Source organism: Carassius carassius, chromosome 7 (assembly GCF_963082965.1).
Source record: "Carassius carassius chromosome 7, fCarCar2.1, whole genome shotgun sequence".
Lineage (NCBI taxonomy): Eukaryota > Metazoa > Chordata > Actinopteri > Cypriniformes > Cyprinidae > Carassius > Carassius carassius.
This window is the reverse complement of record NC_081761.1, coordinates 21,409,996-22,466,365: the sequence shown is the minus strand read 5'-3', so window position 1 is coordinate 22,466,365 and position 1,056,370 is coordinate 21,409,996. Positions and strand designations below refer to the sequence as shown.

The 1,056,370-nt window shown below is 38.4% G+C and overlaps 20 protein-coding genes, 6 long non-coding RNA genes and 3 pseudogenes across 43 annotated transcripts; 9 read left to right on the top strand and 20 right to left on the bottom strand.

Annotated features, from left to right (window-relative positions):
• Positions 1 to 4,785: 4,785 nt before the first annotated feature.
• On the bottom strand, positions 4,786 to 4,939 carry LOC132144351 (U1 spliceosomal RNA; annotated as a pseudogene).
• Positions 4,940 to 65,023: 60,084 nt separating this feature from the next.
• LOC132143245 (pseudouridine-5'-phosphatase-like) lies at positions 65,024 to 141,990 on the bottom strand (annotated as a pseudogene).
• Positions 123,805 to 125,485, top strand: LOC132143728 (uncharacterized). Its single transcript, XR_009434274.1, has 3 exons — positions 123,805 to 123,868; positions 124,020 to 124,701; positions 125,242 to 125,485. It is a non-coding gene; the product is annotated as an uncharacterized LOC132143728 (long non-coding RNA).
• Positions 127,951 to 128,879, bottom strand: LOC132143727 (uncharacterized). Its single transcript, XR_009434273.1, has 2 exons — positions 128,833 to 128,879; positions 127,951 to 128,195 (listed from the first exon to the last, which is right to left on the bottom strand). It is a non-coding gene; the product is annotated as an uncharacterized LOC132143727 (long non-coding RNA).
• Positions 141,991 to 305,151: 163,161 nt separating the features above from the next.
• Positions 305,152 to 306,166, bottom strand: LOC132143092 (uncharacterized). Its single transcript, XR_009434187.1, has 3 exons — positions 305,852 to 306,166; positions 305,638 to 305,774; positions 305,152 to 305,302 (listed from the first exon to the last, which is right to left on the bottom strand). It is a non-coding gene; the product is annotated as an uncharacterized LOC132143092 (long non-coding RNA).
• Positions 306,167 to 345,155: 38,989 nt separating this feature from the next.
• On the bottom strand, positions 345,156 to 366,075 carry sts (steroid sulfatase (microsomal), isozyme S). Its single transcript, XM_059554208.1, has 10 exons — positions 366,011 to 366,075; positions 365,235 to 365,394; positions 364,721 to 364,842; positions 364,100 to 364,222; positions 353,702 to 354,116; positions 350,491 to 350,627; positions 349,148 to 349,285; positions 348,839 to 348,998; positions 348,431 to 348,552; positions 345,156 to 345,821 (listed from the first exon to the last, which is right to left on the bottom strand). Exons 1-10 carry the CDS (start codon positions 366,036 to 366,038, stop codon positions 345,439 to 345,441), a joined length of 1,788 nt encoding a protein of 595 aa, XP_059410191.1. The 5' UTR covers positions 366,039 to 366,075; the 3' UTR covers positions 345,156 to 345,438.
• Positions 366,076 to 405,528: 39,453 nt separating this feature from the next.
• On the bottom strand, positions 405,529 to 430,932 carry LOC132143725 (anosmin-1-like). Its single transcript, XM_059554207.1, has 14 exons — positions 430,482 to 430,932; positions 426,729 to 426,776; positions 420,239 to 420,301; positions 418,923 to 419,145; positions 418,180 to 418,364; positions 417,681 to 417,810; positions 417,317 to 417,513; positions 415,323 to 415,464; positions 415,064 to 415,180; positions 411,479 to 411,567; positions 410,829 to 411,000; positions 409,764 to 409,978; positions 406,873 to 407,017; positions 405,529 to 406,518 (listed from the first exon to the last, which is right to left on the bottom strand). The coding sequence occupies exons 1-14, from the start codon at positions 430,659 to 430,661 to the stop codon at positions 406,469 to 406,471; spliced, it is 1,956 nt and encodes a 651-aa protein (XP_059410190.1). The 5' UTR covers positions 430,662 to 430,932; the 3' UTR covers positions 405,529 to 406,468.
• A 39,367-nt stretch (positions 430,933 to 470,299) lies between these two features.
• Positions 470,300 to 475,009, bottom strand: inab (internexin neuronal intermediate filament protein, alpha b). Its single transcript, XM_059554199.1, has 3 exons — positions 473,928 to 475,009; positions 472,908 to 473,032; positions 470,300 to 472,661 (listed from the first exon to the last, which is right to left on the bottom strand). Exons 1-3 carry the CDS (start codon positions 474,963 to 474,965, stop codon positions 472,406 to 472,408), a joined length of 1,419 nt encoding a protein of 472 aa, XP_059410182.1. The 5' UTR covers positions 474,966 to 475,009; the 3' UTR covers positions 470,300 to 472,405.
• A 4,930-nt stretch (positions 475,010 to 479,939) lies between these two features.
• On the top strand, positions 479,940 to 503,798 carry LOC132143716 (cytosolic purine 5'-nucleotidase-like). Of its 2 annotated transcripts, XM_059554197.1 has the most exons (17): positions 479,940 to 480,046; positions 482,231 to 482,304; positions 487,707 to 487,824; positions 487,953 to 488,048; positions 488,156 to 488,247; positions 489,914 to 489,971; positions 490,614 to 490,707; positions 490,906 to 490,959; positions 491,061 to 491,144; positions 493,956 to 493,997; positions 494,089 to 494,196; positions 495,004 to 495,070; positions 495,221 to 495,391; positions 495,929 to 495,980; positions 500,143 to 500,203; positions 500,636 to 500,812; positions 501,757 to 503,798. In XM_059554197.1, the coding sequence occupies exons 1-17, from the start codon at positions 479,943 to 479,945 to the stop codon at positions 501,994 to 501,996; spliced, it is 1,692 nt and encodes a 563-aa protein (XP_059410180.1). In that variant the 5' UTR covers positions 479,940 to 479,942; the 3' UTR covers positions 501,997 to 503,798. The 2 variants fall into 2 exon arrangements, with proteins under 2 accessions (XP_059410180.1, XP_059410181.1); XM_059554198.1 differs by lacking the exons at positions 479,940 to 480,046; positions 482,231 to 482,304; positions 487,707 to 487,824; positions 487,953 to 488,048; positions 488,156 to 488,247 and adding an exon at positions 490,468 to 490,510 and having other exon boundaries at positions 489,911 to 489,971.
• Positions 503,799 to 506,729: 2,931 nt separating this feature from the next.
• Positions 506,730 to 555,913, bottom strand: cnnm2b (cyclin and CBS domain divalent metal cation transport mediator 2b). The gene is made up of 7 exons (XM_059554205.1): positions 554,267 to 555,913; positions 515,598 to 515,741; positions 515,152 to 515,289; positions 513,325 to 513,494; positions 512,928 to 513,021; positions 509,221 to 509,399; positions 506,730 to 507,870 (listed from the first exon to the last, which is right to left on the bottom strand). Exons 1-7 carry the CDS (start codon positions 555,750 to 555,752, stop codon positions 507,658 to 507,660), a joined length of 2,424 nt encoding a protein of 807 aa, XP_059410188.1. The 5' UTR covers positions 555,753 to 555,913; the 3' UTR covers positions 506,730 to 507,657.
• A 1,435-nt stretch (positions 555,914 to 557,348) lies between these two features.
• as3mt (arsenite methyltransferase) lies at positions 557,349 to 563,907 on the bottom strand. Its single transcript, XM_059554200.1, has 11 exons — positions 563,811 to 563,907; positions 563,533 to 563,569; positions 563,196 to 563,323; positions 562,067 to 562,217; positions 561,626 to 561,762; positions 561,430 to 561,499; positions 561,126 to 561,207; positions 560,480 to 560,611; positions 559,937 to 560,079; positions 559,038 to 559,169; positions 557,349 to 557,811 (listed from the first exon to the last, which is right to left on the bottom strand). Exons 1-11 carry the CDS (start codon positions 563,834 to 563,836, stop codon positions 557,707 to 557,709), a joined length of 1,143 nt encoding a protein of 380 aa, XP_059410183.1. The 5' UTR covers positions 563,837 to 563,907; the 3' UTR covers positions 557,349 to 557,706.
• Positions 563,908 to 578,072: 14,165 nt separating this feature from the next.
• wbp1lb (WW domain binding protein 1-like b) lies at positions 578,073 to 592,866 on the bottom strand. Of its 3 annotated transcripts, none has more exons than XM_059554202.1 (4): positions 592,499 to 592,866; positions 583,103 to 583,202; positions 582,489 to 582,650; positions 578,073 to 580,126 (listed from the first exon to the last, which is right to left on the bottom strand). In XM_059554202.1, the coding sequence occupies exons 1-4, from the start codon at positions 592,556 to 592,558 to the stop codon at positions 579,459 to 579,461; spliced, it is 990 nt and encodes a 329-aa protein (XP_059410185.1). In that variant the 5' UTR covers positions 592,559 to 592,866; the 3' UTR covers positions 578,073 to 579,458. The 3 variants fall into 3 exon arrangements, with proteins under 3 accessions (XP_059410185.1, XP_059410184.1, XP_059410187.1); XM_059554201.1 differs by having other exon boundaries at positions 583,103 to 583,205; positions 592,499 to 592,865; XM_059554204.1 differs by lacking the exon at positions 592,499 to 592,866 and adding an exon at positions 584,476 to 584,520 and having other exon boundaries at positions 583,103 to 583,205.
• Positions 592,867 to 594,360: 1,494 nt separating this feature from the next.
• LOC132143722 (uncharacterized) lies at positions 594,361 to 595,093 on the bottom strand. The gene is made up of 3 exons (XR_009434270.1): positions 594,945 to 595,093; positions 594,737 to 594,848; positions 594,361 to 594,644 (listed from the first exon to the last, which is right to left on the bottom strand). It is a non-coding gene; the product is annotated as an uncharacterized LOC132143722 (long non-coding RNA).
• Positions 595,094 to 596,611: 1,518 nt separating this feature from the next.
• On the bottom strand, positions 596,612 to 899,746 carry LOC132143723 (uncharacterized). Its single transcript, XR_009434271.1, has 4 exons — positions 899,721 to 899,746; positions 597,817 to 598,198; positions 596,825 to 596,895; positions 596,612 to 596,737 (listed from the first exon to the last, which is right to left on the bottom strand). It is a non-coding gene; the product is annotated as an uncharacterized LOC132143723 (long non-coding RNA).
• On the bottom strand, positions 599,934 to 606,615 carry poll (polymerase (DNA directed), lambda). 2 transcript variants are annotated; one of them, XM_059554188.1, is made up of 8 exons: positions 606,406 to 606,615; positions 605,272 to 605,569; positions 605,066 to 605,183; positions 604,667 to 604,981; positions 604,252 to 604,425; positions 601,899 to 602,027; positions 600,638 to 600,806; positions 599,934 to 600,522 (listed from the first exon to the last, which is right to left on the bottom strand). In XM_059554188.1, exons 1-8 carry the CDS (start codon positions 606,512 to 606,514, stop codon positions 600,161 to 600,163), a joined length of 1,674 nt encoding a protein of 557 aa, XP_059410171.1. In that variant the 5' UTR covers positions 606,515 to 606,615; the 3' UTR covers positions 599,934 to 600,160. The 2 variants fall into 2 exon arrangements, with proteins under 2 accessions (XP_059410171.1, XP_059410172.1); XM_059554189.1 differs by having other exon boundaries at positions 605,075 to 605,183; positions 606,406 to 606,614.
• Positions 606,959 to 610,209, top strand: dpcd (deleted in primary ciliary dyskinesia homolog (mouse)). Of its 2 annotated transcripts, XM_059553245.1 has the most exons (6): positions 606,964 to 607,117; positions 607,367 to 607,447; positions 607,541 to 607,656; positions 607,738 to 607,871; positions 608,799 to 608,901; positions 609,238 to 610,209. In XM_059553245.1, exons 1-6 carry the CDS (start codon positions 607,054 to 607,056, stop codon positions 609,340 to 609,342), a joined length of 603 nt encoding a protein of 200 aa, XP_059409228.1. In that variant the 5' UTR covers positions 606,964 to 607,053; the 3' UTR covers positions 609,343 to 610,209. The 2 variants fall into 2 exon arrangements, with proteins under 2 accessions (XP_059409229.1, XP_059409228.1); XM_059553246.1 differs by lacking the exons at positions 608,799 to 608,901; positions 609,238 to 610,209 and adding an exon at positions 608,057 to 608,764 and having other exon boundaries at positions 606,959 to 607,117.
• Positions 614,379 to 618,455, bottom strand: fgf8b (fibroblast growth factor 8b). Its single transcript, XM_059553244.1, has 5 exons — positions 617,903 to 618,455; positions 617,760 to 617,796; positions 616,486 to 616,672; positions 615,373 to 615,479; positions 614,379 to 615,129 (listed from the first exon to the last, which is right to left on the bottom strand). The coding sequence occupies exons 1-5, from the start codon at positions 617,932 to 617,934 to the stop codon at positions 614,854 to 614,856; spliced, it is 639 nt and encodes a 212-aa protein (XP_059409227.1). The 5' UTR covers positions 617,935 to 618,455; the 3' UTR covers positions 614,379 to 614,853.
• Positions 647,963 to 658,782, bottom strand: slc2a15b (solute carrier family 2 member 15b). Its single transcript, XM_059554187.1, has 12 exons — positions 658,569 to 658,782; positions 655,443 to 655,541; positions 654,990 to 655,150; positions 654,730 to 654,854; positions 654,354 to 654,499; positions 654,059 to 654,191; positions 651,393 to 651,580; positions 651,187 to 651,297; positions 650,844 to 650,945; positions 649,943 to 650,018; positions 649,495 to 649,622; positions 647,963 to 649,003 (listed from the first exon to the last, which is right to left on the bottom strand). The coding sequence occupies exons 1-12, from the start codon at positions 658,611 to 658,613 to the stop codon at positions 648,749 to 648,751; spliced, it is 1,569 nt and encodes a 522-aa protein (XP_059410170.1). The 5' UTR covers positions 658,614 to 658,782; the 3' UTR covers positions 647,963 to 648,748.
• On the top strand, positions 680,822 to 682,681 carry lbx1b (ladybird homeobox 1b). The gene is made up of 2 exons (XM_059553242.1): positions 680,822 to 681,152; positions 681,799 to 682,681. Exons 1-2 carry the CDS (start codon positions 680,849 to 680,851, stop codon positions 682,278 to 682,280), a joined length of 786 nt encoding a protein of 261 aa, XP_059409225.1. The 5' UTR covers positions 680,822 to 680,848; the 3' UTR covers positions 682,281 to 682,681.
• cenpk (centromere protein K) lies at positions 689,323 to 695,596 on the top strand. Its single transcript, XM_059553373.1, has 10 exons — positions 689,323 to 689,441; positions 689,716 to 689,838; positions 691,893 to 691,949; positions 692,079 to 692,142; positions 692,290 to 692,336; positions 692,427 to 692,509; positions 693,564 to 693,659; positions 694,964 to 695,099; positions 695,204 to 695,257; positions 695,435 to 695,596. Exons 1-10 carry the CDS (start codon positions 689,439 to 689,441, stop codon positions 695,594 to 695,596), a joined length of 825 nt encoding a protein of 274 aa, XP_059409356.1. The 5' UTR covers positions 689,323 to 689,438.
• Positions 708,609 to 710,600, bottom strand: LOC132143088 (uncharacterized; annotated as a pseudogene).
• rims1b (regulating synaptic membrane exocytosis 1b) lies at positions 732,337 to 822,046 on the top strand. 11 transcript variants are annotated; one of them, XM_059554176.1, is made up of 30 exons: positions 732,337 to 732,977; positions 752,701 to 752,914; positions 756,715 to 756,735; positions 767,540 to 767,808; positions 769,766 to 770,640; positions 774,752 to 774,792; positions 774,992 to 775,102; positions 778,743 to 778,842; positions 779,058 to 779,181; positions 779,639 to 779,685; positions 780,331 to 780,449; positions 780,690 to 780,820; positions 781,236 to 781,407; positions 781,768 to 781,921; positions 783,658 to 783,714; positions 785,944 to 786,094; positions 799,099 to 799,212; positions 799,649 to 799,711; positions 803,498 to 803,587; positions 804,097 to 804,180; positions 805,757 to 805,863; positions 806,134 to 806,172; positions 807,643 to 807,758; positions 807,874 to 808,034; positions 815,922 to 816,139; positions 817,313 to 817,463; positions 818,090 to 818,196; positions 818,712 to 818,813; positions 818,988 to 819,127; positions 819,334 to 822,046. In XM_059554176.1, the coding sequence occupies exons 1-30, from the start codon at positions 732,811 to 732,813 to the stop codon at positions 819,550 to 819,552; spliced, it is 4,464 nt and encodes a 1,487-aa protein (XP_059410159.1). In that variant the 5' UTR covers positions 732,337 to 732,810; the 3' UTR covers positions 819,553 to 822,046. The 11 variants fall into 11 exon arrangements, with proteins under 11 accessions (XP_059410159.1, XP_059410157.1, XP_059410160.1 ...); XM_059554174.1 differs by having other exon boundaries at positions 785,941 to 786,094; XM_059554184.1 differs by lacking the exon at positions 732,337 to 732,977 and adding an exon at positions 751,789 to 751,990 and having other exon boundaries at positions 785,941 to 786,094.
• Positions 827,174 to 949,578, top strand: kcnq5b (potassium voltage-gated channel, KQT-like subfamily, member 5b). 2 transcript variants are annotated; one of them, XM_059554193.1, is made up of 14 exons: positions 827,175 to 828,009; positions 923,845 to 923,935; positions 925,987 to 926,113; positions 931,341 to 931,516; positions 931,706 to 931,831; positions 932,915 to 933,025; positions 934,038 to 934,133; positions 935,092 to 935,186; positions 936,072 to 936,098; positions 938,465 to 938,685; positions 942,738 to 942,846; positions 944,109 to 944,240; positions 946,960 to 947,086; positions 947,859 to 949,578. In XM_059554193.1, exons 1-14 carry the CDS (start codon positions 827,663 to 827,665, stop codon positions 948,978 to 948,980), a joined length of 2,907 nt encoding a protein of 968 aa, XP_059410176.1. In that variant the 5' UTR covers positions 827,175 to 827,662; the 3' UTR covers positions 948,981 to 949,578. The 2 variants fall into 2 exon arrangements, with proteins under 2 accessions (XP_059410178.1, XP_059410176.1); XM_059554195.1 differs by lacking the exons at positions 935,092 to 935,186; positions 936,072 to 936,098 and adding an exon at positions 934,820 to 934,908 and having other exon boundaries at positions 827,174 to 828,009.
• LOC132143724 (uncharacterized) lies at positions 923,777 to 928,219 on the bottom strand. The gene is made up of 3 exons (XR_009434272.1): positions 928,075 to 928,219; positions 925,959 to 926,102; positions 923,777 to 923,947 (listed from the first exon to the last, which is right to left on the bottom strand). It is a non-coding gene; the product is annotated as an uncharacterized LOC132143724 (long non-coding RNA).
• On the bottom strand, positions 949,412 to 963,566 carry eef1a1b (eukaryotic translation elongation factor 1 alpha 1b). The gene is given in 10 exon segments (XM_059554206.1): positions 949,412 to 950,628; positions 951,699 to 951,955; positions 952,041 to 952,275; positions 958,751 to 958,878; positions 959,123 to 959,264; positions 959,267 to 959,429; positions 959,527 to 959,706; positions 962,364 to 962,425; positions 962,428 to 962,526; positions 963,499 to 963,566. Coding segments are annotated over 9 exon segments (1,362 nt in total). The 5' UTR covers positions 962,498 to 962,526; positions 963,499 to 963,566; the 3' UTR covers positions 949,412 to 950,503.
• Positions 963,567 to 967,299: 3,733 nt separating this feature from the next.
• ppp1r9alb (protein phosphatase 1 regulatory subunit 9A-like B) lies at positions 967,300 to 1,000,198 on the top strand. Its single transcript, XM_059554190.1, has 20 exons — positions 967,300 to 967,508; positions 969,601 to 971,649; positions 975,659 to 975,791; positions 975,890 to 976,010; positions 976,147 to 976,251; positions 976,567 to 976,795; positions 976,879 to 977,025; positions 977,108 to 977,161; positions 977,252 to 977,481; positions 982,111 to 982,207; positions 985,448 to 985,583; positions 988,481 to 988,635; positions 988,990 to 989,317; positions 989,443 to 989,500; positions 990,461 to 990,532; positions 990,665 to 990,869; positions 991,384 to 991,428; positions 992,702 to 992,818; positions 998,884 to 999,072; positions 999,156 to 1,000,198. The coding sequence occupies exons 2-20, from the start codon at positions 969,769 to 969,771 to the stop codon at positions 999,330 to 999,332; spliced, it is 4,479 nt and encodes a 1,492-aa protein (XP_059410173.1). The 5' UTR covers positions 967,300 to 967,508; positions 969,601 to 969,768; the 3' UTR covers positions 999,333 to 1,000,198.
• A 1,614-nt stretch (positions 1,000,199 to 1,001,812) lies between these two features.
• On the bottom strand, positions 1,001,813 to 1,021,667 carry itga6b (integrin, alpha 6b). Of its 2 annotated transcripts, none has more exons than XM_059554191.1 (25): positions 1,021,418 to 1,021,667; positions 1,013,110 to 1,013,237; positions 1,012,949 to 1,013,028; positions 1,011,943 to 1,012,204; positions 1,011,490 to 1,011,621; positions 1,010,639 to 1,010,852; positions 1,009,338 to 1,009,531; positions 1,009,044 to 1,009,132; positions 1,008,828 to 1,008,955; positions 1,008,588 to 1,008,677; positions 1,008,435 to 1,008,496; positions 1,008,123 to 1,008,286; positions 1,007,688 to 1,007,834; positions 1,006,816 to 1,006,931; positions 1,006,473 to 1,006,626; positions 1,005,971 to 1,006,054; positions 1,005,786 to 1,005,865; positions 1,005,598 to 1,005,675; positions 1,005,406 to 1,005,508; positions 1,005,040 to 1,005,213; positions 1,004,841 to 1,004,939; positions 1,004,451 to 1,004,561; positions 1,003,896 to 1,003,994; positions 1,003,620 to 1,003,745; positions 1,001,813 to 1,002,807 (listed from the first exon to the last, which is right to left on the bottom strand). In XM_059554191.1, the coding sequence occupies exons 1-25, from the start codon at positions 1,021,588 to 1,021,590 to the stop codon at positions 1,002,643 to 1,002,645; spliced, it is 3,252 nt and encodes a 1,083-aa protein (XP_059410174.1). In that variant the 5' UTR covers positions 1,021,591 to 1,021,667; the 3' UTR covers positions 1,001,813 to 1,002,642. The 2 variants fall into 2 exon arrangements, with proteins under 2 accessions (XP_059410174.1, XP_059410175.1); XM_059554192.1 differs by lacking the exon at positions 1,001,813 to 1,002,807 and adding an exon at positions 1,003,411 to 1,003,476 and having other exon boundaries at positions 1,021,418 to 1,021,666.
• A 17,862-nt stretch (positions 1,021,668 to 1,039,529) lies between these two features.
• dlx2b (distal-less homeobox 2b) lies at positions 1,039,530 to 1,041,945 on the top strand. The gene is made up of 3 exons (XM_059554173.1): positions 1,039,530 to 1,040,048; positions 1,040,145 to 1,040,329; positions 1,040,452 to 1,041,945. The coding sequence occupies exons 1-3, from the start codon at positions 1,039,730 to 1,039,732 to the stop codon at positions 1,040,776 to 1,040,778; spliced, it is 831 nt and encodes a 276-aa protein (XP_059410156.1). The 5' UTR covers positions 1,039,530 to 1,039,729; the 3' UTR covers positions 1,040,779 to 1,041,945.
• Positions 1,041,946 to 1,044,415: 2,470 nt separating this feature from the next.
• On the bottom strand, positions 1,044,416 to 1,054,222 carry metap1d (methionyl aminopeptidase type 1D (mitochondrial)). The gene is made up of 10 exons (XM_059554172.1): positions 1,054,146 to 1,054,222; positions 1,050,309 to 1,050,475; positions 1,049,701 to 1,049,850; positions 1,049,439 to 1,049,587; positions 1,048,195 to 1,048,237; positions 1,047,797 to 1,047,960; positions 1,046,292 to 1,046,389; positions 1,045,726 to 1,045,773; positions 1,045,537 to 1,045,615; positions 1,044,416 to 1,044,597 (listed from the first exon to the last, which is right to left on the bottom strand). Exons 1-10 carry the CDS (start codon positions 1,054,183 to 1,054,185, stop codon positions 1,044,519 to 1,044,521), a joined length of 1,017 nt encoding a protein of 338 aa, XP_059410155.1. The 5' UTR covers positions 1,054,186 to 1,054,222; the 3' UTR covers positions 1,044,416 to 1,044,518.
• Positions 1,054,223 to 1,056,370: the final 2,148 nt, after the last annotated feature.

Below are 1,056,370 nucleotides of genomic sequence, written 5' to 3'. Positions count from 1 at the left end.
TGGTTTTAGATAATTCAAGGTAAAACATCTCAATCAGTATATCACTCTGTTTTTCTCTATCTCACTCTCTCACTCTATTTCCATCTTTCTAATTTATGTTGTATCCTAAATTACTTCAAAATGATATATAAGTTTGGGGTCATTAAAACTTAAAGGGACAGTTCACCCAAAAATCTATAAATTACTCACCTTCAAGTTATCCAAGGTGTATATGACTTTTTCTTTTAGACGAATCCATTCTGGGTTATATTAAAAATTGTTTTTGATCTATCGAGCTGTTTAATGGCACTCACCGGGTGTTGCAGTGCATCAGTCAAAAAGAAGTGAAATAAAAAGCACCCATCTATAAAAAATAGTGTCTCATGTGGCTCCAGGGGGTGAACAAAGGCTTCCTGTTGTGAATCAATGTGGCTTTTTTTAAGACAAATATCCATATTCAAACATAATAATCACTTTAATGTAGCATGCACCAATGCTCTTCAAAGAAGCAGCTCCGGCAGGATGACGTATGAGTTTAGCATTACGTATGCACTGGTAAGTCTCATGAAAACCAACGTTTGTTATCAGGAGCAAAGAAAGCAAAGTTGCCTTAATTTATCAAAGGAAAACAAGTCTCCTCTTGGCTTATTTTATTTAATTTATTTTGGACTGATGCACTTCAACACCTGCTGAGTACCATTAAACGACTTGAAAGATCAAAGACATTTTTTTTATATACCTCCGACTGGATTCATCTGAAAGAAGAAAGTCATAAACACCTAGGATTACTTACAGGCTAGTAATGTATGGGCCAATTAAATTTTTTTGGGTGAACTAACCCTTTTATACAAACATACAATCAAATCCTAACCTAAATACTTGCAAGTCTGGACAAATGCTTTAATCCATACAAAATACTAAAGCAAGTCAGAGTCGACTTCTGTTGTCATCAACACTGGTTGACCCAGATTCCCACAAATACAGTAATACTCTCTAATCAGAACCCAGATGGTCTTTAACCTGCACCGGTCTTCTGCCATGTTAGCTACCCAAACCAGTACAGTAAATTAATTCTGCAACAGCGGAAATGAAAATGTCCATGAAGCTTCCATCTCACATGATCTGTTTATCCTTTTAAGAACATGACTAGTCATAACCTTGTGTTGCTCCAGGTACAAGCTGCCCTTTCATCTCAACCAGGACCATCCTCCTCCTCCTCCTTTCTCGGGGATTCCAGACTGAAAGGTTTTTAAAGAGCTTAGAAAACTGATCTTGGATCAGCACAATGGAGCAGCTGCTACTGAAACCCCATGGACTAAACATCATAACAAACAGGAATATGTGACAATGTCAGAAAGTGTCTGCTTGACCCGTACAAGTGCCAGGGTTTGGATTTACAGACTGAGGTCTTAGGGGTTCAGGAATAATTCCAAATGTGCACAGTATGGATCTACTAATCTGCCCTTTGAAGGACAGAAAGTTGGGGGGAAGGTCTGTGGTGCAACACACAGCACACAGCACTCTGACTCAGACTCTGTGTTTCCCATCCATCTCACAGTATGGAGGGAATAGAACTAAGTCTGACAAGCGCACTTGCTGGGGGATTGTTTGTTTGTGTGTGTGTGTGTGTGTACATATACACACACTATATGTGATTCAGAACTGTAGACAAGGCACACTGTTGCAGTGAATGCACAATGACTATGTGCAAGTCCTTCTTTCTCATGATTGTCACACTGTGGTGCACCAGTCCAAAATTGAATCTCAGAAATTAAAATGAGGAAAAAAAAAAAAATATATATATATATATATATATATATATATATATATATATATATATATATATATATCCAAAGGAAATCTCAGATGAATATTGGAAAAGTAGAGGCAAATGCCATATTTCAAAGTAATTACAAGTTATAAAATTAACAACAAAACTGTTCACAACAAATTTACTATGATACTTTTAGTCACTTTGTCACTATCGATGTTACAAGGTCCTGAATCAATAAGTAAATGACATAGTGTGAAATTATTAACATTTATTTACCTTAAAGGAAATGTAGTGTGTTACTGCTGTTTTACATGTTTATTTGGAAATGCGGGCTGTTTCGTTCACAGCATACACTTCTAAAGATTTGCCACATTTAAGAGTTTCATATATCTTCCATGAAATTTTATTTCACACAGACAGAAACACCCAGATGCCTCACATACTTAAATTAGAAAAGAGCTAAATCTTGTTTAAGAAAATGTTTGATGGCAACATTTGTTGAGGTGGGCCTACCAAAAGGTCAGTTCAGGGTCAGTCTGTCAGAAGCCGAAAGATAAGCATCTGATTAGGACACATGAGGGAGTGTTAGACTGCATCTTCGGCCTCCAAAAAGATGGGATGGACTCATCTGTCAGAGGAGGGAGGGATGTTCTGTAGACTGATGTCCAGACTGATGAATCCATTGGACAGTGTCTTGGAATGACTTGATGAGTTTTTGGATCTGATCAATACGCCACCTGCATCCCATCTGTAACACCGTGTTCAGTGCATTCCCTACATCACAAACCCATGCATTTATCCAGACAGAAGTGCTCGCAAGAGCAATGCTCCTTGTCTGCTAAGGACAACTTCCTCTTACAGGAGGAGGAGGGAAAGATTAGGAAGATAGATTAAAAGAGGGTTTGAGGAAATAAAGAGAAAGAGAAAGAGAAAGAAAGAGAAAATTTAAGGAAAAACAAAAGCATGGGGAGAAAGAAGGAGAAATAGATAAAGAGACAGTGAGACAGAGAGAGACAGAAAGATATCGAGGTTCTTAATCAAAAAGCTATCCGCGCCCTGCAATCGATTTGCGAATCAGCACTTACAGATTGCAGCATGCTGCGCAGCAGGACTGAAAACAACCTCCCCTTTTCTAGACAGAAAAAACATCCTTGTATCTCATTATGGCAATTTTATGTAATTTGTTTCCAACAAGTAATGAATTTGTTCAATTTTACAAGAGAGAGTTATTTTCTGTATCCACTGTAACACCTTGTTGCACTTGAGATAAGAAAAGCAATGATTTGCTAGCTGTTGCATGGACAAGAGCAAGGTCAGTTGTTGTCCCTTTGCCTTCTGTGAAATATGAAGTATTGACGACCATTTGATTAAAGAAATATAAACCATTTGATGGGCAGCAATCATTGCTTCCTCCACAGTGACTCTCCCAATATTGAACCATATTTTCACCAATATGGTAAGGTATAAAGAGATGTGTTCACTGAGAAACCAACATGTTGGGAAAGAACTAGGTATTTATCTCAGACAGTTTTGATCTAGCTACAGTGCTTAAGGCCTTCTATAGCACACAAAGGGGAGTGACTTGCGGTGACCATAGCAGCATGTGTACTGAATGTGAAATACACAGGACAAATAATAATAATAATAATAATAATAATAATAATAATAATAATAATAATAATAATAATAATAATAATCACAATAATCACAATAATCACAATAATCACAATCATAATCATTATATTATGGTTGTAAAATCTTTGGCATGGCAACCAACAGTGCATGTTGGCTGTACAAACTCTGATATGACTGTTCAGACTGAGGTCACAATGTGCTGTTCACCTTTATGAAAAGAGGCAGAAAAAGAAGAAAACAGCTCTGAGTCACATATGAGCAAAAATCAGATTGCAGTCTGAACACAGACAAAGATTGGATAAAATGGGACAGTGTATAAGCCTAAATTCAACACAAACTGTTATGTTGGGTTAGGGCACCAAGACATTTGGTCCCATTAACTAACTGTATAAATGAATGTATTAGTTTATATATGTATATTTATAATATTAACTTTAATATTATTAAAGTTATCAACAGACTTTGTAGAACATTAACAATTTTTGCAAATGAGAACAACTTATATCTATATAACAATATCTGCTTACTTGAGTAAAATATATAAATCCCAAGTTTTAATGCATCAATTTTAAAAACAAACAATAAATAAACACGTAAATTAATTAATTAATTAACAACAACAAGTCACCAACAAATTACCATGATTTTGAGAGTCATTATAAGACTATATATATATAAGACATAAGGTTTTTTTTTTTATATTATTTTTTTATTTTTTTCATTAATCAGGCTACAGACTTTAATATTAAATTATGAAAAATAATCAATTCATAAGTCATTTGTTTGTGAATCAAACTACCCTGGGCGTGCTGCATGTGCATACAGTCTGCGAGGACAACTTAATTGCCCTCCATCAAAATATGCCTACTGTGTAAAACAGTATTTCAAAATAGCATTAATATCATTGTATTAGGACTGGACGATGAATTGATTTTATCAATTAACTTGAATGTGTAGTTACATCGATTTGTTTGAATGTAAGTCATATTTCTTTTTAACATCTGCCAACGCTCTACTCAGGGCTCCCATGGTTTTGAATGGGCTCAACCCCCCTGCATTTGCCATAGAGACATGCTGCTGAGTGAGAGAGATGCCCTACGAAATGAACAAGACGAGACGAGACATACAGCCGAGTATGGTGACCCATACTCAGAATTCGTGCTCTGCATTTAACCCATCCACAGTGCACATGTACACAGCAGTGAACACACACCGTAAAAAACACATCCCGAAGCAGTGGGCAGACATTTATGCTGCAGCGCCCAGGGAGCAGTTAGGTTTTCAGTGCCTTGCTCAAGGGCACCTCAGTCATGGTATTGCCAGCCCGAGACTCGAACCCACAACCTTAGGGTTAAGAGTCAAACTCTCTAACCCCTAGGCCCCGACTTCCCCAAATTTCAGAACATAGTCCCCCACTACCATAAATTATGCAGTCGAGATTCCCACTTTTGGGGAATTCGCAGGGGTCAGCACGGCCGGAGTGCAATGGACAAGCCTCACCCTGGGTCAACCACCTTCTTGATCATGGTGTCTCCAATGCCAGGTAAGACAGCGGCAGCAAAAGCACACCCGTACGGTGTACATTTTAGGACATCCTCAGACCTCAGTCATTAAATGAAAAGGCGTCATGCCTCAGACTAAAAGGCTTCAGTCATCGGACAAAACGGCATCGCGCCTCTGACTGAAAAGCTTCAGGTCTCAGGAAAAACGACGTCAGGTGTCAGGTCTCATACAATTAACCTTAGGCATCAGACGAAACCGACTCGGACAAAAAGTCATCAGACGAATCGGACTCAGGTGGAATATAGCGTTGCCCCGCCCCATGTGATGTCACACGCACGCCATTCACAGGAAGTGGTATATCATGGTTGATTGATGGCAAAAGGAGGTAAGCAGTGTCTGATATTTTATATTTTAACAGTTTTATTCAAATGTTACACTAATTAAGTTATATAGGGAAGAGAAGAGAACATGCTTTTCGAGAGTGTTGTGTACACGTTTAAAAAGTTAGTTAGCCATATTGCAACTAGCAAGCTTTTATTTTGGACAAGTAGTAAAATTACCCTTACGAAAAATAACCATGGTTTTACTATCAAAAACCAAAAACAAACAAAAAACAAATGGTCGATATAGTTAAATCACTACTAACCATAGTTTAACCATGATGTTTGTATTTTTCTAGTGCTCAAATAAATCATTTATATGATGTCTAAGTTTCTGTCTAGTGTTTTATAATTGAAAAAAAAATATGCAGTGGTATGTTTACTGAATAAATAGTTTGTAGAAGCCTTCAGTACTATTGGGAAATATATTTTCTTATATTTGGGGGTAGGGGGTGTAGACATAGTCTCATAAAAATATTTGCAGGAGTCTCATTTTTCATGATATTTTATTCAGATTTGAAATAGAAACTCATGAGACATGTGGCTTTCAACCCATTACTTTTCTAGATTGCTCCAGGACTCATTTCATGTATTTTTATATCAAATAAAAAAAATATTTAAGAATGGTAAAAACAATTCAAGGCACTTCAGTGTCTATAACATTTAATATTTTTGAGTATTATCAAATCTGGTTGATAAAAAGTGAAGCCCAAAGGGTCTTCTTTCTAAAGACACCACAATTATGTTTGTAACTGTCACTGCCATGCCGTCATCTTCACTCGCTCCACCCTCTCGTTCACTCTCCCCTGAATACTAATCACCCTCACCTGGGCATCTCATCATCTCATGCCCTTTATAAACCACTCTCACTCACCAGTCATCGTCTGGCCTCGTCAATACCACTGACAACAGACTCACCCGAGCTACTCACCTCTGAGAAAACCACTTACCTTCTGAAGTCATCATTCCCGTTCATCAGCCGTCAGCCATCCGCCTTCCTTCGGAGAACCTTCCCGATCTCTTCCTCCAGCTCCTAAACCAGAGACTTTGGTTACCATTCAGTTAAGTCACAGAGAACGATATCTTCAACTTCATTACTCACCTTTGCATCCCGGCCCTGTTGCACTTGTTTAATAAATCTCATTTCTACTTACCACCTGTCTGCCTCTTGTGATTCCGTGACAGTAACACACTGAAGTAGGAAACTATTACAATTATAAGTTAGTTAGAGCACTTTCAGCTGTGAGTCCCATAATGGGGGGTGCTGGCTAACAGGTTAACCATGGTGTTTATAGTTAAACTGTGGTTATACAAATGGTACGTTAATCATTACACAAAAAAAACTGTTACTACACTTTTACTATAATAAAACCATGGTCACTTTACGTCTGGGTAAAGCAAATTCTTTCAAGCTATTAGACTGTTCTAGCTTGGTCTAATTATAACATACCTGTATGAGTCTAACACTAGTTGTTGAATTAAATGATTTAGTAAAAACAATGGTTCTGTCTTATAATTAAATATATATTTGTTTGTTTCAGTCAATCAAGTTATCGCTGAAATTTTCTGGGTAATAGTGGCTATGCTGAGCAGGACGATTACCTGGGTTCAGTACCCATTTAGATGTCCAGGCAACAAATTAGTTCCTCCATGCCAGAGAATTACAGTTTGTTCAATCCAAACCTGCATGTCATCCTGGACCGTACAGAAATCTGATGTGAAAGCCCTACATCACTGAAACTCCACTCTGAAGTTATAAGTGCACTACCACATTCAAAGGTCTGGTTGGGGTAGCTCTGTGTGGTGCAGTGGAGAGTGGTTATGACAAAGTTCACTATTGAAGATATTCTCTCCAGTGTTGGTGCTAGACGGATCATTCCACCTTTTAAATGTGCCAAGCAGTTCAGCAAACAGGACTGTAAAAAAACACAGGCCACTGCATGCCTCAGATTAGAAGGGTCAAGGAAATACACATCTGGGATTCTGTTGTGCCACTCACCTTGTCAGGAAGAATTAATCAGATCTGGCATAATTGCTGTTTTATGGTTTATTATCAGGGACCAATGTTTCTTGAGCAGTGAATGTATATTAGTATATTAGATTTTTAAGAATGACTGGGATTATTACAATAGTAGTGTTACAGTGTTAACATTTGATAGTAGTTTTTTATTTATAATTTTTTTTTTATCTTTTCACAGTTAGTTGCAGTGCATACCTTTAATACCTACCATCATTAAATGTGTTTTTACTTTTTTTATTGTAATGTAAAATTTTTGATTTTGTATAATGAAATTATTTAAATAAAATATCACTGAAAATAATTTGACAGACACAATGAAATAGTTGACAATAAAAAGTATTTTTATATTAACTCATGAAAAAATCTTATTTGTTATATCATACAATGTATCAAATGTAATATACACAACTAGTAAAAGAATATGCATATCATATACATTACAGAAGATTTAATACAAGACAAAGTATTCACCTCGGTATGTACATATTTCTAATTAATAGCAAGTACAATATATATTTATTGTTATCATTTGTGATGTATCTAATATGTTACAAAAGATCTACTACAAAATATGCTACATACTACTCAACTACATAAAGTATATATTTACTATGAATGTAAAAATAAATCTTAGGTTCATACTATAATATGAACAGAATCTGTCCATTCATACCACTGAAAGATACACATCCAGGTAAACGTTATAATAGTACTTTCATTGATGCTATGAAGGCATCATCTCGCCAAATCATCTGTATTGTGAAATCTGATTTTGTGTCAGTCACATAGTCACACCAGTGTAGAACAGTGACTGCAGTCTGACCTTGTACCTGCCAGTAGTACTTATGGGTCTCTTTAAGTTTGGCTAGTCCTCTTTGAATTTTCATAAATGGAACCGGAGCAATGTTTTCAGCAGAGGTGCTTTTTACCTCCACTAGTCCAAACTGGAATATTTCAGATGGATCATGCACTCGTCCGTCTGGACTATTTTAAAATTACAGCCAAACTGAAAACCAAGCACAGGTAGTGGGGGAAAATTAACATCAGGAACACCTGCAGCTATAGGGTGACATTGGTTTGAAAGTGGACTGCCAAGAGGTACAACTCTACTTTTGACATGCCCTCAAGTATGTGTGGCAGCAGAGGCTTGGGATTAATCTGATTTAGTTTTGCACCAGAAGCCAAGACATCAGCATCTGAAAGGGGTCCTAAAGAAATGAACACAAATGATGAGTCGTGAAGACATTGTTACAGATGAGGTAGTGCTAAACGTAAAACAAAGGGAGAGAAGAGGATCTGGAACAAATAAGGAGTTTACTGATGACAAAGGGAGTACAGACTATATTAACAAGATACATTTAGCATACATTCAACAACGATACATCAACAATCACGGACGAGGAGGAACTGAACAGAACGGGTATTTATACACACAGAAGGTGATGAGGGAACTGGAAACAGGTGAGGATCAATCAATTAACTAAAACAAGAACAGGAAGACCAAAAAAGGAAACAGAACGTTCATAAACGTGACAGTTCGCCCCCTCCCGGAACGGTGCGTCCTCGGTGGGAGCCCGGTGGAGCAGGTGGGATGACAGGCCACGGTGGAGACGAGGGAGCTAAGAGTCAAGGCGGAGCCGCTGGGTCGAAGGACCGAGGAGGAGTCCAGGGCTCGGAGGCTGGAGGCGGAGACAGGGCCTTAACATGCCAAGGCGGAGCTGGAGACTGGCAGTCCAGCGGCGAACCATCGCGCCCAGATGGCGCGGACTTAGGGTGAGCTGCGGTACTGACTGGCACCAGCGGAGATGAGGTCGATGAACGGGCTGGTCTAGGAGGAGGAGAGAGAGGAAGGAAGGGAGGAAACACAGGAGAATCAGGGCTGGACGGAACCAGCGGAAGTGGAGCAGGGGAACTGGCAGGTCTAGGAGGAGGTGGGAGAGGGAGGCTGGGAGGGAGTACAGGAGACACAGAAAATTCAGAGCTGGGCGGAACCAGCGGGGCCACAGAAAATCCAGAGCTGGGCGGAACCAGCGGAGACACAGGAAATTCAGAGCTGGGCGGAACCAGCAGGGACACAGGAAATTCAGAGCTGGGCGGAACCAGCGGAGACACAGGAAATTCAGAGCTGGGCGGAACCAGCAGGGACACAGGAAATTCAGAGCTGGGCGGAACCAGCGGAGACACAGGAAATTCAGAGCTGGGCGGAACCAGCGGAGAGACAGAAAATTCAGAGCTGGGCGGAACCAGCGGAGAGACAGAAAATTCATAGCTGGGCGGAACCAGCGGAGAGACAGAAAATTCAGGGCTGGGCGGAACCAGCGGAGAAACAGAAAATTCAGGGCTGGGCGGAACCATCAGAGAAACAGAAAATTCAGGGCTGGGCGGAACCAGCGGAGAAACAGAAAATTCAGGGCTGGACGGAACCAGCGGAGAAACAGAAAACTCAGGGCTGGGCGGAACCAGCGGAGAAAAAGAAAATTCAGGGCTGGGCGAAACCAGCGGAAATGGAGCAGAGGAAATGACTGGAGGAGGTAGGAGTGGGAGACTGAGAGGGTATACAGGGGAATCAGGGCTGGACGGAACCAGCGGAAAAACAGGGGATACAGGAATTACATCCATAGACCAGTCCATAAGATCCATGGGGCTGGAGATATCCTCCTGGGCGGTGCTGATGGTTAATGAAGAACCATTTTTCTCCAGCACCCACTCCACAAAAGCGGCAAAATCCTCTCGGGGACCGTTCGCTGGTAGGCGTGCCTTACTCCGGTCGGGGAAGTGAGTAAGGCACGCCAGATCTAAAAAGTCCCTGGTGTGGTCCTCCAGCGAACGGTCCAGTTGCTCCAGGCATAGGAGACAGACTGCTGGGATGGCCATTCCGGGAGAGGCGAAAAACAAAGCAAAAAATAAATGAAAGAAAAAACGCCGCTAAAATAAACTATACTGTTTGGGTCCGTGATTCTGTTACAGATGAGGTAGTGCTAAACGTAAAACAAAGGGAGAGAAGAGGATCTGGAACAAATAAGGAGTTTACTGATGACAAAGGGAGTACAGACTATATTAACAAAATACATTTAGCATACATTCAACAACGATACATCAACAATCACGGACGAGGAGGAACTGAACAGAACAGGTATTTATACACATAGAAGGTGATGAGGGAACTGGAAACAGGTGAGGATCAATCAGTTAACTAAAACAAGAACAGGAAGACCAAAAAAGGAAACAGAAAGTTCATAAACGTGACAGACATTAAACTATAGCTGTGCGCACACAAACAAAGAGAGTTGTGAATTACCTGTGTAAGCCTTTTATGGGGTAGACTTGATTCCATTCTTCCCAACTGATTCTGGTTTCAGGACACACAGTTCACTCACTGCCTCTGGATGAACTCCCTTAATGTAAAACGAATACAGTAATAGTTAAAGATCGTTTACTGATCTTGGGTGGTTTTAATTTATATATTTGTTACTTAATCTGCACTCTTGTCCATTATTAGTCTATGATGTTTAAATGTATACATATACTTTCTTTGAGTTAATAGTGTTCTTACCAATGCAGAAAAGAAAAATACATGCCTGTGCTCTTGGGCGATGCTATCTCTGTGGCTCACTTGATTTTATTCATCTTCTTAGTTGCGTTTCACTGCAAGATAAAAGCATTAGATGCTGTAAACATTTTTTTTTTCATTTGTACAAGAATATTGTATAACATCAGTGAAGAAGTACATTATCGATTAAACTTAACTGTAACACTTCCTATGAAGCCCGTATTTAAAAAAAATTATAAGAGTATTCTTATGGCATTATAATGAATGCATAATGTATTAGAAAAAAAACTTTGTAATATGTCATATCATCTCATGAGTAATCATAATAACAGTTTTAATGTGTTATAATGTAAGTATAATTTACTTATTTGTGGTTATAGCATTTAAGACTATGAATTATAATACGAAATGAATATAATGCATCCACTTAACTTACAACAGAATGTTTCCCTTAGATATAATACAAGTCTCATATCTTGGCATTGTTGTTTTGTTACTTTACTCAAAGCAGGCAAAACCCACTATAAATAACTACAACAATAATAATGAAAATTAAAATATTATTTTTCCCTAAACAGCCATCATATCAAATATCTGATCAGATGAATGTGTAATATGTAATACTTTTGATTTTAACCAAATGTATTGTAATATCAATAAGATAGTAAGATACTGTATACATTTTAAATAAATAATGTCAAGATATAAGACTTATAAACCATTATAAATCATGTGGATTTAGCATGGTGTTTATTGCGTGTTATACATAATCATACTCATAAAAGTTACATCCACAAATAAGTAAGTTTTATAATTGTTATGATTATTTATGAGATGAAACAACAAAGTTGTTCTATATACAGTGCATTGTGGTTTTATTATAGTAAAAGTGTAGTAACGTTTTTTTTCATCATTTAATTCAACAACTAATGTTAGACTCATACAGGTATGTTATAATTAGACCAAGGTAGAACAGTCTAATAGCTTAAAAGAATTCGCTTTACCCAGACGTAAAGTGACCATGGTTTTATTATAGTAAAAGTGTAGTAACATGTTTTTTTTTTTTGTGGAATGATTAACGTACCATTTGTATAACTACAGTTTTACTACAAACATCATGGTTAAACTATGGTTAGTAGCAAAACCATGGTTAATCTGTGGATACCATGATTTAACTATATTGATTATTTGTTTTTTGTTTGTTTTTGGTTTTTGATAGTAAAACCATGGTTATTTTTCGTAAGGGTAATTTTACTACTTGGCCAAAATAAAAGCTCGCTAGCTGCAATATGGCTAACTAACTTTCTAAACGTGCACACAAGACTCTCGAAAAGCATGTTCTCTTCCCTATATAACTTAATTAGTGTAACATTTGAATAAAACTGTTAAAATATAAAATATCAGATGCTGCTTACCTCCTTTTGCCATCAATCAACCATGATATACCACTTCCTGTGAACGGTGTGCGTGTGACGTCACATGGGGCGGGGCAACGCTATATTCCACCTGAGTCCGTTTCGTCTGATGACTTTTTGTCTGAGTCCGTTTCGTCTGATGACTTTTTGCCTGAGTCCGTTTCGTCTGATGACTTTTTGTCTGAGTCCGTTTCGTCTGATGACTTTTTGCCTGAGTCCGTTTCGTCTGATGACTTTTTGTCTGAGTCCGTTTAGTCTGATGACTTTTTGCCTGAGTCCGTTTCGTCTGAGGCCTAAGGTTAATTGTATGAGACCTGACGTCGTTTTTCCTGAGACCTGAAGCTTTTCAGTCAGAGGTGTGATGCCGTTTTGTCCGATGACTGAAGCCTTTTAGTCTGAGGCATGACGCCTTTTCATTTGATGATTGAGGTCTGAGGATGTCCTAAAATGTACACCGTACATCCACCAAAAAGCAACCTACAGCAGTGTTAGTTGCTGCCCAGCTTGCAAAGCTTTACTTTTGTGGCTCTCATTGCAGTAAATAATACGATGATATGATCATGCAATCATGCAGTCAATATAGATATTTCATAAAAAACATTACATTTACATTTAATCATTTAGCAGATGCTTTTATCGAAAAGCGACTTACAAATGAGAACAATAGAAGCAGTCAGGTCAACAAGAGAACAACTACAGTATACCAGTGCCATGACAAGTCTCAATTAGTCTAGTATAGAACACATAGCCAGTTTTTTTTTTTTTTTTTTATAAATGAAAAGACAAGAAAAGCATTACAGCATTACAATAGTCCAGTCTGGAGAGAACAAGAGCTTGGACAAGAAGTTGGGTTGCTTGCTCTGACAGGAAGGGTCTAATCTTCCTAATGTTGTATAAGGCAAACCTGCAGGAGCGGGTCGTTGTAGCAATGTGGTCTGTGAATCTTAACTGATGATCCATCACAACTCCTAGGTTTCTGGCTGTCCTAGAAGGAGTAATGGATGATGAGCCCAGCTGTATAGAGAGGTTGTGATGAAGCAATGGGTTAGCTGGAATCACCAGGAGTTCTGTCTTCGTAAGGTTAAGCTGAAGGTGATGGTCATTCATCCAGCTAGAAATGTCACTCAGACAGGCTGAAATGCGAGCAGCTACCGTCGGGTCATCTGGCTGGAATGAGAAGTCGAGTTTGGTGTCATCAGCGTAGCAGTGATAAGAAACTTAACCCACACGAGTGCAGTTCCAGAGATGCCCATCTTTCTGAGGGTGGACAGGAGAATCTGGTGATTAACAGTGTCAAAAGCAGCAGACAGGTCCAGTAAGATGAGAACCGAGGAAATTTGAAGCTGCTCTTGCTAGTCGCAGGGCTTCAGTAACCGAGAGCAGAGCAGTCTCAGTTGAGTGGCCACTTTTGAAGCCAGATTGGTTGCTGTCCAGGAGGTCCAGGTCCAGGAGGAACGTCTCCATTCCCTCCTTTAGGGAACGAGGGTTACATACGTAACCAAGATGTTCCCTTTCAGTCAGTCACATTCGACGTTACGAATGGGGTCCCTTACAAAACGCCACATGGCTGTCTTCCAGCGACCTGTGTGAGTGATAGCACCCTGTCGCGAGGCCAGCACGAGTGAGGGCTCATAAATTACACAGAATACACTGGGTAGCATATTCCAGCTGGACGTATGCTAGCAGGCTGCCTGCCTGTGGGAGGACTTACAGAAGGCAGGCATCCACCCAGGTGGTGATACATAAGAACTCTGAGGTACCCAGCCTGCAGGGTGGAAGTTTCAATGACAGGGCTGGCAAGGGGCTTGCCAAGGGAAAGACACATGCTGCGGAGAGACTTACTGTGGACATAAACACGTGGGATTGCCCAGAAAGGGGAATCACACCACATGGAGGCACCTAGTCCCACACAGGGCTGACCAAGGGGCATGTACACAAGTGTTGGACATTAACAGTGCTGAAGTGAACCCAGGGTTCTGACTGAGGAACTGGGGAATAGCGCACGCATCCAGTACGCGGAGTGGAATGGCGCAGCAAGTGGATTGACACCGAGCAGGTCCTTACTGGCCCGAAGGGGCGAGTACCCGGGAGGACACGGGCTCTACACGGAGATTATACAATCTCGTGAATGTGTTAGGTGTCTCCCAGCCCGCAGCTCTACAGATGTCTGTTAGCAAGGCGCCATGCGCCAGCGCCCAGGAGGAAGCTACACTCCTAGTTGAGTGAGCTCTCACCCCTAGGGGGCATGGCAGGTCTTGAGCCTGATAAGCCAGGACAATAGCATCCACTATCCAGTGGGATAACCTCTGCTTGGAGACAGCCTTTCCCTTCTGCTGGCCTCCGTAACAGACAAATAGCTGGTCTGAGGTCCTAAGGCACTGAGTTCTGTCCACGTAGGTGTGGAGTGCACGTACTGGACAGAGCAGCGCAAGGACTGGGTCTGCCTCCTCCAGGGGCAGCGCTAGCAAGTTCACCACCTGATCCCTAAAAGGAGTGGTGGGAACTTTGGGCACGTACCCAGGCCGGGGTCTCAAGATAACGTGAGAGTTAGCCGGCCCGAATTCCAGGCACGCTTCGTCAACTGAAAATGCCTGCAGGTCCCCGACCCTCTTCACCGAAGCCAAAGCCGTCAGGAGCGCAGTTTTCAAAGATAAAAACTTTAGCTCAACTGAGAGCAAGGGTACGAAGGGACCCCTCTGCAGTGCCGATAGAACCACTGCGAGGTCCCAAGAGGGGACTTGCTGAGGGCGAGGCGGATTTGGCCTCCTTGCTCCTCTCAGGAACCTGATGTTCAGATCGTGCCTCCCCAGAGACTTACCTTCAACAGGGTCATGGTGAGCCAAAATGGAGGCCACATAGACCTTGAGGGTGGAAGGAGACAGCCTTCGTTCCAACCCCTCCTGAAGAAAGGAAAGCACTGACCCAATCGGACATTTCCAGGGGTCCTCACGCCGTCAAGAACACCAAGTGATGAAGAGGTTCCACTTCAAAGCATAGGCGTGTCTGGTGGACATGGATCTAGCGGAAGTGATGGTAGCTACCACCTGTGGTGGCAAGGTACCTAAACCTTCCGTGACCCGTCCAGGACCCACACATGTAGGTTCCACAGATCGGGACGTGGGTGCCAGAGGGTGCCCGCATACTTGCACAGGCCCAGCGGCCAGCTGTGTGCCAGGTCGCCCGTGCCGAGAGTGCCCTCGGTCAGGGAGAAAAACAACTGGCAGTGGGAATTTTCTGGAGAGGCAAACAGGTCTACCTGAGTGTCTCCGAATTGTTCCCAAATCAGCTGAACCGACTGGGGGTGGAGTCTCCATTCCCAGGGGCGAGACTGCTGCCGTGAGAGCTCGTCGGCTGCACGATTGAGCCTGCACGGAAAGTGAATGGCACGAAGCGACTTCAGATGCTTGTAACTCCACAAGAGGAGATGGCAAGCGAGTTGCGACATGCGGCGGGAGCGTAGACCACCCTGACGGTTGATGTACGCTACGGTCGCAGTGTTGTCCGTACGGACCAGAACGTGCTTGTCCTTCAGAAGGGCCCTGAAGCTGTGCAGAGCAAGCTGTACTGCTAGCAACTGGAGGCAATTGACATGCCACTGAAGTTGGGGTCCTGTCCAGGAGCCCGACGCAGCATGCCCGTTGCACATGGCACCGAAGCCCGTGGCAGAGGCATCTGTTGACACAACAACATGTCTGGACAAACGGTCTTTGTCGAGGAAGAATGGAGACATGAAAGTACGCGTTCTTCAGGTCGATCGCTGCAAACCAATCCATCGGACGAATGCATTTCCAAAATGCGCTTGGGTGTTGGCATCTTGAACGGGAGTCTGTGCAGAGCTCGGTTCAAGGCACGCAAGTCCAGGATTGGTCGTAACCCACCTGTCTTCTTGGGTACGATGAAGTAAGGGCTGTAAAAGCCGGACTTCATGTCGGCTGGAGGGACCGGTTCTATCGCGCCCTTTGCCAGCAGGGCCGCGACCTCCGCGCGGATGACAGGGGCATCTTTGCCCACCATCGTCACATGGACACCCCGAAACCTGGGTTGCGCTGCCCTTCTGCGGCCATCTCTACATTGCGGCCGGGGGAAAAGGCTGCTGCTGTGGCCGAGCGGGAGTGGAGGCAGCAGTGGGCCGCCGGGGCAGGATGTGTCTGATGGCCTCAGACTGCTTCTGGGCGGCAGAGAACTGCTGGGCAAAGCTCTCTACCGCGTCGCCGAAGAGGCCATCCTGGGAGACCGGGGAGTTGAGGATCTGAGCCCGATCACTCTCCCTCATGTCTGCCAGTTTCAGCCATAGGAGGCGCTCCTGGACCACCAAAGTGGACATCACCTGACCCAAGGAGCGCGCAGTGACCTTCGTCGCCCGGAGAGCGAGGTCGGTAGCAGTGCGCGCCTCTTGCAAAACCCCTGGGTCAGCACTGCCCTTGTGCAGCTGCCGGAGCAGCTTGGCCTGATAGACCTGAAGTGAGGCCATGGCATGCAGGGCAGCTCTGTAAGCCTTGGCCACAAGCGTGGATGAGAACTTACAGGCCTTGGAGGGCAGCTTGGCACCGCCACGCCAAGCGGAGGCGCTCTGTGGACACAGTTGCATCGCAACAGAACGCTCCACCGGGGGAATCCCAGCATACCCCTTGGCCGCCCCGCCATCGAAGGCAGTGAAGGCGGAGGAAGTAACAGAACGGTTTCGGGCAGTTAAAGGTGCCTTCCATGAACTGGTTACTTCCTGGTGCACTTCCGGGAAGAAAGGAACCAGAGGGGGGTGCTGGCAATCCGCATGAGCAGCCCCCAGGAACCAATCATCCAGCCTCGAGCGGAGGATTCCACTCAAGCCCGATGCTCTCCGCTGCCCGGGAAAGCACGGCCGTCAGCTCGGGATCGGACTCGGACAACGCTGGCACTCCCGAGGGAGGCAACGCAGCCGAATCCTCATCTCCCGAGGACTCAAGCCCGCCTTGTGATGTGGCGATCGACATACGGTCCTCTTCGCGAGCCCCAAATGAGATGTCAGGAGCCTGAGAGGGTCCACCAAACTCATCCGAAACTCGACCGGCTGCGACGTATGTGAGGGGGGTGTGGCCCGAGGAGGTTGGCTCGTCAGGGAAGCCCACACAGTAACCCTCAGATCACCCTGGCCACCAGCCGAAGTAGCCCTCTTACGAGAAGAAGAGCTAGAACAGGGTGTGGCAGAGGAGACTCTATACCTTTTAAGGTAATCGAGTCTTGATCTCAACGCCGAGATGGTCATGTCCCCGCAATGAGAACATGAGCCATCCACGAATGCAGTCTCAGCGTGCTGGAAGCCCAGACACGTGACACAAGAATCGTGGCCGTCACGAGGAGCGATGTATCGACCGCACCCAGAAAACAACGGGCGAAATTACATCTTTAAAAAGACACAAATAGATATATATAGAGTTGTCCTAGCAATCAGTCTTCATAAGCAATGAAGGAATCACCATTTTTAAGACTGCTAAAGTAGAGGTAGTGCAGGATTAGCCACCAAAATTGGTTACTTTTTTTTTCTCTTTAAATCATGAACTCATGCTTGACTGAGACTTTTATTTCTAACTAAAGCCTTTTATGTCACTGGCAAGACTAATCAGATTACATAATTTTCAGGAAGCAAGCAGCGTTAGACCGTGTTAGCATGAGTCAATCCATGACTTCCACAATGTCATTCTAAAAATGTATTTTATTTCTAAAATTACATTGCCCGAGTAGTATCTTACACAATACTGACTTGAGTCACTACCTTACATATGGGATCTTGTGTAATAAGAATTTGGAAAAAGTTTTGCTCAAGACGAAAAAATAAACATTTGGTTTGCTGGTTTAGCTGATCTCACAGACTGGTCTAGTTTGCTGACCAATGATTTGCAGTGTTTTGCTTCAACCTGCAAAAAACACCCTTGTACAAATCTAATGACCAGATGAGGGAGAGGGGGCCCAGTTTCGATTTTTATCAAGGGGGACCCACCCCCCCTCATAATGAGATTGAGGGTGCCCAAGTCAATATGCTGTTCAGGGTGCCCAGAAGTCATAGCTGTTATAGGTTGGGGAGGTACAAATATACAAGGATGAAGGAGATCTACAAAAAGGTGTTTAAATTAGAATATTCAGGAGACAGGTAAATAAATCCATATTAGATGAACAGGGTTCAGGAGGCGGGCATGGGGCAGGCAATGGAGAGGGAGCATGACCCATAGTGCCAGGGCGGAGTGGATGGAGGGAGGAACCGGGAGAAGGAAGAGCCAGATGGAATTTCAGAGTCCAGCCAGGATAGCGGCCCACGGTGGAGTCGACGGTGGAAGGAGCCATGGTGGAGTAGGGGCCGACAACACCAGGGGGTTGACTGACAGAGATTGTGCCAATGGATGAGAAGCCCAGGATGGAGCTGAGCAGACGGAGAGCCAGGGTGACAAGGAGGATCCTGAGGGCCAAGCTAGAGCTGAAGGCTCAGGCGACTGAGGCCGAGCTGGGGTCAAGTGCACACGAGTGCTCAATTGCAAAGTCCACAATTGTGGTTATTTGGACAAGGGAGTGGCCCTCAAGGAGCAGGATTAGACAACCCATAGATAGATCAACTAAGACCAGTCCTTTTTTTTTTTTTTTTTTTTTTTTTTTTTTAGCAGGAAATTCATGATATTCAACTTAAATTCCATTCTATGACTTTTGATGTTTGATTGAGTCTGCTCATGTTGTATGTTCCATTTAATACAGCAGGTTGACAGTGCTAGAGAGAATCATAAGCATCAGAGAATCTAACACCTTCTTGATTGATCTGTCAGACTCAGCATTAGTGCCCAGGGTTAAATTAGTTATCGAACACCCGTAGGCTAATATCATTTATTTCCTGACAATCCATACTGTGAGACTTGCAGTAGTTGCATAAATCACAAATTAAAATCTATTTCAGGTCAAATACCAGTTCCCCCACTCCTCATCTTCTGAAGGATAGAAGAAGACAGCAATGCTATTTGTTGCCTCAGTGACATGGTCTTAATGTAACTTTAAGTGCTCCGAGATGTCCAAAAAAATGATTCCCCTGTGCAAAGTATCTATTGTACCACTTTTCAACTTTAAAATTGCATGTTACCTCTTAGTCAAAGTGAAGTGTCCTCATATTTCTAAATTAGGGGCTGAAAGTAGACTAGACTTTGCCCGAAAAAAAAATCATTGTTTAAATGATGGCCTTTATTCTGTAAATGGGTCCCGTTTCTGGAGTGGTCTGTCCTTTCCACAGTGTTGCTGAGGCTCACAGCTGTAAGTGGAGCACAGTCACCTCTTCTGGTTTCATGTCTCTCTAGTAGAGAAGATTTCTGAAGTGTAAGATTTTGAACTGTTCTCAAAACCAAATACTATATTATTCAGAATAGCATAAGCAGCACATACTCACAAATAAAAGAAATCATAATTAGACTAAAATGAATAAATCTATAAACTACATTAGTAATATTTACATTTACATTTATTCATTTAGCACACGCTTTTATCCAAAGCGACTTACAGTTGAGGACAGTGGAAGCCATCAAAAACAACAAAAAGAGCAATGATATATAAGTGCTATAACAAGTCTCAGTTAGGTTAACACAGTACACCTAGCATGGGATTTTAAATAATATAATATAAAGAAAACAGATAGAATAAAAAAAGAATAGAGCAAGCTAGTGTTAGAGGTCTTTACACATACACACACACACACATACAATTGCATAATTAATGAAAAGAAAATAGAATATAAAAAGATTCGAAAGGTAGTTAGATTTTTTTAAAGAATAGAATTAGAATAGTGAGTGTTAAAGTTAGGGGGTCAAATAAAGATGGAAGAGATGTGTTTTAAGCCGATTCTTGAAGATGGCTAAGGACTCAGCTGTCCGGATTGAGTTGGGGAGGTCATTCCACCAGGAGGGAACATTTAATTTAAAAGTCCGTAAAAGTGACTTTGTGCTTCTTTGGGATGGCTGGGTTGCACAATCAAGCGACGTTCACTTGCAGAACGCAAGCTTCTAGAGGGCACATAAGTCTGAAGTAACAAATTTAGGTAAATGGGTGCAGAGCCAGTGGTAGTTTTGTAGGCAAACATCAATGCCTTGAATTTTATTTAAATGTTCTATACCACAAATTAAATAAATGTATTGCTCATTGTTGATGAACACTAATAATAAAATTAGTTATCAACAATTAATGATAAAATAATTTAAAATAATTAACAATTTGCTCATTGTTGCATGAATTTTAGAGGGGCTAAACTAACCGTGTTGTCATAGCAAGTTTTTAAAGCCTTTAAATGAAAATATCCATAGCACAATTTTTGAATGGTTAATTTGAAACGACTCCAATTGTCATGCCAATAGGAGTTCCATCTTAGTTTAATACTGTTTATGTTGTGTACTATCACTTTCTCACCTTGTTTACTTCCTGTGTCATGTGTGACTGTCAGTATTGACAGAATATATGTCTGCACATATATAAACAGCTGTGTCTTTCTGTTATATTGGTCCCTTCACATGAACTATCTATCAGCTGATTTCCACAATGTAGGTTTACTAGCCTTGTGTAGATTTTTAGTCCCTACAATGTAGATAAGCTGTAACCCACACACATACAAAGTGTTTGTGTTTTTGTGTTCATTGTGATTCTATAGATATGCTTGGCAGAGACATGTTAAAATAAAATAGTTATGCTTTTTAGACATTTACTGTTGACCAAGCACTTGATATTATTTATTTATTTATTTATTTATTTTAACTGGGAACCTCAGAATTGTTAGCAGACACTTTTCATGGTCAGTGTACATCAATAGGCTGATACAAAATGAAGAAATCTTCTTCCTCCAGCAATTTTCAGAGAAAAGTGGTGCTAAACCTTGTTGACATTAGGTGACAAATAAAATATAATATGGTATGCTTTTATATTTAATTGATTTTAAATGAGACCCACAGTAAAATAAATAAATAAATAAATCATACCAAGTATATTACAAATACATTTACCTTTATGTATATTTACATTTACATATTTACGTCATATTTATACTTTGGGGACTTTTCATGTTATTTTATTTTTTCTTAGAAAATAGTTTGTCTAACATCTAGCTGTCAGAAATAAAAGTGCCTTTGATACTTTAAACAAATGTGAGTGGTCAACAAAATGTACTCTATTCCTAAAACCTGTAATATGCAGGTTGCTGAGGGAGAGCAAACCACAGCAGTCAAACATCTTTCCACTGGTTAGAAGAAAAACAATAATATTTGGAATTATTTCAGTTCACAAAATAATTGTTGTCCAATAGATAAATACCAATATGGTGGTGACTTCCAGATCAAACCCATTAACTGGTGTTATTAACACCATGGTTCTGCTGTTGTGGACACAAACTATTCTTTATTATATACATCTCATAAAAATCTGTAATTTTCCAATACTGCCATGGTTAACTAAACTGTATGTACTGCAGTGAAATCTAATTGGGTTTTGATTGCTGTTGATCGTGTGCCACCCTGTAGTTTGAAAATTAATTTTTGCAGCTTGCATGCAGCCTTTAGCCAGCACTCCTCAATTTACATAAACTAACAACCATATTTGTTTGGTGTAGCATTAACACTTCAATGTAATTACAAAAACAATCTGCTTTATGAAGTGAAACTGTCTTTTGTGCCCCTTGACATTACATGCGGTTTTGGTCCACCATCTTTACCTTCTGTCATCATAAATCTGACTTATCAGCCTGTGTAAACAACATCTTCAAACAAAGACTTAGTCTGTTTACCAGAGTGATTCGCAAGAAGCTTCATGTTGGCCAGCTGCAACCTTGAGCATAGTATGAGCCATGACAGTAGCAGCATCTGTTTTATAGTTTAACTGATTATTGTTTGAGACCCAGAACTTTGAAAAATTCTGAATTTAAGTCATTGTCTATAATTGTGAAGTTGAATTGTACAGTGAATTGGCCTTAATCTTCAGAATGTTGAGTTGGAATTTTTAATTCATGGAAGAGCAAAAAGGGTTATTTACAGTAGTATTTTTTTCTTGTTTTTCAGTACATATGTAATGAGAAGCACAATATTAAAGTGGTCATATGATGCTGTTAAAAAGAACATTATTTGGTGTAATGAAATGTGTTTATGTGGTTTAAGAAAAAAAAACATAATTTTTCACATACTGTACATTATTGTTTCTCCTCTATGCCCCACCTTCTGAAACATGTAGGTTTTTACAAGGCTCATTGGTCTGAAAAGCAAGGTGTGATTGGCCAGCTATCAAGTGCGTTGTGATTGGCCGAATGCCTCAAGCATGTGACGGAAATGTTACACCCCTTAACATATTGTGATGCCCTGTCCGGCCAGAGTGACGAGACATAAAACCCTTTATAAATGTGATATAAACATGATTTCTAGTCCTGTCCTTCTTTTGGAAGGCCAAACAAAGCAGTGTCGATTTCTCAACGAAACAGCATCACACACCGTGACACTGAGTGAGCAGGAGGCCTAGAGTGAGCTGCAGACTAGAGTGAGTGGAGGCCGGCTTGAGTGACTAGAGGTGGACTGGGTTGAGAACGGCGTGGTCGACAGATTCTATGAAGGAGCGTCCATTGGGATTGCGGCAACCACATGTGACGCCCTCGGGCTGGAATCCGCTTAATCAACGTTGAAAGCCGATCAGGTGATCCACAGTGAAAAATGTATGTATTTCCCCAGCGACCAGCATGGATCAGCTCCAGGCATGATGAAGCAGATATCGTCCTCTTTTAGAAGGCCAAACAAAGTAGTTTCGCTTTCACAATGAAATACACAGTGTCTATACGACAAGGAGGCAGTGGCAACAACAATACTACAACGAGAATAAAAGGTATGCCTTCTTTCTTTGCATGAAAATCTGGGTGGCATTATGCAAATCTTCCCACATAATGACGTAGATGTGTGGGGGCATGTTAGAACTAGCCATTTTAGGGGGGTGTGGACAAGTCTTAAGTTTTATAAAGAATATCTCTTTGGATTTGAGACTTTAGTCTTTGCAACTTTTGCAACTTTGCAACAGATCTTCGTTATGCACCAAGAGCTTGTAACACTCCAAAGAGAAAGGAACATTTTTAATTGCATCATCATCCTTTAAATGTAATTATCTAATAAAAAATAAATAAATAATATAAAATAGTTTATGCTAAAACAGGAAAATAAGACAAAAATAAACAATCTGATTGAAAAACAAGTTTTTTTCTATCTCTCTTGTTTTAGGCATAAAGCACTTAATTTTGCATTATTTTCAGAAAACAATATTTAACATGACAGTTTAATTCAGTAAGATTTTATTTAATTTAAAGGGAAAGTTCACCCAAAAAACCTAATTCTGTAATTAATTACTGATCATCAAAATAAGATATTTTTGATGGAATCTGAGAACTCTCTGACCCTCCCATAGACAGTAATGTAATTACTAAAATCAAGGTTCAGAAACGTTGCAAGGAGATTGGTAAAATAATCTGTGACATCAGGGGTTCAGCCGTAAATTTACGAAGCTACAAGAATACTTTTTGTATGCAAAGAAAAAAAATTGACTTTATTCAGCAATTCATCTCCTGCAGCTGACACAGCATAGTATACACTGTTTGCGTTCAGTGAAAATTTGAGCAAATCACAATTGCTCAAAAATAATTTTTACAATTTCAAAAAGAAATTCTGAATGATCTGAATACTAAATTGGAGCTTAATATTCAATTAAATTCATTTGATTTATGAAATTTTCAGTGTATTTCAGCCTAAAAGTAATTGTAAAATGGACTGTAATGTTCCCAAACTGTTTACAGCCTGTCGTGCAGTAAACTTCTATATGTATGAATGAAAGAAATTTTATTTTAAAAGAAAAACTTTTATTACATTCGTAAAACAGCATTTCATTTTCAATCCCCTGACCCTTTTTGTTATGCCAAAGTGACAAGTCCTTGGCTTTGCAAAGTGCTGATGAAATTTAGCATTTTGGAACAAAGGCTTTGCCATGGTGACGCATCAGAGTCATATCTGAAGATGCGAATGACATTTTCAAGGCTCCCCAAGAGTGGATGTCACTGGTACAGCAACTCACACTACATCACTCGGCTCCAACAATGATAGACTGACAGGGATCTAGGTGTTTTGCAGATGTAATTAAGTTCAAGACCAAACACATACCTTGGTGTAATTGCTGTCCATGACTCTTTGGACTGTCTATTGTTAAATTATGCACATTGCTGGGAAAGCAGAGTCTGCTAACAAGGCATGACAGTGAAGAAATTAGTTATTGCGACACTAGTGCAGCATATTGCTTCAGCATTTTTGCTTGTGTTACAGTAAATGCAGTTTCTGCTGGAGGAATATTGGATGACATGCGCATTCTCTATATTCATATAAGGACATCTACAAATCTAATTTCTCTAAATGTGTATAATTTTGGACTACCAGCCCCAGTGGATGTTGTTTATCAAAGCTCTGTGATCGCACATAAACCAACAGAGGTGAGGATTCAAATGTCGGCAACAAACAATCATGAAACAAGAAATAGACCAAAATAAAAATAAAAAACACAAAGGCAAGGCACGACAAGGAAATATGGAAGACCAGGAATCTTTACAGACTAACAATCGACAGTGATGTGAGTGTGTGTGTGCCATTTTTATAGTGAGATTAATGAGATAATGAGAGACAGGTGATAGCAATTGATGATGAGTACAGATGAGTCTGGCAAAGGATTATGGTAAATTGAGTAAATTGAGCGAGGGTGAGCAGGGAGTTCAGGGGCAACTCTTTTTGCCATGGCTGTACAGTCAGAGAGTTCAGAAACGACCTCCCTTATTGTTGCAGGGCAAACAGAGAGATTGTGACCAACCTTCTTTGCCAGGATAGGACAGTCACGGACTTCAGAATCAACCTTCTTGGTCAGAACAGGACAGACTGGGAGATCAGAAATTGCTTTCTTAACCATAACAGGATAGACTGATGGTTCATAAATGGCCTCCTTAGCCGTACCTGGACAGACTGAGAGTTTAGAGACAGCTTCTACAGCTGTGACAGGACAGGAAGGGTGTTCACAGACGGCCTCCTTAGCCATACAAGGACAGACTGAGAGTTTAGAGACGGCCTCTATAGCCATGACAAGACAGGAAGGGATTTCACAGACGGCCTTCTTATCAATGACAGGATGGGCAGAGAGTTCACAATCGGCGTCTATAGCTGTAACAGAACAGACTGAAAGTTCACAGAAAAGGGCTCCGGGACTGGAGTGGACACTGGGGGGCACTCTGGAGGAGCGGACAATGGAGGCCACTCTGGAAGAGTGGACTCTGGATTAGGCACATACACAGGAGCAAATTCATGGACTATTCATGGGCAAGAGCAGGCACTAGACTGAGCTCGGGGTCTGGAGCCTGCACTGGACTCTGGTCTAGAACAGATACAATCTCTAGGCCAAACTGGGGATCAGGAGCTCTCTCTGTGCTACACTCGGGAACAGGAGCCCTCTCTGGGTTAAACACAGGAACAGAAGGCTGGATTTCTCTGACGTGGTGGCCCTGACATAAACAGGCTCTGGCTTGGCAGACTTGACATGAGCAGGCTTTGACTTGGCAGACTTGACTTGAACAGGCTCTGCCTCTCACACGGAGGTGAGGATCCAAATGCAGCTTTATTAAATAAAAGGTAGTCAGATAGGCCGGATCAGTATCTGCAAACAGAGTAATCCAAGGTAATCCACAGAGCAGGCAAAGGTCAGGGCAGGCAGCAAACAATCATAAAACAAGGAACAGTCCAAGATAAAAAGGAAGGAAACACAGAAAACCAGGAACTGTTACTTACTAACAATCAACAGCGATGTGAAAGTGTGTGTGAGACTAATGAGATGAGAGAGAGGTGATCGCAATTGATGATGAGTGCAGATGAGTCTGTGCAAAGGATTATGAGAAATGGAGTCTTGGATGAAAGGTAAAAGTCAGGGATGGAGTGCCAACTGGTGGAGCTCATGGGCGCTCCATTTGGTTATTGAGACAGTTACATATAGTTGTCAAATATCCTAATTATCCTAGGTAGAGTACTAAATTAAATAATCTGTCAAACTAATACAGTTTGTCCATTTAATGTATGTAGGTTTATGTATGTATGTACTGTATGTAGGTATCCATCCATCTACATTTATGATATCAGGACAGTCAGGGTGACTTTAAGCATTTTCAGTGTTGAAAACATTTTTGGTGGAAACTGATTTTTTTTTTAATTTTTTTCACATGCAATTCAGAAAAATTGTATTTGGAATATAAATATTTTCTAATATTTAATAATATGTTGTCTTTACCTTCACTTTTGTTCAGTTTAATGTATTATATATATATATATATATATATATATATATATATATATATATATATATATGAAGAGCTCTTTTCCAAAAACGGGATAAACACCTTTTTTTTTTTTTTAAATTGTTTGTCATGTCATTTTGCTGTGTACTGAACCTATTAAGTGCTCCATCAACGTTTCATGACAAATCGCTATATTTCCTTGTTTAAAATGTACTGCAAGATGCAGTTTCTTTCCAAAACGAGATAAGCGCCGAACCTATTTTTAAGCTAAACGGGATATATCCTCTCAACCAATCAGAATTCGGCGAGCGTTCTACGTAATCCAAACAGGCGGCGATCTGAACAGAGGTTTGTTACTTTGTTTATGTTCATTCATTCCTCAAAATGAGTGCTTTAAACTGTAGTAACACTTTTGATGGCCTTGATGAGCCAGTGAGACCTACACCTGGGGGTAGAAAACGCAGACTGGACAAAGAAAATCACAAAAAAAAAAAAAAAAAAAAGGTTCGTCAATAGGGTGGCGCGTTAATACCAACAGTGGATTGTCAACACAAAGCTGCCGTCAAAGGTTTCTGTCAGGCCGAGAGGCTGTCGCCGGACGATCTGATGGTAAATTTCAACTATTTTTATGAAAAACCAAACAAGGTTGACCAGGACCAGGCCATACTTCATCGCCTGGACATCACGCAAGTGACAAGGAAGTGTCCGAAAGTCCAGGACATTAACAAACAAAAAGACCGGAACGTATCTGTTAAGTACAGTCTCTTGTGCAACAGACATCCGTAGAAAGTGCCCGTTTGCAAGGCTACCTTCATAAATTTGTTTGGTGAGTACAACTTTCGTTTCAGAATTGACTAGTATAATACCGTTTTGTAGGTTTGTAGGTTTCCCCCTCGCGCCAATATAACAGCAGGAGAACAATTATGTCACATAACGTTACATTTACCTCAGGAAAGCCATTTAATGACCATAGCATGTTAACTGAATAGAAAAAAATAGCTAGAGAGGAGATTTTGCTGAGCACTATATTACATATTTATTATATATGTTGCACGTTCTCTTGTTTGTTTGTTTTTTAAACGACCATCCATAATTTTTTTCCAAAAATTGATGGATTTATAGCGTTTTGGAAAAAAAATAAATTAACTTTGAATTTATCATCAACAAAATTGTTGTTTGATTTAATAATCATTGTTCAACATGTTCAGACTGAGCCAAAAAAAAAAACATTTTAACAGGATAAATTGAATATTCACAAAATGTGTGGGTCTAGGTAAAAAATTTAATTTTCCTGAAAACTACTGAAATGGATTTATCCCGTTTTGGAAAAGAGCTCCTCACACACACATATATATATATATATATATATATATATATATATATATATATATATATATATATATATATATATAATTTCTGAAGGCTCATGTGACAAGGACAATAGAATAGTAGTTACCATAGTGACAAAAATATAAGGCAGCACATCTGTTTTCAACATTAATAATAATAAGAAATCTTTCTTGATCAGCAAATAACATTAGGAATGATTTCTTAAAGATCCTGTGACACTGAAGGTGGGTCATGTGACACTTGGATAATGGCTGCAAAAAATAATGCTTTGACATCACATGAATTAAATTAATTCTTTAAATATAATACAATAGAAAACAGTTATTTTAGTTTGTGATATTTCTTTACTTTTTGCACATTTTTTATGGTCTACTTAACACTATAGTTCTCCTTGACCCAATTAATCTGGATCAGATCCCCTGTGCTGGATAATGCACATTATACCATGCTAATGCTATATGCATGTTGGGCTAATGGTGTACAAGCAGGCCTGCTGTAAAGGGCGGAACACTGAACTATAAGCAGTGCTTATTATGTCATATTCAAGCAAAGAGACTGATCCTTAGCAAATGGTGCTGAAACAATTATTAATAAAAAAATACAAATAAAAAAATAATCCAGAATACAAAAGCTAAGATTTAACTGGAGCCACCATGTTCTTCCTTATTCCAGTGTTACTCTTACAATTTAATAATCCAGCAGGGAGTGTCAAGCAGAGCTATTCTCTGTCAGGCTTAATGAACACCAATGGGTTTTCTGTTTTACACTCTGAGAATTCCCAGAGGAAACGTAGCCTATCTTAACAAATCTCTGCACATGGGGATGAGTTTGTGGGCCACAAATTTCTGCATTTTAATGTGTACATTCAACAGCTCTAGCTCCATTTTTACATGAACACTTACACAGCATTGGAAAAAGACCAGTCAGACACTTCTGTATATATATATATATATAAACAGCATGCACATCTCATTCAAAATTATTTTTATACGTATACTTGTGCATGCAAGCAGACAGAAAAGATTCATATTCCGTGTCTTGTATAGAATTTAGTGTTCTTGATCCCAACTGTCATCCCATTGTGATGGCTATTTATTTTCAGAACCATACAGAATCAAGTTGGTGCTCTGACTGTAAATGAAAAGAGTCAGTTGAAGTTTCCTATTCACACTGATCCAAAATCTGTAGTACTTGTTCTTCTCTCACCATGAAGGTAAGATTTACTCTGGGGAAACCATTCCTAAATCAGCTTGAAAGGACAAGCTCTACCCAAAGGAACAGACAGCATGATATGATGCTCAGAGAGACGCCGCTCCCATTCTCTCACAATCCTGCTGACCTTTAGAGAAGTATACTGTATTCAGACTGCACTGCATTCATTTGCAAATCATACCACGACTAAAGCCGTTACAAAACATCCATATCTATGGCCCGAAGAGCTTGATAAGTAGAATGGATAGAAGTGTAAGGAATGATTTTTGAGAATGGATGACAGGCAGCTAGTGATGCTGCTTCACCGTTTACCGCTCTTTAGCAATGTAATGTCACAGGGTAGCTTAGGAGTTCATTATTTGATTAGTGACAGTTGACAGAGGAATTTTCAGTTTATATGGTTGTTGAGTGGACTAGCAATCATAAAGACACAGAATCACATGCAATCTTTTTGCTGAGGCTGTTCAAATGTGCCAGCCGCTGCAAGAACATGTCCTGAAGTTATTTTTGGCCTTCAATCTTTTTCACAACCAGAAATGTGAGTTGCACAGTAGGCAGAACGAGTTTAAAGGATCACTTCACCCATTTGCATTTAGCTTTGTATTGTTAGAAACCCAGTCATATATTATAATGATCATGGATTTTTCCTTTGTTTTTCCCTGAGATGGGAGAAATAAGGATTTAATTGTTTTACTTCCTGCTTATTATGACGTAAAAATCGTAATTTTGCGTCATAATAAGCAGGAAGTCAAAATTCATTGAAAAGTGTAGAGACTACAGACACTAGCTTATTATTATTCCAGGGGGTGGGACCCACTCACCCTACAGGCCTATTACAGATCAGTGGGTGGGACTAAACTTACAGAAACGAAAATGAAAATCCGCCATCTTGTTTGGAAGCTATGTGGCTAAGCTAACAAGCGCTTATGGAGTCAGATTTACGAGAATGGCTGGAGGAACAACTCATGATATGGAAGAAGAGGATTTACAAAGTCTGTTGCTCGAAACAGATGTTCGTGGCTATCTATACGAGCCACAATATAGCGCAGAGGAGGAACAGGAGGCGGCGGCTGCAGCCGAGGCCGGAGACCTGCCTGTCGCGTCCGAGGAGCCCGGGCGTGCTCGAGCTGGTGCGGACTGGTGGTGCCTGTGCTCTCGTTGTGTGCCTACGGACACAGAGCTCGAGTCCGTCTGCTGAAAGAATTTGAAAGATGCCAATTTCTCATCGAAGAAATGTCTGAGGCAGACAAGGACACGGATGTTTGCGTTGTGAACCATCCTAGTTTCGCCCCGCATATGGACAGAGGCGTCCTGGAGACATATTTCAGAATTCCGAAGGTAAACTGGAAACGCCAGCCCAAGCCTGCAGGGACAAATGGACGTCTAACTGTAAAATAAGTGTTTCAATTTAATTTATTATTCATTTCGTGAAATGTATACAATTTCTTCAAGCATTATTATCACGAAATGATTCCCGGTTAATAAGTTACGTAACGTCAACTGTAAACTGTTTGTGCAGTACCTTTTTTAATGCACAAAAAGCTTACTGTGGCATTGTTTACTACTGTGGCACGTAAATACCATACATCGCTAACTGTGTAACTCAATGTCTTGTAGACAATATCGCCTAACAGCGGTGTTCTGGATTAGTGGGAGTGGCTTGTGGAGCTGTGCAAATGTGTTGCATTGTGGGAGTTGTGGTTTTCCATACAAATGAGCCCTAAAGTTACTTTCTGTAATAACTCGGTCAAAAAGGCACCAAATTCGAAAGTTTTAATAGATTTCGACTACATATATGACCCACTTTCAATGAAGATCAATGTTCCCACGGGTGAAATGCTCCTTTAAGCTGAGAAATTGCAAAGAGATGCAAAGAGACATCTCAAATTTAAGTGTCTGATAGTTTTTCATTTTGATCATAAATGTGAATGTTTGTTCTTCAGGGAGATTACAGAATGCTTTGGTCTGCTGATGTTTAGTCTGGTTTGTATTGATTGGATTCATTATTCAAAAGTTCATTATTGGGCATCAACTGTTCACTCAAGAATGCTTAACATCCAAGGACCTTTTCATTACAAAAGGAAATGTCTTTAGACTGGAAATGTTCTTTAGATTATTAAAATGTTCTTCACACACACACACACACACACACACACACACAAATTGCTCACTGAAAGAGTCTTTTTTATGAATCCAAACTGCTTCTTCTATAGCACTGCTCCAAAAAAATCTCAGCACTACTCTTTAGTAAGGCTGAACTGGCATTAAATTATAATATAGACTAAAACCTCTGGCTATTCCTGTGCATGACATGGTGGTCAGATCAGCATTGCTTCTGTTTAGCCATTGGCACAAAGCAGCACATGTCTACATTCTGAGCTCTTATGTAACATGGTGTGCATAGGCTCTGTAAGGGCAGTGTGATAATGGGGTGTGTCTCAATATTTTGTCTCAACTTTTTATCTTTCTTCTCTTTTACTAGGGTAACTGGGGATATTAAACAGCAGGAGATCATAGAATCAGCCACAAACCTCGACCTAAACAGGCAACTTTTCTTTTTATTTTTTTATTTTCTGTGGTATTAAACTTCTCATATGCCACTGTTATTAGTAATATAACTTCTAATGCTAACTGCCAAATATGACACTTACTATGTAAATTATTAAAATTTATGAACGCACATAGAAAAGAGACAAATTAGGGATTTTTTTTCTTCATTTAAAAAAAAAATGCATTTATTTATTTTTATACTATTTATTTTTGTATTATTTTTTTTCTGACCATCAAGTGTCAGTCACTCTCAGTGGCAACTGGCAGGAAAACATGGTAAATTCTAAACATTTTTATTTATTTTCACAATAGATAAAGTGGCGACAATTCATACTATTTCCAGTGGCTTAGTGGATGTGCACACAGGGCAGGCACTGCTGTGGGGCCCCGCGATGACCTCCCCGTGCTGATATGCGTCATATAATGTGTAGACGATGGCCAGAGATATTGTCAAAAGCATCAAGAATTGTCAATATTAAGAAGATTTAGCATTTCCAATTAATGTTGGCATGTTACATTATTTTTATTAGGCCTATTATTATAATAATTAGCTTACTTTTATTATTAAATTACATTAAACGTACAGTATGGGATTTTTGGCCACCAGGGGTCACTCAATCAAAATAATAACATAAGACGTACTTTGATGACGTCGGGAAAGAGCGTGGGCTCATGGGAGTTGTTGTCATTGGAACACGCGCTCATGCACTCATTCTAACTTTGTATTTTGACAATCACGTCTTTTCGAACGGAGAGATATATGAATTATCAGACCCCTATCAAATCAATATTCCATCTAGCTAGTAGTAATATATGTTAAAAAACACGGTCGCCTTTCGTTAATACTATGATATCGAACAAGATAGATCTAGAACAAATGTGGATTTACATTATACTATACATGAGAGCTAGTCCTTCTGCGTTTTACACAAGACATCATCGTTTCACAAAATATACGGATAGATACAGTTAGCTGAATGGATGCATACCTGTTTATTAGAATGCAAACGAGTTCGGCATCTCTCTGTAGTTTCAGCTTGTCACGAAGCTCTCTCCATCTGGGAAATGCAGCTCCAATATTTACCCGTGTATTGTTTCTTCTCTTGTCCCAAAACCTTCTCAGGTCATTTATTTCACCCGTACGTTTGCGCTTCACAGAACGTGCAGGCAAAGCATAATCATGATCCATAACTAAGTTATTGATTGAGGTATAAATGCTAATATAAACAATATAAATATAAAATATAATAGTCTCGGTCAAGGCTAGCTACTACTTTTTCTTCTTCGTCTCTCCTTTGCTTCTGTTCACCTTTGTATTTGGCGTTCCGCCAGGTTCCGCAGGCAGTTAGATAAACTAGAGGGGTCAAAGGTTATATGACGCCATAGACGGGCGACAAAACGGAAATAAAGAAACGTGCCGTGTCTTCTAATTAAACTATAATTTTCTCCGAATTTGAAAGTTTGTGGAAACTGTTGGGATAATGTAAGTACACAACTAAAAAAATATATAACATAGATATAGAGATTTCTGCTATTTTTAAAGCAGAAAAATTACATATTGTGCCTTTAAATTATTACCCACAATTTTTCATAGTTCATAACCACATGACATGCTGTGAGGATAATTATAGTTCAGGCTATTAGCTTACTCCTCACTGAAAAAAGTTTTTAAAGAAGGTATGTATTTAATTATTTTTCTTTTTAACAGGTCTATTAATTTATACAGTGAATTTTAGACCTATAATTAAAATTATTAAAGAGCAGGTCATATGGTATTTTAAAGTGTCCTAATATTGTGTTGGAGTCCCATACAACAGGTTTAAATGCATCTAAGGTCAGAAAACATTGTAATTTTTTCAGAATATAGGCTACATTTAACATTAGAGTAAACAAACCCCCTCCCTTCCATAAGCATACTCTGCTCTTATTGGTCAGCTGGCCAAGCCTGTTTGTGATTGACATTGCGAGGAGTCCTTTGTCAATTAGACAAAGCACCTTTACATAAAACAATAATATAGTGCTCCAGTCCGTTCTTAAAATAATGACATAAAATACAAAAACACTTTTGCAAGCAAACTGTGCCCACTGTGAACTCTTAAAACAATAACGAGTGCTAACTTGACTGATGAAAGGATAGTTTGTAAACCAAAATATGTCTACTGTAATGTTTGAAGAGCGACAGACAAAAATATACTCTATAGTCTTAACTTTTAATCAGAATGCAGAACAGCTGTATCACAGACGCAGCAGCCTAAATAACACTGCTCGCTCGTCTCTACTGCATTAACCCTGTAACTGCTGGTGCAGCCAAATAAACAGCAATTTCACAATGATTATAAAATCTGATCATGTGTACGTTTTCAATCAAAGAACCTCTTTGATGCGTCATTAAGTAGTTCACACAGAAAGATTGAAGAGTGCTGATCACCTGTTGATTTTCCCCAGGCCCGGCTGCAGGATGAAATGACTGAGGGGGCATGTGAAATTGTTAAGGGGGCTTAACTTTATTACACCATCAATGATTAATACACACTGAGATCTCGCTTTGCAACGACAGATTTTTAAATACAGCGCTCCCTAAAACACTCCATATGGAACTGCAGGTAAGTTAACCAGAGACTAGCAAATTTTAAACAGCGTAATGATGATAGATCATGTCCTATACCTTTTTAGAAGAGCTGCAGTCTCCTTGATTTGGCAGTGAATCTCCTTAGTAACAACTGTATTTTCAGGAAATCACACTGTCGACAAAAGATAAGCCAGCGTCATTTATTATGAATTAACCCTTTCGCAATTAAGTTTAAAATATTCTAACTGACTCCCGAGAGTAAGATTTTTCAAGGCGACAGTTATTTTAGAACGTTCCCCCTTAATGTTTCCATGGCAACGCGTCATATTTGTCACGTGAAACACCGTAGCCACAGTAATAACACTGTATAACAGATGTAGGCTATCCTTCGCTTCGTTTTTCCTTTTTTATTCAAAATATTCACCAACTTACTTACCATGTCATCAACTATCTGATATTCCGATTCTCAAATATGTTTAAGTGAGTGTGTTTGGTCGTTTAAAAACCTTTATAACAATAGAGTAAACTTTATAGTTAGCCTACTTCCACTGTGTTTGTCTGATATGAAAAACACACGTCAGCAAATTATATTTGAATAGATTGTTATTGCTGCTTCCACAGACTCCAAATGTAGGCTATTGTATTACCTGTGCTTATGTGTAGCATATTTAAATGTATGAAATCTAAAATAAACATTATGAGGTTGAAAAAACTGCATAGTTGTGATATGACAGCGCTGAGCTCGTCCGACTCTGGCTCAGCGCCAACCAACGCGACACTAGCACTTGCTTCCACAGACATCAGTGTGTATTTTACAAACTCCAAATGTAGGCTGTTGTTTTACCAGTGCTTATGTGTATTTAAATGTCTGAAATCTAAAATGAACATTATGAGGTTGAAATCACTGCATAGTTGTGATATATGACAGCGTTGAGCTCGTCAGTATCTGGCTCAGCACCAATGTCACGAGTCACAACACTGAACATTCTAAATCCCATGGGGATAAGGTTCAATTATTATTTAACTCAAAAGGTTGAACATTTTATTTTTAACCATGAATACAAAAATGAAACAGAGGGGGCACAAGTCAGATCTGAGGGGGGCATTGCCCCCTTTTGCACCCTTGTGGCGCCGGGCCTGATTTTGCCCCAAACACAGCTCGACCTGTTGGCGAGCTGGTTACATGCAAATCGGGCTTAACACTAGAACCGGTAGAGGTCGCTGTATATACCTAACCTATATAATATACCTATACCTAAAACCGCCATTGGGTAAATTTTACCCATGTACATTTCAACTGTATTTAAAAGAAAAATATGTTCTTTTGGTAAAAGAACATATTGTTCCACTGTATTATGCCACTGTCTTCACAAAGAAGTGTCTAGAGTCATGAAATGATTATGTCTAGTCATCAACTATATTTTTATCCTGTTGTTTTATGTTCAAGACTTTTTAATGCATGCTACACAAATTCATAATGCTCTATAGCCAAAGGTCTGCACTGACAGCAAAAATAGAAGGTAGTAGCCTAAATATTTGGGTGGTACATTATTATACAATGTCATTGATCACTATATTAAGATAACCCTTGCTATTTAAATTACTAATATAGCCTATAGACAATAATGAGCAATACTAATTCACCACACTGCTGCGATGCGATGACTAAATATTTATTAATTTGTTTAGTTATATATCATACATATTTTGAACAAGACAGCAACACCATTAAACTTGGGTAATCAAAAACCAAGTTTAGTCATTAGGATCATATAGATCATATGTTTATTTATTTATTCAGCAAACGACTAGACTATCACAGTAGCGAACAATAAACTGTATGGTAAGAAAAAATATTAAATAATTAAACCATAGTTTGACTAATTAAAGTAATGTTAAGCTAAAACATGTCAATGTGATAGTATGATAGATATGACATCCAGATGACATCTGGATCACTGTCAGATGAGCCCAGTGCTTAATTTGTAAATTGCGAGGTCCCGGATCAAAGCGGGGTTATGGATCCGGCATGTGATTACTGCACTGGTCACAGTACTTTACATACTTTACATACATTATTTGCACTATTCATATTTTGCACAGACTGCACATGGTTAAAGCTATTACACAATAAACTGTCTAAAGTTGTTACTGTACAAGCACAGTAAACTATTTCTACAAAAAATATCATTGCACTACTGTTTTTTTGCATATAATACATTGTTCAACAATACTTTTGGACACTCATCCAACTGTATTTATAACTTTAAAATTACTTTTCATAATGTATATATAATCCTTCATTGCTCTGTTCATAATGTACATACAATCCCTACATTGCATTCAAATTTATATTATATACTCTGATCAGTATTGTATATAGCAACTCCACTGTACATTCTGTATATCATAGCTTTACTTATTCTGCACTTTTATGTATATAAAACACTATATTCTTGCACTTCTGGTTAGATGCTAACTGCTTCTCATTAGCTCTGTACTTGTACTCTGCATAATGACAATAAAGTTGAATCTAATCTAATCTAATCTAATTACAGGAGGAAGAGGTAACGGACAGTGGCGCCCCCAGAAAATGTTAACAGGGGTGGCCAAATGAGGCCACAGTAAATTTTGGGGGTGGCACATTAAAACAAAGAAAAAAAAAATAAGGGTTTGCAATATAGACAAAAAGTTATATCTCTGTGAGTTCTAGGATTTTATCGATAACGATAATTACACTATTTTGCTGAGTGTTATTGTGCTGATATCTTATTTTTAATTGTGCAGACACCTGAGTTTTTTTTTTTTACCTTTACACCATTGTTTCTAAAAGTGTGCACCATATTTTAGGTCAAATACTTGCATTTGGGCTGTTACCAAGCAAATGCAATCAGTATCAACAAAATTGATCTTTGCAATGTAGATAAAACAGAAGCTGCATCTGAAGTGCCATTTAGATGTTTTTACACACTGTTTAATGCAGCTCAGTGGAACATGGAATACTTTAACCTGCAGTTACAAATGAATAAATAATGTTTTGATATTTTAAAGATAAAACATTGAAAACTGATGTTTGAAATTATTTAAAAAATGAAAAGGTTCCATTAAATGTGAAATTAAAACCGCCAATAGGTGGCAGCGAGTCACTGTTAATAAGTGAGTCATTGCGATTGAACCGAATCATTTAAACGGTTGATTCATTCAGGAACGAAACACTTTAATGTTGCTCAGACAGGGCCGGCCCTGACCAATTTGCTGCCCTAGGAAAGATTTTACCTGGCGCCCCATGCATCACAGCCCATTTCACCCTGTCATTGTGTTCATGATTTAGCATATATATATATATATATATATATATACACACACACACATTACAGCAGAACTGTTTCCAACACTCATAATAAAACAGAATATTAGAATGATTTCTAAAGGATCATGTGATAGACCGGATGTCACATGTGACACTGAAGAATGGAGTAATGATGCTGAAAATTCAGCTTTGCATCACAGAAATAAATGATACTTTAAAGTATAATAAATTTAAAACAAATTATTTTAAATTGTAATAATATATCACAATATTACATTTTTTTCTGTATTTTTGATCAAATAAATGCAGGCTTGATGAGCAGAAGAAACTTCTTTCAAAAACATTAAAAATAGTAATGTTTCCAAACTTTTGGCTTGTACTGTATCCCCTGCACAACTGTAGAGTAAAACATTAATAAAAAAAGTGATAATAAAAAATGCGTCTTAAAACTGACATGATTGTACAAAATCACAGTCTGGGGACTCAGAACTCAGAACAACTGCTAACATTAAGTTTAAGGTAAAAATAACTACCATGAAATTATAGTATCTTACTCCTATGCAATAAATTGTTCTTTCACTACATCTCTTTACCTCTGTCTTTATCCTCTTCTCTTCTTTTTGGCACTGTATCTATCGCAGACTATGCTCATTTATAATGTGTCATGTAAATTCGGCCTTCCGTCACAATCAGGAAACTTTCACCGTGTCTAGAACTGGCGCGAGCTGCCAGGCCCGTTTCTACGAGCTGTGTGTTAACAAAAGCAGTGCTGTCTACATTGGATGCGGCGTCGGGCACGCTACACAACAAATTACCAACAACTGATCGCGCGCGTTCTGTTTCTGACGCACTTCAAGCACTCGATGGATAGGGGAAGATTGAATAGCCGGACTTTTTTTTTTTTTTGCTTTATTTGGTAGTATTTCGAATTAATGGTTTTTAAATAGTAGCCTATTATAAAAAAAATATATATGTAAAAAATAAAAAAAAAAATAAAAAAAAAATTCACTGGTTCACTCATTCTGGCGCCCCTATGGATGAGTGGCACCCTTAGCATTTGCCTATACCGCCTATACCGCGGGCCGGCCCTGTGCTCAGAGACGCAAAACTGTGGCTGCAGCAGGTGCTGCACTTTTTTTTCACTTCTTAAAGTATTGTGAATTTACATTCTGCATTTAAATTAATAGGACCCACTGTAAATAATCCTAGGGGTGGCCGCAGGGGTGGCCAGAGTTCACCCCTGGCCACCCCTTGGGGGCGCCCCTGGTAACGGAACACTCGCGCAAACACATTGCTGGACCAGTTTAAGTGATTTTAAGAGCGTGCACCAGTTGCATTTATAGTCTGTAAGGTCATGAATAACATGGAAATGCCATGCGATTAAAAAAAAAAACAATTTCCAGGACTAAAAACGTTTTGAAAAAGTTGTGGAATTTTATTTTTCAAATCTCTGTGTAATAGAGTTATATAGGTCCTAAATTTCTGTGGGTGTAGCTATATCGCATGGTTTTAATGATTCTCGCAGCTTTCAAGTTTATAATGAGGGAAATTCCTGCATTTATTCAACATAGATTTGAATAATAAAATAAATCAACACAAACTAATGGATTAAATCAGTCATTCGAACCCAGTCTTCGAATCCATGAACTCTCTCGGTGCGCGCTTCTCATCAGTGCATCTTGTCTCTACTACAGCAACCTGCTGCACGCTGCGATACAAGACTCACATTTCGATCGGGACAGCTGACAGACCTGTCACTTGACTAATAAGGTAATTGTTGCATTGTCACAAAAATTTATAATTTGAACACCTTTTAAGTATTTTAAGACATTTGGTACTCACGCGCTCCAAAGGCTGTATTATGTTCCCTCACATTCACATCCAAAGCTCGCGAGTATAATATACGAGTTATTTTTCATAGTTTTGTTTAGCATCCAAATACAAACAATATGATGTCTGATGGATTTTGACAAATAAAACAGTTTCATGGCACACTCTGCTAAAATACAGGGGGAAAGAAAGAAAAGCCAGAAAAATCTATAATTAAACAACACTGCTTGTGTTGTATCAGACACGTGAAATTAACATTAGGCTATTTAAAACAAGTTCAAATGGAGTTAACAAGGTCTTTGACTGGCGAATGAGGAGATCTGTGTTTTGTCTGTATATGAGGCAAGTGCAGCGCATTAAATGCAATCACCTTTTACAGGTTAGGGTATAATGTTTATTGTTGCTATGCGCGCTTAGTGTTTTCTTGTTGTTTAATACACTTAGCCAAAATCTCATGACATAAACAATTAAGCACTTATGCACAGCAGGATATTTAAAACGTACAAATGTATTTTGGCTAGACGGCAAAAAAACCCTACTTCTCCAGTCTTCAATCACACACAAACAATAGCCTTAACAGACATAGTGTTTGAGTAAAGAAAATAATGTACTATTCAAACAGTTATGTGTTTACCCTTGCTTTGCGGATAAGCGGAGATCCGTCTCCTCCAGGCTGTGCGTGCGCATCAATCTGAGTGAAGGCGTGTGAGAGCTTAAGGATCCAATGGCATTACAAAGTTTTACAAGCACCTTTAAAAATTTATCATTGGTTAAATTTTTCTAAAACCCTGTGATTTAAAATAATAATAACGAATTATAATAGAGATATTAATTTTGGATATTTTTTCAAGGCATATATCAGGCTATTCTCTGTCTGCCATAGATACAGACGGTTGGTCTGGGAACGCCCCCGGGAACGCCCTGTCACGTGATGTGAATTTAGCCCGTGAGGGAAAACATTGCGTTGGCGCCAATTGAAATATACGGGACAATCATGCCGAAGAGTTGTGGTGTCGTTTTCTGTACCTCCAATAAACTAACAAATTATGAAATGAAGTTCTACATCCTTCCTAATAAACATACAGAACCGGAAAGGATGACAAAATGGCTACAAGCAATAAGTTGTGAGGATGATCAAGGGAAGTTGTGAAAATGTGTGCAGTCGGCATTCATCACAGGCAGGGTACGTTAACATTGTGTTCATTATTAACGCTATCAAAACTGTGTAAGGTTGTTTCAGAAAGTGGCATGTATATATAATTAGCCTTATCATTCTACCTTACGCAAAACTATGTAACGTTAACGTTAGCCTAGTGTCGAACATAAACCCGTTTACCCACTTAAAAAAGCGTGTGGACACGTAACAACTTAGTTTTGTGTCAGAACTTTTACACTTTAATTTATAAATTCACCCCGTCTGTGTTTGCGAAACGATTGAATCGCGGAATCCAGTCAAAAATAGAACTTGCTGTATAAAGCAGAACGTCACGGAATTTGGCTATTTTTGAATGAATACATCTATATTAGGGCTTTAAAATGAATCAAATATCGATATGGACTTGTGTATATGAATATTAAAGTTAAAAGAGACTAAAATTGTTCTACGTGTCTCTGGGAATGAGTGCTCAATATGTGCATTTTTGTCATTCAGATACACACGATGTTCGCAGTGTTTTCCCCCACGCCGACTCCGCCTTCGCCACGCCCCCAGCTATGACTAGATGCCGACTGTATGTATATGGAAACGCCGCCCCTGGAGGAGGGGGATCCGCCAAGATGAGGTGCCGGATCGGATTTCGTAGGTGCCGGATCCGGATCCGGATCCGGCTTGTTCCGGCACAATTTAAGCCCTGGATGAGCCGTCAGATGCTAAACGGAACCAGGACGCAACTTACCATCAGACTCTTCATCACTTATGGCATTTAGTGTTTTATAATACCTACCTTCCAAACCTTTTTTTTTTTTTTTTTTTACTTAATGTATGAAACTTATAACCACTAAATCAGTGAGTGAAAGGCATTGCCTAGAAATGTAAACTGTTAAAACATAAGCAGCAATTAAGCACGAAAATACGTGTATTCAATAGCTGGTAAATTTGACCCACTGGCGTTTATAGGTATACAGTAAATGCCCTGGTTTTTGATCTGGTTTTATCTAAATAATGTTTAACAACACTGAATTGTAAATTAAATCATTTTAGTAAAAGTCAATGACTGGCAGACTTGAATGGTGTGTTTTTTTTTTTATTTTTTTTTATCTGCTATGTACATTTGAAAAACAGCCTCGGGTAAAATTGACCCCTTGGCGGTTCTAGTGTTAAAATCCTGTGGTGTTAACTAGTTATTACAGAGCCAGACTTCTGACTACTACACCACTTTGTTTCTTGTTATGTCTTAATAGACTCTTTTAATGCAAAATGTTTTTTTTTTTAAATAAATAAATGATATGTTAATTTTCTCATTTTAAACATCACAAAAACTTTAGGTTTATTTTAGTACATTTTTTTTTTTTTCAGTTATGACAACTCTCTGAGTGATAATTTCAACCAGCATTTATTGGTATGGGCATGCAATACACATAAGCTTGATTTTGATAGTTGAGATCTGCTATGCTGCTGCTGCTGCCGCTGCTGAGCAAATACAATAATGTGTTCAGCTTAGTCAAATAAACAAAGGAGGGCTGCTGCAAGAAATGTAGAATCCCCCTAGCAGATCTCTACAGGTGGTGCTGCGGATGAGGAGGGATAACATAAGCCGAACACACACACACACACACACACACACACACACACGTTTATTTTTGTGAAAAGGTTTTTATACTGTACAAACTGTATATTATATGGCCCTACACTAATCCTACACCTAAACCTAACCCTCACAGGCATTTTTACTTTCTCAAAAAAAAACTTATTCTCTATGGTTTATAAACGTTTTGAAAAATGGGGACATGGGTTATGAGAGAGAGAGAGAGAGAGAGAGATAGATCATTAATAATTTTGGAATTGATGCTGGCACAATAACTGAGAAAAAAGTATGTTCAACAAAATGGAAGCTACAATTGATGCTGCAGTGACTGGTTGTATGGGCGACACTGAATTAATTGACAGAAAATATTTTTATTCTCATTCTTTATTCACATTCCGCAAATAATGTAGCAGCATGATCATCACCACTTTATTTCCCAGCAGACTGATGAAAACCTCTGCATTCAGATTCTTGTAAAAATCTGTGCATTGAATAATTGAATAGACTTTTTTTTCAAAATTTTAATTTAGCTTTAATTTCCCCATAATCAATGAGAATTTCATCCCTTCTCATAATCCATAATCAGAAAATTAATCTCAGTGCATCATAGATCAAACCATTTCACCCTTCTCCAGTTCATGCTCTTAAGTCTTTGAGTTTTCATAAACCAGCATATTTTTAGTACTTTCACCATCCTCTATGTTCTATCCAAGCCTCATGATTTGCTGTTGTTATGAAGTCTGTCTTATCTTTTGCTCAGGGGCTCAGAGGGAAACTCTAGGGTCGACCAGCCGAGGCTTTGATGCTTCCCGAGCCTGCAGGATCTGATCCTCTCTCTGTGGAGCACATCGCCTTGCCTGACCTAACAGGCCACATGTGGTGCGATGCTGCAAGCAGACTCACTAGATAATAAATGCACTTACTAGTCACATGCATGTCTGTAACTCCATGAGAGCAAATCATGTATGACAGCAAGTATTCATGCCATGTTTCAGAATAGCACACGGATTGCTCTTTACAGACAGACAGGAAGCCATTGATTTGCGCATATGGACTAGAATCTGTGTGAACAGAAACGTGGGGAGATGTTTACTATAACACAGTGGGTAGTGATTACACCCCACCGGACTCCGTGACTGCAAATAACTGTGCAAATAGGCTGCTGGTGATAACATTATTTTTGATGTGTGTATTTATTCATGTCTTTAAAGGAATTTAAATAGGTTTGTTAAATATTAGTTTGATTTGCTTAGATCTATAAACATTTAACTAGATGTTTTATTTGGATCCTCTGATGAATGGTGTTCACTACATTGGAAAGAGCTTTATAAGCTGTCAACATTTATTCAACATTTATGTCTGACAAGTGTGGTAAAGCGTACTTCTTAAAAATGTAAAAATGAAAAAAAAATAATAATAATAATAAATAAATAAAACACAATGGCTGTGCGGAGGTATGCAAATACATAGGCTGACAGGTACATAGGACATTTGTAACAAATGCAATGATTGGTCTAACATTTTAACAGTCCTGAGACTTCCACAGAAGTGTATAAGTATTATTAGTAATTGGGCCTCAGGTAAACACAGCATGCTGGTATACAGCATTATGGCACCAAACAGAATTAAAGTTATATAAAATATAACGTTATGACTTATAAGATTTTGCCCTCATCCAAAAATATTTGCTCTGGAATAGATAATACATTTAATGCCTACTCTAGCTTTAAGGGATATAAGGATAGAGATAATAAATACAGATCTTTTTTATTTTATTTTATTTTATTTTATTTTATTTTATTTTATTTTATTTTATTTTTACCTACCTTCAATGCAAACCAGTGCACTAAACGAGAGACCATAATTTATTACAGTGTGTCATTTCATAAGTTTGATAAAAGGTTGTTGTAGGTTATTGGATTAAAATGGTAAATTCCTTGTTTACCTACTAATTGCCATTGTGTGAAGAAAAAAAAAAATTAAATATAATTTAATTTAATGTCTCTATCGCAGTGCTTTTATACAAAGTATATGCATATTCAGTCAAGATGAGGAAATCAGTCTTGTATTACTGTCATTGTGCATTTAGCATCAAGGCACACCATTTCAGGATAAATCTGGTTGTCAAACAAAAGTTAAACCTGAAACCTTTTATGGACGTGATTTATCAGAAACACTTCTAAGCAGATGCACAGCTGGTTGCTTCACACAAAAGACATGCTTGCATTGTACGAAATGGAGGAATTCAAATTTAATAAGGTTTTCAATTAAATACAACCAGGATCAAAGATTCATTGATTCAGTCACTATTGAAACAAGTGGTGAATCATTTATTCAAATCGTTTGTCCAAAACTCTGATTCATTCAGGAATGAAGCAAGTCAATGAGTCATTTAATAAGTCAATCAGCCAAGTTGTAAAAAAAAAAAAAAAAAAAAAAAAACACCTTAATCGTTTGGTAACACAAACCGTTTCTGATTTAGGGTGTATTCAAACAAGGACAGTCAGCTAATTCACTTGCTTTGGTCCGGACCAAATACACTTCCCCTTTTTTGCAAGTGAACCAGATATTGTAAAAAAAACAACAACACGTGTTCTTAAGGTCATCCATTCTACCTTACCTGAGCTTGTTTGGAAGCAGACCAAGACCACCTCTTCAGCTGGGTCTCAGTGCAGTTGTTTGGTCCACACATGAGTTTGTTTTTTTTGTTTGTTTTTTTTTTTTTTCCAAAATGTACAAACCCGATTCCAAAAAAGTTTGGACACTGTACAAATTGTGAATAAAAACAGAATGCAATTATGTGGAACGTTCAAATTTCAATATTTTATTCAGAATACAACATAGATGACATATCAAATGTTTAAACCGAGAAAATGCATTATTTTAAGGGACAATTTTAAATTTCATGGCATCAACACAACTCAAAAAAGTTGGGACAAGGTCATGTTTACCACTGTGTGGCATCCCCTCTTCTTTTTATAACAGTCTGCAAACGTCTGGGGACTGAGGAGACAAGTTGCTCAAGTTTAGGAATAGGAATGTTGTCCCATTCTTGTCTAATACAGACTTCTAGTTGTTCAACTGTCTTAGGTCTTCTTTGTCGCATGTTCCTCTTTATGATGCACCAAATGTTTTCTATGGGTGAAAGATCTGAACTGCAGGCTGGCCATTTCCAACCCGATCTCAGAATTGGTGATCCTCTGCCCACCTTGACTTCTGAGAGACACTGCCACCCTGAGAGAGGCTCTTTTTCTACCCAATCATGTTGCCAATTGTCCTAATAAGTTGCAAATTGGTCCTCCAGTTGTTCCTTATATGTACATTTAACTTTTCCGGCCTCTTATTGCTACCTGTCCCAACTTTTTTGGAATGTGTAACTCTCATGAAATCCAAAATGAGCCAATATTTGGCATGACATGTCAAAATGTCTCACTTTCCACATGTGATATGTTATCCATATTCTATTTTGAATAAAATATAAGTATATGAGATTTGTAAATTATTCCATTGCTTTTTTTCTTATTTATTACGTTTTTACCAGAGTATCCCCAACATTCTCTCTCTCTCTCTCTCTGACATAGTCCATTGAGTTTTCGAAAGTTTTCAGTTCTACATCCCAGGAACATAAAAGACCTACCCACAACCACTTTTCCCTTCTAATCACTAACTTCCTGCCCCTCTCTTTGTCTGTTGTTCACTCTCTCATCCAACTGCCATCTCTTAGTCTGATTTGACAGTCTTGTGGCTATGCACCCATATGAAACATGAAAGGGCTGCCAGGTCATTGCAAGAATTAGTCATTTCAATTAGCCTAAAGCCATCTAAAGTTCTCTCACTGTGCTCTATCAAAGCAACATAATTTCAAGATTTTGACAGGATTTCAGTGCCACAAGCAATTACGTTAAAATTTCTCACCAAAAAGAAATAATAAAAAGAATGTGGTACTGAATAGTTCAGGCACTCACTAAGTGTCATTACAGCATTTTCCTACTAAAAGCAATAAAAACGTATTTCACCGAAAGGACAATTTTACAAAGTCCATTATGAACAAACAACTTAAAAAAAGCACTTTATCTTCCTGTGACTTGCAGACTGAAAATAATCAGTGGGTTCTTCACACTAAAAAGATTCACAACCATAACCACATCCCTTGTTCTGCTTTAATAGCTATATGCTTTGATTACTAAATTTCCTTGCTGAATTTATGTTGCTACACTATATTCAACTACAGTATACAGTATAGCTTTTCCAGTTAATAAGACTTTTTTTATTTTTTTTTGCGTGAATAAATGTAATGTATGTTTCCAAACTTTTGGTCTGTACTGTGTATATTTTATTATCTCTCAAACTCAATTAAAGGGGCCATAAATTATTATTATAACTTATTGGATTTATTATTTTAATATGTTCTTTGAGGTTCATTTGTAATGTTAATAAAACTTTTACACACACATTTTTGTGTTTCATGGAGACATTCCATAGATGTAATGATTTTTATACTGTATAAATTGTATTTTCTATTCTCTTAACCTAAACCTACCCCTCACACAAAACTTTCAGCATTTTTAGATTATCAAAAAAGTTAATTATGTATGATGTATAAGCTGTTTTCCTCATGGGAACCAAATATATCCCCACAAGGACAGGGATATTGGACATTGCCATTTCTGTGGGGACATATTGTCTCCATAATCACACACAATCCTCAATCCTTTACAGATAAATCATTATTGAAATAGTTTACTTATGATTTGCGATCCAGCTATAATAAGATCTTAGCCTACGCTTAATAGTTTTATAAAGTTTCAACTCGTTAACTGTGATTCATTTGGAAAACAATCTGGAGTCAAATGCTCCGAACAAACATTGAATCCTTCAACGCAATCTGGGACACAATTAAAAATAAAGCATCCACTTGTTCTTGACACTGAGATCCTTCTGAACTCTGTACAGAGATGCAAACAAGCTGTTTAAACTGGACTCATCAAAGCAAATGTTCTTACTCTTCCATTTCTCCTGTTGTCAGTAGACTCAAGGATGTGAAGTATGTGTGAACTATAGACATCACCAAGTCAGTGTTTATAATATCTGCTATATTTTCTTTTGATGCAGTGCTTAGCCATGAAATCACTGAATGCCAGTAGGCGAGGCCTATGGTGGCATTTAGCAAAGAACTATCCATCTTTGTTTTTATCCTACATTTCATACTTTATTTTAAAAGTCCAATTCTCACTATTACCAAACAATAAACTATGACTTTTCCTGAGTAAACTCCTAATTTGCAGCAGTTAGAAAGGTAGTTTTAAAATTTAGGTAGGTGTTGGGAAGGCTTGGAGATGTAGAATATGGTCATGCGGTATATGTGCTTTATAAGTACTAAAAAACAGCCAATGTGTTAATAATAGGCATCCTAAAAAGCGACTATAGTTAATAGTGAGAATTGGCCCCTATACTAAAGTGTTACCAAATATAAATATGTATAAATACATGAATTCCCTTATTATTATTATTATTATTATTATTATTATTATTATTATTATTATTATTATTATTATTATTATTATTATTATTATTATGCCTCTGGCTCAATTAAACAATAGTTGGCAAAGGTGGTGTAAATAAGCTTAACAAGATTGACTGTTATAAAAATCATTACAAATGATCATTACAAAGACAGTGGCTTAGCTGATATTTAACTTGTCTACTTGACTACTACTAAATTATCATTAGCTTATACATCTTCAAAGTAGCATCCCCAATGCTGTCTTTTACATTATCCTATTTTTGCCACAGCTTGTATAAGTGGTTCTTTTTGTGTTTTTGTAGATCTCTTTGAATTGTAATTGCTTTATTTTGTTTGTCACTTACTCCATGATTATTTTGCCCAAATAGACCCAGTCATCATATCAAAACAATATATAAAACTGTAATGGGAATAAAAACAGTATCCATTTGCATATAACTCAGTGCTGTGAAGGTTTTCTGTAATAGGTTTGGACTAATGCAGAGAATGTTAGACTTAATACCTGGAGGAGCACATATGAGCATAATTATATGTGATAGCTTTATTATACAGTGCCACTTAATGTGATGTAATAAATATCAGGGAAACTTGGTGACAAATTTTACCACTGAACTTGTGAATATTTCACACATTGTGCTTGAAAGAAAAAGCAGATACTTTAGGGTTAATAGGACAGTCACTGATTAATTTTCTGTCAGAATATGGAGGTCTGAATTATTGTCTACACTGTAAACACTGGACTACGGAGTGTTTAGGCGTAAACAATACATGCATTCCCTTGCTTTGATAAATTAAATTAAAAAAGTCATCCATCAGAATGAGTCCAAAAAGCTTAAACAAAATACAATCACAATAATCCACAAGTAATCCACATGACAGTCAATCGCTTAACATGTTGTGACATGCTTTTTCTTTCTTTCTTTCTTTCTTTCTTTCTTTCTTTCTTTCTTTCTTTCTTTCTTTCTTTCTTTCTTTCTTCTTCTTCTTCTTCTTCTTCTTCTTCTTTTTTTCATTTCATTACCAGGTGCATTATTCCTTTACAGATTTATATATAAATATATATATATATATATATATATATATATATATATATATATATATATATATATATATATATATATATATATATATATATATATATATATATATTTGTGTGTGTGTGTGTGTGTGTGTTTGTGTGTGTGTGATTTTATCTTTAGTCTATAAGCACTCTTTGTCCGAGAATTGTTCAGGTAACCTTATGTGCACCCAAAAGTTAGCTTTAGCATATGTTGCAATCAAACCAACAGATAGTTTGTAATATATTTTAATATATGCCATTCATGTCCAACTGATTGCTATTAAAATAGAGAGAGCAAAGCTGAACCTAGATTACCCCTGATGCTAAATATGTACAGTCCCAGCCATACTCTTTCCACTGGCCTAAATATAGCAGTTCAACAATAATTACTTCATAATGTGAAAGCCGTGCTCCTACATGGCCTGCAGAGGTGAATTGACTTGAAAAAATACCTCCTGTACAGTGGCTGAGAGAGCTCTTACTCCTGCTGAGGATTTTCTATTTGTAGTTTGCTTTGGACATAAATTAATTCATGCTGATTTAGAATTCATGAGGAAAGGTTGGCAACATATTTCAGCAAGTCAACAAGGCCTGTCTCTAGCGCATCTCCATACTCTCTTCTGCTTGTGTTTTACCTGCCTGACAAATGAAAGCTCTAATTCATGCAGATGCAATAGAAGCCTGCTGGTGTGTGTCAGTTCGGTTCCATTTCCACAAAAGTTCAGGAGAACAGATATATTCACACTGCTGGAGTGGGGTTTGAAGGGAAAATGGTTCTGTACTGAGCAAGAAATGACTTTTTTTTAAGAGGAAGATATTGTTCCTATTGTTACTTAGTCTCCTAACAGTAAAGACATCTGACCTGAGGCAGAGTTGCACTTTAGCAGATTTTCTTTTGCCTCATTCCAAGTGAATGTTGTCTTGTCAAATCTTCGATCGCCTTGAGTCATAGCCTTAAAGGACTACTTGTGGTCTTTTCAGTTTAGCCAACTTTCATGAGTGCAGTTGTGTCAGAAATGTGCCAAAAACATTTCTTCCGGAAATTGTAAGTGCTTCATCATCTACATCCCAACATCCCTCCTCCAGATAAGAGCTGCATTGTTAGTTAGGGTTTAGTCTGCCATTTTCTATTCCTCCATCCCAACTATCATGTTTATTTATTTATTTATTTATTTATTTATTTATTTATTTATTTATTTATTTATTTATTTATTTGTTTGTTTGTTTGTTTGTTTGGTTGGTTTTGTTTGTTTATTTGGTAGTAATAAATAAATAAACAAATATTCACAACTTTCCTAATAATAAAAAAATAATAATTAACCTTATTAAAATAATAAAATTATTGAAGATGTGGGCCAAAGCCTTAGCTTATTTTACCTACCTTAACCAATCAATCAAAACATATACACACTGTACATATCATGTATCAAAGGTCAATATATCTCTTACAGTATCACATCATTTGAACTTTTAATGACAAGGTAAAATTAGTCCAGGTTGTAAAATGTCATTTGGTGTGACTCCTCAAAAACATATTTATTAATGAATTCACAAAATCTACTTTGTGGGTCATACTTTATTTTAAGGTCCAATTCTCGCTAGTAACCAACCATTAACCACTTTTTATCTAGAAAACATTAAAAACTTTTTTAATTTACATAATAAGATACACTAATGCTTATTCAATGTACAAGGCAAATATGTCTTTGAATTTAAACTTTCCTTAAAACTAATGTAGACGTTTTTCAAAAGTACATTAAACCAACATGGATACAAAGAGTATGGCACATGCTAAATGTTTAAAATGACCTTTTCATTTTGTCTTCTATCATGGACACTTTTGTGTCATAACCTGGGCTTTCTTTTGCCAGAAACTGTTCACACTCAAAGAAGGGCCTCAGTTTCCTGATGTCCTGCTTCTACATCAAGAAACCTCACACAATTAGTACACACTTGCCACAGTAGATAACAAAAAACAACAATGCCCTATTTCTTCAGTCTTGTGAGAGCATAAAAACCTGGCATGCCTGTTAGAAAGTGTGTCACCTGCTTCAAAACTAAAAAAAGAAGGAGAAGAAGAAAAGGTGCATCTACTACTATTCTAACATACAGCAATGTAAAAAACACTTTACCTATTCTACTCTTTACCAGTATTCTATATATATATATATATATATATATATATATATATATATATAAATATATATATATATATATATATACACACAGTATATAAGATTATTGGCCTTTTCATTTGGTGCTTTACATAACCTCAGATTAAATACTATCTTTAAGAATAATTCCTGGAAATATAACTGAATGTTATAACATCCAGCCCAAAGCATTCTGGCCTTCTTTCTCATGCAGTCTGTCTGTCCATCCATAGCGTTGTCCCATTTTTCTCTTCCTCCTCCCTCTCTCCCTCTTTTTCCTCATGCAGGGGAACAGAAGATGTCCCAGGAGGAATTTTAAAGCACCCTGGAACCAAATCTCCTCTCTTGCCCCATTTCACCATTCCCACCATGAGGAGGCTCCCCAGCTGCCTTTGATGAGTCTGGCTTCCGTCTAATTAATGAAGGGAAATTAGAGGATATGGCTCTTTTTTTTATCAGTCTTAATATGTCTGATGGCTCATTAAAACCCATTCTGTCCGTGGCCTGTGATTCGATAGCTGCTCCTGCTGGGAGAAGAGAGAATCAGCGTGGAGAGTCTCTAATCTCCCTCCCCTCCTCCGCATCCCTTGTTCGCAGCATGCACTTGTATTCTGATGGGGGAAATGAAGGAGAGTGGATCCACATGGCTTCTCTTGACTTTCTGCAGAACAAAGGGTCTCTGTAAAAATGCCACTTTTTTTGTCCCACACCACATGGGACACTGCTAATTTATCCCTGTGATAGTTCCGTTTGTCTGGGTCCCTGCGAGTGCTCCTGTGCCGGATCTGGAAGCTGTGAGGTCAAGAATGGAACTACATCAATGGTGCTCAGCTTTCTAAGAGACAGTGGAAGAACTTTCAGTGTGTTTTTGTTCCTTCAAATTGCTATACGATGAGGGGATGGTCTTTGGAGACATCGGTTACAGCAGCACAGCAAACTAATTTTTTCCAAAGTCCTATACAAATAGTTTTCCTGCTTTACAGAATGTTATGTGATATAATAAAAAGTATAATTGTACCCTTACTAAACCCAAGTATTTTTTATTTATTTATTTTATTATTATTATTATTATTATTATTATTGTGTGTGTGTTTGTGTGTGTGTGTGTGTGTGTGTGTTTGTGTGTAGGTTTGACTGCCTATTTTTAAAAGGCAAACTAGAGCTTTGCAGACATATGTATCATCCGCTCTCAATTTTCTCTCCATTCTTCCAAGTTTTTATGCTTATGCACCATTTTCTTTTTGTGTGTATACACACACACACACAAATATATATATGTAGCTCATATAATTTTACACAGTGAAAATGTGGAAACTGAGCAAAAATGTGCAATTTAGCGTTGATACTGATATGTATTAACCAAATGTAAGATAAAATCGAGTAAAAACTCATGTTTTAATTTTTTTTTTCTACATCAATCGATCAATCAATCAATCAATCAAACAATCAATCTTTCAACAAAGTGTTAATCATGTTGATCATGAGAAGCATTAGAAATTTGCACATTCTTTTATCAATTATTTTGTACATTTATTTATTTATTTTTTCAGGAAGTTGCATCACTATTTTGTTGTTGTTGTTGTTCTTTAGAAATGTACCACCTTGACATTTTATGTTCACAATAAACATATCTAAATGCATTTATATTCAGAAATCAAAAACATGTTTGAAATAGGTGTATTTTTTTATTTTCATAATTGTGTGCATGTGTGAATTTCATTTTTAATTATTGTTATTATTATTATTTCTACTTTATCAAATTAATTGATCCAAACCCACATACTCATTGACCCATGCACATTTTCAAACAAATCACAGCATTCCTTTCATATTTATCTTTTCTTTATCTGAAACAGACTTAAACATGTTTCTGAACGGACACATTGCACAAACATGGCACCTGAATTAAAAGTGTGTTTACAATGACACATGTTCATACCCTGAAAATACTGTGAGTTAATCTACACTGAGGAATGAAAAGATATGCGGCTTTGTTTAGATTACTGCAGAAGCTCAGGTTGACCGTGACATGGCGGAGCTTAAGTGTGAGTCACACATGTAACAGCAGAGTTGCTTTTTCTGCCTGTGCTCCTCACATTATCCACTTCTTGCCTGCATTCACCCAAAAAAAGAGGCACTATATATTTCCACCTTACCGTATTCTCAATACTGTGTTTATCAATAGCTCATAGATGGATTTATTTGCCTCTGTGCACCTAATGTAAGGTGATTATTTTATTGTGCAAATGTGTAAGGACGCTTGCTGAAATGCCTTCACAAGAGAACCTTGTGTCTACGAAAGCACAGCAATAACAAAAACAGAAAAACAGAGGTGGTCTCTGTCTTTGTCTTTCAACCTTGTTAAATATTTCACACAATCCTTTGTTTTTTTTTTTAGTTAATTTAGGCTGGCTGATAAATAATAGGTATTATATGGGTTTTGCAACTGTGACTGGAGAACGAATAGCACAGAAATAGCCAAAGTGAGAAAGATGCATTCCCACTTTCACGAAATAAAATTTCACATCACTCCTGACAAAAAAAATAAGAAAATTAAAAAATAAAAATAACATCATGACAGACTGGTAGGTTTTTTTTTTTTTTTTTTGCACATTCAGCAACCACTGAAAAAGCAATTCAGTTGATCTCTGAGAGGTCTTTCAGTGCACTGAAAACACAACTAACATCTAAGGATTTCAAAACGGTGTGTCTATGATGAGCGAAAAATCATGGTTGTAGGGCATTCTTTAGTAAAACATTTGCTTTGATCTGTTATCTACTTTTTATCTGTCATCTGCTTGATCCCGAGAATAAAAAAGCAGACTTCACACAATCTGTAGTCTTACTTTACATCTTGGAATTGTGACTTTATATTTCTAATGTGACTTTATATGTCACAATATCACTTTGTATATCCCTTTGATGACCAAATGTCTCTTTATATCTCAGGAAGTATATTACTCATAGAGTGACTAAGAATGTAATTTTTGCGACATTAGGAAGAATAAAAATGCAATGTCATTTTATATCTCTCAGTTGTTACTTTATGTAGTAATGTGTCTTTAGATCATGCAAATGCAACTTTATTACTCACAAAGTGACTTAGTATCGTATTAATGTGAAAATATATCACACACTAATTATTTCACTGTACTTCTTATTTTAAACTGTATCAGGCACTGTCACGTGACCGTGGCAATAAAGGTGAGAAAATGACATAATCACTGCAGAAGTGATGATTATTAACAAGCAACTAAAAAACAAAATGTTCAGAACACTCTAGATCACCACATGAACAGAACAACTGTGTAAAATTTAGCTACAACAGATAATAAACAGAAAGAAAAAGTGTAAATACACAGAACAAACCAAATCAACAAAATAATAATAATAATAATAATAATAATAATGCATTTATTTTATGTAGCACCTTTGAAAGTTAATTCTCAAAAGGCTTTACAGTTAAGAGGATACAGAGGTAACAATAAAAACGCATCAAAAACAATACCCCTCTCCCCCACATCCTTACAAATTACAGATAAGCAAAAAGTGAGTTTTCAAAGAGGATTTAAACAAAGATTCTGCATGTCTAATATTATAGGGGAGAGCATTCCAGAGTTTTGGAGCAAGGGAGGAAAAAGCCTGCTCACCCATATTGCGTAGATAAGTTGAGGGAACAGTCAAAAGTCCAGAATCCGAGGAACAGAGATAACGCCTAGGAGTAAACTGTTAGAAGTTCCAATATATAATAAGGTACCAAACCACGCAAGGCCTTATACGTGAGCATGATAATTTTGTCGATATGAAAGTCGATATGAAACCTGACATGTAGCCAGTGTAGGGATTCCAAAATTGGAGTGATGTGCTCCCTAGAGTCTAGCAACTGAGGTTTGGACATACTGCAGTTTATTTAGGGAAGTTTTTGAAACACCTGCAAGCAAAGTATTGCAGTTATCAATACGGGAGAAAACAAATGTATTGGTAAAAAACATTTGGCCACAGTAAAGGACAGCATGGGGCGTATTTGTGCAATATTTCTGAGATGAAAAAAAAAGTGTTTTAACAGTGTTCTGAACATGGGGGTCAATGTTAAATGAGCATCAAATATCTCCCACAAGTTCTTTAATTTTGTTTGAAATTCCAAGATGGAACCATCTACAGTAAGTGTTCAAGGTCCAGCTTTACATAGGTGGTTTGTTGAGCCAATAAGCATGACCTCCATCTTACCACTGTTAAGACAAAGATTTTTTTTGTCTCAGAGATGCAATGTTCCAGGAAAGCAACAGCTGGATAGTCACCCGATTTTGAGTGAATGTACACCTGGGTGTTATCTGCGTAGAAGTGATAGTGATAGAAGTGATCCTCAGGAAAAAAAAAGAATGAAGCACTTCATTCAGCAGAGATCATAAACATGAGTAAGTCTCTTTTTATTTATTTATATACTTGTACTAGTTTTCACACAACGTGTAAACATTTTCTAGTTAGACTTTTTCCAAAGACTTTTTCCAAACTATAATTCCTGACTAAATGTATAATCAAGTGAAACATTATGAAGTTTCAATAACAATATACAATATATACCATTCAAAAGCTTAATGTAAATAATATAAATGTAACAAATAAATGTAACTGTAACAAATGTAACAAAAAATGTTTTTTAAACAGTAAAAATAACAATACTTTTTTTTTTGTAGAAAATCAGATTGTTAAAAGGATTTCTGAAGGATTGTGTGACTTGAGTAATGGTGCAAAAAATTAGTTTGAACAGTCAGCTTTGATTGTTCCTGATAAACTGTTTGTGACGAGTGGGGCGGGGCCGAGGGACATGGGAGCGAGGCCGGTGGAGTGATTGGAGATGAGCTACACCTGTTCGACCCGCCGGTCTCGAGGCCCATGGAGGAGATGGAAGGATCTAAAACTGGAGCGACGACAGTGAAGGACGAGAGAGGACCAGGCCTGGGCTTTTAGTTGTGTGTTGATTTTTATTTGAGCGCACCAGTCGTCCGTGAGGGGCTGGTGCGCTGTTTTGTGTTTATTTTGTTATTAAAGCTTCGTTTGATTGTCCGCCGGTTCCCGCCTCCTTCTTCCGGATGAATATGGAAGGTTTTTATCATTACACTGTTTAACTGCTCCCCCAAGTGGATATTAAATTATGTTGTGGGATAATTAAATATATTCTAAATAAACTACAAACATAAAATTATATAGATTTATTTTGTCCTCACATTCTTTCTTGTAACTCTTCCCTCTCAGTGGCACAGATGACAGAGAGGCTCATTATGCAGCTCATTATGCAGGCCTTTGTCTTCTCAGGTGTAAATCACAATGATATTCATGATAGTTGACGCATACTTGCATATGACTTTTACCAACAAAAAGTGTCTTAGAAAATTTAAATCAATATATTGTTTTCTGTAAGTGAGTAAACAAGATGATTTTCACATCATTTAGAAAGAAAAATTCTAGGCTACAAGCTCCAGTTCTCAAAAATCCCAGGAACCATTGTTCTTTATGTGTTTTTTTTTTTTTGCCTTATTCAAGTGTTTTAACATTTTTAGTTTTTCACTAACCACGCATAACATTTTTTTTCTCAAAAACACAATCATGTACGTACAATAATTTCACATATTATTACAGCCCAGTTTGTGCTGATTACAGTGAGATTAGACTTTACCCATTTAGATATTTATAAGAAACTGAAAAAAGCACAAATGTCAGGGCAAACTTCTCCAGGCCCCAAAAATACCCTTAGACTCCAGAGGGTTAAGAGATCTGAGGAGATGACCAAGACGGAAAATATACATACAGAAGAGTAATGGACTCAGAAGTGTTCCCTGGAGGCTTGAGACTGTCCCATAGACTGCCAAGTAAATAAAAGTGTCAAGGTCCATAAAAGGTATAAAAAGTTGTCGTCAGAATACTCCATCTGCCATCAGATGTGCAATCTTGGTTATATGAACCGAAGGGGAACACGTTTTGTAAGCAAAGAAAATAAATAACTTGAATAAATACATTGAAATAATACAGCGCATCCTTGTGCCTTGGAGGACACAGAAGTTCATAAGCAGCTCGGTGACATGGAGTGACACAGAGGAGAACGTTGACAAAGGAATTATTAAACAAAAAAAGTTGTTTTTGTTTTCTTCGCTTACAAAGAGTGTTCCCGTCACTTCATATAACCCAGCTTGCATGTCTGATGGCAGATGGAGCATTCTGATGATGACTTTTCATACCTTTTCTGGACCTTGACACTGTTATTTACTTGGCAGTCTACGGAACAGTCTCAAGCCTCCAGGGAACACTTCTGAGTCCATTACTCCTCTGTATTTATATTTTCACTCTTGGTCATCTCCAACATTTTCTTTTTGGGGTGGAGTAACCTTTTAAATAAAAGGAAAAAGAGAAAAATAGCTGGTCTGCTTTTACAAACAACTTCTAACAGCACCTAAACTTTATAACTAGGAAAGTTTCAACATCAGTATGGACAATAATTGTGGTATTAAGAATAATAATAATAATTAAAAAAAAAACATGCACTATCATAAATAAGCCATCGTCAGTAACTGGTTGACAGTCCAGCATTGTAGGTGGCAGTGCTATAAAAGCCACACAAAATCAAATCAAGGAAATGACTGAAGAAAGGTTTGCTTGCCAATATGGGAGTTTTGGGGAGTTTGTAAAAAGAAAGGGTGTAAAAAAACCCCCCAAAAATATAGACAAAATACATACAGACAAAATAAATAAATAGAAAAATAGACAAAATAAGCAAAGTTAAAGGTAAATTTGGTGACAATATGTGACATTTTGGCCACAGTAGTCATGTAGTGAAATCTGACAGCCCTAGATACAACTATTGAAATGTTTAAAGTACACAGACTAAAGCTCCAATAGTCATTTGGTGGAGTGTAATGTTAGTTTGATCAGCATTTGGACGGAGCCAGAAGACCATCATTCACAAAATGCTGTTTCAGCACCTCGGACAGCGACTCAGCTCAGCACAATTCCTTTACACTGGCCTGCAGTTTTCTCTATGTAACTCTATTTCTTTGGATATTTTTGTAAGAAATTGAAAATAATACATTGATTACATCCTCCCTTAGTGAGAAGAAATTGTACATTTTAACCTTTAACTCATTTATTCCAGGAGATTCCAAGAATTTACACTGCCAACACCACATCCAAAGGGGTGTGATTGTAGCCTTAGGCTTGCTTGGCCATGTGTGATATATTTGCGAACAGAGTTGAGAATGTATTCCCATATTGGCAATTTGAATAATGCTTTGTTGAAGTTGCATATTTGTGGTTGACAAAAAACAAACAAACAAACAAACAAACAGACAATAAGAAATAAGAGGGAAATAAAATAGGTGTTTATGATGATTTTTTTTATTTTTTTATTAGATTTTTTTTTTGGGGGGGGGGGGGGGTTATTAATTTAACTGTGTGCAGGTGTGCATATCTGTGTGTTTGTCCATCATCGGTTTCACCACATCTGTTTCCTGTTCTCTTCTTCATGACATTGATTAACAGTCTAGTTTAAATTAATTTCTCAAGCATGTGTGCTGATATATATTCGTAAAACCCCCCACTCATTAGCCTTGACATCACTCTTTCTCACATACACACAATCATGGGCAAACCAAACACACTGTGTATATGTGCTCATGAAGCTTGGCATTTTAAGTCATGGATTTTTAGGAAACATCCTGCTTGGAAAACAAATCCCCTCCATCAAGATATTTCCTTTGTGAAACACAGTGTGCACTGTGGCTTTGATGACCGTTTAAGAAAATAAATAAATTTGATTTCGGTCCAAGATACTAATGTGCTTTATCAGTACTATTAACTGAAAAGTATAAATAAGAGTATCAAATCAAATGCGCTCAGTTCAATATCCATTTGATATCAGCAGGTAGTGTGAACAAACACACTTTTAAAGTGGCTGTCAGCAAGAAGGACCTTTGTTTTAAAAGCCGAGACAGTTTGCCAGCGCTGTTCAACAACACTTTCCCATAGTCGACAATCTATTGATATCTCAACAGGCAACAAGACCCAACAGCAACAGAGCCATCGACCCACCACAACCCCCTCCTGAGAGAGTAGAGGAGGGATGAGGAGAACAAATGCGGATGACAGAGAGGAACAAATAGTTTTTGAATAGTCACATGGAAAAATACTAAACCATTTGGGAAGATTCACAAATCTGCATATTTTTATGGGAGGATGAACTATGCTGGGGGAAAAGTAAATCAGAAGACAGGATAAAAAACATGTTTAGAGAATTAACACGAGCACACACAAATGCATTTACAAACACATATAATGTTATAACAGAAATATAACAGAATAACAAATATAACAGAAATAGTAGTTGAAGACAGCATGTAAACACAAAAACATCACTTCCAAATAAACTTCCAAATTGATATGCAAAGGTATGCTGAAGAAGGACAAACTGTTCATTGCATAATATATGTATAAATGCACACTACCATTCAAACGTTTAGGGTCAGCAATTTTTTGAAATACATTTTTTATTTTTAATTCACACATTAAATAAAAAAGAGACAGTAAAGACATTTATAATATTATAACATGTCTGCTGAAAATTCAGACTTGTATCACAAGAACAAACATGCAACATATATATGACTGTACTGCAGGTACTGTAGATGTTGGTTGCCATTCGCCTGCCAGTTTTTCCTACAAAGAGACAGTTGTAGGTTCTTACATTGAAACTGTTAGTTAGTCCTGTGTGTAATAAGTAAAAACTATGAAGCACAAACCAGTGGAGCAGTCCATGCAGGGTTCTGACCAGCTCGCATGTACAGGAAGGAAGGAAGGAAGGCTTGGAGACCCAAATGTAGAGTAGAAAGAATCATCTGAACCTTTAGGAGCACAACCAGCTCTGGCTGGCTGAGCATTTTTCTCACTGGATTTCATTCCTGTTAAAGTGTCATCTCTTAGACAGACTCTCCGGTGAAAGAAAAGGAGTTATTTGGCTTTTGTGTCATGTAGTGAAAAAGGAAAAACTGTGTGAAAGGGAGAGATGGAGAGAGAATATGTATGCTAATACCAATTCTATTTATAATAGAATTCATTCTCTCATCAAGCCCGTGTGAATAATGGATGCAGCAACCCCATGTCTGATTTCTCTGGGTGTTTTTTACTTACACCAAAATTGCAGAGCAATAATTTTCCTTTTTTTTTCATAAACAAAGGCAGATCATTCAAAAGCAGAAGCCTGTGTGCTTTTACTTTCTTTCTTTCAGCGATCACACTGAAAAATGAAACAAAAGAAAACAGAAAAAAAGAAAAGAAAATTAAATTAAATAAAATGAACAAAACAAAACAAAACAACAATTAAACGTCAAAACAAAAACAACAAAAAAGGGACTAAGAAATAAAAAAATTCCATCATCTGAAATCTTAATCTAAAATAATATTAATATTGATGTCATATTTTGTATTATATTAATGCATTATTTTTGGATGTTCCACAACTATGGCGCTTGCTCAACTTAATACTCCTCTACATGCTAAATGTGAAACTTTACTTTAAATTAAATTCATTTTCAATATATGGAACACACAAGATTATTTTTTTTTCACAAGACTTCATATGACAAGACTTTATATGCTTTTTTATAGCTTTTATTTCACAGTAGAACCTAGCAATGACAAGTCTGAATGGCAGTTGTAAAATATCAAGGACTGCCAGTCTTATCAGATGAGTTCTTTTTTTATTATTATTAAACAGTACAATCACTTGTCCAATAGGGTTTGACAGTCTCTAAGAGGATAAAAAAGGCTTTTATGTTTGAAATGAGGTCATCTATACCAAGAGTCTCTTGGAAGAGCGTGTTCTACTGGTCCATGTAAGGGCCCGATCCCTGAGTGTAGATAAAATCCTGACAAAGACTGACATTGTGGATGAATGTAGTCCACACACACTGCCCCTCCGACATTGCAGTGAATAGAGGAAGAGAACGTCTGAAAAGAGCCATCTCTCCTAGTTTCTGCTCCTTGTTCTGATTCCTATATATCACTGTCACCCTCATCCATTCTCTCCTAAAGCTCCATTCCTTCTCTCCTTATCACTCCTTTCCTTCTCCATATCTTTACTAACCATGTATTTGCCATCTCTTTTCTAACTCTATCTATCATTCTGCTTTTACCCTGGCTATTTAAACTGGCCTCAAATAATGCAGACTGACGTCCCTACAGACCTGCTTATTATACTCTGCCTCTTGGCGGTCAGGTGACAGTCACATTCCCGACCAATCAAAGTGTTCCCGGGATGGATTTTCAGTGCTCCGGTCAAGCAGAGGTGGCTCATTTTTACATAAACTGAGGACATGGCTGGTGGCCAGCCTAAGGCATCTCCCCCTCTCCGTCTGTCTCACTGAGCATGGACAAACACAACAGCTTCTACACCAGTGCACAGTGACACTATGGATTTATGTTATTACATAATGTATTTTATGGTTTCCTTTTAAGGCAAACTAATTCCAAACATAAAACTCCTCAAAGTACTGTTTAGGTAAAACGGTAGTTTTGAGTAGTTCACCCAAAAATTTACTCATCCTTAGACCATCCAAGATGTAGATGAGTTTGCAGATTTGGAGAAATTTAGTATTGCACCACTTGCTCACCAATGGATCCTCTGCAGTGAATGGTTGCCTTCAAAACTGTAGAAAGCAATAATGTGATTAGAGGACTCCTACAGACAGAAGTGACAGTTATAACATATTAATTATGGATTTGTTTCATGCAAACACAAAGATTTGCTTTGCAAGATGTCAAGTGGTGGGCTGGAGTAGTGTAGATTACTTGAATATTGAATATTCTGATGGTTTTATCAGCTGTTCAGACTCTCATTCTGACGGCACCCATTCACTGCAGAGGATCCATTGGTGAGCAAGTGATGTCATGCTTGGATGTTCTGAAAGTGTCCACTTTTTGTGAAAATTTTCAGATTTTGGGTGAACTATTCCCTTATATTTTATGGTGTTGGTGAACAAATGGCAAGGCCAATAAAATTCATTTTGTTTATGAAAAAAAAAAAAAAAACACTGCTCTAGCTTTTAACTTAAAGGGCCCTATCATACACCCGGCACACTGCGGCATAAGTGTTTTTTTCTAGTTTCAGCCCGATGCAGTTCTCATTTTCTTGTCCTGCGCCACATTGTTTAAATATCAAATACATTTGCACCCATCTGTGCGCTCATGGGTGTGCTGGTCAAAAAAGATGTTCAGGCGCATTGTTATTTTGAGGAACTGAATATAGACTGCGCAATAGACCGACTCAAACTTGGTTTAAAGTCTGGTGCAATATTTTTTTCTATGTTATTTGAAGAGTGCGTTAGTAATATACGCCTATAGATGGGTGCACAACGTACACTTTGCTTAATACACAATGGGACGCACAGCAGCACATAAAATTTTGTTTTAAAATGAAAAATTACATTCTGCCATCCTCATTAAGTCACTTTGAATAAAAACATATGCTAAATAATATAACTCTGGGGGAATCCTGGTTTTTAAACACTGCAATCAACTAAATTGTATTAAGAGTAAAGGGCTGGAACAAAGAGAGGAAAAACAGAAAATAGCGAGCCTTCTGATAACAGTCTGAAAATTATTATTATTATTATTATTATTATTATTTGGCCCAGAGGAACAAATGCATGAAAAATATTGTTAATATAACAATAATCCATATTTGAGGAAAGATCGAGAAACTATTTCCAGATGAATAATATTTACAGAGTAATATTGTACATTTTTATATTTTTTTGAACTACCTCATAAAAATAATTATTACAATAACTATTAAAGAGCTGTTGAAAAGTGCTGCTACATATATGTACATAATTCTTCTTCAGGCTAAGATTTCTGGTTGAATGTCAAACTCCAATGTGCATGCTATTAAAATCACATGAAAGAGGTCAAAAACATAAACAAGTCATTTAATATGTTGAACCATATGTTTGCAAAAGACAAATAAATAAAAAAAAAAAATTAAAATTCAAGCATGCTTCAATAAAATGGAGTGTGTAGTACACACATAGTAAACTCAATGCTTTAAATTCATGTTGTTTCATAGGTTTAATCCAATTATTGTTGACACACAGTACAAATATTGCCCTGCCAATGCATTAAAGTAAATGCACTATATGCAAAAGTGTCTTTGTACCAGGATTAGAAATTTACCCAGGAACTGGAACAAACACATCACCGATAGTAACAAAAAGAAAAAAAAAAAAAATAAATAAACACTCACATTTTGATAATCTGTTTTCTAACATTTGATATATTTTGTGGTATGATGTTCTAGGCTATTATGGGTTTCTGCATTGTTTAAAATGCATTCTAGTGCTTATGTATTTATTGTTCAAATTGGCAGTTTATTTTAATTAACTGATTCAGCTAAAGTATTTGACAAAAAATAAAGAAAGGTTATGTTTTTAACACATGTAAAAATGTAATCATAATTAAAAAAAAATAACCCAGAAAATCAGTTTTGGTAGGGCAAATTGTTATCTTTTAGATTGTTTATTAATAAATTATCAATAAACTAATTCAACAATTAATTATTTGACAAACGTGTGTTACTTAGTGTTTTACATGAAAAAAATAAGAAATGCCCCCTAAAAATCAATTCCACCAGGATTAATATTTCTGATTAATAATAATAATAATAATAATAAAGGTAATTTCTAACACTGGTCTATACGCACACACACTCCAGATGCTCACACCCTAATCCTTAGATCCTTCAGGTGTGAAATGACATGTAAAAGGCCTTCTTGGAGTGGAAAGTCCTAAAGAAGGAAAAAGCTTTCCAGATTACCCCATCTTTAAGGATGAAAGGACGTGGCATATGTGGAGGAGGAAGAGGATGCTGGCAAAAACCCTTTTTTTCCTACCAGAGGGGAAGGCTGAAAGAAGACATGCTTGAACTCTCTGAGATGTTGGACAGTGCTGGAGTGAGTGAACATGCTAACTCCAGCTCTGTGAGGGCGGACACTGGAAGAAGATGAAAGACGACTGTGCTCACGGATCCCCTTTATTGGATAACGCCACACGCTTCAAACTCAAAAATCTCTTTGGTATTTTAATAGACCTCTGCAAAGAGGAAAGGTAACGCTAATAGAAAACACGGCTGGCCGAGTGGGATTGTTAAACCGCCACTTACTGTAAATTTAAACCATGACCGGAAAGTTGTGAGCTTGAATTAAAGATGTAGGGCCCTATCATACACCCAGTGCAATGTGGCACAAGTGTTTTTGCTAGGTTCAGCCCGATGCAGCTCTCATTTCTCGTCCTGCACCATGTTGTTTAAATAGCTAATGTATTTGTGCCCATGGGGATGCTGGTCTAAACAAACGTTTAGGCGCCTTGTTGGTGCTTTGCTATTTTGAGGAACTGAAAATAGACTGCGCCATAGACCAACTGAAAACTGGTCTAAAGTCTGCCGCAATATTTTTTCTTTGTTGTTTAAAGAGCGCGTTAGTAATATGTGTCCATTAGGCGGGTGCACAACCCAAATACACTGCGTATTACACACACAGGGACACGCAGCAGCACACAAACATAAAAAAAAAAAAAAAAAAACACCAACATGTGCCCAGACGCGTCCACCGTTTTCCTATCGATAAACTAGCAAAAGTGGATTCGGACACACCCTGAGTGCACCTGCACCGTGTGCTTAAGACCTTGCGCTTAGGTCCTTAAAATAGGACCCTTAAAAACAGAAACCCAACACTCAAGACATCTGCATTTGGAAAGGGGGGGGGGAGAAAGAAAGAAAATGACACCCTCTAATTGGTTGAAATGCAAAATGTCAGTATGGCCTAATGGTTCGACTGAGGCTAATTGCTTAATCAAATTTGTCTCTGTGTTATTCTGGTGGTCAAAGGAAAGAGATTCATTCAGTTGTGATTGTCAAAAAAAAAAATCGAAACAATCAGCATTCTGTTGTGTCCCTGAACAGTAAATCCATGGCTCACACAGACATAATGGTTGAGATTAGTTTCTCCTGTTTTTGATTGCAGGAGCTACACTGCAGCCTGATTCCAGTTTTCAAAAAATGACAAGATACAGTGTAATGGAATTTAAATAACTGTGGTGATAACTGTGCTTAATGGTAGGCTGGGAGACTGAAAAGTTGTGGTCTGTACTCTTCCATGCTTCTTAGCAGCAACGTGGATTCCTGGGTGAGGCAGTGGTCCAGGTTATCGTCTGGGATCATCACCACCTGCATTCCAGCTGCCAGACCTGCCTTTACCCCATTTGGTGGATCTTCAAAAACCAGGCACTGTGAAGGCAGAATCAGAACAGGCTAATCAATTCAAACATAAATGAATTCATGCACAACTCAGTATACTGAATAGTTTTGTACCAATACCAGTAAACTTCCATGGATCTCAGTACCAGTTTTGGTACCACAACAAAAGCTATTGCAGCTATATATATATATATATATATATATATATATATATATATATATATATATATATATATATATATATATATATATATATATATATATATATATATATATATATATATATTTATATATATTGGGGGGATTACATTATGAAATAAATATTTTTCTCTAGTATGCAATGGCCACCTAATTCCCTTAATCATCACAATCATCACAAATTAAAAAGTGGCTGTAAGTAAAGAGCTAAAATTCCCATTTACAGAATTAAAGCAATAAATAAGAATAAGATTACATTATGTATGTATTATTTCAAATACCAAAAAAAAAAAAAACTGATTGTCCATACTGAAAATATTATTATGGGCCAAGGTTGCATCTCCCAATAGAAAAAAATTATAATAATAAAAAAAAATAAAAAAAACTTCAAGTGTTATAAAATAATTGCATGCTTCTGATTGGGTCTGCGGGAATTTAGGCAGGACTTTGATAGCGCCGCTCCAGCTTATGATCACTACTGTGCAGACTCAGGCTTCAAATGACAGAGCAAGATGACAGCACCTACATTTGGGATATTTTAGCTTTACGTTTCTGCAGTGGAAGGAAGTGGAGATGTGTTATCCATCTTCTTCTTTTTTTTTTTTTTTTTTTTTTTTTTTTTAACAATCTAACCTTATGAACATTAACCATGGCAACCACAAAACAACCTTATGTTTGCTATATTAACCGTAGATTAACCATGGTATTTGTAGTTAACCAGTGGTTATGCAAATAGTAATCAGTACACCATAAAGCCATGGTAACTACACTTTTACTACAAGAAAACCATGGTTAGTTTTGATAAGGGTGATAGAAATCTTTGATGCTCTTCACAGATCGCTCACATTAATATGAGAGCATCTGAAAGCAGCAGCCTAAAAAAAGTGTCTGCTAAATGCGTAAATGTAAATGTAAATGTAAATGTAAATGTAATATTCCAACATGGGGAACACACATGGTAGCCAGGAGACACACATGTAGCATGGAGTTGATGTTTAATACCGGACAAGGGAGAGGGGAACAGGCTAGAACTAAATTAGGGCAGATAACAAAGGGGCAGACAGTTGAGGAGGATGAACTAATAATAAGACACACCTGAAAACACACCTGAACACACAATGGGTACAGAAACTGAAAAAAAAAAAAATGAACATTTCACACACGAGGGAAAACACACATGTCCATATTCGTGACACAGAGCCATATTTTGACATGCATGTCAATGACAGAAAATGATTCTCTTGTTCTTCTAGAGGCAGTTTTATACAGGGAAAAGGAGGCATCAGGGTCACGGTTTGAATAAAACGACTTCAATGATTTGTTAAAGAGTTTGACAGCTGCTGTCAAATGCATTTTAGAAGTTTAAATGTCAGGTAATCTGTCTCTTGGTCTAGCGCTCTCCCTTTGGTCCTTTCAGTTATCCATTCATAGCATCCAAGTTCAACAAAAGCACAGCAAAATCAAGTTCAGTGAACCACATCGTGGGTAAAGAGTTTCCAAATATTGGCCCACAATGTCAAAACTGTGCACCACACAAACCATCATCCTTCCAGTCTGGCATAGCTAGGGCTGGGTGATATTAGGGCTGGGTATCACCAGCAAAGTCATGATACAATATGTATCATGGTAAAGAGGCCATGATATGACTGCACTGAATTTGACCTCAGAAGAATTTTGTAAAACAGCTGTTTATGATACACTGCATACTATAGGGCTGTTGCCAGAGGAGTCATGCCCATTCAAAGTGAGGGGGTACATGTCCCTTCAGATTTCTGAGCCAAGTGGATTTTAAATGCAACTTTTCCAAAAGACAAAAAATAGGCAAATAATATTTTTAATATTTGATACTACCACAGCGGTGTGATTAGATCGTTCAGTGCGGCACAGCATCAGCTGATAAATTCAAATCTGCGTTCACGTTTTGGCTGGCGTTGAGCCAGAGACAGACGTGTTTGTACAGCACTGGCATTATAACCAATCACACGTGAATCTGTTGAATTTATGAATGCAATGGCCAATCAGAGATGTTCAGATGAGTCATCACTGAAACTTGGTGTTTTGTCACTTGCTCACTCTCTGAATTATAGCAGATGTGCGTATGAATGTAAGATATTAATTTCACAGTGTAAACAGCTTCCGTGATTCTTTGCTCTCTGTAAAATGAAAATGTTAACTCACAATATTGTTATTAAATTCCCATCAAATACAAAGCCAGTCATATAAAAAATATTTGATGGCATGACACCCATGTCTGCTACTTAAAGGTGCCATAAAATGCAAAAATCACTTTTATAGTTGTGTGGCCGCAGTGTGTGAAAACAACCAGCCTATAATGGTAAAAATCCCAGGTTTCTCACTACTATGACGACATAGTCGGTGAAAGTATCGTCCATTTGTGATGCTCTCTGCCCTATTATCATATACACAGGCTCTCTGTAAGGCTAATGTTGCTAAAGCTACCATTGTCTCTGCCGGTTTTCAATAACCCTGCATTCATGTGCTACCAGAGTACCAGAATGCTCGTAATTAGGAATGTGGTAGTTAAAAATTACATTTGGAACCAATATGAAGTCAGTAACATGGTCACCACCAGTTAAACTGTAACATGTCTGCAAGCATGAGCTCTTGAAGCTCCGCTAGGGTTGCCAGGTTTTTATAACCTGCCCAATTATTACTCCAAACTAGCCCAGTCAAGACTTGAAGTGATCCCCGCATTCTGGTGGGTTAAAATACACGTTTTTGGTGATTTTCACCTGGTAAAATTCCATTTTAAATATCAGGTTATTGGGGTTGCTTAAACACACGGACAAATGGCAGACTTGGCAACACTGACTGCTCTGCACTCATCTGAAAAGGGAGGTGGGAGTAGCAGCTAATTTTCATTTAAAGGGGACAGACACAAATAACAGCAAGTTTTGGTATAAACCATAAAAGTGGCAATTTCAATAATTAAGTAAAAAGTCTCGTTTTTATGTAAAGTCACATAAAATAAATAGATTACACTATTACTCTACTTTGCCCATATCCAATTATAGATCAAATAACAATCTAGTTGCATTTACTTACAAATGTCTGAGAATCAATATCGAGATATTTCAAGATAGCTAACACTTTTGAAAATATTTTGAATGAAAAGGAAAAAAAAAAAATTAAACATAAGCCTATTTCAGTTATACAGTGCTACTATGGCTGCTGTGTTACGTGACAAGCATGACTAGGGTTGCCAGGTTTCACACAACAAAACCCGCCCTATTGCTACTCAAAACTAGCCAAAACGAATTGCATTTTAAGAGGGTCCCTGGGTGAAAATTGGTTCCGGGCGATAAAATACACATTATTGGGGTCGCTTCAACCTGCGGACATGAAAAACAACCTGCAATAACAGTGATAAAGTAGCCAAATACCACTGGAAAACCGCAGACTTGGCAACACTGTGATGGATAGTAATAATGTCTACAACGGACACAATCACTCTCTTGGCACAACCATAACAGCTTAAAGTTGTCTAATTTGGCACAGACTCCCAGCTGCACTTATAATAGTGTGGCTTACCTCTGTGTATACATATCCTTACGATTTTAGATGTATTATCTGTGTTGCATTTTGAATCATCAGTGGCAAATTCTTTAAATATCTCAAGTACCTTCATACTGTGAGTCAGCAGCACCAGACTATTCTTGCAAAGTTGGAATTGCCCCACTTTATAGAAACAGCCTTTGATGGCACTGTAGGCTACTCTCCCAGGTTCAGGAAACAGTCCTCCATAAAATGCACTGCACACATCTGAATATTTGGGTTAAACTGGTCTACAATAGAACGGTGTTGTCTTTTGGAAGGCCAAACTATTTTTTTTTTTGTTTTCTTTCACAATGAAACACACAGCGTCTCGATGACATGGTGGTGGCGGCAGCAACAATAATAGAGCAAGAATCAAAGTTACACCTTATTCTTTACATGAACATTTGGGTGGTCTTATGCAAATCTTCCCATACAGTGACGTAGATATGTGGGGGGCATATTTAAATGAGCCATTTTGGGGGGGCATGGAAGAGTCTTAATTTTTATAAAAAATATCTCTTTGGGTTTGAGACTTTAGTCTTTGCAACTTCTTATCTATGCACAAACAGCTTGTAACACTCCAAAGAGAAAGTAAAACTTGGAATGGCATCATATGACCCCTTTAATTCAAATAGCTGAAGTGCCGATCACACAGATTGCATTTAAAAACATGAGATACAGTGAAATGTAATAATCCTCAAATAATTGTGTTTTCTAAAAGTTTAAACTTTTTTAACTTTACATGATTTTCTATACATCTCTTGCGTGAGATGCGAGTGCAACACTCATGGTTGACTATATGCACTCTTTGTGAATGTCTTGGTTCCACTTTTAACCTAACCAATAACTTCTTCGCATTGAGCTTCTATATTTTTCTGATTTTCTGAATGAATAACACTCTTGAGACCAGAATGAAGATCTTAAGACCAGTGGTGGCAGATTTAAAGCAATTAAATAAAACCTCAAGGTTATGTCTCAAGTTTTACAACAGTGAGCAAGTTTTCTTTTTTCTTTTTAAATCATAAAAACATACAGATTTTTCTTAAATTAATTTCAATCGTTTCATTGTTATAATTAGTGGGTGACAAAAATGGGTTTGTCAGCATCACACATTGATATCTAGAAACCCTTTGGTCAATGCTGATATGCAATTTAGTGAATTTAATAATAGCAATGAAACATGCACAAAATCGCTAAGTTATTAAATAAACAATATTTTCTTACAAACACAAAAGTGCACCAACACATTGATTTAGCTTTAAGTAGGCATATATCTTCCGTATAACAAGACGGAGAATGTGTTTTGTTGTAATTGACCAAGTAGGCATATTAAGCGAAATCTCAAAACTGTGAATATCTCACATTTTGGTCTCAAAGCCATTAGAGTAAGAACGCTTGCTTAGGAGCCACCCAGGACATACTGTATAATTGACCCTCAGGAACAGAGATTCCACATTTTGTCCACTCATCACAGGAACAAATAAAAAAGGCACTTGAGTTTCCATGAATGGCTGTAATTGACTGATGTCACTAAGCCAGTTGTACGATGAGTGGAAGTGCTTCAACAAAGAGCAGCGGAAGTATGGAGCTCACTTTGGAGAGTAAAGCTTAGCTAATTCCCTTGTACCAGGGGCACAATTAAAACTTCTAATTACGCAAAGAGCCCAGCAAATGACCCATAATTACCAAGGCACGCATTTTTGTGAACATAAAGGAAATAAAAAAGCTTGAGGACAAAAGCGAGGCATTGCACAAATGCTGCCTTTTTCTCTGTCAGCAATTTAAAGTGGAGCATCTTGTTGGATTAGAAACGGTCCAGGACATCTAACACAAGAACAATTCAGTAATTAGTCATAGCTAGTGTATGAGAAGGCTTAAGATTCACACGTCACTTAAGCAGACAGCTGGGGATGAGAGGGTGAGACGACTGTCTCAAACACCTCTAATTAAGACACTGAATCAGCGTTTTACAGTTGGATTTTCTTCTCACCTCAAAACATGGGGGAAACTTTGTTACCAGTTTATTTTAAATTCTGATTTTAGGCATTCATATTACATAAACAGAAGAAAAAATTATAATACCTTAAAAAAAAGAGAGACAGAATGTTTGACTAAAAAGAGAACAGTGCAACCATGACATAGCCTTTCCATCACAAATCATCCATCATGCAGCTCCACAAATCTGTCTATTAGAATTTCCTGCAGAGAAATTCTGTAGTGGAGCTGCACAGCAAAAACAAATAGCTATTCCTATATATGTAATGAGTGTTGGGTATTAGAGCCGACTGATAATGTTTTTTTTTTTTTTGGGGGGGGGGGGGGGGGGGCGATGCTGATACCAATATTAGGGAGTAAAAAAATGACCAATATTGATATATCTGCTAATTTTCTTCATGTATAGGCTAGTATAGTACAGTATAGTCAAATGTTTGGACACACTACCCATTTGTGTGTCCAAACTTTTGACTGGTACTGTATACAGAATACAGTATATAGCCTACATAAACAGAATATATATACATAAACACGATGCTGACGTGTTATCTTTGTTATTGGGCGAACCAGAAAACACGTCAGCAGCGTCATACGTCAACAGTCACAGCAGTCGCACTCACAACAGAACCGGAAGAAAAGACAATGCTGAATAAAGTCATAAAATAAAAAATTATTTATTTTTGGAACAAAATGTATTGTCGATGCTTCAACAAATTCTAACTGACCCTCTGAAGTCACATGGACTACTTCAATGATGTTTTTATTATCTTTCTGGACATGGACAGTATACCGTACATACATTTTCAATGGAGGGACAGAAAGCTCTCGGACTAAGAACTGTGTTCCAAAGATGAACAGAGGTCTTACAGGTTAGGAACGACATGAGGGTGAGTCATTCATGACTCATTGTAACGATTGGGTAAGAAGATGGAGGAAGCAAGTGCGAGTTTTTTAATATTTAATTGTGATGAGTGGGGCGGGGCCGAGAGACATGGGAACAGGAGCGAGGCCGGTGGAGTCATTGGAAATGAGCGACACCTGCTCGACCCACCGGTCTCGAGTCCCACGGAGGAGATGGAGGGATATAAAACCGGAGCGACGATAGTGACAGATGAAAGAGGACCAGGCCTGGACTTTATTTTGTATTTGGTTTTTATTTGTTTGTCTGCCGGTTCCCGCCTCCTTCTTCCCGCCTCCTTCTTCCCGTGATCATGGATTTGTAATTCGTTACAGTGGTGCCGAAACCCGGGAGAAGGAGGGACGGGCTGCTGAAGATCCCTCGCCGCTGTGGTGAATCGGCGGTGCCATCGAGCAGACGATGAAGTCTGCCGCCATGGACGCTCGAGGCGCTGGGCTGGAGTGAGTTGCCGGAGACGGGTGAGCTCGCTGCCGGCCGCCCGTGAAGTGGAGGGGCGGTTGCCGTCCGTGAGGGAGTGGAGGAGTCGGAGCCGTTCGCCAGAGGGCCGGAGCCTGCTGCCATCCACATGAACTGGGAGGAGCACGGAACGGGGGACTCCTGCCGGCTGCCCAAAACCGGAGGAGCCATCGCCGTCCAGTGCCACCGCCAGGCACCGCAGAGGAGATCACCCAGCTGGTGGAGGGCCGAGCAGCAGTGCATCTGGGAAAAGCAGTTTTTTTTTCTCTCTCCTCTCTCCCCTCTCTCGTCTCTGTCGCTCCTCATCCTTCCATCTCCTTTTCTCTTTTTTTATTTTTATTCTGTGCTGTGTATTTTCTGGTAATCAAATGAATATGCAGAACATTTGTATTTATATAAGTATTTTTGCAGTTTAATATTTACAGACACAGTCTTTTTACAGTATATATATACGTACAGTACAGACCAAAAGTTTGGACACACTTTCTCATTCAAAGAGTTTTCTTTATTTTCATGACTATGAAAATTGTAGATTCACACTGAAGGCATCAAAACTATGAATTAACACGTGGAATTATATATGGAATTATATACATAACAAAAAGTGTGAAACAACTGAAAATATGTCATATTCTAGGTTCTTCAAAGTAGCCACCTTTTGCTTTGATTACTGCTTTGCACACTCTTGGCATTCTCTTGATGAGCTTCAAGAGGTAGTCACCTGAAATGGTCTTCCAACAGTCTTGAAGGAGTTCCCCGAGAGATGCTTAGCACTTGTTGGCCCTTTTGCCTTCTGTCTGCGGTCCAGCTCACCCCTAAACCATCTCGATTGGGTTCAGGTCCGGTGACTGTGGAGGCCAGGTCATCTGGCGCAACACCCCATCACTCTCCTTCTTGGTCAAATAGCCCTTGATGCCTTCAGTGTAACTCTACAATTTTCATAGTCATGAAAATAAAGAAAACTCTTTGAATGAGAAGGTGTGTCCAAACTTTTGGTCTGTACATGTATATGTATGTATATATGTGTAGCTGTGTACTTACCTGTTTTTTATTAATCAAAAATAAGACAAATTCCATGAAATTCTGCGTTATACAGTTCATTCCATTTTTATGACTGGATTCCGCAATTCCCTCCATGTTTTCTGTATTGCGGAAATCATAGGGCCCTACTAATGTAATTGTTTATTTACTTGGGAGTGGAATCTCTCCAACTAGGTGACAACATAGCATTAAATTACCATTTAACTGACTCGCCACCACCGCACTGGCATCTATTGGTCTGCATAAAGATACTAACTTTTCAATCTGCTACGTTACTGAGTCTGACAAACTACGTTGACACCGTGTCTGCACCACAACAGGACGCATCAAAGCAACTGTTGAAAATCATTTGAACCGTGGGTCAGCACATAATAAATAGAGCAAGCTATCAGTTTTCTGCATCCAGTAGAGACAACATCACTGATTATAATGGGTTCTACTCTATTCTGTTCGGATGCAAGCTGCGTGATGTGATGTGACCAATGTGATAAGCATGAGTTCTGGGTCGCGGCGCAGCTGGTATGAACACGAGCATTGACTGAGTGGCCGCAATCAGCTCCGAAGGCCATAACACAGACTTCAATGCGCCGCAGACGTGTGCCATGATGCACAGATAAGCTCTAGTCTCTATAACGTCACTGAATCTGAACCATCCATTCATCATATCATCATGCAAAACTAAGAATTAGAATCATTTTAACGTGACGATCAAATGTAGGTGTTGGTGGGTGACAGGTGGATAATCTGAAGCAGCACTCTACACTACACTGACCTGGGGTGTTCTGCTGGACAAACTAAATAATTACACTATTCAGAAGCATTTAATTTGCATTATATGTTCTGTAATTATTATTATTATTATTTTTTTTTTGTGACATATTGAATCATCGATACCAATATATTGGCGACAGGCTCATATTGGCCGATAATATCAGCAAAACAAAATATCAATCGGGCTCTGTTGGGTATAACTAGTTACTAAGTAATCAGTCACTGTAATTTAATTACTTTTCACTTGAAACAAGTAAAGTAACGGATTACTTATTTAATTACAGTTACTTCTGGATTTAAAATACAAATTTATAGTCTAACCTTAAAATGCATGCTTTTTATGTAACCTTCTCACTTATATACTTTGTTAAGTTAATAAGAATATTAATAACACTTTAGGGTCCATTTCTCACTATTAACTTGAATATTGATATTGGCTGTTTATTACTTAAAAAGCACATCTTAATGTCTTATTCTGCAAGATCTTATTCTAAATCATTAATCCTACCCAATTCCTATCCAATTCTTAAACATAATTGTCAACAACTACTTTACTATATATTAATAAGCAGTAATTAGGAGTATATTGGAGCAAAAGTATAATAAGTTCGTAGTTACTAGTTATTTAACAGAGAAAATTGGACCCTGATCTAAAGTGTGACTAAAATAATTTATGTATGTAGTTATGTATTATTTATTTGAAATAATTAAAATAATATTTCATGTTTATCCTTGTATCATTCAATAACATGTCAAGGTTGACATAGGATTTAGAAAATAATTAGTTATAAGTAATTAAATACTTTTTGGAGAGAATAATGTGTGCAGTTATCTAATTAGACTGTTTTAGATTAAATTATTAACTAGTAATTAATTATCGTAATTTTTTAAGAGTAATTTATCCAGCTCTATCCAACTAGTCATATTCTGTTGCACTGTCGTCACTGACTACACTCAAAAACAGTTATGAATGTATGACTGGTGCTTTTCTTTTTAGTGATTCAGTCAAACAGATTGGTGAATAATACTGAACTGAACAAATAAATAAACAAATACATAAATACAAACTAAATAACTAATTTAAACTTTCCATCACTTGTTTTTTATTTGTCAGTTTCTTTTTTTTTATACAATAAAATGTAAAGTTTTTCCAATTATATACTCGGGAATAGGAATAAAATGTCAAAAAGTACATGTGAAAATGGGCTGAGAGTTAAACTAACAGTTGTAATCTGAATTAGAGAAATACAGAAACCATGTTTTTGTGGCAAATATTCTGCTAATAAAATGATAATACAAGACTTCTTCACCTAACGAATGGTTGTTGAAAGCAAAATTTTCACGAAATGCATATGATACACATTATGTTGTGATTAAGTGTGACAAGCTTGAGCAAAATGTACTATTTTGGAGTCAGCACCTCAAAATTCGTAAGTAACAAATATTGTATTTCATTCTGCAAGTATGATGTACTGTGTCAGTTTTTTTTTTTTTTTCCGAGGTAAGAACAGCCAAATGGACACAGAAAATAAATCAGGATTTGAACCCAAATCCCCATACATACAAAAAAAATATATAATAATAAATACTTGAAAAAGAAAAAAAAGAAAATAAAATAGAAAAGGATGCACTGCTGTCTGCTGTTCTTCAACATAAGAAAAAAAAAAGGAAACTTTACTAAAATGTCAAAGGCAATAAATTGAAAATACCTGTTGGACTATGCTGTTGAATCTCTCTCAGCACATGCCAGCCAACTCATATCTCAATATGTTTAATGTGAGTTGACATTGTACTCCCCATCACAAGAGTTATTACAGTAATGGGCGTTGATGGGGAAAAAACAGTGAGGTGTCCTTTGACAACAAATCTGTTGCTAATAATAGTTACCTCCTACAGATAGCAAATAACAAAACATAAAAATGATTTATGTAGCAAGCATCTAGTAGATAGTAGTATTTAATTAAAAAAATTAAATAAAATAAAAGCTGGTGGGATATAAACAAATGGTGAGGGTGACATAAGGTAGAATATTTAGCACTTCCACAAGATGCCCAAAAATCACTAGCACGCACAGGCAAACGTGCCACACTTAATGACTAGACATGAATTCTAGGATGATGCAAAGATGACCTGACACAGTGGAGTCCTTCTACGGTCCAGTGCTCTGGGAAATGTCAGGGGCCAGATGACCATCTCATCTAGGCAACATCAGAGTGACTAACATCACGTGTTATACAGAGAAGACACATCACTGATGCGTTTCTCATGCGCACAAGCTAATACACACACGCAGTGGACTTAAATAAAACTGACAGACTATACAAAGTCTTATTAAGTTATTTATTCTTGTAAGATCTCACAGATGGATGTGTCCTATGTGGAGAACGGAGTAAGTAATATGTTAGTACAAGTCCCCACAAATCTGTTAATAATTGACAGGGGGACCTCTTCTTGTTCCCTCTGAGAATTCATGCAGCAACATAAACAACAAACTTAACTATACAAAACTAAAGACTTTTGTAAACAGTATTCAAAAAAAAAAAAAAAAAACTGTCTGTGTGGTTGATCACTGTATGTCTTCAGTGTGAGAAAACAACCAGCCTATAATGGTAAAAATCCACCCACTCATTTTTTTTTTCTTTCTTTTTTTTTTTTTTTTTGTAATAATCCCAATAAATCATAAACAGTCTCTCCAAACAAACGGTTCCAGATTTCTCTCTATTGTGACATCATACTCGAGGAAGGAAAGTCCTGCCCATTTGCTAGCATAGACATATTATTAGCATAGACATAGTCTGCCATTACTGTTTTATTGTTGTAGCTGGAGATACAATGTCAGTGCCAAAGAGGCATTACAGGTGTTGTGTTTCGGGATGCACTAACGAACATACGAGTCTCCATAGACTGCTGAGGAAGGGTTAAATTTCATTTCACAGAAAAGTCCTAAATGTTTGTGCTAATCATTTTACACCGGACTGCCTCACAAACAAGGGTCAGTTCAGCACTGGAGTCAAGGTAAGACAAAGTAAAGCATCACACCTCATATTTTGTTTTCCAAAAGAGCTTCATGGCTCTCTGTAAGGCTAATGTGAAGGCTAGAAGCAATGTGAAGACTGACAGCCCGTTCTAAATATCAAGAGAAAGTATCTTGTCCCGTCAGATTCGAAGATCAGAACAAACTCTTATGCATAAGGCTAACAATAGCCTTATAGTCAGGTTTATTTTCTATTATGTGGATATTTATATTGACATTCTCTTCTGTTTACTTCACTTCCTGTTACAACGCTATTTGATTTCGGTTTCACTGGTTTCTGAATATGACCTTGTATATCGTAACTCAAACACACACACACACACACACACGTATATATATATGGCGATAATATCGCAAACCGTACTACTGAGTCACTCAAAATTACAGCAAGGGAAATTCCTTCATCGTGACAGAAAATTAAATCATTATTTAATGACAGATCATACACTTTAGACTACAGAACAAAGCAATGCTTTCAGTGTTTCTGCATGGCTTTGACCAACAGATGTCGCTATTAATTATCATTTCAAGAAAGTTTCTCGTTCTATCGAGAAAATAAGTCACTATGAAAAAAATAAAAATGTCATATTTTTTTGTCAAATGTAAAAAAAAATAATAATAATATGTCGAGAACGTTTCTCACTATTCTGAGAAAATAGACCATTATATTGAGAAAGTTACTCATTGTTATGAAAAAAGTCATTATTTTGAGAAAAATTATGCATTGTGCCTCATTGTGCCTCATTCACAAAACTCAGCACTATTATAAATGGATGGAATATTTTGATGGATGGAAGGATGGATAAAGAATGAATGAATGAATGAATTAAATGTTTTTTAATGCATGATTGGATAAAATATTTTAATGGATTGATGGATGGATGAAAGCAAAAAATAGATGATTTGAATCAGAATCTAAGAATTAGGAAATGTGTATCAGTTCTCTGCACTTGCAGGTGTAGCTATTTTTAATGAAGAGTTCAGCATATTCAGTTTACAATCAAGGAAACAAATACACATTTTACCACATGCAAAAATGGCTATACTGTAGCATACACATGACAAGTAACCACGATTAAATGGCTTGGTTTCAATTTTATAAGGCTGTGGTTATTAGCTTGAGTCCATCTGCTCTGATATGGATCCAAAATTCAGACATGACAAGGCAGAGAAGACAACAACAGGAGATGGAAGCATGTCCTCATCATCAAGTGGATTGACATGTGAATCACATAAGTGACTGTACACATGCCACATGACTATAGGTATGAGTGAATATACAGTACAGACCAAAAGTTTGGACACACCTTCTCATTCAATGAGTTTTCTTTATTTTCATGACTATGAAAATTGTAGATTCACACTGAAGGCATCAAAACTATGAATTAACACATGTGGAATTATATAACGAATTATATACATAACAAAAAAGCGTGAAAAAACTGAAAATATGTCATATTATAGGTTCTTCAAAGTAGCCACCTTTTGCTTTGATTACTGCTTTGCACACTCTTGGCATTCTCTTGATGAGCTTCAAGAGGTAGTCACCTGAAATGGTCTTCCAACAGTCTTGAAGGAGTTCCCCGGGAGATGCTTAGCACTTGTTGGCCCTTTTGCCTTCTGTCTGCGGTCCAGCTCACCCCTAAACCATCTGGATTGGGTTCAGGTCCGGTGACTGTGGAGGCCAGGTCATCTGGCGCAGCACCCCATCACTCTCCTTCTTGGTCAAATAGCCCTTGATGACTTCAGTGTGACTCTACAATTTTCATAGTCATGAAAATAAAGAAAACTCTTTGAATGAGAAGGTGTGTCCAAACTTTTGGTCTGTACTGTATGTGCCAGTGAACAAGGTTTTTAAAGATCTATAGAGACTTTGAAAAATTGCTGACAGCATCTTCTAAATGATCAGTGGGCCTGTGGCTGGCCCAAACCAAGATAGCATGTAATGGAGAGAAAGCAGATTAATAACTCCAAAGTTTGACACGGAGCACTTTATTTGGTCAAGATGCCTACTGTTTCACTGTAAAACTTAAACATCATTGGATAAATGCAATCCACACCCATCACTGCCTCTGCCTCAGCATCAAATGGCCTGTTCTACCAAATATGAAAAATAATTTTAAACAGAACCCTCAGTGGTCGGAAAGGCATTTCGGTCAGCATTTTTGTTTTTATAGACGACAGTTTAAATAGACTTTCACAAGTTCTGTGCTTGATGACAAATCCTATTCAAAAAGCACTTAATTTCTCCATGGATATATCTCTACATATTTCAAAGGATTCAGCGAACAATTGGGGCCCATCTTTGGATGATATATTTGGTATAATCTTAAATTGCATTTCTCAACACCAAGTTGGCATGTTCTTCAGAGGGACTTGGGAGGATGATCGATATGGCAAAGCTCCTCAATAAACTCACACACACTCCACTTCTTCAGCCCACTCACACTCTTCATGAGGTCTTGAACTCGGCACGGTCTCCACTCTGCACAAAGCTGTGGGTTGATAAAGTGCTAAGAGGGATTGTGAAGCACTGCTTGGTTAAGAAAGATTCCTGTATCAGTCTTGAACACAGACATAAGAAACTAAACACACACACACTAAAATGTTGTATTTCTGACTTAAGCAAGCCAAGATTTCTCTGTATTCAACATAATTTATATGTGTACAATACAGTACTTTTTTATTATTTATTCAAATTCAGGCCAATTATACAGTGCTTTATTAAGACTGTTTATATGATTGAAACCCCACTGAGAAAACCGACCAATTAATTAGTTTCAAAACTAAACAGATCCCTAGTTTTAGTACCTTACACCACTGATGAATTCACACAGCTTGAATCCAGTTCAAAAAGTTCTTCCTAAAACCACATTCTCTCATCTTTTGTCCTGCTCCATCTCAAATATGCTGGATCACTCCTCTCTTTCTGTCATTGTGATGGATGACAGCAAAAATGTGTCTTCTCTCATGTTCACAGAAGAACATGAACTTCAGTTCCTCTATGTTTCATTAATCTGAGCCATGGGACTGAACCAACCTTGTATAAAGCTCCACTCCTTTCACTGCACTGCTCAGCACTGAGGGATGCAAAAAGCCTGACTCTTCCAGAAAGAGGTGGTCCACTTTCTTGCCTCTGGTCACAATGGAGACAGATGCATACATTACTCACATGCATGAGAGGGCTTCCATGCCTCTGGAAAGACTACTCAGTATTCATGTCATGTTGGTCTACCTCACATCACCACGTGCATGAAATGGATAGGGATCAGAAGGTCGCCTTTAAATTCCTCCTCTAATGCTACTCTGCTCTTAGCTAGAATGAACTTGAAAAGGTTGAGCAGATTAATTGCCCTTATGGTGTGGTGATAGTTGGGCCTGATCTCTTTGCTATGGGAAACGCATTTGTTTCTATGTGCTTGAGACTTGTCAAGTTTGATCCTGAGAAAGAAGAAGAAAAAAAAAATCTAAAAGATCTAAACACCAAAGCAAAACGAGTGTTTTTTTTTTTTAAAGGGAAACCATATATTGACCATGTCCAAGGCCAGTGCATGCACAATGGAGAAGGATTAATTTTTGATCTTAGGTTCCCTTTGAAGAGCAGGAACCCACATATATTATTGAGGGTATTTTGGTGCAGGGTGATGAACAGTCTGCGATCACAGACAGACATCCATGCTTGGAATATTTTTTTCATTGATATCCAGACCTTCTCTTAGATGTCAGTGTTCTGATATGACATGAATCACACTGGTTTGGTTCTGGTAAGTTTCGCTACCTGCTACGTCCTTGAGCTTTGATCACCGATATAACGTTTTAAATCAGCAGAATATTTCAGAGGGTTTTCACCTTTACAAGCTTCCATGTGAGATAATAGCACAAATCAATGATGCTAGTTCTTTGAATTTCAATGTCTTTTTACAGGTTTTAAAGGTTGAAAGATAATTCATGAGCAACCGCTGACCTCCTGAAACGACAGCTACATTAGCACCAGCAATCGCCTTAACAAAGAGATACCACTCTGGCATTTCTACTTGAACCTTTTTGGCTTTGCCCCAAGGACATCTTACCTAGTTTGAAAATGCGTGGCATATAATTAATCAATTGTCTTTAAATGCATATTAAATTAGTTAAATGGGTAGATCTTTCCAAAATTAATATCCTGTCATGATTTACTAACCCTCATTTCACTCTAAATCCATGTAAATGCTGCTCTTTTCCATACAATCAAAAGGAATGGTAAACAAGTCCCAAAAATGACCAGAAATGCACTCGATAACGCTCATGCATTATACTTCAAAGCATTTTTTTTAACTTGCTATTTGCTGATAATCTCTAAGATGGGTCAAATGTCATTTAATCATTTATCTTTCATTTAAACGTCAAACTTCATTCACATATCAATGATGCCAAATATCACTGGGTTAAGAGCAAACTGAATTCAACTTACAATTCACCGATTTTCACCATGATTTAAATATAATATCCTAATGAAAAATACATATACTAAATGTATTTGAAATATATGCATACAGTATATGTGTTTAAAAAAATGTCCAGCTGTTGTACTTTTGGTATACTAAACTGATATACTTAAAGTCTGCTAAACTGGAACAACTAATTTTGTACTTAATGCACTTTAATTGTGCAGAAGTTGGGCTAAAGTCCAACTAAAGATAAACTGAAGTATATTTGATTGTGCTAAAGTGGAACTATTGCAAGTAACTTTAAACATCTTGCATTTAAAGACAGATATTATTTCAAAGATCATACAATCCTCATCGAACATTAAAACACATTTAAGGCTTAATATTAAGAAATGTGCATTGTGCACAAGTAGTATTCCAAATAAAGTTTAATAATAATTTGTTTATGTCACTAAATATATTAATTGTTTTTAAATATATAATATAATATATAAAAAGGTTTTAAATATATGCATTTTACATACATTACTTTTCTACCAGAGTGATGTTCATATTCATTCTATTTTATAAATGATTCTATTTTATTTGATACAGAAACTTTTAAAGTTAATATGATTCATTAAAAACTAATGTATGGCAAGAACAAAAAAAAAAAAAAAAAAAAAGGATCGGCAAACAACAATTTTCAACACAAAAATTAAGCATTGCTTTTTCTAGGAACACAGGCTATATTCACATTTTTAAACTTGACATGTAAATGAGTGTCATGCCAGGTTTGCTGCCACTGATGCTAAATTGGACAAGAAAGATATGAGACCGGTGGCATTATAGGAAGTTTTTCAGTGAATAACAGACTAATCCTCGCTCAAAGCTTTCATATAACTCCAGAAGATGTGCAATATCTCTGCAATTCAATATACACATAAAAATACAATAAGAATAATTACATAAACATTATTTTTTTGGCATTATTCTATAACTCTTTCTTATGTTATATGAACCCCCCCCCCTTTTTTGAGCTTTACAGCCCCTTGCCATTCTTTTCTCTTTAAATGTTAAAAAGCAGTATAAACATCTAGCACAATTTCTCTTCTGTGGTCTAAGAAAGAAAATGATTTGGCTTCAGAATTACATGAAGGTCAATACATGACAATTTTCATTTTTGGGTGATCCCTTTAATATAAAGTGTTCATGGGGATATGGAAAAAGAGAGAAGCAAAGACAGAAGACTCTTCTGCATTATATTAGATTTTTTTTTTCTTCAACTATTCTGAAAAGGATAAGAAATTCATGGTGCATACAAAGAGGCAGTGATGCTGCAAACATGTAATGTGCTGAGCGGCCACTCTCCTTCCGTGTTTCCTCATCCTTTTCTGGATCCTTCCTCTTTATCAATTCCCCTATTCATCCACTGTTGTTTCACCTTTTTATATACACAAACAAGTCAAACATTGGAGCACACACACTTCACATTAAGGTAGGCACATTTGTTATTCCGTTTATCACTCTGTCAATTGCCTCTCAGCCAGGGCCGTAGCTGATGTTTGCAGGGCCCCGGTGCAGGTTGTACCAGTGGGCCCTGTTTGAAATTGTTTAATTTATATGTTCATTCTATTTATTTATTTGTGCTAATTCCACAATGTTTAAGTTGTTTCAAGTTTGTAGGTGTCCAGGTACAGAAAACAAATAATTAAATATAAAATAGCGCTGCATAGTCTTCACTGTAAAAATTAAATTAACAGTCAAACCAAAATGTATTCAGACATCTTCAACATTTCTTACATTATCACAGTTTATTTGCTCTAGTTTATAAAATGGTAATAATATATGACAATAACTCAGAGTTGAACTGTCAGAATAAATTCATCTTGATAATGTCAGGTAGCTTTGATAGAAAGATATGTAATGGATTACAATCAACCAAAACTTCAGGCAACTGTATGACAATATTTGCACAACTATCAATATTTTGTTGAACAATTACCAAGCAATGCTTAATTTTGTTCAGTCTGTGGTGTGAAAAGGTTGTATAGCAATTCAGGAAACAAAAGAAAAACACGTAAGCAAAACGTGGTGAGGTCAAAGTATCTGAATAATTTTTGGTCCCATTTTTTTTTCTATCAATTTCACTAGTAGTCCAATGTATGAAGATTTTTTGGGTATAATATGTCACAGCTCACTTTATTTTGCTATACTCTCCTACCTAAATTAATGATAGTGTCCTGCACCTACTATTAAAACTAAAAAAAAAAAAAAATCTTGGATTAACATTACAGCAGCTAGTAGCTAAATTAGGCGCGGTCACTTTAAGAGACGATGAACCATCCAATATAATACATATCCGATATTTTTCTTAATGTTTACTTTCACTTAAGACATAACCGACAGTTTTTTCAAACATACTTTCCAAGACAAAGAGATAGGCAAATTCTGTGTTAAAAAGTGTTTTGAGACGCCTCTCTCTGCGTGAGCCCTGAACACCGTGGTGCTGAAATGGGCTTTTTCACATCCTTTTCTGTTTGTTTAAACTGCGATTTGTATTTGTTCGTTCAGGTGCAGGAGGAAGTTCGAGTAGAAGTTCACAAAGGAGCTCGGTTCAGTGTCATACAGATAGGCAAATTCTGTGTTAAAAAGTGTTTTGAGACGCCTCTCTCTGCGTGAGCCCTGAACACCAGAACACTGTGGTGCTGAAATGGGCTTTTTCACATCCTTTTCTGTTTGTTTAAACTGCGATTTGTATTTGTTCGTTCAGGTGCAGGAGGAACTTCGAGTAGAAGTTCACAAAGGAGCTCGGTTCAGTGTCGCTGTCTGTGAGACACGGCTCTGACTGAGACTGTGAGATGCGTGCGCCTCGAACACAGTGGTCAGGCTTAAAAACACATGAAAATTATAACCTTTCGTGACGACACGCAGCAGTGGCCTGTCAACTGTCCTGATAGTCTTTTTAGGCTAGCCTCAGCCAGACGGTTGAGATCGCTGGGGGCCCCCCCTCGGCCGTGGGCCCCTATAATCGTCACCACCTTTCACCCCACTTGAGACGGCCCTGCTCTCAGCACCACTTTAATATGTTATCTATGAAATATGTGACCCTGGACCACAAAACCAGTCATTAGTAGCACAGGTATATTTGTAGCAATAACCAAAAATACATTGTATGGTCAAAATTATCAATTATCATGTCCCATGAAGATATTTTTAAATTCTCTACCACAAATATATCAAAACTTCAGTTTTGATTAGTAATAAGTATTGCTAAGGACTTTGGTTAGACAATTTTAAAGGTTGTATTTTTTGCACCCTCAGATTCCAGATTTTCAAATAGCTGTATCTCAGCCAAAGATTGTCCGATCCTAACAAACCATACATTTATTCAGATGATGTATAAATCTCAAATTAGAAAAAATTAAGACTGTCTACAATCTCAATAAGGTGTATACACTTATAAATCTGCAATCCACCGTAAAGCAAGAAGAAGAAGAAGATGCGCAAGGTGCCGGCTGTTGAGAAGAACAAGCTCTATAAGTGCTCAGGATAGTTCAGATATTGCAATAAAAATCAAAGGTTAAAAAAAAACTGCTGGGTTGAAAACAACCCAATTTGGGTTATTATGGCAACCCAGCGCTGGGTCAAAAAGGGACGAACCCAGCGCTGGGGTATTTTAACCCAACAAAGTTAAAATATTATGTATTATGTTAGTAATATTATATTATATTATATTATATTATATTGTACACTCTAAAAACTGCTGGTTTGAAAACAACCCCATTTGGTTTATTTTGGCAACCCAGCTCTGGGTCAAAAAGGGACGAACCCAACGCTGGGTTATTTTAATCCAACAATTTGGGTTATCATGTTTAACCCAGCCTGCTGGGTTACTTTTTTATGGTTTAAAATGACTACATTGCAGGGTTTCAAAAACCAGAGCGGGTGTTTTTTATCACTGTATTTCAATCAGGACCACTACCATCAAGTATATTTTATAACAATTATATTGCCTACAGTTAGTGTTGGTGGTATGGTTATGTTCTGGGCAACGCTCCACACGCCTGTCCATGCAGCCATGCTTGGACATAGCGGGGAGAGCAGAAAGACAAACCCCCCTGGGGTACAGAACAGAACCATTATAAGCATAATTACAATTCTCAATTACATGAGTTGTAAACAAAATGTGATAGAGACTGCTTCCAATGAAGAGACTGTAAAGAAAGAACAAAGTGAGATCGAATTACAGGTTCAGTTGGTGGAGTTGGGGTTGGAGGAGGGAGTTAATTGCAAGCAGCGATGCGATGGAAGACACGCTGAAGAATGGGAATTTAAATAGACCGCAGGTGATAGGCGTCAAGACTGGATTGGTACACGTCAGGAACAGCTGACTGTCAGCTGATGCAAGCGTGACTAACGTGACCTGACTGAACTAACGTGATGCTCAATTTCAATCAGGACCACTACCCTCAAGTATATTTTATAACAATTATATTACATACAGTTAGTGTTGGCGGTATGGTTATGTTCTGGGCAACGCTCCACACGCCTGTCCATGCAGCCATGCTTGGACATAGTGGGGAGAGCAGCAAGACAAACCCCCAAAACAACCATATGCCAAAACTCCCCAACACAACTGATGCAATTTGAATGGCCAGCAAATGAGAATGTTGCTTGATACTATATTTATGGGGGAAGCACACCCAAACTCAGAAAGAAGCATACAACAAGCATGTTGCTTTAGCTGCTTATGCAAAATTTTCTCATGAACTGTATGGAGGAAGCATACACCCCTAGCAGCAGCAGCAGCAGCAGCAGCATAATATGATGGCAGTTTGTAGATCATTCAATTTAAGTGTCTAACATGCTGTAAAATCACATTAAAGGGGAAGCATACACCCCTAGCAGCGGCAGCAGCAGCAGCCGCAGCATAATACAATGGCAGTTTGTATATTAGCGTATATTAGCATCACCCAAAGTTAAGCAATAGAGGATGTGCAACAAGAATGTTCTAAAAATCTGTGATTGTAAAGGGGGAAGCATACACCCCTAGCAGCAGCAGTTTAATACGATGGAAGTTGTATATTATACAATTTTATGTATCTACCATGCTGTGAAAATCAAAGTGGGGAGCGTCACCCAAATATAAGCAATTGAGGATTGTGCAACAAGCATGTTTCTTAAAAATGCTTAAATCTCATGCCAATCCCGAGTACCCACAGAGCAGTACCAAATCCCCATCTCCAAAAGTCCCCAGCCTTGTCATATCTGCAAGACAAAATTACAGCTTCCGATTCTCTCTGGAAAAACCAAGCATGTTCATGCTTTGGGCGGAGCTATAATACTGGTATTCCGTGTTGTTTTCATTAACATATTCACTTATGTGCTGATTTCCGACAAAAGACAGAAATCTGATGCAATTGTACGTACCTGAATGGGGTCTTTTACCATGTTTTAATAGCAACGATGTGCAAATCCAGCATCAACCTGGTCTTGTTTATAAAACATTCATCACTGAAACGAAGAGAACACAAACACACTTGCTACACTCCATTGCTGCCCCGGAAAAGCAAACTGCATCTGCGTTTCATGTAATGCTAGGTTCTTTGAGAAGCTGAACATGGTAAACTTTCCCTCACATCCAAATCACTTATTTAGAGACATTCTCAAACAAATCCTATGCAGCGCTGCCAACGATTTACTGATGAATTGCATTTATGGGCGAAGTCTCGCTCTCCTCTGGTCTACATGTGCGTGGGCGTGCTTTCCCGAGAGAAATGCTCATAAGGAGTTCCACCATCATCTACGTCATTAGATCCATGATCAAAAAAACTACCAAAACTTGTACCACTCAGAAGTAAAATATTCGGCACAGAAAACTCCATTCATCCAAATTTGCCATGTTTAGCACGAAAATCCAACTCTTTAACACTGAACAACTCTGAATCCATGAAACACCATTGTGCCCCCTCCCCGCTTAAGCAAATGTGTGATACATACCACCCCTTGCTGTGACACGAGGAGCATGTAATATGCATTAAAGCTGTAAGTTGCATAATGGAGAGTGGTAGTCCAGCAGAGGAAGCATACACCCTTCAGAAACTTAGGATGACGTCCAGTCTGAATAAAAATGCTCCATATAAATACCTCAGTCTGAATAAAATTGCCGAAAGGGTAATCTGTTGAGAGGGGTGGGATAACCTTCTATAACCGAACTAAATTAAAATTCTGCCATGTTAACGTGATAAACCGATTACTTGTATCTATGTAACCACATCAATAGTCGTAGTCTTTAGAATGGGAACGTGATGTCGGCCACGCTGTGCATTCAGTGATTAGTAGACACTGACATTACAGAAGAGACTGAGAAATAGTGGACGAAAAAGATAAAATTCCAATTATACAATAACACACATTAGGATGGAATCTGGAATCTCAAGACCAGAGCAGAAAGCTGATGTAATAAGTGTTCTCATTTAGCTGTCATTGTATGAATTATACAGATTCATAAACCCATTTGTAAATGTCGTTGCAAGCTCTTGTGTTCATAAGCCGCCCCCTCATGATTCATTTTTACCGAAACTTGGTGAGAAATCGTGAATTTTTCCATTTAAGTACAGAATTATTTTATATTTATTTATTTATTATTATTATTATTTTCTTCTCTCTTCTTCGCAGAAGACAATTCATTTCAGAGCTGCATTACAGAAGGTCTTGGCTACAGTTATCCCCCCTTGCTGAATGACATATGTTGGCGTTTTCCAGTTTACCTGTTCATGCAGTTAACATTGAGAATGTTTTTCAGCCAGCATCACTACAGAACCTTAATGTTCTCATGCGTCACACGACACGACAGTATCAATAATTCTGTGTCACATCTGAATAGATGAAGCGGTTTATCACTTTACATTGTTGCGCAAACGCAGCGCTGTGCGGGAGACTCTGCTCTTTCATGCAGCTGGCGGATGCAGTGTGTAGCGCCACTTCACACTTTTTTGGCAGTTTGCATAATGTAAGGGAGGTTTCGCTTCGGAGATCAGCTCTCAACTCGACCGTTCCAGAAATGTCCCGGAGCACCCGATGACATTTGAGTGGAGTTCTCTCGCTGCAGCGGACAAGCGCACTTAGTAGATGATGGGCGGGGAAATGTAAAAATGACAGAACTGATAATTACATCACCAATTACAACGAAGAATCACTAGTTTCACAACTGTATGGTAAACCATAGGGGAAACGATTCATGATGGTAAAATTAAGACTTTGCGAAGCAACAAAACAAGTGGGTATACTTGCATATGGCCCCGACTACACCACTGGTGTGATAGGCTACGATAGAAGACGGCCAGTGTGTATGTGATCATGTTCTGGCCACATGACTGAGCGCACGAATGAACACTAGAGGTTAAAATATTAGTCTGTTAATTCCAAGCAGTGCGAGCAGTTATTAAAAATATTAATGCATTAACGTCTCATGTAAACAGTCCACCGAATCTTAAAATCTGAATGAAAAAATAAAACACATGTAAACGTGGCTATTGAGATCACGTTCTTATAAGCCCATATATAGAAGCCATAGAGTGATAAATGCGTGCTTTTGAAGCTGCATGCATCTGAAACACTCACACAGCTAATGTAACATCAACCTTAGAAATAAACACCAGTGACATTGAGATTTCGCCGCTAAATACAGCGAACCCCCGTTGAAATGCTTACACGAGAATGCTGGTCTCATTTAACCCTGTTCTCATGGCCTTATCGGCGTGTCCTTAGAGCGATTGCATGCTCTGTATTGTATTGTATTGCTCCAGGTGTATGAACACAGATGTATAAATGCTGCTGCAAATATGCTTAATATTCGTTCCTGCAACCGATGCAAAACGATGTTAACCACCAGGCAACATACACAGCGATATGGATTAAAAGAGCATTTTACTTATCTTAGATTCGGATTTCAGATGTTCTGAAACAAAGTGCAAAAGTTTGATTTGCAAGCAGCGATGCGATGGAAGACACACTGAAGAATGGGAATTTAAATAGACCGCAGGTGATAGGTGTCAAGACTGGATTGGTACACGTCAGGAACAGCTGACTGTCAGCTGATGCAAGCGTGACTAACGTGACCTGACTGAACTAACGCGATGCTCAATTTCAGAAGGAAAACTACTGTATTTAGAAAATGTTCAAATTCATTTCGCATGTAATGCTTGATGAGGCAGCATTTGTGAGCTCAGCACCGCTTGGCAGCCATTACCGGAGAAACATACCTCTCCCGCTCTTAGCGCCTCCTGCTGGCAGAAAATAACCTCGCAGAGTGCCGCCACCAATTGAGTGTAAGGATGTGGGAAACAATACATTGCTACATTAAAATGAACCCAAATTGAGCTAGGCATTAAACCTACAAATATTGTTAATCTTAAATATCACTTTTACACACAAATAATAATTATGAAAAGGAAAATATTTATTAAAAACAAGAGAAAAGTCAAAAAGTAACATGTAAGAAGAAATGCAGAAAAGGATGGCATTAATAGCTACAGTTCATAAAGCATTAAACATTTGTTGAATATAACTTAAGAGATCAAATTGGACTTTGTTCAATTGTATATATTGTATAAAAAAATATAAGAAAACACTATTCCACAATAAATTTACAATTAGTTAGGTTCTTTACCAACTATTCTGGCATGACAGCCCTTACGAAAAAGAAGTTTATTCAAGTGTGATATTAGTATACTTCTTTTAAACTAAAATTAAGAGAGTTTACTTTCAGTCTACTTTGTATGTACTATTCAGATGTACTTCTCAGAAATATACTTCAAATTGCACTTAAGTATACTTGACTTACAGATACTGACAGACAAGTCTAAGTATAGTTGTCCTGCTTGCTATTCGAGATATACTTAAAAGTATAATTAAGTATTCTAAGTATTCTTGGCTTGTAATTGTGTTTACTATTTTGATTGAGTAGATTATTACTTTTATACTTATTACTTTATTACTTAATATTTTTTAACATAATATTACACACTGTCTTATAGACTAACATGTTCAAGTTTATATAGTAACAAGCTTTCGGGTGGAATAGCATTACTATTTATTTTATTAATAGTAAATAAAATAAACATGTAACTGAACATGATATTGACACAGTGACACAGTACTAACCCAAATAGAAACAGATACATTTTTAATGATTTTATTGGCAATTCTTCTCAGGTGTAAGAATTGGAACAGAATTAATTCATACTGGCTTCTATAATAACATAGATAGCTATACAAGCAGATACAATTTTAAATCTCATTACAAATCATCAAGCCAAATAGGAAAAGAAGCAAGTCTTTTTATGAAACATAAATTATTGGCAATACAACACTGTAGTACTATGTATAATATCACTAATGACTGCTTTTTTAGTCTCTTTCAAATGGATTTGGCAAAGGTGCAATGTACAAATAGTCAACTGTTTCAACAACAACACATTTCATTTTTATCATATCAGTCCAGATGGTACTGATCTTTCCATTCTTCCTAACCTCATGTACAAAAGTACTCTCTACATTTATTTGTGAATCTTTACATAAAGGCCTGCTAGATTTAACAAGACCTCAACTAAAGCACAGCAGTGTTTGGTACATGCACAATATGTAGGGCTTTGATGGGCGCACATTTGTTTAAAAATGACTAGATCATTAATTAAACAGAATGTACCATCTTTCAAGTATGAAGCACTGTTTTATCTTTTCTTCAGTCGATCATATTTTTGAGTGTGATACAGAACTCCATTAACCAAGAAATGGCTGTAAGACCAGAAACAGTTACTTAGATTTCCACATAACTTAGAAATTGCAAGCCTGGAAGAAGTTGTGATGTTTTCCTGAAATGGGGGATGCCCAAAAACCTGGACACTATCATTTAATTTTTCACATTTATCTGTTCTTCGCTTATTAAAATAAAGTTCTTTAACAAATGACTGGACCTTTGCACTCGTATGTTTAGCCTTTTCTGGCTATTCTTTCCACAACATAAATTTTCTAACTATTTGTGAAGGGACATTCTGTGTTCCATTAAAATACTTTAATAGAGTACCCATATTAGATTCAAATGGAAAGGCTGACGTAGCCCATAATGGTCCCCAATGTTTCACACTTTGTGCGATATGTGTGAGCAAGTGTATGTTAAAAGTCATGTGGTCTTTCCAATATATTCTTTGAAATTCTATTACAAATTTTTTAAGAACCAGTTCTGACAACAATAAGGTTCTAGTGTTGATCTTATCCTGGAGTAATGTATATATACCAAACACCAATAAAAACAAATGATTCCAAAATCTGGCAGGGAGTATTCCTTTCAGTACAGGGAGAGCATAGAATAGGAGAAATGCTCGCCATTCTGAAGCTTTCCAGAACTTCCTTTTATTCACTGATCTTGGTGTCCTAGTTATCTCAACAGGAGGTTTTATTTTTAAAAGTCGCATATCAACCTCTTCCGTCTGTTTGCCAATGTACCAGGGGGCTTCACTGTTTGCTGTATCAAACCACAATGTGGACAGTTGCCGAGTGACTCCAAGGCACACGTTGTGTTGATATTCAGGAATGAAACCATTTATCATTTGGAAATGACTAAGCTTCATTAAAGGAGATGGCCCTTTGACTCCAAATACTGCCTCATTATCTGAAGCTGACATTGCATGACTGAAAACGATCTCTTTCATTTCGAAGTGCGGGTTCAGATTTACCACCTTTGTGATAACAGAAGCCAGAACCATAAAAACCATTAAACTGCTTTGTGTTACGAAGCATTGGACGAGCCATTGAATCAGAGCTACACACCACCACAAACACTTTAGAAACATGTTGGTTTCCCTGTGTGTCTTGCCAGTCAATACCTTCAGTCTCTAATGATAAGGCTTCTTTAACAAATGGTGTTAGTAATGTTAGCATGGATGGTTTACTTGGCCCAAACCATAACGCTGACATCAAAATGTGACTTTTTCTCAATTCTGGTTCCAGTTCAATTACCTGACACTGAATTGGCCAAATGCTGCATTTAGAACTTTTGAACACTGGTGCGCCATCACAATTCCAAATTAGCGTCAAATCATCTTTTCCAAGAACTCCACTGTCGCATAACATTTGATACTCTTCACCAGACTTTATGTCAGAGAGAACCCCACAGGTTCTTGTTTTTTCATTAAGATTGACACCATATTCTTGCAAAAGCTGCTGAATCTGTGCATACAGGGGCAACACAAGAAAATAGAATCCATTCTTAAGGTTTGCATTGGCATCAAATTCTGTATTGCAAGTGTCACACTGAGAGGGACAGTCTCCTCTGACGCCTAGGTATTTAAAACAACTTTCACAATAAAAGTGAACTTCAAATTTAGATGAACTTCCAAAATCTTTGTGGAAAAGGTAATGTGAAGATGGTATCAGACCTGGAAACATTGTGTTAAACATTTCCAGTAAGTGAGTAAGTGCTTTGCCTGTTAAATTGTGCCGTAACAGATAGGACATCAACATTAATACACTTTCTCCTTTTGAAAAAGGTGCACCAGGAAACAAGGGCTTGTCACCAGTAACGGCTATATCTGAGAGAGAGAGACAAAACATTTAAAAATGTGAGCAGCAGAATGATCAGGAATATCAGTCCAGCTTATTTTCTTTCCTTTCCTTGGGTATATTTTCTAGAAATATTTACCCTGGATAATCACAAAATGGCTTCACTTTTTTCACTTTAAATCACTTTAACATATCCTAGCTGCAAACCAAAAATGACAGGGTTTAAAAAAATAAAAAATAACAGGGTTTGGTACATTCTTGAATTTTAGAATTGCCCAGGAATGATATTTCGTAATGGTGTCAATATTCTCATTAGTTTTTATTTGTGCTTTCATGGGTTGGTAATGCAGAATACTTTATTTGTGTCTGTCAATTCACTTCCGTATTTTGGCAAAACAGGTCTTCGTGAACTATTACACTAACAAAAACACTGTCACAGAACCATTTACTACATACCACTGATAATTCAGATGTGTTTTCTCCACTAGTACTGCCCTCCATCAAGTCTTCTCTGTCCACATAATTTTCATCTTCAGAATCAAGCATGTTCCCTTCAGAATCTGACAGGTCTTCCTCATTCTACAGGTTATAAATGAAAATATGATGTGAAATATTATCAATGAATGAAAAGGGTATTTAACCAAATGTAAGACATGTGTGATATGAGTATTTATTTCTTGAATGTCAGCACAAAATAAATTGGTCCTGATGGATCTGTCTTTGTCCACTCGTTCTGGTCCACTGTTGGACGTATTACTCAGGATGTCTTTTGTGTTTGTTTGGTCATTCCCATTGTCTTGATCATCCTCATCCTTCAAAAAAATGGGAAGGATGACATGTCAAGGAAATTCCTTATACCTTTAATAATATATTGATAGTTTTAGCAATTTATAAAGTAGCCTAAAATAAATTAAAAAGTAAAAAGGTGCCATAAATTCAGCCGAATACAAGACCAAAGAGGATAGATAAAAGTCCTCAAATTAAATGAATTATACATTATAATTGTTACTAAATAATTATTAGAATCAGTGTTGTTGCACATATGGACATTCGTTTGAAATAGTCACCTCCTACAGGAATATTGGCTTATTTTGATTGTAACAGACATTCATTTCATGCATTTTTAGAAGTTGTTGTCATTTATAAAGTACAATAAATCAAAAAGTATTTTTTTTGTGTGTAAATAGATTTGATGGTGTGCTGAATCAACACAGTCTCACTCCCTACTCGTCAAATGTCTGACGCATGGTCAAGGGATCTGGCGTCACTTTTTGGCGTATACCTTTGGCGTTATTTTTCAACGTGCAGGTTAGTCCGATAGACTTCTATAGAACTCAGCAGCATTTAAATTTGACGTTGTGGGTCAGCACACCGCAACGAGACTAAATAAATAAAAAATTATATATGACAGAGATCGTTTTATCTGGCCCTCCAACTTGTTTTTGAGGTTTAAAAATCCTTGCAATCTGATATCAAAGTGCTCCTTGTGCAAAGGCTTAGCGCGTTCATCAGTGGTGAGTTTAACAACACTCAACTGCAGGTAAAACAGCATTCAGTGGTGAGTTTGACCAAAGCAATGCTCAACTGCAGGAAAAACGGCATTAAAAGGTGAGTTTAACAACGCTCCAAGGCGCGTGCAAGTAAGCAGTTTAACCATTTTCTTACAACTCATTCTCGCTTATTCATAGTTTATCACTATGAAATCACGTTCAAGAAGTCTCATTCAGCACACATTGTGATACTTGCCATCAGTTTACATGTGCCACGGGTTCGGTGAGTAGATGTAAATACGCTCTTTTAATGCCTGTTATAAAATTTATTGTGTCTTCTTTATTAATCAGATTAGCGCCGTATTGTTTACTCGCTGTATTAGTCATCCGAGGCTGTCTTTGAGTTTCATTGCATTTAACTAAAATGAACACACCTGCTAACTAGTGTGATTAAACCCTGTCGGTCACGTGACGTGCCATAGACTGTCAATATATTCATTTCAGATTCAAAGATGTAAATTTGTAGTAAAATCATGGTAACCACGGCACGTACAATAGTAACAAATTAAATTTGAAGTTAAAACCCAGGAACGGGACATTTACCATGTTTTTACCACAGTAACTGTAGTTTTACTATGGTATATTAATAATCAATACAACAATACAATAATCATCAAACTAACTATGGTTGTACAACTGTAATGGTCGTTTTTGATGTGCTTTTATATGACAGATATCACAGTAATCACATTTACTGTATCATGCTTTTGATACCTTTTTATATAAATAAAAAAAAGTAAATAAATAAAAGGACACATTTTCACCTCTTGCAGTTCATTCATATCAGTTTATATTTTAAATATTTTGCTCACAAAACATTATTAAAATTCTGAAGACAAGAACTCCAAGGCACTCGAATATCTCAGTGAAAAAATTAAAAAGCCTTTATTACATTCTTGGCTTGCTTTTTTAAAAAATGGTGAGAGATTTTATACCCCATGCAGCACTTTTGTTTTTGCATTACTTTGAATTATTAAAATTCTGTTTATAATTATATTTTATTCTACCCCCCCCCCCCCCCCCCCCCCACCCCGTCTTATTTTTATTATTATTTTATTTTTTTTAGCTGAAAAGATGTAAAGGAAGCAGTCAGCCCTGTGGTGTTTCTGTAGAGGTTTTCCTTCAGAAATGGAGAAGAAAGAAAGCTGCGGAGGCAGACATTTGCAGCAGTAAGTCTGTGATAGTTTACCTTTTTATCAAACTTTTTTTTTTTTATCATAAATTGTACAGCATTTGTTGTTTCTTAAACTGTTGCACTGTCCAAATACCCACACTTGCCATCTTTGCACTTGACCACTTGATTACTTATTTGACGTATTTCCTGTGTTTAGCCCAAGTGTTTGAGTGAGCATGGTGACCACAAGTGTGTGTCGAACTTTTCATGACCTGATGACTGTGGTTCCCAATCCTGGTCCTGGAGAGCCCCAACACTGCACGGTTTTGGTGTCTCTCTTATCTGACAAACACACTTTTGAGGTCTTGAGTCTTCACTGATGAGTTGAATCTGGTGTGTTTGAACAGGGAGACATATCAAATATGCAGTGTTGGGGTTCCCCAGGACCAGGATTGGGAGCTACTGCCTTATGGGACACACTTATGTGTTTACAGAGATTTTTTTTTTTTTTTAATTCAACTTTGCATTTTAAAATAAATTATAAATCTCTTTTCATTAGTCCCTATTACAGAGGACAATTAAATTTTTTGGTGCTTCTAATTAAGTGAACAAATTATTTTCAAAATCTAATAATTATTATTATTAATATTTCACATACATTGGAAAGGTTTCCGTGACCCCTTGTGAGATCTCAGCAAAAAGTCTCACAATTTATTCCAAAACATGATGCATGATGGGATACACCAAGCCTGGTATAGTGCTCCGGAGCAGTATTGGAGATAGTGTGGGTTTAGTGTGCATTAAGGGCACTGCGCTTTGGCATTATTAAGACTTGCGCACTACTGATAACAGTCCTGTTAGCTTGTAATAATTTTTAAAATAATTAATATGAATATAGCTTGTTATTAATGACTTGTTTTTATTAATGGATGCATTTAACAATTAATTATACAGCATCTTTACAGAGGCTGTATAATTACACACACACATACACACAGTAATGTATAAGTTGCATGTAATGCAATAATATTTCCTTTCTTTCTGTCTTACAGGATTGTTTGCAGATAATGCTGTTCTTCTTTTTCAGAAGTTTTTGGTGAGCCAACCCTCACAAACCTTCCTAAAAACTAAAAGAGCTATTACTGAGTCTCAGTGAATCTTGCTGATCAGCTCTTCCCAGGTACATTTGTTTAGAATATTTTTGAATCAACATTTACTCATCAAATGCTCTGGTCTGAATCTTACTTTAAATTAACTTAATTATATGTTTAATGAGCAATATTAATTACACACAGAGTAAGTAGAGATTATCTTGTTTTACAGAAGATAAGGAAGAGCAAGGAAATTAGTTGCTCAGGATGAGGAATGAAGACGGCCATCTTGAGCCCAAACAAGCAGAAGTCCTCTGGTATGTGTGTGTTGAAGCAATGCTGTGTTATGTGTTACAGCACTTTATGATTTTATCTCACAGGACTGTTCATCTCAGCCGTAATTATTCTTTCTAATATGTTTTTTTTTTTTTTTGATACAGCTATTACAATTATAGCATGTTGGCAAAGTGTAACTGGAACATTTTTACATTTTAAGTTAAAAAAAAAAAAACTCACACCGCCTGTTTGTCTTAAAAGAATACAAGTTTTATAAAAGTGGTTTACATTATTTCATTGTTTCATAAATGTTTTGTTATAAATTGTGGATTGATAGTTGATTGGTTTGAAGCAAGGCCTTACACTGCACAGACTAAAACACATTTGTGAGAGAAGTCATGAACTTTGGAGAAAGAATCTAGAGGAAAAAAAGACACATTTACGGCAACAATAGATGAATTATAGAGGCAAACATTTCTGTCACATGCTAAGGGGTTTTTCTTAATTCTTGCAGAATGAAATTTTTATTGCAGTATTTTAATTTGTACAGATGATCTCATCAGCCAAATGAGGGGTTTTGACCAAGTGATGCTCTTGAAAGGAGTGAAAGAAGAGGATGTGGTAAATTGTCTTCAGAGAAAAAGCTTCTCAAAAGGTCTTAAAACAGCTTGAAGAATGGTAAGTGTACAGTACTACAAGAGTCATAGTTGCTCAAATCTGCTAAAATCACGCAGAACATAAGCTGAGCTCTCTGTCCATTAAACAACTTCATCTGGATTGTTTGTGTTTTTTGTTTTACTTTGACCAGGTCTGGGAACTGTCTGAAAATGGGATGTTAGGACTGAGAGATCCTCTGGCTGAGAAAAAGCTACACCACATCAGTGCTGGATGTCAGCCACAAACTGTTTCCAGACACGAGAGAAGAAGATCATGATGGGGAGATGAAACCAGTTTAGATGTGATGATAAGGAATCATTATTTTCTGAAACAGTATCACATGTCTTATAAGTATCACATGATCTGTATCACAGTTGACTGGATGGGACTGTGTGACTTTTAAGGACATTTCATCACTCATATGTGTGAACTGATTAATTTATGATATTAATGAATTTTTGATCCATTATTATTTTCCTTGAATCGTGTTTGTCTTGATGCTACTTTATCAACTTCATAGTCTATGCTTCAATAAAATTAATATGGTGAATATTGTGTGTTGAAAATTCTTGGTAAATTCATAATTTTACTAGGTAGGCTCATATGTGTTTATTCTACACTTGAAAAACTACATATTATTAAATACAAGGATTATTTTTTACTTAAGACATAATTGTTTTTTATCAGATTAATGACAACTGGAACAACAATACACCAGAAAGTTATTATTGTATATATTTAATCACAAATATGCCTGATAAGGGGGTGAGGAGGACATTTTTACACTGATTGTTGCTAATTAGTTTATATATATAGTATTCTTGGTACTCCATGAATTCTTCCTTGTGTAATAGTGAAGTATCACAATGTGTATGCATTGTCCCTGATTACTGCTTAACAGTGGGGAATAGATAATGGCGAGTTGTTGCAGGTTTATCCATTATATTTATTACTTTTTTCTTCAAAAATAAAATAAATAATCTATTATTTTTATTATTAAATAATTTCTTTATAATTTTTCCATGTTTCATCAGATGGTCTCACAATGTCCTGTCAAAAGCTTTACTAGCCATGATGTAAAAATAGAAAAGTGTGGACTGTGAAAACTGTCAGATATAAATGTGACTCAGCTCAGTTTGTTGTCCATGATGAGGAGAATACATATATGTAGGTTTTACTGCCCTTCTACCCCCAGGGGCCCAGTAGCACCCCCCGGAAAAGCCAAAAACTGTAAATTTAAAATGGCTGTAAATCAGAGTCCAATTAACGAATCAAAGAGAAAACCGGAAGGATTATTACTTATGATATGCTGATAAAATAATGTCGGGCACAGTTTTCAGAAATAAATGGAAAGCTGGCATAAAGGCATTTTAAATATTGCTCACTCTAAAATACCAAATTTCACTCTGTCTTTCAATTATATCATAGAGGATTACACAATGGAAATATTTAGATATCCAGTTTTCCATTAAATATATTATTTATTTCATTAGTCAATAAAACGATTTAAACTACATTACCCACAAGCCTCCGTCGTTCTATCTATGGAAAGGGAAAACTAGGCGCTGTTTTTTGTAGTTCATTGAAGTTATGCTTAGGGTTAGGATCTCGCTAAAGAGGTAATTTTTCTCAACATAGCAACCCTTAATTGTTGACTTAGTTATTACTAATGTGATAATAGCAGCAAAACGTACTTTTGTAACACGATGCGCTGTTTATTATGGGTTAAAAGATAGTCCAACCACAGACAATCCATTCGGTGACAAGGGACAATGACAGCCAATGATATCAAAGCTGAGCAGCTGCGTCACGCTTCCTTATCCATTTATGACCGATGTCTTTCGTTTTTCGGCTGAAGGGATAGATTGGTTAACAATCAATAACATTTGCTACCTATTGGATTGTGTTTTATTAACGTCTACACCTTCCTCCAACAATAATGCAAATGCTCTAATTATTGTTGTTCAGCTTGACAAAAATTGGGCAATATTGATGAGCACATGGCCAGCATTCGCAGTTCTATCTAACCGATTCCTCTCATTAAATATAAGATTTTTTTTCAAAGACAAGTGCATTTTCTAATCAAATGATTAGCTTCTAACATTTACATTGTATGTTATGTTGTGTTTTAAAGTTATAAAAATTATTCACTTTTGTGTTTCTGTGATTTGCCATTCTCTACCATTTGAACTCTAGCAATAAAAACAGAAAGAAAAAACTAATTCAAAGACAAAGTGCCCATATAACTGTATTGCATCCTCTGTCAATGAGCTTGTTTTTGCTACTATGAAGAATAAAAATACTTTGCAAATACTTTTATAAAAAAAAAAAAAAGAGTAAATACAGATTCTCTTTCAGAGAAAACTGGAGAATTTAATTGACCAAAAAGTGATACAACACACTGTTTCAAACTCAGAAAATAAAAACCATGAAGACATGCATGTCAAGTGTGCAATATCATCTATAAAACTCCATCAGCACAGCATCAAATAAACACTGATTGTCCGAACAATGGAAGAAAGATAAAGTGTTCAGGAAAACAAACACCTGCTACATGAAAATGCAGAAATAAAACTGACAATAACATCATTCACTTCATGACTGGAACTAGGGGATGGCTGTGCATGAATAAGTCCTTTACGAAAACTCCTGATGAGAACTGATGTTTTTTTTTTTTTATGATAAAAGCACCAGAAGTAAAGTTTACTGTATGAAGCTTGAAAAAGAGAACACAATGCTTTATCAATACTATTATTTTGATCACTGGTTCTGTATACAGTATATGGGTTGCTGGAAGGTCACAATGTAATCATTATAAGCTTAGAATTAAAACAAAGTTGCATTTTCTGCAAAAATCAAACCACTGCAAAGTCTAAACACTGATCAAGGGAGCATTTCTGTGTGTGGTGGGGAGATAAAGAGTTGAAGAGGTGAGTCCTTGTGCATGATGGAGATCTGCAAATAATCACAGATAAAATAAAGACAGAAAGGAAGGAAATATTATTTCATTACACGCTACTTTTTTTTAGACCATAAAAGCAGCCTCTGTAAAGATGCTGTATAATTAAATGTTAGATGCATCTATTATTAAAAGCTAGTCAATACTAGCAAGCTATATTCATATGAATAATTAAAAAAAAAAAAATTACATGCTTAAAGGACTTCAGTAGTGTAATTGATCTGGTCACAGAAACCTTTCCAATGTATGTAAAATATTAATAATAATAATAATAATAATAATAATAATAATAATAATAATAATAATAATAATTAGATACTGAGAATAATTTGGTAGTAAAACAAAGTGTTGCACGTTTTCTTGGTGTACAGAAAAGTATATTTATTTTGTAAATCATTTGCACCTGCTATTTTCACTTAAATTAGAAGCACCAAAAATTAAATTGTCCTCTGTAATAGGGACTAATGAAAAGAGATTTAGAATTTATTTTAAAATGCATAGTTGAATAATAATAATAATAATAATAATAATAAAAATAAAAAAAAATAAAAATCTCTGTAAACACATAAGTGTGTCCCATAAGGCAGTGGCTCCCAATCCTGGTCCTGGAGAACCCCAACACTGCATATTTGATATGTCTCCCTGTTCAAACACACCTGATTCAACTCATCAGTGAAGACTCCAAGACCTCAAAAGTGTGTTTGTCAGATAAGAGAGACACCAAAACCATGCAGTGTTGGGGCTCTCCAGGACCAGGATTGGGAACCACTGTCATCAGGTCATGAAAAGTTCGACACACACTTGTGGTCACCATGCTCACTCGAACACTTGGGCTAAACACAGGAAATACGTCAAATAAGTAATCAAGTGGTCAAGTGCAAAGATGGCAAGTGTGGGTATTTGGACAGTGCAACAGTTTAAGAAACAACAAATGCTGTGCAATTTATAACAGCAGTTTGATAAAAAGGTAAAACTATCACAGACTTACTGCTGCAAATGTCTGCCTCCGCAGCTTTCTGTCTTCTCCATTTCTGAAGGAATACCTCTCCAGAAACACCACAGGGCTGACTGCTTCCTTTACATTTTTTCAGCTAAAAAAAAAAATAATAATAATAATAAAAATAAGAAGGGGGGGGGGGGGGGGGGGGTTGAATAAAATAGAATTATAAACAGAATTTTAATAATGTTTTGTGAGCAAAATATTTAAAATATAAACTGATATGAATGAACTGCAAGAGGGGAAAATGTGTCATTTTATTTATTTACTTTTTTTGGATTTATATAAAAAGGTATCAAAAGCATGATACAGTAAATGTGATTACTGTGATATCTGTCATATAAAAGCACATCAAAAACGACCATTACAGTTGTACAACCATAGTTAGTTTGATGATTATTGTATTGTTGTATTGATTATTAATATACCATAGTAAAACTACAGTTACTGTGGTAAAAACATGGTAAATGTCCCGTTCCTAGGTTTTAACTTCAAATTTAATTTGTTACTATTGTACGTGTCGTGGGTACCATGATTTTACTACAAATTTACATCTTTGAACCTGAAATGAATATATTGAAAGTCTATGGCACGTCACGTGACCGACAGGGTTTAATCACACTAGTTAGCAGGTGTGTTCATTTTAGTTAAATGCAATGAAACACAAAAACAGCCGCGGATGACTGATATAATATAGCGAGTAAACAAAATACGGCGCTAATCTGATTAATAAAGAAGACACAATAAATTTTATAGCAGGCATTAAAAGAGCGTATTTACATCTACTCACCGAACCGCGCTAAGCCTTTGCACAAGCAGCACTATGATGTCAGATTGCGAGGATTTTTAAACCTCAAAAACAAGTTGGAGGGCCAGATAAAAACGATCTCTGTCATACATCATTTTTTGTAGCCTATTCTTTTTTATTTTTATTTATTTAGTCTCGTTGCGGTGTGCTGACCCAAGACGTCAAATTTAAACGCTTTTGAGTTCTATAGAAGTCAATCGGACTAACCTGCACGTTGAAAAATAACGCCAAAGGTATATGCCAAAAAGTGACGCCAGATCCCTTGACCATGCGTCAGACATTTGACGAGTAGGGAGTGAGACTGTGTTGGCTGAATTTCATTAGATGACATAGCCTAGGTGCAGGCAAATTAATTTTATAGTATGTTTGTGTTGCCCTTTCATTTTTATTTCATTTTATTTAGTTTTTTAGTTTTTGCATCCTTATGTGGATAAACATAATTTAATGAGAACATACTGAATTTATTTGTATTTTTGAAATTCAATTAAAAAATTATGAATAAAATTAGAAAGAAACAATTCCCCGTAGTACGGAGCAATAGGCTGTCGGGTCCGTGTGTTTTTGTGTCCATTCGTTTTTCCTTTTTTAACCCGTAATTGAAAAATGAAAAATGAACTGTCCCAGATAGATTTTTTTTGTTCTAAAAATGTTCTGAGAACATTATCTTGAAATGTTTTAATAATGTTTTAAGCGGGTAGTTTTATTTTAGTTCCCAGAATGTTCTCCTAAAAGGTAGGAAACCATTCTCTAAAAACATTCTAAAAATGTTTAATGATAACATTGTTAAAACATATTCCCTAATGTTCTTAATGTAATTTTATTTATAAGATTCGGGAGGAGCGCGTCAGATACTTAGCCTAATCAACACAGGTGGACCATAATCAAGTAATCAATCCCATAGTATAAATATCGCTGACTTACCTCTATCCATTGACGGTTTATCAGCATGCTGGTTCGCTTCGTCTGTCACCTTACCACAGACCCAATTTTCGTACCAACGAAGAGAGCTACACAGGAGATTTATAAGACCTGCTGCTTTTGCCGGACCCGAGATCATTTGTACCCAGCCAAACACGGCCGTTGAGCAGCATTAAGCGTCATCGTGACAGCTGCTCTCATCGCCAAGCCACACGTCGTGGCCAATAGACCGTGCAAGCTCCAAGCTCGCCTTGCTCGACACAACGATCGTGCCGCCCGAGACCGAGCTCTCCCCGAGCGCTGGATTGCAGCAGAAAGAACCCAACCAGCCCGGGTCGAACCCCAGTTCTCACCGCGGCTCAGCCTTTCACCCCGGCGTTCCGGCCGAGTGGCAGTTTGAGGCCGCTTCCTCTAGCGGCGCAGACCGCGCAACGTTAAACAATAAATTTTCAGGCGAAGACGCTAAAAACAGGTTCTTTCCTTTTCTTCATTGGATTTTTACGGCAGTTAGCATCCAAGCGTTGCATCTAAAAGCAGGTTCGCGGCTAAAGTTTGTTAAACGACGCCATGACGCAGTTCCGTCTTCTTCTGCGGTTTTGGCAAACCAGTGTAAAGGTGCATTACCGCCACCTGCTGATCTGGAGTGTGGATTGCGCATAGATTTGGACTACAGATACAAACGTTCCGTCGGATGATGATGCCACTTTTAACCACGAAGCAAAGGCATTACATTCGCCTTACCGCGCACGTTTAAACCTCACGGAAATGATACAGACTTAAGTTCCATGAAGGAAAGAGGAAAAAAAAAAAAAAAAAAAAAAAAAAAGGCTCGTAAGTCTCTGGATAAAAGAGTCTCTGCTAAATGCTTAATTTAATTTTAAATTTTAACTTCTATGCAAGTTTTCTGGTAGGACGAAATAATTTAGGGACCTATTTCACCATTCACCTGTGTGATCAATCAAAATTCATCTAAAACGCATCAGCCATAGTGTTTCAACGCAGGATAGCAAGTGTGAGTAAAATAACTGCCGCCTTTTAAAGTCCACATGAAATCAAAATTGACTATATTTACTTTGTTTGCCTAAATTTGATCGTTTTGTGCTGAACAATTCATCCATGCGAGCCAATCCACTCAAAAAAAAAAAAAAAAAAGTTTGCCTTCATAATCTTTAATCAAAATCTGAAAATGCCCCTCCCCTCTGCATTGGAGGACCTTCACCTATGACGTAGGCTTGAGGAATTTGGTGTCTGCTTAATCTGTAACCACGCCCCTCAAACTGACACTGACAGTAGACAGGCTGCCTGTGTGCGGCGAGCATTGACAGCGCGTGAAAGGAGAGATGGCAAGGAGGTGCATTTTTGTAAATGATCCTCCGTGTGTTCCTTTTCTCATCTTCCTCCTTTTCCTGCTGAAAACTAAATTGCGGTGATTGAGGTGGCGAGTAATCCTCAACAACCGATTGTAAACTTGCATTTAGATCTGCCTCCATTTTTTGAATTAAACACCTACTTATCTAAATCCAATCAGGTGCTAGTTGGAAAATAAGCCACGCCCACTACTTTCCTCATTTATTATTCCGTTTCTCTCGGAAATACGTCACAACACTGGAGAAAAGTCGTTTGCAACTTCCGTTTCACGGGGACTTTAAGGACCGTAATACAAAAAAAAAAAAAAAAAAAAAAAAACTGGCAAGTAAACATCTTTAGAAACCACTTGGAAGCGAATAGCACATAACTGCCATTATGCCATTTTGCCACTGCCAAAACCCATTTGCTTGCAAGCATCGCCAACCGCCCCAGTTTATTATCGTTCATTTTCACAGCATGTTAAACATCACTCTCTTACTTGATCTGGATAAACCCTGCATCAATTGAAAGCCAATTGACCAATATTTCGATAAAACATCATTTCAGTGACAGTTATTCAGTAATTATGCCAGGAAAACGATTCCTATTCCTGAACGGTAAACGTCGAAGTGTTAGCTCGTAGACAAACGTTGATCATGGATCTAGTCAGAAAGAATCATGAGCAGAAACTTCTTTATTTTGGGTATGTAATTTCTGTCTCCATGCCAAAAAATGGGGGGTGACTAGTAAGGGGTTAACGTTACTGCTGTAATCATGTCTTTCGGTACAACGTCCTACAAGACTAAACATGCCTCATCATTTCCAAAAGCCTCTGTTTCCACAGTCCATACTACAACGTGAAAACAGCGTTCCAAACGTATCCGCTCGGGAGACCGTCTAAAGAGCCCGGAGGCCAAACGAGAGGAAAGATGCTTTTCCAACAGGAACCTAATAAACGTGGACAAGGCTTGAGGAATTGTCAAATCAGGCAACCAATTGCTGAGCTGGTGACACAGTAGGCTACCCATTCATTTTTAGCTTGCCCCATCAAATGTTACTAACCCTTTTTTACTCTTCCCACAGCCAACATCTACAGCAGCCGAAGCAAGTAGCCTTGCACGTACCTCCTCACTGCCGCAGCAGTGTCTGCTCCCGCAGGAGCCTTTCCTATACCTCATCACTGCCGCAGCAGTGTCTGCTCCCGCAGGAGCCTTTCCTATACCTCATCACTGCCGCAGCAGTGTCTGCTCCCGCAGGAGCCTTTCCCGTATCTCCCCACTGCCGCAGCAGTGTCTGCTCCCGCAGGAGCCTTTCCTATACCTCCTCACTGCCGCAGCAGTGTCTGCTCCCGCAGGAGCCTTTCCATACCCTCAATACCACGACTGAGGTGCCCTTGAGCAAGGCACCGAACCCCCAACTGCTCCCCGGGCGCCGCAGCATAAATTGCTGCCCACTGCTCTGTGTGTGTGTTTACAGTGTGTGTGTGTGTGTTCACTGCTCTGTGTGTGTGCACTTCGGATGGGTTAAATGCAGAGCACAAATTCTGAGTATGGGTCACCATACTTGGCCGAATGTCACTTCACTTCACTTATTTATACCTCCCCACTGCCACAGTAGTGTCTGCTCCCACAGGAGCCTTTCCTGTACCTCCTCACTGCCGCAGCAGCGTCTGCTCCCGCAGGAGCCTTTCCCGTATCTCCCCACTGCCGCAGCAGCGTCTGCTCCCGCAGGAGCCTTTCCTATACCTCCTCACTGCCGCAGCAGTGTCTGCTCCTGCAGGAGCCTTTCCCGTATCTCCCCACTGCCACAGCAGCATCTGTTCACACGCAAAAAAAAAAAAAAATTTCCGTTTATAGGTATGCCATGCATCCTAGGTTGCGGTGACAGCATCATGTATCGACAATAGCCAAGACGATATTAGGCCCATTCTCCAATCAACGTTTTTTATTATAATTATTAGGCGGCCTACCATAATTCGGCTATCAAACTGCTCCGTTATCCCATCTCAGCACTGCACTTCACGCTCGCCCATGCTCTCAAAGGATGACGTGAGCCTACAGGTGGCAAAGAAGTCTCCATCCACAAATAGACATGCATCGTTTGCAGATATAAGGTATTCCATCGTACTTTAAAATATGGCACGTATCGGATTTACCTGTTAAAGGAGCTCTCACTAACGGAGTTTAATGCCACAGTTACATTAGAATGCATCTCATTCTGGTCTCAGGGGCGGCGCGTCGGTCCCATCATGAGGCATGTGGTCTGGAGCGCGTATGACCAAGGCATCATTTCAACCGAACTCACTTCAAATATATGAACTTACCGGTTTTTGAATACCTTATATTTAAGGCATTTGTTTACGTCCATATTAGGGTTAAATCGTTGGACTTTAAATGGAATCTACTATAGTTAAAAAAAAAAATAAAATAAAAAAAAAAAAACAACAAAAAAAAAAACAGGACAAGCGAGATGACAGTAGTGCCGACTACATAAACTAGCAGTTTTAAATATAGTATTTTATATTTAATGCCAGTTTATCAGTACGTCCGAAAAATATATATATATATATATATTTTTTTTTTTTCGATTATCGGTGATTCCATAGGCTTTTTCGTGCACCTGCATGGTTAAAATGGCAAATAGTAAGCTCAGACAAGTATAAAGTATCTTTCTCTTACTCCACCCATGCACGATTACATCGTCGATATGTACCATCGATCTCATGTGCTGACAATACGACAATTCGACAACGACAACATCGCCGATACATGGCACCTATTTGGGGTACACTGGCACAGGAAATCCAATTTATTTTTGCACGCTTAATTTCGAATACAATGACTGCACCAAGATTTTTCGGACTCATTATCGGAAGCAGCTTATTGGATTTGCTAAACAATTATTCAAGTAAGCCTCACAGCGTCTACCCTCGTAGACAACCAAATCCTCCTTAGTATCGAACTCCCTGTCAGGCGCTGCCAGAGTGCTCCCGTTTGAGCCAACCTTTGCCTTCTCCGTTCAACTATCAGCAAAGCTTAGTCGTATGACATCGTCCCATGGTTTCACAGACAAGGCTTAAGCTAGTCCCAGACTAAAATACATGTTTGAGCTGTCTCAACTGAAAATATCTTGCTCCGACACATCTTAAAATATGCCAGTGTCATTGTTCTGTGTCAAGATGCACACCTGTAAAATTTTCCTCTAAGGCATTTCTGTAAAAGTTGCTTAAATATCTTAATTTAACTAAGGCCTAGTCCTGGCTTAAGCATAACCCCATTTGTGAAACCAGGCCCGTGAGTATTAAACTCCTGTCAGATGCTTCCCCGCTTAAGCAATCTTGGACTTTCCATCCGACCACCAGCGAAGCTTACCCGATTAAAAAGCCAGATTAACACCGGATGCCGGCCATAGCCTCCAGGCCAGATAACCTTACCTTTTTTCTATCCTATGGCCGGCAAGGCTTCTCTCTTCGATGCCAGGAGTTTGAGCTCCCATCGGATGCCGACGAAAGCCTCCCGGCCAGACAACCTCACCTTTTCCATTCTGCGGCCAGCAAGGCTTACCCGTTCGTTGCCAGGAGCTCACACTCCCATCGGACGTAGGTGAAAGCCCCCGGCTACCCTTTTGCCATTCTGTCTTACATACGGAGAGGTTTACCCATCCAATGCATGGAGTCAAGGCTCCCATTGGATGTAGGTGAGAGCTTCCAGGCTAGACAACCTTACCTTTTCCGTCCTTTGGCCAGCGAGGCTTAACCGTTCGATTCCGGGAGCTAAGCTCCTGTCGGCCGAAGGTAAGAGCCTCCCGGCTGGACAACCTTTTTCCGTCCTTTGGCCAGCGAGGTTTAACCGTTCGATTCTGGGAGCTAAGCTCCTGTCGGCTGAAGGTAAGAGCCTCCCGGCTGGACAACCTTTCCATCCTTGGCCAGCGAGGCTCACCCGTTCGATGAGAGTGCTCCCATCGGACGCTGGCGAGAGCCTCCTGGCCAGCCAACCACGACCATTCCACGTGGTTTAGGTTACAAAACCTACAAGCAAGCCGTTCGATGCCGCAGGTACCAAACACACAAATAAACCCTCCCTCCTTCCTACGGTCGTCAAGGCTTACCCGTCTCTTGCCGTGAGTAGCAAACTCCCATAAGACGCCGTCGACAGCCTAACGACCACACAAACTTACCTTTTCCATCCTACGGCCTGCGAGGCTCACCCAGTTGTTTTTGGGGAACAGGAAGTCCCCGTTGGATGCTGGCAAGAGCCTCCTGGCCACCTATCGTTACCTTTTCTGTCACACATCCGGAGAGGCTTACCCGTTCGATGCGTGTGCTCCCTTCGGACGCCGGCGAGTGCCTCCTGGACAGACTTGCTTTACGTTTCCATTCTACGGTCGGCGAGGCTTACCCGTTCGATGCGTGTGCTCCCTTCGGACGTCGGTAACAGTCTCTCGGCCACGCAACTTCCCTTTCCATTTGACGATAGGCGAGGCTTAACCGTCCGGCGCTACGAGTCTCGTCCTCTTGCCAAATCCTGCAAAAAAAAAAAAAAAAAAAAAAAAAAAAAAAAATTAATAATAATAACTCCGCTACCCTCAGCTACCCTCACATCTTTTAACCCCGCCTGGCGAGGCTTACCCGTTCGATGTTCTGAGTCTAATGCCCCATCGGATGCTGCGAGAGACCTCCCAGTCGGGTTTTCCTTTCCACTCTCCCCGTCCGGCGAGGCTTACCCGTCTGATGCGTGCGCTCCCTTCAGACGTCTGGCGAGAGTTCTCCCGGGCGGGCCTATGCTTGCCGGCCACAAGTGAGTCTCATCCATCTAATGCCGTGAGTCGGGATCTCCCATCAGATGTCGCCAGAGTCCTCCTTGTCGGCCAGCCCAAAGCTTTTTATCTGCCAAACCGAGAGGACCCAGACGTCCGTCATTCTGAGTCTCAATCTCCTGTCGGAGGCTTCATGGGCCCTCTCGGTCAGCACTAGGCCCTTCACCCACTGAATAGCAGGGGCTATCAGCCAGTAGGGCCCGTACGCCGACACCGTGACCTATTCCGGTCGAGGCAACTCGGGTCCTCCCGGTCGGGCACCACAACCACGCTGCTCCTCCTCATCGGCCGGTAGGGCTCACCGTTCCAACGCCAAAAAGCTCCAGTTGAGCATCGGCTCGAGCCCTACCGACCGGGCGCCAACAACCACGTAGTTCACTAGCTGCAGCCGGTAGGGCCTACTCTCCAAACGCCCAAGTCGCTCCCTCCGGAGTACGTAGGCCCTTCCAACCTGCCTACGAGACGACTTCTCAGAAACCAAATCAGCCCCCGCCAGTACTCTATGCTTTTGGGGGGGCATTCTCTAAACTGGCGGCTGTCCTCCTGTATATTTGCTTTTTGGGGGGTACTCTAGGTTCGGGCCATTCCCGAGCTCGGAGCCCTTCCCCGGACAGCACGCCAAATACGCATTCCATACCTCAGCTAATTATATGTAAGCGTGAACTATTGAAATGTAATTTTATTAATAAGATTCGGGAGGAGCGCGTCAGATACTTAGCCTAATCAACACAGGTGGACCATAATCAAGTAATCAATCCCATAGTATAAATATCGCTGACTTACCTCTATCCATTGACGGTTTATCAGCATCCCTCCTCCACCCCATCTCCTCACTTCAAGTTCACTTTATAAATAGACGGGGAAGGGGGGGTACTCTAGGTTCGGGCCATTCCCGAGCTCGGAGCCCTTCCCCGGACAGCACGCCAAATACGCATTCCATACCTCAGCTAATTATATGTAAGCGTGAACTATTGAATAACATTTTAATTGAGTAGTTTTATTTAAGTTCCCAGCATGTTCTCCTTAAAGGTATAGATAACATTCTATAAGAACACACTAAAACATTATTTATAACATTTTTAGCGGGTAGTTTTATTTAAGTTCCCAGAATGTTCTCCTTAAAGTTAGGATAACATTCTCTAAAACATTCTAAAAATGTTTAATGATAACATTGTTAAAATATGTCCTAATGCTCTTATAACATTTGTATTCTAAAAAACGCAAAGTTGAAAACCAACATTTGAATTTGAATTGTAGGCTATACACCAAATGCTCCGCAAAAAAAAAACAAAAACAAATATTGACGTATTTTCAGATTTCTGTTTATGACTTTTTGCCCCTTTATTAAACATTTAAAATATTCATAAATTAATATGGAAAAAAATGTTAGGCTGTTTTTTTTTTTTTTTTTTTTGAAGGCCAGTTCATGGAGATTATGAAAGCGCGTCTGGTTGTTTTATTTTATTATAGGCTACAAAAGCACAACGTTTTCTTGTTATTGTGAGTTTACACAAATAAAAGTATAGTTGCGAATGATGTATTATTAAGTTGTATGTCCAGAAATGATAGAGTTTTTAAGTTGTTTCCACTGTTGATAGGAAATGCAAGGGTTCGCGCCCGTGCCTACTTGCAGTGCGTGCTCTATACGCCCCACAAACCCTTGGATATGCATCAAAATATTGTGTTTATTTGTGATAATCTTGGCCCTGTGTTATTATTGTCTAACCTGTATTATGAATGAAATTTGATTAATTACTTTGTTTGTTTTTTGGATAAAAACGTCTACTAAATATATAGCCTAAATATAATAATAATGATCATTGTTATTTGCGTTATGAGTTAACTAAAACAGTAATAGGCAATGTTTATCATAAAATAATTTATTAATGTTCTATTTTTATATAACCTAACCTTTTACAGTTTTGGAAATGTGTTTGTATTAGGCCTAGCCTATATTTCTTTTATTATATAGTCTTTATTTGCTTATTCTATTATACTGAGCTTTTTCCTCCGAAAAAAGTGACTTTAATGATAAAAGTAGCCTGGGCTAAATGTCGTTTTTTTTTTTTAGAAAATTCAAGAAATTATCCATTTAAAATAAAGTAAGTTTAAACAAAATGCAATCCATCACGCTTCTAAACAGGTGGTCTGGTTGAATCAGCCGGCACATACTGGGGGAGGGGCCACAAATCCGTGAATAGCCTACACTACAGTTTACAAACCCGTGGGACTGGATTGCGAAAGCGTGGGCACGGTTTATGAAATTGTGGGTGGGCTACAAATTGCTAAAACTAAAGGCACGGTTTACAAATCTGAGAGCGCGGATTAGAATATTGTGGCTAGGCTTATTAATCCGTGTGGGCACGATTTGTTAAACCAATCGTGGGATCTGTTTAAGAATTCGTGAGTAGGCCTAGCATACGGTTTATAAACTGAGTGGACGGATGCAAAACCGTCCACGGATTGTTTTTTCGATTTGTTCTTGTTTTTCACTTCGCGGGCTCCATATTATCTAAATGTTGCGGGTCAACGCAAATAAAATGCAGAAATCAAATTTCACATTTTTGTAGAACGAAAAAAAAAGTTGTTTAAATTATTTGATTTTCAATTAAATAAGCATTTTAGCTTATATGCTATGGGAAATAAGTTTTTCACCAGTCTAAAAACAAATAAAGAAGAAAGCATGTTACTCATTTTTCCATTACGAGTTAAAAAAGGAAAAATGAATGGATGCAAAAGTACACGGACCCGGTCAAGTATGTGGACCTCATGTAGAACATACATGCCTTAAACGAATTTCACTCTGCAAGAAATTCTGAAATTAAATTTTGAGAGAAATTCAAAATATTAAATATTGTAAGATTAGCCTATTACAATTCAAAATAATATATTTTAATGTATTTTAGATGTAATTTATTCCTGTGATGTCAAAGATGAATTTTCAGCATCATTACTCCAGTCTTCAGTGTCACATGATCCTTCAGAAATCATTCTAATAAGATGATTGAATATTATCAGTTGAACAGTTGTGCAGCTTATTTGTTTTTGAAATTGTGATAAATTTGTCTTTCGTGATTGTACTTATTATTTTTTAAAGAAAGGTAATGCTACAACTGTCACTTATAATCAATTAATGTATCAAAATTATTTTAATGTGTGTGGGTAGGCATAGGACTATATATATATATATATTTATATATATATATATATATATATATATATAACATTTCACAAGAAATAGCAACTAGTCCTACATTTATTGTCAGCAATAAAATGTTAATTTAAGTTAATTTAACCTAATCGTTGAAGGCTAACAATAGCCAAAGACCTATTACTGAACATGGCATAGCTACGCACAATGATCCTGCTATGTACAGCCAAATAATAGATTACAAGACCCATACCATATTGCTCATAGGCCTACCCTTGAGGTTTATCAAAAAATTTGAAGACTTAACGTTCAATGTTTTCATGGTGTAACTTGGGTGGGAAAGATTGTTTAACAAAAAAGGTTTAAAGAGCAAAAATATCGGAACTTTATTTATTTTATTCGTATATTTTTTTATTGAATTTCAAAAATACAATTCAGTTCTCAAGACATTTAGCGAACAATGTTTATGAACATAAGGATGGAATGATCCTCGTCTCCATCTCTGCTCATAGCAGACTAATGGTTTGAGGGGAGTGGTTAAGCGTTTTCAACCCAAGCCGTCAAACTGACGTTATCAGAAAAGGAACGCCATTCCAGACCGGAAATAACTTCTCAGATTTTGATTAAAGATTACCACGGCAAACATTTTTTTGTGTGTGTGCTCTCAAAAAAAAATAGTAATGTAATATGAAATAATTATTATTATTCTGAATTACGCTTTCGCAACATTAACGTAATGGATCCGAAACCAACCTGATCAAATTACATAAACCATGCCTAATTCGTTGCAGTAAAGCACGAATGCGAATGTTGCGCATGCGCATTAAAAAAAAAAAAAAAAAACCTGAAGGCGGGATTTCAACCAGGGCGCGTGACGACGGTGATTCAGCGGTGAGATGATTAATGAAGAACGATTGAGGAGATTATAAAAGGTAAGATATTTTCTTCATGTATAATTGATGTAGACTTTAACATATAAGCTATTTTGTATAATATGATCGATCTTGATTTACCGTAGCTGCCAACTGCACTTTTTAGTGAATGAACTAACGTTAGATATTTTCGGCCTTCCCTGCTAACTTTTTCTTGATCATTTTAAACCTTACGGTCCATACCGTTTGAGTAACGTTATGTAGGCTTTCTAAGGCTAACGTTACATTGTTTTTTTTTTATTTTATTTTACTTTTTATTTTTTGCACTTAAGCAGATTAGGCGTGTTTTTTTAACTGTCATCTAACGTTAGACGTAATTTACATTCATGTTAGAACATGTAACTGTTACCTTAAGTTGACTGTTAACGTTAGGATCTCGGGTAAAAACAAATATGTTATCAAATATATGCAAATTGAACCATTTTAAGGTATATGGTCGACTGTGTGCATCTTTTGGGGCAGATTAACGTTACTTGCCTTGACTTTTCTTTCTTTTTTTTTCTTTTTTTTAAATAATAGATTAGCCATCTCTATGTAACCTTCCATTTTGCTTTTCTATAAATATACTTTGCAACTACGCTAAAGCATTGTACAAACATCCTCGACATAATATGAAAGTTGCATGTAACATTTTGTAAGATGTTCTGTTAAAAAAAAATGAAGTGGAACATTAATTATTTTCATGCTGAGTTGTACTTTCATTATAAAAATCTAATCATGTCGTTTTTAATATTCCAGAGACTTCGTTGTGACATAATTCCACATTGAATCGGATTAAAGTCAATCACTCACTTACGGTATGTATAGTTTGTTTTTTGTAATATGTTTATGTGTTTTGTAAACTGTACTAGTTTCATTTCTTTGTAAAAGTGTTGATCTTTTCTCTCTTTTTTAGACATTAAGTTATATGAGTGTCACGGCTTACGCTGCTGGAAGGAACACGGAGCCGAGGGATAAACGAAACAAGGATTTATTAAATCAAACATAGGCAAGGTAAGTAGCAAATAACAGGTGGCAAGTGGCAAGTAACCGGTAACAAGTGGACAAGTAGACAAGTTGACAAGTAACAAGTAGACGAGTAGACCCGACAAAACAGAACTGAAAGGACAAGGCTGTTATACAAGGGATAATAGGGAAAACACAGGTGGATGGAATGACTAAATTAACAGGGACATGGAACACATGCGGAAATGACTAGACACACCTGGGGTCTCATTTATAAAACTATGCGTAGGATCTTTACTAAAAGTTTACGTGCGCCCAAAAGCCAAAAATGGCGTACGCCAAAAAATATTCCGATTTATAAAACCGTGCGTTCGCACACCTGTAAGCAATGTTCCCTTTATAAATCACAGATCACCCGCAGATGTGCGTACGTGAACCAGCCTCATATCCCGCCCTGTACACGCCCATTTTTAACCATAAATAGTCAATGCAAATCACCTCATGATTGCTGATCAGCATGTAAATGAGAGTGGAATCCCATATATACCTGGAAAACTGGCATGCGACCCGCCAATTAATTAATCCAAGAAAGTGAAAACGTGCATTTCTGTTAGCCTAATTTTAATAATGGCGACAGGTGAGAAAAGAGGAAAAAAACGTTATTTCTCAGATACTGAGATTGAAACACTTGTAGGGGAGGTGGAGGCTCGGAAAACTGTGTTATTTGGTGGCCACAGCAGTGGGGTCACTAATAAAAAGAAGCAGTGCGAGTGGCAAAGTATTGCTTCTGCCGTCAATTGTGTCAGTGGGACAGAACGGACAGTTGCAGAATTAAAGAAAAAATGGTCCGACCTGAAGGTATACAAATTTTTTTTTTACCAACATATTACATTTGTGTTTTATTAGGCTATATACCTATATAAATAGCAATATTGATTTTCAAAAAGTTTTATTTACATGTGCTTACAGTATGCAAAATATGTGAAATAAAGATTCTCATTCATTCAAGGTGGAGGCAAAGAGAAAACTGTCCTCCCACCGCCAGAGCGTGGCTGCAACTGGTGGGGGCCCATGTACAGCTGATCTCACATCAGTGGACAGCAAAATCGCGGCTATAATTGGGGAGGTCAGCGTGTGTGGTATTGTGTCGGAAAAGGAGGGAGACACTGACGTGACTGAAAACACAGAGGAGCAAGGTTAAACCGATTTTTAATCATTAACGCTGTACATTTGAGTGTGTGGGGTGATAAATGGATAAATGTTGCCAATTGTTTGTCCTCCAGTCCTTCCGGAGTCTGAAGCTGTAAATGAACAGGAGGTTCAGGGTGAGGGGTTCTCAGATGCAGATGCACAGCGTCCGGCTCAAAGCAGTGCCCCTTCTGCGTCTGGCACGTCCAAAAGTGGTCGGGTACTCACTGACGCAGTCCTGCAGTTACAGCGAGAGACAATAAACGCTGTCAACAGGGTTGCAGATGAGCTACGGCAGATGAGAGAAGTGATGCAAGAAATTGCACAATCATTAAAAGATGCAGTTAAAACATGAACCTTGAGTTTTGTCTTTCTTTACAAACGCCGCATGACATCCTCACGGATTCTTGCACCTCGTTGATATCCCTCTTGTCGGCCAGGGGGCTGTGGCTCGGGGTCGTAATGCTGGGGTAGAGGGAGATCAGGAGGGAGAGGAATACCGTTTCTCAGTGCTATATTGTGCAAAACACCACACGCCCTGACAATCTTGCACACTTTTGCTGGATGGTATAAAAGTCTGCCACCCGAGGCATCCAGAGGATGCCATCTGCATTTCAGGATGCCGATGGCACGCTCCACAACTGCGCGGGCACGAGAGTGGACCTCGTTATAATGAGTTTCCTCTGCGCTCTGCGGGTTTAAAAATGGGGTGAGGAGCCAGCGTCTCAGGGGGTAGCCACTGTCGCCTGCAGGTTATAATTATATTAAAAACAAAATTGTTACAGTTTCTACTTTTTAATATTGTTAAACTCACCAAGAAGCCAGCCATCACGTACTGCGCCTGCATTTAGTCTGTTCCCTACACTGCTATGTGTCAAGATAAAGGAATCATGTGTTGAACCAGGCCAGCGTGCCACAATGTTTGTGAGGGTCATGTTGGAGTCACATATGATTTGCACATTAATAGAATGCACATGCTTTCTATTAACATAAGCAAATTCATTTTCAGATGGTGCCCTTATAGCAACATGAGTGCAGTCAATTGCGCCGATTACATTTGGGAAACCAGACATTGCTGCAAATTGCGTTTTAATTTCGGCCTGTTCTCGCACAGTGTAGGGGAACCTGATGTATCGACTAACCATATTAAGTATACCATTTAAAACGACAGAAATTATGGCACTCAGGGACGGCTGTGATATACCAGACCTATAGGGTGAGATGATAGATTCCAATAGAATTATTTCATATACAAAAAGGTCTTAGAGACAAATTTGAGGATTACTTATAGTTTTTTTATATTATTAATTTACCTGTCTGCCAATTCCCGCTGGAAACAGCCGGTTGCCAAGAACCCCAGAGTGGTGAGGACTTGTATTTGGACTGGGATGGCATGGTTCCGGCGTGTTGCCCTCTCTAATACTGGACCCAATTCAGCACATAGATCCAAGAGCACAGCTCTAGGGAATCTAAATCGGCTTATTAGCCAGTCATCATCATGGGCCAGGAAATCATCATGGTCCCTGAAAACTCGTTCTCTCTTTATTCTGCCATTAGCGTAATCCTCCAACAGTGCCAGGAGTGCCATCATGAAGCATTACATACCCGGGTCACCGGAGAATTTATATGTTTCTAGCAAATAGACTGATCGTTAACACCTTGACAAAATCACTTAATTAATTTGTGGGCGAAAATTTAAGACAAAAATGTTATAGTGAACACATGCTTCTTGACGGTTTTGTAATGAACACCGTAATAGTTAGGACCGATGATGAGTAGCGATTGTGCTTCATGACTGTATTTGCAGACTTTGACATTTTATGATATAGGCTATGTACATTAAGGAAAATATTTCCTTTTTACACTGTGTTCTGCAGTTCTCTAATAAAAGGGTATTTCATGCTATTCTGTAGGCTATCACATGTATCGCGCCATGTCCTCCTGTGCTCCCGTTGTGGACAATGTGACTGTAAGGCAGCGCTGATTATTATTTTATTTTACTTTTAATACATTTTGAATTACGTTTGGATTTTACTAGATGTATATAGCCTAAAACAATCGGCACAAATAACACTGTTGGATTTAATCTTCATGATAATGTGGATATAACGTATGAAATGGAGTGAAAATTAAATGTCATTCATTCTTATAATCGTTCTTCTCACATTTATTTTCTACAATCTAACTTCAGTTCACGACCTCCCCATCGGTGTCGCCAATTCCCTTTGTCTCCAGAATGTGCGTACGCACGGCTCAAAGTTTGCTTAAAGGTGCGCACATTCTCCCGTCAAGTTTGTTTTTTATAGATCACAACCTTTGCGTGGGAACTGGCGTACGTACGTTTCCAGCCCCGTTTTGTGCGTACGCACGCTTTATAAATGAGGCCCCTGGGAACTAATCAAACCACATAGAGACAGAGACTGGGTCACAGGGGCAAAAAACACACAAAATGAGTCCAGGTGTGTGACAGTACTCCCCCCTCCCGGTTGGTGCGTCCTCGCACCGTAGAAACAACAAAGGGAGGTGTGGGTGGGAACTTGGGAGGAGGTTCCGGTGGAGGACAGCCTCCCAGGAGGGGGCCAGCAGACAGGGACCACAGAGGAAGGAGCCAGGGACGAGATGACGGAGGGAGGAGCCAGGGAGGAGACAGGAAGGATCTGAAGCAGGAGGTACCCAGCAGGACCCAGGCCACAGCCATAACGGCCCAAGGTGGGGCTGACGGAGGAAGGAGCCATGGAGGAGGAATGGTCACCGACTCCAGGGACTCGACCCACGGCAACGGAGCAAGTGGAGGAGGAGCCAGAGGCGGAGACGGAGAGCCGAAGAGCCAGGGTGACGGGGAGGAGCCGGAGGTCCTAGGCGGAACTGATGGCTCTGGTGACTGACGCGGCGATGTGGATCCGGAAGGCCGCGGTGAGGCCAGAGTGACCGAGGACTGAGGTGTAGCCGAGGGGATGAAGGAGCCTGACGGAGCCGGAGGGACGGAGGGATGAGGCGAAGCCGGAGGAGTGGAGTCCCGAGGCATAGGATGGACGACGCCAGACCAAGGCGGAGCCGGAGGGACGAGGGAGCCAGGCAGAGCATGTGGACTGCCGGGCCACGGCGGAGAGGAAGGAGCTAGGAGCCATGGTGGAGCCGACGGGTCAACGGGCCGAGGCGGAGTCCAGGCCTCAGAGGCTGGAGGCGGAGGTGAGGGAGACGCCGACCAAGGCGTCGCTGGAGGATGGCGGTCCCGCTGAGCTCGCACAACAATGATGGTAGGCTGAGGGCGAGCAGAGGGGCAGCCAGACGACAGTGGAGGAGGAGTGGGTGGGAGGGTGGGAATTTTGGAGGAGCAGGCATTGGAGTAAGCTCTGGGGCTGGAGCCCTTCCTGGGCTTAACGGAGGATCAGGAGCCCGTCCTGGGCTTAACGGAGGATCAGGAGCCCGTCCTGGGCTTAACGGGGGTTCAGGAGCCCGTCCTGGGCTTAACGGGGGTTCAGGAGCCCGTCCTGGGCTTAACGGGGGATCAGGAGCCCGTCCTGGGCTTAACGGGGGATCAGGGGCCCGTCCTGGGCTTAACGGGGGATCAGGGGCCCGTCCTGGGCTTAACGGGGAATCAGGAGCCCGTCCTGGGCTTAACAGAGGATCAGGAGCCCGTCCTGGGCTTAACGGAAGATCAGGAGCCCGTCCTGGGCTTAACAGAGGATCAGGAGCCCGTCCTGGGCTTAACGGGGGAACAGGAGCCCGTCCTGGGCTTAACAGAGGATCAGGAGCCCGTCCTGGGCTAAACGGGGGAACAGGAGCCCGTCCTGGGCTTAACGGAGGATCAGGAGCCCGTCCTGGGCTTAACGGAGGATCAGGAGCCCGTCCTGGGCTTAAAGGAGGATCAGGAGCCCGTCCTGGGCTTAAAGGAGGATCAGGAGCCCGTCCTGGGCTTAACGGAAGATCAGGAGCCCGTCCTGGGCTTAACGGAGGATCAGGAGCCCGTCCTGGGCTTAACGGGGGAACAGGAGCCCGTCCTGGGCTTAACGGGGAATCAGGAGCCCTTCCTGGGCTTAACAGAGGATCAGGAGCCCGTCCTGGGCTTACAGGAGGATCAGGAGCCCGACCTGGGCTTACAGGAGGATCAGGAGCCCGTCCTGGGCTTAACGGAAGATCAGGAGCCCTTCCTGGGCTTAACAGAGGATCTGGCATAGGTGAATTGGAAACCCCCTCATTTTGACCCATTTGGCGCTCCACATTTTGCTCCCTCGTGGTGGGCAGTGTCGCCGGCTCTCGCACCTGGTCTGACGGGTTGCTCTCTGGCTCTCCGTCATCGGTGGGCGCGGGCTTATGCCTCGTACCATGGGGAGATTGTAGGCTGGGCTCTCCAGAGTGGACCTGGCGAGATCCTCCATTGGGCCGACCGTGAGAGGTGACCCATTTCTCACCAGATTCCACTCTATGAATGCGGCGAAATCCTCCCGAGGACCATCTTCGGGCGACAACGCTCTGCACCTGGAGTTCAGGCTGGCGTGATAAAAGGTGCAGAGCGCGTGGTCCGGGTAGCTGGTGGCATTAGCTAGGAAGAGAAACCGTCTAGTATGGTCCTCGAGAGAAAGTCCCTCCTGCTCCAGCAGGAGGAGGAGGTATTCGGGGCGATAGAGGGGATCCATTACACACTACGGAAAGAAAAAGACTGTGAAAAAACGGAAAACAAAACGGAGGGAAAACACGCAGTTTTTAACTTTTTAGGTCGGGTCTTCTGTCACGGCTTACGCTGCTGGAAGGAACACGGAACCGAGGGATAAACGAAACAAGGATTTATTAAATCAAACATAGGCAAGGTAAGTAGCAAATAACAGGTGGCAAGTGGCAAGTAACAGGTAACAAGTGGACAAGTAGACAAGTTGACAAGTAACAAGTAGACGAGTTGACAAGTTGACAAGTAACAAGTAGACGAGTAGACCCGACAAAACAGAACTGAAAGGACAAGGCTGTTATACAAGGGATAATAGGGAAAACACAGGTGGATGGAATGACTAAATTAACAGGGACATGGAACACATGCGGAAATGACTAGACACACCTGGGAACTAATCAAACCACATAGAGACAGAGACTGGGTCACAGGGGCAAAAAACACACAAAATGAGTCCAGGTGTGTGACAATGAGTATATGAAAGATACATGTAAAAGTTTATAGGATTTCCATTTAAAACTAATTTTGTACATTGAGTTGATCACGCATTCTTTTAGTGCAGAGTTTTCATTACAAAACTGAAGTTATATGCATCTTTACTATTTCCGAGACCTCATCATTGTGACATAATTCCACATTATCTTCAGTTTGGGGCAATCACTCAATTACAGTAAGTGTTGTTATATATATATATATATATATATATATATATTGCATTTAATTTCTTAAGAAGCAATAAAAAATATCAAACTGTAATAAGTATTTATTGTAGTGCCATTTCTGATTGTTTAATTTTGTGTCAAATTTTCAGTGTGGTGACATACACATCAAACGAGGTTGTCATCCAGAGTCTATGTGTGTACCTCAGTGAGGACGTGACAACAGTCATCAAAGAATTTCAGGTTTGTATACGTATGCCCTTTTTAAGGACCTAACTTACATTGCCAGCCTGTATGTTGCAAATATTTCAGTGAAACTGAAAATGTGTTCTTTATTTATTTATTTATTTATTATTATTAAATTATTTAATATTTATTTACTTACTTTTGCCTTAGGACTGCAACCCTGAAAAAGCAGAAAAATAAATTTCTGAGACCACTCTGGGGCTTTTTGTGATTTGCAAAGAAGGTGCTGGTGTTGAGGATGAGTCTGGTGATGTTGGAGTTGTGGGCAGCAAGCTTTCCCCAAAGGTTCAAGCACTTAAAATTAAAATGTTTCTGTGAAAAGGACATTCACTGGTTGCCTACATATTTCCAACAACTGGAGGAACATTGAAAACATTTAGACAAGAATGCCCTCTACAAACTGATGACACTAACTCCAGCATGCAAGAGACTGCACTTTCCTGCTTCCTGTAGCTCTGAAACTTTTGATACAGGAGATGTTACTTCTATTGCTATTGAGTCCAGGAAGTCAACTTTTTAGATAACTCGTTTTCCAGTAGCGTTGAGGCTGTCTCGTGTTACAGTTCTTAGCCTCGTTGTAGTCCTTTCAAATTGTTCATGTTCTGCTTAAATTCAGCAGCAGAGAGCGAAAACAGAGTTCAACAAAAGTGCAATGCTACTTATTCCACCATCAAAACAAAGGTCTGACATTTTTGAAGGCATGGCTGAGAAGATCTTTTGGTATGCAGCATACCCCTCTGCAATGAGTAGGACACATTGTAATGGCCTAAATGCTGAAATGTGAAAACCTGTTATATGTATTTAAAAAGTGCTGAAAACTTGATTCATGTGAAGTAAAATATTTGCTTTTCTTTTTTCCCTTTTGTTTTAATTATTATTACTTCGGTTGCACTTTATTTTACAGTATGTGTACTTACATGTACTTATAGTGTACTTACAGTGTATTTATCTAAGAATGTTCTGGTAATACAAGGTAACTGCATGGGGTAGGGTTAGGTTTAGGGGTAGGTTCAGGTACCTTCAACAAGTACCTTGTTAATACATAGTTATTATTATTATTTTATTGTATTTTATTTCATTTTATTGTATAAAGGGTCCTGGTTATTTAATTATTTTAACAAATATTTAGGAAGAGAAGGGACCATTTACATTTCTGTTTTGTGTTGTAGATCAGGAGAAAGCACATTGTTTACTGTACTATGCAATAATATGACAGTATTACCTTGAAAATGTGAAATTAGTCTTTGATTTTAAAATGGTTTCTTGTTGATCCCTGTTAGTTGTGGGCACACATAGCTAAAAAGTCAAACATGAGTTATAACCACTGGATGATTTAGTTTATAAGGATTCATGAAACTGCAGAAAACAGTTGCTTTTATTTGTTAAGTACTGCATTACAGTATGTACTGCTTTCATGTTTTTTTTTGGCCAGATTGGATGTTACTTTCGTCATGGGCCAATTACAACAATAAATGTTTGAAAATGTAACATGTTTTGTCCATTTATTTAATAGAATTAAGAAAAGGTAAGGTGATTATATAACGCAAGTAACAATAAGTTATTGAAAATGAGTAAAGTTTATGTCTTTTACAAGCTTAAATCACAGTTCATCAGTGTTCATAAAATGTATTTAATTAATTTACGTTAACTGAACATGAAAGGGTGAAGCTTAAACAAATGTTAACTTTTCCGTTGGATTTATGTGATTAAATTGGATGGAAAATTGACATCTAATTGAATTACATAAGTTTTAACTTTTGGGGTGAAATATTTTTTTGAGTGTACTTGTTCGGATTAATTTTTCACCACAAGATTATAACATGCGCTACAAAAATAAAATTTCATGTCGACTTTAAAAATAAAAATGTCTTACCATATTGTCATTTTCAATCCATCTGAACCTGGTTCTCCTTGGAATTATTTCCGAGTCATCTTCCAAGTACCTTTTGTAAGGTCTTGCACGCTTTGCCATTTTTTATCTTGCAAACACCTGCATCAACAAAAATGCATCTCCGAAGTTTTTTTTTTAATAATTTGTAACTCTCTGTCGTGAAATTTAGTCATGTTATCCGTTCGCGCACATCCGAATCTTAGCTCTTGCCTAATTAAGAACACGACCTATTGTTAGCAACAAACACTGCAAAGCAAAAAGAAAATAAAGAAAAAGCGTCAGTCACAACACTTAAACAATGGCATTTGCCATTTATTATTTCAAGGACAAGAGCCTGGAAGTGGGTAAAATTGACTGGATGAGTACTGAATACCAGCAAAATTGTTCAAAAATGATTTAATTAATTAACACAAATTATAACACAATGTCCCACACTCGAGGATGAAGATGATGGATGGATGAGTGTGAAGTGGGAAAAAGGCAGAAAAAAGCAGAAAAAAGAAAAGTTGTCCAGCCCTTTTTCCTGCAAAGGTTTTAATGTTCGGTGGTAAATTAACTTTAATCTTTTAATTAAGGTTTGCATCACTAATCTTGACGGATTAGACATAAGTAAACAAGCAAAAAAATACCACAGACTGTCTTTTAGGAACAGCGGAGAACCCAGTTTTTCACAATGTACACACAACTTTTTTTGACAGACAACTATAGTGATCTCTGCCAGAAAAGGGAACAGTTCATTAAGGGTGAAGACATCTGGAAACAAACACTGAGGAGGAAGACAAAGCCAAACAGTTGGTTGATGGAGGATGTAGAAGAAGAGGAGAATGAACAGCCAAAAAAAAAAAAGGTAATTAGATGGATAAATACATCTGTATGTGAATCTAGGACAAATACAAATGTCCATTGCTATAATGAAAGCAATATATTACTCTGCTTTAATTGTAACACAAACATGCATTTCTGTAATGCTGCTTTGGAATTATATTTTGAAAATCACTATACAAATCAATTTGAATTGAATCCTTGGTATTGAACAACTTCAAATTGTCATTTTGATTGCAAAAGTGTAAAAAGACAACATGTACCCCAAAAGAGGCAGCAGGCCAAATGATTGAAAACCTGAAGAAGGAGCTGATGGCAAAGCAAACTTCCTTACAGGTAAATTATTTTAAGATTTTCAAATTTTAGGGGAAACCTTTTTTCTTTTTCTTTTCTTTTTGCTCTCTGTGTTCCAGTCAGCTATCGGAAATGAGTCCTGATCAGATGAGGACATACTTGCCAGAAACTGGAGTAAGGTACAACAGCAAATGAAGGAACTTAAAAGAGAGAACAGGAGGCTAAAAGAAGACAACATTAAAGAGATACTTGATCCCATGAGAGGTAATTATATGAATTAAAAATTAATAATAATCTGCCCTTTGAACGCAAACACACAACTTGACGTTGCAACTGTGTGTTTACATTTTGTGCTCTACAGTCATGGCTGACAGAGCAAAACTACAGAAAGTGTGGGCTCACTTTACTAAACTTAATGAAAATGCAGCTAAAAGCAATACATTTAAAGGGTAGTTGTGTGTAGGGTTAAACACCTGCAACCTCATAAAATAGTTACAAATAGCACATTCTATAAATCTGAAGCATTGCAGCATGTTTGACTGCTATAGCAAAGTGACTGCTGCAACTAACAGTGTTCCTTACCAGACGTAACTCAAATTAAACCATTTTAATATTATACAAAGCACAAACAAGTGTGGTGAATGGTAATTATTTAATCAGTATTTATTTCGAATAATATTTAAATGTTTTAAAAAAACATTTTGTTGTGAGTAGTGATTTATTTTTGCCATTTGTGTCAACATGCAGTTATGAGGCCTTTTCACAATTTTCTTATAATCATTTATATCTCCATTCTTTTAACAGAGCTTCCCACAGTAGTGACAAAGTTGAAAGAAGTGATTGGACAAAAAACACTTCAGACCTCACCTACTGCATCCACTTTTGCAACACCTTCAACATCAGTAGACTCTGCATGTGTTTCTCCTCAAGTGTTGTCTGATGATATGGTAAGTACCGCACATGCATATAAGTGTTACGGTCCATGTGGGAAGGTGATTATACAATGTCCCAGTAAATCAAATTGGCAGTAATTATAAACATTACCTGAAAAATCTGCATATTCAATTGCATGCTGAATGTGTGTGATAAGTGGTTATTATGAATATTGCCTGACCACAGGAAATATAGGAAGCATTCCCATATTGCCCAATGAAATGTTTAATGCTGTGGAAAAGCAGTGTGGACAGGATTTAGACAGGATCTCACATTGCACAGGAGCATTTCGGACCCTAGTTCATTTTATTGGGAAATGTGGTAATGTATCTCAGATTTCCTATTTGGTTGGGGAATAATAACTTGGTTTATTTGCATTAATGCACAGATGACGAATAGATATATATCCCAGGGAATGTGTTTCATTATCATTTCATTAGTTTAGTGTCTAACAACAACGTATAACCAATTGCAAACTGACAATTATTTTTCAGGTGGTTCTCATGCCAGCCTGTGATGTCAAGGTCTCCTAGCGAAGGCTTAACTCTCTGCGGACGGCAAATCCGTCAGTATACATCGGGGACCTTGCCTTGCTTGTCTATGGAAGGGAAACCCTGTCTCATGAAAAGCTTGACAGGAAGACAGTCAGGGGCACACAAAGATGTGGAATCAAAGCCACAGCTTGATAGCAAAAAACTTGATGCTATACTTGGTGAGTGTATTTAATTTAAGGGAAATTTCATTTTTAAAATTAAATAAATTCCTACAAATTTCTCGTACATTTCTACTTTTCAAAATGATGTTCGACGTTGGAGGTGACAGTGATTGTGTTAAATTACTGTCACCTCCAACATGGATCAAAAAGGAACATTGCAAACATTTTGTGAAAAGTTCTTATCTATAAAAGTTTAATTTGGGATCATCAGTTTGGATTTGTGAATGTCACAAAAGAAAAAAAGAAAATAATCACACAATGGAGGAAACAAAAGAACCAAGACCCCTTTGATGATGCCCCAAAAATAATCTTAATTTATGTAAAGTTAGACATTTAAAGGTCATTTTCAGCTATCTGTTGGTAAATATAGAAATTATTGCATTAGTTTTCAGAAACTTGAATTGCATATCACTACATGCTACTTTGACTGTTTTATTGTGTTAATTCTGGATGATGTATTTGGGGTGACAGAAAAAATAAATATGTTTTATTTTGTTCTGTTTGTGTGTGTGTTTGTGTTTTTGTGTGTAATGGTGTGTGTTTTTTAACTCACAGACCATGCTCTGTCAAAGTTCCCTGACATCACCATGCAAGATGTGAGACGCATCATAAGAAAAAAATGCAACAACGAAAACTACATCAAGCTAGCTACTGCAAAGAAGCCCATTTGAATAGAACATTTTTGTTGTCATATATTTGAACAATTATTGTTTTGATTTGAAGTTTCTTTAGGAACTGATATCTTATGACACTACCATAAACATTGTGTTTACTGTTTTGTTTTGAACTGGAGTATACATGTGAGTGTCATTGTTATTTTAAGTTTATGTGGAATCCTATACAATAGATTTGTTTGAAATTATTGATTTCTAAAGATAACTTATGTTCATAATTCTGAGTATGTGAATTTTTGTGTAGTCCACTGATAGTGTACATTGAACTTACTTATAATTTAAAGTGCAAAACTAATAAAGAATTAGTAAACTGTGATGTTAAGTCCACTTAAAGAATACTTATAGTCTAAAACTACTAAACTAGTAGTTTACTGAGAGTACACTTAAAGAGCAAAAATAATATATAATTAGTAGACTTGTAGTATAAAACTACTAAACTAGGAGTTTACTGAGAGTACACTAAAAGAGCAAAAACAATATATAATTAGTAAACTTGTAGTATAAAACTACCAAACTAGTAGTTTACTGAGAGTACACTAAAAGAGCAAAATTAATATATAATTAGTAAATTTGTAGTATAAAACTACTAAACTAGTAGTTTACTGAGAGTACACTAAAGGAGCAAAAATAATATATAATTAGTAAACTTGTAGTATAAAACTACTAAACTAGTAGTTTTTTTTTCAGAGTACACTAAAAGAAAAAGTGTAAGTATACTTGCAGTGTAAACCTACTAAACTAGTAGTTTACTGAGAGTATACGTCAAAGTGAACTTTCATAAACTAAAAAAAATGCTACAAGTATTAAAATAGTAAACTACTAGTACACTCATAAGTTCACTTGCAGTACAAATGAGAAACATAATTATGAACTAGTTGTGCACTTAAAGTTTACTACTGTTACACTTATAGTACACTTAAACATATACATTTATATACTTCAAGTGGGCCAATTTAGTCCCAAGCGGTATTAAAATAGTACACTTACAAGTTTACTACTAGTAAATATTGACATTAGTATACTTACTACATAAAGTATACTTATAAATATACTTGAAGTATACTTTTTTTCATAAGGGAGTACACAAATCACAACATTAACTCTGATATTATAACATTTAACAGACGCATATGTGTGTGTGTGTGACAGTGTAAACTCTTCTACTAAACAACACAGAAAAAGCATTTAACATTGTTTTTTACAAATTATACACTTACAGTTTGTTTCATAGTCCATGAAAACAGATCATGCATCATGGTCAATTTTCATGATCTCTTTAGCATAATTGATGTAGTCATGAAGAAGCCCCATCAGCACGTGACATCATCCAGGGCAGCGTCCTCCTTTAAAACCACTGCTGCATCAGTTTAGGGGAAAGGACGTTCTCTTCTTTGACCAGCATTCATCCCAGCCACCGCCTGTTCTTCATCAGTGGCCTAGAAAGAGAAACACATTTGAAAAAATAAAACATTTAATTAAACTATCCATTTTCAGATGTGTATTCACATCCGTAAGGACAGGTAAATAATCTGTTTTAATGTTTCAACACTTTGTGTGGTTGTTTAATGTCATATTGTTTGAATAAATATTGCTTTCAGAAAGCTTCTTTACTGAAACATTAAAACAGACATGATATTCACATACCTTACAAATGTTCATGTAAGTAGATGGCTGCTCTTAAAACGGTTAGTTCACCAAAAAATAAAAATGGTCATATTTTACTCTCTCCGTGTTGTTCCAGACTCATACAAACTCCTGCTAATTTTTGGAAAACAAATGAATATATTTAATATTCTCTTAATGTGTGTCCTCCATTGCTAGTCTGGGAGACCAGTATTTTATTTTGAACATACATGTTTGCTATCATATAATTTTATTCATGTATAAACATCGGAATGAATTACTTCTACAATAACTCTGTATTTATGAGGCTTGAAAATAGTGATTATCTAGACTATAAATGGATTAACAAAATTATGAGAAAATGAAAAATATATTAATTTCAATATATTCAAGTCTTATAGGTTTGAAATGACATGAGGGCAAGTAAACGATTTTTTGTGTGAACTTTACCTTTAAGAGTGAAGACCAAGAATGATGACTCTCCAAATCAGACAACGGGGCGGCAGTGGCTCAGTGGTTCATGTAGGTTGTCTACAAACCGGAAGGTTGGTGGTTCAATCCCTGGCTCCACCTGACCAAGTGTCGAGGTGTCCTTGAGCAAGACACCTTACCCCAGCTGCTCCCGACGAGCTGGATGGTGCCTTGAATGGCTGACACCGCAGTTGGTGGATGAATGAGTGTGTGAATGGGTGAATGTGAGGCAAATTGTAAAGCGCTTTGGATGGCCATGTGGTCTGTTGAAAGCGCTATATAAATGCAGTCCATTTACAACTCCAAAGTTCGTTTGAGTTCTGCAATAAACAACACAGACATCAATGGTTTTAATGAAATGAGCATGTAATCACACTGTTGTTGCATCAAAATGTTAAGTAAACAGACAGGAGACAACAGAAACATTTATTTTCTAAAAATAACTTACATAAAATCTCAAAAGAATGATTTTGAATCTCCCATGTCTCTGGCTTTTAACATCTACAAAAACAAAAAACTAACATTATTTTACTCTTAAAAAAAAAAAACTACTGATAACATGAAATTATGAAGTTTACTTGCCTTAAAGAGTTAGTTCACCCAGATAGCAAAATTATGTAATTAATAACTTACCCTCATGTTGTTCCAAACCCGTAAGACCTCCGTTTATCTTTGGAACACAGTTTAAGATATTTTAGATTTAGTCCGAGAGCTCTCAGTCCCTCCATTGAAGGTGTGTGTATGGTATACTGTCCATGTCCAGAAAGGTAAGAAAAACATCATCAAAGTAGTCCATGTGACATCAGAGGGTCAGTTAGAATTTTTTGAAGCATCGAAAATACATTTTGGTCCAAAAATAGCAAAAACGACGACTTTATTCAGCATTGTCTTCTCTTCCGTGTCTGTTGTGTGAGAGAGTTCAAAACAAAGCAGTCTGGATATCCGGTTCGTGAATGAATCATTCAGTTCACCAAATCGAACTGAATCGTTTTAAACAGTTCGCATCTCTAATACGCATTAATCCACAAATGACTTAAGCTGTTAACTTTTTTAATGTGGCTGACACTCCCTCTTGAGTTAAAATAAACCAATATCCCTGAGTAATTAATTTACTCAAACAGTACACTGACTGAACTGCTGTGAAGAGAGAACTGAAGATGAACACCGAGCCAAGCCAGATAACGAACAAAAGACTGACTCGTTCACGAGTCAAGAACCGGTTGCATCGGTTTTCGGATCACCAGTAGTTCTTTCGGACAGTTCGATTCAATAAACCGGTTGAAGAAAACGGTTCACCGGTTCTTTTGCGCTCGACGTGATGGCATCATTTGCGATGATTGCCCTTGATTCAAGCCTTCGGTTTGCTTCACTCTGAATCACACATGCGCAGTATCATCAGCTCCTTGATTCTTCTTATCTGGCTCGGCTCGGTGTTCATCTTCAGTTCTCTCTTCACAGCAGTTCAGTCAGTGTACTGTTTGAGTGCATGCAAAACATTCTCATCTTGATCAGAAAAGAAGGGTAACCGGCAGTTTCAAAGTTTAAGTTCTATCCTAGCCAGCTAACAACAATTACCCAATTATAATTACAAGATTCTTGTAGAAATGTTCTTAGCCTATCCAGGGCTGTAGCTGGGGTTTGCAGGGCCCCGGTGCAGGTTGTACCAGTGGGCCCTGTTTGAAATTGTATGTTCATTCTACAAACCCGATTCCAAAGAAGTTGGGACACTGTACAAATTGTGAATAAATACAGAATCCAATGATGCGGAAGTTTCAAATTTCAATATTTTATTCAGAATACAACATACAGTAGATGACATATCAAATGTTTAAACTGAGAAAATGTATCATTTTAAGGGAAAAATAAGTTGATTTTTAATTTCATGGCATCAACACATATCAACAAAGTTGGGATAATGCCATGTTTACCACTATGTGGCATCCCATGTTCTTCAACATGTCTGCAAACGTCTGGGGACTGAGCAGACAAGTTGCTCAAGTTTAGGAATAGGAATGTTGTCCCATTCTTGTCTAACAGGCTTCTAGTTGCTCAACTGTCTTATGTTTTCTTTGTCGCATCTTCCTCTTTATGATGCGCCAAATGTTTTCTGTGGGTGAAAGATCTGAACTGCAGGTTGGCCATTTCAGTACCCAGATCCTTCTTCTATGCAGCCATGATGTTGTAATTGATGCAGTATGTGGTCTGGCATTGTCATGTTGGAAAATGCAAGGTCTTCCCTGAAAGAGACGACATCTGGATGGGAGCATATGTTGTTCTAGAACTTGGATATACCTTTCAGCATTGATGGTGCCTTTCCAGATGTGTAAGCTGCCCATGCCACATGCACTCATGCAACCCCATACAATCAGAGATGCAGGCTTCTGAACTGAGCGCTGATAACAACTTGGGTTTTCCTTGTCCTCTTTAGTCCGGATGACATGGCGTCCAAGTTTTCCAAAAAGAACTTCAAATTTTGATTCGTCTAACCACAGAACAATTTTCCACTTTGTTACAGTCCATGACCTAGAGAAACCACCTTTGCTTCTGGATCATGTTTAGATATGGCTTCTTTTTTTACCTATAGAAATTTAGCCGGCAATGGCTAATGGCACGATGGATTATGTTCACCGACAATGTTTTCTGGAAGTATTCCTGAGCCCATGTTGTGATTTCCTTTACAGTAGCATTCTGTATGTGATGCAGTGCCGTCTAAGGGCCCGAAGATCACGGGCATCCAGTATAGTTTTCTGGCCTTGACCCTTATGCACAGAGATTGTTCCAGATTCTCTGAATCTTTGGATGATATTATGCACTGTAGATGATGATAACTTCAAACTCTTTGCAATTTTTCTCTGAGAAACTCCTTTCAGATATTGCTCCACTATTTTTCGCTGCAGAATTAGTGATCTTCTGCCCATCTTGGCTTCTGAGAGACACTGCCACTCTGAGAGACTCTTTTTATACCTAATCATGTTGCCAATTGACCTAATAAGTTGCAAATTGGTCCTCCAGCTGTTCCTTATAGGTACATTTAACTTTTCCGGCCTCTTATTGCTACCTGTCCCAACTTTTTTGGAATGTGTAGCTCTCATGAAAACTAAAAAAAATGTACTTTCACTTTTGCCAATTTTACTTAATCCGTTCATGTTGTGATTACTTAAAAAAAAAATAATTTAACAATGTGAACTTAATTTAGTCTAGTTCATTAAACAAAAAAGTGTGTATTGTCAGCTTTACTTAAAAATTATTTTTTCAGCCAACATAACATTTTTGCATAAAAGTAACAGATTAATAAAACCAATACAAACTTGAATCTCACTGGCTGAGGATTTTTCAGTGTATTATAGGTAATTGTTGTTCTGTCACCCTCTTGCAGAAGTGTAGCACCATTACATAGGTATGTGAGTAATAAAAAAGTCATGTTTGATTTACCGAACTTGTTCTGATATATTTTAGAACAAACCATAGAAACAAATGGTTGGAAATGCAACATTGCTTTCAAACATGTTTGTGATCTGTTTGATGAACTGTAATTTAGGAGATGGTTTATATGTTGAGTTGTATTGAGTAGCTGCACTCTTATTTATTGATTCAGTGTTATGGACTTATTAAATCCTAATTAAAGGGGGTGGTGTTTCTGAAGTGGCATTATTAAAAAAATTTGTTTATCATCATAATCATTAATTTCAATTTTCATGTACAATTAACTCAATTGTTGTTTGTTGACTCTACTAAGGTTTGTTAAGTTAAATTTACTTAAACTTATTTTGTAAAATGAACTAAATTATTGTTTGTTGAGATTACTTAAACAAATTGTGTGGAACCTGTTGACATAATATTTTTTATTAAACCCAACATTTCATTTTTTTGAGTGAAATCCAAAATGAGCCAATATTTGACATGACATTTCAAAATGTCTCACTTTCAACATTTGATATCTTATCTATATTCTACTGTGAATAAAATATAAGTTTAGGAGATTTGTAAATTATTCCATTCCTTTTTTACTCACAATTTGTACAGTGTCCCAACTTTTTTGGAATCGTGTTGTATTTATTTATTTGTGCTATTTGGACAATGTTTCAGATTTTTTTTCTGGTTTGTAGGTGTCCAGGTACAGAAACTGAATAATTAAATGTAAAATAGCATTGCATAGTCTTCACTGTAAAAACTAAATATAAAATCTACACAAAATGCATTCAACATTTTCTCAACATTTCTCACATTATCACATTTTATTTGCTATAGTTTAGAAAATGGTAATAAAATATGAGTTAAACTGTCAGAACAAATTCTAATGATTAGAACAAATTCTAATGGTTAATGGTTTGACTCCTAACCCAAAGGTTGTAGGTTCAAGTCTCGGGCCGGCAATACCCCAACTGAGGTGCCCTTGAGCAAGGCACTGAACCCCCAACTCCTCCCCAGGTGCCGCAACATAAATGGCTGCCACTACTCTGGGTGTGTGTTCATGGTGTGTGTGTGTGTTCACTGCAGTGTGTGTGCACACTGGATGGGTTAAATGCAGAGAATTAATTCTGATTATGGGCCACCATACTTGGCTATATGCCACGTCACTCACTCACTCAATTTCATCTTGATAATGTCAGATAACTTTGATAGAAAGTTATGTAATGGATTACAATCAACCAAAACTTCAGCCAGCTGTTAGTATGACAATATTTACACAACTATCAATACTTTGTTGATCAAGCAATGCTTAATTTAGTTCAGTCTGTGGTGTGAAAATGTTGCAACATGAGAAGTACCTGTTGGATGAATTGGAATGTGTTCTTCATAAATTTAGTGTAGTTGATATGCAGTGTGTATGCAAGTCCATACAGAATACACATAGATTTTGTCAAATTGTCAATTTTGTCCATCACAACTTTTCCTTCAATTATGATCTTCAATGAGGCTGGGTTGAGATTGAGAGAAGATGAGACCATGTCACCTTCATGCTCAACAACGTAATAGCACAGTCATGAAATTTCTCATTACATAACCATCAATAATGTTAAGCAGTTTTGTTATGACGGCTAGAGTTCTGTCTTCACACTGATTTTACATTTTGGTAACAAGGACTTTTATGTTCAATTGATGTTCAGTTAAAAACAGTTCACACAAAAGTGAAAATCTGCTGTTAATTTATACATCCTCAGGCCATCCAAGGTGTAGTGGAGATTTTCTTCAATAGAACCTTAAAAGATTATTATCTGTTACTGTGGTGGTTGAAATAAAACAATGGAAAAACATTCTTACTAATTAAAAAAAAAATGCACAGACAAAACCAAATTAATACCTGTAGATACTTCTGACCATACACTGAGGTCTAACGAAGTAAAACATTTGGTTTGAACATCCACAACCTCTGCAAGCGTTCCTGAGTGCATTCACAGCAGTCTGGAATGAGTTTCCTGTCGCATATAATAATGAATGTGCAGGAGCAAACTCACACATGTGCAATCTTCCTGAAGTTGACTGCACAGGAAAATTGTTTTACATTTTTATATACATTGTGGGATCCAAGATAAGTATACGCAAGTAAAATTTTGATGATGACCAATACAACACACAATGCTTGCACTCCAGAAATTTGTTGAAATTTCCAGAAAACACCCTCAGAACTGTGTTGACGGGGCTGTGGATTAAAGGTAATAATGCTGAAATAATGTTCAGTTTCTTGCACAGACTGATTATTTTGCAACATAACACCTCAATGTATTATCAGGAGACAGAGGTATTAATTTTGTATTGCATATGTTTTGTATTGTTTTTTTTTTTTACCCCAAATGATGGTAGCCATTGACTTGCATTAAATGAATCACCAAGGACCACATTTTGAGCTAAGAATCTTTTAAAATTAGTTTAAAATTAACTTAAAAATGTCATCTTTGGTTTAAGTATACATAAAATTGGATTTCCAAAATTAAGAACTTGAGTCCAAAGGGTTCGTAATGACATGAGGGTGAGCAAATGTTGGATGAACTAACTCTTCAAGCAAACAGATCACCCAAAGAGATTCAAAGAGCTATTGTAATAAGGTTATGGTTTAGGCTTTAGTCTCAGAGGTTTTATTAAATAAATTATCACAAGAAAGCAGAACCAATCAAGCAGAATTTTGATTTCATTACACAAAAAACATTGTAAACTTTTTGTAATACATTTTTATTACTTAAGCTGTTAAAAACTACGCAATGCAAGTCTATAGCAGATATGGACCTACCTTGATTTGTTGTGAAAGCTGTCAACAGCTGCCATACTTTCTCTCTCTTAGACTAAAATTTCTTAGACTAAGAATATGTTGGTCAGTGATTTCATTCTTGAGATACTTGCCCACAGTCCTGTAACGTTAAAACAGAGAAGAAAAAAATTGTTACATTTCAAGACTAACTGACTTTCAGCATAAACTTTTAGCATACGCATAACTCTTTAAGCTCAACAACTCAGTTGCAGTTATTATAAATAATCATAGACACAATAATTTATCAAAAAGACAAGCTAACTTAGCTTTAACAAAAAGCTAAATGATGCACACGTTGATGTTAAATGAATGAAGCTAAGGGTAAAGAAATAACGTTACAGTTAAAATGAACATTCAAACACAATTGCTTAACTTATCTCAAATGTGAAAAAAAATACAGATTTAAATATAAGCATTGTAGCTAAACTGTGAACCGAAAACCATCAATCGGCACATTAAGACTACTTTAGCTTTAACTACAGTAATGCTGTCATCAGACTGGTCTTTTGGATAATACATTTTCCCAGTAAGATAAAGATATACAAGTTAACACACTCATCATTATATGCTGCTTTCCAAATCCATTGTGTGGATCATCAGCCGGAATCTTCAAAGATTGTGCGCTCACTGCTCAAACATGTTCAAATGGGGCTCCTCCCCCTACAAAAACTTAACAAATTAAGCTATCTCTAGTTAACATAATCACTGCATTAAACGACTAAAAACTTTCATTTAAAACAAAATCTGGGTTTAGATTTGACTCAGAAATGTCTCGGTTACATATGTAACCCTCGTTCTCTGAAGGACGGAACGGAGACATTATGTCAGAAAGAGACTGACGAATGGTATCTCGCCCGAGAGCCCAATCACCTTTGTGTGGTTACAAAATGAGCCAATGGTATGCCGAGTACTTTGGTCTGCGGAATTTGCATTGCGAGCTCCAACCCGTAGAGTGGGTATATAAGGAGCAGCGCAAGCAACTCTCATTCAAGTCTTCGCTGAGGAGCCGAGCCAGTGCACATGACAGGAGCATCTTTGCCAACCATCGTCGCGCGTACACTCCAAAACCTAGGGGGACGTTGGGCAAACTGAATCACGTAGCCGAGCCTGATCGTTCGGATGAGCCAGCGGGATGGCTTGGGAAGCTCTAGCCAGGTTCCCAGAAAGGGAAGGATGGCCTCAGACTGATTCTGGGCTGTAGAGAACTGCTGTGCAAAATTCTCTACCGCGTTGCCAAAGAGGCCAGCCTGGGAGACCGGGGAGTAGAGTCCGATCAGACTCCCTCATGTCTGCCAGGGTCAGCCATAGGTGGCGCTCCTGGACCACGAAAGTGGACATCACCTTACCCAAGGAGCACGCAGTAACCTTTGTCACCCGGAGAGTGAGGTCAGTAGCAGTGCGTGCCTCCTGCAAAACCCCTGGGTCAGCACTGCCCTCGTTCAGCTCTTTGAGCAGCTTGGCCTGGTAGACTTGAAGGGTGGCCATGGCATGCAGGGCAGAAGCGGCCTGACCCGCAGCTCTGTAAGCCTTGGCCACAGGGTGGATGAGAACTTACAGGCCTTGGAGGGAAGCTTGGGACCACCATGCCATGCGGAGGTACTCTGACGACACAGTTGCATCACAACAGAACACTCCACTGGGGGAATCCCAGCATTCCCTGGCCGCTCCGCCATCAAGGGCAGTCAAGGCGGAGGAAGCACCAGAATGGTTTCGGGCAGTTCCGGAAAGAAAGGAACCAGCAGGGGGTGCTGGCGATCAGCACGTGCAGCCCCCAGGAATCAATCATCCAGCCTCAAGCACTCTGGGCAGGGTGGAGGTTTCCAGTCAAGACCGATGCTCTCAGCTGCCTGGGAAAGCACAGCTGTCAGCTCGAGATCGGACTCGGGCAACGCTGGCACTCCCGAGGGAGGCAACGCAGCCGAATCCTCATCTCCCGAGGATTCAAGCCCGCCTTGTGATGCGGTGATTGACATTAGGTCTTCCTCCTGAGCCCTGAATGAGATGTCAGGAGCCTGAGAGGGTCCAGGACCTCATCCAGAACTCAACCGGCTAGAACGGGGTGTGGCAGAGGGGACTCTGTACCTTTAAGATAATCGAGTCTCGATCTTAACGCAGAGATGGTCATAACCCCGCAATGAGAACATTAGTCATCCACGAATGCAGTGTCAGCTTGCTGAAGCCCAGACACGTGACACAGCGATCGTGGCCGGCACGAGGAGATATATATATCGATCGCACCCAGAGACACATGGGCGAAATGAGGTCTTTAAAAAGACGCCAATTCAACCCATTACATTTTTGTGAGAGAAAAAGCTCTTTCAGTGGCACTGAAGTACTCAGAGGAACGCGGGAGCTGACTGCAGGAAACCCAGACAAACCGGTGAATCGTGGCGTCACACCAACACCAGCTGACTCGCTTGTAAACACTTTGTTGAAAGCAGCAAATGATGTGCTCAGCTACGAAGTGAAAGCTTGAATGCGGGTTGCTCGCGTTGCTCCTTACATACCTGCTCTGCGGGGCGGAGCTTGCAATGCAAATTCCGCAGACCAAGGTACTCGGCGTACCATTGGCTCATTTTGTAACCACACGAAGGTGATTGGGCTCTCGGGCGAGATCCCATTCGTCAGTCTCTTTCTGACATAATGTAGAACATGACCGACTAGATTTTGATGAGAAAATCTGTAGGATTAGTCCAATACAATCAATTGACGGGAGAGCTATGAATGATTATAAAGACACTATTTATGGATTATAAAAAAAAAAATAATAATAATACTTTCCTCTTTAAAGAGTTTCAATGAAAACTGTTATGAGGCTATGCTGGTGGGCATTTACTCACCAGAATTGAGTTCTGTCTCATGGCATCTCTACTAGTCAATTGCACTGTACGTCAGTGGAGCATTGGATCTGTAGTTCAGTGTTTAGTCTCTGATGACCCAGTCAGTGGACTGTGACACTGGAGCATGTTCAATGATGACAAAAAGCTTATCCAAGGATTTTGTGTGTGTGTGTGTGTGTGTGTGTGTGTGTGCCACCTAACATAAAAAAAAATTGTGGTTTAAATAAAATTCGTTCATTCATGTCTATTGCATGCTTAAAAACTGTATGAAATTACTGTCGGTTCACATGGCGCTTGAACTGAGGCAATAGAGTGATCTGTCATGACTAATTAAAGAGCCATAAAATGGTACTTACTATTTTAATTTCTTTTAAAAAATTATACAAAATTATGATGTTTCATACCAGAAGTAACCTGCTTTGTCTTGTCTACTGGCATGTTGTCAGTTTCCTCTTTTATCCGGAATAGCCGCGTTTCTACTGTCAGGCCAAAAGCGGGTGAGCTAGTGCGTGCCAGGGCAAGTCGTGTTTCCACTGTCACTTCTGGTGCTTGATTGTGCCTTCTCGGTGCTTCCTCAGGGCCAACGGCCCAGGTTTTATGGCCTGACGAAAACCATGGCAAATCGGGCCAGCAGGGGCTAGAGGAGTGGTTATGAACAGTTCATCTGGAGAGCATCAGTGCCACGGATAATTTCATAAAGCGAAGCTATAGCAACAGCATTAAAAACATTTTAAAATAAGTTGAGCTCACTTTCTGTCCACAGCGAGTGTTTGAAATAACTTGATCCGATGTGGATTATAATCACCATACAAGGTAGAAATATTTATAAGCGATGCAAAAGACTATCCACACTAGGTATTAACGTTATCATAGTAAACATGGTAAATGCGACCACTTGAAAAAATCAGACATCAGCTTATTCTCTATCACAATCGTGTATTTATTACGAAACTTATTTTATCTGTCATAAGTCTCGTTTTGAGAGTTTAGCCCTAAGTAGTACATTTTATAAAAATATAAAAATGGTTTTAGTGAAGTACAGCAGAGCTTCTGGCCCGATGGTGGAAACACAGCTCTATTTTGGCCTCGGTGCTACAGATCTCAGGCTATTAGCCCCACCTGGCCCGTTTAAAGCACTGGCTCACACCCGACAGTGGAAAAGTGGCTAATGTTAGTAGAGATGCACGACTGATTGGCAAGTGATCGGAATCGGATGATTTTTCGCATGACCGCATGACCATTGTGTTTTTATGCTTTATTACTTGAAATACAAATGACACAGAGAACAACGTATTCTGAATTATATTGAATAATTGTACAGTACATTTAACATAGACAGATGTCTAAGATATCAATAGTCCTCAAGTACACCCTCCGTGTTTTCCATTTTGAGCCCTGGTCCTCATTCTATCCCTTATTGCGGGTATTTTTGTGCTAGAGGAAGTTGATCCAAGAACAGAACAAAATCCTAAAGGAGCAAATATCAGTCCCTCAAGGACAAAGGAAACAAGTCAATTCATGGTCCTGTTTCTTCTTCCTGCCACTCTCTTCCCCGCTTTCATTGCTTTTTTTAAAACCATTTTTAGGAAAGGGTTTTATGGCAGTGTAAAATGAAACATGCATTTAGTTAATCCCTATTTGTGATTGATTATATCCTGCTAGACTTTGTTAGCAAGCGTCATGTAAATCAATTAAATGAGAAAATTAGCAGCTTGCCACTCACAGAACAGACAAGCGGCTTTAAACAGTTCATCTAACCATACAGATTTCCGGATTAATTAATGGCACTATCATTTGCATTTTAATACTGCCAACGAAAAGGCATGCAAGACATAGATAACTCAAAGCATTAAGTTTTGTAGTGTTCACAGATTCACAGCACTTTAGTAATGTGTTGGTTTGTGTGTGTGGGGGGGGGGGGTGCAATGGCTTGCTAATTCTCTCATCTCACATTCGGGTTTAAAGTCTTATATGCAATTAGTTGACTTAGAGAAGAAATTAAAAGATGAAGAAAGGAGCATTATCCACTGATTTGGAAACACTGGATTTTTAAACATAGGGAGTCAGTTTCCCTTCATTTAAAATACACAGATACGGACACATTTAAACAGTTTGGGGGATGCCATGGTCATGCCAGTTATAGCCATGGTCCTCTAATTTGATTGGTTCAGTGGCCTCACAAAGCTGGTTAGCTGTTTTTGGAACAATTTCAAATATATATGAAAAAAATAACCCATTATATAGTTAAAATTAGATTATAATGCAAGTTACTCAATATTAACTAATTTATAATTCATAAAAGCAATATCATACATGATCACACTTGTGTACTGATTAAAAAGTCTGGGATCACTAGGACAAGAAATTGATACAGTTATTCAGAAAGGAATGTTTGTTGTTGTTTTGTGAAAACAGTGATTCAGGATTCTTAGATGAATAGAAAGTTAAGTCCTTTCAGAACAAGCATTTTAATTGTGATAATAAAAAATAAAAATACAAGTTTATTAAAAAGTCAACTAACTAGTCATGTGACATCATGTTGTAGCAAATGTGTCATTCAGCCACATTGGTTAATGATGTCAGGCAGTTGGTAGAGTAATAACTTTTAATAACTGCCATATTCATGTCATTTTCACTGTGAGCTATATGTAAAATGAGTGTTACCTTGGCTTTATTTGAAAAAAAAAGTATTATTCCCAATGCACACACATTTCCCAGAATACAGTCTTTACTTCGTTTTTAATTATATTTTTATTGAATATTCATTTTATTGTAAAAAAAAAAAAAAAAAGTCCTCTAAAGTATAAGTATTTCTTTTTCACATTTATTTTTGAATCCATTTTCAAATGATTTTAAATTTTTAAATATTAATTAAAATAAGTACCATTACATTGACCATCCTGCTTTCCAAGATATCGGCATCTGCTTTCAAAAATCCAATATCTGTTGACCACTACTTTTAATGAATACATTTAAGACTGAATTAATGGCAGATGTTTTGCTATAAATTACAGTCATGCATTGGCCCATATGCCAATTAAATTTGTATGTATTAGAAATGAAAGATACAGACTGTACTGAATGTCAGCTTGCTTATTTTGCTCAAGGATTTATAAATTCATGATGTCATACAAACAAGAAACTTGGCTTCTAACCACAGGTCAAGAGCTATCGTTTCAACCACACAACTTTGCGATGCTGTTTGCAAATTTTCATTTGAACTACGACAGAACTTGCAACAAGTTGGCTAACGATGCTATTGGGAAATGCACCACTGCATAATAGAACAAGAATAGAATAGAATAGAATAGAATAGAATAGAATAGAATCACATCACTCCTACTTGTTCAGTGTTGGCTGGGCGAGAGAAACTGTTGGCACAAACCAAAAAAAATATCAGGGTGTGGCTTATCTTTACTTCATGATCATCTCCAAGTACAATGTGACTGAAGAGGCTGAAGAACTCTTTACGACAGCTGGACTTCATCTCAAAGGTTAGAGCTGCTGAGCTTTTGCCAACAGCAATAGGAATCCAATGCTTATGTAGATGATTCACAAGCTTTTCTACACCTGAAAAGACATAAGATGGTCACTTAATTAAATAAGCGAGCCTTCAACCAGCTTCTCTAATTCAGATGGTGACTTTGTGGCAAACATGTGGTCTAGATGCTTAATTGAGTGCTTCCTTCACCTTCTGTTTCAAAATCACCTTCCAGTTCTGATCCTGCAAGTACATTACCTGGCAACAGAGAGGCTGTGGGAAATAATCACTCCTGAATTTGTCTCCTCCAGGAGCTCTTCGGGGGTCATGGGAAGATCAATTTTGTCTCTTATGATCCTGGCAGCCTCCAGAGCTTTCTTGCCCATCACAGAGGACTTCACTTCCTAGGTATACTGCTTATTGAACCTGTCACAGACTTCCTGGTATGTGACAGTGTACAACCTCTCTATATCTGAAAGAGATACACAGTACAAATACAAACATGCAGTAATACAGTGTTCATTTGTTGGATGGGCAAAATATCCTCTCCTCTTGAGACCCTGCGGCTTCATATGAGGACATTACATTTTTGTGAATTTCTCTGAGACTGTTCATGCCACAGTTTAAGTCTAGATGTCCTGTACAGAGCACATTCAGGGCTTTTCAGAGATACCAAATGATTGGATGTTTCACATGACCACTCCCTCTCCTTGGTCATCAAAATGTCTGAAATTAATTTGGTGACACTGTGATTATATGATAATATTTTGTAGTTATCATTTAAATCTGTATAATTTTTAAATGATGTGTCATGAATCAACTTCTCAGGAAAATGTTATGGGGTTTCAAATCAAAATATGACTTTCTGTTAATAAATAGGACATTGATTTCATACATGTCCTCACATGAGGACACCGGGACTAAAAGCATGTTTATTATGCATTTTTGGAGACATAACAAATGAATAGAGAAAGAAATTATATTTCAATGTTCTATGAAATATTATATATATTATTATGAAAATCTTGTCAATTATTACTCCCATTGTTACACTTCTTTTTTCATTACATGTTGCCCCAAAAACACATTAATATGCAAATTAGATTTAGTTTATATATACATTGTATTTAATGAGAAAACCCATTAATGGTAATTTTACACACATTTTGCAGAAAGAAAAATGGTATATTGAATCATTCTGTTATAACATAGTTGAGAATCATCTTTATACAAAGTAAAAAAAAAAAAAAAAAAATCTTGAAAACTAAAAATGTATCGGTGATTTAAAAAATCAATTAATTTTGCATATGCATCTTCATTCATGTCTTTTAATTTTTTTTAAAGAAATTGAGTCCCGATGTCCTCTACTGAGGGACCAGGCAAACTCTTGGGTCTCAGGAGGTTAAGACTGCTTACAAATGGGAGTCAAATGCAAATTAGATGTAGGCTATAAAATGTTATAGATGTACAATTTAAAAAATGTCACATTGTACATAAATTAACTATAGTGTCCTGCTACCACTAGTAAAACATATATATATATATATATATATACATATATATATATATATATATATATATATATATATATATATATATATATATATATATGTGTGTGTGTGTGTGTGTGTGTGTGTTTCTGTAGCTCAAGTGGTAGAGCAATACGTTATCAAGTGCAATGTTGGTGGTTCGATTTATATACTATCCTATATAAAGGTTTTGTTTTTAGGTTTAGGTTTTGCACTAACATGGGGAGACCATACCAGCTTAAGGGGGACCAAATACGAAGATAAATTATGTATTTATTGTTATTATTAAAATGGGGGGGTGGTGTTCACTAGTGATCTTTGGACATAATTAAGTACCTAGTTGTGTTTTATGGTTGTGACTATGAGCTAATGCAATACAAATTTCTTGGAGGTCAGACAATAAAGTTTTTTTTTTATTATGATTGTATTGCCATTATTAATAGCAGTGTCTAGTAAATCAAATAACACTTTTGCTATGTATTGGTCATACAAATTATTTTCTCTTAATATTTTCTGCACGTAACCCATCATGCATGCATGTGCATGAATGGCTCCTCCAATTGTGCAGCTTATTAAACTTATTGGGGTGTGCTATACTTTTCTAACCTGTCAAACCAAATTTGAATTTTAATATTGTCATTACATATTTTAATAAATAGGTCATTACTTTACAGAAAGACTCTTTTTTTTATCTGGATCAGTAATAGCCTATCTTCAAACCACCCACAACACTTTATAAATTGCGTAGAGTACCATAACCACATAGCATCAAAACTCAGCCATATCTTGCCATCAAAACAAAATCAAAACATCAGATAAACGTGATGGTCCTCTTTTGTTTGAGGAAAGCAGCTGTACATAAAATGCTAATTTTACTATTGTGTGTGTGTGTGTGTGTGTGTGCACATGTTTGTTCATCAATTCTATTTTAACCTGGTTTTTGCTCTGCCTGAAATCCAAACACCAGCATCATTTAGGTTCATCACACAGAAGCACCTGCCTAGACACACCTGCCATGCAGTCTATCCACATTTCACAAAGGTAATTGGAAGAACAATGTAAAGTGTGAGAGTCTTGTTAGGAGCAAAAACATGTTTGGGGAGTGGGTGTGTCCTCCAGCATGGGGCAGCTAATGAGGCTATGGATTCCAGGTCTAATTGGGTGTAGCAGAAAGTAACCCCACTTTCAACTCTGGCTTGGTTCTGGTCTATTGTACCGGCTGCCTGTTGTGTCACAGTCACACTGAATGCCCAGCCAGGCAAGAAGCTGCCTCATGGATAAACAGAATGAGAACACACATCAAAAAGGGTGCATTGTGCTTTTTCTCTGTAGAGGGTATTTTGAAATGGCAGATTTGAATGTAAGACTATGGATTTTAATTTAATTTATTTATTTTTAATGCATATTTTATCCAATTTATCATACTTCTGGGTCAGTGGCACAATTTTTATTTGTCTTTCTAAATCACAAAATACATGAAAAAAGATGCGATTGAGGTATAACTTTATTTTAATACTCCACTTATTTTAATAGACATTATACTGTTAAAGTCACCTGCCGGAAGTGCATTTGATGGTCACCAGAGGGTGATCCATTCCAGTCTGGTGTCATATTCCTTGTCACTTGTCACCCACACTTGCGATCTTGGACAGGAAGTAAGTGTGCGAGACTGTCCAAGTCCTTAACAACCCTAAAGCGCAGTACTCTTAACACACACTAAATCCACATTAATCCAGAGCGGTATTCAAGGCTTAGTGTATCCCATCATGCATCAAGTTCTGGAAATAAATTGCAAGACTTTTTGCCAAGATCGCGTTTTAAATATTAATAATAATTATATATTACATATAATTTGGTAGCAAAACAAAGTGCTACACTTTTTTATTTGTGCTAAGGTGAGTAGTTTATATTTATTTAGTACATCATTTGCAACTGCTTTTTCTCACTAAATTAGAAGCACTAGAAATTAAATTGTGTCATCTAAAATAGGGACTATTGAACAGACATTTAAAATGCAAAGTATTAAAAAAAAGAAAAATCTAAATTCTATAAACACTTGCGTTTCTACAACATTATAAGTGTGTCCCATCAGGTCATGAAATGTTGTGCACACAACTGAGGTCTTCATCTTCACTTGAACACTTGGGCTAGATACAGGAAATACTTTATAGAAGTAGTCACATGATCAAGGGCAAAGACCGCAATTGTGGGTATTTGGACAAGGCAACTCTTTCACAGACTACATTCCCCATAAACTCTTCACTAATCACATTCACCTGTATCTTATCACCTAATCAGTCTCATACTTATAAAAGTATGGTTTACTGACTCCTTGATTACAAATCCTTGTATTGCGGTAGCTTACATTTCTGAGTGGTTTCCCTTGTTTCCTAGTTTCCTGTGGTTTCAACTTACGACTGTGACCTTGTTTCTTTTTATCGTTTGCTGCCTGCCCTGACCATTGCCTGATTTTTGGATTACTTTTTTTATCCACCTTGGATGTTGTTGTTTGCAGGTGATTTATTTGCTTCGTTCACCCGTCAGGGCTGTTGAGGAAGTTTAACTATTCACTAATATTACAGTCATGTACTTTTAACATCTTACCAAGATGTTACAATCTTGAGTATCTTACCAAGATGGCTGTCAGCTCAAAGTCTATTTTCAAAATGGCCACCAAGACTGTTTATAAAATGGCTACTCATTAGTTAGACTAGTTGGTTGCTAGCCCAGGAACTGTCACAAAATGGCTGCCAACACAGAGACTGTTCACAAAATGTCTGTCAACCTGGAGACTTTCCACAAAATGGCCACCATTCCAAGTCTCGTCCCATCATGACTGTTGTCTTTGAGTCTTGTCCTATTATGGCCATCATTCCAGAGCCTGGTCATGTCAAAGCTGCCAAGCCAAAGCCTGCTCACATCAAACCTACCAAGCTAGAGTCTTCTCACATCATGCCTCCCAAGCCAGGGCCTCTTAACAACATGGCCACCACTAAAGAGCATGGTCACATCAGGGCTGCCACACCAGAGCCTTGTCATGTCCCAGTTGATCTTCTAGAGCCTTGTCATGTCTCAGCTGATCTTCCAAAGTCTCATCACATCACAGCTTATCTTCTAGAGCCTCGTCATACCTTACCTTTCAGAGTCCCATTAAATCCATTCTGCCATCCCAGAGCTACATCCTGTTGTGATTATTGTACCACAAACCTCCACAGTCCTGTCAATAGAACCTATTGCTAAGAGTAAGAGACTGGTATCCAGTGTGAAAGACCCACAGCTGCTGTCAGTACTAACTGCTGCCATTTTAGGGGTTACTACTTGCTCCAGTTACCCAGACACAGCGCCTTCAGTCTCTGAGATAGACAATGCACTCACTGTACTACAAATTATGTAATATACAAATTCATCTGTATCTCATCAGTCTCAAAATTCAAAAGTCAGATTTATTCGCTCCTTGACTGTGAAGTCTTGTTTTGCTGTAGCTTATACTTCTTTTTACTTTGTTTACTTTTTATTTTTATACCAGTTTTATATATAAGGACATCTCCAAATGAATGTTTTTGGCGATTTTGTCAGGTTAAGCTCACTTTTGGGTACAAACTTGTCCCCAAAATATAGTTATGTAGGTATACACACACACACACACACACACAAACTATCGACATGAAGCCAGTAATTTAGACTAACGGGAGAAGGTCTGGGAGCCTTGTTGCTTTGAATGGCCAAGGACCTCCCGAGAAGCCTGTGACTGAAAGGTAAAGCAACCAATCACGTTTCATTCTGTAGCGTGTTATGTATAGGGGTGTGGGAATGTCCCCACAATAACAGACTGGTGTGTAAAACTTTTGGATGCATTTTTAACAGTCTATGCTGCAAATTTAACATATTTCACATAGTTTTGAAAATCCAGCATTTAGTTGATCCTGGGGGCTGTTTCATAAAAGACGCTAAGAAAAGCGGGGATTAAAGTCCAAAACCTGACTTAACCTAACAAATCAATTGAGACTAAAGTTTCATAAATGACAATTTAAGTTCATGCAATCTCACTAATTTGACACAGATTCAATGAGTCAGGACAATTTGATGTGCACGCTTATTCTTAAGCAGCCCATCAAATATGGCGTTATTTTTGTGCCTCAATCCTCAATCCAATTGAGACCAACAGCCAATCACAATTGACCTTTAATTTTCCGATTGGTTGATTTTGTGGCACACTTGTAACGCTGTTGTAAGTTAAGCGAGCGTATGTCAAGAGTTGAGCGCACACAGAATTAAGAGGTTGAGAGAGAGAAAGAGAAAGAGAGGGACTTGACAGGAGCGCATAGAATAAGTTTGTGAGAGAGCACCTGAGTAAACTGCTTGAGAGGGGTTATTACTGCACGTTAATATGGATAATAGCAAACAAGCAAATACATTTATTGAGCACAGAATCGTTTTTTCTTTGCTCAAGCGATTTTTTTTTGCGATTGTTAATTTCTGTTCAAATTATAATGTAATGTGCTTGCAAAATATAGTTCTCTGTGCTCAAAAAGTACAATTACTCGCTCAGGATTGTGGCACAAAAGTAACGCCATAATCAAATCGATCCTCCATGACATACAGTGAATATTTGTGCCATTTAATGCATTTGAGACACTGTGTTCTCCTCAGCTAATAACTTACACAATGTCACAGGTATACTGTATTATTACTCTGTAAATGTTAGAAAGTCATGCAAATATATCTATTTTGCTGTTTGCTGTCAGTGGGCGAGGCTTACGTGAACAAGCGTTGCAGACTACATGCGTGCATATAGGTGTATATATAGGTGTGTAGGTGTATTTTTTATGATAGTAGTAACTGTAAATCAAATGTAAGCTAGCTAATACAGACCTAATTACTAGTTCAAATGAGTTAATGTGTATTCCTCTTATCATATAAAATATAGTCTGTGTATATTATTTATTTTCATTTTTAATTTAGTGATTTCAACTTTTAATTTAGTTTAAAGAGCAATTTAATGTTCTACTAATAACCATAAAGTGCAGCTGTCATAAAACCAGAGAGAAAGTCTGCATGGCTAGAAACTGATGATCAATGGAATGCGCATGTTGCAGCATGTTAAAATGTTTTTTAAATAGCTTAAAACAAAGTCATTAAAACTTGGACACAATACATTAAATACAGTCGGTTGTAGCCTATATTTTTATTTATTTGATTTATTTAAGTTCCATTTTCTATATACTTTTATTTTTGGACTGATAACGTCAAATAATTGTATGTGAGATAGTCAGCACTAATATCAATGCAAAACTCTTAATTAGACTGAAAGTTAGCCTGCCTCGGACCAGATTAGTTTCCCAGCATAAGTTGCCACAGTGACTGAGCTTGAGCTATAGTAATTTTGCTCTATGAAACCAAATCAAGTGAAAATAAGTCAGACTAACTGAAATAAGCCTGGCTTATTTGGAAACTTGCTTTATGAAACAGGCCTCCAATAAGTGCTCACTATAACAGCTGTAAACATGACAGCTTTCCTGTTCCATGAGGGGTTTCATCGTAACAGCTTCTTTGTTTCCAGGCATCTCCCGGAAATCCTGTAGAATGTAGATTTTGACTATGAAACTCCTGAAGTGTTGCCAATTTTGTGAGCTGTACTTACATCTAATCCTACAGGGGAAAAAAAATCTGCATTTTTAGATTTTCAAAAAGAAAAAAAGAAAAGAAAAACAAAACAACATTTAGCAAGCCATTTCAATTGAAGGATTACGGGACGTGTCCTCATACATAAACCACCTTCACATTGTAATACCTATGTCATACCCATGTCATTATGCAAATGTGTGTCCTCAACCACCTAAAAGAATACGTGCGCGCACACACATACACTTTATTATAAGCACATTTTTTTTTTTTTTTTTTTTTTAATCATACGTACATGTTATTAACTATTCCATGCAGAAGATCGTTTCCATAGCATGGGCTATTATATATCCTTCAGGCTTCTTTTAATGGCAGCATATCAACATTGGTAAACACACACATTACACTGGCATGCTGTGTAATATTGACATAGCCCTGAATGATTACCAGGCCATCAGTCTCTGGATAAACAAACAGCATAGATTTAATCTACAGCATTCCATCATGTTGAAAAAGTGTGCTGTCAGTCTGAGACATGCAAGAGCGTGCAGTTATACTCATTTCTATTTTTAGATAAACTCCTCTGAAATGAGCTATTGCTCTTTGCCATTAACAATGATCTGTTTGTTACCCATATTCTATATTTGTGAGAATTATGAATAATTGACCTTTCAAGCAAACTTTTTATAAGCCCCTCTGCTTGACACATCAATCCATGGTGCTAATGAGTATTTGTGTGTAAAGGTCAAAACTGACAAACCCTCATCTATTAGTCAACTAAAGATTACAACACACAATGTATGGGAGTAACGTCTCAGGTAGCAGCTCATGCTTATAAAATTAAAAGTTTTGTGCTGGTAGGAAAAATAGTCATATGGGGAAACAAATGAAGGGACAACAAAAAAGCAGTGATTAAATATAAATGTGCAGTTAATAGCTCTGTATAAAAATGTGGGGAAATCTTGGGGGAGGTAAAGCAGGTGTGAGTCAGAGTGGTAAACATTGATTCCATTCAATATGGCAAATATTTCCCTTTGAACAAGGTGAGCAAGTGGAGATTCAGGGGCTCAGAAGTGATTGGTGAAATAAATAAGTAGGACATTTTTCAGTTCCTACTCACACAGTTATGCTGAACCTGCTGGTCTTCACAAAATTTGAATTTGATATTTTCAAAATAACTCATACCGCTGAACACAAATTTTACCAACAAATCAAGATTTCAACAGGACAATGGAAGATACCAAACAGACCAACAATCTCTTTTTATGACAAAAATGTGCATCGTTTTATGTAAAGCAAAACAAATATTTCAATATCAACTGCTTTACTGGGAGCAGAATGTGTTAAATGCAAATAAACAAAAAAAGAGGGAGAACATTCAATGATGACACTCTTTAAAATGTTGCTGGATCTGTTATATCACCTATATTAATATGTTCACTAATATACACATATATATATATATACATATATAAAAAAAACAATTTTTCTCTGTTCCCCCATGTTTTTACACCAACTCATTGTGACGAGTGGGGCGGGACCGAGGGATGTGGGAACACGAGCGAGGCCGGTGGAGTGATCGGGAAATCAGCGACACCTACGACCCACCACCAGTCTCGAGTCCCACATAGGAGATGGAAGGATATAAAACTGGAGCGACGACAGTGAAGGACGAGAGAGGACCAGGCCTGGGCTTTATTTTATGTTTTGGTTTTTATTTGTGCGCATCAGTCCCGCCTCCTTCTTCCCGATGATTATGGAGATTTTATTATTACACTCATATTGTTGGCCTGATTTTGGTTAATAAAGAAAGTTCTGTTCTGTTATGTTCTGTTCAAAAATCAACCCAACGACATACACGAGTATATAGATGGATAAAATTAAGATTTCTAGGCATCTAGCCCAAAATTAAAATTAGCCCTTTTTGTGTTGATCATACAGAAACACTTGACAAGGACTGTGTGGCACTTAACTAGCCTCTGTTCTATTCTCCTCTGCAGTCTATGATGTCAAGAGTAAAGCAATTAACTTTTCTCTGTTCCAGGGCCTCTACAGTATATGGCCACTCTAAATATTATGGACATACTCCAAGCAAGTATCTTTGTGAAAGAGATATAATGGGAGACAGACACTGCTGCTGAAAATTTCACAAAAAGATTATGAACCAGTCACAGCAGCAAATCTGAAAATAAGATGGGTGATCTCTGTTGTATTACACCATAAACCACCAAGTGATGTCAGACTGTTGTCGTTAAGTTATTTCACGTCATGTCTCTAACAATGTTGATATTGCTAGTATATCTGCTTTAGCTTAGAGCAGGATTAGATTTCTCACGCATGTTATTTTTAGGGTAAGTGACTATATATCTGTAACGATCGATCACAGGAAACGAGAGATCCAGAAGCAGTGTGTTTAATGGGTAATCCAAAATACAGTATCCAAACAGGCAAGAGGTCATAATAAAGAAATCAGTCCAGAAACAAAACAAACAAGAACAAGAAACTAGAAACCACAAGGAACGCGAGAAAACCGTGTGACGGAAAATAAGGACTCCATGAAAACAGAAAGAGAAAGACTGGTATTTATAGACAGGATAGCGAAGGAAGTGGAGATAGCTGAGTGCAATAACAGGTGTGCAATTAACTGTGATGAAGGGACAAAGCTATGTGGGAAATGTAGTGACTGTGTTGAAGTGCCTTTGGGGAAATGAGACCACTAGTGGACACCCAGGGAAACACAGACCAGACACCGTGACATTACCCCCTCCTCTTTGGAGCAGCTACCAGATGCTCCATCGAACACAAAACAAACCAAGGAACACAGAGACCAGGAGGGAGGTGGACTGGGGGAGGATAAGGGGGAGGGACGGAGGGCCAGGTCCATAGCAGGAAACATAGACAGGAAGTGCAAAAAACAAAACAACAACAAGGAGACCAGGAGGGAGGTGGACCGGCTGAGGACCAGGGGGAGGGACAAAGGGCGAGGTCCATAGAGTGAAACAGAGAGAAAAAAAACAACAAAACACAAAGCCAGGAGGGAACAGAAAGTTCAGGGGCCCAGGGCCGAGCCGACAGGGCAGGTATCCAGGGTGGATCAGGTGGAACTGGAGCCGTGCGGTCGAGACAGAAGCCCACCAGGGCGGCACAGAAGACCATCACAGCTGTGCGGTCGAGACAGAAGCCCACCAGGGCGGCGCAGAAGACCACCACAGCCGTGGGGTCGAGACAGAAGCCCACCAGGGCGGCGCAGAAGACTACCACAGCCATGCGGTTGAGATAGGAGTCCACCAGCGTGGCGCCATAGACCACCACAGTGGGATCGATGGCACAGGAGAGCAAGTCTGGTAAGGTAAGTCTGAAAAAGAGAACATGAACGGGTTAAGGGTGGCCTCCGTGGCCCTGAAGAGATGGTAGATGGTCTCCATGGCCATGACAGGATAAGTCGAGTGCTCAGGGAGTTCGGCTGAGGTGTGACGATGCTCTGGAAGTTCCGCAGAGACGTGGAGAGGCTCTGGTAGTTCCGCAGAGACATGGAGAGGCTCTGGTAGTTCTGCAGAGACGTGGAGAGACTCTGGTAGATCCGTGGTGTTTTGACTGGATTCAGGAAGATTAACGGTGACTTGACTTTGCTCATGAAGATCATAGGTGACTTGACTTTGCTCTTGAAAATCATTGGTGACTTGACTTTGCTCATGAAGATCATTGGTGACTTGCCTTTGCTCATGAAGATCAATGGTGACTTGCCTTTGCTCATGAAGATCAACGGTGAGTTGCCTTTGCTCATGAAGATCAACTATGACTTGCCCTTGTCCATGAAGATGAATGGTGACTTGCCTTTGCTCATGAAGAACCCTGGGGACTTGACTTTGCCCATGAAGAACACTGGGGACTTGACTTTGCCCATGAAGAACACTGGGGACTTGACCTTGCCCATGAAGATCAACTTTGACTTGACTTGACTCCTGAGGTCTAACTGAGGTAGTGCTTAACTCGTGAGTGTTAATGGTGACTTGACCTGACTCTGGAGTGTTAATGGTGACTTGACCTGACTCTGGAGTGTTAATGGTGACTTGACCTGACTCTGGAGGGTCAACGTGGCTGTCATCCTGTACAGAGGCGCTGGACCGGCGGCCATCTTGAGCAATGGCTCAGGGCCAGCGGCCATCTTGCGCAGTGGCGCTGGGCTGGTGGCCATCTTGTGCAGTGGCGCTGGGCTGGCGACCACCTTGTGCAGTGGCACTGGGCTGGCGACCACCTTGTGCTGTGTCCCTGGGCTGGCGACCACCTTGTGCTGTGGCGCTGGGCTGGCGGCCATATTGTGCAGTGGCGCTGGGCTGGCGGTCCTCCTGTCTGGAGACCCCGGTCTAGAGTAAGCCATCCCACCTGGAGAGACAGGTGTGGCTGGGGTATCCCACTGAGACTGATGTTGCAGGTACAGTATGAACCCCCAAAAATCAAAGATCTCCAGCTCATCCATCTCCCGCTCAGGCACAGGGTTGTCTAGGCAGGCGTTAAAAAAGTCTTAAGGCCACATCATTATACCCTAATCCTATCGCCAGGGTCCAGAATTCCTGTGCCACACCACCCACCTCATTCCCCTTTTTGATGGAGGGTGGTTAATTTTAGGAGTCTCCCCCTCCGCTCCTTCATACTGGCTGGGGAACAGATATGAAGTCCCACACTGCTGGATCTGGACATGATGGAGTCCTTCTGTAACGATCAATCACAGGAAACGAGAGATCCAGAAGCAGTGTGTTTAATGGGTAATCCAAAATACAGTATCCAAACAGGCAAAAGGTCATAACCAAGAAATCAGTCCAGAAACAAAACAAACAAGAACAAGAAACGTCTCTAGGTTACGTATGTAACCCTAGTTCCTCGAAGGAACGAGACGCTGCGTCGAAGCGCTTTGGGGAACGCGTTCAGCGTACGCGACTCTGAATATCGTGTGTAATCAGTCCAATGGAAGGCCGTGACGTCACCGACGTGGTGACGTAAGCGACCAGGAAGCTATAAAAGCACGTGCCACGCAGCTGGCGTCAGCTTCGAGTACCAGCAAGCGCCGGCAGGGGTGCCGGGGGTATGGCTCCGAGACGCAGCGTCTCGTTCCCTCGAGGAACTAGGGTTACATACGTAACCTAGAGAAGTTACTCTTCAGGAACTCGAGCTGCGTCGAAGCGCTTTGGGGAACGAGTCCTAATGCCGCCAGACTACCAAACCCCTGCCTGGTGTGTATCTGAAGAGCACAGCTCAGGACAGGAGGACAGAAGCGCCTGGAGTGACTGGCATATCTAGGCCATAGAACCTAACAAATGTAGAGGGCGTGGACCACCCCGCAGCGTTGCAGATGTCCAGCATGGATACACCTGCTAAGAAGGCCTTAGAGGCCGCCATACCCCGAGTAGAGTGAGCCTTGGCTCCCGACAGTGGGGGACGACCAGAGGACTCAAAGGTGACATTGATAGCCTCGACTATCCAACGACTAATAGTCTGCTTAGAAGCAGGAGAACCCCTCTTGGGGGGACCGTAGCACACAAGCAATTGGTCAGTTTCTCTCCACAGGGCAGCTCTGTGGACGTATGCGTCCAGTGCTCGAACCGGACACATACAGTTTAGCTTCGCCTGGTCGGGCTCCCGAAAGGGAGGAGGACAGAAGGCCTGCAGCACTACAGGTCGTGGTGTAACAGAGGGAACCTTGGGAACATATCCCGCTCGAGGGTATATGAACGCTTTAGTCATGCCTGGTGCAAACTCAAGATAAGAAGGGGCCACCGAGAGGGCCTGAAGATCTCCTACTCTCCGCAGAGACGGTAATAGCCAACAGAAAAGAGGTTTTAAGTGTGAGATGTCTGTCTGAGATATCTTGAATAGGTTCAAATGGGGGTTTGCACATAGCCTCTAACACCACAACCAAGTCCCACGGGGGAATACGGGACCCTACTGGAGGTCTCAGCCTCAGTGCACCGCGGAGGAAACGTGTAACTAGGGGGTGTCTTCCCAGAGACTGACCGTCGAGAAGGGTGTGGTAGGCCGCAATGGCCGCCACGTAGACCTTCAGAGTAGAGTGGGTCAACCCTGCAGAGAGCCTAGCCTGTAGAAACTCCAGAACTGTACCAACTGGGCAGTTTGCTGGGTCTAGCTGGCGGTCTCTGCACCATGAAGTGAAAAGCTTCCACTTCAGGGCGTACAGTTTCCTCGTAGAGGGAGCTCTGGATTGGAGTAGGGTCTCCACAACCTCAGTTGAGAGACCAGCTGCTACCAGTTGTGCCCCCTCAGGGGCCACACCCACAGCTTCCACAACTCCGGGCGAGGGTGAATTATCGTGCCCTGCGCCTGTGAGAGTAGGTCTGTCCTGATCGGTATCTCCCACGGAGAGCCGTTGAGGAGCGAGACTAGATCTGAGAACCATACTCGGCCCGGCCAGAACCGGGCTACTAATAACAGACGGACCCCGTCCCGGCGTACTCTCGCCAGAACTCCCGGAAGCAGAGCGATAGGGGGGAAAGCGTACAGACGAAGCCTCGGCCAGGTCTGTACCATAGCGTCCAGTCCCAGAGGAGCTGGATGAACTAGAGAGAACCAGAGGGGACATGGTGACGTCTCCTGAGTCACAAAAAGGTCTACTTGAGCCCTGCCAAACACTCTCCATATCTGATCTACCACCCGTGGGTGAAGTCTCCATTCCCCGGGCCTCGGCCCCTGCCTCGACAGTATGTCTGCTCCCATATTTAACTTCCCAGGAATATATACTGCTCTTAATGAGAGGAGTTTGTTCTGGGACCACACCAGGATCTGGTGCGCCAGCTTGTACAAAGGGCAGAACGCAGACCGCCCTGGTGGTTGATGTAAGAGACCACGGATGTGTTGTCGGTGCGCACCAACACATGGTGACCTCTCAGGTCTGGGAGGAAGTGCTTCAGTGCACGATAAACTGCTAGCATTTCTAGACAGTTGATATGCCACGTTAGATGGCGATCGCTCCACAGACCACAGGCAGGGTGGCCACTCATGACCGCACCCCAGCCGGTGAGGGACGCGTCCGTCGCTAGTGTCACACGGCGACAAGGAGCTCCCAGCACCGGGCCCTGATTCAAGAACCAAGGTTTTTTCCACATGTCTAAGGCACGGAGGCAGCGCCGCGTGACCTTGATAGTGCGAAGCGGATTGCCCCTCGGGGAAAATCCCTTGGTCTTGAGCCACCACTGTAGGGGTCTCATGTACAGCAGGCCAAGAGGTATCACGTTGGACGCAGCTGCCATCAGACCCGACAATCTCTGAAATTGTTTGACAGTGAGTGACTGGCCTTCTCTGACGGTGAGAAAGTACATGGAGAAAGTACACTCTTCTTGGCGTTCAGTCTCAAACCCAGCTCCCCCATATGTGCGAGAACGACATCTCGATGTCGAACCGCAATCTGCTCTGACTGAGCTAAAATCAACCAATCGTCGATATAATTGAGAATGCGGATGCCCTGCGTGCGCAGGGGGGCCAGAGCCGCATCTACACACTTTGTGAACGTGCGGGGTGAGAGTGCGAGGCCAAAGGGAAGTACTCGATATTGGTAGGCTTCGCCCCCGAAAGCGAACCTCAGAAACGTCCTGTGTTGAGGAAGGATGGAGATATGAAAATATGCGTCTTTGAGATCTATCGTGACAAACCAGTCCTCGGACCTGATCTGAGCTACAACATGCTTGATTGTGAGCATTCTGAACTTCAGTCTCATAACTGAACGATTTAAGACCCTCAAGTCTATAATCGGACGCAGCCCCCCATCCTTCTTTGGAACTATGAAATACCGGCTGTAAAATCCGGACTCCCTGTCCTGAGGAGGGACCACCTCGATGGCCCCCTTCTCTAATAGGGTTTTCACTTCCTGTTCCATAACCAGACCCTGCCCGGGGCCCACTATCGTGTAAACGACCCCGTTGAATATAGGCGGCACGGAGCCGAACTGAATGCGGTAGCCTTTTTCTACTATATGCAGGACCCAACGAGATACATTTGGCAGTAGTTTCCACGCTGCTAAATAATCTACTAAGGGAATCAGTCTCTCGAGACTGACCTCTGGTGTAAGAGACCCCCGCAGGGGCGGCGAGCGTCCCAGCCCCGCTACGCGCACGGGCGGAGGATACTGAGAACGATGCTCGCCCGGGGCCGCTGCGCCCTGGAGCACTGGCAGGGTTGGCAGAACGACCCCTAGAGGGCACTGAGGTGGGACGGGCACCGTGGACTGCGGTGTGTACCGTTCTACCCCAGCGGAGGCTGCCCTCTGAAACCCCGGGCCATTGGCGTCAGGGTTTCTTGGCCGAGGACTTCTTAGCTTCGATAACCGCCCTTAAATCTAATTTGGGCTTAGAAGACCTCAGCCTAGAGCGTCGCTGACACTCTCGTTCCCGACGCGGAGGAGCACGAGAGGCGACGCTCTGTTTCTGGGCCTCACGGTGTGAGGAGCTAGGGTGCGGCTGGGGCATCTCCTTCCCAGATGCCCCGAGGGAGGAACTTATGGAACGCCGCCGCCTGTTTGCGGGCCTCCTGGAACCTGTCGACGACAGAATTAACTGCGTCGCCGAACAGGCCAGTCGGCTGGATCAGGGCGTCCATGAGGCAGACCCTGTCCCGTTCTTTCATATCGGACAGGGTCAAACATAAGTGCCTCTCCGCGGCCACCATAGCTGCCATGGACCGCCCAATCGCTCGGGCTGTCTCCTTGGTGGCGCGGAGGGAGAGATCAGCGGTCCTTCTTAACTCAGAAATATCATGGGACTTGATCTCCTCTCCCTCGTCTAGCTCCTTAAGCAGGTCGGCCTGGTACGCCTGTAACACCGCCATGGTGTGCAGACACGCACCAGCCTGACCTGTAGCCGCATACCCTTTGCCCACCAAAGCCGAAGTTGTTCTTAGTGGCTTTGAGGGCAATGCCGGGGCCTTCAGAGACGATGCCGCACCAGGGGACAGATAGCTCGCAAGCGTCTGTTCCACCCGGGGCATCGCTCTATAACCATGCTCTCCCATCCCCACTACATTTCCGTAGTAATCAGACGAGGGGATGTAGAGGCGGGCCGAGAATGGACGTTTCAACGACCTGGCGATCTCATCATGCAGGTCGGGAAAGAATGGAAGGCCCCGGCTGGGAGGTGGCTGACTCGCGCGCAGGAAGCGTTCATCCAGCTTGCTTCTCTGCGGTTCGGTAGACTTTTCGGCGGGCCAATCGATACTTAATTTGGCCACCGCGCGAGTAACCACCTCTAAGAGCTCCTCATACTGTAGTGAGTGGGGTGGCGAATCCCTATCGAGCGACTCCACATCGACCTCCTCGGAGGAAGAGAGGCGGAGCGTCGATACCTCACCCTGAGTGGAAGGAACCGCTGTGCGTGCTTCCGACTCTAGGGATTGGGTGCCGGATCTGGCAGAAGTGGAAGGAGATAGGGACTGGCCCGTCTCCATTCCCTCTACCAGATCGACTTGCGAACCCCACGAGTGCAGCCGCCGTTCTGCCTCGGCAGAAGCGGGACCAGCACCGCGGGGAACGCTGGCGAAGGCCCCCTCCTCGTAGAGGGCCCTCCGGGAACGAAGCAGCCGCACCGACATTCGCTCACAGTGCGGGCAGTCGGCCCCCTCGAGAGCCGACTCAGCGTGCTTCGAACCCAGGCAAACCACGCACAGGTTGTGTGTATCCCCACCGAAAGAGAAAGACTGGTATTTATAGACAGGATAACGAAGGAACTGGAGTCAGTTGAGTGCAATAACAGGTCTCCAATTAACTGTGATGAAGGGACAAAGCTATGTGGGAAATGTACTGCCTGCGGTTAAGTGCCTATGGTAAGTGAGACCACTAGTGGACACCCAGGGAAACACAGACCAGACACCGTGACAATATCTGATTATTATTCTGTGATATTTGTTCTTTTTCTAATAGTATGTCAGATAGTTTTGCTAGAATAGTCAACAGCAACAATTCTCAGCCTTTTTTAACTGAAGGACTCCCTCTTATTCAATGCAATTTTCACAATATTTAAAGGCCCCTCATATTTTTCTGTTGCAATTATGACATTTCTCATTTTCAAGCTTTTTGTGGAAGTGTTGAATTTATTTATTTTTTTGCTTTTGTTTAGTATGTTGATGTTCAAAATTATAAATCAATCAATGAGTAGCCTGACTGTAATACATACATTGCTGTCGGAAACATCCTACATGATGTATTATTGTTTTGACAATTGCACATGCTATTTGTAAACTGCTACACCTACAGCTGAGTCAACTCAAATGTCCTATATGAAACATGACCCTGCCATTATATGTTTTCACCAGTTTAACTCAGAGGCTGGCCTCTATTAAACAGATCTCAATATATAATATATATAATTAAAATAGCCAGGTCAGTTTGCAAGGTTCAGAATAATGTTTGACAAGTCAAATCATGTATGAAGGTGTGGATGTTCTTGGAGAGGGATTAATTAAAGACTGTGGTCTGAAGCAAACAGATTAAGCATATATTATTTGAGTTGGTTTCATGAAATTACCAGCTTGGTAAATTTACAGAGATTGCACCTCCTGAGCTGACCTTGCTCTAAATATACGCCATACATAAAACAAATGATTTATAATGGGGAGAAAGGATTTATGTACAGAAATCCATTCCTTTCGCATTCTATAGTGTGGATAGAAGATAGTCTCTCTTGCATTCAATTTCCATAAAACACAAGCCAATTAACATCTGAACTATTTACATAATGCAAATGTGCTCATTAATTTGAGTACCTGATTTGTATCGCTACTTCAGCAGTTGTTTCTTGACCTGTGAGAATTATTGGCAATCACAATCTCTGTGGAGAAAAAGTGAGGTAAAATGCAAATTCAGCAGATACAATCAATATGAAGAACCAAAGTCAGGACATACCACTGCAAATACCACTCTAGTGAGTATTTTGTGAAGGGGATATCCATGTTTGAGTGTGTGTGTGTGTGTGTGTTTGTTGATTTGTTTATTTGGGACCAATAAAGATATACAAACACTGTGAAAATGTCATTGTGAACATGAAAGGTGGAGTGTAATAGGTCCGGCAGGTTAGAAAGTTCATTAAATTTCTCCTCGGTTTGCAAATAAGTAAATTTCAATGTTTTCAACATCTGTATCTTCTCAATACAACTGTAACATACCTCTGGATCAGGATCTTCTCTATTAGTCTCTGTGAGTAAAAAAATAAGTGATTGGAGTTCATAAGACCCTCAGATTCCCTTCAAATGAATTCAAATGGATTTGGAAGAGTCCCAGTTATAGAATCTGGGATTGTTAAGGTCTTTTTTTATGTGCAAGAGCTGGGCAGCAAAACTCTCATTATTCAAATATATGCCTGTGCCAAACATATTCAACAAGACAGTGTTTTAAACAGGAAATTGGTTTTGCTTTGCCTACTTATATCAAATGTATTTATTATGATATATGATATTGATATGATATTATAAATGGTATGATATGATATTATGAAATACTTAGTGTTTGAATTTATTGATTTACATTTTTAGGAGGCCATTTAACCCAAAGCTTTTTTTTTTACACTCAACCTGTACTACCCAATGAGACCCGGAGGGAAAAGAATACATTCCTTTTAATTTTTCAGAATAAAAACAATATGTAATTGCTTATAAGTAGAGACAGTGTAGGAATTTGTGTTAATTCATTTAGTGGGTGATAATGTTTCAGCACATTTTCCAGATTGCTCTTTATGTGTCCAGTCATGCCAAGTTGGCAACACAAATTTGCATAATGACGATGCAAAATAAGTATTGCAATGTGAGGTTGGTTTATGAGGACACTTCCCATGATCCCCCAATTCAAATGGCTTGCTAAAAATTGTTTTCTTTTTCTTTTCTTTTTTTGTTTCCTTTAAAAAAAGAAAAGAAAAGAAAAAAAACACTATAAAGTCTAATGGGTATTTAAATGTCAGAAGTATAATTCTCTGTCAACGAAAATGTGTTTAACTAAAATGAGCCACAGTGAATTTGTACAGCAAATCCATTTATTGTGGAATTTTTTTTACAACATTCAGTGTATGGAAAATAACCATTATGACAGAAATTCACACATTTATAAACTGTAAGAAGTAAAAAGCTACAATTTGAGACCAGAAACGCAGTAACTGTAAGAGTATCTTGATCGGATATGACCGGTGAACGTGTAATAAATAACCCGTAATAAATCGTATATGAATCGTATACATGCATTTGCATGTGCCATGTAAACAGAAAAATCGGATATTCCCCAGTAAATGCGAGTCGTACGTCATTAAAAAAGTGACATCAACTGGTGGACACCACCAACTGAGATCACATGACTTATTATAGGTGTGAAATTCGCCCAGGCTGCAACAAGGGCTCCTCTTTTTTCTCCGCCGTACGAGACCAATGTTTTGCTGATTTTTTTGTTGACTATTGTGGAAAGCAAAACACTGTATAATTTTATTTGCATCTGCATCCATTGTATTTCGTGCTGTTTTACTTCCTTTTCCGGGTCAGAACGTCTAGTCATCATGGAATGATACAATCAACATGGAACATGGAATACATGGAGGGAAAACACAACATACTGAGTCCAGGGCTGTGACATTACTTTCTCCTCCCGGAAGGTGCGACCTCACACAGTGGAACAACAGATGGGGGTGGGGTGGGTAGTTACCAAGGAAGAGGTTCTAGTGGAGGACGGACCCTCGGGAAGGGGCCGGCATAGGGGGAGGAGCTAGGGAGGAGACAGGAGGAGTTTGGAGCAGGAGGAGCCCAGCAGGACCCAGGCCACAGCCATAACAGCGGCCCATGATGGAGCAGACAGAGGGAGGATTCTATAAGCAGGCACTGGAGGGCACATTCTAGGAGCAGGCACTGGAGAGCACATTCTTGGAGCAGACACTGGAGGGCACGTTCTAGGAGCAGGCACTGGATGACACATTCTAGGAGCAGGCACTGGACGACACATTCTAGGAGCAGGCACTGGAGAATTGGAAGCCCCCTCAGGGCTGGACAAGGGAACCATGGACGAAGGAAAGCAGGACGGAGAGGGTGGAAGTGCGATCTCCAAATCACATTCCCAGTCAATGAGATCCTCCTCCTCGTTTTGGTCCTTTTGCCGCGCCATATTCAGCTCATCCTCAGCCACGGTGCAGGGGGCCGGAGCTCCTCTCCGCACTCACACAGTCCGTGGCTTTCTCACTCGTGGCAGGTGTTGTTGCCGGCTCACACACCTGGACTGATGTCACGGCCTCTGGCTCCATGGTGATCCTCAGCTCTGTCGCTCTCTCTAACTATGGCTTGTCGTTCGCGGCAGGCTCTGGCTCTCCATCAGCTGTGGACTCGGGCATGCACTACGCACATTGGGATGGTGGGCTGGGCTCTGGGTCTGAAGTGACACTGGCGATAAGCTCCTGGGAACCGGAAAAACCAACTGAAAGGACTAGGGCTTATAAACACAAGATAATTGTGGGAACACAGGTGCATGGAATGGTACAATCAACATGGGACATGGAGGGAAAACACAACATAATGAGTCCAGGGGCATGGGAAAAAAATATCAATTTTTCTTTTATGCCAAAAATCTTTAGGACATTGATTAAAGATCATGTTTCATGGAGATATTTTGTAAATGTCCTATTGTAAATATATCAAAAAACTTTATTTTTGATTATTTTTTTTTTACAGCCTCAGATTCCAGATTTTCAAATAGTTGTATCTCTGCCAAATATTGCCCTATCCTTACAAACACATCAATGGAAAGCTTATTTATACAGGTTTCAGATGATCAAATCTCAATTTCGAAAAATGAACCCTTGTGACTGGTTTTGTGGTCCATGGTCATATATTTGATTAAAAAATATATAGTAAAAACAGTACTTTTGTAAAACATATTGCATTTAAAAAATAACTGATTTGTAGCAGCCATTACTCTGATTTAGTGGTTGAATAAATAAATAAATAAAAGAAGACCCCAAACTTTTGAACAGTAGTGTAAATGAATATTATTTTTTTTATTATTCTTGAGCAACTTTAATTACAGCAACCATCAAAATATTACTTAAAGTCTAAAAAGTGTTTAAAATAGGTTCTTGTAATGAGATATTGAATCTCAAACCTTATGTGGAGTATTTTACCTGACGTCACCCGGCATAAGTCATACAGCAGAAACATATTGGAAGACATATAAGTAAGAAAGGATTACAATTTAAATGTGTTATATCTTGAAGTTTTATTCACTGACAGGGCATTTCCAGTTTGAGAAAATCAAATAGTCTTAATCATATTTTTACATGCATAACCTCTTGCTTTAATTCAGCTGTTCAAGAAGCCTCCATTTCACACGGGCTGATAGGCAGTATAGTAGTGTGACAGGAAACAAACAGTCATTGGGCACATGGGAAATCACAGGCATGTCAGATACGCCTCATACCACATCCAGAAGAGAGTGAAATCATAAAGATGTGTGGAGTTAGGCCTTAATTCAGCATATGAGAGAACAGAGAGGGCAAATGACACATGACCTACACATATTAAAAACTGCTGGTGCATTTAACAGTCATCTTTCACTGAGACAGATTAGAGATGTGGTGAGATGTTCCAGGGAATGTGTGTTCTTGTATAGTTTGCACACACATACACACCATAAACATACTGTAGTGATTAGAAAGATCAGGTTGGGTTTTAAAGTTATGTCTGTTTCTTCCGGATCTTTCACATGCCAGATATTTGCAAACACACATGAATATACACACACGCACCTACATGCACACACACACACACACACACACACACACACACACACACACACACACACACACACACACACACACACACACACACAAACACACACAGACACTCCTTCAGACTAATTGAACTGACGGAGGTCTGCGGCACTTGAAATTTAAGAGTACTTTCATCTCTACACTAATGATAATAATGGGGATTATGACTCTCGACTGTGGCTTCTCTTGATTTTTAATTACAGACTATTTTCCCGCTTAAACAACATGGAGGGAATGAGGCAGAGTGTGGGCCGTGTTAAACAGCACTGGGGAGGAGTGTGAGGTGCTGGGATCTCAGTGGGCATGTTATAGGACATGAACTCGCATGAAAACAAGTGGACTCACATTACTGCATAGATGTTGAGGAAAGCACACAAATACAAATATTTAATGTCACAGCAAGTGTTTTACCTCACAGCAAAGTCACTGCAAAGTTTTAACTGTAAAATGAATAGTAATTGTACAAAATACTTTTAAATACTTTCACTTAACTTATTATTTTTTACTTAAACTTAACTCACTTAAATGAATGTATATTTTATTTGTTTTTATTTGTTTTAGTCATTATTTTACTGTCAGTTTAACAGAAATAAACTAGTGCACATAAGGAAACACACAGCAGACAAATTTTGGATCTGAGGAACATCATGCATCATGCGTTTTATTGCTGATTCGAAAATCCCAGTCTCACACCACACAAACACACTCTAATCTGCATTTAAGACATACACCTAATCATCTCCCTTTACACAAATGACTGCACCACTAAAGACCCTTCTGTCAAGATTTTTAATTTTGCAGATAACACTACAGTCATTGGCCTTATCCAGGACAGTGATCAGTCTGCATATAGAAGCGAGATTGAGCAGCTGGCTGTTCGATGCAATCTTAACAACCTGACGCTCAGCATACTCAAAGCAGTGGAGAGGTTTGTGGAATTCTCTCACTCACTCTCACACTCACAGTGACCAACTTACTTACCTCCGATGGTTGCATCCTGGTCATAGTAGATTGGTTCTTTTGTTCTCTAAAGTTTGTTGTCTAATTCCCCTTAAGCATCTACCTATCCCCATGAAAACTGAAGAAGTTATCTAGCAGGGAGCTTAGGTGAGGCCAGCAAAGCAAGGGGACTGGTTGGAGCTGGCAGGGCAAGGATCATGGGTGGAGCCAGCAGAGAGAGTTCCTCCATGACAATAAGAGTTGAAGGCTCTGTGGTGGCCTCCTTGGAGTGGGTTGCTCAATGATGTCCTTTGGGACCACTGGAATCGGATCCTCCAGGACAACTGGACTAGGGACCACCAGAGTCAGGTCCTCCAGGTCATCCGGACTTGGAATGACCGAATTTAGGTCCTTTGGGACCACTGGACCTGGGACCACCGGAGTCTGGTCCTTTAGGACCACCAGACAAAGGTCCACCAGAGTTGGATCCTCCAGGACCACTGGGCTTGGGACCATTGGAGTCAAGTCCTCTGGGACCACCAGACCTGGGATGAGGCTGAAAGTCGTTGAAGTGAAAAAAGGCTGCTGAACGAGATCGTCACATGGCTAGAAAGCAGCGGAGCTTTTATTATGGGAGTGGGTTTTTATTTTACTTTTATTCTATATACATTTAAAAGTTCTTTTATAATGCTACTCTGTGAGATCATCACCGGTCTATTAAAATGCACAACAGATTAAAGGGTCTTTGGTGTTTCCATGTTTTCTACAAACATAAAATGAAATCGAGGGGTTATGACATCATTGTCAGGTAACACAATGACACGAAGGACACAGTCGGTGTCACTAGTTATTTTTTTTTCTTTCTCTGGATTTAAACATTCTTCGAAATATTGGGATAATGTAAGTACACAAGTCAGCAAAATATGTAACACTGTTCTAGTGGTTTTTGGATATATTAAAAAAATCTTATATATTGTGCATTTAACCAACTCCATCTCCCTTTGCAGCAGGGGTCTGGCAAGATAGAAATTAAAAGTGTTCTTAATGTCTGCAGTCTGGCAACCCATACTCTCCGCCTTTGTCCAGAACCTCTGGGCGAAGACACGCACATCCACTCCCCGTTGGCGAAGTATCGCCAAATCTTGGAGACCAACTTGTCTCTCCAGAATCTTGTCTCTCATGCTGCTGGATCAGTAAGTGCTGCAGCATTCTGTTATGATATCATTCCAAAATCTGGGATAAGATCCAATTGCAGCTTTATTGTAGTCCCAAACAATGATCCAAAAACAGAAGAACAGAGAGAAAACAAAGGCAAACCATCAATCCACAAAACATAGAATCTGCAAACACAAGTAACAGGTAAAATACTGCAGCAAAAAAAAAAAAAAAATTAATAAAAAATAAAAATAAAAAAAAATAAATAAAATAAAAACCACATCACATATACTGGTGAGCTATCTAAATTGCACACAGCTGAGGGTGATGAGACTATGATTGGAGGGTTATTGGTACTGAAGTCCAGAGCAAACAAACAATGATCTAGTAGAGTGCCCTCTGGTGGCTGTCAGTAGGCACACCAGCGGATGGCTGTAACTAATAATGCACGTGCAGAAGGGGGGCTTTTGGGGGCTCAATCCCCTGCCCTTTTACAAAATTATTCAAAAGTGCCCCCTCAGACAAACAGCAATTATATTGTGGTCAATAAAACAACATGCATTTGAATTATAATTAACATGACAATGTGTACAAAATCGTAATAATTAATCACTCAAAAGTCTTTACATAGGCCTGTCAGTCTGAGGCGTTGCTTATGAGTGGCATGCGTGTTTTGCTTGACTGACTGATATTACACAGTTTCATCAGAAACCTTCTTTCATTGAATGCCTATGGGTCACCAGGGTCACTGTGATTTTGCCAAGTAAGACATGCTCGTGCATCAACATTTTTTGATGATCCTGGATCAACATTGTCCAAAAATATAGATTTAACCCAATCGCTACCCCTAAACCTAACCCTACCCATAATTTATTCCTAAAATCAGTGGGCAAATGATAGCTGATTATCAAGGATGTAGAAGCACCTAACCCTGAATGTAAGCCTAAAACAGATATTTAAGATAAACAGATATAACAGATGACTTGCCTTTGCCCATGAAGATAGTCGGTGACTTGCCTTTGCCCATGAAGAACACTGGTGACTTGACTTTGCCCATGAAAAACACTGGTGACTTGACCTTGCCCATGAAGAACACTGGTGACTTGACCTTGCCCATGAAGAACACTGGTGACTTGACCTTGCCCCTGAAGAACACTGGTGACTTGACTTTGCCCATGAAGACCACCGGTGACTTGACTTGACTTCTGAGGTTTAACTGTGGTAGTGATTAACTCATGAGTGTCAACGGTGACCTGACCCGACTCTGGAGGGTCAAACGGTGACCTGACCCGACTATGGAGGGTCAACTGTGGCTGTCATCTTGTGCAGAGGCGCTGGACAGGCGGCCATCTTGTGCCATGGTTCTGGGCCAGCGGCCACCTTGTGCTGTGGCGCTGGGGTGGCGGTCATCTTGCTCCGTGGCGCTGGGCTAGCGGCCTTCTTGCTCCGTGGCGCTGGGCTGGCGTCCATATTGTGCAGTGGTGCTGGGCTGGCGGTCCTCCTGTCTGTAGACCCTGGTCTAGAGTCGGCCATCCCACAGGGAGAGACAGGTGTGGCTGGGGTATCCCACGGAGACCGATGTTGCAGGTACAAAATGAACCCCCAAAAATCAAAGGCGTCCAGCTGGTCCATTTCCCTTTCTGGCACAGGGTTATCCAGACCGGTTTGAAAAGGTCTTACAGGGCCGCATCATTAAATCCCATTCCACCCGCCAGGGTCCAGAACACTTGTGACACACCACCCACCTCATTCCCCTCTTGACGGAGGGTGGTTAATTTGAGGAATTTCGCCCTCCGCTCCTCCACACTGGCTGGGGAACGGACACAAAGTCCCACACCGCTGGATCTAGACATGATGGAGTCCTTCTGTAACGATCGGGAACACAAGAGATGAGAGATCCAAAAGCAGTGTGTGTTTATTGGGTAATCCAAAAATCAGAATCAAACAAGCCGGGGGTCATAACCAAAAAATCAGTCCAGAAACAAACAAAACAGGAAACAATAAACTAGAACCACAAGGGACCGCGAGGAAACTACTAGACGGAAAGTAAGGACTCCATCAAACAAACAGAAACAGACCGGTTTAAATAGGCAGGGTAATGACTATGAAGTGAAAACACCTGAGTGCAATTAACAGGAGTGCAATTACTGTGATGAAGGGACAAGGCCTTGTGGGAATTGTAGTGCCTGCGGAGAGGTGTCTATGGGGAAGTGAGACCACTAGTGGAGACCCAGGGAAACACAGAACAGACACCATGACATGTATAGTATGCCATTTACTATTTCATGAAACTATAATAAATAATGAATCCCAAGTGCCACCAATAGGCCTAATATCTGAAGTGTAGGCTGGCGAAATGGTGACGTGAAAATACTGTGTTATATTACCATTTTTGAAAATTATGCAGCAATATGAAAGTGTTTTATGCTCATCAAGCCTTTCGATTAAAAATAAATAAAGAAAAAAATGTTTTTAACAAGAATAATTAAATTGTACTCACTGAAAAAAAAATATATTTTATTTAATATAATTTAAAACATCATCTATTTCTGTGATGCAAAACTGGATTTTTAGCATCATTACTCAAGTATTCAGTGTCAAATGATCCTTAACAATTCATTCTAATATGCTGATTTGTTATCAATGTTATATCATATAAATAGTGTATATTGATGCAAAAGTTATATTTTAAACAAATGTTTTTCATTTTAACTTTTTTATTTATCAAAAAATCACAGTTGAAAAGTATCACAGGTTTCCAACATTGATAAAAAAGTCATCATTGCATAAAAAATATATTTAAATTTTGATCAAATAAATGCATGCTTGCTGACCCTAAGTGACTTCTTGCAAAAATATAGAATAGTATTGTATCCAAACTGTTGAGCTGCATATATATATATATATATATATATATATATATATATATATATATATATATATATATATATATATATATATATGTATTTTTTTTTTTTTACATTTGAGCCCCTGCCCCTGAGGAACTCTCTGCAAGTCTCTGAAAATAAATTGATATTATAATACTAATTACATGTAACCTGTGTAACAAGGACACCTTAAAACAAAGTGTAAATAAACATAAATAAACATATTGGACACAAAAAGTTATAATTTATGAGTCTGAAAAGTCTGTATTTGGAGTTTGGAGCAAGATGGCGATTTAACTTTATATATACCTGTATATATATATATATATATATATATATATATATATATATATATATACGTGTGTGTGTGTGTATCAGGTGTATAAAACATTTTTTATTTATTTAAATTATTTATGAAAGTTATTTTAAATTATATATATATATATATATATATATATATATATATATATATATATATATAAATTCAAAATAACTTTTATAAATAATGTAAATAAATTAAATATATATAATTTTTTATATTATATCAATATTTGAAATGGTAAATTCAGATGTTTTTTTTTTCATAAGATTTCTCTTCCTTCTTGTTATCTTAACACTCATGCACACACCACACAACTGCATACATTTCACATTAAATGTTTGTAAAAGTCCATCAACCTTGAGAGAAAGAAAGAGTTCACTTACCATTAAGTGTCTGGTTTCTACAGTTTTGACTTTAGTGTGGAACAGAGACACAACAGAGGTCAAAGAAGGTCTGGGCCTACGACAGGCCACATTCTGTGTTGCAGTCATTATGGTGTCAGACTTCACTATAACAGCCAAACATAATGGACATCCCACTGAGTATTCATTCAAGGTCAAGTTATATGATGCATGTAGTTTCAGCTCTCAATGTATCGGAACACATTCAACGCTTGGAAAACTCTCTAACAGCAGATATAGATTGTATAGTGAAAAAAAGTGGCTCTTTACTGACAATTTAAAGAAAACTATGAACGAAATAATGAAGCCATGGTTAAAATGAAAATTTTATAACTAAGAGAGAAAAAAAACTGTTTCATGATCTTTTGTTTTAAATGCTTTTAAATGTCTTGATTGTAAACAATTATTTGAAACATAAAGATAAAGGTGTACTATGATTTTAAACTTTGGTTTAATATATGAGAAATGGTGCACTGTTAATGCCCAGGTTTTGTTGTTGTGGTTGTATTTGTTGTGATGTTTTTATTCAAGCAGTTTTGTCACAATGTCTTATAAATTCTTGTCTGTTCGTTAAGTTGAGGCTGTATAAATTGCCCTGTTAAGGGACAAATAAAGATATTACTACTACTAACAACTAAAGGTAAATTCTTAAAGATGTCAGTACATAGATTAAGAGATATATATATATATGTTTAACTAATTGGTCTGAAGGTAATTTTTGTAGACATATGAATCCAGTTTCTGACAACCAAAATCAGCAATTATGCTTTTACTCATTTTACAAAAATGTGCATTACCTTTGGTTTGATGTTTTGTTTTATGCAATTACAACAATACATTTGAAATGTGGATTCAAGTAATTTTAGTATCCCTGTCAATCTATAATACAGCCACTTAAAAGATATGGGCTTTAATCGGACACTTCTATAAAAAGTGTAACAATTCAGCATTTCCCTGATGGATGCAACACTTACACACACACATACATATTAGCAAATGCCCTACACATTCTCATGCACTGTAACAGATTTGCTTGTATCTTTTCTGCTAATTATACCCGCAAGAAAATATTTTAGTCGTCCATGTGAAACTGAACTGATTAATAACACAGCCTTCACCCTCTGATACCTCAAGCCAGATTACTTTTGCGTAGAGCTCAGTGATGGCTTCATTTAAATGCAAAGTCATTCGACTGCAGATTATGACAATGCACAAAAGAGCAGCTCTGGCCTCTGCAAACCGTAAAACACGATAGACAAAAGGTTTGACAGGCCTCTGGAGCAGCACAGGAGTATGGGTAATTGGTCTCAGTTGCTTTCGCCTCAGCCCAATTAAGTCCTCATGCGCTCACAGGTATGCAAACACACACACACACACACACACACACACACACACATCCACACTTCTACCCAGGCATCTGAATGAGGCTTCAAAACTGCATAATATAATGGGTTGGATGGTGGTCAGACACTCGAGGTCTCACAGACACTCATGTACTGGACAGAAACACAGACAGATCTTCCTTTTAGAAGCACAGAAGAGATCTACCTAATAGTAATGGCAATAACATGACCAATATACTGATTGTTGTTTTTATATAATGAAAATATGGACTATCTAAAAGGACATGCATTAATCAGAGAAAAAAAGTATAAAATATTGTTCATTATTTCAAAAAAAGAAAAAGAAAAACACATTTTTAAAAAATCCACCCCAAACTTTTTGAAGCAGAACTATTTTGTCAAACAATCTTGATATAACAAAATAATAATAATTTATGTGATTATTTAAAAGATTTGTCATAAAAATCAGACATTGTTACTTGCATGAAAACTATGGCAGATGTTAAGATTTTTAGAGCAATAATAAATTACATTTTCTTTTCCTATTTATGTAAATTTTATATTGATTATAACGACTTTTTTTTCTTACACAGAGCTTCAGTCATTATGTTTGCATGTATAAGAGTGTTTCTAAGGCTGAATAAAGTAATACAGGTTTGAACTTTAAAACAACATGAAGGCGACTAAATGTTGACAGTTTTTCATGAACTTCGTGCAACTATTCATTCTTTTCCATACATTATGCTCATTCATTCATTTGACCCGTTTCTCATGACTGCATTCCTGTATGAATATCTCATATTGTAACAAGAAGGAGCTTATTCTATGATCATACTGAATTCCCAGTATCAATAGTTTCACTATACGGCTTGTCACAGCAGATTAGCTCTTAACAAGCACAGCTGCCATAACCGCTATGCTTCTTCTCAGACACATGTGCATCAAAGCAGAAACACAACAGCATCACCAGCCACCTAATGGTCTCCACCCATCATTTTATAACGGCACAAGTCATCAGTGAAGCTATAAACATTAATTGACTAGAGCTCCATTTACTCATGAAGCTCAATTAATTTATGCCGGTTTGAGATGTCATGCTACATGCGGTGTTGTGGATCAATGCATTTTAGCCTTTGTTCTCTGGGTTTGATTGATCATGTTTGCATTGACTTTGGATATGCTCTCCATCAGCTCTCTGAGGGTGGTCGAATATGGAGGGCAGTCTCATGGGATTGGATGTGGGTAATGTTTTTTAATTAAATGGACTGTGTGAAGTGTGACATTTAGTTGATGAAAGTTCATGGGGGAAAAAGATATGCTTGTGTTTAGTATAAACTATAAATAATAAAAAAAAATATTAAAAAAATAATTCAGTTGAATTTTTAACCTAATATGGTTTCCTTTCCTTTATTCTAGTTTTTATTTGCTGACATTTACTCATAAAGATCTCCCATTTCTTCTATCTTTAATTTCCATCATTTTGCACTCAACAAACCCACTTTAATGAGTCTGGACACATACCCACAATTCTGTTCAGTTTACACATGGGGCAACAACTACAGAAATAAACATGTCTGTCATTAATAAACAGCTAAATCAGAGAACTGAAGTGCCCTGAAAAGGATGCAAAAAGCAACAGGGTGCCTTGCAACTAGGCATATGCAGCTCCTTTAAAGTCCCTCCAACACACATTCATTTGCATGTGCAGAAAAGGTTTTTTGATCATTAAACCACACAGAATCTTTTTTTTTTTTTGAAAGTCATAATTGGAACTGTAGTCTCCATGAGTCAATGCATAATGCAATTATCAAGATATTTATTTTCTGCTCTTAACTGTAAAAAAAAAAAAAACCTTTATAATGCTTCGAAAATGTAAAAGGTGTTGTCTATATAGCTTATTCAATGGTATTTTACCAAGTTATAGACAAGTTAAACCTAGTGCTCTTTGCAGTGCAATATTTGACCGAATGGGTAAAAATTTTCTTCAGTTACGGCATGTTTGTGCTTGCATTCTTCCCGCTTCAAATCAAACACAGAGATGAAATATCGCGGTAAGATCAGAAATTAATTTTATTAATTATTTTAAAAACATTATTTGTTTTACAACCTAAATAGTACAAAATCCTTACATGAGCTTTGGCAGGTTCCATTTAACTAACTCTGTAATATGCCCAACTCTGGGGCATGTTGTTGTCTTGTAAGGACAATGTGTGGCAAGTCTTGATTTCCCTCATAGTTTTCGTTAACAATTTTCCAGAGACATTTTAACTATTTTAAACCCAGTATTTAAGTAGACTATTTGCTAGAAACTGGCTCGTAAAATGTTTACTTTCTCGTGTTCAGGTCTCAGAAAGCAGACAGTGATCTCCCATCTTTTGTAAACAGGATTCTAATTAAATATGATTAATACATTAACATATTAATGCAATCTGCAAATTAAAACTATTTAGCCTTGGTAGGGAGGGAAGACAAGGTAAATACTGAGAGTGAGAGAATAAGTGATGCATGTGGTTCTATATTTGCATGTAGATTTCAGCCCACTCTTCCGCTTATGAACTTGTGGACATACAAAAAAAAAAGATACGTTGGTATTCTCAACACATAATCAGTGTTTTTCAATGAGGTTGGGTGTGTATTTGAGGTAGAGATTTGTATTCATTACTGCACAGGCATTTGCTTTAAAAGCATCTCCGCAACATTACCACTCTCTTGCTTAATATGCCACTGATAAATTCTGTCTTTCCTTTTCAATATGCTGTCTGTTCCATCGATTTTTCATTTAGGAGTTCAACCCAGTACCTTTGCACACCCATCCTGCACAGCAACATAGAAAAAATATTGGCCTGGAGGCTGTGGAGAGAAGGATAGATGGAGAGAGAGAGAGAGAGATTTGAACATCTCTTTATCTCTCCTCCATGATGTCTGTCATTGGCTCTTGCTCTGCCCAGCTCTCTCTTACCATTAAGGGCTGGAGATACACCGTCATACCTGTGAGTCTTTCTATGAGATCTTCTTCACCATAATATCAATAATCCATCTGAGAGAACAAACCATCCATTTTATGGTTATGTGAATGATCAATTTTCTCCATGTTCATTATGTTGGCTTGAAAATTGATTTTGTATTTTCTTTCGAGACTAACATCTCATACAAATCCTTCTTTATTATATACATTTTTACATAAATCTACAGTAAGACCTTTAAATTATCAGCAAGATCAAAACAACTTTTGTACACATTCTTCTTCATGCCATCTGTCCTCTGATTAATAGTTCAATATAATTGTAAAAATGTTCACATTAAGGTTTTTGTCATGTAAAAGCTTTAATGGTTTTCATATATGTTTTATTATTATTATTATTATTATTATTATTATTAGTATTATTATTATTAGTAGTATTATTATTATTATTATTATTATTATTATTATTATTAATATTATTAATAATAATAATAATTTTACACAATGAACATTTACTGAACTAAAGTAATTTTGTTTTTTTACAAAAATCTATGTTATCCAAAATATGATTCATCAGGCTTTTGTGGATCATTTATTTGTTCATCTCTCAGTTATCATAATATTTCAAAGCAATATATGTTTTCAATTACTAAGCTCTGATCATAAAACTAAGCATTTAAATATTAACTAACATAGACATTATTTTGAGATACAGAAAAAAAATATATATTTATATAATTTGCTGTTGGTAAGTAGTCTGCTATACTGTTATAAAAATATCATTGATTCACATTTTACAAGCTATCAGACTTTCATCTTACTTATTGGCCATATAAAATGTGAGATCAATATTCTCACTATATCATAACACAGTACGGTATATGGGCCACACAATCTTGATGTATCAAATGTTATGCAAAAAAAAAAAAAAAATCTTTTTTGAATATGCAGAAAGTTTTTGTGTGAGGGGTAGGTTTGGAGATAATGTTAGGGTAAGAGTAAATACAATAAGCAAACTGAAGTGAAATTATTGAAAATTAATGAAGAGTGTTTATTTGCAGCATTACATTTAGATTTGATTCTGCACACAATGCGTCAGATTACGTTTCTCTTTTTTCTTACATCCTGAACAAGAAAGTGCTATAATAATGTACATAAGATATTAATTTAGCAGCTTTAGTAATATAATGAGAGTCCCCCTTATATGTTCCAATAATGATTAATGTTAATTCATACAATACAAGTAATGTATTTTAACATGTCCTTACTACCTTTCTGGGTTTTGAACGTGTAAGTTGTGTTGCTGTCTATGCAGGGACAGAAAGCTCTCAGATTCCATCAAAAAAATGTATGTTTTTTTTGTGTTGCTGTATTGTATAATTTTCATACAATTTAAAACAGTTTGTTGTTATTGTTAACAGTTTGTAGTATTCTGACTGACATAAGTAATTGGTTAAATTTAAGTATTTGACATAAGAGAGTCCCACAAGGCTCAATTCTTGCACCACTCTTGTTTAGCCTGTATATGATCACACCAAATCAAGCAGTAAACTCAGCATACTATAATGTAAAAAAAAAAACATTGCAAGAATTAGATGTTTTGTTTCTAGTCAACACTTGGAGAAACTTGTTCAAACTTCTTCCAGAAGAGATCAGATATGTTAAATCATTTAAATGCAGACTCAAAACTCATTTGTTTAGCAGCACATTTATTGAATAAACACTGTGCAATGTCCAAACTGATTACCCTATATTTTATGTATAATAATTTTCTATTCTTAACTGTTTTAAATTCATTCTTAAACCCTTTAAATCAATTGTTAAATCATTTTTAACATCAGTTTTTAAATTCCTTGTTTTATTGTTTTGATTATTATTATTATTATCATTATTATTATTATTATTATTATTATTATTATTATTTTCTTTTATGTAAAGCACTTTGAATTACCATTGTGTATGAAATGTGCTTTATAAATAAACTTGCCTTGCCTTCAGCACAGAAAGGGAAAAAAAGAAAATAAGTGTTTTAAAAATGTCATTAAATTTTAGTTTCTTAGAGATTTTTTAAACAAATAATAATAATAATAATAATAATAAAATAATTTTAAACTTAAATATATTAAAAGACTCTCAATACCAAGGAGAAACTAAATGTGTTTCCTATAAATATTATATAATCAACGTCTAGTAGCCTCTAATCCCATGTAGAATGACCTTTTACCAAAAAGGCCAAAAGGTCTGGTCCACATTGGACATTATTCAGACTGAGAACCACTCACTTATGGAGGTATTTCACTGCAAGTTCAGATAAAGGAGAGGCTCTGAGCCACTGCAAACGTTACAAGTCAATTAACCTGATAATCGTGCTGAGTCAGTCGCTAAAGCATAAGCTATCCTGCTTAACACAGAGACATGGAGCTTTCAATGTTGCTTCTATAGTTTTGGATAGATTAATTAAGTAAGTAAATAAATAAATACAAAGGTGTGTGTGTGTGTGTGTAAATTAGCCATTAATTTCAACAAAAACTATTTGTGTGTGGGTCAAAGTATGCACGCAATATAGACACTAAGCTCTTAAAATATAGATCCAGATGATTTTGCAATAGAGGAAAGCCTTTCCACTGGTCAAATTGGGCCAACTCACCAATTTATTATTATTATTTTTTTTTTTATGATTAGAATCTTGTGATTCCTTTCACATGATGCAAGCTGCGACCATACATCATTAACAATTTCCTTGTGATTTCTCTCAATGGAAAAAATAAATAAATAAAAATAAATAAATAAATGAATATAGAATAAATAGAATTTTTGCGAGGTCCTACGACAGCTAAATACATAAATAGCATTACAGTAATAGACAGTGAACACCACACACAATTCTCAGTCATACAGAAAACATCCGAAAAAGTTTGTCTATACTCACAGATACAACTGATAAAATAGAATATACAGTGCTTGTGTACGTTTTTCTACTTCTCAGACTGCTTCTCAGTACCTTTCAACGATTTGAATTAACTGGGCATTCTTTGGGTAAGACTATAAGCCTCCATCCCACATCTTCTGGTCAGTACTTGGAAATCCAGTTTATTTCTTTGTTTTCACACCTGGACTCTCAACAATTAATTGCATGAAGTAAAATGGAACTACTTGCAACCACTGAAAAAGTAAAATGTTACAAATTAATACTTTGATTCACAGCACTTGACCGATTCCTGCTAACAAGCACATAAGTAAAATGGTACTTTGGCATGCATTGCATTTAATCTTTCCTCGTTGGCACACATGTATGGTCCATTCCATCAATCAGTACTTACAGTCTCCTGTTGTTTTATTCTCACCCTGCTGAACTAATCAACGACATTAATTAAAACAGCCAGCAAGTGTCAGAGGTTATTATAAGGTGGTCCTATGTGATGTATAATTATAATATATCATAATTTATTATAACGATGTAATGATGTCTTTTAAGTAAATTTGTATCTTCACACTATAAAATGAGCAATTTTGCCTGCTTGGTTTCAATAAAAGCTGTTTTGGACTATCAAAGAAGTTTCGAGTTCAGAATTTTACTGTATGTTTTATAGTGCAATGACCTGTCAATAGATCAAGGCAAATTAGATTTCTCATGGCACTTTGGTTTTAATAAATGGTTTGCATTAAAAAAAAACATGAGATATAAAAGGCTTTTAAAACAGTCATTGCATATTGGTTGATTTAAAATATAAAGTTGTTTTTATTTGCTAAAATAATAATTTACCCTTGCAATAACTAGGCAGGTAAACATTTTGCCACTAATATTGAGAAATTTAGTATGCAATTGCTAGATTCCTAACAAAATGTGCACTACATTAAAATAGATAATAGATTAACTGTTTATGTACTCAAATTGCAGACGTCCTGCATTCTGATGTCTTTAAGGCCTTGCAGAGTTGACATTTTGCAACAATTATGAGTTGCAACAGTTCATAAACTTGATTTAAATACACCTCCATGCTTAATCGGACTGTAAATGCAGAACTAATGTGATGCAATTTTGATAGATTGTATCACCCATATTCAGAGCAGATTGTGATCTTGGGACAAATATTGGACTTCTGTTGATAAATATGTTTGTGAGTTATAAGAAAAAACTGCAAAAATCTGTTCCTTAATCAGTATATTTATTAGATGCCCAGATCTTGGATGATATTTAAACTTTAAAGGGTTAGTTCAGCCAAAAATGAAAATTATGTCATTAATAACTCACCCTCATGTCGTTCCAAACCCCTAAGACCTCCGTTCATCTTCGGAACACAGTTAAAGATATTTTAGATTGAATTCAAGAGCTTTCTGTCCCTCCATTAAAAATGTATGTACGGTATACTGTCCATGTCCAGAAAGGTAATAAAAACATCATAACAATAGCCCATGTGACATCAGAGGGTCAGTTAGAATTTTTTGAAGCATCAAAAATACATTTTGGCCAAAAAATAACAAAAATGACGACTTTATTCAGCATTGTCTACTCTTCCGGGTCTGTTGTGAGTGCATTCACGGCGCAGGTGTCGTATGATGCTGCTGACTTGTTTTCTGGTGCGCCCAATAACAAAGATAACACGTCAGCAGCATCGTACGTCAACAGCGTCACTGCAGTGTTGTGAACACGCTCACAACAGACCCGGAAGAGAAGACAATGCTGAATAAAGTCTTAATTTTTGTTATTTTTAGACCAAAATTTATTTTCGATGCTTCAACAATTTCTAACTGACACCTCTGATGTCACATGGACTACTTTGATGATGTTTTTATTACCTTTCTGAACATGGACAGTATACCGTACATACATTTTCAATGGAGGGGCAGAAAGCCCTCGGCCTAAATCTAAAATATCTTAAACTGTGTTCCGAAGATGAACGGAGGTCTTACGGGTTTGGAACGACATGAGGGTGAGTTATTAATGACATAATTTTCATTTCTGGCTGAACTAACCCTTTAACAAACAAACATTAAAAATTAAACTTTGAAACTTTGCTCAAACTATTGCTCACATGTACAGTAGATTCATCTTTTTTTTGTGACATCTATGTAAAATATATATTTTTTTACATGGTATCAAGAAAAGAATGAAAAGCAGAAAGAAAACAATTTGGAATTTACATGTAAACATGTATTATAGTAATTATTGTTAGCATTAATGTTTTATGTATTTTTTCCCGCTTGTTTTATGTATTATGTTTGTAGCACCTTGAAAAAAAGAAAGACACATTAAAAACAACCTATTAGTAAGCATATTCTTTGAACCCCAAACCCCGCTTTTTTATGTGATGTCTGTGTAATAAGTAACGAAACACAGGCACTCTACTTTAAAGGAAGGACTGCATAGTCCTTAGTGTAATATTACTATTTATACATGGCTCTGGATACAGATTCACAAGACCAAACATTCTGCAATGTTATATTTGACAAAGTGTAATCAGTAAAGTGTGATTTCTGCCGATCAGTATTCATCAGAACTGTCCCCACTGCGCTGATTGACTATGATTTATAAGCCTGTGCCAAGGATGCCACGCTTTAGCTGGACACCACCCTGATTAAATTGTCATCCCACTGCTGAGGAGACCGCCCAAGGTCCCTGTATCTGTCCCTCCAATCCAGATTTTCTGTTTCTTATTTACCATAAATGTTTCCTGCCCAAATAAAAATTACAGGTCTTGATTTGGTCCAGCAACAGCAGTGGCCCAGAATGACTGTGGCTTAGCTGGAAGATTGCCATACCCGAGGGTCTGCTAACACAATGTAATTATGTGTGTACATCGGACTGCATGAGGTGAGGGGAGAAATTCTTGCTTTTAATTGTGTGTGGCGAAGAAAAAAGAAGAGCCCACGGCTATAAATGCTTGTGTCAAAGAAAAGAGTCTGTGAAGAAAAGGTAGGTTTGGAAGGGCTTGTCAGTATTAGACCTGACATCAAAAGCCTCAAAAGTTTGTAAAGATCTGGATGCTGTCCACTGAGTGAGTGAAATACACATTATAATGAAAGCTGCATTACTATGTTTGCGCATTGACTGTTTTAAATCAATACAAAATTGACACCTAAACCGGCCCCACACGCTGCTTTCCTATATTTGTTCGCTGTGAGTTTCATGTATTTACACTCTAGTAATTAGGAATTAGAGTGTCACATCTTTCATCAGTCAGATTAATTGTCTTGTCTTGAGTAAATAATTTAATTGGCTTTCTTGAAGCGCAAGAAAGGAAAAAGTCAGAGAATGGAAAAGAGACATAACATTAATTATTGTGCAGCCAGCACAGCCGCTACACTTTGTTTTAATCATTAGGCTAAATTGATGACTTTTAAAGCTGTGCAAAGGAATCAGAAGATTGGGCAAATCATTTACTATGCATATGTGGGATTATATGGTGATTATGTTGCACAGACTTTTAGACATAAATACACTATTAATCAACTTTGTGTGATTGCTGAACTGAAAATCTTGAATTTATACCTGAAAGCAAACTAGTATAAATAAATGCTTTAAAATTTTAAAATGATATAATACAGTTTAAAAAAGAAGAAAAAAGAAGAAAAAAAAGTTGTATCATTGTTATTGTTGTTGTTGTTAAAACAAAAAGAAAACCTCCAGTACCTGAAATTAAATATATATTTAACTTAAATGAAATAGCACAAAATATTATACAATAAAATGAATAAAAATAAACATTTTAAAATAAACTAAAGTAAATGACAAAATATAATAATTAATATTATATTAAAACAGAACTAAATGAGAAAGACTAAATCCAGAAGAACTGTGGCAATGTTTCCAAAACACTTAAAGAAACCTGCAAAGCTACAGTACTGTGCAACGTTTAAGGCACTTGTAAGTTTTTAAGGCATGTAAAAATGCTGTGAAGTGATGATGCAGTCAAAATAATGCTAGAATAATAAATAGATTTTATAAATTAACTTCTATTAACTTAACTAAATTAATTCAACATTAGGTGTAACCACACTAAGTGTTAAAAAAAGCTTTTGTCCTAAGTTTACTTTCGCACTGTTTTTCAGGTAGCTTTGCAGGTAGGTTTCTTGAAGTGTCTTGGAGGCATTGTCTCAGTTTGTTCTGTTTCTTCATGTTATTCCAGACAGATTGGATGATGATGAGATCAGATCTCTGAGCAGTGGCTGTTGTCAGACTCCTTGTGCAAACAAAAATCTCACTGGAGTATTACAATTAATCGCAAAAATTATGTTAAGAAATGCAAACTCATATTTACTACTGACACACTATAGCAAAATATAGAAATAACTGACTTAAAACCATTTTTGTTGGTGAAAATACTAATGTCCTAAGACTTTTGCACAGTATTGTAAATATATATATATATATATATATATATATATATATATATATATATATATATAGAGAGAGAGAGAGAGAGAGAGAGAGAGAGAGAGAGAGAGAGAGAGAGAGAGAGAGAGAGATTTAAATGGAATAGAAAAAGAACAAAAAATATTGTTTTATTTTTTTCCTTTCAATTTTTTTCTGAGAAAAAAAAGCTGTTAGAACATGAATAGAGAGTGCAAGTGATAGAGGGTCATTTATTTTTATCTTATATTTTTTTGATTAAAAAAACAAAAAACAAAAAAAAAAAACAGATAAAATAGATTTAGAAAAGAGAGTGCTCGAGTTAGAGGATCAAATAAAGATGGAAGAGATGTGTTTTTAGCCAATTCTTGGAGATGGTTAAGAACTCAGGTGCTCGGACTGAGTTGAGCAGGTCATTCCACCAGGAGGAAACATTTAATGTAAAAGTCTGTGAAGTGATTTTGAGCCTCTTTGGGATGGCACAATAAGTGTTGTTCATTTGCAGAATGAAAGCTTCTAGAGGACACATAAGTCTGAAGTAATGCATTTAGGTAAAGGGGTGCAGAGCCAGTGGTGCTTTTGTAGGCAAACATCAATGCTTTGAATTTTATGCAATGAACAGAGGTGTGACGTGCATTCATTTCAGCTCATTGAGGACTAAACTTGCTGCCACGTTCTGGATTAATTGTAAAGATTTGATAGAAGTGACTGGAAGTGAGCATTGCAATAGTCCTGACCGGACAGAACAAAGAGTTGTAAAGCATGTTCCATAAGATAGGGTCTGATCTTCTTGATGTAAAATAAAGTAAATCTGCAGGACCGGACAGTTTTAGCAATGTGGTCTGAGAAACTCAGCTGATCATCAATCACAACTGTTTTTGAATGAGTTATGGTTGATGTGCCTAACTGGATGATGAAATTGTGATGAAGTGATAGGTTTGTACAAACCACAAGAAGTTCTGGCTTGGCAAGGTTGAGTTGAAGGCGATGGCCCTTCATCCAGCAAGAAATGTCTGACAGGCAATTTTACAATTCATAGAAAAGGTTTTTTTTTTTTTTTTTTTTTTTTTTTTTTTTGTACTCTACAAATTTTAACCACATTGTTGCTTGGCAAGTGTTATTTTTAAAAGGGATTACAATTCCCAGACAGAATCTTAGACAAAGGAAGCTGGTTTTCTGAAAATAATGAATGCTACATGTAAAGATTTCAACACAACCACAAATGCAAAATAAATGTCCCTTTTTTGTCAACCATTATCTTCTTCCATTTACCTCATCACAAGATTTACTGCTGCCATTAATGACATGTATAAGATTACACAATCACAGCAGCACAGAGTCTAGTGAGGTAGGACAGGCAGCGCTAATAGCATTTGAGAGGCAGCACTGATAAGAGGAGAGAAGGGTGATTAATATGCTTCTAACTGGGACTCACAAGGAAGGAGAATGGGGGGGGGGCTGTTGGCTGGGACTTGGTGAAAAAATCTTATACAATATGCAAGACAACAACATACCATCAATTCATCATTAATCTCCTGCTACATGTGTATTTATGCTCTGTGATCTGGCCTACTGGGAAGGGAGATTAGGAGCATGAATGCATGAGTAAAGAGTATCTGTCTGTCAGAGGTATGGGAATTTACACAGCAGAGAGATAGGCCAGTCTGATTACCACTCAGCATAAAGATACATGCACGCACGAATATACTTGACAGCCAGATAAGTGTGACCAGAGGTGGAAAGAGTACAAAAATATTTTACTCAAGTAAAAGTACCATTACATTAATGAAATTTTACTTAAGTACAAGTAAAAGTACCAGTCTAAATATCAACTCAAGTAAAAGTGAAAAGTAGCTCATTTAAAATTTACTCAGAGTAAAAATTACTTAGTTACATTTTAACAGTGGGAGGGAGTCAAAAATGGGACAGGCCAAGGGTGTCAAACTCAGTTCCTGGAGGGCCACAGTCCTGCACAGTTTAGATTTAACCCTAATTAAACACACCTGATCCAGCTAATCTAATCATTTAGGTTTATTTGAAAACTACATGATATGTGTGCTGGAGCAGGGTTAGAACTAAACTCTGCAGGGCTACGGCCCTCCAGGAACTGAGTTTGACACCCCTGGGATAGGTCTATTAATCTCAAACTAGTTGTTTTTAATTAAAGGAATCAGTTATTTAGAATAATAAAACATTTGGACTGTTACCAGGCAAATCAGTTTAAAAAAACTCATCTTTTAATGCAGAGGAAATGCAGAAGATTCATTGGAAGTGGCATTAAGATGTATTACACTGTTTAGTGCAGGACAAGAATGCATTTAACCTGCGGTTACAAATGCATGAATAATGTTTTGATGTACAAAACGTAAAATGTTGAATACTCATTTGAAATGATAAGAAATTAATTATTTAAAAAAATCAAAAGATACTTTAAATGTGATATTAAAATGGCCAGTATGTGTCAGCAAGTCACTGTTAATAAGGGAGTCATTGCGATTGAACCGAATCATTTAAACGGTTGATTCATTCAGGAACGAAACACTGTCACGTTGCTCAGAGACGCAAAACTGTGCTTTGGTGGCTGTATTTGGAATTATTTTCTGTTGTAGAAATAGAGCTAAAAAAGGCAATATGGTGTAAAACGCAAGTCTCTTAATTAACTTGTTTACTGAACTGTTATATATATATGTATGTATATATTCATGATGATTTTTGGAGGAAAAGACGGCATTCTTTGTGTGATTTTGATTTAATGTATGAAATTATATAAATATGTGAATTTTCTGCCCCTATATCTTCAATTTTGTGATCATTCTAAATGCATTTTAGGAGACTGAATCACACAGTGAAAGAACGCACTATAAGCGCGCACATCATTAAAACAAAAAACATGATATTATCGCAGATGATATATATATATCACACTCCTCACCACTGTCTTTTTGGCTAATTTGTGCAAAACCTCTTGCTAAAATGTCAAAGCTTCATTTTAACCACCAATGCAACGATGCAATTATTTAGCTCACCTCTTCTTGCGAAGGGTTGATGTCTTGTCGAGATTTTATAAGCTGCTAGTTTGGTCTTCCTAGGCAAGTACAGCTTACACTGCATAATAGAGCATACATATGGCCAGGGATTCACTTCATTTCCTTCGAGTTCAACTTCAGAATATGACGGGGTTTCGTTTTCTGCGGTGTCTGCACCACTAACGCCTGTTTTGACCTTCTGCATCTTTCTTGTGATTTAGCGCCAGTTTGCCCTCCTGCCCATTATTTACTGACGTAGTTTCCAGGGAGCGATTTTTTTTTTTAATGTGTTTTAAATGTAGCGAAGTACAATACTTTAAACAAAATATACTTAAGTAAAAGTAAAATTACAGATTAAACAAATTACTTTAAAAAGTATTAGTACACAAAAAAGCTACTCAATTACAGTAACGCGAGTAAATGTAATTCGTTACTTTCCACCTCTGAGTGTGACTGCCAATAAGTAGAACATTTGTATAGTTGTTAGCATCCCTGACTGATCATTATGATCTAATGCAACTGTTGTCCTCCTCATTCTGGTGCCCAGTGGCACAAATTTTTTTTAATGATTTAACTGATAAAAACATTTGAAACATTTGCCCATCATGTGACTGTGTAAATATGTTTATTCAGTAATGACACATTAAGTTGATCAAAAGTGAGAGTAAATACATTTATTAAATTGTTTTAATATTCTTTAACCCTCTGGGGTCAAGAAGAATGGATACACGTTTTGTGGCATCTTCTCCTGATAACACCGAAAATAACTTAAATTACAGTTTCAGTTTTGATTGTACAGCTGAGAGCAATACATAAATCAAATCTGTATATGGTCTACTTTTATTTGTATATACACATAATAACAAAACGTTGTGCATTTATAAAATAAAGGAAACAAACAGGGTGTGCTGTCTGCCGCCTTATTCTGTGTGATCTTCATTTAGAAACACATTATTAAAATGAACTGTAACTCAGCAAATACTCAACAAAGAGACATGAGAGATATATCTATAGAAAACAAATATTATTTGATATATAATGATAATAATAATAATAATAATAATTATTATTATTATTATTATTATTATTCAGAATTACTGATAATAATAATACAAAAAAATAATCCTTAGCAGCAAATCAGTACATTAGAAAGATTTCTGATGGATCATGTGACACTGAAGACTGGAGTAATGCTGCTGAAAAAAAAAAAACAGCTTTGCATCACAGGAATAAAGTACATTTTGAAATGGAAAATAGTTAGTTCAAATATTAATAATATTCAACATTTGTGTACTGAGTGCAAAGTTAGGCCATCTCATTGTGCAAACATCTCTTTGTAAAGATCCATAAAAGCCATACTAAAATATCTGGGCATGCTGTGCATTTCTCAATATTTTACCTCTCCCGTCGCTTGCTTCCCTTTGATTTCAATCCCACAATCCACCATGCATCAGAACATCTGACTTTGAGCATGTCTGTAGCAATACCACAGAATACATCATAAAATTATCCATTGTATAGTAAATTTTTTCCCACCTTGCCACTCTATCAATTCACTATTTTGTAGTACAAATGCATTCAATTTAAACTGAACCAAAATTACCTGCAAGGCAAGTTGCCATTCTGGAAGAGGAAAAATCGCTGCACTTCACTAAAATGAAATAAAAAGTAACAAATAAAATGTAACAATGCAACATAATTTTATACTTTTATAGGAGTAACAATGCAATGCACTACTTTTAAAAGTTCCCCAATACTTCCCTGGGGGTACATGAAATGATGTGCGTATCATAGGTAGTCTTGTTTAGATTTTTTTTTTTTTTTGAAGAGTAAGTTTTGTAAAACAGTTCTTTCCTCACATTTATCAGGTAGCTCACTGCAAAGGTCAGTCTAATTAGAGTGTAGCACTAGTTCAAAAGAGCAGTTCAATTGCTCAATTTAGCCTGAATACAATGTGAAGAAAGGAAATTTAGCCTTTGTACTGGTCATAGACAATATAAAGTTTTTTTTTCTTAGCCTAAATTGAATCTCGTAGAATCTCTTGAAAGCTTCAAAGTTATGATTAGGGTTGGATATGCTAGTGCATGATCAGCATAAAAAGGGTACTTAGGGAATTTCTCATACAGAGTGAAATTCATGCTAATATATAAAGGCTACATTTTTGGGTTACTTGTCAACCATCTTGCGGTTATCTGTTATCTGGGGCAAGAATTTGCAGAATATATACAACATTTATATCATTTGTTAATTAATGAATAACTTTTTAATAAATGATTACAATGAAAAATACTAATCAAATATTAAATAGAATGCATTTTGGCAGTTTAGTTGTACTGTATAATTGAATAATGATTGACAAATCAAATAACAGACTCCCAAACAAAGTACAGGCTGAAAGGTTATTCTATGTATTATTTAAAGGGTGATTATGATGCATGGAAGAATTATTGTGCACATGTATATATATTGTGATGAGTCGGTTGCCTACCCCGTAATTATCATCGTCACCCCATCCCTTAACTGCCAGAGACATGAGCTGCCCGACCCGCGTTCTGGACGAGAACCACACCCGTTACATAGCCATCGGGCCAGGATGCCGGGCCGTCTAGTCCCTTCAAGCGGTGTGGCCAGCGAGATGGATGCATCCGCTGGAAGAAGATGTCATTTCCTCCTCCCGCCACTATATACATATATGTGTGTGTGTGTGTGCCCACATCTCAAAAAATTAGAATATCATGGAAAAGTTTTTTTTTATTTTGTTTTGTAATTTAATAATAAAAAAATCTAACTTTCTTATATTCTAGATTCATTGCACACAAACTGGAACATTTCAAGAGTTTTTTGTTTTAATTCTGATGGTTATGACTTACAGCTTAGGAAAATAAAAAATTCATTGTCTCAAAAACATTAAATATTTGATCAAAGACCAATCAAAAAAAGATTTACAAAACAGAAATGTCCAAGATCTCCAAAGCAGGTTTAATTATGCACTCAATACTTGGTTAGGGCTCCTTTTGTATGAATTACAGCTTCAATGCAGCGTGGCATGGAGGCAATCAGCCTGTGGCACTGCTGAGGTGTTATTGAAGCCCAGGTTGCTTTTATAGCGGGAATACTGCTCCTCTGTATTGTTTGTCAGATATTACTTATCTTCCTCTTCACAATACCCCATAGATTCTCTGTGAGGTTCAGGTCAGATGAGTTGGCTGGCCAATCAAGCACAGTAATATCACGGTCAGCAAACCCTTGCCCTTTGGCACTGTCGGCATGTGCTAAAGTCCAGCTGCAAAATGAAATCAGCATCTCCATAAAGCTTGTCAGCAGATGGAAGCATAAAGTGTTCCAAAATCTCCTGATAGATGGCTGCATTGACTTTGGACTTGATAAAACACAATGGAGCAACACCAGCAGATGTCACGGCACCCCAAATCATCACTGACTTCGTGACTGAATATGTGACAGCTGTAGACCTTTTCTTGAAGACATGTGAGTGTGGTGACTCTTGATGCACTGACTCCGGCTTCAATCCACTCCTTGTGAAGCTCTCCCCAAGTTCTTGAATCAGATTTTCCTGACAATCTCCCCAAGGCTGTAGACATCCCTGTTGATTGTGCAACTTCTCCTTCCACACTTGTTCCTTCCAGTCGACCTTCTGTGAATATATTTTGATCCAGCACTCTGTGAACAGCCAGCACTTTCAGCAATGGCTTTCTGTGGCTTACCCTCATTGGGGAGGGTGTTGATGATTGTCTTCTGAGCAACTGTCAAGTCAGTAGTCTTCCCCATAATTGTCGTTGCATGTTCTAAACTAGCCCAGGATGTACCAAGTATTTAAACTCAAAATTAATCAAATGAATCAAGCTCAAAATGGAATATTCAAATTTTTTGAGATACTGAATTTTTTGTATTCCTAAGCTGTAAATCGTAACAATCAGAATGAAAAAATAAAATAAATAAATCTTGAAATATTTCAGTTTGTGTGCAATGAATCTAGAATGTAAGAAAGTTTTTTTTAATTAAATGACAAAAAATAAAGACCTTATCCATAATATTCTAATTTTCTGAGGTGCACCTGTATACATATATAAATAATGGAAATAAATGGAAAACATAAAAAAAACTCCATATTTGAATAATTATCCACTTAATATTATCCAAAAAAAAAATTATATATATATATATATATATATATATATATATGATGTCAAGACTTCAGGTGTAATGATGAGCCAGAGACGTTCAGATCCAAATGCAGCGCTTTATTAAAGAATGGTCAAACAGGCAGAAATCAGGAATGGCATCAGGTGTGTCAGGGATAGCCAGTCGAAACCAGAAACAAGCAGAGATCAGGGCAGGCAGCAGAGAATCAGAGTCGGAGTAATCAGTCCAAAGATCAAACACGGGAATGACAAACACAGGGAGAAACGGCAGAGAAGGACAAACACAGAGAAGGACAGCAGCTTGTGAGTGTTTTGCCTTGTTTTCTCATCAGACTAGTGTGTGATCGTCATTGCTAGGAAAGTTTTTGGTTTAAATTGTGTGTGTCTTACCCTGGTTAATACGTGCTGAAAGTGGCGCTTGGTTTTGCGTTTGCCTATCGCGGGACTGCCTGGTTTCGATCTGCTAAATAGTGAGGCGTGGCCAAAGCCAGTGAAAGTACTTAATTAGCTGTTTAGAAAGCACTTGTCAGAAGAAACAGTCGAGCTACAGAGAAGGACAGCAGCTTGTGAGTGTTTTGCCTTGTTTTCTCATCAGACTAGTGTGTGATCGTCATTGCTAGGAAAGTTTTTGGTTTAAATTGTGTGTGTCTTACCCTGGTTAATACGTGCTGAAAGTGGCGCTTGGTTTTGCGTTTGCCTATCGCGGGACTGCCTGGTTTCGATCTGCTAAATAGTGAGGCGTGGCCAGCTGACTTCAATCACAGGTAATCAGGCTAATACAAAAGCGCTAAGTTTCACCGCGGCAGCGGTCGCGGCAGCCCTTGTGTGAGCCCTCCTCGTGTGAAGACGGACGAGTGTAAAGACAATCGACTCTACCTGTGCGACTCCACCGAGCAAGGACACCGACAGGGCACTTGAGTATTGCTTTTCTCCTCTTTCGTTACTTTTTGTATACCTTGTTCTCAAATATCTTACACTTGTAGTCACTATGTGCTTTCAGATCTCTACTATCACTACTAACACTCGGAGAGCACGCTATGGACGTCGCAGGAAGGCCTGTCTGACAAACCTACGGCCTGTCCCTCTGACCTCTACTACTACGCTCTCTATTCCAGTTGGTCTCTGGAACTGCCAGTCTGCAGTTAACAAAGCAGACCTCATTTCATCTATTGCTACTCATTCCGGTCTCATCCTCATGGCACTGACTGAGACTTGGATCAAACCTGAAGATACTGCCACCCCTGCAGCCCTCTCCACTAATTTCACTTGTTCCCACACTCCTCGTACCACTGGGAGGGGTGGAGGGACAGGTCTCCTTATATCAAAAGAATGGACATTTGATCTTCAGCCATCACCTACAGGTACTGGTTCATTTGAATCACATGCCATTACTGTAACCCACCCTGTTAAAATCCACTTTGTGGTCATTTATCGTCCCCCAGGTCAATTGGGAAACTTCTTGGAGGAGTTGGATGTGCTGCTATCAAACTTTCCTGAAGATGGTACTCCTCTGGTACTGCTTGGTGACTTCAACATCCACCTAGATAAACCCCAGGCTGCTGACTTCAAAACTCTGCTCTCCTCATTTGATCTCAAGCTAGTGTCTACTACAGCGACTCACAAATCAGGCAACCAACTGGACCTCATCTACACGCGCTGTTGCTCTGTGGACAATTCTTCAGTTGCTCCACTGCACACCTCAGACCACTTCCTCATTACTGCTAACCTAGCACTTACTCCTGAAGTGCCTCACACTCCAACGCAGGTCACCTTTCGACGGAACCTACGCTCACTCTCTCCATCTCGCCTATCTTCTGTGGTTTCATCCTCGCTTCCTGCACTCTCTCAGTTCTCTGCTCTGGACATGAACAGCGCTACAGAAACTCTTTGCTCCACTTTAACATCTTGCTTGGACAACTTTTGCCCACTGTTGTCTAGACCAGCACGCACTGCCCCATCTGCCCCCTGGCTGTCTGAGGTTCTCCGTGAACATCGCTCTAAACTCAGGGCTGCAGAGAGGAAATGGCAGAAATCAAGAAACTCTACCGACCTCAGTGTGTATCAGTCTCTCCTCTCTTCCTTCTCTGCAAATGTCTTCACGGCTAAAACATCCTACTACCACAACATAATTAACAGCTGTTGTGACGCTCGGACACTCTTCAAGACTTTCTCTTCTCTTCTTAATCCGCCACCACCACCTCCTCCATCGACTCTTACAGCGGACGACTTTGCAGTTTTCTTCACAAATAAGACAAGATCCATCAGCGACCAATTCTCCACACCGCAGACTGAGGACAACTTCACAATGACCGACGCACACTCTTTCTCCTCCTTCTCCCCACTCTCAGAGATGGACGTCTCCAAACTTCTCCTGTCCAATCATCCTACTACTTGTCCACTTGATCCGATCCCCACTCACCTCCTTCAAGCGATCTCTTCTTCAGTCATACCTTCGCTTTCTCACGTTATCAACTCCTCTCTTCACTCTGGAACATTTCCCTCAGCATTCAAGCAGGCTCGGGTAAGCCCACTGCTCAAGAAACCATCTCTAAATCCAGCGCTTCTTGAAAACTACAGACCGGTATCCCTTCTTCCATTCATTGCAAAGACACTTGAGCGAGCTGTGTTCAACCAGTTTTCTATGTTCCTTGTACAGAACAACCTCCTGGACAGCAACCAATCTGGCTTCAAAAGTGGCCACTCAACTGAGACTGCTATGCTCTCGGTTACTGAAGCCCTGCGACTAGCAAGAGCAGCTTCAAAATCCTCGGTACTCATCTTACTGGACCTTTCTGCTGCTTTTGACACTGTTAATCACCAGATTCTCCTGTCCACCCTCAGAAAGATGGGCATCTCTGGAACAGCACTCCTGTGGGTTAAGTCCTACCTCTCTGACAGATCCTTCAGTGTGTCTTGGAGGGGTGATGTTTCAAAGTCACACCACCTTGCTACTGGGGTTCCTCAAGGCTCAGTACTTGGACCACTTCTCTTCTCAATCTACATGACGTCATTAGGATCTGTCATTCAGAAGCATGTCTTTTCTTATCACTGCTACGCTGATGACACCCAACTCTACCTTTCATTCCAACCAGATGACCCGACGGTAGCTGCTCGCATTTCAGCCTGTCTGAGTGACATCTCTAGCTGGATGAATGACCATCACCTTCAGCTTAACCTTACGACGACCGAACTCCTGGTGATTCCAGCTTACCCATTGCTTCATCACAACTTCTCTATACAGCTGGGCTCATCAACCATTACTCCTTCGAGGACAGCTAGAAACCTAGGAGTTGTGATGGATCATCAGTTAAGCTTCACAGACCACATTTCTACAACTACCCGGTCCTGCAGGTTTGCCTTATACAACATTAGGAAGATTAGACCCTTCCTGTCAGAGCAAGCAACCCAACTTCTTGTCCAAGCTCTTGTTCTCTCCAGACTGGACTATTGTAATGCTCTCCTGGCGGGCCTTCCTGCATGTACTGTCAAGCCTCTGCAATTGATCCAGAATGCAGCAGCAAGGGTTGTCTTCAATGAGCCAAAAAAAGCTCATGTTACTCCTCTCCTCATCAGGTTACACTGGCTACCAGTAGCTGCTCGCATCAAATTCAAGGTACTGATGCTAGCCTACAAGACGACCACTGGCACGGCACCAACTTACCTAAACTCATTGGTTAAATCTTATGTGCCCTCCAGAAGTTTGCGCTCTGCAAGTGATCGACGCCTTGTGGTACCATCCCAAAGAAATTCAAAATCACTCTCACGGACCTTTTCCTGGACTGTGCCCAGCTGGTGGAATGACCTCCCAATCTCAATTCGTACAGCTGAGTCTTTACTCACTTTCAAGAAACAGCTAAAGACTCATCTTTTTCGCCTGCACTTAACCAACTAACACTAGCACTTTTCCTTTTCCTGTCTTTTAATAAAAAAAAAAAAATAAAAAAAAAAAATAAATAAAAAAAACCTACCTATGCGTTCTATACTAGACTAACTGAGACTTGTCATGGCACTTATATACTGTTGTTGTTCTCTTGTTGACCTGACTGCTTCTATTGTTCTCATTTGTAAGTCGCTTTGGATAAAAGCGTCTGCTAAATGATTAAATGTAAATGTAATGTAAATGTAAACGCTTGGAAATGTTAGACAGGCTAAACAAGACTTTGCAGTGAGTGATTGTGCTGCTTTTAAGTGTGTGTAAATGAGGTGCGGGTGTGGCAAGGAAATTGGCTGATGAATGAGGTGCAGGTGTGGCAAGGTGATTGTGAAGCAGTGACTCATGGGGAATGTAGTTCGGGTGTGGTGCAACAGTATGAGAGGTGCTAGCGTCGAAGTGACATCTGGTGGCTGATGGGTGGAATGGTCCTGAGTGGAGTGCCCTCTACTGAAGTTCATGGGCACTACATCTAATGATCGTGACATCAGGTGGAATAATACTACACACAGTGATTTTCACATTGATAAAATAGTATTTTATTAAAGGTTTTTACAACGTTTTACATGTTTTCAAAACTTTACATTTATTATTTTTATTTTAGCCTGTTAGCAGATATGTAGCCACAGCAGACCTGTACTTTTGCTTCATGAGTAATAAATGATCCCTAATCAGGATCCTACACACAGTAATAGGAATTCTGTAGTGTGTTATCGTTCATGAGTTTATAAATATACCCATAAGAAGACCCCGACTGACACACTGTATTAGTGCAAATGCAACACTATTTGAAAACCGAATGCATTCACAAATCAACACAATGCTGTAACAGTTGAATAATAATAATATGCAGTGGAAGAACCTCATCATCAGTTTAACCTTTGCAGAGGGGACAGCATCATTTGGAAGCCATTTTCCCCTTTATTAGAGTTATTTTGAACTCATAATAAGCACTCTGGCTTTTTGGCTTCTTTTGCATCAGCCCAGACATGCATGATTCTCCTTGGCCTCAGTGGTGAAGGAGGGTGTTTCTTCTGTTTCTGCACTTTGCTGATGAGTTAACCTATCCCAGTACAGTATGTGGGTGTGTGTTTAATTTAGGGTCAGTATGCAGCTTCTGTTGCTTTTGTTCTATTGTAACTAAACACCTGGAAGACCATCAATGTGTTTATCCAGATTATAAAACAATGCTCATATTTACACTCTGAAAACTAAAGTAGGGAATATAATTCAATTTAATAAAAATGAATGGCACCATATGAAGAAAAAGTTGCCAATACAATTTATATAATAATCCAAGTTTTCTAAAACAAAACAATTTTTATTTATGTTTTTTTTTTTTACAAAAAATCTTGACTTCGACTTTATATCTCCTCTACATGTTCATGAGAGCTGTAGCAACACTGGGTTTGAATCACTTGAGTTGGATGACTTTACCAATGAGCTTTTGTGCTTTAGCAGGAGCCATTGAGGTGTGTTCTTACACATATTATGTTTGATATGGGTTTTTCTTTTTTGGAGTGAAAAATTCCTTAAACTAATGCATACCAATAAATGGATGTTGATCATTCCACCACAAACCACTAGGAAAAATGAGAAGCATTTTCTTTAAGAAGAATGAGATTCTACATAAACAGCTCATTCTACTACATATTTAAAGCATAACATCTCATTTTGAAATCTTTGCATATGCAACAACACAAGGCCTCATTTAATTTTGGGACTTTCAAATTAAATTAAATTCTTGATGGAGTACTGCTGGTGGATTACATCACTTATATCCGGGCTAATGCATTCTCTGTCATCAAATATCTAAGCAGTGTTTTATTAACTATTCATGGGAAGATCTTTAAATTGCTCTGAAATACAATTTTCTGCTTCACTTACTGCCGGCCAGCCAAGACTGTGGCCACATGAAGATTCACCAGCAAGACTTTACAAAAGCTGTTATGCTGATGGTAATTTTTCCATCAAGGTGGGCAGTAGGGTAGATAGAGGATGGATGAAAAAACCAGCAAGAGAGAACATGAATGAATTAAAGTGTAAGCTGTTCAAGTTCTATGTAAGTGAACCTACCAACCATTAATGTGATGACAGTCTGCATCATGAAGGTGAATTATGAATAAGCTAATTTATGTAAATGTGTTCATTGGTCTAAGGACCGGTGGATCAGTGATGTATGTAATGTCTGCTGTGACTTAATAACATGTTGACAGAAGTAGAGCATGTCAGCACTTGGGGAGTTAATCCTGAATTTTTCAGCTTTATATCTTTCTGTGAATGCTAATGATTTGTGTTGCTTTCCCTCAACTAGTCCCCCGAGGCTTCTCATACAGATAAATGAACATACGCACAAACACACAAACTAACACACTATTGTTCGCATGAGACTTCAGTCTACACTCAACCACAGAAGCTTATATTGACAGCTAAAGATGCGTGTGGTGGCAGTCATCAAATATTAGCTGTCTGCTAAGTAAATATACAGTCTTCAGAGAGTCCCATCAATCATGTCTTAAGGTGTTGCTTTTGCATTACAGTTTCTCTTTGTGTGTGGGTTTATGTGTGTGTTCTGAGGCATCACAAATAACAGCTTGGACTGTGCAGATCGCTTGCTTTAAAGGCCAACTCTCAGTAGGCATTCTGAGTTTAACACCAACTCAACCATCACTACCTCATTTGCTCAGTGACTTCTGGTGATTACTTTATGCATCCATACACACCTGATTTGGTTTGCTGCATGTGGTTATTAATATATAATGGTCACAATGCTCAACAAGTGTCCTAAAAACCCCATAAAATCTGAATTTGTAGCATGTATTCCAGTGTATATACAGGTGCACCTAAAAAAATTAGAATATCATGAAAAAGGTCTTTATTTTTTGTATTTTGATTTAGAAAAAAAGCTAATGTTCTTACCTTCTGGATTCATTGCACATAAACTTAAATATTTCAAGAGTTTTTTGTTTTGTTTTGTTATTGTTATTATTATGGTTAAGATTTACAGCTTAGGAAAATAAAAAATTCAGTATCTCAAAAAAAAATTAAATTCCATTTTGAGCTTGATTAGTGCAAATAATTTTGAGTATAAATACTGGGTACCTCTTGGGCTAGTTTAGAGTCAAGAGTCGAGAGTCACCACACTCAGCTACAGCTGTCACATTCCTAGAACAAAGCCACTCCTGAACCAGAAAAAATGTCAGAAGCATTTCACCTGGTGTAAGGAGTAAAAGAACTGGACTGTTGCTCAGTGGTCCACAGTCCTCTTTTCAGATGTAAGTAAATTTAGCATTTCATTTGGAAATCAAGGTCTGGAGTCTGGAGGAAGACTGAAGAGGCACAGAATCCAAAGTCCAGTGTGAAGTTTCCAAAGTCAGTGATGATTTGGGATGGCGTGACATCTGCTGGTGTTGCTACATTGTGTGTTATCAAGTCGAAAGTAAATGCAGCCATCTACCAGGAGATTTTGGAGCACTTTATGCTTCAATCTGCTGACAAGCTTTATGGAGATGTGGATGTCCTTTTCCAGCAGGATTTTAGCATCTGCTCACAGTGCCAAAACCACTTACAAGAGGTTTGCTGACCATGATATTACTGTACTTGATTGGCCTGCCAGCTCATCTGACCTGAACCTCACAGAGAATCGTCTCAGGTTACGAATGTAACCATGGTTCCCTGAGTAGGGAACGAGACACTGCGTCCTCTAAGGGTCGCTATGGGGAACACCTCATCGTGACCCGTGTCTGAAGCATACTTTGAAAAAAACACCAACAAGTTGGCCGGCGACAGCTTCTGACATCACTACCGGCGCGACTATAAAATTACATTCGTAACCTGAGATGTCCGTTTCAAGGGAACTTCGTACTGCATTCTCTAGGGGTCGCTATGGGGAACAGTATCAAGGAGGCTCCCGCAGAAATCTGTGATCTCGGCTGCCTAATACCAGAGCATGAAACAGGACAACTGGTGCTGACGAGTGTTTAGTAAACACCATAACTGAGCACTGCAAAGGAAACTCACAGAGTTTATTAGTAGATACATAAGCACCAGCAATATAATACACATAAATATACAGAAAGGGTTACATACTCACCCACCCTCCTGCACTGGAGCCCCTCTCAAGGGTAAAGTTGCCTCCTCAAAAGTTAAAAACCACCTAAGGGAATGAGTAGATACCTAGGTATTGCTCCGATTCGGACGAGAATGCTGCCTCGTCTGGATCACATCCCTCAGGTCCTGTTTACCTCCTCATGCCCACGATTCCTCTTACCCCTGCCCACAGGCAGGGGAGGAGCGCGAGCCGCGACACTAGCGTTCTGTGCCCTTCTTTGATCCTCAGATTGAGAAGGGCCAGGACCCCTATGTTGTTCGGGCTCGGACCTGGAACTTCGTGGAATGAAGGATTTGAAGACAGCTGAGCACGCCCTCGCCTCCCTGAACTTCTCGACTACTGTCTAACGGAGGTACCGAAAAGTTCGGAAGGCGAGACCGGAACATCGAGAAGACAGCCCCTTTCTTTCTTCCTGATGTCTGCCAGGTTCACCCACAGATGTCTCTCCATTCCCACCATGGCCACCACAGACCTGCCCATGGCGGCCACCATAGACCTGCCTCACGGCCTGCTTGGTAGCACAGAGAGAGAGAGCTGTGGTGCGGTGCAGCTCGGTTACCTCGGTTACTCAGCTGAAAGGCCCTCACCTTTATCCAGGTCCTTCAGCAGATCAGCCTGATAAGCCTGAAGCACTGTCATCGTGTGCAACGAAGCCACAGCCTGACCTGCTGCTGCATGTGCTTTGCCATTTAAGCGGGATGTATATCCTGGAGGGGCTTAGATGGCATAGAGGGAGATTTAAGAGAGGATGTTTCCCCCACAGAGATTTAGCTAGCCAGTGTCTCTTCTACAGGGTGCATCCTCTCATAGCCGCTTTCGCGCATCGCCTTGATGTTGGCATAATTCGTATGCTGAAACCAATGGATGCGAGAAGAAAACGGCCTCTTCCATTATTTTTCGACTTCTGCATGTAAATCAGGCAAAAATGGAAGGCTCATCTGAGCTGGAGGGCTATGGTCAGACAAATAATGCTCGTCGAGGCGACCTAACGGCATCACTTTGCTGGCACGCTTCCATGGCAAGTCCAACTTTGCCCTGGCGTGATGCATAACCTCCAACAGCTCCACATACACAAGGAAGGAGGATTTAGAAGGCTCTGCCTAAGCCTCTTCGCCACCCTTAGACATCTCCTGCTCTTCCTGGGCAGAACCCAGCAGAGCACTAACTTCAGTATCAGAAAGTGTTTATGACAACACATCTTCCTCCTGAAGTTCACTCTTGTTTGCCGCTGAAGAGCGCGAAAGGGAAACTCTAAACTCCTCTGCAGTGGCGGGTCCTGAACCGCGGGAAGCAGATGGCTGTCCCTATTTCCTCGAAAAGAGAGACAGATGAGAGCGGAGCTTTTTCAAAAACGCTCACAATGCACACAGCTTGCCCCCTCAAAGACATCGCTTGCGTGCTCTTCACCCAAACAAAAGACGTATAGACTGTGTGTCATCAGGTGTCAAATAACGCTGACATGGATGTACACACTGTCTAAATGCCTTGCTAGTTGATGCCATGATAAACAGAGAAAGATCGCTCTTACCGTGGTCATTTCTCAGATGCACGCTTCAAAGAAAACAGTCAATGAATACGAAGAAGAGAACGACGTGTTCTCCTGGCGCTTATTTATAGTCGCGCCGGTAGTGACGTCAGAGGCTGTCACCGGCCAACTCGTTGGTGTTTTTTTCAAAGTATAATTCAGACACGGGTAATGACGAGGTGTTCCCCATAGCAACCCCTAGAGGACACAGTTTGAAGTTCCCTTGAAAGGGAACAATGGGATATTGTGAAGAGGAAGATAAGTAACATCGGACAAACAATACAGAGGAGCTGTATTGCCGCTATCAAAGCAACCTGGGGTTCAATAACAACTCTGCAGTGCCACAGGCTGATCGCCTCCATGCCAAGCCTCACTGAAGCTATTCTTTATACAAAAGGAGCCCCAACTGAGTATTGAGTGCATAATTAAACCTGCTTTTGAGATCTTGAACATTTCTGTAAAGCATTTTTTTTTTTTTTGATTGATTGATTGATTGATCTTTGAAAAAAATATTCTAATTTTTTGAGATACAGATTTTTTTTATTGTCCTAAGCTGAAAGTCATAACCATCAGACTTAAAAAAAAACCTCTTGAAATATTTCAGTTTGTGTGCAATGAATCTAAAATATAAGAAAGTTTGCATTTTTGAATTAAATTACAAAAAATAAAGAACGTTTCTATGATATTCTATTTTTTTTAGATGCACCTATACTTATCACACCCCATGACTGTTTTTGTTGTGTTTTCATCACTCATTTATTTCAGTAATTCAACTCAAATTGTAAAACTTGTGTATTAAATAAATTCAATGCACACCGACTGAAGTAATTTAAATCTTTGGTTCTTTTAATTTTTATGATTTTGGCTCACATTTAACAAAAACCCACCAATTCACTATCTCAACAAATTAGAATATGATGACATGCCAATCAGCTAATCAACTCAAAACACCTCCACTTCAAGGTTTCCTGATCCTTCATAATGGTCTCTCAGTTTGGTTCACTAGGCTACACAATCATGGGGAAGACTGCTGATCTGACAGTTGTCCAGAAGACAATCACTGACACCCTTAAGGAAGGTAAGCCACAAACATTAATTGCCAAAGAAGCAGGCTCTTCACAAGAGTGCTGTATCCAAGCATGTTAACAGAAAGTTAAGTGGAAGGAAAAAGTGGCGAATATAAAGATGCACAACCAACTGAGAGAACTGCAAACTTATGAGGATTGTCAAGCAAAATTGATTCAAGAATTTGAGTGAACTTCAAAAGAAATGGACTGAGGCTGGGGCCAAGGCATCAAGTGGCTAAAGTTGTTGTATTCCTCTTGTTAAGCCACTCCTGAATCACAGACTACGTCAGAGGTGTCTTACCTGGGCTAAGGAGAAGAAGAACTGGACTGTTGCCCAATGGTCCAAAGTCCTCTTTTCAGATGAGAGCAAGTTTTGTATTTCATTTTTCAGCACGACCTGGCACCTGCTCACAGTGCCAAAACCACTGGTAAATGGTTTACTGACCATGGTATTACTGTGCTCAATTGGCCTGCCAACTCTCCTGACCTGAACCCCATAGAGAATCTGTGGGATATTGTGAAGAGAAAGTTGAGAGACGCAAGACCCAACACTCTGGATGAGCTTAAGGCCGCTATCGAAGCATCCTGGGCCTCCATAACACCTCAGCAGTGCCACAGGCTGATTGCCTCCATGCCACGCCGCATTGAAGCAGTCATTTCTGCAAAAGGATTTCCGACCAAGTATTGAGTGCATAACTGAACATAATTATTTGAAGGTTGACTTTTTTTGTATTAAAAACACTTTTCTTCTATTGGTCGGATGAAATATGCTAATTTTTTGAAACAGGCATTTTGGGTTTTCATGAGCTGTATGCCAAAATCATCAGTATTAAAACAATAAAAGACCTGAAATATTTCAGTTGGTGTGCAATGAATCTAAAATATATGAAAGTTTAATTTTTATCATTACATTATGGAAAATAATGAACTTTATCACAATATGCTAATTTTTTGAGAAGGACCTGTACATACTTTCCAGAAAGCCAACAATTCACTAAAAATGATTTTTTTTATTGGTCTTATGAATGCCAAAGACTTAAACTACTTTAGTCTTTGTGCAATGAATTTATTTAATACACGAGTTTCACAATTTCAGTTGAATTAGTGAAATAAATGAACTTTTCCATGACATTCTTATGAATTGAGATGCACCTGTACATTTAAAATGTGTTGTCTTTGTTCTGGATGAACTGACAAAAACTATTAATCACTCATTACACAGGTTTTTATCAAATCAAATGCAAGTAGCATGTAATGGCCTATTGATGATCAAAAACATGTCCTGTGATGTTCCTTTTCCTGATTTTCCGCCAAAAGTTTATGTACCAGTTACGAAAGTGTAAACACAAGATAAATAAAATGTAATCATATTAAGCACACACATATGTTCCTTAAAAGGGATGGTTCACCCAAAAACTAAAATTGTCATCACCCATTTGCTCACCCTCATGTCTTGTCCAAGCCCATTTTCCATTTCATCTTCAAAACACAAATTAAGATAATGAAACTTGACTAGTTTTATAAAGGGACAAATCACACGATCATAGGGTTGTTGTTGTTGTTGTTGTTTTTTTTTTTACATCATCAGTAATAGTAAGGTCAAACATACTTGGTTGATTAGGTTCTGTTGACCATTTGTGATATGCTCGATCAATGTTTATTTTGCAAATACAAGCTCTAGGTTCTACCACTTTTAATAACAACATCTTATATGATTGATATTTGTCAACAGAAGTTGAAAAAAGTTTAAAATTATTTTTTAGTTGTAATGTGTCAAAGGAAACATTAAAATATTCAACAAATATTTGTTATATTATAAAATTAATAATAAAAAAAATCCAAGGCTTTTGATGAATGGCTTTGAGTCCTCTCTCTCCCTCCAAAGCATGACACTAGTAACTAAAGTCCTGTGACTCCAATTTGTACAAAACTAGTCAAGATGGTTCAGAGAGACTGTGGACCACAGTTTGGAGAAAGTTGAACTAGTAGCCTAATGGAAAAAGGCAGAAGCAATCACCAGAACTGACAAACAAGTACTCTTAGCAGCACCTCTATATATAATGTTCAGAGGAGACCAACCAAACTAAAAACAAGGTCTCTGAAAAGAGAGAGTGGGGTGTAAATGGAAAAAGTTTAAAGGTCGATAGCACAGCATAAAATCGCTCCTTGTAAATGCTGGCAGCGGTGGACAGGATGGGTGCTGATATGCAGAGATATTTGTGAGTGTGTGTGTGTGTGTGTGTGTGTGTGTGTGTGTGTGTGTGTGCACGTATTCGTTTGAGTCCATTGCTGGTCATAATAAAGGTCCCAACATGGACAGCATCCAGAATCACACACACACACACACACACACACACACACACACACACACTCATACATACACTGCTGGGTAGTGCTTCACTGAGATTGGCCATCAGAACAGTGGGAGAAAGCCAACTCACTTACTGAGGACTCAAGAGAGAAGTGATTTTATCGACCACCATCACCATGCCACTCTTTCTTTTCTTTCTCTTTTTCAGGTCAAATTGTGACTGCCTTGTGTGTGTGAGAAAGAGGGGAGAGAGACAAAGAGAGACTGAAATAAAGGAATGAGAGATTAAAAGAAATTAAAGCTGCAAGCAGCGATGAACGGGCCCTCGCACCCGGGCTCACCGGCAGCGAGTGGCTTTAGTAAATAGGTGAACGGTGAGAAATATGCATTTAAACTCATAAATATAAGTGAAATATATGAAAGTTTATTCCATATATGTGCCAATCTTTCTGTTGCCAGCAGGTGGCGCTATCATTATAATGGAATATAGGCCTTCAGATGTGTTCAGGCCAGGACTCTTATCGAACATGTGAAGTTTGGGGAAGATCCGACATTTTATGCCTGAGTTATAACATCTTTTAATCCCATGGAGACACATCGAACTTCGTCACGGCGCCATGGACACGCCTTTTAACGAAAACTCAAGATCTTCACAACTTAACATCACACAGGCCTTTAGATTAGACTGACCACAAAAATAACATTGATGTCATAAAATTTCTAGGAGTAGTTTGTCGCAGTGTAAAATATTTCACTTCCTGTTGCCAATAGGTGGCGCTATGACTATAACTGAATATGGGCATGTAGATCTGTTAAGGGCAGAAGTCTTATCTAACATGTGAAGTTTGGGGCAGATTGGACATTGTATGTCTGAGTTACAGCAACTTCCTTTTTCATGGCGAAACATCGAAATTTGTCAGGCCGCCATGGACACGCCCTTTAACGAAACCTCAAGATCTTCGCAATTTAACATTGCAAATGCCTTTAGATTTAACTGACCAAGTTTGGTGTTGATCTGAGTAAATCTCTAGGAGGAGTTTGTTAAAGTACAACCCCTGAAAATGGCAAAAACAACGCCAATTTTGCAGAGAAAATTCTAAATAACCGACTTCCTGTTAGGATTCGATGTTCGTACCAAGAGACTTTTTTGTAGGTATTGGTGTGTTACATGTGTGTACCGATTTTTGTACATGTACATGAAACGGAGCTCGAGGCGCGCTATGTTGAAAGTGTATAGGTGGCGCTGTCGAGCCATTTTGCCACACCCGATGGAATATTGGCCTACAGATGTGTTCAGGCCAGGACTCTTGTCACACATGTGAAGTTTGGGGAAGATTGAACATTTTAATCCTGAGTTATAACATATTTTATTCCCATGGCGAGACATCGAACTTCGTCACTGCGCCATGGACACGCCTTTTAACGAAAACTCAAGATCTTCACAACTTAACATCGCACAGGCCTTTAGATTAGACTGACCACAAAAAAGACATTGATGTCAAAATTTCTAAGAGTAGCTAGTCGCAGTGTAAAATATGTCACTTCCTGTTGCCAATAGGTGGCGCTATGACTATAACTGAAAATGGGCATGTCAATCTGTTCAGGTTCGGAGTCTCATCAAACATGTGAAGTTTGGGGCAGATTGGACATTGTATGTCTGAGTAATAGCAACTTCATTTTTCATGGCGAATCATCAAAATTCGCCAGGCCGCCACAGACACGCCCTTCAACGAAAACTCAAGATCTTCGCAATTTAACATTGCAAAGGCCTTTAGATTAAGCATACCAAGTTTGGTGTTGATTTGAAGAAATCTCTAGGAGGAGTTCGTTAAAATACAACACATGGAAATGACCAAAATTACACAAAATTTGCTCATAATATTAAAAATAACCGACTTCCTGTTGGGTTTAGAATTTTGCTCCAAGAGTCTTTTTTGTAGGTATTGGTGTGTTACATATGTGTGCCAATTTTCGTGCATGTACGTGAAACATAGTTGGAAGGCTGTTGATTTTCTTAGTATAGGTGGCGCTGTCGAGCCATTTTGACACACCCTCTTCTGAATCCTATATCAAACGAAAATTTTCACCAGGTTTGACGCGTGTGCAAAGTTTCATGACTTTTTGAGCATGTTTAAGCCCTCAAAAATGTGATTCATTCGGGAGAAGAAGAATAATAATAATAATTAAAGCTGCAAGCAGCGATGAACGGGCCCTCGCACCCTGGCTCACCGGCAGCGAGTGGCTTTAGTAAATAGGTGAACGGTGAGAAATATGCATTTAAACTCATAAATATAAGTAGAATATATCAATGTTTATTCCATATATGTTCCAATCTTCCTGTTGCCAGCAGGTGGCGCTATCATTATAATGGAATATTGGCCTTCAGATGTGTTCAGGGCTGCACTCTTATCGAACATGTGAAGTTTGGGGAAGATCAAACATTTTATGCCTGAGTTACAACAACTTCTCTTGCTGTGGCGAGACATCAAATTTTGTCATTTTTGCCATGGACACGCTCTTTACCAAAAACTCAAGATTGCCACAATTTAACATTACACCGGCCTTTAGATTAGACTGACCACAAATATACATTAATGTCAAAAAATCTCTAGGAGTAGTTTGTCTCAGCGTAAAATATGTCACTTCCTGTTTCCAGCAGGTGGCGCTATGACTATAATTGAATATGGGCATGTAGATCTGTTAAGGGCAGAAGTCTTATCTAACATGTGAAGTTTGGGGCAGATTGGACATTGTATGTCTGAGTTACAGCAACTTCCTTTTTCATGGCGAAACATCGAAATTTGTCAGGCCGCCATGGACACTCCCTTTAACGAAATCTCAAGATCTTCCCAATTTAACTTCGCAAAGGCCTTTAGATTTAACTGACCAAGTTTGGTGTTGATTTGAATAAATCTCTAGGAGGAGTTCGTTAAAGTACAACCTCTGAAAATGCCAAAAACAACACCAATTTTGCAGAGAAAATTCTAAATAACTGACTTCCTGTTTGGATTCGGATTTCGTACCAAGAGACTTTTTCGTAGATATTGGTGTGTTACATGTGTGTACCGATTTTTGTACATGTACGTGAAACATAGCTTGAGGCGCACTCCGTTGAAAGTGTATATGCACTCAGTTGAAAGTGTATAGGTGGCGCTATCGAGCCATTTTGCCACACCCAATGGAATTTTGGCCTTCAGATCTGTTCAGGCCAGGACTCTTATCACACATGTAAAGTTTGGGCAAGATCGGACATTTTATGCCTGAGTTATAACATCTTTAATTCCCATGGCGACACATCGAACTTCGTCACGGCGCCATGGACACGCCTTTTAACGAAAACGCAAGATCTTCACAACTAAACATCACACAGGTCTTTAGATTAGACTGACCACAAAAATAACATTGATGTAATAAAATTTCTAGGAGTAGTTTGTCGCAGTGTAAAATATTTCACTTCCTGTTGCCAATAGGTGGTGCTATGACTATAACTGAATATGGGCATGTAAATATGTTCAGGTCAAGAGTCGTATTAAACATGTGAAGTTTTGGGCAGATTGGACATTGTATGTCTGAGTTATAGTACCTTCCTTTTTCACGGCGAAACATCGAAATTTGTCAGGCCGCCATGGACACGCCCTTTAACGAAACCTCAAGTCCTTCGCAATTTAACATCACAAAGGCCGTTAGATTAGGCATACCAACTTTGGTGTTGATCTGAATGAATCTCTAGGAGGAGTTCGTTAAAATACAACGCATGGAAATGACAAAAATGACACAAAATTTGCTCATAAAATTAAAAATAACCGACTTCCTGTTGGGTTTCGGATTTTGTACCAAGAGACTTTTTTGTAGGTATTGGTGTGTTACATGTGTGTACCGATTTTTGTACATGTACGGGAAACGGAGCTCGAGGCGCGCTATGTTGAAAGTGTATAGGTGGCGCTATCGAGCCATTTTGCCACACCCGATGGAATATTTGCCTACAGACGTGTTCAAGCCAAGACTCTTATCACACATGTGAAGTTTGGGGAAGATCGGACATTTTATGCCTGAGTTATAACATCTTTTATTCCCATGGCGAGACATCAAACTTCGTCACGGTGCCATGGACACGCCCCTTAACGAAAACTCAAGATCTTCACAACTTAACATCGCAAAGGCCTTTAGATTAGACTGACCACAAAAAAGACATTGATGTCATAAAATTTCTAGGAGTAGTTAGTCGCAGTGTAAAATATGTCACTTCCTGTTGCCAATAGGTGGCGCTATGACTATAACTGAATATGGGCATGTCAATCTGTTCAGGTTCGGAGTCTCATCAAACATGTGAAGTTTGGGGCAGATTGGACATTGTATGTCTGAGTTATAGCAACTTCATTTTTCATGGCGAATCATCGAAATTCGCCATGCCGCCACGGACACGCCCTTTAACAAAAACTCAAAATCTTTGCAATTTAACATCGCAAAGGCCTTTAGATTAGGCATACCAACTTTGGTGTTGATCTGAATTAATCTCTAGGAGGAGTTCGTTAAAATACAACGCATGGAAATGACAAAAATGACACAAAATTTGCTCATAAAATTAAAAATAACCGACTTCCTGTTGGGTTTCGGATTTTGCTCCAAGATACTTTTTTGTAGGTATTGGAGAGATACATGTGTATACCAATTTTCATACATATACGTGAAACGTAGCTCGAGGCGCACACCGTTGAACGTGTATAGGTGGCGCTGTCGAGCCATTTTGCCACACCCACTTCTGAAACCCATATCAGACGTAAATTTTCGCCAGTTCTGAGGTGTGTGCAAAGTTTCATGACTTTTCGAGCATGTTTAGGCTTTCAAAAATGCGATTCATCTTAGATAATAATAATAATAATAATAATAATAATAATAATAATAATAATAATAATAATAATAATAATAATAAACGGAGCAATTCCAAGAGGGTCCTCACACCATCGGTGCTCGGGCCCTAATTAAAGCTGCAAGCAGCGATGAACGGGCCCTCGCACCCGGGCTCACCGGCAGCGAGTGGCTTTAGTAAATAGGTGAACGGTGAGAAATATGCATTTAAACTCATAAATATAAGTAGAATATATCAATGTTTATTCCAAATATGTTCCAATCTTCCTGTTGCCAGCAGGTGGCGCTATCATTATAATGGAATATTGGCCTTCAGATGTGTTCAGGGCTGCACTCTTATCGAACATGTGAAGGTTGGGGAAGATCCGACATTTTATGCCTGTGTTACAACAACTTCTCTTGCTGTGGCGAGACATCAAATTTTGTCATTTTTGCCATGGACACGCTCTTTAACAAAAACTCAAGATTGCCACAATTTAACATTACACAGGCCTTTAGATTAGACTGACCACAAAAATACAATAATGTCAAAAAAACTCTAGGAGTAGTTTATCTCAGCGTAAAATATGTCACTTCCTGTTGCCAGCAGGTGGCGCTATGACTATAATTGAATATGGGCATGTAGATCTGTTAAGGGCAGAAGTCTTATCTAACATGCAAAGTTTGGGGCAGATTGGACATTGTATGTCTGAGTTACAGCAACTTCCTTTTTCATGGCGAAACAACGAAATTTGTCAGGCCGCCATGGACACTCCCTTTAACGAAATCTCAAGATCTTCCCAATTTAACATCGCAAAGGCCTTTAGATTTAACTGACCAAGTTTGATGCTGATCTGAATAAATCTCTAGGAGGAGTTCGTTAAAGTACAACCCCTGAAAATGCCAAAAACAACACCAATTTTGCAGAGAACATTCTAAATAACTGACTTCCTGTTTGGATTCGGATTTCGTACCAAGAGACTTTTTCGTAGATATTGGTGTGTTACATGTGTGTACCGATTTTTGTACATGTACGTGAAACATAGCTTGAGGCGCACTCCATTGAAAGTGTATATGCACTCAGTTGAAAGTGTATAGGTGGCGCTATCGAGCCATTTTGCCACACCCAATGGAATATTGGCCTTCAGATCTGTTCAGGCCAGGACCCTTATCACACATGTGAAGTTTGGGCAAGATCGGACATTTTATGCCTGAGTTATAACATCTTTTATTCCCATGGCGACACATCAAACTTCGTCACGGCGCCATGGACACGCCTTTTAACGAAAACTCAAGAGCTTCACAACTAAACATCACACAGGTCTTTAGATTAGACTGACCACAAAAATAACATTGATGACATAAAATTTCTAGGAGTAGTTTGTCGCAGTGTAAAATATTTCACTTCCTGTTGCCAATAGGTGGCGCTATGACTATAACTGAATATTGGCATGTAGATCTGTTCAGGTCAAAAATCTTATCCAACATGTGAAGTTTGGGGCAGATTGGACATTGTATGTCTGAGTTACAGCAACTTCCTTTTTCATGGCGAAACATCGAAATTTGTCAGGCCACCATGGACACGCCCTTTAACGAAATCTCAAGATCTTCCCAATTTAACATCGCAAAGGCCTTTAGATTTAACTGACCAAGTTTGATGCTGATCTGAATAAATCTCTAGGAGGAGTTCGTTAAAGTACAACCCCTGAAAATGCCAAAAACAACACCAATTTTGCAGAGAACATTCTAAATAACTGACTTCCTGTTTGGATTCGGATTTCGTACCAAGAGACTTTTTCGTAGATATTGGTGTGTTACATGTGTGTACGGATTTTTGTACATGTACGTGAAACATAGCTTGAGGCGCACTCCATTGAAAGTGTATATGCACTCAGTTGAAAGTGTATAGGTGGCGCTATCGAGCCATTTTGCCACACCCAATGGAATATTGGCCTTCAGATCTGTTCAGGCCAGGACCCTTATCACACATGTGAAGTTTGGGCAAGATCGGACATTTTATGCCTGAGTTATAACATCTTTTATTCCCAGGGCGACACATTAAACTTCGTCACTGTCACGGTTCGTGAACGCACCGTCTCCAGCTGTAGTCATGTTATGTCATGTTGATTGGTTCATGTGGGTGTGGCCACTGATCGCCTGATCAGCGGCAGGTGCATCTCATTCCAACCGCCTATATAACGCCCTGTCTTTCGTCTCCTGTTTGTCAGATCGTTGTTTGAGGTCCATGTGTTGATGTCTGTTCGTGCTCCTGTGTTCCTGTCCTTGCCCTGTTTCCTGTTCGGTCTACTTTGGATTATCACAGTCACTCACGGATTATCACCACGGATCACCGATCTACCACCACCGTCATCTCTACCAACGCACTCAAATCACCTACCCACCTGTCTGTGCTGCCATCGTGGTTCCTGCGTCACTCACCAGCATTCATCCATCACTACTCCTGTCAATAAACTACCTTTACTTGCATCTGCCTCCTGTCCTCCATTGTTAGCGTCACAGAACGATCTGACCAACATGGAGGCAGCGAGTAATCAACCCTCCTCTCTCGAAGCTTTCCTCAGCGCCAGTGTTCGGAGGATGGACTCCCAGGAGCGGACTCTTAACGACACTGGTCGCGCGGTTCAGGCTTTAGTGACGCAGGTGTCCGAGCTCACCCAACAGTTCCAGCTATTACGAGCTCCCACTGCGCCACTCACACCGCCTGTTCCACCAGCACCATCGGAGGCCCCCTCCCAGCCGGAACCACGCCTCCCGATTCCGGAGGCTTACTCAGGTGAACCCGATTATTGTAGAGCTTTTCTTAACCGTTGTGATATGCATTTTGCCCTCCAGCCTAGAACGTTCGCCACTGAGAGGGCCAAGGTGGCGTTCGTCCTGACCCTGCTCTCTGGGAGGGCGGCATTGTGGGGAACAGCGGTGTGGGAGAACCAGGACCCATGCTGCGCCTCGTTCCAGGCCCTCTCCGCCGAGATGAGACGGGTCTTTGATCGGGCCGCCGCAGGACGGGAGGCGGCCAGGAGGCTGGCGGAGTTGCGCCAGCACGAGAGATCCGTCTCGGACTACTCCATCGAGTTCCGGACACTGGCGGCGGAGTGCCATTGGAACGAGGAGGCGCAGTGGGACATGTTCCTGCATGGGCTGGCTGACCGCGTCCAGAGGGAGATCTACGCCCTGGACCTTCCCCCGTCGTTCAATGGACTCATTGAGCTGGCCCTTCGGGTCGACGCACGTCTGGCACGGATGGAGAGGAGGGGGCTACTCAACACCCCATCCAGGGGACCGGCAGACGTGCGGTTCAGCGGCGGGGACGTGGCCAGCCCCGTCTACGATCACGAGCCCATGCAGGTAGGGCGAGCTCGGCTTTCCCGGGAGGAGAAGGAGAGGCGGAGGTCCCTGGGCCTTTGCCTTTACTGCGGGGGAGCCGGACATCAAGCCCACGCCTGTCCGGTAAAAGGCCAGGCCCGGTAGTACGTATGAGGCTACTATCGGGTGGGATCTCCGCCGAGAAGACCTCATCATCATCATCATCATCACCATCATCTTCTACGCTCCTCCCGGTATGGCTGCGGTGGTCAGCACAGACACATCACTGTCAGGCACTACTGGATTCCGGGGCAGAAGGTAACTTCATGGACAGCACATTAGCCCACAAGCTCCACATCCCCCTCAGACCTCTTCCGCACCACATCACGGTTCACGCCCTCACTGGTCAGCAACTTCCCACCATATCATACATCACTGAAGACATTACACTCATCACCTCTGGCAATCACTCCGAAACCATCTCTTTTCACATCCTTGACTCTCCCCTGGCACCCATTGTCCTCGGACACCCTTGGCTCCTCCTCCACAACCCTAGCATTGACTGGCTCTCTAACTCCGTTTTGTCTTGGTGCAAAAGATGTCATGAGTCTTGTCTAGTGTCTGCCTGTCCGTCTGTGTCTGTGTCTGTGTTGCAGGAGGAGGCGGTGGATTTGTCTAACGTGCCCGCTGAGTACCTCCATCTGAAGGAAGTGTTCAGTAAGTCTCGGGCTGCTTCTCTTCCTCCGCATCGTCCTTACGACTGTGCCATAGATTTACTATCAGGTAAGTCTCCGCCTAAGGGCAAACTCTATTCACTTTCTGTTCCAGAGAGGGAGGCTATGGAGAAATATATTTCTGATTCTCTAGCTTCTAAATTCATCCGCCCTTCCTCTTCTCCTGCGGGGGCGGGGTTCTTTTTTGTGGGAAAGAAGGACGGATCTCTGCGACCTTGTATTGATTACCGGGGACTGAACAACATCACGGTAAAGAATACTTATCCTTTGCCGTTGATGTCTTCGGCCTTCGAGAGGTTGCAGGGAGCGTCAATTTTCACAAAACTGGACTTACGCAATGCGTATCATTTGGTTCGGATCAGGGAGGGGGATGAATGGAAGACCGCTTTTAACACCCCCAGAGGGCACTTTGAATACTTGGTTATGCCCTTTGGGCTCTCCAACTCCCCAGCGGTCTTCCAGGCACTTGTCAACGACGTGCTGCGAGATATGATCGATCAGTTCATTTATGTCTACCTGGACGACATATTGATTTTTTCTTCTTCTCTCCAGGAACATGTGCAGCACGTCCAACGAGTGCTTCAGAGGTTGCTAGAGAATGGGCTTTTTGTCAAGGCGGAGAAATGCGAATTTCATGCACAGTCAATTCCATTTTTTTGGTATATCGTGTCGACTGAGGGAATACGCATGGATCCCGAGAAGGTTAAGGCTGTGGTAGAATGGCCAAGCCCAGATTCCCGTAAGGCCCTACAGAGGTTTCTGGGGTTCGCTAACTTCTACCGGCGTTTTATTCGCAACTTCAGCCAACTAGCCGCACCTCTGACCGCCTTGACCTCCGCCAAGACTGCGTTCAGGTGGTCGGACACAGCTGAGGCTGTGTTTGCCAAACTGAAGAGCCGTTTCAGTTCAGCCCCTATTCTGATTACCCCTGACCCTACACGTCAGTTCGTGGTGGAGGTCGACGCATCAGAGGTGGGGGTAGGAGCGGTGTTATCTCAACGTTCTCCCTTAGACGACAAGGTCCACCCTTGCGCGTATTTTTCATATCGTTTATCTCCGGCAGAACGAAATTATGATATTGGTAACCGAGAATTGTTGGCAGTTAAGATGGCATTAGAGGAATGGCGACACTGGTTAGAGGGATCGGGGGTTCCTTTTATAGTATGGACTGACCACAAGAATTTAGAGTACATTAGCACCGCCAAGAGGTTGAACTCCAGGCAGGCTCGGTGGGCACTTTTTTTCGGACGTTTTGACTTTACTGTCAAATACACTTAGTGTATTTTTCCTGAGACATTAGTGGTCTCCACTCTCACATGGGAGATCGAATCGAAGGTCAGAACGGCCTTAGAAGGGGTAACGCCTCCGCCCGGGTGCCCACCGAACCGTTTATTTGTGCCGGAGGGATTAAGGTCCAACGTTATCCAGTGGGGACATTGCTCGAATGTAGCTTGCCATCCAGGGGTTAACCGTACTAGATTTTTAGTCAAGCAACGATTCTGGTGGCCACTTATGGCTCGCGACATTCACAGTTTTGTTTTGGCTTGCTCGGTTTGTGCCACTGGTAAGACTTCCAATCGGCCCCCTGATGGGTTACTCCAACCGCTGCCGGTTCCTTCGAGACCCTGGTCCCACATCGCTCTAGATTTTATTACCGCCCTCCCACCCTCCCAGGGAAACACGGTAGTTTTAACCGTGGTGGACCGGTTCTCGAAGGCGGCCCACTTTATTCCCTTGCCCAAATTACCCTCAGCCAAGGAGACAGCGTTGACCGTCGTAGACCACGTCTTTCGTTTACATGGCCTCCCGATAGACGTGGTTTCCGACAGGGGACCCCAATTTGTGGCTAAATTTTGGCAAGAATTCTGTAGACTACTGGGAGCGACTGTAAGTCTGTCCTCAGGGTTTCACCCCCAGAGCAATGGTCAAACCGAGAGAGCCAACCAAGATTTGGAAAGGGTGTTGCGATGTTTGGTCTCCAAGAATCCTTCCTCCTGGAGCCAACAATTGTTTATGGTGGAGTACGCCCACAATACCTTACCAGTATCAGCTACGGGCCTATCTCCTTTTGAGTGTAGTGTAGGTTACCAACCACCTATTTTTCCCAGTATGGAATCCGAAGTTGCGGTCCCCTCCGCTCACGCCTTCGTCCAGAGGTGCCACCGCACTTGGACCAGAGCCCGTGAGACTCTACTCCAAGCGGGGGCGCGCACCAAGGCCAAGGCCGATCGCCACCGGTCTAGGCCTCCCGTATACGTCGTGGGTCAAAAGGTGTGGCTTTCAACCAAGAATATTCCTCTCCGGTCCGTATCTAATAAATTGGCTCCCAAATTTATTGGCCCGTTTACTGTCACCAAAATCATTAGTCCGGTGGCAGTCCGCCTTAAACTCCCTCCTACGTACAGGAGAATTCATCCCGCCTTTCATGTGTCCAAAATTAAGCCCGTATTTCATTCTCCCATTAATCCGCCTACCCCGGTCCCTCCCCCGCCGCGTCTCGTAGATGGGGAGACCACCTATTTGGTAAATCGTATTCTGGACTCTAGAAGGAGGGGACGCGGATTTCAGTACTTGGTGGACTGGGAGGGTTACGGTCCGGAGGAGAGAAGTTGGGTACCTGCCAGGGACATCCTGGATCACTCCCTTATCGATGATTACAATCGACAGGTAAGAGATTCTGGGGACGCCAGGAGGCGTCCTTAGGAGGAGGGGTACTGTCACGGTTCGTGAACGCACCGTCTCCAGCTGTAGTCATGTTATGTCATGTTGATTGGTTCATGTGGGTGTGGCCACTGATCGCCTGATCAGCGGCAGGTGCATCTCATTCCAACCGCCTATATAACGCCCTGTCTTTCGTCTCCTGTTTGTCAGATCGTTGTTTGAGGTCCATGTGTTGATGTCTGTTCGTGCTCCTGTGTTCCTGTCCTTGCCCTGTTTCCTGTTCGGTCTACTTTGGATTATCACAGTCACTCACGGATTATCACCACGGATCACCGATCTACCACCACCGTCATCTCTACCAACGCACTCAAATCACCTACCCACCTGTCTGTGCTGCCATCGTGGTTCCTGCGTCACTCACCAGCATTCATCCATCACTACTCCTGTCAATAAACTACCTTTACTTGCATCTGCCTCCTGTCCTCCATTGTTAGCGTCACAGTCACGGCGCCATGGACACGCCTTTTAACGAAAACTCAAGAGCTTCACAACTAAACATCACACAGGTCTTTAGATTAGACTGACCACAAAAATAACATTGATGACATAAAATTTCTAGGAGTAGTTTGTCGCAGTGTAAAATATTTCACTTCCTGTTGCCAATAGGTGGCGCTATGACTATAACTGAATATTGGCATGTAGATCTGTTCAGGTCAAAAATCTTATCCAACATGTGAAGTTTGGGGCAGATTGGACATTGTATGTCTGAGTTACAGCAACTTCCTTTTTCATGGCGAAACATCGAAATTTGTCAGGCCACCATGGACACGCCCTTTAACGAAACCTCAAGTCCTTCGCAATTTAACATCGCAAATGGCTTTAGATTACACTGACCAAGTTTGGTGTTCATCTGAATAAATCTCTAGGAGGAGTTCGTTAAAGTACAACCCCTGAAAATGGCAAAAACAACACCAATTTTGCAGGGAAAATTCAAAATAACCGACTTCCTGTTGGGATTAGGATTTCGTACCAAGAGACTTTTTTGTAGGTATTGGTGTGTTACATGTGTGTACAAATTTTTGTACATGTACGTGAAACATAGCTCGAGGTGCACTCTGTTGAAAGTGTATAGGTGGCGCTGTCGAGCCATTTTGCCACACCCGATGGAATATTGGCCTTCAGATCTGTTTAGGCCAGGACTTTTATCACACATGTGAAGTTTGGGGAAGATCGGACATTTTATGCCTGAGTTATAACATCTTTAATTCCCATGGCGAGACTTTGAATTTTGTCACGGCGCCATGGACACGCCCCTTAACGAAAACTCAAGATCTTCACAATTTAACATTGCACAGGCCTTTAGATTATACTGACCATAAAAAAGACATTGATGTCAAAAAATTTCTAGGAGTAGTCTGTCGAAGTGTAAAATATGTCACTTCCTGTTGCCTATAGGTGGCGCTATGACTATAACTGAATATGGGCATGTAAATATGTTCAGGTCAGGAGTCTTATTAAACATGTGAAGTTTTGGGCACATTGGACATTGTATGTCTGAGTTATAGCAACTTCATTTTTCATGGCGAATCATCGAAATTCGCCAGGCCGCCACGGACACGCCCTTTAATGAAAACTCAAAATCTTCGCAATTTAACATCGCAAAGGCCTTTAGATTAGGCATACCAAATTTGGTGTTGATCTGAATAAGTTTCTAGGAGGAGTTTGTTAAAATACAACTCATGGAAATGGCAAAAATGACACAAAATTTACTCATAATATTAAAAATAACTGACTTCCTGTTGGGTTTAGAATTTTGCTCTAAGAGACTTTTTTGTAGGTATTGGAGAGTTACATGTGTGTACCGATTTTCATACATGTACGTGAAACATAGCTCGAGGTGCACACCGTTGAACATGTATAGGTGGCGCTGTCGAGCCATTTTGCCACACCCACTTCTGAAACCCATATCAGATGTACATTTTCGCCGGTTCTGAGGTGTGTGCAAAGTTTCATGACTTTTTGAGTATGTTTAGGCCCTCAAAAATGCGATTCATTCTGGAGAATAATAATAATAATAATAATAATAATAATAATAATAAACTGAGCAATTCCAAGAGGGTCCTCACACCATCGCTGCTCGGGCCCTGATTAAAGCTGCAAGCAGCGATGAACGGGCCATTGCACCCGGGCTCACCGCCAGCTAGAGGCTTTAGTAAATTGCCGAACGGCGAGATATATGCATTTAAAGTCATAAATATAAGTGGAATATGTCAAAATCATTTATATGTGCCAGTCTTCCTGTTGCCAGCAGGTGGCGCTATCATTATAATGGAATATTGGCCTTCAGATGTGTTCAGGTCAGGACTCTTATCACAAATGTGAAGTTTGGGGAAGATCGGACATTTTATGCCTGAGTTACAACAACTTCTTTTCCTGTGGCGAGACATCAAATTTTGTCATGGTGCCATGGACACACCCTTTAACAAAAACTCAAGATCTCCATAATTTAACATTGCACAGGCCTTAAGATTAGACTGACCACAAAAAATACATTAAATGTCAAAAGATTTCTAGGAGTACTTTGTCACAGCGTAAAATATGCCACTTCCTGTTGCCAGCAGGTGGCGCTATGACTATAAGTGAATATGGGCATGTAGATCTGTTAAGGGCAGAAGTCTTATCTAACATGCAAAGTTTGGGGCAGATTGGACATTGTATGTCTGAGTAACAGCAACTTCCTTTTTCATGGCGAAACATCGAAATTTGTCAGGCCGCCATGGACACTCCCTTTAACGAAATCTCAAGATCTTCCCAATTTAACATCGCAAAGGCCTTTAGATTTAACTGACCAAGTTTGATGCTGATCTGAATAAATCTCTAGGAGGAGTTTGTTAAAGTACAACCCCTGAAAATGCCAAAAACAACACCAATTTTGCAGAGAACATTCTAAATAACTGACTTCCTGTTTGGATTCGGATTTCGTACCAAGAGACTTTTTCGTAGATATTGGTGTGTTACATGTGTGTACCGATTTTTGTACATGTACGTGAAACATAGCTTGAGGCGCACTCCATTGAAAGTGTATATGCACTCAGTTGAAAGTGTATAGGTGGCGCTATCGAGCCATTTTGCCACACCCAATGGAATATTGGCCTTCAGATCTGTTCAGGCCAGGACCCTTATCACACATGTGAAGTTTGGGCAAGATCGGACATTTTATGCCTGAGTTATAACATCTTTTATTCCCATGGCGACACATCAAACTTCGTCACGGCGCCATGGACACGCCTTTTAACGAAAACTCAAGAGCTTCACAACTAAACATCACACAGGTCTTTAGATTAGACTGACCACAAAAATAACATTGATGACATAAAATTTCTAGGAGTAGTTTGTCGCAGTGTAAAATATTTCACTTCCTGTTGCCAATAGGTGGCGCTATGACTATAACTGAATATTGGCATGTAGATCTGTTCAGGTCAAAAATCTTATCCAACATGTGAAGTTTGGGGCAGATTGGACATTGTATGTCTGAGTTACAGCAACTTCCTTTTTCATGGCGAAACATCGAAATTTGTCAGGCCACCATGGACACGCCCTTTAACGAAATCTCAAGATCTTCCCAATTTAACATCGCAAAGGCCTTTAGATTTAACTGACCAAGTTTGATGCTGATCTGAATAAATCTCTAGGAGGAGTTCGTTAAAGTACAACCCCTGAAAATGCCAAAAACAACACCAATTTTGCAGAGAACATTCTAAATAACTGACTTCCTGTTTGGATTCGGATTTCGTACCAAGAGACTTTTTCGTAGATATTGGTGTGTTACATGTGTGTACGGATTTTTGTACATGTACGTGAAACATAGCTTGAGGCGCACTCCATTGAAAGTGTATATGCACTCAGTTGAAAGTGTATAGGTGGCGCTATCGAGCCATTTTGCCACACCCAATGGAATATTGGCCTTCAGATCTGTTCAGGCCAGGACCCTTATCACACATGTGAAGTTTGGGCAAGATCGGACATTTTATGCCTGAGTTATAACATCTTTTATTCCCAGGGCGACACATTAAACTTCGTCACTGTCACGGTTCGTGAACGCACCGTCTCCAGCTGTAGTCATGTTATGTCATGTTGATTGGTTCATGTGGGTGTGGCCACTGATCGCCTGATCAGCGGCAGGTGCATCTCATTCCAACCGCCTATATAACGCCCTGTCTTTCGTCTCCTGTTTGTCAGATCGTTGTTTGAGGTCCATGTGTTGATGTCTGTTCGTGCTCCTGTGTTCCTGTCCTTGCCCTGTTTCCTGTTCGGTCTACTTTGGATTATCACAGTCACTCACGGATTATCACCACGGATCACCGATCTACCACCACCGTCATCTCTACCAACGCACTCAAATCACCTACCCACCTGTCTGTGCTGCCATCGTGGTTCCTGCGTCACTCACCAGCATTCATCCATCACTACTCCTGTCAATAAACTACCTTTACTTGCATCTGCCTCCTGTCCTCCATTGTTAGCGTCACAGAACGATCTGACCAACATGGAGGCAGCGAGTAATCAACCCTCCTCTCTCGAAGCTTTCCTCAGCGCCAGTGTTCGGAGGATGGACTCCCAGGAGCGGACTCTTAACGACACTGGTCGCGCGGTTCAGGCTTTAGTGACGCAGGTGTCCGAGCTCACCCAACAGTTCCAGCTATTACGAGCTCCCACTGCGCCACTCACACCGCCTGTTCCACCAGCACCATCGGAGGCCCCCTCCCAGCCGGAACCACGCCTCCCGATTCCGGAGGCTTACTCAGGTGAACCCGATTATTGTAGAGCTTTTCTTAACCGTTGTGATATGCATTTTGCCCTCCAGCCTAGAACGTTCGCCACTGAGAGGGCCAAGGTGGCGTTCGTCCTGACCCTGCTCTCTGGGAGGGCGGCATTGTGGGGAACAGCGGTGTGGGAGAACCAGGACCCATGCTGCGCCTCGTTCCAGGCCCTCTCCGCCGAGATGAGACGGGTCTTTGATCGGGCCGCCGCAGGACGGGAGGCGGCCAGGAGGCTGGCGGAGTTGCGCCAGCACGAGAGATCCGTCTCGGACTACTCCATCGAGTTCCGGACACTGGCGGCGGAGTGCCATTGGAACGAGGAGGCGCAGTGGGACATGTTCCTGCATGGGCTGGCTGACCGCGTCCAGAGGGAGATCTACGCCCTGGACCTTCCCCTGTCGTTCAATGGACTCATTGAGCTGGCCCTTCGGGTCGACGCACGTCTGGCACGGATGGAGAGGAGGGGGCTACTCAACACCCCATCCAGGGGACCGGCAGACGTGCGGTTCAGCGGCGGGGACGTGGCCAGCCCCGTCTACGATCACGAGCCCATGCAGGTAGGGCGAGCTCGGCTTTCCCGGGAGGAGAAGGAGAGGCGGAGGTCCCTGGGCCTTTGCCTTTACTGCGGGGGAGCCGGACATCAAGCCCACGCCTGTCCGGTAAAAGGCCAGGCCCGGTAGTACGTATGAGGCTACTATCGGGTGGGATCTCCGCCGAGAAGACCTCATCATCATCATCATCATCACCATCATCTTCTACGCTCCTCCCGGTATGGCTGCGGTGGTCAGCACAGACACATCACTGTCAGGCACTACTGGATTCCGGGGCAGAAGGTAACTTCATGGACAGCACATTAGCCCACAAGCTCCACATCCCCCTCAGACCTCTTCCGCACCACATCACGGTTCACGCCCTCACTGGTCAGCAACTTCCCACCATATCATACATCACTGAAGACATTACACTCATCACCTCTGGCAATCACTCCGAAACCATCTCTTTTCACATCCTTGACTCTCCCCTGGCACCCATTGTCCTCGGACACCCTTGGCTCCTCCTCCACAACCCTAGCATTGACTGGCTCTCTAACTCCGTTTTGTCTTGGTGCAAAAGATGTCATGAGTCTTGTCTAGTGTCTGCCTGTCCGTCTGTGTCTGTGTCTGTGTTGCAGGAGGAGGCGGTGGATTTGTCTAACGTGCCCGCTGAGTACCTCCATCTGAAGGAAGTGTTCAGTAAGTCTCGGGCTGCTTCTCTTCCTCCGCATCGTCCTTACGACTGTGCCATAGATTTACTATCAGGTAAGTCTCCGCCTAAGGGCAAACTCTATTCACTTTCTGTTCCAGAGAGGGAGGCTATGGAGAAATATATTTCTGATTCTCTAGCTTCTAAATTCATCCGCCCTTCCTCTTCTCCTGCGGGGGCGGGGTTCTTTTTTGTGGGAAAGAAGGACGGATCTCTGCGACCTTGTATTGATTACCGGGGACTGAACAACATCACGGTAAAGAATACTTATCCTTTGCCGTTGATGTCTTCGGCCTTCGAGAGGTTGCAGGGAGCGTCAATTTTCACAAAACTGGACTTACGCAATGCGTATCATTTGGTTCGGATCAGGGAGGGGGATGAATGGAAGACCGCTTTTAACACCCCCAGAGGGCACTTTGAATACTTGGTTATGCCCTTTGGGCTCTCCAACTCCCCAGCGGTCTTCCAGGCACTTGTCAACGACGTGCTGCGAGATATGATCGATCAGTTCATTTATGTCTACCTGGACGACATATTGATTTTTTCTTCTTCTCTCCAGGAACATGTGCAGCACGTCCAACGAGTGCTTCAGAGGTTGCTAGAGAATGGGCTTTTTGTCAAGGCGGAGAAATGCGAATTTCATGCACAGTCAATTCCATTTTTTTGGTATATCGTGTCGACTGAGGGAATACGCATGGATCCCGAGAAGGTTAAGGCTGTGGTAGAATGGCCAAGCCCAGATTCCCGTAAGGCCCTACAGAGGTTTCTGGGGTTCGCTAACTTCTACCGGCGTTTTATTCGCAACTTCAGCCAACTAGCCGCACCTCTGACCGCCTTGACCTCCGCCAAGACTGCGTTCAGGTGGTCGGACACAGCTGAGGCTGTGTTTGCCAAACTGAAGAGCCGTTTCAGTTCAGCCCCTATTCTGATTACCCCTGACCCTACACGTCAGTTCGTGGTGGAGGTCGACGCATCAGAGGTGGGGGTAGGAGCGGTGTTATCTCAACGTTCTCCCTTAGACGACAAGGTCCACCCTTGCGCGTATTTTTCATATCGTTTATCTCCGGCAGAACGAAATTATGATATTGGTAACCGAGAATTGTTGGCAGTTAAGATGGCATTAGAGGAATGGCGACACTGGTTAGAGGGATCGGGGGTTCCTTTTATAGTATGGACTGACCACAAGAATTTAGAGTACATTAGCACCGCCAAGAGGTTGAACTCCAGGCAGGCTCGGTGGGCACTTTTTTTCGGACGTTTTGACTTTACTATCTCGTACCGCCCGGGTTCCAAAAATATCAAACCCGATTCTTTGTCGCGTATTTTTGACCATTCCGAACGCCCGTCCACTCCCGAGTGTATTTTTCCTGAGACATTAGTGGTCTCCACTCTCACATGGGAGATCGAATCGAAGGTCAGAACGGCCTTAGAAGGGGTAACGCCTCCGCCCGGGTGCCCACCGAACCGTTTATTTGTGCCGGAGGGATTAAGGTCCAACGTTATCCAGTGGGGACATTGCTCGAATGTAGCTTGCCATCCAGGGGTTAACCGTACTAGATTTTTAGTCAAGCAACGATTCTGGTGGCCACTTATGGCTCGCGACATTCACAGTTTTGTTTTGGCTTGCTCGGTTTGTGCCACTGGTAAGACTTCCAATCGGCCCCCTGATGGGTTACTCCAACCGCTGCCGGTTCCTTCGAGACCCTGGTCCCACATCGCTCTAGATTTTATTACCGCCCTCCCACCCTCCCAGGGAAACACGGTAGTTTTAACCGTGGTGGACCGGTTCTCGAAGGCGGCCCACTTTATTCCCTTGCCCAAATTACCCTCAGCCAAGGAGACAGCGTTGACCGTCGTAGACCACGTCTTTCGTTTACATGGCCTCCCGATAGACGTGGTTTCCGACAGGGGACCCCAATTTGTGGCTAAATTTTGGCAAGAATTCTGTAGACTACTGGGAGCGACTGTAAGTCTGTCCTCAGGGTTTCACCCCCAGAGCAATGGTCAAACCGAGAGAGCCAACCAAGATTTGGAAAGGGTGTTGCGATGTTTGGTCTCCAAGAATCCTTCCTCCTGGAGCCAACAATTGTTTATGGTGGAGTACGCCCACAATACCTTACCAGTATCAGCTACGGGCCTATCTCCTTTTGAGTGTAGTGTAGGTTACCAACCACCTATTTTTCCCAGTATGGAATCCGAAGTTGCGGTCCCCTCCGCTCACGCCTTCGTCCAGAGGTGCCACCGCACTTGGACCAGAGCCCGTGAGACTCTACTCCAAGCGGGGGCGCGCACCAAGGCCAAGGCCGATCGCCACCGGTCTAGGCCTCCCGTATACGTCGTGGGTCAAAAGGTGTGGCTTTCAACCAAGAATATTCCTCTCCGGTCCGTATCTAATAAATTGGCTCCCAAATTTATTGGCCCGTTTACTGTCACCAAAATCATTAGTCCGGTGGCAGTCCGCCTTAAACTCCCTCCTACGTACAGGAGAATTCATCCCGCCTTTCATGTGTCCAAAATTAAGCCCGTATTTCATTCTCCCATTAATCCGCCTACCCCGGTCCCTCCCCCGCCGCGTCTCGTAGATGGGGAGACCACCTATTTGGTAAATCGTATTCTGGACTCTAGAAGGAGGGGACGCGGATTTCAGTACTTGGTGGACTGGGAGGGTTACGGTCCGGAGGAGAGAAGTTGGGTACCTGCCAGGGACATCCTGGATCACTCCCTTATCGATGATTACAATCGACAGGTAAGAGATTCTGGGGACGCCAGGAGGCGTCCTTAGGAGGAGGGGTACTGTCACGGTTCGTGAACGCACCGTCTCCAGCTGTAGTCATGTTATGTCATGTTGATTGGTTCATGTGGGTGTGGCCACTGATCGCCTGATCAGCGGCAGGTGCATCTCATTCCAACCGCCTATATAACGCCCTGTCTTTCGTCTCCTGTTTGTCAGATCGTTGTTTGAGGTCCATGTGTTGATGTCTGTTCGTGCTCCTGTGTTCCTGTCCTTGCCCTGTTTCCTGTTCGGTCTACTTTGGATTATCACAGTCACTCACGGATTATCACCACGGATCACCGATCTACCACCACCGTCATCTCTACCAACGCACTCAAATCACCTACCCACCTGTCTGTGCTGCCATCGTGGTTCCTGCGTCACTCACCAGCATTCATCCATCACTACTCCTGTCAATAAACTACCTTTACTTGCATCTGCCTCCTGTCCTCCATTGTTAGCGTCACAGTCACGGCGCCATGGACACGCCTTTTAACGAAAACTCAAGAGCTTCACAACTAAACATCACACAGGTCTTTAGATTAGACTGACCACAAAAATAACATTGATGACATAAAATTTCTAGGAGTAGTTTGTCGCAGTGTAAAATATTTCACTTCCTGTTGCCAATAGGTGGCGCTATGACTATAACTGAATATTGGCATGTAGATCTGTTCAGGTCAAAAATCTTATCCAACATGTGAAGTTTGGGGCAGATTGGACATTGTATGTCTGAGTTACAGCAACTTCCTTTTTCATGGCGAAACATCGAAATTTGTCAGGCCACCATGGACACGCCCTTTAACGAAACCTCAAGTCCTTCGCAATTTAACATCGCAAATGGCTTTAGATTACACTGACCAAGTTTGGTGTTCATCTGAATAAATCTCTAGGAGGAGTTCGTTAAAGTACAACCCCTGAAAATGGCAAAAACAACACCAATTTTGCAGGGAAAATTCAAAATAACCGACTTCCTGTTGGGATTAGGATTTCGTACCAAGAGACTTTTTTGTAGGTATTGGTGTGTTACATGTGTGTACAAATTTTTGTACATGTACGTGAAACATAGCTCGAGGTGCACTCTGTTGAAAGTGTATAGGTGGCGCTGTCGAGCCATTTTGCCACACCCGATGGAATATTGGCCTTCAGATCTGTTTAGGCCAGGACTTTTATCACACATGTGAAGTTTGGGGAAGATCGGACATTTTATGCCTGAGTTATAACATCTTTAATTCCCATGGCGAGACTTTGAATTTTGTCACGGCGCCATGGACACGCCCCTTAACGAAAACTCAAGATCTTCACAATTTAACATTGCACAGGCCTTTAGATTATACTGACCATAAAAAAGACATTGATGTCAAAAAATTTCTAGGAGTAGTCTGTCGAAGTGTAAAATATGTCACTTCCTGTTGCCTATAGGTGGCGCTATGACTATAACTGAATATGGGCATGTAAATATGTTCAGGTCAGGAGTCTTATTAAACATGTGAAGTTTTGGGCACATTGGACATTGTATGTCTGAGTTATAGCAACTTCATTTTTCATGGCGAATCATCGAAATTCGCCAGGCCGCCACGGACACGCCCTTTAATGAAAACTCAAAATCTTCGCAATTTAACATCGCAAAGGCCTTTAGATTAGGCATACCAAATTTGGTGTTGATCTGAATAAGTTTCTAGGAGGAGTTTGTTAAAATACAACTCATGGAAATGGCAAAAATGACACAAAATTTACTCATAATATTAAAAATAACTGACTTCCTGTTGGGTTTAGAATTTTGCTCTAAGAGACTTTTTTGTAGGTATTGGAGAGTTACATGTGTGTACCGATTTTCATACATGTACGTGAAACATAGCTCGAGGTGCACACCGTTGAACATGTATAGGTGGCGCTGTCGAGCCATTTTGCCACACCCACTTCTGAAACCCATATCAGATGTACATTTTCGCCGGTTCTGAGGTGTGTGCAAAGTTTCATGACTTTTTGAGTATGTTTAGGCCCTCAAAAATGCGATTCATTCTGGAGAATAATAATAATAATAATAATAATAATAATAATAATAATAATAATAATAATAATAATAATAATAAACTGAGCAATTCCAAGAGGGTCCTCACACCATCGCTGCTCGGGCCCTGATTAAAGCTGCAAGCAGCGATGAACGGGCCATTGCACCCGGGCTCACCGCCAGCTAGAGGCTTTAGTAAATTGCCGAACGGCGAGATATATGCATTTAAAGTCATAAATATAAGTGGAATATGTCAAAATCATTTATATGTGCCAGTCTTCCTGTTGCCAGCAGGTGGCGCTATCATTATAATGGAATATTGGCCTTCAGATGTGTTCAGGTCAGGACTCTTATCACAAATGTGAAGTTTGGGGAAGATCGGACATTTTATGCCTGAGTTACAACAACTTCTTTTCCTGTGGCGAGACATCAAATTTTGTCATGGTGCCATGGACACACCCTTTAACAAAAACTCAAGATCTCCATAATTTAACATTGCACAGGCCTTAAGATTAGACTGACCACAAAAAATACATTAAATGTCAAAAGATTTCTAGGAGTACTTTGTCACAGCGTAAAATATGCCACTTCCTGTTGCCAGCAGGTGGCGCTATGACTATAAGTGAATATGGGCATGTAGATCTGTTAAGGGCAGAAGTCTTATCTAACATGCAAAGTTTGGGGCAGATTGGACATTGTATGTCTGAGTAACAGCAACTTCCTTTTTCATGGCGAAACATCGAAATTTGTCAGGCCGCCATGGACACTCCCTTTAACGAAATCTCAAGATCTTCCCAATTTAACATCGCAAAGGCCTTTAGATTTAACTGACCAAGTTTGATGCTGATCTGAATAAATCTCTAGGAGGAGTTTGTTAAAGTACAACCCCTGAAAATGCCAAAAACAACACCAATTTTGCAGAGAACATTCTAAATAACTGACTTCCTGTTTGGATTCGGATTTCGTACCAAGAGACTTTTTCGTAGATATTGGTGTGTTACATGTGTGTACCGATTTTTGTACATGTACGTGAAACATAGCTTGAGGCGCACTCCATTGAAAGTGTATATGCACTCAGTTGAAAGTGTATAGGTGGCGCTATCGAGCCATTTTGCCACACCCAATGGAATATTGGCCTTCAGATCTGTTCAGGCCAGGACCCTTATCACACATGTGAAGTTTGGGCAAGATCGGACATTTTATGCCTGAGTTATAACATCTTTTATTCCCATGGCGACACATCAAACTTCGTCACGGCGCCATGGACACGCCTTTTAACGAAAACTCAAGATCATCACACAGGTCTTTAGATTAGACTGACCACAAAAATAACATTGATGTCATAAAATTTCTAGGAGTAGTTTGTCGCAGTGTAAAATATTTCACTTCCTGTTGCCAATAGGTGGCGCTATGACTATAACTGAATATTAGCATGTAGATCTGTTCAGGTCAAAAATCTTATACAACATGTGAAGTTTGGGGCAGATTGGACATTGTATGTCTGAGTTACAGCAACTTCCTTTTTCATGGCGAAACATCGAAATTTGTCAGGCCGCCATGGAGAGGCCCTTTAACGAAACCTCAAGTCCTTCCCAATTTAACATCGCAAATGGCTTTAGATTACACTGACCAAGTTTGGTGTTCCTCTGAATAAATCTCTAGGAGGAGTTTGTTAAAGTACAACCCCTGAAAATGGCAAAAACAACACCAATTTTGCAGGGAAAATTCAAAATAACCGACTTCCTGTTGGGATTAGGATTTCGTACCAAGAGACTTTTTTGTAGGTATTGGTGTGTTACATGTGTGTACCAATTTTTGTACATGTACGTGAAACATAGCTCGAGGTGCACTCCGTTGAATGTGTATAGGTGGCGCTATCGAGCCATTTTGCCACACCCGATGGAATATTGGCCTTCAGATCTGTTCAGGCCAGGACTTTTATAACACATGTGAAGTTTGGGGAAGATCGGACATTTTATGCCTGAGTTATAACATCTTTTATTCCCATGGCGAGACTTTGAATTTTGTCACGGCGCCATGGACACGCCCCTTAACGAAAACTCAAGATCTTCACAATTTAACATTGCACAGGCCTTTAGATTATACTGACCATAAAAAAGACATTGATGTCAAAAAATTTCTAGGAGTAGTCTGTCGAAGTGTAAAATATGTCACTTCCTCTTGCCTATAGGTGGCGCTATGACTATAACTGAATATGGGCATGTAAATATGTTCAGGTCAGGAGTCTTATTAAACATGTGAAGTTTTGGGCACATTGGACATTGTATGTCTGAGTTATAGCAACTTCATTTTTCATGGCGAATCATCGAAATTCGCCAGGCCGCCACGGACACGCCCTTTAACGAAAACTCAAAATCTTCGCAATTTAACATCGCAAAGGCCTTTAGATTAGGCATACCAAATTTGGTGTTGGTCTGAATAAGTTTCTAGGAGGAGTTCGTTAAAATACAACATACTCATGGAAATGGCAAAAATGACACAAAATTTGCTCATAATATTAAAAATAACCGACTTCCTGTTGGGTTTAGAATTTTGCTCTAAGAGACTTTTTTGTAGGTATTGGAGAGTTACATGTGTGTACCGATTTTCATACATGTACGTGAAACATAGCTCGAGGCACACACCGTTGAACATGTATAGGTGGCGCTGTCGAGCCATTTTGCCACACCCACTTCTGAAACCCATATCAGATGTACATTTTCGCCGGTTCTGAGGTGTGTGCAAAGTTTCATGACTTTTTGAGTATGTTTAGGCCCTCAAAAATGCGATTCATTCTGGAGAATAATAATAATAATAATAATAATAATAATAATAATAATAATAATAAACGGAGCAATTCCAAGAGGGTCCTCGCACCATCGGTGCTCGGGCCCTAATAATAATAATAATAATAATAAACGGAGCAATTCCAAGAGGGTCCTCACACCATCGGTGCTCGGGCCCTAATAATAATAATAAACAAAGCAGATACAAGAGGGTCCTCGCACCTCGGTGCTTGGGCCCTAATAATAATAATAATAATAATAATAATAATAATAAACGGAGCAATTCCAAGAGGGTCCTCACACCATCGGTGCTCGGGCCATAATAATAATAATAATAATAATAATAATAATAATAATAATAATAATAATAATAATAATAATAATAATAATAATAAACAAAGCAGATACAAGAGGGTCCTCGCACCTCGGTGCTCGGGCCCTAATAATAATAATAATAATCCTTAGGGGAACAATAGGGCTCTTCGCCCCTTCGTGCTTGAGCCCTAATAATAATAAACAAAGCAGATACAAGAGGATCCTCGCACCTCGGTGCTCGGGCCCTAACAAGCTCAGCCAAAGCTTTATTAAAATTTAAACAAAATATCCAGGGGTGTCTCCAAGACAGTTAAAATTACTGATGAATCCTTATGTGTCAGTGGACTTGACATAAATTTTTCACAATTCAAAATTCAATTTGAGTCATTCGGACAGTTCACTCATGCACTGGATTGTTTGCCTGAGAGCAGAAAGAAAATAGAGCCCTGGATGTGAAGGATATTTATGCACAATCCATATGCAAATTTTATCGTTTGTCAAAGACGAAGCACCTCTTTATTGTGCATGCAGCTTGTGAACAACTCTGTGTCAAAATGTAAAGACCATAGGCAGAGCATCTGTGAGACTGCTGGCCACATACAGCTTGGAAATTAACAGAGGCTTTGGACAAAAAATGCCCCTGCACAATTTAACTAAATTCAATATGTCTGTCGCAACTAAAATGAAAATGAAATAAAAGTATTGAATGCACCATCAAATCTACTAACGTTGCATCATATTTATTTTTACACATTGTTACACATTGTTACACATTAATTGCTCATGCTTTTATCACGGTAAACGGTATTATCACGGTATTAAAATTTAGTTTTAAAAAGTGTTCATAATTGAGTATAACAGGTTAAAAAACTGTTTTTCTTATAACAAAAATAACTGAACATTTAAATACAATAAAGCAATACAGACAAATATAAAAAGTTAAAAGTTTTGCACCGATTAAAGTGCAAAAGAACTATAAAGACCCATAGGTATCACTTTACAATAAGATATCTTTAGTTCACCTTTAACATTCACAATGAGCAATAGCTACATTTGCTACAGAATGTATTAATCTTTGTTAAAAAAATAAAGTTTTAGTTCATGTTAGCTCATTAAATAATACAGTTGCAACTTTAGATTTTATCAATGTGTTATTAAATATTGGAATACCTAAGATGAATGAATGTTCAGAAGAATTTTTCATTGGCAGTTTCTGTAAACTAATGAATTAACTAGTTAAAAATGAAGCCCTAATGTAAAATATAAATGAACAATAAAAAAAAATCAAAACAGTTTCAAACAATTTCTATGTCATGTTGTAGTTAGGGGTGCTCCGATCACGATCGGCCGATCGTTATGCGCATCTCGTCAGTAAAGCCGGTTCTCTAATCATCGGTAAATTCCATCAGGTGCGTGATTTCACATATAGCAGCTGTTACTACACAGACCCATTGTTAACTGAGAAAGCTGCGCAAATCCACGTTCATTTTCAGCGTTTATTTGCGCATCTCCTCAGTTAACAACGACTCTGTGTAGTAACAGCTGCTAGTGGTTGGCGATACTGCAAAATTTGGTATCAATCCGATTCATCTACAAAGTTGTACTAATACGACCGACTCACAACTTTGCATGAGATCTGCTACCCGCTGGAAGAAGCTAGATTTTCAACAAGAACCAAAGCATCCACGAACAACTGGCAATTTCACCTTTAACCTGCACCCCCCATTATGGGACTCACAGCTGAAAGTGATCTACCTAACTTATAATTGTAACAGTTTCCTACTTCCAGTGTGTTACAAACATAATTTTGGTGTATTTGGAAAGAAGACCCTTTGGGCTTTACTTTTTATCAACCAGATTTGATAATGCTCAAAAATATTAAAAGTTATAGACACTGAAGTGCATTGAATTTTTAAATACACTTAAATATATTTTTTTATTTGATATAAAAATATATGAAATGAGTCCTGGAGCAATCTAGAAAAGTAATGGGTTGAAAGTGTCAAAATGTCTCATGAGTTTCTATTTCAAATCTGAATAAGATATCATGAAAAATGAGACTCCTGCAAATATTTTTATGAGACTTTGTCTAGACCCCCCACCCCCCAAATATAGAAAAATATATTTCCGAATAGTATTGAAGGCTTCTACAAACTATTTAGTCAGTAAACATACCACTGCATAGTTTTTTTCAATTATAAAACACTTGACGGAAACTTAGACACCATATAAGTGATTTATTTGAGCACTAGAAAAATACAATGAGAATAATTTGAGTAATAAAAATAAAAATAATAAGGAATATAAAAAAAATATTTAACTTTGTTTGCCAATTACAGAAAATCCTGAGATTGCTAGAAATGCAGCATTTACAATGAAGTACGATGCAAATAAGTGCTGATGTGCTTATGGCCACTTATACAGATGGTAATAACACAAATGTGCCATAAACTAAATAATCCACTCTCTCTATTCATATAGATGCGTTCACTTTGATAGCCGTGATCATACAGTAATAGTGAGCTAATTTGGGCTGATATGCACTCAAACAGATGGTTATCATGCAGATACGTTCACATTCAACATAAAACACACTCTTACATATATAAAAACTGTTGAAAAATAAAAGAAACAAAGAAAAAGGCGATCGCTATAAGTTCCGCCTCCATCAGCTGACAGGTGCGTCAGAGCGCATCACGAGGGAGCGCCAAAATTCAAATATACTATCTTTCGCCTATCTTTCATTCATTCTTTTTTCTGGTGGATCGTCTCATTCTGTTTGTGACACCGTACACTGCAAAACAATGCCATTTTTTACTACAAAGACGCAGTTTCTGACAGTGAGTTATTCCATAACGGACACAAACAGTTCTGTCGCTGAAGAACTGAAACGTAAATAAAGGAATTATGATCCATATTACAACGTAATTGCTTCATTGGACTAAACGTGCTTCATGAGATGTCGTTCAGTGGACCCTTACCTTTCTAACTAAACTGGGATTTACAGCTATGGATGTGTTTATGACTCATTATTACGACGGATCTGGTATGTTCAGCATTTCCATTGCTCATGGTTTTATGTGTACTGCTTACACAAATGTAGCAAATACAGTCTTTATAAGCTTTCCATTGAAAAACAGCGATCTGTAGTCGATGCTTGAGGCTTATATCTTTATAATGATAATTAGATTGTCAAGATTAAATTTGTCCCGTTTCATTTAATCTATTCATAAACACTGACACGTGCAAGTTGAGGGGCATTCAGGACGAGGGCGTCGGGGTGCTGGCTAACAGGTTAATTCATTTCTGGACGTCTTCACAAAGCTATGAAAAGTTCTTTCATTTTATTGCCTAGTGCTATTTTGGTGAACATGCTTCAGACATTGCTTATTGTACAAATCTAATTGTTCAGTTATGTTGCGAGGCATGCTATCATATTACCACACCGGTAACACTACCAGTTAAATATATCCACGAGCCTCGTTAATCTGTGGTCAAGGCTGTCGATATTAATGGGCTGCTGCTTCAGGCTCATCTATTGGGGAGGCTTTCATTAAATTCTTCCGACTACTCCAACACACTGGGTTAAATCAGTTATGTGCTGTTGCTCAAACTGTTGCATGCACCTGATCAGACGGTTAAGGCTTATACTCGTCACATTCGCCGTTGTACAGGGTCATACGGGTGCTTGAAATCGTCGAAAATGCTGTAAATTTAATGCAGTGTTTTCAAGGTTAATTAAAAAAATGCTTGGATTTAGATAAGTGCCTGGAAATGCATGCATTGGGTTAATATTTGTTTAATATTAATATTATATCTGCGCCTGTGTCTCTAGAGTGCACTATTAATGCGAGCCCTCCGATAAAAGAGAAAAAGTATGCTTGGTTTGTTTTCCATGGGAGAGCATGAGCTTTGAGCATATAAGGCAAAATTTCCCTGCTCAGTTAAACTACATCCTAAGACCGCAATGCATACAACCTTATGCAGGGTTCACCAGCATCAGGGTAGGTATTATTGGCATTATAATTAGTCACACACGCAATTAAAAGCTACAGTTGTGTTCAGATCATGTGTTCACTGGACTGGACTCTCACAAACATCGTAATCATAAACAGCGGAAACAATGTAAACAAGAATTCATTTATGCCATAATCTGCGAGATGCAGTGGAATCATCAGTCATTAATCAGGAATGTTTGTTGCACGGTCTGTACGCTAATTCCTGATGGATTAACCATCTTGTTTATGCTACTAAAATCACCTATTGAAGGATGTATGAATATGACGTGTCATTCCCCCACAAAACATTAATGTGTTGATGACGACACAGCTGTTCACGATTGGCCAGATTCACCACATGACAACAATTATGTGTTTTGGGGTTTATTTAACATTTTCAGTTCCAATAATGGCCACAATTCCTTGTTTTTAGAATGGTAAAAGCCTTTTAATGTAGTCGCACTATTGTTTTGAGTCACGTTTTTCATACTACAAAGCGTATATAACCCACAGTATTAGCATTTAAACAGCATATGATCATGTTGAACTTTATTCTTGAAATATATGGCGCCGTATTAAGCAGTATAAAAGTGTCTGTGCTCATGAAAATGTCCTGAAATTCGTACAAACGTACATTTTAAAAATAAATAAATAAAATAATACGACACCGACTGCAAGGAGAAGGAGGAAAATTAGGAGAATGAGGAGGAGGATGAGAAGGAATGTAGAAGGAGATGGAGAATGGGAAGAATGAGGAGGAGGATGATAAGAATGAGGAGGAGGAGGAGGAGAAGGAAATGGAGAAGGAGATGGAAGATGAGAAGAATGAGGAGGAGGATGAGAAGGAAATGGAGAAAGAGATGGATGATGATAAGAATGAGGAGGAGGATGAGAAGAAGGAAATGGAGAAGGAGATGGAGGATGATAAGAATGAGGAGGAGGATGGAAAGGAAATGGAGAATGAGATGGAGGATGAGAAGAATGAGGGGGAAGATGAGAAGAATGAGGAGGATGAGAAGAAGGCGATAGAGAATAAGAAGAAGGATATGAAGAAGGAGAGGGAGAAAGAAATGGAGAAGATGGAGAAGGAGAAGATGAAAGAGGAGAGAGAAAAATAATAATTTAACCCTTGCTGCTAACTACAGGGGACTGCTATTCTATTCCTCAAGCGAGTGACGAACACCCCCAAAAAGAAAAAGGGATTGCTGTTTTCTCCAGCTGGAGAGTACACCCTTGCTGCTATAACTACAGGGGACCGCTGTTCTATCCCTCAAGCGAGGGATGAACACCCCTCAAAAGGAAAAATTACTGCTGTTTTCTCCAGCTGGAGAGAACACCCTTGCTGCATTGAAGAAAAAAAGGGACTGCTGTTTTGTGCCGCCAGGGAAATCACCCTTTGCTGCTATAACTGTAGGGGACTGCTGCTCTATCCCTCAAGCAAGGCACGAACACCCCTCAAAGAAAGGGACTGATGTTTTCTCCAGCTGGAGAAAACACCCTTGCGCTGCATAGCAGCAGGGGACTTCTGTTCATCCTTCAGCTGGGGGTGAACACACCAGCTACTTAAATTAAGAGGGGACTGCTATTCTCTCCCTCACGTTTAGAGGGGAGAATACCCCTCTCCTAGCTATAGGCTGCATTAAGGACATCTCAATAACATTATCTTTCTCTTTTGCAGGAATGCAACAAGGACAATTTCGAGGGGTCTTCGCGCTACTCTCATACCGCTCACAACCCTCCCTCCCTCCCCATTATAAGCATGAGCATATTACCATGCACCTTCTGGTTGTCGTCTTCTTTGTTTCTCAATAACATTATCTTTCTCTTTTGCAGGAATGGAACAATTACAATTTTGAGGGGTCTTCATGCTACTCTCATACCGCTCGCAACCCTCCCTCCCTCCCCATTATAAGCATGAGCATATTACCATGCACCTTCTGGTTGTTGTCTTCTTTGTTTCAGATCACTAAGGCTTTCAAATCTTGGCGGGCATGGACCTCACTGCTGAGAGACACTCATCTTCATAAGCAAGCTACAAGATAGACATCCCACTGCCACATCTACATGATTATCACTGTTTGCTTTAAAGACATTATCAAGAGTCTTAACTGTCATGTATTTCTAAGCTGATGGTTCCGGGGGTTAATGTTTAAAGCTCTTGTATGTTCGTTTATTTTGGGCCAAAGATAAATTGTGTTCAATAAACTCAAGTAACTTGCCAAAGTGGTTCGTGTCTGAAATACAGTTGTTGCCATCATGTCTGTAGTGCTGGTATGAAATACAGGAACAAATGACTATACATTCTCACGTGAGAAAAGAGTGACTTAGATTGCACAAGAGACCCTTTTAATCTAAATACTGTTGCAGTATTCAGAGACAAGACCCAGTGTTCACCAAACCTTCAACTGGAATCCATGTCAAGTCTCAAGTCAACAGCTAACATTTTTAAAGCAGTATTTTCACTACTTATGAAAAATTATATGATAGAATTGATAGACTGGATGGTCATAAGTGTGAAGTAAAAATTATCGACATAAGGGTGAGTGAAATCATAAGAGAATTTAAATTTTTGGTTTAACTAACTGTCTAAAACAAAAAAGGTAGCCCTATCCCAAACCCAAATCATTGATCAAGCCAAAAGTTCATATGACCGATAAGCATTTGGACCAATCAGAGGCAGTTATTCATTGATTTAACAAATAATCAGTCAGACCCCCTCACCCAACAATAGCCACGTTTCCACTGTCGGGCCAAAAGCTGGCATGCTAGTGCGTGCCAGGGCCAGTCGCATTTCCACTGTCACTTCCGGTGCTTGATTGTGCCTCATCAGTGCTTCCTCTGAGGCTAGAGGAGTGGTTATCAAAAAAGGCAGAGTTTCTCCACGTCTGGAGAGCATCACCGCCACGGATCATTTCATAAAGCTAACAGCTATAGTGGTCGCCATGATTTTGCCAAGCAAGACATGTTCCTGGATCAAAATCTTTTGTTGATCCTAGATCAACATTATTGTCCAAAAATATAAACTTAAGCCCAGGGGCGGACTGGGACCAAAAAGTGGCCCTGGACTTTCTGGCCCACAGCAGGCCACCACATCATAATGCAAACGCCCCTATTTTGATGTCATTTATTAATTTAATATTTAAGTATACAGTTTGGGGATTTTAAGCAATAGGGCAACTGATCCTCCATTAAAAAAAAAAAAAAAAAAAAAAAACCTGCATGCAGCAGCTGTTCATTTAGCAACTCCTAGTGAGCAATACATGCTCATCAAGACACAATCATTCTCCTAGAACGCACACTTTGCATTCAGTTAAGAGATCAATATGAATCATGCAAGAAATAGAAGTTTATAAGCTCAAACGATAGCTTTATGTGCTTCACAGATGAACTTGAAGTCTTGATTTATTCGAGATGTTCAAGAATAGATCATCTTTGACTCGATAATACAAGTTCATGATCCGATTCGTGAACAGATGAATCTTTTAAATTAATCTTCTAAAATAATCATTTATTTTGTTTAACGAAACCAGTGTGGAAACCAGTGGTTCACAAACTGGATAGATCTGAGGTGCAGGGCTCGCAAAATCGTATATTTTCAATTCTGATAAATTAATTCATTATGATCACTGTATCACTTATTCTAGTAAAACAGTCATGCATTTGGATGCATTTTTGCATTTTTAAATATTTAACAAAGCATGCAAACAAATGAACGCTTTTATTGTGTTCGTTTTGTGATTGCGCTAGTTCCAGTGACTTATTTCTCATTCGTTTTTTGTGATGTTGTTCCTGAGAGGTGTGTAAAGGGTGGGTTTTAGTGAAGTGCAGCGGAGCTTCTGGCCCGATGGTGGAAACACAGCTCTATTTTGGCCTCGGTGCTACAGGTCCAAGGCTATTAGCCCCGCCTGGCCCGTTTAAAGCACTGGATCGACAGTGGAAAAGTGGCTATTGAGACTGGATGCCGGAATGTCCATGAATGAGCCCCAGGCCCCTGGGTACCATGGTAGCCAAGACACCTCAGCCAGACCAGATAAACTTTACGACTTGAAAGTAAGTAGAGAGAATCTCTTTCCCTTTTAGACAGACACATACTGCTATTGGAAATGACTTATTTCATTAATTCATAGACAAACCTTCAAATGACCTTCCTAACATTGTATCCCCAGGTCATTGTGTATGTTATTAATATTCTTGTATTGTCTTTTTTATTGTATACTGTTTTATGCATGGTTATGATAGAATTCTTATATAATATAACCTCACCTATGGCATTTTTGGTATCTATGAATTTGTATTTTGATCTACATGAGAGTATATGTGTTGATACCTATTAAATCTATTAGTGTTTTGCATCAACACCCAATCCAGTTGCATATGCAAAATACCATTTCCTCCAAAGTTATCATTCCTCATTGGCTCAATCAAATCCTGAGTGTGTGACACTCTGACACTTTAAAGATAACTGATCACAAAATCAGGGCAGTTCTCATAGGCTCTTTAGCCTTTTAGCTCTTCTCTCATCACCTTCTCGTTTTCTGGTTGCTAAGTCCCAGGGTCAGGACATGCTCTGCCGATCACTACCAGAAGAACTGAATCACAACTCCAGCACCATCGAACTTTATCCAAAACTGCATCCAGACACTCGTTCTATGGCCAAGGAAATGCAATTATCATACATTTAACTAAACAAAACAGAGTTTTAGTATAAGCTGTCGACCACTTTGTAAAATGCTGCTGATGGTTTCACTCAGGTGGTTAACAGACTCATTTTCCATAAATATATTCTCTAGTCTCTCTAAAGGTTTCATTCAATTACACTGAATGTTCACTGGACAAACATTTTAGCTGATGGTAATATTGATTCAGTAGTACAGTTACTACTGGCAGCTGATATAAATAATTGCAATTAATCATAATTAATTGTAATCATTTATATACATTTACCTTTTGAGCTAATTTGCTACAGATATAGAATATAATAAACTAATTGGCTTACATGCTCAGGCTGCAGTCAGACACAGTTATATGTGTGTGTGTGTGTGTGTGTGTGTGTGTGTGTGTGTGTGTGTGTGTGTGTGTGTGTGTGAGTGTATGTTTGTGTGTATAGAGCTGTCACAGAAAGAAGTGTGATTGCTCACAGCTCTTATTTCAGTGATATCTGTCAGATAGTTGGAACATTTTATGTGTGCTATTTCAAAACAATTGTTTGCCACACCATAGAGATGTTACTGACAGTAAAGTGTCTATGGGAGTAGCTGTAATGTGTTTCAGACAACAACAATTACTGTATACATTTAAGTGTGAAGAGCATGTTCATAAATATATAGCTTGCCAACTGTGAGAGCTACAGAACCTGTAAAGAGTCTATCATGAAAAGGAATATTTTAAATTTTAAGCTTTGCTGAAGTGCTTGATGGCCTGAATTCAAAATTGCACTGCGGGGAATTTAAGGCCCTTGTCAGAGAGAGAAAATAAAGAAATGTACTTTTCTTTTCAGCTGTTGTAGGCTGAATTCTATCTCAAGAGCCACATGTCCCAAGTTTCTGAATTTCTTACATAATGGAAGAGAAATTACAAGATCCTGCCCAGATCTCTTCCTAAATTATTCCCCGTACAAACACTGAATGTTAAAACCTCCCAACTCAATAAACTTGAGGCAAGAAAGATGATTGAGTTAAAAAAGAAAGAAAGAAAAAAAACATATTTGAATGCATTTAAAGACAAAGCTGTTAAGCATTTATGCTTGATTAAATGTTCACCATGTCAGTATGTGGCACAAAATCACTTTCACAGGCTTCTACCTTAAATGTTCCCTGCTGTTGGAATGACCTTCCCAATTTGATCCAAGCAGCTGGGTCTTTAACCATCTTCAGGAAAAAGACATCTCTCTTCCATCTACACTTGACCCTCTAACTCCAGCAGCACTTTCTATTCTTTTTCTATTCTATCTGTTTGTTTTCTTTTTAATTATTATAAAAAAATAACCATTATCCTCATATGCAAGTTGCTTTGGATATTCTTGTCTGCTAAATATATATGTTATGTTTAGGTGTGTGTATATATACACTCACCTAAAGGATAATTAGGAACACCATACTAATACTGTGTTTGACCCCCCTTTCACCTTCAGAACTGCCTTAATTCTACCTGGCATTGATTCAACAAGGTGCTGAAAGCATTCTTTAGAAATGTTGGCCCGTATTGATAGGATAGCATCTTGCAGTTGATGGAGATTTGTGGGATTTGCACATCCAGGGCACGAAGCTCCCGTTCCACCACATCCCAAAGATGTTCTATTGCGTTGAGATCTGATGACTGTGGGGGCCATTTTATTACAGTGAACTCATTGTCATGTTCAAGAAACCAATTTTAAATGATTCGAGCTTTGTGACATGGTGCATTATCCTGCTTGAAGTAGCCATCAGAGGATAGGTACATGGTGGTCATAAAGGGATGGACATGGTCAGAAACAATGCTCAGGTAGGCCGTGACATTTAAAGGATGCCCAATTGGCACTAAGGGGCCTAAAGAAAACATCCCCCACACCATTACACCACCACCACCAGCCTGCACAGTGGTAACAAGGCATGATGGATCCATGTTCTCATTCTGTTTACGCCAAATAATGACTCTACCTGTTATATTTTTTGGAATATCATTATATCCTGGAGAGCTCTCAATAACAATAACACACTGAAATCGAGTACGCTTAGAACTGACTTCTTTTACTGTTCAATGTTCAAGGACACATGGCTATACAGCGCCATCTACAGCAAGAAAACAACTGCACGATAACCCAGTTATCAACACTAAATTCATAACACTACCATCTGAATGTCTCAACAGAAATCGAGACTCATCAGACCAGGCAACATTTTTCCAGTCTTCAACTGTCCAATTTTGGTGAGCTCGTGCAAATTGTAGCCTCTTTTTCCTATTTGTAGTGCAAATTAGTGGTACCCGTTGGGGTCTTCTGCTGTTGTAGCCCATCCTCCTCAAGGTTGTGCGTGTTGTGGCTTCACAAATGCTTTGCTGCATACCTGTAACGAGTGGTTATTTCAGTCAAAGTTGCTCTTCTATCAGCTTGAATCAGTCGGCCCATTCTCCTCTGACCTCTAGCATTATCAAGGCATTTTCGGCCAAAGGACGGCCGCATACTGGATGTTTTTCCCTTTTCACACCATTCTTTGTAAACGGCAGAAATGGTTGTCCGTGAAAATCCCAGTAACTGAGCAGATTGTGAAATACTTAGACCGTCTGGCACCAACAACCAACCATGCTCAAAATTGCTTAAATCATCTTTCTTTCCCATTCTGACATTCAGTTTGGAGTTCAGGAGATTGTTTTGACCAGGACCACACCCATAAATGCATTGAAGCAACTGCCATGTGATTGGTTGATTAGATAACTACATAAATGAGAAATTGAACAGGTGTTCCTAATAATCCTTTAGGTGAGTGTAGAAATAGGTCTTGGTGTAGGCAATATGACCAAAATCTTTTATAACAATATGTGTCATTTTAATTCACAGTAACAATATGTGTGTGTGTGTGTGTGTGTGTGTGTGTGTGTGTGTGTGTGTGTGTGTGTTAGGGCTGAAACGATTCCTCGAGTAACTCGAGTAACTCGATTACAAAAATGATCAAGGCAAATTCCTCTGCCTCGAAGCCTCTTTTAATTTATTTTAAATCTCACGTCAGGTCCTTAAAATGGAATTGTAATATTGGAATATATATAGTGATTTTTCTTCATAGAAATCAGTAGAAGAAACTCAAAGGCCTGTGTTTTGAGTTTTTTATGGGTGCTCAAATCGGCCAGACTGAGAAACCACATGGAGCTTTTATCGTGTATGATAACGATTCCATAAAAAAGTGGAAAAGTCTTGCTGCTGTATAAAAACAAAAAAACAAACAAACAAAAAAAAGATTTGTTTATAGTGTTTGCATGCAAACCAATTGTTATTTCACTTCATATGGTGGTACTTTTTAAATGACAAAAGTGCACAATACACTTTTGAATTCATTGTTGAATTATGTGCATAACAATGGGATTAATCATGATTAATCACAGAAAAATCATACGATTAATTGCAATTAAAAATGTTAAATATATACAGTACAGACCAAAAGTTTGGACACACCTTCTCATTGAAAGAGTTTTATTTTCATGACTATGAAAATTGTAGAGTCACACTGAAGGAATCAAGGGCTATTTGACCAAGAAGGAGAGTGATGGGGTGTTGCGCCAGATGACCTGGCCTCCACAGTCACTGGACCTGAACCCAATCGAGATGGTTTAGGGGTGAGCTGGACCGCAGAGTGAAGGCAAAAGGGCCAACAAGTGCTAAGCATCTCTCAGGGAACTCCTTCAAGACTGTTGGAAGACCATTTCAGGTGACTACCTCTTGAAGCTCATCAAGAGAATGCCAAGAGTGTGCAAAGCAGTAATCAAAGCAAAAGGTGGCTACTTTGAAGAACCTAGAATATGACATATTATCAGTTGTTTCACACTTTTTTATCAGTTGTTTCACACGAACACACCTATACATTTCACCCTCTGTTGGAATAAATGCGGTAATTTCTCCCCACCACCTCTTAGATATAGATTGATTCTGAGACAAACCAATTGATTTTTAAATCGTTTCATTGCGATAGTTAGGTGAATCGATTTTTTTTCTCCCACCCCTAGTAAGCAGTGGCTTGTGCATGTTGATACTAATCCTAAATAATTGTATTGGGAGCACTCATGTGAGCATTGCTGCAGTCTTAGGCCCACCCCAAATGCTCTCATTGGTTGAGATGCGTGATGACTCCAATCCCAGGCCAATACTGATCAACATCCCACCCCTCCTGTGAATCATGGTTCGTTGAATCTAAAACAATGCAAACCCAAAACTTGTAGATTTTGAATTCAGGCATATAAACCCAACTTTTTCTAAGCTAAATGCCTGGCCTGGCGCCAGCCTGGCTGGATTTAAATTATTTACGACACTGGACGAGACATTCCAAAGTCACGTGAGCAGCCTCAAAGGAGAAACGAAACAGATTCCACAAGACACACACACACATAAGCACACACACACACAAACAAACTTTTCTTTATGCTCTTTATGTAAGTCCTTAATAATATGTATCTTGAATAGGTTTGCTTTGCATAAAATGTTTAATCCTTGTTATGTGAGGATTACAAGTTGCTAATTTATAAATTGGAAATGCTTCTCCTACTTTTAATGTTCTCAAATAGAATCATGAGTTGTAACCCTACCCCCTTAGCAGGTCGTAATGTCTTAATGTATTAAGTATTGCTTTTTGGTGCATTAGATGTTTTCCATAATCAAAAATTGGAGTATCTACAATTTTATCGTGTGTTAATCTTTAAATGTGCGTAATTCTGCATATGAATGTAACGTCGTGTTTCTATCAGTTATATATGTAATTTTTGATATCTTTGGAATCGTCATGTTGTTACCCAACTATCCACCTATATGAAAGGTGTGTAAAATGTATTAATCTGGAATTACGAACTTGCTAGAATATCACTGCTGAAATCTGATAAGCCAGAACTTATTAGAGTGGGTGTTTCCCCAGAGACAAAGGAACTTTTTCCCGCTTCAGATCGCGGACGTTCACTGGTTGTTCACGCGAACAGAGGCGTGAACCAGTCGAGCTATAAGGCCTGACCCAGGAAGTTCCTCCCTCTCTTGACTCTTGGCTCTTACTCTGACTCTTACGCTCTTCTCCGTGCAGCCTGCACTGTCTGGTCCCTCTCAGCACGGCGGCTGAGAGAACAACTCTTACTCTCATGGCTCCTCCGGGAGCTTTCATCTCCGTTGTTTTCATTTCTTTTCATTACTAAGTTTATTCACCTATTCGCCTCTCCACACGAGGAAGACGAATTCTGAAACATTGCTTTGTTGAACCTTTCAAATACAACCCGAATTCCGGAAAAGTTGGGACGTTTTTTAAATTTGAATAAAATGAAAACTAAAGGAATTTCAAATCACATGAGCCAATATTTTATTCACAATAGAACATAGATAACGTAGCAAATGTTTAAACTGAGAAATTTTACACTTTTATCCACTTAATTAGCTCATTTAAAATTTAATGCCTGCTACAGGTCTCAAAAAAGTTGGCACGGGGGCAACAAATGGCTAAAAAAGCAAGCAGTTTTGAAAAGATTCAGCTGGGAGAACATCTAGTGATTAATTAAGTTAATTGATATCAGGTCTGTAACATGATTAGCTATAAAAGCTTTGTCTTAGAAAAGCAGAGTCTCTCAGAAGTAAAGATGGGCAGAGGCTCTCCAATCTGTGAAAGACTGCGTAAAAAAAATGTGGAAACCTACATGCCAGTTGGAGTTTTCATCTCAGAGTCCCGGCGTGTCCGCGTAACATGACTACACAAGAGTTACGGAACTTAGCCCACAAAGCTTGCACCAAGCAAAAGACTATTTACGAAAGACTGAAAAAACCCAAAATCTCTGTCTCTGAGCACTGCTTGGAGTTAACCCTAGAGGGTGCCCCACAACACCACAGTCACAGACCTTTTTACAGAGAGTCAATACCGTTCCAAGCCAGCAGAGGGCAACACAATCGTGGTGGTGCTCGTCCAAAGCACCAGAACGAGCGCTCTGAAAGATTCTGGGACCGGCGACCCAAAAAGAGCCGATCCCCACCGTCCAGGACACAAAGCCCCGACAGCCGGCAGTGGAACCACTCTCGACATGACACTGGTAAGCTCAATCCTGAGCCCACATCAGAAAAACACAGGGCAGCCACGTCTGAGACAGCAGAGATCCTGAGGGTGCTGAAAGAGCTTCTTTACATGAAAACTCGCAAGGAACCAGACATCTTATGTCTAAGCATAAGAACTGAAACCAACACCCTGTCTAACTGCCATCTGTATGAGCCAAGCACCCAGAACACTGCTCATCATCCACAGACCACAGAGCTAACTGTCATATATGTAACTGTATATATATATATATATATATATATATATATATATATATATATATATATATATATATATATTCATTTTTTAATAAACAAATGACAGCAGGAAAATTAGGCTGCTGTCACTTTAAGAGCTGACCAGATGTTTATGTTTTCTTTCTTTGCTGTTTGCTTTCACTTAAGACCTAAATTACTGTGTTCATAAGGATACTTGCAAAGACGGGCATTTTGTGTATTTAACCATTCAAGGCCTATAAAGTGGAAAAAATAACTCAGTTCAATACTCCCGCACTCTGTGAGCAACGTCTTATATAGCGAAATTAGTTTTCTTTCTTTAAGATGAATCACTCCCTTTTAAACCTGGAATAGGCTAGATGAAAATCTACTGGCATAATCACAACCCATACCAAATAACAAATGGGTTTTACCAAACCCACCTAATTGAGAAAAAAACACAAGTCACACAATTGACGGATACATTCAGGTGGGTAAAGCCAGTATTTATTTATTTTATTTTTTGGACCATGTTGCTATGACTCTGCTGCACCTCTGTTTCTTACTCTACTCCATCCCTATCTCTCTCCTCCTCTTTTTCAATATCTCTTTCTTGCTCTTTTGGCTCTCTCAGTGTGGGGACTGTGTTCTAAAAAATAAGCGATTTGAGAGTGACAGCCAACAGTGAAGCCTCATTGCTTTTTTTATCATTTGTGTTTCAACTTCAGAACAATCCCATAGTGCAGGGATACTAAACGGACCGCATTAAGACAACATTTGAAAATATAGCAAAACCAATCTCCAATATAACTTTTTTTTTCTCTCCATTTAAAGCAACAAATACCCCCATTTGTACATGGGTTTAATATTCATCTGATCACTAGTGGACAGTGATAAATACAGTATTTAAATGAAGTTTAGCAATCCAGCCCTCAGAGTGATTCAACTAAATCCATCCTGACAACAATAAAGGCCTGTCTAATTTCTAAATCAACAATTGGGCTAAAACAAGGTTTTAAATTAGTTCATTAATTAAAATTCAAGCATGGTACTGTAATACAAAGCCAACAAGTCAGTTCACAGAATGTAATCATTGCTAGATATTCTATGGTCAATTGTAAGTGGTATTATTGGAAAGTGGAAGTGCTTAGTAGTAACAGCAGCAACTGAGCCACAAAGCAGAAGACCACATAAACTTAGAGAGCGTGGTCACGGAGTGTTGAGGAGCATAGTGCGTAAAAGTTGTAGAAGCTCACTGATTCCACAGCTGAAATCTTCAAAATTCCACTGGCATTAATATCAGCACAAAAACGCTGCAGTGGGAGGCTCATGAAATGGGTTTCCATGCCTCACATTACGAAGTACGATGCCATTTGTCGAATGGAGTGCTTTAACGCATTCTGCCACTGGATTCAATTACTGCCTCAATTCGGTGTGGCATGGAGGTGATCAGTTTGTGGCACTGCTGAGGTGGTATGGAAGCCCAGGTTTCTTTGCCAGTGGCCTTCAGCTCATCTGCATTTTTCTGGCCACTTGTTTCATATGTTCCTCTTGACAATACCCCATAGATTCTCTATGGGGTTCAGGTCTGGTGAGTTTGCTGGCCAGTCAAGCACACCAACATGTAAGGGAAACAGGTCAATTTAGCGCAAAGGGAATAACTTAAGATTTTAAAGGGAATTTGGAAAGAATCACTGTTTCACGGCTGATCACTGATACGGCCGGCTGATTCAGATTCACTGAACGAGCCATTTAACATCAAATCTGCACTGTGTAGTAATTTCTAAAGTATAGTGAAAACACTATTAATTAGCACAGTAACAAGATCGTCAGTTTAAGACATTAACTTGTAAGCAGAAAACACAAGATACTTCTCTTTTCAATATGGATAAGGCTTTATTAGATAAATCTAATGCATAAGCGCATGCACTCACACGTTCATACAAGTTGCAGGAAGATAGAAAGTTAGGGAAGAATGAGTTTAAGAGAACGAAAATGTAAAATCCCAAGTTTACAGCAAAACGTGAAATTGCATAGACATGAACAGCCATCAGTCACTTAATTAACCCTCTCATTGTGTTCCTCAATGAGGTTAAAATTATATTAGATACACCAGTACAAATGTGAGTCTGGAGGAGTTACTTGTGTCTCCTGTGTAAAGGTTGTTCCCTTTGTTGACGTTGAAAGGGGGTTCCCCGAGGTTGCTGATTGGCTGGAAGTTCATTAGTCGCTGAAGTGATGTCTTGGGAAGCCTGTGGTTGGCTGAAGACGCGGAGTTGTATGGGCTGGTTGAAGTTAAACGGGCAATCGAGGTCAGACTCAGAGACACAGCGTTACAAAACTTAACTCAGAACACAAAACTCTCAAACGGAAAAGAAAATAAACTAAAGTAAGAGAACAGAAGTAACGTTTGACGGGACTAGGTGGTGTTTCTTCTCATCGTGGCTAAGTAGCAGCAGGCGTGCAGGCCGAAGCACGCCGGAACTGCGCTCAAAGAACGCTAACAGTGATGACTAAAAGCATGACTAAAAGCAAAGCTACAAGCTACAAGCTAAAAGCTAAAAGCAGGCATGACTAATAGCAAAAGATAAGAAGCAAAGCTAAAAAACTAAAAGCTAAAAGCAGGCATGACTAATAGCAAAAGCTAAGAAGCAAAGCTAAAAGCCGAATTTGATGATGTCTTGATTATTTAAATTGGCTTGGCCACACCTCAAATGTTGTCTTGAACAATTAGATATTGTCTTTGCTCGGGGTATCATAAATCATACATTATCTTATCAAGCACGTGGTCCGAATTTTCCCGCTCTTGAAGGGCATAATTTTGGACATGATTCCTTTAACAAGAATATGATACATTTGACAAATAACTGATGGTCAGAAACATTTCAAGCAAGCAGATTGAAACACAAACATACTAAACATGAATATGAATCCTTAAGCAATCCCATAGTTATTAAAAGACATACACAATAAATGATTATAAACATGATAATCAAATGTGTGGGTTACATATAAATGAATATGAAGTCAAGCGATGGACTGATATTCATTTATAATCATTTTGAGTTCATTTTGGTCCATCTATATCTAGAAAAGACAGTTTATGTGCCATTCTTTGACATAAGGATGTTTTGTGCAGATCAGAGGTTAAAAGGTCCCATTAGGAATTTTAGTCTGGTTCTGCTAGGTGGGGGGAAGTCAATCCAACGATCTTGTTTATTACTCTCATGGGTTTACATGTGATGGCTGGCATTTCATCTTGATTACTTGCCCCAAATTTGACAATCTCTTCTCCGAATTGAAATTGTCACTAATTTTTCTAGTGGTGTTAATGTTGAAAGCTGTTCTGTGAAAGAGTTGGTTGGTTGGTTATCTTGCTTCTGGCTTGTGGCACTAGGAATGATTAACAACCTTCTGTTGCCTTTCTGAGGAATTCGACTCGTGTTTCAACTACAGTCCTGATCGACTCTTTAAATTGTCTGGTTCGGGTCTAATACGCTACAAACTCCATGGTCACCAGTGTGTTGCCAAATCCCGCTGGAAAATGAAATTAGCATCTTCAAAAATCTGGTCAGCAGAAGGAAGCATGAAGTGCTCCAAACTTTCTTGGTAAACGGTTGCAGTGACTTTGGTTTTCAAAAAACACAATGGACAAACACAAGCAGATGCACCCCAAAACATCACAGACTGTGGCAGCTTAACACTGGACTTCAAGCAACTTGGGCTATGACCGTCTCCCCCTTTCCAGACTCTAGGACCTTGGTTTCCAAATGAAACACCAAACTTGCTCTCATCTGTGTAACAAATCAGCTCAAAGGGGAAATATGAATAATCAATCATAACTAGTTATGATTAATTATAAATATTTAGATATGCTGTATTTACTTGAGATCTCAGTGTTAACTGTCTGTCAATTCTAAGAATGTTACTTTCCTGTTTAAGGAAAACAACTTTCTTACTGTACAAATCTACTCAGGGCATGTAGCAAAAATCTGCATGATTAGGGTCTCCAGTTATGAACAAACAATGAACAACCTCAAGTGTGATACAAAAAAGACTTTATAAACTACTTAAACACTTAAATTAGTGTAAAACACACACACACACACACACACACACACACACTCACACACATACAGTTGGCATAGGAAAAAGGGTTAAAGCTTAAGCAGTAAAGAGAAGAGAAATACAAAAACATGAAGCTATCATACAATTTGATATTCATCAGATCTGCAGCCTGAAGGAAACATCAGTTTCTTAATTCAAACACACCTTTGTAAAAGGTGCATATGTTACTTAATGTATCAATTAATAAGACTAAGTTTGATACTTGCACTTGATACTTGCCTGTTTGAAAAAGAGTCCTGGTGCACTTTGGGGCTTCAGTAGGTCTCTGCTAAAGTGAGTTGATGAGAAAGACCAGTTCGAATCAGAGGATCTTGATGAATGGAAAGTCAAGGCCGAATGGCCTGGTGCAAGCTTAGGGTGGGTTTTAAGGCTCTTAGCTCAGCATTTTCTCCTGGAATTTCTGAATCTAAAAAAAACACCCTGATCTGGTGATCAGTGATCTATATAGGGTGACGATGTCACACCCTTAGGATCTGAGTAAGCCAATGAGAAATGGTACCTTTTGGAGGGACGTTTTACAACTCTTTGTCACTAGTATGGTGTCTTGCATATGAAATTAGACTGGGAGGTTCAAGAGAAGAATCTTTAAGATTCTTATAAAACTAATGTGTTGCATAGGTATCAACATATAATATAGACTCTGATTTAGATCATAAAAATACAAACTCATAGATATTAAACATCATATTGATGAGGTTATATTAACTAGTGATCCATCATAAGCATGCATAAAAAATACACAATACACAAAAGACAATATACAAGAACAGTAAAACAGCATACACAATGCCCTAAAGTATATTTGAATTAATTCAAAGAAAGTTTTTTCTATGAATTAATTAGAGAAGAGCCCCTTTTTATGTGCATTATGTGTCTGTTTTTGAGAGACTTGAGTTAAGAGTTGCTTTGCAATATTCCTGGGAGCTGTAGTTTTATCAGGTATTATGCCTTTGGTTGCTATGGAACCAGAGGCCTGTTTTCCCTTTTTTGAGATAGTGATTTTGAGCATTTGATAGTTGCATTTTGGGGGACGGGTCCAAAGACTCTTTGGTTAGATGAGGGGGCATTATATATTATTTGTTAAATATAAAAAATAGTTGTGTGTTTTATTGGTCCAAATGCTACATCTGAAATGAGGACTTTGTACCACTGGGCAACAGTTCCAGTTCTTCTTCTCCTTAGCCCAGGTAAGACACCTTTGACGTGGTCTGAGGTTCAACAAATTCCTTTACACGTCTGTGTGTGGTGATGTCTTGATCCAAGCCTCAGTCCATTCCTTGTGAAGATTCTTGAATCGATTTTGCTTGACAATCCTCATAAGGCTTCTCTCAGTTGGTTGTGCATCTTTTTCTTCCACACTTTTTCCTTCCACTCAACTTTCTGTTAATGTGCTTGGATACAGCACTCTGTTAACAGCCAGCTTCTTTGGCAATAAATGTTTGTGGCTTACCCTCCTTTTGAAGGGTGTCAATGATTGTCTTCTGGACAACTGTCAGATCATGGGTCTTCCCCATGATTGTGTAGCCTAGTGAACCAAATTGAGAGACCATTTTGAAGGCTCAGGAAAACATTGCATGTTTTTTGAGTTGATTAGCTGATTGGCATGTCGCCATATTCTAATTTGTTGAGATTGGTGGGTTTTTGTTAAATGTGAGCCAAAATCATCACAATTAAAAGAACCAAAGACTTAAGCTACTTCAGTCTGTGTGCATTGAATTTATTTAATACACAAGTTTCACAATTTGAGTTGAATTACTGAAATAAATTAACTTTTCCACAACATTCTAATTTATTGAGATGCACCTGTATACACACAGTATATCCAACAATGGCAAAGTATTTAAAATGTAATGTCATTAGATTCTGTGTTGGTGTAATGGTCAGGTGTCCCAACATGTTGTCCATATAGTGTATATTATACTTTAGTATCACTTTATATTATACTTATGTATATATCTTTAGTGCTCCTGATGTCAACATGAAGTAACGCATCACATTTTTTATTTAAATTGTTGCAATAATGTATGAATAAATAAATGCTAGATTGCCAGGACATAAAGAAAACATTCAGTGTTTATTTGAAGGAAGACTAACAATAATGTCCAAGATTAAGAATATACACCAAAGGCAGTAGCCCCTCACTGCAGAACACAAGAACCAGGAGGTGTGGTTGGATCCACATCATGAGGATGTAGATTGGTAGGTTTAGGGGTGGAGATGGATGGGTTTAGGGAGCAGGGGGTGGAGACGGGTAGGTTTAGGTATACTGTATGTAAGGTGGGAGGAGTTGGATCTGGATCCAACCATGCTCCCTGTATCTCGTGTTCTGCAGTGGTAACAATCTTGCTAAAGGTTAGCATTGTAAAGCAGAAATAAAATAAAATACTTTAATGAAAATTTGAAATTTTGTGTTGGCAACAGACTGAAACAAAATAAGTTTCACTTAAAGTACTTAAAAAACTGAAATAAAATCAAATTGAATAAAAATAAATAAAAGTTAAGGGAAAACATAGCAAAATTGCTAAAACTAAGCAAAATAAAAAAATTAATCTGCTAATGTAAAACAATAATAGTGTTACGTTTATGAACTTTCTGTTTCCTTATTTGATCTTCCTGTAAATAGCAGAATAGACGGTCATCACATATATGCTAAAACAACTATTACTGTGATATAATTATACTCTCTAGTCACATTTTACTGGTGTCCTAAATCACCTTTTAGTCATCCGGTCTGTTTTTCCCTCCAAAAACTCTAACACAGAAAATTATACCAGAATTTTAAAAAGGGCACCTTTTTCCAAGGCCTATTCCATTTAATTCAAGCTTGATATCATTCTGTTGCATTTCCTTTCAGCTTAAATTGGATTCTAATTCAATTATTTTTCATTCTGTTTATCAGAAAGAGGTTCTCTTTCTGTTTGCTAGACTCTGTTCAGACAAGGTTGCAAGTAATGCATTTGTCTTTATGTTTTTCTCATGCCAAGAGAGATCTTCATTTCAGTTGTCAGGTCCTATAGTGGATCTGAAAGCACTGTGTGTGTTAAGCCCATGTTTTATTTTGTTGCTCCAATTTAGGTAGGCCATAATCTCACAGGAGACTACTGCTTCCTGTGTAAAGGACAACAACAAATACTCATCAGAACTCTGCATGGAAGAGAGAACCATATCTATTCTCTAATATCTGCTGGCTTTTATCGCAAGAGCAGTTGTGTAGCGGGAGGTGAAAGACACTCTGCTGCTAGTTCAATTAGCACTTGTGCTAGAAGTCACAAAGAGCTGTGAATTAGAGTTTGAATGAAGGATGAAAACACTCTCAATCTCTGAAGGTCATTCAGAATGTTCTAGATGCAGAAAAAAAAATAAACAAAAAATCCCAAAAGGCATTCCAAAAGAAATCCAATTTACCAAAAGGAGGATGTGGCTTGAAGGAATAGTAAACCCCTTAACTGTCACCCCCCATTTTTTAAATAGGCATTAAAGTGCACTATCCACACTAAAATTGCTGTAATTTATGAACACTTTGGAATATAAACATAAGGTTGGTCTCTTTTTAAAGCAGATTTTGGCAAAAGTGGACTTTTTAAAAAAAATTTGAAGTATCAAAAAGTTATATAAGTTTAAATGTACTCTAAATAATATGCGCTATATTAATTTTATTTTATTTTATTTATTATAAATATTTTACATAACAGGTTTTACTCTAAAATTGGTATAAAATTAAAGCCTTGTGTCTAAATAAGTTATATTATAAATTTGAAGTTGATATAAAAAAAAAATTGTGGTTACTGTGAGATTTTATTTAGGGCGTCATACCACACACAGCCACTGGGAGTCATCAAAACTATTTAGAATTTTGCTTAATTAATTTCTCTCTAGATTTCTCTGTGAATTTTACTTCTATCTCAAAATAACCACCAAATATGAAATCCTGAGACTCAGACCTTTCCAATGATATGTTTGTTGCCAAGATTATAAAAAGTTTTGGTTCTAGAAGACCGTAATGCATTATGTTTTATGACACTTGACCCTGCCCACTAAGGGGGAGGTGACCGCCATTAGATTTTAAAGTACCATTTCCATGGTAAAGCAATGGTCACAGGATGAATCTTGGGCTTTTAAGCATTCAAATGATATATGGTTTATGATGATTACTAAAAGATTGTATAGAGAAAAAGACAACAACAAAAAAAGAGTGCCACAGGTGGGACGGAACATTAAAGGGGTCATCAGATGCAAAATTCTCTTTTGCATGTTGTTTGAACATACATGTGTGTTGGCACAGTTTGTACACATATATAACTGCTGGATATATAGCTGCCTACTGTGTGTGTTGAAGTTAGCCGCGTGCTCTCGGTGCTGGAGGTGTGTGTGGTACCAATTCTGAGTATGGGTTAACATATTTGGCAAATGTCATGACATAAAGCTAACTGTTACATACCCCAAAAAAAATAAAAAATCATACAATTTACTACTAGTGATATTGATTAAAAATATATCTATTTTTGGGTCCAAAATTTATTCAGACACTTTGACCTTACCGTGTTTTGCTTATGTGTTTTTTTTTTTCCAGAATTGCTAATACAACCTTTTTACACCACAGACTGAACAAAATTAATCATTGCTTGGTAATTGATCAAGACATCAGAGCCGCTGAAGGCGCAGAGGATTACCTTTGTTTTTGAAGGGAATGTGTCGATCTACATAAATAAGAGGTTCCATTTGTGTCAAAAATGAGTCGACTGCTTTGTGCTATACATTTTATTTCGTCTACAGTCATTGCCTACTTCTTCAGGGAAATCAGTATACATTGGCGTGTATGTTGTCTGTTGCAGTGGTCTTAATCTGTTGTCCGGCCTGCTTTTTCTCTGTTGTTTAATTACTGTCATCCTTATTCTCATTTTGATCTGTCGTCTTGCTGTGTCATCTTAACAGTCATCCTATTCTGTCGTCCTAAGAGTCATCTTGTTCTGTTATCATATCCTTCATCAGCGCAGTAAAGTTAGTTTCAGTTTCATATTTTAATAGGCTGCTTTAGGGACGATCTGCAAATTTACCTCACAGTACAAAACGAAGTACAATAATTCATTCAAATCAATGTTCAAAAGGACTGTAGTAAATGCCTTGTGGGCAAACTGACTAAATATATGATGCCAATGTCTTGCCTTAGACAATACTTCCAACATCTCCCTTACTGTCTGCACAGTACACAAATATTTTCATGAAAATATAGGCTACTGTATTTTTTTTCTTTATGTTTCAAATGTTGTAGTTTGTAGAAGACTGATTTATTACAGGTAAAATTTACCAATATTTTTTTTTTTTTTTCATTTTCCAAAGGTTGTAGTATGCTCCTAGATACAAGACTTACTACATGTGATATTTTTCCAATACCTCCTTTTTTTAGCAGCAATAATCAGTCAAGTTTGCGAGTACATTCAGTGGCATTGTTTACATTCTGTGCCTCCAAAATGGCCGACTTCCGGATTGATGACGCGTCGTGAAATCCCTCTATTACACAATGCGTGCCGTACACGTTTGATTTGTGAACTAATGATTCCTTTGAACCGACACTGAACTCACGAGACGTCTGAATTGGTGTACAAAAAAAATCTGTAACACTTTACAATAATGTTATATTTATTAAACTATTTAACTACATTATTTAACATTTACTACTATTAAACTGCACTTCTACAACATTGTTAATTTCAACATTTAGGCTTTAGCCTTCATTGTTGAAATCAAAAGTTGTACAGTATTTGTTAACATAGTTAATGCACTGTGAAGTGACATTACCAAACAATGAACAGCTGTGTTTTTATAAACTAATATAAACAAAGATTAATAAATATAGTAACAAAAGTATTGCTCGTGGTAAATTCATGTTAGTTAATATGTTAACAATTCAAACCATATCCTAAAGTTACAAACACATAATTTACTCTAATTTAAATAATACTTTGATGTTTAAATCATTTAAAATGAGAATGTAAGTGTGCTCACCCCATTTTTGTTTGTAAGAAAAAATTTGATTAGATTTCATATAGCAATATATATCGCAGAAAAATAAAATATCACAATGTCATTTTTTCCAGATATTGTGAAGCTCTACTTTTGACATTAAACTAATAAAACTATAAGATTATATACTAGAAACTATTAAATAAAGATAATTAATATCTAGTTTTGCCTCCTTTAGCAACAAAATCTACAAAGCAATGCTTCTGATAACTTGTATAACTGATCTGATAACTGATCACTCTTTGTACAGCTTTGCTGTATAGCTTTGGCTCACTCTGCCCACTCTTCTTTGCAGAACTGCTTTAGTTCAGCCACGAAAATAAATAACTAGAAATAAATAAATAAACTGAAATATAAATTCATGCTTGATAAGGTTCTGTCTCAACATCTCCACAGGTCTCTTCCTTTGCGGCTGGTGACATTCTTCTGGATCACCATGTCAACAATGGTGCTGTTTCATTCAAAATAAACTTGATTGTCCACCTGAATGTTTTCAAACTACATGTTTGGATATTCACACTAAATAACAGAAGTTCTATGTTTTAGTTAAGAGAACAAAAAATCTAAGCAATCAACAATTTTAATACAACCCTTTATAAGTGTATTGACATAGTAAGGTTTATAGAAGACTCCATGAATTATTATTTTTTTTTCATGGATAGATAAGGTAACTCTGATTTAATCTTAAATGCATCTTACATTCTACTTTTCCTTCCACCCTGTTGTCCACTTCCTCTATTTCCATGTCTTTTTACAGTTCCATTTCAGTCGGTCACCCTCGACGCCATGTCGGTGACCGACACAAAATGGGATATCGCTTCGATAGACCAATCTACTTCGAGTGTAAACTAGACGAGCCAATGCACATTGGCATGTAATTATTGCATCCAAAAAAAGCTCTACCTCCTTTAGTGAATTTTGCTATCCTAGGTACTACCAAAAGTCCAGCATTTTGTGACCTTAAGGAGCGCGATGGGTTGCAGTGATGCGCGGGTCAATGTATAAACAACCCGCACCCGACAGACGTTTTCAACTAACCCGCTCGCTCGCAACTCAAGAAAAGAAAAAGAAAACATAGTACCCGACCCGCTTCTTGACCGGCATTTTTTAAAAGTAGAAAATGCTCATCGTAGGGTCATTGGGCCATAGACGTAGTGGTTGGGGGGAGGGGGGATGTTTGGGGGAGCGGAGAGCGCAGTTCTGAATATTCTGCTCCACGAACTCATTCCGTGGGGTGGCTCGCTCAACCCAGAATGGCTTGCTGGTTCGAAAATATGTGGAATAGGGCTGCCCTTCGACAATTTTTTTTTTCTAGTCGACTGGTAGTTATTCATTTAAGCCATTTGTGGACAAATCGCCCCTTTATATTAATTTAATTACTTAAATAGATTATTGCCTACAGGATAAAAAGCGTTATGACCGCACGCATAAAGTTTGCCACAAATTCAATGATGAATGTGTCTAAATTAGCTAGGATTGTTTAGTAATTGTTTAGTAGCCTAATAAACTTGTGGTTTCTGTGTTGCTGCAAAGATGAAGTTGATAATGTGGACTTGCTATGAACGCCAGAGAGAAATGCACATTTCATATGGATTACATAATCGGAGCCTATTTATTTTGGTTTGAATATTTTCATTTAAAAGTAGACATTTCAAGCTTTCTGTAATACATAGCCTGTATTTCTCAAATCTGTGAGGCACAAGCTGAGTTTAGGTGCCCTCCAGTTCGCATGCAATGCAAGTGATCATGTCTGTGCCTCATTACATTGTCTGCTGCTTACATATATTTGCTTCTTATTTATTAAATATGGGCAATTCATTGATAAAACATTGATCAAAATTGAGATACAATTTATACAAAACGAAAACCTTTTTAAAAGAGTTTTCTATAAAACAAAACTTAATAAAGTCGTCAAAATCATGTTTTACCAAAAACAGCACCTTTGCTCCCCAGTCTTCACCTTTTCTCTTGCCGCCTTCATTTCTACCTGCAGACTGAGCTCGTGCCTCATCTTCGCGCCAGTTATTCAGCCAATAAAGTGTAGGCCTATGTATTTCAAAATTGTGTCTAGTACTATATAAATTACAAAGGTTTAATTGGCATCTTTATTTCAAACGACCCGACCAACCGCTACCCGAATATCATTAAAAATATTTTTGGATGACTCGTAACCGTGGGTAACCGGGTAAAATTCGGGTAATATAATCATATTTTTATTGACCTGGTAAGAACTCAAGACGCTGCATTTTGGACTACCTTTAGCTTGTTTATTAAAGATGCAGGAAAACCACCTAGAAGTACATTACAATAGTCCAGTCTAGAGGTCATGAATCCATGAACTAGCTTTTCTGCATCAGAAACAGGTAACATGTTTCATATATTGGCAATGTTTCTAAGATGGAAGAATGTAATTTTTGTAACATGGGAAATATGGTTTTCAAAGGACAAGTTGCTGTCTAATATAACACCCAGATTTTTGACTGTAGAGGAAGTAACAGTACATCTGTCTAGTTGCAAACTGTAATCTACGAGATTCTTTGTACTTTTTATGGTTCAATAAGTAATATATGTGTCTTTATTTAAAAAGTATTGGACATCTAATCTTTTATAAGTGACATTCAGCCAAGTATGGTGACCCATACTCTGAATTTGTGCTCTGCATTTAACCCATCCAACGTGCACACACACAGCATTGAACACACACCTGGAGCAGTGGGCAGCCATTTATGCTGCAGCGCCCAGGGAGCAATTGGGGGTTCAGTGTCTTGCTCAAGGGCACCTTAATCATGGTATTGCCGGCCCGAGATTCAAACCCACAACCCTGGGGTTAGGAGTCAATCTCTCTAACCACTAGGCCACGACTTCCCAGCTATTTTTAACACACTCTGTTTGCTTAGATAATTTAGAAGTTTCATCTGGTCTCATTGAGATATATAGTTAAATATCATCAGCACAACAGTGGAAACTAATCCTCTATTTTCTAATAATATTACCAAGGGGCAACATGTATATTATCTTGTGGCACTCCATATTTTACTGGTGATAAATGAATTGACTTCCCATTTAAATAAACAAAGTGGTAGAGATCGGACAGGTAGGATCTAAACCATCTTAGAGCCTGCTCTTGAATACCTGTATAGTTTTGTAATCAATCTATGAGTATATCATGATCTATCATGTCGAACGTACCACTAAGATCATGTAAAACTAGCAATGCGATGTCGCCTTGATATGATGCAAGAAGCAAGTCATTTGTAATTTTAACAAGTACAGTTTCTGTGCGATGGTGGGGACTGAAACCTGACTGAAATTCTTCATACAGATCCTTTTTTTCTTCTTTTTTTTCTGGAAGAAGCACAATTGAGCAGACACAACTTTTTTTTTTTTTACACATAAATGGAAGATTTGAAATGGGCCTATAATTTGCCAGTTCACTAGGATCTAGGTGTGGTTTCTTAATAAGATGCTTAATCTGTTAGCTTGCACCAGAACACCAGATCAACTCGCTTGTGTCAATGTTTACGAATAGATTAAATGAAATGGGACAAATTTAATCTTGACAAACTATATATCATTATAAAGATCTAAGCCTCAAGCATCAACGACAGGTCACTGTTTTTCAATGGAAAGCTTATAAAGACTGTATTTGCTACAGATGTGTAAGCAGTACACGTCAAAACATGAACAATGGAAACGCAGTACATACCAGATTTGTCGTAATAACGAGTTATAAACACATCCACAGCTGTAAATCCCGGTTTAGTTAGAAAGGTAAGAGTCCACTGAACGACATGGAGCACATTTGGTCCAACGAAGCAATAACGTTGTAATATGGATCATTATTCCTTTGTTTACGTTTCAGTTCTTCAGGGACAGAACTGTTTGTGTCCGTTATGGAATAACTCACGCTAAGAAAGGTCTCGGTTACGTCTGTAACCTCGGTTCCCCGAGAAGGGAACGAGACGATGCGTCGATAAAGCTTTGGGAACGCATTCTGCGTGAGTGCGTCTGAAGCATCCATGTCAACTAGTCCAATGGCGAGAGTGAGCGTCAGGAGTGACGTCACGACCAGGAATTGATAAAAACCCCAACCGGAGCAACCGGTGTTAGCTTCGACAGTGCCGAAGCAAGTCGATCACAGGAACGAAGGAAGTATGGCAGGGAGACGCATCGTCTCGTTCCCTTCTCGGGGAACCGAGGTTACAGACGTAACCGAGACGTTCCCCATCGAGGGAGAGACGATGCGTCGATAACGCTTTGGGAACGAGAATACCCAAACCGCCATATAACAAGTGCCTGAGTGTCAGCCAGAAAAAAACCAACGGCTCAAGAATTAAAAACCTGAGACCCGGGAGTAGCATCCAGGTCTAGGCTATAAAACCTGACGAATGTGAGTGGCGAGGACCAGCCTGCCGCATCGCAAACATCCTGAAGAGAGGCCCCAGATAATAAGGCTCTAGAGGCCGCCATACTCCTAGTAGAATGAGCTCTGACCCCCAAAGGGCACGGTAGGTCAGAAGACTCATAGGCAAGAAGGATAGCCCCAACTATCCACTTACTAAGTGTCTGTTTAGTGGCAGGAAGACCTATCTTAGGTGACCCGAAACAAACAAACAGCTGATCGGATTTCCGAAAAGAAGAAGTCCGATGAACATAAGTGTCCAATGCTCGCACCGGGCACAAGAGGTTAGACTTTTCCTGGTCCGATGATGCAAACGGGGGAGGAGAGAAAGCCTGCAGAACAATAGGTCTCGGAACAATGGTCGGTACCTTAGGGACGTATCCCTGCTTAGGATAGAGAAATGCTTTGACCATCCCAGGTGCAAATTCAAGGCAGGTGGGAGAAACCGAGAGAGCCTGAAGGTCTCCGACTCTTTTTAGGGACGAAATAGCAAGGAGAAAGGTAGTCTTAAACAAAAAAGAAACTTCTCAGAGACAGAATCTAGGGGTTCAAAAGGAGCCCTAGAAAGGCCTTCTAAAACTATAGCCAGGTCCCAGGCCGGCACTCTAGTACGAGTTGCAGGTCTCAGCCTCAAGGTGCCACGAAGGAAACGAGAGATAAGAGGGTCACGACCCAGAGATGCACCACCCACTGGGGCGTGGAAAGCCGAAATGGCCGCCACGTAAACTTTTAAGGTGGATGGACATGGACCAGAAGTGAAGCGGTCCTGTAAAAACTCAAGAACTGAGCCAACAGAGCAGTGGACGGGGTCACACTGATGTTGGTAACACCAAGAAGAAAAAACATTCCATTTGAGTCTATAAAGTTTCCTCGTAGCTGGAGCTCTGGAGCTAAGAATGGTCTCCACAACTTCAGTTGAGAGACCACTCTCTATGAGTTGCGCTCCCTCAGAGTCCACACCCAAAGCTTCCAAATCTCTGGCCGGGGGTGAAATATAGTGCCCCCGGCCTGAGATAGAAGGTCTTTCCAGATCGGGATCTCGTCGAGGAGATGAATCAGGTCCGCAAACCAGATTCGGCTCGGCCAGTGTAGAGCTACGAGAAGTAGACTTACTCCGTCCTGGCGGACTCTCTCCAGAACTCCTGGGAGCAGAGCAACAGGGGGAAAGGCGTACAGACGTAGCCTCGGCCACGTCTGTACCATAGCGTCCAACCCCAGGGGGGCTGGATGAGTAAGGGAGAACCATAGTGGACAGTGCGTCGTGTACTGAGACGCAAACAGATCCACTTCTGCTTGGCCATAAGATTCCCATATGAGCTCCACCACCTCGGGGTGAAGCCTCCATTCCCCTGACCTCAGCACCTGCCTCGACAGGGTGTCTGCTCCAATATTCTGAGTCCCTGGTATATACATTGCCCTCAGAGAGCGTAATTTCCCCAGGGACCACAGGAGGATCTGGTGCGCTAATTTGCAGAGTGGACGCGAGCGCAGACCCCCCTGACGGTTGATGTAAGAGACCACCGATGTATTGTCTGTGCGGACCAGCACATGATGGTCCCTCAGGTCTGGCAGGAAGTGCCTCAAAGCTTTGAAGACCACCATCATCTCCAGGCAGTTGATGTGCCAAGAGTGATGATGGCTCTCCCACAGACCCTGAGCTAAGCGGCCTTCCATTACCGCTCCCCAGCCGGTAAGGGAAGCATCTGTCGAGATGGCAACCCGATACCCAATACCGGACCCTGGGACAGGAACCAGTGTTCTCTCCATATGACCAAGGCGCGGAGACACCGCCGCGTGATCTTGATCGTACGAAGTGGGTTTCCCCTCGGGGAGAACCCTCTGGTCCTGAGCCACCACTGTAAAGGTCTCATGCCCAGCAGGCCAAAGGGGATCACATTGGACGCTGCTGCCATGAGACCCAACAATCTCTCGAACTGTTTTACAGTGCGTGACTGGCCTAGCTTTAGCTCTGATGTGGCTGTGAGGATGTTGGCTACACGAGCGGGCGAAAGAGCGGCTCACATCGTGACCGAATCCCATAACACCCCAAGAAAAGTGGTCCTCTGTAATGGAGATAGCACACTCTTCTTGGTATTGAGCCTAAAACCCAACTTCTGCATATGAGCGAGGACGACATCTCGATGCCGAACTGCCAACTGTTCTGATTCCGCTAAAATCAACCAGTCATCCAAGTAATTCAGAATACGTATGCCCTGCAGCCTGAGCGGGGCCAGAGCTGCATCTACGCATTTCGTGAATGTGCGGGGTGAGAGAGCTAGACCGAAGGGAAGTACCCGATACTGGTATTCTTTGCCCCCGAAAGAAAACCTTAGGAACTTCCTGTGCTGAGGGAGGATGGAGATATGGAAGTACGCATCTTTTAGGTCTATCGTGACGAACCAGTCCTCGGATCTGATTTGAGTCACGATCTGTTTGAGTGTCAGCATCTTGAATTTTAATTTCTGAACTGTACGATTCAACAGACGAAGATCTAAAATGGGACGCAGCCCTCCATCCTTTTTTGGAACAATGAAATAACGGCTGTAAAAACCCGATGCCATGTCGGGAGGATACGCCTGCTCTATAGCATTTTTCGCTAAAAGAGATTTCACTTCTTGCTCCATGACCAGAGCCTGCTCGGGATGCACTACTGAGAGACACAGCGCCAGAGACCCGCTGGAGACCGCTGCACCCCGAGGCACCAAGGGTGGCGGGGTTGGCAGGACGGCCCCGTGAGGGCACCGAGACCGGACGGGCACCGTATACTGAGGTGTACACCGCACCGTCTCGGTTGGGGCTGCCCTCACAGGTCTGACCCATTTGGCGTCAGGACCTTTTCTTCTGAGCCGAAGCTTTCTTAGCGAGAAGAACGGTCCTCAGATCCGGCTTTTGCTTAGATTGCTTTGGCTGTGAGTGCTGGCTCGGTCCCCGTGATTTTTGAGGAGGAGCGCGAGACGCAACACTCTCTTTTTGAAAAACACGATATGAGGAGCATGAAGGCTGGGGCTGGGGCTGCCTTGCACGCCCAGCAGCATCAGGATTAGATCGGCGAGGGAGAAAACTTTTAAAAGCTTCAGATTGCTTTTTATTTTCTTGAAATCTTTCAACCACTTCATTCACAGCATCACCAAACAGACCTTCATGAGAAATGGGAGCGTCTAAAAGAAAAGATCTATCTTTATCGTTAATATCTGAAAGATTAAGCTAAAGGTGTCTTTCTGTAGAAACCAAAGCAGCCATAGATCTACCAATAGCACGTGCTGTTTCTTTAGTCGCCCTGAGAGATAAATCCGTAGCCCGACGAAGTTCGCGAATTTCGTCACGGCTGACTCCCTCACTGTTATCTAACTCCCCCAGCAGCTCAGCCTGATAAGCCTGAAGCAAAGCCATCGAGTGAAGGCAAGCTCCAGCCTGACCTGCTGCTGTGTAAGCTTTACCCACTAAATTAGATGTGATCTTTAAAGGCTTCGTGGGCCAAGTCGGGTTCTTAATAGATGACGCTGAACCAGGGGAAAGATAGCTCGCGAGCGTCTGTTCAGCCCGGGGCATCGCTTCATAACCATTTTCTTTCAGCCTTCTTATATCAGAATAAATGCGCACTTGAGGGCTGAAAAGACATGATGAATATGGCTTATTCCACGATCTAGACAGCTCACTGTGAAGATCAGGGAAAAAAGGGAGACCCCGTGATGTAGGAGATGTTTTAGAAGACAGAAAACGCTCATCTAATTTGCTTTTAGGACGAGCGCTCTGTTTATCAGATGGCCAAGATATATGTAACTTATCTACAGCTCGTGTTAATACATCAACCAACTCCTCATATGCTGGGGAAAGAGATGGCGAATCCTCTTCCCCCCTGATTGTGTCACCTTCACTGCCCGTTACATCTAACTCCTCGGAGCTAGAGCAACGAAGCAATGAGCTCTCCCCCCGGGCGGAAGAAGCCGCGGGGCGGGCTTCCGACACCGGAGTTTGAGCTATGGATCTCCCAGGTAAGGGAGGAGAAAGAGCCCTCGGACCCGTATCCAACCCCGCTGAGAGATCCATTTGCGAACCCCAGGAATGCATTCTCCGTTCTGCCTCGGCAGAAGCGGGTCCTGCTACCTGAGGAGCGCGAGTCTCGCCGCTCTTCTAATCAAAGAGTGACAAGCGGGAGCGGAGCATGCGAAGCGAAAGCTTCTCACAATGCGGGCTATCAGTCTCCTCGAAGGCTGATAACGCATGCTCCCCTCCCAAACAAACTACACAAAGCTCGTGTGTATCCCCACCCGTTAAATAACGCGGGCAGGGAGAAACACACTGTTTGAATAGTTGTTTCGCCATGATATAAAACTTTGAACAAGACAACAGTAAATATGACAGACAGGTTTGACACAGATCGCTTGCTGAGGCACAGAAAGCTAACACCGGTTGCTCCGGTTGGGGTTTTTATCAATTCCTGGTCGTGACGTCACTCCTGACGCTCACTCTCGCCATTGGACTAGTTGACATGGATGCTTCAGACGCACTCACGCAGAATGCGTTCCCAAAGCGTTATAGACGCATCGTCTCTCCCTCGATGGGGAACTGCGTCTTGGTATTAAAAAAACTGCATGGTTTTGCAGCATACAGTGTCACAAACAGAATGAGACGATCCACCAAAAAAAAAAAAAGAATGAATGAAAGAAAGATAGGCGAAAGATAGTATATTTGAATTCTGGGGCTCTCTCGTGACGGCTCGTGAAGCACCTGTCAGCTGAGGCGGAACTTATAGCGATCGCCTTTTTCTTTGTTTGTTTTATTTTTCAACAGTTTTTATATATGTGAGAGTGTGTTTTATGTTGAATGTGAATGTATCTGCATGATTACCATCTGTTTGAGTGCAAATCAGAGCAAATCAGCTCGCTATTACTTTATGATCACGGCTATCAAAGTGAATGTGTCTATATGAATAGAGAGAATGGATTATTTACTTTATGGCGCATTTGTGTTATTACCTGTAGTGGCCATCAGCACATCAGCACTTATTTGCATTGTAATTATAATTGTAATCGTAAATGCTGCATTTCTAGGAATCTCAGATTTTCTGTAATTGGCATAAAGTTAAATCTTTTTTAATTTTTCTTATTCTTATTTTTCTTACTCAAATTATTCTTATTGTATTTTTCTAGTGCTCAAATAAATCACTTATATGATGTCTAAATTTCTGTCTAGTGTTTTATAATTGAAAAAAAAACTATGCAGTGGTATGTTTAATGACAAAATAGTTTGTGGAAGCCTTCAATAGAGTTGGTAAGTATTATATATATATATATAGAGTGTGGTAAAAAAAAAAAAAAAAAAAATCAAGGCACTTCAATGTCTATAGCTTTTAATATTTTCGAGCATTATCAAATCTGGTTGATAAAAAGTAAAGCCCAAAGGGTCTTCTTTCCAAAGACACCAAAATTATGTTTGTAACACACTGTATTAGGAAGCTGTTACAATTTTAAGTTAGGTAGAGCACTTTCAGCTGTGAGTCCCATAATGGGGGGTCAGGTTAACGGGTTAATAACCGCCAGCTTGAATGGTTTTGGGGTGTGACCTAAAGATAACGACGAGTTCTGCTTCAGGTAACTTTCAGTAATTTAGAGGGTACAGGATCTAATAAACATGTTGTTGGTTTAGATACATTGATAAGTTTATTTAGCTCTTCCTGTCCTATAGTTGTAAAGCACTGCAGTTTATCTTTGGGTTCTATAGATGAAACTGAAGTATTAAACACTGTAGAATCTACATTTGTTACTGTATTTCTGATGTTATCTATTTTATCAGTGAAGAAATTCATAAAGTCATTATTATTTAACATTGATATATTTCAATTGGGTGGCGTCTGGTTATTTGTTAATCTAGCCACTGTGCTAAATAAAAACCTTGGATTGTTTTGGTTATTTTGAATGATTTTGTGGATATGCTTGGCCCTTGCAGTTTTTAGAGTCTGTCTATAGCTGGACATACTGTTTTTCCACACAATTCTAAAAACTTCCAAGTTAGTTTTTTCTCCATTTACGCTCAAGACTATGAGTTTCTTTCTTGAGAGAGTGAGTATTACTGTTATACCATGGCACAGTATGTTTTTCTTTAACCTTTTTCAATTTGATGGGGGCAACAGCTTCTAATGTATTAGAGAAAATAGTGCCCATGTTGCCAGTCATTTTGTCTAGTTCATGTGTACTTTTGGGTGCACATAGCAGTAGAGACAAAGCAGGCAGGTTATTTGTGAATCTGTCTTTGGTAGCTGGAACAATAGTTCTGCCCAGACTGTAACATATATTCCAGACTTTTCAAGAGCCCTCTCTTCCTTTGGGGCCCTGGTAATCAGTACTGGTTTTACCCCCAGTCCAACACCCCTGCCGGTGACATTTTGCTTGAAGAGTTTATTAGGTCAGTAAACGCAAGTCCTAGTGCATCATTTGTATTATCAACGTGAATATTAATATCTCTGAGAATTAGCGCTTTATCAACTGTAACCAAAAGGTCTGAGAGGAAATCTGCAAATTCTTTTAGGAATTCTGTATACTGCCCTGGTGGTCTATTCACAGTAGCCAGAGCAAGAGACACAATAGATTTCTTTTGCATATCTGACAGTGTAACATTAAGCAGACGTATTTTGAATGATTTAAACCTGTATCCTGTTTTCTGGTTAACAATGAAAATATCACTATATATTGTTGCAACACCTCACTCAGGACTAGTCTGTGTTCCCGTAGCATCAACACCATGATGCAACATGAAAGTTCCCTCAAAAGGGAACCCTGGTTAAGAAATAAAGGTCAAACATTAAGGTCCAATTCTCTCTATTGACCAACCATTAACTACGACTTTTGCCACAATAAACTCCTAATTTGCTTCTTAGTGATAGTTAGTTAGGTAATTGTTAAATTTAGGTGTTGGGTAGGATTAGGGATGTAGAATATGATTATGCCTAACATGTGCTCTCAAAGTACCCATAAACAGCCAATATGTTATTAATACTAATAAGAAAATAGTTAATAGTGAGAATTGGTACCTATAATAAAGTGTTACCGAAATAAATACCATCAAATGTGAAGCATTACACAGGAGATGTTTTTACATTTTTCACAGAAAATTATAAGATGTCTTGTTTTTTTTGTTTTTTTTTATTCCAAAAATTATACACTTAACAGCATTTTACTTTTAAATTATGTGAAATGTAAGCTTAAATATAATCTTTTTTATTTTTTTATTTTTTTACAGTTACAAAGACCACATGACTAAGGCACTAAATTCCAAATCTATTGATTTCCATGACAAATCAATTATGAGACACAAGAACCAATAACATTTGGCTTCACTGATGTCAGATCTGACGGTACACATTTTGATGTGATTTCAGAACTGTTGGAGGAAAAAAATATTAATGAATTACAAATTAAATCTGGGTAAATTTTGACCATGAAGGCTTGGAATGTATGAATTAGCTGCAATGGCTATCTTCACTATGCTTACATGGTGCTTTTGGTGACAGTTTAACATCCCTGATTCACCATTCACTTTTTAATTCTGAAAAAGTCAGTATGAACATTCTGCCTAACATCTCCTTATGTGGTAAGAAAAAAGTAATATGGGTTTGATGACATGAGGGTGAGAAAAGGATCACAGGCCTTTCATTTTAAATTAACTATTCTTCTCTCATCTTTCTTTCTACAAGTCTTCCGTTTGCAACCTGTAGCTACTTGGATGTCAGTATTGTGATTAAAAACCACTTAAGATGCCAGATTCTCATGCAACATTAGCTCCATATGGAATTATACACACAAGCATTGCGGTGTTCTCCCTAAAGCCCTTAGCCACTAGAGTGAGAGAACGAATGAGTGCAGAAAATTCCTCCATCATCAAACAGATGGTTTGAGGCATCATTAACATGTTAATATGAATGTCTCTCTCCCCCTTGCTGTCTGCTTTTCTCACACACATACTTTCAGTCACAATACATTTGTTAATTTTTGAGACATATCTTAAGTTATAATATATTTTAGATAAATTCAAAAATAATATATAAATAGATGCATTCTCAGATTTTACATTGGACATCAAGGTGCAACTCAACACAACAAACCTGTAAATCATATTTAATGTTGCATTTTCTTTGTCTAATGTTCCTCTGTCGAGTTTTATCATGGTTTTTAATTATGGCATAACATGTATTCGGTTGTGTAATGATAAAAACTTAATAATTTTGGGAAGAAGGAGGCGGGAACCGGTGGACAATCAAACTGAAACTTTAATTACAAAATAAACACAAAACAGCGCGACACAAATAAAAAAACGAGCACAAATAAAAATCAAAACATAAAATAAATCCAGGCCTGGTCCTCTCTCGTCCTTCACTGTCGTCACTCCTGTTTTACATCCTTCCATCTCCTCCGTGGGACTCGAGACCGGTGGGTCGAGCAGGTGTCGCTCTTTTCTTAATCACTCGCCCCGTTCCCACGGCTCTTGGCCCTGCCCCACTCGTCACAGGTTGGTAACTGACAATTTGGCTGTTGCTTCTACCAAGTCAGAAATGAATTTGAACTAAATCTTATAGTTTAACCAGATGCACAGTCAAAAGATGGAAAGCATCATCTCCTCCCTTTTAAAAGTTGATAAGCCTAACTATCCACAATTATTATAATTATAAGTTCTTGAATCAAACCTATGACTTCTGCGTTGCTAACACTATGCTGTAATGATTGAGCTACAGGACTGTTGTACAGTTACAAAATACATTCTCCTGTTTTTCCTATTTGTATAATCAGCTCCAGATTATCTGTTGAGGATTTTTAAACTAACGATTAAGAAATATAGCCTATACATTATTTGAAACACAAATAAAAAGAATTGGTGGTACCCGGTAGCTGAAAATTCATCATGTCATCATCTAAATATTCTCACGTGGCTCTATTTTTTCCCTGTGGAACAAGTAAGAGCTGTTCTTACCATACCATAAAAAACACGATCACAATAAATTATTATTATTTTTATTTGTATTTTTCTCACACCTGTAGTCATAACTTTTCTTGCCTAGGGCACATAGTGAGACTGGATGGTACCTGCTCAAAATAGTACAGTTGAAACTAAAATTCTAGAAAATTCTAAAATGTCAGCCTTAAAGCCTTTCTGTGATTCTGTGCTTTTATATGCACTAGAAGCATAAGTAACTCTGTTTTCATGTTTTTCGCTATGTACATTCCCAAGAAATGTGTACAACATTAAAAAGATATCCCATCAGATTAGATAAGAGGGCCTTTGAATATTGTCTTGGACAAAAAGGCAACTTAGTTCAAAACACTGAGAACCACTGACATGCTGTATGTTTGAATGTGATAGCCGCAAATCATTTCATAATAGTAATTATGGATAAGGATAAAACGAAATAATAATAATGGCCAATGTTCTTATTATGATAATCTATACAAAGGAGGTATGCATTGCTATTTATCCAAATGAGATACTTAAAAAACATAACATTCCTCATCTCACAAGAGACCACTTCTACATCTGTTTTTCATGTATGAATTAATTATACTCCATAAATAACCTCCCTAGTTGTATTGAACATGAAAACATCTGTAAAAAAAACATTTGTGATCTTGTCATGAGCAGTATGAGCGACATTGGGTGCTCCCCATGTTTGGCTTGTTTTAGCCCATCAAGCTTTCCTAGTCTCATAGCACTAGACTCTTTGAGTGATGGTCATTTCTGCTCAATGTGTATTTTTTTCTTTATTTATAGCCTCCTAAAGTGTCCTGTCAAGCTTCAGATGCCAGGAACAGATGCCAGGAAGCTTACAAGTTTGTTTTCCTGTTAAGCCATGGTGAACCTGTCTACGTTTCAGACACTACTGTCGGATTTCAAAAATGTCACCGCTCTTCCTGTAGTTTATTTGGAGGATTCTTGCAGCAGAAAGCAAAGCCACTTCAGAAAAGTGTGTAGGTGTCAGAATAAATAAAAGCAGTGGTGAGACACGACGGGGATCCGTATAATTCGGTTATTTTGTGTCAAGGAACAAAATGAGTTTCCACTATGCATGGACTTGCTGTCAGAAGAGACACAGAAAACTAAATGATATTGCTAACTCAGTAAGCCTTTGGCATGATATTTATTATTCAATATTTTGGCACATTATTCACATTTTTCCATAAATAAAAGTAAAAGTTAATTTATGATGGATATTGAGGATTACAAATGTAATTATGTATGTTTAGGTTTCAGGTTTAATTTAGATTTTAGAAGATAGGTTGTAAAACCAGTTGTGTTATTTTGTGGGTGTCAAGTTTTTAAGGAATGTAACTTTTCTTGATTACATGTTATTTTGAGCACTTTCTCTGCACCTCAGTCTACTTGTTTTTTCTTTCTTTTTTGCCTCACACTTTTCACTGGAGCTATTTGTGTTTGTTGAGATGTATTTACTGTAGCTCCCTAGGGGCAAACCGCCTCAAAGACCCTAAGCTTCTTACGTTATTGTGATGTTTGAGTTTTGTTATTTATTTTTCTTCTTCTATTGCTCTTTTGTGACCTGCATCCAGAAAGACAAGGGTTCAGGTCACAACAAGATGTTCTCTTTATTTGAGCCAAAATCAAGGAAAGTCAGCTAACAGCACTAAACAGTCTCCTTGTCAAGTGCATCAGCAAAGTATAATCAGAATATTCATGGAATTTGTAAAAAAAAAACAAAAAACATAGCACTACATCTGGTAAAACCATTTTAGCTGTTACGTTCTGTAACTGGAGGAGAAAAGTGGATGCAGAACATATAATGTTCAGCCTTCTTCCACACTACCATCAATGGCTTCCCTTCAGCAGACCTTGATAAACTTATCACAAGATAAACTTGGAGTGAGAAATAAACATAATTAAGGTTGGGCTGCTAACATGTGCAGTCAAGACTAATTAAGGTGGGTTATTTGCTTGAGCATTAATTAGCACTTCGATCATTTTGCTCTTGTTCAGGCTTGTAGACAAAAAAAAATGGATCTACATTTTACATTTAACAAGCACAAAAACACAAAGTGAACAATGATTTTAAGCATCAATAATGTAAAAGAGAATTATCTAATTTATTGTCTTATTTCCAGCAATTATATAAGAGTGTTTGTAAGTGTATGTGTGTGTGGGTGTAGTGCAGTGAACTTAAATATATACATCTGTTAAAGGCAACAATCAAAATGAGACAATATTATGAGGGAAAATATAGCCATCAAAACTGACAACCCAAATAGGCAAACAAATCACTGTGCTGATAAGCCTTGTAAACCAACGTTTTATCTGTCAGACTTACTAAATGTCTGTGACATAAAAAGCTTCCAAAATGTTGTTTTATGTGTAAATTGGAACCAGACATGCTAGTGGGTGGAGTTTCAATAAATAATGTTTCTGAAACCAGTCAGTAATCTCAAAAAATAAAAAAAATGCAAGAGATTGATCTGACCCTGCACTAGACCTCGTGAACAACGAAAATTGCAAATTCTGAATAATCATCCAAAAGCATAACATCTCTTCATCTACTCAAAAGAAACAAATAGTATAATACAGGTTCCACTTTATAGTAGTAAATATCATCTAATATTTAGTTACTTACATCAAATACCTAAACACTATTGATTTAATTGTGTTGTTTCTGGAAATGTCCCTAATTTACTGCTAATGAGTTTGAAGTATCGTTAAAACAGTTTAGGGTTACAGTTTGGGCTAAAGTTAACTGCGTAGCTACACATTTTGTTTAAATGCAATTACTTATGATTTTTAAAAGGTTTATATATATATATATATATATATATATATATATATATATATATATATATATATATAAACGTTTCCATCTGCAGAAAGCATCCATTACATTGTTTTCTTTTTTGATTAAGGGGTCACATGATGCAGTTTCAATTTTTCTTTTCTTTTTGGAGTGTTACAAGCTCTTGGTGCATAAAGATATTCTTTATAAAAGATAAGACTCTCCCATGCCCCCCTAAAACGGCTCATTCAAACACGCTCCCACATATCTATGTCACTATGTGGAAATATTTGCGAAATGCCGCCCAAAAGAAGGCGTGGTTTCAGTAACCACAGTTAGTGTTGAAGCAGCCATGTCAGAGAGATGCTGTTTTGTATCTAGGCGAAAGCAAAAGCACTTTATTTGGCCTTCAAAAAGTAGAATCTTTAAGATTACAACAGAACAGCAACACATTTTATGGATGACCGTTTCATGAACCTAGGAGAGGAGGTAATTCTGAGTTTGCTACGACAATCTGGCACTAATCTGAATCATCTACTGTAAGTAAGTTCTGTTATTAGTTTAAGTATTGTCTATTGAATGTTCAAATGCGGAGTTTGGCGCGTTGCGTGTGTGTGAGTGTGAGAGTGACAGGGTCACACAGTGGAGTCAGCTGTCTTAACCGTCCGTGGCTTGTGTACTGCAGACACATATGAGCTTCATAGCTTTGTCTGTCATGTGACTCTGTTACCCTTTCGGGCTTAAACTGATGGTACGAGGACATTAGGACATTAGGAAATTATTAACTGTCTTTACATTTATTTTAAAAGATGAAGCTCGTGATTATGGAAATGGGCATTACATTTCTAATAAGTGCTTGCAGCATTCGGCCAATCACGTTGCACTGAGTCAGCTGGCCAATCAGAGCAGACTGCGCTTGGCAGAAGCAGGGGGGCAGGGTTTCATATTTTATTGAAGCTTCCCCGGGCACCGCCATTGATTAGCGGACCTCCACCTGCTGTTAGCATTCCATTGACTCCCATTCATTTTGGCGTCACTTTGACAGTGAATAACTTTTCATCTGAGGCTCTAAAGACTCCATTTGTCCATTAATTATTTCTAAAGAAACAATGTATAATGTATATAAGGCTCCATTACCTTGTATCTTACGTTATGGCCCCGTAGAAGCAGTTTTTGTAAAAATAGGCTAACGATTGCATCATAACCTGCGACTCTCTGTCGCACAGTAAAGAAATTACTGTATGGACTGAAGGAGAAGCTCGCAGTCAATCTTTTACTGTCTATGAGGCAATTGGGGGGACTTGGAGGCATAAAGTCAAGGGAGAAGCCCATAGAGAGTCCATAAAAGCAACGGGACAAAATTGTTCAACAACGTTTTGAGGAATTGGAAATAATTCGGTATGTGGAAAGTATGAAGTATTCACTACATATGAAGTAACATTTATCCACGAACTTTAAATAATATATGTACTTCATTAAATAATGAAGTATGGGTAACGGGTTATCTATATTAACAGGGATGGGGAAATTATCATGAAATTAAACACGTAAAGGAAGAAAAAAAACCCCATCTCAATGTCAATCGCGGTTAACGTTACAAAATAATTAATCAGAATACTTACCAAAATTTGCTCCTGTTCACGCTCGCCGTCTCTGCAAGATTTGGTGGGTGATTCAGATTTCTCTTGCCAAAGCTATTAGAAGACTTACAATTGTCAGACAGGTTGCTCATGTCACATCTACGTCATTAACCTCAGTTTGAGTCTCCGCAGTACGTTCAACCCCCAGGAAGTGCGTTATTCTAATTGACTTCACTTGTCTCCATTGAATCCAGTGGGATCGCTGTGTCCATTTATTTTACTGTCTATGGTCGGAAGGAGGGACTTTGTAGAAAACGATGCGTTTGAGAGAGGCAGGGCATAGAGGACCCACAATAATGTACAGTACAGTATATGACCTACAATAAGGATTTTTGAACATTAAAGCATGTCAACATATTCTGTTACACTAAATACACAAAATCTTACTTCTTAAACCTCTTCATCCCACGTGGGACATAAGGCCGCAACTAACTCTCTCCATCTGGGTCTGTCCTGGGATTTGTACTGTGCATCCCCCCCACGAGAACCCCATTTTTTCCAGCTCTGTCTCCACTTTACGTCGCCATGTTAAATACACAAAAGAATGATCTTTAAATAAGCATCATATGATCCCTTTAAATCTCAAAATTTATGACATAGGATCTTCGCCTTCTTGGGGGTTCGAATATCATCAGATACTGTACATCAGTGAGCGAGCTGACTCACAATGTAATTTTGATAAGTCACCGCCAGTGACAGTGTCACTGTCATAAGGTCAACACTAAAAACAAGGAGAAGACGGTCACAGTCATCTAAATAAATCAGCAGTTTAAACAGATTTTTTTTTTCTCACCTTCAAGTATATGAAATAAAAACAGCGCATTTCTGACCGCAATAGCATCTAGGAGCACTTAACTCACCTGAATAATTCATTTTAAAACATGTACATAGCCACATTTGTGACTTCTTGTGTCATGTTGCACGGGTTTGCAGAAGGAAATGAACTGTATCAGCAGAAACTTTTCCTAACCTAGGTCACTCAGCCAGTAAATATAAACCCATGTTTCTGAAAGTCTCTGTGTGGGTTGACTTCAATCACATGTGATGTTGTTTTTTTCTAACCTAGGGATGTGCTTCAAGGATTTCTTTCTATAAATCTCCAGTGTTTCGTTGGATGGGGATGATCTAAAAGCCGTTTGAAAATCAGCACACGCTTGTGTTCTTTAGAAAATGGGATAGAAGTCTCAGTTTGAGGAGATTTCTCAAATACATTGTTTAGATGTACCTTAACATATTCCAGCCATTGGACAAGCATCTGTTTCCTTGTTTACCCAATACCTGATGTTAAAGGACTTGTTCCCATTGATCTCTCAATGATATTGTCCTCCAGCTCTAAGATATAGTCCCTTACAGTGACTATGGATTACCATTCACTGACCCTGGATCTGTGATCAAAGCTTCTTATTCTATCTGTGATCTCCACTGATGGAGGCTCAGTCTGTGTCCAGACCTCTAGAATTCTCCCTCCTATTCTCTCGGTGTGTGATAGGGATCTTAAACACTTCACCAGTGTTCTGCTTTTATCTGGAGCGAGCGCTAATGTGCCTCATTACTTGCCTAGCCTGTTCCTCTGCAAGAGCGATGGATGGAAGGAGCAGAAGGAAGGGAGAGGGGGCAGAAAACTGAGGGGGAGAACCACTGTGAGCCTTAGAGTAAGACAACGATCCTTTGGGGTTTGTGCGAGAAGCCGTAGATTGGCGAACTCAGCAAGGAGTGAAGCATGCACATTTTTCTCTTGCTACTGTAGTGTTTTAAATGTGTGCAAAATTAAAAAAAAAGAAAAGAAAGTAAAAAGAAAAGTCATGTAACCTAAAAGAGTGCTTTATTTTGGTCAACTGACTATGGATTATAGATAGATAGATAGATAGATAGATAGATAGATAGATAGATAGATAGATAGATAGATAGATAGATAGATAGATAGATAGATAGATAGATAGATAGATAGATAGATAGATAGATAGATAGATACATGATATAAAAGTCATTAAAATAACAAAAATAAAAATAATTTTTTGTATTTATTTTAAACTGGATTTATCAAAGGAACTTTAATAAGACACATAAACTATTTGTATACAATTTTTTATTTTTATTTTTTTAGAAGAAGAACAACAACAACAACAACATAACTGTGTGCCACAGTCGGCTCTGAGGAGTTCCAAACATCTTCTTCAGTGACTATATGCAAGAGGGAGAGTTTAAGCAACTGCATCACCATGGTTCATGCCATCAAGAGAGGCAGGAGAAAGGGGGAGGGGTTGAAGTTTCGACAGGTGTGAGAGCTTGTTTCACACTATAGCGCACAGCAAATAAACATACTGGAATTGGTGTGTGTGTGTGTGTGTGTGTTCACGCAAGGCTGGTTCACAGCTGGTTATGAGAGAGAAATGCAGTGCGGTTTTCCTCTTTGACAGTATGAAATAAGAGATGGGAGTGTGGAATACAATATTTATCAGGAGAGACAGCTCCAGTATTTTTTTTTTTTATAAACACACACATTTATATTTGCGTAGTGGGTTCACACAGGTAGCCTCCAAATGGAGATTATTAAAAATATTAACTTATCAATTTAAAACATGGTAAAATTTCATTTTTGCAAATAGTATATCCTTTTAATTCATAAATATCGTTACATTATTTTACAACATGAACTAGCCTTGTCAAATTGTCTGATATGTTAAAACATTTATCAAGCATGGTATATAATTAAATAAACTAGGATATAATTTTCTCTGTTTCTACTTGATGGATGGAAAATACGACTTGGTCGCAACACGTGACTTTGATTTGCTGGGCAAACATTTTCTAAATATTGATAAAGAGTGAAGAAGTCTCAGTAAAATATATTTTTTTCATTCTTTTAATGAGACTTTTTTTTATATCAGACGGTTGTTTCTTTAACTTATTTAAAAAAATATTTTAATACAGAAATTAAAATCAAAAACATTCCCATCAAAGAAGAAGTGTACAGTACAAGTCAATGTATGACATTTTCAACTTAAAAACGTCATGAGCTATCATAATGTCAAAGAAAAAAAGTCTAATTTAAAAAAGACGGGAAAAACACATTACGTAGTTTGCCATGATTTTTTTTTTCTTTTTTTGTATTTGTATGTTGTTCTTTTTTATGTATTTGTGAATAAATCAGTGGACAAGATTATATAGATAAGTTAATAAATCCATTAAAAAAAAAGAATCATGTCATTGACTCATGCAAGCCTCCATAGTCTCAGATAATGATCTGCTGATTTGCTGATGGTTGGTTTAATGTTCATTTCAATTGCAAAGGCTGTCAAAAAGATGTTATACACTTTCGCAGTTAAGCCAGCTGAAGGGACTCAGTCATGTCATTCTCAGCTCAAGATTCTTTGATTTGGACAAATCACAGAGGATCTGTTTTTAAAATCGTGCGCCAACAGGAAAAGATGGTGTAGAACCACTGCTCCCCCACATGGCAATCGCTTGTAACTTCTCCCTCAAGTCCATGTTTACAACCTTGAGAAGAAGAAAAGTCTCTATTGACGAGTCGTGTCTCTTTTCTTTTACACACACACACAGACAGTGTTAAAAGAGCCTTTTGGTGTGCACTACGGAGGCCTTCCAGAGAGGATGCTTCTGAAAAGTCAAATGTCAAACGCAGAAGTTGTGGACAGGAAGGTGACTGAGGTAAAGATCAGTCAGGTGTGCACAGGGGCATTTACAGACTATAAAGAAGACTGAAAATTACACAAAAAGGCACACCTGCAGGGACAAGGTAGCATGAATCTCAATAACTGCCATTTCGTTGACTTAGTGCATAATGTGCAGAGCCCTTTTTACAGCTTGGTATATACCAACTGGGATTGTTGCTGTAGGTGACAATTAGCCTTTAATGCTTAAGAGGGTGATGATCTTCCCTTACCCTTGTCCTGAGAATAATGACCAACGCCAAGCATGTACAAAGATTATAATGAAAATATGTTGATGACACCTCATTAGCATAGTCCTTAGATGTGACCTTCAACGTGATATGGGGTATAAAGCCTCTCGGTGTATGTGTGTCTTTTTATAGCAAGATTCAATAAAAGCTGCCCTCAGTTGGATTTATCTTACGAGCCCTATGATAACAATCAGGCTGGTGTACAAAAGCATCGAGGGTGCTGGTCTTTGAGCTACAGATGGACGGAATCAGTTTGATAAATGTCCTGAGCCCTGCTAAGAAAAAGAGTGCCGTTCAATGGCTGTCAAATCTATCAATGTGTAGTTAGAGTTCAAATGAGAGCGTGATATTGTTTGTGTGAAGGCTGAAGCGGCACATTTGCAGATATACTTGCTGTGTCATAAGCGGTTACATAAAAATGTTTTTCATTGAGAAAAGAAGGGAAATGCATTTTGGCAAAGGCATGAAAGCTGATGATGTACTTGTTACCAGGGCAACTTGAAAAAAAAAAACACACATTTTATGTTTGGTTATTTGTGAACAAAGAACCAAGTGTCTCTCTCTTGAAACTGACAATGCATTTGTACTTCTGCTTTATATTCATTGGTTCGTGGCTTGCTCTCATAATGTGTGCTTGCATTGCAGAGACCAAGGTTATTAAAGGCTAATATTTTAAAGGGTTAGTTTCCCCAAAAATGAAAATTAGCCTGTGTTTTACTTACTCTCGAGGCATCCTAGGCTAATATGACTTTCTTCTTCTCAGACGAATCCAGTCAGAGGTATATAAAAAAATGGTCCTGGCTATTCCCAACATTTTTATTGCAGTCGGAGGATGTTTCTATTCGACAGTCCAAAACACATCAAATAAAGCTTGCGCATCTTTAATAAAACATGCCTCACACGCAGGGGCGCTGCACAAGATCCCGGGCCCTATGCATAGGCAGTCTAATGCCCCCCCCCCCCCCCATATATATATTTTCTTTTTTTTTTTTGCTGTTAATATTTTTCAAGTGAACGCTCGAAATTCATTCTTTAGGTAGAACTTTACTTGATTGATTTAAATAACAGTGTACGTTTTAGTATTTTAGTATTTTTTTATGTTACTATTATTTATATGATGATATATTATTTATCAGTATTTTTAATTAGCATTTTTATTTTCATATTTTCAGTTTTCATTCTAATTATAGTTTAAAGGGATAGTTCACTCAAAAATCATTCAATCAAAGTCATCATTACTTTATTCACTGTACAGCAATGTTTCATTTTTTTTACGTAACTACATCCGTAAACTAACAGAAAAAAACTATTATTAATTTGTTTGTTTGCTTGTTTAAATGTTACTATTTCAGGTTTAGTTTTAGTAGTTTCTGTACTGAAACTTCAACATATTTAAAAAAAAAAAAATTAGATAGATGGCAAGTTTTTTTTTATCTTATATTTATGTTTCAGCTGTATTTCAACTACCAAAATAAAATTTTTATCATTCTAGTTTTAGTTAATGATAACAAGACTAATACATAATCACATGATTATAATTTCAACTATTCCTTTAAGAAATCCAAAGTGTGTATAAGGCATGGCAACATTTCCACAGAAGGTCAAGTAGGGGTTAGGTTTCCACTGCATGCTTCATTAGTCCAAAAAATAAAAATAAAAATAAAATAATAATAATAAATCATGTAACTAACCTTATAAATATTCAAATAGAAATGTTAACCCAGAGTTTGTGAAATAACTTACCCAAACCTCAAATATTAATTATTAACACAGGGCACGGATAAAGTTCAGTATAAACTGTGAATTATTAAATATAAAACAAGATAAGTTTATGTTTACCAAGTTTTATGAACAACCCTATGCAGGGATAGGCAACTTCGGTCCTGGAGGGCCACTATCCTGTAGAGTTTAGCTTCAGCCCTCATAAAAACTCACCTGCCTGTATCTATCTAGTAATCCCGAAAACTGTCTCAGGTTAACGTATGTAACCATAGTTCCCTGAGTAGGGAACGAGACACTGCATCCTCTAGGGGGCGCTTTGGGGAAAACCTTGCCGTGACCCGTGTCTGAAGCATACATTGAAAAAACACCAACTTGTTGGCCGGGGACAGCCTCCGACGTCACTACCGGCGCTACTACCGGCGCGACTATAAATCAGCACCGGGAGAGCACATCATTATCTTCTTCGTCTGAAGCTTGCGTCCGAAGCATGGCAGGGAGCTAGAGGATGCAGTGTCTCTAACTATGGTTACATACGTAACCTGAGACAGTTCCCTTTCGAGGGAACTTCGAACTTCGTCCTCTAGGGGGCGCTTTGGGGAACAGCATACCCATGCTGCCATGCTGAGGGGAGTGCAGGCCAGAATCATGGCGAGCACTAAGTACCAACTCTACCATTTCCATAGGAGTTGCCCCTGGGACGTTTAGAAGGCTGTCAGTGACAGTACCCCTTACGGCCAAAAGGCCTAAGCTACATACCCAACTTAATTGTTTGGGCCTCGGCCCAGGGTAGAGCTGAAGGCCTGGAATCAGGAAAGTTTCCTTTAGAGGGATACGGCTAAGAACCTAGCATTTGAACCAAGTCTTGCCTGTCACACAGGGGCTACCGCTAGCTTACTTATAAGCTTGCTGAAAGACCTGTCTCAACAGTTCTCTAGTAGCAACACTCTGTTTAGATGGGTATCCGAGGATACATAGGTGGAGTGGCGCCCAAGATGAACGGGGCTTTTACCAACTCAAGAAAGGGCACGAAGAAACCGCGCAAAGCCCTCACCATAAAAGATTTTAGAAAGAACGCAGAATACTAGCGTGCGAACTTACCACAGTGTGGATTTCAGAAAGTGTGCAAAGATTTCACGTGCACACTTACCACAGCATGGATTTTCAAATACTGTTCTAAGGAGGGGCTCTCGTGGCACTCCGATAGAGCAGCTCATAGATGGAATAGTGTATCTCAAAACAGTATGATTGAGAGTCATCAACTCAATCTATGGAAACAATACTGGGGTGCTCTGGGGAAAAAACAGAACTCAGTCTCATACGAGAGGAGAACTCCGGGCTCAGAGTAGCGCGCTCATAGGCGACCCTTTTTTGGAAAAGGGGGAGCGCTGCTAAATTACCACGAGAATCACCCAAATAGCCCCTCATGTTGAGGGAAGCGATGCTTGAGGTGTATAAACAAATACACACTGGCTGAATGGAGCCCAAGCAACCAAGGTCTAATCATCTCAAGAAAGGGAACGAAGCGGAGCGCGTAACCCTTATCGTACAAGATTTCAGAAAGTTGGCAGAGTCTTGCGTGCAAACTTACCACTTGTGGATTTTTAGAAAATACGCAAAGTGTTCACGTGCACACTGACCACCATGTTGTTTTGAGAAAGTACACAAAGCTTAGCGTGTGTACTTAAAGGTTCCTAAGCATTGCAGAGGTGCTGAATCTCATGGGAGAGGCAAGCTCAATTTTACAAACCTCATGCAAGGGGAGCATCACCTGAGGCAGCATACACAAGAAGACTTCTGTAACTGCCACCTCTACTTCCCGGTAGATGCAACAGGGTCAAGATCAAGGAGGCGCCCTCAGAAACCTGTGATCTCAGCCGCCTAATCCGCAAAGATCGCGTGTGTAATCGAGTGTCAAATAACGCCGACACGGATGCACACATCGTCTAAACGCTTGCTAGTTGTCGCCATGATAAACAGAGAAAGATCTCCCTTACCGGTCCTTTCAGATGCACGCTTAAAACAAAACAGTCAGTGAAGATGAAGAAGATAATGGCGTGCTCTTCCGGTGCTGATTTATAGTCGCGCCGGTAGTGACGTCGGAGGCTGTCGCCGACCAACAAGTTGGTGTTTTTTCAATGTATGCTTCAGACATGGGTCACGACGAGGTGTTCCCCAAAGCGCCCCCTAGAGGACGCAGTTCGAAGTTCCCTCGAAAGGGAACACTGATTGCCTTGTTCAGGTGAGTTTAATTAGGGTTGGAGCTAAACTCTGCAGGATAGTGGCCCTCCAGGACCGGAGTTGCCTATCCCTACTATAGGGTAACAACTACAATTGTGAAAGCCATGTTTTAAAGTTAGAGGGTAATGTCTCCCAAGCATAAAGGTCACAAGTAAGAAGACTTGTTTTAAATGGATCATTTCACAAAATCCATCTCAAGAGGCTCCAAATCTGTAGTGTGAATTCTGATAACCATCTCTATGGATACTTTAGAGGGCATTGATTTGAGTGACACAGTTACTCTTCCTGTTCTCTAAGTGAAACATTAGGATGCTTTACTGTGCTCTCTTATGTCTCTCTTTTCCTCTCTCTCTCCTCTCTTTTTCCTATTTTAGGAGGAATGTTCATAAAAAGACTTAAAGTGACAAGCTACAGTTTTTTCAAACCTCTATGAGATTATTTCCATAGAAGTCAATGGGGTCCAGGAACTGTTTGGTTATGAACATTATTAAAAATATCTTATCTTATATTCAGCAGGAGAAGAAGAAAAAAAACATAAAGGGTTGGAACAACATAAGGGTGAGTAAATGATAACATGATTTACATTTTTGAATGAAATATCCCTTTAAGCAGTGATACACCTTAAAGCTCACATAGTATTAGCTGTTCCAGGAAAATCAGATATCAGTGACATTATGCACTGCAAATCCCTTCATGTCAAATTTTTTTTAGGGTGGCAAAGGGGTGGCATGAGAACTGTGAGGGGATTCAACCATCTATACGTAATCTATAGTGTATCATTTATACAACATCTATACTAAAATTAAAAACAAAATATAGCCACAAGCAGCAATCTTCAGTGTCCAAGCACCTATGGCCCATGTGCATGATTAGCGATCTAACTGAAATGAATCTCATAATGCGTTTTTTTTTTTTTCAATCCAACTTTAATCTTCAAATTAATGTGAAGATATCATTTACAGTTGTGTGAAGATTTATAATTTAAAATTTTATCTGAACCATTTATCTCAAGGCCCTTTCATTTTTATAAATTATAATCATGTATAATAAAGCTTGCAGTTAAGTGTTTGTTTTATTATTCGACCACAATAGAAAATAAGTGTCTAATAGAATATTTTATAATATATGTAATCTTGAAAAAGACAAAGAAAATTTGTCTTTTCATTTTAAATGGATGTCAGTTTATTTAATCATGTCTGGCAACTTGAAAAATATGATTTATGGGGTCTAGTAAAATGTTTAATGATCTACATTTCATTGTACACTTATTCAGTCAGTACACCATACTTATACAAATGAACTAAATCTATGCATTTATTTACATTCAAAGAGATGGCAACTGATAGAAAAAAAAGTAAAAAGGATCCTTATCTTGTGCCCCTCTAGTAAGATTCTGTCTTTCTATAGTGGGCATTGTTAATATATCTTCATCTTTTAGTTGAAATGGCTGTTAATTAGAGTAAATTAATTAGATTAAATTCACCTTAATAACAAAATATCCATATCAAGGGCACCAAGACACTGTCTATTAAACACTGAACACATTCTAATGTCCTTAAACTCGTTAGATTAGGTCTACCATGAAGTCTACATAAAGTGTTTATTAGGCTACTTGGTTGATATATAAATCACAGGTTTAGTTCATCAAGTTCTTATCAGAAGTAGGAAAGTATATAGGCATTATGGCAGTCCAAAACACACAAGCAACCATACAGTAACTACTTAACCTGCAAGCTTTTTTTTAATTTTAAGAAAAGACCTTGTCAATTAGCCAACATGAAGTTTTTTCTTTCAAATGTCAGTCTAGTTTAGATTAGATTTCTTACTCAACAAATAATTTTATATATTTTGTCGAATGTCAAATATAGCTATGATAAAGCGAGGCACTCTCTGAGAATACTTGCCACAAATATTCAGTACATGATGCAAATCAAAATATGAGAAGCGTTGTGGAAAATAATATTGTATCTATAATAATGGAGCAACAGTCCATTTGTTTGTGAATCAGGCTACTGACCACACTGCTTGTGCTGTGTCTTTCTGACTCAAAAAGAAGCCTTTCGTAAAAGTAATGAAGTTGACTACACACTACACAGCACAAACAGCTGTGTTTTCTTGCCATTTTTCCACAATACATATATTTATGGCATCACATTAAAGCACAGCTGTTAAATTCGGTACAAAAAAATACTGCCTCCATTTATATTTTATCCTGGGATAAATCTGGGGTGGGACATGGGGTGGCAATGCTTTTTCTTAGGGTTGCAGTTGCTCCCCCCCACCCCCGTGCCACCCCAGTTGATCTGCCACTGCTTCATGTCATTTTCATAACATGCAGTAAGGATAATGGTTATGAAAAAAAAAAAAAATTCAGCACTAATTCTATAAAAATTAGATGGTCAGGAATTTAGGCTTGAATTTAGAAATGCATGGGAAATTTCGGATTAAAGTTTGTGGTGTGATTAATTACAGGCCAAGTTATCTTAACATATAGATTTATCGTAGGCATATTTTAGGTTATGTGGTATTATTATGTGTTAAGACTGATGTTCGGATTTAATTGAAAAAATAGAATAATATTTTTCTTTTTTAAAAGTATTTTACATAAAAGAGCACAAATAATTGAAACCTAACACCATTCATGGCCTTGAGTTGGTGTGCTTTTAAACAGTCTATTGAATTTTTCCACTCCATTCAAAGATCAATGAATGTATCAAATTTGCAATGTCAAAGAGCCTTGGGCAATACAGAATGTTGCCAGCTTTTAATCAAAGTCAACGTCATTGTTTGCATATCTAAAGCGGCATTCAGTGATTTTTAAATATGTATACAGAAAAATGTCAACCTTTCATTTTTTTGAACTTTTCATGCATTCATTTCTATTTTATCTTTTTGTTTTATGTCTTTATTTGTGTGCGTGCATGTGTGTGTGTGTGTGTGTGTGTGTGTGTATGTGTGTGTTACTTCATAAGTAGCATATGAAGTAATGCAATGTTACCTTCAATAAAAGATATAAAAAAATAAAAAATAAAAAAAATGACAATGCTAACATTTCAGGTGTTGGGCTTTGACACTGAGATGACCTTGACTTTTAAAAAGCACAATATTGAGCTGTTGTTATAATCATAATAATCAAAAAAGCTGGCACATTTACCCGAACGTACTTGCTGTTTGATGCATGCATTTTTGTGTAGCAACCACTTAGTGTTACTACCATAAATGTAAGAGATAATTTGTTAATAATTCCATATTAAGAATGTTCAGTGTCAGCAATTGCAGCAATTTTTTTTTATTTGCATGTATTAAATGACCACTTGATTGTAAATGTATTAAAAGATTTGTTCTGTGTAAACAGAAGAAAAGGTCAATTACAAACAGTAGAGTTAAACCAAATAATCCAAACTCTATTGGCTGAGTGATTTTCCTCTGACCTGTCCTTGAAATTTATGTTTCCATATAATGAATCAGTTACTTAATCCCAAATCCAAATCTTTCATCTATTAATGTGCAAGTTGCTTTGTGTCTAACCCACTGGAAATAATCCTGTATGTAAACAATGCGGAAACTAAAGCGCTCTGGAAAATGAACAGTGGGATTTGACAGATGTATGGAGAAAACTCTGGTAAGACTCATTAGATGTAAACAGAGGCTCATCAAAAGGAGTGAGAATGATGAATGGATAATTCACACTGAAAGAGCAAAGAATAAATTTGCTAGCAACAGACAGACATTTAAAGATATAAATATGCTTAAGCTTGATGAAACCTGCTTCCAACAATGTCTCTATGGATCTCTGCAGAGCACCAGCAATTGAAACGCATCAAAACCAAAGAAGGTTTTATTCAGTTCCAAATATGGCTGGAAATGGATTTGACTAATGTAGCTCATTAGAGCCGGAACGAGGTTTGATGACACTAAGCTCCAAAGGTGGAGAGCTGCAAACGCTGAGGAATATTAACATTTTGGATCTTTAAGATCTTCACCATAATTTTTAAACTTGTGCAATGGGTTCCCTCATGTTTCAAAGCTACATTTGGAAGAAATGTATTTATTTGTCTTCCTAAATTTCCTGAACCAAGATACAATCAAAAAGGCTGCATTTAAAGTAGTGAATTTAAAGTAGTGCTGTCGAACGATTAATTACATACAAAATAAAAGTTTTTGTTTGCATAATATATGTGTGTGTTCTGTGTATATTTATTATGAATATATAAATGCACACACATACAGTTGATATTTTGTTGTATTTAAAGGTCTATATTTATATCCATATAATTTATATTATAAATAAATATATTTAATAAATAAACAACATTTTTCTGAAATATATACATGTATGTGTACAACCCGAATTCCGGAAAAGTTGGGACGCTTTTTAAATTTTAATAAAATGAAAACTAAAGGAATTTCAAATCACATGAGCCAATATTTTATTCACAATAGAACATAGATAACGTAGCAAATGTTTAAACTGAGAAATTTTACACTTTTATCCACTTAATTAGCTCATTTAAAATTTAATGCCTGCTACAGGTCTCAAAAAAGTTGGCACGGGGGCAACAAATGGCTAAAAAAGCAAGCAGTTTTGAAAAGATTCAGCTGGGAGAACATCTAGTGATTAATTAAGTTAATTGATATCAGGTCAGTAACATGATTAGCTATAAAAGCTTTGTCTTAGAGAAGCAGAGTCTCTCAGAAGTAAAGATTGGCAGAGGCTCTCCAATCTGTGAAAGACTGCGTAAAAAAATTGTGGAAAACTTTAAAAACAATGTTCCTCAACGTCAAATTGCAAAGGCTTTGCAAATCTCATCATCTACAGTGCATAACATCATCAAAAGATTCAGAGAAACTGGAGAAATCTCTGTGCGTAAGGGACAAGGCCGGAGACCTTTATTGGATGCCCGTGGTCTTCGGGCTCTCAGACGACACTGCATCACTCATCAGCATGATTGTGTCAATGACATTACTAAATGGGCCCAGGAATACTTTCAGAAACCACTGTCGGTAAACACAATCCGCCGTGCCATCAGCAGATGCCAACTAAAGCTCTATCATGCAAAAAGGAAGCCATATGTGAACATGGTCCAGAAGCGCCGTCGTGTCCTGTGGGCCAAGGCTCATTTAAAATGGACTATTTCAAAGTGGAATAGTGTTTTATGGTCAGACGAGTCCAAATTTGACATTCTTGTTGGAAATCACGGACGCCGTGTCCTCCGGGCTAAAGAGGAGGGAGACTTTCCAGCATGTTATCAGCGTTCAGTTCAAAAGCCAGCATCTCTGATGGTATGGGGGTGCATAAGTGCATATGGTATGGGCAGCTTGCATGTTTTGGAAGGCTCTGTGAATGCTGAAAGGTATATATAGAGCAACATATGCTTCCCTCCAAACAACGTCTATTTCAGGGAAGGCCTTGTTTATTTCAGCAGGACAATACAAAACCACATACTGCAGCTATAACAACAGCATGGCTTCGTCGTAGAAGAGTCCGGGTGCTAACCTGGCCTGCCTGCAGTCCAGATCTTTCACCTATAGAGAACATTTGGCGCATCATTAAACGAAAAATACGTCAAAGACGACCACGAACTCTTCAGCAGCTGGAAATCTATATAAGGCAAGAATGGGACCAAATTCCAACAGCAAAACTCCAGCAACTCATAGCCTCAATGCCCAGACGTCTTCAAACTGTTTTGAAAAGAAAAGGAGATGCTACACCATGGTAAACATGCCCCGTCCCAACTATTTTGAGACCTGTAGCAGAAATCAAAATTGAAATGAGCTCATTTTGTGCATAGAATTGTAAACTTTCTCAGTTTAAACATTTGCTATGTTATCTATGTTCTATTGTGAATAAAATATTGGCTCATGTGATTTGAAAGTCTTTTAGTTTTCATTTTATTAAAATTAAAAAAAAGTCCCAACTTTTCCGGAATTCGGGTTGTATTTATATATACATAATAATTAGACAAAGCACACATATATAATGTACTAATTTAAAGTTATTTAACATATAAGACCTGCATTATAGAAAGAATGTGCAAAATGTATTTTATAAATCAGTTGCGTAATGTAACAAAGTAATAATACTTTGTTACTGTACTGAAGTATTTTGGGGAGTATCTGTATTTTACTTGAGTTTGTATATTTCAGCCAACTTTTACTTTTACTTCACTACATTTCCTAATTAAAACGTATACTATTACTTCGATACATTTCCCCGAAGCATATTCGTTAATTACTACAAAATAGTCTGAAGAACACAGACTGCAGGAAAGCAGGTTTGATGAATCAGTGGTCTGGCGCTTGCAAGTTATACTCTTAAAAACACCTTTGCTCATGTGCAAGCAAGTCCATGCAAAGCCATGGATATATGAATAATTTCCCACTCACATCGAGGCTGCGGTGTGCAACAGTATATCTTCTGCAATAATATAGTAAGTGTTGTTGTAATGATGCGCGATCTGACATTATCAAGTAGGCTATATTACCACTCCAAATAACACACAGAGTGCACGCACATTGATTTATTAGTCTATTAAAACTCAAGATTCCAGGCATTCTAAATTGTAGACTGCAAAAAAATGCTTCTTATATATATATATATATATATATATATAATTTAATATAGTTAACTTAATTTATATCACTCAAAGAGTAGGCCTAAAATTTTTCTGCAGATATCAGCAGAATAACATTTAATAAACATTTTATATAAGTTCATTGAAGCAATAAGTGACTTACACTGTATTTTGCTTGATGGTTTTTGCTAAATTTTGCCAACGGAAATAGTTCGAAACAAAGATAACAGAGCACTGTTATGCATCTCTGAACAATGCATGGTGTGGACTTATTAAATGAATCAGCTTTTTGAACGAATCGGTTGAAAAAAAATATTTAGTGATTCACTCATTAACACTGTCAAATGCTTTGTTCGTTAATGAATCAGCGTTTGAATGAATTGGTTGAATCTCAATGACTCATTCATTAACAGTCCCCTTGCTGTCACCTACTGGTGGTTATATTTTCATATTTCAATTGTTTTTTTTTATTATTATTATTATTATTTCAAATATCAGTATTCAACATTTTGTTAAAAAAACAAAACATGAGGCCTATTTATGCATCTTTAATTGCAGTTTAAATGCATCCATGTCCCCTCTAAGATACATAAACTGTGTAAATACATCTAAATCATATTTCAGATGCAGTTTCCAGAAATGATTTCTTATGTTGGAATTGGAAGACACTAAGTACCGGATTAAGTGCTTCTAATTCTTACTCAAAAAAACAAAGAAATAGTTAGAATTGAACACAATCTTGCTACTCAAGCTGTGTATGAGCATATTTATAAGTATACTTATTTGCTTCTTTTCCATTTTGCATTTACTTGTACTTTTACTTTTAAATACTTAAGTTCGTTTAAGATTTAAACATACTTTTTGTACTTGGGTTCAATAAATATCACATAATTTAAGACTCAAGTAATATTCTAAAAGGTGACTTCAACTTCTACCAAAGTCATTTTCTGGTAAGAAAATCTTTTCTTGTGTACTTTATAAACCACCGTTAGAAGTCTTGGCTGCTTTAATGCATGTTTATTTATCAAGACTAATTTCCAGGGATGAGCAAGACAACACTTTACCCACCCTTCTCACCAGATGGGCTCTGTCTGACAAGCACAGCTGAAAACAGATCATCTGAATTTCTGAAATACATTCCGGTTTATTTTTGGAATCAAAGATTAATATTTGATCAGGTCAAATACTTCAGACAAGACAACAGAAATATGCAATGGAGCTCAGTGTTTGTGTTATGCATAATTCATTATTTTCAGCTCTCATTTATGGAGGAATGGCAGAAAAGGAAGGGTGGAAAATAAACAGAGATGTTCAAATGATGTGGTGTGTGTTCTGTCTTATGAAATGATTTAAAACTAGAGTAAATATTTGGTGCCTAGTCAGGACTAACTATATCTAGTCTTGCGTTTTCCTTCAGACTGATGGTCTGGAATCTATGGCAGCTTTCATTGGCCAAGGCCCATCCATGAGACCGTTTGACCGACATGTCAAACAACCAATCACAGTTAGTTTCGTTCATCATCACGTTTTGAGGCAATTTAGCCACAATAACAGACCATTGTGTAATACTCTCTGACATATTTTAAAGATTCTATGTCGCGAACTTTAAATATTTTGCATACTTTTGAAGATCCAGCGTTTAATTGATCCTGCGCTCGTCGTCATAGTTGTAAACACGGCGGCATCAGACGTTTAGGCAATGGTCAGTGGGCATGATGTCTGAGGCTGAGACTAAACTATCTCTGACTATTTAACAACAGTCTTTCACAGAAATTTCCTAATACAGCATGCAAAATTGCTAAATCCACCATTTGGTACACTGTAAAAAATAAATAAATAAAAGTAAAGACTAATGTGTTCTTGACTGGGCACCTTGATTACAAGTGCACTGCAAAAAAATGGGTTAGACTCAGTTCATTAAGGCACCACAATGTAATGTAATAGAGCAAATCTAACAAATAATTTTGAAAATTACAAAGTTTATTTGATGTCCACTTTTTCCACAAAAAAGTTCCCAAATTTTTTTAATAGATTATTTTTTTTGTCTTGAAACAGCATACATAGGGCCAGATTTACTAACAGCTTGCATCAGCGCAATCCATCTTTTGGTGTTGAAATAGAACTGCAAGTATTTACTAAAGACGTGTAGTGAAGAAATTGGCTAAAAAGACATGTACACAGTTATTTTTGTGCCTGACCTTACTGAATGTGAATCAAATTACTGGTATTTGCACCATTATAATTATTTACTTATTATTCACTATAAATTCCCACGCACATTGGCACTGTTTTGGATCATTGCACTTTTGTACTAAATTGCCCAGCTTTGTAAATCTGGCCCATAAACTTGTGGTCTATTATAAGCAATAAAAATAAATCTATATTTAATATATAAAAAGGACATCTTAATAGTCAGGATTTTATGTAAACACAACAATGAGAAATGCCACGTGGCCCTCTTTCCTATGTTTACAGTCTGAAAACAGAATAATTTTAAGACTTTAGACTGAAACAGTGTGTTCCAAATGGCATAAATTAAGCATGCAGTTAAGAGGAGGAAGCAGCTATGATGAAGTGTTGATTATGCCCCTTTTTACAATATGTAATATAAGTCTCAGGTGCCCCAGAATGTATCTGTGAAGTTTCAGCTCAAAATACCACACAGATCTTTTATTGTATCATTTTGAAAATACCCATCTTACAACCCCAATTCCAGAAAAGTTGGGACACAAGAATCTGTGATTTGTTCATTCTCTTTTTCATTAACTTTTATTTAATTGACAAAAGTACAACGGAAAGATTTCCAAAGGTTTCTATGACCAACGTAAATGCAATTCAGAAATATATTTAAAAAAAAAATGATTTTTAAAGGCTGCAACACACTCCCAAAAAATTTGGATAGTGGCAAAATTAAAGTGAAATGGTTATAGAATATCCTCCCATAGACACTAAATGTATATTTACAAAAATACATTTACGTTGGTCAGTGAAAACTTTGGAAATGTTTTCTTTTTACTTTTGTTAATTACATAAAAGTTAATGATCAATGAACAAATCACAGATTCTTGATTTCATTGCATTTTTACAAAACATACAACTTCTCTTTAATTGTGATTGTGGAAGCAGAAACATGCTGTGTTAAAGCATGTCTCTTTAAATGCAAATATGCTGCTGCTCCCGGCCCCCTTTTCCAGAATAGAGCTGCGTCATTACAGTTAGCACCTGTTAAAAAAAAACATATGTTTTGGTACTGATTATAATTTTAATCGTCATTACAGTTAGCACCTGTTAAAAAAAAAACATATGTTTTGGTACTGATTATAATTTTAATCAAACTGAAATCATGTGCTTTACCATATTAATTTAAACTTCTTATACAGTTTTCTGAGTATCTGAAGCACACATACAGAAAGCGGCTGTCACAGCATGTGAGTACTAAATTAAGTTCTCATTCACACAAGTTTATGTTTAAAACACACATAAGTTACAAAAACATGTCTGTGAAGGTAAACAGCTGGGAAATAAACCAAATGTTTATTTTAGATATATTTTAGAGCAGCAATATACTTTAAATAAATCAAGAGATCCACTGCTCTGTTGTCTCCTCTGAGGCTGGGACTCTAAATAGTGTTTTGTGCTGGTCTGTGCATCCAAAGGCAGAAGAGTTAGCAAGTTTTATTCAAACATTCACCATGGCATTACAGCTGGTACATCGTTGTTGCTTGTGAAATCAGAATGACGGTGCCAGGGTTGGAAATTTACAGATTAAGGGGCGGTAATATTATAATGAGATCCCTTTTCAATGTCCCTCGGGAGCAGAGATGTATAGTAACGAAGTAGAACTACTTCACTACTGTACTTAAGTACTAAAAGGCGGTATCTGTACTTTACTAGAGTATTATTTTTTTCTCCTACTTCCACTTTTACTTCAGTACATATTTTCGATGAGTTTAATACTTTTACTCCGATTTTTTTTTTATGTGCTGCATCGTTACTCGTTACAATTATAAAAATGTTACGAATCATTCCATTACAAACCCACATTACCACTGCCAGAACTGTAGATGGCAGGTTTGATGAAGCTGGCACATCATCGAGTGAATCAAGCGATTAAGAGAACTGCGCGTGCTGACTGAACTGCTGTGAAGAGTGAGATGAATACCGAGCCGAGCCAGATAATGACTCGTTCACGAGTCAAGAACCGGTTGCATCGGTTTTCGGATCACCAGTAGTTCTTTCTGAAAGTTTGATTCAATAAACCAGTTGAAGAAAACAGTTCACCGGTTCTTTTGCACTCGACGTAATGGCGTCATTGGCGTTGACTGCAAGCCTTCGGTTTACCTGGGCTCATAACATTAGCACAGAATCAGTTCAGAATCAATCACCAAAAGAATCAGTTTGGTTCAGACGCTTTGTGTGTCGGTTTGCTTTCACGCTGAATCACACATGCGCAGTGTCATCAGCTCCTTGGTTCTCGAATCGGACAAGTCTGAAAGAAACGGTTCTTGACCACTGATCTATAATATAAGTTATATATATAGATCAGTGTTCTTGACTCATGAACGAGTCAGTCTGTTGTTCGTTATCTGGCTCGGCTCGGTGTTCATCTTCAGTTCTCTCTTCACATCAGTTCAGTCAGTGTACTGTTTGAGTACATGAATTACTCCGGGATATTGGTTTGTTTTAACTCAGAGGGAGTGTCAGCCACATTAAACAAGTTAACAGCTTAAGTCATTTGTGGATTAATGCTTATTGGAGACGCGAACCGTTTAAAACGATTCAGTTCGATTTGGTGAATTGTTTCAAAAAGATCCGGTTACATCGAATGATTCGTTCGCGAACCGGATATCACAAACTAATTTGTTTTGAACTGTCTTACAACAGACATGGAAGAGAAGACAATGCTGAATAAAGTCGTAGTTTTTGCTATTTTTGGACCAAAATGTATTTTCGGTGCTTCAAAAAATTCTAACTGACTCTCTGATGTCACATGGACTACTTTGATAATGTTTTCCTTACCTTTCTGGACATGGACAGTATACCGTACACACAGCTTCAATGGAGGGACTGAGAGCTCTCGTACTAAATCTAGAATATCTTAAACTGTGTTCCAAAAATAAACGGAGGTCTTACCGGTTTGAAACAACATGAGGGTAAGTTATTAATGACATAATTTTGCAAATTGGCGAACTAATCCTTTAATCTGTTTTTTGTTTACAAAAAGTTACAGTCAAAGGAATTGTGATTGTCCTTTAGGTTAATCATTTGAAATAGTAAAAACATGTTCAAACTTTTGACTACTTTCTTTAATAACTACATAACACAATACTTGTACTTTTACTTTCAGTACTTGAGTAGTAAATTTTCAAATAGACTACTTGCAATACTTAAGTACAAAAAATGTTGAATACTTTAGTACTTCTACTTAAGTGTGGTGCTTAAAGAGCACTTCAACTTCTACTCAAGTAATTTTTTTGATAGAGCACTTGTACTTTTACTCAAGTCTGGGTCTCTAGTACTTTATACATCTCTGCTCGGGACCGAAAAAAGACGAGCTCGTTTTTCAGACACTTGCAGAAAAAGGTTTACCAAAACTTTTAAATTTTAAAAAAATGCATTTTCTTAAGAAATCTTTCTCACGGGTTCAATTAGCCTTTCGCCGAGCCCCGCCCCCCTTAGTTACTGTTGCTACTTCCGACAAACAAATGGTCAAACACGACCAGCGCGACAGATTGCCATGACGGGAAGAGGTATACCCTTGCGTGTCAGTGACCTTTTCTGGAGTAATACCTCTGCGATATCCTCCAGATCGAGGCAAAAGGGGTTACAGTATGCGGTGGAGGGAAAAAAAGCGACATCTGAGAAGTACCATGACCTGTACCTCAAATGCAACCAGCACAGCCTTGTGTACCAGTCATGCTCTTGCACTGCCGGGAAAGTTCTCTTTCATATGTTATTCTAATGCATTCTCATCCCAAGGCATCATATACTGACACTCTTGACATTTCGTCAACATCCTACGCATATGGCACCCTCTAGCGTCAATATGAGACACAGATTATGGGTTAAGGTTAGGGTTAGGGTTAGGGTTAGACCGCTAGGAGGCGCCTTCTGGCCCATTTTTATCTGCTTCTAATATTGACGCTAGAGGGTGCCATGTGTGTAGGATGTTGACGAAATGTCAAGAGTGTCAGTATATGACGCCTTGGGATGAGAACGGGCTGGTTATTCTCTATTATTGTCTATTGCGAGTAGCTATTTTTATTATTATCTTGGTGAGTAAAGGTTTTAAAAATGATAACTAAATACTAATTTGAGTCTTAAATGCATAATGTAGACATATAGGCTAGCCTATATAGGCTAATGTTGGCATTATTCTTTTATTAAATTTCAGCTGCTATGGCGAAGCAAATAAGGCAGAGTCTTTATCTTAATTAATTAATTAATTTCGTTACTGCCAAATACCCATCTTAATTTATAATTTATCTTAATTAAAATTTTTAACAAAGACTCATTTTTATTGGTGCGTTGGCCTATTTATAGGCTAAATGAGTCTATACCTAGGGCTATTTAGAGTTCTGAGATGTTACGATGTCACAGAGGACTTATTTTATTTCTTTGTTCAAACGTCCAAGTGGCCTATTACGTTAGTCATGTATAAATTATGTTAAAACATGTATAAATGACTAATTCTTGACAAAAGGCAAAAGAGCTGTGTGCGTGCGTACATTTGAATAATGTCGGGCTGTAAACGGGTTCGGGCTTTTAAAAAGCTGTCAATCAAAATGTACTTGTCTGGCTCGGGCCGAAATCTGTCGGGCTCGGGTCCTGTCGGGCCTAACTTTTAAGGCTAATTGGACACTTTGCACCCAATGTTTTTTGTGGTGCTTCAAAAGTTCTTAGTCACCACAGGAGCCTTTCTTAAAGGGATAGTTCACCCAGAACTGTTCCAATCCCAGACCTTCATCTTCGGAACACAAATTAAGATATTTTGGATGAAATCCGAGAGCTGTCAGATCCTCCCATAGACAGCAAGGTTCATGGAACTTTCAAAGTCCAGAAAGGAAAACACAAGCAGTCATGCACCCTTCAAATTAATAGGACATAAGCATGATCGCTTCTGAATGTATCACACAGCCAGAGTTAGTCTGAGCAATCACACAGCACAGCACAGAAGATGAGGTCAGAGGGTGAAAAAAATTATGCACAGCTGCAAGCAATAAATGTCCATTTACCGCTCAGCCCCATGGCTGAGAATGCTGCACAGTTCTTGACCTGACCTGAAAACAGAGTTGGAAGAATGGGGACCTTTCCTGAATAAATAATAACAGAAAAGCTGGAACAATAGCACATAATTGTTTTGTGTGGCCTTGTGGCCGACCTTGTGATCGTGCTTCACATGTGAGACATGCGAGTTCAAAAATAGCTGCTCGATTGCAGCGCTGAAAGTGAAAGAACACATGGGCAGAATAACTTTTTTTTTTCTTCTTTATTTTTTATTGTGCATTTGAAAGAGATTTCCAGCTGTTCTGTTCCAACTTCATGTTCATTTGCATTTTCAGAAAGCCTGGCTGAATCGTCACTGATCAAGTGAATGAATGAGTATTTCAAACAGTACCTCAGATGAATGTCATCATTTGTGTACAATGTTATAGCAATAGATGCATGGCACATTAAAACAATAATTTCTGGCTTTTGCGATGTACCTTTACTGATAACAATTCAGTAGCAATTGTTTAAAAACACTTTAAGTGTGATCATAATTTTGTATGTACTTTTTAAGTATTGTAGCTCGATTTCATGACTCATATTTTTGTTAGCTGTTCGAGTTTAAGGTATCTGTTTATAGACAATTGCAATTCACAGTGTAAAATCCATCTCAGATTCAAACATCAGACTCGCATAAAAGTGCCACTGCACAAAATATGGAAACACATGTACTAGTCTCTAAGTTTCAACTTCTGGTTTGCATTCCTTTTTCTGGTTCCATCAGACTTTATGGAACCTATTCACATTTCAGGTTCTCAGCAGTGGAAGTCATCATAGTTGGGTAAACAAACTAAAATAAATATAATATTTGTAAAAAATAAATCACAATATTCCCGGAGGGGGTTGTCTTCTTTCTCTCTTCTGACTGTAAAATTTCCCATCAGGCCCTTAACTAAATTAGACTGAACTCATGCAGCAGCGTTAACTAGTTTTCAGAAATGTGATGGCAAGGTAATAAAATCAAAGTATAGTGTTGTATGAGAAATGCCACATAAGCAGAAGTGCAATATGGCTGTATATCAGCAAGGCTATGATTTGGAAATCTTTAAATATATATATATATTGTGCAAACTGCTTTACTGGCAGTTTAACAGTCTGACCCTAGCCTCCATTACTAATTTGACTTTAGAACTAGTAACGAAGGCACATTGAGTTGCTTCATTGAAAGCTTATTGTTTTATTGTATTGAAAACTCACTGTATTATGCAGAGCATTATAAAAGAGAGATTGAGTGTGATTACCTGCATCTGATACAACATTTATTCTTCAGCTCAATCTCATATTCACGCACAAATTTTGAATGTCCGCTGAGGAAAGTGATATCTTTATCGTATTATCTTTTTGTCTGTTAATGGATTTTTTCAATGACATCGCTGCTCATTGTATTTGCTGTCTGTGTCTTACAAGTTATTGTTGAAAATAAAAATAACTTCCTTGTTTAGAATCCTGTTTCAGTCCCTTTCAATATAAAAGTCTTTACTGCTAGTGCTAAATCACTCACAAAAACTTGTTTACATCTAATGGCAGAACAATGTAACTAAAATCACCATCACGAACACATACACACATGCAGCTTTCGAATACTAAATACTATTATTAAATACTGCTATTTTTTATATAAAATATCATTATTTATAAATTAGTGGATTTGGGCATCTGCTATGACACTCACTTAAAGAAATACTGCAAGCGGAGTAATACAAACAGTGAAACGGTTGGAGCTCTTTCATCACTAAAATAGTGGACTCCTCTCCAATCAGATTCAAAGGCCAGAAAGAAGTGTTGCATAAAAATGTATATTGCATTAATAACTGTGGAAAAGTGTCATCACAGTCTGAAAAGTGTCCACTAGGGTGCAAATAATCAGTTTTCTTCTGGGTGCAAGTAGTTCCCTTGAAATATTTTTTTCTAAATGGCATGTATAAAGTATCACTGAATTTCAGTTGACTAAACTAAATACAGGATTATTCTAATATTCGCCTATTCAAAATATATCCTAAAGGTGCAGCTGAATTAAAATGGGACAACTTGAAGCAGTGAGGAAGTACAACACAGGGATCTATTTAGAAAAGCGTATGTTTAAAGACATTTTCAGTGAGGAGGCAGTGAGAATTTATAAATATAAATGTGAATGTGCAATAGATAAATGTCCAGTAATGCTCTAAACTGGCTACATTGCATGTATATTCATGGTTACATGGCTTAAATGTTCCTGTTTAATGTTGTCAGATAAATTCCTCTCCTTAAATCTTTGTATATAAATTTGTTTTTGGAAGCTGACCCTCCTCTATCCCTGTTGTTCAGAGTCGAAGAAAGCAGAACCACCTTTTTTTTGGTTTATCCTTTGCCAGAAAAAGATTGAGTTCGGGCTTGACCCAGGCTTAAATTTGATACTGATTTCTCCACACAATCCACAGCATCCGCTATGAGACTCCCAATTACAATCTCTCCCTTCCTCTTTCTTTCCCACTTCTCGGAGATATCCAATTTTCCTCCCCTTAATGGTCCATCCTCGCTTTATCTTCTGGGACACACTGCGATCTTACAGATTGTTGGAGGCCTGCTCTACCTCTATGGCTGATGTCTGTGCAAGCAGATGCTTCAGATGACACATTGAACAATACCTTGTGCCTGTAATCTCACTAGGATGATACTATTATATATTACATTTCCTGGTTTTTGGTGGGATACTGTCTGTAAGAAATATTACTCTTTTCTTTTCTAATGTACAGGATATATGGTCATGTAGCTCAAATGGTAGATAAAGGGGTCTTTCAGTCAGGATTGTGTGAAATTTAGAATTAGAATTTAAATTGGAATGGCAGAAAGAAAACAAATACTATATTAAACACTTCAAACACAGTACCATATCTGCAACTACAGTGTCTACAATACTGTATTTTATGAAATATATAAACTAAATAAAATATTCTAGTATTTTCAAGCATATCCACCTATCCATCCATCATTTTCTCTGTCTGATAGGTTTCCAAATCTTTAAACTCTGATGAAAAGTTTCTGATGAAATTTTTTTTTTACTTTTAAAAAGGGCTTTTCAAGCCAACATTTCTCATTAAAAAAGCTTTTATAGGAATTAAAGGAATTTCTCTGAATTGAAATTCAAATAAAAATGAATTCTAAAGAAGTATACTTTCTTAGACTGCTCTTTGAATTAAAAAAAATCTGCATCCTGTTTGCTACCTTCATTGAAATTAATTCCAAATTTAACAAGTGAACTGTAATTTAAAATAAATTTCTCAAGTTACAGCTCTCAGGGGAATTAATGAAAATGTCATTTTTGGTAAAAGCTCGTACCAAATTCATACAAGTGAAGATGCACATTCTATTTAATAAAATCAAAATGTGTGTTTTGTAGTAGAAAAACAATTGTGCAACAAAACCTTTGAATCTGCTTAAGAATGTCAAAACATACTATTAAGTGCAGCACTCCTTATTCCAAAATGTGTCAAAATGCATGAAATTTAAAAAGGGACTTCACTGATAACAGATCAGTGTACATCAGCCCTGTTCATACACTTTTGAAATATTACACCCAATGCATCACCTTCTCATCATCGTGTTCCTGTCACACACTATCATCTCTTCTTTCTTTTCTTTTTTTCTCTGCAGAGGCCCATCACTCTTCTATTGTGTCCTCTCTCTCTCTCTCTCTCCCCCTCTCTCTCACTCTCTCTCTCTCCCTCTCTCTCTCTCTCTCTCTCTCTATCCCCACTCCTCCATATTTCCTTTCATCCTCTCTGCCCCTTGAGTAGGCTTTCGGCTCTACTAAAGGGACCATTTGATCTTAGGGGCAGATTTTCACTATCTACAGTATGTGACCTTGCCCTGACTTTGTCAGTGACTGTGTGAAAACAAGCACCTTAAAGACCAGTTTATCCATCTGCTGGATGAGAATTAATACCCATATGATAGGTATTAGCTAGGAAAGTTTAATTAACTGTGATTAAGCATGACACAGAGTATTAAAAAAGTATAATTTTTATTGAGGCACAGGTAGAGACAGCTTATTTTCTGCAGACGTATATCTCTGAGAAGCTTTTCAGGATTAAGAATTTGTTCTTATTAACTTGATGCTGCCAAAAATGTATATTGCTTCTTGAGAAAGATATGGGAAGATCACAGAGAGAAACTGTTACTTTAGGGACTCAGTATTATATTTTTGAATTGCTAAAGAAACATATTTAAAGAACCCCTGTTGTAAACAACTGACAGTAATGACAGCTATGCAGATGTTCAGACCAACATGTACAAATGTGAGTGCGATATTGTTTTATAGGTAACAGTTCAATGAACATGTTAAAATAGTTCCTTTTTTTCTATTTTTGCTTTGCAAATTAAAATAGTTTAAACTAATACATAGCAAAATTAACTTGTGTGTCTCAATAGCAAAAAAATAATGATGTTTGTGAATGAAACTGTTTTTGAACAAAGTGGTTGAATTAATGATTCAATGACTCATTTATAAAGCCAGTGGATGAATCAGCCTATGCATATTTCATGTTATGTGAAAAGAGTGATGATGTCCAAATTCATAGTATTCATAAAACAGTGGGCAAAATGTAGCCATATGACCTGCTATTGTACTCCCAGCGAGATTCTTAAAGGGTTAGTTCACCCAGATTGCAAAATTATGTAATTAATAACTTACCCTCATGTTGTTTCAAACCCGTAAGACCTCCGTTTATCTTTGGAACACAGTTTAAGATATTTTAGATTTAGTCCGAGAGCTCTCAGTACCTACATTGAAGCTGTGTGTACGGTATTCTGTCCATGTCCGGAAAGGTAAGAAAAACATCTTCAAAGTAGTCCATGTGACATCAGAGGGTCAGTTAGAATTTTTTGAAGCATCGAAAATACATTTTGGTCCAAAAATAGAAAAAACGACTACTTTATTCAGCACTGTCTTCTCTTCCGTTTCTGTTGTATGAGAGAGTTCAAAACAAAGCAGTCTGGATATCCGGTTCGCGAACGAATCATTCAGTTCACCAAATCGAACTGAATCGTTTTAAGCGGTTCGCATCTCTAACACGCATTAATCCACAAATGACTTAAGCTGTTAACTTTTTTAATGTGGCTGACACTCCCTCTGAGTTCAAACAGACCAATATCCCGGAGTAATTCATGTACTCAAACAGTACACTGACTGAATTGCTGTGAAGAGAGAACTAAAGATGAACACCGAGCCGAGTTGAAGGTGATGGTCCATCATCCAGAAAGAAATGTCTGTTAAACGAGCTGAGATGCGAGTAGCTACCGCCGGATCATCAGGATGGAATGAGAGGTAGAGTTGAGTGTCAACAGCATAGCAGTGGTATGAAAAGCCCTGTTTCTGAATGACAGAACCTAATGTTGCCATGTGGACAAAGAAGAGAAGTGGTTCAAGAACTGAGCCCTGAGGCACCCCAGTAGTTAGATGTTGTGACTTGGACACCTCATCTCTCCAAGGTACTTTGAAGGACCTATCTGATAGGTAAGACTCAAACCACTGAAGTGTGGTTCCTGAGATGCCCTTTGCCAGTAGGGTTGATAGGAGGATCTGGTGGTTAACCCTGTCAAAAGCAGTGGACAGATCAAGCAGGATAAGTACTGAAGATTTGGATTCCGTTCTTGTCTTAGGGCTTCAACAACTGAAAGCAAGACAGTCTCAGTTGAATGTCCACTTCTGAATCCAGATTGGTTGCTGTCAAGGAGGTTTTTCTGTGTGAGAAATGCAGAGACTTGGTTGAACACAGCTCGTTCAAGTGTTTTTCCAATGAAAGGAAGAAGGGAAACTGGCCTGTAGTTCTCTAAAAGAGATGGGTTGAGGGTGGGTTTCTTTAGTAGTGGAGTTATACAAGCCTGTCTAAATGATGAAGGATAAACACCAGTGTGGATAATAATACATAATACACGTTAATTATATCCATAGATAGATAGATACAATTAACACAGTGAAGACTAATTTAGACAATATATGTAGCGTGTCTTATTTATTTCATTTTATTTTTCTATTGGGTTGAGTTTCTTATCCTTATTTCATCACTAAACGTTTATCTTCAGTGAGTTTGCAATTTTTTTTAGGCTTGTTTGATATTGACATTGGTGATGATGATTATGGGAAAATTATATTGTATCAAAGATTTTAATATCATGAAAACCTTTTTAAAAGAAAAAAAACAATTGTTTTATAAAGATATAAAATTAGTCGTACCGTGATATAATATTTGGGTCTCCCACCCCTTTATTACATGTAACCGTAAACAGAAGTAAAGGAGCAAGAAATTTGTGCTGACACCTCAATAAGCAGCCACAGCGATGGCAGAATGAGCATTGTTTTGGGTCTGTGAGAAATAAGTGCTGACTTAAGAATGTACTGGAGGAATTACACTCTAGGGACTGAACATAAAATACAAAAAGCAATCTGACTACATATGGGGGAATGCCCACAAGCATTTAAAGTTTGAAAGGCATCATTACAGATAGATTTATGATGCAGATCTTGTAATAGCTAATAGTAGTGTCTATATTTAGCAAACCATTTTAAATGTAACCGTAACCCAGTGGTGTGTTGAAACTCACAGATTAAAATTAAAACTATTTCAATGTCCAGAACTTCCCCCGAGTCTACACAGTAATTAATTAAACATTTGAAAGGTTACTACTGTAGCTTAACTACATTTTTCAAGAGCAACAGTAGTTCAGATATTCGTAATAGAGCTTGTGTGCTTTCTAAGCTGAGAAAATAGCACACATTAGATATTCTACTGAATCAATTCATCTTTACTGGTCTCACAGAATGGGCGAATCTGAATCTGCTTAAAAGTTATACTATACATAGAACCAACAAATCAATAACATCTCACTCATACACACACAATCTAACTTTCAAACAAAATGACAAACAATGTATCATCATAATATCAATATAGAGACAAAGAAATGTAACCATACAGGCAAGTAACAGTATCCCTAATCATTCAATCAGTACAGTGCTTAGTTATTGGAAAGTCTGCTTCATTTATTGAACTGATATTCATCCAAATGGTCCTTTGTTTTTATATGTAAATGAAGGTATTTTACTGTTCAAATTCAAATATATGGTTCTAATTAAAGGGATAGTTCACCCAAAAAATGAAAATGATGTCATGTACTCCCCCTCAAGTTGTTCCACACTTGTATGACCTTTCTTCTGTGGAACACAAAGTAAGATATTCTGAATAATGTTGAATGAATATAACTGTATGAACCCTCATTTCTCAAAATATCTTATTTTGTGTTCTACAAATGATAGAAAGTCATACAGGTTTGATGCAACATCATTGTGTGTAAACAGAATTACCTTACATTTCTAATTTTTAACTATCTCTTTAAATTATTAATTACATTACTGGGTGGTTATTTATTTTTTTCTTTATTAAAACATATTACACCCTTAAGTAACTTTGGTGAATTTAGATTAGATTCTGAAACTAGCTATCTTCAAAACAATAGCTTTGCAATGTACATTTTCAAAGCAGTTTCCTCTAAACATTACCATTCTGAAATCTAAAATGACAAATGGGACACCCTGCAGCCTTGTGGACTTCAAGAACACATGAGTCAAATGAGACCACAAGTCCACATTAAGTGTGGCAACTGCCTGGGACAAGGCCTAGGATGAGTGTACCCACACACACAACGTCTAGCACCTTACATGTTTGTGAAGTGATTTTGAGCAATGAAGAGGTGATCCAGACAGGGCAGGAACAATTAAACCACAAAGGCCCTCTCAGTCTTAGCCAAGGTTATGCTGCTTCATAACTAATGAGATGTCTTTGTCTCAGGGACTTCACTGAATAATACGCTACAACATCTGTTTATTCACTGTAAATTCTAGTTAGTAAATCTTACTTAAAGGTGCCATAGAATGTATATTTTAAAATTTTAAATACAATATTTTAAATTGTTCTCTGATATCTACATAGAGGGTATGTGGCTTTGGTAAGGGTAAAAATGATCCAGAAACGTTTTTAGATGTCCATTTACAACCCAAGGATTTGTCCCTATAATAACATGGTGTGTTATTACCTTATTTGGAAGGGTCATGAATAATAATGTTGAGCTCTGCTCAGACTGGCTGTTTCACAGCGCGGCTCATTTCAGTAGCTCACACGGCAAACAGATCTCTACTGCCCGGCGTGAACGATGGAGAGATTAGGCATCCAACATTATATGTTTGAGCCTGTATCAGATGAAGATACAGATTGTAAGATATTTTGCAAGAATGTTTAGCATTTGTGGCATGAACATAATCGCCACGAGACACTGGTTGAGTGAACGAGACTTGAGAGGGAGTTGTGAGTGAAGGCGTGGATGCAGCCGCTTTCTTTGATTCTTCAGTTTTCTTCAGATCCAGGTGTTATACGTGTTTTTGGACTTGCGTTTTCTACTTCTTTGACACTTTAGAGAGTTAATAAAGTAGCATGTTGCTCTTTAGGGTCAGCGATATCTTAATTGCAAAATATTGGAAATAATTTTGGTTTATTTATTGTTTCTTGTTTGTTTTAATAGCAATACATGGCAACACCGCATCAATGACACAGCTGTGCAGGTCCAGCTACGCTCTGCAAATGTTGGGGGCATAAACATTAATGCATTAACCCGACTGGTACGCCACAGTTGGTGTTATGTTGGGATTAGGGTTGCCACCGGTCCCTTAAAATATACGGAATCATCCCATATTCAAAGCCTGCGTGAACCGGAAGTTGCTGCAGACTTTATTTCAGTGAAGTGATGTATTCCCAGCTGAAACATATTACTAAGTAGTACTAAGATTTTGATTAAAGATTACCCAGACAAACTATTTTTTTAACTTGCACGGTTTAATTATACACATCAAGACTAGCAATATGCTCTACTAAAGTAAATAAGGTAAATTCTGATTTTATGTGGACTTTAAAGGTAAAATAATGTGTCTCGTAACAAATCAATATGGGACGCGATTTGTCCCATTATTTACAAAGGCCAACACAAAGTTAAATTGATAAATAAGTATTTTGCACCGTTTATAATACTAATAGCAATTACAATTAAATAAATTTCATAAAAAGTATTTTAGAAGCTCATTTGGCAATGATTGCATTTTGTCTTTTTTTCCATAGTGATGGAGTCTTCAGAACATGTGCCGTTAAAGCACTTTCACACAAGCGCACACTCTAAAAATGCTGTGTTGATTCAACCCAACTTTTGGGTTAAAAATTCAATGTAAAAAAATAAACCTGATGTTTGGGTTAGTCCATATTTAATCCATAGTTGGGTTGAAACAACCCAGCATTTTTTAGAGTGCAATGAATGGGTGTCCCATATTTTGAAACATTGCCTTAAAAAAAAACCAAGTGCTTCAAACATCCATTACAAATGAAAAACAACAATGTTCTATTCATCACACACATACAATTACACACACATTTAAGGTAGTGACAGTTCAAAGTTAAAGGGTAATGTTTTTCAAATCAGTTTTTCCTTAATTGAATTACAAACATATTGAAACAAAGCAAAAGCAATTTGATTTAGGGTATGCTTCTTATAAACAGTGGAGTTAGCAGTATGAGTTTAAGTATGGCACTGGGTTGGCTGCACCAGTTGCTATAGAATTTTTACTTATTTTTTCTGTCTCAAGTCAAGCATCACACTGTAAGTGCTCTTCACGTATTAGGGTAATCCAAATGTACCAGTAATTCAAATGTAGCATATGACATTCCGGAAGAAAATGATTTGGGTAGATCCTGGAGACTGATCTTTATAGTACTACCTGAACAATGATGGCAGAACACACAGGGTCAAGGCAGCAAAGATTTGGAGAAGTACTTCATCTTCAGGAATAGTCAGCAACTTAACAGATACTAGTGCCCAAACTGCATCAACATCAGACACCTGTATAAAACCAAATGAATGTAATAATAGAAAAGAAATGTGAATGATCAATTTTCAGTGTTATCTGTCCTACCCACACTGCAATGCCATTGGGTTAGTCTGGGTTTCTGCAGGATTTTTAAGATCAAATTTAAGACTTTTTAAGAACTGCACAAATAAAATGAATACCATATGAGCAGGGTATTCAATGTCTGTAGTACCATATTAAACTGTAAAATTACTGTAAAAAGCATAATTTACAGTTCAGATACGAGTTTTCACAAAAACAAAAAGTTTTAAACTTTACAATTCAGCTTTTAGACCATTTTTAAGAAAATGGACAAGTTGAAAATATTAATCAGTCTGAAAAGCGAGGTGTGCTCTGATTGGCCAGCTATCCAGTGTGTTGTGATATTACGCCCCTTGCCATACTGTGATGCCATGTCCTGGTCAGAAAACAATAAAACCCATTACAAACGAGCCATGTGTTGCATCCAGTGGGGACATAATTACTGATTATAATGGCTTATACTGTCACTCCGGTCTGGGTAAACATAACACCATGTCTGCGTTTGTGAGCGGAGAAACGACAAAAAAAAGGGGCTACTCCACACTGCTGAACACTCGCCTTTGAAACATCAATGGCAAATTCTTTACATATGTAAAGTTAATGTACTTACAGACTGTGAGTCAAAACACTTTATTTGTTTTGAAAGTCTAATCTCACTGTAATCAGCACAAACTGGACTATAATAATATGTGAGCAGCATGTATGTACATGATTGTGTTTTTGAGAAAAAATGCGTGGTTAGTGGAAAACTAAAACTGTTAAATCACTTGAATAAGGCCATAAAACACATAAAGAACATTGGTTCCCGGGACTTTTGAAAACTGGAGCTTGTAGCCTAGAATTTTTCTTTCTAAATGATGTGAAAATCATCTTGTTTGCTCACTCACAGAAAACTATATATTGATTTAAATTTTCTAAGACACTTTTTGTTTGTAAAAGTCATATGTAGGCGTCATAGTAGGCGTCAACTATCATGAATATCATTGTGATTTACACCTGAGAAGACAAAGACCCGCATTATGAACTACATAATGAGGTTTGTTATCTTTATTTTATAAATGCACAAAGTTTTGTTGTTATTATGTCTGTATACAAAAAAAAATATTGACTCCAGAGGGTTAAACATTACATCCTTTAAAAAAAAAAAAAAAGAATTATTACAGAAATTACTACTGTTATTGAAATTATATAACTTGGTTTAAAGCTTAATATTTACTGCATGACAGCATGACCCCTCATAGTGCTTTAGAAAGAGACTGACCTGTTTAGACTTGAAACAGATTGATGCGACAAGACAACAGATCTATAGAAAATACCGATTTCTCACAGTCGCATCTCCAAGCCTCATGCACATAAACTGCTCTTTACCTGTATGTTCTGGATTTGTGTTTTCACACAGCTTTGTAAGAAATTCAGCTACAGCTTTTCCAGTAATGTAAGGAGTCAGAGGTTTGGAGCTGTGATGCCAGGATATGACTTCATGCTTGAACTGAGGTAAACACAGCTCTCTGACATCATTTTTGATCGAACGAAAAATGATTCAGTAGGTTGTTGAAATTAACCCCAGAAGGGGCTTTTTGAAACCTTTTTTTTTTATTTCTTCTTCTTTTCTGCCATGCGTAATTTAAATCAGTAAAGCTGTCTTGGTAAGATATCCTACTCAGCTGTTTCTTTCACGTAACTTATATTCACCTCATTTCAAATCAAATTAAATTTTAGAATATTGCAATAGATAGCACAGAGGCTGGATCAAAATGATCCTGCACTGTAACTCCTTATCACACACTTTTTTTTTCTTTTTTTTTTTTTTTGCTGTGGTTTTCATTCTATCATATTTTCTCCCTTTTACCAGTGCAATTTTAAATAAAATGCATTTGTAAAATAATTAAAGATCTTTGTGGGATTCAAGTTTCTTCAGATTGACATCATGAAGGCTTTTAGTGTCCATGAAAAATCAGTCTTAAGTATGACATTGTTTTTACAGTGGAAGCAGATCACATCAAAGGTCTTTATTTCTGAAGAGAGTGGGTGTTTTTTCTGTCCTGTTATTTATTTAATCTCACATTTATCATAAAAACAAACCATAAAAAGAAGGCAGAAAAGAACATATAAAAATGACAGTATATATATATATATATAGTAATTTAATTAACATCACTCTAAAAAACACTGGGTTAAAAACAACCCAAATTGGGTTGTTTTTAACACAACTGCTGGGTAAATATAGGACAGAACCCATATGGGGTTAAACTAACCCAAGAAGTTGGGTTATTAATTTTAACCCAGCAAATGGGTTGTTTTTTCTACCCAAAAATTGGTTATTTTTACAAAAATAATGGGTTAATTTGATTTCATAAATGGGTTATATTAGGTCATTTTTATTCCTTTTACAATTAAATATACCACATAATAAACAAACAGGTCATTGTATTACAAAACATTGTATTAGCTTTATTTTTCTTTCAGCATATTACACTTTGTAATTACACTTTACCTCAACCAAAAATTCAAGAGATCATACAAAACTAAAACAATAAAATTCCATTTATAAACAGCATTCAAAACAATTTCTTTCATTTTTATGGTTTGCCTCTGTAGTTGAAAAACTGTAAATGTTTAAAAAAAAATCATAAACTACAAAGAACCACAAGGTTTAGTAATACATTTTTTTTTTTACAAATAATTAAGATTTTTTTGTTTTAATCCATATGCTCATGAAATTCATGAACTCCAAAAAACCTCAAGGTTTACTAAAACACGTTTTTTTTTTTATACAAATAAATATCATTATTTTTAATCCATATAAAATACTTTACCTCAAGAACAACTGTTTGTTACAAAGCATATTTGTTTTAAGTCTACATTATGGACCTGTTGTTTTTAGTCTACAAAATGAACACAAAAATAAATCTATGAAATACAACGTATTGGCAGTAACCTCTTTTAATCTACTTGCAAGAATGTATGTGAATGTATGCAAGAATGTAGTGCCCAGTGCAAAAATTTCACTGTTGGGGATTCACTTCCTTCCAACTAAAAAATATTATGAATATAGAAACACTGTTTCGGGTAGTTTACATCAAAAACATAAAACGATTTGAAACATACATTTACTGCCCCAATGAGAGTGCTTTGCTCCAAAGCTTTTCCTGCGAGGATGACAAATGCCTGCGAATCAATGTGTCCATTTTCAAGTGACAGGACATGAGGGTAAGGTCTTGATGCTTCAGCCTGCTGGAGGTCCTCCACCATATTTGTTCCAACCTAAAGGACAAATAATGCAAATGAATAAAGGTGAAACAGAATGGGAGTGTCAGGGGTGTGGGTATGGGTGGTGGGTTGGGGAGTCATTCGAAACTGTTTATTCAATCAAGCTGTCTTTAAAAACAATAGGTCTTGTATAGCCAGAGCTTTGGATGAGGCAAAATACCTGAAAATTATTACAGCTTGATCTGGACCACTTTGACAGAGCCACTGACAGGGATGCAAAGCAAGTCAAAAGAGTTTTGGTAACACTTGAAATACTTTAATTTTACTTTAATTTAAAACTTTTAGTTTCTACATTTAATATTCTGCCCTACAAAAGTAAAATACCTTAACTTGCTAGAGTGTGAAACTGAAAAAGTTCTTATTTGTCTAGTCAAATTAATTATAGCTAGGACACTAGAAATTTGTCAATAAGATGTTTTAGTAATGAAAATTATCTACAGAAAAAAAAAATTGAGCTCAGACTTATTTATCCAAGATACATTATAAATTAAATTACAAAGTTCTTATGGAGCATATCTCGTTAACATGTTACTATATATAAGACTGGAATAACGATGTTGGAAATTCAGCTTTGATCACAAACAAAAAATTTTTTTTTAATATATTCAAATAGCAAATATTAATTTATTGTAACAATATTTCACAACATTGCTCTTTTTGCTGTATTTGGATCAAATAAATGCCTTTGTAAGCAGAAGAGACTTAATTTAAAAACATAAAACAATCATACCGATCCCAAACTTTTGAATGGTAGTGTATTCAACCTGGTGAAGTCATTAAATGATTGAAATTTCTTGAGTCGTACTTACAGGCTAAATGTCAATGAAAGCTTTTTTGATTTCATCAATGCTGGGCCCGGAGTGTTTTTCTGCCAATTTTGTAGGGTGGAGGTGGAAGCAAAACAGGTAACAGCTTTAGTGCAAGATTTCCCTTTGCATCTGTAGGAAAATAATATTACATTCATCAACACTACTAAAAACAGTAGCGAGTTGTCATTGAAAATATAGGGCCAGATTTACTAAACAGGTCAAATTAGCATGAGTCCAAAATCCCATAAAAGTGTAGACTGAAGTGTAAAGTTCTGCTGTTGATCCACTGACAATGTGCAAATTTAAACACACAGACTCATAATGACCAACATATCCTACCAAGAGCAGCAGAAATTAAAAGCAATGTTATAAAATCTTTGTCTGGCATTCTAAATAAATAAGATGAGAGGAGAAAATGCAGCATTTTCTAGCAGCAATTATTGCCAAGCACAAAAATGAGTTAAAATATATAAACTACCACAAATATGCAGTAATGTTAGTTAGAAAAAAATTTTCCCAATTTTTCATCACTGCATTTCTTTAGTAATCCTGACAGTACTATGGTGCAAGCTGTTAGTAAATCTGGCCCATAATATCAAAATATTGTAGAAACATTTTAACCTTCTGTCATTTCTTCAGATGTACATGGAAGCTTTGCTTCTCGCTTCGCAAAAAGCAAGATCCTGTCAGTATACCAGCCATTTTTCAAACAGTTTTGGGGCTGCATCTTGAAGTAAAATGTGAAAGTCCTGTGCAATCTAAAAGCAAAAATAACAATTTAACAGACTTAATATAACTCATGTTACCATTTGATAAAGACAATATGTTAACATACCATGCCTGGGGTAGTTAGCCGAGGAAACTCATGGAGGACCTCAAACATATTTTTCGCATGTACTGTTCCACCTGGCTGATGGGCTGTGTGTTGTTTCTCAGTCATTGTTTAATTTCCTCAGCTCTCTCTTCAGATACGGTTGATTCTACTGGACAAAGAAATAACAATGCTGTTAATCAAATAGAGGCTTATGAACATTTTTTACATGTAAAAGGTATAGTTTCCATGAAAACAGAAATACTCTTCAGAGCTTTTCAACACTTTAGCTAGTAAATCCTGGATGTTTCTAAACTCCATGCAAACTGATTCCTGAATTATACTGATTAACATTTCACTTTGCTCAGAATTTATTTAGGGTCGTTCCAAACCTGTAAGACCTCCGTTCATCTTCAGAACACAGTTTAAGATATTTTAGATTTAGTCCGAGAGCTCTCAGTCCCTCCATTGAAGGTGTGTGTATGGTATACTGTCCATGTCCAGAAAGGTAAGAAAAACATCATCAAAGTAGTCCATGTGACATCAGAGGGTCAGTTAGAATATTTTGAAGCATCGAAAATACATTTTGGTCCAAAAATAGCAAAAACTACGACTTTATTCATCATTGTCTTCTCTTCCGTGTCTGTTGTGAGAGAGTTCAAAACAAAGCAGTCTGGATATCCGGTTCGCGAAGGCACATGCCTTCTCATGTGAACAATGTAGCTCGTTGGAGATTTCAGCGCTCCTTTTGTGTAGAGTAAACGCTGTATTTTTGTATGTTTAGGAAGCAGAAGTACAGTAAGAGGAGTCCAGAAGGCAATTAATGTGCATTGTGTTCTACAGGTATGCGTTTTTCTTTTGTTTATTAATGTAATTTCCGTTGTCTCTGTTACCACACACTTTTTATTCAGCCCACTAAGTGTTGCTGTTATGCTATTTTCTTTAAGGAAACATATGTACTGTGTTTATGGATTTGTTGCATTTTATGCTTAATATTTTCTGGACTTAGTTAATGATTTTCTGTGAGTAATGTGCACACTGAGCAAAATACCTCATGTAATGTTAATGTATTTGTAATGTATTCTAAATACATGATGTAGATTATTCTGGTGAATGAAGTGGCTCAGTCTCGTTTTGCACTGCTGAGGGAAGCAGAAGCACAGTAAGAGGAGTCCAGAAGGCAATTAATGTGCATTGTGTTCTACAGGAGCCAATAAATTGTGAAAAAGAAGTCATCTCGTGAGTCGTCCTTCATATACCCTAACCGAGGCCGTTACACTGAGTTGATTTGACCCAATGAGCTGGGTTATTGCGTCCGAGTGGGTGAGGGGGTGCATTGATTCAGCTCTCAGTGAAAACGACCCAGAAAATAACCCAACGGTTGGGTAACATAGAACTACCCAAAAACTACCCAAGACTGAGAAAATAACCCAAAAAATTTACCCAAATGGCTCAACCCAGCACTTGGGTAGAAAAAATAACCCAGGATTTTTTAGTGTGATTGTAAAACTTTTTATTCCATTTATTCTGTAGAACATCAAAGAAGAATTTTTAAATAATGTATTGGTCACTTATATTCATACAGTTACGATTAATGGGGACCAGAGCTTCATTAAGTAGGACATGCACCATAGAGTATCAAAAGGTATAATATAATTTTTACATGAAGCTCTATTTTGCACACAATACACTCACTGTAGCAAAATCCCAAACATTAACAAATAGTTTGCTTGAGTCTGTCCCTTTCAGTGAATCTATTCATTTGGAACACAAAATCAGCCTAAATGATTCATTCACAAAGCACACTGATGTGGTTCTTAAATGTCATCTAATTCAATCACTAAATTGATTAATTGTTTACTGAACTAAATAATAATATTGGTCTGTTCCTAACACAAAGCTGTCAAAGACTTGGTTTACAGACCTGAAGTCATTTTAGGATAGAATTTCATGATTAAAAAAGAAATATATATAAATATATATATATATATATATATATATATATATATATATATATATATATATATATAAGAATTACATTATCATATCTCTTCTAATATGCACAACTCGTGTGGTGTCTACACTGCATTTCTGATGACGATGCAGGTTGTTCTAACTGAACACATTTTATCAAGTGCACTTTAATAATTGCACTTATATATATATATCAAGTGCACTTTTATATATATATATATATATATATATATGTGTATCCTTTTGAAGCTTGAAAGCCCCCCAAGCTTTGCTTCCATTATGGTTCCTACAAAGTGTTCACTGCTTCCTAATCCCTGAACACGGGGTAGCTGTTAAAGTGCACTTGATAAAATGTGTTCAGTTAGAACAACCTGCATCGTCATCCGAAATACAGTGTAGACACCACTCGAGTTGTGCATATTAGAAGAGATATGATAATGTAATTCTTATATGAATAAATATAAATCTTACTTTCATTTATTATGTAATACATATTTATTTATAAAATATATGTGAATTATAAATTCATTAGGTCAAATTTGAAGCGCTAATCTGAGTGATAATTATCTGCTGCAATATTTAATATGAAAGTAAATGTAACATTTAATAGGAACTGTGTATGTAATGCACTTAATACCTATAAACAGAAGTTCACAAACCACATTTGTGAATAATTACATAATTAAATATAAACCTTGGAGCCTCAACATAGGTTCACTGAGTTGTAGTCAAACATATTGCAATTCTGAGTTAATGCACTATGGCAGGTGGGTACATTTCTCTCACCACTTTCAATGATTATTGCTTAAGATGACAGAATACCCTGTAAAGTCCACTTCCCAGGGCTCTTTCGGCAGAATGGACTTGCAGGGCTCCTGACTTGCATGTTTTGTAATTGCATTAAAAAAAAAAAAAAACACGAAGAAATTTTTTGGGGGGTCATCATATGATGCGATTGAAATTTTTCCCTTTACTTTGGAGTGTTACAAGCTCTTAGTGCATAATGAAGATCTGTAAAGTTGCAAAGACTAAAGTCTCAAATCCAAAGAGATATTCTTTAAAAGTTAAGACTTGTCCATGCCCCCCTTAAACGCCTCATCTAAACAAGCCCCCACATGTCTACGTCACTGTGGGAAGATTTGCATAACACCGCCCAAATGTTCAAGCAGATAAAGAAGGCATAACTTTTATTCTCGCTGTAGTACTGTTGTTGCCGCCACGTTGTGGAGACACTGTGTTTCATTCTGAAAGCAAATCTACTTTATTTTGCCTTCCAAAAAAGAACGATATCTGCTTTGTCATGCCTAGAGCTGATCTGTGCTGGTCCATGAGGAAATACATCAACCTCGCGCTGTGGATCGCCGGATCGGCTTTTATCGTGGACGAAGCAGAGTTCAGCCCGGGATCATCACATGTGTCCTTTGTCGAATACGGCTGTAAGGACATGTTTTATATTTAAAGAATTTGCCACTGCCACATTAAATGCGAGTTTTAAGCAGTGTAGAGTAGGCTTGTTGTTTGTAATTTCTCCAATCACAAATGCATACATGATTTTATGTTAACGCGGCGCTATACGCAGCATGTAAAAACACAGTATATGACATTATAATCAGTATTTATATCCCCACTGGATGCAACCAATGCCTCGTTTGTAATGGGCTTTATTGGGTTTTTCTCATCGTGCTGGGAGATGGCATCACAATATGTCAAGGGGCATAACATTTTCATCACACGCTTGAGGCTTTCAGCCAATCACAATGTACTGGATAGCTGGCCAATCAGTGTACACCTCGCTTTTCATAACTATGAGCTTTGTAAAAATCAACGCATGTCAGAAAGACAGGGGCATAGAGGACCAACAATAATGTACATTATGTGGAAAATGATGTGTTTTTTGAACCTTAAACCGCATAAACATATTGCATTACACAAAATAATGTTCTTTTTAGCAACGCCATATTGAAAAAGAAAGTAAGTTGTGACATTTGCCAAGTATGTTAACCCATTCTTGGAATAGGCACTCTGCATTTAACCCATTTAAGTGCACACACACAGCAGTGAGTAGGGAACACACACACACACCCGGAGCAGTGGGCAGCTATTTTTTCCAGCGACTGGGGAGCAATTAGGGGTTCAGTGCCTTGCTGATAATGTATGCCAACATACTGATTAAAAATAAATTAATTAATTAAAATGACAGCTTAATGCACTGTAAGTCGCTTTGTATAAAAGTGTCTGCCAAATGCATAAATGTAAAAATTTAATGTAAACGTAAATATATTTCAGGTCCAATGTGGGAACAAAATCTCTTTATTACAAATCAGTGCAGTGAAGCACAAACTCCACTGATAATTTCCTTCTGCATTGCAGTCATTTTTGTAAGAGAGTTGATTAGTTAATGTTGCATTCTTGTTTAATTGGCCTCTGTGAGTATTAAGCACTCTTTCCAGTGCTAAGAGTAAAACATGTGTATGAAGATGTAAATTGATATGAGACACCGACAGTGCTGAAGAAACACCTTGACCGTGAATTCATGTATGCTTTCCAAAACTCATTCGCTTCACACGTACATGAAATCGATTTTCTTTTTTATATTCAGCTGTGGAGATCTACAGGAAAGAACTGGCACCAGCAGAGTGAGGTTTGAATGGTCTGAAGATAGTGCCAGTCTGATGCTATAATGTGTCACCTCCTCAGTGCTACTTATGAAACCGCAGCATGATATGAAACGGTAGACTTTTTTTTCTCTCTCTCTCTTTCTGTTGAAGGAAATGATTTCCATGATGTGCACAAACCTCTGAGGGCTTCTGATAATCTTGACACACCGCTTGGAGCGGATAGCAGACTTCATCCATTTTGATGAAACATCCTTGGGATGGAACGTTGAGTGGATTTTCATTTTTCTTATTTTTCCTGCATTACCTCAGTGGTTCGGCCAACAGATTGTGTAATTACGGTATGATGTTGAGGGAAAAATGGCTTTCACTGAGGTTGTTAATTATGCAAACACAACAAATGAGCATCTGTCCTTTGGTTTTCCTCTAGGGAAGAGATTCTCCCGCCCAATGCCCACTGGTTAGCCAATGAACGCCTCCATGTTTCAATAACACACTCAAAGACGCGCAAGAACAGCATGGTGTCCAGCTTCACCTCAAGGGAAGATCTCATTAAGGTATTCAAGCCTGAGGTCAATGGACAATGATTTATCTCTCAACTAGCAGAGTAATGCCCACAACCCAAAGGGAACTTGCCTATTCAATTAGACACATCATAAGTGCGGTCACTGGACCGAGTTATTGCTGTGGAAAATTGCTGCCGAGTTAATTAATTAATTCCCATCTGAAATAAAGAACAAATTTCACTGGCGCTTCAGTAGTCCATCTACCATAATGATGTCTTTTTGGCCTTCTTTTTCTTGTTTATGTGTAAATTATATTTTATTTCAAACATTTATTTTTTTTTTTAAGTAAAAATCTTTTTTTTTATGTCTGGGTGATATATTAAAGCATAGCTTTTAATTGCTATTATTATCCATTAGAGAAAAATAAATAAACAAAACAGTTTTACTGCTAATTCATATTTGAAAAAGCATTTTTTTGTCAAATCAAAATTATGTGCTCCAAGTGTGTCCAAGAAAATCTTGTGTGATGATAATGTTAAAAAAAAAATGTCGGGGATGTATAAAATTGAATAATGTCAATACTATTTAAAATATTAGATACTTTGACCCTTTATTTGCATCCATTTTGAAAAATGTTTAAAGGGGTCATAGGATGCTGCATGCACTTTTACAAGTTGTATGAACTGAAATGTGTGTTGGCAATGTGTGTACAAAACCACCCTATAATGATAAATATCCACCTTGTGTTTTTTTTTTTTTTTTGCTATATGTTTTCCCCTTTCTCAAAACGAGACGATCTCAGATGCCTGTCTGTGTGACGTCACACAGACAGGCCCCTCCCATGACAGTTTGACTGACAGTAGCATTTCAGCACAGACGGGACTGGTGTCTTACCTTTGACCTGCCTTGAGTGAGCCAGTCCAACATTGTTTCAGCACTGGAGCAGATGTAGACAAGAATGACACCCAAGCGATTGAGGTGTTCTGTTGTTGGATGTAATAATGAACATAGCAGTCATCATTTACTCCCGACATCTGAGCCGCTGAACACACAGTGTTTTTTTTTTTTTTTACAGTTATGTTATATATATATATATATATATACTACATATATACTATATGTATATATATATATATATACTTTATTTTTAAATCAGTCAGCATAAGAAGAAAAAAAAAACCTTTCCGACCTCATGTTTGGCAGTAAACACACTTGTGTACAGAAAATAGGTGTAAGAAAAATATGTTCATTTTTAAAGCAAAGATCCCACTTTATATTTCCTCCTTTATCGCAGACACTCTTATAAATCATGTACCCTTATAACCTACTAGTCCTCTGTCTGTTCATTCTCCTGATGTATTATGACTGTATTGTTCTTAAAGGTGCTCTTGGCCAGCTGCTTCACGTCTCTCTATGCTGGACTGAAGCCAGTGGAGTTCCAAGGGCAGGTAATGGTGTCTTGCAACCGACTCTCTTGGCTCCAGTACTTTATGTGGCTCTGCTGAGAGATGCTGTTTAGTTTAGGACCGTTTGGATTTATTTAGATGAATGAGCAGACCAGCTCTTTGGTTCTGCTTGTCCTCTCCACTGACAGAGGCCTGATAAAACGTACTCGGTTACTAAACGTAACCTCGGTTCTCTCTAGAAGAGCGAACGAGTACTGCGTCTTAGCTAAGACGCTACGGGAAAAGTCTCTTTTCACGAAATACTGAAGCAAAAAATTATCCTTAATTTTGTATTTTTGTAAAGCGCATTTGCAGCAGTACACAGCCATAGGCGAGACGGCTCGTTCGCTCATTGGCTTGTTCTGCGGCAACTGCACAGCCTATCGAGCGCGGGCTGATGCAACATCAGACCAATAAGGGCGCTTCGCGCCCTTCTTGCCACTTCCCGCCGAAACGGGTGTGGCCCAACCTATAAAAGGAGCTCGAAAAGGCTGACTCACCTGATTTATTTCATCGCCGAAGCGAACCAGAGTGAATCGTGCGCACGGCAGAGAACGCAGTACTCGTTCGCTCTTCTAGAGAGAACCGAGGTTACGTTTAGTAACCGAGTACGTTCTCTTACGAGAGCTCTCTCGTACTGCGTCTTAGCTAAGACGCTACGGGAACCCAGTGTAAAACGCCGTGCGCGCAGGGATCACACACCAATAAACCTGAAGCAACGCCCAGGATTTACAGTGCACAGTCACCTGAGGGACTCACAGAGAGTCCAGGACAGAAAAGGGAAAAAGCCCTCCGTCCCATATCTAGCAGCATCCGTAGATGCGGCAATATGACGTCACACAGCCGAGGCAAGGCCTGACCAATGTGGCAATGCGGGTCTTACGCAATACTGCCCATATAACAGTCGGCAGCGCATAGCGCTCGTGAACTCAGAATTCCCCTCAGGGCCCTGATTCGCCTATACCGACAGCAGCCTGGCTTGCAAGGCGGGAACCTCCAGGTTATAGAACCTGATAAATGTAGACGGCGAGGCCCAACCTGCCGCCATACATATATCCTGCAAGGAGATCCCAGTAGACCACGCCCACGACGAGGCGATGCCTCTTGTGGAGTGTGCTCTGACGCCCAACGGGCACTGAAGGCCCCTGGAAGCGTAAGCTAACGCTATGGCGTCAACTATCCATCTGGATAGAGTCTGTCTCGAAACAGCCATTCCCTTGGAACGCCCACCGAACGAGACAAATAGCTGCTCCGTCTGCCGAAAGGCAGCAGAGCGAGACACATAAGCTCTTAAAACCCTGACAGGGCAAAGAAGACTCGAGTCTCCATCCTCCCCTGACACCGGCAGGGCAGACAGGGCAATAACCTGAGCCCGAAACGGTGTGTTGAAGGATTTCGGCACATAACCGTGCCTAGGTTTGAGTATGACTCTTGAGTCATTGGGCCCAAACTCCAAGCACGACTGGCTCACCGAGAGCGCGTGCAAATCACCCACACACTTCACAGAAGCGAGAGCCAACAAGAATACTGTCTTGAACGACAGATGCTGAAGGCTAATCGATTGGATAGGCTTGAAAGGGGGACCTTTCAAGGCCTCCAAAACCGCCGCGAGGTCCCACATAGGGACTGACGGAGGTCTGGGAGGATTCAGCCTCCTAGCTCCTCTGAGGAACCGGATGACTAAATCATTCCTTCCTATTGACTGACCGGACGCCGTTTCAGAAAACGCCGCGATGGCAGCCACATAAACTTTGAGCGTGGATGGGGCTCTGCCCTTATCCAACAGCTCCTGAAGGAAGGAGAGGACCTCCGTCACCTCACAACTAAGGGGTGAATAACCTCGAGCTGTGCACCAGCTGGAGAACACCGACCACTTCGAGGCATACAGACGTCGTGTCGACGGAGCTCTAGCCTGAGTGATGGTATTTAGCACTCTCACTGCGAGATCAGCGGGTAACCATTGAGTGCCCATACATAGAGGGACCACAACTCCGGTTGAGGGTGCCAAATCGAGCCCCTGGCCTGCGAGAGGAGGTCTCTCCTCAATGGTACCGGCCACGGGGCGACATCTGCTAACTGCATCAAATCTGGGAACCATGGTTGGTTCTTCCAAAGAGGTGCTACAAGCAGTATTGAACATCTCGTTTCTCTCACCCGTTCTATCACCTGCGGAAGGAGGGAGACGGGAGGGAACGCATAAAGCGGGCAGCACGGCCATCTCCGTGACAGCGCGCTTTCGTTCTTGGAAAAGAACGCGGGGCAGTGAGCGTCTTCGTGGGACGCAAAGAGGTCCACCTCCGCCATGCCAAATCTCTGCCACAACAGCCGGACTGTTTGCGGGTGTAGAGACCATTCGCCCGTAGGAACATTGCCTCTGGACAGCCTGTCTGGACACAGATTCTGCAGTCCAGGCACATGCACTGCTCTCAGCGAGCACACGTTGCGCTGAGCCCAAATCAGGAGGCGTTCCGTCAGCCTGCACAGGTTTCGGGACCCGAGACCGACCTGGCGATTTATGTAGGACACCACGGACATGTTGTCCAAACGGACTATGACGTGGTGATCCTTGATATGGGGACAAAAGCGCGTCAGCGCGTTCTCCACTGCCAGCATTTCCAGGCAGTTGATATGATGGAGCTTTTCCCATTCTGACCATAGGCCAAAGGACGGTCTGCCTTCGAGCAGCGCTCCCCATCCCGAAGTGGAGGCGTCCGTCGACACCATTTTCACACTCGGGGAAGTCCCCAGGCTTACACTTGATCGGTACCAGCCGTTCGCTGTCCAAGGTGCTAGAGCCGCAACACAGCTCTGATCGACCTTGAAATGCAGCCGGCCAGACGCCCACGCTCTGCGCGGCACCCGAGCCTTCAGCCAGAACTGCAGGGGGCGCATGCGGAGCAGGCCCAGCCGCAGAACCGGAGATGCTGAGGCCATGAAACCCAGCATCTTTTGACAGTGTTTGAGCGACACAGTCGCGCCACAGCGGAAAGAACTCGCTGCACGCTGAATGCCCATCGCGCGAGGAGATCGAGCTTCCTGGTCGTGAGCATTTTGAAACTGCGTTTCATCAATGCCTGTTCAGCTGTCTTAGATCCAGTATGGGCCGGAGACCCCCGTCTCTCTTGGGCACTAGAAAGTATCTGCTGTACAGCCCCCCCTCGCTTTGAGACACAGGCTCTACAGCCCCTTTGCTCAACAGTTTTGATATTTCGGCCCAAAGTATGTGTGCTACTTCTGTTTTGACCGTAGTTTCGACGCGCGCTGAAAAGCACGGTGGGCGTCGAGAAAACTGTAGCGTGTAGCCTCTCTTTATAATGCCTAGCACCCAATCCGAAACCCCTGGAAGCACTGACCAAGTGGGCACGTTTACTATGCGGCACGCTCGACCGATCTGTGTCGATCTTATGTGCGCTAGCCCTGTGTGCAGGGCTGTGCTTGTATGTGGAGATGGGCACTGGGTAGTGGGCATCGTCACTGCATTTATAGCACCATCGGCCGTGGCCGGACGAGCACGCACGGGTTTCGTTTTTACAGAAACCACATGACGCGTGTGACATAGTAATAGTGGGCACTGAGGGGTGGGCACGTTTACTATGCAGTGTGCGCGACCGACTTGAGTCGACATTATGGGCGCAGGCCCTGTGTGCAGGGCTGTGCTTACATGTGGAGATGGGCACTGAGGAGTGGGCATCGTCACTACATTTATAGCACCATCGGCCGTGGCCGGACGAACGTGCACGGGTTTCGTTTTTACAGAAACCACATGACGCGTGTGACATAGTGATTGTGGGCACTGAGGAGTGGGCACGTCTACTATGTAGTGCGCGTGATCGACTTGAGTCGCTTTTATAGGCGCGAGCCCTGTGTGAAGGGCTGTGCTTATATGCGGAGATGGGCACTGAGCAGTGGGCATCGTCACTTCATTTATAGCACCATCGGCCGTGGCCGGGACACCAGAAATTACACCTTTTTCGGGAAATATCTGGGTAGCCGTGATAACGGTTTTCGTGTGCAGGCAAGCGGGCAACCGTACAGGCTTGCGCATTGCAAACAACGCTGAAACAGTCACAATCTCTGGAAACTGAAACAGCGGCGCGCTTAGGTGAGAGCCCGGCCGCAGCGGAACTCGTACACCGGCGCTTCGATGAAGCAGCCATCGTGTGTAGTGCCGACGCAGCGTCATGCAGCATGCGTAGATGGCTTTCCCAGGATGGCTTCGGGGCTCCCGGCCTCACCGTAATCCTCTGCCGCGGTCCCCGCGGCGCGGGGCGACGGCCAGTAGAGCGAGAACGGGGGTCTCGAGCTGCGTTGCTGAAGCTGTTGTGATAACGGCTTTTGTGTGCAGGCAAGCGGGCAACTGTGCAGGCTTGCGCATTGCAGAAAACGCTGAGACAGTCACAATTCCTGGAACTGAAACAGCGGCGCGCTTGGGTGAGAGCTCGGCCACAGCGGAACTCGTACACCTGCGCTTCGATGAAGCAGCCATCGTTAGTAGCGCCGACGCAGCGTCACACAGGAGGCTTTAGATGGCAACACCGCTTTTGCCGCCGTCCAGCAGAGGGCGGACAAAGGTGCGTCGCTATCGCCTGTTCCACCGGCGGAAGTGAGTGGTAGTTCCTGTTTTTAGCATCATCAGTGTGGAGAATGCTAGTGAGACAGACGAACGAGTTCGTGCTGAATATGGAGCGTTCCAAGCCTTCGCCACCTCTTCGTGAAGCTCAGGAAGAAATGAGGCGGGCTTTGAGAAGTACGCTCATCCGAAAGGGAAATACCATCCAACCGGGAACGAGAGGGGGGGGCGCTGGTGCAAACCACTCGCGGCCGAGACTCATCGCGGCCAACACGATCATTCGCCCCGGCTCCTTCTCGATGTCAGCTCGTCTGCTGGGCTTCTGAGCAGAAGGCGCGAGATCCTCGGAGCTCGCCCAGCCCTCACTGCCCGAAGCTAGCAGAGAGCGCGTGTCCTCTTCCCCCGACGCGGCCCTGAGATCGACTTCCTCGGACGACGCGCCGGCAAACAGCGGGCGCTGCCCACCGGGAAGCGATGCAGGGGGGGCCGGTGAAGCAGGGCGAACCGGCGAGCTCGGTTGAGCTGAAGACGGTTCCGGAATCCGCTGGAAGCGATGCTTTTACGGCGCCTCAGCGCAGCGGAGAATGCAGGCTCAGAGAAAAAGGCCAGGCGAGTCCTCAGAGTCACCATGGCAACAGCTCGCAGTGGGGGCATCCGCCGTCAGCGAGCGAGCGCTGCATGATCTTCACCCAGGCAGGAGACACAGATGACGTACCGGTCTCCCTCGCTGAGTGGGGCTCTGACGAGCCGCAGGAAGGCATCTTAAAAAAGACGCGAGCTCTTTTACGAGTGTGTGTCGCAGGGCGAACACACACACACACATAAAGAACAGCTTGTATATAACAGGATTGAAAGGATATAGGCGCCGGATAGCGCAGCAGGAACGGCAATGGAAGGCGGCGATGCCAGCAGCTTCAGAATGGCTCGTCCTGCTGATGTGCTTTCTCAGACGGCGCTTGCTTCCTCCGTGATCCAGCGATGCGTGAGCTTCACTGAAGAGATGAAAAATCAGGTGAGTCAGCTTTTTCGAGCTCCTTTTATAGGTTGGGCCACACCCGTTTCGGCGGGAAGTGGCAAGAAGGGCGCGAAGCGCCCTTATTGGTCTGATGTTGCATCAGCCCGCGCTCGATAGGCTGTGCAGTTGCCGCAGAACAAGCCAATGAGCGAACGAGCCGTCTCGCCTATGGCTGTGTACTGCTGCAAATGCGCTTTACAAAAATACAAAATTAAGGATAATTTTTTGCTTCAGTATTTCGTGAAAAGAGACTTTTCCCGTAGCGTCTTAGCTAAGACGCAGTACGAGAGAGCTCTCGTAAGAGAACTACATTAGCAGCCAAATGCTGTGGTATTTTCAGCCAAAGCAATTTGGTGAATTTCAAGCATGTAGTCGTGGGAAAACATCAAGTTGTTCTATTTTTTTTAAAAGGATGAAGACTATAAGACTCGACAGAATTCATATTTTGCTCACAGAGGTTAAGAATTTATGTTGTGTAATGCTCTCTATTAATTAAGTTAAAATGAATGCTTTAAAATGTGTTAAACACATTTAACTCTGTTGGATGAATGGCAATTTGTATATCAGCAGAGAAAATGCCCTTTAAAACTAAGTCACCTGCAACAATTCGTCACCTTGGAATTATAAGGTTCTATCTGACATTTTTGTCAAAATTATGTTATTCACATATTATTAACATTATGTGATGTTTATTTTGCAATCTGTGTACATTTCCTTTTTTAGAAAACAAAAAGGGTTCTATCGTCAGAAGTCTATGGAAAGCAAAAATGTTGATGCTCAGTATCTCAAAACTGCTCAGCATGTAGATAGAACCTTATAATTCCAAGGCAGCAAATTTTTATAAACATATAAAATAAAAATACTGTGTTGGCACGTCAATATTTACGAATAGATTAAATTAAACGGGACAAATTTAATCTTAACAAACTATTTATCATTATAAAGATCTAAGCCTCAAGCATCGACGACAGATCGCTGTTTTTCAATGGAAAGCTTATAAAGACTATTTTCTACATTTGTGAAAGCAGTACACATCAAAACATGAAGAATGAAAACGCAGTACATACCAGATTCCAGCTACTGTTTGTAATACTGTTTGAAATAATATCTATCCATTTACTCAAATGACAAAAATGTCTTAAATTATCTTTCTTTTGTGGGCTTTTCTCAGCAAATATTGATATATAGTATGTTATTAATTTTCTAATAAGCGTGTGCAAATAATTTGATTTTGTTTTAATGACATTTATAATGTTTTGACAAATAGGCGACTTTTCAAAAGTTTGGGATCAGTAAGATATTATTTTTTTCTTGTTTTTTAAAAATAAATTTTTATTCAGGAAGTCCACATTAAACCGATAAAGTGATTGATAATGTTACAAAAGATTTTGATTCAAATAAATGCTGTTCTTTTGCAGTTTTTTTTTCATTAAATATATGAAGCAGCACAGCTGTTTCAACATTGATAGTAATAAGAAATATTTCTTAATCAGCAAATCAGTATACTAGAATGCTTTCTTAAGGATAATGTGACACTGGAGTTATGCTTGTTGAAAATTTAGCTTTGACGGAAATAAATAGCATTTTACAATATATTAAAATAGAAATCAGTTTTAAATTGTCAAAATATTTCTCAATATTACTTTTTATTATTGTATTTTGTCAAATAAATGATGTCTTGATGAACATAAGAGAATTTAAAAAATATATAAAACTCTTATCAACAGCAAACTTTTGAATGGCAGTGTACATACAATTTTAAAAAATAAGAATAATTTTAATTTAATAATTTTAATAATGCCTGTTCTACCTGTGGTACACACAATCATAGTGTCACCATTTAGCAGTCCTCAGGATATTTTTCCAGCTCATAAAGGCATAAGTAATCTTCATCTCAGACTGGCCAACATGAGCGTTATAGAATTTATTTGTTTGTTTTTTTTATAGCACAACAAACCACCTTTGTTTATTTCTAATATATAAATAATTGAAACATTTAAAATATATACAGTATCTGCTTCCAAACTGCTGATATGTCATAACCTGACATGTTTTGAAATTTCATCAGTTTTCCACCCTCATTTCTCCAAAGACAACATCCACATGAACCAATTTCTGTTTCCTCCCTTATTACCCAGACTCACAGCACTAGAACAGAAGGGGATACCAGGATGCTGTTGGCTTTTTAAAGAAAGAAAGATGGATGAATTTTCTGGCCTGAAATTCTTACCCAAGCTGTTTTAACCTTGAATGTCTAAAATGTGACACATTGACACCACTTTCTTCTGTGGCGTGCAGTATTTGCTGTTTAGTGTAATCATTTTAGGTTATAATATAGGTTATGCTTAGCTTCCTGTATGTTGCTGGCGTGTGTTTTGAATCTGAGCTCTGTCAAGTGAATAATTTTTTGTCTATTTTTTTTTTCACCGAATGCAGCTCGAATGTGTCCTCACCTGCCCCCAAAGCATGGAGAAGCAAATCCGCGAACTGGTGGAGAAGCAAGCCCAGCTGAGAGAGAGGAGAGCCACGCTAAGTATACAGTTAGTATACATGCATGCCGCTAACTCTCCCACCACCTCTACTCCGTGTGTTCACCCTGGACGCGATCTTCCCAGATGTACTTCACTCTGCCGTTGTGACACCAAAAACCCTGGTTGCACCCACAGAAGAAAACGCAAGTCAGGCAACGGGCGACAACCTCTCCCACTCCTGTCTTCTAGATCTCAACCCGGAATGCTTCGCTCCCCTCTGCGAGACAGAACACGACGCTGTGATCATTGGAGACTCCATCATCCGGCATGTCCGTGCTATGTCAGCCGAAGGTAAAGTTCACACTCACTATTTCCCTGGTGCTCATGTTTCCAATGTTTCTGCACAGACTTCCGTGATCCTGAAGAGCAATGAGAGCATCGGAGCAGTCGTGCTTCACATGGGGGTTAACGACACCAAGCTGCAGCAGACAGAGACACTGAAGAGGGACTTCACGAGGACACAAAGGGTTCAGTAGATTTTTTTGCTTTTAAATGAATGGCTATTGTCATGGCGTAAAAAAAAAAAAAAAACACAGAAACTGCTCTTTGTTAACAACTGGAATCTTTTCTGGGAGCCACCTCACGCTGATGACAGAAAATAACTCCTGTCTGACAACATCTTCAGGATGCTACGCTCCATATGTAGAGGCAGAGAAGTATTTTACCTCTGCTGTAAAAGTACTTTTTCAAGTGTCTGTACTTTATCAGAGTGTTTTTCTTTAAAAAAAACCATTGCTACACAACATTCCAAAGGATAATATTGAACTTTTTGCTGCACTACGGTTCATAATAAATACAATTTAAAGGGGTGGTTCACTGTTTTTTTTTTTCCTAGGCTTGATCGTGTTTATGGGGTGCAGTCTAACATGTGTTCATGCTTTGTTTTGTTTTTTTAAACGCATTGTTTTTCATATAATTTACCTTTATGTCCCTTCTCAGACAAGCACCTCGATTTATTTCCTGTTATTATCTTCCTCTTCTCTAAAGCAGCACAAAATGGCCTCGCCCCCTTTGTTGTGTGTTCCCGGGGGCAGGGTTTATCTGGGTTCATGATGTAACAGACCTGGGAAGAAGCTTGTTGTAGTCTCTTACCAGCCATTTTTGTAGGCATTAAACTGCCTGAGTTTCAAAAGACAATATCTCCATTTCCGTTCACCTTTTAAGCGCTGCAGATTTGAAGATAATGTTTATGCCCAAACAGAAACATTACAAACTAACATTAAAAAAGTGAAATCATAATGAACTACCCCTTTAATACTTAATTACATTTAAAATCTATTACTTTCTTACATTTACTTAAGTAAAAGTAATTCAAATAATCTCTGTTCCCCAAATTATGAGGTCAAAATATAAATTTAATCCAGGCTCTAGAAAAAATCTGATCGTGGTTTAACCAGGAGAAAAACGTACTCGGTTACGAACGTAACCTCGGTTCCCTGAGATATGGAACGAGTTCTGCGTATGGGGAAAAGCTCCTTTTTTCCTCAATACTGAAGCCTTTTCAATAATGCAGTGCAACTGCACTGCCATTGGTTTAATCTGTAAACTTTTTTAAACCAATGACGGCGCTGCATAGCTGCGCGAGCCTGTGGCGAAGCAGCGCACCAAAGCCCGCCAAAATGGGTGAGGCAAATGGCTATATAAGCAGGCAATCACCAGAGGAAATCAGGTCATACGACTGAAGTGCCGACACTGAAGCCGCAGCCTCGTGGCACGGCATATAACGCAGTACTTGTTCCGTATCTCAGGGAACCGAGGTTACGTTCATATCCGAGTACGTTCCCTTTCGATACTTCACTCATACTGCGTATGGGGAATGAATTCAACAGCGCTGTTCTGTGTCCTTTGAAAAATGAGTTGGGCAATGAGAGTTGCTTTCTGAGGCGAAGAGGTCGACCGCTGCCTTCCCGGAAATCTCCCAGATTTTGAGAACTGTCTGGGGATTGCTCCGCGAAAGCATGCCTGCTCCCAGATTCGTCTTGCCAGGTATGTGTGTCGCCTTGAGCGATCGCAACCTGGGTAATGCCCATTCCAAGAGGCGCTTTGCCAGTGCGCAGAGGCGGCTGGACGTAAGGCCGCCTTGGTGATTTATGTAGGACACCACTGTCATGCTGTCCGAATGGACTAGGATGTGGCGCCCTTCCAGGAGCACCTGAAAGGATTGAAGGGCTCGTTCTACTGCCAGCATCTCGAGGCAGTTGATATGGAGATGGCTTTCCTCGTGCGACCACGAGCCGAAGGCTGGTCTGCCCTCGCACAGAGCACCCCAACCAAGGTTGGACGCATCTGTTGAAAGCACCGTCCTTCTGGAAACCGCCTGTAGGAGTACTCCACGACTGAACCAAACAGGGTTCATCCAAGGCTCCAGGGCTGCTAGACAGGCCTGGTTGACCCTGATGCGAAAGCGGCCGTGCCGCCAAGCGTGAGGTGCGACCCGGAGTTTCAGCCAGTATTGCAGGGGCCGCATTCGTAGGAGGCCGAGCTGTAAAACTGGGGAGGTGGAAGCCATCAGCCCTAGCATCCCTCTGAAAGAACTTCAGAGGGAAACAGGCTTTGTTCCTGACGGAGGCCGTGAGCTGCTGAAGAACCAGAGCGCACTCTGGTGATATGACCACCCTCATATTGACTGAGTCGAAATCCGCTCCCAGGAACGTAATACGTTGGCTGGGGAGCAGTGAGCTCTTGGCAAAATTGACCCTGAGTCCTAGGCACTCTAAGTGGCTCAGGAGCACGGATCTGTTGTGGTCTAGCTCGGTTCGTGTCTGGGCTAGAATGAGCCAGTCATCGAGATAGTTGCACTTCGTGAAAGTGCGGGGAGCTAGAGACAGCCCAAAGGGAAGGACTGTATATTGGTAAGCCACACCCTCGAACGCGAATCTCAAGATCGTCTGTGATGGGGGGCTATCTGGATGTGAAAGTAAGCGTCTTTCAGGTCCAGCGAGAAGAACCAGTCCTCGGGGCAAATCTGCGTGAGGATCTGCTTCAATGTCAACATCCTGAACTTCCGTTTCATGAGGGAGAGGTTCAGGTGTCTGAGGTCTAAGATGGGTCTGAGACCGCCATCTTTCTTGGGGACAAGGAAATAACGGCTGTAGAACCCCGATCCGCTTTCTGAGGGAGGAACTATCTCTATGGCTCCCTTACTTAACAGCGTCATCACTTCGGTGCGGAGGACCTGAGTGTCATCCGGCTCTACCAAGGTGGGTCTTCGGGCGAACTGCAGTGAATAGCCATGTTTTATTATCCCCAACACCCACTTGGACACTCTGGGGATGGCCTGCCAGGCCTCGGCCCGCATGACAAGAGGCTGGATAGTGTCGGATGGCAGGCCGCTGATTAGGGTCCTGAAACACTGACGAGTGTGGAAGAGGAAAACTGCTCTCTTTTTGAAAATGTGAAATATTTATTGTGTTCGCAATAACAATGGCGCTTTGCATGGACGCAACAACGGTAGGCGAGAGAGCTTCGGCTTTGCCCCTTCCTCTTTCTTCCCTGACGATCAGGAGGATTTAGAGGGCGTCGGGGCCAGCACAATCCTTTGCCGGTGGCCCTGACGTCTAGGCGTTTTAGCGCGCCTAGTGGGGCGAGCTGGGTGCTGCTCCTTAGGGGGCGCCGCCTGGGGGGTAGAAGGGACAGGTTTGCGCTGGTGCTGAGTCGGTGCAGTCCTGGGGCGACTCGGGGCAGAGGTGGAGCGCTTGGGCAGGAAGTGTCGGCCTGGGACGACTTCTGTGCGGGGCGGGGTCAGAATCACTTGCCCAGTCCTCCGTTTCAGAAGCTGCGAGTGACATCCGATTTGACGTCCTCCGATCCGCCAAAAGAGACAAGGTCGTTCGCTTCAGCCGAGGGATGCTGCTCACCATGGTAGTCATCATCATGCAGAGGGGCTCTGCATGTGCCACAGCTGTGGCGCGGCATGGCCTCCGCCATTAAAACGGCGTTAGAAACGCTCATTTAGAGTGGTGAAAACCGCTGGAAAAAGCTCTTTTGTGATCGCCGGATGGCGGCAATAGATCGCTGAGAAGCGGCCGGAAGCGGGAAGCGGGTGGGTCTGCAAGAACACCGGCACTGCAGGCGGTCGGTGGTCTCAGCTGGTCCGCTGCGGTGCCTCTTCGACGGCGAGAGCTCATTCCAGGCGAAGGCGTTCAGCAAAGATCCAGCGAAGTGAAGTCGTCACTGAAGGAGTAAGATCTGATTTCCTCTGGCGATTGCCTGCTTATATAGCCATTCACCCCGCCCATTTTGGCGGGCTTTGGCGCGCTGCATCGCCACAGGCTCGCGCAGCTACGCAGCACTGTCATTGGTTTAAAAAAGTTTACAGATTAAACCAATGGCAGTGCAGTTGCACTGCGTTATTGAAAAGGCTTCAGTATCCAGGAAAAAAGGAGCTTTTCCCCATATGCAGTATGAGTGAAGTATCGAAAGGGAACTAACTTGGAAGTTTTTAGAATTGCATGGAAAAACAGTATGTCCAGCTATAGATAGGTTTTAAAAGCTGCCGGGGCCAAGCATATCCGCAAACTCATAGAAAATAAACAAAACAATCCAAGGTTTTTATTTAGCACAGTGGCTAGATTAACACATAACCAGACGCCAACCGACCTAAATATTTTGAAACGCAGTTTCAGGTTCGCGCAGGTTCGCAGAGGGGACTGGTTCATGTCAATAGATCTGAAGGACGCGTATTTTCAAATACAGATAGCGTCAAACCACAGGCGATATTTGAGATTCGCCTTCGAGGGCCAGGCATACCAGTTTACAGTCCTGCCATTCGGCTTGTCCGTAGCTCCTCGTACGTTTACGAGGTGCATGGATGCAGCGCTCGCTCCTCTCAGACTCAGAGGCATACGAGTGCTGAATTATTTGGACGACTGGCTGGTTCTGGCCCGATCACGAGCGGAGCTCGTGGACCACAGGGCCGTTTTACTCGATCACCTCGAGAAGCTCGGCCTCAGTGTCAATTGGGTGAAGAGTTCGCTGAACCCCAGTCAGACGATCCTGTTTCTGGGTATAGTTCTGAACTCGTGTTCCATGACGGCGCGGCTGTCACCACAGCGCGCGATGGGCATTCAGCACGCAGCGAGTTCTTTCCGCTGCGGCACGACCATGTTGCTCAAACACTGTCAAAAGATGCTGGGTCTCATGGCCTCAGCATCTCCGGTTCTGCGGCTGGGCCTGTTCCGCATGCGCCCCCTGCAGTTCTGGCTGAAGGCTCGGGTGCCGCGCAGAGCGTGGGCGTCTGGCCGGCTGCATTTCAAGGTTGATCAGAGCTGTGTTGCGGCTCTAGCACCTTGGACAGCGAACGGCTGGTACCGATCAGGTGTAAGCCTGGGGACTTCCCCGAGTGTGAAAATGGTATCGACGGACGCCTCCACTTCGGGATGGGGAGCGCTGCTCGAAGGCAGACCGTCCTTTGGCCTTTGGTCAGAACGGGAAAAGCTCATATCAACTATTATATCAACTAAATTGATCATATCAACTGCCTGGAAATGCTGGCAGTGGAGAACGCGCTGATGCGCTTTTGTCCCCATATCAAGGATCACCACGTCGTAGTCCGTTCGGACAACATGTCCGTGGTGTCCTACATAAATCGCCAGGGCGGTCTCGGGTCCCGAAACCTGTGCAGGCTGACGGAACGCCTCCTGGTTTGGGCTCAGCGCAACGTGCGCTCGCTGAGAGCAGTACACGTGCCTGGACTGCAGAATCTGGGTCCAGACAGGCTGTCCAGAGGCAATGTTCCTACGGGCGAATGGTCTCTACACCCGCAAACAGTCAGGCTGTTGTGGGAGAGATTTGGCATGGCGGAAGTGGACCTCTTTGCGTCCCATGAAAACGCTCACTGCCCCGCGTTCTTTTCCAAGAACGAAAGCGCGCTGTCACGGAGATGGCCGTGCTGCCCGCTTTATGCGTTCCCTCCCGTCTCCCTCCTTCTGCAGGAGATAGAACGGGTGAGAGAAACGAGATGTTCAATACTGCTTGTAGCACCTCTTTGGAAGAACCAACCATGGTTCCCTGATTTGATGCAGTTAGCAGATGTCGCCCCGTGGCCGGTACCGTTGAGGAGGGACCTCCTCTCGCAGGCCGGGGCTCGATTTGGCACCCTCAACCGGAGTTGTGGTCCCTCCATGTGTTGGCACTCAACGGTTACCCGCTGATCTCGCAGTGGGAGTGCTAAATACCATCACTCAGGCTAGAGCTCCGTCGACACGACGTCTGTATGCCTCGAAGTGGTCGGTGTTCTCCAGCTGGTGCACAGCTCGAGGTTATTCACCCCTTAGTTGTGAGGTGACGGAGGTCCTCTCCTTCCTACAGGAGCTGTTGGATAAGGGCAGAGCCCCATCCATGCTCAAAGTTTATGTGGCGGCCATCGCGGCTTTTTCTGAAACGGCATCTGGTCAAGTCAATAGGAAGGAACGATTTGGTCATCCGGCTGAATCCTCCCAGACCTCCGTCAGTCCCTATGTGGAGGCCTTGAAGGGTCCCCCTTTTGAGCCTATCCAATCGGTTAGCCTTTAGCATCTGTCGTTCAAGACAGTATTCTTGTTGGCTCTCGCTTCTGTGAAGCGTGTGGGTGATTTGCACGCGCTCTCGGTGAGCCAGTCGTGCTTGGAGTTTGGGCCCAATGACTCAAGAGTCATACTCAAACCTAGGCACGGTTATGTGCCGAAATCCCTCAACACACCGTTTCGGGCTCAGGTTATTGCCCTGCCGGTGTCAGGGGAGGATGGAGACTCGAGTCTTCTTTGCCCTGTCAGGGTTTTAAGAGCTTATGTGTCTCGCTCTGCTGCCTTTCGGCAGACGGAGCAGCTGTTTGTCTCGTTCGGTGGACGTTCCAAGGGAATGGCTGTTTCGAGACGGACTCTATCCAGATGGATAGTTGACGCCATAGCGTTATCTTACGCTTCCAGGGGCCTTCAGTGCCCGTTGGGCGTCAGAGCACACTCCGCAAGAGGCGTCGCCTCGTCGTGGGCGTGGTCTACTGGGATCTCCTTGCAGGATATATGTATGGCGGCAGGTTGGGCCTCGCCGTCTACATTTATCAGGTTCTATAACCTGGAGGTTCCCGCCTTGCAAGCAAGGCTGCTGTCGGTATAGTCGAATCAGGGCCCTGAGGGGAATTCTGAGGTCACGAGCGCTATGCGCTGCCGACTGTTATATGGGCAGTATTGCGTAAGACCCGCATTGCCACATTGGTCAGGCCTTGCCTCGGCTGTGTGATGTCATATTGCCGCATCTACGGATGCTGCTAGATATGGGACGGAGGGCTTCCCCCCTTTCTGTCCTGGACTCTCTGTGAGTCCCTCAGGTGACTGTGCACTGTAAATCCTGGGCGTTGCTTCAGGTTTATTGGTGTGTGATCCCTGCGCGCACGGCGTTTTACATTGGGTTCCCGTAGCGTCTTAGCTAAGACGCAGTACGAGAGAGCTCTCCTAAGAGAACGTACTCGGTTACTAAACGTAACCTCGGTTCTCTCTAGAAGAGCGAACGAGTACTGCGTTCTCTGCCGTGCGTACGATTCACTCTGGTTCGCTTCGGCGATGAAATAAATCAGGTGAGTCAGCCTTTTCGAGCTCCTTTTATAGGTTGGGCCAAACCCGTTTCGGCGGGAAGTGGCAAGAAGGGCGCGAAGCGCCCTTATTGGTCTGATGTTGCATCAGCCTGCGCACGACAGGCTGTGCAGTTGCCGCAGAACAAGCCAATGAGCGAACGAGCCGTCTCGCCTATGGCTGTGTACTGCTGCAAATGCGCTTTACAAAAATACAAAATTAAGGATAATTTTTTGCTTCAGTATTTCGTGAAAAGAGACTTTTCCCGTAGCGTCTTAGCTAAGACGCAGTACTCGTTCGCTCTTCTAGAGAGAACCGAGGTTACGTTTAGTAACCGAGTACGTTTCCTTTACAGTGGATATTTCTTTTACAATAGATTCTCTATGGGGTTTAGGTCTGGTGAGTTTGCTGGCCAGTCAAACACAGCAACACCATGGTCATTTAACCAACTTTTGCCAAATTCTATTGGAAAATGAAATCAGCATCTTCAAAAGGCTGGTCAGCAGAGGAAAGCAAGTAAACGGGTGCAGTGACTTTGGTTTTCAAAAATACAATGGACCAACACCAGCATATGACATTGCACCCCAAATCATCACAGACTGTGGAAACTTAACACTGGACTTCAAGCAACTTGGGCTATGAGCTTTTCTATGGTTCTAGGACCTTGGTTTTCAAATGAAATACAAAACTTTATCTCATCTGAAAAGAGGACTTTGGACAACTGGGCAACACTCCAAGAACATTTCTTTTTCTCTTTAGCCCAGGTAAGACGCCTCTGCAGTTGTCACATCTGTGTGTGGTGGCTCTTGATGCCTTGACCCCAGCCTCAGTCCATTCCTTGTGAAGTCCACTCAAATTCTTGAATCGATTTTGCTTGACAATCCTCATAAGGCTGTGGATCTCTCGGTTGGTTGGGCATTTTTTTTCTTCCACACTTTTTCCTTCCTCTCAACTTTTTGTTAACATGCTTGGATACAGCACTCTGTGAACAGCCAGCTTCTTTGGCAATGAATGTTTGTGGCTTACCCTCCTCGTGAAGGGGTGTCAATGATTGTCTTCTGGACAACTGTCAGATCAGCAGTCTTCCCCATGATTGTGTAGCCTAGTGAACCAAACTGAGAGAACATTTTGAAGACTCGGGAAACCTTTGCAGGTGTTTTGAGCTGATTAGCTGATTGGCATGTCACCATATTCTAATTTGTTGAAATAGTGAATTGGTGCATTTTTGTTAAATCAGAGCCAAAATCATCACAATTAAAGGAACCAAAAACTTAAACTACTTCGGTCTGTGTGCACTGAATTTATTTAATACATGAGTTTCACAATTTGAGTTAAACTGAAATAAATTAACTTTTCCATGACATTCTAATTTATTGAGATGCACCTGTACATTTACTAGCAGTCCACAGTTAAATTGACACACAGTTCAACTGAATAAAACTTGCTTTGAATCACTGTCTACTTTTATTCTCAAGACATAAAAGCACAGTAAAATGCATAATGTATTTTATTTAAGGAGATTGAATAATAGTGTCATATACAGTAATTTTCTATTGAACATCCTTAAAATATCTCCTGTTCTCGGGGCACTTACAATACACAGTGTTTCTTGTAAATGACTAAATCAAGTCTTTAAATATTTCTAAAACTCCTTTTGTTGGAATCTGTTTATAATGGTCTTTAAACCTCAGTCAATCCCAAGAACAACAAATCTCCTTTTGCTAAAATTTGCTTCACATATCAATGCAAGATTTCTGTAGGCCTTTGAGGACAACCATGGAGAACAAGCCTTTGAAGTAAAGCCACAGGAGAGGTCGTTTGAACTCCATGAGTCTTCTCACCTCACAGTACAATCTCTTTACCTGCACTTGGTTCCACGAGAGAGTTATGATCATTTTTCTGTCTGTGAGAATAACGTCTCCCTGGGGAAGGTTTGAGGATTAGCAAAGGCTTGTGGGTATGTGTTATGTGGAGGCATAGAGAGAAACTGGGCTGACGCAACTGCGAGTTATCCAATCATATGGAAAAAAATCTTACATTTTTGCTATCAAGTAGCAAATGTATTGATTTAGAGCAGTTAGAGTTGTCAAAAGATAAAAGGATAATAAGAATTGCTTATGTGAAAATACATCAATTGTAATTGGTATTCATTAGAAGGAAGAGGAATGTTATAAACTGAGCAACATTAACTTGATAAAGATGGATTGTTTAGCGCATCACTTGGCGGCTGCATGGGACATTTACATCCATCTTTAAATGTATGATGCACACATTCGTATGTGTAGGGTTGATCTGTGAACAGCAGGTCGAATCTTATGGAAGTTATCACAGAGACAGCATTCTCATACCTCAAGTGTGTGATGTCATGTTCAATGTACGTTTTCAGATATGCTGCATAGTTTTTGTGCATTGCAGCAATGTGCATAGAACCAATAACATTTTTATCTTTTCTTTATTAAAATGGATATACCGTAAGGAGATATATATATATATATATATATATATATATGTGTGTGTGTGTGTGAGAAAATCCACTGAAGGATTGATTGCTTAAATTAAAGTAAAAAGCAAGTTATTTTATAAAATAAATTTACATAATATAACTTAATGTGGCATTGCAATCCACTTTGTCCAAGTGAAAGTGTGTGAATTAATGTGTGCAATTAAGCTCCGGAGATATGCGTCTTTGAATGGCTGGTTTAATAATGTAATTAGAATCTGTCTTCACATTGTTATAGAGTGAATATGACCTCTCACAAAGACCCTCTGAGGAGAAAGTCATGACTCTGGGATTTGAATTATTTCCTTTTGATAAATCAAGTCTGTATTAATTTGCATTGTTAAGCTCAATTTTTTATTTTTTTTTATAATAGTTGACATTAATGGCATACACGAGAAACAGAATATTAATATTATTCAAATATCTGACTTTTTTGACAAGTCAACCTTCTGATAACATCAAACAAGAAATAGTAAAAATGCTGGACAAACCTAAAATATTAAAGAACTAAAACATAAAATAGAATATAAAAGTGCTGTCTGTACAGAGTACCCAGATAGGACAGAGACATTTATTCAACCTTGTAAAAGTCAACATCAGTCAATCAATCAATTTTCAATGTACTATTTGTTGTTTTTTCTGAATGTTAAATGCAGGAAAATAAAACATCCATTCCACATTTAAATGCTCACTCATCTTTTTATCAACATGTACCACCAACCTATTTGGTCAAAATCATAGCATTCTATGTTGAAACATGGTCTGATGTTAGAGACAGGTTGCTGGAGGGAAGTGAATATTGCCAATCCCTTGCAGAGATGCACACGACCTCGTAAAAGAACAGACCTATATTTAGGAGTGAGTGTAAGCGAAAATAATGTTTTTGTGTGTGTGTGTGGAGTGTGTGTGTGTGTGTGTGTGTTTAAGATTACAATGCATATGCATTGGAATAATTAAATAAATACTATGATATTCTATACTGCAAATTCAGCCATTAAATACTTTTTGTTTTTTGGAAAAATCAAAAGAATGGCACGTCTGCACTTTGAAAAAAATAATAATAATTAAAAAAAAAAAACATTAATCATTTCAGTATTTTAAGCACAGGTGAAACCTGCATTCATATAGTATAATTGCGCTGCCACAACATTCAGCTGCAGGTAAAACAAATCTGCAATCAAATGAACTAGCAGAACAGGCCTTAATTGTTAATTACAAAGAAAAAAAAAGAAAAAGAAAAACATTGCAACTCAATTATGTAGTGACTGTCAAAATAAGCCATTTCAAAATACATCTTTCATTCAGCAGTGAGCCCAAAAAAAAAGTGCAGTGCAGTGCAGTCTCAGTGCAGAAACAGACGGCGCTTTATGGATGCAAAAGAGAATATGTTCTTAGATTGGAAATGAGATCAAAGTTTATGTTCAAATATTCTTGGAATCACATCTGCCAGAGGAAACGATCAGAGTAAATCAGACAGCTGGACAGAGGCAAAAACAACTTAGATGCCAACTGCCATAAAATCCAATTGTTAAAATGAGCTTAGAGTCCAGACACCCTGCCCTCTCCTCATCTCTCTATTGATGAATATTTACATAGCCTATGGACTTACAAGATTTCAAATTGGCTGTTTTAAAAAAAAATTATTCTTCATTACACAAAATGTCAAACCAAGTCTGGTATTACATCTGTCGCCTTGCTATAAGCATAGTTTTACATGTTTCTCCTCATTCATATTCCTCTATTGTGTGAATATCAGTGGTCCCGTATGACAACAACATACCGAGAATGAGCGGTACAGGTTGTGTGATGCCAGGTGCAGTGAATAAGGCGACTCTTTATGGTCCACGTGGACCTTGTCAGACAGCGTGGCGTTGATGATAATTTTGGGCTAAACTGCCAGAGGCTGAAAGTGGTTTCAGGAAAAACACATAAAAACAAAGGAGCCCCGTGTTAAAGCCCGACTCAAATTAACAGCAGTTAACGTCAAAGCAGAGGACAGAGCTGACTATATCTGCTTGATCACTCAGATAAACAGTGAATCTGACTGTCTGAGTAATGCACATTGGCAGTGTATAGCAGAAACACTTCAATAAGGAATCAAAGGGCAAAAACTGTGGAGGTACTTCTTTACCCTTGTGAAAAATAAGTGTATTAAAAGCAGTGTTGGGAAGGTTACTTTGGAAATGTAATAGGTTACAGATTACAGGTTACCATATTTAAAATGTAATAAGTAGTGTAACTATTTCAATTAATTTATTAATGTATCTGATTACATTTTATTACTTTTTGATTACTCTAAATTTCTGTTAATAATTTCCAAACATTTAAAACAGGCAAGGTTATCTTTACAGTTGACCTGATTACTGTTTGAAAATCCTTAACCACTTGAATTAAGTGATTTAATTTTAAAGCACAGCCCACAGAAAATCAGACTTTAGCGAGACTTTAGAGTCGCCTTATTCACTGCACCTGGCACCACGCAACCTTTACGGCTCATTCTAGGTATGTAGTTTTCACACAGGACCGCTGATATGCTCAGGGATTTGAATGAGGAGAAACAGGTAAAATTATCCTTATAGCAAGGGTACACATTTAACACCAGAATTGGTTTGACATTCTTTGTTTCTTTAGCAGAGAAAATGGAAGAGAGACAAAAGTTTCTCATGAAACTAGTTTTGAGCCTGTCTATTTCATCTATCATGGACATTATTTGTCTTATGAAACCTGCGTCCTGCTCCCAAGATCCTATACCCACATCTTTAACTGTGGAAATATTATACCATTGGTCCTTATACTCAGTTATTAATTAATTTTAATTGTGTCTTTAACTGTCTTAATAATGATTATGATTCATCCTGTTTTGATCATGCAGTGATACAAGCTATACTTAAAAATCATAACCTTGATCCACAGGTTTTAGCTAATTATCGGCCTATATCAAAACCTTTCTTTTCAAATGTAGAAGGTTGTTATTAATCAACTCTCCTCCCTAAAGAACAGTGAAATATTGAACAAGCTTTAGTCTGGAATCAGAGCTCAATTTAATAAAGAATCAGAATACAGCTACTGATTCTGAAAAGTGGGGTTTGGTTCTTCTGGATCTAAGCTTGTCTTTCGATATTATCAATCATTCTATCTTTTTGAGACAAGTGGAGGAGTACGTTGGAATTAGAGGAACAGCTTTAAATGAGTAGTCCACTTCCAGAACAAAAAAATTACAGATAATGTACTCACCCTCTTGTCATCTTAGATGTTCATGTCTTTCTTTGTTCAAGAAATTATGTTTTTTGAGCAAAACAGTTTTGCTAGTATGATTTCTCTCTATATAATGAACTTCTATGTTGCTCCTGAGTGTGAACTTTTTTTTTTTTAATGCATTTGACCTTTGCATGTTGACTTTGTAAACACTGGGTGGGGTACGTCTACAACAATGTTGGATGATTTTGAAGTTGGAGGAGAAAATGAGACAGGAGTTTTTTTCGATATACCCTAACTGTCATAAACCGAGAAAAAAATAATAATAATTTGTTCTCGAAGTGAACTACTCCTTTAAAGTTGATTTTCTTCCTATTTTAAGGGGAAATATTTTCTGAAGTTATTGATAATTTTACCTCTGTCAATGCTGAATGTACAAAATAGGCCCTAAAATGGAACCCTGTGGTACCCCAGGGTTCCATTTTAGGCCCTATTTTGTTCTCCCTCTATCATCTGCCTTTAGCTAAGATCTTTCATGAGCATCAGACCTCATACCATATTTATGCAGATTATATACAGCTTTGTCTTCCAGATGAGAATAAATTTCTCCAGTCTCTGATTTATTGTGTGAGTGAGGTTACAAATAGGATGTTGGATATTTTTTTTTTTTTTTACAGCTAAATGATTTTAATACTGAAGTGTTGGTTTTTGGATGGCCTGAATATGTTGCCATCCTTTCCGAAACTCTGCATCTTAAAACTGTAGGCACTTGTGTTAGATATTTGGGCATAATTTTGGACCCAGCTCCCAAATCTGATAAACAGAAAGATTCAGTTGTTAAATCAGCATATTTTCAGCTTTGATTAGATTTTTTCAGGATGATTGCTAAAATAAAATATTTTCTTTTTTTTTAAGGATCTTGAAACTGTTATTCGTGCATGATTGGACTAATGATATTTATTATATTTAGGGATCACTCAATCTTGTTTATCTCATCTCCAGATGGTACAAAACGCTGTGGCCAGACTTTTAACAGAGACCAGAAAGAGAGAAAGTATCACTCCAGTTTTGATTAGTTTGCTTTGGCTACCTATAAAATTCCTATCAAGCACCATCTTTCCTGTTTAATCTCCTCTTGTACCATGAGACTAACGGGCCTTTAAGATCATCAAATACTTGATTGTTTCCGGTAACCTATAGCTGTGGAATAATTTTCCATTGTGTATATGATCTGCCATTTTAATTCATTATTTAAAGGGGTCATATGATGCAATTTCAAATGTTCCTTTCTCTTTGGAGTGTTACAAGCTCTTGGTGAATAAAGAAGATCTGTGAAGTTGCAAAGACTAAAGTCTCAAATCCAAAGAGATCCTCTTTATAAAAGTTAACACTCACCCCCCCCCCCCTCCCCTCCCCTCCGAAACGGCTTGTTCTAACACGCTTGAGGCATTCGGCCAATAACAACGCGCTGGATACCTGGCCAATCACAGAACACCTCGCTTTTCAGAGAGATGAGCCTTGTGAAAATCTATGCGTTTCAGAAGGCGGGGCATAGAGGACAAACAATAATGTACAGTATGTGGAAAATAATGTTTTTTTTAACCTTAAACCGCATAAACATTTCATTACACCAAATACACAAAATAATGTTCTTTTTAGTAGCATCATAAGACCACTTTAAGACTTGGTCTGGAGTAATTGCTGTATACAGTTTTGTGTGGGATTTTACTTTTGTAATAAATTTGTCATTTGTTTTATTCTGTTACTTGTTTTATATGATTCACTTCAAGATGGCGCTGATGATGGCAGCCTCCGTGGCATGCTCCAAAGTTGTTTTTAAGTTTTTAAGGTGGGTAGAGTACCCAAAACTGTACTCAGGTAAAAGTACTTATAAAAATATTTACTCAAGTAAAACTAAAAGTAATAGTTTAAATGGTTACTTGAGTAAAAGCAAAAAAGTATCAAAAAAACTAAAGTAGTTAGTAACTAGTTACTTTGGATCTTATACTGTATATCTATAGTCTATTTTTATTTAGATATATATAGATACAATTTATGTAATGTATGTGTGTGTGTGTATAATATTTTATTTTATTTATTTCCCAGCATTTATGCCAGTCTCCAGTGTCACATTATCCTTCAAAATCATTCCAATATGTTGATTTACTATCAATAATGTTGATTTTAGCTTTCTATTCATCAAAGAATCCTAAACAAACTGTCACAGGTTCCAAAAAATATTAAGCAGCAAAACTGTTTCCAGGACTGGTAATAAATCAATATGTTAGAATAATTTTTTGAAGGATCATATGACTCTGAAAACTGGCTTAACAGCTGATGAAAATTCTGATTTGCATTACTGAATTAAATTATATATGTATAAATAACCTCTGACACTCAGAAGAGTTAAAACTTAAGTTACCGAACATCTGAACATAACGAACCAAATGCACTGACAGATCTTTTTCCATCTGTTCTGCAAAATGTAAACAAATGTATATTTCTGCAAGTGGAAAGATTGTGGGAATATCAATATTCTGTCTAGGAGAAGGCATTCCTCTTGGAACAGAGCTAACGCGGGTTTGGAGGGTAGCCTATTCATTTCATACTCTGTGACAGCTTATTTAATGTAAAAAAAATTATACATTGTATTTAAGTTACACGTAAAACAAACTAGTAACGTCATAGTGGTATCGTGTACTGTTATCAAATGTAGCCTGTCAAACCTATTGAACCATAGACAGCACATGCTGTGTTCATATAATAAAGATCTTCATCACTAGCAAACAATAACCTTTTTACTAGATTTGCTTTCAATTGAGTGTAGATCCAAAGCCATGTCTTCAACCCTCTTGATGTTCTTAAACTTTCTGTTACAACTCTGAGTGAACCACTTCAGACGGCTCAGCGCCTGCGGCAGGGAACTGAACAAATCATTCAAACTGATTAGCGAACCAATTCACTGGTTTGCCAACTGGTTTGATCAAGCCTTTGAACAGAATTGACTCGAAAGAATGAATCATTTGCGAATCGACATCGCTCATTGCCCAGAGTAAAGTAGACGATGCGTTTGGAATAAGTTAAATCATTTATAACTTGTATTGCATTAAGATAAAGTAACGAGAGGAGCGTGGCCCACAGTAAAAGTTTTTTTTCACTATAAATGTACTTAAGTAAAAGTATCCATCTAAATATACTCCAAAAGTATTAGTTACCCAAAAAAATGTACCCAAGTAAATGTAACAAAGTAATGCTGCGTACAAACCAAAAGATTTTTTAAATCTTATAAGATTTTCAAAATGTGATAGACGACAAACATGAGGATAAAAAAATCCTATAGTGTGTGGTGTGCCATGATGTGACAAAGGCAGCACACCACACGAACAGATTTTCAACCAGATTTTCGACTGTGAACAAAGGAAATCTTGCAAAATCTCGCAAGACTTCAGAATAAGCATTGCAGATGATATGCAGGAAGAAATTGCAATGATAGTGTTTGGAATGATTTGCACAGAAAATTCAAGGGGAAAAAAAAGAAAAGGGTTTGGGTGAAGTCGTGAAGACGGCGGGAACATGGTCTGTACAAATTACAGAGTGAGCTAGAGGTGAGCAATTATCACAAAATCACACAGATATGTTTATATATATGTATATATATGTATATATATATATATATATAATTTTTGATCTCAGTTCTCTCTCGGAAAAGAGATCTTATTCTCTTTGAATTGCCGCATTAAACAAACCTTAAATAATTGTTATCAGATCTTACATCTCTCTTTCAGAACATCATTCACTTTCTGATTGGATATTGTTTCGTTTCACGTGATAATATCCAGAGCGTGCGCGCGTTTGTCCTTGACATCAGGATTTCTGATAATAAATATTAAACTTTTGAATATTTAACTGTAAAATGTTGAATTGTTGACTGTGGCATGTTGACTGTAAAAAGATGGACTAATGAAGAAGAGCAGGATTTACAAGCTTGTTTTGACTTAACTGATCGGAGTGTTTTTGAAGCTGCTGCCACCGATCTGGACAAGTTTAGAGACTTTAACATCTTATATCAGTTTCAGTGAAGACAGGTGCATTCCTACATGGACTCATCTAACATACAACAACGACAAACCATTGTTCACTGTAAAACTTAGCTTCATCAGGCCAAAGAAGATGCTTACAGGAAGGGGGGCAATGTCTTGTATAAACAGGCCAAACCCACACTGGAAAAAGAGATCAGATTGGCAAAGAGGAATTATTCTGTAAAACTAAGGACTCAGTTCACGTCAAGCAACTCAGCAACAGCGTGGAAAGGTCTGAAAGAGACTATAAGACACTATCCCCCAGCACTGTGGAGAATCAACAACTGGCAGACAATCTGAATAGCCGATTTTCCACTGTCAGGCAAGTGCGAGCGAGCTCTTTAAACGGGCCGGGCGGGCTAACTGCCTCAGACCTGTAGCACCGAGGCCAAAATAGCGCTGGGTTTCCACCGTCGGAAGCTCCACTATGCTTCACTAAAACCTGCCCTTTACACACCTCTCAGGAACAACGTTATGCAACCCCATAATTTAACCAATAAAGAGAAGTTATCATAAAACTAATATGAAATAAGTCACGGGAACTAGCATGAACATGATAAAAGCGGCCGTTTGTTTGCATTCTTTGTTAGATATTTAAATCCAAAAGCATCATAGATTTCCATTTATTTGTAGTCACAGTAGCCTATATACATCCCATTTAGAAAGAATAATAATTTCTATATTTTTAGATATAGAAAAGTCTGTTTAAAATTCTGTGCTGACCAGCTGTCCCCCATCTTCACACAGATCTTCAATAGATCACTGGATCTGTGTGCAGTACCTTCAAGCTTCAAACACAAACACATCACCATCCCAAAGAAATCCAAAATTACAGAACTATATGACTACAGGCCTGTGGCTCTAACGTCTGTGATCATGAAGTCATTTGAAAAACTGGTGCTGGTCCTCCTGAAGGATCCTCTTCAGTTTGCCTACAGAGCAAACAGGTCTGTGGACGATGCAGACAATATGGGACTGAATTATGTTCTGCAACATCTAAACCAGTGATTCCCAACATTTTTCAACTTGTGGCCCACACAACCAAACACATATGTTTGCGTGGCCCTCTGCAAAAAAAAATCTACCCTGCTATTTCTTGGGTTGATAATGGAGTACTCAGAAGCTAGACTGTTAACTGTCTTTATTGAATGAACTGGCAATGAACAGAAAATAACTCGGGCTAGCACCACTCAGCAAAACGAGAAAACCAGATCCAGGCAGAGGTTGGCAGCGGGTAGACATTCAGCATAGCAAACAGTCAGGAGGGAACATATAGAGCAGTGCTGAGATGAGCAGTCAAAACCAGAAGAGAACTGGAGCACTGGACAAATCAAGACTAGAGTCAGACTCGAGTGACAAGCGCAAATTGAGAGCAGATATGGAGAAAAAATCAAAAGAGAAAAAAAACGCAGCTGCTGCGTTGAAGGGAAAAACAAAAACAAAGACATGAGGGAAAAACAGAAACAGCAATCAAACCCTAGTCCTGACCATTTTTAATTTGCATTCTGTGAATAATCTGAAAACAACAGTCATGAAACAAACTTAGCTAAATGGATAACATGTAAGAAAATAAACTAGTTCTGGCCTCATAAACTACAATCTTTGTCACTCACCTAATGCAAAGGTTGATGTTGTTTAGCATTTGTTAAGTGCTGTATGTCAGGCTGAAGTGAAGAAAGTTAGTTTATTCCGGTATGTTGTCTTGAGTGCCACCAATACTTCGAATAAATATATATATTTTTAAATTGGTCCCAGTCTTATCTTATGAACAGAAGTTTCTTAACAGAAACTTCCGAACAGAAGAAGGTTAATATTGGCAAATTTCATTCTTTCTCTGTACCTTGACCTGTGGGGTCCCCTCAAGGCTCTAGTCTAGTGCCCATGTTATTTTCCTTGTATATGTTTCCCCTTGGTTCTATCTTTGGGAAGTATGGTATAAACTATCATAGTATGGAGGGATTATTTGGTCAGATTATAAACTAAAAGTCTTAAACCAAAACTAAAAATCTAAATTTGAAACTTAAAGTCCAAGTAGAAAATTAATTTGGTATTTAGGATTGGGCATTTGGTATTTAGGATAGGGCATTTTGTATTTAGGATTGGTCATTTTCTATTTAGGGTTAGGCATTTGGTCATTTAGCCATTTAGGATTAAGGATTGGGCATTTGGGGATTTAGGATTGGGAATTTGGTATTTAGGATTGGGCATTTAATCATCAGCAAAAAAAAAAAAAACAGAAACAAGACCATCTAGTGGCAATGTGAAAGGAGTGTATCTACTAATGTCAGAGGGGTTAACCACAGTTTAAAAAACAAAACAGCATGTCCCAATATAATAATACCCTACTAAAGCATGTTAACAATATCAGCTTATATAACTAGTATAATCTTACCTGCTGCACTGTCTGCTGCTTTCTCGTCGTCAGACCGATAGCACTCCTTTCACTGGTGACTTTGTGTTTGAGGCCACAAATGTTACAAAGCTGTCATTAAGTTGAAGTTGTCACACTGTCCTCGCTCAAGCCACTTACTCGCTCTGTTTCATTACAGAAACAGAATTACATTAGAATTACATTATTTTCATTACAGTGTGCTCCTAAGCACTGGGAGCTCCCTCTGCTGTACATAAGGTGCCTCTGCGCACCAGCCGTTTCAAACCCAGCCTCCAGTATTTGGGCCACGCCTCCTAATTTGCATATACTCCTCAGTCCTCAAATGCCCAATCCTCAATCTTCAAATGCCCAATCCTAAATCCCCAATCCTCAATCCTAAATGGCTAAATGATTAAATGCCCAATCCTAAATACCAAATTCCCAATCCTAAATCCCCAAATGCCCAATCCTAAATCATAAATGGCTAAATGACCAAATGCCCAATGTGGTGTTGGGAAGTGCCTTAAAGCTTGATAGACAAGTCAATCAAGTTGTGTAGTCAAGCTTCTATCGTTGTGAACCCTGGTAAAAATTAAGTCCTTTCTTTCTTTTGCTAATTTTAAAAGAATAATCCATTCTTTTATCACCACAAGGCTTGATTATTGTATCTCTCTTTATTTGAGGATCAGTCAATCCTCCTTAAACTGCCTTCAGATGGTTCAAAATGCTGCTGCCATAGTTCTGACAGGAGTTTGAAAGCGTGAGGATATCACCCTGTCCTGCAGTCGTTGCACTGGTTACCTGTGCACTACAGGATTAATTTTAAAGTGCTCTTATTGTTTTTTCCAACCAGTCTATAAATGGTTTAGCAGCTTACCTCTCGGATCTGTTGAAAGTCCACCACACGGCAAGAGCTCTCAGGTCTGCCAACTTAAGGCTCTTAGTGGTTCTTAGAATCAGACTCAAGTCTAGGGGTGATTAACCATTTGCAGTAGCTGCTCCGAGACTTTGAAATAGTCTTCCTACAGAAATCAGAACTGCCGCTACACTATCCAATTTTAAATCCAGGTTAAAACATTTTTATTTGATCTGGCTTATTATTCATGGATTGCATTGCTCTGCCCTGTGTCTTGCAGTTTTATTTGTTATCCATGTCTTTGTTTTTAATTCTGTTTGTGGTTGGTTACTTTGTATGGCACACTGGTCAACAGTAGTTGTTTTTAGTTGTGCTTTATAAATACATTGAAATTGTATTGAAATATGTTGTTGGAAATGGCATCAGAAACCTCAGAGCTTTGTCAGAAAGATAGGAATACTCGGAAAGACTATGAATCCAAAAATCTGTCAGATTTTTGAGAAAAAATAATTTTAAAGCACTGTCACAAGATAAGTCAATAAGGCTGTCCTGCTCTTTCAGCAACTTCATCACATAAGTTTATAAACGGATTTTCAATCCAGTTAACCTGAACATCTGGAGATGGGAAGTAGTCGCGCAACTGGCTCTTCAGACCTTGCAGATAGTAAATTGAAGTGACATAAAGCCAAGTATGGGTGACCCATACTCAGAATTCATGCTCCGCATTTAACCCACCCAAAGTGCATAAACAGCAGTGAACATACAATTGTCAATTTGTACAGTCGTGACCAAAAGTTTTGAGAATTACATAAATATTAATTTTCAAAAAGTTTCCTGCTAAACTGCTTTTAGATCTTTGTTTCAGTTGTTTTCTGTGATGTACTGAAATATATTTACAAGCACTTCATACATTTCAAAGGCTTTTATTGACAATTACATGACATTTATGCAGAGTCAGTATTTGCAGAATAGGTTTTGGCCCCTTTTCAGGACCTCTGCAATTCGACTGGGCATGCTTTCAATCAACTTCTGGGCCAAATCCTGACTGATAGCAACCCATTCTTTCATAATCACTTCTTGGAGTTTGTCACAATTAGTGGGTTTTTGTTTGTCCACACGCCTCTTGAGGATTGACCACAAGTTCTCAATGGGATTAAGATCTGGGGAGTTTCCAGGCCATGGACCCAAAATTTCAACATTCTGGTCCCCGAGCCACTTAGTTGTTATCACTTTTGCCTTAAGGCACGGTGCTACATCGTGCTGGAAAATGCATTGTTCTTCACCAAACTGTTGTTGGATTGTTGGAAGAAGTTGCTGTTGGAGGGTGTTTTGGTACCATTCTTTATTCATGGCTGTGTTTTTGGGCAGAATTGTGAGTGAGCCCACTCCCTTGGATAAGAAGCAACCCCACACATGAATGGTGTCAGGATGCTTTACTGTTGGCATGACACAGGACTGATGGTAGCGCTCACCTTTTCTTCTCCGGACAAGCCTTTTTCCAGATGCCCCAAACAATCGGAAAGGGGCTTCATCGGAGAATATGACTTTGCCCCAGTCCTCAGCAGTCCAATCACTATACTTTCTGCAGAAGATCAATCTGTCCCTGATGTTTTTTTGGAGAGAAGTGGTTTCTTTGCTGCCCTTCTTGACACCAGGCCATCTTCCAAAAGTCTTCGCCTCACTGTACGTGCAGATGCGCTCACACCTGCCTGCTGCCATTCCTGAGCAAGCTCTGCACTGGTGGCACTCCGATCCCGCAGCTGAATCCTCTTTAGGAGACGATCCTGGCGCTTGCTGGACTTTCTTGGATGCCCTGAAGCCTTCTTTACAAGAATTGAACCTCTTTCCTTGAAGTTCTTGATGATCCTATAAATTGTTGATTTCGGTGCAATCTTAGTAGCCACAATATCCTTGCCTGTGAAGCCATTTTTATGCAACGCAATGATGGCTGCACGCGTTTCTTTGCAGGTCACCATGGTTAACAATGGAAGAACAATGATTTCAAGCATTACCCTCCTTTTAACATGTCAAGTCTGCCATTCTAACCCAATCAGCCTGACATAATGATCTCCAGCCTTGTGCTCGTCAACATTCTCACCTGAGTTACCAAAACGATCATTACTGAAATGATCTCAGCAGGTCCTTTAATGACAGCAATGAAATGCAGTGGAAAGGTTTTTTTGGAATTAAGTTAATTTTCATGGCAAAGAAGGACTATGCAATTCATCTGATCACTCATGACATTCTGGTGTATATGCAAATTGCTATTATAAAAACTTATGCAGCAACTTTTCCAATTTCCAATATTTATGTAATTGTCAAAACTTTTGGCCACAACTGTATATTGTTATGTATTGTTTTTTCTGTCTTTTTTTTTTTTGCTAAGTAAATAATGACACAGTGTGATGTTTTTTTAGGTTTTATTTTGCAAATTTTAAGACCTTCCAAGGCCCAGATGATTTTTTTTATTTTGTACTGAATACAGAAAACCATGGAATTCTACAGGGTGTCCTTTCTTTCTTTCTTTTTTTCTTTCTTTCTTTTTTTTAAGAAGCTTCACATTTATGTTTCTCCAACTTCTAAAAAATTATTATAAATAAAGTTCCTATAGGTTTTAGAAACCTATCCTTAAGCCAAGCACACGTTCCCTTTTGGTGCCTTTAATCATTTAAGCCAAGCCGACCTCCCATAATGCAACTGATTGATCTCTCCCCTCTGCAAAAGTGCCCAGAAAATCAGAATGATTGAACTTGTCTATTCTGACATAATCCTAGATCTTTTTCGGTATGAGTAGCCCCATGGTTCAATCTCTTTCAAGGCTCCCCTGGGTAACTGCCGTCTGCTCTTTTAGCTATCTTTAAAAGTCAGTATCTGTTCACATAAAAGTAAAGCAGTTTAGCAGATATGCTGTAAAAAAAAGGTCAAAATGTTTTCAAATTCGATTCAGAAAGATGCTAGTAAGAGATACTTGATCATACGTCAAGTAACATCCACTTGAAATAATTTTAAGAATTTTAAGAAGCTCTTTTTTTCAGGACTGTGGATAATCATGAAAACTATATTATTGAGGAAATTATGTGTGAAACTATCAAATAGTAGTTACGGATCAGTTAAGGATTAAGAGCTCAGAGTTGACACTCTTAAATATGAAATGTACCTCATGCAAATGACTATCAATATCTGATTAGCAAATATATAAAATATTCCAGAAACAGTGATAAATACATCAAGCCGTAAAGTACAGCATAATATCAATAAATATCACATCTGGCTCTTAAAAAAATTAGGCAAAACATCTTTTTAATTCCTGATACAGATAAATTTTAATGTGATGAGATTAGTGTAATGAACATGATGTTGAGAGCGTGGAGAGCCTCTTATGGCTGGCAAAAACTGTAAACCATTCAGTGCAGCCTGATTAGTCACAAAAATAAGCAAAACAGATTGGATACCAAAAATACCACCAAAAAAGCCCTTAGAGCACCAAAGCCTGTAAAAGGCATTACGGGTATTGAGTCGTTACCGGTTGCAGGCTAGATCAAAGCTTATGAGCATAAAGGTAGTAATTACTGCTTCACAAAATCCCTGACCTTACAATGTTCAATCAGGATGATGCATCTCCAGACTAGGAGGAATACAGAACTCAGAACAGAGAACCTGGCTGTGCTTGCAAACACTGTTGCAAATGACCTTAATGACCTGTACAAATTTGTGTAGAAAATGTTTCGTTTTCCTTTAATTTTCTTCTCTTTTTTTTAGACCTATATATGATATTCTGATTCTTTATTTTTATTCTTATTTTTACAGAGAAATTGCATTACAATTCATTTAAATCAGCCAAATTTTAGTAATATTTTGGAAGGCAAAAATTTACCATTGACTGCCGTCAATAGATTAGCGATGTATGTAGCACAGCTCACACAGAAGTCGCTACCAAGCAACTTTTGTGGCAAACATGCTGGATGTATGAGTGAACCCATTTTCTTGCCCTGCAAAATTGCCAATTTTGTGGAAATTACAGCATTTTATCCACAAAATTATCTGAACAACTTTAATGTGACCGCAATTTAAAATGATTAGTTAAGCTAATGTTGTTTTCTGGGACAGTTCACCCAAAAATTTTAAATGTCATTTTTACTCATCCTTATTTCGATCCAAATCTGTATGACTTTCTTATTTTCTGTTTAGCATAAAAGAAGATATAGAAATGCAGTCAGTGAAGTAGTAAAAACTGTTTGGTTAACAGTCTTCTTTTGTGTTCTACAGAGAAATTGAGTCATACAGGTTTGGGATGACATGAGGGTGAGTAAATTATTTTTTATTTTATTTATTTATTTTTTATATGAACTATCCTTTTAAGTATTACATGCCCTTCCTGTGCATTAAAGCCATATGATTCTGAGTACTTGACTATTCTTTTCTTTTTCGTAGCTTCTCTATCTGATGATCTCTTTCACACGTGCACAGCTGACTGAGAGAGGAGCAGCAGGGCTGAAGCCAAGGCTTCCATACTATTTGCAGAGGAGAAACCTGTACTGGGACAGGCTTCAGACTCTCTGCATGACGGCTTACTGCTGCCCTTATGACCTCCAGAACTGAGAAGAACTGGGGCTCAGTGTCTGGACTCAGGGGGGTGCTTTCTGTCGGGTCTTTCGACAGGTCATAAAGCAGTGGAGGGTCATGGAACGTGACATATGGCTTGATGCAGAGGCAGATATGAGTGTGGAAGCAGGCTGAGCTTTTCTCTGGGTAGAAGTCAGGGGTAAATAAAAAGGCCTTCCAGATTGCATTACCTGGAAAAAAAGGAAATCCAGCTTTCAAAATGTAAACAATCAGTCATCACCTTTATCTAACAATTTTTTCAATCATTTACAGTGAAAAATCTTATCTTATCTAACCTTATCTACCCATTAAAATGTGTGTGTGTGTGTGTGTTTATATTAGTGCTGTAAAACTGTTTAACCTGCATCCAAAATAAAAAGTTTATGTTTAAATAATGTTATCCTGTGCACTTTATCCATAAAGCAATTTTAACTTTCAGTTTAGTTGTTATCTATTTTGTGCACAATACAAACATTATCTAGACTTCAATTAACATGTTTGAAGAGCAACACTGCGCAATGGGGCTTCATATACTACTCAACTAATATACTACTTAAATCAGTAATTAAGAGTGTCAAAACAGTTGTTAAAATGTTATAATAATATCCTTAATTAACCTTAGTTAATGCCTTAACTAGCATTAAATAACACTGAACAATACATTTGTTACAGTATTTATGGATCTTTGTTAATTGTTTGTTAGTTAACAAAAACACCTATTCATTGTTAGTTCCTGCAAGCTCAGGATCATTAACTAATCTAAACAGATACCAGATTTGATAAGTACATGTTGAAATTAACATTAACTATGTTACTTAAAGGGATAGTTCACCCAAAAATGAAAATTGTCATTAATGACTCATCCTCATGTCGTTCCAAACTCCTAAGACCTCCGTTCATCTTCGGAAAACAGTTACACAGTACACTGACTGAACTGCTGTGAAGAGAAAATTGAAGATGAACACCGAGCCGAGCCAGATAACGAACAAAAGATTGACTCGTTCTCGAGTCAAGAACCGGTTGCATCGGTTTTCGGATCACCGGTAGTGATGGAAAGTTCGGTTCTTTTCCGCGAACTGGTTCTTCAGACAGTTCGATTCAATAAACCGGTTGAAGAAAACGATTCACCAGTTCTTTTGTGCTTGACGTAATTGGTGATGATTGCCCTTGATTCAAGCCTTCGGTTTACCCGCGCTCATAACATTAGCACAGAATCAGTTCAGAATCAATCACCAAAAGAACCAGTTAGGATTCAGAGGCACTGTGTGTCAGTCTGCTTCACGCTGAATCACACATGCGCAGTATCATCAGCTCCTCAGTTCTCGAATTGGACGCGTCCGACAGAAACGGTTCTTGACTCGAAAATGAGTCAATCTTTCGTTTGTTATCTGGCTCGGCTTGGTGTTCATCTTCAGTTCTCTCTTCACAGCAGTCCAGTCAGTATACTGTTTGAGTACATGAATTACTTCGGGATATTAGTTTGTTTGAACTCAGAGGGAGTGTCAGCCACATTAAAAAAGTTAACAGCTTAAGTAATTTGTGGATTAATGCGTATTGGAGACGCGAACCGTTTCAGACGATTCAGTTTGATTTGGTAAACTGGTTCAAGAAGATCCGGTTACATCGAGTGATTCGTTCGCGAACCGGATATCACTAAACTGCAGTGTTTTGAACGCGCTCACAACAGACCTGGAAGAGAAGACAATGCTGAATAAAGTCGTATTTTGGACCAAAATGTATTTTCGATGCTTCAAAAAATTCTAACTGACCCTCTGATGTCACATGGACTACTTTGAAGATGTTTTTATTACCTTTCTGGACATGGACAGTATACTGTACATACGTCTTCAATGGAGGGACAGAAAGCCCTCAGACTAAATCTAAAATATCTTAAACTGTGTTCCTGATGAACGGAGGTCTTACGAGTTTGGAACGACATGAGGGTGAGTCATTAATTACATAATTTTAATTTTTCTGTGAACTAACCCTTTAATGTTTGAAGTGCTGTATGTAGGATTGACACAGAGTGGTTGAACTAGGTATTGCAGTCCAAATTCTAAATATTACACAAGGTTTTCTTCACCCGGCACCACCTCCTCAGACTTGACGCACGGACGCAGGTTGCCAGATTGATGACACCAACAGGAACGAGTGCACTTGACGATGAATGAAATTAAATGTGCTGTGGGATGTCGAAATACAACTGGGTAAACTGGCAGTGGGCGGGTTTCAAAAACCAAAACAAAGACCAACATTCCGGCCTGTAATTCACAGTTTCAAAGGAGAATAACTGATTGTAGCATTGTTTTCAGATAAACAAGTATGTTACCTTAGCATGTTTCATAAATATCTTAAGCTTTAGTAGAGTCAAACACTTACATACAGCACCTTTAACTAAGGAATAGTTCACCCAAAGATGAAAATGTTTTCATCATTTACTTACCCTCATGTTGTTCCAAACCTGTATATGTTTCTTTCTTGTCCTAAACACATGCGAAAGAAGGTATTTTGAAGAACCAAACAGTTGTTGGCCCCGTTTTAACTTCCAGAATATGGAAAGAAAGGCAATAGAAGTCGACGGGGACCACCAACTGTTTGATTACCAGCATACTTCAAAATATCTTCTTTTATGTTCAACATACAAAAAGAAACTCATACAGGTTTGGAATAACATGAGAGTAAATTATCACAAAATTACTTTTTGGGTGAACTATTTCTTTAACTAACTAAGGACGTTTATTGTTACTAAATAGCTGTCAGTTACAACCCATCACAAGAGTGTATTAAATTTAGCACTCACTGTTAGGTGGGTGCCATCTGACAGCATTCAGCTGGGCATTGCAGTAATGAAACATAAATTCATGTTCAGAACGCTCCACTTGCCCTTGCAACAGAGGCAAGAGATCATGACCATCAATGACTCTGCAATGGAAACAAGTGGTAATGCACAGCAATTATCAGCCTAGTTATTGAGTCTATTTAGCAGTATGAGTATCCATGATACAAAACATCATTGTTCTATACTAAGCTACCAGGGATACATTCATCTTACAAAGTGCCTGAATTTTTTTTTTTAATCTACTGATTTCTGTATATCCCAATATTTCAATCTACCTCCAGATTAGTTGCATCTATTTTATCCGCATCTGTCGTCTCTGTAACCAAATCTTTGACTGGCAGATCTTGTTGCTAGGCGACAAGTTCTCACCTGTCGCTGGGTTTGGAAACACCAGCTAAATTCAGCACTGTGGGGAAAATATCCATGTTGCTTGTGGGCTTATCAATGACCTTCCCGGCAGGTAAGACACCTGGCCAATGAAGAATCCCCGGTATCCGAATCCCACCTTCCCAGTTAGTTGACTTGCCAGCTGCTCGAGAGACAGCAATGGATGTGAAACTGCATATTGTTACTGTTCACCTCATATTTAAAAAAAATAATGCTGAAATGTGATAATTTGTCCACAAGGTTTGGTAAACTAGCTCTCAGATTCTAAGAACAAATCCTCAGACAGAATACCTTTGTATATGCCACTATAACCCCCATGCATCTCTCCATGAATGGAAATCTCTTCCAGATGAGGCCCCTGATCTGAAGTCATGTATACCAGTGTGTTTTCCTTCAAGTTTAAGTGCTCCAAAGTCTGCATGATCTGACCTAAAAACGGCAACAAGACTGTGAGAAGTCAAATTGACCAATCAATCAATATTAAAAATACTAAAACCAACCTGGTGCAACATTTGGCTATAACTACTGGAAAAGTTACATCTTCCAGTGCAGTGCAGTACTTTATGAATTTTTACCAAAATTCTCATCAACTTACAACTGAGGTAAAGGTACATACATTGCCTTTAGTTGTGACTGTCTGATCTAGTGGCTTATTCTCTTCTTTAATTGTAATTTGCATTTTTTTTTTTTTTATATATATATTTAAAAGGACAGTTTACCCCCCAAAAAGCCAATACTGTCGTAATTTACCCTCATGTCATTCCAAACCTGTATGTTTCCTTATTCTGCACAACACGAGATCACATTTTGGTAACTAAGCCATTTCTTATAATATCTGCTTTTATGTTCTACAGAAGTCATGCAGGTTTGGAATGAAATGAAGATGAGTAAATGATGACAGAATTGTCATTTCTGGATGAACTATTTAGGGAATGCAAATCTAGTTTATGATGTTACACTTATTAGTTTCTGCAATTCACCTGTGTCAAAAAACAATGCACTTGACTGATTGTTAGTTGTGATTCTAAAAATAAAATAAAAATAAAAACCTTGAACTCTTTATGTTTTAACGCAAGACAGATAAATTGTGCCTAGACATGAATTTCTGTAAAATATCTTGTTACCTCCAAAACTTAAATTGCACAGTCCAATTACCTGGTTACCAGCTTGCGGTTTGCAACTCACAGAAAAATCAATTCATTCCTTCTGCTTATTCTCCAGAACACTCAAGTATGACTAAGAGAACTGTCCTTCGGTTTAAAACACTGATGACAGTATGCATTCAGTGCTATAAGCAATGTCACTTTTGCATATGGTAACTATACTCATTTCTGACTAGATTTTTTTAATAGATATTTTTAGAAACCATTCATTGTGCCCTTTTAAGAGACACACTCATTGGTTTATGATGAATTCTTTCTGGGCTCAGCTCCCTCAGAAAATTAATTTAGCAAATACAATAAGTATACCTTAATTAAAGGCAAAATACAGCAGAAACAAGTAGTACAGTTTGAGATAATGGCTTATTAACAAGACTTTCCCTGTAAAACCAAAAGGCCATTTATTGCACTAATTTTAATTAGCAGCATTTTTAGATTATTGACGTGACAAGTTAAAAGTCATTTAGTACCTACCTACACTCCAGTCTACTTCCATGACAGCATCACCATAGAGGCCATGCTGACTTTTCCCCCTGAAGAGAGGAGAAGCAAATAGTCCAGTGTGGACTTGTAGGAATGAGAAGAAGAGCAAGAATGGCCTCTCTGAATTCCTGTATATTTAAAAAATATATATATCTTTATTTACCATTGGTAACAAACAAACACAAAGCTCATCATTTCAAGGTTGTGTTATGCCATCAGACAAAGGATTAGAGTCTGGCTGTAAGGGATTTGCTTTTATGTGAGTTTTCACAAGGCTTTGTTTTACATTAAGGCAATGTCTATACAGTGCCTTACAATCCATATAATACTGCAAGTAGAGAATTTAAACATGGTCATTACTAGTTGTCGACCGATATATCGCAAAGGCCGATATAAGTCGTATTATATCATTTAAATCGCATTTTTATAATTTAAACAATTCTTTGAATGACTAATGAACATTTAATTTCGCAAACCTTGCAAACTTAGTCAAATCCAGTTGTGAGATCTTGTCAAGTGTGCATTTTCTTTTACCCTGCATGATAACGTGTTGTCTGCATGTCAATTGGTCGGTGCAAATTTAATATGGACAGGAGAAGAGTTTAACCTCACTGGAGATGTGCGATCGACAAACTTTAAACTCGTGATTTCAAACTATGCTGTGCTTTATCCATTTGCCCTCTGTCAAATTGATGACATTTTCACTATGTGCTGCATGTAAAATGACTGTTACCTTCACTTTATTTGAAAAAAAAAATATGATTCCCAATGCACACAAACTTCCCAGATTACTGAGAGCTCTGGTGGGTACAGTGGTTACTTTCTTTTTAATTGTATTTTTATTAAATATTATTTGTGAAAAATACATTGTCATCTAAAGTATAATAAAACTATATATAACTTTCCAAGATATCGGCATCAGCTGTCAGAAAAAAACAATATCATCAACGACAAGTCATTTCTAAATAAATCTTTTATCAGTCCTGTAGCTGAAAACTAAAATTTTCCAATAAACAGACTCTCTGTAATACAGGTAAGAGTTCACAGAAAAATGAACATTCTGATATGATTTACTTATGTGTTCAATCCCATATGACTTTCTTTCTTCCGCTGAAATCCATTTAAAATCGTCTGAAGCAATGCAATAAAGTAAGATCATTATTCAGAAAAATTACACTTTTATGCCCTTGTGTCCTTTTTGAAGCTTGAAACCCTTAAGGCTGGAATACACAACATAACTTTTTCCTCTAGATGTTTGCGGCGATTTACAACTTGGAAGAGTCTGCGACCACTCTGCCGATATTGGTCAGTCATAGCTGACAAATTTCACAGAAAATCACAAAGTGTATAATGTGCACAGACTGTGTTTTTAGTTGCAGACTATGATTCCATCCAGTCAGAGGATTTCAAACATATTTAAGCAGAAATTTTGATTATTTAGAACAAATACTGAATCTATTAAACAGGTGCACATTCTGCAAGAGTTTGTTTTATAACAACTTCCAAGTGTATGAGTGTTTTAAATTCTGTTCCCATTTTAGTTTTTTAGTGATTCTAGCATTTATTTGAGTGATCTGCACTTTATTCAAAATCTCCTTTTACACTGAAAAAAAATGAGTAATACAGGTTTGGAATGAAAAGGAGAACATAATTTCATTTTTGGGTCAACGCTACCTATTGAGGGTTAATCAAATTAATAATGCAGAGGGGCTTAAGCAAGACCTTCATTTCAATACAGACCTTTCAAAATGCATTGACAATTTCCCTTGATATTAAAGGAGTCATATGATGCGATTTCATTTTTTCCTTTCTCTTTGGAGTGTTAAAAGCTCTTGGTGAATAAAGTCTGTAAAAAAAATATGTTGCAAAGACTAAAGTCTCAAATCCAAAGAGATAGTCTTTATAAAAGTTAAGAGTCAACCACTCCTACCTAAATATGGTTCATTCTAACATACATCTATGTCACTGTGTGGGAAGATTTGCATAATGCCCCCCAAATGTTCCAGCAAAGAAAAAGAAGGCCTAACGTTGATTCTCGTTGTAGTATTGTTGCTGCCGCCATGTCATGGAGATGCTGTGTGTTTTGTTGTGAAAGCTAAACTACTTTCTTTGGCCTTCCAAAAGAGGACACAACTAGAAATCAGTGGTTAAGTTGTATTTACAACACTGTGGAACAGTTCAACCCAAATATTCAGATGTATGCAGCACATTTTATGGAGGAAAAGGACTGTTTCCTGAGAGAGTAGCCTACAATGTTGGTGTCTGTTTCTATAAAGTGGGGCAATTCCAAGGAAATGCAAGGAAAGTCTGGCACTTCTGAGTCACAGCCTCTAAGTTAGTTTTCATATTTAAAGAATTTGCCACTGACAATTCTTGAAGACTTAGGTCTCTGCAGAGCAAAAGTGGGCGTTTATCACCTTGTGGGTGTTTTCAAACTGCTGGGTGTTTATAAACCATGCAATCAAAATGACCCCCCTTACCCAACCCCACCCCTAAACCTAACATCACTATGATGTCAGCCAATCAGGTATCATGGTTTAAAAACGCCCTGATCTGTTAACTTCCATTACTCTCCTGCAGAGACCTATACTTTGATTCAAATGCGAGTTTTGAGCAGTGGAGAGTAGCGCTTGTTGTTTGTCGTTTCTCCAATCACAAATGCAATCATGGTTTTATGTTTAAGCGGTGCGATATGCAACAAAATGCATAAAAAAAAAGTATAAATCATTATAATCCATAATTATGTCGCCACTGGATGCAAGAAAATCTTTGTATATAATGGGATTAATTGTTTTTGTCTTGTCATGCCGGGACACATGGCATCACAGTATAGCAAGGGACGGAACATGTCCATCACACGCTTGAGGTATTCAGCCAATCACAACACTGGACAGCTGACCAATCAATGCACACTTCGCTTTTCAGACCGATGAGCTTCGTAAAAATCGATGCGTCTCAGAAAGCAGGGTTATAGAGGAGAAACAATAATGTACAATATGTGGAAAATAATGTTTTTTTTTTTTTTTACCTTAAACCACATAAACACATTGCATCACACCAAATACACAAAATTATGTTCTTTTTAGCAACGTCATATGACCCCTTTAATTCAGTCACTGCATTTGTTAAGCTAAATAAGCAAAGTGAGTTCCTGAAAAAAGCTTTTCGTACTTTAATATTATGTAAAAATGTGGACACATACCTTTCCAGAAACTCTATGGCTTCACTGGTCATCCTTTGTGTGAGATTTTCTGATGTATATGGTTGCTCCACAATATCTGGCCCTCGCATGACAAAGCAATTTAGATTGGGGAATGTGTACACCAACAAACCAAAGAGACTCACCACTACCCCTACCAGGACCAGAAAACCAAAAACTACCCTCCTGGTCACAGTTATCATCCCTTTAATATGGAGTAACACCAGGGAAACTAGACCAATACTAAGGGCCTTGTATGGAATGTAACCATGGACGAAATATAGAACAGAGCCATGTCCAGGCTGGCAGTCCCGAAGGTGTGTCATAATGGTGCCATAGAAGTAGTCAAAGCCATGAGAGTTAGGATGGTGGCAGTGGTCCACACTGTCTTCACAGTTGAGACCCAAGTGCCACTTCCCTAAAAAAAATAAAAAAACGTGTTTATACAAATCAGCAATTGATTTAATGAGTGGCAAACCATTACAATAAAGCAGGGATCAGTCCCTCCATTGAAGCTGTGTGTACGGTATACTGTCCCTGTCCAGAAAGGTAAGAAAAACATATCAAAGTAGTCCATGTGACATCAGAGGGTCAGTTACGAATATTTTGAAGCATCGAAAATACATTTGGTCTAAAAATAGCAGAAACTACGACTTTATTCAGCATTGTCTTCTCTTCCGTGTCTGTTGTGAGAGAGTTCAAAACAAAGCAGTTTGTCATATCCGGTTCGGTTTCTTACCTTTCTGGACATGGACAGTATACCTGGATAGTATAGAGGGACTGAGAGCTCTCGGACTAAATCTAAAATATCTTAAACTGTGTTCCAAAGATAAATGGAGGTCTTACTGGTTTGGAACGACATGAGGGTGAGTTATTAATGACATCATTTTCATTTTTGGGTGAACCAACCCTTTAACTCTGCAGGAATGTGGACCTTGCGAGCCAGATTTGCAATGGGGGGGGGGGGTTAGAACTGAATGTTTGTCCTCCTAACATTTGTTCAATATCACCATGGAAAATGTTCAGTGCAGTCTGAACCTCAGTGTGCTTATAAAATCACAAAATGCTGCAAAATAAATAAGTCTGTACTCTGCATTTCAGAACGAAGCGTGGCACTGTGTTAATTTACACTGATGCAGTTTATTATCCAGTGTTTTCAGCGTTACACTAGTTCACTTAATTTTCCAAGTCAAATAATTTCTAACTTTTTGTGAACAGAAGTTTTGTAAACATAGAAACTTTAAAGTTTCCCTGTAGTTTTCTGTTAAAACGAATGCATTTTAATAATGCATTAGTAAATGGTAAAGTTAACTTTTACTAACATTAATAAATGCTTTAGAAGTATTTTTCATTGTTAATTTATGTTAATTAACTAATGTTAACTAACAATTTTTTTTACTGTTAGCTAATTAGGTCCCGTTTTACCGAGAAAAATCGATAAACATGAACACAAATTTTTGTTCGAGGGCAGAGTAACAAAGGGCTTACAGCCCCCATAATTTCAAAAGGACACCTAAATTACCTTCAATTATACTTACTCTGCACACTTTCACTGAAAACACTGCATTTTGGTCAGATCAGACAACACCACAGCGGTGGCATGCATAAATCAGCAGGAGGACACCCACTCGTCACAGCTGAGTGGAGGAGTGCACGTTTCCATTCATTATATGCAAGTCTAATCAACTGGTGAATTAAGTGTGCCCGAAATACGATTTTTTCATTTTATGAAGGACCCAGAACGTCTAAAAGCCACTAAACCCATTCTGGGATCTAACTGAGATTTTGAACACACTCACTCAGCCCCCTTTTGAACCTAAAGTTCCAGTGATTTCCCACAAAAGATGAAAATCACATACCGTTTCCTGCAAAGTGAGTTAGCAAGCTGCATACTCTATCACTCTAAACCAGTTGCATGCATTTTGTACTTTATTTTCTCGCTTTTTCCCTTTTTTAGTCCATCAAGCCGAATCCACATTTCTCCCTGAGGTGAGCCAGTCATTTTTTATTTGCTCATCTGTACAGCTTCTAGCTTTTCATCCAGTGGTATATCATACAATATCACTGATTTCTGAGACACAGGAAAACATCAACTACATAAATGAATAAACAAACAATCAATCAATTAGACAATCAATCATGGAATTATTGAGTTAAACATGTTCAGAGGTGAAACCTTCTGCTTTTTTCCCTTTTCCCACAAAACGTGCTTTCCTTGTCATTGTCAACATAAACAAGCAGATATGAATGTCATATCTAAAATATTTTTTTATATTGACAAAACTATCATATAAATGAAAACAAATATTTTTAAAAAGCACTAACCAAAAGTTACAGTTAATAATTTACAAAATAAATAAAATACTGGTCTTTTTAACATTTTTATTCATTGCAGAATTAAGGTTCCACCAAAATATGAAGCAGCACAACCGTTTTCAACATTGATGATAAAAAGAAATGTTACTTGAGCAGCAAATCCGCAGATTATAATTATTTCTGATTTCTTGTGTGATGCTGAATACTGGAGTAATGGATGCTGAAAATTCTGTTTTGCATCACAGGAATAAATTACATTTTAAAATATATTCAAAGAGGAAACAGTTATCAGGGTTCCCAAACCTTGGTTGACTTCAAACTCAAGGACCTTTCAAGGGCTTTCCAGGTCCAATACCCTCATATTCTTAATGTGGGGACACATTTCAAGTGAGAGCAAGGTTACATTGTGTTACCACCACATACGTCGTTATAGCTTTCATGCAAAAAAAGCCTTTTTTTATTTTATTTTATTATTTTTTTTTTGGACATATGACAGAGATCATATATTCTATTTGTCGTATTTATGTTTTGCATAAAACTGAAGAACATTTGGTACATCCTATAGAGCAGTGGTTCTCAAACACATTTCTGCAGGATGCCCATCACTGCACATTTTGCATCTCTCCTTTGTCTGACACACCCATTTCAGGTCTGTGATTCTCTACTAATGAGCAGGTGACCTGAATCAGGTGTGTTTGATTAAGGAGACATGCAAAATGTGCAGTGATGGGGGTCCTCCAAGAATGTGGTTGAGAACCACTGTTATAGAGTGTCAATTTGGTGTCTACAGTTAAGTATATGTATAAAAGGTGTATAAAGATATAATAATAGTAATAATCACATTTGTTTTGCTTAACCTATGTGCGATTATTCTAAAAATAAAGTTTAATGTCATACAAACAATTTCACGCATGTTAATACACAAAGCATCGGCCAAGTAAATTTTACCACTATAGAATTGTTACTGCGCAAGTGGTGTGGTAATTTAGGAGGTGAATAGAGTCTAAAATTACATACAATATATGGCAGAAAATTTGAAAGTATAACAAATGAATGTCTATGAATATTCAATCAATAAAGCATTTTTTTTTAACAATGACATAAAAAAATTTTGAACTAAAATGTTATTTCAACCAGGTAGCCTATGAATTCATGAAAATGAACATTTCTCAATTAAAGAGAACTTGGAGTGTGTAGGCTGCTTTAGGTGCTTGAATTTGTTCTTCAATATTAATGAGGTCCAGGTTTAGGAATGTGCTAGAAGTTACCAGAGGATTCTGCAAGGTCTCAAAGCCTTCCTTGAGTGGCTACGTTCGCAATTCAAACAATGATTTGTGCAAAAAGAATGATTAATTTGTTACTTGTATGGTCTAGATGGCCATACGGCGTATGCCTGCGAATACAGGACAAACTGCATTCCGTATAGCTTTCATATAGAACACTTCTCTGATGCCTTAAATACGGGACAATTCTGCATTATACAGAATGGTTGGCAACCCTATTTTGAATGGTTCTCTTACGAGAGCTCTCTCGTACTGCGTCTTAGCTTAAGACGCTACGGGAAAAGTCTCTTTTCACGAAATACTGAAGCAAAAAATTATCCTTAATTTTGTATTTTTGTAAAGCGCATTTGCAGCAATACACAGCCATAGGCGAGAAGGCTCGTTCGCTCATTGGCTTGTTCTGCGGCAACTGCACAGCCTATCGAGCGCAGGTTGATGCAACATCAGACCAATAAGGGCGCTTCGCGCCCTTCTTGCCACTTCCCGCCAAAACGGGTGTGGCCCAACCTATAAAAGGAGCTCGAAAAGGCTGACTCACCTGATTTTTCATCTCTTCAGCGAAGCTCACGCATCGCTGGTTCACGGAGGAAGCAAGCGCCGTCTGAGAAAGCATATCAGCAGGACGAGCCATTCTGAAGCTGCTGGCATCGCCGCCTTCCACTACCGTTCCTGCTGCGCTATCCGGCGCCTATATCCTTTCAATTCTGTTATATCCAGCTGTTCTTTATGTGTGTGTGTGTTCGCTCTGCGACACACACTCGTAAAAGAGCTCGCGTCTTTTTTAAGATGCCTTCCTGCGGCTCGTCAGAGCCCCACTCAGCGAGGGAGACCGGTACGTCATCTGTGTCTCCTGCCTGGGTGAAGATCATGCAGCGCTCGCGCTCGCTGACGGCGGATGCCCCCACTGCGAGCTGTTGCCATGGTGACTCTGAGGACTCGCCTGGCCTTTTTCTCTGAGCCTGCATTCTCCGCTGCGCTGAGGCGCCGTAAAACCATCGCTTCCAGCGGATTCCGGAACCGTCTTCAGCTCAACCGAGCTCGCCGGTTCGCCCTGCTTCACCGGCCCCCCCTGCATCGCTTCCCGGTGGGCAGCGCCCGCTGTTTGCCGGTGCGTCGTCCGAGGAAGTCGATCTCAGGGCCGCGTCGGGGGAAGAGGACACGCGCTCTCTGCTAGCTTCGGGCAGTGAGGGCTGGGCGAGCTCCGAGGATCTTGCGCCTTCTGCTCAGAAGCCCAGCAGACGAGCTGACATCGAGAAGGAGCCGGGGCGAATGCTCGCATTGCTGCGACGAGTCTCGGCCGCGAGTGGTTTGCACTCTCGTTCCCGGCTGGATGGTATTTCCCTTTCGGATGAGCGTACTTCTCAAAGCCCGCCTCATTTCTTCCTGAGCTTCACAAAGAGGTGGCGAAGGCTTGGAACGCTCCATATTCAGAGCGAATTCGTTCGTCTGTCTCACTAGCATTCTCCACACTGATGATGCTAAAAAACAGGAACTACCAGTCACTTCCGCCGGTGGAACAGGCGATAGTGACGCACCTTTGTCTGCCCTCTGCTGGACGGCGGCAAAAGCGGTGTTGCCATCTAAAGTCTGCTGTGTGACGCTGCGGCTGCACTACTCGCGTTGGCTGCTTCATAGAAGCGCAGGTGTACGAGTTCCGCTGTGGCCAAGCTCTCACCCAAGCGCGCCGCTGTTTCAGTTCCAGGAAATTGTGACTGTCTCAGCGTTTTCTGCAACGCGCAAGCCTGCACAGTTGCCCGCTTGCCTGCACACAAAAGCAGTTATCACAACAGCTTCAGCAATGCAGCTCGAGGCCCCGCGCCACGGGGACCGCGGCAGAGGATTACGGTGAGGCCGGGAGCCCCGAAGCCATCCTAGGAAAGCCATCTATGCATGCTGCATGACGCTGCGTCTGCACTACACACGATGGCTGCTTCATCGAAGCGCCGGTGTACGAGTTCCGCTGTGGCCGGGCTCTCACCTAAGCGCGCCGCTGTTTCAGTTCCAGAGATTGTGACTATTTCAGCGTCTTTTGCAATGCGCAAGCCTGTACGGTTGCCCGCTTGCCTGCACACAAAGACCGTTATCACGGCTACCCAGATATTTCCCGAAAAAGGTGTAATTTCTGGTGTCCCGGCCACGGCCGATGGTGCTATAACTGTAGTGACGATGCCCACTCCTCAGTGCCCATCTCCACATGTAAGCACAGCCCTGCACACAGGGCCTGCGCCCATAAAAGCGACTCAAGTCGATCGCGCACACTGCATAGTAAGCGTGCCCACCCCTCAGTGCCCACAATTACTGTCACACGCGTCATGTGGTTTCTGTAAATACAAAACCCGTGCACGCTCGTCCGGCCACGGCCGATGGTGCTATAAATGCAGTGATGATGCCCACTCCTCAGTGCCCATCTCCACATGTAAGCACAGCCCTGCACACAGGGCTCGCGCACATAAGATCGACACAGATCGATCGGGCGCTCAACGGTTACCCACTGATCTCGCAGTGAGAGTGCTAAATACCATCACTCAGGCTAGAGCTCCCTTTTGAGCCTATCCAATCGGTTAGCCTTCAGCATCTGTCATTCAAGACAGTATTCTTGTTGGCTCTCGCTTCGGTGAAGCATGTGGGTGATTTGCACGCACTCTTGGTGAGCCAGTCGTGCTTGGAGTTTGGGCCCAATGACTCAAGGGTCATACTCAAACCTAGGCACGGTTATGTGCCGAAATCCCTCAACACACCGTTTCAATAGTTCACGCTTACATATAATTAGCTGAGGTATGGAATGCGTATTTGGCGTGCTGTCCGGGGAAGGGCTCCGAGCTCGGGAATGGCCCGAACCTAGAGTACCCCCCCCCCCCTTCCCCGTCTATTTATAAAGTGAACTTGAAGTGAGGAGATGGGGTGGAGGAGGGATGCTGATAAACCGTCAATGGATAGAGGTAAGTCAGCGATATTTATACTATGGGATTGATTACTTGATTATGGTCCACCTGTGTTGATTAGGCTAAGTATCTGACGCGCTCCTCCCGAATCTTATTAATAAAATTACATTTCGAGCTCAGGTTATTGCCCTGTCTGCCCTGCCGGTGTCAGGAGAGGATAGAGACCCGAGTCTTCTTTATCCTGTCAGGGTTTTAAGAGCTTATGTGTCTCGCTCTGCTGCCTTTCGGCAGACGGAGCAGCTGTTTGTCTCGTTCGGTGGACGTTCCAAGGGAATGGCTGTTTCGAGACAGACTCTATCCAGATGGATAGTTGACGCCATAGCGTTAGCTTACGCTTCCAGGGGCCTTCAGTGCCCGTTGGGCGTCAGAGCACACTCCACAAGAGGCGTCGCCTCGTCGTGGCGTGGTCTACTGGGATCTCCTTGCAGGATATATGTATGGCGGCAGGTTGGGCCTCGCCGTCTACGTTTATCAGGTTCTATAACCTGGAGGTTCCCGCCTTGCAAGCAAGGCTGCTGTCGGTATAGTCGAATCAGGGCCCTGAGGGGAATTCTGAGTTCACGAGCGCTATGCGCTGCCGACTGTTATATGGGCAGTATTGCATAAGACCCGCATTGCCACATTGGTCAGGCCTTGCCTCGGCTGTGTGATGTCATATTGCCGCATCTACGGATGCTGCTAGATATGGGATGGAGGGCTTTCCCCCTTTCTGTCCTGGACTCTCTGTGAGTCCCTCAGGTGACTGTGCACTGTAAATCCTGGGCGTTGCTTCAGGTTTATTGGTGTGATCCCTGCACGCACGGCGTTTTACATTGGGTTCCCGTAGCGTCTTAAGCTAAGACGCAGTTCGAGAGAGCTCTCGTAAGAGAACGTACTCGGTTACTAAACGTAACCTCGGTTCTCTCTAGAAGAGCGAACGAGTACTGCGTTCTCTGCCGTGCGTACGATTCACTCTGGTTCGCTTCGGCGATGAAATAAATCAGGTGAGTCAGCCTTTTCGAGCTCCTTTTATAGGTTGGGCCACACCCGTTTCGGCGGGAAGTGGCAAGAAGGGCGCAAAGCGCAGGTTGATGTTGCATCAACCTGCGCTCGATAGGCTGTGCAGTTGCCGCAGAACAAGCCAATGAGCGAACGAGCCGTCTCGCCGATGGCTGTGTACTGCTGCAAATGCGCTTTACAAAAATACAAAATTAAGGATAATTTTTTGCTTCAGTATTTCGTAAGAGACTTTTCCCGTAGCGTCTTAAGCTAAGACGCAGTACTCGTTCGCTCTTCTAGAGAGAACCGAGGTTACGTTTAGTAACCGAGTACGATTTTATTGAAAAGAGCTTAGGCTCATGCAACCAGAAGTTTTAAGATATATGAATATGGTTTTATGTTTTTCTTGCCTCACGGGTTTACATCTTAACAAGTAAAGCAATTCAACATTAATTTCACGGTGCATCTGTGAAACGTTGAGGTACAATCATAGTAGTTTTGTGCGAGCGTATATGTCATGGCAAAGTACCTCACGTGGGAAACACTTAACGTAACATGTAAATGCGCGTAACTAATGAAAATCAAGCAAGCTATGCATAGGCCCAAAATAATGCATAGGCACAAAATAAATTCAAGCACCCATTTCAAGGACCTGTATCTATGTATGTTTATTTTAAAAAACTTTCCAGGGCCTTGAAAAAAATTTTTCCGATTCAAGGATTTCAAGGACCTGTGGGAACCCTGAGTTATTTCATTTTGCAATAGTATTTCACAATTTTACTGTAGTTTTGAGCAAGTAAAATGCAGTCTTAGTTAAATAAGATATTAAAAGTTTTGAACAGGATGTTTCATAAATATTTACATAATGCATAGCTATATTTCTTTCGGTCTTGACTATCTTAGTCTATAGGATGTGTCTATAGGATATGTCTATAGGAAGTATAAATTATAGTCTGAGAACAGAGGTTTTTAGTAATAATTTTGATTAATAAAATAATACAATAAAATGGTGTGTGTGTGTGTGTGTGTGTGTGCGTGTGTGTGTGTGTGTGTGTGTGTGTGTGTGTGTGATAAAAGCATTCTATTCCTAATCTTGGATTATATTCTATTCCTAATCTTGCATTATTTTCAAAGGGGAAATGTTGCTATTTTCAAATCCTTCTTTCTAAATTAAATAATAAAGAAAATTGACATCTTTTGTTCCATGTCCCAAGAATCAGTGATACAAATTATAATAGTGTGAGCTTGCCACCCCGGGAGATCTTAAGCAATCAATCTACACCATAGATGCCATTTAAAAGGGTACTCCACCCTAAAATGAAAATGTTGTCATTGTCAATTGCTCATGTCATTCTAAACCCGTAAAATTTCCGTTCATCTTCGGGACACAAATTAAGATATTTCTGATGCATCCTGAGAGCTCTCTGACCCTCCCATAGACAGCAATGTAATTACCACAATCAAGGTCCAGAAACGTAGCAAGGAGATTGGTAAAATAATCCATGTGACATCAGAGGTTCAACTGTAATTTTACGAAGCTACGAGAATACTTTTTGTTCACAAAGAAAACTAAAATACCGTAATTCCTCAAATAAAAACCGGTAGTCAAAAAAACACCTCTGATAGTGGCTGGGGGCGTCGTCAACACGGACAAATAAAGGCCAGTCTTAAATAAAAATTTGTGTGGATAATCAGCAGAGTCAGATAACTAACGTACACGCCCACTGCCGAAGCGGTTCTCGTTCTCGAGTCAAGAACCGGTTGCATCATTTTTTGGATCACCAGTACACTGAACCGAGAACTGTTTCTGTCGGACGCGTCCAATTCGAGAACCGAGGATCTGATGATACTGCGCATGCGTGATTCAGGGTGAAGCAGACTGACACACAGCGCATCTGAACCGAACTGATTCTTTTGTTGATTTATTCTGAACTGATTCTGTGCTAATGTTATGATCTCTGTCCACTGGAACGCAATCGCTTTTAATTTAAAACGGGTTATTTAAAAAATTTACTTATCAAAAAGATGGAATTAGAAATAAAGGCCTGCCTCTAATAAAAGCCTGCTTCAAATAAAAGCCTGTTACCTTCTGCAGTTCAGGTACAGTAAATAAAGGCCCCAGTACGGTAAAAACTTTATTCAACAATTCGACTCCCTTTGCATCACCGTAGCACCATTGTGTATAGTATCCAATGAACACAAACAGTGTATGTTATTCTGTGTCAGCCGCACCAAACAGATACGTTTTCTGCACTTATTTACCTTAGATTTTAATGAAAACGACGTATCCATGTGGTGCGGCTGACACAGAACAGCATATGCTCTTTGCGTTCAATGGATATTCTCCAAATCGGCACTACTGTGACAAATTAATTAATCAATTAATGACAATTTTTTTAATTTTGGGGAGGAGGAAACCTTTAAGTGCATATCACTCCAAAGATATCAATGTCAAATCAGCTTGGACATCACTACACTCAATCAAGAAATTTTATAGGTTGTATAATACTACACTGCTCTGAGTAAGTCCAAAGTTTATAAATAAATGATAGAATGATGCATACAATCTATGAAGAGGTCATGAACAACAACGTGCTATTTGCAATATGGAGCTGTTTGCATTCCTAATGAGAGATTAAACGATTTTAAGGTTAAATGCTAACTCCCATTCTCTGATAATAGTGATCTCGACACACTTCACTCAGTCAGAACAAAAAAAGAGATGTTGAGAATTGCGCAATGACAGATGACCCTTGTCATTCCCGTGACTTGTCGGTCAGCCACCACATTTATTGTCATCGGTCATGCCTGACGCTTTTCCCACAGTGACATACTTTACAGGACCCTGTTAACGTATAACCAGAGTTATGGAAGTAACATACCAATTACAGCAGTAGAATAGCCCTGCCCTTTGACAGCCTTGGCAAAGGTGATTTCTTCTTGTGGAAGGCCTCCTGACGATGCAGAAAAGAGAAAAACTCCCATACGTCCATGTGCTGCCATACCTATGACATCCAAAAAAAAAGCAAATGTACACATGAAGTGAGAAACCTAAACCAATGTTGAAAAGACAAACTGAACATTTTATTATGAACGTGCTGCATAAATTACTTGAAAATTTTTTAAATAAACAATGAATCCACTGAAGTACTACTAATGATATTATAATTACATTATTGTCATTATTATTGTAATAATAATAATAATAATACCTGTCCTGCTAATTAACAGCTATCTTGTATACAAAGAATAGTGTTTTTTTAACACGTTAACCCTCTCAAGGCAGGCGTTGCTGATTTGCAACATTTAAAAACTAAAAACCTTATTACTCCAGATACATATTTTATGTTTCTGGAGTACTAAAAACTTTACTAAAGGTTACTAAAGTTACTAAAACTTAATTTGAGCCTGAGAGGGTTAACACGAAGTCTCAGCAATGCTTTAAAAACAGTACATATTGCTTATTTCAGCAGAACTCCATGTGCAGTAACTCCAGCACTGACCTGACCGAATCGGGTATCTGCCTGTGAGGAAGGCCGCCCTGCTGGGAGTGCAAAGTGGCGCAGCAGCTATGTGTTGGGTCAGTTTCACCCCTTCCAGGGCCAGTCTGTCAATGTTAGGCGTCCTGCGAGCCAGGACAACCACAATACAACACAGTCTCATTATGTCTCTGAGAGAGATGTCTATTCACCTGGGTTCCAAATTTATGGATGCAATTATCTTTTAATCTTTTATACCGTGGCAGAAACAAGCTTCCATACAAAATGTATACATCTTTGAAACATATTGTATATGAACCAATAAAAAAAAAAAAATCCAATGCAAGTCAAATTTAATGATCTTGAATTGTTCTTACACAGCATCTTCTGACACTGCTGGCCTAACTGTATATTATTTCACATGCAGAGTACATACACGTAACAACTAAAACAATCCACAAGCCATAAACGGACAGTCTGTATGGATTTCCTGGAAGAACTCGGAATAAAAGCAATAAACTCAATTATATGAACAAACCTCAGCGTTGTGTTTCCGTAGCATCCAAGGTCTCCAATTCCTAAATCGTCCACCATCATAAAGACAAAATTAGGTTTTCTACCACTGTCTGCATCAGCAGTACAGAGAAGCAACAGGCCAAGGGTCCAATGGATCCATGGAAGGGATTTCATTGTATACCCTGAAAGAGCAGGAAGGTAACAGAAACTGAAAACAAATAACACTGTGTACTTCAAAATGTTTAACTTCATAATGTATACATATGAGGCCGTTAAATGCTTGAATCTGATTGGCTGACCACCTGGTAATCACCACCTCGTGTGCGTATTATTTTTCTAATAATTCAATAGCCATTCGTCAAATATTCCTTATGTGTGTGTTAGAATATATATTCAAATTTAAATGGTATTTTTATTATTATTATTAAGTTTACGTCAAGTATATTTTTTATTTTTACTGTATTTTAGTACTTCAGCTAATTATTGTATTATTATTATTTTCAAATTTTTCATTTAATATTTATACATTTATATACACTTACCGTTTCAGTAAATAATTACAGCACTGCTGAAAACTTAATTTGAGCTACTGAATGGTACCCAATAACATTATGAGTCTTAAATATCTAACTCACACTACGAGTGCAATGGCCGAGCGTGCATCCTATCTCTGCAACCTATAGACTATAATCCATTTTTTGCATTACTAAACAGGCTATTGAAATGTTAAAGAAACCTATTCAATGTTTTGACCTACAGACTAAATACATTTTGTCCTAAAACGGTCAGTCTACCTACCTGCTGCATCCAGGACGAGAGAAATCATCTTACTGCTGCCACAAACTTTAGCATCGCTGCAGATTCCAGTTTGGCGTAAACAAACGACATAAGGAAGTGAGTGCAGAAGATCACATGCTTCACGTATGTTATATTGATTGGTCAACTAATAGAGCGGGAATTTGTTTTTATAATCAGCACTTTTGACCTTTAATCTTCTGTTTGCCATCCACAAGACAGCGCTTTTCATTTTCAGCTTGATTTAAATGAAGCGCTTAAATAAAATGTGCATGAAAACCCCGGAAATGTCGAATAGAGCACTGTAGCAGTAATTTTCAAGACTGTTCTCTCCAATGAAACGGTCTTTGGTTTCAGCTTCTGCTAACTTGTTGGGAGACCTTCGCCTGTGTTTTGACAATTTGTCTTCCGCAACACGCTTAGAGATTCCAATTTTAGGTTTTTAGTGAAACAGCGCCACCTCTCGCTCATTTTTAATATACAAGGAAGCCAATCTTCCACCCTCTGTATCAGAATTTCTGCGTTCTACTGTTTTCATGACAGGCAAGAGATCATGCTCTGACAAGCTTGTCAAAACACCGTTTGCAACCGATAATCTCGTAGCATATTAACATAATATTTAAATTTTAACTTTTAAAAGCTCACACATCAGAGCCTGACAGAAATTGCTCTGAAATTAGCTCTTTTGAGGTTTATCTCATTGTGCTGGGATCATGTGCATTGATGGCAAATGAACTCCCTCAGTGAAAATGTGTTTTGGTTAGTTCTCTTTTATATTAGGCTAAGCATGTGACAGATCCCACAGATTTATTTTATAAAAACAACAGTAGTCTCACGCTGTTTAGCTCAAGAATAGTCTGGTTTCTGCAATCGGCAGCACTTGTGGCATAATGATAACTAAAATTATTAAATTACCTTTTCCTTAAACAGAGAGGGAGAAAGAAAGAACAACAATTTTGCAATGTAAATATTACATACACTTTAACAAAATAATACTTTTCTTATATAAAATATAATGCATATAGTATGCATCACTGTTGTGGTCTTAAATCATCCAATAATTGGCCCCATTTACTTTCATTGTATTATATGTGCTACTCTGTAGGCTATTTATTTATTTATAGGAAAACAATGGGCATGATTTAATTATTTTGTTTAAAAACTTTGTACCTATAGTTTTATTTTTGCAGAAATCAACATAATGCCATACTAGGTATCATTAACACAACCACATACATGTTTTAGAAAACATGTATGACTGACTTCTTTTTGTGGAACATCAAAGGAGATATTTATTATTGACCTATTATTATTAATCATTCAATTAAATTCAAGTTTATTTGCATAGCGATGCATCACGATGCAAATCATTTCAAAGCAGCTTTACAGAAAATGTAAGATTCTACATTATATTTAGTAATAGCTTATCAGTGGTGACTATTTCATATTGATGTCCATTATAGCCAAAATTTGGTAGTTTTATATGTTGTCTGAGGGTTGGCATCATCTCTTCTCAGGTGTTTGGTCATCTCAGGTCTTCGTAAGGGCTGGATCCAGACTGAAGCTTGTGTAATTCCTAGTTACCGAGCAGAGAAGGTAATAGAAAAAAAAAAAAAAAATAGTTTAGCTGCTGTTCCAGTGAAGCAAAAAATGATGTGTTCAACCCAAGCAAAATGTGCATTTACCCCTTAATTAATTTAATTAACTTAATGTAACTTAAGTACGAGGTTATGAGATACATTATGCAAAGAGTGTGAGTAGATCTAGTTGACTTGATGGATAAATACTATGAATATGCTGTATTATTATAATTATTATTATTTTCTGTCTAGTAACCAACCAGCATTCTTCGAAATACATTGTGTTCTGCAATAGAAAAAAGATAATGCAGGTTTAGGACAACATGAGGATGAGTAAATTATAACACAATTTTTTTTCAGGGTGAACAATTACTTTAACATGTATTGATCCTAACAATCTCATTAATTTCTGTTTTCTGTCTCTCTCTCAATCTGGCAGACCATTGGCTTTTTTTTTTCTCTCTGTTCTATTTTGCTCTCAACCATTCTATTTCCATTGCATCTTCATAGTATTTATCCATCAAGTCAAGTAGATCCACCCACACTCTTTGCAGACTTCCCAGCCTAGCATTTATTTTCACAGGATGCATCTAGCCTTATTAACTTAATTACTCTTCTGTTAAACTTTAAGGCCACTGGGGCTTCCGGGGGGTCATTTGCTAATATTCATGCTCAAGCGCTCAGACTGTGCTGTGAGCTGCTAGCCAGCAGTTGGTGCTGAACACACTTCACATTGAAGTACATAAAAATGAAAACGCTAACTATGCTAAACAGCAGTAAACACATCCAGGCCGTTCTGCTGCTTTGCTTGTATGCAAATCTGGCTCCTGGCCATAAACGTGCCAGCTGCCTTTACTGTCTAACATGATTCCCTGATTAATTGTGTAGGCTAATGAAACACAATTCCCCCGGCTTGCTGCTGCACATCAGTGCACAAGCAGTTGTGATGACATTATACATTACACTGTTTTACATCACTGCGTCTCACAGTCAAATGTTCTCTTGCAACTCTGAGGCACTGACTCTCAGGTATCATTTGGAAAAATGCACTGTCAATTACTTTCCCATATGAAGTGCAATAAAAAAAAAAACAATAAACTAAATCCTAAGTGCATCAGAAGCAAAAGATTTGTCTTGTTCAAGTAAAAATGCTGATGGAAAGTTATTGACAGAGTACAATGTTCAAACACTGATCCCCCTTTTGAAAACTGCGGGAAGAAAGATTTGGATGAGTCTCACTAGTGTCACTTTACAAAGTCACTGGAGAACCCTTCAAAAGCAAGCCTGCTGTTCTTATCTGATCAAAGGACTAGTGAGCGCATGATGGTAACACTTTTTTTAATCAATAGTATATACCTTATTTTTACATTTAGATTACCCTTGATGTTGTCTAATGCTCACATAAAGTTATTGTTCAAAAATGCAAATGATTTAATAATACTGTAAAAAAAATGTAATAAAACTGAATATCCATTTGTATACTGTATAGTAGCCCTATAATATGATTCTCTTTTTAATAAATGTTTTAAACTGCATTTAAAATATTTATATATCTCTTTTAGTGTTTTATTTGAAATTTATTGAACAGAGAAAGATTTTTCAGCTAGAATGCATTAAATGTATTAGATTAAATGTAAATTATATTTTGAAGTATACATAAATAATGTTTTAAATTGTATTACTATTTCACAATATTACTGATATCACAATTTTTTTTCAAATAAATGCAGCCTTTGTTATCATAAGGTTTTATATTTATATTACATTTATATTGTATAAACTTTCACGCACTCAATATTATATCCAGACATTGTATGCACTGGAAATTAATTTAGAACATGAGTCACAGTAACCGTTTAAAACTATTGTTTATACATGAACAATAAAAGACATCATATAGTCAATGTAACATGTTGACCAGTTGATGGCAGTATCAGCTTTCTGACATGGACAGAAATAGTCTTGTCCTGTAACTGCTGACCATTATATGACCATATCATACTGGAATAGAAGGTATGCTCTAAACTAAAAGTACCCACAGTATATATGTTGGTAAAGTAAAAAGCCTGTATGCCATATACCTGATTTATTAAACTGAGACATTCAGCACATGCTGGCTATGGATCACTAAACAAAAGGTTGGCCATCACAATATATTTTCCTCCAGAACAGAACTGAATGCAATGCAGTATCACACAGAATGCACAAAACACAAGAGCTTATTTAAAAAAGCTGCTGGGCATCACAGTGAAATTAACCTTAAGGGTATTTTACACAAATAGACTGAAAAAAAAAAAAAAAAAAAAAAAAACACCAAACCCCAAGACTGCAGTGGCACACTGATTCTCAGAATTTGGATGAATTTGTCCTCAGTGCAGTTTACATATTAAATGGCACTCTTAAGAAATACGATCCAACCATTCTCTCTTTCAGAAAGACCAGATCTGCAGATAATTGTTTGCAGTTCTCCAACCAGGGTCATGCCACTGTCACTCAACACATGGGGGTCTCCTATCAGCAAGAGCCTGAGGCTCCTGTCTCAGCAGGTAGACCCCTCTGGCTCATGTTGGCGCGTTCCAGCACAAATGGCCCACCCAGGTGGAACAGACCATTGTACACTCCTAATGACTGAATAAAGACAAATTGTCAAACATGAGTGAATGCCTTAAGGGAGATAAAAGAGAAAGGAGCATCTAAGCATCACGTTTCTTGGCATAAGCCATAGAAAAGACCCCTTAGAAATGTGTCCAGATACTTTTTCCCTTGTAGTAATGTGCCCTTATTTTAAAAAATAATGTGGTCCATAGAAACTCAGGGTACAATGATATCAATATAAATAATATAATTATAAGATTAACCCTCCATGTAATTAGATGTGTTATTAGATTTTATTGGATTAGTAGTAATATGAATATCAGATTTCTCAGTATTTACATCTGCTGAGCATGCAATGTCTGACTTACTGTGTTTAATTCTCTTTAATTCAACCAAATGTAACCCAGTTCTATCACGACAGCTCTCAGAAGATTTTAGCATGGAAATTTATGTGACAATGTTAATGTATTTGGTCTTTTCGGAACAGATCTATCTGCTACGCTGCTGCTGCTGCTGCTGCTGAATTACTGCTGCTGGTTATTTGCTGTTGTTGTAGTTTAGTCATTTTGGAGACGCTTTTTTCCACAGCGACTTAAAATTGAGGGGTACATAAAGCAATTCTTCTAAAAAGGATCATATGACGTTGCTAAAAATAGTATTATTTTGTTTGTTTGGTTTAATACAATTTGTTTATGCAGTTTAAGGTAAAAAAAAAAAAAAACATTATTTTCTACATAATGTACATTATTGTTTCTACCCTATGCCCCGCCTTTCTGAAACACGTAGATTTTTACAAGCTCATCAGTCTGAAAAGCGAGGTGCTCGCTGATTGGCCAGCTATCCAGTGCATTGTGATTGCCAGAATACTTCGAGTGTGTGACGGAAATGTTGCACCCCTCACCATATTGTGATGCCATGTGTCCTGGCGAGACAAGACAAAAACAGTAAAAACCCATTATAAACGAGGCATTTGCTGCTTTCAGTGGGGACATAATTACTAATTGTAATGACTTGTACTGTCTTTTTATGCATTGCATTGCGTATCGCGCTGCGTAAACATAAAACCATGTCTGCATTTGTGATAAGAGTATCAACAAACAACAAGTGCTACTCTATACTGCTCAAAACTCACGTTTGAATCATCAGTGGCCAATTCTTTACAAATTAAAACATACTTATAGACTGTAAGTCAGAAGCTACAAAGTACAATCAAACTCTACAAATGATTCAGAATGCAGCGGCATGACTGGTCTTCAAAAAGCTCAAAAGAACCTTCCTGCAAAGTTGCCCAGACCACAGAGAGTGGGCTATTTATTTAAGACTCAAGCAGGGAAAATAGCACTGTCAAGGCAAGGCCTCAGGGAGACCGCTACTTAAAACCCTAAGAGGGTAGCAGTCACTGAGCTAGCACATAGATATCCTCAGATAGCTATGTACCTAGGAAGGGTATCAGAAGGGGACTGACTGAGACTAACCAGACCACAAAGAGTGGGCTGTCTACTAAATACCTTAGCAGGGGAGACCGCACTATCTAGGTAAGGGCTCAAGGAGAACGCTACTTTGACTAAGTTAACCCTCTGAGGTCTAAGGGTATTTCTGGAGCCTGGAGAAGTTTTGTCACGCCCTGACATTTGTGCTTTTTTCAGTTGCTTATAAGCATCTGAATGGCTAAAGTCTAATTTCACTGTAAACAGCACAAACTGGGCTATAATAATATATGAGCAGCATGTATGTACTGTGTTTTTGAGAAAAAAAAAGTCATGCGTGGTTAGTGAAAAACTAAAAATGTTAAATCACTTGAATAAGGCCATAAAACACATACAAAACATTGATTAACTAACTAAGAAGGGGAGCAATCACAGAGCCATCAAGCATCCTGCACAGCAAGCTTAAATAACCAGGTAAACCTCATATAAGGCTGCCCAGACCAAAAGAGTGGGCTATCTATTTACAACCCTAGAAGGGGAGATAGCACTGTCTAGGTGATGGCTCAAGGATATTTCTATTAAAAGGCCATAAGAAGGGGAGCAGTCACTGAGCTAGCACATAGATATCCTCAGATAGCTATACTGTACATGTAGAAATGGCTACCAGAAGGCTGACTGACTGAAAATACCCAGACCACAGAGTGGGCTGTCTACTACCAATCAAAAGAGGGGAGACAGCACTGTCTAGGTAAGGGGTCAATGAGACAGCTACTTAAAAACCCTAGGTAGTGGAGAAATCACAGAGCAAGCACAATGCTATATTCAGATACCTAGGCTGTAAGAAAGGGGAAGGTAAAACACAGCTAGCCTCAGATAGCTTTAAGTATTACAGTCATAACAATTGCTGAAATATAACCATCCTCAGGTAGCTGTACTATAAGAGGTCCCCGATCACTGTCAGTCCTACAGAAGGCTAGCGAACACTGCTTAGGTGAGCAAAGGCCTCTGCAGAATGACTCTAATCGATAGGAGGCCAAATCAACTTGACCATACATACAGTTTCTCAAGGTGGCCTAAAAGAAGGCAGAACACCTGATTTCACTGTTTAGCTGGAGCTCAGGTGAGTGGAAGCCTCAGCAGGAAGTCTTTTGTAGTGAGAGGAGGCCAGACCTACTCAACATAAAGACAATTCATCAAGGCGGCCTCAAAGACAGCCGAACTCCTGATTTCACTGTTCAGGTGAGCGGAGGCCCCAGCAGAATTAATCTTTAAGCGAGAGGAGGCCAAACCTACTCAACATAAAGACATTTCATCAATGCACTCTCAAAGACAGCCAAACACCTGATTTCACTGTTTAGCTGAAGCCCAGGTCAGTGAAGGCCTCAGCAGAATTACTAAGTGATAGGAGGCCAGATGGAATCAGTATATCGACTAGAGGCTTGCAAGAGGGAGATCCAGTTCATAGTGAATGATTCACTAAAAAGCGAACACTTAAATTACCATTAGCCTAAGATCAAAGCCTAATGTAAGCAATGTAGCCTAATGTAAGATAAGTCTTACCTGAGAGAGCTTGTCCAAAGGGGAACCTAATCACTGAAACACCCTGGGAAAGAAGATTTGACGCTCTGAGATTAAAACTATTCAGTGCTCACACTTCATCATACTAGCAACACGAGCATTATCCAAGGCAAAAGCATTATCCCCAACATCAGGAAACCCAGTATAAAGGGAATGCAGACACCTCAGATCAAAGCAATCGGCACAAGCTGAGATAGAACTTGCTGCGGCAACGGCCCAAGACACAAACACAGTGAGGAATGAGCACAAGCTGAGCGTTATCATTGTGACTCATCACAATGAGTGCATAGACACTGAGACAAAGACGCAAAAGTTAGATTGGAGTTGTTCTACACCTGCTTCAGACACCGGTCAAGCTGGCAGCATTCCCCAAAATGTCCCCTAGAGGGTGAAAGAAGAAAATCACTCACTCCTCTTGAACAAATTACTGTGTAGTTTTAGCAGGAATTAATCCACAGTCAAACCAGCAATTATTCAGACACCAGATATAATTTGTAATATATATATATTTTTTTTTACTAGTCAGTGCAGGACACAATAGTTCATTTATGCATGTGAGGATAGCAAAATAAAGTAAACTAACATATTATATACAAAAATTCTTCATACAGTGGTTTTATTTCTTGGTTGTTTTCATGTCTTATTTTTTTTTTGTTAAGCATCAGTCATGTTCTGTCATGTGATTCCCTTGTCTCTGTGTTATGTTCTGATTGGTTCTTTGGATCATGTGTCATGTTCTGATTGGTTGTTTTAGTCATGTGTCTTGTGCTTATTGGTTATGTTCTTGTCATGTGGTTCTCAGTTCTGTTTGTCCATTGGTTGGTTTGTGTCATGTGGCCCTTCTTGTTTGGTACAAATAGTCCTCATGTTTCCATTCGCTTTGTCTTGTATCGATGTTGTAATTTGCTGTAGGTAGTGATGGCAAAATCGAGGCCTCGTGAACCAATGAAACAGTTGAACCAAATGTGCCATATTGTTTCGAGGCTTCGAATCAATCCGACACCCGTCTCAACGGTGACACCTAGTGGTCACTTGCAGGTGTTGATCTGAAACAACCTTGACGAGCCATTAAAAAAATGTGTTGTTTTTTTATTATTATAATGTTCTAATATGTAAAGCTTGTAACCTATAGGCTCCTCACTGTGCATAATGTTATTTTGGTCATGAAAAATGAATATTAATAAAAGAAATCAAGCCACAATGTCTCACTTTTTTAGAGATTTTTATTCAAAAATATTAATTTATATGCTGTGGAAGGACTTAGCCTACTTCTTTTTTTACAGATAATTTCTCCAGCCTTTGAAAAAATCCTCTCACAAGGGACACTTGTTGCTGGCATACAAAGATATTTTTTTGCAAGGACATACAAATGAGGAAAGATTACTGCTCTCTCTTTCCAGTAAGTTAGTGGATCATGAGTTCTGGGCAAATACGCATCGTTGATGTATTTTTTCACTTCCACTGTGGCATCAGCTGTAGCATTGTGTATCATCTTGGTTTGATGGATGCGAGTATCAAAAAGTTCCCATAAACTGTCCTGTGTTTCTACTGGTGTTGATGTTGATGGTGATGGTGATGATGATGATGATGGGTGTGATGTTGACATTTCTGGGTCTGAATAAAAATGAAAACAGCAATTAGTAACAAATCCTAAACTGACGGCATATATGAAGGATATATTATATTACATGATTCAGATTACATAACATAACACAGACTGAAACTGCTCACCAGGATTTGTGTTTGAACGCATCAGTGAAGCACACTCCAGTGTGATATGTTTTATATATGTGATATGTGATATATTTTTCTGTGCAAGCTTGTGCTGCAACATCCTGTACAGTGGTATAAGCTTTGAAGCAGACACTCTCTTTTCCTCTGACATCTCTGTTGTTGCAAGTTTGAATGGTTGCAGTATTGACAATGATTGTTCAATAATGTCATAATCAATACTTGTCAGGGGAGCAGTATCATTGTTTAAGTTGGAAAGTGCAGCAGCCACTGGTTCACGTTGGTCATACAAGCGCTGTAGCATGTCAAATGTGCTGTTCCATCTCGTGTCAACCTCCTGTATCAGTTTCAGAGTTGGTCTTCCCATCAAGCTCTGCATCTCCACAAGCTTGTCCTTTGCTTTGCAGCTGGATCTGAACAACCCCACTATCTTTCTGGCCTTCTGGCGTATTTCATTGATGACTGGGGTTTGATCTAGTGCCTTTTTCACAATCAAATTTAAAGTATGAGCAAAACATGGGACATGGCGAAGGTGGAGTAGCTGGGCACTTAGGATCATGTTAGATGCATTGTCAGTCACCATGCACTGAACTTTGGAGGTTATTCCCCACTCAGCCATTAGCAAGGCTTTAGCCTCCATGAGATGCTGGGCTGTGTGGGTTTGGTAAAACCTCCTTACACCCAGTACAACAGTTGCCATTTTTGCCTCTGGTGTTATGTAATGGCAAGTCACACCAAGATATCCATCCATATTAATGGAGGACCACATGTCAGCTGTAAGGCTAACAAATTCGGCCTTTTGTAGGTCCTCCATTGTCTTCTCCTTGGCTTTGTTGTACTTTTCGCTGACCATTATTTTAAGCACCTTCCGGGATGGGAGGACATAGCTTGGATCAAGCTTGTTCACAAATGCCCTGAATCCCTCATCGTCCACGATGGTGAAGGGCTGCAGATCCTTCACCACCATGTTTATAAGAGCCTCATCCAATTCCCTCTGTCTGACTTTTAAAAGAGAAGACAAAACATACTTTCAGACAAATACATTGGAAAAATACAGCTTCAATTAGTGCACATCTATTAAAAGTATAGCCTACTGGTTCATTATTTGGAAACCTTCCAGTGTTTATAATCAGTGCTTTATATAACTTATAAACTTTATAAACAGTGTCCCAAAAGGTTGTAATTATATTTCAATTATAATTATATCCCAAACAATGCATACCTTGCTTAGATGGCCCAGCAGTGTCAGTAGCAGGCCTAGGTACAGGGGGAATGCCATCCTCTGCACCCTGCAAAATGGCAGGATGAGTGCTCCTCAAATGGCGCATCATGGATGATGTATTGTTGCAGTAGGCTAGCTGCCGATCACAATACACACATCTCACTTTATTTGGGGTTTCTAAATGGAAATGCTCCCACACCACAGTGGTACGGCATCTCTTCTGGGGAGCTTCCATTTTATCTATCTATCCAAATCTATCTATCTATATATGAATCGATCTATGTATCTAGATATGTATCTATAATCTATGTATCTATATATGTATCTATCTATAATATATGTATTTATATATGTATCTATGATCTATCTATATATGTATCTATCTATAATATATGTATTTATATATGTATCTGTAATCTATCTATATATGTATCTATCTATTAATCTAGCTGTCTATATATATTTATATCTATGTATCTATTAATGTGTCACTATATGTATACTCTGTCTGTCTCTAGCCTCTCAGTCAATGTGTTGTGTAAATTTAAATGTAAGTCTAAATTGCCTATAACTAATCAAGTCGCACTATGTCACTATATCACCAAAAATCCGCTATCTCAAAGTCAAACTCCTCTCACAAAAACCCACGAGGTCAAAATGCGTTTATTTCACTTTTATACAGATGTGCGATTGTGTGGTCTGTTCCCGACCGTTCCAATCAAACGCTGATTCGGCGGACCACACCTGATGAAACAATTAGTGAAACACTTCGAGGCTTCGTTTGGTCATAGTCACGTGACATGGGTGTTTCGAATCACGCTTCGGATCAGTGTTTCGACACATCTGCGCTTCGGGATCTCGCAAAGCTTCGGAACGACTGTTTCGCTTCAGCCATCCTTAGCTGTAGGTGAGTCTAGTCTGTTCCTGCCTAGTCTAGTCTAGTCTAGTCTGGTCATTTCTAGTCAATTCCTCGTTTGTTTGTATTTTGGATTATGTTTGGATCACATTTTGTAAATAAAACTGCACATGGGTTTTCACTATGCTTGCCTTCAGTGGACACTTTGACCTGACCATGTTTTGCTTAAGTGCTTTTTCTTTCATTGCTAATGCGACCTTTTTACACCACAAACTGAATTAAATTAAGCATTGATTGGTTATTGGTCAATAAAGTATTGATAGTTGTGTAAATATTGTCATAACGCTTGTCTGAATTTTTGGCTGATTGTAATCCATTACATACCGTTCTATCAAAATTATCTGATTTAATTCTTGTCATATTTTATTACTATTTTCTAAACTATAGCAAAAAAATGTGATAATGTGAGAAATGTTGAAGGTGTCTGAATAAATGTTGGTTTGTCTGTATATTTAATTTTACAGTGAAGACTATGCAGTGCTATTTTACATTTGATTATTTGGTTTCTGTACCTGGACACCTACAGACTTAAAAATAAAATAATAACTTAAACATCGTGTAAATGGCACAAATAAATAGAACGAGCATACAAATTAAACAATTTCAAACAGGGCCCACTGGTACCTGTTTGTGATTGTTTGCTGAATGTGACCCACAATCTCTGATTCTCCTCCATGGCTGTGGAAAAAAATTATATTTAATGTAAAAATTATACTTTGTCATTTAAAACTTTCCAACAAAGAAATGGACTGACTTCTGTCATCTTGTTGAACACACAATTTTATGTGGATAATCTGTCATATGATGGCTGAAGCAGCAGCAAGCGTCCAGCGGGCGACACTGTTTTCACGCTAATCAGGTAAACGTAGAGTATCCTGCTAATATGGCGGCTTCTTCCCGAAATGCAACACGGAGTGAAAAGATTGTGATGTAACTTCTAATTCTCTATTAGGATTTTTCAATGAAGGTATTGTACTAAGTTTTATAAAAAGGGCATTTTAAACAAAAATTTGTTTTAATATATTTGTATGAATTATAGGTTTGTTAAATCTTGTGTACTTAAGTCATTTTTAAGATAAAACAACATTCTGTGCAAACAGTGATGTTGTTGTTTTGCAACCAGGTGAACACAGTTCTGTTCAAAACAGTAGACCTGCTGGTGAAGTAGTGACAGGTACAAGACAAGGGATGGACAGGGATATTGGTGAAATGAAAAGGAAAATGGAAGTGAAGGTGCAGTTCAAGAACTTTTAATAATTTTGCACGGCTCCAGCCTAAGGGTTTGGATTTTTTTTGATGGCCATACAAATAATAGGATTGTCTGTGGTTTCAGAATTTGTTTTGACATGGATGAGTGTGAGATCTCCCATCCTGAAATTGTGCCCAAGTTCGGCCCTGCCCTAAGTTCAGGCCTGGTTTTAATAGTGAAAGCAATAGCTTAAGAAAGCAAGAGCACCCGCAGTTGAAGCTGTAATAAACTGATTTTGCAAACTATCTAGTGCACATTTGTGTTTGCTCTCCGGAGAACGTAACAGCTTTCCGTTTACATTTTTACAGCATTCAGCAATTAAGCCAATCACATACATACCTGTTGATTTATTGAATGCAATGACCAATCAGAAACGTTAAAGTTAGAATCCATTCAACGCTTAAAACACTGGAGTTTTTGTCCAGTGCTTAGTTCTGCAAGCTCGAAAACTTGTTTGTCTTTCATGCTACATGCAGGAAAATCCTCTCGCAGGAGATGATTCCCTTCCTAAATATATGTTTTACATGTAGAAATGTAACCCCTCTCTCCTGGTTCCTCACCACCACACCTCGTTTTCGTTCCAAGTGGGTCTCAGCCCGGGTCTCTGTTATGGGAGGCAGACGCACTAACAAGGAGGCTAAATGACTGCAGCCACTAGGATCAGTCGCCAGTGCGTCTCTTGATATCAGGGGAGTGAGGTTTTACCTGCACAGCACCTACTCACTGGCCTCCATTACACTTACCACTCTAAACCTCATTCCCATCCAGGTCATGACACCAATGTAACCCCTCTCTCCTGAGTCCTCACCACCACAACTCATTCTTGTTTCGAGCAGGACTCGAACCCCGGCACCCGTGTCTCCAGCATTGGAGGCGGACGCATTAACAAGGAGGCTAATTGACTGCGGCCACTAGCGTCAGTCACCAGTGCGTCTCTTGATATCAGGGGACTGAGGTTTACCTGCACAGCACCTACTCACTGGCCTCTGTGACAAAAAGACCCACTTATGCTGTGTGAGAATAATGTTAGGCATCATATCATAAGTATAAATATTAGTTATATTTTATTAAATGTTGTCTTTTAAATATCCACTCTGCTAAAGCCAAAGCAAATTTAAGAAAATATTATCTGGAAATATTTATTTAATATTAAGTTTTGTTTTTTTGTTTTCTACCCACTTTTCTTTTTTCATTTCAGATTTATCTGTAAAACACTTTTTACAATAAATAAAAAACTCCAAAGCAACTTGACATTATATATATAGAACTGTAATGTGGTCAACAGACCTGGAACAACATGGAAGTCATTCTGTAGACTACTATATTTCAACCAATTGAGTCCACTGCATTAATATTACTAAATTACTATATAAATTATTTTTGGTGGGTTGGGGGGGGTGACTTGGTAATAGTAATCCACCTTTTTCTTTAGGATTACACCACTGACACTGACCTATTACATGTAATATACATAATGTTTAAAGATCAGTGAGTTAAAAGTAAGCCTCTAATGAATGGTTTTGCAGTTGTTTTTCCATACTGTTTTTTTAAGGCATAATTGATGAACAGGTTATTGACAAGTGTAATCACTCACCTTTCACAGCTTGCTTCATGTAACACAAATATTGTTGATACCATGTATAAATTATCATAAAACATAGATTTGTATGTAGTTATTTAGGTTTATTTGGGTTTTCTTTTGTTTTTGTTTAATGCTACTACCCTGTTTGATATATGAGTTTCCCAGGTGCACTTGAAGGCAGCATTAGACCCAATGTAGAGTTCAAAGAACTTTTATGACAAAAAAGGGCCCTGTGACCCTGTGTTTATTTTCCATTCTGCTGCATTTCTTCTCCGTTTTTGAATATAAAAACACGTTCTATGTGAACAGCCCATATTTTTCCTTTGATTCTTTTTTGTTCTCTTTACTTAATGACTTTGGTGTATTCTCAAAGATGAAGATGGTCTCAGGAAATCCCATTTCGAATGTAAACACAGTTTTTATTAGGTGGGGTGGTTCTCTTTAATGAAATCTGAAATGCTTTATGAGAAGAATGCTTTTAAGAGTAGATAACTTCCAGATTTCCTAATTTTTTTCTCTGTTTCATCTGATGTCACTTTTGGGAAATATAATTTGAGACAGCAAACTGTTAACTGGAAAAACAGCAGTAAAACAATTTGTACCAACAAAATGCTGCTTGACAACTTTGAAATAAATAAAAAAGAATGGGATTAAATTTTGTTTGGCAAGCTCACTTTGGCCCGTGTTTTCTATATAATCATCGGACATATTTCTGTGGCATGATCATTTTGTTCTATTAAAATAAATTGCAGAAGCAATGGCTTTCTGGCTCAAAGGGCTCTCATGGGAATCAAGGCTATTTGTCGTGTATGAGGTTTTGTCATTGGAAGACACAATACTGGCTTGTGTCCACTGCTGTGACCAGGAAAATACTCATAAGTGGTTTCACACTTTTAAAATTCAAACAACAAATACGATATCAAAATGGCCTATTCACTCGATGAGTGTATTTATTTATTTATTTTATACTCAAAAACTGTCTGACCTCTCCAGCGGTTTAGAAACCACAACAAAAGCTTTTATAGTTTTTGTAAAAATCTCACGAAGGGGTGAAATGTAATCATCTTTTCTGCTCAGATTAAAAGGGAAAGCAAGCATGGACCATTAAAGGCAAATGGCCCTCGGTTTATTGTAAGGAAGGGCTGTTGTACCAGTCCCAACTGCTTAAAATCACGTAGACAGAAATTGTGAATGTTTACCAGACAGTCAAAGAGTTATGTTAAGACTAATCTTCGTAAAGTCTTCAATTAGGCCCACAGAACACTATGCCCAAGCAGTCTTTTTTTATGATATGCAACTAACTACACTGGTATCAGATTTTCAATCCTTTGAAGAACTGTCACTGAATGTCAGAGGTAAATTATAAACATAACAGAGAAAGTTTTCAACAGGCATAGTCAATTTTTCTTCAATCTGCAGTTCTACAAAAAACAAGGTCTTGACAAGAACAGCCTTTCTCTCTCTATTAGATGTCATGTCATCACTTGTCGCTTCTTGTTTATTCTGCTTGGGTTGAACTCTCCCTCCTGCTTTCTTTTCATCTCTTGTTGTTCTTCATTTCTTGTTCAGTAGATGTTATTACCCCACTGTATTCCTTTGAGACCAGAATAAGTATAAATATATTGCAAACTGTACATTTTCATGTTTGCCTACAGTTGTAAAATGATTTACATGAAGTGATGTCACCTTGAGATTATATTGTATGGCTTTACAATGACTATAAAATGGGTTTCAGCTGTCATTTTCTTTTTAACTCTTTGTTGTGTTTCAAACAACTTGATTACTGATGCAAACATTGATATTCCAACCAACAGCATGATACTGAGTGTCATGACTTTCATTTCATTACATTCATTACATTTTCATGAATAATTTAATAAATAATTAATAATTATAATAGATAAATTATTGTTTTAGATATAACATTACCATTTTTTGTATATTTTGAATCGACAAATGGTTCCAAGCTACAGAGCTCTGCACATGACAAGAGGGGAAGGGGGATAAAAGATATTGTGTCCACAAATAAAGAAATTGTACTTGTTCTTTTGTGGCCACATTTTATTAATTAGTTACCTCATTTCATTTAAAGGAATATTTTCCTCAAAAATGAAAATTTGCCAAAATTTTACTCACTCTCAGACCATCCAAGATGTAGATGAGTTTGTTTCTTATTCCAACATATTTAGAGAAATTTAGCATTTCATCACTTTCTCACCAATGGGTCCTCTCAATGAATGGGTGCTGTTGAAATGAGAGTCCAACCAGATGATAAAAACATCACAATAATCTAGAAGTAATCAACACTACTCCAGTCCATCAATTAATGACTTGTGAAGCAACAAGCTATGTGTTTGTAAGAAGAAAATACATCATTAAGGTGTTTTTAATTTTAAATTGTTGCTTCTGGCCGATGAGTCCATAATAATGTAAATGTAAATGTGATGAGTGGCGTGGGGCCGAGAGCAATGGGAATGGAGCGAAGCCGGTGGAGTGATTTGGAAATGAGCGCCACCTGCGCCACCTGCGCCACTCACCGGTCTCGAGTCCCATGGAGGAGATCGGAAGGATACAAAAGAGGAGTAAAGGATGAGAGAGGACCAGGCCTGGGTTTTATTTTGTGTTTTGGTTTTGTTTGTGCGTCTGTGAGGGGCTGTCACGCTGTTTTGTGTTTATTTGGTTATTAAAGTTACATTTGAATGTTCGCCGGTTCCCGCCTCCTTCTTCCCGTTATTATTAAGTTTTTATGTTGTTACACTGGTACCGAAACCTGGGAGGAAGGAGGGATGCACTGCCAAAGATCCCTCACCACTGTGGTGAATCCACATTGCCATTGAGCAGGGCAAAGCTGTCTGCCGCTGTGGATGCTCGAGGCAGTGGGCTGGAGTGAGTTGCCAGGGGGACGGATGAACTCAATGCCGGCCGTCCGCGATGTGGAGGAACAGCTGCCATTCGTGAGGGTGCGGAGGAGCAGGGAACGGGGGACTCCTGCCGGCTGAAGTTTTTATATTGTTGCAGTAAATTAACGTAATAACAGTTTGTCCTCTGTTTGTCCTCCTCTCACATCAAACGTATTTGTTTAGAACTATTTTGAACTGTTTTGACTTATGAACAATGCTTGATCCCTGCATATTTCTCTCCTGATTCAAACAAGACTATTTTTTCCCACTGAAGAAAGCAATATTATGGATAGAGGAATCGTATTTCAGCCAGAAGAAACATATAATAGTTAAAACATCCAAATGATGAGTTTGTTTCTTACAAACATGCAGCTTTTTTACTTTACAAGATAGTAAGTTATGGTTAATTGATGGTCAGTCTGTTAATTGATGGAGTCATGTGGATTACTTGTTGGCACCCAATCACTGCAGATGAGCAAAAGATGTAATGCTAAATTTCCACTAATCTGTTTTGATGAAGAAACAAACTCACCCACATCTCCCCATGAATAACTTACTCGTACTGCTTACATTTGCTGCAAGCCCGCAGATATCACAAAAAAAAACGGCAGGCCCCAAAACCACCAAAGCCTGTGGTCCCTGCTCCTGCAAGAGCTCTTCGACCACTGCCACAACGCCAGGGCCCAAACCCTCTATCTGCTGAAGGTGAACCAAAAACAACTGATAGCAGCTCTCAGTGATATGTGTTGGGTCCCCGCTATAACAGCAACATTCACAAATGCCTACTGAACAAGCGGGAACCCAGTCTGCCTGTAGCTTTCTCTATTTCAGTTTTATCACGTGATAGAAAGTCTAAGGCCATCTCAAGCCGAAGGGCAAACTCATCTAATCTGCGGCCTATTATGCATCAAACTAAAATTGATGTAAAGACACAAAGCACAGCCATCAAGTTAGCATCTTTAAACATTCGCTCACTAAAAAATAAATCATTTCTAATCAATGACTTTATAACCACAAACAATCTGGATTTTATGTTTCTAAACGAAACATGGCTTGAAGACAGCTGCAATGCAACAGTCCTTAATGAAGCAGCCCCTCCTAACTTCACTTACATGAGTGTCTGCAGGACTGTTAGGAGAGGTGGGGGTGTAGCTGCTATATTTAAAGATGTCTATCAATGCAAGCAAGTGTCATTTGGTCAGTACTTGTCTTTTGAATATCTAGGGATTGTGCTGAAAGGTGCTCCACGCATTCTGTTTATTATTATTTACAGGCCTCCAAAATACTCTCCAGCCTTTGTTGAAGAGGTCACAGAAATGTTATCAATGATTTCCTCAGAGTTTGACTGTTTTGCTATTGCAGGGGATTTTAATATTCACATAGATAATTCAGAAAACAAAACTACAAAAGAAATGTTAACGGTTCTAAACACTTTTGACTTGACTCAGCATGTGCATGGACCCACACACAAAGGTGGACACACTCTAGACTTAATCATCAGTAGGGGTCTAAACATTTCATCCATTGTTATTAAGGACATAGCACTATCTGATCATTTCTGTATTTTCTTTGAAATTTTGTTGTCTGCTACAACTGAGTCTAGATCGGTCTCTGTCAGAAGGAGATGTATTAACGAGAACACAAGTGTACTATTTATGGAGGCTATATCTTTAACACCAAGCATTTCTGCAGACTCTGTTGATACTCTCCTTGATTCATTCAACTCAAAAGTTAAGAATGTTATTGATGATATTGCTCCAATAATAATCAGAAAGAAAACAAACAGACAGAAATCAGTTTGGAGAAGATCAACAGCAGTTCAGACTATGAAAAGACAATGCAGAAAAGCAGAGCGGATGTGGCGGAAGACAAAACTTGAAATTCACTACAGCATCTACAAAGACAGCCTTCATGCTTTTAATGTGAAACTAGCCACAGCTAGACAGAATTTCTTCTCAAACCTTATAAACAGTAACTTAAATAACACTCGTACTCTTTTTGCCACTGTTGAGAGACTGACAAACCCCCCAAGTCAGATTCCCAGTGAAATGCTCTCAGACAGCAAATGCAATGAGTTTGCATCCTTCTTTTCTGAGAAGATCATCAATATCAGGAAGGCGATTAGCACATCCTCAAGTAATGCAGAGGTCAGACAGATTAGGCCACAATATAAAAAAGATACTATGTCGATTTTTTAAGCAATTGATAGCAAAATTCTTGAAGACATAGTGCAGCACCTAAAATCGTCAACCTGCTATCTTGACACACTTCCCACATCTTTTTTCAAAAATTTGTTTAACTGCTTAGAAGCAGATCTTTTAGAAGTGGTGAACGCCTCACTTCTTTCTGGGACATTTCCAAACTCCTTAAAAAATGCAGTTGTTAAGCCCCTCCTGAAAAAGAGCAATCTTGATAACACCATTTTGAGCAATTTTAGACCAATATCTAATCTTCCTTTTATAGGTAAAATTATAGAAAAGGTAGTTTTTAATCAGCTGAACAAATACTTACGCTCAAATGGATACCTGGACAATTTTCAATCTGGTTTTCGACCGCATCACAGCACAGAGACAGCACTCATTAAGATAATAAATGATATTCGCTTAAATTGTGACTCTGGCAAAATATCGGTGCTGGTATTGCTAGATCTCAGTGCTGCGTTTGACACTGTCGATCATAACATACTACTAGAGAGACTGGAAAATTGGGTCGGGCTTTCTGAGATGGTACTCAAATGGTTCAGGTCATACTTAGAAGGGAGATGTTATTATGTGAGTATAGGAGAGCATAAGTCTAAGTGGACGTCCATGACATGCGGAGTCCCACAAGGGTCATTCTTGCACCACTCTTGTTTAGCCTGTATATGCTTCCCCTAAGTCAAATAATGAGAAAGAACCAAATTGCCTATCACAGCTATGCTGATGATACCCAGATTTACCTAGCCTTATCTCCAAATGACTACAGCCCCATTGACTCCCTCTGCCAATGCATTGATGAAATTAATAGTTGGATGTGCCAGAACTTTCTTCAGTTAAACAAGGAAAAAACTGAAGTCATTGCATTTGGAAACAAAGATGAAGTGTTCAAGGTGAATGCATACCTTAACTCTAGGGGTCAAACAACTAAAAATCAAGTCAGGAATCTTGGTGTGATTCTGGAGACAGACCTTAGTTTCAATAGTCATGTCAAAGCAGTAACTAAATCAGCATACTATCATTTAACCACATCAACTCTGGGGACCCACCGGTGGGTCCAATATTGCATATGCCTAATTCTCAAAAAATCTAAATAACAGCTGAAGTGGTTAAAAAACATTGCAAGAATTAGATCTTTTGTTTCCAGCCAAGACTTGGAGAAACGTGTTCATGCCTTCACCACCAGCAGGGTGGACTATTGTAATGGGCTCCTCACCGGCCTTCCCAAAAAGACCATTAGACAGCTGCAGCTCATCCAGAATGCTGCTGCCAGGATTCTGACTAGAACCAGAAAATATGAACATATCACACCAGTCCTCAGGTCCTTACACTGGCTTCCAGTTACATTTAGGATTGATTTTAAAGTACTTTTACTCGTATTTAAGTCACTAAATGACCTAGGACCGAAATATATAGCAGATATGTTCACTGAATATAAACCTAACAGAGCCCTCAGATCATTAGGATCGAGTCAGTTAGAAATGCCAAGGGTTCACACAAAACAAGGGGAGTCCTCCTTTAGTTACTATGCCGCCCGCAGTTGGAATCAACTTCCAGAAGAGATCAGATGTGCTAAAACACTAGTCACATTTAAATCTAGACTTAAAACTCATCTGTTTAGCTGTGCATTTATTGAATGAGCACTGTGCAATGTCCGAACTGATTGCAATATATATTTTCACTGTTTTTTTTTAATTTAATTTTGTGTAAAATCATTTTCTTACTGTTTTAAATAAGTACAGTTTTAATAATTTTAAAAGTTTTAAAATTGCTTGTTTTATTCTTGTTATTATTTTTCTTCATTACTATTTTACTTTCTTTTATGTAAAGCACTTTGAATTACCATTGTGTACGAAATGTGCTATATAAATAAACTTGCCTTGCCTTGCCTTGCCTTGCCTTGCCTTGCCTTACCGAGCACCAAACAGTTAATCATTGTGTTTGAACAAATTAGTTGACAATTTTTTATGGTTTTATGAATTTGTTACTAATTCTCTCTCTCTCCTTTTTGTGCTCACACCTCTGTTTTAGTACAAGTCATACAAACTCATACAAATTTGCCAACTCGTAATTCTAATGAATACTCATAAGAATTACGAGCCTGTCTGGAATGCAAACATGGACAAATGGATTCAAGCCACCCCAGTCCCTCTTGGCAAACCAATCGGCCAATTAAATTTAAAGACCTAAAAAAAATGTATTTGAGGGCTACATGTAAAGTTTCAGCTTGAAATTGGAAACAAATGGATACTTTATATTAACAAGTCAAATTAGTCCAGGTATAATAAACTAAACATCACTGTACCTTCTTGTGTGGTCTTGAGGAATTAGATCATTGTGGTATACAGCAGAATCCACATCCAACCCCCTCCCACAATCCACAATATTGTTTAGACACAGCACAAAAGCGGTGGCCTTGAGCTATGTCTGCATGTGTGTGTTCTGTGAGTGTCAGTCCCCCACAGCCCAGTAATGCTCTAGAAACGTAGCACGTGTCTGAAGGTCGATGTGGCCCCGTGTCCTGCACACATCCAGCATCAACCAAAACGAACCACTTAACTTGAAGAGTCATTTCCTGGACATCCCTTTGAAAACCAGTGGTTTGATCCCTCTGCACAGAGGCCGTGCCACAATCTCAGCACTCTAAGTCTGGAGAAAATGGAGACCATTAACACAGCGGGCAGTGACAGTCCCTATTATTTATTTTATTATGAGAAAAATGTGGCCTGGGGAAGCAATCACACTCCCTTCAAAATGGTAGCGTATGTTTTTTGTCATCAAGCTGGCCCACGTTTTAATGCAGTATAGAATTTTATTTTCAAATATATTTAAAACAAAATTTAAATAACAAAGGATATATATATATATATATATATATATTCTAGGTTCTTCAAAAAAGCCACCTTTTGCTTTGATTACTGCTTTGCACACTCTTGGCATTCTCTTGATGAGCTTCAAGAGGTAGTCACCTGAAATGGTCTTCCAACAGTCTTGAAGGAGTTTCCCGAGAGATGCTTAGCACTTGTTGGCCCTTTTGCCTTCTGTCTGCAGTCCAGCTCACCCCTAAACCATCTCGATTGGGTTCAGGTCCGGTGACTGTGGAGGCCAGGTCATCTGGCGCAGCACCCCATCACTCTCCTTCTTGGTCAAATAGCCCTTGATGACTTCAGTGTGACTCTACAATTTTCATAGTCATGAAAATAAAGAAAATTCTTTGAATGAGAAGGTGTGTCCAAACTTTTGGTCTGTACTGTATATTAGAAGTACATTTTAGCATTTGAAGGTTTAGTTTAATTCAACTTTAGTTTAATTAAAAATATATTTTTGTTTAAACCTTCAAATGCTAAAATGTATTTCTCAGGGCAAGAAAATGCATTTCAAAACAAGAATGGGCCAAAATATATGAGGACATAAAATTATTATTTAAAAAAATAAATATATAAATAAAAATAAAATAAACATTGGAAACATTATCACAAATGTTTATCAATATATTATTTCCATATATTTATGGATTTTGTGGATGTTGATATGAAATATATATCTTAATAACTGGTCACCATCCATCTCTCTGAGGAAGAACAGAAGTGTTGCTGTAGCAGTGACGGAGCCAAAGGTGATCAGAGGATCTCTGCACTGTACAGCTGTTACTGACAACTTAATGTGTGTTTCTTAAAAACACATGTGAACTAATCCAAAGAAAACTGCCATCAAGGTCTGCTAAGCTCAATGGACTCTTTGTTAGTTTTACATAAATACTCTGTAATTGTCAGTGTGTGTTGCTTGAGGTGTGAAACTTGTCAAGTATGTTATTTATTTATTTATTTATTTTTGGAAGAAAAAAGAAAACTTCATTTCAGAAAAGTAGTGACATGCTGTCTGAGGGGATTAAGTGCCCAAAAATGATTTCACTCAAAATCGCATTACTTTGAAGTCTGTAATTTATGGTTTGTGCAAAATGAGCTCTGCTCTATGGTGCCATAATGTTGACAATACATTGTCTTATTTAATTTCTCCCCCCTCGTTGCTCTACTTGAAGGTGTTTAAGCCTCACTGGGATTCATTCCCTTAAGGTGGCTTGTCTAATCTTCTAAGAAGTAGTTGCTGAATTCTCGGTTTTCATTTACACCACATTTTTGCCTTCAGCAATGCTAACTGGGACAGTATACAGAAAATGCCAGTTTTGTGGGATGACTGGCACTCGTTGATGTGCTAGCATTAAGTTTTCATCACCTCAAACCTCTGTCTCACAGGTCTAGCAATTCTATAAACAATCACACAGGTGTGGTGAGGACCAGATGCCCTTCACTATCTAAACATCTTGCACATGTCATCAGTTCTATCAGGTGTACTGTATATGCTTTGATGTCTTTGAAGAGCTCTTCCTCTGTTGAAGCTGATCTGTTATTTGTTGTGAGGCTATCTTTGGCAAGCAGCTTTGACTTGTTTTCATTTTAATGTTGATTCTTAGTAATCCCCGCAATATCATCACCGTCAGGCTGTTGTTTTCTGAGGATTTTGAACAGAAACCACACCCTAGAGAATCATCTTAACATCTTACAGCCTTCCAAGATTGTTTTAGGGCAAGCGTTGTTTTTATGTCTCCTCTTCATATAAATCAAAACAATAATCACTTTTTGACAAAGGGCTCTTGTTATGCTGCTGACCTCTTACCACTGTAAAAAAAAAAAAAAAAAAAGCTAGTCAAGGATGGCCAGGTTGTTCACTGACCCCATGACTACAGTGAGATCTTCATTCATCATGGTTTGTCACAATGATCGAGTCTCAAAATCCAAGTGCGAGGTAAAAATGGTTTATTTGCAACTCAGGAAGACGATGGCGTAACCCCAGATGAATCACGTCCAGACCACTCAGCTGCAGTAACTCAAACCCAGCGCAGGAATCCCAGGCGTGCGAGGAATAACGTCCAGAGAATACCAACTGGAGGGACAGGAACACAACTGGACAAGAGAGACAGACGAGAATCAACGAACCAACAACACTAACAGGAATGCCAGCCAAACTTAAAGGCAGAGCAAATGAGTTGCAGCTGGTGCTCATTAACGCAGCTGCTGCTAGTTAACAAACGCACACAATCAGGGTCAATCTGGCCCTGGTCCAGGTGCGTCGGCACCTCTGGATAGATGCGTGGGCAGAGGGAACCACGACTTCGGATTCCAATTCTGGTAAAAGTGGTGGCTGGTACCCTAAACTACACTGACAAGGCAATAGGCCCGTAGCTGAAACTGGTAACGAGTTATGTGCGTATTTAACCCATGAGAGCTGCTGGCTCCAAGAGGAGTGGTTCTGAGAAACCAAACATCGCAACTCTCGTTCTAGATCTTGGTAGGCCCTCTCCTCCTGAACATTACTCTGAGGATGAAATCCAGAAGAAAGACTAACAGTCGCCCCAGTAATTTACAAAATTCTCTCCAAAATTTGGAAACAAACTGAGGCCCCCTGTCAGAGACCACGTCCATCGGGAGGCCATATAAGCAATAAACGTGATCTATGACATCAACCGCTGTTTCTCTGGCAGAAGGTTATTTAGGCAGAGGAATAAAATGAGTTGCATTCGAGAACCGGTCCACCACGGTCAACACCATCGTGTTTCCCTGTGAGGGAGGGAGACCCGAAACGAAATCAAGCGAAATGTGGGACCAGGGTCTCGAAGGAACTAACAACGGCTGAAGGAGTCCAGCAGGGGGTCGATTGGAAGACTTTGAAACAGCACAGACAGAGCAAGCCAAAACAAAAAGACGAATGTCACGAGCCATGGCTGGCCACCAAAACCGCTGTTTAACAAGAAACATGGTACGATTAACCCCAGGATGGCAAGCTACCTTGGAATAATGACCCCATCGGATAACTTCGGACCTTAAAGCCTCTGGCACAAACAACCGACCCGGTGGGCATCCGGGTGGAGGCGTTACCCCTTGCGAGGCTATGCGAACCTTCAACTCGATGTCCCACGTGACTGCAGAAATAAAGACTTTCTGCGGTACAATGGGTTCGTAAAAAGATGGGCGATCTGAAGCATCACAAATATGGGGTAACGCATCCGGTTTGATGTTCTTAGAACCTGGACGATAAGAAATAGAAAAATCAAAACGACCGAAAAAAAGAGCCCACCGAGCCTGCTTAATCTTTTAGCGGACTTGATGTATTCAAGATTCTTGAGATCGGTCCAAACAAGGAAAGGAGCCCCTGAACCACCAACCAATGATGCCACTCTTCCAAAGCAAGCTTGACTGCCAACAGCTCTCTGTTACCAATGTCATAATTATGCTCGGCGGGGAACAAATGGTGAGAAAAATACGCGCAAGGATGCACCTTACCTTCCGTGAGGGAACACTGGGATAGAACCGCGCCAACCCCCACCTCTGACGCGTCAACCTCCACCACGAACTGGCGGGGAACAAATGGTGAGAAAAATACGCGCAAGGATGCACCTTACCTTCCGTGAGGGAACGCTGGGATAGAACCGCGCCAACCCCCACCTCTGACGCGTCTACCTCCACCACGAACTGCCGGGAAGGATCAGGGGTAATAAGGATGGGAGCTGAAACGAAACAGCTTTTTAGTTTGGCAAATGCAGCTTCCGCTGCACTAGACTACCTGAAGGCAGTCTTGATGGAGGTTAAGGAAGTCAAAGGGGCGGCTAGCTGGCTGAAATTGCGAATAAACCGCCAGTAGAAATTGGCAAAGCCCAGGAGTCTCTGCAGGGCCTAACGAGACTCTGGTGTTGGCCAATTTACCATAGCCTGAATCTTGTCAGTATCCATGCATAGCCCCTCGGCCGAGATGATGTATCCCAAAAAAAGGAACAGACTGTGCATTGGAAAACGCATTTCTCCGCCTTGACAAAAAGCCCATTCTCTAACAGCCTCTGAAGCACTCGCCTGACGTGTTGAACATGTTCCTGGAGAGAATGAGAAAATATCAGTATGTCATCCAGGTAGACATAAATGAACTGATCTACCATATCTCTCAACACATCGTTGACGAGTGCTTGGAATACCGCGGGGGCGTTACAAAGGCCAAAAGGAAGAACAAGATATTCAAAGTGTCCCCTGGGGTATTAAAAGTGGTCTTCCATTCATCCCCCTCTCTTATGCGAACCAAATGATAAGCGTTACGGAGATCCAATTTCGTGAAAAATGACAACCCCCCCCCCCCCCCCCCCTGCAGACGCTCGAAAGCCGATGACCAACGGCAAATGATAAGTATTCTTCACCGTGATGTCATTCAACCCTCGATAGTCAATACAGGGACGAAGAGAGCCACAGGACAGGAGTGTCAGTGATCAGCAAGTCAATGTTCTCAGTGTGTTGTCCAGAGATGATGAGTTTAACGGAGACTGTGGAATGTGTGACGGTGGGTAACGGCTGACCATTAAGTGCCACCGCAGATATGGGCTAAGAAAGTTCCACCATGGGTATCTTAAGTCTTTTAGCCACATTTATGTCTAGAAAATTACCCTCCACCCCCGAATCCACCAAAGCCTCGCAATCAAAAGTTACTGAATGAAGTGTCAGCCTTACCGGTATCCAAATGATAGAAAGAGAGGATTTATTAAAAGTTGCTCCACCCGTTAGTAACCTCTTACCTACTGGTGGGCACCATCTTTTACTGGACATTGCAGAACGATGTAACCGGCAGCTCCACAGTACAAGCACAAACCCTTCTCTCTGCGTCTCAGCTTCTCCTGCTGTGAAAGGCGAGACCTGCCCATCTGCATGGGTTCGGGATCAGGGAAAGGGAACTCCCTCTCCTCAGTGACTGATGACAGGTTGCTATGATGAGTGACGTCAGGGATTCTCTGTAGTGTCTTCTGTTGGACATGCCTCCTTACTCTGGCATCCACACCAATAGCCAGCTCAATGAGTTTATCCACCTCCACGGGTAAATCCGAGGAATAAATCTCGTCCTTGATGATGTCTGAAAGTCCGTGTAGAAACAGGTCCAACTGTGCCTCAGAATTCCAGCCGCACTCCGCGGCTAAAGTACTAAATTCAATAGAATATTCGGCTACAGTGTGATCCCCTTGTCGCAGCTCTGCGAGAAGTCAAGCTGCATCTCTGCCATAAGCAGCGTGATCAAATACCTTCTTCAGCTCCTCCGAAAACACTTGGAAGGAGGCGCAGCACGGAAGTCTCTGTTCCCACACAGTGGTTCCCCAGCGAGTCGCTTGTCCTGTGAACAGAGATATAATGAATGCTATCTTAGACTCCTCGGTGGGACAACGATGACAGTTGAAGAGAAATATAGAGGGAGCATTTAGCCAAATATGAATGACACAACTGGGGCTCCCCGGAATAAAAGGCTGGTGGTGGTAGACGAGGCTCAGGAGAACAGGTGCTTTGATCCACGACAGCTGGTGGATTGGACGCAGGTGGTTGCTGAGAAGAAACGGTCTCTAACCTGAAGCGCTGAAACTGAGTTCCGAAACCTGAGCGACCAGGGCTTCGACAGCACGACCCGTAGACATCATCTGGTCCTCTTGGCGTTCCATGCGAGAGTTACTACTGGTTAAAAAGTCTCGTAGTTCTGCCGAGCTCGCTGGATCTATCCTGGTTGGTTCGTTCTGTCACAATGATCGAGTCTCGAGATTCAAGTGCGAGGTAAAAATGGTTTATTTGCAACTCAGATAGCCAGCAATGAGAAACGTAGGAAGACGATGGCGTAACCCCAGATGAATCACGTCCAGACCACTCAGCTGCAGTAACTCAAACCCAGCACAGGAATCCCAGGCGGGAGAGGAATAAGGTCCAGAGAATACCAACTGGAGGGACAGGAACACAACTGGACAAGAGAGACAGATGAGAATCAACGAACCAACAACACGAACAGGAATGCCAGCCAAACTTAAAGGCAGTGCAAATGAGTTGCAGCTGGTGATCATTAACGCAGCTGCTGCTAGTTAACAGACGCACACAATCAGACAGAGACACAAGATGAGCGCACTGACCCATGAACCGTGACAAGGTTTGCTCATACGATATGATAATGGTTTATCTGTAGGGGACAATTTGAGGGTCAATGACAAATAGTGTTCATAGTAAAAGTCCTCTTTATGATATTTAATATTGTTTTATATTTCTTTTTCTTTTCATGTTGGCAGCACCACTTGACTTTGATTTGGCGGACAAAGGTTTTTCAAAATATTAATAAGAAGTGAGGCAGTATTGTAAATTATTATATTATTTCTTATTTTTTGAAAAAAGTAAAGTCAGGGCAGTGATATTATGTATGTATTTTTACTTTCCAAAAATATGAACATTTATTTTTTAATTCAGAATTTTAAAAAAAGCATGCTGATCATATAGGTTTATTCATGTTATTTTATGTATTTTATTTATAATTTATGTAAGTTAATAGATGCACGCTATCCCCTCCCACAATATATATGTGTGTGTGTGTGTGTGTGTGTGTGTGCGTGCGTGTGTGCGTGTGTGTGTGTGTATGTATATATATATATATATATATATATCTACACCCTCCTCTGTAACAGGTTGATGGAAAATAATTCAGTTAACCATGAACAAGTAAAACCCTTCAGTATAAAATGCAGAAATGTTAATTAATGCATTCATGACCGCAAGGTTAGATTATTGTAATGCTTTATTGGGTGGTTGGTCTGCACGCTTAATAAACAAACTCTAGCTGGTTAAAAATGCAGCAGCTAGAGTTCTTACTAGAACCAGGAAGTATGACCATATTAGCCATATCAGTCAACACTGCACTGTATATTGTATAGATTTTAAAATCCTGCTAATTACCTATAAAGGCCTTAATAGTATAGCACCTCAGTACTTGCGCAAGCTCTTATCGTATTATAGTCCTCCACATTCGCTGCGTTCTCAAAACTCTGGTAATTTGATAATACCTAGAGTATCAAAATCAACTGCGGGCAGCAGATCCTTTTCCTGTTTAGCTCCCAAACACTGGAATAATCTGCATAACGGTGTTCAGGAGGCAGAAACACTCTGTCAGTTTAAATATAGATTAAAAACCCATCTCTTTAACATGGCTTACACATATCACACTAACACATTTCTATTACCAAAAACCCATTAAAGGATTGTTGCTGCATTAATTTGGTCAAACAGAACTAGGAACACTTCCAATAACTCACAATGCACCTGTTACATCATAAGAGTATTGGCATCTACGCTAATATTAGTTTGTTAATTTCTTATTCTGAGGTCACCGTAGCTGCCAGATCCAGTCCGCACCCAGACCAGATGATGGAACAGCACCTAGAGACGACCTCTACAGTCCTGAATTTCAGCGGAGACCAGGACAACTAGATGAGTCCCAGAGACAGATCCTCAGTGAACACCTCATCTCATAGATGGCCATCAGGACAAGACCACAGAACCAGATGAGTCCTCTGCACAATCTAACTTTGCTGCAGCATAGATCAACCTGCTGGTTCGTCTGGCCGGAGGAGAACTGACCCCCCATCTGAGCCTGGTTTCTCTCAAGGATTTTTTCTAAATTTTCTTACCGATGGAGTTTTGGTTCCTTGCAGCCTCTGGTTTGCTCAGTTGGGCAAACTTCATTTCCAGCAATTTTGTCTGCTTGATTGCACAGATACTATTTAAAATGAACTGAGCAGGACGATGACATCAGTGAATTCAGTGATGAACTGCCTTTAACTGAAAATTGAATGTTTTCTATTATCCTTTTGCATTGACACACTATTTTCCTGTTTTATACTGTAAAGTTGCTTTGACACAATCTGTATTGTTAAAAGCACTATATAAATAAAGCTGACTTGATTTGACTCAACTCGTCTGGATTGGCAATATTAACCCGTTTAACCAGCATTTTCAGTTCAGGATGAAAGGAATCAGGTCAACTTGGATGGATTTCAAAAAGAAAGTCTTTGAATAAAACTGGGACATTAAACCACATCATTAACATACAGGAAAGAGAAAGAAAGAGCAGAATCAAAGAATCATTAATCATAAAGAGTCTGACAGCGGCAGCAGTTCAGAATGATTGATGATGAGCCAAGATTAATTTGATCCCTTTCCACATCACCGTCTGGATGTCACATAGTGAACTATGATTTGTTTAGTACACAACATCAATATTTTGACAGCCATGCAGACTCAGAGGAGATAAATGATGCTATAGTCAGTAGTGCAAAAATAAACGTAAATTAAAATAAGGCTTAAATGACAAATGTTTAAATGTTATTTTCCTGTAGTTTTAGCGCTAAAACTCTTTAAAGATGTTTTGGCTGAGATTTATTCACAAAGAAGAAAGGCTGGAACATTGAGTATTTATGTGTTTATACACTTAGCTGTTTATTCACTTTATATACACTTACATACACTGTATAAGACCCCAATTTAATGCTGGGTAGAAAATGACATTTCATACTTAATTTAAAAGCAGGGTTAGCACCTTGTGAGGAGCAGTTTTTTAAATATTTAATGCCAAAAGCAATATTTTTCACATTTTCTAAAAATAAATGTAAAACATAATGAAGTTTGCCTTCCAACATTGTGTCAGAAATCGAGACGCTCACATGCTGTCTCATAAACTAGTGTTCGCACTGTTCATTTTCCCGGGCTTTGGGGGCAGATGTGCAGTGGGAGTATCTTAGTGCAAAGTTTCTCTGGAAGAGTCTGGAGCTTAAGCACCCCAGAGGAGTGCTTGCAGTGGGTTTGCCATGAAGTTTGGATGAAGATTGCCAAAGTCAGAGACTTCTTTCAAAGAAGCCAGTGCTCTCCGATGAGTCAAAGCACGCAATATTCATGAAATGTGTGTGTATGCACGTCACTCTTTGCTTTAACTCATGGCACTCTTTTCTTGTTCATAGCCCATCTGCTGCAGTGCTCCTGATCAAAATTGTGTGTGTGTGTGTGTGTGTGTGTGTGTGTGTGTGTGTGTGTGTGTGTGTGTGTGTGTGTAAAACCCCATACCTGTATTAACCTATTGTGGCAACAGTAAAATCTTAAAACAGTATCTGTAGATCTGAACTTATCTATAATGCACACTACCATTCAAAAGTCTGGGATCAGCTTTTTTTTTCTTTTCTTTTTTTGTATTAAGAAATTAATACTTTTATTTAGCATGGACACATTCAGCTGACTGACAAATAAAAAGATTTTATTTCAAATAAATACTGTTCTTTTCAACTTTATTTGTTCTTTTTTCTAACTTTATTCCAACTATTAAGCAGCAAAACTGTTTTCAGCATCAGCAAGGATGTATTAAATTGAGCAAAAGTGACAGTAAAGACCTGAAATTATTTAAAAAAATTCTAAAATGTTTATGACATCATGATATAGCCATGAAACGTCAATGTCCCATTGGCAACGACTTAATGATAACTGGCACCTGGGATTTTTTTCTAGTTCTTCAGAGCAAAATAACTCACTCCAGCCCCATTTCCATGGAAACACAGACACACACAATGTGATGCCCCATGCTGTGCTTTGTGTCTGCCAACACCTCCACCGATCAATACTCATCTTCATATCATTTGTTTTTAAAATTGATTTGCAGCCTTGTTTGTTGGTTGTAAAATAAATTATCCTATGGATCAATGCTCTCAAGGTTGGTCCAAACTCCATGTTCCATCAGCTGATAACTCTCACATTTCACACATTCATTCATACAGCGCATCATTGCTTTCTAAGATACAATATACTTAATGCATTATTAAATCTCTGGTCAATAAAATCAGGTGACAGTATACTTACCAACTTAAAGCCATTAAACAGCTGATTGTTGACACTGTGTATTAAAACATTACAGAGAAGATTGATTGACTGGGTTTTTTATAAGACACATCAGATATGAGTCTGTGGTCTTGTGGAAAGAATCCTTGATTAAATATAGATTTTTTTTCAGCAGACATCAAGCTCTTTTTAATGAGACTCATCTCGATTGTCAATCAGAGTCGTGGTTCATGCCCGTCAATGGCCCTTCAAAGCCTGCGTCAATCTGTTTAGTGGCATTTGACAAAATGATCCTAAATCTGGGTCATATTAAACTGTATTGGTATGATTTAAAAACAACTTCAGCCTCGGCGTTCAGGAATGTGATCGTGCCTGTTCATACGGAGTGCAGATGTCTGTTTATGAAACCAGTGTGCTGATCATTTGCATTATTATGTAAAATCTTGTGTGGGGTGTTGAGGATCTTGAACTATCCTTCTGAGTTTTGCTCTTGGCATATTTTAAGTTGCTTAAATAGCTTGCCAACAAGGTATAAAACAGTTCACTTTAATGGCCTACTGATTTACAGTGCATTATTTTGATGCACTTATTAATTCCCTGAGTTAAGTAGGAAGTGTTCTACAAAGTGCACTCCACACTCCAGTGCACAAAGTACTCATAGTGCTCTAAAGGTGTCGTAAGGGGCCCTTTGCTGTGCTTTCAGCACCTTGAGTTGCATTATAAGCTGCACTCTGTGCTTCACTGTAAATTTATGACTACCATCTCCAGAGTGTGATTCCACAGCCTCTGCTTTTGATTAAGCGGCGATGTGTGCCTCATCAGCAGAACAGCCATCTCTCCGGCTGTCAGCAACACCCACACACACAAACAAGCATGTTCACTTTCGCTCTCACACATACACAGATATGCCCACGGAGGAAATATCTCCCTCTTGGCCGTGAGCGAGGTCAGCAATCATTCCAGAGAGTCTGGATAAAGAGTCAAGGCCATACTGAAAGAGTTGATTGCTGTCAACATGGCTGTCTGGCACAGAACAGTGTCTCATCTAGGAACATGGCCCTGTCATTCCGGTTTAAATGACTCAATAATCCTTAAAACACTTAAGTTGATCACATTTTTTTGCGGTTACTGTTGTATTGTTACTAATTTGATCATCAAAAATATCCGTGTGTTTCTGTAAAACTCCAAAAATGTACCTACACAGACAATTCACTGCAGTTTCCAGCTGAAATGAACACTAGTGCCAGTAAAATGCTAACTTTTATTGCATTTTACGTAAATTATGTGCAAATTTGTATGCAGTTTCCTACTGAAAACTATTCTATGAACTCAAAACACTTTTGCCACAGTGTTAATACTTGTAAACTATCACATTTTGACGATTGCATCACATAACCAGCTCCATATATGTGTCCTTTCTTATGCAGTAAACTTGCTCGGTAGCACACCTGGTTCAGCATTACACTTGTGGTGAGGAAAGCCTGTGGAGGAATAGTTCCGTGAAAAAACAAGCCCAAATATTTGACCTAAAATAGCATGGTTGCTTCAACAGATGTGTTTTTATCTCACATTTGCTTTTGTTAGCACTACTGGTGAGGTTTAGGGTAGGTTTAGTGTAGGTGGTATGCAGTTTTCAAACGCAATACAGCATTAACCTTTAAGAGCCACTCACCTGACATTTCATTTCCAATCTGCCACAACACCTCCTACAACCATCATATTAAAACATTGCAATGATCACACTCATTTGTTTCTGATAAAACTGAACATGCTTTTAGTGCCACTCTCTGGACATTTCATTTTAAAAGTATATTGAAACACACAAGAAGCAAGATAATATAATTTTGCTGAAATGTCGCCACAGGCAAGTATTTGCAATGAGCCTGGGTTGGTGATTAATGTATCACGGAATACAACAAGATGTTGTCATGGGAACTGTCTTGGGATCATAAATAATTCAAAATGTGAATCAAAACATTCCAGTTAATTTGCTGTGATGAGATAATCCTCAAAAAAATATAGAAAAACACGCTAATCTGGTACTTTGTCATAGTGGATCTCTTAAATGAGTGTGCAGATCCACTCACTTAGCTGGATTTTTGCTTCAGGCCATCTAAAGGCTAGAACTGTATTGTTAAAAAGATTATGCAGTGCTGTGTTATGCTGTCAGCTCTACTAGCACGAGTCCAGTCAGCCACATTTTTTATATCACAAATCAGCTATTTAACTGACACAGACTTCATGCAGTGCCTAATGCAGGAGACAAAAACATCCTGTTTTGCTGCTATTTTGTTATGGATTTCATCCCCAGTAATCCCAGTGCAGACGACATGCATAATCCATATTAAACAGGATTTGGATGGGGAAAAAAGCCTCAAAGGAACCCGACAAACAAAAGCAGCCATGATGCAGCATTGCGCTCCACAAAAACAAAGTTTCAAAACACTAATCCGCATGGAAAAGGAGAAATCAAGGCCTCCAGATGTCCATGTGGGACTATAATCTCTTTATCTCAGGAGGCTTCCCTTAAACATTGCCTTTAACGTCGCCACATCACCGCCCTCTTTTTATAGGATCTGATTTAATGGAGCGAACATTTAATAATAAAATCCTCTCTTACTGATATGGGACAGTATCAAATATAAAGCGCCAAAGTAATGGCTCCCCCGTACTGCGTGCTGATGGGAGAAAACTGCATCAGCCAGGTGCCATAAAACTCAGAGTAATAACTGCACATCTGCTCACTATTCTGACGGACACAAAACACATAGCAAACATATGCATACAATGTAATAAATCCATGTAGGACACACATACACTATCTATGATGTTTTCTTATTTGTCTTTGTCCTGCTTTTTCATTGGTCCCCATTACTGGACAACAGCAGCCCTGCAGTAATGGCCAAAAGGTCTCTCCCTGGAGTGCTGCAAGACCCATTTTACAATCCAGAGCACATCCTATTAGATTAGCCTGGACAATCGCATTACTTTGAATTCATTATCATTCAAGCAATTTATATTAAATCTTATTTAAATGTCCAGTTCAAAGGTCCTGTCATTATAAAAGCGTACTGAATGCATAAGACACATTTTCATTTCAAATGCTGAGAAGAGAAAGTATTATCCTTTGAACCCTGTATTTTAATAATGATTTATTCTGACACCCCTCACCTTAAGGCCTATAATCTTCTGGGATACGCAAAGATGATATTGTGATGTTAGGAAGAACACGTTGTACCTAAAAAAAAACCTTTGAAATGTTGTCAAATGTAATAAATTAAACAGAAACAAAAGTGTTCAAACCAAATGCAATTCTGTTTTATCTGTGGTGATGCGCAGCCACATTTCTCATGCATTCAGGGTTTAAACGCTCATCCCTTGAGGGAAGTCACTCCATTAATCCATGAGCTGTATGCGCCTTTTTTTTTTTAATACAGCATGTGAAATAGCTTTCGCGCTGAGAAATGACTGTCATTCAACTTCATGAGTGTTTCTTCTTCTTTTGGGTCCCCCAGATTTTCCGCTCTAAATGTAATAAATATTGAATAATCAAAGCACCTTTTTGCAAACAAACAAGCAATAAAATATCTCCCTCCTCTGCACTATGCGATCTGCAGAGCATGGATTCATTTGAACATGGATTTCACACGAACTGATTATGAAACACATCTGAGGGGTTTTAAAATCAATATAGTGAGAATGGATTGAATAAAACACCAAATAAGTCTGTCATCCCAGGATAAAAACTGTATTTAAGAATTCGGGGAGATCCATTAAAAAGGTAGACTTTGTGAGAGACTGCTAAATAAAAAAAAAGTGGACCAATGACATGGCTCTTATCTGCATTTTATTTGTCAGGAACAAATATTGAAACAATGTTGAAACAATTTTAACGCTAAAAGGTTGTTAAAAGTTAAACAAAAAATTGTACTTTTTGCCATTTTAAGATCTGCAAAAAGTAAGATGTTGAAACAATTGTGCAATATCAGTACTAAGTCTCGATATTATCTATTTATTTATTCCAAAATGCATTAAACATGCAATTCATACATATAATGTCTTAATATACACCTCTTAATAAAATAAAATAAAATAAAATAACATTAAATTAAATTAAATTAAATTAAATTAAATTAAATTAAATTAAATTAAATTAAATTAAATTAAATTAAATTAAATTAAATTAAATTAAATTAAATTAAATTACCCGAAGGACTATATAAAGGTCAAAAACTATCAAGGCACAATAAAAAAAATAATAAAAAAAATATATATATATATATGAGTAAGTTTTTATTAAGAGTGGTATGCAGGAATTATGCAGCCACTGAAGCTGTAATGGTGTACTCTAAGTGGGAACACAGGCCAGAGAGCTATCATTTTTGAAAGTGTTTCTTATGGGATTGGCCTGTTGTGAGTCAACTTGTCTGGGAGGCTCATGGGAAAGTGGGAGGAGGAAATATCATATCTCCCCCTGGCTTAAAAAGTGTGAAGTATTTTGATACATATTTCATCTGCTCACACTTTCGGTCTCTGAAGTCACGTATTCTCTCCTTCTCTCGCTGTCCCTCTTTTGCCTATTCTCCCCTTTGGTTCCTTTGCTTCTCTCCCCTCTGGTTTTCCTTCTTCCTGATGCTGCTTCCCTTTTAGTCTCGCTTTCTCTCACACTCTGTGAGTCTGTATCATTCTCCGGCCAATCTCTCGAGCATCATAAATGTGTTGCAAGCAGATCGAGTCTTCACAAACTCTCTAAGCCCCCAACCTTCCTTCTCTCTGTTTCTTCTAAATCCCTGTCTGTGGGTCACCAGAGTCCAGAAGCACTCATAAATCCTGAGGCACAGTTCAACACTTTAGCAGGGAAGTAAGAAGACACTTCCAACCAGGCAATTACATTCTATAATGTTCTCACTGCACTCCAGATGCAACATGCAGAGCTCCATCGATTTATTCAGACAGGCTTTATATCAGTCATACTAACATTCGGCCTGGATTCAAACAACTAGCAATATTTTCTACCTAACTGAATCCACTGAGGCCTCATTGACAAGAGAATGATTACTTTAAACAATGAAGTTGATACTGATGTGCCTCATTATCACACAACATGACAAAACAATGACTTTTCAGACACTCCTTCAGGGAGTTCAGACAGATAAGCTACATATTTCATTTTCTAATAAAGAACCATTTAATGTCTAATCATAAAAATGTCAGCTTAACCAAGGCACTCACACACACACACACATGACATGCAAGAAACTACATATGGAAGTCATACCCAACCATCCAAACAAGCCACATGTAATAACCATCACCAAGCCTGACTCAGAATAGATGCCTGCTGAAAAATTCAACTTAGACCAATATGAATTTCCATGTTGGAGTATGCTGGTAAAGCTGGTTATGCCATATACTTTTATGGTAAACAACCCCCTAAGAGTTTCCAGTGTTCCAGACAGACTGTCACTCAGTGCTTTCCCAGCTAACAAGGAAACACTCTCAGAACTTTGGTTAAGATTCTGGCAAGATCCTAACAAAGTTATTAATGTCCTTCGAGTAACTTTAATAGAATGTTTGTTCAAAGTTATCTTGCCTTCAATAGTTCTCAAAGTTTTAGCTCAAAATCACAATTAATACATTGTTAATATATTTTGTCTAAATCTCTCTAAATATCAACATTTGTATATCTTTTTTCATGCTACAACTTATATTCAAAAGTAAAGTTCCCATAATGTTTGCAAAATGATTAAATTGAATGTTTTCTTAACATTTGCATTACGAATATATATATATATATATATATATATATATTTTTTTTTTTTTTTTTTTTTAATGCAGTAGACTTTGTGAATGTTTGCATAACAGTCACAAATAGCGTTTTCATAACTTAATTGTAATATCAGAAGGCGTTCTTAAAGTAAATTTTTTAACTGGACCACTTGTGGGAATTTTTCAGTGACTCTTTCTACAAATCTTTAGTCACAGACTTGTTAAAAAAAAAAACTTATTCAGACAGGAATGAGCTGTCTTTAATTATTAGTTTACTGGCCCTGTCCCAACTAGTATGCTTTATGAGCACTTGTGGCCTAGCACACTTACAGCCATGTACAAGACCGTCTGACATAATGATGGAATCTGAAAGATTAAGCAATATGATGTTAGCGAACATGCTGACACCCCCCTTTCTGTAAAACGTACTTACTCTGTAAAATGTACTCATTTTGACCTGATTTTGTCTGAACTGACATCACATCAGATCTACTTAAGCTGGCTGCACATTAGACGATTTTCAAATCGGGAAACCACAGACATGTACAACTAAGTGTTTTTTTTTTGTCTTATAATCCTCTCCCGGCACACATTATGTTTCAAAGTGAAAAAACAAAGTATAAAAAAAGAATACTGGTGATGTTCTTTCTCCGTGCTCTTCTTTCGACAGGTTTCAGCTATAGAAGCCCGCAACATCCGTGACTTGCTCGCTTTCATTGGCTATCGCGGGTATCACGTCAGAATGTTTGATATCAGAGATTTAAGTTTGGGGACTCTTTGTCTCAATTGAGAGTAGTTAAATAATCATAATGACACCACACAATTAAGGATTTTATTAATAAAAAATTGCTTGCAACAAGCTGCAAATTGGGCCACACCTCCTGATCGTTCGGGAGCCTTAAAATCCTCTACTGTGTGGCCAGCCTTAATTAACTGAGTCCATCCATTGACTAGAGAATTATTACTTTAAACAATGAGGTTGAAACCGATGTGCCTCATTATAAAACAATGGGACAAAATAATAGTTTTTCAGAAACTCCTTCAGGGAGTTTAAACAGATAAGATTTTGACGATTTTGTGGAACTTTATCGACCTTGCACAAAACTCCAGATTGCAGAGATTCCTTTTGAAGTGAAAGAAATTCAACCGTACAATTTTGGAGATCAACATGAAACGTGACTACACCTTTAGAGTGACATATTTGACAGAGCCACTGAATTGACTCAACCGATTTATTGAAAACAGATTCATTAAAGAATGAAAAAGCAACTCTGTTGTCCAAAGACTGAGGATCTATACAAATTAATATTGTAAACGAATGGCCATAGTGTCTCCTGTCTATTTACTTTGACGCTATCCTAAGGGGTAATGACAACAGGGCACATCAGTATTCCATATAACAAACAGGCACACCCACACACACTTCCGTTTTGACATGAGGGCCAGATGTGGAGTTGAATTCTAATGAATGTGACTACAGAGTTACAAGGGTAGAGTTGCCTGCATGCATATGTGTATGTTTGAGTAACCACATACTTGTCCCTTGAGCTTAGGGCTTTATAAAAGCTTTGTTTGCGCACACACACACTGAACCACAACAGAAATAGAAGCAAAACACAATGTAGCTGTATCAACAGAACGTCTCATTATTCTCAATCTGGATGCTTTTTTTGTTCCAAAGTAGTGTGTACATTTGCATCGAAATGAAAAATAAACACAATTATATATGTATACTGTATGCTATTGTTGTTAAGGACTGGACAAGTTCCTAGTCTTGATTGCTTTGTATGGAATTGTGTTTTAGTAGTAAAATGAATACTGGTGGAATTTATTTGTATAGATTTTGTTTATTTTACATATATACGATTGAATATTGGTTTGTGTCGCACAGTTTAATCATATTCACTCTGGAAGCATGCATGTATGTATATTTATAGAGATTTTATTTGTGCATTTTAAATATACATGGTTTGAGTGAATATTGCTTAGGTGGTGTGATAAATTTAGAACAAACAGTTCGCTCCCATTTCATTATATTCAGCCTTGCAATTACAAAACACACAACCGGCTTGGTAAAGGGAAACAAGGTTTAACAGCTTTATTCATATAAAATATGTACATTAATATTCATTATCTATGGGAATTTACAAATATATTTATACAAAATCTCCTTGCAAGGGTTTGTCAGGTTGTGAATGATGCCGGGGGAACACACACACACACACACACACACACATTCATGCACTCAAACAGTTACAAATCCACAGAACACATTTGAATTGCATACATAAATAAATAAAAAACATACAGTATATACAGGAATTACATGACTCCAAACAAATATCTCTACAGCATATTGAGCACACACCACACAAAACCCTTAGAAACTTGAATGACATTTTCTTTTTAAAGAGCTGCAATATTTTTTCATTGATTCCTCATTTGTTGCTATTGACACAAAGGGGATACAAACAGTAAATTTCCATGCTTAACGAACACATGCAAAACCACGAACAGTTGTATTGAGTCAGACAGGCTTATTTACAAGTCAAACCAAATTAGTCATCACATGCAATATTGGATTAAAGAGGCTCAATTTGCAGCGCTTAGGGTGTGGGTAACCATTTTTTTAGGGAGGGTGCAAATCAAAGCATGTCTTTTAGGCAAATAACCACAAAGTTATAGTTTCAGATCCTTTTTTGTATTTGTATTTGCACTTGTTTTGTTTTTATCCTATGGTTTTTGCTTTTGAAGCCCTAGTCTTTGTAGTATACTCAATTCTAATTAGTTTGTGGAAGCTGATCCCCCACAGGAAATTACTGGGGCTTTAAATATCGTAATGTCAATCAAAATTTGATCTTCAGATTACAGCAGGTCCCCATGTTGAGTTATGAGGCAACTGACTGGCTCAGGCTGAAACTCGATTCGCAATTAACTGTTCTTTGGTTCGTCTGGTTCTCTGTGTTCCTGAGGAGTCAGTTCTGGTCCAGAATCATTCATTGCAGTGTGGTCTTCAGTGCCGTTCTATCACCGACCTTAGATGGTGTTTCTTAATCCTGGGTTCTGCAACGGTAAATATACACTAGAGTCAAGAGAGGAAAAGCAATTTATCTCAATTACATGATTTATTTGTTGACCTGCACATCAAGAGCTGGGGCCACTTGCACATGACATTTGACCTCTCATACAACCCCTGACCTTTTCCTTCCGACAATCAAGAATTACTTTTCAGCTCTCCCTTATTAAGATTTAAGTAATGGGCTGCAGTTCTTTGCTCTGGAGAGGTCAGTGTGGTACAGAAACCGCAAAAGATGTTCAATGGTAAATTGTGAAACAAAGTAAGAGCGATGATGCCAAAATAGTATGTGCTGTGGGGGTACTGTACGCATATGCCATCTTGTAAGTTTAAGTACTTACTGTAGTGCAGGACTGGCTTGCTGTGAGCTGGTGTCTGGAAGGTTCTGGAGGTCACTGGGCCTTGTCCTGCTGCGGTGATCACCTGCACCTCAAGTCTGTAGAGAGATGCCAACTGAAGACCAGAAACTACCAAGATATTATGCTCCTGTTTGCGAAGAAAGAGAAGATATTTTAGTATATTCAAACTCGATTCTTAAGAATTAAAATACAATACACTATTGTTCAAAATATTGTTTTGGGATTTAAATGCTCAGTGCTCACTCATGCTCACCAGCTGCATTTATTTGATCAAAAACACAATAAAAACAATAATATTGTGAAATATTACAATTCAAAATAACTATAATTTACTCTAATATGCTGATTTGCTGCTCAAGAAACATTTATTATACTATCAGTATTGAAAAATGTTGTGCTGCTTCATATTAGTATAGAAACTGATATGTTAAAGTTCAAAATAACATTTATTTGAAATAAAAATCTTGTGTAACATTATAATTGTCTGTATTGTCACTTTTGATCAACTAATGCAACGTTACTGAATAAAATAATTAATATATTTAAAACCAAACTTTTGAATAGTAGTCTATATTGTAGAAGAACTTCAGAATAAAAATAGCTATATTGTAAGCGCCATGGGTGCTGCCCCTTCCAGTGCCATGTGCGAGCCGCCTGCGCCCCTATTAGGTGTCGGCCGGTGCTCAGAACAAGTAGCTCCACTCACCGTTGTCAAAGCACTTCCTCACTAGGTGAGATTGGATAACACTGGGAAAACGTACATGGTCCGCTTGGAGCCGGGACGCTGCAGAAGCCCCATCCTTCCCGAAGGAGGTCTCGGAGGCAAATAGACATATAGCATCCGTTTAGGAGTATACAGAGAAATTTGAGGTGATTAAAACCCTCTTGGGAAGGCAGAAGTCTGCCGGGGAAACACAGGCTCTAAGGCTATACCGTGGACTATACACATATGAGTACCGCTTAGGTCTCAATATGGAACCCACCCTTCCATGGTTCTTACGGATTCATCATGAAGGTCTGGCGGCGGACGTTCCACCGGGTACAGCTGCTTAGGGTGATGGAGGATCTCAACAGGGTCTACAGTACGGACACTCTGGAGCAGTTTAAGCAAGCCGACACTAACCGGGGCCTCTCAGTGCCACTACCCGTTTGAGGTGCGAACACAGGAGGATACCGGCTCTACACGAAGGCTATAGAACCTAGCGAACGTGTTAGGGGTCGCCCAACCCGCAGCTCTACAAATATCTGCCAGCGAGGCGCCACGAGCCAGCGCCCAGGAGGATGCAACACTTCTAGTTGAGTGAGCTCGTAACCTGAACGGGCAGGGCACACCCTGAGCCTGATAAGCCAGGGTTATGGCATCCACAATCCAGTGGGCCATCCTCTGCTTAGAGACGGCACTCCCCTTCTGCTGGCCTCCATAACAGACAAAGAGCTGGTCTGAGGTACTGAAGCTTTGTGTCCGGTCTACGTAGCACCTTAATGCTCGGACGGGACAAAGCACAGCCAGGGCTGGGTCTGCCTCCTCCAGGGGCAGCGCTTGCAGGTTCACCACTTGGTCGTTGAAGGATGTAGTGGGAACCTTGGGCACGTAGCCAGGCTGGGGCCTCAGGATTACCTGGGAGTCAGCCGGCCCGAACTCTAGGCACGAATCCTCGACCGAAAATGCATGCAGGTCCCCTACCCTCTTGATGGAGGCCAGTGCAAGCAGGAGCAGAGTTTTCAATGAAAGAAACTTTAGCTCAATTGAATGGAAAGGCTCGAATGGGCACTGCTGTAGTGATTTAAGCACTAGAGTTAGGTCCCAAGGGGGTTTAGAGGGGGGCAGGGAAGTATTTAACCTCCTGGCCCCTCTAAGGAACCTGACGATGAGGTCATGCTTACCCAGAGACTTCCCATTCACGGGGTCATGGTACGCAGCAATAGCGGCAACCTGGACTTTGAGGGTGGAGGGAGACAGCCTTCGCTCCAACCCTTGCTGCAGAAAGGATAGCACGACCGCAATTGGGCATCTTCGGGGGTCTTCTCGGCGAGAAGAACACCACTCAACGAACAGGTTCCACTTCAAGGCATAAGCGTGTCTCGTAGACGGTGCTCTTGCCAAAGTGATGGTGTTCACTACCTCTTGGGGTAGGTCACCTAGAACCTCTGTGTCCCGTCCAGGAACCAGACATGGAGTTTCCAAAGGTCTGGACGCGGGTGCCAAATGGTGAACATGACGCATCCACAAAAGCCACCTCAGCGTGCTTGACGCCCAGACACGTGAGGCAGCGATCGTGACCATCACTCGGTGCCAGGTAACGACCGCACCCAGAAACGCACGGGTGAAACGGCATCCTTAAAAGGACAACCCGTCGTCTTTAAAAAGACGCACCCGTGAAGCTCTTTTAGAGAAAATTTGCTCTTTTAGGAAATGCTCTTTCAGTGCTGAGGCGCACAGGGGAGATGGCCGCTTGCCACACGACAGGGGATAGTGCAGCCTGAAGTGTGCAACCCACTTGATACTGGAACGACTGCCACTGTAGCGCCGTCCCGCCAACACAGGAAGCTTCCCAGAGCGTGCTGAACTCACAGTTCACCTTAGACACAGTTCAAGGTAAGCAGAACGACACTGTCGCTCGGCTTCGAGGCAAAAAGCTGGTATGCATTGCACCTGCTGCCCTCTTATACTCACGCAGTGATCAGCGGCAGCTGGATGCAATAATTGCATGCCAATGTGCATTGGCTCGTTTAGTTTACACTCAAAGTAGATTGGTCTATTGAAGCGATATCCCATATTCGTCGGTCACCGACGTGGCGTCGAGAGTGACCGACTGAAAGGGAACACAACATACTGTATGCTTGTACCAGCCATCATTATTAATGTGACTTACTGGAGGCAGGATCTGAGACTGGGATATGAGGCTGTTGGGCAGATTATTTCTGCGGCTCTCTGTGATGACCTCTGCCCATGTGACCTGATATCCTGTGACCTGCTGTGGCGGTTGAGGCATGGCCACCACCCAGGAGAACAGGCCTGTCACATTCCCCATGTAGATGGAGAACGCTGCTGTCAGGTTCTCTGCCTTGACCAGGACTTTTGGAGGAACTGAGAGAAAATAAAGAATTATATGAGACACGTGAAACCATATACCAGTAATAGATCTAGGGCTTAAATGCATATTAAATGCAAAAGAAATATATATATATAATAATTAATACAAAAATGATTTTGAGATTTCTTGGCATAGAGTTAAATAAATAAATATATATATATATATATATATATATATATATATATATATATATATATATATATATATATATATATATATATATGTTACAATGACACTACCGCCTTGATGTCAAAATGACAAAGAAAATTGAATTGAATTGAATCAAACTGAACTGAACTAAACTGAATGGAACTGTACTAAATAAAATTTTACCGAATTGAATCCAAATGAATCAAACTTTAGTTAATTTCTTGAGAAGAAATTTCACAAGAATTTCTTGAGAACTTTGGCATAATCTATTTTAATAAGAAGTTATTATTTGTAGGTTTTATTTTTATATTTTTTATTTTTTACAAAATTGGCTACAAAATGTAAGTTATCTCCCAACATGCAGAAACAATAATTAATGATAAAAATTATATTAGTGTATACACTCAAATATTGAAGGTATAAGCAAAATGTGTAAAATATAATGTGTGTGTTTTTGTTTGTTTGTTTTGTTTTGTTTTTCAATGAATCCTACAAAGAGTGCAAGAAGATGAAGAATTTTAACAAACTAATTTGTAAAAGATTTTTCTGTTTCTTAGCTTTAGGAATTTTTACGTGTCATTGACCATCACATTTTATCCAACATAGATCATAAACAAAGCAGTTTTGTTAATTACGCTAAAGGATTGCACCAAGATAGTCATCTTGTTCTCAGAAATGAAATCTCAGAATTACCTGAGACTGTGGAGCAAGGGATGGGTTTGGGACTCTTGCTCTGGATGGTAGCACAGGACGGGGTGTAGAAGGTTGTGCTTTCTGCCTGGGCTTTCCCCTTTGATCCTACGGGCTGGATGATCACCTGATACTTGCAAGAGAACTGAAGTCCAGGAAGGCTGGCGAAATTCTCCTGCTCAGTGACATGAGAAGAGAGCAAAAAGTGAGACATTATTCCAACTCCACCGAGAAGAATTCAAGTAGAAATATGATGACTGATCACCTATCACTACATCCAGCATAGCTGTGGGCCACAAATGGAAAATCTATAGTTCATGTTTTGCATATGTCAGGAAAGATTTATTTTCATGCTGGTAAAGATATGCTCCACTTTTTCAATGTCGAAGACTTTAACACAATCTCTCACATTGTAAATTACATAACTACACTGATAAAAATTTTAACCTAAGGATTTTAAAGGATTTTCTCATATTTCTCCGCAAATTAGAAATCTCAAGAAATCTTTCTCTGGATGTGCCTCCAAATGAAAAGAGTTATGAACCGTGAATGATCACTGAACACTCTCCCTGGAAATGAATCCCATGTATGAGCTGTCAGAATGTGGCCTTGCACCTGAAGGGAGAAAAGAAGACATATTCCTGACGGGTTACCTGGGTGATGAGCTTCTCCTGTGTTCTGGATCCATTGTGACTGCAGAATTCTGGAGACCACTGCACACGGTAACGATTCACGGTTGGATCTGTAAAGGAGAGATGGAAAAATATGAAGTGCCAGATTCTGAATGTGATTATGGAGGGCTGTGAATGGGGGACGGGAAGTTTCTTTTGTTCCACTCCACTCACATATGCTGTTCCAGACTAGTTTTTAGTCTGTGTGGTGGTTGGTAAAACGCAAAACTGATGCTTTGCTCTTGTTTGGATCTCTTTCAACTGTATGAACTGGCAGAAATGCTGTATAGGCTGGCCAAATTTGATCTGATAAGTTACTGTATATTCCCTTATGAAACAAAAATATATTGCAGTATATTAGAAAATAGCATGTAATATATTAGGCATATATTCTTATATATGGGATTTAATATTTATTTTTTCCAATATATTGCAATATATTGAAAGCGGCAATCATTTGTATACTTTGCAATATATTATATAATATATGTATCATCAATATATTATTCAATGTATTCAAATATATAATATATTAGAAAATTAAAAGGGAAAATAATATATTACAATATATCACAATGTAGCGGATCTGACCCGAATCAGACAAATAAAAGAGTCGATCAGGACTTTGTTTGAAACAATGAGCCGAATTCCTCAGGAAGGCAACAGGAAGTCATAAAACATTCTGTGCCACAAGTCCTAAGCAAGATAACCAACCAACCAACTCTTTCACAGAACAGCTTTCAACATTAACACCACTAGAACAATTATTGACAATTTCAATTCGGAGAAGAGATTGTCAAATTTGTTGTTCGTAATTGAAATGCAACGCTGAACATCACATGTAAACCCATGAGAGTTATACACAGTATCCTTAAACACTTCCCCCACCTAGCAGAACCAGACTGAAATTCCTAAGGGGGGGCCTTTTAACCTCTGGTCTCCACAGAAATCTTTGTCAGATAATGGCACAGAAAACTGTCTTTTCTACATATGTATGGACCAAAATGAACTCAAAAAGACTTATAAATGAATATTTTAGTCCATCGCTTCGCTCCATATTCATTTATATGTAACCCACACATTTGACTATCATGTTTAATCACTTATTGTGTATGTTTTTTTAATAACTATTGGATAGCTTAAAGATACATATTCGTGTTTAGTGTGTACATGTTCGAATCTGTTAGCTTGAAACAGTCATGACCATCAGTTATTTGTCAAATGTATCATGTTCTTGTTATAGGAATCATGTCCAAAATTAGACCCTGCAAGAGCGGGAAAATTCGGACCACATGCTTGATAAGATAACATATGATTTATGATACCCCCGAGCATATCTGATTGGTCAAGACAACATTTGAGGTGTGGCCAACAGGTCAGTTTAAATACTTAGGACAAAAAAAGCTTTTAGTTTTTAGCTATGCTTCTGCTATTAGTCATGCCTGCTTTTAGTTTTAGCTATGCTTCTGCTATTAGTCATGCCTGCTTTTAGTTTTAGCCTTGCTTCTGCTATTAGTCATGCCTGCTTTTAGCTTGTAGCTTTGCTTCTTAGCTTTAGCTTTTAGCCATGCTGTTAGTCATCACTGTTCTTTGAGCGCGGTTCCAGCGTGTTTCGGCCTGCACGCCTGCTGCTACTTAGCCACAATGAGAAGAAACACCACCTAGTCTCGTCAAACTTTACTTCTTTTCTTTTCCGTTTTAGAGTTTCGTGTTCTGAGTTAAGTTTTGTAACGCCGTGTGTGACCTCGAGTGCCCGTTCAACTTCAACCAGCCACACAACTCTGCGTCTTCAGCCAACGCCCAACCAGGGCTTCCCAAGACGTCACTTCAGCGACTACTGAACTTCCAGCCAATCAGCGACAACTTTACACAGGCAATGTACCTTCAGACATTTGTGCTGGTGTATCTAATATAATTTTAACCTCATTGAGGAACTCAGTGCGAGGGTTAATTAAGTGATTGATGGTTGTTCATGTCTATGCAATTTCACGTATTGCTGTAAACTTGGGATTCCACATTTCCATTCTCTTAAACTCATCTTTCCCTAACTTTCGATCTTCCTGCAACTTGTTTGAATGTGTGAGTGCGTGCGTTTATGTGCTAGATTAGTTTATATGTCTTAGATTTATCTAATAAAGCCTTATTCATATTGAAAAGAGAAGTATCTTGCGTTTTGTGCTTACAAGTTAATGCCTTAAACTGCCGATCTTGTTACTGTGCTAATTGATAGTGTTTTCACTATACTTTGGATATTAATATCCAGCGCAGATTTGATGTTAAACGGCTCGTTCAGTGAATCGCAGGGCGTCTCAGTGATCAGCCGTGAAACAGTGATTCTGTTCAAATTCCCTTTAAAATCTTAAATGATTCCCTTTGAGCTAAATTGACCTGTTTCCCTAACAACAATACATTTTAAGAAATATATTGGTAAATATATTTTCCTTTCGTAAGGGTTAGCAATTTGAAATTGTAATTTTGCCAAAAAAAATTAATTCACACTTCTTAAGAAAGTCATCATTTACTCACTTCCATGTCATGCCAAATTATTTGTATTTCTTTATTTTTTGGAACACCAAAGAAAATATTTAATTTAATGTCTTTTTTGTCAATACATTTAAAGTCATCAGTGATATTTAAGACCCCACTGGCTTTCAATGTGCAAAAATTGTGAAAAATGGATTCAAATATCTTCTTTTGTGTTCCACAGACGAAAGAAAGTCTTGGTTTGAAACAACATGAGTAGGCCTAAATGATGATAGAATGTTAATTTTTGTATGACCTATCCCCTTCAAAACATCTGAACATTTTTGATAAACATTTTAAAACTTGGAAAATCATTAATCAATTCATTGCATTATAAAACTCTTTTTAAATCTCAGTTTCAGTAAACGAACAGTTAAATATTCTCTGATAAACATCAGTAATGATCTATTCAAACCTTGTAAGTAATCAGTGCTCAGTGATACGCCCTGTAGAGATCCATGCTTTTTATTCATCCAGAAAATATGCAAAACAACGCAAAATATGCATAGCAAAGCAATCTTGATAATGTGCCTGACAGATCGGTATGAGATAAATCCGCTGGACATCCATTAGAGAGATTAAGGGAATTGACATGTGGCCAGTGTGACTCTTAAATTATTGAAATTCAAAACAGAGGTCAATGACAATATTTCAAGAACCATTTTACATGGCTTGCTATGACTAAAATGTTTTCGTTTCTATGACAGTTTTCATTTGTGAGTTTTAATGTGGGATTATCTCATCACTCATTGACAGAACGAAATTGTTTAAATGTAATTTGCAGCATGCGAAGTTAGGTTGAGACATGCCTCATCTGCTCATGTTAGCACACAAACGGCTCCACGCTTATTTCAAGATTGATTCTTATCACAAACAAAGAGCTATTGTTCTTCATTTAATTACATATAATTCTGATTCTAAACTCTTTAATAAGCACTATGTTTACATAATTACATAGCATAGCTTTGAGGAAGGAAGACAGTAACAGGAACAGGACTGATTTACAGATGAAAGACGTGGTCTATTGCGTATGTCACACAGTACCTTTCTTTTTCCAGTAGACCCGAACCTGAAGCTGTCCATCTTGATAGAAGGGAGTGCCCACGTCTAATAGATCTGACTGGGGTTTTATAAAGACCGGGCTGTCTGTGGGTTCCAAATCTGTATGACATCAAATATGAAGAAAAAGTATAACATTACAAATGGAAAACATTTACAGCTGTTTTCACTGTATTTCACAACAACCAAATGAGAGCTGTTATGTATCAAGCAAAAAATGTACAGCAATTAAATAGTTTGGTACCAGATTGTCTTTGGCTTGTAGTAAACTGAAAAATGGCCTTGGAGCTCTTGAGAGGGACCTGACCCCAGTATGAAACTGCCTGCAACTCCACAGTGTAACTCCTGTTCTCGCTCAAGTCATCAAGCTCAGCATAGGTAGAGTCCTGGACACACACACACAAAACCCACAGGCAGGGATTAGTATAGTCACGGCAATCCAAATCCAAAACAAAAGAAAGAGAGAATGAATGGAAATGGAAGGTAAATCCATGTAGAATTTTTAACTAGCCAATAATCTCATTTTAGGTGGAGGGCCATACAGAACAGCAATTTATCCATGCCAAAAATATTTTATTTGTTAATCCTTGGTGAACCCCGATCATAAAAAGTGCATGCAAAGTACATGCTCTTCTGGAGCAGATCCAGAATCAACTTCACCTGGTTTAATGGCAAACACTGGGAGCAATTTAATGATTTTAGTCACCAGAGATCTTTGGACTACATTTGCACGTGAGATAAGGGAATATTAATCAAATAAATATACTGACAAGAGAAAAGAGAAAACCTCTTATCGCTTATTGGTCTGTCTGGATAATTTAAGAAGCTTTAATACGCCATCTGAAAGTATCCCTGTTGAAAAATCCAGCATATGCTGGTTATGTATGTTTCAAAGCATGGTTGATGGTTTGAGAAGGTTTGGTCCTTAGCTGGTCATGAGTTGGCCATGAGCTGGTTCAAGCTGGTTATGTGCTTAGGACCAGCTAAGGACCAGCTTAAACCAGCTCAAACCAGAAGCCATGCTTCGAAACATACCTAGCCAGCATATGATGTTTTTTTCAACAGGGATAACTGACCATAAACACAAAGTTCGGTCAAATAAAAGAAAACTGCTTAAAAATGAATGTTCCAAAAGGAATGGTTGCAGTGATTCCATAGAAGAATCCAAAGAACCTTTCAGTGAATAGCTCTTTGAAGAAAAAAAAATTATAATTTATTTATTTTAATTTATGGGCCTGCTGCACAGTCAAATTCTGGCAGCATCAAATGAGCATTAATGTGTCAGATTAATGTAGTAAGTATTCAGTGGAAACTATTATTATTCTAACATAAGAATATTTTTTCCAAAAAGAAACATGCTGATCTCAAATATACTTTAATGTTAGTGTATAATGTGCAACTTTTGTAATAAAACTATTCATGCCATTTAAAAAAATCTTCCAAATCAACCCACAGGGGGGTTGCTTTAGTCCAATAACATGATATCTAATACAGTAGTTGAGTTACAGTTTAATATTAACAATACTATTAAACACATAAATCAGAAATAGAGTACGCCAGAAAAGAACTGTGAAGCTATCAGAATTTCTTGTAATCTTAAAACCATTGTTCACTACAATAATCTGTTTAAAATCAATGTATTACAAATCTATCATCTTGCAGAGCCAAACAGTGAAAGGAGGGTGGTTTACATTTGTCCGTATTCATTCAGCAGCTATTTAAAAAATTTCATTTTCTGAGGAAATTTCCATGTCCCTCAAATGACAGAGCCCTCAAATGCAAATATGAATCAACTGCCATCTCTTGGGATTCCTAAAGAAGGAAAAAATAAACTCTTCAACATGATCTCATTGAAAGAAAAACAATTCAGCTGTTATTGAGAGATTTCCTTTTCTCAAGCACAACTAGAATTGATATGCTGTTTTTGGCTGTATATCAAATGGCGCCCAGAAATGTGCCAAGAGTGGTGATGCAATTCTGTACCACCCTAGTTTGCTGTCTGAAACCCTTGAAAATAGGGCTTGGTGTGATCAAAGGCCCAATCCTGAGTTGTTTATCTTGCACTTATTTGCACTAAGATTTCTAATTTGTTGTGGCTTGCTGAAAGAAGGGGCTGGGAAGCTTAACCCTTGAGGGGTTTTGGGAACAATCCAATATATGAGAAAATGAAAGCATTAAATGTCGAGCGAAAAAGCCAATGGCCAGAGAGGGAGTGTGTGGGCAGAGCAGATGAATTACCCCATTTGTAGTCTGCCTCCTCTTGAGTTTGGATGGCATAGTATGGTCAGAATAGCTCCAGGAGAGTTTGTAGTGGTTAACAGGGATGTCTAAATCTGCAGACATGATCCAACTGAGGCGGACAGACACAGAGCGATCTGCACCAAAGGTCATGTCACTGACATGAAGTTCAGACGGTGCCAGGGGAGGGGCAGGATCTGAGAGATGGTGAAATAAGGTTACAATGCAGGCATTTCAGATAATAATATCAAATCTAAATAACATGAGAAAGGATAACATGCATTATATAAATGAATTTTGTTATTTATTATGCTAAAACAGATCCTAATAGAATGCAATTAGATTACAGTCTTTTTGTTCTCACCTTTAGAGGATCTGAAGTGTCTGCTGGGTGTGGTGTATCCTCTGGTCCCATGAACATTGACGGCTGCCACTCGGAACTGGTACCAGCGACCGGGTCGAATGTCCGTCAGCCACACACGCTCTTCTGATGTCTACAGTACAGAAACACAGATCAGTGAGTGTAGGAGGGAGCATATAAATGACTGAAGGAAATTCAATTAAAAAGATGACTGAATATATACTGAAGTAGTGCAAGGATCCTAAGGGAAGTATTAGAATTAAATTTTATGCTTGGCTTACTAATGTATGTATATGTTGTTATGGTAAATATTTGCATTATTAATTATTTTAAATATATAGTTACATGTTATAAATTAATTGTAATTGTATCTGATGTATTTTTTGTTTAATGCATATTTTTAATTTTTCACAAAAAGAAACATTTTCAAATCCCTTGCAGTATGATAGTGGACCTCCTAGCAACCTTTATTGAAGACCGTGTAACTCACACACACACTTACTCTAGCCACCACTTCCCACTCAGTTGCTCCATCCTCACTCGGGTGGATGCCGTAGTTCCACCTCCTCTGCAGAACATTTAGCACCGGCTCCGCTGACACATTGAACTTGGAGGACCAGTGCACTTCCAACACTCCAGACTCCAGCTCCTCAAAGACCAGCTCCTTCCTGGGCTTCAGAGGAGCACCTGAAAGTAAAGAAGAACAGCAAATCTCAACCTGAGAAAGATATCTATGGCACATGATAATCCAATCTGCATGTTTTCCAAAAAAATGATTATGGTTATTTTCAGCACATTTCTTACATTCAACACTTTTTTTCAATTTGTAAGAACAATGAAACATAAGATGTTAAGAGTTATCAATGGTTCTGAAAGTTTCTGACTCCATTTTTGACATCTTTTGGATTACTTGTGGTTTATTGTGATGCTTTTATCAGATGTTTGGACTTTCATTCTGACGGCACCCATTCACTACACAGGACCTATTTCTATGAGCAATTTCTCCAAATCTGTTTCCAGGAAGAAATAAAGTAATCTACATCTTAGATGGCCCAATAGTGATTACATTTTCAGCCAATGTAAATTTTTGTGTGAATTATTCCTGTAACAGCTATTCACTCCAGATAACAGGATAAAATGCAAAAAGGTACAAGTTTAATGGTATCGTCCACAGCTGAGGTTAAAATTGAAGTGATAACTGGGTTAAGTCAGCTATCTATCATCAGGCTCAGTAGCAGTTCTTACCCCTGTAGAGGTTCTTAGGGGACTGGCAGGTGTGTCCACAGCCATTTGGGCAGCATTTCTTCTGGGATGAACACTCTCCGTCTTCCTCACATCCCTCCACACAGGCAGCTGCAAAACCACTGGCTCTCTCCGGCGCAGGACAGTCACCCTGTTTCACCACCATCACTGATCGCAGGAACTCACAGCTCGTCACACACTCGCCATGACGCTTGGGAAATGCGTGCTGAGGAGATGTCATAGTGTACAGAACTAAACTTTAACACGTGTATATCACAGTCTTACAACCAAACAATTAATTTATGTGACATTAATTTGTCTATGGGTTTTGGATTCTGCACAGTTTGAGTTCCATTCATTTACACCATATGCATGCAGGTATGTATTTTTACATATAACCTGTGTTTAACTTATATTATATTATTGCATATAATATAATATAATATAATATAATATAATATAATATAATAATATAATATAATAATATAATATAATATAATATAATATAATATAATATAATATAATATAATATAATATAATATAATATAATATAATATAATATAATATAATATAATATAATATAATATAATATAATACATCCATTCAATTATTTTCCAAACAGCTTGTTCTATGTAGGGCCGTAGAGATTCTGGAGCCTATCCATATATTAGAAATGTAATTATTGAAAATTATATTACTGAAATTTTATTTCAGAGAAAAAAATATGGTCTAAGACTGGTTCTACATAAAAAAAATTAGACTTTCACATGCAGTTTAAATCTATATATAAGGTGTATTGTTTTTCAGCTTTGGGAATGGATTTTCTCTATTTTGGCACTTTGTTCAACACAAGATGATTACAAGATTTACATGTGTTGTGAATGAATGGATTTCATGTTGCTTAATCTTATACAAGTCTAAAATGATGGATGAAGGTCCTGATCAATACTGGCAAATGAAAGAACTAATATACATTTTTAAGTCCCATTTGCCCTCAACAGTGCATTCATGGCCAAAGAAACAGGAAAAGCTAGATGTTACTAAGCCAAGAGTTTTAAATTGTAGAGAAACGCCACAATAACAGGACTCAAGACCAAAGAGAAAACTGTTTAAAAAGAAGATCAGAGCAAAACGTTCTCATGTTGAACAATGGGTGACCACTTAAACAGTAGCCAAGTCTGTCAGGAAAAACAAAGGATGACTAATATTTAGAACACCAAGATCAGTCATTTTTATCAGATATTTTTATATAGTTTTTTTTCTTGTTGAGAGCACATCCCAGAAACTACTAGATCTGTTAAGAATGCTGCGGTCTGTACCTCACATAAATCTCGACAAGGGCCGTCTTTCAACTCCCAGGAGTCTTTGCATGGCTCCAGGCACTGTGAACAGACAGCAGAGATCTGAGTATCAGGAAGCAGTTTTGAATCACTCTGGTATTATTTTTTTTTCATACAATCACAGTCAAATAAGTTAAAGTCCAAAACATTTCCTCTGTGTATGGGCATCGCAATATACCTACCGCTACCATTTGATAAATGAAACATTGATATCATGGTAATATTACACACTAATACCATAAATAAACCATCCTTGCAATTGGCTGACACTCAGAAATAAGAAATAGATGTAATATGTAGTTACAACTGCCACACAAAATTATGTTGGAAAAGATGACAAAAACACATCTGACAAAAGTTAGCTTGCCAGTGTGGGAGTTAAAGATGAATTTGACTAACAGCATAATGGATATTTTCCCAAAAGTACCATAGATATCGCAATAACACCGTAATCTTGAACTCTTTTGGCTGTGCTGATTGTATAGTGAAAATCTGACATTCGTTGCCGCTGATCTGAAGAGCTATGGTGATTCGCAGTCAGCAAATCATTCACACAAAGGTTCTTATTTCACTTTTTGTTGTTTTTGATCATACATCATTCGTAGGTGTTTGAAATCTGTCATTACCTTCTCAGCAACTTGGAAGTGTCAGCAGAGAGATCCCTGAACGTGTTTCGATCACTGACATTTGCATTCAGCTTTTAAATAACATGCCAAAATTCTTTCATTTCGATGTCCACACCTGCCTCTCTCCCTTGCTCTCTCTCTCCTTCTCCTTCACTCTCTCTCTCATCTTCTATTCTCCTTTCCTTAAAATTGACACTCCACTTCCTGCATGAGTGAGCGTGGCTGCCTCTGGGGAATTCACATTTCCAATTTCATGCCACGATGAGACACAGCGGTCACTATGGTGCTGCGGCTAAACATTGCTCTGCAGGAGCATGCTGGGAACGAGATGTGAACATTACACATTATGCTGATCTAGTAGCCGTCTTTACTCCGATGCTCACATTTTCAGAACAGCATGAATGGTCCTTTACCACCACCATGGGAAAACGTACACTTCCTTCCAGAGGGAAAAATTTTGCAGACGTCAGTTAGAGAGAGTTTCACATTAAAATGCTTGTTAATCCAGGGATTTAGTATCAGGAGGAAACGATAAGGTGTGTGTGTGCCTGTGTAAATTGTTAATATATGTGTGTTTGTGTCAGAGGGAACAGACATTATCCTGGGGCAATGTTTCTGAGTGAGAATGAGAGTGGGAAACACATTTATCTGGGAGGGCAGTAAAAATGCACACCTTTTAAAGAGGGCTCGGGTTCGGGTGGCGCGGTCATCGGAAACTATGAATAATGGGAGAGGCACAGGGGCGGTTAGAGGTGGCAGAGGAGGCAGTTTTATGGAGCTCAGAGCGGCCAGAGCCCTGCTGAGATCGCCTGGAGCTTGTGTGCTCCAACACACGAAACGCTGTCTCAGAGTCGCCTGTGCAGCTGAGAGAATTCAAGCTTTGCCTGCTTCTGTTTCCCATGCGTGCAAACATCAATTCATCGTGCACACCACATTATGCCACATGAAATAAAACAATGACATTTCAAGCATTGCATAATTTAAGTTTAATTTACACTAACGTTTCCTGCTTGTTTATCATTTGCAATAAGTGTAAAACACAAGCCAATTAGTATGAAATGATTGGAGTTACAGAGATCAGTGACCCTTATTTTTTAATTATTATTATTTAATTAATGAATACTCAGTAAAACATTTAGATTTAGCTGTAATTTATATTATTGAATGAGAACAAGTGAATTAAACTGATTTCAAAACATGACACTGTATTGTTTCCTGTAAAGCTTCTTTATACTTGATATTGAAGTTGCAATTACAACCAATTTATTTTCCCCAATATTATAATAATTAAGAATAAATATAATAATAAAGAAAATTGTCTCATTACAGGAATTAAATTACTGAAAAGAAAACCTTATTAAGTAGTATCGCATAACTTATTATTATTAATATTTAGAGGAAAAATATATATTTGAAAGACCAACATGCAGGAAAATAAATAAAGGAAAATTAATTAATTAATTAATACACATAGAAACTCATAACTGTGTGTAAATGTCAATAGGTCTTTTTAAAATATCAATATCATAGTTTGACCTTTTTATTGCGAAGCAAAGTTAGTCAAGACAAATTTCATAAAGTATGACTCCCCAAAAACAATATATAATATTTTTTTAAATAACCTTTTAGGATGTGTGCATCTAATTCAGTGTTATTAGCGTAATGTTTGTTACAATTGTTTTAACTTTTTTTTACCATATGAAATCAACATGAATACTAAGATAATTATGATGATGATGATGATGATTATCCCTTTTCTTTATCATGGACATGTTATTTGATCCACACATAAATTATTAACACGATTTTTTAACTTATTATACTTCTATCGGATAAAACTGTTGAGTCTTATTCATTACACTGATTCTGCAGCACCATATGCAATATATAATGCAGTCTTTGATAAACATCTACGTCTCTTCGCCCAATACTCAATACAATACAAAATACAATACGCAGGTAATGTGTTTTTGTGCAATGCTGATGTCAATGCAGGAAAATGACCCACCCCAACCCACACACTCCAACCCACACACTTTATAATTGTTCAGATATTATACATTCCTCATATGACAAGTAGATTGATTGGCCTCTTTATAAACTACAATCTCATTCACCCTCACCCTTAAACCTAAACCACTGTAAACAATAGCTTGTTCTGAGGAACGCCACATTCACAACCCTAGTCTCATTTATCAGTCTCTCAAATACAGCACTCAATGGCTCATTCCCTTTGTGTAGCGGCCCTTTATAATGCATTGCGTGTTGGTGGAAAAAGCACAGCACAGATCTAAGCTATAAATCACTTAAAGTATTCCAATCCTGCAATGCTGGGTTTAAATCGCTTTCACCTTTCTAAAGCCACCTTTTGGCTTGTGCCAAATCACTATGCTTTTGTCCATGAGGCACCTGTAATCTCCATGAAAGCATTCGCTCCCAGTGTCTTTAATTGTACCCCAGCGCCAGTTAGTTTTCCGCCCCATTTCAGTCTCAATTCTAGCATTCCCTTCAAAATAAAGGTTATTAAGGGGCTGCGGACATAGAGATGGAGCTGAAGAGAAGCCTTGGGTGAGTTCAAGTTCAGCTAAGATGCAGCCCTTGAAAAAAACTAAACCAACTTTTGTACTTTTTAGCATAAGGTGAAAAATAAGACCTGTCTCTTTTGAATAAAATGGTCAAATCTGACATGGCGATGCTTGCTTTGGATGTTTAATGTTAGGATGGAATGTGAAAATCACAGCCATGTCTGTGGCAAACATTCGGTCAAATTGCAGTTACAAAAGAAGTTTCCCGTCCTTGTTTAAACTAGCACTGAGACGCTCATTTTGCCAGCCTCAGCAAATTATGTAGAGCAACTGTAATTTAAATCTTGCCCATGTCATGAAAATTGCTTGCACTCTCGGCTGCAGCATTAATACTTGAACCAGCGATAAAAATGGAGGGTAAGAGAATTGTCAGGGCACACTAATTATTTCGGTGGCATTTGAATATAAAATGCCTAAAGGCCACTTGATGCAGGAAGCATAATACCTTTCAAGAGCAGATCTTCGATTTGAGGGCCGTCTGTGTACTTTAACATTTGTAACATTTACGGGGAAGTCGTGGCCTAATGGTTAGAGAGTCGGACTCCCAATCGAAAGGTTGTGAGTTCGAGTCCCGGGCTGGCAGGAATTGTGGGTGGGGGGAGTGCATGTACAGTTCTCTCTCCACCCTCAATACCACGACTTAGGTGCCCTTGAGCAAGGCATCGAACCCCCAACTGCTCCCCGGGCGCCGCAGCATAAATGGCTGCCCACTGCTCCGGGTGTGTGCTCACAGTGTGTGTGTGTGTGTGTGTTCACTGCTCTGTGTGTGTGCATTTCGGATGGGTTAAATGCAGAGCACAAATTCTGAGTATGGGTCACCATACTTGGCTGAATGTCATGTCACTGTCACTGTCATTTGAAATGGAGGAATTGTTGTATGTAGTTATAGCATGTTAATGGCTTTGAAGAGTACTTCAGCAGAGAGGTAGCCAAGTGCTGTCTGAGTATAGATATTATAATTCAAAAGCTGATTAGAGGAGACCACTGGGTTAACTGTCTATTCTAGGCAAGAAGCAAGTTAATGAACTAGCTTCTGAGCAGGAACATCTAATGTCTGAGGCAGGATTTTGAAGCACAATTTTAGTTTGTAAATACTCTATTGGGAGTACTCATGCTTGATGGTGTACACAGACCAAATGCAAATGCTAGTGAAGCGGGAAACAAGGTCAGGAAAACAAAAGCTGCAGTTTGCTTTGTGTCTGTGTGCAGTGATATGATACAGCTCTTTAATCAGACATGCACACTTTGTTGTGAGATTTCAACACTTTTAGAGGCCTATAAACCTGAATGTGGTATAAAAGCCAGTGGAAATGATTGAGGTCTGTAATTCCAGAGCAAATCATGGATGTTATGCAAAAAAACTCAAACTTATCGTGCATAGACACTCATAAATGTGTTTAGTTTTATTAAAGCAATGAATCCCATGGGCTATAATTTAATGGGAGATTACACACGACACACATTTCAGTCTATACTAAGAGCAAACCATTTATAATTAGAAACAAAACTCTGTGTGCTGTGCTTGTGCTTTAACATGCTAGTTTACTTTCTGCATATTAAAAGTCGCAAAAGAAGTTGCATATTCTCAATTTAAATATTCGAAGAAATTTTACAACAGTTTTCTTTTAAAAAGTATTTTATTTAATATATTTATTCCTGCAATGCAGAGGTTAATTGTCAGTTGCCATTAATCCAGACTTCAGTGTTACATGATCCTTCAGAAATCATTATGTTAATCGATGTTGAAAATAGTTGCTCTGCTTCATATTTTTTGGAAATAGTGATGCACTACTATTCAAAAGCTTGTGGTAAGATTAAAAATAAATAAATAAATACATAAATAAATTTGATTGAGTAATGAATTGAAATTGAAAAAAAGATTTTACATATATATATATATGAATTTATATTAACTTCTTACTATATATGGTTAACTTTGCTGGATATACTGTAGTAAATAATGAAAAAATTGCTTAATTTCATGATAAGTGTGCGATTAATCGTGATTAATCACACAAAAAGGGAGCGATTAATCATAATTAAATATTTTCATCTATTGACAGTCCTAATATATATATATATATACACTGTATATATAGTTGGCACAACAATATTAAGTGGGTTTTTTTGGCATTGATAATAATAGGAACCATTATCCAACAAAATATGAGTGCAAGTTATATAAGTTACTCTACTGAAAGGCTGTGCACTCAGACAACCCACAGTTGAGACTCATTGGGTTTCAAAAGCACACTGTCATGAAGCATATGGGCTTCTAACTGACTGTGGACCCTGTATAATGAGCAGAAAGAGTTTAAAAGGCATTGTCCTCGTTTGAATCCAACGGAAGAAACTCTCTGGAGAACGCAGTAAAAATCCATGAACCAGTTGGCCAAATGTTTTCATGGATCGTAGAAGAGAGGTCAGAATCCTGGCTGTTCCAGTGTACTTACCCCGAGGGTGATATGAAAAAACGTGCTGCACTCTTTCCAACCATATGCACACATACATCAATGCATTAAAGATCTCAAATCCTTAAAGCCGCCCCTCAAGCCACGAAAAGTCTGCTTAGGCACTTAACCGTAACATGCACAATCATGAACTGTTTCGAAATTTTTTAAAACGTCCAGATGTACATTCAAGAAGGTTTTCTGTGCTGCATTGTTCCGACTGCAATAGCTGGTTGATATGTAAAGGAATGCAAGCGCAGAGCATTGAAAGGAAAGCGGCCCTCCTCTTCAACAATACATCAAAGAGAGCTTTACATAATACCACAGTGAAATGTGTGGAAAATCTGCATTGGCAACATGTCAGCTCCATTCCCCCTGTGCTACCGGCATATTATTGTTATTTAATGACTAGGCTGCTAGAGCATGTTAATGTCCTCATTAAGAAAAGTGGGTTGAGTTCTTTACTGAAATTAGCATTTCACCTTGAAGTGAAAAAGGAAAATAACACCGGCTGTATAATATAACACAAATCAAAACACATAGCCTTTCAACTCCATTTGTATCAGTCTCATTACAGACGTGACTTCATGCTTTGCTAGTGAATCATAATCTCATTTCTGTATACGACAACCAGCTAGCACAGATATAATAGTCCAAGGCGATAGCTGACAAATACAGTAGCTTTTACGATGATGTATGATGTCATTACAGGAGGTGCGCAGGCATACCGATGTTTTACAGTGACAGATCTGTGTTGGCTTTTATGTCAAGCTGCTGTGAAATGCTGTGTAATTTTGACAGAAATTACCTTTGCACACTGTTTATGGCTCTGACACCATCCAAGGGATCCATTACTCTGCGGACAGAAGAGACAGATGGAATTGCGTGTCAGAATGCTGTAATCACCAGTCACATCAGACAGCCTCATTTGAATCACGTTATTTGAATGTGCCCCTGCTGAGCAGAGAGACTTTAAAAAGGAAATTTCCTATTATGAAGGCATTACTCTTATTTAAAAGCATCACCCTGACTACGCCAATGTAAAATTGCTCATAAACCAGAACAGGTCCCCTCCCTTATTAAGAAGACTAGCCAGGGCACTCGAGCAACAGAAACGGCAGAAATCACTCATCGGCACCTGGAATCAAAAACTTGTTTGCATAGCAGATCTCGGAATGTTCTGTAGCGTGTCAGGAATTGTCAAAGAGTTTGGCTTATCTGAATAACACTAGCTTATATGCAGCATATTTGATTGGCAGAGAGCAGGATGCCCTGGCCAGTCGTGCTGGGTTCAGAATAATGGGTATTATATAGCAAAATAACAAAAAAGGATAAAACCTATATAATGCACTGTATATTTTATTGCACACGGTGGGGACTCTAAAGTAATCACAATATTATTGCTGCTAGATCTTGTAACTATGCCACTGTGGGGAATAGAGCTATACAAATCCATTTTGGCCTGTGGTGGGATCAATGGCCTAGTCAGCAGCACAAGCATGATTTGTTCACATGCACGTTATGCATGTGCTCACATCTGAACTGCACAAACACATTCTCATATAATAACTGTTATTGGGTCAATGACGTATAAGAGCATACATGATAATAAAAATCTTTCTCTCAAAAATTATTATCTCTGTGTGTGTGTTTATTTCTTTATTTATTGATCATGTGGTGTAACCATCAAATAAAAATGTTCAAATAGATTTTCCTAACACACTGAATACATGAACACATAAAAAAAGAATAAAAAAGAAATAAATAAACAAACACATAACTTTATTATCTAAGGTAAAATGTATTTTAAACATATATACGGAATTCAATTTATATAATTTACAATCAATTTATAAATATCATAACAACCTGAACTGACCATCATAAAAACATTAAATTACCTGATATTTTAGGAGACATATTGACTTTATTAATTGCCTTAGTTATTTTTTTCTTAATTTTCTTTATGTTGGTTGGGCCACAAGACTTGTGCTGGTCACGACACATGACTCTGATTTGGCAGGTAATAAGGTTTTCTTCATAAAAACGTCCTTAATGAGGAAAGTTGTATCACCCTTAGTAAATCTAACACCAAAAAATTAAAGACATGATCATCCTTAAATGTGTATTCAAGTCACTGTAAGCACAAAGTGCATTTTTATTGTATTTCTGAACAAATGAAAGGAACCAAAAAATTAATGTCACACCACTATCCCAATTTCTTTACATTATCATTATGTACTACACTTCTATATTATGAAGTAATAAAATTATACTTCTAGAACTAACTATTGGTGACTGGGAAAAAGTTAAGATCGAGTGACGCGTGGACTGAAGATCAAATAACAAAACAATGGTAGTCAAACAGGATACTGAGACAGCTGAAAGATTTGTGTATTTCCTCGTAACTTTCTGCATAACGCTGACAGATCAGACGTTCTCTGAACCACATCAAATACTCTCTAATTCCCGTAATCATTAATCATCAGTGATAGCTCCTCATAGCTCAATGTTACAGCACAACTTGACATTCAGCGCAGCCCATTCAAATTAACCCATGACCCCGGTCTCCATTCGATACTAGAGGAAGGGGGATAATTGCCAAAATGGCTTCCCCCCTCGGGAGACAGCGTAAGTGGGCTTTAGGGATGTGGACACGAAGACAATGATCAGCAGATATGAAAAGCATTCATTCTGGTTGAGTCCCTGCTCGGACAACAGAAAGAAGGCAGCTGTTCAGGAACATTAGCTGCTGTTTGAGCTCTGGAACGCTTTGAACGCATTGTGGTATCAGTGAAGACAATGAGGAGCCTCTAGACCAGTGTCTAATTTGATAGCATCTCCAGATGGACGGCTTGCTGTAGAATAAAGCATTTGATAACAGAGACTGATATGCATAGCTTCCTTTTGAGCTGATGTCTGGCCCAGATAACAAAAAGACATTGACAGGGCAGTTGAAGATAGAAGATGATTTCATTTGAATGGATATATAGATCTGGAGGATTTTTATTGGATGTCTTTTAAAGGTCCGGGTAATTAAAGACATTGGTTAACCATGTTTAAAGGTTTAGTATGTCAAAAACACTTTGAAGTTATTATTCTGATACATTTTAGCCATTTTAACAGTACTCTTGATACTGAATAATGTTTGACACACACTCAGTCATCTATCATTATATATATATATTAAACACTCAATAAAATAGCTGCAATGTAACAGAATGTCAGTAAAAGAATTGTAAATGAATTTGAATATCTAGCTAGTCTTTTTCTGGGTTGGATGTTGGTGCTCATGATAAAGATCAGGAAGGAGATGAGGATGAATATAATCACAGTAACAAGGGAGTTTGTTGACAGCAGACAAAAAGTGCAGACACACGCACAAAGATCCACCTCTACATGCTTATGTGCAGACACATAAACATATAAGGCACGAGCACACACATACCCATATACACACAGGAAGCCTCTAAAACACACTCCTCTTCTGCACTCCCACCCAAACCCTCCCATGGTCTGTCATAACCAACATAAACAGAGAAGCAAGTAACTTTAAACTTCTGATGAAAACTCCAACCGCAACGTTGAGACCGGGGCTGGCAGAGATTTGTACAGTTGTGCCTCCAGTTTTCCAATCCTGCGCATCTGTTTGTTTATAGACAGAACTCCTCTGGGTGAACGCTTAGGAATTCAAATGGATGAGCTGGTGAGTGAGTTTGCTTGTGTTCACTAAGGGTAGAGCTCTACAAATAACTGTCATTTAGCTAAAGAAAGCGGCTTTTGTTGATCTGAGGTGTAGAATGATGGTCCATTTACACACATCTTGGAGATAAATCAATCTGTGTGTAAATGGACCATCATGAGATAACATGCCACTGAACAGTCTTTTTGTCATTAATTGTCAGTAATATTAGATCAACCGTTGTTTTTACATATAAATTCACCCTGTGTGTGTCTGTGTGTATATATATATATATATATATATATATATATATATATGTATGTATTAAATAAGTAACATCTTTAATGTATTATTTGTATAATTTCTATATTTTACAACCATTCAATCTTAGCTTTTCCTCCTGACCATTTTGAGACCATGAATTTAGACCGGTTTTTTTTTTGCATTTCAAATCCAAAATCCACATTACATAACAACAAAAAATATTAATAATGATAACAATACATAATGTTTTATAATAAATTAAGTATTACAATACAATTACAATAGCTACAATTTAGCATTATAATACATTTGGTTTAGTTATAGTGTAAAAAGCAGAAGTAAAACAATAGCATCACTAATATCAATGATCGGCGCAATCAATTATTATCCATTTCAATTAGCTAGTATTATCAATCAAAACAGTATTAACAGTCACTTAAAGCTAAACATAATCTGTCGTGTGGGGGGGGGGGGTTAATATGAGTTGATTATTAGTAATAAATGAGGCAGTGGGAGGCATTTATTTATTTATATCAGATTGTCTTACTCGGTACATAGCATATATGTGCACAACATACAATAACATTCACTTTTTTCAACTTTTTTCTTCCTTACCTGGAAATGTCTTGGAGAGAGAGCGATGCGCGTGCTGTGGAGGCTCAGGCACCTGGCGGCGCACCTCGTTCGGAAAATACTGCCGAGAGCTGAAGACGAGTCCTCCCTCCTCATAACCACGAACCCGCTGTTTAATAACAGTATAATCCCAATATTCAAACCGGCGAGCGCGTCGCGCATCTTGACCAACACAAAGTGCTCTGTTGAACCGTCTGCCGAAGAGCGTGAAAGTAAAAGTGGATGTGGGGGCGCTTGATGCAAATAATGAAAGTTAAATGAGTGCGTGTGGGCGGGGCCTGCGCAGAGACGGGCGCTGCCATTGGCCAAGGAATGCGCCCGTGAGACGCGCGGGATCAGGTGCACCGACCGCACACAGCAGCTGTTCAGTGAAGATACTGTACACAGCTCGATGCTCTCAGTGGATTGCTCACTTCGTGGCTGTACACAACACAACTGTTTGGATGTGACATTTAACGATTACAGATGTAGAGGGTAACAAAGTAGTACACCTTAAATAAAAAAACATAGCCAATGAAACCCATTCTTTCATTCATCCATTCAAATATGGATTTCTCTATCGCAAAGTAATAAGCATTAATTAGACATTTGGCACTGCTGCCATCTTTTGGTGACAGAAGTAGACCACAAAACAGCCCATGAAAAAAAGATTTCTTTCTTTGAGAAAGAAATATGTGACCCTGGACCTCAAAACCAGCCTTAAGCAGCACAGATATATTTGTAGCAATAGCCAACAATACATTGTATGGGTCAGAATGATAGATTTTTATTTTATGCCACAAATCATTAGGATATTAAGTAAAGATCATGTTCCGTGAATTTATTTTGTAAATTTCCAACCATAAATATATAAAAACATCATTTTTGATTAGTAATATGCATTGCTAAGGATTTCATCTGGACAAATTTAGAGGTGATTTTCTCAATGATAGTTTTGCACCCTCAGATTCCAGATTTTCAAATAGTTGTATCTCAACCAAATATTGTCCTAACAAATCATACATCATTTTAAAGCTTATTTATGTGAGTGGTTTTGTGGTCCAGGGCCACATATGACAGCCCAGATGATTTATTTATTTGATCATGAATGAAAGATTATTTGCCCTTACTTATTTTCTCACCCAAAGTACTAGGTTCCTTTTTTACCAGGGCTTCTACAATCTCAACATGGCCAACATGCCATGCAGCGCACATATTTTCCACTCAGACTCATCTGTGTTGTTGAAATGCAGCTGTGCACGTGTGTGTCCGATAGAAACCCCACAGCATCATGGGCCAAACCCTGAGCCCATCTGGAGGGAAGCAGGAAGCATCCAGGGAACCCCACAACTATTAAAAGGTTTCACTAGTAGCTGAGAACAACAACAGTTTTATATGCGGGAGCGTTTAAAACGACCACTAACGTTTACCACAAGGTATCTCAAAACATTCTGGCACTGGTCCCTCGCCCAAGGAATGGAGCAAATATGACGTGTTGGAAATATTCAACAAAATGATGTGCCTTTTTTCACTCTGTCATGCGAGCTGCTGTAATGAATTGGGCTTCGCAAAGGAGATCCCAGGGTGTTAACGAGACGCCTGTCCTCCTCCCTACTGGTTTTTATGAAGTAGCGAAGCTTCCTGGTGTTCTGGCAGCTGTGCTGTCAGCAGTTTGGAGGTGGGATTTTTATTTTATTTTTCTATACAGGTGAATCACAGTGTTTTCCTTTACCACGCTGAGCTGAAATCAAGTTAGTGTTAATTATCAACAGCTGATTACAGCTCTCATGCTTTAAGACTGTGGATGTGTCACAATCAGCTCTCTAGCTCCCTAGGTAGTGAATTAGTACACTGTGTACTGTACATGAATTTGCTGCTTCCCTAACTCCCATTGGCTCTGTCCCAATACCCACACTTGCAGGTCTTTGACCACTTGTCAACTTAAATGAAATTTTTCCTGTTCTTGGCTAAAGTGTTCAAGTGTGTGTAGAACTTTTGATTAGGCGATGGGATGCACTTACAACACAGTGTTGTAAATGCAAATAAACTGTGCTTTATTTACACACTTAGATTTTCAATACTTTGCACTTTAAACTTTTCAATGTCTTTTTAGCATTCCCTATATAACAGTGGACTGAATTTAATAGTGGTGCTACTCATCAGATGATAAGAAGCAGTCAAGCGACATTTTGTGTTTTAACACCAAATAATGTGGAATATCTAATTCATTTAATTTACACTGGAACATATTCCTTGGCTGGGTAAGTTCCTGAACATGATGAATGGTGGGATTGTTTTGAGCTGTGATGTTTTCAGACCTTACTTCCTGTCACATGCACATGCTCTCTAGTGGCTAAAATTGCATACTCTCTGAGTAGGTAATCCTTATGAATAACTAGCCTACTTTATGACTACTTGAAAAAGAATACATCTATATAGTATGAACGTGATCTGGACATACTACATTCGCCATGTTGTTTTTGTCATGTGACCTACCAGTGTCAGCTGCATCACTTCACTATCGTTCAAAAAATCCTCTCCTATGGCCTCATCTGTAAGTAATACGTCATCCGAAGACTTTTTACCTACTGTTTTATAAATACTATGAATGTTTTTTGCCCACTTTATTGTAATATTCTCTGAATGGAAAGAAAACTAATTTGGCCAGGTTTGTGAACCTGGTGGTCAAACCACACATCATAACATTTTAGTAGGTGAGGTGTCACTCCTTAAAATGGCTTTATGCATTAGTCTATGCACATAAAAATAGCCGTCTGTGACGTCTTTGCGGTTTCCTTACAGCTGTGAGTTTCTACGTGTATACAAGTGTGTGTACTTCAACAGGATAGTGTGTTACATAGGCAGATGGTGTGTGTGTGTACACATACCTATGAAAAGCAGTGTTGGTGTGGGGTCCTCTTTTCTCCTGCAGCCTTTACTGAATGGTATTTCCCATACCCCCCTTCTGTTTCCAGGGAAATGCCTTGGCCTTTGGGGAGCCCAACTCGTAAATATGTAGTGCAAGGAGATCCTCACAGTTTATTTAGGCTTAGTAGGGGAGCATGAGGTAGGTTGTGCTTGTCATTTCCCTTTTTTCCTTCAGCGTTAGGAAACGACCTGCTAATACGCCTTAATAACTCTTTTATTGCGTTATTTTGGGAAAACTAAAAGAACACATGTTGATGTCAGTCTACAAAAGAGTCACGTTTAGCAAAGAGCTAACAATCTGTGTAAAATTAACACTGCTCTTCTGTAAATAATGAAAATGCTGCTTTTCTTCTTAAACTGATTAGAGTGATGAAACTAGTCGCCATCTGGCAGGAGAAACCAAGTGAAAAGTAGGATAAAATCAAAATGGAATAAATGAGGGAGGGATTTCATTATAGACATTTTGATTTATTTATTTTCCGATCAAGTATAAATGGAATATTGGCAGTGGCACAAAGAAACTCATTTTTGTGTTAAATTGAGACGTTTTGAGGTCTGTCAGCTCAGAAAGGGTTATTAGGCCTGACAGGGAATCCTTGCCGTCTTTGTTTAATAACTCTGCTGACATCTGCTGGTCATTAAAGCCACTACAGAAGTATATTTGGTCTTTTGTTGAGGACCAGTTACTGTCAGAGAAGTTAGATGAGAGTGAAATCCTAATTTCACTTTGATCTACACTCACTAATGGATGCAATATTAACCATAATGTCTAAGGTTACCTTTACCCAAGTCATTTTAGATCATAGAGTCTGCAGATCATTGACACAGTGAAGCCTGGACTTCATTTAGAACTAACTCTATTTGAAAACAGTGCTGGCACTGAAACACACAACAAAGTATTTAAAAGATGGGAAGATCTCCATCTCAAATATGTCGGACTATATCTCCTTTGTACAAACTTCCAGACTAGTTTTGCCAAATCAACATTTTTATTCATGTTTCAAATTCACAGATTATGGATGTCGTGTTGTTTTGTTGTTTTATAATAAGAGGTTGAAACACTTGGAAATTAGTGATTACAGACATAAAATACAACGAAAGAAGGAAATAACTTTATAATGTTTATTTAAATAATTTACCATGGCACCATGATAAACACCTTAGGCTTTTATTTTGTAACAAAACTGTGAAAGAAAATATGAAATACATTTAACTGAATTTATCTGTGATGTAAAATTTTCTTGTTTAATCACATAAAAACCACACCACAACCACCACTGACACTGACCTGTCGTCAATATTGAGATTTAATAAAATTTTGTTAGTTAGTCATTTTATTTATTTAGTCATTTATTTTTATTTAATTTGTGTGTGTGTGTGTGTGTGTGTGTGTGTGTGTGTGTGTGTGTGTGTGTGTGTGTGTGTGTGTGTGTGTGTGTGTGAGAGAGAGAGAGAGAGAGAGAGAGATTTTGATTTTTAACAAAACTTTTATTACAATACAGTATACAAGACATTGCCTAGTATTTACCATAGACTTCTACACCAAAATATATATGTACAAAATAAATAAAAAAAATAAAATAAAAAATAAATAAAAACTCACAGCACAAAAATCAATTCACCCTCAAAAACAGAGCACAGAGCCTCCTTGTAGCACCAAATACATTCAAATGTAACAAAATCATCAATAGACTTATAATATAAAAAATCTACCATAACTCTTGACTTTACCAAGTTAGAAAACAAGGCAACCATATTCTGATTTAGATTCTGTTCTATTTTCTTTTTCCTACTTAAATAAATGGCCAGTTTTGCTTGGCCTAGAACAAAATTCAGAAGCTGACAGACAACACTTTTTTTCCTCACATACTTGTACCCCAAAATAAACGTCTCCAGAGAAAAGGTCTCGCTGCACCTCGTAAAAACATCGCTTACAACTTCAAACAAAGGTTGTAGTCTACAACAATTCATGAACACATGAAAAATGGTTTCTCTAGTAGAGCAAAAAGGACATCCAGAGTCAACCTCAGGGTTTAAAACTGAAACAAAAGCGTTAACCGCAACAGCGCCATGAATGATCTTCCATTGTAAATCACCTGTTCTCTTGGTCAACGGTGGTTTATACAAAGACCTCCACTCAGGCTTTACGCCTTCATCCAGTTTAAAAACAGCACGCCAGGGAGTATCAACTCTTGCACTTAAAACATTTTTGCTAAACACCAAAACACAAGACCTGTACAAAGATTTACCAGTACTTAAAAAAAGGTCTTTACACAGAGATGCAGAATTTTTAAAAAAAAGGGGAAATGATCCCTTCAACATTTATGGACAAAGATAAACAAGGAAAAGAGTCTTTAGGATTTGCAACACAAGAGCCTTCACAATATTCCGTTAACAATTCCATTTCAGTTGTTTCAAGAGCAGCTTTCCATTTCATGAGCAACTGGGTAACCAGACGAATAGACCTGATTCCCAAGTGTTGAGCTAGAGCTACTTCATCCTTGAAGTCTGGTCCTACAATGTTCAGTAGCTGACTCAAAGTGATAACGTCATGTCCCACCAGCACCCTATTGAGTCCAGGAAAAAAGGAACTGTCCGTTAAATCCAACCGAGCGCCATAGATTAAAGGCTCCTCCAGTAACCAGAAAAGAGAAGGTGAGTTTTCTGGACGTTGAACAACAAAGAGACTCCAAACTTTAAAAGTATTCCTATAAAAAATTGGCAACTTAGAAATGTCCAGTTTTAGGGGATTCATCAGGAAAAGTGCTTTGTCCAGTCCCAAACCTGCAACACTCCGTAGAATCAGGCATGAAACAGCGCGCCAGTTACAGTCTGAAGGTCCATCCAGCAATCTTTGCACAAACTGCAACCGAAAGGCTGCAATTCTGCTTTGAAGATGCATTAGTCCTTGGCCACCCTCCTCCTTAGGCAAAAACAAAACATTTTGTGAAACCCAATGTAACCTATCCCAAAAAAAGTTCACCATGAGAGTCTGAATTTTTAAAAGTAATTGCAAAGGAGGATCTACACAGGCGAACCTATGCCATAAGGAAGACGCCACCAAGTTTTTAACAATTAAAATGCGTCCTCTATATGACAATTTTGGAGACAAATACTTCCACTTGCCTAGGCGTCCTTTGACTTTTTCGATTAAACCTTCCCAGTTTTTCTGTACTACTGTCTCCTCACCCAGAAAAACCCCCAAATATCGAAATCCTTCTTTTCCCCACTGTAAACCAGAAGGGAGTTGTGGTTTTCCGCTTTCCCAGCTTCCTATCAGAAGGGCTTCACTCTTATTCCAATTTACATTAGCAGAAGACAATATTTTAAAATCTCCAAGCAATTCAAATAAAACCTGCACATCACTTTGTTTACTAATCATAACTACTAAATCATCAGCATACGCTGATAATGAAAAGTTGCAATTACACGTTGGCAAAGAAATACCTTCAAGTTTCAACCTAATTTGCTGTAATAAAGGCTCTATGGCCAAAGAATAGAGCATACCAGAAAGGGAACACCCCTGTCTAATACCTCTGCAGGCTTTAAAGGGAGCACACAAACCACCGTTAACCTTGAGAATGCTCTGAACGTCACTATAGAGAACTTTCACATGATCTATAAATGTTTTGCAAAAACCAAAGGCTTCCAGAACTCTCCATAAATAAGTGTGCTCAACGCGATCAAAGGCTTTCTCTTGATCTAATGATATTAAGCCATAATCTAAATTTAGCCTCTTAGAGACATCAAGAAGATCACGAATCAGAAAAACATGATCAAAAATTGACCTCCCGGGGACGCAGTATGTCTGGTCAGGATGAATTACCTGGTCCATAACCTCTGCCAATCGATTAGCTAAGACCTTAGAAAGCAGCTTGTAGTCGCCGCACAGGAGGGAGACCGGCCGCCAGCACCTGATGTCCGTCAGATCACCCTTCTTGGGTAGGAGAGTCAGGACCGCTCTGCGGCAGCTCAACGGCAGAAGCCCTCCGGCTAAACTGTCATTCAGCACCTCTAGCATGTCCTCTCCAATCTCTGACCAAAGGGACTTATAAAAGTCAACAGGCAAACCATCAATCCCTGGTGCTTTTCCCAACGCCATGCCTTGGAGGGCTTTAACCAGTTCCCCCATGGTCACAGCACCTGAGATCTTTGCGTTGACTTCCTCTGCCACTTGAGGAAGATTTTCAAAAAAAGCACTGTCACACCTATAATCTGGACCCAGTTCATTTTTATATAAAGACTCATAAAAATTGACTGCTCTCTTACGGATGTCCTTAGGGTCAGTCAGCAATGCTCCAGATTCAGACCGTAAGGCATGAATAACTCTGTTCTGCCCATTTTTCCTTTCCAAGCTAAAGAAAAACCTTGATGGTGCATCCATTTCATTTATGCTTAGAAACCGTGACCTGACCAGAGCACCCTGCGTTTTAACCCCTAAAAGGTCAGATAACTGAGTCTTCTTACTTTTTATAAGAGACTCCACCTCAGGCAAGTGAGCCAATTCTTGCAATTTTAAAATATCAGTCTCTAAGGAGCTCAAACTCAGGGTTACCTCTCTAGTGACGTTCTGAGAGTATTGCTGACATAGTTGCTTTATCTGGACTTTCCCAAAGTCCCACCATTGCTGCAGTGTTCTAAAAGAATTCTTTGTAGTTTTAAACATACTCCAAAAAAATTTAAAACTTTCCCTAAAACACTTGTCGTCCAATAAAGTGGTATTTAAGTGCCAATAGGCACTCTTTGGCTTGATAGAATTTAAACAGATACCACACTGCACCATACTATGATCCGAAAGACCTGATGGAATAATAGAACAGCTCTCAACAATACTGCCATGATGTTTAAAAACATAAAACTTATCCAGTCTTGCTAAAGAAAATGTATTACCACGAACATGAGACCAAGTGTATTGCCTTTTTTCTCCATTAAGCTGCCTCCAAATATCAATTAATTCATGTGTTTTTTTTAACTGAACAAGACGCTGACGTGAGGGTACATGAGGTTCCACATGATTTCTGTCCAAATTAGACTCTGTACAATTAAAATCACCACCCAAAATTAAATATTCGTCAACAGCAACATTTTGTAAGACAGAAGACAAAGTACTTAAAAAAAGCATTCTCTCAACAGCTGAAGTCGGTATATACACACAAATAAAAACAAAGACAACATTTTCAAAAGAGGCTCTTACTTTTAAAAGTCTACCTTTAATAACCTCTTCAACCTGATAAGAGTGTGGGCTGAAACCCTTAGCGAAGAGAACAGCGACTCCACCACTAATTGTGGTATTGTGACTTAGAACAGCAACCCCACTCCATTCCACTGCCCAATCAGCAGCATTATTAAAATCAGTATGTGTCTCTTGTAACAGCATAACATCAATTTTTTTCTGATGAATTACTTCAAATAATGCTGCTCTTTTATACATATCTCTGGCACCATTCAGATTCAGAGTAGCAACATTAGCGTGACACATACTTAAAGAAAAGAAAAAAAAGAAAAACAATGCCCATAGAAAAGACCCACCAAAAGTCATGGAATTAGGTTTCCCCCCTATCCTCATTACTACACTCAGAATTAAGTTTCCTCACTATTTTTTTTAACCTGTAGACCTCTTTATTTGTAAAGGATCCCTCCATCATAAAAGCCTTAGTATTCTCAACAAACTGCTCTGTATTAGGAAAAAAATCATTAATGCACACACCCCTCTTATTCTTAGTAGCTCTAAGAAACAGTTTAATATCATCAACCTCATAATGACCAGAAAAATCACTCTGAGAAAGACAAACACTTGAATCAGATGATGCACTATCACTTTCCGTGTCATCATACAACTCACTTGTATCTGATTTTTTCGCTTGTCTATCAATCCCAGTTTTACCAGGCTTCCTCCTCTTTAACGGGACTTTAAAATCTGCCTGCACCGTTTCCATTGGAATGACGTCACCTATGTTCTCCACAGTAGGCTGTAGCTCAACATCGAGAGCATCGTTTAAATGCTTCTCCGTCTCAATAACGGCTCCCCCCGCCTGAACATTAGACACAACTAATGTAACACCAGAAACTGTACTTTCAAGCGCAGATTCTTCAGCTACAGCGACCACAGGAACAACATCACTTCTAGCCTCCGAGACGTGTAACCCTGTCCCTGACCCACCCGGAGCCTCGTCAACCGGCCCTGCTTCAGCACTAACAACAACATCACTTCTGACGTCACCACCACCTGACACATTGTTTGCATTTTTCCCGGGACAAGCACGAATTAAATGACTAGTTTGGCCACAACTAAAACATCTCATGTTTCCCGATGTCACGTAAATGATGTAATCATAATCATCCGCCCGAAAGTGCAAAGACAGATCCATATCAGCATCATCATTCACTACCATGTAGACGAACCGCCTAAATGAAACGACATGCTTCAATAAAGGCGAACCACCACCGATAGGGATCTTTTTAATGGGGGAGACAAGTTTTCCATACCGAGACAAAGCCTTAGCTAGTATCTCATCACTTAAAAACGGCGGTACATTAGATAGCGTGACTTTCTTTGAAGGTGTAGAAAGCGGAAGTACAGGGTTAAACAGATCGTCAACAACGATTCCTGCCTCAACTAATTCATTGGCTTTTTCGACAGTACTGAGAAATACCACAGTGGCATTATTCATCCTAGAGGCAGACATTATGTTTTCATGCCCAACTACCTCTCCCACTGCAAGACAGCACTTTTCCACACTAACCGCGGACGCCACTTTCACGCCATGACGCCGGGTCAATGAACCCAAACAACACCGTGAGTGTGGGGCCGTCATGCTCCCGGTAAGGTGGCACGCGGCCCAAAACAACTACAACAAACCCCCCAAACCACACAAAAACAACAAACAAAAAGAAAGACCAGAAAAAAAGCCAGAAAGAAAGAAAATTAGATTCACTCACACTCACAGAGTCCAAACACACTCGGCCCGTACTCAGCACTCTCACACCAGCAGTACTCTAACCGCAAACTCCGCCCACTCACTCACACAGCATCCGCTCAGAGAGAGAGAGAGAGAGAGAGAGAGAGAGAGAGAGAGAAAGAGAGAGAGAGAGATGGAGAGGGAGAGGGAGAGGGAGAGGGAGAGAAAGAGAGAGAGGAAACAATTTCAGTTCATTGAATTCAAATGTCCAAGACAAAGTAATTGATATGCATTACATTACAGACAAAAATTAACATTGGTCTCTTCATATTTGGCTCATATTTGGTATTAGTTCAGTATCCTTCCCGCATTCTGTCCCTCAAATTCAAATCCATTCCTGTTCATGTTTAATTTTTTCATTTGACTGTTGTTATCAAAGTCAAGTAGTTTTATTTGAATAGCACTTTTCACAAGCCATGTTAAGTGCACCTATACAAAAATCATAAATAAATGTCTAAAGCCTTAAAACCAAAGAGCAAACCAAAGTCAGCTATGTCAAGGAAAAACTCCACAAGATGTTTAGTTAGTGGATGAAAAAAAAAACTTTGAAAGGAATCAGATTCAGCTGGAGGAGTTTGTCCATCTCTGTCATTACAGTCAATGCACATATGCAAAGCATTATCTAGTTACGAATCATCTGTTCATTGAATAAAATAAAATAATTTCATTTTCAATATGCTACTGTTGAAGTGCAAACTGTAAGCATAATGATTAGTTCATTAAATCTAGACCGACCACAGTGATGCAAACAGATAAAAATATAAAGTCTTTACTCGTTATGGCCTGACATCTGAAGACTTCACTATTTCTGTACTGGACCATTTAAATGTAGGAAATATGTATTTACTTTTACTTAAGTTGCTCTGCAGGTAGCCTACATTATCTGTTTAGGACATATATTTTAATAAAAAATTTAAAAAAAACTCTGGTAAATCCAAGCAGAACCCATAAGCTCAATTAAACATAAATCGCATATTTGTTGCAGTCTGGCACTTCCTCATTCTCTCACAGGCATGCAATTATAGACACTATGATGACAACAGCCTCAATATTCACCAGGATGAACTGGTTTTAGAGCAGAAGCCGGTTTGCATTATCTTGTGGCAATTGACTTCAGTTCTTTTGTTTTAATTATAATTTAAATGAATCCAGGCAGGTAAATGACTGGGTTGTACTAGAATAATACACTGTTATCTGTCCTCCACACCTAACCTGAGTTTATCCAGTAGGGGTTAAGAGCTCTGGGGCACAGTGATTGCAGAGCTGGGTTAGTGATCTCAATAATAATTCACATTCCTGTTTACTGCTGCACCCGATAGCTTTGCAAGATCCACCCACCTATTGTCTTTAGATCCCTGATGTTGTATGCCATTTTTGCCATCCGAAAGAGAAGGTTTTGTTTAGATTTGTTTTGTTTTTTGTTTAGTGTTTTTTTGTATGTTTTTTCCTTTTTTGTGTTTTGTTTTATTTTGTTTTGAAAAGGGAGAAAATATAGTCTTTTATAAAACATTTTATGGGAAATGCCATCATTTAACCATTTTGTATAATGCATGTTCCAACTGACCATAAGGTGGCGTGGTAGTTCAATTAATGCCTTTGAATTCGACAAAGCTCGTGTTGGGACATTAAAAGTGTGTAGCTTAAAAAGAATATATAACCAAATTATATTATATTATATTATATTATATTATATTATATTATATTATATTATATTATATTATATTATATTATATTATATTATATTATATTATATTATATTATATTATATTATATTATATTATATTATATTATATTATATTATATTATATTATATAAACAGACAAAGGTAGGTATATTGGCTGTGGAAGATATAATTATAGTTATAATATAGTTAACTGGTTTCTCATTAATATCTTACTATACCATATAGAAAAAAAAAATCTGTAAATATATGAGAGCATATTAGTATTTCCAAAATAACATGGATCACATCAGATGAGTGAATAACTCATTCTTTAGCATCCTTTATATTTATTTAAAGAATATCCAGATATGCTTGTCAAAGTCTGTGCTATTCACCCTGATCGTGACTTAAGCAATTAACATCATCGTTCTGATCTTGTATCACAGACACAATGATCAGCCCAAATCTGATATAGTCAGTTGCAGTGCTTGATTTAAGGCTGAGTTTGATGAGATGATGGCAGAACAGTTGGCTGACTGTGAACAGTGAAGGGTGCAAGAGCTGAATGATGAAAGTCACATATGAGATATGTGTTAGAGAGTCACTGGCAGTGTGTTACATAATAACTGCAGTGCTGAGTGTGAGGGAGAAAGAGCAGGAAAACGTTGCAGTCTGACATCAGGGTGTGGTCATGCATGGATTTTACCACACATGCAGTCCATGTGTGTCGATACTCTCATCTGCTTCCTTTAAAAAGGACATTCCATTGTTCGACAATCCATTTGATCAAAGTTAGTATTATATAAAAGTCCTGGTCCTATTTTATACTGTATATAAATACAATATATGTTTAAAATATATATCAGATAATAGTCTATTCTTAATAGAAAAAAATTAAAATATAATTATTTTCACAAAGAAAACGGGTCTTAGACCTTAAGACCTGTTCATGGGATTGAGTTTTACAATAGACCTTAGGTTATTGATTTTGGATCAATTGCTACATTGTGCTTTTTTGATCAATTGCAATTAAAAGGAAGAGACAGCTAATGGCAGTCTGCAATCATCACGGCAGCATTCTCTGCCTTTTGTCTGCTGACCTGGGATCAGTACAGCATTTCTACCTTACAATACTGCAAACTGCCCTCTGTATTTGTTTTAATGAAATACTGTGGAAACATGGAAACAATGGAATGGGAAGGCATGGTTTTGGAAAATAATTTTATTATTATAAAGGTTCCACTGTCAAGCAGATCTGAAAGTGTTGGTATTAAAAGGAGTGATGATGATGATGATCTGAAGAATGATTTTTTTTAGTGTTACAGTGCAGTATTGTACTGCGTTTGTGTATATAGGTTGGGGAGGTTTGATCCCTGTATTTTGTGCATCTTATATATGCATTTAGGTAATTTTTATGTCCTTTTTGTTTGTCACCTCTCTGGGTTAGTCTGATGTGTTCTCTCTGGGTGTCAGGGCAAACATCTCTCTCTCTCTCTCTCTCTCTCTCTCTCTCTCTCTCTCTCCCTCCCTCCTGCTGGGTTGGCAGGGTGTGGCTCCCAGCAGCTCTGAATGATTTTGCTAGGCACCATAGCAAACATATCCCACAGACACACACAAATCTTCCTGTAACAAGCTTTTCCCCATTGTTATTGAAATATATATATATATTTATATATATATATATATATATATATATATATATATATATATATATATACACATAAAACAATAGGCATAAGAATACGTCAGCCTGACTGGACAGCTTTTGTGACATATTTTGCAGTCTTACCAAACATTCAAAACACTGCTGTGTGCTGGGCTGAATGTATTTGTTGTATCTGTTTACTTAGGGTGGTATCTTTTACCAGTTTATAAGTCACAAAGCTCATAATATGTAAAGGAGTAAAAGCAGCAGAAAGAAATCCTTTTCTGTACACATAAAGATCTGCTGTAAGGGGACAAAAGTTCCAATGCCAGTCCCAAATTGTAATGGGTAAAATATGACAAGATGAACCAGATAGGTTTGCGGTTTGCATTTTTAAGTTTAATTCACTTGGGGTGTTCGGTGAGTTCCATCACGATATATGTCATTCAAGCCAACCAATCAGGTTTTGGACGTATCACTATGCCTTTAGGTTCGCTGTCTTTAGGTTCGCTGTCAAAAACGCCAGTGTGAACGCTAAGCAGACCAGGACCAAATGTATCATTTTCCTTTTTCGTGAAATAAACAAAAGAAACTGAACTACAAGTGTCAACAAAAGATCAAAATTTTGGGTCCATGGCCAGGAAAATCCCCAGACCTTAATCCCATTGAGAACTTGTGGTCAGTCATCAAAAGGGGGGTAAACGAACAAACCCCCCCCCCCCCAAATTCTGACAAACTCCAACCATTGATTATGCAAGAATGGGCTGCCATCAGTCAGGATGTGGCCAAGAAGTTGATTGCAGCATGCCAGGGCGAATTGCAGAGGTCTTGAAATAGAAAGGTCAACTGCAAATACTGAGTCGTTGCATAAACTTATTGTTGTTGTCAATAAAAGGCTTTCTCTCAAGAATCTCAAGAATCAGCTGAAGACACACCTCTTCCTCACCGCTCGTTTACTAATTTAGTTCTTTAAATATGGCTCTGTATATTACGGATATTGTTAGCTCTGTGACAAACTGCAAATTTTCCTCCATTTGTCACGGCTTACGCTGCTGGAAGGAACACGAAGCCGAGGGATAAACGAAACAAGGATTTATTAAATCAAACATAAACAAGGTAAGTAGTAAATAACAGGTGGCAAGTGGCATGTGGCAAGTAACAGGTAACAAGTTGACAAGTAGACAAGTTGACAAGTAACGAGTAGACGAGTAGACCCGACAAAACAGAACAGAAAGGACAAGGCTTAAGTACAAACGATAATTGGGAAAACACAGGTGGATGGCATGACTAAATTAATCGGGACATGGAACACATGGGGAAATAGAATAGACACACCTGGGAACTATTCAAACCGAACACGGAAGACAGAAACTGGGTCACAGGGGCAAAAAACAAACAAAATGAGTCCAGGTGTGTGACAGTACTCCCCCCTCCCGGTAGGTGCGTCCTCGCACCGTAGAAACAACAAAGGGAGGCGTGGGTGGGAACTTGGGAGGAGGTTCCGGTGGAGGACAGCCTCCCAGGAGGGGGCCAGCAGACAGGGACTACAGAGGAAGGAGCCAGGGAGGAGATGACGGAGGGAGGAGCCAGGGAGGAGACAGGAAGGATCTGAAGCAGGAGGTACCCAGCAGGACCCAGGCCACAGCCATAACGGCCCAAGGTGGGGCCGACGGTGGAAGGAGCCATGGAGGAGGAATAGTCACCGACTCCAGGGACTCGACCCACGGCAACGGAGCAAGTGGAGGAGGAGCCCGAGGCGGAGACGGAGAGCCGAAGAGCCAGGGTGACGGGGAGGAGCCGGAGGTCCTAGGCGGAACTGATGGCTCTGGTGACTGACGCGGCGATGTGGATCCGGAAGGCCGCGGTGAGGCCAGAGTGACCGAGGACTGAGGTGTAGCCGAGGGGATGAAGGAGCCTGACGGAGCCGGAGGGACGGAGGGATGAGGCGAAGCCGGAGGAGTGGAGTCCCGAGGCATAGGATGGACGACGCCAGACCAAGGCGGAGCCGGAGGGACGAGGGAGCCAGGCAGAGCCTGCGGACTGCCGGGCCACGGCGGAAAGGAAGGAGCTAGGAGCCATGGTGGAGCCGACGGGTCAACGGGCCGAGGCGGAGTCCAGGCCTCAGAGGCTGGAGGCGGAGGTGAGGGAGACGCCGACCAAGGCGTCGCTGGAGGATGGCGGTCCCGCTGAGCTCGCACCACAATGATGGTAGGCTGAGGGCGAGCAGAGGGGCAGCCAGACGACAGCGGAGGAGGAGGCAGGAGTGGGTGGGAGGGTGGGAATTTTGGAGGAGCAGGCATTGGAGTAAGCTCTGGGGCTGGAGCCCTTCCTGGGCTTAACGGGGGTTCAGGAGCCCGTCCTCGGCTTAACGGGGGATCAGGAGCCCGTCCTGGGCTTAACGGGGGTTCAGGAGCCCGTCCTGGGCTTAACGGGGGTTCAGGAGCCCGTCCTGGGCTTAACGGGGTTCAGGAGCCCGTCCTCGGCTTAACGGGGGATCAGGAGCCCGTCCTGGGCTTAACGGCGGATCAGGAGCCCGTCCTGGGCTTAACGGGGGATCAGGGGCCCGTCCTGGGCTTAACGGGGAATCAGGAGCCCGTCCTGGGCTTAACGGAAGATCAGGAGCCCGTCCTGGGCTTAACGGAAGATCAGGAGCCCGTCCTGGGCTTAACAGAGGATCAGGAGCCCGTCCTGGGCTTAACGGGGGAACAGGAGCCCGTCCTGGGCTTACAGGAGGATCAGGAGCCGCCCTGGGCTTAACGGAAGATCAGGAGCCCTTCCTGGGCTTAACAGAGGATCACGAGCCCGTCCTGGGCTTACAGGAGGATCAGGCATAGGTGAACTGGAAACCCCCTCATTTTGACCCATTTGGCGCTCCACATTTTGCTCCCTCGTGACGGGCAGTGTCGCCGGCTCTCGCACCTGGTCTGACGGGTTGCTCTCTGGCTCTCCGTCATCGGTGGGCTCGGGCTTATGCCTCGTACCGTGGGGAGATTGTAGGCTGGGCTCTGGGTCCAGAGTGGACCTGGCGAGATCCTCCATTGGGCCGACCGTGAGAGGTGACCCATTTCTCACCAGATTCCACTCTATGAACGCGGCGAAATCCTCCCGAGGACCATCTTCGGGTGACAACGCTCTGCACCTGGAGTTCAGGCTGGCGTGATAAAAGGTGCAGAGCGCGTGGTCCGGGTAGCTGGTGGCATTAGCTATCCAGAGAAACCGTCTGGTATGGTCCTCGAGAGACAGTCCCTCCTGCTCCAGCAGGAGGAGGAGGTATTCGGGGCGATAGAGGGGATCCATGACACACTACGGAAAGAAAAAGACAGTGAAAAAACGGAAAACAAAACGGAGGGAAAACACGCAGTTTATAACTTTTTAGGTCGGGTCTTCTGTCACGGCTTATGCTGCTGGAAGGAACACGAAGCCGAGGGATAAACGAAACAAGGATTTATTAAATCAAACATAAACAAGGTAAGTAGTAAATAACAGGTGGCAAGTGGCGTGAGAGAGGTGGCAAGAGGTGAGATAATCACACAAAGAAGATGAAGATGAATGCAAATAGTCTTTAATATTCCACAATAGGGCAAACACAGGATGGAAAGGCAGGATGAACACATAGGCACTAAAGTAGACCAGACAGCAAACAGTTAATAGAACACAAATTAAGTACAGTAGGTTGTCAAATGACAATAATTAAACTGGACACACCTGAACCAAATGACTTAATGAACGGGAGACAGAAACTAGGTCACACAGAGCACATGGGAAAAGAAAACACAACTAACAGTACAAGGGTGACACTTGTAAGTAATAACTTTGTTATTCTTAGTCATTTACCTATAATGGCTGATAAATCAGAAGTCTTGGAAATATAGTGAATATATGGAAGTCTGAATTAAATTAGTATTCTGTGAGGTTATACATGACATGCAGGGACATATAATGTGAGGCACTTATACTCCACCCCTCAGGAAAATTCTGTCATCGTTTACTCACCTTCATGTAGTTTCAAACCTATGACTTTTTTTTCCTTTGTAGAACATAGAAGAAGATATTTTGCAGAATGTTGGTAACCAAACAACACTGGGACCCATAGACTTCCATTGGTTGCAAAAACACAGAATTATTTATCAGAATACCTTCTTTAATATTCCACAGATGAATGAAAGGCATACAGTTGGGTGGATTATCCCTTTAAACATCAGCTAACTTAATCAATGTTAAACATTTATGTAGTGAATATGTGTATGTTGTTGGCTCAGATGGATTGGCTGATGTTAACATTTCTGATGAAAAAGCATTTTAAATCTGTGAGCGATAAGCCTGCTCTTAATCCTGTTCCTGTGGTTTCATTATGAAGAAGTGTTGTGGCTTCGTTCAATCCAGTGATCTGACATGCGCTGGGACGTTTTATGACTCTTTATGTGCTAAAACTGTTTCAGTGGCAGTTTTATTTGTGAAAATAGACTGGACTGCTGGTGGAAGGAGGTGGAACGTGGAAGGCAGGAGTTTTGTGTTTGTTTGTGTGTGTGTGTGTGTGTGTGTGTGTCCGTGCACTTTTATGTAACTAGAATGTGTTTGTATGCGTGCTCATGTCTTGTAATGAAGACTTTCTACAAGGCAACAGCAGCTGACAGAGGTTGATTACTGTGAGTCTGAACATCCATTAATCTTTTGTCAGATCAATAGTACTTTCTCTAACAATCAAATACAGGCCCTTCCCTACGATGCAGAATGTGATTTTGAAGAAATAACCTGTAAAATTAAAAGTCTCAGACCAGACATTTGTGGCTTTGAATAATAAATTGGCATTCTGATGTGCAGGATTAGGAAATTAAACCAATAAGGTAAAGAATATCTCTGTTGGTGTCCCATCTTTTCTTATTCGATGAAATGGGTGTTTCCTATTGCATATTTTCTCAGGGGAGGAGAGTGAGGAGGAGAGAGATGGTGGGAGGCGAGACGGAAGAGGGGGGTGGATGAGAAAGAAATTTAAATCTGAAATTAAGGTTGTCAAGAGCATTAACATTCAAAATTGTAAGTGTCTCTTTTTTATGTTCCTGAGATGCGTGGTGTTGACCACTGAAATGGAAGCTTTTGTGTATTAATGTCATATTATCTTAACAGAAATAAATGTGTCCAAATAATAAAATGCAAGTTATGCAACGAGATCCACACATGCATTATATAGGAATTGCAAGGCATAATTACGACTAAAATTACGAATGAGTTGTGGTTTGTGTGTATTCAATTAACTTGCAAAATTGATATGACAAATAGATCCTACTTCCAACCATGCACGTATGCATAGTTCATTAACTCAATATCTTATGCTGACCAGACTAATGCTGTACTTGCACCACAAGCCACATAGAATTTACCAAAGCAAGCAAATGAAATCATTTTTGATATTTATTATTTTGCAGATTTTCAACTTTCAAAAAAAGGGTGACATTGTGTTTTGTGTGAGATGTCTTGAAATGTGTGCAGTTTACTAAAAAAGACCTATGTTTCAGTGTTTTCCCTGCAGAATAATTCCTGCAAGGTCTTTTTTTGTGTGTAAGGAACCATTTTAGAATGTTTGGAAACTTGAATAACAATAAAAGAAACTTTTCTCTTGCTGCAGGTGTTTTCAGCGTCATGTGTTCAACCTAACGCATTAATTATTGAGCTTTGCATAACTACAGAGAGAAAAACAACTTTACAGTCTACCACAGTTCCACTAGTGAAAGAAACTAGATGTGGCACTTAAGAAATATAAATAAAGTCACAATAACCAGTCTGATAAACAGAACTGTGTAAAATAATGAGTAAATAAGGGTGAAAACAAGATTTGAAGAAGATGGAGGTAAAAAAAAATCCCTTTTTATTCAATGTTAAGGACCAGACAAAATGAATTTCTTGATTATACTGGTTCCTAATGAGGCAAATTAAATCTGTTACTCCAACAAATATTCATCACTGTAAAAATTAAAATATACTTCAGGCACTATTGGTAGAACACTTCAAAAAAAACTTTTATTGGCAAAGCTAAAGGTACTTATTTTCTTTCAGGTCTGGTGAATTTGCTGGCCAATCAAGTACACCAACACCATGGTCATTTAATCAACTTTTGGTGCTTTTGGCAGTGTGAGCAGGAGCCAAATCCTGCTGGAAAATGAAATCAGCATCTTCAGAAAGCTGGTCATCAGAAGGAAGCATTAAGTGTTTAAAAAATTTATTGGTAAACGGGTGCAGTGACTTTGGTTTTTAAAAAACACAATGAACAAACACCAGCAGATGACATTGCACCCCAAATCATCACAGACTGTGGAAACTTAACACTGGACTTCAAGCAACTTGGGCTATGAGCTTCTCCACCCTTCCAGACTCTAGGATCTTTGTTTCCAAATGAAATACAAAACATGCTCTCATCTGAAAAGAGGACTTTGGACCAATGGCAGCAGTCCAGTTCTTCATCCCCTTAGCCCAGGTAAGACGCCTCTGCAGTTGTCTGTGGTTCAGGAGTGGCTTAACAAGAGGAATACAACAACTGTAGTTCCTTGACACGTCTGTATGCCTTGACCCCAGCCTCAGTACATTCATTGTGTAGTTCATTCAAATTCTTAAATCAATTTCGCTTGACAATCCTCATAAAGCTGTGGATCTCTCGGTTGGTTGTGCATCTTTTTCTTCCACACTTTTTCCTTCCACTCAACTTTCTGTTAACATGCTTGGATACAGCACTCTGTGAACAGTCAGCTTCTTTGGCAATGCATGTTTGTGGCTTACCCTCCTTGTGAAGGGTGTCAATGATTGTCTTCTGGACAACTGTCAGATCAGCAGTCTTCCCCATGATTGTGTAGCCTAGTGAACCAAACTGAGAAACCATTTTGAAGGCTCAGGAAACCTTTTCAGGTGTTTTGAGTCTTTTAAATGTGAGCCAAAATCATCACAATTAAAATAAACAAAGACTACTTCATAAACTACTTCAGTCTGTGTCCATTGAATTTATTTAATACACAAGTTTCACAATTTGAGTGAAATTACTGAAATGAACTTTTCCAATTTATTGAGATGCACCTGTATATACAATTTGTCAGGGTTCGGGCTAATCACCTGCCTTTTGGGGTTGTGAGTGTGTGTTTGGATGGTTTGACAGCTCACTGCGTCTACCTGTTTGATCTGAGTTTTCCCCTTGTCTTATCTGCTTTCAATAAAGCTCAGTGTAACCCGCAACTGAATCCAGCCCGTTTCTCCTGACAGAACAGTCTGGCCAATTATGGATTCAGCGGGATCTGATCCACTTCGCTCGGCTCTCATACAGCAGGGAGTTTGATGCCATTCAGCTCAACACCATTGCACAGGATGTGGACGCTCTTAGTGCCCGAGTCTTCGAACTCCTCACACGGTTGGATAGCCTTCAGCGAGAGGTGACGAGCCACACTGATGTTGTCAAGTGTCCAGAGGTCACTCCTGTCATGTCCACAGATGTTATCAAGTGTCCAGAGATCACTCCCGTCATGTCCACAGATGTTGTCAAGTGTACAGAGGATGTTGTCAAGTGTCCAGAGATCTCTCCTGTCTTGTCCACAGATGTTGTCAAGTGTCCAGAGATCTCTCCTGTCATGTCCACCGATGTTGTCAAGTGTCCAGAAGATGTTGTCAAGTGTCCAGAAATCTCTCCTGTCTTGTCCACAGATGTTGTCAAGTGTCCAGAGATCACTCCTGTCATGTCCACCGATGTTGTCAAGTGTACAGGGGATGTTGTCAAGTGTCCAGAGATCTCTCCTGTCTTGTCCACAGATGTTGTCAAGTGTCCAGAGATCTCTCCTGTCATGTCCACCGATGTTGTCAAGTGTCCAGAAGATTTTGTCAAGTGTCCAGAGATCTCTCCTGTCATGTCCACAGATGTTGTCAAGTGTCCAGTGATCACTCCTGTCATGTCCAGAGGATGTTGTCAAGTGTCCAGGGGATGTTGTCAAGTGTCCAGAGATCACTCCTGTCATGTCCAGAGGATGTTGTCAAGTGTCCAGAGGATGTTATCAAGTGTTCAGAGGATGTTGTCAAGTGTCCAGAGATCACTCCTGTCATGTCCACAGATGTTGTCAAGTGTCCAGAGATCATACCTTCAGAGGTTGCCCCTACCTACTTTGTCTGTTTGGCCATAGAGATTGTTCCTGTCTTGTCATGTCCTCAAGTGTTGATCCTACCGGTCACATCTGGGCCATGTAAAGTGTTCCTGCCTGTCCTGTCAGACCTACAGAGGTCATTCCTGTCAGTTGGGTCAAGGCCTTAGACGTTGTTCCTGCCTGTCAAGTTATGGTCATGTAAAATGTTCCTGTCGGTCCGGTTACGAGGTCGTCTTTGCCAGTTGGGTCATGGCCGTGGAGATGTGTTCCTGTTTGCCTTGTCAAGCCCGTGGAGGTTGTTCCTGCTAGAGGTTGCGACCACGAGATCATACCAGACCAGCTTCTGACGAGTCCCTCAGAGGATGCTCCTGCTAGTTGTCAGCCATCTGAATGGGCTATCTTGTCTGTTTTTTTCCTGTCCTTAAAGGTTTCTGTTTGTCTTGTCAAACTCACAGAGGTAGGCCCCTTCCTGGAGCGTCAGGTGACGCTCCTGGGAGGGGGGGTACTGTCAGGATTCGGGGCTAATCACCTGGCTTTTGGGGTTGTGAGTGTGTGTTTGGATGGTTTGACAGCTTACTGCATCTACCTGTTTGATCTGAGTTTTCCCCGCCCTCCTTGTTTCTCCGTTGTTAACCTTAATTGTTCAATGCTGTTCTAATTTTTTCCCTTTATAATTCCCTGTGTTTCTCTGTTCGTTGCCAGACTGTTGTAACTCTTACCAATAGCTCGAGCTGGTCTGTGTACTCACCTTGTCTTGTCTTGTCTTTAGGCTCCAGTGTCTTTTGCTGTTTTGCTCTGGCTCTTGTTCTCACGAATGCAGTACTCCAAGAAGATTCCAGCGCTCATGTCTCTGGTATTCGGCTGTCGAACTAGCTAAACTGTGGAACGATACTCATCTGCCTTGTCTTATCTGCTTTCAATAAAGCTTAGTGTAACCCGCAACTGAATCCAGCCCGTTTCTCCTGACACAATTATGTAATATTTACTTAATATATGAATGTTAAGTTCAACAGTAAGCAGTTTGCACAGAGCAGCAGCAGTAAAATTTACTTAAAATATGCTAGTTCAAATTGTTACATTGAAATGTTTTTTTTTTTAATGAAGATGTAGTTGAATTTTTTTGCTCATGGGAACAGATTTTAGACAAATTTAGCATTACATCACTTTCCCACCATGGATCCTCTGCAGTGCCGTCAGAAGGAAGTGTCCAAACAGCTGATAAATACATCACAACAATCCACAAGTAATCCACACAATCACAGATCACCAATTAAAGTCTTGTGAAGTGAAAAGGTGTGTGTTTAAACAAATCTGAGTGTCAAAAAAGTGGTATTATTGTATTATTTGTGTTCAGATCTTCGTATTCTGAATAATACAGTATGTTACTGTATATGGATCTACGCACCCATTGAACAAAAATGGTTTAAGATGAAACTGCTCAATGTAAAATTAACCTCATTCTGTGCTGCTTCACTCCCACATCCACTTCAAACACACATTTGAAGTTTTATTTGAGGGGGTGGTGGACTTTCATCTCTCTATTCCTCTTCCTCTCACTCTTTCTCTCTAGTGAGTTGGGGGGTTGGATGGCTGCTACCTTTAGTCCAGTGAGGCGTAATAATGGCAGGCTGATGCTTGCTGGAACACTGGGATCTTGAATCACTGTGCTCTGAGAAAATTTTAGTCTGAATTATTGAACAAGGCCTCTCTGAAATTACGGCACAGAGCTCCACGCAAGCTCAGTACAATGGTACATTTCTTTCCCAGAATAGAGAGGAAGACAGAATGACTGTGTAAAACTGAATCAAAGCGTCTACAAAACCTTCAAAGTGTGACACTGACACTAGATAAGGTCACAACTGATCAACTGGTGAATAGAGTTCAGTTAAATCAGTTTCATTTGTTAGATTTATTTCTATAGACATTGAGCCTGCAGTTTAATTTGATGGAGATGGTTATTGTTCTTTAAAACTATTTACTGTGTTAATGTGTATTATGTGCTAAGTATGTGAAAGATAATCATCTGCTGACATATTATTACGAACAAATATACTTTCCTTGAGATGTTATATTTATTTTGTTTTGTTGAATAATTCAACAGCAGCTGACATTTGCAGGCACTTCCAGAAGAATTACAGGCACATGGCATGATATGCAATACAGTGCAGAATATTTCTTCGCTTGCATTTACTTCGGATTCTTGTCATTTTTCAAACCCCAATGTTTTTTCTTGTTTGTTTGTTTTTGTTTTTTGTATTCAGTGCACTAGTGGTAATCTGCAATTATTATTTTAAAGAGCCATTTCTACCTGTTTGATCTAATTTAAAGTGGTATAAATTAATGTACTTAGGTTGGTTCAGTGATATTAAATAATTATTTTTGACATACATAAAACCATTTAATTTATATGTTACAATTTTTAGGTTACATTTTTTTCTAGCATGCATATTTTATATACAGATAATAAATTGCAGATGTCAAAGTTTGTAACTGGGCCAATTTTGTGTTTATGGTTTTTTCTTATTTATTTTATTTATTTATTTTGAAGATTAAAGGTCAATTTTAACCGCTTTTTAATATTTTATCATTTAAATATTTTTCCAAAGTGTTAATTTTATGTATCATAAAATAAAATAAAATAAAATAGAATAAAATAAAACATATTGACCCTACGTGGAATCAAAATGGACCCTTGCTTATTTAATGAACCTGTTTGGTCTTTTGTTAACTATTGCATGTGAATGTAATTCATGTAATAAAAAATAAAAAACATGAGTTCTGATGGACATCACTTGACATCAGCTCATGTGGAATATTGGATCATTTAAAACAATCGGCAGCCCACTTCTCATGATCAAGTCACTGCCTTACAGATAAAATTAAACCATGCTCTGTCTATTTTTTCTCTGAAATATATCACATTGCAGAAATAAAATGGGGGGGGGGGGCAATGGCAATTTACATTGATTTCAGATGCTAAATACATTTGTATATAAGTAAAAAATTTTGACATTGTTTAAAAAAAATATGAGCCAAAAAGGTTAGTTATATTTGTTTGTGGTGTAATTATGATTAAGTCTCATTAGTCAGCTTCTAGGGTGTAGAAGTAATGTGGTTCATGTGCACACTAGTGGACAGGAGGAGTGTGACAGAGAGAGATTGATGTGTATAGTGGAAGGGATAAAGCTAACAACCTGTGAGGGACGTGTATTTTCTTACTAAATGATATGTGGATGCTTATAGCCAATATCCCATCTAACAAAAATATGTTCTAGGAACATTTTGCTAACACACTGATTAAGTTATGAAAAACATTATTTGTGATATTCAAAAGGCCCAATTTTTACATTTGTAAAAATGCATTTTCTTCAAAGCTTAAGAGAACATTTTATTTAGTAATTTTACAAACATTATGACAATGGTACCATTAAATGTTCTAAAAAAAAAAGAGAGAGCTGGATGCGCTGCAACATCTAAAAACACATGCAAATAGAAAAAGCACCAGCAAATTAAGAAAACATCTTTATCAGTTTCATGCTCACAACACAACCAAATACAGAAACATGCAAGTAGCACAGACCACATTAAAATTACCCCAGCAAAACGAAAATTAACCATGTTTTTTTTTTTTTTTTTTGATTACCATTTGTAAAACCACAGTTGTACAAATACCATGGTTAGTGTAATAAATCCATGCTTCATTTGTGCATGGTCACCATGGTTTAATTATAACCATTTATTTTTAACATAATGAATGTATTAATTCATTCATGAGTTTTAATAGTAAAACCATAGGCTATGGTTATTTTTTGTAAAGAAAGTTATAAAAGTTAACCAGCTTACATTCACAGTTACAGTAATTGTGTATTTAATCAGCTTATTTAGTCTACTAATTTTTAAAATAAAAATAGCTATGTAATCATATGGTCACGATGTTAAAAACCTCACCTTTCAGAGCAAACATTGATAAACATGTCCCAGCCATGTTCGTCACTTTGTGGTTCTCTTAAACATTTCAAGGTGGTCTCTGCCTATTTGCAGTGTGTTGTTTCTTCTTTGTTTGAAGAATATACGAAGATAGAAATAGAAAATAATAGCTGAATAAAAAACACACACATCTGTTTAATTTATGCAGTAATGTCTCAATTACATGCTGTAGCTGTGGTGATTTATGTTGTGAAAGGCAGCAAGTGAACTCTTTGGGGTGTCGTTTTACTTGTATGTCAGCAAAGACCTACTGCAGGGAGAGTTTGCCAAGGATGACTGCCAGACCGCAACTTTACGGGCCTGGCGTTGATCCATCACATTTCATCTGATACAGAACCAACTACAACAGGGTCTCCTGAAGGGCATTACAAATACATCATCCTCTATACATCCAGTGCACTTTAGGGTTTAAATAAATCTGTAATGACCTCATTTTATCCTTTATTATACATTTCATTGAATTAATTTATCTATTTCAATTCATTTAACCATTTGATTAGATTTGCTGTGACTGTGAGGGTAAGGCTCAGCTGTGGACTCAGATGTTTAGAGAGCTCTGGGGTGTGTGACAGGGAAATCCCCTGAGACTGTTGTCACAGACAGCTCTGAAAACAGGCTATCAGGTCTACTATACAAAAACTGTGCTTGTGTGGTTAAGAAATCCCGTGACAGCTTTGTATGAGAGACAGTCTGTAATTTAAGACATTTTTCTGCACTGTAGGAAAAAAAATGTAATCCCTAGAAAAAAATAAGAGTACTGTAAGAGTAATTTAATTTATGGACAAATCTTAAAGCCTTAAACGCCTGCACAATGCAGTGGATACAACACCTGTGAAAAATCAATACAGAAATTTCTCATTTTTACAGACTTTTCTCAGATAATATAATATTCTTCGCCTGAGCCATGTTTACAAAATTTAGTGATGAGTTCGAGGCAAATAAAGACTGAATTTTTGTTTTGATCTATCCCTTTATTTCAGATTGGGGCTCATGCCTAAACTGAGTTAATGATGTAGTAATAATTAATAATCAAAATGTATTCAAATGTAAAATAAATTCATTGTAAATACATAAATAAGCAAAATAACACAATTAAAATTTCAGGGAGTACTTCTAGTAAATATTTCAGGGTAAAAGGGATTGTGAATCTATTGCAGTTATGGTAGCGCACATGCTTTGAGTCGTGTGCTTATTTACTGTAGGCAATGAATCTGGCTTGTGACATTTCCTGATCAAATTACCCCCCTCCTTCCTTTTCCATAACATTTCCTGTCCATTCTACACTATTTGAGGAATTTAAATGGAAAAAAAGACCAAAAAAACTAATGATAATGTTTTATGCTTAAGCTTTGGGCCTTTTGTCCTGACCGTGAATTCAATAAATAAAGAAAAAGAAAAAGAAAAACTAAGGAGTGAGATATTTGCTTTTCTCAAATGCACAGATGAGCACTCAGAGGGTCACTGAGTTCTAAGAAGAAAAAACACTACAGAAGTGTCAGAGGCTTTGCACAACAAACAGCCGCATGCTTCTAATGTCCCAATACACTATTTATTATAGTCAGCCTATTGATTTTCTCACTGCTGTCTGTCACTACTGTTGACTCACCACCAAAGACTCAGACTTTCCTGACCACAGCAAATTTGTGTGTGTGTGTGTGTGCATGGACTAAACTGGCAATTTAATCATGCTAGAAATCCTTGACATGTCATTAAGAAAACAGGGCAGGTGGTTCAGACTGGAGACAGGCTTCTATCCAGCTTTGTGTGTGTGTGTGTGTGTGTGTGTGTGTGTGTGTGTGTGTGTGTGTGTGTGTGTGTGTGTGTGTGTGTGTGTGTGTGTGTGTGTGTGTGTGTGTGTGTGTGTTTAAAGATGACTACAAATCACACCCCCACCATTAAGCTCCAGAGATGTGGCTTAAAGCCAGACCATCTGACCTCTGTAGGCTTATGATAACAGGAGTCATCTTAAACAATGAAAGGAGCACAACCAGAGAAAACATCTTCATTCAGGAAAGAATAGATTAATAAGTTGCTGAACCATAATCTTTAGTCTTTAAATTCATGTTGTTTCTTAAATCGTATCTATCTTATCTTAGACCTATATCTTAGAATTTAGGGAAATATTAAACATTACAATATACATTGAGCAAGTAATTTATTAACAAACACACTGTCATTACCAATTTTACTTAATTATATATTTATTTGTTCGTTTGTTTATTTATTTATTTTATTCAACCATCCAAATAGCAAGTTTTTAAATCCTGGCTGGAATTCATGCATCACAATGAGACATTAAATGGACATATTCATGAAAATCTCTTTAAATGTCATTTAATAGAATTTGCTAGCATAATTTGCATAGCGTGACAGTTATCTGTAATGTAGTCTGATTTGTGACAATGCCGTGAAATCTTCTTTTTTTTTCATTCCCTGTCAAAATATTTCAAATTGACATCATTTGAAATTAGTATTTGCCTTTTGAATTAAATTTCCACAAGCTTTAAATAAAAGAATGCAATTGGCTCTGTGACAAATCTTATTTGCCTGTGAAGAGAAACCAGAGAAATAAATGTACAATTATTTGACAAAGAGACTGCAGATCTTAGATGAAAATATGAAATGTTTTTTTACAAGTTTGTTAAATACAAACATTTTAAAATAATTTCCCATCTGTTTAAAAAACTGAGAATTCAATCAGAAATACAGTATATGTATTTGAATGACTGAAAGTGTCAATGACGTCATTTGCATTAACCAATCAGGGGTGCGTTTCCTCTACAATGATGTAACTCGCTGATTAATTACTATAGATGCAATGTTGGAAAAACTAACCAGCTAGTCACAACTAGTCCCGAAACCATAGTAACATGGTCACACGATTGTCGATTGAACCACATTAGTTCAACAATATAGGACTTTTTATTGATGTAACATGTAGATGATTGAGTAATAACTTCTACTAATTCATTGATTTGTTGTTTGATTCATCGCTGCTTCCCACTTACAGTATGTCATACTCTAGGGTTTCCTTATGCATATATGCACATGCACACTCTTTTAAAACATTGATTGATTGCAACGATTGCTCACATACAGTACTAAAGAGATTGAAATGTATACATATTCAAATGGAATTAATATATAGATTGCACTGCCAGTTATCTTGCCTACTGTGCCCAAGAACAGAACAATATGAACAATATGTGTAAACCCACATATCATACTAATGAGAAACAATTTCTCTAAACACAGGATGAGTCTGTAGTTGAGCTACACAACTAAGTGGTGTTGTTGAATTTTTTGAAACTTCGAAAACACAGAATCATTGAACTGTGTTGGTAACGACAGAACATGTGACCACAGCTGGTTAACGACACTAAAGGAAACACAACCCAGGTCAGATATAGAAATATCATGTCTCTATGGAAAGAATCAAAGAGGAGATAGTGAAAGAGTTCTTCTCACCACTTGAAAGACGTGTCTGCTTCTGTGAAGAACCGAGTGTAATATCTGACTTCAGTGGAATTTTCATACGACCTAGGAAAAGGGCATAAGTAGATACCTCACTTATACAAATTTCTATACAATTAACATGCACTATATTAGAAATATTAAAAAAGAAGCACTTCCTCATATGATAGAGAACATTTGAATACACGAATCAACTAAAGACAAAGTTCCACCGGCATGTAATTGACAATGCCATTAAAAGGTTGTTTCCTACCAGCCTCTGCTCTGGGGAGCTCAGAAGTCTTATGGCAGAGCTGCATATTGCTTATTTAATTACGTCTGGATCAGATAAATGTGAAGAGTGGTTTCTGGGCTAATCAATATCTGTTTATGTTCACACACAATTTTCCCAGCAGCCCTTTAGCTGCTGTCAGCAAATCAGCATTGGTGGCGAAGGAGACCTGGTGTGTGAGTGAAACGTAGTGTGATCGAACCACTGATCACATGTGTGTGTGTGTGTGTGTGTGTGTGTGTGTGTGTGTGTGGCTCAGTTTTTACCAACATTTGGTCCCCACAAGGATAGTAAAACCTGTAATCACTTGCAGAGGATGTGGACATGCCAGCAGTTCCCTCAAGAACAAAAATGGCTTAATAAATATAATAAATAATGTTTAATACAAATCTAGAAAGTTTGAAAATGGGGTATAGAAACTGTCATTAGCTCAGTATAAAAATGGTGTAAATCATAAAGTCCCACCATGATTGTAACATACACATGTGCGCTACACTGCAATACTGAATACTGTAAAAAAATCTATCTGTAAAATAACAAAGAAGAACTGGCAGCTTATTATACACCACATTATCCATTTAAACATATTGTTACCTTAAGGAGATATTTCTACTTAATTTAACACATACAAATTCGTTTGGTTGGTATAAATGTATGTATTTATTGTTGATTCATGGTGATTTATGGTGATGTTAAATAATGTTGACTTGAATAAAACCATTTAATATAGAATCAATCATTTTAGGTTACCAACTTTCAGTGTATCTGAACAAGTGTTATATTTAAAACAATCCGGATTGTTGTTTGGGAGGTGCAGCTCTGCCCCCACATCCTCTAACCGCCCAACAACAATATAGTGACAATGCTCCGTGCAGTAGTTGTGCAATCTGATGTTACCAAAATGCTAAATCAACAATAACACACAAATCAGCTCATGAATATGCACACACACACACACACATGCACACACAGAGGTCAGAAGAGGCAGGTCAGAAATCATCTAAGCTAAGAGATTAGGCTAAAGTGTTATTAACTTGACACATAAACAATATGGCAAGAATATAGCAAAAATCACTAAATTAACACAATAGAGCGTTAGAATTTAGCAAACTGTCTAGTACTTAGCTTTTCATTTAATATAAGTGAATGCGATGTGAAGGGCAATTTGTATACGCTCTATGCATTGTATACATTTTTTGATGTGAGGACTATTTCTGAATACTGATAAGGTGAGAAAATAATGAGACAGAGACAAAGATAAGGTTGGGGAAAATAACACAGGCTAGACAGCAACAGAGATTAAGATGGTAGTGTGGAGATAAAAGTGTTGGAGTGCCACACCCTGTGAAATGTGTGTGTGTGGTGGGGGTGAAGCGATGCATGAAGGGATCAGGGCAGAGAGTGGTTAGTACACACCAGCACATTTCACCCGTGATGCATGCATGTGATACCGCAGCGGAGAGGGAGGGGAGAGCACTGCTGCACTGCCCTTCACTGCAGGTGAACATAGACACAACATGAGTCCTTCACACTTCATTTGCTGCAGTAGATATGTATGTGGGCAGTATGTTACACTCAATCATGAACATTTTCTGAAAACGTACTCACCCTCTGCCCACCCAAGATGTAGATGAGTTTGTTTCCTCATGGGAACAGATTTCACATGCACATTTTCAGAAATGTTAAATTTTTGGGAGAACTGTTTCTTTAACATGGCACACAGACACATCATAAAATATTCAAATCATCCCATGATGCTTAAACACATGATTAATGAGTTTGCTTTACTGGTGTAAGTCAACACAACACTGGTAATTAAAGCTCTTAATTGTGATGTTATGAAGTAATTTATGAACTGCTAATGATATGAGGAAGAATATAAACTCTTAAAAATAAAGGTAGTTTGTTGGCATTGATGGCTTAACATCCATGAAACGTTGTTCTGAACTTTGTTCTGAATCATCAGACATGACATAATTATGGTGACTTGGAAGCCTGTCTGAGACTAGTTTCCTTTATCAGTGCCTTCAGACTAAAATGCAGTCTGTAAAGTCATTGAGTGCAGTGATGCAGTAAGGCAGCTGCCTTAGGTTTTGGAGACAACCGTTGAGAAAAACAAAGAAATTACTCCTGATTTTTGCAGTGCGACATGTCAGTTTGAGTTGGTGTCTTGCTGCACTTTTTTACTCTACATTTCTGGTGTTTTATTAAGGTGTTACCGTAGCTTTCTCTGGTGCAGTTGTTCAATTGTCACCTCCCTACAAGATGCTATTAGCAGAAGAAAAGGTGTAAACCTTCTCTGTATAGCTTCAAATATATGCAGCTTGAGGATATAGGGGCCATCTGTTGTGAGTGAATGCTCACACTAAAGGACGCACCCATCAACCATTGTGCATTTGAGGAGAGGTCTCAAAGGAAAAGCTTGTTGTCTGGTGCAACTGCAACCAAAATAATGAGCCTCCTCTGAATAGACACGTACCTTTGAAAGCCATTATCTAAAAGGCTGAACTGTCACAAAGGCTTGTTTCAACAAAATGCAAAGCTGGAATAGTTTGGAGTGTAAATAAATACTTGCAAACCTCTAGAGAATTGCAGCATGAATGTGAAGTACTATATCTGTTGGTTGAAAACGTTGGTGGAAGGAATGTCGGCTATAAACTATACATCCCGTTTTATCCACCAAAATGTCCTACTGGCGCATCTTTGACATTTTTGTGAATGGCTTATATAATTATATGATTATATAATTATAATATACGTAATACACATTGTATGTATGTGTGTGTGTGTGTGTGTGTGTGTGTGTATATATATATATATATATATATATATATATACAGTACAGACCAAAAGTTTGGACACACCTTCTCATTCAAAGAGTTTTCTTTATTTTCATGACTATGAAAATTGTAGATTCACACTGAAGGCATCAAGGGCTATTTGACCAAGAAGGAGAGTGATGGGGTGTTGCGCCAGATGACCTGGCCTCCACAGTCACTGGACCTGAACCCAATCGAGATGGTTTAGGGGTGAGCTGGACCGCAGACAGAAGGGAAAAGGGCCAACAAGTACTAAGCATCTCTCGGGGAACTCCTTCAAGACTGTTGGAAGACCATTTCAGGTGACTACCTCTTGAAGCTCATCAAGAGAATGCCAAGAGTGTGCAAAGCAGTAATCAAAGCAAAAGGTGGCTTTTTTGAAGAACATAGAATATGACATATTTTCAGTAGTTTCACACTTTTTTGTTATGTATATAATTCCATATTTAATTCCACATGTGTTAATTCATAGTTTTGATGCCTTCAGTGTGAATCTACAATTTTCATAGTCATGAAAATAAAGAAAACTCTTTGAATGAGAAGGTGTGTCCAAACTTTTGGTCTGTACTGTATATACATATATATTAGGGGTGTAACGGTACGCGAAAATCACGGTTCGGTACGTACCTCGGTTTTAAAGTCACGGTTCGGTTCATTTTCGGTACAGTAAGGGAAAGAAATGCAAACACTAAACTGCAGGTTGTTTATTACTATAAACTTTTTTTTAAAAATTGTTTACACTTTTTTAAAATAATTTTTTAATAAAATATATATAAAATAAAAAAAGAAATAAAATACTGCTGCAAAGTTCTCCACTAAATAAAATACTCAAACCAATATCATATAATAAAATATAATGAAAAATATAAATAAATAACTATGATTACAGTGCAGCATTACCAATCCCAGCTTGTAGGCCTGCTCATATTTAAAAAATATATATAACTTTTCCAAAGTGTAAAGTGCAGCATCAACAGTTTAAATTTTTAGACCTGCTCAGATTTCGTTATTGCGTTGGACTGATCGGAATTAAGAGCAAAGGTCTGTTTAAATGCCGACGGGAGCTGCGTTTGAAATACAATTGTTTTTTTCCTAGTTGTAGTGATGTTCACACTTGCGTGATGCCTTTTGAAAACCTTAGGCCGGTGACACACTGGCATATTGCACCTGTCAAACATAGTCTATTTTGCCATCAATACTGTTGACGGTGTCCTTTATCAGTAGGCTTTATATTTATGCTCAACATGAAGTATAGATATTTTTGTCATGAAGACAAGATCCTGGTCTGTCGGCGGCCTCCCTCTATGTCACCTACAGTAGCAGCAGCGCGCCAGCGCCGAGTCAGGCACGATTCTGGTGTGTAAAGAAGACACAGAAAACGTGAAGCAGCCATCACGCAACTGATACGCAGCAGAAACGCCACGCTCACGCCACGCAGCCAGTGTGTCACCGGCCTTAGAATCAGCTGCAGGGCGGGATTTGCGCTGAACGCAGAGACTTCCGCCACTTAATATGTTCGTTTGGAAAAACGAAAATGTACCTATGTTCCCGCAAACAAAATATTGCATTCGGTCATTCGGTACACACGTGCACCGTACCGAAAGCCCTGTACCGAAACGCTCCGGTACGAATACACGTACCGTTACACCCCTAATATATATATATATATATATATATATATATATATATATATATATATATATATATATATATACACACACAGTGGTCAACATTTGAAGTGAATCAAAAAGTGAATCAAAGTTGATTTAAGACAATAATGGGTATTGTTTTGGTTTTAAGACAAATTTAATGAAAGGTTTTGATCCACTTCATATATATATATACATATATATATGCATTACTGAATTTTAGCACTTCTTCAAAGTTTTTGTGAATGTCTCTACAAAAAAATGTTATGGAATTATCTAAAATTCAATTTCAAATGCAGTTATATATGGCATTATGGCATGAGATCAATGTGTTTCATTTTATAAATATGTTTATTATTCACAGGCCTATCAACTAGTCCAAGAAGAAGAAATCCAAGCAGGGGTGGAGGAAAAGCGCATTAGTAGGATGGTGGAGATGCGACAACAAGGGGCGTGGATTTGATGGGAACAAGCAGCAGACCGAAAGATCTCGTGGACTGAGTTGTGAAAAGCGGTGCCACCGGATCCAGTTACTTATCCAATCAGTCTACGATGTCCTCCCCAGTCCAACCAATCTCTTCTCCTGGAGCCTGAAAGACACCCCTGCATGCCTCCTATGACCAAAAAGAGGATCCCTGGAGCACATATTGAGCTGCTGCCCTAAGACCTTGGGAGAGGGGCGTTCTCGGTGGCGCCACAATCAGGTGCTAAGGGTGATCGCTGGAACTATCAGAACAGGGATCTCTCTCAGCAAGCACCAGCAGCCAGCACAGTGCACAATCTCATTTGTTAAGGCTGGAATGAAACCAGCAGGAACCTAGTGGGTCGACTCCTGGCAACAGCTTGAGACTGGCAGCTAAAGGTTGACCATGGAAAGGCAGCTTAAAATCCCAGAAACCATCACCACGACCACACTTAGGCCTGGTATAGTCCTATTTTCTGAATCATCAAGGCAGGTTTTACTGGAATTCACTCTGCCCTTGAAGTGGGGTCAAGTACGAGGAGTTGGAAGGCGAATGCCGTAACAGGGGATGGAAGACCCGCTGCCTCCCAATCGAGGTTTGCTCCGAGGTTTGGCTGGCCAGTCGTTACGCAGGGCCCTCAAGTGCTTGGGAATCATGGGACTGCACAAGAACAAAGCCATCAGTAACATCATGGATGCCAGAATTTGGCTACCGATTTGCACAAACAGCTCTGTTTCCTTTCTGGAGACATGTTCTGTCTTAACGCTTGCAAATTCCGCCATGTAAATAGCAAAACCGTGTGTGTGTGTGTTTGTGTACGGTGTTTTGTGAGGCATCAAGTAGACTGGTGTCAGTGTCTCTCTGTATACCGTGACTGTGTCTGTCTCACTCTGTTGTGACTGTTCTATTTTTAGCCTACTTTCTCTCTCAGGCTCACACACACATAAAGCCAATCCAGAAAAAAAGACAGCATCATCTTGTGCATTCATCCAAAGCATAGAGAATCACATTTACAACACAATTCCTTCATAACTCCCATTATCAGTGAACTATAGCTTTGTATCATCTTAGTTTTCTCAGTGTTTGCACACAACAGATGTTATACTGTTCAAAGATCTCTCATTCCCTATCTCCCCAGGATACCCATAAGCTGATGACTCATGGTAGATTCTGTACAGCCTCATTACACTGTATCCAGTGATTTCCCTAAGGAAAGCCCTGCAGGTTACTAATGCTGATGAGAACACAGTTCCGCTGCATCATGGGGCCTGTATTATTTATCATCAACAAGGAAATGCTATATAACCCTCATTTTGTGTTACAGTCATTTTGACCTGGAGAGGATTTCATTTTTTCCCCAACAATGCTACTTAAAGGGATAGTTCACCCAAAAATGAAAACTACCCCATGATTTACTCACCCTCAAGTCATCCTAGGTATATATGTCTTTCTTTTTTCTGACTCTTCCAAGCTTCATAATGCCAGTGAATGGTGGTTGAGATTTTAAAGTCCAATAAAGTGCATCCATCCATCATAAAAAGTGCTCCAAACGTCTTTGGGGGTGTTAATAAAGGCTTCTGTAGTGAAGTGATGCATTTGTGTTAGAAAAATATCCATATTTCAAACTATATAGACCGTAATCTCTAGCTTCCACTAACTATCGTATGTGCATTCACGAAAGAGTGGCATTCCAGCGAATTAAGAAGATGTTCCACATAGATGTGAATGTAGATGTTCCACTTTTGGTGTTCCCAGGGTTGGTTGCATAAACTGTTTATACTATACTACATTATACTACTTAGACTAGTCTTGGTCTATTATGAATACGTAAAATAAGACTGATTAAGATTTGGCTTACTGCTAGTTGGTCAAACTACTTCTTATTGGTTATGTTTAGGCAACAGGACCCTGGTCAAAAATGACTGGCCTACAAAAACAAAATGCTAATAAATTTCATGTTGTGCTATATTATTGCCAAATATGGGATTCAATCTCTGACTACTTGTTTTCATTCAGTTAGCACAAGTTTTGTATTGTCTATGACCAATGAGTTCCAAAAAGAAACTGAAAAGAACTGAAAGAAGTTAATAAAAAGATTGAATCCAAGATTTGTTAATAATATATAGCATGAAAGATTTACAAGCAATTATTTTGTATGCCAATCTATTTTATTATTATTATTATTTTTATTTACTTTTTTACTGGCAACACCAAATTAGGATTTTCAGATTATAATAAGGTCTAAACTAGCTGAATTCATTTTCTCCATTTGAAAATGGAAAGGTTTCTTTAATGTGCAATGGTAGCATTAGTATACACTCTGTGGTCTACCGAGAATAGCTTGTAGGATTAAAGCATGTCTATTTCTCTTGTCCTATTTTTAAGATCCATTTCTATCCACATTTGAAACAGTTTTTAGGGGTGACACTTGGACACATTACTGGGAGCACTTTAAGTGACTATGATGTACTTATTGAGGATGACTGAAAGTCTCACTTGTGCAGAACTTCAGGCTGTTCTTTCATCTGTCTCTTTATAAATCCATTTTCTGTTGATTACTCAGTGTCTGTAGGGTGGTCTTGTGAAGTGTGAGTGTGGCTTCCCACAAGCATCTCTCACTGCTGCAAGGGCACAGTGGGTTGGGGCTTGGCAACAGTATCCACGGCAACAGCTGCTGCAGCAGGACGGTTAACACTTCACCGACAGGTAACATCACCGACCATCTGTTTCATCTCTCTGTCATTTTGAGGGACATTTGTATTGATCAGATTTGATTGGTTCAGTGAGCCTGTGGGCATGACTGAAGAGCTGATAAAGTCAGCTCTTATTTAATGACTGATGTCTAGATTGTGTCTTATCATATAAATAGTTCCTCTTTTTTGATATAGTTTGTGATAAGATTAGGTAGCATCAGCTGGATTGTTATCAGCGGCCTTTTTCCTTAAGAACTTCAAGAATGGATTGCTATGTGCATGTGATAATAAAATCTCTTTTGTTTGAGAAAATTGTTCTGATCGTATGCAAGATGACTGCTCTCTGATAGGAGAAGGTCATGATGAGGACGCTACTGAGATTTTCTCTCTGTTGCCTCATCCATTTATTGCCCTTCCAGCAGGAGAAAAACATGAATAATTCAGCAGCCTCTGTGTGCATATGCATGCTTGATAATGTTAAAGGGATAGTCATTCAAAAATTTTTATACTTTAAGTATGTTCTCACCTTGTCATTCCACTCTAGAAGTGAGAACAAAAAGTGTTTATTACATTTGAAATCTGGATATTTATCTTACAAAAATGCATGGATTCGCTACAGGGGGCCTTTATTCACCCACCGGAGCTGTGTGAGGGACGTTTTATTACAGATGCACACACTTTATTTCATGTCATCTGAACAGTGGCCAACAAACACCCGCTTACCCCCATTGAAAGGCTTGGAATAGCAAGGACCTTTTTTAATATAACTTTGATTGGATTATTCTGAAAGAGGAAAGTCACACACACCTATGTGCTTCAAGGGTGAGTAGAAGATGGACAAATTTTCATTCTCGGGTGAACTAACCATTTAAATTACATATGTGGTGTAGGTTGGACATCAACAACATCATACAGTATGTCTTTGTGGAGAAGCTTTGGGTGTGCAATTATTTTTTTATTAGAAAGTGAAGATGGCAGGTACACAGATGCAACATTATTTTTGATTCATATTCTGATGCATTTTCATCCCAGTTTTTTATGAATAGTGTTAGATTTAAATGCTGTATAAATGCTAAATGCCTAAATGTAAATAAAAGTACATTTAAACTGTTCTGTATGTGCATGTAGATGTATTTTGAGTGAACTATGAATTTAAGTCTTGCTAGTTTTCATAAATACTGTCTTTATTTCAGTTATATTACACATTTTATAGTGAAAATTAGTTATTTGTTGGTTTGCAGTTGCTATGTTAATAAAAATGCTGTCTTATCCAATTTACTTGAGTGGGGCTTTGTTTTATAATTAAACATAGTATAATTAAGTGAAATAAATAGTTCCAAAAATTAGAATTAATTTTGTCCTTTGTAATTCGCCATATAAACATTTCAGAATGGCTGAATAACAAAATAACATAATTCCCTTTTTTATAGAACTAACCTTTTTCATTAGACAAATTACGTTTAGGTGATCTAGTTAATCTAAATCTCTATAACACATACACATGCATTCACACAATGTCTATCATTCTTACTCTAGGGCATGTCTCTTATTTATCTTGTGATGCCTGACTGCTCATATCAGCCTGGTCTCTACAGGATAGTTAAGAACATCATTTAGAGTCTATGTGCAGTGAGGTGTAGATACAACCAAGTAACTTCAAGTAAGACCATTTCTACTTTATCTCTGTCACAGGAAGGAAAACTAAATAGAGATTTGTGTACATGATAAACAACTTTATACCTGCCCATAACATATGTAGTATGAAGTCAGTCATCAATAGCATCAGGATTACAGTCTTTTATGATGTTAGTGAGGTGAAGACAGATTTACCAGATGATACAGAGAATGGTAATGAAATATGAGCTAAATAAAGTCTCTGTTTAGGCTTGAGGTGTGAGTGGTGGCTTTTAGTGTGCATTTGTCACAATGGGTGGTTTATAGCTTGCTTGCAGCATTGCAGGGATATAAATCTTTGTATAACTGCAGTGTATGTTGCCCACACAGCACAGAGGTGCAGTCACGAGTGTTTCCTATACCACACACACCATATGAGAGCTCAGTACAGGTAAAGGTTGTGTTTGTGTGTGTTCACATACAGCAGTAATGTAGCTTATTTATGTGTGTCCTTTGTTCAATCAAATTGTTTACATTTATTTTAGAAAGATATTACTACATTGCTTTTCACTAAGAAAGAAAAAAACAACAACAATGGAATTGTCCTTGTCCTCTTGACTCCTGATCCCTAAAGACTCACGTAAACTACAACATGTTGGATTATGGGGCCACTGGACCACAGCAGGCACAAAGTCTTATCTGAATAAGGGCACATTGTTAAGATTAACATTTTTAAGACATTTGTTAACACATTTTTAGGATCAAAAGTTGTATTTATTATCATTAGTTAATGCACTGTTAATTAACACGAACCTGAATATTTTTACAAACATCAACAAAGTTTAATAATATATTGCTCATTGTTAGTTTATGTTACTTAATTGATTAACCAGTGTTAATTGTAAAGTGTTACCATTTAGTTTAGCTTGATGTACTAAAACTAAAACTGAAAATCAAATTTAAAAAAAAACAATCGAAACATATAATAGTATCTCAGTGGTACTAATACAACACTAATATATATCAATATATTATATTATATTATATTATATTATATTATATTATATTATATTATATTATATTATATTATATTATATTATATTATATTATATTATATTATATTATATTAGATGTTAGGTACATATTTAGGTCGATTTGGTAATATTAACATTTTGACTTTAATAAAACCAGTTTTAAAACAAGATTGTTATAGTTTACCTTGTTTTAGTGCACTTGGGTCAAGAAATATAATACAGTAATATCTCACCAACTTTTAGTTAGACTGGAACGTTGGCAAAATTGATTATTGCTCATATTTGGCATTGATACATATGAGCATTTGGCGTGATGTTACATGGCCTGAAACATGAGTAATACAAATGCATCAGCTGTTTAGTTTTAAACCACAAACTCTCCAAATATTTTGGACATCGACACTTAATGTCTTGAGTTCTACTGCAATAGCAAATGGATTGTCATAACACTTGATAGAGAAAAGATTTCACTTTTCGGGTGAGCTTCCAGAAATCGGACAGACACATTAAAGTGGGTTTTATAATGACAAGTCTTTATTGGTCATGTGCCATACAGCTGTAAGATAATGACTAAATAGAAATTACATCAACTACATTCAGCTCCTAAAGTTTTCAGTCATCCAGTACACAGTGGCCCCTACACACTAGATAGCAAACAAAGTCACATTCTTAGCAGAAATAACAGCCAGATTCAGAAAGCTGCTGGTGGCTTAAGGCATTTTAATTTATTTTTTACCTAGAGCATTCATACATAAACAGTAGCATGTTTTAGAATTGTATTGTATTGGTGTAAAAGCGGGTTGCCTTTTTATGGAGGGATGTTGATTGCACATGCATTACAGAAGTTTGGCAGTGCAGGTTTGAAATTCTCCTTCTTCAAACTGCAGCATTGTGTCACTATGCTTTCTGCAATCATCTTTAGCTCTTCCAAAACCGACAGAGCAATCCCAAAATGTTCCAATTTACCAAGATAACAGGCCTAATGAGCATCTGTGAGAATGTAAAGACAAAATTCCAGATTTGCCTGACATCCCCTTGCAGCCAAGCATGCCGATGTCACAGTGTTCATCAGAAAAATGAATTCTGATTTGGTTCCCATCATACAGTTCTTAAAGTCAATCAAGCCTAACTTTATCCATCTGTTCAAACTGTCTATAGAAAGAGTGCAGCAAGTCAGGCATAACAAAACCATGACAAAGAGGCAAGTGGTATCAAAACCTGGCAGTGTAGCAGAAGTGGTATGAAGATATTTCACTAGCGTTACCTTTTAATATAGGTTTATCAAAGGGATTCATTGTTGACCCATGGTTAACGGAGGTTCACTGTGACAGTGACTTCTTTGTATGAGAGTACACTAGATTCAAGTATGATGTTTAGGTGTTTGAGATGCATTGTGAAAAGTTGTGCTAGTGACTGTGTTTCCACACTGTACATGTGCTTCAGGCATCCATGAATATACAAGTAAAATGTTGAAATGGTAATGCCTTTTCTAACTTCTAAGTACATACTTTTACCTTTCTTAACAAATTCAATATATTTGTATCAACCGCCCAAACACAACCAATTCTGGACTCAGAAGCAGCAAGGTAAACTGAATTAAAGCTGGTTCAAACAAGCATTTTCTTTCTATTTCTTATTTCTTACTCACACTATTAACCATGTTTTCACAATATCCTCCCATGCATCCCATATTCCTTCATTCTGACAGCTTATATGGATGTTTATATGGAGATGCTGTTTACATACATTTAAGTGCACTGACTTGATTGGCTTTAAAGTATTTGTCAGAAATTGTATTCATCACAAGCGTTTAGCAGCATGTGAAAGGCTTCAGCAGTACTGTGTAACATTTTGCTCTCAGTCTTGCCCATTGGCTGGTGAACTAATGCAGCCTTAAGTACTGAGAGGAATGGCAGGCACGCAGCTATGAAAGTATCTATTGGACCCACATACAGTCACCATGCAAACAGCAGAAACACCTCATGCAGTGAGGACTTGCTATTAGGCTCAAATCCTTGTTGCTTTTAAAGGGCAAGTGGGTAGAATATGTTTAAAAATGGAACCAAGAGCAGTCTTGGAGAGGAATGTGGCTGGGAGGTGTGTTTTTGAAACTATGCATGTCTAGTTTCAGATCTTTATTTATTTGTTTTTGGCAAGAATGCATTATGAGCATGCCAAGAAGTTAACTGGAGATACAATTCTGATGCAATGATACCCCCAGATGCCATTTTTATTAGTGCTGGCATGGTTCAAATACAACAATAACTGGTTTTCTCACAGCTTATATTGTAAAACAGAAAATATTATTGCAAGTCAAGTTTTATGCTGGCTTTGCACTGCAGCACAATAAGCTACCTTCACCAAAGCTTAACACAGATACATTTTCTTAACGCAATGTGCTGAAAGAAGCCTGTTTAAGTGCAGTTTAGTGACGATAAGACTCACAGTGCAGCCCTGGAGACAGAGAATATATGCATCAAAGAGTGTGTATTGAGTAGTGAGTATGCTAGATTCCTCTCTAAGACCCCCTGTGTGGAGAGGAGATGCTTGGGAAAAGGGAAAAGAGGGTAATGGATAAGGCAGAGGGAGGAGAGGAAGAAAGAAAGAGGGTTGAGATGTTTAGTTTTTCTGGTTGGTGGGGTTCACGTCTCCAGAGTCGATCTTGTCACTCTTCTTGGAGTCGTCAGACTGGGAGGAGCCTTTGCCGGGTTTGCTGCTCTGCTGATGTTTGTCATCATCATCCTTGACCTCCTTCTTTCCGCTAATGCTAGAGCTGCTGTACATACGGGACTGGTAGCTGTAGCTGGACCCTGAGGTGGGGGTGGGGTAGGTGATCCCGGTGCTGATACGTGTCTCCTCCCCTTCTAACAGTTTCCTGAGATGGATAAAAAATGAAAACGTGAACAAAGAGGAGGTGGCGAGGCAGGGTGTGGTGGAAAAGGTGAAGAGAGAAGATATCAGTGCAATGCATTTATGTATCGTATCAGCTAATTCCATTAAAGCAACTCTTATGATTTTCATTTTAGGTCACAGTTATGTTGATAAAGAATGGACAGAATGCACTTGTGTCAGAATCACTTGCATTCACCTTCACATATCAATAAAAAACACTTTTTATTACCTGTAAGCAGCGATTTCTATGTCAAGCGCCATCTTGACATTCAGCAGGTCTTGGTACTCCCTAAGGTGACGGGCCATCTCACTCTTAGTGGTCCTCAGCTCATTATCCAACTGCCCAATAGTGTCCTGAGTGATGTTACATGATATAATTATAATAATTAAAAAAAACTTCGGCATTCTTTAAGTGAACAATTCTTACAATAACCCTTTTGTGTGTGTGTGTGTGTGTGTGTGTGTGTGTATGTGTGTGTGTGTGTGTGTGTGTGTGTGTGTGTGTGTGTGTGTGTGTGTGTGTGTGTGTGTGTGTGTGTGTGTGTGTGTGTGTGTGTGTGTGTGTGTGTGTGAACTAAAACTCTTAAAAATCTAAAGAACCCTTTCCCACTATTAAGAATCTTTTGTGGAATGGAACGTTTCCATGGAAGGTTCTTTATGAAACCATTGATGCCCATAAAGAACCTTTCTTCAAAAACCCTTTGAAGAAAGAAAGAAAGAAAGAAAGAAAGAAAGAAAGAAAGAAAGAAAGAAAGAAAGAAATACTTTGTAGTAGGCAACTTTATCCTAAATTATTGTGAAAAAAAAAACAGATTAGATTTTATTTTATGGGCTAAAGCACTTTCATTCGTTATTTATTATTTAGTGACACTTTGCCATTATTATTTGATGCTAGCTAATTTATTAAAAGGTCTGGAAAAACGTATTAATAAAATATCCAATATGGACTCTTCATTTAACCTAACTGACTGAAGTAATTTTAGCACCATGGACAGAGTAACATTCAGTCACTTGTTGCGGTCACGCCCATTTCACGGGGCTCTTTTGTCTGCTGTCTGGTTAACAGAAGCACAAGTTTTCAAAACTACTTTTTCTATTTTTAAACAAAACATATAGCGATTGGTTGTTTTAAGAAAAAGGGAATATTATTAATGTTTGTGATCATTTTGAAGAAGTGAAACTCTTTACAGATATCCATACTTTGTAACTCAGTTGCACCCATGTGTAAGATACAATTAAAGAAACCAACCTGGTAGCCCATGACCTCTGCATTGTGCGTGTCCTCCATCTCATGAATCTGCCTTTCCAGCGATTCGTTGGTGCCCCTTAGGCTCTCGATCTCGATGGTCTTGGACTGAAGCTGCCTCCTGAACTCATTGAGCTCTTCCCTGCTAGCGCGAATGACCTCGTTGCTCTTGTTGGCTTGTTCGCTGAGGTCGGTGAACTTGGACTTGTACCACTCTTCAGCGGAATGCAAGTTCTTATTCGCCATAGCCTCGTACTGGCCGCGAATCTCCTTGAGGGCGGAGGTGAGGTCGGGTTTGGCCACTTCCATCTCCACGGACACCTGGGCAGCCTGGATCATGTTCATGAGCTCAATCACCTCCTCCTCGTGCACCTTTCTTATAAAGTTGATCTCGTCCAGAAGGGCTTCGACCTTCTTCTCCAGGTCTAGGCGCACCATGGTGGCGTTGTCCACGTCCTTCTTGAAAGCTTTAAGCGTTTGCTCAGCCTCCTCGCGCATTCTCATCTCCTCCTCGAACTTCTCCTGTAGTTTCTGGAGGTCTTCCTCAATGTTGTCGCGCTCGAACATCATCTGGTTCTTCTCCGCGTTAAGTTCCTCGAGCTGGGAGCGCAGTTCTCGGATCTCTTGCTGGTAGAGTTCGGCCAGACGGGACGGTTCTGTCTGGCGCTGGCGTAGGGTCACGAGTTCGGCTTCCAGCACTTTGTTGTGCTGCTCCAAATTGCGAACCTTGTCAATGAACATCGCGAAACGGTCATTGAGCCCTTGCATCTGCTCCTTCTCGTTGGTGCGGATGATTTTGAACTCATTATTAAGCGCTGTGCTCTGGGTGAAGTCGAAGCTTTCCAGAGTCAAAGATGAAGATGGGAAGGCAGATCGGGTGCTGCGCTTGTAGGAGCTTGGGATGCTGGAGCGGGTCGTGGACTGAGACTTAAAGCCGCTCCGAGAGCTGCTCAGCCGGGGTGGAGAGGCTGAGTAGCGGGTGGAGTCCCCGAAGATCTTCCGGTAGGAAGAGGCGGAGTAGATGTCGGATCCGTAGCTCATCTTGGCGTTTTGAAGACAAGGAGCAGAACCCAGGCGGTGTCTCCTTTTATAGCAGGACTGTCCCAATCAATAATTTACCCGTGCTGCTCCTTGCATTCAAGCTTAGGACTTACTGCAGATATTTCAGATGGACAGACCCTGAAAGATACGATAAATAAGCTGATCTGTAGGTTATTTGAACTTTTAAAGGCACAAAGAGTGTTTTTTTTTTTTTTTTTGCCCGCGAAAGGTGTTGTGTTCTGTATTTCACTGGAGATCAGGTCGGCAGCAGCGAGCGGATGGAACTGTCCTTTTTGGCGCAGTGCTGATGTCAGCAAAATATCATATCTGTTATTATTTACTCACACTTACACGATCACGTCACATCTGTAAAAAAAATACTGCTTGTATTATTATTAGGTAATTATTATTATTATTATCATCATCACCTACTTGTATTATTACTATTAGTATTTTTGTTACAGTATTTAGAATAAAAAAAATAACTTAAAAACGGGCGGCTGTTAAAAAAGGGATGGTGTTACAAGCATTAAGTAGCTATGGCAGTTATGTTTCACAATTCTGCACATGTAGTAAATAAGTTATATTATTCAGTTATGTTAAATTTGCTATTAAGATGTGTTCATAAAATCTGGTTGTGTGAAATCCCAAATAGCCAAAGTGAAATGACGAGTTCATGAGTTCAACTGCGGTGAGTGGTGCAGGGAATTAGGCGAATGCTCATTTTTCTGTAAATGTATAAAGTAATGATTTGTAGCTATGATTTGTCTTTTACGGTGGAATTGTTCTTTTTTACTTAGCCTATTTACTACCAAATTATTAACATGTGTACAGTGTAGATTATAGTAATAATAGCTTACTTTTGTCTGTTTGAGTTGTAGAATTATTAATGTAAAAGGAACTTAGCGTCTAAACTAACTTGCCTTAGGCTAGATTCTCACATATCAAACAAAAATAACAAACAGCCTAGCGTAGATTTATTTTTCTATAATCAGTGAATGCAATACAGCCATAATAATATGTTAACTTTGAGACTGTAAAAAGCCTGTAAGATAGGGCTACACACTAAATATATGACAGGAGCCTGTAGTTATACAGTGCTGCCATCTGTTGGGCGCTTCGAGATAAGAACAGATTGCAGGCAAACAGGACAGGGAAATTGGGCTAAAGTAAACCTGTTTACTTTAACAAGTAAACTTACTTAAACTTACTTAAGTAAACCAGGTTTACTTTAGCCCAATTTCCCTGTCCTGTGTTGCCTTCAGATTCAACTGTAACTGACGATTGAGAAACAATATCTATACAGTGATTTATCAAAAGGTGTGATGAAGGTACAGTATGGCATGGAACACTAGAACAGAGTTTGCTAACAATACATTAGATGTTCTCAGTGTGCAATATGACTGAATACTGACTTCTCAGATGAAGGTTGAGTTACGGTAATTTGACGGTCTTCACTCAGGCATCTCTAATCAATTTAGATTCACAGTCATTGTTTCTTCTCATTTACACTGTCTGGTTCAATGTTCACAAACTGCAAATGGTTTCTTTCTCTAACTCTCTTTCTATCGCACACACACACACACACACACATGCTGAGAAAAAGGGCTTAAGCTTTTAACGAGAATTCCTTATATCCATTTCAGAAACTAAGACACATGCCTTTGGTGTGAGAGACCCAGGTTCGAATCCACTGTGAGACACCAATGTGTCCCTGAGCAAGACACTTAACCCCTAGTTGCTTCAGAGGCGTGCGACCTCTGACATACATAGCAATTGTAAGTCGCTTTGGATAAAAGTGTCAGCTAAATGAATAAATGTAAATGTAAATGTAAGTTCCATAAAATCTACATGAATCTAGAAATCTGTAGCTGTACCAATGATTCACTGACATGTCATAGGTTAAATAAAACAGAGAAGTGATGCAAATTGAAAGTTTGATATAGCATTATGAAAGGCAATTACTGTGAATAAAAGTTTTATGTAGATAAAACCTGTAGTGAAAATTAACTGAAAATTATTTTGTGTTTTGCACTAATATAATCAAAAATATGCTGAAATCATAGAAAAGAGTGCATTTTTGATGGTCTTAAATTAGTACTAAGAGTTTTGAAAATGTACCACTTGCTTGTGAAAACTGTAGGTCTATGAAAAGCTGTGTTTTTATTATGTTTTTTATTTTTTATTTTTTTCAACTTACACAAAATCTTTACTTGTCACACAATTTCTGAAAGCTGACACTCAAACACGAGAACCACACACCAAATCTGCAAAAACATAAACTGATTCTCGGCCTTTCGACACAATTTGCAATTTGCAAAACACAACACAATCCTCTATGTAACACACATATCTAACAGGAATTGATATTATGGCAAAGGTGTTTGCAAACGTTTGTTTTTGAGATGTGTTTGGGATATTTTGAATGAAGTGGTGCATTTATTTAATAAATATTACAAACTATATTTTGTTTCTATAATGAAAATATTTAGGTTCTATTATGTTTATTGTGTTTATTTCTACTAAATATAATAGAGTTGTGCTGTTAGATGTATTATTTAATTAAACAATTTTGTTAATTTTTTTATTTTTTTATTTTCAAATGTAATATTATTGTTATAGCCTACTTAGATTTTTATTTTCTTTCTTTTTTTACACGTTTTTTCTCTAAACTTTTATATTAAATAGGCTACACTGATCTAACTGTTAGTTTATTTTAGCTGTTGCATAAACTAATGTTAACAAATGCTGTAATACCTTATTTCAAAGTACAGTAACGGTGAACAATCTGGCTAAAAATAACAAAAAAAAAATCCTGTAAACAATGAGCCGTCAGTAGACCAATCATCTTCAAGAGGCTGAGGCGGCCCCGCCCATAGACTGTAGGTCCCGCCTTCACATTTCTCCGTCCCTGATGTGATGACAGGTTTTGCTCCACCTCCTCTGGATGTAGGCACACCGCAAGCACCGCCTCGTCCTGCCCCTCAACAACAGCTTACAGCACGGTTATGAAAAAGACGAGCTTTTGATTCACATTAACAGTAAAGACTTGCAGCTTCACTTGAGTACTGCAGTGCATTCTGTCTGTCTTATTGATATTTCCCGAAGTGTTTACAGTGTTGACTGTGCACTTGAGCTTTTGTTGTAGCATATTGACGGAAGGAAGGTAAGTGAGCGAATACGGTTGAACTTACAGTTGTTGTTGTTGTTGTAGTGTCAGTGGTTTGTTTGTTTGTTTGCTCGTTTCTTTGCCTGTGCTCAGCTTGACTTGCTCTGTAATATTTGATGTTTTGCGCGAAGCTCACAATGATGTTTATTAATGCGCTGTGTGTAGACAGGCTCTGACGAACTCCCGTGAAAACATATTTTTCACTAGCGTAAATAAATAGGATACCAGGCGCTATAATGAACACCGTGGATGCTTAATGTTAACGCATCCTTTACATATCAAAACTGTCTAAATATGCTGGATTTTGTCAAGCTCTGTTTCAGCCATTTTCGTCTGAAATTCTGTAGCTGCTTACCAGCCAGCTCCTCAACCGTCTTCGGGGGCTTTGTCCTTGTTTTTCAGCAGCTGAGTGTAACTTTTTGTGGTTATGACCTGGAAAAGGCATTTAAATAGTGCAAGTCAACATATTAGTTCAATTTATAGGAGTATGTTTTAGTCTCCAGTGTTTAGTCTCTCCTGCTGCTGTCTTAAATTATTGAGAGGAGGCAATGGCTTGTAACATTTTTAAGCTAAATGTGGTTGAATATTTGCGGATATCTAATTTACACTATTTGTTAAGAATATAGTGTTAAATATTGTTAAATATAGAGATACATGCTGAAAGGTTACCAAAACTCCTCTCTCATGACAGTTGAACATCCTTCCAACACAAATAACTTTTTCTTTTGTGTGTGTCCATCTGGTGTTCATGGACCAAATGCATTCAAAATAAATAAAAAACCTTCTTTCTCTTTCTGGTTTTCCCCAAAAATTAGATGCAAATCAGCCTGACAGGACACTGAGCCATTAAATCTGCCTCCTTGGGGTATTTTTTGTGTATTAAATGAAAGAGTTTTAAGTTTTTTTTTGTTTTTTTTGGGGGGTGGAAAGAGGCCTGTTTTTCCTGTTGTTTCTTCTAGGGGGCATGTCTGAATATTTGAAAAAGAGTAAGAGTGTTTTATATTTGTATATTTCTATATTACAGAAGAGAATTGTGTCAGCACCGCATGAGGTTCTTTTCAAACTCACATCCCTGTTTCTCTTAGCATACGATCATAAAATAGACGGCTGGTGGGAAAATCTCCTTCCATTGCCCTTAAGGTCTCCAGCTTGTTTGTGCAAGTCAGCCTTTGTGAAGGCCACTGGCCCCAGTATGCTGACTCGAGCTTCTCTACTGCGTGTCATTCATCTTGCTTCAATCATTTGGATGGTGCTTCAGTTTTTTTTTTTTTTTTTTTGTAAGGTGTAATTTAACTTCTTTCAAGAGAAAGAGAGGTTGTCTGTTTTCTGGTTGCTTGCCTTCATTTTGTTCACATACTTGAACCATTTCCATACCAAAAACCAAGCATTTCAAACACAGAGGTTGTTTGTGTTGGCAAGCTCGTTCGGAACACGTAGTATCTTTACCAGGAGTTGTGAAAATGTAATAGAGGACTTAATGTTTGTAAAACACTTCAGTCAACAGTACGAAATGGGTTTCACAATGACTGAGGGGGCTTTTCTTGTATGAGAAACAATCAAAGTGTTTAAAGACTATCTGTTTAAACTAGAGATAATCAAATCAAGTCGTTATGTTTGTCTTTCTCGATTCTGATTCAATTAGATTAGAAGTTAGCACATAAACAGGCAGCAGTTGTGTATTGGCTTGTTTAGTCGGTGATCAAATCTGCAGAAAACTACTAATCCAATCTAGGAAATCTGAGTGCATTCATACTTTAATGGTGCCACTTTAAAAAAAACATTAATCAATAACTTTTTACAGAGATTTAATGATGACAACATCATGGAGCGATCGACTTCAGGACTATGCAGATCTCCCAGCGAACATGGATGGCCTGGCGATGAAGAAATACAGGAGAGAGGCCTATCATAGGTACAGAATAAACTTACTGTATAACGGCTGTGTTTGGGTGGCTTGGAAAGATCGATTTGTCAGTTAGAATTCAGAGACATCATCTCCTCAAAAGGAAATTGCGTTTTGTGTTATATTTCATTCTTTCTATTTCGATAAAGTGCCATTTGTTTGCAATCCACTCATTTTAGAAGATAATCGTTTTTCACTGAGCATTCCATACTCCGTGATTTTACATTTTACGAGTCACGTTAAGAATGTAAGCAACTCTGTCAAGAAAAGATCCTATTATTTAGACAGCAGCTCATCTGGTAAATTGGGATTTTAAATTAAAATAAAGAATGGAGTTACCTAATTATAGGCAAAACCCTGCAGCGATGTTTCAAACTACATAGAGAAAACGGGCACATGGAACACGTGACTAGGGAATACAGAGGAGCTTGTGCAACCCCACAAGTATGGAATTTGCCATGCAGTGGCATTATGCAATCTTCAGTAGATAAGAGGGGTTCATTTCGGTTCTCCTCAAAATTCTACCCCTTTAGCACACACCGTCGCTTGTGACATTAATCCAGCCAAAGGTCACGTCTGAAATAGAGCGTAGTTTACTCTTCCTACTATACATGAACTTCGACTTTACATTTCTCCGTGCCGAAGCCAAAAGTTCACTGCCTTCTTCCATTACCCAAATAAGTGGGTTTAGATAAGGAAAAGTAAATGTGAGCGTCATGGCAGGGATTCCACACTCTGTACAGTCTATCTGAGGTCCAAAGGCAGTGGTGTTATCTGGTGTGTGAGATGCACAATGAAAAATTAGCTAACTCTGTGGAACATAGTGATGAAGCTATAAAACACAGAAAAAAAGAATAAGGTCCTGATGACACAAAATCTGTGACCCTCATTGCTGTGCAGAAAAAAAAACATGTTTCATTTAAGAAAGTCTGTTTTTAAGTCCTTATTTTCAACAAAACATTACTAAACAAATATTACTTGATCATATTTAGATGTGTTTTTCTAAGTAAACAAACCCAAACTCGTGTATTTCTAATTGGCTCTTTTAGCTAAAAGGCAGGACTTCCCGTTTCTACAGTCAACATATTTCTTCCATTCATTTTTATATGAGAGGTTTTTCTCCTCCCCTTGTAGTGTCTCTGGTACAGTATAAGTAGCCTATTACAGAATAGGGCAACAATGAGGATCCACTGGATATACAAGAGTAATCTGTTTACCAGCTGTCTCTAACTAGTGATGCACACTCTGTTGTCTGAGCCGCTGCACCCGTCTGGTTCTTCCTGCTGTTGTTGATTGTTGTAGATGTCTTTGAAGGGAAGCAAACAACTCCTAACTCAACAACTGGCAAAACAACAGAGAATGCTATAGAACTGGCACAAGCATTTTTGCAACAAGTCAGAAACTCAATGACAAGAAAGCAGAGAGAGTGGGCATTGTTTGCTGTGGGGGTAACAGGGTGAACAGAGAAATGGGCTTGACAGACCAGCTAGAGCAGTGACATCCGCTCAGAATGCAGTGCGCAGGTCCTACCTGGAAAAGTGAATCATGGGATGTAGTCCAGTGTTATGCCACCACAAGGTAGGGTTGATCAGAGTAACTCTGTTTTGGTAGCAGTGATTTTCTTTTTATAGTTTTGTACATTTTTATAGGGTTACAAAAGCGTTTAATACTGGTATGACGTCTCTAATGATCAATTCCACTTTTTCTCTTTGTTTTATGTGGTAAAAATATACTACTTTACATACATTCAGCTGCTGTTTGAAAGTTTAAAAATTATATTTTTATTTTGTTGGAATTGTTTCTGGCTGCAATATAAACTTTGAAACTCTTGTTAAAGTAGTGTAAATATCTGTCAGTTATTGTTTCAGCTTTATCTGTGTCAGTATCTACAGAGAGTGATTCAGAATTTCCTTTGTGTTCATATCCTGGCATTAAATATCATGGCTTGTGAAATAAAGCGTAGAGCTGTCAGTGTTCAAAATAAAATCAAAATAAAATCAGATCACTCTTAGCATGTTGGCCCAGGGATGGGAGTGTATTTATTGCTGGGAATGCCATACTGTAGTAGTCATTATTTTTTTGTTTCTGAAAGCGAGCCTTTTAAAAGGTTAAAAAAAAAAAAATTCCTCAAAATTGCCAATTGCAGACTATTGCCACCAAACACACCTCTGACTGTTTCACCTTCTTCCCCAGAGTGTTTGTGAACAGAAGTCTGGCCATGGAAAAGATTAAATTCTTCGGCTTTGACATGGATTACACTTTAGCAGGTAAGATGTTTCCTACTTCCTTTGATGATCATGCTCAGCTGTTGACATCCTCCACATTACAGCTGGCTGTAACCACGTGCAAATGTTAACAAGTACGAAGCTGTATCGTTTCTTATTTACATTTACATTTAATCATTTAGCAGACGCGTTTATCCAAAGCGACTTACAAATGAGAACAATAGAAGCAGTCAGGTCAACAAGAGAACAACAACAGTGTACAAGTGCCATGACAAGTCTCAGTTAGTATAGTATAGAACGCATAGGTAGGTTTTTTTTTTTTTTTTAATTTTTAAATTTTTAGCAATGTTGAAAAATATATTTATTTATTGTATAAATTATATGAATATAAATATAGACATGTAAATACATGTAAATGTTTTCAAAATATATACTGTATGTGTGTGTATTTATATAGACATAAATATACACAGAACACACAGATATATTAAAGGTGCAATAGGTGATTGTCTTCAGAAACATTTTTTGTTATGCTGGTTGAAAGTCTCTTCACATCCTTAAGTTAAGTGGTTTAGATGTATTTATCTGTATTCATATATTCTGTGGAAGACCTGAGACCAAGAAATGTTAGTCCAATCAAAACGCTCGGTCCAAGCATTTTAAATGGCTTTCCTACCTGCCTGTCAACGTATGTATCTGCATACTTCTGTGCACCCTGTTCGCGCAGAAAGGATACGCCATTAGCTTGTTCATGAGACAGAGCGAGAAAGGCAGACAAACATCAACAACCCGGGCTTCCTTCTTGGTAATGTAGTACTTTTAACAATTTTCTCGCTGGTAAATGACACATGATGTAGCCCAGCGGTTCCCAATTCTATTCTTCGCACAAATATTTTGCATGTCTCGCTTAGTTAACACACCTGATTCAGATTACCAATTTGTTAGAAGTGAGCTACGTGAATGAACTGTGTTCCGATTGATAATGATCCCTTCACCGTGTACATTGCTCACTACTCCCTGAGCAGGGGTTTACTTCACTTTGGAACATGGGCTGGAACTGGGAACCGCTGATATTGTAGCCTATCGTAGTACTGTTGTCTCTGGTATTCTGGTCTGTAAGCATAAATGTGTTCAGGGGGCGTGGATTTGGACGGCGATCGCAGGGAGGGTGGGATGTTTGCTTTCAGTGCTATCAGGCTAATGTTGCACTAATTTATTCCATAATTATGTTATACTAATTAGCCTCTCTAGAAAAATTTCAGAATATTAATAGATGTTAGCATTTATTGTTGATCTTAAATCCAGGCTTTGAGATCAAGAAGCAATAAACCAAACAGGGTTTTAAGACCACTTTCCAAACCCTGCTTAATATTTCCTATTGCTAATTGAGTCCATTCCATAACCAAATCCCCTTTGTGTTTGGGACCAGCATGCAAGATAATACCCTGCACGTGGACAGAGCTGTGGCACAAACTCTCCATCTAAGCTTGGTGTTGACAGCTCTTCAACCTGACTGTCCATTAAATCACAGATGAAACCCGCCACCACTGCATTCTTTGTATAGACCAGATGGTTTTTCACAGGACAGAAAAATTAAAAAGGTTTAAATGGCAGAGCAATTTCAGAATGTTTCAGATTTTTAATCAATTTAGTAAATTAAAGACACAGTCTTTAAGGGTGTATTCTGTTGTATAAAAACCTGAGAGCATAATCCAAAGTCAACCAGAGGCTTAACGCAGCTAAAGCATGTTAGTTAGGAAGAGCTTGATGAACAGACTGAGGGGTTGGGGGAGTTTGTTTACTGTAGCTTGTAAGATAATACAAATTTTATTTTCATGCTAAAGGTAACCTGATCTATGAACTCCAGCCTGACATCATACCCTCATTCTGAATACATGTATGCATATGTAATAATCTTTTTAGGAGTGTGTGGAGAAGAAACATGAATCTTCATGGCCTTAGTTGCTCTATACTTACACGCAGGACAATGCAAACTAGTTTGGAGCTGCAGAAAAAGTTTAATATAGTGGTGAAAAATTATTTTTCTAAACTATCGACTAATAATCAGTTTGCCTCAATGTAATGGAGTGGACAGGTAGGACTCTTGTTTGTGTCATGTATACAGAAGTCTAAGGCATAAGTTAGCTGGTGTCATCTTACCGCCTTCAGTAATAATGGAGATGAAAACTCTCTGGCGTCAGCTTAAATTGGTCATGATGAAGATTCGGTCTTGCCCATGAAAACATATCCCTGTTGAAAAGGGAGTTTACTAGTCTTAGCTGATTACCAGGCAATGTTTTTGCCACAGACTAGATAAACCAGCTTTTTTAACAACAGTTTTGCCAGGTTAGTTAACCATGTTTGGTTTAGAGCATGGTTCCCAGTAGGGGTGTGTGCGATACTGACAAAAAATGATATCTTGATATTTATTGGGATTTTTTTTTTTGATAATGCTAATTAAGCAATATTTTTCTGAGTGTGTTTTCGTGCTTGTTCATTGGCAGTAGGTTAATTAATGAATGATTCATTGAATAAATCAAAAAATCTAAGAGGCTCCTTTACGTTACTTGAACTGTAAATACATTAATGGTCATGTTAACTGAAGTTTGACCTGTATTTCACAGCAATGCTTACCTGTGAATTTTTTCATTATATTCGTAAACTAATTTCACCCCTCAAACCTTTACCTATTCCTAATGTAGGACACATATAATGAGGTATAGATTTTCTGTCTGCAGGCCTCAGTAAAACTGCCAAAAATATTTTATTTTCACCCTAGCAGGAGTATGTAGCTTAAGGCCAACATTGTCCAAGGTCAACACTGGTGTATTCAGTTAAGCAAAGAGTGATGATGGGAACAGTGACTGAGAGGGAAAAAGAGGTTTAAAATAGGTTTCGCTGTATCTTCGTGGAACATCGTGGAGAGGAGAGAGAGCGACAGAAAGAGAAGGGGCAGTTGAGTTTGTGTACAGCTGCTATCTGGGTGGAAGAATCTGGCCTGAGTTAGTGACTCTGTTGGGATTTGCTTGCCTGTATGTGCCTGTACTTCTGGCCATGGCTCTGTGGGGAATTAATTTCTACCCCCACCCCCAACACCTTGTCTTTTATATATCTGTAGAGATACAAGCCTAGAACAGAGCGTAAACTCACTGGAGGCAATCATACTAATAAGTCTCATATAACATAAAGATTGGTAAATTGTGAAGTCATTAAGATGGAACTGGAAAAAATGTAGCTGTGGAAAAAATAGAAAAACTCTTACACTGCTGTGGCTTGTACAAAATAACACAGCATTTTGGTCAAAGGTCAACAAAGTTCTTCGACAATGTGGAACCATTGCTGATTACTGTTATATCAATTGTGCCACACCTGTCCGTGACCATCAAGGAATTTTTTAACAGAATAAAGCTAGTCATTTTAGTGGACTTATCTTGACAAACAATGTTCAGACTTGCACAAACACAAACCTATTACAGAAAAACATTCTGGCAAAAATAAAAATAAAAATACAAGCAGGTTGTCGTGGTCAAACATGTATCAGCCTTTATTAGCAGTGGACCTAGGAGTTCACCCTGAGGCACTCCTATTCTTTTCATTCCATACTCTCAAGAGATGCTTCTGGACTTCTGCCTTTTGACCTGCCACCTCATCAACAACAAGCATAACACATTTCCAGCTCTTCCACAACAACATGAGCTTAAGCGTGTCTGTAAACGGTTAAGTGACCCCCATCTTTTGTGAAGCCGTTGTTCTATACATGTCTGTCTTATTTTAATTTCTTCTTCATTTGGGTGTCAGGATGGAACAACAGATTTTGTGGTTAGGGTCTTGCGAAATGCCTTTTGTTGCTGAAATACCACCCAAATCCCTCTGCAGAGGCTTGGGATCTAATTGGGTTTAAATCTTTTAGGGCAAATGGGTCCGGTTTCATATTGGATTAGATCACAGGGCATACATGGCCCTGCTAAGCCTTTGTAATGTGAATATTCTGGTACCCTTTGCTTGCTCTGTGAAAGGACAAGGTTGGGGTCGACACGTATCACAGGTGCTGTTCTATAGAGCGCTCCCAAAGAGTGTCTTTAAATACAGCTCTTACGCTGCCATGTATGCATCTTTTTATATTTTATTTTGGATCAGTTGTTATTGTGATCCCTTCCAGAATAAACTAAGCTTGGAATAAACTTAGCTTAAACTGACAGTAATTTCAGCCAAAAATATTTAGCATTGTGCCAACAGTTTGTAAACGGGAGAACTGTTTGGGCCACTAATAGTTTAGCATGTAACAAAATACAGAGTCCCACACACTTGGAGGAAAATAAGGTACAAAACATTCTCTGGGAGGGTACCTTTTCAAAAGTTACTAATATGCACCTTTAAAGTACTAATATGTACTATTTAATGGTAAACAAAAATTTACATTTTAGGTTTTGTGCTTTAGGAGTGTACATGGCATGCAGGGAAACATGGGGGATCACAAAGGGGATTCTTGTTTAAGTTAAACAATTGCCATGTTGTAGTAATGTATTCCCTGTTATACTAATTCAAGAGCCACATTTGAAGTAAATTAAACCTAAGGAACTAATTGGTAAAAAGGGGACACAATGAAGCTAAAACCAGGGAACGAATTAGAACAATGTAACCACAACTGAACTAAAATGGGGAAATCTTAATTTAACAAGACTCTACATGATCTAACAGATGGAATTTTATAGTAGTCTTTATTTTAATTGTTCTGTTCTAGTGGTTGGCCAATATATCGCCAAGTCCTGCATCGGCCGATACGTGTTTCTGCTTGGCCAATGTGTTCGAGGTGGGACTTTTATTTTGATGGCGATGAGAAAGGCAGTGCCTGAGCACATACAGATCACATTCTCCCTCTTGTTCACTGTCATTGTTAAAGGGTTAGTTCACCCGAGAATGAAAATTCGTCCATCTTCTACTAACCCTCAGCATCCTAGGTGTATGTGACTTTCTTCTTTCAGAATAATCCAATCGGAGTTCAGTTAAATGTAGTTCTTTGTCTTCCGTGCCTTTCAATCGGGGTAAGCAGGTGTTTGTAGTCAACAGTTCAGAAGACGTGCTGTGTGCTGTATGTAAAATGAGTGTTAACCTTGCTTTATTTGAAAAATATGATTCCCAATGCACCCAAACTTCCCAAACTTTCCCAAAGTGTCCTGTTGGTTACAATGTTTTCTTCCTTTTTAATAAGGTTTTTTATATATATTATTTATTTGTGAAAAATTCATTGTCATCTAAAGTATAAGTATGTTTATTTTACACATTTATTTTTTTAATCCATTGTCAAATGATTTCAGATTTCTATATATAAAAAAAAGAATCGGCCCCCCTGCTTTCCAAGATATTGGCATCAGCTGTCAAAAAACCAATATCAGTCGACCACTATTCTATTCAATATATCTTACTGAATATCTCTTTATCAATAGTATACAAGTCTCCTGAATACGAATCGCTGGGCTTTGATCTGACTGTGGAGCGGCTGGTCTCCATTGGCTACCCACAGGAACTACTCGGATTTGTTTATGACCCCACTTTCCCTACAAGGTAATGAACTCTTATTGGCAGACCATATTTGAGACCGTTGTCAGTACCAAGACTATCATTTTATATTATGTTTATAGAATAAATAATACATTTATCCGTATATATTTAATTTTAATTTTTTTATACAGAGGTCTGGTGTTTGACACCATGTATGGCAACCTCCTGAAGGTAGATGCTTATGGAAACATCCTGGTCTGTGTCCATGGCTTTAACTTCCTGCGAGGGTGAGTAATCCCGGCCCCCGTCAAGCCCTGCCTTTAAGGTCTTGGTCACTGATCTCTGATGAAACCTATGCAGTATGTGCTCATAATGTTCCTGTGTTCCCTGCCAGCCCTGACACCCGAGAGCTCTATCCCAACAAGTTTATCCAGCGTGATGACACAGAACGCTTCTACATCCTCAACACACTCTTTAACCTTCCAGGTAGGCACTTAATCACTGTCCTACATAGCCCTGTCACTGGTTGTCATTAACATTAACAGTGGCTTTTTTAACTTATAGTATGTGTGTATGAGCAGTGCGTGTTTATTTGAAATTACTGAGTCACTTCCTGAGAGTGACATAAATGTATATATTCAACAGAAACAGGTTCCAATTTATTTGTGTGTTTTTGTATATTGTAGAACAGAGTTAGTTATGACATGAATCATTCATGGTTATTCAGAGATTCATTTTGATTTGAAATTTAAGGTTATAACTGTAACACATTAATTACATTTTTGTCATGACAACTCTCGGAGGGATTGGCATGGTAATGTACATGACAATGTTAATGTATTTGGTCTTAGCAGAATACATCTGCTATGCTGCTGCTGCTGCTGCGGCAGAGCAAGTACCGAGACTTGCTACTGCCAATACATCCACAACATGCTGCTGTGAGCATGTAAGAATATTGCTGCTGCAAATATAACATACATGAAAAAAAAAAAACATATAGCATACATGAATCACCTCGTAGCAGATCAATACAGGAGGAGCTGGGGAAGGTGGAGGGTATCTGAAGCAAGCTGCAACTGCTATGGCAAGCACTAGTCATATATTAGAATGTTGAGCAGCGAGCTCATTGGCTACCGATACAGGAGAGAACCAATCCGCTGTGCCAAGTGATGATGTCATTAGGTCAGATTGAGTTAGACCTATCAGACTTCGCCATCTAGTTTCATGCCAGAACTCTGTATTTAAAGCAGAAAACATTTTTTTCATCCATATTTTAAAACATAGCTTTTAATAAACTATGCTAAGATCCAACTGAACTTGATCTGTAATCATTATGCATTATGAAAACATACGGAAAAAAGGCAGCTTTGCCATTTTGTTTGAAAAAAAAAGGTCATGTGTTTGGAATGACATTAGGTGAGTAGATATTACCAGAACTTCTCATTGAAAGCTAATTAGCACTTTTAACTGATCAATGCAATGAGGTAATTGTTTTCAAGAAATAAAAAAAAATGTTGCACTTTCAAATGCACTTTCCTCAAAGATGCTTTGCGGCCAGTTTTAAACATGTACACTACTGTTCTGTTCTGATTTTTTTTAGATGTTTCTAAAATAAGTCTCTTATGCTCAACAAGGCTACATTTATTTAAACAAAAATACATTAAAAACAGTAATATTGAGAAAATACTATGACAATTTAAACAAACTTTCCTCTTTTGGGATATATTTTAAAATGTAATTTATTCCTGCAATGTAAATTGGAACTTTCAGCAGCCATTACTCCAGTCTTCAGTGTCACAAGATCCTTCAGAAATCATTATACTATGTTGATTTGCTGCTCATGAAACATTTCATACTTTTATCTATGTAGAAATTAGATTTTGCAGGTTAAGGATTTTGTAGAAACCTTTTTGTTTTGCTTTTAAGAATATTCTTTGATGAATAGAAAGTTCAAAAGAATAGCATTTATTTGAAATGGAAATGTTTTTACTGTATTTGGTCTTTAAAAAATAAATAAATATATAATTCTTGCTGACCTCAAACATTTGAACAGTGGTATATAATTTAAATTATATACAAAATAAACAGGATCTGAGATCAACTTTCACAATCTCCTTCTTTCTATATATATTTTTTCTCTCTCTCTGCACAGAAACATACCTCTTAGCCTGCCTGGTTGACTTCTTCTCAAACTGTGACCGATATTCAAGGTAGGAGTTCCAGTGACTATGATTCTATTACTCTGTTGCCTTGGACACTGCATACAACCATACCACTGATTCAGTATCAGTAAATCAGGATCATTTACTATGGGTGAGGCTATTTGAAGCTCTCTATATCAGCTCACCAGCAAACACGTTATATCTTGATAAGAAAATCCTAAAACAGCATAAAGCATTTACAACTATGCTATAAAACAGGATGACACAAGCAGATGGTAGTCTGTGGTTGAATTCATGTTCGTGCATGCCATAATTTATCATCAATTTACTGTAACTGGCTAATGACTAATCGTAGTGCATGTCAAATAAAAAAAGTTTACATTTGTAACTTTTAAATAGCATGTAAATAATTATACTCATGCTATAATAAAAAAAAAATTAAAAAAAAAAAAAAACAGCCAGACCTATTTAGTCTAAATAAAAGTCTGTGATTTGTGTTTTGGTATGGATGCATGTCCTCTGAAACACCTGTTGGTCCTTTTAGGGGGAGAGAGCTTTCCTGTTTGGCTCGGACAACCTCAAACAAGGGAAGACTGTCCCATTTAAACATGTCTGACTGTCGATAAAATGTGTCAGAGCTGGAGCTCAGCCTCTTACTCTGCTGCCCCTTTGTTCTTTTTAAACCTTTAGCTGTGAAAAGGGCTTTAAGGATGGAGACCTCTTCATGTCCTTCAAGAGCATGTTCCAAGATGTCCGAGACGCTGTAGACTGGGTACATTTCAAGGTAAAGAGATTCTCTGTTACTCTTTGTGTCAGAGTAATCTGCCAAAGTAACATTGCTGTGTACATTAATAGCAGGCAGCTATGATTACTGTGAAATGGATGTAAATGGTACAGGTAGGTATGGGATTCTTGATTTAAGTATTTTAAATGTGTTATCATAAACTTGCTCTGTTGTTAAAGGTTTTATTTATTTTCTCAGGGAACATTGAAAGAGAAAACTGTGGAAAACCTGGAGAAGTATGTTGTGAAAGATGTAAGTTTGTCTTTTATTTTCTGATGTTACTGACTTGCCTTTTTGTGTTTGTGTTGTATTTATGTAATAAATAATTTTTATTATTATTATTTGTTATTTAGGCCAAGTTGCCATTACTGCTGAGCCGCATGAATGAAGTCGCTAAAGTTTTCTTAGCTACCAACAGTGACTTCAAATACACAGACGTAAGTTTACTGATGCAAATACATAATATTTGTTTCAGAACTAGCTGCATATTGAGAACATGCTAACATGGTAACCTCACAAATGAGAGATTTGGATCGCTTTACACTGGCCGATTTGTGTAAACTTTAATAATATGCCACACACAAATGTTGGTTAAAGGGGTCATATGATGCAATTTCAGAAGATCTGTAAAGTCGCAAAGACAAAAGTCCCCTAAAACGGCTCATTCTAACACCTCCACATGTCTACTTCATGATGTGGGAAGATTTGCATAATGCCGCCCGAATGTTCACACAGAAACAAGGCATTATTTTTATTTTATTTTATTCTCACTGTTGTCACTACCGCCATGTTGTGGAGTTGCTGTGTGTTTCGTTGTGAAAGCAAAACTACTTTGTTTGCCTTCCAAAAGAGGACACAACTAGAAATCAGTGGATAAGTTGTATTTACAACAGTGTTTTGGAACAGTTCAACCTAAATATGTGTGCAACATATTTTACGAAGGATTTGGACAGTTTCTGTGAGAGTAGCCTACAATGTGATGTTTTATTAAGAAATTTCGAGAGGAGCACGCTCCGATAATCAACGCGGCCAATTCACCATCAGTAATCACATCCTCTATCCAACCACCACGAGAGAGAACCACTGTAAGTAATCATAGCAGCATTACCTTCATTCTCTCTAGTCTTTCAGCATCCCTCCACCAGCGACTCCTCACCGTCGACCCATTCTGTGGTAGAGCTGAAGATCTTTGCCCGAACCCATCGGGTCCCATTGGTTCGGTCGGGTTCGGGCTTAATTTATATCATCTTACGCGGGTTTGGGCCGGGCTCGGGCTCGGGCTTGCGCTCCGGTTTGCGAGGTAAACGAGCGGTCATGCGATGTGTTTCGATTGGTGCGAGAAAGATGCGAAAATGGATGCTGAGTAGGTGTAACGGAGGCTTGCCTCTGGCGATTACGTTTTGGTTGCACCAGCAACTAAAGCAAAGTCTGAGATGTGGAAAAGTTTTGACCATGTTTATAATGAGAATAATGAGTGAATAATGACGCACCATCAGTTGAAGAAATCGCTGAAGAAATCTACAGTGGATTCAGTCATATTCCTCCACAAAAACATGTAGGCTTAGCCTAATCTCTGTGAGTAAAGGTTTTTCAAATGATAACTAAATATTCATTGAGTCTTAAATGCATAAATGCATAATAAAGCGAGTATTTACGCTAATATTGCCATTGTTCTTTTATTAAATGACAGCTGCTAGTGGTGAAGCAAATCCGGCGGAAATCTGAATTTCGTTATTGCCAAATACCCATCTTAATTAAAAATGTATCTTAATTTAATTTGTTAAAAAAGACTCGTTTTAATTGGTGCGTTGGTCTATTTATAGGTTAAATGAGCCTATGTCTATTTAGAATGGTGAGATGTTAAGATGTCACAGAGGACTTAATTTATTTCTTTATTTCAACTTCCTAGTGGTCTAGTCTACGTTAGTTATGAATAAATTATGTTAAAACATGTATAAATGACTCATTCTTGACAAAAGGCAAAAGAGGAGCTGTGTGTGCGCGCACATTTGAATAATGTCGGGCTGTAAACGGGTTAGGGCTTTTAAAAGGCTGTCAATCAAAATGTACTTGTCGGGCTCGGGCCAAAACCTGTCGGGCCTAACTTTTATGGCCCAATTACATCTCTATTCTGTGGGGCAATCCCTCAGCGTTCGAAACCAATGCCGAGCTCAGAGCCCTCTCCCTGGGCTGCACGACAAATACACATATTATTCTTCGTGCTTTATTATCTGCAAGGCGAACTCATGAAACCGAGAGTTTCATGAACATTTAAATATGTAAAGGATTCTTGTGACATTCGGCCAATCACAACGCACTAGATAGCTGGCCAATCAGAAGACACCTCCCTTTTCAGAATGAATAGCTTTGTAAAAAATTACACGTTTCAGAAATGAGAAATAATGTTTTTTGAACCTTAAACCACATAAACACATTACATTACACCAAATACACAAAATAATGTTCTTTTTAGCAACGTCATATGACCCCTTTAAAATAATCAATTTTAATAGACCTTAGTCAGGGTAGACAGCATAGCTTTCAAAACTCTTTTGGTCTACTGGAAGTTTTTTTGGAAAGATTTCATTAGCTGAATAATCAGTCAGTTGTTAAATGATTTGTTAAATACATTGTACTTCTGTCCCTTCAGCCTTGTTTTCATTCTTGTCAAATTTTAAATATGGTGCTATGCTCAACTACCTTTTTTTTTACATTCCTGGCTTTTTACGTACAAATTGCAATTTTAATAGAAAATGTACTACCATATATATTTCAGAAATAAATATGACAGTTGTTTGTTGGGAACAAAATAAAATAAGAAATGCAATATACGCTACTATTTTGAGCTTTTAACAGTTTTATTATTTTTTATTATTTTTCATTTTACCTATCCAATAAATGGTGTCTATTATTTTTTCTAATCTACAAAACAAAATTCCCTCATATTTCCAGATTCCAAGACTTGAGAGCTAAAAAATAAAAATAAAAATTGCAGATTAAAATAAGGAAAGCAGTGTGTGTGTAAACTTACACCTTAAATAATTCTAAAATCTAAATACATTTGCTAAATATAAATGTAAATCTTAGTAGGCAGCATATTTAAGCTATGATTTTCGAACAGCTTTGTGCCTTTTTATGCAGCTCACTAGGTTTTAAATCAGAGCAATAGACAACTGCACATGCAACTTGTTTGTTAAAAACTTGGACACATAAAAATCATCATCTTTTTATTTTGATTTGTTTCACAGAAAATTATGACGTACTTGTTTGACTTCCCCTATGGCCCAAAGGTATTGACATTGTTTTTTCAGTCTGTCATTTAACGTTTCAAAAGAGTTTCCTGTCATATATTGTTGCTCATAATAATTTTTTATGTCATAGCATGGCACTCCACACCGTCCATGGCAGTCTTACTTCGACCTCATCCTAGTGGATGCTAGAAAGCCTTTATTTTTCGGAGAGGGAACTGTTCTAAGACAGGTGGATACGGTGAGTACATCAAACGAAAAGCTCTACTATTACAAAAACAGAAGCAGACTCTCAAAGTCAGCAGGTGCACTATTGCATATTCTGGAACATTTTATCCTGAACACGATTACACAGAAGGTCAGTCAGCGCTGAGCATTGTACTGAAGTCTGCTGACCATGATAGAACTAATTAGAGAAAGAGAAACATTCTCCTTCCTGTTATCCGTGTGCAGTATAAAGCAGCTAAACAGTTCACTGAACAGTTGTGCCACTTCTAAGAAAGATATTTTAGTTCAAAAACCTGTCTGTAACCCACACAATCCACTTTAACCAGCATCTAAACAACAAGATGCAAAACCAGCAGTTCTTGTTTTGTGGGTGTATTTGAACCATTCCCTTATTTGCGAGGTTAATTTAGTGAGTCGGACAGGCACTATTTATTCTTTGTGAGTTGTTATTTATTTATGCAGACTAAAATAGGCAACAATATTGATGTTTTTCAACCTTTTAGACTCCAAGACCCTCATCTTTTAAGAAAATATGTAAAGGCCACCAGAGATACTTTTAATATTTGTACACAATAAATAATTTTAGAGCTTTGCATATCTAGAGAAACATTTTCATGACTTTTTATTGTTATTATTTTAAATTGCACAACCTTTCATGTTTTAACTTATTTTAAAGCTTGTTTTTCCTATTTGAAGTCATCTTGTGGGCCCCTTGGAAGTGTGTTGAGTGGGCCCTGGACCCCTGGTTGAGAACCACCTGAAGTGCAGGGAATGAAAATTCAGACAGTCTGAATATTAATCAATATGTTCTCTGTCACAGACTACAGGCCGGCTGAAAATAGGAACATACACTGGACCTTTACAACATGGCATTGTTTACTCTGGAGGTACTGGGAATTCTTGGATAAATATGAAAAATGACACGCTTGTATTAACAAACAAACATGCTTTTTCTATGCTGAGTATTGAGTATGCCTTATGTACAGTATATGTGAAAATTACTCATTTCTGACAAACGTGTTCTCATCTCCGCCCAGGCTCTTCTGACATTGTGTGTGACCTGCTTGGAGCAAAAGGGAAGGATATTTTGTACATTGGCGATCACATTTTTGGAGATATTCTTAAGTCCAAGAAGCGTCAGGGTTGGCGGACGTTCCTGGTGATTCCTGAATTGGCTCAGGAGCTGCATGTTTGGACAGACAAAAGCTGTAAGTGTTGCCATATATCAGTAAAATCAGCCATTGGCCTGTTTCACACTGCACGTAAGCAGCACATATTTATTTTGGGTGCCCATAATAACAGGTTGCTGTAAGCACACTGCTGATGCATAACTGTCAGTAGGTGCTGAACTCTGCAGAAAATATGGATAAAAAATGGATATTCTATGGAAATCTATTCATCAATGCAATCTATTGCAACATAGGATTTTATAGCAGTTTATTGTGTTTCCATGTAGATTTATTACCATTTGTATGTAAATGGAATCCCTTTTTGCATTTAAAATATATTTTATTATCACCAATTGTATTGTTTTAATTGTAATAATTATGAATGGCGAAATTCCAATAACCATTTTATAAAGTACGGTGTAAAAAAAGGCCTTCTTGTGAGAATCTCAGTATAGAAAGGAATGCTCACACAGAGAAAGAGAAAGAGAACGAGTGAGATGAGATGTCACACTTGAAAGGCTAAGAAAAAGAGATGTGAAACCCAATCATGACCGGGTTCTGCCCTCTCATTCACAGCTCTGTTCGAGGAACTGCAGGGCTTGGACATTTTCCTGGCAGAACTATACAAGTGAGTAAAGCTGCCTCTCTCTCTCTCTGTGTGTGTGTGTGTGTGTGTGTGTGTGTGTGTGTGTGTGTGTGTGTGTGTGTGTGTGTGTGTGTGTGTGTGTGTGTGTGTGTGTGTGTGTGTGTGTGTGTGTGTGTGTGTGTGTGCATTCAGAATTTAGAAATGGAGCCTGCTAGTTGTTGACAGGAAGTGGCTTGACTGAATTGCAATTATTAAAAAAAAGTCACACAGCCATCAACACATATTAACCATTCACAAAATGTCCTCATGTTGTTTTTAGATGACATTATAAAAAATAAATGTTGACTTCACAGTTTGAATATACTATATTACTATAATAAAGGTTCAGCAGTAGAATGGGATTGAGTAGTTATCTCATAATATTTCAGTTTATTGATTCCTAGGATTGTCTGACTGTTTAATTATCAGTTCTAATGTTTTAATAATGCAGGACTAATCTGAAAATGTAACACGTACGATGCAGTTTTAAAATAGCTAGCACAGAGCTGGATAACTAATGCATAATGCATGATAAACTAAAAAAAGAAAAATATAAACAAGGTATTTCCATATCGACTGTTACGTGTTGTATTGTGGTTCTGTTTGTTGATTATTTAAATTACACCAATTCATATTGGTGTTTGGTGTTGACACAGAAATTCATATTCTGAGTCAGAGTAGCCTACGTGAACAGCTCTGAGTAGAACTTTTGAGTCATCTAGTAATTACAGCAATTATACATCATAATATTATTCAGTATATTAGAGGATTCTGGGAAATTAAGTGTCCTATGTCATAATGAACAACAAAAGGTTTTAATTTAAAAATATTATAAGCTTCTAGGTGTTATATATATATACTGATTATTAATATAATCATGTTTCTAGCCCTTGTGGGTTGTTGGGGACGTTTTCGTCCACTAGGGGGTAAAGTTGAGTCTTATTTTGGCCACAACTTTCTCTGTGTTTGAGCTAATGGAATGATTTTTGGTGACAAATCTTATTTTGACCCATAGTTTGGGAAAATGCTTTGAAATTTTTCAAAAACTCAACGGTACACTGTGGGCAAATTCACTACCCTTTCGGGATGTTCATGGATGAAAACATCCACTAAATTAAACTGCTGAAAAATGTATCAGATAAATATTTTTTTCAATTTTTTTTGCATAAATCTATTAATCAGCCTCAGTCCTGATCAAAACTACCAAATTTTAAAAAAAAATTCCAAGATTTTAACTTTTTAATTACCAAATTCATAAATGATGTCACTGATATGGGGAAAAAAACACACAAAATTACATATTTTCAATATAAAAAGTGATTGTGGACTGGATGTTTTTTTACCTTTTATCACAGTCTTGGGCATGTCAAAGATTAGTAACAAGATTGGCTTTGATGCATTGTTAGTTTTTGTGCAGCATTAGATTTAAATTTTTTCTCCCTAATTAGCTGTTGGTGGCTGTTTTTGCCCCATTGACTTCCATTATAAAGACATTTTTTGATTGCAAAGCCATGACACCATATAATCATGCATTCTTGATTGTTTGTGGTTTTCACTTTTGGGAAGAGGTAAAAAAATGTATTTTTACAGTTGATCACTAGGTGGGACCATTAACCCTTTAAATAGGCCTGTGCAAAAAAAGGCTTAGTTTCTGGCTTGTATATGGAGTTATATGGAGTATAACAGCAAATTATAGTGTTTGTGTGTGTGTGTGAGATTCTTGATTGTTGGTGGTTTTTCCTGTTGGGAAGAGGTAACATTTGTTATTTTTTACAGTTGATCACTAGGTGGGACCATTAACCCTTTAAATAGGCCTGTGCAAAAAAAGGCATAGTTTCTGACTTGTATGGGGTTATATGGAGTATAATAGCAAATTATAGTGTGTGTGTATGTGTGATAGAGAGAGAGAGAGAAAGAGAGGGTGTGAGAGAGACCTTTGTGCACTTACCTTGATGTACAGTATTTGAAAAAATCAAAATATGCACCTCATGCTCTCAAAACTACATGGAATAAACAATAAAAAAAGAAGTGTGTTTATGCACCTGCTTCCTTTTGATGGTGAAAAGTACATATGGCCTATAAGTGAAATGCTCCTCTTTTCTTGATGGTAAAGCCAGTTTAAAACCTTAAAATCCTGTAAAAAAAATATACTTTGCATCAAATTTATGAACATAATGTATTATGAACCAAAATGCAATACCAACTTCAAATAAGCTGCAGCTCGCTGGAGGGGTCACGCTACATAATCATTTCTATAAACTTTGGTACAAGTCAAGCCCTTTCTCGTGTTGCTTGCTGCTTTTCTCACCATTAAATATCCAGCACGATGGCATGCAAGTGTTTAAATCCACGTACTTTGCTTTTGTTTAGTCTATTCGCTTATTAAGTCTGACGTCACGTAGCAGCGCTTCCGTGTCCAAACGCTCTATCAGTTACCACGAGAAAACAACAAAAGGTGCTAATATAAACTGTGATAGAATACTAGTGAAAAAGTTATATCATTAACCTTTAACTCCATACTGAAGTACCAGATAGCCAGACAATGAAAATATAAATAAAAAAAAAATATCTTAAAATTATTTGTGTTTGGGACGCTGTGAGCACGGAGACTGTAGTGTATATCGTAAGTTTGAAAGCGTTTAACTTAAATTATCAATATGAATAATCAGTGCTCATAAACGGCTGCTGAGGTCATATTCTCAAGTGAAGCGTGTTGAGGCCTGGAACCGGAAACAGCGCTTCTTACGTCATCACTTAACAACCGAATACTTTCACCACCATTAAAAGGCAGCAGGTGCATAAATACACTTTTGTTTACTCCATGTAGTTCGAAGAGCTGAGGTGTACATTGTGATTTTCTGAAATACATTAAGGTAAGTGCGCAAAGGTCTCTCTCACACACACTCTCTCTCTCTTTCTCACACACACACACACATACACACTCAATATAATATGCTGTTATACTCCATATAGCTTCATATACAAGTCAGAAACTAAGCTTTTTTTGCACAGGCCTATCTAAATGGTTAATGGTCCCACCTAGTGATCAACTGTAAAAATAACAAATGTTACCTCTTCCCAACAGGGAAAACCACCAACAATCAAGAATCTCACACACACACAAACACTATAATTTGCTGTTATACTCCATATAACTCCATATACAAGCCAGAAACTAAGCCTTTTTTTTGCACAGGCCTATCTAAAGGGTTAATGGTCCCACCTAGTGATGAACTGTAAAATTAATAAATTTTACCTCCTCCCAAAAGGGAAAACCACAAACAATCAAGAATGCATGATTACATGGTGTCATGGCTTTGCAATCAAAAAATGTCTTTATAATGGAAGTCAATGGGGCAAAAACAGCCACCAACAACTAATTAGGGAGAAAAAAAATAAATCTAATGTTGCACAAAAACTAAAAATGCATCAAAGCCAATGTTGCTACTAAACTTTGACATGCCCAAGACTGTTATAAAAAGTAAAAAAAAAATCCAGCCACAATTACTTTTATATTGAAAATAAGTCATTTTGTGTGTTTTTTTCCCTCAAATCAGTGACATCATTTATGAACTTGGCAATTAAAGAGTTAAAATCTTGGATTTTTTAAAAACATTTGGTAGTTTTGATCAGGACTGAGGTTGATTAACAGATTTATGCAAAAAAAAATGAAAAAAAATATGAATCTGATACATTTTTACAGCAGTTTAATTGAGTGGATGTTTTCATCCCGAACAACTCCAAAGGGTAGTGAATTTGAACAATCCACAAGGGCTAGAAATAATCTGTATGTTGTGTGTGTGATAATGTATATGGGAAATTAGTGACAAGTTACGTTTATTATTACAAGCACCTACACTTACAGCAGCTGTATTGATTTCATTCCATTTTCATGCTCCCTTTATTACATTTTTGCAGTGTGTTTTCTACCTCAGTTTAAATTCAATTCAAATTTAAGAATTAAATTGGAATATAAAAGGCTTTCACAAGCTCGCTGTACAGGGCTCAGATCGAGAGAGTTCACCTGTTGATAAGCAAAGGCTTTAACTCAGTGACCTCTCGATCTCTGATTCCAGCTTATGTCTGTCCCATACCTCTTTCACTTCTTTTTCACTTTAAACCCATCGAAGCGCTTTTCTCTCACTCACATTCTGTCTTTCTGTAGGCATTTGGACAGCAGCAGCAATGAGAGGCCAGATATCAGTGCCATCCAGAGAAGAATGAAGGTACATACACTAAATCACACACTCGCATTTCTAACATTTCAGTTATATCTGATTTCACTAGATGTGAAATGGCTGAACTTTTACCTTAGTTTGCAGTATGGACTTACCAAGTGTCAATAACTTGAAATAATTTTACATTTTAGAAATATTCTGGCTTCTTTTGTTTTTATGAACAGCATATGTTACATGCCTTCAAGAAATCCTGTAAATAAGCTTGTAATGGTAGCTTATAAGTGTTGTAAATTGAATTCCATGGGAATCAGCAGGCCACACGTGTGTTGTCCATAGATAACATTAATAGGTTACTAGAGTCATGTTATACCGTGTATTAAATGGTACAGGCTTATTATTGTCAACAAAAAATAAAAATAAAACCAACACCTTTAAAAAGTAACACTGAGATGTTGATTTAGTGATGTTCTCTGTCATCAGAAAGTGACCCATGACATGGACATGTGCTACGGGATGATGGGAAGTCTGTTCCGCAGTGGCTCTCGGCAGACTCTGTTTGCTTCTCAGGTGATGCGTTACGCTGATCTGTATGCTGCCTCATTCATCAACCTGCTCTACTACCCCTTCAGCTACCTGTTCAGAGCCGCTCACGTGCTGGTGAGGACACACACCCACCCATAAACACAGGGCTGGACTGATACAAATACCTGTGGAAGTTCACAATAGCAGATACCAATTATAAAAATACTATAGAAACAATTAATGTGTTTAAAAGGTTAAATTTTAATGGGAAAAATAGTATGTAGTATGTATTTATTTATATATTTATTCATTTATTTATTTATTTTTCCAGTGTAGTGATTTTTCTATCATTTTTATTCATGTTTATGTTCAACAGACCGACTGTGTTTATGTTAATATCTTTTGGCTTTTTCACCATGAATAGGGCATTTGAGGTTTTTTTTTTTTTTGGTAAGAAATTAATTCCTTCATTCAGCAAGGATGCATCAAACAGTGACAGCAAAGACTTTTACCTTATTACAATAATTTTCTGTTCTTTTGAACATTTTGTTTAAAAAAAAAAAAGAAAACTTTTCCACAAAAATATTAAGCAGCACAACTGTTTTCAACATTGATAGTAATAAGAAATGTTTCTTGAACAAGAAATCAGCATATTAGAATAATTTATGAAGGATCATGTGACACTGAAGACTGACTGCTGAAAATCTGACTTCTACATATATATTTACATATTAAACGGTTATTTTAAATTGTTATAATATTCTACAATATACCAAATTTTACTGTATTTTGATCACATACTGTAAATGCAGCCCTGGTGAGCATAAGAGACTTCTTTGAAAAACAAAAACAAAACAAGAAACTCCCTGAACTAGATATAATTGCAAGTGCCGAATCGAGTATTCCGTACTAACAAAAGACTAGTGTTGTTCGATTTTATGAAATTAATACCAAAATACTGCCTACAAGATACACACCAACATTTGTCCTGTTTACTTGGTTTTCTCTTTTGTGCCAAGCACTATATTTAACATACCTGTTTACATGTTTGTTTCTGTCTCTTCTTCTCTCTGTCCCAGATGCCCCATGAGTCCACAGTGGAGCACACTCACGTAGACACAGATACTGAGTCTCCTCTGGCCACACGCAACCGCCACTGTGTGGACTGCAAGGACATCGACTGTAAAAGAAACCACCTCACACGCTCCATCAGTGAAATCAAACCGCCCCACCTGTTCGCTCAGCCGCCGCAGGAAATCACCCACTGCCACGACGAAGATGACGACGAAGAGGAGGAGGAGGAAGAGGAGGAAGAGTAGATGTTTTTGACCTATTCTAGGGTAAAGAACTGTTGGGTGAGGATGATAGAATGATGAGGATATCGTGTGAGGAGTCTGAAGTAGACTATAATTGCCAAACCAAGCTCAAAAACCTTATCAGACTTCACCCAAACTGACATAAAGATAACTAAAGCAAATAAATAAATAAACCTTGGGACCTACGGAGCCCTGCACATGACATGCAGCAAAAAATATAAGGCTAAATCATGTGCACGATTTACTAATTGATTCCCTCAATGTACTAAAATGTGCAAACGATTACTATTGCATTCCCTTGATTTACTATTTCGTTCACTCAACTTATAAGTTGTGCACGTGATTTACTAATTCGTTCCCTCAATTTGCTAAATCGTGCACACATAGAAGGAACCAAATAGTAAATCGAGGGAATGAAATAGTAATCGTGTGCACGTTTTAGTAAATTGAGGGAACGAATTAGTAAATCGTGTGCACAATTTATTTATTTTTTCTTGCATGTCATGCGCGGGGCTCCGTAGGACCTGGATGTGTTTATAAGTCTCTATAAAAGCACATAATGTCATGTGATAAACATCCAATGGAAACACAGTGGAAGGGATACAAACTTTACTATGAACTAATGGTAAAACTCGCAAGTTTACACAAAATCCAAGCCTGTTAGGACAAGTGTTAAAGTCGGTTATTGGATCCTTAGTGATACATGTCATATTTTTCTATTGTTTTATATTTGTAATCAGTTTAGACATTACTTTTCAAGTAGCCAGTCCATTCAGTCAGATTAGCTTGGTTACTACCTCCTGCAAAGACTGTTCCTTTACAAAAAATCTGTGTGTTAAAGCTGTGTACGTTGGCAAGCCGTTTGTGTTGAAGTCCTGTGTGTGTTGAGAATCTGAATGAAGCACAGAAAACCGGAGCACGGTTCATTGTGACGTGCGTATGGAAGTGTAGCCAACACAAGAATCCAGTTACTTGGCGACAGCATGCACCTGCTGTTTTTTTTTTGTTTTTTTTTTTAGAGGTTTGTTGTTAACCACGTGGTTTTCAACTTTTTTTAATGCAGACATTTTGGTTAGCGCTAATGCCTCGTGTAAAAGAGTCAGAATACCCACAGAGACATCATATCAGTACCTGCTCTAATTTTGGCAACAGTGTCTCACTGAACAATGACATACTGTATTTTTATACTCTTATATAAGCTAAACAGAACACTCAAACATTACGTGCCATTAATATAGTAAGTGACCTTGATATGCAAAAACTAGTTATAAAACTGTTTTATGGCCTGAGCAGCTTATTACACACCAGTAGAAGATGTACAATGAAGTAAACAGCTGGAAATTGTGAAGATGATAGGTTGAGAAAGAAAGTGCTGTTGCTTTGGTAAATGTTTTTTTAGAATTGAAAGCAGTCCTGGATAACGTTGAACTCTGTTAATGGTTTACTCTCATGTGGACCAAACGGTGTTGAGAAATGATGTTCGATTTAGCTTCAATGGTCCCATTAGAGACTTTTAGGTGTCTCCACAGCAAGTATGTGAAGTTTTTAAAGAAATAAACGTTATTGTCGAGTATAATGGTGGTTCACGGTTTAGAGAGGAAGTGGTTTTAGCCGTGGGAAGTGTTTCAAGTGCATGAAACATGTAGATTAGGATGACTAGTGTGACTTTTATATGCATTACTCAAAGAAAGTATGTAGGATCTGATTGAATGAAGCTACCCAATCCATAGTGCAATGTGTATTACTCATATGCATATCGTAACTGTATGTTGTTGTTTTTATTTTATAAAAGTGTAGTTTTGTTTTTTGTTTTTTTCCATGGGTCTGACTGTGAGTTTTTAAAAGGGAAGACCAAGTAGGTCTACAGTGTAAAGGTTTTTGGTGAGGCCCAAAAATGGTTTCTAGGTTTTCAAAAGTCGGTTTCCAAGGAATCATTTAAAGAGACATTTTGTTTTTGTCAGGTTTTTTTTTTTTTTTTTTAAACAACTGGACATCCAAAAACGGGGCAGCTCTTTCAAAATATACTTGTTCTTGGTTCTTTAGAGACCACAGTATAGAGAAAGTGTTTTTTATGTCCTAAAAAAAGATCCAGTATCTCTCTTTCCTCTGTTTTCATTAGCTTTTTATATAAAAACTCAGTGTTGTGGGTGGGTGTGTGTGTGTGTGTGTATGTATGTATATATATATATATAATAAGGCCAGCTCCCTGGACATGGATTAAAACTAGTCCTGGGCTAATTTGCATTAGTGTTGGCAGTGGTCCTTTTTAGTTGTCTATGCAAGGAAAACTGGCTTAGATTATATTATAATATAAATAATAGAAAGTGCATTGAGTTTAAACAGTATTCGTCCAATTTTCCCAGTAGTGTATCATAGATACATCTTCAACAGGTGAAGTCCTCCGTATAGTCATAGGTAGCATTGCATATATTTCTGTTTGAACCAGTGTTTTCAAATTATATTTGGCACAGTATACAGTAGTAGCGTTAACTGTGCCAATAACTTACTAATATACTGAGTATTTGTTCCTTTCTGTTTTTTTTTACCTTTTTCCTAATTCCATGTTTAATACAAACTATATATTTAATGACTTATTAGTTTTCCTTTTAGTAAACGGAAAAGGTGCAAAACGGTTTTGTCTGTAAAAGAGATCTAGCAAAATAGACATGGCGTTTATTAATCCAATTTTTTTTTGTTTGTGTTGGGCATGTGATTTCACTACTCCGATTTCATTGTTCCCTGAATTATTATAGCTTCTGATTTATAGAGTTCTAAACTTATACAGTTGGGAAATTGCATTGCAATGTTAAATAAAAATAGTTTTCCATAACTTTTGGTCTCCTGTCTTGTTTACTTCTAACTACGTTAGCATTTAACTACATTTATTTGCCATAGCAGGTTTTCTGCTTTAGAATAAAGAACATGGCATCCTAACTAGCCTAAACCAGGATGATATTCAGATTCTATTACTGATTTCCTGTGACAGTGGTCTAAAATACCACTTCATATATGTATTCTGTATATCACAAAAGAAATATGTTGGAACATGATGTGAAACATTCAAACAAACCAGTTTCTTGATCAATGTGAGCCTTACACTTTTCTAACCATTCCTGACAGATCATCTGACAGCAACAATGCTGGAATGTAACGATCACAGCCAGTGATGTAAATAGTAGATTTTTATGAAAGGACAGCACAAAGAATACAGTACCACAGTGAAACTGATGAATGTTTAATAGCACTTTCTAGAACCATTTTTCTCCATAGGGTTTACATTTTAGTTCAAAGTAGCTACAATTCATTAACAAAGCAAATTAGAAAAAAAAAGACATGTAAAAAGCCAGAACCTGTATTAAACACAAAAAGAGCATCTGCCTAGGAAGAAAAAAAATAAATCAAAGTTGGCTTTAATTTACTAAACAAAGCCCAACACTCTGATCTCACCTCTTTAAGTATATTCTTTGGTATAAAGAGCATCAGTTTTAAGACTACAACATTGTCAAGGTTTAGGCTAAATTGTTAGATCATAGTGCCAAGCAGTGGCTGTCTGTGGTACTGACTCAGGTATCAATGATGCAAGTAAGGCATTACTGTTATTAATCTAGAATGGTTCAAATAAGCATTTGGACACATGAAAACATCAAGGGCAATGTCTTAAAAGCTGCCTGAATCAGATTTACCACAAAGTCTGACACTGTAGGAACAGGGTCATGCAGCTGCCACCTATAATAACATATAGGAATAGTTATAGGAATAAGTTGTATGCTGTTTGATTATCTTGGCGGTCGGGTCAAAAAAAAAAAAACTAAGTATGGCAACAGAGAAAATATAAGTGGTTCATGATTAAAGGAATAGTTCACCCTAAAATGAAAATTTACTCAATATGTACTCACCCTCATGCGATCCAAGATGTAGATGACTTTGTCCCTTCATGAATACAGATTTGGAGAAATGTGGCTTTACGTCAATAACTCACCAATGGATCTTCTGCAGTGAATGGGTGCCGTCAAAATGACAGTCCAAACAGCTGATAAAAAAAGTATGTCCACATCCACATTGATCATGGGTGGTGCTGCGTGTTTGTAAGAAACACATCCATTAAGATGTTTTTTTTTTTTACTTTAAACCACTGCTTCTGGCCATAGTCTGTTATTAGTTTATAATCCATAATATTGATGTCTCCAGTAAAATTCACCTCCCATTTCCTCTTGCATCATAATCCAAGAACATATTTGTTTAGAGCTGTTTTTGCACGTAAACAGTGCTTGATCTGTGCATATATCTCTCCTGATTCAGCCAAGATCAGTTTGTCACTGGAGAATTAATTATACAAATAAAATTTTGGAATCTCATTCTAACGGCACCCATTCACTGCAGAGGATCCATTGCAAAATTTATTCAAATCTGTTTCCACGAAGAAACAAACATCCTACATCCTTGTATGGCCACTGGAGTGAGTACATTTTCATTTTGAGTGTATAAATGTGTACAATACTAAACACATATGCATAGCAGGAGTTTCCAGCATTCATATAAATAAAAAAAATATAGTCAACATTATATACATAAAGGTAATACACACAAGTACAGCCATTTAAACACCATGGCACCTTTCTTACAGACGCATGATGGGTAGAACAATTTAATGTAGTAGTTGTTTTAATGATGTGGTAAAGACTCGTTTTGTTAAAGCCTAGATTCAGTTAGGAATCGCACGGCTGCATGTTGATTCTCCCTTGCATAAAGTCCTGTCAGACTGCCTTCAGATTTAAATGAGAAGTTATTATGCCTTTGATAGAATTAAACGTTTAAAGCAGACAAATAGGACCTGTTCATCTTTGGAAGTGAATCCAAAATATCTCAGAACAAATATACAGATGAGATACAATACATGCATAAAATAGAACTATAATTTACAATACAGTAATCATGATAAATCATCTTTTAAATAAAATGTGTTTCATTGCACTTGTTAAAAATTAATAAGATTTTTTTAAAGGCAATATAGTGATTAATTTTTTAAAAAGGAGTAAAAGATACTAAGGGATAGATCAGATTTAGAACAATAAAAATAAGCTTTTTTGAAATATACATGTAAAAGACCCTCACCGGTACATATTTGTAACTATATATATATATATATATATATATATATAGAGAGAGAGAGAGAGAGCATGTGCATGATATCAGTGACACTCATAGAGGCACACACATACACATGCACAATTTACAGACTGGTGCTTGCATGTGCCCACAATTAAATCCTCAGACATGCACGTATGTACAGATGCATACAAAATAAATAAATATGTGAGTAGAATCCTCTAGGTTCACGGTTTCCTTCAAAGCAGTATTTGGAACAGTCTTTGATTAACCCTATTACAACATCTGCCTGGAGTTTTTCCTTTGTGTTTGTTAACATCACGGGGCATTTCGAGTGTAGCTGCAGAAAAAACTGTCCATCCTTCAAACTCTTTGGTCTGGGGGACATAGACGCCGTGGTTTATCTGAATGAATGGGACCGGACCGGGTCTCTGGAGTATTCCATTTTGCCTTGGGTCAACCCATGCTCAGTTCCCAGTAGTAGAATTGCGCTACCAGAGTGGAGTGGTTTGGGGTGGTGAGCAGCTCCAGGGTTTCGCTCTACCACCCCACTGAGGGCTAGATGGCCCCCTCGCTGTGGCCTGTGTGGTTCGTCTTGTTGTGGGCCACACAGTTCTGTGTCTGGTTGAACAGGGTGGTGGTTTCATCAGTCACTCCATCATGGAGGTCTGTCAAAGTCAATTCGATTTTGGTGTACTCACTCTCTGAGGACTGTGGCGTCTTGTCCATGCGTGACGCCATGATGGCGTTCTGATACTGCTGGCGCGTCACCTGTCAAAAACACACACACACAAAAAAAAACTGGGTTAAAACAATACTAGATAATTCTAATAAGCTTAGGGTGAATTTCTGCAATGTAGCCGTTCTCGCAATGCATTTTTTCCCTCTCTTGCAAAATCATAGACATACTATCACTGATTTTTTTAATTTACTATTGGGACAAATGGAAACGCAAAAATGATATCTGTTGTAGTTTCCATTCCCCACTATAGGAGTTTACCCAACTATGATGACTTGCACTTTTGAGAACCTGGAAATATGAAATAGGTCCATAGGAAATTGGTTTTGTTGTCTTTTATTTTGGAATTTCAAAATGATCTGTTCATTGTCCACTCTTCTCTTTTACCCTCAAAAAGAAACATGCCCAGTGTAGTTTCTTTACTCCCTCATAACCATATAAAGTGCTTACTGTATATCAAACTGAAATTATAAAGCTTTTTAAAGATAAATTACATCCTGCATTGTAAAGCCACTTTACCATGACTGATTATGCCATCCATCTGATCCAATTAAGCATTTAAATATCATCTTACAACTGATATTTATTTAATTTTAAGCAAGTAGTTTGGATTAAAACAGCAGATGTAAATGGGTATGTGTCTCCCTTGTCTACTTGTGATCCAATTCCACCAAAGTGCATCTTAATACCAGGTGTAAACAGGGCCTACAGTATGTTTCCATGAATAACTTAACATCCATGGAACCTTTCCATAGCACAGAAGGATTCTTCAGATTTGTTCAAATGTTTTACACAGTAAGGAAACAAACATATTTTGCAATGAAAGGTTCTTTGGGGAGCCTTATTTTATGGAATCGCTGTGAAAACCCTCTTTTGGAACGTTCATTCCATCTGCCACAGTCCCAACCCAGTGCCCAAGTAAATATCTATCCCAGTGCTAACACTCAAATCCACATTTGTCTTTGAGCCAAAGCCATTGGTTTGTAACTGAGCCACAGTCCATGTTCATCACTCGGCCATAGCCACAATCTGCCAATGGACTAAGGCCACTGGGTCACAGTTTAGACCAGTAGTTCTCAACTCTGGACCTCAAGATCCAGTTTCCTGCAGAGTTTAGTTTCAAACTGGATTAAACACACCTACCTGCAACTTTGATCCGCTTGCTCAGGTGTGTTTGATTAGGGCTGGAGTTAAACTCTGCAGAATTGAGGGCCCCTAGTCTGATCCGCAAGCCAAACAATGGGTGCCACAATGGTATCAAAAATGTGCAATTGATGGCTTCTGAAGAATTACATGTTTTTGTTTTGGGCATATTGGTTGTAATGACAAGAAAATGTGCAGAAACTGAAAGTGAGCTGCTGTGTTTAGGCAATTCTGTTTACCTTAATATACTGTACGTCTGACAAAGCTCTGACAGAATAGTCCGGCACATACATCTGCAGGAAGGCATTGAGCTGATGGTTACTGTTGCCCAGTGACGGTGTGATGGCTTCAATCCGCTCGCTACGATTTAACGAGTCAGAATGGTTCAGTCCAAATGACCGAGGGGGGGATTTGTTTTCTGCACAGGAAAAAGAAAAGCATCATTACATCACGAAAAAACAAATACATACAATCAGGGGTGCAGAATGCAGAACTTATCAGCCTTGCTCATGAATATTAATTATATGACTTGCTCAACCCATGGCGCTGAGTTAGGGGCGGGACTATCTGTTTGTACAAGCTATAGCCGTGTTTTTCGAACCTGTTTAAAAGTATTTCATTCAAAAGTTTAGGGTCTTTTTTTTAAGTAATACTTTGAATTATACTTTTATTCGGCAAGTATGCACTTAATCAAAAGTAACAGTAAATGCATTTATCATGTTACACACACACTGTTCTACTGTCTATTCGGCGAAGAATCCTGAAAAAAATGTTGTCATGGCAGCGCAACTGTTTTCAAAACTGACAATAATAAAATGCTTCTTAAGTGACAGATCAGCATATTAAAATATACTCACATAGAAAATAGATCGAATAATATTTCACAATAGTCTTGTATTTTTGATCAGATAAATGCATTTGGTGAGCATAATGGACTTCTTTCAAAAATATTCAAAGATCACCACTATTACCCAATACATTCAAACAGTAGTGTATGTTTGTAGATATTCATGGATTATGCTATATTATCCCTCAAATCTAACTTTATATAGACTTTAAGTAGCACATGGTATATTATAATTTTATAATAGCTTGTAACAGCTTTTTAGAACTCAATAATAGCGTCGCTAGTTCTGAAGGGGGTGTTTCATGTTTGTAAAGTGTTGCCGCTGGCAAGAGTATGATAAAAAGCCTAAGAGCTTTCAAAGTGAAGACTGGCTTGTTTTTAATTAAACACAGCTTATGTTTTCCACTTCATAAAGAGAGGGGAAATTTACAAGTGCACACACACAAACATTCTCTTAACTCGCACACACTAATGCTTGCTAACAGACATTTAATTTGGCTCACTTTCACACTTCAGTACATGCATTTATTCTTTCTTTCTTGCTCTTACACATAAACACACATTTGCATGTATACACACACTGGTTTCAAATGCCACAATTTGGTTGGAATGTATGTAATCCGTGTTTGGATATGTAAGTGGAGTGAGGTAGCCACCGCGTCTTTAGTTCAAGGCTCCAGTGCTGGCCTGAAGGGGCCCAACCATGAACCCTACATGCTGGTAGTCAGCATGAGGTATGTGAGAACACGGAACAGTATGCGTGTGCATGTGTGTGTGGGTGAATATGTACGGAGGTGTGTGTGTGTATGGCCCCGCTGTCGCCCTTTACTCCAGGAGGCCTGTGAAGTAAGAATGTGTGGGAGGGATTCTGTGGGTTTACTGTAATATATGGCAAGGTTTACAATGAGTCACAGACAGATGTCTGACCTTCACATTGTTTGATTAGTCACAAATGATTTGGTCATTGCTTCAACTGGAAAATAAGCATTGCAATTGAATTTAGGATACGCATGTTGAGCCGTACAAGGATGATATGACTTGACAAGCATGTTAGTTTAACTATACCTGGAGATCCAGCAACAGACTCAGCCCTACTGACCACAAAGATACGAGACAGGGAGAGAGGAACTGCAGAGAAGAATAAAGAGTAGAAAGAAGAGGAAAGCATCAAAAAAGGTGGGAAACAAAACTACAAGGTGACTAAAAGGTAGAACTGAAGGCAAAAAGACTGAAAGATCCTTTCAAGGATTAAAGAAAATCACTAAATCCCACTTATTTTAATCTGGAAAAATAAGAAAAGATTCTCCATTCCTCCATATCAAGGCATCTTAGTATAACCGTAGGCCCGTAATGTCACCACCAGAGGTCCCCTATGTTCTGTGGTTATTCCCCTGAACTAGAACATGGATATACTTTGGTAGAAGATTCAACTGATCTAAAACTGTTCATAATAATTTGAAACCACTCCACCATCATTTCAAAAAAGCTAGTGGATGCTCCTCCAAAAGGACTTTCATGTATTTTATGTATAACTATGATATATATTTGCAAAAAGTCAGCAGACACAGGATTACTGGATTAAATTTATATCATGTCAACATATTTTGCCAGTATATAAGCATAGGTTTATATATATATATGTAAAATGAAAATCTGGATAATTGTGTTTGTTTAAACACACACACACACACTTTTTTTAGAATGCTGGCATCAGTCCATAAACATCAGCTTATGAAATGACTCAAAACTGTAAAAACATTATAAAATGCACAAGATGGGCCGCATTTGATATACTGATACTACAGTGTCTAATAAACTATAATAATTCGCAAAATCATTGTTTATTATGATTAATTCCATCCATTCATCTTGTTGCACCATATTTTTTTTAAAAAGCATAGAAAAGACACATTACTCTGTAGTGCTGGTGACAGGTGCACACATATGTGTACTGTGAAATAAACATAGAATCTTAATCATTTCACAGGTTTCTTCTGCCACAGATGTACTATTCACGTCATATTGCTCGTCATACTGCTTACAGATTACCGTCTCAATACTTTTACAAAAAGTTACAAGACTAATGGCAGTCCTAAATTATCTTGCCATTTGACCTCTGGAATGAGACCTTCTGAAATATGATATTATTTCTTTGAATGTCTGAATCACAATCTTCATACAATAATGTCTGACTGGGATTAGTGCATAGTAGGTTGAAAATATTATGTCAAAGGTGCCAGAATGAGGCTCCGCTTCCCATAGATCTTCAAATATGTATCCATTTATACTTTTTGGACTAATACAGCCCACAAACTTCTGCAATTTATCAGGGTATGTGGGTGTATCATGTGGTATCCAGATAAATTTGCATTGGGGTATTATTTCTTAAAGGAAAATTTCACCCAAAAATGAAAATTTGCTTAAAATGTACCCATCCAAAATGTACGTAGTTAAGCTTGTTGCTCACCAATGGATCTCCTCTGCAGTGAATGGGTGACATCAAAATGAGAGTCCAAACAGGTGATAAAAACATCACAGTAATCCACATGACTCCAGTCCAGATGCTAAAAGCTGTGTGTTTGTAAGAAACAAATTAATCATTAAGGTGTTTTAACTTCAAACCATTGCTTCTGGCCAAAATACGAGCTTCCTCCAGTCCAACCTCTGTTGTCCTCTCACATCAAAATACACAAACATCTTTGTTTAGAACTGTTTTGGAATTGTAAATGGTGCTTGATCTGAGCATATGTATCTCCAGATTCAAACAAGACATTTTTTTTACTGGAGAAAGCAATTTTATGGATAGAGGACTTCAACTGGACGAAAGGATTTTAAGTTTCTTAATTATGGTTTTGTTTCAAACACACAACTTTCCATGTGCATTACTTGTGGATTATTGTGATGTTTTTATTTCAGCTGTTTGGACTCACATTCTGACGGCACCCATTCACTGCAGAGGATCCATTAGTGAGCAAGTGATGTATGCTAAATTTCTCCACATTTAGGTCCATAATAAACAAACTCATCTAAATCTCGGATGGCCTGAAGATGAGAACATTTTCATTTTTGGGTGGACTATTCGGATTTAGTTGTGCTTACCTGGAGACGTGGTGAGAGCCATCATCCCATACGAGGAGAAAGCTCCAGCTTCAAACTTCATTCCCTCCTTCCCTGCCTCCACCTCCACCTTCCCCTTAGAGAACAGATCACATTTGAAAACCAGACGTTCAATATATCTACAAACTGTTTTTAAGCAACTTCAAGTAGATACTGTTAATACTGATGGAGATTTTTAGTTTCAGTTTTTCCCTTTAGAAGGAATGTTGTCTTTCGCAATACTCACTACAATATTCTTCTTTCACATAGAGACATTAGTTGAAACTTTTCATAATGGGCGTGTTAAATACTTGCGAAAATCCCAGCTTGTTCTAGGCTAATAAGCTCAATCCCTTCTCTCTATGCCTTCTGCGGCCCTGAACCAAACAGCCAAGCTGACCTGCAGTATAAGGATGAAATGGTCCACAGGCTTGTTGCGGTGGAAGAGGTAATGTTCGATGGCCTTCTTATTCTTCTCATTATATTTGAGCTCCTGGATGACGTTGGGGTGCTTGAGGAGACGTAGAAGGATCTTCTCAGACATCTGGTTTGGACTAAATGCTTCTACTTCTGTAAAGCAAAAGCAGACATGATCATCATCTTTGTGTTGCTGTGGGTTGCTTGCACTTGAAAATGTTAACGCGGGGCCATTTTAAACCTTGGATAAAGGTAATTATTACATTTAATTGCATTTCCTGGTTTCAAAAGATCACACGGTATATTAGTAAACCTAGGGATACCGATATTCAAGCATTTTTTGGACAAATAGTAAGTTTCAATAACTGCTTATCCATCTGTGAAAAGATTGCCTTGTGAATCTTCTCTGACTGTTTTAAGTCTTCTAAAACAATGCGAACCAAAATTTTTTTTTTATCCTAGTTAATGCCTTCAATCGTGTGCATAAAAGTTTCTGTGAATATTTAATGACGTATGCAGTGTTTCGTCCATTATGTTGGTCGTCTGTTGCTAAATAACTCTTTGTAACATTGTTCTGTATCCATGTAATCTGGCAGCCAGTCCCTCCTTGACCAGCAAACGTTAATAGTATTGTATTTATTTAATCAATGATTAGTGTAAGCCACAATAGGAAGGTTCTCACCAAATCCTGGTATTAGGTTTAAAGGGGAACTCCAGTCAGAATATGTTTGGCATGCCCTTTTTGTCTCCATTATACACAACCACCCTTGGGACCTTTTAACAGTGGCTTGATCGACAGTAAAGCAAAGGGAAATGACTCGTAGGAGGTCAACAATTCGGCAAGAATGCAAGAATGCAAGAATCAGCAGTTTTACAAAAATAGAATGTACATTACCATTCATAAGTTTTCACCTATGAATTTCAAACCTGCATTTATTTGATCAAAAATACAGTAAAAACATGTCAATGTTGAAAAAAGTTGTTCTGCTGCATAATTGTTTTTTTTTTAATTGTAGGTAGGCAAGTAGGTAGGTAGGTAGATGATAGACAAACAGACAGACAGACAGACAGACAGACAGACAGACAGACAGATAGATAGATAGATAGATAGATAGATAGATAGATAGATAGATAGATAGATAGATAGATAGATAGATAGATAGATAGATAGATAGATAGATAGATAGATAGATAGATAGATAGATTCTTTGAAACTGTAATAATATTTTTCAGTATAACTGTTTTTACCGTATGAATGCAGTCTTGGTAAGCAGAAGAGACTTCTTTCCAAAACATTACAAAATCTTACCAGTCCTAAACTTTTGAACAGTAGCATATGTTATATATCTAATATGATATTTCATGTTTAATCAAATTGATTCCACAACCTGGTTTTTAAGAAATATATCTGTAAAAGCAGTACAGCAACATAACCTTTTACAGCAGAAAACCATAACAGCAATCCTACTGTGGCTTCTACACAAAATCTTTTTCCTTTCTTAGAGAAACACACATTATGAAACCGAAACGTGAAAGAGAAAGCTCTCTTGCCAGTGTCAAAAGATGTTTTTCATTCTTTCTCTTAGCTGTTTGCTCAAAGGCAATCTTTTATATGCTAACCCAAACAAGCTGCCCCCCTCTAAATGCAAAACCTTACAATGCAAACCAAAAAAAACATCAACAACATGGCTTTCACTTTCAACTTTTACCAAAACCCAGAGCCCAAGCTCCTCCTCTTTGTGAGCAGCCTAACCATACTACAGTCACAGGACACACTGGGGTAAATCAAGCAGCAATGCAGTACACTTGCCTGTAGCTAGGAAACGTAGAGTAGCCAGTAGAAGCTGGGGTGATATTTTAACCTTCATTTCATTGTCCATGTGCTTGAAAGCCGAGAAATCCTGCTTCCTCTCACGATGGGTGATTTTCTTTTTTGTTTTGTTGTCGGCTGTTGGAAAAGTGGGAAGACGGGAAGAAAGTTGTGTAAAACGCCTTTCGTCGTATATTTGCAAATGTATATTTACAATGATACTTTAAAAAAGTTTCTGTAATGTTAAGTGAAATTTTTAAATGGAAGCTAAAAGAGATTTCACTACTTAAAACCATGCCATAGCAAGAGACTGGGGAAACTGTGAAGTAGTTTAACATGAACATGAGTTATTGTAGAACTCATTCATATGACATTAGACGTTTCATTTTACAGTGCACTATTTAAGCTGCTTTGTAAAGAAAACACAAGACTTTCATGGCACATACTATATAAGTCTGTCTCATCCAGGATTTCAGACTTGATGATTTCTTCAATGACGTCCTCTAGGGTGACAATGCCAAGCACTTCATAAAACGGGTCGCCTTCTCCTTCGTTGTTAACCCGCTGGACTATTGCCAGGTGAGATTTACCTAGGAAGTAATAGAGCTGTTTAGATGTTTTTTTTTAGACACAAATCATTCTTGGTTTAAAGATGTAAACTGTTTACAAATTAAAACATACATTTATTTACACTTACAGAATGTCATACATGACATATGTGACCATGGACCACAAAACCAGTCTTAAATTGCTGGGATATATTTGTATAATTTGCAATAGCCAAAAATACACTGTATGGGTCAAAATTATTGATTTTTCTTTTATGCCAAAATTCATTAGGATATTAAGTAAAGATAATGAATGAAGATCCATGAAGATATTTTGTTAATGTCCTACTGTAAATATAGGAAAACTTTGGTAAGAACTTAATTTGACAACTTATGTCAACCATTTTCTTTATATTTTGAGTTTTTGCACCCTCAGATTCCAGATTAAAATTTTTACACCAATAGAAAGCTTATTTATAAAAAAAAAACAACAAAACAATTGACACTTATGACTTTGGTTTTGTGGTCCAGGATCACATTTATTGCCATTTAGGGTGGATATGCATGTACAAGATATACATGTATATATATATATATATATGTCCAAAATGTATTACACATTTTTACTTCATATGACAACATATTTCATATACTGTATGAATATATGTAACAGTTGTGTATGGGTAAAAAATTTATATTTACACACGTGAAATGTGTTTTCTAACTGTATCGAAATGTAAACAAGCTTAAAAGGTATGGTTAAAGGTACTCAAAAATAAAAATTATCCTAAATCACTCTTACCCACTTCATGTCATTTCAAACCTGCATGACTTTATTTTCTGTTCAGAACACAAAATAACACTGGACCTAATTTCCTTTCAGAACGCTGAGGTATTTTATTGTGTTCCACAGAAGAAGGTCAATCAAACAGGTTTGAAATGTTTGACAACAGCAACAATCCTCCTGTGGTTTCTGCACCAAATCTTAACAAATCCTACACTTACTAGTTATTTTATTACGCTCCGTACAATTAACACGCTATAGTGTCTCATAGTGTCTATGGCATAGAGCCACGCTCTCTTTACTAAGTTCAAAAGTCTGACCCTGTTCCCCAAAACACTGAAGTGTTTAGTCTTTGATATTGAAGGTCTAAAGGTCTAGAATAACTGGGTTCAGTCCCAAAACATTGTCTATTGTGTCTTTGAGCAAAAGTAGTGAGAAATATCCACTGGAGTGGACCAACATGTCATAAGCCTTGTGCTTTTTTAAAAACACATTTGAAGAAGAATAGAACATGCTCCTGTTTCTGATAATTGGTGTTTATTTGAACTAAATAAACACTGAAAGCCTGTAGAAGGACAAGGGTGAAGCTTTAATACACATCCCAAAGACAAAAGCGCAAACTCTTTTTGTGTATACCGTCATTCAAAACACCAAACAAATTCTTTGCCTTTTCTCAGCTTGTGAACTTTTAGAAGGAATTTTCCAGAGAGCCAGGCTAATATTAGCCCTGAAATGAAGTTTCCATTCCACTTGGGCAATATTCTCACCAAAGCGACTGCTGGGTGATCTGATCTGTCTCAGAGCTGGTCGTTTACATGCAGATGGCCATTTGCTGAAATACTAGGAAGCCTGGGACGCACTTGTGGCAAACCCCATGACAACACACAAACAATGATTGGGCATAAATCTCTGCTTAAGGAGTGTGGCATTAACTTGAGTGTGTGTATCTTCTTTTCCTTATTTTGCCTCTACAGTGACTTCAGATAAAGCATGTAGCATGGGAAAAGTGTGCTTTATGTTTGCAATCTTATATTTTTTATCACCAAAGTTTGGATTAATGATATTATTAAAAATAAATTTGTTGTCTTATTATCCCAAAAAGAAATTTAACATATGGCATATACCCATAGAAAAACATATATTTTTCACACAAGTACAGCACATTCTCAGATGAAGATGCAAGTTTATAACATATATAAAACCCCTTAGTAAATTAAATTTCTATATGTTAATAAAATCGATATGATGATATTTGTATGGTATTATATGAGGCAATAAATACATAAACATACATATTTGTATGGACTACATATATGTTAATATATAAAACAGTTTCTTATATGTGTTTATTTCATATAAAAATATATTTCAAATATTATGTTCAATTTAATACACATGTATTACATTTGTGTATAGGTTAGACCAATAACTAGGGATGCACCGAAAGGAAAATTCTTGGCCGAAGCCAAAGCCGAACAAAATGAAACACTGGGCAAAACAAGGTTTATCTTGTTTGTTTTTTTCCATGTATTTTGCCATTTTTTTTACACCATTGCATAAATTACCAGAATTTAACTTTGTACTGTTTTGTCTTGCTTTTCAAAGAAAAAAAACATTTAAAAAATATTTACTTAACACTGAACATTTTTTAACATTCCAGCAGATATTATACTAACAAAGCACTTAAAATGAATTAAAATGTATTAATTAAAATTTATAAAATTCATTAAGCTAGTAATATATATACAGGTGCTGGTCATATAATTAGAATATCATCAAAAAGTTGATTTATTTCACTAATTCCATTCAACAAGTGAACGTATACCAAGACTTAAGACCAATACAAAGAAAGGATTTTTAGAAATCCTGGCCAACTAAAAAGTATAAAAATGAAAAGTACGAGCATGTACAGCACTCAAAACTTAGTTGGGGCTTCTTTTGCCTGAATTACTGCAGCAATGCGGCGTGGCATGGAGTCGATCAGTCTGTGGAACTAGGTGTTATGAGAGCCCAGGCTGCTCTGATAGTGGCCTTCAGCATCTTCTGCATTACTGGATCTGGCATATTGCATCTTCCTCTTCCCAATACCCAATAGATTTTATATGGGGTTAAAGTCATGCGAGTTTGTTGGCCAATTTTGAACAGGGATACCATGGTACTTAAACCAGGTACTGGTAGCTTTGGCACTGTGAAATGAAATCTGCATCTCCATAAAGTTGGTCAGCAGCAGGAAGCATGAAGTGCTCTAAAACTTCCTGGTATATGGCTGTGTTGACCTTGGACCTCAGAAAACACAGTGGACCAACAACAGCAGATGACATGGCACCGCAAACCATCACCTCAAGCAACGTGGATTGTGTGCCTATCCTCTCTTCCTCCAGACTCTGGGACCCTGATTTCCAAAGGAAATGCAAAATTAACTTTCATCAAAGAAAATAACTTTGGACCACTCAGCATTAGTCCAGTCCTTTTTGAAGCGAGACGCTTCTGACGCTGTCTGTTCTTCAAGAGTGGCTTGACACAAGGAATGCGACAGCTGAAACCCATTTCTTGCATACGTCTGTGCGAAGTGGTTCTTGAAGCACTGACTCCAGCTGCAGTCCACTCTTTGTGAATCTCCCCCACATTTTTGAATGGGTTTTGTTTCACAATCCTCTCCAGAGTGTGGTTATCCCTATTGCTTGTACACTTTTTTCTACCACATATTTTCCTTCCCTTCGCCTCTCTGTTAATGTGCTTGGACACAGAGCTCTGTAAACAGCCAGCCTCTTTTCCAATGACCTTTTGTGTCTTGTCCTCCTTGTGCAAGGTGTCAATGGTCGTCTTTTGGACAACTGTCAAGTCAGCAGTCTTCCCCATGATTGTGTAGCCTACAGAACTAGACTGAGAGACCATTTAAAGGCTTGGCAGGTGTTTTGAGTTAATTAGCTGATTAGAGTGTGGCACCAGGTGTCTTCAATATTGAACCTTTTCACAATATTCTAATTTTCTGAGATACTAAATTTGGGATTTTCCTTAGTTGTCAGTTCTAAACATCAAAATTAAAAGAAATAAAATTTTCTAATTTTCTGAGATACTAAATTTGGGATTTTCCTTAGTTGTCAGTTCTAAACATCAAAATTAAAAGAAATAAACATTTGAAATATATCAGTCTGTGTGTAATGAATGAATATAATATACAAGTTTCACTTTTTGAATGGAATTAGTGAAATAAATCAACTTTTTGATGATATTCTAATTATATGACCAGCACCTATATATATATATATATATAGATAGATAGATAGATAGATAGATAGATAGATAGATTTTTTATTTTTATTGTTTGAGACCCCTTTTTGAATCAGGCATGTATATTTTAATGTACAAATTAGTGTTGCTTTCATCAACGAAAATTATGGCTAAATATTGTCATCAACAAACCTTTATCACGTGCAGAAAACGAGACGAGATGCAACGTAAATGCTGGTCATGTGACGATGACTAGAATTAAATTTATAATGCAATATTGTTGACAAAATAAAAAAGAAACTAAACAAATTAAAACTCTGCTAAAATGTATTTTCATTTTCGTTGATCAAAATGAGACGAAACAAAATGTTATAAAGTTATTTCGTCTTGTTTAGTCACGTTACTACTATTTTCAGTATTTCTGTTTCCTGTGTCTCACTTCAAGGGCTGCATCAGGTCGCACTGCGCACACGCAGGCAACGTCACTTCCTCAAGCCCCACTCCCAGCATTATTTAGAAGACGACAACAAAGTTAATTGGGATTTATACATTCGCCTGAATCCACTGACTGCGAGCAATTTTAAACTATTGGCTGTATTTCGCATCAAACACAAGACAACTGTAAGCAAATAGTGTATAATTAATATCTAAATTAATTCTTATTCTATTTTATACAATAAAAATAAAACATACTTCAAGTAAGAAGCCTTGGACAAGCTATGCAAACAGCATAAAATTAAAAAAGCAAAAAGCAACTTTAAACTTTAACATTAAACTACTTCTGTTTCACACAAACGCAGGCACAGACGTGCATGTTTGGTTAGAACCGCCCTGAATTCGTGCATGTTCAGATGCAGAGCTATGCATAAAGTTACAAAAAATGCTGTGCACTCCGCCATGCGAAATGAGTTTGGGCACATTCAAAGCGAACTTCTGGCAACAACGCGATGAAATCATATTTTCTGCGCTCACACAAGCGAATTTGCAGACGCGTCAAGGATAAATCAGCCTTCACACAGAGAAAGGGACCGATGGGAGGTCAGCCGGGGTTTGTCTTTGGGAGAAAAATTAGCAGATTTTGTTTTTATTTATTTTATTTATTGTTTTTATTAAAGTGTATGTGTGTGTACTTCTAACATGTTTGGTTGGTAAAATAAATGTTGTAAATTCAAACCAGAGAGTCTTCCGTGTCTGGAATGGATGTATTCTTGAGTCTATAAGGTAACAATAATATAATAGGATAACCTTGTTTGAAATTGGTTTGATTAAAATAAAATTTTGGTTTTGTCTATACTACTAGGTACTTGTACTATATTGACTGGAAGACTGGCATTACTAAAAAAAAAAAAAGACTAAAACTAGACTAAATCTTATCAGTTTTCATCTACTAAAACTAGACTAGACTAAAAAGAGTATGAACATGACTAAAACTAATAAAAACTCAAATGACAGCTTCACACAAAGACTAGACTAAAACTAAAATTAAAACAGGCCACCAAAAACAACACTAGTACAAATAAATGCAGCCTTACTGAGCAGAAGAAATTTATTTTAAACCATTAGAAAATATTTCAGATCCCACAGATACCAATCTATTACAGATTTGAACACTATGTGTGAATGTTATAACAAATGTGTTAATATAGGCATAGCTGTTGTAATTATTATTATCATATATATTATTATATAATATATTATTATTGTTTTACTATCTTATTTTATTTTATTTTATTTTATAGAACAACAGTAAAATTACAATATTAACATTTATGAATGTTGATGGAGCTTTTATTTTGGTGGAAAGCCCCAGGAAGAATCCACAGTGCTTCTTTTTGTTGATTTTGTTGACAACACCAGATTTATAAATTTACATTTACATTTAGCTGACGCTTTTATCCAAAGCGACTTACAATTGCTATATATGTCAGAGGTCGCACGTCTCTGGAGCAACTAGGGGTTAAGTGTCTTGCTCAGGGACACATTGGTGTCTCACAGTGGATTCGAATCCGGGTCTCTCACACCAAAGACGTGTGTCTTATCCACTGCGCCAACACCACCCTAAATGATTCTCATTAAGAATTTGGAAAGATGTTTGTCACACGTATCACATTGTCACATGCCTTTGAAAAACGTTACTGTTCAACTGTTTTTCCTCACGCCGTGAGCCCGTGCAGCATTATTTGAATAAATTCAATTAATGCGTGTATTAGAAAACATAATGTTCTGCCATTTATTTACTTATTGTTTAAGGCCATTTCACAATTTCAATCATCATACAGTAACCAGCAACAGCCACCCTTCCTCTTCTCATCTAAGACATGCGATTAGGGCTGCACAATTATGACAAAAATCATAATTGTCGATTATTCCCTTTAAATTGTAATTGCGATTATTAATTACGATTGTCACAATTTACATTTACATTGAATGCAACTGCATGTTGTATTTTTATATGAAAATAAGCTGAAAACACTCTTTTAGTGCTTTTCTATAGTATTAATCCTCAAATGTCAACTATACATTGGATTGGTTTCTTCTTTAAATTATAAAAAAAATGTAAAATATGAATGGTATTATAATGTTAATTAAAATAATGGGGAAAAACCCTTAAGATAACATGTAGAAAGAAAAAAACGCATCTTAAGCACGCAGAATAACATAAGTGGACTTTGAACGATTAATTGCTGCTTTGAACGATTACGTAATTGTAGCATCCATAATTGTAATCATGATTAGAAATTCTATTAATTGTGCAGCCCTACAGTACTAAACAGTCTCTCGCTATCGGTGCTTGTAATTATTTTTGCGTCTTTCTTGGACGGTTTAAATGCTTCTACACCGCTGACATGTTTACTGCATTAGTGCGCACCTCTATTTCACGTCATTGTTCGATACAGTTTATTCAGTCTTCTGCTTATTCTTTTTATTTTTTGCTATTTACAGCCAAATAATTTCGGTTGCCAAAAATTTGGTGCATTCCAACCAATAACCTCTTGTCTGATCTAGATTCTTGTCCAAACAACCCATCTGCACAACACTATAATCTAAATCTACAAATCTCATTCAAGGTCAGACAAACTTAAACAAGTAAATCTCAAAAAGAAGATACTTGATAGCAAGGGTTTCCAGTGTTACCACAGAAAACAACTCCACAAGACAGTGTTTTAATAACATCAGTAAACCCTTTGTATGCAAGTGGAAATGAATCACCCTTGAAGAGAGAACGTAAGGCCAAGGGTCAAGGGGTAGTAGAAGCCACAAGACTAAATAAATAAGTGCTCAAGCATTAAATCTCTGCACAAAAAGAGGGGTTTATTCAGGCCACAGTGGAAAAAAACATGTTTACTTTATGTATTTTCCCTCACAGGTTCCCTTGAGTACACCATATCTCACCCCTTCAAGGAAACAAGGATATTAGCTTCTCATCTGTTCTCTGCAGGGATTATTTCTATCCCAAGATTACAATTTGGCTTCATTGTTTGTGGAGTCACAGCTTGAATAAAAGGAAACTTAAATAATGATTTGTAGATATTATGATTTTTAGAATTCTGAGGATTGATATGCTTTCCATAAAATCACTGCAGGGGATGAATTATTGTTTAAATAATCGAAGACAGGAAAACATAGACACAAGTCATTATGCTGTATATTCCATGGGATACCAATTACATATTTTTTTGCTGCAGAAATTATACAGCAGATTTAATATTGTTTTGACACTTATTACATTGTACATTCCGAAGGTGCATAACATTAGCAAAATTCCATGGGCATAAAGGTCGCTTGTTAATAGTGTAAGGATTTGTGAAGCATTGCTCACACAGAAGTCACTTTCAAATCTATTTTGCCCCTGAAAATCCACAGAACAATGGTAAGTGTGACTGTACCTTAATTCTAAAGTCACATATTTAAAACATAGCGTTACAGCAGACATATGCAATACAGAACCTAATATCTTGTTTCTTTAAAGAGTTAATACATGGCGTCTAGCGTGAAATCAAGAATACAAAGACTTCATTTCAAATGTATATCTCAATTACAAGTTCATATTCAGGCTTTTATAATATTATGTGTGCTTTGTATACAGTGGTGGACAGTAAAGGAGTATTTTTACCTTATCACTGTTCAAGTATTGTATACTTCATCAGACTATTTTTATTTTGGGAAACGTTTACTTCACTACATTCCAAAGCATAATATTGTACTTTTTACTTCACTACATTTCTTAAAATCATATATTGTTTTTTGTTTTTTGAACTGAAGAAATTGCCACCGTGATACATGATGTCCAATTTGTGCACAGCCTGATTCTTTTAAATGTATTTGATGAACTGGCTCACAATAACACTGAACGATTCTTTTGTGAATTGGACTGATCTGATATTAGCTGTTCTTGACTCATCAACTCTGGGATATTGTTAGAGCCTGAATGTGCATACATCTGATTCCACAAAAATTAAGTTACTAATGCTAAATTTTAGTATTGATTACCGTAAATGAACACCATACGTAGGTCATGACATGTCAGTTATTTGTGAACTAAATCTAAAAAAAAGAGCAAGCTGTTTAAGCCCACTGAAATGATTGAATGTGGACACGTCTTCATTTGTGTCACAATCTGTTTAGGGTAGGCTATTATTGGCCAAAACAATGCATCTTCACTGATTTAGCTTCTTAAGATGCAGTACTTTTTCCTTGTAATACTTATAAGGTACTTTGAAGTATTTTTGCTGGTGTAGTATTTTATTAGGGTATCCGTCAATTTATCCATTGCGTCCCACTGTGTAGCACTGTAAAATCTTCAATTAATATTATCCTAACCGTACATTAAGCAGCAGATAACCTTATGCACAAATATGATTAGTGAATCAATATAGGTTAATGCAACATCATGCTAAAGTGACATTTTTACTTCATTCATGGTTACATTAGTTTACATTCATCATTATCTTCAGCACTGTCGTCATCAAGGTCATCTCCATCCTCACAATTACACAAAGACAGTTACACATATATTGTGTAAAATTTGGTACAGATAATAGGTCAGCAGTAATGAGTAAATGTGAGATGGCCCCACAACCCTTCATGGGAACGTGTACTGCTCCCCCTCAGCTCTTCTGAGACTTATTGTATGCTCTCTTCCACCATTTCCAGTTGATGTTTTGGAATGCAGTTAGTCATATTTTTCCATAGCGTAATTCCCACCATAAATAGTCACGTTAGGCAACAGGAACACTGTCTCAGACAGGGATCAGCCTTCTCAGAAAATATTTTAGTTCTGACAAGTACTGGGACTATGGAAATGAGCAGTGGGACATCACAGAACAAGTAGGGATGGGTATCGTTAAGGTTTTAAAGGTATTACTACTCTTACCGATACTGCTTAACGGTACATAATGCACTTGTGAAAGATGCTTTGACAGATTGCTTGTGTTTCCGCCCTTACATGCAAAAATTGTGGTGCACTTATGACAACCAGCGTTGTCTGCATCAACTCTAGTGAAGTATAACCACACTTTGGAACGTTTTACTGTGGCGGCATTCTGAAAAGTTGAGATGTTTTTAACTCGAATAAAATTTGTTATTTGATATTTTTTAATGGTATAAATTGAAAAATCATTTATCATCTTGTAGAAAAGTGGTAATCAGAAACACAAGAATTATCAAAACTGCTTTATGCCCATTAATATTTGCTTTTGTCTGCTAAATCATAGTCACGTGCTGCTACAAATATGCAGAAAAATAGAACGATATCATCGGGTGTGTGTCAAGGCCAGCATGATATCACTGACTGTAACAATTCTGGAAAAAAATTAAAACTATTACTAATACATAAGAAAAACATTGTATTAATCAAATACGAGTTTCAAATTCAATTCTACATGACTCTCTATCTATTGCTGAAGCATTCAATCATCATTTCTCTTCCGTCTGTTCGACCTTAATAACCGAATCTGATCTGGGTACTGGTTTTTTAAATAATACTTTGCCCAATCACAGTTCTTTTTATTTTATTTTATTTTAGTTTCTTTTTATTAAAAATTCAACCAGATGAAGTGCAGAATGCCATAAATGAACTAAAAGGGAACAGTGGTGCTGGACTGGATGGTTTAGATAATAAGTTGATTAAACTAGCATCCCACGTACTTATGTATCCACTTACTGATTTATTCAACCTCTCTTTGTCTTCATGTGAGTTACCAGCTATCTGGAAGTGCGCTCGCATCACTCCAATACACAAAGGAGGAGATGTACTAGATCTTAACAATTACAGACCCACATCTATTATATGTTCTATTGCTAAAGTGTTTGAAAAACTAATTTATAATCAACTCTCACACTTTCTTAGTGCAAACAATATATTATCACCACTTCAATCTGGCTTTAGATCTAACCACTCTACATCTACTGCCCTTCTTAAATTCACCAATGATGTCTTTTCTGCTGCAGATAATGGGGAACTTACAGGTGCTATATTTATTGACTTGACTAAAGCCTTTGACCTTGTTGATCACTATCTTCTTCTAGATTAGCTCTATGCTACTGGCCTGTCTAAAAATGCTGTATTGTGGTTTGGTGCATACCTCCATAATAGAAAACGTCCCAAGGTTACGTATGTAACCCTAGTTCCTTGAAGGAACGAGACGCTGCGTCGAAACGCTTTTGGGGAACGTCCCTGACGAGACCGACTCTGAATATCGTGTGCAATCAGTCCATCGGAAAGGCGTGACGTCACGGGCGGGGTGACGTAGTGACCAGGAAGCTATAAAAGCACGTGCAGTGCAGCTGGCTTCAGCTTCGAGTAGGGAAGCAAGCGCCGGCAGGGGTGCCGGGAGTATGGCTCTGCGACGCAGCGTCTCGTTCCTTCAAGGAACTAGGGTTACATACATAACCTTGGGACGTTCCTTTTCAGGAACTCGAGCTGCGTCGAAACGCTTTTGGGGAACGATGTGCCCACGCTGCCAGACTTCCAAATCCCTGCCTAGTGTGTAGTCAAAGAGCACAGCTAAGACGAGAGAACAGAAGAGCCCAGCATGGCTCGCATGTCAAGATCGTAAAATCGGACAAATGTGGAGGGCGTGGACCACCCCGCAGCGTTGCAGATGTCCAAGAGGGACACACCTGCTGAGAAGGCCTTGGAGGCCGCCATACCCCGAGTAGAGTGAGCCTTGGCCCCCAAAGGAGGGGGAAGACCAGAGGACTCATAGGAGACGTTGATAGCCTCGACTATCCAACGACTAAGGGTCTGCTTGGTGGCAGGAGAACCCTTGTTAGAAGGACCGTAGCAAACAAGCAATTGGTCTGATTTTCTCCACAGGGCAGCTCTGTGGACATATGCGTCCAGTGCTCGCACTGGACACATACAGTTTAGCTTCTCTTGGTCTGGCTCCCGAAAGGGAGGAGGACAGAAGGCCTGCAGTACGATAGGTTGTGGTGTAACAGAGGGAACCTTCGGAACATAACCCGCTCGAGGGTATAAGAATGCTTTGGCCATACCAGGGGCAAAGTCTAAATAAGTAGGGGCCACCGAAAGGGCCTGAAGATCTCCAACTCTCTTTAGTGAGGTGATTGCCAGTAACAGGGCAGTTTTAAGTGTCAGATGTCTATCTGAGATATCTTGTATTGGCTCGAATGGAGCTTTACAAAGAGCCTCTAAAACCACAACCAAATCCCAGGGGGGAACACGGGATCGTACTGGAGGTCTCAGCCTCAGCGCACCGCGGAGGAAACGTGTAACTAGGGGGTGTCTACCCACTGACTGATCATTGAAAGGGACATGGAAAGCAGCTATGGCCGCCACGTAAACCTTTAAGGTGGAGTGGGATAACCCCGCAGAGAGCCTGGCTTGTAAAAACTCCAGAACTGTACCAACTGGGCAGTCTGCTGGGTCAAGCTGGCGGTCTCTGCACCATGAAGTGAAGAGCTTCCACTTCAGGGTGTACAGTTTCCTCGTAGAGGGAGCTCTGGATTGGAGTAGGGTCTCAACAACCTCGGTTGAGAGATCAGCTGCTAACAGCTGTGCCCCCTCAGGGGCCACACCCACAGCTTCCACAACTCCGGGCGAGGGTGAATTATCGTGCCCTGCGCCTGTGAGAGTAGGTCTGTCCTGATCGGTATCTCCCACGGAGAGCCGTCAAGGAGCGAGACTAGATCTGAGAACCATACTCGGCCCGGCCAGAACGGGGCTACTAGTAGTAGACGGGCCCCGTCCCGGCGTACTCTCGCCAGAACTCCCGGGAGCAGAGCGATAGGGGGAAAAGCGTACAGACGAAGCCTCGGCCAGGTCTGTACCATAGCGTCCAGTCCCAGAGGAGCTGGATGAACTAGAGAGAACCAGAGGGGACATTGCGATGTCTCCTGAGTCGCAAAGAGGTCCACCTGGGCTGTGCCAAATACTCTCCATATCTGCTTCACCACCTCGGGGTGAAGCATCCATTCCCCGGGCCTCGGCCCCTGTCTCGACAGTATGTCTGCTCCCACATTCAATCTCCCAGGAATATACACTGCTCTGATCGAGAGGAGTTTGCCCTGGGACCACAGAAGGATCTGGTGTGCCAGCTTGTACAAGGGGCGCGAACGCAGACCCCCCTGGTGATTGATATAAGAGACCACTGATGTGTTGTCGGTGCGCACCAACACATGGTGACCTCTCAGGTCTGGGAGGAAATATTTCAATGCTCGATAGACTGCTAGTATCTCTAGGCAATTGATGTGCCATGTCAGATGGCGACCACTCCACAGACCGCGGGCAGGGTGGCCACTCATGACCGCACCCCAACCGGTGAGGGACGCATCTGTCGCTAGCGTTACACGGCGACAAGGAACTCCCAGCACCGGGCCCTGATTCAAGAACCAAGGTTTCTTCCACATGTCTAAGGCACGAAGGCACCGCCGCGTGACCTTGATAACTCGAAGTGGATTTCCCCTCGGGGAAAAGCCCTTGGACTTGAGCCACCACTGTAGGGGTCTCATGTACAGCAGGCCAAAAGGTATCACGTTGGACGCAGCTGCCATCAGCCCTAACAATCTCTGGAATTGTTTGACAGTGAGTGACTGGCCTTCTTTGACTCTCTCGACTGATGTGAGGATCGACTCGATCCGAGCAGGAGACAAGCGTGCCTGCATCGTGGTCGAATTCCACACTACGCCTAGATAGGTGGTTCTCTGAACTGGAGAAAGTACACTCTTCTTGGCGTTTAGTCTCAAACCCAGCTCCCCCATGTGTGCGAGAACGACATCTCGATGTCGAGCCGCCATCTGCTCTGATTGAGCTAGGATCAACCAATCGTTGATATAATTTAAAATGCGGATGCCCTGCATACGGAGGGATACCAGAGCCGCATCCATACATTTCGTGAACGTGCGGGGTGAGAGTGCGAGGCCAAAGGGAAGTACTCGATATTGATAAGCTTTGCCCCCGAAAGCGAACCTCAGAAACTTCCTGTGTTGTGGAAGGATGGATATGGAAGTATGCGTCTTTGAGATCTATTGTGACAAACCAGTCCTCGGATCTGATTTGAGCTACAATCTGTTTGACAGTGAGCATTTTGAACTTCAGTGGCATTACTGAGAGGTTTAGATGACATAAGTCTAAGATTGAACGCAACTCCCCATCCTTCTTTGGAACTATGAAATACCGGCTATAAAACCCGGACTCCCTGACTAGAGGAGGGACCACCTCGATGGCCTCCTTCCTAAAAAGAGTATTCACTTTTTGTTCCATAACCAGAGCCTGCAGGAGGCCGACTATTGTCTTTCCACTGTGCGCAGGACCCATTGAGATACATTGGCAGTAGTTTCCACGCTGCTAGCTAATGTACTAAGGGAATCAGTCTCTCGAGACTGATCTCTGGAGTAAGAGGCCCCCGAAGGGGAGGCGAGGATCCCAGCTCCGCTACGCTCACGGGCGGAAATAACTGAGTAGTGCTCGCTGGAGGCCGCTGCACCCTGAAACTCCGGCAGGGTTGGCAGACCCACCTCCCGAGGGCACTGAGGTGAGACGGCACCGTGTAATGAGGTGGACACCGCTCTACCCCAGTAGGGGCTGCCCTCTGTAGTCGTGACTGTTTGTACGCGGAGGGGGCTGCTCCCGCCCAGCAGTCCCTCCAGTACATCTAACTTCATGAGTCAAATAACTGTCATTATATTCCTCAGAATTTAATGAAATCAAACAATCAGACAAGTAAATACGGTCTGGATTGTGATACAATACACATTGAAGTGATATATTGAACTTCTCGAAGTTAGATAACAGTCATTAGATTCCTCAGAATCTAATGCAATCCAAATTCCTCAGAATTTAGTGAAATCAAACAATCAGACAAGTAAACACGGTCTAGATTGTGATAAAGTACACATATAGTGATATATTGACTTCTCAGAGTCATATTCCTCAGAATTTAAAAATAATCAAACAATCAGACAAGTAAACACGGTCTAGATTGTGATAAAGTACACATTGAAGTGATAGAACCAACTCCTGCTTATTAAATGGAGTTAAAATAACCAGACACGCGGTCGGGTATGGAAAAATTCACATCAAAACTGAAAATGATGTAATACACGCGTTGCCTCGACAGCGCGCGAATAGCTTAGTCACACAAACAATATTAATCCCCTCAAAGAATAAATAGCTGCTCACTACCGCTGCCCGTATAATGACACTGTTTGTTTTATACTGTGCTTATGCAACTTTGTTTGTGCAACTACAAGCTCGCCAACGCCCTCCGTGTCAATCTCCTCGGAGAAAGAAAGGCAGAGCGTCAAGCCCGACGCTCGGGGGGAAGAGCCGAAGCTCGGGCTTCCAAACCCCGGAATCAGGCAGATCTGGTGGGTACGGTAGGAGATAAGGACGTGCCCGACTCCATACCTTCCAGCAGATCGATCTGCAAACCCAACAAATGCCGGCGCGGCTTCGCCTCGGCGAAACCGGAACCGGCATCGCGAGGAACGCTTGCGAAGGCTCACTTCTCGAAGAGAGCCCTGCGGGATCGAAGCGTCCGCATTGGCATTCGTTCACAATGCGGGCAGTCGGCCCCCTCGAGAGCCGACTCAGCGTGCTTCGATCCCAGGCAAGCCCTGCACAAACTGTGTGTATCCCCACTCGTAATGTAGCGAGGGCAGGGAGGAACACACAATCTATAACGTGGCTTGGAATCGCCCTTCATATGTTAGGTCTTTTGCTTTTGTTTTGGCATATTGAGCTGTTTTAGCGATCTTTTAATGGCTAAGGGACAGACAACAATAAATAGGACCAACAGGACAGACTTTGACATGCACACACAGAGCGCTTGCTGACAGATTCGAAGCTGAAGCCAGCTGCACGGCACGTGCTTTTATAGCTTCCTGGTCGCTACGTCACCCCGCCCGTGACGTCACGCCTTTCCGATGGACTGATTGCACACGATATTCAGAGTCGGTCTCGTCAGGGACGTTCCCCAAAAGTGTTTCGACGCAGCTCGAGTTCCTGAAAAGGAACAATGTGTTATCCTTCATGGAAATAAATCTAATTTGCTAACTCAGCAAAGAGGTGTTCCCCAGGGCTCAACTTTGGGACCACTCCTTTTTTCTATTTACGTTAATAACTTGCCATCAATTCTTAATAACTGTTGTGCTCTACTTTATGCTGATGACACCGTTTTATATACATCTAAACATGATCTTCCTCAAATTCAAGCGTGTCTTCAGCATGATTTCAAAATTTTACAAGATTGGCTTTTGCATAACAAATTACTGCTCAACAAAACTAAAACATATCTCATGATTTTTGGTACCAGACAAAAACTCAAATCTGAAACCAATTCTTGTATAATAACCTGTTCTGACCGTACTCCTCTGCCTCAAGTTGATAAATTTAAATATCTTGGTGTATGGCTAGATTCTGAGCTTTCTTTCAAAATTCATATTGCTCATATCTTATGTAAAGTCAATTATGGAATTAATGTTTTATATTGATCTCGTAACTGCTTCACTTATAGTGTGTGCCGGAAACTCGCCTCTCAACTTATACTTCCGATTTTTGACTACTGTGATGTTGTTTACCAAAACTCTGTAAAATCTGACCTTTCCCGTCTCAAAACAGCCTATAACAGATTGTGCAGATTTGTCCTTGGATGCCCTTTTCTCACGCATCATTGCACAATGTATAATGCACTGAATTGGCCCTATAAGAAGACAAATGCACTGGCTTCAACTAATATTCAAATGTATCCATTTCAATTACCCATCTTATTTAAAACAGTATTTTGTTCCTATTATTTCAAATTATCATTTGAGGCACTCTGTTCAGTTTTCTGTCCCCCGTGCCAAGAAGACAGTTGGCAAAAGAGCTTTTATGTTTAAAGCCATTATAGATTGGAATAACTTACCTTCCGATATTAGATCCATTACTTCATTTGGGCGTGTTTAATGTTTAAGCGTACCTTGTCTTCTTACTTTGTGATTGACTGCTCTTGTAATGTATGATGCTGACATAATGTGAATTATTATTTTTGTTATTATTATTATTGACATAATGTGAATTATTACATTATTATTATATGTTTTTCTGCCAATTTGATCTAGTGGTTGTAAAGTGTGGTATATTTCGGTTAATAGTATTGTTTTTTTTTGTGTGCGTGTTTGAGGTTCTGTATGTATTTGTTTGTCCAATTTGTATAATTGTATTTTTGTTTATTTTCATTACTGTTCTTTTGTGATGGTTGTGATGTATTTTAGGACCCCCTTGAAAACGAGATGATGCATCTCAAGGGGTTTATCCTAATAAAATAAATTTATATATATATATATATATATATATATATATATATATATATATATACTGTCAGTCAAGGTCAATAAATAGTATTAGTTAAATAATAATCTTAAAATATCAGTTTTATGACAAGGTAAGGTTAGTTCAGACTGTAAAATAACATGTGATGCTACTCCCCAAATATTCATGATATTTATGAACTAATAATCATGATTTTGTTAAAAAAAATAATTTTACCTTAAAATAATACAATATATGATATAGATGTGTACACACATATACTTAATATACAGTAAAAGGAAATTAAATTATATTTTACTTGATGGTTTTTACTTTAGTAATTAAAATTTTAAAAAGAAAAGTTTTTCAAAATATGAAACTAAAATGAATGTCAATATATATATATATATATATATATATATATATATATATATATATATATATATATATATATATATATATATATATATATATATATATTACACACTTTACAAACTAGATTTTCTAAAGATTATTTAGAAATCTTTATCTTTATAAATCTTTATAAATTACTTTATCATCAACACCTTTCTTCCCCACAAGATATGCTATAACACACACTGGGTGCATTAAATTGCCAGAGTTAGATCTATTTACACACTGTAAAAAATCCAACTCACAAAAAGTTAGACTAATGATTATATTTTAGTTAACTGGACAATGAAATGCAAAAATGTTGGCATAACTAGTGAAAAGACATTGGTTCAACAATCGTTGGACCAACCTAGAATTGATTGTAAATTCAATTTGTAAATTCAAGTTAACAAGCATACAAGTTGGTTTGGAGGTTGGAGCATGCGCACTGTAACGACCATGAAATTAGCGCATGTGCAATGAAGCGCGCCAACACCGAACAGACAAAGGAGCCTCACCCTAACTGTGGTTGATACGGTGAATAAGCTAAAGCCCCAAAAAGTCAATAACTCCTTTAACTTGCACTTATATTGCTCGTTTTGTAACATGTGTTTTGTTAACAATTTAAAATGTTAAACATAGAACATTTAAAGTATTTAGGACCGGTTGAATGAGATCGCACTTTGAATGTGTTTTTTTTTTTTTTGCCTACTCATTTAATTACTTTTTTTAAGAATGAGTACGGCTAATGTTACCAATGTGTTGCTGCTGGTTTGAAATAAAACCTGGACCAAAATATCAAGTATGTAGTAGTTTTTTTTACCTTGTGATGCTGTTTAAAAACATTTTTAGTCAACTGAACGTTTTTATTTAGTCAATATTTAGTTTTATTTAGTCCGACTTTATTAAGTCAAGTGAAAATAACATTAAAAGTTGAAATTACATAAAAGTTTTTTAACTATAAAAACTCAATCAGCTGAACAAAAGATCTTAAGTTGGGAGACATGTGACCTTACTCAGTGAATTGGGTTAATTGAACTAATTCGTTTAAATGTTGAGTAAACTCAAAAAAGCTGTGCAGCAAATTACCTTGTAATTTTAAGTTGTCAGCTTTTCTTTTTTTACAGTGCATTGAGGGATCACAGGCCACAATAAACACTGATTCATTAGAAAGGTTCAACATAGCTTTAGTACAGAAATCGTTAGCATCTGCACGTTCAGAAAAACCACAGCTAAGGAACTAGAGTTTCTCTGTTATTAATGCACCCTGGAACAAGTCTCCTAATCTCTGGCCATTCCAATGGGGACTGTCCTCCAACTGGTATACTGCTGTTCTATACAAAAAAAAAAAGCATCTGCTAACCTAATAAAAAACACTGAAACTAATGTGCTGTTGATTACTAATCAAAAATGAATGCTACGGGAGGAGTAATCACTTTTACTTGTTGTTTGAACTGCAATGTGTCTTGGCAGTGTGTGTACACAACCACCTTATAATGATAAAAATCCACCCGGGGTTTAAGGTGGTTTTTTTTTTCTTTTTAAATCCCCATTGATTCTTGGCTATGTGACGTCACACAAACCCAGGCCCCTCCCCCGACCATAGGCGCCGATTTATGTTTTTCTCCGTGGGTGCTCAAGGGCGCACGCCATTTAAAAAATAAAAAAAATAGACTAGGCTATTCAAAAAATATTGCATTTCAGAACCTTAGGCTAATGGACAGCGGCCGATACAAACAAACACAACAGCGTCACTTCTCAAAAATACAAACAGGATTGGAGATGAAAAGTTTAACTGACACGTAACCGCTAATGCAGTGGTGCTGGTCTGATCAAGAAGCGTCGGCAGTTTGATGTTGTGAAGAAGATACTCCGTGCTGCGGACATTAAATACTCTTTGCTGTATCCCTGTACGTTGAGGGTGATGGTACATGGAAAACCTAAAATATTCCGTTGCTCTGAGGAAGCAGAGACTTTCTTTCGAGATCTCTCCGTCTCATCTTCATGATTATTGTAGCCTATTCTCTGCTCTGTAAGTAGCTAACTTTTTTTTCTTTTTTTCTTTTTCTTTTATCTCTTTTTTCTTTTTTCTTCTTCTAGAAAAATAGACTATTTATTTGGTCTAATTATTCGTTACAGAATGGTAAAATCTATGGAATTAAATTAAATTTGGTGTGATGTATTATGTATAATTTGTTTATTCGAATTTAAAAATGTTTGGTCTTCTTTCATAATATTCTCGCTGCAGTTTGAATCTCGGGCATGTGCCTATGCTTTATTTTTTCGATTTTCAATGTACTTTCCCCCCCCCCTTTTTTTATGTGGTTTGTTTGTTTATGTGTATATAGTCAATGTGTAGTGTTTGTGTATTTGCTCAATTTGTTAAATTTTTCTCCGCTCTTACCTTTTTTCTTTAATTCATTAGTTGACTGGCTGAATTATTGTTTTTATTGGTGCAATTGAATTGGTTAAAGGTTTAAAGGTTATTCACCTTAATATTAGGAGTCTTGTCTCAAAAACTTGATCTCTTTAGAGCCTGGGTTTTTCTTTATAAACCTTCTATTATTACTTTATCAGAAACATGGTTACATAGCAATATTTCCGATGATGAGATTAAAATTGACGATTATGTTTTGTATAGATCTGATAGAGCCTCTAGAGGTGGTGGGGTGGCAACTTATGTTTCTGTAAACTTAGTTTCAGAATGTGTTATTCCGAACATTGATCCTGTTAATTTTGAGTGTCTTTTTGTGAAAGTTACTTTTCATGTTAACAAAAAATTAACTATTGGTAATATTTATAGGCCACCCTCTGCTCCGTCTGAGTCTACGATGTGTATTCTGTCAACTATTAATTCTCTTGAGAAACACAATGAATTGATTATTTTGGGTGACTTTAATAAAAACTGGTTGGACCGTTCCTCTGTTAATGATAGAAATTTGTTTGGTAGTATAAATCTGAGTCAGTTAATTAATGAGCCCACCAGAGTTGATTCTCATTTTTCATCTTTGCTGGATTGGATATTTGTTACTAATCCTGAAAGGATAATTAAATCTGGTGTACTGTCAGACTGTTTAAGTGATCACTCGATTATATATTGTGTCTGGAAAATTAAAACTCCAAGTTCTCCACCTAAATACATAAGATTGAGACAGTGCAAAAATATGAACGTTGATCATTTTATTCAAGACCTAATTGATATAAATTGGGATAGGTTTCAGTTAATTCCTTTTGTTGAGGATGCTCTGAATTTTTTTCATTCTGAGGTTACAAATATAATAAATAAACATGCTCCGATGAAAACTGTTAGAGTCAGAGGCAGATATTTACTTTGGATCAGTTCTAATCTTATTAAACTTTTTAAGCAAAGGGATAAAGCATGGGCTAAACACCGGTCATCTAGGGATCCCATCGATTGGGAAAACTATAGATATTTGAGGAATTTATGTAAGTTGGAAACAAGGAATGCAAAAGCCAATTATTATAAAGACCGTTTTCCTCAGGACTTTCATAACCCTAAACAGTTTTGGAATCAGTTGAATAATCTTTTGAATAAATCTGAAAAAAGTTTGATTAAAAATATTACATTTAATAATGAAACTATTTCTGACCCTTCACTTATTTCTCAAGCTTTTAATCAACATTTTTCCTCAATTTGCGACTCTCAGTGTTCTGATTTCTATACTGATGCTTATTTGAATCCAATTACTGCAAACGGTTCATTTTCCTTTAAGAAGATTATGCCTGTTGATGTCTACTATGTTATATGCAATCTAAAAACAAATAGTAGTGCTGGTCCTGATGGTGTAGAAGCTAAATTTATTAAATCTGCTGCTCATGTATTAATGTATCCTCTTGCAGATTTATTTAATTTGTCATTGTCTACTTGCTCTGTTCCGTCTATATGGAAATGTGCGAGAGTTACTCCTTTGTTCAAAAGCGGAGACTCATCTGATGTCAATAATTATCGTCCAATCTCTATTATTTGCTCTATTGCAAAAATTTTTGAGAAACTAATTTTTAATCAATTATCCTCATTTATTAATTCATTAAATATTCTATCTCCGGTACAGTCAGGCTTCAGACCTAATTTTTCTACTACAACTGCTCTTTTAAAATTCACAAATGATGTGTTTTCATCCTTTGACAAAGGCCGAGCAACAGGTGCCATTTTCATTGATCTTTCTAAGGCTTTTGATATGGTCAATCATTATCTTCTTCTTGACAAATTGTATTCTATTGGTTTAGGTAGAGATGCTCTTGTTTGGTTTAATGCTTATCTTCATAATAGACGTCAATGTGTTGTTTTCCAGGGTTATCAGTCAGATTATGTAATTGTTGAAAAAGGTGTTCCACAAGGTTCCACTCTTGGACCATTGCTTTTCTCTATCTTTATCAATGATTTATCTCAGTTATGCTTAAATTGTTCTGTACATCTTTATGCTGACGACACTGTAATTTATACCACTAACTCTGATCTGTTTCAAATCCAGAACTCTCTGCAATCTGATTTTAATGTGGTTCAAAAATGGTGTCATAACAATATGCTTATGTTAAATAAGAGGAAATCTTGTTGCATGATTTTTGGGACGCAACGTTGTCATTTCAACACTTTTGATTTGAATATTATTTTTGATGATGGCCTATCTCTTATGAATGTTGATTCATTTAAATATCTTGGCCTCTGGATTGATTCTGAACTTTCTTTTAAGCCCCATATAGATTCTATTGTTAATAGAATACATTATTGCCTACGTTCACTTTATCGTTCAATTAACTGTTTTACATTTCAGGATAGGAAAAGAATTGTTTCTCAGTTAATATTACCTCTTATTGATTATGGTGATATTGTTTATCAAAATACCCATGATATTCATCTTAAGCCTCTTAATGTTGTTTACAATTCTTTGTGCAGATTTGTGTTAAGGTGTCCATATCGCACTCATCATTGTCATATGTATGATTTGCTTAATTGGTTGCATCTTAAATCTAGAAGACAATTCCATTGGTTTCTGTTTATTTTTAAATGTGTTTATTTGGTTTGTCCTTTTTATTTGAGTGAAATTTTGATTCCATATAGATCATCTTACTCACTTAGGCATACACAATATCCTTTTTTTCTTGTTCCTAGAATTTTCAGTGTAGCCGGACGTAGGTCATTTCAGTATAAAGCCCCTTTTGATTGGAATAATCTTCCTGATTCTTTGAAATCTATTACCTCCCTTTATCACTTTAGGTTATCTTTATTTTCTTATGTTAAAATAACTTGTTCATGTTTTTGATTTTTGATATATATATTTATATTTTTTGGTTTTATTTATTTTTTTATTTTTTTATTTATTTATTTATTATTATTATTTTTTCTTGAGATAAATTTGATGATTTTCGATTACTATTCGGCTTTATGTTGATGATGTATGATGTTTAGACTGTATCCCAACTGATTTGTTGGTGCGGGAAGCAGGTTGAGCATTTGTTTTGTCTTGTCTTGTTTTTTGTAGTTTTGTTTGTAAAGTTGTTTGGTTTGGTGTTGTATTATTATTATTAGTAGTTGTATTATTATTATTTGTGCTGTATATTTTGCTCATGTTCTTAGGACCCCCTTGAAAATGAGATGTTACATCTCAAGGGGCTATCCTTTCAATAAAATTCAAATTCAAAAGTAATGCGTTCAGCTTCTTGGGAAATTAATGTTTTGTAAATATTGATTAAAAAACTATTGCGAAAGGACAGCGTTTCCATTAACCGATTGTTGCGACTAAAATAATGAGTTTCTGGGAATGTCTACCTCATTTATGTTTCGAGGTTTCTTTTGATAGTGGCATGGCTTTTCTTTGAGGTTTCGAATCCATTATTCATATAGGCTAAAAAAATATTTTTTTATTTTATGTATTTAACAAAGAACTCGTATTCTGTCCAAAAGTAGGCTACTTTTGTGTCCATTAGTTTTTCCTCTTTTAAACCGTATATAGGCCTATACTTGAGCAGAAAAATGTTCCCATTTAAACCCTGTTACGAACTTTAAGGAGTCTAGGGAATGTACCGTAACATTTACATATTAACGTACTGCTGGGTATGAAATGAGGTGGAAGAACATGACAGACAAAACTTTGAAAGAGAAAAAATATTGGACGTTTATTCACAAAAAGCCAAAGCCACTAGATCCAGTAAAATAACAATAATAATGTGCGCTATGTACAAGGTGAAAATGTAAACAAACAAACAATAAAATGGGAAAAGAACGAAAGCGGCGCCAAAGGAAAGAACAAAATATAAGAAAACAATCCTTAATCTAAACCTAATCTAACCAAAGCAAAATGTAGAAAATAAACCGAAATCTTCAGTGCATCCGGCACCTTAACTAAACTGTCTAACAAAAACAGAAATACAATGTGTGGCGCTCACTTCTTACCTAGTGTGTCTATACAATATGTACAGTGTATATTGCGATATACTGACCTGCGTTCTCTTCCCTCTTTACTACCAGCTGTTACTCAAGGTCTCATAGCGAACGAATAACATAGACAACACATCAAGATCAAAGCACATAGCTTATTATCTGAGAGGGCACTTGTGGTGGATGTCGATATATCAATATTAATAGGTTTGGCTTTTTTTATAACAAATCTGTCCATTTTAGTCTGATTAATGATTAGTTATTATGGAAAGCAGTAAATGATTACATACTCACACGGCACTGTATAGTGGGGGATGGGATGTTTTCAGAAACGCTGTGATTGGTGGATAGGATATGGAACATGCATGCGACTGGTTATGTCACTGTCACTGACAACAACATAACCAATCACAGAGTGGCAGACGCTTCATAGCGCCAACTGCAATGTTTAATTTTAAATAAATGTAGCCTACTGGCAGTCTGGCACTGGCACACGTGGGTGCTCATTTTCCATGGGTGCTCGGTATTTTCCGTGGGTGCTCGAGCCCCGGAGCACCCACGGTATCGGCGCCTATGCCCCCGACTGTTGATTGACATTGGCGCTTTACCTTAGACCCGCCCTGAGTGATCTGTAAACAGTCCGCCATTGTTTCGACACTGGAGCAGGGGGAAACAAAAATGTCTCCTGAGCGATTGTGGTGTTCTGTTGTTAGATGCAATAATGAACATAGCAGTCGTCATTTACTTCCAACATCAGAGCTGCTGAAGATGCAGTGGATTACATTTGTTTTTGAAGGACTGCACCTCCCGATCGACATAAATACATATATGTTTGCGGGAAACATTCGTAATCCAGCTTCATGTCAAGAAGAAGTGAGTACAAGGTTGTTGTTTTTTTTTATGAATCTTTGCAAATCACCTTTCCTAATATTGTGCTAATTAGCAAGTTTCACAAAGAATGCGGCTAAAGTTAAAAGTCTCTCAGAGAATGGCTCTTCACCCCACGGAACAGAGGGGCGGGGTTGAGCAAAGCTCATTAGCATTTTAAAGAGACATGCAACAAAACGGCTTGCTGAGAACAGAGCTGTTTTTGGCCAGGTAAAAAGGGGGTTGTTTTACACTACCATTGATAAATTTGAACCAAAGCCTGTTATAGACTTTTCATTAAGACCCTAAAGAATCATATCAACTTGTGGAAAATGGACATCCAATGACCCCTTTAAGTAACATACTAAGCTGTAAACCAAATCCAACTATAAAAAATATAGCGGAAAAAAAAATCTTAAACTCTTTAACCCCAGAAATGCTGAAGAAATTAGGTCAAGTCTACTATAAATTCTTTTTTGAGTCATTTTAAAGACCCAGTACAAACCCCCTCACAGTGACTATGAACTCAAAACAACCTCCAGATAACACTGCTGCAAATCAGCCTGCTTTCTAAATATAACATGTCACTAAACTTGTTCCTTTCTTCCTGAAAATACAAATGGTCTTAAAAACAAACTAATTTAGCAACTTCATCTCGTGGCTTTGTTGATATATATATTAAAAAAAACTAACAGTAAGTTAACTTGCTACACTGACCTCCAAGGACCTTTGTTAAAAATGACTAATTTATTCTCTCTGTAACTAAACCAACCAACATCTTTGTATCAGTTCACAATGAAAAACAGTGAACTGTCTGTGAGCATTGTGTTACTGGAGCCTGAGCTCCAGGTTAATGCTGCTTACAGATTCAGCATCATTAAGGGGCCATTTTTAGCACAGACTGACACAGTCACGAGACCTCTACACTATTTTAAACACCACCCTGGTATTGTTAACCAAGAAAATTTCTTTCAGAAAATATTTTAGATAATGCTTGACTCAGTACATTTCTACTCAAAAATGTTCAGATTTATCGACAAAAATTAACAATGGGGCAATGCCATACTATTGTTACAGATGAGATAACACTAACAAAGCAAAATTTTCAAACAACACTGGATGGATTTATCAGGTGCATTTCATTACATAGAAAAAAGAAAAAAAAAAAAAAACAATACTACTCCCTTAACTTTTTATCACCATGGGTTTGACTCCCTCAGTCCATTCCCAGGATTTGCAGGACTTTGGATAGGCTAATTCAGGAAGCAACATCCTAACAGATGTCCTTGGAGCACTTATCTAATGGCAGTCTGTTGGAATAATGCACTATAAGAAGGTACAGATAAAACTGGCAAAGTAAATGAAGATGATGCAAGAAGTTGCTACAAATAATATTTGCAAACTCTATTTAATATACTGTGTGGATTACCTTAAAAAACAGCACAATATGATGTGTGGATTAAAAAACTTCAAAAATAGTCACAAGACTGACTAAAGTGCTGTACATTAAAATCAAACCATAAACACAGAATAAGAGACAGAATAAAACATATGAATTTGAAACCAAAGGAATGACAGATAAACAACACCATAATAGAAATATTTGAGTTATTCATATATTCATATATATATATATATATATATATATATATATATAAGTGAGTTATTCTTTTGCTGTGGTGCATTTACACGCAGACAAAATTCCAAAATAACTGAAAGATACAACTCCTCGTACAGCGTTTGAGCATACATGTGTGCTTGAAACCCTTAAAATTACTTTTCTTAAAGGGACATGGACACTACAAGAGAAAATAAAATTGTGTCATCCATTGTCATTTCACTTCCATGCGGTTCCCAATAATTAATAATATAATATATTTAATATATTTAAAAAAAACATTTATTTACAAAGTAAATTTCAAATATATTAACATATTTACTGATATATTTTGAGTACTACATTTCTTATTCCTAAGCCTAAAATGTGTTTAAATGTCACTAAATGATATTTGAATAATAGTGGTCTTTAAATGTATATTTAAAGTGTTCCTGAAGTATACTTGAAATAAGCCTAGTTCCACTTTAGCAAAATCAAATATTTCAGTAAATCTTTAGTTGGGCTTCAGCACTCCTTCAAATATATTTTAGTATATTTGAAGGGTTTGGTTCCAAAACTCTATAAATCTATTTTTGATTAATTGGAGTAAAAATGTGTTTTCTTTACCAAGAAAGTGGCAAGATGAAAACCACTATTTTCTGTTTCAAACTTTCAAATTGCATCTTTAGGGTACAATAACATAAAAAATTCAAATCCAGATTTTGATTTTCAAACATTTATTTAAAAGTTGTATTATTTTTCCCAAAAATGCAATAAATGCATGAAATGTTTTTTGTTTGTTTGTATGTTTTTTTCAAAATGTAATAAATCCATTCAATCAATATAAAAGTAAATTTTCATATTGAAAATACACAACACGGTTAATCCACATATGGCCTCTGAATTTGGACAATACTAATCTAATATGCAGGCACTGGATTAAAAATACATTCAATCAGTCATCGCTCCCAAAATTTATTCAATGGGTCATCTTGTTAATGCTATAAAATACATTTTCATCATGAACAAGAACATGAACAACAATCTCACATTAGACCACAGAAATTTCGAAATGACATTCCCCTTAAATTCAGCAGCTGACTAGTGCTATACGCTGTATTTACTATGGCAATCTCTGCCCCGAGACCGCACAAACCACTACGAGAGAAAGCAGCAGCCGCATGGCTATTCAAGGATGTCATCATCTCCATACGATTATCTCGACAAAATGATCTCGTGGCCACGACATATTATCACGCTTTCATGAGTTAATATGTTGTGGCCACGACAAAACTAGCCTAAGTGAACCGAACATGTCCACTCCGGTCACTATAAATGCTTCGTTCGACCTTTCAGAGATCATCTAATCTTCCCTGTGGATAACCTCTGAACTACTTAGTCTGTATGATCTGAATTTATGTGTATTGAATTTTGAATACTGAATTTGATGTTCTGAATTTCTTCTTCATCTGAAAACTTGAAGCTGTATTTTAAAAACCTGGATATTTGCAGTCTAACAATACAGAACAAAAAATCCACTGTTTGAATATAAAACTTCCATAATAAATCAATTGTGTTACATTTCAAATGTTTAATATTCAAGTAAAAAAAATCTAATTCACAAGAACTATGTTGAATGCCACATAAAATTCAGTTTTGTTAAATGACACTTGTCAATAATTCAAATTTAAACAATTCACACATAGTTTTGTCATATTATAAGCTCCATAGGATCCCTTTCACTCCTCAGCTAAAAAGCAATTCTCCAGCTTCAACAATAAATTTATAAAACCATGGTAAGTGCAACTTCAGTATATAGTCGTGGCCAAAAGTTTTGAGAATTACATAAATATTAGTTTTCAAAAAGTTTCCTGCTAAACTGCTTTTAGATCTTTGTTTCAGTTGTTTCTGTGATGTACTGAAATATAATTACAAGCACTTCATACATTTCAAAGGCTTTTATTGACAATTACATGACATTTAATCAAAGAGTCAGTATTTGCAGTGTTGGCCCTTCTTTTTCAGGACCTCTGCAATTCGACTGGGCATGCTCTCAATTAACTTCTGGGCCAAATCCTGACTGATAGCAACCCATTCTTTCATAATAACTTCTTGGAGATTGTCAGAATTAGTGGGTTTTTGTTCGTCCACCCGCCTCTTGAGGATTGACCACAAGTTCTCAATGGAATTAAGATTTGGGGAGTTTCCAGGCCATGGACCCAAAATTTCAACATTCTGGTCCCCGAGCCACTTAGTTATCACTTTTGCCTTATGGCACGGTGCTCCATCGTGCTGGAAAATGCATTGTTCTTCACCAAACTGTTGTTGGATTGTTGGAAGAAGTTGCTGTTGGAGGGTGTTTTGGTGCCATTCTTTATTCATGGCTGTGTTTTTGGGCAGAATTGTGAGTGAGCCCACTCCCTTGGATGAGAAGCAACCCCACACATGAATGGTGTCAGGATGCTTTACTGTTGGTATGACACAGGACTGATGGTAGCGCTCACCTTTTCTTCTCCGGACAAGCCTTTTTCCAGATGCCTCAAACAATCGGAAAGGGGCTTCATCGGAGAATATGACTTTGCCCCAGTCCTCAGGAGTCCATTCACTAAACTTTCTGCAGAAGATCAATCTGTCCCTGGTGTTTATTTTGGAGAGAAGTGGCTTCTTTGCTGCCCTTCTTGACACCAGGCCATCTTCCAAAAGTCTTCGCCTCACTGTACGTGCAGATGCGCTCACACCTGCCTGCTGCCATTCCTGAGCAAGCTCTGCACTGGTGGCACTCTGATCCCGCAGCTGAATCCTCTTTAGGAGACGATCCTGGCACTTGCTGGACTTTCTTGGACACCCTGAAGACTTCTTTACAAGAATTTAACCTCTTTCCTTGAAGTTCTTGATGATCCTATAAATTGTTGATTTAGGTGCAATCTTAGTAGCCACAATATCCTTGCCTGTGAAGCCACTTTTATGCAACGCAATGATGGCTGCACGTGTTTCTTTGCAGGTCACCATGGTTAACAATGGAAGAACAATGATTTCAAGCATCACCCTCCTTTTAACATGTCAAGTCTGCCATTCTAACCCAATCAGCCTGACATAATGATCTCTAGCCTTGTGCTCGTCAACATTCTCACCTGAGTTAACAAAACGATTACTGAAATGATCTCAGCAGGTCCTTTAATGACAGCAATGAAATGCAGTGGAAAGGTTTTTTTGGGATTAAGTTCATTTTCATGGCAAAGAAGGACTATGCAATTCATCTGATTCCTCTTCATAACATTCTGGAGTATATGCAAATTGCTATTATAAAAGCAACCTTTCCAATTTCCAATATTTCCACGACTGTACAAACAGATAACTCATGTTAGAAATTAAGTATTTTTGAGTCATTTCTCCTGAGAGTCATTTGTTTGTCACATCGTATTCAGTTTGAACTGCAAGCTCACAACTCTACTAAAACTGTTATGTTGCTGTGGTGGTATACATTCAGTAGGGACACTGCCAATGAAGCCAAGATATGGAGCAGGAAACACTGTCCTGAGTACTGTTCAGTCTGCATGTTGACACTAGTTAACAGAACTAAAAATTATGAATATCATTAAGTTTAGGCATTTATTTATTTTCAATTGGAATCGGTTCTGATAATGGACCAGTTCCCAACCTTAATCTTCACATCATCATATACGTTTTATATATGACACTAAAGATTTATCTTAAGAATCTAACATAGATAATACAACTGATAACTGCTCATCAAATGTCTATTCTGTATTAGACACATCCTTGTGGCATGACAAACTAAACCAAAAGTGTAGGCTAAATGTAAGTGTAACCGTCACTGTCCCCTATAATGAAATGTGCAGCATAATTTCTTAAGCCTCAACTAGGGGTGGGCGAAATATAGCAGTAGACACAATTAACTAGTAGAAATTAGTAAACCAGTAGAGATGGTTACAGAGTTTTAGTATTGTCAATTATTGTTGGGGGCCATTTTCATGATCTTGCCTCAGCCTTTACGACAACATGCATGAACTGGCTGTAAATATAATAAATGCAAAAGACATTTTTGGGCCTCACATGATAAACTGCTTAATGTGAGTTATTTAAGTTAAGTCATGTCTTTAGCTGACACTAGCGCTGTATTTTATAAACCTCCATGGCAGCACCCGTTTTGGCATGGCTGTTTTTCCTCTCACTAAGAGAGTGAACTGCTTACTGCAATCTAATGATGCCAGCCCAGAGCTCCTATGGTTGGAAGACATCCATGCCAGAGCATTAGGCAAGGGTTTGTGTAGCTGGTAATTTACGACATTGAGGGAAACGGGCAAAAGGACAATATGGGGGGAGGGGGCATGGCACAGAAGGCTGGGGAATGCCAGGGGGCAGTTTTGAAACCCAATTGGGTTCTGCGGCTCTGAATGTGTTTTGAAGTAGATGGTAGAAAGAAAAAGGGAGAAAGGCAGAGGAACGAGAGTTAATGCTTGAAAGAGAAGTGTTATGGTGCATTCGCTTGATCTTTAATTAGCTACAGTAACAAAGGTGAGCTGGATCCAAATTTTCTTTCCAAGAATAAATACTGCATTAGTGACATAATATTCCATCAATCTTCACAAAGACTTATGATAACTAAAATAAAATTGGTGAAAATCTCAAAACATCTATCCTTATTGCCTAAATCCCTATCACTTTGAACAGTTTGTCCAATTTGTCTCCCAAAATATCACAAACTCTCTAAATAGTATTTCTGGAAAGCACATGTTTCCATTTGTGTGTTTGTTTGTTTGATTCTGAAGGGTTTCCAGTTTCCAAGCGGAGACAGATTAATGAGTGAGGATACAAGCAGATGTCTGGATCAGAGAACAATCTGATTGCATAATAGTCAGGAAACATAAAAGACCATTACTCAGTCAGCACTCAGTGCTTGATTTGACAAAGACTTAAACTAACTCTATTAGAAATTATTTTGCCAGTAAACTTCTAAATAAAGAATTCTTTCGAAACACTGATGCATTGAGTGCAACATCAATATAAGCTTGTTGTCTTCGCTGAAATGAGCAAGCCACCGTAGAGGCTAGAAATGTTAGATCAGACAGACTTTGTGGAGGTACTCTGGCTGCACTTGTCCTACTCAGTTGTTTTACTAATCGGTTTTAAGGCCATTTCATGTTCATGTACCAGAATTTGAGGAATGTCGGCCATTTGAAAAGCCACGTCTTAGCTTGCGCTGCACACATGGAATGACAATGGAGTCAATGCTCACTAACATTTAACCCTGACAGAACAGACTACTACTGCCGATAGCCTGACAAAATCAAAATAATGCATCATGACAGCACTTCAGTTTTTTCTTATTTAATTCTAGCACTCATATTATATGAATTTAGCAATCAAAACCTGTTAAACATGCAATACGCATACATATATTACACTTACAAACACACACACACACACACACCTATAATGTGGTGTGTGGCTGATTGACTTCTTTTGACAAATATGAATAAAATCATATTTTATATTTTAATATAACATATTTTAATTTCACACTAATGTTATTAAGTTTTTATTGATGTAACATGTTTTTTAACAGTTTATCTTAAAAAAAAGCAAATCTTACAGTTATTAAAAATGCATATAAACAAGCAATTCACACATTATGGTAAAAATAAGATAAATCAAAGCTACAAATGACATAAAGGGTGCTTTAAAGGGATATTACCCAAAAATGGAAATTCTGTCATTAATTACTCACCCTCATGTCGTTCCAACCCTGTAAGACCTTTGTTCATTATCGGAACACAAATTAAGATATTATTGATGAAATTCAAGAGCTTTCTGACCCTGCATAGACAGCAACGTGACTACAACATTCAAGGCCCAGAAAGTTAGTAACAACATTGTTAAAACAGTGCATGTGACATCAGGTGTTCAACCGTAATTAATGAAGCTAAGAGAGTACTTTTGTGTGCAAAGAAACACATTGACCAACTAAAACCTGGTCTAAAGTCAAAGGCGCGTTAATAATATGCGCCTATAGGCCGGTCCACAACGCGCGTAAACTCTGCTTACTACACACACAGGGATGTGTAGCAGCACACAAATGTGTCAAATATAAAAAAAATTAAAGGATTGCACTGTAAAAGACTATTATTGTGTAGGCTACATCAATTTAGTGTTGTGAAAAGGTTTTTGCCCCATTCCTGTTTTTTTATTATTTTAATGTTTTTTTTTTTTGCATATTTGTCACACTCAGATCGTCAAACAAAGATTTAGATCATCAAACTAATTTTAATATTACACATAGACAATGCAAGTAAATACAAAATGCAGTTTGTAAATGATGAATTCAATTTATTTCCCTTAATAAATGAAATCATTATTTTAAAACTGCACTGTAAAAATACCTACATGTCATCATGGACAGTCATTGATGTATGAATCAGGCTATCTATTTGCTTGTGGATGAGCAGCTCCGTTTCCTCTCTGGAGATGTGTTTAGTCTTTGATCTTGCAAATTAAATAAACAGCAAACCCACCATAACGTAAGTGCAACTGGCTCTTCAGGGGAATAGGAGATGAGGCTCTGATTGTTTTATTGCAGGTTATGTCGAAAAAACACACCCATTACTCATTAGAGAATAGGGACAACCATTGTAGTCCATGCGTAGGGCACGTTGACCGTTTTTCACGTCGTTAAACCAAAATATATTTAGAATGTTTTTTTTTGTTTTTTTTTTATTATTAACAAAAATTTATGTTCATTAAATGCTAATTTTTGTATTACAGCGAGGTGAATTTGGTCTGTTCTCTAATGCACAGGGTAATGATGACACCAGAATAGAAAGATGAATTATTCTGCTTAGATAAATATACAGAATTACATTAGACACGAATGCTTGCACTGTCCCTGACAACACATATTTAAAAATGTAATTTAATTTAATTTATTGATGATAACTGATACACATGAAAGCTCAAATGTGTGACTTTTTGAGTTTATTGTATTTGATGTGCCACTACCATATTTTACGCTGAATTAAAACTGCCTTAAAACTCTAGGGTGAACTGTGCACACTATGTTTTGTTGCTTACCATGACACATATTCTGTATTGCAATATATATTGCAATCCATATTGTTACACCCCTAGTAATACAGTATATCTCTAAGAGTCTAAGTGTGAAACTATAGAGAGTTTAAAGGGGGATCTCACACACTGCATCCAGCACAGTTCCCGCCAATATGACGCAACATAATCCCTACAAGCAGAAGCAAGTCTTACCAAGAATACGCTCCAGCATCTCAGCAGAAATCACTGGTTGATTGCTTATCAGATGCTTATCAAACGTGAAGATGCAGGATGCCACAAAAATGAATCTGATATCATTCAAGAGGATGTTGCTTGAATTAAGTATAATAGCAAAAGAAGCAGGGATGTCCTCTATTATGATATATAATGCAGCCTTAACTAGACCAAGTGTAGTGTATAAGAATTCCCCAGGTAAAACCATGACGAAAGGAGGTTGTTGAATCTGAATTAAGCATAGATTGGCCTACATTAGCAGGTGGATTGGTTCAATACGTGCAAGAACTCATGTGAAAGCCAACCACCTTCAGTGGCCCTGCGTTACAAAAACACAGCAATTACTGTACTGTAAATGAATTACAGTGGATTATGACATCCATAGATGTCACTACTGATAATATGCCCTGTAATAAGTGATATGCAGGCTGATTATTATCTTTTTATGGAGTACTGGACATTTGTGATATATTTTAAATATAGAACAACATAAATAAGATGAAGTCTTTATTATAGATAGCCGTAATGACAGAAACATAATTGCAAAACAGATGCTGATACAGATGAGCATGGATGAGCTAAGAAAGATCTGCATTATTCAAGTGATTCAAGAAAATAACAGATCTTCATATCGTGCATAAATTAACGGATTGATTGATCGCCTCAAGCGGGTGATAACGATGCTGGCGCTGAACTAAGTCTCACTGAAGGGTTAGTGAGTTCAGGAGAATTAGGCTCTAATTTCATGACCATTGACTTTATGTACTTTGCCCTGTATGTCTGCAGTGAAAATGCTTTCTACATCCCATGCAGCGGAATCTGATGAGGCAAAAGTGCTAGAAGAAACAGTGAAATTTTCCTTTCCTTTCTGAATCTCAATTTCAAATAAACTTCGATTCTTACATTTTTATAAGTTCTCATGTATTATATATTTTAGTGTTGGACTGGTTACAGTAAATATTTTCCTCTTTCCCTGTTTAGTGTTTTTCAGAATGTAATTTTTTTAGCTGTGAAATCCGATGGGAGTCAGTTGTTACCCTAAGACAAAAAGTCTTTCTAAGTAATATAACAAAACACATTTTTCAGTGCTATCTCATAACCGATCCGTATGTATTTTACAAGGTGGCTAATTTAGCATGAATTCGTACAGCCTCACTCATACGATTTTGCATGATTTCTGTGAGGGATAGGTTTAGGGTTGGGGTTAGGTGATCATTTGTACAACCCGAATTCCGGAAAAGTTGGGACGTTTTTTAAATTTTAATAAAATGAAAACTAAAAGACTTTCAAATCACATGAGCCAATATTTTATTCACAATAGAACATAGATAACATGGCAAATGTTTAAACTGAGAAAGTTTACAATTCTATGCACAAAATGAGCTCATTTCAATTTTGATTTCTGCTACAGGTCTCAAAATAGTTGGGACGGGGCATGTTTACCATGGTGTAGCATCTCCTTTTCTTTTCAAAACAGTTTGAAGACATCTGGGCATTGAGGCTATGAGTTGCTGGAGTTTTGCTGTTGGAATTTGGTCCCATTCTTGCCTTATATAGATTTCCAGCTGCTGAAGAGTTCGTGGTCGTCTTTGACGTATTTTTCGTTTAATGATGCGCCAAATGTTCTCTATAGGTGAAAGATCTGGACTGCAGGCAGGCCAGGTTAGCACCCGGACTCTTCTACGATGAAGCCATGCTGTTGTTATAGCTGCAATATGTGGTTTTGTATTGTCCTGCTGAAATAAACAAGGCCTTCCCTGAAATAGACGTTGTTTGGAGGGAAGCATATGTTGCTCTATATATACCTTTCAGCATTCACAGAGCCTTCCAAAACATGCAAGCTGCCCATACCATATGCACTTATGCACCCCCATACCATCAGAGATGCTGGCTTTTGAACTGAACGCTGATAACATGCTGGAAAGTCTCCCTCCTCTTTAGCCCGGAGGACACGGCGTCCGTGATTTCCAACAAGAATGTCAAATTTGGACTCGTCTGACCATAAAACACTATTCCACTTTGAAATAGTCCATTTTAAATTAGCCTTGGCCCACAGGACACGACGGCGCTTCTGGACCATGTTCACATATGGCTTCCTTTTTGCATGATAGAGCTTTAGTTGGCATCTGCTGATGGCACGGCGGATTGTGTTTACCGACAGTGGTTTCTGAAAGTATTCCTGGGCCCATTTAGTAATGTCATTGACACAATCATGCCGATGAGTGATGCAGTGTCGTCTGAGAGCCCGAAGACCACGGGCATCCAATAAAGGTCTCCGGCCTTGTCCCTTACGCACAGAGATTTCTCCAGTTTCTCTGAATGTTTTGATGATGTTATGCACTGTAGATGATGAGATTTGCAAAGCCTTTGCAATTTGACGTTGAGGAACATTGTTTTTAAAGTTTTCCACAATTTTTTTACGCAGTCTTTCACAGATTGGAGAGCCTCTGCCCATCTTTACTTCTGAGAGACTCTGCTTCTCTAAGACAAAGCTTTTATAGCTAATCATGTTACAGACCTGATATCAGTTAACTTAATTAATCACTAGATGTTCTCCCAGCTGAATCTTTTCAAAACTGCTTGCTTTTTTAGCCATTTGTTGCCCCCGTGCCAACTTTTTTGAGACCTGTAGCAGGCATTAAATTTTAAATGAGCTAATTAAGTGGATAAAAGTGTAAAATTTCTCAGTTTAAACATTTGCTAAGTTATCTATGTTCTATTGTGAATAAAATATTGGCTCATGTGAATTGAAATTCCTTTACTTTTTATTTTATTAAAATTTAAAAAACGTCCCAACTTTTCCGGAATTCGGGTTGTACGAATATCTACAAATTTGCCACCATGTAAAATATGTACGATTTTTTACAAAACATAGAAAATCATATGAATGAGGTCATACAAATTCATACAAATTAGCCACCTCATTAAATATATATGAATTGCCAATAGACAGGGCTGTTTTTTTTTTTAGGTTGGCTACTTGAGCCAATAGTGGCCTCACCCCAAAATACTGTTGTTGTTTTTTAAGGCATTTTTATAATTGGTAGTAATGTTAATATTTTTAATAGCAGCACTGGTCCAAAAGGGAAAGTTTTGTTAACTGTCTGACATTGATCCTGGGCCAGCAGGCCATCATTATAGTCTTTAATTTATTTAAATATTTTATCACAATTTCCAGCAAATAATAAGAAATATGCCTACAAATAAACATCATATACTCGCAGCATGCTACGAGAGAAAAAAAGTTCCTCCTGAACTACACCGCTTTGGGTTAAGCCCAGATGATGAACAATGCCATTCTCATTAAACACAAAACCGCTGTTTGGCAGGGGTCCCTTTATGACACACTAATTATTTCAATCATACAGGAACTAGTCTGTAGCTCCAGGAATTTTAAGGCTGACCTTCAAGGTCATGATTGCAGTCAGAAGCAGTTTTCATTTGGACCCCCAATGAGTTGACCATTACAAGACAAGAGTCTGTTTTCTTCTGTCAGAATTGAGTATCATCTGCCTCATGTTTCAAAGTTATCATCTCAGTCACCAGCAGAAATAATGAAAAAGCAACTTTCGCCACTCAAAAAGCAACATCAAAGAGAAACAAATTAGAGTTTGAAGGTGTGCTTGGCAGGAGTGATGGATTTTGTTCCTACTTTGGATGGCTGTGCAGCTCCACAAGAGGCATTAGATTAATTAACACTGACTTACAATACAAAGCACTTTGAACTGAGAGAGTGCTCGAACAACGGCCAGATTGACGTGAAACTTTGTGCCCACTCCCCTAATCAGTCATTAGAAAACCAACAGCCAATGGTGAGTTTCCTCTGGAGAGCAGCCAAGAACAAAAGAGTCACAGTCATAGCCAAGCTTGGTAAAATTCTTATAATCTCCAAGTATTCTTGTAGCAATCATGAATGACTTTTCCCAGAACAGAAAAAAAAAATTACATGTTTTAATGATATGATCAAATACACTAATATAGTTAATTTTGATAATACTTGTAAGCTGGTTCAACTTTAAATAAAACATCAGACTTGCAGAGGTGGGCATGCTGTCATTACACTTACTTATAAGGCAAAATTATAATGTACGTTTAGTCTGTACATTAGAGTCTGATTTGCACCATAAACTGCAAATCTACTCTTATGTTCTATGTTTGGTGGAACATGCTGTTAAATGCAGCTTCCCTTATTTTCTTTACACCGAAATAATGACCTTTTAAAACTATTTTCGAAATTCGTAATTCTTTTTCAACTATACTTAGAAAGTTTGCATCAAGATTCTCGCGATACATAACACAAAATACAGACTGCTGAAGTGGCATGTTATTTCATGCATTATGAAGTATTACACCTAATAACCCCCCTGAGTCATCCTTTAGCAACTGTGAGTACACCTGCAGTGTATTTCCATTGCATCACTACATTCTCACCTCTGCCACAAGCATTAACCCTTAGCTATGTGAGGGCACATCAAGATACCGCACTTAGTGCAAGCACTTCCCTGCACTCAGGCACATTATAATGTGTTTGCAGGGTCCTGGGGGCAGCAAGTGAGGGTCAAATAAAGCTCCAAATAGTTTTAAATAGTGTAGGAACACTTAAGGAGGAGCAAACAATATGGGTCTGGAGAGGAAGTATTTAGCAAACTCTGAAATGGATAAACTAGACCCTGTCTAAAGTTCACATTATTTCAAATGACAACAAATTGCAAATGTTTATATATTACTGCAAAATGTAGGCTACTGTATGTTTGGCACCACTGATTTTCCTCAAAAGTTAAGACAACATTTAAACGTTAATCTCAATTTTAGGAAATTTGAATCCTTATAGATGATAAAAAACTGGGAAGACAGAATATTTTAAAGAAACACAAGGGATGAACATGACGATGGTGGACATATATGTGCTCAGGGTATTACATTACTATTTTAATCAATAAATCTAAATAAAAGAGTACCTTTCCTAACTTAATTGAAAGAATGAACTACGCACATTGCCTGCCAAATCAATGTTAAGATATCTGAATAGACATTTTTTTAAGCATTTAAGCAATGTTGCGTCTGTAACAATGAATGAAATCTAACTCTTTTAGTCGTGCGTAATAGCCTGTGCGTAAAAGACACGAAATTGCTTTGGAATATGACAAGATACATAACTAGTCTCGTTTTCAAATAACAATAAAACTTTAATATAGCCTAGTAAGAAAACATTCAATGCGACCAACATCGTCAGCCTCTCTCTCACCTTTCTTGAACTCCTCCAGCATCGCGTCGAGTTTAGTGTCGTTGAAGACGAAATGTAAGGGATGGCTGTAGAACTTGGTGATCGTCTTCAGCGGAGTGCAGTCGTCGGGATCCACAAACGCAAGGTCCTTGACGAACAGCAGGTCCACGATGTTGGACCTGTCGCCCTCGAACACTGGGATGCGCGTGTAGCCGCTCTCCATGATCTCGCTCATGCTGTTGAAATCGAGCGAGGCGTCGCCGGCGATCATGAAGCAGTCGCGCAACGGGGTCATGACATCTTCCACGGTCTTAGTCCTGAGCTCCAGTGCGCCCTGAATGATGTTCAGCTCCTCTTTCACCAAGTCATTATAAGGATCCGTGACCCTCAACATCTCCAAGAGCTTCTCTCGGTTGTACACCGTGCCAATCTCCTGTCCAAGGAGATAGTCGAGCAGTTTACTTACCGGATAGGACGCGGGGAAAGTGAGCAGCATGAAGAATTTGGTCAAGAAGATTGTATTCGCTCCCACAGCAAGACCGTGTCGTGAACATATCGCTTGAGGCACAATCTCTCCAAATATGACGATGCCGATGGTGGACATTACTACAGCTATCAATCCAGAACCGGCGATATCATCCAGCAGGATGGTCAAGGTGGTGTTGACCAGAACATTCCCCAGAAGAAGCGAGCAAAGCAGGTAGTTTCCTTGGCTCCTGACGGGCTCGATCTTCCTGGCGTAGTTCTTCTCCTTCTCCGTCCCGCAGTTCTGGACGATCTGCAGCTCCATGGGATCCAGCGCCATCAGACCCAGGTTCAAGCCGCTGAACATGCCCGAGAGGCAGAGCAACATGGAAATGAAGAAGACCTGGAGCCAGAAAGGGAGCAGGAACTTCTTCTCCTCCACCACGATCACTCTGGTGTCCTCTCCATCGTGATAGATCCACGTGTTCTCCGTCCACGGGTCGTGCGCGCCCGCCGCGGCAGGTGTGGAGGTGGCGATGCACAGGTAGTACGCTTTGCTCCTCTCAGTCTTTCGCAGAGGCTTGACCTCGAGCTCCACGATGCCAGACGTCTTACGGTTCAGAATGATGTTGGGCAGGATGAGGATATCCGAGGTCCTGATGCCACAGGGGTGCAAGCCCGACGTGTCCTCCTGACTCTTGTTGTCCCCCGAGGATCTGTCGATGGTGCCAATCACTCGACTCCTCTCGTGCTCCGTGAAGGCGATTTTGGACCACGTTTCATTGTTGATGTTTTGCCCGTACACCCTCAATCTCACCCGAGACCTCTCGCTGACCCGCAGATAGCCCCTGTCCATGAAGGAAATGTCGTCCGTGTCCTCCAGTCTCAGCCCGATGATGACCGTCTCCTCTCCCCCTCCTTCCTTGCCACTTGTGGGAGTAATTAAATAACTGCTTGCAGTTAAGAAAATCAGAGTTAAGGCTCGGACCCGGCTAAGTGACGCCATTTTTCGAGGGGGTACTGGAGCCGACGGTTCTGCCATGTTAATAATGGACAGCCTCTTGAATAAAAGGGCTTTTAAAAATCAGAGCCAATCCGGCTTCATCACCGCTGCGCGTCGCCTTGACTTGTGCATCAGGTCTCGCTGAGCCCCGCTACGCGGCTCAAACTGATCACACTCCAGCGAGAGCAGCGCGAACTCGTGCCTCCGCTGATGTCTCGGTGACAGGCGAGCGGAGCAGCCAATCCGGAGGCGCAGCTGGGCGGGGGCGGGGCTTGCGCCGCCGGAACAGCCAATGAGCTCCGTAAATAATGGCACTTAATGCAAATGAGCGCAAACAGGAGTTTCCTCAAACTCCTCGTGACTGTTTTTGGTGTTTTGGGAGGGTTCTATGCTGACAACATCTTTAAATAGTGCCAATATACACTCACGAAATGTAGTAAACAACTAAAAAGATTATAGAGTGTTTCTTCAACAGCGTAGGGACGTCCTGTGGACTTCTGGAAAATCAAATGAAATCACGCTTTTCACTGGTTTCACTGGTTTAATTGGTCTTAAACGTGTATATAAGCATCTTAGGATAATTCTTGTGTCTGAATGTGTCCGATAGCACTCTGTGGTGCAAATGAAAGGCCTATCATATATTTTATTTTGCTAAAAAAAAAAAAATAAACAAATAAAAGGAAAGGGGTAAGAACGAACCTCACCCCCAACATCTCGGGGACACACGTCCAAAGCGTGTGCATAGTCCACTACACCACAAATCATGCAAGAAGACATATTTATTTTGGATTTTAATAGTTTGACATTGAATGTCTGGGTCTGTGACAAGAGTAACACAAAATCTTTACATTAAAAAACGAAAAATTATTACAAAAAATATGACAAAGGCATGACAAAAGGTTAACATGACCTCCACATATTGTAACAATTAGAAGAAAAAAAATTATCATCCCGAGACATAAAAGTGCTCATAGTTGAATACAAACCCAGTCAATCCTAAAAAAATTAACAATGCTATAAATTAATTGTGACTACACAACTTATATTGTAACTATGTACCTTACATAGATAAGGCAGGGATTAGAGGGATCTTAAGAAATGCAAGACGTGCAAAACCTATGAAAGGATGTAAAAATAATCGTGGAGTCTGATCTCCATATAGTGAACATTTTATCATTATCAGGGATCAGAGATCAGTCCAGACTGTGGGAAAGATGACTGATCGTTAATTAAATTTCACAATCATATAATCTTCACTGCCAGGCAGTGAAAGTTCACATTCAGTAAATTAGACAGAATAAATAAATCACTTTTTAGTTACTCTGCAGAAGTTTCCATAAATAACTCAAATTCTGTTCTTTTTCCAAAAAAGAAAAAGAAGAAAAGAACACCTGTCCCAGAATTGGAGCAAAGGGTAGAGGAGTTCCCCTTCCACCTAAAGTCCTGTTGTGAACCCTTGAGGGATAGAGCTAGATTACATTTTATAAAAAATGATTTGCATGTCAGTATCATTAAATGATTTATTTAAATGTACATCACAGCTGAATGCTACAGTTGATAGTAATACCCAGGAAGTCAGCTAAAAAACACTTATTACAGCAGTGGGAAAATTTATTTGATTACAAAAGTTCAAGATTTTGGGAAGACATTCAAGACATTTGTGTTTTCAGTTAACTTGGCAACACAACAGAAACTACAATAAAGATTCAACCTGCCAGGTGAAAGCTTTAGATTATGCAACAATATAGACCTGTACGAGGTACTGGTCAATGAAATACATTTATCAGTATTATTACAGATGCATTTAAAACATTACAAGATTGATTGATTTCTTCTTGTTTTTCTTTGTGTTGCCTATCACAAAATTATAAGTAATTCTATATTACTGTATAGAGTTATATTAAATTGTATACACAATCACGGTCACAATTAACAACAAATGTGTCAAAAACGAGTCCAGATCAAAGAATACTGCATTGAAATGAGCTGGGATTTACTGGCAGCATGATTGCTGGTCTCCACAGCACTCCCCAGTGGAAGGAGCTACACTTGCACTGCCCAACTGCTGGAGCAGCTCAAAGGGATTGACTGACACTGCCTGGAGAGAGAGAGAGAGAGAGGGGAAGATTCTCAGTGGTGCAAAGTACAGTATTCCTAACTGAAATCATTTTGGTATTTACTGACACTGATTTATTATGGATGTTCACCATATTTATGTTATTATTATTTTATTTTTTTGCATGTTGTATGTTGATACTAACTGATGCAGCTTGTAGCTTTTTATTTAAAAAAATAAAAATAAAAAAAAGTTTCTGGGATGTGCTGGAGTAAAAAAAAAAAAAAAAAAAAAGTATTTCGTAAATGAAGCCTGGTGAATTCTGGCATTGTTGTCCTGGATTACATGAGTATGTCTTTTAGTATGGTTGTTTAACATCTATGCACTGCATTAGCTAGGGTTAAAAGAATTGTTGCTTAACATATAACTCATCAGAAACAAGTTAATCACTACAATAATCATCCAATCCTTAACTTTTCAATATTTGCTTATTTAAAATACGATGGTAACTTTTTTTGGCCAGCCAGATCTCCATAAATACATTGTGAGTATACTTTAATAACGTATTTTTCTCATAATAATACATAAGATTTTTAATACTTGAAGATATATAGCTGCATTTAACTGGGACCATCACATTTTGTGAGGCTGGGGTATCAAAAAGTTTGAAAAACTCTGGTCTAAAACGACACAAACGGCATCAATCGGGATACAATGCTTCCTTATTATATTATAATGTTAAAAAAAGAATTGAAGTATACAGTACAGCACTTCTATGCCTCTGATACATATAGCTATGAGACTATATTTACAGGCTTTTTGTGTAAAGGTAAAAATCAGCTGAAGCATGTCAGGCATCTTTTTAGATCAAGAATAAATCAAAACAAGGAATACAACTATAAGTCAGCATTTCTAAAATTGTGCTTTGGTGTTGTAAGTAATTCTAAAAATAATCCTTCCTTGTGTTTGAAGGGACTGAATCACCACAAGCACTGATAAGATGCCATTCTTTGTTCGAAAGGAAGGCCAATCCTCTGCGGCCAAAGCTTGTTGCTACAGCTGGATAACCTTGTGTGTCTGTGACTGATCAGACTTAAGCAACTTAGTGGGTCCAATGAGAAATATTTTAAATGCAAGTAGGTATTTTGAAAGCTGATTAGTATAAAATTGCAACAAAAACTCAATTTGACCATTATGCAAAGGCATGGTATAGTAAGACTAAGAAAATGAGGCATGTTTAACACACTGCTAGGAAATGAGTCACTTACCTTGGGTTTAGCCCAGCATTCTCCAGAGCCAGAGGTTTTCAGCCCCTGATGCCGAAATGAAAATTCTCCAGAAAATCTGGAGTTGCTCAAGATGCTGGCCACATCATCATCCACCCATGTCTCTTTATCTACCTAGAGAAAGACTACAGTGTCATGACCATTCTTGTTCACAACATACACAACGGTTTAAAGGTTTGGGGTCAGTTTTTTTGAAAGAAGTCTCTTCTGATTACCAAGTCTTCATTTACTGGTCCAAATAATAATAAATAAATAATAAATAATAATAAAAAAAACAGTTCTATTGTAAAGCATTTTAAAATGTGATTTATTCTTATAATTCAGCTGAATTTTCAGCAGCCATTACACCAGACTTCAGTCTTACATGTTGTGTTACAATTGTGTTATAAGTGTCACAATTCAGCTGCTTTATATTTTTGTGTAAACCATGACACTTTTTCAGAATTCGTTGAAGTTCAAAAGAAACTTTTTTTTTTAACATTTTAACATTATAAATGTCTTTACTATTACTTCTGATCAATGGAATGCATCCTTTTTCTTAGAAAAACAATATTACTGACCCCAAACGTTTCAACAGCAGTATGTGCTAGGGCGTTTATGTAACACGTTTAACTTAATTACATGCACAGCATTTATTACATATGCAGATCATTTTAATAGAACCATGTGACCAACGGACAAAGTAAAAAAAATAAAAAAAAGACCAGAAGGTATAGTTATGATTCAAATACAGCTAAGCCATTTGGATGTTATTCTGACATTACTGTTCATTTATTAAAAAATATTAACTATTTGGATAAATTAGGGGACAATGTGCTGGACCTTATATTAATTTTGAGCTCTGTTGAAGGAGTAAAGCAGATCTGGATGTATCTACTCACCTTAAAGGTATACTGGGCATCAAACTCGAAGCTTTCCTCCACACCTGTCATTTCTCCATTGTACATGACCAGACAGGACTTCTTCTCTGAACCTTTCGGTAATTTGAAGAGCCGGTATGTGGCTGACACAAATTTGTGGTCACCTAAACAAATTCAATTCAAAGTAAAACTATGAACTAACACAATTAAGACTTTTTTAAATTACTTTTAAAAATGTATATAATATAGGGGGGGGGGTCCTCTTAGTGTTCAAATGATCATGGCATCAGTTTTAATTTTTTTATTTGTTTTAATACAATTCTAAACTTTGAACCACTTTCAAATTAGCAACGGAGGCTTTGGATGTTTTTTTTTTCCAGTGGTGAAAACTCAATAGTTCTACACACAAGAAATGTTTAGGTACAAAAACCCACATGTGGTACATATGTGGTAACTGTGGTATAAGAGCAGTAATTTCCTCCAGACCATTGAGGAAGAGTGTTCTTGAACTGAAAATCATAACTTACTATAAGAAGGTGGCATATTTGAACACAAGCATCTCACCAAGCAGTTTCTCTAGTTCCTTGTTGCTCACAGTGATGCTACTAGCAGTAACCAGTCTGGGTTTACAGAAGCCAACCTCTTCAGCCAGTCGTATCAGGTCTTCCCACCATAATGCTCCACTGAGACATTCACCTGATCAATACAAAGCAAAGAAGACTCAATCAGTGACATCTAACACAAGAAAAGTTAAACTTGCAATGTTTAGAAAGCAGGGTTTCTGCGGGTTTTATGATTTTACGTTTAAGACCAAGTGAAGAAAGTCTAAGGAATTAATTTAAGAGAACACAATGCATCATCTTTTGTAAATGTAAATGTCTAGGCAGCATAATGAGTTGTATAAGCTGTTGTATTATACATTTTAGAATACAAACTTAAAATGGATCTCCATTTATTTCTGCTTTGTTTTACAAGAAAATAAGCTTAAGGAAAAAAAGAAAAAAACAACTGAGGAAGATTTCATTTCGTTTTTCGACAATACATGCAACACTGTGACTTAATAAATGTAAGACTTTCTGCTCCAAATTAAATCCCTTTAAAGCCTTGATATGTAGAAGGCAGATTGGGATATTGTAAGAACTTTCTTTAAGACTTTTTAAAGAAAGAAAACAGGCTAATTTGGACAAAAAGCTTTAATGTTCTTTCCTACCCCATAACACTTTGTTGGCCTTGAGGTCTTCGGGGATTCCAGCATCACTATAAACATCACTAAAGTACAGTTCCCCTCCATCCTAATGACAAAGCAGATCAACATCTTTGTTGTTTATTAATTAATGAGCTAAAGGTACAAAAGGTAGCCATTATTCAAAAGATATGCATATTTGAAATATTTAAAGTAATATGTTTATTTTAAAGGTTCTAGGCTATTATTATAGCATCTGAGAGTCAGGGTTGGAAAAAATCAGATTTAAAAAATAAAGAATTCAACTGAATTCGGCGTAAACTGGAAATACCTTCAGTACACGGTAAGCCTCCCTCAGGACACTGGCTTTATCTGGTGACAGGTTCACCACACAGTTTGAGCTTTTGAAAAACAAGAACAAAGACTGCCGATAAATTAAAATAAATTGATAAATTGCTAACTAACAGTTCCGCATCAGCAAATAATCTTCACAAATAGGCAACTATTTTGAAACTGTGAAAGCTTACATGATGATATCATATGACTTCTCCTCCAGACCGGACTCTGCCAAGGCCTCAATGTAGCCTTGAACAAAGTTCACGTTTGGCTTTTTATAACCAAATCTTTGTGTGTGGTAATCAATGTATTTCCTAGCCACCTCAAGCTGTAAAACAAAGACATCTGAGCAGTTCACATGCACTGTTTTTGCCATTATGTCAAATGCATTTAGGATAGTACATAAAAATATATATTTATTAGTGCTATCAATTACGATATTTAATGACTAATCTCATATTTTAAACAAACAAACAATACAACTGTATATTTTAAAAGGGTATGCTTTTTAAATGATCAGTTTGCTTTTTTATTGAAAAGCAGAAGTACAGGTTTACTAACTGTGTACTAATAAATGAACCTGTAGCAAAAGCCTGCATTACAGTGTAATCTGAAACCTGAAGTGAATTTACCTGATCTTCAGTCATGTCGATGCCTGTGACATGTCCCTTCTCTCCTACAAGCTGGCTGAGCATGTAGCAGTCCCGTCCGCTCCCACAGCCGAGATCAAGCACGCTGCAGCACTCCAGACACTCAGGGACCACCAGACCACAGCCATAGTACCTGCCAACAAGGGGTCAGTACTGAATCATCAGCAGAGTATCATCAGAATAAAGCTATATAACATGAATTCATATCAATCTTATTTTCATATAATCTTATATCAATTACTGGCTACATTTTTAGATTTGATATATCTTATATTTTAAATGCAGTATATCATCAGGGGAAGTGACTCTTTTAAGCCCACTGAAATCTGAATATTAATTTATGATTATTCCTTATTAGTGAGAGCAGATTTCCAATAGATTAGGTGTTTAGGTAGAGCTTTAATTCATAGCAATATATGTATGTATAAATGAATTTATGTATTTATATTTTATAGATTTATATAAAGACTTTTCCTTTTGAAAGAATTATCACATTTATTCACAAAGGATGCATTAAATTCATCAAAAGTGACATTTATAATGTTACAAAAAGATTTCCCTATCAAATAAACTTTCTATTTGAACTTTCTAATGATCAAATAAACCATAAAAAAATGCACCATGGTTTCCATTAAAAAAATTACAATTGTAAGATTTCAGCAATTAAAATGACTTCTGAAAAAACCTTGAAGACTGGAGTAATGGCTCAGCCTTGCACCACAGGAATACATATATATATATATATATATATATATATATATATATATATATATATATAGGAAAATAATTATTGTAAACTATTAGAACATTTTTAATAATACATCTGTTTTTTTATTGTATTTTTTTTTTTTTTTAAATCAGTCTTGGTGAGCGTGAGACCCTTCTCTTTTTTTTTGGGTGAAAAAACTGTTTTTCACCCAAATACATAAATATACCAAGGAAATAAATTATAATTTTAGTAAATCTTGAGATTGAAACTAAAAGTGAGCTTATATGGTTTATGAGCTTATTGAGGCCATTACAGTACTTCCCACTTCATTATGTCACAAATACATCTTCTATGTGTATGTATGATCTAAATCATCACAACATTCATCGAAGTAATCCTCACTTTGCAACAACATCTGGATGGATCTCAGCTATGACTTTTCTCACGTATGCAGGAACAGGCTTGGCAGACGGGACACAGGCATTGCTTTTCAGATCAGATGTCTTCTTCAGTGTCTTTCCATAGTATTCCTGTATTAAAGATTCAGAATTGTACACCATTCTGAGCATTAAACGTGTTTAACACAATCCAGCCATTACAATATTAATGTTATTATGGTGACTATGTGTAGAAGATAGCATTGATAAAATTACTTTCATTTTGTCACACAAGACAACTTTAAGTTGTACAGCCCTTAAAAGTCAACTTGGTTTTGGTTTTCAAGTTCGGAAAAACGTACCTTCACGTCATTGTAGACACTTGAAACTGCAGTGTTACTGTGAACAACAATAAGACTTTGTACTGCGAATGCTTGACTTTGTTGTGTAACAGAATAGCTGTTGGGCTAAGTTACTCCAGTCGCTTCGTAAATTAGCGTAATAATCTATTTGTTATTACCAAGAGTGGGCAAGATACTGAAAGCCCAGTCACTTTCAGTCTGCTTGAATCATATTGCGAATCAAATGTAAAATATTAGAATACTGAGTAACAATAAATATACAACAAAAACAGTTTTACCTGGCTGCTGTACGTCCGTCTGCCATGATTAAATGTTGAACGAGAAGGTGTTTTTTCTCGCGACTTCCGTAACACGGTCAGCCAATCAGAGAGCAATGTTACACTGCAGACCGAACTACTGTCATGTTGATTATGCATAAAGTATTACAGTAAATGAGCGATAATGCAATAAAAAATATTATATAATTGTTTATACGAAGATAAGGGATCATAGTTTCAAAATTAATAAATTTGCAAAATACTGCAGTTTGATAACTTTAAGTCGATCTGGATCAAAGTATTGTCTAGTTCAGCGCCACTTCCGGTGGCATCTCCAGATTTCGCCAAAGTTCACTATATGGGGAGGCTGCCACTTTCGTTTCTGGTAGCTGCCAGAGTTCGTGACAGCTGCCAAGGTCCTTCTCTCCGTTTCTGCTGTTTGCTCGGTAAAAACTACACTGTAGTTTTGTACACTATAGTTTGTATTTTTACACTATGTAATATTCTGTTTATAAAAACAGAAAAATAATCTAATCAAAGTAGTGTTTTTCCGTATTTTTACATTTATTCTAAAATAATAGCAAAAGACAGAAACAATACAAACAATATATTTTATTTGTCAACTGATGTTCAGCTGTTCTTTTTAACTTTACCAGCGTGTGTCGCTGTTGGGCTAGGCAAGGCAAGTTTATTTATATTATAGCACATTTCGTACACAATGGTAAGTGCTTTACATAAAAGAAAGTATAATAATAATGAAAAATAATAATAACAAGAATAAAACAAGCCATTTTAAAACTTTTAAAATTATTAAAAAATGTACTTATTTAAAATGAATTTAAAACAGAGAATAATTTTACATAAAATAAAATAAAAAAACATTGAAAATATAGTGCAATCAGCTCGGAAATTGCACAGTGCTCATTCAATAAATGCACAGCTAAACAGATGGGTTTTGAGTCTAGATTTAAATGTGACTAGTGTTTTAGCACATCTGATCTCTTCTGGAAGCTGATTCCAACTGCGGGCGGCATAACTAGAGGGGGACTCCCCTTGTTTTGTGTGAACCCTTGGTATTTCTAACTGACTCGATCCTAATGATCTGAGTGCTCTGTTAGGTTTATATTCAGTGAGTATATCTGAAATATATTTCGGTCCTAGGTCATTTAGTGACTTATATACGAGTAAAAGTACTTTAAAATCAATCCTAAATGTAACTGGAAGCCAGTGTAAGGACCTGAGGACTGGTGTGATATGCTCAGATTTTCTGGTTCAAGTCAGAATCCTGGCAGCAGCGTTCTGGATGAGCTGCAGCTGTCTAATGGTCTTCATGGGAAGACCGGTGAGAAGACCATTACAATAGTCCACTGCTGGTGATAAAAGCATGAATCAGTTTCTTCAAGTCTTGACTGGAAACAAAACATCTAATTCTTGCAATGCTTTTTAAATTATAGTATGCTGATTTAATTACTGCTTTGACATGACTACTGAAATTAAGGTCTGTCTCCAGAATCACACCAAGATTCCTGACTTGATAGTTGTTTGATCCCTAGAGTTAAGGTATGCATTCACCTTGAACACTTCATCTTTGTTTCCAAATGCAATGATTTCAGTTTTTTCCTTGTTTAACTGAATAAAGTTCTTGCACATCCAACTATTAATTTCATCAATGCATTGGCAGAGGGAGTCAATGGGGCTGTAGTCATTTGGAGATAAGGCTAGGTAAATCTGGGTATCATCAGCATAGCTGTGATAGGCAATTTGGTTATTTCTCATTATTTGACTTAGTGGGAACATATACAGGCTAAACAAGAGCGGTGCAAGAATTGACCCTTGTGGGACTCCACATGTCATGGACGTCCGCTTAGACTTATGCTCTCCTATACTCACATAATAGCCTCTCCCTTCTAAGTATGACCTGAACCATTTGAGTACCATCCCAGAAAGCCCGACCCAGTTTTCCAGTTTCTCTAGTAGTATGTTATGATCAACAGTGTCAAACGCAGCACTGAGATCTAGCAATACCAGCACCGATGTTTTTCTAGAGTCACAATTTAAGCGAATATCATGACACTTAATGAGTGCTGTCTCTGTGCTGTGATGTGGTCGAAAACCAGATTGAAAATTGTCCAGGTATCCATTTGAGTTTAAATATTTGTTCAGCTGATTAAAAACTACCTTTTCTATAATTTTGCCTATAAAAGGAAGATTAGATATTGGTCTAAAATTGCTCAAAATGGTGTTATCAAGATTGCTCTTTTTCAGGAGGGGCTTAACAACTGCAGTTTTTAAGGAGTTTGGAAATGTCCCAGAAAGAAGTGAGGCATTCACCACTTCTATGAGATCTGCTTCTAAGCAGTTAAGCACACTTTTTAAAAAGTGGGAAGTGTGTCAAGATAGCAGGTTGACGATTTTAGGTGCTGCACTTTGTCTTCCAGAATTTTGCTATCAATTGCTTCAAAAATAGACATAGTATATAGTATAGACATAGTACATAGCTATTACCGGTACTTTATAAAAACTTTTACACTTTTCAATGTCACATTTTGTATATTTTTGTAATATCGATAACTTTCTCATCCATTTTTTTTTCTCTAAAGAGACACATACCTCCCTTGCCTTGACTGATGGCATGCAACGACTGATGGCAGAAGCCATACATCAAAGAAATAGCATATATTTATTCATCTTAAAATATGATCCTTGCAGCTTTGATGTTATGTAAATTTTGGCAGATTATTTTACATTCATTTCATGCATACAAATTAATAAAGTGATAAATGGAAACTGGGCAGTTCAATTAAGTATAGAATTTAAATGAAAATAGGCAAATGTGAGATCACCGAAAAATGAAATGTTTTTTATTACAATTTGTATAACTACAGTTTTACTACAAATAGCATGCTTAAACTATAGTGAGTGTAGCAAAATATTTTAACTGTAATAACCTTTTTTATTTGTTGCAAAACCATGTGTAATTTTCATAAGTTTCACAATTTGAGTTGAATTGAAATAAACGAACTTTTCCACGACATTCAAATTTATTGAGATGCACCTGTATACTGATTTTCATTATAAAACAACAGTAAAAATTGTTTGCAACAAAACTTGTTTATTAAATAAATTCAGTGCACACAGACTGAAGTATAGTCTTTGGTTCTTTTAATCTTGATGATTTTGGCTCACATTTAACAAAAATCCACCAATTCACTATCGCAACAAATACTTTATTAGACCAATAATAAAAAATAAATAATTTTTTTAGTGAATTGTTGGCCTTCTGGAAAGTATGTTCATTTACTGTTCATTTACTCACTAGGAGCTCCTTTTGCTTTAATAATTCGGCGTGACATGGAGTTGATCAGTTTGTGGCACTGCTAAGGTGGTATGGAAGCCCAGGTTTCTTTGACAGTGTCCTTCAGCTCATCTGCATTGTTTGGTCTCTTGTTTCTCATTTTCCTCTTGACAATAGATTCTCTATGGGGTTTAGGTCTGGTGAGTTTGCTGGCCAGTCAAGTACACCAACACCATGGTCACCTAACCAACTTGGTGCTTTTGTCAGTATGGGCAGGTGCCAAATCCTGCTGGAAAATGAAATCAGCATCTTCAGAAAGCTGGTCAGCAGAAGGAAGCATGAAGTGCTCCAAAATCTCTTGGTAAACGAGTGCAGTGACTTTGGTTTCCAAAAAACAAAATGGACCAATGTTTTTGTTAATTCTGAGCCAAAATCATCACAATTAAAAGAACCAAAAACTTAAACTATTTCAGTCTGTGTGCACTGAATTTGGGGGGGGGGGGGGGGGTTCGGGGGTATAAATCATTCTACGAGAGCACTGTATGACTGATATAGGCTTATTTTTTTTATTTTTTTTCCTTTTTATTCAAAACAATTCCAAACATGCTTAATATATCAGGACATATCTCGTTTCTCAAATATGTGTAGGTAAACTCGTTTTGCACCTTTATAGATTGTTATTTGATCAATATATGGAAATGTAGTGTAATCTATTAACTACACATAAAAACCTGACTTTTTACTTAAGTGCCATATCATGCCATAAAATATTTTTAATACGACTGAATTTGCATTTAATGTAAATTTTAATAACAATATTGTAAAATACTTATTTTAACACTTTCATTTTACAGAGAGTAAAGAACATTATCAAAAAACATTTGCATTCAGTCTAGCCAGAGTTCAGGCACTCTCAAAAACTCCCATTAAAATCACTGAAGCACTTTACATTATGAAACGAATATCTTACTTACATCCGTACACACATCTGCACTTTTTGTTGTTTCTGATGAGAGAATTCACTAAATAATTCAGTCAGCGAGCAAGTGAACAAAACACCGCGTTTCAGTGATGACTCTTCTGGACGTCTCTGATTGGCCATTGCATCCATAAGCGCAACAGAATAGTTTCTGATTGGTTATCATGAAGCGTTGTACGAACGCGTCTGTCTCTGGCTCAGCGCCAGCCAGCGAACGCAGATTTGAATTTAGCAGCTGATGCTGTGCACTGAACGATCTAATCACACCGCTGTGATTGTATCAAATATATAAAAAATATTATTCTGCATTTTTTTTTTCGTTTGGAAGCTGCATTTAAAATCCACTTGGCTCAGAAATCTGAGGGGGCACGTGCCCCCTCACTTCGAATGGGCACGACGCCTCTGTTTCCACAACATTCTAATTTACTGAGATGCACCTGTACATATGGTCACACTTTTTTGGATCGAATTCTCAATATTAACTAACTTTTGACTTTTACCTCACTAAATTATTAATCTATTTATTAGCCTACTGTTCAGGTATAGGGCAAGATGTAGAATATGGTCACACATACTAAGGCATTAGTATGTGCTTTATGAGTACTAATAAACAGCTAATATAGTAATAAGAATGCAACTAGTTCTTATTCTGATCCCATATGCTTGCTGGTATATAATATGCATCATCAAATATTTTATTTAAAAATAAAACAGAAATGACTGGTTGCAGCTGCCACCGGAAGTTGCGCTGCGACCTGCCGCTGCCAGAGAGAGCGCCAGCCCCTGCAGGACTATTATCTGCTTTTGGTTTGAAGACGAGACGCTATAGGGCACCCTTTGTAAAGCCGCTCACGCTGAAAATAACAGCAACATTTTGTCACATTTAGCTTCAAACAATGTTTAAAAAACTGGTATGAATTTTTGACGGTCACTTTTTAGCACATTTACAACAATATTTGTCAACTTAGAGATATTTTAAATAGTTAAATATAAATATTAAATGTTACACCTAAATCTAAATGTTACATCTAAATGTAAATGTAAAATCTAAATGTTAAATATAAATCTAAATGTTAAATATAAATTTAAATCTAAATGTTAAATAAAAATGTTAAATATAAATCTAAATCTAAATGTCAAATATAAATGTCAAATCTAAATGTTAAATATAAATGTTAAATATAAATCTAAATCTAAATGTCAAATATAAATGTCAAATCTAAATGTTAAATCTAAATCTAAATGTTAAATTTAAATGTTAAATCTAAATGTTAAATCTAAATCTAAATGTTAAATCTAAATCTAAATGTTAAATCTAAATGTTAAATCTAAATCTAAATGTCAAATCTAAATGTCAAATCTAAATGTTAAATCTAAATCTAAATGTTAAATTTAAATGTTAAATCTAAATGTTAAATCTAAATATTAAATTTAAATCTAAATGTCAAATCTAAATGTTAAATCTAAATCTAAATGTTCAATCTAAATGTTCAATCTAAATGTTAAATCTAAATGTTAAATCTAAATCTAAATGTTAAATCTAAATCTAAATGTAAAATCTAAATGTAAAATCTAAATGTTAAATTTAAATGTTAAATCTAAATGTTAAATCTAAATCTAAATGTTAAATCTAAATCTAAATGTCAAATCTAAATGTTAAATCTAAATCTAAATGTTAAATTTAAATGTTAAATCTAAATGTTAAATCTAAATCTAAATGTTAAATCTAAATCTAAATGTTCAATCTAAATGTAAAATCTAAATCTAAATCTAAATGTAAAATCTAAATGTTAAATCTAAATCTAAATCTAAATGTAAAATCTAAATGTTAAATCTAAATCTAAATCTAAATGTAAAATCTAAATGTTAAATCTAAATCTAAATGTAAAATCTAAATGTTAAATCTAAATGTTAAATCTAAATCTTAATGTAAAATCTAAATGTTAAATCTAAATCTAAATGTCAAATCTAAATGTTAAATCTAAATCTAAATGTTCAATCTAAATGTTAAATCTAAATGTTAAATCTAAATCTAAATGTTAAATCTAAATCTAAATGTAAAAGCTAAATGTTAAATCTAAATGTTAAATTTAAATGTTAAATCTAAATGTTAAATCTAAATCTAAATGTTAAATCTAAATGTCAAATCTAAATGTTAAATCTAAATCTAAATGTTAAATTTAAATGTTAAATCTAAATGTTAAATCTAAATCTAAATGTAAAATCTAAATGTTAAATCTAAATCTAAATGTTCAATCTAAATGTTAAATCTAAATCTAAATGTAAAATCTAAATGTTAAATCTAAATCTAAATGTTAAATCTAAATCTAAATGTAAAATCTAAATGTTAAATCTAAATCAAAATGTTCAATCTAAATGTTACATCTAAATCTAAATGTAAAATCTAAATGTTAAATCTAAATCTAAATGTAAAATCTAAATGTTAAATCTAAATCTAAATGTTAAATTTAAATCTAAATGTAAAATCTAAATGTTAAATCTAAATCTAAATGTTCAATCTAAATCTAAATGTTCAATCTAAATGTTAAGTATAAATCTAAATGTAAAATCTAAATGTTAAATCTAAATCTAAATGTAAAATCTAAATGTTAAATCTAAATCTAAATGTTCAATCTAAATGTTCAATCTAAATCTAAATCTAAATCTAAATGTTAAATCTAAATGTTAAATCTAAATCTAAATGTTGAATCTAAATGTTTCGGTTAAAACTAAATATTTAGCTAATATGCTAATTCAAAATGCCGGAAGTGCCTGTGACGAGTGGGGCGGGGCCGAGGGATGTGGGAACGAGCGAGGCTGGTGGAGTGATTGGGAAATGAGCGACACCTGCGACCCACCACCAGTCTCAAGTCCCACGGAGGAGATGGAAGGATATGTGGGGTGGTGTTGGCGCAGTGGATAAGACATGCGTCTTTGGTGTGAGAGACCCGGGTTTGAATCCACTGTGAGACACCAATGTGTCCCTGAGCAAGACACTTAACCCCTAGTTGCTCCAGAGGCGTGCGACCTCTGACATATATAGCAATTGTAAGTCGCTTTGGATAAAAGCGTCAGCTAAATGTAAATGTAAATGTAAGGATATAAAACTGGAGCGACGACAGTGAAGGACGAGAGAGGACCAGGCCTGGGCTTTATTTTATTTTATGTTTTGGTTTTTATTTGTGCGCATCAGTCGTCTGCGAGGGGCTGAAGCGCTGTTTTGTGTTTATGTTGATTATTAAAGTTTCATTTTGATTGTCCGCCGCTTACCCGCCTCCTTCTTCCCGATGATTATGGAGTTTTTATTATTACAGTGCCAAAATAAAAGCTCGATCAGGTCAGTGTGTGTTTATAGCATCGTGACAAATAAGTAACGAATAAAAACCATCTCATCCGAGAAAATTGACTCTTGGACATGGATTATCGTGATAATGACTACCTAAAATAATAAACACGTTCGGAGAAACTGTATTTGAAGAGTAGGCTAGTGCAGGTTGCGATTTGTGAAAAAAACAGATGAGGGGATGTTTTGAAACATTTTAATTCGTGACATCTTGCGCTAATTAGCATATTTATGACAGAAGTGCGTCGTATTACTATATTGCCTCCCTATGCTCACATACTGCATTTAATTCAGCCATTTAATTTAATTCTCAATAAAACTGTTTTTATTACTTTATTTTAATGTTTCTGTTGTCAGACAACGAAATGAATATTATATAATATAATATATAGTATAATGACTGAAACGCGGTCCATTAAGACTACATAACCAGCTCTCAAACATTAATCTGCACGAATGAAATTAAATACACATACAATAAAGTCAGTGGTTGTGCTGTGACTGATGTCGGATATACTTGCTTGTAAAATAGACTTAGAAGCAACAGAATATCATTTATCATTTGGCAGCACCAGAGAGTCTCAGAGAAATAATGATTGTCCAAAAAGTGGCTAGATTTGTCGCTAGTCGCTTGTTTGGAAAAAAAATCGCTAAATCTAGCAACAAAGTGGCCAAGTTGGCAACACTGCCCAGCGGACCGGCTTCAACCGTTTCGCAAGTGTTGATAGGCTATTACTCTTGAGGTGTAACCAATCGGATAGCGCCGTGGGCGGGACATTGAGCAAGCCTGCAGAGTGGTGAATACAGAGCCAGCCAAAGCGCATTTTAAAATAAAATTGACTTTAATCAAACCACGGATCCATGATTAGTGGCAAGACGGATCACAAAACTTGTGTAGTAGCACTGATCACTTTGAGATAAAAAAATAATAAGCAGAGGCAGGGATACATTGACCAGAAAGGGGGAAATCCCACGCACCCCATCCCCCCCCCCCCCCCCCTCGGCAAATCGCACCCTGGGCTAGTGTCACTTTTATGAATGCTTAAATGCCAGCAAGAGCCTATGCTCTCGACTAACACCCATTAGTTGGACATTTTGAACGACAGTAGCGTCAATAGTTACCGTACCTGGTCAGGGGCGGGCGGGGAAATAGGCTCTTGCGGCCGTTTAAGCATCCGAACATGACAGAGAGTGATGACATGATGAGTGATAGTCTATCGTGAGGACATAACATTCAGTCAAAGTGAGACCCCTCGTGGCTGGCTATGGCTACAGGTCATCATAAGCCCCACACTTTTCATAAAAGTGACACTAGCCTACTCTTCAAATACAGTTTCTCCAAACGTGTTTATTATTTTAGGTACCGTATTTTTCGGACTATAAGTCGCACCTGAGTAGTCGCATCATCCCAAAAATACGTCATGATGAGGAAAAAAAAACATATAAGTTGCACTGGACCAGAAGATTTACATCTGTCAGACAGGTTGCTGATGTCATCAAGCTTAGTTTGAGTCTGCGTGTCAGAAACAATCGCTAAAAATGGCCTTCACTTGTCTCAATTGAGTTCCAATGGGGTCGCTGTGTCCATTTCTTTTACTGTCTATGGCTGTGAGTTACAATGGTTAGAATATATTTTTTCATGAAATAATTATTTAAATTTAAGAGCTCAAGTTATTTTCATACAGTGGTATTGATTTTGGAGTTAATAATCTATTAAATTTTTATAATGAATAAGTAACAGGGGAGCTCCATTAAGTACATGACTCAAAAGTGGATTTACATGAACCATATATACATCTTGAGAACTCTTACTAAATATATTTCATCTGACAGGATAGTCTTTAATAAGTATTGCAGGTGAGCAGATTTAACAGACATGAAACAGGCATCTGAGTTCACTCATTGTTGTCAACACTGCTTTAGATGAGTGTAAGTCATGTAATCAAACAAATCTACATACAGTAACTAAACACAGGTTATCTATTTTATTTGTCCATTTGCAATATTGATAATTTTAGGAACATTTGTGTTGGTTAAAAAGCGAGTTACATCATTTACTAACTCAACATGCAGATGCAGTATATCACAGATAAATCACAGAGGAGACTGACTCTTGTCTGGATGTTACAGGAACAGATTATGTTTATCTAATGTAGAGTGAATGATGAAGGAATGCTGCCATCAAAGGATTTGTGTAAGTACACTACAAAAATAAATGAAACATTTTAATTAGTGTAATTTCAAAGAGTTATAACAGCACTTTTCTTATTGTTGATTTCTGTGCATTTGCTGCAGATTTTTTTGTGGTGGAGCAGGACCTGCAAGGAAAAAAAGGAAATACCTGAAACAAAAGAATAAAGTAATGACTTTTTGAATTGTGTGTGTGTTTGTATTTGTGTAGGTCATGAAAATGTCTGCAGACTGGTGTGTGCACTGAGGATGGAGAAGTCCACTGCAGCATCCGGAAATGGTCCAGATAAATGGATGAGATGCTCCATCACTCCAGCTCTCACTGTCTCATCAGGACCAGATGCTGCTGTGGTCTCTTCATCATCAGTGGCCCCAGAGCAGCGAGAGCATCTAGAGAAAGACCAAAAGACACTGAGGATTTGATTTTGGTAAAGTTTGTTCTGCTGGCTTCTGTTTATACAATGAAGGCTGAATTTCAGAAGCTTCAAAAGCATCATCAAAAAATGTGATGGAGCTTTTATCTGAAGTCATTGACAGTGCTCTTATTACAGGGGCCTACAATCCTCTGCTCAACCTGGAGAAAAGAGCCGTGCTCACAGACATACTGCTGGTTTTGAACCAGTTCAGTGGTTTAGCCCAGTACAAAAATAATAAATTAATGCATGTACTTGTAAACTCTGTGTAAATGTTTTAAAGGTAGTGGTGCTCGTGGAGAGCAGGCACACGATTGTTTGGAGCAGACACAGCAGCAGTCAGATTGTCCTGCACGTGTTCTTCTGCTCTCGCTTCAAGGTTGTGTGGTTCAGAGAGGCGACATCATGGTCTTCCTCATCCTGTTGCTCAACGACATCTCCGTTTGAAAGAGTGAGACTGTGAAGCACAGCTCAGCAGCAGAATCAGAACAGCTGTGTTGAGATGATAGTAAGATGTGGGGTTCACCATCTGTAAATACATGTTTGTTAGAACAGTAAGTTTGAATGAAGCTTTGTTTCATGTGTTGTTGACTTGTACATGTATGCATTTATTATGATGTTAACATTTATACATTCTTTTAATCATTTAAACATGTTTCTTGTTGTCAGTAAATAAAATATAAATATTTTATCTACTCGTGTATTAATTGCTTGACTAAAAACTGATGCATTCACATCAAATGCACTAGTGTATATTCATGTATAGCTATGTCACGACAGAAAATACATTTTGCTTCTTTTACTAAAATGTAATTTTAAAGAAAAAAAATTTATATAATTATTGGTTGGCATTTATCATTATTATTGCATGTAAGTGTTGGGGTGGGCAAAGGATGCAATTCATTATGGAATAATCTTCATTTTTGAGTAATGAGTAGTAATACTTACATTTTTAGAGTATAAAATCATCAGTCTTCTCCAAAGGTAAGATCTTCGAGCAGCTGTTTGACATGTGCAGACATTGCAGAGTCGCTGAGAGAAATTGTACTGGACTGTTGAGTTAGTGATGCTGTGAAGTGGTAGTGCACCTGTACCTCTTTTTTATTATTATTGCCAAACTTATAACATAAAAGATCAGGGAAAGACGGTTGTATTTAACAATAACAATCATAACGCCATAAAACAGTATATAAAAATTTAACGTGTTCATCATATCCTATACAAGAAAAAAAAAAAATCACAAAATAATTAAAAAAAATTCTAGAGATAACGATTTTGTGTTTTCTAATTCTATAAAAAAAAAAAAAATCACATTAGTGCAGTTAAAAATATAAAAACTTTAATTAACAGTATTGGCTATACTACAATCTTCATTATCAAAATACTTACAAATACATTCATTAAATCTGTCACTCATATCTTTTACATTTTTACGCTTGTTTTAACTTTGTAGATTACATGATCAATATAGCGGATGATGATATCCAAATCGCATTAATGCTTCATACACAAATAAGCATTCAGGCTGTAGAGTATGTATTCTTTTATCGCTCGTTAAATTAGTTCGTATTGAAATTAAGACCTAATTAAAGGGTATGCGGCTTCGAACGCAGCCCGACAAAATCTCGTTTTGACATCTCGTGTGGTTCAGTGTGATTTGGACAGCTTCAAGTTACGCCCCTGTCTTGCAGTCTGCAGACAGACCCTTCTCTAGGCTACAGGAGCATTGAGCAACATAGAGAGCCCTCTCACGGCTGTAGATGGTCATGTTTTCTCTTGGTTCATGTCAAATTAATTTTGATAAATAAGTCGCAGGCCAAACTATGAAAAAAGTGCGTCCAGAATAGTCCAGAAAATACGGTAGTCATTATCACGGTAATCCATGTCCAAGATTCAATTTCCTCGGATGAGATGATTTTAATTTGTTCCTTATTTGACACGATGTACAGACACTGACCTCATCGAGCTTTTATTTTGGCACTTCCGGCATTTTGAATTTGCATATTAGTTGAATATTTAGTTTCACCCGAAACATTTAGATTCAACATTTAGATTTAGATTTAACATTTAGATTTAGATTTAACATTTATATTTAACATTTAGATTTAACATTTATATTTATATTTAAAATTTATATTTAACATTTATATTTAACATTTAGATTTAGATTTATATTTAACATTTATATTTATATATATATATATATAACATTTATATTTAACCTTTACATTTTATATTTATCATTTAGAATTTAGATTTAACATTTAATATTTATATTTAACTATTTAAAATATCTAAGTTGACAAATATTGTTGTAAATGTGCTGAAAAGTGACTGTCAAAAATTCATACCGTTTTTTTTACATTGTTTGAAGCTAAATGTGACAAAATGTTGCTGCTATTTTCAGTATGAGCCGCTTTACAAACGGCGCCCCATAAGAAGCAGGCACGAAGCGACACTTACTGAACGAGACATCGTTTGTGAACAAAGTGAACTAGAACATTTCGTTCATAAACAAACTAAATGCACTGTGACCTATCCTTCTTGAACCGAGGCCTTTGACTGACTGAACGAGAGGTGCGGTGATTGTAAGTGTACAAACGGTGATTTAAAAATAAATAAATAAATATGCTGTCAAAATATTGAAGTAGAAAAAGAATTTAACTCTTTACTTTTTTTCCCTTCTATTTGTACTCACCAACATTATTATTATTTTTATTTATTTTATTTTACTCATGTAAATTTAAAAATATCTGTAGTTTATCAGTGTTTTTCTTTGGAATACTTTACTTCACTACATTCCAAAGCATAATGTCATACTTTTTACTGCACTTCATTTCATAAAAGTTGTTGTTTTTACCTTTAATAGCCTACTTAAGAACATTAATTACTTTCTTGAACTCAATAAATCTTTGAATTACTTTTACTTGAGTAAAAGTAAGAACGTAATAGATTTATAATGTAATTAAGTATTACATTATATTTAATATAAAGGTACTGTGCAGTAAAAAGTACAATATTATGCTTTGGAATGTTGTGAAGTAAAGTTTTATAAAGAAACACACGCGTTAAAGTAAAGACATTTGAAAAGTACTTTTAAAGTGGAGTAAAATTCTTCGCTACTGTCTGCTTCTGTATAGTTTACTAAAAAGATCCGTTCACTGCACTAAGTCAAAAAGGGCCACTGAACGGATCTTGTTAGTGAACCGATTCAAAGATTCGAGTTACTGGAACGAATCAAAATCCCTACCGCTTTGTTTTGAAAACAAAAAAACACGTAACAAAACACTTAAACGTTGTTTAGATTTGCGTTTAATGAACAGTGTCACGATAAGTTTTTTTTTTCATAAGATAAACAGATAAAAATATGAACTGCGTCAGAACTCATATGATTACATAGTTAGACAAAACAGCTGCTGACTATGACATATTTCTTAAGTGAGATGCATCAGAGCATTTAAGACTTTGAAAATCAGCAGATTGCTAATATATCAGAGAAAGATATTGATTAGGTATCTGACTCTAAGCTAGCTCTAATAATAATAGATTGTCATCACAGAGACACCAGAAAGAGCAGAATATCTCTTTAACATTCATTAGGACAGTGAAATAATTTAATGTGTTAACATGGAGAACCTAAAAAGAGTGCTTCAGTGGTTATGGAGGAACAAACTGAAGCTACTTTGGTGCAGAAATACAAAAATAAATCATTTTATAATTACATATATGGGTCATTAGTTTGCATTTGAATATAAAATCAAGACACAGCTTGTTTTGTAGAGCTTTTGTAAAAAACTATTCTATGAGGCTAATGTTCAAGTTGATACTTGACAACTGGCACGTGAAACTGTATTCAGAGTGGTTGTAACAGTGCAAAAATGACATAAAAGGCACTTGAAAAAATGTTACCACCACAGCTTAATCAATTCTGTACCTATATGTGTCATCTAACATCAAGTTCAACAAAATATGCTTTACACATATTTATCATTTTAAAAACAAAACATGTTTCTGTCTTTGGAGATCACTTGAATATGTTCCAGCGGTGGGAAAAAAAAAAAAGTTTTTTTTTTTTTTTTTTTTTTTACTTGGTATAGCTTATATCATTGACTATGCACCTAGAAGAAATGACTTTACACAGTAAATGCTTGTGTACTAAAGACACCTCCCTTTGCCAAGGCTTTCATCCCTACAGGTTCAAAGGAATATACATTATTTTGTGTTTGCTTGCAATCAAAATCTGATGGTTAGTAGTAATAAAGCAGCACTTATAAACTCCAAGCCTAATTCAAACATCTGCCCCATCTCATAATCTGTAGTCTACTTTGGCTATAAAAAACTCAGATTTATGCATCAAACTTGTTCTGAATACCAAATACACATGAACAATTCCTCAGAGCATACAGAAGCCAAAAAGTCAACAATATAATCAGACAAAATGTGAATTAAGACTATGTGAATACTTTGTATTTTGAAATGAATTATCATGGATATGACGGATTCATTAGAACGTGATTGTGCAAAACAAAACCTAAATTCACACCAATAAGATTTGCCCCATCACATTGGGGAAAGTCAACATGGATATTAAAAGCACATGCTCTTTTTTGGTGTTCAGTCAGCTTTTAAGACTGCCCTTTAACTGTCCTGAGACACTAAGAGTACAGCACACTAGTGTTTACATGTTTAAAAACCTCAGACCTAAGCCTGGTCACATTAGTAACATTTCAGAGAGATTGCAAAGAGATTCACCTACAACATTTTTAGAGTAAATGTGGTCGCACCTGGAGGATGTTTTATGATGCATACAAGTCACATCAGAAAGATCCTATTTACAAGTTGAAATCACACGACTGCCACCACAAAGTCGTAATTACGATGCAGGAAACTACGGATATTCCATACAGAGTTTCTGCGTTCCGGATAGATTGACAGTAAATTTGTTGAAACTTGTTTTCTTTTTCATTTACAATAAAACTATCTATGTTGCATGTGCAAGAGTATTGTACAATTACGATAGACTACGATTCAAATTACAGCACCTTTACACATTAAATAGAAATATTTGTAAAAAGTAAAAAGAAACGTTATGTGCATTCTTTATTTAATCTTTTTATGAGAAAAGTTACTTCACCATCTTTCTCCAACCACAGTGATCTGAACGCATCTGATGTCAGAATTACGATGGATCAACTTGTAAATGCGAATCTCCTGGGAATACCTGAACACTTCATTACAGCACCCAATGTATCGTCTAATGGAGCAAGTAGAGCCCATCCTTGTGCACCTTTGAGCTTTTTAACCGCATAAATAGATGCTCTGTACATAAAACAATGATGTAGAGAACATCAAATTGTTTCCATCTCATACTTACAAACAAATGTATATATTGTGCGATTACACTTGTCCTCCTCTCACCTTTTTTTACAGTAATGTCATGCATTTAGCTTTACGATTCGGTGTTACTATGCTGTGGACCCTCTTGTTCATTAATAGTATGCAAACAGAAGCAGACCGGATGAGGTTGAGATTGGGACACTGGCGATGGTCCACGCTCCACCCTGTTTTCTGGGGACAGAAGTCCCTGATTTTCCTCTCCGTGGGAACGAAGGCCACATTCCTCACAGAAATCCTCCGAGTCCTCCTCGCTCAAAAGCCCCTCGAATTCTTTGGGCTCATGGCTCTCCAAACCTCGTCCACAAACACACACCTCAATCCCAGAGTCCCCCGTGGATCTGCGGTGTCTTCCCAGAATCCTCTCTTTGTCGTCAGGTATTGCCACATTCCTGAGCGGCTCCTTCCTGCATTCGTTCTGCTTCTCCATCCTGGGGGGCTGCTGAGCACTCTGTGCGGATCTGCCCCGCTCAAACTCTTCCTTCTGGTGGTACCCATTAGAGGTGTGGATCTCCTCTGGGCTGGGTCTGGAACAGAGTGTTTCAGATGCAGAGGGGTCTGGAGAGGTCTGTCGGGGCGAGCAGTGTGCATCCTGCCGGTCAGTGGTTAAAGGGCTGGTGCAAGTCGGGGGGCTGGCGTTTAAGGCACTATATGGAGGAGGGGGCGTAGCAGGCCGATGCACTACCTCCTCGTACTCTGGAAGGAGATAGTTGGGTAGGAATCCTGAAAGGAAAAGAATGGTGAGAAAATGTCTAAGAACAGCAGGGAGAATCTGAGGCATTCAAAATCCAGACTTTGTTTTGGTTGAAGAGCTACAGTTGTTTCTATTATAAATGGACACTCTCGTGTTTTGTCCAGACTTGTAGGACTTTCATATGGAAGCCTACTTCTGCTATATAAGAATTAAAAAAATGCTTTGGTAAAATCATAATTATGGCATATTTATTAAATAAAAAGTCAAAATCATGACAAAAAACATGACTTTCAATTTTGATTTAAAAAGCAGGTCAAATTGATGACATGATTAAAGTCAAAGTCATTATTATGACAAGAAAAAATGAGTCTGTCAACTGACTTTTATAATTATCACAGTATATCATAGTTCCGACAATTTATAACTTAGTATCTCAGTCATGACAGTTTCAGTTTTGACATTTCCAAGTCACAATTATAATTTTTATATCATAACATAACTCCTTAATTCCATAATTTGTACATATTACTTAGTATTTTTAACTCATAATAATGACAGCATGTCATAGTTTTGACTTTTTATTCATTTCTACTTTCTGTACTTCAACGTTTGTCAAAGGTTTGATCTTATGTCAGTTTTGACTTAGAATTTCATAATTTCAACATTTGATGTCAATTTCGACTTAATTTTTCTTATGAGTCAGAAATGGGCTTCAACACTTTCTCCCTTATGCAGAAGACAATATTTTAAAGAGTTTTAACTTTTCACCATTCAGATTTTCTGTGAAAAATCAGTGAAACCTGTGAAGTCAAATATCACCTCATCAAGACTATATATAGCACTTTTTTAATATACACTATTTGTATTAGGCTGTGTTAATACACAAAATCCAAAATACCAAAATTAGTTTTTATCAGTTCATTACATCAACAATCAAGAGTGATTCATCAGATTTTGTGAGCTGTCTGATCTCTGGATGATGAAAACTTTATTACAGAATGTTCAGTTTTGTGCTAACAGCTTTAAATCGCGTATTAGGGGAGACCAGGACAATTGTTACATTAAACATATATGTTGTCTGTCTCTCTGTTTTTGGTTAAACATTAACATAAACGACAAAGACTGAATGAAGATTGCATCATGGCTGTGAGGTCAGGTGGCTGTACCAATAAGTATGAAATACAAACTATGTACCATTTTTGTATTTTTAAAATCTGTCTGAAGACTGATAAATACAATTTACTAAGGATCACTCCAGTCTGTTTCATTCAGAAGGATTGCTATATTTATAATAACATAACCCACTTAGTTACAAGGCTTTGATAATGCAACCGTGCAAACCACCAGACCAAAATCCATCTTACAACATCACACGGCTTATGTTCCGACTGAGATTCACACTAGTACAGTAAAAATCTTTCTTAGACCCACCCAAAATCATATAAATGAAAAAAATAACATGAAACCAATATACTGTATCTCTCTCTCTCTCTCTTCTATAGGGCAGGTAATGTTCTGCTAGGTTAACTGTGTACGCTTCAGTTTCAGGTACTGAAAACTATTGTAAACAATCATTTTTATGACACTACCTCAAGATTAACTAATAAAAAGTCATAAAATGATAAAGCAAAATAACTCCATAACAACTGATGTAGTTCTCATCATGTGACGTGATCAGATTAACACTATGTCTGTACTGTACCGTGTCCAGCGTACTGAAATGTGTGTCTATCTAGATTTATTCATTCATCAATTTTAGTGGTTGTCATACAAATATCATTGCGTACTTGTGTTGTTTGCTTTTTTTTTTATCACAGCCAGTTCATGAATGACAAGAAATTTCATAGAGAACAGGAATACTGATATTATTCAATATTAATCATGCAATTACCGGTAGTTGCCTACACAGTCCTAAAGGTTTGATTTCAGTCTGCTTAATGCTGTAAAAGGACTATTGACTATAATGCTATTTTTACTATTATAATTAACTTAATATTAATCAAATTGGTTGCTGGATTGGCGTTTTTGTGTGAAGCATTTGTATAATGGGAATGTCAACATTTGAGTGCCTTGATCCATATATAAGGCGCACTGTCGTTTTTTTGAGAAAATTAAAGGCTTTTAAGTGCGCCTTATAGTGAGGAAAATACGGTAATTATCATAAATGTTTTTTACTGACAGCCCCAATTTCTACAAATCCTTTGATTGATACTCTACACAAGCACTCATAAAATCAACATTATCTAGCAAATGATAGAAATGGGATTTCTTCGGAATGACTTCGGAAAATCATTTTTAGCTATTTTCCAGGGCTGAAGAATGAAGAAATGCCAAATAAATAAATGTAGCAAAAAAATTTAATGAAAAATGAAATAAGAAGGGTGATATTACTGTAGTAGAAGGGCAGTGAGGTGTTGTTGTGAACCTCTCTGTAGGCAATGAGGTTGATCTCATGCTGTCGCTGCTGTTGTTGCAGTCTGTGTTTGGTGCGACGATGATGACAAACGCAACAGCAGCTCAGGATAAGGATGATGGCCCACACCAGCCAAAACCCTGAAGAAAAAAACAAAACAAAGAAATAATACCGCACACAAACCAGCTAAATATTTAAAATATGTCTTTGTACTCTATACTGCTACTTAAAACCTGACTAATTCCTCTTAGACTAAAAGCACAGCTAATGCGCACATGGTCAGACCCTCTGCATACGGATTTGTGCTTCTCCTCATTTTTACTCCACACTTTGCAGAAGGTCAAGCATCTTGAGCTTTTCTCCTCATTTCGGCATATATCTCGTTTAGTTCTTCTGAGCCTCTTAAGGCTTGGTCTCATTTATTCAATCAGCACAATCAGGAAATTCTCCCGATGTCGAAGAAATGTTGATTGAATCATCATTCCTGCATCAAGCAGTCCCTCCCTTTGCCATTCTAGCGTAAATGTGAACGAGCCATTATGAATTCTTATCAAACACTGTAACCCAGTAACAAACACAATGATGTACTTACACCAGAGTTCATAGTAGAAGCTGCAGCACTGGGACTCTCCACAACAGTGTCCCGTCTCACACACATAGCTTTTATTATTCACTCCCTCACACTGAAGAACCTGCTGGAGGGGGAAATAGAAAAAAAGATAAATGGCTTGTGGATATAGCATTTACCTCTAGAACGGCAAATGGGAAACGACTAGTTCACTCTAAAAGTAATATTTGTAGAAAATGTACTCACCCTCAAGCCATTCAAGATGTAGATGAATTTGTTTCTTCATGGAACAGATTTAAAGAAATTTAGCATTATATGACTTGCTCATTGTTGGACCCTCTGCAGTGAATGGGTGCCATCAGAATGAGAGTCCAAAAAACAGCTGATAAAAACATCAGTGATCCACAAGTAAACCTCTCAACTCTCAATTAACATCTTGAGAAGTGAAAAGCTGCGTCTGAGACGTACTGAGACATTTTTAACTGAAACCAATGCTTCCAACTAAAATACAAATTCTGTATAATCCATTGGTGAGCAAGTGATGTAAAGCTAAATCTCTCCAAATCTGTTCCAGTGAAGAAACAAACTCTTTACACATCTTAGATGACCTGAGGGAATGTAAATAATCAGCAAATTTTCATTTTTGGGGTTAACTATTCCCTAAACTAGGGATAAACCTGTTCACACTAAAACACAATGCCATATGCCATATGCAATTTGTGTTCATATCTGTGTAAAATAAAGCAACAAATTTGTCAGGGAAAACCTTGAATCAAACAAACATTTTACCAGAAAAGTGGGTCAGTGACAAAGAATGTCCACAAATGAACACAAATTAAATGAAACCTGATCAGAACATTTTTATACCATTCTCGAAAAATGAAATGTGGAGTCAATTTCAAAACATATTTTCCTTACACCTTAAATACATGGTTTTCAAATATAACAGTTTCAAAATATATTATTCAATATACAATAAAAATAGTTGACAAATATCTTTGCAACGCATGATGTTTACGATCTGAAATAACCTCGTTAGATCTGGACTGGGGATATAAAAGCATCATGCAGGTGAACATAGCACTGGCTTCAAAATCCAAAAAGACTTTTCATGTCAAATCCAAACATAAAAGAACAAAAGCTGCCTGAACATTTCATATTTGATAGAGTCACATTGGCAATGTTGTGCACAGCAAAATCTAACAATTACCTAACCTTTTGAATCGGCTTTCTTTTCCTTTTCTAAAGTAAATGCAGTTAGACATTAAACACACCCAGTTGCAATCAAGAATAAAACGACTACAAAACAAGCAGAAACCTTCAGAAAGGCATGTTTGTTTCATTTCATGAATGAAGTTAATGATGAAATGAGAAAGTAAGGTTATCCAGTTCTCTACCATTCTTGTCTCCTGCTGCAGTATAGACATGATACTCCAGTCCTTCAGCAGCCTTGTGAAAGTCTTTTCAGCCCAACAGTCATGATACACAGGAGAGGAACAGAGGTACTCACAAACACACACACACTTCACTCAAGGGCCAGGGATTGGTCTACGGAAAATTCCATGCAGCAGAGGAGTGTAAGGAGGAATGCATTATAATAAGATGCTCCCTCAATACGGGAGTAGACAGCTCAAAATAACATGAAGAGGTAAAAAAAAAAAAAAAAAAAAAAAGATAGATCCTGTAACATGCCTAAACTTCCTTCGCTTTTTCTTGCACTTCAGTCTGCCTATAAATGTAAGGAAAATAAATGTAAAGTGTTGCTATACAGTAAATAATAAGGATGAACTAAGAAATAAAACAAACATCTATGTTAGTTGAAATAAATGTTCACAGAAACAATAAATGATAAAAAAAACAATTTCATCTAGGTTCCAAGGCAACATTTCTCATTTTTAATTAGTTTAAGTTTATATACTAACATAACTAAAACTTACATAAAAATCAATACAGGCGTTGCCTATTGATTTAGCTGATGTCAATATTGGCTATATTAAATTCCATAGAACTTATGGTGAAACTACTTTCATATATAATTTCGAAATATATTTAACAAGACATTAATAATTATGTAAATATAGTTCACTTTTATTTTTTAAATGAAGCAAATTAGGGTCTTTTGTCACATATTATGTGTTCAATTAGTAATGTCATGTTTTGCCTCTGTATGGAGAATATTGGTTAATGAAGTTCACATTATTTTTGGAAAGCACAATCTTTGATAAACTTTAAAAATCAGCGTGACCATATATTTTACATCGTATAATATAATGATGTATCAGTATGGTCAGTAGCTACATTAGAATTAGTACATTTAAGATGTTAAATTAACTATAAAATATATAGGCACCAAAATGTCTTCCCATAATGCTCGAAACATTGCCAATATATTGTTTTAAAACAGAAACTAGAGTTTCTAGCAACCACAGCTGTCCGTTTTTACCACACAGTTTACACAACATAGCTATTAGCTGTCCACCAGAAACCATGGTCATAGAAGTCCAGACACAGAATTCCAGAAATGTCTCCACTCTGCTGAGCTGGTCAAGTGTAGCCTCATGACCCTGTGCCTCATCCTTGAGAACTTTCTTTTCAAGGACTGTCACAGCACTTTGTGTGTATCATTTATCACCAACCACAAATATCAACAATTAACCAATGCTGACAGAGGCAGGACATTAAGGCTACATCCACAAGAAGCCAGAGCTTTCCCTATCCAATCTTTTTTTCCCCTTGTCTCAAGAAATATTACCATCCACACGAAACCACAAAATTGACACAAAATTTTGTAGTATACATGCCAGACCAGTATGTGGCACACTAAAAATGGAGAAGAAGAATTAGACTATGCGCATAAACCTTGTGCACGGTATACAAACAACATTAAACAACACATTTATTAATTACATTTATCTGTGTTAATAAAAACACAATCATTCAATATTTTTTCATGTTTTGTTGCTGTTACGTGACGTAGTGGTGTCTGACTAGGGGCGGGATGAGGACTGATGACATCATCACTTCAGAAAATATACAGATTCGCGGTCCACACGAGAACGCAGGGGCGGCGTTTTCAAATTTATCCACTCTGGGACCCGGTTTCAAAAAATATCGGGTTCACTTTCCCAAAACGGCAGATCCATGTGGACGAAATGGCTATACGATACAAAACGTATGCATATACAGCTACACGTCACGAAAAATGTTATTCTTGGATGCATCACAATGCGGATGTGGATGATTCTGAATCGATTCACAAATGTCAAAAAAAGTATTTTCTAAATGCTAAATGATAGCGTAATACTGACAGAATGCAAAAGATGGAACTCTGGAAGTGCAGCAATATGAGGGGTATTTAAATCGCTTGTGAATGATCGCTTGCAGTTCACTTTCACGATCACGTACACTTTGTAAAGGGAGCATATCTTACAAGGTCTGATATTTGTCAATGAGCTCAGGATCTGTTGAGCAGCAAATCCTCCAGTATGATCTTGTCAGTTACCTCTCCTTACTTTCGACCTGGAATCAGTCAAATGAAAAAAGAAAATCTGTATAGAAAAAAAGATGCATTGACAATCGTTTTATCATTGCAGCCCTCTGAATCGTAATCGAATCAAAGCGTGAGGTGCCTAGAGATTCCCACTCCTACTGGACATACTGTTTCTGGATATTATTAAGCACACAGTGACCCAAAAAAGTATTTGGACACTTAATCCAAACACAATGAATCACATTCCACTGATTACTAAATATCAATCTGCAAACAAATGATGCAAGACCTTTTTTTAAGAACAAATTCTGCTTTCCCGACTCATTTTTGCAATTACTCTCAACAAAGTGCTGTCAAGGTCATTTAAAGTCTATGTATGAAGTCTCAAGTTCACACAAGTGTCCTAGCAGAGTAACCACACTGACACACTCTTGAAACACAAGCTTTCATAAGGGCTGTTTTGCAGCGATGAACCCTTTTTGGATTCTCAAAATAAATAATTATTAATAAAAATTAATAATCAGATGAACCTTTTCCTCTAAAAAGAACCTTTTGTGCAATGCAAACAGTCCATTGATGTTAAAGGGGTCATATGATGTTGCTAAAAAGAACATTATTTTGTGCATTTGGTGTAATGAAATGTTTATGCAGTTTAAGGTTCAAAAAACACATTATTTTCCACATACTGTACATTATTGTTTCTCCTCTATGCCCTACCTTTCTGAAACGTGTCAATTTTTACAAAGCTCATCGGTTTGAAAAGCTAGGTGTGCTGTGATTGACTAGCTATCCGGTGCGTTGTGATTGGCCGAATGTGTCAAGCATGTGACGGAAAATGTTACACCCCTCACATACTGTTAAATAGGCCGAAAACATTAAAAACCCATTATAAACGAGGCATTTGTTGCATCCAGTGCAGACATAATTACTGATTATAATGACTTATACTGTCTTTTTACACATTGCGTTGCATCATGCCACATAAACATAAAACTATTACTGGATTTATGATTGGAGAAATGACAAACAACAAGCGCAACTCTACACTGCTCAAAACTAGCGTTTGAATCATAAGTGGCAAATCCTTTAAATATAAAAAAACATATTACAGTCTGTGAGTCAGAGCAGGCGGGTTGTGGTCTACTCTTCCAGGTTCAGGAAACAGTCCTCCTTAAATGTGCTGCACACATGATCTGAATATTTGGGTTGAACTGTTCAGTAACAATGTTGTAAATACAACTTAACCACTGATTTCTAGTCATGTCCACTTTTGGAAGGCCAAACAAAGTAGTTTCGCTTTCATAACGAAACACAGCGTCCCACACGGAAGCCGGCTTGAGTGAGCGATGGCGGGTCAGAGAAAGGCACGGCTGGCGGGCTTGTGGCAACCACATGTGACGACCCCGGGCTGAACTACACTTCATCCACTGTGAAAGCCGATCAGGCGATCCACAGCGTGAAGTTGAGCAGATATCGTCCTCTTTTGGAAGACCAGACTATAAGTATTTTCGCTTTCACAATGAAACATACATTATCTTCACAACATGGCAGAGGTGGCAACCACAATACTACAGTGAGAATAAAAGTTATGCCTTCCTTTTTTTTTGCGTGACAATTTGGACTACATTTATGCAAATATTGTGATGTAGACATGTGGGGCGTGTTAGAACAAGCCGTTTTTGGTAGGAGTGGTTGACTCTTAATTTTTATAAAGAATATCTCTTTGGATTTGAGACTTAATTCTTTGCAACTTTACAGATCTTCTTTATGCACCAAGAGATTGTAACACTCCAAAGAGAAAGAAAAAAATGGAAATCGCATCATAAGACTCCATTTAAAGGTTCTTTATGGAACCATGAATGCCAATAAGGATTTATTTTAAGACTGGGCTTCATCACATAACTATATGAACACATATTTTCGTTCTTCCATTCTTCGTACCTAACTTAAGAAATCTGAGATGATTTGAAAGATTTCAGATCTAGTAATCGTGATAACTGATCTCTAGCTAATTTGGTTCTTCAAACAAATTTGCGGATTTGATTAAACTATCTGGATTAAGTTGTATAAAATTAGTAAGATTTTCAAGACCACGATCAGCAATGCAGCGATTGGCTGGTGGCAAGCCAGCAACGTAATGACACCATATCATTAAAAAAAGACACCTGACGAAAAAACTTGACACATTTCTGGAAACGGCCAAGTGAAAAAAAAACGGCATAAATGTAATAATAGATAAATAAAATGTGCACTGTTTTTATTTCATTTTACATGATTCCCAATTTATATTCATGATTTCTAGTATTTGTATATGCTATACATTTTTATTTCAGTGTTGTAATTAGCACTTAATTTAATTTTATTTTTGAAGCAGATTTGTTATGTGACAGCATTATTTAAAGTTTCTTAAGAGTTAAGATCATGTTATCTGCATCTCCTGCGCTCCATGAAGCCACTCCCATAATAGTGTTCAGCGCTCAAATTAATGCATGGCTCAGATTAACTGTATTGCATATGTGTAAGACTCCAATTCAATTATAAAGTAATTATTTCATCACAAATAATTGTTTCAACAAGTAAACATGGCTGTGTCTAGTGTTACAGATGACTACATAACACTACAATATTTTTTCTTTTTTTATTATTATTATTATTATTGTTGTAAATTTCTGTCCCTGGATTGGTAGGGTGCTCGATTTATAAAGTAGCAGTGGCTGGGACAGATTTTAAGTATCTATCAGTTCATTTTACAAAGATGCGATCTAGGCTAATCCTGTTTACATGAAATAAAATACATGAGCTTAAGGACCTGTTGCTATGAGAGCAACTCCAGGATGAGCTTCGAAAAACCAACCAATCCAAGATCATGCCAAATCACCAACAATCAAATCCAGCTAACTGATTTTTTTTTTTTTACATGGTTTTGCCTGAAAAATGTATGAAAGCCTGTTTCCACCAATGAATAAAATTAAAACAAGGTAATTGTGACTTTATCTCGCAATCCTGACTTTTTTTATCAGAACTGTGAGATATAAATTGTAGAGATGCAATGATTTACCGTGAGCCGGTTAAAAATCGATTCAAATATGTGACGATTCAAATTGGTTGAGATGCTAAACAAATCAGGATTCAATTAGGGGTAGGAGTTTATAAGAATGTATGTCTGAGGGGAACTTACTGTCTTTAAGAAAAGTTTAGATGGTATTTTTTTTTTTCATCTTGCCTCTGTATAATACATATTAAAGTTCATAAGTGCAGTGCTCCTTTGTTTACAGCACAAACCAAGGAAACACTTTTATCTTGTTCAGCTCGTCTGCTGTTTCTGTTTCATGCAGATATTTTTTATGAATAGTTTCACAAAACTAAGGTCAAACCATTCTGTTCTTTGCTTCAAATTTAGAAACTATACAATATTAATTTAGATTAAAAACTGTGCATGTAAGCAGCATCTTTGTTTGGATCATTATTAAAATGGAGTGGTTGCCTCTCATTTTAAACGGAAAGAGCACAGACAAAGCCTTATTTTGTTTATATGAAGAGATTTCTTTTATTTGTGTTATTTATTTGATTTGGGGCTTGTTTTGATATTTACATTTACATTTTATTAAAATGTTATTATTTAGCAGATGCTTTTATCCAAAGCGACTAACAAATGAGGACAACAGAATAATAATAAAAGGGCATATTTAATTTATAATTTCTCTTAAATCTAATTTTGGTAAAATAAAAATAGCAAACCAAATCGAATCGTGAAATCAAAATTGTGAATTGAAATTGTGAACATTCCTATACATTTTGAGATTTAAATATTTTGCAATTCTCTAATCTCTTGAGAGATGCATGAAGACCTTAGCAAATTTAACTTATTCTTTGCAGCTGTGGACACTCTGTTCATATCTGGTTTAAGTGCCAGAAAACATTATATTAGAAACTAATTCAAGTTTAATAGGTTATAATGAGAAGCTGCTGAAAACGGCAGATAATGTTGGCCTGTCTAATAATTATACTTGACTAGCTTTCCACAGTCTTAGTGAGAAGTGGAGTATCAGTGACAGCATATGATATGATAATCCTGTACCTGAACTAGCTATGGCCACTAAACAGCAGTTTATAAACTTGGCCACCGGTGTGTTATATTAATCCCAGCTATCATTCTCTTCAGCAATGTCAAATATCTTAATAAATAACACAAGAGATGAATATTAACACAGAGTCACCTAAAACTCAAGAGTCTTTTGGGTAAACATGAGGTTATAATACCTATTTGGAGGGAGGAAACAAATCACAGAGTATTACACAATACTCTCCTCATAACAGCACAATTCAGCAAAACAGCACAATTCTGTTGAAGTAGCAACTGGGGAGTGAGGTTTATCTTCAGGCTATGTGTGGTCATCTGATGGAAAGTACAGACAGTCTGTAGTTAACCTTCTTCAGTATTGTCATTATCTTGTGAGTGATTTACAGGTTTTGTGTCTATGTCTTTATAGCACATTTCAAAATGATTAAACGTCAATAGCCTAACTACAGCAATTCTGTATGCTGACTATTCCTATAGAGTAAAAAAGACTTTTTACATGTACCCAATTTTTTTGTGGAAGCCAACTTTGTTATACCTCTTTATAAACCAGTTTGGAAGCATCTTTAATAATAAATAAGTTTGTGTGTGTGTGTATTGTACTTCTCTCCCGCACAGACCCTGACACATGCCAGCCACTTTTACTTGACTTAGCATTCACTGTATATGCACTGACAAAACCCCAAGACTGAAAGCTAACCCAAACTCTAAAGTGATACCCATTATAAAAAAATAATAATAATAAAAAAAAAAACTTGACAAAACAAAAACAAAACCCCAGAAAGCTCTACTTTAAACAGATATATAGGCCTACAAGACTATCTTAACCTTCTCATGTCCTTTTGGAATGACTCTTCTTTTTCACTAAAAGTGTCCTAGCATTGTATATTTCTTATTGAACTTCACTTACATCCAATAAATTAAATTAAACTACAATTTGGACCTCAGAACCAGTAGAAAAATAAATAAATACAAGTATGACGCAAGCTTAAGTTTTCTGTAATAGAAAGCACAGATAAAAACCTACATTGTACTAACTGATTGTTAATCAGGAAGGGGAAAAAAACACTAAACACACTTTATTGATGAATTCACTTCTTTGAACTACAGAAAGAGAGATTAACATGGTCTTCACCAGTGATAACAAAATCCATAGAAAAAAATCCAAGGAGAAACACATCATACATTCTTGTACAGACGTAGACTATTTACGTCTGTAGATTAATGACGGTTTCAACTTCATCAAGTTATATTTAACTTAAACTGTTATTTTGCACACACACCGATTCATTTCTATTCACAACAAACTTCTGGTAATTTATTCTAGTTTAAATTTAGCCCATTAATCTAGAAATGTGTGACTGTTTAATTGTTAGCAACTGCTAACACTGTAGACTTTTGTTTACAGAACTTGGCCCAGATTTAGGTTGATGATACACTAGGCAACTTTTTTGTGCAATGTTTCTGGGCAACTTTAGGAAATGTCTTAAAACCAATGTATGTGTCTATCTAGACAGCATTTTGGGCATCTTGTAACGTACCAAAATGCTGTCAAGTAAGCAACCAACTACGATTTGAGACACAGTGCCACACTTCCGTGATCTGACGCAAGACTATTGGTTAGCACGCAAGACTTGTAACAAACAGATGTATCACATTGCAAAAGAAATAAAACGAAAGTTGACCGCTGTTTAGTTAACATGCGCTACAAACTGGGGATATAAAGATGCACAATGTTAAATCGGCGAATCAACAAGTGGCAGAGCCCGCAGCGTGCATTTAAAGCCCAACAGTGTAAATAATGTTTGACACAAACAACCGGCTGAAGACATTTGAACAAGACTTTTCTCACCTCATACACGGTGGCCTCGGTGGGGTTAGCAGATCCAGCGATATATAAAAATGAGCCCATTTTAAACAGGCTAATAGGACATTACAATGTCTCAGTGTTGACTTTGGTCACAGCGCACAAGTTTTGTAAATACACGTATTGTTCGTTAATCGTACAAACGTGTAAAAGGCTCTCGCTCATGCGCCGCCCGTCTTCTGCTGTTATTGGGACATGAGGGGAGGCACAGCAGTGGAACAGCAGCAAGAGCTCCGTGCCACTGGTTGCCGCCAACTATTACACAAGCGACTCCCCACGATCTGTAGTTCAGGCTCAGTTGGGTGTGGCGCAGTCACATCATACGCCATGTGCGCAACGTGTGATGGGACAAATTGTGCTTCGATCCGCCCACCGAGTTAGCGTTCAGAGTATCGGTGGGGATTTGAATCAACTCAGTGACTCGACTCATTTGAATCAGTTTACGAAAAAGAAACATTTACTGAGAAGCTCATGGGGGCGACAAGGTGTTTGGTTTGTTTATATATTTTTATTTGCTACGGACCACAAAACCAGTAAAAAAAAAATATAGAAAACTAGATTTATACATCACCATAAATCTGAATAAATAAGCTTTCCACAGTATGTTTGTCATGATAGGACAATATTTGGAAATATTTGAAAATCAGGGGCCTGTTGCACAAAACTAGGATAAGGGATTAAGCCAGGATATCTTGGTGATCCTGGCTCAATTGATCCGAAATCCGGTTGCACTAAAGCTGGATAGGGGGCAGGAGGATATGTTATGGTATAAATTACCATGGAGATTTATTCTGTGGAGCTAGCCTGCTCCAGACCAGGCTAACTTCCAGGATCTATTTAATCTCATCCCTAATGTCAGTCAGCAGTCACCACAAATGGAAACCAATAGTTATTTCACTGCTCACTATACATTGTTATCACATATAACTAGACCCACTGTCATTATTTAAACGTTTGTGATCATTAATTTCAATCATTTTGGATAATGATTTTTAGATGATGCTGCTATCATTAGATAATTTACAGTTTCCCATAGACTATAAGGCTATATATAAAATGATAGAATATTAGGGCCACAGAGGGGAAAAAAAAAGACGAGTCATAATATTGTAACCAGTTGTTTTAAAGGAGGACAGTTGTTAAAATGACAGATGTGGGGCATTTCGTGAAATTGTACTTCAGTATGGTTTCATAAACAAAGACATGCTGATGTGCCAGAATATTAAGTATCACATTGTCATAAGTATCAAAACTGTAAAAAGAATATGTAGCTTTTCTGCAGAAAGAACCAGTCTCATAAATTTATGACTATCCTTTTTCCTCAGTGTGGCCCTAGTACTCGGTCATATAAACAAATACACATTCCATATGAATATAACACAATGTGTAACATTATGTTCCTTTATTGAACAAGGACAAAAAGCAGGTAAACCATCAGCTCCTTTCGAAACTGAAGTCACAGTGACTCTACAAGATGGAAAGCACAGAATCAAAGCAGATTATACAAAATGATACATACACATTCAAAGGTCTGTATATAACACACCCTGCATGTCTGCACACTAAAATAAATGCAGGACAAATCCATACACAATCAACTGAACAGACAAATGAATGGATGCAGTAGCCTCCCTGCAGCCTTGTATTACACACAGTATACCGCACAAACATCATAAGAGGCCAAATTCATAAAAAAACGAACCCAAAAAAAACCAAATTACTCTGCCACCGCAGGACATATTTAACCAAAATTGAAAGCACACATACTAACTAAAATAATTCAACACATATTGGTCCCTCAGCAGCCGACCACTGTCGTCATCAGGGAAGACTGCCGAATTGTCCCAGTCCATGGCTGGTGGCACTCTGGGGGCCCTCTCCTTCCTCAGGCAGGCCACATTATGGAGGACAGCACAAGCCACAGTAATATCACATGCCCTAACAGGGCTGACCCTTAATTTGTGAAGGCAGTGAAAGCGTGCCTTCAGGAGGCCAAAGGTCATTTCAACTCTGGCCCTGGCATGGGCATGGTTGAAGGCCTGCTGTGCTTCCTGGGGGTCTGTGAAAGGTGTCAGGAGAAAAGGCTGGCAGCCATACCCCCTGTCTCCCAGCAACACACCAGAGAATTCACCTGTCAACACAATCTCATCATTACTACCTCATAAACACAGTGACATTCTTGACACAGCCATGATGGTTATAAATAGGGGTTGTGTGGCTTACCTTGTGATAGGCACTGATAGATTTCAGAGGCCCGAAAGATTCTGGAGTCATGGACTGAGCCAGGCCATTTTGCCACAACATTGCTGATCACACAGTCAGCATTGCAGACCATCTGAAATCATAAGATGAGGAATATTACACCAATCAATGCACATCACTGGCAATGCAGAGTGTTCGTCAATGGACAATATCAAAAAGTTATGTTCACCTGAACATTAATGCTGTGAAAGGATTTCCTATTCACAAAATCGGCCTCATGGGCACCTGAGGGGGCTTTTATCCTTATGTGTGTGCAGTCCACTGCACCAATGACATTGGGGAAACCTGTCACACAAAGTAATGAGTATCCTACTAGGTGTTAACAGTTGTCCTGTAATTTGTAGATCCTCTTACCTGCAATCCAATAGAACTCCTCTTCGATGTTACAGAGTCTTCTGTGGCCAGGGAAGGAGCTGAAGACATCTGCTAATGCTTTGATAGCCAGACACACACTCCTTATTGTGCGGCAAATTGTGGCCTTGTTCAGCTGTTCTGCATCCCCCACTGAGTACAGGAAGGCTCCACTAGCAAAAAAGCGCAAGGCCACACAAACCATTTGCTCCACACTCAGTGCATGGCTCCGTGCAGTGCGGTGCTTAATCCTGGGACCCAGTAGTCTGCATAGATACCTGATGCCATCTGCAGAAAACCTGTATCTTTCATATAGATGGTCATCAGGGAAGGCCAGTGGGTCCAACCGGTCCCTGAAGACCCTTTCTCGCCTGAAGGCTCTCCTCAGCACAAGTGCTTCTTCATCCACCACATCTCGCAAGAATGGGCATGCCATTGTCAGAGCAGAAAGGAACACACAATTTTGGGCCTTCATATAGGCTAGTGGCCACACCTGGTGCTGGGGGGGTGGGCAAAAGAGGCCGGTGCCTTATAACCATGACTTGGTTGTACTGATTGCTGGGAAAATAAAAAAAAACCTTAGAAAGATGCCACCGTCCTGCGTGCTCACAATAAGAGCTCATATGTCATGGCTCACTTGACTTTACGAGAATACACCTAATTTTTATTTTGAGCTGTGTCATCTTCTTGGAGCTGGGGGAGGAAAGAAAAATAATGATTAATACATTTGTGTTACAGTTAGCATACGGTGTACATTGAAGGCATATCTCACCTCCCTCTCCTAATGGTCCTCTTTTTCATTTCGGACTCCAGTGCAAGATTTTCCATCTTTTTCTTCTTGTACTGAATGTCTATGTCTGCCAGTTCTATTTGGCGCCGTAGGTGGTTGCCATACAACTTTCTGATAGCTTGTGAGCTCTGTGAACACAATACAATTAGCGCAGCTGGAATTTGGCAGGATGTGGTGTCCTTTTATTAATATGCACTATGTTGCCAGGCTGGTTTTCCCACTGTATAGCATCTGGGTCCTGTAAAAGAAATTAGATGTTTTGATTTTGATGAGGACTCCTCACCATTGTAGAGTAAATAGTACTTTCACAGTCTTAACATGATACCTCATGCCTTCTGGAATCCAGAGAGATGGTCTCCTCATCATCGTCTCCATCATGTGCTGTTGCTGCTGCACTGGGGCTTTCACCCGATCACATTTAATCGGATTCATATTGAAGCTAGTAGACAAGACATGTCAGGCCTACAGTATGCCTTTGATGGAGTACTCACTGGATCAGCATCGTCTGGTGCTTGTGCTGGTGGATCTAACAGGAACACAGTGCTGCCAGGCACTGCAAGGCAATAGGTAAACCAAAGTCAGACAGTCCAAATTGATTCAATATGAATGTGGTTGTATCCCATGTAGAGATGGAAGGACATACCTTGAATGAAGCGGGTGGCATCTTGGGAGGAACCTATGCTAGTCTCTTTCCCCCCCAGGGATCCCCTCTAAGACGGGCCTGCCTTTATTTAGCTCCAAGGCCATGTCCTCTGCTGGGGTAAGGTCAGCCTTTGGTGACCCACCACCCGTGCCTTGTCTGTGGGTATTCTTTTTCACTGCTAAAACAGTACAGACAATGTGTGAGCAGGCACCTTCTGGGTACAATATATGCTTGTGCTTTGTTAAATATTAGTCAGGGACCATACCATTCTGCAGAATGTTCTTGTATTTGATTTTGACCTGCTGCCATGTCCGTTTTGGCCCGTTCATGTTTAATCTACATCACACGCGCGCACACACACACACACACACACACACACACACACTCTTTATCACAAGAACATTTAATGGAGTCACACTGCAAAAAAATGACTTGGTATTTTTGTCTTGTTTTCAGTAAAAATATAAAAAAAAAAAAAAATCTTAAATAAAGATGTATTTTCTTGATTTGCTAAATGACCTAGCAAAATAAGTATAGTTTAGACAAAAAATATAAACTTTAAGTAAATGTGTGCTTAAAACAAGCAAAAAATAAATAAAAGATCTGTCAATATAATAAGAAAAATTCTCTTGAAATAAGTTTACTTTTTCCATAAACACTTAATTTTAGAAAAGTTCTCTTGTTTCACTGGCAGATTTTTTTGCTTATTTTCCTAGGTAATTTTGCTCAAGAAAATATTTAAGATTTTTAGATATTTTTTTTTTACTGAAAACAAGACAAAAATACTAAGAAAGAAAGACATTTTTGCAGTGCAGTGAGCAACCGACCTTGGGTCCTTTGAAAGGCGCTATATAAATTAAAGTGATTATTATTAAAGCTCATCTATTTATTCAATTAAATTTTATTTATATAGCACTTTTCACAATTGTTTCATTTCTTTCAAAGCAGTTTTACATTAATAAAAGCAGGAGAAACAAAAAAAACGGTGGACAACATACAACGGCTAAGATTAAACCGTACTCAGCGTAGTAACGTTAAATAATAATGTAAGGCTTTAATAATAATTTATCATAGCTTTATACAGTGTGATGGAGTTACTTTACACAATTTCAATCATAACTGCAGTGCATTTCAATTAAAAATTTAACCGTTTAATAATTACAGTACAACTGCGTTTTTGGAGATGTGAATTAAATATTTGAATTGTAATTGTGATGTTTCATCGGAGCGGTGAGTGTGTAATTGTGCACTACTTACGCATTCAGGCGGTCTGCAATACTTTGCCACGCTTTTTCTCTTTGCTTTATCACTGTGGCGGTGTTGCCTTTCTTCTTAATTATATCTTTTACCTCCTCGTATGCATCCATGAGGATTTGTGCTTCCGACGGGGAAAAGTACGCGGCTCTAGTTGCCATGGTAAATCAGTTAATCTGTGATCTGTGGCGGGGTCTATTTGAGTGAGCCGTGAGCGCGCACCTATCCAGGATTGGTTTCACCTGGCTTAATGAATCCGTGTCTGCTCATCCTGGCTTGGTCTTTGTGCAACCAATTAAGCCTGGACGCACATGTTTTGGCTTCATTGAGCTCAGCTAAGTCATTTATCCCGGATGTCTTAATTCTACTTTTGTGCAACAGGCCTCTGGAATCTGAGGGTGCCAAAAAATCTAAATATTGAGAAAATCACCTTTAAATTTGTTCACATTAAGTCCAAATTTAAAGGCCTTAAAGTCCTTAATGCATATTATGAGAAAAGAATTAAGTTTTGCTAAATTTGCGGTACAAAATTTACAGAATATCTAAATGGAAGATGATCTTTACTTAATATCCTTATGATTTTTATCATAAAAAAAAAAGATTTATCATTTTTTTTACAAATTATTTATCATACAAATATTCTTAAGACTGGTTTTTTGGTCCAGGATCTCATTTGCAAGAGTTGTAGTGCTCCAGCAATAACATGACAGAGAATTAGAACAAGACCTAGGTCCTAGGGTATACAGAATTTTTTGTGTGTTTAAAAATAAAATCCTGGACAGAACGTTTTTTTTCCCTTTGTTTAAAAATGCTGGATGTTTTTAAAACTATTTTAACCCCTGACAGCATTAAAAACATGAATTAATTCCTTTAGAAAACGTACAGAAAAAGATCAACGTGAATTTAACAGGTAAAAGCAAAAATAAAAAGTGTCTATGTGTTTAACTTAGTTTTGTACTAAAATGTCTGTGAACAAGTAAATAAATCTTATAAATGGATGGATTTAAAATGCTGTGTGTGGCTGGTTTTTGTCTGCTCAGTGCTCAGCACAACAGCAACCTGTTTTTCTGTTTCTGTTCAATATAGGTCATGGAAATTCGGCCTTTTAGTCAGTGAAAGTCAAGGAATTACGGAATATGACATTTGGCTTTGAGTGGAAACCCTGAAAGTGGGACCACCTTCTCTATATCAGGCAGCTCAGGCAAACACAGCCTGTCTGAGGAGAAGAGCATGGAAAGAGCTTGGTCTCTCAACATCAAGTATGTTAATAGTAAATGTAATACAAGTTAAGTAATTTATAACTTGGTGTTAGATATCTTGCTTTATGAATGTAGTATCTGTCCAATCAAACAAACTTTAAGGTATCGATCTTTGTATTTTCAGAAATGTCAAAGAACAGAACATTCTTTTATATAAAAGTTTAAAATGTGGTAAAACAAGAAATACAAATGCTGGAATTTGAAGACAGACATGTTTAGTGTTAGAACAAAAATAAAATAAGTGAGTGTTAGTGTTAGGAGTGAATCAGTGATTCAAATCAAATGATTCATTAGAGTCATTCATGAAAGCTGAATCAAATGTCTCGACAGAACCTGTTATACTAAAGGACTCCATAAAGCCTGTTTAAACACAAGTGTTTCCCCACAAAGCCAACAAAGTAGTCATTTGACAGAAAGTCATCACTAATGCATCTTACTCATTCTGGCGAGCAATATATGTTCTTCTTGTTTGGCAACGAGTTGACTTGTTCGGTCTATTCCTGAACAACAAGTTAATTCAATTTGTTCATGAAAGAGATTCGTTCAGTCTCCACTATTGTTCAGAATCGAAACACCAACTCATCAGTGAAGATCGTATCATAATGAAATTCTCTTCTAAAGCATTCAAATGTTGTTTGTGTTTTGAATCTTAACTGAATCACTCTTTTTCCATATCTTAAATTATTTGTTCAAAAAGACTAACAAAACAGTTAATGCCAATCGACAGACAAAACTTCAGAGTTGTGGTGATCTTTATTAAACTCTTCCATGAGCATGTGAAAAAAAAAACTTTTATAAGAGTTTATAATATTTAAATTGAAGGAAAAGTAGCTTTGAAGATAACAACCGGTTATAAACATCTTTTGAGGTGCTTTAATCATTTACATATTTTCAGTAATATACATCAAGGGGTAATGACATTTCTCTCATTAAAATGCATCCAGCAAAAACTTTGATGCCACATGATGCAAATTAAAAATAATTCTATAGTGCACTCCCACATTACAAATGTGATTACATCAGCATGATTCCATTTAGCTAAAATTGTAAAGTGTTGTCATGCAGTATAATATATGAATGTAGCCTTGTCACCAGTCTCGCTCATGTGGTTCTCTGTAAGGTATGCCGAGGTGTTTGAAGACATCCTTCTCGGTTGGTGTGTGTAAAGGAGTTCCCGCCACCAGCTTCACACCATGCTGCCGCACCACAGCACAGTTCAGCGAGTGCTCTGATAGGCTCATGTGTTTGGTCTTGGCCAATGCCCTCATCGATCTGTTGAAGTGGGCGGAGCCAGTGAAGTACAGAAGAGCACATGCAAATTCAGCATAGGGCACTACAATGATGTCTAAGCGCCTGTGGCGCTGTGAAGGGCCTGGAAGCCGGCAGATGCCCATGTATTTCTTCTGTTCACCATTCTCCTCATGGCTAACAAGGTCATCTGTCAGGAAACCTGGATGAGAAAATTATGAACACAATATAATAAGAAACAAAAGTTACATTAATTGTGGGTTTATTCAATCATAAATTCAAATGATTCAAAATTTTTCTGTGATGCATCAGCATACCACTCTGATGGAGGAGGTGCAACACTTTGCTGAAAACACCCTTGTGCGATTCTCCATCAGGGTGAGTGATAAGGACGTCCACATCTCCACACGTGCTCTTGCCCCTGCGGTATGAACCACACGCCATGACCAGCAGCTGTGTGTCCACACGGTGAACTGCCTCCTGCACCTGTCAGTCACATAATTTACTTTGGTTTTCTATAATTGATAGCATTTATATACACACTAGTTTTATTTGTTTAATTACTACTTTAATAATAAGGATGCATTAATTTGACCAAATGTAATAGTTACAAGTTTAATGGTGTTATTTAGTCACTTCTATTCATAAAAAAAAAAAAAAAAAACTATTTGTAAAATTATTTCAAACAAGGCTCATGTGACTTTGAAGACTGCAGGAAATTCAGCTTTGCATCACTAGAATAAATCATATTTTAAAATATAGTTTCATAGAAAACTTATTTTAAGTGTTAATAAAATTAACATTTTCTTTATTGGCTAAATTAATGCTGCCTTGTGGAGCATAACTCAACATTTTCAAAAACACTTACCTTACATATATATATATATATATAATTTTTTTTTAAATTAATACATTTGTACCTCTCTGGCGTCTTCTTTATTTGGAAAACCGGTGCATTTATGACTATAGCAGAATAAAATAGATGATTTTTTTTTAAACACTAATTTATACTTAGCATTTCATTCATTTAGAGCTGAAATGCTGAAGGTAATAAGTTTACAAGCTCTACACATCATTCCTGTCTAGCTAGGAAAGCACATGTTGCACTCATCTTCTTCATCTGCCCTTTTCATCTATCAGGTCTGTTAAGAGGAAAACAGTGGGACGTTCCAAGTAATAGCAAGAAAACAACTGGCTTGGGCCCAAGACTCTGTAAGGGAGCTCAGTAGCTTCTGACTTATGAAGCGCCAGCTTTCAAGAGCTCCCACTCTTCCTATGGGACGACAGACTCACTAACAATCTCTGTTATGTCCATCAGCTGACCAAAGAAGATTGACAGTTTTGCTGCCGCCAACACAAAATTATTTTCGTTTTTTTGATCGCTTGTCTTTTTTAAATTCAGTTTTATTATTTACTGCTGTGAAAATAAAGTAGATACATTCTTGTTCTTCACAACCGGACGGTGTTGTTATGGATGGTAAGAACAAAGAAAGCCCCTCAGTTTAATTGCTTGGTTATGGCTATTTTCTTTACTGCAGGCCATTTAAAAAAATAAATAAATAAAAGGTCTGTACAAACCGTTTTCTCGATGGCATTTGCTTCACTTCTTGACATCCGCTCAAGGAGGTCATCGTAGTGTTTTAGTCCAATCCTTAGAGTGGGATTCAAAACCGCCTTAGTGCGAATATCCTCCAATGTGCGAAATCCCTTTGATAGTAAAAGAAATCAAATCATCTGTTCAGACTTGTAAAATATTGCGGTTGTTGCTTAATATTACTGAATATGTTCCACAAAGTTTAAAGCATGCTGTAAATGTTCTGCCCCACTAATAGCACCAAACATAATTGCAAAGAAAGTTTCCCAAACATTTCCCATCTTAGTTTGGAAGGAAGGTTAAAAAAAAATAGTAAATCAGTAAAGCCGGTTCTCTCATCAGCGGTAAATTCCCTCAGGTGCGTGATTTCACATAGAGCAGCTGTTACTACAGTCGTGGCCAAAAGTTTTGAGAATTACATAAATATTGGAAATTGGAAAAGTAGCTGCTTAAGTTTTTATAATAGCAATTTGCATATACTCCAGAATGTTATAAAGAGTGATCAGATGAATTGCATAGTCCTTCATAGTCCTAAACTTAATCCCAAAAAAACCTTTCCACTACATTTCATTGCTGTCATTAAAGGACCTGCTGAGATCATTTCAGTAATTGTGTTGGTAACTCAGGTGAGAATGTTGACGAGCACAAGGCTGGAGATCATTATGTCAGGCTGATTGGGTTAGAATGGCAGACTTGACATGTTAAAAGGAGGGTGATGCTTGAAATCATTGTTCTTTCATTGTTAACCATGGTGACCTGCAAAGAAACGCATGCAGCCATCATTGCGTTGCATAAAAATGGCTTCACAGGCAAGGATATTGTGGCTACTAAGATTGCACCTAAATCAACAATTTATAGGATCATCAAGAACTTCAAGGAAAGAGGTTCAATTCTTGTAAAGAAGGCTTCAGGGCGTCCAAGAAAGTCCAGCAAGCGCCAGGATCGTCTCCTAAAGAGGATTCAGCTGCGGGATCGGAGTGCCACCAGTGCAGAGCTTGCTCAGGAATGGCAGCAGGCAGGTGTGAGCGCATCTACACGTACAGTGAGGCCAAGACTTTTGGAAGATGGCCTGGTGTCAAGAAGGGCAGCAAAGAAGCCACTTCTCTCCAAAAAAACATCAGAACAATGCATTTTCCAGCACGATGGAGCACCGTGCCATAAGGCAAAAGTGATAACTAAGTGACTCGGGGTCCAGAATGTTGAAATTTTGGGTCCATGGCCTGGAAACTCCCCAGATCTTAATCCCATTGAGAACTTGTGGTCAATCCTCAAGAGGCGGGTGGACAAACAAAAACCCACTAATTCTGACAATCTCCAAGAAGTGATTATGAAAGAATGGGTTGCTATCAGTCAGGATTTGGCCCAGAAGTTGATTGAGAGCATGCCCAGTCGAATTGCAGAGGTCCTGAAAAAGAAGGGCCAACACTTCTTCTCAGTTAACAACGGCTCTGTGTAGTAACAGCTACTCTATGTGAAATCACGCACCTGATGGAATTTACCGCTGATTAGAGAACCGGCTTTACTGACGAGATGCGCATAACGATCGGCTGATCGTGATCGGAGCAGCCCTATTAAAAAAGGGAGGGAAACCTGCATAAGTTTGAACGTACGGAGCCTACTAATGAATTTCACTACTGAGTATTTAGTTCTGAAAACTTGGAGGTGTTTTAGAAAAACAGGTAGCAGAGTCAATGGCCAAAAGGAGCTGTTAGACTAAACTGTTTCTCAAGACACTTATTTTAGTGTTTATCTTAATTTGTGTGCATCGTGCATTAATTGTTCCCTCATTTTAGTCAAGTCGTGACCAAAATGTGCCAATTTGTCATCTCGTTTTAGTTAAAGAAATGGTTCACCCAAAAGTGAAAATTGTCATAATTTACTCACCCACATGTCGTTCCAAATTTGTATGAGTTTCTTTCTTGTGTTCAACACAAAATAAGATATTTTGAAGAACCAAACATGTGTTGGTCCCCATTGATTTCCATAGTAGGGAAAGATATCCAATAGAAGTCAATGGGGACCATCAACTGTTTGATTACCAGCTTTCTTCAAAATATCTTCTCATATTATATATATATATATATATATTTCAAACAACAAGATGATGGGTGGATTATCCCTTTACCCCTTTTAATTAATTTTAACACTGGTTCTATAAATTGTGGCCACACTGTATTAATTAACTCCCTCGTTTTAGTCATTTAATTTGTGGCCACAATATCTATTATTTTCCCCCTGCAATTCATGTGTGGGCTCTGTATAGTTTAACAATTCATGCTGCAGTACAGTGGAACCTTTATTCATACAATATTAATCTTTTAAATTAAACAGTCTTACTTGTTGATACCACATCTGAGCAGTCCTGGCCCCAGCGCCCCAGATGTTAGTGAACATTTCGAGAACAGGCACCTCCTCCCCAATGTGATCCAGTTTACGCAGGTGCCCACTTTCCATAATTTCCATGATCTTGTCTGCCATGCGTTTACCAATGCCTGGGATCTTACATGCTTCCTATAAAAAGATAGCGTAATAAAAAAAAAACATGTTTGTCTATTTACTGTTTTTTTTTATTAAATAAAAAAAAAATGGTAATGTCTGTTATTAAAGTATTTCTTTTTTAAATCACTGATGCATGCTTGAAACTAGTCATAATATGCAAACCGCCATGCAATGACAACCATATGTGTTCTACAAACAAGCACCTCAGTGAACCCCAAAACCTCTATGGACTCATATCTGTATCTGAACTGACCTCATATGAAGTGATGGGCTTGTGGTAGCTCTTGAGGGCGTTGATTGCTTTAGAGTAGCCCAGAGCTCTCCATTTATCGCCCGTGTGCGTATAGGCTTTGGCCAGCGGCTCCAGTTTGTCAGTAATATGCTTGTTATGGTTCTCTCCTTTAGTTGTGGATGGTTGGGAACAGACCCACTTCCCAGACAAAATGTGATTCTCTGCCAGACTCGGAGTCGGGTTGCTTTCAGATGGGTGAACGCCGCTGATCAAGGCCTCCAGATCATTCTGAGAAACACCATCTTCCTCATGGTGCTCCTCCTCAACCTCTGGCACCTGTGAGTCACATTAGAAGCACTGCATGAGGGGAAAAACAACTGATGGATCTTCCAGATGGAGACAATTACATCCAATTGCAACCTTTCTTACTGTCTCTGTGAGATTTTCAAGGATTTTCAAAGGATCCTGTGCTGCTGCTACATCTGGAACTTGGCTGACGGCCGTCTCATTTGACTCTTCAGCGAGAGCAGCTGTGGGACTGAGGAGATGGTCATTTAGAGTTTTTATCTGGGCACTTTTGCATTGAATAAACAATTACAAATGTATTCAAGAGTCTAACAGGTTACCTCTCAGGAGGAAGAAGGCTGTAGTCTTCAGGGTCTAGTAAACTTTTCTCACTGATGCAGGCACTCAACCAAGTGCATTTGACCAGATGAACAGCAGAGGGCAGTCTTTCCACTTTCAGGAGTCTCAAAGCTCTCTTACAATCAACTGAATCATCAACAACCACGTGTGTGCAGCTGGGAGAGAATGTGGAAACTACCTGTCCTCCATTCTGGGTGACCTGCCGATGGAATATCTCACACCTGGATTTCCCTATACCAGCTGGAACGATGTATATTTCGGTTCCTTGGAAAACTGCTCCTAAGAAAAAGCAAAGACATTTAAAATACAGCCACTAATACTATCCATAATTGGTTGGGCTGCATGCAGGAGATTGTGCGGTGGAGATCAATTCTAATATGACAAATAATACTCTTTAAATTCATTTTTTTAAATAATAAAACTACATTGGAATCAGCAGTTGAAATTGTTGCTGATATTAGAATGTTTTCAATTAATTCCAATTAATACAATTTATTGATGGATCATCACATTCAAATGAACAAACCATAAAAGTACCAAAATTAAAACATTTCTAAATAATAGCTCTACAAAATTAGAAACCTCACATTAAAATAATAATAATAAAAAAATGACAAATCAAAATTATTACATATATTGTAATAATGTGCTTTGTTTTATTAAGAATATTGCTTAACATTTTCAAATGCGCCTCAGTCACAGAAATCAATTTTTTGTTCACATAAATTGTTTAACAATTAGAAAGCATCTGAATACTGTGTTTTCTGAACAGGACTGCATTTCCCAATAGCATTATAGGCATTGATTATAGACGCCATTTGCATATAATATAGGAGTGACTACATAATAGCTGTAAATTTCAGTATTGACACAAAATAGATTATTAATTATAAACCATGATAACATAAGTGGATCATAGAGAACAGTACAGACTTTAAAAAAGGCAGTTCAAGACCCCTTTAAAAGCAACAACACTTCACCACTCAACCAGGAATACAATATTAAGTGCACCAGGAGGATCTAACTGAAAATAATGCATGCATTAAAATATGGTGCTTTATTCTTTGAAACAGCCCTTGTTGTTTTACTCCAGTGTGTTTTAGAGATGTCTGAACCTGTTACTGGTTCAGAAGGCGTCTTCTTGAGGGCAGGCGCGTCCTTCTGCTCAGTAGACCTGACTCTCTTTACTTTAGGGAAGGCTTTCAGGATGCCATGACCCTCCATTCAGCTCAGGGAAAGGAGAGGAGCTTTAAAAACAAAATTACTGTCAACTCTAGGCTTCACATAGACACAGAATACAAAAAATACAGAGATCTACAGCAGAAGGCGTCATAAGACTAAAGTCCTGCGCTGTTCCAAATAAGGAAGCGACTGAACAGATCGTTACATTACAACATATACTCAACATTACATATCTTTAAATGTTATATTAAAAGTTATATTATAATAGCAATTTAGATTACTTAAAAACACAACAGACTTACCTCTTCTAGCACCTTTTTTTCTATGAACAACTCACGAGTGTTTTTAAACGGATCACCTTCCGGGTCATAGTCAGAAGGTCGCTGAGTTTTTTTTTTTTTTAATAAAACTATTAAAACTGTACATTATTATTTTTTACTTATTTTCAATGCGTTATTGTTTGTTATAATTGTTGTATATAAACTTGGTGAATCATTAAAAATACGAAACATTGTTTGAGAAATAGCGGTTGCCTTGGCAACCTCTGGCGTGGGATTGTTTGAGGAAATGAACGCGTGAGCATGGCTCTTCAACACTGGGCAGACACTCTCAGGAAAGCCAAGAAAACTGCGTTACTGTCTGATGGTGCGCTTATAACTTCTCTGTTGTTTTTAGATTAGTTCATTTGTATGTGTATTTATACTGGCAGTCGTGTAAATAGTCTTGCTAATAGGATTTATATGTCGTATGCTACATGCTAATGGCAACGGGACCTATGCTAAACATCATCAGATACCAGTTAAACGGATTGTTTATTTAGCTCAAAGCTTGAATCATGTTCGATGTACGCTTAAGTTTCAATTGAGAGCCACTTTCGTTTGCCTTTCTCTTTAGGGAAAAGGAAAGTTCATTATCTGTTTGAAGATGGCGATGAGATGGCTGAGGAGTATGACCTGAAAACAGATCAACTTGTCTGTAAGTCATTTCTCTTTTCTAGGTTTACCTAACGTAACTTAAATGCGAATTCAGTTTTGTATTTTGAATTTATTTCATGCTTCTTTAACTCAGTGCGAAAGTGGCGACATAAAAGCACTTTTGGAGGCCAGGGACAGTGGACAGTGGAAGCTGGAGAAACCAACCCAAACGGTGTTACCTCCGATTTAATAAAAGAGAGCAGTTCAAATGTAAGGTTACTTTTTTTTTTTACTTTCTGACACAATAGATGGTTAATCTGTTTATAATGATGTCTCTTTTTATGCACACAGCCATTGTTCATGCGTAAGGACACAAAGACCAGTTTCCAGTGGAGGATACGGAATATTTCTTACCCTGTAGAAGTCTACAGTGTATCAGCAGAGCCAGCAGAGAGATGTTGTGTCATCCGAACCTCAAACAAAAAGTTAGTTATTTAAAACTGATATAAAGCATTGGAAAACCCCATTAGTGTTGATTGTGGTTTATGCATTGAGTGTTTTAGAATAACTTGTTAATTTGACTGGTTGAATTGGACATAGAATCACTTTTTTAAGGGGGCAGTTAAATGCCATCTAAGATGTATATGAGCTTGTTTCTTCATGGAAACAGATTTGGAGAAATGCATTACAAAAAAGCATTACATCACTTGCTCACCAGTGGATCCTCTGCAGTGAATGGGTGCCATCAGAATGAGAGTCCAAACAGCTGATAAAAACATCACAATAATATACAAGTAATGCACACGAATCCAGTCTGTAGATTAACATCTTGTGAAGCGAAAAGATGCATGTTTATAAGAAACAAATCCATTTTTAATACATGTTTAACTTGCTTCTGGCTAAAATATGAGTCCACAATCCATAATAATGCTTCCTCCAGTTAAAAAGTAATCTTGTTGTCGCTGTCTAAGTAGTCCAAAACAGTTGTAAACAAAAATTGTGGGTGGATGTGAGAGGACAACAAGGGGATGGGCTTTTTCACTGGAGGAAATGTTATTGCGGATTATGGACTCTATCATGGATTTTTGTCCATAACAGATTAAAGTTAAAACGTCTTAATGATAGATTTGTTTCATACAAACACACAGCTTTTTACTTCACAAGATGTTTATGCATTGTTCTTAAAACTGGAGAAAATCAATAAACATATGAAGTAAAATGAGTCTAAAAAGGCAACATCTGCTTATAAATCGTCTTTGTTTTCATTCATACCAAATAAAACGTGTATTGATTAAATTGTTTAGTTATAATAGCCCTACAGTAACCCTATAGGTGGCACTGTTGAGCTTGATGGAAGATAGATGGCCAGTCATAAAGAACATTCTCTCATTCTTCATCTCCTCATTTCTCAGGTACTATAAGAAGTTCAGTATTCCAGATCTCGACCGTTGCCAGCTGCCTTTGGAGAGCGCAGCTCTGAGTTTTACCCACGCCAACAACACTTTAATCATCAGCGTGAGTGAACTCTCACCGCTAGTCTCACTTAATCACTTTCTCTCAGCTCTTTCTGTAGTGTAAGGTATGTAGTCACAGTTTTTTCCACACGATGTAGAGGAACTTTCCCTTTTGCGTGGATCTGGGACCCGGTTGCCAAAGCCCTAATCCACACTAAGAGAGCACACAAATCTGGTCTCAGATCATCAAAAGGGCAACTATGCCGTCACTTTTTATTAGTTCACCTAAGTAGAGAAGGTTGGACTGAACTGCTCTCACCTCTGTTGTCTGCTCCAGTACTCAGCTATTTCATCCAGCAATGGATTTTATATGGAGTTTCTCTCACTTTTGTTGTAGTACAAGAAGCCCAAGGAGATTTTAGAACTGGAACAGGAGCTGCTTGGGGAACTGAAGAAACTGAAGGGGACAAGTGAAGGAGATATTGATTGTAAAACTCAGTGAACTACTACAGATCCAGAGCCTTTGCATTGTTGTAATTTTCTGGCTGTTATTCTTCTTGTTTATTTAGATTTAGAGTCTCATATTGGCATGTTTCTGTCAGCCTTGTGTGTTCAACCAACTCGCTTTCAATGTGTTTTTTTTTTTTTTTCAATGTAAAATTTCAAATGTTATGCTGATTGATGTTCCTACTGCACAATTGTTCTTTGAATAAATGAATAAATAATACAAATGAAAAGAAAAAAACTATTATTTTTATTATTAAAATTATAAGTTTGCTTTATTTCAACTATTCCCACACTATACAGTACCTAAGAAATAATCATCTAAAGACTTAATCATAAAATAATTAAAGCAGATGCATAGGAAATAAAAAATAACAATAAAATGAAAGACATAGGAAATAATCTGCAAAAAATACATAAAAAGAAAACAAAAGAGAACAATATAAAAATAAAATGATACAGTACAATCCATAGCATGCAGCAAATGTACTTTCAGTGAATGTACAGCTAAAGACAATTGAAGCAAATTTATAAAATGACAACTTATGTATTTAGCAGTAGTACAGTTGCATAATTATTGGATTTTCATCATCAAATTTATATTAGATGAAGGTCACTAACCTTGAGCCTCAGTGTGCTGTAATCACTGCCCTCTCGACTCATCCGTTTTCCTGAAGTGCATCGTGGGAAAATTAAACATTTCCTTCATCTGGGTTCCTTGATTTTATCTGTATTCACCTCATGTTTATGTACAATGTTTGGCATGGACCACAGTGCTGTTGTTTGGGTTTCTACTTTAAATAGAATACTACAAACAAACTCTTTGTTGGTTTAAGGTAAAGACAACAATACCAAGTGAATATACTGTTTCTGACTCTGGTGATTCTTTGCTTCTAGTTCCCACTCCACAGCTTTTGTGCCAAACCAAGAGACTCTATGCATAAAACAGGCACTAAACCACAAGTCATTCTCACTATTGTGTATAACAGCCTCCGAGGAGGATGTTTTCTGCCCTGGAATTCACCAGCCAGCTTTCAGGGCTGACACTGCAGTCTCTTGTTCTGGTTTTTAACATGGAACACGTCATATTTTAGAGTGACAAATGTGGAAAAAAAATAAAACCCGATTAGACATGCTTTAAAAGTAAAAATAATTATTTTATTAAACCTTGCATTTTATTTAAGTAGTAAAATTGACATTTTCCTGGGTCATTTTAGACATGTCATAGTAAAAAAAAAAGCATATTGTTTATGTTTTGTGGCTTTACTTTTGTAACGCTGGTTATTCAAAGTCTGTCATTTTTCCAAGATGTATGATGTTTTAATGTAAAATAAAATATTATTTAAAATAATATTAGCCCCATATCTCTGGGGTGTCCAGACCTGTTCCTGGAGGGCCACTGTCCTACAGAATTTTGCCCAAACCCTCATTAAACTCACCTAAACTCCCTGTAGAAACTTCCAGGCAAGTGTGTAGGAGCTGGTTGGAGCTAAACTCTGTATATTTGACCTCCAGGAGCAGGATTGGACACCCCATATATATTATAAATATATTCATAATTAATAGCTAAAAATAAGCTTTAATGCTATATTCCCATCTCAATATAAGCCCCGCACAGAGAGGCTTGCTAGCAATTTTGTCAAATGTAAAAATTCAAGGTTTTTAAAGCAGTAAACTCTGACATTCAACATCCCGTGATGCATCTTGGAGCCTAAATTCTGGCATCAGTCTTCTAGCTCTGTTGATGGTAGCAACTGCAAGGATATGCCCTTGATACGAGTTGTCAAAATGATTAAAAACATAATGACCATTCACCTGAATCTGAGCCTTTGCAGTGTGGTAACCTCTCATCGTAATGGCCTTGTATTGACCACAGAGAGACGGAAGCCATTGTGCATCATTACACTCATGTGTTGACAAGCAGTGCTGCGAGCCAAACATCTGCACACACCATTGAAACCTAGGAGCAGAGCAAGAGTCCTGGCGCTGTCTTCACCCCTTCTCAAACTTCCCAAAGATGGTACGCTCCAGTTCACAACAATATGAGATTCCAGATTCAACCAAAACCTAATATCTGGGGGAGATTTTTGGCCTGAGGTCTGTGAAAAAAATGATATAGAAATGTCTTACATGGAAAGAATCAGATGTCTATTGCTTAACTGCTACCGAGAGGGATTCTTAAAGTTCCTCCAGTCCTCTTTTATATTTTTTAGAAGTACTGCATTTTAGACAGACTGCTTTGTTGAATGCTATCTGTAGGTCATTGGGTCCTAAATGAGCGATCTGTTGCTAATGCCGTTAGCATTTTGCAGTGACCTCTTGATTTCTGATACTTTTTTTAAAATCTGGGTGGTTGCATTGTTTTGTTTGGATGTCTGGTCCACATTATGACTTACTCTGGTAAAGAAAGGCCTACATAGAAAGGCAGAGTGATCAGTCACAGTTAAAATTAAATTATGTGCAGTTAAATAAAGTGCTGCAGAAATGACTCCTTCAAACCCGGACACAAGTTAGCATTACCTAAAGTCAGTAGGTTTTTTTGAAAGGTTTTTTTTTGGTTTAGATGCCTAAATGTTTCTATCCTAAGGTTTGTTTTTAACACAAGCTCAAAATATGTTCACGATTCATTCTATGACTTAAAACACGTAAGTAATACTATGTGTCTTGAAAACAATTGTCTGATTGGGACTACAGAGGTTGTTTAGGATAATAAACATCATCATAAACATTTCTAATTAGAACAGCACTGAACAGAATAACCATTAAAAGATATCTTATTTGACCAGGCAGACCCATCTGTTCATGAACGGAAGTTGTTTGAAATCTGCAAATCAGATTGCCTCTTACTAGGTCTAGAAATTGTTTTGCAGTCAGTATGCGTCAGACTGACTGCTGTTGACTACACAATATTTGCCCAGAATTTTGCAACAGTTTTCAGTCGGGATGAGTCAAGTCTAATTGCTGAAAGTCAGAGCCGGTCTGCAGATATTGGGAAGTCAGAGTTTCAAACAAAATTGTGAAAAGTGTAGACTATGATGAGCACGGACTTGTTCATCTCTTAGCAATGAGGTGTTTGCTTCTGTTATGGAGACCAAGGACAGTTATAGAAATACCAGTAAATTTTGACTTTGTGGGGATATTGTTGGTGCCCATAAATCATATGGGGTAGGTTTAGGATTAGGGTAAGGTTTATACAGCATAACAATAATTAGTCTATGGAATGTCTCTATAATGATAGGTAAACCAGTGTGTGTAGTATTTTTAAAACATGGATACTGTCAATTTGAGCCCTTAGAAATTTATGATCAATATTCAGACACAAAAACCCTTTTAAAATACAAAGACAAAGTCTAATTTCTTGAATGATGCAGGGTCTTTTGACAGGAACAGAACAAGGCACTAATTGAAAGAGTTTTAGCAGGTCAATCAAACACTTTTCTAGATGCCTTTCTCCCGAAACATGGCCGTGCACGTGGAAGCAGTCCAAGGTCCAACTGACAAATCAGAAGTCCTGGGAAAAAGGCGACAGGGGAAGAGCTCAGCGCTGTGATTTTTGTTCAGTGTCTCTTCTTCCCTTTCTCCCTCCCCATCCTGAGGCCTCAATGGTCATGCTCAACTGCCTCAACAGAGAGACACTCTTTTTTGGCCCTTTTCATTCGTCTGTGCCCCTCTTTGCTTCTTCCCAGCCATTTGCCCTCTTTCAGCCCCTCTCGCCCACATCTCAACCCATAACACCCCCCGAACGTTTTCTCTTCCCCCGAGTCGCTCTTGGTTTCTCTCTTTCGCCCGCCCTCACCCCCTCTGTGTGACTGGGCTTCCTTTTTTGATTGCTGACCCCTCCTTGTGTTATTATTCAGCTCCACCATTGTATGACATGTTTCTTTTCTACGGCGCCTACAAAGGGAGCATTTGATCAGAGGGTTACGGTGTGCGGGTCGCAGAAATGCAACTACACGGTGGTAACCTTTGTTTGGGACGGCAATGGTGGGTTGACCTCATCTCTTCTAAAGTGAAAGACCCAAGCTATTCAAAGGCCCAGTCTCACTTGCTGAGCACATTCAATCGAGACCGGCCTGTCACAGATATTGCTTCACAGTTATCTGAGGCTCAGGCCTCTTTTTCTGGGAGTTCGACTGCTGGGCCAAAAACATAACAACAGCTATACGGTCCTGGAAGTATACCTCTTGAATAGACCCGATCATGCCCTTGAGGTTTCTCTCAGGCTGCTGTTGTTGTCAACTGAATAAGCCTGACTCTGAAAGAAACTGGCTCCCAATTTGGTCGACTTGTTTCTGGAGGCCTTCGACTTTAACCCACACTTGTCGTGCTCGTGTTCTTGATGCGCCCACACACATACAGCGTGATCTATGAGAGAAGGAGAATTCGACCTGTCAGCTAATGATCGCTGACTCCTTCAAAGCAAATTTGGTGTAGAAGCGCATCTCAATGGAGTCGAATCAATCACGGGCCGAATTTCGAGTTCCCACAAAAGGTGTTTGGGGAGTCAATGAATCACACATCCCGAGACCCTGCTGATCAATACTTTTACTTGAATTTAATACACGCTCTCAAAATAAATATTTTCATTTTGAAGTATCTTACAATCTTCCAATATAAAATATATAGTCATGTACAAACGATAAAGATGCTTTTTGATAATATCACTACACATCATGCAATCATCAAGGAATGTGTATCTGCATATGCTTGGAATCATCAGTAGGTAGCTGCCATGTTCACTCTCAGAATAAAGCATGCAAAAATTGTACAACAGCTTGTGACCGGGGCAGAAATCCTTATAGGGATAACTTTGTACCTTACCTACCTTTAAAGGTGCGTATTAGTGCCTTCGAGCAGTAATATGTACCCCTAAGCTATGTCATATAAATTTAAATCGTCACCATACATTTGCCGGTTGATTAATCACAGTACACAAAGACAATTGTTTTGTATTAATGTTATGTTAGGTTTTCAGAAATGTTTTTTTAGATATGCAAATGAGGCATGTGGGAAAAAACTCATTTTGAGAAATTCAGCTTTAAAGATATGTGTTGTTATTGACATCTACAGACGCAAATGGATAAACTGTAATAAAATTAACACTTAAATGTGAATGGTTTGTGATTTTTTAATTTATTTTACTACTAGTCTGAAATAAAACATGTTATGGAAGCAAAACAGCCCATAAAAAAAACAATGTTTTTGCCTGTAGTGTCTTAAGGGTTCTGCCCCAGTGACTAGCTGTTGTACCCCAGAAGATAGAATTTTTGCACATTTTCTGAGTGTTTGTGTGTCGTGTGTTCTGTTGTCTTGCTTCATTCCCAGAGATGTGTTGCTCATTATTACAAGGCTGACAGTGTCCTCTGTTCAGTCAACAGTTCAGTAATTGTCCTGCGATTCATCTCAGATCTGAGCCTGTACAGACTCCTTCATGATGTCCAGTAACTCTGGATGCACATAGTTAAACTCGAATTAAGGTAGCACTCCGGTGTAAGATACGATTCTGTCCTCAATTCATGCTTGTGCGCTGATGGTGCTTAGTCCTCTTGTTTGGGGGATATGGGATTAAATCAAAAGGCTTCTGTTCTGTTAACAGGTGTCCTCGAGGAAGACGTTTCATGAAATGGGCCTCTCGCTGATGCTGCTGGGTCTGCGTGGCTTTCCTGGGTCGACCCTTGCGTGTAAAAGCCATGTACCAGCCTTTGTACTTGGCGTTCTGCAAAGCCGTGTAGTTATTTTCCAGAACAATCTCTGTGAATATGCAGTCCCTTCCACGGCCCTTCCTCTGGCAACAAAAAGAGACAGACAGCGGAGGACTGAAATGACAAACTCAGAAATCTACTGTTCAAGCCTGAGAGATTTATGTGGCTCAATTTTGTTCTAAGGGCATGATGGGTTTACCTGTGATATCATTAGTGCCGTTCGAACCAATTTAGTTGTCTATATTTCTCAAAGTATGATTTCAACAACATCATTTTGAAGAATAATTAAACATAAACACACTAGATGTTTAATTACTTAAACTCACCCGTCCAATAAGCTTGCCTCTCTTGTTCATGCAAATGTAGTATCCTGTTTTCGCACCTCTGATTCGAACCCTGCTTCCAAACGTGTCGGTTTCCACAACAAGTTTAGCTGGAATTATTAAACCATTGCAAAGTCTGTTAATTTTCCACTTTCATGTGATACGTACAAATGAATGATGCTTTTGATTGCATATTGGAGAGTTTTGAGATTTACATTGTTGTAAAGTAGTCTGTGCGGAAAAAGCCAATATTTAGTCTAGATGTGTATAAAGAGTAAGAGTAACAAAGAAGGGTATAAACCGATGACGCTGACCTCACCTCTCTTCATAAACTGACTCATATGTTGAGTTGTAAAGCTATGAAAATTCCTCATAAAATGACCCTCCAAAAAAGTGGGCAAAGTGGATGGACTGCACGAGTGGAAAGATGGCTAGACACGCAGAAATACTTCGGTGACAGGAATTAGTTCCCAGCGGATGGGATTCTAACCACTGTTTTGTTTGGAGAAGAAGTACCGCAGCTCACTTAACAGGTGCCTTACTGTATAGCTTTAAAATTACATTGAGTTCAAATTAAAATAAGACTGACTTTTCATTGCCTATTTGCAGCGTCAATGCACACTATGAATCATATGTCAACCGTCCATTTAGCAAAGAAAAAAATGCACACGTAATCTTGGAGCGAATAGCTCTCGACAAGTGATTGAAACTTCAGATCATCATCTTGCCTCACACGTAATATAGGAACATTTGCAATAACCATATTTGTTTAGGAAGAGATGAAAGATGAAAACTAATGATAGAGAAAAGGCTAGAAAATTGCATGTCATATTTCTGTCCTACAACTCTTTATTATATGGAGAACTATTCAGGAAATGTTAAGACGGCCGAGGTAAGATGAGTACTGATGTGTTTTCCAGAACCAAAACGGGTTTCTCTTGAGATTCCCAAACTCAACAATATAGAATCCATTTCAAACTATGCAGGTTACTTTTTGGCATTGACATTTACTGGATTTTCTGAAGCAGTACCTTCAACTGAAATGTTTTTCCTGTTGTTTCAAGCTGACAAAGTAAAATAATGCAGGAAAGTGTGTTTGCAAAGACCGAGACTTGCCATGAATATCTCCATCCTCGCCATTGGCGTTGACCCTCTTATTGCCCAGGACTTGTACGTGTTTACCACTCGTCCGGCTATAGAGCTGATAAGTCCTTGTTAATCGCCGGCTCGTCCTGTCCGACAGGCGACTCTGCTCCGTGACATGGTGCTTAAAATTTGGTACAGAGACAGACTGCATCGTCATCTATAAAAATGGGATAGAAGAACATACAGATGTGTGGTGATGTATAACAACACTTTTTTAGGGAAAATAAAGGTGATACTGTTTCTTATCAGATTCAAATCATTCTTTTTTGCAGCAATGGTTGGCAATCTGAGGGCAAGTGCCCCATCCACACTCTGAATGACATGCCAATGAGGGGTCGGCCAACACTGATCTTTCACCCCGTCTCTTTGGGCCCGTTCTCATAACAATTTTCTTTTGTAAGTCAGCTATGCGCCGTGCCCACATGTTAGAGCCATTACCTTTAAAGTGAGGGGTTTACGTCTTTTCAAGATGTTTGCCAATTTGCCAATGACTCTATTAATAATGAGTTGTTTGCACGGTTATAACACATTTACTGCACACATATAACATCACAAGATTAATGGGAGTAAAATTTTTATTGCTTACTATGTGTATTGCTTATATTTGACTGGAAAATATTTGAATGGGAAGACTGAGTAGTGTTGTAACACGTTATTATTAGGCCTATTATTATTATTACTTATTGCACTATTCCTATAATTATTTACAAAATTTGATACATTATTATTAAATTATTCCTAAACTTTAAAAATTATTGTCAGGATAAAAAAAAATGCGTTTGTCACTCTTAAAGTTATCACCCCACTGTCCTATTTTGTTGATTTTCATACACTGAAAAGTCTTGTCACAATCCCCCTTCTCTGGTCAGACATGAAATTTATATTTTTGACATGAAAATAAAAAGTTGTGGAAGTTACAGGGCTGTATATAATTAAAGAAAACAGTCTGCTGGTTCAGATTAAATCAGTTTTGTCTTTTAACATCCACTAACACTATCTAAATTTATAAACCAGATCTAAACATTTGACTTTCTTTCTTTCATCCTTCCTCTTTTTTTTTTAAGAGACACTTACAAAATCTTCAATCTTCTGAGAGGGTTAGTTGTCCTGTATGATGGTGATTTCACCCCTTAACTCATTTCTGGTTAAACCGATATTACACTCCATTACACATAACATAGTCCCATCAGTTTACCTGTTATCTTAAGATGCTTATTTGCAAACACAAAATGCAGTAGTCTTACCTGAGTGTAAAAACACAGAGTCATAAATTGAAGTAATCTGAAATACAAAAACAAAACAAAACAACGTACATTTATTACGGAATTAAATTTTTTTAAAGCATAAAAATAACTCTTCAGCACAAGTCTATATTGAGTGTACTTACAGGTAACCTAACCTCGATGATTTCAGCCTCATTGTGAGATTTCCAAGCCCTTTCTGATAATTATCCGAAACAACAAGTTCTTCATTAATTCCTCTGTGCGTGTATATTATTGCGTGAAGATGTTCGGTCCATCGGACTTTTAGCAAACATGACAATAAACTGAGTGACAGGATACTGGTATAACAGTGATTTATTCATCCGCTGAGTCCATGTCAAATGAATCCGTCACGTAACTTTTATTCCTTAGAGTTCAAGCACATTACAGTGACTGTTCTCAAACATAATTCATGATCGATGTCCGATTACAGGCGCAGATACGAAAAATAAAACATTCAGAGAGAACATCCGGCAGCGTGCGCACACCCGTCTAGAGACTTTGCATTATGTTTCCTCACGCTATCTCCAGCGCTTATGTAAATGTCAGTGGAAGAGTCTGAAGTCACATGTAGGTTGATAGACTGTGATGCTTCCCTGGCGAGAGGCTGAGAGCAAAAGCCTCTCTTGTGTCTCTCTCCACTTTCAAACTCCCAATGTCAAACCCACTCTTCACGTGCAGTCTGACTCCCGTTACCTCCACAGAAGCGTCATCCCCTCTACATTTAAACACCTTCACTGAGGGTGAAAGACATTTCGTTTTACCTGAACAGTACTAGAAAAGCTTATAAAGTTAAAGATACACTCAAAAAATTGACTGAATTAAGCCCCTATTTTAGTTACAATGGTTTTAACAATAAAACAAACTTTTAGGCTACCTGTTTTTGTACACACACACACACACACACACACACACATGCAGGCCACTATCAATAGAATGGAACTTTATTTTACACCTTAATAAAACTTTTAAACTGTTTAATCCCAACAGAATTTAACGTTTGAATAAAGGTCTGAAAAGAGTTGATGCATTTTTAAGTTTGTCATAATGCAAACAGCACACACAACTATTTAAGACATATTTTATGTTATTTATATATCTAAGTGGTCTATTATTAACGTAGGCTATTATAAAGTTTGCTCTTTCTCATTCGTCTTATCATGAAATCAAACCTAGAGCCCAATTTTAATTAAATTATTAATTCACATTAAAAACTGTATTAAATGAAAGTATTAAATGAAACAAAGTGAAACTTTTCCCTCAATATTTCCAAAATAATACAAATATTAATGCTACTTAAATTATCATTTGTTTCCCATTACAATTCAAGCAAGAAATAAAACATACTTTTACTTTTTTGAAACTTTATTAGAAAAGCCAAAGCTATTTTTATTAAGCTATCCAAGCTAAATAAAGCTATCCAACTTTTCAAGAGTGATTAAAAGTGTTAAATAAAAAAGGAATCACAGCACCTACAAAAATATAACAAAAATCTACATTATTGAAAATATGCATTGGGGTTTTTTTTAAATTTTTTTGGCAATATATAGTTAGTGTCACCTGCATAACATTCTGAAATCATGACAGACTTAATTCTCATCAAGTACTGGTTTAAGTACAGCTCTCAACCAGCCCAAACCAAATAAATATATAACCCAACCCCTAATAGGAATTATTGTTAAAAAACTCCCAAGAAAAAGGGGAAAATTGCTAATATTCTGATATCCACTCAAGAACATATGCGGCAACATTAAACTATTCCCTGACTGCCTGTAAGATTTTGCCTCAATGTGCCTTTGTGGTGACCCCAGGTTTTTTTTTTTTTTTCACACAATGCATGTGTAAGTAATATATGCTCCACGAGAGTTCTTTACATATAATGGCTAGTCATGTGCTGTCAAATACTCCTAACAGCTTAGTTAACTGTGATATATTAGATCCACCAGAATACAAAGCATCTAGACTGTTCAGATACATGCATTACATGTAGCGTATATTTCTGCTTGATATTGTAATCTGTCGATTTCATATCATTATACCAGCTGTATGCAATAAAATCGGCATGTATAATTCAATACTGATCTGTCACAAAGCTTTAAAGGTGCTGGAGGATCAATGGACTGGAATCCAAAGGTGTATCTTAATTGCATATTGAGATGTTTTCATCTGCTAGTGGGAAATTTTTTCTTCAAATTCTCTTCTCTAGCCTTCAATATGCTGCAATGACCACAGCACGGATCACTGCAAATACCACCAATTTCAAACTGAGACTGTAATTCCCATGCATGATTCAAAACCCCAAAAAAGAAAAAATTCACACCTTTGAGCACACATAGGAGCGACAAACCAGCTGCTAAACAGCATTGAAAGTGTCATTATCGGTATTGGTTTAATTCCATCCCGTAAATCACTCATATCAGTCTGTGTGCTGGCTTAGAGGGTGAGAATGTACCTGACTGATTAGATCCAGAGGGAGATGGCCACGGGTGATTTTGCCACCTGGAATGATTCAGTGCAATAGTAAGTCAGGTCCTCTCTCAGATATTACACTTGATTTGTGTGTTGGAAACGTTTGTTCAGGTCGTGTCTTGGATTTTAATGTGTTTCTGCAATAAAAATATGTTGAGGTCATGAGCACTGACAGTGCTCATTTGAGAAACTTTTGGAGCAGCTCTTTGGTGCAGATTTATTAACTTCATTGAACTCAGCAAAATGAATCAAATAACAAATGTCCTGACTGATTTGCATTGAATTTATTGATAACATTTTACAACAAGGTCTCATTGACTACATTAGTTATTGACAACATAACACACATGTAGCAAATCAGCAGAAATTTGGTTTCCCAGCTATTTTATAACTAAAATTGTCCTCATGTACAAAGAAAATTTGACAAGACTTGGATTAGCTGTGTGTAATGGCACTACACTACTTTCACTTGTTTCCTACTTCAGCATATTACAAATACTATTTAAAACTATTAACTATACTATTAAAAAAACGAAAAAAGTTATATTGTGGGAAAAGTCACCTCATAAGACTTTTTTTCACAGTCAAATTTATTCTGCAGTACATTTGCTGACTTGATTCACTATACACAATTGTTTTAACATTCTCTGTTTTCTTATCACCTTATCACATGATTCTTATCTACACACTGTACAGTATGTTTATTTTATTGTTAGTCAATTTTACTGGACATAACTGCCTCCTTCTAATTCTTAAACTTAAATCCATAATTTGTATATATATAACAGAACACAGTCCTTTATTTGACCCATATCTTTTAAAAACCATCTACAACAATGTTATACATTCAGGGTTAGGAGCTAATTTTCTTTTTTGTTCCCCTTCACTCTAACTCTTTGTGGTCAAACAGCCAAAATAATGCAGCAGTGGTTAACCAAGAGTCATGCTTTTGTCAAGTCTGAGGAAACCCAAGGGTGCATTTTAATATAACAGCCATGTTTTAATCCAAACTTGTTTTCTTCCCATAGACTTTCTTTATATCCAGAGTTGTATTACCCCTCTTGTTTTACCAGTGTAGAGACCTAGGAATTTTTTTTTGAGTTTTCTAAATGTATACCTGTCATTTATTTTGTTTATAAATAAGATAATTTAATTATTTGTATTTGGGCTTGAAATGGTATTCATACGCAAACAAAGTGTTGATGGACTTTAGTTTTTTTTCTCTCTCATTTTCATATGAGACATGTTTATAAAAGTTTTTTTTCAAATATGTGTGTGTAAATGAAAACAAATCATAAATGGTTTCATTTAATTGTGTTTTCTGAGAGCGTCAGTCTGACGATGAGAACTGTGTACTTTGACCTCTGAGAAAGTTCGAGGTGCAGGGGTTGAGAGAGAAAACCACTCAGGCGTCGTCGTGGGATGTGTCATCATGGATGCTGGTTATCATCTCGGCGAGGAGTAAGGATTTGAGGTTCCTATTCTACAACTGGAATTCTTGTTCTCCTGATTCGTGAGTACTCTGGTTTTGCATCAAAGAGCTCCAACTAGCGCGCCATCTGTATACTGAAAATCCCAGCTGGGTAAATTTTGATTATTGCATTGACATTTTATTTTATTCTTTTTGAGGATATGTTGATTCATTGTTGTGACTCTGTAAATTGAATTATTTGGGAATTCAAAGAGAAACAAAAAGGGGGGAAAAAAAAGAGTTCCGGAGAAGAATAAATACATGTTTATTGATCTGCCATAATTTAGTGTGATTTCCTGTGGAAAGAATTGATTTGTTAATACGTTTTTTTTATCTAAAGGGAAACACAGTAGTGGTTTATTCATTTATTATTTTCAGAAACATAAATCTGACAATCTGGGTTATAGTTGTACTGTGACTGAAGAGAATGTGCCTTTACCGGGGTAGTGGGTAAATTCAAGATCCCCTAGATAGACTTCTAACTTGTGAGCCATAAGATTCTACCCGGGGGGAAGGCTACATTTTGTGGGGGCTCGTCCGGGATCTAAGTCAGATTATTCATCTTGTGTTCTGATTCTGAGAAAGAAAAAATTGTATATATTTATTTATTTATTTTTTATTTTTTGTGTGTGTGCTTTGTATATTGTGTTTCTCTAAGATTTCTGTGAATGGAGCTTTGACGCTTACCAGTTATAACCTGTTTTTCTGAGCACATATTGTTGATGACACAAGTGAACAAAATTGAGGTTATTGAGATTATTGATTGGTGCAGTGAGAAAGGTTTAGAGCTGGATAGAGTTATCATTCTGAGCAACGTACCTGCAGATTGTGAGGACAGAGTAGTTTATGAAGTGCTGGATGCTGCTCTGGGAATGAGGAAATGCGAAGTGATTGATCGCCTCTTTGATAAGACTAAACGACGGCAGTTTCTTCTGATTGAGACAGTCAGCAAGGTTTCTGAGATGTCTATACCGGCGGAGCTGGGAGGATCTGAAGTGGGTACTTGGTACACGCAGGTTGTACCTGTCGCAGCTGAAGCACCTAAACACAGAAAGGAAGACAAGTTTCAGACAAAACTGATGTCTTTTCTGCATGCTGAGGGAAAGTCGCTATCTGAGCTATTCCAAGTGTGGCTTCCTCTACACCTGTGCTTGACACTTAGCTTGTTGATGCGATAAACTCCCTTGTCCAAACATGTCATGTGGCTTCGGCTGAGGAGAGAGTGGGATATAGAAAGCTGCGTCCCCTCTCTGAGTTCATTCCCACTCCTCATGGAGAGGATGAGTATGAGGTCTGGGTGGAGCAGACTACTCACATTCTGGAAGAGTGGCAGTGTTCAGACAATGTCAAGAAGCAGAGACTAGTAGAGTGTCTCAGAGGTCCTGCAGCAGACATTGTAAGATTCAAGAAGACTGGTAACCCATCTGCTACTTTCAGTGATTACATGAGTGCGCTAGAGTCAGCGTTTGTCACCACTGAGGATGCTGCAGACTCGATGTTAAAATTTCGGAGCACTTACCAGAGTGAGGGAGAGAAGCTCTCAGCCTACATAATGAGGTTGGATAGGATGCTACACAGTATGCTGAGGAAGAGAGGCATTGAGTTCCCTGCAATGAATCGTCTTCGAATGCAGCAAATAGTTAGAGGTGCTCTTTCAAGTGACCCGGTGGCAATGCGTTTGAGGATGACCCATAAGCTGTGTGCTCCTCCTTCCTTCAATGAGTTAATGAAAGAGGTGCGAGAAGAAGAGGGTATGTTGAAGCAAAGGAGCTCAGTGTATGCAAATGTAGCTGTGGCTGGGGTACCCCCTGCAAAGAATTAATCATCCAGTAACACCAATCTGGCCAATTCAGAATTAGAAATGCTGAAGAGGGACTTGTCAGCTATGGCGAAGGAACCAGTGACCTATGATCATTCCGTTACTCACAGTCTAGCTGCGGTTGCAGAGAGCAAAACACCAACCAGACCAGTGAACAAGGCTAACATCTGTTACAGATGTGGAGAAGATGGGCATCTGAAACGTGATTGCACCAACAAAGAGAATCTCAGGAGAGTAAACCAGCGGCTCATTAAAATGAAGCAGCCATCGGGAAACGCCTCCGGGGCTCAGTAGAGGAACGGCCTGACGCTCCGGGGAAGACACATTCCACAAAGTGCAATAGAGCAAGAGTTAAGCAAGTAGATCTTCTGAGCGGGTTAGTTGGACCTAGCTCTGTCCTTCCCACCCAGGTGGAAGGTATCTATATTAAGGCTTTGCTGGATAGTGGATCGCAGGTAACGCTGCTGTACAGATCCTTTTATGAGAAACACTTGAAGCATCTGCCACTGACACCAATTTAAAATTTGGAGAAATGGGGATTGAGCTCGCAGAGATACCCCTATGATGGCTGTTTGTCTTTAAAGCTGGAGTTTCCTGGATCTGTTGCAGGAGTGGCAGAATCCATAGATGCACTAGTGTTGGTCTGTCCCGATACCATCATGAAAGGAGATGTCAACATTCTGGTGGGAACAAACACGGCTGTGGTAAAGAAGCTGGTAGAAATTGTGAGACAAAGATGGGAAGTGATTTCCTTCATACCCTGACTGTTCATCCTGAGATCCGAACTGGCTATGAACAGGTCATTGCTGTTAGTAAATGTGGTGTTGACGATTGTAGAGGGACCGTCCGGTTTCCCCGCCTTAAGCCGTTGAAGTTGACTACAGGAGAGAGTGTGAGGGTTTCTGGAATCCTGAAATACCCAACCACAACATCTGCTAAACCCCTGTTAGTGGATCAGCCTGAGGAGTCCTGTTTTCCCGAGGATCTTCTAGTGAGAGCTGAGGTGCAGTCTGCTACTGCTGTACATTCAAAAAGAATTGGAGTCACTATTAGAAATGTCTTCTTGCCCAGTGACGATTAAGAGAGGAATGCCTATCGCCCATGTGTTTCCGGTTGATGTTGTGCCTACCGTCTCTAAGCCCAGGGAGAGTAGTGGTCAAATCCAACTGACCAAGGATTCGTTTCATTTTGGCGATACACCAGTCTCTGAAGAATGGAAACAGCGGCTGGCCAAAAAGATGTTGGAGAGAAAAGATGTCTTCTTCTGTGACGAATTTGATGTGGGATGTTCAAAGAGTACCCAACACCACATTAGACTGACAGAGGATAAGCCTTTTCGTGAGAGGTCACGGCGGCTTGCACCAGCTGACATCGAGGATGTTAGACAGCACTTGGGGAAGCTGAAAGAGGCTGGAATTATTGCAGACTCCAGAAGCCCCTATGCTTCATCATCGTCATAGTCCGGGAAAAGAATGGGCAGATAAGGATGTGTGTGGACTACAGAACGTTGAATCGTCACACAATCTCTGACCAATACACCGTTCCACGCATTGAAGATGCTCTGGCCTGCTTGAATGGGAGTCAGTGGTTCAGCGTATTGGACCTTAGGAGTGGATACTACCAGATTCCCCTGAGTGAAGAGGACCAAGAAAAGACAGCTTTCAATTGCCCAGTGGGGTTTTACCAATTCCAGCGAATGCCACAAGGGATATGTGGAGCTCCCTCGACTTTCCAGCGAGTGATGGAAAAGACGGTGGGAGACATGAACCTGTTGGAAGTGTTGGTCTATTTGGACGACCTCATTATCTTTGGACGGACTATGGAGGAGCATGAGGAGAGACTGCTTAAGGTGTTGGACCGCTTGCAAGGTGAAGGGTTAAAGTTGTCCCTGGACAAGTGCACCTTTTGTCAGACTTCTGTCAGCTATGTGGGTCACATCGTGTCTCAAGACGGTGTCTCGACTGATCCCTCCAAAATTGAAGCTGTCAAGTCTTGGCCCAGACCCCGGAACGTGACAGAGTTACGTTCTTTCTTGGGTTTCTGTGGGTACTACAGAAGATTCGTAAAAGACTACTCTAAAATATCTTACCCACTCAACCAGTTACTGCAAGGGTGTCTTCCTAACAAGAGTTTGAAGAAAATCAAGGCTGGAGACAACCCAGACAGAGTCGTATAAAAAGCCTCGGATCCATTTGGAAGTAGATAAACTGATGCTTGTGAAGCTGCTTTCAATGAGTTGAAGCTGAGACTTACCCAGGCTCCTGTATTGGTCTTTGCTAATTCTCAGCTTCCGTACATCTTACATTTTGATGCCTGCTGTGAAGGGTTGGGCGGGGTGCTGTATCAGGACCAAGGACAGGGGTTGAGGCCTGTAGCCTTTGTCAGTAGAAGCTTTACGCCTTCTGAAAGAAACTATCCAGTCCACAAACTTGAGTTCTTGGCATTAAAGTGGCCTGTTGTTGACAAGCTACATGATTACCTGTACGGAGCAAAGTTTGAAGTGCAGACGGACAACAATCCGCTAACTTACGTTCTGACCACAGCCAAACTGGATGCTGTGGGACATAGGTGGTTGGCGGCTCTTTCTGCCTACGACTTCAGTCTCAAGTACAGGCCTGGGAGACAAAATATTGATGCCGATGCTTTGTCTCGTCATCCTCATAGGGAAGTGAACGACCAGGAGTGGACTAATATATCATCCTCTGGAGTGAGATCCCTGTGTAAGCTGCCAGTGCAAGACATGTCAATCTGCTTCGCAACTGCCAGTAGGATTGTCATGTCATTGGGAGGATCTGTTAAATCAGTCCCCAAAGCTTACTGTAATTTAGCCACTCTGGATACTTCTATGATTCCAAAACTGAGTTCTGCAGATCTGTCACGGGCTCAGCAGGAGGATCCTTGTCTTGGAGAGATATGGAAGGCTCTTAAAGGAGGAGATTTGTCCAGGGTCAACAGGGAATCTCACAAGGACCTTCCCTTGATAATGAGAGAGTGGGAAAGATTAGTAATTGAGAATGGAGTGATGTTTCAATGCACTCAAGCCCCAGGCAAACCCCATCGTAAGCAATTGTGCTTGCCCCGGCAGTTCCATGATGTAGTTCTCCGGTCACTTCATGATGATTCTGGACACCTGGGGTTTGACAAGACTTATGCCTTGGTAAGAGAGAGATTTTACTGGCCACGAATGAAGATGGAGGTGGAGAAGTACTGCCAAACATGTGCCAGATGTGTCCAGAGGAAGACCCTGCCAAAGAGAGTTGCGCCATTGTCACATTTATCCAGTGAGGGACCTTTGGATCTTGTGTGTATGGATTTTTTGTCTATTGAGCCAGACTCCAAGAACATTGGCAATGTCTTAGTCATCACTGACCACTACACAAGGTATGCGCAAGCATTTCCAACTATGGACCAGAAGGCGTCCACAGTTGCAAAAGTATTGTGGGAGAAGTATTTTATTCATTACGGACTGCCTAGATGGATGCACTCGGACCAGGGACGGGATTTCGAGAGCAGGCTCATTCAGGAGTTGTTTGACCTGTTGGGAGTGGAGAAATCCCGTACAACGCCATACCATCCACAAGGTGATCCTCAACCCGAATGGTTTAACCGGACCCTGTTGGATATGTTGGGAACCCTGGATCCGAAGCAGAAACCCCAGTGGAGCCGTCACATTGGACATCTTGTACACGTGTACAACAGCAGTCTGAATGAAACCACAGGATACTTGCCTTACTTCCTTATGTTCGGAAGGGAAGCCAGATTGCCCATAGACCTCAGTTTTGGTGTGTCTAGTGGTGGTACTTCCACTAAGTCTTACCAACGTTACGTCAAAACCATGCAGCAAGAGTTGAGGTCTGGGTACGAGCTGGCGGAGGAGAAAGCGGGAAAGAAGAATGCAGGAAATAAGAGAAGATATGATCAGAAGCTGCATTACTCTTACCTTGTTCCTGGAGATAGAGTACTGATCAGGAATCTTGGATTGGAAGGAAAGCACAAGCTGGCAGACAAATGGAGTACTGAGCCCTACATTGTCCAGAGTCAGATGCCTCACTTACCTGTGTTTCGTCTTAAGCCAGAGAGTGGAACTGGACCTGTCAAGATTCTGCATAGGAATCACATTCTTCCTATTGGACAAGATATGAGACAGAGACAAGTTCCTGACAGTGTCCCTGAACCCAGAAAGAGAGTTCTGATAAAAAGGAAGAATGCTGGACAGACACAGAGTCTGGAAGAGGAAGGTGAGAATGCACCTGTAAGACAAGAAAAAGAAGGCAGAGGTGATCAGAATCCTGACTTGAGTTCAGACAGTGAGGATGAAATGTATGGAGTGTGGTATCACATACCTGAAAATCATCCTTTGACTCATAGAAGAAGAGACACTTCTCAGAATAATGCAGAGGTTTTTGATAATGCTGCTTCAGAGACTGTTAAACAGATTGTTTCTGAGAATGTTGAGCAATCTGGAGCCCAAGTTGAGGTTTCTCAGAGAGTTGAGACCGATGAATCTGTAGAGTCTGTTTCAAGACTGCTACCAGAAAGTGATCCTGACAACTTGCAAAGTGTGAGCCAATTGTCAGACATTGGTGATGTTAAAAGTGACCTTTCAAATGTGAATGAGAGTGATATAAATCAAGGTATCTCTGCTGAGGAAATTGAAAAGGAGAGGAGGTCTCAAAGAGAGAGAACTATGCCTAAGAGGTTTACCTATGATACTCTTGGGGAGCCAAAATTTGAGCCAGTCATTGCTCAAACTAAAGCTGTAGGTCCTGTTAGATACTGTTCTAGTGTCTTTTTGTGGATGAATGTGCCTGCAAGAAGGTTAAGTACCTATTCAGTTGACTTAAGAGCTAGACACTAATTTGAGTGATTTGTTTATTAGACATGAGTCTATTGTCATATTATTCTGCTCATTCGTTTGAAAAGTGTATGTGTCTAAATTTGTGAAAAGAGCTAAGATATTGACATGTCAATTGTGTAATTCTCAGTTTTCCCTCGTTATGAGGACCTAACGATTTTTGGTGGGGGGAGAATGTAGAGACCTAGGAAAAATGTTTTGGGTTTCCTAAATGTATACCTGTCATTTATTTTGTTTATAAATCAGATAATTTATTTATTTGTTTTGGGCTTGAAATGGTATTCATACGCAAACAAAGTGTTGATTGACTCTAGTTTTTTTCTCTCTCATGTTCATATGTGTGTGTAAATGAAAACAAATCATAAATGGTTTCATTTAATTGTGTTTTCTGAGAGTGTTAGTCTGACGATGAGAACTGTGTACTTTGACCTCTGAGAAAGTTTGCGGTGCAGGGGTTGAGAGAGAAAACTCAGGGTTTTTTTTTGGTTGACCTTCCTTCTCTCTCTGTGGCGGATGAGCTGCAGTTCGGCTGAGAGAAATCAATGTTCACGGACATTTTTTTTTAAATGCCATTTGGTGATGAACATTTGCACGAGAGATTGGTGTGAACTGTGAAAGTGTCACGAGTCAGTTTGCAGCACGAAAAACAAAGATTTCGAAAGAGTTCGGCGAGAGAATGTGTTTTTTTCTGTTTCGCATGAGAAGGAAATCTAGCCCGAGGATCACACATCGTCGAAATCGGGAGATCTATATTGATTTTCGCGGCTGCATCTAACCAGTTCGAGGAGGGAGGAGTTCATGGAAATCCACTCAGGCGCCATCGTGGGATGTGTCATCATGAATGCTGGTTATCATCTCGGCGAGGAGTAAGGATTTGAGGTTCCTATTCTACAACTGGAATTCTTGTTGTCCTAATTCGTGAGTACTCTGGTTTTGCATCAAAGAGCTCCAACTAGCGCACCATCTGTATACTGAAAATCCCAGCTGGGTAAATTTTGATTATTGCATTGACATTTTATTTTATTCTTTTTGAGGATATGTTGATTCATTGTTGTGACTCTGTAAATTGAATTATTTGGAAATTCAAAGAGAAACAAAAAGGGGGAAAAAAAAGAGTTCCGGAGAAGAATAAATACATGTTTATTGATCTGCCATAATTTTGTGTGATTTCCTGTGGAAAGAATTTATTTGTTAATAAGTTTTTTTATCTAAAGGGAAACAAAGTAGTGGTTTATTAATTTATTATTTTCAGAAAAAAAGAAACATAAATCTGACAATCTGGGTTATAGTTGTACTGTGACTGAAGAGAATGTGCCTTTACCGGGGTAGTGGGTAAATTCAAGATCCCTTAGATAGATTTCTAACTTGTGAGCAATAAGATTCTACCCGGCGGGAGGGCTACACCAGTTCTGGTCCTGGTCTGCCATCTGACGTCTGGTCACTGAGTGGTTGATGCTCTTCCAAACATTGTCCCTGTCCTTCTAAATAGCCGCAGGAAAATAAAAGTGAGAGACAGGGTGAAACAAGAACTCTGGCACAGGGATCTCTAGTTATTCTTAGAGGAAGAAGGGAATGAGTAAATGTCTGAAACAGCTAATATGAGCCCACTCCATTAAGTAAAGTATTATTCACTCCAGTTGACGCCAAGCACAAAAATACACATGACTGTGAGACAGGGAGAGTGGTGGAAAGGTAGACACCATGGAGGAAAATAAAACGGAATGTGCCTGAAAGTGGAAACAAAGTTGGCAGTAGATCACAGGTGCCATCCAGTAATACCAATCACTATATACCCTTGTGGATGATACATGCTGTCAGAGACTGTTCTAAATGCTGGATTCAGCTGTGATTGTACTGCTGCTGCCTGGATAGCAAACATGTGTTAATGGTTTTAGCACAAGCAAATCTAAGTTCTGTGACCAATAAACGTTTATGTTTGTTACACGTTTTGTTCATCATGATAACTTTTCAGAATTTTGAAGCCTAAACACAATTGCCAGAATTAAAAAGCTTTTAAAAAATGCTATAAACAAACTACTTTAACTCTGTCAGTCTTTATCTAAAAATATAGTTTGAGTAAGATTAGTTTTTCAAGAGCACGATTATTAACATTGTTAAAGTGACTAGTGGGAAGATGAGTTTATCTGTTTAGTGTGAACGTTTATTGTCTCCGACAAGCTCTGTAGTCCTATTTAACCACTTATCAACCACATTTTTCAAGACAAGTAAAAGCCTTTAAAAAATCACAAGTAAGGTATTAGTGATGTATTGTGCCACAGAATACAGTTTGAAAATATATTAAGTTTATGTATATAAGTTTATATTCACCACAGACTTTATTTTGAGCATTTAACCAAAAACCCATTCAGAAAACGTACTCGGTTACTGACGTAACCTTGGTATTTCCCTTAGATACGGAATGAGTACTGCCGTCGTAAGTCGTTTAGGTTAATACACTATGGTAAAAGTCCTTTTCTCCGATTTCTGAAGCCTTTTTCAATCAAGCAGTGAAACTGCAAAACCATTGGTTCGTGAAAGGGGCAGGGCATAGGGCTAAATAACAAACAAAAACCGGCCATGACAGTGGGCTTATGCTGACAGGACCTGCATTTCAATATCCAGGTTGTAGAACCTGACAAATGTGGACGGCGAAGCCGGGCTCTTAAGGCCCTGACGCGGCAGAGTAAGTACAACTCCTGATCATCCTGAGAAGGAGGAAGTGCGGAGAGAGCAACAATCTAGTCTCTGTATAGATTGGAGAGAACCTTCGGGACATACCTGTGCCTTGGCTTCAGGACGACCTTGGAGTCACCAGGTCCAAACTCAAGACAAGAGGGGCTCACGGAGAGAGCCTGTAAGTCTCCTACTCACTTCACCGATGCTAGCGCCACTAGCAGAGTGGTTTTCAGTGACAGAGAATGTAAGTCGGCAGTCTGTAGCGGTTCGAAGGGCTTTAGGCTGAAATATGGTATTCATGACGTTCTCTGGGAGGTCTACCGACTCCCATCGAGTGGCCATACATGAAGAGCCCAAAGCTCGGGTATGGGGTGCCATATCGTACCTGACTGGTGCATCTGGCTGACATCTGAGCCTCAAGATAGTGCTGGACCCAGGGGTCCCTGCTGCTTCAGAAGGGGGCATCACTTAGCAGAGCGCGAGTGCTGTCGGGGCTCAGGCCATAGTGTGAGCTGGTTTTCTGGCAGCATATTTTTACCTGGCTGCTGATTGGGAGCCGGCTTGGGGCGACTTGAGGCAGACGAAGATGAGCACTTGGGCAAAAAGTGTCGCATAGACTGAGACGACTTTTGTGCAGTAGTGAAGTGCTCAGCAAACCCATCCACAGCGGGGCCGAAGAGACCAGTGGGGGAGAGAGGCGAGTCAAGGAAGACGGTTTTATCCGCATCCTTGATCTCAGTCAGATTCAGCCAGAGGTGGCGTTCCAACACCACCAAACTGGCCATCGAACGCTGATAGACTGAGCGTTGGCCTTAGTAGCACGCAGGGCCAGGTCCGAAGTGCTGCGCAACTCCTTAAATGTGGCCAGGTTGAGCTCCACTTCGTACATGGTATGGAGGAGCTTGGCCTGGTACACCTGAAGCACCGCCATGGAGTGCAGTGCTAAAGCAGCCTGTCCGACTGAGGCGTATGCTCATCCCGCGAGAGCCGAAGTTGTCCAGCATGGCTTGGACGGGAGGATCACCTTAGACTTCCATCCAATGGCGTCAGGTGGGCACAGGTCTATGGCCATGGCTTTGTCGACTGGAGGAATCTTCTCATAGCCCTTCTGCCCCGTGCCGTTGACCACAGTGAGAGCATGAGAGGCAGATGTTCTGAGGCGGGCAGAGTAAGGGGTGCACCATGACTTAGTGAGCTCCTCTTGGACCTCTGGGAAGAAGGGTGCAGCCCTCTGGGGAGGGACCTGGCGGCATCACGGCAGGAACCACTCATCTAGATGGCTGCGTGAGGGCTCCTCGACAGTGTTAGACGGAACACGGATCAGTTCGGTGTCCACAGAATTCCTGGTGTCGACTGGCTGGGTAGACAGCAAGGGGGCGGGGTCCTGAGTCCAATCCTCGGAATCTGAGGCCGCTATTGACATGCTGTCATCTAGCAGCTCATCTTCGGACCCACCAAATGAGATCAGGTCGTTCACGTTAGCAGAAGGGTGCTTGTCTAGCTGAAAGAAGTGGATGCGAAAACTCTCTCTAAGGAGAGACCGATGCACGCGGGCCTTGAGCCAACGCGAGCTTGATGCCATCCGAGCACTGGGATCCTCTGGCCCGCTGTTTCTTCCTCACAGGCTGACTCCTCGAAGTGGCGTGCTGCTTGGGAGCAGCGAGCTGCTATAGGGCAGAGAGCAGGGAGAAGTGGCTGATCTGCTGTGCAGAGCGGCGAGCTAGTCAGCGGTGATCTCGGCTGCTTTAGGTCTCGGATCCAGCGAAGAGATATCTGTCGTCGCTGAATGAGAATGAATCAGTCTGCCCTTGGTGAGACGGCTGCTTATATAGTCCCATGCCCCGCCCCTTTTGGCGGGTTTGCTATAGGCTCGTTTCTATTGAACTCCACGAATCAATGGTCGTGCAGTTTTACTGCATGACTGAAAAAGACTTCCAAAATCTGAGGAAATTACTTTTCCCGTAGCATTTTAGCCTAAATGGCTTACGATGCATTATGAGTTTAGTATCGAAAGGGAACCCATTGAATTCAGAATCATGAAACCAGAATTGCTAAAATACAGGTTTTGGGATTCAAAAATCTAATTTTTTCAGTCTTTTACTCTCACTCTACTTCACTTCTCATTTAAGAAGGTATTTCACTCAGATTTATATTGCAATAAAGAAAGCATAACTGCAGTTTAGGTTTCATGTCGATGTTAACATTTGTTATTACAAAAACTCAATTTACTGGAAAACTTGATTCTGATTGGTCGATCAAGCCACCCAGCAGTCACTGTCATCCAGTGCAATGCTGCATACCACAGCGCTCTGGGTAACCATCGTTACTTTCATGTCTCTCACGTGCAGTGTTGGGAAGGTTACTTTGGAAATGTAATAGGTTACAGATTACAAGTTACCCTATTTAAAATGTAATAGTAGTGTAACTTTTTTAATTACTTTAATAAAGTAATGTAACTAATTACTTTTGAGTACATTTTGATTACTTTTATAAACTTCTAATGAATGTTAATTTGCAACTGTTAATCATCTTCAACCATTTTACACCATGCAAGTTTAGAGCTCAATACTGTCAGACTTTCACCATCCTTCATCACCTGAATTAAGATGATCACATTTGAACACATCCACCACACAATCAGACTTTAGTACTGCCTTTTACTTAGAGATTGATCTGAAGGTCAAAGCAGATTTAAAATCAAAAGAAACAGTTTATATATACTGTTTTTGAAACCAAATCTTTGCATAACTACAGGCATCTAACTGCATCTAACAATGGTTTGGGGAAAAAGTTAATAAAAAATAAAAGCATATACATCAACTCAAATAAGGTTATCTAATAAGCATGTGTCCTATTTTGTGTACTAAACTCCTGAAACATTGGTGTCTTTTTGAAACACTGCTGTCTATTTGTATATGATATGATGATAGTTTCTCAAAATAAGTAAAAAATGCTCATGAGCAGGGCCGGCCCTGACCAATTTGCTGCCCTAGGCAAGATTTTACCAGGCGCCCCATGCATCACAGCCCATTTCACCCTGTCATTGTGTTCATGATTTAGCATATATATATATAGATATATATATATACACACACACACACACACACACACACACACACATTACAGCAGAACTGTTTCCAACACTCATAATAAATCATCATATTAGAATGATTTCTAAAGGATCATGTGATAGACCGGATGTCACATGTGACACTGAAGAATGGAGTAATGATGCTGAAAATTCAGCTTTGCATCACAGAGATAAATTATAATTTAAAGTATAATAAATTGAAAACAAATTATTTTAAATTGTAATAATATATCACAATATTACATTTTTTTCTGTATTTTTGATCAAATAAATGCAGGCTTGATGAACAGAAGAAACTTCTTTCAAAAACATTAAAAATAGTAATGTTTCCAAACTTTTGGCCTGTACTGTATCCCCCCAAAACTGCACAACTGTAGAGTAAAACATTAATAAAAAAAGTGATAATAAAAAATGCGTCTTAAAACTGACATGATTGTACAAAATCACAGTCTAGGGACTCATGACTCAGAACAACTGCTAACATTAAGTTTAAGGTAAAAATAACTGCCATAAAATTATAGTATCTTACTCCTATGCAATAAATTGTTCATTCACTACATTTACCTCAGTCTTTATCCTCTTCTCTTTGGCACTGTATCTATGCTCATTTATAATGTGTCATGTAAATTCGGCCTTCCGTCACAATCAGGAAACTTTCACCGTGTCTAGAACTGGCGCGAGCTGCCAGGCCCGTTTCTACGAGCTGTGTGTTAACAAAAGCAGTGCTGTCTACATTGGAAGCGGCGTCGGGCACGCTACACAAAAAATTACCAACAACTGATCGTGCGCGCGCTCTGTTTCTGACGCACTTCAAGTACTCGATGGGCGGGGGAAGATTGAAGAGCCGGACAATTTTTTTTTTTTTTTGATTTATTTGGTAGTATTTCGAATTAATGGTTTTTAAATAAAAAAAAAAAAAAAAAAGAAATTCAATCGTTCACTCATTCTGGCGCCCCTATGGATGAGTGGCGCCCTTAGCATTTGCCTATACCGCCTATGCCGCGGGCCGGCCCTGCTCATGAAGTGATTTCCATGAGGGGCGGACTGGGAAAAAAATAGGCTGGGAAATCTCACACTCATACACCCACAACCCATTCTGAAACATGGACAACCCTATTTTTTTTTGGACCTGACATGAAAAAATGTGAATCCTTAGGTTGGGGGACTTGCAACGTAATTAAGAGTTCTCTCCTGAACAGCACCTTCACTTCCATTATCCATCCATCTCTCTCATGACTTTAATACTGAAGATTTTTATTTGACTTTTACCATGTTTTGTAAGTGCAATCTAGTTTTTTGGCAAATGAATTACCACTTGAATTTATTTTTACTACAAATTCCATAGTTAAACCACGGTTAGTGCCATACCATAGGCTACATTAATTTTCCTAAGGGTTGTGTTTTTGTATGCACTAGCTCCCCCTAAACCTATGATAAAATATGATGATTTGTCTGCTAACTTACAACTGTAACATTACAATAGACAAAACTACATTAGCATATTTACAGATGAAACTGACCTGCACCTGAAACCCTGAACAGAAGAGTCGCTTCTCTGCTCCAGCTGTGCGCTTACACAGTTCACTCCGGTCTCTCTCTCTCGCATTGATTACTCGGAGTCTGATCCAAACCGTTCGGCGGAGGTGCAGAGAGCGCGCGAGCCCAACCATTGCCAGTCACGACTAACCGATTCATGATTTATTAGAGATTTAATTATCGAATGGCGGATTCGGAAATAATCGCTTTAGTATATTCGGCCTGCAATTATACAATAACAATATTAAAGTAGAAGTCCAAATCGTCTGCCAGGCCACCGGGAATAGTCCCGGTTCTCCCGATGTCCAGTCAGCGCCTGATTTCCACAGACACGCAGAACGTGCAGGATTCATTTTCAGTCTTTTTGCGGCTTAATATTCACAGACATCAGTCCATATCGGGTTTTGATTCAAGTGTACTGACCTACTTTGGATTTATTCGTCCAAAATGTGTCATATTGCGTCCGCGTTATAGGCTGAATTCCATTTTTATGACTGGATTCTACGAATGTGTGTTTTCCGCGTCTCGGAGATTATGGGCCATATGTCTTAGTGCAATTTGGGAAAGAAATAAGCTGTATGTGGATGTGTGTAAATATTCAAATGTAATCCTCTTTGTAATCGCTACAATTTTCATAAGTAACTGTAATTTAATTACTCATTTTTTCTTAGTAACTGTAACTGATTACTGTTACATTTATTTTGTAATTAAATTACGTAACGCCGTTACATGTAACTAGTTACTCCCCAACACTGCTCACGTGACACTCACTCTGGTTTCATAAATAAAAAAATGCAAAAAACTGTTTTCTTCCTTCTCATTTAAAGATTCTATTAAAGATGGCATTGGAGAACTTCAGTTAAAGGAATAAATCACACAAAAATGAAAATTTGCTGAAAGATTACTCAGCCTTAGGCACTTCCTCTAGTGAAAAAGTCAATCCCCTGTTGTCCTCTCACATCAAAATCCACCAACATATTTTGTGCTTGGTCTGTGCATATTTCTCTCTTGATTCAGACAAGATGACCATTTCACATTTTCACTAAGCAATATATATATATTTTTAAAAGAGAACTATTCCTTTAACATTAGACATACTGTAATACTGTCACAATGTTGGCCTTGTAATATTTTTTTTTGCATAACTTTTAAAAATAATATAAAAGCATTAAATCTTTTAATCTCAAGTCTATGTTTTTTTTCATCATGTTTATGTAATTGATGATTAGCTGTGTGCTAAACCAGATAATGTACAGTCAGCCGATCATTATCTTAATATACACCTGTTACTAAGCCAAAACTCACTGGGAGGTGTTGGCAGCATCTTTTAGTCAGGCCAGGGTAGTTGATAGTTCAAGTTGAGGATGCTCCTGTCCTCAGCTTTTACTCTCCTTTCCATCAAGGGATTTTTCCCTTGACATGGGCGCTCCGTTCCTCTGAATGAGATCTGATTTACTGTCTTGTAAACACATAGGAAGTAGCATTGAGAATGGTTTAACAAAGTCAATAAAAGCAGATATCATTCCTGGTATTGGGCGTGCATGTGGTCTCCCTTATGCACGCACCTAACACACTAAAGCAAACACACACTTTTGTGCCTCATGCTCCCCCTTTCTTCTGTTTTTCTGTTCTGGGCTGGAGAGAGCGATTACTTTTGCAGGCCTACCTGCAAGTTTGCTTTGAGTCTTTCTCTTTTTCATCTGGGTGCAGAAAAGTGGCCCCTGGTGTCCATACAGCTGTGTAGACCTGGGAGGGAAAGAGGCTTGAAAAAGGGACGAGAAGAAAGAGAGGAAATTCACTGGACCTCAGGGACTCTCCTTTTCTGCCTCGTTCCTGCTCTTTCCTTCTTTCTCCAGCTCTCTCCTCTCCATTTCTCTCTTCACATCCCCCCTTTTCTATCCCTCTGTCTTATTTCACTTGTCCTCTCCCTTTAACTTTTTGCTCTTCATCTCCTCCCATCTTTGCTTTTCCAACCTTTTTCGCTCTCTCTCCCTCTGTACCTAAAACAGCTTTAGGCCTCTGAAAGATGAGATAGAAATGATTTTTTAAATCCTAAACATTTTTGTCCCAGGTGCATCATCGATCTGACTCTCTACTGCGATTATGTTTCCAAGCTTTGAACTTCTTTGAAAACCCCTCCAGAAAGAGCTTTCTTTAGTTTGGGTATGACGGTGGAAACCCATTTGCTTAAACCTGGAATATATATATATATATATATATATATATATATGATCTGAATATAAATGTATAAAAAGGTCCTGGATTCTCTAAACTGTTATCCATCCAAAGTTAGGGGGAGAGAGAGGGCCAAAATCTTCCTAGGAGCTACATGGGGGTGTAACCTCCCACAATGGAATTCGCTCTGGAGAGGGTCACTGCTACCCTGTCACTACCTGCTGTATCATCTTTCATCCCCCCAAAAAAGATGGAAAAGCCAAAGATGAAATGGTTCGCTTTTGACCCTTATATTTGGACTTTAAAATTCAGAATACTCTTAGTGGTGAGAGACATATGGTGATTGATAGGAAATTTGGATCAGAGCTCTACTGACCTCTGTAGGCTTGTGTTCCAATGGATCATGAACACTCAGTGATAGCTGAATGCTAATTCAACTGAAGACTAAAAGACTGTATGTAATGTTTACAACACCCAGAACATTTGCTTGAGGGTTTAAGGTACCCATTAGATCAAATTCAACTGCAGCAATCAGAAATGATAAAGGTTTTTAACCCTGTACGTTTTATTTTGCTGGCAATCCAGTGTTGACTTTTTATCTCATATGCCAATTCCAAATTTGAAACACAGATCAGAGAAGCTGCAAAATATGCGTTCTTACTCACCTGCTTCTCCAGGAAAGTTGCAACAGATCTCCGGAGATTTTACAGTGCAAAAGAGCAAGAGAGAGAGAAAGAACATGTATGTATGTATGTATGTGTGTGTGTGTGTGTGTGTGTGTGTGTGAGTGTTTACTTGCATGCCAAACAAAGCGAGAAAGCAGAAAGGGAGTCGGCTGGCCAGCGTTTCAGAGGGAACTCATCGCGGAGAGGAGGAGAGGGGAAAAAGGGCAGCGTTGAGAGCGGTAATGTTTGTTTAGTCCCCATCAAAGCCAGGCCTAATTATTTTACCATGCTGAGGTTTAGCCTGCTGCAGCCTCTGTCTCTTCAACCTTTACCTCACCCTCAGTGCATGAACCTTACTGTCCTCAAATTAAAAAAAAACAAAGGTTTTCAAAATAGGGTCTATATCCACAAGTTTAATTCCTATTTAAATAAATAAATAAGAATTACTGTTAATATTATACAACCACTAATAATAATTGTAAAACAGTGAAATTTAGGAACATGAATAATAAAAGCAATCCAATTGAAATGTATCTTCTAAACCTCAGTCTTGAACCTAAGTCAGGTCTTGAAAACTGGCAGGGTTTGATGAAACCGGTTACAGCAACACAATAGTGTCAAAATAAAAAAAAACTGACTTCTAAAGGAAAATTTATGTGCTCAAAAAATAATGTGGACTCACATTATACATTTACACTTACAGTTGCACATCATAGGATGTCACATGTCAACAAGCCGAAGCTGATTGATGAGTTATGCTTGCATGCTATTTTAGTCTGAAGGATTTTAATCATATAATCATAATTTTAATGTTATAATATATAATCATTTAAATGTACAAATTATTTTCCGGCTGCAGGTGCTACAAAGTGAGGTTATATATATTCTTACCATAATATTAAATGCTTTTAAAGTTTCTTTTTAATTTCTTGGTAATAATGTAAAACTATATTACCAGTGCATCATAACTGGTTTTAAGCATTTATTTATCATTCATACTGATAAAAACTGACAGGAAACGTAAAAAGATTTTCTAGAGGTTTAAAGGGTTTATTATATCCATCATTAATATTATACCCTGCATCTTCCCATGTGATTTGGCTGACAGTTTAGAATGTACTGTTATCCCTCTGAGAATCAGAAATTCATGAAACTAAGCACGTTTGACAGAAGTTTCACTTTGTGCACACAATATATAGCTAGACATTAGTTATAATGGCCCATGCCAAATAAATAAATAAACATTTATTTGCTAAATTTGGGATTCTCAACTCCAGTGGTCCTTGAGGTCCACTTTACTGCAGAGTTTAGTTCCAAACCTAATAAAACCTGAACAAGCTACTTCAAGGTCTTCAGGATCACTAGAAAGTTACAGGTAGGTGAGTTTGATCAAGATTGGAGCTTAATTCTGCCAGAAAGTGGACGTTGAGAGTGCTAAACAGTTTGATATATCAACATCCTTTTGATATCATTTTGCCAGCATTGTTGAGAGCTTATGTGCAAAGTCTGGTGAAGATCTATCAAGTGGCTTATATAGGAGTTCGAAAAAGTGTTTGTTAGGGCTTAAAGCAAGGAAATCATTTTCATTCTATCAGCAGGTTTGTAGCAAAAATAGCACCACAGTTTTGATTGATTTTCCCAACAAGTGGTACACATACAAAAATGTATGAATGTGTCCATCAAATACACCAAAGAAGATGCATACCAATTTTCAACTTCTTTTAATGGTACTTTGAAGAAAATAGATGTCAACTCAACAGACAATGACTATTTTCCACATAATATTTTACAAGTGCTTCTATTTAGAACAATTTGATTTTATATATAAATGGCTTGAGAATATAAAGGCTGCCTTTATATTTTAGAAAGGGGGTCCCTCGTCATATTAGAGTGTCCATGAAAACTAAACATCTAAAAAAAAAAAAAATCTAAAATACTCCTTGATAGTCTAGCATTAGTAATACTTGGAATGCCATGGTTCATTCGTAGTCTATGCTTTTATAGATGAAGAAAACATTCTTTATTGTTCAGAAAAAGAGATTTTTATATATATAGCCACTCTTTTTAAAGACAGACAGAAATGTTTGTAGGGTGAAATACGCAGAGATCTGACATGATAAATCTTACCTGGTGGTTTTGGTTGGTATTTGGTATGACATTAGTTTGCTGGCATCCCTAGTCCTCCAGATATCCCATGGTGCACCAGTCTCTCTACAATTGTAAAAGTCACTGTAAAAGTCAGCTATTGCATCATGGAAACAGGACTCCTCTCTCCCACAGCCAGCCTGGAGAACTAATCATCTGTCTGTCACAGAGGTGAAACTGTACATGAGTGTGTGTGTGTGTGTGTGTGTGAGAGAGAGAGAGTGTGTGTGTGTGGCAAGAGGGTTAAATGTGACCCCATCTTGCACTGTGACCCTCTCTGGGTGGGGGACACCCACAAGATTGTTAGAGGATGACAAATACTGAACTGTTCCTCTGACCCCAACTTCACTCCATCCTTTAAATTCTTCAGACCACACTTGTAATGTCTATAAAACTATGAATCTCCTAAAGGTCATACACAAATTGACTTGTATTTTGAATTGGCAAGGACCATGCCTTGATCAAAAATCATCTTTACTCTTTACTAAGAGTGAATAAATAAACAGCGCTTTGTCTATCCATATAATGTAAGTGCATGGGTCCTTCAAAGCTGACACTGCAAAAAACACGCAGATGAACATAACAGTAGTCCATATGAGCCCAGCTAATGAATCAATACCTTCTAGTGAATCAATAGTTTTGTTTCTCATTTTTTTAAGCGCCAACTTTGAGGGTTTCATCCACTCACACTGTATGGAATCAGAAAGATGGTTTCATTTTTCTAAAAATATCTGTTTATTTGAACAAAGAAAGTTATACAGTTGGTCTATACACTTGGGATGACGTGAGGATGAGTAAATGATGAGATAATTTTCATTTTCACTTTAAGGCCAACAAACCTTTAAACCTGAAGATTTTAAATTATAAATCTACTTCCTTCCAATCCAATTCAAATTGCAGTTACACATTTATTTTTTAATCCAAGAATTGCTTAGAATTTAATAGTAATTCACAAATTAATTTCTGAATGGCACATAACCCTGCAGCCTCCACAGTATGTACACCATTTACATGTAATTAGAATTTAATAGTAATTCACAAATTAATTTCTGAATGGCACATAACCCTGCAGCCTCCACAGTATGTACACCATTTACATTTACATTGGTTTTTGCTGGGTCGGGTCATAATAGTCTGGAATGCTTTCAAGAACATTCTGAGTGACACATTAGAACATGAGACTGCCACATTCCAGGGGCATTTCGTCCCTCTTCAGGCGTCCATCATCTCCATTATCTGTATGCATACACAGTTGCTCTGTAGCACCAGTTTGAGACTGTCGATGTGTTAATCACCTAAGAATGCTTGCATATACACACACACGCGCACAGAGAAACACTGTTAATATGGTTCACTAAAAATACAATAACAGTGATATACAGATTAAGAAGTAATAATCATAATAATAATTGTAGAATTATATTGATTCATGTGACAAATATAAAGATTTATGTTTATACAATTGGTATAAATTTGTATTAATTCTAATATAAATCACTGTATAATAATAATACTGATAATCATTTGACTTTATCAGAGAAACAGCATAATCCTTAAATAACAGAACATATTCTGAGTGCAGTAATCAGATTTTTTTTTTCCCAGCAAAAATACCTAACTGTATGAAAAATAAGACTTGGCTCTCCAGGGTTTCCTGTGGATGAAATGTCTGGAGTCACAGGAAGCTTAGACAGGTATGAAAAACATGCTGTACCATACAGGAGAGATAAGACAGAGCTGGAATTCCATGGCAAGTTTTTCGAGTGTTGAAAGCATCTGACCGGTATGTGCTGGTACTCTTGACAGTGGATGGGTGGGGGATTTGGGGAGATGGTGTGTGTGCGTGTGTATGTTTAGTAGGGTGGATGGACTGATGTAAGTGATAAGGCCTCAGTGGACACTCAACACAATCTGTCAGTGGCAGTGTGTGCTTGCATGTCTCTGGTGGAACCGAGAGGAGTGTCAATCGATCAAACACTCTCTGTATCTGCCGCTCTGTCACTCAAAGTCCAGCAGGCCATGTGATTGGATACTCCACACCACTCTCACAGTGATGCCACAGGGGGACAACTTTTACCATTACTGTCATCTGAGGTCCTATAAGAAGACTGAGTTGTGTGTATGTTTTTAAACCAACCCGATCTTATATAAATACATGGGTACTTTTCTACAACAATGTTTTTACGTACCTTACTGCACGTTTCACTGCAGTTTCAAAGAGGAATGTCCACTGAGTGGCGCTAAAACACGGGTTCAGCACGTGAACCCTGGCACGTTTCTATTACGTTGATATTGGTACAAATTAGGGCTGCATGATTAATCGCATGCGATTGTCATGAGAGTCTCGTTAGTAAAGCCGATGAATCGCATGCGATTATGAACGCGATATTGCGTAGCTTGTCAGTGAACTACGGCTCTGTCTATTAAGTGCCGATCCATTTGAAAGCAGGTGATGGACATTTACTGTCAATCACATGCGATTAATCGTGCAGCCCTAGTACGAATTGCTGTGTTTTTATTACGTTGCTTCAGGTACATATTGCCGCAGTTCAGAATCAAAATAACCGGGGACTGTTGCTAAAAGTTAAGGCTCTATCATGTTGAAAATATGCGCTACACCAGGGTTTTTCGAATCTTGGCCTGGAGGGCCAATGCGCTGTACAGTTTAGCTCCAACCCTGATCAAACACACCTGACCATGCTAATCAGTGTCGTCATGATCATTAGAAAATCACAGGTAGGTGAGTTTGATCAAGGTTGGAGCTAAACTCTGCAGCACATTGGCCCTCCAGGACAAGATTTAAATAACCCTGTGCTACACCAAACCCAGCTCTAAACCACCTCTAAACCCGAATGTTAACCAATGCAAAAAGTGATATAAAAACATATTTGTTGATACAACCATGCAATTTGAACTTCCTAATATGCAGATTCGAACTGTTTTGTTGAACTGTTTTTACACGGGATTCCAATCAAAGCTCCTTATCTCTGATGTCCGTCTCCATACTGCATGAGCTTCCGAACAAACCTACTGTCTATGAAAACTCATAGATATGAAGCTGGATATGTGCAATGCTAACATTCGAAAGCATATGTTTTCAAATCTTCCAGCATTTTGAAGTCATAACATAACATTTTATTCTTTAAGTAGGTCATTATGCAAAAATTATGCGTTATTAATCAAAACTCTGTAAATCGTGTGAAAAGGAATAAAAGGTGTCTAAGTTTCAGTGCCTCTAGTGTTCATTTATTTTGAAAACTGCAGTGATGTAACGTACTTATTGGTACGTATTCCACGTCTCGTGAAAAAGTGCCACCAGGTAACTTACGTTTTTGCCATGAGACCAGGTAGTTTTAAACAAATTCACAGTAAAAAAAAATTCTTTCTGCATGGGAGACATCCTCTCTTAAGCTCCCTCCTTGCCATCAAAGCCCCTTCAGAAATTCATCTGGCTTAAATGGCAAGGCATACACAGCAGTAGGTCAGGCTTTGGATTTGTTACACATGATGGTGGTGCTTCAAGGCTGATCTGCTAAGATACCTGGATGGAGGCAAGGGCCTTTCTCCTGATCAGGTAGCTGCGCCGCACCACGGACCTCTCTCCATGCTACCAAGCAGGCCGCCTCCACCATGGGCGGGACTATGGCGGCCATGGTGGCAGCAGAGAGACATCTGTGGATGAAACTGGCAGACATTGGGAAGAAGGAAAAGGCTTTCTTCTCGATTGTCAGGTTTCGCCTTCTGAACATATCGGTATTTCCATTAAGACAGTGATCGAGAAGTTCAGAGAGACAAAGGCGCGCTCTGCTGCTTTCAGATCCTTCGTTCCACGAAGGTCCAGTTCCAAGCCCGAACAACATAGGGGTCCTGGCCTGAGGTCCTGGCCTGTTGAGGATCAAAGACAGACATAGAAGGCTAGTGTTGCGACTCGTGCTCCTCCCCCACCTGCGGGCAGGGGTAAGAGGAATTGTGGGTCATGAGGAAATGAGCAAAGCTAAGGGATGTGATCCAGACGAGGCAGTGTTCTCGTACGAATCAGAGTGATACCAAGGAATCTACTCGTTCCCTTCTGGGATTTTTAACTTCTGCTTTTATCCTTCCCTTCCTAATTCCCCTTTACCACCAGCTCTCCACCTGATCGAGGTTAGGTGGAAACCTCTCACATAACAGTCTCCTATGGTGGAGCTATATTGTTTTTTGTTGATTTTATGTTCATAGCAACCACCTTACTCATAGTCCGAACTAAAAGGGAGCACCCCTTGAGCGGGGCTCCAGCGCAGAATGGTGGGTGAGAATGTAACCCTCTCTGTATATAATTATGTGTATTAAATTACTGGTGGTTATGTATCTACTTATAAACTCTGTGAGTTTCCTTTGCAGTGCTCAATTACAGTGTTTACTAAACACTCGCCAGCACCAGCCATCTGGGTTGATGTTCCGGTATTAGGTGGCTAAAATCATAGGCTTCTGCAGGAGCCTCCTTGATCATCTGGCCTGGCACAGCACTGAGGGGTCTCCTGGCTGCTTAGTGGTGCTGTAGCTTCTAGCGGGAAGTGGAGGTGGCAGTTTCAGAAGTCTTCTTGTATTTGCTGCCTCAGGTGATGCTCCCCTCACCTGTGGTTTGTAAAATTGAGCTTGCCTCTCCCGTGCGATTCAGTACCTCTGCGATGCTTAGGAACCTTTAGGTACACACGCTAAGCTTTGTGTACTTTCTCAAAACCACATGGTGGTCAGTGTGCACATGAACACTTTGCACCCTTTCTAAAATCCATGTAAATGGTAAGTGTACACGCAAGACTCTGTGCACTTTCTGAAATCCTGTACGGTAAGGGTTACACGCTCCACCTCGTTCCCTTTCTTGAGATGATTAGACCTTGGTTCCTTGGGCTCCATTCAGCCCGTGTGTATTTGTTTATACACCTCAAGCATCACTTCCCTCAACATGAGGGGCTACTTGGGTGATTCTCGTGGTAGTTTAGCAGTGCCCCCCTTTTCCCAAAAAGGGTCGCCTATGAGCGTGCTACTCTGAGCTCGGAGTTCTCCTCTCATATGAGAATGAGTTCTCTGTTTTCCCCAGAGTGCTCCAGTATTGTTTCAATAGATCGAGTTGATGACTCTCAATCATACTGTTTTTCCATCTATGAGCTGCTCTATCAGAGTGCCACGAGATCCCCTCCTTAGTATTTAAAAATCCATGCTATGGTAAGTGTGCACGTGAAGTCTAAGTTCCCACACTAGTATTCTGCATTCTTTCCAGAATCATATACAGTGAAGGCTTTGCCGTCTAAACGTCCCAGGGGCAACTCCCGTGGAAATGGTAGAGTTGGTACTTAGTGCTCACCATGATTCTGGCCTGCACTTCCCTCTGCATGGTGGTATGGGTATACTGTTCCCCATAGCGACCCCTAGAGGACACAGTTCGAAGTTTCCTTCAAAAGGAACGTCTCAGGTTACGAATGTAACCATGGTTCCCTGAGTAGGAAACGAGACACTGCGTCCTCTAGCTCCCTGCCATGCTTCAGACGCAAGCTTCAGACGAAGAAGTGAATGACGTGTTCTCCCAGTGCTTGTTTATAGTTGCGCCGGTAGTGACGTCAGAGGCTGTAGCCGGCCAACAAGTTGGTGTTTTTTCAATGTATGCTTCAGACACGGGTCACGACGAGGTTTTCCTCATAGTGACCTCTAGAGGACGCAGTGTCTCGTTCCCTACTTAGGGAACCATGGTTACATTTGTAACCTGAGACGTTCTCACCCCACAGAAGAGAGGCACGGGGGTGAGCAGAGCTCATTAGCATTTAAAGGAACACGCCCTGAAATGTCTTGCGTGTGTAGAGCTGTTTTTGACAGGCTAAAAATTGTGTTATTTTACACTACCATTGAGAAATTTTTACCAAAGTATGTTACAGACTTTTCATTAAGACCCTATAGAATCATATCAACTTGTGGAAAATGGGCTTCAGATGACCCCTTTAAAACCATAAATAAAAACTGATTTACGAGATTTTACTTTTCTAACTACTAATGTACTGTATATGTTTAGCTTCAGGTTTATCTACGTTACATCTACGTTATATATATATTTTTTCAAATCCATAGAAAAATGGATAATGTCCTGGCAGAAAATAACCAGTTTCATTTCTGTTTTCTTATCACCAGTGAAAAAGCAAAACTGAAAATTTTATTGTATTGTCCTCAATTATTTTTATCTAGGGTTTAATATTTCACATAATATTTTCCAGATAATATTTTTTATAATTTCAGTTGGCTTTAGTCCAAATTAAATGTGAAAAATATAAGAGCTAATTATTTAATTTTACAAACAACATGTTGTACTGTATTTACAGCATGACACATTTTCTCATACATTATAAATGAATCTGAATGCATGGAAATATATATGACAGCTGCCTTTATTTATTTATTTTTTTTGAAAGGGGGTCCTTCACATGGGGATCATCATATTGAAGACCCCTTGTCCTATATCATCCAGAAAATGTTTTAGAAACTTTTGGTCATATTTATGTCCTGCTGCGCCCTCTGCTGTATTTTTTTCTGCACGTGTCAGAGTGAATGTCTTTGACCAATACACAAACTGCATATTAATAAAATGAAGTCTCTTACTTCACATTTACAACACATTACTTTTCAGATACTTGATTTGCTTGATCATTGTTTGGTTATCATTATTTTGTTAACATATTTACTTAATCTTTTAAAGTTAATTTCCTGTTATTATGTGTACACCATAAAGGCAAATAAACTTATGTTCTGGAATAAAACTACAAATGTAGCCAAGAACATATTCCCTTACATAATTAAGGGAGACAACTGTAAAAACGATATGGCTTAAGGAAAATACAATCCATTATGATAATTTGACCACATTATAACTTTCATAAGGCTGCAAATAAAACTAGCGATGGGACAGTTCACTAAACTTCAACAACATCATCATCAACAACAACAAAACCAACAACAGTAATACTTTTAACCATGTTATTCAGGTCACAGATTTCAACAGGTAGGAGGAATATAAATCCTCTTTCTCTTTGAGTATAAACCATATAAGAAGCACTTGACAGGTTCTTTGGTTATTTGTCATTTAGCCGCTGCATTCTTATTTACAGTGATTTGCAAAACAAGAACAGTTTACCTGCAATGCAACCTGAGGTTATCATAAAAATGACTATCATTTTCTATACTATAAAAGTACTGTTCAAATATTTGGAGTCAGCTATTGTTATTTATTTATTTAAATTAAAAAAAAAAGAAATTAGTTCAATTTCAAATAAATGCTGTTCTTTTGAACTATTCGTTACGGAATTATCAAGCAACATGGAGGATAATAGTAAAGAAAATAAAATCTTGAGCATCAAGTCAGCATATTAAAATAATGTAACTCTGAAGACTGCAGTAATTTAGCTGAAAATTCAGATTTTCACCATAAATTACACTTTACAAAAGAAAACAATTATTTCAAATTGCCATAATATTTAACAAATATTACTGTTTTTACTTTATGTTAGGTCACGTTAATGCAGCCTTGGTGAGCAGAAGAAACCTCTATCAAAAGCATAAAAAATCTTACCAACCCCCAATTTTTGAACTGTACTGTAGTCTATGACATGTGCTCTATATTCTTAGACTTCTGAAGGCCTACGAAAGCTCTGTGTGAGGAACAATCCAAAACTGAAGCTCTCAGGAAGTTCCAATTTGAATGTGCTGCAATCCTTCTTGAGAAAAATGCAATTAATTACATTATAAAATTTACAGGAGAGTTTTGAATATGGTTACTTGAGCAATAATATGAGATTTTGTTGATTTCCAACTAATGCATAAGCTCTATTTGTAGTCTGTTCATTACACAAACTATTGTATGGCTTCAGAAGACTTGGACATAAAAGCTCCATAACAGGCTACTTGTCATATGGGCTAGTTTAATGGTGCTTTTGTAAAGGATCTAATGAAACAAGATAATTTAGAAAATATCACATTCTGGCAGTGCACAGAAGAGTGGTTTGTAGCACCTGAACACAGCATACTAACAATACTGCCCTCTTTCTTCACCACTATTTGTCGGTCTTGTCCATTTTGTCCACATCTCCAGGCTCCAGTGCACCATACCCATTCATTTTTTTGAGCCTGAGTTGGTCAGTGATTCCCAGCGGCTGGTTTTCAATTTCACAAGCATTTCTTAAATCGAACATCTGACTGATCTCCACAAAGGTTTTGTTCTTTGTTTCAGGGATGATGAAGAAAACGTAGGCTGCAACCCCCACACACACACCACAGAACACCAGATAACAGAATGCACCGGCTGACATCTGAAAATCCAATGGAAATCTGACATTAAAAGTCCAATTAAATGTGAAAATAAACAATTAGTATGCTGACAATATCATTTGCAGTTAAACATGTACGGAAATGTAACATATGACAAATATGGCCCTATATAAAGAGTGATATAGTCATATATGATACCTAAAGGGCGATTTATAATTTTCATAGATGAAGATGTAAGTTTATAACAAACCTAAAATCTCCATAAAAATGTGTATACTGTATTTTCTTTGTTAATAATATCTACAGTATAGGATGATTTTGAGGTATTAAATGCAGCATATATATATATATATATATATATATATATATATATATATATATATATATATACATACATACATACACACACACACACACACACACATTCTATTCTATGTTTTGTCATTTTTGTTTTGTAAAATTATAGTTAATATGTAATTTTTTTGACATTTTATAAAAGGTGTCTATGGTGTATTATTAGAAATAGACTTACCTGAAGGAATGGAAAGACAAATCCCACAGTAAAGTTTGATATCCAGTTGAAAAATCCTCCTACAATGTAGGCAGAAGATCGATGGGATTGTTTAAAGAGCTCTCCTGTCATCAGAAACGGGACACCAGCTGTCCAGGAACAAACATATAACAGCATTAAAGTCACATTAATATGATGTATTCGAATTTATTTTAAAAAGCAATTTTGCTATATGATGTTTTCTTTTCCAAATAAAAAATACAAAATAGTCTTTCACCAGCAGGTGGCACTAGTATCTCAAATAAACATTGGTTCCATTTTAGAATGTGTAATTCAGTTAAAACCATTCCATGAATATGACCTATTTAGTTACAGGCCGTTACAAATATAAAAGGCAACCTTAAAGAGTCTGATATCGATAAAGGTATGAAAATGACTGAGATAAGTTCTTGTTCATTGAGATCCTCACCAGGACCAATGCAGAATCCTGCGATGATTCCAACCACACAGGCCACACTGACATACCGCATGAAGGGCACGTGAGCCTAATACAGACAGACAAAAGAACCAGAGATCAATATATTTCTTGAAAATCTTACTGCCCCCTTTTTAGTGCTGTCAAACGATTAAACGTGATTAATCACATTAAAAATAAACATAAACATTTTGTTTACATAATGTGTGTAGGGTGTTTATTTATTATGTACATATAAATACACACACATGCATGTATACATTTAAGAAAAATCTGTAATGTTTATATATTAAATATATTTATTAATAATATAAATTATATTAATATACATATATACCTGGAAATACATGTATATATTTTCTAAATATTTACATGAGTGTGTGTGTATTTATATATACATAATAAATATACAAAGTACGCACACATATGTAAACAAAAACTTTTACTTTGGTTGTGATTAATAGCGATTAATCGCTTGACAGCACTACCCTTTTTGAATGCTAACACACACACACACACACACACACACACACACACACACACACACACAAATAAAACTTAAATGTTGCATACAGGACAGGAGAACAAGCCTGCATTTGTTTGATTCAAAATACAGCAAAGGCAGTACCATTGTGAAATATTTTACCATTTAAACAACTACTTTCTATTTTAATAGATTTCAAAATGTAATTTATTCCTGTGATCAAAGCTAAATTAGTTTCAGCTTTATTACTAATATCTTCAGTATCACATGATCCTTCAGAAATCATTTTAATGTGTTGATTTGTTGTTCAAGAAACAATTATTATTATCATTACTATTATTAAGATGTAATTAGTTTTAGAGTAAGTAAATATGTTTATAATTAGTAAAAAAACATGGTGTTTATATTTACCTGTAATAGTAGGGAGAAAGTGATTCCAGCGCAGCACAAACCCATAAAGCTGAAGCCACCAATCATCAGAGGCCTCCTACCCACACGCTCAATAGTAAAGCACTGGACAACATCCAGACAATTAAAAGATTATGTATTACTCACAGTTTTACTTAAGAGACATCTATATTTGCCATTCTAGAGCATTTTTACTCAGCATAGACCTGCAGTCATATTGCGTGTTTATACTGAGTTTTTACTGCTTCACAGAAGCAACCTAAACGTATGCACACAAGAATCACTATTGCAGGAGACAATGAAAGATGGTTTGCCAGTATTTAAGGTATGCCTTTTGTGTTCGCACCCCTATGAGTCCAGCGATGACCTCTATGGCTCCAGTGCCCACGGTTGTGTACTGAATCTGCTGAGCAGGGATACCCGCATTCTCAAAGATGGCATTGGTGTAGAACCAAATCTAGAAAATAAAACCATTTTATTATCTCAAATAACATTATAGCCATTTTATGTTCATCATAACCAGTTTTCACTGCTAAAAACACAAACACACACCGCATCGATTCCAGACAGCTGCATGCCAGCATTGACCACAAGGACTGTAACAAGCTGCCAGCGAACAGACGGATCCCTGAAGAGCTGCAATACTGAGACAGTCTCTACTGAGGACAAAGAGCGCTGCTCTTCCTGCATCTCCTCCAACTCAGCTTGGATGTTAGATTTGGGACGATACCACTTCAGTGCTGCAAAGAGGAATCAGAGTCTGAACATCATAGTATAATGTTATCAGATTATATCAGTGTGACGATTGTGCATCAGGAATACACGAGGAGAGGGGAAGATCCAATTGCTGGTATGTTTATTGCACAAAAAAGGTAATACAAAACAAACAGTCCAAGTAGACAAACAAAACAGGTAACCGGATGAAACGGAACGGAAACTCGGAGGAACGAGAAGGTAAGGGGAAGTCTCGGGAGACGAGAACATAGGTACACGAAGGGTAAGGACTCCATACAAACAACAAGTAAAGACAGGTATTTATAGGGACACTAATGATAATAGATTGCCTGCACCTGTGCGATTAACTGGAGTGCAATTACTGTGAAGACAGGACCAGACTAGAGGAATTATAGTGCCTATGGTGAAGTGCCTAAGAGGAAGTGAGCTCACTAGTGGACACCCAGGAAAACAGAGACTGACAGCGTGACAATCAGATCACGGTAAAACAGCAGAATACTCTGGTACCTCTACAATTGTAAGAAGTTCCCCTTTTTAATAACTTTTTAATTAAAAGTACATTTGAGATCGTTTTAGTATTCTTTGGTCATGTTTTAAACAGACTAAAGCACACGTGAAGTACTTGGATATAATTTATAATGTAGTGTCATTCAATATTACATTTAAAGTTAGTATTTTAAATGTACTAAATTGAAACTTCATTGTGACAAATGTGTTATTACAAATATTTAAATACAAGTAAAAAAAAAAAATAGAAATGCCATAAATGCTTGTCAGTAAACTTGGCAGTGCACTTTAACCATTTTTCAAAGACAATAAAAGTAATTCTGAAATTACATATAAAATGCATGTAATTCCTACTTTACAATACACAGTTCAAGCTTACTGCATTTTATATAAATTTTAACTACAATACATTTTCATTTAGTGTTGAAACATTACATTTGTTCGCACTCAAGTAAATTCTTTTAAAGAATATTATGTAATGCATAAACATATTTTAAATGTATGATAAAGTGTACTTCTTTTTCTTAAGGACCCTCATTAACAAAATAATAATAACAAAATAAAAAATAGTTCATTGTATTTATATAGTATCTTTCACAATGCACATTGTTTTAGAGCAGAACAACAGTTTCAGGGTCCTGTCACCTTCATTGATCTTATTCTTAGTTTGGTGACAGGATCCTGACACTCATGTGTTGTGTGTCTTGTCCTTGTGTAAGCGTACAGATTTGGGGTTGTTCTCTGAGCCGTAGTCCTCTGAGCTAGTTATCTGAGATATGTAAATGTTTAATTAATTATCTCATTCATCTAGCCATCCTTCAAGAAGTACATGTGCTTACATTTAAATCACACAAATATGTGATGATTCTGTATTGAAATGATTTAATGTTTCTGCTACACTCCTCTAATCCTGTCTCACATTCTTTGCTGCAGTCAGTGAGTTCTCCTGCCTGGTAGCTGCTGTATGACCGATGGGCCTTTGTGAGATCAAAGTACGAACAATAACAGCTTATCAGAGTCTGCCGGTCTGGCCACTAATCCCTCCAACACAATTCAATCAACCTTTATGCAGTGAGCATTCAAAACAATGTCTTTCTTTTTTTCATTTTTTTTTTCATGGAAGATATTAAGTAGTAAAACAGAAACAGATTTTTTTTTTTAAACTTCCCTAGAGAAAAATAAATATACTAAATGTATTTGAAGTTACATGTACTTCATGGTAAATATATTGCAAATACATTTACATATTTATGTACTTTATAAAAATATTTTTCTAATTGTACTTTTGGTATATTAAATTGGAGCAAATCATTTTATGCTTAATGCACTTTAATTGTGCAGAAGTAGTGCTGAAGCCCAACTAAAGATAAACTGAAGTTTATTTGATTGTGCCAAAGTGGAACTATTGCAAGTATACACCAGATACACTTTAAATATCCTGCTTTTTCAAAGATCATTAAGTCAATAGTGACATTAAAACACATTTTGTGCATTGTGCACAAGAGGTACTCCAAATAACGTTTCATTAAAATGTTTATATCAGTAAGTCTTGAGCAATATGTCAGTAAATATGTACATAGATTTTAACTATACTTAGTATGAAATAAATGTATTTTAAACATATTACTTTTTTATAGGGTTTACACACCAGAGACTGCAGTGGTCACTCTTTTCCATACAATTACAACGAATAATAAAAGGCTTCCAAAGAACAAAAGCAGCATAACAGTATAGTAGTTCATATACAGTGGTCCATGCAATTTATATACACGGCATATAAGTCTTCTGAAGTTATGCAATTGCTCTGTGTGAAGCAAAATTTTGTTATTCACTAATAATCTTTAGGGTATTCTTAGAAAAAAAAAATCAGCTTTTGTGTTCCACTTAAGAAAGACTGTAATATGGATTTGAAACGGCATGATGGTTAATAAAAATTTATCTTAGGGTGACCTGCTCTTTTAAATATAAGTATTTACCTGTGATAGTGGCATGCATGTTCCGCTTTTCCATCAACAAATATCTGGGACTCTCTGGGAACCATGGCAACAGCATAAGCTGTATGAATGTAGGCACCACAACTAGAGAGAGGAACAGAGGCCAGTGCTCTTCCTGTGTGGAACAACCAAATAATACTGATAACAAGACTTAACAAGAGTAAAGAAGAAACACCTCTGTTTAAAACATTTTGTAAAAAAAGATATCAATTATTCTGCGATGTTCATAACAGAGAAAGACAATCTAATGTTATAAAATAAAATGGAGGGGAACCACCTTGCCCAAGAGCTCATGAAGTCCCAGAATCTGAGCGATAAACACTCCTATGCAGATGAAGATGCTGGGCACAAGTCCTAGGAAGCCCCGGAGATTCTTTGGAGCAATTTCTCCCAGATACATGGGCACTACGCTGAGAGAAATCCCTGCAGAAGCACAACAGAGAAGCACATCAGTACAGCAGCTCAATAAATCAAAAGGATCAAATTAAAATCCAATATGAGTAGACAAATTGCTGTGTACATATTTAAGAAAGGTAGGACTACACTATATTCCGCTGTTTTTGTTCCACAAACAAAATAAAATAAATAATGCTATGGAAATTACATGGTAAGACATTTTTGGCATTTATGGCCTTCCATATTAAATGAATAACCTGAGTGTATCCCTATAATGAAGCGTCCAATGATGATCATCTCTGGAGATCCACATAATCGGCTGAAGCCCATCAGCACTCCGGCGATAAACACCAGAACTGTGCTGTGTACCAGTGTCCCTCTCCTACAAATTAGAAAGATGCACAAAGCATTCAATTACCTTTTGAACTTTGCCCAGCTGATTCATTGAGTCAGCATTTCAGAAACTATTTGTATTAAGTTTAATAGAGGGGAAACATATATAAGCTGCATACTGTACCTCCCAAATCTGGTAACTTGCATCCCCACTGTGAGAGAGCCCACCAGGCCTCCAATGGCAAATATAGACACAGTGACGGAATAAAGAAGTGTAAGAGTCTCTTTATCCACTCCTGACCCATTCCGCCTCACAATGGTTTGGTTATAAAAGTCCTTTATGTACTGCGTGAAGAACAAATGGACATGAATGGACATTACCAGCCATGCTTAAACAGTTATAATATATGTTAGGCAGCAATAAGAGAATCAATTATCTAAAGATATTTAACTAAGTTAACACACTTAAAGGAATAGTTCACCACAAAATGAAGATGTACGTACCCTCAGGCTAGCTAATATATAGATGAGTTTGTATCATCTGGATTGAATCTCACTTGGTGATTCAATCCAGCTGCATAAAAACAAAAGAGTTATGTGAAGCTATGTGAAAAATTGTGTTTGTGGTGTCACTCACCTCTGCAGGAGAATTAACAACAGCCAGGTTATAACCATACAGCATGGAGCACCCAAAAGAAGAGAGGAACGCTACCGCCAACAGGGATGAGGTTAGATGCTGGAGAAACAAGTGATAGACAACCATGAGTCAGGAAGCCATTTATAATAACATACATCCTTGTTTTTGGATGTAAACTTTTCATAGTATGTCTGGCACTTAGATAAATCACATTATTACATTGTTTCTAACACAAAGCTGCTTTTATAAGGAAGCTGTTTAGGCTTTAAAAACTATATGGATATGAACAGACTTTTCTTTAATCATAAATCAGGTTTATAAGCAACTTTGGCTGTTCAACACTGCTGCTTATATAGGCACAGGGACATCGTGATCAGGGGCAAAGGGGAACTGTGTGAATAGGTCCCAGAAGCTTTGAGGGGCCAGCATTGATGTCCTGGGGCAAGTCAGGCTAAGATCAGACACAAATTTGTGCAAAAGGCCCAGAATCCTATAGTGACACCACTGTGTATAGAAAGAATGGGTAGATTACAGAAATATTTGATTCGATACACACTGCAATCAACATGCACAATAAAGTATACATTTATCTTTGGAGTACAAAATCACACTTTAAGCACAAATGTTATATTGTTTATAAACCGTAAACTGAGTCTAAAGTATTAGACTCTGGCACTGATCCAATCAGCATGTGACTGCATTAGTGTGCAAGTGAACCATGACTAGATCTGGCATGAGAGTTCACTGCCCAGGCAAACTGAGTTACAATAATTACCCTGCACATGCACAAAATCACTATCATAACCTGCCAAAAGTGAAAGCAGTTTAAAAAAAAAAGACCTCTCAGTTGAGAAGAATTGGAAAACTTAAAGTATGAAGGGAGAGACTTCAATTGTGAATAAGTAATGTGTAAAAAGAGCAAAAATAGAAATAAACATTAATTCCTTTGTTAGATTTCACAAACCATCTTAACTTTCTTTTATACGTATTATACAATGAATTAATATTCCAAAGTTGTAGACTGATATAATATTCTCAAAAGTATTCTCAAAAAGCTACTTAAAAAAAAAAGTAAAAAAAAAAAAAAAAAAAAAGTAAAGTTACAGTTAAAAACCTATAAACAGGACCTGATCTTTAATTGACTCAAATTTTTTGGGTGGGACCACAAAAAGAGAACACAGGGCTCTGAGAAAGACAGCTTTCTCTGCAACAGGCACAAAATGTTCACAAGTTGCAGTAAAGTATAAACCTTTAAAGGGCCCGAGGCAGGGGGGCCTTAGAAGTCAGTTTTCTATACATATACATGCACTAACATTTGTATAGCATTTATGTACAAATAAAAAAAAGTTACTGTGCAAAACTAAACTCGAATCAATGTAAATGGTACGACCCGCAGTTCAGGTGCTTCTGCTGCGGACCTGCGGTGCGGTGAATCAGTTAATGGGACAGGAGCTATCGTAGTAGTAGATAAATATCTACTCTTGGAGGAGTTCTCCCCAGAGTCAGAAGTTTACATGAAAACACTGTATATTTTCCTCCTGTCAAAATTTAACACCTGCGAAAACACAGATCGTTAGCGCACACGCTCTTAAATTAAGTACAGGATTGTTCTCAGTTTAATGCACCTTAATGATTGAAAATGACTTATTTTAAAACGTAATTCAAAGACTGAATGTCTAGTTTGGCGGTTAGTGTACCCTGTGATTCTATAGTCTGTATTTGTTTTAAACAGACAAATAAACAGCAATTAACTTGTACTTAGCCTACACTTTAAAAAAGTTATTGTGACAATAAAGGATATTTTAGCAACCATTTGAAGCCATATCAGTTTCAGGCCCTGCAGCAGGCCCCTCATCATGGCCAGGTGAAAGCAGTGACAGTGAGGTGGATGTGACAGTAAGACAAGGTGAGCTTTTAGCGGAATTGCCTGTTTTAACACTTAGTAATTAGTAATTAAGTGTTAAGAGAAAATAAGCAAATGGGTACATTGTTATTGTACACATTTAAACTTTAAAGGGATAGTTCACCCAAAAATGAAAATTCTGTCATCATTTACATTGTTCCAAACCTGTATGATTTCCTTTCTTCTGCTAAACACAAAAGAAGATATTTTAAAGAAGGGTGGTAATTAAACAGTTGCTGGTCCCCATTGACTTCCATAGTAATTTTTTCCTACTATGGAAGTCAATGGGGTCCATCAGTCGTTTGGCTACCGACTTTCTTCAAAATATCCCACCCATTGGTATCACTATGGTATTTGGTACGGGGGCCCAGCAAGATAGTTTGTTCCCAGGGCCCAAAATTTGGTGTTACACCCCTGGCTACTCATGTTGTTATCTTCTAAGATCTTGCTGCCACTTGCTGTGTCTCCCAAGAAAGTTGCCTATATCTAGACAGCTGCTTGCTAAAAATGCTTTGCATTTATAAACATGATCCTAAAGCTTGAAGAAGCATGAAAAATGCAACATGTTATTTAATGTTTGTCTGATGGGAAAATGACCAAAAAAAGTACACTTTGGCCTGCTGCCTTTGAACATATAAGGATCATAAACTAATTTATAGAAACTGTAAGAAACATTGTTATATTGCTGTGTTGCTGGGCTTCCTTCACAGAAGTGTGAAAAAACACAGGTTCATGAGCCATTCTACATGCTGATTGCATAGTGACATTCTTACATTCTTAAACATGCACACACACACACACACACACACACACACACACACACACACACACACACACACACACACACACACACAGTTTTTAGTTTGGAAATATGCAATAAATAAATAGCTTAATAAATACAATGATTAAGTTTAGATTAGCTGTGCTTTTAAAGATATTACAAGATAAATTGCAGATTTACAGAAAATTATGAGAACAAAATAGACATAAAAGACATTTTGTGAACAAAAAAGAGATGATTTCATTATAAAGCCAAATTATTCCTGTAAACGAGAATTTAACATATGCACGACATGAATTGAGATAGCCTTTTCATCTAGAGGAACCATCATGTTTCATAACTAAAAACTCTTGGTTAGGTAAGAAATTAAAGAATTCATTAAACACATATTATTATTATTATTATAGAATCCTAATATGCTAAATAAATTAGGTCTACTTACCCCTCTACTTTTCCCATTAGGATCTATCAAAACCTCTTCTGCCATCTATGAGCACCTAAGAAATTGGCTCTCTGGATAAAATTGGAATGAGAGCGGGTATTGTTTTTTCCTTAAAACGTTATACCACCAGCATTCCAGTGCGGCTATTTTTGACTGAATAAAGACTGAATTCTGCAAATTTTAACAAGGAGGAGGGAGAGTGTATGACGTTCAACCAACCACTGCTTGCTGTCAAATGAAGTTCCTCCTACAAGCATTTCTAACCATTTTAAAAGGTCAAAATGTGAGACTGACACTGTCACATGTTAACAACCCCCGTGATTTAACTCTTTGTTCAAATTAACTGGATTTTCACTGCGTGAGTGAACACTTGCTTGTCATGGGTAACACAAAATATTATATATATATGTGTGTGTGTGTGTGCAATGTCAAAATGATGATGTTGAGGTAATATATAGGCTATATACTTCTGCATTGTAAATAAACTTTTAGTGAACTGTTTGTGCATTTAGTCTAATATTATAGTCTATTGTCTTTTTAGTCTATAGGTTAAGTGCAACTAGAAAACAGAAAACCAGGGATTTATTGTGCTGTTACTTTGTCTATGCTCTATATACAGATGACACATACAAGGGTTACGCATTATGATGACGACAAAGTGATTGAACCTCCTGATCCCATGTATTGCCAGAATTTAACTCTGAAATCTACACATCAACTGTAACTGAACTGGAAAATTTTACATTTGTAAATGTCTTAATGTGCAAATTATCACTGCTATTCAAGCACTCATGTGAAACTTCACTGCAAGCCTTAAAACATTAGTTATGGTTTGGTGGCTTTAGCTTAAAGGGATAGTTCAACATCATTTCCTCACCCTCATGTCATCCCAAATCTGTCACGGCAAAGAAGACTGTATGCAATTGCAAGTTAAATTCTCCTTTAATAGAGCTTAACGCTGAATAAGTCAGATGTACAATCAATGACAAGAAAATAAAGCAGCAGGAGAGATGGCAACACAGGGACCTTGATGGGCGATGGTGTCCGTGGTGAGTAAAGTCCGTGAAGTAACTGAGGCTGACGAGATGAACGAGGAAATCCGTAATAATTCCACAGGAACAGACAGGCAACAGGAAACAGCGACGAGAAAGCCTGAGCAGAAAACAACACGAGAGACACGAACAAACACCAGGCCAAACGATCTGACAAACATGAGACGAAAGACAAGGCGTTAATATAGGCAAGATGTAATAAGCCGCAGCTGCCGCTGATCAGTAATCAACGGCAACGCCCACACAGAACAATCAGGTGATACACCCCGCAACCTACTCACAGACAACAAGATGACACCATATATCTGAGAACCGTGACAGTACCCCTACTAGGAACGCCTCTCGGCGTTCCCACCACCCCTTACCTGTCGATTGTAATCATCGATAAGGGAGTGATCCAGAATGTCCCGGGCAGGTACCCAACTTCTCTCCTCCGGACCGTAACCTTCCCAGTCCACCAAGTACTAGAATCCACGTCCCCTCCGCCTCGAGTCCAGAATACGGTTAACCGAATAGGTTGGTTCCCCGTCTACGAGTCGCGGCGGTGGAGGAACCGGGGCAGGCGGATTAAGTGGTGAATGAAAAACTGGTTTAATTTTGGAAACATGAAAGGCGGGATGAATCCTCCTGTATGCTGGAGGCAATTTGAGGCGGACTGCCACCGGACTAATGATTTTGGTGACAGTAAACGGGTCAATGAATTTGGGAGCAAGTTTATTAGCAACGGAGCGGAGCGGAATATTTTTGGTAGAAAGCCACACTTTTTGACCAACAACGTATACGGGTGGCCTTGACCGGTGGCGATCGGTCTTAGCCTTGGTGCGCGCCCTCACCTGCAACAGAGTCTCACGGGCTCTGTTCCAGGTGCGGCGGCACCTCTGGACAAAGGCGTGGGCAGAGGGAACTGCGACTTCGGATTCCAGACTGGGAAAAACAGGTGGCTGGTAACCTAAGCTAGATTCAAACGGGGAGAGGCCCGTAGAAGACACTGGTAACGAGTTATGTGCGTACTCAATCATAGAGAGTTGTTGACTCCAGGAGGAAGGATTCATAGACGCCAAACATCGCAACATACGCTCTAAATCCTGGTTGGCTCTCTCGGTCTGACCATTGGTCTGGGGATGGAACCCAGAGGAAAGACTAACCGTTGCCCCCAGCAACTTACAAAACTCCTGCCAAAATTTGGACACAAACTGGGGCCCCCTGTCAGAAACCACATCCACCGGGAGGCCATGTATCCGGAAGATGTGGTCAATGACAGCGACCACTGTCTCCTTGGCAGAAGGTAATTTGGCCAAGGGTATGAAATGGGTCGCCTTCGAGAACCGGTCCACAACGGTCAAGACAACCGTATACCCTTGGGAGGGTGGGAGGGCGGTGAAAAAATCTAGCGCGATGTGGGACCAGGGTCTCGAAGGGACAGACAGCGGTTGGAGTAACCCATCTGGAGGACCGAGCAAGCCAAAACAAAATCACGGATGTCACGAGCCATACCTGGCCACCAGAATCTTTGCTTGACCAAACACCTGGTTCGATTAACCCCTGGATGGCAAGCAATGTTAGAGCAATGACCCCACTTAATGACGCAGGACTTTAACTCATCCGGCACAAATAAACGGTTCGGTGGGCATGCGGGCGGAGGCATTACCCCTTCTAAGGCCGCCAGGACCTTCGATTCGACCTCCCATGTCAGAGTGGAGACCACTAATGTCTCAGGAAGAATACACTCGGGAGTAGACGGGCGTTCGGACGGACCAAAAATACGAGAAAGAGCATCGGGCTTGATGTTTTTGGAGCCCGGGTGGTACGATAGAGTAAAATCAAAATGACTGAAAAAAAGTGCCCACCGAGCCTGCCTGGAATTGAGCCTTTTAGCTGATCGTATATACTCTAAGTTCTTGTGATCAGTCCAGACGATAAAGGGAACCCCCGAACCCTCTAACCAGTGACGCCACTCCTCTAACGCTAATTTGACCGCCAACAACTCCCTGTTACCAATATCATAATTACTTTCCGCGGGAGATAAACGGTGAGAATAAAACGCACAAGGGTGCATCTTGTTATCTGAGGGAGACCGCTGGGAAAGAACTGCTCCTACCCCCACCTCTGACGCATCGACCTCCACCACGAACTGACGTGATGGATCAGGGGCAATCAGAATGGGAGCCGAAAAAAGTGACTCTTCAGTTTAGCAAATGCAGTCTCGGCTGCATCTGACCACCTGAAAGCCATTCTGGGGGAGGTCAAGGCAGTCAGAGGCGCGGCTAGTTGGCTGAAGTTGCGAATAAAATGCCGGTAGAAATTGGCGAACCCCAGAAACCGCTGTATTGCCTTACGGGAATCTGGACTTGGCCAATCCACCACAGCCTTAACCTTGTCAGAATCTATGCGAATTCCCTCAGACGAGACGATGTACCCTAGGAAGGAAACAGATTGTGCATGAAATTCGCATTTCTCCGCATTGACAAAAAGACCATTCTCTAACAGCCGCTGAAGCACTCGTCTGACGTGTTGAACATGTTCCTGGAGAGACGAAGAAAATATCAATATGTCATCCAGGTAGACATATATGAACTGATCAACCATGTCTCTCAACACATCATTGACGAGTGCCTGGAAGACCGCAGGCGCGTTGGAAAGCCCGAAGGGCATAACCAAGTATTCAAAGTGCCCTCTGGGGGTGTTAAAAGCGGTCTTCCACTCATCCCCCTCCCTGATGCGGACCAAATGATAAGCATTACGCAAGTCCAATTTAGTGAAGACGGATGCTCCTTGCAACCTCTCGAAGGCCGAAGACATCAACGGCAAAGGATAGGTATTCTTAACCGTGATGTTGTTCAGCCCCCGGTAATCTATACAAGGTCGCAAGGAACCGTCCTTCTTTCCCACAAAAAAGAACCCCGCCCCCGCTGGAGAAGAGGAAGGGCGAATGATCTTGGCTGCCAGAGAATCAGAAATGTATTTCTCCATGGCCTCCCTCTCGGGAACAGACAAAGAGTATAATTTGCCCTTAGGCGGAGACTTACCCGGCACTAGGTCTATAGCACAATCGTAGGGACGATGTGGAGGGAGAGAAGCAGCCCGGGACTTACTGAACACCTCCTTCAGGTCGAGGTACTCCTTGGGCACGTTAGACAGATCCACAGTCTCATCCTGCAAAACAGAAACAGACACCGTGGTACAAGCAGACAAAAGACAAAACTTATGACAACGAGTGCTCCACTCAGTGACAGTACCCAGAATCCAGTTAATGCGGGGATTGTGCCTCCTGAGCCAGGGGTGGCCTAGGATGATGGGAGCGTGAGGTGAGTCCATAAGAAGGAACTGAGTCTCTTCGGAGTGATTACCAGAGGTGATGAGTGTGATGAAATCCGTGATGTGTGAGAGAGTAGGTAGTGACTGTCCATTGAGTGCGCTGACGGAGATGGGGTGCTCGAGGGAGTAAGTGGAGATGCCATGTTGCTGAGTGAAGTGGTAATCCATGAAACTGCCCTTGGCCCTGGAATCCAGAAGTGCACTGCAGGTGACATCGTTGGTGGCCCATCTCAGTCTTACCGGAAGGAGGGTAGATGGTGAGGACTTCTCGGCAGAGATCCTGCCCGATAGTAGCCTCGAGTTTACTATCGAGCCTGGTCTTTTACCGGGCAGTTCCTAACGAGATGACCAGACGTTCCACAGTAGAGGCAAAGGCCCAGGGACCTCCGCCATTCCCTCTCCTCCCGGGAAAGCCGTGCTCTCCCCACCTGCATGGGCTCGGGATCGGATGCTGGGCTGACCGCATCCACCGGACTGGCTCGAAGACCGCTGTATCATTCTCCAGACTCCTCCATAGCCTCCACTCGCCGAAGGCGTGAATCCACACATAATGCCAGCTCTACCAGGCCATTAAAAGTCTCAGGTAAGTCCAGGGTGTAGATCTCACGGTGGACGCGATCAGCCAGCCCATGCAGGAAAACGTCCCACTGCGCCTCCTCGTTCCACCGACACTCCACCGCGAGGATGCGGAACTCGATGGCGTAATCAGCGACCGTGCGGTTGCCTTGTTTGAGTGCGGTGAGTTTCCGGGCGGCCTCCTTGCCCGCCACCGCATGGTCGAACACCCTCCTCATCTCGGCGGCGAGTGCTGAGAACGAGGAGCACCAAGGATCACGGTTCTCCCAAACCGCCGTTCCCCACAGCGCCGCCTTCCCCGTGAGTAGCGTGAGCATGAATGCTACTTTGGACTCCTCCCTCTCGAACGTACGGGGCTGTAACGTAAAGTGAAGAGAACACTTGTTGAGGAATGCTCTACAAAAGTCAGGCTCACCGGAATACGTCTGTGGCACGGGGATGCGGGGCTCCGAGAGATCCCGTAGTTCTGAAGGCGGTGGGGAAACAGTCGGCGGGGCTGGCGCAGTGGGAGCGCGAAGTTGTTGCATCTGTTGGGAGAGCTCGGACACCTGTGTTACCAGCGCCTGGACGGCGCGTCCGGTGGAAGAGATGCTCTCCTGCTGCGGATCTATTCGAGTTATGCTGTGGTTGATGATATCAGTGAGAGCCGCTGAACTCGCTGCATCCATGATGACGGTCAGATCGTTCTGTCACGGCAAAGAAGACTGGATGCAATTGCAAGTTAAATTCTCCTTTAATAGAGCTTAACGCTGAATAAGTCAGATGTACAATCAATGACAAGACAATATAGCAGCAGGAGAGATGGCAACACAGGGACCTTGATGGGCGATGGTGTCCGTGGTGAGTGAAGTCCGTGAAGTAACTGAGGCTGACGAGATGAACGAGGAAATCCGGAATAATTCCACAGGAACAGACAGGCAACAGGAAACAGTGACGAGAACGCCTGAGCAGGAAACAACACGAGAGACACGAACAAACACCAGGACTCCAAACAAACGATCTGACAAACATGAGACGAAAGACAAGGCATTTAGAAAGGCAAGATGTAATAAGCCGCAGCTGCCGCTGATCAGTAATCAACGGCAACGCCCACACAGAACAATCAGGTGATACACCCCGCAACCTACACACAGACAACAAGATGACGCCATTTATCTGAGAACCGTGACAAAATCTGAACGACCATTCTTTTCTTCTGTGGAACATAAGATAACAACTTTTTTTATAAAATAGAAGTCAATTGTAATCAAAACTGTTAGGTTACAAACATTCCTCAGAAAAGCCTCTTTTGTGAAGAAAAAAGGTTTGGCATGACAGGAGGGTGAGTAAATGATGACAACATTTCCATTTAGGGGTGAATTCTCCATTTATATTAGATGAACAAAGTGTAATGTGTACCACATACACTCAATTAAAAAGAAGACTTATTTGCAATGTCACTCCATAAACTATCATGCTATCATGTGCTCTGCCTAAAAAAAAATTAAACATATTTGTTTTCCCTCAGTTAAAAAAAAATCTCCAGTTGATCAGCCTTGTGACTAACTTTTTACAAATTTTTAAATAATAGTTCTGTGTTTGTTTTTTCTTTTGGCACTGTACTAGCTCCCTCTGGCCAGTTTTTTTTTTCACATGAGAATGAGAAGATGCTCCCACACAAAACTATATATATGTATAAACTGTGCCTTGCTAAATGTATTGATTTATTTCACATTTTGTTGTATTGCAGCCTTGTGTTAAACTGCATTAAATTACTAATTCAATCTACACTCCATAATGATAAAGCAAGAGGATAACTGTCACAACTTTCTAATTGTAATACAATACTAATTCTAATCTAATGTAATAATAAAAAAAAAAAACTGAAATAAGTACATTGCATAAGTATTCAAACCCTTAACTTATTACTTAGCTGAAGCACCAATTACAGCATTAAGTCTTTTTGGGTATGATGCTAAAAGCTTTGCTCATCATCATTTGGGAATTATCTGCCATTCTTCTCCTCATCTCTACACCTGGGGGCAGATGCTCTTTTTCCAGAAATATTTGATTGGGTTCAAGCTCAGGCTCTAGCTGGGCCACTAAAGGACATTCACGGATGTCTATAACCCACTCTTGCTGTGTTTAGGGTCATTGTCCTGTTGGACACTGAACACTTTTTCATTAAGGCTATTTCAATATTTTAGTGCACTGAATATTTTAGTGCTTTTCTTCTACTCTGATGAGTCCCTCAGTCCTTGCTGCTGAAAAAAAGCCACACAGCAGGAGTCTGCTACCAGCACACTTTATTTTTGGAATAGAACTGTACAGTTAATGAGCAGAGCTGGTTTCCTTCAAACATGATGCTGGGAATTGAGGTTCATCAGATTGTTTCTCAGCATCTAAGGGTCCTTTAGGTGATTTTTTATTATTATTTATTATTATTATTATTATTTTATTTTTGCTATTTCCAAGTGGGTTTTTGTGTGTCTTCAATGAAAAGATTGAGTCTGGTCATAACGACATAAAGCCCAGATCGGTGGAGTGTTGCAGTGATATTTGTCCTCCTGTAGGTTTCTCCCATCTGCATATATGATCATGGAGCTTCTTGGTCACCACTCAAACCTAAGCCTTTCTCTATCAGTTGCTCAGTTTGGCCCGAATGCCTGCTCTAGGAAGAGTTTGAGTTGTTCCAAACGTCCTCCTCTATGGATAATGAAGGTTACATGATTCTGTGAATCTATAATGAAGCAGATTTTTTTCTGAACCCTCCCCCAGATGTGTGGCTTGACACAAACCTGTTTGAGCTCTACAGGCAGTTATTTTGACCTCAGGGCTTGGTTTTTGCTCTGATATGCATTATCGGCTGTTAGACCTTTTATTAAGACATGTGTGGCTTCCCAAATCATACCCATTCAATTGAATTTACCACAGGCTAACTTCACTTGAAGTGTAGTAACATCTACAAGCAATATGAATGGTCCTGAGCTAAATTTCAGCTGTCCCAAATACTTATGCAATGGAATTATTAAGTTTTTCTTATTTTTTATTAATTTAGCAAAGATGTTAAACACCTGTTTTTACTTTGCCATTATGGTGTTTGGAGTGCAGATTGATGTGTGAAAAACGTAATTAATGTATAATTCTGAAAATCTGATTCTAGATCAGAGAGTAATGTCTGCTGACAGACCTGGTATCCATCTTATCTACATGTGCTTTCTGAGTATGTTCTCGTGATCATATGCCTCTCAGCATGTAGTCCATAACATCAGACAATTTATTGTGAAGAATCAATTATTGTCTCACATAGGAGGTTATTCACTATTTTCTACTCTACACTCGTCACTCATTCATAAGTATCTGTAAAACTAAATGGTAAAGTGAAATGTTAGACTGCATCGGGTATGAACACGTGGAGGAATTTACTACACTACACACTATGCTTAAGTTTTAACACAATTTCAATAGCCTGCATTGCATGGAACATATACATTTATGACACTGTAAATTTCAATGATATTGAAGGTTTACAACCAGTGTCTGTGGAAATTCCCCAGTCAAATGTTTGGAATCACGTACAGTGTTACTCATGTAGGAGGTATTCTGTGATTCCCCAGGTGTTACATCCAGGGGTCAGGAATTAGTTGGTTAGTGTTATGCCCATATACAGTATATTTATAAAATGTGCTTGGAAAAAAAATATCATCAAAATATATAAACGTGCCTGATAATTATGCAAGCGGTATATATATATATATATATATATATATATATATATATATATATATATATATATATATATATATATATATATATATATATATATATATATATGACCCTGGACCAAAAAAACAGTCATAAGGGTAAATGTTTTTAAATAAAAAAGCTTTTCACTGATGTATGGTTTGTTAGGATCAGACAATATTTGGCCGTTATACTATATCTATTAAGATATACTATATTACTTTTTTATATAAACTGAGGGAGCAAAAAGATCTGTTCTTTAAAAGTTAAAAAAGTTAGCAAATTTTTTTTATAATTAATCAAATTCTTAGCAATGCATATTACTAATCAAAAATTTAATTTTGATATATTTATGGTAGGATATTTACAAAATATCTTCCTGGAACATGATCTTTACTTTATATCCTAATGCATAAAAGAAAAATTGGTAATTTTGACCCATACAAATGTATTTTTGGCTATTGATAAAAATATACCCAGTGACTTAAGATTGGTTTGGTGATCCAGGGTCACACACACACACACACACACACACACATATATATATATATATATATATATATATACATGTGTATAGATGTTCAAGCTGAGTGGCCAAGTGCAAAGATGATAGCATTGATCTGTTTGTCAGCAGGCTGTGCTATTGCTCCAAATTTACAAACTTTCATTTGTTTCAGTTACATACTTTTATTCATGTTCATTCAAGAACCTCTGACTTTATTTTATATGGCCATTTTACCGTTTCTTTCTTAATGGTGTCTCTTTCTGTTTATGCTGTATATTTACCAGATCTGAGACTGTGTGAAAGAACAGGCTTTGTCTGTTTTCCCTATACAGAAATATATTTCATAGTTCAATGTGCACAAATGAAGTGATTATTTTGTACTGTTAGTGGCATATAAATATTTATGCAGTGTCTATTTACATTGAGAGCAAACTCTACCCACCATTGCTCTTATATTTTTACCTTTAGTACAAATATCACGTTTATTCTGTTTACTTTACTATTTGCACCGTTTTTTTCTCTCTACTTGGTGCAAACAGTAGGCCTATCTAAATGCATTTGGTGTATATTCCTATTTACATTTTGACACGTACTGTTATATCGGCTGACAAAGATTTATGACTTCATATATATATATATATATAAGTTAGTATATATACTTAAGTTAGAGCAAGTTTTTGATTGCGGGTTTCTGTTGAAGATCAGCTGAAATCTTGTTGTGTTTAAGCTGTAGAGGGTGCTTTGTCAAAAATATCAAGCAAAAGCAGCAACTTCAGATAAATGTAGCTCCTACTGACCCCTGCTGGACAATCCTTAGATGGCCTATGCATCACCCAAAGTTCACCCCAAAATTAAAACTATAATAATTTATCCTACCTCATGTTGATCCAAACCAATATTAATTTCTTTAGAAAATGGTGTGAACTGTTTTGTCCAAACAGTGAAAGCTAATTAATTAGGCCTATTCATCCATTCTCCAAACCACTTATGCTCTTTAGGGTCAGAGGGCAATAAAATATATATTTTTAAAAGTATCTTCTACAGGTTTGAAACATCATTGGTGTGAAAATGTGAGAACTATCCATGAATATCTATATATAACTGCTACAGTGAACTTTACCAATTGCTGTTGACACAATAAACTTACATTCATAAAACACACATATATGGGACTGTATCTCCTCGGCCTCATGCTAAATGAGTTCTTAATCACAGTCCATTAAGCAATTTAATCTCCTGTTGGCTGATAATGGCTGCTCTCCAGTGCTGAGTCCGGTGGTTATTTATTAATTTGTCTTTCATTGCATGATAAATCATGCTGTCTCTCTTCTTCTCTCCTTAATTAGACTGTACTGACTTAACTAGGCTCTTGGTTTAACAAAGGATATGTAATTGTCTTGTAAGCAAATATGCATATTTATTTTACTGGGAACTTTAAAGCCCTGCTGATTTACACAGATGTGTAGGCAATGTGCTGCCTCTGCTAAAAGAAAATAATGAAACACATCAAAATAATTGTAATTCATTTATTTTAATATTTGATGTTCAGTCATACAGAGAAACTAAGCGTGACTGGCTGCTGGAAATGCTTGTTGTCATAAAATATTAAATGAATTCTAAATTCTGTTCTAATTCTGGACTTTTTTATTACAGTACATTTAATCAGTAGAGTAGCAGTCAAAACCAAATCTATAAAGATTCAGACCAAGGCTACACCCCTTGATGCTAGGCAAGATCTGTCTACTGTATGTCAAAAGCAGCAATTTTTAAAGTTTTTTTTAATTATTTATTTCATTTTTTTTCTGTGGGGATGGGGCGGTGTGGGGTAGGGTGGGGTTGCTTAGAAAAATTTAAACTCTGTTTGTAGGCTGTCTAGAATCTTAAAACATACTTAAATATTTTGGGTGTTTAAAACATATTTTAGATTTTAGTATTGACAAATATGTGTTTAATGTGCATTATTCCATTAAGTAACATCTAATCGAACCCCTTAGTTTTTTAGAGTCAAACTTATGAAACAATAACTTTTTAACAGCAATAAAAAAAAAACTTTTTTATAAAAAAAAAAAACTAAATTATAAAAATTTTTATTAAATTTTCCAGTGCTTTTTATATTAAGATTTATTCAAAACAGCACTTCTATTTTTTTTTTTTTTGCTGTCTTTGCAGAGCCATGTAAAGGACAAAAAGTGGGACCTCAAGCAACCAGCAAGAACATACAGTGATCTCCAGTCCATGCTGCTGGACCAACAACCACACAAAAAAATATTGGGATTTAATCCAAAAATGTGTAGTTTGAGGCAGAGGCAAAAACAAAGAGAAAGGACAAGAAGAGCTCCAGTGTGCTGTGGCAGCAGTTAATAAATACAACATTATATATGTGTGTATATATATATATATATATATATATATATATATATATATATATATATATATATATATATATATATATATATATATATATATATATATATATATATATATATATATATATATATTATGTATTATCAAAAACATCATAAAAAATATACAGATTACACCTTTACAAATAAATCTTTTTAAAAAGTTTTAATTACCCAACTTTCAATATAAAGCGCACATCAACTATGCTAAAGCTCTTTGAACTCTGCTTAAACATGATGCACATATTCCAGCTCATCACAAAGACACGAGGCCTCATTGAGCCACACTGTTAGTGAAAAAAATGACGTGACATACAGCCAAGTATGGTGACCCATACTCGGAATTTGTGCTCTGCTTTTAACCCATCCAAAGGGCACACACACACACAGCAGTGAACACACACACACCGTGAACACACACCCGGAGCAGTGGGCAGCCATTTATGCTGCGGCGCCCGGGGAGCAGTTGGGGGTTCAGTGCCTTGCTCAAGGGCACCTCAGTTGTGGTATTGAGGGTGGAGAGAGAGCGCTGTACATGCACTCCCCCCACCTACAATTCCTGCAGGCCCGAGAATCAAAGTTAGCAAAGCAACCAAAAAAAGGGTCCGCTGCAGCTGTCCGTGGCGTGTGACAAAGCACACTCTTCATCACTGGAAATAGAGAGCCTTTTTTTTGCCATTCCTCTCAATTTCTCCTAAACACCTTTCCTTGTGTGCTCCAGAGGGGGCCGCTCAGTGTAACCCCTCACCCTTCAGAAGCGTAGAGTGTCCTGTGAGACAGCTGTGCTCTGCTACACTCAATAGCAGCACAAGGGCCTGTGTTAATGTATAGCTTCTCTTTGTGGCTCTAGTCTCTTTAAGGACAATAGATCAGGCAGGCAGAAAAGCTGTATGGGGAGAATAGAGTTACTGGGTATTTAGGCCTAGTTCATAAAAACAAGACAACAAAACCCCTTGGATTCATCACTGTCTCATTTGGGTGGAAAAGCGTGTGGTTTGGAGTGTAGAGGAGGAGAAGTCAGCGGCTCAGCTATAGTCAGGAAGCAGGTGTATAGAGCAGAGATATACAGAGTGGGTGGATTTGTTAGTTTGTTACATTAGTGATTATAGTAGATGTTTAAGAATGCTTTTATTCTGTTCATGTAGAGCCAATCCACCACAAACACCAGGCTGTTACACCCTTTAACCTAATTTGGCAATTTTTATAAAGAGAAAATTAGGTCAATAAATAATAACAATTACAGAATAAGGTCAAATAGACAGAGGGCTGATAAGGAGAAAAAGAGCATGGAAAAGGCAAAAACTGATAAACGTGATAAAAGCAAACTGGATTGATGACAGAGTTAAAGTTGCTTTATTTATTCCTTTTTCTTTTTGCAAATATTGTTCATTCACACCATCCTTTCATCCCAGTCTTAGACAGTTAAAGCACTTCACAGACTCTGACAACAATGCAGCCAGACCTCTCTGGCATAAATGAGGGCAATTGAGTATGCTAATGATCCCACTCTTGTGTGATTGGCTGGCTCGTTAAACTGCCTAAATGGCTTTTACTAACCCTTCTGATTGATGAGCGTCTGACAGGCTCAATGTGGGAGCATTTTGGGCCAAACTGCTAGGGTGGTGACCAAAGCCTCTTGAACACACACAGATACTCCTCTTGTACAGTATACACACACAAACCCCAAGCTCGATGCTGCTAAGTGACTTCACAAATGAAAACAAAGACACACTCACTCTGACACATGCAAAGAGCAGCTGAGCATTCCTTTTCTCTAACGCTATCCCATTCATCAAACTGAGTGTAATTGATGTTAAAGCTTAAAAGCAGATCCCCACAGCCCTCCCTCTGTCTCTCTGTGATCCGTAAAGCTGGGTTCAGTCACTGATCTGACAAGAAGACCACATGACATCTTAGTGACACAATATGTTCTGCTCAGATTCAATATTCTACCTATCATGTTACTGACAGACACTGACACAGATATAAGTTATATCTGTATTAAGATAATCTATTATGAGCAATTTCAAATGAAAAGGACTTTTTTCCCTTTTTAGTTTTCGTTACAATCCATCATGCTCCCTAAGGTCTCAAAACGCTGGACTTTTGGTAGTTCCTAGCATAGCAAAGTCAACTAAAGGAGGTAGAACTTTTTTTTTACATTTGGCTCCCAAACTCTGGAATAGCCTTCCTAATAATGTTCGGGGTTCAGACACACTCTCTCGGTTTAAATCTAGATTAAAAATACATCTCTTTCGCCAAGCATTCGAATAATGCATCTCATTATTGTGAGTACAGTTGTATCTGACCATATGTGCATTGTTATTCTTTATCTTTGGTTAAACTAATTAATTTTACTTTGTTGGAACAGCAGCTATGCTAATTATGTCTCTGTTTTGCCACGGGATTTACATCCCATGGTAACTAGGATTTACACAAGCTCCAGTCTGGATCCAGAACACCCGAGAAGAGATGATGCTGACCCTCAGAGGACCTCAGATGATGCTAACCCTGAAACAACAACAGAACTAACAAATATTGCTACAAGTGAGACTGCATCATATAATAATTGCTGTTAATAATGTTCGTCATCTGGTTGACTACGTCTTGTATTAATTTTTCTGAAAATTCCTGTCATATGCACACTAACTGACAGTCACCACTTATAAGCTACTACTAAATATTGTACACACGTAATTTTCTGTAAAGTTGCTTTGTAATGATTTGTATTGTAAAAAGTGCTATACAAATAAACTTGAATTGAATTGAATTATATATACAAATATTATTGTATCAAAAAATACGACAAATATTATTATATCACAGCTATAATTATAGCACACCAAGTCCATGTAAACCGTGTGTGTGTGTGTGTGTGCGCACGCGGGTCTATACCTTAGACATACTGCCATTCTCTGTTCAGGATCAATTGATTACCGGAAATTGGTGGTCTTTTTAATATGTGGCTCCAGAATCACTAGCAAAACATCAAACTGAGCCACTTACATTCTAAAGTAAACTTTGAATCGGTCTGGATAATCCCGCAGCTCCTTGATAAGGAGGTGGAACTCTTCTTCCTCTCTGGACCCAATATTTCCTTTTTCTTTTTCTCTTTTTAAGAAGAGAGAGGACAAAAAATCATCCTCACTATTTGAAGACGACATTTTGTATTGTTTTGTATTGTAAAGCATTCATTTATACGCATCGGTGTGCAAGGTCTCTGTGCGTGACGAATTTTTTGCATCACGAATACGAAAAAACGCATGCGACAATTTCGGACTCATAGTGCAATGAACTTTATTCTTGCCATTTCTTTGTAAACAATTATGAAATTTACTAGCAGTTCACGAGTTCACCCTTACATCTAATCTGAAAGCGAATAGTACACATATTTTGGCGTGCTGTCCTGGAGGAGGGGTCCGGGCCCGGAGCATAGCCCGAACCCAAAGAACTCCCCCTATCCCTTTGAGATATAAATAGAGTAGAAGTGAGGAGTTGGGGTGGAGGAGGGATGCCGAAAAACTGTCGTAGGACAGGAGGTAGGAAGGCTGCATAATATATATACACTTGTTGTGCTAGTTAAGATGGTTAGCTAAACGAGATGCACCTGTGCCAAATTGAATGATTATCCGATCGTGCTCCTCCCGAATTTTGTTAATAAAACCTTTCTAAGTGAAAATTGTCTGTAGGCCCCTTTTTCAGTGTAGGATTTACTTTGAAACTAATACTAATTACTAATACATTTCTCCAGTAATTTCAAAGAAACAGCAAGTAAAACATTGAAATAAATGTGACATTTTGAAGTTTGAAAAGTAAAAAAAAAAAAATATTGTCTGCATACATAAGAAGATTGGGAAAGAGAGGTTTCTTAAAAGTAGAAACACTGAAATAGTATTTTCTTGTAAAACATAATCTTTCAAATTCCTTCCGAAGAAAATGTATTTATTTATTATTATTATTTTTATTTTTACTGTGTACACCAAGTTTTCTTCTTTGTATATCACACAAACCTGCACATACACACACTTGGAAAGTCTCACTGGGCTGCACTATCACAATCTTGATTTTGGGGTTAATTAAACACTTGACACTTTGACCTGTCATTAAGCCAAATCTCTCATTAGTCATGTACACACACACACATATGCTTACAATTATATATACATATACTATACTATTTTGTTTGTTTTCTTTACTACATTCAACTATTTGCATTTGTGCAATATGGTTTGACATGTTTTATTAAACTAGTATTGGAATGACGAGTTTTCAGTTGATGTTTTCATGTTGTTCAGGGACAACTGGAGGTATTTTGATGCCAGGCTGTGTGGACAGCTTTCAAGGGGAATGACTGTGTACACTGGCATCAGGGCTAACCAGCAGACAGGCACAATGCCACATGAGCACAGAGTAACAAATGTTCTGCCATAGGGACAAAGAGGCAGCTTCACGTTCAGTGAAATACATGTTGCATCTGTGATTCTGAAGTAATCTGGTGAAGAAATGTTCTTCTGGAGTGTACGTGTCTGAATTTTTCATATGTTGAACGAATTAGGCCTAAGCATTATTTTAATAAGGGGGGGGGGGGGGGTATGTCTATCGCTATGTTGTTATATTTATCGTTCTTGTTTGTGTTGTTACACGGCAATCAGTCAGTTTGAGAAGCATCATGGACAATTGGTAACAACGTTACGTTCCTCGTGTCTCCAGAAGGTGGCAGACTGAGGCTAGTGAATCCTCAGGACAGACGACCGAAGCTCACGAAATTGTTTGTACTTTTCACGAACGGTTTTGTTTAGAAGTATAAAAGGAAACTATAAGATAAAATAACTTTAAAAACTCATTTTAATAAATAATTGTGTGATACAAAAACTGGACCTTATTTGTAAGATAAGAAATTATCAGTAAATTTGTATAATAGGCCTATTTAATTAATATTAGAATAAAAAAATAAAAAATAAAAATTGTCTCGATCTCCTAAACAAAAAAAAAAAACATACATGCACATATTTCAGACTGTTGTTTTCACACACACACACACACACACACACACACACACACACACACACACACACACACACACACACACACACACACACAATTATATTAATGTTCCTTGCTTCAGTTCATTATTTAATGGTATTAAAATATATTTTCCACTGTTGATGAGTGTTTTTTTTTTCTTCTGTGACTCAGTCTCTTACACTGATTTAGAATCGAATTATTTGTTAGGCCTGAAGCCAGTACATAATGTTGCACTAGAGTATGTCCATTTAATTTTGAGTCAAGAGACCTCTCTTGTTTCACAGTCCACTGTAATTTGTTTTTAAACAGCTTAATTAACATTCTGCATGTTCTAAATGAAACTGTTTTTTATAGGCTACTGTCTTTGTGCTAGACCAGTTTTTCATCACAATGCAAATTCTTGCATAAGCTGAAAATATTTAGAATGGTGAATAGGAGACAATGGTTTATAATGATAATAATAAAGTAAATTGCTTGGGTAAATTTGTAAAAGGTGGGAGGAAATCTAAATCTTTTAGTTTTTCAGTTTAAGACAAAGTGTAAGACACGTGTGTGTGTGTGTGTGTGTGTGTGTGTGTGTGTGTGTGTGTGTGTGGTGTGTTTGGTGGGGTGTAAGCTAGTAAATGTTAATTTAACATCATACATTTTAAATTAAGATATAAAAAAGCCTGTTATTTATATTACAGTGTTTATTTTTCTTATATTTACTGCTAGGTTTAATCTGGACTTTTTATTCTTTGATCTGAATCATGCAAGGAAACACCAGTTATTTCTTCTTAAGTTTATAGGCATATTAATAAATAAAATGGCTGCAATAATATATTCTTATAACAACACTATAATTCGCTAATATCTGATGTCACTAAAATAGTATTTTTTTCTGATAGAGGTGTATTATAGACTTCCCTGCCACAGTTAATTCATAACGACTTGGCCTAAAGAGAAACACTAAACAAAGAAGTCAGCAAGAGGTCAAGACTTCCATTGACTCAACAGTTAGACCACATTGACTTGGCTAATTCATGTTTCCTACACAACCTCCAAGAATAGACTGTGTATGTCTGTGTGTGATGTTTGAAGAAAAAAGCGAAAACAATAGAGGATAGTTTGGGAGACTGACTATGAAAATTGAATAGACAAATATACTGTCAAATTTAAAGTTTGCGCTTTTTAAAATCTCACTTTTAATGGTGGAAGCATGAGTTGGGCTGCATGTTTAACGATTTCACAAGAAGATATGACAATATAAAAAGCTTAATACTGTATGTAGATAACAAGCTACATTTAAATTCACTCCACACTCTCATCAAAATCTTTTTCTTCTTCCTTTCTTCCTTCCTTCCAAATCTGGTCCATTCCGTGTGCATTCACACACTGCATGTTACTGCAATATAAGTGCACAGTGTTGTCATGCTGTCTGGTCTCTGTTTCCCTGGGTGTCCACTAGTGGTCTCACTTCCCCATAGGCACCTCACCGCAGGCACTACAATTCCCACAAAGCCTTGTCCCTTCATCACAGTAATTGCACTCCTGTTAATTGCACTCAGGTGTCTTCACTTGGTAGTCCTTATCCTGCCCATATAATCTGGTCTGTTTCCAATTGTCGTCATGGAGTCCTTACTTTCCGTCACCTAGTTTCCTCGTGTTTCCTAGTCCTTGAGTTCCTGTTCTTGTTTGTGTTTGTTTGTTTGTTTGTTTGTTTCTGTTTGGATTGATGTTGGTTACGACTCCGGCTTGTTTTTGACTCTGATTTGGATTACCCTTAATAAACCACACTGCACTTGGATCTTCCGTCTCCTGTGTTCCCGCACGTGACAGAAGGACTCCATCATGCTAAGATCCAGCGGTGTGGGATTTCGTATACGTTCCCCAGCCACTATAGAGGAGCGGATGGGGAGACTTTCTAACCTAACCACTTTCCGTCAAAGTGGGAGTGAGGTGGGGGGCTTGGCGCAAATGTTCTGGACAATGGCAGTGGGGATGGGGTATAACGATGAGGCCCTGAAGGACCTTTTCAACGACTGCCTGGATGACCCTTTACCTGGGTGGGAGATGAAGGGGCTGGAGATACTGGACTTTTGGGGGTTCACCAGTTACCTACAGCATCGATCTCAGTGGGATGACTCAGCCACACACGTCTCTCTCGGAGGGATGGCCAACTCTAGACTGGGGTCTACAGACAGTAGGAACGCCAGCCCAGCACCACTGCACAATATGACAGCCAGCACAGCGCCACAGCACAAGGTGGTCGCCAGCCCAGCACCATCGTGCAAGATGGCCGCCGGCCCAGTGCCACTGCCTAAGATGGCCGCTGGCCCAGCGCCACTGCCCAAGATGGCCGCCGGTCTAGCGCCACTGCCCAAGATGGCCGCCGACCCAGCGCCACAGCACAAGGTGGCCGCCTGACCAGCGCCACTGCCCAAGATGGCCGCCGGCCCAGCGCCACTGCCCAAGATGGCCGCCGGTCCAGCACCACTGCCCAGGATGGCCGCTGGTCCGGAGTCATGGCACAAGATGGCCGCTTGTCCAGCGCCTCTACACGGGATGACAGCCACAGTTGACGCTCCAGAGTCGAGTCAGGTTCCCGTTGACCCCCCCAGAGTCGAGTCAGGTTCCCGTTGACCCTCCAGAGTCGAGTCAGGTTCCCGTTGACCCTCCAGAGTCGAGTCAGGTTCCCGTTGACCCTCCAGAGTCAAGTCAAGTTCCCGTTGACCCCCCAGAGTCGAGTCAGGTTCCCGTTGACCCCCCAGAGTCGAGTCAGGTTCCCGTTGACCCCCCAGAGTCAGGGCAAGTCACCGATGACCCCCCAGAGTCAGGGAAAGTCACCACTGACATTCCAGAGTCAGGGCAAGTCACCGTTGACACTCCAGAGTCAGGTCAAGTCACCGTGGACACTCCAGAGTCAGGTCAAGTCCCCGAGGACACTCCAGAGTCAGGTCAAGTCACCGTGGACACTCCAGAGTCAGGTCAAGTCACCGTGGACACTCCAGAGTCAGGTCAAGTCACCGTGGACACTCCAGAGTCAGGTCAAGTCCCCGAGGACACTCCAGAGTCAGGTCAAGTCACCGTGGACACTCCAGAGTCAGGTCAAGTCACCGTTGACACTCCAGAGTCAGGTCAAGTCACCGTTGACACTCCAGAGTCAGGTCAAGTCAAAGTTGACACTCCGGAGTCAGGTCAAGTCACCGTTGACACTCCAGAGTCAGGTCAAGTCACTGGTGATCTTCAAGGACAGAGTCAAGTCACCAATGATCTTCATGGGCAAAGTCAAGTCACCAGTGTTCTTCATGGGCAAGGTCAAGTCAACGACTATCTTCATGGGCAAAGGCAAGTCACCATCGATCTTCATGAGCAAATGCAAGTCATCATTGATCTTCATGAGCAGAGTCAGGTCACCAATGATCTTCATGAGCAGAGTCAGGTCACCAATGATCCTCATGAGCAGAGTCAAGTCACCAATGATCTTTATGAGCAGAGTCAAGTCACCATTGATCTTCCTGAATCCAGTCTAGACTCTGTGGAACTACCAGAGCTTCTCCACGTCTCTGCTGAACTACCAAAGCCTCTCCCCGTGGACCTCCTCCACTCCACCTCCCTCCTGGTCTCTGTGCTCCTTGGTCTCGTCTTGGGTTCGGGTGGAGCATCTGGTAGCTGCTCCGTGGAGGAGGGGGTAATGTCACGCTGTCTGGTCTCTGTTTCCCTGGGTGTCCACTAGTGGTCTCACTTCCCCATAGGCACCTCACCGCAGGCACTACAATTCCCACAAAGCCTTGTCCCTTCATCACAGCAATTGCACTCCTATTAATTGCACTCAGGTGTCTTCACTTGATAGTCATTACCCTGCCTATATAATCCGGTCTGTTTCCTATTGTCTTTATGGAGTCCTTACTTTCCGTCACCTAGTTTCCTCGCGTTTCCTAGTCCTTGAGTTCCTGTTCTTGTTCCTGTTTGTTTGTTTGTTTCTGTTTGGATTGATGTTGGTTACGACCCCGGCTTGTTTTTGACTCCTCTAGACCTCTAGACTTTTCTTGTTCTATTGTGTTGCATTTATATTGGAGCACTTCTATTAATCTCTGCGTTGAGCATCAATTTATATATTAAACAATTACAGAATAATAAAATAAAGCATTTATATTTCATTGCGTATAGTAATTGTTGTGCAGTAAAGCCATTCAAACAGTTTTTGAAACATTTTTGCTGATGATATTCTTTTATTTTATGTGGTAATTATGAGTGAAACATCATGTCATCATTGTGTATCAAACAGTGCCACCTCGAGGAATAAAGATTGAACATATTGAGCATTGCACATATTGAGTCGTCAGATATGTAAAATATACGCTACATTTTCATACCTTGGGTCTTTAGCGACCCTATACATTTACAAAAAAATAAATATAAATAATCAGAGAACAAGCTTTCTTATATATATATATATATATATATATATATATATATATATATATATATATATATATATATATATATATATATATATATATATATATATATATATATATAGTTTATAATGAATAGATTGAGGAAACTAAGAAAGTTGATGTCTAACTTTAAAAAATGAAGGAGGGACAGGGTAGTGAATGATGTCCAGGGTCACTAAAGACCCGAGGTAAGCATTTAAGGGTTAATATATCTGATATATCATCCTAATAACATTCATTTATGCCAACAAAAAAACAATTTATGGGTTAAGTCAAGTAGAAATAGCTCTTTAGTCAAGACCTGGCCACCACTTTTTTAGTGTATTTTTTGTTAAATGAATTTTTAGTATAACTTTTTATTAACTTATTATTATTTACCATTATTATTATAAGGCTATTATTATGATTCAATTCAGAAATTTTAATAACTTTAGTTTCCTTGACAAGATTGCATTGCAATTTGAGTAGCAATTTGGCAGCATCTTGACTTGAAAGCTTTCATCTTTTGTATTGGTGCGCTTTATAATTTGACTTAATAACGAAACAATTACGTGCTGTTTGGGAAGTTATTATATCGTACAAATAGACAACTTTTGTAATCATTAACAAATAAACTCCAATCTTAAACGGCCATTTTTTTTTATAAATACAAAAATTAAATAAAATCAGTATTCAGCTAATTCAATATCAAATGATATGTTTTACATTTAATGAATAATTAATATATTCATACTACACGCAGTCCAACCTCTTCCTTTTATATTGTCAAGAAAATGCCTCAAAATGTCGATTCTTGATGACTGAGAACAAAAATTCACTTGATAACATGGCTGCTCCTTAAAAAAGTAGCATTACGGAAATATATTTTAATTAAATTATGCTTTGAAAACAATGAAATCGTGTAGACATTACAAAAGTTTATTTATTATTCGTTAAAATATATATCTATTTTTAGTATATTCGCATTTAAAGAACTTTGGACGTTATTACAATTCAACAAAACAGAACTGAGAATTAACCTATCAGCCGTCGTTTAGGACTGTTTGTTTCTTGTGCAGGAAAACAACAAACACCTCCATCACTTTACACGACTCCGCCTTTCGTCATGCACTTAGTAGTCCTCAGTCTCCAGAATCCTGAACAGAACTGTAGCGCTGTAAAGAGCTGCTCTATCTGTTCATTCGCTGTTAGCTAGTGATGTGAGAACCAGTGATATAACCAAAGCAGCTTTGCAAAGGCTTGGATGACGACTACCAAAGTTGTCAAAGTCTGTGAGGCTATGGAGAGCCATGGGCTGCACCCCCTGGACCACCTTCCACCACCCGCGAGTTCAGACAAGGCCTTAACTCCCTTCAGCATCGCAGACATCCTCTGCAGACCGACTGTCAAACGAACTGCCAGGATTTACCAGCTTCCAGCATCAGAGAGACCCCGAAAGAGCATTACTGTATCACTCATCACTCAAACATCGCCTCTGTGCGCTCTTCACGAGCTGGCCAGCAAAACGTTCAAAGGTCTCGAATTAGGTGTACTCCAAGCAGCAGAAGGTAAGGAAATAAAACATTTGTTTAGGGTTTGTAAATTAAGTTTTAGATTGAAAAAAATAATCAAATTTGCATTGTATTATCAAATAATGGATAAAATGATAACCTCTTAACTGGTTTTATTCAAAGTAAAAAAAAAAAAAATATATATATATATATATATTAATATATATATATATATATATATATCAACCTAAATATGAAACAATTACAAGTCACAATTTTTGTAAAGTGTTTTTACAGCAGTGCCAAAGAAGAACCATGTTTGGTTCCCTAAAGAAAAGAACCATTGCCACTGTAAAGAATATTTGCCTAAATGAAAGAATCAATGGATGTGAAAGGTTTTTTATGGAGCCATTGATGCCAATAAAGAACATTTAATTTAAATATTTAATTTAACTTTATTTTTGATCGTAGCTTGACTCATTTGACATATTTTAATATTTTATAGCCTGCCATATCCACGTTTCAATACAAAAAAAGGAAACATTGTTAAAGTTAAAATTGTTATATAAAGTAAATCGTTTTTTTAGTTAGCCTATTATTATTTATATATTAATAATAGTCTAGTAAGTTGTTCTCTGTTACTTTAATCACGACATAAACTGTCGATGTCGCCTAAATTTGCATCACTTTCTTTTATCAACAGGAAGGGATGGGTTGACTCTGTTTGGTCAAAGGGACAGTCTCAAAAAGCGCCGAAAATCTAGGACGGCCTTCACTAATCACCAGTTATATGAACTAGAGAAAAGGTTTCTTCATCAGAAATACTTGTCACCCGCAGACAGAGACCAAATTGCCCATCAGCTGGGGCTGACAAATGCGCAGGTCATAACCTGGTTCCAGAATCGACGTGCGAAACTAAAGCGTGAGTTGGAGGAGATGAAAGCGGACGTGGAGTCGGTCAGATCCACAGCTATAGTGACTCTGGATAAAATCGCTAAACTGGCCGATCTGGAGAGGTGTGCGGTTGGAGCCACGGGGCACACGGGGCCAGAGTGCTCGCCACGGCTGGGTCACGAGTACAAGAGTGCGCACAAATTATGTCTGTCCCCCATGTCGTCTCTCTCAGACCACACAAGTCAAGACTACTCCGAGGACGAGGACGTGGAAATAGACGTCGATGTCTGATCGAACCACTGCATATTGATTTTAACTTTTATACATTTATATTGTAAGACACGCATGCACATAACCATCTACATGATTGTAGTGTTTTCTGAAACTGAATTAGTTTAATTTATAGCAAGACTATGCAAGTCTAACTCTTATTTGTTCAGAGTGGACTGGCAGCTTAAGTTTTTATATATAATATATTGTATGTAATTGTTTTCATGAGTGTAATAAGATAATATTTCACGAATCAGGGCAACAAACAGAGCAATACAACCTCTTAACGAGAAAAAAAAAACTATTTTTACATGTGTATTTATTGCATAGCCTATAATTTGTACACAATCGACAGTGACTGCTTTTTGTAAAGCTTTTGTACAGTTTACTTGCAATGTAGTGCCTTCCAAAATTAGGCCATTGTACCAATGTGCCGTTTAATGTATTGAGTTTGAAAATAAAAACATTTATACCCTTTACAAAGATGATGCTATAGCCGTGTCTGTACCAATTGCCATTCTGATAAACATTTGTATTATTATTAACAACAACACCTAGCTATTGTGTTTTGTTTATCATTTTGCCTAAATTGTTAGTGATTTAGCAATACAGGTTAGGTTACTGCAGCAATTTTTTAACTAAATTTTTACGCATAGCCCTATAATATATATATATATATATATATATATATATATATATATATATATATATATATATATATAATATATATAACATTATTTGACAAAAGAGAACTTGTGCTCGACAGCCAAGAGCTTCATACTTTTTTGTAATTGCTATCTGCCTTGATTCCGTTTCTCAAAAAAAAAAAAAAAAAAAAAAAAGACAGGAAGAAAAACATTCTTGCCCCTTTTGTTTTTGAAAACAGAGAGTCTTTGGCTTAAGCCTCTGTCGTTTTCACGTTGCAATAGCGTGACTTGGCTTTTGACCCAACAACGTGTGTTTTTCCATTCTGGGCGAAATTTATGTGAGAAACACAAATCTGGGGCGCTGGGGAGAAAACGGAGAAGAAAGACACAAAAACACCAAGTTTTGGTCCAGTTTCTACAGGGCTATATAACCCTTTTTTGTTCACGGGTGAAGCTGTAATTTCCAGCGTAAAGCATGAAAGCTGAGGACAAATGAGCCATCCACCCTGATGTGACAAGCGACAATGGCGCATGGCTGGACTCCTGCGGTTCACCATGCTGAAACAAGTGTGTCCAGCCACATAAAAAAGACGCGAACGTTTGGAGGCCATATGGTTTCTGAAATTTTCACACAATTTCAGACGATTTGATGGATTGCGTTCACCCCTCTTTTAAACAGTTTAACGCAGCGCGAACAAAGGCCATACATCGGAGTCTCCTCGAGAAAGCATCTGTACCCATGAGTGTCCGCGCTTTTTTTCTTGGCGTTTTGAACAAGTCAATGAATTACAATGAAACTCTCTCTTTTTGTGAGGCACCGACTTTAGTCCCCCTTTTGGTGATTTTAAATGATTTGTTAGACTTGTGTGGGGGGTACTTTTTAGTTAAAGAATACGTCCTCATTTTGTTGGAGTTTCATGTTCAGAAGGGGACTCGTTAAGCGTTCAAACCAGGGCCTTCATGTCAGGTCTGCTAAAAGGGTCTTATTATTGTATATAATGTTTGATTCTTCTGCCTCCTTACCTTAAGCCTATTCGACTTTGAAGAGATTAATAACGCCAAAAAACGGGATAATGTGCTAAAGAGCGTGTGAGCTTTAAAAAACAAGACGCATTGAGTGTGCTGTCAGTAGCAGATGTGTGTTTTGTAGAAAAGGAACAACAGTGGACCAACGTTTTGAACGCTAACTGGAGTGACATGTTAGGTTACCTAGTCGTTTTGTAAAGAGGAAGATGAAGTGTAAAGGCAAGGTAATATATGGCTAGCTGTTTTGTGGCTATATAAGCAAATGTAAATGGTCACAATTTTATTATTTCATTTAAATGGACAAAAAATATTTATATTGAATTTATAATGCTACTTTTTTAGCATCACCCAGAATTTTTGTTAAAAATAAAAACATTGGAATATTTATTGTTTGAAAAATGACAAATTTTCTTATTTTTTAAGCTGTTATTATTATTATTATTATTATTATTATTATTATTATTATTATCCCAGAGATAGTGTATCCTTGAAGTATGCACTTGAAAAAAGAAAGAGAAAGAAAGTAAGGAAACATCACTTGTGGACAGATTTTGTTCCCTCATTTTTTGATGTATTTCCAAAATCGAATATGTAAAATACTATCATCAGTGACAAGGCAAAATAAAAAAGGCAAACATTTAAAGATTTTCATCATTGTCATTTCCATCAGAAAATCTTATTAAAGACACAATTTAAATTAATAATTTAAAATGTTATGAAAAGTTCATGACATTACAAAAAAGAAAAGAAAAGTAAACTAGCCTAAAAAGGTAGACTAGCCTATTTGTTATAAATAAGTAGAACACTATAGCCTATATTGGAAATTGTTCGTAAACATATAGTGGGAGTGCAATTACCATTTAAGAGAGTTAATTTTCTTATTTAAGACCCCTGGGACAAAAGTGGCTATAAACGGCCATGATTTTGCCAATTAAGACATGTTCCTGGGTCATCATCTTTTGCTGATCCTGGATCAACATTATGGTCCAGAAATATAGAGTTAACCCAATCCCTACCCCTAAACCTAACCCAACCCAACCCATAATTTATTCCTAATATCAGTTTGAATAGCTTATCAACATGTAAAGTATCTAACCAATCTAAGCCTAAAACAGATATTTCCTGAAAAGTTATCCCTCAAATCTGATGTTGTTCCAGGATCAGCAAGGATGTTGATCCAGGCACATGTTGTAGGCTACTTGGTGAAATGACGTTCACCAAACGCCCATAACTGGAAGTTTTTGCTCTACTGAATTAAGACATCCTATAGTCAGAGCATAGTCTCAGAGCCTTAATCTATGTATTATTCTAAGCTACATTCTTTCATGCTACATTGAATCATAAATGAAAAATAAAACGCATCAGAATATCACAGAAGATAAAGTTGTTTAAGACTATCAGCCTTCTAGACAAGATCGTGACAGAACATGCTCTCTGATCGCTCGCTCTCTCAGCCATGGGCGAGGCTAGCCCCTTTTTAGGGGTGCTGGAGCACCCCAAAAAAGGAGCTCAGCACCCCTAAAACTTGGAGTAAGAAATTTTGTAATTCTAAAATTTTTGTTCGTCTTTTACACGGTTAAATATTGTCCAAAACATACTCCGTAGTTTGTGGTTTAAAATGTATGTGTTAAGGAGGAAAATGAAAACATTCCCGCATAGCAAATGGTGTCATCTTCTTCTCTTCTTCTACTTCTGTGTACCTGCACCGCTCAGCACGACCGTCATCCAGCGCGAAACACACGCAGAGTGAGAACCCGTGATGTAGTGTTGTGATCGGTTGTGGTGCAACTAAGTTCCGAAACCATATCGGTGAATACTGGAGTCAGTATCCTGAATCACCATGGTGGTACATCTATAATAAGTGTTTATTTTCAGACTATTTTAGTCCGGCGGGTCGCCGCCGCTGTGGAGTAGCACAGGACCTGGGTGACTCGTCCATAGTCATAAACGGAGTGAAGTAACGCCGGTTACAATGTTCTTCCGCAAGACGCATGCAGTTCTGTTTATTAACTGCTAGAGCGTGAAACAAAAACAGAAGCGCGACAAATAAACTGCGTACCTGTGTACTGCGTACGTGTGTCTCTGTTGTTAAAGTTTATCGTTAATTTAATACTCGGGAGTCATGTAAACATGAAGTCACGTGCGTCTTTTCTCGTCAGTCGTCATGGAAACATGAAGCCCTGGCGTTTTGAGTGAAAACACGTATCACTGAAAACACTCACTGTGGCTTTTTAAAAGAATTGTTATTAATTCCTAGATTTATATCTGTTATTTTTCAGTTGTGGCTGACAATCAAACTAGACAATAAAAGAAAGTTTCATGTTTTTCTTTTGCTGTATTTATTCATTCATCACACACAGGATTTAACCTGAACCAGGCTTAACTCCTGAACTCCTAGCATTACTCTCTCTCTCTCTCTCTCTCTGTGTGTGTGTGTGTGTGTGTGTCTGTGGCCTGGCAGTGAGCAATGGACATACGACAATTCTTTAAAAGAAAAAAGACAGATTCAGGTGAGAGACGAGACAGTCCATAATGACCTCTGTCTTGTTTTTTTTTTCTTCTGCTGAAAAGAGTTAAGTTAAAGTAACAGATAATGCAAACCCGCTGCTTTTGTATCAAATTACTTATCTAGGCAATGGTCCCCTGCTTTTATTTTTTATTTATTTATTTCAAACTCACAAGTTTCTCTTGTGAAAGGAATTTGTCATTTAAAAAACGTTTCTAAGCCCAATAATAATACTAATAAAGACATTTAAAATGACTCTTGATATGAAGCTTGTTTTATTATTATTTATTGATGACATATTGGTTTATGAAAGTTCAGACAGGCGTGCATCCAGATATGTTAGAGATGGCCATTTGTAAATAATTTACAGAAGATGAATTACATTTTGTTGTCCAAGTACCTGTTACTTTGTTCAATGACAATAAAGTTGAATCTAATGTAACCAATCTGATGACTGTTGATACAAAAGGAGGCACATGGAGTTAACGGTCAGGAAAACCAGCTGAGTGAAGAAGGTTTTGTGTTTGTTACAGAGGGCTGTCTGTGTGAACTCTCACAATTAAGCTGTTGTTTTGAAAAGGTCTCAAAAAAAATAAAAATAAAACTGGATTTTGGAGTTAGTTGAATCAATGTTAAAATTATAGTTATTTTTCAATAGACATATTTTTTTGTTTTCGTGTGAAAAGAGGGTGGGTGGAGGCATTGGGGCTCATTGGGTGCTCAGCACCCCTAAAGCTCTGACCCTAGAATCGCCCCTGCTCTCAGCACAAGTTCTGTTCTGCTGCTGCTCTCTTGTGGACAACATTTTGGGGGCTTGTGCTTATTGGTGTTCTTTCTTTACACCTTATTTTGCAGTTAAAGATTGGGGAACGCCCTTACCTCAAACCCGCATATTGTTTATGATTGTAAAAGGTATTTTGTGCACTGATCTATAGTAGAGATAATATCATAATAGTCATATATAGATCAGGGATTTTGTGTCGTTGATGCACTCTTAATATTTAGGCTATAATTATTTTTAATTCTTACATAATTCTCGCCTCATTTAACATTAACGACAAGTTAATTTAAGTTCTGTCAAATATGGAGACAAACGAGAAGTATTTTTTTTATTTTTTTTTTTTTATTGAAATACAATAATAACAAAACATATTACATACAAGAGTACACATAACCATACATGTCCATACATGTCAGGGGTAGAGAATAAAAAAAATAAAAAAAATAAAATAAAAAATAAATAAAATAAAAATAAGATAAAAAAAATTAGAAAGGCTTTTTACAAAAAAAGCTTGTACTTGTCAAACAGCTGTGTAGTTTTCATAGCTTTCAGGTTTTTACTTTTGGATATAGTTTCTAAATATATCTTAACATCAATTTTAAAATGTTCAAAATTTGGTATCTTTCCACTCCATTTGACCTTATGAATATAGTAACGGGAAATTATAACAATTAAATCAAATATAAACAAAAGATTTTTATCACCCTCAAATGAAAAACATCTTAACATAACATCAATTTCTTCAAAGTTAACAAGAATCCTAACTTTACTTTGCAAGTAATTACTAAGTTCCTTCCAAAACATTTGGGTCTTGGGACACTCCCAAAATAAATGCTTAATAGTCTCAGGGGTAATTTTACAAAAAGCACAAATATCTTCAATGTTTACTTTAAAACACTGTACCACAAGTGACTTAACTGGGTAAATTCGATGGAAAATTTTATATGAAACCTCTTTTACTTTGTTTGTAATGCAATACTTATGAGGTGTCATCCAAACTTTACTCCACTCAATATGTTTCTTAAATAAAAAATTCCAGTGAGTAGTAACAGCAAGTATACATTTAGATTGAAGAAGGGACCGCAAAAAAATATTATTACATCCAGAACTTGTGAAATCTTTACCCTGCAACTTAATACAAGAGGTGAATTCTTCTACTGTTGTTTGTAGAGAACAATTATTATGACCTTCTAATAATCTCAAAATTTCCTTGGGAATTGCATGTAAAACCAAAGAATATTGGACAGGATCAACTGAAAAGTTATAAATATGAACAAACTCATTATAATTGTATAAAACACCATCATTTTTTATCAACTGCTTAACCCAAATAATTCCCTTTTCAAACCAATTTTCAAAAAATATTGACTTGTTTCTAACTCTTATACATCTGTTGTTCCATATGGTACATTTATGGGGGGGGGAATTAAGACTATACATAAGAGTCCATGAAAGTAATGCTTGTTTGTGGAAACTTGCAAGTTTAACAGGTATTTTGTACTTTGCTTATATTTTAAATAATTTTGAAGCCATTTTATTTTAAATATCATATTAGAGGTCTTAAAATCCAAAACATTCAATCCTCCTTCAACTTTTGATCTACAAATATTTTCTTTTTTAATATAATGTGATTTGTTCTTCCAAATAAATTTAAAGAGTTTAGTGTCTATCATTTTAATTAGCAAGGGGGGTACCTCACTTGACACTTGAGCATTATAAACCAACCTGGATAAACCTTCAGCTTTAACCAATAACACACGACCAGTTAAAGAGATATCTCTCATTAGCCAAGAGTTCAATTTCTTTTCAAATGATTGAATGATAGGAGTAAAGTTTAACTCATTCCTGACTTCCTTATTTTTTGATATCTTAATACCTAAATATTTGACAACTTCTTTCACAGGAATATTGCATATTGTGGTAAAGTCACATGAACCTAGAGCCATAAGCTCACACTTATTAATATTTAGGGAAAGACCAGATACAGATGAAAATAACTGCAAACATTTTATTGCGACAAACGAGAAGTAGGATAAAATGGAAAATACAAAAAAAAAAATATTTGCGCATAAGCAGCGCAGTTACAAAACACTTGAACGTCCACAGCGTGCGACGTCAGCATTGCGTCATGACGTTGTTGCTGGCGGTATTTTTGTTTGGCATACACAGAGTTTAGTGCCAAATTCGGGTGTAGCGTTCAGTTAAAAGAAAATCCATAGATGGTAAATACCATAGTGACCGTATAATTTAGGTTTACTGTGTGTTATCGCCACAACATATACGTAAGCTTTTGCCCTTTACAAAACTGTCGCATATATACTGGTTAGTATTAGTAATTTGAAAAAGCTAACGTTAGCTTCACGGCTAACGCGTCAGTCCTCTGTACGTTACACTTATCTTTTCAATACAAGTTTGTATATATCTGCCTGGAGTTTTCACCTGTTTCTGCTCTTCTGTTTGGCTCTTATTGTTTGTTTGGCTTTATCACATCTGTAGACTCCAGCACCATCAAAGCAGAGAGAAATGGAGCAGGAAGCCCAGTCCTCTAAGTCTTCGGAGGCTGCTGCTAAAGCAGTGTTGTTAGAGGAGTGCGAGGAGCAGTTTGGTCTGCTACAGAAGGTAACGTGCCAAGGTCTTGTTTTCAGATGAAGCACACAAATTCTGTTATAAAAATGCACAATTCTTCATAGATCAAAAGGCGCGCAGACCCAGCTAACGGGCCGTTCTCAGACTCTTGGCTGACACTCTGGCAAGGTTCTCAAAGTTATCTGCTCTTTAATAATGTTCTCAAAACCTTAGCGCAGAAACTTTATTTATACATAATCCAAATCATGACATGTTTTAACATTTTATTTGTGAATGTTATTACTGGTTTCAGAATGTTCATAGAGCATTTAAAAGTAACATTCCCATAATGTTTCCAAAATGCTCAAATTAAATGTTCCTTTAACAATCGTGTATCACCAGGAAACAAATATTAGAAAATAGAGTGTCTATTTACACTAAGTGCCAATAGCCCGTTTTGTTTTCAGACAATATTGATATGCAGATAATTGACACTATTTGCATCAAGTAGTTATAATAGCAGAAAATCCTGTTATTTTAACATTGTGTAAATATAATCTGTCACTAATTTACCCTTAGTGCAAATAGACTCTACCTAAAAAGAAAGTTTTCATAACTTAATGGGAGCATTAGCAAAGTGTTTAAAGGAAATATTTTTGTAAGCTGATGATCTGGGGGGAATCATTGAATGTAATAATGAAAGATAGGCTACATGTTTGTGCCAATTAAAAAAAAAAAATACCCTTACATTCATTGGCATAGCAATAGGCCAGGCAAGGTAGGCAATTGCTTAGGGCCCTGCATTTTTTAAAGGGGCCCCCGAGTGCTGATCATTTATAAATAATAAGAAATGTTGATATTAACTAAGCGTCTTTCTACAGTAAGCCCTCCCTGTTGGCCTAAGCTATTTCCATTGATTTTAAACATAAGTACAAAAGACATAATACTAAAAAAAAAGATAGTGGCATAAGACGTTATGTGCAAGGTGGAAACTTTTAGTGCTGTCAAATGATTAATCGTGATTAATCTCAGCCAAATATATATATATATATATATATATATATATTATCTTGCAAAATTTTTTTTGTCATATATTATGATATAAATTATATGAATAAAAATATAGACATGTAAATGCGTGTACATTTTTCAGAATACTGTATGTGTGTGTATTTATATAGATATAATAAATATACACAGAACACACACATATAGTATGCAAACAAAAAGTTTTATTTTGAATGCGATTAATTGCAAGGTAATCATTTGAAAACACCAGAAACTTTTGACTAGATCGACCCAAGGGCGAATCCGCCTTTTGCGAAACTAATTCTTCGCATCACATATCAGATCGCAAAGGTGTTTATTTTAAATAAAAAAAAATAGGAAATATTCGAAAAGTGGAAAATAAAGTGCCTCAAGGGTGTTTATTGGCAGGGTTAGGGATTGGTGTAGTGAGGGATTTATTGTCCCAATAGGGCAGCATCCATTTAATAATTTTAATAAATATGATAACTTTCATTCAATATGTTTTTGTTTTATAAAGTATTACAATACAATAGTATTGATATCTGCCACTTTGTGAATTAAGTACAAGTAGCATCTAACTACTGTTTGAATTTATTGCATATAAAATACTGCTGTTTTTACATAGTGTAAATAGAATATGGTTATTTGCACTTAACATATATCGCTTAGAAATGCAGTTTTCGCTCACTGTAAATAGTAATAATAAAATATTGATTGATTTAAGATGCTAACCATTTATTTCTAAATATGAAGGTTGCACTGTATCTTGAAGATTGTATTGTATTCTATTTTCAATTATAAAAATAAGCACTTTAACATGTAAAACATTTTATAAAAATGATGTTCTGTTAGATGTGTTTTGAGTAAATGTTGTATAATTATATCTCTAGGCAATGAAGATATTTTAACAAAAATAAAAAATCTTTTAGAAGAGCCTCATTGATTAAAATTTGGCTAGATCCTCACTTAAGGGGATAGTTCATCCAAAACAGAAAATTTTATGTTTATCTGCTTGCCCCCAGGGCATTTTTATTACATTGCCATGTCAACATACAGTAAGCACTTATTATATCTTTCAGCTTCAAAATGAGATCATTCTGACAGATACAGAGGCTAATGATGATCAATCAAATGAGGTTTGTCTTTCTCCTTTCACTACTTTTGAATTTAAAACATTAGCTGTGCATATGAACATTGGTTTTCGGTTCAGACAAAAATATTCACAAATTATTACTCAAATCATCTTTTTTTTTTTTGGTGGGCAGGCAGTGAATCGCCTGATTGCAGTCACATCTGAGCTAGAGCAATGGCAAGAAATGGAGCCAAAATGTAAGCTATTATCTGTTGTTTTATGTACCATTTCAATTTTAATGAAAGGGGCAAGATAAAATAAAATAGGTTTTTATTCAGTATTCAAGATTACATATTTTATTTGCATAGTTTGTGAAGACAGCTTATGTTTTTTTCTCCTACTAGTGCTGCCAACAAGTCCTGAAGTCTTATTAGCGGTTGGTAAAGAAGAAGTAAGTTGTCACTTTAATAACACCCAATAGGCAGTATGTTTATCAAAATGTAAATGCAGTTAAAAGTTTTCATATAATTTTTCCTCACAGTTGCAAAGACTCAACAATCAACTTAAAATGGTCCTATCATGCTCACAAGCAAAGCTGGATGCCCAGATAAAGATTCTGAAAAGGTGCGATGCATTTAAATGTTTTTTTTTTCTTCTCTTGGTATAATTGATATAGTAATATTGTTAGAACTTTAACCCCCGGTTTCACAGACAAGGCTTAAACCTAGTCCCAGACTAAGTCTGAGCTGTTTCAACTGAAAGAAACTTGCACTGGTTGATCTTAAAATATATCAGTGCCTTTGTTTTGTCTCAAGATGGACGAGAGTAATGTCTAGTAAAGACACGATTATAAAAATTACTAAGTGTTAGTTCACCCAAAAATTAAAATTAGCCTATAAATGAATCACCCTCAAGTCATCCTAGGTGTATATGATTTCCTTCTTTCAGATGAATCCATTCGGAGTGAAAATTAATTGTCTTAGATCTTTCAAGCTGTTTAATGGCACTCAGCAGGTGTTGCAGTGCATCAGTCCAAAAGAAGTTAAATCAAAAGTGCCCATTCAACCGAGGGGTTGAACAAAGGCCTCCTGTATCGAATCAATTGGATGATGGCGGATGACGTATGGAGGTCGGCTTTGTGCATGCGGCTCTCAGAAGTGACGAACGCAGAAGCACAGGGGAGAGATAAAAATAAAGCAACGGTCACTAATTAGAAATACAAAACGCAGTTTTGTAAAGAATAATGTTGGAGGATTTCTATATAAGCCAAGAGGAGACTGATTTTCCTTTGCTAAAGTAAGGCAACTTTGCTTCCTTAGCTTCTGTTAACAAATGTTGGTTACCACGAGACTCACCAGCACATGCGCAAAAGTTGACCTCATATGTCATCCTCCCAGAGCTGCTTCTTTGTACAACTGTTGGTGCAAGCTACATTAAAGTGATTATTACATTTTGAATATGGATATTTTTCTTTGAAAAACACATTGATTAACCCTTTATATATCCTAATTGGCCTAATGATAATAACTCATAAGATGTTATGCTTAAATGAAAGTTTTCTTATTAAAACATGATTTATATCACACACACAAAAAAAAAATTCAGGTATAAAAAATAAAAGGTATAATATAAACTACATGTGTAAACTACATGTGATCACCCTGAAAATGTTTTTCAGGGAGCAGACATGGCAAGCAGAGAAGAAAGAAGCCTTGAATGCAGTGTGTGAGAAAATCACCAGATTGCAACGTGAAAATGAGAAATCAGAGCACAGGTTGTTAGTTTTATGCCTGGGTTAATATCTGTTTTTACATCTGCTTTAAAGGATGTTTACCCAAGAATTAAAAATTCTTCATCATTTATGTACTCATCATCATGCCATTCCAAACCTGTACATTATTATCTGTGAAATACAGAAAGAAAATTGTTTTTAGGAATGTTTATTCATTTGGTTACAGTAGCCACATTTCCACTGTTGGGCCAAAAGTGGGCATGCTAGTGCGTGCCAGGGCCAGTCGTGTTTACACTGTAACTTCCGGGGCTTGATCGTGCCTCGTCGGGGCTTCCTCGGGGCCAACGGTCCGGGGTTTTTGGCCCGACGAAAACCTTGGGCCAAAGCGGGCCAGCTGAGGCTAGAGGCGTGGTTATGAACAAAGGGGAAGTTTCTCCGCGTCTGGAGAGGGTCAGCACCGCGGATCATTTCATAAAGCTAACAGCTATAATACCAGCATTAAAAACTTTTTAAAATAAGTTGAGCTCAAAACTCAATTTCAGTCAGCAGCGAGTATTTGAAATAACTTGATCTGATTTGGATTATAATCACCAAACAAGGCAGAAATATTTATAAGCGATGCAAAAGCCTATGCACGATTAATATTAATATTACCATAGTAAACATGGTAAATACGACCGCTTGAAGAAATCAAGACGTCAGCTTCTTATTCTCCATCACAATCGTGTATTTATTTAGTAACATTTTATCTGTCATAAGTCTCATCTTGAGAGTTTAGCTCCGCGTAGCCTATGTCATAAAAATAAAATAATGATTTTGTTCGGGAGCTTTTATAAAAATATAGAAATGGTCATTATTTCTAAATGTGATGTATTGTGTATTGTGACTTCAAATAAACAAACGGGCTCAACTGAATAAGCTGGCTATGTTCATTACGCTTTATTTCTGTGTGACATTTTCAATTATGATAAATTAATTCACCATGATCAATGTATCACTTATAGTAAAACATCATGCTTTTGAATTTAAATATTGAACAAAGCATGCAAACAAACGGCCGCTTTTATTGTGTTCATTTTGTGATTACGCTAGTTCCAGTGACTTATTTCTTATTTGTTTTCTGATAACTTCTCTTTGTTGGTGAAATGATGGGGTTGCGTGATGTTGTTCCTGAGAGGTGTGTAAAGGACGGGTTTTAGTGAAGTGCAGGTTTTAGCTTCTGGCCCCACGGTGGAAACACAATACTATTTTTGCTACATAGTATGTATATGTAGTGTGTAGTACATTTTTAATCCAATGCTGTTTTTCCACATTATTTTATTTTTATTTATTAATTTGTTTTGCAGCGTTTTGCAAGATATGAAGAGAAAAATTAACAATCTGAAGGACTATCACAGCAGTCTCATGGAAATGCTGAGCGACATGTTAGCTGAGCACTTCCCACTTCCTGATCCCCATGGAAACGGCACAAAGAAAAAAAGAGTAGGTGTCTCCTTCACTCTCTGAATTAGATCAGAGAATACTGGATTTAGACTTTTTCTTTTCTTTGGGTTGTTCCTTATGAATTTTGGATTTGGATTTTTCAGGCTGCTGCATATGATGCAGAGATAAACCTGATTTCACTGAGTGAGATTATCGAGGTATGTTCAAGATACCCGTCACAATAAAATATCTGTTACTTTGTGTTTAATTATCTTACATGGAAGAAAATGCAAATAATTGAGTGGAAAATTAGTGAGTTTCCTGATACGAAGTGCTTTTTTTACTAAACCTATTTATAAAGACATTTAATCATGCACATTTATCTTTTATTGCAGAGATTGACCAATAAAACATTAGAAACTCCTCATGACCCTTATGTGATTACTGATGACACTTTCTGGCCACCATACACAGAAATGCTTCTTCGCAACGGTATTGCAACACGACATCCAGAAGATTGCAATAAAATCCGTCTGGAAAATTTTTTTGGAATCTAAAATTTCATCTCAAATTTTTTCAAATTTGCTACATTTTCATATGAAACTTGGCCATTGTGCTATTTCATCGCAAATGGATGTATTTTTGAGTTGTGACTCCACAACTAAGAATGCATGTCAGTCTTCTAAAGTGTTGGTGTTTTTTTTATCTTTATACATGTATGTACATGTCAAAAACTGAATTTTCTTTTTTTTTATGTGATGAGTTCAATAAAGCAACCCTAAACATTTAATGGTCTCTGGTGCTGCTTCTAATGAGTTGAATGCCTGGGTAATAGATTCGAAAAGGTTTACAAACCCACACCCTCACCACCATAGAAAATTACAACTATACTTATCCAACAGGTGAAATAATGCATAAAAAATGACAATGTTTTCTAGACCTTTTTCATCCTGAACTGGTTTCAGTGTGCTTGTTTTCAATTATTCCTATGGCTCTACACACCTGCAGTAAAAGTATTTTTTCGTGTTTGAAGCGTAACATTTTTTCTCATATTGTGCTAGGAACTACAATTTACAGTCATCAAAATATCATCTCATAATTATAACATTGTCATTGTATTTTTGCCACGGTGATCTCCTGGCAACCACAGCAACTGACTTTGGAGTGTCCCATCAACAGAGGGCGCGAGATAACTACTTTTGTTCTGCCGGTGCTACACTCAGCTAGTTCTTATGGTCATTTAGAAGTGCACTTAAATATATATAACTGATGTATTTATGTAATCTTTTTATTTTGCTATTCGGATACAATATTTCATTGACCAGCATAGAAGAGAATGACACCTTGTGAAGAACAATAAGCTAATAACCATCATTTCCCACACCTAGGCTACTTGTTAGTTTAAATAGATTGACATTCTTATAAAGAAGTAGACACAAAACGATTGTGTTCTATATACTAACATACACTTCTATACTTGGCAACTGTAAAGTAGCTGTGTATAGCAAATGTTGTCAGCCTTGCACTCTTTGTTATAGCTTATACCATAACATACATCTGAGTATGGTTTTCCCTCCATTACGATTAAAGGGGTCATATGATGCGATTTCAAATAAAATATATATATCTTTGTTTCAAGCTCTTGGTGAATAAATAAGATCTGTAAAGTTGCAAAGACTAAAGTCTTAAATCCAAAGAGATATTCTTTATAAAAGTTAGACTCGCCCACCCCTAAAATAGATCATTCTAACACTAACAACTTTATAACAAAGTTATTGTAATAATGTAAATTATGCGTTTTTCACCTAGCGTGCAAACATGTTCTAGTACACCCCCAAAACAAATTCAAGACATTGTAAAAGAGCATAATAGGACCCCTTTAAGTTAATCGACAACAAATTGTGACTCCCGGGAACAGGGGCGCTGCACAAGATCCTGGGCCCTATGCATAGGCAGTCCTAATGGGCCCCCCTCCCCTTGAAAATATATATTCCAGACTTTTCAAGGGCCTTCTCTTCCTTTGGGGCCCTGGTAATCAGTACTGGTTTTACCCCCAGTCCAGCGCCCCTGCCCGGGAAATACGGGATGTCTGGTCACCTTATCCCTACCCATTTGGGTGATGAGGCCATTGTTTCAGATAGAGCCATATAGAGAGAGAGTTGCGACAACGGAAGTTCGAAATGTTTTGTTGTCACGTGATTCATGTAGACTTCAGATAGTTCCAGGAAGTGTGTTGGCGGCCTTTCAAACTGATAGAGTAGAGTGACAGAACTGCGATTTCTGGTAATAAGGAGTCAATAAATCAATTTATTTTATATATTTATACAACACACCGACATGTGTATGTAGCATGAGTATGTAGTTACAGCGATGTTGTTTTTAAAATATCAAATCAGGTCATTTTTGAGGATTAGTGTTCAATTACCGTTATTTAAAAAACTTATTTCAGGCTAACGTTATAAACACGGGTTGCTGTTGCCTTTTTACATTACATATTGTTCTTTTTTTCACTTATCTCTTGTTAACTAATGTCATATTGATGACTTTCAGGTAGTACAGAGACAGGCTGGTGACAGGTGATTTTCAGCTCGCAATGCACAATGGGTCAATCAACTGTTAGCAGCAGTAATTAGCATGTTAAAGAAATGTAAAATGAAGCTTATTGTTTACATTTCTTACAATTACATATAGTAATATAATTATGTATTATAGATATTATATCTAATGTATAATTCTTACAATACTTATTCATATACACAATATATTCAGGTTTAAAACAACTTAAGCATACTCATAAATAAACATGTACAGTACACTGACATTCAAAAGTAATGATGCTGAAAATTCAGCTTGGCATCACAGGAGTATATTACATTTTAAAATAGAAAACGGTAATTTTAAATTGTAATTATATATTACAAGATTACTTTTTCTTTGCATTTTTATTCAAATAAATGCAATTAGCTATATACAGCAATTAATGAATACATTCCTAATAAATTTAATAGCATGCCAAGCATTTTGTATGTGTCCTTTCTTTAATGTTGTCCTTGCATAGTCTCCACCATGGATTGCTGTGCTGCATGGGGATGCTCCACTCGGTCAGAGAAAGGTGTGCAGATGTATGGCTTTCCTGCTGACATGGAGAGGAGAAAATAATGGTTGGCTCAAGTCAGCAGGAGCAATCTAAATATAAATAAAAATTACAACAACAACAAAAATGTGTTACGTAATTATACTTAAATTTATTTACATGGAAAATTACTTACCCAGGGAGCTGAGATTCATGGTGAGACATTGCAGGGATTCATCAGTGTTACCTATAACATGCATTTAACCACCATGTGATATGTACACTATGTGGGTAGACAAAAAAAAAAAGTTATGTGTGGAAACTAAACAAGTCACTCTGCAGGCACATTTTGAGGCAAACCAATTTGTCATGACCAAAAAAATTCAAGAGTAGGCTGAGACCAGATGCTATTCCCACAATCTTTGTGAATCATCCTGTAGTCAAAAAGAGGGGGGGCCCTGCTCCACGATGCACCCCTAGACCTGTAAACATACAGCAAATTGCTGCTGATCACAGCTATAGTATTACAGGTGATACATATATTATTAGTACAAACTCGTACTAGTTGAAGTAATATTTCAAATTTTTAAGTGATGTGACATTTTCAATATTTAAAATTAGCAATACCATGTATTCTGCCTCTATCAGTTTCAAAGGTTGAGGAAAAAAAGAATGAGGACACTCAGAGAAGGGAAAGTGATAGTGAAGAAATAGAGGACATGGCTAGAGAGGAAAGACAGGGACAGGTGACACTACCCAGTCAGTCAGCAGCAAGTCAGTCAGCATTCCAGTGAATCATCAGCCAGTTACCTGGGTCTATTAAAAAAAATTAAAGAGACAAGAAAATATATACAAAAATCCAAAGTCAGCACTAAGAAAAATAAAGAATGAAAATGCAGCTCTCAAAAAAATGGTCCCCTTAGCACTGTGGCACCAGTAGTCCTCCCCCTACCAGCACCCACAGTATGTTACAGTATGTTACTTTTATACACTAACAAGTTTAAGTATGTAATACAGTAGTATTATATAATATAGACAGGTAATGAATCACAATGACTAAAAACACTCCACCCATGTTTTTGCAAACTCAATTCACTCTAAATGTGTATCAATATGGTGCATTTTATTATTGAGGAATTTAATTATTTTATACGTGTAATAAGGAACAAACTTTATTACCTCATTTTTACCACTTCCACTCACCACTCTCACACGGTAAAACATTGTATTGAACTAATAGGCTATGTAACGTTAGCTAACTTTCCACACTCAAAAAAATATGTTTAGACTGCTTTTCTCTAATTCCAAACACGATGGGTTAAACTGAATTAAGAGAACAGATTTTGCAATTAATAGGGTGTTCGTTATTAACTTTATTCAGCTCCAATCCTAGCCTAATCCGTTAGTTATCTGATAACATCCCTTTAATCTACTCATTTAATGAGTAATAATCTACTAGAAGGTTTTAATTTACAATTAATTGTTATTAAGATGTACTGATAATATACAATCTTATTATTTAAACGTCTTACCTTTTAAAAGTGCGTCGCAAACGGTTTGTTCTGCTGCATCACTACGGCGCGGCATCGGTTTGCTGCTACTTCCGGGAACTTTTGAGAGGCTCCATGAGCCGCCATTGCTGTAAGAAAAGCGTTCCATTGGAGTCAATGGAGTTGTCACAACTCTCTCTCTATATGGCTCTGGTTTCAGATAGATGGTTAGCGTTTCTATAGTCTATCCATCCACTGCGGCTGCCATATCGAGACTAGATATGCAAACGCCCTTATCCAATTGCAATCCAATGACAGGGACGCATGTTTTGAAGGACAAGACAGTAGCCTATAGGATTGAATGTCTGGTAGTCCTCAGATAACATTATAGTCCCATCTCATCTTGTTAACAAAGACACAGCATAAATTGTCATAGTTTTTATCATCAGATATTAGTTTTAGCTCTCAACGTCTCCTCTTAGTCACATAAAAAATGTTTGTTAACATATTTTTTATCCTCGTTTTCGTGTTGAAATTAACACTGAGGGGAATCTTTGAAAGTCTGGAGAATGTGTTAGGTATGTAGACATGTACAGTACGTGTTGATTTTAAAGGCAAGCACGAACAAACATACAAACCTGATTCCCAAAAAGTTGGGACACTGTACAAATTGTTAATAAAAACAGAATGTAATGATGTGCAAGTTTCAACTTTAAGTATGGCATCAACACATCTCAAAAAAGTTGGGACAAGGCCATGTTTACCACTGTGTGGCATTCCCTCTTCTTTTTATAACAGTCTGCAAACGTCTGAGGACTGAGGAGACAAGTTGCTCAAGTTTAGGACTATAGTCTAGATGGAAATAGGGGTCTACGTGCACCCCCCGGCTTTTTTGTGCCACCTGATTTTTTAAAATCCTTAAAGTGTCTATTTTCATAATCTGCCAGGTACCAAGCTGAAATAATGTCCCAAAGGGTTCTTTTTTAACCCTTTGCTGCACCCGACCGGAACCTGAAAAATCAAAAAATGATATAGAAAGTGGCATAACATTAGAAGTAAACAACATACAGAAACAAATGAACACATTTTCCCATACAATTCCAACCCCAGGAATTTATTGGAATGGTTATTTTTGACATTTACAACATATTGACCTTATTTCTAGACAAAAATGGCAAAACATGGCCAAAGATGTATAGAGGATCAACTATTTTTTTGTTTTCTCAAGCGCATAGGGTGATTGTTTTTCCCACAACCTGTTATTTCTTTATCATCCAAGTGTCTATTTTAAGATTAAATTGGGTACCAAGCTGAAATAATGTCAAAAATGCTTTATTTTGAACCCTTTGCACCAAACCTGAAAAATTTTAATATAATATAAAGTGGCATAACTTTTGATGTAAACAACTGTAAAAAGTAATCACTGAATCTACTTAAGAAAAGCTTGTAAATACAACTGATTTTGGAAAATTTGTTGGTTTTACTCGATTAGGCTGTGTTACATAAACTTTCAGTTAGATGCGGTAGTTAAACTAAATATCTTAAGTAATCCGAACTTTAGAACATCTAGGCCTGGTTTCATAGACAGGGCTTAGCCTAAACCAGGATTAGGCCATAGTTCAATTAGGACATTTAAGTAATTTTTATAAACATGCCTTAGAAAAAAACATTACTGGTGTGCATCTTGAGACAAAACAAAGGCACTGATATATTTCAAGATCAATCAGTACAAGTTTCTTTCATTTGAAACAACTCAGACTTGCATTTTAGTCTAGGACTAGGCTTAAGCCTTGTCTGTGAAACCGGGGGCTAGTGTATTGGACTAAGCTGTTGACACAACAATGTGGTTGGCACAAAAAACATAATGAATATCTCATAGTGAATGCGATCAGATATTGTCAGTAGCACATATATATATATATATATATATATATATATATATATATATATATATATATATATATATATATATATATATATATATATATATATATATATATATATATATAAACCACTGTACCATAAAAATGGCTGTATGTATATATATATATATATATATATATATATATATATATATATACAGCCATTTTTTATGGTACAATAGTTTATGGTTTGAATATAAAAAATATTGTTCTTAATTTTCCCCATTGGTGAACAAAATAGATGAACAACCAATAAGATTTAAGCTTATTGGCTGGTCTACTAGCTGCTGCTGCTTCCCAATACATCACACAGAGCTTGGTATATTTAATGCCTTTTAGTAATGAAGTTACAAAATAGGACGAAACAATTAATATATGTTTTAGAACTGTTGCCATTTCTTCAACTCGGCCTGTAACCGCCAGAAAACTAAAAGAAGAAGAGGAAGAATTTCGTCAACTCGTTTTCATCTCGCTTGATGCAGTCACTGCGCATGCGCAATGTTAAATGGACGCAGGTGTTCGGAGTCGAGAGGACAAGACGACGACGAACTTCAGATGTGTGGCAACACAACTAGGTATGTTGGTGACCTACTTATAAACTACGTTCTCACCGTGTACGCTGTCGTCATTGTATTGAGCATAAAAACTTATATACAATAATTTATTTTGCTCGATGTGTTGTAAGCGCAAAAGGTCCATTTTATTAACTTAGTTTAAACGAAGTATAAGTTACAGTCTAATAATCAGTTGAGACCAGTTTCTTATTTGCTACATTACAGAAACCGATTTTTACTAAACATTGTTTTGAATATACAGTTTGTAAGAGATTTTAATCAGTTGTAAGATCTTGATTTGTCATAGGCCTAACCGTGCGGCCAATAGAGCTTGGGAAACTACGTCACTGCGCATTGCATTCTGGGTAGTAGCGGCCATGTTTGGGGACATACTCGTCAGCCGTCATTATATTAGTACACAGCGATAATAAATAGGAATAACAATGGACCGAACAATGAACAAGTGTAAGATTACATATAAAGAAAAACTCAAGAAGGAAGCAAAGTTGCGGTACTTTGAAAAAATCAAGACAATACACAAACTCGAGCCGTACGAATACAAAGAATGGTCTGATGATCTTAACAAGCTGCTGCACGTAACCTTCTGTATTTTCATACCTTGTTTGTAGTGTCAGTGCGTACACATCTGATCAATTTAAAAATTATAAATCTCTCGAGGCCCCCTGCAATTTACAAATGGATGGTTGCAGGACCTTCAGATTTTCCGTGTCAACGAGCAGAAAACGGTTGTTCGCACAAAGGTACGTTAAAACACACATTTCTATCACTCTTAACATCAGCAGCACGTGTTAGTCTTGAGTTTGATTTGCTGGCTGGCTGCCCACGGGGTGTGTGTGTTCACGGGGCTGTGCAATTAATCGCATGCGAATCAATCTGCAGTAGTGAACGCAATAATGCCTAATTGTCAGGGAACTGCGGCTCTGTGTAGTAAATGCCGCTCCCTCTGAAAGCAGGTAATGAAGATTTACTACTAATCATTGAACCGGCTTTACTGATGAGATGCGCATGCGATTAATTGCACAGCACTGGTGGGTGTGTTCACTGTGTGTGTGTGTGTGTGTCTAGTGTGAGGCCTATTCATATAACATGATTTGAGATATTTGTCTTGTTAATCATTAATTTTGTACTTACCTTAGTATTTTCTATATATCATAGGTTTTGCACTCTCAACGCCTTAATGAACCTCCGCTCAAGCCATGGGTAATCCTCAGCTCCAGTGGCCAAGTAGAGTGTGCACACTGCACATGCATGGCTGGCATAGCAGAGTCTTGCACACATGTTGGGGCTCTCCTTTTTAAAATCGAAGCAGCAGTTCGGATACGGGGGACCAAGACTGTCATTGATGTTCCAGCCTACTGGATGATGCCCGCTAATGTCGATAAGGTCCAAGCAGAAGTGGGCCACAAGATCGACTTCATCACTGGTGCAGCTAAGAGAGTGGCACTTGACAAGTGCATCAGTGGAGAGAGGGGAATGTCATACATACTCGTTTAGGCTCCACGAGTCATTGTGCACATGAGCCCACACTTTCAAACCTGTCACCCCTGCTTCAGATTTTGCACACTCACAGCAAGGCCGTTTGTCTTTCTGGGATGGAGGAGTATTACCATAGTGCCAAAGTGCCAAAGTCCCTACAGCATCTTCAGAATCAGAATCAGAAAGAGCTTTATTGCCAAGTATGCTTCCGCATACAAGGAATTTGTTATAGTGACATAAGCTTCCAGTACACAGAGACAACAACACACAGACAAAAAAAAATTATCTGGCAAATAAATAAGTGTATAAACAATTGTGCTATAAATGATAATGGAATAGGATTGAGTAAGATGCAGGGATGTACTAGGATGGAGGGGTAAAAAATAGATATATGGATATTGCACATTTTTTGCATAAGCATAAGTGGGGAGCATTTAACTGTCCATGAGGTAGATTGTCTGGGGGAAGAAACTGTTCTTGTGCCTTGCTGTTCTGGTATTTGTGGCTCTGAGGCACCGGCCAGATGGCAAAAATTCAAAGATGGGGTGACTTGGATGTGAGGGATCCAGAGTGATTTTCTGAGCCCTTTTCCTCACTCTGGATGTATACAGTTCTTGAAGGGTGGGCAGGGGAGCACCAATAATCCTTTCAGCAGTCTGAACAGTTCTCTGTAGTCTTCTGATGTCTGATTTTGTTGCTGAACCAAACCAGACAGTTATTGAAGTGCACAGGACAGACTCAATGACGGCTGAGTAGAACTGTCTCAGCAGCTCCTGTGGCAGGTTAAACTTCCTCAGCTGGCGAAGGAAGTATAAACTCTGCTGGGCCTTTTTCACAATGGAGTCAATGTGATTGTCCCACTTCAGGTCCTGAGAGATGGTGGTTCCCAGGAATCTGAATGACTCCACTGCAGTCACAGTGCTGTTCATGATGGTGAGTGGAGGGAGTGCAGGGGGGTTTCTCCTGAAGTCAACGATCATTTCCACTGTTTTGAGTGTGTTAAGCTCCAGGTTGTTGAGACTGCACCAGACAGCCAGCTGCTAAACCTCTTGTCTGTAAGCAGACTCATCACCGTCCTGGATGAGGCCGATGACTGTAGTGTCGTCTGCAAACTTCAGGAGCTTGACAGAGGGGTCTTTATGGGTGCAGTCGTTGGTGTACAGGGAGAAGAGCAGAGGGGTAGAGAACACATCCCCGAGGGGCACCAGTGTTGGTGGAGCAGCTGTTTGACATGAATTTCCCCAGTCTCACTAACTGTTGCCTATCTGTCAGAAAGCAGGTGATCCACTGACAGATAGAGCTAGGAACAGAGAGCTGGGTCAGTTTGGTCTGGAGGGTTGTTGGGATGATGGTGTTGAAAGCCGAACTAAAGTCCACAAACAGGATCCTCACATAAGTCCCTGTTTTGTCCAGATGTTGCAGGATGAAGTGCAATCCCATGTTGATTGCATCATCCACGGACCTGTTTGCTCGGTAAGCAGACTGCAGGGGGTCCAGTAAGGGTCCAGTGATGTCCTTCAGATAAGCCAGAACCAGTTTTTCAAACGACTTCATGACGACAGACGTTAGAGCCACAGGTCTGTAGTCGTTAAGTCCTGTTATCTTGGGTTTCTTTGGAATGTGGATTATGGTGGAGCGTTTAAGCAGGAAGGCACTTCACACAACTCCAGAGATCTGTTGAAGATCTGTGGAAAGATGGGGGCCAGCTGGTCAGCATAGATTTTCAGACAGGCTGGTGTAACGCCATCTGGGCGTGGTGCTTTTATTCTTTTGTTCTTCCTGAAGACCTGGCGCACATCATCTTCACAGATTTGAAGAGCAGGAGGTATGGAGAGGGGGATTGCAGGAGGTGTTAATGGTTGTGTAGGGAGATGGTCAGAATGGGTGTTGGGGGTTTCAAATCTACAACAAAACTCATTCAGGTCGTTAGCAAGTCGTTGATTAGCCTCAGTGCAAGGGGATGGTGTCTTGTAGTTTGTGATGGCTTTCAGTCCTCTCCAAACTGAAGTTGAGTCGTTGGAAGTAAACTGGTCTTCCAACTTTTTAGCGTAGGTCTTTTTAGCCGCTCTAATCTCTTTGTTCAGTGTGTTCCTGGCCTGATTGTACAAGACTCTGTCCCCATTTCTTTAGGCATCCTCTTTGGCCTGACGAAGATGTCTGAGTTTTACTGTAAACCATGGCTTATCATTGTTGAATGTTAAATAAGTCCTGGTAGGAATGCATATATCCTCACAGAAACTAATATAGGATGTTACAGTCTCTGTGAGTTCGTCCAGATCAGTGGTAGCAGCTTCAAAAACACTCCAATCAGTGATGTCAAAACAAGATTGTAAATCCTGCTCTGTTTCGCTGGTCCATCTCTTCACAGTCCTTACTACAGGTTTAGCAGATTTAAGTTTCTGCTTGTAGGATGGTATAAGATGAACCAGACAGTGATCAGAACGTCCCAAAGCTGCTCGTGGAACAGAGTGATATGCATCCTTTATTGTGGTGTAACAGTGATCCAGTATATTACTGTCTCTGGTGGGACATGTAACATGCTGTCTGTATTTTGGCAGTTCACGGGAGAGATTGGCTTTATTAAAGTCCCCAAGAATGATTAAAACCGAGTCTGGGTGTTGTTGTTCTGTCTCTGTGATCTGATCAGCGAGTTTTTGTAAAGCTGAGCTCACATGCGCTTGTGGAGGGATCTAAACACTCACCAGAATGAACGAGTGGAACTCCCGCGGCGAATAGAACGGTTTGCGGTTGACAAACTTCATTTCTAGATCAGGACAGCACATTCTCTTTAACACAGTTACATCTGTACACCACCGTTCACTGATGTAAAAGCATGTCCCGCCGCCGCGCGATTTCCCCGTTGATTCTGATTCGCGATCAGCTCTAAACAGCTGAAAGCCCGGCAGATGGAGCGCGTCATTCAGCCAGGTTTCCGTGAAACACAGAGCAGAAGAGTGTGAGAAATCCTTATTTGTGCGAGAGAGCAGAAGGAGTTCGTCTGTTTTGTTAGGTAGAGAGCGGAGATTTGCCAGATGGATGCTAGGCAACGGCGTTCGAAATCCGCGCTTCCTGAGTCTGACGAGTGCTCCCGCTCGCTTCCCCCGTCTGCGCGTCCTGAAGCGTTTGATCAGCGCTGCTGCTCCTCCGATAACAATGAATAATTGTTTTTAAGTCTGAATAATTTAAATCCGGTAAAAGATCTTGTGGTGTGTGCTGCCGAATGTTCAACAGTTCATCCCTGGTGAAACTGATTGTGTTTGTTAAACAAAAAAAAAACAGGAAAAACGAACAAAAACAGTACAAACACTGGAGAGCCAAGCACTGAAGCAGCCATGTGCGGCGCCATCTTGATCACATTAGATTTTTTTTTTTCGGGACCTAGGAAAGGATGGATGCGATCTACCCATCCTGTTCCAGCATTGCAACACCCTCACACACCTGGTAGCAGTAACAGAGACACAGGCAGCTGCAATTGAAGCTCAGACGAGACTGCAACATTGATTATCTGTCTGGTACACATAAAGAGCAGGAAGAATAACAGCTTCCAATATGCATGCCGTTATGTCCACTAGTGTTGAGAAACCAGCCACATCAACTGTGTCAATAGTGTGTTATCCCAAAAAAACAGCAACCTAAGCTGCCATCAGATGGGGGATAGACAATGAAGGAACAGCAAGGCAGGCCTATGTCACAATGGCAGCACCTCACCACACAAACCTAAAAGTGGAGCAATGTGGATTTTTCATAAATCCATTATTTCCTGAGGTTGGGGCATCACCTGATGCCCTCATTCACTGCACATGTTGTGGGAAAGGCTGTCTGGAAATCAAATGCACATTTAAGCACCGCAACAACTCCATCCTGCAGGCTTGTGCAGATGACAGCACTTTCTGTCTCCAGGTAACTGATGGGAAGTTACACTTGAAACAGACACACATGTACTACAGCCAAGTACAAACACAGATCTTTGTCACTGGATCTCAGTTTTGTGACTTTGTTGTGTGGACAGAGAAAGACTGTGTTGTGGTTCAGGTCTTACCAGATGCAGACTACTGGACAACACTTCTAAAGAGGGCACAGGAGTTCTTCCACAAAGTTTCTCTACCTGAGCTTGTGTCTTGTTACTATACTCAACAAGCCTCCACAAAGACACCTGTTTCAACAGAGTTACAGCCATCTCGCACAAAAAGAACAAGAACACATACATGTGAGAACATGCAAAGACTCTGGTGCATTTGCAAAGGGCCTGAAGATCTGGGTGACATGGTGGCTTGTGACAATGAGAATTGTGTAGTCCAGTGGTTCCACCTTAGCTGTGTGGGACTCCTTCAGAAACTGAGTCATGGCTTTGTACCTCCTGTACACACTGACACATTGGAGTGTGTTTTGATTCTTACAGTTGTCTTGAATTAATTAGTTTTAATAATTGTCTGTTTACCTTTTTTTCCACTTATTGCATTATTTATGTTCTTGATAATTAAAGGTTATACTATTACATGTTACACCTGTTGTATTTGCACAACAGTTACACTGAACTTCTAACTTTAATTGTTTTTCCATTTAACTTTAACTTATCGCATTATCTGTTCTTGATACTTGAAGGTTAGACTGTTGTTACACGTTACTCCTTTTGTATTAGCGCTACAAGTGCACTTAATGTATAAATTAAATAATTGTTTTTCTATTTAATTTTTTACTTATTGCCTTACATGTGGTCTTGATACTTGTTTACCTAATTATCTTTTGTTTTACACTGCCTCTTTACCTGTTTTATATGTGTTACTGTAAACTGTACACATTTACGTCAGTGTGTTACGATGCACAAAATAAAGCGATACAAAATTGATAAATTTTTCTGTTTATTATTGTAACAGGTGGTATGCAATATGCATAACACTAATAATGCAGGATATGCATGTGTACATATTTACATGTGTGTGTGTATACAGTATATACACATTAATATTTCTTATTTATACACACATGCATGTGTATTTATATATATACACTTAGATATATACAGGACACAAACATTGACAAACACAAACTTAGATTTTTTTGGATGTGATTAATTGTGATCAAATAATTTGACAGCCATAGTTTATGGTTTCATGACAACGCTGGGGCACATATTAGTCAGGGCACTGCATACAGTCACTATCTTGTCCAGGAACGTCATGTCTTCACCTTGACATGGGAGTTCCATGCTGACTGTTACAATTCCATTCAGTATGGTGTACTTTGTGCGTACACATCCAATCATCCTCTCCACATGAACCCTGAGGTGAGCTATCCGGCTCTTTGCATCCAGCTGGCTGCATCCTCTTGTGAATGCAGGTATTTTCACTTCTGCACACACGAGTCCAACACTGTCTCTGATGTCAAATCCATGATCTGCCAACACCAAGTCTCCAGGTAATAGTTTATTAAGAAGGCCACTATTCTCAGTCACATGTTTGTCACTGACACGACCTCCCCAACCTTGGGAAATGAAAGAGATAGAGCCTCGTGGTGTAATGCCAATGAGATACTTTAGGGTGTGCTGGTGTTTGCAGTGGGAAAATGTCTGAGCTCTAGCTTTGAGATTTGATGCTCTTTCAATGCGAATTTCAAAGCAGTCCACAATAACTCCTACTCGATTGCCAAAAGCCTCTACAAACTGATGTGGCATGGTGGCCTTTAAGCAATGTCTCTCTGGCCAGTGCACCAAGGGTTTGAGATGTCTAAACATTGTACCTATGGTATCTCTGAATGTGGTGGACACAGTCTTTCGATCCACAGAGAAGAGGTATGCAATGTGCTGAATTGGGAGATTCAGCCTGAGGCGCATAAGTGTTGAAAGGAGCATTTGAAAAGGTGAGAGTTTTCGGCCAGTCTGTGGCAGGCAGGGAAAAAGCTGTGTCAGCACACCCATCAGAAGCGCAAAACATGGAAGCCCAGTGTAGTATACTTCACCTTTGCATCATCATCTTTAAAAGAATCCTCATCCATTCTCTTTTGGGCGAGCTCTTCCTTCTCCTGTTTTCCCCCAACAAACGGTTAATTTCACCACGCCTACAGCTATAAAGATGGCATTCCTGCTGTTCTGCAAAGTTTTTATTTGAGCCTGTGTCGTCCATTTGTAAGGCATCATCTGCTGTTGCAGCTTCATCCATCTGGACAGCTACATGTAGTGGTGCAGGTGCAGCATGATCCCCTGTGACAGCTTGCTGTCTCCTTGTACTCTGGTTAAACCGCCCAGAGTGTGTTGCTTTAACTTCTTTGTGCCCGAGATGCAACGATGGCACCCAGTCAGGATCACACTCCAGCATTTCATAGGCTGGTTTGCCTAGAAAATAAAAGATACAATTATTTTATTGGTTATGTAGTTATTCAGCCAGTTACCAGTGATTGTCAAGATTGTGGGTAAAGATGAGGCAAGGACTCAGACAGAAAGCAAAGGGCTTTATTGAATAATAAAGCAAAGCAAAAAAAACCCAAATAAAACAGCAGACACGAGAACACAACCAACGAAAACGAGACAAGAGCGTATGGTGAGGAAATGAAAATTCAACACACAGAGGAGAGCGCACGGACGTTCACACAAAAACAATATACACCAGTGTCAGGGCTCTGTCACATAACCAAGAATAAACCAGACCAAAGTGACAACCCTGACAATAATAAAGTTTAGCTAATAAAGTTTGCGGTGTAACAACAACTCCATTGCTAGTGGTAAAAAAAACAAAACAACAAAAGTTAAACGTGTTTTGTTTATAACTTACCTTTGTGAAAATGGCGTGAACAAACAAGCGTGTTTCGGGAAATATTGTTGAAGGTGATGGTTCTCCTTCTTACTGCTGCTAACCAAGCCATGCGATGCCGCTTTGTTAACTCGGAGACCTGAGATCCAAGGTGCTGTTTACAGGCGGGAAAGCTGAAAAATCGCACTCCGTTTGAAATTCTTTTTCCATGCCGGTCGCGAGTGCGAGTATGGCAATTAATTACACAGCAAGCTTTCACCATTGTATCGTATTCTTTAGCTGTACAAAGCAAACAAAACCGTCTATTAACAATTCAATACAGTACATTCAGCAGCGTCCGTGTCCCCAAGTCCCAAAATGCATTGCGTTGCTGACGTCACGTTCTCAGACTCTATACTCCGCTTCTAGAACATGCTGTTCACATGGAAATGAACCGCGTGAGACAACTTATGCGTTATGATAGCTTCATTAAGTCATTTCTAACTTCAATTTCAATTTTGTGACTTATTCATGCAGTGGAAATGTAAATTCACCTTTTTTGTGTGTGAAAAGAGGGCTCAGCTGCTAAAACACTACGTTACCGATTGAAACATGGAGGCTTCACAAGAAGTACTCCAATTCCATGTATCTATACCGATTGTCTATGTTCAAGTCATTTAATTCACTTAGAGTGCACTTAACGAAAAATCATTCACATTAGGATACGTACATGGTAGCCAGGCCAGTACACTTGAGAATACCCCTTTGATATTTCACTGCCTACTTCGCAGTTTTGAGGAGCCCTGCACATAATCCATAGAGGCAGCACCTGAAAAATAATGAAATGGTGCAGTGTCCATACTGAAATTGCAATTTTAAGAGTAATGTCTACTCTACATTTAATTTATAATTAATATAATTTAAAATTTACTTTTTGTGTCTTTCTGATAATTTAGGTGCTCATTTATTAGCAGTGTTACAAATAACTGTTGCTCTGTGTTGTGTTTGTGCTATGAGTGCTATTAACTTTTTACAATGTTACAAAACTTTACAGAAATCTGAAATCGTTGGGAGGTGAAAAGCCGTTCTTCATTGGCCTTCCAATCCTCCTTGGAGCAGACCAATGTTTTTACATGTTTTGACATGTTTTGTAAGTAGCTTTGTCTGTGATATTCTGGCTATTTAACTGTGTTGCAAACACTTCTTAAACCAATTTTGCGACCTGATGGGAAACGTAATTAAGAAAGATGAAAAAAAATTAGGATACAGAAAAGTGAAAGATAAATTAAGAATTAATAGAAAAAATGAAAGAGAAAAAATATTAATTAGATAAGAGAGTAAGATCATGAGAACGAAAAGAGGTAATAATGTTTAGGAAATTAGACAAAGGTTGGTAGAATTAAGGACAACAGTCCGATAAGGAGAACAGAAAAGAGGAGGTATCTCATCAGAATAATCTTAATTTCAGACAAATCTTAATTTGTGTTCTGAAGATGAACAAAGGTCTTACTGGTTTGGAACAACGTGACTGTGAGTAATTAATGACATAATACTCACTTTTGGGTGAACTATCCCTTCAACAAGAACTAATCTGCACTGCCTGGTCAAAAAAGTCACTAATAAGCAAATACTGAATATTTTATAATGTAATCATTATTACGGTGATTGATGTTTCTTGCATGTTGTAGTTTGACAATAATTATTTGATCCCTAACTAATGCAGTGTGTAGCTTTTTATATTTTATATAAGTACTCCTGTCCATATCCCGAAATGACAATGATGAGATTACATTTTTTTTTTCAACTTTTCATTGGGCTGGCTATAGCTGTCGTCATATTGTGCTTTCGTTGAGACATTGTTTCAACAATGTTAGGAAACATTTATTTCCATCAAGAGTTGCATTAATTTTTGGCCAAGATCTTGTAATGTCAATGGGAGAGTCAAGCCAACTCCAGCATATCCTAAAGCAGGGCTATTCAATTAGTTTCATTCGAGGGCCGCATTATCAAATCGAAAAGTTGAGGTGGGCCGGTGGGTTGGTTTGGGGGTTTATCTTATTTATTGAAACATAACAGTTTCAATAAATAAGCTAAAGTAACCCTAAAGAAGTGTGGTATTTACTTGGAAATGTGGTACCCAACAGTATGCAAATATATAAAACCATAATAAATAAAAACTTGATAATTTACAGCTGTGTACAACTATTTTCCTTGGAACAAATAAATTATTTATACAAACTTATAGCTGTTGGTGAGAAATAATAATTATTTTATTTATAATTGTTATGCTTAAATGAAAATATTCTGACAGTGAGACTTGTTAACCACAGGCTCCCACTGTATAAAAAATGCCTAAACACAAGTTAAAAACTATACGCACCTTTACAAAGAAACTGACATAATTTCATAACAAGCATTAAATATATATTCCTCTACCCACCTAATAAAACTAATGCAATATAAATCACTATATTTACTATTAAACTATATAATATTATAGTATATATTTACTATATTTATTTATTACTACATAGTATTCAATATAAATATTGCACATTTCTGCCCAACCATGGTACATTACTACAGTAAATGTGGTAAATGTTTGTAAGGGTGATTAGGGGATTTAAAGTCTTCTAATTTCGGTCATGCCACAATGTTTCTCCTGCTTTCCTCATCAGTCTTGTTGGGAATGTTGAGGCTGTTTCATCCGATTTAATACTAATTAAATCATCGAGTGATTTGTGGTTTGTAACAGAAATGTTTCTGTCGAACTGAAACGCTTCCACTGGTTGTCGCAACGCTGTTTAATATTAGTGTGTCCGGGACCGGGAGTAAACGCAACTCTGCGCTGGGCCGTGTTTAAACAACTAGTGAAACAACTGAAAACATCGCTATTTGTTGTAACTGTACTGAACGAGAAACCGCTTCAGATGATTCAGTTACGGAGCGGTCCGAATGAATCCGAATAGTTTTAGACCGTTATGCAAGCGCGTTTAGAAAGAATCGAACCAAAAGAATGATTCATTCACGAAGGATTGGTAGCCTATCGCTGGTTCAGTCGACATAAATTCGGGACACATATAATAACTGCTGAAATATTCACACGTAAAACGTTTCTCAGGTCAATCGGAGCGAAAAGAGGAGGAGGGAGGTTGGTGCCGTCGGGCCGCATGGAGATGATTGGCGGGCCGCATGTGGCCCGCGGCCGCCAATTGAATAGCCCTGTCCTAAAGGCTTTCAGTAGGGTGAAGATCAATTCAATTCATAAATGAAAATTATTCCTCATGCTCACTGAAACGTTTTTTTTTCTCACACTTTTGGTCCAAAGAATCTTGACACTGTCATCCTGAAATATATGGACATGGTTTACATTTTTGGGTAGTTCTAACAATAGTATTCAGCTACAGAAACTGAATAATCAAATTTAAAATAAAACTAAAGTCTTTACCATAGAAATATACATTGCCTGGCCAAACAAAAACAAAAAAATCCTTGGAAATACTTAATAAATCACAGCAATAATTCTAACACTTATGTCTTAACTTATTATTGTATTATTATGTGTGATTAATAAGTCTTAACAGTCTTAAATTCTTTTATGAATTACTCAGCCTCATATCATTCCAAAACTGTAAGACCTTAATTCATCTTTGAAAAACAAATTAAGATATTTTTGATGAAATCCTAGAGCTTTCTGACCCTCCATAGACAGCAAGGGTCCTACCACGATCAAGGCCCAGAAGCAGAGTAAGAACATTGCTAAAATGGTTTGTGTGACATCAGTGGTTCAACCGTAATGCTATGAAGCTACGAGAACTACCTTTAAGGAATGAAAAGCTACACACTGCATCAGATATATAATAATCATAGTAATGATTCAAAAACTTTGGTATTTGCTTATTTAAATGTAGATAGCAAGATTTTTTTTATTTTTTTTGGCCAGACAATGTATATTTAATTTATGTAGTAAAGACAATTCAATGTTGTTTTACATTTAATTATTCAATTTCTGTAGCTGAATTGTTAGAACTGCCCGAAAAACTCAAACCCCTGTTTATTTTGTGGCTTTGTTGTTGTGTATTTATTTGGTGCTACTGCTTGTGATTTGCTCATTAGTTCTTATTTTATTACTGACTGTTCACTTGTCTTGAATAAACACTGAACTTTATTTTAGTTAAATTAGTAGATTTTTGTGAGGTGTCAAAACAACAAAATGACTTATTTTTAGTTTTATTCATAAAAAGTAGCTCCGGCTACAACGTTCTTATACAAAACACAGGCAGTTCTGTTTATTAACCGCCTGAGCACCAAGTTATAGACTGCACCTTAAATAAAAAGAATACATTTGATTTTGTGGCAGCACAAGTAAAAAAAAAAATTGGGAAATTCAAAATATATCGCAGGAAAACAAAATCATCCACTGCATCTGCTGCTGTATCAATTATGAAAAGAACTTTGCGTCATAATACGTTAATTTATTTGCATATTTTTAACATGAATATATGTTCTGAAGGTATGATGTGACTTAGTTTCACTTCATTCTTGTCATATGCTACTCATGTTTTTAGGACTGTGATGACAAAGGAGAGATGTCCGGCATTTCAATCAGCCTATTGTTTGTGATACCTGAGGATTCTGCAACCGTGCCTTACTGTTTGCATCTCGATGCCAAATCCACTGCAATCATTTTGGAAGGTAGAGTTGTAATGGATGATCTGGGAAACCTTCCCAAAGCAATGTGCCTGCTTTTTGGGCTCATTTATGCTCTGGATGTAGAGTATCCTGCTGTACTGAAGAACATGTTTGATTTCTTTCGAAGTGTGATTCTGTCACTCGGGCACAAGTCTCTCAAACCTGAAAAATCGCCTGTTTCTGTAACATTGTTGTGCCATGATGGACCATTTTTCAGTTTGTTCATAATTGACCATTGCGGAGTTAGAAAAATGGTAATCAGGACTGAAGAATGTAATTTTTTTTTCCTGTTGGAAAATGAGCAGTCTGCTCAATGTTTAGTAGCTGACATTAGAGTTTAGTCTTTAAAGGAACTTTAAAATAAATAGGAAGGTAGTTCAGTACTAAAAAAACTGAAGAATCTTTTGTTTCCTGTAGGAAAAGGTGCAATTTGCTTAACAGGGTTAAATGGTTGGTTTTAGAAAAGGTGTTAATGTTAGAAAAAAATTCTGTATTTCACCACTGTGAGAAAAGGTAAAAATGTCAAAAAAGGGAGCATTGATTGTTGTATGTAATTGCTGTATGTGAAAAATTGCAGTGTGTTGTGTTGATTTGAAGGCATGCCATTGTTTTAAGGAACAAATAAATGTCCCAGTGTTGTCAAAGATATTTTGCCTGTCTGTTTTAACTTAGAATTTTTAGTACTTACTTGAGAAATTTAAGGTAATCAGTTTCCACACTTTTTTCTAGTAATGTGAACAAGCAGACTTGTTAAGTTAACTCTTTTGATTGTACTAAAATTATCTTGAACTTGTGAGTTGGCTCAACTTGTCAGATTGAGTTACGAATACTCAAGTTTTCTAGTTACCACTACAAATACCCAAATTATATTTGCAAAGTTGCAATAAGTTGCATCAACTCAAAATTGATTAACTAATTTGCTTGAGAGATTTGAGGTAATCAGTTTCCACAGGTTTTCCAAGTAAATTCAACCAATTGCTTTTTACAGTGCAGATACAAATGGACACCTTTTTCAATACAATTCTGACCCCAGAAATTGTTATTTGTCATGTTTTACAACATCTTGACCATCTGTGGTCAAAAAGAGCAAAACAAGTTAATTTGACAGCGTTTTTATTATACTTAGCAAACCAGGGCAAGCGAGAAGCTATCATATCTACACAGTATACGAGACTCTGTGAAGACGTCAGTTCACCATACCACATGAGGGATATTTGTGAACAGATTCCATTGAAATTAGAGGACTTGTCTTTGGATACAATTGGCTATCACCAATACTGCTATAAAAGCCTTAAGTTAAGTCATATCACCTTTATTTATATAGCGCCTTAAACAAAATACATTGCGTCAAAGCAACTGAACAACATTCATTAGGAAAACAGTGTGTCAATAATGTAAAATGACAGTTAAAGGCAGTTCATCATTGAATTCATCTCTGTTCAGTTTAAATAGTGTCTGTGCATTAATTTGCAATCAAGTCAACGATATCGCTATAAATGAAGTGACCCCAACTAAGCAAGCCAGAGGCGACAGCGGCAAGGAACCAAAACTCCATCGGTGACAGAATGGAGAAAAAACCTTGGGAGAAACCAGGCTCAGTTGGGGACCAGTTCTCCTCTGACCAGACGAAACCAGCAGTTCAGTTCCAGGCTGAAGCAAAGTCAGATTGTGCAGAAGAATCAACTGTTTCATGTGGTCTTGTCCTGGTGGTCGTCTGAGACAAGGTTTTTAAAGGGGATCTGTATCTGGAGCTCTAGTTGTCCTGGTCTCTGCTCTCTTTCAGGGATGTAGAGGTCCTTTCTAGGTGCTGATCCACCATCTGGTCTGGACACGTACTGGATCCAGGTGACTGCAGTGACCCTCTGGTCTGGATACAGACTGGATCTGGTGGCTACAGTGACCTCGGAATAAGAGAGAAACAGGCTAATATTAGCGTAGATGGCATTCTTCTAATGAAGTAGCAAGGATATCGGGTGTTATGGGAAGTGTTCCCGGTTCCGGTTTACCTAATTAATGCAGCCTGAAAATCCTTTAACAGATTTGGATATTAGAAGCATATTAGTATGTTATGTGTAAGCCAGGTTAAAGAGAACGGTCTTTAATCTAGATTTAAACTGCAAGTGTGTCTGCCTCCCGAACAATGTTAGGTAGGTTATTGCAGAATTAAGGCGCCAAATAGGAAAAGGATCTGCCACCCGCAGTTGATTTTGATATTCTAGATATTATCAAATTGCTTGAGATTTGAAAACGTAGTGGACATGGAGGATTATAATGTAACAAGAGCTCATTCAAATACTGGGGTGCTAAACCATTCAGGGCTTTATAAGTAATAAGCAATATTTTTAAATCTATACGATGTTTGATAGGGAGCCAGTGCAGTGTTGACAGGACCCGGCTAATATGGTCATACTTCCTGGTTCTAGTAAAAACTCTTACTGCTTCATTTTGGACTACCTGGAGTTTGTTTACCAACCGTGCAGAACAACCACCCAATAAAACATTGAGGTCATAAATGCATGGATTAACATTTCTGCATTTGACATTGAGAGCATTGGCCGTAATTTAGATATATTTTTGAGATGGAAAAATGCAAATGCTTTACAAAGGTTTACAAGGTTTTACAAATGCTAGAAACGTGGCTTTCTAAGGAAAGATTGCTATCAAATAGCACACCTAGGTTCCTAACTGATGACGAAGAATTGACAGAGCAGCCATCAAGTCTTAGACAGTGTTCTAGGTTATTAAATGCAGAGTTTTTAGGTCCTATAATTAACACCTCTGTTTTTTCAGAATTTAGCAGTAAGAAATTACTCGTCATCCAGTTTTTTATATCGACTATGTGTCCCAGTGTCCCAGTCTCCAATGAGCTCGGAAATTGTACAAGATGCTCTGGAAGAAGCACGTCCATCTTCACAGCATCTAGCTCCTGTGCTGTCGGGGGCCATGGTAGCTCCTTTGACTCTTTGAATGCCTTTATAATGTGAGAATGGAGGGTGGATGCTGCTTCTTGAAGTTGGTCAGCTGTTCCATGTTTGTATGCACATCCAACTGCTTCATCTACAGTAATGCTAGAGCTGTATACGAGGTTCGACTTAATACACCGATGTTGTTGCACCTTGGAGAATGTGAGTTCATGAGAGATATCTTTGTATCCTTTTAACTGTCTTGCCAATTTCTCACTGTGGTATTCAGGATTAGTTAAACCTTGATTTTCCAATGTCTTCATGTACAAGTTGCACATGGATCTTAGCTGGGACAACCTCTTTGCTCAGTCACATTCCTAAGAATGTAATCCTTTACCACACAATATGACTTGTTATGTGCTGCTATCTTCTGGGCCTGCAGGCTGTCAACGTTGTCTGTTGCCTTTTCTACTCTCTCCCTTCCACGCTCATGGGTTTGGTACTCTGTGTTAAAGTTGTTTCTGCATGATGGATAATACTCATTGCAAAAGGGCCTTGCCATGCACCTTGCGATAAAGAGCCTCTTTCTTTAATTCCTGTGCCCTAGGTTCAATCACTTTCCAGTTCCTTGTGGAAAACGCAGTAAATGCACTGATTGGGAAACAAGAAGGAATACCTTCTTGGAGCTCCTTCAGATTGAACTGACAGTGATTTTACATGGCGCAGAGTCCCTTTTCAATGATAATGATTCACCAGATGTAGAAGCCTTTGACACTTGTAAACGATCTATTTTCCCTGTAAACCTTTTATAGCAGTATTGGTGATAGCCAATTGAATCCAAACACAAGTCCTCTAATTTCAATGGAATCTATTCACAAATATCCCTCATGTGGTATGGTGAACTAACGTCTTCACAGAGTCTCATATCTCGTATACTGTGTAGATATGATAACTTTTCGCTTACCCCCCCATGTGTTGAGTGTGGTAAAATTACCATACACAGAAAGAGTTGAGACATGTAAAATACATGTTAGGGAACGAATCCTCTTTGGAGGCACTTCAGCTGTGTTACAATGTTTAATTTTCCCCATGGTAAGCATGTATGAAAAAAAAACCTTTAGCTAGTAGCTACCAACTAAGCTACCAACACTGCTAGTCAAGAATACACATTTGATTTCTGAAAAGCCTGTGATTACAGTAAAAACTCACTTTAATTTATGACTACAAAGGTGTATCTTAATTATAGTTTCAAATACTTACTGAAATTTTTCCAAAAGAGAGAGCAGTGGGAGATGGCGATCTGCAGGTACGAACTGACAGCCACCAACTGTCAACTGCAAAGCCCCAAAATTCAAAAACTTGCAGTTTATGCCCAGTCAACTTTTTGGACCTTTTTGGATTTTTTTTCTGTATTTTCTATTTTTTTTTATTTGTTAAGTTAATTTGCTTTGTTTTGTTTACTTCAAAAGTAAAACTATTTTAAATATCTTCAGGTTCAGGATAGGTGAAGTAAACGGTTAAAATAAACAACATTTCAGGCTGCTAAGTATAATAAAAATGCTGTCAAATTAACTTGTTTTGCTCTTTTTGACCACAGGTGGTCAAGATGTTGTAAAACATGACAAATAACAATTTGTTTGTGTCACGAACGGGAACACAGGAGACGGAAGATCCAAGTGCAGTGTGGTTTTATTAAGGGTAATCCAAATCAGGGTCAAAAACAAGCCGGGGTCGTAACCAACAATATCCAAACAGAAACAAATAAACAAACAAACAAACAAACAGGAACAAGAACAGGAACTCAAGGACTAGGAAACACGAGGAAACTAGGTGACGGAAAGTAAGGACTCCATGACGACAATTGGAAACTGACCGGATTATATGGGTAGGATAATGACTATGAAAGTGAAGACACCTGAGTGCAATTAACAGGTGTGCAATTACCGTGATGAAGGGACAAGGCTTTGTGGGAATTGTAGTGCCTGTGGTGAGGTGCCTATGGGGAAGTGAGACCACTAGTGGAGACTCAGGGAAACAGAGACCAGACAGCGTGACATTACCCCCTCCTCCATGGAGCAGCTACCAGATGCTCCACCCGAAACCAAGAAGAGACCAAGGAACACAGAGACCAGGAGGGAGGTGGAGCGGCGGAGGACCAGGGGGAGGGACGGAGGGCCAGGTAAAAATGGGGAAACAGAGACAAGAAGTGCAAAACAAAAACAGGGTGCCCAGGAGGGAGGTGGACCGGCGGAGGATCAGGGGGAGGGACGGAGGGCCAGGTCCATAGAGGGAAACAGAGAGAAAAGGGCAAAAAACAAAACATAACAAAACAACAAAACACAAGTCCAGCAAGGACAGAAAGTTCAGTGGCCCAGGGCCAAACCGACAGGGCAGTAGTCCAGGGTGGAGCAAGGTGGAACTGGAACTTGAGTCAGAAACCCACCAGGGCGGCGCAGAAGACCACCACGTCTGTGCGGTCAAAGCAGAAGCCCACCAGGGCAGTACAGAAGACCACCGCAACCGTGCGGTCGAGACAGAAGCCCACCAGGGCAGCGCAGAAGACCACCACAGCCATGCGGTCGAGACAGGAGCCAACCAGGGCGGCGCAGAAGACCACCACAACCGTACAGTAGAGACAGGAGCCCCCCAGGGCGGCACCGAGGACCACCACAGTGGGATCGATGATACATGAGAGCAAGTCTGGATAGGCAAGTCTGAAACAGAGAACATGAACAAGTTAAGGGTGGCCTCCGTGGCCACGACAGGATCAGTCGAGCGCTCAGAGAGTTTGGCTGAGACGTGGAGAGGCTCTGGTAGTTCAGCAGAGACGTGGAGAAGCTCTGGTAGTTCCGCAGAGTTTAGACTGGATTCAGGAAAATCAATGGTGTCTTGACTCTGCTCATGAAGATCATTGGTGACTTGACTCTGCTCATGGAGATCAATGGTGACTTGCCTTTGCCCATGAAGATAGTCGGTGACTTGACCTTGCCCATGAAGAACACTGGTGACTTGACTTTGCCCATGAAGATCATTGGTGACTTGACTTTGCCCATGAAGATCAATGGTGACTTGCCTTTGCCCATGAAGATAGTCGGTGACTTGACCTTGCCCATGAAGAACACTGGTGACTTGACTTTGCCCATGAAGATCATTGGAGACTTGACTTTGCCCATGAAGATCATTGGTGACTTGACTTTGCCCATGAAGATCATTGGTGACTTGACCTTGTCCATGAAGATCACTGGCGACTTGCTTTTGCACATGCAGATCAATGGTGACTTGAATCTGTCCATGAAGAACCCCGGTGACTTGAATCTGTCCATGAAGAACACCAGTGACTTGACTCTGTCCTTGAAGATCACCAGTGACTTGACTTGACTCCTGAGGTCTTACTGTGGTAGTGCTTAACTCATGAGTGTCAACGGTGACTTGACCTGACTCTGGAGTGTCAACGGTGACTTGACCTGACTCTGGAGTGTCAACGGGGACTTGACCTGACTCTGGAGTGTCAACAGGGACTTGACCTGACTCTGGAGTGTCAGCGGTGAATTGACCTGACTCTGGAGTGTCAACGGTGACTTGACCTGACTCTGGAGGGTCAACGGGGACTTGACCTGACTCTGGAGTGTCAACGGGGACTTGACCTGACCCTGGAGGGTCAACGGTGACTTGACCTGACTCTGGAGGGTCAACGGTGACTTGACCTGACTCTGGAGGGTCAACGGTGACTTGACCTGACCCTGGAGTGTCAACGGTGACTTGACCTGACTCTGGAGGGTCAACGGTGACTTGACCTGACTCTGGAGGGTCAACGGGAACCTGACTCGACTCTGGAGGGTCAAAGGGAACCTGACTCGACTCTGGAGGGTCAATGGGAACCTGACTCGACACTGGAGGGTAAACAGGAACCGTTTGACGGAGAGTGGTTAGGTTAGAAAGTCTCCCCATCCGATCCTCTATGGTGGCTGGGGAACTTATACGAAATCCCACACCGCTGGATCTTAGCATGATGGAGTCCTTCTGTCACGAACGGGAACACAGGAGACGGAAGATCCAAGTGCAGTGTGGTTTTATTAAGGGTAATCCAAATCAGGGTCAAAAACAAGCCGGGGTCGTAACCAACAATATCCAAACAGAAACAAACAAACAAACAGGAACAAGAACAGGAACTCAAGGACTAGGAAACGCGAGGAAACTAGGTGACGAAAAGTAAGGACTCCATGACGACAATTGGAAACAGACCGGATTATATGGGCAGGATAATGACTATGAAAGTGAAGACACCTGAGTGTAATTAACAGGTGTGCAATTACCGTGATGAAGGGACAAGGCTTTGTGGGAATTGTAGTGCCTGCGGTGAGGTGCCTATGGGGAAGTGAGACCACTAGTGGACACCCAGGGAAACAGAGACCAGACAGCTTGACAGTTTGTCCATTTGTCTCTGTGAGATGTTTACATCAAAAGTTATGCCATCATATTTAGATTTTTCGGGTTCAGTGCAAAGGGTTAAAAATAAAGCATTTCTGACATTATTTCAGCTTGGTACCAAATTTAATCTTAAAATAGACACTTGAATGATAAAGAAATAACAGGTTGTGGAAAATAAATCACCCTATGCGCTTGAGAAAACAAAAAAATAGTTAATCCTCTACACATTTTTGTCCATATCTTGCAATTTTTGTCTAGAAATAAGGTCAATATGTTGTCAAATATCAAAAATAACCATTCCAATAAATTCCTGGGGCCAGAATTGTATGGGAAAATGTGTTCATTTGTGTCTGTATGTTGTTTACTTCTAATGTTATGCCACTTTCTATATCATTTTTTGATTTTTCGGGTTCCGGTCGGGTGCAGCAAAGGGTTAAAAAGAACCCTTTGGGACATTATTTCAGCTTGGTACCTGGCAGATTATGAAAATAGACACTTTAAGGATTTTAAAAAATCAAGTGGCACAAAAAAAGCCGGGGGGTGCGCGTGGACCCCTATTTCCATCTAGACTAATAGGAATGTTGTCCCATTCTTGTCTAATACTTCTAGTTGCTCAACTGTCTTAGGTCTTCTTTGTCGCATCTTCCTCTTTATGATGCACCAAATGTTTTCTATGGGTGAAAGATCTGGACTGCAGGCTGGCCATTTCAGTACCCGGATCCTTCTTCTACACAGCCATGATGTTGTAATTGATGCAGTATGTGGTCTGGAATTGTCATGTTGGAAAATGCAAGGTCTTCCCTGAAAGAGATGACGTCTGGATGGGAGCGTATGTTGTTCTAGAACTTTGATATACCTTTCAGCATTGATGGTGCCTTTCCAGATGTGTAAGCTGCCCATGCCACATGCACTCATGCAACCCCATACCATCAGAGATGCAGAATTCTGAACTGATAGCTGATAACAACTTGGGTTGTCCTTGTCCTCTTTAGTCCGGATGACATGGCGTCCCAGTTTTCAAATTTTGATTCGTCTGACCACAGAACAGTTTTCCACTTTGCCACAGTCCATTTTAAATGAGTCTTGGCCCAGAGAAAACGCCTGAGCTTCTGGATCATGTTTAGATATGGCTTCTTTTTTGACCTATAGAGTTTTAGCCGGCAACGGCAAATGGCATGGTGGATTGTTTTCACCGACAATGTTTTCTGGAAGTATTCCTGAGCCCATGTTGTGATTTCCATTACAGTATCATACCTGTATGTGATCCAGTGCCGTCTAAGGGCCCGAAGATCACAGGCATCCAGTATGGTTTTCCGGCCGTGACCCTTACGCACAGAGATTGTTCCAGATTTTCTGAATCTTTGGATGATATTATGCACTGTAGATGATGATAACTTCAAACTTTTTGCAATTGTTCTCTGAGAAACTCCTTTCTGATATTGCTCCACTATTTTTCACCGCAGCATTGGGGGAATTGTTGATCATCTGCCCACCTTCACTTCTGAGAGACACTGCCAGTCTGAGAGGCTCTTTTTCTACCCAATCATGTTGCCAATTGACCTAATAAGTTGCAAATTGGTCCTCCAGCTGTTCCTTATATATACATTTAACTTTTCCGGCCTCTTATTGCCCCAACTTTTTTGGAATGTGTAGCTCTCATGAAATCCAAAATGAGCCAATATTTGGCATGACATTTCAAAATGTCTCATTTTCAACATTTGATATGTTATCTATATTATATTGTGAATAAAATATAAGTTTATGAGATTTGTAAATTATTCCATTCCTTTTTTTACTTAGTTTGTTCAGTGTCCCAACTTTTTTGGAATTGGGTTTGTACACAACAATGGCATATAAGGTACTGTTGTTGCTGCTCAAGAATTTGCTAACACTTCTTCATGCAAAGTGTGGATTTACCTCATTAATATTAAAACCAACAGCAGAAAGGCACATATACATCATATAATCGTCACTTCCAGGTAAAACCCAGCTAAGTTCTGCATCACGTTAGAGGATTAGATGTTTGTTCAGAGAATTTGGCTGCAGATTGTATTATAAATGAAGCACAGTGTAATGAAGAGTATGCAAAGAAACTTGTTGAAAGGTGAAGCAAGCATCTATGGTTCTGAATCTGAGAGCAGCTACATCACAAACCAATCTTAAGTTTCATAAATTTTGCGTTAAAAAAATAATAATAATAATTTACTGAACCCATTTAATCCCACTCGTCACAATACTGACCATAAAAAAGTTTTTCATTTATAAAGCTCTAAAACCTTACCGACTAATGTTTTAGTGCACTTCCTGCAAATATGGAAAAAATAAAGGATCTCTGGGCTTCTTCGGGTCAAAAAAGACCGAAACCATGTACGTTTTAAATTTTTAAATTTTTTTGCTTCATCGGAGGGGGATGAAACTTGGTGACTTTTGTTGTATTACCTATGTGAACACACAAAAAAATCAAGGAGATGATTCTGATATGTTAAAGGGTCGTAAAAAAAAATTGCACACTTAGCTTCCTACGGGTCAAAAATGACCCACATAGGAAATGAATGGGAAATACAAGAAAATCCGAAAACTCAGAGAAACTTTGGTGGTACAAACTACAGATCAGCCACTGTGCAGAAAAAAAGTGTACAGCAATGAAGGGGTGACACTCTAAAACATCAAGAGTGCAAATAAGACACCCTCCCCCCCACACACACACACCCACACACACAAACACACACACACACAGAGAAATTAACTGGTAAGACTGAAACAGCAAATTTTGCTATATTTTACTATATAATCATAATAACTCCAAAACTATAGCAAGGAGAGTCAAAAGGTAGGTATCGTTTGAAAGAACTCTTTTTAAATTTTTCAAAAATATAAATTAGATTACATTTAGACATTGTCCTGCAGAGAAATTGCGGATAAAAGACAAAATATATATATAATTTGTATTATGATTTTGCATATCTTTCTTATTTGTCATGGAATAACTCAGGAAGGAAATAAGGTAGGAGGAAAATTCTTTTTTAGTGAAGTCCCCCTACATGTTAGCTGCATCTGGATAAAAAATAATAATAATTTGGATAAAGGAATCAAAAGTTACAGCATTTGGAACAGAGATAGCCTTTTTGTACAGTCTTTGACGCCCCCTCATGGGCAATTGTTTCTCCATGAAGAATATCTAGTCATAAAAGCAATAGATTATGTTAATTTTAGGCTCATTGTAATTGTAATAATATGCTGTAAAAAATGAAGTGCCATTTTCAATGATCTGTGAATGTTTCATGAGCTGTATGATGTTTTTGACACATTGCAGTACATTATTTTATAGATTATGAAAAAAAAAGAAATTGTATTTATCACCAAATAACTCAGCAATACTTAAGATTTTTTCAAAGTGGATACATTCACTGTAAAGGTCATACCCTAAGCTTTCAAATGACATCAACTTTGTGTTAATCAAGGCAATATTTTTGAAAAATATGGTAATGAATATTTTCGCAGCTAGGTGGCGCCTGCTGGCGGTACACTCGGTTTTAGAGGGATTACTCAGCACTCGTTAAGAGTTAATAAATGTGATTAGATGCATTAAAAAGCTGAGATCCTAAGCTTTAAAATGATATATAGATTGTGTTGTTCCATTCAGTGGTTGCTTAGTAATTCGATTTTTTTTCTTTCCAAATGGGAATAAACAAAATAAATAAAAAAAAGCTATGGCAGCCTATAGGCGGTTACAGGACATTACACACATTTATTATATTTTAAAGCCACTGGATGGCGCTCTTCTCACTTGAATTTTTTTTTATTTTAGGCCTGCACTCTATTTTGATGTGCAATGGTGCATTTATTGAAAAAAAATTAAAATTAAAATAAAATAAAAATATATATATTAATTCTAATGGAAAAAATTGCTCATAAAAAATATATAATTAATGCAAAGTATCATAAAAATCTTTAAAAATTCTAAATAATATACAAAAAATATTATTGAACAAAAATATATTTGATTGGTTTTCCTGGGAAAAAAAAAGTTACATTTTTAAGGCTTCGGTCTTTTTTGACCCGGAGGAAGCTAAGTGTAACCCATTTACGAAGAAGCCCAGAGGGTTAAATATGTGCAGTTTCACATGATTAGTCCAAATTGTCACATGACCAGAGCAGTTTACTTCCTGTTTGGACCTTGAGAAGATGATGGCTGGATCAAAGCTCCAAAACTAAAGGGTAGTTCTGTCAGGATTTGGCAAAGGAGAACCCAGATGCAGAATGAACGGGGAGAACAAAGTTTATTAACAAGAATGAGAACAAACAGATGAGGCAGGAAGACAGTCCACACAATAGGGCTGGGTACATGACAGGAGAACAGGCTGTTCGGGGACAGGGGTAGCTCCGACTCTGTGGCAAAAGGAGACTTGGTAGCAACTCAAGGAACCACAGGCTTGATTCTGGGGATAGTAACTCTTGAAGCACCGATATGTCCATCAGGTCAGAAGAATCAGCGACAAGGAAGGACTCAGGAAGCAGGGCAGGAACAACACAGACACACACAAAGACAAGACAACATGAGAGACAAGAGATAGACACAGATCAAAAGACTGGCAAGCAGAAGGCACACACAAAACAAACCAGCAAAGAACAGAGGGAAATGAGCACAATATAAAGGGAACAGAGCACTCGGATCAGGTGAACACAACTGTACAAACAAGGACTAAACAAGGGGATGTGGTGATTGAAAACGAGGAGGCAGGACGAGAGGAGCACATGGCCAACACAAGCAAAGACACAGCTATGTGCTCAGGCACAAAATAAACAAAGAAACAATAAACAAAGACAGGACAGACAATACTGTCAGGGCAGGATCCTGACAACTTAAGTGTCTTAACAAAGGTTTTTGGTACACATGATCTTTAGGGTGTATAGTATTCATGTATGCAAACACATATATTTAGTCTTGTTGAGTGTGGTCATCAAACAGTTGGGCTAAGATTTCTAACAATTTTTATGACTGCAGAAATATGTTATTTCAACATAATATATATGTTATTACCAGTGTTGGGAAGGTTACTTTGGAAATGTAATAGGTTACAGATTACAAGTTACCCTATTTAAAATGTAATAGTAGTGTAACTTTTTTAATTACTTTAATAAAGTAATGTAACTAATTACTTTTGAGTACATTTTGATTACTTTTATAAATTTCTAATGAATGTTAATTTGCAACTGTTAATCATCTTCAACCATTTTACACCATGCAGGTTTAACCTTACAGTAGTGCTCAATACTGTCAGACTTTCACCATCCTTCATCACTTAAATTAAGATGATCACATTTGAACACATCCACCACACAATCAGACTTTAGTAGTGCCTTTTACTTAGAGATTGATCTGAAGTTCAAAGCAGATTTAAAATCAAAAGAACTAGTTTATAGATACTGTTTTTAAACCAAATCTTTGCATAACTACAGGCATCTAACTGCATCTAACAATGGTTTGGGGAAAAATAGTTAATAAAAAGATAAAAGCATATACATCAACTCAAGTACGGTTATCTAATAAGCATGTGTCCTATTTTGTGTACTAAACTCCTGAAACATTGGTGTCTTTTTGAAACACTGCTGTCTCTTTGTATATGATATGATGATAGTTTCTCAAAACAAGTAAAAAATGCTCATGAAGTGACTTTTCTAGAGATTAATTTCCATGAGGGGCGGACTGGGAAAAAAATAGGCTGGGAAATCTCCCACTCATACACCCACAACCCATTCTGAAACATGGACAACCCTATTATTATTTTTTTGGACCTGACATGAAAAAATGTGAATCCTTAGGTCGGGGACATGCAACGTAATTAAGAGTTCTCTCCTGAACTGCACCTTCACTTCCATTATCCATCCATCTCTCTCATGACTTTAATACTGAAGGTTTTTATTTGACTTTTACCATGTTTTGTAAGTGCAATTTTGTTTTTTTGGCAAATGAATTACCACTTGTATTTATTTTTACTACAAATTCCATAGTTAAACCACGGTTAGTGCCATACCATAGGCTACATTAATTTTCCTAAGGGTTGTGTTTTTGTATCCACTAGCTCCCCCTAAACCTATGATAAAATATGATGATTTGTCTGCTAACTTACTACTGTAACATTACAAAAGATAATAATGACGTCGTTTATACAGTATTTTGAGTGATTGCGAGCAATGTGCTGCTGCTGCTTGACTAAGTAAACAAAGACAAAACTACATTAGCATCTTTACAGATGAAACTGACCTGCACCTGAAACCCTGAACAGAAGTGTCGCTTCTCTGCTCCAGCTGTGCGCTTACACAGTTCACTCCGGTCTCTCTCTCTCGCATTGATTACTCGGAGTCTGATCCAAACCGTTCGGCGGTGGCGCGGAGAGCGCGCGAGCCCAACCATTGCCAGTCACGACTAACCGATTCATGATTTATTAGAGATTTAATTATCGAATGGCGGATTCGGAAATAATCGCTTTAGTATATTCGGCCTGCAATTATACAATAACAATATTAAAGTAGAAGGCCAAATCGTCTGCCAGGCCACCGGGAATAGTCCCGGTTCTCCCGATGTCCAGTCAGCGCCTGATTTCCACAGACACGCAGAACGTGCAGAATTCATATTCAGTCTTTTTGCGGATTACTATTCACAGACATCAGTCCATATCGGGTTTTGATTCAAGTGTACTGACCTACTTTTGATTTATTCGTCCAAAATGTGGCATATTGCGTCCGCGTTATAGGCTGAATTTCATTTTTATGACTGGATTCTACGAATGTGTTTTCCGCGTCTCGGTGATTATGGGTCATATGTCTTAGTGCAATTTGGGAAAGAAATAAGCTGTATGTGGATGTGTGTAAATATTCAAATGTAATCCTCTTTGTAATCGTTACAATTTTCATAAGTAACTGTAATTTAATTACTCATTTTTTCTTAGTAACTGTAACTGATTACTGTTACATTTATTTTGTAATTAAATTACGTAACGCCGTTACATGTAACTAGTTACTCCCCAACACTGGTTATTACACACATTATCCCACCGGTTACAATTGTGACCGAACATAAAACACAATTTTCCAAAAAAACACTTCCAAAAAATATATAAAATGAATAAAAATAAATCAAAAGATAATGATTGATTATTTCAAAGGGTTACTAATAACACATTATGTATGAGGGCCATCATTATATTGTCAGGGATTGAAGACAGGAAGCAAAATGCAAGTAACTGTTTATTGACAGAAATGAATGAGAAAGGCTTCAGCTGATGGCGGGTGGCGCAGGGACCTCGATGACAGCACAGGACACGTGAGATGGTGAGGATGATGAAAGGTCCAGGTGATGACGAAGTAATCCACAGTGAAACACGGAACCAGAACAGACCCACAAGAATGAACGCTGAATGGGAGGAAGAAAGACATGCAGCACCGAGGACCTCAAACAACGATCTGACAAACAAGAGGCGAAAGACAGGGCATTAAGTAGGCTATTGGAATTAGATGCAGCTGCCGTTGATCACTAATGATCAGCGGTAACGCCCACATCAAACTATCAGCATGACGTAAACATGAGGCAAGCAGGAAACAATGCATTCATGAACCGTGACATATATATGATTTTCATGTCTGGGAAAAATTTGGGATTAAACAGGGCGCAGTACTGATATTGGCCAATCATGGCTGTTTACTGACTTTTTTGTGTGGAGGCTTTATTAGCATTATAAATTTACCTCATGGAACATATTCATATAATAAAAAGGTAAATCCTAGAAAAATAATTTGCCATTATAATAACAATTAAATAACAAACACTGGATAAAAAATGTAAAAAACAAAACAAAAAAAAAACTACCCAACCTGTCCTCCAACCGCTTGTATAGGTCGTTTGTCCAAATCCCAGAAATACTACCCATCGTATACTACAATTGCGCCCGTATCGGCAAAAGGTTGTTTTCATATTAATGTTTTGTACTTTTATATTTGCACTCTGATTTGCGTTTCATGTAGCTCAGTTGGTAGATTATTGCGTTATACCTTGATATGTAATCATGCTATCATGGGTTCGACCCAAGGGAACGGATGTGCACGAAAATGTATATGCTCAATAAATCATAATTTAGCATGATTTCTGTGAGGGTTAGGTTTAGGGTTGGGGTTAGGTGTGGTCATTCGAACGAATAAACCGCCTAGTAAAATATGTAGGAAATACTGTGAGATCGGTGTAAAAAGCCCACACGTTGCATTTAAATAAACATGCGTTTTGATTGGTAATGACGTTATACGTCATTTCATGACAACAGACGCAACGCGATACTGTCATTATCTTTTACGCCCGCTAGAGGGCGCTTAACTTTAAAACCTAAATATAGGTCGTAATCATAGACTGTATAAAAACGTGGACGTAGTGTCCGTGACGTCACCCGTAGACTCCTGAAGAGAGTTTTTGAAGCCTAAAGTGTGCAGAGCGAGCCGTCGCCATCTTGGCATCTTGGGCAAAAGGGCGGGAGCTGGTTGCTGAAGCCACGCCCACCTAGCGCGACGGCTGTGACAGCAGTGGCAATTCACCTGTCACTCAAGTGACCACGCCCTTAATTATGCAGAACTTTAAGGCTTAATATAATTTAAACGGATGAGTTATAAAAAAATTCACCCCCCTTACAGTTGTCATGAAGGGCAAAATTAGCTATATAGACCATAATCATTTTTTGCACCAGGCTGAAAACATGTTTTTTTCTGCTGTAAAGTTGGCCATTTTAACGTGGGGCTCAAGCGGCCAGTCGATGAATTGCAGTTTTAGTCACTTCCTTATTGGCTTCACTAGAGAGAGCGGGAGGTTGCTGCTCGGTCGTAATAAGGTGCTTGCACAAACGACCTATGGTCGTTTTTTGTTGGAGGACAGGCTCAAACTACCTGAACTTGGCAGGTGGCGCAAGTTAATTTACCACCCTGAAATGTCCATATGTGTGCGCTATTTTTAAAGTCCTATTTTTAAAAACTTTTTTTCTTTCATGACGGTTCTCAAATATCATTCTCCATTCTGTATATGAAAACCGCTGCATTATGTGCAGTTACCGCACCATATGAAAATCAGTGACGTGTCATCTGTGATGTCAAACCTCGCCCAAAGCTCTGACGTGCTGAATAGGGATTTGAAGAACAATCCAGATGTTTGGAGCTTGACAGATGTGGTAACTATGAACCGTCTCTTTTGTATGATAAAGGGCTATAAAGATTCTACAAAGATTTGTCTTTTCATTGTCCATGGAAAAAAGTCACGACATCTTTAAATAGGTTATTTATACAATTCAGATTGTTTCAAAGCAGCTTTAGAATGAAAAACAGGAAAATACAGTTTCAGTGATGCAAAAAGAAGTAAAAAAGATAAAAGTAAACAGTCATACTAATAAAAAAACAACAACAACAACTTAATTGCAAGCTAACACTTTTTTTTAGTGTAGTGAAATTCTGCGTCACGTGTCGCTGTCCAGGGTTCTGAAAACAACTGCAGTTTTCACTTACGTTACATGTAAATCATCTCCATTTTACGAAATACATAATATAAACTGTATTATTATTGGATTTTCTTTTTATTCTAAAAACCTGGTTTCATCTCGACTACGCATTCAATTTTACAGTTACTTAGACTATCTGGGCTCAAGTAGCCTTCTTAAAAAAAAAAGATGTCTAGAGATGATTTATGCCATGCACACATGTGACTTTCGCGGATAATTTAATTACAGACATTCCTCAGTCAGACAAAACAGACGAATTGATTGTATTTAAGAGGTGCGCGGGAGCGATTCTAAAAATAGCCTGACGAGAGCGCGCACTGAATTAGTACCAGATAGGCTACTCCTAAAAATACAGAGACGCGAGCAAGGTGTGCGCGTTCGAGCACACACATATGACTCTGATACAGATGCTTTTTTGCCCATTTCACATATGAGTAAGCATGCGGTCGGTGGGTGAGAGTGGTACACGCGCTCGCGGATCTGCATTTCCATTGACTCTTCTTTTTTAATCTGAGAGCGACGAAAGAGAGAGAGAGAGAGAGAGAGCGAGAGAGAAAGAGAGAGAGAGAGAGAGAGAGAGAGAGAGAGATCAGTGGGAAAGAGACGGACTCCGCCTTTGTCGTCGCCCAATACCGAGCCCCCGGTTCAGTGAAGGGGGAAATCACAGATCTGCTAGCTAATGCCGGAGTCCCTCTGTTTGCGTCGTCTCCGGGCGTAGAGATGATGGGCTTCCCGTAACTGGAGGTGGAGGGGAGAGGCGGGGGGTGGGGTAGCGAGAAAACAGGAGGGGTGGGTTGAAAAAAAAAACACGAAGAGAAACAAAAGCACAGTTGTGGGTTCCTGAAACCATGCGAGATTTGCACTATTCTCAAAGACCATTGCTCTATCCGTGGACCATGTCGTGAGGTGTGGCTCCAGCGCTCGGGATACTGCCAATAGATACGCCTGGGAGCGGGGCAAAAGATGTCCGCCTCGGTAGGGGCCCAAAGCGGCCCTCGCCCACCCACCGTGCCGGCTCCCATGCCCGATATGCCGGACCTGAGTCACCTCACGGAGGAGGAAAGGAAAGTCATCATGGCAGTGATGGTTCGGCAAAGGGAGGAAGAAGAGAAGGAACAAGCCATGCTAAAGTAAGGACTGGACGATTTCCTTTGTGCATCCACAGACGTTTTCGACACTTTCTCTTTCCCCTGAGTCATGACCTTTCACTACCCATAACGTGTGATTAATGACTCCCTAAAATCGTAGTGCTTTTGCAGTTTAAGAACGCGCGCGTCTTCAAGTGTCATTTGCTGGATAAAGCGTCAGGTTGCAGTGGCCACTACTGCATAGAAATCAGGAGTCTATGTAACAGATGAGCTTTGTATAGCTTGGTTTTAACAGCAGCGTGTAAATAGAAATTAGCTAGATTTGAGGTCAGGCGAGTTACAGGTGCACCATGGAAAGCAGACGGGGAGATGGGGCGTGACAGAGCGCGAGGATGAATCATACTTCGCAACTGCGTGTCACACCCCACTCCACCCGATGCACCTCCGGGAGCAACACAAGGTGCTCTTCACCCTTAAGCAAGAGCCCTAACTCTCTTTCATGAGGTGAAACACAGAGTAAATGATAACTTGGCGAAGGGCTATTGTATTAGGCTTGCGCGCTGGTGTGTGAAGAAAGAAAACACGCATAGTTTGAACAACAGGGAAGCCAAAACGTATGTTTTATGTCCGTGGACAATATAAGAGTTCAACAATCTGGAAAAGAAATAGTCTACAGTCTTTCGCCGCTTTACAACTGGGGTGTGGTTCATGACTGGCTCGCGATTGTTTCGCGTGGCTCAGCCGATCCATGTGAGGACGACTACCAACTAAAAATGTGTATTTTAAAGATATAACTAAAAGTTGCGACTGTAGCCACTATCGTGTGTTTTGAGATCTAAAATACTATTTCTTCTCATGTGACAAGCACTCTTTCCCTCTCGTCGGCATGAATTATTTAAAGAAGGACCTGATGTCGAGCGCTAGTGATGGCTCTTGCGTTTCGTGTATTCCATGGTATTCCCTCACAGTTACTCTTCTGACGGAAATGACGTGATAGAAAATTGAGGCAAGGTTATGTAATTTTTTCATATGACGACTAATCTGCAACGGAAATGGTAATCTATAGCTTTGACCATGCGGTGATTAAGTCACAGGCGTCACTACAACACGACTCACCAGCCACATCTAGAAATGTGTGGCAGTGGGGTATTTCAATACTGAACGTGCTGACAGGAGCTGCATGGTTCAAAATGAACCGTTTGTCTCAATATCTGTTTGTCCATATGTTACTCGCTCTAAAGTTCACAGTGTAGTAATGGCAAACCGATGTGAAAAATATGGATACAGATTTACTGTAATCTTAATTAATCCTGCATGCACTCTCAAATGCGGTGTTCTCTTCACTATTAAAGGTAGAGTTCACCCAAAAATTCTGTCATCATTTACTCACTCTCAAGTTGTTCCAAACTATATGAGTTTCTTCTGCTAAACACAAAAGAAGATATTTTGAAGAATATTGATAACCCATCACTTCTATGGAATGGGGGAAATTTCTATGGATGACAGTGGCTAGCAGTAACTCACCAATATTCCTCAAAATATTTTCTCTGTGTTCATCAGAAGAAAGAAACTCATACAGGTTTGTATGATATATATAACTCAAGGATGACACAATGTTCAGTTTTAGGTGAACTATCCTTTTTCGTCAAATTGAAATTCTGATCAAAATATATTAAATATGTATAGAAGTATGTTAAATTAACAGTATGTACTCTAAAGTGCGTTCCCTGTTTTAGGCCTAAATAGTTAGGATTAATATAAACCAAAGTAAATTAAAAATTAAAGTAGTTCATACAGGTGAAAAATCACCCTCAGGGCCATATTGTATTACATTTAAATCTTAGTAGTCACACTGCATTTAAATATATAGTTCTATACTATAAAGTATGGCAAAAGAGTACTATATTCAAATACATAGTATTGAAAAAAAAGCAGTAGAAAAGCACCCAGATTTTGATGTGTGTATTCAATTGACACTTTACTATCCCATGAGGCCATGAAGAGGCCACGTACATCTTCTTTTTCAATGTTTTTCATCAAATGTAGCACCTACTCCGGCAGTACGCAATTTGTGACACAGCGTCACTTATAGATGACACAGAGCACACATATTTTCTAAATTATGCTTAATTTTAACCAGTTAAACCCATTATGCCCATTGATATTTAGTAGAGAAATGTGGCTACTGACTCCAGAGGGACCCCCCGTGTGTGTTTGTGTTATTTTTGTGTAACTGTATGTTTGTCTGCATTAGTATATGATCAAATGCTGGTCTGAGATATTATATTGGTATATTTTTTGATCGGTGACTCGGGTTATCTCAATCTTAGCTGAGAACAGGCCAGCTGGGACAGATAAAATGCTGTAATCAAGCTGCTCAAACTGTTTCAGGCAGCTTTGACAACAGGTCAGAGCTAATCATTGAGAGGTGATGTGGGAATGCAGCACCTGCTCAAGTCACGTAGTATGTGCCATCACATGCTACATGATCACACACATTTGTATATGAATATGCAAAGTTATGATAAAAATGCTGAAAGCTTAAACACAAGCAGAACTAAAATGAAAACCCAGACCTCTACAGACAAACCTCTACTTCCTCCTCAGAGCTCCTTTAGAGATTATGTTCTTGGGATTTCCTCCTTAAAAAAAATGAACCTACTGAATCTAAAAATGTCTTACATTTCGGCACATCGGAAAATGTGCATCTACCAACGTTTTTGGCAAAACTACAAAGAACTATGTTTCCATAAATATTATTGACTGCAGTTTTCAGCTGAAACGAACACTAGTGGCAGTAAAACACAAACAATTCTGATTCTTTTTCTAAGAAATTAAGATTGCAGGGCAGATTACTGATTAATGTAAAATACTTATTTTTGCATGGTTCCTTGCACAATAAAGTGATATGACTGAAAAGAATACTGCATAATTATAAGCATACATTATGATGTTTGCATCACATAACAAGCTCTGGTTGTTTGGCTTTTCTGATGTAGTAAACTTGCTCAGTAGCTCACCTGGTAAAGTGCTGCACTTGTGATATGGAGTGTTTAGGAGTCCCGTGAAACATAAGTCATGATAAAAGGGCTAAAGCTAAAAAGTTGCTTCAGCAAATAAGTTATCTTACATTTGCTTTTGTTAACTGTATCGGTTAGGTTTAGTGTAGGTGGTGGTATGCTATTTTCAGCTCAATAGAAGAGTAACCTTTTAGCGCCAACCAACGACAATTTATTTACAAACTGTCACAATATGTATTATTTCTCCTTTGAACTCCTTGTCCAGAACAGTGTCTTGCTTTAATACTAGCTGAGTTTGTGGGCTCTGCAAAACCAAAATGAAGGGAATAACACCATTCATGTGCTCCATTCAGAGAATCCCAAAAAAGAGGCTTTAGGATTATTCAAAGGTTAGGATCAGATAGGCCCTCAGAGCCAAGATACAATGAAGAATAAATTGCAGCCACACAGACCACAACAGAGGCCATAAGTAGGCCAGATCAACCCAATACAACACAGGCAACAGGTAAAGGAGAAAAACAGGACTTTGTATAAAAGATGATGATGGAGATGAATATGACATGGGCTAATGTACACACAATACACAATTCAATCGGTTGTAAAGAGAAGAGCACATTTTATTCTTGAGCAGTTTGAGCAGTCTGACAATACAAAACCTGCATATTCCAAGTCAATGCTTTTTTAGATTCCACATAAACTGTATGTTTAATTTGCATAATTGTAGCAAAATGTGCTAGCCCTCGTTGTTTCTTTCCACTGTAATAAAGCTGAGAGTATGAGAATGGCAGCCATGTTTCCTTCTAGACTAATGAAACTGGTTCAGTTGTTAAGGACAGCCTCTTGCCAGACTCCCTCAGAACAGTAGCTTGGCTGCGGAAGAAAGTCCTTATAAAAAGATAATGTGTCTTACTAAGATCAGTTTGTTGAAAAGACAAACATCGGATCATCTTTTCTTGTTCCTCTCCTTTTTTCTTAGCATGAGGAAGGTTTCAAGGTTTCAGGGAGAAAAAAAAAACGTGAGCATTAAATTATGAATTGAAGCTTAAAATAGCTCACTTGGAAGTCCTTGCTGAAATATTTAAAAATTGAGCTCATCCTGGGCCTCTGTTGGTGTTCCCTGTCTATTTTAAACCTGTTTATTTTTTTACCTTCCCTCATGAATTGTTAGATTTAATTGTGTGAGTTGGTTCAGAGCATTATGAACCTATTTACTTTGAGATGTGAATAGACTCATCTGTTCTTCTAACACTAAACTTTTGTGACTAAGCACTGTATTGATGGGTTAATAATTACAACCAGGCAGTAGCCATTTCATGTTTGCACAAAAAAGTTAAGAACAGTTGACCTTCTTTGAGACACCAGTTACCAAGTGACTCAGTATAATGTTATTGGCTGTAGTTCATGGTCTTGAAGGTATTAGTATAGGTTTTCATGAGATTCTTGTTAATACTGGGATTATAGAAACAGGGCATCCGCTTACATGATGTGAGTGTGAGTGGAAAAGTGATAGAAAAGTTGCCTTTTTAGCACTCAACAACATGAAAATTTAATAAACAAGCGTTCTGCATGGGTTGCCCGGGAATTCTTGATCTGTGTGTGTGTGACCGACTAGTCAGAAATCCCCAGTTTACCAGAGCAGTGTCGACCACAATGCAAAAAAATGCTTTTCTTACATGGATTTTTTGTCTTGTTTCCAACCAAAATATCTACAAACTGTTAAATCAAGAAGGATTTTCTAGAGAAGTAAAATAATTGTGAGTTTTTGCTTAGAACAAGCAAAATAATCTGCCAATGGGGTCTACAAAATTGATTAAAAATATATATATATTTTGGCTGAAAACAAGACAAGAAATCTAAGCAAGAAAATATTTTTTTGCAGTGCAATCAAATCCGTCATGGCATCACATCATTGCATCATTGAATGCAATGCATATATTGGCATACTTATGGGTCACACACACGCAAAAAAAAAAAAACAAAAAAAAAAAATTATATATATATATATATATATATATATATATATATATATATATATATATATATATATATATATATGCTATAAGAGCACCTTGCTACTGTGTGTAAAAATATTAACAGATAAAAAATATAACCATTTATTGTTGGTGAAAACACTAGTAGCCTAGGACTATTGGACAGTACACATACTATTTAAATAGTTTTTAAATAACTATATACACTATTTGAATAGTTTTCAATTAACTTGTTTGAAAAAATAGAAAATTTTGAAAAGTAAACCGGAAGTCTTGTTAGTGAATATCGAAAAAATTAAGGGAGAGTTAGTGAGAGAGAACAAGAGAGTAGGCATAGGGTCCATTACAAAAAGCACTAAAGGCACTTAGTCTATAAATAAATACAACTTCCCTACAGTAACAGCTTTACTATCAACAAAGTACAGCAAAGTAAAAGATGCTGGGCATTTTTATTTCCCGCGACATGTATGTGTCACACACCTGGACTCATTTTGTGTGTTTTTGTCCCTGTTAATTAAGTCATGCCATCCACCTGTGTTTTCCCAATTATCCTTTGTATAAATGCCTTGTCCTTTCAGTTCTGTTTTGTCGGGTCTACTCGTCTACTCGTCTACGTGTGAACTTGTCTACTTGTCACCTGTTACTTGCCACTTGCCTCTTGCCACCTGTTATTTTGCTACTTACCTTGCCTATGTTTGAGTTAATAAATCCTTGTTTCGTTTATCCCTCGGCTTCGTGTTCCTTCCAGCAGCGTAAGCCGTGACAGAAGACCCGACCTGAAAAAGTTTAAAAAACTGCGTGTTTTCCCTCCGTTTTGTTTTCCGTTTTTTCACAGTCTTTTTCTTTCCGTAGTGTGTCATGGATCCCCTCTATCGCCCCGAATACCTCCTCCTCCTGCTGGAGCAGGAGGGACTGTCTCTCGAGGACCATACGAGACGGTTTCTCTTCCTAGCTAATGCCACCAGCTACCCGGACCACGCGCTTTTTGCTCCCTCGTGGTGGGCAGTGTCGCCGGCTCTCGCACCTGGTCTGACGGGTTGCTCTCTGGCTCTCCGTCATTGGTGGGCTCGGGCTTATGCCTCGTACCGTGGGGAGATTGTAGGCTGGGCTCTGGGTCCAGAGTGGACCTGGCGAGATCCTCCATTGGGCCGACCGTGAGAGGTGACCCATTTCTCACCAGATTCCACTCTATAAAGGCGGCGAAATCCTCCCGAGGACCATCTTCGGGCGACAACGCTCTGCACCTGGAGTTCAGGCTGGCGTGATAAAAGGTGCAGAGCGTTGTCGCCCGAAGATGGTCCTCGGGAGGATTTCGCCGCCTTTATAGAGTGGAATCTGGTGAGAAATGGGTCACCTCTCACGGTCGGCCCAATGGAGGATCTCGCCAGGTCCACTCTGGACCCAGAGCCCAGCCTACAATCTCCCCACGGTACGAGGCATAAGCCCGAGCCCACCAATGACGGAGAGCCAGAGAGCAACCCGTCAGACCAGGTGCGAGAGCCGGCGACACTGCCCACCACGAGGGAGCAAAATGTGGAGCGCCAAATGGGTCAAAATGAGGGGGTTTCCAATTCACCTATGCCAGATCCTCTGTTAAGCCCAGGAAGGGCTCCTGATCTTCCGTTAAGCCCAGGACGGGCTCCTGATCCTCCTGTAAGCCCAGGTCGGGCTCCTGATCCTCTGTTAAGCCCAGGAAGGGCTCCTGATTCCCCGTTAAGCCCAGGACGGGCTCCTGTTCCCCCGTTAAGCCCATGACGGGCTCCTGATCCTCCGTTAAGCCCAGGACGGGCTCCTGATCTTCCGTTAAGCCCAGGGCGGGCTCCTGATCCTCCTGTAAGCCCAGGACGGGCTCCTGATCCTCTGTTAAGCCCAGGAAGGGCTCCTGATTCCCCGTTAAGCCCAGGATGGGCTCCTGTTCCCCCGTTAAGCCCAGGACGGGCTCCTGTTCCCCCGTTAAGCCCAGGACGGGCTCCTGATCCTCCTTTAAGCCCAGGACGGGCCCCTGATCCTCCTTTAAGCCCAGGACGGGCTCCTGATCCTCCGTTAAGCCCAGGACGGGCTCCTGATTCCCCGTTAAGCCCAGGACGGGCTCCTGTTCCCCCGTTAAGCCCAGGAAGGGCTCCTGATCTTCCGTTAAGCCCAGGACGGGCTCCTGATCCTCCTGTAAGCCCAGGACGGGCTCCTGATCCTCTGTTAAGCCCAGGAAGGGCTCCTGATTCCCCGTTAAGCCCAGGACGGGCTCCTGTTCCCCCGTTAAGCCCAGGACGGGCTCCTGATCCTCCTGTAAGCCCAGGACGGGCTCCTGATCCTCCATTAAGCCCAGGACGGGCTCCTGATCTTCAGATAAGACCAGGAAGGGCTCCTGATCTTCCGTTAAGCCCAGGACGGGCTCCTGATCCCCCGTTAAGCCGAGGACGGGCTCCTGAACCCCCGTTAAGCCCAGGACGGGCTCCTGATCCTCCGTTAAGCCCAGGACGGGCTCCTGATCCTCCGTTAAGCCCAGGAAGGGCTCCAGCCCCAGAGCTTACTCCAATGCCTGCTCCTCCAAAATTCCCACCCTCCCACCCACTCCTGCCTCCTCCTCCGCTGTCGTCTGGCTGCCCCTCTGCTCGCCCTCAGCCTACCATCATTGTGGTGCGAGCTCAGCGGGACCGCCATCCTCCAGCGACGCCTTGGTCGGCGTCTCCCTTACCTCCGCCTCCAGCCTCTGAGGCCTGGACTCCGCCTCGGCCCGTTGACCCGTCGGCTCCACCATGGCTCCTAGCTCCTTCCTCTCCGCCGTGGCCTGGCAGTCCGCAGGCTCTGCCTGGCTCCCTCGTCCCTCCGGCTCCGCCTTGGTCTGGCGTCGTCCATCCTATGCCTCGGGACTCCACTCCTCTGGCTTCGCCTCATCCCTCCGTCCCTCCGGCTCCGTCAGGCTCCTTCATCCCCTCGGCTACACCTCAGTCCTCGGTCACTCTGGCCTCACCGCGGCCTTCCGGATCCACATCGCCGCGTCAGTCACCAGAGCCATCAGTTCCGCCTAGGACCTCCGGCTCCTCCCCGTCACCCTGGCTCTTCGGCTCTCCGTCTCCACCTCGGGCTCCTCCTCCACTTGCTCCGTTGCCGTGGGTCGAGTCCCTGGAGTCGGTGACCATTCCTCCTCCATGGCTCCTTCCTCCGTCGGCCCCACCTTGGGCCGTTATGGCTGTGGCCTGGGTCCTGCTGGGTACCTCCTGCTTCAGATCCTTCCTGTCTCCTCCCTGGCTCCTCCCTCCGTCATCTCCTCCCTGGCTCCTTCCTCTGTGGTCCCTTTCTGCTGGCCCCCTCCTGGGAGGCTGTCCTCCACCGGAACCTCCTCCCAAGTTCCCACCCACGCCTCCCTTTGTTGTTTCTGCGGTGCGAGGACGCACCTACCGGGAGGGGGGAGTACTGTCACACAGCTGGACTCATTTTGTGTGTTTTTGTCCCTGTTAATTAAGTCATGCCATCCACCTGTGTTTTCCCAATTATCCTTTGTATAAATGCCTTGTCCTTTCAGTTCTGTTTTGTCGGGTCTACTCGTCTACTCGTCTACGTGTCAACTTGTCTACTTGTCACCTGTTACTTGCCACTTGCCTCTTGCCACCTGTTATTTTGCTACTTACCTTGCCTATGTTTGAGTTAATAAATCCTTGTTTCGTTTATCCCTCGGCTTCGTGTTCCTTCCAGCAGCGTAAGCCGTGACAGTATGTCTGTTGTGATTTTAATTACGTATGATAATTTCATGCCTTTCCTAAAGGAATCATACATCGTAGGCATAATTATTAATAACATGAGACAACAATGAATACAGTGGATTTTTATCATATGGGTTACTGTCAATTTAGACAGCTTCTGAGGTAGTTAAAGGATTTTCCTATTTTGCAACACATTTTCTAAAGAGAATAGCCTCCGCAAAAGGTTATTGCATTTGTTCATTGCTATGGGATTGCTAGGGTTTTAAAAGTAGTTATTCACTATTATATTATTGTTTCTCAAACAATCAGTGGACCCCCATTACAGGGCTTTCTTTGTGATCAGGTTTCTGAGTGTTCCCTCAGATGAAATCCGGCAGACCCAGCTGACCAAACGTGAGCTGTTTTCATTTGCATAATTTCTAGGGCATTTCTTTAAATATTCTCAGTTGTTTTTAGTACATTTTTTGTAAGATTTTAGGGTGTTCTGGATGGTTGCATGCAGGCCCAAGTAAAAAAAAACCTCCCAGTGATTTTCTGATGTCTAGATATGGTTCTAAATGTGACTTAAAGGCTTTTTATACATTTGTGTTCCTACATTTATTTATAATGTTTTTTTTTTGTTTAGTGTCCCGAACATGCTTAAAACTGCTGACTCTAAATGAATTGTGTTGCCTTCTGAGAAATAATGAATTTTTGCAGCTTTTGTGAGTCCACCGTGTGAAAAGATGGATCTCAAATTCATCATTCATTATTGGAAAGGGTTCAGGGTCTCAGGAAAAACAAGGGTTTCTCCCAACTGCTGCTTCTGTCTTTTTTTTTCTTGACAAGAATTGCAGAACATCTTTGCAACCACATCTAACATTAAGACTTGAAGTAAGTCCGAAAATGTACTGAGTTGTGAGAAAGAAACAACCCAGCTGCTGTGATGTCTTGTGACGACTGGGTGAAGGAGGAGCTGGAAACAAGTGCGAGTTAAACAGTTTAATGAATATGAAACAGACAAACAAGGGTACAACATGATGCTGGGAAGACTGGAATCCTCGTCCCCTCCGTCTCGAGTCCAGAATACGATTAACCGAATAAGTCGGTTCCCCATCTATGAGACGCGGCGGCGGGGGAACCGGAGTAGGCGGATTAATACGTGCATAAAACACGGGTTTAATTTTGGACACATGAAAGGCGGGGGGGAATCCTCCTGTACGCTGGAGGTAGTTTGAGGCGGACGGTCATCGGACTAATGATCTTGGTGATAGTAAACGGGCCAATAAATTTGGGAGCTAATTTATTAGATACGGAACGCAGAGGAATGTTACTGGTAGAAAGCCACACCTTTTGACCCACGACGTAAACGGGAGGCTTTGACCGGTGGCGATCAGCCTTGGCCTTAGTGCGCTCCCTCATCCGGAGCAGAGTCTCGCGGGCTCTGGTCCAGGTGCGGTGGCACCTCTGGACAAACGCGTGAGCGGAGGGGACCGCGACTTCAGATTCCAGACTGGGAAAAACTGGTGGCTGGTATCCTAAACTGCACTGGAACGGAGAAAGGCCCGTAGCTGACACTGGTAAAGAATTGTGAGCTTACTCCACCATAGAGAGTTGTTGACTCCAGGAAGAAGGATTCTTGGAGACCAAACATCGCAACGTCCTGTCTAAATCTTGGTTGGCTCGCTCAGACTGTACGTTACTTTGGGGATGATAACCCAAAGACAAGCTAACTGACGCTCCTAGCAATTTACAAAAATCTTTCCAAAATGTGGATATAAATTGAGATCCCCTGTCAGAAACCACGTCTACCGGGAGGCCATGAAGCCGAAAGACGTGATCTAGGACAGTGGCCGCTGTTTCCTTGGCTGTCGGTAATTTGGGCAAGGGAATGAAATGTGCCGCCTTTGAGAACCGGTCCACTACGGTCAAAACGACCATCATGCCATTAGAGGGTGGGAGGGTGGTAACAAAATCTAGTGCGATGTGGGACCAGGGTCTCGAAGGGACAGACAGCGGTTGAAGGAGCCCATCAGGAGGTCGGTTAGATGACTTCCCACTGGCGCAAACTGAGCAAGCCAAAACAAAATCGCGGACGTCACGAGCCATACGTGGCCACGAGAATCATTGTTTAACCAGCCCATTAGTTCGACTTATCCCTGGGTGACAAGCCACGGGCGGTACGATAAAGTAAAATCAAAGCAACCGAAAAAAAAAGTGCCCACCGAGCCTGCCTGGAATTGAGTCTTTTGGCAGTTCTAATGTATTCTAAATTCTTATGATCGGTCCAAATAATAAAAGGTACCCCTGAGCCTTCCAGGCAGTGACGCCACTCCTCTAAAGCTAATTTGACTGCCAACAACTCTCTGTTACCAATGTCATAATTGCGTTCAGCAGGAGGTAATCGATGGGAAAAAAACGCGCAAGGATGTACCTTATCATCCGAGACAGCACGTTGGGACAACACTGCTCCTACCCCCACCTCTGACGCGTCGACCTCCACCACGAACTGCCGTGTGGGATCAGGGGCCACAAGGATGGGAGCCGAAACGAAGTGGCTTTTGAGGTTAGTGAACGCAGTCTCAGCTGTGTCCGACCACCTGAACAGAGTACTGGGAGAGGTCAAGGCTGTCAGAGGTGAGGCTAGTTGGCTGAAATTGCAAATGAAACGCCGATAGAAATTGGCGAACCCCAGAAACCACTGTAGGGTCTTTCGGGAATCTGGAGATGGCCAATCTATCACAGCCTTAACTTTGTCAGGGTCAATACGTATTCCCTCGGACGAGACAATATACCGTAGGAAGGGAACAGACCGTGCATGAAATACGCATTTCTCCGCCTTGACAAAAAGCCCATTCTCAAGTAACCTCTGGAGTGTTGAACGTGTTCCTGGAGAGATGAAGAAAAAATCAGTATGTCATCCAGGTAAACATATATAAACTGATCTACCATATCTCTCAACACGTCATTAACGAGTGCTTGGAAAACCCCTGGCGAGTTGGAGAGCCCGAACGGCATCACCAAGTATTCAAAGTGCCCTCTGGGGGTATTAAAGGCGGTTTTCCATTCATCCCCCTTCCTGATGTGGACCAAATGATAAGCATTACGTAAATCCAATTTTGTGAATACGGATGCTCCCTGTAACCTCTCGAAAGCTGAAGACATGAGTGGTAACGGATAAGTGTTAAGTGTTCTCGTAATGTTGTTCAGCTCTCGGTAATAAATACAAGGTCGCAGAGAACCATCTTTCTTACCCACAAAAAAGAATCCCACCCCCTCTGGAGAAGAGGAAGGACGGATGAACCCAGATGCTAAGGAATCAGAAATGTATTTCTCCATGGCTTCCCTCTCAGGAATAGAAACAGAGTATACTTGCCTTTAGGCGGAGACTTACCTGGCACTAAATCTATGGCACAGTCGTAGGGATGATGCGGAGGAAGAGAAGCAGCATGGGACTTACTGAACACCTCCTTCAGGTCCAGATACTCTGCGGGCACGTTTGGCAAAACCATGTTCTCCTTCTGAAAGACAGAAACAGGGACAACAGGACAAGCAGAAACCAGACAAGACTCATGACAACTTTCACTCCACAATGTGACTGTGTTGGAACCCCACTCCACTCGTGGATTATGTTTTATTAACCATGGGTGACCTAACACAATGGGAGCTACAGGGGAGTCCATGAGGAAAAAGGATATGGTTTCACAATGATTGCCAGAGGTGAGCAGAGTGATTGGTTCTGTGTAGTGTGTGACGTGAGGCAGTTCCTGGCAATTGAGTGCGGTGACATGGATGGGAAGAGAGACAGGCAGGACAGGAATGTTCAGGTGACGTGCAAGGAGTGAGTCGATGAAATTACCTTCGGCTCCGGAGTCCAGAAGGGCGTGACAGTCGTGAGTGTGATTCTCCCACCGCAGTTTCACCGGAAAGAGAGTTGATGATGTTGTTGAGGACTTCACAGCGGAGAACCCACCCGATAGTAGCCTCAAGTTTACTGCCGGGCTGGCTCTTTTACTGGGCAGGTGAAGATGGTATGTCTGAGCCTCCACAGTACAGGTATAGTCCTTGGGACCTCCGCCGTTCTCTCTCCCGCCGTGACAGCCGAGCTCTACCCACCTGCATGGGTTCGTGGTCGTCGAACGGGACCAACCGCTTTCTCTCGACTCGAGCGCCTCCTGTCCGGAGAGATAGTATGGCGCTTAGGACTGGTCCGACGACCCAGGCGATTAATCCGGGCATCAACTCGTAAGGCTAAGTCAATAAGACCGTTGAGTGTGGGGGGCAGCTCGAGGGGTTAGATTTCCTTTTGAACACGGTCGGCCAGCCCATGCAGGAATCGATCCCACTGCGCCGCCTCGTTTCACTGGCACGCGGCTGCCAGGGTGCGGAACTGAATTGAGTAATCCGTGACCGAAGAGGTTCCCTGATGTAAGTCTGAGAGCTGGTGAGCGGCTTCCCTGCCGGCCGCGGCTTGATCGAATAGCCTCCTCATTTCCTCCGAGAGGGAGTGGAACGAGGCGCAACACGGATGTTGATTTTCCCACACCGCCGTCCCCCATAGTGCGGCCTTGCACGACTTCCACTTTAGATTCCTCGGTGGCGAAGGTGCGGGGCTGCAAGGCAAAGTGAATGGAACATTTATTTAGAAAAGTTCTGCAGAAAGCTGGCTCACCGGAGTAGCCAGAAGTCGCGGCTCTGGCCGGAAGTGGTCCTGGGGGGTCTCCCGGGGGACGGGCGGTGTGGGAGAAGTGAGCTGATGGATCTGCTGGGTGAGCTCGGACATCTGTGCCACCAGCGCTTGGATAGCGCGTCCGGTGTTAGAGATGCTCTCCTGCTGCTGATCCATGCGTTTGACACTGTGGTGCATAAAGTCTGTTAGAGTGTTGGTGCTCGCTGCTTCCATGATGATGAGAATGTTCTGTGACGACTGGGTGAAGGAGGAGCTGGAAACAAGTGCGAGTTAAACAGTTTAATGAATATGAAACAGTCAAACAAGGGTACAACACGATGCTGGGAAGACGACAATCCAAGACGGCGGTGAGGTGGTGAGGAATCCGGATGGTGACGGTGAGAAGGCAGCAGGACAGCATGGCACAGGAACTGCGGGGAATCGAGCCGAAGGTAAGTCGTGATGCTTTGTGGAAGTGCGGAGAGTGGATGAGGTTCCGGGGGAAGACACGGACATCCAACGCAAACAACACAGAAGCAAGAGACAGAGATCAGACATGAAACAACATTCTCACAAACACAAGACGTGAGACAAGCCAATATATAGGGAGTGTGTAATGAGTGACAGCTGCTGCTGATGACAATTAACGGAGACGCCCACAAACTAATCAGTGCAGACGCGAAACACACAGACTTCACCACAAAGTGCAAAACCCAGAGATCATGGTTTACCAACCGTGACATGTCTGTTAACCAAAGAACGGAAGAAAAAAGAAGAAATCAATAACTTTTATAGCTTTAAGGATTCATCTTTATTTAATTTAGAATTTCCTAGTGTTTGATAATTCAATGTATTCGATTTCTGTATATTTCCAACTTGCTGTAGGGCACAATGACATTTATTATAAGGGGTTTTTGTGAAGATTGTTTATTTATGTGAAGGAGTTGATTTAAAATTCAAATGTTAAAATTGATAGCTCTTAGGAAAAAAGAAGAATTTCCTAGAGACATCAGTAATATTGGTCATCAGTAACACTTACCTTCAATTATAAAAAAAGATGCCATAAAACAAATATTTAAAATATACTGTCTTTATGTTGTTTGGACATTAATTTGATGATTGAATGTGAAATTATTGCAATATAACAGTATATGTAAAAACTTTAATGTTAGGTGGGATTAATCATGATTAAATGCGATTAATTTCAGAACAAAAGTTCTGTGTGATTATTTATTTTTTAATCGATTGCTCTCACATATAAATAAAATATCAGTTACTTTATTTTTCTCATGAGCTATTCAAATTTCACTTGAGCCAATTTCCATAAATTTGTAATTTAAAAATAAAATTAAAACTGTAACCACTGACCACAGTGACTTCAGCCTCTCCCATTATTATCACTGTTTCTACATTGCTTTCTCTCTTTTGCCTCCCCTATGAAGGATAAGAATAGATTTTAACCTATGAGCTGATTCAGTGATCGATACTTCTCTTTCTTTCCGCTGCCCTGTATCTAGTTTCAAATGGATGCAATGGTGGGTGAAGATATAGATTTTACTTTTATGAATGAACTTCACTCATAGGCCGTTATAATGAATCTTACGATATTTACAATTTAAGATTGTATTTTTAAATTAGTTTTTTCTTTTTTGTAACTATACTGATCACCCTATAAACTGTATTTTCCATGTTTATAGTAATTTATAAATTCACTGGAAGTCTAAATGTCCTCTGCATGAGGGTTGAGCCGTGTTTGTGTGGTTATTTTTCTGGTGCGTCCTGAGTGCTGATTCAACTAGACACTTTCAATTAATTAGCAAAAAATTAAAGAAAAAAAAAAAGAAAGAGAAACACGCAGTCAAGGCGGCAGCCGGGAATCAGCAAGTGAGATGGAAATAGTCCCTTTTTTATCTGTTCTCCACCCTTTTCTGTGTTGCCCTTTTTGTCTCTCTTCCTCTCCCCATTTATTCTTCCATCTGTCCATCAATCCTTGCTGTCTTGCTCACACCTACTCTTCTGATGTAATCAATGGGTGGTAATTACTAGTCAGGCCATGTGTAAGTTATATAGACACAAAATTCCAGTTACTGTAGCGTGTCTATTTTTGATTCACTAGAAAACATAGTTCCAAGTACAACAATCCACAGGGTTCATACAGTACACTCTTAAAAATCATGTTTTTTTATTGGTATTGATGGTTCCATGAAGAATCTTGAACATCCAGGGAACCTTTCAAATTCACAAAAGGTTCTTTATAGCGGGAAAAAGTTCTTTAGATGTTTAAAATGTTCCTCAAAATGGTTCGTTTAAGAACTGTTCACCGAAAGGTTCTTTGTGGATCCAAAAATGGTTCATTATATGACATCATTGCAAAAAAACCCTTTTGGAGCCTCTAGTTTTTAAGAGTGTAGTACCATTCCTGAATGAATCAGAGTTCCAAGTTGAAGTCAAGTCATGTCTGCTTTATTGTCAATTCTTCCACATGTACAGTACATACAGACAGAGAGTTGACTGAATGATTCATTTGTTTCTTAATGAATCTGTGGACAAATTAGGATGAGAATACTACTCTTTTGCTTTTTTTTACAAAAATTATAATATTGATATGTAAGTTTAGGGTTATTTTATTTATGTAGGGTTATTTATTATATAGGCATTTATGTAATCAAATCACTGCCTTTGCATGAAAATCACACTATTCTGTATCTTTATAAGTTCTATTTTGATTCGTTGTGCAGCCCTAGTAGTAATGATTTCTTTTAGTGATTGATTCATTGAAAAGATGGTAATTAGTTTTGCTCCTGAATAAATGAGCAATATTACCTGCAAAATTGTTTAGTGAAAAATCCCCACTAATGCATATTTGGAACATGTAAAACAGAAGTAGATTAATACAAACAATGAAAAGTCTCAGTGCTGTTAGACTTTATCCTAGCACTCTTGGCGAATCAAATTTGAGCACTGGAACTAAAAGTTTTATAATTATTAACACATTAATTAGCTAATTATTAAAAGATACATTTTCTACATCCGATTTCATCATACACACAATAAACAGTTTACTATATTTCAGTCAAGATTTTGGGTGTCCCTATGTTGTGTCTTACTTTCTTGGCAGAATGAGGTCATCCTTTTGTTCTCTTGAATTTTCTGTCACCCAACAAAGTTGAATGAAATCTCAAAGTTCTCAAAGGTTTCCTAATGTCTTAAAAGAGTGTTCTTGTCTTTTGGAGTGTCAAATTTGTCATCTTTTTTGGTCCGCTCCTAGGATTTTGCACAACGAAGTTACAAGTTACAAAACTATATTTGTACATCACAGTTATATCATCAGAGGCTGCCTTAGAGAGGGATAGTTCACCCAAAAATGAAAATTCTGTCACCACTTACATATTTCACCCATTAAATTCTATAGCTTTTTTTCCATAATATGGAAAATGGACCAGCAATTGTTTGGTTAAGCACATTCTTCCGAATATCTTGGCTATTTTTTTTTTTTTTTTGGTTAAGCAGAAGAAAGAAACTCATAGAAGTTTGGGACAACTTGAGGGTGAGTAAATGACAGAGTTTTCATTTTTGGATGAACTATGCCTTAAGCAGCTATTTTAGTACTTGTTTAGCCTTTTGTGAAGATGTAGAAAGACCACAGTTCTAGGCTCAGAGCTAACTTCAGTCTTTTCTAACAGAAATCTATAAATGTCTACTTGTATTGGTGTTTCTATTTTGGTCCAATATCCAGCCATGGATATATACTGGTGAATCACTGGATCTAGATTAAGATATATCAGAAACCTTTTGAACTTTAAACTTTGAAACACAGAACAATTCAGAATCTAATTTAAACCTGAGCAATTAGTTTGTACATTTATATTAGGATTTATGGCTCTTAGTTCCAGTCTTTAATGTTTACACTTGAGCATCTTAATTAGTTACTCACTCTCATGTTATTTAAAACTTGTGACTTTCTTTCTTTCCTGTAACACAAAGGTTGACTATGAGAAGTAGTTTTAGTTATGCAGTGATATACAAGTCATTTTTCTGGATAGTAATATAACCACGTATGGGTAAACTTCGTTAAGTTTACTAGAGTTACATTTGAAGATGCTGACCTCTGAGAACGGTGTTGAAGTGGAGAGAGTTGAGTCTTTTGGGTCAGTGCTCTCAGCTGGGAACAGCTGTCATGGTAGCAAGGGAGCAGGTCTCCAGCCATCATGGAAATACACGTAAGCCAGTTCTACACCTCTTAAAGAAACAGTTCACAGAATAATGGAAATTTTGTCATTGTTTACTCACCGTTCTGTTACTGTCATTTTGAACCCTTATAACCTTCTTCCGTAAAATATACAGCATGTACTGTAAATGCCCCCTTCCTTTTTTTTATTATTGTTATTTAAAGATTCAGATCAAACTAATTTTAATGTTACACAAAGATAACCGGATTAAATACAAAATGTAGTTTATATAACTGGTTGTACCATTTTGCAGCAACAACAAAAATCAAGTGTTTGTGATAAATGGCAATGAGTTTTTCACATCGCTGTGGAGGAATTTTGGCCCATTCATCTTTGCAGAATTGTTTTATTTCAGCCACATTGGAGGGTTTTCAACCATGAATGGACTGTTTTAGGTCATGACACAGCATCTCAATCAGATTTAAGTTCGGACTTTGACTTGGCCACTCCAAACATTAATTTTGTTTTGCTTGAGGATCATTGTCCTGCTGCATATCATAAGTGTGCTTGAGTTCTGAAATGGAAATGGCTTTATAACCCTTTCCAGACTGATACATGTCAGCTATTTTGTTTCTCATATGTTCTTGAATTTCTTTAGAGCGCAGCATCATGTGTTGCTCTTTAAGCATGCTTCACGTTGTCAGACAGGTTCTTTTTAAGAGATTTCTTGATTCAACAGGAAGATCAATAGATGATTGACACAAGGGTAAACAATGACAGAATTTCCATTATTCTGTGAACTGTTTCTTTAAGAGGTGTAGAGCTGGCTTATGTGTATTTCCATGATGGCTGGAGACCTGCTCCCTTGCTACCATGACAGCTGTTCCCAGCTGAGAGCACTGACCCAAAAGACTCAACTCTCTCCACTTCAACACCATTCTCAGAGGTCAGCATCTTCAAATGTAACTCTAGTAAACTTAACGAAGTTTACCCGTAAGTGGTTGTATTACTTTCATGAAAAATGACTGTATGTTTCATCTTCTTTCTTCTGGAAATCCATACACATTTTTGTCTCCGTTGGAAGAACTGTTTGCCAAACCTGATTTAATATGGGTGTATAAATGCACATAAAATGTCCATAAATCTCCTTAAGCACATCCACTCATAACCTTTAAGAGGTCACTTTTCTTTTCTTTGATTCATCTGCCAATGATCCTTGTCGCCACGCCTTCGACTTCCCACGCAACGCTTCATCCTGACTGCGTAATATAGCATCACTGGCCAAGACTCCCTGATGTCACAAACTCCATCCAGATACCTGGGACTGCAGTCTGCTGTTTGACTCCAGAAGGGAAACTACAAATGTCGTCAAGCAAGAGAAAATGCTAGCATTTACAGTCATGGAGACCAGAAGTTGTGGGAAGTGTGCTTTTATTAGAGAGTTTCAGTGGATTCTGGAGTCACTGTTTTATGTAGGTTTGGGATTTTGAAAGAAAACTGCAGATCATGGCTGTTCGCCACAAACAGAGGTTTGTACTTGTTTTTGCAGTTTTGTTTTCTTGAAGATTGCTTTTTACTGCAGTGTAACGGAATTACATTTAATGGGGTTGAACAAAACTGGGGGATATTGGGTAGAAGGTGAGGATGAACGTTACCTGTCAGCCTATATTGTTGAAGGAAACTTTTACAAAGAAATGCGTGCAATGAATTCAGTGAGCTGTGTCTTTTTTTTTCAGGGAAATCTATTTTAAATGGCTTTATGTCTTTACCATGGTCATTAGAGCTGCTAACCACTTGCTATAAGAGAACTGTTATGCTAATGTGGTGTTCCTTTGAGAAATGTTTCTGGAACGAAGCCCCATCTTTTTAAAGCAGACAGCAGTGCCTCATTGGCAATTCATCAACAGTTTATTTTTATTCCAGTGAAGGGAGAAGACAAATAAAGTGGAGTTGAATTTTGAAAAGATGCCTAACTATAAGAGACATTTCAGATATAATATGATGTTGTACATGTGCTAAAAGCTGTCCATCACCCCTACAGTTCATATACATTGTCAGGATACATTCATGTATAATGGAAAAATAACATGGAAAATAACATTTTTAGTTGATCGTCTGCAATACTTCATAACAATGTTAAAAGTTTTAGTTGTAGGAAACAGATTTTCTAACAATACAAACACACTGACAAATGCCTCCCCTTTTTCTCTTTCTTTCTCCCACTTTCATTTTCTGTCAGGACACTGCACCAGCAGTTTGAGAGTTATAAGGAGCAGGTGAGGAAGATTGGGGCAGAAACCAAACGGCAGCAGGCTGTCCATAAAGATGATGCACCTACCTGTGGCATCTGCCGTAAGACCAAGTTTGCAGATGGCTGTGGGCATCTGTGTTCCTACTGCCAGACCAAGTTCTGCGCCCGCTGTGGGGGAAGAGTGTCGCTGCGCTCAAATAACGTAAGAACCCGCTGAGAGACTTTCATCGCTTTTTTCCACTCACCCTCCGTGTTGTCAGTTCCATTTCATTTTTAAATTTCATTTGTTTTATTATGCTTGCTTGAGTGTTCTTTTCTGTTTGTAACTACATATCATTGTTCGGTTGATTCCCTGATGGGGAATTCGCTGAATCTGTATAAACCATACAATTCAGAGCAATTCAGTCCAGATCCAGAATCTGCCCAGTTAATCTCAGTTTCTCCTATCTGCACAACTCTACAGATTTGGACTGCGAATCCAAACCACCCACAGCTCCTCTGAGCTTTATAAAGACTCTTCTTTGAGTGAAATCTTCATTGACTTTGCTAAGAAACAGCAGAGTAATGTGTGGGACCGTTTCAAGCAGTACAACCTGCGAGGGTCTATTTTAGGATCTCATCCTTGCCTGCTGTCCCTAAAGATGCCCCCCACACCCCACCTCCTCTTCTAGAGTGTCTTACTTGAGAATGGACTCATCTCACTGGGCATGCTGAGGAACAATCTGCCACAGTTCCGTCCTGCCCAGCTGGGTGAGGTCCCCTACAGTCACATCTAGTCCATTTCAAAGTTTTCAATAAGGAATAGTAACAGTGGGGCTCTACAAATTAGTTTTCTGTATTTACTGTTAATATGACATAAAGCATATTATTATGGCAGCTCAACCCTATAATGGTGTTTAAATTAGGGATGCATAATATATTGGTATCATATTAATAACTGGACTGTATTGGTGATTTTAAGCTGATGTCAGATGTTTAATTGTATCTGCCTATTTTAAGATTTAGGTCATCATCTAGCGCAAATTTTTATAAGGTTAGTTCACCCAAAAATGAGAATTCTGTCATTAATTACTTACCCTCATGTAGTTCCAAATCCATTAGATTTTCAAAACCCAAATTAAAAGTCCTTTTTGAAAAGTATTTTTAGAGATTCCTGTGCTTCCATAAAAATTAGTTCATTTTCATGAAAAAGTACAACAATCTTTATTAATGTTTTTATGTTAACTTGATTTATAACTCTGAAGCAGCTGAACTAACCAGTTTTTTTTTCAAGAATTATCTAACAGCATCCCAGAGGTTCCCCTTCTGTTATTATAAAAACTGATTTTCCTATTCAAACAGTATTTTCAGAACAAGTTTCAAGGAAAATTTATCTATGTTCCATATTGTACACTGTACATCAACATTCCTAAATGTACAAAACTCCAAAACACAGTTTTGGCATGATGCAGAAGAACCATTTTTTAGTTCCCCAAAGAACATTTGAGTAATTAGTTCTTAAGCCAACTCCCTTTTCTTAGTGTGAAGAACATTTTAATAATCTAAATAACTTTTTCCAATTAAAAATTAATTCTTAAACTACATTTCACTGTATTTTAATGTATATTTGTGTTTTATAAACAGAAACAGAATATTTGTAAGTGTTTTTATGTGCTTACCACCCTGTCAAGGGTTTCTGCCCCATCCTTTATCAATAAAGACTCACTTTTATGCAAATCAAAAATGTCCAATGTGTCAAATCCCCCTAGCCAGCACCCAGGATCAATCAATACTTTGAAAGGCCAAGGCTGCAACAGAGCATAGCTGTAGTTCTTGTGTTTCCCTGTCGGGGGCATTACAGAGACAAAGTCATGTACAGACCTCCTAAATCAAACACAATTTGTCTAAGAAATATGATGCACAGACACAGATTCAGCGAGGCTTCACAGCGTTGAACCTGTGAGGCTGCTTGAACCCCCTCATCTGTGTTTTGGGATGCTCTCATTTGGGTATGAGTGGAGAACATGTCTAGAGGTGTCAGTTCTGTTCTTACATTTCATCTCTACCAGAGAGCCATGCATGACCATTGTTGGACATGTCTGCTGTTATGTATGGAGAGCAAACTTTTGAAGAATGCTTTCAGCATTGCGTGAATTAAACATGTATTAAAATTACAATTATTAAAGCATCTTTGATTGCCCTTGTCACACTCTATGCATATGTCTGTTTTGATGCACAAGAGAAAACTCGGTTGCTTCACTAACACTTTTCCCTCCCACTCTTCCCTCTCCCCATCTCTTTTTCACACACTCTTTCTTTCCATTTCTCACCATTTATTTTCAATTTTAATTTCACACTTTTCTCTTCCACCTCCAATCCTCCTCCTTTCCCCCACTACCCCTGTTTGCTTGTCTTTCACTCTCTGCTTCCTGGACTGCATGACATGAAGGAGGATAAAGTGGTTAGAGTTTTTCTTTTCTTTTTGCTGTGTGCTCTGCTAATGTTATCTGAGGAAACTGTGTTACATCTGAATAAGCACAGTCACTGGATTGAATGGACTAATTCCATTTCTGTTGCTGATTTAAGAAGTTGTGTATGTACATGTGTGCGAAATAGTGATTTGAATCTATTGCAAAGCCTACAGTTGATGACTGTATGTTTTACAACTTATAACAGTGATATAATATTAATATAGCTACTTGATCTATCTTAAAATGTACTGAAATCCACCAAATGAATAATGCAGGTGTTATTATGCAATAGAAAGCCTGATTAATCATCATGACTCAGAGTTTGTCGTAAGTGGACTATAGACAGTGCACAGGGTTATACACAAAAACAAAAAACAAGCAGGATAATACACTAACAATGCAAAAATGTTAACCTAATGACAGAATATGCAACAAAAAAATAACATGATGTGCAATACTGATAACACATTTTTGATAACTTTTGTGCTGCACTGTTTTTTTTTTTTTTTTTTTTACCGGTCTACAAAAAAATAGCTTGTAAATTTCTCATTATGCTATATTGTTATTACCAAATCTTGGCCCCTCTTATGCACATCAGTTTTTGTGTGAGCATTGCAAAATTATCCACAAATAATACTTTTTTCCACTCAAAAAGTGAAACTTTTCACTCAAAGTTACATAAACTCACTTCTGCGAAGCAGAGTAAATACAAAATATAAAACGGTTATTCCATATACGCAGTAAGTTTCACGGAATAAAACAGAGCAAATAAAGTGTAATGATATAAATAAAAAGAGAATTCTTTCACCGAACAATGTAGTTCCTCAGAAACAGTTGTGTTTCCAACACAGCGGTTGCCGAGCAATACACTGCAGTAAACAAAGGAATATGTTTGTAGTGTAATTTACAACAGCTTCGAACGCGGCTCAACCAATCAGAATCAAGGACCGGAACTATCCGTTTTATAATGTAGTATAATATACTGTAGCAAGAGAGTATAAGCAATTTTTTGTAGGTTGGCCATTTTTGACTGGGAACACCACAAGTATAACAAGTTATACTAACTATAAATAAATATATAAACTTTATTATTATTATTTTTTTTTTTTTGGAAGTCATATCCTGTGGGAGCAAAGTAAGTAATTTGTAGTCCAATGTGATAACATTAGTGTTTTCATATAAAAAGAAAATGCTCCGATGGGTCAAAATCCCTCCTTAGGTCAAAATGACCACAGCATGACGGTTAAATAAAATATTACCATGTGTGATGTGTCATGCATTGACATCTGGGATGTCCTTTTCAGTAATTCATACTTCTTACTTGAAAAAATTTAAATTTGATAATATTTTGCAGTAAGGTAGGGTAATGTAAAGTTGAGCTTAAAAGGTTTTTATTGTAACATTTTTACAGCTGGTTCAAACTTTATTTACAGTGTACTGGCACTGTCATGGCATTGTGTTGTAAAATTCAGTAGATTTTTTTCTGCTATATTGAGCACAAACAAAATTTGACTAATATTGCGCCAATTATTTGTCTTCTGTTCATGCAAAGTGTCTCATAGGGAAAGACAGGGTAAGACATTCTGAGTATTGTAGATTCTGCATGGGCAACACCAATTCTTTCCTCATGAAAGCCAGCTAATAGGAATCTAGCATGCGTTGGCTGAACCCCATCCCCCTCCCTTCCTTGTTGATACTGCCAGGGATACCGAAGTCGTTGCCACAGCAAGGGGGTTAGGGGAATAGGGTATTTGGATTTGTTGGAATATTGATGTCTCACAACTGGTTGCTCTTTAGTCAAATGGGTTTAACTTAATCATTATGTAAGCTGCACTTATATGATTTTCAGCAGTGATGTTCTGAACATGGAATGGATTCCCTTTCACTTAAAGTGCTACCAGTGATGAGAGAATGCTTATCTGTGCATGTTCACTGCACCTGCTTGTGCCCTGGGACTGCAATAGGCATGCCATGGGGTGTAAGTTCAAGGTTAAAATTCAAGGTTCTAGAAAATAATGTTATAGTCACAATTCACTTTTTTAGTATTGATGAAGCACTCACCCTGCACTCCAGTGGGCACTTGCGACTTGTGCGTTTTATGTGTGTGATGTGTTTCCTGTCAGGTGTCTGTGTTTACTGCTGTGTTTTGTGCTTGTTGTCTCTTTCTGAATGACTGGTAACGGAGTTGAGTTTATACTGCTAAAATGCAAATGTACTTCCTTACTTGCTTTTTTAGCATATATATCTCTGAATGTGGTGTGTGGTTGTAATTAATCAATTTGTTAAAAAGCTTAGCTTTCTACGGTGACCGTAAGGTGACTTGTGAACGGTTTACTTAGTTTTGTCGTGGCCATGAAATAATAACTTGTGGGAATGTGATAATATGTCGTGGCCACAAGATATTAATTTGTGGGAACGTCATATTAACACGTGGGAACTTCATATTATGTCGTGGCCATGAGATCATTTTGTCGAGGTAACGACATCCTTATGTCGTGGCCTTGAGATGCTATGTTGAGGGAACAACATCTATTTCTCAAGTTTAATGCATAAACAAACCTGCGTGACCATAGCATCCCGGGATTAGCAGAGATGGATTCATTAATATTTTATTTTTAATTAAGTAATTATTATATTAACCATATGCTTTGGCTACCGGGCTGTATTACATGTGATTGTCAGCATTCAAATTAAGTGTCTCATATATAAATATTACATAAAGTGCATAATAAAATATAAAAACTTTTTTTTATCCAGCCTACAGTCTTGTAAGTCCATTAACTGATAGTCTTTCCCCAGTAATAGGTGTAAATTATTATTATTATTATTATTAGCCTATTATTATTGGTTATATTTTTTTATTTCGTATAAACTCTTTATTAACATTCTGAATACTTTTGTAAATAATAATGTACTGTAAATGCTCGACATTAACATAAAATGTCATAAATGCATAAAATGTAAATGCATAAATTTTATATGTATAAATTATATAATAATTTCTTAATTCAAAATAAAATATTTAGTGAATCCATCTCTGATAATCCCGGGTTGCTATGGTCATGCAGGTTTGTTTACGCATTAAACTCGTGGCCACGAGAAAATCATGTCATTCCCTCAACATAAGAAGTCGTGGCCATGAGAAATGGATGTTGTTCCCTCAACATAGCATCTCGAGGCCACGGCATAAGGATGTCGTTACCTCGACAAAATGATCTAGTGGCCACGACATATGACGTTCCCATGAGTTAATATGACATTCCCACAAATTAATATCTTGTGGCCACGACATATTATCACGTTTCCAAGAGTTATTATGTCGTGGCCACTACAAAACTAAGTAAACCGAACAAGTCACCTTACGGGCACTGTAGCTTTCATATAGGCAGAGTCTTTCCAACAGTAAGCCCAAAGTATGGTTAGTTTTGTACTTGTACATTTATCATATGTGTACAACCAAATGCGTATTCTTTATTTGATAGCGTACACTAACACGGATGATTGACACATGGGCAAGTTTAGTTAATAGAAATAAAACCAAAATCTGGTGTAATGTGATTATCAAATTACAAAGCTATGATTTAATTAAAGGAATAGTTCTTCAACCCGCGGATATGAAAAACGACCTCCGGCAACAGTGTTAAAGTAGCCCAATTCCGCGGAAAAACCACAGACTTGGCAACACTGGGTCTCTTCCTTTTCTGGCCAGGGCCAGTTTTGCCACCTTGTGGACAAACTAACTTGCAAATTGTGCAAACACAATTCAAGACATATATGCGATCTGTACGTACTCTTCTCGCAGGGCTGGATGAAGATGATTGGAGGGCCGCATTTGGCCCGCGGGCAGCCACCCAGACAGCAAGCAGTTTCGGCCCAGATCCGGCCCACATCTGGCCTGCATGGATTTCATGCAGGCCAGATGTGGGCTGGTTCTGGGCCAAAACTGCTTGCTGTCTGGGCAATTGAATATCCTTGAGCCTAAATGATATTTCACAAATAAATACAAACCATCCAACAAATTGCATGTAACCTTTGAACAAATACCAAATCTAGGGCATACAAATGCATACCTGTCTGTTACGATTGTGAGACAGTTGGCTTTTTATGAGATTTCTAGGCTCAATTTTCTGACAAATGCGTCCAGGAAGATTTTCTGACAAATGTGTCCAGGCAGATTTTCTCACAAATGCGTCCATGGAGTTTTTCTGACAAATGTGTTTCCAGGCATATTTTCTCAAAAATGCAGTTTAGTAACTTCCTCTTCCAAAACAGTAGATGGTGCTAAGCAAGGGGATTTATTTAGCTAGTCACTTTCATCCCTCATCTGCCATTTCCATTTCAACACTTGAAAAATCCAGTCCTTTATCTTCAGACCTGACCAGTGTTGGGCGGTCGCCGTGATTTTGCCAAGTAAGACATATCATTGGGAAATGATAGCTGATTGACAAGAGTATAGAAGCACCTAACCCTGATTGCAAGCCTAAAACAGATATTTCCTGAAAAGTTATATCTCAATTCTGATTGGTTGATTGTAATGTTGTTCCAGGATCAACAAGGATGTTGATCCAGGAACATGATGTACTTGGTGAAATCACGGTCCCCAGTGTTGGGCAGTGTTGAGTAACTATGTAACTAAATAAAGTAATTTAATTGCAAAATAAATGTAACTGTAATCTGTTACTGTTACTGAGAAAAAAAAGTATAATTAAATTACAGTTACTTATGAAAATGTTAATGATTACAAAGGGAGTTACATCTGAATATTTTCACACATATACATATTTAAAATATGATACACCAATGTTTCAGGAGTTGAAGACACAGAATATGACACATGCTTATTCCATAACTGTTTTATTTCCTATTTTGGTTTATGTATATGATTATTTCTTTATTTATTTATTTTTAAGAACTGCCTTTTTTCCAAGGCATTGTTAGATGCCAGTGTTTCTTTTCATAGCTATGCAAAGATTTGATTTCAAAAACAGTATCATAGATATTAAACTATATCTTATGATTTTAAATCTGTATTTAACCTAAAAAAGATTGCAAAGTAAAAAGAGCTGCTAAAGTCCTATTTTGAGGTTGTTATTTATAATTATTATATACTTAATTCATGTGAAGAAGGATTCTGAAAGTCTGACCGTAATCAGTGTTGAGTACCACTACAACTTTAACCCTGCCTGCTTTAAATGTTTTAAAATAATTAAAATTTGAAAACAATAGAAATTTTGAAAAGTAATGAAAAAGTTATCAGATGTAATCAGTTACATTACTTTAATAAAGTCACTGAAACAGTTACACTACATATTGCATTTTAAATAAGGTAATTTGTAATCTGTAAAATATTACATTTCCAAAGTAACCTTCCCAACACTGGACCTGACTGAATCAAACTAAAATATAAACCCTTATTGGATTTTAAAGGGTATCATTCCCTAAAAAAAAATCCTTTTTTTTTTTTAAACTGTTTGATATTTTTACTATATAGATTTGAATACATTGTAAAATAAAGTTAATGTCAAATAAATAATTTTCATTTCTGGAAAAAGAAAATAGGAGTTACTTCTGTAGTGAAAAATGTCATCAAATCAGGAGTCTGTTTTCAGCATTTAAACATCAAAATCATAATGCCCTTCAATAATATAATTGAACATATACAGTTTTATCAAAGCAAAAAGCTGGTTTTGTTTTTTTAATTATGGCACATAATTCGCTCCATAGGATCCTTACAAAATCAAGGCTCAGAAACATAGCAAGGAGATCTTTAAAATAATCCATGTGACATAAGTACATGCACGTACAACACTGAACAAAGGTGTAGGATTGACTTCCAAACAATTTTCACTCAGAAAGTTCTAGTAAATATAGATAATTACAAAGAAACTTCAATTAACAAATTTAAAGAAACATGACATATTAAGGTAGACAGACTAAAAATTGTATTTTCTTGTAAAACATACAAATTTTTGTATACATTTTTATCATGCACACTGTATACATAGCATGTGTAAAAAAAACTAAAGTATACTGTGGGCTTAAACCCTTTCTTATCATCGAGATGTGATTAATCACAGAGCAGATTGGACTTAGCATTTAGCCTGTACCTAAACTTCATGCATATGCTAAAATTACTCGCTAGCAGAAATGTTTTGGAAAGCTGATGTAAAGATGATTCATGAGAAACATGCTTGTGGCTCGCTAACAAGATAAAGAAACAATCTCTTCCTAAAAGCCTTTTAGCGCAAAAACGGCTTAGCTTAGCCTTTAGCCATGTTGTTAGGGAAAGGAATGAGTATTATTTACCAGTGCTACTCCTCCCTTCTGACCAGCAGCAGTCTAGGGACTGTTCTGTTTAAACGGCGTGCACAAATGCTGATGTACGCACATGCTATTCCTCCTTTCAGTTCTCCAGTAGTAGAGCTAGCCAAGCAAAGGTAAAAGTCCTTTAGGAATCTGTTCTGTGGATTGATGCGTGGCAGGCCGGCAGCTAGTGCAAGGATAGTATATTTTCTGAAACAGAACAGGGCATTGTAAATATTGGGAATTGTGTTACAATATTTTTCTAAAGATCAAGGAACAATTTGGTCTCTCGTGATATGAGAGCCTAAGCAGCCTGTCACAGGTGTCTGTATGCTTTAATATTAAAATTCCCTTGAGTGCTTCATTGGATCCAAGCTGTGCATGTGTGTGTTTGTGTGATGTATGAGCAAGTTTTCTCTTTGGGGTGTGCAATCGAGACTGTGTCAGCAGATCTGTCAGTTTTTGAGAGGAAGGCAGTTATTTTTCATAACCCATTTCTTCTGAAGTAGCACAGTTGAGCCCCAGTCCTTTTCCCAGACCTCTGCAGATGCAGTCGACTGCCTAATTCCTCTCTGTCCCACCTGTCGTCACTTCTTTTTAGTATCAAACCCATGTCACTGCTTTTGTTCTTTACAGCTAGTCGTACCATTGTATTTACGTTTTCATGTTTTTATTTGCTCACTTTTAGGGCTGAGCAATAGAACAAAAATCTATATTGGATACATTTGAACATTTTTGAATGATGCAAAAAAATCGCTAAATTCACTGACACAAACACTGATTTACGTAAATTAATTCAAACTTAAAGTTTAAAGAGAAGCTATTGAAATATCTCAATCTGTACATGCTCACAAGTTTTATGATCCAGATTTGTCTATATATGTTTTTAACTTTTACTATTACTATAATGCAAATTAGACATTGGATTGAATGAAGTTTTTAATTAACTGACACAGTTAGAGCTGATTTACAGAAATAAATCTTAACAGTGTTTACATAATAGAGAACATTAAAATATCTTAACATGCTCATACTTCCAAGTTTTATTAACCATTTTTGTCTATTTATTATTTAAAATGTTAAATGCAGCATACAGACTTCATTGAATATTTTTGATGGATAATATAATTCATTATTCTTAGCTAGAATGTTTAACTGATGTTTAAAAAAGGCACACTATTAAAATTAACATGCTCAACTCACAACAAATCACATGTTTTATGAGCCATATTTGTCTATATATAGTTTTACTAATGCTTTTAATATATGAAAAAACCTTTACATTTTTTCATTTGAGCTTTTGTACACTTAAGTAAGAGACTTTTAAAAAATTCTCATAATTGCAAATTTTATTAGACAGGTTTTTTTTACTTATTAATAAATGAAAAAATCCCACAAACAAACTTCATTCACTGCATTACTAATTCACGTAAATAAATCCAACTTAACTATAGCATAATTTTGTAATATTTTTAAATCCCACATTTACATGCACTGATATGAACAGTTTGAACTGATTCACTAAAACTAAACAACTGTAACGTTAATGTTACTGACTTTTAAATAAAAAGTACCTCGTTTCTAACTAGTCATTAGGAAATAAAAAGGGCATATAATTGTGATATTCCTGACTCTCTGTATTGGAGACTCACACTGTCCTCTGTACATCTCCTCTCCTTTCACTGATTTGGTTACCATGGAGAACAGTATTCACCAGAGCACGGGGTGGCTGGCACACTTATGCTCAGAGAACAGTAGAGATTCTATTTACACCCATATAAATGTACACACACACACACACACACACACACACACACACACACACACAGCACGCACAAACACAGACACACACAACTTTCCACTTCCGTCTCTCTCATTCAATATGTGCTGACCTCAGGTCTGCAGTTAAATTAAATTAAACTTGTTTACTGTCTGATTTTTTGGGGTCTTCTGATACTCAGTTACTAGTGATCTCCCTGCACAAGAAAATCCTATTCATGCTATTCAGGAATACAGTGAAACCACTGTTCCTGCCCTCTCACAGATGTAATCTCTCTCTGTCTCGTAACAATGGCCAGGTCTCAGTGGCCTACATTTTGAAATGTTTTATTTCCCCTTTTCTCTTCAGTTCTCTAGTTGGGAGAGGAGCGCTAGAATCAAGCCTTTGCCAGATGAGAAGCTTTAATTGCTTTAGCTGCCCTGGATATTGTTGTGAACTGGCCTTTGGAGAAAAAAAATTAAAGTGAATCAGAGAGAAAGTGAATCCTCCATTGTGCATACGGCTCGAATTTGATCTAATTCAAGGATTAAAGCCTTGGATTATTTTACTCATCCTCGACTGCACAAAATTAGTGATGAGTAATCTTGCCATCTAGCCATCTTTTACGATGCATATTGAAAATTATTAGGTGTTGATTTTCACAGTTCCTACTCAAACCCATCTAAACATGATCAGCAATACCAGTTTTCACCTATATGTGTGAATTACTTTCTGATTATCAATAAAAACTTGTCATATTTTTCCACTGAGACAGATTAAAGGTCTGTGGTCCATCTTTTCAAGATCAATGTTGCAGTTGTAGTTTCCTAGTGGCTCTGAGGGGAAGAGTGCGGGCAGCATTATCTCGTCACAGGACTGAATAATGGGAAGGGCTAGCAATAGCACTGTGGGATTAGCAGGGATTGCTAATCCTTCCTGAGAGTGTTTCTCTGGCTGGCTGACAGCTGTGGGCCTCTGCACATCTGATTTACCTCAGATTATGATGGAGCTGTGCCAACTGGATCCAATCAGGCCATGATGCTCTCTCGTCCCTTCTCTCTCACTCTGCCTCATATCCATCCCGTCCTAGAACTGATTCTCTCCTCTTTAAGATCAGATCAACACAGAAATGCGATGCATTTGTCGGAAAGATATCTCACACTGGCGATTCTTTAAAAAAATGATTCTGGATGTTCATGGTGTTGAAGGTTGACCCTGTGAGAGGGGATCCATTATCTAGGAGGACGCCACCATGTGAGTAGCATGAATTAGTTAGTTTGTCACCATTAGAAGTCAATCATTTGACTCCTGTATGAAGTATCAACCATCTGTCGTAACATTGCAGAACTATGAGGCATTTTTAGCATCATATATGCTTTTGTGCGTCATATAAGATCTCGCTTTCATAATCCATTTGCGACTGATCATCAGGCGCTAAAGATGACTAACGTTAAAGGCTTTTCGGGGGATGTCTGCTTTTCCGTTCTCACACCATTCATCCGATCGATAAAACATGCAGTGTCGGTTGCAGGGTGTGCATGTGATCTATACAGTTCTGTATCGCACAGACCTTTGGCTTTCTTGAAGAATCACTGAGATCAGTCAAAAAAATAAGGTCCTACTTGACCAAATGTTTCCTGCCGCCAAGACAGCCTCGGTGTATTACAATAGGAGTGGATTTACTGTCATTCTAAGGGTGCTTTAAGAGCCTAACTCTAGATCAATAGATTGGACCTCTGTGCTTTTAAAGCCGTGAACTTGTTGTCAAGGCAAGAGCTGTTCATTTGATTTAGCATTCTCGCTAATCATGTCAGATCAAGCCTGGCTAGCTAAAAAAAAATGAGAGGGAGAGGGAGAGGGAGAGGGAGAGGGAGAGAGTGTAAGAGAGAGGGTGAGAGAAATATGGGTAGAGGAAGTGAAGAAATATGGTGTCGGCTGATGTATTTTAGGAAGCCTCAGCCATCCATCTCATGAATGAACCATTACAGGGCTCGATAATAGGGCTTCATTGGGGAAAATGAAAGAGATGGGAGGAAGCAGACTGACAAATATGAGGCTGATGATATAATAACTTGTGCATTTGCAATGCAAAAATATAGCCAGATGAAAAAGGATGGCTGATTTCGGTTACTTCTTATTGAGAAGATAGTTAACCTCCATTGTAACAATATACGTTTGATTTAATTATAAATCAATTTATATTTATATTTATATTATGTTTATATTTGTTTAGAATTGGTATTCTAGCAGTGGTGTTTAATTAGCATATGATGCACAGTAAAACCATGGTAATGATACCATCTACAGCCATATGTGTCTTTTTGGCTGTTGTGTCACTCCTTGCTCCATATTTTAGCACCTTGTGCTAGTGTAGGAGCATTGCAGTTTTGGAAACATTTTACCATAATGTTCAATTTATTGTTTCTGGTTTCTGTTTCTTCCTATTCAAATATACACACTATTAAAATTATTCAAACCCTGATATATTGTTATAATGTTCAAATGTAAGCTTTTCTAAGAGTTCTTCTATAACAGTTTAGTAGCAAATTATTCAAACCCTGATGTATTGTTGTAATTTTTCAATGCAAGCCTTTTTAAAGGTTCTTTTCTAACCAAACCCATAAGACTTTTGTTCATCTTCGAAACATGAATTAAGATATTTTTATTGAAACATGACAGATTTCTGTTTGTCCAATGAAAGTCCACACAAACAACATTTTGACACTTAATTAAGTTCATAAATAGATTGTAAGAGTAATCCTTATAAATCAAGTGGTAAGTTCATCATATAAATCAATCACTATTGATTTATATGATGAATATGTTTCATTTAAGCCTTCATTCAGATATAACTGATCAATCAATGCACATAAATCGAGCACATCAAATATGGTAAATGTAAGGTGAAATTCTTGTGTCATGCAAGCATGTAAAATATTTTGCAAGAACCAATTAGATTTGTTCTTATACGTCAAGCAAATATGGTTGCCATATTTAAAGAGCTTTGAGCGTTGCTCAATACTTTTTAATGTATAAAAGTTTTGGTAGCATGGACTTTCAGTGGATACAAAAAATGAGAGGATATTAAAAATATCTTTTCAGTTGTGTCCCAAAAATGAACAGAAGTCTTATGTTATGGACTTGAAATGACATAATGACAGTTTTCTTTTCTTGATTCTCTTCATTTGTGCTCTTAGTATTTAGTATTTAGTATTAAATTGCACAATCTTTGTGGTGTCGTCTGCCGGCTCTCCGAAGAATCACACTCAGTCAGGGATTTTTCTCTCAGAAGAAAAGACTTTATTTTACAGAAAATAAAGCAGAGAGTCCTTGCAAGGAGATCTCCCGAATGTTATTTGGTATCTCCTTATATACACTATATGGGGCGGTTCCACATAGTCAAACTTTTCCTTATGATTACAATTTTAATACCTCCCTAGAGAGGAGAGGCCCCCTGCTTGATTTATTCTAAACAAAGGCCCTGTATGTATGTCTGACCATATGTTCCTCCTCAGTTTTGTACATTCCAGCACATAGCTTTCTATTACCTATAAGATTATAATGGAGTAATAACTAGCAACAAAAATGGCTAGATTCACATTGATTATATACTTGTTTAATTAAAATCTTACTAATAAAAATCTTCCACATCTTTCAGGTCATTAAAGATGCAATAAAATCAGAGCTTTCAAGCTTATTAGCTTTAAGATTATGTTTGTTAGTAAACTTCCTGATTCAATAAGAATTAAGTTGAAAACTGTGCTTTTCAATCTATTTATGTGGTTTTTAGGTACCACCAGCTTTCAAAGCTTGTACTGTGATCTACAACCTTTGAATGACTTTTCAAAATATAGCTGCCAACAGCAATTAGTGCAATCCAGCAGGTGTAGGAAACTGTAAAGAAGTTGATTGACTGACTTGAAAATAGCCTCGTTTGTACCTTATAGAACTTGGTTTAGAGTGGTTGACTTGATTATGTAATATTGCAGCTCATATTTATACCTGCTCAAGAATGTCAGTTCATATTCCTTGCCTATTGCTCAGAGAAATTGCTAGATTAAAATAACATTAGCTAAAAATAGTTAACGAATGAACAATGTTTGTGTGGATGCACTGTATTGTATGCATTTTATGTTTATATATGTCTGTCATTCTCTCTGTCTTATTTTAAATGTAAGCCTATTTTTTTAATATACTGTAAAATAATGTAATTCAAGTATTCTGAATGCCAATATATTAGCGATTCTGTAATCTTGATAATTTACAATGATCATCAATCTTTACCTGCCTTAAACACTTATATTTGTCTGTGCAGGTGATGTGGGTATGTAACCTGTGCAGAAAACAGCAAGAAATCCTAACTAAATCAGGAGAATGGTTTTCATCAGGGCCTGGGGGGAGGCCTCTTAGTGTTGGCGCTCCCCTCAGTGTCCCTGAGTTGGAGAAGGACAGGAAGTTGCGCTCCAGATCACAGGCTCCGGTTGCTAACAACACTCTGCCACCCAGCACTGGTGCTGGTGACCCCACCAAGGGAGCAGATACGATGCCCACTTCACGCTCCCGCAGTGAACCACCACGAGACAAGTAGGCCAAAAAACGTTACACAATTTATACACGACAATCCTAAGTTATATTTCTCAAAGCCTGCAAAGTATGCAATGCAGGGGTACATATTTATTAGTGGCAACTGAAATAAGCTTTTGTATTTTGTGTCAACTAAAGATGGGTCATAAAGGTTTTCTTGTTGCCCTTTGGGTGTGATCAACTAGGATTTATGTGACCCTGGACCACAAAACCAGCCTTTGTCTTTTTTTGAAAGGTGAATAAATAGGCTTTCCATTGATGTATGGTTTATTAGGAACAGACAATATTTGGACGGCATACAACTATTTGAAAATCTGCAATCTGAGGGTGCAAAAAAAAAATCGAAATACTGAGAAAATCGCCTTTGAAGTTGTCCAAATGAATTCTAAGCAATGGATATTACTAATCATAAATCAAGTTTTGATATATTTACGATAGGAAATTTACAAAATATCTTCATGGAACATGATCTTTACTTAATATCCTAATGATTTCTGGCTTAAAATAAAAATCTATCATTTTGACCCAATAAAATGTTTTTTGGCTTTTGCTAAAAATATACTCCAGCGACTTAAGACTTAAGTCACATATATGTGTTTATCTCATACCTTTTGGAGTTTTGTTTATCTTTGAAACACAAATGAAGATTTAACCAACATAATTACTTTATATGATTAATCGATTTAATTAAGGCTTTTGCTAACATTTATATGCTGACCATTGCACATTCATCACACATTAAATGCAGTAAACAGGCTTAACTGTTCTTGCTTTATGCACAAGAAGCTCAAAACATGTTTGCATGACACAAAAGCAACACCCAAAATTTGAGCTTCTATGTAGATTCATACAGATTACTTTTACAATGTCATTGTTGTTTTTGAAGAATGCATAGTTGTAACTTTGAATGAATGGCCATAAATAGCAAGAATACCTTCATTCATATTTCACAGAGCGAATAATAACTTAATCTATATTAAAGTGCATTATGGACAAACATGAATTTACAATGGACAATAGTATATTTATTAAGATAAGCTCAGACTAATGAAGGCTTCAAATGTGTTATATTGTCAGTTGTTGTTGTTTGTTGTTAGTTCATAACAAATGCATTAACTAATGTTGTCCCACTTTATATAAGTTGGCATTAACTACTATGTACAGTATTTACAAAAAAATAAATAAAAAAATTGTATTGCAAATCAATTTAGCTACTATTTAGGTGGGATACAGGTAAGGTTAGGTTAGGTTTGGTGGTATGGGTTTGTTTAAGGGCGTATTAAGATGTAAGAGATTGGTCAGCAGTTTAATTATGAATGTAATTAAAGAAATTAATTACAGATGTAATCACATGCAAGTATTTAAACAATATATGTACAACACGTATGTACTAAATAAGTGCATTCTATCAAATTATTAATTTAAATGTAAGTACATAGTAGTTAAGGCCACCTAATATAACTAATGTTAGTTGATTGGACCTTACTGCCATGTTTTAAGATGGCATGTCAAATTCGTAGTTGTTCCAGGATTATGCAAAGCAGTTCAAATTGTAGAGGGGTTTGTTAAGGCCAAATAGTCAGCTAGTAATCAGTTTTCAAAATATGTGGTGTTACATATCCCTGTTGTCAACATACAATTTGTTCTATTTTAAGCTGGACATTTCAACAAAATCTGTTTATCCTGACCTGTTTTCAACTGGCAGTACGTGAACTGCACCTCCTGCCTTATAATCTCTTTATAAGTTGATGACTGTTTCTTGTCTTCCTATCAGATGCATATTCAACTAAATCCTTTTTAGACTTGAATTTCCACAATTTGAAACAGTAGTTGTGCTATTTATTGTAAATAACTGCTATTGTAGCAGTTGTAAATGCAAAATGGATGCAGCACTTGGAAATTCTAAATGCTATACAGTATCTCACAGTCTTTCCAACTTCTGTCTGCTGAATAATAGGAAGAGACCAGTGTCCCTGCACGAGCAGAATGGGAAGGTGATGGGACGTGGAGAGAGAAGGCGAGGCCCAGGCCGGTTGTCATCACAGGCCTCTGAAGACCGAGCTCCAGGTGAGAAGCGTGACAGCAGGCGATTGGAGAAAGTCCACTCGCAGGAATATCCAGAAGATGAGCCCACCCATCCCGAGCGGCGAAGGAGACAGGAAGAGGAAGAGCGAGAGCGTCAAAGACGAGAGGCAGAGTATCAGACTCGGTACCGCAGTGACCCGAACCTTGCACGCTACCCTGTCAAACCGCAAAAGGAGGAACAGGAAATGCGTATGCATGCCAAAGTGTCCAAAATGCGTCAGGAGCGTCATCACAGTGACCAAGCCATCAACGAAGTTGGATTAATGCAAGATGGGGGTGAGGCAGCTGGAAATCGAATGAGCAGGCAACGAGTGGCTAACAACGAAGACCGCAAGGCTCTTTTAGAAAACCATCGAGCTTATTCTGTGGACAGGACCGTGGGGGGTGGCATTGGGGGACAAGGATCCCTCGCTAAACAGGGTCACGGTGGCCCTCAAGTGGGCCCTACTGGGCCCCCAGACCTCAGGGATGGAAAGGACTGGGGCCCAAAAGGGTATCTGGAACCTGGGTCCGCAGCTTTTCTGCACAGGGCTAAGCGGGAAAAGGCTGCAGAAATCATGCGTAAAGATTCTTCTCTTAGCTCTGACCAATCTGAGTCATTACGGCCACCTCCACCTAGAGCCTATAGACCCAAACGAGGCCTCAACAAAAGGCAGATGTCCATCAGTAGCTCGGAAGAAGAGGGCGGCTCCACGCCTGAATACACCAGCTGTGAGGATGTGGAGATTGAAAGTGTTAGTGAAAAAGGTATGTAATCTTTATGTAGCTCATTTTATTGTCAAATAGTCCCAAATTCACTGAACACTCTTGTTTACATACACAAAACAGTGGTAAATTTGATGATAAATTAACATTTTTTTATTTTAAATTGTATATTTTTTAGTGATCATGGCTACATTTAGTAAAGAGAAATATCAATTTAGCAACTGAACAGTTAACTAAAATATTTTCTACATCTACATTTTTTTCTACAACAAAAATTCCAGATGTAAAAAATTAATTGCTAAAAATGCCCGGTTTAATAAAGAATGGAAGAATTATATTACCTTTGTCATGGCAGCAGTAAGTGTAAGCAGATTAATGGTGTGTGTTTGGTGTGGGACACTGGGCCATGGGCACTGACACCATTTTAATACTAAGTGATTAAGTTACGTGACATATAGCCAAGTATGGTGACCCATACTCAGAATTCGTGCTCTGCATTTAACCCATCCAAAGTGCACACACACACACAATGAACACACACCCGGAGCAGTGGGCAGCCTTTTGTGCTGCGGTGCCCGGGGAGCAGTTGGGGGTGCGGAGCCTTGCTCAAGGGCACCTAAGTTGTGGTATTGCCGGCCCGAGACTCGAACCCTCAACCTTAGGGTTACGAGTCAAACTCTCTAACAACTAGGCCATGACTTCCCCAAACACAATGTAATTAAAGTAGAGGGTGTTTTAAACTAAAATGAAAAACTGTCTTTGATTAAGAACGTTTATTTTCTTAAATGTTATACTGGAAACAAATGAACAGTGCAGTCAACTAATTCAGTATTAGTCCAAATAAAGTGTATATATACTATACATTTAGTGGTCAGTAAGAATTATTATTATTATTTTTTTTAAAGAACTAGTACTTTCATTCACCAATAATTTATTATATTGGATAAAAATGACAGTAAAGACATTTATAATGTTACAAAATTTCTAGTCTATATTTCTATCCTATCACCTCCACAAAAATATGAAGCAGCACAACTGTTTTCAACACTGATAATAATAAGAAGAAATGTTTCTTGAGCAGCAAATCAGCATATCATAAATGATTTCTGAAGGATCATGTGACACTGAAGACTGGATTAATGATGATGAACATTAAACTTTGATCGCAGGAATAAATTACATTTTAATGTATATTGAGCTAGTTTTTTAAGGATATATAACAATATCAGTTTTTACTGTATTTTTGATTAAATGAATGCAACCTTGGTTGAGCTGAAGATATTTCTTTCAAAAACATAAAAAACATATAGTGTAACTATGCTCTTTCTTCTGCTCACACACACTATTTCTCAAAGTGAATTAAAACACAGAGAAAATGCAAATCAGCATTAATAAATTAATTAATGCATTAATTAAATGCAATAATACAGCATTAAAACTGCTACCCACACTTTATGGATTTAATCTTAAAAATGCAACTTTCACTTGTTCGGCTTCGATGAATGCAAATAATTAACATCTTAAACAGCTCTGTTTTGCATTTAGTGTGAAATCCAGGGTCAGCTAGGGTGATGTGAATGTACTGTATGTGCGAGTGTATGCACGACACTTGCACTGCAGCTTTGATCAGTTCCAGTCAGCTCCCAATGTTATAATACGTTTTTAATAATTACATGAATATATATATATATATATATATATATATATATATATATATATATATATATATATATAGTTTTTTCTGCATAATTCTCACATCATAGCCATACATAGCATCATCTTACATGCGTCATAGACGCTGTTCAACCATGATGATCAGTCTTGAGTCTGAGTTCTGTGAAACAAACCCTGCTGATTCATGCAGTGAAGCTCCATTTTTTTATTTGGAACATTTTTAGGGCACCAGATTTGGGAATTAGGTCATCAGCTCTCTCACATAAAACCACTGAGTGACTGACTGGCTGGCTTTCGTCAGTCATGGGATGCAGCATGTTCCATTTGGGGACTTTTTCATATTCATCCTTGGGTAACCCATTCCAGCTCTGAGCATGATTACGCTTTGGCTCTTTCCATTACTCTCAGCTGCAGACCGCAGAATTTGAAAGTCCCTGGCATTATGCGTTTGTAATCAAGTTCCAATTTTATCAAATTATGTTAAAATTGTGAAAATGAGATTTATATTTAGCGTCACCCCGTCACCTCCTCCTATACTGTCCTAAAAATGCAAAAGACAGAAATGAGATGAGATAAAATGTTTTGATTGAATTTATTGATTTGATGCCAATATTGGTCTGCTGGTTATTTATCCTGAAAAAGGTCTTAAACAAGAATAACATGAATCTTGACATATTGTTTGTGATTTTTGTTGTGCATGTGTATTTATTACAAATTGAGTAGGATTTAGGATTTATACTTATAAAAGTGTTGATATAATTTTAAATAATTGTTGAACTCAATATTCACATTTTTACTATATAAACTCTTGAGAGTTTTGCCAGTTTTCATAACGTATAGAGTGTGTTCATTTATATGATAAATATAATGATTTAGGAAAGCTGAAGAGGTAGAATAGACGCTTCACATGAGTTGACATTTTCTTAATATGTGGTTACATGAAAGTGCAATAATTCTGATAAAATGTGTAATTATAATTTTATAAGGGGTAACCTGCATTGTAACTTCAAAGAGTTTTTCTACATGATTTAACTCATGTAAAGTAGTTTTATTTTTATAAATTAATGGAATTAGGTTGATTTTAATTAACTTTTTTAAACTCAAGTAAAATCGTTTAGTTTAGATGTTACATTGTTAAAAATCACAGAGCTAATGAGACTTCATTCCTGATGACTAGGACAAGCTAATACTGGACAGAAGCTTATAATGTCAGTGATTGCCAAGGGAATAGCTCATGCTTCATTCAGTATGTTCGCAGGGTCTTCTTGGCCACTATACATTAGACTTTTTTATGAATGTAATCAAGATGATCAAATGAGACTGTAAATTTTATACAGGCTATATATTATCTTGTTTGGGCTTTGGCACTTTAAACATCTCCCACCTTCGTTGCTGAAGGCAAAGATACTTTGTGATATGCTCCCCTTAAGTTAAATGAACTCTCTATTAATTTACAGCATTAGTTTTCTTCTTAAGTGTAAATCTATGAGACTATTCTTATACACAGTATATCAAGAGAGATAATTCCCTCTTCCTGTACGGTAAAGGTCAAATTCTGGGCATGTATTGATTAGGCCTGTCAGAATTACGCATGCTATTAAATGCTAAACACAGTTCATTTTTCTTAATGCGTTTAAAGCATTTATTCTGTATGACACTGGCCAAAATGATTGACAGGCTGAAATGATAAAAATCTCCTTTGTACATTGTATTTATATATGCAAATACATTAGAAGTGTAATTCACATAACCAACTGCAAAGAATATTTCCCTGAAACAGTATCTGAATCCACTAGCATGTTCATTACAAAACAAGTTGGTAATTACAAAAAAAAATAGATTAATGTTAGTAAAAACTAAAAACATCAATAAACATTTTAAAGACTTATTATTTTATTTCAGCTAGTTGCCAACATTTGTCATGTTCTATAAGTAAGTAAGTAATTTAATTAACTAAAACTAAGTAAACTTAATAAAAACTACACAGGCATGTTTACAAGATATGTAAAACTTGAACTAAATAACTCTAACTAATAAAAAAAAAGTAAAGTCTAATTCGTCCCCTTGGAATTATAAGGTTCTATCTGACATTTTTGTCAAAATTGAGTTATTCCCATATTGTTTTTCTATGACAACTTATTTACATTGTGTTTTAGATTTCTTTTATGTTGTATACATTATGGGATTTTTATTAAAAAAACAATAAGGTTCTATCTACACAGTCGAATGGAATGCAAAAACTTTAAAACTCAATATCTCAGAACTACTCGGAATTCAGATAGAACCTTATAATTCCGAATTAAAAAAATTAACAAAAACTATATTACTATATCAAAATATCAGTGCTTCTAAATAACACTTTCACAAATTGGTTTCCATCTGGAAGCTACACAGTTTTTAAAACAGCCCTCCATTATGAGTGTCATCAGGCTTTTGCAACTCTATTTTGGATTAATTACTTTTAATTTTTATTCTGCAGGTGACTGGGACTGTCATCCGCTGGACCCAACTGTGTGGCATGTTAGTATTTCAATTGTATTTCAATCATATATTGCAGTCATGTATAAGTGGCAATGGATAATAGCAGAAACAGAAGTTGTTTGATGACAGCCTTTCTGTAGCTGAACTCATTGAACTGTATGTTTACAGATACATGTCATGGCAGCAATGTGTGTTCAGCATAAATGGGACTAAAAAAGCATTATTCGCTTCCTCACAGCATCCAGTGAGCTGGCAGCCATCCAAAGAGGGAGATCATTTGATTGGCCGCATCACTCTAAGTAAGCGCTCCACCATGCCACGAGAAGCCGGTTCCCTGCTGGGTCTGAAGGTGAGCTTGTCAATGGCAGTTAACACTAGCTAATCACATCTTTGTCCGTGTCTTGTACTTGAGGGGTTGTACTACACTGAAGGTTTTGTCCCGTTCACTGTATTGAAATTTTACAGGCATCCAGATGTGACAAAATATAGTTAATACTATGGAAATAATGATAAAAGAAACATCTAAAGCTATTCTGCCAGCTAGCAAACAAACCAGCCCTAAATAACAGCTTTCCTTACAGCTTTTTTCTTTATAATTGAAGTTTAATATTATGCAGATCCAGCTCAGTAGAAAAAATGAGGACCTTGTCCAAGTTATGAATCTCCACCCAGACAGAAGTCACTGCTGAAGAGAGGCTTGCTTTCAGTCTGTGCTGCAAATTTGGGTCAAAGTTCAAAAACTTGAACCTAAAGCGAAATAGGCATAGGGAAATTTCTTTGCCTCCAGAAGTCCATCAGGTGAAATTCTTCATTGCACTGATCATAGGCGCCGATTTATGTTTTTCTCCGTGGGTGCTCAAGGGCGCACGTCATTTAATAAATAAAAAAAATAGACTAGGCTATTCAAAAAATATTGCATTTCAGAACCTTAGGCTAATGGACAGCGGCCGATGCAAACAAACACAACAGCGTCACTTCTCAAAAATACAAACAGGATTGGAGATGAAAAGTTTAACTGACACGTAACCGCTAATGCGTTCAGCTTCTTGGGAAATTAATGTTTTGTAAATATTGATTAAAAACTATTGCGAAAGGACAGCGTTTCCATTAACCGATTGTTGCGACTAAAATAATGAGTTTCTGGGAATGTCTACCTCATTTATGTTTCGAGGTTTCTTTTGATAGTGGCATGGCTTTTCTTTGAGGTTTCGAATCCATTATTCATATAGGCTAAAAAAATATTTTTTTATTTTATGTATTTAACAAAGAACTCGTATTCTGTCCAAAAGTAGGCTACTTTTGTGTCCATTAGTTTTTCCTCTTTTAAACCGTATATAGGCCTATACTTGAGCAGAAAAATGTTCCCATTTAAACCCTGTTACGAACTTTAAGGAGTCTAGGGAATGTACCGTAACATTTACATATTAACGTACTGCTGGGTATGAAATGAGGTGGAAGAACATGACAGACAAAACTTTGAAAGAGAAAAAATACTGGACGTTTATTCACAAAAAGCCAAAGCCACTAGATCCAGTAAAATAACAATAATAATGTGCGCTATGTACAAGGTGAAAATGTAAACAAACAAACAATAAAATGGGAAAAGAACGAAAGCGGCGCCAAAGGAAAGAACAAAATATAAGAAAACAATCCTTAATCTAAACCTAATCTAACCAAAGCAAAATGTAGAAAATAAACCGAAATCTTCAGTGCATCCGGCACCTTAACTAAACTGTCTAACAAAAACAGAAATACAATGTGTGGCGCTCACTTCTTACCTAGTGTGTCTATACAATATGTACAGTGTATATCGCGATATACTGACCTGCGTTCTCTTCCCTCTGTACTACCAGCTGTTACTCAAGGTCTCATAGCGAACGAATAACATAGACAACACATCAAGATCAAAGCACATAGCTTATTATCTGAGAGGGCACTTGTGGTGGATGTCGATATATCAATATTAATAGGTGTGGCTTTTTTATAACAAATCTGTCCATTTTAGTCTGATTAATGATTAGTGATTACGGAAAGCAGTAAATGATTACATACTCGCACGGCACTGTATAGTGGGGGATGGGACGTTTTCAGAAGCGCTGTGATTGGTGGATAGGATATGGAACATGCATGCGACTGGTTATGTCACTGTCACTGACAACAACATAACCAATCACAGTGTGGCAGACGCTTCATAGTGCCAACTGCAATGTTTAATTTTAAATAAATGTAGCCTACTGGCAGTCTGGCACTGGCACACGTGGGTGCTCATTTTCCGTGGGTGCTCGGTATTTTCCGTGGGTGCTCGAGCCCCGGGGCACCCACGGTATCGGCGCCTATGGCACTGATTCCCATTAAAATGACTGGATTTCACTTGCTAAATTTTGCAACACTAAGGTCATTGCACACTGAGTTCGAAAATTTCATCCAAAAATTTTTGCACGTTAAAAATAAATATGACCTCACGTTATGTCAATCACGTTTACACACTGCCTCCGAAATATTCATCCGTCATAAAAAGAAATTCAGATCGGGTTTGATTTTTTCAGTTTGAGATGTGTTTTTTGACAGTTCAGAACCACCGTACAAGCGAACGCCAAAATACAGAATGGCGATTGTCAAGTTCATCCACTTCCATGCACACTGAGCTCACAGAAATTGGTGGTCTTCTTTTTAATATGTGGTTCTAGTATCACTAGAAAAAGCATCAAACTGAGCCACTGACATCTTGAGGTGAAGTTTGAATCACCGGGTTAATCGCGCTGCTCCTGATGGGGAGGTAATAATAAAGGTTACAATGACAAGGGTTGTTATAGTTCTATTATGACAACTCTTGAAAGATGTTGGCATGGGAATGATTATGAAAATGATAATGTATTTGGTCTTGGTCTTGGCAGAATAGAATTGCTACGCTGCTGCTGCTTTTGGTTATTGATGTTGTTGTAGATTATTACTGCTTCTGCAAAGCAAGTACAGTAACTTGATATGGCCAATACATATGCCGATATGGTGCTGTAAGTATTTAAGACATACTGCTGCTGCACAAATAGTATATATAATAACACGTAGCACACCTATACAGGTGGAGCTGCGGAAGGTGGAGTAACTCTGAAAACATGCTGCAAAATGCTCTAGTGAGTGCTAACTAGCCATTTAAATGTAAAGCAGTAAGCTCATTGGCTGCGTATGCAACATGAACCAGTCAGCTTGTGCCAAGTAGTTTAACTGTGAATAATATTATAAGTTTGCATTAACGACGCATGAGCCTGCACCTTTTATTTAATGACACAACTTGACAAGTAAACAAGTAAAACCATAAAACAAATGTATTTTGCTTTAGTAATCAGATGTACTTTTTTTTGTTTTGTCATCCTAGTAAGTTATTGGCTGCTTCTTTACCCTACTGCAGTTATATATTTGATAGACATTTTATCCAAAGTTACTTGCAGTGCTTTCAAATTATATATTTTAGTGTTGCTAGCACCATGCTCTACAAAATGTCTCTGTAAAGATGCTGAAGAACAGTACTTAGTTTGTTATTGCACACTGTGAGTAAACGTGGTTCACTGTGTCAACGTGTTCATTCACTTAGGTTTTTTTTTTTCTCCATTTCTTTCACCCGATGGAGTTTGGGTTCGTTGCTACTGTCATCTTCTGGCTTGCTTAAACAGCACTGATGCTACGGGATGAGAAAAAACTTGAAATGACTCGGGCTGAATAACGACACCGCTGTTCTCAGTAGAGCTTCTCATCGCTGAATTGAACTAGTTTAATTACTGAACTCATCTGAATCTGTACTGTACACATCTGTACTAAACAATGACACTTTTGTCTTGCTAGAGCTGCTTTATGGCAGAATTTTGGATTTGTATGACTGATTCTGTTACTTTCCTGTTTAAAACCATAAAGCTGATTTGAAACAATCTCTATTGTATAAAGGGCTATAAAAATAAAGGTGACTTTACTTGACTTGATGCGTCTGTCCTGTCCAGGTGGTTGGTGGAAAAATGACAGAGGCAGGGAGACTGGGGGCCTTTATCACCAAAGTAAAGAAAGGAAGTTTGGCTGACATTATAGGCCATTTACGAGCAGGTAATAATTATAAAACTGTGACTGGCTTATTTTGTAAGAAAGTTGCAGTATTTAAATATTTAAGTTTGTCCTTAGCCTTATGAATATCTTCTGCTAGATCTCCGTTGATATTTTTGGTTGCATATCTATGTGTAATTTTTCACAGCTCATTATTCAGTCAGTCTGTCTATGCAGGACGCCGCCAAGTGGTAAATGGTTTCTTTTTTTGATTTCAGGCGATGAGGTGTTACAGTGGAATGGAAAGGCGTTGCCTGGAGCAACTAAAAAAGAAGTGTACAACATTATTCTGGAGTCCCAGTCAGCACCTCAAGTGGAAATAGTTGTTTCCAGACCAATTGGGTAAGCTAAACAAACCACAAAAAACTAGCAGCTAGTTTAGAAATTAAATAAAGAAAACAAACTTTTTGATTTATGAGTGACTTCAGTGATTTTTCTTCCTGTTGCATGTTAAAGATGTATTCAGCGAATTCTGTCCAAAAACTTCTTGAAAAAGGTCTATAGAGCTTATCAGTAAGTAAAGTAGTATCTGAGAGTGTTCGTCTTCTCAGTGTCCCCATTATCACCTTACATGCTCCAGACCCTGCTCTCATCCTTAAAACTGTTCAGCCATTGCATTAGAGCGGTCTTTCGGTTCCCTATTCTTTCCTGTGTCTGGACAGTTTTGCTATGATGTCTCAAGAGGAAATGTGCAGTCAAGTTTGTGTGTATGTGTGTGGAAAAACGAACCGAGAGAGAAGCTAATGATCTGTCAACTGACATTCTTTTCTCCTGTGCTTCAATTGTCTGTTTCCTGCAGAGATACTCCAAGACTTCCAGGAACATCACATCCTCCTCTAGAATCAAGTAGGTTTTGTGACTAGTTTAAAAAGATAGTTCTAGTGAAAATTCTGTCATCATTTACTCACACTTGTGTCATTTCAAACCTTTATGACTTTGTTTGTTACGTAGAGCACAAAAGGAGATATTTAGCGGAATGTCCAAGCAGCTTTTTTCCATGCGCTTAAAATGCATCAAAACGAGAGTCATTAATGACTTTTATTGTTTGACACAAGGGCAGTGTTAATCACATAAACAAAATTATTTTCAAAAACTGTCATTAAAGGTATAGTTCACCAAAAAATTAAAATGTCATCATTTACTCACCCTTGTGTCATTCCAAACCTGTATGTTGAACACAAAAGAAGATATTTTAAAGAACCAAACAGTTGTTGGTTCCCATTGACTTCAATGGGAGGGAAAGAAATACTATGGAAGTCAATGGGACCTTCAGTTGTTTGATTACCAGCATTCTTCAAGATGTATTCTTTTATGTTCTACATAAGACAGAAAATCATATAGGTTTAGAACAACATGAGGGTAAACTATCATCTTTATCGAATGTGACATGACAAACACTATGATTAAAAATCTAAATTAAGTACATTTCACCATCAAGTGTGCAATACATCACAGCTGTATACCTATTATGTCAACTTTTTGAACTTACAGCTGGTTCGAGTTCTATAGATGAATCCCAAAAGATGGAGCGTCCATCCATCTCTGTAATGTCACCGACTAGTCCTGGGATGTTGAGAGACCTCCCTCTGGTACTGCCAGGCCAGCTGTCGGTGAGCATGGAGAGGGGGAAAACACTTTGCAGAAAAAAATATGTAGACAAATTTTCTCACCTGAAAATGAATGTGGCATGTGAGGAGGTTGACGTATTTTATCTGTTAGCTGAGTAATAAAAAAATGTATTGCCAACACTTTAAAACTTGGAGAAATTGATATGTTTATTTATTATTATTATAATTATTAAATTATTATAATATATATGTTTTTTTTTGTTTTTTTATTTTTTTAACAAGGTGAAATTATGGTATGATAAAGTGGGCCATCAGCTTATTGTCAATGTCCTACAAGCACGAGAACTGCCCCCTCGACCAGACGGACGACCCAGAAATCCCTACGTCAAAATGTATTTTCTTCCTGATAGAAGGTAAAATATTTAAAATGTATTAATAATAATTCAAAAATATTTCACAATATTATTGTTTTTAGTGTATTTTTGCTTAGAAGAGTTAAGACTTAAAATCACTAAAACTATATGACTGTAAACTTTTGAATGGTAGTGTAAACTGATGGCCTCAAAATGTTTTATTTTTTTCTAACAATTTTTTTTTTCTGTCTTTGATGATATATTTGTCCATGCACTCGCTCTCTAATGCAATATCTGACTTGCATTTTCCATTTTGGGTTTTGCTGAGCATCTGAAATACATTCCATGCCAAAAGATTAAATAATAAGCAAGTGGTAATGGAATCTGCAGACTATTTGTGCTGATTTCTAGGAGTAATTTGCAAAATTTGCAGACTGCATGCACTCTTTTAAGCACACTACATTCGTCTATATAGTGACAAGAGCAAGAGACGGACAAAAACGGTGAAGAAGAGTGCAGAGCCAAAGTGGAACCAGACGTTCCTGTACTCTCACATCCACCGCAGAGACTTCAGAGAGCGCATGCTGGAGATCACTGTTTGGGACCAGCCCAGGGTCCAGGAGGAAGAGAGTGAATTTCTGGGAGAGGTGTGTGTGCTTAAATTAGTATGTCCTGACAGTAAGATGTCAAGGTATCTATATCTAGCTTCAAAACAACACATAATATGTACTTGTGTTCCATTTTCTTGACTCCACTGGTGTGCATAAGAATATATATATATATATATGTACGTATATGTATATATTTATTTATTTATAAATCCAAGCCGGTGGGAGCATAGCAATTTTCTCTTTGAAGTCCATTTTGTTAATATGCTAATTTATACATCCCCCTGGTGTGCAGTTGCTCTGAAGCAGACAATTGATGTTTCTCAGGTGTAAAGTGTATCTGGTAGTCCTATTCTTTCATGTTTCAAATTCCCCTTTTCTGGTTTTCGGTTTGACCAGATTCTGATCGAGCTGGAAACAGCTCTATTGGATGACCAGCCACACTGGTACAAATTGCAGACCCATGATGTGTCATCCCTACCATTGCCCCAGCCGTCCCCATGCCTCCCTCGCAGACATGTTCATGGAGACAGTCCAAGTAAAAAACTGCAAAGTAAGTATAAGCTGGCATATTTGTTCTAACAGTGTGTGTCACTGTAAAAAGTGGATTTTCCCATCCAGCACCACGTCATTTAATTAGCAAATGCATTTGCGCATTTGTGTGCTGGTCTAAAAAAGAGGCGTGTTTAGGCACATTGCTGGCGCAATGCTTTTTGAAAGAGCTGAAAATAGACTGCGCCACAGCTCAAACCTGGTCTAAAGTCTGGCGCAATGTTTTTTCTTTGTTATTTAAAGAGCGTACACGCTGCTTATTTAACACAGGGACGCACAGCAGCACACAAACATGCCAAATATTAAAAATGAAAGGATTGCAATGCATAAGATTTTTATTTGTAGGATATATATATATATATATATATATATATATGCCTACATGTCATAATGGATAGTCATTGCATGTATCAGAATATTTGCAGAATATAGGCTATTTGCTCACACAAGAACAGCTCCGTTTCATCTCGGAGATGCGTTCTGTCTTTGCGCTTGGCAAATTCCACGGTGTAAATAGCAAATCCACCATGGCACGAGCGCAACTGGCTCTTAAAGGGAATGGAAGATGAGACTCTGATTGGTTTATTACACGGTACACCCAAAAAACATCCATTACTTATTAAGAGAATATGGACAACCTGTTTAGACCATGCGCCCGGGCGCACCAACCGTTTTAACGTCGTTAAAATAGCAAAAGTGGATTTGGACACGCCCTGAGTGCACCTGCGCCGTGTGCTTTACACTTTGTGTTTAGATCATTAAAATAGGGCCCTATGTGTTTAATTTCATGTTTTCTGTGAGAACTGTAAATGTCATGAAGAGCAACGTACTTGTTGTCCTATTTACAATCAAATGTACTTAAAAAAAAAAAAAAATCATAGTTTTTATCTTTTGAAGAAAAATCATTTGAATTCATTTCATGTTTGATAATTTTCAATTTAAGACAAAAATATTTTAGTTTACAAGGATCAAATCAAACCAAATATTCAAACGTTTATTTATGGACACTTGAGCTCCTAAAATAACATTAGAATCGCTAGTGTGATGCAGTGCTGTGAATGCTTTATGCTTCATTATTAATTTTCCATGTTGTAGTTTTATTGCTTTATATAGCTTTAGTTTACTGATGTTTATTGTCCAGTGCATGATTAGTATTAAGTGATTGCATATTTGAAAAAGAACTAAACAAAAAAACATATAGTTTGTATACTTTTCTTCATTGAAAAATACTGTACATCTTGCCTTATATTAGTTACAATTTATCTTAATTTAATTATATATATATATATATATATATATATATATATATATATATATATATATATATATATATATCATCCTTACGCATATTATAAACTGTTTTTATTGTTTTCAAAGCCAAAAGAGACTTTGTAAATGAACATTTCCATCACCAATGTTGTTGATGAGAGTAATACTGATAATTTAAAGCAGAGGAGCAAAGACAGAAGATAGAAGTTACTGAACATGAGAACAAAATCAACAGCTACAGTATAAATAAAGCAAGCAAATGATCAAACAATGCAACCATGTTAATTATTCATACCCCAGTTTGTGTTGAGAAGAGGGTGGAGGAAAAATGAGGTAAAAGTGAATTGCTTTGAATACAGGTTGCACTGCAGTTATAATATTTGTTGTACTTTATGTTCAGTAGTTGAACTGTATGCTGTGTGTGTGTGTGTGTGTGTGTGTGTGTGTGTGTGTGTGTGTGTGTCTCAGGATCTCATCGCATCATTGAAACAGATTATGATGATGGTATAACGGTAGTGTCCACAGGTGGGTGGGGGCAAACATTACTCTGAACAGTAGAAACCAATCACAGGGTGAGAAAGAAAGCTAATGTCACATATTATTACTGAAGCGTTTACAGTTGTTGTTGTTGTTGTTTCCTGTTCCTTTGAACCTTTTAGTTGCATACAAGCATACAAATTCATTTATTCTGAATTGGCAACAAGATGAAAGCATAAAATCAAACAGGGAGTGTATGCTTAGAATATAATAATATATAACAAAAGAAGGCTCTGTTAGTTTGAGAAAAACAGAACAGAGTCTTTCTCCCCCTGTGCTGGGCTGTCGAGTGTACCATAGAACCACAGAAACACCTCACATGAATTCTGTGCATGGACACTGTGGAGGAATGACTCCACAATCACGCTCTATAAAACACACTTTTATCACCTTCATAAGACCTGTTTAATTTTGTTGTCAAGCTGGAGTAGCTAGAGGTTATAAAGTGATTATAACAGTGTATAACAGCATGTAACAGGATTAATATGGGTCTTATGAAAATGGGTGTTACCTCTGTTGCATGTCTGCATAGAAAAGCTTGCTGTAGAATTTAGAGCATAAAATATAAATAAGCTGTGGCTGATCTCAAGTTTTCTATACTTTATTCCATGACTATTTTGAACATAAGAGTACTGCAAGTTGTCAGACCTGCAGTAAACACGAAATACTCTTATGTATCTTGGATATCCAAAATATTATCTAAGGATTGTTGTCTGGACAATCTATTTGACTGAAATGTTGTTATACAGTTGCACCAATATATATATATATATATATATATATATATATGTTGTTATACAGTTGCATCAATATATATATATATATATATATATATATATATATGTGCAATTTCAGTCAAACAGATTGTCCAGACAACAATCCTTAGATTTTATCTTGGATATCCAAGATACATAACAGTATTTCGTGTTTACTGCAGGTCTGACAACTTGCAGTACTCTTATGTTCAAAATATATATATATTTTATGGATTCATTTGAACATTGGGGGTTGTGGGGGATATATTGGAGTGCTTTCCATTTATATTCTGTTTATTAATTTAAGAAAACTTCCACTTGTTCAAAATTAGTGCTTTGATGAACAATCATAAAAAGTTCAATTAGATGCATGAGTCATGAATTCTAAGAAACCCTGTAGCGTTTAATGCTTAATTTAGGCACATTTTAAATTCCTTTCAACATTGATTGGGGGACGATTCACTTCCTTCCCAAATCTACTTTTTAACGTTAACTGCATGCAAGCCAGATTTATTTTACAAAAAGCCCCAATTCCTTACTATTGCAAATCAGTGTGCTTCTCCAGTACGAAATTGTGCTAAAATACATTCACTTCATAGTTCATAGACATTTTCATGAGTGAATTGTAGTGGAAACTGTATGCGTTTCATTGAAAATGATACAAATGCTGTAAAATGCTTAATGAATTAGTTAAATTATGTGGTTGTAACCAGCAAATCCTTGATCAAATGTAGTATCATCTGTAGTGGTTTACAGTTGTACTTTAGAAAATTGACATTGATACAGATGGCTTTTGTGGTGTTGTTTGCTCGATATTTGTTCAGATGTGCATCAAGCATTGTTTTTGCTGTTTAACTAGTTTTAATCACTATGTCAAGAAATACCACGAAAAAAAAAAAAAAAAATAGAAAGATGATATAAAGAAGCCATTTTATGGTGCCGTTATGGTGAAATAATTATTGGAAGGGAACTCCCATTGATAGCATTACAAAATAAATAAATCCAAATCATATTTTTACCATAACACAATTCAAGGCTTTATAGATTTCTACCGCCACACAAGACTTGCCATCTTTTTAGAGACTTTCTTACCTTTTACTAAACTCATGCATCATGTACAGTTAATTCTTAGATTTGTTCTGCCAAGAAAATTAAATAAAAGTCAAATGTAAAACATGACACCAATTGATCATGCAAATAATTGCATGAAAGGGGACAAATTCAGACAAATCTTAACAGTACAATCATACAGAGTTTTTCTTTCTTTATTTTTTGCTTGTTTTCTTTCTAGCATGTGTAGAACAGTAGCAATTGTGCTGGTACTTCAGCACAATCCCTTGGCATGAATTGTTGTAGTAGTTTTAGAAATGTGAATGTTAATGTGTCACTCTCCAATGTCCCCATTTTATTTATTTTTGGCTGGAACAAGTCCATGACACAGAATGTACTTGTATTAAAGCAGCAGAGAGGAACTCCAGGGACAGGGAGAGGTCAAGCACACTGACCGTACCTGAGAGACAGGCAGCCATACAGCATCGCTCGCGGTCAGTGTCCCCACACAGAGAAGACCAATGCAGAGCCCGCTCTCGACCTGCACACGTCCCTATGCAGAGGTGAGCCACATCAACTGGATACCACAACCTAACTGACCAATCATAGAAACTATTTAACAGTAAAGATTTTTGGCCTTTGTTATTTGTCAATTATTATTGTATATTATAATTCGTTATAATAGCATTTATAGTAATAATAATAATTATTATTATTATTATTAATTTGTTAAAGTCATTGTTGTATTTGTTTTCATTTGTTGCATTTATTAATATTTATTTTTATGTTATTATTTTATAGTATAGTTATATTCAAATCATATAATAATAATAAACATTATTATTATTATTTTACCATTGAAAATCACTGTTTGTTTCTGACTTTTTTCTTATAAGCTGTTGCTGATTAAAGGGGTGGTTCAGGATTTTTGACATCGGACCTCATTTTTAGGTCAGCCTGGTTGTTATTCATCAGTGGAGACATTTTTTTTTTTAAATTATCCAGTCCTTATATTTGGATAGTTGGCCGATGCTAGGCTAGCGCGAGTCAATGGGTATATGTTAGCCAGCCATTAAAAACCGTTTTACCCACTCCACAGTGCACCAAACGCAAATCAATTATAACACTAGACTATCGATGCAAATGTCCGTTGAGAGAATAATGTTAGAAATCAAACTTACCTTTCATCTCAATGATCCTAAAGGAACTAGTTTCTCAGCCGCTGCAGAATTTTACTTTGCTCCGGCTCTACTTTGCTCTGCTTATGTGATGTTAGTGATAATCAGTGTGCCAGCGGCAGGTAAATACACTTGCGTCATGTGTGGACCGGCTCACTCGGTTGCCTAGGTAATCAATATCACTCCGCTGCTGCTGTCGACAAGGCTTATGATTACAGGGAACAAATTATAACTAATGCAATGTGATGAAAGGTAAGTTTGATTTCTAACATTATTCTATCAACGGACATTTGCATCGATAGTCTAGTGTTATAATTGATTTGCGTTTGGTGCACTGTGGAGCGGGTAAAACGGTTTTTAATAACATATACCCATTGACTCGCGCTAGCCTAGCATCGGCTATCTATCCAAATATAAAGACTGGATAATTTAAAAAAAATAATGTCTCCACTAATGAATAACAACCAGGCTGACTTAAAAATGAGGTCCGATGTCAAAAATCCCGAACCACCCCTTTAATAATTCCTGTTCCCCTTCGTCAGATCACTACAACATGAGTCAGAAGTGATTCTGATGAATGGGGATCGCTTGCGAGAGCCTATCTACTTCGAGGGAAATAAAACGAGCCAATGCATATTGGCATACGATAATTGCACCAGCTGCTTTGCATCGCAGCGCGAGTATATAACAAGCAGCAGGTGCAATCGCATACCTGTCTTTCGCTTCGGAGCCAGACAGTGAATGCTGTTCCTGTCTCCTGCAAGATTCTACAGAACGGTGATTCGAGTCTCTGCGAGGAAGCCTCTGTGTGGTGTTGGTGTGACGATGCGTGCAGTGGCGGTCGCGATCTCTCCGTGCCAACAATTTGAGCAAAACAGCTGTTTGCACAGCTTTGTTGGTTCAGTGGGCGTGACACTCAGAGTGAGTGCTCACACAGGATTGCACTACTTTCCTGTGTGTAGCCGCGGCTATCTCCCTGTGCGTTTCAGCACTTCAGAGGGCTTCTAAAAGAGCTGACACGATCTGTCTACTTCTTTTTCAAGATGTCATTAAGATCGTGTATTTCTGGATACGGCCAATGTTTGACTCCAGCTGACGGGCATGATCGCTGTATCACGTGCTTGGGCTATAAGCACGCTGAGATGGCGCTCATGGATGACTCATGTTCTCATTGCGGGAACATGCCCATTGCGGCGTTACGATCGAGACTCCGTTACCTCGAAAGAGGTGGAGCCCCTTCACTTATACCCCGATCTAGCCCTTCTTCTGCCCAGCTGAAGAAGCCTACTTCGGTTAATAGCCTTGATGAATTGAGGATCCCAGTGAGAGGTAACCCACCAAACCAGTCTCCTCGGCCCCCTCACTCCTCTGTAACGCTACCTGCAGAGCCTCCAAGGGTGCGCGCTGGGCCGCCCCCGGTGGTCCCAGTCGTTTCTTTTGGAGCTCCACCGGATGATCAGATGTCGGTCGCTGCATCGGAGGGTGAGCTAATGTCCTCTTGGGATGACGACTCAACTGCGCTGCCCCCCTCAGGTGTGCAAGCATTGTCCGAGTCAGACCCTCACGGCTATGCTTTCCCGGGCTGCCGCAAGTGTCGGGCTCGAGTGGAACCCCCCACCGTGTCCTGAACCTTCGCGTGTGGACGATTGGTATCTCGGGGCGACCCGTGCCGGTTCTCAGCACCCTGCCCCAGTGCCTTTCTTTCCGGAAGTGCATGAGGAGGTTACAAGGACATGGACTGCACCTTTTTGAAAGTGAAAAATTGACGTGACATTCAGCCAAGTATGGTGACCCATACTCAGAATTCGTGCTCTGCATTTAACCCATCCAAAGTGCACACACACAGAGCAGTGAACACACACACACACTGTGAACACACAACCGGAGCAGTGGGCAGCCATTTATGCTGCGGCGCCCGGGGAGCAGTTGGGGGTTCCATGCCTTGCTCAAGGGCACCTCAGTCATGTTATTGCCGGCCCGAGATTCAAACCCACAATCATAGGGTTAGGAGTCAAACTCTCTAACCACTAGGCCACGACTTCCCCGGAACCATTCTGGTGCCTCTTCCTCCCTCACTACCCTCGACGGCGGGGCAGCTAGGGGTTATGTGGAGATTCCCCCGGTGGAGCGGTCTGTGGCGATGCAGCTGTGTCCCAAGACTGCTACCTCCTCGCGTGGAAATCCATGCCTCCCCTCCCAGGCGTGTAAGTTCTCGTCCGCTCTCACGGGCAAGGCCTACTCAGCCTGTGGAGAAGCTGCCTCTGCCCTGCATGCCATGGTGCCCCTGCAGGTCTACCAGGCCAAGGCGCTCAAGGAATTGCACGAGGGTAGTTTCGACCCAGGGGTTATGCAGGAACTGTGTGTGGTCCTCGCCCTCCGGGTGACAAAAATCACAGCACGCTCCCTGGGTCGGGCGATGTCCCACTGCAGGGACCTCCCTTTGAATCGTTGCAGTCAGCTGACTTAAAGTTCCTGTCACTAAAGACAGTGCTCCTGCCTGCTCTCGCTTCCATCAAGAGGGTTGGGGACCTGCAAGCATTTTTGCCTGGAATTTGGGCCGGCCAACTGTCAAGTTGTCCTGAGACCTCGGTTTGGATATGTGCCCAAGGTTCCTACCACTCCCTTCAGGGACCAGGTAGTGAACCTGCAAGCACTGCCTTTGGAGGAGGCAGACGCAGCCCCTAGCTTTTCTCTGTCCCATCCACTCTTTGTGGGTCTATGTGAACAGAATGCAAAGTTTCAGGACCTCAGATCAGCTCTTTGTCTGTTACAGAGGCCAGCAGAAGGGAAAGGCTGTCTCCAAGCAGAGGATGACCCACTGGATAGTGGATGCCATCACCTTGGCCTACGCAGTCCAAGGTATGCCTTGCCCATTCGGGTTCCGAGCAGACTCATCTAGAAGTGTTGCTTCCTCCTGGGCACTGGCGCAAGGTGCCTCTCTGACAGATATATCTAGAGCTGCGGGCTGGGCGACACCTAACAAGTTCGCTAGATTCTATAGCCTCCGTGTAAAGCCGGTATCTGCCTGTATACTCACCCCCAGTGGCCAGTAGCGCGAGTGACCCGTTCTTAGTGTTGGCTTGAGACGCCACTCCCACCACCTTGGGTCGGATACATGCGTCCATTGTTCCAGTAGTGTTCCCCAGTATGGCTAACCCTGTGAGTTCCTATGTCACTACTGCAGCAGTCAGACGTGGTGGAGCATCTGACACCAGGCCTACACTCGTATGCGTTGTGGAACCTGTGTTAGGATGGGTATCCATATGTAGTGGTCCCTACGGCGACCCCATATGTGTATTCTTCCATGATCAGTTCCTCTGCGGTCGAGCCCGTGTCTTTCCCTCGACAGAGCTGCTATGTCGTCTCTGCTGGTGTTCTTTCCCCCCTGTAACTAGGCTGGAACCACCCCTGAGATTGCCATATGTTGTACTACCCTGTTGGCTTGTCCATATGTGTAACCATCACTGTGCCTCTCTCCAGGGTAGGACGTGGCTTCCGCAGCATTCCCTTTCCCAAGGGTACACTTTCCCAACGTTATTCAATGTCACATGGGTCTTGCGGAACAGCGGTGACTGACCTTCTCTGCTTAGAGCCCCTACTTCTCTATTCATTGAGATCAACAATTATGTCAAAACATTTATCGTCGATGTAATCTATCGTCCACCAGACTCTGCTCTTGACACCTTTTATTGTAAACTGGAAGGTCTATTACATAAACTGAATAATCAAAAAAAAAAAAAGACTGCATACTTCTTGGTGACTACAACATTGATATTTCTAAGGAAGATGGGGCAAAACATGACTTCATGAACACATTGCATTCCTCCTCTTTTTCCCCACCATTGATAGATATACAAGAGTAACACCTTCATCCAAAACCATTATTGACAATATCATTACTAATATCCAAAACATCAAGCTGGAGACGGGAGTCGTGCAGGCTGACATTACAGATCATTTTCCAGTTGCAATTTTTTTGGGCTCTGGCAAATCGGTCTCTCCTCCACTCTCCAAAATTAAATCTAAAATTCTTAATGAGAAAACCTTACAGCACTTAACTGCTAACTTACAGGCCAAATCGTGGACTTCTGTCTATGACTGTGTGACTCCTGATGCTGCATATGACAATCTGATAAAGATCATTCAAGACTCCATCAAGGACACAATTCCTGAGAAGACTGTCAAATGCAGCACTACTCTTCAGAACCCTTGGATTACAAAGGGAATTTTAAAATCCATTAAATATAAAAGTAGGCTTTACAAATTCTACATGAAAAAGCCTTCTAGTTTAAATAAAGAGAAATATATTTCCTATAAAAATAAATTAACGTAGATTATAAGAAAAAGCAAAAGAAATCATTATACTGAACTTCTAAAAGCTTCTTGGTGATGCCAAAGCTGATCTTGCACAGAGTTTTATTAATCATTTTGCCTCAATGGGTCTAAATCTGTCAAAAAATATAAGTCCACCCAAGGGTGTCACTTTTAAGCATTTTCTTACTGGTAGTTACATTCACTCATTCTTCATGATAGCAACCGACAGTACCGAACTCCTCAAAATTATTTTTGAGTTGAGGAGCTCATATACTGCTGGTGTAGATGGAATATCTAGTAAGATCATGAAGACCATTGCAAAAATCATTGTAGAGCCACTGGCTCATTGTATTAACCTTTCTTTATTTACTGGTATTGTACCTAAAATGACAAAAATCGCTAAGATAATTCCAATTTTTAAATCGGGTGATAGAAATGATATGAATAATTACCGGCCCATATCAATTCTACCCACTTTTTCTAAAGTAATGGAGAAGGTAGTATACAACAGACTTAGTGGCTATCTTGATAAACTGGATATACTTGTTCCCTCCCAATATGGTTATAGAAAAAAGAGCACAACCTGTATGGCAATATTAGACTTAATTGAACAGTTAATGACTGTATTGAAGAGGAGAAATGTGGTATTGGTATCTTTTTGGACCTATCAAAAGCACCTTTGACACCATTGATGTTGATATTTTACTGCACAAATTACAACATTATGGTATCAGAGGTCTAGCACTTGCATGGTTCAGAAGTTATCTAAATGAGAGGGAACAGTATGTCCATGTCAATGATCATAACTCTACTTGTATGCCCATAATTTTGGGGGTCCCCCAGGGCTCCATTTTAGGGCCACTCTTATTTATTCTATACATAAACGATTTTGTAAATTCATCGACATTATTCCATAAAATCATCTTTGCAGACGATACAAATTTGTTTACAACACATAGTAATCCAATTATTTTACAAGATATAGTCAATTCAGAGTTAATAAAAGCTGATTCCTGGTTCAAATGTAATAAAATGTCATTAAATGTAAGCAAAACAAATTTTATTATATTCAAATCGACCAAGAAAAAATTACTAAAAACACTGACCATTGCCTGATTAAAATTAATGAACAATTGATAAAAAGAGTGCATTCCATTAAATTCCTGGGGATCATCATTGATGAATATCTAACCTTTAAAAGTCATATTGAGCATCTTGTAAACCAACTGTCAAAGTATGTTGGCTTGTTTTATAAGATTAGACATGTTCTTCCGTTATCTGCTCTACTCTTGTTGTATAAAACTCTCTTTGAACCACATCTTAATTACTGTAATGTGATATGGTGCAACACCTTCACAAGTCATCTTAAAAACCTTGCGTCATTACAAAAGAAAGCCATACAGGCTCTGTCCTGGTCCAAGATAAATTCTCCTACTCACCCTCTATTTTATCGCTAGTTACTAAGACTAATCGAGCTAAATAAATATCATAATGCCTGTTTTATGTTTCAAATTGTTAATAATCTGAACTCTAGATTAAGTAGCCTTGTTCCTATCTCCAGCCCCCAGCACACTTACCAAACGAGAACCAAATCACTCATATCTGGAAAATATCGCAGACGTGTTCGTGCCAGTATGAGCGTTGTCTGTAGGGGGCCGCAGATTTGGAATGGGATTGATGATGGCCTTAAGGTGTTGCCCTCTATCTCCAACTAAAAAAACATTATCTATCAACCTATATTTAATATATAATTGTCTTTTCATGGTCTACTGGGATGTATGATTGTATGTGTATGTATTTTTATGTCTGTATTGGTATGCTCTCGCATGCTTTCAGTTCATTTACCATCATCTGGTTGCAGGTGGTAAATGTGTACTTTGTCTGTACCACTTATTTTTGTTTTTTATTATTATTATAATTTTTTTTCTTTCATAAACTATGGGCCCCCACTTATAAGCTTTTTTAGCTTCTTTGGGGGACCCATTTCCCGATACCTAATTTGTATTTTCTGTACCCCCGCTGTATCATCATAGAATTTGCTGGTATTTGTGAATAATAAACTTAAACAAACTTCTGCCCCACACTTGGGAGAGTGCTGTAAAGGCTAGTCGCCACAGTTGCTGAGCTTCCGCTATAAGGCCGGGTCACAGGTCTGGCTCCTCAGCGGAAAAACAGGCATGCAAGTGCACCTGCTGCTTGTTATATACTCGTGCTGCTATGCACAGCAGCTGGTGCAATTATCGCATGTCAATATGTATTGGCTCGTTTTATTTCACTCAAAGTAAATAGGCTCTCGCAAGTGATCCCCATTCGTCAGAATCACTTCTGACTCAAGTCTCCGTTCCCTCCTCGGGGAACGAGGGTTACCATAGGTAACCGAGGTTTTTTTTATCAGTGTTACAAAGGAGGCTCCCGTGCTGCCTCCTTCCCACCACCAGAGGGAACTCTCACCTGAATATTGACTGTACCCATTGAACTCCAATTCCCATCCTGCCGCATTCCAGGGACTAATTACACACACACCTGCAAATAATATACACACACACATATAAGCAGCTCACTCACTCCTACTCACCGCGAAGTCTTGATTTGCCCCGGCTGTCACTACTGAGCGTTTGTATCCATTTATTCTGCTTTCTTGTTTTGACCTGGACTGTTTAACGTTTACCGATTGTTCTCTGCCTGCCCTGATTCGGATTGGCCTGTTCCTGTGATTGTTTGCTAGCTACCCTGATCTTGTGCCTGTATCTGGTTCTGTCTCAGCCTTGCCTTCTCCATTGTATCTACTGGTGATTGACCCTGTCTTGTCTGACTATCCAAATAAAGCTGCAAATGGATCCCGCCTCTGCTGATGCTTCACAACAGAAGACTTCGCCACAAAGCGATCCAGCAGCATTAATGCAGTTCTCCACTGAGCTATCTGCACAGGGGACCCAGCTCGCCCTGCATCATCACCAACTAAATCGGCTCACCACCCTCACCGATGAGTTAGTGAAGGCACTGCAGGGGTTACAACTAACACCACAACTAAATCCTGCCAGATGCAAAGGGTTCTTGCTTCAGTGCTCACTGTTCGTTAATCAGCAACCCTCACTATACCCCACAGACTCTAGCCACATTGCCTTTGTGTGCTCACTACTTACCGGGAGAGCGCTGGACTGGGCCACCGCAGTTTGGGGAATGGATGGCTCCTCATTTTCCACCTTCACGACCTTCCTTCAACAGTTTCGGGAGGTCTTCGAACATCCTGCGGAGGGGAAAAGTGCGGGGGATCAATTGTTAACACTGGCACAAGGAAGGAGTACGGCGGCTGAATATGCTCTCTCGTTCCGAACTCTCGCCGCCCAGACAGTTTGGGTAGAGGACACACTGAAACTTCTGTTCCGAAGGGGATTGAACTCAGAACTCCAGTCAGAGCTGGCTTGCCGAGATGAGGGGAGAAACCTGAGTGAATTCATTGATCTCACCATCCAAATTGACAATTTAATCCGCTCACGACGTCCTTCCCGAGCCCTGTCTCTATTCCCGCCGGACACCAGCGCGGCAGCAGAGCCGATGCAACTTGGATATACTCATCTCACTCCCGAGGAAAGGGAACGCCGTATGCAGAACCAACTATGCCTTTACTGCGGCCAGGCGGGACACAGGATCTCCTCTTGCTCGATTCGTCCATCATCTAAACCCCGAACGGTGAGTGTCAGTACCCGCGTCACTACCTCTTCCTCGAGCATTAGGTTGTCGGTTATCATAACCGTTAATGATTATGCTATTCCCACTACTGCACTATTAGATTCTGGGGCAGCTGGTAACTTTGTGTCACATGGATTTGCCCTGCAACATAAAATTAAACTGACCCCTTGTGATCTTCCTTTGGCATTGGAGGCGCTAGATGGCCGACCCATCGGAGAGGGGAGAGTTTTATCTGTCACAGAGGAGGTCAAACTCCAAATAGGAACCCTTCATTCGGAGCACATCACGTTCTACGTCATCCCTTCACCCAATCACACTGTCATTCTGGGACTACCCTGGCTGCGCAGACACAATCCACACATCTCCTGGAGGGAGGGGCAAATCACTCAATGGGACCCTACCTGTCAGAATCACTGCCTAGCGCGGATCACACGGACACCCCTTCCTGACTCTTCTCTACCTGTTCAGAACACGGAGAAAGTAAGTCTGCCCACCGAATATGCAGACCTAGCAGAAGCCTTCAGTACGAGGAAAGCATCACAGCTCCCAGCTCACCGATCAGTTGATTGCGCCATCGATCTGATGCCCGGCGCCACTCCTTCTAAGGGGAGGATCTTCCCGTTATCGCAACCAGAATCAGAGGCTATGAAAACTTACATCGAAGAAGAACTGGCCAAAGGATTCATTAGACCCTCGACGTCTCCTGCCTCGGCCGGGTTCTTCTTTGTAAAAAAAAAAGATGGAGGACTGAGGCCGTGCATCGATTACCGCTGCCTTAATGACATCACTGTTAAATTCCGTTATCCCCTGCCACTGGTTCCAGCAGCCCTAGAACAACTCCGCCAGGCTAAGTAATACACTAAATTGGATCTGCGCAATGCTGATTCGCATCCGAGAGGGGGACGAATGGAAAACTGCATTCTCAACCACTAGTGGGCACTATGAATATTTGGTTATGCCCTTCGGCCTAGCTAACAGTCCATCAATCTTTCAATCCTTCATGAATGATATGTTTCGGGACATGCTCAACAGGGGAGTAATCGTGTACATCGATGACATTCTGGTGTATTCAAATTCCCTCGAGGAACACATTCGTCAGGTCAGAGCGGTGTTACAACGCCTAATTCAGTACCAACTCTACGCGAAGGCGGAGAAATGTGAGTTTCATCAAACAAGCACCACTTTCTTGGGGTATGTGATCAGCAAGGAGGGGGTAGCAATGGATGAGAGAAAGGTAAAGGCAGTCCTGGAATGGCCGCTCCATCGGACGGTCAAAGAGTTGCAGCGCTTCCTAGGATTCGCAAACTTCTACCGGCGATTCATTAGAGACTTTAGTTCTATCGCCGCTCCTCTGACCGCCATGACTAAACATCAATCCACCAAATTAACCTGGTCCTCGGAATCGCAACAGGCCTTTGATGCACTAAGGACTCGTTTCACTTCAGCGCCCATCCTCCGACATACGGATCCAGGCCATCCCTTCATTGTCGAGGTCGACGCTTCTAACACCGGGGCAGGCGCTATACTTTCTCAACGCCATGGATCACCAGCGAAGTTATATCCCTGTGCCTTCTTTTCTCGCAAATTAACGGCAGCAGAACGGAACTACGACGTGGGCAATCGTGAACTTCTGGCCATGAAATTAGCACTAGAGGAATGGCGCCACTGGCTGGAGGGAGCTTCACACCCATTTGTAGTTCTCACCGACCACAAGAATCTCGAATATCTCCGCTTGGCCAAACGACTAAACCCCAGACAAGCAAGGTGGGCGTTATTCTTCACAAGATTTCAGTTTACTGTAACGTATAGACCTGGTTCAAAAAATACCAATGCTGATGCCCTCTCTCGTCAAACTGAAGAAATGGTCTGCTCAATCGCCAATGACACTATTCTTCCCGCGAAACTTCTCATTGCCCCTGTGCAGTGGGACATCATGACTGAAATAAACAACCTGAATCGTCAGAACCCGCCACCTCCTGAATGTCCCGCAAATCTCACCTATGTTCCAGAATCCCTACGAGAACACCTATTAACCCAGGTACATGTTCCCCGCAGTTTAGGTCACCCTGGAATCACTGCCACAGCGCATCTGCTCAAGAACCAATTCTGGTGGCCCACTCTGTTAATTGATACCACCAAATTCATCCAGAACTGCACCATCTGCAGCATGTCTAAAACCCCCAGACAACTACCAGCAGGACTGTTACGACCACTGCCCACACCACAACGCCCATGGTCTCACATCGCCATCGACTTCATCACTGATCTTCCCAACTCACAAGGTAATACTACTATCCTCACTATTATCGATCGATTTTCCAAAGCCTGCCATCTAATTCCCCTGCCGAAACTTCCCACCTCCTTTGAAACAGCTGAACTAATGTGCAATTATGTATTTCGTTTCTACGGTTTACCGGAGGATATTGTCTCGGACCGGGGTCCTCAGTTCACCTCAAGAGTATGGACTGCCTTCTTCAAACATCTGAATGTGAACATCAGCCTCACATCTGGCTACCATCCTCAGTCCATTGGACAGACTGAACGCCTGAATCAGGAAATTATTCGGTTCCTACGATCCTATTGCCAACGACGACAGGCGGACTGGAGCAGGTACTTATTTTGGGCGGAGTATGCACAGAATTCTCTCATGAAACCAGCCACGGGGGAGACCCCCTTTAAATGCGTGCTAGGTTTCCAACCACCCTTGTTCCCCTGGGCTGGCGAGCCCACCTACCTCCCCTCAGTCACAGATTGGTTGCAATGCAGTGAGGAGGTCTGGGACCGAGCTCATACCCACTTACTTCATGCAGTAAGAAGACAGGAACAGCAGGCTAACCAACACCGACGCTTCAGCCCCGCATACATCCCAGGACAGTGGGTCTGGCTCTCCACTAAAGATCTACGCCTCAGACTACCATGCAAAAAACTCAGTCCCAGGTAAGTCGGTCAAAATCTTGAGACAAATAACTCCAGTTTCGTTCAGTTTAGATCCACCCACTAATTATCATATCTCTCCAACATTTCATGTATCACTTCTAAATCCCGCTGGTGGTCTGGGAGGAGAACCGGAGGAGGAAGCCAGACTGCAGAATCCCCCGCCTATTCTGGTGGACGGCGAGGAGGCGTATCGAGTGCACAAGTTGCTTGACTCCAGGCGCTGGGGTGGCACTCTCCAGTATCTGGCCGATTTGGAGGGGTACGGACCGGAGGAGCGTTCTTGGGTCAGAGCTGGAGATATCCTCGACCCCACACTCACAGAGAAGTTTCATCAGACGCATGCGGAAAAACCGGCCTTTCGACCTCGTGGTAGACCCCGGCGTCGGTTGCTTCCTCGCGTCAGGAGCCGATCGCAGGGGGAGGGCTCTGTTACAAAGGAGGCTCCCGTGCTGCCTCCTTCCCACCACCAGAGGGAACTCTCACCTGAATATTGACTGTACCCATTGAACTCCAATTCCCATCCTGCCGCATTCCAGGGACTAATTACACACACACCTGCAAATAATATACACACACACATATAAGCAGCTCACTCACTCCTACTCACCGCGAAGTCTTGATTTGCCCCGGCTGTCAGTACTGAGCGTTTGTATCCATTTATTCTGCCTTCTTGTTTTGACCTGGACTGTTTAACGTTTACCGATTGTTCTCTGCCTGCCCTGATTCGGATTGACCTGTTCCTGTGATTGTTTGCCAGCTACCCTGATCTTGTGCCTGTATCTGGTTCTGTCTCAGCCTTGCCTTCTCCATTGTATCTACTGGTGATTGACCCTGTCTTGTCTGACTATCCAAATAAAGCTGCAAATGGATCCCGCTTCTGCTGATGCTTCACAACAATCAGCTAATTTACACACCCATGAATAAATATTCACTATATAAAGAGAGCAAATGTTGGTAAAAACTAGCTTAAAGGGATAGTTTACTAAAAAAGAAAATTCTGTTTTTAATAACTCAACCTCATTTCGTTCCAAACCCAAACCTTTGGTTATTTTTAGAACACAAATTAAGAAATTTGCGATGAAATCCGCGAGCTTTCTGACCCTGCATAGACAACAATGCAACTGCCACGTTCAAGGCCCAGAAAGTTAGTAAAGAGATTTTTAAAACAGTGCATGTTACATCAGTTGTTCAACCGTAATTTTATAAAGCTACAAGAATGCCTTTTGTGTGCAAAGAAAAAAAATTCAACAATTTCTACTCCTCTTCAATAATAATGAAAACATTTTAACAGTGTTCATGCAAAACTCTTTCATCTGACACAGCAAAGATATAAAGCTCATTCATGCACGCGTTTCAATGTAATGCTGATGTAGCTGATATAGTTGTGTGGAGTGATGATGATGATTTATGTGTGATGTACGATTCATCACTCTTTATCCTCTCCTCAGGAGTCTGGATGAGATCCACAAAAACCGCCATCATTCCTATTCTCCCTCTCACTACCACGACTCCCACCAGGAACATCGCTCTGGAGATTCTGACTATGAATATTCAGAGGACAGGTAACACTATTCTAGTGCTCAATGCTCCAAAATGCATATATAAAAATGTGTGTGTGTTTGTGGAAAAACACTGTAGCACTTTTCATAATCGTATGCTTTAGCTATATCGAACTGTATGTTTTTATTCACACCTAGACTGATAAATAGCATCAGGAACATTTGATGTTTTAGAAAAGAGTTTGACGTGTTTTCATATTGTGTCAATAAAATGTTTTATGCTGTTGCTCTACTAAATACTAATACTACTAATATGACTAACAGTCATAGTTTTTAGTTCATTCCCATTAATAATAGTACAAATATTGCTAAATACATGTCTATCACTTTCTACACATATTCTGTTTTTTTCTTTTCTTTTTCCTCACCATCCTCTTACTTTTGTTTTATGTTTGGTTGTCAAACTGTCAATGTGTCACCATCACCATGGCAACCTTAGTGAGGTCCTGGAGATGCACAGATCAATCCGAGGTGGGAGTGCTGAGTGCCTGCATACAAACAGGTAAAAATCCAGAGCTGCCACTTTGAGTTACCTGTATCCCAGAATGCCTTGCTTTTCGCTGTTTCTTGACAATTTTAGAGCATCCAAATCTTATGGTGATGCCATAAATATAATAAGAGAATTCAGAGCAAGACTTTTTTTTCTGCCTGATTCAAGCATCTTAAACTTCATTTTGCTTTTAAGAATTTACATGTAATCTTTTTTACAGTCATTTTTCATCTGTTGTCTGTGCCTGCCATGTTAAAAGATTGAAAAGATTTTTTGTGTTTGCTTGAGTAATGGTTTTCATTATGTTTTGCTCTTTTTTTTTATGCCGGCTTGTTTGTGCTATTGTAATATAGGAAATTAGCTAGGCACTGTAACACACTTCCCCCAAAGATGCCCTTGTTAGTGAATGGTATACATAAAGATATTTACAGGTAAGCTATTGAGCAGATTCCCATACTGTTAGTGAAACCTTTCAGACCCTTGCAGCAAATTTGTGTGCTGTTTCAGTCATTACAGACATAGTTTCCCCTCCCTTTCATTGTGTTGTATCTCTGTACTGTAGTTTACCATGAGTTGTATTTTGTAATAATATAATGTGCATTTATTAATTGTCCACCAACCATTCAATGCTAATCTGTGAAATTGCTGTAGCTTTCTGTTCAGAAACAAGTACTCTGTTATTACTTTTTAACCACGATTCAAAATCAGAACAAGCTATCGATATATATATTTAGGTAAAACAACACAGTTCAGTGAAGATGAGAATTCAGTAAGCAGAAGATGCAATATATCACAGTTTTGAATAACTATACACTAAAGAGAAGAATCATACTGTTATGTTATCATGACCCAAATATGAATACAATATTATATCACCAGGTCCCTGCTGATTCCCATCCTAGTGTACAGTTTTAGACTGTAAGATACTTAATTACAATATTTACATAAAGAGTATGCTTTAATCTGGTTTAAGATAAACTTGGCATATATACTGAAAATTCATTATCCACAAATGAGATAAATTCAATTTAAATTAAATTACTCGTATAAACATTCAATAACACATATGAATACTGAGTATCTATTTGTCATAAAAAATAGTACCGTATATTGTTTTTCTAGACACAGCTGAAACTTTTTTAGGAATATTAATTTATCTACCTTGAAATAACAAAGTAAAAATGCACTTATTTTACATATTTCAAGAATTAACACATTAAAAATAAAACTCGGAACAAGTCCTTATTGTAAATCATTAATTGAAATGATTCATTCAAACCAGCTGATTCATTCATTAGGAAGTAAGTGACCACTTTATGAGAGGGTCATTTGTTCAAAAATGAATCATTCAATAACAAAATACTCTTTTGTTGTTTTGTTTGGAACTAAAACAATCAGTAAGTAAATATGACATGACATTCATGGAAAACAGCAGATAACAGTAAATCACACATTCTTCCAACCATGGCATGTATATCAGTAAGTGATTATATTGCTGATTAATTTTAGCATTTATTTCAGTCGAGCGAAGTCTTGAGACATGCATAGCCGCAGACATGCTTGTACACAACAGCATGACACCTTTTGTTGTCTCGTATTTTCCTATAAAGAACCCAAGGGTGTCCCTTATTGTCTTGGCAACCCCAATCACAAAAATGGCTTCTAGATCTATTTATTCAACTGATAGCATTAGTTGTTTCCCTTCTTGTGATGTTCACATTCAAAAAGCCCCTTTTCTACTTTTACTTCATTTCTAGTAAATTTTTGCTTTCTTTCTCTGTCTGTTATGCATGCTTTTGTTTATTTCTTTGTTTCTTTCCATGCTAAGCTCTACCCTCCCTGCATGCTTAAAGAACAAACCGCCACGGCGAACAGAGAGGGATGGTGTTATCTCTCTTAGTGCCATTCCACAGCGTGTTCTCAGGTTCACAGACGAGGTCAGCTCTGGGTAAGGGGCCAATATCCAAACCAGATAAAAATCAATAGTGAGCAAGTGAGATGGAGCAGTGAGCAATTCAGATCTTTTGTGCTGTGCTGCAAAAGGCACAAGTATGTCTGAGAAAACAAAGCAGCAATCAACTATTACAATAGTAATATGCCATATCATGCCATGTATATATAGATTGAGGGCACACCCTTCCCTTATTACTATGTTAATAGCCAGTAGGGGTGGCACGACTGCTGATTTCTACTAGTTGATTTTTTTATTTAAAAAATACTCGAGTTACTCGACTAATTGTGGTTCATGCTACTGTAAATGAAAAGACATTAAATAGTTTTTTTTTTATCAATAAACGCTTATTAATACATAGCGTAATGCAACAATTACATATATAAATTGTCAAAACTTTATAATTATGACATTACATATTAAAATTTTCATGTAACAGCCAGTATTTGTATCTGTATTTGTGTCTATTACAATCACAACATTTTTATCTGCATTCGGATACAACGTTGATAAGACCGTTATGGTTATCTTTTTTTTTCATAGTTATCACTGAACAAGTATGTCGTGTTAAACTAAAATAATTATTAATTTCTAAAATAACATGTATCATGCAAGCAGAGAGATGTCATGACAAATGTTTAGTGATCATTTGAACACGACTGAATCATTCAATGCGCACATTTTCATTACGCAGAACTCTTTAAGCGAGTGTTAATGTTTAGTGAACTTCACTAAACAAATGTGTGTGTGCCGCGCAAACCAGCAAAAGGTAAAGATGCAAACATGTAGGACAAGTAGAAAATGTATCCGTATCTAAGCTGATTATTAGCCTGCTAGAACTGGTTTGGTTTTTGAGAGACTGAGACGCACAACGCGGCTGTTTGATTGGTGAGTGTGCTGTGCTTATTCCATTCATTCGTATCATATCGTAGCCTAAGGTTTAAATCATTGCCTTTTATACATATACAAATAATACAACGTGTATGATGTATTATTATAGGTGATATTACTCTTGCAAAGCTCTGATTTCTGAGAGATGCACGGAGAGACAACAGCAATGCTGTTTGATTTGCGCTCTTTTCATTCATAAAGTTTACGTTATTCACTTCACACTCGTGACTTTAGAGGTCTGTTGTATAATATTGCGTTGATCCTCTGACTCAACTGTTATCTAGCAAACTCCGGCCTGTGCTAGCTTCAGCCGAATATTCAGGCAGAATTATTCTGCTAAAATCCATGCCATTAAGGAATTCGGCTTCAGGCACACCCCTAATTATTACATTACATATTTTAATTTTACATGCAACATAGATCAGGTCATAGAAAGTAACAGCTACACACAATTCTGTAATCCTAAAATTCATGTCGTACTTGCAAACTCGTTATTTTGGTTAATGCATACCTGACTAGTCGATTGTTTCTGAAAGCGCTCGATCACTCGACTACTTGACTAGTCAATGCAAGCCCTAATAGCCAGAGAATTTAAAAAAAAAATGATAAAGCTTAATGCAAAAGATGATTACTTTAAAGAGATATTTCTACATGATGCAACTCATATAAAGTAGTTTTTGATAATATATTTAGATAGATTCAGCTTTAACCAGCTAATTTTGATGCTGCCATTTTTAGGTTACCATTTTTTTTTCAGTTTAATATTTATCTACGTAGAGGAAGACTACAGATGAGACCATTTGAAAATGGTCCCATCGGTAATAAAGTTTATTTCTTTTTTTTATAATGACACAAAAAACTGTTTACACTCACTTCCCTACTGTACAATGATGGTTAATAATTTATATATTAATTGGTTAATAATGTTCTTTCTTTCTTTCTTTCTTTCTTTCCAGTGATCTTCAGCCTTCATTAGACAGAGTAAGAAGTGCCAGTACAACTTGTTTGAGACCGGAGTCAAACTTCCACTCATCTGAAAGAGAAAGGTATAAGGAAACAAGGGGGATATCAGTACCTACAAGTACACTATTCTTAAATTGCAGTCTGTGTAATATCTCAAAAATACCTTTGGGCTCAAACAGTTAATATGTTTACATGAATAAATAAATGATAAATAAATTTACTTATTTATTTGTTAATTAATAAAAATTTTGAGCAGCAAATCAAATATCAAAGAAGACTGGAATAATGATGCTGACAATTCAGATTTTAAAATATATTACAATGCTGATTTTCTTTTTCCAAATAGTAATACTGTTTATGTAATAAATATTTATGTTATATTTGCGTAATAATATATTTTTTATAACCTTACCAACTCTAAACTTTTGAACAGTAGTGTTTTTTAGCATCTTTTTCTGTAACAGTTTCAGTTAAATCAGAGAAGCATCATACTGGCCTTGTTCTCCATGATATCTTTCCATTCAGCTTCCTACATTCCTCCTTTTGTTTTTTTGTTTTTGTTTTTTTTCTCCCACTCTGTTTTCTGGATCAGTCATTTTCCATCTCACAGGCATTCTGGTAATTTGGATAGGCCAAGCTGTCAGATAGCTAACAAGAAAACCATTGATGGCGACAGGTGAGATCTCATAATAAGCCTTTGAACATCTCTTTATCACTTGTCTGTTTTTGTTTTCTACACTGATTTACGTATGCTTATTTACTATTTTTTACCTTTCTTTGTTATTGGTTTACCCATTTCAGTTTTTTTTTTTGCTTGTCTGACTTTTAAATTTCATTACATAATTTCCTTTTTTTCTTTTCACCCTTGCCCTTTTCTGCTGTGGCTGTGTTTAGACTTCAGCCCACCTCTATCCTCAGGGGTGGCAGGAGGGGGAGAGAGCCTCCCCTCAGGCCCTTTGGCCAGACCAGCTTAGGGGGTTCCTGCCCTAACTCGCCACGAGCTGACAGGTGCATGCTGGGAGCCCCTCAGAATTTGGCTGTACCTGTAGCTGCCTGTAGTTTGTGCACTGCTGCTTATTGTGATGTCTTAATCATATAAATTCAACAATACAAAAAATTACTAATTTCACCTACGAATCTCAAATCAGCTTTCTTGTACTTCTGTGACTACGGTACATAGTGTAGAGGACAGTAGCTATGTTTCCATCCAAAGATTTGAATCAAACTTATGCGCAAAACTGTAATATCACATAAAACATATGCGAATAAAGCACAGTTTTCATCCAAAGAGAGTCAAAGAGAATAAAACCCGTCCCCTCATGGTAAACTGTGGCAGTAATATGCGCATAAAATAGGTGGATGGAAATGCAGCTAGTGTTGGGAAGGTTACTTTAGAAAAGTAATAGGTTACAGATTACAAGTTACCCTATTTACTGTACTGTACTGAGTAGTGCAACTATTTCAGGTCCTTTTTTAAAGTAATGTACTGTTAGATTTTATTAATTTTTTATTACATTTCTAAATTTCTAACGAAAGTTTTCATCTGCTGATCATTTTGAAACATTTAGAAAAGGCAGGGTTAACTTTACAGTTGGACTCAAAATGGATTACTGTCAGACTTTCGAAATCCTTCATCACTTGAATTAAGATGATTATTTAATTTTATAGCACAGCCACACAAAATCTGACTTTAGCAATGATTTTTACTTATTTAAAATCATAAGATATAGTTAAATAGTTATGATACTGTTTTTTTCAAATCAAATCCTTGTATAGGTACAACAGGAAACACTAGCATCTAACAATGCCTTGGAGAAAAAAAACACGTTAATCTTAAAAAATAAAGCATATACATAAACCCAAATAGGAAATAAAAGAGTTATCAAAGAACCATGTGTCCTGTTCTGTGTCCTTAACTGCTGAAACATTGGTGTCACTTATTTTAGAGCAGTCACTGCAATTTCTGAAAGAAATCAATCAAATCTGTAAGTGTGTGAAAATATTCAGATGTAACCCTCCTTTGTAACTGTTAGCGTTTTTATACGTTAACTGTAATTTAGTAACACATTTTAACAGATTACAGTTACATTAATTTTGTATTTAAATTACAGAATTCTGTTACATGTAACTAGTTACTCCCCAACACTGGAGTAGACTGAAATATCTTTTAATCACATTTTTTAATTGTTCATCTGATGGAAAGTAGTAATCAGTTCTTTTTTTTTTTTTGGACAAAATCTCTCTCTTCTCAGAGAACCTCGGCATGGTGGACATTATTCCCCGGCAGGGACCACTTTATTAGGGCGCAGGGGCAGACAGCTACCACAACTCCCTGCAAAGAGCAGCAGTATAGAGCAAGGTAAGCAATTCATGCTCTCTCTCTCTCTCTTTCTAAATACTCACAAACTCAGACAGCAGTAACCTAAATGCTGTTACCATTCAAATTCACACCCCAAACCCATGAATCTGTCCCAGTGACAGTTAGCTTTATAAATGCCAGGTAATTTCATGACTCCTTGGTCCATAGCCTTTTTTTTCATGTGGTCAACAAGTTGTTGATCTCTCTACCTTACTCCTTTCTGTCTCTTCTCATGCCATCTCTCATTCCTTCAAACCCATCTTCATGAAGACCATGTCAACAGTAAACCTGAGGAGAAACCTAAGTCAGGTATCTCATTCCATTCTCTGCATTTTTCCCTAGAATTGATGTTTTTAGTCAGTGGTATACTTTATATTTCTTAGATAGTTCAAACTTATCAATATTTGGAACATAATGTAGTAACTCACACAAGCTGGTTATGTGCTTGTCAACCAGCCTGGCTGAACATCTTTAGATGGTTTGTTGCTGGTCAAAGATGATTTATCAGTGTTAACAAGCTAATTGCCAGCTTGGACCTGTTAGAAACCAGCTACCATTGTTCCAAAATGTAGATATCAGCTGAAATCGAAGCACTACAGGCAGAACTATGGTCAAATTTGTGATTTTGGGCTTTTTTGTTTCCATCATCTTCTTTCAGACTAGTGGAAATAAAACAGCCAATATATACAATTAAGTGTTTATTATATTATCTATTGTAATTTGTAGATTTCAATTACAATACATATATTTAAAAACATTAGTACTATCATGATAATGCTCAGAAGATTTTAGCATGGTAATGTATATGACAATGTTAATGTATTTGTTCTTGGCTGAATAGATCTGCTATCCTCTTGCTGCTGAATTGCTGCTGCTGTTGATTATTGCTGTTATTGTAGAAAATTGCTGCTGCTGCACATGTAGCATATATAATAACCTGTGGCGGATCTATACAGGTGGAGCTGGGGAAGGTGGAGGGTTTTAGAGTAACTCTGTTAGCGCTGCAAAATGCTCTAGTGAGTGCTTACCAGCCATTTCAATGTAAATCTTATTTGCTGCAACATGAACCATTCAGCTTGTGCCAAGTAATTAAACGCTGTGAATATCATCAGTTTGTGCTAACCACAGTCTGCGCTATCTAGAGTTTCATGAAAGGACTTGACATTTCTTTCTGCATTCACATATTCCTATGTATATTTTGAAGGTTTTTACAGAGGAGTTTGTTCATATAACATTCACCTGATTTATATACTGTATCATTTTATTCCTAAAAAAAAGTTTTGTGTTTTTTTTTTTATCTGGCTGTAGACTGTATTTTCAGATTTATGGAGCCATAAATACAGAACTTCTTTTACTTTTGTAAAAACCTTTAATATCTCAACAAAGGAATCTTGAAGCCGGCTTCATCCAATGTTCAGATTTTCTGTTCTGGAATATTTGCAAATAAGTGCATATTTAAACAGATAATGTCTGTTTACATATTTTAACATTTCGCAAAACTTGTTATACAAAACAAGTGTACTTTAATCAATCAACTTGAGAAGTATGGTGATAATCTATTAGTTATATTTTTGTATTACCTTAAACTGGATTTTCAAGCAGTGAAGATTTAATATTCATTTCCACCAAAAGTAACAATGTTAACAATCAGAAATGTTGACTGTTGTCCAAATGTCCTTATTTCATTTTTAATTAACACTATTTCTGTGCTACTTCAAATGAGATTATTTTGTCCCCTGTTCCTTTTTTGTCTTTTTTCCCCTTTTTGTCTTGATGTAGCACTAGCAGTGGAAGAGCGAGCTCGTCAGTTGCAAATGAAAGTACATTCCTATCGGCCAGGCTCTTCTGCCAGCTCTGGTCATGACCCAGAGGCAGAGCTCAAAAACAAGAGAGATGTGAGTGTTAAACTCCTTATCAGGTCTCCAACTCATGTGACTGGCAATGCTGTTATGTATGCCAGGTTTTTAATTCCTATTGAAGATTTTTTTTTTCTTGTCTTTGATGGTTTAGATGTATAAGGAACAGAAGAGGAGTAGTGATAACATGTCTGCGAGGTCATCAGACAGTGACATGAGCGATGCATCAGCTATCTCCCGTGCCAGCAGTGCCTCACGGCTGAGTGCCACCAGCTACATGTCCATCCAGTCTGAGAGACCACATGGTAGAATCAGGTTAGCTTATTAACACAGGATCCATTTTTAACACTCGTACTGTGTGTTAAACTATTTAAAATTAGGATAAATATATATTGGCAGAGTCCGTTAAAGTTATTAGAAAATGCAACATAAAACATGTTTGTAAAAATTATAGTGTGAGCCTCTCTGATATTAAGCTACACAAATCAGACTTATTAACCTACAAAAAAGTAAATAGGATGTCTAAACATTTTTTGCAGGTTCAAAAAATAGTTGTAATTAGATTGTTACAAATTAAAATACTCATAATCAGATTACTGTTACTTTTTTATTGATTACATGATTGCTTAATATAAAGAAAATGCAGTAAATTCTCCACAATTCTTCTCTTTTTATATATTAAATTAGATATTTTAAGATTGTATTAATTATTAGCTTTATTAGCATCAATTTATTACAAACCTGCTGCAGTTCCTTAACAACACCCAATTTGGGAAATCCTGACTTTATCTAATGTTTCATATACTTCATGTTATTGATAACAAATAATGGAATACATTTTCTTTCTCTTTGAATTTAAATATTATGGAGCCCCGCACATAACAAGAAAGAAAAAATAAATAAATTGTGCGCACAAATTACTAATTCATTCTGTCGATGTACTAATATGTGCACATGATTACTATTTCATTCACTCGATTTGCTAAATCATGTGCACAATTTACTAATTTGTTCCCTCTATTTGCTAAATCATGTGCACAGTTTACTTATCCATCCTTGATTTATAAATCATGTGCAAGATTTACTAATTTGTTCCCTTGATGTACTAAAACGTGCACACAATTACTATTTTGTTCCCTTGATTTGCTAAATTATGTGCACAATTTACTAATTCGTTCCTTTGATTTATAAATTGTGTGCACGATTTAAATCGAGGGAACGAAATAGTATATTCTGCACACGATTTAGCCTACTATTTTTTTTTCATGCATGCCATGTTCGGGGCTCTGTAAAATATAAATATGGTAAAAGATTTTCTTATTAAAGTCAATGTTATAAAAGAAGTAGGTAAAACAATATCTAAAAGTAATCAAATATAGTTATCTAAAATTAGTAATGTAATAGATTACAACGTGTTTTTTTTATTTTTTTTTGCTTCACTCTTAATTGCTAGTTGGGGTAAAATTTGTGGATTGATTTGGGTTTATTTTGGACGCTACACACAAAATTGGTATATTCAGCCTAGGTCTGTAAAGACAAGATGTAGGTCAGAATGCACCCATCTATATATGTTTATAGGACATGAAAGTAAATGAAACATAGTTTTGTACTTTTTAGTCTTTCTTTCTTTTTAGCGCTTTGCTATTTTTCCTTTCTCTGAAAAACATTCACTTGCTTATTTATCTTCCTCTACAACAATCATAATAGTTCTCCCTAGTAACATTTTAAAATGATTATTTACAAAGCAGCAATTAATAATTCACATCAGATTGTAATATTTCTTTGTTTGTTATTAGCCATGTGTTTAACATTTGCATGCTCATAGCTGTCTGTCTTGTGCATGGCTTGTTATTTTTTTTATTTTCTGCATGATTTACTTTCCTTGCTATTATGGCTTGTGCTCTATTGCATGCATGCATATTGTATTGGGTGTCAAAGGTCAAAGTCGTTGGAGAGTTGTAAAGGAGATGAAAAGAAGGAGAGAAGGATTTCATGGGGGGTGAATGGAACAGACAACAGGAGGAGTCTAGGAAAGAGACGTTTCTCTGAGGAGCTAAAACGCAGACGTCATACGGTGGCTGGAGAAGTGAGGTAACATGGACCAGCTCCCCCCATGTTTTCACCTTATCCACCACCGAAGAAAATTTTATCCTTACCTTATATCAGGAAAAAAGAGCTTCTAGTACCAATTTGAAAATCCACTAACAGCACATAGAAATTTGCTCAACAAACTTCATCGTCTTGCCGGAAAACAGATTACCAGAATCTGTAATACTTCACTGAGACTGTATGATCCCTTTGTAGTTGGCTCTTAAAAGTGCAAAAGCATGCTCAACCTCAACACACATCTGGACATATGCCCAGTTCTTCTTTGACATTTGATCACCATTTGATATATTACTGCTGCCATGATCACTAGAAAATGTATACAACATCTCTCTTGCATGAAATTCCATTTGCCACATGCACACCATGGTTGGTAATAGTGAAACCTTAATAACAGTTATTTTTGTGAACATGGCACATTCTACAAAAATACTAATTTACATAGAAAGGAGTCAATGACGATGGTAAGAAGAAAAATAGCATTCCTAGAGCATAAACAGTAGAACATACCATTAACAACGACAAGTTTGGGAGTTGTACTCCCAGAGAATGCATGAATTGATAAAAAAAAGTACACCTTTAATGCAGTTTCATCACTTTAGATAAAAGTGTATAATGCTAAAAAAGATAAACTGCATAAATATAAATGTAAAATTAAAAGAAAAAGAATGATGTTAATTATTATATTAATTATTAAATAATAATAATTTAAAACTGACTTTTTTTGGGGGGGGGTTATTATTACAATTATTTAATAAACACATAACTTGTATTACAGATTCTAAGTAACTAAATAATATTTAGTATATGTAGATTATTTATTATCTGCTCCTCTAGCTGAGTCTGTTTTTATTTTATTTTTTTATGTTTTTGTCCTTGCCAGAGTTTAAGATATTATGATTTTATTAAAGTTGCTATGAAACCACATAAAAGGTGAACAGTTCTGTATACAAATAAAAATTACTATACTTGACTATAGAGGCACTAGAAATTGTATGCCCAGAGTGGTTAACCACAACCAATAAGTATTATCAAATGCCTTATAATAGAAATAGAAAATGGACACTATGAGAATCTTTTCTTTTCCTCTCTCTTTTCTGATATATTTGGCTTTACTAACCAATTATATCTTCAATATTTCTGATAAATTTTTAGCCACACACTACTGTAGTTATCAATTTGAATGAAGTCTGCTTAGTTGAATCAAACATAGGCATAACATAAAGTTGCTATTGCGACATACTAAACACTGTCTAAAACTATTTTATGAAGCTACTACTTTAACAATTATATTGCATGCAGTTCCCTTTCAGTCGGTCACTCTCGATGCCACGTCGGTGACCGACGAATATGGGATATCGCTTCGATAGACCAATCTACTTCGAGTGTAAACTAAACGAGCCAATGCACATTGGCATGCAATTATTGCATCCAGCTGCCACTGATCACTGCGTGAGTATAAGAAGGCAGCAGGTGCAATGCATTCCAGCTTTTCGCTTCGGAGCCGAGCATTAGTATCGCTCTGTTCAACTGTGTCTGCTGTTAACTACAAGTTCAGCACGCTCTCGGAAGCTTCGTGTGTTGGCGAGATGGCGCTTCAGCGGCGGTCGTTCCTGTGTCGAGTGGATTGCACACTTCAGGCTGCACTACCCCTGTCGTGTTGCAAGTGGCCAATTCCCCTGTGCTCCTCAGCACTAAAGGGGTGCTCCCTTCCCGGGCCTGTAGGCACTCGTCTGGTCTGACCAGCAGTGCCTATGCGGCTTGCGGGGAAGCTGCTTCTGCCTTACACGCTATGGCGTTACTGCAGGTGCACCAGGCTAAGGCACTGAAGGACCTGCACGAGGGAGGTCACGATCCAGCGCTTCTGGAAGAACTCCGAACCGCCACTGACCTTGCGCTTCGAGTGCAGAAGGTCACCGCGAGTTCGCTGGGTCATGCGATGTCCAAGTTATTGGTCCAGGAGGGCATCTCTGGCTGGGTCTGGCAGACATGAGGGACACTGACAAGGTCCGGTTTCTCAATGCCCCTGTGTCCCAGACCGGCCTCTTCGGCGACGCAGTCGAGAACTTGGCCAGTAAGTCTCGGCTGCCCAGAAGCAGACTGAGGCGATCCGACACATCCTGCCTCAACGGGCAGCTGCTGCCTCCACACGCCCGCCGGCCGCAGTGCCCCAGCCTGGTCGTCGCCGAGGGCAGCCCCCTGCATCCGCCCCCGCTCACGCACCGCATCTGCAGCAGCCTCCAAGTGGTGCCGTAGAGCTGGGCGCAGGCAGGCTGCCCCTCCCGTCCTGGCCCCCATCAAACTTGGCGGTGAGCAGAAGAGCAAGAGGCCCTGGTACGGGTGACCCAGAGAGAGGTAGCTGCTTTCTGGGGGATGGTGAAGGCACCTCTCCCTCCCCTGGAGGAGGGCCAGGCGGAGAATCTGGAAATCTCAACAGGAGAGCAGTTTTCTCCCTCTCTGGGTCCCAGGAGGGCACGGAGAGTTGGCCTCCTTGGCCAATTCCTCTGACGAAGGATCTACTGACTCAGAGATGGGGCATCATTTGGCACCCGCGTCCAGACCTTTGGAAACTCCCTGTCTGGTCCCTGGACGGGACGCGGAGGTTCTAGATGACCTACCCCAAGAGGTAGCGAACACCATCACTTCGGCAAGAGCACCGTCTACGAGACACGCTTACGCCTTGAAGTGGAACCTGTTCGTCAAGTGGTATTCTTCTCACCGAGAAGACCCCCGAAGATGCCCGATTGCGGTCGTGCTGTCCTTTCTGCAGCAAGGGCTGGAGTGAAGGCTGTCTCCCTCCACCCTCAAAGTCCAGGTTGCTGCTATTGCTGCGTACCATGACCCCATGAATGGGAAGTCTTTGGGTAAGCATGACCTCATCGTCAGGTTCCTTAGAGGGGCCAGGAGGTTAAATCCATCCCGGCCCCCCTGTATACCCTTTTGGGACCTGTCTCTAGTGCTTAAATCACTACAGCAGGACCCATTCTAGCCTTTGCATTCAGTTGAGCTAAAGTTTCTTTCATTGAGAACTCTGCTCCTGCTTGCACTGGCCTCCATCAAGAGGGTAGGGGACCTGCATGCATTTTCGGTCGACGATTCGTGCCTAGAGTTCGGGCTGGCTGACTCCCAGGTAATCCTGAGGCACCGGCCTGGCTACGTGTCCAAGGTTCCCACTACACCCTTCAAAGACCAAGTGGTGAACCTGCAAGCGCTGCCCCTGGAGGAGGCAGACCCAGCCCTGGCTTTGCTTTGTCCCGTCCGAGCATTAAGGTGCTACGTAGACCGGACACAAAGCTTCAGGACCTCAGACCAGCTCTTTGTCTGTTACGGAGGCCACTAGAAGGGGAGTGCCGTCTCTAAGCAGAGGATGGCCCACTGGATTGTGGATGCCATAACCCTGGCTTATCAGGCTCAGGATGTGCCTCGCCCATTCAGGTTGCAAGCTCACTCAACTAGAAATGTTACTGCACTGGCTCGTGGCACCTCGCTGACAGATATTTGTAGAGCTGCGGGCAGGCCCCTAACACGTTCGCTAGGTTCTATAGCCTTCGTGTAGAGCCGGTATCCTCCTGTTTTCTCACCTCAAACGGGTAGTGGCACTGAGAGGCCCTGGTTAGTGTCGGCTTGCTTAAACTGCTCCAGAGTGTCCGTACTGTAGACCCTGTTGAGATCCTCCATCACCCTAAGCAGCTGGACGTGGCGGAACGTGCAGCGCAAGGCCTTCATGATGTATCCTTGAGAACCATGGAAGGGTGGGTTCCATTTTAAGACCTAAGCGGTACTCGTATGTGTATAGTCCACGATATAGCCTTAGAGCCTGTGTTTCCTCGGCAGACTTCTGCCTTCCCAAGAGGGTTTTTAATCACCTCATTTTAATTTCTCTGTATACTCCTAAACGGATGCTATATGTGTATTTGCCTCCGAGACCTCCTTCCGGAAGGATGGGGCTTCCGCAGCGTCCCGGTTCCAAGCGGACCAGGTACGTTTTCCCAGTGTTATCCAATCTCACCCAGTAAGGTAGTGCTTTGACAACGGTGAGTGGAGCTACTTGTTCTGAGCCCCGTCCTACACCTAATAGGGGCGCAGGCGGCTCGCACAGGGCACTGGAAGGGGCAGCACCCATGGCGCTTTGATAGGGATCCCATATTCGTCGGTCACCAACGTGGCGTCGAGAGTGACCGACTGAAAGGGAACGTCTCGGTTACGTATGGTAACCCTCATTCCCTGAAGGAGGGAACGGAGACGACACGTCCCGTCGCCATGGTTGCTGTACCGCCGCTGAGCTGCCAGGTCCCCGGCTCGGCTCCTCAGCGAAAAACTGGAATGCATTGCACCTGCTGCCTTCTTCACGCAGTGATCAGCGGCAGCTGGATGCAATAATTGCATGCCAATGTGCATTGGCTCGTTTAGTTTACACTCTAAGTAGATTGGTCTATCGAAGCGATATCCCATATTCGTCGGTCACCGACGTGGCTTCTCCGTTCCCTCCTTCAGGGAACGAGGGTTACCATACGTAACCAAGACGTTTTTTTATATATAAATTGACTATGAAATAACTAAGTTTATTTGTCACAATCTTTATAATGAGCCATTGAAGGCAAAATGCGGTTAAAAATAGTGAAAAACGTAAATGTACTATTGTAAAAAATATTCAGTTTCCCTACACATTCATTGTGAGTTGTGAACTAAAATATAGATGTTGAAAAAAATGAGAAATTATTCATATATTATCTATCTTCAATTCATATTCAAGAGGCTTCAGCTATTCATACTGCATTGGAATATTCTTCTCTGCTGTCTTAAAAAATATCCTTTTCCCTACAAATAGTTTGAGAGGTTCATTATGCATGCTTTTTGAATTCATTTGTTTGTATTCTGCTTCATTCACATGCCACTCTGTCTGTGTAAATGTTTGTCCTGTGTATTGTACTGTGTGTATTAGAGCCCTCTTTGCATGCCTCACCTCATACCTCCCATGCTTGAATACTGAGCCAGCACTGGATTCCAAACCCAGACCCCTGTCTGTCACTACCCTCCAGCCTGTGGAAGAGAGACCCACCTTCTTACTTCCTATCCCCACCCTGTGTCCCCCAGAGAGGGGGTTAGAGTGTAGAGATGATGGAGATGGTGCACATGGACAGTCCTGCAGTACCTTGACTCCATCAGTGGGCGCAGACACGAGGCGGCTCCTCCGAACCCCCAGGGGGCAGCAGAGGACATGGTTCCTCTGTCAGAGTGTTCTGCCATGTCATAATATAGACAGTTTGAATAACTAAACCAAACATGTTGCTGTTTAATTAACACAATTATGTTATCTCATGTGTAAGTCTTTAGGACCTCATGAAAAATCATTACACTTTTAAGGCTTTTAGTGACTGTGTTACAAACATATACGTAGATTATGAGTGCTTCATGGGAATAAGCGGCCACTGTTATTTTGGAGGGATCTGATTGTTGCAAATCTCTGATTGGTGGAGATGTCTCTGCAGAATCATGGGTAATGTAGCTTTTCACCAGGAATTCAGAATTGATCATATCATTTGAATGCATTTTGATGGCTTCAGCAAAAGCATATAGCATTAATTAACAACATCATAGCTCACAACAAGGCAAATCCCCAATGGAAAAAATCAGTGGGATTTTTACTTCTAGATCCTGAACCTCTCTATTCTGGCTAGGAACCAATTAGTAAGTTAAATAAAACTTTGCTTGTCAAATTTCATGATCTCCAGATTTCATGGAGTCTTTAACTGTTAACTTGTATTGACTACTGCAGGAGTCATGGTTCAGGCTAATTTCATATAGAGAAGCTAGCTGACAATATGAATTTTATGTATTTTATGTTCTATACTGGTTTGTGCAAAATCATGTGATTGGACAAAAATAGCTTTTTTTTTGTGCTAAGGTTAGAATCAGTGATATATAGTTAGAAGGCTGTGTTGTAAATACACCCATAAAAGAATAAAGCATTTTGAATATCATTTTCAACAGTCTCTGTTTAATGTCAGTTAGTTTCTATTACCTTTATATACTGTATCAACTAATTTGTTACTAATTTAGTTTCTCTCTCTTTTACTTGCTTTCTCTTGCTTACAGTCGACAAGTCAGAGCCTCATCTGGTCGAAGCATGCTAAAGAGCACAAGTGTTAGCGGTGACATCAACACGTCAGAGCGAACAGATGGCAGCCAGTCTGACACTGCCCTGGGAACAGTTGGAACCGGAGCCAAAAAGCGGCGCTCCAGCCTCAATGCTCGATTCGTGGCTATCGTGGGAAACCGTCGCAGCCGGAGCACCTCACAGATCAGTCAAACGGGTAACTAGTTCAAATCTATTAACATACAGTATTTACTGACATATCACTTGAGACTTATTGATATAACAATTAGAATTTAAATTTATTTGGAATACTACCTGTGCACAATGCATAGTTTCTTAATATTAAGCCTCAAATATGTACAACATACAACAACCAACATAATAAAATGTTACCACATTTACACTCATCTGTTTTGGAAAAAATAAACATGTTTTTTTTTTTTATCCACTTTTAATTGCACATTTCACTCTGAAATTGTTGTAAAATGTGCCAGAAGCAACAAAAGAAATTATTTTGCAGAAATGACAGAATAGGTTTTGTCCAAGAGACTTGGACAACAGTTCATTTAAATATTTTCAAGATTTCTATATTAACACAAGAGGGCACTCGATGTTTATGAAACTGCATTTTAGGCTTACCTTCCCTTTTTCACTTATGCTGAAATCAGAACTGCATACTAGCATACTACTCTTACTGCCATATAATGGTATGGTAAAAATAGTAAGAGCAGTATGATAGCACGCTGTTCCAAATTTCAGTATTTGTTTTGATTAGGATCCTGCTATGAGTTCAATGGCGTGCTTAAGCTATGGTTTGTCCTCATCAAACATGAGCAGGGTCTTTTCAGAGGGGCACCTGTGGCCTTTTTTATTGCTTTGAGATGTCAGCACTCACTCTGCTTTGTTTGATATAATAAGATTTTTAATTGGGAAACTTATGTCAGTGCCACAGAGCTTGTTCCTTTAGAAAAATTCTTGAAAGCACATTGGAGGAGTCTAAGACCTCCGGGGGAACTGTATTTTGTTCTCTCTGTTTTATGTAAGCAGATAAAAAAAGGGATTTGGGATGATGAGACATGCCCTTGTTTTTAAGAGAGATAAAGGGGGGTGGTTAACAGTACGGTTAGCGTCCATCCCAGTGGGAGCTACAAGCACTGTCAAATTATTTCGCTGCCTGCTTTTAACATCAAAAAGGATGTCGTATAGTAAAGAGATAGTCTGCAGCTTGACCAGTATTGTTTAGAGAGGACACTGATCCAACTCTTTAAAACTTAATCACAGAAAATCACATAGGAGAGATACAGATTTGTCTTTTTTCTCTAAATGAATGATACAGACTTCTCTTAAAAGTCTCTTTTTCTGATTGTTTGTGAAATCTGTCCATCTTCAGAGGCATCCAGTAAGAAGTCAAAGGGCAGTCAAGGGACGATCCAGCGCAGTCAGGAGACGGGAATGGCTGTGGAATTGCAGAGGAATATGAGTCGTCAACCCAGCCGTGAATCTAACAACGGAAGCATGAACAGCTACAACTCTGAGGGCAGGTAAGTTTCCTTCTGCTTTATTAGTATTGTATCATCTTTTGCCTAATTCTAAATGTATGTAGGACTTGTATGGTGTTTTTTAATGTATGTTGCACTGCATTGGTGGCGCACTTTTCCAAACATCTGTTACATATTCTTTAAAACAGCATGGAAACTTTTGTTCTCATCATTTCCTTCCAATAGCGAGTTATTGTATGTACATGTCTGTCCTAAATCATGGGTCAGTTGGAGCAATTTCCTGTTTCTGTAAATACAGCAATCCAGCATAATTTGACATTTTCCATATTTTTTCCTCTTCTAAAATTCCCCATCTTAAACCAAGGTTATTATTGTCTAGAAATAGCAGCCTCCTTAAGTGCCGTTTCTGTTACCCTGACAACCTTCAGTCAGGCATTACCATTATGCCTCAAAAAAATAAAATAAAAAAAAACTGTTCAGTTTGTAAGAACAACATACCTGCATATAAACCTACAATAGTTTGGGTCCAATGATCATTAAAACATGACTAAATACAGAATTTTATCTCCAAAACTTTCAGATCCAATTACTAAATTTTGAAACGAATCTACTATAAATCAGAAAGAACAGCATCTGCAGTATTTCATATCAATGTTTGTCTTGGTCAGTCCAATCTTCCCAGCAGTTCGAGTCGAGACTCAGTTCAGTGACTTCCTGGATGGACTGGGCCCTGCTCAACTAGTTGGTCGACAAACCCTTGCCACACCAGCAATTGGTAAGTTTTGTTTATTTGTAAAGTTTTAGATTTTTGTTCTTTAAACTTTCACCCTTGTAGCATACTATCATTATCCCAAGTTGTTTACAATTTTTATATACATTTTTGTAGATGTAAATGATTGTGATTAATTTAAATAGTTTCATTATATTCAATATCTGCATAATGTGTATAAATATTTGTTGAGAAAAGGCACCAATGTAATTTAAGACATTATATTATTGAGACAGACAAATAGAAAGAATTTAGAATTGAGTTTAATTTCATATCACTGAACATAAGCCCAATACACAGTCCAGTGCTGCATTATTATTATCATTGCACTTATAATTGTACTAAATACATTCAATTTAATTTACAGCCCTCATTCAGTTACCTATTTCAGTACAAAATAACTGCTAATGGAAACCGCAGTATGTCGAAAATGCTTTTTTGCATGAATCATTTGAGTAAGTCCATTTAGCAAATGTACCAATTAAATAAATTATTTTATTTGTGTATTCTGTGATGTGCAGGTGACATTCAAATTGGCATGGTGAATAAGAAAGGCCAGCTGGAGGTGGAGGTGATAAGAGCACGAGGTCTCATCCAAAAACCAGGGTCCAAATCACTCCCCGGTGAGTCGCTTCTGCTCTATTCTGAACTCCATGTGTCTCACATTACTCAGCCATAATATAACTCATCAAGCAGTTCTAGCTGATACAAAAAGCAGTCCGATTTATCAGAGCTAGTCACACTAATGTCAGTATGCACTGTTCATATCTGTCTAATTTGATTCATTCTTTACATAGCTCCATATGTCAAAGTCTATCTTCTACACAATGGGGCCTATGTAGCTAAGAAGAAGACAAAAATTGCACGCAAGACACTCGACCCGCTGTACCAGCAAACGCTGCAGTTTGAAGAAAGTCCACAGGGTAAAGTGTTACAAGTGAGTCATGTGGTTTATTCGTCTTTTTTCAACATGTCGTTCCACTGATGAGCCAGTCAAACTGGTCTTCTCTGAGAAAATATCATTTGAAGGGTTGTGTGTCTAGTTTAAATGGATCACACTTGTGAGATTAGATATTATTAACTTTGATTATGTGACCTGATAGGGCCATCCACTGATGAATCTGTTGATTTTCATCCAATTAGGTAATTGTCTGGGGAGATTATGGGCGAATGGACCACAAATCCTTCATGGGAGTTGCACAAATCCTACTAGAGGAGCTGGACCTCTCCAGTAACGTGATTGGCTGGTATAAACTTTTCCCGCCTTCTTCCCTAGTCGACCCAACTCTTGCCTCTCTAACTCGACGTGCTTCTCAGTCATCCCTGGACAGTTCGCCGGCACCTGCGGGGGTTCGATTGTAGTGGACTAATAACATAAAGCACAGTCTGTGAGACAACAGGACAACAATAAGAGCCAGGCAGAAAATGCGATGAAATAACACAAAGCTTTGTTCAAATCTGACAATCACTCCTGTGACTTTGTTTTTGTTTTCCTCTTCGTGGGTAGCCCGTGTTCTGCCAAAATTTGTTTGTCCTAAATGAAATCGTTTATTTCTCTCACTGTTTGTCGCGTGAGATTTAGGGCTGTCTACACTAGCACGCGGGAAGCACCGCTTTAGGGAAAACATAGAAAGCAGTGTGATATTCAGTCAAGTCTTCATTGAAATATACGTTAGCTAGTTTTTAACAGAGCATCAGAATGTATCAACCCAAAAACAAAGGTGACCTCTGACCAAGGGATTGTGGGGCCTCAGTCGAGGCCCTATCTAAACCCTGTTTGTACAGAAAGCGAAAGGTCAGGAACTTGAAAGATGTAGGGCGTCCCCTGGGGAGGTTGTCTGGAAGGGCAGGGCCTTTCTTGGTGCCTAAACCTGGAGGACCCAAAGCCATGGTCCATTTCCTCCAAAACAGTTTTCAACGTATGTGACAGCGAACGGAGGTTGCTCTCGTCGTTTATTTCGCTTCTTTTTTTAATGAAAAACAACAGGTTTGCGTTGTCCAGTGTACTGTGAAAAAGATAGGAAACATTAAAAATTAAACCGAAGATGATGCATCTGGAAATCCACACATTTCTTTGCATATTTTTATTTACTTTTATTAACTGATACTATTACATTATCCTAAAGTACGTTGCTATACATCATCTTATTCAGTGAATTGAATTCGATTTTTAGATGTTTACACTTATCATTCAATGCTATTAAAAAGTAGATATTCAGTTAATGAAAAACACTATGTACCAAGATAAACATATTTGCGAACTTTGTTCATTTTCCTATTTAGGGTGTTTGGTAAAGGAAATCTATACAGTTATGTTTTCATCTGTTGAGTATCTTTATACATAGAGTTTTTCAGACTCTAAACTAACTTTTTAACTTTGTTTGATGCTAAGTGTTTGTGCAGACGTACATTTGTCTTTTTGATATACTGTATGTGGTATACTGTAAAAGCAAAAGCCACTTTCAGCTTATACTGTACCACTCTGAGGGAACACGACTGGCCCGATCCCTTGCACATACGTCTTTGTTTTGAATAAAAAATGCAAGCACAAAAGCTTGATTTTAATATATATATATAATATATAATATAATCAAGCCAACTAGCTTGTTAATTGCATTTCCACTTTGTGTACATGCCAGAAAACAAAGAAAAGAGTCATGCAAATTCAAGTTCCTCTTGTGTGTCTCTTTATATGTTGAAGTGACCAATCCGATTTTGCCATCACAAGCATAAACACCAATCATCTATCAGGCCAATGGTCCCTTTCTCCAGTGCGGCGGAGCAGCATGACTTGGATCAGTTCCCAGCTGCATGCACATTTTTGTAAAACAGACTACACAAATGTTAAAAAGTAACAGAAATAGATATGTGTTAGTTCAACATACTGTAGGCCAGCTTGTATGTTGCATGTACCTGTACAGTTTGCTTGTACTTGAATATAAGAGATAATCCAAGAAAAGAAGCCATTTGCTTTCACTCAGACTTTTCACATCAGCTAAAAAACTAGTTAATGTCCTCCATTCGGGTGCTGAATGTTGCAAAATTATCTTTTTCCCAAGTTTTTGATTGCTTTTACGTCTTTTATATCCCTTAGGGGAAATGTGCTGTACTGTAACACTGAACAAAAACTAACCTCCCTCATGTTTTACAGATTTTACCGTATCATAATTTACCTCAAAACCACAGAAATTTACTTAGAAAATGTGTATAAATCCCATCAAGTTATTCAAGAGTATACCGATATCAAAACAGGAACTGTCAAAAATATATCATACATACATACATAAAAGTATCCATGTTCAATATAAATGTAGATGCACAGAGACTTATTAGTGCATGTGTTGTAAATATGAGATGACCATGTGGTTAAGCCATATTTGCAAAGGGGCCAAGGCTTACTTTTGAGAACAACCATCCCAACACAAGGGACCGCTGAGCGGACACCTTTCTCATCATATGGGTCCAAATCTAGAGCTCTCACTGTCACTTTTAGAGGGCTGAACCACTCCGCTCTAAAGCTGTAGCCAGATCGTCATTTTCTCTGTGCTTTCGAGCCAAATTCTTCACCTCTGCTATCAGAAAATGTTGATTGTTTTTCTTCATGAGAGACAGGTGTTTCTTTTACTTGATCAGTATTCTTGGGTAGAGGAGAAAAACAATGCTGACTGTTTACAACTTCTAGTATGTGTTCCACTGAGATGATGAAAAAGAAAAAGTATTCACTGCAACATTTCTGTTTGTATACAGGTGTGGCTCATATGATGTGTATGTTTTATATTTAAAAAGAAAAAATGAAAAAGTTCATTTTTATTATTTCCAAATAATAATAAAAAAAAGTGTGTGAAAGAAATTTCAACCCATTGTTTGTTAATTTCTTGTTCATGAAACGTTTTATTTATCAACAGTGATGAGATGAACAGACTTAAGCCCATATATTAAGATTGTTTGAAAATAAATAAAAGCAATCACTGCTTTTGACCTTCACTTATACTTCCAACATTCCTGACCAGGGGCGATTCTAGGGTCAGAGCTTTAGGGGTGCTGAGCACCCAATGAGCCCCAATGCCTCCACCCACCCTCTTTTCACACGAAAACAAAAAATATGTCTATTGAAAAATAACTATAATTTTAACATTGATTCAACTAACTCCAAAATCCAGTTTTATTTTTATTTTTTTTGAGACCTTTTCAAAACAACAGCTTAATTGTGAGAGTTCACACAGACAGCCCTCTGTAACAAACACAAAACCTTCTTCACTCAGCTGGTTTTCCTGACCGTTAACTCCATGTGCCTCCTTTTGTATCAACAGTCATCAGATTGGTTACATTAGATTCAACTTTATTGTCATTGAACAAAGTAACAGGTACTTGGACAACAAAATGTAATTCATCTTCTGTAAATTATTTACAAATGGCCATCTCTAACATATCTGGATGCACGCCTGTCTGAACTTTCATAAACCAATATGTCATCTATAAATAATAATAAAACAAGCTTCATATCAAGAGTCATTTTAAATGTCTTTATTAGTATTATTATTGGGCTTAGAAACGTTTTTTAAATGACAAATTCCTTTCACAAGAGAAACTTGTGAGTTTGAAATAAATAAATAAAAAATAAAAGCAGGGGACCATTGCCTAGATAAGTAATTTGATACAAAAGCAGCGGGTTTGCATTATCTGTTACTTTAACTTAACTCTTTTCAGCAGAAGAAAAAAAAAACAAGACAGAGGTCATTATGGACTGTCTCGTCTCTCACCTGAATCTGTCTTTTTTCTTTTAAAGAATTGTCGTATGTCCATTGCTCACTGCCAGGCCACAGACACACACACACACAGAGAGAGAGAGAGTAATGCTAGGAGTTCAGGAGTTAAGCCTGGTTCAGGTTAAATCCTGTGTGTGATGAATGAATAAATACAGCAAAAGAAAAACATGAAACTTTCTTTTATTGTCTAGTTTGATTGTCAGCCACAACTGAAAAATAACAGATATAAATCTAGGAATTAATAACAATTCTTTTAAAAAGCCACAGTGAGTGTTTTCAGTGATACGTGTTTTCACTCAAAACGCCAGGGCTTCATGTTTCCATGACGACTGACGAGAAAAGACGCACGTGACTTCATGTTTACATGACTCCCGAGTATTAAATTAACGATAAACTTTAACAACAGAGACACACGTACGCAGTACACAGGTACGCAGTTTATTTGTCGCGCTTCTGTTTTTGTTTCACGCTCTAGCAGTTAATAAACAGAACTGCATGCGTCTTGCGGAAGAACATTGTAACCGGCGTTACTTCACTCCGTTTATGACTATGGACGAGTCACCCAGGTCCTGTGCTACTCCACAGCGGCGGCGACCCGCCGGACTAAAATAGTCTGAAAATAAACACTTATTATAGATGTACCACCATGGTGATTCAGGATACTGACTCCAGTATTCACCGATATGGTTTCGGAACTTAGTTGCACCACAACCGATCACAACACTACATCACGGGTTCTCACTCTGCGTGTGTTTCGCGCTGGATGACGGTCGTGCTGAGCGGTGCAGGTACACAGAAGTAGAAGAAGAGAAGAAGATGACACCATTTGCTATGCGGGAATGTTTTCATTTTCCTCCTTAACACATACATTTTAAACCACAAACTACGGAGTATGTTTTGGACAATATTTAACCGTGTAAAAGACGAACAAAAATTGTAGAATTACAAAATTTCTTACTCCAAGTTTTAGGGGTGCTGAGCTCCTTTTTTGGGGTGCTCCAGCACCCCTAAAAAGGGGCTAGCCTCGCCCATGTTCCTGACCATATATTTAATCATCTAATAGTGCTTTTCTATAATGTTGGCTCTGGCCAATACCCTCTAAGGCTTTGTTTAGGAGCAATAACATCTGTATACAATCTGTTTTGTATATGACCCCGTTCGTGACCTTTCAGAGGACCACAGGAAGTTTCCATCCATTTTACACCAATCACGGTTCATAAGTGCAACAATAGCAAAAACATTCAACATTTATAATTTCTCACAATAATACTATTTGCGCATAAGTGTAGGCTATGTGAGTGGAAAGAAAACCAAAGTACAGAAAATTTCAGAGAAAAGTCTCATTCATGACATCATCCAACTTGCAGCAGCATTATGGGAAGCTTATACACGTGGTAGGCTAGCTAGTTATTACACATCTTGCCCCATAATGGAACATGTTGTCACGGTGTTAAGAATCTGTCATTCATTTTTATATTATCCACCTTATTTTGCAATGCAAAATGTAAGCATATTTTATAACCAAAATAAATAATAACTTGAAGAATAACAGATGGCAGTAAAAGGTTAAGTTATTTCCTCTACAAAGCAGTGTTTATAATTAATAAATGTAAACATAAAGTGGAAAGGATTTTTTGTAAAAAAAAAAAATATATGTATAAATTACGTTAAGGTAAACTGTAAATAGCACCGCTTTTGGGTTATTTTGTATGTAATTTTGCTTATGTTATTATGTTCCACATTTAAAGAGCCAAATGTGACCCTGAACCACAAAACCAGTCATAAGTAGCACGGTTATACTTGTAGCAATAGCCAACAATGTATGTCAAAATTATCGATTTTTCTTTTACGCCAAAATTCATTAGGATAGCCTATTAAGGAATGATTGTGTACCAATAAGATATTTTGTAAATTTCCTACCGTAAGTATTAGTAATATGCATTGCTAAGGAATTCTTCTGGACAGCTTCAGAGGCAATTTTCTCAAACTATAATTTTTATAGTTACTGAAATATATTTAGATATTCTTTGTGAAAACTTACCTCGGTCTGCTCTATTGCAATCCCAATGCTGACTGAACGGCGTCGTGAGAGTTATCCTTACACTCAGCAGCAGAGGGCAGACGATTGTTAGGATCTTCTTCAGAGATTCGGTTCGTGTGATCACACAGTGGAGAATCATGAACTCAGCACTCTCAGCATCCCGTCATGGCTCGCTTTCTTTGCAATGCTCAGACGTAAACCTGCAGTAAAAGAAGAATTATGCAATTAATGCCATCATTTAAGACCACAGGTTTTAGATTAAACTGGTAAAGCAAGAATGTATCTATCAATTGATTCATTCTAAAATCAAGAACCAGTATGTCCAAGTCAGTCTAATGCAGAGATAGGCTACAAGTAACCAGACCATATTAATGTACACTCTCCACCTAAAACAAAAAAGTAACTATATGCAATTTTCTTAACCTGTATTGTCGTCTATTGAAGAGCCACATAATTGCATGTCCTTCCCCGTTGCCTCTCCAGCTCGCGTCACAGCAATTAGCCTGATACATGTCCCTGTGTTCAGCCAATGACCCCAGTGCTCCACTCATGACTGATGGCAAGTGATGGTGTTTGTTGCAGCAAAAGAGCTCATGGAAAACAGAAATAATTTCCATTGTGGGCTTTACTGGATCATTCTCTCAAGTTTCTAACCATATAAAAATGCGTAAGAGAGTAAATTGCATTAACACCAGTAGCACACAGATGGTGAAGTGTATAGTCCTACTTCTATTCTTAGCCTTTGATGAGCTACAATGAATGTGAGGCTATGCCTCTAATATAGATGATTGGAACTTCGTCACATACTGTTTACATACATGCTGGATTCTGAGTCATTGGATACAAGGTTGAGAAGCAAATGGAATGCAGCCCATGATGAGGCACATGTAAATCATCACTTTTCGACAAATGTAGGCCTAGGTGCTATTGTGATGCTGAGTCCTGAAACAATGTTAAATTGTTTTTTTGTATTTAAAAAAAATGATGGAAAACAGATCTGATTAAATTAATTTGTATACACCATCTTTACTGGTTATACTTATGTATATGGACATATGGACCAGCGCAAGATGTTGCTTAGGCTACTGCCACAGCACACAATGCTCACCAAAAAGAAAGCACAGTGGTCAAGGGAAGAACAAAAAGCCACAGTTTCCCAATCAGTTACTAATGTGTGGGATTCATGACAGAAAAGTGTGACTGAAGCCAATAAAACCTATGGAAGAAGTGCCTCAGCCCGCACTGCAGTCTGGTCCACCAGTGACCGTTAAACTTAAGAGCATCTCATTTGACAATCAAATAGACTTAAATTGTTCTTGAGTCTTTTGCATAGTAAGATGTCGGAGTTCCAGAAGAGATGAATAAGCATGTTGACCAATATTTCTTCTTCTCACAGATGGATCGTTATGATCCAGCAGGGGTTCAGAGTTTAACTCTAGGGGAGGGCGAGCAAGCCCACACAGAAAACACAGAGTTCGTGTGGATTTTATTTTGGGTTTAGACACATGGGCTGCCTGACAGTTATACTACAAGGCTCTGGATAAAAGGGAAAATGTGCCTAAATAGTTAGCAGAGTCTTTCATTAGACTTAAAACTTTCATTAGAGATAAAATTAGATTAGATTAAATTAGAATCAATTTTCAATTTATTCAGAGTGGGGTTCATGCTAATTACTCATTCTGCGAATTTTTGTTGGTAGGGATAATTCATTTCCCCAATTTGTTGAACTCTGGCACAAATATTTAACTGGCTTTTTATAATATGTATTAGGCTATTATTGTTGTTGTTGTTGTTTTGCAAGTGTAGCGAATCCGGAAAGGGACATTAGCACTGTTGCTATGGTTACCTCCTCAAGCAAACTCGGTTTCTCTTCTGAAGCTGTATTTTGCAGTAAAATTAATGTTTTATGAAAATTTTTGTCCTTTATGTAAGTACATTAAAACACCGTTTGATTTGGCATCATGTGAGAGTTTAAAGCCTTGACTAGCTCCTCTTAATAATGGAAACTTAATGCGTTTTTTTTTTTCCTGAAAGGAACCCTCGTGGTCTGCTACTGCGGAATCGCACTGTACCAGTTTAACTTTAGGAAATACGATTTCAAGAACGAGTTGTTATGCAAATAATAATTTTACTATGTAAACACGCGCATGACTGACACAGAACTTCTCATGTCTACATCACTGTTTATTCAATTAGTACTACCAGAAGTGTAAGACTATAGGCTCATAGCGGGTGCTGACTAGGAGCATTTACATGAATATTACGGAAACGTCATGGGCTACAGCATGAGCGCGCAGAGTGTCACATTTGATATTTCCTGTGCGCGTGTAACGCCAAGCGTGTGAGAGGAGCGACATCAAAAGCGCGCGCTGGAGTAACACGAGCTGCACACAGGCAAGACACACTGCAGTCATATAAAGTCACTTTGACGGGCTCTTCTCGTGGGTCAGCGCCTGCAGCGACTTTATACGCCTCCCATTTACTTAAGTGTGTCCATATCAGGAGCGAAGAAAGTGGCGTTCGCGCGTCACACGACCAGAGGTAAATTATATATTTTGAGTCTTTTTTACATTTTGCGTTGGTAGTTTCTTGGCTCTCCAGTCGCATCTACCAGAGATATAACAGGACGCATGACACGCGTGTTTTGGTCCGCGTTGGTGATGCCATGCCCCTTAACCACAGCGGAGATGAGGCCGGCTCCGGCCTCTGGATGAACACCTCCCCGGAGCACCACGCCGAAAGTTACGGGTTGCATAATGTGGAATGTGGTAATACGATGAAAAACAATTGTTCACGGCCGGAGGACGGACTGTTGTCCGCATCTCACGCCGCCACAGGTGCATCGGAAAGAGAGCGGGGGAAGCAGGGCGCTCGGCTGAGTCTGCTCGGGAAGCCTCTGGTGTACGGCGCGCAGAGCGGCCGGAGAAACGCGCGCTACCGGAGGATTCAGAACTACCTGTACAACGTGTTGGAGAGACCAAGATCCTGGGCTTTTATCTACCACGCTTTTGTGTAAGTGCCGCCTTTGTACTCTCATAGTCTGCTCGTGTACACTGAAAGCGTTGCTCAATTTCTCCAAAGTTTTCCAGCTAGAAAACGTACCTGTTGCTTTTAAGATTTGTCCGTACTATTGCCACGTATGAATGGAAACATCACTGAGGTGGAATATTGGCGCTTAAAGCCATATATATAATCCTTTGTATTTTTAATATAAATGCAAAATCTATAGATGTGGAATGAAATGGTAGATTGTATTATGTCATATTCGACTTGTTATTTTTATTCTGGTAGTAACAATAACAGCTGGATGCTCGGCTGACAGACTACACACAAACATCACAACATCAAGAGGGTTGTATTGTTCTTTTGGGATTTGGTCTTGAATTTTCAATCAAGCAAGGATTGCTGTGAAGTGAAATAACCTGAAGATATGATACTCACTATGATATTCATTCATAGTAAGATTGCTAGTTTGATTAGGTGATGTGATGTGCTCTCAGGATGGGGAAGCCCTGAAGGGCTTTAAGTGCTTCTCATTTGTTTATACCATTTATACTGTATACCATATGCAAACTGTATACCACGAACACAAAAAGCAAAAATGTTGAAGTTTTGCAGTATTGTCCTGGTTTCTCTTTTCCACTCAGTTACAGTGAATTTGGGACTGGAGCTTCCAGTATCATGAATGCGGTATTGTTTTTATATTCCAAGTCTTTGCACAATAAAATGTAGTTTTTTTAAGTATAATTGAACGTCTTCCACCAAGGGGGGAAAATAATCAATGCATAACAACCTAAATTGTGGACCATTCTTAAAACAAATCTTTCATACTTCAGAAGACTTGGAAGGTGAGGACAAAACAGGTTTGCAATAAGTGAGCTATAGGGTAAATAAATGATTTTTCTCTACATTTTTGTGTGAGCTGTTCTTTTAAAACCCTAAAGGGTGTGGGACAAGTTAGGTTTTTGCATCTTCATTTCTGTCAGGCAAAAACAGATGTGAAGTGACCCAGGCTAATGTCATGGTCAGTCAAATTATGTGATCTACCATTTCTTCTTGTAAAGAAATCAAACTGCTCATCCATGTGAAGTCATTTTCTATGTCATTGGTTTTGTGCAAATCTTGTGTTCATGCATAGCCTGCTGAAAGAAGGACAGACTTCAACACCTTGTTAGCACATATTACCTTACACATATCTTAGACTTATTTTCATTACTTCAACACTTTGTTCATTTATGCTTATGAATTCTCCCATGAAATGGTCCATTAGATTTTATGCTTTTAGTCTTGAATTATTTGTCCTCAGATTATCTGTTTATAAGACTGAGTTGAGACAGGTTATGTTTTCTCTAGTTTGTTGTTGTAGGTTCTACAAGGATTGGGCAATACAATTCATTCCTCACCAAGTGTTCTTTGCAAACCCAAACACTATGTTCTTCAGATAATGAGCGTAATAAGGTAGAGTGTTGTTGTGTTATGAGAGTCTCTTACTGAGAGGTAAGTCTTGCCAAAAAAGGTTCACCGCTGTTTACGGATATATATAGATATATATCGATCTTCATCATGAATATGATAACCCTAACCCGAACTGACTCAAAGAATTACAAATAATTAAAAATGATTTGCCAATTTGAGGATAATGAATCTTAAAGGTGCATTTCAGTTAGTCAGAATTATATCATTGTAATGCTACACTGTTGTTTTCATTTTACCTTAAATGGAAAAATTAGAATTCTTTCTTGCAAATTTTTACACAAGCTCTGTTACACAAATGAAACTTGGTGTTGAAAAATGTTGAAAAACTCCATGCTTCCCACCAGCATTGTCAACTTCCACTTCCCCCTGCCTTGATGCTTTTCAGCAGATGCTGGCCTCGAAGCCTCATAAAAGTGTGACACTTGAATGTGATTGACAGCTGCTGGAGGAGAAAGAGTCAGCAGACACTTGAAGGGAAAGTGACACAGGCCATGCTACCCTTGTTTGTGTCAGTCATGCAAAGAGCAGAGCCTTTCCTCTGAGGGGCTATTAAAAATTGTGCTTATAATTTCATTCTCATTGAAAGATCTGCATACAAATGTTCTCATTTGTATCATAATTAGTTCCTTTTTATGCGAATTAGCTGATTAAATTACATTCGGCTGGTTTATGGAGTGATATTTTCCCATTGTTTGAAGACCATTGACAAATGTTTTAGAGGCTGTTAACCTTCTTGGTTTTCAATAGTGGATCTTCAGGCTATTTCAGAATTTGAATTAAGTCAAAGAGACACTGGAGTGTGAGACCTAACACTGTCATATCTGACATTTGTAAGCAGAGTTGTCATTCACCTTTTAGTGGCTATTTTGCTCTTTTTTTTCTGTGTTGTAACATTTTACCATACTCTTCCCACACACACTCACTCAGATATACCACAAATTTACTCATATGCAGATTACCGCGTCACCCATTCCTCTGCACAGCTGTTTTTAAGTAAAGTTATGCAAACTTAAAACTTAAAGAATACTTCTCCCTAAACACAACATTTATATAACAGGACGCATGCCACGCGTTTTTGGGTCCGCGTTTGTGATGCCAAACATAAAAGAATATATGGGTAACATTTTATTTTAAGGTCCGTTTTCAGTATTTACCAACTATTAACTGCGACTTCTACCTCAATAAACTTATAATTTGCTGCTTATTAATAGTTAGTGAGGCAATTGTTAAGTTTTGGTGTTGGGAGGGTTAGGGTTATAGAATATGGTCATGCAGAATATGTGCTTTATAAGTACTAATAAAAGGACAATAGGCTAGTGATATGAATGTTAATAAGCAACTAGTTAATAGTGAGAATTGCTCTCTATATTTAAGTGTTACCAAGATATGTTTTTGTTCTTACAATGAAAGCCAGTTGGGTCTAAAACAACACTGAAACCTCAATGACATTTATTCTATGGACTAGAGACACATTTATTGGTGTCATAATTATCTCTTTAAAGTCAACATGATTTGCAATTCACAATCAGTTTTACATCCATAACGTATTTTAGAGTGATACGGTATTCAATGAGAACTAATGCAGAGTAGAAATGGATTGGAAAATAAAAATATGCATGTTGTAGCATTGATATGAATTTGCTAAAACAATGCCTAAATGATAATTGGTTAATATTATCTAATAGCTTTGATAGACTGGCCATCCATAGGGTGTTTTCCTGCCTATGGTACGAGATGCTGGATAGGCTTCAGCAGCCCTTGTGGTTTGGAAAATGTATAAATGTATGTATTATCCAAAAGCCTTTGTTGCCTGAGTGGCATCAAATTGCTAAGAACAGGAACATGTTTGTACAAGTTAAACGCTTGGTTTTATTTTCACTTTTCTTCTGTCGCCAAAAAGAACATGTGAATGCATCTTTAGTGGGTTCTCTTGTCTTATAACATACAGGAAAGAGAGTCTGTAAAAGAGTTGTGAGTAATAGAGAGTTTTAGTAAGATGAAATATATTTTGATCATCAGACTTCCTGTTTCACATTGAACAGCTACTGTACATTGACAGATATTTTAGAAGCTTTTAGGTTTAAGAAGACATTCTCTACAGTGTCTTACAAACAGACACGTGCCCCATGTACACTCCTCAGAAACAGGAAGCTACTGGTCACATTGTGAAACCGTTCTTTGCTGCTTGAACACAGCAGACAACTCTACTGATATTCACTCAGATGAAACTCAAACTGTACTATTCCTTCTTATGAGGAACTTTTTCTTAGTAGGCAAACACAGTCACATTGAGTCATTGCTACGTTTAGAAAGATCATGATGTTAGTAAATGAAGATTTCTGGATTTTCTGTGTTCTTTCTGAGTCACAGGGTTATCCCCACTGTTGAATATACTAACCACAATGAAACCCTAAAGCACCTGGAGATGTAGCTAGTATTTGAGCTGAGAAGAGGAACAGTCAGCATTTTGGAAACAGATACTTTAGCAACAGCTTAAATTAGTTCAGATGAATCATAATGCTAATGTGGTTCTTGAAACTTGCAAACACAGTAAAATGTCTAATGAGCAGTGCTTAAAGCAAGTTTGTGATTCTGGCAACATTTTTTATGTTGGCCATTGTGTGTATTGTAGCAGTTTAGAAATTAAATTTCCGGTGAGTTCTGGTATAAGGTTGATTACATTAAAAAATAATATACCACCTACCCTAAACCTCACCAATAGTGTTTACAAAAGCAAATGTAAGATAATAACTCGTTTGCTAAAGCAACCATGCCAGCTTTCTCCTATAAGTTCTTTTACCAGGACTCATGTTTTACTGGACTTGGACAAAGTGCTCCACATCATAACATATTGCTGTACCAGGTGAGCTATTGAGCAAATATACTGTCAGAAAAGTCATGCATAAGAAACTGATTGTGAGATGTCAAAAAGTATTAATTTACAAATCATGTGATATTGTAAATGTGTTTTGAGGTCATAACAGTATTGTGCAAGAACCACTTGCGAATAAGTCTTTATTAAGGTTACTGTATGTAGTTTTTAACCACTATAGCAAAAAAAATAACATAATAGGTATGCAATTGAGGAAACATTCTATGTCCACATACTTGTTTCTCAGAGAAGCATTGCTACAGCCGGTTTTTCTTTGAAATGTGAGTTCTGTGTCGGAATGTCTGTTTTTGTTTCTTGGTCTGTGTGTTTCCAACCTAGTATTTCACCAATAGTATTTTGACACACCAGGATGCCAGTTGCCTGATAATATTGCGTTTTGCAGCCATGTAAGCCAGCAAATGAACTGGGGCAGAGATCACAGATCCTACTTGACTTAAAAGCCTCGCATCCACCTAAAAATCTCTATGATCAGAGAAATAAAAAATGTGGATAAATCAACTCATCAACTTAGAGTGTAAGACTACTCGACCTAACATGTCACTTGTGCTTGTTCCTTGTTGCATCTGGCAACCCGCATGAGCATCGAGTCTAAGAGTGAGGAGGCGGGAGAGACATCGTTCTCCAATATTTTTAATTTGGATTGCAATACCCATTTCAACCGCTAGCTGTCAAAACTACATTATGCACCCGTTACTGAAAACATGACACTGTAATCATATTTTTTTATAAAAAGGAATACACATTGTTGGGGTTTTACTGCAACTACAATTCATTTCAGCAGGAAACTACAGGGGATTGTATGTTTGCATGTGGGTACGTTATTGGAATTTTAAAATAATGTAGGTAGAGGTAAAAAATTTTCAATTAGCCTTTGTTGAAAAAAAACAATATGGTAGTTGATGAACAAAAGGAGGACAGCAGGTCAGTATTTGTAATTCCCAGAAGCAATGGGCACTCTCATCCAATCAAACAGTTCTCATGTGGAATAGAGTTTGTGTAGAAAAAAAGGTCTAAGAGGTCAAAACCTATTAGATAGGGTGACCAGACTGTCCCCAGGTGGAGCCCTCTGTGAAAATGTCCCCTGTTTTTCTGTGTGCTCAAAACAGCCCAAAGTTAAATAACACCTAGTGCGCTAGATATGGCACATGATTGTTTAAAAAAATTATATCACTGTGTCATTCCATATTAGATTTTTCATTTTTGAAAGTGAAGTGAAAGTGACATACAGCCAAGTATGGTGACCCATACTCAGAATTCGTGCTCTGCATTTAACCCATCCAAAGTGCACACACACAGAGCAGTGAACACACACACACCATGAACACACACCTGGAGCATTGGGCAGCCATTTATGCTGCGGCGCCCAGGGAGCAGTTGGGGGTTCAGTGCCTTGCTCAAGGGCACCTAAGTCGTGGTACTGCCGGCCCGAGACTCGAACCCACAACCTTAGGGTTAGCAGTTAAACTCTCTAACAACTAGGCCACGACTCCCCCTTTTTTGACATTGAATTCATATTTACAAACACAAACACACAAGCACTGTTGGGTTTTAACATTTTATGAGGGGCAAAAAAATACATATATAAATTAAAGGATATAATGTATTGACCACTGACATTATTTTTAGAATCATTTAATTTTAGCCTTCAGTTTTAAACCATGCAGTTGAATAAATTATTTAATGTATATGTGTGTGTTTGTGTTTGTGTGTGTGTTTGTATTGGGTGTGAGTGTGAAATAAGAGACAGAGAGAGAGCCTTGTTTGCATGTTTCCAAATGAAAGAACCTCTCTTACCAGCTTTGGCTCGTCGTTTCCACTAGTTCCAACCCAACCCCTGATACCTTCCAAAATAAACAACTCAGTGTTAACTCGCTGTTTTCATTCACCTTCATTTCTGCCCATGCTACTTGTGGCCCAAATATCTCCTATACATATAAAGATATTATAGGAAAAATATCTTGGCATATTTCTAATGTATGTCTAATGCAATTGTTTTTTTTAATTATGTGTTTATGTCTTCTTAAATATTTGTTTGATAATGATTTAGAATCCAAAATGTGTTTTTTATTTTTATGAAATATGCATACATATGTTTCTTTAATAAATTCATTCAAATTGTCTCTGAAATATGCCCATGTTCCCAAATAGTGGGCCTTCGTTGACCTCCTGTCTTTCTTTAGATTTATTTGCAAGTATGAAGTTTGTAGTCAGAGGGCAGGCCTTTCTCTGTGAGACTGGAGAAGTCTTAGAGGTCAGTTCCCAGAGCTGTTCTCAGGTCTGATATAATCCTTCTTTGCCCTCTTCTCTTGCTCTTAACCAGTGAGAAAGAACAGGCCTTAGCATGTTTCTGTAATGTGCTACACTATGTGCCAACCAAAACTTGTTCTTATTTGTCCTCCTGGAAGTCCTGGAAATTCACGAAGAGGTCCTAACTTGTATTGTCGCGTGTGTGTGTGCTTGAATGGAAAAGGGGGTGAGTTAACCATTCCTAGACTGCAGTGCATATGAAAATGATGTCATTAATTACACACCCTCAGGTCGTTCCAAACCCATAAGACTTTTGTTCATCTTTGGAACACAAATTAAGATCTTTTTGATGGCAGAATGCTGTCAGATTTCCTTCCATAGACTGCCTTTGTAACTACCACTTTGACACTTCATAAACTTCAATTAAATCCTAAATTAATTAATTAATTAAAAACCTAAATGAAATCTGTTCATAATAAAAATTATAGATTCTCTTCAGAATATTTGGACTAAACCGCGCGATTCATATGGATTCGTTTTCTGATCTCTTTATGAAGTTTTTGAATCGTCAAAGTGGTAGTTACAAAGGCAGTCAATGGAAGGAAATCTGACAGCATTCTGTCATCAAAAACATCTTAATTTGTGTTCCGAAGATGAACAAAGGTCTAACGGGTGTGAAAAGACAATTAATATTAATATTAATTAATAACAGAATTTTCATTTTGGGGTGAACTAACCCTTTAAAGGTTGTGTGTAATTTAATTTATAATATGTTATTCTATCACTATATCTATGCAGAGGTATGCTGAAGGCTCTCTGCTTGCAGAAACATGCAGGACAAAATTAAAACAGGATGGTAATATGCAGGGGCTACTGCTTACTGTCTTGACTGTGTGTCTAGGTCAGTGAGCTTCTTAAAATAGCATATCATTTTATGTTTTATAACAAGTCAAGCTTAGTTTAGGTTGTAAAATATCATGTTGTGCCACTTCCAAAACCCCAATTATATTTATTATTAAAGACCCCCTTGTAGTTAAAATCAAGTTTTTAAAATTGGTGTTTTTAATTTGCTTAAAGAGAATCCATGTGCAAATTCATTAGTCAGTAATATTGGTCAGTATTTTTTGTTAAAGGTTATAGTTCACCCAAAAAATGTTATTCTGTCATTCCAGACCTTTGTTTATCTGGCGCTGCATAGATGGTAACACAACTGAAATGTTTTATGGCCCAGAAACATAGTAAGGACATCGTTAAAAAAGTCCATGTGACATCAGTGGTTCAACCTTGATTTTTTAAAAGCTATGAGAATACTTTTTGTGCAAAGAAAACAAAAATGACTTTATTCAACAATTTCTTCTCTTCCGTGTCAGTCTTTGACATGCATTTACGATACCATGACATGAGGGTGAATAATTAATGACAGTATTTTTAAATCGACAGAGTAACAAAGTGACCAATTCCAAAACCAATTCTGAGTGGGGTTTTCACATTATCATCTCTTTATTTGAAAATGGTTTAAAAAAAATTGAATCATATGCGATTAATGCAAATAGAACAGATTTCTAAGAACTTGGCACAGAACCATGTGTTTTAAGCCTGAATATAAAACATGAAATAATACACAGATGTATGCCTTAAATCTAATACAGCAGACTTAGGCTTAAACTTTAAATAAACTATATTGAAACAAATTTTCCTTTTCTTTGTAGTTGACAATATCTGTCAATGTCTTTGTGTATTTAGCCTAAACCAGACTAGTAGGTCTCTAGAAACTCCAGTGTGATGGTTGTAGAGCAGCCGCCCTTCTGATCCAACTGGCCTGTCATGAGCAATAAACTTCCAGTGACATTCCCTCAAACACACACACACACCTACAAACATGCCCACACACCACTTCAGTTACTTTATCGCGAAATCAGTTATAAAGACAAAGTGTCTGTGCGCATGTTTTCTAGGGTTCATCTGACCCTGATCACAGAGCAACATGCAGCTGCTGTTAGTGTGCTGGACAACTGAAGACGACACTTGTGTGTGGGTCTTTCATTACTGCCATGTTTAATATTCTGACTTTATAGACCGGTAAAGCCCAGAGACAGATCTTACAATCTTTTGTTAATGAATTAACAATTTCTGTATATCAGTATAATTGTCTATAAGCTGTAAGCTCTAAGAGAATTGTGAAGGATTGTTGTAAGTAATGGAAAATATTCTCCAACATTTGAAGAGCAAAATGGATTTAATTATTAATAGTATATATAGATTATATTTATATAGTAAATAACCTCAAATAAGGTTTGCCCTCCATCATCCCCTGGTGCTATGCCATGTTTGCTTAAATCAGCAAACCAAACTCAGTTTGATATTCTTCTCATTCTTTTTTTAGGAAAAGAATTTAATTAAAGAATACAGTTATGGGAAATTCATATTGGTAATTGTATTATAAAACAATGTGCATTGTGTGTGACTGAATAAGCAGTCACATTTGTTTGTTCAGTGTTTTCTTCAAACCATGTCCTTTTACTGCTCCCATGTCACATGTCAAATTCTCCATATCTCCACATGGGCAGCTCCTCGTCCACATTAATGTCCCCACTTCCTGCACCCTCCCCCATGCTGTTCCTCCTTGTACCCCTCTCCCCTCAGCCTTGACTGTTCCCAGGTCAGTGTAAATTATCTTCAAACCCTCAGTCAGCATAAGTCATGGTATGCGACAGTCCCAGGCGTCAGACTCTTCTGCCTAAGCTTCACACACATGCAATCTGAAAGATCTGGGTTGTGAGTGAGCTCTTAATTGCCACTGAAATGCCGTGGCTCCATTTACAAAAGTAATTGTGGCTTTTACCCCACTACTGTCATATAAAGTGTCCTTCATAGATGCTAGTACAAGCTGGAATTGGTCTAGGTCCTCCCCATTGTGTTTTACTGTCCAATTCTCTTTGTAAACTCTGGGAAATGAAGTCACAGAAATTGTTGTCAGTGAGGCCGCCTTTAAGTGTGTTTATATCTGTGTGTGCGTTCGTCCATATGTGTGCATTATAGTTTATTTACTGTAATAAATTATAAGCATTAATGTGCACCTCGGTAAAACACACCAGTGCTATTTTAGTACTTTTATATTTGTATTATTATAATATTTTAAATTAGTGTTTATTTCTATGTTCTCTGTTTTTATTTTAAAGTTGTTTGTGTTTTTATTATTTATTTATTATTTTTATTTTCATTTAAGTTTTGGATATTTTAGTACATCAAGTTAAAAATGAAAAATGTTGCCTTGGCAACTAGCTGAAATTAAATAAAAGTTTTTTTTTTTATAATAATAATAATATAACAATTACATACAATACAATGCTATACAGTAATATAACAATAACAATTATTATTGTTATTGTTATTATTATTATAATTATTTTGGGTTTTAAGCATTCAGGGTTAAAAACAACCCAGCACTGGGTAAATATTGGACAGAACACGTACTGGGTTATTTTGAGCCAGCTGGTTGGGTGCTGGGTTGTTTTAAGTCATCTGTTGTTTACAAATGATTATATTGCTGGCTTAAAATGGACTGGAAGTTTAAACACACACATCAATAATAAAAAGATTAACATTTAATATTAAGCAAGAACACAGGGACAAAATGGACAAATTTAATTTATTTGGGTGATTACAGCATAGTTTACAATATTACAACTGCAAGCTGAACCCAGCATTTGGGTCAAAAAAATAACCCAGTACCTGTGTAAAAATATTAAAAACAACCCAATAAAATGACCCAATGGGCTGAAACCAGCATTTGGGTTAAAAAAAAAAGAAAAAGAAAAAAAAACATCATTAGTGTATAATAAATTTGAACCACACACAGTATGAAATGAGTAAAGAGCTATTCAGGTGTATTATTGTGTTCAAAAACAGCTAGGTGTGGCAAGTTCTGCAAATTTGTAATCAAAGATGGCAAGATGGAGCACCACTGAATGGAACACCCCAAAATTTTGAGACTCATGTCAAAGTTGAACTACTTTAAACAACACTACATCTTAAAAAGCAGCCCTCGTTTCACAAAATGATCCTGTAGCTGTGAAAAACGTATAATTCCAAATCCCGTAGACTGAATACAAGCACTGGGTCTAACTGGGCACAGCCAAACTCAGTTGTAAAATGGTACAGTATAAGTGTGGACTGTAGGGTTTATGTTCACTGAAGTAATGTTCAATGATTTGATGAATTAATCTGACTTAATTAAATTAAAAAGAACAACTGACAGTCTTACAACTGAAATGTGTTAACTGGTGGTGTATCATTAAGCTGAACTTGTTATACAGAAATTATCAATCAAAAAGACTCAAAGATATCTGTTATCTCACTAGTTTAGCTGGTTGCACGAATATTTGTCAGTGTTGGCAGTTCAAATTTTCTTTTGCCTTTTTGTGTTATAATTATGGCCTATATCGATGACAGAATAAATTAAAAAAAAAAGAGTATCCAAATATGAAACAGGTTTTTGCTGAGAGTCTCCGCACCAGTAGACCTACTGATAAAGGCAGCAAGCAACCTTAGGAATCAATCTTATAGCAGTCAGTGTATCATTCTACACTCTCTGTTCCACCTGCATCAACAGGGGCTTCTTCAGTTTCATTCCAGACCACAGCTAAATCCACTGCAGCTCATGTTAAGACCTCTGGGGAAATCAGAAAATTCTCTATCACTTTACAGAAAGTTAATGTTTCATTGTTTTGGCTAGCATGCTAGAATTTCTTCCTGAATATGGAAATGTAATGCCTTTCTAAAGAGGATGTTTTGTTCAGGACTGCATATACATGTATGCTAAGAGTCATCTGCCGCTTCTTCATGGCAAGTTCTTCCATGAGCTTTAGCACTCCAAATTTAGGAATTTTTTTATACAGCATTACATGTTAATATAACCTTAGCTCTTTCAATCAAACAATGGAATGCCAGTCTTTTGAGGAAAGAGGATTAACAATAGTTTGGGGTTGCAAATGGTGGACTTGACATTAAATTTGACAAATAAACTACTAATTTAATGTAGTTAAACAGCAGGGCTCCAGACTGAGCCTAAAAGGGTCGATTGATGTATTTTTGAATCTGGAGGAGTGAAACACCAGTCAAGCTGCTCATTTCAGGAAGTACATGCAGCTACTCATTCAAATTTAATCAGAGACATACAGTATCTGTCTTGCACAATACAAAATAATGTAGCCTTTCCAGTAAAAAGCTATGTTTAAAAAAAAAATAATGGTGTCATATAGCATGAAACTATGCTAATTTGTTGGTTTTTAAATCTGTTATGGTAAAATGTATGCTTTTCTAAAATATCGTTAAAATACAGTATCTTTTATTCAGCATCAGAAAGTCATTCTACACTTACATTTTACACTTAGAAGCCAGTAAGTGTAGTGGTACCCTTTCAAAAAGCACCACTTTTAAAGTACTAATATATAAATTTAAGGTACTAATATGTTCCTTTTAGGGGTAAATATGAAATTAAAAATAAGGCAGCATCTTAGCTTTTGTACCACTCTGTGCCTTTTTATTCTGGGAGTGTAGTGAAACAGTTCATTTAAATGAATTTTAAATGAATCAGTTCTCCAAAGTCTGTTTGGACTGTTTAGTTAATTGTTGCTGATGTTCTTGACTTATAAATCAAGATATGTTCGACTTTTAGTTCGTAACTCCACTAGTGGTGTCCTTTTGAATAATTTTCTTTTACATCATCAATTGGCTTTGTCCTTCACTTTTAGGTTCACACAGATATTTTTTTTTCTTGCACAACAGAAAAGATAAATCTCTCTCTCTCTCTCTCTCTCTTCTTTTTGTGCTATCCGTGGCCAAACAGCTGTTGACAACAGGGTGTAATCACAGACAAACAGCCAAGAGGCAGTTTGAAGCCTAATGAATAAAATGCTTTATATTCTCACTCCATGTCTTTCCATGTGAAATAGCTTTTAAAGCAACCATGCTTTAGTGTCTTGACAACCCTGGCGTCATACACCTGTGGTATGTCTGTAGGTTTAGAGCACTTTTGTTACCATAAATGGATAAGAATAAGTATTTTTATTCAGTGATTAGTTTCATCCATCTTTTCGCCCAGATATTCTGACTGAAAAAAATAATAAAAGATTTAAAACTCATGGTTGTACTCTATTTTTAGGTGATTTAATCCTCACTGTTTGGATTAATATTTATTTACTTAAATCTCTGCATGTTCTCTCAATGTTTAAAAAAAAAATGTAATTTCATGTCAGAGCATGCTTTGCAATTATGCTTGTTGTAGGGGTAACATTAACCCTATGTTTCACGTCATCTTGATTCTTTGTTCCTAAAACTTGCTCAAAGTGCTAAACAACGAACAAACAATGAAAAGAATATAAAATGATAACACTGCTAAAAATTGACACAACATTGTGTACCTTGGTAAAGTTTACTCAAAAGTGCCACACAAAAAAAAAGCCACTTGTGACCTTTCAGATAATAAAGGTGTATGACCCTGTTGGTACTCCGCTATAAATAAGGTGTTTTTCATACAGTGCCTCATCTGTCCTAATGTGGCAGTTTCTGCTGTTTCACAAACAGCTTTTATTGCACTTTTATTGGTCCTTTATTATGTTTCTAAAAGAGTCAGTGTAATTAAATTTGAGACACATTAACTGTTTCACTACATTTGGCTTGTTGTTAAGGTGTCTCTTGTGAATCACTTTACTTTATTTGTTTATCTTTGTAGATCTTGATGTGAAATAAATGGTCTCAAAGGCCTGTTGTACTGCTAGACAAGTTACAAGTTGTTTGGCCATTAATAATGTCACTATGAAAACATATGGGTTATAAGTATTTTCCAGGCCGCTCAAACATGCTCTCCCTTCCTCTTTCTTTCTCTCTTGCTATCTCTGTCTTTTTCAAACAACACCTGTTGTATTTGGATGTAATACAGAGTCACACAACTTTAGCATTCCTAAAATCTTCTGGAAGAGCTAATTCAGAGAGTTAGCAATGTTAATGTTTTTAGCGGCTGCGCTCATGAAGCTTTATGACTTTTGTCTTTACGAGATCCGTTCTGACCAGCTTATACAATTTCTTGGGTAAATTATTGAAAACGACAAAGCAAAATATCCTGGATTGATTATTTCTGAAACTTTAAATGAACAGTTTAGCCCCTCCAAAAATGAAAATTTACTGAAAATGTACTCACCCTCAGGCCATCCAAGATGTAGATGAGTTTGTTTCTTCACCTGAACAGATTTGGAGAACTTTAGCATTACATCACTTGCTCACTAATGGATCCTCTGCAGTAAATGGCAGTGAAAAAGTAAACCCCGAACATATGTTTTGGACTTGTAAACAGTGCTTATTATATTTCTCTCCTGATGAGATGGAATTTTCAGTGGAGAAAGCTGTATTTGGATAGAGAATTTGGAAGCAGTGATTACTTAGTGCTTTTTACATCTCAAGATGTTCATTGATGGACTGGAGTCATGTGGACTGCGTTTGGATTATTGTTATGTTTTAAGCAGCGCTTTGGACTCTCATTCTGACGGCACCCATTCACTGCAGAGGATTCTTTGGTGAGCAAGTGATGTAATTAGGGCTGTCACTTTTGTGAAAAATCATTTTAGATTTTTAAGACATAAGTGTTCATTGAATCGATTGTAAAATCTATTTTCCATGTCTAAAAAAAGACATTTCCTTTTTCAACGTCAAATAACGGACGAACGTAAAGAGAGCGCTGGAAACGCACAAGTCAGCAATATTTCTTATTTATTGACATGAAGTTTCGTGCAGAATAACAAACAGCAACAGGAGTGCAACATTCTCGAAAAAATATATATGCAGAGGGGACGGCTGCCATAACAAAAGAAAAACATCACTGCAGGCTTCAATCCGGCTGCATTTATGATTTAGGCAATTAAAAAATCTCTAAATCCATTTCAAACAACTGTTCAAAAAATGAAACTTTAAATGGATTTGAGAACAGGCCATGTGTGTTTTTTTATTGAACGTAACCGACACTAGGCAGGCATAATGAAATGCGCAAAAAGGCTAGGGCCATTACAAATTTATAGGACAGGAAAACAAGTCGATCAACATTTTCGGGGTCCAGAGCAGAGCGTTTTTTGTTGAGAAGGCTCGCTCCGACCGCACTGATGTCCCAGGGACACAGGTACAGCTGCGCAAGGTGGGGGTACTGCCAATTTTCCACCACAAAAGCCGGTCGCTGTCAGCTTGCATTGGTCCTTTTCATGACTCAGAATCTCCTTTAACTAGATGCGCGAATGAGGCGAATTCGCGTCTACCGCGTCGCGAGACCTCCAGACGCATAAACGCGTCTTTACATTGACTTAACATTGAAATCATTTGCGCAAGACGCTCTATTCGCGTTTGGTGTGCGTTTGGTTCTTTTTCTGCTTGTTTGTGAGTTTTGTTACATCTATATTTTTTTGATTGTTTAATTCTTTTAAAATTAATAGTGTACATATTTGGTTAAAATCGATTCCCTATTTTCATTTTCGAAACCTTTTTGGTTGGTCCGATTGATTGTGCAATCAATTTTCGAGTGACAGCCCTAGATGTAATGCTAAATTTCTCCAAATTCAAAAACAAATTCATCTACAATGTGGCTCGAGGGTGAGCAACTTTTCAGAATATTTTCATTTATGGATAAACTATTACTTTAAGAAAAAACAAACAAGAAAATTAGACTTGTGTTGTCACACAAACAATTGACACCCACTAGTTTGTGTATTTTAAGTACTTTGTTTTTCAAAATAGTTTATGTCCTCTAATTCCCTTTCTCCCTTTGTTGAAGTCTGTATGTTGTTAAAGTCTTGTTTTTCACCAAGTTTGGTTTCAGATGAGAAAATAATTTTATAAGATGTGTTACAACAGACATGCTGGGTGTAATTGTATTTTTCATGATTGGGTGGAGAACAGCATTTGAAGAACATTTGTCATCAATGGCATTCACACTGGTGGCTGCACATACCCCTCACTACTACTTTCTCCTACATATACACACACACACACACACACACACACATGCATGCACGCTCAAAACACACACTGGTATTCCTATCATTATGGGGAAATTCCGTAGACATAATTGTTATTATACTGTACAAATATAAGTGCTTATTCTTTTCTACTTTTAACTGGCATAACTGATAAGAGATGTGGAGGATCATTGTCAGTTGTTGTCCCTATCTATTATTATTGATTTTCTCAAATAATTGTTGCAGCCTTAGCATATACCACATGCCCAGAGGCGCCATGCACATTTAAAGTGAGTGGGCATGTGTCATATCATCAGGTGCTAAAATCAAATCTGCATTTGCTGGCTGGCGCTGAGCCAGATACAGATGCGTTTTTACAGCACTGAGCATTATAACCAATCACAAACAATGCTGTTGAGCTTATAAGTGCATTGACCAATCAGAGGTGTTCAGATGAGTCATCGCTAAAATGCCATTGTTTTCTTCATTTGCTTGCTGCTTGAATACCTCTTTCTGCTGAATTCTCTCGTCAGAAACAAAATATGTGTACTAATCTGTAAGATATGAATTTTATAGTGTAAACAGTTTCAGTGATTTTAATGGGAGTTTTTGAGAGTGCTTGAACTAGACTGTCAGTGAAAATGTTCTTTGATAATGTAAATGTTCTTTTCTCCCTTTATGTACAATGAAATTGTAGTAGCCTAACTTGCAATTTCTTATTCAATTTAACTTTCAATGTTAAATGCACATTAAATATAAACTTAAAAATATGTAATGTCATGACATCTATACAGTATCTGTTGTTAAGTAAACAGACAGGTTTTTATGCATGCATAGATTACATTATTAGGTTACTTTGTCTTTGACCCATCAGTTGTTAAAGTCCTAGTGTGTCAAGGCACTGATTCAGAGATCGCCACAGCAAATCAGTAGCAACTGTTAACAAGGAGCTTTCATTACTGCCCTAATTACAGAGGGACACCCAGCCAGAGTGGGCGGTGGGCAAGAGAGACAGAGACGGAGTGTGTTTTAGAGGAAAAGAGAGAGGGGGGGGGGGGGGGACTGGGAGGATGGCATGAGACTGGCAGAGATTAAAAATATTCCTGACCCCGTCATCGGCCGGAGGCCAAACATGTGATCATGTGACAGCAGCTGCAGGGGCACCTCCAGCACGGCTGGACTCTCTACAGCTCTCACACTGATACCTGCTCTTCTTCTCCACTGTTTTTTTTTTATCTTGCCCTTTATCTTTTGTTAATTTTCTCTTTTCTCTTTCACATTTCTGAATATGTCTCAGAGTGGCTTTACCACCCTCTTTATTTTTCTTTATCTGCTTTTATTTCTTGATTCAAGTCTATTTTGCATTTACTTGCAGTTTCTGAAGTTTCTGTGTTGCTCTAATTTAGCACAACGACAATTATTTATGTGAATAATGTATGAGTGTAAAAGAGAGAGTGAGGGTGATATGTGCTTTCTGAGGATGGCCTGCCACCGTTTCAGTTTGTATTATTAAGAATAGTCAGTTACAGTACTAAGTACAATAATGATACTGTAAAAGAAATCAATATCAAAAGTTCCATACAGGTATAATGTAGTGGTTAATATTAATGTTGCATACTGATTATATGTACATATACTACCAGTCAAATGTTTGGAATAGTTAAGATTTTTAAATGTTTTTAAAAGCCTTTCTCTTCACCAATACAGTAAAAAAATAATCATACTGACATAACATTAAAATTTTTATTAACTGTTTTCTAGTATAATCTAGTTATTCCTGTGATATTAAAGCTCAGTGTCACATGATCCTTCAGAAATTATTGTAATATGCTGATTTGTTGCTTAGGTATGGTGCTCAGTTATTAATAATGGTTCCTATTATCAATGTTGAAAACAGTTTTTGCTGCTTAATATTTATTTAAATACCACTTACGGGGCTCTAAACTGCAACTAAAATGGTCGCATTTGCGACCATAAAAATTTATATTTAGTGAAGTTTTAGCTTTTGTCACCACTGGTGACTAGGCCTATGGATTTACAGGTACGTTATCACTTAAAACGTGCATGTAATGCATTTTTTCCTGATTGTTTTGCCATCACATCTTTTGTTATGTTCGCACATTAAACTGAAACGATGCACATCAAAGTTTTGGAAAAAACTGATGAACACCTGATAAACACAGCTCAGTTGAGCAGCGCGAGAGAGAGAAATGATGGAGACTTGAAGAGAGTGCAGAAAAACAGCGTTTATTTCGTGCACAACTTGAACAAACTACAACAGGTAAAGCTGTCAGCTGCGTCAGCTACAGCTGTCAGCAACAATTCTCTTTTATAATCATTAATAATATGGCTTCTTAACAAGATCTTGTGTTCTGTTAATGCGTGGACTTCATTATTTGAAGCTCCCTTGCAGTTCAGTAATTGCAAAAAGATTTGTGCTTTGTTACTTTATAATTAACAAAGTGTCAGCTTTAAAATTATTCTTATTATTATTCAGTTTTGGCGCTCTATAATGTGGCAGGCACGGTCTCGAGTAAGTACCTCAGTTTAAGCAGCACATGAACCTATCATACCTTTCTCTTTACTGTGGAAAACATGTAAAGCTTGTAAACATTGCAACGTAATATATTTTCACCTCAATAACAATTTTGTTTCCATAAGCTCATAAGTCAGCTAGAATTGTATTTATTTATATTTATTAATATTTATGCGCTGTTGCATTTTAATATTTTTACTTAACCTTTTGTCTGTGATTCAACTACTATAAAACTGCATTTTACTACTTAAGAAAAACAGGCTGAAAGTGTGAAAGACATACACTCTTAAAAATAAAGGTGCATAAAAGGTTGTTCACAGAACCATTGTGACCCTGAAGCACAAAAGCAGTCTTAAGTCTCTGGGGTTGTGTGGGTCAAAATTATTGATTTTTCTTTAATGCCAAAAATCATTAGGATATAAAGTAATGTTACATTAAGATATTTTGTAAATTTCCTACTGTAAATATATCAAAACTTAATTTCTGATTAATAATATACATGGCTAAGAACAACTTCAAAGGCGATTTTCTCAGTATTTAGATTTTCTCGCAACCTCAAATTCCTGATTATCAAATAGTTGTATCTCATCCAAATATTGTCTAACAAACCATACATCAATGGAAAGATTATTTATTCAGCTTTCAGATGATGTAGCCTATGAATCTCAATTTAAAGAAATGATAAGACTGGTTTTGTTGTCCAGGGTCACAATTTTTGGTTCCACAAAGAACTATTCAGTCAAAGGCTCTTTAAAGAACCATCTCTTTCTGACCTTTTTATAATCTGAAAAACTTTCTTTCACCAAAAAGAACCTTTTGTGAAACATAAAGCTTCTTCAGATGTTAAAGGTTCTTTATGGACAAACAAGGTTCTTCTATGGCATTGTGGCCTTTATTTTTGAGAGTGTTTTACAGCATTTACACGATGCATTGATGAGGAGCCCAAACTACTCTCACTGGCCAAGTGATGATTATGGTCCATGATATGGTACTAGAGATCGACCGATACGGGTTTTTCTATAGCCGATGCTGACGTATAGAGGTCAGGGTCAGGCGATGGCCGACATGTGCTGCCGATTTTTAGGGCCGATATCTTGAAGTTTTCCCCTTCATTTGCATGCTGAAATGTCACACTAATAATAAGTAGATGCACAACATTTCTAAACTTATCATCATTTATTGAGCACTGACTTGAACCATCTCTCGAATCTTAAGTTTGTGCACTGCACTGTATTAAAATAAAACATGTATCCAAAGTTAACCAAACAAATCAATAAACTGACCAAGTATTAAATATATAAAACAGGTAATATATATATATATATATATATATATATATATATATATATATATATATATATATATTTTATTTATTTATTTTTTTTTTTTTTTTGTACCACAAGCCATTAAGGCGTTAAATCAATTAAAATAAGCTATCTGTCCAGCTGGCAGGGTTAGACCCAAGGGTATTTTTATTTGTATGTATGTATTTAGTGTTTTGTAATGCATCGTATTGTTTTTGTTATATGTTTGTCATGTAATGCCTTGCGATTGCGCCGCAAACCCAATTGCCCCACGGGGACAATAAAGTTCTTCTACTACTACTATATATATATATATATATATATATAATTCAATCATTTACATAAAAGTTTTAGAGCATTTATCAAGTATATTTCAAGTTTGTTGGAACATAAATGTAAACTTAAATATACATTTAAATAAATACAATTTTAGAAATAAAAATCAATTGAACTGAAAAAAATAAAAAAATAAATATATAAAAAATAAATAACAGTAGTGCTGCAAACACACTAGCAACCAGCAACATTTGTGTTTGGTATAAATGAAACAGAACATCTAAAGTGCATTCTAATTTCAAACTTACATCGCAGTCTGTTCATTATTAAAATAAAGTACAGTCAACCAAACATTTAAAAGGTTACACTGGTCAGTTTAAATAGACCGTAGTATACCTGTCCACTCTGCTTTTATGCCAAGGACGTTTTTGCTCATGTGAAGAGGGTGATCTTTTCCGTCTAGTTTACAATAAAAAAATATTATAGTTTAACATTCAGATACTTTGCGAATATGGAAACATTTGGATATGTGCAGAACGAGACGTGAGCAATAACCTCCAAATACATCTAGTCAAACCCGCGCTCGCTCGTCCTCCTATGGATTGGATCATTTTTCGGATCAGCAAAAAAAAAAAAAAAAAAGGCCAAAACAAATAAACATAGGTTTTGTCTTTTTTTTATTAACATTAAATTATTATAATAAAGTATATGAAATCAAATTAAAGTGCACATGGCATAATATCTTCTTTTTAACATAATAGCCCGACTTCTCATCTTCCAGTCTGCTGTGATGAAGTGAGCAGTTATCGTCACAGAGCTCTCCGTCCCCCTGGACGTCCATCCTTCTGTCGTGAGCGCAACAGAGGATGCTCGGAATAGTTCATCCACAACTTTTTTCTTCTCCTGTTCATAAAGATCTGGCACAATCTTTTCACTCTAACCTCTTTCCTTCATCATTATATCTGACAGGGAAGCCAAAATGCACTCAAAAAGCTCCTCCGTTCCTCCACTCGCCATGACCACTGAGTGTGGACTGAACATGCGCAACTTTTTTTTTTTTTTCATAAATCAATCCCGGGGTCACGTGTGTGCCGAACCGAAGATATTGATCAATGATGATCCGTTGCACCACTACTATAGTGTCATTTGAAAACATTGCAGTTTTAAAATTCACCGTTCTGGGCAGCTCCAGGACAGCTGTCTCTCCGAGGTCAGAGTAACGTCACTCTGCAGTGTTTGTTAGAGCTGCCAACTTCTCCACCCCATTTACAGAGTGAAATTCTCTGACTAGCTTTATCTCCCAGGACTGTTGTTGAATCTTCCAAAAGTTTTGGCTTGGGGTGCTTCACATGCTGCAGCAGCAGCACTTTCCACCGCACCAATAACACGGGGCTGCCCGCAGATGTGCCTGACTTTAAATCGGCACTACTAAACACGGATATCGGCCGATGCCGATATATTAAAAAATGACAAATATCGGCCCGATATATTGGCCGACCGATATATCGGTTGACCTCTAATTGGTACAGATTCTGTGTAATAAACAATGTGTGACTATATTTCAAGTTGAAAAATACATTTAGTTCCCACTTTAAGTGAACCTTAGTTCCCAGGTCACCTACAAGATGGATTAAAATGCTGATAAAGTCAAGAAAAGATGAGACATAAACACATGACAGTATGATTGAAATGTTAAAATGTTTAATAATAATAATTAATATTTTTTTATATAATAATATTTTTTTTATAATAATAATACAATAAATAAAACATGTTTATTCTGTGGCACCTAAAAAAAAATATGAGTTTGGCATATGAGTTTTTTTTTCTTATAGGAGCAAGTGGCTCCTTACTTGTTTTTTTGTTTTTTGTTTTTTTGGTTGTTTTTTTGTTTTGTTTGGAGATCTGACTTAGTGGCTGAGGATTTTGACTGAAGTTTCCATTATAAAAATACAACAATTACTCTTAGTCATGCAATCCACTTTTAATGTCTGATGTGGATGTGTGTGTGTGTGTGTGTGTGTGTGTGTGTGCAGGTGTCCACTTGTTTATGTGCACGTGTGTAAGGGAATTCATGATTGTCTCTCGAGAACTGATTTAATTGGAAACCAGGAACTGAACTGAAGAAGAAAATTTCCTCAATGTGTTTCCATGTTTTCGGCCCTAGTGAGCTGATGAGCTGATCGTTCTAGATCTGTTCCTTTACATTGTGCTTATATCAGCAGGCAGAGCCTGATGAGAGAGAATCGCAACTGTCCTAAAAAACAAATCATCATGCACTGACCTGAACGGACACCCTGTTCCCTCTACCACTGAATGAAAACATTCACACACACACACACACACACACACACACACACACACACACACACACACACACACACACACACACACACGCGCAGAGAGAGAAATGCTTGGCTATTAATGAATACATGAATGATAGAATGGAATTAATGAAAACATGAATGAAAGGATAAATCATTAAATACATAAAGAAATCATAGGGTTTGTGCTTTGGTGGTATACAAGTTGCAAATAACACGTTGTTTAAGATATACATTTATTCATGGAATATATAAAAAGTTTTCACCATAGAAGATTTATTTGTAGTGAAAAGAAGTTCAACAATGAAATAACATCCATGAAATAATTTATAAATGTTCCTAGCAACCAGTAGCCACTAACGACTTTAACCACTGGCAACAAGGAGCGACAAAATCACTGGCGATGTGAACTGGACTTCACACTGAAAAAATACCTGCTTGAACTTGAGTGTTCAGCAGAAAGGTGCAAACACGGAAATTTATAATAATTTAAGAGTGTGAATAATCATAATTGAAAGCTTATTTGTAAACTTAATTATTTTGATCGTTAAGACAAGGATCGGCAGCCCTGGGTGTGATTGGAACTTTCTGTTCTGAACTTTCTGTTTTGATCTTTGTGATCACTCTCCAGGCAATAATAAATATATGTTTATATAACTTGGAACCAAAATTGATTAATTGAAATACATTTTGTATGAGACGTGTTTCAATCATTCATTTTATGAAGACTATAGTACTGTATGTTTTTCTCTTCAAAGCTGTGCTGATGTAATATTTTTCATTTGTATTGATTTCTTTTTAAATCGGGGATCCCTTAACTCTAATGCATCCTTCCATTGGCTCTTCAGTTCAAAACATTGGTCTTGTACTAACAAGATGCAATTTGTTTTTGAGAGATGATAAAGCATCCCATTTATATTTTCTTTATAATTATTTTTTATTTTTCCCCTTCCACTTATTTACTTAAGATTTGTTTATTTTGTAATAATTTTACTGTCTTTTGTTTTCCCCTCCAAAAAAATTCAACATGACTCACTCATCTGGTAACTATGAGACCATAACCACACCTTATTATCAGTCTATGATGGCTTTTCTTATCCCTGTCCATCAATGCAAAATTGCATCTGGTGCATATACTTGAGCATTTGTTTTATGTCTATGAGTGTCGGTGGGTGTGTGTATGTGTGCTTAGCAACCCTCTATTATTCGTGATTGCTTGCTATGAGGCGACACATTTGAAAATGTCACTCAGATTTTGGCTGTCATTGCATTTGAATGGGCGGTTATGTAAATGCATTATGGGATGTGATTTAAAGTGGCTCTTAAATGGGGAAATGGGAAATTGTATCTGTAGGAGAGAGAGAGAGAGACTGTAGAGAATACTGTATATGTTAAAAACAGCCTCAATGTCACATACTCGCCTCTGATAATTTAGTTATTAGTAGTGAAAAGAACCTCAAGCCTAATCAAATGGTATATGAAGTGAAAATGTTTATTTTTTAAAAAGTCCATTGTGAAAAACTATGAGTGTGTGCACTTGTTTGTCTGTTTTGGGGCTTATTGAATAAGCAGACTTGTATGACAGGATTCAGTGTGTGTGTGTGTGTGTGTGTGTTTGTTTGCCTTTATAGTGTTCTTTAAATTTGTCACAGAGTTTTAGTATCATCATCTAAATGCTAAAAAAACATAAGTACATGTCTCTTGTTTAGTGCCTGGAGGTGTATCTGACAAGTCCAATTACAAAGCAATTGCTTTTGCTGTCAAATGTAGAGAACATTTAGGTGTATACTTGAATATAACTGCATGAAATGGCAGCAATAGGAACAATGCAGTTTTGCCTACAAAGTTAGTATCACCTCCATACTTTAATTTGTTTTGAATACTTTTTTCCATATTATTTAAAACAAATAGCCTTGAATAAACAATCTTTGCTGTCAATGAATATTGTCATGTCAGTCACAGTCCTGATGTTTATGTCATATTACATAAGGATCTAATCTGGGTTTAGCCAACAGTCCCCACAACACAAATGGCTTAATAAAAAAATTAATAACCCTACGTACTGACCTCATAACTTGAGCAGACAGAGGTGAACTTGACATTATTTTTCTTCTCTTGGATCTCAGCCCTGCTTTTGCCTCTGTCTGAATATTACTGACTAACATCATATTTGAAGGGCAGTCATTTGTTTATTTCTAAACAGAAATATACAATTGTATTACCCCTGTCTCACATGGTGTTCTTCAGGGCTCTGTGTTGGGTCCACTTCTTTTTAAAAATGCTTCCTCATGCATCATGGCTTTAGAATTTACAGCTTTGCTCATGATACTCAAATCAGTTTCAAGTTGTTGCACCTAATATTTTTTTTCTACCTCCTTTATTGTTTTTGTGTCTAATGTCTGTTATTTTCTGATATATTGTAAAGATAATCCTGTAAAGTAATTTGACAAAGGCACTATATAACAATAACAATTATTATAATAATGATTTTATGCACATTTGAAAACATCAGAATATAGTGGAAAGTCCCCATCATGACAGTGAAACACATGTATCATATGTGTGTGCTGTAGTATGCACGTGTCAATGGGTAATATGCTGTCCCTAATTGTGCTACTGTGTGGCTGTCTGTTAAGAATGGAGGTTCAAAGGGAGCAAGAGACCCTAAGGCAGTATTAACATCTGTGGCCATCTTGAGCCCTCTTAGATGCCCACACAGTGTAGACTCATACAGTATTTATACACACACACAAACATTTCCAAGCATGACATAAAGACAGACACATGATCATCAATCACTGAATATAACAAAATGTTACTGGTATGACAAGTAATACCATAGTTCATTTATCATTTTCTGTGGTTTACAGTAAACTATGCCCTAAGGAATGCTGCAGTCTTTCAGCTGAAACATTAATGATAGTAGTTCAGTCAAAGAGGTTTTTTTTTTTTTTTTTTGATGGGATGAATGGAGTCTTTCATTCGCCATGTTAATTAGATATGCAGAGTCATCCTTGGATGATGCATTTAAAGGGGTCCTACCATGAGAAATCAAAATTCCCTTGATATTTTCATATAAAAGAATCCATTGTACTACAAAGGTATACTGTAACTTTCGGAATCCAATGTTTCTTTTCCAGTAAAATACTTCTCATTAAAATAAGGCTGAAAAAATGAATTAATCTAACATTCAAATAGCTTATTTAAGTATAAGAAAGATTATGGGAAATAATCATAAAATTAAATCATTAAAATTTTTGGTGGAAAAAGAGAATGCAGTTGCATACAATATATTGGAATGAATTATAAATACAGTACAACACAGATCCATATATGGACTTCATATGTTTCTCTCTGTACAAATGATTATATATTGTACTGGTGTAATACAGACTGTACAGTGGTGATTGTAAATGATTTTGTGCTGAGAAATACAGTCTTTAAGCTTGCAGGAGCTTGTGAAGCTTAGAATGAACCTTATACTCTCCTCACCCACACATACTGGTTCTCAAAGAATTTCCTGCTAGCTCATGCAAAAAAAGTTCCACTGATGCTAAGATGTCTCTTACACACAAGCAAACAGTTTTCTTTATTTTCTTTCTCATTTCTTTTCCAATGTCCAGTGGCTTAAATGTGTTCAAGCATGAAATAAGAGTTTGTTTGCTCAGCTGCCCCGCAGGCACCCGTGTGGTGGACAAATAGAGGAAGCATTTCTTTGGTGCTTTAGTGGCTTTTGCATTCAATCAAATGATCCCATGACCCATGATGCTTGCAGTTGTGTTTACTTTAGTATTTTTTGTGAAGCATCACTACGGACAAATTAGTTGTTATGTAAAGGGAGGTTTAAGGATGTTATGCTGACTTACAGTTGATTAGAAATTAAGTTTAGTCAGATGAGATAAGTGGAGGAAGTTACAGAGAGCAAAGCTGGGCTAAGATAAATTGCATTTTAAAAATTGAATCTTAGTAAACATGAATTTAGTCGTACTGAGTATTTGTTAAATATGTGACCCTGAACATACTATTGCAATAATTACATTAAGAAATTGTATAGCAGTTAATTTTTAATTATTAAAATTTTTCTCTATTAACTTCTGTGCTATTGTGCATTTTTTTTACTTTTCATGGGTAAAATCTAGTCATTTCAATAGTAGTCCACATAAAAATTCATTTGAGGGAACGATTTAAGTTGGTCATGTAAAAGCTGCTTGCTATTAAAAAAGTGACTTATGTGGTCTCTGTCTGTGCTTCTTCTGCAAACAGCTATAAAGAGAAAATAAATCCAGTTCACAGAGACAGATCACTACATACTTACCAATAGCTTATTGAGATATGTTTTTTTTTTTTTTATATATATATTGTGTTTTTTTGGGCTAGGCCAAATTTTTGAAAACTGTTTAATTTTGCAAAAACCTGAGTAAAACAAACATTTTCTGTAATTCGACAGTAATATCATATTTAAAAATATTCAAATTAATATTTTAGTAATATCATATCTAAAAAATATATTACTATTAAATGTAGCTGAGCATCCACACAGGTGTTAGGGTGCTTTCACACCTGTAGATTTCTTTGTTCTGAAACAGGGATTAAAATTATTACAATGTTGCTTTTTATTCTTGGTGCGTTCCACTTTCACATGGCAAAGTTTCTGAACGGACCAAAATTGTTACTACAAGTCACATGCTAGTAAACTGTCCTCGCAATGGTCAAAGTTCCATGGTTTATTTTCCAGTATTACGCTCATAGCTTAAAATGTTACTGTTACTACGAAGACGAACAATAAGACGGCATTATAAAATGTTAAGGCATGATTTCATTTTGAATGGCGAAGATGTGCTCACCCACAAAAATCACCTGCATCCCAATGTGCATACTATCCATCCTAATTTCTATATGATATTAGTAATTTTCAATACTATATAGGTCAGACAGGGTGGATAGTATGCACATTGGGACGCCTGGACCGTCTACTGCTTTTCCCAGAACTTACGTAATTACCCATCATACCTTGCATATAGCCTGGTTCGTCGGTCTGTTGCATCGGATTGCTTTCTCACTACAACCGAACCACTCCAGAATTCATTTTTAATCTAGCTGAGACCACTTCGTTCTCAGACCGATTGTTTTGGCGAGGATCCGAGCATGATTGCCGTGTTCACATATGCCCAAACAAACTGAGCCAGGTTGGATACGCGCCAGGTTCCGAAACAAGTGGCCAGGTGCGAAAACACCCTTGGTCTTTCAGTATCATTAGCATCTATACAAAAGGGGAAATAATTTCATTCTGTAATGAACACATAGACCATATAACAGCTTGTACTGAATTCTAAACATTAGCGAGCCAGCATTCTTGTGTTGTAAAGAAATTTTACAAGGAATCATTTAAGAAAACATTGTATTGTGCCACATGTTTGTGTTTTTTAGGTCACTGTTTTAAGAGTAACAGAGTTTGCTTAATGGGTGGTGAAAAGTTTTGTGTTATGGAAGTTGATCTGAGACATATGAAGTGTTTTGTTAGTTTTAGTACATTTTGGATGTTCAGTTGACTGTTGTGCCAAACTGAAAATTGGTGTGTGTGTGTGTGTGTAAGAGGTTTTGTGATGTACAGGAATGAAAACTTAATCCGTCTTTTAATAGGAAATCCTCAGTAGCTGCTGGTGCAGCTGACACACACTCTTACGCAGACACTCTGACACATTCTCACACACTCTGGCAGCAGAACACAGCATGTCAGGAAACTGTAATTAGTTAAGATATGAGACTAGTGGCCATGCTTAAGAGAATTAACTATTCAAAATATCAATTGTATTGTTGCATGATGTCATTAAATGCACACATCTAAGGTTATAAATGGCCTGAGGAGTTTTGAAGTTTCTTCAGCTGTGGCAGATCATGGTCAACAGTAATTATTGTATTCCGGTTAAAAGATCCCCAGCTTCCCTCAAAGGGGCTCTGGCATGGATTAAATTAGATATTGCCAATTTAAATGATTATACAGTGGAAATGACCTCTATTCCTTCTGTCTACCTTAACGCAGGACAACATTTTAGCAAAAAAACTTCATTCCTGTAAATTCCAATGGGTTAAAGGAGTAGTTTCTATAAAACATATATATACTTTCATCAAATACTCATTCTATGTAATTCCAAACCTGTATAATTTGGCTTCCTGTGTGGAACACAATAAAAGATATCTATAGAATGCTTCTGCTTTTTTGGTTTAGAATAATACTCAGTAGTTTATATAAATGAATGCATTTAGGTTGATTAAGCAATATTAAAGGATATTTTTTATTTAAAGCCAGGTCATTTTTTTCAGTGTACTGACAAAAAGATGTAAAACATTCTTAAAATGTGTACTTTTGAGTTTTGTGAAAAAGAAAATCACATAAGTTTGGAATAGCATAAGCTGAGTAAATGATGAATCTTGTTGCTATTGTAGTCGGTCAACATCATTACAGCACAGTCGTGACAGGCGTGCAAGGTGGCTTTTTTTGTCTTGTAGGAGACATGCTGTTTACAGCGATACTTGGTGCATTTAATTATAAGCTCTTTACTAATCTTGGCTTGCTGCAGACTCTGCCAACTGAGGCATCAGACAACCAACAGCACAATGTGAGGCTCTTGGAGAAAAACAGGATAGCTTTGACAGAATAACCAGATGTACAATGGATGCCCATTCCTTTCATGTTTTAGTGCCAGATCAGCAGGGGCTGCATTTACCCTTTCAGGCAGGTGGTTGTGGTAAAGAATGTTTTTTAACAGTCGCAGACCTTGCACAGGGTCTGCAAGTGAGTGTTGTGATGCTTGCAAACTACAAAATTTACACTGCAAGCACTTTAGGTCTTTGGATTATAATGGCATCCTTTTATTCTTCACTGTAGACAGGGAATTAGAATCATAGATGCTAATACATAGATTACACATTACAGTTTTTCTCGATTGTTAAGACACATTTCTTGAAAGCTGCTCTTCTTTTCTCTAAACTGTGAACACAAAACCCAATTTTCAAGCTACATTCACAAAACCTCAGACTCTTCTTGTAAACCCAAACTTTCACCTCAAAACAGTTCAATCAAACAAAAGTGCTCAAAACTGAACTATGTTGTCAAATCGTGCCCCGAGTCAATCAAAATGAAAGACACTACTGAACAGTCACTAAACACTACGTAGAAAAATAGAAAACACAATGCTCAGGACATGAAGCTGGAGAAATGAATGTTTATTGTTCACTGTAGGCTAAACGCATGTTGCAAAACAAAAAAAACCTGTGCATTTAGCACTTGTACAAAAAGACAAAACAGAAATCTTATGCGTTTGCCACTTGTGTACAGTAACCCCATGTAAAAATAAAGTACAAAAATATACAAACAAGTGCATTACTCAGCCACAGCATCATGTCTCCTTACTGGGTCAGGCCACAGCACTTCATCCACATCACAGGCCACATTTTGTCTGGCCAGGCAACGGGGGAAAAAAACCCTGGCAAAGGGTACTCTGTATAGCTGTTTCATGCGCAGTCTGCTGCGATTGAGGACACGATCAACAGCAGAGAGGCTGACACTGTTGATACCCTCAAAATGTACATGGTGCTCAATGATCTTCTGCTGAATTTCACTCAGTTTAATGGCATTGTTCTCACGGACCATATCAACAATTAGGGTCTCTTGGTGTGGGGAGAACACACCTGTCCTCCCACCCCCATGTGACAGTCTTTCAATTCTACAAAAAGAGAACATGGAGTTACAAAAAATGTACATGGAATACTAGGCATACAAACAGTTAGACCAACCCTCCATTACAATATTACAGTATATTGGTACAGTGATGTACTGAAACATATTTACTTACAGTATACTGTGGTACAATATATAGTATGTCATACAGTAATTGCTGTCAACATTTACATACTGTTCTATAATGTCAAAAAAAGGTAATTACCTGTTCTCTAAATCTTCGGATTATGGTGAACACCGTGAATCTACTGATGTTTGGTTGTGCCCTTTGTCCAGCCTCCCATATGCTCATACCATGGACAAGAACATGGTCAATCACAGTAGCTCTGAATTCATCAGATATTACTGTTCTTTGTCTTCGCTGACCACCTCGACCACCTCGACCTCCTCTCACACGAACTCTTCCTCTCAGATTTCTATCCATTGTAGGGCCTCACCAACCAGTGCTCTCTGAACTGGTTCACTGTATATGTTCCCTCACATCATTAGCCACAAGTGTGATCAATTTTGAGTTGTTGTGTTCAAATGGTGACATCTGTGCTTTATTTGTGTTTGACTTTTGTCACCTGTGCTCACCATTATACAGCACGGGTGCATCACAATGAAAATGTGTTGGCAAGTTGTGTCTAAACAGGTGAAAAGTGCTTATGGTTTTGCCAAAAGAGTGATTGATTCAATCAGTGGGTTCAGGCAACTGAGCATTTGGTTCAGACAATAGGGTTTAGTGTTTTAGCAATTGGGAAAAACTGTAATATGTAGGTATTCATTGCTCCAGATATGTCAACAGATCCACCCTCCTGGAATGGAAAACATTTCTGTTTTTGTTTTTAGTATATTTTACTGTCAGATTACTATAATAGAACTATGCTACCTTGTATTTACTTTTGGATGATGCATCATTTAATCTATCTATCTATCTATCTATCTATCTATCTATCTATCTATCTATCTATCTATCTATCTATCTATCTATCTATCTATCTATCTATCTATCTGTAATGAGGACGCTGATGCAGCATTAGAATCCATATGCGGAAGTTTATTGCAAATATCAAACAACAAACACGTGGAAACAGGCAGAGGGTCGATAACAGTAAAGCAGTCCGATCTTTCGACAATCCAAGGGTTAATCCAAGAGACGTTAGTGAGAAACCAGGCAGAGAAGTCAAACCTTGAGATCAGTCCACACAAGCAAACAATCCAGAAAGGGAAATCTGTAGACTCAATGGTCAGAGAACGAGGCAGAATCATACACATGCAGACAATCAGAATATCAGGAAAAAACGCTTGGTAAGGCAGGGTAAACTGGCAATACTTCGCGATGAGAAAGCACATGGTTCCAGCTTAAGTAGTCCCAAACAGGAAGTGAATGTAGAAGCAGCAGAGGGAGCGCTCAGTCAGTACTCGGGTGATGGCTCCCTCTGCTGGCTTGGCATTACAGAACCCCTCCCTCTAGGAGCGACTCCTGGAGCTCGGCGAGGACGTCCCCGCGGTCGGGGTGCTGGACGGTCAGGTCTGGCTCGATGGAATTCCTCTGTGAGCGATGGATCCAGAATGTCGTTGGCGGCCACCCATGACCTCTCCTCAGGTCCATAGCCTTCCCAGTCCACTAGAAATTGGAGCTGACCCCCTCTACGCCGAGAGTCCAGTAACTCCTTTACCTGGTAGGCGGGCATACCACCTACATCCAGGGGTGGCGGTGGTTCTGGGGTCATCTGGTCGGGGTCAGCCTCCGGGTGGACCGGTTTGAGAAGGGACACATGGAAAGAGGGAGAGATACGGTAGTTAGCAGGAAGCTCCAGCTGTTACATTACTTCATTAATACGTCTGAGAATCTTGAAAGGGCCTACGTACCTAGGGCTGAGCTTCCTGCTGGGCAGCCGCAGCTTGATGTCCCTCGTAGAGAGCCAGACCCGCTGTCTAGGTTCGTAGGGAAGGTGTGGACGTCGGCGTCTGTTGGCCTGGATCTCCTGATTCCTTACAGCCCGTTGAAGACGCACATGAGCACTGTCCCACACTCTTTCACTACGTTTAATCCAGTCGTCAACTGCCGGAACCGAGGAAGGTTCACCCGACCACGGGAACATAGGGGGTTGATACCCCAGGACACACTGGAAAGGGGTGAGGCCTGTAGATGCATGAGTGAGTGAATTCTGGGCATATTCGGCCCAGGGAAGAAACTCTGACCACCTATGTTGTTCCCTACTACAATAGGTTCGTAGATAACGGCCAATCTCCTGGTTGAGTCTCTCCACCTGGCCGTTGCTCTGAGGATGGTACCCAGACGTCAGGCTAACGTTAATATCCAATTGTTTGCAGAACGTTTTCCAGACTTGGGAGGTGAACTGTGTTCCTCTGTCGCTGACAATGTCCTCAGGTAAGCCATAGATGCGGAATACATGGTTGAAGAGAGCTAAAGCTGTTTCCATGGCTGTAGGTAATCCCTTTAATGGAATTAACCGGCATGACTTTGAGAATCTGTCGATGATGACTAGAATGGTTGTGAATCCGTCAGATGGTGGCAGGTCAGTGATGAAGTTAATAGAGAGATGAGACCATGGTCGTTGTGGGATGGGTAATGGTTGAAGTAGGCCTGAGGGTAATTCCTTGGGGGTCTTGGATTGAGCACAGATCTGACAGGATTTGATGAAGATGGTTGTGTCCTTGGTCATTGAAGGCCACCAAAATGAGTTCTTTAACAGATGGAGGGTGCGTGATATACCTGGATGTCCTGATGGATGTATGAACCCATTGGAGTACTTGGTGACGCATGTCTTGGGGTACGTATTGTTTGTTTGGTGGGCATTGTGGTGGTGGGGGATCTTGTTCTTGTCTGCGTTGAATCTCCTCCATGATGTCCCATAAGACTGGAGCCAGAATGACAGTGGGTGGTAGAATGGTTTCGGGTTTGAAATCCTCTATAGGAGGGTCATGCTTACGGGAGAGTGCGTCTGCCTTACTGTTCTTGCTGCCTGGTCGATAAGTAATGGTGAAATATTTATAAATCATACATTGAGTCTGTTTTAACATTTTCATTAATTTGCTGGTATGGTAGTCTCACTGTCAAGGCCAAAACTGCCCTTTCCAATATAGTGAAGGTCAGTAGTAAAATCATAGGTGTCCAGCAGAGTAGCCTTTCTGTCCTGTATGATAGACAGGTAGTTAGGAAGGCCAACGCAGTTATCTCTGATAGCTCCCACCCCCTTCATTCTGAGTTCAAGATATTGCCTTCCGGGTCTCGGTACAGATTACCTCCAGTGAAGAATAACAGATATAAGCATTCATTTGTCCCGAGAGCCATCTTGTTTATGAATTCAGCCCGGAGGAGTAGACAGACTATAACTATTAAATAGTGATGGGGTTATTATTATTATAATATGTATAGTATTGCTTTTTTTTGATGTTGCTGAAACGGGGATGGTTATGGAAATGTTGCTATACTATGAAATTGTCAGATTTTACTTTAACAAGGGCCTGTTACATTAAGTATTTCTTATGTGTTTTTGTATTGTATTTGTGCATATGTGACTGTTCTGTGTTTATCATGCTGCAAAACCAATTGCCCTATGGGGACAAATAGTCTAAAGTCTAAAGACTAAAGAAATCAAAACGAGTGAAGAAGAGGGCCCATCGAGCTTGGCGAGGATTAAGTCTTTTTGCTCCCTTTATATACTCAAGGTTCTTGTGGTCGGTGATGACTTGGAACGGGTAGCCAGCGTCTTCTAGCCAATGTCTCCACTCCTCAATGGCTGCTTTCATGGATAATATTTCCTTATTCCCAACATCGTAGTTCTTTTCTGCACTCGTGAGTTTTCTGGAGTAAAATGCACATGGATGAAGCTTGCCTGGTTGTCCATGACGTTGGGAGAGAACAGCTCCTATTCCGCAGTTTGATGCATCCACCTCCAAGACAAACGGTAGATCAGGATGTTTCAGGATGGGAGCTGAGGTGAAACTTGACTTGAGGGTGGCAAAAGCATGGCTTGCTTCTTCATTCCAACCGAGTTTCTTGGGTTTGTCTTTCAAGAGTGAGGTGAGAGGAGAGGTGATAGTGCTGTAATTTCGGATGAAACGGTGGTAGAAGTTGGCAAAGCCTAGAAACCTCTGAAGCTCCTTAATGGTAGTAGGTTGAGGCCAATCCGTGACTGCTTGAACTTTGATTGAGTCCATCCTCACTCCTTGGTGACTGACCTGATAGCCAAGAAAAGATGTCTGATGGACATGGAACTCACATTTCTCAGTTTTGACATAGAGTTGGTTCTCTAGGAGACGGGATAATACTGCACGCACATGAGTAACATGTTCAGTCTCTGTCTTGGAATAAATCAAAATGTCGTCGATGTAGGCAATAACAAATTTGTTCATGAAGTCCTTGAAGATTTCATTTATAAAGGATTGAAAGACAGCTGGAGAGTTGGCTAACCCATAAGGCATTACCTGGTACTCGAAGTGCCCCCTAGTGGTGAGAAATGCAGTCTTCCATTCATCACCTTCTTTGATCCTGATGAGATTGTATGCGCTTCGTAAGTCTAGTTTGGTGTAAATGGTGGCCTCTCGTAGTTGTTCCAGAGCCGGAGGTACCAAAGGCAAGGGATAGCAGAATTTTACTGTGACATTGTTAAGTCCACGGTAATCTATGCAGGGTCTTAAACCACCATCCTTTTTACTCACGAAGAAGAACCCGGCGGCCGCAGGAGATGTGGATGGACGAATGAACCCTGAGTCTAAAGCCTCCTCAATGTATTCCTCCATAGCCTGATCCTCAATCCTGGACAATGGGTAAACTCTGCTTTTGGGAGGCATGGCATTGGGAAGCAAATCAATGGCGCAATCCCATGGACGATGTGGAGGAAGTTGTGTGGCCTTAGTCTTGTTGAAAACTTCAGACAAATCTTGGTATTGATTGGGGATGGATACTTTTACCTGGGTTTCGGGACTCTCAATGCTTGTGGTGAGACATGGTTGTGGCTGAATTGAAAGGCAGTTCATCAAACAGAATGGAGACCAGTGAGGTAACTCCCCTTGGAACCAAGAAATGGAAGGATTGTGGATGGTGAGCCAAGGAAATCCTAAGATGACTTCGTATTTGGGTGAGTCAACGACATACAAGGTGATGTTTTCTTGATGGAACAAACCGGTTTGAAGTTTCAAGGTTTTTGTTTGACATTGGATACCCTGATTGATGAGAGTGCCGTCGATAGCTTTGATCTGAATGTGTGGAATGCATGGTTGGGTAGGAATATTAAACTTCTGAATTATGTCCTTGTTGATGGTATTCAGAGCTGCTCCAGAGTCAATCAGCGCTGTGAGATCAAGAGACAGAGTATCAGTTCTTATGGTGATGGGTAGTGTAAGCGACTTATTTTTAAGGACAGAGAAATTGTGAACATTTACCCCTGTTGAAGACTTGGCTTTGAGTGGGCAACCGATACTGCGATGGCCAGGTTCACTGCAGTAGAAGCACAGATGATTTTGTCAACGTCTTGCTCGTTCCTCTTCCGTCAATCGAGAAACGTTAAGTTGCATGGGTTCAACAGGTGATTTTTCAACTGTGAGATGGCTGATAGGGGAATGATTATAAACTGTTCTGTTAGTACGTTGCTTGGGAGTCTGTCTCATGAGATTATCGATCTTGATGGTGAGATTAACAAGTTCTGAAAATGATAAATCCTCTCTACGACAGGCGAGTTCAGTTTGCAGATCAACATTAACCCTCTGGAGTCTAAGGGTATTTTTGGGGCCTGGAGAAGTTTTGTCATGCCCTGACATTTGTGCTTTTTTCAGTTTCTTATAAATATCTAAATGGGTAAAGTCTAATCTCACTGTAATCAGCACAAACTGGGCTATAATAATATAAGAAATGCATGTATGTACATGATTGTGTTTTTGAGAAAAAAAATATTATGCGTGGTTAGTGAAAAACTAAAAATGTTAAAACGCTTGAATAAGGCAAAAAAACACATAAAGAACAATGGTTCCCGGGATTTTTGAGAACTGGAGCTTGTAGCCTAGAATTTTTCTTTCTAAATGATGTGAAAATCCTCTTGTTTACTCACTTTACAGAAAACAATATATTGATTTAAATTTTCTAAGACACTTTTTGTTGGTAAAAGTCATATGCGAGTAGGTGTCAACTACCATGAATATCATTGTGATTTACACCTGAGAAGACAAAGGCCTGCATAATGAGCTGCATAATGAGCCATTCAGTCATCTGTGCCACTGAGAGGAAGGAGTTACAAGAAAGAATGCAAGAACAAAATAAATCTATATAATTTTATGTTTGTAGTTTATTTAGAATATATTTAATTATCCCACAACATAATTTAATATCCACTTGGGGGTGCAGTTAAACAGTTTATTAGAAACAATCAAAGCTGACTTTCAAACAAATTGTTTGGCATCCTTACTCCAGTCACACAATCCTTCAGAATCCTTTTAACAATCTTATTTTCTACAAAAAAAACATTTATTGTTATTATTATTATCATTATTATTAATGTTGAAAAGAGCTGAGAATATTTTTCTGGGTTTTTAGGGGGAATAAATTGAAAGAAAAGCATGTTTTTACATTTGTGACAGTTATCTATTTGTTACATTTATATTATTTACATCAAGCTTTTGAATGGTATAGTATTGTATATTGTTATTGAAACTTCATAATGTTTCACTTGATTACTATACATTTAGTCAGGAATTATAGTTTGGAAAAAGTATTTGGAAAAAGTCTAACTAGTAAAATGTTTACACGTTATGTGAAAACTAGTACAAGTATATAAATAAATAAAAAGAGACTTACTCATGTTTATGATCTCTGCTGAATAAAGTGCTGCATTCTTTTTTTCTGAGGAAATCCATTTCTCAAATCCTCAACCACATGACATCTTTTTGGGGTGAATTATGTCTTATTCCTCTCATCGCGAAGCAAACAGTAAAATAAACACTTGAAGAACAGGCTCGCTGCTTTTTCTTCTGTTATGGGCGTATTCAAGCCACGCGCTTCAGTTTGAATCTGAATAGCGCGTTCAGCGCGGGGGCGTGGTCACATTAGATATAATGAAGGGAGACTTGAAAAACAGACATCGCGTTGTTTTCATATGGATTACTTTATCACAGAATATCTGTTTTCGGCGACACTTGTTTAGTTTAAAAATAGACATGTCAAGCTTTCTATAGATATCTCCCCCATGTATTTTCGTTGAGTATTCACGGAGTTACAGTTCATTTTAATGACTTGTTTGTAAATGAAGATAAGCGCAGACAAAGGCTGCAGACAGCACACCTTGTTTGTTATCTTTATTTTATAAGTGCACAAAGTTTTGTTGTTATTATGTCTGTATCCAAAAAAAAGTAGACCCTTTACAGATTCGATTGATGTATTGCTCTTATCTGTACGATTAAAACTGAAAGTGTAATTTAAGGTCTTTTCGGGGTTATCAGGAGAAAATGACTCAAAACGCGTATCCGCGTTAATCGACTCGAAAGGGTTAAGGCTGTTGTAAAAGGTAGCTTTAAGAGAGACATCATTCCATCCACTCTGAGCTGCCAGTGTGCGAAACTCAATAGCATAATCAGCTGCGGTGCGGTTACCTTGTTTTGCATTGATAAGTTGTGTTGAAATATCCCTGCCCCCTGCGGGATATTCAAAAACTTCTTGAAGTTGCAGTAAAAAATACTCAGTGGATCTCCTGAGTTGTATATCGCTATCCCACACCGCTGAAGCCCAATTGAGGGCTTTCCCTGTGAGCAAAGTCATGAGAAATGCACATCTCTTCACAGGTTCAAATCGATCTTGTTGGAACTCAAAATATAGCTTTACTTGTCGAATGAATCCCTTGCATTGTTCAGCCGAGCCATCAAACTTATTAGGAAGAGCAAAGCTTACCGTTGAAGGCGTGGGAGGAGGAAGAGATCGTATGTAGTGCATCAGGTGTTCGTTAACTGATTGTAGCTTTGCAAGTTGTTCCTGATAATTCTTCAGAACCTCTGTGGCGAGTGGGGCGGGGCCGAGGGACGTGGGAACAAGGAGGGAGACCGGCAATGATTGGGAAATCAGTGGCACCTGCGACCCACTGCCGGTCTAGAGTCCCACGTAGGAGATGGAAGGATATAAAACTGGAGCGACGACAGTGAAGGACGAGAGAGGACCAGGCCTGGGCTTTTAGTTGTGTTTTTATTTTTATTTTGTGCGCATCAGTCGTCCGTGAGGGGCTGGTGCGCTGTTTTGTTTATTTTGTGATTATTAAAGTTTCATTTGATTGTCCGCCGGTTCCCGCCTCCTTCTTCCGGATGAATATGAAGGTTTTATCATTACAACCTCGCTTTAGTAAGCGAATGCGGCTTGTAAGTTGGAAACCTCCGCTGGATTCACGGTGGGCGAAGTATTCTGTAATGAGGACGCTGATGCAGCATTAGAATCCATATGCGGAAGTTTATTGCAAATATCAAACAACAAACACGTGGAAACAGGCAGAGGGTCGATAACAGTAAAGCAGTCCGATTTTTCGACAATCCAAGGGTTAATCCAAGAGACGTTAGTGAGAAACCAGGCAGAGAAGTCAAACCTTGAGATCAGTCCACACAAGCAAACAATCCAGAAAGGGAAATCCGTAGACTCAATGGTCAGAGAACGAGGCAGAATCATACACATGCAGACAATCAGAATATCAGGGAAAAACGCTTGGTAAGGCAGGGTAAACTGGCAATACTTTGCGATGAGAAAGCACATGGTTCCAGCTTAAGTAGTCCCAAACAGGAAGTGAATGTAGAAGCAGCAGAGGGAGCGCTCAGTCTGTACTCGGGTGATGGCTCCCTCTGCTGGCTTGGCATTACACTATCTATCGATCTATCTATCTATCTATCTATCTATCTATCTATCTATCTATCTATCTTATGCCACTTTGCATAGTTAAATGTTCATCCTTCTATCTGCTGTATCTTTGTGTGCATGTGTAAGTACAGTATATGCATATTACATATCAGTCAGCAAGTAAAACTCTTTACAATATTATGATTCGAATGCTGGGCTTGAAATAAAAAAAAAAAGATAATTCAACATAGTTTTCTTGTGTTCTGACTTTTATAATTGTTTTGTGAATAACCAAATATATTATGACTTTTAGGGAAAAATTGTTACATTGAGTTATGGTTTATAACATTGTTTTATTTCTGATCACTTGTACCATCGCTATGTACTGTTGTGTTGAATATGCATAATGAAGATGTTTTAGCAGTACTCTGATCATTTTAGATGTTTATTATCAGCATTGTGCAGTATTATTTGCCAAATTGAGTGAAAATTGGTTAGAGTGAGCTGTTACCGTGTGCGGCTGCATTTGTTAGTTCACTTGCATGTGTTATTGGGTGGATTTTGACCTTTCCAGTATGGTGAACGTGCAAACATATGATAATTAGGAACAATTGCTGATGTAGAATCTACTGTAGGTATTTTAACATTATGGTAAGCATGGCTCTAGTTTCTGTTGGCTTGTTGAAATGAGTCTATCAGAATTTATTTTCTCTGATCACTTTTGGAAATCAGCTCTGTTAATAGCATCTTTTTTTAGATCAGCTAATGTTTCTGACAGATATTACTGCTCATTATTTCTTCCTGTGCAATTCATAGTGATTAGGGAATCAGGGGAAGGTCCAGTAGGTGGGCTTATATTAGAGGACATCTGTGCAGGCCAGGGTTGTGGCACAGCAGGTGCCCAAATCATCCAGCAGGCACATAGAGGGGCCGTGGCAGACTACTACCACCCTTGTTCTGTTTGTGCTGTCATGCCAGTTCACACACACTGATACACAGTGAGAAATGATTATGTTGAAGGTGAGCTCTGAGTCTTGTGTGTGTGTTTGTTTGGGTTTTTGTGTGCGTTGTGGCCTTGGGCTTGTAACTGTATTTTCAAAGCCAGTTCACCCAGCTTTCTGTCTCTCTCTCTCATTCTCCCTTTTTCCTGTAATATCCCTTTATTTACAAAGTTACATTAGGCTGACAAAACAAAAACACTATTCATTTAACACAATTTCGACTTGTCATCATCCTAATCCATAAAAATCCATAAAACACTTAAAGCAAGTAAGCAGCTCAGAGACACTGGTCCAGGATCAGTCTGGAAGACAAACGTTCCACTTGGTATCTCCTCTCTTCATTGGTGTTTGTCAAGTCAAGTCAAGTCACCTTTATTTATATAGCGCTTTAAACAAAATACATTGCGTCAAAGCAACTGAACAACATTCTTTAGGAAAACAGTGTGTCAATAATGCAAAATGATAGTTAAAGGCAGTTCATCATTGAATTCAGTGATGTCATCTCTGTTCAGTTAAATAGTGTCTGTGCATTTATTTGCAATTCAAGGTCTTTACAGGGAATCTGTGTCTGGGGCTCTAGTTGTTCTGGTCTCCGCTGTCTTTCAGGGCAGTAGAGGTCCTTTCTAGGTGCTGATCCACCATCTGGTCTGGATACGTACTGGATCCGGGTGACTGCAGTAACCCTCTGATCTGGATACAGACTGGATCTGGTGGCTACGGTGACCTCGGAATAAGAGAGAAACAGACAAATATTAGCGTAGATGCCATTCTTCTAATGATGTAGCAAGTACATAGGGTGTTATGGGAGGTGTCCCCGGTTCCGGTTTACCTAATTAATGCAGCCTAAAAATCCTTTAACGGATTTGGATATTAAAAGCATATTAGTATGTTATGTGTAAGCCAGGTTAAAGAGTAAATAAAGCATTACATTAATCTAACCTTGAAGTCATAAATGCATGGATTAACATTTCTGCATTTGATATTGAGAGCATAGGCCGTAATATTAGCGTAGATGCCATTCTTCTAATGATGTAGCAAGTACATAGGGTGTTATGGGAGGTGTCCCCGGTTCCGGTTTACCTAATTAATGCAGCCTAAAAATCCTTTAACGGATTTGGATATTAAAAGCATATTAGTATGTTATGTGTAAGCCAGGTTAAAGAGTAAATAAAGCATTACATTAATCTAACCTTGAAGTCATAAATGCATGGATTAACATTTCTGCATTTGACATTGAGAGCATAGGCCGTAATTTAGATATATTTTTGAGATGGAAAAATGCAGTTTTACAAATGCTAGAAACGTGGCATTCTAAGGAAAGATTGCGATCGAATAGCACACCTAGGTTCCTAACTGATGACGAAGAATTGACAGAGCAACCATCAAGTCTTAAGCAGTGTTCTAGGTTATTACAAGCAGAGTTTTTAGGTCCTATAATTAACACCTGTTTTTTCAGAATTTAGCTGTAAGAAATTACTCGTCATCCAGTTTTTTATATCGACAGTGCATTCCATTAGTTTTTCAAATTGGTGTGTTTCACCGGGCCGCGAAGGAATATAGAGCTGAGTATCATCAGCATAACAGTGAAAGCTAACACCATGTTTCCTGATGATATCTCCCAAGGGTAACATATAAAGCGTGAAGAGTAGCGGCCCTAGTACTGAGCCTTGAGGTACTCCATACTGCACTTGTGATCGATATGATACATCTTCATTCACTGCTACGAACTGATGGCTGTCATATAAGTACGATTTAAACCATGCTAATGCACTTCCATTAATGCCAACAAAGTGTTCAAGTCTATGCAAAAGAATGTTGTGGTCAATTGTGTCAAACGCAGCACTAAGATCCAATAAAACTAATAGAGAGATACACCCACGATCAGATGATAAGAGCAGATCATTTGTAACTCTAAGGAGAGCAGTCTCAGTACTATGATACGGTCTAAATCCTGACTGGAAATCCTCACATATACCATTTTTCTCTAAGAAGGAATATAATTGTAAGGATTCCACCTTTTCTAGCATCTTGGACAGAAAAGGGAGATTCGAGATTGGTCTATAATTAACTAGTTCTTTGGGGTCAAGTTGTGGTTTTTTGATGAGAGGCTTAATAACAGCCAGTTTGAAGGTTTTGGGGACATATCCTAATGACAATGAGGAATTAATAATAGTCAAAAGAGGATCTATGACTTCTGGAAGCACCTCTTTAAGGAGCTTAGATGGTATAGGGTCTAACATACATGTTGTTGGTTTAGATGATTTAACAAGTTTATACAATTCTTCCTTTCCTATAGTCGAGAATGAGTGGAACTGTTCCTCAGGGGGTCTATAGTGCACTGTCTGATGCGATACTGTAGCTGACGGCTGAATGGTTGCAATTTTATCTCTAATAGTATCGATTTTAGAAGTAAAGTAGTTCATAAAGTCATTACTGCTGTGGTGTTGGGAAATGTCAACACTTGTTGAGGCTTTATTTTTCATTAATTTAGCCACTGTATTGAATAAATACCTGGGGTTATGTTTGTTTTCTTCTAAAAGAGAAGAAAAGTAATCGGATCTAGCAGTTTTTAATGCTTTTCTGTAGGATAGTTTATTTTCCCGCCAAGCAATACGAAATACCTCTAGTTTTGTTTTCCTCAAGCTGCGCTCCATTTTTCGGGCTGCTCTCTTTAGGGTGCAAGTATGCTCATTATACCATGGTGTCAGACTGGTTTCCTTAACCTTCCTTAAGCGTAAAGGAGCAACTGTATTCAAAAAGTGAAGTGACATTCAGCCAAGTATGGTGACCCATACTCGGAATTTGTGCTCTGCGTTTAACCCATCCAAAGTGCACACACACAGAGCAGTGAACACACACACACACACTGTGAGCACACACCCGGAGCAGTGGGCAGCCATTTATGCTGCAGCGCCCGGGGAGCAGTTGGGGGGTTCAATGCCTTGCTCAAGGGCACCTAAGTCATGTTATTGAAGGTGGAGAGAGAACTGTACATGCACTCCCCCCACCCACAATTCCTGCCGGCCCAGGACTTGAACTCACAACCTTTCGATTGGGAGTCCGACTCTCTAACCATTAGGCCACGACTTCCCCAAGAGATTCACTGTTCCCACCCAGTCTCGAACTGGGGACCTTTCGCGTGTGAGGTGAACGTGATAACCACTACACTACGGAAACCTACCTCAAGTGCCCTAAGTGCTAGAAAAGAGAGAGTCCATAGTTTCTGTTACATCATCAAGTTGTTCTGAGGTTTTGGATATGCTAAGGAATTTGGATACATCAGGAAGATAACTTAAAAAGTATTTTGTGGTAGAAGTGATGGTTCTTCCATACTTGTAACAAGAAGTAGAATTTACAATTTTGGCTATATGAAGTTTGTTAAATAATGATCTGAGATATCATCACTTGGCTGCATAATTTCAACACTATCAACATCAATTCCATGTAACAGTATTACATTTAGAGTATGATTTCGACAATGAGTAGGCCCTGAAATGTGTTGTCTTACCCCAATAGAGTTCAGAATGTCTATAAATGCTGATCCCAATGCATCTTTTTCATTATCAACATGGATATTAAAATCACCAACTATTAAAACTTTATCTGCAGCCAGAACTAACTCGGATGTAAAATCACCAAACTCTTTAATAAAGTCTGTATGGTGCCCTGGTGGCCTGTATACAGTAGCCAGTACAAACATAACAGAGGATTTATCATTAACATTTGTTTCTCTGGATAATGTTATATGAAGCACCATTACTTCAAACGAGTTATACTTGAAACCTGCCCTCTGAGAAATCCTGAAAACGTTGTCATAAATTGAAGCAACACCTCCCCCTTTGCCTTTTAGACGCGGCTCATGTTTATAACAGCAATCTTTGGGGGTGGACTTGTTTAAAATAATTTCATCATCAGGTTTTAGCCAGGTTTCTGTCAAACACAGCACATCTATATTATGATCAGTGATCATATTATGTACAAAAAGTGTTTTCATAGAAAGGATATTCAATAAGCCAAGCTTTATCATTTGTTTATCCGTATTGCATCTGTTTTTTATTTGTTGAACCTCAATTAAATTGTTAATCTTAACTTGGTTTGGACGTTTTTTGTATTTTCTAGTTCGGGGAACAGACAGTCTCTATAGTGTGATATCTAGGTGAAAGAGTCTCTATGTGCTGTTTGTGCATAATGATGCTTCAAATTTCCCATAGCTGTCAACGAGAGTCTTATGAATTACATTTTCTAAAGATGACATGTTGGACCCTGGAAGAACCTGATAACTTTAGCGGGTATGTGTGGAACAATATGCTGTCAGCGCTGTTGTTATGACTGTATTAATGTTGTGACCTTTTTCTCTGTGATTTAACAGAAAGGAAAAGCAAGGGAAGTATTATTCTGCCTGCACTCAGGGATATTTGAAGATTAAGCCTAACTAAAGTGTGTATGTGTGCACATGCGAGCATCTATTTGTGTGTGAGCATGTGAAGTTTTCGTATCTTTGCACACCATGTTTAGCACTGAGGAACTTAAAAAAGGGAAAAAAAGCCAAGACTACACTTACCCTCCAAGTGCAGAATAATGCATATGAGGCCACACGGAGTGACATAGCACTGTGCTCTGCATAGAAAAATCCAAAGCACAAAAGAAAGAGATATTGGTTCGTATATAGTTTATTATATCTGTTCAGTAGTTTATTGAGCTTTTTCTTTTAACAGTTTTAAATCTTATCTTGACTGTCGTAACCTAAGAGAACACAAAGTTTGAATGCTGAATGGACGATGACAGAAGAGTTTACCTCAACTTGAATTTAACAACTTAAATATTCATCTGTACATCACATTAAACTATGGAATGCCTTCAGAACACTTGAAATATAGTGCGCAAAAACTTTATGATGCTTTATAATTTTTTTGTGCCTTTTGTGGAGCTCAACAATAGCACAGAATAGTATACACACAGTATCAGATTTGGATTGGTCTCATCTGACCAATACCCGATCCCGATCGGAGCCAATACTGATACTGTGTATCGCACTGAAGCATCACTAGTTATGAATTACATCTGAATGAATTAATTATTGAAAAAGAAGGAGTCTTGCTTTTGTCCTTCAGTTGTTGGAGGCAGATCAAGTGAATGTGAGCTTGAATCCAATTGTAAGAAAGTAAAATGCTTTTTGTATCTGTGTGTGTGGGTAAATTAAGTAAAAGTATTATGTACACATTAGTGAGAAAAAAGTGCAGGAAAGAATAGCAGTTATACAGCTTATACAGTGTAATGAAATGGCTTTTTAAAAGCTCAGTGAACATTGTTGAATCAATATTGTTTTAGACCAGATTTGACCATTTCTTTTTCTTCCATTTACTATGGTCAAGGTACACCCTTGTGAATTGGCAAATAAACAGGTTTTAAACTTTCTAATCACTCTTATCATGTGCCATTCTTTCTTTTTCAGTGTCTCACTATCTTTGGTCACCGAGTGATTTTGGTGTGAGAGAAAACTCTCCAAAAAGAAAAACATTCACTGCAGCCAGTTTGATAGTTTTCTCCCCTTTCTGCTTCAATTACTTTTTTTCTATTTTCCACACATAGCCTACTGCTTTCATGAGCGCAGTGAACATTGATAGTGAAAGTGGTTCACTCAGAGAATGGTTAAACTTCTGTGAAGTGTGTAACACAGATTATGAAGGATTATCAAATTATCAGACCAACTTGGGTCAAATCAATCCAGCTTCCTTACCCACACATTTGGTTTGAGGAAATAAACAAGCATTTTTTTAGAGTGTGAGGTCAAAAGAAAAAAAAAAAGATTTATTTAGATTTTTTAGTCTTGGAAAACTTTTTTTTTATTATAAATTTTTTATTAATTTTATTTTATCTTGATTTTTAACAAAATATTGTTTAGAACTTTACATTTTATCTATTATTTTTGTTCTATTATTTAAAAAAAAATTAGTTGAAATTATGCAAGTAATTATATTTCAGAAATGAATCAGAAATGTTGCTATCATTGGAGTAATTTAAGTCTGAAGTGTCTGCATGTTTTTGCAACCTACTAGTCACATGTTGCCAAACCCCTGATTAAACGATGAATCTCCGATCCATACAATTTATTTTTCTGTTCAAACACTATCTTCTTGAAAGCAATGTGACCAATATGTAAAGCAGTCAGTCACAGTTTATTTTATTTAGAACAGAACAAGAATAAAAATCATCTAGAAGAATCCAAATATTCCTATTTGTAAAATTTGATTGCTGAACTGTTCTTCATTATGTAAAAAAATGAAGAACAATATTGCAGTTCACTCATGTTCCAATATTGCCATAAAAACATCATCCTTCACATGTGCAAAAAGTGTTTGATTGGGTGCTAACCTTTTCAGATGAGCAGTGAAACTTTTATGTTTGTTTGACTGCATTTTATTTTGAATATTTTTTTACCCTGTACTAGTTTCTCACAGCACTTTGTGGTCTTTTTCTTCTCACATAAAACAATAATTTCAACTCAGATCAACATTCCATGGCCCTTTATTTATTTACTTGCTAACTAGCCATGTAATTAGCAGCATAATGTATGTTTAGCCTGTCATCATGAGAAAATAAACCCTTTTAGGATGTCACAAGATCACCCCTAGGTTTTTATTTTGCCATAATGATGAGCTTCAGTTGTCAGTCAGGAGAATAATCTAAATGAATAAAATGCTATCATTATACTATTCTCCACCAGATTTACTATGCTGCACTCAAGTTCAGCCCGTGAGATTTGATTATATCTACCGTTCATGTCAATATAAATAAATTCCAAGTTTTGCATAGAAGCGAAATGACTATACAGCCATTTTTCTGTTGTACTGTACGTTCGTTTCATAAATGAGGTCCAATGTGCTGCAGACATAATTCCAGGATTTTTCCATGCATCAGCCAAACAGTTTTCTAACTTAGTCTTTTTATTGCCTTTCTCTTTCTCCCCATCCCCCTTTCTCTTTTTCTTCTTGTATCATAACTTCACAAAGAAGGATAACTTTGAACAATTACCCTACCACATTAAACTACACACACATGCTCTCACCCCCCACTTGTCCGTAAGTGGAAAATTGTCTCCGACAGGCTGTAACCCTCCACCTTGGTTAGCTTTAGAGTGGTCATAAAAGTCTACACACTGCAGCTAATCTTGGTAGCACTTGTTTTCCATTGTAAAAAAAAGAAAAAAGAAATGAAGGGAAAAAAATCATTCCAGCCTTATTTAAAAATGGCAGCAGGAGATGCGAGTAAGCCAAAAGCCCCATTGTAGTTCACCGAATGTCATCAATCAGCGTGACCAAGTGTCATCATATGGACATCAGAATAATGGAGTGTATAAAACAAGTTTACGGCTCAACAGAGTTTTGTCTCAGCCGTGAAACACAAACAGGCAGTAATTTGTGGAATGATCCACCTACAAGAGCATTCAGAGTGAAGTATAATAAGCAGCAATGTGTGTGCATGTCCTGTTTAGAAAGCAATGGCTTGAAATAAATCAACTCCAGACATAGAGTCTGTGTGTGACTCTGCACTCCTACCTTCCCTTCAGTACATAAAGGTGTCATTCAGACCAGAGCGAATCTTAATTGTGTTCGTGTCTGTGTGTGAGTGTGTGTCTGTGGTCTGCTGTTTGTATTATCATCGCTGCTGAAGATTAGACTTGGGCAGCTCTATTTATGTTTCAGAAGTAGATATATTTATTATGTGAACCTTATAAGCATCACCTTGCCATCTTAAGACTATACAACCAAAGTTATGCAAGACCAGTAGGCAGTTGTTTGAGAAACTCTTGACTTTCATAATGTTGCGGTGACCAACAAAATGTTGTTTATTTTAAGGAGACATATCATGGAAACTCAATTCTTTTTAAATGTAAAATTCATGATGTGTAATAAAATAATATACAAAGCTCCTTCTAGTTCAAATAAAATATTTTTTTGATTATTATTATTAGGCTGCAAAAACAGATAATTCCTAAAAATGCTCCATGTTTATAATGTTTTATACATCTGACTGGAGTACTACTGTAGATTCTTATCGTCTTTTGCAACCTATCTTCTACCCTGTACTAGTTTCTCACAGCACTTTGTGGTCTTTTTCTTCTCATATAATACAATAATTTCAACTCATATCAACATTCCATGGCCCTTTATTTATTTACTTGCTAACTAGCCATGTAATTAGCAGGATAATGGACAGTTCGCCTGTTGTTATGAGAAAATAAACCCTTTTAGGATGTCACAAGATAACCCTAGGTTTCAATTTTGCCATAATGATGGGCTGACTGTGCATTTTCCCTATCAGAAAATAAACATATGAGCATTCAGTGAGTAATATTTAGCAGCTTGTCTTGCTCTGATGAACACTGACCAATTAGAACAGAAGTTATTTCATATAGAAGTCTTAAAGGCACGATCACTGCCAAAAAAAAAAAAACTGCTATTGTCTGTCGTCAATAGTATAACAATGTATGAAGCACAACTTACACAGAAGTCAAATTCAAACCAGGCAGATTGTGATTGGTAAATGAGATTTTACCAACTTGAACCAGCTGGAGTAAATCCATTGCATGGATATCAATTGAAATGTAAAAAAAAATTGCAGAGCAAGAGTAAATATCACTCTTGGAAAGGGTATATGGCCCAATGGAGCTACTTACTGTAAAAGTAAAATAAGTTGTCAGACACACACAAACCAGCTTTGTCCAGTGGAAATGTATACGACACACATACATCCTATTAGTTTTGCAGTTCCTATGGAAAATACATCTAGATAGGATTAGGAGAAGGCAGACTGCCTCTCTCTGTCATCCTCGATTTGCCTCTATTTCCATCACTTTTCTCTTTCTCCTTTTGTCTCTCTCTCTCTGAATGTGGCCTCAGTATGGTCCATATATTTTTATTAGTCTAAACGGTAGGCTCTGGTATTGCGTCCTCTGCCTATTTTTGGCCGCTGTAATGGCCCCTCATTAGCCACTGTATTAGCGCGTGTAGTGAATCAGTAGGTTGGAGAGATGCACAACATGTGCAGTAACACACAACTGCCTCGCATACGTTTAAGTTCTCTCGGCTCGCTTTTCAGGATTGATTGAATGCTGGTGTTGCAAATGTGTTAGACACCTGATGTCTGTGGGGGAAAATTACCGCTGTAGTGTCTTTATGAATGTCATTCCTGACTTCCTTTTAAATGATATTCTTTGTAGCAGAGCTATTCAGTCATCGCATCAATTTGTAGGCCAATCTGGAAGGACAGTTTGCTTCCAGAATATCCTATGGGTTTTTAGAATAGCTGTTTTCGATTTTATGAATAAAGGTCTATGGTTAACAATACTTGAAGAGACTTTCAGATTTTGTTCTGTAACATAAATTACACAATCAATCCTTCAAACAATTTTGTAGGTTGTAAATGTAAGTCTTGAGGTTCCTTTTTGTCTTTTTTATACATAACCTTTTATACATTTTATATTTATTATATATATATATATATATATATATATTAATTGAACCATGGCTTGAAAATGCTAATACATTTTCTGGATTGGGGACATCAGAGTGAACAGCTGTATTATCTTGTATAGCTTTATTGAACTACAACGTTGCACAAAGTCATCTTGTCGCTGTGCTCTGAGGCAGCTGTTCTTCTTCCTAGGTAATTAAATAAAACCCCTCTGAACTTTTTCCAACATGATTCCTCCCCCCATCCCCTTTCTATTTTTCATTAAAAAACATTTTATTCTTGAATTGGCATTTAACACTCACTGGTTTCAGACGTTGTCGTTCAAGTGTTACTATATTTACATGGTAAATTAATCTCAAACTCTCTGAAATTGCATTAACATGTCTATCATAAAATGTGAACTGCCTTTCAGAAACGTTTTCTCTACAGACAGATGATGAGGAACTTTTTCAGAAAACTTTGTAAGATCAGTGTCAAGGGTATAACAAAAGCATTCCGAGTCAAATTTATTATTAATGAATAGTTTTACCTTTACGGATTATCTGATAAGTGTGCAGATCAAATCAAAGACACGTGCTCTACTCAAGTGAATATCTAATTACAATGCAGGCTGGAGTGTAAAGTAAAGTGATTGCACTCCATTAGGATTGTTTTAGTTTTTTTTAGCACTTTTCTTGAATACTGCTGAAGCAGAATATTTTGCCCAATTAGTCCTCCAAAAACTGTACCTAACATTTGAGGTCTAAAATGATAAAGTAAGGAGTAAAAGGTATAATTCTGCAGGTCATCATGACTTGTTCTTTTTGTCCATTTGAATAAGCTGATGCATTAAAATCTCAGTAAATCCAAATTTAATTTACACTTATGGCTGAACTTTTAAAGCCAGTAACATTCATTTCATCTGAAATTTTACAAAAATGTGGTCATTGGTCCAAATCACAAGTATAATAAAATGTGAAAACTTTACTTTCGCAGTATGTTTTCAGCTAGATACTTTAAGTAAAATGTTGACAACCATACTTAAAGGGATAATTATCTTCTTTTGTGTTTCACAGAAGACAGACAGTCATACAGTTTTGAAATGACATGAGGGGGAGTAAATGATGAAAGAATATTCATTTTTTATTCAACCAACCATTTAAGTATAATTTCTCATTATGACATATTTGCAGAATTGACTAGTTGGTGGGTTGTCTGAATGACATGTCAATACTAGTCAGATCAGTCTTAAAAAAGCCCTGAAGAAGCAGACTGGTTAGGGGTTTTCCTGGAGCTAAATAACTATTGCAACTTTCACATCTTCAAACCTTATCATTAACCATCTACTGTAACAACCTTTACTTCAGTGGGAAATTTTCCATCCAATTTTTTTCAAATTGCTTCTAGTTTATCAAGATTTTTCCTCTAGAACTCCCTCCATGGGGCTGGCGACATATATGTAATAAAGAATATTACTCACACTGAGCCACCAAGCATACATACATATGATTTTATGAGAGCTAGCATTCAGGAAATATAACCATATGATACTATGTGCAACACAGGCGAACATAGACATGAAGGGGAGCAGGATCCTATGATTCAGCAGCTGTTCATTAGAAATAAAGAGACCATATTAAACAATACCAATGAAATTAATTAGAAAAATAAGGAAAAAGCTTATCACACGACTGATACACCAACACACAGGGTAATAGACTAACAATAAACAGGTGAAAACAATGAACTGACAGTAAGGGAAACCTGAAAGAGGAAATAGGAACAGAGTACAGACTAAAAGTTCAAAACAAGACAAATGGACGGAGACATAGGAACCATTATGCTATAGTGAATGTGCCTAATGAATGTGTCCATTGACCATTACTGCATAACAGTCTTATAGAATAGTGCAACAACAGGCAGGAAGAGCCAGTACTGGCTTTATCCATTAGCTTTTCCTAATGGCCCTTCTGTTTGGGTGAAAGCTAGGGCTTGCATGGAAATTTCGCTCATTTCCTCGGCTCCTTCCTTCCCTGTTTAACAAAATTTGCTTCTAATGTCTTAAGTCTTTAGATTACTAGTGTCTGGTGTCTGACCGTCTTTGTTCAGATGTGATCTGTGAAGAGGTATGTGTCCTTAACAGTACATCCACTTTGATGTAAACTTTATGGCTGGTAAAATAAATATTCCTGGTCCAATACAAGCTCAATTACCAAAAAAATATTTATTAGCCCTCCTTTTCTGTAAAAACAGCTAAAAGCGAGGAACTTAGAAACAAAGGGGTGCTTTATTTTTTGCACTGATTTTTCTTTTAAAAGTTAATGTTAAGTTTTTAAATCATTGTTTTTTGGTCACTTTAGGGTTTTAAGGTTTATGGTGTTGCGTTTTTTCTATAAAATTGGATATAACTTTACACATATAAATTTTTTTCCCACCCAGAAATCATGTTAACATTCTTACATCTTGTAATTACTTTTGAAATGGTGACTGTCATTATGTTATGAATTGGCCTCATTCACTTTTATCATGTCCACTGTGCTTATATTGCACTTGGATTGAACACAAAGTCATACCGTCACACTGTGGTCCTCAGATTTCCCAGCCCCACTGATCATGTGTTCTCCTTCCTCTCTGCACTCTCGCCTGTGGAGATACTAAATAAACTGTAATGACGCAATCGGCAGAACAACTGTCTGTACTGCTCTTTTGCTCTCTCTCTCTCTGTGTGTGTTTCTCTTTTTCTTCTCCTCCTTTAATCAGTCAGTTTATGCACCGCCTTTTTTTCTGCCCTTTAAAAGCTCCAAACAAAGGAAATATCGAAATGTCATCGTCAGGATATTTTTAATTTGTTGACTATATGGTTTGTGATTTTCATGTTATGTAAGTCTTCCCAATGTTCATTTACATTAGCACCATTAACACTGATTATCATTCAGAAATTCCATAGAGCAGAAGGATAATCACATTTTTACCCAGGTAAATTACCATTGTGTCTCTGTCTGTTCTGTCTGCATTCATGAGCATGTGGCAAGGGACTAGTTTTGCATCAGCAATCAGATTTTCTATAGAACAAACCAACACAGTGCTACAATCATTTCTCAAACATAAAATATGTTAAATGAAAAAAAAAAAAATCTAACATTAAACATTTAATGTAGTGGACTTTAATATAAAGGATTTTTTTCAGTATTCATTTTTCACTTTTTACCTGTATTTTGAGTTACATGTTGAGTTAAGTTATTGTGTTGTGTTTTAAGGTTGAAGAAAATTTTGGTAAACTTAATGGAAAAGTACTGACAATTTTCTGCAAGGACATTTTTAGTATTTTTACAGTGTGTCTCATATTGTTTTTTTTTTTAACTTGCATAGTTTTGTTCGTGGTTTTCTGGGATGAGGGCATATCATGCAACCTGTCCATATTGGCATCTGGCTAATTTGGCTAGCCTCTACCAAGTGACAGATGAATTTGCATCACAGTACCATAGATGCCTTTGACGTCAACAATAAAAGACATGGAAAGCATTTACTCCTGCTTTATAAATTTGTATTTCTATTTTAAATCTGTTTATTTATTTATTAAATGTAATTACTTACATTGTTAGTTGCTATATTTTATTTGCATTTAGCAGTATTTTTTCTGTTGTCTGCAACCTTGAATCAAATGCAAACTATTTTTCGGTCATTGTCAGTCAGTTGAGAACCACTCATTCTTTTTTTTCAGTTTGTCATTCTTTTTATTAGTGTATTGTAAGTGTGTGTTAGTGCATTGTTTTGTGATTATGGTGTTGAGTTCATGGATGACAAATAAACATCAGTGCCAATCCCATCAAACTTTCAGCAGGTCAATTTAGCTCAAAGGGAAGCATTTAAGATTTTAAAGGGAATTTGAACATAATCACTGTCTTATGGCTGATCACTGAGTCAGCAAGCGATTTACTGAACGAGCCATATAACATCAACTCTGCAATGATATTAAAATCGAAAATATAGTGAAAATACTATTAATTAGCACAGTAACAAGATTGGCAGTTTAAGATATTAACTTGTAAGCACAAAACACAAGATACTTCTCTTTTCAAATATAAATAAAGCCTTATTGGATAAATCTAAGACATATAAACTAATCTAAGACATGAACACACATTCATACAAGTTGCAGAAAGATAGACAGTAAGGAAAGAATGAGTTTAAGAGAATGAAAATGTGAAATCCCAAGTTAATAGCAATATGTGTGCATAGACCTGAACAACCATCAATCACTTAATGGGCTAGTTGCATATCTCCGCCATCTTGGATTTCCGGTCTTGCGAGTGTGTGCGTAGACATTTCCGGTTGTGCTAAACGTCAGTGCAGAGAACTGGAGAAGTCCAAATATTACCTTCTATATGTTTACAGGATTTATAATATCACTTCAAATGCAAATAAGATATACACTGCTATTATTACTATACTATAAATGTTAACTGAGCCAGTGGATTTGAAACTTGAGATGAAAGTTGAACTCATGGTGTGTATACACAGCTACATGTACTTATAGTGTACTTATAGCGTACTTATCTAAGAAAGTTCTGGTAATACAAGGTAACTACATGTGGTAAGGTTAGGTTTAGGGGTAGGTTTAGGGTAAGTACCTAGTTATTACATAGATATTGTAATTACTATAATAAGTACATAGTATGTACATAAGGAACAGGACTGTAAAATAAAGTGCTACCGTATCTTACCAAATATGTGAATGTACAAATTACTTATTTCTCGAAAATGTTTGCATTATTTATTTTTTTTATTAAATATTTTCTTAGTGAGACGTGGGCTGCGATTTATCTTCAGAAGTATCCATTTCTCAATTGTACACATACATCAGTCTGTTTCATCATTATTTTCACAACATATTTTATTATTTTACACAGTAAAAAATACATGACTAATTTTAATATATGTTTAATCTGATAATTAATGCAAAAGAATAACAATATACATGGCTGCTCATAGACAGATAATGATTTATGCTGCAGATCTTTCAGAAAACAAATAAACATAGATAAAAACACACATGAATGCAAACAGCGATCTTTTATTTAATGCAAACCTACCATAATTATATTATGTTTAATTGTACAGTTAGTTATAAATTATGTTATCAAATAAAGTTAATAAAACATGCTTTATCAGAAATCTCTGTGCGTCTTGTTTGACAGTCAGAAACATTGATCTTACATAACAGTCAGAACAAAACCAGCTCTTCTAAAAAGAAAAGTATTGCATATTTGAGTGGTTTTTGTTTGAAAAGGTACGCAGAGGTACGCAAAATGTAGGGAGGATGTTTCCCCATGTTTTTGATATACCACTATTGGCTGTTAAATTTGAAAATCATTAATTATATACATCTAGCCAAGCTTCGTATGTAAGTTTCCCTTAAAGTCAATGCAAGCGTCGCAAGACCGGAAGTAAGTATGCACACACTCGCGTCGCTGAAGCTCACCAGCGCCATCTTGTGCACCTAGCCCATTAACCCTCGAATTGAGTTCCTCAATGAGGTTAAAAGTAATATTAAATGCACCAGTTTAGAATCTATAGGTACTTGTGTAGCTTGTTTAGGGCGTTCCCTTGTTCTTGCCGAAAAGGGGTTTACCGAGCTTGCTGATTGGCTGGAAGTTCAGTAGTCGATGAAGTGACATCTTGGGAAGCCAATGGTTGGGCGTTGTCTGAAGACGCTGAGTTGAATTTTTAGACAGGCACTCAAGGTCTGACTCGGAGACACCGAATTACAAAACTTAACTTGCGAAAACACGAAACTCAACAGAAAAGAAAAGAAACTAAGTAAAAGAATAGAGGTAAAGTCTGACGGGACTAGGTTTTTCTTCTCATTGTGGCTAAGTAGCAGCAGACAACGGCACTCCTAAAACACAAAAAGTAATGGCAAAAAGCATGGCTGAAAGTGATGACTAAAAGCATAGCTACAAGCCATGACCAAAAAGAAATAAATGATTAGTAGCTCATTTTATTAAGTCATTTTAGTGTCATTTAGGTGCATGTTTACATGGAAAGGCAGTTTATGTGCCATTCTGTGGCGTAAGATTATGTTCTGTGAAGACCAGAGGTTGAAAGGCCTGGTTCTTGTCCTCTAGGTGGGGGGATGTCAATCCAAAGAGCTTGTGATCATGATTACTATCATGGATTTACATGTGATGGTCATGCTGTGCATCTCTTTGACCATCAATCTTGATTACTTGCCCCAAATTTAACAATCTCCTTTCTGAGTTAGAATTGTTAATGTGTTCATTTGTGTTAATGTTGAAAGCTGCTCTGTGAAAGGGTTGGTTTGCTTGCTTCAGACTGGCTGGTGTGAGGTTTTGATTTACGAACATCCTTTGTCTTCGGCCTTTCTGTGGAATTTGGCTCCTCACGTTTCAACCATGCTCCCGATTGAATCTATAATTTGTCTGGTTTGCTCTGAAACCCTACTATATCTATATGTGTGTGTGTGTGTGTGTGTGTGTGTGTGTATAATGTAGTATTTAGTAAAAAAAAAATCTATATTAGATGTTTTGAGTTAAGAATTTAAGAAGAATTTGAGTGATTGTCTCTGAGAAATTACCTGAGAAAGTACCTGAGAAAATCTTAATAATCATAATCTGTTTTCATTATGTTTTATGATTATAATGGATATATTGTATACAACTGAAATTCTATTCATTTTGATTAGTGATCAAAATAAAGTAAAATAAAATATCAAAATAAAGAGAGAGTTCATTCATGTTTAAGTGCTGACTGGAGGGCAAAATATGTGATCTTGATCCTTCTGAGATGTTTTCTGGTTGAGCAAAGACGATTTCTTCACAAGATATCCAAATAATTTGCCATCGTAACATGCATTTGCTTACTGTATTTGTCTGACTCGGCTTGTGAGAGTGTGTTTTATGCCTGTGTTTATGTCCTCTGGTATTTCAGTGTAGACGCATGTTAATCCCAATTAGTGCTGGGTTAGCATGAGGACAAGGAATGGCACATACCAATTGTTCACAGACAAAGCCGACCTGACAAATGCTGTACACACACACACACACACTCACACATGCTCACAGCTCTCCACTGTTAGTCCATGTGTGCTGGGACCAACAGCTGCTGTCCCCAGGCAGTACAGGAACAGCTCTTCAAACTAATACACAAGCAGTTCAGAATGGCCACTTCATTCCATGCGGTGACGTGAGAGATAAAGGAGAGGAAATGTTAAGGCACAAAATTCTGTGATCATATTTTCTTTAGCACATGCCTGTGTTATTGTATTTCTCCCAGAGTGATCTGAGTGAAGTCTTTTCATGCCCAAGAATGCATGGCAGTGAGTGTGTGTTTTTTGAAGGTGGTTGGGTATAGGTTGTATTTCCTATTACAATTAACACCTGCAGTAGACATTCATTCCAGGCAACAGACATTTATGAAAATGTCTGTTTGTGAGTGAGTGTGAGTGTGTGTCTCCACAAAACTGATGTATAGAGGAAGGTATTGTACTGGTTGATTAATTACAGAAGCTGCTGAATGAAACTTGTAATTAAAAGTCTCTCATCCCCATTCATTTAATTAGGGAAATTCTTATATTTGCATGCAGTACACTTGCCATAATATGTAATGGCTTTTCTTTCTTTTTCTGAATTTAATATCAATTTGTTGGTTTAATTTGTAATTTTAGTTGATTTGCACCTTTAACAGTACCTTTCCAATGACTGACAACTTTGGAATTTTAAGTTACATTTTTATTATTAAATAGTATGTTGTCGAGTGATTAAGACGTCAAAGGTCATGTGCACTTATGTTCTTTCTGTAGGAAACTATAAAAAAATACAAAAATTAAAAATAAACTAGATTCAATGTAGAAACTAAAATGGAGTTTTGAAGCACACATTATAAATATTCCTTGTTCATTTACACAAAAAAATACAGTTTTATGTAGCAGCTACAATTATTCATTGGAATTATTCATTCCATTCATTCTTTTTGTGGAATGTTTAGTAGAAAGTGTTATTTTTCAGTGCCATACACAAAATCTTCTAAAGAAATTTAATTAGAAGGACAACATATGGTCTTTTCCACAGCACTCAGGATTTTAATTTTGGCTTTCATTACTGCTTTGCATTTAATTTTCCTTTTCTTTCTTTTTTCTTTTCTTTTTTAGATTAAATGAGGAAAAAGGAACATAATGAAAGTCTTTTCCCTTTACGCTTTGCTGATCACATTATGTTTAAAAAAGGAAAAAAGTGCTTTTGCAGACTTGGACATTCTGGATTTATTTCCCCTCCTTAATTCTGAGTCAAGGAATTTTATTAATGGAAAATTTTGAAGGGGGTTAGGTTTTCCAAAGCCTTTATGGACCGTCACTTTTTAGCAATGCTACTGCGTCTATACCCTTACACACACACACAGTGACCTAGTAAACAGTATATATATGTCTGAAACAGATGAGAGGGACAAAGCTTTGGCACAAATTACCACTGCAGTGAATGAACATCTGTGCTCATTTTGCTCTGATCAGCATCAGGAGGAAATTAAGTGCTTTATTTGGATTTAATTTCCATGAAAGTTTACATTAAATATATTAATGTTCTGTGCAAGACTGTTGCTAATGCTAATCTTATATATACTTTTAGGCAAAACTATGTGTGCTTTGTTATCATCTAAATGTAGACGGTCTTGTAAATCTGATTTTTTTTTCTTGGATCATACAGTCACAAAATAAATTATTCACATTAAACATTGTTCTATTAGCAAACACTATAATCCTTCCCAGCCTATTTTAATGTACTTTCTGTGTATGGTTTGAAAGAAAACAGGTTTCATTCTGGGAGTATTTTGTTTAATTCTTTAAGTCTGTTTGTTAAGCAGTCTTGGATTACAGAAATTAAACAATGTCTCCATGTTATTGGAGTTTCAGATGTTGTTATCCACTTTAGTCTTGGATGTAACTACTGTATTTTATCTTTCACCCTCTTAAAAGTGTGAGTTAAGAAAACACTTGACTGATTCATTTCAGATGAAATTTGTTTATTTCTCAAACAACACAGCATTGGTATGTAAGGGGTTTGAAATGCCTTACAAACAGACTGAGAAGGGTACATAATGTCTGTGAAGATTACTCGTTGAATTAGGGCTGGGCGATATATAAAAAAACAATGATATCTCGATATTGTCAAAATTTTTACGATATTCGATATATATCTTGATATGTTTGCATTTGCATTTAAATAATAAAAAATAAAACATGATTTTCTTTTGCCCATTAAAAAACAAAAAAAACAATTTAGATTAAACAGCTAATTTAAGCAGTTAAAAAATCTAGACCAAGAGATCACTTACTGCTTTTTATTAAATGAATACATGTAGGCCTATATGTAACTGAAGCAGTGCAAATTAAGTAACAGTTACAGAAAGTGCATTCTGTCATTTTTAGTGCATGCAATTCACAATTTAAACTATGCAACTGGGATAAGTATTTTATTTTAATTTTTTTAACAAGTTTTTAAGCTAAGAACACAAGTCTGTCAACTGTCTGTGGTTTTAAGAGAAGCTCTGTTGCATGAAACTATGTTCCTACTGACACTAAAAACCCTCTTAGATGGGGAGCTAGTTGCTGAAGCACATAGCTATTTCTTATATATAAATATATATAAATGAATACCAAAGACTTTTGCATTCTCTTTGTCTATATTATGGAAACTGGTAAACAATTCCCCAATAGTAATTCCAAATGGCCATAGCCTATGTTTCTCTATTCAAACATCAGCGGTCGAGTAAGTGCATTTATTTTGCGCTCACAAATGCAAACAATACAGTTGAGATCTCACGACAGAACACAGACCGGCTGACCGACGCTTTCATTAGATCGCTCAATTCCAGCTTGTTAGTTTTTTTTAGATTATCGTCGGCGGCTCTTCCGCAATGAGGAGTGAGCACGTGCACATGGTTGCCAGATTGTTTAAAATAAGCAAACACCGGGCAGAAAATGTATCCTTGTAACAGTGAGCTCTGATTCTGAGATTTAAACTCTTGTTATCTGGCAACCGCTATCATTAAAGCTCTCGTAGTAGAGGGGCGTAGAGCAGTCAGCAGTTACAGGTTCCTTTTTTGGACATTCGGCGCGTTCTTTTGGGAAAGTATGCTTGAATTTGAAATATTCGATATTCCCGATATATTCAAATTGTACATCGTCGTCAAAATTATTCCGATATTATCGCTAATATTCAATATATCGCCCAGCCCTACGTTGAATGGTGGATCTGGAACTCTTTGACTGGTTCTTTTGTCAGTTGTTGGGGTTCTGCTTCTGCATGGCTATTGACTCCAAAAACTGTTGCCTCTCCTTTCCCTTTAAATTTTCTTTGTTGTTAAAGAGTTTTGAGAACAAGAAACTCAAGTAGCAAATTATTCTTTTAGTTTTTTAGTTATTTTATAATAAATTACATCAAGAATAAAAAGTAGATAGAAAGTGTTCAATGTTAAAACATTTTACACATTGAAAACAGCTCTTGTTCATTTATTTAACAGTAATAATGCCTTATGAGATTTAAAAGACCCATTACCATTTTATCTTAATAAATGTAAAATATTATTATTATTATTATTATTAACAATAATAATAATAAGAGAGGAAGTGATATTGGCAGTATTGACACTGATTTACTTGGTAACAGATTTCATACAGAAAAAAGAAATAAATAACCAATATTGCTCTATTTATTTGCTAACACAAAGTAAAATCAAAGTGTAACAACTGGGTGAAGGAGTGGCAGGAAGCAAGTGCGAGATTAATGAGATTTAATGAAGACAATGAGACAATACAAAACTAAGACACAAATAACGCTGGTAGGAATGCACAGTCCAAGATAGTGGTGAGGAATGGCGAATCCGGAAGGCGGAGGTGAGTTGGCAGCAGGAAAGGGTGACACAGGAATTTCGGGGAAGCGGGCCGAAGGTAAGTGGTGTTGCTTGGTGGTGGGTTGCGTAGAGTGAACGGGGTTCCGGGGAGACACGGACATCCAATGCAGAAACACAAAAGGATGCAAGGCATAGGTTACAAACATGAAACAACGCTCTCACGAACACAAGACGCTAGACAAGCCAATATATAGGAATGAGTAATGAGTGACAGCTGTTGCTGATGACAATTAATGGAGATGCCCACAAACTAATCAGTGCTGACACGTAACACACAGACTTCACCCACAAAGTGCAAAACCCAGAGATCACAGTTTACCAAGCGTGACAGTACCCCCCCCCCCCCCCAAACGCCTCCTGGAGTTCCCAGAAGGGCCTACCTGCTGATTGTAATCATCAATAAGGGAGTATGCCCATCCAGTATGTCCCTAGCAGGTACCCAACTCCTCTCCTCAGGACCGTAACCTTCCCAGTCCACCAAGTACTGGAATCCTCATCCCCTTCGTCTCAAGTCCAGAATACGATTAACCGAATAGGTCGGTTCCCCATCTACGAGACGTGGCGGCGGGGGAACCGGGGTAGGCGGATTAATACGTGAATAAAACACGGGTTTAATTTTGGACACATGGAAGGTGGGATGTATCCTCCTGTACGCTGGAGGTAGTTTGAGGCGGACTGTCACCGGACTAATGATCTTGGTGATAGTAAACAGGCCAATGAATTTGGGAGCTAATTTGTTAGAAACGGAACGGAGAGGAATATTGTTCGTAGAAAGCCACACCTTTTGACCCACGACGTAAACGGGAGGCTTTGACCGGTGGCGATCGGCCTTGGCCTTAGTGCGCTCCCTCATCCGGAGCAGAGTCTCGCGGGCTGTGGTCCAGGTGTGGTGGCACCTCTGGACAAATGCGTGGGGTAGGGGAGGGGACCGCGACTTCAGATTCCAGACTAGGAAAAGCTGGTGGCTGGTAAGCTGCACTGAAACGGAGAGAGGCCCGTGGCTGACACTGGTAACGAATTGTGAGTGTACTCCACCATAGAGAGTTGTTGGCTCCAGGAAGAAGGATTCTTGGAGATCAAACATCGCAATGTTCTCTCTAAATCTTGGTTAGCTCGCTCAGACTGCCCGTTACTCTGGGGATGATAACCCGAAGACAGGCTAACCATCTCTCCTAGCAACTTACAAAACTCTTTCGATATGTGACCAGGGTCTCGTAGGGACAGACAGCGGTTGAAGAAGCCCATCAGGATGCTGGTTAGACGACCTGCCACTGGTGCAAACTGAGCAAGCCAAAACAAAATCTTGGACGTCACAAGCCATAAGTGGCCACCAGAATCGTTGTTTAACTAACCCCTTGGTTCGGCTTATCCCTGGATGACAAGCAACGTTAGATCAGTGACCCCACTGAATAACTTCGGACCGTAACTCTTCCGGCACAATTAAATGATTCGGTGGGCAACCGGGCGGAGGCGTTACCTCTTCAAAGGCCGTCTTGACCTTCGATTCGACCTCCCATACGAGTGCTGAGACGACAATTTTCTCAGGAAAAATACACTCGGGAGTCACCGAGCGGGCGGAGGGATCAAAAAGACATGACAAAGAATCGGGTTTGACATTTTTCGAACCCGGGGCGGTACGACAGAGTAAAATCAAAATGACCGGAAAAAAGTGCCCACCGAGCCTGCCTGGAATTGAGTCTTTTGGCAGTTATAATGTACTCTAAATTCTTGTGATCGGTCCAAACAATGAAAGGTACCCCTGAACCTTCCAACCAGTGATGCCACTCCTCTAAAGCTAATTTGACGGCCAACAATTCTCTGTTACCAATGTCATAATTGCGTTCAGCAGGAGATAACCGATGAGAGAAAAATGCGCAGGGATGCATTTTATCGTCCGAAGCAGCACGTTGGGAAAGAACTGCTCCTACCCCCACCTCTGATGCGTCGACCTCCACCACGAACTGCCGTGTGGGATCAGGGGCTACAAGGATGGGAGCCGAAAGGAAGCGGCTCTTGAGGTTGGTAAATGCAGTTTCGGCTGCATCCGACCACCCGAACGGAGTACTGGGGGAGGTCAAGGCCGTCAGGGGTGAGACTAGTTGGCTGAAATTACGAATGAAACGCCGATAGAAATTGGCGAACCCCAGAAACCGCTGTAGGGCCTTACGGGAATCTGGAGATGGCCAATCTATCACAGCCTTAACTTTGTCAGGATCCATACGTATTCCCTCGGATGAGACGATATACCCTAGGAAGGGAACAGACTGTGCATAGAATACGCATTTCTCCGCTTTGACAAAAAGCCCATTCTCGAGTAATCTCTGGAGCACTCGTCTGACAAGTTGAACATGTTCCTGGAGAGATGAAGAAAAAATCAGTATGTCATCCAGGTAAACATATATAAACTGATCTACCATGTCTCTCAACACGTCATTAACGAGTGCTTGGAAAACCCCTGGCGAGTTGGAGAGCCCGAACGGCATCACCAAATATTCAAAGTGCCCTCTAGGGGTGTTAAAGGTGGTTTTCCATTCATCCCCCTTCCTGATGCGGACCAAATGATAAGCGTTACGTAAATCCAATTTTGTGAATACGGATGCTCCCTGTAACCTCTCGAAAGCTGAAGACATCAACAGTAATGGATAGGTGTTCTTTATTGTGATGTTGTTCAGCTCTCGGTAGTCAATACAAGGTCGCAGAGAACCATCCTTCTTACCCACAAAAAAGAATCCCGCCCCCGCTGGAGAAGAGGAAGGGCGAATGAACCTCAATGCCAAGGAATCAGAAATTTATTTCTCCATGGCCTCCCTCTCCGGAATAGAAAGAGAGTAAAGTTTGCCTTTAGGTGGAGACTTACCCGGCACTAAATCTATAGCACAGTTGTAGGGACGATGCGGAGGAAGAGAAGCAGCACGGGACTTACTGAACACCTCCTTCAGATCCAAGTACTCTACGGGCACGTTTTATAACACCATGGTCTCTTTCTGAAAGACAGAAACAGGCACAACAGGACAAGCAGAAACCAGACAAGACTCATGACAACTTTCACTCCACAAGGTGACAGTGTTGGAACCCCAATCCACTCGTGGTTATGTTTGATTAACCAGGGGTGACCTAAAACAATGGGAGCTACAGGGGAGTCCATGAGGTAAAAGGATATGGTTTCACTGTGGTTGCCTGAGGTGAGCAGAGTGATCGGTTCAGTGTAGTGGGTGACGTGTGGCAGTTCCTGGCCATTGAGTGCGGTGACTTGGATGGGATGAGACACAGGAAGGTTCAAGTGACGTGCAAGGAGAGAGTCAATGAAATTACCTTCGGCCCCAGAGTCCAGAAGGGCATGACAGTCGTGAGAGTGGTTCTCCCACCGCAGTTTCACCGGAAGGAGAGTCGATGATGTGGTTGAGGACTTCCCGGTGGAGATCCCACCCGATAGTAGTCTCAAACTTACTACCGGGCTGGCGCTTTTTACTGGGCAGGAATGGATGGAATCCCCCGAGCCACCGCAATATAAACACAGTCCTTGGGACCTCCTCCGCTCTCTCTCCCTCCAGGAAAGCCGAGCTCTACCCACCTGCATGGGTTCGTGATCGTAGACGGGACCAACCATGTTCTCTCGACTCGAGCGGCCCCTTTCCGGAGAGACGTAATGGCGTGTAGGACTGACTTGTCTACCCAGGCAGTTAATCCGAGCGTCCACCCGAAGGGCCAGGTCGATTAGGCCGTTGAGCATTGGGGGCAGCTTGAGGAGGTAGATCTCCTTCTGAACACGGTCGGCCAGCCCATGCAGGAATCAATCCCACTGCGCCGCCTCGTTCCACTGGCATGCGGCCACCAGGGTGCGGAACTGAATGGAATAGTCCGCCACTGATGATTTTCCTTGTTTCAGGTCCGAGAGCTGAGGAGCAGCCTACCTGCCGGCCGCGGCTCGATCGAAGACCCGTTTCATCTCTTCGGAGAGGGAGTGGCACGAGGCGCAACACGGATGTTGATTCTCCCACACCGCCGTCCCCCATAAGGCGGCCCTTCCAGAGAGTAGGGTAAGAGCAAACGCAACCTTGGACTCCTCTGTCGAGAAGGTGCAGGGCTGCAATGCAAAATGCATGGAACATTTGTTAAGGAAAGTCTTGCAAAAGTTTGGCTCACCGGAGTAACTCTCTGGCGCCGGAAGTCGCGGCTCGGGCCGGAAGTGTTCATGGGAGGTCTCCCGGGGGACGGGCAGCGCAGGCGGTGCGGTGGGCGCAGTGGGAGAGGTGAGTTGATGAATCTGCTGGGTGAACTCGGACACCTGTGTCACCAGCGCTTGGATCGCGCGTCCGGTGTTCACTATGCTCTCCTGCTGCTGATCCATGCGATTGACGCTGTGGTGAATGTATTCAGACAGTGAAGTGGTGCTTGCTGCTTCCATGGTGGGTGAGAGCGTTCTGTAATGACTGGGTGAAGGAGTGGCAGGAAGCAAGTGCGAGATTAATGAGATTTAATGAAGACAATGAGACAATACAAAACTGAGACACAAATAACGCTGGGAGGAATGCACAGTCCAAGATGGTGGTGAGGAATGACGAATCCGGAAGGCGGAGGTGAGGTGGCAGCAGGAGAGGGTGACACAGGAACTGCGGGGAAGCGGGCCAAAGGTAAGTGGTGTTGCTTGGTGGTGGGTTGTGTAGAGTGGAACACACAAGAAAGCAAGGCATAGGTTACAAACATGAAACAACGCTCTCACGAACACAAGACGCTAGACAAGCCAATATATAGGGATGAGTAACGAGTGACAGCTGTTGCTGATGACAATTAACAGAGACGCCCACAAACTAATCCCAACCTTTCTTGCAGGAAAGAAAGCACTACTCTAATCGTGCATCTCCAATGGTCTTTTTGGGTATAAGAACACCAGTTTGTGAACAGATTCTACTTCAGTGCATAGGCTAGCCTTGTCAAGGGAATTCTAGCCTGAGTGATGGTGTCCACCAACTCAAGTCCGCCATGTCCCATCCAGGAGCCACACATGGAGGTTCCACAGATCTAGAAACGGGTGTCATATGGTGCCAAGCCCCTGAGAAAGGAGGTCCTTTTTGGAGAATTTTATGTACTGTAATGTAACAGGCAACCATTACCAATTGTTGTTTTCCATGCCTTTCTGAATACGGATTTACACTTCAGGCACACCCACTAAAACCCCCAACCCTACCACACACCCCCACCTCAGATGTCATCATCCATCATGATGTTTCACTGTAGACATCGTCCAATGCCTATTCTGTTGACATCACCTAACCCTACCCTAAACCAATCCTGGGGTTGGATGCATCTGATAATGTGCTTCTGCATCTGCATCTTGAATGGGAGCTCAAACATGTGCGAAAAAGCGAGATGAGCAAGCCATATACAAGTGGCACCCAAGGAACAATCAAGGTACACACGGGGACTAGAGCTGGATGTTACATTCTGACTCATCTTCACAGAACTCCCTAAGTGAGCCAACGGCGGAACAGAAACAAAATGAAACAAAAGATTCTCCACCCGGGCCTCCTCCAGGAGAGGGAGCGGTGCTATCCTCGCCGTCTCCTTGAAAAGAGCAGATTCTCACATCTCTGGGTTGCCCACGACAGGGCCGCTTTGTCATCTTCCTAGACGACTTAGGGGCTGGCTTGGATGTGGGGGGCGCTGCACTCCTTCGAGAGGCTTGACGTGCCGGCCTAGGTGTCGATTCAGCTCAGGGTGGAGCGGCTCTGGAGGGCACAGGATAATGCCCATGGCGCTGGTCAGAACTGCTGGGCAAAGCCTTCGACAGTGTCACATAACACAAAGCATGCAGCTGATGCTCATCGCTGCTAAGGCAAGCATGGCCATCAACTCTGGAACCAAAAGGGATCTTTGCTGCATGAGGAGTAAGAGGTCAGTGGGGAGCTGGCAGAGAAGCTTTTACTGTAACCCTCAGACCTCCCAGATCACCAGCCGTGGTTCTCTGCTCAAGCCAGAGAGACCAGAACAGGTAGCTGCAGAGGGTGCCACTCTTTTTACAAAAGAAAGGCGAGATCGCAGCAAAGCCATGCTCATATGCTTCAAAATGCTTCAGCATGTTGGATGCCCAGACACTGAAAACAATGATTGTGTCCATCCTCAGAAGACAGGTAACAACTTCAACCAAAAGGACATGGACGGAACGGCTCTTTTAGGAAATCTGCTCTTTTAGTTGAAGTGCCCAGGGGAATCGCTACAGACAGGGACAACGCTGTTCGCACAATCACGCCAACCAGAACAGCTTCCAGACAGATGATGAATGGCTTTGTGGAGATCAACACGTTCATCCACTCATCTCCGAAGCAAAAATCTGAAAAGTGGATGCACCTGTCGCCTATTTATATGTATGCATGTGGTGTGGTTCAGGTATGCAAAATCCACTAGCCAAATTTCATTGGTGTTAATTCTTAAAGTCAGAGATGATTGGGGCTCCCAAGTGACCTTGTAGTGACTGACAGATAGGGAACATTTCTTGCAAAATGCACTCACAATTATCCAGTCCAGACTGATGATGAAGTTGACTCATTCCCTTTAAAGAGATTGTTCACCCAAAAATGAAAAACCTGTTATTTACTCACCCTCAAGGTGTTCCAGACCTGTTTCTTTCTTTCCGCTGTTGAAATGAGAAAATATTTTGAAGAATGTTGGCAACAAAACAGTTGACAGTAGCCATTGACTTCCACAGAATATCCTCTTTTGTGTTCGGTGGAAGAAAGAAACTCGTACAGGTTTAAAACAAATAGAGTTTAAGTAAATTATGAGAGATTTTTCTACCCCTGAACTAAGATTATTTGTAAAAGGGGTAACACTGTAGGTCTTATACTGCAGATCACTTCTTTTACAACTGACAAGGATTTCAAAACAACAAAAAGTCCATCACTGTTAAAAGTTATGACCTGCAATTGACTTGTTTTGTCGGTATAGATTTATGTACATACTCAATGTTGGTTCATTGATGTTAAATAATATTTTTTAATTAGACATGTTTGTTTAGATCTCACCATTTTTAGGTAACATTTTTAGTGCATACACACACAAGTAGAATCAGGGTATATTATTTTTGGGACATTGAGAGGTCATATCTTCATATTGAAATTCTGAGAACACCAGCCAGTTGCCCGAGAGGAAGAACAGGAGGAATGAGAAATTTGTAAAAGGAAGAGAGGTGTGCAGGAAAATAGGAAGCCGAGAGCATGCATGTGTGAGAGGAAGAAGGAACAGATGTCTTGTCGCATCTCTCCCAGGCCATATTTTCACAGAGATGTTGATCCCTCTGGCTGACTTGTGTAACTCTTCTTGTTTCATTTTTTGTTTTTGTTTACCATGCATTTACCATAAACTGAATAAAGATACTTTGTATCAACTTAAAAAAAATACTCTAATTTGTTAAAGCCAAATTTATTAGTTTTCTTCTAATTATGTTTATGGTGTGGTGAAAACCTAAAGTGATGTGACACACTGCCAAGTATGGTGACATACTCAGAATTCATGCTCTGCATTTAACCCTTCCAAAGTGCACACACACAGCAGTGAACACACACACCATGAACACACACACGGAGCAGCTTGCTCAAGGGCATCTCAGTTTTGGTATTGACGGCCCAAGACTCAAACCCACAACCTTAGGGTTAGAAGTCAAACTCTCTAACCACTAGGCCAATTAATTTCAATTAAAAATATTTATTTTTTTAATTTTTTAACAAAAGCATTCATACAAAGATTATTTTTTGTTTATTAAGTCCATATACCATACTGAAATAATATATTTTCTTTAAAGCCAAAATGTTACTTATTGTTGGTCAATATATAATTATTTATTTATTTTTTTGGCTTTTTAAAAACTTAATTTGACGTAAACAAAATAAGCTGAAATGTGTAAATATGTTAAGACAAAACTAAAAATACTTTGTTAGTCAATGTTTATTACAGCTGAATTACACTGTGTTAAGACACCTTTCAAAGACCATAATATTTATTTTTATTGTGATGTCTTATTAAAATATCATATTTTCTGCCATGCATTACTACTAAATTTTTTTTAAATGTTTTTAATAAAAAATAATAAAAAAGCATGTTTTTTATAAAAAACAGTAATCATCACTCGGTGTCAGGCAGAATAATATTTAAACCATTTTCTTCTCTTTGGTTTATTTCTTTATTTTCTTTCCCATGTGGAGTATAATTTGCGGAAATCCTGATTTTCAATTAGATAAATATAAAAATGCACTTTGCATAAATGCCATGATTGTTTTTCAGTGTAGATTTTGTGTTGGATTTTGGATTTTCCTTCTTTTTCTTTTTTGCATAATTTGAGTCCTGGTAAAACAGATCTAAGGGCTAGAACTGCACCACAGGAGAACAGATGCGAACAAGGGGTTCTTTAAATAGAGGAACAATTAAAAAGTGGAAGCAGGGAGATAATGATTGTGACAGACAGAGGAAAGAGGAAAAAGAAGTGGAGAAAAAGATGAAAGCTAGAGAGTGTCTGTAACAGATGGGCAGAGTTCAGGTTTTCGTAGACCCCATTGTGACCTTTACATCTGTGTTAAGAGTCTCTGCGGGAGTTCAAATGGGGTGGACTCACTCAATAGCAGCTAACCTCCTCTAAAATAATCCCCTAAATACACACACTTACTGTACACATACACATACATGTGGTAATCCTTCACACCTGGGATCACATTGATAGCAAATACTTTTTAGTTCTTTTGTAGCTCTTAGAAGAGCATGCCATTTGTACTATTACAAATGGCATGCCATTTATGTGTACTATTAATTGCTTTGTTTAATCTGCCAAAATTAATTGTTAATGTAGGTTGTGCAATCGTTACCTTATATTTCTACCTGATTTAACCTGTAAACCCTTTGTTGGTATAAATTGATGTATTTAGGTTGATTCAGTGAAATTAAATAATATTGTTGACTTGAATAAAACCAGTTAACTTAACAGTAGATGTTATCATTTTTAGGTTACTTATTTTCCTATATATATATATATATATATATATATATATATATATATATATATATAGTCGGTGTGTGAATGAGTGTGTGAATGGGTGAATATATATATATATATATATATATATATATATATATAGCATTTCTAAATGTATCAATTGGACCTGTTTTGTGGACCATCCAAAACTATTCTATTACTTCAGAACCCTTGGAAAGGGTATGTTTATGCTTTTGTGTCCATTTTGAAGCTCAGAAGCGCCAATCCTCATTCATTTCAAGTGCATTCATTATACCAATCAAAATTTAGGGGTCTGTAAGATGTTTTTGAGAGTCTCTTTATACTCATCATGGCAGCATTAATTAGATCAAAACCTTAATATTGTGAAATGATTACAATTGCAAATAACTGTTTTCTACATGAAAACATTTCAAAATATAATTTATTCCTGGTGCAAAGCTACATTTTCAGCAGCTATTACTCCAGTTTTCAGTGTCACATGATGCTTCAGAAATTAGTCTAATGTGCTTATTTGATGCCCAAGAAACATTTCTTAAGAGTGCAGTACCACTACCACTACATTCCTTAAAGTTTCTCTATTTTTCATACAGGTTTGAAAAAATATGAGGGTAAAAAAATCATCACATAATTTTCAATACTGGATGAACTAGTCCTATAACATTATGATTTTCAAAAACTGAACAAGGATAGGACTCACAATGCAATATAACAGTGTCTCATGTGTGTATGTGTGTGCTGCTCACCTCTTTACATCAGGTCTGGTGGATACACATTATACAGCAGAGCTTAAACTGCAAGGTTCTCCATGGCAACAGAAAGCCCAGCATCTGCTACATTGCAGATCTGAGTATTTTTGAGCACCACTACACCATCTTCTCAGTGTTTAATGTAGAAATGTGGAAATGATAGTAAACCATTAATAAGTCCATTTAAACCCTGACACAAAAGTGATCCTAGAAAAGCATGACTCTATGCATACTACAAACACACTGGAAGCCTATGTAGTATGATGTGTCTCAGATTTGCTGTAATATTTAAAGACAGCCTTTTTCAATTTCCCCTGATAAATAATTGATGAAGCATGAACAGACGGGTGAGTATTCGTTCTTAGCTTGAGACTCCTGAGAAACTGCCTTTCTGTCTTGTAGCGTTACAAAGTTTTTCACCAAACCATCCATCATGTGTATTAAAGATTAAAACTACCAGTGTCATCATAGCACTGACTTTTAGTCACTTTAATCATTTCAGAATAGATATGTCAGTGAGAGTTTATACAGAGATGAGTAAGGTGGGCCTCAGTTTAGGTTAACCCACCTGTTGTCTTCAAAAAGTGAGTATAGCTATTGTGTTGGGGGTCAAATAGACCTACTTTTTGTTTTCATGCTAATTGCCAAAATTTGACACTATATGGGGTAAGTAGTAGGTCTTTTTATTGCTAGCTGTACTTCCTCCTTGCCTTTTTTTGTGAGAGGGTAATGGGTTTCTCATACTTCTTTTCTGTCTAGTAATTCAGATCCAAAAAGCTAACAACCAAAAACATCCTTTGACATTTTCGGAGAAACTCAACTACATAAAGAAACAATTCTAAGTCATAGCTAAAGCTGTACTGCCTTAAAAAACAAAAGAACAACAGACAAAAAACTTCTATGCACACACATTTATGACCTTAACTGGAATAAATAGTTTAACCAATATTTTGAGCAGCTAGAAAATCAGGTTTGGGTTGAATTGACCCCAACACAACAGGAGGGTTAACAGGATTAGAGCTCAAGAACAACAAGAGAACGTGTAATATGTATTCAGCTGGCTAATTTGACAATGAAATCTTCCAGATGCATCCACAGACACTTTACAGCAGCTCTACCTTTGGATCTTACAGAAACAGCATGGTTGGAGACAGATGTTTGACAAATGCACACAAACACACATTTATTCTTTATTCATACCTGCTAAACCTAATATAATTTGTATTTCTGTGCAAATTAAATCTTGTTTGTTGTTTTTAGAATTGTTGTAACTTTACATTTCTTCCCAGAACTCCCCTACCTCTCTGTGGCTTTGTGCCTTTATCACTCTGTTGGTTTGAACATCCAGAACAGCTTGACAATATTGGATCAGAGTCAATAGAGTCAAACTAAACTAAAACCTAGAAACATGGTAGGAGTTTTGGATTTCTGGTTCCACTGTGTTGAAATCAATAGACTTTTTGAATGTGTTTTGGTTAAATGTTTGAAATAAGGCCTGTGTTTAACAAGAGCTCAAGGTATTTTCACATTTTAAAATACAGCAGTAATACCTCACTCGAGATTTTGTGTAGTTTTTACGTGTCTAGAAAATCAATATTTAGTATGACATTTCAAAATGTCTCACTTTCAACATTTAATATGTTATCTGTATTATATTGTAAATAAAATATAAGTTTATGATATTTGTAAATTATTCCATTCCTTTTTTACTCACAATTTGTACAGTGTCCCAACTTTTTTGGAATCGGGTTTGTATTATACTAACTTAAAAAACATTATGATACTGAATACTTGAAAGAGTTATGCCGAGTTCACACTGCACGATTTTAGCCCCGATTTTCACTCACTGACAGGTTTTGCAAAATTGCCAACAAATGCAAATTGGTCCTCATTCACGTTAGTGAAAATCACGCAGTGTGAATTATCAAAGACACAATCTGAGATAATTGCCTGCTCGTCACCAATGCCCATGAAATATTTGCCATGCCAAATATCTGGACCTGTCGGCGATTCAAAATCCTGCTGTCTGAAATGAGTTCTGACTGAAAAATACATCGGCGATGACCTACAGCCAATGAGAGCAAGATACAGGGCAGTGGGAAGGTCAGGGAGGAGTCAAGACCACAATATCAGCAAGCATGGCTTTGGTTCCGAGAAAGACTCCTTCTTGGTCTATTTGGACCAAAGAAAGGGAGGAACGTTTAGTAAAAACGTTACCATTTTTAATAACTTGAGGACCAAACAGAGTTGTCTGTGATTTTCCTATTGTAAAGTCATGCAGTGTGTAACCTCCTGTCGCAGATCCATCATGCAATGTGAACACAGCAGCATGTGAATTCTACCCCAAATAGTCGTGCAGTGTGTAAACAACGGTGGTCTGATAATATTTACAGCCTAACTGTACATATAGATTAAGATTCAAAATTCACAACACACAAAGAGTGTGTGTTAAACAGTCAGTTTTGTTTGAGTTCTGCAGAAACTACACACATTCAACAAAGGATTCTAACAAAGCATGATCTATCGATATTTATAAAAGTATATAACACAGCCTATCTGAAAGATTAGAGAAAGGGGAACAGTTAGAGATTAAAGAGAGAAAACAGGGAGGAGAAGGAGAAAGTCAAAGTGAGAGAGAATGTGAAAAGGCTTAGACAGCTGCTAAAACACTATCAAAGGACATCCATTCATTTCTGCTGGAAGACAGCGTGCTTGTTTCATACCATACCCCATTATGTTCTATAAATGTTTTAGTGGTATATGGGCTTGTGAAAAGTCCTATCACTGCATCTGTTTTACCAAGGATGAATGTCTCTCTCAGCTTGTTTATAGTCACACTTATCTAAACTGAATCCATATTATGCCAGTGTGAAGTTGTGCCATTTCCATAGCATTAATGTAAAACATTAAGAAAAGTGAAAAATTAAATACTAATGTCGCAGAAAGCAAATTATGTGCATCCAGAAAAAAAGTAATGTCCAATAAATAATGGCCTCACCTGCAGACAGTATATATTTAATTTCTGTTATTGAGTACACTTCGCTATCATCATCATTTGTGATCTAAATATATTGGACAAAGTCACTTTTATGGATATTATTGAAGTTAGTTTTCGCATTATTCTATTTAGTGAGCATGTGAATATCACAGTGAAGTAATTTTTTTAATAATGTAATTTGAGAAGAACAGATGTTGCCGAGAAATGGGAGCTGTACTGTTTATTATTATTATTATTATTATTATTATTATTATTATTATGTTTTTATTTTTGTTTTTCTTCACAGTTATAGAAATACATGTTTTACAATCATTTGAATTGGTGATAATTACATTTTCCTGTCCTCCTTTTTACTTTCAATCCTGTTAGTTATAACTCCCTCAAACCAACTTTTAAACCCTGACTGAACAATAGCTAACTTTAGCACTTAATTTCCATACTTTTGCATTGTTTTATCTTGTTCATTATCATGTTGTGAATAAAAGTCTGGCATAGTTTCTGAAAGTCTGGCATAGTCTTTTATATTATACTAACTTAAAATCACAACACAATCAATTTTTTTACAGAGTTTAGAAGGCACTGTCTAATAGAACTGACCTACATATACACAAATATACACTCAATCAGCTAGCAATGAAACTAGCTTTTCTTAGTGAAAGAAGCTTTGGGATGACCATCTTTGCAATCCTGACCCTGCTGAATGTGAACAAGATGAATTAACTTGTCATTCACTTTAATTACATCCTATCATAATATATATCTCATCTACCATTGCTGCATTTGATTTCTGTAGTTTCATTTTGATCTATAGCTAAGGATAAAGTACAGGATCAGGTGAATACTAGCCACATCTGTTTTTCATTCAGACTGAGGTGTAATTGTACCTTTTTAGTTTCCTGGATTTTATTATGTTTGTCTGTTTGGCTCCGTCTTTGTCTGTCTGCTCATCCATTCTTCATTCATAATGTTCACTCAGACATTCTTTTATTGTTCCTCTGTAATCTCAGCGTCTTTAGGTTAGAGACCTTATAACCGAGGAAAAAATAAGAAATAGTTGCGATATTATTTTCAGATTTTCCCCATTATTTTCTTTCCTGTCACAAGATACGGACAGTTTTTGTTCGTTTCAGTATTGCTTAGCAGTCTCTTTTAGGACCACACCATTTTGGCAGGATAGAGTGTTTTGCTTTCCTCCCTGAGCAGATCTGAGTGTGTTTGAATTATGATTGGGCCTGTCTCCATTATGATAAGATTTGTAAATGAACTGAAGATGTGTGGAATGACTTATGTGCGCACATCTGGCTCTTCTATCAGGAGATGGAAAATATCTTTACTACGTTCCGACCGGTGGGCTTCCAACCAAGCGCCTAGATTAGTCAATTTCATTTTAGGATTTATATCATCTTTCCACCCTGACTCTGGCTGGTTCTTGTTAGCAATGGGCCTATTTTGAATTCATAAAGTCTCATTTCTATTGTTATTGTAAAATAAACACAAGACTACTTTGGGATGAATAGGTTTACTCTGGCATGGCACATATCAATTTTTTTCTTTTCGCTGATAATTCACTGATAGAAATTACTACTAATTATTAATGTATTATTAATGACATTAGTAATATTAATAACTCATAATTGAAGTAGGCAAACCGCTTTAGAATTTTTACCTGTCCTTATGATAATTATGAAATATCCAATATTTCACTTCAGTTATCATTTTAAGGGAAAAATTTTTGTTTTTGTTTGTCTAGCTTGAAATAATCTTTCACATCTAAGAAGTTTTCCGCAGTCCAATATAAAAACTAGTTTAGTCTCTTAAAAAGACAGCTGCCATAGTGCAAGTGTTGGCAAGAACCTTAAGTAGCTGTATTAAAGACAAACATTGATTTGTCAAGGGTTATGTGAGACCATCAAGAATCTTCCAGCATACCTTCTATAAAACCTTTCCACTCTTCTAACTGCACAAGGAAAATACTTCCAGTCATCTTGGCCCAGTTTTCAACAACAAACTTCACGAAGGCTCAAATGTTCATTGAATTGACCCAAGAATTCAAGTTCATGTTTTTGTCAAGTTTCCCGTTTTATTCAGTTGTATTTGTATTTCTTTGAATGCAATATTTTAAAATCCAAAATTGAAGAACCAAAAAATATTATTTAACATAATTGAATCAACTTAAATGCATTAATATATACCAACAAAATCGTATTGGTTCAATCAGGTAGAGTTAACTCTTTATGGTAACAATTGTAGGTCCTTTGAAGTGCTAGTGGAATCATTAAAACCCTAATAATTTACTCTTGGAGTAAATGGAGTTTTGCTTTTTCAGTGTTTCTCACATTCTTTTGACGAGCCTAATCGATAAGATAACTCTTTCCCTGACATTGACGAGTTTTTACGTCTTTTTGTATTTTCATTGTTATACACTAGGGGGCGCTATTACACATCTTCTGAACGAGTACAAAACCTCCCGAACAAAAACACATGTGAACAGGACGGAGAAACTCTTATGTAAAGAGATGCATATGAAAAATAATGCTATCATCAGCAATATACAGCATATAAATGAAAACTGCATAATGTTACGGAGTAAAATGTTGATCTAGGAAGTGCTATATATATATATATATATATCTGTGCAAGCTTTGAAGGTATTGATGGAAGCGATTTTTTTGCGATCTTCTCAACGTTTTGCTCAAAATTATGCATTTTTGTAAAACCTACCTATATTCAAGTGTTGATAAAAACAAGAATGCTAAAAGGTTTTTTTTTTTTTTTTTTTTTTTTTTTTTTTTTTTAAGTAGAGGCTCTGATCTTTTTTTTGGTGTATTACAATTTCAAATATTCATACAGCAAAATATACTGGAGACCACTGGCAGTGGCTGGCACCTTTTTTCAAAAATTCCGGCGGGGAAAGAGTTATTAAATAATTTCATATCAGTGCAAGTTTGGCTCTATAATATGCTTTACTTCCTTTAGCTCATCTCCTTCCTTGTACAAGAAGGAAGTTTAATGGTAAACGAGCTCATTTTTATGTTTATGGTGCTGCTAATTTCTTTTCTCTTATTATTTAATTATCTCTTATGTTGTTCAAATGAATAATTTAATCTCAGTGCTGAAATATTTAAATTGTAATGTTTAAAACTGCAAGGCTCCCAATGATGTGCTAATAGTACCATTCATTAGCTTTAATGAACGTGTCAAACAGTGATGTGACATTACAGGAAGGACAGCTAAAAGAATGTTGTTTGTATGACAAATATGTGATTCAGTTTTATTCTTTCCGTAGATATGTTACCTTTTCAAACATTGACGTCAAATGGAATATTCACAAATTGCAACAAGACAGGCTATTAGAAGTATCCGTTCATTATGGGAGCCTTCTAATTATAAATAACCTTTCACAGTTCATTCCTTCTCATGTTTATTATTATGTGTCTCCATCACAATGTTTAGCTGTTTGTTGGCAACCAGGGAGATTAAAAGCTGCTTTGAAATCTTTGTGAAATTGATCAGTGTCAGGAGCTTTATTGATCCTTAATCTGGCGTCATTTGCTGTCTGCTGCCATGATCAATCATAAAATAGATGAGAGTCCATAAGCAACTGTACTGGATGAGTGTGTATGACTCACACAGAAAGTACTGCCTTTTCTATGAATCCTCAGAGGGTCTGAAAAGTTCATTTATCATAGACCAATAGACCATCCATCATCTCATGCTGTCGTGCCTAGGCTAAATAGCTCTGGACTGAGGAGGTCTGTTATATCATACAGCACTGATGGCGATCTATTTTAGGTAATGTACTTATTTATTGAAGACTTGTAGACAAAATACTTTCAGCTGTATAGAATACACAAAAAGTGTTGAGTGAAATGTTTACTTGGAATAAACTGTGCCATGTATTTGCACCCTCTGCGTCTGTTATTTAGCATCTGATTCAAATTAGATAATGGCACGAACACACTTACAATATGTGTGCTAAATGCATTTTGGGAGTCAAAATTTACAAAACTGAATGTCTACAAAGGGACTTTATAATATCCCATATGAAAATAAAATATATATCCATATATGAAACATTGCCATATGGTGTAAAAACATATATGAAACCTATTAGACATGGAACAGTTACATATATTAACATATATATCTATACAATGTTTTATGTTTATGTATCTGTAATACATCTTTGCTACATATAATACCACATAAAAATCATCATATAGATATTATTAACATGTATAAAAATATTAATTATATATATATATATATATATATATATATATATATATATATATATATATATATATATATATATATATATATATATATATATATATATATGAATTAATAGTTGTTCTCTATTATTTGATCTTCATTTGAAGAATAGCTGCTTCCATAATCAATATAAAATGTAATGATATTTCACTTACCACCTGCATTCTTTTTCTGTACTGAATCAGGTTTCTCACCTATATTACAGTATTTAATTTCTTTGTGTTTACTGACTTCTTTGCGTCTGGCTGTGCTCCAGCTTGCTCCCCTGAGAACTGCTGACTGCTCTACTTAAGTGTGTGTATGTGCATGTGTTTCATAAAATTGTGTTTACTCTTGCTAAATAAACATATCTTGGAGCAAAAGGAGATTAGTATGAATAGGACTGTTCAGGCTCCCAGTTTAAACACTTCAGTGGTTTGTTTGGTGCAGAGATCAGATCATCAGCATTCAGAGAGTGAAGTACTACACTGATCGTTCATTAAATGAGAAAAACAAAAGGAATGATTGACATCCCTATACAGTAAACTGAATGCTGGTCATAGCATTGTTCACATTTCTCTCATTTCCAGACATTAAGACTGACTTTCCACACAAGTGAATTTGTTCTGCATAGTCAGACAGTGTATATGTCTCATTTATTTACACAAGTTGGTATAATACTTTATTTACTTTTAAAACTTAAATACAACATATAAATATAATATAATTATAACAATAATAAATAAATACATACTATGTTATTTTGAACTATATAATTAAAACACATTTCCAAAAAGTACTGAAGAAAAAAAAATGAAAAAGTTTTATTGTGGACTTCCATTAAGGGTCCTCCTCAGTCAGTTTGTCTAAACTCCACACTGCTTCTGATCTTGCTTCTGAGATGCAGTAACTGAGCCAGAATGAAAGAGCTCTGTTTAACTGAGAAGCCATTTCAAAATCTCTGTTTTTGATTAATTCATGAAAGAGTAGACGTTCTATACGAAGCTGTGCCTTTAGACACGTTTTTCTTCATCATCATTAGATTAGATTAGATTAGATTAGATTCAACTTTATTGTCACTGCACATGTAAGGTACAAGGCAACGAAATGCAGTGAGCATCTAACCAGAAGTGCAATAAGCAGTAAGTACAGAATATACAAAGTCTACAATATCTGTACAGATAAGCACTGTTGGGAACGTTACTTTAAAAAAGTAATTAGTTATAGGTACTCACTACTTGTTCCAAAAAGTAACTGAGTTAGTAACTAAATTACTCTATAATAAAAGTAACTCGTTACCACGGAAAGTAACTATTTGCGTTACTGTAAAAAAAAAAAAAAAAAAAAAAAAGTTGCTATATGTCAAAGAATTTTTTTTTTTTTTAGCAGTTTTCACAAGTCAGTTGAAATGAGTAGAACAGACAGGTGTTCGTACATAACTTTCGAGATGTATTGCACGTCAACAGACAGCAAGGGTTTTATCCTGCACTCTTTGTAAGAAAAGTGTTTTTGGCCACTAGCTTTGTAGATGCGTGTGTCACACATTACATGTACACATTACATGCACGTTCTTGCCTTTGACTACAATGAATTTGAAGTAGTGCTTATATCTCCACCTTGAAAATGCCAACTTTTCATCGCATTGCTCCTGACTCGCCATCTCTGCTGCTGCTGCTGCTGCGAATCTCTGTGTAGCTGTTGCGTGTGTGTGACTGTGTGTGTTTGGCGCCGCTGGCGCGTGTGTGTAAAAACAGTGGCTCTGATTGGCTACCATGAAACACATGACTCTGCCTTAGCCAATCATAATCGCTTATCTCGTTATTAACCCACCTGCTCACTCGCTGTGTGAGCCAGGGGTGCGTTCGAATTGCATATTAAACCAATGCATAGTAACGCACCGCATTTAACGTTCAGTAACGTTAACGGTGTTGTAACGACGGGAAAAGTAATTTGTTAGATTACCCCGTTACTGAAAAAATAACGTCGTTACCTAACGCCGTTCTTTTAAACGCCGTTATTCCAAACACTGCAGATAAGTATTATGAACATAATTTACAGATTTTAAATACTATTAGCATGATATACAGATAGGTGTGCTATGAACATACTATACAGGTGTATTATGTAAAAGTGTATGTACACTATAGGCAGAACTATGAACATATGAACATAATTACTAGGGGTGTAACGATTCACTCGTTTTCTCGATGCATCGATTACAAACCCTGTCGAATCATATGCATCGATCTTGAAACATGATTTTTGAATCGTGAATCGCCGATCTTGGACAGCAATCGATTCAAAATGCTCAGAATCGAATGAATCGAGATTTCTATAGCGATTCAATGCTTTCAAAATGTATACACATTAAATTACTACACGCATGAATTAATGGAGACCTTGAAGAATGTTCGTGAATCGTGCCTCTTATCTGTCCTTCACGCGCTCCACTGTTTACCGCTTGAAGCCGCTTGTCCACCAGCGTCTCGATTTCTGACGCGACGTCAAAGCCCATTCATTTCCTATGGAACTACGTCAGGCAGCAAAAACGCCCCGCAAAGCATGATGGGTCGCGTCGCGTCGATTTGGTCAACAGCAGCGCGTCAAAAAAGTATCTCGGTGGATACTTTATGCAAATGAGAGCGTCAAAACGCGGGGCAGCAGCCAATGGAAACTCGGCGGCGAGAATTTGTGTATGGCCGTTGCTATGGTTTCATATTTAAAGTTCCAGGCGCGAAAATGGAGGAAAAATTAATTATTGCGGTCTCTAACTTTCCGGTTATATATGATTCCAGCCTGGACATATATAGAAACGCCAAGCAGGATGGGATGGACCCAGAACTGCCGTCTCCCCCTCTTCCAACGCAGGTACAACACCGCAATGCTGATCACCCGGTTCCTGATAGCGAGTCTTCGTCGTCGATCCATTGCAAAATGATAAATACATGATAAAAAAGTATTTTTCCCTCCAAAGCTTCACAAATGATGTCCGTACAATGTCCAGCCCACAAATTCCGCCCCCAAGCAGCGAAAACGTCACAGGCGTCGCGTCGGAACAAAAATTGATCCGACGCTGGTGGACAAGCGGCTTGAGACTGTCACAGGATTGCGCTCGCGCTCCGTTCGTCTCTGACGCAGCTGACGTGTGATCAATAGGACTCGTGTCCAGTAATGCTAACGTGAAGTAGTTTTACTTTTCTGTAGTTTGTCAATGGCTCTCTGCATCTTACCGACGGAGTTACCGGAGCCGTTGACAGCTGTAGGCCTATTTATTGCATGGACGGAGCAAAAATGTAAGTGTCTAAATCATACGCACAGATCCATTGAATGATAAATGTTTTTAAACAATGCGGATGAACCGAATATACGAAGGAAACTTTTAAAATTAACCACAGCATTAACAACGACCTTGAAATAAGAGCGCGAGATTTATCTGATAATATGCATGAAAGTAGCGTTTGTTTCATTAGCAAACAGACATCTGGCACGTTTTCTCTCAGAATCATTCGCTGATGGAGAGGAAAAGTTAAATAGAGATGAAGACGTTTTCACACTGAAAGAGAAGCGATCTCGCTCTCATAGACGTGCCAGGCTATATTTGCAGCTAAACTGAATAAAAGCAGAATGAACTGATGAAACTAAAAAAAAACCACAAACAATTTATGAATGATGCAGTGCTAATTGACATTTATTACAGTACAGAAACTATAAAGTATATTTTCTACCTTATTCTGTGCAGAAAATTTAAATAATTGCTAATTAAATGTAGCCTAGTATATAAAACCATCATAAAATTGCCATTAGGAAATAATATATATTACAAATGATTGATTATTGTCCAGCAGTGTATTTGATTTATTACAGCTAATTAAAAGTAATTAAAAAAGAAGATAATTCCTTGTAAAAAAAATAATAATAATAATTATAATTATTATTATTATTATTATTATATAGGCTACATACATAAAATGATTGTATTTGACATTTCTGTCACTTCTGAAATTATGGCTACGCTCCTGGTGTGACAAAATGTTAGCTTATACATAATACTCTTTAAGCTCTTTTTTAAAAACTTGGCTTACATACATTTTTACGTATGCCATGTCGCATTATTAAACTAGCATTTTAACAATGGACAAAAGTTTTTTTTTTTTTTCTAACCTATGGTTCTCTAACCATAAATGCTACTGTAATTTGCCCCCTGACCATTTAAATAATTTAGTAGAAGCATTTAAATAATCCCGTGAATGCACTTAAAGAATGCAGAATCGAATCAAATCGAATCGAATTTAATTGTGAATCGAATGGAATTGAATCGTTCTAAATTTGCAAAAATCGTTATTGAATCGAATCGAAAACCTATGAATCGTAATCGAATCGAATCGCTGCCTTCCCAAAGATTCACAGCCCTAATAATTACACTATTGCAATGGACAGTAAAGTGCATAGAAAATATTTCAGTGTGCAAATGGATTATTCAGTGTTCCTGGATGAACAGACAGTAGTTCAAGTAATAACAAGTTACTGTTTTTTTGCTTGTTGTAAATAAATAAATAAATCAGTCAGATGTAGTGTTGAAGAGGGGGAGGAGTCTGTGTGTGTGGTGTGGGGGGTGTTAAGGGGTGTCAGAGGGCAGAATTCAGCAAGGAGACAGCTTTAGGGAAAAAGCTGTTCCTGAGTCTTGTGGTCCTTGTCCGTGGGCTCCTGAAGCGCCTCCCAGAGGGCAGGAGGTTAAAGTCCATGGTCAGGGTGAGAGGAGTCCTTGAGAATGCTGCGAGCTCGCCATAGACAGCGTTTCCTCTGGATGTCCTCAAGAGCAGGAAGTGGTGTCCCTGTGATGCGTTGGGCAGTTTTCACCACCCTTTGCAGTGCCTTGCGGTCAGCCACTGAGCAGTTCCCATACCAGACTGTGATGCAACTGGTCAGGATGCTCTCGATCGCACACCGGTAAAAGTTCACCAGGATGGATGAAGACAGCTGGTTCTTCTTCAGTGTCCTGAGGAAGAAAAGGTGCTGGTGAGCCTTCTTGACCAGGCTGGAGGTGTTTGTGGCCCAGGACAGTTCCTCCTAGATGGTGGCTCCCAGGAATATGAAGCTGGAGACACGTTCAACAACCATCCCGTTAATGTGGATGGGGTCATGCGTGCTTCCTTTCTTCTTCCTTAAGTCCACAATGAGCTCCTTAGTCTTATTGGTGTTAAGGAGCATGTTATTGCCAGCGCATCATGTGGCCAGGTGCTGTACCTCCTCCCTGTAGGCAGTCTCATCGTTGTCTGTGATGAGGCCAATCACCGTGGTGTCGTCTGCAAACTTAATGATGGAGTTGGATCCATGCACAGGCTTGCAGTCGTGGGTGTAAAGGGAGTAAAGGAATGGGCTCAGCACACAGCCCTGTGGTACGCCAGTGTTAAGTGTGATGGTGATGGAGTGGGTGTGGCCTGACCGAACATGCTGAGGCCTGTTGGTCAGAAAGTCCATAATCCAGTTGCAGAGGGAGGTGTTAATGTCCAGGTCTCCAAGTTTTGTGGTCAGCTTGGAGGGAATGATGGTGTTAAATGCTGAACTGAAGTCAACAAACAACATCCTAACATGTGTGTTGTTATGGTCCAGGTGTGTGAGTGCAGAGTGCAGCACTGTGCATACTGCATCCTCTGTGCACCTATTCCTACGGTAGGCAAATTGGTGTGGGTCCAGTGTGGGCGGGAGGCAGTCTTTGAGGTGTGCTAGGACCAGTTGCTCGAAGCACTTCATAATGATGGGAGATAAATCATCAAGATTTACACAAGAGAGAAGATACAGACTGTATAGAGGTAAAGCCCAGATTAATACATCCTCCATCTCCTTTCATGGTTCAACATATTTTTATTTTTGGCTGATCCTGCCCTGAAATATGATACAGTTTTAGTAACATACGAACTATTGTTCAAAACATTATGCTCAGAATATTTTTTAGTCTCTTATGTGTAAAAACACAGTAAAAACAGTAATATTGTGAAATATTATTTAATATTTAATATTAATTAATATTATTTAATTATTCAGTTAATATAATTTAAAATTTCTGTTTTAATAAATATGAAAATGAAATGTTATTCCTGTGAGGCAAAGCTGAATGTTTAGCAGCCACTACTTTTCTTTTCTTTTTTTTTTAAACAATTTTTGCTATTCATTTATTCTACAACAACAAACAAAAAAGAAAAGAAAAGAAAAAAAGGGGAAAAAGCAGCTGCAAATTCATAAAAATACTTTTGCAAAAAAACATGCAATGAACAACAACATAAGATGATAAAGCAGGGCTGGTAAATGGTTGCTTTCTTTGGTCCATCAGACTATCCTTATTAATTAACTATGTCTTTATGAATAGAATAGAATAGAATAGAATAGAATAGAATAGAATAGAATAGAATAGAATAGAAGCTGATGGGCAGAGAGCCGCACAATAACAATACAATATACAAGGGCATTACAGCTAAAATGTTTTCTTTTTGAATCTGATCTGTGTTTTGTTGCAGTGTTGCCTCTGTTCTCAGAGAGATTGTTGGCTGCAGGCGCTTTCCTTTTCTGGATTGATTCCACTCTCATTTGGCATTGGTTTGATCAAATATTGTGACTGAACATTACTCTAAACAAGCACCCAGGTGGCTTTCTCGAGGTTAAGAGCATGTAATGCATAAAACTGTTATAACAGAGAAGGAAGTGTGCACTTGTGGGCTAATTCTACACATATATATACAAAATCTCACTAGAATCCTGATCCCACGCAGGTCATGGTTTTATAACTCCCACTGACACACATAAACAAAGATAAACACAAACAGATTTGCATTTTAGACAGTAGTGTAGTGTTAGACTGAATATGTGAAGTTGCAGACCTCATTGATGACCCTACATGTCTCACAGGAACTTTAACTCCCCATCCATATCTGGATGACGTACAGGAATATCATCTCCATCTTAAACCTAGTATATTCACAATCTAGAAAACAAACTCCTTCAGTCCTTGTGTTCTAGCAACTGTGTCATGGTTACAAAAAGACCCTTTTCTGTTTTTTTGTTTTACACTATCCAGCTGACCAATGGCAATGTTAATCAATAATGCAAATTGAAAGTATAGTGTTTGTATATTGTATTGAATTGCGGTATGGTATCAGCTTTTATAATTTATTTAAATATTTTTTACATTACCTTAAAAATGTCACAAGTTTGAGATAGTGTGTTAACTTCATAGATGGGTCAATAACATGACAATATATAACTGCAATTATTACTTACTAAAAAGCTGAAAAGAAAACCTTGTTATAGTTTGGCATAGGCTAATATATATATTTAATAATCATTGCTTCACAGTTTAATAATATTTGAAAAACGTTGGTCTTCCAAATAATTTTTTTTTCCCAAACATGCAGACTTGACTCAAAAACAGAAATTCTGACAATTTACATATTTTCATCTTTGTGCCCATATTTCTTTTTCCTTTTCTGTATCACAATGACATTGCAAAGGTTTTTTATAATTTTTTGGGTCAGACCACTAGTAAAAGTGTAACTGGCAGCGTGGAAGCTACTGCCAAATATCTCCCCATGGGTACTGAGAAAAACTGTAATGACTTAAAAGATCAACTAAAAACTAGATGTTTTGGAGCTAAGACTATTGCACAGAAAACTATATAATACATTTTGAGCGACATGACATTAGCAAATGATAATGTAGGAAACCGCCGATAAATGTGCATAATCAATTGCATGAATGTACAAAAGCAATCGCAACTTGTTCAAAAGAATGAGAAACTGCTTTTATGATGTGTATAAATGACTAGATGATGTGGAGGTTGTACAAGCAGTTTTGAGAATTTCATTTCTGATTTGAGAAATGCACCAAAGTGACTGAGGAAAACTGTAATAATAATAATACATTTATTTTAGAAAAATGTTTATAAAACAATTTACATTCACATGTATTCAGTGTGTAAAGAAATATTTTAGTACTTTTTATTTACTTAAAGTTGTTGGAAACATTTTTTGAGAGTGTTTGGATGGTTACACACAATATTTTTGGATTTTAAACTTAAACTGTTTTCAATTAAAATTTTCTTGAAAATTATGTAAAAATATGGCAAAACACGAATACAAAAGGTACATTACTAAGAACTTCTTAAATGTGTAAACTCAGTTTTAAAAAAGTCTTTCCATTTTTTTCATCCTTACAGACACTATTATGTCACTGAAGCAGATAAAAGATTTATAATTGACAACTGTGGTAAATGTCAGGAATTTTAAAAGCCATTATCATCTTTCACTAAGGCTGTGCGGCCCGTAAAAATGTCTTTCTCTGGATACAAGCCTGCAGAGAGAACAACACAGACCCTGTCCTCTGAGAGAGGAACCAACATCATTATGAGAGTAGAAGAAGGTGTCTGGGTGTCTCATTACCGTGTGACCCTCTGTCATTAATACCCGTTTGTTGAGAGGCAGAAAGAGAAGGCCACGATCAATCAGATGAAATTTAGCTTCACATATAAACAGGTCTGATGAATGGTTGCCGTTTAAAGTGGGGCGACAGACTTAACACAGTTTGCATGTGTCTGTGCCTTTACTGCCAGATGGCTGTAGAATCCAGTCCAGTATTTTTTTCAGAGTTTCAAGTCTGCGTGAGCATATGTATTTGCTTAATATCTAATACTAGCATTTCAACCAATTTCCTGCCATTTCAATAAATTTATGTTCATAAAATTAGACACGTTGAGTACTATAGCCTGTGTACTGTATTAACTATGGCAACCGTTTAAGAGACCTTGACACCATTGACCAAGATGTTGCTTTGGCCTGTAATAAGTGCGATTTACAGATAATTATAATATACTGAATTAGAGATAGATAGATAGATAGATAGATAGATAGATAGATAGATAGATAGATAGATAGATAGATAGATAGATAGATAGATAGATAGATAAATGTTGTGAAAATGTTGTGACTATGGCATTTTTTCATAACTTATTGACACATAATAAGCCCACCCTACCTATCTTATATAATTAAGTGTGAAATTGGGCACTGGGATTTTATCCATAACCTTCTAAAATCGTTCTATTGCAATCAAGTCTGTTTTCAGTTTAGTGTATTAAAGTGTTTGATGGATGTGGGACATTTATATTACTTATTGATTTTCTTGAAACAGTTCATCAAACATTAGAAGTGATAATAGACTATTGTGCGACCTCATATATTGGCTCGTATATCAGCAATATCCTTATATAATAAGTTGCTCCTCAGTTTTATCTGTGAGTCTGGCTATATGTGTCCATTAGCCAAAAGGGCAAGAACGATCATCGCCTTCTAAAGCTATCAAAGAAGATGTGGTTCTTGTAAAATGTGTTTAATATGGCATAATTGCATCATTTCATATCACAGTTTCAGCAGTTTTATCAAACACACAGATGCGATCTTGTATGTTTAAAAAAGGAATTAAACATACTTGTCTCATGTTTATTTTTGCTGTTAACTAGATTACTTTGCTCTCAATAGTCTGTGAGCAAACTGTCATGACAGAGCATTTACAGAAGTTATTCTACACACTTAGTAGGATTATAATGTTATTTAGTGTTCCCAGCTGTTCCTCTCACTCCAAGTGTTCTGCCTTGCTAAATATCATTAGACGCTTGACGCATGCAATCCATCTGTTATTCTTTAATTGTGGTTTGTCTGAGGTATCATGCTGGAGGGATACAAGGAAAGATGGTGGGAGCTTGATCGGTAATGCTAGTTAGGTGTTGCAATGCAAAGGCAAGACAAGGGATGTGGGGGGAATTTAATGTGAACAAAAAAAAATTAATAAAGAAGATTTTAATGTTTAAAGGGACTCTGCTGTGACATAATTATATCCTGTAGGGCATTCAGTCATTTGGAAACATAAACATCCTTAAACTGTTTGGAAGATTTTATTTAGCACATACTAACCAATTTGTACAGATTGAGTTGTTAAATTCTGAAGCAGCTGGTTTAGAAGTGGAAGAAGCACTACAGTAATCCTCTAGGCCTATCAGCATCTGGACCCCTGCAGTTCCTCAATTACTATGCCAGGGCTTTATTTCAGGCACAGATTCTGCAGGGACTGCTGTTCTCTCAACATGGCTAAACAATCACAGTTTCTCCTAAGAAGCACAGAAAAACTGTTTATATTAAGATGAAAGAGAAGCCAGGCAGCAGGAGGGGGTTTTATGTTTGAATCTGATGTATGTGCTTTTTTGTTATATATATTTTAACACTTTGGAAAGTCTCTTGCAGTCCTGTAAAACTTCAATTCCTAATGTTCAAAGAGTCTGGGTTTTAAAAAAAGTTGAATGTTTAAGCATTTTTAAACAATGTGTGCAACCATGCATAACTTTCTACATGAACTTTCTTTGAGTTAATTTCCTCCTCTTTAGAAGCACATTTCAGGTGGTGCTGCATTAAGCACAGTTCTTGAGCTACATTTCGCTCAGCATTCATCATTAGTTTGGATTAAACGCTAACTCTATAGCTGCATAGCCCCTTCAGGACTTTAACCCTGCAGTCAGGTAAGACTTGAGTTTTATATAAGCCATCACATAAATCTTCAATTGTCATTTTGGGATTAATAAAGTACATATTTGTTTGTATAACACACATCTGGCATAGTTTTTACTATTAAACATGCAGGCTTGTGTTATTACATATTTTAATATTAAATTATCAAAAACCATTTGCCCACAGTTGTAAGCACACTAGCATTGACTAAAGGCTGAAATGCACTACACAACTATTATCTGAACAGATTTTGAATGACTTGGTAAATGGTTATAGAGAAAATATGGGCTTCATACATATGATTGAGGATCACACACTACCAGACATTCAAATCATTCCAGACTAGGGGTGTAACGGTACGCAAAAATCACGGTTCGGTACGTACCTCGGTTTTAAAGTCACGGTTCGGTTCATTTTCGGTACAGTAAGGGAAAGAAATGCAAACATTAAACTGCAGGTTGTTTATTACTATAAACTTTTTTTTAACAATTTGTTTACACTTTTTTAAAATACTTTTTAATAAAATATATATAAAATAAAAAAAGAATAAGAAATAAAATACTGCTGCAAAGTTCTACACTAAATAATATACTCTCAGTCTCAAACCAATATCATATATCAAAATATAATGAAAAATAAAAATAAATAACTATGATTACAGTGCAGCATTACCAATCCCAGCTTATAGGCCTGCTCATATTTAAAAAATATATATATAATATATTATTTAACTTTTCCAAAGTGTAAAGTGCAGCATGAACAGTTTCAGTTTTTAGACCTGCTCAGATTTCGTTATTGCGTTGGACCGATCAGAATTAAAAGCAAAGGTCTGTTTAAATGCCGACGGGAGCTGCGTTTGAATTACAATCGTTTTTTTCCTAGTTGTAGTGATGTTCACACTCGCGTGATGCCTTTTGAAAACCTTAGGCCGGTGACACACTGGCATATTGCACCTGTCAAAAGTATTGACGGCAAAATAGACTATGTTTGACAGGTGCAATATTTGAAAATCGATAATTATTAATTTATTTTTTAAATTACATTTATATCTGAATATACCTAAACATCAAAGTGTCATGAATTAATATGTATTTGTGTACAAAATGACATATAAACATATTTTCCTATTCTATTTTGCCTGGAAACGCTTCCAACATGCTTGCGTGTCGCGTGAAAAATAGGCGTCGGTTCTATTTCTAGCATGCACGCGTGTTCCGCGCGGCTCGAGCCGCGCCTGAGACGCGGGTCTCACGCAGGCAGTCTGCAAGCTCTAACATGGGAGCCGAATTAAAAACAGACACGCCACGCAGCTGACACGCTTGCGCCACGCATCCAGTGTGTCGCCGGCCTTGCTGCAGGGCGGGATTTGCAGCCCTGTACCGAAACGGTCCGGTACGAATACACGTACCGTTACACCCCTATTCCAGACACAACAAAGTCATGCTTTGAAATGTTTGAAAGCCTCAGAATTTTCAGTGAAATCTTTTAACTTCAACTAGCCAAAATCTGTAGATTGGCTCTGACTTTTAGCAGCTAGCAGTGACTCCTCCAGACTGTGAATAATAGCAAAAGTCATGTGGACATTTATAATTTCTTGCTTAGCAACATATCAGAATGTTGCCTTCCAACCAAACTGATCAAAACTGTGTACATTGATACTCTCTTCACTGCAAGCATCTGCCTGGTAAACCAACAGTCACTTCGAGTCGGTGTGCTAAGACAAAGCATAGTGCTTTGACACTGTGAAGATTAGCTTTTGGCACAGTATCTCAGTGTCCCGCTAAACACTAAAATCCTGCTAAACCATCCTTCTATTATGATGTAAGTGCATTTGCATGTGCAGTTTACTATAAGTTACTTATGCTAGTGTTATATGCTAAAAAGCAATTTTGTCTGGAGCTGTTGTCATCAAAGGGAAGACAACTCTTTCATTCCTTCACTTTTTTCACACATCAGTTGACGCAGAAAGACCAGACATCCCACCAGCAGGCTCTCATGGAAGACTGTACAATACATACAGTACATTTGAGGGTTATCAGTGCTGGTTTTAGTAACAGTCTTTGACTTTCTCACTTTCTGTCATTTTCATTATAACTGTACACTTAGTAATACTGGTGAAGAGCACATTTATGATGAAACTGTAGTAGTCTGTGCATAAAATTGTGGCTAGTGCTCACATAGACTGTGCACAGGGTCATATACACAAAACACCAACAGGGTAACACACATGGCATCAAAGAAATACAATAAAAATTACCTACAGTAAATGATATAACAATTAACACAAAACACCTAGTGTGCATTACTGATTAAAAAATGAGAAGAAACTTTATTATCAATATTTATATGTGAAACATTACATATATGTTTTATACTGTATGTGATGTGTCATGCAGAGACTTTTACTGATTTACAAATAATATACTGTTAAATTATATGTTGATTCATAGGTTGTACTTTCAGAAATCATCAATTCGACATTATTATACAGTAGAATTACATAAATGCAATTTTCACCATATATGTAAGGAAGGTTATTGTAAAACCAATTAGTAGGCTTTTACTGCAGCATTTGTACAGTCTTTTTCAGTACAAACAACAAAAACAAAATGTTTATAGTGCAGTGACATGGTCTCAGAGTTAAGAGAGGAAAGATCAAACATGCAAAATGTTAATGCTTTTACTTCTTTCATACACAAATGTATGTACTGTACATATTACATTTTCCATGTATGAAATACATTGTCATATGAAGTAAAACATATATGAAACCTATTAGAAACTGGAACCATTTCATTTGTCAAAAGCCTGTCAATAAATTTTGATATTATAGTATAGTAAGTAAATATAAAAGATAGTCATTTATTACAAAAGCATTTATATTAACATAAAATTTAGAGTATTGTTATATTTTATGTACATGTGAAAATCATATATCAACATTTTAGTATTTTTAGTATTTCTTAATATTTTTTAGGTGGATGAACTTCTGGTTATGCAATACTGACAAATGAATGCTTTGAGCATATTTCTTGTGGGATTAAGTCCTGGTTGGGCTGGATGCAAGATCAGACATTCACTGCATTGGTTAAAATCCCTGATGGCATTGTCTTCAAATGCGACAAAAATGTATCAGTTTGGAAATAAATTACTTCTTAAATAATATCAAGAGAGAAAAAGAACCATTCTCTCAGTAGGAGAAAACCATAGCACAGCAGTAGATGCAACACTGACAAGGAGCCAATGACACTGCAGCAGTGTTCTTCACATGATGAGACGGGCTGACGACAGCCTGTTACTGCTAACAGAAGTCAGATATAGACTGAAGTAATGACATGGTTGAAAAGCTAATAGTAGGCATATGAAATTAAAGAGAGACTGTATATAGACTAATTGATGGGTTATGTGGTGACTGTTTGTTTTGTTGCTTGGAAATTAAGCCTTGTGGTTTAGAATAATGTCATTATTGTACAAACAGATGCTGCACTTGCTTTAATGGACAGCTGGCATTGCTGTATATTTGTGGTTTTTAAAAGCATAATATACAATCCCTCCCCAATGCACTCATTCTTTATCTTGTTTATGTTAGAGGAGAGTCCTTCTGTCTCTGACACATGGACAGAATGCATGCTTCTAAACATATTTTGTTAATCGGTCTAGTCTGAAGAATTGTTTGTTTGGGAAGGTTGTAAGGTTGCAAGTTTACATGTAAAAGTAGCTTGCATCTAAACATAAATTGTATAGCATTTGGACAAGTTGGGAGACTTTGTTCCTTGAAGGTCCTGTAGGTAACACTTGTATATTTACAGTCAGCATCTAATTCAACATAGATAAGTAATTAAAATAATTGCAATTAATTATAACTAAAATAATTTTAAATTCAGGATTCCAGAATTTTTTAAGATATTTTATTTCTACCTAAAAATTATTGAAAATAAAATATAAAGGTTAAAATATTTCAAATGTGTGGTATAAAATATAGTTCAAGTTTATTCATTATACAATTGTTCATAGATGTACAAATCACTTACAATTCACAAATATGATTCTCATTTTCTATATTCAGGTCTTCCATATATTTTATTCAGATATTCAGTCTGTGCGTGTTTTGTCTTATTCTATTTTAAATCATCTTAAGGGCATTATTTCTAAGTTTGCTGAGACCCCTAATGGGCCCCAAACTCCATGTTTAGAAGATCTGATGAAAACATGTTTTGTTTTACATTCAAGTCAGAGATTTTGTTGTTTATTGGCAACTACTTACCAAGTTTTTCTTTTTGGGGTGAGAGTCATACATGCTCTTTAACTTTCTTGGGTCCAGTACACCTTTGAGAGGATTTTGGTGATCATTATTATTTTGTGAATCAAGATTCGTTACAGACCTTCTGTGCAGTTTTTATAATTGCGTGCAGGACCACGGACAGCTCACACATCAGGAGTCTTTTCTGTTGCCGTGGCTCACACATGCGCTTAGAGCGACCACTTGGCAGTGAAGAAAAAAGGTTTTATGCACACACAGCAGATTTGTCTCCTTTTCCCCCGCTTTGCATTTAATTCTATGTGACTGTAAGACATTTAGGGTGTATTCACAGCAGGAATTTGCAGCACTTGCTTTGGTCCGGACCAAATACAATGTTCAATGCGGTTCGCTTTCACACTGCCCTTTTTTCGAGTGAACCAGAAACTGTAAACAAAACCACACATGTGCTAAAGGTCTTCCATTCATTGGATCATCCATTCAACCGTACCAGAGTTAGTTTGGAAGAGGACCGAGACCACCTCTTCAGCATGGGTCGGTTCGGTTGTTTGGTCCGCACCCGAGTGCGATTGCTGTATTCACACCTGCCCAAAAGATCCACACCAAGAGGGGAAAACGAGCTTGAGTTTGATTCAGTCGAATCATACAAGACAGGTGTGAATACACCCTTAGACACTTTTTACAGCACCTTGCTGTGAGTTCACTAGTACATTGCTATTTGCATAGACATGATCGTTTGTAGGAGACTTGGTTATTAACTGTGTATAATACTATGTTTAGTTATATAAATTACAGTGACAGGGATTGGGAGAAATATAATTTCAGGCTTCCATCTGCTGTTTTTAACATCAAATAAGAAATAATGATATGGCGTGATACATATCTGTGTGAGAGAGGGAGATTTGGTTCATTAGTCACTCGTCCCTGGCACTCACCTTCAAAACAAATCAATTTGATTATGCAAAACGATGCCTATTAAGTGCCACTTCAGTGCCAAAGTGTGTGTGTTTACTGTGGTCTGCATGTAAATGTTAAGATCCTCTCTTTCAACATCAAAGGCCGTGACACTCCACAGACACCAACTGCCACCCACCAGGGCAGGAAATGACACGCAGGTACAAAAGAACAAGGTAGGAGAGCAGGGTTGTGTAATTAGCTAGGTCTAACAGATGATTGATGAGGGGAGCTACTACAGTTCTGTGCACTTATTCTTTTTCCTTTTTCCTCTGGAAAAAAGAGGGTTTTAGCTCTGGGCGCTGCACTGAAATAGTCCTGTCTGAGTGAGCTGACAAGAGGCAGGAGAGTAGAAGAGCTCTCTTTATATGCTACAGCCCTAAAGAACAGACAGGCACTGGCTGCTTGACAGATAATTGTACTGTCTATTGCAGTCTACTTTCTCGGCTACTTCATTTCAACCATCCATCCAGTATAGGTGGTTGTTGCAAATGTCACCCGGTAATTTTTATTTTCTTTATTTATTTAGTTTCCACTCTCAAGGTTTTATTGGGAATTATACAAAAGTTAGTTGCTATACTCAATTATACTTGACTGGTTGAGTTGAACAGCACTGGGACTTTTAAATGCTTGTATCACTCTGCTTCTGTGTTGGTGAGTTCCAGACAAACTATCAATCTGTGTAATGAAAGTGGGGATTTTTCAATGACTCCTTCAGTAGAGGCACTGAATCAAAGCTGATTTATTCCAAAAACTCTTTCTGTTCAGGAATGAAACAAGTGAATGTCTTCATATGTGTTTATATAACATTGAATAATTCACTCAAACGTTTTTCTTCTGATGTTTATATTTTATTTTATTTCTATAATTTTCTTTATTTCTTACATTTTTGCCTTTATTTTGATAAGACGGGGGTAGTTACAGAAGGCGATGTGGGAAGGAGAGGGGCCCGGGATCAGGAAAGGTCCCGGATTCGAACTTTAAGCATGTCTGTGATTAGTTCCAGCCTCATGCCTACGGCCAAATTACAGCACATGCAATATTTTGTATTTACATTGTTTGGAAAGGACTGGAATTATGAGCAAATGCAGACATTCAGCAGTGACATTGCCATCTGACAGCCTATGGAAAACACTGCCCCTGCCCTCTGCCCTTTGTTCTCTGTAGAGGAGCTCGGCCGCTGTTTCCGAGTGGAGGGCAGGTCAAAGGGTGAAGCGCCCCATTACGCCCACTGCTTTCACAGAAACGCTGCACCAACACTGAATGAAGCCTTTAGCCTCTGTTTTATAAGCCCTTCTCATACAGGTTTAAATTACAGCCTCTTCTAGTTTACTCGGGTCAGTTTAAACAGAGTCCAGCTCAACCACATGGCGCCTCTTGAAAGGAGTCTCAAGAGCTTCAATTTTTAGTCGAACACTGGGAAAAATTTTGTAAACATTTTTTATGAAGATCATTTTAATTATAATTTTTATCCCTCTGGAGTCAATTAACGCGTATACGCGTTATGCTTCATTTTCTCCTGATAACCCCAAAAATAACTTAAATTACACTTTCAGTTTTGATCGTACAGATAAGAGCAATACATCAATTGAATCTGTTCGTTGTATACAGACATATACAAAAGCGTAAGAGTTACAAGAGTTCTTGTAACTCTTCCCCTCTCAGTCACAAACCTGACTGAAAGGCTCATTATGCAGCTCATTATGCGGGTCTTTGTCTTCTCAGGTGTAAATCACAATAATATTCATGATAGTTGATGCCTACTCGCATATGACTTTTACAAACAAAAAGTGTCTTAGAAAATTTAAATCAATATATTGTGTTCTGTAAGTGAGTAAACAAGATGATTTTCACATAATTTAGAAAGAAAAATTCCAGGCTACAAGCTGTATGCGTTTTATGGCCTTATTCAAGTGATTTAAAATTTTTAGTTTTTCACTAACCACGCATAACTTTTTTTTTTCTCAAAAACACAATCATGTACATACATGCTGCTCACATATTATTATAGCCCAGTTTGTGCTGATTACAGTGAGATTAGACTTTAGCCATTTAGATGTTTATAAGAAACTGAAAAAAGCACAAATACCCTTAGACCTCAGAGGGTTATAGAACATGGAAAGAGGGCAGTACATATTTGTAAAATTAATGATTTTTGCATCAATGCTCTTGGGTGCAAAGCTCTTTGATAACTGCACACTGCAGCAAAGACTGTTCATCATCAAGTCAAAGGGTCAGTCAAGGTTGTATTTTCGCTGATCTATTCAGTTCTGTCCACTTGCATTAGGTCATAGGAATGAGTTTCATGGGCCTTTGGGCTGTGAAGCTCTATGCTAGAGTTCAGCAGTGCAATGTAACCTGGCTTTAGAAGATGGGTTTTACCAAAGTTTGAGTGATTTGTCTTATTGACACTTCTAGTATATAGGTATTTAGGTTATATACAGGTAAGTGTGATTTCAAGCTACTGAACATTTTAAAGCAGTGTCCACATTGATGTGTCCTATCATCTATTACTGCGAATGTAGCCTGACAAAATAGTTATTTTATTTTATTATTATTATGTTTTATTTTTGTTCATAAATGTCCTCAGTGTCTCTTCACCTTTCTACAGTATGTGGGGGAATATAGCAGCAAGACAGAAAGAAGGAAAGAGAAGAATGGAGGCATGAGAATTTGCAGGGAAATGGATGAAGTAGTTGAGAAAAAGAAACAGTGGGAACCAGACTAGATGGAGCAAGAGGGATAAAGCTAATGGAAGAGAGGAAGAGAGAGATCAGGCGGCTGACGCAGAAGACCAATGATCAAATACAGATGTCTCCCACCCCTTATTTGAAGGGGTCAATAATGCAAATCTTCAGATACAGTTGTACTCTGAACAGCGGTTTCCCTCATGCCATACTTCATATTGTTGATGGGAAATTAACGTTATGGTACTTAAGAGTTTGAAATATTTGAAGGAAAGTTTTTTTTATTAGAGACTTGTTCTATTAACATCAGTTGAGTTTGACGTTGAACCATAAATACAAGCATTAAAAAAATAAAATAAAATTGTGCATGACAAAATCTTTCAATTATGTAATTTTTGTTCCCCCTGTTGTTGTTGTTTCTTTTGACAGGTTTGTCCTGGTGTTTGGCTGCTTGGTGCTGTCTGTCTTCTCAACCATTCCAGATCACCAGGAAATGGCCTCTCAACGTCTCCTGATCTTGGTAAGAGCTGAACTACAGTGTCAAAACAAAATCCAAACAGGATAAAGCATGAGAACAGTCTCATGCTAAGAAGTTTGTTTTTAAATTACATGAACTCTGTGTTAACTGTACTCTAATACCATAGCTAGTTGTATGTCTTAAACGCTATGTAATGCTACGTCCTGCATTTATTAAATAATGTTAAATAGCATATGCTTATAAGCTTATGATTTTCACTTTTACTGTAATTAAAAGTCAGATCCTGGCACTGGAGATATATAAGTGGAGATATAATATTCTCTACTTCTCTAAAGTAAAATGCTCTCCACCAAATTCAGCTGCTATCTGTCTTATGATGGGTATCACACATATTTAAAAAAGACAAATATGGTGAAGTTTTAATAGTACTGTACAACACACGTCAAGCTAACCAAATCAGTAAATCACAATATAAACACAACCAAATATGCCCCACTTTCAGATCTTGTGGTTTACTTGATCCCTTTAATGCAGAATGATGGAATATTGTCAATAGTTATTTGATTACAAAGCCCTGACAAAAGCCAGCTACAGGTGAGAGATATGAAGACTGGATCAAAGGCTCATGTTATGCCGCTTTTCTGTTACTGGAAGCCTGCTGGTTTGTGTACTGGTAATGATGGCCATACAAATGAACTTGATTTGTTTTATTGACTCTTTCATTCAGTCATACTGCTGCCCCTTTAATTGATAATGCAAAGACAGGAGGTAAGTCAACAAAATAGAAGTCCTTTTAAAATGGCTTTTACCTCTGTGAATTGAGTCAGAAACTCCATATAAGGTTACCAGTCAACATCTGCTGCTGTATGTGTGCATTAGCCTATTGTGTTGGCACATGTTTGTATATGTGTATGTGTTTGTATATGCTTTATAATAGGCAAAATGCTTTATAGTGGGAAAAATTAAGTATTAATCAAACACAACCACTTAATTTGTACAAGGTCTACATGTATTTTGTACTATAAATTACATTGCTTTGGGTTTTAGGGTTAAAGGAAATATCTGTAAAGCCTAAATGGCAAAAATATATATATTATGTGGCTAAATTATATTTGAAATACATGCCAAATATATTTTGCAAACAGTAAAACTCAATGAAATATGTTTTTGAAATAGAACATATTTAATTTCAACCTTCATATACCAAAATATATTTTTTAATGTATTTCACGGCAAGAAAATGCATTTTCTTGGACTGAAATATAGAGGTCAAATATATATATTTTTTAATATTTTAAGAATATATATTTATATACATTTAAAATATATATAAAAATTGCCAAAAATATATTTATGTAATTTGTATAATATATGTTCATCTTTTCACAAAAAAAAGAAAATGAAAGAAACTAAGAAGAAAAGGGAGTGAATACAAATGCAGAAGACTCCACATTTCTTCCTTGTCCAGCATAAAGCATTATGTTAGCAAATATATGTTTTTGGCCATTTTTTAATATTTCTTATATATATTAAAATATATTTCAAAATAATATCCTGGCAGAAAAGTTCTGTATTTGTGCTGATGTTTTTCTTCCAATGTGGTATATTTACAGTGAATGTTGCTATTCATCTCTGTGTTTTTCCACTGTGTATTTATTTGAATTACAGTTTTTTTGACCAGATAAAGTATGCTCTGAGTAAATCATTTTTGAAAACATTTAGACTTCTGTAGTTGAGTTCTTTAAATTAAAGTATCTTGTAGCTCGCCTAACTAAGGATTCTAAGTAGCACTAAATTTACATTATATGACTAAAACGGAGCTCACTAATGGATCCATAATCCGGTTATGTTCCACTTGTTTCAAGAAATAGCTGACCCACAGATTATATTTGACAGGCAAGGACACCTCCACCTGCGTTTCTTTTTTAAAAAGTGCTGATCTACACAATGTACGGTACTTATCTCACTGTGTAATTCCAGCAGTGATGTGTGTAATGTAGCTGGTTAGTAGTGTTATCATTTTCACAACCACAGATGATACCAGTGCACACCCACACAAATAAACTTGAAAATGTCTTTCTTTGTCTTTGTAGGAGTTTGTGATGATTGTGGTGTTTGGGCTTGAGTTCATCATTCGAATCTGGTCTGCTGGTTGTTGTTGCCGGTACAGAGGATGGCAGGGACGTCTTCGCTTTGCAAGGAAGCCGTTCTGTGTTATAGGTGAGCCTTCAATCAATGTGCAGAGTTTCTCTCCATGAAATGAGAATCTTTAAGCTTTCATTGTTTAAGTTCAGGATTTTCCAGACTTTTCTTATTTAACCAGACTAAACGAGGTGATAAGAGTGAGATCCATATTAGAAAAGGGGTTCACTGTAATTTAACTGTAATTTGAATAGAGATTTGATCAGATTTACTAGCCATAAACATTTCTTACCTCCATGAAACTGTAAATATCATTATTTTAAAAATACATTAAAAACCAAAAACATAAACACAGGCCAGCATTTCACTCACAGCAGTAGATTTGAAAGAAATTGCTTTTAAATACAACCCGAATTCCGGAAAAGTTGGGACATTTTTTAAATTTTAATAAAATGAAAACTAAAAGATTTTCAAAATCACATGAGCCAATATTTTATTCACAATAGAACATAGCTTACATAGCAAATGTTTAAACTGAGAAAGTTTACAATTTTATGCACAAAATGAGCTCATTTCAATTTTGATTTCTGCTACAGGTCTCAAAATAGTTGGGACGGGGCATGTTTACCATGGTGTAGCATCTCCTTTTCTTTTCAAAACAGTTTGAAGACGTCTGGGCATTGAGGCTATGAGTTGCTGGAGTTTTGCTGTTGGAATTTGGTCCCATTCTTGCCTTATATAGATTTCCAGCTGCTGAAGAGTTCGTGGTCGTCTTTGACGTATTTTTCGTTTAATGATGCGCCAAATGTTCTCTATAGGTGAAAGATCTGGACTGCAGGCAGGCCAGGTTAGCACCCGGACTCTTCTACGACGAAGCCATGCTGTTGTTATAGCTGCAGTATGTGGTTTTGCATTGTCCTGCTGAAATAAACAAGGCCTTCCCTGAAATAGACGTTGTTTGGAGGGAAGCATATGTTGCTCTAAAACCTTTATATACCTTTCAGCATTCACAGAGCCTTCCAAAACATGCAAGCTGCCCATACCGTATGCACTTATGCACCCCCATACCATCAGAGATGCTGGCTTTTGAACTGAACGCTGATAACATGCTGGAAGGTCTCCATCCTCTTTAGCCCGGAGGACACGGCTTCCGTGATTTCCAACAAGAATGTCAAACCATAAAACACTATTCCACTTTGAAATAGTCCATTTTAAATGAGCCTTGGCCCACAGGACACGACGGCGCTTCTGGACCATGTTCACATATGGCTTCCTTTTTGCATGATAGAGCTTTAGTTGGCATCTGCTGATGGCACGGCGGATTGTGTTTACCGACAGTGGTTTCTGAAAGTATTCCTGGGCCCATTTAGTAATGTCATTGACACAATCATGCCGATGAGTGATGCAGTGTCGTCTGAGAGCCCGAAGACCACGGGCATCCAATAAAGGTCTCCGGCCTTGTCCCTTACGCACAGAGATTTCTCCAGTTTCTCTGAATGTTTTGATGATGTTATGCACTGTAGATGATGAGATTTGCAAAGCCTTTGCAATTTGACGTTGAGGAACATTGTTTTTAAAGTTTTCCACAATTTTTTTACGCAGTCTTTCACAGATTGCAGAGCCTCTGCCCATCTTTACTTCTGAGAGACTCTGCTTCTCTAAGACAAAGCTTTTATAGCTAATCATGTTACAGACCTGATATCAATTAACTTAATTAATCACTAGATGTTCTCCCAGCTGAATCTTTTCAAAACTGCTTGCTTTTTTAGCCATTTGTTGCCCCCGTGCCAACTTTTTTGAGACCTGTAGCAGGCATTAAATTTTAAATGAGCTAATTAAGTGGATAAAAGTGTAAAATTTCTCAGTTTAAACATTTGCTACGTTATCTATGTTCTATTGTGAATAAAATATTGGCTCATGTGATTTGAAATTCCTTTAGTTTTCATTTTATTAAAATTTAAAAAACGTCCCAACTTTTCCGGAATTCGGGTTGTAAATACAGACTTGGTGAACATCAGAGATTTCTTTCAAAATCTTACCCCAAACTTTGGAAGGTCCAGTACACATATCTGATCTATGCTAGGTGTATATTCCTCGTCCCAGTTCACACAGTCTTGCTAGTCATGTGCTTTGGCAGCTATTAGTAACACTAATACTGTCTTCCCTCACAAATTAATTGCTCAAGTCAGCTTTCATCATTCCATGATGACACAAATTATGTTTATTCCTGTATAACCAAGGCAACAGCCTCATAACTAGATCACCATTAAGGAAGTGCCTTATTGCCTCTAAAATAACCTACAGTAACTGCACTTACCCATTGACCCCAAACCTTTTATCCGGCATCCTCCAGTTGTGGCCGCCAAAAAACTACCAAATCCACTTCAGCAAACACCTCTCATTCAGTGACCCCTCAACCTGTCTATAATGTTCTCCAGACTGCTGTTACACTGTGTGAGCTCATTAATACTTGCTTTGTTATTAATAATGTCTTACTTTGTTTTAAGTGTGTGTAGGTGCTTGTGGTGTCTGTTTTTAAGTGATAACACTTAGCCCTGGCCTTATCGATCTAAATGGAGATAATGAACGTCATCAATAATAGACATTTGGGCAGACCAAATGTCCTTTGAGATTCTATTAAACCATGCCTCAATCTGATCACTATTCCCCTTTGTATATTGTGAACACAAACCCAGGCACTAGCAAAGGTCTTGATCCCAAACATCAGAGACACTGATGACTCAATTACTGTACAAGGTTGCACATTAGAGCATAGCTATTTTCAGCCGTACAGTGCCATTATGAAATCGGTGCAGCTTCATGCACACGAGGGATTAGAGTTCATTAAAATCGTAATCTCTTTTCACAACAGAAAATACGATTCATACTTATTTCATACATTCACACTTGTGCTCATCCTTGACCATTCGGATTGAATATTTTTCAGAGTTTGTTATAGACAGGCATTCTGGGAATTTATATGGAGCAAATGTCTCAATGCTGGAATGATTTTGACTCTCTTGCTAGTGCGCCTAGAACTGAACTAGGGAGCAACTGAAATGTTAAAACCTGAAAAATACCCATCAAATAATGTGCTGATAACAATTTGATTAATGGTTGGTCTTTAGGCATTCAATATCCATATCCATGTGAAAGCTCAACATATAACCATTATACTACTTCTTGAAACAAATTTGAAAGTAGAAATGTTTAAGATACTTCTGAACATTGTGAAGCTGGTTTTATACCATGTGAACATAGAATTACTGTATGTCATTTTCTTACTGGCTGAAGTCACTTTATACCACACACATGCACATTTACAGCCCCATTTCATCAATATGGTTTTAATGGAAACAGAATGCACTAAGAATTAATAACAGGTGATTGATTTTAGATCATTAAAACTCATTATGAGGAAATGTTTATGTGCCCAGAGGTCCTACAGAACCTGAGGGTAAATACTGTTGTGAACATCGCATCGAGTAGCAGCAACATGTTTAAGGAAATACTGCATTCATGCATCATATACTATGATTGTTGCTGGAAAGTTTTAAGTAGTTTCAAGTTTTGTTTTTTTTTTGTTTTTTTTAACAGATGGGTTGGGAAGCTGTCTCCAGAATAAACAGGGTTTATTTTGCTTTGTTACATTTAAAGTGAGTGCATGTTTACTAATTGATTCAACAAGTAATTAGCTGCCATTAGATGATATTTGTGTGTTATACTGACGAATGAACCCTGTCAAAGAAAGAATGGTGTTCAGATGATGATGTATGGGATTTTGTTGTACCCTCCAGCAGTTAAAAGCAACACCAAGAATGGTTATCCCTGGCTTTTCTTAAAGTTAGTTACTGCACAAAGAAAAAACATTGTAGATTTGTTTTGCTTGCATAAATTTACTTCAAGGAACAGTCAACATATTCTGTCACTCGTTTTAAGCCAAAACTGTTACATTTTTATACTGCATTGTATAACTATATCTCTCATTCAAGTGGTTTGAAATAATTGACATTGACATTACTAATAATCTGGCATTCAAAATCTGTTTTAAAGGAGTAGTTAGATAAAATAAACACCCTCAAGCCATCCTAGATGTAGATGAGTTTGTCAAACCTTTGCTTCTGGCTAAAATATGAGTTCTCTATCCAAATTGCGGTCCTTTAAATCTGGCATAAACATAAAAATTAGGAATTTGAAATTGTTATATATTTTATGTAAGATGGATTATTAGTAGAAAAATGACCAATAAAAGCATTGTCACTAGAGGTTTCAGGCTTTTGGACCCGAAACGCCATAATACTTTTCTAATTGTCATTTTTAAAAGATAGTGGAACAAAATTCTTTCACTTTTTTTTTTCAATTGGGCTGATGTGTTGGTGGTCTGTTTCATGTGAAGGCCTGATGTATTTTTCATTGAGTACATGAGTCATCTCTGCTGTGCTGGATAACGGAGTCATAATTTATAGATCCAGAGTGCACTTCTACACCTAAATAAGCATTTTCTCTCCCAGCTCGAGACTCCCCAAAGACTTTAAGAACACATGCAATGTGTTGATTTGACTTATAACGACAGAGCAGTAGAGTGGCCTTTTCTCTAGAAAGTTTGAGTTCGTCGACTACAAAGTATATGAGAAATTAGAGGGAGGATCAGAAAGAGAAAGAAAATATTATTGCAGTTGAGTAGTTCCTTTGAGTTGTTTGTGCTTTTTGAGGGTTTGATGTCGCTTCTCCAAGTGGATGTGGTTTCTGTGTGAACTTCCCATGTCCTTTCGCTTGTTCTTTCTGTCTCTTTCTTTCTTTTCTCCTCCCTCAATCCTCATTTCCCACAGAATATGGGCAAAATAACAGTTTGGAAATCACTCTTTTCAATCATTTACATGTTCATGTTCCTCTGACTGTGAGCTCTCATTTGAGAAGTAAATTGTCTAGTTTGAGCTGAGGAGATGTCATAGTCATTTAAAACTACATTGACAATTAAAAAAAAATGTTTTTGTTACTAAAATATCATATAATTGCAGATGAAATGCTGGATGAAATATAGTATGTGGCATTTAAGTTGAGATTTATTAATTATTAGATCCTTTTGTCCAGTGGGATTTACAGTATACAATAATATATTACAAGGACAGATCACCTTGTAATAGAGAATTAAACTGTTTCAGAGGACCTGGTAACTAACTAAATGAATATTTTAGAATCTGATATGCTGTTAAAACACATTTGGCGAATTATATCTCCTGTGATATGCTACGCATATAAAATGTTTTCTGACATCATTTTTTCTGTTCTTTTACCCAACCGTCAGATATTATAGTGCTTATTGCCTCTTTTGCGGTGGTTTCGGCTGGAAGTCAAAGCAACATTTTTGCAACATCTGCACTGCGAAGCTTACGGTTCTTACAGATCCTGCGAATGGTACGCATGGACCGCCGTGGAGGAACTTGGAAGCTTCTGGGATCTGTAGTTTATGCACACAGCAAGGTACGTTTATTGCATTGACAAGTAACCATCTAGAATTATTTGTTTTTGAGTTACGTACTAACAATTTAAATGCATGCATTGCTTTATGAGCAAAAACTTCTGTATCATATTCTAAAGTACTTTCTGTACTTTTGTAAGGATCATCCTGGTGTCCTCGAAATGTCCTCAAAATGCTTCTCTGTCTAACAGGAATTGGTCACCGCCTGGTACATTGGGTTCCTCGTGCTCATCTTTTCCTCTTTCCTGGTTTATCTGGTGGAAAAGGAGTTCAATAAAGACTTTGCCACCTATGCGGATGCATTGTGGTGGGGCACGGTGAGTCTCTTCACAATGGTGCATTTCACCAGAGTCCGAGCATTATTCTCACCTATACAGAGCTTTACAAAAGAAGTTCTTGTGGTGCCAGATACGTGTGAATCTAATGCATTTATACCTGGGTAATTTTGGCTGTAGTGTCCAACATTACTGGAAAACTGCAAGACATACTGGTTTCAGTTTAATATGATCATTGATAACAAATTTCAGTAATAATTTCAGGCTCACAGTTTTCAGCCTTTTGATCATTTCCTTGCACCTTGTTTGGGAAATTGAAACCTTTTTCATAAAGGTTATACGAAGGATCATTAGATTCCATTTCCATTGAGATAGAAAGTGATCATGATGGCAAAAAAGACAAAAATGGTTCAGAGAATAGATTTCAGGCTCATTCAGACTGTTTCAACCCAAACGAAAAAGACAAATATATATTTATATGCATAAGTACAGAGATAAACACATTCAGAAGTACAAAAAATGATCTAGCACATCTGTTCTGATGAAGTCATGGTGAGGTCACGCAAATTCAGTCTGTCAATAGATAAAATCTTGCCAATTTAGCCAGATGCCAACTGGGCAAGTTGCTTGATATCATCCTCAAAACCCATCAACAAAATTTCACAAGATAAAAAGAAAAATAACCTAAACTACACTAAACACAACTCACTTGCAGTGAAGATAAACATGGTTTATATCGACCATGATATGCAGTTAATAATGCACAATTTTTAAAGAGCCATTCAGAAACCAATTGTTTTTTGTTCAGTTTATGTCATATTAATAATGTTAACTAATGTTAGGCCTATGCAGTTTGTGGTAATATTAATAAATGTATTAGAATCAAATATAAAAATGAAAATACAAAACAGTTAAAAAATATATATAAAATAAAATGTTGTTTGCAATATTGTAAACAATTTTACATCTGAGTCCTAAAGGACATTCTGCCATAAATTATTATAATACCCTTTATTCAAAATTATAAGTCTTTTATCTTTGCAATATATAAGTTATGTAGTTCACATATACAAACTGGAAAGTCCCCTAATGACCCTCTCTGTGTTTGTTTTTTTCTTTTATTAGATCACCCTCACTACTATAGGTTATGGAGATAAGACTCCTAAAACCTGGACTGGACGGATGCTATCTGCTGGCTTCGCCCTGCTTGGGATCTCTTTCTTCACTTTGCCTGCGGTAAACCTTAATTACAGCAAAAAACATTATCAAGCCTCGTTTCCTTACACTATCTACAGTATTAATCCAGTGTTTGTTTGTCTTTTCACTTCTCCAGAAGCAACACCATTAAAAAGAAAATCATTTGCATAGTTGAGTCGCTAATGTTCTTCTTGGTTTTCAGCCTTCAGTACACAGTGAAATCTTATTCCTGGCTGCTAAATTTTCCTAATGCAGAATTTTATTAGGTGTCTTTGTGAATTGCAAAGGCAGTTTGGCTGTTTACCCTGTCAGCGCAACAAGGTTTTCAGCCAAATTTACAAATCAGCCTAAATTAGTTGATGGAAATAGTGGAAATGGATGTTCTAATTTCGAATTAAACAGCTAACCCTTTTGGACTTGAAATGATAAAACGTTGAGGGAGCTGAGTTTGACCCCTCGTCTTAGTTTAATTAAAGCTATATATTCCTGCCTGCAAGCTTCATGGTACTTGACATTGTTCCCAGAGCATTTGGTGGTTTTAAATGTTATACTATTCATAATCAAAGCCAAAAACTACTGAGTTAGTAACTTAATATTTCAAATTACAGTCAGTTGGATGATTGTGCAGTATAAAATCTAAAGTGCTACTATATATATATATATATATATATATATATATATATATATATATATATATATATATTGGAATATACTAACATACATTGAAAAAAATAACAGTTTAACTAGTAATTAATATTTATTATTAATATTTATATTTATTTAATTAGTGACAGAATTTTTGTGTGAACTATCCCTAGTAGTACTTCTTAAATTGTAGTAATAAAACAAACTTTGTAAGAATTCAGTTTGACATAACATGTTAAGAAATATTTGTATGTTAAGTGGACATATAATACTATTGCTTGTTGGTAGTGGAAGGTGCTTTTACAAAGAGCTGCTAGCATCTAGTGTGTGTTTCCTAGTGTGTGTTCTGTTGTCTAATTTAAAACCCTAGCATTAGTGACATGGTTCTACTTTACTTGCATTGCAGGGTATTTTGGGTTCGGGTTTTGCCCTGAAGGTTCAAGAACAGCACAGACAGAAGCACTTTGAGAAGAGAAGGAACCCTGCTGCCTGCCTCATACAGGTCAGACACCAGAGTCATTACATCTGCCCTCACATTTGGGGATATTACACAATTCTATACAATATAATTTGGTTTATAGTGTCATTTTTATACTGTATACTGTTTTCTAATGGTCTCATATATTTGTATATAACTGTTATTTGTGTCTGAATGCACCACAGTTGCCTGATAAATCTTTTATGTAATGGCTGAGACTGCAGATAGTCTTACCTAACAGACAAACATGGTTCACTTCACAGCAAAGAGACTTTATTTGCTTGGACATACTGGTTTAATATGGACAGATTTGGTTTGGATACCAGCAATTAAGAGTTTGTTGTAAAATACATTAGGGAGTTGTCCTCATGTGTTACGCCTATGGAGAGTCGCTGTAAACCACATATGCAAGAATGTGTGTATGTGTGTGTGCGTGTGTGTGTGTGTGTGTACCTGGTACTCCCTACATTATGAGGGCCAGATGTCCCCATGAGGAAAACAGCTTATAAATCATTTAGAATGAAGTCTTTTGGAAATTTAAAATAGCTTGTGTGAGGTGTAGGTTTAGGGTTAGGGTAACGGGCAAGAAAATAGTTTGTAATTTTTAAAATTTCCCCATAATGATAGGAATACCAGTGAGAGAATGTGTGTGTTTGTGTGCGCTTTATATTTCAGCTTACCATGTTTTACTCTCCCTAACCCTGAATAAGGCTGCGTGGCGATATTACTCCACCGATGGTAGTCGTCCTTACCTTGAGGCCACTTGGCGTCATTATGAGTCTACAGTCCCTGTCCCGAGGCATGTATGGATGCCTGCTCTGACCGAAAAAAACCTGTGTAGTTTTTTTTTTAATAATCTACTTTTTTTCCTTTTTGTTTTGTTTTTTCTTCTCTTTCTCTTCTATGGGCTTGTTCTTCTTGTCTTTTTTCCTCTTCTGCCTTTATCCTTTATTCTTTTGGTTTTATATATTTTTGCATGTAGTGTGTGTGGCGTAGCTATGCGGCTGATGAGAACTCGGTTTCCGTTGCTACCTGGAAACCTCATTTGAAGGCGTTGCATACCTGCAGTCCTACAAAGTAGGTACAAACCCCTGGCAGCATCTCCTGTCTATCCCTGGCTTCATTCATTATATTTCCACAGAAGAAAACTTTCCACTTTCCCTCTATTTGTTTGATTCCTCAGTGTAACATAATTATGCCTGCCTCCCACATGTTCCCCTCTTGTTTTCACGTCCTCTTCATTATAACATTCAAAAAAGTACATTGTCCATTACGGATTTATCTCATATGTTTATAGTCATCCACAAAAATCAGTATAAACCAGGATCCATTGTTACAGACAATAACAGGTCTAATGTAGGGCTAGCTGTCCATGAAATCACCTGATTGCAGTCTTTCTCTCAAAGTGAAAGGGAAAAAACGATGTGAATGGACTGTAATGTTTCTCTCCATTTCGCGTTTATGCCCACATTCTGTTATAATGGCCCAATTATAGATGAAGTGCATGAGCAGTCCTCTGTCTTGGTAAATAGTATTAGCAGCAGTCAAATTGAGATTAAGATAAAGACTTCAGCGCCTTTTGCTTGTCATTCATACAGTATGTGCACATATATCACACAGCACCATGAAATGTAAATAGACCTGTTAAAAAGCATAACTATAAATACACAAAGAATGAACAAATTTGGTAGGGCTTCAAATATGGCACATTTGTTTGCTTGAGCTTATTAATGTCATGCAATACTGCATGTTGTGATATGCATGTATATGCTAATGGTTGCATTTATCCATGCATTATGATTTGAACTGGCTGTTGCTTTTGATGCATTAGTATGCATGAAGTATTCGATGATAAACTGGATCCAGTGAATCTGAAACTGTTTCATGTGTAGTTTATTCTCTACTGAAGATTCATTGAAAACATCTCCCTTTTATGTATTTCTCTTTCTACACCACGCAAAGGAAGGATCAAGGAGAGTCATCTACAAGGTTTGTATTTTTCCATATCTTATATACTGTATATCTTATATACTGTACACTATAAATAATTTACAGCTGAGACCGAATTTGAAACATTGCTGTTGTTATGCTTGTGTTAAACCTCATTTGACTATGGAAGCCTGTTTCTTCCTTGGAATTAAAAATAAAAAAGTAATTGGGGCTTTGTCTCACAATGGTACGTTCATCATAAAACAAAGATTTATTTATTGTAACTCCAACGATATTTCTAATATTTGTGAGTTTATTTTTCACTGGGACTTTAAATCTCAAAATGTGACATCATAATTTGCAGTGTGACTTAATATTTCACAACTGTGACTTCATTCCATTTAACTGTGACTTAAATTTTGTGAAATTGTGACTATATCTTGCAGATTGACTTTATGCAGGTAACTTCCACTTATGGCTTTGTTTCTTGCAATTGCAACTTTATATCTCAAGTTGTGATTTGATCACAATTAAGACTTGGTTTATTTTTTGAAGCTTCATCTCACGATTACTTTTTTATGTTTTCTTTTGAGAAGGAAACAGGCTTCTATGTTTGATAGCTCGGCTAACACAAAATCATCTTCCCTCTGATGTCTGAGACTGTTTACTGCCATCTGTTATGAAGTGCACTCTATTTTTCATTGGCCATGTATACATTAAACAGATGTAATGGAATAGCAAATAATTTAGATGGATTCATGTTTTCATGTTTTGTCACTTACCAGACAAATGTGATTATTGGGGGCCTTGACTTCAATTAGAGAGAGAGAGATAATGAGAAAACTCAAGTCAGGCTGTTTGAATGACTGCATTACACAGCAGCTACTAATGTACAGTCTCATCAGTCCAGATATAAGAAAGAGCTAGTGGTCTTATTTGCATAATTACTAAGATAAAACTTCAAATTGAGCCGTATTAGTGTGGCCAGTATGAACAAGGCCAGACGAAATCATTTCCACATCGTTATTTATCTATTAAGTGCAGAACAAATCAATTAAATTCATCTGTTTGTCTGTAACAATTGTCTGAGAGTGAACATTTCAAAGCGTGTTTGGAAATGGTGTGTCTGTGGGTTCTGACCAGTTGTTTGTGTGAAACGACCATTCATCCACTCATTTATGATGCAGTACTCATCAATGACAACGATACCATAATTAGTATGGTTGCTAATGTGACATTATTGAGCAGAAGTGGATGACTCACTGCAGTGCTCCATTTTTGAGTGGCCGCTGCTCTTTTCTCTGACTCATGTTCAGCTGTCTGTTCTATTGTTTTCTCTGAAATTGAGAGGACTGCAGTGTATTTTCTCTTAAACTCAATACAGATAATGATTTCTGATGAGTGTTCTATAGAACTCTCATGTGTTTGCGCTGGTGCACTCTGTTAGTAAATTCTGACCAACAAAGTATGGTCACTTTTACTGTTGCTCGATGCAGCGTTCAGTCATTTCATTAGAAATCTGCACATTAGCAAGTTTCCAATTGAAGGCTACAAAATTTCCACTCGTGGATTTCACATCGAGTTTAAGTTGGCCACGCAATTTCATCGGATAGACAAACAGAAAGCTGTTTAGTCTGAGAGTTATTAGAGATAAGTCACGTTTTTTGCCTGCAAAAATTCACCATAAATGATATTTGACTTAAACTTGACCTTTAAAGACTTGATCTGGCCTCTGCATCAGTGAACTGTGAATATCTCTAAATTCATATGTGACTAAATAATATTCATCATTAGAGATTTTAATAACTGAAATTAGCCAAGAAGATGATCTACAGCATTGTCCATGTGCCATGTTAATAGCCATGCATGAAAAATGCATTTCATTACTCACATTTCATGCAATAAGAGAACAATTAATCTCATTCTGAATAATTATCTCAACATATTTGTAATCAAGTGAAAATACTTTCTTTCAAGCCACATTGAAGTAAATCAATGTACATAGTAGATAGATAGATAGATAGATAGATAGATAGATAGATAGATAGATAGATAGATAGATAGATAGATAGATAGATAGATAGATAGATAGATAGATAGATAGATAGATCATGGGAAATTATAGGAACATCTAAAGGATTTGTATCCCTCTTTTCTTGATGCTCCTCTAGAGTCTTTCATCTTACATTGGCATATTGTACCTGAAGGGCTCTTTGATAATGATTGTTTAGAGTGTTTGTTTGACTGCACTTCTAATACTATGGAGGTCTAAGCAAGCAATGCAGAACTCATAAAAAATGACTTGGCCTCTGCAATTTTTGTACTTCATGCTGCTCTTTGATGATCATTGCCATGGCTCATGGCAGAAAGGAAAGTGCTGTTATTTCTTCCACTCTCTTATTCTCTCTCTTTTTCCCCCCTCTCAGTCAGAAACTGAGTTTTAAGGACCGGGTAAGAATGGCAAGCCCACGTGGACAGAGCATTAAAAGCAGGCAGACATCTGTTATAGACAGACGTTCACCTGGAGCTGAGATCAGCACTGATGGATCGAGTCCTACCAAGGTCCAGAAGAGTTGGAGTTTTAATGACCGCACCCGATTCAGACCCTCCCTCCGTCTCAAGAGCCAATCACGATCCACTACTGAAGGTGAACAACACTCTGATTGGAGAATTACTTTGAACCGCTGTGATTTAATTGTATTAAATTGAGAATTTAGCTCAAAACATTTTTATTCTACACTGACTATGTAGTGAAGAGATATAATGAAATTCATATTGAACTAAGACATAATGAAATTCAAAATCTGAACATAAACTGGAAAATCTTTTTTTCTTCCTTCAAATAAATAACATTTTGACTGCTCCAGTTTAAAATTCCAAAATCTCAGAACTTCATGAGAAATACCATTTATAGAAATACCAATATAATTATGGCCAGCCATGGTGACACATTAGCGAGCTAATGATAATTGTCATGATTATGATGATTATGATTGTAATCATCATATTTTTTGGTAATTTTGGTAAGAATAGTTCGTCCATCTGATTGGGATCATTGTGAGTCCATATTTTCCTGATTAGGTCCCAAAGGCCATTGACTAAACTAGGTTCCATTTCTTTCCTCAATCCTTCTTCCCCTTTTCTATCTTTCCTTTTTTTTCTTTGTTTATAGCAGATCATCAGTGTGTAAGCATGCCATGTGGTGATATGATTAGAATTGGGTTTAATAAATTTCTATTTATTGAACCAATGGCAGGAGGGCACCAGAGGCCTGCAAATGTGATATTGTTTTTTATACAAAAGTTCAGTAATAAAAGAAGTCAGTGTGGAGCTGAATTTAAGACACAATATTGGCAGTTATTTTGTCTGTGATTCACTAATGTAAATACTTAGTCTTTATCCCCTGGGAAAGCTATAAGGCAGTAGATATCATATAGGCTACATTATAAAATCAGAAGCATTTAATCAAATGGTTAATTAAAAATTATTTCCCAACTTTAAGTGTCTTAGGGTGCTTTCACTTGCCTGGTCCGAACCCGAGTTCGGTTGCTCCCCCCTCCCCCTGCCCCCGCTGGACTGTGTTCATATTATAATATTTGAGTCCGAACCACGATTCGCTTGCGTCATCAAGCCAGCAGCTGTTTACCCCATTGCTTGGTAACGACAGCGCAGGAGAAGGCGGCAAATGCATAACATTACTCTCTGCACTTTTATGTATTACATTTTTGAACTGTTCGTTTTGTTTATAAAACTTATGTACATAACGGCACTTGTGTCTGTCTTACGAATGTACTGAAAATGCTCTAAAGAACGTTGAAGGTGAACATAAATGAGATGTACAGCTCTCTGCTTGCAGCGCGTCAGTCACGCTCATCAGGAAAGTGAGTGAAACACACACACAAACACACATTTTCATCAAATAATTGGTCATTAAAAGTGGTTCACTTCCGCAATTTGGTACGATTGCGTTCACATAAGCAGTACCAGAGTTCACATTAAGCATACCCCAGACCACCGTTTTTAAGCGGACTCGGGTACGGTTCGCGGGTGCGCATCCGAGTACGGAAGACAGCGTTCACATCATCCAAACGAACCGAACTCTGACATCAATCGAACCCATGTGCGCACCAAAAGTGCTAGTGTGAAAGCACCCTTAAAGGGTACATAACATACACAGTTTCACCTAATCTCATGTTAATCTTGAGTAGTACTGGATCCTTCATATATCCAAAAAGTCTTTTGTTTTATGATATTTATAAAAGAAAAATACAGCTTTCCGTTTCTTTCTGGAAAAAGCAGAGCTCCTGGAGGGGTGCCGTGGGCGGAGCTATAATACTGATGTTTCGTGTTGTTTCCATTAACATATATTCACTTATGTGCTGATTTCCAACAAAATCCAGAAATCTGATGCAATTGTACTTACATGAATGTGGTCTTTTATCACAGGGACGGCTCCATGTTTTAATAGCAAACAATGTGCAAATCCAGCGTCGACTTGGGCCTTGTTTATAAAACATTCGTCACTCAAACGACCAGAACACACAAACGCACTTGATACACTCCATTGCTGCCCCGGAAAAACAAACTGTATCCACTGGTCATGTAACACTGGGTTCTTTGGGAAGCTGAACAATGCACTTATTTGGAGGCATTCTCGAACAAATCCTATGCAGCGCTGCTGACGATTCTGAAGCATGCTGATGTGCAACCTCTGGTCTCCTCTGATCAATGTGTGTGCGGCACGCTTTTCCGAGAGAAATGCTCATATAAGGAGTTCCACTCTCGTCTACGTCATTAGATCCACGATCGAAAAAAAACAGCTGAAACTTGTACCAACCCGGAAGTAAGATTTTCGGCACAGAAATTCCCAGTCATTCTTCAAAATTATTTTTTAAAACATTGGCCATGTTTAACATGAGAATCCATCTCTTTAACACTGTGAACAACTCTGAATACATGAAACACAATTGTACCCCCCCCCCCCTTTAATATACTACTGTGTCTAAGACGTGAAGCACTTTCAGGAAACAAGCAGGAGATCCACAATGTATTTACATGTACTACAGTCTAATATGATTGAGAATCCCCTTCTCTGATTCCCAGCAACATCTTCAGAAGTTTCATTCCTGCTTCATGATCATATATGAATAAAACAAACATGCACATAACAAAGTAACAAAATATAACAAGGTTTATACATAAATATAACCAATCATTCAATTCCTTTTGTGCCTGTCTTTGTACAGTATGTGTGAGTAATATTACTTGCATCTTACGTCATATCGCCATCTGCAGGTGGGATGTCTTCTCCCACTCAGACACAAAGGTCAATTTATTCACCATATGAGTACTCAATGACAACAAAAAATATTGTTTTTATTTTGTATTAAATTCTAATTGTATTATAATCATTTGAGTTTTCTTATTTTATTTAGATTTTTCAGCCACTATTTTTATTCATTTATTTATTTATTTTGTTTCAAAGGAATATTAAACCTCAGAATCTGAAAATTTACTCACCCTTGGGTCAGGAACAAGATAAGGTTTTTATTTTTCATGGGAACAGATTTGGAGAAATTTTGCATTACTACACTTGCTCACCAATGGATCCTCTGCAATGAATGGGTGCCGTCAGAATGAAAGTCCAAACAGCTGATAAAAACATCACAATAATCCACATAACTCCAGTTTATCAGTTAAAGTGAAAAGCTGACTAAAATACCAGTCCATAATCCATAATATTTCTTTCTTCAGTGAAAAACTCATTGAAATATACAGATCATGCACAAGATAAAACAGGCCGAAACAGCTCTAAACGAATATGTGGGTGGATTTTGATGTGAGAACAACAGGGGATGGACATTTGGTGAGCAATTGATGTAATGCCTCATTTCTCCAAATCTGTTGAGAAGAAACAAATTCATCTACATCTTGGATGGCCTGAGGGTGAGTTCAGCACATTTTCATTTTTTAGTGACTTATTCCTTTATTATTCCTTTATTATTTCATTATCTCAGTTAGCAAACATATTTTAATCACTGGATTATTTGTTTAAAGAGTGTTGCATCACTGAATTTCTGGGGGGCCTTATTAGGGGTCCGTGAGCATCTAGTGAGTGTGGAAACTCATAAAATCTTATAAATAATTGAACTTTTTAAGAAGTAGCATAAATCTACAGTCAAGAATCCTTTTCCCTCAAATCGCATACTGAAAACCTTCTGATTTTAGCCAGAAGCATATATTCCTTCCTCACTGATGGCTGTAAATATCTTCCTCTTTCACTAGACTGATCGATTGCAGCCTCTCTAGTCAGGTTGTGAGAATCCTTGAAGGAGCATAGGGCATGATTAATCCTGTGTGCATCCAACACACCACTTTCTTTCCAGTCTCTGCTTTAGCTGTAGCCATAGATAACCTTTTATAAGTAGCTGCAGAAATGCACTTGAGTCTACATTCACCTCTTTTTTTACACAGAGTGTAAAAAAAAAACTTATCACTCAGTTTTCCCCCAATTCTTTTCATTTGGTGATGGTTTTCACATAAGTTCTCCTTTCTTTTAGGGTTGCATGAAAAATATCGGCCGATAATTAATGCACATCTGGTTATCAGTTCCGATATTTATCGTGCACCCCTACTTTCTTTGAAATATGAAATTTTGACTTTTTTTATTTATTTTGTGACACATTGTGTGTGTCATAGGTGAGGCTAATGTTGGTGCTGATGAGGCTTTTGATGAGAAAGGGTGTCATTGTGACATGTCAGCAGAGGACCTGCCGCCCGCGCTGAAGACCGTCATCAGAGCAGTGAGGTAAGAGCAGCAATATTTCACTTCAGTTCACAATGCTGAAGTATTTCAGAACTCCAAAACATTATAAATGAAGGTCAGCACTTGATGAGCTCTCAGTGCTAATTGACATAAAATCATTAAAGGGTTCGGCACAAAACCTTTTCTTTTTTTTTTCTTTTTTTTGTGGCACATACAATATAAATGGTCGAGCCAGTGTTGCTTTGTTGGACTGCTGTTTGTACAGTATGTCACAAAACAAGTTGAACAAACTCAAGGTTATGTAATTGCTTTTAGTTTTAAACCCAAACAAATATAACCTGGCTAAGCATACCACAGTGTTCTTTATAATTTCATCAGGGTTTGGTCCTAAATTTGTGATTAGTCCACAAGTGTGTGCACACGAAAATGTTTTGAAGCAAACATCACTGGCTCACCATTTACAACTACTCCTGGGTAAATATTGGGCACACGCTTTAATTTTTTGAGTGAACTATTCCTTCAAATTTTGTCACTTCAGATTTTGCCACTGATTCTTACAAAACTAAACAACTAAACTAAACAACTAAACTCGAACTTGCCTCGCTCGCTTAAACCTACTTTGTGGTACAGGCCTCAAGCAAAGAGTGCAATGTTTGACACCACAACAGATCTGCAGTGTTTACAATTTTTTGAGAAATCAAACTACAAAAGGTTTACTTAACCTCTATAGCCTAGCATAAACACACAAAAATGCTCAATCGTCTTTAATGAAAATGGCACTGTCTGCTTGTCAGTCTTATTTAATTATACTCGCAGCCACTGAGAGCATGAGATGAATCAGTGTCTCATTATCTAATTTCACTATCACGATAGAATACTGTCATACTGTTCACACATCACACACATCAACTACGCTCTTCATTTTGTTTTGTCTAGCATGTGTGGGTCAGTGAAAAGCTGAGTGCTAGATTGACAGTATGTGCTCATCTTTTCCAGCCTCTCACTTTCGCTTTTATTATGAGGAATGAAAAATGAACTCAGTCTTCTTTAGGCTGTCCTGCTTCACTGAATATTCCCGGCTGTAGGCGAAACGCTGGGGTAACGCTGTAGCTTTCAGCTGGGGTTCGGTTGGACTGTCGTCCGTGTGACCCCAAGCTCAGACTTTCTCAGGGTGTTGGATTTGTCTATGTTGTTGTTTGATCACCTTTTAGAAACATTGCTGTGGTTATTCTGAGTCACCCTAAATGTAAACTGCAAATAATTAGATTTGTAATATATTGGGTCATGATTTTTCTGTTTTGTAGGATCATGAAATTCCATGTGGCGAAGAAGAAGTTTAAGGAAACTCTGCGACCATATGATGTAAAGGATGTAATAGAGCAATATTCAGCCGGTCATCTGGACATGCTCTGCCGAATTAAAAGTCTGCAAACCAGGTAGGACAACCCAACAATTGTCCAAACATGTTTTGTTTTTTTTCTAATGGTAGAAAGAAAATTTAGCTTTGCCATTAGAGGAATAAATTAGCCTACATTTTAAAATATATTAAAATAAAGAAAAAAATGCTGTTGCAGCCGTATTTTACAGTATCACTGTTTATTCTGTATTTGAGCAAATAAATGCAGCCTTGGTGAGCAGAAGAGACTTCTTACCAAACCCAAAGAAATCTTTGAATTATAGCATACACACATGTAGACTTCAGTACATGAAACTTTTGATGAACTGAAACAAGTGGACTGTAAGAAACCAAATTGCTGTTAATGACCACAAATAACAAATGTCCACTAGTGTGGCGAATGGTGAGTGGCTTGTCCTCATTTACAAAACCTATTATCATTTGTTCTTAAATGTGCTGTATATGTAGGATTGACAATGAGTGGTTGAACTAGGTATTGCAGTCCAAATTCAAAATATTGGAGTTTTTTTTCACCCGGCCCCTCCTCCTCAGACTTTAGGCACACAAGTGCACTTGACAATGAATTAAATGAAATATGCTGTGTTTTCCGCCAACTGACAACCCAGGGTGCCGAAATACAATTGGGTAAGCTGGTAGTGGGCAGATTCACAAAACAAAGACAGACTTTCCTGCCCGGAACCCACATTTTCAAGGAGAATAACTAACTGTAGCATTGTTTCTTAGATAAACAAGTATGTTAACATGTTTCTTAAATATCTGCAAACATATTATGATATTTCTATGCTTTAGTAGAATCAAAAACTTACATACAGCACATTTAAACTTAATCTGTAAATACTGTATGTGTAAATATATGCAATATAAGCCAGAGGAGAACTGGTCCACAGACTGAGCCTGGTTTCTTCTAAAGTTTTTGTCTTCATTTGTGACACCTGATGAAGTTTGGGTTCCTTGCCACTGTCATCTTCTTGCTTGCTTAGTTGGGGTCTGAAAGATGCTTATAGCTTTCAGAAATGTATCCATACAAGCACACTGAATGACACCATCAGATGAGAGCAAAACTTGAAACTATTGTTTTCTGTAGAGCTACTTTACAGCTGAATCGCATCTTGCAATATCAACTCAACTGATTTTGAACTTAACTGCTTGGAGTTGAATAACAACATTGCTACCTATTCTCAAACTACCTATACTTGATCGATTAACACTCTTGAACTAAATAATGACATCAGTTGTATTTTACAGCTGATTTACAGCAGATCCACAAGTACAGCAGGTACTTTTTGCCACTTAAAAAGATAAGAAAAGGAAGGGTTTGAACTTGCATCGCACCACCAACATGTGCGCAAAATAAAGCATGTTTGTGTACTAATCACTAGGCATTCTCTCTTTACATATAAATTACAGCTAATAGCACATTAGGAACAAAAGTCATTCCTGATACACAGCCAATCAACACACATTGCAGCATACTCACTTATAAATAAACACTTACACCTAACAATCAATGCTCATATATTTAAAAAGAACAGCAACAAGCATTTCTAAACATGCAGCCCAATCAACAGAGGTTAATAATGGCGCAGCCAATCAAGAATTCGATACATCAAGCACATTCATCTTGTGTAACATCTGTCTGTCTTGCATAATATGTGAATTAAAACATTTACTCAACAATGACATTTAAAGATAATTAGCCACCGCATTCATGACCTCTGTATCATATCTGCACTGGTATGTTGCCTTCACATTAATCTCATCATGTCACATCTGTTCTGATGCCCCTGAGGCCGTGCTTCTCCTTGGTCATATATGGGTCACTGGGTGGTGGTCAAACCCTGGGGTTCTGCCAGACAATGTGATGTGGCATATTTGAGAAGCTGTATATCATTATTGCAGTATAATATGAAATGTACAGTACATTTTGACTCAAAAAAACCTTTGAATATGTGTACTGCCTTGCTACATATGGGGAAAATGTCAAATGTGTAGAATGTCTAATTACTCTGTGTTCACAATCAGTTAGAATATTCGGAAGACACTGATGCAAACGCTGAGGTTCTGAAGTATGTACTAAATTAACATTGCCTTATTTCATAAAAACTTGGGAAATGATATGTAGTCTAATATAAAAAGTAAAAAAATAAGCAGACCGTTGTATGCCAAGACTTTTTTCTTTTCAAGACTTTTTTCTCTTTATAACCATGGCAGGTCTTCTTGTCACTTTAAATATGTTTCTATTTTATTACTGAAGCCTATGGAGTCCAATGACCAATGTTTATAATTAAGCAAGACCAGTGCCACCATGTGACCAAAACAGAACATCACAGTTCCTGACTTACTTCATAGTCTAAATCAGTGGTGTGAACTGTTCCCGGAGGACCAGAGCCCTGCAGACTTTTGATCCAACCCTGCTCCAACATACATAGCATGTAGTTTTCAAATAAGACTGAAGGACTTGATTAGTTGGATCAGGTGTGTTAAATTAGGGTTGAATCTAAACTCTGCAGGGCTCTGGCCCTCCAGGAATTGAGTTTGACACCCCTAGTCTAAATGAACAACATATTAACCTAAAGTCTATATAATTTTTAATTAATCAAATTTCAATGTACAAGAAAAATATAAATCTTGAATCTGGTTTGCTAGTAGTAGCAATTTCAAAAGTGTTTTTCAGATTTTTATTTCTTTAAACACATTTCAATCCTGTCTTTTTGCTAACATCTGTCTCTCACTTTTAGGGTGGATCAGATTCTTGGTAGGGGCCAGATGCCTATGGATAAGAAGGTCAGAGAAAAGCTGTTATCTGACTCAGACATTCTGGAAGACGTGAGCATGCTGGGAAGGGTGTGTAAGGTAGAAAGACAGGTGAGTTTAGAGACACTCAGTTAAACAGCCTTTTTACGTACTCACATGCCCCATACAGTATGACACACTGAATCAATTAATCTCATATTTCATTGAATCTTTAAATGCTGCACTGGGTTTTAGGTGTTTGTTTCTTCAACTATGGCCAGTTTTAGCGTTGTGGACTTCTAGAAAATAAAGTCTGTTAAAACACACTTGTCTTACTCTCACTAGTTTATGGACCAGCTATAACATTCTTTTTATTGAATTTTTTTAAAGTTTTGTAAAGCAGTGTCATTTCAATTTCTAAAGAGGAATTGTGTTTAATAACATTTTGGGGTGAAACTGGTGGTGATGGATTTGTTTAACATTATTGAAATAAAAATGGCCAACGATAAGGCTGTTTTCATAGCTTGTATCCTAAATACAAAAAATATTTAGGATACAAGCTACAAAAAATATATTCGATTTTTACATGTTTGAAGGGAAATTACTCACAATATAACATCCTGTTCAAAAATTATATTTACCTTGAGATTGTTGTTTTTCTAATGTCTCATGTTTCAAAGTTTATCTATCATATTAAACATAATACTATTATATTAAACATAATACTAAACCAGTGGGCCTTAGCAAATTCTAATCCAAAAAAAATGTAAATGCAAAAAAAAAAAAAATACACACAAAAATCAAGATATTTATTTTCCCTGTAACTGTTTTTAATGTAGAACCACTGTATTGAACATAACACATGTATTTCAACAAACAGTATGTCTATGTTTCGTCTCTATAGGTGCAGTCTATTGAAGCTAAGCTGGACTCCTTGCTGGACATCTACCGTCAGGTTCTGCAGAAGAGTTCTTCCTCTGCCCTCACGCTCTCCCCTCTTCCTCCTTTTGGGTTGGAGGAGACTTTAGACTATCCGAGCACCATCCTCAGTAAGGATCTCTCTTGCTCCTCCCAGGTCAGCCAGTCCATCTGTGGTAATCACCCCAGAGCACTCCAACTAATATTAGCCCCCAATGAACTCAACCACAACCAGAACAACTCCACAGCATCATCTCCTGGGCTCCATCCAGCCTCTGCCTCACCTTTTAACCCATCAACCTTTCAGGTTCCTTCAACCCCATCCATGGAGTGTCCATCAGCACAAGGGAGTCCTTCTCAAATCCTCAGCTCCAACAGTTTTCACTCTTCTGTAGGCCACTTTCCATGTGTCAGTCAACCACCTCCTCCTCTTCCATCCCAAGCCTCTTCAAAGCAACTTTCTTCTGTTCCTCCACAAGCTGGTCATGTTCGCAGCATGGGACCCTGTAGGTCGGACCCTACCGACTACTCCAAATCCTGCTTCAGAGGAGTCGGGATGGACTTTGGGCTTAACTCTAGTATTAGCTGCAAGCTTCAGCAAAAAAGCAGACCCAGTGCTAAAGAGGACAGTTCTTGGAGGAGACATACAAGCATGGATGCAGAGATGGACCCTCTTGCTCCAGTCTCTCCTCTTGCCCCAATTCAAGGCCAATGCAGTGAAGGCAGAGGACTAGGGAAATCCCTCTCTGTACAAGACTTCATGGAGCCTGTTCTGGAAGGTCTCAGTGTGGACACGCATTCTAGTCAGGCGAGTTTCTCCACCAGCGTTAGCAGCAGCCAGGACTCTTCAGCTGGGGGCATTGAGATGGGAGTAGGGGCCTGGGGAGAAGCTGATCTCTTCATCAGCGATAGAGACCTTGAGATCTCAACTAAGACACATACTCAAGGGTTCAACTTTCTTTCCCAGACCCCCAATGATGCATCCTTCTCCTCTGAGCTGCTTAGGACAAGTAATACGGGTGGTGCTAGTCAAAACCTAGAAAGTGGACATACTCCCAATACAGGCAGCAATGAGACTATGAACATGCCACATGTTCGACTAAAATAACAACATTACTAATGTGTCACGAACTCTTAGAAACCATCTCGGATGGAATGAAAATTTGATACGAGAGTTATTTTGGATTGTTTTGTATTTTTATGAGGCCAACGCTAATTTAGATCATTTTTTATACATGTTCTATTATTTTGGTTTATTTGAAAGAAATTATTTCATATAGGCCACTGTACATGACATATAATTGCATGCATTGTTCTTTTTCAAATGTACTGTAACATTTTTTTTTAAAAATCGAATAGAATGTGGTAGATTAATAATCAAACTCCTGAAATGATCAAAATCAGATATGGCTATATTCATTGGACTGCATGAACACTGCATGTCTCCAGTCTCATTACAGAATGGCTCATCAACCCAATATTCAAAATATGACAAAAATAGAAAAAGGTGTCAGAACATAAGACATAAGTAGAAATATGTCACACTTTCTGAATTGATTATATTGTATTAAAAGGTCATTTACTTTTCTTATGTAAAAACAAAAAAAGTGCCAGACATGTTGTAAGAAACTGATGCTGCTAAAAATTGTACAGTTTTGATAAAGCATATTAAATGATGAGAAGAGCACCTCATAGTTTCCTTTCTACATCAGTTGGTATTTTTTTTTTTTTTAGCTCTGATCACACCGCAAACACAATTCACACAGTCCACCTTAAAATCTAGTTTGTTTTGTAAATATACATCATTATACAATATACATTATAAATAATTATTGTATAATGATATTTACAAAAAAAATTGTTTGCATGTGCACCAGCACTGAACATTGTTGTCAGAGCTCTCAAATGTCTGATTAAAATACAAAAGCCCCATCAAAGATGTCTGTGAAAATGTCTTCTTGTTATTTCTTTGTCCAGTAATTTAGAAGCAGGCATCTGAGTTCAAATGTATTTTAATGTTGGTTATGAACCGAAATACATTAGATAATGGAGAATCATATTCCCCTTAAGGTACATGAGTGCAAGTGCAAACAAGATGGCTCATGCTTGTTCAGAGCGCTGTCAGGTTAGACAGTAAAGTGCGCTAGCTACTTTCGCTTCATGCAAACAGAAAAAGACACTGAACTTCAATTATAAAGCTATGTCACAACACATCAAACTAACTTAAGAGACTACGATAAAATCTCATAGCTTTTGGACAAGCTGGAACAGTTTCTATTGCAAGCAGGTTACACAAGCAATGTTAGCAAGAGGGTTTTGATATTGCACACAAGCTACAGGATAACAAAGCTTACTCTACACTCCCACCAGAGGCAGATCTGCTTAAAGTGCTTCGAATAATTAAAAAATAGAACAAATACCACAATGAAAACTGATAATTCAAACAGAACATATGATTGAACATAAATATACTTATCACTACTGTAATCTTTGTCAAGCAGGCATAAGTTTTACAGTACTTTTCCTTCTGCTTTTGCGATGCATTGTGATAATTAACCAAGCTTTGTTTATGAAGTTGAGATGAGGAGGGATGGTGTGGCTGACCCGAGTGTTCGCAGCCCAGCACAACATTCATTTGTTCTTCTGGGCCTTTTGGGCAGATTTAGTGACCTTCCCAGAGGTCGGGGTTTTCTTCTCAACCCCTTTGATGACGCCCACTGCTATGGTTTGACGCATGTCGTGCACTGCAAAGCGACCTGGGAAATGAAGTGAAATTGTGAAAAAAGTTATTATTAAAAATAAATTTCATTATTATTATAAATAAGGGTCAACCATGGTTTTCTTGTGGAATTGGGCTACTTTATCACTGTTGCCGCAGATTGTTTTTCATGTCCACGGCTTAAAGCCACCCTGATAACGTGATATTTTACCAGGGGAACACCACCAAAAAACTTGCATTTTACCCCTGTAACGCTTTTTTTTAAGGGGAGCCCCCCCTTGAAAGGCGATTGTGCTAGTTTTGGGCTAGTTTTGCGTAACAATTGGGCGGGTTTTGTTGTGGAAACCTGGCAGGTTCAGAAACAGAGATGGTGGAGAAAGAGAGAACAAGAAACTCCCTGGCATAAAATTGATTGTTACTTTTTAATTCCATTATTAAATATAGATTTACTACCATATTATTTAATTTATATACACCTTAATGTATTTTTACGTACATATACATATACTTTCACATTCCATTTTAATTTTACATTTTAAGGCGCAGTTACAGTTATCAATGTCCAGTTAATTTTCATGGGTGAAATTCAGTAATTTCCATTCAATCCTTGTGTTCAGATTCTGAGAAAACTATAGTGGGAAATCTTTCGCCATCATGTTTTTGACAGTTGGAAACTTCACTTGAGGGCGAAAGATTTCCCACTATAGAATATGACCAGATGGATTCATATTGATATGACTAAATTTCTTCCATGAATATTCACTGTTTTAGACCTATTAACATTTTTTTCAGTTTATGGATTATTTGGATGAACCAGGATTGCATCTTGGCTCAAAGTCTTTTCCTGTTTTTCCCTCTCTTCTCTCTTATCACTTAGTGTTTTACCTCAAACTCTGCAGACAAATACAATCCAAGATGCTCAAAAAGAAAACTTTAAACAAATATTATTCATTATTATCATTTATGCCCACCATAGAAAGTCCCCTCCACTGAAACATGGAGGCATGTTTACAGCGGGAGTGAATTTGGTAATAAATTCAGGCATTTTATAATAAAGATACCAGAGGAATCCATAACTTTAAATCCAAATTAAGATATGACCCTTACCAAGAGGAGGATACTCAGAGAAACTCTCCACACACATGGGTTTGCCTGGTATCATATCTACAATAGCAGCATCCCCAGACTTCAGGGACTTGGGATTGTCTTCCAGCTTCTTTCCAGAGCGACGGTCTATCTTTTCCTTCAACTCGGCAAATTTACAAGCAATGTGAGCAGTGTGGCAGTCCAACACGGGGGCATAACCAGTGCTGATCTGACCTGGGTGGTTCAGAATGATCACCTGACCAGAGCAGAAAGCGGATCAGTGAATAGTTTGTAATGTCAAAATCAGACATTTTAAAAGAAATCCTATTTTTTACACTGTAAAAAGTGGTCATTCTTTTATTAAATGTTGGAGGATCATTCTTGCTGTCACCTGCAACATTCCCACGTCGGATATTTTTGACTTAGACATTCGTCATATTAAATCCCACATTACCACCCGGAAGAGCTTCAGATAGGGCCTCACGATGCATCTCCACAGATTTCACCTCAGTGGTCACATTCACAGGGGCAAATGTCACAACTAGGCCAGGTTTCAGAATGCCTGTTTCAACCCGTCCCACAGGCACAGCACCAATTCCTAAATAGCAACAAAAAGAGCACAATGCTAAAAGAGTGACATTTTACTAAATATATAACTTACTAAATATCAGATGCAATCTCGGCTATTTTATCTCTTAAACTACCAAAGACAACTTTAAAAGAAATGAAAACGTACTCGGTTACTAAACGTAACCTCGGTTCTCTCTAGAAGAGCGAACGAGTACTGCGTCTTAGCTAAGACGCTACGGGGAAAAGTCTCTTTTCACGAAATACTGAAGCAAAAAATTATCCTTAATTTTGTATTTTTGTAAAGCGCATTTGCAGCAGTACACAGCCATAGGCGAGACGGCTTGTTCGCTCATTGGCTTGTTCTGCGGCAACTGCACAGCCTATCGAGCGCAGGCTTCGCGCCCTTCTTGCCACTTCCCGCCGAAACGGGTGTGGCTCAACCTATAAAAGGAGCTCGAAAAGGCTGACTCACCTACATTCTCTTACGAGAGCTCTCTCGTACTGCGTCTTACCTAAGACGCTACGGGAACCCGATGTAAAACGCCGTGCGCGCAGGGATCACACACAAATAAACCTGAAGCAACGCCCAGGAATTACAGTTCACAGTCACCTGAGGGACTCACAGAGAGTCAGGGACAGAAAAGGGGGAAAGCCCTCCGTCCCATATCTAGCAGCATCCGTAGATGCGGCAATATGACATCACACAGCCGAGGCAAGGCCTGACCAATGTGGCAATGCGGGTCTTACGCAATACTGCCCATATAACAGTCGGCAGCGCATAGCGCTCATGAACTCAGAATTCCCCTCAGGGCTGATTCGTCTATACCGACAGCAGCCTTGCTTGCAAGGCGGGAACCTCCAGGTTATAGAACCTGATAAATGTAGACGGCGAGGCCCAACCCGCCGCCATACATATATCCTGCAAGGAGATCCCAGTAGACCACGCCCACGACGAGGCGACGCCTCTTGTGGAGTGTGCTCTGACGCCCAACGGGCACTGAAGGCCCCTGGAAGCGTAAGCTAACGCTATGGCGTCAACTATCCATCTGGATAGAGTCTGTCTCGAAACAGCCATTCCCTTGGAACGTCCACCGAACGAGACAAATAACTGCTCCGTCTGCTGAAAGGCAGCAGAACGAGACACATAAGCTCTTAAAACCCTGACAGGGCAAAGAAGACTCGAGTCTCCATCCTCCCCTGACACCGGTAGGGCAGACAGGGCAATAACCTGAGCCCGAAACGGTGTGTTAAGGGACTTCGGCACATAACCGTGCCTAGGTTTGAGTATGACTCTTGAGTCATTGGGCCCAAACTCCAAGCACGACTGGCTCACCGAGAGCCATGGCAAATCACCCACACGCTTCACAGAAGCGAGAGCCAACAAGAATACTGTCTTGAACGACAGATGCTGAAGGCTAATCGAATGGATAGGCTCGAAAGGGGGACCCTTCAAGGCCTCCAAAACCGCCGCGAGGTCCCACATAGGGACTGACGGAGGTCTGGGAGGATTCAGCCTCCTAGCTCCTCTGAGGAACCGGATGACTAAATCACTCCTTCCTATTGACTGGCCGGACGCCGTTTCAGAAAACGCCGCGATGGCCGCCACATAAACTTTGAGCGTGGACGGGGCTCTGCCCTTATCCAACAGCTCCTGAAGGAAGGAGAGGACCTCCGTCACCTCACAACTAAGGGGTGAATAACCTCGAGCTGTGCACCAGCTGGAGAACACCGACCACTTCGAGGCATACAGACGTCGTGTCGACGGAGCTCTAGCCTGAGTGATGGTATTTAGCACTCCCACTGCGAGATCAGCGGGTAACCGTTGAGTGCCCATACATGGAGGGACCACAACTCCGGTTGAGGGTGCCAAATCGAGCCCCTGCTAACTGCATCAAATCTGGGAACCATGGTTGGTTCTTCCAAAGAGGTGCCACAAGCAGTATTGAACATCTCGTTTCTCTCACCCGTTCTATCACCTGCGGAAGGAGGGAGACGGGAGGGAACGCATAAAGCGGGCAGCACGGCCATTTCCGTGACAGCGCGCTTTCGTTCTTGGAAAAGAACGCGGGGCAGTGAGCGTTTTCGTGGGACGCAAAGAGGTCCACCTCCGCCATGCCAAATCTCTCCCACAACAGCCGGACTGTTTGCGGGTGTAGAGACCATTCGCCCGTAGGGACATTGCCTCTGGACAGCCTGTCTGGACCCAGATTCTGCAGTCCAGGCACATGCACTGCTCTCAGCGAGCGCACGTTGCGTTGAGCCCAAATCAGGAGGCGTTCCGTCAGCCTGCACAGGTTTCGGGAACCGAGACCGCCCTGGCGATTTATGTAGGACACCACGGACATGTTGTCCGAACGGACTACGACGTGGTGATCCTTGATATGGGGACAAAAGCGCGTCAGCGCGTTCTCCACTGCCAGCATTTCCAGGCAGTTGATATGATGGAGCTTTTCCCGTTCTGACCATAGGCCAAAGGACGGTCTGCCTTCGAGCAGCGCTCCCCATCCCGAAGTGGAGGCGTCCGTCGACACCATTTTCACACTCGGGGAAGTCCCCAGGCTTACACCTGATCGGTACCAGCCGTTCGCTGTCCAAGGTGCTAGAGCCGCCACACAGCTCTGATCGACCTTGAAATGCAGCCGGCCAGACGCCCACGCTCTGCGCGGCACCCGAGCCTTCAGCCAGAACTGCAGGGGGCGCATGCGGAGCAGGCCCAGCCGCAGAACCGGAGATGCTGAGGCCATGAGACCCAGCATCTTTTGACAGTGTTTGAGCGACACGGTCGCGCCGCAACGGAAAGAACTCGCTGCGCGCTGAATGCCCATCGCGCGCTGTGGTGACAGCCACGCCGTCATGGAACACGAGTTCAGAACTATACCCAGAAACAGGATCGTCTGACTGGGGTTCAGCAACTCTTCGCCCAATTGACACTGAGGCCGAGCTTCTCGAGGTGATCGAGTAAAACGGCCCTGTGGTCCACGAGCTCCGCTCATGATCGGGCCAGAACCAGCCAGTCGTCCAAATAATTCAGCACTCGTATGCCTCTGAGTCTGAGAGGAGCGAGCGCTGCATCCATGCACCTCGTAAACGTACGAGGAGCTACGGACAAGCCGAATGGCAGGACTGCAAACTGGTATGCCTGGCCCTCGAAGGCGAATCTCAAAAACCGCCTGTGGTTTGACGCTATCTGTATTTGAAAATACGCATCCTTCAGATCTATTGACATGAACCAGTCCCCTCTGCGAATCTGCGCGAGGAGCTTCCTGGTCGTGAGCATTTTGAAACTGCGTTTCATCAATGCCTTGTTCAGCTGTCTTAGATCCAGTATGGGCCTGAGACCCCCGTCTCTCTTGGGCACCAGAAAGTATCTGCTGTACAGCCCCCCCTCGCTTTGAGCTTGAGACACAGGCTCTACAGCCCCTTTGCTCAACAGTTTTGCTATTTCGGCCCGAAGTATGTGTGCTACTTCTGATTTGACCGTAGTTTTCGACGCGCGCTGAAAAGCGCGGTGGGCGTCGAGAAAACTGTAGCGAGTAGCCTCTCTTTATAATGCCTAGCACCCAATCCGAAACCCCTGGAAGCGCTGACCATGCATCTGCATGAATGGCTAAGGGCTGGATGCGAAACGCGCTCTGTTGACTGGGCAACGGCGGCGCTCGAGTGTGCTGCGCATCTGAGGCGGGGAGCGCGCTGATCACAGCGGGCAGATCGCTCTTCCTCGACCCCGTTCCGGCGCTTAACCGACTGGAGGGAGGCTGAGCGGGTCCCGTGGGACTCGATATATCTGCGAGTAACTGTGGGCTGCATGTGTGCACTTTTACCACTTTCAACTCGCCGTCTGCCTGTGCAGAATGTACGTGCACGGGCCTCGTTTTTACAGAAGCCCCGCGCCGTATGTGACATAGTGTATGTGGGCACTGGGAAGTGGGCACGTTTACTATGCGGCGCGCTCGACCGATCTGTGTCGATCTTATGTGCGCTAGCCCTGTGTGCAGGGCTGTGCTTACATGTGGGGATGGGCACTGGGTAGTGGGCATCGTCACTGCATTTAAAGCACCATCGGCCGTGGCCGGACGAACGTACACGGGTTTCGTTTTTACAGAAACCACATGACGCTTGTGACATAGTAATTGTGGGCACTGAGGGGTGGGCACGTTTACTATGTAGTGTGCGCGACCGACTTGAGTCGACATTATGGGCGCAGGCCCTGTGTGCAGGGCTGTGCTTACATGTGGAGATGGGCACTGAGGAGTGGGCATCGTCACAACATTTATAGCACCATCGGCCGTGGCAGGAACACCAGAAAAAACACTCTTTTTGTGAAACATCTGGGTAGCCGTGATAACGGCTTTTGTGTGCAGGCAAGCGGGCACTCGTGCAGGCTTGCGCATTGCAGAATACACTGAGGCAGTCACAACTCTTGGAACTGCAACAGCGGCGCGCTTGGGTGAGAGCTCGGCCGCAGCGGAACTTGAACACCGGCGCTTTCCCAGCAGTGCTAGGATGCTTTCGGGGCTTCTGGCTTCACCGCAATCCTCTGCCGCGGCTCCCGCGGCGCGGGGCGACGGCTCGAAGAGCGAGAACGGGGTCCCGAGCTGCGTTGCTGACGCTGTCGCGATGACGCAGCAGGAGGCGGTGGGCGTGACTGAGAGCTCTGTGGGGCCGGTCTAGAGCGGCTAGCTGCAGAACTGGAGCGCTTCGGCAAGAAGTGCTTGAACGCCTGTGAAGCTTTCTGGTCCTCGGCGAATCTCTCCACAAACTCGTTGACGGAAGATCCAAAGAGGCCGGCAGGAGTTAGCGGAGCGTCAAGGAACGCAGCGCGCTCAGACTCCTTGATGTCAAAAAGCGTCAGCCACAAATGCCTCTCAGCCACCGTAGCGGAAGCCATAACCCGTCCCATGGCCTGTGCAGCGGACTTAGTAGCGCGGAGGGAGAGATCCAAAGCACTCCTCAGATCCGCGAGACAGATCGCTTCAGGTCCCATCTCATCCAGCTTGCGGAGAAGATCGCCCTGGAAAATCTGTAGCGTCGCCATGGTGTGCAACGCAGAAGCAGCCTGCCCAGCAGCAGAGAATATCCGTGTGAGCAGCGATGACGTCATGCGGCAGGCTTTGGATGGCAACGCCGCCTTAGTCCGCCTTCCAGCAGAGGGCGGGCAAAGGTGCGCTGCTATAGCCTGTTCCACCGGCGGAAGTGACAGGTAGCCTCTGTTCTTAGCACCGTCCAGTGTGGAGAATGCTGGCGAAACAGATGAGCGGATTCTCGCCGAGAATGGAGCGTCCCAAGCCTTCGCCACTTCTTCGTGAAGCTCAGGAAGAGAGGGGCGTGCTTTGAGCTTGAGGAAGAGCGCTCATCCGGAAGATAGCTACCATCCAGCCGGGAACGTGAAGGGGGCGCTGGTGCAGACCACTCGAGGCCGAGGCTCGCCGCGGCCAACGAGAGTACACGCATCAGCTCCTTATCGATATCCCCCCGTCTGCTGGGCCTCTGAGCAGCGGGCGCGAGATCCACGGAGCTCGCCCAACCCTCACTGCCCGAAGCAAGCAGAGAGCACGTGTCTTCTTCCTCCGACGCGGGCCTGAGATCCACTTCCTCAGATGACGCGTCGGCAAGCAGCGGACGCTGAGCATCGGGAAGCGATGCAGGGGAGACCGGCGAAGCGGAGGGAACCGGCGAGCTCGGCCGAGCTGGAGGCGGTTCTGGTAGGCGCTGCGAGCGGCGCTTCTTACGGCGCTGCGGCGCAGCGGATGATGCAGGCTTCGAGAAGGATGCCAGGCGAGTCCTCAGAGTCACCATAGGCATCAACTCGCAATGAGGGCATCCGCCATCAGCGAGCGCGAGCGCTGCATGGTCCTCACCCAGACAGGAGACGCAGATGACGTGACGATCTCCTTCGCTGAGCGGGGTTCTGCACGAGCCGCACGAAGGCATCTTTAAAAAGACGCAGCTCTATTGTGAATGTGCGTCGCAGGGCGAACACACACACAGGATATTACAGAACAAGGATTGTAAAGGATATGGGCGCCGGATAGCGCAGCAGGAACGGCAGTGGAAGGCGGCGGTGCCAGCGGCTTCAGGATGGCTCGTCCTGCTGATATGCTCTTCCAGACAGCGATGCGTGAGCTTCGCTGAAGAGATGAAAAATCAGGTGAGTCAGCCTTTTCGAGCTCCTTTTATAGGTTGAGCCACACCCGTTTCGGCGGGAAGTGGCAAGAAGGGCGCGAAGCGCCCTTATTGGTCTGATGTTGCATCAGCCTGCGCTCGATAGCCTGTGCAGTTGCCACAGAACAAGCCAATGAGCGAACGAGCCGTCTCGCCTATGGCTGTGTACTGCTGCAAATGCGCTTTACAAAAATACAAAATTAAGGATTTTTTTGCTTCAGTATTTCGTGAAAAGAGACTTTTCCCCGTAGCGTCTTAGCTAAGAAGCAGTACGAGAGAGCTCTCGTAAGAGAACAAGTGGAATTCTTATTAACACCCTTTCAGTTTGGATGTCTTCTTACCTCCAATCTTGTAAACGTCCTGCAGTGGGAGGCGAAGGGGTTTGTCAGTGGGGCGGGTTGGAGGCTGAATGGTAATAATAAGAAATATTTCTTGACTTGAGCAGCGCATCAGCATATTAAAATGATTTCTGAAGGATCATTTGAAATTAAGAACTGCAGTAATGGCTGGTGAAAATGTAGCTTTGTATCACTGGAATAAATTACATTAAATACATTTACATTCATATATATATATATATAAAGTATTGAACGCAAAGCAAACATAAAATTAATGAATAATAGTTTGGCTTGTAAAAAGCTAAATTATGCTCTTTAAATATCTAGAACTATTGAGTCTATTAATAATCTAAAATATATAAAAATGTAGTCAACATGACACTAACGTTTGGGCTGGCCTCCAGCATGTTATCTCCATTCCATCCAGAGATTGGAACGAATGCCACTGTATCAGGGTTGTAGCCAATTTTCTTGATGTAAGTGCTGACTTCCTTCACAATCTCTTCATAGCGCTTCAGCTGTAATTGGGTTCCGTAGAGTCCATCTTGTTGACACCCACGATCAGCTGTTTGACACCCAGGGTGTATGCCAGCAAAGCGTGCTCTCGTGTTTGGCCATTCTTTGAGATGTCAGCCTCAAATTCTCCAACGCCAGCTGCCACAATCAACACAGCACAGTCTGCCTGTATCAAAAGAAATTAAATGTTTAAGATTAGGAAAACACTTTAATGAGTAAAGAGCAACTTTCTTATTGCTGTTGTTATGTGATTACATACAAACCTGTGAGGTCCGAGTGATCATGTTCTTAATAAAGTCTCTGTGTCCTGGAGCATCAATGATGGTGACATAGTACTTGCTGGTCTCAAACTTCCACAGGGAGATATCGATGGTGATGCCTCGCTCTCTCTCAGCTTTTAGCTTGTCAAGGACCCAAGCGTACTTAAAAGAGCCTTTTCCCATCTATGAAGGGTAAAGAACTTACATCTGTTTAGAGAAAAGTCTGCAACTGAATTTCGTAAACAAATGTTCTCTGTCACAAAAGATGCAACTTTTATTTTCAGTCCACAAATTTGACCGGCCAAGCAGTGTTCCAACAATATTGATATTTAGTGTTACAGCACAGTCTTGTCATTGTATGTATGTCACAGTCTTCAGCTGGTGTTCCAAGGAAGGCCACCAGATGGCACTGTGGTTTTCTGTGAGCACATGGCTTGTGTTGTGATTGTGTGGTGCCATGTGCTCTCTCCTGTCTATTGTCTTACCCTGCCCATATTGTTACCTCATTATTGTTTTAGTTGCTCAACCTGTGTCTCCCTCGGTACCCTCATTATTTGTTTCCCTATTTATTCTCCTGGGGCCAGTTTCACAAAGGAGGTTAAGTGAAAACTCTGAGTATGTTAACCCTGAAATGAGGGAAACTCTAGGTTTTCTGTTTCAGGATGGGAGGTTTGTTGAACCCGAGAAAGCAGGGTAAGTCAAGCCCGTTTCTGAAAGAGACGTAACTTATACTGAGTCAGTTAACTTACTGTATGAACCTAACCTGGTCAGGAGCAGGTTTTCTTTGATAAACCCAGAGTTTCTTTTGGTCTCCTCCCCCTTTTTAAACACTTCATTGATGCAAGCTGAAAAAATGCTTTTCTTACTAAGTGTTTTTTCTTCTTCTTTTTTTCCCCCCAAGTACAAATATATAAAAAATTATAAAATAAAATTGATTTTCTATATAAGAAAATTATATAAAATACTTAGTCTTGTTTCCTGGGGGGGGATCTAAATTAAGTGAATTTTACTTAAGTAAAATTATATGCCAGTGTGGTAATAAAAATAATCTTAATGCAAATGGGAACTGTAGCTCCGCCCTCCATCGACACATAAGGTTAAATATGACAGATGTGAATAACGGCTTTAATGGTGTAGGCAGTAATGTTTTGGGCACAGAAAACTCTTCTCACTTTTCCCATCACATGTCACATTAGAATTTATTTTCAATAAAAATGAACAAAATGAAAAAAAAAAAAAGTAAAGTGCCTAACGAGTGTTTAATAATGATGCAACTATTTATAATTGTAATAAATATAATCATTTACAATCTGTTATTATTGCATCCTGTTAATGTATAACAATACTGAGGTGCAAATGTATCTGCCAGTATAAAGCATAACTAGCATCTAATTATTCTTTACACTTAGCCTGTTGCAAAGAACTGCTACTTTTACATGGTAAATAGAATATATCATGATTTTCAGAGTACATTTTTTCTGTAAATAGCATCTAGAGCTACTTGCACTTAGCATACTGTAAATAGGACCTATCGTTAAGAAAGTATGTTAATTCCACTTAGTGTAAATGTCCATTGCCGTATTTTTCATACTCTATTGGCAGATCATTTGTAAAATAAGAAAAATGAACTTTAAATATTATTAATATTATTATTTTTTATATATTTTTTGCCCATGAGATACAATAAAATGATTAGCTATTAGTTCATTAATCTAACGTTCTGCCAGTTATCACCTGTTATATTATAACACTGAGAAGAATTATTTTTGTATTGAGTCTGAAGTATGCAGACGGCTTTTTGGCAGGAGCTGTTGCCATGGTGAATCGTAATATCTGCGCTCCATTGATAATGGCTTTTTATAGTTGTGGTGCATGCGCTTAACTCAGAGTCAAGCAATTTAGAGTTCATTAAACCAACTCATTTCAGCTGTTCTGTAACCGAAAACTCAGAGTTTCCCATCTCAGGGTAAGTCAACTCAGAGTTCAGGTTTAAACTCCGAGATGGTTGAACCTTCTTAGTGAAACGTGCCCCTGGTGTCTGCAGTCCTGTGCTGATCGGTTGTTTTCTTCAGTTGTTTTTTGTTGTGTGTGTTATGTCTGCCTGCCTGCCTGGATGTTTTTTCCCCCCTTGGGGTGGTTTTTGTTCTTTTTTGTTTCATTTTATTATTAAAAAGATAGCCATGCTTCCAGCAACTTGAGTCCTCAGCTCATCTCTCCACACGCACCATGACAATGTATCACTTTACTGGTATTTATGGTATATGCCTGAAAATGTAAGAATAAAAAATACATGCGCAACATATACAGTATATAATGTACTGTATATAGAAATATAACACTAATCGGGCAAAATAAATGAGCAATTTCAAATGATTTTAAATGATGACAAAATATACATTTTTGGGTGAACTTAAAAGGAACAGTTTGTCCAAAACAAAATGTACTCACCTTCAGGCAATCTAATAAATAAAGTATCTAATATATGAATTTGTTTCTTCAGAAATTTAGCATTACATTACTTGCTCACCAATGGATCCCATAAAGTGAATGGGTGCCGGCAGAATGAGAATGGCCTGAGGGTCAGTACGTTCTCAGAATATTTTTGGGTGAACAATTGCTTTATGTTATTAACATACTTTATGGAATCATTTATAAATTGAACTGACAATCTGTGATTTGTGCTGATATTTAGTAGCTCAGAACTCTTGCTTGTTTGATATTTCCTAAGTAGGTCATCTTACATACAGTGGGCTTCTCTGAAACATTTTTATGCATTATTAATAACAGTGAGACAAATTGTAGCTAAATTTATTTGGTCTCGAATATTTATCCTGCTATACCTCTGCAGCTTCCTTCTCAAACTTTTCAACGGTCCTCTTGTCGATGCCTCCGCACTTGTAAATGTGGTGGTGGACTTCCCTGAATCCACATGGCCAATGACCACAATGTTGATATGGAGCTTCTCCTTACCCATCACTGGGCTCTCATTGGGTTACAGTCAGCCTACAACAGGAAAACGGAGACTAAATAATTCATCACACAAATAAGTTATTTATTGTCTAATTGCGCTCAGATGTACGGTGACAACCAATAGCTCAGTATACTTTATAATTTTCAGTTCCTCTTAATTTATATACAATATGTCAAATCAATTTTGATGAAAGTAATACTTTTGTTATGTCAGTGTCATGCTAAAAGTAAACATACATGTACTCATATCATATCATATCAGCAGATAATAAATCTCTGTTCAGGTTATCATGGATGTGGTTCAAAATTATGATTGTTATATAAATGAGTCATTTGTCATCTAAAGGAATCTAGTATTGTTAGTAGCCTACAACAAAGACCTCTAAAATAATTTACAAAATATAAATGACAAAATCGCTCATTTTGATTAATATTTAAAAAAAAATCTGAGGCTACTTATTGGTCTAAATTATTTAAATTAAGGCGATAAATCTGCTAATGACACAGTATCCTTGAAAGCCTGTCCATGTTTATTTTATTTTTTTTCCCACGGCCACCTGCCTTATAAGGCAAAACTTGTCTATAGCCTAAATTAAACGACATACTATTATATTTCAGTATTTTTTGTTATATGATCTCCATTTCAATAATAATCCACAATCATTCCGATATTTACATCATTCTGAACAAATATGGTCATTTAATAATGTCATGCATGTTGGCCACATCATGAAAAGCGCGTGCTGCATGTTAGCAAAGCGTGACTGTCTTCTGGACAAGAGCACAGATGGCACTGGACAAAAAGGACATGGATGTTGTTTCCACAACAGAGCCTATCAGTTTCATTAGCACCATGTTCTTTATTATATCCTTATTGGAAATAAAAGTCATCATGCATTCTCAATACCTAATAAACATCCGACGGCTTAGCACCAACGTTAAGTGATTAAAAAGCAATATTATACACATACAACTCAGAGAGGGTGTGATTTTCAGGTGTCCAACCTTGGAGAGAGGCGCCGGTTGTCCAGGGCAGCAGGAGCAAAAGTCGCGACGCTTCTCGGTTGTATCAGACACTGCTGCCTCCCTGATGTCGTCGTGTCGAGGATGTTTCTATCTGTTCCTCTAGAGGGAGATGTCGAATAAGAAATGTAACCTACAGAACCATATCTGGGGTATTTGACTTTAAGGTGTGTGATGAGTTCTGTAGCCTATGCGGTGTTTCTTTAATTTTTCAGGTCATATTAAAATTGTTTTAGAACGTTTTACCAGGTCTCCGTCATATATGTTTTGTTTCAGAATGTCTTTTAAAGAGAAATGAAAATGATGTCCTTATTTACTCACTCTCAAGGGTTCATATCTTTTTGTGCTCAATACCAACTCATTTTGGAACAGCTTGAGAGTTTATAAAGACAAACTTTTTTTGGGGGGGGGGGGGGGTATTTGTGGGAATTTATATATTTTTTAAATAGAAAGTGATCACGAACAGACCTCGCACCAGGCCCCTCGTCAGCTTGGGATGACCCTGACTATCCCTATAACTATGGAAATTATTGTTTCCATATCGAAATTCGTTACGGCGCCATGGACACGCCCTTTTGTATAGGTGGCGCTGTCGAGCCATTTTGCCACACCCTCTTCTGAATCCTATATCAGATCAAATTTTCACCAGGTTTGATGCGTGTGCAAAGTTTCATGACTTTTTGAGCATGTTTAAGCCCTCAAAAATGCGATTCATTTGGGAGAAGAAGAAGGAGAAGAAGAAGAAGAAGAAGAGATGGAGAAGATACAAGAGGGTCCTCGCACCATTGGTGCTCGGGCCTTAATAATCATGTCAGTTTTAAACTCACAATCTTAAAGCAAAACACATTCCTCTGAGTTGCAAAACCATATTCACAAGGGCCTGAACCCATAAGGCCTACAGTTGCCCTGGCTTGCAATAAAGACAACTATAAACCAAAGCCTGCGGTGGTAACTATGTAAATAGGTTTGATGGGTGATGGTGCGGTTATCATTATTACAGCCTGTTTAATCATCTTCTCAGTTGTTATTACATGAGGTGACTTGAGCCAGTAAATAATATAATTCACAAATGGAATCCCACTGTACCTGCCAGTAACTTTCCAAGAGCCCTGTATGTCAACCTGAGATGAAAAACTCTTTTAGCAAGCCTTCATCTGTGAACATGCCTCTGGCTTGTGCCTTAAAAATTTGACAGGGGTCAAAAGCAGTAAGCTCAGATCAACTTTACAATATAAATGGAGATTTCCAATGTGCTTTTCTGAGTCAAAGAGCTTTTACAACACAAGTCAATTTGTAAACACATACAGTATGTTAAAACTGTATCATATGTATAAATAAAATGTACACATTTTCCCCTACATTTAACTCATTTATGTTTTGGCTGAGCAACCCTGGTCTCATTCCTGATGTTTTGTCTTAGCTTTCTAAAGAATTCAAAAATAGAAGAAAATATATCATTCTATAAGTAAGAGTTTTATAAATTAAAGACAAAATGTAGGTTTAAGTAGGAGTCTTCATTGTTATCAGTGTTATGTGCATGATCAATTATGAACAAAGTGTAGCAGTCCAAAACACGTGGGAATCTTTAAGTTCTAAATAAAGAGTTGTAAATAGATCACCATCTGTGTCTCTGTAGAGCCATCACCCCTCAGATCTCTGTATGCTATATAAAGTCCTTCATATATATCTGATCCATGGAGCTGAGAGTATGGAAATGTGAGATTCCATGGTTAATTATAAATGATATCTCAATGTATTCATTATCAAACGCCCCCATAGCATATCTATTGCAAATAATTGTCTCAATAAATATTTTGAGATTTCATTGTGTGGGCTGGTTTTCTGTACAGAGATAAAGCCTAGAGTTAGACCGGGAAGGTTTATAAAAGAATTCCTGCTGAAACTTCAGTCCAAGACCAGGGTTTATTTATATCCATAATGAGGTCAGAGAAACTCTTACAGCCACTGACATATGCTCGCAAGTACAATAATCAACACTTCACTGTTGAAAATCAATAAATAAAAGAACAAATTTATGTTTTAATGAGTGTTTAAATGTCTTTTCCCCCCAGAAATGTTTAAATCTTATTTTCACCAAAACATAAAGTCTCCCTGAATTAAACTAAATTACTCTGGCTCTGTGCATGAGTGTTTTTTTTTTACCATCTCTAATTTGCTTCAAACAAGATTCTTTTATTGTGAATACACATGCAACAGTTAATCATTTCTATTTAAATGTGTGAACTATATTTTATTCCACTTCAGGCTAATTTTCTTGAATCTCTCTCTTATTCTCTCATCCTTGCTGCCTCTATGATTGGGTGATATTTTTATAAATCTAGGTCCTGAGGCCACCTGGGGAAAACAGCACCAAATTCAGGCCATGTAACAAACCCGGGCCGAGCAAAAAGGACTTCGACAATGATGCGTCATATCACAACTTTCACCAAACAGAAACAAAACACATGACATAGTGAAACTAGCAGCTTGAGCAGCACAGGCTGTATCATTCATCAAATCTGGATTTACATGTTAAGCTTTTTATTTTTTATTTTTTTTATTGGAAAAGGAATATTAAAGATAGGGTAAGTGTTTCTGCTTTTTATACTTGCTAAAACTCGTTCTTTTTTTTTAAAGGAATGCATTTTGGACATGCATTTTACATAACTGTGGGCTTGGATAGTTTTCTCACTGATGCCGATTATAAGTGGCACAAAAGATCTCTTAGAATGAACCTCGTGACACTAATTAGAAAACTGTAAATTTCTTAGTAGCATGGCAAAAACAGTGCAATATATTCAGACCTGCAGCACAATCTCACAGAGCATTTAATTCCGATTTATATTGCTTAGTGAAATACAGAAGTACACCCTTCAGTGGCTGGAATATTTTTTTATTATTATTATGCATCAGTCAATCAGTTTTAAATGGAACTGCATGCTTCGGTTATGCTAATATGTCACTCTGAATAGCGGCTCAGCAGAGATAATCTACTTTCAATATGGAGCTGCAAAATGCCATCTGTTAGAAGCTTCATATGGTCACACATTACACTGAAATTTACAATGGAACACAGTCGACACTAAGACAAACAGAAGGAGACAAAATGTCTGGTTTACCATAAATCTTTATGATATTGGCAGTTTACAGTGTCAGTAGTGAACAGTGCTTGTGCCTTGATCTCCTTTCTCTTACATTATTCTCAGATTTATGTTTTAATGACATTTATCTGCACGCATTGCTCCTTTACTTTTCTTTTGTCCTGTGCTCCACTCGACTCATCTCAGAAGCACTAAGATGGTGACCTACTTGTAATTGTCAGGGAGATTAAACTCAGATATGGCATCTCTGTGGCCCAAAGAGCTGGTGTGTGGAACATTGTAACTGTTTCATCGTTTCACCCCCCCCCCCCCCCCCAAAAAAAACCCCCAAAAAAAAAAAAAAACTAAACAGGTATAACTGTGTTTAGACTCTACCTTCAAATGATTAAAATGTTTTAAAACATCTTTCTTTACTTGGGAAAGCTTTGGGGATAATATTCTTTCATACATTTGAATCACATAATTTGGGAAATGTAGCCTATTTTTGTCATTATTCAAACAGGCATATGTAATGTCTATAATAGGCTACATTAGCCCCAGCCCTTCTCTGAATTTAGCTGTTACTTTATGGAAGAGATTACTGGCTTTCCCACGGTTGTCCAAGTCTTTTTTCTTTCTTTCTTTTTTTCCCCCCCTCTCTCTCTCTCTCTCTCTCTCTCTGCCCCTTTGTGCGCGCGCTTGCCTTACTCGCGAGCTCCGGAAAGAAGCAGCGGGTATGACGCTGAAGGAGGAGCGCGCATGTGGGGGATAAGGTTTGTTGAGCTGGTTACATTCAAAGAGAAAGACGTGTAGACATCGGAGAAAGGAATGACGACGAATTGTCTAAGAAGTTTGTGATTGTTTGGTCATGGTTTCTCGCATCTTCCTTAAGTCAAAATGAATGAAGTTCAGGTAGGTTTAAACTCGTTTATCCGGCCGTGTTGTTTTCGAAATTGGAAAGATAAACTTCCTCACAGAAACTTCAACTAGTCAGGCTTCATTAGAGGTGAAGTCGGTTACAGCGGTCAATGGGAAAATACCTACTGTCAAAAAGAAGGTGTAAATGTGGACATACGATGTACTTGAGCACCTGCTACCTGTAAAAATGCTAATTTAAAAAGTAATGTAGGGCTATGCTACTGTATAGACCTGTCAATTGGTTAATGGTAAGGCAAATATTACATACTTATATAATAAAAAGCAGTATGCACAATTTAAGGATGAATATTTACACCGAAATATTTTTAAAGTTTAAGCAAATGTTTGAAAATTGATAATTTATGAGGAATAAGGAATTATCAATAATCCTTTGCATGAACCATACGTTTGTTTGGATTTTATTTTAAAATATATTATTTCTTTCTTTCTTATTGTCATATTACATAGTGTGTTTCTGTTATATTTCATATAATTTATCCAATGTTAATATTATTGTGAGGTTATGTTTACCCTGGTGGTGTTAATGTGGATAACAGTGTCCTCTGTCCTGTTATTAAAGGGCAAAATTGCTGGAGAGGCCTTGCATGCAATGCATTTTCCATGTGTGCTGTCATTACATTTTCAAATAACAAATATTTTATTTGATTATTAATAATGGGATATCTGTGTGACATAATTTTTCATCCCCAATGGGAAGGGGGGTGCCAAACGTGGTATGGGTTTATCGCAGCATGCCGATTTCCCACCTTCTGAACAATCTGAATATTGATGTTGTAGTTGGCTCGATCCTCCCTATTCCTGGACCTCAGGAGATGCAGGGTGCCATTAGCCAAGGACTCAGAGCCCCACTTCCTTGGCCTTAAAAGAAAACCCAGCGGGAAACTGGACACTCACTCAGGTGGTTTTGGTGTCTGGTCAGACTGGCCGGACCTGAATGACCTCCAGTGATACTCTAGTGTGTAAGAACTAGAGTATCACTGGAGTGGGCTCGGTCTGACTCTGGGACGGTGAGGGTCTCAGAGGATATCATTACTGACCCCCTGATCTATGTCAGAGCTACAGCTGCATTTGGTGGATATAGCCCCCTACTAACATCTACAGGTGCCTGGCAAGCTCTCATGGATTTACATCAGTATCAGCAAAAACAACACTGGACAGGATTGAACCTTCAGGCAAAACATGCTTGCTGTCTTCCCTCTGCTGAACACTCTGTGATTTCTCAAGAATACAGCACTTAGCGAGGACATTGAGGACACTGAGCTCAGGTTCCTCACTGTCTGCATCAAACTGCAGAATAGATCACAGAAACATAGCCACATATCCTGAATGGCTGTCATGCTTACAGAGGAATGAATACAGCACGCCACGACAGAAGAGTGGACTTGATAGTGAAAGACATATCAAACTATTTACCATCTTTAGTAAGAATATTCAAACATTCTTGTGTAAATTCATTCATGTTTCAGTATCTTAACAGTAACTCTGAAATCTTTTCTCATCTGTCTGCTAACACAACCAGATGTTATTGTGATTAATGAGGAGTCCAGAGAGGTGTTTGTTTTGGAGGTTGCATGCACCTTTGACTCTAGTATGGAGGAAGCTTTCATGACTAAAATCATTAAATATCAATCACTCCTAAATACCATTTCAGAAATAGGTTATCAAGGCCGATTACTTGTTTTTATATTTGATAAGTTAGGATACACACAGGTTGGTTGTAAGAGGGCTTCAACAACTTGGGATGCCCAGAATTAGGGCCAAAGTATTGTGCACTGTCTGCTATTATAGGCAGCCGTCATATATGGAGAAGACGCTGTTATTTATACCCATAAGAACTGAGTGTTATGCTTAATATTTTTTAAGACCTGCTGTATGCCACTGGTCCATGATCTTGTACATGTATTTAACTGCATCTATAATATTTATGTCCTTGTAAGTTACTTCTTTTAAGTGGACTTAAGTAGATTGTTAAAATGTGTGCAATTACAGTGCAAAAGAGTGTTGAGGGATAAATAGTTGCTGTGAACTTCAGATTGACAGGTGTCTTCATTTCTCTTTCCTGTAGGTAAGAGCGGTTTGCACTTCGTCAGTCATTTGGCACTGTCTGTATCTGCAATCTCAACAAGTGTGAATGAGGACGTACCATGCTCCTGGATATACGCTGCTTTTTTAGTCCCAGTTTTATCTATTTTACTTACTGAGACCTTCATATCTGTTGTATTCACCTGTGATCATGATTAAAAGTGAAAACAAAAGTGAACGGGCACTGAGAAGTGCATCTCCACACAGGAATGCTTATAAATCAGACTTCCATTCCATCAAATGCTCATTTGATGGAAGTGTACCAGTCAGCTCGCATTCACCCTTCTCCAATGGAGGCACTGACTCCCGAGGCAGACCGTCGGGCAACAAAGTGAACAAAATAAAAAATATATTCTTGCAAATGGATGAAAAGCAGAGTCAAGACAGTCCTAACATCAGCAAACCCACGTCACCCATTTTTCCACTGGATTCTACCCCTTACAGGTCCAGTCTGAGTAGTGTTACCAGTCTAGATTCAGCCTCCTTTGAGGCATGGAAAACAGAGGATGCTTCCATTGACAAGGCAGCACTGGCTGAGAAGTTCTCAATGACCAGGAAGATGTTTGAGAGTGGCCTTAAAGAGCAGTCTCCAACAGAGAGATCTGGCTCTCCAAAAGTTATCTGGCCTCAGCTAGTGGAAAGACAAGACAGGAAAGCATCAGTTACTGGAGAGGGAAATGACAAGCCTAAAGAGCTAGAGAAACAGGCAAAAGAAAGGGAGGACAAGGAAAAGGGAAGAAGCGAATGTGAGACACCACCACATAAGCTGAGTGTGTCAATGAATGCCGGACCAATATCCAGACGTCTGGAGAGTTTTATGTTGGACAGTGATAGTGAGTCCCTGTCAGCAGCTCCTTCCACAGAATCCCATAGTCCCATTAGTCATTCCCAGTCACCCTCTGCTGCTAGCGACCATTCAGATCCCCCTTCATCACCAGACAGCTGTAGTTCCCCTACCTCTTATTCACCATGGGCTGATTCTCCTGCTGAAATATGTTTGCCCAAGTTAAATGGTTCAGATTCACATGGTGCCCCTTTGAATGGAGTCTGTTCGAAGACATTACATAACACTAGTTCCACAGCTGAAAAACATATTAAGTCCTCAGAAGATACAATCTCATCAGAACCCACTCTTGTGTATACATGTGGAAAGGTCCACCACTTGTCTGCAAGGAGTACCACTAGTCAAGCATCTGTAGCTGATCCTGCACTTCAAGAGCAGCAAGGTGAAGGCAAGAATAGTGAGAAGGTTCCTGGTTTGTCCACGGTCAGAGCTGAGCTGGTGGTGGTGAAGACCGAATCATCGGAAAGCGAGGGCAATGAGGAGGAACATGTTGAGGATGATGTTTTTGAAGAGGCTGGCAACGAGAACCAATCCCCAAATTGCAATTCTGAAAGGGTGTTGACCAGCAGCGAGGAGCTCCAATTAACATTCCTTGGGAAGGAATCAAAACAGAGCATTAGGGAACATGAGGAGGAATGGAGGGCGTGTGAGGAATCTGTACAGACTGTAAGAGAAAAAGACCATAGAGGGGAGGGGAAGTTTCTTGAGGAGAACATAATGGATAAGGAAGACGAGGAGGAGGAGAAAAAAGACAACAAGGAAGTAGAACTAAAGACAGACCGAACTGAAGAGGAGGCAGAACTGAAGACTGTTATGAGGGAGAGTGAGCAGAGAACTAGCAATGTTGACGATAAGGAACAGCAGGATGAACAAAGAGAAGGAGAGGATGAGGAAGAAGATGAGGGAGTAGAGGAAGCTGTTGAAGAGGAGGACGATGATGAACAAGAGATGGAAGATGTCTTAACAGGAAAAGAGAGGCAACAGCAAGATGACCAAGGATCAATTGGGAAGAGATCTTTAATTTGTGGAATTGAGAATGCTGCTTTTGTGGATGACAAGGACAACAGGACAGATTTGGAATGTCAAGGGAAGGAGGAATTCCAGGAATCTGAGGAACTTCCAGGACTCTCTGATGAGGAAGACCTCACTCCAAAGAGAAAGATCAAGTTCTCTACAGCACCAATCAAGGTATGTCTCACCCAATATTACTTTGTTTACAAGAAACTCTATATTTATGTTTTTTTTTTTTCATTTAGCTTCAAAATTTATTTGTTGGTCCCTCTGAAATGGTTTAGAAGGTTTTTGTTAGAGCCTGAAGGAATTAGCCTGCCGACAGTGACCCAAAGCTGTGTTTGCACCTTTAGCAGATGCCCGTGGCTCAATTCGGTCAGCACCTCAGTTCTTACTGTCACAAAGCATGTACTATCACCACTATTATTCATAATTATATGACAAGATCCTACTTGCTTTAAGGTATTTGGCACCCTTGTTCTGCGCCAAAACACAAACAAACTTTACTTTTAGTTTGAGAAAAACATTATACTTGTTTCACTATTTTATTGGTTTTATTGATATTTTATTTATTTTATTGATGTGACTTAGTCAGGGTTCATGCTACAGTTTAAAATACTTTCTACCCAGAACATTTAAGATAACAGCTCTCAACCAAGGTGCTGTCTGAGCTTGCATTACTTCAGGCATGTAATATCCTCTGTCTCATGTTCTGACAGGTTTTTTTGTTTTGTTTACAGAGCAATGTGTCATTTAGTTCCATATCTCAGGGCTTCACCTCTGGTCTCAGCTGATATGACTCTCACACTTTGAAATTTCATGTAACAAATAAACAAGATTTTCTCAAATAGAAAATTTATGTTAAAGCGATCACTCAAGTCTCACTAAAACTGTTTATAGAAAGTTACTGTTGCGTCAATTTAATCGATTAGCATACAACTAACTATAATATGGAGTTCAGTGTCAGAATGCAGACTCGCAAATTTACAAAAAAACTGGTTTCTAACCTAATTCATTGCTTGATACAATGACCACTTTTTAGAACTAATAAACCAATCACTGGATTTGCCCAGGTTTACCAGGTTATTGGTATGAAATCTCTGGCACGTCAGTATTTTTTGTCTTGTTTTCCAGTACAAATAGTTAAACATTCGTAAATCAAGAGATGTTTACTTGAAAACCCAAATAATGTAAGATAAAGATAAAAAAAAAAAAATGTGTCAATGTTAAATGAGTTTATGGTTAAAATGAGGAAAAATAGCAGCCAATAGACTAGAAAAAATACTTACGTAAAGTGCATGAATGGAACCCTGGTGTCCTTGCCAAGCTTAATTCTTGGCCCTTATCAGTTTTGCCTGTTGAATTGACAACAAAAAGTCACAAAGTCATTAGTGTTTTCTCATGTGTCTTTTTTTACCCCTACTTGTCTTTGGCTACAGGAGACTACTGCTATTCAATACAGATTTTCACATTTTAGTCATACTGTATAACAGATCAAAGCAAAACACAACTCTTTGATATCTGTCAGAGACCAGGCACTGGGTTGTATCACACAGAAAGTGCATTGTGCTGTTATTCATGTGTCTGACTTTGGGACCTTTCAAATGTGGAGTGTTTTAAAAGGATCCTGTTAAGGGAAGGAAAGGTGTTCTGTCTTTGTGTGATTGGAAATGGATAAAAATCATCTCATCATCTGTCTGTACCAATTCAATGCTGTGGAAGTTCTTGCATTTGCATATTATTGAGAATATAAATCTAATATACTAAACCATTGATCAAATTAATTCAAGAAAGACTTATTAAATGTGTTCCAGTAGGTGGCAAAAGTCCACTGTTTTGACTGCCCAGTCAATAACTAGAGGCTGTATGTGTTTGTGTGTAAGGGTTACATTCCCCCTGGACATTGCAGTTGTTCTTAGCACTCTTAAAAGATCTCTTAAGTTTGGAAACCAGGTCATGTATTTCTTTAGAGCACAGCAGACTGAAGATGCCTTGGATTTATAGTCTGGGTCAGAACACACACCAAATCAGAATACCATAGCTCAGTGTTTAATGTGTCACTCTTCCCATCATCCCTTCCTCCTTGTTATGTCCTCCTCGAGCGTGTAGAGTAGGTCAGTGTCAGTTTGTTTGCTGTGTATTTATAGAAATGGGATGAGTGGGTGGTAACTAACATTTGTCTTATGCTATGATGCATTTTCTCCCTAAATCTGGAAGCTTGGGTCTCCCTTTGTAAACATATAATAGGTTTCCTACATGTTTGGTTTTGACATTTTTGTTTACTCAACCCTTTAGGATGTGCCTGTTTCTGTATTTGTGGAGCTCTTGTGTTTACTCATCCTGTTTTCGATATATAGGATCAGCAGGAAGTGAGTTGCCTGTCTCATATATGTTTTGAATGAGGATTTCCTTTCAACAGATGTGTGTGTTGGACATCTTTTGATCTGTGATGAGACAACGGGCTTTAACTATTAGCTCATTAAGTGTTTTTTGTCTTCTAGACAAAATATAGTGTCTTAAAAATCCATCTTTTTTTTTTAAATCACCCTTCAAAAAAGATCATTCCAAACCTGTATGAGTTACTGTATTCTGTGGAACACAAAATATGATATTTTGAGAACTCTTTTTTTTTTTTTTGTCCATACAGAAGAACTCAATGGTCACCTGTTGGTTTCCATAAATTACATTAAAAGTTTTACATTTTAAATCCCATTAAATTATTAAAGGGCAGGATTTATCAATTATTTTTGCTTGACTTGTTCTTATTGTACCTTGTTAACAACTAAGTTTGTTTTAATGCTGCCAAAGGATATTTCTTTTTTTGGAATGGTTTAGTATTTCATTATTTTAATATTTCTTGGTCATGGTGCTTTTATGCAATTCCAAATGTGGGATTCAGGTTTGACGCTCGACCTGAACGCTATGACATTTTGTGTTTTCCTTATTGTAAGTCACTGACGGACTCTCTCATCCCAGGAAGAAACAGTCCTGTGTTCTTGCTAAAAAGCCATGGCTTAAAAGAGTGAGAGAGGGAGGGAGCGAAATAGAAAGAGACACTGTGCTTGAGCATGTTTGGGAAGAAAAGGACATTGTTCAGAGGTGCACGCTTACTCCATGACAACTAGAGTCGCTAGACAAAAGAAAGTGGGGAGAGAATAAATAAAGGGAAGGAAAAATAGAAATGTTGTGGAGGAAAATGTATGGAGGGAGAAAGCAAAAGTAAAATGGTATAAGACAAACAGAAAGGAAATGCTGTTACTCTGCCATGTCTAATTGATTTTGAGGTAGTGTTTTCCTTCTGTTTAATTCTAATGCTGTACTCAGTCCAAGTCTGGTGCCAGTATTAGGAATGTATACTATTGACTGATCTGCTTTTTAACTGCCTGTGTCAGCCTAAGTAAGCCAATGAAAAAATGCTGTGGGCATGTAATTTAGCTAGCACCTTCAATAGGGTGCGGTTACTCTTACCTTTGTACGGCAAAATTCTGCAGGTGAAATGCAGCATCCCAATACATATCTGCCTCAGAAACCAAGGCCTATAAGTTAACCTTTGAACATGCAAATTCACTATTTTAGCCAATATAAAACTGTGCTTCATTGATATTGACAATGGACTTTCTTTTCCTGTAAAATTTCACAAGTATGTTTTAATACTGCAAATTAATAATTTTCACTTTTGTAACATTATGTGTGGAATGAAGAATTGTATTGGTCACTCTTTTTTCTTGTGATTCAAAGAATAGATACTGGCTCTTTCAAGCTTGAAAAGGGTTGCAAAAAACATCATAAAAGTAGTCTACGTATATAACTTAAATTTCTGTCTGTTCCTCACGCAAAGCGATTGTATCTCTTCAGAAGACTTGTAATACAGCTGGAAGTCATATAGACAACTTCTATTAATGTGTGTTTTGAGCTTGAATGCCTGAGTGCTTATTCATCAGGATGTGTCAAGTAAAATACCGAGTATTAACATGTAAATGTGGGCAGTCATAAACAGGAAGATTTCAATGAGTCTGAATGACTCATTTATTTCAGAAATGATATGGGTGGACTTTGTATTATCAGAACATTATTTTACATCAAAATTAATTGTGAAATCAATAAATCACAGATTCAGCTATGCAAGGTGATGACCTCTGCGTGGGTGTTCACAGGTGTGTTATTTCATGTATTTCCTCTTCTCCAGGTGTACTTTACCTTCTCTAATGAGGATTATGATCGCAGAAATGATGATGTGGACCCTGTGTCTGCATCTGCTGAGTACGAGCTGGAAAAGAGGGTGGAAAAGATGGATGTTTTACCAATCGATATTCAGAAAGGTTTCTATCACAAAATGTATTTCCCTTGGTTTGAAATTCCGTAGAAAATGAATTAACTGTAAAAGTATTATATTTGAGATGGCTGTTTTGTTATGTAGGAAATGATGGCCTGGGAATCAGTATAATTGGTATGGGAGTTGGGGCAGATCAAGGACTGGAGAAGCTGGGAATTTTTGTTAAGACCATCACCGAAGGAGGTGCAGCTCACCGGGATGGACGGTAAGAACTTGTCTTTTGACTTGGACTTATTAAATCCAGAATAAAACAGTCTTTGTGTGATAGCGAACAATAGGAGTAACAGATTATGGTTATTCTGCTTTCAAATAAAACAAGCATTGGTGTTTTGTCTTATCAGAATTCGGGTAAATGATCAGATTGTGGAGGTAGATGGAATCAGTCTGGTTGGTGTCACTCAACTCTTTGCTGCGACTACATTGAAGAACACCAAAGGTCTGGTCAAGTGAGTATCGACACACAAAGCTGAACATAAAGTGACCTGTTTGCAGTTTTAGCTAAAGTTCACTAAGGTTGTGGGTCCAAGCCCCCCCAGGATAAAACTGTGAGCTCACACCATCCTTGATCAAAGCAGCTCACTCCACGTTGCTCTAAAGGGGTTTTCCGTGTATGATGTAAGTTATGAACATGCATCACATATTAAGGAGGAAATGTCTGGTAATGATCCACCAGGGGCAAATCTAATCTCATAGTCAGTATAATACCAGCAACGGTCATAGTCCTAGAACCACGTGAAGGAATTTTATGTCCTCCAATGCAGGTTTCTCATTGGCCGGGAGAAACCAGGAGTGGAGAGCGAAGTGGGCCGTCTGATCAGTGAGACTTTACAACATGAGACAAGCCCTGGAAACCAGGAGCCAAAAGATGAAGACCACTATAAACCAAAAAATCATCAGCCACAGGATGAAAAACCGATTTCTCAAATCCCTGAGCAAAATCATGATCAACAGGAAATTGAACCACCGGCTGAAAAGAGTGTTGTGCAACAGGTATGTGCACATGTAAAGATAAGCTTGATGTATGAATAAATGAGTCACTAATCATTGTTGGGCCCATATTATGACTGATACAGGATAAACAGAGAGAGACCGAAAAGAAGCAAGGGGCGGAGGATGCATCAAATGACTTGGCACAAGAAGTGTTTTCACAACTGAGAAGCCAAGGCGTTGATCTACCTGAAGACATCGATCCTGCTGAGCTAAGAAAAAAATTCAAAGAGGTATAATGTGAATTTTCACATACTGTAACTTATTCATCATTGTGAAATGCTTTCTCTTTCTCACTTTAATTCTCTTTTATAGCTGCAGATAAAACACAGTGACACAGTAGCAGAACTCAATCAGTTGAGAGAGAAGGTAGGATGCTTATAAAATGATCATTTCTTATTTAGTATATTGTCTTACCTGCTGAGTTATTTAACTTTTTGTGTGTTTGCAATTTTAAAGCTGCAAGTGAGCGAAGCCGAACGTAAGTCTTGGGAGACTCGAGGTGCAGCTCTTGAAAGGAGTGTGGAAGAGAGCAAGGAGCGCATTGAAAAGTTGGAAAAATACTGGCTTGATGCTCAGGCCCTCTGCAAAGCAATCAACCAGCGTTTTAATGAAGCCCAGACTCAACATGATTCCCTAAAGCTCAAATACAATAAGAGCATGATGCTTCTACAAGAGCATGAACAGAGGTATGTTTGAGCATGTTAAGGCTCGACAACATGGCTTAAAAAAAAAAAATCCCGATTTTTTTTTCACAAAAAAATCAGATTTATGATTTAAATCGATTTTTTCCCCCTACTTAAAATCAATATTCAGATGACAAAGAAATTGTTCAAAAGTTTAAACTTTATTTTGTTTAGATTTTACCTTCTGGGATTTGATCTGGATTTCCCCCTTGGGGTTAAAGTGCAATCAGAAACAACAAGCCAAAAAGACAAGATGGCAGGCTCAGTGAAAACGTTACATAACATAAAATCTAACATAACAGTCTTATCATACTGGATACACTTTGTAAGGCTGTCAGAGGTCTTCACTATTTTTTTTCCATGGGAGCTGCACTGATAGTGCAGAATCAATTAGAGAGCCACTCTTACCGCAAAGTATCAAAAGTGACATCTAGTCACAAACAGCATGTTTTTTTTATTCATTTGTCATCCTTGATATGCAATGCAATACAAAAGGCTATCATTCTTTATCATTTACCAGTCAAATTTATAACTAAATATATAAAATAGGAATAAAAAGCAGTAATACCTTAATGCTGGCAAGACCTATATATACACACCTATATATACACACAGTACAGACCAAAAGTTTGAACACACCTTCTCATTCAAAGAGTTTTCTTTATTTTCATGACTATGAAAATTGTAGTCACACTGAAGGCATCAAAACTATGAATTAACCCATGTGGAATTATATATGGAATTATATACATTAAAAAAAAGTGTGAAACAACTGAAAATATGTCATATTCTAGGTTCTTCAAAGTAGCCACCTTTTGCTTTGATTACTGCTTTGCACACTCTTGGCATTCTCTTGATGAGCTTCAAGAGGTAGTCACCTGAAATGGTCTTCCAACAGTCTTGAAGGAGTTCCCCGAGAGATGCTTAGCACTTGTTGGCCCTTTTGCCTTCTGTCTGCGGTCCAGCTCACCCCTAAACCATCTCGACTGGGTTCAGGTCCGGTGACTGTGGAGGCCAGGTCATCTGGCGCAGCACCCCATCACTCTCCTTCTTGGTCAAATAGCCCTTGATGCCTTCAGTGTGACTCCAATTTTCATAGTCATGAAAATAAAGAAAACTCTTTGAATGAGAAGGTGTGTCCAAACCTTTGTTCTGTACTGTGTATATATATATGTATATATGTATATTAGGGGTGTAACGGTTCACAAAATTCACGGTTCGGTTCGATACAATACACTGGTGTCACGGTTCGGTTGGGTACGTTTTAGATACAGCAAAAAGAAAAAATTGGCAGATAAATTTCCTTGATTTTTAAAAAATGTTTTATTAAAACTAACAAAGTATGTTTTTTTTTTTACATTGAACAATGATGGAGCTATTCTTTACCCATCTTCTATGGTGTTTTCTTAGCAGCATACTGTATAAAACAAAAACAGCTCCTTATAAAAAAAAAAATGAAAATGTTATATTAGTTATGAACAAATACAAAGATGTAACTTTTTATATGGAACTCTAACTCTTTATATTGAGTGTGTTTTTACTCAATTGGTTCTCTATAGGGCTTATGTTTTTTGGAACAAAGCAGGAATTACGGTCTGTCTGAAATGGGCTCGTGAAGGAATATTGTAACGGGGCTCAATTACATTAAGCATGTTCTTAAAACCTACGTTTTCCACTACAGAGTAAGGCGCTCGCTCACTCAGTACGCGCTGAAGGCTCGTTGCAAAATGGCTAATGCGTTTAACAGACCAGAAATAGAAGATCCTCCAATAACCAACAGGTCTGGTGTTTGGGTGCACTTTGGATTCCCTGTAAGCTATAATGGTGATGATAGAATGAATGGTAAATAGTAAGGTCTCATATCCGCGGCTATAACGTAAATGTAGCCTACCAATCGCCGTGGTGATGTCTTTTGCCCTGTTTGAATCCGTTGAATCCGTTTGAATCCGTTGCTGCGGGGATAGTTTTCATGCGTGTATGTTTCTCCTTTTTTCCGTCTTTTCCCAGATACTGACACACTAAGGTGATGTCGGCGTAAATGAGTTGACATGTTTCAAGTATTCCCGCTGGTGTTTTTTTTTTTTTTTTTGTATTCCCGCTGGTGTACCCTAGATGCGACATATCGTTGTTGTTTTTTATCCACCACTCTCTTGCCATCACCATTATAGCTTACAGGGAATCCAAAGTGCACCCAAACACCAGACATTGGTTGGTTATTGGAGGATCTTCTATTGCTGGTCTGTTAAACGCATTGGCCATTTTGCAACGAGCCTTCAGCGTGTATTACTGAGTGAGCGAGCGTCTGACTGAGTAGCCTAACATAAACATAAGTTGGTGTTTTTTTCTTCTTCGGGGGTGTCAGGGGCGTTGCCTGTTACGTCGTTTGGGTTATTGGGCTACCTTGTTGAACGCATATCATTATATTTCACAATTTTTTTTATTTTCCAAATATAATTAATTAGTCCAACGAACCGTTCGGTCCATAATGTGTACCGCGTACCGAACCGAAAGCCTCGTACCGAACGGTTCAATAAGAATACGCGTATCGTTACACCCCTAATATATATATATATATATATATATAAAGTACAGACCAAAAGTTTGGAAACATTACTATTTTTAATGTTTTTGAAAGAAGTTTCTTCTACTCATCAAGCCTGCATTTATTTGATCAAAAAATTGTTTTTAAATTTATTATACTTTAAATTATCATTTATTTCTGTGATGCAAAGCTGAATTTTTAGGATCATTATCACATGATCCTTTAGAAATCATTCTAATATGATGATTCATTATCAAAGTTGGAAACAGTTCTGCTGCTTAATATTTTTTCAGAATATGTGATACTTGTTTAGGATACTTTGATGAATAAAAAGTAAAAAAAAAAAAAAAAAGAAAGGAAAAAAAAGAAGCTATCTTTTTTAAATATAAATATTTTGTAATAACAATATACACTACTGGTCAGTAATTTGGGGTCAGTAATTTTTTTTCTTCTTTTTAAATAAAATCAATACTTTTATTCAGCAAGGATGTGTTAATTTGATAAAAAGTGATAGTAAAGAAAATATATTATTAGAATATATATTATTAGAATTTTTTTTTTATTTTTTTTATAAATGCAGTTCTTTTTAACCTTTTATTCATCAAATATATTAGACAGCAGAACTGTTTCCAACACTCATAATAAATCAGAATATTAGAATGATTTCTAAATGATCATGTGATAGACTGGATGTTACATGTGACACTGAAGGCTGGAGTAATGATGCTGAAAATTCAGCTTTGCATCACAGGAAATAAATCTTTTTTTTAAAGTATATTCAAATAGAAAACTATTATTTTAAGTTGTAATAATATTTCACAATATTACTGTGTTTTCTGTATTTTTGATCAAATAAATGCAGGCTTGATGAGCAGAAGAAACTTCTTTCAAAAACATTAAAAATAGTAATGTGTCCAAACTTTTGGTCTGTACTATATATATATATATATATATATATATATATATATATATATATATATATATATATATATATATATATATACTAGCCCATCATGCATCTAACTATCCAAGTGCACACTCTGCGTTAATAATAAAACTGGCAGCTCCGCATTGAGTCAGTGTCATGGACGTAGGACAGAACAAGTGTAAATATATATATTTTCTAGTCTATACTTCCATCTTGTAATGCCGCTGGTTTAGTTTTTTATTTTTTTTTCATTTTTAAATATACATTATTTGTAAATAGAGCTGACACTGTCTAACTGTGTCTACACCGGATGCGAGACAGGTTGTGCCGCGTCCCGCTGCGCTAAGTCTGTCCAAACTTGATGACACCACACTACAGTTGCAAATCATCTGAAGGTAGTGTCAGAACATTTCGTGATAAATAGAACGAGGCATCATTTTACTGACGGGGATTGTGTCGCTTCCACACTGCATCCAGTGTAGACAACGTCACTGGGTTCTATTGTTTTTTGCTGGATCGCGCCATTCGTGTCTGGTGTAGACATGGTGTACATTTTTTAATGGTTTATGTTATAGCCCTGCTTGTTTAAATGTTTTTATGAAATATCTGTATTGACTGGATGATCATATCATCATATTAATTACTGCCATGCGAGCAACAAAAGTAAAGCTTCATGAGTCGCGCAACGAGTAACACTGCTGTAGGTTGCTTTTTGGCGAGTGTGCTTGTGCTGACGTGGTCTTGTTCATTTCGTAGGGTGAAACCTCTCTCTCACTCGGCAGCATGTCTCTATGGCAAATGCGCGAGGGAGGGTTGAACCCAATCAGAATTAAGGGAAGCCCTGAGTGGAGCGTCGGCAGATGTTAAAAAGAAACCCGATTTTCATTCAAACAAATCAATGTAAACTACACATTCGAGTTAATTGATAAAATCGATTTATCGCCTAACCCTAGAGCATGTAATGTGTTGTCATAGCAGAATCTTTCTAGGAAGTTTGGTCAGGCGTTCTTGGAAATGTACTGATTTGTGAAAACCTGTATCAAAGTGGATTATTAGAAATTCTAATGTTCCGTAGAGAAATACATGAGACCAGAGAATTGAGAAAAAGAAGAGAAGTAAATTGTCATGTTTTGTTAATGGTGGGGCTGTTCTTGACCTGTAGGAAAGCTGAATATGCAAGGAAAGAGGCGGAGCTGATGAGAAAACTGGAGCAAAGGGAGAGAGAATACAAGAGCACTGTGAGGCAATTACAACATAAGGTAAAACTGCAGCCTGTTTGTGTTAATCTCTCATTTATAACGAAGTCAGATTACAATTCTAAACATCTTTCTGGTCTTGTTAATGTTTTGCGATGTGGCTTCACTGGGTGAATGAGTGAATGTTCTACATGTTTTATTTACCTGTTCTGAGTGGTCTGCACAAAATTGGGGCAGATTTTCACATGTGATTTGTCTTTTTAGACATTAGATGGCACTTTTAAAAAAGCAGAAATACACTGGTTACTACACAGAACTCTATTAGAGATGCACCGATCGATGGGCCATGGATCAGAATCGGCCGTTTTTACGGCCAGTCATGATTGGCCCAGATTAGTGAGATCCAGATCAATTAGTCTCACTTCTTTTCGATTTCGAGCCAATCCGTTTTGTTACCAGCGGCACAGACAAAAACATCAGCCGCAAATTCTCGCTCTCTTCTCTCAGACGACCCCTTCTCTCCCAAGCACGTCTCATTTGACCGGTTAAATAGTGCTTGTACTTTTTTTGATCATTCCTACAGGTTTCGTGCTTACACCAAAAGCGCGCGCACCACCACTGATCTATATTAGTGCACAATGCACAGTGGAGTGCACAAGCCACGCTCAGTCTCAAACAGTTTGTAAGCCGCAAATACCTAAATGAGTGGCTAACTGCGCTAAAACGTTCAAATACATACTAAATTATGTCAAAATTCCTGTCTTGGCGAATATCCAGTTAAACAGTCAGTTTTGGAATGTTAAATAGTTAAATAGAACGCATGTTTAACAGTAAATTGGTCCATGGATTAACTCTTAAAGGTACCGCTGACCCAATATTCCTGCTGCTGTCAGTAAAGTTAATAAAAGAACAAAGGACAAAGAAAATCACTTTCTGCTCTTGACTGAATAAGTGAATGTCTTAACTTTAATGGAAAGCATTATTTTGTATTTAATTTTTACAAGGGAGACTACAGAAATTTTAATTTACCCTTACACAAACTTACATTTCTGTAGTATTTCTGTAAAATTTCATACCTGAATAGAAACTTAACCTGAAAAACTTAGTTTAATAGCTCTCTTCATTCTATTGCATTTATTTGTGCTATTGTTTGCCATTTTTTTTATTTGTTCTTATTTCATTACTGACTTTTACTTGTGGTTTTTTTGTGAAAATAAAACCTTGCATTGAAGACAATTAGATTTGTTTATATATGATGTCAGTTATAGTTCTTAGGGGAAAAAGAAATTGGAATCAGCAAAAATCAGGATCAGCAGATCACACTAACAAAAAATCCGGAATCGGCCAAGAAAATTGCAATCGGTGCATCGCTAAACTCTATGCAACTTTCTGGGCCCTATAATACAACTGGCGAAATGTGAAGCAAGGCGCAGCGCAAGTGTGTTTGCTAGTTTCAGTCCGGCGCTGTTCGCATTTTCTCATCCAGCGCCACGTCATTTAATTAGCAAATGCATTTGTGCTCATTTTTGCGCCCATGGGTGTGCTGGTCTAAAAACAGGTGTGCTCAGGCACATTGCTAGCGCAATGCTATTTTAAGGAGCTGAAAATAGACTGCACCATAGACCAGCTCAAACCTGGTCTAAAGTCTGGTGCAATGTTTTTTCTTTATTTAAAGAGCGTACACGCTGCTTATTAAACACAGGGACGCACAGCAGCACACAAACATGCCAAATATAAAAAATTAAAGGATTGCAATGCATAAGATCTTTTTTGTAGGCTAAATATATATATATATATATAATATATATGCCTACATGTCATAATGGATAGTCATCACATGTATCAGAATTAGGCTATTTGCTCGCACACGAACATCTCCATTTCATCTCGGAGATGCGTTCTGTCTTTGCGCTTGCCAAATTCCGCCGTATAAATAGCAAATCCATCATGGCACGAGCGCAACTGGCTCTTAAAGGGAATGGAAGATGAGACTCTGATTGGTTTATTGCACGTTACGCCCAAAAAACACCCATTACTTATTAAGAGAATAGGGACAACCCGTTTAGACCATGTGCCCGGGTGCGCCAACCGTTTTTCCATCGTTAAAATAGCAAAATTGGATTTGGACACACACTGAGTGCACCTGCGCCGTGCGCTTTACACTTTGCATTTAGATCGTTAAAATAGGGCCCTCTGTTTCTTACACCCACTTGTCATTAAGTAAAAAAGTATTTATATGTTTTCAAACAGCATTTTATATTTTTGTAATTCCGCTGGTGTTTGGCCCACAACACCAATTATAAGAGTACAGAGGCAAGAGAGCTGATTTTTTTTTTTTTTTACATGTTTATTCAGTGTTAGCATGTACAATATACAATGTGTCTTCCCGGGGGAAATAGAAATACCGTAACAGAAGATTTTCAAAGTATTGTGACACTGGTTTGGCTTCAAATAAACTACAAAAACACCTCCAAAGCAAAAAAAAAAGCATACATGCATAAACATATTCAAAATAATAAATACATAGATAAAGAGACTACAGTAGCAATAATATAAATAAAAATAATATCAATTATAAATAATAATGTTGGTGATTAGGTTAGACACAAAGTTTAACAATCAAAACCTACAGAAAGGCACATTAAAATATTTCCCGTTCATAAATCTATCATCAAAAGATTCCAGCCTAAAGTGGAGACTGATACATGTCATCTGAAACCGAAAAGAACATCAGAACACAAAAGAACCCAGAATTCTTTGTAAGTTGCAAAGTTGCAGAGAGCCGATTTTGGATTCTTCCTCTGCTATTGACTGGTTCTATCCTTGTATTAGAGATTGTGTGGATTTAATGTGTGCCGAGCTTTGTCATTTTTCAGACCTGGGACAGTCTTGTGCTCTTACTTTCTGTTGTGTGAGACTGCAAGGGTGGGTATTGGGACAAGCTCAATTTTGCTTAACAAAATAAAGCAGCAGCTCTAGTTTTATGACCAAAAGCGTTGATGTTATTGGTTGGGCAGCTTTATTCGCAGATATTAGAACACCAAAAATCAGCAGCTGCATATTTATCACACTGAATTTTCACTCTAAACTTTCATCTTGATGATTAATTTGTTGTGACTTTTAGAGTTGGTGTTACATGTAGTGATTAAGCTATTAAACAGATTATTTGAACATATATTAGTTATCCATGCATCTGCCAAATACATAACATTTAGTCATCATAGAAACTAACAGGAGAATAACAAATAACAGGATAGAGTATTGTGACTCTATATACACATAATACCTCTCTACATTTCTTAGATAGCTTGTCTGGAGGGCCATACTGGATCAGACCAGCCAGAAGAGTCTTGTAGCCCCGCAGGAGAGAGTCAACCTAGCAGTCCAACCTCTGGTTCCTCTGAAAGAAATGGACTATCTACAGATGACCTTCACTCTGGTACAGAAGAGCTCAGCCAATGATTTATTCTGTATAAAAACTGCTCAAATATATAGTTTGATTTATAAAATGTATAGTTTATCTGTAATGTCTTACCCTTGTTTGTTTGGCCAGATTGTAACGCCTTTTATTAATAATTATTTTGTTCAGAAACAGTCTAATCTGTTAAAGTAGGCTCTTCTGTTTTTGAGATATTGGTGTATGTTCCTGTGGCTCATAGGTTGTAACGATATACCGGTACGACGATATACCATGATATAAATATGTACGATTATCATACCGTGTACATTTGCTTATCTACGGTATTGAGAGAAAATAACAGACACAGAATCTCACCTGCGCCTAGGCAACAACTTTCCACCTAAGGGGCCTTTCACATATCGTGCCTAAAAATGCGTTTAAGACGTTAGGCAAGCCGCTTTCTGATTTTTTCCAAAAGCCTTCGGGCACTTGTGCTCCTGAGGCATCTGACGTTGCTAAGCAACCATGAACTGCTCTCTCCATGAATACACGAAAATGTTAGCAATGGATAAATGGAAAATTTCAGCAATGGATAAATGGATTTGCAGCACTAAAAATTGCTTGCAGTAGCTCTGCTACTAAATTGATTTCAAAATGGCAATCCATATACAGCTATGATCAGCTGTTCCTTCATCTTGGCTGAGCTTTCAACGTTGTTACAGAAAAGGTGAGGAAGTTACATGACCTGCGGTGCGCTTGCAGCATTCTGAAAAGTTGAGATGTTTTTAGCTCGATGTAGTTCGGACGCGCCTGGAAAAAACAAGCGCGTCGCTTCCATTATGAGCGCGCATACCGCACGCCTACATTTGAAATAACGAACTTGAGCGCAAAAAAGATGTGATATGTGAACGGCCCCTAACTGTTCTCTTGTTCCACTCACACGTACAGCGGAGACAACATCGGAGACAGAGGCCCTCATCTCTAATCTCTATCCAACGTCAAAATATGAGTTAAAATGGACACTAGTATGGGAATATTTTTTGTATAGAAAAGACGAATCCTTTTTTGTCCTTGAAGGTAGACACAGTTTGCAAAAACTGTGGTCGGAAAGCGGCTGCAAAACAAGGAAACAAATCGAACATGTTTACCTATTCAGAACATCATCATCCTGTGCAGATACAGCTATGTCCCATTTATAATTTAAGGTTAATGCATTATGATTTCTGTGATGCGGAGTGAAGCACAGAATCCAGTCTTGACAATGAATTTACAATTGATAGCTACTCTGCAGATGTCACATTAAATGTGCAATTTGATGGATTGATGAATAAATAAAAAACAAAGCTGTAAAAAAATGACAAAATCACTGCTATATAAATATATAGGCTAATCTTTTTGTTATGCAATGTATCTCTGTGAATGAGTGGCGTTGTCATGTACTACATACTCAAGTATGCACCAGCCTGGCTTAAAGTGCCAGGTTTAACAGTGCCTGCTATCTCACTATCTAAGGACATGAACACAAACACTGCGAGCCTCACGGAGAGAACAATTAATAATAATTTCATCATTTTATTTGAGAAAACCACTGTCAAAAAATTAAATTTGTATGCATTTTCATTACCACCATTTTTGATAGTATATTTGTATATATGCTTTCAAACATTTTTTCCACCCCCCCCCCCCCCCAAAAAAAAAAAAAAAACGTTTTGATTGTTTAATACCGTATACCGTGAAACAGTATAACCGTGGTATTTTCTGAGACGATTATCATACCGTGAAAATCTCATACCGTTACAACTCTAGTGGCTCAGTGGTAGAGCATTGCGTTTGCAGCGCAAAAAGGTTGTGGGTTCAATTTACAGGGAAAAGACACTGGTAAAAAAAAAAATATATATATATATATTAAATAGTGTAGCCTGAATAAAGCAAGTAAATTATTTTTAAGTAATTCGCTTTGTGCCGGTATTCGGTAATTCGATATATCATGGTAATGAATATGCACAATATTGTTATCGTGTGCTTCTAAATACTGAATAAGTATATATTATAAAAAAATTAAATTTCCCATCAGCTGGTCAAAGTACATAACACCGCTGTATGCTGCTTGAAAGAAGCATGTGCGTTCTGATGTAAACAAGCACGTATGAGAAGCACATGGGGGAATGCGTGAGAGACGAGCTGAATGAAAGCACATTCACTCTCTGACAGCAGATGATGACCCCATAAATAACTGCACTACTTTCTAAAACGTATTTAAATAGATTTAAATAGCCATTCAGATTTGTGAATTTGCTATGGTATTCATCACAGCCCCAAATACTTAAATATGTAGACTTAATAGACTATTTATTTTAAAACTTTATTAACATTTTAATCTGGACTACAACATGCACTAGATATTGTTTGAAAGTATTTTGATTCTTTCTTGTTCGTTCACACTTTACATTAAGGCTTCATTAGTTAACAATAGTTAATTCATAAACTGCCAATGAAAAATTTATTAATCTTAGGTATTCCAATATTTAATAACAATCAAAAGTTGCAACTGTGTTATTTAATGAGCTAACATGAACTAAGACTTGTATTTTTTAACAAAGATTAATAAATTATGTGGCAAATGACTAAGGTTAACCAATGAGGTCTTATTGTAAAGTGATACCTATTAGTCTTTATAGTTATTTTGCACTTTAATCTGTGTAAAACTTAAATGTATATATTTTTTATTGTATTTAAATGTTCAAAAATTTTATTAAACCTGTTACACTATATTCTGACCACTTTTTAAAACTAAATTGCAATATTGTGATAATACCGTATACCGTGATAAAAGCATGAGCATTTAATCGCAACATGAAAATGTAATACCGGCATATCCCTACTTTGGATAAAAGCATCTGCTAAATGCATAAATGTAAATGTTGGTTTGTCCTCAGATGCAGACTGGGGAGATGTTCCTCAGACGACTCGCCTTGACTGCAGTGTATACAGAGCCAAAGCCAAGCTGGCACAGGGATCTCAACGCAAGCGGCCCTCCCGAAGTAAACTCAGAGAGTCAGCGAAAGGCTCACAGGCACCAAGCCAATCACAGGTGCACTGAACCACAAACATTCAAAAGTACCTCACAGAGTTTCACTGCAGGACATTGTCAGTTTAAACTAGGCACTCCTGAAGAATCTCTGCCTATTTCTTGCTATTAATATAGAGTCTCACTCAGAAAGTCTCATACTACCTTGACATGCTAATGCATCAGACTTTTCTGTTTTGCCAAAGCAAATGATCAGATTTTGATTAACGATTACCAAGACAAAAAAAAGATGTCAGCATATATGTGTGCTAACAAAATAAATATAAATATCTGTTTAATATGTTGACCTTCATCCTGTATGTTTTCTCTCAAAATTTGGATTGAAGAAATCAAAGTTTAATTTGATCTCATTTTTAGGAATCTGTGTGCATACAAGACAACAAAAAGGACAGAACAAATAGTGAAAGAAGGTGGTCTTACCTCGAGAGCCTAGCCATACCTGTTCCATCCATACAGTTAGGTGATGACCAAACATGTGAACCAAGAAGTGAAGGCAGAGGTGATGTATTTATGCAGAGCCAAACACCCCACGGAAGCAGCAGCACACAAGCCAGCCTGTCTCCACCTAAAGACTCCTCCATTCCCCAGTCCCCATCCTCCTCACAGTCCTCCTCTAGTATGTTCCTCAACCTGAGAAACAGGAGGAGCAAAGGCAAGGAGCGCAGCAAGAGCAGAGCAAGCAGAGGTACAACTGAGTATTTTTTTATATATATCTGCTGCTTCCACTGGTTTTCTACGGAGTCTCTTCAATATCAGTCTGAAGACTATGAGGAAATGTAAAAGATTTTGAATTGTTCTTTTGTTTTTCAGATGAAGAGAGTGATGGTTCACCAACACGAAAGACCAAAAGACGATTCCCAGATTTCAGGTATGGCCTGGCCAGCAACCTTACTCTTGTGTGCCAAAATTAGGACAAAACAATATGAGGAGATGAACGACTTGTAGAAAAGAAAAAAAAAATTATGGGACTAATCACAAAACTGCAGAAAGTCCCACCTTTCAGTTAAAGGAATAGTTCACCCAGTTTTTTCACCATTTATTCACCCTCATGTCATTTCAAATGTGTATGGCTTTCTTTCTTCTGTAGAAGATATTTTAAAGAAAGTTGCAGATATTTTTATCCATTATTATGAGACTTAATTTCAGGCTCTCCAAAGGCTAGAAATAATTAAATCCATATGACTTGAATGGTAAATTAAGAGATCATAAAATCAGACTGCAGTACGATACTTAGACATTCCACGACTGGACTAGACTCAATTTAGCATGTTCAGTCAGCAAAATCAAGATGTTCAACAGATGCCAACAGGGGTCTGATCAGACAAAACCTGACAAAGTGTCTGTTGGCATTTGTCGGTCCGTTGAGAATTGGCCTTTTGTTGAAATTTAAGCTTTGTGTTATCATATTTGAGGCATTTTGATGCTTTGATAACAGTTTTGATTTCAAATTGAAAGGCTTTTTGATATGTTCATTATACAAAGTGACACTGTCTGTCGTCTTTTCAGCAAACTTTGTATAGATTAATTTACCTCTACTTCTATGTCCTTTTTTTTTGGAGTCTGAAAGCTTTGGACCCCATTGACTTTCAGAATATGGAAAAAAAAAATTTTTTTTCATAAAATAAAGAAAAACATCATAGTTTGGAAGGACACAGGGAGAACTTAAATGATCCCACTTTTTATTCCTGGGTGTTGTTTACTTTAAAACATGATATAATTTAGAATGTATTATTAAAATGTAATCTTGACAGACAGATATCTGTCTTTCCCCAATCAAGTAGATGAGGCCTGAAATTTAAACTGTTATTCCACTTTTTTTTCCCTGTAGTGGTATCCGCAGATCTGGAGGCAAAGGCAAAAAACGGGAGAGCATCACACTGAGAGGATCTGTTGGGAGCAGGTGGGATTATCAAATCTCCTAATATTAACCCACTAGATTAGCTGAAGTTAAATGGTTTCAAATCATTTTAAAATGTGCATGTCTTCTCTGATATAGAGCAGTTAGCAGGAATTCTTTGTCGTCCAAATTCAGGGGATCAGGAGAGTTACTGGATGAGTCCAGCAGCAATGTTTCCCCCTCTGGCTCCATCTCTTCCATCCCTTCCTGCATGCCATTTTCCTGGTTTGGGGACAGAGAGAAGGAAAAAGAGAGAGAGCGAGAAAAAGAGCGATCTGCATCCAGTGGCAGTCTGCCTCGTACCCCTTCAGAGGCATACATAGAGGATCGTGCGAACAAGGTGAGTAGGGTTCAGATGTTTTATTTTCATAACTGTCTTAAATAAGATAAATTAACAATTTATGTTGTCAGTGATTTAATGCATGCATTAGACTGAAGCCATTTATAATTGAATTCAGTTTGCAAGGTTGCAGTCAGTTGCATTCCTGGGAGTCATTTTAAGTTAATATTTAAGCTGTCTCATTGTGTTCAGTCTTTGATCCCAACAGGAAGTCAAGTTTTGTAATAAGACATATTCTGAAGGCTGTACTGTACTATTTTTGTTTTGAAAAAAAAAAAAAAGTTGGAAGCTATACTGAATATCTGTTATTTAAAATCTCATTTTAAGATGCAGTAAACTGTGTTAAGGAATGTGCTAAAAACGAATGAATAGGAAATGTTTATACTATTGTCATTACAACTCATTTGTTCAAAAGGTCAGATGTTCTTACTACTCTTTGAATATGGATTTTGCATGATCATGCACATTGGACTCTATGTGTGTATGTGTGTTTGTGAAATCTCCTTTAAAACAGACCAACCTCTCCTGGCCATCTCTTCTCTCTCACTCCTTAGATTTGGTACAGTATTCAGTTGGTACTCCTGCCAATGTATCTTTTATGTGAGGACAGTAATACACTCGGTTTATAGCAGTTGCTACTAACCTTAGTGGACAAGTTTTCAGTGTGGCTTTGTTGAAAGATGAAATGCTCCACTGTAGTAAATGCACTCTTTCACAATATACCCTTTGGCCCACACTGATAAATCCAATCATGTTTCAATATGGAGCATTGCCATGAACTGTGTTCATTTAGTGACTAGACTTAGTTTTGTGTCTGAGAACATACCCTAAAGAATCATAGTTTTGATGGCTGACATACTTTAAAAACTTGATTTAATTCAGGTTTAGACATTCGTTAGTTTCACTAACACATAATAGGGATGCATGATAGTAGTTGTAGTGTGTGATAACGCTCCATTGCCAGCTCATACAAGTAATGCAATGTAGTTTTGTGTTTCTACTGGTTTTGGTTTCTGGAATTGTTCTCCACTGGTACAGGTTTCCAGACTCGGAGGGTAATATCACCACTGTCACCAGTCCATTTCACCACATTTAGTTCAAACAAACATTCAGGAGGGAAAAAAAGGAATCAATTAAAGCGCCAGATACAGTAAATAAAAGTGCTTAGGGTAATTTAGAAATTGAGTCGATGACTTTCTTTCTTTCTATGTGCTGTAAAATGATTAATTGCATCCAAAATAATGTTTTTGCTTACATAATATATGTGTGTGTACTGTGCATATTGTGTAAACAAAAACGTTAATTTTGGATGCAATTAATTGTTTGACAGCACTATACATATACATTTATTAATCAAAAATCGAATCTATGCATTTATTATAATTTCTGAAATGACATTTGTCAAAACTTTTTTTTAATTATTATGATGTGTACACTCAATGTATTCAAAATATATATTTTTTTTGCTTTTTACAACATTGATGTCATTTAAATTTATATACATATATTTATGTGATCTTTCCGCATAAGCCTGTTATTTTTTTATTTTTTTTTTTATTGTTTTAATTAGCTTGTTTGTTAGTTTCCCAATTACACTGAAACTCTTGTCTTGTCCTAAAAGTTTTTTTTAGCATGAACGTTGAGGAGCTGGTTAGATATTTGTATTGATGTGACACATTTAGTGACCTCTCAAACCATTAGCATTATCTGCTTTAAAAGTGCGTGCTTATTAGCATCCCATCCTGTAAATACAGTATATGTGGAAACTGTTTGTGAGTAATTTTTTCTTTGTCTGTTTACATGTGTATGTCCCCGTGTCCTGCTTATTTCAGAGCTTGTCTGTTATGGATGATTCGATCGCAGGTAGTCCTCGCTCTGTGTTGGCGGGGTTACTCAGAGAGCCCCGTCTCCTCAGGCGCTCGCACACACATACCTTCTCTTCCTGCGAGGTGAGAGGCCAGCGGGTCACCACTGCATTAGCTTTTCCTGTAGTTAATGGTTAGCAATTGTCATATGTGTATATTTGATCAGCCCTGAACTTGAACATTTAGTTTGTGAGGTGTTTTGAAGAGGAGGGCAAGTATCGCCGGTGGAATGTGTGCATCATGAGGGAGGAATGGAAAGAATGAGATTATTCTCATAGGTTTGAGAAAGAGAGGTGATAGCTCACCATGCATGTCGTAGTGTTTCAATATTACAGCATGGCTCAGGCCTGCAGTATACAGGTGCATTCACAATAGTAAAATTTCAGTGAGTCACTTTCAAACCAAACAGCTTTCTGTTGGTCAGTGTGCAGAATATATTTGAATTTTTCGCATGGATTTCTATTGAAATGACTGGATTTCACTTGTGAAATTTCATCAGGCAACAGTAAATGTGACTTCTAGGCTCCTGTGTATAGTAAGGTACAGGATAGCAGGTTTCTCTCCTCTTAATGCACTCTGTGCTCCTTGCCTATGGTTAGGATCTTTCCGCAGTAAATTCTGTTATCCATGTGGAGTGTGTGGGTGTTGTTGTGAGTGAAGCAGCTCTCCAGGTTCATTTTTATGTGCACGGTATGTGGAATTTCCCAAATGATTGCAACAGTCTTTCTACACCCTGTTGGTAAGATGTTGCCACAGGTAACATTATTTTACAAGTTGTGTTGGGTGTGTCAGTGGCCAAACCTGTATGACATACTGTACATTCTTCAGGGGAACACAAAAGGAAGTGTTCTGAAAAATGGTCACACTGCTCTTTTCTATAAAATGAAAGCATTTTATGAAATGTCCAACTCCGAAATGGTTAAAAAAGCACAATGAAAGTCTCATAAAAGTAGTTTATGACCAGGGGTGTAAAATATTTAAGTAATTTTACTTGATTACTGTACTGGAGTATTATTTTGGGGGATTTGTACTTTATTTAAGTACAGTTTAAACTGACTGCTTGTACTTTTACTTGATTACATTTCTGAAGAAAAAAACAGTACTTTTTACTCCTTACAATTTTATTTCATCTTGAAAATTACATTAGATTTCTTTTTTATCTTATGCACATTTAATATGGTAAACAGAAGCTCAAACATGCATGCTTGACGTGAGAACCAATGATCATCAAGCACACACATTTCTACTTCAGTTATGACTTTCATCAGGTAATGTCTGGCTTCAAAAGTTCACCATCAAATCTGAGGAAGCATATTGAGCTAGCAAAAAATAAACCAAAAAAGTTTATTCATTATTCTCTTGCTGGTTTGATAGAGCTATTAGCTGTTACAAGTTTTTATTTTTTATTATTATTATTATTTTAAATTTAACCAATCTCCAAAAAAGTGTTTAAATGAACTTTGTATGTTAAATTAATTGTAATTCATGTATCCAGTCATATCCAGGTAGTGGATAAATTCTATTTGTAATATGTCATTATATGACACATTGAATAGCAATTAGGACTGCCAATGATAATAATAATTACATGATTTGCTCATTGAGTAGTATAATTATTTGCAAATAATTACTTCTCAATATTTGCTAAGAAATACAGTTTATAAAAGTCAATTACAGTTTAATTATCCTTTTAGACAATGACATTAAATAGACAACATAGGCCTTTCAAAACATTAATGTTGTATGTTTTAATTCCATGACTTTCCTTATTAATTCAACACATTTGTGTATTCTGTCTGGAATATGTTTCTAGCCTCTGCATCATGTCTTGCTCTTCATAGTGATAGTTCACCCAAAAATAAAAATTCTCTCATCATTAACTCTTTCTTCGGATGAACACAAGCAAAGATTTTTAGTCTATATAATGCAAGGGGACAGGACCACTTCAAGTCAAGTCAAAGTCACCTTTATTTATATAGCGCTTTAAACAAAATACATTGCGTCAAAGCAACTGAACAACATTCATTAGGAAAACAGTGTCAATAATGCAAAATGATAGTTAAAGGCAGTTCATCATTGAATTCAGTGATGTCATCTCTGTTCAGTTAAATAGTGTCTGTGCATTTATTTGCAATCAAGTCAACGATATCGCTGTAGATGAAGTGACCCCAACTAAGCAAGCCAGAGGCGACAGCGGCAAGGAACCGAAACTCCATCGGTGACAGAATGGAGAAAGAAACCTTGGGAGAAACCAGGCTCAGTTGGGGGGCCAGTTCTCCTCTGACCAGACGAAACCAGCAGTTCAATTCCAGGCTGCAGCAAAGTCAGATTGTGCAGAAGAATCATCTGTTTCCTGTGGTCTTGTCCTGGTGGTCGTCTGAGACAAGGTCTTTACAGGGGATCAGTATCTGGGGCTCTAGTTGTCCTGGTCTCCGCTGTCTTTCAGGGATGTAGAGGTCCTTTCTAGGTGCTGATCCAGCATCTGGTCTGGATACGTACTGGATCCGGGTGACTGCAGTGACCCTCTGATCTGGATACAGACTGGATCTGGTGGCCACGGTGACCTCGGAACAAGAGAGAAACAGACTAATATTAGCGTAGATGCCATTCTTCTTATGATGTAGCAAGTACATCGGGTGTTATGGGAAGTGTTCCGGTTCCAGTTTACCTAATTAATGCAGCCTAAAAATCCTTTAACGGATTTGGATATTAAAAGCATATTGGTATGTTATGTCTAAGCCAGGTTAAAGAGATGGGTCTTTAATCTAGATTTAAACTGCAAGAGTGTGTCTGCCTCCTGAACAATGTTAGGTAGGTTATTCCAGAGTTTAGGCGCCAAATAGGAAAAGGATCTGCCGCCCACAGTTGATTTTGATATTCTAGGTATTATCAAATTGCCTGAGTTTTGAGAACGTAGTGGATGTAGAGGATTATAATGTAAAAGGAGCTCATTCAAATACTGAGGTGCTAAACCATTCAGGGCTTTAAGTAATAAGCAATATTTTTAAATCTATACAATGTTTGATAGGGAGCCAGTGCAGTGTTGACAGGACCGGGCTAATATGGTCATACTTCCTGGTTTTAGTAAGAACTCTTGCTGCTGCATTTTGGACTAGCTGTAGTTTGTTTGCTAAGTGTGCAGAACAACCAACCAATAAAGCATTGCAATAATCTAACCTTGAGGTCATAAATGCATGGATTAACATTTCTGCATTTGACATTGAGAGCATAGGCCGTAATTTAGATATATATTTTTGAGATGGAAAATGCAGTTTTACAAATGCTAGAAACGTGGCTTTCTAAGGAAAGATTGCGATCGAATAGCACACCTAGGTTCTTAACAGATGACGAAGAATTGACAGAACAACCATCAAGTCTTAGACAGTGTTCTAGGTCATTACATGCAGAGTTTTTAAGTCCTATAATTAACACCTCTGTTTTTTCAGAATTTAGCAGTAAGAAATTACTCGTCATCCAGTTTTTTATATCGACTATGCATTCCATTAGTTTTTCAAATTGGTGTGTTTCACCGGGCCATGAAGAAATATAGAGCTGAGTATCATCAGCATAACAGTGAAAGCTAACACCATGTTTCCTGATGATATCTCCCAAGGGTAACATATAAAGCGTGAAGAGTAGCGGCCCTAGTACTGAGCCTTGAGGTACTCCATCCTGCACTTGTGATCGATAGGATACATCTTCATTCACTGCTACGAACTGATGGCGGTCATATAAGTACGATTTAAACCATGCTAATGCACTTCCATTAATGCCAACAAAGTGTTCAATCTTTGCAAAGGAATGTTGTGGTCAATTGTGTCAAATGCAGCACTAAGATCCAATAAAACTAAAAGAGAGATACACCCATGATCAGATGATAAGAGCAGATCATTTGTAACTCTAAGGAGAGCAGTCTCAGTACTATGATACGGTCTAAATCCTGACTGGAAATCCTCACATATACCATTTTTCTCTAAGAAGGAATATAATTGTGAGGATACCACCTTTTCTAGTATACAAAAGCTAGTATACTTAAGAAACCAAACAATGTGTAATAAGACATTCAAGTTTAAAATATTAGTATTAGTATTTTTTTCTTACACACGTCTATTGTTTTGTTTAAGAAGACACTGATTCATCAACAGGGGTCGCATGAGTTACTGTCATATTCACTTTGTGTAGTTTTTGAAGTGTCATTTTTGGACGTCCCATACACTTGCATTATACAAAGAGAGTATTTTTTTTTTCTAAAACTCTTTGTTTATGTTCATCTGATAAATGAAGATTCCTTTTAATCCCATTCCCTGTATTTTTTTGTTTTTGTGTGTTCAACTGTGCTGCACTGTATTCGCTTTTGTTGTTGCACTAGATATGTGTTTGACCTGTGGCATTGCATTTATTTTTATTTATTTTTTCTTCCTCCCTATAATCAAACTTCTGTATGTCTCTCAGAAAAAAAAGTACTTCTACTTTTTTTAAAATACTTGATTACAATTTAAAGTTGTACTTTTTTACTTTTACTCAAGTATGTTTTTGGTCAGATACTTGTACTTTTATAACTGTACTTTCACTTGAGTTATATTTCTGAGTACTTTTTACACCTCTGTTTATGACCCACATACTATATTACAAGCCTTCTGAAGCCATACAATACTGTAGTTTTATGTGAGAAACATCATTTCTCACCTTCCAGAAATAGTGGCTGGTAAATACCCAATTTTATCACCACTTACGATTTCTAATATATATAATTCAAATGTTTAAAACCCACTATATATGAAATTACATCAACTTGCAAATTAAATCTCAACAAAACGTAAATGAGATGAGAAGTAATGAATAAATGAAATGTTCCTCTATTATAAGTCAATTTGGCGAAAAGGATCTGCTAAATCCATCAATCTTAAAGGGATAGTTCAGACAAAAATGTAAATTCTCTCATTAATTATTCACCCTCATGTCGTTCCAAACCCATAAGAACTTTGTTCATCTTCAGAACACCAAATGAAGATATTTTTGATGCAATCCGAGAGCTTTCTGACCCTGCATAGACAGCAAAGCAACTGTCACACTCATGGCCCAGAAAGGTAGTAAGGACTTCGTTAAAATGGTCCATGTGACATCAGTGGTTCAATCAAAGCAAAAATAATGACTTTATTCAACAATTTTGTCTCTTCTGTCAGTCTTCGCTGTCATTCAAGAGAGTACCATGATGTATGCGTGTGGTGCTGCTGATGCAGGAGCAGGCTTTCTGACATAGAAAACACACATGCACTTTGCCTTGTTTACAAGCAGAGGAATGAGCAAAGGAATATTTTTAAATGAGCTGGAAGATGATATCACTGAATTAATGATGAACTGACTTGATCTAAAATAGGGTTTACTGTTGTCCTTTTGTATTACTACGCACTATTTTTCCTGTTTAATACTGTAAAGCTGCTTTGAATCTGTATTGTTAAAAGCGCTATATAAATAAAGGTGACTTGACTTGAACACACACACACATGCATCGTAGTACTCTCCTGAAAGCTCGGTGAAGACTGACAGGGAAGAGAATAAATTGTTGAATAAAATTGTTAAAATAAAATTTATACAACAATTTATTCTCTTCCCTGTCAGTCTTCACCGAGCTTTCAGGAGAGTACTACGATGCGTGTGTGTGTGTGTTCAAGTCAAGTACAATTTAAAGTTGTACTTTTTTACTTTTACTCAAGTATGTTTTTGGTCAGATACTTGTACTTTTATAACTGTACTTTCACTTGATGTACTGATAATTTCAGAAGATTATGATTGATCAGTAGTGCATTTTTTGAGTCCCTGGTCACTACATTTTATTGAAAAGAGCTACAACACAATATTTCAGAACATCTCATTTCAGTCTTCAGTCCAGTTCCACTGCTTCTGACCTGATTTCAGAAGTGTGCTCTAGATTCTGTCTGCCCTGGTAGGAGTCTGTTGATCAGTAAACAGACACTTTTAATTCAGGCACACTAAATGAACAGAACGTTTGCTTGAAATATGCCAAACATATATAGGTTAGCATTATTTTTTTCATATCAGAATGGTGTATTGCAGTCTTCCACACCTTATGACTCTTCTCGTGTTTCTAGGTCAAACATAAATACTGTATATAATTCTCTTATTTTCAGACTCTTGATGATGGCCCTCTTCCAGTGGTGAAGCAATACATGTGGCAGAACCGCCCACTTGCCGAGTGGACCAATCAGCAGGTCTGTCACTGGCTGATGGGCATGAATATGGAACAGTATATAGCTGAGTTTACAGCGAAGGGTGTTGATGGTCAACATCTCTTATGCATGGACAGCAGTAAACTTAAGGTTGGTCCTTGTGTATTTTGATTATTTTCTGATTGCAGTATAAATTGAAATAATATTCCACTGAAATATGTGTTGTCTTTCAGGAGCTTGGCATTTCTAGTCAAAGAGACCGTTCCACCATTAAAAGGAGACTAAAAGAAATGAAGAAGGCTCAGGAAAAACTTGAAAAGCAGCAAGTAAAAAAAGAAAAAGAAAGGGGGAGAGAAAAAGAGGGCAAGAATAAAAGCAGCCAACCAACAAACCTAGAATCTGCCTGCTGAGTTAGTAACAAAGTCCAGGACCGCGAACACGCATGCTCACCGTCCCAAGTAATGATAATGTGTGCTGATAGAAATGGAGTAGACTGTCTCACACACAGATGATTTGTAGACAGTTGAGAAAGAAACAGCATGGCTGATCACAGAGTTTTTCTGCCAGTAAAGCCTGACAGAACATATATTTTTACTGTAACTGTCTTTAATAAGCTTGTTATTAATGTCTCTTTTTGATACAACCCAGGAGCTAAAGAATCGATTCCTGTCCATCACACTGACATTCAACATGCATAATGGCACTTTGAGAATATGGGAACTTAATCTAAGTATCCAGAAAGGATGTGCATTGCCTTTAACTGATTTGCTTGAGTGTTGTGAGTGTTGAATGTTTTGGGATGCTGTACATGGTACTAAAAACGATTTTACGGCTGTTCACCAGAGGGCGCTGAGGTTAAATATCTAGCAGTCAGTAAAGATGTTGATATCGTCAATTGCTTTTTTTTAGAATTAATGCCAAATTATCATGAACCGAGCTGCTGGTGCACACTCTGCACTTTAGCTGAAAGTTAACTAACACGTTTGAATCTCTCAAAGTGATGCACACACAATTCCAGGGGCAACAGAGGTAAGCTTCGGCTCCCTCTTCTAGTGTGCACTTTTAAGTGAGCACTTCACCACCCTAAACAGATTCTTTTCTTTTTTGGAAAGAATTATCCGTGTTTTTTTTTTTTTTTTTTTTTTTTTTTTTTTTTATGTCTACTGTACATAACTCTTAGTGATGTACATTTTACTGCAAAGAGGAGAGCAATTCATTGTCTTCTGTCACAAATTATAATGATTTTACATGTCTTAATAAATGTTTTACAACTACATATTTTTATGTATTTTTTTAATGAATTTGTTTAATTTTAGGACATTTGTTTGTACCTCATGACACATGTAGCTTCTAAGATATCTCATGAACTGTCAATTAAATGATCTTTCAAAGTTCACCTGACAAATTGATTTTGCATTTATTCTGATGATGCATCCAACATACTGCATCACTGTCATCTTAGCAATCTACCTACATTTTATGTGTGATTTCATACTGACTTGTGAAAATTCTTTATTGGTTTAATAGCTGTATTATTATTTGGCGTATTATAATAAGCCAGGTTTCAACCCACAAACTTTGAAGATGACATGTTTGTAGCTAAATTGATTTGCCACAGTATGATAAAATGTTTTAAATGTAATGAAAAAGACTAAATAATTTCACTACTTATTACAGTTAAGTGCATTAATTACATTAGAATTAATTACACAATTGCATGTCAAATTTTTAAGTAAAAAGACTGAAATATTATTTTCTTGTAAAATGCATTCCAATAACATATTCACAACTTACATTTTTGAATGGATACACACACAAACATACATACATGTATATATGTGACTCTGGACCACAAAACTGGTCATAATGGTCAATCTTTGAAAGCTGAATAAATAAGCTTTCCATTTATTTATGGTTTATTAGGATTGGACAATATTTGCAAATTGAAATTTGAAAATCTGGAATCTGAGGGTGCAAAAAAAAATCTAAATCGTGTGTGTTTACTGGTATTGCCTATGTTAGGGGGATCAAATGTCCCCACGAGTACAGTAATACCACTAAATATTGGCTTCGTGGGGGCTTGCTTTTTGGTTCCCATGAGGAAATAAGCTTCTAAATCATACAGAATGAAGTGTTTTGAAATGTGAAAATACCTGTAGTTTTGTGTGAGGTGTAGGTTTAGAGTTAGACTAAAGGGATAGAAAATACAGTTTGTACAGTATAAAAAATGATTATGTCTATAGAATGCCACCATTATGAAAGGAAAACCTCTGTGTGTGTGTTGTGTAATAGCCTGTAGTGCATTTACATAAACTATAGCATATTACTTGTCTCTTATACGTTTATACACTTATAGACACAAAACGCAACATTTTCTTTTAATAGAGTCACTATTTTATGAAAAAACATTAAAAGGTTGAGTTTCTGATAAAAGCAGAATATTTCACTAGCTTGAGTTTGTATTATTGGTGACTTGGTAAAACAGAGACTGAAGGGCATTCACTAAGTCTGGATGAATGTCTCAGTATGAGTATTGGCCTGCGTCAACTGCATCGGTTTCTGTGCCTGTCTAGCACACAAGTCTGTGCCTGTTCATCAACACTACACCTGTGCCAGTCACGCCAAACAATAACCCTGCGCTCATGTCTCCAGCCTAAGTATTAGAGCCACTGTCTGCTGTGGAGCTCTATCTTGAGTTGTCTGTATACCTTCTGTTCAGGTATCTATTCTATCAGACCCATGATGCATCTCTATATTCCATCAATTAGTCTGATTATGTTGTCAACCTCTATCCATGTCTTTTGTTTCTGTCCGCAGCACCATCTCAGATTTACAGCTGACAAATCCACCAAAACAATTTGTTTAAAAAAAACTGCTCCTCTTATATCAATTTAGGTCCAGCAAATCTTTTATTTAAAAAAAAATAATAACAAATATCTAATAATCAGTTTCATCTCTTCAGTGTCAATTTTGTGTGAACTGATACATTTGTTAAGTGGCGAAAATTCAGACATCATCACTCTCCATTCAACAAGTCACTTTACAAATGAATACAGAATTAATACTTTTCGTTATTTGAGCACCTGCATTGCCAAAAGGTGCTGTTTAAAAAATTAAAATAAAAGCAACTTCACATTTATACAAAGATATTTTCAAATGACCTTCAAAACCTAAAAGAAACCTTTAGAATCTGGTCTTACAATGGATTGTGGCAGTCAACCGATAATATACCAAACTGTTCATAACAAAGTAGTTCTTAATAAAAATCAGTCCCAGTTGTAGTAGTTAAAGTACAGTAGAAAAAAAAACACCTGTGAAAATAAGATATGTACCTGACCGGTTTTAACAACTAAGGAACAGAAAAAGTCCAAAGACACAAATATTTACATTCATCCAGGTTGTTTTAGCTGGAAAACACAATTAGAAAAAATATGAACCAAGCAGTCCTGACTCACACAAGCCATTCATAAAACAAAACAAAAATTACAAATCTTTGGCCTTTGTACAGCTTAAAGCACTGCTGAGAATAAATACATTAAATGTATATACATTACTGTATGAATGAGAAGTGAACTATGATATGCAAATGGGGTGGAACGTGGAAGCAAATTTGAATATTAAACAAAACTCAAGTATGAAAAGTTCAGTGTGTGCAAAAGTAAGCATTAAAGGCCTTAAGAAGGGAGTCTTGGGTTTGATATCAATCAGATTAGCATTTAGCTATGAGTAGCTCTCATTTTCATTCCATGAAGTCATCCATTGTTTCTTCTCCGGAGGATCCATTTCCTCTTTCCCCGGCTCTTTTCCCCTCTCTTCCCTCTTTATCCGCACAGCATTATAACTGGGGACTCTCTCATCATACTTGGAACGTTTGAAAAATCCACACTGTTCAGAAAAAAAAAACAATTAGCGCAAGATAATGCTAACAATGCTAAAGACCACCTTTAGGAAAATGTGTAAAAAACAAAGATGTAGTGATGTTTGCAATGTGTGCAGCATGCCTAGCACGAGAAAAGAACCAAACATTCAATGTTTTAAAGAAGAAATAAGCAAGAATCTAGCTGTAGAAAGAACCGTACGCGCTGAAAGCGAGAGTGATGCTCTGGTAAACATCCCAAGCAGGCCAGAGAAATGCGCAAGTTCCCAAATCAAGCCACATCTAAAGGCTTAAAAGAGCTTATTCAGACATTCAGTCATACCCAGTCACACGCACCTGAAGCTGAGTCAATGCAAACATGTTTAAACCCTTTTCCAACAACTTCACGCATGATTAGTTTGCATTCCTCATAGCATTTCGCTTATGTCTGAGCAATGAAAGCCATGAAAAGTTCCACTGTAACCCCACATCTAGAAACTGACAAGCAGCACGTGCTTCAGGCTAAAGTGGGTTAGCATGGGCTAACTCTTCATGCTAGCTCTGAGCACACAGGTCAACTTGATCTGTGAGATCTTTTACCCTGAGAGAGAGGTTCTCGTTCTCTGTTTCTCTGTTTACGCATCTGAAGTCAGCCTCTCTTTTTCAGGTTCTTTGTCGCTTTTGCCGAAAAAACCACACTAAAAGGGGTAAAGGTTTGTTTTTTAAGTACTTGATGTCAAGTGAATAGTATAAAATGTTGAAAATCTGTTTTACAAATTGTAAAAACAGGCTTTGGTAGTCCTAAATGAGTCGGTTTGTGAGGTTAGTCATATCATCTTACCTTCCAAAGCAAGAAGACCAAAATGCCCAGCAAAAGAAGTCCGAGTAAAATGGCCACCAGAATGACCCACCAGGGCATACCGCCGTACTGCGCAACTTTGCGCTCTGGAAACACGGTAACGCGTACCTGTAATAGGACAAATTGTCTTTCAAATTGCATTTATCACCTCAAGATGAGATTTCAGACCTGCATTTAAAGTCAGTTTGATAGAAAAGAGAAATTGATCAAAACATGGAAGGAGAAGTACGTATGGATAAATGCCGAGAATGTCCTCACCAGTGCTGGTTCATTTTTCAGATCTATATTTGTAGCTGAGCTCTTGAAATCCAGTGACGCCTTGACAATAATATCAATGTAGTTAAATTTTTCATATTCCTGTAAGAAATAGTTAATTGATAGTTTAATAGCATATAGTGTTCATGTTATCAAAAAGAAAAACTAACCTCTTATTCTATCTGTATTGATGTTGGTTTCATATGTTGTCATTTACAAGAAAAATGTACTGCCTCATATGTAACCATCAAGAAATACAAAAAAAATATATAACATATAACATAACAAAAAATACAAATGGAGAGAACACATCTCATTTGATGATTAAAAGGTTTTTAAATATAGTTTGTAAAGTAAAAAGTTTTTCGTGAACTATTAATCCTACCACTTGACATGTTTGCCTTGACACACTACCTTTTTTTTCTTATATTAATACACAATAAGCAGTTTTGTTAAAACACAGTTTCAAGCAGTTTTATTTTTATTTAATAAAAATGTATTATTTAAAATACATTTAAAATTATGCCATTTAAAGTAAAAAAGAACTGTGTCACTCACCTCCAGGAAGGTAGAGTTCCAAAGGTAGGCTCTCAGGCTGATGACAGCATTGCTGTCCATTCCCGTTAGAGAACATATGAATGTGACGCACTGCGCCCCATCCTCACACGACTAAAAACACAAGAAGAAGCGATTAGACACAGGATGCATCTATCAGCACATACAAGGCATTCAGAAATACTTCATTTTTGTAGCCTTAAGCTCAAATGCTTTTAATTATTGTTTTGAGGGTCTGAAAACTTCTGTCAATGTGACATTTCAGGTTTATTTTATTAATTTGCTAAGTTATAACTCATTTTGGGGTATTTGGTGTAGAGTGATGTAAAAAAAAAAAAAAAAAAATTATATTTGTCTGAAAGCATTGTATTATTCATGTTTGGTTGACTTTACCAAAACTGTGTTTTTCCTCTTGTCAGTAAAAAAAGAGGTTTTTCCCTCTTTTGCAGGAGTTTCCTCAATTTCACGTTTAGTTCGTGGCACTGAAGGCTCCTAGATAACCGTAAGACAGAACAAATAATCAATTCATTTCAACATGAATGCAACATTTTAATAACAAAAATTTAGACTGTAATTAAGATATTAGAACTACCTTCAAACCGAGTTTGTTGACCTCATTTTGATTGGTGCAGCTGAAGCTGTCTAAACCAGTTGGGGTCATCTTCATGAGGTACAGCAGCCACTTGCCCTGAGAGTTATGCTTAGGCCATTGGATAATCATAGAGGCCGTGCCGAAGGATTTAAGGGGTTTGCCCAAATTTGTAACCTGTAAATTAATGTATATATATATTTTACATTTTTCAAATAAAAAGTGCCTCTAAATACCTTGACATGTAAGATAGTTTGTATGCAAAAAAAGAAATATTTTATAAACAAACCAAAGGAGGTATTGTAAATGTTCAAAATGTATGCTTTATATGCAAAATGTTATGTTTTAGTAAGGAAATCTAATAGTCACCCTGAATTCATAGTCAATTGGACTGCCGACATCAGTTGTCAACTTCATTGCGCTCTCTCCTTTAACTTCTCCAGTAAAGTAGACCTGAGATGGCTTAGCAATGCTGGAGATGGTACATGATGACAGTACATGAAGATAAAAATAAAGGACACTGATATTATAATCATCAGAAGATGAGAAATGATAACCTACCCTGAGAGGGACAACAGGAGCTGGATCTTAACAAGGGCTTTGGCTTTGAACAACGGTAACTGCGTCTGATTACTTGTCCTGCAATTAGCAAAAAGATAAATGCAAATATGAATCCATTCTAAAAACAAAAGAAAGTACAAAACTAGTTTTAATACTGTGCGTTTGGCAAGAGTTATGTTCCTACTCACGTTAGGAGTTTAAGGTCAATTTCAATTTCACTTGTATCCAAAGAAATTCCTCCAGTGTTCAGAATGATGTAAAAAGTAGTCTGAAAATGTTAGCAAAAAAAAAAAAAAATAGAGCTTTTCTATTATAATAACATAAAATATATATATATATATATTATATTGTCTAATATAGTTCAAAAACTCACCTCAGCATCTTTTTTGAATGGATTTCCAATTTCACACTCGGCTTGTGACCCATTCGGATTGGCTAAACAGCTGACTGGTTTATCCTGTAAACATTTAGGAGCACTTAAAACAGAATTCTTCATTAAAAAAAAACAAAATTGTGCTGTCAAACGATTAATCGCGATTAATCACATCCAAAGTTTTTGTTTACATAAAATATGTGTGTATACTGTGTATATTTATTATATATATATATTTATATATTATATCACATCTAAGAATAAAAATATGTAAATGTATATACATGTAAATATTAGTTAAAAAATATGCTGTATGTGTTATACATAAAATATGAATGTGTACTGTGTATATATTTGTTATGTAAACAAAGACTTTTATTTTGGATGCGATTAATCACGAATAATCATTTGACAGTACAATACAAATATTAAAGATAATGAAAATATTGAAAAAATAAATACTTTGGTCATAAGTTAGACATCTAGCAGCTGAATTACGTACCACAGATTCAGTGTGAACGGTAGAATACGAGAGGGATTTGGGGAACGAGGAAGACAGCTGCACTTCATAAGCATCTTCACCCTTGTTCTGCACCTTGATCTCCAAGGCAATGTACTTCTGATCACTAAGAGACAGGACGGGAACTCCTTTTTCCCTGGGAGGAAAACAAAGAGGTTCTTCTTCATCACACTTTATTTGGCCATTTGTTTTCGAAGGTTGTTTGCTCATTCATTTGAACACAAATGATGGCATTTTAAAAAAAGACAAGAAGGATGCTTTCCAAAATTCGGACATATAAAAGATAAACACATAATAATAAAATGATAAATAAATAAAAACTCACTCAGGTAATGGATGAAAGATGTTTCTGTTTGGTTCCTTGGAGCAGAATTTATACTGTAGTCGCAGGTCACTCGTACAGACATGATCAGTGCCACATCCTTCCTTGATAAATTCAACCTGAAAGCAAATATGAATCAGAAATTATGTGAAGCACTCGTATAGTCTATATATTTGTATTTTTCGGTCTATGTATAGGTGAACATTTATATATATATTATATTTATAGTCAAAATCTGTCAGTAGGTTAGTTTGTGTATAGGTTTATACTGTTTAAGTTCATTGTTGTAGTCTGTATTCATGTATCACTGTGGTCCTGTGAGGCACATTTCTTTCCACTGTGTGTCCACACATGTAGCAGAATGACAATAAAGCTCAACTTGAAATTGAACTTCAGAATAACATTTAATACTGAATGAGATCTAGGACAAGCACGATTCTAAGGGCCTGACAACAGAGGGGAGCGCAAGTTAACATGCTATTCAGGGGGCCCCTGCATACTTTGATAATATTTCAATTAAATTATGATAATAAATTCAATGTTTTGGGTCAACAAGAATTGTTAAAAAGAATTTAAGTATTAAGCAGGAAGCATTAGATTGAACAAAAGAAATATTATAGATCACTTTTGCACTGTTACAACATTTTTTGCTGCTGAACAAATTCACGTGCACATGTAAAAATATTTCACAATATTATTGTTTTTACTGTATGCCTGATCAAATCATTTCGGCATTAGGTGAGAATAAGAGTTTTCTTTCAAAAAACATAACAAAATCTTACCAATCCCAAACTTTTGAATGACTTGAATGTATTCTAAATAAGATCATGGCAGGTCACTGAAAATGCAACGATTGCTTAAGAAGATGATGGTACCTTGGTAAAACTGGTGGCGTCCTGGTTAGCGTCCAGGATGGGCAGCAGGTTCGGGAGATCGCTCTGTCTTTTCCTGCGTGTGGATGGGTTCAGGATCTCCACAGAGACTTCAATCGGGATACCTCTCATTTTGTCTCTTAGGGTTTCCTTTGTACATAATATACTCGTATTATTAAAAGACATTAACTTTTAACTTGTTTGCAGCATAATGCCATATCATAACTAAACTTTCAAACGTGCCCTTAATCCAGAAGTAAAAACAATCACCACTAGATGGCAATACTTCCTTTTTACTGCATCAAGGCAAAGCCATTCCTCACAACCTATCCATGTTGATTTATTGTAACAGTTCACCTCTGTAAGGTTATTCTGAAGTCCTCAATCTAAAGTTGTTAGTCAGTAGTAGTTTTCCTGTCTGAATGGGATCTGCTGTACCTGCAGTCTGAGGCCTCTGTTAACGCAGCTCTCTGCGCCCTGCCCCTTGAGCTCTACTTCTCCTGTGCTTTCATACTCATTGGCTGAGCGCGGGTTGAATATGACTCTAGAAGGAAGATTAAGTTTCTTCCTTTCAGATTCAACCTTCATAGTGTATTTCACCCCTAAAGAAGAGAAAAAAGACACGGTCAAACGAAGCAATAATAAAATGTAGCCATTTGTTTACAGTGATGATAAGATTCTGCACAAGAGAGATGAACAATTACTGAGTAGTAATTTACCTGTGAAGGTGAACTAGAAACATGTACTTACTCAGAGTAGGATTGTAGGTTATGGGTTTGACTGAAAATTTGAAGCAGGCTTTAACATCAAGGCTAAAAGACAATAAAACCTTGCTTTTAGATGGGGGTTACTGGCTATTTGCGAATATAATAAGGTTTGCTTTTTTTATTATAGTTTTCTCACCATACAGCATCTCCACAGTTTTTCTGAGTGAGGTCTAGCTCTTTTGGAGTGGTGGTGACAGTCTTTTCAATGCTGATAACTGACCGTGCCCTATAGTGTAAGACCCAGAATTGATAATAAATAAATGATAATAAAATTGATGAGATATGAAAATGCATGTTAGTAGAAATGAAATGAAATGAAATTGTTTATTAAAAATCCTTAAAAATCATTACAGGTTGTCTATCCGTATGATCATACCTGTACACAAACACTGAATCAGAGAGAGAGCCGATAGCCAGATCAGGGTAATTATTTCTGTCTAAATCCATGTTCCCAGCAAGAGAGTATCCAAAGAGTTTCACATTGTGATCTTGTCCTCCAAGAACCTGAAATTATAGAATTTATTATTGAAAAATCAATGAGTGAATACTGAAGGAAAACTGCAAGTAAAGAAAAGTGAATATATGACTATACCTGAGCTTTTTTAAGACCTTTAGGTGAACCATGGAAGATGTATACGTTTCCAGCTCCCTTACTGTCATATGGTGCACCAACTGCAACATCTGAAAAACAGCAGTTACATAACATTAGTAACATATTTCATCCAATTATTATTGTGGTTATCACCATTAACATAGAATTGTTTTAATGTTAATTGATGTATAATACACCATCTTTTCATCTCTATATATCTTAACTTGAACCTGTTGGTTCTGGATGTTTTGCATTAGCTGTATTCATAGAGGAGACTTTATACTAAACACATACCATGATAACCATCCAGATTCACATCTCCCATGTTTTCCACAGCCAAACCAAACATGGAATAAGCAGCTCCCTCAATTCTCTTGGGGATGATCTTGTCCCAAGCCCCTTCCTCGTTAAGATAAACATAGATGGCCCCACCGATATCACCGTCCTTGATAAAGTACTGAGGTGCTCCGACTACAATGTCCTGCCACCTGTTTTAATAATCAGTGCAGAATAATTATACATCTAGTGTTGCGATTAATAAATAAACCCTAAACTATTAAAGTTAATATATATATATATATATATATATATATACACAGTACAGACCAAAAGTTTGGACACACCTTCTCATTCAAAGAGTTTTCTTTATTTTCATGACTATGAAAATTGGAGTCACACTGAAGGCATCAAGGGCTATTTGACCAAGAAGGAGAGTGATGGGGTGCTGCGCCAGATGACCTGGCCTCCACAGTCACCAGACCTGAACCCAATCGAGATGGTTTAGGGTTGAGCTGGACCGCAGACAGAAGGCAAAAGGGCCAACAAGTGCTAAGCATCTCTCGGGGAACTCCTTCAAGACTGTTGGAAGACCATTTCAGGTGACTTCCTCTTGAAGCTCATCAAGAGAATGCCAAGAGTGTGCAAAGCAGTAATCAAAGCAAAAGGTGGCTACTTTGAAGAACCTAGAATATGACATATTTTCAGTTGTTTCACACTTTTTTGTTATGTATATAATTCCATATATAATTCCACATGTGTTAATTCATAGTTTTGATGCCTTCAGTGTGAATCTACAATTTTCATAGTCATGAAAATAAAGAAAACTCTTTGAATGAGAAGGTGTGTCCAAACTTTTGGTCTGTACTGTATATATATATATATATATATATATATATATATATATATATATATATATATATAAAAATTGAAATAAAGCTGGAATAATACAATAAAAAAATAAAATAACACAAACAATAGAATAGTAAAATAAAATAAAATAAACCTTAGATAAAAAACTTAAAATTTTGCTAAATAGACATATTAAAAATCAATTTAAAAATTATAATAACAACAGAAATTCTATACTAAAGTAACACTGATCTACAACTAATAAAACACATGCAAAACATAACTTAATGATAATATAATATAATATAATATAATATAATATAATATAATATAACATAATATAATATAATATAATATAATATAATATAATATAATATAATATAATATAATATAATATAATATAATATAATATAATATAATATAATATAATATAATATAATATAATATGCTGTTTTATTTAATCTTACCCATCACCATTAATGTCAAGCACTGCAAGATCATAACCAAAGGAAGAGGCAAGTCCGGCACCCTCCAGGATGTATTCAGCTGTCAACATGGATGATTTAACGTCGTCTTTCTTTAACAGCACAACTGCCCCACTGTGATTGGCTCTTGGAGCCCCAGCAACTATAGTCAACTGACCTCTCTTGGTCAGCATTTTTCCAGAGTCCAGAGAGAAACCTGCGACAGATCCAACCAATTACAGCATTTGATAAAGATTAGTTAACCAAAAGAATATTGCAAACCATTCAGCGATGATGGAACATGCAGTGATAAAACCTATGAACAACGTCAACGCCAACATGCATGATTCCCACTGACTTGGACACTCACGGTATGTTATATTTTTGCTCATGCAATGTGGATGTCAACACAAAGACAGCTTTGAAACATTCACGTGTGTTCACAAAAAAGGACACAATGTAAAGACCAGAATGATGAGAGGTTGAACGCAATTAATTGATCGAGCTGGCGTCCAGCAAATCTCACAAACCTAAATAGCTATTGGAGGCCACATCGTAAAGGTTCTCCTTGGCCACTTGAAGGGGAGGTGACTGATACACAAGCTGATCAGAGTGGCTAAAGGATATGCTAGTCATGAACAGCACACCTACATTTACACAAACAAGACTTGCACCAAATAAAGCACAAACAACCAAGCAGACCTAAAATGGAGTAGAACCAAACAAAGGGTAAGAAATGCAATCTATATCTATGCCTTGCATCCTAACTGTGCTAGAAATGTATCACACATGATAGATAGCAAGGATCGAGTGATATGGATGATGAATGGAATGGCATGTGATGATGGACTCACCTAAATAACTGTTAGCAGGGACAGGCACCAGGTCTGCATCAAGTCGCCCCTCGTCTCCAACTTCATATGGGCCGTCATCAAAGATATTTTTGTCCCACAGAGAGCTGTTCTTCTGCTCCATCCGCACCAATCCTGACATCCACCCAGCGGAGGAGCGAGTGAAAAGGAAAGGAAAAGGGTGAAGGGTTGAGGATGAAAAAAATGAATGAGTGAAGAGATGAAGCAGGGATGTCAGAAAAGAAGTTTAAAAAGGGGGGATAAAATACAATATGTCAGATGCAATGAACCAACCAAGAAAATGAGCATGTTGTGAAGGTGGGGAATTATGGGTCTTGTTTGACAGTGGCCATTGCTTGACCTTCCCATAACAACTGGGTTTTCACCTAACATCAAATATTATACTTTAACACAAACATACATCCAAGCACTTTAATCCAACTTGTCCTCCAATACCTTTCCAGTTGTAAGCACCCGGTGCTCCAAACACCAGATAGTGGTAGTCCTTTGTGAATGTGGCAGAGAGCCCCTGCTGGCATGATCCAAAGCGCTCGTGTCCTCTGTTTCTCCCGTTACAGAACATCCATTCCCCTCCATCTTCTAATGAGGCATCACTAATCGTTAGGTCCTCACTTAGTACGTAGCAACGACCCGTAATGTCACGCAGCTCCTGCTTTGAACCCACAAACATGCGTCGCTGGTAGCGATGTGCACAGACCTGGGAGAGAGACAGCGGGAGTTCAGTTTAAATCAGTGAAATAAACAGCATAAAACTGTAATGCATAAATAAATAAACTAAAGAAATAATCATAGTACATAATAAAAAATAATTATAAATAAAAACTTTTTTGCACTGGTACACCCTTACATACTCCTCAAAATAATAACAACAACAACAAAAAAAACATTTGGGGTTGGTTAAGAGGGGTTGCAACTCTTTCTTTACCAAGGCTGCATTTATTTGATCAAAAATAGAGTAAAAATATTGTGAAACATCATTACAGTCTAAAATAACATAATTATACTGTAATATAATAATTCTCAAATGTATTTAAGTTTACTACGTAAATATCGAAAGAACATCATCTAGTATTAAAAAAATAGCTCAATACAGTCTAAAATAACATTATTCTACTGTAATATAATCCTTTTAAAATGCATTTAAGTTGACTAAATAGCGAAAGAACATCATTTATTTTAAATAAAAAAGCTTCTGTAACTTTTGATCAATCGTATGTATGTACATATACCTGTATATATTTTTGAAATACATACATGTAGCCTATGTGTGCGTATTTATATATACATATAAATATACACAGTAAACGCACATATATTATGTAAACACAGACTTTTATTTTGGATGCGATTAATCACGATTAATCGATTTGACAGCACTATTCTTCGTCATTTAGATGAAATAGTGTATAATTTTAATATTCACACACTCTCTCTCTCTTACCAATATCTTTCCTCCAGGTCCCTGGCTCTGTACAGTAACTCCCATCCACTGGTTTTGCTTATTTTCACTGTCCAGGTTTTCTACATGAACAATAAAAATGCTCACTTAACATATGCAGTTACTCCTTATAATGTGCTTTGCTTTCATTTGTTTGAGTTTACCTTCATTGTCAAACATCACTCGTTCGCATGACTGACTGGGAGAATCGATGTCACAGTTGTACATGCCTCCAGTGATTTTAGACTTCTGCCCGGACAATGCTTTAGCTTTTGGTGCACCAACAAGCAACCTGTAAACCAACAGAAATTGTATTAATAGATTTGCAATATACTGAATTTCATGTTACAAATCTGCTATGTGCTTTGACTCCCCCTCTTATGCCAATGCAGCTCCAAATAACAAAAAAGCATCATGTGTAAATGGAGTTTTAAGTGAGAAAAAATTGCATTTTTGAGAAACATGGTCAACAATGGGGTCAGGATGGTGGTCATAATAGTTCAAAAAATAGCAAATCTCTTAACACTGATTTAGTCATCAGTTGCACACACAACAAACCACTTAAAGGTGACTTAAGAATGTTTGGAGCAATATTTCAAACTCTACAGCATATATGGATATTTGTTCATTACATACATACAACTTAAGCACCTCTAGTGTTTCATTATTATCTTCTATTTCTCCCCACATTGGTCTTCAATAGGATCTTCAGTGGAAACAATGCAGATTCAACAGCCCACACAGTAAATGAGCCATTGTCTGGACACATTACTTGGACACTGTGTTTTAGAGAGTGGAGGAAATTCTTCTCTACACTCTTTCTATTCTTTCAACTGAAACACTCCCCATTGAATATCTTTTCTCTTCTGCATAAAGGAAATTTAGTCCACAGAACACCTAGGATATTCACCACAAAAGGCTGCATCTCTGGTTTCACTTCATTTATGCCAGTGAAAGCCTCTTTTCTCTTCTTTGGGTTGACTGGTTCAGCGATAACATTCAACCCAACACTTCACAGATTTTAGCTACACAAGCTCTCTTTGTGGGCATAGACAAAAAGGGTCTGACTGAAGAAAAGCCTACATTTCCCACAATACCCTCCCCAAAAAGTTGAAGGAAGAGTAAAAGCACCTGGCAATGTCCTAGAACTCTTTAGATACAGCATACAGCAGCTTGACATGGGACTTTATAATTTACTTTTCACCTTATCTACCCCTTAAAAGGTCCATATTCATGCATTAGCGTAGTAATATGTATTCCTGTGGCTCAGTGGTAGAGCATTGCGTTAGCAGCGCAAAAGGTTGTGGGTTCAATTACCAGGGAACACAGATACTGGTTAAAAAAACAAAACAAATAAAACAATATATAGCCTGAATGCACTGTAAGTTGCTTTGGATAAAAGCATCTGTTAATTTTAATGCGGCCTTAAAACTATAATTTTTGCACATTTTCTTCTAAGAGAGCACAAGCCTCTTACTTTTGTTTAGCATGTTAATACTGAAAGACCTGGGACATACGAGGACGATGACAAAAATTGGATTTCCAATTTCAGTGTCATCTGGGAAGTGCAGTTCAAGTGTGGTCCATTTCAAATGTGTGAAACTATTCAGTCATTATAACCTTTATTACTTAAGCATTCAGATGACCAAAGATGTCAAAGATTTTTGTTGTTTTTGGATAACTCAATAAAGGTCTAAGCTGAATATGTGTTTGTTTATCCCTGGGCCTAAAATATAGTGCAGAATTCTGGGTGAGGCATTTAGCGGTAGGAATTCCCTTCATTTCATGCTTTAATCTACAGATAATTTCAAAAATCCTTCTGTGAGTGAACAACCATATAAACCAAGATGTCTGGATCACAAAAAAAGAGAGAATAGCTTTAGAGTCACATTTTCCAAACAGAGAAAGCACAGTTTTTCTGAAAGAACAATAAAAGATATTACTGACAAACATATTTATAAGAATATCTTCATCCACACAGTCACAGCAATTCATAACTGTTTTATGTTTTGCAAACTTCAACTTTGTATTTGAAATTCAATCTCTTATATACATTTTAATACGGTCTTCTTACGCCTGAGAAAATAATTACATTTTCTCATGGTCAGGTTGATTTATAATCTGGAGCCACAATATTTCCAATAATGAATGCAGACAAGACCCCTTCATTTTATTAAAAGCTTTGTTATTGGCCCAGCATCTCTTATGTTAACACATTTCAGGAAATTGCAATAATCTGGATCACAATCAGCTGCTGAACAGCATCATTCCATTCTGACAACCCCATAACTGATTTATGGGTAATGTAATGTGCCTCCATTAATCACTCCCCAGAAAGATGTAATGAATAGCACAACAAGGATACGCCTCACTACCACTATTGAGATGGTTTGCTCCATTACAGGACTAACAAGCCCAAATTCCAAGAAGAAGAAAAAGATTACATTAGGAACAAACATTGCATATTTTTGTTACAAATCTTTGGTAACTTTAAAAAAATCTACACAACAGCAGAGAGGAGAAGATGAAAGATTCAGAAAGTGAGAGGGATTAAGTGATAGAAGGAAAGAAGGAGAGAGGTGGAGATGGAGGTGGTAAGAACTGAGAGGACAAGTAGGCCTACTCTAGCTTTTCTCTAGAGTCCTGAGGCCAGAGTCTGACACTGGCATTCAATTATGCACAGAGTGATGCAGACACAGAGAAATATGTCTCATCTATTAAAAATGTCAGGCTCTCAACATACTCAGTAAGAAGCAATTAAATAATTACTCATTCTAGTGAGTGAATGGTCTTGACTTCTAAAGCATTTCATATAGGAAAGCAGAAATTGAAAACCGTTACTCTGATCTTGTAAAGTATTCCCAAGATGTTTTACTCTTGCACTAGCCACTCATGTGTTGAGATGTTTGACCAAATTGATTATTTCAAACTGCCGTAGAAACAATTATTTCTGAAACTTAGAGAAAGATAATCTTGTAGCTAACTGTGATATTTCCAATATGGCATGGACACTGTGTCTTTAATTCAAAACTTTTTAAGTCACACTTGTTTATACCCTTATGAAAAAGAAGTTTATTCAAGTGTGCTATTAGTATACTTCTTTTAAACTAAAATAGGAAAGTATGCTTTAAGTTTAATTTTTATTTACTTCTCAGAAGTATGTACTCATTAATATACTTGAAATGACATTTAAGTATACTTGACTTATACATACAAAAATTCTAAATCTATTTGAGCTACACTCCTAGAATCCGTGTTTTCATTATTATACGGTAGAGGGCGCTAGTACACACTAGTATCTTATGCACAGAATTTCCAAAATAACACTAGTAAAGAAGAAAAAACAGATACGAACACATGTAACACGGTCATCTGATATGAAACAGCATCAAAACTGTAACGTTATGGAATAAAATAACGGATGAAGAGGAACTGTAATAATTACAGTCAAGCTTTGGGGTGTTGATCGACTCCATCTACAGTTTGATTATCATTCTTAATCCAATTCAAAATGTTATTTCTTTATTTTTTATGAAACACATTAAAGTGTTTAAATAATTAATGCATGAAGCTATGATAAATTGTTTTTGTTTACAAGCAGATACTCTGTTCTTTCTTTGGAGGTTTTGTATGTTCAGATATTCATGTATAAAACCTTAATAAGGACATAGTAGTATACTTAAAGTATGATGTAAAGTTCACTTATGAGTATACTTGCAGTATAAAATTACTAGACTAGTAGTTTACTGAGACTATACTTCAAAGTGTACAAAGTATTTAATTAGTAAACTATCAGTATACCTATAAGTTCACTTTTAGTATGATTGCAGTACAATCTACAAACATAGAGGTAAACTAGTTGTGTAGTCAAAGTTTGCTACTGTTATAATATCTAGTATACTTTTATATACTGGAAAGTGGGCCAATTTAGTCACAAGGAGTATTGAAACAGTACACTTAAAAGTATACTACTAGAACACTGATATTTGTATAATTGCTACATAAAGTATACTTAAAAATATACTTGAACTTTACTTAAGTATACTTAGTAAAATAAACTTTTTCGTAAGGGCACCGATATGGCTAAAAGCATGCTATTATTTGAAAAGCAGTAAATCGTGGTTATATTTTAGTAGGCCAAACCATTTTTTAAACACGCTCTCTTAATTTTGCATGGAATGCAAGGCATTGATGTTTTGAGGAATCTACAGAGGAGGCTGTTGCTATAGTGCAAGAGTTGGGCCTGCTGAGGAGGTTTGGAGTGTCATGGTTCACATTACGATCTGACAGGAGCTGAAATACGGCTCCAGATGTGCTTCAAAGATTTCAAAGACTCCAGGCTTAAAGATACAGATTACAAACTAATATTACCTGAACTACTATGAGAACAAGACTTTTCTCTAACTCCCTTTAGGCAATGATACATTCAGCTACAGGTCTAGGGGTCAGGATTCACAAATTATGTGTTGAATAGAGCCAAGTTCATCGCTAACATTCAAAGGGCCTAGTTTTGATCTTTCATTATGGCTCAGTAGGATATACTACTCAAGACCTTATCACAGGGTCTAAACTGGAGGCTACAGTGCACATGCATGAAGTCCATCAAATATGGTAAACAAAACCTCAAATACTTGCTTGATATACAAGAACCAATGGAGTTTGTTCCGGTGCATCAAGCAATTACTATAATGCTGCCATTGACCATATTTAATGTGCATTGTTCAGATATGTATTTGTAAATCTTGGTAAATTCAATCTGATCCTCAAATGAAACAATCAAGCTGTTTGACATAAGGATATGACTACTGATGAATGATGAATTTTCATTTTTCAGGGGCACTATCACTGTAAAGGTGATAAAAAAAACAATAAAAAACAATGTATCTACTCAAACTAAATTTCTTAATCTATGGGCTTTTTGCCATTATTATATTTGAGATTTAAGAAATGAGAAAGTAGAGAGACTATGGGATTGGGAAATGACAATGGTTTAATAATACTTTAGACTGGCCAATGCAATAGAAAGTAACAAATGAAATAAAGAACAATACCTGCCTGATCTTACTGATAAATTCAGCCCAATCTTTATGTCTATGCCCTCACAGGAAGCTAAGAGAATCACAGGAAGGAAGCAGTAGTCCATTTCCATGCAGACTGGACCCACTGCACTCTGGAATATGGGCCAAATGTGTTAAAGTATGATAATTATTGTTCAAGCACGTGTTGAGGAAACACTAAGAAACCTTCAAAATATATCATTATCACACTGCAAAGATAACTGAGAAAGTTGGAAAACACAGACACCCCTACCCCCACAGACACTCAGATTCTGTTTGCACCAGGTCGTGCAACTCAAAAATGTCTCCAGTGACCACTTGTGATCAGATTTCAAAAGGAGGGTCTCAGATTTCAACAATACATGATTTTGTGACTAGACACTATCATGATTGTTACTGCAGGTGAATAAAATGCAAACAAAGTAAAAAAATAAATAATAAGACAAACAATCTAAAATTTCAACTCAACATTACAGGTTGATTGCTCACTGTCATGCATTACATGCACTCAGGTTACTGCATTTTTTTTTGAAGCCTTCTGCATGTATATGTATGGGCTTGTCAGAATGTTTCATTTGGATGTTTATTTACTTTAATTTCTGCAGAGTTGTTTAAAACCTTTACCACAGTGGTTCATTGACAGCTGACTAGATGGTGCTTAGCTCTTGCTCAGAACTCATTTCACTATTTACTAAATCTTTTAAAACAAAAAGAAAAGAAAGTGCTGCAGCGTACTTATGAAACAACTGCCATAATGAAAGCACCATCAGCCCAGACTGCTTCAGTGAAGTACTGGTAAGTCAAAACCAATCAAATACTGGTGCCAAGATGAGGGCTCAGGTTCATTGAGTGCTTAGATCTTAAAATACTTTCTGCCAAGTTCTGCCTCCTGAGTTAAAGTATGGGCACACTTGCTGAATAGTGTGTCCCATTATTCTTACAGGTATTGTGTTACAATAGGATCATCTTACAAAGAGTAAAACAGAATAAATGAGACTCCAGGGTACTGACAATACCTCCCTATGTTATGCTGACCACAATTACATGTTAATATTCCATACCACTGACTGAGACATTAGGACAAAATGCACTGATAATTAATACTTATATAATAGATATGAAAAACAGTATAACACACTTGACATCAAGGTGTCTTACTCTATTTCTGCATTTGTGTCCACTAACAAAGGAGCCATTGTCTGTTTGTATCTGTGTATGTTTGAGCCTGTGTTCCAAGTCCCCTTTAATTAGCAGCATTGTGCAGTTTAGTAGTGAGCACACACAGAATAAGAGTGGAATCACTTTTCAGGTTTTATGCTCTTCATTTCCAACTTGTGTTTGACTGTCCCAAGAGAAATGTTAAGGTGCCAGACAAACACACACACTGCCTACATTACCAAATAGTGGCTCCATCCTGCCAGCTATGACAAGCCAAGGAATTCTACATCAATGCTACACTCCACCCAACACACACACCCTGCCCTGCCTTGGCCTGCAGTAACGTGAATCACCTCCACACATACACACACCTGCAGGGCATGTGTTACTGACTAGAACATTTGTTGTGTTCCAACACAGCCAGCCAGTGTTGCCAAGCCCATCAGATACACACTGAGGATATGAGTCAGAGCACACACACACACACACACACACTCAAATATGACTTTCATACACTGGGTGTGGTTTACAATATTTGAAATACATCATAAATCCATACAAATAAGATGCTGCTATATGATTGCACAATACAAAGGTTGCAAAACGAGGGTGATATAAGGTTTGCTACAAAGCAACAGTTTATCTTCCTTAAATTGTTATTCTGATAACCAAAGGTATGTTGTTTGAATTTTACTGGACATATAACCAGGGGATGTTCTCGTAATCTTCGTGTTCCCTCTTTTTCCTGCTTTCTGTGGTCTTGTTTATGTAGTATTCTTGCTTACTCATTAAACTTGGCTTTGTGCTAATTCGAGTATTGTAGGCTCTTGTATGATCAACAGCATGTGGTGTTCTACATTTGTTGCTTTGTATAAAAGAATGTGCTAAATAACTAAACGCAAATGTAAATTTAACACATCAAAACTGTTGTATAACTGGTAAACTCACTCTCTGCAGGACAAACATGAGGTCAGTCCTGGCAGCCTCTCTCCTGTGCTGCCAGGGTTGATGGCAGTAGAGAGGTTCAGGAATGAGTTACAGGCTTCTGCACACATTCTTTCGCTTGCGTGTTAGACTTGAAACTTACAATGCATGTCTGATGCTGCCAAGGCAACACGGGTGTGTTTTTTAGTGAACCACCAAAACAATATCAAATTGTCATTACTGGGAAAACCATAAAATATGTTCTAGAAAAACTAAAGTTTGCAACTCTCAAATAACTTCAAGTACTAAGGATCCCACCTACACTCTAATCCTTGAAGTGCTTGAGGTCAAAGAGGTTTAAAATTAAAGGATGAAGAAGACCAGACATCTCCAGAGCGTCATCACTCTCCCTACTGTTCCAAATCCGTATAACATTACCTTTCCCATTTTCCATTAGTGTCAACCTTCAAAAACACATAAAGATGACCAGACTTTAAAAGTGGCTACACAACTATTTTGTGCTATATTCCATGTAATACAGCTTTGTTTAGGAAATAAACTTAAAAATAATATCTTTATTTGCTATTATTTTTCACCATATTATAGCAAATTCCGAAAAAACAAATTGGTTCGAATCATTCAGACCCCGAACTAGATCTACAGGCTCTGTTATAACATCCGACTCATGTGAATCATTAATTATTCACGAGTCGGACATTGCTACTCCTCGTGAACGAGTTGAGGGTGTTTACATAATGACTGTACTGCTTGGAATATAGCGCGCGATATAGTTCACAGTTTTGCGAGTATATTTTGTGAATGCTGAAGCTATGAATTTATCATTATTATTATAATTTGATATCTTTAGTAGACATTGTAATTGCATGGAAAAGTCATTCTTTGAAAATTCTTCTTTTGTTTTCTGCAGAAAGATAAGATATGGGTTTAAAACGACATGAGGCCGAGTAGCTAAATGATGACAGAGTTTTCATTTTTGGATGAACTTACATAATTGTTTGGGTCACATTATCTAATGCACTTTGAAATGAAGTCCAATGCATGGGAGCGCATATGTCTTGAGGCTTAAGGTCAGGTGTGGATTTCCTATGTGAACAGCATAAATATGTACATAGGTGTATACTGCCAAAAAGAAAACACAGCTACATATTATTAAATGTAGTTTGTAGCCTGTTACAAATATATTCTACAATCAGTGTGTTCAAAAACCAAAAATGCTCTACGACCAGATTCAACCAGTTGTAGCCTATGTGGAATGAACTCAACACGAAAGCCACGATACTTGGACTCCAAAGAGGATCAAATAAATGCTTACATTCTTTTATCAGCTGGTCTGAGTTGTCGGTGCATGGCAAGGGAGAAACCGAACAAGCTGTTGGCATCTCCCGTTTTCCTGATAACATTGTCTGTGTCCAGGTTGAAGGCAGAGATCAGAGTCCATCCCAACAAACTGAGAAGCGCTAAAGTTAAAGTCCTGTGAGATCCCATAGCGATGTTGGGTTGAGTTCGTGTCGGGTTCTTGCTTGAGAGATGAGACTGCAGCCCGCTTCTGCTGGGATTGTGGATGTCTATAAAGGAGAAATCTGTCTTCCGTCCCTCCTCTCCTCCTCCTCCTCCTCCTCCTCCACCCGTCCCCACCCTCAGCCGTGCCCCTACCTGCTAATGCAGCTCCGGGCTTCAGTTTCCCTCGTTATTCTGCTTTCTTGTAGTTTTCCGAGCGTATTTTAACGTCGTAGGCCTATAGAGGGTTTTTTTTCTCATTAATTAATCACACAACTCATGATAAGCTGACCAGTTGGGTTGTGGATGAAACTGTATTTATAGACCAGGGAGTAGCCTAACACATCCTATATTTATTTGATTATACTTTTTCTAATTGACCCGTTTATAAATTTACAGCCCTAAACTTGTGAAGATTGTGTCACGTGGTATTGTTAATTGAGCCTATACTGTGCAAAAATTTACCTTACTATTTTAATTTAGTTTAATTAAATATTTATTATACTTTAGTGCCTATACACTAATTTATCAGCTAAGATAAACATTGTTGCAGGACATTATTTTCTTTCAGATTTTATGCTCATTCTCTCATAATGTTTTTGTCCAGTAAATTTTTTTTTTTTTACACAGAGATTTGCTGTCATCTCTTGTAAACAGTGTAGCTCATTTCTAATTGGTTTGACTGGTTTTACAACTCATCCTGTCTTAAATCACTTCCCTTTCACCACGCACAGCAATATTCAGGAAGTTGTTGTTAACAGTGAACCACACAAACATTACACCTTCATCTCTTTGTCTATAAGCATGTATTCTCAGATGTGCAAATGAACACAGACATCACAGCCTCGTATCTCTGGTTTATTAGCCCTTCTGAGTTGTACACGATAAAAGCCGATATACTGTTCCAGATCTGGTTTTAGACAATTGGGACATTGAGACAATATAAGCATTGTATCTAACCATAAGACTAAAAACTATGAGCTTGTTTAATGCTACCAAGGGGATTGGGGACGTGGATGTGGGGGTGGGGAAGTACACAAAAGGAATGAAAGGCAAAGGTTAAATAGCCTAATAAACAAAATTGACATCTGAAATAGAGACAAATAGCTGGTCACCCATTGACCTGTTAATACTGTCATTACTATCACACATGTTATCAGAACATCACTTCATCAAAATGCCACCATAATCCTGAAATAAAAACTTAAGAACTTCAGAAATAGAACAGATCATATGCATTAGAACAATTAAGTTTAACTCAATTGAGGTGAGTTGGACAAAAAGAACAGTCACATGAACTTTATTGAGAATGACCACTAAAAGATCAAGTTAGATGAACTTTAACCTCTTAGTACTCTCCTCTCACAAAAATGTGTAAAAATGCCAAGACAGTCATTTAGTCCTATTTGATATATTTCAGCTATAATAATATCATTATTGGCTTAAAAAGCACAGCCAGCGCAAGTCAGGCCCTTCTGATTATTTTTTATAGCCTAGTAAACTACATCTGGGATCGTAATGTATGAAGCCAATTTTCATGTGGAAGACTCACCCAAAATGTAAAATAAATAAATAAATAACCCCAAATTTATTTGACCATTTACTCACCTGTATGTAATTCTTTTAATTTTTCATTAATGCACTAAAAATCAGTAAAGTCCAGTAAGTTGAGGTTTTGGACCCCACTGACTTTCACTGTACGGACAAAAACAGTTGAAACATACATTAAGATTATCTAGTGAGTAAGTGATGATAGATATAAAAATTTTGAGTGAACTTAGCCACTCATAAATATGTATTCTTTTTTGCGAATATTTATTCCCTTTTTGTGCAAGGGAAAAAGACAACAGAGAAAAGTCAGTTGCTTTGAGTCCAGTCTCATGAAAATCCACAGCACAATTTTATTTATTTATTTTTTTGTATTTTATGTGCTACTTGTTTGATGTGTATATAATACACAGTTTTTGTGTGCATATGATACACTTTGTTGGTGTGCATATAATACGCATTTTGACGTACATATAATACACATCGACCTCACACCCTTGAACCTACCAGCTGGGTATGATATGCACGTTAAAGTCCATTTTTGCGTATAATAGTGTGCCAAATAGAAACAGAAAATTGTGCCATTGAAATGCACATTCATGAGATCGGTTATTCATAAGAATATTTTGCCATGCCAGTCATTGTGGCTACCACAGAAAATCTCTAGGGTGAGACATTGCGATAACAAATGGGCACACAAAATTGTCTGATTCATTGATCTGGAATTGCCTTACAGCCAACACCCTTTGAAAGAGCACACAGCATCTCTCTCTGGTCTTTACCCAGGTGAACTTTGCTGTTCTGATGTTGGTAGTGTTGAAATGCAATGCCTGAGGCGGGGAGTGTTCAGAAACACTTGGGCGTTCCTGGATCAAAGTCTTCAATCAGACCCCTCATCTCCTCTCCCAACACCGCCTTTACCTCCATACCTTTCTCCCTTTCTCTTTCCACCCACGTCCCGCTTCCCTCAAACACAAGCACTCCAATCACTTAGTGCACTCCCTCTCACTCCCTCCTCCTCCTCTTTTTTCTCAGTGACATTGGTGGTCGGTGTTTCCACACAGCAGCAGCAAAAAATTCTGTATGGAGAGCAGAATGATCCCAGAGCCGTAAATCTCTGTTTATCCCATCTCTTGTAAATCTGCTGTTCCAGTTTCACTATGGTTGCTTTAAATCATATTAATGTCCCCTTTATTCTGTACCTTTAGATGTTTTGTTTTCTTGTGTACACTGTTCTGGATTTCTCTGACGGTTTGTAAACAGATTCATAGATGTAGTGCTTTAAAGACAGCTCTGGGAGATTGCAGTCTGGCCAGAGAGAGAGGATTTTGTCAGCTACTGTCTTCAGGGGTTGGGGTGGGGCTCCTAATGGAGAAATATGTTGACAGACTCAGGTTTTGTCATGTCCAAGGGTGTAAGTGATATCTTAAGTTGCCTGCACTGCCTTTCCCTGTTTGGTAAGAACTCAGTTTTTTTTTAATTATTTGAATCAATAACGGCATGGATGTTGGTTATTAATGCATTATAATTCATAACAGAAGTCACATTCAGCATTGTGAAGTGTTTAACATAATGTTGTTTTATTCATTGAAATTTTATAAAAAAGAAAATATATATATCTAAATTTAAGAATTGGCTGTCTTTTATATATTTGGTGTGAATTTGACAGGAATTGGCCACAAGATGTTATAAATTAAAATGACAGGAAATAAAATGTATTTGTATTGTTATTCACAGTCACTCAGAAGCCCTTCACCCAAAACATAAGTAACTGCATCATTATTGTTAATACTTCTTACCTAAATAAACAGTATGCATTCTATTTTTCTGCCTCACTTAATTTTCACAGATTTGGAACTGAAACCTCAAAGGAGTTCTCTGTTTAATTCTGACAGGAGCACATCCCTCCTGTGCATTGACAGTATTGATCTTTTTCACCCTATATTAAACACACATGACTAATTTAGGGACAAAACATGACATATTTCAGTCTACTGTCACGCAAAGCATCCACTTCTTGCTGATTCCATGACAAGATTTAACCACATCGCAAATTAAAATTTGTCAGCATCAGTTTGCTAAGAAAGAGAGACCTCTAGCTTTCAATAGTAGGTGACAAGAGTGCAGAAACACATTACAAGTATTGTGGATGATTACAAGCATTTCAATATTTATGTATATTAAATATGCAGACTTTTAGGTCCTTACTGATTAGGAATATATACAGTCTACATGTGTGTAGGCACATTGGTATTGATTTGAATCTCATTGCTCTTTCCTCTCTATTGATTATTGACCAGGGACTGATTTCCTCTTTACAATTCTAGATAAAATTCCTCATGACCTCCGTTCTCTCTCTTGGGCCCTTCTGCTGTAAGCTCCTCTTTCCTCTCAGCCAGGTGGGATAATCCATCAAATTTTACTTGCCCGGGAGGGTGAGAGGCCAATACTCAGGTTCCCTGTGTCTGTGCGTGAGAGACACTGCAACGAGAGAAGGCGAAATCTGTTAATTGTACACAATTTATTGAACATAACCTAAATATAAACAGCATTAAAAAAACACCAGATTATCTACCCTTTTGTCACTGTCTGCTGATTTTAAGAATTAAATCATTTCAAATCTTACAATTGTGCTGTAGTGACTCAGCCAGGAACACAGCCAGTAGCCAAATGTGTATTCTATATCATTACAGACAGGCATAACATGTCTTTATATACACTGTCTATTCATTCACATGCTCATTCTATGTTAACTCCCTCTTTCTTCTCAACACAGGGCTCAACAAGTAGAGACCAATTAGAATGAGTAATCCCTCAAGTAGCCTCAAATCCCTCAATAACCCCTGTCAGTCACTCTCTTACTGCAATCAGAGCAGTCTTTCCAATTAAAATATAAAAAATAAAAAATAAACAAACCCATGTCATCCAAGATTTGTATGTCTTTCTTTCTTCAGTCGAAAAGAAATTAAGGTTTTTGATTAAAACATTCCAGGATTATTCTTCTTATAGTGGACTTCAATGGCTACCAAATGTTTGAAGGTCAAAATTACTGTTTCAGTGCCGCTTCAAAGGGCTCTACATGATACCAGATGAGGAATAAGGGTCTTATCTATATATATGCTTTATAAACAGAAATGCTTGCCTTGCGCTGCTCTGCGATGCACATCCATGACCTCATGTAACATGTAATTAGGCTGAAAAGGTCACACGTGACGTAGGCGGAAGTACTGACTAAGTCAGTGTTTACAAATGTGGAGAAGGAACACTGTTTAAAAGTTGTTGTATGTTCAATAACAAATAAAAAATTTTTTGCAAATGCCATTTGACATGTTCGACATGTAAACACTGAGTCGGTACTTCCGCCAACATCACACGTGACCTTTTCAACATAATTACGTATTACGTGAAGTTGTGGACGTGCATCGCAGAGCAGTGCAAGGTGAGCATTTCTGTTTTTTTTTTTGGAAATGACATCATTTAGCTAGATAAGACCCTTATTCCTTGTCTTGTATCGTGTAATGGCAAGTAAAACAGTTTCAGTAGGATGACCATGTTAAGTCTGATTGATTGGGGTCCAACATGATATTGGCATAAAAGACTGACATCCTGTTAAATTTAACAGTATCCAGTATATGTGTTACCACAAGTTTTACTAAGTTGTTTCTTTTGGGGGATATCATGAACTTTTGCTACACTGCATAACTTTTTATGTGTTTTGGGGGACTGAAAATGCTAACTTTTAAAAACTGATTTCAAAATGCAAGTCTTTTAAAATCAATACTGCTATCACCTCTGTGGAAAATACAAAAACGTGATTTTATGAAAACAGTGGCATCATGCGCATACAGATTATGTGTTTAGGATGTGCTCAGGTAAGTAGTGTTTTTTTACAAAGTCACATTGCCAGCTACATGCCTTGCATGTATAATATAAATATTTTGTGTACAACTTTTCAAAAACTCAAATGTATTCACACTGAGTTTATTTAAAGACTTAAGGAGTTTCTTTAAGTTAAGGCAATTTAGGGGGATTTGACCTCTGTAAAGCAAACAGTAAAGCATTATATAGATTATGTTCTTTTGTACATATGCAGTTACTAAGCTTGTTAAACCTGATGTCTCCAAAACTATGGGACTGACAGATGGGCATGTCTGAGGGAAGGAAAAATAGAAATTAAGAGAAAAACAGTAAATGCTATAATAAGTATTTGTACTGTACACCACAGATTTGTGGCTGTTTCTGCATGAGCAAACAAAAGCAAACTAAATCCTGTTGGGAGTCATGGCTAAACACACACGCACACACACACACACACAGAGGGAGTGAGGTGGAAAACAGAGTAATGCCATGGCAACAGGAAACAATACTGTAAGAACGTGTACCCAGAATGCATATTTGGTGTGTGAATAAGATTACTATGCCTTTTTATTACAGTGTGACTGAGCCCAGTGCACTCTGGAACTCTGGATATTTTTAGGAGCCATTTCAAACAAGATTTTGAAAGTATAACTTCGTTAAGTCTTAATGTGCAGAATTATTGCACACAAAACTCATTAAACATCTCCTCGTGATCACAACGGTTTGGCAGATGGAGAGCTTATAGTTGCAAAATGTTACAACGAAGCAAGTCAAGTGGAAAACTATGTCCCATTCCTAGTGGAGAACATGAAAAAAAGCTGATTTTGTAACATTGGCCTGTGGCATTTACCGTAGACTTATTTTTGACAGTGTAAAGAGGTTGGTGTGTGAGAATCCCAAGGCTTTGTAGTAAATGTGACTGTGTTAGTGCATATTTATACATGTGTCTGTTCTTTTCCGATGTCTTGACATTCTCTTTGCTTTCCTCCTCAGCTATTCTCTGTCCTCTTCCCTCTGCTCAAGACTTCCTTCCAGTAGTTTTTGTTAAGTCCAACAGCCATTAAGCCATTGTTGATAAAAATAAAACTTTAGGCTGGGAAACATGACTGGTAGTCAGAGCAGAAACAGCCATCTGTGTCAATGGTTTCACACTGAAAAGTTCAACTGCAGCTACTGGGTGGGTCTAGATCTGCTCTGTCATTATATACTCTGGAATTTGTTACTAACACACTGTTATAAATCTGAATCAAATGTGCAAATGGATGCTGTTTTGTATGTTGTTCCATACTATCTGTTACTGTCTGCTCATACTGTACTCTATTCATTTTCTCCATGCTAATTTCACAGTGCATTCTTTATGTTCATGTTGGGTGTGGAGAAGAGAGGGGGATAGATAGGGAGGAAGAGGGGAAAAGAGAAATAAAACAATAATGTAGCTCTGTCAGTTCTTCCTTGCACTTTTTTAAAACCATGCGTTTGTGTGTGAACTATGTCATTCATTCTACCTCCTTTTCAGGTGGAAGGAAAATAGGCCCCACAGGCATCTTTAAGAGTGAAACTGTTGAACCAGTTTTCTCCAATGCTGAGAAAAAAAAAAGATTCAATACATTCACGCACGCACACACACACACGCAAAAAGCACCCTCAGGGCAAACATGCCAGTGTTCAGCCTTGTCCTTTAAGAGCAAGTACAAGCAGATTGTATCTGTTGCATCTCACACAGACACTCGCATATACAAAGCCACTTATTTTTCCCTCTTTAAAATCCAAAGGACAGCTACATTTGATGCAATACTGAGGAAACAGATCAGTTTTCTCAAGGCAAAAGACCTTAAATCTTCAGCTAAAAATGTCACTCTGAAAAACTGTTAACCTTAACACGTAAAAACGTTTACGTAAAAAATCTTGTTTAACATACTTAAATTTGGTTATAGCAGCAAAATTATTTTCAAAAATATATATATTTTTTTTCTTACAGTGTTTGTACTGACATTTCTTAGATATATTAGCATTTTTCCTTTTTTATATATATGGTGAGTGACATAACAGAATTGTATTTTTGTTTATGTGGCAGCTCTTCACCAATGAACATTTGAAGAAAAAGTTCAGATACAGGTCAGCTTCACTAACCTGGACTCATGAAGGGAATTTTATTAAGTTTTAAATAATTAAGTAATTTTACCTTAAGAAGAACATAATTTCATTTAGGCAGACATCCCGCCAGAGACAAAATAATTGAACTCCATGGCTGGTGCCCTCAAGATGTGATAGTCTGATATCTTTTAAAAGTTAAACTTAGATTGTTATTGATTTATACATTTCTGAGTGACTTTAACCCTCACTTGTTTTGTGTCTCTATCACAAACCTGCCGATTTAATTTTATGCTTATTTTCAGCCTCTCCTAAACTCAACCACTAACCCAGCAGGCACACAACATCATAAGACATTGATATTTGGTAAAATTTCAGTTGCGATGTCAGGTGACCAAAATTCAATGTCAGTTCAACGTCTAATGTCAATGTTAGTTTGATGTCCAATATCGATGTCAGCTGATGTTGATATTTGTTATTTTTAGGTTGTATGACCAAAATCCAATGTAAAGTCATCATTAAATCGGAATCAAATACTGACGTCAATTAGCCAACATCAACCTAAGGTTATATTAAAGTCCTGTGCCTGCTGGGTAGAAGCTTTGGTGTCACATTAACATTAACAGTACAAAGGGGGACGTTTGTTCCAGAGTTACAGCTAATAAACTCAGAAAGTTCTCACTATTTTGGGTGTTAAGGACCGGGCTTTTAAAAAGAAGAGGGAGACCAACAAACTTTCAGACAGTTTTACTTTATCACCCTTCTTTCTTTTCATCTTTCACACTGTTTTCAGGGTCAGGTGATATGTAATGCATTCTCGTGGGTTAGCCATAATTAATGATCATGTGATACCACTACAGACTGATTTACTGTGAGAATCTGAAGACCTTCACCAAGTTCACGGTCTAAAAGTCATTTTCTAGACAAAAATATATATATTTAAAACATTTGTATCACACTTACAAATTATAATCTAATTTACAAGCATTTAACAACACAGATATAGACATTTTCCGCTGACAGCCATTTAAAATGAGCTGTGTATTCCGATGAAATAATCTTTTGGTCTTACAGTATCCTTTATTGCTAGCATTTAGATGTTTTACTACAGTGCCCAATTCCTTTTCTGTAGTTATTTAAAAACCATGATTTCTTTCTCTTTATGATGGTTTGTAACTAAGCAGGTCTACCTGGAGAAAGCTACTGTAACTATTAACATTTCCATTCATCTTAATGGCAGTTGCTTGGCTGGTGCAGGACCCATTAAGTGGTGGAACATAATTTGACATCTGACACCTTTTCCTATGGTCATAATTATATTTACAGCCAATTGTCTGAGTCATAAATGCCATGTGAATAATAACTTTGGAACAACAGGAAGATGACAACATGACAACGCTGATTTGTTGATTGATCATCATTGGTCCAAACTCACTGTAAAAGAAGATCCATAACTTTGTCTGCCAACTATATGTTCTAAAGATAATAAAGGGGCGGAAGAAATTAATATTTATTTTACTATTTATTTCACTGCTCAGACATTAGCCCACATGTTTTCAGTGACTTTATAAAATGATGCAAAAGACTTTTTAATCTTTAAAGAAATCATTCACCCAAAAGTGTAGATTTGTTGTTCATTTACTCACACTCAGGCCACTCAAGATATAAGTTACTTTATTTCTTCAGTAGAACGCTAAAGACTCTTTTTAGCTGAAACCATGGTGATTCAAAATATGCAAGTCAATGGGTGCCATCACTTTGAGAGTTAAAAACAAAGGTACGGGAAACACAAAATGAATACCCACAGCTCCTGACGATAGAGAGGTCTTATGACATTTACATTTATGTTTACATTTATTCATTTAGCTGACGCTTTTTATCCAAAGTGACTTACAATTGAGGAATACAATAAGCAGTTCATCATAAAGAGGAAAAATAAACACAGGAAGAACTTGCAATACAAAATTTCAGTCAATGTTCTGAATAATGCATCTAGACAGGAAGAGGTTAAGGAAAGAGAAAGCAAAGTGTTTTGTTTTTTCAGATGAAGTCAAATGATGCCGGAAGAGATGAGTTTTCAGGTGTCGCTTGAATATTGTTTAATTTTTCAAACTTGAAAATTATGAAGGCAAACAATCCATTTTTGCAAGAAACTGATCATTCAACCTGATCTCCCAGCAATTCATACATATTTCATGAGGTGGCTAATTCGGAATGATTTTTTATGACCGCATTCGTACAAATTAATACGATTTATGCTAAGTCGTACGTATTTAACGAGTTGCACAATTCGTATGAATTTGTACGAATGACCTACACCTAACCCCGCCCCTAAACCCCGTCACTGGAGTCTAGACAATCGTACAAAATCGTACGAGTGAGGTCGTACGGATTCGTACAAATTAGCCACCTTGTAAAATACGTCCAAATTGGTCGTGAGATAGCGTTGGATCATTACTTGCTCAACACAACATGAATCACCAAGGTTCAGCTGAATCAGCTTTGTTGTACTGAAGAAGGAAAGTCACCTGATGTTTATGAAAGTTTGCTACATAGCCTATTTACTTTCCTGTGTGGATATGCAAATTAAAACTCACCAAGGCTCTATAATCTTAAACAGATGCGCTGACAAACTTTTACTGTCTGAGCTCCGAATGCCTGAACCACACCCAGAGGCTTTAAAAACCACTGTGATAAAGGAATGGGGAGGGAGAGGAGATGAGGAAGAGGATGAGGGAGATGATTAGGACATACACACACTGATTCACACCTTACTCACTGTGTAACACACTTCATTGCATGAGTGTTTGACCTCCAGCGAGGAAGAAGGTGAAAGATGGTATTTTATTTGTAATTAAATTGCTTTGTTCCCATGGAGAATATAACACACCCACAGTTACGAAAGACACATGTACACACACATCCTCATCGACAGCAGTGAGGAGAAGAGAGTTCTAAACCAATCACGAGCTCTTGCCGACTGATAGAATCAGTCCATTACATCTCCTGGAAAGGTGAAACATGTTTTAAAGCCATAACCTGTTTGAACCGGCTCTTTTTATAATTCATTGTGTGTTATGGAATCAAGTACTGTGTAAACTCTTTGTACAGTAATATTTAAAAATGCATTATTTAGCCTATCTTATGTTACGATTGTTTGTAGTTTCTGATGTTACCCTGATGTTAGACAAATAATATATTGCGATTTACCGAATAATCACCTTCAGACCTATTTAAAAACCCACACATTAATTAAACAGCTGCTTTTTATCATCCCACGTCTCATTGCATCTTAACAGGACACAATTAATCTTCTTTATTTAAAACATATTTCATTTCTCATGTAACATATTATTGCAGTTACCCCTGTCCTCCTTTTCCTCCTTTCAACCAGAAATTTGTAGATTTTAAAGGGAGAATGATATTTTCTGTTTTTCCCTACTCCCTAAAGATGTGAAAAAGTGAAATCTGCTTGAGGATATTACTTCTTACATGACTACCAGCTTTCATCCATGAACACTCACTAAGGTTTATCATTGAACCTGTAGTGACAAGACCACAAAGGTTACCTTAAAAGACCTTTACTGTAGTTGTAATGTATTTAAAGTTTTATTATCTAACATTTAAGTCAGTGTGCGACTAAATATTTATATCAAGGGCACATTTTTATATTTGCTGTTTCTCTCAATTAAAAAAAATACCAAATTTTTGGGGCTTTGGCTTATCTCACCGCCTCACTCCTTCTCAGTCAGATACAAGAGTGCTATATGGTTGAAGCCTATGGGATTCTTTCCTACATATAAATCTTAAAAAAACAGCCAATTGCTTAACTGGCAAGTAACTTATAGTCAGTATGTCTGTTGGGGAACAGTCATAATAAAGTATATAAACAGATATAAGCAGACAGTCTACTAATACTTTAATGACTGATAGATGAGAAAATTAGAGTAAATTAGCATGCACTGAGTAGAATACACCATAAAACGTTTTCTTGTGTTGAGTCTGCATTGTGTACTTTTTTCTGCAGCAGTGGCAGAGCTTCCTTTTTTGGTTGGTACAAGTGTGGAAGCTCCAGAAATTACAGCTGCAAAAATGCAATGCATGTATTGCATACAGTATTTATTTAGTGTGGAATTGAGATATCTTCCCTCAAATAATGTTGTAAAACCCTCCAAAGGCTTTTTGGCTGATTGTACATGGCAAGATGTGTATGTGGCACTCCTTACAAAAGAGTGAGGCATATTAATTTGTGTTGCACACCAGGTTTTCATTTTCAGCATTTCTCTTCAAATTTATGTGAGCTTGCAAGTGTAAAGAAAATGTTCGAAGATAAGTCATAAACATATTTTCAGAAAAGGAGATCAAGCACAGCATGCTTCCTGGATTGTGGAAACCTTCCAATTTAAATCACTGCAAAATATGCTGTGATGTTGTATTTCTAAGAAATTCTTTTTCTGAGCCCCAAATATTTTCTCATAATTCAGAATTCATCTGAAAGCAATGTGAACAGAGGTATTTCCTGAGCAAATCTCTTGATGTTAAGATTCTCAAACTGAAACAGAATCTGTAGTAGTAACGTCTCTGCTCCTTGTTGCACACTGTAAAACATAACGTAAAATTTAATTAATTAGTTAATGTTCATTGGACTTATAGTTATTATTGAACACAATAACTGATTAAAATAAGCAGAACTCAAACTGAACGAGTTTCACAGCATGCTTCGCTTCAGATACTGTAAGGAGAGTAAATTATATGTTGTTTAATGTGTTTTTGTTGTTGTTGTTTTTTCAATTAAATTCCTTTATTTTTCAATTAGGTTTTAAAGGGTTTTCTGTTGTGTGTGTGCATTTTTTGAGGTCATCTTTGTGCTAAAGAAAGCCAAAAGTGTGGTTAAAAGTGTGGTTTCATCAAGGAAGGCCCAAAGGTTCTTAAGACTATCTCTACAATTTTCTAAGTAAGTCAAGTAATTTTGGTACTTGCTGATAAAGTGATAGTTTCTTGTTATATTTAGGGTGACCATATGAGCCATTTTCCCAGGACGTGTCCTTGCCAGGATTTTTATATTGCCTAAATATTTTGTGCTGTGCAGATTGATCATTGTATGACATTCATAAGAGCAATAGAGAGCAGAGCAGATGGCTCCTTATGCATTCAAATAACTCTCTTGGTACTTTGGTGTCATACAATGATCAGTGCGCAGCAACGCTTCAAGTTGAATGAACGAACAAACACCTAACATGTAGGTTGTCTACAAACCGGAAGGTTGGTGGTTCAATCCCCGGCTCCACCTGACCAAGTGTCGAGGTGTCCTTGAGCAAGACACCTAACCCCAGCTGCTCCCGACGAGCTGGATGGCGCCTTGCATGGCTGACACGTCGCCGTCGGTGTATGAATGAGTGTGTGAATGGGTGAATGTGAGGCAACTTGTAAAGCACTTTGGATGGCCATGGGGTCTGTTGAAAGCGCTATATAAATGCAGTCCATTTATATGTATTTGCATTGCTTTGATCGTTCTCTGTAGATCTCACCTTCTCACATGCCACGATTTATTGATTATATACCATACCTGCATGTTATTGTTCAAACTACTTGCTAAATCCTGGCAAGGACGCGTCCTGGGAAAATGGCTCATTTGGTCACCCTAGCTTATATTAGCCCATATGTGCTCTATAACGCTAAATAGTAACCGTAGCTAACCGTAAAAGAGAAAAGTCTCCCACAATGTACACAATGCAGCTGTCAGGGATGGTAAGGTTTGTTTTATTATTATTATTATTAATGTTCTTTACAAGAAGTATCTTATGCTCACCATGGCTGCATTTATTTGATAAAAACAGTAATATTGTGAAATGTTTTTATTCGTTATTTTTTAATAACTTTTTTTAAGTTTATCTTTATGTCAAGTAACTATTTTAAATGGTTTTAGTTTTAGTAAAATCTTAATTATTCCTATAATGGCAAAGTTGAATTTTTAAACAGCCTTTAATTCAGTCTTCAGTGTCACATGATTCTTCAGATATCGTTCAATGAGTATGCTGATGTGCTGCTTATGAAAGTATTATTATGAAATTATAAAAACAATTGTGCTGCTTAATATTTTTGTGTGTGAGAGTTTTCAGTATTCTTTGATTAATAGAAAGTCCACTGTCACTTTTGATCAAAGTATCATTTAAAAAAAGAAAAAAAAGAAAAGAAAATAAATCTAATGCCCCCCGAACTTTTAAACAGTACTGCAAACAATGTTATGGTTTTCTCAAGATTGTGAGGAAATTCACAAATCACAGTGATGGTAACAGCTCACACGCACACACACACACACACACACACACACACACACACACACACACTCACACACACGTGGCTGCCCCACCCAGCCCCTGCACACTTTCAAACACACCTCACCTCCCAGCCCTCCAGCTCAGTTTTTTACATGTTCCTGCAGGTCGTCCTGTTCTCAGAATGCATTTGAGCTGCTGATGAAGGATCAGCAAAAACAGTGAACATTTTACGCAACCGACTTATGATTGAAACTTTGGCTGCTTACCAATGATTTTCAAAAAACGGCTGAACATGCTGTGCCATAACAAAAGGTCCTCAGTGCCTTGAAAATGTGCACTCATATTTACTGATTCAACAGTATTAATGTGTTTGTGTGTGTGCTAAACAAACACTGACTGAGATTAATATTAATGACATTCGTAAATCAACCTCAAGCACACCTAAGACAGACAGAGACCTCTATAACCTTGAAATTCTATTCTTTGAGAACATGAGAGGAGCAGATCTATCAACTTCATCTGGAAGTGATATTCACAAAAGCACAACTGACAGGTGTGCAGGTCACATCACGGAATAAAGGGATTGGGGTGGGGGTGGGGGGGGAGAAAGAATACTGGAATGTTTCCATCAGAGGCAAATCCTACTCGCCTTGTTTGTGTGTTTATATTATGCCCTTTGGCACAACACATTCTTTTCTTATTTGCTGCAGAAAAAAATCTCCTCTGGGCCAGCAAGCACCGGAAATCTGGATTATGAATCAACAAATTAATTTGTCAAGTGTGGCTGATGCATCTTTCCTCAGATTACAAAGTACACACCTACAGGAAGTTCACTCTTCTCTGAACAATATGAGAGAAGATGATTACTAAGAATCAGTCACCTAGGGCAGCACAACAAATTCATGATTAAGTAGCAACCCATTTAAAAAAGTCTTTTTGATAGTTTAGGGTTTATGTGTCATATTCTTGTAATATATGATGTATGTAGGGCACTGCATTTAATATTTTGCATGTAACTGGATGTTATGAATCATAAACTGATTTTAGAGAAAAGTACACCAAACTAATTTCACCTAAATCTAAACATTACAGTAAGAAAACAGTAAAAGTATAAACCAACAAAGAAAACTGTATCAAAAGAAGCCTTGTTCGCCTAAAAACTTGTTTTCTTGTACATGTACATATTTTTCTACTGCTGATGTGGTCTTCTCTATAAAGAAAGCAGATATTTAAGTTGATGAAAGCTAGGTGTATCTATTATTGGAACAAAGATAGATTTTATGTTTGCTTTTCGTTTTCAAGTGACCTCCGGTTTTCAAGTGACCTTTATGATACCTGTTAAAAATAATTCTGTTCTGCATTTGATTCGGCAAAAACAACATGCATTTAGTTTATATTAGTCCTAGTGAAAAATATTAAGCAGCACAACTGATTTTATACTTTCATAATAATAAGAATAAATGCTTCATAAGCAGCAAATCAGCATACTCATTGAATGATATCTGGAGAATCATGTGACACTGAAGACTGAATTAAAGGCTGTTTAAAAATTCAACTTTGCCATTATAGGAATAATTAGGATTTTACTAAAACTAAAAACAAAAATATTTGTTGTGATATAATAGTATAGAGTTAATATCTGTATTTAATGTGTGCATAAATCTAAAGCAATCCTTTTTACAGCTACCCTTAAATGGCCTCCTTGCTCCGAGTCTGACGCACACAAAATAGCCTGAATTGGTATTTAAGCAAACAGTGCCATCTCGTGTTTACTAATGTACTGTAGTTCAGCGGTGCAAGAGCAACTTGCATAACACAGATTTGTTTGGTGGCTTATATGCTAGTAAAATATAAATAAATAAATAAATACGGAAATGTTATTATTATTATTAAGATTTTTATTATTTTATTATTTTGCAGAAATATTATTTGATTTTAATTGTATATTGTTAAATAGAATGTAATAACCCACCAAACAAATCTGAATCGGTGTAGCTGCAGGTGGGTGAATTTGGAGTGCATTGGGTTAAGACAAAAAAGGTAGTTTTATATTAGTGGACGCAGGAGGGCGCCAGAGGTCCTCTCGAAGACTTGTCTCCTGAACACCTGACCTGAGCAGAAAAGGAGCCAGACCCACTTCAACTTTGAATAGGCTACAGTACAGACCAAAAGTTTGGAAACATTACTATTTTTAATGTTTTTGAAAGAAGTTTCTTCTGCTCATCAAGTCTGCATTTATTTGATCAAAAATACAGAAAAACAGTAATATTGTGAAATATTATTACAACTTAAAATAATAGTTTTCTATTTGAATATACTTAAAAAAAAAAATTTATTCCTGTGATGCAAAGCTGAATTTTCAGCATCATTACTCCAGCCTTCAGTGTCACATGTAACATCCAGTCTATCACATGACCATTTAGAAATCATTCTAATATTCTGATTTATTATGAGTGTTGGAAAGAGTTCTGCTGTCTAATATATCTGATGAATAAAAGGTTAAATAGAACTGCATTTATTCAAAATAAAAATAAAATTATAATAATATATTTTCTTTACTATCACTTTTTATCAATTTAACACATCCTTGCTGAATAAAAGTATTGATTTTATTAAAAAAAAAAAAAAAAAAAATATTACTGACCCCAAATTACTGATCAGTAGTGTATATTGCTATTACAAAATATTTATATTTTAAAAACATAGTTTTTTTTTTTTTTTACTTTTTATTCATCAAAGTATCCTAAAAAAGCATCACATGTTCTGAAAAAATATTAAGCAGCAGAACAGTTTCCAACTTTGATAATGAATCATCATATTAGAATGATTTCTAAAGGATCATGTGATAATGATCCTAAAAATTCAGCTTTGCATCACAGAAATAAATGATATAGTATAATACATTTAAAAACAATTATTTTAAATTGTAATATTATATCACAATATTACATTTTTTTTCTGTATTTTTGATCAAATAAATGCAGACTTGATGAGCAGAAGAAACTTCTTTCCAAAACATTAAAAATAGTAATGTTTCCAAACTTTTGGTCTGTACTGTACATCTATATAACTGTATAGTAACTTTGTGCATACTGTAGCCTAATAATGACCAACCATGTTTTGATCCAATTCATCCTTCCAACTAACCCAATCGACTATCAACACTAACAATATTAATTTTATTGTGACTTTAAATAAGGATCACATAATAGCACATATTTTAATTCGATATATTTATTTATTTTATAAAACAACAACATTGTAATTGAAATCGCTCTGCAGAGACAAGTCACCATGCAGGGATTACAGCTGGCAGAGCTCAGGCCACAAAGTTTGTTGAGTTGACAGAATATTTAGTAAATTGGCAGTTCTCGTGACTGAGGTAGTTTTCTATGTAGGTCTGTGCACGAGGCGTTTGGCGCGACAGAGCATCATATAGGGCTGGTTCCGCGCTTTATCCTGCTGTTTACCGGGGAATAATTGCTGTTTTGCGCACCTGTGGGTGTGAGGAGACTGGCGCCGTCTGTGATTAGTCAGAGGAATGCAGACTGCTTCCGTAAAATACACTGACAACATTTCAGCGATAGATGGCATTCCAGTTAAACCGTGCTTCTCAACAATAAGGAAATATATCCCTTTCATCAAGACTGTAAGCTTCATTTGATAGTTTTAGACTATTAGTTGGTCTAAATGTAGGATCTAGTCATTTACCTGCGTACTGCTCAATTTGGTTCAGGGTTCATCTAAACAAGAATTACATATAATTCAATTAGATGCACAAAAAGAATGTTCCTACTACACACACACACACACACACACACACACACAAACAATGCTCCTTTATATAATATAGGCCTATTTCATTCTCTCTGGCTATTTTCCATCGGGAAAAAAAATAGTCCTGTGTCTAATAATTAATCTAAATCTAAATTCTTTTTCAAATTCTGCTATTTTAATATATAAAGTGAATGGCTATATTTTTCAACCCTTTGTAAAGAACGGCTAAATCCCTTAAGACCAAGGCTGCGAGATATTTTGTTATTTCGACCTGTCAGAGGTCTTCCTTCAGCTGGCAGGACTTCCCAGGACTGCCTGCTAACCGATTGGTTCTCTTTAGCACATGACGCCCAGTATATGGCCCGCCCGTCAGCATCTCCAAGCCAGAGACCGCCGCGGAGCTCAAACCCTCTATCAACTATGGATATGTAACTTAAGGCGAATCAAACTACCTCCAGAAGTTGTGTGATTTTTGTATCACCGGTTATTTGTTAGAGGTGCAGATTCTGAATAGGCTGTTTTAAGTGGTCACGGTAGAAGTAAATTCAATTCACTGTTTTTTTTTTTCTCGCAAAATGACCGCTGTTCTGGATAGCCTTGGCTCGGATATGCATTCAAACCATATTACCTCGAGCAGCTTCAGTACCGTTCACAAGTCGCAGGATTCCCCAACATTGCCGGTGTCCAGTGTGACAGACAGCAGCTTCTACAGCAGTTCACAGACGGGTCACTGTGCGGGGACAGCGTACGCACAACTGGCATCTTATTCCTATCATCCTGGTACAGTGGGTAATGTTCACTACAGCCCAAAGGCTTACGATTTAGGCTACGCTTCGTCCTATGGCGCTTATGGAACGTATGGACCCAGTTCTTCACCAACTCCAACCGAACCAGGTAAGACCCCCCCAGTATTCCCAAACGTCGTTTCCTGTTGCCTATGGTCGGTTTGTTATATTTTACAATGACAACTTTTGTGGTTAATTTTGATAGAGAAAGAAGAGAGTGAGCCAGAGGTGCGTATGGTGAATGGAAAGCCAAAGAAAGTCCGGAAACCGCGAACCATCTACTCCAGTTTCCAGCTGGCGGCTCTCCAGCGCCGATTCCAGAAGACCCAGTACCTCGCGCTCCCAGAACGCGCCGAGCTGGCGGCGTCTTTGGGCCTCACACAGACCCAGGTCAAACGCGGCTCTTTTACCGTAGGCTGTGTCTTTAAGTTTAAAGCTGTGGTTTTATTTATTTTAACGCAGAGTTGTGTTGTTTCATGTTTAACTTAGACGCGCTTTGTTTTGCGCCACAGGTAAAGATATGGTTTCAGAACCGACGCTCAAAATTCAAAAAGTTGTGGAAAAACGGCGAGATTCCGCCAGACCAGCAGGTTGCCGCCGGTGACTCTCCCTCTAGCAGTCCTCCACCACAGGCAGGTTGGGATTTCCCACCGAACCAGACACCGAGCGACGGGGACACCATTTCAGAGCAGCCCACCGGGCCACCAAACCCCACCGCACCATCGTTTTTGACAAACTATTCATGGTACTCATCCACGAATACGGTCACACATCTACAGCCCAGTACCTTAATACAGCCCCATCACAGCTCTGCCATGAGTGCTGGGACCATATTCTAACAGAGACTCAAATGGCCGAATACACCTGTTGTAGGAGGATATAGGCCTATTCTGTCACTGGACTTGTGTCTTAGGAAAACATTAACTCTAAAATCTATTTTCAGGCTGGGTTTGCTAAAGATGTTTGCCGTGGATTTCTTTGGCGCCACTAATGCGCGCAGGCAATGCACATTAAATTATTTTTCTATTTATTTATTTGTTTTCGTTATAGTCAAAATGAAAGGGGGAATCAGATGTTTATTTCACATTCTAAGAACAAACGGGTAGCTTTTTACGTTTTGTACAGAATATATTAGATTTAGTGTAAACAAAAAAAATGTTAAAATGCTTATAACCTGCAGTCATAATTAAATGTGCGTTTTACTATGAGTTTAACGTTTGGTTCTTTGATTGTCGTTTCAAGTTGTTTTTGGTTTTTCATCTAAGCCTGTATACCCATGCAGACTTTTCCTGTGCATATCTCCGTTTCTTTTGCACACGTAATGCATGTGTGATTATTCGGTAGAACGAATCCGATCCTATTTAATCCTTTGTAAATGTTGTTGGTGAGGAGGTATCCTGCACCTCAGGGCATGAGGGGGACGCCTGGCACTCGGACGCGTCTTGGCATGCGCAGAAGGAGATGCGAGGGCGTTCCGCGTGCGGCGAGGGCTCTTCCCACTCCAGACTCTCTGGAGTCAGCTCGCTCCTCTTCCAGACGTTTTATGAACGCCACTCAACCAGAGAAAAAATACATAAAACCGCCTCAAGCAGACCGCCCTGGAAACATTCTCCTCGAGTCCTCGCTTCCAGCTCCAGCACAGCCTTGAGCTATTCTTGCACGGGGACACGCAGTTTCTCATAGCTTAATTGCCTCAGGTCTTTACAGGGTCAAGGACAAAATTTCTGGAACTAAAATATTTAGTGGAATAGGTGGGAGACCCATAAGGGCAAAATATCACTTGCACCAATTTTACAAATTAATATGAGGCTTTTGCTCATGTTTCATATTATACAGCACCTGTAATCTAGTCCATGTATGTTTATTTGTCATTGTATAACTGGGATTAAAAGTTGCTTTACCTAACTGTAATTAAGGCAAATCCATATTACACATGGATTGCACATTTGCTTTATTAGGCCCTCAAATCGTGTGAATATTTTTGTATACATTTCTTGAATGATTAATAATCGCTAAAATAAACAATAAAACAATTGTTCTACCTTAACATATTCAATTGTAGGCAATATTAAAAGGGGAGAAAGGAACAAAATATATCAAATCATTCAGCCTGGCCGAACAAACAAACAAAGAGCAGCAAATAAAAATAAAAAAAAACAGCATCATAACAGAATCAATAGTAGGTTAATGCCAGTTCACTACAAAATATTATTGCAGATTAAACTGCAAAATGTATCATTTCTTTTCTATTCTATAGCCTATATATTAGAGAGACCCTCTGCTCTGCTTCATGCAGAAGTAGCTTTGATTCCAAACGGAAGCAGTCATTTGGGCTCGTGGTGGTGCGGTTGCAAATAAGCCCCGGCATTTCAATTACTGCCAGCTGGGAATGTTGATGTAAGGAATGAAGCAGAAAGGTAAAATGTGCTACAATCATAGTAGCATTTGCTGTACCTGCAAAGATATGCCACGGTGACCTGGTGGGTTTGAGAATCAGATTCCCAAACTCAGAATAAAAATAGACGTCTTTTTCAATAAGAATCAAAGGATCCGGGCCCCAACCACAATTTAGAAAAACCGCGGAAGCTCGAATAAACCTCAAAAGAAACAAATCATATAAGATAAACGATTAGTAACAACAGCCCCTGAAACGTTTTTCCTTGAAAATAGTTCTTGGGTAAATTTCGGGAATAGCTTAGGCTACTGCAGAAAAAAAGTTTCTGCGCAGAGGTGGACTGTCCTGTCAAAAGTTAACCTGCATAACCAATATTTACTGGATCTCGTGAATATTTTTCTCTCTCTCTCTTTCTTTCTTTGCTATGACGACAGATGCATTGTACGATTAGGGAGAGAACAAATGCTCGAGCATTCACGCAGCCAAACCAAAGCCCAAATGAAAAGAAACAACACAATAAAAAACTAGCCTATAGCCACTTCATATAGGAACAGATCACGAAATGTCGCAGCCGAAAAAAAAAACGCAAAATAAATATGGAAAGATGCAACGAAAAGTGAGCGAAAATGCGAGATTTTAAGTTTAAAATCAATTAGTTTCAAGTCAATATAATGACCAGGAACATCCTTCATGACAGAATCCAGCACCTGCAAACGGTTCAGCGCTATAGCCTAAATGAGAAAAACGCCTATTGATTCCCTGCCTAAGCCTTTTTCTTTTGTCCGACTGAAAAGATTCCCGACGAGCCAGAAATTGCTCGTAATTGCGACAGACAGATGAAAATGCGTGAGGATGCACAAAAACCGAATGGCTGCAATTATGTTTCGATTTAATGAGCACAGCTTAGAAAGACAGTCACCGTGCGGTCAGAAATTGCAAACAAATCACATAAACTAGACCTATTAAATAGGCCCAAACAGATTATATGCTTAATAATAATATTCATATTGTATAAACTATTCCTTTTGGGCTTAATGATAATAATGTATAGACACAATTCATTGGTATTTACATAGTCCATCATCTTCATAATCTAAGGACTTTAGTTCTTTAGGATTAAAAATAATAAAATAAACAATGTGCGGTTAAATGTTATGTGGTGTCGTGTACAGCCTACGCATCATTTGCTTTATACGTTCTTTTCAATAGGCTTTCGATTCTTAGTTAAAAACAAACAAACATACAAACGTGAATTTGTGCGCGTTTCTTTAGTCTAAATATAGCTAGAGCTTACGGACTGTTTCGAGCAAAAGCAGAAGGAAACTTTCCAGATGGCAGCCACCGAAAGCTACGGATTAACTAGTAAGGGTCACAGTGTAATTAACTTTAATTGTACACATCTCAGAGGCACAGCCATTAAACAGATGCAGAACTGAAGCCGGTTTGTGGAGAGAGCTCGTGCTCATGTAAGTGCACTTTCTGATCACTCATTTGACGTAGGCTATTTCATTCAGTGTGTGTTTTTAGTGATTTAATATTTGCAAAATCAGACTTTTTTTTTTTCATCCACTCACTTCAAAACGTCAATTGTAAGACTGAAAGCTATGAACATAATGCTATTCCAAATAGGCTACATGCGCATTTCAGACAGCAGAATTCAAACTCTGTCAAATGTCAGACAGCATAAGCAGTTTGCCAATGACGCCGGGAAACAGATATGATTATAGGGTTTTCTTGATACGCTACACATGGCTCATACGGAAACCCATGGCCCATAAATATAATCACCTCTCGAGAGATGCACAGCGCTAACTACATTACTGCGGAGTAATATTATGATGTACGGAGAAACCCCGCCATAATAATAAGACGTAATGACATTTCATTCCCTGTGCTTTCAATGAGCTCAGTCAGAGATGACATCAGAAACCAAAGAGTTTGGAATAGTGAAGAGATTTTTGAAACTCATTACATAATAATCTACATGCATTAAACAATTATCCCTATTAATAGGGCTGGAGCTGCACAGCTGTTTCAGGAAGCCATTTGGTCAGGCTGACAAAATAAGATGAAACACTGGCTAAATGTTAAGAAACGTTTATTTAAATAACAGATTCTGTTATTTTAAAAACGCAGATCCATCTCACAGGTCACACTTCAAGATGTCCCATAATTCTTGTCTGGTCAATCTTCATCTGGTAGTTTTGTCAGAATCTCTACACCATCGCTGGTGATTACAACCGTGTGTTCAAACTGGGCCGATCTGAGTATTAACACACAAGAAAACACAAACACACAGGTGAACATGCTGAGATTTAGTCATTTATCTAAAATCAGTGGTTTTCAACCGGGGCCTACAAGGGCCTCAGCAAATTTTTATGGGTGCCGCAAGATGACAAAGTAGTTTAAAATAAGACGAAACAAGTATTAACAACTAAAAGATATAAATGTGTGATTTCTATACCTGGAGAATTTCAGAAAAATTAATAATAATAAAAAGATCTTACATCTTTAGCATTTTTATATATGTATATACAATAATAACTTTAAAAAAGAAACATCACATCATGTAAATGTCACAGAATATGAATATGTGAATAACTCAATTTTGACAAAACAATGTCAGATAGAACCTTATAATTCCAAGGTGACGAATTATCTAGTTATACCAAGCTCTAAAGTATTTTGTCAGGTAAAAATGATTATTATTATTTTTTTAAATCAGTTTTTCCTTTTCCAGGGCCTTGGAGTCAAACAGTTGAGAACAACTGCATTGGAAGTAGAATTAAAATAAGGAATCCATTTATCCATTTTCTTATATTGCATATTCCAGTCAACCTTAAAAATCAGAGCTCTAATCAACCACTGACCAAATATAACTCTCTGCTCTCACCTGCCAACAGGGCAATCAGCTCATTCGCAATTAACACTGAAGAGCTCTCCAGTGAAATATATGCAGTTAAAGGAAAGTTTATCCCAGAGCACTTATCTCTGTATGTGCTTCAAATTCTGAGGGTACTTAGTCTTTCAAAGTTAAATGTCAACAGCCAATCGAAATAAAATTCTTGAAGAATCTCAATAGAAATTGGCCACTTATTCTTGCTTGAAGTAATGAACGATATAATTAATATAGGCTACATTTAACTGGCTGCACTGGGCTCTCATTAGAAGTGTGGGAGGAGAAACTGAACACAACATGCACCTTTTGTCATCGACAGATACAGCAGTCCACTTGTCCTTCAGGATCTTGAATTCTGAGGATCCTTCCATAAGAATGGGTTCTGGAAAAATGGACGGAGAGTTTAACTTCCTGAAAGCGTACAAATTCATGCGTCCGCTTATGTTCTTAATAACATTCAATCGGTCGGTCATCTAAAACAATGATACAGACCTATAGTGAAGGACATGCCCTCTTCCATCTGTAGGTCATTGTCATTGGCTGTAAAAGAGAAAGGAAGCATGAACCACCATTGGACCCTGGTCTCTAATTAATAGTAAAACATAACAGATGATCACATTAATGAACTGTATTCATAAATATATGTATTCATAAAAATTCAAATAAATTAATGTTAATTCACCCCTAACTAAAAATTATGACAATTTACCTTCATATTAATCTAAACCTGCACTAAAGAAGATATTAGTCCAAACTATATAAGATATTTGACTTTCTTTGTAATGACAATGAAATTAGATTATTTATTTTCATTGTAATGACAAACAAAAACAACAACAAAACCCCTGTGACATTTTTCTAAATGTCTTCTTTTTTGTTCCACAGAAGAAATTCAGTTATACAGGTTTTTTTTACATAAAAAAATAAAAAAAGGAGTAAATAATGCAGAACTTTCATAGTTGAGTGAAGTATAAATTATTAGTCAACCACGGCTAACTGAGATACAATATTAAGTGAAATAAATTAATAATACATCAAATAATGATCTATAGACTCACCATGATGCCATATCTCTGGATAACCATGGAAATATGTTCCGATCCCATGACCGATAAAATATGGACACACACAGAATCCATTTGAATTTGCTACTTTGCTGTAATTCAGAAAGAAAACAGAAATACTCAAATTTATGTTTAGGACAGGTTTATTGTGGTTGATGTATGATAATTTGCTTGTATACTTTCCTCTGATAAATGATTAGAAGTGTGAAATAAAATTTTATGTTTTACCCACAAGCCTACACCCAATTAGGGCATTGCCTATGAGATGTCAAATTTAACCATGTTGCCTACATGTATAAAAAACATTTTCACTGTGAATAAGGCATGCTTGAAATGTTCTCGCATAGTTGTTTTTTGTATTCCCGGAGGGAAAAGGTAGAGGACAAAGGTGTACAACAGACAAAAAGAAAAAGATGAAAGAGAAATAATAAAAGACAAAGACAAAGAATTGCAAAGAGAGAGCAGCAGAGAGGATGCTAGGGTGCCAGCATGATAAAAAAATAAAAATAAAAGCAAGAGATGGAGAGAAGGAGTGAAAGAGAGGTCTAAGTGCTTTTCCTGAGGAGAGGTAATTGTTCCCTCTGTGTGTATATAATAACAGTGTATGTCCCTGCAGAAGCCCAGAATCCTACGCAGGGAGAGAGAAAGAGAGAGAGAGAGAGAGAGAGAGAGAAACAAAAGCATTGCTTCCTCAGACACAAAGAAAATTCTATTGCTACACTGCACAAAATGCACAAAAAGCTTATTTAATCACTTAATTGAATTATTTTAAAGACACAAGTAAAATACACATTTATATCATGAAAGTAAAAATCTAATATTCACACTTTTTTAGCTACACGTTTTGACCTTGAACCCATTTCAGCATCTTCACAATTGATTTTGTGCACATTTAACTCTTTGTATTAGAAGTGGAAGTTCAATAGGATGTTGTTAAAGATGTTTCTGTACTGTGTGTGAGTGATTGAGTATGTCCTCTCTCTGTGAAAAGGCTCCTGCAGATCTTTTGGTGTCTCTGTGGGGAGCTGAATCCACCCTGGCAGAGTCTACGATTCTCAAAGACAGCAGGAGCAAGCCTGTAATTTACATCGCTCTCTCTCTCCCCCTCACACACACACACACACACGGATACTTGCACACATGCACACATCCAACAAGACAAACTAACCTGTAATTTACACCCCATTGCAGGAAAAAAACCCATTGCACTCTGGGTAATTGCTTGCTCGGAGCTCACTGAGAAATACATTAACTCTGTGCAGTCCTTCTTCAGACTCTACACTATCAAATAAGGACTGACGAGGCAAGATTGCAGTCTTTTTTCGACTTTTGCACACAAGAGGTTTAGGGGTTAGTTGTGCTATTTTTAACAAGAGCAAGTTGGAAAACGCAATGAATAAAAGAACATTTCCCACAGACATCACCCTTGAAGGTGCAAGATGCTGTCAGGAATTCAGCCTGTGATGCAATCTGGGATGATGGTAGGAATGAACACACACCTGATAGTGTTGCCAATGATGCACAGAGGTTGACCTGGTCCACAGGCGGCGATGGCCTGATCTCTGCACCGTCGAGCCACATCCACTAACTTTCTGCCCTGTTCATTCACTGAGCCAATCAGAAATGTTTCTGAGGTGTCTCCGTGGTAACCTTCTAAATAAACCTACAGAACACATATAGCATCCACTATTTACATTCACATTTTATGATTTAGCAGACGCTTTTATCCAAAGTGACCTACAAATGAGGGTATCAAAACAACAGAAGAGTAACAATATGTGTGTTGTCCCAGTTAGTCTAACACATTATACATAGCAAAGTTTTTATTTTCTTAGAATAAATGAAAATAATAAAAAGCCAGCAATTTATTAGCTTAGAATTTAAACAGAGGACTCACTGTGACATCTATATTGATGATATCTCCATCCTGCAATGGCCGACTAGAAAACAAAATACAATACTGACAGCATGTAAGGTTTTAAAAAGACATAAACACAAAAAATAAAAATGCAATTCATACATACATGCTTTTAACTTTTGAATTAAAATTAACCTCTATATATTTTGGGGTGCATAAAGTATGAAATGCAGTGTTCTGACTCTATAAGAAAAGAAGCCTCAATAGAGCAGAATACAATTTAAATTTTGAAAAATTAAGTAGCTGGTATTTTCTTGTTTAAAATCTTTAATATTTGAAGAAAAAAAAAATTGTAGTCATGAGGTGCAACCATTAAAATCATGTGGTGCAACTAAAACATCCAGAAAAAAACCATGATGTTGTGATAAGTTATAAATTAAAGATTATATTTTCATCTTGACAAATATATTTATTTATTACAATAACTCACATCTATTCAAGCTAAATATGTTATTATGTCTACTTGGTTAACCCTTTTGACTTTTTGAGTCAATGAATTCGGACCTTTCTTGAAAATGGTATAAAAGTTTTTAAACAATGAATACAGCACAAATACAAAGAGTACATTACAATCCTGCTACTAGACGGCAAATATCCTGAAAAGTTTAGCTCCAACCCTAAACACACCTATTCTAATTAACCAAGGTCTTAAGTTGTAGAAACATAGCAGACTTAAATCAAGTCTCTAAAGTTAACAGAAAATTGTGTAATGCAGCAGCACACTAAAAGAATGGATGTCAATGGAGAGGCTTCAATACGCTGAACGATATGCTTTTTTGAGAAAGCAGCTTATCAATTAATGAACCGACAACCGGTCCACTAATCTTCAACCTGTTTGCCATTAAACATTTATTTTGCGGTGGAAAATATTTTGAGAAAAAACTGTTTTATGAGAGAAGTCACAGACAATTTTGAAAGAGGTAGGAATCAGGTAAGACACTTCTCATTCATTTCCATGGAATCTGAAACAAGTGATTGACTGTCACACAATGACAGAAATTCAGCATGCTTTCTCGCTCTCTCAAGTGGTAACCACAGAGGTTGGTATCTACCAGTAATAAGACAATATCTGCTGGAAACATCTAGGCATGTGTGTTGGAGCAGGTTGGAGCTAAACTCTGCAGGATGTTGGACTGTTTCATGCCATTGACACATATACTAACAAACAAAAGTATAGACATGCAGTCATAACAAAGCACTTGTGTTTGATAGCACTGAGTTACCTGTCTGGAATGCCATGGCATACTACATTGTTAACAGAGGTACAGACTGACTTCGGAAAGCCCCCGTAATGTAAAGGAGACGGGTAGGCATTGTGACGAACGGCTTCCCGATGGACTATAAAGTCTATTTCATCTGTCGTCATACCAACCTAGAAAACAAACAATATAGTGACAGCGTCTGCAAAAAACAATTCAAGGATGTGTCACAAGTTTATTCACCGTTACGTTCTCAAATTTCAGGTAAGTGTAGAGTATACTGTACCTTCAAGCTCTTTCCTGCCAGGAGCAGTATGTGTCTGGCTAGTTGACAAGCTCGTTTCAATCCCTGGATCTGCTCCTCATCTTTAATCTCGATGTAATCTGGCCACTCAGGCACCTTGCTGGATGACACATAGTCCGGCTTCTGGATGTGCTGAGAGAAGAGAGTACTGTATTTTTCGGAATATAAGTCGCACCGGAGTATAAGTCGCATCAGTCCAAAAATACATCATGATGAGGAAAAAAACTGGACTATAAATCGCATTTATTTAGAACCAAAGACCAAGAGAAAACATTACAATCTACAGCCGCGAGAGGGCGCTCTATGTTTTCAGTAGTAGGCTACAGGAGCACGGAGCAGCACAGAGCGCCCTCTCGCCGTTGGAGACGGTAATGTTTTCTCTTGGTTCATGTCAAATTAATTTTGATAAATAAGTCGCACCTGACTATAAGTCGCAGGACCAGCCAAACTATGAAAAAAAGTGTGACTTATAGTCCGGAAAATACGGTATATATAAAGAACATTTGTGATGCATAAAGCTCAAAAATCTATACTTTTTCTAATGTAATCAACATTAAATTGTTAATGTCACTTGTTGAGGCTGTAATTACCTTGGGTACAGCATAAGAGGGGCGCACTACAGCGGGCCGGACCACACTGTGAGAACTGTTTGATTTCTTCCAGAAGAAACTTCGGTGAGGTGGGTATTGGAGGGCAGCAAATAAGCTTCTATGGCAGCTGGGCAGCTGTGCTACTCTCTGTAGCAGCCTTGAACCACCTATACACAGTCAAAGAGATGAACAAATCATGTGATTATGCACTGCGAAGTGGATTTCTCAGAGGTGTATGAAGTTTGTTCAGTTTTAACACCATGTTGGCATCAGGGCTATTTCTGATGCTGTAGGTCACATGACAGTGAAAACATGGTGAATGTTCACTACCAGTCAAAAGTACGACTTTTAATGTTTTTAAGCAAGTCTCTTTTGCTCACCAAGCCTGCATTTATTTGATCCAAAGTAAAGTAACAATCAATAAAATTTCTATTTAAAATAACAGTTTTCTATATGAATACATTTTAAAATGTAATTTATTCCTGCGATTTCAAAGCTGAATTTTTAGCATCGTTACTCTAGTCACATGATCCTTCAGAAATCATTCTAATATTCTGATTTGCTGCTGAAAAAAAACAAACAAACATTTTTTTATTATTATGTTTTAAACAGCATATAAAGTATAAGAGTATAAATTTTTTTTTTCAGGTTTCTTTGATGAATAGAACAGCATTTATCTGAAATAAAAATCTTTATTATCACTTTTGATGAATTTTAAGCATCCTCGATAAATAAAAGTATTAATTTCTATAATGGCTTACCTAAAAAATATATTTTTATATATTTAAGTATAATATTCCAAAAGTTTTTTATTTCAGATAACTGCAGTTAATGTTTGGATGTTTCTATTCATCAAAGAATCTTGAAAAAAATATATTCAACCGTTTTAAATATTGATGATAATAATAAAAGTAAAAATGATAATAATAACAAATGTTTCTTGAACAGCAAATCGGCATATTATAATGATATCTGGAGGATTGTGAGACACTGGAGTAATGGCTGGCTGCTGAAAATTCAGCATCCATATTGACTGTAAATTTGTTTAAATTCATTCAATCATTTTTTTCCATTTTCAATAATAAAGTTGTATGTACAAAATACAATATTTTTGTACAACTACAATAGAATATGTGTTTTATTTTACAGCACCATAAACTGAATAAAAACCCACTTAATGAACATTCTTTCATTAATCATGCTGTAGAAGCAGAGGTAAAAAAAAAAAATCAAACCAAAGTGACCTTAACACACTTGACATCATAATTCTGACTTCTTAACTTATAAATACTGGTTCATTCAAATCCTTGATGCAGGGAAGTTCGTATTAATGAGTTGGTATGTCATAATTACAATGTCAGGCATGTTTAAGTTATTTGGTCACATCAAGGAACTTGTTCAGTTAATTGGATAATTTTGAACAGATTCTTTTGTAGCACTAATATAAATCCATAAAATCCATATTGATGAATTAGATTAATTACCCTATAAATATGTATAGGAACATAATATTTACATTTAAATAAGTTATCCTAAAAAAACACATCATTATATTCTAAACTACACTTGCATAACTCAAATGTCTGTGTTTCATGCTGCTGCAGGGCTTTTGAATCAGATATTGTCAAGTAAACATCTATTCTCAGACCCTGTGAATCATGTGCCAAAAACTCATTCCTTCTCCCATAAGAATAACACAGCTACATTGTAAACAAATAGTGCATACAATTACACAATGCAGTGATGCTCATATAATATGCTTCATTTTGAATCTGAGCCACAAATTAAAAATAATCCGAGATCCACCACCACACACATCAACAACCATGTTGTAACTCAAGCCAACGAGGACTGCAGAGTTTTTTGTTAAAAAAAAAAAAAAAAAAAAAAAAACAGTGGTCAAAAGCCCCAAAATAAGTGCATTTATACACAAGAGAGGGCTTAAGTTACAAAGATGAAAATAGCAGTGATGAAGGGAGTAGCTCAGAAGCAGCGAGGGGGTGGCTGGGGGGTTAGAATAAAGACAGTATGGGTTAACCCAGGGTGGGGTAGCGGCTGTGTGTAGTGACAACAATTTGGGTGGTAGAGAGCAAAGGATGTGGCCAAGGATGTGGACTGAACTGAATTCCCTTTGTGCGTATGTGTGTGGTCGACTTTAGACTTAGTCTTGTACTTTAGCTGTTATATATACTCCTTACTTCAGGACTGCAGTACATCACATGTGTCAACCTTAATATCAGTTCATTATTATTAATTGCTCAATATCCCCAAAGACAACATTCCCAGATCATATATTATTTATCCTAAACAATATATGAGATTGGAATCTGTGTGCTCCACCTCACAGTATGCTGAAAAGAGTATGCTCTTAAAAGTTGTTTTATTTGGTTCATTATTACACTCTTAAAAATAAAAGTGCTTAAAAGGTTCTTCACACTGATGCAATAGAAGAACCATTTTTGGTTCCACAAAGAACCAATCAGTTAAAGGTTCTTTAAAGAACCATCTCTTTCTTACCTTTTTATAATCTGGAGAATCTTCTTTCACCACAAAGAAGCTTTTGTGACACAGAAAGTTTCTTCAGATGTTAAAGATTATTTATGAAACCATTTAGAAAAAAAAGGTTCTTCTATGGCATTGTGAAGCATCTTTATTTTTAAGAGTGCATTATTGCTGTGTAAAAAAATAGCTTCATTGTTTCTTAATGTAAACATTATAAAAGTGTAATTAATAATGCAGTAAATCTATAATGCATCTTTGTTTGAGTTTACCTAATTGGTTTATTAAATGTTAAACCAGCTAAACCATTTTCGGTTCATAAATAACCATTGATATGTCAACTAGGTATCAATTTTTGTGCATCTACTGTATTGTTTATTATGATTCTCCTGTTTGTCCTAAAATGTTCCTTGAAAATAATCTTTAAAAAAAGTATTTGAAATCCATGAAAGAAAGGTGTTAACATGATTAAGTCAAATTAACTAAAAAAAAAACTGAAATATGAAGCGGGCCTAAATATATTTGCCTGTTCTTATTTATTAAGCTATATTACTGAAATAGGACTGACTCGGTGTCAGGAGACTCTACATTTCACTTTTGGGTTATAATTCACTTAAATGTAAAAGAAACAAAAGTGGTTGAGCAGAGGGGAAAGTTGTATGCTTCTTTCTCTATTTACTTCTACTGGAGCCACAAAGACTCTGCCAAACCAGCAAACAATAAAGAACTCCAAGACAGTGCCAGGAGTCCAGCCTCCCTGCAGTCTCCTTCATGTCCTCTACAAAACTCCACAATAGAGTACATAAAAAGGTAGACGAATTGGGACACAGTGCAAATGGTCAAAATTGGAGAAGTCTAAACAAAAGTTAATATATCTAGTATCTATCTATTCTCTTCACAAATGCTTGATTTGATCGTAAATAAAAACAGTAATATGTGAAATATCATTAAAGAAGTGTGTTCGTGTCGAATCATTAAGACAAATGGTTATGTAAATTTCTATCAAGTGTTTTATTGTTTGTAACGTTATCCGTGAAAAGGGTTTGAAGTTGAAAGTAACGTTAATTCTGTCTGAGCTCGGCTCTGTCTAACGTTACATTGATACATAGCGACCCTGTCACCGAGTAACGCACAGCTTGAAAACCAGCTCTTATTTTGGCTGGAAGGTTTGGATTTCATATAGCTTGATATTCACGGAAGACTGCAGTTATGCGATTATTAAGAATTAGATATGAGCGAATGCTGTCTCGTTTGGGTCACTGGTTTGCCACGGTCTGAGTCTTTATGCTCTACAATGTAAATAAGTCTAACTGTTCCTGAAGTAAACTGTAAACATACCTGTTCTGTAAAAGCATTGAGCGGCACAGGGCGCAGCCATGATTTCCGCAGAGGAGAGTCACGTGCTCTTCCAAACAAACAATCGCGAGTGTTTTAGTTGAAACCTGTTTTTATACAGTCTATGGTTAAACTGAAGAGATTTTACTATTATTGATCCAAAACTGACTTCAATGTAAAACTCTAGCGTGGGCTTGGCAAACAAACAAAAAAAAGTTAATTGTGCCCATAAATGCTAGAAAATTACGTCACTCATATAATTATTTACTTAATTTAATTTTATTATTTTACATTTTACCTAGCCTAATTATCGTACAGAACTTACAGTTCAACCTACCTATTTGTGATTTATTTTTCCTTTTCTTTCAGTTTATATGTCCGTTGTAATAAAAAGAAGTGCTGATTCTTTTGCCAATAAAACTGATTTTGATTAATTGAAACATTCTTCAAAATGCAACGCACTAAAGGCATTTATTTCTTTGTTTATTTATTTAGGCAGTGCATTTGTATTGACTTCTTCTAAATATCTGTGTGCATTATGCCTGCTGTCTAATCAAATTATCTTTAAAAAAAACAGGTATGGAAAATCTCTATATTTAGGTGAAATATTGATTTATTTATTTTAAAGAAAGCCACATATAATGTTGCAGTAAACACAATCCAATAGTACTGAGCATTAACAAAGGTATTAGGCATCAGGCATTTTTGCCTTATTTCCATACATAATGACCCTCCATTTTATCTGGAGAGCTTGTACATTGTGTATAGGCTGATTGAAAAGAGTCAAAGAGACAAAGGGGATCTGATTTTCCAAGGCCAGGAAACATAAATGAGGGGTGTGAGGTCAAGGCAGCTCTGCACCTGCTGGTGGCAAAGACCCCCCAGACCTCCGACCAGCTCTTCTGCAGAGACTGAGCCCAAACATAATGGTCGTTTTTGGAATTCAGCAGACAGAAGGACATTTGTGATTACATAATGTCATGGTTGCATGATATTTTCCCAGCTAAAAATTAACTATAAGGAATCTCACTCTGAATGATATGATAATGCAATATACTGTAAAATCTGTCCTGTTTTTAAACTTTAAATCAGTAAGAGTAAGTTCATTTCAACATGTTTCCATATGTGAAGCTCAACTGCTATTTGTAGTGAAATATACACATGAATGAGACGAAATGACTGACAACATGGGCACTATTTTCTCTAATACATTAGAAGCTGTTGACCCCATCAAATTTAAAAGGGTTAGAGAAAAACGTACTGTGCCATGGTATAACAGTAATACTCACTCTCTCAAGAAAGTAACTCGTAGTCTTGAACGCAAATGGAGAAAATTAGAATTGTGTTCAGAATTGTGACAGACTCTAAAAACTGCCAGGACTGAGCATATCCACAAACTCATTGAAAATAACTAAAACAATCCAAGGTTTTTATTTAGCACAGTGGCTAGATTAACAAATAACCAGACGCCACCTGATTCTAATATTCCATAAACGTTTAATAGTAGTGACTTCATGAATTTCTTCACTGATAAAATAGATAACATTAGAAATACAATAACGAATGTAGATTCTACAGAGTTTAATACTTCGGTTTCATCCATCGCACCAAAAGATAAACTGCAGTGCTTCACAACTATAGGACAGGAAGAGCTAAATAAACTTATCACTGTATCTAAACCAACAATATGTTTATTAGATCCTGTACCCACTAAATTACTGAAAGAGTTGTTACCTGTAGCTGAAGAACCACTTCTCAATATCATTAACTCGTCGTTATCTTTAGGTCACGTCCCAAAACCATTCAAGCTGGCAGTTAATAAACCTCTTATTAAGAAACCAAAACTAGATCCTAGTGAACTTGCAATTTATATGCCAGTTATGTCAAAAACAATTGAGCACCTTCTTGCACAAAAATGATCTGTATGAAGAATTTCAGGCCCCACCATAGCACAGAAACTGCATTTTCTTAAAATTACAAATGACCTGCTTCTTGCGTCAGATCAAAGCTGCATCTCATTTCTAGTTTACTTGATCTTAGATAGATAGATAGATTGTTTATTTAGCCACACGACAATGCCGGTGGAATTTGTTTTCGGTACAGTATGTTTAAGCTCTACATCATCATACATTACAAACACCAAATAGACAATACACTTCACAACATGTAACAATACATGTGCTGTGTTCGACACCATAGATCATGACATACTCATAGATCGATTACAA

Bases quoted from the DNA above. Each gene is read 5' to 3' on its own strand.
- sts (XM_059554208.1), bottom strand. From the start codon at position 366,038: ATGATTTCTCTCGTCCTGGATGCAGCAG. The intron at 350,628-353,701 runs GTATGTGTCCAC...TTAAATATACAG, and splicing joins GCCATAGAGTTTCTGGAAAG to GAATTCAGAGAGGCCATTCT. The intron at 348,999-349,147 runs GTATTCTGTCTG...TCTCTCGAGCAG, and splicing joins TTATAGTGGCATATACAAAG to CTGGCAAGTCAACTAACTGG.
- LOC132143725 (XM_059554207.1), bottom strand. From the start codon at position 430,661: ATGCGCGACGCGCTCGCCGGTTTGAATATTGGGATTATACTGTTATTA. The intron at 420,302-426,728 runs GTAATTTCTGTC...GTCTGTTCACAG, and splicing joins GCCATAAACAGTGTGCAAAG to TGCCTGGAGCCATGCAAAGA. The intron at 406,519-406,872 runs GTAAGTACTTAA...TTACCGTTGCAG, and splicing joins CAAGCCAGTCCTGCACTACA to AACCCAGGATTAAGAAACAC.
- inab (XM_059554199.1), bottom strand. From the start codon at position 474,965: ATGAGCTACGGATCCGACATCTACTCCGCCTCTTCCTACCGGAAGATC. The intron at 473,033-473,927 runs GTTGGTTTCTTT...AACATCACTCAG, and splicing joins CAGAGGTCATGGGCTACCAG to GACACTATTGGGCAGTTGGA. The intron at 472,662-472,907 runs GTAATAAAAAGT...TATCCATCTCAG, and splicing joins ATAGAAATCGCTGCTTACAG to GAAACTGTTAGAAGGGGAGG.
- LOC132143716 (XM_059554197.1), top strand. From the start codon at position 479,943: ATGATGACAACATCATGGAGCGATCGACTTCAGGACTATGCAGATCTC. The intron at 487,825-487,952 runs GTAATGAACTCT...TTTTTTATACAG, and splicing joins GACCCCACTTTCCCTACAAG to AGGTCTGGTGTTTGACACCA. The intron at 495,981-500,142 runs GTGAGTAAAGCT...GTCTTTCTGTAG, and splicing joins TTCCTGGCAGAACTATACAA to GCATTTGGACAGCAGCAGCA.
- cnnm2b (XM_059554205.1), bottom strand. From the start codon at position 555,752: ATGGCAGAACCGTCGGCTCCAGTACCCCCTCGAAAAATGGCGTCACTT. The intron at 509,400-512,927 runs GTAAGCACAACT...TTTCCTGTGCAG, and splicing joins GGCTCTCACCACGTCTCCAG to AAAACAAATCCCCCCCTCGG. The intron at 507,871-509,220 runs GTAAACAGAATT...TGTTTTTGACAG, and splicing joins CAGACGTACAGTATATTAAG to GTGACGCGCCAGCAGTATCA.
- as3mt (XM_059554200.1), bottom strand. From the start codon at position 563,836: ATGGCAGACGGACGTACAGCAGCCAG. The intron at 560,612-561,125 runs GTAGGAAAGAAC...TGTATTGATCAG, and splicing joins GGCCAACAAAGTGTTATGGG to GTGAATGTCTCAGTGGAGCA. The intron at 557,812-559,037 runs GTAAGTGACTCA...CTCTCTCTCCAG, and splicing joins AATGCTGGGCTAAACCCAAG to GCAGTGTCAGTCAATCCCTT.
- wbp1lb (XM_059554201.1), bottom strand. From the start codon at position 592,558: ATGGGCTCATTTTTATATATCGCTGGATCTGCTAACCCCACCGAGGCC. The intron at 583,206-592,498 runs GTGAGAAAAGTC...TTCCCCCTCCAG, and splicing joins CCGAGGCCACCGTGTATGAG to CAGGTTCTTCAGTGTGAGGG. The intron at 580,127-582,488 runs GTAATATCACCC...TTTTCCTTTCAG, and splicing joins CTCACTGCCCTTCTACTACA to GATTCCTACCCAACTATCTC.
- poll (XM_059554188.1), bottom strand. From the start codon at position 606,514: ATGGAGGGTCATGGCATCCTGAAAGCCTTCCCTAAAGTAAAGAGAGTC. The intron at 604,982-605,065 runs GTTGCAATTGGA...TGTGACTCACAG, and splicing joins TCACAGAGACAGTAAGAAAG to GTGCCAGAGGTTGAGGAGGA. The intron at 604,426-604,666 runs GTCAGTTCAGAT...ATCTTTTTATAG, and splicing joins AGCCCATCACTTCATATGAG to GAAGCATGTAAGATCCCAGG.
- dpcd (XM_059553245.1), top strand. From the start codon at position 607,054: ATGGCTCTTCAACACTGGGCAGACACTCTCAGGAAAGCCAAGAAAACT. The intron at 607,118-607,366 runs GTGCGCTTATAA...CTTTCTCTTTAG, and splicing joins AACTGCGTTACTGTCTGATG to GGAAAAGGAAAGTTCATTAT. The intron at 607,448-607,540 runs GTAAGTCATTTC...TCTTTAACTCAG, and splicing joins GAAAACAGATCAACTTGTCT to TGCGAAAGTGGCGACATAAA.
- fgf8b (XM_059553244.1), bottom strand. From the start codon at position 617,934: ATGAGGCTGAAATCATCGAGGTTAGGTTACCT. The intron at 615,480-616,485 runs GCAAGTCTCGGT...TAATAATTCCAG, and splicing joins CGAGGATGGAGATATTCATG to CTAAACTTGTTGTGGAAACC. The intron at 615,130-615,372 runs GTGAGTTTAAGT...TTTTGTTGCCAG, and splicing joins GAGGCAAGCTTATTGGACGG to AGGAAGGGCCGTGGAAGGGA.
- slc2a15b (XM_059554187.1), bottom strand. From the start codon at position 658,613: ATGGCAGAAGAGGTTTTGATAGATCCTAATGGGAAAAGTAGAGGG. The intron at 654,192-654,353 runs GTGGTTCCCCTC...TGTTCCACACAG, and splicing joins TTCATGAGCTCTTGGGCAAG to GAAGAGCACTGGCCTCTGTT. The intron at 649,623-649,942 runs GTGAGGATCTCA...GTTCCTGGACAG, and splicing joins AGGATTCTGCATTGGTCCTG to CTGGTGTCCCGTTTCTGATG.
- lbx1b (XM_059553242.1), top strand. From the start codon at position 680,849: ATGACGACTACCAAAGTTGTCAAAGTCTGTGAGGCTATGGAGAGCCAT. The intron at 681,153-681,798 runs GTAAGGAAATAA...TTTTATCAACAG, and splicing joins TGTACTCCAAGCAGCAGAAG to GAAGGGATGGGTTGACTCTG.
- cenpk (XM_059553373.1), top strand. The intron at 692,337-692,426 runs GTAAGTTGTCAC...TTTTCCTCACAG, and splicing joins TAGCGGTTGGTAAAGAAGAA to TTGCAAAGACTCAACAATCA. The intron at 692,510-693,563 runs GTGCGATGCATT...AATGTTTTTCAG, and splicing joins CAGATAAAGATTCTGAAAAG to GGAGCAGACATGGCAAGCAG.
- rims1b (XM_059554174.1), top strand. From the start codon at position 732,811: ATGTCCGCCTCGGTAGGGGCCCAAAGCGGCCCTCGCCCACCCACCGTG. The intron at 767,809-769,765 runs GTAGGCCAAAAA...GCTGAATAATAG, and splicing joins AGTGAACCACCACGAGACAA to GAAGAGACCAGTGTCCCTGC. The intron at 778,843-779,057 runs GTAATAATTATA...TTTTGATTTCAG, and splicing joins TATAGGCCATTTACGAGCAG to GCGATGAGGTGTTACAGTGG.
- kcnq5b (XM_059554193.1), top strand. From the start codon at position 827,663: ATGCCCCTTAACCACAGCGGAGATGAGGCCGGCTCCGGCCTCTGGATG. The intron at 926,114-931,340 runs GTGAGCCTTCAA...CCCAACCGTCAG, and splicing joins GAAGCCGTTCTGTGTTATAG to ATATTATAGTGCTTATTGCC. The intron at 933,026-934,037 runs GTAAACCTTAAT...CTTGCATTGCAG, and splicing joins CTTTCTTCACTTTGCCTGCG to GGTATTTTGGGTTCGGGTTT.
- ppp1r9alb (XM_059554190.1), top strand. From the start codon at position 969,769: ATGATTAAAAGTGAAAACAAAAGTGAACGGGCACTGAGAAGTGCATCT. The intron at 977,026-977,107 runs GTATAATGTGAA...TCTCTTTTATAG, and splicing joins TAAGAAAAAAATTCAAAGAG to CTGCAGATAAAACACAGTGA. The intron at 985,584-988,480 runs GTACAGAAGAGC...GTTTGTCCTCAG, and splicing joins TACAGATGACCTTCACTCTG to ATGCAGACTGGGGAGATGTT.
- itga6b (XM_059554191.1), bottom strand. From the start codon at position 1,021,590: ATGGGATCTCACAGGACTTTAACTTTAGCGCTTCTCAGTTTGTTGGGA. The intron at 1,009,532-1,010,638 runs GTAAGATTAAAT...TTATTAAAACAG, and splicing joins CTTGACATTAATGGTGATGG to GTGGCAGGACATTGTAGTCG. The intron at 1,007,835-1,008,122 runs GTACAGCAGATC...TTATGTACAAAG, and splicing joins ACAGAGGCCTCAGACTGCAG to GAAACCCTAAGAGACAAAAT.
- dlx2b (XM_059554173.1), top strand. From the start codon at position 1,039,730: ATGACCGCTGTTCTGGATAGCCTTGGCTCGGATATGCATTCAAACCAT. The intron at 1,040,049-1,040,144 runs GTAAGACCCCCC...TAATTTTGATAG, and splicing joins ACCAACTCCAACCGAACCAG to AGAAAGAAGAGAGTGAGCCA. The intron at 1,040,330-1,040,451 runs GTCAAACGCGGC...TTTGCGCCACAG, and splicing joins TGGGCCTCACACAGACCCAG to GTAAAGATATGGTTTCAGAA.
- metap1d (XM_059554172.1), bottom strand. From the start codon at position 1,054,185: ATGGCTGCGCCCTGTGCCGCTCAATGCTTTTACAGAACAG. The intron at 1,048,238-1,049,438 runs GTAACTCAGTGC...TTTGTTTTCTAG, and splicing joins TGCCATGGCATTCCAGACAG to TCGGCCATTGCAGGATGGAG. The intron at 1,046,390-1,047,796 runs GTGTGTGTTCAT...TCTGAATTACAG, and splicing joins ATCATTGGCAACACTATCAG to CAAAGTAGCAAATTCAAATG.